At 42.6% G+C, this 1,153,433-nt stretch overlaps 10 protein-coding genes, 5 long non-coding RNA genes, 2 other non-coding genes and 6 pseudogenes across 67 annotated transcripts, besides 54 other annotated features; 16 read left to right on the forward strand and 7 right to left on the reverse strand.

The window, feature by feature from the left end:
* Positions 914–1,689: an enhancer, noted in NCBI's record as "H3K27ac hESC enhancer chr11:43333299-43334074 (GRCh37/hg19 assembly coordinates)". NCBI's record gives its function as "activates a minimal SCP1, AML or CMV promoter by ChIP-STARR-seq in naive H9 embryonic stem cells {active_cell/tissue: H9 hESC(naive)}" and the evidence as "EXISTENCE:reporter gene assay evidence [ECO:0000049][PMID:30033119]".
* On the forward strand, positions 1,161–33,694 carry API5 (apoptosis inhibitor 5). Of its 6 annotated transcripts, NR_024625.2 has the most exons (15): positions 1,161–1,361; positions 7,586–7,647; positions 7,805–7,966; positions 9,986–10,079; positions 10,576–10,641; positions 11,150–11,301; positions 12,595–12,801; positions 15,672–15,776; positions 16,954–17,043; positions 17,877–18,058; positions 19,130–19,223; positions 19,673–19,729; positions 24,443–24,519; positions 25,023–25,159; positions 31,593–33,694. NR_024625.2 is itself a non-coding variant. In XM_006718359.5 (14 exons), exons 1-14 carry the CDS (start codon positions 1,293–1,295, stop codon positions 28,441–28,443), a joined length of 1,530 nt encoding a protein of 509 aa, XP_006718422.1. In that variant the 5' UTR covers positions 1,161–1,292; the 3' UTR covers positions 28,444–33,694. The 6 variants fall into 6 exon arrangements, 5 of the variants coding, with proteins under 5 accessions (XP_006718422.1, NP_001136402.1, NP_006586.1 ...); XM_006718359.5 differs by lacking the exon at positions 7,586–7,647 and having other exon boundaries at positions 28,406–33,694; NM_001142930.2 differs by lacking the exon at positions 7,586–7,647.
* Positions 40,286–40,949: an enhancer, noted in NCBI's record as "H3K27ac-H3K4me1 hESC enhancer chr11:43372671-43373334 (GRCh37/hg19 assembly coordinates)". NCBI's record gives its function as "activates a minimal SCP1, AML or CMV promoter by ChIP-STARR-seq in naive H9 embryonic stem cells {active_cell/tissue: H9 hESC(naive)}" and the evidence as "EXISTENCE:reporter gene assay evidence [ECO:0000049][PMID:30033119]".
* Positions 47,944–48,213: an enhancer, noted in NCBI's record as "active region_4640". NCBI's record gives its function as "activates an Ori minimal core promoter by ATAC-STARR-seq in GM12878 lymphoblastoid cells {active_cell/tissue: GM12878}" and the evidence as "EXISTENCE:reporter gene assay evidence [ECO:0000049][PMID:35858748]".
* On the forward strand, positions 48,085–184,096 carry TTC17 (tetratricopeptide repeat domain 17). Of its 12 annotated transcripts, NR_164824.1 has the most exons (26): positions 48,085–48,278; positions 68,398–68,487; positions 78,817–78,986; positions 80,630–80,741; positions 80,986–81,117; positions 85,874–85,983; positions 86,512–86,656; positions 87,139–87,278; positions 89,053–89,213; positions 90,611–90,723; positions 93,163–93,309; positions 94,679–94,794; positions 94,951–95,116; positions 96,303–96,380; positions 96,518–96,742; positions 103,755–103,941; positions 125,329–125,499; positions 132,490–132,749; positions 133,221–133,374; positions 137,167–137,287; positions 139,247–139,406; positions 140,347–140,430; positions 156,400–156,560; positions 179,404–179,523; positions 181,185–181,328; positions 182,938–184,096. NR_164824.1 is itself a non-coding variant. In NM_001376525.1 (25 exons), exons 1-25 carry the CDS (start codon positions 48,120–48,122, stop codon positions 183,067–183,069), a joined length of 3,597 nt encoding a protein of 1,198 aa, NP_001363454.1. In that variant the 5' UTR covers positions 48,085–48,119; the 3' UTR covers positions 183,070–184,096. The 12 variants fall into 12 exon arrangements, 10 of the variants coding, with proteins under 10 accessions (NP_001363454.1, NP_060729.2, NP_001363455.1 ...); NR_164823.1 differs by lacking the exon at positions 156,400–156,560 and having other exon boundaries at positions 135,096–137,287; NM_001376525.1 differs by lacking the exon at positions 156,400–156,560.
* Positions 48,344–48,423: a silencer, noted in NCBI's record as "silent region_3267". NCBI's record gives its function as "represses an Ori minimal core promoter by ATAC-STARR-seq in GM12878 lymphoblastoid cells {active_cell/tissue: GM12878}" and the evidence as "EXISTENCE:reporter gene assay evidence [ECO:0000049][PMID:35858748]".
* On the reverse strand, positions 124,297–124,562 carry RN7SKP287 (RN7SK pseudogene 287; annotated as a pseudogene).
* On the forward strand, positions 155,557–156,036 carry PPIAP41 (peptidylprolyl isomerase A pseudogene 41; annotated as a pseudogene).
* Positions 211,039–212,725, forward strand: CTBP2P6 (CTBP2 pseudogene 6; annotated as a pseudogene).
* Positions 212,726–245,885: 33,160 nt separating this feature from the next.
* On the forward strand, positions 245,886–545,780 carry HSD17B12 (hydroxysteroid 17-beta dehydrogenase 12). 7 transcript variants are annotated; one of them, XM_024448573.2, is made up of 14 exons: positions 245,886–246,126; positions 265,763–265,776; positions 273,725–273,839; positions 330,117–330,199; positions 440,076–440,122; positions 443,211–443,286; positions 487,485–487,592; positions 504,602–504,666; positions 505,512–505,556; positions 520,141–520,175; positions 527,482–527,563; positions 529,164–529,229; positions 543,880–544,029; positions 544,309–545,780. In XM_024448573.2, exons 6-14 carry the CDS (start codon positions 443,226–443,228, stop codon positions 544,411–544,413), a joined length of 717 nt encoding a protein of 238 aa, XP_024304341.1. In that variant the 5' UTR covers positions 245,886–246,126; positions 265,763–265,776; positions 273,725–273,839; positions 330,117–330,199; positions 440,076–440,122; positions 443,211–443,225; the 3' UTR covers positions 544,414–545,780. The 7 variants fall into 7 exon arrangements, with proteins under 7 accessions (XP_024304341.1, XP_047283030.1, XP_024304339.1 ...); XM_047427074.1 differs by lacking the exon at positions 265,763–265,776; XM_024448571.2 differs by lacking the exons at positions 245,886–246,126; positions 265,763–265,776 and adding an exon at positions 268,318–268,681.
* MIR670 (microRNA 670) lies at positions 248,821–248,918 on the forward strand. The gene has a single exon (NR_031577.1). It is a non-coding gene; the product is annotated as a microRNA 670 (primary transcript).
* Positions 254,735–270,600, reverse strand: LOC124902807 (potassium/sodium hyperpolarization-activated cyclic nucleotide-gated channel 4-like). The gene is made up of 3 exons (XM_047428006.1): positions 270,182–270,600; positions 268,539–269,175; positions 254,735–255,010 (listed from the first exon to the last, which is right to left on the reverse strand). The coding sequence occupies exons 1-3, from the start codon at positions 270,598–270,600 to the stop codon at positions 254,855–254,857; spliced, it is 1,212 nt and encodes a 403-aa protein (XP_047283962.1). The 3' UTR covers positions 254,735–254,854.
* Positions 258,471–259,565, forward strand: MIR670HG (MIR670 host gene). Its single transcript, NR_131246.1, has 2 exons — positions 258,471–258,738; positions 258,932–259,565. It is a non-coding gene; the product is annotated as an MIR670 host gene (long non-coding RNA).
* Positions 264,520–265,262: an enhancer, noted in NCBI's record as "H3K4me1 hESC enhancer chr11:43596905-43597647 (GRCh37/hg19 assembly coordinates)". NCBI's record gives its function as "activates a minimal SCP1, AML or CMV promoter by ChIP-STARR-seq in naive and primed H9 embryonic stem cells {active_cell/tissue: H9 hESC(naive and primed)}" and the evidence as "EXISTENCE:reporter gene assay evidence [ECO:0000049][PMID:30033119]".
* Positions 266,184–266,478: a silencer, noted in NCBI's record as "tiled region #5565; HepG2 Repressive non-DNase unmatched - State 20:ReprD, and K562 Repressive DNase matched - State 12:CtcfO". NCBI's record gives its function as "represses a minimal TATA promoter and a strong SV40 promoter by Sharpr-MPRA in HepG2 and K562 cells {active_cell/tissue: HepG2 | K562}" and the evidence as "EXISTENCE:reporter gene assay evidence [ECO:0000049][PMID:27701403]".
* Positions 268,374–268,423: a silencer, noted in NCBI's record as "silent region_3268". NCBI's record gives its function as "represses an Ori minimal core promoter by ATAC-STARR-seq in GM12878 lymphoblastoid cells {active_cell/tissue: GM12878}" and the evidence as "EXISTENCE:reporter gene assay evidence [ECO:0000049][PMID:35858748]".
* Positions 268,524–268,783: a silencer, noted in NCBI's record as "silent region_3269". NCBI's record gives its function as "represses an Ori minimal core promoter by ATAC-STARR-seq in GM12878 lymphoblastoid cells {active_cell/tissue: GM12878}" and the evidence as "EXISTENCE:reporter gene assay evidence [ECO:0000049][PMID:35858748]".
* Positions 269,844–270,643: an enhancer, noted in NCBI's record as "H3K4me1 hESC enhancer chr11:43602229-43603028 (GRCh37/hg19 assembly coordinates)". NCBI's record gives its function as "activates a minimal SCP1, AML or CMV promoter by ChIP-STARR-seq in primed H9 embryonic stem cells {active_cell/tissue: H9 hESC(primed)}" and the evidence as "EXISTENCE:reporter gene assay evidence [ECO:0000049][PMID:30033119]".
* MIR129-2 (microRNA 129-2) lies at positions 270,559–270,648 on the forward strand. The gene has a single exon (NR_029697.1). It is a non-coding gene; the product is annotated as a microRNA 129-2 (primary transcript).
* Positions 333,298–333,487: an enhancer, noted in NCBI's record as "active region_4641". NCBI's record gives its function as "activates an Ori minimal core promoter by ATAC-STARR-seq in GM12878 lymphoblastoid cells {active_cell/tissue: GM12878}" and the evidence as "EXISTENCE:reporter gene assay evidence [ECO:0000049][PMID:35858748]".
* Positions 369,498–369,547: an enhancer, noted in NCBI's record as "active region_4642". NCBI's record gives its function as "activates an Ori minimal core promoter by ATAC-STARR-seq in GM12878 lymphoblastoid cells {active_cell/tissue: GM12878}" and the evidence as "EXISTENCE:reporter gene assay evidence [ECO:0000049][PMID:35858748]".
* Positions 369,758–370,323: an enhancer, noted in NCBI's record as "NANOG-H3K27ac-H3K4me1 hESC enhancer chr11:43702143-43702708 (GRCh37/hg19 assembly coordinates)". NCBI's record gives its function as "activates a minimal SCP1, AML or CMV promoter by ChIP-STARR-seq in naive H9 embryonic stem cells {active_cell/tissue: H9 hESC(naive)}" and the evidence as "EXISTENCE:reporter gene assay evidence [ECO:0000049][PMID:30033119]".
* Positions 370,398–370,447: an enhancer, noted in NCBI's record as "active region_4643". NCBI's record gives its function as "activates an Ori minimal core promoter by ATAC-STARR-seq in GM12878 lymphoblastoid cells {active_cell/tissue: GM12878}" and the evidence as "EXISTENCE:reporter gene assay evidence [ECO:0000049][PMID:35858748]".
* Positions 370,598–370,657: an enhancer, noted in NCBI's record as "active region_4644". NCBI's record gives its function as "activates an Ori minimal core promoter by ATAC-STARR-seq in GM12878 lymphoblastoid cells {active_cell/tissue: GM12878}" and the evidence as "EXISTENCE:reporter gene assay evidence [ECO:0000049][PMID:35858748]".
* Positions 383,942–383,991: an enhancer, noted in NCBI's record as "active region_4645". NCBI's record gives its function as "activates an Ori minimal core promoter by ATAC-STARR-seq in GM12878 lymphoblastoid cells {active_cell/tissue: GM12878}" and the evidence as "EXISTENCE:reporter gene assay evidence [ECO:0000049][PMID:35858748]".
* Positions 407,821–408,548, forward strand: RPL23AP63 (ribosomal protein L23a pseudogene 63; annotated as a pseudogene).
* PHB1P2 (PHB1 pseudogene 2) lies at positions 422,857–423,883 on the forward strand (annotated as a pseudogene).
* Positions 448,191–448,391: a silencer, noted in NCBI's record as "peak1263 fragment used in MPRA reporter construct". NCBI's record gives its function as "represses an SCP1 promoter by STARR-seq MPRAs in K562 erythroleukemia cells {active_cell/tissue: K562}" and the evidence as "EXISTENCE:reporter gene assay evidence [ECO:0000049][PMID:32103011]".
* LOC107984328 (uncharacterized) lies at positions 518,098–523,113 on the reverse strand. Its single transcript, XR_001748197.3, has 2 exons — positions 522,775–523,113; positions 518,098–520,755 (listed from the first exon to the last, which is right to left on the reverse strand). It is a non-coding gene; the product is annotated as an uncharacterized LOC107984328 (long non-coding RNA).
* Positions 519,626–520,825: an enhancer, noted in NCBI's record as "P300/CBP strongly-dependent group 1 enhancer chr11:43852011-43853210 (GRCh37/hg19 assembly coordinates)". NCBI's record gives its function as "activates an origin of replication core promoter dependent on BRD2, BRD4, P300/CBP, MED14 and CDK7 cofactors, with strong dependence on P300/CBP, by STARR-seq in HCT116 cells {active_cell/tissue: HCT116}" and the evidence as "EXISTENCE:reporter gene assay evidence [ECO:0000049][PMID:35650434]".
* Positions 545,781–563,568: 17,788 nt separating the features above from the next.
* Positions 563,569–569,902, reverse strand: LOC105376644 (uncharacterized). Of its 2 annotated transcripts, none has more exons than XR_001748200.2 (3): positions 569,847–569,902; positions 567,148–567,241; positions 563,569–564,094 (listed from the first exon to the last, which is right to left on the reverse strand). It is a non-coding gene; the product is annotated as an uncharacterized LOC105376644 (long non-coding RNA). The 2 variants fall into 2 exon arrangements; XR_931227.3 differs by having other exon boundaries at positions 569,739–569,891.
* Positions 569,782–569,981: an enhancer, noted in NCBI's record as "active region_4646". NCBI's record gives its function as "activates an Ori minimal core promoter by ATAC-STARR-seq in GM12878 lymphoblastoid cells {active_cell/tissue: GM12878}" and the evidence as "EXISTENCE:reporter gene assay evidence [ECO:0000049][PMID:35858748]".
* ALKBH3 (alkB homolog 3, alpha-ketoglutarate dependent dioxygenase) lies at positions 569,996–609,439 on the forward strand. The gene is made up of 10 exons (NM_139178.4): positions 569,996–570,344; positions 571,748–571,896; positions 572,250–572,353; positions 573,148–573,182; positions 575,771–575,818; positions 578,890–578,993; positions 581,206–581,294; positions 590,681–590,890; positions 608,203–608,301; positions 609,083–609,439. The coding sequence occupies exons 2-10, from the start codon at positions 571,818–571,820 to the stop codon at positions 609,173–609,175; spliced, it is 861 nt and encodes a 286-aa protein (NP_631917.1). The 5' UTR covers positions 569,996–570,344; positions 571,748–571,817; the 3' UTR covers positions 609,176–609,439.
* SEC14L1P1 (SEC14 like 1 pseudogene 1) lies at positions 586,468–589,053 on the forward strand (annotated as a pseudogene). Its single transcript, NR_026952.1, has one exon. The product of NR_026952.1 is annotated as an SEC14 like 1 pseudogene 1 (transcript).
* Positions 598,454–610,109, reverse strand: ALKBH3-AS1 (ALKBH3 antisense RNA 1). The gene is made up of 6 exons (NR_038907.1): positions 610,039–610,109; positions 609,551–609,629; positions 608,751–608,827; positions 605,834–606,086; positions 601,428–601,649; positions 598,454–599,678 (listed from the first exon to the last, which is right to left on the reverse strand). It is a non-coding gene; the product is annotated as an ALKBH3 antisense RNA 1 (long non-coding RNA).
* Positions 609,391–610,590: an enhancer, noted in NCBI's record as "BRD4-independent group 4 enhancer chr11:43941776-43942975 (GRCh37/hg19 assembly coordinates)". NCBI's record gives its function as "activates an origin of replication core promoter dependent on BRD2, P300/CBP, MED14 and CDK7 cofactors, and independent of BRD4, by STARR-seq in HCT116 cells {active_cell/tissue: HCT116}" and the evidence as "EXISTENCE:reporter gene assay evidence [ECO:0000049][PMID:35650434]".
* On the forward strand, positions 610,233–749,142 carry ACCSL (1-aminocyclopropane-1-carboxylate synthase homolog (inactive) like). 3 transcript variants are annotated; one of them, XM_047426927.1, is made up of 18 exons: positions 610,233–610,336; positions 620,307–620,452; positions 622,255–622,311; positions 660,608–660,753; positions 737,161–737,705; positions 739,227–739,286; positions 739,717–739,787; positions 740,500–740,569; positions 740,818–740,884; positions 741,827–741,924; positions 742,156–742,233; positions 742,571–742,671; positions 744,367–744,456; positions 745,205–745,250; positions 745,350–745,491; positions 747,482–747,624; positions 747,711–747,864; positions 749,003–749,142. In XM_047426927.1, exons 4-18 carry the CDS (start codon positions 660,747–660,749, stop codon positions 749,083–749,085), a joined length of 1,755 nt encoding a protein of 584 aa, XP_047282883.1. In that variant the 5' UTR covers positions 610,233–610,336; positions 620,307–620,452; positions 622,255–622,311; positions 660,608–660,746; the 3' UTR covers positions 749,086–749,142. The 3 variants fall into 3 exon arrangements, with proteins under 3 accessions (XP_047282883.1, NP_001350042.1, NP_001027025.2); NM_001363113.1 differs by lacking the exons at positions 610,233–610,336; positions 620,307–620,452; positions 622,255–622,311; positions 660,608–660,753 and having other exon boundaries at positions 737,146–737,705; positions 739,180–739,286; NM_001031854.2 differs by lacking the exons at positions 610,233–610,336; positions 620,307–620,452; positions 622,255–622,311; positions 660,608–660,753 and having other exon boundaries at positions 737,146–737,705.
* LOC124902663 (uncharacterized) lies at positions 616,216–623,089 on the reverse strand. The gene is made up of 3 exons (XR_007062657.1): positions 622,885–623,089; positions 617,613–620,521; positions 616,216–617,523 (listed from the first exon to the last, which is right to left on the reverse strand). It is a non-coding gene; the product is annotated as an uncharacterized LOC124902663 (long non-coding RNA).
* Positions 617,250–617,751: an enhancer, noted in NCBI's record as "H3K4me1 hESC enhancer chr11:43949635-43950136 (GRCh37/hg19 assembly coordinates)". NCBI's record gives its function as "activates a minimal SCP1, AML or CMV promoter by ChIP-STARR-seq in naive H9 embryonic stem cells {active_cell/tissue: H9 hESC(naive)}" and the evidence as "EXISTENCE:reporter gene assay evidence [ECO:0000049][PMID:30033119]".
* Positions 623,022–623,200: a silencer, noted in NCBI's record as "fragment chr11:43955407-43955585 (GRCh37/hg19 assembly coordinates)". NCBI's record gives its function as "represses an EF-1alpha promoter that drives an FKBP-Casp9 reporter gene in an ReSE screen in phorbol 12-myristate 13-acetate-treated (for megakaryocytic differentiation) K562 erythroleukemia cells {active_cell/tissue: K562(+PMA)}" and the evidence as "EXISTENCE:reporter gene assay evidence [ECO:0000049][PMID:32094911]".
* Positions 631,390–631,519: a silencer, noted in NCBI's record as "silent region_3270". NCBI's record gives its function as "represses an Ori minimal core promoter by ATAC-STARR-seq in GM12878 lymphoblastoid cells {active_cell/tissue: GM12878}" and the evidence as "EXISTENCE:reporter gene assay evidence [ECO:0000049][PMID:35858748]".
* Positions 631,560–631,689: a silencer, noted in NCBI's record as "silent region_3271". NCBI's record gives its function as "represses an Ori minimal core promoter by ATAC-STARR-seq in GM12878 lymphoblastoid cells {active_cell/tissue: GM12878}" and the evidence as "EXISTENCE:reporter gene assay evidence [ECO:0000049][PMID:35858748]".
* Positions 631,802–633,043, forward strand: C11orf96 (chromosome 11 open reading frame 96). Its single transcript, NM_001145033.2, has one exon. The coding sequence runs from the start codon at positions 632,070–632,072 to the stop codon at positions 632,436–632,438; it is 369 nt and encodes a 122-aa protein (NP_001138505.1). The 5' UTR covers positions 631,802–632,069; the 3' UTR covers positions 632,439–633,043.
* Positions 632,429–633,258: an enhancer, noted in NCBI's record as "H3K4me1 hESC enhancer chr11:43964814-43965643 (GRCh37/hg19 assembly coordinates)". NCBI's record gives its function as "activates a minimal SCP1, AML or CMV promoter by ChIP-STARR-seq in naive H9 embryonic stem cells {active_cell/tissue: H9 hESC(naive)}" and the evidence as "EXISTENCE:reporter gene assay evidence [ECO:0000049][PMID:30033119]".
* Positions 633,259–634,087: an enhancer, noted in NCBI's record as "H3K4me1 hESC enhancer chr11:43965644-43966472 (GRCh37/hg19 assembly coordinates)". NCBI's record gives its function as "activates a minimal SCP1, AML or CMV promoter by ChIP-STARR-seq in naive H9 embryonic stem cells {active_cell/tissue: H9 hESC(naive)}" and the evidence as "EXISTENCE:reporter gene assay evidence [ECO:0000049][PMID:30033119]".
* Positions 636,097–636,597: an enhancer, noted in NCBI's record as "H3K4me1 hESC enhancer chr11:43968482-43968982 (GRCh37/hg19 assembly coordinates)". NCBI's record gives its function as "activates a minimal SCP1, AML or CMV promoter by ChIP-STARR-seq in primed H9 embryonic stem cells {active_cell/tissue: H9 hESC(primed)}" and the evidence as "EXISTENCE:reporter gene assay evidence [ECO:0000049][PMID:30033119]".
* Positions 644,741–644,967: a silencer, noted in NCBI's record as "fragment chr11:43977126-43977352 (GRCh37/hg19 assembly coordinates)". NCBI's record gives its function as "represses an EF-1alpha promoter that drives an FKBP-Casp9 reporter gene in an ReSE screen in K562 erythroleukemia cells {active_cell/tissue: K562}" and the evidence as "EXISTENCE:reporter gene assay evidence [ECO:0000049][PMID:32094911]".
* Positions 671,519–672,019: an enhancer, noted in NCBI's record as "H3K4me1 hESC enhancer chr11:44003904-44004404 (GRCh37/hg19 assembly coordinates)". NCBI's record gives its function as "activates a minimal SCP1, AML or CMV promoter by ChIP-STARR-seq in primed H9 embryonic stem cells {active_cell/tissue: H9 hESC(primed)}" and the evidence as "EXISTENCE:reporter gene assay evidence [ECO:0000049][PMID:30033119]".
* Positions 672,020–672,520: an enhancer, noted in NCBI's record as "H3K4me1 hESC enhancer chr11:44004405-44004905 (GRCh37/hg19 assembly coordinates)". NCBI's record gives its function as "activates a minimal SCP1, AML or CMV promoter by ChIP-STARR-seq in primed H9 embryonic stem cells {active_cell/tissue: H9 hESC(primed)}" and the evidence as "EXISTENCE:reporter gene assay evidence [ECO:0000049][PMID:30033119]".
* Positions 694,040–694,901: an enhancer, noted in NCBI's record as "H3K27ac-H3K4me1 hESC enhancer chr11:44026425-44027286 (GRCh37/hg19 assembly coordinates)". NCBI's record gives its function as "activates a minimal SCP1, AML or CMV promoter by ChIP-STARR-seq in naive H9 embryonic stem cells {active_cell/tissue: H9 hESC(naive)}" and the evidence as "EXISTENCE:reporter gene assay evidence [ECO:0000049][PMID:30033119]".
* Positions 696,430–696,929: an enhancer, noted in NCBI's record as "H3K27ac hESC enhancer chr11:44028815-44029314 (GRCh37/hg19 assembly coordinates)". NCBI's record gives its function as "activates a minimal SCP1, AML or CMV promoter by ChIP-STARR-seq in primed H9 embryonic stem cells {active_cell/tissue: H9 hESC(primed)}" and the evidence as "EXISTENCE:reporter gene assay evidence [ECO:0000049][PMID:30033119]".
* Positions 703,440–703,939: an enhancer, noted in NCBI's record as "H3K27ac hESC enhancer chr11:44035825-44036324 (GRCh37/hg19 assembly coordinates)". NCBI's record gives its function as "activates a minimal SCP1, AML or CMV promoter by ChIP-STARR-seq in naive and primed H9 embryonic stem cells {active_cell/tissue: H9 hESC(naive and primed)}" and the evidence as "EXISTENCE:reporter gene assay evidence [ECO:0000049][PMID:30033119]".
* Positions 755,075–755,204: an enhancer, noted in NCBI's record as "active region_4647". NCBI's record gives its function as "activates an Ori minimal core promoter by ATAC-STARR-seq in GM12878 lymphoblastoid cells {active_cell/tissue: GM12878}" and the evidence as "EXISTENCE:reporter gene assay evidence [ECO:0000049][PMID:35858748]".
* Positions 755,305–755,394: an enhancer, noted in NCBI's record as "active region_4648". NCBI's record gives its function as "activates an Ori minimal core promoter by ATAC-STARR-seq in GM12878 lymphoblastoid cells {active_cell/tissue: GM12878}" and the evidence as "EXISTENCE:reporter gene assay evidence [ECO:0000049][PMID:35858748]".
* Positions 755,415–755,604: an enhancer, noted in NCBI's record as "active region_4649". NCBI's record gives its function as "activates an Ori minimal core promoter by ATAC-STARR-seq in GM12878 lymphoblastoid cells {active_cell/tissue: GM12878}" and the evidence as "EXISTENCE:reporter gene assay evidence [ECO:0000049][PMID:35858748]".
* ACCS (1-aminocyclopropane-1-carboxylate synthase homolog (inactive)) lies at positions 755,435–773,402 on the forward strand. 17 transcript variants are annotated; one of them, XM_005253170.4, is made up of 15 exons: positions 755,435–756,461; positions 756,793–757,080; positions 760,421–760,480; positions 762,612–762,682; positions 763,777–763,846; positions 764,691–764,757; positions 766,444–766,541; positions 767,010–767,087; positions 767,849–767,949; positions 768,696–768,785; positions 770,185–770,230; positions 770,344–770,485; positions 772,334–772,476; positions 772,589–772,742; positions 772,860–773,402. In XM_005253170.4, the coding sequence occupies exons 1-15, from the start codon at positions 756,159–756,161 to the stop codon at positions 772,955–772,957; spliced, it is 1,809 nt and encodes a 602-aa protein (XP_005253227.2). In that variant the 5' UTR covers positions 755,435–756,158; the 3' UTR covers positions 772,958–773,402. The 17 variants fall into 17 exon arrangements, 13 of the variants coding, with proteins under 13 accessions (XP_005253227.2, NP_115981.1, NP_001120691.1 ...); NM_032592.4 differs by having other exon boundaries at positions 755,435–755,866; NM_001127219.2 differs by having other exon boundaries at positions 755,435–755,487.
* Positions 784,710–785,329: a silencer, noted in NCBI's record as "silent region_3272". NCBI's record gives its function as "represses an Ori minimal core promoter by ATAC-STARR-seq in GM12878 lymphoblastoid cells {active_cell/tissue: GM12878}" and the evidence as "EXISTENCE:reporter gene assay evidence [ECO:0000049][PMID:35858748]".
* On the forward strand, positions 784,843–941,127 carry EXT2 (exostosin glycosyltransferase 2). Of its 9 annotated transcripts, XM_047426529.1 has the most exons (16): positions 784,843–785,017; positions 792,872–792,910; positions 793,782–793,948; positions 796,848–797,413; positions 798,359–798,448; positions 803,350–803,466; positions 813,954–814,149; positions 815,981–816,120; positions 819,210–819,303; positions 860,776–860,907; positions 886,994–887,183; positions 895,958–896,124; positions 921,518–921,661; positions 923,280–923,408; positions 925,458–925,540; positions 933,314–941,127. In XM_047426529.1, exons 3-16 carry the CDS (start codon positions 793,925–793,927, stop codon positions 933,450–933,452), a joined length of 2,211 nt encoding a protein of 736 aa, XP_047282485.1. In that variant the 5' UTR covers positions 784,843–785,017; positions 792,872–792,910; positions 793,782–793,924; the 3' UTR covers positions 933,453–941,127. The 9 variants fall into 9 exon arrangements, with proteins under 9 accessions (XP_047282485.1, NP_001376559.1, NP_001171554.1 ...); NM_001389630.1 differs by lacking the exon at positions 793,782–793,948; NM_001178083.3 differs by lacking the exons at positions 792,872–792,910; positions 793,782–793,948 and adding an exon at positions 833,412–833,504 and having other exon boundaries at positions 860,839–860,907.
* Positions 785,750–785,799: an enhancer, noted in NCBI's record as "active region_4650". NCBI's record gives its function as "activates an Ori minimal core promoter by ATAC-STARR-seq in GM12878 lymphoblastoid cells {active_cell/tissue: GM12878}" and the evidence as "EXISTENCE:reporter gene assay evidence [ECO:0000049][PMID:35858748]".
* Positions 799,612–799,691: an enhancer, noted in NCBI's record as "active region_4651". NCBI's record gives its function as "activates an Ori minimal core promoter by ATAC-STARR-seq in GM12878 lymphoblastoid cells {active_cell/tissue: GM12878}" and the evidence as "EXISTENCE:reporter gene assay evidence [ECO:0000049][PMID:35858748]".
* Positions 802,612–802,661: an enhancer, noted in NCBI's record as "active region_4652". NCBI's record gives its function as "activates an Ori minimal core promoter by ATAC-STARR-seq in GM12878 lymphoblastoid cells {active_cell/tissue: GM12878}" and the evidence as "EXISTENCE:reporter gene assay evidence [ECO:0000049][PMID:35858748]".
* Positions 867,330–867,830: an enhancer, noted in NCBI's record as "H3K4me1 hESC enhancer chr11:44199715-44200215 (GRCh37/hg19 assembly coordinates)". NCBI's record gives its function as "activates a minimal SCP1, AML or CMV promoter by ChIP-STARR-seq in naive H9 embryonic stem cells {active_cell/tissue: H9 hESC(naive)}" and the evidence as "EXISTENCE:reporter gene assay evidence [ECO:0000049][PMID:30033119]".
* Positions 886,421–887,620: an enhancer, noted in NCBI's record as "MED14-independent group 3 enhancer chr11:44218806-44220005 (GRCh37/hg19 assembly coordinates)". NCBI's record gives its function as "activates an origin of replication core promoter dependent on BRD2, BRD4, P300/CBP and CDK7 cofactors, and independent of MED14, by STARR-seq in HCT116 cells {active_cell/tissue: HCT116}" and the evidence as "EXISTENCE:reporter gene assay evidence [ECO:0000049][PMID:35650434]".
* Positions 949,605–999,304, reverse strand: ALX4 (ALX homeobox 4). Its single transcript, NM_021926.4, has 4 exons — positions 998,762–999,304; positions 964,513–964,823; positions 956,659–956,787; positions 949,605–954,348 (listed from the first exon to the last, which is right to left on the reverse strand). The coding sequence occupies exons 1-4, from the start codon at positions 999,225–999,227 to the stop codon at positions 954,019–954,021; spliced, it is 1,236 nt and encodes a 411-aa protein (NP_068745.2). The 5' UTR covers positions 999,228–999,304; the 3' UTR covers positions 949,605–954,018.
* Positions 950,978–951,477: an enhancer, noted in NCBI's record as "H3K4me1 hESC enhancer chr11:44283363-44283862 (GRCh37/hg19 assembly coordinates)". NCBI's record gives its function as "activates a minimal SCP1, AML or CMV promoter by ChIP-STARR-seq in primed H9 embryonic stem cells {active_cell/tissue: H9 hESC(primed)}" and the evidence as "EXISTENCE:reporter gene assay evidence [ECO:0000049][PMID:30033119]".
* Positions 957,542–961,379: an enhancer, noted in NCBI's record as "VISTA enhancer hs2090". NCBI's record gives its function as "enhancer in: eye[3/4] | trigeminal V (ganglion, cranial)[3/4]" and the evidence as "EXISTENCE:transgenic organism evidence [ECO:0001131][PMID:17130149]".
* Positions 966,723–967,040: a silencer, noted in NCBI's record as "fragment chr11:44299108-44299425 (GRCh37/hg19 assembly coordinates)". NCBI's record gives its function as "represses an EF-1alpha promoter that drives an FKBP-Casp9 reporter gene in an ReSE screen in HepG2 liver carcinoma cells {active_cell/tissue: HepG2}" and the evidence as "EXISTENCE:reporter gene assay evidence [ECO:0000049][PMID:32094911]".
* Positions 974,771–975,744: an enhancer, noted in NCBI's record as "H3K4me1 hESC enhancer chr11:44307156-44308129 (GRCh37/hg19 assembly coordinates)". NCBI's record gives its function as "activates a minimal SCP1, AML or CMV promoter by ChIP-STARR-seq in primed H9 embryonic stem cells {active_cell/tissue: H9 hESC(primed)}" and the evidence as "EXISTENCE:reporter gene assay evidence [ECO:0000049][PMID:30033119]".
* Positions 975,745–976,717: an enhancer, noted in NCBI's record as "H3K4me1 hESC enhancer chr11:44308130-44309102 (GRCh37/hg19 assembly coordinates)". NCBI's record gives its function as "activates a minimal SCP1, AML or CMV promoter by ChIP-STARR-seq in primed H9 embryonic stem cells {active_cell/tissue: H9 hESC(primed)}" and the evidence as "EXISTENCE:reporter gene assay evidence [ECO:0000049][PMID:30033119]".
* Positions 992,090–992,635: an enhancer, noted in NCBI's record as "H3K27ac-H3K4me1 hESC enhancer chr11:44324475-44325020 (GRCh37/hg19 assembly coordinates)". NCBI's record gives its function as "activates a minimal SCP1, AML or CMV promoter by ChIP-STARR-seq in naive H9 embryonic stem cells {active_cell/tissue: H9 hESC(naive)}" and the evidence as "EXISTENCE:reporter gene assay evidence [ECO:0000049][PMID:30033119]".
* Positions 992,636–993,181: an enhancer, noted in NCBI's record as "H3K27ac-H3K4me1 hESC enhancer chr11:44325021-44325566 (GRCh37/hg19 assembly coordinates)". NCBI's record gives its function as "activates a minimal SCP1, AML or CMV promoter by ChIP-STARR-seq in naive H9 embryonic stem cells {active_cell/tissue: H9 hESC(naive)}" and the evidence as "EXISTENCE:reporter gene assay evidence [ECO:0000049][PMID:30033119]".
* Positions 999,282–1,000,210: an enhancer, noted in NCBI's record as "H3K4me1 hESC enhancer chr11:44331667-44332595 (GRCh37/hg19 assembly coordinates)". NCBI's record gives its function as "activates a minimal SCP1, AML or CMV promoter by ChIP-STARR-seq in naive and primed H9 embryonic stem cells {active_cell/tissue: H9 hESC(naive and primed)}" and the evidence as "EXISTENCE:reporter gene assay evidence [ECO:0000049][PMID:30033119]".
* Positions 1,023,738–1,024,306: an enhancer, noted in NCBI's record as "H3K4me1 hESC enhancer chr11:44356123-44356691 (GRCh37/hg19 assembly coordinates)". NCBI's record gives its function as "activates a minimal SCP1, AML or CMV promoter by ChIP-STARR-seq in primed H9 embryonic stem cells {active_cell/tissue: H9 hESC(primed)}" and the evidence as "EXISTENCE:reporter gene assay evidence [ECO:0000049][PMID:30033119]".
* Positions 1,054,124–1,054,623: an enhancer, noted in NCBI's record as "H3K4me1 hESC enhancer chr11:44386509-44387008 (GRCh37/hg19 assembly coordinates)". NCBI's record gives its function as "activates a minimal SCP1, AML or CMV promoter by ChIP-STARR-seq in naive H9 embryonic stem cells {active_cell/tissue: H9 hESC(naive)}" and the evidence as "EXISTENCE:reporter gene assay evidence [ECO:0000049][PMID:30033119]".
* Positions 1,099,056–1,099,305: an enhancer, noted in NCBI's record as "active region_4653". NCBI's record gives its function as "activates an Ori minimal core promoter by ATAC-STARR-seq in GM12878 lymphoblastoid cells {active_cell/tissue: GM12878}" and the evidence as "EXISTENCE:reporter gene assay evidence [ECO:0000049][PMID:35858748]".
* Positions 1,103,308–1,104,507: an enhancer, noted in NCBI's record as "CDK7 strongly-dependent group 2 enhancer chr11:44435693-44436892 (GRCh37/hg19 assembly coordinates)". NCBI's record gives its function as "activates an origin of replication core promoter dependent on BRD2, BRD4, P300/CBP, MED14 and CDK7 cofactors, with strong dependence on CDK7, by STARR-seq in HCT116 cells {active_cell/tissue: HCT116}" and the evidence as "EXISTENCE:reporter gene assay evidence [ECO:0000049][PMID:35650434]".
* Positions 1,115,916–1,116,846: an enhancer, noted in NCBI's record as "H3K4me1 hESC enhancer chr11:44448301-44449231 (GRCh37/hg19 assembly coordinates)". NCBI's record gives its function as "activates a minimal SCP1, AML or CMV promoter by ChIP-STARR-seq in naive H9 embryonic stem cells {active_cell/tissue: H9 hESC(naive)}" and the evidence as "EXISTENCE:reporter gene assay evidence [ECO:0000049][PMID:30033119]".

Raw genomic sequence — 1,153,433 nt, forward strand, 5'->3', positions numbered from 1 at the left:
TATTATTATCTTAATATATAATTATATAATAATATACAATATATAATATATATTATATATATAATTGTATATATAATATAATATATAATATATATTATAATATTAATATCATAATATTATATATGATATATAAATATAATAATATATTAATATATATTAAGATAATAATATTAATATATTAATTATATAATTAATATATTATATATAATATAAGATAATTATAATATATAATTGATAATATTGATATATTAATTAATATTATATCTCAATATATAGATATATTATAATTATATTATATAATTAATGTATTAATTAATATTATTATCTTAATATATATTAATATAATATTATTATATTTATATTATATATTATATATTTATATATTAATATAATATTATTATATTTATATTATATATTATATATTTATATATTAATATATAATGTTATATATTATATAATATATAATATTATATATTAATATATAATATTATATATTATATAATATATAAAATTATTATATATTAATATATAATGTTATATATTATATAATATATAAAATATTATATATTATATCATATTATATATATAATTTCATTTAAACTTGTATCTTAGAAATTCTTATCAGTAAGCGTACGTGATTTCATTTATTTATTATTCTTTTGGATACTGGACATAATCAGGTGGCCCCAATTCTTTACACTGGCAGCAAAGATAAGCAAATTCTTCCAGCAGGCCAAATTTGACCCCGCACTTGATGAGCGTGGTGGACACAGAGGGTTTTTTAATAGCATAGGAATGTTTTTTGCTTCCCACCGGACCCACTAGCCTCTAGTGCCACCGATTAATATTACCTTCCTTGAATCAGGAGGAAACCATTTGTGACTTCTCATATGTAAGATCTTCTAAGGGCAGAAACGCAATTGTCTTTGTATTCACTTCCCCGCCCACCCACACCCCTTCCATGGAGAGCCTGCAGCCAAGCTCAAGCTTTCAAAAAGGCGTGAGCTAATTCAATCATCCTTGCCGCTTTTTTGCTCCTCCAGGCTGTAGAGGGCGACAAAAACCGCGGAGGCGCATTGGGGTGGGGGGTGTCTACTGAAGGCCGCTCCCGACGTGCGCGTCTTTACGTAGACGTCGGGGGCGCAGCCGCGCTGTGCGCGGTGACTGGCGGCTGCACTGGCGGCAGCTGGAGGTGTAATAGTGCGGGTAGTGGGTTTGGAGAAGTTCCGAGGCGGCGGTGGCGCCGGTCAGGACAAGGATAGCGGAACCGGGCCCTGGGCTTGTCGCTCACCATGCCGACAGTAGAGGAGCTTTACCGCAATTATGGCATCCTGGCCGATGCCACGGAGCAAGTGGGCCAGGTGAGTTGAGTCCCCGGGCGGCCTGCAGGGCCTGGCGCTCCGCGGCCTTTCGAAAGCGCTTCCCGCCGCACTCCCCGGGCCGAGCGGGGGCTGCGGCTTCATCCTCCCGGGGCCTCCTAGCCTCCTCAGGCCGTCTCGTCGGGGTGGGCCTCTCTGGGAGTGTAGACTCTGGTTTCACCAGGGAGACCGCGGTCCCCAGGGTTCCAGGCTTCCTTGCCTCCCTTGCCCAGCCTTTTCTCACCGTGGCGTAACCTAACTCAGCCCGTTCAGGCTCACGTTAATTCTTCTCACGGAGCTTTTCTCTACAGGATTCTCTTAAGCCTTTCTCCTTTTCGGTGGAGCTCAGTGCTTCCAAGATTAGATCGGGAGTTTTCTTCATGAGGTCAAGATGTGTTTTTTTTGGGGGGGAGGCAAAATTCTGCTACTAATTGAAGAAGAGTGTTTAGGAGACAGAAGTTTGTGAGAAACAGAAGAGGGACTCTTTGGTCCAGACTTTGATGAGAGCTCACGGTTTCATTTATTCAGTGCATTTTTTTGAGTGCCGAGCGCTGGAGATACAGATGGAAAGGTCCGCGCTCTCCCAGAATGTACAGTTAGGAGGGAGTGTAGTAAGAAAGATAGGCATTGTGAGGCCCGGCTTGGTGGCTCACGCCTGTAATCCGAGCACTTTGGGAGGCCGAGGCGGGCGGATCACGAGGTCAGGAGTTCGAGACCAGCCTGACCCACATGGTGAAACCCTGTCTCTACTAAAAATACAAAAATTAGCCGGGCGTGGTGACACGCGCTTGTAATCCTAGCTACTCAGGAGGCTGAGGTGGGAGGATTGCTTGAACCCGGGAGGCAGAGGTTGCGGTGAGCCGAGATCGCTTCACTGCACTCCAGCCTGGGAGACAAAGCAAGACCCCGTCTCAAAAAAAAAAAAAAAGGTTTTTTTTAAAAATTTATTCTTTTTAATGAAACATGTTTGAAGAAAATAAAACAGGGCTGGGCGAAGGAGAGTGTGAGTGCGCAGCTCTGAATGGAGTTGTCTGGAAGAGCTCTCTTAACGATGCTTGCCCCCGATACACAGTTTCTCAGCAGTGTTGAATTATCCATACAAGTCATTTGTTCCCTGTATGAGTTTTCAAGTACTGGAGTACATTGAACTTGATAAGTGGTTGGGTATGTGTGTTCTTGGGAAAAGAACCAGGCTCTCCTGGAGGTAACCTTGATCATTGTTTTAGAAATCCCACACCATAGCTTTTCAGCGCTTAGAACTTTGTGATTTTTCTGCTTACGCATCCCTTCTTGGAGAAAGTGGAAGATTCTAGTCTATTAACAGTCGTGGGAGTACCTTTCCCGTCCCCTTTTCTTAACATAATTCAAATAGGACTTTTCTGAGCTGAACGAAAAAAAAAAAATTTCATGTTGGAGATTTATTGTAGCTTAATCTAGAATTAAGAATATACCAGTTTGAAATAGCAAATGATTTTTTTTCCTTCATTCCCTGTCAGTAGGGAATTTCACTTTTATCAGTAAGAAATGTATACGGATGTTCTGCTGTACATGTGGATAGAGTGTGTAGGTCGGTTGTGAAGGAGGAATATTCTGTTCATTAAGAAGGTAAAAACTGCCAGGCACGGTGGCTCACGCCTGTAATCCCAATTCTTTAAGGGGCGTGGATGGGCAGATCAGTTGAGATCAGGAGTTCGAGACCAGCCTGGCCAACATGGTGAACCCCCATCTCTACTAAAAATACAAAAATTAGCCAGGCGTGGTGGCATGCGCCTGAAGTCCCAGCTATTTGGGAGGCTGAGGCAGGACAATTGCTTGAACCCGGAGGGTGGAGGTTCCTGTGAGCTGATATCGGGCCACTGCACTCCAGCCTGGGCAACAGAGCAAGACTCCATCTCAAACAAAAAATTAAAAAAAAAAAAAGATACAAACTATGTGTGGTCAATCAGTTTGAATTTGTTGTTCCTAAAAAGAACTAGTAGTGAAGATATTCTCAATCGTATAATTTATCTGTGACTTAGTTGGGTAACTTTGTAGCAAATTGTTCTACCTACGTTAGACTTTGTTGCATATCAGTAGGGGGATAGGGTGAAAGCTACAACAGTGGTTGTGTCAGGAATCCTTCTAAGAAACCTTTGAAACCGTATACATAATGCTGTCCATCCCCTACTCTAATTTTGAGAGTTGCTTGCATTTCCTTCTCATGTCATCTTTATAAAAACCAGATTGAATTGAGAGTTCTCCCCAAGGGGTCAAAATGTCTTTCACAGCAAAAATCTACTCTTTATTTAGTAAGGGTACTTTAGAGACAAGTTTGTGAAAAATGAAAAAGGATACCTTTGTCTACACTTTAATGAGGACTCCATGCTTTATTCCGTACATTTCACCTACCATGTACCACACACCCGGCTGGACACTGAAATTTAACACAATTCTCTGTAGGTTATGGGTGATCAATGCGTTCTGTATTGACAACTGTCAAGCAACTATTTAAACAGTATCTCTGCATAATGAGATGTAGTGGTTAGCTCAGGCAGCTCAAATATTGTGAATTGTAGGAAAACCGAAGATAATGCCTACTAATTCTGCTCTGTTGGGTTATACTTCTCCCCTTTTAGATAAAATGCCTAAAATCACTTACTAAAAAAGACAGTAGGTTTTAGGATATTGCTTGTAATTTTAACTAACAAAGGCAAAAGCCACCTTAGTAGAGAGGACACCATTTCACTTGTTTTTAAGGAGAGAAAACCGTGTTCATGTTCTTGATGTAGCAAAGCCTGATTTTCATGTCAACTTATGAGAGATTTATGATCAGTACTAAGTTTCCTGGCAAATACCTGTCTGGATACTTCTGAGACTGCATTCAAGTTTGTCAGTCTTGACTTCCTTCTAACTTTTACTTTGATTATCAACCTTTACCAGAGAGGTGAGCACTACAGGTGTTCTGATTGCTGCCACTACAGACTATTCCCTCCCCATTATTGTCAATACTCCTTTCAGAGTAGTGCCTTCTAAATATATAAGGGTAAACTTACAAGCCGTCTGAGGTTTTATCGGCTAATTTCCCCAAAGCAGATCAAATCCTCTTTTTGAACCCCTTGGTACGATGTACTTACTAATAATGCTTCAGACTTGTATTTTATTTTATTTATTTCTGTACTTAAATTATAACGTCTCAAGGGTTAAATCCTTTTATGTATTTATTTATTTATTTATTTATTGCTTCTCTTCTTGCACTGTACCTTGCCCTTCAGTAAGCATTTCTTTTTCATAGTTGAAGAAATGTATTGGAAGAAGGAACAGAGAAACCATTTACAAAAGAAAAGAAAAACCATTTACACAGATTATCTCTAATGGATAAAGGGAACTTTATCATACACACACACATACATACATATATGAGCATGTATATTCTAATAAGCAAACTGCAGATGACAAATTCTAAGTGCAGAATTATTTAATACCTCAAATCTTCCAGTCCTATCATCTTCTCATGTAACTGCCATGTTCTGCCTATGCGTTCATCCTGCCTTTCCCCCACTCTGCCTCTGCTACTCCTTCAGGTCTCACTCTTCTCTTGTGTGCTCCTTTACCTTTCTGATCTCCTTTTCCACTGTACTCTGCCCAGGGCTCCTGACTAGCCATAATAGAGCAAGCTGTGGCCCACCATTATTTAAAATTCTGTTTCAAATTATTATGAATTTACTTACTTTAAATATAGATACTTAATTTTATATTATGTAGTCAAAATCTTAAAAGTTAAAAAATGTATCCGACACCTGTTAAAGGACCATGGCAGTGGGGCTGATTAGATCTGTATAATGCTGAAACCCTGATTCCTCCTGTTCTCTCAATCATTGAGTATACTAGCTTTGCAGGGTTGGCGTGTAGGCTTCTTGGACTTTTATTTCATGAAATAACCACTCTTGTAGTAGGGTTTTTTGTATGATTAAGCTAAAACCACTGACCAACCAAGTTCGTAATCCCTCAAAAATATGTGGAAATATTTATTTCACTTCTCTGAGCCCTAGTTTCCTCATCTAAAAGATAAGAATAGTAGTAACACCTATTGTGATATAGACAAGGAATCACTCAGTCCCTGGTAGACCTTCAATAAATATTGTTAATGATTCCTTTTTATTTGATTCCAGATTTAATATTTTTTTCTTGGCAAAAGGAAGTTTTGTTTTAAGCAGGGTTTTTTTTTTTTCATTTAATTTTGGACAGTGTAAGGAGTTTCTTCAAATGGCTTTATGAGTAAGTTTGAGTTAAAGAAAATTAGATTTGTGATACCCTGCAAAAAGTAAGGGTGTCAGAACAAACTTTGATTTTATGAAGCCTGCCTAGAAGTCTGAGGCAAACCACAGGAATGTAAAGTGGTAGAGAAGTCAGCATGATTTCTTTTTTTAATGTTTGCGGTGAAAAGTATGTCATATACCTTTCTTTCTTTGAGACAGGGTCTTGCTCTGTCAGGCTGGAGTGCAGTGGCGCGACCACAGCTTACCACAGCCTCTAACTCCTGGGCGCGACCATGGCTTACCACAGCCTTTATCGCCTGGGCTCAAGTGATTCTCCTCCCTCAGCCTCTCCAGTAGCTGGGACTGCAAGCACACACCACCATGCCTGGTTAATTTTATATTTTTTGGAGAGACAGGGTCTTGATGTGTTTATAATACACTTTTCAGTGATGACTCCTGAAGACTCATATATCTGCATTTCATGAAGAAGTTAACCTTATTCACAGAAATTTCTGTTATTTGGGAGTTGTTCTGTAACTTTGCATCCTGCTTTATTTTTTCACTTAACATAGCATTATCAACAAAAAAGAATCACTGTAAAATAAATTTGGTAATTCTGTAGTTCATTGGATATTTATTGGTCATTCCCCGCTTGATGGCATGAAGTAAGCTCATGTGTCTAAAGCACTTAGAACACTCCTTATACATAATAAATACTATACTGTGTATATGTTTGGTCAAGATTATAATTTTTAAGTTGTTTTTCCAGTTACTAAGTTTTATTCATATGTCCAAACAATATATATGTGTAGTCTTTCTGTATTTGTTACTGTTATTTACCATCTTTATCAGTGTCATTTCATAAAAGGACTGGTTTGGAGGCAAGTACTTAAGGAGGATTGGGAACTTATTGATTCCTCCCATTATGAGTATTTGAGGGAGAGCACCTGTGATTTTTTTTTTTAAGGAAACATGAGCTTTGAGTGTATTGTTCCAATAAAAGGTTTAAACATGTGACATTAGAGTCCGTCTTAATCCAAAATTGTCTGGCTATATGGAGTGAATTGTCATGGCTTTCATATACTGCTATGAGGTAAAATTAAACTGCACTTCCTAACATTGCTGGAATTGCTAAATTTCTGGAATGTATTCCCTTCACCTTCTTCAAGGTGCTAATTAGAAACAGGTAAATTTTTGTTTAAGTAAATACAGTGCAATTCTTTGTGAATTCTATGGTATTCATGATGATTTATTTATTTACTTGTTTAAGATAGAGTCTCATTCTGTCACCCAATCTGGAATGCAGTGGTGCGATCTCAGCTCAGTGCAACCTCTGCCTCCTGGGTTCAAGCGATTCTCCTGCCTCAGCCTCCTGAGGAGCTGGGATTACAAATGTCTGCCACCACACCCAGTTAATTTTTGTATTTTTAGAGAGAGGGAGTTTCACCATGTTGGGCAGGCTGGTCTGGAACTCCTGAGCTCAAGTGATTGCCCACCTCGGCCTCCCAAAGTGTTGAGATTACAGGCATGAGCCACCACACCTGGCCATCATTACAATTGTTTTGTTTGTTTGTTTGTTTTGTTTTGTTTTGTTTTTTGGAGACAGAGTCTCACTCTGTCATCCAGGCTGGAGTGCAGTAGTACGATCTCAGCTCACTGCAACCTCCGCTTCCCGGACTCAAGCAATTCTCCTGCCTCAGCCTCCCGAGTAGCCGGGATTACAGGCGCACACCACCACGCCTGGCTAATTTTTGTGTTTTAGTAGAGACGGGGTTTAACCATGTTGGCCAAGCTAGTCTTGAACTCCTGACCTCAGGTGATCCACCCACCTTGGCCTCCCAAGGTGCTGGGATTACAGGCGTGAGCCACCACGCCTGGCCCATTACAAATTTTTTAAGCATGATACAGTCACATGGCCAGAGTTAATAATCACTAGAATGAAGAAGTATTGGCATATTAACAAACACATTTGCTTTTTCCACTTAAAATTAGACTCATCCATCTCCCCCAACTCAAAAATGAAACAAAGATGGAGGGAGAACGGAATTGGGAAGGTAAGTGTCAGTTTGAGCAGTAAACCTCCCAAAATCAGCTTTATTTCTTAGCCTGTGTAAAAATTTAAAGCACACTCTAACATGTTTGTTATGGTCTTTTACTTTGCTTCCCATCCTTCAAAATCATGTGTCTTTCCTGCTTTATTTTTTATTTCAGCATAAAGATGCCTATCAAGTGATATTGGATGGTGTGAAAGGTGGTACTAAGGAAAAGCGATTAGCAGCTCAATTTATTCCGAAATTCTTTAAGCATTTTCCAGAATTGGCTGATTCTGCTATCAATGCACAGTTAGACCTCTGTGAGGATGAAGATGTATCTGTAAGTTTATGAATGACACTTCATAGCAATCTTTCAGATGTTTCTGTATGTGGCTGATACAATTGGAGTAGCAATCTGATATATCAGAGTACACAATAAAATACTATGGTATGGTCTGGCATGGCATCACACCCAGGCTTAAATTTACATATGATAAAGTGTATTAGCCTTTTTCAACACCTTTAAATTATGAAAAATGCATAGAATCTCAAAATACTTAGTTTCGCTTATCATTTATCCACTGTTAAAAATGGGTTGTGGCTCACATCTTGTTTCATAGATTGTTATTCATTGTGCATATGAAATTAGACTGTTTTTAATCAATTTGTGCTTACTTGGATATTTAAATTATTAAGTGTTATATCATAAAATGTAGTTTCACTACCCTTATATATTTTGCATGGCAGAAAAATGGTATGTGTAATAAGTGAATAGGATTACTAGATTAAAAAGAAATAGTTTTTGTTTTTTGGTTTTTGGGGGGTTTTTTGGAACAGAATTAACCAGTAATATTTCTGGCTGCTGACACAGGTTCCTAAGAATATTCAGCCGTTAGCTCTTGTCTTTTCAGATGAAACAGCGAATTGCCAACATTTCATGCAGAATTTGCTGGATATAAACCCTATACTTTTTTTGCTTTTTTAATAGAAACAGGGTTTCACTCTGTTGCCTAGACCAGAGTGCAGTTGCACATCCATAGCTCACTGCAGCCTTGAACTCCTGGGTTCATGCATTTTTTTCCACTTTAGCCTCCCAAGCAGCACAGACCACCGTTCCCAGCTGATTTTTAATTTTTTTGTAGGGTCTTGCCATGTTGTCCAGGCTGGTCTCAAACTCCTGGCCTCAAGCTATCCTCCCACCTTGGCCTTCTGAAGCATTGGGATTACAGGCGTGAGCCACCTCATCTGGCCCGCTGTACATATTTTATGTAAAAATCGAATAAGCCAAGATCAGTATTTGGAATTAAACATGCAGAATATAGCCACAAATGTTGTATTTAGTAGTCAATACTGAAAATTCTAAAGTAAACAGTTACTAGGTATAACATTGCCACAGTAGCCATTTTTTAGGAATACTATATTATAAGCCCATAGGTAGTAAAAACCTAACAGTTGCATATAATTAGCATGTAAATAGTTGTTTATAATCTCAAATCTGTCTCCTTCAGCGAGACATTGTTAACATCCCTTTTTATATTTTATTCTGTGTAACTTGAAGATTAAATTGGAGCAAATTCTCTCTTTTTTTTTTTTTTTTTTTTTGAGAAGGAGCCTTACTCTATTGGCCAGGCTGGAGTGCGGTGGTGCAATCTTGGCTCACTGCAACCTCCGCCTCCCTGGTTCAAGCGATTCTTCTGTCTTAGCCTCCCAAGTAGCTGGGACTATAGGCGTGTGCCACCACGCCTGGCTAATTTTTGTATTTTTAGTACGGACAGGGTTTCACCATATTGGCAAGGCTGGTCTCAAACTCCTGACCTCGTGATCCACCTGCTTCAGCCTCCCAAAGTGCTGGGATTACAGGTGTGAGCCACCACGCCCGGCCAATTGGAGCAAATTCTTTTTAAAACTGCTAGAAATCTGCTGTTTCATATTTTTGTGACTCGTATGCCCCTAATGATGGCTTCTCTGTGGTTTTAGTTTTCTTAAAAAGTTGAGTTTGCAGCTGGGCATGGTGACTCATGCCTGTAATCCCAACACTTTGGGAGGCTGAGGTGGGAAGATCACTTGAGCCCAGTAGTTCGAGAACAGCCTGGGCAACATAGGGAAATCCGCCTTTAAAATTAGCCAGGCGTGGAGGCTTGCGTCTATAGTCCTAGCTACTAGGGAGGCTAAGGCAAGAGGCTCTCTTGAGCCTAGAAGGTCAAGGCTACATTGAGCCATGGTTGCACCACTGCACTCCAACCTGGGCAACAGAGCAATACCTTGTCTTTAAAAAAAAAAAAAAGAAAGAAAAGAAAAAGCTGTTTGTTATTTTAAAGGTGATAGTATTTGGTTAATTTTTGTTTGAAATCATGCCCAGATTCGACGTCAAGCAATTAAAGAACTGCCTCAATTTGCCACTGGAGAAAATCTTCCTCGAGTGGCAGATATACTAACGCAACTTTTGCAGACAGGTAAGGGATTTTATTATTACCTTTTTCTCTAAATATATATCTTCTTTCTGAAATGTTGACTCTGTTTTTAGGTTTTAAATGGGGTGCAGGAGAGCTGGAGGTCCTACCTCTGATAGAGATTAAATTTCCTACTTTCATTCAGTAGTTAAAGTGTAATGATTTCTGGTTATCTAATTCCTGGTGTTGTTTTGTTTTTAATTCCGTTATGAAGGTGTAATGACTAGATTCTTTTGGGCATTTTGATATATCATAATTTTTCCCCCAATTTCCTGTAGTTTCATAATTGTAGCATCTTAATAAAAGTTTTTCAGGCATGCCAGATCGGGTTCTCAACTTACAAGGAACACGTATCTTTTTGGTACTTGAGGGAATGGCTTAAGTTATAAGTTTCCTGTCAATGTAACCTTGAGAAACTAAGTTGAATCAAGTTTGAAACTGAAGCAGATGATATTTTAAATTTGTTTTATATTCATTATGCCACTTTTTCTTTATCCAGATGACTCTGCAGAATTTAACCTAGTGAACAATGCCCTATTAAGTATATTTAAAATGGATGCAAAAGGTAAGGCCAGTTCTTATTCTGAATTGTGTTTGATGTCTTACAGAATCACAAAGTTAGGTGTTACTCATTAAGAATAAACTCTAGGGTTTACCCAGAGTTCTATTTCATAAAAATTCTAAGTATTGTGAAAAAAGTCTCCTTAGGTCAAGATGTTTATGACTAGAAAAACGAGCAGAAATAACTGCAAAAACAGATCACGTTTTTCCATTAGAAATCTGTTGGAAGAACTCCTTTTGACACTTTCAAGAAATTCTTCCAAAATACCTGGGTTTTATTATTAGTAATGATAAAAAAGGAAAGTCATGCTTAAGCTGACTATGTCTTCATGAAGAAAGCACTCTTATGGTTCAGGCTGTAGAAATTTCAGACTACTTTTAACTAGTAATGAGGATGATATTTGGGAAGTTCATTAACTTATTTGAGAAGAAATACTATAAATTGAGTTAAATGGGAAAACACCATTACACTATAGAATTGACTTGCTACAGGCAACTATTTTGTTTTGCAGGGACTTTAGGTGGGTTGTTCAGCCAAATACTTCAAGGAGAGGACATTGTTAGAGAACGAGCAATTAAATTCCTTTCTACAAAACTTAAGACTTTACCAGATGAAGTCTTAACAAAGGAAGTGGAAGAGCTTATACTAACTGAATCCAAAAAGGTGAGCTTTGGTCTTCATTTGGTGGAAATTCTCTAAAGCAAAAGAGCATACTTGACATTGGCAGTATTCGTCAATGTTATGTGTGGCTTGTGTATAAAATGATATATCATATATCCCATTGGAACCACCATAGAACTTCTAAGTTTTTCTTAGATTGAATTTAGCACTTTTGTCGGTGGTAATGATGAATCAATTTGGTAATTTAAAGGAATCTGATTACATTTAAACTTTTCGTGGTAGTGTCCTTAAAATTTGTGCAACCTCTGCAAATCACCTCCTTCAGGAAACTTTCCCTAAGTCCTACCCCTCCCTTCCATTTTAGGATACTCTCTCATAGTATTCTAAATTATTTCAAAATGAAACATCACATCAAAATGACCTGTTGTCACCTTAGCCCTTGACACTATCTGCTCTTCAAGGGTGAGACCATGCTTGTCTTTGCTCCCAGCATCTAGCATAGTTGTAGACGCTAAGATTGGCAAGGTGCGTCACAATTAACTTTTCACTCATCTTAATGTGCCAAAGTTTGGGAATAGTTTACTTTTTTAATATGTTACAGAAGATTCAGCATTTTATCTAAAGCATGTGATCACTGTTATGGTTCAGGCTTTAGAAATTTCAGACTACTACTACCCACTTCCTTATTGATAAGATTATTTTTCAGTGAGAAAAAAGTAGATCTTTAGCTGGGAGTATCAGACTATTTTACCTATGCCCCAGCTTGTAATCTGGTAGAGTATGTCGTGATTGTGAGCTTTTTTGGTCCATGAATAGAAAGATTTAGACCCACTGATATGGAAGATTTAACATGAGACTTGCAAGGTGACCTATTTTGTATACAACAATTACCATATTAATATGAATTAGGCTGCTTTTAAATATAGGATACAATCTGATTCAACAGTTTGCTACAGAATTTTTCCAACCATTTTTTAAAGTCACTCCCCTAAATAGCCAATTTTTTTAATTTTTTTTTTTTCTTAACTGCTCTCCCATGAAATTTTAATGCCACATATACACTGTATATCTGTTTATGGTACTACATGTATATCTGTGCTTTGTACGTAAAAAAGTAACATTTTCTAAGAACCAATTTTTGCCCCCTTGGAGAATGCGTGGTTTACACTGAAGCTCAATTGACTGAAGCTAGAAGTTGCCTTTTCGTCAGTATTTTGGAAGCATTAATAACAAACTGACTTTAGTAACTGAAATAAATTAGCTATTCTCTTTCAGTGTTGATCTGTCCCATTCAAATGATGAACATACTCTTATTCTGAATTGTCTCTTTTCCAGGTCCTAGAAGATGTGACTGGTGAAGAATTTGTTCTATTTATGAAGATACTGTCTGGGTTAAAAAGCTTACAGACAGTGAGTGGAAGACAGCAACTTGTAGAGTTGGTGGCTGAACAGGCCGACCTAGAACAGACCTTCAATCCCTCGGATCCTGACTGTGTGGACAGGCTCTTACAGTGCACTCGGCAGGCAGTACCCCTCTTCTCTGTGAGCTCTTTATTTTTACACACCCGGTATTAGCTATATATATATTTCCATAAATACTCACTTTAACATTCCCCTTAAACCTTTCCAGTAGTGTCCCTTATCTGAAATGCTTGCTTGGAACCAGAAGTGTATTCAGATTTTTGAATATTTGCATTGTGCCTGGTTGAGCATCCCTAATTCAAAAATCCAAAACCTGAAATGCTTTAATGAGCATTTCCTTTGAGCGTGATGTTTGAGCATCACATTGGTGCTCAAAAAGTTTTGGATTTTGAAGCATTTCAGATTTGGGATTTTCAGATGAGGGATGCTTGGTCTGTGTTTATGAAGGCCACAGTGGTGTTGGTGAGAACCCAAAGCAGCAAGAAACTTTCTTGAAAGAAAGAATTTTTTTTTTCCTTTGAGACAGAGTCTTGCCCTGTCACTCATGCTGGAGTGCAGTGGCACGATCTTGGCTTACTGCAGCTTCTACCTCCCAGGCTCAAGCCTTCCTTCCATCTCAGCCTCCCAAGTAGCTGCTACTACAGTCATGCACTATCACACTCGGCTAATTTTTGTGTTTTTTGTAGAGACGGGGCTTCCCCATGTTGCCCATACTAGTCTTGAACTCCTGAGCTGAAGCAGTCTGCCCACCTTGGCCTCCCAAAGTGCTGGGATTACAGGTGTGAGCCACCATGAGTGGCCAATAAATTTTTTTTAAGTCTTCCTAGAGACTTTTTTTGAAAGTCATGAGAATTTTGCATTCTGTCTCAGGCTTTGTGTTTCCTGAGGCCATGCATCTTCTGGGATGTGCATACATTCATTTGAAAAACACAATTTAAAGGAACTATCCTAGAGCAGGCGTGGTGGCCCGTCCCTGTAATCCCAATCCCAGCACTTTGTGAGCCAAGGTGGGAGTATCACTTGAGGCTGAGTTCAAGACCAGCCTGGGCAACAGAGCAAGACCTTGTCTCTACAAAAAAAATTAAGTAATAGAATTATCCCTTTTGAGAAATGTGCAGTCTGAAAATCCAACACTAAAAGATGTCCACAATTCATTTATTTATTTATTTATTTATTTATGAGACAGAGTCTCGCTCCATCCCCCAGGCTGGAGTGCAGTGGCATGATCTTGGCTGACTGCAACCTCCACCTCCCAGATTCAAGCAATTCTCGTGCCTCAACTTCCCGAGTAGCTGGGATTACAGGCAAGCACCACCACACCCAGCTGATTTTTTGTATTTTTAGTAGGGATGGGGTTTTGCCATGTTGCCCAGGCTGCTCTCGCACTCCTGAGTTCAGGCAATCCACCTGCCTCAGCCTCCCAAAGTGCTAGGATTACAGGCATGAGCCACCATGCCTGGCCATGCCCCAAATTTGACCAGAGAATCAAGGAAGAGATCAAAATGTATAGATGTTCCAATGCTCCAGATGACTTTGCAGTAAAGTATATAAGGGGTCTTCAAAAAGTTCCTGGAAAATGCATATTATGAAAGAAAAAAAAAAAACTACGCATGGATTACAAAACATTTTTCACCAAAATAAACTTGTACTTATAACATGTCTGAACAGGATATAGTTTGAGGAACTAAGAAGGGTCAGACATCAGTTTGAAAAGAGCACCTATCAGAGCAACATGAATTCTGCTAAAGTTGAAGCAAGAACAAATATCGAATTTATGGTGAAGCTTGGTGGAAGAATAGTGAAATCATTGATGCTTTATGAAAAGTTTATGGAGACAATGTCCCCAAAGAAATCAACAGTTTACAAATGGATCACTCATTTTAAGAAGGGACAAGACAACGTCAAAGCCCATTGCAGCAGATCAATTTGCGAGGAAAAATTTAATCTTGTTTATGCCCTAAATGAAGAAGACCGATGATTAATAGCAGAAACAATAGCCAACATCATCGATATCTCAGTTGGTTCAGCTTATTCAATTCCGACTGAAAAATTGAAGTTTAACAAACTTCCTACTGATGAGTGTCAAAACCATTGCACTCAGATTAGCTGCAGACAAGAACAGAGCTTTCAGTGGAAATTGTAAACAAGTGGGATCAAGATCCTGAAGCATGTCTTTGAAGAATGGGAACAGGAGGTGAAACATGGCTTTAGCAGTGCAATTCTGAAGACAAAACACAGTCAAAGCAATGGCTGCCAGGAAGTGAAAAGGGCCCAGTCCAAGCAAAAAGAGACCAGTTAAGAGGAAGGGCTATGGCAGTTTTTTGGGATGCTCAAGACATTTTGCTGGTTGACATTCTGGAGGGCTAAAGAATAATGTCTGCTTATTATGAGCTTGTTTTGAGAAAGTTGGCCAAAGATTGAGCAGGAAAACGCCTAGGAAAGCATCACCAGAGTTCTCCACCGCCACAGTGCTCCTGCTCATTCCTCTCATCAAACAGGGACAATTTTTTAAGAGTTTTGATGAGGAATCATTAGGCATCCACCTTAAAGTCCTTATTTGGGCCCTTCTGATTTCTTTTTGTTGCCTAATCTTAAAAAACATCTTTAAAGGGCACCCACATTTCTTTGGTTAATAGTATAAAAAAGACTGCATTGACATGGTTAAGTTCCCAGGACCCTCAGTTGTTCAGAGATGACTGGTATCATTACCTGCAAAAGTGTCTTGACCTTGATGGAGCTTATGTTGATAAATAAAGTTTATATTTTTTATTCTTTATCTTTTTATTCCATTTTTCCATGAACTTATTGAAGCCCCTTCGTAGATCACCTATTGAGGTTATATCTGGGGCATGCTGGGGTGTGCACTATATCGTATTTGTAGTCAGAATACTTGATGCTGTAGCGCTCAGCATTTATTGAATGAAATTCTGCTATAATATTTGAGCGAATATTTGTTTTTCGACAATGCATTTTCTTTGGATTTCTTACAGAAAAATGTCCATTCCACAAGGTTTGTGACATATTTCTGTGAGCAGGTTCTCCCTAACCTCGGTACCTTGACTACCCCAGTGGAAGGTCTTGATATACAGTTGGAGGTAAGCAAAAATTTCAGCTTTAGCACTGATAAGGCATTCTTATATTTTAACAAAAATGTAAACCACTAACTTAGATCCGATTTCTAAGGGAGCAGTTTAAATGTCTGGTAATGGCCAGCCAGTAATCTCCCTAGACCAGAATTAATTGCATTAGGACTGCTTCATGGATTCAATTAAAGTTTGCTGCAATGGGAAAGCCTTACCTGTAGTTTTATTATAGTCAGTCTCTACTTTTGTAGCCTTAATATTTTTAAATAAGGTGTTTAATTCATTCATTTCTATCCATAACTGACAGAGCCAATTTTAAACTGGATTAACACAAAATATCCTTTATTCCTTCTTCAATAGAATTCACTACCCCTCCCAACTTTGTATCTCAACTGTAATGTATGTAAACATTTTTTCACAGCATCTGTAATACTTTACATTTGTTTATAATCTCTCCCTACATTTAATCTGATTCACCTCTGTATCCCCAGAATCTGGCACAAAACTTGATTTTGAATCAAGCACCCAATAGTGATTATTGAATTGGACTGAAATATGGAAATGCGTGTGCCATTTCCCTCATGGGTCTTTGGGATAGAGAAGAATCTCACTGTGCACTGACAAGGTAGTTTGCTTCAAATGTGCTGGGCTAGGCCCATCAGACTGGGATTGGGAAATGCAGGAATGAACCTTGAGAATAGTGGTCATTACCAATATTTTGAGTAAGTATCCAGAGACTAAATTTAACAGGAAATGAGGCCCACCTTAACCATGAGTAATTAGTTCTTAGCTGTTGAGAGTTCTTACTAAGTGTGTCTTTATAGTTAATATATTTATCATTTTTGCCTTGCAATTAGCACAATCATTAACCTGTAGCAGAAAGTGTCGTATGTATTATTTTCCATACTTCTTCTCACAGATATATTGGAAATCATGGGATCTGGGTTTTAGGGTCTGCCCTGCCACTTACACCCTGTGACTTTGTCGAGTCACATAATCTCTGACCTTTACTTTCCTTCACAGTAAAATGTTGGGCTGCATCTATCTCTAAGGTTTTCTTCCATTTCAAATGTTATGATTCTGTGAAAACATAATTGAAAATAAAGTCTTAAATCGTTATCTAGAATTACTCTCATTTCATAACCCTTGCTTATTCAAAAAAACAGTAATAGTGAATTGTGTGTTTTAGGTATTGAAATTGTTGGCGGAGATGAGTTCATTTTGTGGTGACATGGAAAAACTAGAAACAAATTTAAGGAAACTATTTGATAAGTTATTGGTAAGAACTTTTTCCTTTCCTTATGGGATAGTCAGTATATAGCTCAAAGTCTAATTTATTATTAATTTCTAGATTACAAGAACCAGTTTTTGAAATTTCAATTAAACAATAATCCTAATAAGTATTGTTAGCTTCCTAGGCCACATGTTGTTGTCTACTTTGTTTTAATCTTGGTGTTTCTTATAATTAGGGAGAAAATAGGCCATCTGATAAAATCATTATCAGCATCACTGAGTGATTTTCTTATTTGATGTATTTGTATAACTAACACAGTGATAAGCATTAGGTCCTTAGCATGAATTGAGTCATCAACATCTGGCACTCGTCCAGATGTAACTTACTGGGTTGTTATAGCACTGATACTGAATGCCATTGGCAGTACTTCACTTGTAATGAGTCAGTACTTAAACAATATGGACTTACGTTCAGAAAATATTTTTGTAGTAAGCATAGTATAGTTGTTAAGAGCATCAGCATTTGATGTCAAATCTAGATTGAATTCTGACTCTTTAGTTTATTAACTTTGTTACCATGGGAAGGTTACCCTAACTCTCAGAGCATCAGTGCCTTTATCTGTAAGTGCCTAATAAATGATAGCTACATTAATCTTCATTATTAATAATAGCAGCTGTAACAGCAGCTGTAACAGGTTAATATGGAGCGTTGACAGGCTAGAGCATTGATCCAGTAAGTAAAAAAGAAATCCAAATGTCTGGTTTTGGTAGTTTTTAATGCTCCATGCCTTAAAAACATGCACTGTAATTCCCTGAATATCTGTTTATAATTTGAATATGTAGAACAGATTGCAAAATCTGTATATTTTTCTCTCTTAGGAATACATGCCCCTCCCTCCAGAAGAGGCAGAAAATGGAGAGAATGCTGGTAATGAAGAACCCAAGCTACAGTTCAGTTATGTGGAATGTTTGTTGTACAGTTTTCACCAGTTGGGCCGAAAACTTCCAGATTTCTTAACAGCCAAACTGAATGCAGAAAAGCTCAAAGATTTCAAAATCAGGTGATATATGATTGAGGTGGCTCAATCCTTGGCAAAGGTGGTAGCTATCCTGAAGTTCCTTGGGTTTTGCTTTTGTTCTATGAGAGCTCCCCATCCTGCCTTACCCCAGTGATACAGATTGGAGGGTTCAGAAAATGGGCATGTTTGTAAACATATGACAGAAATGAGCCAGGCATGGTGGCTCACGTCTGTAATCCCAGCACTTTGGGAGGCCAAGGCAGGAGGGTTGCTTGACACCAGGAGTTTGAGACCAGCTGGGCAACATAGTAAGATCCTGTCTCTATAAAAAATAACTTTAAAAAAATTAGCGGAGTGTGGTAACACACCAGTAGTCCCAGCTACTTGCAACACTGAGATGGGAGGCTCACTTGAGCCCAGGAGCTCGAGGTTACGGTCAGCTGCAGTCATGCCTCCGCACTCCTGTCTGGGCGATGAGATCATGTCTCTGAAAAAAGAAACAGTAAAAGTAAAATTTAAAAAAAATTAAAAGACAGAAATGACTTAACAAATCCATGGGGGGTAAAGGACTCTAGCTCTTCCTACTTGTTTTATGATCTTGGGCAGGTACCCTAACCTCTCTTGGCTCCCCCAAATTTTTCTCAGTTGTTAAGTGATAATAGTACCTACCTCATAGAGTTGTAAGAATTTAATAAGACAATGAATGTACAGCTTTTAGCATGGTGCCTGGCAAATAGTAGGTATTAGTAAACTGTAGCTGTTGTTATTAATAATACCTTAGTGTTACTGGAGAAGCAGCACTGGAGAAGTCAATGTAAATAGTTTTCACAAAGACACTGCTTATTGAATTGTTCCATTAACAAATTCACATTTTAAATTTTGAAATGCTTGAGCCATGTGTTACCTGTTACTGTCCTGTACTGTGTGGTAAGGCAGAAGTTTGATACTTGATGAAGCTCTTAATCAGAAACAAGCAACTTAAAATTCTCTTCTTTAATTTACTGGTCATGTAACCATTTCTGCACTTAGGATCATTTTGCTGTAGTATAAGATTGAGTTTAAAAACAAAATTGAAGTGATGAATTGCTAATTAACAAATACATTTTCATTTAGGCTGCAGTACTTTGCACGGGGCCTGCAAGTTTATATCAGACAACTTCGCTTAGCTCTCCAGGGTAAAACGGGTGAGGCCTTAAAAACAGAAGAGGTAAGAATACTGGCTCACATTTCATAAACTGCTAGTTCCATACCAAACTATATAGACTTGTGTTGGGAGTTTTTCATTTTCCCTTATCTCACCTAATTTAACAGTCTTCATCCCAGTCCTAATGAAATATTTTAGATTTTTATTATGTTCCTATAACTTAAACTGATTTATTTTAAAACAACTTCTATGTGCATGTGACCTTACTCATTTTTTAGCTACATTCTAACCTGTCAAGGGAACACAGATTATTTGCTTTCTTTGCTACATCTAGATTTGTTTAGAGTCAAGCAATAGGAATACGCATTATCTATAGATTTAAACCAAGGAATTCTGTAAAGACTGTAGAGGTGATTCTGATAGAAGTGTAATTACTCTAGTTCTATGACAGAATGGATTATGCCTCATAGAAGTTATTGGCAATTTGTCTTAATTTTCCTTTCCCTTTGTAGAACAAGATTAAAGTCGTTGCATTGAAAATAACAAACAATATCAATGTTTTAATCAAGGTAAGTCTGTAATACCAAGTGACATTTCTGCAGTTACCATAAAATCATACATTTATTTATTTAAAAGTTTTGCATAAGATACTTCCAACAAAGGGAGGCATGCAAACTTCTTCTGGCTCAAAGCATTGAAACAGATAGATACAGTCTCAGAAATTTCAGCGACTTAAGTTCTAGTGGTCTTAATTAGCTGTTGGGTTCTTTTGAATGTCCAGTAAATCCCTGTTCTGCTTACTCTTAAGAATGGACATGTGGTATGTAGCACAATGAAATGTTTTTCTGTGTTTGTTTTTTATAAACTTGACTATGTAATAAATTGAGAGCTTTCTGTACTGTAGGCTAGGGTATACCTTTCCATTAAGCCATAATTACTTTTCAATTCTGTTTACCCTTCCCAAGTATCTGCTAGCCTAAACAAAAATAATAACCTGAGAGAACCAGAAAAAAATCACAAAGTAGCCATCACTTGTATTATATTATACAATACAGTTACAGCTTAATTGTATTGTGCCAGATGGGAAAAAGAAACAGTATTTGTAACACCTAGAGCAGTAGCCTGCCAGTAACAAAAATTGGGACTAGTATGCCTTAAAGCTAATGTAAAAATGATACAGAATAATTATAGTTGACCCTTGAACAATGAAGGGCTTAGGGATACGGACCCCATGTATACCTTTTGACTCCCCCAAAACAACCACTGGCTGGTACAATGGTAGTGGGTTATCAGAACTTATTAACATTAGCATCACCAAAATTGGTATACAACCCCCCTGCCAATGCTAAATTTGGCTTTATAAAAAATCATTTTAAAAAACTGCTAATAGCCTGCTGTGGACAAGAAGCCTTACCAATAACATAAACAGTTAATTAACACATTTTTTATATGTATTATGTACTGTATTACAATAAAGCTGCAGGAAAAAAATGTTTTATTATAAAGAAGAGAAAATATTAAGTGGAAGTGGATTATCACAAAGGTCTTCATCCTTGTTGTCTTCACATTTAGTAGGTGGAGAAAGAGGAGGGGTTGGTCTTGTCTCAGGGGTAGCAGGCAAAAGAGGTGGAAGGAGAGGCAGGCACACTAGGTGTAACTTTTATTGGAAAGAATCTGCGTATAAGTGAGACCATGTAGTCCAAATTCAAGTTGTACAAGGGTCAGCTGCAGTTTGTATCAGAAGAGAGAGGGAAGCATTTGAGAAAAAGCAGCAGTGATTAGATGTTGAGGAAGGAGTATCATAGTGCCAAGTAGAAAACTGAAAAGGCATTAAACACAGAAGAGGTAAGAATATTATACTAATCTCCTAAGGAAATGTTTCCAATAGCTGCCATTTATTACAAATCTTAAATACAAATAATTATTTTGCATAGTAAATTCATATATAAAAATGTGAGATTTGACTTTATTTGAACCGCTGATACAAGTCTATGTTGAATATACAATGTGTTAAGAACATTTTAAACTTAGCAAATGCTTATTACCTGCATGCAGATGAGAAAATGTTCTTTTCAAGAATCTGTAAGTTATCTAAAGGAAGGTATAGGGGAAAGAGAGATGAATAGGGTCAGCAACCTGTGTGTAGAGTGCTCTGTGAATATAGGAATAAAGTCAGTTTCTCCTGCTATACTCTCACAGTGCACTTCTAACACCAGATGGGTGGAAGTTATTCCCCATACATCAAGTAAGTAAATAGTTCTGCAGTGGATACTAGCTGGGTGTCCTCCAATTCAGTCCTGACGCTATCTACCTAGAGGTAGCATCAGATTCCACATGTTGAGGGCCCAGTCCCACAAGACCACTTCTGATGACAGTTGCAAGCTCCAAGTTGTTTTACCCATGCTTCTGATTGGCTGGCTATAAATGGGGATTCCCACAATTTAACCAAACCTTAGGTTTGGTTAAATTGCTAGAGCAGCTTATAGAACTCAGGGAAACACTTACTTATGTTTACTGGTTTATTATAAAGGATACATATGAACAGCCAGATGAAGAGATACATAGGGAGGGGTCTTGAAGAGTCCTGAGTGCAGGAGTTTCCATCCCTATGGAGTTGGGGTGTACTACTCTCCCAGCACGTGGGTGTGTTCTTGTTCATATTCCATCCTGGAACACCCAACCCCCCTCACTCTCATATACACACACACACAGAGTCCTTTTCAGTTTTTATGGAGGCTCCATTACATAGGCATGATTGATTAAATCATTGGCCATCAGTGATAGATAAACCTTTATTGGTGTTAAATCAGCCCCTTTCTCCTCCCTGGAGGTGGGGTTGGACTGAGTTCCGACCCTGTAAGTATGTGGTTGGTTCCCCAGGCAGTCAGCTCCCCCATCCTGTGGTTATCTAGAGACTTTCCAAAAATCACCTCATTAATATAAACTCAGGTGTGGTTGAAAGATGCTTCTTAAAAATAAAAGATTGTCTTTCACCTTTATTGCTCTGGAACTTTTCAGGAAACAGTAACAAAGGGCCAAATGTTTTAGCAAAAGATATTCATATTGCTCTAGTCACTTAGGAAATTTCAAGAATTATTGGAGCTATGAGCCAGGAATCATGGACAAAAACCAAAATGCAGTCAATACAGGCCTTCTGTATCCAAAGTGGATTGGTTGAAGGACCCCCATGGATACCAAAACCCTCAGATTAACCCTCATTAAATGGCATAGTATTTGCGTATAACCTACACAAACCCTCCCCTATACTTTAAAGCATCTCTAGATTACTTATCATACTTATCAACTTAAAATAATTAAAAGTCTCAGGGTCCAATTAAAAGAGTTTATTTAGGTATAAAGTGTGAGATTGGCCATCTGGGGAGCAGAATTACACCAAAGAATGCTGGTCAGTGCTCCTAGTATGGGGAAAAATGAGGATTGTTTATATGGGCAAAAACTGATACAGGCATAAACTGAGGTGCTAAAAAGAATGACATTTTCTATACAAAGGCTAACATAGATATATGACTGGCTACTATTGATTACATTAATACAGATAGATTACATTAATACAGATAGATATATGACTGGCTACTATTAATACATTAATACAGATAGATATATGACTGGCTACTATTGATTAACAGATAGATACATGATTGGCTACTATTGATTACACTCTAAGAGGATTAACATTTTATTGTAAAGAGGTAACAGTCACAGTGGTCTCTATCTCCCTCATTTAGTCTAGGTTTAAGTAAAGAGTAGACTCTGGTTCATGCAATCTCAACACAAAGGTCAGGAAGGCAACGGTCATGCATCAGAGAAGAAAACAGCCATGAGTCGGTTTCCAGGAGTTAACTTTTCCCATTGGTGTAATAAATTTGGGAGAACCTGAAATTTTATTTTTACATACCTAATACAGTACCTACACATCACTTCATTCTCGAGGATTCAACATAGTAAATTCAAGTTTTGCTTTTTTAGAATTTTATGCAGTTTTTTTCTGAATATTTTCCATCCACAGTTGCTTTAATCCACAGATGCAGGAACCATGGGCACAGTGGGCAAACTGTATATATTACATAGTATCACAAGTGCCTTACCTGAAAATCTTGAAATGTTTTTAAGTTGGGTAGAAGTATGTGACATGATAAATTTTTTGTTTTTGGGAGAACATAGGTATGTTTTAATCCATCCTTGACATTTCTTGCAATCTTTACCTACCAGGCAGACTCATCTAATTTCACAACTTCATTTTTATTTTAATGAATCCCCAAACTATACGCCATTTTCCTGTTGTCTTCTGAGATTTAACATGTTTATAATTGAAGATTTGCCGTTTCCTCTTCATGTGGTCCCTTTTTCAGTTAACATTATAATATGCAAAATCACTCCAGTTAGAAACCTCAAGCATTTTTTATTCAAAGCATGTTGCATTGGCCAATTCCCTACTTTATATAGTACGCTGGACTTAAGTTTATATACCAGGGACGATTTTTTATTAGTATACTCATTTTAACTGGGAGAAAAGTTTACTTTTATTGAATTTTACCTATATACAAAAAATCAAGGTAAAGCTGGTAAGAGTATTACTAAGAATAAATGTGTTTAGCAATTTATTCAGTTGTGAGGATATTATCAGGTTAGATTATTTGAATTCCAGGTTATTTTAACACATTCAGCAAACATTTGCATTCCTACCACTTTGATCACTCGGTATTTAAATCTTACACGGTTTTTTTTGCCTTATTAATAATTTATAGATATTTCATAGGGCACGGGGAAACATGATTAGCCAGAGTTTTAGTGGTTTTTTTTGTTTGTTTGTTTTTACTTTTCCTATGGTGCTGGCAGTAAAGCTTTAGATTTTTTTCTAATTTTGAACCACTTAAAAATTTGCAAAAGCACATGCAGATTGCACCATTGTATTTTCCTTAAAGCACCATGGTGACTGCATCTGTGCAAAAACAAACCGAAACAAAACTTATTTGCTGACTTTGTTTATTAAAGTGGATAAATATTGATATATTTTATCCTGAAATGTATACTGACATTTAGAAAAAAATTAGCTACACTACAGTTTGTTATGTGCACAAAATTATGTTAATGAGGTAATACATGTGATTTGTAAACAAAATTGTTCCTGTTTAATTTTCTGTTGCAGTAAGCTCTGTCTCCTAAATTGAATCTTTAAGATCTGTCTTCGTTTCCTACCCTCACCACCACTCCCTGCCACCAACAAATACATTAGAATTCTTGCCTGATTTCTGTCTCTGCAGGATCTCTTCCACATTCCTCCTTCTTATAAGAGCACAGTAACACTATCCTGGAAACCTGTACAAAAGGTTGAGATTGGGTAAGAAATATATTTAAAAGAGATTTAAGTGTTATCAAAACTTAATACGAGTTACATTTACTGTTCAAAAGGGTGCAATGTTAAATGATTCATAATAGCATGTTTAAATATGACTATTAGAAATATGACTTAAAATGTAAAATCTAATTTCAATATTTGTAAAAATAAACTGGTGGGAGGCAACGCTGGAACTTTCAGCCTTACTTGTATTCCTGTAGCAAAACTAGATTTTTTTCTGACAGGTTTTGTAAAGTGAGTCACTTGCATGTAAGTCTGTGAAGCTACATATTTCAGATTATTTTAAAGGCTTGTAAATGCCTTCTGACATTGTCTGCATAACCAAACTATAATTAATTTGATGACATCAAATGTTAATTCCTTTTTTCTGATGAGATTATCCTCTTTAGGATGTCTTTCCTAACTGATATGCTAAATTATAAATGTATTGATAGCTTTTGGCTTAATAGAATGTTTTTGAATTGCTCTTCTTCCTATTGTTACAGGCAAAAGAGAGCCAGTGAAGATACAACTTCAGGTTCACCACCCAAGAAATCTTCAGCAGGACCAAAAAGAGATGCCAGGCAGATTTATAACCCTCCCAGTGGGAAATATAGCAGCAATTTGGGCAACTTTAATTATGGTGAGCGTTTCCGTTTGGGTACAAGGAATATGAGAGATTAGGCAGAAATTGTGTTATACTTTATTTTAATTAGTAATTATATACAGTGTCATGGTTCTATCCAATGACTTTTCTGAATTAGCTTGGAGAACTAGGGCTGTTGAGGAAATGATTTATCCCATTCCTCTCTCATTCACCCTTCTGGGCTGACTGTATTGAACATGCAACATTAAACAGTAAGCACTTAAAGAAAAATATGCCTCTTGTATTCAGAGGAACCAACAGAAACAAAATAAGTTGACAGAACCATTCTTTCCATGCTTTCCCAGTTGCAGCTTCAAGGCAAGGCATTCTGTGCATTCTCCCTCAGGGATGGGTATAGCTTCTGAGAGATAGTATAAATGCTCTTTCTTGGACATAGTCAGCCTGCTGCCTATACTCCCATCTTCTGTAGCTAGTTAAAAAGAAATAACAGAAGTGGAGTCAGATGTTCAGGCATCATCTAGCAAGGAAGATGTGTTCTATTGCAGTCTCTCCCTCTGCCCAGAATGCAATCCTCCTATCAGTGCTTCCTATTCCCCTTTAGCCATTAGAGCCAGGAGAGCTTCATACCAGTCCATCCTCTCCCACGGCTGTCGAATCAAAAGTAAAGTTTATCTCTCATTGGCTTATTTCCTCATGGATCTTTTTTTTTAAAAGAATGGAGAGAAATATCAGGTCAATTCCTTACCTTGCTTAAGAAGACAAAGTTTAGGCCGGGGGCAGTGGCTCAAGCCTGTAATCCCAGCACTTTGGGAGGCCGAGGCAGGCGGATCACGAGGTCAGGAGGTCGAGACCATCCTGGCTAACAGGGTGAAACCCCGTCTCTACTAAAAATACCAAAAATTTGCCAGGTGTGGTGGCGGGCGCCTGTAGTCCCAGCTACTCTGGAGGCTGAGGCAGGAGAATGGTTTGAACCTGGGAGGTGGAGCTTTCAGTGAGTGGAGATCGCACCACTGTACTCCAGCCTAGGCGACAGAGCAAGACTCCGTCTCAAAAAAAAAAAAAAAAAAAAAAAAGACAAAGTTTAGGCAGGCATGGTAGCTCACACATGTAAACCCAACACTTTCGGAGGCCGAGGTGGGAGGATCACTTGAGCCCAAGAGTTCGAGGCCAGCCTGGGGAACAAAGCGAGACCCCATTTCTACAAAGAAAATTTAAAAATTAGTTGGGTATGGTGGCACGCACTTATAGTCCCAGCTACTCAGGAGGCAAGAGGCAGGAGGATTGCTGAAGCCCAGGAGGCCAAAGCTACTGTAAGCTATGATGGTGCGACTGCACTCCAGCTGGGTGACCAAGCAAGACCCTGTCTCTTAAAATAAAAAAAAAGTAGATTCTGAACCATATAATATCTGTAATTTTGTTTCCAAGGTGAGAGAATTGTAACATTAAATTACTTCTATAACAGTTGAATTCTTCTAATGTCTGAACAAACAGATTATATAGAAAGCCAATTTTAGACTGAAATGAACCCTTCCCCTCCAGACTCTGAGACACCTTTACTTTAAGGATGATCACTGAACTCTCTTATTTACATAACAGTATGTAAATGTGCATCTCCTTGCCTCTTATCTGAAAAATGAGGTAAGAGCTCTTACAGCCTTCTAATAACAATATTTGTGAAAGTATTTTGTAAGGGGAAAGGATTCTCCGTTACTTGGTTGAATCACATGTTGTTCTCTGTCACTTGTATGATTTAATGTGTCTAACAGTACCATTCTTAAAATCAAAAGTTATCTCAGATACTGGGAGAATGGCTTTAATGAAAGTAATCAATAGCTATGGCAATACAAGAATTGTACTCCTTTTTATTGGACAAGTCAATTTGATTTTACATGAAGATTCTATTGTGTAAAACTCATTGCCTGCTCAATAGTGAGAATCAGGTGATATAATGCATGTGGAAAAAGAATGTGAAAAATCTAACACTTTAGATTGTATACAGTGTTTTTTAAAAAGACACAAAAAAACTGTCAACATGAGAAACATAAGCAAAGTTTTACTCAAGACAAACATCCACGAGTCACAACTTCAGTTATTCCCAGTCTTCAAAATAACAGAAGGGCAAAGCAAAGTAAACATGCAAAAGCAAACTAAAATCTGATTCTTCTTATTAGAAAGAAGAGTGAATTTCTGCAATTATTTTACATTTGAGAATTTAATGTGATCAGGTCATAGGTATTCTCACAACAAAATTTGAAGCATTTGCTTGACTTTATTTCACCTGTTGAAACAAAAGCAGTTCTCAGTATCCAAGTTTATTGCTTTACTAACCAATGTCTCTGTTTTTTGCTTTACAAACATGGTATTGGTTCTCACAAATTAGTTCAACTTCCCGGTGCATTCATAAACATATACCCACGTTTAGTTTTCCTTCCAGTGCACAAAGTTTCCCCAGTAACCTAAAAGTACTAAATGTTCTACATTTTGTGACTTGTGTTCTTTACTTTTTGGAATATAAAAATAATCCTTAAAGTTTAATTTAAACTGGGAGCAGTGAATTAAAAAAAAAATGTAAGCTTGAAACTATTGAAAAGATCATGAAAATGCAGAGTATTTTTTAGGATGAAGCTCTTCAAAAAGAAGAAAATTTGGTGAATCTCTGTACTATAGAAATGGCTGTATCAATTGGAGGTAAAAAAAAAAAAAAAAAAAAAGCATTTGCCAATATAGAAAAGATAACTACGTCAAATAGTACCTTCATACAGTGTATTTAATTTCCTCATTAGGTACAGCTGAATAGAGTGTAACCTGAATTCATATTAAAATTGAAAGAGTGGATTGTAATAGTCTTTTAGCTTAAAGCTAATAATAGTATCTATGACAGTGTTAAGTGTGTTGGTGTGAATAATGAGTATGATAGGGTGAAATGTGCAGGCATCTGCATAGATGGCTCTAAGTCTAAACAGTCAAAAATGCAGAAGTCATGGCCCACAAAAGGCTACTGCACTACCTTAATGCTCCCATAGTTACTGCATCTGTCTCTGGGAGCATCTTGCCCTCAGAGAAACCACCTCTGATTTTCTGAATGTGTTCACTAGGATAATAAACACAATGATTTCATTTTCAAATGGTTTGCATACTAATCAGCTTGTAAAAAAATGTGTCATGGCATAAGAAGGTGACTTTGAATCAGACCCATTCTATTATACAGATAAATATTAGCCAAACTGGGGAAAGGTCCAGTGAGTTTCCTGTCTCAGAATTGAATTACTTTTCTTTCTGCAGAAAGGGGGGTCAAAAAAGACATCAAGACATCACCCTAGTAAGACATAATGGCAAAAAAATTGATTGCAAAATTGACTGAAAAGGTATTTTTCAAGCCTCCAAGATTGTGGATCAAAAACAGCAAAACCAAGCTCTCTCTATTGTTGCTAACAAGATTGCTATAATGAGGAAGTTTAGAAGTTAATGAAGAGATTTGATCTCATTTACATATGATTAAAAGTCCAGCCTTGTGATAACTTCGATCAGTTTTCTTCATGGGACGACACCTTTGAGGACCATTTCTCTGTGGCTATAAAAGTGACTGACCAATGGATGAGAGACTCTTGTTCTGTACATCACAAGTGACTTGATTTTTCAGCAAAAGATATGCTTAGTTTATATCAGTAGCTGAAACACACTCAGACGCACATACACACATAGCACCTATTTGGCAGTATTCTGAGAAGCTTATGTAGCTGATAAAGCAGTGAAAAAAACTCAGCCTTTAGATCTACATTTGTGTGAGTCCAGTTGCGTGAAATACTGTGATCAAAACAAAAATTGCATATTTATTGCATTCAAAGGGACATTTTGTAGTCTAACCTGATTTTCGAAATTGATTATTGATAATTTAAGATATTTTTCATAGTTATATGAGTTACCTTTAGTAATGATAGACAATAAATAAAGAACTAAGAAGTTGTCATGAAAGTCATAGCCAGAGCAGGTAGATAAGAGAAAGAAATAAAGGGCATCCAAACTAGAATGGAGAAGTCAAATTGTTCTCTATGCAGATGACATGATGTTATATATATAAAAACAAAACTAAAGACTCTACCAAAAAACTCATAGAACTGATAAATTTAGAAAAGTTAGAAGATACAAAATTAGTATACAAAAATCAGTAGCATTTCTATGCATGAACAGTGAACTAGCTGAAAAAGAAATCAAGGTAACCCCATTTATAATAGCTGTGAAAAAAATCTAGGAATAAATTAACCAAGAAGGTAAAATATTTCTATACAAGGAAAACTACAAAACACTGATGAAAGAAATTGAAGGAGATACAAACAAATTGAAAGACACTCCGTACTCATGGATTAGAGGAATTAATATATTTTAAATGACCATGCTACCCAAAGTGATCTCCAGATTCAATACAACTTCTATCAAAATAACTGACATTCTTCACAGAAATTGCCACCAAAAAAAATTCTTAAAATTTATATGGAACCACAAGACCCCAAATAGCCAAAGCAATACTGAGCAAAAAGAACAAAGCTGGAGTTATCACACTACCAGATCTCAAAATATAAATCAAAAATGTAGTAACCAAAACAGCCTGATACTGGCATAAAAATAGATACAGAGCAATGGAACAGAACAGAGAACCAGAAATTAATCCACGTATCTACAGCCAACTGATTTTTTACAAAGGTGGCAAGAATACTCATTGGAGGGACAAAAAAAAAAGGGACAGTCTCTTCAATAAATGGTGCTGAGAAAACTGGGTATCCATATGCAGAAGAATGAAACTAGATCCGCACCTCCCACCCTGTACAAAAACCAACTCAAAATGGATGAAAGACCTAAATGTAAGACCTAAAACAATAAAACTACCATAAGAGAAAACAAGAAGCACTTCAGGACATTGGTCTGGGAAAAGATTTTATGACTGAGACCTAAAAGCACAGGCAACAAAAACATGGGATCATATCAAATTAAAAAGCTTCTGTGCAGCAGAGGAAACCATCAACAGTGAAAAGACAGCTTACAGAATGGGAGAAAATATTTGTAAACTACTCATGCAACAGAGGATTAATATTCAGAATATAGAAGATATTCAAACATCTTAATAGCAAAACAAATCTAGATTAAAAATGGGCAAATCATCTGAACAGACATTTCTCAAAAGAAGACGTACAAATGGCCAATAAATGTATGAAAAAATTCTAAACACTAAGCATCAGGGTAATGCACATCAAAACCACAATGAGTAAGTTGGAAGTTCAGGGAAGAGATTTTATCTCATTTACATATGATTAAAAGTCAGACATTGGCACCCCCATGTTTATTGTAGCACTATTCATTAGCCAAGACATGGAATCAACCCAGAATCAACAGGTGCATCAACAGGTGAATGGCTAAACAAGATGTGGTATTATACACAATGGGATACTATTCAGCCATAAAAAAAGAATGTCCTTTCATTTGCAGCAACATGGAAGGAACTGGAGGACTTTATAGTAGGTGAAATAAGCCAGCAATGGAAAATTAAACAATGCATGTTCTCACTCATGTGGAAGTTTTAAAAAGTTAATCTTATAGAAGTAAAAATTAGGACAGCGCATACTAGAGGCTGAGAAGATAGGGGGAAGGAAGGGATAGGGAGAGATTTGTGGGAGGATGCAAAATAACATAGGAATAAGCCCTAGTGTTGTGTACCACTATAGCATGACTATAGTTAATATATACTTTAAAATAGAAGAATATTGAATGTTCCCAACACAAAGAAATTATAGGTGTTTGAGATGATGGATATGCTTGTTACCCTGAGCTGATAACTGTACATTCTTTGTATCAAAGTATTCTACCCCACGAATATGTAGAATTATTATTCGTGAATTTGAAGAATTAAGTTTTTTAAAAAGTGTACGGGCTGGGCACAGTGGCTCACACCTGTAGTCCCAGCACTGAGGCAGGACGATCCCTTGAGGCCTGCAGTTTGAGATCAGCCTGGCAACAAAATGAGGACCTGTCTCTACAAAAAAAAAAAATAGCCAAACATGGTGGTGTGCATCTGTAGCCCTAGCTACTGGGGAGTCTGAGGCAGAAAGATCACTCTAGTCCAGAAGTTCAATGTTATGGTGAACTGTGAACGCACCACTGCACTCCAGCCTGAGCAACACAGCAAGACCCTCCAAAAAAAGTGTAGTTATCGTAACATCACCTTGAAACAACTTTGTTACTGGGATACATTTAATTAAGCAACTACCATGAATGTAGTCGGTACCTTGCCTTACGTGCTTCAGTATATATGTTGTTCTTGTTTTATGTACAGGCTAAATTTGTAGATTGAATAGCAGAATATTAGTTCTGTTCTTATAGGGCCTACTGCTGTATTCAGAGTTATGAGCTACGTTTCTTCTGCGTTTGCTGCACCATGAAATCCTAAGCAAGACCTAAACCCTTGTTCGCTTTTTCGTAGAGCAGAGAGGAGCCTTCAGGGGAAGTAGAGGTGGCCGAGGTTGGGGCACACGAGGAAATCGTAGTCGGGGAAGACTCTACTGAATAAGACATCAGCATTCTTCAGCATTGTCATGAGCTTAATATACTTAAATTCTACTACTCATTGGATTGCCGGGGATGTCCCTTTAAACAGACTGCTGCCTTCAGCTAAAAACTTAATGTTCTTTATACCTTTGTATGTATGACCTACTTTTGTAACAGACCATGGTTGTGTCCAAGGTAAAACCACAGTGATATTTTTGGATGCTTTGTCTGCAATCTTGACTTGTTTTTGCAGTATCATTATTCAGACTTCAAATTGTGAATCTTTTAAACATCTTGATAATTTGTTGTTGAGAGCTGTTCATTCTAAAATGTAATGAAATTCAGTCTAGTTCTGCTGATAAAGATCATCAGTTTTGAAAGGTTACTGATTTTCCTCTTCCCTCTTAGTTTTTTACCCAATATATGGAGAAGAGTAATGGTCAATCTTAACATTTTGTTTTAATTGTTTAATAAAGCTGCTGGGCAGTGGTGCAGCATTCCTACCTAGTGTCATAAAAGCAAAATACTTACATAGCTTTCTTAAAATATAGGAATGACATTACATTTTTAGGAGAAAGTAAGTTGCTTTGCACCGCCTACTTAATTCTTTTCCATATATTGTGATACAAACTTTTGAATATGGAATCTTACTATTTGAATAGAAATGTGTATGTATAATATACATACATACATAAGCATATATGTGTGTGTGTGTGTGTATATATATATATATGCATGCTGTGAAACTTGACTACACAACATAAATCACTTTTTAAATTCCAGGAACGGGTAGTCTGACACGGTGATTATCCTTTTGAGGCTGAATCCGTTATTAACTTGTTATTTAGGTTTTTACTCCCAGTAGCAAGGGATTCTAAGTTAGTTGCACTTACATGATTATTGTTATTTAAAACTAAGAATAAAGGCTGCATTTTCAAAGATAAATTGGAATTGCTGTTGGTGAAATAACAACCAAAATACTGAATCTGATGTACATACAGGTTTCTACAGGAAGAGATGGTATAATTTACAATTTGGAGATTTAATAACCAGGGCTACCCAGAAAAAGTGACTTGATAACATGGTACCAATAAGTAAGGGATGCTCTCTCGGTTTGCTTTTGCCACTTTCAAGATTTTAACTTCTCAGGTTATTAATCAAAATTATTGTATAAGTTAGCCAATAGAATTTTTAGGTTAAAACAACAGATGGGGGGTTTGTGGAGTGTTTAATGTCATGGGCATTTTTAGTAGGATAGACCCTTTGTTCTGCATTTGAATGTTTCGTATATTTTTGTTTCACAGTTAATCTTCCCTCCCCAAGTTTGCTATTCAAATCAACTGCCTGAATGACATTTCTAGTAGTCTGATGTATTTTTCTGAGGAATAGTTTGTGATTCCAATGCAGGTGTCTTCATTACCATTACCTCTACACTGCAGAAGAAGCAAAACTCCTTTATTAGAATTACTGCACATGTGTATGGGGAAAATAGTTCTGAAAGGCTAGAATGATACAAGTGAGCAAAAGTTGGTCAGCTTGGCTATGGAGTGGTGGCAATAATCTCTAAACATTCCAAAAGACCATGAGCTGAACCTAAACTCCCTTGGAATCTGAACAAAGGAATATAAAATTGCCATTTGAAAACTGACCAGCTAATCTGGACCTCAGAGATAGATCAGCCAGTGGCCCAAAGCCATTTCAAGTACAGAAATTATAGAGACTACAGCTAAATAAATTTGAACATTAAATATAATTTTACCACTTTTTGTCTTTATAAGCATATTTGTAAACTCAGAACTGAGCAGAAGTGACTTTACTTTCTCAAGTTTGATACTGAGTTGACTGTTCCCTTATCCCTCACCCTTCCCCTTCCCTTTCCTAAGGCAATAGTGCACAACTTAGGTTATTTTTGCTTCCGAATTTGAATGAAAAACTTAATGCCATGGATTTTTTTCTTTTGCAAGACACCTGTTTATCATCTTGTTTAAATGTAAATGTCCCCTTATGCTTTTGAAATAAATTTCCTTTTGTAATTTTGTTTTGTGTCTTGATGTGTTATAATTATGGTAACTTCAGATTCTTGGATAGTTATTAACATTTATTGATTGCTTCTACTGTGCCAATAGGCTGAAAATATAAAGATGGACAAGAACTGCTCTCTGCCTTCAAGGAGTTCAGTCTTTTTTTTTTTTTTTTTTTTTTTTGAGACGGAGTCTCGCCCTGTCTCCCAGGCTGGAGTGCAGTGGTACAATCTCGGCTCACTGCAAGCTCCGCCTCCCAGGTTCATGCCATTCTCCTGCCTCAGTCTCCTGAGTAGCTGGGACTACAGGCGCCCGCCACCACGCCCAGCTAATTTTTTGTATTTTTAGTAGAGACAGGATTTCACCGTGTTAGCCAGGATGGTCTCAATCTCCTGACCACGTGATCCACCCGCCTTGGCCTCCCAAAGTGCTGGGATTATAGGCGTGAGCCACCGCCCCCGGCCCATGAGGAGTTCAGTGTTGATATAATTTTGTAAATCATCTTTAATTTTGATCCTTGAAAGTTTTTATTTGAATTTATTTTTAGGAGCTAATCTGAAAAAAAGGATTTGGTTTTTTTTTATTAAAGCAAAACATCAGATAATTGCCAAATCATCATTAAGTAAATCATTTCTATCTTCAGATAATGTGCAAAGCAAGTTGGAACTTAGTAATTTAACTGCCAGCCTTTATGAAAATATTCCTGAAGTAGCACTAAGGTTGGTTGTGAGTGTTTGAAAGCTGGGGTTTAAGTGGATCAGGATAAGATAACTAAATTCCCTTGGTGATCACATCTAGGCCTATAGCGTTTTTTTTGTTTGTTTGTTTTGTTTTTGAGACAGAGTTTCGCTCTTGTTGCCCAGGCTGGAGTGCAGTGGTGTGATCTTGGCTCACCGCAACCTCTGCCTCCCAGGTTCAAGCGATTCTCCTGCCTCAACCTCCCGAGTAGCTGGGATTATAAGTGTCCGCCACCACGCCCAGCTAATTTTTTGTATTTTTAGTAGAGACGGGGCTTCACCATGTTGGCGAGGCTGGTCTCGAACTCCAGACCTCAGGTGATCCACCAGCCTCGGCCTCCCGAAGTGCTGGGATTACAGGCATAAGCCACCATTCCCGGCCTTCCAGGCCTATGGCTTTAAATACTATCTATATGCTAAGGAATGCCAAATTTCTTTCCCCATTATTTCTTGCCTAGAGTTTCGTAATAACCTCCTAATTGATCTCCCTGCCGTTACACCTAACTCTACAATCTGCTTGAAACCCAGCAGCAAAGAGACATCTACTTTTCTGCCAGAAATTGTTCACTGGCTCCCCGTTTCAGAATAGTAACCAAAAACATTACCATGGCTTTTAATTGTGACCTCAGCTGCTATTCTTCCCCTCCCCTTGATCACTCTGCTGCAGCCAGTTAGCCTCATGCAGGCCAAAGACATCCTCCTGCCTTACAGCCCTTGCGTTAGCTAGCTACCCCCTCTTGTCAGTATTCCTTTATTTATTTATTTATTTATTTTATTTTTTTTTTTTTTATATTTAAAGAGGTCTTTTATTTAAATCATCTTGTATCATGTCTGACACATTATTGGTTTTTTTTTTGTTTTTTTTTTATACTTTAAGTTTTAGGGTACATGTGCACATTGTGCAGGTTACATATGTATACATGTGCCATGCTGGTGCGCTGCACCCACTAACTCGTCATCTAGCCTTAGGTATATCTCCCAATGCTATCCTTCCCCCCTCCCCCCACCCCACCACAGTCCCCAGAGTGTGGTATTCCCCTTCATGTGTCCAGGTGATCTCATTGTTCAATTCCCACCTATGAGTGAGAATATACGGTGTTTGGTGATAATTTTACTGAGAATGATGATTTCCAATTTCATCCATGTCCCTACAAAGGATATGAACTCATCATTTTTTATGGCTGCATAGTATTCCATGGTGTATATGTGCCACATTTTCTTAATCCAGTCTATCATTGTTGGACATTTGGGTTGGTTCCAAGTCTTTGCTATCGTGAATAATGCCGCAATAAACATACGTGTGCATGTGTCTTTATAGCAGCATGATTTATAGTCCTTTGGGTATATACCCAGTAATGGGATGGCTGGGTCAAATGGTATTTCTAGTTCTAGATCCCTGAGGAATCGCCACACTGACTTCCACAATGGTTGAACTAGTTTACAGTCCCACCAACAGTGTAAAAGTGTTCCTATTTCTCCACATCCTCTCCAGCACCTGTTGTTTCCTGACTTTTTAATGATTGCCATTCTAACTGGTGTGAGATGATATCTCATAGTGGTTTTGATTTGCATTTCTCTGATGACCAGTGATGATGAGCATTTTTTCATGTGTTTTTTGGCTGCATAAATGTCTTCTTTTGAGAAGTGTCTGTTCATGTCCTTCGCCCACTTTTTGATGGGGTTGTTTGTTTTTTTCCTGTAAATTTGTTTGAGTTCATTGTAGATTCTGGATATTAGCCCTTTGTCAGATGAGTAGGTTGTGAAAATTTTCTCCCATGTTGTAGGTTGCCTGTTCACTCTGATGGTAGTTTCTTTTGCTGTGCAGAAGCTCTTTAGTTTAATTAGATCCCATTTGTCAATTTCGGCTTTTGTTGCCATTGCTTTTGGTGTTTTGGACATGAAGTCCTTGCCCACGCCTATGTCCTGAATGGTAATGCCTAGGTTTTCTTCTAGGGTTTTTATGGTTTTAGGTCTAACGTTTAAATCTTTAATCCATCTTGAATTGATTTTTGTATAAGGTGTAAGGAAGGGATCCAGTTTCAGCTTTCTACATATGCCTAGCCAGTTTTCCCAGCACCATTTATTAAATAGGGAATCCTTTCCCCATTGCTTGTTTTTCTCAGGTTTGTCAAAGATCAGATAGTTGTAGGTATGCGGCGTTATTTCTGAGGGCTCTGTTCTGTTCCATTGATCTATATCTCTGTTTTGGTACCAGTACCATGCTGTTTTGGTTACTGTAGCCTTGTAGTATAGTTTGAAGTCAGGTAGTGTGATGCCTCCAGCTTTGTTCTTTTGGCTTAGGATTGACTTGGCGATGCGGGCTCTTTTTTGGTTCCATATGAACTTTAAAGTAGTTTTTTCCAATTCTGTGAAGAAAGTCATTGGTAGCTTGATGGGGATGGCATTGAATCTGTAAATTACCTTGGGCAGTATGGCCATTTTCACGATATTGATTCTTCCTACCCATGAGCATGGAATGTTCTTCCATTTGTTTGTATCCTCTTTTATTTCCTTGAGCAGTGGTTTGTAGTTCTCCTTGAAGAGGTCCTTCACAACCCTTGTAAGTTGGATTCCTGGGTATTTTATTCTCTTTGAAGCAATTGTGAATGGGAGTTCACTCATGATTTGGCTCTCTGTTTGTCTGTTGTTGGTGTATAAGAATGCTTGTGATTTTTGTACATTGATTTTGTATCCTGAGACTTTGCTGAAGTTGCTTATCAGCTTAAGGAGATTTTGGGCTGAGATGATGGGGTTTTCTAGATAAACAATCATGTCATCTGCAAATAGGGACAATTTGACTTCCTCTTTTCCTAATTGAATACCCTTTATTTCCTTCTCCTGCCTGATTGCCCTGGCCAGAACTTCCAACACTATGTTGAATAGGAGCGGTGAGAGAGGGCATCCCTGTCTTGTGCCAGTTTTCAAAGGGAATGCTTCCAGTTTTTGCCCATTCAGTATGATATTGGCTGTGGGTTTCTCATAGATAGCTCTTATTATTTTGAAATACGTCCCATCAATACCTAATTTATTGAGAGTTTTTAGCATGAAGGGTTGTTGAATTTTGTCAAAGGCTTTTTCTGCATCTATTGAGATAATCATGTGGTTTTTGTCTTTGGCTCTGTTTATATGCTGGATTACATTTATTGATTTGCGTATATTGAACCAGCCTTGCATCCCAGGGATGAAGCCCACTTGATCATGGTGGATAAGCTTTTTGATGTGCTGCTGGATTCGGTTTGCCAGTATTTTATTGAGGATTTTTGCATCAATGTTCATCAAGGATATTGGTCTAAAATTCTCTTTTTTGGTTGTGTCTCTGCCCGGCTTTGGTATCAGAATGATGCTGGCCTCATAAAATGAGTTAGGGAGGATTCCCTCTTTTTCTATTGATTGGAATAGTTTCAGAAGGAATGGTACCAGTTCCTCCTTGTACCTCTGCTAGAATTCGGCTGTGAATCCATCTGGTCCTGGACTCTTTTTGGTTGGTAAGCTATTGATTATTGCCACAATTTCAGCTCCTGTTATTGGTCTATTCAGAGATTCAACTTCTTCCTGGTTTAGTCTTGGGAGAGTGTATGTGTCGAGGAATGTATCCATTTCTTCTAGATTTTCTAGTTTATTTGCGTAGAGGTGTTTGTAGTATTCTCTGATGGTAGTTTGTATTTCTGTGGGATCAGTGGTGATATCCCCTTTATCATTTTTTATTGTGTCTATTTGATTCTTCTCTCTTTTTTTCTTTATTAGTCTTGCTAGCGGTCTATCAATTTTGTTGATCCTTTCAAAAAACCAGCTCCTGGATTCATTGATTTTTTGAAGGGTTTTTTGTGTCTCTATTTCCTTCAGTTCTGCTCTGATTTTAGTTATTTCTTGCCTTCTGCTAGCTTTTGAATGTGTTTGCTCTTGCTTTTCTAGTTCTTTTAATTGTGATGTTAGGGTGTCAATTTTGGATCTTTCCTGCTTTCTCTTGTGGGCATTTAGTGCTATAAATTTCCCTCTACACACTGCTTTGAATGCGTCCCAGAGATTCTGGTATGTTGTGCCTTTGTTCTCGTTGGTTTCAAAGAACATCTTTATTTCTGCCTTCATTTCGTTATGTACCCAGTAGTCATTCAGGAGCAGGTTGTTCAGTTTCCATGTAGTTGAGCGGCTTTGAGTGAGATTCTTAATCCTGAGTTCTAGTTTGATTGCACTGTGGTCTGAGAGATAGTTTGTTATAATTTCTGTTCTTTTACATTTGCTGAGGAGAGCTTTACTTCGAACTATGTGGTCAATTTTGGAATAGGTGTGGTGTGGTGCTGAAAAAAATGTATATTCTGTTGATTTGGGGTGGAGAGTTCTGTAGATGTCTATTAGGTCCGCTTGGTGCAGAGCTGAGTTCAATTCCTGGGTATCCTTGTTGACTTTCTGTCTCGTTGATCTGTCTAATGTTGACAGTGGGGTGTTAAAGTCTCCCATTATTAATGTGTGGGAGTCTAAGTCTCTTTGTAGGTCACTCAGGACTTGCTTTATGAATCTGGGTGCTCCTGTATTGGGTGCATATATATTTAGGATAGTTAGCTCCTCTTGTTGAATTGATCCCTTTACCATTATGTAATGGCCTTCTTTTTCTCTTTTGATCTTTGTTGGTTTAAAGTCTGTTTTATCAGAGACTAGGATTGCAACCCCTGCCTTTTTTAGTTTTCCATTTGCTTGGTAGATCTTCCTCCATCCTTTTATTTTGAGCCCATGTGTGTCTCTGCACGTGAGATGGGTTTCCTGAATACAGCACACTGATGGGTCTTGACTCTTTATCCAACTTGCCAGTCTGTGTCTTTTAATTGGAGAATTTAGTCCATTTACATTTAAAGTTAATATTGTTATGTGTGAATTTGATCCTGTCATTATGATGTTAGCTGGTGATTTTGCTCGTTAGTTGATGCAGTTTCTTCCTAGTCTCGATGGTCTTTACATTTTGGCATGATTTTGCAGCGGCTGGTACCGGTTGTTCCTTTCCATGTTTAGCGCTTCCTTCAGGAGCTCTTTTAGGGCAGGCTTGGTGGTGACAAAATCTCTCAGCATTTGCTTGTCTGTAAAGTATTTTATTTCTCCTTCACTTATGAAGCTTAGTTTGGCTGGATATGAAATTCTGGGTTGAAAATTCTTTTCTTTAAGAATGTTGAATATTGGCCCCCACTCTCTTCTGGCTTGTAGGGTTTCTGCCGAGAGATCCGCTGTTAGTCTGATGGGCTTCCCTTTGAGGGTAACCCGACCTTTCTCTCTGACTGCCCTTAACATTTTTTCCTTCATTTCAACTTTGGTGAATCTGACAATTATGTGTCTTGGAGTTGCTCTTCTCGAGGAGTATCTTTATGGCGTTCTCTGTATTTCCGGAATCTGAACCTTGGCCTGCCTTGCTAGATTGGGGAAGTTCTCCTGGATAATATCCTGCAGAGTGTTTTCCAACTTGGTTCCATTCTCCGCATCACTTTCAGGTACACCAATCAGACATAGATTTGGTCTTTTCACATAGTCCCATATTTCTTGGAGGGTTTGCTCATTTCTTTTTATTCTTTTTTCTCTAAACTTCCCTTCTCGCTTCATTTCATTCATTTCATCTTCCATTGCTGATACCCTTTCTTCCAGTTGATCGCATCGTCTCCTGAGGCTTCTGCATTCTTCATGTAGTTCTCGAGCCTTGGTTTTCAGCTCCATCAGCTCCTTTAAGCACTTCTCTGTATTCGTTATTCTAGTTATACATTCTTCTAAATTTTTTTCAAAGTTTTCAACTTCTTTGCCTTTGGTTTGAATGTCCTCCCGTAGCTCAGAGTAATTTGATCGTCTGAAGCCTTCTTCTCTCAGCTCGTCAAAATCATTCTCCATCCAGCTTTTTTCCGTTGCTGGTGAGGAACTGCCTTCCTTTGGAGGAGGAGAGGCGCTCTGCGTTTTAGAGTTTCCAGTTTTTCTGTTCTGTTTTTTCCCCATCTTTGTGGTTTTATCTACTTTTGGTCTTTGATGATGGTGATGTACAGATGGGTTTTCGGTGTGGATGTCCTTTCTGTTTGTTAGTTTTCCTTCTAACAGACAGGACCCTCAGCTGCAGGTCTGTTGGAATACCCTGCAGTGTGAGGTGTCAGTGTGCCCCTGCTGGGGGGTGCCTCCGAGTTAGGCTGCTCGGGGGTCAGGGGTCAGGGACCCACTTGAGGAGGCAGTCTGCCCGTTCTCAGATCTCCAGCTGCGTGCTGGGAGAACCACTGCTCTCTTCAAAGCTGTCAGACAGGGACATTTAAGTCTGCAGAGGTTACTGCTGTCTTTTTGTTTGTCTGTGCCCTGCCCCCAGAGGTGGAGCCTACAGAGGCAGGCAGGCCTCCTTGAGCTGTGGTGGGCTCCACCCAGTTCTGAGCTTCCCGGCTGCTTCGTTTACCTAAGCAAGCCTGGGCAATGGCGGGCGCCCCTCCCCCAGCCTCGCTGCCGCCTTGCAGTTTGATCTCAGACTGCTGTGCTAGCAATCAGCGAGACTCCGTGGGCGTAGGACCCTCCGAGCCAGGTGTGGGATATAGTCCCGTGGTGCGCCGTTTTTTAAGCCGGTCTGAAAAGCGCAATATTCGGGTGGGAGTGACCCGATTTTCCAGGTGCGTCCGTCACCCCTTTCTTTGACTCGGAAAGGGAACTCCCTGACCCCTTGCGCTTCCCAGGTGAGGCAATGCCTCGCCCTGCTTCGGCTCGCGCACGGTGCGTGCACCCACTGGCCTGCGCCCACTGTCTGGCACTCCCTAGTGAGATGAACCCGGTACCTCAGATGGAAATGCAGAAATCACCCGTCTTCTGCGTCGCTCACGCTGGGAGCTGTAGACCGGAGCTGTTCCTATTCGGCCATCTTGGCTCCTCCCCCATCAGTATTCCTTATATCCACACATCTAACTCCTTTTTCAAATCCTCGAAGCTAACCTACTCAATCCTATCTAATACTGCAATGTCCCTTTCCACCCCACCAAGACTCCAGACCCACTTACCCTACTATATGCTCTCCAGTTTTACCAACTTGTATGTTGTTTACTCTGTCCCCTACTGCTAGAATATGTGGCTAAAGTGCCACAAAAGTAAAGATTTTTGCATGTTGTTCATTCATAATCCCAAGCATCCAGAACAGTGTTTTGTACATAGTAAGCTTTCAACTCATAATAAGTTGAAGGCACTGTTTTAAGCCTAGGGGATATAGTGGTGAACAAAACAGGCAAACTCATGGAGTTTACATTCTCTTATGCAGATCCTGACAAACTTAAGCCTGTACCAGAGTAGTAAGTGCTATAAGGGTACTGAAGCATTCTAATATGCTTCAGCTAGTATAGATAAAATAGTCAGAAAAAAGCCTCTGAGTGACTAATTGGAGGTGAGACCTGGATAATGATACCAAGCCAGCCTCGTGAAGACCTCAAGGAAGAGCACTGAGATCGAGGCAACAAAATGTGTAGGACACTTAGCTTTTAAGAATGTGCCAAGCTGTGTTAGAGAATGGGCTATCTCGGAGGTCTTAGATTCCTAACCTTGACCTCAGAAGTCCTAAGTTCATCCTCTACTACAATAGTGAACTGCTTTCAGTAAACTGAAAGTTAACACCATACTCTTTCTGACATTAGGAATTTTTCCTCTGGAAAATCATGGTTCCTTGATTCTGCCCATTTATCTGGCTGCTTCAGGTCTGAGTAAATTTGACCCTCCTTGGGACACCTTTCCTCTCCAGTTGGTTACAGGACTACCTATTATGTGCTTCCTCAGTAGGTGGGTAAAAAACAGCAGGAGAGAGATCATTGTAATCAGTGTGATTGAAACTAAAGCTTAAACTAATATGAAATTAACATACCAATAAAAACCTAAGATGACTATCTTGCTATCCTCAGAGCAGCCCTCTGAGTTTGAATCCTTGGTCTCATCCATGGTAGCCCTCATACTTCACACTGCCTGATCTATTTGACAAATGATTTCTAAATGAAATTACTATATTAGGTATCCTCTGCCTCCCTTTTAAAAATCCTCTTCGCTCACCGTGCATATTGATGTTGAAGAGTTACACATGTAAAACCCTTCTTGCTATAACCAGGCTCCTTTCCAACCTGTTCCCCTCCACCCTGCTTCCAACCAACTCAAAATTACTCTTAAAGACTTAATTATGGCCAGGCGCAGTGGCTCACCCCCTGTAGTCCCAGCACTTTGGGAGGCCGAGGTGGGTGGATCACAAGGTCAAGAGATCGAGACCATCCTGACCAACATGGTGAAACCCCGTCTCTACTAAAAATACAAAATTTAGCCGGGCGTGGTGGCGTACACTTGTAGTCCCAGCTACTAGGGAGGCTGAGGTAGAATTGCTTGAATCTGGGAGGCGGAGGTTGCAGTGAGCCGAGATTGTGCCACTGCACTCCAGCCTGCCAATAAAGCAAGACTCCAGCTCAAAAAAAAAAAAAAAGAATTATATATAGTAGGATGCCAATAATTCCTTCCATTCCTACTCAAACATGCTGTTTCTCCTATCAAGATAAATCTGTGTCCATCCACACTTGAATTTGGGCTAAGCTTGTTACTTTCCTTAACCAGGAGAATGCAGAATGATGCTTTACCACTTCTGGGGCCTGACCCTCTGAAAGCCTGGCAGCTTCCTTTTATTCTTTCAGCACCCTGAGCCACCCTGTAAGAAGTCTATGTAACTCCTTGTCTAAGAGAGGCCCAGCTACCCCCAGCCATTTCAACCACTCCAAGTAAAGCACCAGACATGGTGGAGCCAGTTTGGAACATTTCAGCCTCAGCTGAGCTCCTAGCTGAATGCAGCCTTAAGAGTGACCCCAGCCAACACCAGGAGTAGCAGAAGAACCACCCAGCTGAGTCCAACAAACTGAAAAATAATAAATCATGTTTTAAGGCTTAAAATTTAAACCTCTAAGACTTACATTGGTTTTATTACAAAGCAAAAGATAACAGAATGTAAGCCAGAGTGTTACCCTCCTCCCTAGGGGTATTTATATCTTAAATATTTTCTCTAAGGAATAGGCAGTATGTAAATCCTTTGCAATTTTCAGGTAAGGTGGCCCAAGGGAGGACGTTAATCCAGAAAGATCATTCATTCTATCAACAGAATGAATTCTAATTCATAACTTCAAGAATTCTATGATTTATAGTAATAGTAAATAAAAGACCTATTTGCTAAAATATGTTGAAAGACTAAATTACATGCAGTTAGGGACTTGCCTATCATTCGTTGAACTAACAATTGAATCACAATTTGAGATATCAGCAATTTTGTCAACTGCCATCCTGTATTTCTATAAATTTCATCGAAGAGGAAAAGTATAATGAAAAAAGAAACATCAGATCTTAGAACAACAGAATAAAAGAACGGTGACAAGTGATCTGGATGTAGAAAATTAGTAGGAACAATTTTATTTAAGTTTTTTGTTTTATTCACACAAAATGGGAATGCTACATTTGGGGGAGCTAAAAAACTGAGTCAACAAACTATTTTGCACAGAAGTTCCAAGGAAGATAAAAATGTTAGTATAGGAAATGCTTCCTGCCCTCAGTTGCTAGTGTAGGTAATTATAGAATTGCAAGATGACAGGTCCCTGGATGGCCTTGGCCATGCCAGCTCTTCCCCCTCTTGCTTGCAATTTTCAGGCAGAATGTACTGAGAATGCAACATCCTGAGATAAGGAGGAAGCTTCCAGAACAACCTGGGCTGCGTCCTCATTTTTCCTAAAACAGGATGTTCTGCAACACTTGTACTCAGCAATCTCAGTTACACCCAGGGTATAAAACCCAAAGTGTTTTTGGAGTCCCTCATCTGTGCTGCAACATGGGGTATGTGCAGATGAGGCTCCATCTGCCCTAAGCAGCTTTCCTGAGCCATGGGATCAGCTAACCATGGATCCTCCATTTCTGTGTATCTTTGCTGCCTATTTGTAAAAAATTTGCTTTGCCTGACTTACTGTTTGAGTGTTCTGCCTCACCAGATTAGAACTAAGAACTATTGCAAGAACCACTCAAGAGTTTGGCTGTTCAAAGTTTATAAAATAATATCACAAAGCAGCATAGTATTGTCATATTACTGACAGAATTCAGAGGTGGCAAACAAGTTGACAGACATTTTTGCAGGCTAGGATTTCAACTGTATCTTAAATAGATTTGAGAAAGCAGCATGAGGAAAGGATTTTAGGCAGGGAACAGGAGCAAAAGTATGTCTAAATTAGTCTGTGATACTTAAAACAGTTCAGTGAAAGACTAGAAGAATGGTACTTGGCAGTCAAGATCTGTGGTAGGCAAAATTCTAAGATGATACCCAATGGTCCTTGCCCGCATAAAATCTCCCCTACGTATATTAAAACATCATGTTGTACACTAAATATATACAATTTTGTCCATTTCACCTTAATAGAGTAGAAAAGGGGGAAATTTCCTAACTTGACTATGTGGGTAAAACATGAATACGATATCACTCCTGTGATCATAGGTTTGGATGTGGTTAGGGCCGCCAAAACTCATGTTGAAATTTGGTACCCAATGTGGCAGTGTTGGGAGATGGGGCCTAGTGGAAGGTTTCTGGGTCATGGGGGTGGATCTGTCATGAACAGATTAATGCCCTCACGGTGGTGGGGGGGGAGGTGAGTTCTTGCTCTCTCAGGAATGAATTAGTTCTCGAGTGTGGGTTGTTAAAAGAGTTTGGCTTTCTTGATTTGTCTCTCTTGCTGCTTCTCTCAACATGTGATCTCTATGCACACCCACTCCCCTTCTGCTTTCCTCCCTAAGTGGAAGCAGCGTGAGGCCCTTACCAGATGCGGCTGCCCAATCTTGGACTTTTCAGCCACCAGAATCATAAGCCAATTAAACCTCTTTTCTTTATGAATTGCCCAGCTTTAGGTATTCTGTTATAACAACACAAAATGGACTAAGATAATGTTATATGGCAAACGAAATTTTTGCAGATGGCATTAAAGTTACTAATCAGTTGAATAAAAAGGGATATTATTCAGATAGACCTTATCAACTCACATGAGCCCTTTAAGTCTAGGCTTAGAGATAGAGGAATTCAAGAGATTTCAGCAGTGGAAATATTCTGCTTGCCTTCAAGGAATAACTGCCATTGTGAGAGCCACATGGCAGAAAACTGTGGGTAGCCTCAATGTTAATGGCCACAATCAGCAGCCAGTAAGAAAATGGAGCCCTCAGTCCTACATTGGCAATAAATTGAATTCTGCCAAGGACTTGAAGAATGAGCTTGACTGAGGAACCCCAAGCCTCAGATGAGATTGCAGCCTTGATATGAGCCTTGTGACACTGAGCAGAGAACTCAGTCACACCACAGCAGAAGACTTTTGCCCCAAGGAAACTGTCAGATAATGTGTTAAGCTAAGTTTGTGGCAATTGTTACACAGCATTAGAAAACTAATACAGGATCCCAAAAGATAAGAGTTATCATCTACAGAAAATAGGTGGTATAATAAAGCTATAGAAGCTATAATTCCACCCCTTTAGAGGTTAACTTGTGAAGGTCAAAGAAATTGCTGATAGCAAAATATGTGATGCTGGGGCCTTTCTCAAATTCCTCACTAACATTCATTCATTCTCAGGCTCTCAGATCTAGAGTCAGGTGGATCTGAGTCCAAACCTGAGCTCTACCACTTAGCAATATGATCTTGGCCAACTTACTTAACTAGCCAGAGCTTGGTAAGTTGTGACGATTAATAGGAACTATGCATGTACAGGACCCAGTACGTATTAAACACTCAAGAAATGTTAGATGATGATGATGTCAGCTTTATACACAAGAAATAGGGTTGACCTCTATGCCCCAAAAATAAGATGCTGAGACAAAAGGGATTCCATCATTTGCCACTTCTCTATTTTAAAATTCTGAAACACTCCCTATTGCCTATGTCTAAACTCCAAGAAACTCTTAAAACATGCCACTGACTTCACCTTTTCGTTTCTTGAGACGGATTCTCGCTCTGTCACTTAGGCTGGAGTGCAGTGGTGTGATCTCGGCTCACTGCAATCCCCGCCTCCCGTGTTCAAGCAATTCTCTGCCTCAGCCTCCCAAGTAGCTGGAATTACAGGTGCCCGCCACCATGCCCGGCTGATTTTTGTATTTTTAGTAGAGGCGGGGTTTCACCATCTTGGCCAGGCCAGTCTTGAACTCCTGACCTCAGTGATCCATCCACCTCGGCCTCCCAAAGTGCTGGGATTACAGGCGTGAGCCACCGCGCCCGGCCAACTTCACCTTTTCACTTATTATTCTGCCTGAACCAGCACCTGAGCTCCAAACCTTTTTTTCACCTGGTTGGTTGCTCTCTCCTGTACATATGCATTCATACACCCCCATTATCCTGTATTTTAATTGTTAACCTGCCAATAATATCTCACTATATTGCACACTGCCCAATGGTTACATTTCCATACCCAGAGACTATCAGAGTACCAGGCAAAAAGCAAATAAGCCATATATTTTTAATGAAATGAATGTTCAGTCTTCAGGCCTTTAAGAAAAGCTGTTCCTGGAATGAAGAAAAAAAAAACACCAATGCTGTGGTTGTTTCTACATTTCTATAGCGTGGTGTTTAAACACTTAGCAACTGCTCTCCTGCATACACTTGTGTAGAGAAGTGGTTAAACAATATTCTCATCCTTCTTTTCCCAAGGAGAAAACCAAAAGCATACCAACCTTAAATAACACACACAGAGGGCAATCTTGAAAGACCTAAAATGACATATCTAGCAAGAAGCTGGCAGCCAAGCTTGACGCCTGCCTGCCTGCCTGTTGGTTCACTAGAAGAAAGTGGTTCTCAAACTTTAATATGTATACCAGTCACCTGAGGCTATTGTTAAAATGTAGTCTGATTCAGCAGGTTGCGGGGGAGAGGGAGAAGAGCCGAGAATGTGCAGGTCTAAAAAGCTCCCAGGTGATGCCAATGTTTCTGGTCTCCAGACCTAGACCTCTAGCTTAGACCTGTGCTGACCAGTACGTTAGCCACATGCGGGTATTAAGCCCCTGAAATATGACTAGATAAGCTGTCAGTGTAACATGCCGATTTCCAAGACTTAGTTAAAAAAAAAAAAACTAAACTATCTCAATGATTTGTACAGACCACATTGAATTAATATTTTGTGTACTTTGAGTTAAATAAAATGTACTAGTAGGGTTACTTCCCTCTATATTTTACATTCCACACGTGGCTCGCATTATAGTGCTACTGGACAGCGGTGCCCTAAACTAACAACCGTCTCCATTCTGAAGCTTCCACTATTGTGAGACTTTAAGAATAAAAGCAACACCTCTCTTCCCATAGGTGGTTCGAAAGCACACCTTTTGTTCCCCAACTATCTACCAGAAATAAAACGAAAAAACAAAGATTTAAAAAACAATAAAATTGAGTCCTTTCACTTCTGCTTAAGCGCCACCTAAGCCACTGCTTTTGTCTCCCTCCGGTTCCCACGCTCCGAGATCGTATCACCCACAGAAAAACAATAACTAAAAAGCGGTCTCCATCCCTGAAGCCAAGCTGGGAGAGTAGCCGAAGGTCGCGCTTCCTGGCCGCCAAAACCGAGGTGGAGGAAACTTGGTAGTCAGCGAGCTACGCCCTCTCGGCTCCTCCTCCTGCTCCTCCTCCAGGGCCGACCTCTTCAAGATGGCGGGCGCCGGAGACTAGCTTCCGCTTCCGGTGTGAGCGGCCCGGCCGGGGGGGCAAGATGGCGGCGGCAGTAGGGGTTCGTGGCCGGTACGAGCTGCCGCCTTGCTCCGGCCCAGGCTGGCTCCTCAGCCTTTCCGCCTTGCTGAGTGTGGCGGCACGAGGGGCCTTCGCCACCACGCACTGGGTCGTCACGGAGGACGGGAAAATCCAGCAGCAGGTAGCGGCCGGGGCGTCCCTCTTCTCCCGTGCCCGCCCTCGCCCCGGGGGGATTACCCTGCTTGGCCCCTGGCTGTTGGGCTCCGCGCGGCCCCGCCCCCAGCCTACCCTCACAGGGAGGTGGCACCGCGACCTCGGACTCCCTGCATTCGGACCAGGCAGGCACTTCCCGCTCCCCACTTGTCTCCTGGTCCTCGTTTGGCCCCCTAGAAGTTCTCACCCTTCCACCTCGCGGGCCGCGCGCCGCGTGGGGAAGAGTCGCCCAGCTGCGGGAGACGGGCCCTACGGACCTTTTTTTAGCTCGGGGTTTAGAAATCACAGATTTCAGGATTCCTGCCTTTGGTGCCTCTCGGGTTCACGCGTCACCGGCCCTCCCCGAGGAAATAGAAAGCAGGTGGCAGCTCCAGGGTGTGCGCGAGTCCCATGGTATGACAGCTTCTGGACCCCTAGCCTGTGGACCATTCGTGCTGCTCCCCTAGTCTCGTCTACCACATGGTGGATTTCGTTTCTGGTTGTGTTGGTTTCAGCTTGTACCGTTACTCAGGTCAGCAGTGGCTCATTAGAAACAACATAGAAACACTCCCCTTCAGAAGGAATGCTTGAAGATGCCGCTGGTGGCGTTGCCTGCATCTTTTCAGCTGTTACTGCCCTCGTTTCCCAGTGCACTTTGCTTTGTTTCTTTACCTAGTTCTTGTGACCCAGCCTCGCATGGAGGATATGCGATTTCCTGGATTCTTGTATGCCTGAACTAATTCCTCAGAGGCGAGACTGCTTTTCTTATATAACTTTATGATTGCCTGCGTTTTGTAAATGCTGCTGATGCCTAACGAGTGCGTGTGTGTGTTCCGCTACAGAATATTGGTAAACTTACTGACTTCGAACACTTGAGGACAATCTTGAAGTGTCTAGCAAACATTTAGAAAGTGAATTGTGTGCCCCATGCAATTTAGCCCACTGATCTAAAACGTTTTAACTAGTGTGGTGGGAAATTACTGGTCCTTTGGATTGTGTGTAATGAATCATGATAGGAACACATTCCAACGTTTAAGGTGAGGTTTAGATTTAGATTTGCCGTGTAATGTAATTGCAAATTCTATCTCAAGTAAGTTAAGTATAACTAAAAATCCGCCTAGGTATTCATGAGTGGTTTTCAGCATATCTAAGAAAAGACCGTGTTCCTATTGGGTAACGTTTTCTATATGACATACATAAAGAACAGTTTCCTTTTCATTGCCATACTATCTGAGACTTTAAATATATGTGTATGTGTTTCAGAAACCCAAGAAAACACTGTAAGACCATATGTGAGTGCTGGTTGCTTCCACCCTTCTTTTGTTTCTTGATAGTGGTTTTCCCTGAGGTCTCTATGAAGACGTGGAATTAAGTCACTCCTGCTGCATTTTGGGGAGCCTTTCTCCTGTTGGCTCTTCTGCAATATTGTTTTTGGCCACAGCTATTTATACTCTATGACATTGACTTCTCCTTCCCATTTTGGTGTCCTACCACTCAGCTGAAAAAGTAGCCCATCTAAAAAGTGAAAGCTGGTAGAAATGTTTTATGTATATACTTAACATTGCAATGGGAAAGTAGAGTCTGATTTTTTTTTTTTTTTTAACAAATTCCTTCTTTTTGCACTTTGGATACATATGTATTAATGGGGGAAGGCAGGGGTTACTGGAAACTTGCCTCAGAGAAGCAGGGAAGAGCTGAAGAATCTTTTGGATCTCTGCCAAGTCACTGCTGAGCTAAGTAATTAGGCTTAAAGTTTAAAAAGCAAGATTTCTCTATTACATGACTTTTTAAGTGATCCTTTTCATTGAATTTTCCAATACTTTGCTATACATAACATTTACAATGTTATGTTCAGGCAGCCACAAGATTTTATGCCAGAAGAAATAAGGTTGGTGTCTGCAGTGTAACAATAAGAGGCCAGGGGAGGAAAGTTGGATTTAATCTGAAGAAAAGGCACCACATATAAATAAAGTAAAAGAATTGGGTGCTGTGGTGAGCTGCCGAGTTCCACTCTGATAGCTGATTGTGCATGACCCATGCTTCCCTTCCTGGCCATAATTTGTATGCAGGTAGAATCCAAACTATCAATTTAGATCGTGATTAATTATAATATTTGTATATACTGTACTTAAGGACTTGAAAGATCACATTAGTGTATGAAATCCATATATATTGCAGATTTGTACATTCAGAAACATAATTAAAAGCTTAGTATATACAGATGCTCCTCAGCTTATGAAGGGGTTATGTGCTGATAAACTCATTGTAAGTCGAAAATACTGTAAGTCAAAAATGCATTTAATGTACCTACCAAACATTGTAGCTTAGCCTAACCTACCTTAAACGTGCTCACAATACTTACATTAGCCAAATTTGGGCAAAATCATCTAACAGCATCTTTTACAATAAAGTATCAAAATACCTCATGTAATTCATGAATACTTCACTGAAAGTGAAAAACAGAATGGTTATATGGGCACTCAGTACAGTTGCTACCAAATGCATGTCACTTTTGCAGCATTGTAAAGTCAAGAAATTATAAGTTGAACCATCGAAAGGTGGGGACCATCTGTATACTTTGTCCTGACATACCAAATTCTTGCTGCTTATTCTTGGTTACAATATTTGAATGAGAGCATAAGTGTGATTTCAGTTTTAAAGTGACCTACTACCAGGCAAAGGGCTAAGGGCTAACTGGATTAACAGCTTTTAGAAAATTAGAGTGGTACATACCTTTTGAGAACCTTTAATATTAAACACACCCAGATTAGATATATGGGTCATTGTTTTCCACAGTGATCATAAAGAAGTACTTATGACTTAAAAATCTGAATTGTCCAACCATCATTATAACTTTTTTTTTTTTTTTTTTTGAGATGGAGTTTTGCTCTTGTTGCCCAGGCTGGAGTGCAATGGCGCTATCTTGGCTCACCACAACCTCCGCCTCCCGGGTTCAAGTGATTCTCCTGCCTCAGCATCCCGAGTAGCTGGGATTACAGGCATGCACTACCACACCCGGCTAATTTGTGTGTGTGTGTGTGTGTGTGTGTGTGTGTGTGTGTGTGTGTGTATTTTTAGTAGAGACAGGGTTTTACCATACTGGACAGGCTGGTCTCAAACTCCAAACCTTGTGATCCGCCCACCTTGGCCTCTCAAAGTGCTGGGATTACAGGCGTGAGCCGCTGTGCCCGGCCATTATAACTTTTTAAGTACATCAAGGAGTCTTTCCCAGGAGAGATGAAAATTCATTTGATTTTTTATATTTCAAGGTTTAGCAGACAATAAAGATAGGCACCCACCAGTTACATACCGCAGACTTGTCAACATGCGTATGTATTGGAAATGGTACATCCTTTGGTGGGTTGAAAAGGGGGTTAAGTAAGAGCAAGGAGCATACATTCCTGCAGGCAACCTCTTCACAGTCAGAGCTGGGGCTGCTGCAGGCAGCAGCTGGTGTCCATTACTTGGCATGATGGTTAAAGGAATTATTTCTTTTTCTTTTAGAGATGGGGGTCTTTCTTTATTGCCCAGGCTGAAGTGCATGGTTACTCCCATGCATTGCAGCCTTAATTGATCTTCCTACCTCAGCCTCCTGAGTAGGTGGGACTACAGGCTTGTGCCACCATGCCCAGCAAGTTGTTGCATTTCACAATCCCTGCCTCAGCTAGGAAGCATACCTTCCCCAATTTTTAGGTTATGTTTACTGAGCTGCCACTGAATTCCCAAATATGGTCCAGGGAATCCTGGAGCTGGGATGTGGAGAGAACATTCCAATCACTAAGTTCCTTTTCCACTGGTGTCAGGGGAAGGCTAAGAGAAACCCCGTCTTCTTCTCCTCTCCGCTCTGTGCTGTTTTCCTAGCTTTGGGCTTTGACATACCTCTGATGCCCTAGTGTCTGTCGCTGGTACCTGAAACCTAGTAAGCCCATCTCACTTTATTTAAGCAGGGGTCCTTAACTTCGACCCCATGGACTTAAGAAGTGAGCTATTATAATCTAGTTACTAAAAGGAGCACTAGCGTAATCAGGCCTGTGGCTCTTTTGGTTGACTTTTTGAAAAATAGGTTTCAAGATAAATTTTGTGTTGTTTCATTTTGATGTTGTTTTTGCTTAATCCCTAGTTTGGCAATATCTACTTTCTGTATTCTATTTTCTATTTTTTAATCAGTGTCTGGTAATTTACTTGCATCAAAGGTTAAACTTGTGAATTTGCCTAAGAGCCTAACCACTCTATGGCACTTCATTTTGTTGAAAAAAATATATGTTCCATGCTCTAGGTAGCAGCTAACAGAGAAACTCTTGAAATGTTACCAGTTTGTTAGTTGTAGCCTTACTGAATCAAGAAGTTGTATTGCTAGTACTGAGTTCTCTGCCTCTGGATATTCTTTTTCTTCATAATTGGAGGGCTAAAAATTTAAGTAAATTAAGAGTATCATCTGTATCAGCTGTCTTATACATTTTAATATTCGTATTCTTTGTCACTATTTCCCTCTTCTCCAATCTTACTTAGAACTGTGGACTTTCAGATTTGGAAAACATTCTTAAAGATTATGTAGTACAACTCCTAAGAGAGAAAGTCACTCAAAGTCGTGTAACTAATGTGTGGCATTTCGTGGCAATAGTAAGTAAAAATGGATTAGTCTGCAGTAGCATGCAAGTGAGCACCTTGTACTCAGTAGATTTTTTTTCCTCTCATAACACTTACAAATGAAGGACTACAAAGAAACATAAAAGCAAAAATGAAAATAATGAAGTAAAGGTATCTTCTTTTCCAGTTTGCTTTATCTCCATAGAATGTTTTGTGGTAACTTAAGATTCAGGGTAAGTGGGTGTGGAAGGGTCCTAAATAAGTGTGAGTTCATTCGGCATTTACTTAATCGTTTTGTCCCCCGGTCAGGCCGGTATCTTCGGAGTACAGATCCTCTTTTTTTTTTTTTTTTTTTTTTTTTTGAGACGGAGTCTCACTCTTATCACCCAGGCTGGAGTGCAGTGGTGTGATTCTGGCTCACTGCAACCTCTGTCTCCTGGGTTTAAGTGATTCTCCTGTCTTAGCCTCCCAAATAGCTGGGACTACAGGTGTGCACCACCACACCTGGCTAATTTTTGAATTTTTAGTAGAGACAGGGTTTCTTCATGTCGGCCAGGCTGGTCTTAAACTCCAGGCCTCAAGCGATCCTCCTGCCTTGGCCTCCCAAAGTGCTGGGATTACAGGTGTGAGCCATTGTGCCCAGCCATTAATAGCTTGTAAGTGAAGGCCTGGTTTAATTTTGGTCTGATGTTAAGTAATTTGGTTAATCTGGGAGAGAGCATCCATATGGCACTGTGAAGCTGACAGCTTTATTTCTGTACTTTTCAAAAGTAACTCATCTTTTTTTGTCATAAAGGACTGTTTCTATGTTTATACACTTCCAGGATTTAGTTACACCTGGAGAGGTCATGGTGGTTATTCACTAATTTGCTAGGCATCTGCCAAACCTTTGCAGTTTGTCCAAGACCTTTGCTTCAAAATGATTCTCATTCAGTCCATTTTTTCAGATATTGTCCACTATTATTTTTCTTCTTATAAATTACTGAGATTCTGACTTTGTTTATGCTGTAGGGCAGTGAGAGGAGCTTGGAAATGTACAGAAATAAATTAGAACTTTAAATAATTTTCCCACTTTTTCAATTTTTTAAATTTTTATTTATTTATTTATTTTGAGACAGAGTTTCGCTCTTGTTGCCCAGGCTGGAGTACAGTGGCGTGATCTCGGCTCACCTCAACCTCCACCTCCTGGATTCAAGCGGTTTTCCTGCCTCAGCCTCCTGAGTAGCTGGGATTATAGGCATGTACCACCACGCCCGGCTAATTTTGTATTTTTAGTAGAGACAGGGTTTCTCCTGGTCAGGCTGGTCTCAAACTCCTGACCTCAGGTGATCTGCCTGCCTCGGCCTCCCAAAGTGCTGGGATTACAGGCGTGAACCCACCACGCCCGGCCATAATGTTTTTTATTTTTTAAAGACAGGTCACTCTGTCACCCAGGCTAGAGTGCAGTGGCACCGTCATAGCTCACCGTGACCTTGAACTCCTAGGCTCAAGTGATCTTCCCACCACAACCTCCCTAGTACCTGGAACTACAAGTGCATACCACCACACCTGGTTAGTTTTTTTTTATTTTTTGTAGAGATAGGGTTGTACCATGTTGCTCAGGCTGGAATTCAGTGGCATGATTATGGCTCATTGTAAACTTGAACTCTTGGGCTCAAGTGATCCTCCCGCCTCAGCCTCCCATGTAGCTGGGACTACAGGCAAGTGCCACCACACCCAGCTAATTTTTGTATTTTTTGTAGAGACGGGGTTTTGCCATGTCACCCAGGCTGATCTTGATCTCCTGAGCTGAAGCAATCACCTGCCTTGGCCTCCCAAAGTGCTGGGATTACAGGCATGAGCCGCCATGCCTGGCCAGCTCATCTCCTTCTTAACTTTGTTGTTTTTGTTTTTGTTTCTTTGCCCTTGCTCTTTTTCATACTCACCCTTTAGATAAGTAGTTCTCAAACTTTACCTTGTACAAAAATAATTGGGGAATTGGGAGTTGCTTGCTTAAAATGCAGATTTCCAAGACACCCAGAGTATCTGATTCAGTAGGTTGGTGGTAAAGCGAAGGATTCTACATTTTTATCAAACTCCTTGGGAGAGTATAATGCAGGTAGACCACACATAGTCTAAGAAATTCAGTTTTAGATATTGCCATCCTTCCAGCTTCTGTTCCAGTTTTTTTAAACTCTGTACATACACCTGAGCATCAGTTACCATATGTATGCTGAGAGTATCTGCATTCCTTTTGTAACTTAGTTTTTTTCTCCAGAGTTGTAGATTTAAGACCTTTTTTTTTTTTTGAGATGGAGTCTTGCTCTGTCGCCAGGCTGTAGTGCAGTGGCGCAATCTCGGCTCACTACAACCTCCGCCTCCCAGGTTCAAGCAATTTTTCTGCCTCAGCCTCCCGAGTAGCTGGGACTAGTTCACGTCAGAAATCTAGTTGTCTTTAATTCCTTAGTCTCCCTTAGCCATCACCAAGATCTTTGTTTTACTAATTATATTTTACTTCTTCCCATAGCTACTATCATTACTCTAATTCAGGCCACCTTATTATTGCCGCAGCTTCCTGTTCTTCTCCTTTGTTTTATTTAATTAAAAATTTTGAAACCATCCTGGGCAACATGGTAAAACCCCATCTCTACTAAAATACCAAAAAATTAGCCGGGCATGGTGGTGCGCACCTGTAATCAAAGCTACTCGGGAGGCTGAGGTGGGAGAATCGCTTGAGCCCGGGAGGTGGAGGTTGTAGTGACCCAAGATAGTGCCACTGTACTCCAGCTTGCGTGACAGAGTGAGACTCTGCCTCAAAAAAAAAAAAAAAATTGAATTCAGAAATAATGCATGGCATTGTAAAAATAAACATCCACCATGCCAGCATGGGAATATTTAATAAAGTGAAATCCCTCCACCTCTATGCACTCTCACTCCCCAGGGAAAGCTACCTTTAATAGTTTGGTGCATATCCCAGGATATGGTCCAAACTCTTTCTATTGACAAGGTTTTGGTGGCAGGGAGGGAGACAGATTCTCGAACATATCTTATGTGACCTGGCCCTTCCTCTCTAGCCTTATCTCGGGTCATCCTTGAGTACCCCACCCTAACCCTAGAGTAACACACACAGCCATACTGACTTAGCTTTTGTGAGCATCCCCAAATATGCCGTGTTCTCACTTCTTCTGGGCCTTTGCATATGTTGTTCTTCCCCCAACACTCGAGTCTAGCTGAGTCATACTCGTCATAATATAAACATCATTTTCTCAGTGAAGCTTCTGGTATGCCCAAATTTGAATAAGCTGTTCTATGTGCTTCCATAGCATCCTGAATTCCTTTATGAAAGGATCTACCATACTGTGTTGGGCCTACCTACTTAGGTAAATGCCACACTAGACATTTCTCAATGAATCCTTATAGTATTCAGTAATATTTTAGTCATCTGGGGACTAAGCCTAAAAGAAGCCTCAGACTTCCATGTCTTTAAAGCTTTGAGTCACGCATTATTGAATCAGCCCGTAGGCCCTCAGAAAAGGTGCACAGTAGATGAGAAGAGCCATAATTTCAGAGATCATTCCTGCTTACCTACTGTAGTCATGTTGTGTTATGCAAGGGAAATCATCCTCGCTGTCTTTGTACCAGTTTAGATATCTAAAAGGTCAACTTTAATGCGCAGGCATCAAAAAGCAAAAAGTATGGGGCAACAAGAGACAATGAAAAAGATAAGCAGAAGAAAATAATCAGAAAAAACAGAGGCGTGGTAGATGAGAAATGGCAGCTGCACTGTTGAGGAGGGATTAGAACCAGCTGTGGGGTTCAGCAGTTGTTGCAGTTTAGAAGTCACTCTGGTGAAAGTAAACAGAAGGCGCTCTGATAGTGAAGAATAAATAAGAGGGCTCACGAGCTGCTCACGTCAAAAATTAGAACAACTTTGCATTCCAAAATGTTAAGGAGCAGGGTGTAAGCTAAAACCTGCGTCTCAGCTGTACTCCTTGATAGCAGAAGTGAAAACAAGGGGAATGTCTGTGTGTGTGTGTGTGTGTGTGTGTGTGTGTGTCTCTTTTACAGACAGACACCCTAAAAGAGTTATCTGTGCTCGTGGAGTCTCCTCTCTCTTCCTTTTTTAAGCCCCCTCCAATTCATCCTTCATCCCTATAACTCTTGTCAAGATACCCAGAGCCTATGCTCAGTTCTCACTAATCTTAAGTTCTTAGCAGCCCAGCATTTGTCTTCATATCTTACTCAGCTATTTTCTTACATGCTTACCTAAAAGAGTGGCTGACACATAGTATACACTGAGGAAACACTGAGTAAGGGAGAGAGAATGTGTGCAACTAAGCAACTTTTTACACCTGTAATAGCTCTTACATGCATTAGCATACAGAAGAGCCAACACGTATTCCTGGTTTTTCTTCTCAGTCCCTGGCCCTGACTTCTCATTTTCTTCTGCTGAATTCACCTTTTCTTGATGAGTCTTAGGTGTTGGTGTGCCCCTTTTCTTCCCTCTGTACATATGTTCACCAGATGATCTTTTGCAGTCTCGGGGCATAAAGTACCATTTATATTCTAAAGACTCTCAAATCTTACGTGCAGTTTCAACTTCTTCCTGAACTTCAGACTCATATATCCAACTGCCTACTGAACATCACCATTTAGTTGTCATCACAAATACATCATGTCCTAAACTAAACTCTTGATTTTCTACCCCACCACACCTGATCTTCCCCCATTCACAAAATTGCCCAGGTCCAAAATTTTGGTATCTTCTTGACTCTTTCTCATATCTCAAACCCAACGTAGTAATAACTTGTCAGCCCTACTTCCAGAATGTTTCCTGAATCCAGCCATGTCTTTCCACCTCCATTTCTGTAATTCCAGTCAATACTGTCTTCATCTCTTTGCAGAACCTATGCAGTGGCTTCCTACCTGGTCTCCTTGCTTCTACTTTTGTCCCCTAGATCTGTTATCTCCAGAGCAGCCAAAGTAATCTCTTAAAAAGCACAGCTGGTCATGTCACTCCCTTTGGGATAGGAGGGAAACAAAGAACATCAGAAAATCTTCAGTAGTTTCCCATCATACTTAGATTAAAATCTGGAGTTTTCCTTATGGCCTACAAGGTCCTGTAAGATCTAGAACCTGGCACCTGTCTTCTCCTCCAGCCTCAGACACCACTTTCTTTCTTGTGTGGTGTGGTGTGCTCTGCCTCAGCCATACCAGCCCTCGGGATGTTCTTCAAACCACCAAGCTTGATTCTGCCTTTGGACCTTTGTCCTTGCTTCTTCCTCTGCAGATGGCATCACGGCTCAGCCTCTCTCTCCTTTCAGGTCTCTTTTCACATGTCATCTCTTGTTCTAACTAGTTTTATCTAAAACAGCGTCTATTTGAGCCTTGACTATTGTGTCTTGATCCAGCTTTTCACTTACCTTCCTTTTAGAGTTGCAAATGTTCTACTTTATTAATTATGTTATTTGTATATGCCCTGGTGACATGAATTAGAAAATGTGGACTGGTAGCACTATTATAGGAAGTTACTCATTTGTGGTTCATGTTGAAAATGGTTACTAACTTGCTTGTCAATTAGGAGAATGGTGATTGTTTACAGACATGAATATTCTCATAAAATTGACTGCAACACTATAGATGTTCAAATCTAGATAACAACTGTGCAATACGTGTCCCTTACCTAGATTATTTTATGTAAATTTACAGCTGTAAGGATACATTTGTACATTTCAGGAACTGTGAAAATGAGAAGGTAAAATCCAGTTGAGGGTAAAACTTTAGAAAACAGGGATATAAGGCCATGGAAATTCAGGTGATAGTCAAGGTTTAGCATGATAGTCAAGGTTTAGCATTTTCATTAATTTGAAGTTTGTTTTTTCCTTTGATGACTTGATATCCTGTAAGATTAAAATTTGTTTCTGATTTCTTTTTTTTTTTTTTTGAAACAGAGTCTTGCTCTGTCACCCAGGCTGGAGTACAGTGGTGCAATCTTATTTCACTGCAACCTCTGCCTCCCAGGTTCAAGTGATTCTTCTGCCTCAGCCTCCCGAGTAGCTGGGACTACAGGCACACGCCACCACACCTGGCTAATTGTTGTATTTTTAGTAGAGACAGGGTTTCACTATGTTGGCCAGGCTGGTCTCGAACTCCTGACCTCAGGAGTTCTCCCGCCTTGGCCTCCCAAAGTGCTGGGATTATAGGCTTGAGCCACTGCACCCGGCCTCTGATTTTTCAAAAATACTGTACAAGTACTCTAGCTTCAAAAAGTCATAATTAACAAATATATTTCCAAATCTTGGCAGTTCATTATAATAGTTTTCTCAATCTCATACAATGAAATGTTTCTAGTAAAAGATCTGTTTATATTACACATTTGTTTTGACAGTTATAGCCAGGAGCCCATGCGTATCTCTCTCAAGAGTGGAAGCTGGGCTGCTATTTTTGCGAACCTGTACTTCTCTAAACCTCAAAGAAGATGTAAGCCCATGATGGTTAGACTTGAATCCTGAAGAGATAATTCCATGAGAAGTGGAGCAACAGACTTTCTGCCTGCGTCATTCCATCCCTGTGAAACTCATCTTGCTTGCTACCATAGTAGCCTGGAAGGGATCGCAAACAGAAGGGTCTCTTAGACAATCATTTGATTGTTTGAGCTAGATTTGTGATAAGGGTAAAAATCTGAGGGAAGAAAGGTAAGGAGCAAGAAAATACAAAAGATGTTTCATTTTTGAGATGTTCTACCTTGGTCCTTATCTGTGAGAGGAATTTTTTTTCTCTATAAGTGAATACACGAGGGAAAAATACAAGATTCTTCCTCAGACCTAAGCTTATATTTGTCATTACAGTTTGTTTAAGGAAAAAAAAAAAAAGATAAAACATGTTACGTAGTGTTCTAAAGTTTCAGTGTTAACAAACAAGATGACCTGTGGATAGCACATTAAAAAAAAAGAACACTTTATAAATTTAAATAATACATGTTCACTGTAGAAAAAGTTAGAAAACACAAACAAGAAGAGAATAATCACGTAAAGTCATATCAACTAGAAACCATATTCTTAAAATATGATATATAAACTGTCAGATAGTTAAAGAGAGGGGGCAGGTTTGTTTGTTTGTTTGTTTGTTTGTTTGTTTTAAGATGGAGTCTCTGTTGTCCAGTCTGCAGTGCAGTGGCACGATCATGGCTCGTTGCAGCCTCAAACTCCTCAAGTGGTTCTCCCACCTCAGTCTCTCAAGTAGCTAAAACAGGCATGTGCCACCACACCCAGCTACTTCTAAAAACTGTTTTTGTAGAGATGGGGTTTTGCTATGTTGTTCGGGGAGGGGAGGTGGGGGGGGGGGTCTTGAACTTATCTCAGGTGATCTTTCTTTGTCCTCCCAAAGTGCTAAGATTACAGGTGTGAACCATCACACACAGGTGAGATTTTTTATAAGTACATTGTGAATGGAAAAAACATCTCAGTTTCTCCCACTGTTCTCTTACAACATGTTTCTGACACCACCAAGCAAGCAGTCAGTTCTGCAGCTGCCACAGGCTAGGTGGCTTCCAATTCAGTTCTGACATTGTCTACCTGGCAGTGGCATCAGATCCTACAGGTCAAGAGCTCAGTGCCACAAGACTCCTCCCACCCAATTCAGTCCCAGCCTCTTCTAACCAACCAGCTTCAAGTTGGGGCTCCCATAGCTGCCTCTTTGGGTTCAATTAATTTGCCAGAGTGGCTCACAGAACTCAAGGAAACTTACTTATGTTTACTGGTTTATTATATTAGAAAAGACACAGATGAAGAGATGCACAGGGTGACGTATGGGGCAAAGGGTGTAGAACTTCCATGCCCTCTCCAGGAACTTCCACATGTTTGGCTCTCCGGAATCTCCTGAACCCAGTCCTTTTGGGGTTTTATGGAGGCTTTATTACATGGGCATGATTGGCCTTTGGTGGTCAACTTAACCTTCAGCCCCTCTTCTCTCACCAGAGGTTAAGGGGTGGGGCTGAAAGTCCTAATCATGCCTTAGTCTTTCCAGGGACCTGCCCTGATCCTGAAACTACCTAGGAGCTGCCAGCCATCAGTCAACTCACTACTGTACAAAAAGACAGCACTTTGGAGATTCTAAGGATTTTAGGAGTTGTATGCCAAGAAAAGGTGGGTGGGGTGGAAGACCAAATATATATTTTACAATATCACATACACAAAAGAAATACATATGGCCAAGGAAGAGACTGAAATGTATTCATGGCCTGACGCAGCAGCTCACCTGTAGTCCCAGTTACTCCGGAGGCTGAGGTGGGAGGATTGCTTGAGCACAGGAATTCAAGGTTACGGTGAACTATGATCACACCAGTCCACTCTAGCCTTGGTGACAGAGCAAGACCCTATCTCTTTAAACAAAAAAGAAAGAAAAAATGTATATATTCACCCTTTTTTCTGCATTCCTAAGGATGTGTAGGAACTCAGTCACTGTTGTTAGGAATTTAAGTTGATTCAACTGTTCTGGAGAAAAGCTAGCAAAAACTGTAAATTTACAAATGCAAAAAAATAGTATAGTTCCTTTAACCTAACGGTTTTCTTTCTGTTACAGGAAAGAAATAATCTGATAGCTGTCTAAAAAGGTTCATGGGTTTTTTTTTTTGAGAAGGAGCCACTCTTGTCGCCCAGGCTGGAGTGCAGTGGCATGATCTCCTTTCACTGCAACTTCCACTTCCTGGCTTCAAGCTATTCTCCTGCCTCAGCCTCCCGAGTAGCTGGGATTACAGGTACCTACCACCACATCCAGCTAACTTATTTTTATTTTTTATTTATTTATTTATTTATTTATTTATTTATTTTTGAGACAGAGTTTCACTCTTACTGACCAGGCTGGAGTGCCTGGCTCACTGCAACCTCCACCTCCCGGATTCAAGCGATTCTCCTGCCTCAGCCTCCCAAGTAGCTGGGATTATAAGCATGTGCCACTACGCCTGGCTAATTTTTGTAATTTTAATAGAGATGGGGTTTCACCATGTTAGACAGGCTAGTCTTGAACTCCTGACCTTAGGTGATCCACCCGCCTCAGCCTGCCAAAGTGCTGGGATTACAGGTGTGAGCCACTGCGCCCAGCCAAAAGTTTTAGTATAGGATGTTCATTGTAATATTGTTAAAAAGGGAGAATAACCAAAAACCTGAATTTTAGTTAGGAACCTGGGTAAATAATATTAACCACTAAAAATATTGACATAGGTCTGTATTTACTGGGAAGTCTGACAAAATGTACAGAGGAATAGAGAGAGGAAGGAAATAATATAGTAGATATATTATTATCGTATTTTTGTGAAAATATTTACCTACAAAGCTCTGTGTTTGTGTATGTATGTAGAAGTTATCCTGACATGATATATATCTAACAGCAGATATCTCTGAAAGTGAAATTTCAAGTAATTTTTATTTTCTCCTTCATATTGTCTATATGGTACTGTGTTTGTTTTTACAGTAAAATATATTTAGTTTATAATTCTAAAAAAGATTTTCTTAGTATTAAGTAGCTTAAGGATAAAGAGGGCTGATTTTGCCATGAACAACATAACTGCTCAGAAGTAGCCAGCCACTGCTAATTAGAGCCTTGGTTTAATTTGACAAATTGACAGTTTAAAAGAAGCTTTTTTTTTTTTTTTTTGAGACAGAGTCTCGATCTGTCACCCAGGCTGGAGTGCAGTGGCGCAATCTCTGCTCACTGCAAGCTCCACCTCCCAGGTTCACGCCATTCTCCTGCCTCAGCCTCCCCAGTAGCTGGAACTACAGGCTCCCACCACCACGCCCAGCTAATTTTTTGTATTTTTAGTAGAGATGAGGTTTCACCGTGTTAGCCAGGATGGTCTCGATCTCCTGACCTCATGATCCACCCGCCTCAGCTTCCCAAAGTGCTGGGATTACAGGCGTGAACCACCACACGCGGCCCTAAAAGAAGCTTTTAACAACAGCTTTGGAAAATATTCCTGCCCAGAGTGAGTACGAATTTATATGGGCAAATTGAAAGGATGATAATTTCATATATTTGAATATCAGACTATTTTGGGGGTATAGGTCTGGCTAGTAAAAATGTGATACTTTTACGGTAACGTTAAGTCTTTTATAGAAGTAGGATTTGAAAATTAAAAGGAGTTTTAGAAATCATTTGCTTGCGTCCCTTCAGTTTATAGATGAAGAAACAGAAGCCCAGGCAGGGAAGATGATCTGTTTAAAGCCATACAGTTAGTCATAGACTGGTCAGATGCATATTTTGTTTCTGATCTCTGGTACCTTAGCCACTTCACGTTTTTTTTCCAAATAGTCATCAGTGAATGATAATGCTTTAGCAGATGGAGTTGGAGTATCTAATAAATGTGGCAGAGTATCTAACAGATACTGTCCTCAAACAATCAACAGTATATTAAATGCCTAGCATATACCTGAAAGCAAGTTACATACTGAAGGTAGAAAAAGAAATACATAAAAAAATTTTTGTGGGAAAGCACTCCCTATTCAATAAATGGTGCTGGGATGACTGGCTAGCCATATGCAGAAGTATGAAACTATATCCCTACCTTTTACCATATACAGAAATTAACTCAAGATGGATTAAAGACTTAAATGTAAGAAATAAAACTACAAAAATCCTAGCAGAAAACCCAGGAAATATCATTCTGGACATAGGCCTGGGCAAAGAATTTATGACTAAGACCCCAAAAGCAATTGCAACAAACCAGAAATGGACAAGTGGGACCTAATTAAACTAAAAAGCTTCTGCACAGCAAAAGAAACTATCAACAGAGTAAACCTATAGAATGGGAGAAACTATTCTCAAACTATGCATCCAACAAAGATCTGATATCCAGAATCTATAAGGAACTTAATTCAACAAGCAAAAAACAACTCCATTAAAAAATGGGCAAACGACACAAACAGGCACTTCTCAAAAGAAGACATACATGCAGCCAACAAATATGAAAAAATGCTCAACATCACTAATCACTAGAGAAGTGCAAATCAAAACCACAATAAGATACTACCTCGCACCAGTCAGAATGACTATTATTAAAAAGACCAAAAAAAAAAAAAAAAGGATGTTGGCAGGGCTATAGAGAAAATGGAAGTCTTATACACAGTTGATGGAAATGTAAATTAGTTCAGCCCCTGTGGAGATTTCTCAAAGAACTTAGAACAGAACTACCATTTGATCCAGCAGTTCCTGTACTGATTATATACCCAAAGAAAAATAAGAGCCACAGTAGTAATAAGATGCCCTAGGCAGAGGGACATAGGTGAAAATTAGGTGGAAGTTTAGAAATAACACATCAATACTTTCTGTATTATAAAGTTTTCATTGGAATGTTTGGGCAAATTGTAAGGGCTGCAGATACAGTTTGATTCAGGACTCAAATAGTATAACAAGGATCAGTTTTTCTGTTTTTGTTTCTTTGCTTCGTCATCCCCATTCTCAGGCCCCATGTAGATACAAGATGGCTAGTTACCAATAGCTCAAAGTTCTGGATTAGAGTCTCTTTAGTACCAGCTGACCTTACTGGAGTAGTATCTCAGAAATAATCACCATGACCAAGGGAAAGAAATTCTCTGACAACGGCTTCCCATATGGGGAAGGAAGCAAGTGAGGTGCTTTTGCCACAGGGGGGACTTATGGATATTGGATAGCAAACACTACAAATACTCACTAAACAGAACCATTTCAGGTTTTACATAGAGGCAAAATCTTGGCGACTTTGAAGATTTTGATTTATGTTTTCCTTCATATTGTCTTAATATTTAAATAACTATAATTCTGAATTAAAATATTAAAATTATTTTGTCCCTAGTTTCTAACTTAAGGGGAAAAATTTTAAATGAGAATGGCATAATTTAAGATTATATTCATCAGTTTCCAAGTGCTATTTGGAGAAGAGTGAGTTTCCCATATTGCTTTCGTGTACCTAGATGAATACCATTTAAAAAAAAAAACAGTGAAAGTGTTCAGTATATATGAAGAATAAGTTGCACATGAGAGCTTGAATTAATGTTACAACAGAAATGTTCAGTTTTCTGCCATAAAGAATAATTAAAAAGTGATTGACTCAAACTTGTTTTTGTAGGACATCAAAAATGTTTATACTCTTAGATTGGTTAAGTTTAAAATGTTCACCCTTAATCTGATTTGGCAGTGAAATAATTACCCTCATATAGTGAGTGATATTTCCATGTTACCATGTGAACTTACTGAATTTGTTGAGATAGGGTTCCAGATTGGAGGTGTAGATATTAACAATATCTTGGTTAATTAAAGCAACAAATAACATGAACATAATTTGATAGGAGTAAAATATTTACTCATGTTATATATAATTGGATACATGTACAGGTTGAGTATCCCTAATCTGAAAATGCAGAATCCAAAATGCTGCAGTGAACTCAAAAAGTATCGGATTTTGGAGCATTTCAGATTTCGGATTTTCAGATTAGGAATATTCAACTTGTACTTACATAATGTATTCAAAGGAAAATGAAATTGAATTGCCTTATATGGCTTGTCATTTTCTTTATTATAATAAACTGCTACAGTAACAGTGAAATTTTGTTTACTTGGAACTCTTAGAGAATGAATCATTCTGAATAATAGAATTCCATAGAGCCTAATTTCCAGATACTTGATCAGGTTTTCCCTGTAGTTTAAATTTTTCTCTAAAATACTTTTCATAATTTCTTCACCTCCTTAAAGTAAGTGAAAATGATTATAATTTTTCTTTACAATTCAGGTTATTATTTGCATCATTTATTGTTCTGTGCAGCAATGGAAGTTTGTAGGGTTGTTTATCCTTTGTGAAAAAGCCATAAAGTGCTTTGAGATCTTGTGTGTTCATTATGTCCTTTTTAACCTACCTCTCTGTAATTCCTGTCTCCTTTTTGCTTCTGGACTTACAGCAGCCTCTTTTCAATGCTAAAGACTTTGAAGGCATATTAACATTCTTTTACACGTTGTATATGACACAGGAGTACATAGACTCTAAACATTGACTCAGGACATCGACTCATAGTGGGCCTGGCTTATAGAAGCTTAATAAACACTTATTGGTTGAATGGATGTTGTAACATGTTCATGCATTGCTTAAAAATGGGGGTGTGTTCTGAGAAATGTATCAGATGATTTCAGCCTTGTGCAAACATCATAGAGTATACTTAAACACACCTAGACTGTACAGCCTACTACACACCTAGGCTACACACTTGTACAGCATGTTATGGTTCTGTAGGCAGTTGTAACACAATGGTAAGTATTTGTGTATCTAAACATAGAAAAGGCACAGTAAAAATACAGTATTAGGTTGGGCGTGGTGGCTCATGCCTGTAATCCCAGCACTTTGGGGGCCGAGGCGGGCGAATCACGAGGTCAGGAGTTCGAGACCAGGCTGGCCAACATGGTGAAACTCCATCTCTACTAAAAATACAAAAACTTAGCTGGGCGTAGTGGCGGACGCCTGTAATCCCAGCTACTCGGGAGGCTAAGGCAGGAGAATCGCTTGAACCAGGGAGGCAGAGGTTGCAGTGAGTCGAGATCACACCACTGCACTCCAGCCCAGGAGACAGAGTAAGATTCCGTCTAAAAAAAAAAATATAGTATTATAATCTCATGGGAGCACCATCACATATGCAGTCTGCCATTGACTGAAATGTTATTTGGCATATAACTGTATTTACAAAGTTGTCAAACATACTCTGATAATCTAAGGAGGAGAAGTATTTGAGAAGTGAGAAATTCACATTAACATTTCCCAAAGACAAGTCATACATCTTAAAATTTAAGAACTTGAAAGTACCTCAGAAAACATGTATGTCAGGCTGTAAGTCTTCTGCAGTCAACTTTTATCTGGCAAAGATCTTTGCCATTTGCTGTCACCTCAAAAAGAGAAACACAGCTGTCAGTGAACTCCCTTCCTTCTGCTAATAATTTTATCTTTATGCCTCCTCTGTATCTTTGCTGAACTAAAAGCTTCAAGGAAATGATAAGTACTTCCTCACAATTGAATGTTGACCAGATCCATGCTATGGAAATATTATTAAACTTTGTTATCTAGTAACTTTTTAATCTAAAGCTAAGATTATGCTTTAAATAGTTCTTTCAATCTTCATTTATCTCATTTTTTCTTTCTTGCAATTCTTCAAATATCAGGTAAACAGACTGGTTAGGCATTTTGTTTTTTGGTTTTGTTTTGTTTTGTTTTTTGTTTTTTTGAGACAGAGTCTCGCTCTGTTGTCCAGGCTGAAGTGCGTTGGCGCAATCTCAGGTCACTGTAGCCTCTACCTCCCGGGTTCAAGCAATTCTCCTACCTCAGCCTCCCGAGTAGCTGGGACTACAGTCCTGCGCCACCATGCCAGCTAATTTTTATATTTTTAATAGAGATGAGGTTTCACCATGTTGGGCAGGCTGGTCTCAAACTTTCAACCTCAGGTGATCCACCTGCCTCGGCCTCCCAAAGTGCTGGGCTTACAGGCATAAGCCACCGCGCCCAGCCTTGGTTAGGCATTTTGGAATGGGACTGTCACACTTCCACAGTTTCTTCCCTCCCCCAATTTTATTTTTTCTAAAAATCTCATTTAAAAATACCTGTAGAGTCATGTACTAAATAGCTATCTCTTGATGTCTGGACGGAGTTGTAAATTAAGCACTTTCTCCTGCTTCCTTATGTAAAGCTCTTATACTCTGGTCACTGGCAGTAGCTTTAACATTTTTTCCTGTATCCCATTCCATTGGACAGTGGGTCTCTCTGTCACTTTATTGATTTACTTAGGTTGTTTCTGATTGTCCTTTTGCAGCTACAAATGTTGTAATGAGCATCCTTATGTATATCCTTGCCTACTTATTGAACAATGTCTGTAGGATAGTTTCCTAGACTTTCTTTTGCTCAAAGGTTATGCAATTGTAACATTTTGATATATGTTGTCAAATGACACTCCAAACAATGAGAACACATTTATAAGCCAGCTACCAGTATATGAGTGTTCATTTTTTCTACAGCTTCAACATAATTGTTTGATTTGTTGATCCAGAGAACATGAGCAATAAGTAATAAATCTCAAGGTTATTTTATATTATCTTTGATTTATGACTTCTACAAATAGCTTTCAAAAAGAGGTACATTTAATATTTTCCTTTTATCACTTCCAAGCCTATTCAGATATGAAATGTGCTATCAAAACAAGACAATTCATTTTTTATTATTACAGGCATGAAACATCATTTAAGGAAGTTACTTTATCAATCATTGCCAAATACTTCTTTACTATTATATCACCTGTAAAGTCAGAATATGTACTTTGAATGCTTGTTCTTCCAAGTTGGAGTTCACAGGACAACTGTTGCACTTGTCATTCCCTTTGCTAACATTTACATGTGATCACTTTGAAATACTCCTTGAGTTTTGCTGAGGAATAACGCTGATTACAATGGCGAATGAACAATAATTTAAAGCATATTAATGACTTTGTTAATCCAAACCAGCATTAATGAAATCCGAGCTTTATTTATTTATTGCTTGCTTGCAGGTGGATTCACCAATGAACTTGAAGCATCCTCATGACCTAGTCATATTAATGAGACAAGAAGCAACAGTTAACTACCTCAAAGAATTAGAGGTGAGGCAACTGGGCATGTGAGATGCAGCTGATGCTTGTTGCATTTCACAGGAGCCATTGTGTTCAAAGAAAAGCTAAAGCATATTATTTTTTAAGTCTGAGTCTTCTGACTTTTGCGGGAATATACTACCTGCAATGTGTGTGTGTGTGTGTGTGTGTTTTTTCTTTATCATTTTATCAAAGTGATATTTGAGTAGTAGTAAGAAAAACAGACTACTCTAGCCTGGGTATATGCGTGATTCTTAAAACTCATTTATCTTTGAACAGAATTTCTGTGTTTTTAAGTTTTTTCCATCAAATATGAAAATGATATAATCTCTGAAGATATTCCTAGAATAATCTGGATAAAATATGAAAAGAAAGAAAGGTTTTAATAGCCTAAAAATGTAATTATTGTTTATTCTCAGGTAGTAAAAACTAATGTCTTCCTATTATGTTTTCTTATGGTTGACGTGAAAAACATTAATCACCTTGTTCCTTGAAAGCTCGAATCTTATTAGTGCTAATAAAATCTGACTTTTTTTAATAAACATCAGTTTTCCTTTTCTCTAACATATTTCCATAAATTGATTTTGCTTAATAGCAAACAGTATTTGTTATTTGAAAAACTAGGTTTTTTTTTTCTCATGAAATCTCTGCTTTAAAGTTACAGTGTAAATTGAATCTAAATTGTAAATAAACTGTAAGTTGTAGAAACATTAAATCAAATTGCAAAATGAGAAAAAAACTAATGGGAATAATAAAAGTAATAAAAGTAGAATCAGAGTATTTGAGAATTAGAAGGAATCATAAGATCATCCTCATTTTAGAGGCAAGGAAACAATTAGACCTAAAGACAATGAATTGCCTGACTTCACAAAGCAAGATATGGCAGAACCAGAAACAAAAGCTGTATCTCTTGACTTAAAAGCTGGCATACCTGTTTTTTGTTTTGTTTTGTTTTGTTTTTTGAGTCGAAGTCTCACTCTTGTCGGCCAGGCTGCAGTGCAGTGGCATGATCTTGGCTTGCTGCAACCTCCACCTCCCCGGTTCAAGCCATTCTCCTGCCTCAGCCTCCTGAGTAGCTGGGATTACAGGCACCTGCCATCATGCCCAGCTAATTTTTGTGCTTTTAGTAGAGACGGCTTTTGCCATGTTGGCCAGGCTGGTCTCAAACTCCTGACCTCAGGTGATCTGCCCACCTCGGCCTCCCAAAGTGCTGGGATTACAGGCATGAGTCACCGTGCCCGGCCAAAAGCTGGCATACCTGTTAAGCCAAGTTGGCATGTATTTTCTTGTTATGTAAAAGTCCCGAATTTCATTTACATACATTTAGTATATTTATCAACATACATATGTCTACAAATAGTTATAAATATGTACTTTTAAAAAAATCTGTGAATTAAGAGAGAGAAGACTTTAGCACATGGTAACCAGCTCTGCCTAATTAGTAGTATATTTAGAGTGTTTCTAGAACTTGAATACCTCAACATTGTAAAAATAGTTTCTCACCTTGTTCCTACTGGTTTTATCACTTGTAAATTTGGAAATGTTGATTTTTATCAATACTAGGAATTAGACAATAGGTATCCTTATAGTGCTTCATGCTTGGAAGCATGATCTATTTTTATTTAAACCCGGTGTTCAGAAAGATGCAATGGTGCAGAAAAAAATTTTTTTTTCAGGTATATAGACACATTGTATATGTTTATTGCTATCTTTTTAGGGAGGCAGTATTATATAAAGAGAAAGAGATTTAAATTGGAGGATATATAGGAAGAAAGTGCCATTTATTAAGTCAGTGAAAATGAAATGAAAAATATTGACTCCACCAATTTTTGGTTAAGGTAGTGTAGGAGTTTATACTTATACTAAATATAAACTTCTATTTTTGTTTATACTTATACTATGAAGCTTCTGCTTCATATGCATAGCAGTGCCAGGTAAAATATAAAAATATAAACCAAAATAAAATGTAGGCAGGCTTGAAAGTAGTATAAGCATCTCCATAAACCAGAAATGAGGAGAAGCACTAAATTGGGAATGTGGCCAAAGCTACCGACCTTTTGGGCTCCAAGGCCAGGAGCAGACTATAGTAGTGTCTGATATGCAGCACTGTGGAGTTAAGGGAGCTGACAGTATTCCATGCAAGATGTAGGAACAGAACGAGGCTTACTGCTTGAAGACTAGGATGGAGCCATTCTGCTCCTAGAAAGAGCCTGGCAAAAATAATAATAATAACAACAACAAAAGAAAACATATCAAAACCAGAAAGACTAACCCTGATAACCAAAAAAAGGAACTGAATCATCCAATAGTTCAATAATTACATCTTCAGTTTCCTGAATATCATTTTAGGATAGAATATTTGGGATAGGAACTCGAAACCAAAATTGGAAGGTCTGATTCTGAGCTTGGTAACTGGATAGAACCTGGAAACAACCACAAAACTATGAGACCTAGATGATGGTCATGGAATGATTGGAAAGAAGGGGATGAGACAGAGGGCATGAAGAAATACTTCAGGGTTTCTGACCTGAGTGATTGCAAGGCTGAGGTTGATATTAGCTGAGATAAAGAAGACTGAAGGAGGTACAGGATTGGGGAGGAGTTTGGCTTTGAAATGTTAACGTTTGAAATGCCTATCAGGCATTCAAGAATGGATGTCACGTGGGCAGTTGGTCCTTCTAGTGCAAACTCAAGGGGAAAGATGCAGGCTCAAGATAGAAATTTGTTAGTCATTGACAGATAGACATAAAGCCATGAGACTAGATAAAACAGTTTATCTACCAAGTAGTGACAACTATATGAACATCTTAGATAACAGAAGACAGTGAAGGGTAAGGGAAAATCAATTCTACTGAAATTTTATATTCTTTTAAACTATCATTTAAGAATGAGGGCAAAGTAAAGATAATTTCTGACATACAAAAGCAGTACTAACCACAGACCCTCACTTCAGCTGAAAGAAACATATTAAGTATGTATTTCTGCAAGAAGAAAAGTAAACCTAGTGGAAGTTCATAGAATGTCTAATGATAAGTTAAAAACATTGATGAAAAAGTTGCTAAATTTATTTACTTATTGGGCTCTCTAAGGTCAAACTAGATAAAATTAATAATATGTAGTTGGGTTGGAGTATGTTCAGTAATTAAAGCATGTTAGACTGTTTTGTCATGTTCAAAAGATAAAAATAACTGAATAAATTAAAATCCTATGGGAAAATTTATTGGCAAATATATTAAAAACTTAAGGATGTTGCTTGCTACTTTTTAAGTAGTCTTGCCAAAAAATAATCAAACCACAATATAATTTGTTATTCAATGTAATTTGTTTCCTTTGTCTTTCTCTTACATTTTATATATTTAAAAGATTATTCTGAGAAGAGATTTATAGGCTTCATCAGACTGCCAAAGAAGTCCATGACACAAAAAGATTATTACTCTAGATCCTGCTGTCAATATTCAGGAAATACAGAAAATAGAGGAACATGTTCAGTGAACCTTGAGTACCTAGTCAGCAAATTCCCCTAGAGTGGCAAACTCTACAGAACAAACAATCCAATTTCCTTTTTCTTTTTTCTTTTTATTTTCTTTTTTTTCTTTTTCTTTTTTTTGAGACAGGGTCTTGCTCTGTCACCTAGGCTGGAGTGCAGTGGCATGAACACGGCTCACTTCAGCTTCAACTTCCTGGGCTCATGCTATCTTCCTGCCTCAGCCTCTTGTGTAGCTGGGACCACAGGCGTGCACAATGCCCAGCTATTTTTTTTATTTTTTGTAGAGACAGCGTCTCACTTTGTTGCCTAGGCTGGTTTCAAACTCCTGGGCTCAAGCAGTCCTCCCACCTTGGGCTCCCAAAGGGCTGGGATTATAGGCATGAGCCACCATGTCTGGCCCCAGTTTCTTTAACAAATAAATTACAAGGGAGTGGGGGAGAGAGAGAGAGAGTGGTATCCAGTAGATTAAAAGAGATGTAAGAGACAAATCAACCAATTGCAGTGTGTATGGACTATGTTGAACTCTGATTCAAACCAACTATGTATTTTTTTATTTTTTTATTATTTTTTTGAGATGAAGTCTTGCTCTTGTCCCCCAGGCTGGGGTGCGATGGCGCAATCTCAGCTCACTGCAGCCTCCGCCTCCTGGGGTTCAAGCGATTCTCCTGCCTCAGCCTCCCGAGTGGCTAGGATTACAGGCATGTGCCACCACGCCTGGCTAATTTTTTTTTTTTTTTTGTATTTTTAGTAGAGACAGGGTTTCACCATGTTGACCAGGCTGGCCTTAAACTCCTGACCTCAGGTGGATCCGCCCACCTTGGCCTCCCACAGTGCTGGCTGGGATTACAGGCGGGAGCCACCGTGCCCGGCCACAAACTCTATTTTTAAAAGAGAAGAAACAATTGGGAATTTGAATGCAGACTGAATATTTGATATTAAGGAATTACTATTTTTTACATGTGATAGTGGTGTGGTGGTTTTATTTTTTACAAAAGAGGCTTTTCTTTTCAAAACATACTGAAATATTTACTGACGAAAACCAAAAACAAAAAAAAATAGGGGCAAGCACTAAAATAATAGACATGCAGGCCAGGTGTGGTGGCCCACACCTGTAATCCTAGTACTTTGGGAGGCTAAGGCAGGAGGATTGCTTGAGACCAGGAGTTTAAGACCCTGTCTCTACAAAATAATTTTGAAATTAGCTGGGCATGGTGGCAGGCACCTGTAGTTCTAGCTACTGGGGAGGCTGAGGCAGGAGAATTGCATGAGCCCAGATGTTTGAGGTTACAGTGAGCTATGATAGTACCACCGCACTCCAGCATGGGTGACAGAGTGAGACCCTGTCTCAAAAAAAAAAAAAGAAATCTATAGTTACCAAACTTACAAATAAAAAAAGAGGATGTAGGAGGAGAGGAGAGAACATAGAAAAAGTATCTACTATGCAAATGCTAAGCAAAAGAAAGGTGATATGGATGTATTTATACAAGTTCACAGTTCCTTATTTGAAATCATTGGGGCTATATATGTATTTAGGAATATGGTTTCTTGTTTTGGTTTTTTAATTTTAGAAATGTTAGGCCAGGCACAGTGGCTCACGCCTGTAATCCCAGCACTCTGGGGGGTCGAGGCGGGCAGATTGCTTGAGCCCGGGAGTTCGAGACCAACCTGGGCAGCATGGAGAAATGCTGTTTCTACCAAAAATAGAAAACTTAGCCAGCATGGTGGTGTGTGCCTATAGTCCCAGCTACTTGGGAGGCTGAGGTGGCAGGATCACCTGAGCCAGGGATGCTGAGGTTGAGTGAGCTGAGATTGCACCACACCACTGCACTCTAGCAGCCTGGGTCACATACCAAAACCAGGTCTCAAAAAACAAAACAAAAAAAAGAAATGTGATGGGCACAAATATTTTATATTTCATTCTACTTCTCAGGGCTATTTCAAACTCTACAATCAGATACATTAATATTTCTTTAGTGACATGTATGACCATGCATGGTAAGAGTATAAAGACTGTAAAATGGCTTTCCATCAGGTTTTGTTGCCATGTGAATTTTAATGCAAAAAATTTTTTTAAAGCTTTAGGTTTTCAGAATTTTAGATTTACAATGGTAAAGAACAGTGGGCCTGTCTCAGGCAAAATAAGAGCCTAAAATAATTAATAGACAGATACTACTTGCTAACAACCTACCAAAAAATATAATATCGTATACTTGTATGTACCTAACAACTCGGCCTCATGGATATAAGTATGTTTATATCAAGACAGCAAAAACTAACAGAATTACATGAAAAGTCAACCAGAGGAAGCGATTTTGCAGATCTTTATCAGAAACTGATAAGTCCAACAAAAATACTATAAAATACAGGAGGTAACACCTTTGGATCTATATATATCTATATGTAGATGTATACAGCAAGACATAGAAAAAGAGATAGAGGGAGCGAGTATGCCCTAAATTGAACGAAGATAACATACAGTGTTTTCAAGTAGAATATTTACCAGAATTGACCACTGCCAGGATATAAAGGAAATAATTTACAAAGTTTTGTTATCATGCATAACATGTTCTCTGATCACAGTGCAATTAAGTTAAAAGAAATAAAATACACATACCCAGGAAAAAAGAGAGAAAACACAAATTTTTGAAAATCTTGAAGGCATTCTTAAATCACCCATGGTTTAAAGAGAAAACTCACAAAACTTTAGACTATGGTGGGAACACTTCATTTCAAAAATCCTGAAATGAAGCTTAGATATATTTAGATATGAATTTATAGAAAAATGCATTTATTAAAATAAATGGCACAGTAACTCACATTTGTAATCCCAGATACTTGGGAGGCTGAAGCGGGAAGATTGCTCGAGCCTAGGAGTTTGAGTCCAGACAGGACAGCATAGCAAGAGCTTGTCTTTAAAAAGAAAAAAAAAAAAAAAGACTGAAAAGAAATGAGTTAAATATTCAACACGAGTTAGAAAACATAATAAACCAAATAACTAAAATAACCTAATATAAATATGGAAATAATATTATAAATAACATAAGAAATTAAACAGTCTCAAGAAAACAGTATTGTTTATTTAAAAAATAAACCAAACTCTAGCAGCAAGGCTTACCAGAAAAAGAAATGACAGAAAAAAAGAAATGTTAGTGATGAAAAAGCAGATATCAGATAAAGATTTTTTAAACTAAAGACATAATTATTAATACTACAAAAACTAGACCAATATATTTGAAAACTTAGGTATAATGTAAGGTTTTAGAAAACATGAAATATAAAAATTGATTGAATAAATGGGGAAAGGATAGACTTTTTATAAATGATATTAGGAAATTGATTGTCCATGTGGGAAAAAAATACCTTTCAATGTACAAAAAAAAAAAAATTTCCTATGCAGTTTAAAAATCTAAGTATGAAAAGTGAAACTTTTTACTAAAAAAAAATATTGATAGTCATGCATTGCTTAACGTCAGGAATATGCTCTGAGAAATGTGTTGTTAGGGGATTTCACCATTGTGGGAACATCATAGAGTGTACTTACACAAACCTAGGTGATAAAGCCTGTATAACATGTTACTGTACTGAATACTGTAGGCAGTTGTAACATAATGGTAAGTATTTGTATAACTAAGCATAAAAAAGGTACAGTAAAAATGTGGTATTATAATCTTATGAGACCACTGCTGGGGTCCCTTGTTAACCAAAAACATCTTTATGTGGTACTTGACTGTAGTTGATTGATGTAATTACGATCTCAGGTTTGGGAAGGATTTCTTAAATAAAACAAAGTACAAACAATTAAGAAAACAGTTGATAAAGTTGCCCACCTTATAATTAAAAGTTTTTCTTCAAATGACAAAATTAAAAGATAAGCTACAAACTAAAAGCTGATACTTGCCATGCATATAACTCATAGAGGATGAGTTTATAGAATTACTTTTTCCATAAATTTCTATAGATTAATTTCTTACGTATGTATGTATTTATTTATTTATTTATTCATTTTTGTGAGACAGGGTCTCACTCTTGCCCCAGCTGGAAAGCAGGTAGGATGATCATTGCTCACTATAACCTCATTGCCTGGGCTCAAGCAGTCCTCCTACCTCAGCTTCTCCAGTAGCTAGGACTACAGGCAAGCACCACCATCATACTTGGCTAACTTTGTTTCATGGGGATGGGGTCTCGCAGTATTGCCAGGCTGGTTTCAAACTCCTGAACTCAAGTGATCCTCTAGGCTTGGACTCCCAAAATGCTAAGATTATAGGCACAAGCCACCACGCCAATCCTACTAATCAGTTTTTTAAAGAAGAAAAGCTATTGGGGGGAAAAAATAAGCAAACTTAAACAGTTAATTCACAAAATATCTCATAAACATATGAAAATATGTTCAATCTTATTAAATATTATTCTATTGGTTGATATAGTCCATATTTTATAGTGTATTAGTCAGCTTTTGCATTGGCAACAAATAGCCCGCAGAACCTCAGTGCTGTTCTCATGAAGGAAAGTGAAGGCTCAAGGAAGAACAACCAAATAATATAAGCCTGGTTAAAGTTTCTACTGAGAAGTGACATACACCATCTTTACTCACATTCCATTGGCCAAAGCAAGTCATGTGGCCATGCCTTGAAGTCAGTAGGGCAGGATAGCATATCTCCATGAAAAGTGTGGAGGGAATAATTGGAAACAGATCATAGGCTCTGTCCCCATTAATAATAACCCCAAAAATCTTAATGGCATAAACAATAAGGTCATGCTAAGTGATCATTTGGGGCTCTGTTGGGGATCTGTACCATGTCACTGTGATCCATAAGACAGGACCTAGGCCGACAGAGCAGCCTCTGTCTGTAATTTTGGCATTCTCAGTAGCTGAGGGAAAAAGAAAGAACATGGTGAAGCACACACTAACTCTATAAAACCTTTCCTATAAAAGGGTCACATGGGACTTATGTTACATTGGCCAAAGCAAGTCATGTTGCCCAAGCCTGAGTCCAGCAAAAACAGTGATGTATCATGTAAGGAGGGGCAGGATATTAGTGAATAGTAATACAGTCCATCACAATAACATAGTCTACTACCATAATAAATATAACAAAATAATGTTTCATACCTATTTGATTGGCATAAGTTAAAAAGTATGACAAAACCAAACATTGCTAAGATTCTGGGGATATAGGTGTTATGATCTACTGGGACAATTCTAATTGTTATAATCACTGTGAAAAGCAGATTGACACGTCTATATAAAACTGAAAATGTGCATCCCATATGACCCCCATATTTCTGCCCTTGCTAGAATTTTTCACATGTATACAAGGAGACATTTATAAGAATATAGTAGCATTTTTAATAGCAAAGAAAGTTTTTCTTAAAGAAGCAACATAAATGTTTACAGGAAAATGGATAAATACATATTTATACATCCATTTAAATGAAAAATTTAGAGCTATCCTGACTAATGTAGATAAATCTCAAAAACATACATACTTTTTTTAAGTTGTAGATACATTAAGTATGATACCATTTATATAAAATTTTAAAACTTACAAAGCAATGCTGTATTTTGATTTTTGATACACATATAATGAAAGTAATATTTTAGGAGAGTAAGAGTAATGTAGTATTTTATACAAATATTTATAAAAATATACATGGAAATGACACATAAATTCAGATTAATTATAAGAAGTTAGAGATTTAGAAGACATTAAAGAATACCTTGAACTCCCTTTTTTTTTTTCTTTTAAAAAAAAAATCTGAGCTGGGCATGGTGTCTTATGCCGGTAGTCCCAACACTTTGGGAGGCCAGGGTGGAAAGATTGCTTGAGCCCAGGAGTTTGAGACCAGCCTGGGCAACATAGTGAGACTCCATTTCTATAAAACATAGAAAAGTTGGCCAGGCATGGTGGCTGAAGCCTGTAATCCCAGTACTCTGTGAGGCCAAGGCAGGTGGATTGCTTGCACTCAGGAGTTTGAGACCAGCCTGGGCAACATGGTAAAACCCCATCTGTATGGAAAAAAAAAAAAAATTAGCCAGACATGGTGGTGTGCACCTGTAGTCCCAGCTATTTAGGGGGCTGAGGCAGGAGGATCCCCTGAGCCCTGGAGTTTGAGGTTGCAGTGAGCTGTGATCGCACTACTGCACTCAGCCTGAGTGACAAAGTGAGACCCTGTCTCAAAAAAAAAAAAAAAATTAACTGGGCATGTGGGACATGCCTGTAGTCCAGATACTTGGGAGGCTGAGGTGAGAGGATCGCTTGAGCCCAGGAGGTCGAGGCTGCAGTGAGCTGTGATCACACCACTGCAGCACTCCAACCTGGGTGACAGCAAGACACTGTCTCAAAAAAAAAAAAAGGGTGGAGGGGGGAGATAAAATATTGGCATATGATAGATACGGGTGGTGAAAATGTGGATATTTGTGTTATTGTCTGTACATTTGAAAAAATAGATATTTTATGGTTGACAGGAATTAACTGGAATACCCAGGTACCAATAGCAACATGTACTATGTCTTGAAGGATTGAAACAACCTGACAGGTTTGTTTTCACTGCAGAGCCATTTTGTGCCAGGAAAGTTAAGTTAGTAGATGTGCTTCGTGGGTAGTCAGAAATCATCTTATGAAGGCCCATGTGTGTCAGTATGATAAATGTTGTGTTCTGTTACTTTCTGTATGTGGACATCTTTTTTGAGAAGCTTGTGTATGTTGACTAAGTTAACTAAGGGCATTTTCAGAATTCTTGTCTTCCTACATAGAGGATTCTGACTTCTTCAGCTCAGATTCCCCTTTCTCTTCAATGGTAGTTAGACTAAAATATTAGAAGAATCCATTCTGTTCTTACTTTCTTCTCAACAGAAACAATTAGTTGCTCAAAAAATTCACATAGAAGAGAATGAGGACAGAGACACAGGACTGGAACAGAGACATAATAAAGAAGACCCAGACTGCATCAAAGCCAAGGTGCCCTTAGGGGACCTGGATCTATATGATGGCACATACATAACTTTGGAGAGCAAAGACATCAGGTAAAGAAGTTCTCTTTCCAAAAATAAAATTGCTGTTTCAAACATTTCCTTTCTCAAATTAGTAAGAAATTATTTCTGTAATAAGGGTAAGCTTCAATCACAGATGAGTTTTCGAATTTGAAAATTCAAAATACATACTACATGTAGAATTCTTATAAATTAATTTAAAATATTTAACACCACAGTAGAAAATGGAACAACTTGGCTGGGCGTGGTGCCTCACACCTATAATCCCAGTACTTTGTGAGGCCAAGGCGGGAAGATTGCCAACAGCCAGGAGTTTGAGACAAGGCTGGGCAATATAGCGAGACCCCATCTCTACAAAAAAAAATGTTAAAAATTAGCCAGGCATGGTGGTGTGCACTTGTAGTTGTAGCTACTCAGGAGGCTAAACTGAGAGGATCACTTGAGCCCAAGAATTCAAGGTTACAGTGAGCTATGATGGTGCCACTCTACCCTAGCCCAGACTCCAGGCTGGGTGACAGAGTGAGACCCTGTCTCTTAAAAAAAAGGCCGGGTGCGGTGGCTCACACCTGTAATCCCAGCACTTTGGGAGGCCTAGGCGGGCAGATCACGAGGTCAGAAGATCAAAACCATCCTGGCTAACACGGTGAAACCCCGTCTCTACTAAAAATGCAAAACAAATTAGCCAGGCATGGTGGTGGGCACCTGTAGTCCCAGCTACTCGGGAAGCTGAGGCAGGAGAATGGCGTGAACCCAGGAGGCAGAGCTTGCAGTGAGCCAAGATGGCACCACTGCACTCCAGCCTGGGCGACAGAGCAAGACTCCGTCTCAAAAAAAATAAAAAATAAAAAATAAATAAAAATAAAAAAATAAAAATGAAAAATAAAAAAGAGAAAAAAATAAAATTGAACAATTTGTAGTTAAAAAAATTAACAAAAACTACCTATGGCCAATAAACATGGAAAAAAATTTCTCAGAAATTATCAAAAAAGTACAAATGAAAACATTTAGATAGTTTTCATCTACCAAAATGGAAAGCATATCAAAAAAATAGTAACTGGTAAAAATGTAGAGAGACTGTCAGTGGAAGTATAAATTGGTTTAACGTTTCTAGACAATTGAGCAGTTGTATTAGTTATTAAAAAGTCCATGATCTTATTCTGTGACCTATCTACTATTTTCCCTGTGATTCTTGACTTTAATTCAAACTCCCAAAATGTTTGACTCTTCATGGCAGCTATGTGAAAAGGTATGAATATTGACTAACAATTGTGTAAAGTTGAGATGCTATGAGAATATGGGGAAAATTTGACATTTCTTAAAGTATTATTGACTGAGCACAGTGGTTTACGCCTGTAATCCCAGCACTTTGGGAGGCCAAGATGGGAGGATCACTTGAGGCCAGGAGTTCAGAACTACCCTGGGCAACATAGTGAGACCTGTCTCAACAAAAAGTAAAAAAAATTAACTGATTGTGGTGGTGCATGCCTGTTGTCCCAGCTACTTGGAAGGCTGAGGTGAGAGGATCGCTTGAGACTAGGAGATCAAGGCTGCAGTGAGCTGTGATCATGCCACTGCACTCCAGCCTGGGCAACAGAATGAGACCCTTTCTCTAAATAAATAAATAAAATATTGTTTATCTCACCTTTTATTCATTCATTGCTTCTTTTTGATTTTAGTCCTGAAGATTATATAGACACAGAATCTCCTGTCCCTCCAGACCCAGAGCAACCTGATTGTACTAAAATTCTAGAACTTCCATATAGTATACATGCTTTTCAGCACTTGAGAGTAAGTAGAGAACTTTAGGATTTTTTTTTTTTTGCGTTGCGTTCTTCTTTCAGTTGGTCTCTCACTTATAAAGACCATTTCTCTTTCTTCTCTCCTTCCTGACAGCTTTGTAATTTTATAGACATCTCTTATTTCTTAAAATTCCAAAATATTAGTATTTCAAAATAAACACTACAAGATACTGAATTATTTGTCATCTTTTATATCCTTTGATATGTCTTTTGAATCTTTTTCTTCTCTTCAGGGTGTACAGGAGAGAGTTAATCTTTCTGCACCTCTGCTACCTAAAGAAGACCCAATCTTCACATATTTATCTAAACGGTTAGGAAGGAGTATAGATGACATAGGTCACCTCATTCATGAAGGCCTACAGAAGGTAAGTCATCAGTCACTTAAAGAGCCAGCGGGCTGAGCCAGCGGGCTCTGTGTAAACAGAAGATATTTTTATCTTGGAAAATACCTGACTAATTTGTTTTTATCTAGAAGACGATTTAAAATTACACTTACATTGATGCAAATTGCATAGTTCAGTGCTGGGGAGAAATATGGATAGACTAGTCTCCTTTCCCAGGAAGAGATGCTGGAAAGTTTTATCTAAACTGATGAAAAACGAAATATAAACTGACATAAGCAACAGCGTTTATAGGCTGGATTATATACATTGTGTAAGTAAGAAAGTTAATGTTTTAGTGTCGTTAATATATCTATACACAATACATGTATTATTACTGTTTTCTGAGACAGAAAAAGAATCACCACCAGCAACAAAATCTTCTGTAACTTTCTTTTAAGAGACTATCTACTTTAAAAAAAATGAAATAGGGAATTATGTAACAGGACCCAGGAATGTAAATGTATCATTCAGGATTAACGTGGGCATTTAGAAAATGTTTTTGCTATTCTTTGTGCCTAAAGAGTATCATAAAATGCAGTTTAGTTTCTAAGCAGTATTATAGTGGTATAAAATAAGATGTATAATTGCCACCTTTGTATACAGTTTTTTCAAATACATAGCTTTGTATATTGAGAGGAATTTTCAGATAAAAGTCCGATAATAACTTGACTTTCAGATGCTTTATATGGTTATTTCTGTAGCTGTGTTACCATCTTCATCTTATTTTTCTGAAGGTAATGTAAAACTTTTACATTCCCAGAACTTGATGAGTAATAAGAGAAAACTGGCCCAGGATTTTACAGTGTCCTTCAGAGAATGGTTAGTTGAGAGTAGACCATAGTGGTAAGTGTTCTATAGAAAATTAAAACAGAAAGTAACTGGGTGGCTACTTTAGATCTAGCAGTTGGGGTTATCCTATCCGGAAACGTGAAATTTAAGCTGACACCTGAATCATAAGAAGAAACCAAAATTCAAAGACCACGGAAGAGCATTCTAAGCCACAGCAAAGGCTCTGAATCCTGATTGAGGTTAGGTGGTTGTATTTGTCTGCTCAGGCTTCCATAACAAAGTACCACTTTGGACCGTTTCTGCTCAAAACACTTCTGACACCAAATGTATGGAGTTTTTTCTCACACGACTAATTCGGTAGTTCTCCCGACATCAACTAGGTGTTCTACAACTCAATACAATTCTGACACTAACTACCTGGAGTTAGCACAGACCCCACAGGTCAAGGACTCAGTCCCACAAGGCTACCTGCACTTCAGATGCCAGTCGCAAGTCAAGGCCACCAGACAAATTAGCTATAAAGTCAGGGTGTTCCCACAGCTGCCTCCCCAAGTTAGAACAGCTCACGGAAGTCAGGAAAGCACTTTACCTACTATTATTGGTTTATTGTAAAGGATGCAATTCAGGAACAGCCAAAGGCATAAGCCAGGGAATAGGGGGAAGGGGTGCACAGAGCTTCCATGTCCTCTCCAGAACACCACCCTCCTAGAATCTCAATGTGTTCACCAACCCAGAAGCTCTCAAAACTCTGTTGTTTAAGGGTTTCTACGGAGGTTTCACTATGTAAGCATTATTGACTAAAGTATTGGCCATGAGTGATGAACTCAATCTCTACTCTCTCTCCCCTCCCCGAAGGACAGGGGGAGGATGGGATTCTGAAAGATCTAACCCTCTGATCATGCCTTGGCTTTTCTGGGACCAGCATCTGTCCTGAAGCTATCTGGGGGCCACCTGCCTCCAGTCATCCCATTAGCATATGAAAGACACACATTACTCCTGTGATTCTTCAAGTTTTAGGTTTGTGTGTCAGGAACTAGGGACAAAGACCAAATATATTTGTTCTTACCACATACTAGGTGGCTTAAATTTATTTCTCATAGTCTGGAGGCTGGGAAGTCTAAGATCAAGGTCCCAGTGATTTGGTTCCTGGTGAGGGCTCTCTTCCTGCCTTGCATATGGCTGCCTTCTCTCCGTGTCCTCACATGGCCTCATCTGTGTGCATGCTTGAAGACAGAGAGAGATCTGTCTCTTCCATTTCTTATAAGGACACTTATAGGAAGAAATCAAATTTGGGCCCCAATCCTTATGACTTCATTTAGCCTTTATCCACTCCTCACAGGCCTGATAACACTTGAACATATGAACTTTGAGGAGACATAGACTTTCAGTCCGTAACAGGTGGCATGCAGCCAAATTCAGGCCAATATTGCTGGAGCCTGGTGAGCAAGAGGAAGGATGATAAGGAATGAAGCCAGAGAAGTAGGCCAGTGCCAGATTATGTAAGGGTCTGAAATCCAGGGTAAGGATTTTGGATTTTACTCCAAGTGTGCTGAGAAGTTGGAGCAGAGAAGCAATGTATTGCAATTAATAGTTGAAAAGATCACTTTGATTACTATATGAAGAAGTTATTGAAGGGGCCACAACTGGAAATAGACCTGTTAGAAAACTGTTGCAGTAGTTCAAGAGAGAGATGAAGGTGGTTTGGACTAGCAATTGTTAGTAGTGGAAATGAGAGGACTTGAACTATTCAGGAGATATTTAGGAGTTTAGAAGCAGATGAGTTAGATATGGGGATTGAAGGCAAAAGAGGAATCAAGGAAAACTTAAATTTTTGACTTGAACAACTAGAAGGAAGAGAGGGTTGGGGTGGGAGAAGAGAAAATAAGAGTTCTATTTGGGCCATGTTAAATTCGAAATACCTATATGAGTTTGGAATTTCAGGGAAAGTTAGAGTTGGGCACATAGAGATTAATTATTAAATAATGAATATCTGAAGCCATGGAACTGGATGAAGTCATCTGGGGAAGAGTGAAGTTTGAGAAGAAGCCAGTCTGACTCCTGGGTGCCTCCCACATGTAGTTATCAAGCAGAGGGGGAAAGCCAGCAAAAAAGACCAGAAAGGGTATCCTGCAGAATGTGGTGTCCTAAGAGTCAATGGCAGAAAGTGGTCAAAGAAAGGAGGGAGTAGTTCACAGTAACATTAGAACATTTATAGATTTGGGGGAGATTTTATGAGAACTACACAAAGATATTTCTTTAAATATATATTTTTATCTTACCTCCAGTATGCTATGATATATATTTAACTTATCATGATCTCTTCAGTAGTTCATGTAGAACTTTTTTTTTTTTTTTTTTTGAGATGGAGTCTCACTCTGTCGCCCAGGCTGGAGTGCAGTGGCGCAATCTCAGCTCACTGCAAGCTCCGTCTCCTGGGTTCACGCTATTCTCCTGCCTCAGCCTCCCGAGTAGCTGGGACTACAGGCGCCCGCCACCACGCCCGGCAAATTTTTTGTCTTTTTAGTGGTGATGGGGTTTCACCATGTTAGCCAGGATGGTCTCGATCTCCTGACCTCGTGATCCACCCGCCTAGGCCTCCCAAAGTGCTGGGATTACAGGCATGAGCCACCGCGCCCGGCCTCATGTAGAACTTTTAATTGAACTTTTTGTCCCCGTTTACATTATAATGTGAAAATAAAAGATGAAAATCAAAATGAAAGCATTTGTTGATTTGAAAAACAACTTTCTCAAAAGGCCATCAAAAAGAAAACTGAAACCTCGGCCACAAGTCAGTTGTGAAGAATGTACTGTCCTTTAACCAGCTTCAAGTAGAAGTTCATAGTTGATCTGCTCATAGTGTTAAAATCTGTAATTGCATCACTCAAAAATCACATACTTTTCTTGAAGATAGAATACTTAAGGATGAATAATGCAGGATTGTACTTATTGTAGTCTTAAAAAGCTACGTTTAACTAAATTCAAACTATTTTTAACTACATTAAAATAACTCTTTTAAAAATAATTGGTCCTTGTGAAAGAGTCACTGAAAATCTATAAAAGAAAGTAAAATTAATAATTTCAAAACTGGTTTGTAATATATTCTTTTGGAGTTTGATTTTTACACAGCTTTATAGTTAAAACGTAATTATTCCCCATAGGATACATTTTTAATAGTAGAATTGTGGGAGTCAAAGGGTAAATGTAATATACATTAATATGTATGATAATGTAATATACATTACATTTTTAAAGCTTTTTACATACATGTCAAATTGTCCCCCAGAAATGCTATAGTAACTTAGCATTTCTATAGTTTAATATCTAAAGTTAATAATATTCAGTAAGTATTGGCTTTCTTTTTAGTCTTTGCCACTTTGTAAAAGGAAAACTTGTATCTTTTAAGTTTCTATTTCTTTGTGAAGTTACACATTTTACATACTTCTTAGCTGTTTGTTCATGTTTTTGGCCCTTTTTCCTTTTTTTTTTTCTGTCTTTATGTTTAGAGTAAGCCTGTTGGTTTGTGCCTTCACTCAGATATTACATAAATAGAAAAAATTCTAAAATGTTAATTTCAGGAATTTCATGTTAGAGCTATTTCTAAGTAGATGAGGTCTTCTGACTTAACTTCTGAAGTCCTGAAATAGAGCTCAACAAGTTGTGATCAGTTGGTGGGATTTTTCTTATTTCCCTCTTGGAATAAGCTGGAGTTGGATGGTCTCTATATGAAGATCACACCCTAATGCACGTGCTCAGCTGATGATTAGAATGCTCTTCTGACAGGTATAGTTTCTTTGCACTGTGTCCTGTTCTTTATCATTGCTTATCATTCAGTCTGGCTCTTCTTCATCTTGAATTTCAGAAGAGCCAGAATATTAAAGGTGCTCCTTTTGAGTATTCTAAGTTAAACTGTCTTGAGTCGTGTTTGTAATTTTACTTTTTTAATCTCTAGAACACTTCCTCGTGGGTACTGTATAACATGGCTTCATTTTACTGGAGAATTAAGAATGAGCCATATCAGGTAGTAGAATGTGCCATGCGAGCACTTCACTTCTCTTCCAGGTAAGATTCCTCCTCTTCTGGACCTGATTTTCCACATTCCTCAGGACTGTTAAAGAAACAATACATAAGAAAGCAGTAAGAAGCAACATTGCATTATATACTTTTCTCCATCCCTGTTCAAAGAAATAAGTCCCACCACAAAAAAAAAAAAAAAATCACAGATCTCAAAAAGTTCAAAGTGATAATTGTGTAATATACTTTCCATTTCCATTAAGGAAAAAATATGTAGATGCCCTATGATTCACATGATACTTGAATGGAATTATCATAAACTAAGTTTAACTTTTCTTAAAGCAAATATAAGCCCTAAATAAATTGTAAAATCATACAGTGTCTGCAATACCTTATTTTAGTGACAAAATTTGTAGCTATCAGATTAAGAGCCATCAATAATTTAAAAATGAAACACTATGATTATCTTATTTTCTCCACCTATATCTTAGTTTCCTAAGCACAAGTAACTTTGAATGTCATTTTTCCTTGTCAAGTGGTTCTACATAATCATGGAATATGTGCTGCTTTCCTTAGGCACAATAAAGACATTGCCCTGGTCAACCTGGCAAACGTTCTACACAGAGCACACTTCTCTGCTGATGCTGCTGTCGTGGTCCATGCAGCTCTGGATGACAGTGACTTCTTCACCAGCTATTACACTTTGGGGAATATATATGCAGTAAGTACTACTCTTTGTTTCATGAGTCATGCTAGTTGCCACTTTCTTTTTTTTTTTTTTTTCTCCCCCCTCAGTAGAATGTTACTTTTTTCCATTCCTTTTTTGGTCTGAACGATGGAAATGAAATTAGGAGGAAGAAAAATCCTCAACACAGTAATGTAATTATTCTAGCCTCTTGCCAAAAAAACAATAATAATAATTAAATTGGAATTTTAAACTTCTACAGGGTACACCTTTTAAGGTTAGCAATACCTGCCAACTAAACCATCCTATAGTATGCCTTAATATTGTAGGGATCTGGTCACTGATCAAAATAATGGTCACTGTAGAGTAAGAGGTAGGTGTGATCTCATAAATCATTAGAGGATTTGGACAGATGCAACCAGGCCGTGGCTAACATTTTTTTTTCCGTGTGTGTGTGTGTGTGTGTGTGTGTGTGTGTGTGTGTGTGTGTGTGTGTATGTTTGTTTTTGTCTCTTCAGATGCTTGGGGAATATAACCACTCAGTGCTCTGTTATGACCACGCTTTGCAGGCCAGACCTGGGTTTGAGCAAGCTATAAAGAGGAAGCATGCTGTCCTATGTCAGCAAAAACTGGAGCAGAAATTGGAGGCTCAGCATAGGTAATTGAGAGGAAAAATTTCACTCAAGCATTAGCACTATCGAACCTTAGGTTAAATCTGTGTAGGGGATATCAGTGTTAATTTGGTAACTGGAATTAAGAAAGAAACCTCTTCACTACTGCAAGTCCTATCCTTTTTCTGTAAGTCCTGGTGGTTTAGCACAATTCAGTGGTTGTGTAGAGGAATATCTTTAATTGTATGGATTCCTGCAACTAGAGAATATTTGTAGTAAAAGCTGTCACTTAAATGTTTACAATTTTGACCATTGATTACTTTTATGAAGTCAGTTGGGGTGGGGAGACTGGGATACTTAGTTGACTACTTACTTTGTTGACTGCATTTTTATTTGCATAGAATATACTAAGTTTCAGTAAAATCACTTACATGTGCAATAGTTGATATTTCTCCTCTTGGAGAGAGGTGGTGGCTCCTAGGGTTGAGTTATTGTTAAGGTAGTTAAATGGCATTGAGAGACATTATTTGGCCCACGTTTTAATCATGATTGTGTGTTAGGTTGTACAGTAATGGAATTCTATTGTATTTGATCCTTGAGGTATAATAAGTTAAAAAACATTTCCTTCAATCAGTAGGGCTAGTTAAGAAACTTCATGTTAACTCAGAAGTGAATTTTTCATATCTCAGAATTAGCTGTAATATTTGAGTTTACTTTGGTTAGTAGAGAATTAAACAGAGATTTAGAACTCATTAAACTTTTGTATTTGCTTCTTTTCCAATCTTTTTAAGGCATAATGTGGTAGGAAGTAAAAAGGATGCCAGCTTGCTTATTCATAACTGGTTTCTGTTATACCTGGCTGAGCTTTTTCCAGTATCATGCTCTTAATAATTGAGCTGGCTCTATCTTTACACAATCTGTATAGTTCCTAAAATCTCTGTATGTTACAGTGTGTAATAGGCAGTATGGGTTTTCTGATTAAATGTAATCAGGCAGCTGATTTACTGAAATCAGGTGGTGAAGCATATTCCTTTCGAAGCATAGTTTCTGTAGTTTTTCCTGGCCTGTAACCAATAAGCTAGAGTATGAAAGCAAAGTACTGTGGCCCCTAACTCTTAACTTTGTCTTTAAGCAGAATCTAGGGAAAAAGTGAAAAGGAGGAAAGGATTCTAGAAAGACTTTGAATGTTGATGGAACTAATGCAAATTTTGTAGAGAGAAATAGAGTTGTTAAATACATAAACTTGTATATCGTCATGTATTTTTTTATGGCACCTGAAAAATGCAATATACCATTTGATGTCATGATAGTTGTATTGCCAGGTGTCATGGCTGATGCCTGTAATCCCAGTTATTCTGGAGACTGAGGCAGGGTGGAGGGGAGGAATCACTTGATGCCAGGAGTTCAAATCTAGCCTGGGCAACACAGCAAGACCCAGTTTCTAAAACTAAATTAGCCAGGCATGGTGGCGTGTGCCTGTAGTCCCAGATACTCCCCAGGAGACTGAGGCAAGAGGACCCCTTGAGCCCAGGAGTTGAGCCCAAGAGTACAAGGCTGCAGTGAGCTACAATCAGGCCTCTCCATCCAGCCTTGACAACAGAGCAAGACCCCATTTTTTAAAAAAGTTGTATTTAAAGGAAGAATTTCACATTTATCTTTTTGCCCTAGTATTCTTGAACTGGTGATACAGGGTTGTATGTTAAATAAAAGGAAAACACACAGTAATTGTTGCTGAGAACCAGAAAAATCTGTGCATTTAAGTGGGTTTAAAATTTATGATTTTATAGCTCTAACTTTTTCCTGGTATTAAAAAATGTTAAGATCTCTCCAGCGAACACTGAATGAGTTAAAAGAGTATCAAAAGCAGCATGACCACTACCTGAGACAGCAGGAAATCCTAGAAAAACATAAACTGATTCAGGAGGAGCAAATCTTAAGAAATATCATTCATGAGACTCAGATGGCAAAAGAGGCACAATTAGGTAAGTAGTGACTCCAAGTAATTGAAGACAGGTTAGGAAATTCACTTTTAGCATGCTTTACTATCATAACTTTCTTGTAGCCTTAAAGCAGTGTGAAGTTGTGTTTATGACTTCCCTACATCTCGAAAGCATGATTCATCACTGTGGGTATACCAGGAGGCCTGGGGAGCTGGTTTGGTCTACCTTGCTTTTTTCAAATTTACATTTTGAAATAAAAAACAAGTCTTGTAGATCCTAGAAGTCTTAACAGTTATTTGCATTCTGTGTTCAACATCAGTTTTTTTTCCTACCCTAATATGCATATCAGTCTCCTGGAGATCTTGTTGAAATGCAGATTATGATTCAGTAGGTCTGAATTGAGGCCTGAGAGTCTGCCTTCCTAATAAGCTCCCAGGTGATGCTTGTTGCCGCAGGTCTAAAAACTCTGCACTATGGGTAACAAGGCCTTACACTAAGTGAATACAAGCCAGACCCACCCTACAAACAACCCATCCATACTCCTTTTTTTCTTGCTCTCTTAAAAACAGTGTTTTAGAAGTAAAATTTTAGACTGGAATTCTTAACCTGGGTCAATGGATTAGTTTCAGGGGGTTCTGAAATCCTCTCCAAAATTATATGTAGAATTGTGTATGTGTCCAATTTTATTTTTCTGGGAAGAGGGTATCTAGCTTTTATTAAAATCTCTCAAGCATCTGTGATCCATAAAAATAGAACCACTGGTTTATAGGAACTTGGGTTGGCATGAGAACAATGATTTGGTTATATCTAGAATGTTTTGTTTCTAATGACAAGGGAGCAGATCTGACAACTCAATAACAGAGAATAAATTAATAGAATCTCTTAATTATACCCTTCTCCCTTGATAAGTATGTTGGTCAAGAAAGCCTCTTAACCTTTGGCACTTAGCTGTGACCATTTATAGTTTATTTTACAATTCCCTTAACAAGTTTTCTTTGCTATTATGAGTGTAAAGAGTATGCTCAGTCTTTGGAATTACTTACTGCCCAGTATATTGAAATGTAACCAGAGCTCTTATATATGCATTTGAAACAAAATTATGAAGTATGTAAAGCAAATTCTCTCCAGAAAGATGGCCAAAGTCTCTTAAAACGATGTAATCACTAGATTTTACAATCACAGACTATAATTGCTGAAAGATACCTCAGTAATCATCTAGTGGAGTCCCTTTGTTTTTGTAGGTGGAAAAACTGGGACTTCTTAGAATGATTTATTTGATTAACCATTAATGAATATTTCTCTATATAAGTACGTCCTACGTAAGTAGCCTGCTAGGCTCTGAGGGATACAGGGTTGATACTAAATGACTTAGTCTAAGAAAATCACATTGGCATTGTTGACCTTGCTCATCATTTGTGTAATTTCCTTTCTTATTCCAGGAAATCATCAGATATGCCGACTGGTCAACCAGCAGCATAGTTTACATTGCCAGTGGGACCAGCCTGTACGCTATCATCGTGGAGATATCTTTGAAAATGTGGACTATGTTCAGGTCTTTTTCTTGGTCCAGTCTAATTCTTATAAACGTTTGCTTTATAAAGATTTTTTAAAACTTTTGTTTTTCCTCTTGATTCTTTGTATATTTGATCCCTAAAATTTGTGATTGTCATTTAGATCTTTAAGATTTTGAGGCTGGGCACAGTGGCTCACGCCTGTAATCTCAGCACTTAGGGAGGCAGAGGCAGAAGGATCACGAGCCCAGGAGTTCAAGACCAGCCTGGGTAACATGGTGAAACCCCATCTCTACAAAAACATATATAAATTGGCCAGGTATGGTGGCATGCACCTGTAGTCCCAGCTACTCGGGAGGCTGAGGCGGGAGAATCATCTGAGCTCTGGAGGTCAAAGCTGTAGTGAACCCAGATCATGCCATTGCACTCCAGCCTGGGCAACAGAGCAAGACTGTGTCTCAAAAAATAAATAAATAAATAAATAAATAAATAAATAAATAAATAAATAAATAAAGAGCGAGAGAGAGATTTTGATTATCTGTTATGTTGTTATGTTTACGAAGTCAGATTTTATAGGGAGTACTCAATAACTCCATGGATGCTTTCTATTTCTTAAAGTACCATCTAAATATTTATATGCACATGCATTTGATTCTTTTCTCTTTTACCATGGGAGCTAGAATTGGGCTATTATTATTATTGAACTCAAAGCTTTCATCTCCCCACTTTCCCTTTTAGAGTAAGACCTATTTAAAATTTGAGAGCAACCATGCTATTTGTTTCCTGAAGTAATCAGTCCAATTATATTGCCTCAACCAATACCACCAACAAAATGCTCATTATCAACAGAAAATCTTTATTAAGCCCACTGCTAGGTGTGTACTTTCTCTCACTTTCTGTCGCTGTATATACACACGTGTATACACACACACATACACATATACAATCCTAATCTATCTAGTTGGGAAGAACTAACACATGTAATGATACCAGATAGTATATAATAGATGTTGAATAAGTGGTACAGACAGCAAGTACAGCCAGAATTCTGAGTATAAAAAAAAAAGATTCAAACTCTGAAACTTTTTGAGCACTGACATGATGCTCAAAAGAAATGATCATTGGAGCATTTTGGATTTCACATTTTTTGATTGGGATGCTTAACAGGTAAGTGTAATAAAATATTGCAAAATCCAAAAAAATCTCAAATCTGAAATACTCCTGATTAAGCATTTCAGAAAACTGATACTCAACCTGTATTAGAAATAAAACATTTATTCTATCTTAGAGAAAACTCATCATGTCTAATCGTAGATACAGAAATTTCCAGCAATAACTACTTAAGATAACTAAGAGATTAGGAGAGCATCTATAGGAGGACAAACCACAAAAACTTAGAACTCTTTAATCTGGAAAAATCCAGACTGCATTGGGAAAAAATAAGAGACAAAAATTAAGAAGCCATTTTAAAGGGGAAATAGTGATAGGGACCAAAAGCTTCCTATGAGTATTGTAAACCAGCTCCCAGCAATATCTCATGTTTGGTTTCCAAGGGAAAAAATAAAGAAGACCAGATTCACACCCTCTGGGATTATAGCTCTTTATCTTAAAACCAAGCATTTTAAAGGGAAGAAGGGGGATGTTTAGAAATGAAATAGATTGAAACCCAATACACCTTTTGGACTTTTTGATGGTCTCAAGACCGATCATTTGAAGGAGTGTAGCTTCCAATAGTCTATATTCATAAAATTGTATCACCACTATATAGTGAAAGAATCCATTCCTGTTCACAAAGACCTAGAGCTACAAATTCGTCATATTCATTCCTTTTCCTTTTGTCTTTCCTACCCCATCCCATCCCCAGTCCCATTCTCATTATCTAGCAAGGTTTCAGAAATACACAAGCATCTTTGTAAGTATATCCAACATTGTTCCACCTTGCTTTGAAGGAAGGCTGTATATGTTTGTGTTCTCTCATCTAGGTTACCCTTTCACCCTCAAAACTTTTCTTTGTAATTGATTGCACAACAGTCTGTAATCCTTAAGTGATAGTTATAGAACCCTTAAGAATACTTTCTTAAGTTCCCTCGCCTCTACCCACACACGGCACACCAATTTTAGAGTGGTGAGCATTTTAGTGTAGGAAGAAAAGGGGAATAATGAACCAGATTTCTCAATTAGCTAATTATTAACCTAAAGAGACTAAATCATAAAAATGAAGCAAAGGGACAGGAAAACGACCTATGCCATTTTTCTCATACTCCAATGGCAAAGTTATTGAAAGTTGTTAACTATGTATTATCCATGAAAGAATATCGTTGGGGCATAGTTCTTAAAAGATCCAATTGCTTTATTACTGAGCTACTTTCTGATTTTCTACTAATTTTGAATATTCACTCGCTTTTTTGGTGTGAGTTAAATTATAATCACAACTCCTTTTCCACTTTCAATTTGATTGAACTTTTTGTTTCATTTTCTAGTTTGGTGAGGATTCATCAACCTCCAGTATGATGTCTGTGAACTTTGATGTTCAATCAAATCAGAGTGATATCAATGATTCGGTCAAGTCTTCTCCCGTAGCCCATTCTATTCTCTGGATTTGGGGCAGGGACTCTGATGCATATAGGGTAAGTTAATAGAGGATGACGAAGCAGTTTTCTCAAACTGGCAAGATCCATTAAAGCAGTGGCCCTCAACCTCACTGATTAATATGGCCTCTATGACTGTTCAGATTAGTTCAGCAAACGTGTAGTACATTTCTATTAAATGGAAGCTATTCTGCTAGGTAGTGAATGAGTAAGATGCAATTTCTGCCTTGAGTTTTTCCCAGTCAAGTAGAGCAGATAGACACCCTGATTTCAGTTCAAAGCTTTATCCTCTGAGTATTATTACCAACCTTAACAAGTTTCTAAACTTGACCCAAGCGTATGTTTTTATATACTTCACTTAATCGGCATTCTTTTATTGAACTCCCACCTGTGTGCCAGGCTAATGCTGGCAGTATAATAGATAAGCCCCCTTGCTCTTCTGGAGCCTACATTCTGGTAGATGATACAGACAATAAACAAGTTAGTACATGTGCCTGTCTAGACTAGCTAAGAAAGAATTGTAGGTTAGCTGAGGCGGATACCAAGGTATGAGGACAGAGACTGTGTGCTTTTTATTCACCATTAAATTTTCAGAATTTAATCAAGGGTTTAACAGAATTAAACAGCCACTTAGATTTAATTATATTTAATATAAATCCCTCAAAGTTTGATAGCTTGAAGATTTAAGTTTAGTAAGCCTCTGGTACATCTTATTTATTTTTAGAGAAAATTAACATTTTACAAATCATAAAACAATTGTTAAACTTTGGCATTGGCAAAGAAAAGACCTTAGTTCAGGGAAAAGTAGTGTTCAATGCCAGGTTTTATAGGCTTATGTATGCTTTCAGGTACAAGTCATAAGCTCCACCTCAAATTAAATACAAAGAAAATGTGCCTGTTACTACAGGAAGTCCAGAAATAGGATAAACTTCAGGTTTGGTTGATTCAGTGGCCCAGTGATGTCATCAGTGACCCATTTCTTCTTTTTCTTTTTTTTTTTTTTTTTCTTCACTCTGCCATCCACAGTATTGGTTTCATCCAAAAGCTTGGTTTTTTTCATGGTCATGACAGCCAGCAGCAACTGGAACAACATGATTTTTTGTTCATATGTAACGTAAGAGCCTAAGACTTGCTTCTCTTTCCGAAAAGCCCCAAGCAAGCCTCTTCTTGTGTCTCACTGGCTCAACTGGCTTATACCCGCCCAACCCTGAACCAGTCTGTGGTAAAGCAGGTAGAATTACTGACTTAGATTAATAATCTGCAGTAGCAGGAATATTATAGAGTCTACCATAATCTTAAGATATTATAGTTTTGTTCAATTATTGTAGTATATCATTTTAAAAGTTTATTTAGCATATTGAAATATTGAATCCAAAGAAATTTATGAGAAATTTTGTTTCTTTATCAGGACAAACAGCATATTCTATGGCCTAAAAGAGCAGATTGTACAGAAAGCTACCCTAGAGTCCCTGTTGGTGGGGAATTGCCAACGTATTTTCTGCCTCCGGAAAACAAAGGACTCAGGCAAGTGGTGATGGATTTGGCAAAGCACCTGATTCTGCATGATTGTCATCTAGCGGTTCTTTGAGAGCACCAGCCTTGGACTTGAAAAGTTAAGTCTTTATCTTGAAGTCACCCAAACTTTGAAAATATGAATCTTGTTCCTTTTTCTTGTGCCAGGATCCACGAACTCAGCAGTGATGATTATTCTACAGAAGAAGAGGCCCAAACCCCTGACTGTTCCATAACTGACTTCAGAAAAAGCCACACTCTGTCCTACTTAGTCAAAGAATTAGAGGTTCGCATGGATCTGAAAGCCAAAATGCCAGATGACCATGCACGAAAAGTAAGGCTCACTTAGGCTGGTATTTATTGCCGTCCATTCTGGGTGACTTCAGAAGCCTCTTAAATGGAACAAAAAATTGATAGAAGGTAGCTGTTGAGCTTTAAGTGTATAAAATGGAAGGATAGAGTTAAAGAATTGGTGAAATGATGGCGAAGTCAGTCATGCTATTAAAGGAGTGCCAGAGAGTTCCTCGGGGCTGCTATACGTAGATCACCTAAACACTATTCCTCTAACGCAGAGCACTTCAAAGATGAGTAGCACAGAACTCTCTGTTATCTAATGGAGTTGGTGTAATGCAGGCCATTGCAACCACTAAAAGTTAGCTTTGCATCCTCCAGGCCTCCAGAAGTGTATATAAATTGAAAGCTTGAAGAATCTCTCTCTGGCCTTATCAACCCTGCTGTGACCTTATATGAGGTCCATAGGAATTTATATTAATTTGATAATGACTCTGCAAACATTAGAAGTTCAATTATGCTCTTTTCCTAAATTCCTATTAATTATATATAACTACGAGTGTTTTATTACTGTATATTACCATATTAGATATCATTCCATAGATAAAAATGAAAAAAAAAATTACCTTTTTAGCAATCACAGACCATCACAACCACCTTTTTTTTTTTAAGTTAATTTCAAAACTATAGGCACTTACTGTTACTTATATTCAATAGACATTTCCTTAGGCAAAAAACATTATGTGCCAGACATTGTTTTGGATGCTAGGAATACAAAAAGATAAACAGACCATGATCTGTGCCTTAGAGTTGTTTACCGTTATATAAATGCTGCAGGAACATGAAGTAGAATAATTGAGTATCTGGTATTTTCCAGGAAGGAAAGACAGTAGATTTTTATTACATCAGATATTGCATGCTGTTGTCTTTTGAATAATTTCTTCTTGGGTTCTGAACACTTAGGCTGACTTTAATGGGGTATGGTAGGTTACTTTAATGTGTGGGGGTATATATGTCTTTTTAACTTTTTAGTTAAACTATTACATACATGTGAGCAGGTCAACACCTGTTGGTATGTGAATGAATTTATGTCATATATATGATCATAAATATTTGTTCAAATTAGCTGTTCCTGAGGAGCTTAAGAAAAGACTGCCATCTATAGAAATTCTTTTCAAATGTCTTCCCTGTTATTTTCAATTGAGTCAGTCTTCCTTTTGATGTTTCAGATTTTGCTTTCCCGTATTAATAACTATACTATCCCAGAAGAAGAAATTGGGTCTTTCTTATTTCATGCTATTAATAAGGTGAGTCATTTACTTTAGACATCTAAAACTTAAATGCTTCTTAATTATAAGTAAAAGTTAAAATGCACTTATTAAAAATCTTATTTAGAACAAGTACTGTATTCTTGTACTAACTGAAGTATTTTTGGATTTTTCAGCCAAATGCTCCTATCTGGCTCATACTCAATGAAGCTGGACTATACTGGAGAGCAGTAGGAAATAGCACTTTTGCTATTGCCTGTCTTCAGAGGGCTTTGAATTTAGCTCCACTTCAATACCAAGATGTTCCTCTTGTCAACTTGGCCAACCTTTTGATTCATTACGGCCTTCATCTTGATGCCACTAAGCTGCTACTTCAAGCTTTGGCCATCAATAGCTCTGAGGTGAGGTTTTAAGGGATTTCATAGTTCCGTATACTATGTAGGGTAACTCAAATTTAGATTACAATTTGTATTTTTCTAGGGAAAGCATAAAAAATGTCATGTTTTGTCTTTCACAGTAGCGTTTGCATTATTTCAAGAGAGTGTGAAAAAGCTTTTGTTGTATTTTGATGTGTTCTTTAAATTTTGAGTGAAATTTATAATTACACAGTTAAGTTTTTTTTTTTTTGGAAACTTACATTTAAATAAGAATAACATAAGCTGTAAAAATATACTGCCGCTTTTTTATGTCTGTCTGAAACATCTGGTTTGTATTTTATCCTACTCATCACAGCATGCACACTGCTTAATATTACACTGTTTTACAACTTTAATTTATAGAAATATTTATACCCTTCAAGCCAGAGGACAGTTCAAAGGTGGTTTTGATAAGAATAAATAGATACATTGATTTTCATGCCCCAAACCTCTCACATGCAGCTTATGGAGTTACATCAGTGCTTTGTAGTTCATGGTTTTGAAGATACAACTTTGGTTTTTCATATTTTAACATCTCTGATATCAGGATGGATGTTATAATTGCTGTCATTTTAGGTTTCATGAAATTCAGTTATAATAAATATACAATTAAATTGATTTTATACCTAATGTCTAAATGTTTATAGGTTTTGTATTCAAAGAAACCTTCAGAAGGGATGTGCATGAATGGTTGAGGTTTATTTATGGTGTCTGAAAACTGATTTTTTAAGGATGAGAAGAAAATATTGCCTGTTTTCTTTTGAAATACAGAAATTCACAACTGGATTTTAAGCAGAAGTTTACAATCTCAATATTATGTAACAGGTCACATTGCCAGAGAAGTACATCAAATATTTATCTAGTGCTTACTGTGTACCAGGTGCTGGTACAGTGGGAACAGATGTGATAAAGTGGGCAATGGAAAGCGCAATGCAGCCGTATTCCCTTGAAACTTTTCATGATTCCCTTTTTACTGTTTTCAGCCAAGGGACTTAGGTAGTATTCTTCTGAAGAAAAAAGACCTCCTTTAGTGATCAGTTACCTTTTGATATTTTAAAATCATACTAAAATTTTAGTTGTTAAATACCATGGTGCTACAATAAGAATAAAAAGATAAATTAATGGATCAGGGTGGGTACCCCAAAAATATACCTTTTTTTTTTCTTTGAGACAGGTTCTTGCTCTGTTGCCCAGGCTGGAGTGCAGTGGCGTGGTCACGGCTCACTGCAGCCTCCACCTCCTAGGCTCAAGTAGTGCACCCACCTCAGCCTCCCTAGTAGCTGGGACTACAGGCATGCACCACTGCGTATGGCTGAATTTTGTATTTTTTTGTAGAGATGGGGTTTCACCATGTTGCCAAGGCTGGTCTTGAACACCCGAGCTCAAGCAATCCTCCCATCTCAGCCTCCAAAAGTGATGGGATTACAGGCATGCACCACCACACCCGGCCCCAAAAATGTTCCTTAATCAGCACCCTCTTCCCAACTTTTGGAAATTTTTCCTTATAAGCATGTCTTCTATACAAATATTTCATAATGTTTCAACTCTACTGTACAGGTGATCTCTAAAAAACTTATTCCTACCTAATTTTAAAGCCCTCAATTTAAATGGTTGTATAAAGGACCAATGAATTGATATGCCACAACCTATTTTTCTGTTGCTGCATATTTAGGTTGCTAACAGTACTTAGCTATTATCAATGATGGTTTTCTGCAAAGGCCTTAAAGATTGTTAGCAGTGGAATTACTAAGTCAATAAGAGAATGAATATTTTGATGGCTCTGGCACAAAATACCAAACAACCCACTAAAATGGTTGGGCCAGTATATATTGCCATGAATAAGGTCTAAAAATATTAATTCCACCTGTGTCTTTATTAGAATTGAACAACTGAAATAACTGCCAATTTTTTTGATTGTTTACTAGAGCCAGGCACAATACTAAGCATCTTACATGTAGTAACTAATTTAATCCTCATAACAACCCTGTGAGATGGAATTTCCCCTTTGATAGATGAGGAAACTCTTAAGAGTTAAATGTACAGAGTAAGGGATTTATGGGAAGTCACAGAGCTTGGTGCTTGGTTTTGAACTCAGGGAGATTGGCCACAGGGCAAATACTCTAGTCGTGTTATACTACCTCTGAATTAACATTTATAAAACAAGTTTCGCTTGCTTAAAAATACCACCTCTCCGTTGTAACGTAAAGTTTTATCTTGTGGTTGTTTTTGTTTTTCTTTTTTCCTTTTTTCTTTTCTTTTTTTTTTTTGAGACAAAATCTTGCTCTGTCACCCAGGCTGTAGTGCAGTGACATGATCTCAGCTCACTGCAAGCTTCGCCACCCAGGTTCAAGCTCTTCTCGTGCCTCAGACTCTGGAGTAGTTGGGATTTCAGGTGCATACCACCATGCCCGGCTAATTTTTGTACTTTTAGTAGAAACAGGGTTGTATTTTAATAGAAACATGTTGGCCAGGCTGGTCTCAAACTCCTGACCTCAAGTGATCCGCCCGCCTTGACCTCCCAAAGTGCTGGGATTACAGGTGTGAGCCCTTATGCCCAACCTTGTAATTGTATTTTTAAAGTAAAAGTTTGTATACACATTTTGTTCATTTTAGAATTTTGTTTTTTAGATTTTGTGCAAACCCTTTGTATGATAAACTCTTTAACTCCATCTCTCATGTGTTAAAAATATTTTCTCTCTTTGCCTTTTTATCTTAGCATTTAAAAATTGCCCTTAAGTTTGCCAGTCTTTTCAATGTTGATTTCTATTGTTAGATTTCAAGTGTTCTCAATAAACTGTTTGTTTTTGTTTTCTATGGCTTAATCTTTGAATAGTTGGCTCTCAAATATATAAAGATCTTTTCCTGTGACGTCTCCTGGATATTTTATAGTTTTAGGCTTTACAATTAGGTCTATGATTCATTTCAAGTTAAATTTTCTTTGTAGTGTGAGGTAGGGATCAAAGTTCATATTTACACGGATATCCAGTTCTTCAGCTTCATATCTTGAGAAGACTGCCCTTTTCCTGTTGAATTACCCGTCACCTTTGCCCTGAACTCCAGACTCCTTTATTCAACAGCTTACTTGACATTTCCACTTAGATGTCTAAAGGGCGCTCTAGAACAAAAGGCCAAAACCAAACTCCTTAACGCTGTTCCAAATTTATTCTTCCCAGTCTTCCTCATTTCAGGAAATAATAAAGCTATCTTTCCAGTTGCTCAGACCAAAAACTTAGGGGCTTCCTTCATACCTTTCTCCTGTTCTCAGGGAAAATTCAGTCCACTGGCTAACCTTGTTGATTCTGTTTTCAAAATATACCTCAGATTTTACTATTTATCATTGCTTCTACTGCTGTCCCATCCAAACCATAATTATTTTTGTCTGGATTATTTTAATAGCCTCTAGACTGGTTTCTCTGCTTCTGCCATTGTCCCCCAGTCTGTTCTCATACAGCAACAGTGAAATCCTTATAAAAAGTCAAATGTTGTTATTTGTTGGCTCAAAATCCCTGTAGTGGCTCTCCATAGAACTCACGGGAAAATACGAATTTGTAATGATGTAGAAGGTCCTACATGACCTTGTTACTTTTCTGACCTTATCTCTGTGAAGTCATTCCTTAGCACATTCTATTCTAGCCTCACTTGCCTCCTTGTAGTTCCTTGAACATACTAAGCATGCCCCTACCTCAGGTCTTTTGCATTTTCTATCCTCTCTGGTTGGAGTACTTCATCCCACCAATATTCTTCATTGCTTACTCCACCTCCTTGAAGTCTTATGAATACTAACTTCTCAGTAAGTCCCTCTCATACTACTCTGTTTTAAATGGTGCACTCCCCCCGCCCCCCACAATCTAGTGCTACCTTTATTTCTTCCTTCTATATTTTTCTCCGTCCCATTTTGCTCACTGACATCCCCACACTGGACTGTAAGGTCTATGAAGGCAGCAGTTACCTTTCTTATTTTCTGCTGTATCCTCAATGTTCAAAACTATGCCTGCAACATAGTAAATACTCACTACTTATTTTTTCGTTCAAGGGATGAAGTTCAACTTTTTTTCCAAAATGCTAACCAGTTTATCTCAATGCAGGATATTTTTACAGCTGTCATTTTGTCATAGGGATAATTATAACACTTTGTTTCCTTATGCAAAATATAAAGATACATTTGAAGTCTAAGTATGGGATTTAATTTTGTATCTGGGTGTGAATTACTAAGTAATAGTTTGAATGTAATCTGAGCTGCTTAGGTTAGACTTCCTTAATCTAGAATATTTTTTATCCTCTGGCTTGGTTACAGTGAGACATTTCTGATGATCTAACAGCCCCAGTCAAAAGCAGGTAATTGGATAAATCATAAGCATTGTTTTACATAGGGATATATTGTACAGTTTGAAAATAAAACATTCTTAGATCTTTTTAACTATTTTTAATAATAAAATAAATTTAAAACATATGGTTTGCACACAAGCAAATATAAAAACACTATAGATGTATTTCAGTTAAAATGACCTAAACTGAATACTTTGGGCTGCTTATGAAAACAAAGTCTCAGCAAACAATTGGAAAATAGCATACAAAGTACACTGTTTACAATAGCATCAAGAAAACATCAGATCTGCTGTGGTGGCTCACACCTGTGATCTCAGCACTTTGAGAGGCTAAGTGGGGAGGATCGCTTGAGCCTAGGAGCTCAGTACCAGCCTGGGCAACACAATGAGATCCACTCTCTACAAAAAAAGTCAAAAAAAATTAGCCAAGTGTGGTGGTATGCACCTGTACTCCTAGCTACTTGGGAAGCTGAGGTGGGAGGATCTCTTGAGCCCAGGAGTTCCAGACCAGCCTGGGCAACAGAATGAGACCTTGTCTCAAAAAAAGGAAATAAAGAAAACATCAGATTTCTAAGAATAAACCTAAAAGAAGATATACAATATTTATATACTGATTACAAGATATCACTAAGAGAAAGAAGACATAAGTACAGGTTGAGCATCCTAAATTCAAAAATCTGAAATCCCAAACATTCCAAAATTCAAAACTTTTTGAGCACCAACCTGACACTCAAGGGAAATGCTCATTGGAGCATTTTGGATTTTGGATTTTCAGATGGGGATGTACAGCCAGTAAATATAATAAAATATTCAAAGATGTTAAAAAATCTGAAATCCAAAACATTTCTGGTTCTAGGCATTTTGGATAAGGGATACTCAACTTGTAAAGGGAGATATACATCATGTTCACACATTGAGAGAGTCAATATTGTTCAGATGTAAGATCTCTGTAAATCAATTTATAGATTCAATTCAATCTCAGTCAAACACCTAGTAATTGCATATATGTGTTTGTGTATTGATAAGTTGATTCTAATATCTACATAGAACTGGACCTAGAATAGACACACACACACACACACACACACACACACACACACACACACACACAAATGGGGGCAGGGTGATGGGGAGGAACAGAGTTGGAAGGCTTTTATTACCAGATTTTGAGATTTACTATAATTAAAAGAGTATGGTATTGGTACAAAGATACTCAAACATAGCAATGGAACATAATAGGGAATTTAGAAGTAGACCACCATGAATATGGCCACTGGTTTATGACAAAGGGGTACCTGTAGTTCAGTGAGGAAAAAACATTTTGGTTTTTCAGTAAGTTAGTGCTAGAATAATTGGATGATATCCTTATGGAGAAAGATAAGAACTTTGACTTCTGCCTCACACCATACACAGGATTAATTTGAAGTGGATCATGTACCAAAATATGAAAGATAAAACAATAAGCCTTCTTTATGAAGACATAGGAGAAAGTCTTTATGACCTTGCAGTAGGCAAAGATGTCAAAAAGCACTAATTATAAAAGAAAAAAATGATAAGCTGAACTTCATTGAAATTAAGAAATTCTGTTTATCAAAAGATACTATTCAGAGAGTAAAAAAACAAACCATAGACAGAGAAGATTTTTGCAATAAATATTTTCAACAAAAGACTAATATATAATATAGACAGAGAGCTCCTTCAAGGCCTTAAGGGCAACCTAATTCCTTTAGATAGAGAAAAGAACAGGCACTTCAGAAATGAGGATATCCAAATGGCCAATAGGCACCTGAAAAAAAAAAAACCCTCAACATTATTACTCATCATGGAAATGCAAAGGAAAACCACAGTTAGACACCACTGCAGCTCACTAAAATAGCTAAAATTAAAAAGACTGACAATACAGAGTCTCTGAATTCTCACACTTGCTGGTAGGAGTGTAAATTTGTGCATCCATTTGGAAGACTATTTGGTTGTTATCTACTAAAACTAAATATAAATCTACCTTACAACCTGTGCTAAGTATATACTCAAAGAAAATGAGGACAATGTGCCTATCAAGACATTTACAAGAATATTCATAGTAACTTTATTCATAATAGACGAAAGTGGAAATAGCCCAACTGCTAATCGGATGAACAAGCTGTGGTGTATTCTTATGTTAGAACATTACACATCAGCTTAAAAAACAATGAGCTACTGATGTATACAGAAGCATGAATGAATTTTAGATTGAGTGAAAGAAGCTACAAAAGGACACATATTACATGTACTCATAGGAGAACATGCAGTTTGATTTCATTTACCTGAAGTTCAAGAACTATGATGACAGAAGTCACATCACAACAATGGTTACTTCTGGGGTTGGATTGCCCAAGGGAACCTCCTGGAGTACTGAAAACATTTTAGTATCTTGAGCAGTGTGGCGGTTACAGGGGTATATACATATATAATTTATATTACATACTTTATATATTTTTTATCTTAGCAAAAAAAGTGAACACATTTACATGTATTATACAGTTTAGAATTGGCTGGTATGAATAAAATGGATAGTTAGCAATAACGTTTATGGGGTAACCTAAAAAGAGCCAAAAGCCATATACTGTAAACGTTTTGTAACTCCCAGAAAATATTAGTTCATTAACATTTTGCCGATTTTTTTTTCTTTTCAGCCTCTGACCTTTTTGAGCCTGGGAAATGCTTACCTTGCTCTGAAGAATATCAGTGGGGCACTTGAGGCCTTTAGACAGGCCTTGAAATTAACCACCAAATGTCCAGAGTGTGAAAACAGCCTGAAGTTGATCCGCTGTATGCAGTTTTATCCTTTTCTGTACAACATCACTTCTTCTGTTTGCAGTGGTAAGCAGCTTTCAAATGCTGACAAACTAATGAGCTCAGCCAGAGTTCCTCTTCTGATCAAAAGAACACAGAAAATGATTTTCTCTATTTTACCCAAGGATTTTAGATAACCAGTATAATTCCAGATGCATAGGAAAAGATGTTAATTCCTTACTTACTATAGATGCCTTAGGGTATTAAGGCTTAATTCTCTCTTAGAACTCTGGTTAAGAAAGGCTAACTAAAATATGTGGTATATTCAACTGGGATGGATAGGCTTTGAGATTTTTTTCCTCCCTCCAAAATCTCTGGTGTTTTATAATAACTGACATTCCTAGTAAAGTACATTTTTTCTGTCCATGAAGTCAAAGTATACAGTTTTAATTGAAGCAGTTCTTCTATATACTCAGTCACTGAAATACAGCTCCTTGTCTTTCATTGAAGGTGATTCAGACCTTTACTCTACCTTTAATATAGTGACCCAACATTAAGTGGCATATTTTTCTCTTCTTCCACTCCCTCCCACAGCATATATATGGGCATATATGCCTGTGTATAGGTGTATCCACCTGGGTAAAGCTAATATCTAAAGCTGTTGCACTTTCGTTATTAGAACCTTCTTTCTAAGAATCACATGATATTTGGTTCTCTGTTTAACCTTCACTATAAGAAAAAATAAAATCGTGAATTTTAACTCTCTGCCTTGAATTGGGATGGGTGCAGTTTACATACGTGTGGATCCTCAGTATCTAGCCATTGTAGAGTGCACAGTGGGTGCTTTATTAATATTCAAATTAGGTTATAATATTTAATCAGATGGATATTAGTTCAGCTCCTTCACTTTTGATATTTAAAAACAAAATCCTGACATCCACTTATTTATGTGACTTGTGTAAAAGACATGAATAATTATTAGTAGATTTGGGACCAGAAAGTGGTTTTGTTGATTCGCTATACCAGACTGCCTTACAATTTTAATAGAGTGATAGACGGTAAGTAGTGCTTGCCTTTTAAATATCAAAGCCCAATTATTTACTGAAGAAACCAAGAATCTCCCAGCAATATACCTCTGTAGCTCAGTTGTGGGTCAGTGTTGATCACAATCTGAATTAAAGTTCTTTTATGAATGTCAAAGGCCCAAAACAGTATAGCAAGGCAATAGAGTGGAGTGGCTAGCACTAGAATCTTACAGATTCATGTTTGAGCTGCAGCTCTGCCATTACTTTCTTTTTTATTTTTAAATTTTTTATATTTATGGATACATAATAGTTGCATTGTTCTTACCATATAGTAGATACTGGCTAAAAGTAAGCCATTAGAAATTCATAGTGAATACAAGGTGCTCAGAACTTTAAAGGTGCAAATTGTGAATTTTTATCTTCTTAATCCTGGAAGATATGCTGTGGTCTTTTTTTGTTTGTTTGTTTTTAATTCTACTGCATCTTCTCGCAACACTGTGGTCTTTTAAATGTTGTAGGTTACCTAAGAACAGCCTTATAAAAAGGATTTTACTTTTTCAATGAGCTTTTTATATTAATAGAATCTCTTTTCTTAATTTACTATCATCTCCCTCAACTCTGTTGAAATTTATTTCTGTTTTTGAGAAGAAGCATTTTGTCACTGTATACATGTAGTGACCCTTTTCTAAAAAGTCTTCTCCTTAGCATTAATTTTACATGTTTTTATTTAGTATTTCAGTTTCTTGAAATATATTCTTAGTACATGTAACTCATGTCAAAAGAGGGAATACAGTTGTCTTGAACTTTTTCCCCAGAATGTAACCTCAACTGGTCCAGGAAACTAATAACTTGGAACAGATCTTTCTCAGAGTTGTAGTATCTGATAGTCCAGAGAATTCAGAGAATATTATTGGGTCCAATATAATAACAATAAGAGAAAATAACTTGACATGGAAACACAATTTTTTTTAATAATAGTTCTTTCAGAGGGAGCTCATCAATAAAAAATATTTAGTACCTTTTACATTGTAATTAATTAATTTACTAAATTTAGTTAGAATGTCTGCTCAAACTCACTAAGGCCACCAGAAGAAGTTACTTAATCCTGGAATATATTCTGTGGTCTTCTTGTTTTAAAAATTCTACTGCATCTTCTCAGAATGCTGTGATCTTTCAAATGTCATAGTTTACCTAAAAACAGCTAATAGTCTATTACTGCTGGTAGACTTAAAATCATTCTGATATGAATTAGAAAATAATCCAACATTTGCTAATACCTAAATAAATACTGTTACCTCCTAATGGATATGTATGCTATAGCATTTTCTAGGTTTAAAAATTCATTAGTAGTAGTGAAACAATTTCAATATTGTGTTTTTCTTTGACAATGATTTTGAGTTACTTATTTCCAGAGTAATCCCATTCATTCATAGTTACTTTGCTGACTTGTAGCTTTGAAAAGCTAAAACTTGAAAGAAGCCAAACACCTTTATAGAAACCAGGAACTTCTTATGCTTGAAATCTAAACAGTTGCATCTATTCCAGTTATCTCTGAGCTTTGCTAAATAATTGATTAAAAAAAAAGGAAAAACCTCTGAAGGATGATTAGGATTTCTTTACCTTTAGTGAAATCAGATGATTCTGTTTGCCGTTTCCTTTTTCATGTTTGCAATATTGAAGTAAGTTTTATAAGTTATCTTGTCTGACATCTGTTTCAAGTATTTATTATGACAATATAGAGGTTTCAAGAGAGTGACAAGGCTTACGATTCTTTTTCCATGTAATAGTCATGGAATTCATGAGATTGCTGGCTGGGTCACAGAATTCATGATAATTGTTGGCCAGGCATGGTGGCTCATGCCTGTAATCCCAGCACTTTGGGAGACCAAGGTAGGTGGATCACCTGGTGTCAGGAGTTCAAGACCAGCCTGGCCAACATGGTGAAACCCCATCTCTACTAAAAATACAATAATTAGCTGGGCGTGATAGCGGGCACCTGTAATCCCAGCTACTCGGGAGGCTGAGGCAGGAGAATCAGACTTGAAGTTCAGGCTTGAACCCAGGAGGCAGAGGTTGCGGTGAGCTGAGATTGTGCCACCGCACGATCCAGCCTGAGTGACAGAGCGAGACTCCGTCTCAAAAAAGAAAAATAAACAATTATTTTTACAGCAACTATAATATAGTAGAATGTCTTAAATAGTATGACCTGGTGGTAAAAGGATGGGCAGTTTAACATTAGCAAGTATTTTGTTATTTTTCATATATAATCATGGAATTTTTAATGCAGATTTTTAATTTGTGTTTCTTGGAATGCCTATGCAGGTAATGTATTGTATCACTTGTAAATACTGTTTTGTTCAACTTAAAAATACACAATCACTATGCTAAAAAAATTTTTTTGTACTTATAAAGACTTTATAGCTAAAACTGTATTGATTAATGAAGTATTATTTATCTGACAATGTTTTCAAACTTTTATTAACCTACAAATCAATGTATTGGCTGCCATTTGTTAGATTCATGTGTTCTTATAGCAGCTGTTTATCATCATCATCTCTCCCTCTTTTGAATAAAATTTCATAAATCCTGGTCTTTTATAGGTAGTTTTATATCACTACCATTTCAAGGATGCTGTGAAGAACTTAATACATTGATTTTTTTTACTTGCCCACTCTTGAATTGACTGTAAAAGTTAGTGCTTTCAGTTTCGATTAAACATCTTGTTTGGGCAGTTTTAAAATACCTACTGTTTTCCACATTTATAGGCTTGTCATTTTACAGTTTTATTTAACTTAAGCAGAACTGAATTGGTTACTGTAGCAAACTTATTCTTCAATAACAGCTTCGTCCTTTTAAAAGTAAAATAGAATCTGTTAAATAAACTTATAATGCTTTTGAATATAAGCAATGTCTATGAAGTGCTCAACACTTAAAAAAAACAGCCTTTTTTTATTGGAAAAAATAAAAGTGTCACAGAATGAAACTTTATGGAACAGTAAAGGTTATCTTCTCTAAAAAATGGAAAATAACTTTTAATAACAATATGAGCAAAATGATTAAATATTGAATCTGTAGAAAAGTCCAGAAATACATTGATGTGGCATTACAACATGATAGTGGACTTTCCAAGCATTTATTACCGTAAAATATTTTTGAAATACTAATCTGCAAATTAAAAAGTTACATCTAGCAAAGATATTTTCTACTACTAAAGTAATCTAGGCTGTCTTATATCTTTGATACATTCGATTTTACTTTATTTTTAATGGTCTATATTTATTATTTTTCTTATATTAGCATAAAACCAATAGGTTCTATGTATTAGAATTTTATGCCACAAACAGCAACTTCGCTGTTTACAGCATATAATTAAGCATTAAACCCAAGATTTCTGAGCTCTGGTCATTTCTTAATTAATTGAGGCACACGCCTACTTAAAAAAATTGGCCCAGATCCTTAGAAAGAATGAATAAATATTATGCAGAAGAACTCAGACTTTAATGTTTAGGTGTTCCTGTAATTGTCTGCAAGTTTCTCTGTCTAATACATATTTGATATCTTTTGTCTCTGGAACAAAAAGTAGAATTTTCAAATCATATACGTGAGATTTAATATCTATTCCAATGTGCAGATGGATTATCTTGTCTTCACAGTGTTTCTGTATTTATAGCATCTATTTATGTAAATCATATCTCCTTTTATAACTTGTTTCATTGCCTGTAGTTTTAGTCTGTGTTCTTCAACCTAAATTTTTGTAGATTTGTAACTTGCAGCTTAAAGCAATTTTACAGAGTTCAGATGTTGAAGAAAAAGAAATCCTGCACTTTGCTGCCCTCCAGTGGATTATCCAGCATATATACTGCCTGCAATGAAGGATCTTTGCTTTATCACATCCTTTTACATTCTTTTATAAGAATTAGTGAAGGTATCTGCTTTTTAAAAAAAGATATTCTTATAGACCCAATTTTAATAGTACTTTTTTTAGAGGCAGGGTCTCACTGTGTTGCCCAGGCTGGAGTGCAGTGGCTATTCACAGACTCTATCATAGCACACCATAGCTTCTAACTCCTGGCTCAGGCAATCCTCCCATCTCAGCCTCCCAAACAGTTGAGACTACAGGTGTGTACCACTGCACCTGACTCTTAAACAGCATTTTAAATATGCTACTAGTTAGGTCACCTCCATTTATTTCTGTAAAAAGAATTAAAACTGGTTGATGTATTGCAGATTTTAAAATCCTGAGATGCAGGTATATCCTGCAACAAAACCAGATGTACTTCTGTGTATGTAATGTGTCTAAATCTGTATATTTCTTTACTTAAAAGGGCTGTAGTTATTTGGTTAACAAACAGTTTTTTAACATGTATCTTTAACATGTATTTAACATGTGATAGAGGAGAGAATAGGAAAAAGAATTTTTGTATTTATGAACCTACAAGCAAAGATTGTGATTTACTCAAATTACAGTCAGTCTTTGGCGGAGCTGAAACTAAAAAGTGAGTCCTCTGTCTTCCAGGGCCAGTGTGGTTCCTGTGCATAATTCTTCTACCTTCAGCCAATCATAAATTATTCCACTGCCATGATTGAAAGATTGGAAGAATTCATATTTGTAGATACCTGGGACATTTTATAAAAATGGTATAATCACTACACTTTTTATGTCATCCCTCAAAAGAGATGCATTTCTACGTAAAACATGGATGTAAACTGGATTATAGGGTGCAGTCATAATGAACCCCAAGAGCATACCTAAAATGGTCTCTCAGTTTAACATGTCACCCTGATCTTTTCTGAATCTTGCATCATTAGATTGCCACATAGCCTTCTATTTTACGTGGAAGATGTTATGCCTGTACTTTTGTAGTATTAGCTTAGTAGACAGTATTTTTCTTTTGGGATTTCCAGCATTTAGCTTTTTTGAACAAAAGGGATACTTTTGGTTTTTATAAGAACTTAGAGACAGTATTATCAGATTCTGATGACCAATGGTTTTATACTTCAGCCTCTGAAAGACATTATATATAAATATTTGTTGGTTTTTAATGTGAATTTTTTGTCCTGCATGCCAAAAAAAATGTTTTATTTTAAAGAATGAGCCTATTAGCCCTTGCCTGAGATCTTTTCACAGCTATTCATCCAGTCATTATAGGTTGTTAGCCTTGCCAAATAATACTTAAGAAATATGAAATTTGATAGAGGATATAATCTTCTAAAGCAACAATTTGTTTTCTTTCAACCAAAGAAAACTGGGTGTGGTTTATTCTTCATTCATTCATTCATTCAATGAACACTTATCTACTATATGCCAGTCACTATTCTAGGAATTGGAAACCAAACAGAAAATACCTCCAGCTCTTACAGAGCTACATTCTAGTAGAGGGAAACAGAGAGTAGATAATAAACATAATAAATCATTTAATTAGAAAGTGAGTGCTCAAGGGGTTGGGGTCATTAAGGGAGGCCCCACTGAGAAAGTGACATTTGAACATAAGACTTGAGGAAGGATAGAGGTTCTAAGCCATGCAGATATACAGCATAAAAGCATTTCAGGCAGAGAGAATAGCATTGCAAATGTTCATGTTAGGAATAGCAAGGAGGGCTTTCCATCTGTGGTGGAGATGTAGGAGATGAAAGCAGAGATAAATATGGTGGAGGATAGAGCCACTTTTTTGATGCCTTGCAGACCATTCTAATAATGTGGGCTTTTCGTCTAAGAGAAAGATGTAAGACTAGGAACTGGGCAACACAGCAGGAGGTGAGTGGTGGGCCAGCAAGCAAAGCTTCACCTGCGTTTACAGTCAGTCCCCATCACTCGCATTACTGCCTGAGCTCCACCTTCTGTCAGATCAGTGGTGGCATTAGATTCTCATAGGAGCATGAACCTATTGTAAACTATGCATGCACGGGATCTAGGTTACACGATCCTTATGAGAATCTAAAGCCTGATGATCTGTCACTGTCTCCCATCACACCCAGATGGGACCATTTAGTTGCAGGAAAATAAGCTCAGGGCTCCCACTGATTCTACATTGTGGTGAGTTGTATAATAATTTCATCATATGTTATAATGTAATAACGAAGTGCACAAAACATGTAATGTGCTCGAATTATGCCAAAACCCCATCCCCACCCACCCCCCAGTCTTTGGAAAAGTTGTCTTCTACGAAAGCAGCCCCTGGTGACAAAAAGGTTGGGGACTGCTGACTTGGAAGATTTTGAACACAAGAGTGAAATGAACTGATTTACATCTTAACATAATTCCTCTGGTTGCTCTGTTGAGAATAGACTAGTGGGGTAAGAGCGGAAGCATGAAGACCTGTTAGGATGCTATTGCAAAAATATCAGTGAGAGATGATATTGGCCTGTACCACTGGGGTGGACAGGGAGAAAGTGAGAAATGATCCTATTTGGAATATATTTTGAAGGTAGAACCAAAAAGACACTCCTAGAAAGGGATATGGGAAATGAAAGAAAGAGAGGTCAAGGGTGACTCTTAAATTTGGAACCTGAGCAATCAGGTAAATAGTGGTGCTATTTAATGAGATACTCAGGTCTGAGAAAGGAGCAGATTTGGGGAGAAAAACAAGTTTGGTTTTGGACATGTTAAATTTGAGTTGCCTATTAAGTGTTCAAGTAGAGATGTTGAATAGGTAGTTGGATACATGAGTGTTATAATGATGGGGAAGAGACCAGGCTAGAGATAATAATTTATGGGTCATGGACGTATGTATTTTCTAAGTCATTAGCTTGGATGAAATTACCTCAATAATTACTATAAAAAGGAAAATGGGTCAAAAATCAGTTACTAGGGTATTCTAGCCAACATTTAAAGGTCAGGAAGAAAAAGAGCAATAAAGGAGTAGCCAGTAAGCTAGTAGAAAAACCATTGAAGTATTTTATCCCACAAGCCAAGTGAAGAAAATGTTTTAAGGGGTTATCAAGCATATCATTATTATTGTACCAGCATGCTATATCCTGAGAGATTGAGCTGGATGTGGGCAGAGAATGAACCACTGGATTTAGTAACATGGAGATTGTTGGTAATCTTGTAAAAGCTTGTGTGAAATCGGTTTTGAAAGGAGGTGAGGAAGTGAGGATGGCAAGCAACTCTTAAGTTTTGCTATAGTGAAGAGCAGGAAAATGGGATATAGCTGGAGGGGCCTGTGGGGTTGAAGGTATTTGTTTTTGTTATTCTAAAAATAGAAAGCCCTGCAGCATGTTTCAGTAGGAATGATCCAGCAAAGTGGGAAAAATTGAAGATGCAGCTTAGGGCTAACTGTAGAAGCAGAATTCTTGAGTAGACAGGAGGGGATGAAATCTAAGGCACAAATGTAAGAGTAGTCCTTAGGAACAAGGATGATATATAAGTAAAGTTGTAGGTATGTTGAAAGATGTGATGGTGGGACTTCTGGTTGCTTCTCAGCAACATATTAGGTGACTTGTCAGATGAGAGTGAAGAGGTACAGAGAATGTTGGAGATTTGATGAGAGAGGAAAGGCTGAAAACAGTTGTCTCAGAATGCGAATTAACTAGAGAGGTTTCTAACTTTGGTAACTGGATAGACGTCAATGTTGTTAAGAATGGGAATACAGAGGAGAAATCATCTATGCATTGATGTGCTGGGAATAGCAAGTTCAGTGATAGACATGTTCATTTGGAGATGCCTCTGATTCCCTCAGAATGTGCAGGATGTGAAGAAAACGCCAAGAATGGAATCTTAGAAAATACTAACATTTAAGGAACAGAGTCAGGAAAGAGTGCGTAAATAGAGGCACTGGAAGAGCAGGGTCATGAAGTTTAGAAGAACAGAGAGTTTGAGAGGGACAAAGAGGACAATAGTAGTGTGTCCTGAATTGATTCATTTGCAAGCTTTTAGTTGGTATTTTAATTTTAATATTTATGGTTTATTTTGATGAGCATTAGAAAATATATTTAGCTGGTACATAAAACCTCTGATTTATGAAAAATGATAATGATTTTCCCTTTTAACCTAAATTAGTGTAAGATTAGACTTTAGATTCATTAAAGAAAAACATTATGTTAAGTAATGATACTGCTAGCTATGGAAAAATCATGATAGTAATTGGTAAATGAATAAACTGTGGGAAGCTCTGGGTTTAACAGTTTAGAAATCATTGGTGACTTCATTTTATCAAAAGCATTTTCTATAAAATGAGGAAATAGCTACACTAAAACAACATTAATAAATTTTAGAATAATGAAAGTATTAAAGTGAGCTCTCTATATATAATTGAATTACTTTTAGAGCTATTAGATATAGTTTCTAAAATATAGCTCATTTTATCCTGTTACTTAGTGACTAAAATAACTTTAAAGCAAATAGGAGATGAAACCAATAATCATTCTTTTTCCTTTTTTTTTTTTTTTCCTGAGGCGGAGTCTCGCTCGCTCTTGTCGCCCAGGCTAGAGTGCAGTGGCTCTGTCTCGGCTCACTGCCATCTCCGCCTCCCTGGTTCAAGCAATTATCTTGCCTCAGCCACCCCAGTAGCTGGAAATACAGGTGCCCACCACCATGCCTGGCTAATTTTTTGTATTTTTGGTAGAGACGGGGTTTCGCCATGATGGCCAGACTGGTCTCAAACTCCTGACCTCAGGTGATCCACCTGCCTCAGCCTTCCAAAGTGCTGGGATTATAGGTGTGAGCCACTGTGCCCGGCCAAGAATCATTCTTTAAAAAACATGTAATAATAATAGAACACAAATGAGGAAAGCTTTCTTTAAAAACTTCATTTGTTAGAAACATGAAAAGGTGGCTGGGCATGGTGGCTTCACGCCTGTAACCCCAGCACTTTGGGAGGCCGAGGCAGGCGGATCCCCTGAGGTCAGGAGTTCAAGACCAGCCTGACCAACATGGCGAAACCCCATCTTTACTAAAAATACAAAAATCAGCTGGGTGTGGTGGTGCATGCCTGTAATCCCAGCTACTGGGAAGGCTGAGGCAGGAGAATTGCTTGAACCCGGGAGGTGGAGGTTGCAGTGAGCTGAGATTGCATCATCGTACTCCAGCCTGGGCAAGAGAGACTCCATCTAAAAAAAGAAACATGAAAAGTTAATTGTGTATTTTTAATAAAATAGTAGAAAACCTTGATGGGCAATTGAAGAAATAGGGCATTTCTCAGAAGGATAGTCTAAGCCCTGTAAGCAAGAGGGGGTCTGTTTTATATAGTTCCCCCTAGTCATTTAACAAGGTATTTTTAATATGGTTTGTTGCTGCAATTGTATTTCATTCTCCTTACAGGAACTGAAGGGGGCTGACTTCTTGTTATATACACTTGTGTGTAGTGAGTTAGGCAAGTTCATTGCATGTTGTCTAAATCTTGAGTTTTCATTCATCATTCTAGATGTTTTGGAGACATTTCAGTTTATGTAATGTTAAGCTTTGCCATCTTAGATAGCAAGCATTTATACAACTCTTCTCCATTCAGAAAGATGATTCTAGCTGGGCTTGGTGGTGTGCATGGTAGTCCCAGCTACTTAGAAAGCTGAGGTGGGAGGATCACTGGAGACCAGGACTACGAAGCTAGGGTGCACCCTGATCACACCACTGCCCTTAAACCTGGGAAACATGATGGGACACCTGTCTCTTGAAAAAAAAAATTTTTTTTTAATTATTCTAATTGGCAAAATACACAACCTATTCTACGTTGGTAGAGTGGGCTCTTTTTAAAATTTCTAAGTGATTTGTGCCTCAGAAAATTATGTTTGCTTTGAGACAGTTGAAATGAGTTCCTAGTTTTAGACTATTTTTTTAAAACAGCACCAACTATGTAAACCCCTTTTCATATTTAATCATTGTATGATCTCTACTCAGTTCCATGGTCTGATGGATATAAAGCAGCAAGTCTGGTAATCATTAGAAAAGAGCATTCGTGAGATTTTAAAACACATAAGACTGAGGATGTCTGCCATATATATGTGTACATGTGTATGCTGTTTGGGTTTTTCTCCCCCTTTTTTCTTTCATTGTTAGTATTTATTACTAGTGGTTGAATTTATTTCATACTGAGCCACTCTTTGGCCAGGAAAATCTCAGTAATCTGTTACTAACCAGCAAAGTATATTTAATTATTATCTCAAAGATGCAGGAGAAATTTAAATCACATTTCACAGATATTGAAAAGGCCATAGCTTTGGATTTGTCTTCCCGTTTAGTTGCCTTTTATAGGAACAAACCTAAATTTGTCATTCAAATTTTGCCATCCTTTAAACCTCTTTAGCTGTCAGGCTTTGTTAATAACCCAGTCAGGTCACAAATATACAGTGAGATGATTATGGAAAATAATAAGCACAATTTGCCTAAGTACATTTCAGGAAAAAGAGCTAGAGGTCCGTAGCAGCTGAGCGGATACTGCTGTCAAGCAAGTTTTCTGATTCCTGCTGCACCTCTGTAATAATAAAGCCCTATTTCACTTGATGATGAGAAATACAGCTAGAGAAAAACCTAATATGAACAAATTAATAATCAATTCACCACCCCTCTCACAGTACACTGGCTAAAAGCCATAAATGTTGAAAGTTGGGAGAGACTGAGTAAGATCCTGGAAACCATGTTATTACCTGCAAAGTGGCCACTGAGGTGAGTGCACCAGGTGACTTTCATTTGGTGGCATAAAGCAAGAGGAAACAATATGTAACAAAAATACATAATATCATCATGTGCTTTTCACTTTCCCCTTGATCATGCATTGGCCATATTTACTTACGGGTAAGTAGATATGTTCAAATTAAAGTGCCTATCTTAATTCCATACCCTTGAGGCAGGATCTGCAATCAGGGTATTAGGAAACTTTATTACTGAGATCCATCCACAAGTCTCTGCTCATAACATTGTTTGATAGAGGGACTTCAGCGGGATTTTTTAAACTTTGGTTTGAATATCATACTTGCTACCTCTACCAATGCAAAGGACATTTCCTAGTGCTTGATCTTTTTCCTTCTATCTAGGACCTATGAGGTATTACTAGACTCAAATCTTGATCAATTATGGAATAACTAGGATCTTGAGTTCTCATTTCAAGATACTGTCCTTGTAATTCACTTAATTTGAGGAGAAAAAAAGACAAAATAGCCTTTATAACTTCATTAGCCTCAGCCTTGCTCTATATCCTTGCTCTAGGGAAAAAGACAAGCCTGATAAGCCCAAAAAGTGCTGGGCATAATTAAGGATTGGTTTCTGCTCTCAAGGAGCTAGGAGAGTCTTGTTAAAGAGTTGTGTAATGTACAAGGTCTGTTGGTTTAAATATTATATTTACTACCTATACCAGTGGTAAGTTTAAATATCATACTTACTACCTAAACCAAGTCTAGTTTGCTAGTAAGTTTTAAATACCAATACCATATTTTAAACTTTGGTTTAAATATCATACTTACTACCTATACCAATGCAAAGGACATTTGGTTGGCCTAAATATCATACTTACTACGTAAACCAAGTCTGTTGGTTTTCCTACTCGATCACTTTCCTGTGTGTCAGCAGGTGACCACTTGTAGCAGGAAAAAGGAGAGGCAGATGGTAAACACTAAGGGTTGTGGGTAGCTAGGAAATCTAAGCCCCCTCCGACTGTTTGTATGCTTGTTCTGAGTTTAAGAATTGAGTGAAGCAGACTCACTGTAAGAGTGTGTGATTGAATCAGAAAGATATGTTGTATTTTACTCACTGACCGTAAGAACTTTGTAACATCTGCCTTTTGCAGAATCCGTGGAAATTGTACCAAATCTTGGTACCAAATGATGATGCTATTGCGGGTAGTTAATTTTCTTGACTACATACATCCTGCTTTGCTAGTTTGATGAGTTAGCACTCATTGCTTTCTGCAGCTCTATCCCATAACTCTCCAGCTCTTTCCCACAACACATACACATAAAAGTACCAATTTTACCCATCTTTCAAGACCCACTTCCACCATATGCCTTACTTGATCTTCTAATTATAAGTAATGTGTAATCAGACAATTTAACTGTGCCTCTCCTTTGGCTCCTGTGACTTGCCATGGTAGTTATCTGTGTACATCATACAACTCTCTAACAAGACTCCTAGCTCCTTGAGTACAGAAACCAATCCTTTTTTCATCTGCATACCCCAGCTCACCAAGCATTCCATACCCTCCCCCCAACATTTAGCACATAGAATATTCTTTAATGGCAAAGTAGCTGATGATATTTCAAGTCTGAACTACTCAGATAACTAAGTATTAAATGTAATAATGAGTAATTAACTTGTATCCACCCAAAGTTTGCCCAGAGTGCTTTCTAGGAAACCCCCCTCAATATACATAAGTAGATACAAATCTCCTTTTAAGGTCTACAGTTCCCACTGTAAGAGGGGGAAGAAAAATGGAATTGTATTGTCTTACTGGTCCAGTAGGAGCTAACATGTCTGACAAGTGGCCTGTATTGTCCCACCTTCAGTCCCTCCTGTTTTTAATGAAAGTTATAAACTAGTGTCTCTCTCGACCCTCATTGAAAACTAACACCTATGAGTCAGTCTCAGGAAGTCTGTTGAATTTGTTTCCCCAGTATTCTTGCTTAAAGAAAAGTTCCCTAGGCTGAAGTAAGCCAGAGATTTAAATTAAAAAAAAAATAGCTATGTCAGTTAATTTTCTTTTTCAATATAATTTCTGCATGGAAAAGTCTCATAGTAAACTTATAATGAATTTTAAATTTGCTTTAGATATGTAATCTGATCATTTACCTTTCTAGAAGCATTTATAACTGCTGAAAGCCTGGATTCTTCATTAAAATAGTTTCTAACACAGCCTACATGTCATGGTATCTGTGTCTCAACTGGTGCTGACTTTGCTTTCCGTGCTGTAGTCATTTAAGAGAAGGCCACATGGCAAGACCAAGAGGCCAGATTTATAGCCAGTTCTCCTTTCTCTACTCTAAAAGGCAGCAGGGCATATGGGATGCAGGGGCATATAGGTCTGCAGAAACCAATTCAGCTCTAAATTCTTGGGCAAAGCAAGTTTCAGGTGTGACCATGTGTGAACAGAGTATTTCCCAGGACAGAATTTAACTCCAGAATATGTAGTAAAAGGAAAACACACACACATACACATTCATATTTGGGAATCACATACTTTTCTTTCTTTCCTTCTTTTTTCCTGTAAACTCTTCTGACTTAATCACCTCACCAGGAGAGAGTGCTGATTTCTGGTCTTTACTATGGTCTGTTTTCTCTTTGCCATTGTACTTTTGAGGTCAGTCAGCACATAACCATTATTTTAAAACCTTCTGCAAAGAATTTCATTCAGCAGTAATTACTGAATGAGAACAAGTCTAAGGAGCCATTATTTCTGTTCAAATAATTTCTTTTTTCTTTCCCAAATAGAGGATAGAACAGGGCAGAGGAGGTGAGGCATCTTCATTTGTCTCAGGTACAGTCATCAGCAACCTAGGTTTCACCCAGATTCAGGTTCTGTATGCTTATATTAGCAGTGGTTTCATTAACGACGTTTCCCAAGAATCCTCTGACAGTAGGACAGTAGTTTGTTTCTCCATTTCAGAGTAAAAAATCCTAGACACAGAAATGTAAATTGATTTGCCCAAGTTTGTACAGTAAGGCTGCAGCCAAGGCAGGATTTGAATTTATACCATGGAAGTGTTCCTCTTGGTAAAAGGTCTGTTAGACTCTGTTACAACCTCTGGAGGTGAAAATCATAAAGGTATCTATTCCCAGTAAGGTCTCCTTTTCCCTCAGCTATACCTGTTACTCTGTGTGGTGCCAAAGTCCCACATGTCACCTGTAGTAAAAGCTTCCTGGTAATATTTTTAAGTAATTTTGTATAACAGTGGTGAGCAACTGAAAGATATATTTTTGTTCACTTCATGGTATTTTACTACCTCTTCTAAAAGACAGATTATATTTTACTAGAGATAAATATGAAATAGTGTTATTAGGTAGCTTAAATTATAATAAAAGGAAACAGTCACCATGTGTTTCTGAGCTACCTATTTCCAAAAGAAATCATTTTTAAAACTGCATAATTTTGAGTGCAGTTGGGTAGAAAGGTAAGGAGAAAATACTATAGAAAAAGTCACTCATATCTGTTAAAAGGATGATGATGTCTGTATTTTCCACATAGGTACTTTAATTGAATATATCGGAATGCTTCCTGTAGGGTAACCTTTCTGAAAGGCAGAAGAAAGTAGACTGTAGAGTATAATATAAGCCTGTTGGAGCAGGGATGGTAGGAAAACCGTTAGAATATTCCACTGTTTCACAAAGACTACTTTTCTAACATCTTTGCCTTAAATTTTGAATTATAGCTCCTATTACAAATCAGTTTATTATTTATGTCTTAGAAATTAGTTTTATAATAAATTGCATGGGAATATAACTTATATTTACTGTATGAAAACAAAAAGTTTGGGGAAGCTTCGACTGAAGCAAGATTAACAAACTAGAGGGGGCTGAGCACAGTGGCTCATGCCTATAATCCCAGCACTTTGGGAGGCCAAAGAGGGCAGATTGCTTGAGTTCAGCAGTTTGAGACCAGCTTGGGCAACATGCTGAAACCCTGTCTCTACAAAAATTACAAAAATTAGCCAGGTGTGGTGGCGTGCACCTGTAGTCCCAGCTACTCGAGAGGCTGAGGTGGGAGGATGGCTTGAGCCTGGAAGGCAGAGGCTGCAGTGAGCCCACATCATGCCACTGCACTCCAGCCTGGGTGACAGAGCAATTCTGCCTCCAAACAAACAAAAAAAACTAGAGGGAGGGAGTTGTTGAACAGCAAAGAAGTAAAAGACTATAGGTAACATGGTACCCATAGCCTATTTTCATATTGTAAGGCAGTCTGTCTATTAAAATGTCCTTTAGAGAGCACAGAGCCTACTGTGAGACTAATTTCTAAGTGTACTAAATATTTTGGGGCTTAGATATGCTAAGGAGTTTGATCTGAATTAATCGCTGCTTTCTTCTAAAAGATTGGTAGAAATGGACTCTATACTGCCCCCAGCATCCCCTACATACACGCACACACACACACACACACACACACACACACACACACACAAAGTTGAAATTATGCAGATACATTGATAACTTCTTTTTTTAATTATTATTATTATACTTGAAGTTCTGGGATACATGTGCAGAACATGCAGGTTTGTTACATAGGTATACATGTGCAACGGTGGTTTGCTGCACTCATCAACCCGTCATCTACATTAGGTATTTCTCCTAATGCTGTCTCTCCCCTAGCCACCACCCCCTGATGTGTGATGTTCCCCTCCTGTGTCCATGTGTTCTCATTGTTCAGCTCCCACTTATGAGTGAGAACATGTGGTGTTTGGTTTTGTTTCTGTGTTAGTTTGTTGAGAATGATGGTTTCCAGCTTCATCCATGTCCCTGCAAAGGTTATGAACTCATCCTTTTTTATGGCTGCATAGTATTCCATGGTGTATATGTGCCACATTTTCTTAATCCAGTCTATCATTGATGGGCATTTGGGTTGGTTCCATGTCTTTGCTGTTGTGAATAGTACTGCAGTAAACATACGTGTGCATGTGTCTTTATAGTAGAATGATTTATAATCCTTTGGTTATATACCCAGTAATGGGATTGCTGGGTCAAATGATATTTCTAGTTCTAGATCCTTGAGGAATCACCGCATTGTCTTCCACAGTGGATGAACTAATTTACGCTCCCACCAACAGTGTAAAAGCGTTCCTATTTCTCCACATCCTCTCCAGCATCTGTTGTTTCCTGACTTTTTAATGATTGCCATTCTAACTGGCGTGAGATGGATACCCTGATAACTTCTAATAGCAGGTTAATTGTTCATACTAGAGATTCTGAGTTGGCTATAACTAAAAGGCCTTATTTTAAAAAGATTACATTGGGATAACTTACTATTCCAGTGCAGCTTTTCAGGGAGTCAGGGCTAATAATAATAGCATCTTACCATGTGCTACGCAATGGTCTAGCTCTTTGCATGTAATTCTCAACAACCTAATGAAATGGATATTATTATTAAGCTCAATTTGCAGCCAGTGCAGTGGCACACGCCAGGAGGCTGAAGTAAGAGGATCACTTGAGCCCAGCAGTTCAAGTCCAGCCTGGGCAACATAGTGAGACCCCCATCTCTTAAAAGACAAAAACAAAAAACTCACTTTGTAGATGAGGAAAACGATTCACAAAAAGGTAAAGTAACTTGTCTTGCGCCAGGCTGTACCCATAACCACTGCTCTAATGCTCTTACAAAGTTTTGATGCCTCTCAATTCATTTGTGGCATTTCTTTATTATAACTAACCAAAAAGCATCCTAAGTTACCCAACCAGGAATCTCTACCAATATATGAGATTTAGAAGGTAAGAATTCTTTTTAACAAATAAGTGGTTACCCAACTCTAATTAGAAAGTGGAAAATACTCTTCTAGCAATTTGTAAACAATTAAGATGAGAAGATAGGAGATCCTGAGAACTTAGAATACTTTGAAAAACTGTTTAGCCACATGATAAATTGTGACTTTACCCGTCAGGAGACTTTACTTTGACAAGTATATTAAATATGTAGTTGTTTTTGCAAACACCCTTGTAGGATAGGTTAGTATTAATTACCCTATTTATGCAGGAGATATCTAAGCATAGAAAAGAATGTTAATATACTAGGATCTCATAGTAGTTCCAGAATCAGAAATACCCTTTTTGGAGTTTTATACTTAGTTGATAGTCTTGTAGTCTCTTACTTCTAAGAAAAACCGAACTGCCAGGATTTGAATTAGATGCTAAATGCTTTGCAAGCAAGTAACAGCATTAAACACAGAAAAGTGTTTTCCATTTTCACCTGGGACCTCGTTACCTAAAGCATTTTGTTTAAATAGTGTTGTTCCTTTAAAGAAAACTCATACCTCTCAAGGTTAGTGTAAGTCATAGAATCTCCCCATTTTTGTGTCAGCAAAAAATAAGTCTTATGCATAGAAGATGACTTGCTACTTTCCAGGTATCTTTCCATTTTTCCTTCTCCAATATTTTCCTGTGTTTCTTTCATGAGAACATCATTCCGACCTCTGCCAGGAAAACAGGCAATATTTTTCCACAAAGGCAACTTTTTTTAGTTCCCCTTTGAGCTGGAGCAGACCTATACGGTAGTCTAAAGAATGGAAATTTTAAGTTCTTCTGAAATACTTCACCTACCCTTAGAAACTGGAAGGAGTAATTTTTAAAATTAGATAATTCAACTATCGCCAAGCTACATATGCAAATCACATCAAAACCCTAAACCGGTCTGGTTTTTTTTGTTGGTTTTTTGGGTGTTTTGTTTTGTTTTGTTTTGTTTTGTTGGAGATGGAATCTCGCTCTGTCACCAGGCTGGAGTGCGGTGGCGCAGTCTCGGCTCGCTGCAACCTCTGCCTCCCAAGTTCAAGCGATTCTCCTGCCTCAGCCTCCCAAGTAGCTGGGACTACCGGCATGTGCCACCATGCCCAGCTAATTTTTGTATTTTTAGTAGAGACAGGGTTTCACCATGTTGGCCAGGATGGTCTCGATCTCTTGACCTCGTGATCCGCCTTCCTCAGCCTCCCAAAGTGCTGGAATTACAGGCGTGAGCCACCGCGCCTGGCCAAACTGGTCTGTTTTTAACAGTTGAGCGTAAGAACGTTAGTATTCACAATTCTACTCTTAAAGCATGTAGCTTTTATGTGATCATTTTGATGCCTACTTCCAAGAAATACCCTAACATAAACCTCTTACTCTTTTTTTATTCCTCCTGTTCTCCTCCCGATTCTTCTTCTCCTCTCCCTCTGAGAGATGTTGGCCCCAATTTTGTGAATTTGAGGACAAGACATTCTTAGAATGCACATGGCTTGCACAAGATGTCTGAGTTTGAGGTCATGCAGAAGGAGTAATTTAGCTTCAGGGTCCCTTGTGCACATAATATTTTATAAATTACCTACAAGATATTTTTTCGTATTGCATAAGTTTAAAAAGATGAGACCAATTAAATTTTTACTGTGGGCAGAGGGTGGGAGAGAAACAGAAGAGAATCAAATGTTGAGGGAGGAAATCAACTTCAGAAAACACAGAGTTTCACTGGGTTCCAGTCTTAAATGTTTGTCGTTTGCTTTTATAATGTTTTACACAACATGTATCAATGTGAAGAATGCTTTAATCAGCATCATTGTCATAATTATTTCCTCTCTGCTTTTAATAGTCGTGCTTATTTATATCCCAATTAAGAATTGTCTCTGAGAAGTGTGATGTTCTTCATAATAAATTATACTCAATTGGGTGTGCAGAGTTGGTTGATGTCATTATTCTGTTTTATTTTAATGCTCTTATGTTTAGCTCCCCTGACTTAACTACACATACCAGATGGTGAAAATAGAAGTGGAGGCAAATTAACAACCTCTGTCCTGTCATAGGAGAATCTGGAGAAAGAAAGCAACTACCATTGCTCATGGCTTCTTTCCCATTAGCCCTCCATGGGCGGGGACACACACACACACACACACACACACACACACACACACACACACACACACACACACACACACACTCTCATGGCCTCTTTCCCATTAGCCCTTCATGGGTGGGCACACACACACACCACATTCAGTCTTTTACAAGTTGTACTTTTCACTGCTCCCAAACACAAATGAGAATTCCTGTGCCTGTTGCTTTGCCCAACACATTATTCTTCCTTGCCTAGAATGCTGCCTTCCCTACTGATCGGCGGGGGGAAGCCTAGAAGCCTTGTAATAAGATAAACCTGATCCAGATCTCAGATCTACTACTTACTTTTGACTTTAGGCAAGTTACTTTATTTCACTGAGAATCGGTTTCCTCATTTCTAAAATGAAGATGCACATGGTTTTTATGAGGATAAAGTGGAGGAAAAAATATAAAGCATTCAAAAAATATTTCTTCCATTTCATGTAGTTCCCCTTTTATAAGTCCTGCCTATTCTTTAAAATTCGAGTTCTAACTACTCAAAGCTTATTCTCTGAAGCACTTATTTGGAACAAGTATTCTTTGCTGTCTTGTATTTACTGTCTCCCCAAGTTGTTTGTCGATTTCTTGAGAGCTAAAACTCTTAAAACAAAGAATCCTCAATTTCTGACATAGTCTTGTTAAATATGGTAGCCTCCAATGTATAATAGTGTAAAAGTGGAAAATGGAAAATGACTCTCTAAGCATGTGGTCCCCTTACTCTAAAGTCATTAAGTTGGAAAAGGTTTTGAGTCCATTACATTTTCTTGGCACAGTAAGGGAGATGGCATTAGAAGTACTTCCTTAAATTGTGAAATCTGAAAGAGAGCCATCAGTCAAGAAAGAGACATCTTGTGTTTCCACTCATGTGGAGAGAGCTTGATTTGGTGAATCTGTACACACAGATAAGATGATAGATAGATAGATAGATAGATAGATAGATAGATAGATAGATAGATAGATAGATCGGTCTATCTTTGAGACAACATTCTCTAAAAATTAAACATAGAATGTGTTTGAATGTTCTGGTAAAGGAGAACAGCTACTTACACACTCTTAACCAAAGAATTGTCCTCTAACAGGAAAGTTGTGATTCTCCAATGAAAATGCATTTTCATTGACAATGTCCATGGAACACAAGGGGGAAAGAGGACACCTGTTCAGCTTGCCAGATCAGCTAGAACTAATCAAGGGTAGTCAAAGGAGGGACAGATGTCAGCCAGATTGCTGCCATGTTAGATATAACTATCTGGTAACATACTCCCCTACCCAGAGAATGACCATCAGGTATAGCTGAATAGTGGGGGTTTGGGTTCATATTAACACAAAACTCTTAATAGGATCAAAATCCTTTGACTCACAGGTAAAAGTCGCCATAGAGGTCATTCCCACTATACATGCCGAAAGTTATTTTTATTGATATGACCAGAACCTGTTTTCCAAAAGAAACATTGCAAAACATTTCCAAAAGTTATATTGCAGCCTTAATTGTTGACTTTCTGCCATCATCCCCCTTTAATTCTTTGGCTTTTAATTTTTAATAATTCCTCACCTTTTGGTATATCTCATTTTAAGCCATGATGCAAAAATAGTATTTTTCTCTGCTATAATTTATCTCAGACTTATCCAGGTATTAACCTGTCATTTCTCACAAATAGAAGGAAAGCTTTTTGATGATATTTCTAACTTCAAGAAAATATTTCATGGCCATTATGAATGGAACAAGGTCTTGGGGCTTGATCTTTGTTGTTACAGTTGTTTTTCTCCTCCTAAATACTTGACAATAGCCTACAGCTGAAACTTGAACTTCAGCGCAAAATCTTGAATCACAGTAATGATCTGGCTTTGGGTGCTGCAGCTCACTGATTTTTGTGTGTTCTGCTGAAGAAAAACCGGCATTGTCACATTTTTGCTCTTCTTGATATTTTAGGACCTTGTACTGTAGTACTACACGAGAGATATTTCTAATGTGCTATATCTGTGTCTCTTGTCATTGAGGTAATTGTCATGAGAAAACCCTGGACAACAGCCATGACAAACAGAAATATTTTGACAACTCACAGTCACTGGATGCTGCTGAAGAAGAGCCCTCTGAGAGAGGAACAGAGGAGGACCCTGTATTCTCTGTTGAGAATTCAGGGAGGGACTCAGATGCCCTTAGACTTGAAAGTAAGTTGATTTGACCTGAGCTGTGCTTCTGGGGAAAAATCAACTCTCAAGCTTTAAGCTTAGGCTTTTCTCTACTTTTAAGAATTTGTTTTCTTCTTTAACAATCATTATATTGTAGCATCATGAGGGTGACCCCTAGGTGGTGAGGCAGAAGACAAGCTTTAGTGTGAAAGTGTTCACACCTCAGTGTCTTCTGTTGCTAGAACAAATCTGATTTGTTTATGTATCAGTCTTCTTAATGTTACTGGTATATTGAGTAAATCATTATAAAAGGAAGATAAGTTGCTTTTACATTAAACCCAGTAAAATATGAAGATTTGGAATAGTGGGCTTACCTATTACGCCCTCTCCTAAGATTCCATTTTATGACCCACATTTTGAGCTATATTGTACTAAACAGTTCTTGCTAAGATTATCAGAATTGCCAAAACGCATGACTTCTTTTTAGTATTCACCCACTTGACCACTTTACTCTATCTGGAACCATGCATAACTCATCCCCACTTCTTGAAACTCTCTCCTTTCCTCTTGGCTTCTGGAATATCACTTGCTCTTAGCTTTCTTCTATCCACACATCATCTTTTAAAATTTCTTTCACTTACACTTTATTCTGCCCTTTATTTGTTGGGTTATCCAGGATCCTAACTTTGACCTTCTATTCTCATCCTTCTATGTATTATCTCTTGGTGATTCAAATACCCTTGACTACACCAATGTCTCCAGACCTATATTTCAGCTAAGACATTCTCTACAACTCCAGATCTTATTTCTACTTTTTTTTTTTAGCGTACTCTTTATCTGGATGTGCCATAGGCACTTAAATGTAGCATATCCAAAATTGAACTCTTCTTCATATTGGCCCTATTTTCTGAAATGCTTCTAATTTCTGTATTCCTGATCTCTCTTAAGAACATCACAACTCACCCAGGCACCACTGTATCCAGTCAGTCTCTCAGACCTGTTGCATCTATATCTCTTCATTTATTCCCACTGCCACTGCTTGAATTCAGACTTTCTTCATTTCTGCCTACACTATTGCAGTAGCGTCTTAATTTGGCTCTCTAAATCTAGTCTTTTATTTTAGTCTGTATGTGAAGAAAGAGAATACATGTAATCAATACAGAATTTTAAAGGCGGAAACAACCACTGTTAACTAACTTTTTGTGCGTCCAAAGAGTTGTTTCTAAAATGTAAATCTGATCAGATTTGCAAGTTACTTAATCTTCCTGAGCCTTTCTTACCTCATTTATTTAAAAACAAACCAACAAAAATGCTGTATAGAGTGGTTTTGAGTATTTAAATGAAATAACTTTGGGAAGCATTTATTTTAGTGCCTGGTACTCAGAACCCAGTAAATGTTCTACAAATGTAGATATAATTGCATCTTCAGGAGTCAAAGTCTTTACAAACACATACACATAGTACATGATCAGTAAACATCTGTTCAGTTCAAGGGAGCCATAATACATTTGCACAAGAATTGTTACAGGAAAGATTCCCTGTTTGCTTTTCTGGGTTATCTACTCAGAGTTCCCAGTTTTCTCTTGCTATAGTGACCCAGCTAAAAAAAGGAAGAACGCCACTGGTGGCAACAAATACTTATGATTATTGTTTTCTGCTCAGAAGAGAATGATTTCCCTACCTACCTTAATCCGAATGATTTAATCTAAGCCTTTTGCGCTTTCTGATTACTGGCTTGAAATTTTATGTCATTGTTTATATGTTAAATTGTAAGCATATCTGCAGCTTTCCAATCTGACTTCAAATCAGATCACTGCCTTTTAAAGAGAACCCTAGGACTGAAGACAGAATTGCCCAAGGCCCTATGGTGGTAATCTTTTTTTGAGGAGTCTCACTCTGTCACCCAGGCTGGAGTGCAATGGCACGATCTCGGCTCACTGCAACCTCCACTTCCCGTGTTCAAGCAATTCTCCTGCCTCAGCCTTCCAAGTAACTGGGATTACAGGTGCATGCCACCACACCCAGCTAATTTTTTTGTATTTTAGTGCAGATGGGGTTTCACTGTGTTGCCCAGGCTGGTCTCAAAGTCCTGAGCTCAGGCAATCCACCCACCTTGGCCTCCCAAATGCATGAGCCACAGCGCCCGGCTGTATGGTGGTAATCTTAATTTGGAATCAAGTTTGTCTAATTCCTTAGAATACTCTTTCTCTTTTGTGAGACAAAGGGACATATTCCTTCTACAGTATTGTTATTAAAGATAGTATGTGCCTTACTTGCCTTCAGAAGCCACAATCTTAAGTACTCTGGCACCCATTGATATTACTCATGCAAGACTTTCTGGAGGAAGATGTTGTCGGTCAGATTTTGTTGGCCATCTCTTTGAATTTGTGTTCTTTACCTCTTTCTATGGCTGTGTTTACTTCTGTCTTGTTTTGAATCTAGCACTCATCTTTCCATCCTCTGCTCCCTAAACTCCTTGAAACTTCTCTTCCAAGATTGTTAATGTTGTTTCTTATCAAATATAGTCACCTTCTGTTAATTGGCTTCTGATATTCCACTCCCTCTCAATAGTGTCCTCTGCAGCCATTAACTGGCTTCTGTTTCTACTCCAGGTATGATGATCCCAGTTTCTTCCCGGATAACCATTGTCATTTGATCCAAAAGTCTTTCCTAATATTGAGCCTCTCATTTCTAGTTTTGTCTTATGAGGCTAACAGCATCAGTCTTGTTTCTCATTAATAGCACATTCCCTTAGGCGTTGAAGATGGTTATTGTTCCTGCCTACCTTCCTTTCCTATGTCTTTGCTTCTCTTCAGTTAAATGTCCTCACTTCCTTGAATAACTTATGTTATGGCATCTAGTCTCTTCATTGTCTTTGAAGTAATCTCTTTGGAATTTTTCAAAATCTTTTCAAGCCCGAATTTTTGGTGCAATATATCAGCTACTCTTCCTGCCACTGGATCCCCGTCGACTTCTTCAGTCTGTCTTCATTTAATGTGGTTTTGAGTACTTTTGCCAAGTATATTTTCTGTGAATGTGCTCTGCTTTGGATATCTCTTAAAGTGAGGTGCACAGACTTAAACATGAATCTCCAGATGTGTGTGGAACATTACAAGCTTCTTTTTGTTTTCAACAGGACTACATATGCATAGCTTCATGTCTTGTTTTTTTTTGGTTTTTTTTTTTTTTTGAGATGGAGTCTTGCTGTGTCGCCCAGGCTGGAGTACAGTGGCGCAATCTCAGCTCACTGCAAGCTCTGCCTCCTGGGTTCATGCCATTCTCCTGCCTCAGCCTCCCGAGGTGGCTGGGACTATAGGTGCCCACCACCACCCCTGGGCTAATTTTTGTATTTTTTAATAGAGACAGGGTTTCACCATGTTGGCCAGGCTGGTCTCGAACTCCTGACCTCAGGTGATCCTCCCGTCTCGACCTCCCAAAGTGCTGGGATTACAGGCGTGAGCCACCGCACCCAGCCCGTAGCTTCATCTCTTAACACTTCTCCTAGTCCCTGTGATTCTTGATAGTACCTAATATGGCTCAGATACAAGTATAAACCTTCCCACTACCCTGGAATAGGCTTCATCTCAGTAAAGGATGTGAACTCATATAAACCTCACTGTGGATGCTCACATTCTCTCCAACTTCACAATATTTATTCTTCTTCCCAGTGTGAAAATGGTGCTTGGTAACGAAAATCAAGAAAAAATAGGCTCTGTTTTCAGTTTATATCATACCATCTGTCCTACAAGCAGCAAGCCTAAGATTTACTTATTCCTCTTGCTTCAAGCATAATTTGAAACCTTCTGAGATCTCTCTACAATCCAGACCTTTCACCAAACCAGAATTCGGTATTTTCAGCTGTATAGGACAGTTGTGTAGGACAGTGTTCTATATAGGACAATATCTGAAGATACATTCCTCCATCCATTCTTGTCTAGACTGTAAGTTCCATGGGTTGTTACAACCCCAGCCCTCAGCACATTGCTAGATACAGCAACAAACATTTTCATGAATTAATGACAAGTGTCTACAATTCCAACTCTTTATCCTGTTGCCCTTTCCTAACTCCATTGTCTTTATAAATATCATTCTGTTTACATATTCACAGATTCTAAACCTATAGTCATATATTAAAAATCCCAGTTTTTCACATTAGACTGAAAAATCTTGAAATCACCTTTGAGCCTATCCTATTACTAATTTTTCTCCATTAACATTTCCTTGTATACCTCTTTACCCTCTCTTTTTTAAAGATTCCTTTTCCCTTTACCTTAAGACAACCTACTTCTGTAACTCTTATAAAGATTATTCAATACCTTTCTAATTGGTCTCTTTGTCTTCTGTCTTCTCTTTCCTTGTCCAACACCCCAGTTCCGATACACAAACTGATTTACTACTCTAAGACTTTAACCTTTGTAATTATTATGGCCCTCATCCTGTTATTCTTCTGTTTAAGAAACAAGAGGCTCCCTTTACAACAAATCCTCTTCGTGACTTTCCCACACATTTGTAACATCACCTACCTTTTCCTCAGTATCTTATTTGTTACTATCCCCTGTATACATTCTTTATTCTAATTAATTTGAAATTGGTAATGCCCTCACATGTGCCTTTACTATCCCTGTATGTATGTGTGTAGACAAATGAGTCTATGCATACATGCTTTAAAAAAAAAAAATTGTTAACTCTGGAAGGCTGGATGCAGTAGCTCACACCTGAATCCAAGCACTTAGAGAGCCTGAGGTGGGCGGATCACCTGAGACCAGGAGTTCAAGACCAGCCTGGCCAACATAGCAAAACCCCATCTCTACAAAAATACAAAAAAAGTAGCCAGGTGTGGTGGCCTGCGCCTATAATCCCAGCTACCTGGGAGGCTGAGGCAGGAGAATCACTTGATCCCAGGAGGCAGAGGTTTAAGTGAGCTGAGATCACACCACTGCATTGCGCTCCAGCCTGGGCAACAGAACAAGACTCTATCTCAAAAAAAAAAAAAAAGTCCCTATGGGGAGTGACCTCCCTGACCCTCTACTCTTATCTGTTTAAATCCTGTCTCAGGTAGTCCGCCTTTCTCTAAGAAGCATTTTGTGATTACATGCAAATATTTTTTCCCTCTAAAAAAAAATTAATTTTTCTCTTATTATTTCATGTATGTAGTTGTCTGTCTCCAACTTGATTATAAATTCATTATATTTCATTTCTTAAGGTTAGAAACTTTCCATTTTTTTTTGTTCCCACCTACAGCTTACAGAGATAGACATATAGTAGGCTGTCAATAAAGTTTGGTTTATTTTTTGCTAACTCAGAGCACACTTATAATCTACTTATTCTTCACCTGTGAGGAGAAAATATAAAAATATGTACATATTTAGTGTTGTTTTTTTAGGAATTGCTTTCGCCCCAACCCCAGCAGCCTTTAGAAAAGCTTAATGGCTACCAGCAACAGAAGCCTTCAGCAAGCTCCATATTCTCTCTTCATTTGAATATCAGTTTCCATTAATGAAAGCCCCTCTCTCTCAGAATTTTTAAATAACGATAAATATTACCATATGGTAGGAGCACAAGGAAGCAATCACCTTGGGTTACTGGGTTTGCAGAACTCTTCGTAGCTAAACAGCATGAATTTTTTCCAATGTGTTGCTTAACGACAGGGATATGTTCTAGGAAATGCGTCCTTGGGTGATTTTGCCGTCGTGGGAACATCATAGAGTGTACTGTACTTACTTACACAAAGCTAGGTGGTATAGCCTACTGCACTCCCGCGTTATATTGTGTAGCTTCTTGCTCCTAGGCTACAAACCTCTACAGCATGTTTATGTACTGCAATACCGTAGGCAAGCGTAACACAATGGTAAATATTTGTGTCTCTAAACATATTTAAATGCAGAAAAGGTACAGGGGAAATACAGTATTATAATTTTATGGCACCACCATGGTATATGCAGTTCATCATTGACCAGAACTTCATTATGTGGTGCATGGCTATAATACCATGTTCTAAATCCCTGAACAAGCCAGAATTACCAACTGAAGATTATTGCACTAGAATAATGAAACTGGCATTTTGTGAGGTATCAACCCAGAGCTCTCAGGTTTTCCTGTGGGTACATGTTACAAAAGGAGACATTTTGTTATTTGTTCTTGTACCCTATCTACTTCCTAAAGGGACTAGGGATGACTTTCATGGAATGCACAGTGTAACATCCAGCCAATTCAAAATAAACAGGAAAAGTTAAGTAGTGAAGAATTTTTTAAAAGAAAGCCTTCTATTAAGAAACTCGGGCTAATTTTGCCTGAGCTTCCTTGTTATTCAAGCTTAGAGGAGAACTCAAGAGGGCTGTGTAACCTTCATTGGATAATAAAGGAAACATACTGAGTTCTCAGGAGAGAGAATTTTTGCTAGGCCATTACACTGAGAGTCTTCCATAGGAGTCTTTATGTAAGAGACTTGAGCCACCTAAATAATATCTTGGTAATCATTTTAGAAAGAAATTATTGTAGTATATTGCTATTTCTTATATCAGCCATTTAGTGAAAAATGGGAGCCTTCATGTAGAATTAGGATAGTTTTCCATTAAACAAATCATTTTTCAATTAAGGCAATTAAGCCAGCTATATGGTCTGGACACACAGCTATGTCCAGATACTTGAATAAACCTTGAAGAATCCCATATATTAAATAACATAATAAGCTTCATCCTTGCCATCTATGTTTTGAATGTAGAGCAAGTGGATCTTTTTTAAAAAATAGTGTATCACATACCTGTCCCCATGCTCGCTAATAACAGAATCTCTGACTGCCTGCTCTCTAGCTGCCACTGTTCTCAGCCAGGCTTTTGGCAAACGCTAGATGACAAAGTTGGTATTTTATTATGTATTTTGAAGATGCTGAATGGAATTTTTATTACATTGGGCTATAGTAGTGCCTCTAAGCAGAGCCAAAACGTTTCTCCAAAAGCAGGGTTGGAGTCACCCAAGGTCTTGAATGAGTACTGTGTACCTTTTACTAACGTGCTGGCCCTTGAATTTCAGGTACGGTGGTTGAGGAGAGCAATGGTTCTGATGAGATGGAGAATTCAGATGAAACCAAAATGTCAGAAGAAATACTGGCTTTGGTGGATGAATTTCAACAGGCATGGCCTTTGGAAGGCTTTGGGGGTGCACTAGAGATGAAAGGGCGGCGTCTAGACTTACAAGGAATACGGGTGCTGAAGAAAGGTCCCCAGGATGGAGTGGCCAGAAGCTCTTGCTATGGAGACTGCAGAAGTGAAGATGATGAAGCAACAGAATGGGTAAGTTTGCCAACTTAATTCTCACAAAATTGTAGCCCATGCCTTTCAGGGGATCCTAATATGCAAAGTGGGAAGTTTCTGTTGGATATGTGGCACTACTTGGCTATGCACTCCAGGACAGCCTTCACATTGGAATTTTATTGGGAGGAAGCATTTCATGTTACTTATGTATTGCTGGCTCTTCTGGAAGGCAGGAGGAAATGGGATGGGTGTGAAGCCACTGTCAGAGCCTGCAGACTTGGAACTGTCCAGTTCAGACATCTTTCTTTTCGGTTTCTTCTATACATTCTTCGAGACTAGGTTATTTTGTTCATTTCACTAACCATTTTTTATTTAGGTCTTTAAGAATTAAACTCAAGGAGAGAACTTAACCTGAGCACAGTACTTGGTTATTCTTAAACTAGTATTCACAAATCATTGACAGATTTGATCACTGGTCTCATTTGTCCCTAACATGTTTCTGTTTCCCAGATTACATTCCAGGTCAAACGTGTAAAGAAACCCAAAGGAGATCATAAGAAAACTCCTGGGAAAAAAGTAGAAACAGGTCAGATAGAAAATGGACATCGTTACCAAGCAAACCTAGAGATCACTGGCCCCAAGGTGGCATCTCCTGGGCCACAAGGTAAATTTGAATGTTTAATATGCCAGTTTCTTGTTTTAGATGTCACTATCTCATTTCTCACAAAGGTTGTATTTGTAACTTGAAATAGTTCAGATGAGATGATAAAGGGGCAAAGTGTGGTCAAGAAACCAGTCTATCTTCTGTATCAATGAAAAAAATGTTCAAACTCTAAAACATTATGGAAATGCAAATTCCAGTGGATTTAACATTATGTGTAATAAATCATAAAGGAAGAAAAATTAGGTGAATATTTACATGCTCTTTCCATGTGGAAAGAACTTTCTAAGGCAGAGAGAGGGAAAGAAAATAATAATTCTGACACTGGAAAGTACCACAAAATAAGACAAAGGACTGAAGCAAAGTTTTTTTGTAGATTATTTTTGTATATATTTACAGAATATATGATAAGCAGAGGGTATCAATATCATTTAAAGAGCACCTACAAATCAATATGAAACATACAGTATTTCAGTAAAATACGTGCAGCGTACATAGGCAGTTCACCAAATACATACACACACACACACACACACACACACACACACACACAGATGGCCGCTAAACTTGAGAAGATATTCAACCTCATCAGCAATCAGAGGAGCGCAGACATAAACAGTAAGATACCAGTTTTGATTATCAAATTGTTTTTAAATGTGTAACACACATTTTATTTAACTGAAGTGAATTTTGCGGCAGTCTGACTAGACGCATCAGAAAATTTAAAAATATACCAGTTATTCTACTTCTAGTAATTTACCCTAAGTAAATCATCTTACAAGTGCCATAGATGTAAGTAGAAAGATTATTGATCATGGGATTGCTTATAATAAAAATTTGTAAACAACATAAATGTTGTAATTGCCTAAATAAATCATAACACATCTATGCTGCATAATATGCACTCAAGATATTGGTAATATAGTAAGTAAAGAAAAGCAATTTATAAAGTAGTAAATGTAGAGAATACCTTAATCATTATGCTATATTTCATCAACTACATTTTTTTCACATTTCAATATCTCTGAAATTGGAATACATCTTACAGTTGATAGTATCTTATATAATAATTGCCACTGTTTTTCTTTCTTAAATCCTGTAAAATAATGTATGTTTACAGTTGGCAGCATCTTAGATTTGATGAAATATGGTATAATAAACAAGCACATAGAAACAAAACTAGCATGAAATACATCAAAATGTTATAAACGGTCATCTCTGGGTGCTAACAGAGCTATAGGTGATTTTTATTTTCTTCTGTATGACTTTTCCATTTTCTAAATATTTTACAATAAGCCTATATTACTTTTATAAACAAAAAACTAAAAATTTATTATAAAAGTGAAAACTAAAGCCGAATATGGTTGAGATGATACGAGAGCACTTAAGCAGTTTTAAATGTATTCAAGTTGGTGGGCCCAAGTAGGGCATTGAATGTACTTGCAAATGAGATTATGGAACTACTTATTGGCATTAAAGTGAAAAGCTCTAAAGCATAGAGGACAGAAATACTAGAGAGATTCAAAAACCCAATTTTCAAATTAGTATGGATTCTATTCACTGCTAACTAATCAGCTTCATGATGAATCCTAACCAAGTTATAAAGCAAAGTATTAAATAGTTTGTGAGCCCATGGGGGAAAAATGGAGATCATTAAGAGCCATTGTAGATTTTCTAAGAACTAATAATAATGCTTAACTAATTTCATTTCCTTTTTTGGTTAGGGCTACTAGACTGGAAGACCAGGAAAGTGCCATAGACATAATGTAACTGGATTTCAGCAAGGCATTTAACAGAGCCTCTTATGATATCCTTGTGAACCAGATGGAGAGATGTGGGCTTGAAGCCTTCCCATTGCCTACAGGATAAAATTCAAACTTCCTAGTGTGGTGTACAAGACCCTTTACAGCCCGCCTCTGTGTACCCTTCAACACCATTCTCTGAACCAACCATGCTCATGTTTTTACCTCAGTGCCTTTGCACATGCTATTCCCTCTGCCTGGAATGCCCTGTGCCCCCTCTGCCCTCTGCCGTGCTAAAATATCACTCATCCTTAAACTTCAAAATCAAGTGCCATCTCTTCCTTGTTACCTTCAGGCAGAATTAGTTACTCTTTCCTCTGTGCAATTGTTCTATATCTTCGCTCTAGCTCTTTTCCTGTTGTATTGTAATGATTTGTTTATGTTTACCTTCCTTACTAGACTGTGAGCTCAAGAGCAGGCCGTCTTAATTATTCCTTTCTGTACCCCTAGTGTCTTTTATGGTTCTCAGCCCCTTATAACAGGTGCTCAATAAATATTTTTCAAATGAAATTATTAAATGTAAAAGAAAATTAAGATTTTTTGTGAAAATTATGGCTTATTTAAGTTATTAATTTAAACAGAGTTAATTTGAAACTCTTCCAAAACTGTTCCTTTCTGTTTTGTTAAAATCTCAATCTAAACCCCTGCCTGTACCTCAAACAGTTTTCTACTGTTCGTAAATTCCTATAATATAAAAAGCGCTATACAGAACTAAAGTTCTCCTTCCTGCCTATTCCATTATAACTCCTTCAGAAAACCCTTCCCAGACAAGACAGTTCTGCTCTTTTCTTGGGGATTTGATGTAAGTAAAGGGCCCACACCCAAAAGGTGGTACTTACGAAGGATATTAATAAACAGAGCTTTAAATTTTTTTGTAGCTTTAAATAGCTTGTTGATTGGGAACATACACGTTAGAGTCAAACAGACTCCTAGCTCTGCCAGTTGCTAGCCAGGTGACCTGGACAAGTCACTTAGTCTCTCTGAGTCTCTGTTTTCTCATCTGAGAAATGAGGGTTAAAACCTACTTCAGGCCAGATGCAGTGGCTCACATCTGTAATCCCAGCACTTTGGGAGGCCAGGGTGGGAGGATCACTTGAGTCCAGGAGGTTAAGGCTCCAGAAAGCTAGTATCATGCCACGGCACTCTAGCCTGGGCAAGAAAGCAAGGTGCTGTCTCTAACTTAAAAAAAGAAAAATGGAAAAAACTTAACCACATGAGGTTAAAAAAAGAAAAATGGAAAAAACTTAACCACATGAGGTTAAGGATGTAAAGCACTTAGCATGGGATCTGAATACACAGGAAGTGCTCTTCAAATAGTTGATAACCAGGCTGGTTCTTGGACTGTGGTGGTGTGGTGGGGGCTGGGAGGAGATGATAATCTTTCATTAACATCATTACTCCCTGCTGCTCTTCTTTATAGTAGTGGTTCTCTCTACTGGGTGTGGACATTTGGCAATATCTGGAGACATTTTTGTTGTTATATCTGGGGAACAGTGCTACCACCATCCAGTGGGTGAAGGCCAAAGATGATGCTAAACACCCTCCAATGCACAGGACAGGTCCCTCAAAAAATTATCCAGCCCAAAATGCCAATAATACCAGGTTGAGAAACCCTGCTTTAGAGATAAATGTTTCTACTAAGTTGGAGTTGTCTTTATAAAATCAAAATACAGAGGGGCAAAAATTAAGTTTGGTAAGAATGTTAACATTGAAGAATGCCTTAACCCCTTATTTCATGTTGATCAATCTTAAATCTAGCAAAGGACTCATTTATTCTTACTTCTCCACCTATCTTTACTCAGAGATGATCTTTAGTTCCATTGCATAATGACGAGATTTTAATTAGATCATAGATGGGGGAAATGTTAAAGACTACAGGAATGACTAGCACCTCCAAATACACCAATCCAGGTGAAGTAATCACCAGGGCATAAGGCCCTTTGGGTTCTCTTCCTTTGCAATTGTGTGGATTCATGGCATACTTTCCTTCCAGGAAAAAAACGTGACTACCAGCGTCTGGGATGGCCCAGCCCGGACGAATGCCTCAAACTCCGCTGGGTAGAGCTGACTGCCATCGTGAGTACCTGGCTTGCAGTTTCTTCAAAAAACATTGAGTAAGTATGTTAAGCCTCTCCCTCCTTTATGGCATTTGAGTCCCATTGAACCCAGCTGACTTTAAGGATCCCCTCTTAGCAGCTAGTAGAAGAGTTATCCTTTCTAGAGCTGAATTTTCAAAGGATGACCATGCTGACCATGGCCCCCAGGTGGACCCAACCCATTGTAGCAAAGCAGTGAGTGTGCCCCCCTTCCCGGTGCCTTCACCTGTCCTTTGTAAGCTATCTAGCAGCCATGTATAACCTGCTTAGTTTGAATTGAAGACTGGATCCTCTCTATAGAAGCACAAAACCCATGGTTTGTCATGAATATCATGCAGTTGTAAGGGAGCCAGAGCAAATCCAGATTTGCAAACACCTACCAAGACATAGTAGATGCCTCTGATAACTGCTTTTTCCTCACTGGACACTCGCTCTCTTTTGCTGACCCCTTTTCTACCCTTTAAGTGTTGGAGTTCCCCAGGATTTACCACTAAGCCTTCTTATTTTGTAATCACTTCTAGTCAGACTGATCTACTCCCAAAATTCCAATCAACACAAAGATGTACTAACAGCTCCCAAACTTGAATCTCCAGACCAGATCTTTTTACAATGCGTTCAACTCATTTGTCTGTCTCCCTGACCTGTCTGTCTAGATTGCACTCAGGCAACCCATGCTCGGGAAAACTAAAGTCATAATTTTCTTGCCCACTCTCCATATTAAAAAATTATTGTTTTTTTTTGTTTTGTTTTTTCTTTTCCTATTTTTAGTAAATAGCTCCAGTAATGCTTAGGCCAAAAACCTGGGAGTTATCCTTAATGATTTTCCTCCCTTGCTCTTCAAATTCAGCCTGTTACCAATTCTTAGCACTTTTACTCCCTGAGTATTTTTCAAAACCACCTACTTTTCTCCATCCCCATTGCTGCCTCCTCAAACCAGAGCATAACCATCCCTACGTCGGTTCATCCAGTACTTCCTAGCTGGTCCTCTTGCTCTGTTCACTCTTGCCTCTGTTCAATCTATTCTCTCCACAGTACTCAGAATTCTTCAAATATAAGTCAAATCATTCTTAAAGCACTCTAGGAAATTCTTAATGCTATTTAAAGTGGACCATAAAGCCTTTCTTGATCTGCTCCCTGCCTGTTTTTTCATCCTCTCTTTTGCCCTCTCTCCTGCCAGGGCTGTCACACGTGGTGTCTCCTTTGTCTGTGGCATTGTTCTCACTGTGGGTTCTCAGCTGGTTAATTCATACTAAACCTTCTGGCCTCAACTTAATCTTACCTCCACAGAATCCTTCACTAGCTACCCTCCTCCACCAGTGCAGAGGCAACATATATCCTCCTGGAGTGTATTATCATTGCACCATATTTTATCTTTTATAACTTACCACATGTAATAAATGAATCACTCACAAGAGAATGAACATGGTAACAGCAGGGACTAACTATGTTGTTTTACTCATTATTATAGTCCTTGTATCTGACATGTAATAGGCTCTAAATAAATAATGAGTGAATGTTTGCCTAATAATTGTTAGACTTTTTAAATAGCTGCAAGTAAAACATGGCAGTGCCAATTTGTCATATTAGTGCATATGATAGTCTATAATAGTAAGCTTGTATATGGTGGGAAAATGAAAGGAAGTACTTAGTCTTACACCTAAATACAATGTACGGCTGTATCTCTATAAGATTTACTGTCTAAGCTTTAGGTAACTTTTTCTGTGGGGAGGAATGTGCTGCTGTGCATAAAAGAAAACTAAAAGATATAACTAGTTGTGGGTATTTATCACCACTTATATCTTGGAAGAAGAAATCCTAGAAGAAAACTTACTTCGTTTAAAATCAGGGGATAGCATGTTGAAGCTATGATGAGCTGATTGTTAATGCTGTCTCTCCTTGATTGTTAATGCTGTCTCTCTTCTCTTCCCACCCACTCAAAAATTTCCCATAGCTAATGTGGTAATCTCCATTTTTCAGCATCACAGAACACATAGATTTTGCCACCCCTATACAGCAGCCAGCAATGGAGCCTCTTTGCAATGGCAATCTCCCCACGAGTATGCATACCCTGGACCACTTGCATGGGGTTTCCAACCGAGCCAGCCTGCACTACACAGGGGAGAGTCAGTTAACAGAGGTGAGTGCTCGGCTTTGTTCAGGCTGTTTTTTAGCCTCACAGTTAGGATGCACATTGATACTACATAGAAAGCCCAGGTGACCGGGCCTTTTAAAAAAAAATAGGGGCTTTTTTCAGTTAGGCATCACCTAGGTGGGTTTGGGCCAAGCCTGATTTCTTTCAGGCCCTGGGACTGAGCTTATTATTCTTTTTTTCTTTATGACCATGGAATTTTAATTCTGATTTACCCCTCAAGGGGGGTAGTTCTGCCTTGCCATCAAATACCAACTCTTGAGAAAAATGTATGGGGCAGTTAATTCTCCTGTTGACATTTTTAAGAAGGAAGGGTAAGGAAAGCAGACCCAATATATACCTAGCAAAGCATATACCTAGAAGAATTGGAAAAACACATCACAAGTATCCAACAGTAGAGGATTGGTTAAATAAATTTTGGTTAGATGTAAGATAGTATACAGTGGCACCATTAGAAAATATATAGAAATATTCTTATTGACCTGAATAAATTTTCACAATATATAATGTGAAAACATAGGTAACAGTATACAGTGTAATTCAATATTTTGTGAGAAAAAAATGTACATAGAAAAATATCTGAAAGACATATAAAGGTATTAAAAGTGGTTGTTAATACCTCTCTATATGTCTTTACATGTCTGAATGACAAGATTACACATAGTTTATTTCATTTACTCTGTGTTCTAGTGTTGCTATAATGAATGTGTTTTACATTCTGTAATTTTTGTTAAATGTGGGAGAGCTGAGGGGATGATAAAACAGCCTTAAATGTGTCTTCCATAGATTACCTTACCAATAGGACCACAGCATGTATCCCAGAAAAACAGTTTGCCTCTGTGGTACAGTGCCCAACTCAGCATTAGCAGTATCATCTAGATCCTGCATCGTTTTCATTCTTCTAATCTACTATCTTCCTTCCTTCCAGGTATTACAAAATCTCGGCAAAGACCAATATCCACAACAGTCGCTTGAACAGATTGGCACCCGAATTGCCAAAGTTTTGGAAAAGGTAAGTCACCCCACAGAAAAGCTGGAAACAATTGCCCTCCTTCTAACTTCTTTTCTAAGTTATTTGCTCCTAAGTGTCTGTAACCTCTTCTGTTAGTTACTTAGCACTTGGTGGCTAAAAGGATAATGTGAAATAACTCCCCTCAGAATGTTTCAGTCGCTTTTTCTATCACTTGGGTAATATTCTTTTCTGTCTCTTTGCCTGCTTTCTGTGGTGAAACTTACCTAGTCAGTTTTCTCTTCTTTACCCCAGTATGTGTGTATAGAGGTGGTAGTATTGGAAACCATGGAATCTAGGTATATGAAATAAGTCAGATATTCTTCTGATGGTGAAGAATATTTGGTATTTTGGATGATGGATGGGAAACACACTTTGAAATGTCTTTTCTCTTGAAATCATGAAACAAAATATTTACCAAATTGCATTTTCGTAGAGCCTACAGAAAATATCATTGAGAGGTTCTAAGACTCCTTTTCTTCCTCTGTGTGATATTTGTGTAAAGAGGAGGGGTTTTTTAATTTAATTTTATTACTTTATGGCTAAGAATCTCTCTACTTTATTACTGTATAATATTAAAGAGCTAATTTAACATAGTCATTTAAACAATCAACCCAACTTCAAGTATGAATGCGACACTGTGAGATAGCAACTTCCTTCATCTTCCGAGTATCGCACATGGAAAAATCATCAGCAGACTCCAGTTATAATGAAACTAGGGCAAACACATGATCCCCAGACTTCAAAAAAAGTAAGGATTGCCAAAAGTGGTTATGATCCACACAAAAAACATACAGGATGAATTGTAGCAGAATTCAGGCAGGGTTAGCAATTTCAGAAAACGTCAGCAAAATTCTACTACCTGAAGGAACTTTCTACAGGTAGCCCAACCAGGAAAATCCTGAGTAATAAAAACAGAGCAGACACAGCACTGATACAAAAATAAAAGAAAACCGGTCGGGCCCGGTGGCTCACACCTGTAATCCCAGCACTTTGGAAGGCCAAGGCAGGTGGATCACTTGAGGACAGGGGTTCAAGACCAGCCTGGCCAACATGGTGAAACCCCATCTCTACTAAAAATACAAAAATCAGCCGGGTGCGGTGGCACGCACCTGTAATCCCAGCTACTTGAGAGAGTGAGGCAGGAGAATCAGTGCTAACCCAGGAGGCGGAGGTTGCAGTGAGCCAAGATCGCGCCACTGCACTCCAGCCTGGGTGACAGAGTGAGACTCTGTCTCAATAAATAATGAATGAATGAATGAATGAATGAGTGAATGAATGAAAACCATAGGAAAAAGCAGCAAAACTTACTAAAGAACACACAGCAGGAAAATATTGTAATGGAACACATTATAATTCAGACTGAACTTTTCTCCATGGATTAAAATATTAGGCCAGGCACAGTGGCTCATGCCTGTAATCCCAGCACTTTGGTGGACAAGGCAGGAGGATCATTTGAGCCCAGGAGTTTGAGCCAGCCTGGGCAACATAGCGAGACCCTATCTCTACAAAAAAATTAAAATGCTCACACACACCTGTAGTCTCAGCTACTTGAGAGATTGAGGTGGAAGGATCGCTTGAGCCCAGAAAGTTGAGGTTGCAGTAAGCTATGATCATGCCACTGCACTCCAGCCTGGGCAACAGAGTGAGACCCTGTCTCAAAAAGAAAAAAAAATTCGCCTGCATAAATAAAGATCACAAAGCAAAAATATAAAAACACAGGAGAAAGATTAGCAATGGATATAAAAACAGGAGATAGAAAACTGAAATATATTAAACTTGAGTGCCAGGCCAAACAGGTCAGTAGTAGAAAAATTTTGTCACAGAACTGACGACAAAATTGGAAGGAGCAGCAAGAGGAATACATCACAAACACAGAAAGGGACATAGAGGACAGAAGTGACAAGTGACGAAAATAAGAGAGTTAAAGAAAAATTGAAGATAACATGTTAGAAACATATTTTAAGCTCTAGATTCAAATAAATAAGATTTGAGTCTTATTCTATTTCTATAAAATATATTTTGTTAAAAGGGTGCACTGTGTGCCATAGAAAACTGATCCAGAACAGTCAACAGCAGTGCTTATTGAAGCAAAATTACTCCATCTTGGAAGAAAAAAAAAAGAGAGAAAGAAAGAAAATATAATCAGATTTTTCAACAGCAACTCTTGATTCCAGAAGACAATGGAGTAACATATTTAGAATACTTAAAGAATAAAAAAAGAGGAGCTATGGATTTTATATGCTACCAAACTGACCATCAATATAGAGTCCACAGACAAATTGCCATTAACATGTAACAAATATTGTTTCCATGAGCCCCTTCTTGAGAAGACTGTCTAGAGATAAGCTTCAGACAGCCAAAATGACCAGAGCAGCATTGGTATAAGGGACTAGTAGCAAGCATTATATATTTGTCTATAGAGCCAAGACTGAATAATGGCTCTAAGAGAGGCAAGACAGTATCGTATGTTATGGAAGCTCCTCAGCTTACCATGGGGTTACATCCTGATAAACCATTGTTAAGTTGAAAATACCATAGGTCGAAATGCATTTAGTACACCTAACCTACCAAACATTATAGCTTAGCCTAGCCTTTTTTAAATGTGTTCAGAACACTTATATTAGCCTACAGTTGGGTAAAATCATCTGGCAGCACAGTATATTATAGAGTATCAGCTGTTTACCCTTGTGATCATGTGGCTGACTGGCAGCTACAGCTCGCAAGAGTGTTGTACTGCTTTCTACTGTATACCCATTGCTTTCACATTGTCATAAAGTTGAAAAATCCTAAGTTGGGGATTGTTTGAGCTCTGAAAATGTAGGTATAGTACAATTATCAAAAAATGGTGAGAGAATAGGAGAATATATGAAAGGTAAAATAAGCTCACTGATTACTTAATAGATACTGGTTGGGAATTAAAGAATGGTACTTCAAATTAAATGCTGGTGGAGAGGAAAGGTAGAAATGTAAGAAAAGGTTATCAGGTAATTTCCATACTGTTCATAGTAGGGGACCAACAGAATATAGCCCAAAAAAAGTATGAAGGAAGGGAGAGTAATGGTATTATATAAAGGCCTTACTCTATAGATACAATACAAGCCTTCCTAAATACCAAAAGATAACCTGAAAATAGTATGCAAATAAGATAGACAATATAGTAAAAGAATACACATGTACACATATTAAACAGATGGATTCAAGGGACCAAGGACAAACAATTATATCCATAATTGCAAATGTTCTTACCTTAACTATTAAAAGAACAATATTTTCAAATTGTTTAACAAAGCATAGCCAAACATTATGCTGTATTCGAGAAATATCCAAATAAAATTTAACAAGATTTAAGATAAAAATAAAAGAATGGATAAAGCATACAAGGCAAATGCAAATAAGAGAGCAAAGTTTATGATCTCCATACCTAACAAGGAAAAACTTAGATCAAAAAGCTTGACATGACAAAGAAATATACTTTAAAATGCTAAAGACTACAGTTTACAATAAATTTGTAATAATAATTAGTATTTATGTATCCAGAAACAAATGTCATAAAGCAGAGACTCAGGGAGATTCAGAGAAACAGATTAAAATATACCACATAATACCAGACAAAAAATTAATAAGGATATAAAGACCTAAATAGCATAATCAGTAAGGTAGATCTTATTAGATATATCAAACTCTGAACTTTGATTATAGAAAATACATCTTTTTGTCATTTGAACATAGAATATTCATTCATGAAAATTATATCAGAGCAGTGAACAAATTCCAAGGAAGAAAATAAAAGTAGCATTTTCTGGCCAGAATGCAAAAAATAATAATAATAATAATAATAACTAACAATATAAAAGCCCTCCTACCTGGAAATTCTAAAACATGTCATTTAAACAGCTGAGTCAAAGAGAAAATAAGAAATTTAGAATTTCTTGAAGATACATGAAAACAAAATAACAGTCTGTAGAACAGACTAAAACAGTTTTCAGAGAAATTTGCATAGCATTAAGTACTGTGTCAGTAAAAATGAAAAATAAGAAGAAAAGATATAAACACCCAAAACCAGGATGAAAAAATAAACTAAAAGCAAAAGAATTAACAAAGAAAAAGGATGCATTAATTATACAGAAAATCAGTAGAAACAATGCATCCAAAAGTTGAGTTTGAGGTATATATCAATAAAATGGATACATCATTAGCTAACCTAATAAAGGAAAAGGAGATTGCCAAAATAAAATTCGAAAGGCAGGGGGACATGACCATAAAAATAGGAAGCTTAGAGAATCAGACTACTTTAACCAAAACATATAATTTATTCAAATAGGTTTGAAAACTTAGGTGAAATAATATTTTTTAGAAAACTACAATGCAGAAAAAATGCTGCACTGTAGTTTTCTAAAAATATTATTTCTCAGTAGAAACAGCATCTAAATCAGAAAGATTGCCATAGAAGAAATGGAAAAAATAGTTAATTCCAACCAAAAAGCACACTAGGCCCAGATACTTCACAGAGGACTTTTACAAACCGTTAAAGACCAAAAATTTCCAATGCTGCTATATTTCAGAGTATCAAAAAAAGAAAATGTATTTTACAAAGAAAACATATCATTGTTCCCCAAATCTGAAAAAAATGACACCAAAAAATAAAACTACTAACCTATTTCTCTTGTTAACAATTCAAAAGTAGTAAAATAGTAGCAAACATAATCTAACAGCATATTTTGAAAAATACATCATGACTAAAAGGCTATTCTAGGAATACTGAATTGATTTACTATTTGGAAACCGTTAATATCCTTCATATTGATAGAGGGGAAAAAATCATATAATTATATCCAGACTTGTGCAAACATTGGATATATTCAGTACCAACTTAGTTTAAGAACCCTAAGAATTGATACTTTTCTTAGCACAATAACACACACACACACACACACACACACACACACACCACTTAGCAGAAAAGCCAGGACCTTACTAGGCGCCTTCTAAATGCTTTTCCACTGAAGTCAAGAACCAGACAAGAATGTCCACTCTATCTACTACTACTCAACATGAGTTTGAATGTATTAATATAGACAAAGGCATTCAGACTGCCTACTGTATCTAATAAAATCATATGTCTGGAAAACCCAAAAGAATCCATGGAAAAGCAACTACAAAGAATACAAGAATTTAGTCAAATAACATTAAAAGTTAATACACCTGTAAAAGTAATATTCCAGTTAGGATGTAGTAGGTCAAGGCAGGTCAGTGCATTACAGTAACTTGAATGAACCAGATAAACTTCTAAAATCATGTTTTTAAAGCTATCACAAAACTAGGCAAGCAACAAGATATGAAAGAACTAAATTGCTAGTGACAGAAGAACCTTTCCAAAGTGAGCTGGTGATTGCCAGCTGTGTCTCCCTGCCTATGCCCCCAGCACTTGTTGATTCAGGGTGTGAGCTAAGAACTGGCCTTAGCGTAGGGAGAAAGCCATTACTGAGGAAAAAGAGAAAGAAGTAAAGCTTTTAGCAGTTGTTCCAGGTGGAATTAACAGATTGGAAATCAAACACATGACCAGTTTTTTTTCCAAGGAGCATTTCGATTAGAACTAAGGCCACACAGGAGTCTGGGGGATTAGGCTCAAAACTTAGGAACGGTAGAGTGAAATCTCTCCATCTCACACTGCTTAGGAAATAAGGAGATGCTGGGTAACAGAGCCAGCCATAAGCATATGGCTTTTTCCCCTCAGGACTTTCATCTTAATACTACTTGGATGGGAGACTGAAGTGAGCTGGGGATCTCTAACAGGAAAAAGTCTTTTGGGCTGAGGAGACAAACACCTACCTACTAGACACCTGAGGTCATTCCTGTTCCTCAGTTGTGGCACTCTGGGGATTCTGATTAGATCTAGATTAGTTCCTTATCTAGCATTAGGTCTAGATTAGTTCCTAATCAGAATTCCTGGAGTGCCACAGCAGAGGAACAGGAATGACCCAGACAGATTGAGTCTTGCCAAACTGTATGCCCCAACTTAACATTATCAGGCAGGAATGAGTTGATCAGTCTTACGACCTCTTTGCCTAATAGAATTAAGGGAAAAACTGCCCTGATGAAGTATAATATCTGGAGCCGCTGTGATTCTTTTATACAGAAAGACCAGAATACAATTTTTAGAAAAAAATACTAGATATGCAAAGAAGCAAGAATGTATGGTTGATAATAAGGCAAAGTGCAGACAATAGGAGTAGATTTACAGATAATAGAGATATTATACTCAGTGGACAAGGACTTTAAGATAACTACAATTAATATATTCACAAAAATAAGGGAAAAGATGAAGAAAGTAGATGAAAAAAGTACCTTTTCACCAGAGAACTAAAAACTACTTTAAAAATCAGATAAGCATTCTAGAACTTAAAAGTACAGTAATGAAAACTCATTGAATGGGTTTAATAACAGATTGAACAGAGCACAGCCCAGAATTGGTGAACTAGAAAAATATACAGACAGAACCACAGAGAAAATAAGGGAGTGTGGGGATTGATAAGAGCATAAGAAACGTGATGGAAAAACTCCAAAGATCTAACATACATATAATTAGGGTCTGGGAGATAGAGAAGTAACAGAATCGGGCAGAAGTGATATTTGAAGAAATGGGCTAGAATGTTCCAAAATGGATGAAAGGTAGCCTACAGATTCTAGAAGCTCAGCAGACCCCAAGCAGAATAGGTACAATGAAAAGCACATCTAGGAAAATTAAAAGCTTAAGAGCCAGGAGGAAAAATATTATTTCTGTATCAGTTACCTATTGTTACAAACAAACAAATGGCTGTTTACTATTACAGAACTTAACAGCCACTTATTTGTTTGTAATTCTGCTGTCTGGGCTGGGCTCAGCCGGGCACTTCTTCTGCTGATCTCACGTGAAGTCACTTATGTTGCTGGGGCTACACACACAAGAGCTCTTGACTCTCATGTTTGGTGCCTCTGGGGAAGCCTGGAAGAGTGGGAGCTGTCCAGGCTCCATCTCTACATGGTCTCTTAAGTACCATGTGATCCCTCCAAGTCCATCTGGTCTCTCCAGCTCCCCATGGTCTCTCTGGCACAGTAATAAGCACGTGATGGGTCAGGGCTTCAGAAGGGTGAAAAACAGAATCTGCCTGGCTTCTCAAAGCCTAGAAACTCATAGAGCATCATTTCAACTGCATTCTTGTTGGTCAGAGCCAGTCATCACAAAGCCAGCTGAGATTCAAGGAAACAGATAGAACTTCACTTCTTGATAAGACATGGGTGAAGAGGAGGGCAGATAGAATTTTAGGGCATCTCTCATTTGCCTGAGTCTTCCTACTGGCTCACATTGCTTAAATTCCTCCGACATGCAAAATGACACCCACCCCAAGAACCCCACAGTCCCATCCAATTATGGCATCAGGCTCAGAGTCTACTTGTGTACAGTAGTTCCCCCTCAACTGTGGTTTCGCTTTCCACAGTTTTCAGTTACCCACAGTCAACTGAGGTTCAAAAATAGATGAGTACAGTATTAATAAGACATTTTGAGGTAGAGAAAGATGCAGACCACATCCACACAACTTCTATTACAGTGTATTATTTTAATTGTTCTGTTTTATTATTATTAATCTCTTACTGTGTCTAATTTATAAATTAAACTTTATCATGGGTATGTATATAGGAAAAAATAATAGTTTGTATAAGGTTCGAATAGTTTGTATAAGGTTCGGTACTATCCACAGTTTCAGGCATACACCGGGGGTCTTGGAACATATTCCCCTCAGATAAGAGAGAATTCCTGTGTATGGAAGAGACTCCTCAGATACAGCTTCTCTTCAACTGTAAACCTATGAATTAAAAAAAAGTTATTGGTCCTATCCACCCCCGCACATACAACCTACATTGTTATGGCAAGGATACGATGTCACATGAATTGACTAAGTTTACAAGAGAGGAAATTGAAGGCATGTAGCAATCCCATGGCAGTTGTGAAATCCATCTGCCTATATGTCACCAATTCCCCCAATTCCAGGGGTAGGGAACATTTGATTAGTCTACTTTGGTTCTCTGAAGTTGGCTCCCTTTTCTTTTTCTCAGTTCTTGACTTTTTTCTTTGAGCTGTCTTTCCTTTTCCATGAGAAATGTCCTCTTTTTGTAGCTTTCTCAGCCTGCTTCTAGGCTCTGTCCCAACTGGCACAGTTATCCACACTGGCACAACTTCTTTAAAAAGCTTTGTGGACTTTCAAATTATAAACCACTCACTCCACCAGAGAGAAGCCACACCCACAAATTTCTTCAAGAAGTCCTCTATGTACTTTGAATGTCAATCAGGGAATGATACCCTTTAGAGTCATATATGTCTTTTGTCTACCTGAGAGCGTCAGCTAGACACTGGCTTAAATCTTTCTGAAGTACAGGTGGTCGTCCACTTATGATGGTTCAACTTAGAATTCTTTTACTTTAGGATGGTATGAAAGCTATATGCATTCAGTAGCAACCATACTTCAAGTACCCATACAACCATTCTATTTTTTACATTCAGTACAGTATTCAGTAAATCATGAAATATTCAGCACTTCATTATAAAATAGGCTTTGTGTTAGATTACTTTGTTCAATATAACATAATGCAAGTGTTCTGAGCACATTTAAGCAATGACAGGTTAAGCTATGATGTATGGTAGGTTACGTGTACTATTCAACTTAATATTTTCAGCTTACGATGGGTTTATCAAGACATAACCCCATTGTAAGTCAGGGAGCATCTGTAGTAGTAACAAGGTTGTATTGCATGTGCTTTATTTTATCTTGATCCTCAGACCATAATCTTACAGTTAACACCCTGGATTTTTTTTTTTTTAACTTCAGAACCTTTTGCTGAAGAAGCTGGTAACGAGAAAGTTTTATTTTGTAACCCTGCAAGTCCCAGGTTGAAAGTATTTTCCTCTAAATTCTGCTTGAAACTGAGCAGTTCCTTGTTTAGTTCTTCTCTCTTTTAATACCTTTCTACAGGTGTTTTTTGAAAAATTGCTTATCACTTTCAGCATTTTTCCTGGAAACCTTAGCCAGATCTATAACTTCAATAGGTACTTTTTCTATCTTCCAAGATACTGTCTCACTTGTTTTGTCAGTAGATTACATGGCTTCTGTCCAGCCTGAAATACCAATTTCCTCAGTGGTTTTCCAGCCTCCGTTAGTAGTCTCTTTGCTGCTCTTCCACCAAATGTCTATAACCCAGTCCCCAAACTAGTGCTACATGTCTTAAGTTTCTGTCATGGCAATGCCCTGTTTAAATACCAAATACTATTTCAGTTATCTTTTTCTGCCTAACAAATCACCCCAAAATTTACTACCTTAAAACAAAACTATTCTTTGCTTAAGATTCTACTGTCTGAACTGGACTCAGCTGGGCATTTCTTCTGGTCTCACCTGGAGTCATTTATGCAACTGCAGACATGTGGGGACTCCACCAAAGATGGCTTTACTCAAATGTCTGGGGCCTCAACTGGGGTGGCTGCATTAGCTCTGGCACAGCTGCAGTTCCCTCTCCAGCAGGGTCCTGGGCCATTTCACATGATGACTGAGGGCTCCAAGAGGGTGAAAGCAGAAGCATCTGGGCTAGGCCTCTTAGAGCCTGTGCATAAAACTGAAACAGCACTACTTCATCCATGCTGCCTTTCAAAGCAAGTCCCGGGGCCTGCTCAAAATTACAGGCAGGGAAAATATCCTCTACCTGATGGTAGTGACAAAGAATATGTGTCCCATCGTTAATTCACCAGTTGCCTTCACAGTTGCAACAATGAGACTGTTAGCTTTTAAACAGAAATGATAAAAACTAGAAGCCGGCCGGGCGCGGTGGCTCACGCCTGTAATCCCAGCACTTTGGGAGGCCGAGGCGGGTGGATCAGGAGGTCAGGAGATTGAGACCGTCCTGGCTAACAAGGTGAAACCCCGCCTCTACTAAAAATACAAAAAATTAGCCGGGCGCAGTGGCGGGCGCCTGTAGTCCCGGCTACTCGGGAGGCTGAGGCAGGAGAATGGCGTGAACCCGGGAAGCGGAGCTTGCAGTGAGCCGAGATTGCGCCACTGCAGTCCGCAGTCCGGCCTGGGCGACAGAGCGAAACTCCGTCTCAAAAAAAAAAAAAAAAAAAAAAAAAACTAGAAGCCATTGTAACAACATGTTTAAAGTGCTAGAATAAGAAAACTGCAGGCTTAGAATTCTAAACCAGCCAAAATGTTCTTAAAAGATTAAGGCAAAACAAATATGTGTTCAAACAAACAAAAACAGAGACAATTTGGCACCAGTAGGCCTGCACTGAAAAAGTAAAGGAAGTTTATCAGGAAAATAATCCAAGATAGAAATATGGACTTGGAAGAAAGAATGAAGAACACTGGGAAACATATGTAAATGAATAGTAACTGTACAAAATAATAATGGTACACCCTGAGGAGTTTCAATTTTATGTACTGTATATCTAAAATTCATGGTAGCAATAACTTAAATGATGAGAGGGAAGCAAATAGAGTTTAAAAGTCCTAAGGCTTAATTGGTATCAGCCAAGTAGTAAAAGTAATAATTTGCATTGGCCTTAATAAGTAAAAAAGCATGTTTTAAACTCTAGGCTAACAACTAAAAATTATTTTTAAATGTAACTTAATAGAAGGAAAATGGAATCATGTAGAACATTTGATTAATCCAAAGGAAGTCAAGGGAAGATAAAGGTACATAAAAGTAGAGCACAAATAGTACAATGGCGAATATAGACCCAAGCACATCAGTAGTTACATGGAGGAAGACTGTGTAACTTAAGAATTAAATGTAGGCTAGATTAAAAAAAAAAAAAAAACGGCTATATAACTATACCCTTGTCAGAAAAAGTAAACTTTATAATAAGAAGCATTACTGGAGTTAAAGTGGAATATTTTATAACACTAAAGGGATCTGTGGCAGGCTGAATAGTGCCCCCCTACAAAGATATCCACGTTCTAATCCCTGGAACCTGTGAAAACTATATACATACACAGTATGGAAAGAAGAGGACTTTGCAGATAAAATTGAGGATCTGGAGATGGAGCGATTATCCTGGATTATCCAGTTGGGTCCTAAAGCCAATCACATGTATTCTTATAAAGAAGGAGACAGAGACTTAATCCTGAAGAGTAGAAGGCTGTGTGACAATAGAGGCAGAGTTATGCAGCCACAAGCCAAGGAATGCCAGCAGCCACGAGAAACCAGAAGAGGGAAGTAACAGATTCTCTAGATCCTCTGAAGGGAGCACAGCCCTGCTGACACATTGACTTTGACCCAATGATATTGATTTTGGACCTCCTGCCTTAAGAGCTGTGAAGGAATAGATTTTTATTGTTTTAAACCACCAAGTATGTGTTAATTTGTCACAGTAGCTATAGGAAAGTAATATAGATTTAATTCACAAGGTAGGTATGTTCTGTAAACTGTATGCACCAAAGAACATAATCTAAAATATATAAGGTAAACATTGACATAACTGGCAGAAGAAATAGACATATTCCCAATCAAAGTAGATTTGAATAAAATTATAATAACTGATAGCAGTTATTATTGTAGCAGACCAAAAACACCACAATTACAAACTGAACCTAGCTGCCATATGTAAGCACTGAATCCAGCAGTGACAAAATTCTTTTTTTTTTTTGAGACAGAGTCTCACTCTATTGCCCAGGCTGAAGTGCAGTGGTGCTATCTTGGCTCACTGCAACCTCTGCCTCCCAGGTTCAAGTGATTCTCCTGCCTCAGCCTCCCAAGTAGCTGGGACTACAGGCGTGCGCCACCACACCCAGGAATTTTTGTATGTTTTAATAGAGACGGGGTTTCACCATATTGGCCAGGCTGGTCTCAAACTCCTGACCTCATGATCCACCCGCCTCAGCCTCACAAATTGCTGGGATTACAGCTGTAAGCCACCGTGCCCGGCCCAAAATTCATTCTTTTACATGCACAAGGAAGGAACATTTATCATATGTGAACACTTAACATATGACTGAGCCATAAAAAAGGCCTTAACAAATTTCCAAAGATTTAAATTTCTTAGCATGGAAATGGATATTGACCAATACAGATTAAGCCAGAAATCATACAAAATAAAAATAGCTTACAAAATAAAAATAGCATACAAAATAAAAATATCATACAAAAATAAATAGCTTTCATATATACAATTTAAAAAAACAGAAGTTGTAAGAGAATTTTAAAAGAAAATACCTTAGGCAATTTTTTTTTTAATCTCCAAAATTTAAAACTCTTCTGAAAAATACAAAACTAGGCTTGAACAAATGGAAAGACTTAACCATGTTCTTGCATGTGAAGTCTCAGCATCATATAATATCAGTTCTCTTAAGTTAGTTTGTCATTTTAATGCAATAACAATAAAAATGCCATGTTATTTTCTGGTGCCAGGCAAGCTATTAATAATTGTTTAAGTTTATCTCAAAGAAGAAACAATCAAGAATAATTAGAGAAACTGAAAAAAAGAACAGTGGGAGAAGAGGAGGATTTAACCTAGAAGACATTAAACATACATGAAGCCTTTAATTAATGTAGTTTGATATTGCTGCATGAATGCACAAACCAATGGGAAAGAATAAAAGACTAATTGCATATGGCAATTTCGAATACTGTAAAGGCAGCATCTCATCAGTGAAAGGAAATGTATGTTTTAATGCTAAATAGGGGAAAAGATAAAATTATATCCATTCCACGGGGCGTGGTGGCTCCTGCCTATAATCCCAGCACTTTGGGAGGCTGAGGCGGGTGGATCACCTGAGGTCAGGAGTTCAAGACCAGCCTGGCCAACATGATGAAACTCCATCTGTACTAAAAATACAAAAAAAAATTAGCTGGGCGTGGTGGTGCACGCCTGTAATGCCGGGTACTCGGGAGGGTGGGGCAGAAGAATCGCTTGAACCTGGGAGGCAGAGGTTGCAGTGAGCTGAGATCATGCTGCTGCACTCCAGCTTGGGCGATAGAGTGAGACTCCATCTCAAAAAAAAAAAAAAAATTACATCCATTCCTTCTACTACACACCAAGATAAATTTTAAGTGGATCAGAGATTAAAATAAATGTAACAAAATGACTTCATACAAGTACAAATAAAATGCATGGGAATTTCCCTGTAACTTGGATGTAGGGAAAATTTCCTAATAGACTCAAAATTCATACACACTAAGGAAAAAGATGAATAACTAACTTTTTTTAAAAAAACTTGCATTTCAAACAGGCGCAATGAACAAAATGAAAAGCTGGGAACAGTATTTTCAAATTATATTACAGATAAAGGGATTTTAAACCTAATTTCTAAGGAGCTTTTACAGGGAAGGAAGAAGGTCAACAATCTTAGAAAAATGGACTAGATGCAGCAGAAAAGAAAATGAAAGCAGAAAATTATGGAAAATTGTCAAACGGAATTATAAAGAGGAAAAAAATGGAAATGCAAGCTTTTTTTTTTAAAGAGAGAATGATCTGCTACAATACAGGAGGCTGATCTGGGCAGAGAAACCAACAGCCTTTAAAAGTCATGCAGGGCTAGAGAAATAAGATTGGATACTAGAAAGGCTAAGGTCCTGCTGAGAAGGGAAGGACAGAGATGTGAGCCTAGTACCCTTCACAATACATTGGCAAATTCTGAAGCTACAAAGCACAAGAGACCAGAAAGCCAAGTAGAAAGCTATGAAAAACCATTTTTAGGAAGCTAGTATTAGAGTTCAAGACCCAGCAGTGAGGACAAGAGGCTTTTGGTGACTGTCTGGGGATTTCATTTGGAAAGTCTGGAGATTGGTGCCTTTTAAGAAGGGACAAAACTAAGGGTAAGTGAACTTTGGTTCTAGGAATGGCAAGACCAGCAAGAAGATCACCATTGCCAACTGTAGCCTTTACACAATGTCATAGCAGCCCAAATTCAGTCAGCTATTGAATTAAGTTTATTGTCTACTTGCCAAGCTAAAGAATGTATGAATGCTGTCTTTAGAAGATAACATCATATGGAGGTTCTACAACTTCTTAGACACAATGTCAAGCTTTTAGTAAAATTATACTAGACATTCAAGAGATGGGATTGAAAACCAAGAGAAAGGGCAGACAATAGAAATATACTCACAGATGATTCAGGCAGTGGAGTTAAGACCAGGACTTGAAATAACAATGATAATTGTTCAAGAAAATAGAAGACAGGGAGAAAATAAATAAAAGGGAAATTTCCCCCCAGATAATTGGAACTTGTGGGGGATAAAAAGAATCAAATGGATATTCTAGAGCTGAGAATTGCAATAACTGAAATTAAGAACTCAATTGATGGGTATAAAATCAAATTAGACAATGGCGAGCCCAAAAATAAACCCTCATGTATATAATCAAATAATTTTCCACACGGGTACCAAGACCATTCAATGGGGAAAAGATGGTCTCTTCAAAAAGTGGTGTTAGGGAAACTGTATATTCATATGCAAAAGAATGAAGTTGGACCCTTACCTTATATCATAGGCAAAAGTTAACTCAAAATGGTCCAAAGACCTAAGTGTAAGACCTAAAACTGTACAACTCTTGGAAGAAAACAGAGGAAAAAAGCATTAAGACAATATATGTATTTCTTGGATATGACACCAAAAGCACAGGCAACAAATGTAAAAATAGACAAAGTGGACTATATTAAAGTTTAAAACTTCTGGGCATCAGAGGACACAATTAACAGAGTGAAAAGACAGCCTACAGACTAGGAGAAAATATTTGCAAGTCATACATCTAATAAAGGGTTAATATTTCCAAATTATATAAACAACTTGTACAAATTAAAAACAAAATAACCCAATTAAAAAATATACAAAGGACTTGAATGGTCATTTCTCCAAAGATGATATGCAAACAGCCAACAAGCATATGCAAATATGCTCAATACCACAAATCATCAGGAAAATGCAAATCAAACCACAACGAGATATCATGTCACACCAATTAGGATGGCCACTATTAAAAACATAAAATTAATAAGCATTGGCAAGGATGTAGAAATTAGAACACCTGTGCACTGTTGGTGGGAATATAAAATGATGCAGCTGGCTTTGCAGACACTGCTGTCCCCCAACACCCCCTGTCACTAGGCCATGGTCATCCCGACTGTGCCCTTCAACATCACCATCAACAGCAAGCCCTTAGGACACATCTCCTTTCAGCTATTTGCAGACAAATTTCCAAAGACAGGAGAAAACTTTCACACTCTGAACAATAAAGACAAAGGATTTGGTTCCTGCTTTCACAGAATTATTCCGGAGTTTATATGCCAGGGTGATGACTTCACACCCCATAATGGCATTGGTGGCAAGTCCATCTACGGGGATAAATTTGATGATAAGAACTTTATTGTGAAGCATACAGGTCTTGGCATCTTGTCCATGGCAAATGCTGCACCCAAAACAAATGAGTCCCAGTTTTTCATCTGCACTGCCATGGCCAAATGGTGGGATGGCAAGCATGTGATCTTTGGCAGGGTGAAAGAGGGCATGAATATTGTGGAAGCCATGGAATGCTTTGGGTCCAGGAATGGCAAGACAAGCAAGATCGCCATTGCCAACTGCAGACAACTCTGATAAATTTGACTTGTGTTTTATCTTAACCACCAGACCTTTCCTTTTGTAGCTCAGGAGAGCACCGTTCCACCCCATTCGCTCACAATATCCTATAATATTTGTGCTCTCACTGCAGTTCTTTGAGTTCTATATTTTCATTATGTCCCTCCACGTATAGCTGGATTGCAGAGTTAAGTTTATGATTATGAAATAAAAACTAACAAAAAAAAATGATGCAGCCACTATGGAAAACAGTATCACAGTTTCTCAAATAATTAAACATTGAATTACTATATGATTCAGCAGTTCCACTCCTGGATATATATCCAAAAGAATTGAAAGCAGAATTCCAAAGAAATATTTGCACATCCATGTTCATAGCTATACCATTCACAGTAGCCAAGAGGTGGAAGCCATCTGTGTGCCCATCCACAGATGAATGGATAAACAAAATATGGGATATACACACTATGAATACAGCCTTAAAAAGGAAGGAAATTCCAACACATGCTACAACATGGAGGAATCTTGAGGAATTAACGGTAAGTGAAATAAGCCAGTCACAAAAAGGCCAATACTGAATGATTCCACTTATGTGAGGTATCTAGAGTAGTCATATTCATAGAGACAGAAAATAGAATGATTGTTGCCAGCAACTGGGAGGAAGGGGGTGTGAAAAGTTGTTTAATGGATATTGAGTTTGTTTTCCCAGACGAAGAAGTTCTGAAGGTTGGTTACATGATGTGAATATACTAAACACTACTGAACTGTGTACTTAGAATGGTTAAGATAAATTTTATGCGTTTTCACTACAATAACAAGTAGAACAGTAGAACAGATGATTAGTCACAGCAGAAAAGATGAAAGATAGGTCAAAACAGGTTATTAGAAAATATCCAAACTGAAGATGAAGAAGAAAATCATTTTTAGTAGAAAATATCCAAACTGATATATAAAGACATAAAGGAATTTGTGGAGGCAGAGGGGAGATAAGGCAATAAAGGACATGTGGGACACATCCAAAAAAAAAAAAAATCCAACATACAGAATCCCAGGAGAAGAGGAGAGAGAACAAGGCAGGAGCAAGGTTTGAAGAGGTAATGGCTCAGAATTTATTTCCTAAGAATTATGAAAGACATTATTTCACAGACTCAAAGTGTGTGATCCACAGATTTAAATACAAAGAAGCCTTACTAGAATATCATAGCAAATTGCCAAAAACAAAAGACAGAGAATAGAATCTTAAAAGATAGAGAAAAGAACTCACTTTCAAATGTCCAAGACTGACAGCTGACTTCTCAGCAGGAGCAATGGAACCAGAAGACAACAAAGTGACATTTCAATTGCTGGAAGAAAACAGCACCAACCTAGACCTCTGTACCCTGCAAATATCCTTTAAAAATGAAGCAAATAAAGTAATCATTATGTATGTTATTGGCAAAATGATAGACCAATAGAACAGTGGAACAAAAGAGAGAGGCCAAGAATAAACCTTTACATAGATGGTCAAATGATTTTCTCAAAGGGCACGACAGCATTTGAATGAAGTAAAATCTCTGTAATAAGTATGTCTGGAATGCATGGATATGCATATAGAAGAAAAAACCCATACCTCACATCATCCAGAAAAATCAACTTGAGATAAATTATAGACATAAAAGTAAAGCTAAAGCAATAAAGCTACCAGAGCAAAACATAAGATGTTCTCTTTAAGTTCTTGGTGTAGGCAGAGACTTCTTAGAAAACATGAACTATACAAGAAAAAAAAATTGGTAAGTTGGACTTCATTAAAATTTCTCAGCTGGGCATGGTGGCTGACACCTCCAATCCCATCACCTTGGGAGGCCAAAACAGAAGGATTACTTGAAGCCAGGAGTTCAAGACCAACCAGGGCAACATAGCAAGACCCCATCTCTACAAAAAATTTAAAAATCAGCCAGCAACGCCTGTAGTCCTAGCTACACAGGAGGCTGAGTTGGGAGGATTGCTTGAGCCCAGGACTTTGAGGATGTAATGAGCTATGATTGTGCCACTGCACTCCAGCTTAAAAAAAAATAAAATGTATCTTCAACAGACACTTAAGAAAATAGACACAGACTTAAAGAAAATATTCACAATACGTATATATGATGGACTTGAGTTCAAAATATATAAAGAACTACAATTTAGTAATTTTTAAAAAGACAACGCAATTTTTTAAAGGTGAGTTTTGTGAATAGATGTTTCACAAAACACAATATATGTGTAGTAATTACATTTTAAAAGTACCCAGTGTATTAGTCATCTAGAAATGAAAAACAAAACCCCAGTGAAATACCAGTTCATACCCTGTAGAAGGGCTAGACAGTGAAAAAGACTGATAATGACAAATGTTGGAGAGGATGTGGAGCAACTGGAACCCTCATATGTTGCTAGTGGGAGTAGAAAATAATATGATTATTTTGGAAAACAGTTTGTCAGTTTATTAAAGAGTTACATATATATACATGACCCAGTAATTTTGCTGCTAGAAATGTATCAAAGAGACATGAAAACATATGACCACAAAATACTTGGAAAAAAAATATTTACAGCAGCTTTATTCATAATAGCCAATAAAACTGGTAACAGTGAGGTGCCCATCAATAGAAGAATAGGTAAACAGTGGTCTATTGAGATGGTGGATACTGTTCAGCAAAAAAGAACCAACATCCACAACATTGACGAATCTCAATATTATTCTCACAAAAGAAGTTGGTAACAAAAAAATGCATAGTTAAGATTCTAACTATATGAAATTCCAGAATAGGGGGAAATAACATATAGGGATAGAAATCAGATCAGTGATTACTTCGTGGGGGAAGGTATTGACTGGAATACCGCATGAAAGAACTTTCTGGAGTGTTGGATATTTCTGTGTCTTTGTTACTTAATTGTCGAAAGTGAATGTTACACTTAGGATCTGAGCATTTGTTTATGTAAGTTATACCTCACTTTTTAAAAATGAAAGTTAAATAAAGATTTTAGACCACTAAAAGCTGGAAGATGCTTTTACCAACAGATTGTACTAAAAAATCAGTAAAGGATTTTTTCAGGCAGAAGGAAAACTATCCCACATGGAGGCTCAGAAATATAGGAAAGAACAAAAAGCCACAGAAAGGGTAAATGTTCGAGGAGACAGAGAAATGAGGATGGCTTTACAAAATATGGACGGTAACATCTTCCAAAGTAAAAATGTATGACAACAATAATAAAACAATAAAAGGCAGATGGGAACTGAAATAAAAATGAAATATCATTGATAATAAAACAATAAAAGGCAGAAGGGAACTGTACTGACCACGTTAGATAGTCCTAGGACCAGTTAGACATTTCACATTCATGCCGCTGCAGCAGCATCAGAGGTATACCTCCAGAGTGAGCCCTCACATAGTTCGCACCTTAGTCCAGGGGCCATTCTCTGCCCACCCGCATTTTCTGCCAAGTGTCAGTTCAGATAGAAGGGAACAAATCAATTTATTAATTGTGGGAACTACCCTAGTTTAGATACCCTAAGTTCCAATAAAGAATCAATATCTTTTGTAATAGCCTCATGAGCATAGAGTCCTGGAGAGGGACATGGCTTGGCTATAAGAACCGTGACACTCAGAAGCTCAAAGCTGTGGCTTTTCATCAGGTATTTGTAGTTTATTTACAATCATCTCAGTCCAGATAGGTTTACCAACCAGTGTTATTTTTTACCATATGTTACCTGTAACAGATATTAGATATTTAGGGAAATAAAGCTAGAAGTTTCATCCAACATTGTTTTCCATTTTAGGCTCACGGACGGACTTCCACGACCTTGAGTTAAAACTTTAGGGTAGATAGGAATTACCTGGAGGCCTTGTTAAAACACAAATTGTTGGTGCCCTATGACTTACTTCCTAGCTCAGTAGCTTTAGGGTGAGGCTTGAGAATTTACATATCTAATAAGTTCCCAGGTGATACTGGGTGATACTGCTGACCTGAGGACCCCACGTTAAAACCAATGCCTTATTCAATGGCAGTGATAACAAAGTAAAAGTGCCCCTTTCCTGTTTACTAAAGGGTCCCCATGTTCTTTTAGCTTCAGCCTTTAAAATACTAGTCATTATTTATTATTTCTTCAAAAGCCCATCTCTAATTGTCTCCTTAGGGAGTTTTTGAGTTCACATTGACATTAATTGTCACTAACTGTCAGCAGTTGGCATTAACCAGACTCTATTTTAGGATTAAATCCACCTGATCCACCTGCACTATCAGAACATTCAGGACGCGACTCAGGCTGCAGCTCAGAGGGCTCCACCGGTGGCCCTAGACTTGCATCAAGCTGCTGCCATTGCCACTGCACCAGCTTGTATGCCAGGTTACCACATAGTCCTATGTAACCATGTGGGCTGCTGTAGAGTAATTCCCCTACTTTTGTCCCCCACTTCCTCAGGTAGAGGCTCGTAGACATTACATTGGATGAGCAGGCAGCTCAGCTTGGTCAGAGCCAGCCGTCTGCTCCACCCACTTTGTCCTATCACAGACCCAGTCGCAGACATAAATTCTCAAGCTCATGTGCTTGTCTCCTTCCCACCCCCAGCCCGTCATCAATGCCTAGTTTGGCCTAATGCATCAGCTGCACCAAGGCAAAATCATTTTTGCCAACCAGCCCAGCTGCAGTTTGGTTTCTGGTCAAGTCCAATTTATGGACAGCGGAGAGGAGTGGACAGCTTCTCTCAGCATAAGTTTGTCTCCAGCTTTCATCCCTTCCCACGGGGGAAGATTTCGAAGCCAAAAGGTTAACATGAGATCAACTTCCCATGAGTATTCACGGATAAAGTGCTAGGTTTTAGCATTATCAAGAAAGTAATGAAATTAAAGTAATAATACGTATTTTCAGTGTGTAATAGGTTGAAGATGCAAGTTGCAATCTCTAGGCTAACCACTTAAGAGCAAAACATGTATAATTAAAGGAAAAGGAGTAATAAACATTTGATCAATTTTTAAAAAGAGACAAAGGAGGACAAAAGGAATGTGTGAAATGGAAGGCAAATAGTAAAATGACAGATAAACCTAATATATCAGTAAGCAGAATAAATATAAAAGGACTAAGTACTTCAGGTACTGGAGTACTGACATTATCAACTGGGTTTTCAAATATGAACCAAATTGTGTGCTTTTAAATATAAAATATACAACAGTTAAAATTAAACAAATTTTAAAAAGATATATCAGCCAGGCACAGTGGATCATGCCTGTAATCCCAGCATTTTGGGAGGCTAAGACAGGAGGATTGCTTGAGACCAGGAGTTTGAGAATAGCCTGAACAACAGAGACCATCTCTACTAAAAAAAGCAAACAAACCAACCTAGCCAAGCATAGTAGCATACCTACTCTGGAGGCTGAGGCAGGAGAATCCTGAGCCTAGGAGTTTGAGGCTGCAGTGAGCTATGATTGTACCATTTCCCTCCAGCCTGGGTGACAAAGTGAGACCCTGTTTCAGAAAAGAAAAAAGATATATCATGCAAATACAAGTAAAAAGGAAGTTGGTGTAGTTATACTAATATCAGATAATATGGAATTTAAGGTAAGAAGCATTACTACAGTTAAAGACAGACATTTCATAATGATAAAATGATCACTAGGGATATAGAAAGTTGTAAATTTATATGTAACTAATAGCATAGTTTTAAGTTCTATAACAAATATTAAACATAAATCTGCAGTCTTAGTGGAATTTTACATACCTCTCAATAGGTGATAGAATTAAGCAGACAAAAAAATCAGTAAAAATATAAATCATCTTACTAAAAAGCAAACTTGACCTAACTGATATTTCTATAATGTTGATATCAACTGTGACAAACTACTCATTTTTAAAAAGCCACATGGAACATTTACCATCTTGATCATAACCTGAGTCATAAATTAAGCCTCAGTTAAATTTTAACACATTTAAATCATTTACAGTATGTGTTCTCACCATAGTGGAATTAAGCTAAAAAAAAAAAAAAAAAGATCAGAAACAAAAGAAGAGATAGTAAATCTCCAGTCTGGGTGCGGTGGCTCAAGCTTGTAATCCCAGCACTTTGGGAGGCCAAGACCTGCAGATCACCTGAGGTCAGGAGATCGAGACCAGCCTGGCCAACATGATGAAACCCCATCTCTACTAAAAATACAAAAATTAACCATGTGCGGTGGTGCGTGCCTGTAATCCCAGCTACTTGGGAGGCTGAGGCAGGAGAATTGCTTGAACCTGGGAAGCAGAGGTTGCAGTGAGCTGTGATCACTCCACTGCACTCCAGCCTGAGCGACAGGGCGAGACTCCATCTAAAAAAAAAAAAAGAAAGAAAATCTTCACCTGTTTTGGTAACATTAAGCACTACACCTCTAAATAATCCATGGGTCAATGAAAAAAGCACAAAGGGAATTAGAAAATATTTTGAAATGAATGATACAGTGTAAAAGATATGGTATATCAGCACATGTGGGATGCAGTTAAAGCAATACTTGAGGGAAGTTTGTATCCTAAATGGATATATTAGTTTAAAACAGAAAGGGGAGAGGAGATGAACGTCAGTGATCTATGCTTCTATCTCAAAAAGCTAGAAAAAGAACAAATCAAAACCACACTACATTGAGATATTTTTCACCCATCACACTGGCAAAAATTCAGAAGTTTTATAAGACTAAAACCTCTTAGACTGTGGGGAAACACACTGCCATACATTGCTAATGAAAATGTGAAATGGGCCGGGCACAGTAGCTCACGCCTGTAATCTTACCACTTTGGGAAGCCAAGGCAGGTGGATCACTTGAGGTCAGGAGTTCTAAACCAGCCTGGCTAACATGGTGAAACCCCATCTTCATTAAAAATAAAAAAATAAAAATAATTAGCTAGGCTTGGTGGCAAGCACCTGTAATCCCAGCTACTTGAGAGGCTGAGGCAGGAGAATCACTTGAACTGGGAGGCGGAGGTTTCAGTGAGCCAAGATTGCACCCCTGCACTTCAGCCTGGGCAACAGAATGAGACTCTGTCTCAAAAAAAAAAAAAAAAAGAAAGAAAGAAATGGATGACCTTTACAGGGAAGAAACTGACTATATCTAGCAAAATTATACATTCATTTACCCTTTTAGCCAGCAATTCTACTTTTAGTAACTATTCCCAAAAATGCATTGGCAAAAACATTAAAACAAAAATACTTTTGAATGAGGCTGTTTATTGTAACCTGATTTGTAGCAAATTGGAAACAACCCAAATGCCCAGCAGTAGCGGAGTGATTAAATGAAAAGTTCCCTGTGGATGTACATTATGTGTGAACATCCACACAGTGGAGGCTTCCACACAGTGGAGGCTTCTGCAGCTGTCAAAAAGAACAAGGACCATTTCAGTGGAATAAAATCTCCAGGATATCAAGTGGAGGAGAAAAAGTGGAAAAAAATAATATCTTAGGATACTATTTATCTTTTTTAAAAAATGGCAAGGGAAGAGTGGATATATGTAGAGAAAAAGATATTTTAAAATGAAAGACTAAATCTTAAAAATATTTTTAAATGGTTTTCCATAGAGGAAAGAAAATGGGGTGGAGAGGACAAGGAATGAAGCTAGGTTCCTTGAATCTACATTATTTTTTCAATTTGACTTTGAAACCAAGTAAATATTTTGCACAATTACACAAAATTTTTAATAAAGCAGTTTCTACTTAAAATTAAATGAGCCTATGTATTCAGTTGGTAGCATAACCATACCAAGGGGAATTATCAAGAGGAATTATTCCAAATGACTTTAAAACACAATTACAGTTGACCCTTGAACAGCATGGAAGTTAGGGGTGCCAACTCCCTACACAGTTTAAAATCCACATATAACTTTTGACTCCTCAAAAACTTAACTACTAATAGCCCACTATTGACTGGCAGCCTTATGATAACATAAACAGTTGGTTAATACATATTTTATATATGTATTTTATATTGTATTCTTATAATCTATAGAAAAGAAAATGTTAAGAAAATCACAAGGAAGAGAAAATATATTTACTGTTCATTAAGTGGAAGTGGATCATCTTGAAGGTCTTCATTCTCACCATCTTCATGTTAAGTAGGCTGAGGAGTAGGAACGGAAGAAGAGGGGTTGGTCTTGCTGTTTCAGGGGTATTAGAGGCACAAGAAGTGAAGGAGATGGAAGGGGAGGCAGGAGAGGCAAGCACGCTTGGTCTTTTATTGAAAAAAATCCGTGTGTAAGTGAACCTGCACTGTTCAAACCTGTGTTGTTCAAGGGTCAACTGTATTTGACTATACATCCCTAATGAGATTTACCCTAAGAACCAAAGGAAACCTTGTACAGATTGATTATCCTTTATCCAAGATGCTTGGGACCAGAAGTGCTTTGAATTTCAGATGGGGTTTTTTTTTGAACTTAAGAGAGATGATTTAGGGTATCTGGTGGAAGAAATTTCTAAGCAGCAAAGCATTCAAGAGGTGACTTGGGTGCTGTTAAAGGCATTCAGTTTTATAAGGAAAGCAGTCGCCCAGGCTAAAGGTGCAGTGGCGTGATCACCACTCACTACAGCCTCAACCTCCCAGGTTAAAGCAATCCTTCCACCTCAGCCTCCCAAGCAGCTGGGACTACAGGCATGTGCCACCATGCCCAGCTAATTTTTAAATTTTTTAAATAGAGACAAGGTCTTCCCTGTGTTGCCCAGGTTCCTGGACTCAAGCAGTCCACCCACCTCCACCTCCAAAAGTGCTGGGATTACAGATGTGAGCCACCACACCTGGCCTCAATTTCAGATATTTCTGGATTTTTGAATATTTGCATTATTCTGCTTGAGCATTCCAAATCTGAAAGTCCAAAATGTTCCAATGAGCATTTCAGTTATCACGTTGGTGCTCAAAAAGTTTGGGATTTTGGAGCATATCAAATTTGGGATTTTCAGATTAGGTATACTCAACCTGTACTATTTTCAATAATGTTGTTAATGATATTGATAGTGTTCTTCTGAGATTCTAAGTGTATGTATTGTGAAATGAATGAGTTCTTTTTTGGTGTTGAGAACTAGAATTTTTGGTAGAGATGAAAGGAGATACAGATGTGAGAATGATGGCGTTAACACCTGTGGTCCTGAATTGGAAATATTGGTACAAATTCTGATGTGTTTTATCAGTTTTAAAATACAAAGTTCCTAGCTTTATTTGCTGAAAAAACTAGAGGTAATGACAGATCCAGTACTAATAAGCACCTTTAGTCTCTAGATTGTGGACTTTAGCTTCCATTTTAGTGGAAAGTGGTACCTAAAGGTCACAATCTAGGTGAACCAGTTTTCCTTGGAGAAATAGCTTCTACCAAGTATTTGAACCAGTATTCTTTGGAGAAAAAGCTTCTACCAAGTCTGGGAAAGCAAGGAAGCTCGCAATGACAACAGGTTGTATCAAAAGAATTTGGAATGAACTTGAATAAGCTCCCATTGGCCAAACATAAGACAGTTTGAGCAACAGGAGGATAATAACTGCAATGAATGAAATGCATCACCTACAATTAAACTACTGAATTTGCAGTGATAATTGTGCCTTGGAGAATGCATGGTGTATTCGTTCGTTTTCTTGCTGCTGATAAAGACATACCTGAAACTGGGAGCAAAAAGAGGTTTAATTGGACTTTCCGTACATCTTCTGAAATCTAGGTGGAGGTTCCCAAACTTCAATTCTTGACTTCTGTGCACCCACAGGCTCAACACCACATGGAAGCTTCCAAGGCTTGGGGCTTCCACCCTCTGAAGCCACAGCCCAAGCTGTATGTTGGCCTCTTTCAGCCATGGCTGGAGCAGCTGGGACGGAAGGCACCAAGTCTCTAGGCTGCACGCAGCACGGGGACCCTGGGCCCAGCCCACAAAACCACTTTTTCCTCCTGGGCCTCTGGGCCTGTGATGGGAGGGGCTGCCGTGAAGTTCTCTGATGTGGCCTGGAGACATCTTCCCCATGGTCTCAGGGATTAACATTAGACTCCTTGCTACTTATGCAGATTTCTGCAGCTGGCTTGAATTTCTCCCCAGAAAATGGGTTTTTCTTTTCTATCGCATAGTCAGGCTGCAAATTTTCTAAACTTTTATGTTCTGCTTCCCCTATAAAACTGAATGCCTTTAACAGCACCCAAGTCACCTCTTAAATGCTTTGCTGCTTAGGAATTTCTTCCACCAGATACCCTAAATCATCTCTCTCAAGTTCAAAGTTCCACAAATCTCTAGGACAGGGGCAAAATGCCACCAGTCTCTTTGCTAAAACATAACAAGAGTCACCTTTGCTCCAGTTCCCAACAAGTTCCCCATCTGCATCTGAGACCACCTCAGCCTGAATTTTATTGTCCATATTGCTATCAGCATTTTTGGCAAAGCTACTCCACAAGTCTCTAGGAAGTTCCAGACTTTCCCACATTTTCCTGTCTTCTTCTGAGCCCTTCAAACTGTTCTAATCTCTGCCTGTTACTCAGTTCCAAAGTCACTTCCACATTTTCAGGTATCTTTTCAGCAGTGCCCCACTCTGCTAGTACCAATTTACTGTATTAGCTTGTTTTCATGCTACTGATAAAGACATACCCAAAACCAGGAACAAAAAGGTTTAATTGGTCTTACAGTTCCACATGGCTGGGGAGGCCTCAGAATCATGGCAGGAGGCAAAAGATACTTCTTACATGGTGGTGGCAAGAGAAAAATGAGGAAGAAGCAAAAGCAGAAACCCCTGATAAACCCATCAGATCTCATGAGACTTATTCACTATCACGAGAATAGCATGGGAAAGACCGGCCCCCATGATTCAATTACTTCCTCCTGGGTCCTTCCCACAACACGTGGGAATTCTGGGAAATACAATTCGAGATGTGGGTGGGGACACAGCCAAACCATATCACATGGGAATAGTTTTTTTTCAATGTAGATATAATTAAAAGTAAAAAGCATGTGTCCTTCCTTTTCTAAATTAATTTTTTTTGGGGGATAAGCAATTGATGAGGGAAAGTCTCTCTAGGAATATTACGATTAATAAACTGAAAGTGATAATAACATCAGTATATTACAGTTTTGTAGCCCTTAATGAATATCAGCAGTGATCATCACTTGCTGCTAACATCTGAGACACCCAGACAGTATGTGTGTATCATTAGAAGTACACACCTATAAAGTAGTTTTGTCCCACTCTTCCCCCAAAAGTTAAATCTAAACCAGTCACTTCTGTAATTACAATTTGTGAGAAATAACAGGGAACAAAGGAGCATGTTAAATGGTACCATGAGGATGCAATATCAGAGTCTAATGCTGGAAACCAACAGGACAGATAACCCTATTTCTTCTACAAAAATAAATTTGTAAAGAAAAAACTAATGAAGATGGACCCCAGAGATCACAACAGATTTAAGGAGAAAGCAGCCAATTAAAATGTATGGCGCTCATTTAGATTGTGATTCAAACTGTAAAAGCAAAATGAAACTTCTGTAAGACACTTGGGGTACATAGGAACAACCAACTGAATACTTGATGATATTAAAGAATCATTTTCACTTCTTTAGGCATAATGTACATAAGCTTATGTTCTAAACATGAGTTTTTATCTTTTAGAGGCACACACTAAAGAATTTACCCATGAAATTGTATGAAATCTGGAATTTGCTTCACATTAACATGGATGAGGGTATAGATGAAACAACATGGCCATGAGTTGATAAGTGTTGAAGCTGAATGATGAGCACATGAGGGTTCATTATATTGTTTTATTTATTTATTTATGTAATTTAAAGTGACAGGGTCTCCATCTGTCACCCAGGCGAGAGTGCAGTGACACAGTCTTAGCTCGCTGCAGCCTCAAACTCCTGTGCTCAAGTGATTCTCCTGCCTCATCCTCCCTGCCCCATCCCGCAACCCCCAAAGTAGTTAGGACGACAGGCACGGACCATGCCAAGCTAATTTTTAAATTTTTTTCATAAAAATGTAGTCTCGCTATGTTGCCCAGACTGGTCTCAAACTCCTGGCCTCAAGCAATCCTCCCACCTTGGCTTCCCAAATTACTGAGATAACAAGGTGTGAGCCACCGCACCCAGCCAGGAGTGCAGCTTTTAAAAGAGTAGTTCCAGGCCGGGCGTGGTGGCTCACGCCTGTATTCCCAGTGCTTTGGGAGGCTGAAGCAGGTGGATCACCAAGTCAGGAGTTCGAGACTAGCCTGGTCAACATGGTGAAACCCTGTCTCTACTAAGAATACAAAAAATTAGCAAGGTGTGATGGCTCACACCTGTAATCCCAGCTACTCTGGAGGCTGAGGCAGGAGAATAGCTTGAACCCGGGAGGCAGAGGTTGCAGTGAGCCAAGATCACGCCACTGCACTCCAGCCTGGGTGACAGAGCGAGACTCCATCTCAAAAAAAGAAAAAAAAAAGTTCCTTTATTTTTGTATATACTTGAAATTTTTCATTATAAAACATTTAAATGATGTGATTACAAAGATGAGAAACAAATAGCATCAGAAATGAGTAGGTAAATTTAAAAAGCAAATTAGCCATCTTAAACTAAAATAAATTGTGTAAGTCAGATATTCAGTTGATGGGTTACATGAATTAGACATAATTAAATAGTGAATTGCAAGCTTTGTAAAAAATTTACCTGAAATATTATAGAGACAAGGAGACAAATGAATCAACAGACTTAGGAAGTACCATGTATTCCAAGCTGGAAAAGTAAAAAGAAATCCATACCTACATACATTATAGTAGAACTACAAAATAGCAAAGGCAAAGGTATCTTAAAGCATCCATTTCAGTCAGGGTACTGTCAGGAAAACAGAAATAACACTAGGTATTTCAGAAAAGCAAATTTGATTTAGAGAATTGATGACGTTGTAGAGGGCTGAAAGAGAAAAAGGAAACAAGGAAGTAAACTAAAGATAACTGTAGGGAACAGCTCCCACCTCTAGGTGTGGAAAAGGGCAGCAAGTGATTAGGGTTTTCAGAATTTAGAAGTTTACAGGAGAAACTGAGGAGCTGGAGCTCTTGCTTCCACAGAGAGGGACAGCCTTGTGGCAGAAGGGTGCAGTGAGCCTGGGTCTGGGAGTGCTTAAAGAACCTGGAGACTAGAGTGCTGTTGCTGGAATAACACTGACAGGAGCAGCATGCAAATAGGAAGAAAGAAGTCCCTTCTCCCTCTTGCCTTCCAATCTTCTAGTGCACATGTTTGCTGAACCTAACAAGAAGCCTGTTAACAAAGGAGAAATGTGGTTTGCAGAGTGCCAGCAGTTATCGCAAAGCAGATTTGGACCTGAAAGACAATAGCTCAATAAGTATCACAGTAGCCATGTATTCATTCACTCATTCATTTATTCATTCATTCAGCAAATGGTTAGTAGAAGCTTACTATATGCCATTTACTTTTTAAATGGTTGGGATAAATCAGTGAAAAACAACTCAAAAGATCTCTGCCCTCATGGAGACAGAAAGAAAGGACAGATCACCTACAAGGAATGATGGCTAAAATGACAACCTATTTAATAGCCACTATTAAGGCCAGATGAATTGTGAAAGGATACCAGACCCCCTAGAATTGTGTGACCTACAATGAAGAAAGAATAAAGATATTTAAAGATAAGCAAAGAGCTAGAAAAATTTACTACCAAGAGTGCCGTTCTAAAGAAAATTTTTTATATGATGGCTGCAGAAGAATTATCTGAGACCCAAGAAGATTTGCTAAGCAAATAAAATGACAAAATGCTAAGCAAATAAGATACAAACCCAAACATTGTGGAAAATAATAATTTGTGGGATTTTAAAAGAAATGACTGAAATACTGTACAAAGTAGAACGTATATTTAAGAGTGGGATGATCAGATCTTAGGTTTTCAAAAGCCCTTTTATTATGCAGGAGAAGAGAGTTATAATACATTGTTTAGACTTTGTTAAATTTTTACAGTAAAATTTAAGGGTATCATTAAAAGAATACACAAATCTAAAACCTGTGAGGATAAAATAATGAAGTAAGAAGAGGATGAGCCAAAAAAAATCAATACAAGAAAATGCAAAAAAAAAAAAAAGCATTCAAGAATCTGGACAAATATAAAATGATCTATAATACAGCAGTGACAATAATGTGAAATCAGAAAACTTTTAAAGGAACTGCATATTTTTATGACTACATCTAAAACAAAAAAGTTGGAAAAGAAATACCAGGTACAAACTAATAAAAAGGAGGTAGTAGGCATAGTTATATTAATTACCTGAAAAACATATATTTCAAAACAATAATTATTAGGAGTAGAGAGAATGACTACATAATGATAAAATGTTTCATTCACCAGAAAGATATACCAGTTCTAAACTTACACATATTCAGTAAAATACCCTCAAAATATGTAAAGCAAACAAAAGAAAGATAGATGTACAGTTAGAAATTGCAAATCTGTCAACATAAACACTCTTCTCCATTATGCATAAGTCAGTCAGTTTGTACCTGTGTTTATGTTCATGAGGGATATTGGTCTGTGGTTTTTTTTATTATGTTTTTGTGAAGTTTTGGTATCAGGATAATAATGACCTTGTTTAATGAGTTGGAGGTGTTTCCTTCACTTTAGTTTTCTGAAAAAGTCTGTAGAGAATTCCTTAATATTTGATAGAATTTGCCAGTGAAGCCATCTGGTCCTAGAGTTCTCTTTGTGGGAGGTTTTTAATTATAGCTCTAATATCTTTAATAGATCTAGGGCTATTCAAATTATCTCTTTCTTCTCTGGTGATCTTTGGTAATTGTGTCTTTCAAGGGATTTGTTTATTTCATCTAAATTGTTTATTGGCAGAAAGTTCTTCATATTATTTTCTTATCATCCTTTTACTATCTGTAGGATCTGTAGTAATGGACCCTCTCTTAATCCTGATATTGGTACTTTGTATCTTATCTCTTTTTTTCTGATCAGACTCGCTAGAAGTTTATGAATTTTATTGATTTTTTTTGTTGTTGGGGAATAGGGGGACAGAGTCTCGCTCTGTCGCCCAGGCTGGAGTGCAGTGGTGCGATCTCAGCTCAGTGCAGCCTCTGCCTCCTGGGTTCAAGTGATTCTCGTGCCTCAGCCTTCTGAGTAGCTGGGGTTACAGGCTTGCACCACCATGCCTGGCTAATTTTTGTATTTTTAGTAGAGATGAGGTTTCACCATGTTGCCCAGGTCAGTCTCAAACTCCTGAGCTCCAGTGATCCACCCACCTCGGCCTCCCAAAGTGCTGGGATTACAGCCACCATGCTTGGCCATTTTATTGATCTTAAATAATCAGTTTGAGGATCCACTGACTTTCCACCATCTTTTTGTTTTCTCTTTCATTTATGTCTGCTCTTATCTTTGTAATTTCCTTGTCTTCCGCTTGCTTAGGATTTAATTTGCTTTTCATTTTTTAGGTTTTTAATAGTTTTTTTTTTTTAGGCTTTTAATATAAGCTTGTATTATTGACTTGATCCCTGTCTTCTTTTCTAATGTAGATGTTCAATGCTAAAAGTTTCCTGTAAATTTATGACAAATTTAACTTGTCATATTTTCATTTTCATTCAATTCAAAGTACTTTATAATTTTCCTTCTAATTTTTTTGACCCATGAGTTATTTAGGAGTATGATATTTAGTTTCCAACTATTTGGGTGTTTTCTAGATATCTTTCTTTAATTGATAGCTAGTTTAACTCCATTGTAGTAAATGAACATACTTTGTATGATTTGAATTCTTTTCAGCTTATTCAAGCTTGTTTTATGGGCCAGAATGTGGCCTATCTTGGTTAATGCTTCATGTGCACTAGAAAGGAATATTGTCTTCTGCTTTTGTTAGGTAGAGCATTTTAGAAATATCAGTTAGGTTAAGCTCCTGATAGTATTGTTTATATTTTCTTTACTGATTTTTCTGGTCTTCTATAAGTTATTGAGAGGCTAATTCAACTATATTAATAATTATGAATTTGCTTGTATCTTATTTTAGTCCTGTAAGTTTTCGATTTGTGTATTTCTAAGTTCTGTTACTAGATGTAGAAATCAATGAAATAGAAAACAAAGATATAATAGAGAAGATGAACAATCCAAAAGTTGTTTCTTTGAAACAAGTAGTAAAATAAACTTTTGGCAAAATTAAGATAAAAAGAAAGTACAAATTCTCAATATCAAGAAAAAGGGCAAAACAAAACTATGGTTATATCAAATTAAGGGATAAGAAAAGCATATAATTGCAACTTTATGCCAATAAATTTGAAAACAGGTAGACAATTTCTTAGAAAAATGTAATGTATTAAACTGATTCAAGAACAAAAAGAAAACCTGAAGAATCTCATAATTCTCAAATAAATTAAGTAGTAAGTTTTTAAAAAATCTTCTCACAAAGATTACAACAAGGTCTGTTGATTTTGCAAGTGTGAATTCTACAAACTTTTGAGAAATACCTCATCCTAATATAAACAGACTTCCAGACATTAGAATAAGGAATGACATACCAGTTAATTCCTTGAGACGGGTATAAACTTTAAAACAAAACCAGACATTATGAGAAAGAAAAATAATATATATTTATATATGTTGTCATATATAATTTTTAAGTTAGCACTAATCTCACTCATGAACTTAGGTATCAAAATCAAAATCATAAGCAAAATGTTAACAGACTGAATCCAGCAGCACATTTCTTTAAAAAGAGATATACCTTGACCAAATTGGGTTTATCCCAGAAATACTGAAAATGGTCTAACTCTAGGAAAACGCAAAATTTGAGTCACCAAATTAAAGGAAAAAAACTATGAAATCATTTCAGTAGATTGCATTTGATACAATTCATACCCATTTATAATGTAAAACTTAGTAAATTCCTTAATGTGGTGAAAATAATCAACAAAACATCTACTTCAAAGATGATTCTTACTGAGGAAATATGAAAAATAATTACTTGAAATCAAGAAAAAGAATGCAGACTATCACCACTTCTTTTCAACCTTGTACTGAAACTCCTAGCAAGTATAGTAAATCAATAAAAAGAAATTAGGCTGGGCGCAGTGGCTCACGCCTGTAATCCCAGCATTTTGGGAGGCCGAAGTGGGCAGATCACTTGAAATCAGGATTTCAGGACCAGCCTGGTCAACACAGTGAAACCTCCTCCCTACTAAAAATGCAAAAATTAGCCAGGCGTGGTGGTGCAGCCCTGTAATCCCAGCTATTCAGGAGGCTGAGGCAGAAGAATCACTTGAACCCAGGAGGCGGAGGTTGCAGTGAGCCGAGATTGTGTCACTGTACTCCAGCCTGGGCGAGAGAGCGAGACTCCATCTCAAAAAAAGAAAGAAATAAATTAATGGCATAAGTGTAAAGAAGAAAAAACAAAATGTCATTCAGAGGTGATATGATTATCTGTATAGTAAACCCCAAAGACTCCACAGTTTTTTAGAAATAATATTTTTCTCAAAGTGGCTTCCCGTAAACTCAATAAATAAAAAGTTGCATTTCTGTACAGCAGCACAAAATTTAAAAGTGTAATTTTTAAAAATATACATCGTTATAAAAATATAAAGTTCTCAATAAATCTTACAAAAGTTATCAAGACCTCCGTGCAGCAAGAGATAAAACTTCTATTAAAAACCATTTTAAACAATCTAAATAAATAGATATATAATGTTCATGGATAAGAAGACACATGTTATAAACATGTCAGTTTTCCTCAATTTGATTTATAGAGTCAATGCTATTATAATCAAAGTACCAGCAGGGTTTTTTTATGGCACTTGAAAAGCAGGTCTTTATATGGAAAGGTAAATCATGAAGAATAGACCTGACACTCTTGAAAAGAAAAATAAAGTGAGAGTTGCCTTACTTTTTTGATAAAACAAGACATTATGCTGTTTGCTCAAGCATAAATAAAAATGGCTAGGAAGACTAAATAGGAAGGCCAGAAATAGACTCGAATACAGGGGTCCAACTCCCAGGCCACGGATGGGTACTGGTCTGTGGCCTGTTAGGAATTGGGCTACACAGCAGAAGGTGAGTGGCAGGTGAACTTCATCTCTATTTACAGCCACTCCCCATCGCTCGCATTACTGCCTGAGCTGTACATGCGAGGGATCTAGGTTGCACGGAAGTTCCTTATGAGAATCTAATGCCTGATGATCTGTCACTGTCTCCCATCACTCCCAGATGGGACCATCTAGTTGCAGGAAAACAAGCTCAGGGCTCCCACTGATTCTACATTATGGTGAGTTGTATAATTATTTCACAGTGTAATAATAATAGAAATAAAGTGCACGATAAATGTAATGCACTCGAATCATCCCAAAACCACCCCCTACCCCATCCATGGTAAATTTGTCTTCCATGAAACTGGTCCCTGGTGCCAAAAAGGTTGGGGACCTCTGCTCTAACATACAGAACTGTGATATATTAAAAAAGTAATATTGAAAATTGGTGGGAAGAGAAGGGACTATTCAGGAACTGTACTGGGGCAATTGCTTACTTAATTTCAATCTTCATATCTTACACAAAAATTCAATTCCACATGAATTAAGGGCTCAAGTATCAAAAACAAAATGTTAAAACTTAGAGTAAAATGTAGGAGATGACCTTTCTGGCTATGGAGTAAGGAAAGTTTTCTTCTTAAAGGAGACACAAAATAACTATAAAAGAAAATGTTAATGAATTAAAGTATATTAAAGTTTAATTGTTTTAATTAAAGAAAGGCAGGCCAGGGAGAAAACATGTGCAACACATTTAATCTACAAAAGATTAATATACAAAACATATAAATTGATGAAAAGTAATAAAATAGAAAAATGCATTAAAGATATTAACAGGCATTTCACAGAAGTGATATGTGTGATGAATAAATATGAGAAACAATTCTCAATCTCACTAGTGATCAGGAAATGCAAAGTAATACCACAGGAAGATGCCATTTTCCCCTCACCAACAGTACCTAGGGTTAGGAAGGACATGGATCAAGAGGTCCTTTTAAACAATGTGAATGGGGTTGTATGTTGGCATGGCACCTTTGGGAAACAATTTGGCAATCTCTTGGTTTTTTGTTTTTTTTTTTTTTTTTTTTGAACATATGCATATCCCGTGGCCCAGAAATTCTACTCCTTGGTATCTACTCTAGACTATAACAGGAGACAACCAGGAAGCAATCTAAATGCCCATCTACAGAAAATGGATAAATACCATGTAGTATATTCAACTTAATGAGCATTTAATTGTGCAGCAAGGAAACTGAATAAACACAACATGAATGAATCTTAGAAATATAATGTTGAATAAAAAGCCCCAAGTTTGTCAAGTCTGCATACAATACGCCATAGTCCCCCCCTTATTTGCAGCTTCATTTTCCACGGTTTCAGTTATCCACAGTCTATTATGGTCCAAAAATATTAAATGGAAAATTCCAAAAATAAATATAAGTTTTTAAGTTGTCCACCATTCTGAGTAGCATGATGAAACCACCTGCTGTTGGGCTCAGTCCACACGGGATGTGAATCATCGTGTAGAAGCTCCCTGCCTGTCATTATCAGATTGAAAAAAAATAGTAGATGTAAAACTGGATGCTATCCATGGTTTCAGGCATCCACCGCGGGTCTTGGAATGTATCCCTATCAGGTAGGAGGGACTACTATACCATTTTCATAAAGTACAGGAAGAAGTAAACTAATGTATATTGTTGAGTCAAGTATACATGTATGTCAGAGATAGAACTATGTTTAAAAGGTGAAATGGAATAATAAAGATAACATTTAGAATAGTGTGTGAGGATAGAATGGTGTAAGAACACGTAAGTAAATACAAGTTCCATTTTTCAGTAAGGTGGTCGTTTCTGGAATATTCATTGTATGTTTTACAGCATGAATATGTTTTACATAGTTATATACCTAATATTTAACTATGTTATATAATTATATATTTACTTGGCACGGTGACTCATTCTGATAATCCTAACACTTTGGGAGACTGAGGCAGGAGGATCACTTTAGCCCAGGAGTTCAAGACCAGCCTGGACAACATGGCAAAATCACATCTCTACAAAAAATTTAAAAATTAGCCAAGCATGGTGGTGCATGCCTGTAGTCCCAGCTACTCAGGAGGCTGAGGTAGGAGGCTGAGACAGGAGGATCACTTGAGCCCAGGAGTTCAAGGCTACAGTGAGCTATGATCACACCACTGCACTCCAGCCTGGGAGACAGAGCAAGAGCTGCCTCAGAAAAAAGAAGAAATTATATATTATATGTGTATTTAATTATTTATGTTCTTTTGTGTGTCAGATATTAGCATTAAAGAAATAACTTTTTTGTTTGTTTGTTTATTTGTTTGTTTTGAGACAGAATCTCACTCTGTCACCCAGGCTGGAGTGTAGTGGCGCAATCTTGGTTCTCTGCAACCTCCTCCTCCCGGGTTCAAGTGATTCTCCTGCCTCAGCTTCCTGAGTAGCTGGGATTACACACACCTGCCACCACACCAGGCTAATTTTTGTATTTTTAGTATAGACGGGTTTTCAGTGTGTTGGCCAGGCTGGTTTCGAACTCCTGACCTCACGTGATCTGCCTTCTTTGGCCTCCCAAAGTGGTGAGATTACAGGTGTGGGCCACCACACCTGGCCTAAGATCATTTTATTTAAAATCCTTTTGGAATACCAGTCAAAAAGAACAAATCATTTAACAAGGAGAAACAAGTTGGGCTAGCTTCAGATTTCTCTGCAGCAGCATTCCACAGCAAGAGGCAATAGAGAAATGCTGACACATTATTTGAGGAAAGAATAAGCTGTGGTTTTAAATCCAACCAAGCTGTCTTTTAGCTCTGAAAGCACCAGACAGAAGTTTTTCAACATATATGAGTGTATTAGTTTGCTAGGGCCACTAGAACAAAATGCCACAGACAGGGTGGCTTAAACAGCAGAAATTTATTTTATCACTGGTCTGGGGGCTGGAAGCCTGAGATCAAAGTGCTGGCAGGGTTGGTCTCCCCTGAGACCTCTCTCTTCGGCTTGCAGTTGGCCTCTTGCTGCCTCTTCACATGGTTGTCCCTCTGTGCACACAGGACCCTGGTGTGTCTGTCCTTCTTCTAGCTCCTTCATATAAATCCAGTCATTTAGAGTTAGGGCCCCACTCTAATAGCCTTATTTTAACTTAATCATTGCTTTAAAGACCTCCACATACAGTTACATTCTGAGGTACAGGGGATTGGGACTTAAAAATATGAATTTTGGGGGAACATAGTTCAACCCATAGCAGTGATCTCAAAGAATATTGTTCCCATGAGCCGTTCTTGAGGAAACTATTAGAAGATGAGCTTTAGCCAACCAGGAGATGATTGGGAAAACCACACAAAAGTAATGTCAGTGACCACTGATTATATTCAGCTGTAAAACCAATACTAAAAGGTGAGGCATAGAGTGATAGGTCAGAATGTAAATACTATACGCCCTGAAAATGTAGAATTATAAAATTAACAAAAATGTTATTGAAAACACAAATCAGACAAGCAGTTAAGTTTTCTGAGTGCCTCTTCTGTAATGGCTGGGAGTCAGAGATCATCAACCAAAAGTTGCAAATGAAATAGATTTTAAAAATCCAAAGTTAGACCTAAATTCAAAATTCAACCTAAATTAAATACTGTATTTATATATAGTATAATATATATATTACTTTATATATAGTAAAGGTAGTATCTCAGTGGGGAGAGAGGTGAATTATTAATTAAATTTTGAGACAAATTAGTAGCTATCTGGAGAAAAATTAAGTTGGAGCCATATCTTTTACTTTACAGCAGATTAAATTTCAAATGGATCAAATATTTAAATGTAAAAAATGAAATTATAAAAATTCTGTAGGGGAAATGGTGAAATATTTATTTCTTTTGCTTTTTAAGAGACAGGGTCTCACTCTGTCTCCTGCAGGCTGAAGTGCACTAAGTGGTGTGATCATAGCTCACTGCAACCTCAAACTCCTGGGCTCAAGCGATCCTCCTGCCTCAGCCTCCTAAGTAGTTGAGACTACAGGTGCACACCATCATGCCCAGCTGTATTTTTTATTTTTTGTAGAGACAGGATCTTGCTGTGTTGCCCAGGCTGATCTCCTCTTGCCTTGGCCTCCCAATGCACTAAAATTACAGCCGTGAGCCACCAAGCCTGGCCCAGTAAAATTTCTTTATATCCTTGGAATGAGGTAGGGCTTCCTAACTACAACTGAAAATCCAGAAGTCATTGAAGATCACTAAAAAACCAAATTCTGTAGCAATCAAAATCTACATCACACAAAGTACCATAAGTCCAAAGACAGACTTCAAACTCGGGAAGCTTATCTGTAAATCATAGGCAAGGATGATCTCCCTAAAATATAAAGAACTTTTTACCAACAGACAAGACAAAAACCTCACAGAACAATTAACAAAATATGAATGCAAATAGTTTACAGAAAAGACGTTCAAAAGGCTAACAAATATGGAAGAATGGTCAACTCTACTCATAAGAAAGGAAATGCAGATTAAAACCACATTTCTCACCCATCAGATTGTCAGGGGCCTAAGAGTTTAGTAACAAACTCTGTGATGGGGCTATAAGGAAATGGTGATACTTAGATATTTCTGGCAGGAGATTAAATTGTTATAATCCGGGTGGGCATGGTGGCTTATGCCTGTAATCCCAGCACTTTGGGAGGCCGAAGTGTGCAGATCACCTGAGGTCATGAGTTCGAGACCAGCCTGGCCAACATGGTGAAACTCTATCTCTACTAAAAATACAAAAATTAGACAGGCGTGGTGGTGCACTCCTCTAATCCCAGCTACTCGGGAGGCTGAGACAGAAGAATCGCTTGAACCTGGGAGATGAAGGTTGCAGTGAGCTGAGATCATTCCACTGCACTCCAGCCTGGGCGACAGCGAGACTCTGTCTCAAAAAAAAAAGGACAAAGGAAAGGAGGGGGGAGGGGGGAGGTGAGGGGAGGAAATTCTAGAAGGAAACGTAAAAAATTAAAAATAATGTTTACTTGTCTACCATAGAGACGAGGATGGGAGAGAGACTTCATGGTATAACTTTGTATACTTCCTGGTTTTTGAAACGTGTGACTGTGTTACCTATTCAGAAAGTTAAATAAAATAGAACATAGATATGAGATATAGTTCTGCTATTCAGTAGTTGAGTGAACTTGGGCAAGACACTTAAGCTCTCTGAGTCATAGTTTTCTCATTTATAGAAGGGCTGTAATAGTAGTATCAAGCTCACAGGATTGTTCTAAGGATTAATGAAGGACAGGTGGAACAGAAAGTGCTGAGCAGAGTGCCAGCACTTAGTAAATACTCAGTTGAATGGTCATGACTTGTGTTACTGAACTTAATCTTGGTAATAAATGAGTATGTTCTTGAAAGGACACCAGCCTTGGCTAACATTCCTTTGCAGAACCAGACGTCCTGGGTCCTCTCCAGCATGGCAGCCCTCTACTGGAGGGTGAAAGGCCAAGGAAAGAAGGCAATCGACTGCCTCCGCCAGGCTCTGCACTATGCGCCACACCAGATGAAGGTGAGTGGGACTCAGAAGGTGGGAACTTCTGCCCCTTTGTCCTTTCCATTCCCCATGGTTTATTCTGCCCTTTGAACCAGCCTCCCTCATGCTCAGCCAGTGAGGACATATTCCAAGGAGAGAATGGGGCAGGAGACCTTCTGACTGGGCTTGTGCCCCAGCAAGCCTATGAACTATCCCTGCTGCCTTCCCAGCTTCAGCAGGTTGGAACGTGGGGAAGGCCTTCCAGATCACTGTAAGACAGTACTGCATTTAGTCCCCTTTCTGCTGTGTTCAGAGCCACCCAACATACAGCAAATGCACTGGCCTAAGTGGGCTGACACATAGAAGTCAATCTGAATTTAGCTTGTCATCAGGGGCCTGGTGACCTCTTAGACTTGTTTTGCTTATCCTCTTGGCTTGAGCTTGCTTCCAAGCACAGAGATAGAAGCAAATTTCCATTTATTCATGTACATTGGCCAGTTCCTGGTCCTTGTCTGACTTCTACTTTTTCCACAAAAAAAAAAAAAAAAAAAAAAAAAAAACCGGCTAACCCTGTGTGACACCAGACTTTTCCAGAAGACCGGTTATTGTTATGATGGATGAGAAAATACAGTGTTTTATCAGCACATTTGTATTCATGTGTTCTGAGTTCTGCATTAATCCAGATCTTATGCTTTTTAAAGACATGGCTGGTGTCTTCTTTGTTCGTCAAGGCAATGTATGGAATGATGGAAGGAACACAGGATTTATTGTCAGGCATTGCTGAGTTTTAAACACAGCTCTACCTCTTACTAGCTTTGTGAATTTGGGCACCTTATTGAACTTCAATGAGCTCATCTAGAGTCATGCATTCTATGGCTGTCACAAAGATGGGTCCTTTCTGTTTCTTCTGTGTCTGCTACAGAACCCAATATGGCATGATACAGGTAACAGTTGCTCAAGTTAGACATTTAAAGGGAATGATATTTGTGATGATAGCAATCTTGCTACTTGTTCCATCCATCATTTTGTACTCTATACTGTTAGGCAATAGGGAAGGGCTGAGGCTCTACCTCTGGGAGTCAGCAAACTTCCCGAAAAGGGCAAGAGAATAAAACACTTGGACTCTGGAGGCCAGACAGCCTCTGGTGCACCTACTTAATTCTAGCATTGTAGTATGAAAACAGCCACAGAAATACGTAGAGGACTGGGAATGATTGTGTCCTAATAAAACTTTTTTCAAAATAGGCAGGAGACTAGGTTTGGCCTATGGGCCAAAGTTTGCCAACCCGTAATGATATAATGGTTCTTGCAGAAATTATTTTGGCTTTCTGACAGCATGACTCTAAGTGTGGTCTGTGGACAGTACACAGACTTTTTATTAGCAGTCTGCAATGAGACAAGGAGCTTCACCAGAAGAAACCAACTACATTATTCAGCAGATTGTTTACTTCAGCTGACATTTTGTTGTGTTTGTTTTCGAAGCAAGACTTCGCCAATGAAAGAAGTAATTGATTTATATTCTGGTACAAGCACCTTATCTATCACAGACCAGTAGCAAACAGCACAAAAGCACTTTGAGTGGCACTGTTCTAATCATTCACCAGGAAACACAGACTGTATTCTTTATGATCACCAAAAACAAGAATGAAAGCTCAAAACCCAATTTTCCCTTCTCACCATTCTCCTTCTTCTCCCAGGATGTGCCCCTGATTAGCCTGGCCAACATCTTGCACAATGCCAAGCTCTGGAATGACGCCGTCATAGTAGCCACCATGGCAGTAGAGATCGCACCACACTTTGCTGTGAACCACTTCACTCTGGGCAATGTCTACGTGGCAATGGTGAGATGGGGGTGTGAGCAGTATGTACCAACTCTGCCAAACAGTAGCACATCTTTGATTTCAAAACCTCTTTGAATATGTCATTGCCCACCAATTTCCTGTAAGCTTGTCTAAAATTGCTGGTTCCACCAATGTTATATTTTATGGATAAGGGTTCGAGAGGTTTTTTAAAACATAATACATGAAATTCTTCTAAGTATTTGCAACTACGTAGTTCCTCAACATGAGTTGAACATTAACAGCAGAGTCAGATTTACCTACAGTTTCCTGGAGACACCACCTGTTCCAGAAAACCTCTCCTAACACTCCATGTAGACACACATACATGCTCTCTTGCTTCCAGGTTGGGCTAAGGTACCTGTCATCGCACTCATGACACCCTTTGCATATTTTTCTTGCTGGATTTTCACTTTGTTTTATAATTTTTTGTTTAAGTATTTGTCTTTCCCTCTAGCCTACGGGCTCATTGGGGACAAGACTCCTCTTCACCTCCCTGTTCCCAGTGCCTCACAGTGTTTTTGGCACATGGTAGGTGCTCACCAAGTAGTTAATGAATGAAGAAATTCCGCTAGTTTCATGGAATACCATTTACAGAGAAAATGGCAAAGTCATCCAGATCCCTCATTCTGATCAGAAACAAGAACTGCTTTCAGAACTGAAAATCCCAGGGGGACCCCCTAAAAGCTGTCATAACCCAATTTAGCATGAGAATCATGCCATTCGCTTTCATCTAAAATGTGGCATCACACATAGGGCTAGTCCCAAGATGATCTCAGTAATGGCTTATAGAGTGAGCAGCCCTGGGCTACCAGCTTCATGTATCGTTCTTGACTTCAGAGGCGAGAAGTATTTTGCCAGGGAGGTATTGCCGAATATGCAGATTTCCCTCTGCTTCTTGAAGAATCTGTTGTTGCTCCCAGTAAATGTGAAGTTTGCTACTATGAACGAGGACTTATGTCTCTCATTTGGCTAGAAGAAGTCATTAAACCAGTAGATTTGGGCTCTTCTTTTAGAGTGTAACTCTAAGTAAAAGATTAACCTTCAATATGGCAGGGATCATTTCCCAATCTTTGTTGGCATCTTTAAATGTTAAAGAGAATTTTAAAACTCTTCAAAATGTACAAGTCCAGTTGAGATACCGGACTTAGTTTCCGTCTTTCCAGCTACATTAGAAAATTTAGGCAGATGCATAATGGGCATTTGTCAGGCACGGTTCTGGAGGTTTCTGTGAGGATTAAATGGAAGGATTTCATAAAGCACCTAGCACAGCCTGGCACACTTCAGGCACTCAGGAATGTTAGGTCTCATTATTACCACAATTATTACTGTTGCTGGGTTTGTAAAAGCTGCTCTACCCCTTTTCCTTTTGTTCTTGGGCTCTGCCGTAGTTTCCTTTGTTCATCCCATACCTCATTCCCATACCTCGGGAATGAAGGCAGCTGTTTCCTCCCAGAGGAACCTCAGAGTTTTCCACAAAGACTTAGATCCGTTGAGCAAATGCTGCGGGATTGTCCCTAGTACAGAGGTGCTTCTTGAGAAAAAAGAGGTCACAGTATATATTTAGTCTGCTGGTGCCATCCCCTCACATTTCTCTCCTTGGCCCTCACAGGAAGAATTTGAAAAAGCACTGGTGTGGTATGAATCCACATTGAAGCTTCAGCCCGAGTTTGTCCCAGCCAAGAACCGAATCCAGACCATCCAGTGTCACTTAATGCTGAAGAAGGGACGGCGCTCTCCTTAGTGCACTTCTTCCTTCTCTCTTTCTCTTTACTCATGCTCTAAAAAAAAAGAATAAGAAAAGAAACCAATCATTGTCAGTATCTACTATTAATGATGTGTGTGAAAATAACTAAGACTTATAACAGGACTTTTACATATGTGGGAATTGGTTTGTTTTTGTTTTTACGTTTCTCCTTTCCCCCAACCAACCTCAGAAGAGGCACCTTCAGAAACACACATTTCTTAAAAGGAAAGTGCAGCTTCAAGATATTGTGTAAATACTGAGCCAAGACATTTCTGGAGCTGTGCTCTGTCTCCAAAAACCTCAATGCCTTTAGGGCTTTTCTCAGTGGTCCAGCTAGCCTTCTCTTTGGAGGAGGATGAAGCCGCATTGCACATTCTCTGCTTCCTGTCGTAGCCTCTGTTGTCAATGGAAATGCGGAAGCCCATCTGGTGCCCGTCAGTGAGAAGCAACGTTCTGCGCTCTCTCCGTTAGACCTCCATGCTGTCCCCAGTCTTGTCCATTCCATGCTGCTGTGTTACAAACTCTCAGAGGTAGTTTGCAGGGGAGGAAGGGGAATATGATTTTAAAAACAAAATATTTACAACAACAAAAATTCTTAGGATCACCTGACCTTTGTAATGTTATTTATGTTGGGGAGGGAGGGGGGCTGAGAAGGGGAAATCAGCAGTGTGCAACATCTTTATAATTTGTACTTTAATTACAAATCACAAGGAAACCAATAAGTTGAAATCCTATATAACAGGTTTATATATATAGAATATGTATATTTGAAGCCCTCTACAGACTGAGTCTATGTTTTACTAATTCTTTGTTCACTGTGTTACCCATCTTGGAATAAGTTGTGAATGTCAGCTCCCTCTCTCTGAGGCCTCCAGACTTAGCTCCTCAGGAGGGTAATGAGCCAAGGTTGAGTGTTTCCATACAATGCTTTTACCTTTGATCCCAGGAGAATCAGAAACTCCAACATTTTGGAATCTTCAAGGGCACATACTGAGAAAAAAAATAAAATTGTTTATGAGCAAAATAGGTCTGTCATGTGATTTTTCTTTAGAACCTGACTAATTTGGGCAGCTGTGAAGTCCAGCTTTAACTCTGGATGTGATCTTCCCAAGCCCTACATTGGCTTTATCTTTCTTTCAGCAGCAAGGTGAGGGGAGAAAAAACAATCCATCACTAGGTTTTATAGTTGATGAACTTATTAGAATGATGCATTTAACCGGGAAAGACTTACAGTCAGCACATGTTCAGAGTTTGGTATATAATTGACCTTCCTGGCAAAGGAATAATCATCTAAGCCACAAAGTCATGGCCCTCAGGTAAGCACTGATCTTAAAGTTCATCCAAGTAAGTTTCACAGACAGCCTTGGGGTGCATCGTGTAAGTCAGGCATTCCCCTTGGGACAGGATTCCACTGAAGGCAGCATTTCTATGGACTTTGCTAGGATGTAATCAGACACTGATTGTCTCAGATAATGGCTCATGGAACTTGAAGGGTTTGGTTCTAGCAAAGACTAATTTCTTCCAAGCAGGTCTGTAATTTCTTACACCAGACATACCTGTGACCTCTCTACGCAGCTAAAGTCCAACAAACTCCAGTTTTATCAGATGTATTTTGAGAACAGCAAGCTCATTTGTTACTGAATACAGTCAGCCTTTATGCACTCAGGGATCCATCGAAATTAACTAGTATCTAAGTGTGGTTCCCTGCTTCCCCACCTCACCACAATTTTTTCCTGAAACCTTCAACAGTTGCTTGACTTTTTTTTTAAGACGCAGTTTCACTCTTGTTGCCCAGGCTGGAGTGCAATGGTGCAATTTCAGCTCACTGCAACCTCTGCCTCCCAGGTTCAAGCAGTTCTCCTGCCTCAGCCTCCCAAGTAGCTGGGATTACAGGCATGTGCCACCACACCTGGCTAATTTTTTGTATTTTTAGTAGAGACGGGGTTTCACCATGTTGGCCAGGCTGGTTTTGAACTCCTGACCTCAGGTGATCCACGCACCTCAGCCTCCCAAAGTGCTGGGATTACAGGCGTGAGCCACCATGCCCAGCCCAGTCACTTGACTTTTTAAAATTAACATACTATGAAATTCATTCTGGTGTACAGTTCTATCATGCAACCATCACAACAATCAAGATACAAAACTTTCATCACCCCAAAAAGACTCCCCCATGCTGTCCCTTTGTAGTCAAACCTCCCCAACCCTTAACCCTGGGCAACCACGGGTCTGCTCTCCCACCCCGTCACTTTTCCTTTTCCATAGTGTCATATAAATGGAATTCGGGTATGGCCTTTTGAGTCCGGCTTCTTTCCCTCAACATATTGAATGCACTTGGGGTTCGCCCATGTTGCGTGGATCAACGATTCGATACTTTTTGTTGCTGAGTAGTGTTCCATTGATTGTTGGCCTGTTGGAGGACACTGGGATGCTTCCAGCTTCTGGAGATTGTAAATAAAGCTGCAATAAACACTTGCATATAGGTTTGGCCGGGCACAGTGGCTCATGCCTATAATCCCAGCACTTTGGGAGGCTGAGGTGGGTGGATCACTTGAGGTCAGGAGTTCAAAACCAGCCTGACCAACATGGTGAAACCCTGTCTCTTCTAAAAATACAAAAAAATTAGCCAGCGTGGTGGTGGGGGCCTGTAATCCCAGCTACTCAGGAGGCTGAGGCACGAGGATCACTTGACCCCAGGAAGCAGAGGTTGCAGTGAGCTGAGATTGCACCACTGCACTCCAGCCTGGGTGACAGAGTGAGACTCTGTCTAAAAAAATAAATAGTATATAGGTTTTTGTGTGCACATAGGTTTTTGTTTCTTTTGTGTTAATAATTCAACAAATATTTTTCTACTCTGGACTTTTTTTTTTTTTTTTTTGAGACAGTCTTGCTCTGTCGCCAGGCTGGAGTGCAGTGGCACAATCTCCGCTCACTGCAAACTCCACCTCCTGCTTTCAAGCGATTCTGTTGCCTCAGCCTCCCGAGTAGTGGGACTACAGGTGCATGCCACCACGCCCAGCTAATTTTTGTATTTTTAATAGAGACGGGGTTTTACCATGTTGACCAGGATGGCCTCGACCTCTTAAAAGCAGGAATGGTCAGCCAACAATGAATGGAGGCACCTTCGAGTCGGTTTTATACAGAAGGAGTACAGGGTAGGAACAGCTACAAATCTGCTTATCTGAAAGGAAGAGGAAAGAGCTAGATCTCTCTTTGAAATGACTTGGAATTGCCTCCACAGCATTGTTGCCAGCCTCATTTCAGATGCTGCTTCAAATCAGGTGTGGTGGGAAGCTGTACTGTGTGAAGGCTGACAGACCATGAATGTGTACCTCCTGCAGGGCTGGTGATGCGAGGGCCCAGTGATGATGCAAAGGCAGGCAGCAGCCCTGCCCTGTGGGTGCCATCCTGGAACTCTATGGGGCTTATTTACTAGATAGGTCAAAGGTCTGACTCACACTAGACTTAGACACTGGCACCAACTAGCTGGGAATGAAACTTGGAGTCCAACTCTCCAGCACAAAGGGCAGCTGTTAGTGGCCTTTCTGTTCCACATACAGCAAGGGTCTGAGAGCTTCCAAGGCAGATTCCCCCAGAACTTTGGCCTCATGAGAACTTTGGCTCTGTAGCAACTCCTCTGTGGTAGGACCGTTCCTGACTCAGAGCCCGAGAATGGGTTCAACAAATCTGGGTTCAAATCTTAGTCCCGCCTCTCGTTAGCAAGGAGATCTTGAACAAGTATTTAGCTCTGAGCTGAATTTCTCACTGAAATAAAATAATCTGAGAATGATAAGAGCTACTGTTCTTCACAGGGGATAGCTGTGAGAAGTAAGGGAGATTTTTAAAATATGAAGCATTTAGCACAATGCAAACACCCAGGAAGGGGTAGCTATTGTTATTTGCACCATGTTGTAGACACTGGATATTTTAAAGAAATTTGCTTAATTTTAAACAAGACCCAGCCATTTAACTCCACCCTGGCACATCTTCCAGTCAGGCCAGCCTCACTGTTCTGATTTCCAAAGCTTTTGCTTAATCCATTCCCCATCAGATGTCCCCTCTTCTCTCTGGTTTCTGCCCCACTTCTAGGCCTCTTTTACCCGAGCTTTTGTGATGACACTGATTGATCTACATCTTCTCTGATTATCATAACAGCTTCAATTCATTGAGCCAAACAGGAGGCTGTGTGCAGTCAGAAACATCTAAGATTTATTGAGCTCTTGCTATGTTCCAAGATTATTCTAACAGCTTTACATGAAATAAAATTAATTTAAGCCTCATGTCAAACCAATGGTGTAGGTACTGTTGTTATCCTGATTGTGAGAATGGGAAATTGGAGCCCGAGATTTAAGTAACTTGCCCAAGACCACAGCTAGGAAGTGATGGGAGTCGAGGTCTGGGCCCAGGGAGTCTAATTCTAGAGCTGCACTCGTAACCACCATGCTATACACCCATTATCTCATGGAGTCTTCACAACTACAAAATAGGTCAGCAACATTATCTCTGTTTTACAGATGAGAAAACCAAGGCTCAGAGGTAAAGTAACCAGCTCATAATCCCACAGTACGTGGTAGAGTTCAGATTCAAACCCAGCTCGGATTTGCCTAACACCAACTTGGTGCTCTTAACTCCTCTACTATTCTGCCTCTATGTAGTGCTTATTTCCAGGAAGTTCCTCATTCTGAGCTGTTTCCTATTTGCTTTCAGGTGTGTTGCTCTCTCTCCCATCTGTGTACATATATGTCACATGTCTGTGTCTCATCGCACTGAAGGCGGAGCTCATATATAGTAAATATTCAGTCAATGCTAGTGGTTAACAAGCAGTGCAACTGATATGTTCCTCTGCTTCCTGCTGTTGGCATTCTGAGGGCTTTCCACCCACATCTCACAATCTTTTAGGGAACCTATCTTAGGGAAGTGAAGTATCTTGCTTTCTCTGCCATGGAACTTGAAGAAGACAAAAAGCTCTCTCCATCCTTCTGCCTCAGGCTCACTGATCTCAGTCTGGCTAGTAGAGGAAAGTGCCTCGCTGCCCATGAACCTCACAGGCCTATTCTACCCTTCACTGCCCAAGAGCTTTGCACCACTTGCTGGGGAGAAGATGCGACCACTCTGGTGTGGCCATCTTCAGGGGATCCACCCTGCCGTCGTGGTTGAGCCAGCAGCAGGGGAGACTGACTTCTAAATTCAGTTTTTGTGGTTATTCTAATGCTCAGACAGGCATCCCTAGATCAAATCCCATGTTTCCCCTTTCTGTGGAGATGTAAACAGGCAATTCCAGCTCTTTCTACAAACAGATTTAGTTCAACAAGTACTGATGTCCAACACTGGATGGGACATTGGACGTGGTCTCTGCCCTCGAAGAGGCACAATCTAGTTGGAGGGACAAGACAGAGAATTCGAAGACACAAAGTCCACTCCAGCAGAAGCCTGAATATTGAAGACCCAGAAACTGAATTCTCTGATGAATACATAGGGTCTTCTGAGGCAGTCAGCCTTGTCTAGGTGCATAAACCTCCTCGGTTTGGACACTCCAAGCAGAGTCCTCCATGGTTCGGCCACTGCCTGCCTTTCCATGCTTGTCTTCTGCCACTCATTTATTCATTCAACGAACATGTATTGAAAAACTACTATGTGCCAGGCACTGCGTTGTTCACTGCAGGTAGTTCAATATGGTGCAAGAATAGAGGGTGGGTGGAAGAGGTGCTAAGAAATGAAGCTAGGGCCAGATCATGAAAGACATCATACACACGGCTAAGGAGTTTGGACTTTGTCCTGAGTGAAATGGAGAGCCATTCCCCAGATTACACTCCAGGCTACAATTTAGGATTTCCCACATGCATCAAAATTCTACATTCCCATGGCTGTGATCATGCTGTTCCTACTACCTGGAACGCCAAATCCTTGCAATCTTCCCCCTTTTTTTCACTTATTTAGGTCTGCTGGTTTTCTGAGGCATTGTTCTCAAGATGCCATGCTTTTAAGGCACCTGCCATAATCCCTTTGGTGACGCTCATCACATTGTATTGAAATGAGCTATGTAACTTGTCCCCAATCAGATGCTTAGCTCCATGTCTAATCAATGTCTGTGTCCCTTACTTTTACAACATAAAAACCTGGCACAATGAAGTTGGTTAATTAAAAAAAAAAAGTTATTTGACTATTGAATTGATGGTTAACTGACCCAACAATACCCTAGAGAAACTATAGCAACATTGAAGGTAAGAGATTGCAAATAGGAGCTAATGAAACAGAGAGGGAAAACTAAATCAGGGAGAACTCCAGCAGATAGGCAGAGAAGCTGCTTCACTTAATCTACAGAGGTACTCCCTGTCCTCTCAGCCCATCCCCTAGCCACTCACTGCTACTGACCCATGTAAAGTATTTTGAACAGGGACAGGAACACACTAGGCAGCCAATAAATGTTAGCTCTTCTTATTAGCAGAGGACTTGAATCCTGCCACTAACTCCCTAATTCTAGAAATAAGTTACCTTTTCCTTTCTGCTAAGAATTTTGTTCCAGGCTAGGCACAGTGGCTCATGCCTGTAATCCCAGCACTTTGGGGGACTGAGATGGGAGGATAGCTTGAGACCAGGAGCTCAAGATCATCCTGGGTGACACAGCAGGACCCTGTCTCTTAGAAAAAAAAAAAAGAAAAAGTTAGCCAAGTGTGGTGGCACACACTTGTAGTCCTGCCTACTCAGGAGGCTGAAATGGTTGAATTGCTTGAGCCCAGGAATTCAAGGTTACAGTAAGTTTTGATTATGCCACAGAACTCCAACCCTGGACTGAGACCCTGTCTCAAAACAAAAACAAAAACAAAAACAAATGGATTTGGTTCCATTTCTGGATTCTGACTCAAAAGCTTGAATGGTTAGGACAGTGACCCCGGCTTTTAAGAAGGGGGGCTTTCACCCAAAGACAGCACTTAATACAAACACCTATTTCCTAAAAATAGAGGAAATTTTTCTTTATCTTTCTGTTTTTCAGTTTGATGGATTTCTTCAATTCTGTCTTCTGATTCATTGACTTTCTCTTCAGCTGTGTCTAGCCTGCTGTTCAACTCATCCGTTGAGACTTTTACTTCAGTAATGACATTTTTCACTTGCATGATTTCTACCTGGTTCCTTTTCATCATTTCTATCTGCTCATGTTTCATAATCTTTTTTTGTGTTATGGGTGCTACTCTTAACTACTTGAACACTTTCAGCATACTTACTTTTCAATTTGGTCAATTATTTCTTGTTCATTATGAGTAAGTTCTCCTGTTTGTTGGATATTTGGACTGTCTGACCCTATAGCCTTGTAACCCTCTGAGTTCTCAGTCTTTGGATCACTACTCTAAAAACTGCAATTACTTTTGCACCAGCCTAATATATTCTCTCATGTTCTTAGTGATATCATCTGGTCACATGGTTTCAAATACTATCTCCATGCTTATGACCTTCCAATTTATATGTCCAGCATAATGTCCTCTATCAGCTCTAAATTCATTTATCCAACTTTCTGCTCAGTATCTTCACATGGACTGTACAAAACAGAATTCCATATCTTCTCACAAAATTATTATCTAACTTTGGTCTTCCCATATGAGTTAGCAACTCCCTCCATCTAGTTATTCAGATCAAAAAAAAAATCCTAGGCCGGGCACTGTGTGTTATTCCTGTAATCCCAGCACTTTGGGAAACTGAGGCAGGCGGATCACTTGAGGTCAGAAGCTCAAGAACAGCCTGGCCAACATAGTAAAACCCTGTCTCTACTAAAAAAAAAGTACGAAAATTAGCCAGGCATGGTGGCACATGCCTGTAGTCCCAGCTACTCAGGAGGCTAAGGCAGGAGAATCTTTTGAACCTGGGAGATGGAGGTTGCAGTGAGCTGAGATCACGCCACTGCACTCCAGCCTGGGTGACAGAGCGAGACTGTCTCAAAAAAAAAAGAAAAAATCCCAGAGTAACTATTGATTGACTCCTGTTAAAACATAAGTCAGGTCGTGTCATTCCTCTGCTTAAAACTATTGGCTTGCAATAACATATAAAACCCTATTCCACAATGTGGCTCACCTCTCTAGCTTCATCTCTTTTAATGTCCCTCTTGCTCACTCCTCCAGCCACACTGACCTCCTGGCTGTGTTTTGAAACTTCCAGTCATGCTTATGCCTCAGGTCATCTTCATTTGCCATTCCCTTAGCTTGAAATACTCTTTCCCCAGATAGCCACTTTGCTCACCTTCTCTGTGAGGTTTCCCTAATCATGATATTTTAAATTGTGACATCCTCCTCCACAATTTCCTAATCCCCTTTTATGCTTTACTTCTCTTTGTAGCTCTTATCATTATCAAGTCTGCTGTGTATGTTACTTATATATTGTCTGTCACCCCCAACTTGAACATAAGCTTTAAGAATGCAAGATTTGGACCTATTTTGTACCCTGATATATCTCTAGCCCCAGGTACATAGTAGGTATCCAGAAAAAACTGCTGAATGAATGAATGACTGAATCCATACATAAGTAGTGCTGAACTTCCTCATATATTTTATATTTTTTGTCCTTATTCAGCAGCAGTTAATGCTTGAAGTATTTTCACACATTATGTGGGGTCAAGGACATTTCCCTACAGAGAAGTTTCTGAGGTTGTCTTTGCTGCATCCCCTACAAAGTCGAACTTTTTTTTTTTTTTTTTTGAGACAGAGTCTCACTCTGTCATCCAGGCTAGAGTGCAGTGGCACAGCTCACTGCAACCTCCGCCTCCCGGGTACAAGCGACTCGCCTGCCTCAGCCTCCCAAGTAGAGTAACTGGGACTACAGGCACGTGCCACCATGCCTGGCTAATATTTTTGTTTTGTTTCATTTTGTTTTGTAGTGACAGGGTTTTACCATGTTGCCCAGGCTGGTCTCGAACTCCTGACCTCAGGTGATCCGCCTGCCTCAGCCTCCCAAAGTGCTGGGATTACAGACGTGAGACACTACACCCGGCCAAACATGTTTTTATGTTAGTTTCTCAGCTTGGGGTTTCTACATGGCATGGAGAGCACGAATTAGGACTCAATTTTCCCACAGGTGGGAGGCTCGGGGTCCTAATAAAGCCCCGGTTGGAAAGGGGCTTTCTGGTCTGTGACTTGCCTTTGATGCCTGGCCACACCTAAAGCCTAGTTCCATCTCTCAGTTGTCCATGAGGCTTAATTCCTGTCCCTCCATGGGGCCTAAGACTACAACTCCTCAGTCCCGCAGTTACTCCCAGGCCCTGTGGGCTGTGCACCATCAGTTCCCATCCCATTGCTGGGACCTGGTAATGTCTCTTTCTTGATTTCGAGTTAGTTCTATATTTCTTGAATAGTGTGTCCTGCCCTTGTGTGTTTCGGACTTGGAGGTAGGGAACTCCAATGTGTGCTCCACGTGCTATGGTGAATGGAAGTTTGGAGGGGCCATAACCTTTTCTCCTGTGTGAGAAGCATTGCTACTGAGAGACATGAATTATATCCATCAGGAGGGTTAAAATAGAAAAACGTGTTCAGACGCACTGGCTTAAGAGCAGACCTGTGTTCTGTCTGAAGTTCACCTTCTCTAGAGTTAGGCCATGCCCTCCAACCCCAAAATTTCTGTAGATGCCTATTGCAGAAAGCCTAGCATCTCTGAAAATGTCTAGCTCCTTTGGGTAAGTGCCTTTTATTATTTAAAAATGGGCCCTGTATTAGTGAGAGTTCTCCAGAGAAGCAGAACCAATAGGGGGCGTGTGTGTGTGTGTGTCATTATAATACATATATGTCTATATAAACATAAATGATTTATTGTAAGGAATTGGCTCATACAATTATGGAAGTTTAGAAGTCCCATGATCTGCTGTCTGCAAGCTGGAGACCCGGAAAAAATGGTGGTGTCTTTCGAAGGCCTGAGAGCCAGGGAGCTGATAGTAGAGATTAAACTCCAAGTCTGGGCTGGGTGTGGCGGTTAACACCTGTAATCCCAGCACTTTGGGAGGCCAAGGCAGGCGAATCACACGGTCACGAGTTTGAGACCACCCTGACCAACATGGTGAAACTCCATCTCTACTAAAAATACAAAAATTAGCCCGGCATGATGGTGGGCGCCTGTAATCCCAGCTACTCAGGAGGCTGAGGCAGGAGAATTGCTTGAACCCAGGAGTCGGAGGTTGCAGAGAGCCGAGATTGCACCATTGCACTCCAGCCTGGACGACAGAGCGAGACTCCATCTAAAAAATAAAATAAATAAAATTTAAAAAAAAGTCCAAGTCTGAAAGCCTGAGAATCAGGAATGCAGAGGGCAGAGGAAGATCAGTGTTCCAGCTCAAGCCATCAGCTAAAGAGAACCTTCCTCCTCCTTTCTGTTCTCTGCAGGCCCTCGGTGGATTAGATGATGCCCACTCTCATGAGAAGGGCCACTTGCTCTACACAGTGCACTGACTCAAAGCTAATATCCCCCAGAAACACACTCACAGGCACACCCAGAAATAATGTCAAACCAGATATCTGGGCACCTCATGTCCCAGTCAAGTTGACACATCAAATTAACCATCAGAGACACAAACCCCTGTTGAAATGAAGGCCTTTACCACAAGCTAACTTTATACAAATGGCTACCGGGAGCCCGGGGGTTCCCCACTAAGCCCTCTCCAAGAGTTTTGAGAAGTGTCCCAAGTTGTGCTCCCTACTCATCCTCTGTAAAGCCGGATGCTGTAGAGAGGGGTTTCCATGGAGCAAGGGCAGTGAGGATGAGGGGCTCGACTGCTGCCAGGCACCAGCCATCTCTAGCTCAGGGACAAGGGATCAATATACCTTCTGCACATTGCTTTCCAAATCCTGCAGGTGGCAGCTGGACACAAGGCTGAGGCTCTGAGGCCCAAACTCAGCCACTAAGGGGAGGACCCTGTAGCATGCCAGGTGATGTGTTTTTGGGCACCGTGATGCCCAGTGTCAGGGGAGCTCACAATTGCTGTAGTTGCAAAGGACAGAGAAGCGAAAGGAGAGGTGGACGGAGCCTCTAGGCCTGCCCTGTCCAGTACAGTAACCATATCTGCCACTAACCATGTCTGCCTATGGACATTTACACTTAAATTCATTAACATTGACTAAAATGTAAAATTCACTTCCTCACTTGCACTCACCACATTTCAAGCACTCGGCAGCCACAGCGGCTCCTGCATTGGTCAGTGCAGATATGAAACATTTCCATCATCAGAAAGTCCCATGGGATAGCATGACCCTGAACCGTGAGCTCCACTACCCAGACTCATCCCTGGAGCTTGCCCATCCAGGAGGCCCCAAAGCAGACCTCTCCATGCTGCCGTTTTGAGAACTAATTACTGCTCCCTGAGCCTTCTCCTTCCAACCTCAGGGCTTTGGAATGTGCTATCAGCTCAGCCTAAGACGCCCTTTCCTTCAGATCTGCTTAAACAGGGAGAGCCATGCCAGAGTCAGCGGTACCAGCCCACATCCCTTGGCATCCACTTCTATGAGCCCAAGACTGCAGACCACACAGACAGGGACTGAGGGCTTGGTTCTGATTGTGGGAATGGCCTTTGCACGGGTGGGCAGTACTGGAGAGCTGGTGCCCCCAGAAGCACCCCTTAGTCACCAACAGATGGGTGTTGGTGGTGTTAAAGCAAAAACTTTGGCCAAATTACATTTAAAGGAGTTTAATGGAGCAATGAACGATTTGTGAATCAGGCAGGCCCCAGAATCACAGCAGATTCAGAGAGACTCCAGGGGTGCCTCATGGTCAGAAGAAATTTATAGACAAAAAAGGGAGGCGATGTACACAACTCAGAAGTGAGGTACAGAAACAGGTGGATCGGTTATGGCATTTGCCTTATCTGAACACAGTTTGAACATTCGGCAGTCCATGAGTGGTTGAAGTATGGCTGCTGGGATTGGCCAAGACTCAGCTATTGTTACAGATGCATACTCCTAAGTTAGGGTTTCAATCTTGTCGGCCTATTAAGCTATGCTACAGTTCATCCACAAGGACTCAGAAATAGAAGTAAGGAGTCCTTCTCAGGCCATAGTCAGTTTGCTTTAACAGTGGATAGGTACCCCTTTGAGGAAGATCACTCTGAGGTGTGTTCTGTATCTTCTCCCAGAGCTTCCCCCACCCCACCAACCTGAGATTGAGCTTCTGTTGGTCCCCGGGGGCAACTGGCCTGATAGGACATCTTTCACCGGCTTTCTCCACTTCCCCGACTGGTGTCTCTTCAGGTCACCTCCCAAATAAATGACCTGCACTTCAATTCTTAGTCTTCTTCTGGGGTAACTTGAGCTAAGACAAGGGCCTGCTGTGTGCCAGACACAGTGGTAAGCATAATTTAAAAAGAGGTTTAAAAAGAACTAATGGGCCAGGCGCGGTGGCTCACCCCTGTAATCCCAGCGCTTTGGGAGGCCAAGGCAGGAGGATCACAAGGTCAGGAGTTCAAGACCAGCTTGGCCAATATGGTGAAACCCCGTCTCTACTAAAAATACAAAAATTAGCCGGGCTTGGTGGCACGCACCTGTAATCCCAGCTACTTGGGAGGCTGAGGCAGGAGAATTGCTTGAACCCAGTAGGCGGAAGTTGCAGTGAGCTGAGATAGCACCAATGAACTCCAGCATGGGCGACAGAACAAGACTCTGTAAAAAAAAAAATGAACTAATGGACTCAGTTCTTCCTTCATGCCTCATGAGTTTGCAGTGAAATGCACAAGGCAGGCAGGAAAAGATGCAATCCAGAGCCTGTGGGGTAACCGGCTCTGCCCCAGGAAAGACCCCAGCACAACCTAGGAAGGGGAGAGGGTTAAGAACAGTTTCTAGGGCTGGGTGCAGTGGTTCACACCTGTAATCCCAGCACTTTGGGAACCCAAGGTGGGTGGATCACTTGACGTCGGGAGTTCAAGACCAGCCTGGCCAACATGGTGAAACCTTTCTCTACTAAAAAAAAAAATGCAAAAAATAGCCAGGAGTGGTGATGTGAGCCTGTAGTCCCAGCTACTCAGGTGGCTGAGGCAGGAGAATCACTTGAACCCGGGAGGCAGACATTGCAGTGAGCCAAGATCACACCACTGCACTCCAGCCTGGGCCACAGAGCAAGACTCCATCTCAAAAAAAAAAAAAAAAAAAAAAAAAAAAGAACAGTTTCTAGGAGGGGGACAGTTAAGCCAGTGTTGATAATTGAGGGAGGAATAGGAGCTCTGGACAGAAGCACTCCTAAAGAAAACGAATGGGGAGCCGCTGACATCGTTCAGGCTGGGTATAACATGATTGGACTGATACTTCACAAAGACCGTCCTGGCAGTGATGCAGAGAAGGGACCACGGGGGGGCAAGGATGAAAGCTCAGGGTCCACCCAGGAGGCTGGTGCAGGACTGCTGATAAGGAGAGAGATAAAGCACAAGTAGGTAGGGCCCAGGCACTGGGGCTGGGCAGAAGATGAAGGATGAGAGGAGGGTTGATGCAGGACGGTTGCTGGGACCTGATGATCACTGAGCCACAGAGGCTGAAAGAGGCAAAGGCTTCAAACGGATTCCCAGGTTTCTGACTTCAGAAGCAGGGTAGATGGTGCTGCCATTCCCTGCAACATAAAACACAGGAGGAGGAGGAGTGGGTTTGAGGGAAAGATGATGGCTTTAAGTCTGAACATGGTTTTGAGGTGCCTGTAGGCCAACGGTTCTCAAACTGTGGTCCCCAGACCAACAGCATCAGCATCACTGGGAACTGGTTAGAAATGCACATTCTCAGGCCCTGACTAATCAGGAGATCTGTGGGTGGGCCCAGCAATCTGGGTTTTAATAAACTGTCTAGCCCTCCAGCTAGAGGCGTCCTGCCAAATGCTTAGCAACTGGCCCTCCAGGGACAGGGAGAAGCCCTGATGGGTGGTGTTTTCCAGTTCCTGGGGTGCAAATCTCACCATGGCTGATTTCAAGCTACCAATCTGACATCACTAAACGTGCATCAGTAAACGGGGAGTTGGGAAGAGGTGCACACAACTGTCTCTTGAAGCAGCAGCATGAATGGCCTCCAGGTGATTGCGATGCACACCTGTGCCCCAGAACCACTGCTGTAGGCCAGTTGCACGAATGTATCTGGAGGGCAGGAAGATGTATGGGTCTAAAGCTCAAAAGAGAGAACTGGGAGGCAGAAAAGGTTTTGGAGATGTCAGTGTATATACAACCACCTACCAGAAAAACACGGAGTGTGCCAAAATGAATAAGATTCAGTCCCTACCCCCAAGGAGCATGCAGTCACATGGGGAGAAAAATAGGCAAACAGTCACAGCAGAGGGAATGGTGGCTGTACCCAGGAAGAACGGTGGGGGCACAAAGGAGGGGGTGGTCCCCTCAACCTGAGAAGGTCAGAGAAACTTCTTGGAGGAAATGGCAGGAGCTGGGTCTTTAAACACAGGAAGGGGAGGGGATTAGGCAGGTCAGGAAGTGGGAGCCCAGCGTCCCAGGTGAAGGAAAGGCAGAGTGGTGGGAAGAACAAGGTGTCTGCAGGGGTCTGTTGGGGAGAACTGATGGATGGGGAAAGAGGCCCAGTGGTGCAAGTGAGCCCCAAGAAGCCAGGATAGAAGGGCCCTGGGCTTGGAGCTGATGAATATGAACTTTATTTTAGAACATATGAGGAATCATTTAAAAATGTTCTAAGCAGTGGAGGGTTGTAATCATGTTGGAAGATTCTAAAGGTTCTAATGCCCTCCCTGAATCATTGCTTCTTATTGGCACTGTCATTTCCTGTTTCTCACACATGTGGTGCAATCTCCCAACCCCTGCTGTTAGGTCCACAATTCCCCTTCCTGGAACTCTCTCACCTTGGCTCTCCTCTGGGTTACTTCTTATCCTTTGAGGCTCAGCCAAGGGTCACCTCCTCCAAGGCGCCCTCCTTGGCCGTGATGTGACTTGAAATAGGCTTCCTCAGTCCTGCCTGTCACAGCAGCCCATCCATCTCCTTGCAATAGATAGCACTAGCCTCCAGTGATAATGATCTTAATTGTTTCTGTGGCAAAGGTAAAAAGTCATTACGTTTCAGTTCCCATAACTGAACTGTAACTGAATTCAACTTTGTTCTCCAGGCCCTTTTCTGACTCTCTCCCAGGCCAGGATACTGGGTTCAATTTAATAGGGGTCTTTTCAGCTCAGGTTAAATATTATCTCATTCACTGTTCAGTTCAGACTGTGGTTGCTTTAAGAAAAATAGTCAAGTTCTTCAGGATTTTCTTCCCCATTCTCCTGTTCCTGTCTTTCTTTTCAACTGGCATCTGGATCCAAGGGTAAAGCACACACATTTGAGTGATCAGGAGCGGAATTGGAGAGAGAGAAGGGGCCAGAGGGGAGTTTCTCAATGCCACCCTTCAGTCTTCGCTAGCCTCATCTGCAGCAAGGTGGGTCTGGCTGCCCCAGGAAGATCACTGCTGCTGCTGCTGCTGCTGCCAATGGTGCACTTTGCCACCACCTTTGGCAAAGAGGCCTTTGTCCAGACTCCTGGCCTCTTCCTTCTCCCTGAAGTGCTTTCTATTTCCTCCTCCTGTCTGGAAGGATCCCCCAAATAGCACATCTTCCTTTCACAATGAACTTCTTGGTTCTGGGTAGTGTGTCTCCTTCCCTGCAATGTCATCTTCATGGTTCAGCCTTAATGGTGGAATACTGCAGAAGGAAAGAGGGTGTGGAGAGGCAAATTATTGAGAAGGAAGACACATCAGAAATTTTTTTTTTTTTTTTGAGACGAAGTCTCACTGTCGCCCAGGCTGGCGTGCAGTGGCAAGATCTCGACTCACTGCAACCTCCGCCTCCTGGGTTCAAGTGATTCTCCAGCCTCAGCTTCCCGAGTAGCTGGGATTACAGGCACATGCCACTGTGCCTGGCAAATTTTTGTATTTTTAGTAGAGATGGGGTTTCACCACGTTGGCCAGGCTGGTCTCAAACTCCTGACCTCAGGTGATCTGCCCACCTCAACCTCCCAAAGTGTAGGGATTACAGGTGTGAGCCACTGCACCTGGCCCGTCAGAAATACTTCAAAACCATTTTCTTGGCTGCATTTATCTGCTAGTTGGCTGTCTGCCTCACTAGAACAGAAACTTCCTGAGGGCTGGGGCCTGTCTTATTTACAATCCCATCTTCCTCACCTAGTAGAGTGCCTGGTACTCCATAAATGTAGCTAAATAAATAAATGAAGATGTGAAATGATTACATTTGTCTTTGAGAGTGGCTAATTAATGTTTGTTTTTAAAAGGTTGAGCTTGGAGATGTGGAGACAAGAGCCTGGACTAAGGTTGTAAACTAAGGTGGTAATGATAATGGGATGGAGGTTTATTAAGAAGAATTGAGGTATAGACAGCAAAAAAAAAAAAAAAATAGACACAATCAGACTTCATCAAAATGTAAAACTTTCATGCATCAAAGGACACTACCAGGAGAGTAAAAAAACAATACACAAAATGGGAGAAAATATTTGCAAATCACATATCTGATAAGAGATTAATACCCAGTATATGTAACGAACTCCTGAAACTCAACAACAACAAAAAAACAGACCAATTAATAAATTGTCAAAGAGCATGAATAGTTATTTCTCCAAGAAAACATACAAATGACCCATAAGCATATGAAAATATTGCTCCATATCAACTAACTAACAGAGGAATGCTAATTAAAACCACGAGATACCACTTCACACCCATTAGGATGGCTATTATAAAAACAACAGGCCAGGCAAGGGGGCTCATGCCTGTAATCCCAGTGCTTTGGGAGACCAAGGCCGGCAGATCACCCGACATCAGGAGTTTGAGACCAGCCTGGCCAACATGGTGAAACCCCGCCTCTACTAAAAATACAAAAATTAGCCAGGCGTGGTGGCTGTCTACTGTAATCCCAGCTACTTGGGAGGCTGAGGCAGGAGAATTGCTTGAACCCAGGAGGCAGAGGTTGCAGTGAGCCAAGATTGCACCACTGCACTCCAGCCTGGGTGACAGAATAAGACTCCATCTCAAAAAATAAAGAAATCAATAAGTGTTGGGCAAGGACATGGAGAAATTGGAGCCCCTGTACATGGCTGGTGGAATCAAAAATGGTGGAGCCATTATGGAAAACGATTTAGCAAGTCCTTAAAAAATTAAACATAAAATTACCATCCGATACAGCAATTCCACTTCTAGAATTATGCTTCCAAAAGAATTAAAAGCACGGGCTTGAATAGCTATTTGTACACCATGTACATGGCACAATTATTCACCATAGCCAAAAAGTAGAAACAAGCTAAGTGTCCACTGACAGATAAATGGTTGAACAGATGCTGTATATTCATACAATCAAATATTATTTAACCTTGAAAAGGAATGAAATTCTGAGACGTGCTACAACATGGATGAGTCTTGAAGATATTATGCTGAGTAAAATAAGCCAGACACAAAAGAACAGATATTGTATGATTCCTCTTATACGAGGTACCTAAAATATTCTAAATCATAGAGACAGAAGGCAGAATAGAGATGACCACGGGCTGGGGGAAGAGGGAAACGGGAAGTTATTGTTTAATTGGTGCTTAGCTTCAGTATGGGATGATGAAAAAGTTCTGAAGACGGATGGTGGGGTTGGTTGCTCAACAGTGTAAACGCACTTAATGCCACTGAATTGTACACTGATAAATGGTCAAGATAGTACATTTTATGTTATCTATATTTTACTGCTATCAAAGAAAGAAAGAGAGAGAGGGAAAGACAGAAAGAACTGAGAGAACTTTTGACCCACTGGCTTGAGTGGCTGGGCAGGAGATGGAGTCATTCACCGAGAAAATAATTTCAAAGGAAGATTCAGGTTTGGGGGTGAACTATGAAGACCTCCGTTCTGGATGGCTGAATTTGAACTGCTGTGGAACCCCCATGCAGTGAAGTCTGGGAGGCAGCTGATGTAGCTCTGAACCTCTGAGGAGACTTCACTGAGCTTGAGGAGTCATCCACAATCTAGAAGACATTTGAAGCCATGAGACTAAGAAGATAGTGGAACAAGAGTGAATAGGGTGAAAAGAAACAAGGCCAAGGATGGAATTCTAGAAAATACCAGTATCTTCTCCCCCGATCCCTCTCCCTGTGTCTGCCTGGGAAATGTTTCCCCATTCACCAAGACTCACAGCCTCAGCTTTTGTGTCACCTTCTCTAGGAAGCCTTTTTGCCCTCATCAAGCGGGGTGGAGCACTCTCTCCTGTGGGTTCCCACAATGCCTTGCTTTCACTTAGGCTGTAGCACCTGTCACGTGGCTGTAACAATGTGCTTGTGTGTTTCTATCCCTCTCCCTCACCTCCCAGTACCTCCAAGGCCAGGGCTGGCTTCTAGCCATCGTTGAGTCCATGGTGCCCGGCACGGTGTTCAGTAAAGGTTTGTGGGGTGAGTGAATAACTGATGGAGCACTTTCTCTGAGGCTTGTGATGTAATCTATATTTCACGTCCTTTTGGAAGGAGACTCTCTTGCCTGGGAGTATACTGCTTCTGGAAGAAGCTGTCTAGCCAGCCAAGTGAGAGTGACCTGCCTAAGAAATAAGACCTGAACGCCGTGTCCTGGCTTTCAAAGTCTCCTGTGGGAAATAGCCATTCTTTTCTCCACTGCCTATTAAAATCCTAGCATTCCTGATCACCTCTCTCTTGAAAGAAATCGCTCCAACTCTCTTAGTTCCTCCTCTGATCTCTCTTGTGACACCTTAATCACATTCTACCTTCTCCGTATTTATATCCTATATCATCTCCTCAACTGGACTTCAAGCTTCTGTGGCCATTTTAATTGCCATAGCACCTTGAGCATGCTAAGTAGATGCAGGTTCTCAGGAATAGTCACTGAATGATGAAAGAATCTATTTTATGAAATTCACAAAGTGCCTCGTCTTTTAGATAACTCGACAGTGGGAACTTTACTGAAAACTCTGTTAAAGGGATCTTTGTATCAGTTAGCTTTCACTGTGTAACAAACTACCCCAAAACTCAGTGACTTACAACAACAGCTTTTTTTCACTATGTCTTGCCTTTCTTTGGGTTGACAAGGAGTATGCCGATCAAGTCTGGGCTTTAATGAGGGTCAGGGGTTCTGCTGATTTTACTAGGGTCACTCTGGCATCTTGAGGTTGCTTAGAGGTTCCTCTCTAGGCTGGGCTTGGCTAGGACACCTTGGTTGGGACAACTCTACTCTGCATATCTCTCATTCTCTTCCTATGATCAGTGAAGAAGCCCTCAATGTTCTTTTTTAGTTAATTTTCTTTTTTTTTTTAGAAAAAGCTATTGCTGTGTTGCCCAGACCATTCTTAAACTCCTGACTCAAGTGATTCTCTTGCCTTGGGCTCATGAGTCGCCAGAATATTCTTCTTATGGCAATGGCAGAGGTGCTAGAGAACAGGCCGAATCACGTGAGCTCCTTTTAAAGATCCTGCTTCTCTCACATGTTTGCTAATATCCCACTTCCTGGGCAGGGAATTCCAACCTGCCCAGGGTGGGAGAGCACTGCAAAGTTACCTGGCAATGGACAAGGCTACAGAGAGGAGAAAAGAACTGGGACCATTCACACAACCTACCACAGCCTTCTTCCAAGTTTTGCCTTCAGTGGGCCAGATAAAGAGAACATTTGCTTTGTGCTCTCCGTTCACTCTACAACTCTTCAAGGATTTGTCACTTTGGGGTGAATTTCATGCCACATTGAGTGAACTTTTGGGGTGTCACTCCCTCAGTGAACTTAGTGCCTTGCACCTCCCTCTGTTATAACATATTCTGCATGGCTCTATAGCTGGTTATTTGTGTGTCTGTCTCCTCTATTCTACTGGGAGCTCCTGTTTCGGTCCTAAGTATATATCAATAAACATCTCTTGAATGCTGTATAAATGACAGCACATTCCTGGCCTCCATGACCTTTCTGTTCTCTGACTTCCTCTACACATTTTTTGACCCTTCTTCTCATTTTCTGGGTATCGCTAGTTAATCTGTTATGTTTACAATTCATCGTTTATAAAGTTACCTGGTTGACTGTTTTTTTTTTTTTTTGAGACATAGTCTCACTCTGTTGGCCAGGCTGGAGTGCTGTGGCACGGTCTCAGCTCACTGTAACCTCCGACTCCAAGGTTCAAGTGATTCTCCTGCCTCAGCCTCCCGAGTTGCTGAGATTACAGGCACCTGCCACCATGCCTGGCTAATTTTTTGTATTTTTAGTAGAGACGGGGTTTCACCATGTTGGTCAGGCTGGTCTCGAACTCCTGACCTCGTGATCTGCCCACCTCGGTCTCCCAAAGTGCTGGGATTACAGGCATGAGCCACCGCACCCAGCCATCTTTTTACTGACCTATCAGACTCTAGTCATTCTCAAAAGACTACATGGAGTACACATGCTGGGATATACTCTTTTCCCACTCTGTGTTCTGAAGGCAGTTTCGGGAAATCCTGCAGTTATGCCATCATGTTCGTTTGAATACTCTTGAGGGTGACAAATCTTTGCCTTGTTAAGGTAGATGGAATTTTTGGAAACAGCTAACAGTCATTTGGATCCAAAGCTGGTAACTAAGGTGGGTGATCAAGCTCGGTCATTCTGGGGACAAAATGAAATGTGGTCAGGAATAAATAAGCCGAAATTCTTTCATAGCTTTAAAGCTGTCCCCATGGACAGCCTACAGGAGCCCCTGATGGAAGGAAAGATGATATTTTGTGAGCACATCTACCCACTCCCAAGGTGACTGTTTTGAAAGGGCCCATGTGCCACTGGATGAGAACATTCTGATCTCATTTACTTTAGCTGTGGTTCTTATTCTTTTGAATCCTTTAATAATCTGATGAAAGCACTGACCCTCTTTCCAGAAAAATGCTTATGAGCTCATATTTTGCATATAATTTGAGGAAGCCCATGGACCCCGTGAAGCCAATCCAAGGATCCAAGGTAAGAATCTCTGTTTGGAATGAGCACACAAACTAGATTTAAGGCGCTCAAGAACAAGTATGGTTTTCTTAGTTTCTGCCCACACACCCCCACAATGAGCCCAGCCCAGGGCTATGACCTAACAGATTCTCCAGAAATAGTACGTGAACTACTTGTATGATCTTCTTCTCTCTGAGATTATTACTTTGTGGGCAAGATCCCTGTGGCCATCTCCTCCCCAGGGCCCCCTCTCAGCTTGGCAGTGCAGCCTGCACGTAGCGTGGCTTCTCAGAATGGCTACATTTCAACCTCAATAAGGTTCTTGCTTGGGAAGAGTCAGGAAAGAGCCTTGCAGTTCCAATTCAACTCAGGGGGTCAGGCCAGGAATGATCTTTCCTTTTGGCACAGAAGGGCCAGGCCAGAGCAGCTTCAGAGTCTTTGGTGCCTCTTCGTTCAGGCACCATGTGCCCCTCCCCGCCAGCCTGTCTGAGAGCAGCCACAAGAGGGACCCATTTGTTCTAAAGGACCAGGAGTCTGGCTGTGATGGTGTCCCTTTGCCTTCATCCCCCTAACACCCACGCAGGCTCCCTGACCAGAGTGTTGAGCGCTGACTGTGGAGGGGGCAAGGCGTGGGGGTGCAGGGCTCAGGTGGCCACCAGCTGAGTCAGATTCTACCCCAGCCACCTGCTTCTATCCAGGCATAAGACCAGGACACCCTTGGGGCCCTGAACGGTCAGCCCCAATGCCTCTGAGCACCCAGGCCTTTTTCAAGGTGTACTGCAACCCCTCTTAACTGTTTCTTTTCTTTCTTTCTTTTTTTTTTTTTTAGTTTATGGCAAAAGCAACCCAGGTTCAAAGGGGAAAATGAGAAAATTCTGACAGGCAAAGGACACCTGTAACTACCACTTCTCAAAGACAAACTCCAGCACCACGATCTGGGTATGTCCCGCCCAGTGCCTTCACGTCCTGCCCGGGGCCCTCAGAGGCCATCTTCCTCAGGAGGTTAACAAGAAACTGGGGAGACTATCAGGGAGAATGAAGGGAGTTTGTGTTGATGGGGTAGCTGGGCAGTTTATGTGCAAACTGGGGCCAGGGCAATCTCTCCACGGTTACGAGCCACAGGTGCCTAGAGGGAGAAATGAGAGATCTGGGGAGGCTGAGGAGAGGAAGTGAATGCACACTGAGCTATCCTACCCAACACTGTGTTGACAGGGGCTGTCCTCTTCATTCAACGCCACCATACTATGACTGGTATTATTCCTGCTTTACAGCCAAGGAAACTGAGACCCCGAGGAATGAAATGACTTCCCCAGGTCATGCAGCCAGAGTGATGGAGTCAAGAGCTGAAGCCGGGACTGTCTTGCTCCAGAAGCTGGCACTTTAACAAAACCCCTGGGGCCTCTCAGAGCAAGGGTCTGCCCTCAGGCTTGGAGAATGCAGCCCTACTCTGGCCACCCCCAGCTCTACATGCCCCACCTGCACCTACAGGATCCACACACATTGCAGAGTTTCCGGGACAACCCCAGGGTTAGACCTGTCATGCCTCCCGTCAGTCCCCATGTCGTCATCTCACAGCTCCTGCCCCTGAACTAGCCCTCAGGAGGCCAGGGAGGAGGGGTAGGCATGAGGGGAAGTCCTCATCAGATGCTGCAGTGAGGTGTCCACACCCCGGTCTCCCCCAGTGGCTCTGGAGAATGGGCCAACAGAGACTCTGATCGTCTTCCCTGGAAAGGGGCCTCCTGCTGCCCTTGCATGCTGGGCAGACAGTTATGAGAACAGGCACGCCCCCCTCCGTTCCCACCTCCCTTTCTTAGGACACCTCTTCCCAGACTCGGCCTTGAGGCCCAGGGAGAGGCCTGCTTGGTTGCCAGGGCAACAGCTCCATTGTTCACATGAGGAGAGTTTAGTGCCAGGCTCCTCCATTCTTGGACCCGGCTCTCCCTACCATTTGTGAGCCTGGGGAGCTGTCAGGGGCTCATTCTACTCCTCAGGGCCTCTTTGTCACCTCAGGATGCAGAGGACGGGTGTGGGGGGACTGGCTAACTGGTCACCATGCCAACATCACATAGTCCACATCCCTGAAAAGGAGGGGTACTCACAGCAGTGGGACGTTCAGCAGTCCAGGGAACAGCTAGTCTGTTTCATGGCTCACCTGCTCAAGAGCTCCGGCTCGGGTGCAGCCACAGCCTCAGGGTCCGCTGTAGGAGAGAATTATCCTAGCTTTCTCCTTTTTCACCAGTTTGCTCCATTTTTGCCTGGTTAAACAGAGCTCAAGGCTTAGGATTTCTTGTACCTGTCCTGGATTTCCTGGCCGTGGGAGAGGAGCCAGGCTGTGTCCTACCTGATCTGGGCCATTGTCTGTCATTCATTCCTTCATGCATTCACTCACTCTGACACTCTCATTCATGCAACAGCATTCACTGAAGTGACACAGGACCATCCTACAAGTTAATATTATAAAATCACTTTACACACGAGGACACGCTTACTCAAGAAGGTAAATGGTCCAAGGCACCCCAGATATTGAGTGTCAGAGGCAGGATCCAACCTCAGGTCTCCCCACCACTGACATTATCTTGACTATCGCTGTGCAAAATAATTGGATTGTTGACTGAAAATAAAGCCATTAAGGGCAGGGCATCTGGCACAAAGTAGCTGCTTAGTAAGCATTACAGTGAATGAATAAGCATATTCAGGGTAACTATGCAGTGTATTAGGGGCAATAACCTGGAAGACACCCATTCATTCATTCATTTGTTACACTCGGTAAATAATTACCGAGGATTCTTTGTGCCAGGCACTATGCTGGGTGCTGGGGACATAAGAAAACAAGATAGCTATCTGGTTCCATGTCTGGTGAGAGAGACAAGTAAATTGCCCATTACAGTGCAGTGAGGTGACAGCAACAAGGAGGGAAGTCCAGGCATTGGGGAAGCCATCCCTCAACCTGGGGTCCATGGCTGACTCAAAGTCAGAAGACTTTCAGGCTGATCTCAATGGCATTTCTCATATTCTGAAGCACTGAGTCATAGACCAGCTGAGCTGACATAGACCAGACCATTCTTCTAGCTCAGTTTTCACCTGCCTTGGTCATTTCATGGACCACCATCCCCATTTTTGCCATATATATATATCCCACCCACTGTTATGTAACTCATATTTTCCTTTACACTGACTCACTGAAAAAGGTGTTAAAAAAAAAGTATGTAAGATGGAAACTTTATATCACTACCAGTAATGGAAGACCAACTTATGCATAAAATACACTCACTTCACACATAAAATACACTCACAAAACAGTGTTATTAAATTCTAGGGCAATAGCATTGCTGCGGCTGACCCTGATTCCAAGACCCACTCTCTTCATTTAAAAAAGAAATGATCCAGGCATGGTAGCTTACACCTGTAATCCTAGCACTTTCGGAGGCAAAGGCAGGCCAGTTGCTTGAGCCCGTAAGTTCGAGATCAACCAGGGCAAGATGGTGAAACCCCATCTCTACAAAAAAATTAGCTGGGCATGGTGGTGCATGCCTGTGGTCCCGGCTACTTGGGAGGCTGAGGTGAAAGGATGGCTTGAACTCAGGAGGTTGTGGCTGCAGTGAGCCAAGACTATGTCACTGCACTCCAGCCTGGATGACAAGTGAGACCCTGTCCCAAAAATAAAAATAAAAAATAAATGAGCAAATGTTAGTGAGATATTAGAAACATGCAGGCACCGAGTTGATCATTTCTCTTTTATTTGAAAGGTCTGAAAGAGAATTTAAAAAGAATGAACTATTTTTAGTGGGTGATTTAATGTTATTTAGGGGCTGTCATGGGGTGCGTCACACAACGTCATCTCAGGAGCTGCTCGGTCTACGCCCACTCTTTGAGAAACACAGGTGAGCCCTGACCCCTCCCTGGACAGGTTACTGTGTCCCATGGAGGGGCTGGGGAGACTAAAGCACAGGTCAGGGCCTCCGGATGACCTCTGTGCAGTCCCTTGCATAGTTTTCTGTCCATCCCTGTGATCCTTTCCCTTAATAATAATAATAAGTGCTGTGGGCTCCACCATCACGATCTCTCCACCCCAGCTGCCGGCTTCCCATCAGCACTGTTGGGTCTCTTCCCCCACCCACGTGCCTTCACATAGTGGTCTCCCCCTCAAGAGGGAATCCCCAAGGGCAGAGATTCCCCAGCCTTGCCTTTGTGCAATGCTCAGCAAGGCCTCAGCCACTGCAGTGACTCACTGGCCTTCTCCAGGATTCTGTGGCTGGTTGGCTTTTGATATTTTCCCTTCTAAGCACATTTCAAGAGGAGAAACAAGGAGGATAGCTTATGCATAGAGGAAGCAACATTTGAGTCTCCAAATCTTGTCTCCTTGCCACTCCCAATGCACATCCCTGTTGCTAGTGCCTGAGAGTGCACCATTAGTGCTTCATTCCCTTGCATTGAAGTATTATTCCAGTTAAAAAGTGATTTAAGAGAAAATTTGCACTGGGCGTGGTTGCTCACACCTGTAATCCCAGCACTTTGGGAGGCTGAGGCAGGTGGATCACCTGAGGTTGGGAGTTTGAAACCAGCCTGACCAACATGGAGAAACCCTGTCTCTACTAAAAATACAAAATTAGCCAGGCATTGTGGTGCATGCCTGTAATCCCAGCTTCTCAGGAGGCTGAGGCAGGAGAATCACTTGAACCCAGGAGGTGGACGTTGCAGTGAGCCTAGATTGCGCTGTTGCACTCCAGCCTGGGCAGCAAGAGTGAACTCTGTCTCAAAATAAAAAGAGGCCAGGCACGGTGGCTCACGCCTGTAATCCCAGCACTTTGGGAGGCCGAGGCAGGAGGATCATGAGGTCAGGAGATCCAGACCATCCTGGCTAACACGGTGAAACCCCATCTCTACTAAAAATACAAAAAATTAGCCAGGCTTGGTGGCAGGCGCCTGTAGTTCTAGCTACTTGGGAGGTTGAGGCAGGAGAATGGCGTGAACCCAGGAGGCGGAGCTTGTAGTGAGCCAAGATCGCGCCACTGCACTCCAGCCTGGGTGACAGAGTGAGACTCCGTCTCAAAAAAAAAAGAAAGAAAGAAAGAAAAAAGAAAAAAATTGCTTACTGTGCATTTGAATTCCATTGATGTGAAATGTCCAAAATAGACAGAGAGATAGAAAGTAGGTTTGTGGTTTCCTAGGATTAGGGGAGATGGCTGAAGGATACAGGATTGTTGGGATGGGGTTTTTTTGAAGTGATGATGTTTTATAATCAATTGTAGTGATGGTTGCATAATTGTGCTAATACACTAAAAACCATTGAGTTGTACAGTTTCAATGGGTAAATTGTATGCTATGTGCATTATGTCTTGATAAAGCTCTTAGGAAGGGAAGGGGAAGGAAGGGGAGGGGAGGGAAGGGAGGAGAGAGGCCTTCATCAGTCCTGTGATGGAAGACACTACTTCTGGTGCTGCTCCTTCCTGTCCCCTCATCACCTGGAGACCTGCCCCTCTCTCTGTCATCCCTATCAGCCCATCTTTTAGTCCTTCCACTGATCCCTTTCTTTAACAACCATCCGAGCTGACACTCACTGGGTGTGGACTGTGTGGCTGGCACTGCACTAAGTGTTTTTCGTTTAGTTCCTCATTGAGTTCATTTGCTCACAAAGCTCACTAACAAAGGTCACCCTTTGCCCCAGTGCAGAAGGTTAGAAAGATCGGGGTACTTCTTGGCTTCCTATAGCTACTTCCAGGTCCCTCTACCAGCATGTCCTCCTCATAAAACCAGCTCATCCTCTGATGTCCAACCTGCACACCCTAATTCCTCTGTGTTGTCTGCCAGCCCACAGGATTCCTTCCAACCCCAACCTTCCTCCAGACTGTGCACACCAGATCACTCATGAGATCCATCCCCACACTTTGCCCTGCTCTCACCTTTTCACATCCAGGCTGATAACTTATCAGCTTACAGTTCTCAGATCACCTCAGCACTTCAGCCAGCCAGAGGTGAGGCCACACCTGGACCTTGTCATCCTTCAGGGCTGCTCTGACCCTGAGATCTCAGGCTCCTGATTTTCCGATATCTTATACAATGACCCAGCTTTCATTTTCCCCATCCATCCACTCATTGGAGCTCATTCTCTGATTTCAGGATATTTTTCCATCTAGTCCCCAGATCATTCCCCAGCATCACTACTGCATTTGAACTCTTCTTCCCATTTGAAGTTAGGGTCCCTCTAAGAACTTGCTCCTCCTGTCTCACTATTAGTCATCTTTGCAACTCCTAGCTCTTCCATTCCACTAGGCTTCCTTCTTAGCCTACAAAGATCTCTATTCTAAAAGTCTGTATTAGTCCATTCTCACGCTGCTGTGAAGAAATATCCAAGACTTATAAAGAAAAGAGATTTAATTGACTCACAGTTCAGCATGGCTGGAGAGGCTTCAGGAAACTTACAATCATGGTGGAAGGGGAAGCAAACATGTTCTTCTTCACATGACAGCAGGAAGGAGAAGTGCTGAGCAAAACACGGAAAAGCCCCTTAATAAAACCCTCCGATCTCATGAGAACTCACTATCAGGAGGAACAGCATGGAGGGTAACCACCCCCATGATTAAATTCCCTCCCACCACATGTGGGGATTATGGGAACTACAATTCAAGTTGAGATTTGGGTGGGGACACAGCCAAACCATATCAAAGTCCTTTGTGAATTATTCCATCTAGCTCTCTGGTTTCCTTTGCCACTATACTTCATGTTAGAGTTCTGTTATTCTCTCTTCATAGAGCAGTTTTTGTCCTAATGTATCATCTGTGGTCACATGGAATAGAGTAGTTTTTTTAAAGGAATGGGCTGGGCAGGCCAGCTGGGACTGGAGTGGCGGGGGTCCAGCCGGATGCTGCTTCACGCCAGCGGGTGCCCGGCACCCCTCTGGTCCGTGGGGCCCCCAGCAGGGGAGGGGCCTCAAGACCACGCGGAACCCCTGGGTGGGTCCCCAGCTCGCTTCAGAGGCTCAGAGCAGGGTCAGGGACCTGGCTCCCCGGGGCCGGAGCTGCCTCTACCCCCTGGCGTTACAGACTGCAGGCACTCCAGACCTGGGGTCGTGGTGAGGTTCCTTGATTGACTGTGTGATGGTGACTGCGTTGCAAGCGAATGGGTTCATAGTGGCATCAGGCACTCAGACTCCTGCGAGTTCCCATAAGTTCTCAGAGGACTGCTTTGCCTTTTGAACTGATAATTGCAAAATTCCATACGGAATGGCCCTTGTGGATAAGCACAAAGTCAAGAGACAGCGATTGGACAGAATTTGTGAAGGCATCATGAATGGACCCCTGCACTCCCACCCCCGATGGTGCTGCTGGACTGCCGAGATTGCACCGTGGAGATGCCCATCCTGAAGAACCTGGCCACCATGGCCTTCTGTGACGCACAGTCCTCGCAGGAGATCCACCAGACGGTTTTAAATGAAGCCGTGGGCGCCACGATGTACCACACCATCACCCTCACCAGGGAGGACCTGGAAAAGTTCAAGGCCCTGAGAGTGATCGTGTGGATAGACAGTGGCAACGACAACGTGGACATCAAGGCTGCCGCGAGCTCGGAATTGTTGTGTGCAACATCCCGTCCGGAGCCCTGGAAGAGACAGCCGACTCCACCGTCTGCGACATCCTCAATCTGTACCGGAGGAACACGTGGGTGTGCCAGGCACTGCGGGAAGGGACGTGGGTTCAGAGCATGGAGCAAATCCTCGAGGTGGCCTTGGGAGTGGTCCGCATCCGTGGGTAGACGCTGTGGGTCTCATGAGCTTTGGTCGCACGAGGCAGGCAGTTGCATTTCAAGCCAAGGCCTTTGGATTCAGCGTCATATTTTATGACCCCTACTTGCAGGATGGGATAGAACGGTCCCTGGGCATTCAATGGGTCTACACCCTGCAGGATTTGCTGTATCAGAGTTACTGCGTCTCCTCGCACTGCAGTCTCAATGAACATAACCACCACCTCATCAATGACTTTACTATAAAGCAGATGAGGCAGGGAGCATTCCTTCTGAACGCAGCCCCTGGTGGCCTGGTGGGCGAGAAAGCCTTAGCACAGGCCCTCAAGGAGGGCAGGATTACGAGGGACAGCTTTGCTCAGGGTCCATTGAAAGATGCCCCAAATCTCATCTGCATTCCTCACACTACCTGGTATAGCGAGCAGGTGTCGCTGGAGATGAGGGAGGCAGCTGCCACCGAGTTCCGCCGAGCCATCAAAGGTCGCATCCCAGAAAGCTTAAGAAACTGTGTGAACAAGGAATTCTTTGTCACATCAGCGCCTTGGTCAGTAGACCAGCAAACAATTCATCCTGAGCTCAATAGTGCCACATACAGATATCCACCAGGCACCGTGGGTGTGGCTCCAGGCGACTTCCTGCAGCCGTGGAAGGGATCATCCCTGGAGGCATCCCAGTGACTCACAACCTCCCGACAGTGGCACATCCTTCCCAAGCGCCCTCTCCCAACCAGTCCACAAAACACGGGGACAATAGAGAGCACCCCAAGGAGGAATAGCAGAGAATGCCGAAAAGTAATCATTCAGATGCATTTGGGACCGAGAGACAGTGAAACATAGATGAACTAAGAGAAAAAGAATCTGATGGTCTTTTTAACTGATTCTGGACATATGCATCATTGATGCTGCAGTGTTAAAACTGCAAGAGCTAGAAAGCTGAAGATGTCCTCTGCTTACAGAAGCGCGGAAAGATGAGGATGTGATTTATTAATGACCAACTTCTGTTATTATGTGTTAAGTTTTTCATCTGTGTATCAAATCACAAAGAATAAGTAGAGCTTTCTCCTTTATCAGTCCCTTGGGCACAGCAGGTCCTGAACACCCTGCTCTAGAATGTTGCATCAAGAGTTCAAACATCAAAACAAAAAAATATTAAGAGGAAATCCCCATGCTGTGACTCTAGTCCCTTCATTCTACAGGGGCTGGTTACCTAGCTAATAGGAAGATCACATTACTACAAAATGGGGAGAAAACTCTTTCCCTGTGGTACACACCTGCACGCATAGGATTGAAGACAGTACAGGCTCCTGTACAGAGAAGCGTCTCTCACATCTGAACTGTATACTGAGCAGGCAAGTTGGTTATAAGTTCAGTAAAACCCCTCTGATGATGAAAAAAAACATATTAAGTTTCACAAGCTATTTGTACTCAAATATATTTTCTCAGTTTCAGATCCTCTGCTATTTTATTGAGTGGAAAGTCTTGAACTAAAAGAGTTCAAGAAGAATAATGAACAAACCCACTTTTTTAGACTTTGATAAAATCTTCTTTTCTTCATGTGATATTTTATACAAGAACACTTCAGATGTATTAAATGTGACTTATTTTAACAAATCCTATTAGATTTGTATCAACTAGTTACATGTTCTATTCATAATCTTTTGTGAATCATTGCCTTTCTGTTTAAAAAGATGGCCTATTTTGAGCCTTTGTGCAGGTACAATTCTGTTTTTGTGATAAAAGAAAAACTTTAAAATTGTCCCAAACAGAAAAATAATGTCTAACAGAAGTATATTTTGTTTTAGTGTGAGTTGCCATTACTGTAATTTGTTTATTGGAAAGGCGGACATTTAGTGTTCAGTGCGGTTTTCAATAAAAAGTAATTAAAATAAAAAAAGAGAAATGGCTTTGGCAGATCAAATGGTGAAAGCCATAGCAGAGTTCAACAGTCATGAAGAATATGAGGTCTATGAGGTAGGCTAGCTACTTCTAACCATCCAGGAGAGTTTAAAGTAATATAATAAAAAGCTCAGGGTTCTAAATTCATGGCTCAAAATACAGCCAGGAACCAGGGGTTTCCTATAATTGTCCTAAAAGAACATCTTATGATTGTCCTAAAATAATATCTTATCTCTTAGAGCTAGTGAGCTGATGTAGCTGAAAATTAGACACAGATTCTTATCTTATAGGTTGCTGATTTACAACATAGATTGAATTCATAGCCTCACCAGATTTCATATGTGAAAATTAGAGCAATGATTAGGAAAGACCATTCCCAAAGATTAGAATGGTGACATTTAGGGGAACTCAGTTAATTCTGAAGACCCTTAATCCTTAACTCTACTAAGCTCTCTCACCAGTGGAAACAATTCCTCTTATCCTACCTGATGAAGATGGTCCTGCTTCCTGGTAGAAGACTTTATGACTATTCTCCACCCCCACTGCTTTACACATCCTCCAGACCCATGACTAGAAACCATCTCTGTGCACAGGGAGCCAATTGTAAAGTTGTACCCAGACAATGCTTACATGCCAAAACATGCAAATTTATATCCCAATTTAAAAACTGGAGAATAGGCATAGGAATATGTCCTAACCATGCTTGGGTAGGGAGAGAAGAGCATAAAACTGAAACCTGGACTCTGTAATAGTCAAATGCAACTGAGATACCAAAATATTCCTATGTATAATGTAGAAGACTTCCAAAGATTTAGGGAGCTAGACATATTGAATCTATCACATGTGACTGGCTTATCCTTGCTTTAACTACAAGCATACAACCCTCACCCCCTGCCACCCCCCACCTTCAAGCCAGTCCCAGGGTCTATTGTTCCCTTCTTTGTGCCCATGTGTACTCCATGTTTGGCTCCCACTTATAAATAAGAATATGTGATATTTGGTTTTCTGTTCCTGTGTTGATTTGCTTATGGCGATGGAGTTAGCCTAATTCTTAGGGACCCTAGGATTTTTGGAATGATAAATGGGCATTGGCTTCAACTTAAAGTCACCAGCTGCATTATCACCTAACAAGAGAGTCAGCTTGTTCTTTGAAGCTCTGAAGCCAGGCATTGACTCCTTCTCTCTAGCTATGAAACCCTGATATGGTTTGGATTTGTGTCCCTGCCCAAATCTCATATCAAATTGTAATCCCCAGTGTTGGAGGAGGGGCCTGGTGGAAGGTGATTGCATCTTGGGGATGGTTTCTGATGGTTTAGCACCATTTTCCTAGTGCTGTCTCATGACAGAGTTCTCCAGACATCTGCTTGTTTAGAAGTGTGTAGCACCTCCCCCTTTGCTCTCTTCCTCCTCCTCCCCCTATTTAAGTTGTGCCTGCTTCCTCTTTGCCTTCCGCCATGATTGTAAGTTTCCTAAGGCTTCCCCAGCCATCCTTCCTGTACGGCCTGTGGAATGGTGAGTCAAATTTCTTTTCTTCACAAATTATCCAGTTTTAGGTATGTCTTTGTAGCAGTGCAAGAATGGACTAATACAAGCCCCTAGATGGTATCTTCTTCCAATAGAAGGCTGCTTCATCTCCATTGAAAATCTGTTGTTTAGTGTTAGCCACTTTCATGCATGATCTTAGCTAGATAACTTGCTGCAGCTTCTAAACCATCCCATGATCCAATCACCTTCCACCAGGCCCCTCCTCCAACACTGGGGATTATAATTTGACATGAGATTTGGGCAGGGACGCAAATCCAAACCATATCAGGGTTTCACAGCTAGAGAGAAGGAGTCAATGCCTGGCTCCAGAGCTTCAGAGCTTCTGTAGTTCGGCATCATCACTCGCTGTCAAACCCTTAACTTTTATGTTATGAATACAGCTTTTTTCCTTAAATCTCATGAACCAATCACTGCTAGCTTCCAACGTTTCTTCTGCAACTTCCTCACCTCTCTCTGCCTTCAGACAATTGAAGAGAGTTAGAGCCTTGATCTGGATTAGGTTTTGCCTTAAGCGAATTGTGTGGCTGGTTTGATCTTCTATGCAGGCCACTAGAACTTTCTCCATGTCAGCAATAAGGCTGTTTCACTTTCCCATTGTTTGTGTGTTAACTGGAGTAGAACTTTAAATTTCCTTCAAAAGCTTTCCCTTTGCATTCACAACTTAGCTAACTGGCACAAGAAGCCTAGTTTTTAGCCTATCTTGGCTTCAACATGCCTTCCTCACTAAGCTTAATTATCTCTAGCTTTTGATTTAAAGGGAGAGATATGCAAGTGTTCTAGAGGCCATCGCAGGTTTATTAACTGGCCAAATTTCAATTGTGTTGTGCTTCAGGGAATAGGGAGGCCAGAGGAGAGGGAGAGAGATGGCCAATTGATGAAGCAATCAGAACACATAGAACACTTATCGAATAAGTTCGTCATCTTATATGGGCACAGTTCGTGGTGCCCCAAAACAATTACAACAGTAATATGAAAGCTCACTGATCACAGATCACCATAACAGATATAATAATAATGAGAAGTTTGAAATATTGGGAGAATTAGCAAAATGTGACACAGAGACATGAAGTGAGCACATGCTGTTGGAAAAATGTTGCTGATAGATTGCTCGACACAGGGTTGACACAAACATTCCATTTGTAAAAGCACAATGTCTGCAAAGTGAAATAAAGCAAAGCAAAATAAAACAAGTTACATCTGTATATTTCCTGGGAGGGACCAGAGGACTCTCCCTTTATCTAGACAGAGACAAACACTTTGATGAGGAGAATACCAGCCTCCTTCAAAGGTGCTAAGTTGCAAAATAGCATATATGCTGGGGATGATGATGGAGATACTGTCATTGCATGTGTTCCTGAAGTTTAATGGGGATAATGAGATCCCAGCATTGACTATGTAGTAACACACAGACCACAAGTGAAGTGGACATTCAAGACAGCAGGGCCAGAGTAGTAGTCAGAATAGACTGACACACAGAGACCTGTGCCGGTGGCTAATTGACCGTGGATACCAAAAACTAAAATATACAGGGTATTGCATTAAGGTCCTATTTGATTGTAGAATCAGGGGGTCATAACTTTTCACTAAATTCGCACACTAAAGTCAGGTGACTAGAAATACTGCGTACTCTGTAGCATATGACAGTGCAAGTTTATATTGTAAATCTTCCTCCCAATTTTCCCCCAAGGGAATTGTCATTTAGTAGAGTGACTCTGCACTGAGAAAAGAGAAATACCACACTTTCAGTGCTTATTACTGGCTTTGAGCTGATGCTTGTCCCTGGCCTTGGGTTGAGTGGGAATTAATGGGAGTCAGGAAACTAATGGCTTTTGGGCCCAAACCATTTCATATTGGGCCAAATAGATGCATACCCATCTGTAGCTATCTCTCCAGGTCCTGAATGTATAGTTGGAATATATATACTCAGTAATAGGCAGGTTCTCCACACTGACTTCCTGACCTATTGATTAAAGACTGTCAAGATAGGAAGGACCAAGTGAAAACTCCTAGTGAATCTTCTTCCCAACAAAGCAGTAAATCAAAACCAATGTCACATTTCTAGGAGAATAACAGAGATTAGTGCCACCACTGACGACTTGAAAAATGCAAGGTCGATGACCCACCGGTGGGCTGGAATCAGCTAGTACAGGCTCATGAGAATTTTTATCGTTGTTATCACTTACTCATGAGAATAGTTACCATGAGATTTTTAACACTGCCTCACAACTTCATTTTCAGTGATGTCATGTTGGTAGTTTGACATCAGCCATGGTGGGAGTGTTTACACCATGGCAATTGGCAAACAGTACACATCAGGGTGTATTTTTTTCCTTTTCTAAGAGCCAGTTTACCAGAAAATCCCTAGTGATACCTATCATATGCTCATTTAACTTACCTCTTTGGCTTGTGCAGATGTATCTTGAACTTGGAGAATGATGGAAGATTATGTAAGAACAATCCGATTGTAATTTCAATTGTAGCTGTTACTCCAGATCTTGTCTATTTACTATCCATATCAACACCACTTCTGGCACCTACTATGAATCAATGGATGAACACATGCTTACATAGAAGGGAGGGTGTTTGAAATAAAGGATAGTTATATTAGGTAGGAGCATGTTGCTACTGGTGTTGTTGCTTTATTAGAATTTAAGTAGGGAAATAAAACTGTGTATTCCTATACTGCAGAGATTTAAAAAAAATCTAAAAATTTCCCAGAGTCCTTTGCAGATAGAGTTTAAATTGTTACTTAGGTCTGCCTATGAGAAACACCTGGAGAGACTTGAATTTGAAACCCTCCCTCTGTATCCAAAAGTTGCAGTCACAGCTTCCTGATTCCCATATCACAGCTAATGAGAATGTTCCCAGATTCAACAGTTCCAGTACTGGCTTCCAGACTCTTCAGTGTCTTGACTGTGGTAGAGGCAGCAACTCCTCTGGGAGGTCAGTGATGAGATGTCCTGGATTCATTCCTAGAGTCTCAGTTTAGAGTTTGGTCCTCTAGCCCTTCCAGTGATTCTGTAAGCACCCAATTCACTGTATTAAGTCCTCTTCTGTTTATAATAGCTAGAATGGACTCTTATTTGCAACTGAACTCTAATATACCCCGCTTTCAAATGTTTCTTCTCCCCATCAATTTTCTTCTCTACCGTCCAACCATTTCTCATCTTACTTCCCAGAGATGAACTCACTACTCACATTTTAGGGGGGAAAACATAGACAAGATTATTTAGAACATCACGCTCTGGGGACTGTTGTGGGGTGGTGGGAGGGGGAGGGATAGCATTAGGAGATATACCTAATGCTAAATGACGAGTTAATGGGTGCAGCACGCCAGCATGGCACATGTATACATATGTAACTAACCTGCACATTGTGCACATGTACCCTAAAACTTAAAGTATAATAATAATAAAATAAATAAATAAATAAATAAAAATAAAAAAAAGACTCCATCTCAAAAAAAAATAAGTATATTGAAAAGAATCATATTAAATTTGTAATTACAGTTTAAATGGAAGGGAATTTAATGAAGTTTGTAATCAATCTTTGAATATTAAAAAAGTTTCAAAATGTTGTTTATAGCTATATGTAAAATAAATAAATAAATTTACAAAAAAGAAACTTCTCAACTTTCTGCCTATCCATGTAAGGTCTCTGGACTCACCCCCACCTCCTCTTCTATATCTTTCCTATAAGAGTAACCCATCCATCTCTTTCTTACAAGAGTAACCCATCCATCTCTGCTGTGGATTCCATCTTTTTCCATCTCCACAAATCTTCCCCTTTTCCCCTGTTTCTTGAACTTCTCACTCTTGTTATTCTGTTCATTCATTATAGAACACCACCAAGCTTTTCTCACAAAAAACAAAAACAAAAGCAAAAAAACTAAATCTTTTGTTTCCCTCTAGCCAGGGTCTGCCAAGCTTTCTATGAGAATCATCTATACTATTAATCTCCACTTCCTCCCCTTCCATTCACTCCTCTGTCCATGCAATTTAACCTTTGTTGCCCTCCTTCCACTGAAATTGACTTCGGTGAAGTAACCAATGAACACCTTATGGCCAAATCCAAAGATTCTTTTCATCTCTTTCCTTACCTAATCTCTCTGGGGCACTGGACAGCATTGTCTCTCTCCTCCATAACCATCATGACAACACATTCCCCAGGACATTCTCCAGAATCATCTGGTTGGTCTCTGTCCAACCCATAGCCTATGGGCTGCATGCAGTCCAGGATGGCTTTGAATGCGTCCCAACACATTTCTCAAAACATTATGAGATTTTGTTTTTTTTTTTTTTTAGGTCATCAGCTATCATTAGTGTTAGTGTATTTTATGTGTGAACTGAGACAATTATTCTTCTTCCAATATGGCCCACGACGCCAAAAGATTGGACACCCCAGCTCTATATCCTTTGGAGGCTCCTTGTCCCACTTGAACTTTTCCTCAAGGAATGCACTTTTCCTCAAGGCTTTGTTCCTGAGCCCTACATGGTTTTTCCACTCTAATGGTTCGCCCTAGCCAACCTCATCCAAGTCCATGACTTCAACTACTGACAACTCCCAGGTATACATCTCTAACCTGGATTTCTGCCCTGACTTCCAGACTGTATATCTAACAACTGTCTACTTTAAGCCCAATAACTTTTGGCATGCGTTTCTACCTCAATCTCCCACAGACATCTCAATCTCAACATGTCCACATCAGAATTCCTCTTCCTCCAATATTTACACTTCCTCCTTAAGTGCTTTTCTTGTGAATGGCATCACTGTCCACACAGACCCTAAAACCAGATAGCCAGGAGTCATCCTAAGTTTCCTGTTTCCTTGTCCTTCATAAATACATTGTCACTAACAGATTTCAGTTCTATCACTAATACTCTGCAACAGTTTCTGTACTCTCTATCCCTACTGTCCTGGTCCAGCCCTCTGTTCTCTCTCTGTACTCTGCTTCTGCCCACTCACTAGCTTCTCTGAGTCCCTTCACAACCCCCTCAATTCATTCTCCACACGGAAGTCAAATCTGATAACATCACTCCCTTCCTTAAATCCTGCTACCTAGATGATCTCCACTACCCACCCCCTGAACACACACACACCCTACCCCACACACGTCTGGCAAGGCTTCCAGAATAAAGTTCACATTCCTAGTCCAAATACAAGGTGCTTCATGATCTGGCTTCTCTAACCTCATCTCTCTGCAATGACCCTGAAGCTCTACCTTTACCCACAAGAACATGACACATTCACCCACTCCATGGATTCTCCTCTGAATGGAACTCTCTTCCTCTTCTTTGCCTGGGCCGCTCCTTTGTCATGTTAGAGACTCAGCACATGACTCCCTTGAGTAGAGCTGACCACCCTTTCTTTGTGCCACCACTGTTTCGCATACTTGAACTTAGCTCTAATTTTACATTAAGCTTTCATTTATTACTGTGTCATAGAGGTAGAAAGACTTATCACAGCACTTGTTAACCTGCATTACATGTTTTGCATATCAGTATTCTACCACAAGTCCAGTGTTCCTTCAGGGCCAAAACCACACTTACAGTGTGCCTGGTACAGAATAGGCACCTGATGCATGTTTGACGGAAGAATAGGTTAAGTTCTGCTTGGATTTCATTTGCTAGCTGTTATGGGTTGAATTCTGCCTCCTAAAAACAGATAAGTTCAAGTCCTAGCCCCCAGGACCTCACTCAGAATGCGACCTTATTTGGAAATAGGATTTTTACGGAGGTAATCAAGTTAAAGTGAAGCCATTAGGATGGGCCCTAATCCAATAAGATTAATGCTCTTAGTTTTTAAAAAAGGAAAATGTAGACACAGAGACAGACATGCAGGTACTCACAAGCCCACGCACAGAGGCAAGACAACAGGGAGACACAGTGAGAAGGCAGCGAGAAGGCGAGAAGGCAGCCACCTATATACCAAGGAGAGACGCGTTCAACAGACCCTGGCCTGCTAGCCCTCAGAAAGAGCCAACCCTGCCTACAGCTTGATTTCAGACTTGTAGGTTCCAGAACTGTGAGTCAATAACTGTATGTTGTTTAAGCCACCCAGTTTATGGCACCTTGTTATGGCAGCCCTAGCAAACTCATACAGTAATGATTCCTGTGCCTGAAAGTCACTTTCTTTCTTTGAATCACTAGCCAGAAGCTAGTAACTCCTATTTTCTTCCTGAAGTCTGTAAGCTTTGCTTTTCTAGCATATCTCTCTGTTTCTCTCTCTGTTTCTGTCTCTCTCTGCCGCTCTCTCACACACACACACCCCGCATGCACACACACACAAACACACATGCGCACATGCACCACAAGATCACAAGTCCCTTTCTCCCTAGAACTTCCCCTTTTCCTCCAGATACTTCCACTTCACCAGTTTCTTCTTTGTTCATCAGAGTTGGGTCCCAAGTAACAGGTCCCCTCCTGCTTTCTCGTCTTTCTGAAAAAGCGTATCAGGCCAAGAATTAAATCCACTACAATGTTTATGACAGAATAGTGCACCCAATGGCTGTGCCAATGAGCCCAGCTGGCCTCTTGCCTCTCAGCTAGATTCAAGACTTCCTGGAAAGGACAGTAGCACAACACTGGAAGCCAGGCCAGGAGTTGGGAACTCCCAGAGCAACATCCCTTGTTTCTCTTTTCTTCCCCACCAGTATGCGCCATGGTGCCTCCACTAGCTTTCATTACATTAAATCATGCTACTCTCCTGCTCAAAACTCAGCAATGCCTCCCTATTGCACTTAAAACCAAATTTCAACTTGCAGAAGCCTCTCTTAGATTCACTAGATGCCTGTAAGACCCTCCCAGCCTCAGAATTTGGATGTGCTCAACCTCTGCTTACAAGACCTTTGCTCTGCCCCCCTTGCCCTCTGCCGGGCTAAGCTCAACTGTCAGTTTCTCAAAGCAGCTTTCTCTGACCCTTTATTAGCCTCTTATTAGATCCTCTCAGGGAAACTTGTTATCTCACCAAGGATTTGTCATAGTTTCTGCCTATATATTTATATTTGTGATCATGTGATTAATGCTTTTCTCTCTCACCAGACTGAAAATACCATAAGGTTGGACCCTTTTCCATTTTGCCCCCCAGTGACTCCCCAGTCCCTACTGTAGTGTGCATGGCATACAGCAGAGACTCAATAAATATTTCTTTAAATAAATGAATGAACTTAGTTTTACTCTTTGACCCACTGCAATGACACCAATTTATTTGCATGAAGGGAATTCCTACTACCATAGAATTCTTGTCAAAAGCCTCATCCAACCAAGTCTTGGTGAAGACTTTGCATTCCTACCAGCCTCATGTTACAATTTCAACTTTATATCATTTATTAGATTATTGTATTGGTCAGGGTCCAGGCGGAGGCAGACGGCACTCTCAGATGGGTAACTGCAGAGAGTTTAATAAAGGAACTGGTTAAGTGGTGTGTTCAGGGCTAAGGGAAACCAGCAAGGGATGGAGCTAGCAACAGTGGGATCTGTTACTATGCCAACACCCGAAGGTGGAAGAAGAGGGGTAGATACCAGACTGAGAAGAGTTGCCACAGCAGAGCCCAACATGATGGGAGCTGTGGTCTCAGAAGAGAGATGCAGCCAGCATAAGGAGACCCAGCTGGGAGGCAGCCAGAAAATAAATATCCTGACTTCACTCTCCTCCCACTTTCCAGTCTCCTGCTGGTTGACTCTGATTGGTTGAACCCCATCAAAGCCAGAAGCCCTGAGAGCCCTTTGATGGATCCATAAAGATCAGCCTCCAGGGCCTGGGGCAGACCAGTCAGTAGATGGCCCGAAGATCCAGAGGAGAAAGTAAAGGTGTCCAGCCCCACACTAAGACCACAGAAATATCGTTATTGCTGCTGCTTCTATTTTTCAGGGATGCCAGGCTTGTTTTCAACAATATCCAATTATCATGGAAGACAGGTATTCATCCTTTCTGCTTTCTCTCAAATTTCAGTTTTTAGTTATGTTGATCAGGTGAAAAATTTTCCTGTCAAGCATCATCATCATGTTCCCCTTCAGATGTACTCATTTAAAAAAGATTTATTATTATTATTTTTATTTTGTGGGTACATAGTAGGTATATTTATTAATGGGCTTCATAAGATGGACGTTTTGATACAGGCATACAATGTGAAATAAGCACATCATGAAGAATGGGGTATTCATCCCCTAAAACATTTATCCTTTGAGTTACAAACAATCCTATTACATTCTTTGAGTTATTTAAAAATATAAAATTAAGTTATTATTGACTACAGTCACCCTATTGTGCTATCAAATAGTAGGTCTTATTCATTCTTTCTAGTTTTTTGGTAGCCATAAACTATCCCCACCTCCCCCTCAGGATATACTCTTTTCCTGGTAGAAAGTTCATTTGTTATCACGGAAGTCTTTGTTCAGAAGACCCAGCTCTGATTTTTTTAAATTATTACGAGTACATAATAGTTGTATATATTTATGGGGTACATGTGATACAGGCATACAACATTTAATGATGAAATTAGGGTAAATGGGGTATTCATCACCCCGAGCCATTATTACTTCTTTGTGTTAGGAATATTCCAATTCTACTCTGTTAGGTAACATTTAAAATATAATAAATTGTTGTTGACTTTAATTACCTTATGGTGCTTCCAAATACTAGATCGTATTCATTCTATCTAACTGTATTTTTGTACCCATGAGGCATCTCCACTTTATCATCTATTCCCTGCTACCCTTCCCAGCCTCTGGGCAACCATCATTCCACTCTCTATCTCCATGAGTTCAATTTTTTTTTTTTATCTCCCACATATGAGTGAGAACATGTGATATTTGTTTTTCTGTGCCTGGCTTCTTACTTAACATGTTCCAGTTCCATCCCTGTTGTTGCAAATGACAGGATTTCATTCTTTTTATGGCTGAGTACTATTTCAGTGTTTATATGTTCCACATTTCTTTATCCATTCATCTGTTGATGGACACTCAGGTTGCTTCCCTGTCTTAGCTATTGCGAATAGTGGCTGCAATAAACACAGGAGTGCAGATATCTCTTCCATATACTGATTTCCTATCTTTTAGATATGTGCCCAGCAATTGAATTGCTGGTTCATACGGTAGCTCTATTTTCAGCTTTTTGAGGAAACTCCATACAGTTCTCCATAGTGGCTGTACTAATTTACATTCCAGCCAACAGGACAAGGGTTTCCCTTCCTCTACATCCTCACCGACATTCATTATTGCCTGTCTTTTGGATAAAAGCCATTTTAACTGGGGTGAAATGATATATATCTCACTGTAGTTTTGGTTTGTAATTCCCTGATGATTAGCGATTTTGAGCATTTTTTTTCGTATATCTATCGGCCATCTGTATGTCTTTTTCTGAGAAATGTCTATTCAAAACTTTTGTCCATTTTTAAAATCAGATTATTTGTTTTTTTCCTACTTAGTTGTTTGAGCTCCTTATATATTCTGGTTATTAATCCCTTGTCAGATAGGTATTTTGCAAATATTTTCTCCCATTCTGTGGTTTGTCTCCTTTGCTGATTGTTGTTTGTTGTTGTTGATTGTTACCATTGCTGTGCAGAAGCTTTTTAGCTTGATGTGATCCCATTTGTCCATCTTTGTTTCACTTACCTGTGCTTTTGAGGTCTTACTCAAGAAATCTTTGCCAAGACTGATGTCCTGGAGTGTTTCCCCAATGTTTTCTTCTAGTAGTTTCACAGTTTCAGGTCTTATATTTAAGTCTTTAATCCATTTTGATGTGATTGTTATAGTGGAAGATAGGGGTCTAGTTTCTTTCTTCTGAATGTGGATCTCCAGTTTTCCCAGCACTATTTATTAAAGAGACTGTCTTTCCCTCAATGTATGTTCTTGGCACCTTTGTCAAAAATGAGTTGATAGTAAATGTGTAGAATTATTTTTGGGTTATCTATTCTGTTCCATTGTTCTATGTGTCTGGTTGTTTGTTTTTTTTGTTTGTTTTTTTTTTTGAGACAGAGTCTTGCTCTGTTGCTCAGGCTGGAGTGCAGTGGCACAATCTCGGCTCACTGCAGCCTCCACCTCCCAGGTTCAAGCCATTCTCCTGCCTCAGCCTCCCAAGTAGCTGGGATTACACGCATGCACCACCACGTCCAGCTAATTTTTTTTGGATTTTTAGTAGAGACGGAGTTTCACCATGTTGGCCAGGCTGGTCTTGAAATTCTGGCCTCCAGTGATCTGCCTGCCTCGGCCTCCCAAAGTGCTGGGATTACAGGTGTGAGCTACCACACCCAGCCCTATGTGCCTGTTTTTATGCCAGTACCATGCTGTTTTGATTACTTTCATTTTGCAGTATAATTTGAAGTCAGGTAATATGATTCCTACAGTTTTGTTCTTTTTGCTTAAGATGGCTTTGGCTATTCCGGGTCTTTTGTTGTTCCATATACATTTTAGGATTATTTTTTCTATTTATTTGAAGAATGTCATTGATATTTTGATAGGATTGCAATGAATCTTTAGATTGCTTTAGGTAATATAGATATTTTAACAATATTGATTCTTCCAGTCCATGAATATGGAATATCTTTCGTTTTTTTGTGTGTCCTATTCAATTTCTTTCATCAATGTTTTATAGTTTTCATTGTAGAGATCTTTCACTTCTCTGGTTAGGTTTATTCCTAGTTATTTTATTTTATTTGTAGCTGTTGTAAATGGAATTATTTTATTTCTTTTTCAGATTGTTCGCTGTTGGCATATAGAAATGCCACTGATTTTTGTAGGTTGATTTTGTATCTTGTAACTTTACTGAATTTATCTGTTGTAACAATTTTTTGGTGGAGTCTTCAGGTTTTTCTGAATGTACTGGCTCTGACCTTTAACACTAGCTGACCACTCCCAGTGGTTTGCTTTCTCTGTCAGAGTTACTCCATATAAGAGTAAGATGCGAGTGCTATTTGGTCTTGCCTTCAAGCCCCCAACTCACCCCCTGCAATTCCTGTGGCTTCCCAGGGCTTCCTAGTTACAAGGTTCCATTGGGAGGTAAATACTCTCCATTCCCCAGGTATCTCCCTAGGGCCCAAACTACGCAATCCCACGGGATCCTGCCTCTCAGGGAAGTAGGCCCACACAATTCTTGCTCTTGCTCTGAGGAGCAGACCCCCTCATGCAGGAATAGACACCCTCATGCATTTCTTCATCTCTGGGATTCTGGGGTTCAATTAGCTCTGTCTCCTTATCTCCATCTCATTTACCTGGCTCCCTGATACCATACTCAAGCACCACCTCACCTTTCTCTCACATGACATTAGTGCTCAGTGCTTTTTGCTTCAGACCAACCACTCTGATGTGGAGCCTATTGGCTATGGAACATCCTGACCCATATGGCCATAGGTTGAATGTGCCCTCTCTCTCCATGTTCTAATATATATAATTTCCTGTTATAAATATCTTATAAACAGCTGTCTAAGAAGTTCTAAATTGTTGCTGAATACCCCATACTACTTCTTCCCTCATTTCTCAAACCTGATCTCCTCTGCCTTCCTCGGCGGCAGCTCCACGTCCTTTTCGTCACTTTCAGAGAGACTGTGTCCTCCTCCTTCGTGCCCTCGCCCAGTGGGTCTGCAGGGGAGGGAGGGATGCAGGTACTGGGATCTCCTTGCCTCCCAGCCCAGCAGATGCTCAGACTGTTGTACAGGAGAATGGTGCATCTTAGAGGAGCACCCATGGATGATGGTCCCCATCACAGACTAGTGGGTGAGAACAGGTCTCCAAAGCAGGAAGCCCCATTGCCCAGGCTACAGTGTTCAGGGCTCAGAAGAATGTAGGATGGGAGGGGGCCAGGTAAGGGTGGCTGCCTTGCTCTTCAGCTGAACAAGGGATACCCAGGGCCCCTTCCCAGCACCCTTCCTTCAGGCCTGCTTGGTTTCCTGTGCTTTCACTAGGATGGATTTTTTTTTCTCCCCTCTAAATATATTAAACATTAAAAATAACAAGCCAAATCCTGAAATCCAAACACAATAAAAAGCAAAGACATCAGGAAAAATAACAAGGGATAAAAGCTCTCAATCCAAGCCACAGACAAGAACCAGCTCTGACGTCCTTGGGTGCCCGAGGGGTTAACCCTCTGCTGCCCGCGGGAAGCCACCTCCTGCGCTCTGCCTCTCTCCTCGTCCTCTTCCCCTGCTCACTTTCAGAGGAGAGAGGGATGGTTGTTTGCCTTCAGTCGGGCTATAGATAGATGGATTTAGTTCTCTATTTTTGCCAGACCTGCATACGCTCACCTCCACCCCACCTCACCACCCTCAAACCTTTTGTCTCAGCGCTTCCTTCCTAAACTAGAGTCAAAGACATTTCCCTGGTGAAGCTGAACCATAAGCCAGACTGCTCTGGGGGCAGAATGAGATGGACGCCTTGGGTGTGTTTCTCACCACCACTTGCCTTCTTTCTTACACAGACTCTCCCCATGAGACAGTCACAGTGTCTTCTGCGTTCCATCTTTGTGCCATCATTGACAGCTTTTGTTGTTATGTAGACACGAAGCAGTGGACAAAGGACCCCAGATGATGTAAGCCACACCTCCTTACCTCCTCTGAGAGCCGAAGCGAGGCTCCTCCAAGGAAAAGAGGGCAGGGACTCCTTTTAGAGCCCCCATTTTCTAAACCAGATGCTAAGGCAGGAGTGCAGCTTACCAAAGGCAGCATTTTCACCACTCCATTAAAATTTCATTTGTCTCCATTTTGAAACAAAAGGGAATTTGGGTTGAGGCTCCCAATCCCCCACACCACAGCACTGTGAGATAAGAGGGGCAGAAATCAAGCAGCACACTAGACATTTCTGGACAAAATCTGGCTAAAGATACTCAAACCCCCCATGCCAGAGGCACCCCCAGTAGATCTCTTACACCAGCCAGGAGCCAGGTGATCCCTGAATTGCTGTGAGTTCCGGGGTGAAGCCTGAACGAAACCATACACTAGATGGGGAATAAGACGTTACTCCTGGGACTGTGAACAGAAGCACTTTGAAAAGAGACCTTTCTCAGGCCTGAAGTGGTTATCACTGAAGACATGGTTCAGGATCAGCTTGTCTGCCCAAGTCCCATGGGTGGGGGTGTCTCATAAATAGAGAAAGGGGATGTGGAAAAGGAGAGGAATACAGACACCAGTAGTTTCTTCAAAAGCCTCTGTTAGAACGTAAAGCACAAAAAAATATTCATTTATGCTTTTAAAACACATCAACTGCATTCTAGTCACTTGTCCTTGGAGATGCATCAGTGACAGCAACAGACACAACCCTTGTCCGTAGGGATGTTACAGTCTGGTGTGAAAGACCATGCACCAAGGACCTAGCTTCCAGCTTTAGTTTCCTTTGCAGAGCTGCTAACTCAGTTTCTGCATCTATAAAATGGAAGTGCCAGGTGCTCTTTATTGCCTCATAGAGCTTCCAGAAGAAAAAAAAGATGGAAATTTATTGTTTAATTTGAATTAAAATATAACAGGAGATGTATACCCCCAAAGAATTGAAGGCAGGACTCAAATAAATACGTGTACACATGTTCATAGCAGCATTTTTCACAATAGCTAAACAGTGGAAACAACTTGTGTTCATGGAAAAATGGATGGATAAGCTAAAATATGGTATATCCATTCAGTGAAATACTAGTCAGCCTTAAACAGGAAGGAAATTCTGACATATACTAGGACTTGGATGAATCTTGAAGAAATCATGCTAAACAAAATCAGTCAGACATGAAAGGACAAACATTGTATGATTCTTCTTAGATGAGGTTCCTAGAACAGGCAAATTCATAGAAACAAAAAATAGAATGGGGGTTACCAGGAGCAGAGGGGAAGGGGAAACAGAGAGTTATTGTTTAATGGGTAGAGTTTGTTTGGGATGAAGAGTTCTGGAAATGATAGTGGTGATGGCTGTACAATATTGTGAATGTGCTTAATACCACTGGATTGTACATTTTAAAATGATAGATATTGTTATGTATATTTTACACACACATTGTATTTATGTGCATGCATATATACATATATATAACCACTTAAAGCCCAGCTTAGTATTCTAGAGTTTCTAGTATGAATAACAACGCTTAGCAAGGAGTAGGTGTGCAGGGACTGTTTAGTGAATGGCTCTGTGCCACGAGTCAGATCTCTATCCCAGAACACAAGTCCAGGCTCTCAGAATAAGGAAAGATCAGATTGGATCAGATTACCCTAGAAATAATGTCATCTGATCAAGCCTCCCAGCCACTGTTCAAATCTTAGGCAGTGCTACAAATTTAAAAACACAGAGGCACCAGTTGAGTCCTATAAGAGAGAGAAGAGACTCTAGAAGAGGGCATAAGACATAGCTACATGTAAAATGAGTTCTGTCTTCAAAGAGTGGCCACAGCTGAGCTCCATTATTCATATAATGTAGGTTCAGTGTGGCCAGATCTTCAAATTCTGCAAAAATAAACCCAAAATCAAGAATTTTAAAGCAAAAAATCTAATCTGTTGGCGACTCATTAAAATCTTTTAAAAAATACATTGCAGTCCAACCGGCCGGGTGCAGTGGCTCACACCTGTAATCACAGCACTTTGGGAGGCCGAGGCGGGCGGATCACGAGGTCAGGAGATTGAGACCAGCCTAGCTAACATGGTGAAACCCCATCTCTACTAAAAATACAAAAAAAAAAAAAATTAGCTGGGTGTGGTGGCACGCACCTATAGTCCCAGCTACTCGGGAGGCTGAAGCAGGAGAATCGTTTGAACCCAGGAGGTGGAAGTTGCAGTGAGTCAAGATTGGGCCACTGCACTCCAGCCTGGGCAACAGAGCGAGACTCTGTCTCAAAAAATAAAAACAAAAAAAAAAATACATTGCAGTCCAAACCAAACACCTTTGCAGGTGAGAACCAACCCATAGACCACCTCTTTATAAACTCTGTTCTTCTAGATATATGAGTGTTCAGGGTTTGCCTGAATGTTTCTGATGACAGAGGAACTAATTACTTACTAATATTTTGATAAATGCTACTTCTTTTTTTCTTTTTCTTTTTTTTTTTTTTTCTGAGACGGGGTCTTATAGGGTCTTACTCTGTCACCCAGGCTGGAGTGCAGTGGTATGATCACAGCTCACTGCAGCCTTGACCTCCTGCTGGGCTCAAGCGATCCTCTCACCTCATCCTCCAACAAAAAGCTGGGACCACAGGCAGGTGCCACCACACCAAGCTAATTTTTGAGTTTTTTGTAGAGACAAGGTTTCACCATGTTGCCCACGCTGGTCTCAAACTCCTGAGCTCAAATGATCTGCCGGGTTCGGCCTCCCAAAGGGCTGAGATTACAGGCATTAGCCACCACACCTGGCCAATAAACACTAATTCTTAGGAAGATCTTGTCGTAAATAAAAAATCTACCTTCTTGTAACTTCCTCTCACTGTGTTCCTGTACCCCCCAACATCCACTTGTCATCCTAAATAAGAGAGCAGTTACATCCCTGTGTGGTAAGTGCCATTTTCCTCCCTGGAGTCTGAGTTATTTGAGGACAGTGGTTAGTCTTTCATCTCAAAGTAAGGATAATAATAGCCAACATTTATTGAGCACCTATGTGCCAGACACTATTCTAAGCACTTTATAAGCATTAACTCATTTACCCCTTATGAGAGCCCTATGAGAGAGGCCTTATTATAACATATTTCATAGACAAGAGGATGATGGACAAGAGATGCTAAATAGGTTGTTCAAGGTCACACACCTAGTAAGCAGCAGAGCCAGAATTGGAACACAGACAGCCTGGCTCAGTGGTGATTCTCATAACACTGCAGTACTTACGGCGACTGTCACACTCATTCAGTAATTGTCTGTTGATGTGAAATTAAGGGAAACAATACCAGTTCTTTCTTCTGGAGCCACAAAATGAACAGGTTTTCACAACACCAACATTAGAGATGGATTCCACCATACGAAAAGATGTAAAAAGGAGAAAGGAGAAAGGATGGCCTTTAACAGTAGTCGTGAAGCATCAAGTTAGACACTAAGCAGAGTGTCCTGATGTTGACGGCTTTGAGCCACTGGAATAGAGAATATAAAGTTGTTCTTTCTTACTTTGGAGATCCATTTACCTGAAGCTGTCCAGAGGCATGCATTACAAAGAAATGTGGGCTGGGCATGGTGGCTCCCACTTGTAATCCCAGAACTTTGGATGGCGGAGGCAGGAAGATCACTTGAGGCCAGAAGTTCAAAAACAGCCTGGGCAACATAACAAGACCCCTGTATCTACAAAAAAAATTAAAAATTAGCCAGCTGTGGTGACACATGCCTGTAGGCCTAGCTACTCAGAAGGCTGAGGTAGGAGGATGGCTTCAGCCCAGGAGTTCAAGGCCACAGTGAGCTATGATCACATCACTGCATTCCAGCCTGGGTGAGAGAGCAAGACCCAGTCTCTAAGAAAAAAAAGAAAAAGAAAAAGAAAGCAATGTGACTCCTGAGAAGCTGGACTTCAAATTCCTACTCCTCACGGGTTCCCCCACAGAGCCTAGAAGAGTGGTCTTCTGAGCATATGCACTTACTGGTCTCATGCCATGTTGTATCACAGATCAAGGTAATTGGGGGCAAAGAGACCAGATTCACAGGTAAAATCCTGTATTCTAAAATATAACTACATATGGGCTGGGCATGCTGGCTCAAGTCTGTAATCCCAGCACTTTGGGAGACCAAGGCGGGAGGACTGCTTGAGGCCAGGGGTTGAAGGCTGCAGTGAGCTGTGATCATGCCACTGCACTTCAGCCTGAGCGACAAAGAAAGACTCCGTATCAAAAAACAAAACAAAACAAAACAAAAACACTACATATGGTCAAAATTTGACATAGGATATCCAGACTCAGAACATCTTAGAGTGGGAAGGAGCTCAAGAAGTAATCTCATCTTATCCAATCTCCCATATACAGGAAGAATGCCTTCCAATACATTCTAGACAGGTAGACTTTCACTTCTTATCAACACCCACCAACCACAGCTCTTGAACCAGCCTGCACAGCTTCAAAGAGAAGTGAATCACAGACAGCTGGTGCACAGAGGAAGCCTGAAGGCTGGGGTCAGTGTAGGGGGAAATTAGGGCGGACAAAAGAACTTGATATGCGATTTACTCAGCAGAGCCTTTTTATGCATGTCTACATGGACAATTGTGAATAAAGCCAGAGGCAGGCAGAGTTTGAGAAATTTGTATCAGCCCATTCCAATCATTTGCTGGTCTTTTAGTGACACTGTGATAAACTGGATTATTTTTCAGTATATTTCTCAGCCCCACGGGTGTTGGATTTGCCCGTGCGACTTGTTCAAGCCAAAGGAATGTGGCCAGAGCTAACTGTGTAACAGTTCTGAGTCTAGGCTTTCAGACATCTGGTGTGTTTCTGCTCCCTCCTGTGTGCTCATGCCATTCATGCCATCCCCAGGTGGCCTCATTTTTAAGGAGGATGAGAGAAAATGGACTAGACCTGAACCCGGCCCACATCCTGGGACCAAGTTTACCTAACATGCCTCCTGAAGCAGAGATGCCCAAACCACCCCCACAAACACAGGAGTGAGAAAATAATTGATGCTTATTATTGTAAGCCACTGAGCCTTGGGGCAATTTGTTATGTAGCGTTACTGTAGCAACAGCTGACTAGCACAGACTTGTCCATGAATTGGACATCTGCTGTTTTTGTCCCTCATCTTCCATGCACCTTTCCTCTCTTCACCACCACTGGATACCCTCTGGAAACCACCTCCTGTCAATCTCTTGGTCCCTTACTTTGGGTAGGGCTCCACCCCAGGCTCAGGGCCTTAGAACTAAGTTTATGGAGCACCACAGTTCCCTGACCAACATAACTGGTTCAGGAGAGACCCATGTCCAAAGAAATTGTTGCCAGGGATGCTGGAAGAGGCAAAGACTCTCCTAGTGGACTTGAATCCAGGAGGGTGTAAGATTGGAAGTTCTGTAACTATCTTACAACCAGACTGAAGGAGTCTACCTGGGAATAGAGCTTGCCAAGAAGAAAGCAGAGCCTAGATATAGAGAGAAAGAGAAAAACCAGGTGTCTATTTTAAGCCCCTATATGAAGCCATGCCTGAAGCTAACTCTGCCCCATGAATTTCACAGTTGTGTGACCTGAAGAAAAAAAAAATTACCTTAACTTAAGCCACTTAGACTGGACTTTCAGTCACTTGAGGCTGAAAGATCCCCGACTCTCTTAAAATGCTTGTGGGGTGGGGTGAGGGGGGAGGGATAGCATTACGAGATATACCTAATGCTAAATGATGAGTTAATGGGTGCAGCACACCAGCATGGCACATGTATACATACGTAACTAACGTGCACATTGTGCAAATTTACCCTAAAACTTAAAGTATAATAATAATAAAATAAATAAATAAATAAATACATCAAAAAAGTAGAAAGTTACAAATACAATAATAATAAAATTTAAAAAAAAAAGAAGTTAGAAAAGGAAAAAAAAAACGCTTGCCTTTCAACTAACCAACCCGTTAAGAAATCTTTCTGGGGCAACTCTTGTACCCAGAGAACCAGCGTATACAAAACAGGGAAAAGTACACACCTAGCCCTTAAAATATAATAAAGGAAAAGCCTAACAACTATAAAAAGGCTTAATTAATAGCCCAGGAATCAATAACACGTATTTGTTCCCACTTAGCAGCACTTGAAGGGATGGTCTGCCACCAAGGTTTCTGATGTGGTTTGGCTGTGTTCCCACCCAAATCTCATCTTGAATCGTAGTTCCCATAACCCTCATGGTCGTGGGAGGGACTCAATGAGAGGTAATTGAATCATGGGGGTGATTACCTCCACGCTGTTCTCATGATAGTGAGTGAGTTCTCACAAGATCTGATGGCTTTATAAGGGGCTTTCACCGCCTTTGCTCTGAGCTTCTTGTTGCTGCCACGTGAAGAAGGACATGCTTACTTCACCTTCCGCCATGGTTGTAAATTTCTTGAATCCTCCCTGGGCCTGCAGAACTGTGAGTCAATTTAACCTCTTTTCTTTATAAATTACCCAGTCTTGGATATTTCTTCATATCAGTGTGAGAATGGACTAATACAACATCTTGGTCAAGCAGTGCCCCTCTTTTGATACCTAAGGCAGGACAGAAAGTGAAGAGGGTAGGAATGAGGTCTTTCTTGGCAAGGCTCACCAGGAGAGACAGGTTGGGTTGCTGAGACCCAGACAGCCATCAGAACCTTCCGGAGACATCCCCTCAAAGTTCTCCATGAAGATGGGTTGACATCTTAGAATACTTGACACCTGCTGCAGTCACTCACATATTCCCCAGTCCCCATACGTAGCCATCCAAACCCAACACTGGCAAGTCTCTAAGGCCTCAAGGATTAGAATATCATGGGAACCTGTTAATTATTTTGTCCTTTAAAAAATTATCTCCACCAAAGATATTCCAGTATTCATGGAGGACAAGCCTTTTGGGGCAACTTGGGTCCATTTTCTCTGGGAAGAAGTACAACAACCAGCATCCTCTCCCTGTGACAACTCTTGAAACAGGGCCAAGGGCAAGCTCTTAAAAAGGGATTCAAACATGGCAAGGGAGGGTGGATAAAGAACGTTTCCCTACACTATATGGACTTAGGGAGATGACTGGCTTGTCTTGAATGTACCAGGCAGTTTTATACCTCCATGATGTGGCCCATAAGGTTCCCTCTGCAGGAATAACCTCCCTGCCTCATCTGCTTTTCTGCTCCAGTTCTAATCCGCTTTTGCAATCACCCAAGCATCACTTCCTCTGGGACTCTGTAGCAGGCTGTATTATGGGCCAAGATATTCACCACCCCTTCCCACTGGCCTGACCCTGTGGAAGGATTATACTTCTTGCTCCATTTACAGCAGACCTAATCACATGACTTCCTTAGCCAATGAAACCTGAGAGGAGTGACACATGCCACTTTGCAGCAGAAGCCATTGTTTGGCTCTACCATTTTCATTTTCCCTCTGCCAAGAGACCATGGAGGAACTACACCTTTACCCTTGGTTCCAGAATGAAGAGAGTTTAAGGCAGAACCTCAGGAGACATCTGGTGGACATGAATGTCAGAAAGATAAAAGCTTTATTGGTTTTTAGTCACTGAGATGTTAGAGTCATTTGTTACTGCAGCATCCTGTAGCCCACGCCGACTGATAGACTAACCTGGGTGGATTTCAGCAGCTTCTTCCCTTATGTTCTCATTGCACCTCATGTGCAATCCAGTTATACCGATTACCTCACTGTGATGTAATCATTTACTGTCTTCTCCCCCACATCAGAGTCCAGGTCATCTCTGTTATGTTCCCCCAGTGCTTTGCACAAGGCATGGAACACAGGAGGCCCTCAAAAATGGGAATGAATAAATGGCCAGAGAATCCTAAAGCTCTGCCCTGTCCTTTCTTCCCCAAGGAGTGTCGCCCTCTCCTGAGGCTCTCTGCACATAAATCCCTGTCTTCAAGATGACATTAGGTGACAAAATCAACTCAAGTCAAAAAACAAGTTGCTAACCTTTATGAAACAGCTGTCGTAACAGGAATTCTGAGATGACAGTGTGGCATGGAAGGTACTACAGGGTTTTCTGAAGGACGTCCTGAAATTCCTAATGTTGCAGGCAACCAGATTCAACATATCCATTAGGAGGGACCTGGGGAATGCAGCTATCTGCCCGGACTTCTCCTTAGGGGCTGATGGATCTTGTCTGCAAGGCAGTTTTGAAGCCTCCCCAGGTCATGCTCCTACATAGCCTCTACTGCTGCAGCCTACAGTTCTCAGCACAGAGCTCAGAAGTCCAGCCCTGCAGCCTCTCTCCTGGTGAGACCTCAGCCCAGGCGACTGCCTCCTGGAAGAGGGCCACAGGTCTGTCTCCCAACCCCAGGCTGGAGGAGGGACGAAGTGCCTGTCACCCAGTCCCTCCATCAGAGGAGTGAGCAGATACCCTCTAGGGCAGTGTGGAATCACCGGGAGGGCACTCCGTGGCTGAGTAGTCTTGCTTTTCATAATATTTGTTTTCTCACCCTACCTCTCTCTCCGTGTGTGTCCAACACACACTGCCTTATCTCGAACCCTGCGTCAGGAGCACTGCATCCCAGGGGAGGGAGCCCCAGGGCCAAGCCTTGCTGCCCAGTTACCAGGGACAGCGAGTGGGTCTTCTGGGTGCTAAGTGGAAGCAAACCACAATATTTACCCCGGGGGCGGACACGTGCTGGGTGATCTACACGGTAAGGGTGGAAATGAGCTGGTGTTTGGGCTCCATCTCCTCCTGCACAGTTCCTGTTTGTTTTTCCACTGCCCTGTTCCAAGAAGGGGTACAGGATGGGGCCGTGTGGACAGTCTGTCTGCAGCCGCACTACGGCCCTCCATGTCAGCACCCAGGTGGACTCGGGAGGCGTGGGTGTCAAGGCCCAGGGGAAGATGGGCGCTTTCCATGCCTCGAAAACAACCAGGTGCAGGATGGAGACACAGGACTGAATCGCGGAGAGGTGCATCGCAGGGCACAGCGACTGGGCCGGGAGCGACCTGGCTCTCGGAAGCCGGGCAGGGTGGGGGAGGGGGCAGGTAAGTGGGTTGCCTGGCAACCCGGCAGACCCGCGGGTGGACAAGCTCAAGGGGCAGCCAGGTGCCACCCGCCCCACCCCCGAGCACACGCTGCGGAATTCTGACGGCACGAAGCAGAGTCACGAGCGCAGCCGGAGCAGTCGAGCGGGCAGGACACCGTCAGTGCCGGGAGAACACGCGCGCGTGGGTGGATGGCGGGAGGGTCCTCACAGCCAGCCGCACCACCCCCCTCCCCCCCACATCCCGCAACCTGGCTTCTCCTCGCTCTAAATCTAGGGGAACAAAAACCCGGCGCGTCTGGGACAGCCTCTAGAGAGACTGGGGAGGGGGCTTCCCCGGGGGGGGGGGGGGCATCGCGCAGCCCTAGGCGCCCGCCCCTCCGGCCTAAGCAGGGTTCCTCCCCACCTTCCTTCTCCTCGCCGCCCCACCCTCCCGCGCCCTTCTCTTCCCCCAGCTCGGGCTCCCTGGGCTCCGAGGCTTCGCCCCCGCGCGGGAGCTCTCGGGGCGAGGGCGGTGCGCAGCGGTGCGGGGGCAGAGGTGATGCTGGGCGGGGCGGGGCGGCACGGGGAGGGAGCGGGCGGGGCGGGGCCGCGCTGCTACGTAAGCAGCCGCGAGAGGGGATCCTGGGTGCAGGCCCCGCCCCCTCACGTGCCCTGGGCGCAGGGCCTCGTGCTGCCCGCGTGACCTGCAGGCGCGGCGCTGCCACCGCCTCTGCTTCTGCTTGGCTTCCACGCGTGGGAGGGAGCCCGTGGCGACGGGGGCGGCTGGCTTGTGGAGGCTGCGGGAAAGTCTTCCTCGGCGGCCGCGTCCCTGTCCCAGGCCTTGGTACCCTGGCCGTTCTCCGCCCGGGACTTGGGGGTGCTGAGTGGGCATGCGGGTGTGCAGAGCTCTGTGCTCTCCTGGATTTGAGAAAAGGAGGTCTCCTATTCCTACCCTCTGTGCTCTTGCATTCCACGCATGGGAGGAGGAGGAGGCAGAGTAAGGGGGTTCTTCCCCAAGGGATGAGGCGGTTCAAATTTAAACCTAAGTTTGGGAGGGAGGTGCGGAAGAGCTTTTGAAATTGAAGGGTGGAGTCCCCACAGCGGTCCGTTCAGCCTCCATTACTGTGCCTGTGACCTTTGGGTCAGGAGCCCTGTTTTACTGCAACCTGGGCCCAGCTCAGCACCCAGCTAAGGGCATGAGCAAGAATCCAGCGTCCTTCATGGTTCCTTGGTGGGTGCCTTACTGATTCCCTCAGCCTCCCATTTCCCCTTCTAGAAATGGCAGGCAGAGCATTTGGAAAGCAGCAGTGAGAGATGGAGACCACCGGACAGGCCAAGCACCAAATTGGGTGTCCCCAGCAACAGAATAGGAAACCCATTATCTGTGCCTTTGCAATGTGTCCTTAAGTGACTCATTTGCCTGCAAGGTGTCAGGTGCTGAGGTAGTCCACAAAGCCTGTTGCTGTCTGCAAACTTGTGTCTCTACTAGTTGTTATTTCCAATAGCTGGCAAAATCGAAACCGCCTTTGCAAAAATTATAACAAAATTATTACAGTGAAGGGCATCTGACCTAACTGACTCTATCTTGCTTGTAACCTCCAAGCTGTCCCTTGTTCATTCCTGGGCGTAGGCTGAACTAACTTTGGGAGGAACTTACAGTTTCACTTTGAAACAAAGATGGTAACAGCCCTTTCACAATACAAACCCCCGTCTTGCCTGGGGAACAGACTGCCTTTGTAGTATTAACAAATTAGCCATAGGATTAGAGATTATGGTTTAGGAGTCATGTAGCTGGAGGCCACAAGATTCTAAGCCTCCCCAGTTGCTCCTAGGGATAGCATCACTATTGGAAAACCTGAGATTGGTGCTGAAGATATTTTTCAGACCCTGCAGTTGATGGATCAGCTGGCGTCACCCAGATTGAGAAACTGGCTGGCTGGTCCTGTGGCCCCTACCCAGGAATCTGCTTAGCGCAAGAGGACCACTTGGAGGCTCTGTGATTTTGTCTCTGACCAAACCAATCAGCACTCCCCACTCCCTGGCCCTCTACCCATCAAATTATCCTTTAAAAACACTAGTCTGGAATTTTCAGAGAGACTGATTTGAGTAATAATAAAACTCTCTTCTCCCGATCAGCCAGCTCTGCGTGAATTATTGCAATTCCTCCGTTGATAAATCTGTTCTATCTGGGAAGTGGGTAAAATGAACCTATTGGGCGGTTACCAAGTCGAGGTGGAGGGCTGCCTGGGACAAGCACTCCAGAGTAGAATCCCCTAAAGTAAACCCTCTCCATGAAAAGCCATATAGGGTGTGGCAGACAGCCTGGATTAGGGAGCTGGGGAAGCCACCCGCCAACCAAATACCGAGCACTGGGGGAGGGGCAAGGTGCGAGGCAGACTGGGGAGGACATGGAATCCGATGGAATCTGACCCAGGCCATTCCCTGTCTCCCTGAGGGAAATCAGAGACTTGGTGCTTTTACTTTTACAGGGATCCTATTCCCAAGGCAAGGGTTATTCCCCTTAGGATAGTTCCAAGGAAGGCAAAACCTAAGTGTGTTCATTGCTGGGATGGCCAGGAAGTGGAGTAATAGGAAGAGAGTTGGAGGCAGGAAGTGGGTCCTTTTGGCTTTGTGTCTGGATTTCAGTGTGTCTGGACAAGTGCCTTTCTACCCTTGGCTTTCCAAACTCACTTATGAGGAATGGGAATGGTCAGTTTAATGGCTATTGAGTGCCTGACACTGTGGAGAGAACAAAGGGAGTGCCAGGTGATGTCCCTGACCGACAGGAATTTCTGTCTCATGGGAGAAGGCCTATATTCTGGAAATACTTAACAAAATGTCAGTGGGTCTGTGAGGTTAAGAGCCAACGTGAGAAGTGTAGACAAGTGCTTTGATAGAAAGGAGAGAGCGATAGAGGCCAAGGAGCCAAAGAAGGGGGAAGATCTGGATAAATGGAGAGGAGCTTTGGGTGCTGAGAACTGCATGAGCAAAGGCAGAGAGGAAGGAGTGTTTCTGGCTAGTCCACTGGTCAGGAAGAAAGCTGGTTTGGCTGGAACAAAGGGTGCAGGATCTGAGAAGGCCAAAGATCTGCTTGACGAATGAGTCTACTGAGGCCCAAAGCAGAGGCTTCCAGGTTCCCCTTCAGCCCCAGTTACCCAGAACTTTGTAAAGCTCAGTGCTGATCACATAAAACCATCCTCAGAAACATGCAGTGGCTCTCCGTTGCCCAAATGCTATCATGGCACACAAGGCCCATAATAACTTATCCTAAACCTACCAGGTCAGCTATATTCCTGTTCTACACTTTCAGGCCCACCATATCCACCGAATTACCTCTGGGCCCTGAATATGCCCTCTACTTTCCCTCTTTTTTGCCTTCAATTGCATGCTTTTCCCTTTTTTTGGAAAGTTCTCTCCTCCCTCACCATTTCTGCCCACTCATCCTTGAAAACACAGCTCAAGTGCCAGCTCATCCCCCAGCCAGATGTAATTTTCATCTGAGTTTCCACAACATCGTGTACTCTATCTTGGCACCTCACGTTCCATGTTGTATTATGGATATGCAGAGACATCATCCTTCAAAGTAGATACTGCTAATTGGACCACTTCTCACCACCTCCATCACTGTCAGCCTATTCCACGCCACCATCATCTCTTGTCTGGACTGCTGGGATGGCCTCCTGATCAGCCCCATTGTTTCCTTCTCGCCCTCTTTAGTCACTTCTCTCCAGAGCAGCAGAGTGATCCTTTTAAAACATAGATTATGTCACTCTCCTGCTCAAAACCCTACAATGGTTTCTCATCACATTCAGATGTTATTCAAGACTTAGTATGAAGGTCAAGACCTACGTTATCTGGCCCTGTCTACCTCTCAGACACCTACCACCCTCTGCTTTGCTCACTAAGCTCTGGTCACTCTGTCCTTCTTCCTCTTTCCACACTATTCCAAGCTTATTTCTTCCTCAGAGTCTATGCACTTGCTGGTCCCTATAAATGAAGTGCATTTCTTTTAGAATTTACATGGCTCATTCCCTCGCTTCATTCCTGTCTTGGGTCAAATATTTTCTCAGAGAAGCATTCTCTGACTACCTTATCTAGAATATGTCTTCTACCAGACACTCTCCACTCCCCTTTTCTCTAGAGCCATTACCACTGTCTGAACCATATTATACTTATTTGGTTATTTATTTGTTTATTGCCTGTCGCTACCATAAGAAGTTAAGCTTTGTAATGTCAGGAACTCCTGTCTTGTTGACTGATGTAGAACGTTCGTCACACATACTAGGTACTCAGTTTTATAAAGGAGTGAATGAATCTAAGCTCTGCTACTAAACTATACGTTCTTTGAGGGCAAGCACCATGTTTTATACATTTGAGTCCCCTTTTCCAAGTCCTAGTTTCTTATACCTAAGTCCACTCAAATGCTTGTCTGAATTTCAGATTCTGCAGAGAAAACCCCCAGCTGCTTTTCTCCCATTAATGTAATTATACCTGTTTAAAAGACATCAGGAAATGGTCTTTACCTATCCTGTCACCTCCAGAGATGACTCAGTCTTCATCACATTGATCCCTGGCAAGTCTACCAGATCACAGCTTCTCCAGTTGTGGATCTCAGGCCATTAAGGGGTTGTGACCTACATTTTTTGATGACATAGAACAAATGAGAAAATAGCAGAGTGCATTGCAGGTTTTAAGGATAACTATTACTTTTTTCTGTTGTGGGTATCATCAGGTCATGCTATAAAATGAACATCTGGCCAGGCGCGGTGGCTCACGCCTGTAATCCCAACATTTTGCGAGGCCGAGGAGGGTGGATCACCTGAGGTCAGGAGTTCAAGACCAGCCTGGCTAACACGGCGAAACCCCGTCTCTACTAAAAATACAAAAATTAGCCAGGCATCGTGGCGAGTACCTGTAATCCCAGCTACTTGGGAGGCTGAGGGAGGAGAATCACTTGAACCCGGGAGGCAGAGGTTGCAGTGAGCCAAGATCACACCACTGCACTCAGCGTGGGTGATAAGAGTGAGACTCCGTCTCAAAAAATATAATAATAAAAATAAAAAATAAAATAAACATTGTTGGCCATTGTCTAAAAACTTTGAAAGTTCTAGATGTCCCATAAGTAGTTATTTTATAGAATACATACTTATACTCTTAATATTTAAATAGCTAGCATTTATTGCAGGTTATTTTTGTGCTGGGCACCTGTGTTACACTGTTTCACATACATTATCTTACAGTCCTCATTACAGTTCTAAGAGGAGGGGCTTATTATAATTCTTATTATTTTCATTTTACAGAGGAGGAAACTGAGGCTTAGAGAAATTAAGTAATTTGCCCATGATCACAAAGCTGGTAAACAGCTAAGTGGAAGGCCCACTTCCAGAGCTTTCCTTACCTGCTAGTGAGCAATCTCTCCAGCAGCATCTATTCTTTAATTTCATGTTCTGAACTGAAAAAGCCCCCACAGCCTTGTTTTATGTCAATAAACACTACTTACCCAGCATTCTGATGGGAGATTTTTTTTTTTTTTTTAGGTTGCCGGTAGGCACCACTGAGGCAAATGGACTGTTGTCCTGTTAAGAGTTCCACAGACCTAGAGAGTCTGGGAATCACGGGTCTCAATGTATTCACACTAGTCCAGAACTTGAAGAGACCTGGAACTGCAGCTGCTCGGGGGCCACCTGACAGAAGCTGTGGTTTTCACAGAAGGACACAGCCACAGACAGCCCATAGCTTGGCAGGGAGGAAGGTGGGGAATAAATACCCTGCCATGCCTTCCTCCCATCTTTGGATTTCCCTCTCAGGGCCCCCATTGGCTGAACCAGGGATCAGGAGAGTCTGTTAATGCAGTCCCTAGAGGTCAACCTCTCAGAACAGAGTGGAGTGAGTGCAGCGTGGATATGGAGGGCAAATGCACAGCCCCCCCGCTTACCATCCTCAGCACCAGTACAGATTAACACGAATTCCCAAGGCCTTCGAATGCCAAGCCTTGGCTGCCGCAGTACCTCACAGCTCACCACAACTCTCACCTCTCCCTTGAGGACAACATCTGAACGGGCCAGGTGGGGCATTGTGCAGGCTTGGGCCACACTGCAAGCCCCTCCCTTGGCCCTGTCTTTATTCACTGGGCTGCCAAGTGAGGAAAACCAGGCCAGAAAAAGAACCAGCCCCCCTCATCCACCTAGGCATTTGCAGCTCTGCCAGCACTTCGGCATCTTGTCCGTGATCTAATCATGCACGAGGTCAGGGGGTTTTTATACAGTCTAGGGATTTGACTGTGAATGGCAGAAATTTCTTCCTACCAGGATTTTGCACGCTTCCGAGCTGAAACCTCCTGGAGCAAGGAAGCAGGGCAAAGTGTGTGTGTGTGTGTGTGTGTGTGTGTGTGTGTGTGTGTGTGTGTGTGTGTGTGTGTCAGGGGAGAGGGGCAGAATAAAGGCATGTTCTAAAGGCATGTTCCTGCTCTTCATACTTACCCAGCCTTTATAGGCAAATGTGTGGCTGCAGTTGTGGCTGAAATATGAATGAATGTGGTGGTGTGCAGGTGCATGAATGACTGTAAGTTTCTGTGAATGAATGTATTTGTGATGAAGAGTGCATGGGAGCCCCTGCAAGCCGGGGTAGTGGTTTGCAGGTGCCTGGCTGGCTGGCTGGAAGCATCCACTGATCAGTATCTTTACCAAAGTCTATAAGTGTTGGGTTGAGGAGGGAGGAGGGGAATACTCTGTTTTCTCATAGCACCTCCCTTTTGCTGCTGCCACTGCTGCGTAGCAGCATGAACCGTTGGCAATTGCCTTGTCCTCCCTGAAGCCCCAGAGAAGAAAGTCGGGGGAAAGACAAGCAAAAGCATGTGGTCAGTCTGTCGTCAGTTGACGGCTCCTCCAGACACCAAGAATTGTCCTTAGATAAACTCTAGTCACAGAGCCTCCTGACTAGCCCGTGGGGCTGAACAAGGGGCAGATGAGTGGTAGCTCAGGTTAGATTTTCTCTGACCTCTACTCCCCTGACCTACTAGCCTGGTCAGGCAGAATTATTCATATTCTGCCTTTATCTGAAATGTTGAGATTAATAAGACCGTCTTCTCTTCTATCTCCCAGCCAGATTTGGGGGAATGAAAGGAGGGGCCGCATTCGTTTAGGAAGTAGTGATAAGCAAAAATGACTGGGTAGTTACCAATTGAAAACCTGACTTCATGAGCATATCAAAAAAAAAAAAGTTAAGGGCCACTTAATTTTAAATCATATGATTTAAATCCATTTTGGGTTCCTCTTCTCCCCCACTCAAGGTCCCCCGTAGTTTTTGTCATCCAAGTGGCCTCTGTGAGGGCCCCTGCACACGATGGCCCCAAATAGTCCCCTCATTAACAGTCTCAGCAGAGGCCAAAGACTGAATAGGTCAGAGAAACCAAATTCTTCTATCATCCGGAGGCCCAAGAGAACCTATCTGAGGAGGGCAAGTGAGGGAGGGAGGGCTGAGAAGCAAGAAATGTGGGAAATGAAGACTTTACAAAACTATTGTAAATTGCCTCCTCTGAAAATAGAAAAATCCAACATTCCCCAACCACCCCCTCTCCAACAAATACTTTGAAAGTGGCGAATCTCACCCACTTTGCTTCCATGGGGAGGCACTCTGTATTCACATACATAATCCATAGGTATTTATAAAAATGTATAATTGTGAAATGGACCAATGAAAACTGTATTGTTAGCTAAGTGAAGAGGGCAGTTGTCCCCCCCCCATAAAAGGCAGATGTTTAAATAAATGCAGATTTTAATAATACAATATCATTATCAGATTGCATACTTAGGTCCCCCAGATGAAACCTAAGCCTGTTTTCGTGGGCTGCTGTGCCTTTTCTGCCAAGCAGCTGTGAGAAGGAATGAACATCCCAGAATCCTTGCTTATGAATGCACTGTCTTCGCTGAGTTTGAATGTACTAGTGCTTCATGTTTGTGTGAATGGGGGTTGCATGTGCTGGTCAGAAGCCACATGAGACACATGGTTGGGGGGCGGGGAATTATGTCTTTAAAAAATGAATTGGAAAAAATGAAATGGAATGTGTGAATGGCATAAATGGAGCCCATGGCACCTTCTCTTTTTTATTACCCACCACCACAATAGGGCCCACCTGTTTCATTAAAATTAATTCCTGGCTTTGCAAATATCAATAGATCAATACCTGTACTTATGTTCCACCCTTCACTGGGACCAGACTGCTAAAAACAGAGAGCTGCAACACAAAAGATACCGCAGTCAGCTCAAGCAGGGGGTTATTTTTAGATCAGAAAAACGAAGGGAAAGAAAAAAAACAGAGGCAGTTCTGGGTTTTGCAATCTAATTTGGTCCCTTTTCTTAAGGAAAAAAAAATCCCATCAATGGCATTTTCCATACAATCTGATTTCCATTTGGCTCCTAGAAAAAGAAGAAGAGATCTAGGGCTGAAAATTCTGGAGTTTTATGGCTGATTCCAGCTAGTATCCTTTCTTCACCAGGCTCCAACTGAATTAATTTGATACTATTTTTGAAAGTCAGTGTTTCTAAGGGAGACCTAATGACGCACTGACGTCAATGCAGGTCAATAGCACACACTGCTGGAACTGGGCGTGCTACACCGAGCCAGGGCTGGAGCCTTTTCAAACAGCCCCAACTCTGCAAATATCCCAGCTTTGCAGGGGGAAAAAAGCCAGGGTTTTGTAAGCATTGAGACCCCCACCATTTTTCCCGAACACCTTCAAAATTGATGCATGCTTTCTAGATGCAAAAAAAGAAAGAAGAAAATCCAAACAGATATAATCAGACGCACTGCAGTGCAAAAAAAAAAAAAAAAAAAATCATACCTGTCAAAGGAACCGTATGTAATCCGTGCACACACACACATTTCACATTTACGTTCAGAATGCAATACATATCATTAGGATCTGTCTATAAATAGACTCGAGCGTGTGTGCATCGGGACTTAGTCCCAAACTGGGTTTTCAAACGTGGGTGATGAGTTCTTTGCTCTGATCAGTTACTCAGAAGGTGCCTGAATGTGTGGGGGTGGGAGCGTGGGAGGGGGCTGCCTCCTCTTTCTCCTCCTTCCCTTTGGCTCTCCCCCTCCTTTCTTCTCCCTCCCTCCCTCCCTCTACCCTCACCTCCCCTCTCCTCTCCCTGTATCCCTCTCTCATTTCCTCTTTCTTTCTCTTCTTCTCCCTCTCTCCTTCAGCATCCCCCCACCCTCTTTTTCTCTCTCCCCCTCCCTCTCACCCCCTCTCTCTCTCCCCCACCCTCTCTCTTCTCCCTCTCCCTCCAAGTCTGGCACTGAACGCGAACTGTTTTGCTTTGCTCTGGGAAGAGTGCAGACACATAACGTGAAATCCCGAGCTTTTTGCGTGGTGCATTTAAAATGCTTCCTTGTTTATATTACCCTCATTCCCTCACCTCCCCCACCCCCTCACCAGTCCTTCCAAATTTCCCTAGAAATCTATGTAAAGCATGCGGAGGGGAAAACATTTGCACAAAAAGTGAAGGAGCTCGCCAAGGTAGGTTATACCATGCACTGTCTTGTGTTTGGCTTTTGCAAAGTTTATGATGTCAGTTGGTGAATGTTTGGAGGAGTAGATTTGTATGACTGACCATGATTACTGTCTTTTTCATTGAACAATTATCTTTGTACAAATTGCCTAGACTTCTTGGGCAGGCTTTCCTGGGGTCTTGTATGTGTGGTTTTTGCAGGAGGCATGCCAGCTGGAAGACAGTCCTCTGTTGTTAAGCTGGGTAGGGGACGCCGTCTTGGCTTCCCCCACCCTAGTGTTCTGTGGTTTGGGGGTGGAGGGTGGAGAAGTATTCTGTAGTGGGCATGTGCTTCTGCCACTTGGCCATATCTTGGATTGATTCTCATTCACTGAGTGTCTTAATTCTTGTAATTATTTTGCACGTGAAAATTTAGTTCCAAAAAGGCTTCATGAAGTCAGAGAAAAGTGGGGAGAGTCAGAGAGAGAAAGAATCACGGTATGGTGGTGGTGATGGGAGCGGTAATATGTCTTGCATAGAGAACTTAATGTTCTCCCACTTTTTGGAGAAAATGCTAAGTCTTTAGTGGGTGTAAGCAAAATAATTTTTGTTTAAAACCTTATTCGTGGGTAAAATGAAATTTAAAATAAATGTTTCCGTTGCAAGAGCAAAAACTGCTACAGCTCACAACCACCTGTAGAGGGAAATCTTTATGCATGATATCTTAAGGGCTGGTTGTGTAGAGGAAAACCGCCTGAAAAGGCTCCTGACAAAGTTTGCAGCAGGAAAGACAAGAGATACTGAGCCCTGCAGGGTGAAGGGTTAAAACTCGGGGGCGGCAGAGAAGGAGGGAACGGCTGGAGCTCAGCCAGGGTCTGTCAGTCTGGGGACTTACAGGGTTGGCCTTCCTGCTTTGAGGGGCTGGTGCTGTAACGGGGGGGAGCCTGAGGTGGAGAAGCTAAATGGGGCAGGGGCTTGCAGAATACTTGTGTGTCGTGGAAGGAGGGGCGTTCTATGAGGTCAGAGATCGTATGGTGCTTGGGGCCATGTGACGATAGGGAGGTCACAGGCCAGTTTTTCCGTTGGGTTCTGGTCCTCCCAGTTCCTCCCTGCTGCTGCACAAAGCGAGGTGGTTATCAACAAGTGTTTCTCCTGAGAAGATTAGTTTTGACAGGGACTTCAAGGGGTTTTTTAATCTGGGTAAATCCACCAGGGCTTTATTGTGTGTAGCAAAGAGAGTCATTCTTTGTTAGGAAGGAGCTTGGGGAAGAGAGGTGGAGGGGTGGAGAGAGGGGGCTTTTGAACATCAGCCATTTGACCTTGGGGGCCAGAGTTCAAATCCCCCAGAGGTCTGAAAAGGTTGAAAAGATATCATTATCCCTTCTCCCTCCCCCGCGTCTTTCACCCAGAGCTTTATGTTTAACGGGGAAAATCCAGCGCCTGGTGTTGGCCAAACCTCATCAATGGGAATTCCATGTGTCTGAGAGCAGGATTTTTTTTTTCATCGAGGGAAGCAGGCAGCACTCTCAGCTGTAGTACTGTACATTTTTTTCCCCCTGCAAATCATCTTCTAGGAAAGCTGAATCACCTCCACTCTGAAGAGCAGCCACTTCTGGGAGGTGGAACACAGGGGGAGGAGGGAATACCCCCTCCTCCATGGTCCTTAAATATCCGTGTGGGGGCACTACTTGAATGTCTGGTTCAGATGAGCCTGGAAATATGACGAGGGTTCTTTGGACTGGGCTGGTAGTTGAGAAGACCATCTGAGCGGGGATGTAATTCTGAAGGAGTAAGGTAGTGGCTTTTTCTTTTGCGCTGGGGGTGCGGGGGCGGAGGGGTGCAGCTGGCTGGGTCATCAAATTAACATGAGAAGGGAATCGTTTTCAGCAGGGAAGTAGGAGATTTGGGGAGGGTGCTTGGAAGATAGAATCAGCATGCTATTGCCACCCCCCACCCCAAATAACCAAAAGGCAAGGAGTACAGACATAGAAATGGGAAGTGAAATGTTGGTATAGACTGTGATTAAGCCTGCTGTTGGTATGAAGTGCTGTCTCACTAAATAAAGCAGAGTGGATGGTGGCTGCATCCCTGGATCTGCCGGTGTGAAGTAAAACCAGGTCAGCTGGCCTGACACCCACTGTCCATATCACTGAAGGTCCTGCTCCAAGAAGGGGGATGGAGAGTCTTCCACAGCCCGGAAAGCATCAGGTTTCTTTGTGTTGCACTTCTCAGAAGGAAATTGTTTCTGTTTATTGCTTAAGTCAACAAGTATTTGTCTCCCTTTGATATAAATGCTGTGGGGGAAGTGGTTACAAGAAAAAAAAATCTGGTCCTGGAATTATAGCCATCTGCTCTCCACAGTCCTCCAAGACTGTCAGTATCTCTCTTTACTCTGAGCTGTGGTCTTCTAGGGACCAAGTTCCAGAAGAATAGCACCTAAAAAGTATTTCATGTCCATCAGCCTTCCCCGGAGATCCATGGAAAGACCACCTCTCTCAGGTTCTACCAGGTGCCCAAGCACTTGTCACATGCAGACATGTATGTGCAGTGTACATGCACATATATGTGCAAAAACCACAACAGTATGCATGTGGGTACCCAGGGTTCTCTCCACATGAGAACCCACGAGAGCCCACGTCAGCTCATGAGCCACATACACAAGGAAACAGACCTTCTTCCTCTCTGTCAAGTCCGAAGATGCCAGCTGAGACGTTCTTCATCCAGTTTAGGGGTGGACCTGATGTCCCTGAGTGTATGTGGTGAACCTGAATTTGCCTTGGGTTTCCTCATATTCATTCAGGAGTGTCAGTTGCCCCTTCACGCGACGTTGGAGAGCATTACAGCAAGCAGGTGTCTACTCATTTATGGCAAGAATGAAGTCCGACTTTTATCTTCATCACCTTGGATGAGCCCTGGTGCTTGCCCTGTTTCTCAAAAGAAACCTAAGGGCAGGGGCAGAACTGGTTATAGAATTCATGGAACCTGGCACAAAATGAACACGTAGGGCCCCTTGTTCAAAAAGCAGGAAGAAAGTGCCTAAATATAATGCCTTTGTCTTTCTTCCACAATCTCTCTCTAGAATCGTCATGGTGGTTTTTTATTTGCTGTTTTTCATGTGGTGCTAAATAAAAATAAAAATTTTAAATTTTTAGCATGAATTTTACCGTTCATCTTTATATTGTGTGATGCCAGTTGTAAATGTAAACACAAGAGCGTTTAACTCATTTGTAGAATCACTGAAATTACACAATTCACATTTCATATGTCGCATATGCATAGGTATTTCATTCTTACCAGAACAATGGAGATGCTGACAAAATGAACTCCAGTGTTTTTATTTCACTTCTTGATACAAGCGCTTTGTACCAGCACTCTCCACCTTCAGCTTGCTGTTGAGGAGAAATAGCTATGGATTGCTCTATCTTCACCTTTCCTTCTGTGTCAACATTTTCAGCATAGGTGTTTGGCAAATACAGGGAAGGAACATAAGTAAGAAATGCTACTTTAGGGTCCCTTAGGCATTAGTGTTTCTTAGAACTCTATTGCCTTCCTTCTGCATTTGAAGCATCTGGTTCAAACAGAAAGCATGACCTCTGGGCACTGTCTGTGTCCCCCGTCTGTGTAGTCATAGGCTTACTTTCCATTCTACTTGCCCCGAGTCTCACTGAGCTCCCACTGGAATTCTGTACGCATGGGCTACTGCCAACATTGTGGGACAGGAACGATGGATGGGCACACACATTCTCTATTATCCCATAGACTTCACTTACAAAACACGGGTTCAAAGACAAAATTTTTAAGAATTTCAAGACAATAACAGTAGAATCTTAAACCAACCATGGAGCTCTTCTGAGCCAAGGGCCCTGCAACTACACAAGTTGCACGCTCCTGAAGTCAATCCAGGTGGGAGGAAGTAAGAAGTAACCTAGACTTCAGGCTGAGAACCCTATTACTCATCTTCCTTCGTCAAGCGAATAATTGAATCCGCAGCAAAAAAAAACTTGAACGGCCTCCATTTTTGACCCATTGGGACTTTCTTCTCCTCTAAGCAAGTCCCACTCTGTGAAAATCCACCACTTCCTGGTGACGCTATCACAGCTTTGAGGGGAGAATTCATCTGCTGATCTCTTCACTGAAGCCGTGGCTTAGAGCCCAAGCCTTGCAGATGAAGCATGGGTTCCAATCCCCACCCACCACTTTCAAGCTTGGTCCCATCCAGGAGATACCCTGACTGATCTGTACTTAGGTTTCACCACCTGAAAGTAATAAAATATATTTGGTTTGATTCATGAATAATTGTGCTAATTATTTAGTGCTGCTTCTTGTTTGTCTCACAACTGCTCTGAGGTCTGCCCAGGGGTCTCCTGGCCCAGGATGACAAGTTCTCAGAAATTACTTTAGCAATTAATTCAATTGATGTTGCTGTGGAAGAAGCAGGGCTTGATGTTTAAAGGGTCTAGAGGAAGACGGGCCTACATTCCTGATGGACCCAATAAAAAGAGTATTTTTCCTGCCTTCATCAACTGCCTTTTGCTCCTCACCTACTAGGGAGCAAAGCTAGAGGGCATCTTAGAGATGTGAGGTGGACTAGTTTGTAAATAAAATAGCATTAAAAATATATCCAACCTAGAGAATGAAGACTATGGACCCTCCATCGTTGGTTGAGGGACTTTGAGAGTTTTTGAGAGTTGTGTTTTTCAAGCTTAATATAGCTTTCCTTTCTAGCCTGTTCCTTCAAGTGACACAAACACCCTTTTTTTTTGAGAAATATTTAGCTTGGTCTAGGCTACTGACAGTACCTAGAAAGAAAAAGAAAAAGAATTATTCTTGCTTATTATTTTATAAAACCTTTACTAGACTTGGAGACTGCTGCAGCGACAGTCCAGTTAGTGGACTGGAAGACCAATCAATGAATAATGATTGACTGTTTACAAATGAGCCTAGCACGGTGCTTGACCCATGGTGGGTGTTTAATAAATGTTAGCTGACTCAGAGTATGTCTCATTATTGTGGCACTATGTTATAGTGAAAGAGCTATGAATTTGGCATCAAACCACATAGGTTCAAGCAACCATGTGGATGTATGCTCTTGGGCAAATTATTTCGCTTCTTCGTAAACTGCTTATCATACCTAAACAATGGGAGTATTCACATTATAATAGCTACCCCACACAGTTATTTTGAGAATGAAATCAGAAGTGAGTTGGCTCATTTTAAAGCACTCTAGATAAGTAAGTGATACATGTGTTTCTGTAATATGTGTGTGCACAAAGGCAGATATTAAAAATTTTTTTAAATCCTGCCTTTTTCTCTTTCCCATCTCACTCAGCAATAGGAGTAGGCATAGGTCTCTGATAGGCTGGATGGCATCCTGAGTACAGTGTAACTGTGGATAGTTTAGGCTTTGCAGCCAAGAAGGCGTGCATTCAAATCTTTCTTAGCTCTTATATGTGGTTGGTTATGTGACTTTTGATAAGTTATTTAAACTCTCTAAGCCTCAGTTTCTTGACATTTAAAATGGGGACCTACCTCAAAAAGTTATTGTGACGATTCATTGAGTTGATATTTGCAAGGCTTGGCTCAGTGCCTGGCACATACCAAATGTCTATCACTTTTATTTTTTATTATTATTTTAGCTATTATACCTCTGGACCAGGGAAGCATCAGAAAAATGACTTGGGAACATCTTATGAGGCATGGTGTGGGATGGCATTTCTACCATATGCTTTTTCTTGCTTGGGTAGATTCTTCCTTTTCTGAAATTAGCAGAGACCTCTTAGACTCTTCCACATACACAAGGTAAAGTCTATCTTCCCTATACTTTACTGAAAGCCATTGGCCCTACCAAGCAAGGGACAGGCCTAGGCAACTTCCCTGGAGCTTTCACTTCAACTAGGAACTCAACTCTTTTGTCCCAGAAGTTCCCAACTTCAGGTAAGGAGAAAGGGACTCAGTCAATGCATAGCACAGATCTGGACCTCAAGTGTGGGTGGGAGAAGATCATCTGCATTTGACTCACAGAAGCCTAGAGGGAAGACTTGAGTCTTCCCTCAGCTGAAGTAGATGTTCCAAGTCCTCCTTGAATGCTGTGAGAGCCCCTCAGTGATTCTCTGGAGGCAGGTATCACTATCTACTCCTCACCCAGGTCTTGTATTGCCATGACTTCATCTCCTAGTGGAGGACAGAAGAAAGTAATCCCTTACCTAGCCCCTACGGACTTATTAAAATTGGGAACTCAACACGAACTTCTGTATGGCCCATTATGGAAGGCCATACACTAGATTCTCAGGATCCAGTGATAACTAAAACATGGATGCTGCTTGCCATTGTAGCACTCGTAGTCCAGAGATGAGAGAGGCTTTTAAAAGTCCACATTCTCCTTTGGGTAGGACCCTTACCAATCCTGGGTTGTTATGCAATGATAAAGCCCTCGCCTGAACAATAAGCCACCATAGGCTTCTGTTTCCTATTCCAAATTTATCTGCTCAGTGTCCCATTCTGTTAAGAATTCTTTCACCCATGAGTTGATGTGAATGTGTTAATTGGTGTGGAAGTACCAGTCGTGAAAGAACAAGTTCCATCTATTAAGATCCATATTTTGGCCAGATGCAGTGGCTCACCACTGTAATCCTAGCACCTTGGGAGGCCAAGGTGGGAGGATCGCTTGAGCCCAGGAGTTCGAGACCAGCCTGAGCAACAAGGCAAGAACTCATCTCTACTAAATTTTTTTTTCTAATTAGCCAGGCATGGTGGTACATGCCTGTAGACCCAGCTACTCTGGAGGCTGAGGCAGGAGGATGGCTTGAGCCTGGGAATTCGAGCTTGCAGTGAGCTATGATCGTGCCACTGCACTCCAACATGGGTGACAGAGCAAGATCCTGTCTTTAAAAAATAAGATCCAGAGAGTTTTAGTCCCAGTGGTCATTAGTAATATTTAGTGAGAAGAACAGCCTTCTTTTATGTTTTACTGCAATACATTCTTTTTTTTTCTTTTTTTTTAGAGATGAGGTCTTGCTCTGTCACCCAGGCTGGCATGCAATGGCACAATCATCGCTCACTACAGCCTCGAAAGATAGGTGCACGCCACCATGCCTGGCTATTTTTATTTTTTGCTATGTTGTCCAGGCTATTCTCAAGCTCCTAGACTGAAGTGATCCTCCTGCCTTGGCCTCCCAAAGTGCTGGGATTACAAGTGTGCACCACCGTGCCTGGCCCAATTCATTCCATTAGGAGCCCATGGGCTGATTATTTTAGAGTGTATGGGTCCTAGAACTATAGGACTTACCCTGACCACCACATCTTGAGTATTAATAACCAGAGAGCCAGAGAAGACCTGCTCTGCAGGGAGTAGCCTCATCCTAGCCTCAGGTCTGGGGCAGGATTGAGGATTCCAATTCACTACAAAGGTTATTTGCTTCTACATACTTCTCTATATTTGCATAGATTTGGGAAATGATATAAGGGACAAGGGAAGATCAAAATAGCCACTTCATTCCCTGAAAACTCCTACTTTAGCCACTTCCCCAAAGCTAGAGGGTTTTTCCTACTCTACATTAACTTGCTAGTTTATAAGCTCTCAGATTTTTTAAAGCTTAATCACTTATATCGTGTAAGTTGCAGCATGATGAAGGCTGGTCACTGCTGAGGGGTTGATGCATTCCTACCAGGGCTTGGAAGCAAATTGGACCACAAATCCCTAACCAGAATGAACCTTTCATATGCATGGGCCCCAGATCTTTTCAAAACATTAACAATTCTCTTGAGTTACAATCCAGATCAAAGTTGTTTTGACTTGTAATTTAATATACTATTTTAAACCAATTGGAACCCATATATTTGCTAATACTGGTGGCCCAGAGCAGCAAGTTATTCCATTAATGAAAACATTTGGTAATAGCTCTAGAGATGATAGAGATGAGGGATGAGGATTAGAGGACAGGCAGAACGGGTTGAGTCTTTCTTCTTCTTTTTTTTTTTTTTTTTTTGAGACAGATTCTCACTCTGTCACCAAGGCTGGAGTACAGTGGCACTGTGTCGGCTGGCTGCAACCTCCGTCTCCTGGGTTCAAGCAATTCTCCTGCCTCAGCCTCCCAAGTAGCTGGGATTACAGGTGCCCACCACCAAGCCTGGCTAGTTTTTATATTTTTAGTAGAGATGGGGTTTCACCATGTTGGCCAGGTTGGTCTTGAACTCCTGACCTCAAGTGATCCACCTGCGTTGGCCTCCCAAAGTGCTGGGATTACAGGCGTGAGCCACCATGCCCAGCGAGTCTTTCTTCTTATAGTCAGTGGTCCTCAGGCCCTTCGAGGAAGTGGCGCCTTCACGTTTTCTCCTCCATGTAATCAGAAGTCCACCTTCTCACTGGACAGCTTCCCTCCACTGACCTCAGGAAGTGGAGGATGAATAGGAGCAGCCAAGCTAATTAGAGGATTGAAGGCAGGGTCTTTGTCATCTATAATTAAGGAGAGGTGCATCCTGTGATGTGAGCTATACAGCCTCTGCCTCCCCTAGCTGGTCCAAACCCCAGTGAGTCAACACTGACCCTTAACCAGAGGTAGGTGAACAGAGCCTAGCATAGTTACAATAAGGGTAGATGGAGTTATGGCTTATAGCTACTGAGAAAAATCCATTACTTACCCTCAGATTATTCTTAATGGCAGCTCCTGAAAACTGTCTTTTCCTTTAAGGTACAGGACCTAAAGAATTCTACTCTTAAATTAGCTGTCCCAGCTGTCAGTCTTATAGCTCATTCCCAAATCATGAGGTCCAATGCATTTTCCAAATATGTAATGACTCCCTTTTGTTCTGCGTGGCTTCGCAAGGTATCTGAGAGATCATCTTAGAAAATGAAAAAGAGGTAAAATGCTTCATCCTAGAAGTAATTTTTTCCTCCTCAGACAGTTTGCACTTGCCCTGTGGAAATGAGACAATGAATGAGAAGGAACACCAGATGCTTCTTCCATCGGTCCTGATTGGGACTTAACAAGGTGTGCCCCACTGCTCAGTTTCCCCTGACCCTTTGAAACTTCTCTCAATGTTGGATGGAACTCCACTTCTGTCTGTTCTGGAGAACCCAGCCAGGGCCCAAAGAGGGGATGCTCTGTATTTCCGAATACCAGTTTCTACACTTAACAGCTATGTTTGACTTTGGACAAATTATTTAACCTCTCTAAGCCTCAGTTTTTCAACTTGAATGTAGAAATTGTAATAGGGACTGTTTCATTGAGTTGTCATTAGCATTGAGTGGGATGATGTATACATACCTCTTTGCACAGTACCTGAGGTTAATAAATATGGGGCTCATTAAATATTAGCTATTGTTACTCTTGATATCTTGCCAGCAGAAAAGGGGTGAGGAGCTCTCATCAAATATTTTTAACCTTCCTGAATGGCAAGTCTTTGTCTTATTCTGGGTTCCTTCTGAACTGTGTATCATCCTGTAAGTAGGTGAACACAGAGCCTCTTGGGTACCTAACAAGAAGCCAGGCCACTGCTAATCAAAATCAGGCAGTGAGCAATTGTTAATTGTAAGAAAGACCAGGAAGATTTCCCGTCATCTCTTGGGGCTCCTACTATTGCACTGATTAACTGTGACCCAGAACTTTTTTTTTTTTTTAGATGGATTCTTGCTCTGTCACCCAGGCTGGAGTGCAGTGGCGCAATCTTGGCTCACTGCAACCTCCTCCTCCCGGGTTCAAGCAATTCTCCTACCTCAGCCTCCCAAGTAGCTGTGACTACAGGCGCACACCGCCACGCCCGGCTAATTTTTGTATTTTTATTAGAGACGGGGTTTCACCATATTGGCCAGGCTGGTCTCGAACTCCTGACCTCATGATCCACCTGCCTTGGCCTCCCAAAGTGCTGGGATTGCAGGCGTGAGCCACCACGCCCAGCCCCCAGAACATTTAAAAATAATAATAATAAGATCTGTGCCCCGATAGGTTAGCCGACTAGTTAACCTGAGGAATTTCAGCAGGGAAAGGACTGCAGAAAAACTTGGTTCAGAGCTTCAGTAGACTCTGTCTTGCTCCCTTTATAACAGTCATATTAGGTCTTTTGTGTGAGAAGGATTCCGTGTCCATCACTTAGTTTATCAGAGAATGTGTTTTTAAAGGCTCCTGAGAGCAGGCAAGAACAATTTCCCTCATCCTGTTGCTGTTAAGTGGGATATACAACCATCCTGATGCAAATCTTTTTTGGGAGAGGAAGGTTATCCGGGCTCCATGACTCTTCTATAAAAAGTTTATAATAAGGTCCTTTAATGGCTGTCACTCTAGATATTTGTGGGAAGAGAATGACTGGAAAGCTAGAACACATTCAAAATCCAAGGGCCAGAAAAATTTTAAGCTCCAGCCTCAGCCTCCGATCTCCTGGGACCAGCCCCATAAGAACCATCCATTCTAGCCCAACTTGCAAATGGAGCCCAAGAGTTGAACCTCGGCATGGGACTCAAGATGTCTCTAAAGTTCAAAAACACCTGGATTACCTGAAAGCAGAACCGGGTCCAGGTCCTGTGCTGAGGTCTCCAGTTTTCTCTAAGTAAAATATTTCTAGTGGAGAAAAAGCCTGTGGCCTCTGGGCAGAGATTTGTTCTATAGAGAAATGAAGGAAATGTGCAAGAGAGAACAGTTTTACTCTGGAGCTCCCTCTACTGGCTCTTTGATAGAAATCCATCGCAGTTATTCCGCCCTGCCTTGTGGGTATCAAGTTAAAGCATCCGAGCATCCTGGCACCTTGAAGCAAGGAGAAAAGGTGTCCTGAGGTGCCAAGGAAGATGAAACTGCAGATACTGGTTTCTTCTGCCTCTTTTACAATTTCATCTAATGTTTTGGGGGTGCCAAGATAGTGCTAAGCATTTTGTGTGCATTATTTCATTTAATACTCACCATAAACCAGCATTTTACAAATGAGGCAGCTGAGACCTGAAGGGATTAAATAAGTTCCTGGCATCACCATAGACTAATAGACCCCCTTAGTGACCCTCATAATTCTTATGATTCTCCTGAGTGACAACTCAAGAGAAGCAAGAGTCAACGGACAATGTGAGGTTGGAAGTGGCACTTGATCTCATCACCTAATATAAAGAGGCTCTGAGATTGCGCCATAAACTTCCTAGGTCCTATAGAATCTCAGCCCTGTTTGTTTTTTTATTCTTTTAATTTTATTTATTTATTTATTTATTTAAGACGAACTCTCACTCTGTTGCCCGGGACGGAGTGTGCAGTGGTGTGATCTTGGCTCACTGCAACCTCCACCTCCTGGTTTCAAGCAATCTTCCCACCTCAGCCTCCCGAGTAGCTAGAATTACAGGCATGCACCATCACACCTCGTTAATTTTTTCTGTATTTTTAGTAGAGAAAGGGTTTCACCATGTTGGCCAGGCTGGTCTTGATCTTCTGACCTCAAGTGATCCACCCGCCTCAGCCTCCCAAAGTGCTAGGATTACAGGCGTGAGCCACTGCACCCAGCCTCCTGTTTGTTTGTTTTTTTTTTAATTCAGCCCTCGAGGCAATTAATTACATGGCAAGGCTTTGTCCAATCTGCACTCTCACTGTGATGCCCAAGTTGAAGAAAGCAGGGAACTACCACAGTGACTAAGAAGAGTTTCCATGACAGAAGTGAGGCCTTTTAAAATTTGTGGAACATGTTCACGCCTACTTTTAAAATAAAATTCCATGAGATAGGTAGGGCAGATAGTGCCCACACATTTTATAGGTTGGGAACTTAAGATACTGAGTGCCTGTTTCCAGGTTTTGTTTAGGGGCAAATGGCAGAATCAAGACCAGAACTGTCACTCTCAGCTTAAGTTCTGACTTTTTGGTTGGTGTTGGTTGGAACTCAGAGTCTAGCATGGGTTTTTTAATTACATAAAATAAAGACTGTGAAGCTACCTTCTTGTTTTACATCCAGATCCTTTCCTGAGTCTCTCTGTTTTGGGCTAGTTCATAATTGAGCTTCCTTGATATTGAGTCATTTGGGAATTGGGAATGACATAAGCCACTCATCTTATTACTGTTGGTCTCTCACCAGTCCACATTTTAGAGATATCTAGGTCCCTGAGAGAATCCCAAATATTATTTCAGTTCTCCTGTAGCTCATGAAGCCATAAATATTTCACCTCACCCAGGAGAATCAAAGCATTTTCACATTGGTTCTTACTGGGGAGTTGAGATATGGGTAAGTAATAGGAGTCCCATTCCTGCTTTGGCTGGGGTTCGGGTCTCCAATTTCACTGCCAGTGTGTCTCTAAATCTACACAGTGGGACAGTGGCTACAGCAGACATCACTCAGCTCCCCACTCCTGACTTGAGACCTTCCACTAGTTGCCCCTTCCCCTAAAAACAGAGTGATGTCATAATGGTATCAGAATGGCACTTGCTGATAACAACACAGAAATAACAAGGGCAGACTTTCTGCAGTGTCTCCTGAGCAATTGGTTGTCATTGTCCTAAACAGAGCAGCTAGGTTAAAAAGATTTATCCATAATGTAACCTCCTGGCCCTCAGCTATGGGTGGAAGCAGCACTTTCTGGTTTGACCTCCTAATACCACAAACTCCACTTTGCCAGAAAAGTGACTTCTTGATGAATAGTCTGTTCAGATAGGCCAATTTGGAGTATATTCATATTTGGCCACCTGCTGGTAAGACTGATCATCCCCTTGCCCAGCTGTAGCTTTGAGCATCTGCCCCCATGTTGCCCCCATCCCCAGTAAAGCCAAAATGGTCCCATCGAAGGAGGGGAGGGGAGAGCCTGGAAATGAACACTCCCAGGGAATTGTGAGTGATGGAATGTGGATTGCTGACACCATGTCCCTTTCCTCTTGCTTGTTGTAGGAGCGTCAATGACCAAGAGGAGACCAGATGAGTTTTCAAAGCAGTCCTCAAACACCCAGGACACACCTCATCCTTTACCTCGTGCTTTCTGCAATGTTGCTGTTCATGTTCATCTTCCTATTAACATTTGCCATAATAACCCCTCATTGACCACCATCATTCCTCCATCCACCACCAACTCAGCTCCTTCTCTAAAGTGCCCTCTAATGGGCAGTGGCTTTGGTCTCTGTTTGGCAAATTATGTCCAGAGGGTTAACATTAATTTCTCTTTCTCCTATTCCTCCCTCATGCTAGATTCAGTCCATCACTCAGCCTCCTGTCAGGAAAACCATAGCAAATCCTACTTTCTGCTAAAATGAAGTTACAAGACACTTTTCCAGAGTAGTCACACTCAATGAAGGGACCCAGGGTGTATCTGAGTGTGATGTAATTGAAACCACATGGAAAGACTAGAAATACCTTGCTCCCAGTCAGATATAGTGAAACAGCTTACTCAAGACTGGACTAAGATTTAGAATATAGGGGGGCTAGGGAGGAGAAAGAGAAAGATCCTCAGAAGTGGATTGTCCCTGAATACAGGATGAAATCATCTAGATTTTTTTCTCCAATTAAATTTGCATTTCATTCAACCACATTGCAATGGCTTCATACTGGGCATTTTCATTTGAGACCCAAGGCTTTTCTTCATGGGTCCTGAGCCACAGGTTCCTGGATGGTGAGGTAAGTGGCATTTGCCCGCACTGTCTAGGGTGGTTTGTAGTGCTTTGATAAACCCTGTGCTGATGAGTCAGATCCACCCTGTTAGGCCCTAAAATTTGTCCTCTATTGGTCCCTCTTTACCCAAATGCTCTTCAGGGATCCTAGCCCAGACATAGATGTTAGTCCAGCCTCACAATGTTAATTTAGACCTCTATAAAACCAAAACAGATCCTGAGGATTGACCAAACCAGAATTTGTTGTCTCTTTCTCAAAGACAATCACTACTACAAAAAGTGTAGCTCTCTGAAAACCCACCATACCTAGAAAGTGTATTTTCTCCCCTCCCCTTTTCTTTCTACTTTTATAGGTAAGCTAGCACTGATGGAAGATACCAGGTTTTCAAATGTGAACTGAAGTCTCTCTTCTCATGACAAGATTCAGATCCAATTCATTATTTAACTAATAGCCTCTCCAATAAGTACAAAAAATCTTGCCTATCCAGCAGATATGTTAGTCCATTATTCCTCTATGTCCCCCAGCCTATACTTATTAGACTAGGAATTAAAGAAATACAATCCCCATTCTTTACTCTTGGCCTACCAGATATAGTGATCCAAGCTTAGTAGATCAGCAGCTAATTGCAAGGCTGCTTTAATAGTGAATGAATAAAAAGTTCTGCTAATTCAGACCTACCCAACACCCATGAATTTGTGATTGAGCTATCTCTCTGCCTGCTGAATTCAGGTAGATAAACAACTGTCCTTCAACCACAAGGTTAAGGCTAAACTTATGCAGGTATCTCTAAACATGCTGCAGATTGTTCTTTTCTCTCTGTGGCCATGCTTCCCAACCCCTGACACCTTTCTATTTAGCCTCTGCTAAGCTCAAGTGTGCTGGAATCCTGATCCCTGCCCCAGCCTCAGCCCCCTATCATGTGCTTGCTTTAGCTCCCCTGTCTTTGCTGAGATCCTCACCATGAAACCAACTCTAGGTATTCCTGAGTGACTCTCTAGGTTCTCATTCTCTCCAATGTGCCTTTTATCAGCAAGGCATGGGAAAACCTATCATCTGGTTCTCCAAGGTGTCCAGCAGTTAGAATGGCTGAGAGGAGGGCATTTGAGTTTGCCCATCGATAATGGGGTTGTGCGAAAAGCAGATATTGTCTCAACTGTTCTGAAGTTGAACAATGTTACTTTCAGGTGAATAGACTGTTGAGACTATTTTGAGTTGTTGATGGCAACCAAAAAAAAAGGGGGAAGGGGTGGAATTACAGTCACTTTCCTCCAGCATCCAGTGGTCCTTAAAACTTTCACCCTCAAATCTCCAAATATGCTGGCTTCTAAGAAGTGCTTTCCAAGACCGAATATACTTCTTGATCAGGGTAAGTGATGAAAATGTGTATTTAACAAGGGGAGGGGATCTTGAAATAGCCTGAATTATGCATGCTGTGGCCTATCTACCCCCACCGTGCTAATGGCTCAGCCTATAAAGTTTTCAGAATCAGAAAAATAATCAGAGATGCTAGTTTCTGAAGGAGCGACGGAGGACTAGGATGACTAGCTAACTCAAGGTGCATGTAGACTTTCTGCTGTTCTTACTTTAGGAAAGGTTTCTTGGAAGACTGGACCAGGGAGTTCCTAATTCTTCCCTGGACCATCTCAGGGGCATCCTCGGTGTGAGTGGAAGCATGCTTGGATGCAGCAGCCTGAATGAATGTCAAGTTCACTGCATCTCCACCACAAACTGGTTGGTTTCAGGCAAATCCCTTGAGTTTTGGATGAGGCTAAACCAGCTAGGGCTTTCCTTGAAATAGGATGGAGGGGTCTCTTCTCACAGGCAGAGAGCCTTATTCAGGGGGCATCTATTCGCTAACAGGCTTCTTAGGAGGAATAGATCAGTCTCGTTATTCAGAAAATGTCTGAGAAAGTCCCAGACACCTCCAACTCCACATGTTGGGGGATAGACCTGGAATATTAAAGATCAGAGGTTGGAATCGAGGCAACATGATGGAGTGATGTGGCATGAGTATTGGAGCCATACAGATATGAATTTGATCTGATCCTTAGTTTTGTAACTTCAAGTTCTAAGACTTTTAGACAAGCTGTTTAAACGTTATGGTCTCCATTTCCCTAGCTTTCAAATGGGAAAAATAATAACTGTTTTGGGAGTGATTTCTATGCTCAACAAGCCTAAGGGGTAGGTACCATTATCATAATGACACCTAGAGAATTGCCTTAAGGATTAAATAAAGCTTCTTATGTAAAAGTGTCCGGCACAGTGTCTGGCATATAGTTGAAGCTGAAAAACTATTGGTTTCTTCTCTCTCCCTCTTTTCCTTAGGCCAAAATAGTTCTGCTCCCTGATGAAGACACCTTTAGGAAAAGAGGAATCCTTTTCCTAGACTTCCTCCCTGAGGGACTTCCCTTGGTTGATATCATGGGAGCTGGACTGTTTTTCCTTCTCCAAATCCAGTACATTACCTACTGGCATTTTTCGTGGTGCTTGGGGAGGAGACAGTCGACGCAGGCAGGAGTTTCTGGGCTTCGCTCACCCTGAAAGAGAGGAGACTCAGTTCTTTTCAAGGGCTTCGTGATAAGCAGCCTACTCCCACAAGCCCTCTGGGGGAGCATTGGGGGAACGAGTCCTCCTCATGCTTGGGATGCTCTGGAATGAGCTGGCAATGCAGAAGGCGGTTTTCACCTTGGACAGGTTCCACATCAGTCTATTCATTTGCAGGGTCTTTAGCTTGACTGCTCAGACAGGAATTGGGCACCACAGCCCTTAGTACAGGATGATGAGACAGCTCGGGAAGCCAATTTCACCAGCTCCAGCCCAGACATCCTCCAAAGGACCTGACTGAGGAGTAGGGGAAATGGAGATGCTAGCTATGGAGGTCTAACTTTCTGCAGATGTTTCTGCGGAGCTTCCAAGCCCCTCTCTGTCTTGATTACTGGAGCAAGACAGAAACAAGGCAGAGAGGCGCCCTCTTCTGGGAGGGAGGAGCAAAGACATTGAATCCACCAGGAAGCCGGCGTTACACCAGCATAATTTTGGCTGCTGCCCTTAAAGTTCTGATGTGCATTTCTTCCATTTCCAACGCTACCTTACTTGTTAGGACTAGATTCTGGGTTTGCTTAAAAGTTGTTAAGTGATTTTAAATGAATCTGTCTTGATCTCAACATCAGACACAATAACACTCAGCCACTATATACAGCATAGAAAGCAGTTACATTCTAAAGTGCCCTGCTCTGTATAGTTTCAATAGTCCAAACAGAAACCATGTGGCTTCTGTGAATGTGCCCACACACATGAATTTATGCTTACACATACCTAATTTCATATCTAAAAACATACCTACTCTGTGCCTTTAAAAACATGTTTAGCCTGACATTTTCATTAATCCAAGGAGACTTTATTGAAACACTGCCGGCGTCTCCTGTCCATCTGGCCACATTTGATGACCCCATGTGATAAGTCATCTTCAGTGCAAGAACCAGGGCCGCCTCCCTCTCATTGATATTTCTCCTGACTGCACACCTCCCAACTGCAGCAACATTCTCACATGCATGCATGTATGCAATCGTGAGCTAAAAATAAACAGCTGCTGATGGGCTGCCAGAGGGTGTCCTCCATACACAGCAGACGTCCTCTGTCTCCCTTTAGTAGGCACAGCTAAAGCCACAGACAGGAATTGAGGGTAGTGGATGGGCTAAGCTTAACCCCAAATCTCTCAGGCAAGTTACAAAGAGTAGGAGATCCTGAAAAGGGAGATGACACAGCTGAGGCCCATGATCATTCTCTCCCAGGCCTTGTGCCCCAAATCCAAGTGATAACCTCTGGAAAAGTGTTTACTGGCATCAAAGGAAACCATTGCAGGGAAGGTCGATAATTAGGGTTAAGAAAGAAGATCAGCCATTCCTCCAGCCATGATTGTAAATAGCTCTCTGCTTTCTGGTTTTCCCCCTCTCAGGGCAGAAGTTATCCAAGTGGATCTAGGATATGTGTGCATTTAAGGAGGGTGATTTGTGTGCATGTGGTTTTGTTCAGATCTTCCAATCTGCAAGAATTCTCCCCACCTCCATCACTCATCAATCAAGAAACCCTTTGTCATGCTGAGGTGTGGCATTTCTTCTGCTGAAAACCTCAGATTCAGACACACCCCACACACCCTGAGACACACACATCCACACACACATGCACACCCTTCCTCACCCTTAGGAAGCAAGCTCCATTCAGATTGGTTTAAAAATAGCACTAATCCATTGAGCTCATTTTTCAGGGACATTATTTTAAGCAGAAAAAAGATATCCTGGTCTTTGAGAGGGAGAAAGGGTAAACGTCACCTCGCCTTAAAAAGTCCTGATAATGTCGCTGGAGACTAAGCATTTGCAGTCTTTGTTGAATTTTCTCCTCCTCCTACCATTCAACAAAAGTTATTTATTCCAGAATACCCTGCTATCTGGGTATTTATAGAGGTGAGTTTCCTCTTCGGGTGGAGAGCAGAGGGGAAAGCCGCAGTAGCAAGCCGGACACTCCCCTCTGGGCGCTCCCCACCGCCAGAACTGACGCCTTCGAGGGCGGTGGATTTGTGAATCAGCTCCCCTTTCCCCCACACAGGGGAGCCCCTAAATGGCTGCTGGCCATTTGCAAAGGGTTGTGTGCATGTGTGTATTTAATTGCAGGCTTATTTGTTTCTGCTCTGGGAGTCTGTCCGTCTCTCTGTAACTCGGATCATTGCTCTCTGGGAAGCTGTATAACTGGCTGATTCCGTGGGAGACCAGGCAGGATGCGTGGGCGCAGGAAACAGAAGAGGGAAAAGGAGGGAGAAAAAGAGAGCAGGAGGGAGAGAGCGGGAGCCTTAGAATCTGTTATTTGCGTCACTCGAGGAGCCGGGGCTATCTGCCCGACAAACACACAGAATTAATCCGAGTTACAGCCATAGCTGTCTATGCTACAGTGACCAGATGAGAAAGGGCGGGGAAAGGACGCGCGCGGGAGCGTGTGCACGGCCGAGTTTGCATTGGGCGTCTTGGGAGAGTTTGGGGAGGGGGCTGTCCTGCTGGGCACGCCCCTCGGGGCCCCGCTTGCCCGGTGCAGACTAGGCTGCAGCCTGCTCTGCAGCTGCCCAGCCCAAGCCTGGGGTGGCGCCCGCCTCGGCCGCCTCGCCTGCTCAGTGGCTGCGTGGAACACAAAGCGCTGTCTCCGAGCAGAAGCGTCTTCTCAGCTGAACCAGACCCACCAAAGAGGAGAATCTGCACGTGACGTCAGTAGCTGATGACTGACGCAGGCTGGCAAAGGAGACTCAAGGCGGCTGCTCCGCGCTGCCTTCATGAGTCTATTTTCTCCAGCCCCCTCGTAGTGAATTACTAGAACGCAAAACACACACACAGACACACATATGCAGCTTTCAAAATATACATTTCCAAAGGCGGTGTGTTGCAAACACAACGCGATTTTGCAGAGCGTGGGTGGGAAACGTGGGAAGGGTATGGATGATTTTTTTTTTCCTCATCTGGGAATCTCCATCGTGGATAGCAATCGCTTCTAGAGCTCTCCTGGGAAGCTCCTCTGGGGAAGGGGCTATGCCCCCCCACCCCCTACTTTCCTCAGCATGTAGGGAATCTGATCAATGGAGACATGCAGCTCTAAGAATACAACCACTCCAACGCCTTCTGCTCGGGGAGACTGCGAGGAGCTTGCAACAGGCAGAGACAGATGGGAGTTAACGGGAGGGAGGGAGAATATAAGAAATATTTGGGTATTTTTCTGATTTGAAAAACATTTTCTGCAGTTATGCAAGTGAGTCTGGTGGTGCAGGAAAAAAAAGTGAGGAGGGGGCGTTTAATGCACATTTAATGTTTTGGAAGTAAGGTTCCAGCGAAATGCCTTTGTGTGTGGAGGTTTTTTCAGTACTTGCTAAAAATAGCATCAGGGTTTGATCGTGTTCCAGAAATAAACCGAGGGCTGTACTGGGATAAAAAGCCAGCGCGGGTGGAAGAAAACCTGGACATCACCGCATTCCTCCCCCCACAACTATGTCTGGAAATTAATTGTTGGATTTTTCCTCTCCTCTCTCCTCTTTCCATCCACTTTCTCTTTCCTCCCCCTATGTTTCTCTTTCTCTCTCTTAAGGAGTTCCCGTTTGGGTAAGTAATATTATGTCATGTGCATGCCGCAGACTGTGAGTATGAGCTGACGCTTACTTTGTGCATGCTCCGGGGTTCTTTTTTGGCTGCCTTTTTTGCCCCTTCTAAAGAGGATAGTGGGACTGACTAGGGGGTAAGGGGTGTAGCTGTGTGCGTGTGTATGTGTATAATGAATTTGGGGCTGCATGCAAAGAAACCGAGAGAGGGAATTCTTGCAGAGCCGGGAATCACCCTGACGAATCTCTGAATCAATAGCTGCTGCAACTCTCTCTCGCGTTATGGGTCGGCGCTGTTGAGCTCGGTTTTCTCGATGGCCCCCTCCCCTCCCCATTTTCTCTGTCTTAAAGGATGGCCAGACACGATTTAATGGGCCATATCTCTGAGAGATTAATGGAGACTGTGCAATATAGATCAAAATTGCATGGATGGGGTTGGGTAAAGAGAGGGAAAAATCTCTACTCCTTTGACAAACCTCCCTTTTGGTTCCGGTCCGGGAACTAAGGACGGCGACCCTGGTTCGGGCTGGCCCAAGACTCGGTTGCTGTCCACGGAAGATAGGTGCTGAAAATGCCTTGGTCCTCAGTGAGTTCAGTTCCGTGCGCCAGGGGGCGGGGTTGGCGCCAGCTGCGGTTAGCCCCGCCCTGGATGCAGGAGAGGGATACGGGGACGAGAGGGTTAAGGATGTTCAAAGGGATAGTCGTGACTTCGGTGAGAGCTTTGGGGGGAAGGAGGGGTGAGTGGGAAGGAAAGGAAAAAAGATTTAAAGGAGGGGGAGCGAAGTGTTAGATTCGAGGATGAGCCAAGGCCCGGCGTTTCAGGAATGGAAGGCCAGTGGCTCACCGGCTTTCCCTGCAGAGGCCAGGCACTATCCGGGTCTCCATTCCCAGGATCCCGCACCTTCCCGCCAGTGGGTTTGAAAGATTTCTCCTCGGTGATGGTGACTCAAAATAAGAGCCTATAGGTTGTTTTATTCGGACCCTCGTCCCCTCCCACTTCATGCCCCCCATACCCCCGTATTCTGTAATTCCCGGGAGGTGTGTAAAGTAGTGTGGTGTGGCATTTTTCTTATTATTCCCCCCTTTTCGCATGCTAGTCATAGAAGCCCCAAGTGAGTTGGTGGAATTAGTGAATTAGAAGCCAAAGCACAGGAGTTGCTGGTGCGATGCGCAGAGAATCCAAGCTAGGGAACATCGCGGGGCGCCTTAAAGCCAAAAGCTAAAGGAGTCTAAATCAGCCTGAAGGGAAATTGGGGAGGAGGTGTTCTCTAAGTTGCCAAATGTTATTGGGAATACCATCAGCTCTCTGGGGTTGTGGGCTGGACCCAGACTGAGATTCAGTGCAGTCAGCTCCAGACACTTTGGCCGAATCTGTGGCCAGACAGGTGAGGAGGGAGGAAGATTATCAGAGGCAGAGGGGGAATGAGTATCACGCGCACACAAAGACATTCATGCTGATTAACTCCAGGAGAGGGAGAATAAAAGTACATCCTCAAGCTGGCCCGTGAGGATGGGCTGTAGACTGTGGGAGAAATGAAGCACTCTTGCAGGTCTGCAGTAAGATTTGTGTACGTGCAGGAATATTTTATATGTTTATTAAAAAATATAAACTCGGGACGGTGAGGTAAGTATTAGTGGGGCTAGCCTTCAGGACAGAGAAGAGACCAGGTCTCTCTGCTTCATTCACCCCTTCCCTTCTGTCAACAGCCTCTGGCTTTAGTGACCTGACCCCGATACAGGGTAACAGGGGTGCAGCCCGGGCCGGGGGATGAGAGGGTGGGTGAGTTATGTTTAGCTCAGAAGCCGTCCCTCTCTCGGAAGGTTCCCTGACTGAGACTGAATATTCAACTCATAATAGTAACAAGGGCTTTTACCGATGTGCAGAATAACACAAATAACGCTGCAACCCACACTTTGTCTTGACAATTCAGTTCAAACCAAAGCTGCTCACAGCCTCTCGGCCCACCCCGCGGCCTCCTCGTCATTCACTGGGACCTACTGGTTCCCTTTCCCAAGCCTCGCCCCTCTCAGCCCTGCAAGTTGCGTGGTTGTGTTTACAAATTCTGCCACAATTGCAAAGGAAATAGGGGTGGGGGGAGCGGTCGGGGCGGGAGTGGTGGTAGCGCCAATAAAGCACTTGCAACACGTGGAGCGGTGGTTGGGGGGAGGTGTCCAAGAGTCAAGAAGGGGGCGGAGGGACACCCCATGGCCTCATTTCCACCTCCCCATTCTTCCCCACCCCTTCTCATTGCTTGGCACAATGCACAAGTTTACCCCCCGAACTGGATCCTATTAAATAATTCAATGGTAGCGGTGTAATTTTGGTTGGAACCAGCACGGATTCCCAAGTCGTGACTGCAAAAAGTGAGTAATGCGCGCTGGCTGCGTCATGGCTCTAGTCACAGTTCATTCCGAACTGAGAAGGAATCGTGACTTCGCCTGGAGACGTCCCCTACATGGGAGATGGGGGGCGGGGGGGCACCAAATCAGTGGGGACGGGGGTGGGGGGGAAGACCTATCCAATGAAAACCGCTGCCAGGGGGGCATTTGAACTCCGTCGCTTGCTGTCTCGCTGTCCCCTCTCTGCCCCGCGCACCTCGCTCCCCCTCCCGGCCGGCGCTCGCAGTGGCGCGCCTGCTCGCTCTCCCGCTAAGCGACGAGTCTTCAACAAGTTGGAGGAAGGCAGGAACGCAGGGGTTAAGCTCGGAAAGCCGCAATTACCAAGATCGTGACCCTCCCACACAGTACAGTAACTTATATACTTACCTGGAAGAACCCGCTTTGCCGCCGGGCAAACACCCGTGGGGGGCGGGGAGGGGCCGGAGGGAGCGGGCCGGCAGGAGAGGGGCTGCTTCCAGCTGGCTGCAGTGCGGACGGGACCGGCGCGCTCCCGTGGCCCCCAGACCGAGGTAAGGAGCAGGGAGTCGGCGCCCGGGTCGGCTGGTGGTCGGTCGGCTCACTGGTAGTCGGTCGGCTCACGGGTAGTCTGAGCAGAACTTTTTTTTCCCAGTTGCCCCGCGCCGCGGCGGCGGCGGGCGCAGACCGCGGAGCCCCTCTGGCGCGGCGGGCGCGCAGACGCTCGGAGGGTGTGTGCTTGCGTCTGTCAGTCCCGGAGCCGAGGGGATGCCGTGGGAGGGTGAGTGGGTCGCGGAGCTGCAGGAGGGTGATGGATGGGCGAAGGGGGTGGGTCGACAGGGACTTGAAGACAGTGCCTCCACCGTCGAGAGACGTTTTCTCCGGGCGTGCTGGGCGAGGGTGGGAGTGTGTGTGCGCGCGCGCGCGCCCGCCCGCACGTCGATTCCAGGGTGCCAAAGAACAAATATGGCAACTTTCCCCCCAAGTTCTTGCAATGTTTGCAGTAACCCATCCTGGGTGAGGTTTCCCCCACTGGGGGACTATACTGCTAGGGAGGGAGATAGTCAGGACGTCCCTTAGCCCACACCCTGCTTAGGTACTAATGGGGGGGGGGAGGGGCAGGAGAGGATGTGGGAAGGGTGGCGCTGCACTGCGAAGAAGGGCAACCCCTCAAAGTTTGGATGGATGGGATGGAGGAGGGGGCCGAGCGGGATGGAGGAAGAGGGAGGGAGGAAGAGGGAGGGAGGGAGAGTGAGGGAAGGAGATCTCCTTTCTCCCCATCTCTAGTCTTCCCTCCCCTCCTTTCTTCCTCCCGCAGAAGGTGGAATCTCCCGTCGTTGTGGGGTCAGGCAGTCAATGACGGGTTCGCCCCTTGTTGTTCCCCCTAGCATTCTGCAGAATGGGTAGAGAGTTGGGGGCGGGGGGGTGGGCTGCAGAGTTGAAAGTGCACCTGAGGCGAATGGGCCATTAAACACCCAATACTGAGACGGTTTCGGGGAGGATGCGGAGGGAGGAGCTTCACCTAGTTGAGCATTCAGAACTTTGGGTGGGAAAGGGGGTGTTGAGACATTCTCAATTTTCTAGAAATAGGATGACTAGTGTGGAGTTTGGGTTTATTTTATGTTCATCTTTGTCATTTTTCGTCTGGATCTTCTGGCTTGGGTCCCGTTGGGAGAGGTCGCTCTCTTAAACCTCTCTTTCCCAATACATCGCGCTACCCCCTCACTTGGGCTGGAATGAGGAGGGGGTCCTGAACCGCTTTTTTTGGCAACAACAATATTTTAACATGTTCCAGTCTAGGTTTTGTTGAATAATTAGAAATGGAAATATTTTTTTCTCCCTCCCCCTTCTGAAAAAAAAGGGGGAAATGTGAGCTCTCTTCTGATTGGTGGGTGACGATTTTAGTCCGCACCAATGAGCTGGCGGCCTCGTCTGTATTTATTTAGTGCTCTGGGGGAGTTTTTCTCTTTACGCAGCGCCTGTAGTCACGGCTGGAACCTTGGCTGGGGGACTCTGAGGGATAAGAGGGGATTCGGGGGGAATCCGAACTGTACCTGTTCAGAGATCCGCGACCTTGCAGCCGGGGCTGGCGGAACTCTGATAGGGAGATAGAGGGATAGGACAGGCAGGCGGGGAGGCTCCGGGTGCTGGGGCGACAGGAAAGGGGTGGAGGCTGGGCTCCGGGATCCGGGTGCCCCTCTGCGGTCCCCTTCTCGCCCTCCACACACTTCTCTCGGGGCTGAGTTGGGGGATCGCGGACGGTCTGGAGAAATGGAGACACGAGTCCAGGGGCGCGGAGGGGCGGGCAGCGCGCGGAGTGGTGAGACTGAGCCGCGATGGAACGCGCTGGGGAGACCCAGCCTGTTCGGCTCCAGGGTTCGGAGACATCCTGGGCTGAAGGCGGCGGCGAACCGAAGAAGCCGGCATATTCTGCCCTTCGCGAATCTTTTTGCGGTCTGGGCTTGCTGTACATAACTCAATAGCCGGAAGCCCTTACCCCAAAAAGCATTTGCGGAGGGCGCACTCGTCGAGAAGACGGCAGCCATCCAGCGATCGCCGAAGCCCGCACCTTCCCGAAGCTGCTCCATCCGAGCCTTACCCGGCCCTTTCCCCGTTTTCCACGGAAGATTCGGCCCTTTCCCCCGTCCTTTCCGCGGTGCCCGAGGCTTTGGTCACCTGTCTTCCCTCCGAGCGAGTCCCCCGCCCCCAACTTTTTAACAGACTTTGTATCACAGGGGGAACTGGAGCAGGTGGGGTGTGTGTGTTTTCGGAGAAGTGAGAAGAAGCTAAAATGCAATAAAAGTTTACAGAAGTTGTGTCTTCCCCCCAACCCCCGCCCACACCACGAATAACCCCATTCACTCAATGCAAAGAAAAGGATCTGAGCTTAAGGCCAAGTCAGAACCTGGAATATGAATCAGTTTAGGACATTTTGTGGTCATTTTTGACCGTAATGATCCGATTCTGCAATATGGGGGTGGGGAAGCCCTTGAGGGAGGGGCTGGAGGCCCTTAGTATCTTATGTCCTGGTGCGGGGGACCCGGAGGTGAGGCGAGCCGCGGTGAATTGGGTAGATCCGAAAAAGAGGGAAAACACCCAGGCACCGCCCGATCCCCGGAGTCTCTTCCTCCCGCGCCTGCTTCCAACCTAATTTGGGGCGTTTTGCAGCCTCGGGTCTCCCACATCTCCTCTTTTTCAAAACTAAGTAGCACGGAAGGGGGTAAAACAGGCGAGAACTGGGGAAGCCCCCGCAGAGAAGGAGCTTTGGAGAGATGCGGTTGTGCCCGACTCAGACGCTTAGCAGGAACAGAAGCAGCAGCAGCAGCAGCAGCCCCATCCCGGCCTCTCCAGGCGCCGGTCCTGGGGAGGGGGGCAAAGCTGCAGGAGAGGGGAGAGTCTGTGAGTCCCCCTCCTCCCCCTCCACTCATTGCAGTCCTGACCACTTCGGTCACAAGTGGCACAAATCAGGCCTTCACCACGCTCCCCGCGCCCTTCGCCTGCTAGGAACACTGCTAGACGCCCTTGCCCTTAGGGACTGGGCCAGAAGGACACACATACACACATGAGTGCCCACAGGGACAGAAATGGGTAGAAGATGGGTCTAGAGACACCGGAGTTCAAGACCCGAGGGCTGCGAACCTTCACGTTTTCGGGGAGGGCCTGAATTTCCCCCGTATCACAACCACCGTTCTTCCAACAAACTAAACGCCCACCGTCATTAACCTGTCCGCTGGTTGAACACCCGGACTCTACCCTCTCCAGAATTAGGAAAGGGCTGCAGAGTCCGAGGGTGCTGGACAGAGTCAATCTTTTATGGCTAAGACTGTGAGAAGGCACGGAAGGCGAGCACTCCAAGCTCTAAGGCTAAATCAGAGCTTTCCTCCCCAGATAAAGGAAATTTTCCCTCCCTGAATACGTTTTCTAAAAGAGTAAAAAGGTTCCTAAGATCTGCAAAGGAGATGGAGCAAAAAGCAAAAGCTCCGGGGATTTTCCTCCCTGCCTCTCACCTGGGGCCGTCTGTGGAGCGATAGCTTTGCGGAGGGAGAGGCATAAGAACCACGTTAGATTAATAATAGCTTCACCCTGTGTCCCTTCAGCTCCTCTTTTGTCTTTTGCTTCTTACATACCCCTCCTCTTCCCAGCCAGAAAGCCCTCCTCTCTCCCAAAGCCTGAACCTTCACCAGATTTGGGAGAGAGGTGGCCCAAGAGAAGTGAACTTGCACAGAAGAGGTTGAGCCACCGCAGCGCAGGCGGCTCAGGGTTATTGCGACCCTAGCCCCCTCACTTCTCCCTCCGAGGCTAAGTGTGGGACTAGGGCTCCAGGGCCCAAGGAGCAACGGCCGAACCCGGCGTCGTGCGGCACCGGAGCGAGTCCTCTCCTCGCCTCGCCTCGCCTCGCCTCAGCCAGACAACTGTTGCTGCCTTGGAGAAGCTCCTGCTGCTGCAGCTGCTGCTTGGGGCGGCTGCACGCCTGGGGCTGAGGCTGCTCACTTTTGATCGGGGCTGGGAGCTTGCGGAAAGGGGTCTCTCATTCCGGGTGGGATCAAAGGAAGAGACCCCTTCCCCCTTCCCTTCACAATAAGTGAAAATAGGTGGCTTTTTGTGGCTTTTGGTGTCTTTCCTTCCCTCCTTAGGGCGGTTATGTCAGTCTGAGCCCAGTGGGAGCTGATCTCTCCCTCTCTACCCATTTTGCTTTTGCTAAGGAAGGAGGGCAAAGTGGGGGGGGGTGCCTCTATGTACCCTCAAACTGCCGATGCGCATCCCACTTAATAAAGCTACCTCGCCTTTTGAACCAGGGGCCTGATGGAAACTTCCAGGCACTTGCATGTGATGCCAACCTCTGGAGGCCCTATAGGAGAGGGAGCAGCACCTCAGGAACCCTCCTCACCCCAGGCTACTCCTTCCGGGGGTGTGAGAAGTGTTCGGAAGGCAGCTGGGGAAACTTTGTCCCCTGGGCCCAGCCAACTAGCTTAACTTTGCCTATGTTAAAAATCAAGACCAGGGGTTATCTGTGGAGCTAGGGAAGGGTTTCAGGGGCCACAGAGTCCCCTCAAAGTCACCTGCCCCCAGTGGGGAGAGGCAGGTGGCTGGGCCAGGCAAAGCAGTTTTGCATGCCGTCTTTCTCAGGCTCACTCTGACCACACCCTGGGTGATCTGCTCTCCTGCCTCTTCCCCACTCCTAGAGTCTGGAGCCAGATTTCCTCCCTTTATCGGCCCTCTTGTCTCTTCTATCCTCTTTCCCGGACCTGTGGTTGCTTTCAGTCCCTCTGCCTTGCCTGTCTCAGGTTGGAGGCAAAGACAGAAGCATGGGTTGATTCAGATGTGCTTGGAAGGCTTGCTATGATCTCAGACCAGGGCCATCTTCTCTGTCCTGGGGACTTCTCAAACTAGAAGGCTTTGTGGGCATCTCTGGAAAGCTCTGCTCTTGAATCAGCATCCATGCCTTGGTAGCTCTTGGCCCAGATGTGCCCCCTACCCTTTTCCTTTCCTTCAGTCTTCCCACTGCTTGATTTCATGTGAAATGACCCAGCCGCCAATCACTCCCATTCTCCTTCTGAGACAGCAGAGTAACCCTGCCTATCTTTTGGCCTTTTCAGGTGGTCAAACCTGTCCTGACACCCAGAGGTCTGCATGAGGGGTGGCCACTGAAGGAGGAGTTCTCAAAGGCCACAGGTGATGAAGAGCTTGGATGAATAAACTTAGAAGTCCCAGGTGAGTACCAAGATGTCAGCCCATGGTTTCTTCGCCTGAGCAGACCCAAGGGGCCTCCACACATACTTCCCACTTGATGATGAGATACAGGGAAGCCACAGATCCAGTGATTGGAGACTGTCCTCAAAGGCTTAGTCCTTGACAAAGGAAGGCACCCATCACAGAGGTTACAAGGAAGGACACAGTACCTACCGCATAAGGCATAGGACTTCATAGGACTGCATAGGACTTCCTGTCCCATCCCCTAAGCAGGACTTGGGCCTGTGTGTTCAGGAGCCTCCAAACCCTCAGTACTGAGGGGTGTAGGCCCTATTCAATGGGGCCCACTCTTCCTTCTCCACCTCCACTTCCTGGACCATCTGAGGCCTCTCAGGGGCCCAAGGGATGTGCAGAGTTGAAGGGTCATTTGCCATGTGAAGTTTCTCTGAGGACACCAAACGTTGTTATGTCTCCTTAACTGGAGTTCGGCCTAGGATGCATGGGAGAAATTTTAGCCTCTGGATATTTTTTTTGAAGGGTAAGGCATTAAACTCTAAATGCATTTACTTTTCCTATTAACCAGCAAAATCTCTTGCTATAGAGCTTTTGTTTAGCTGCCTTTCTGAGCTTCAAAGTCATACTGTGATTCTTATTGGGGATTTCGGTTCAGAGCTTGGCAGAGAATTTTGAAACCCCAGGGCTGTCAGATTTGTGAGGAAAGGAGAAACCAAGCTACCTGCCTAATCCTTGGAGGTCATGTGAGCCAAATGTGGGAAGCTGCCAGAAATTTTTAGAGGGAAACTCGAGGCTTATGGCAGAATAGAAGCACATTACGTGGAAGATCTTCAGATCTTTATACAACAGATCTATTTGCTATGTTAATTAAATGACTGCTACATGGATTTTTGGAAATTTTTACATTTTAAGAGTAGAGCTTAAATAATACGTAAATTGACTGGAATCGTCTATAATTTCCACCATGTAAAGTATGGATGAGGCCATCAAATTGTTAAATGAGCCTAACTTCTTTTAAGTTCCCCTTTTGAATATAAGGACCTGAAGTCTGCAGCATCTATCTTTGGGCAATAGGGTTGTTGTTAATTCCAAGAGGTTCACATCTTCCTTCTCCCTCCTTAACCGATAGTTCAGTTGCACTGTGAGAAAATCTAAGAAAATAATAAGGCGGGGTGGTGGGAGTCGGGTGGTGATTTTCTTGCCTGAAAGGTAATCTCTTCTAATTATGTTTGAAAAAATCCATGGATAGACTAAACCTCAAATTTAGATAGACTATGTAGCATGCCAAAACTGGAAAGAACTATAGAGTATATTCAGAGAGAGACCAATCTCTTCATTTTATAAATCAAACAGGTTCAGAGAGGTTAAGTGATTTTACCAAGGTCACACAGCTGGGGCTCAACCCCAAGTTGTTTACTGTGTTCTCTGGGTATTTTTTTTTCCACTAAGCATTTGCTATCACTACCACATAATACAGCTAATCCATAAACATAATCCAGGACAACAGAACAGATTCCCTTTGAAAAGACTGACACCCCAGGGTTCAAAGAAGAGTTTACAGAAAGTTTCTTCTGTTTGCAATTAGCATTCTGGGGGCATCATGAGAAGGTTAGGTATGGCTCTCATCTCTTGTCTCTGACATGGCCTAGACCTCAGAGCCTCCATGTTACCTTGGTCTGCAGAGGAAGTCATCAGCACAAGAAAGTTGCTGTGTCATAGAATCCTAGTATTGGTGTCTTTCAAAACATTTGCTAGCATGAAGCAGTTCCGTAAGGCATGGGTCCCTGTCTTTTATTTCTCTCCTCTGGGTGGCAGTTGATTCTCATCCTTCTTGTCCTGTGGGGCTTGACTGAGAGCTGTTAAGAGGGTAGTTAAACCCAGGATCTCCTTTATAAGCAAGAAGGCCCTCATAAGGAGGTTTCAAACCCAGTAAAGATCTGTTTGATCCTTGTCCCCAAGATATTTTTTTAGAATGCTGCAGATCACCTGCTTGTAGGACAGCTGCTTGGCCTGGTCAGTTTTAAGCTCATGATTTACTGCCAAACCCTGGATTGAACTCCACTATTTCAGCTTTACATATTTCTACCAATATCAGCCACTTCGAGGCCATATTAATCATGTCTTCAGAACATGGGAATAGTAGTCATGCTGTGCATGCTATCACAAATAAATTATTCTGGTGGCCTTTTTCACAGTCTCTCCCTGCTCTTTGCTCCCCCCACCTCCCATTTCAGAGATACACTTTCTGACAACTTCTAAATAGGAAATAAGATTCATTTCTCTGCTTAAAAAGCAACAGATTGGGAGGAAGAAAAATGAGATGGGGTGAAAGATACAAATAGGTTAAAAAGCAAAACAAAGCTGACAAGCGGTGGAAAGAATTAAAAGAGCAAATTCTATCTAGTCCCAACTACTCACATTTATGAACTTAAAGAAGCAATAGTATCCTCTCTAGGCCTCAATATCTCCATCTATAAAATTAAGTGCTTTGGAGGTCAGACCCCTTCCATTCATGCATTCGTTCAACAAATGTTTATTGAGTTTCTGCACTATGTATCAGGCCTTATTCTAGACATTGGAGATATAAATAAATTATTCTTCCTTTGATAATCTGTTTAAAGCTATGGACCTTGTCCCCAGCAAAAAGGAAAAAAAAAACCAGGCATTTTATATACAATTTCAGGGAGCTCAGGACATCCCTAGGTTCCATAGACCCCAAGTTAAAATTTTTTTCATTGAGTCTCTAAGGCCTACATTTTACAATATGAAGGTTTGAGCTTAGGTTGCATGGTCAAATCTTGGTTTTTAGTTGTTCTTTTTTTTCCCCCATTAGCACTTTGTTGCATTTTTATTGTGATTTTGGTCCTCCATTTTTGGAGAATAAATATTTGGAACTTAGTTAATACTGCAAGTGGCTAGAATAAATGCTGAACAGCAGCTCGTAACTGAGAGGCAAGGCAGACGTGGAGCTGAGGACAGAAACAGATGAGAAGTTTTGATGACTAATCTCAGCCTGGTCCTGCAGAATTTCAAAGAGTCAATCTATCTTTTAGGCTAAGTATTCTTGGTAAAGTCGATGGTTCCATGGAGGGAAGGGAGGTTTGTGTTGGAGCTGGACAGTATAAGATCACAATGCCAGGGCTCACAGCAAAGACGGATTTCCTCTGGTGCTTTTGACTACCAGGCACAATCATAGCTGGACAGGTCAGGGATTCATTGAGAAGGAAAGACCAGTCCACTTCTGGCCCTGTTGGGTTGGTAGACTGGCTGCTTCCATGTAGCACAGCAAGGGGCTTTATAGCAGGTAGTTCTGTTGAGATCTTTAGTGAAGGAGAAATTGGGAGGCTGAAAGGCTCAAAACAGACATGGATAGGTCTGTGTGCAAAGGTTTCACCCCAGTTCTGAGTCTTTCTGAGCATTTTTCTTCCCTGCTTTCAGCATCTTCAGAATTCTTACTTGCAATGAGGAAGGCCAGAACTTTTTCATTTAGGGCAAAGGGGCATTTACTGATTTTAGAACTGATCAGCTACTAAAAAAACTGGACTTTAGGTGGGGAGTTAGATGCTCTTATTTAGCACTCCCAGGTGAACAGCCAGTGGAAGTCACTGCTAGGAGAGGACCCTGGAAGTGAAGTGATCCATCTTTGAAAGAGCCAGGTAGGAATCTGAACTTGTAAAGTCTTTGTGTTAGATTGTGGGAGGACAGGATGAAGTGTGTGAATTTCTGCTTAAGCAAGAAAGCAGCAAGTTGTTGCTGCTGAGGCTAAAGTATAGGAAAATCCATCTAAATATAAACTTTTTATCTTCTCGATTTCTTCATCTGTAAAATGGGGATAATGATAACACCCTTCACCATAAGGCTTTGGTGAGGATTAAATGAGATTATGCATGTGTAAAGAGCCTAGTCAGTGTTCAAAAAATGTTAGCTATTATTATTATTAGCTATTATTATTATTATTATTATTATTATAGTGTTCTCTTTCCTGTCTGACACACATAGCAATGTCATACAAGGCTTAAATCATAGCATAAGCAGCTATAGGACCAGAGCTATTCCTAGAGTGACAGATAAAAGATAATCTTTTCTGGAAGCATCTGTCCATTTGTTCCATGGCCTGCCAGTGCCCAGGATTACCCTCTGGGAGCAAATCAGAAGGGTTGATAGAAAAATCTTTTTCTCTACTTTATGTGTCCCTACATGAAGATTATCTCTTTCTTGTTTCATTCTCCTTTTAATTCCTTGCTTTCACGTCCCTTTTAAAATCAATTGAATTTAATTACAATTGTTTTTGCAAATCACTCTTTTTGCCTTTATTATTATTATTATTATTATTATTATTTTGATGGGGAGAAAAAGCAATTCACCTAGGATACTTTTATTTTCAGCATATATCCAGTCCTAAATTTTCAATGTTTAGGCAATTTCCACCAAGGAAAAAAATAAGGAAAAATAGAAGGGCAAGAATATGTAACACTATTTGCTATCGTAAATAATGTTTTCTTTTTCCTTTTCCCGCATATTTAATCTTCATTCTTTCCTTCTTCTGACTTTACTTTTAACATCTTATAAATCTTTTTGTCTCCTCCTAAAACACTCCTGCCTCAAAATCTTTGTTCTCCTCCTTTTGATCCACTGAACTTGTCCTATCAGGCATTTCTTTTTAAGCCTTGGCTGCAAACTGCAGGGCTGATTATAGGAAGAATGTGATATGGTCCCTACATTTTCTGGGTAATGCCAGGAGAAAACACCAGGGCCACCAATTGTCCCCTGAACCTGTTGAACACATCTGAGGCCATTCCAAAGAGAAGGAAAAAATATTTTTGTTTTTGTTTATTATTTATTTATTTTATTCAGTTTTCATAGAAATTGGAGCCTTCCCCATGTACCTTTCTACATTTCCACTTTCCCACATTTAAACCCACAGTCTATGCATTGCTTCCACTTGGTGACTTTTCCTTTTTTCTGTCGTTTTAAAAATAATTATAATAAACGGTTCAGGGATATGTCAAACGTGGCCTAGAAAGTGGTCTTGCTATCTGTCCTTTTAGCTGTTTAAGGCAAGAATGATGAAGGCAGCATTGGAAGGAAGCAGTGAAACCTGTTGGTCAAGAACAATGGGTTTTGAAGACCAGTGAGATTTAGGTTTTTTGCCTAGTCCTGCCCTTATTAGCTGCATGCCCTTGAGCAAGTTATCAGCTGCACGCCCTTCAGCAACTCTGAGCCAGTTTCCTCATCTGTAAAGTGGGGATATTAAAAGTATCTGTTTCATAAGATCGTTAGGAAGATGAAATGAGCTGTCAGTAAATACACATTCCAGTGCATCAGGCATGTAGTATGTACTCAAGTGAGATGAACTGTTATTATTATTTAGACAAGTTCCTGCAGATCCAGGTCTAAATATAGTCCAGGAGTTGCTGGAGGAGTTGAACCTTGAATAAGGAAGGAGAAAAGTGAATGTAAAATGACTAGGAGTCATGAGATAAGAGAAGAGTCTAAATAAACTCTTGGAATTTCACAAGTGTCCCAATCTTACCAAGATTTTCCAGATGTTGTGAATTGGGCTGGGGCTGAGTCTGGAGCTGAATCAATGATGACCGCATAAGGGGAACTCGCTCAAGGGTTCCTGGCTTCTAAGTAGTAGACTCTGGGTCAGTTAAATTGCAATGACATTGCACCTTAAAATTTTAATACCTCAACTGGCATTAACCAGTAGGGGAACCATGATCCCCAGGGTCAACTCATCTTTAAGGCCCAGATTTTAAGTTTAGCAAAAAAAAAAAAAAAAAAAAATCAAGACAAGAAATAGTTTTACCATTTATTTTGTAGTGGAGTGAGTGATTTTTTTTTTTTTTTTTTTTTGAGACAGAGTCTTACTCTGTCACCCAAGCCGGAGAGCTGCGATCTTGGGTCACTGCAACCTCTGCCTCCCAGGTTCAAGCAATTCTCCTGCCTTAGCCTTAGCCTCCTGAGTAGCTGGGACTACAGGTACATGCCACCATGTCCGGCTAATTTTTTGTATTTTTAGTAGAGACGAGGTTTCACCGTGTTAGCCAGGATGGTCTCAATCTCCTGACCTTGTGATCTGCCCACCTCAGCCTCCCAAAGTGCTGGGATTACAGGCCACTGCACCCAGCTCGACTTTTTTTTTTTTTTTTTTTTTTAAATCTGTGGCCAAGAGCACTGGGCAAAGCATAAGAAAAAGAGGACAGAAAACATGCTTGCTACAGGTGGGTGTTCTATGAACCTAAATGAAATTATCAGGAAAATTCTGTACTTTTCAGCTAATTAAGGGTCAGTAGCTTATCAAGTAATTTAAAACCAAGAGTGAATTAGATATAGCCCTCCAAACTTTATCTTTCAGATTTCTACCAGCTCTGAACCTCAACACCACATTTAAATGAAATAATATTTAAATAAAAGAGGAAAAGTTTCCCCCCAGTGAATTCTCTTATGCCTAATTAAAAAATGTTTTTAATAAATAGGTAATGAAGCACAGAAACTGTCATTTATAATACAAATATTAAAGAAATACATTTTTATTGATAGTATACTGAATTAAAATTTGCTCAGTGTTGTTTATAAAACAAACATTTAAGCAAACATTTTAGGCCATAATATAAATAGATGTCTAATCTAGTGTTTTCAGATATTTGCAGGCTTGTAAAACTCTCTAAATCGTAGATATTTTCCTCTCAAAGTTATCCTTTAGGAAGTTTCTCTTGAAAAAACCTGTCTTACATAGTTTTACACAAGAAATCTCTGCATTTAAACATGAAGCAATCATGAAAACAGTGGCTATCACTTTAAATAACAAACAAATGAGATTTTAAAAATACAAATGCAAGCTTATTGCTTTTTTGAGGATTAGCTATTAGCTTTTGAGTTTATTTTTTAGTGATGCTTTAGAATTCTGAAAGGAAAATCTTTTTAAAAGAAGGAAAACCTGTTAAAATAAACTATATAGTTTTATTTTCATTTTATAATTTAAAATCTTGTTTCTTTGTGAACTACCTCTCAGCTAATCTGAGATTTAAAATGAAATTTTGTGTTTCTTTTTTTTTGTATTTGTTTTCTGTATAGTTAACTTGTAAACACTAAAGATAATTTATCCCAGTAAAGATCATCATTTAATTAGAGCTAAAATATCTAAGAAGGTATTTTATTTATGACTATAAAACATTAACTTTTCATATGACACAAAGAAAATGTAACTTTCCATAGGGAGTTTTATGATAATTCATTAATATGTTTATTTGGGGGCAGTGCACCACTTTCTTCTGCTATTCATAAATTCATTCCTTAATTTGAAAATAAGAATATTTTTGAGTTAATATTTTTTGTTAGAAATATAGTTTTCAGTTAAAATATTTTTCCAGATACAATTTTAAACTGAGAGCATTTTTAAACTAATTTTATTTTTAATAGTTTATGTTTTAACACTAGGTTGATTTCATCTCAAATTTTTTTTCTGTATGTGCTCATAGGTTATAAAATTTATAGATCTTAATATAACACATCAAAACAGGTTGTTTTATTTATAATATTTATACTTATGAAGGGATTATACATGACATTAAATAGTGACTGTTATTTATTTACTGCTTTGCTTTTTGGCAAAATTTTGTGTGTGTGTTTTTTTAATGCAGGAAGGCCTATAATAAATTAAAGTAGTAGATTCTGACATTTACTTGAGAATTAATAAAGTTTATGGAAATTTTCAGAAGTAATTCAAATTCACATCATCAAATATTAAAAAAAGACAGTATAAAAACCTGAGTCCCAGAATTACTCCAAATTAATTTTTTCCAAAAATTTCACTGAATATTTTTTCAAATACTTCATTGTTTCTCATACCTTGCATTGTGACCACCCACCTGGTGTGTTTAAATATATTATGTGAGCATGGAAAAGAAGCTGAGACATGAAGTGATTACAAGAATGAAATTCACTGTACTATTGCATACATCCTTTTCCCTGCCATTTTTCTGAGCAGACAGGCACAACCTGGGTATAGTCTTTTTGAATACACGGGTCTTTTTCCATCCTTCCTGTTGACTGTTAATATGCAAATTTATGGGTAAAATATGGCTTATAGAGCCATTTTTTTTTAATGGAGGTTTTCTGGTAGTCTGGAAGGGAAGTTGATGCTTGCTAATTTTTCTTTCTCTTAAAGGGGGTCAGGATCCTTTTTTGATCTCACACACTCTTAGAGGCTAAGATACATTTACTGAGAAGAGAGGAGAGAGGCTGTGTTCTCAAAAGATCCTCACTGGTTGAGGGAGAAGTATGTTACCAGCTAGGAAGTAACTTGGAGAGGACAGGGTACAGAGAGACATAGGGAGCTTATTCCAACATCTTAGCTTAGTGATGTCATGAAAATGCCGAAATTGTATGCTCAATATTTGTCTACATGCTGTTAATTTCATGGTCTTTCTTTTGTTTACATATTTGCACACACATGTGCACATGCACATATACTCACAAGCAAAGACCCTAGGCCATCTTTCTCACCTGGAAGGTAAAGCCATTTGTATCTGAAGCTACCCTAATGTTAGAACGGTCTCATGTGGCTCAGGCTGACCAGGGCGTTAGAAGATATGATTTCCTCCAAGTTTCATTTCAAATCAAAGTGGAGTCTATCTGCCACATAAATAAACTAAATATTGACAATATTTTTTGACATGGAATAGTCTTTTAATCAAAAATAGGTTACCGTCAAATCTGAACTAAATCTCAGAACTTTTTTTTGCCTCCTTAAAAAGATTGATTATGGAACTGTGCAGTTATCTGTGTCTGACAATGCTAAATCAAAATATCTTTAAATAAAATTTTCATCTCCAGCCTTAAGTATAGGGAAATCCCAACTAAAATGGTTTAGCATCAGTATCACATAAAAACAATGCAATTCTCAAGCTTCTAAATCCTGTGAAAAGAGAAAGAACTGACTTTATCTTCGTAAACTTCCTTGAGAGCTTTAGAAGAAAAGCAGTAAGAAATATAATTATAACCTTTAATGTTACTGTAACCATCATTATTTACTGATGATTTTGTGATTAAAAGGTATTGCTAGTGAGCAACAAAGAAAAAAAATCCAGGACAATTAAAGGAAAAATAATTAAAATATAAAAAGAAAAAGGAAAGAAAAAATCTGACTATGGGAAAGTAAATTTAGAGGACTGTTTGACCTAAGTTTAAAACATATAGTATAAATATCACATGAATTTCTGTGCCACTCTCTTCTTGCAGAAAAACACATGCATAAACCCAAAATGTATACATAGGAAATATTTCTAATCAATATCAAGCTTATTTAAAAATTCACTGCTGTTAAATTTGCCACCATATTTGGATAAATATAGAAATTAATACTCTCTGAAAAATATTTATTTTTTTCCAGACTAGGAACAAGATTGAAAGGGGAAACGGTCAATGCATCCTTCACCCTAATAATTGGATTAAGGATTTTCTGAGTCATAACGATAGTTAACTTTTTAAAATCTTAATTACTCCATAGTTACAAAATCCTTGAAATAGTAGTAATCATTTAAAAATGTCCTGAATGAAGTATACAACTTTGGGGAAGGATCTTCTTTCAGGAAAAAAAATTATAGCAATTTCTGCAAAAACAAATAAGAAGGTTGAATCTATTTGAAAATATACAGATTTGGAGGGAAAGATTCTTTTAGGGAAAATTCTCAGCAAATAGAAAATACATATTTGATTTCAGGAAAAGCATTCAATATAGAAAAAAAAGTACCCTAAAAGAATACTATATATTTTATGAGGAAATTAAAATTTTAAAATATTCTATTAAATTTTTTGCTCAAAATTTTATGAACTGATTTGGTTTTCTTTTCTCTTTTTTTTTTTTCCTTCCTTTTAAAAATTGTATTGCTATAACAACATTGATCTCAAAGCTGTGCTGCTCCTTGTAGACTGGCTGCTAAGTTTGGCTTTCTAAGAGCTAATGATCTGACTACCTGGCTGGTCTCTTATTTCTGAAGAGCTCTCATGCTCCTCCTGTGTTTGCATTAAAAATGCGTTTTACCCTGTGGAGTGCATTAGTCGTTTGTTTTTCATTTTCTTTTTCTTTCTGGATGTTTTCTTTCCTTCAGAATGTCACATTCCCTTGCCCCCACCCTGCCAAAATGTACCCAACCAAAAAAAGATTTTTTTTGTCTTCTTTCTTTTTCCTTTTTCTTATTTAAACATTTCTTTTTCCTGCAGAGCAAACACCTTTTACTTGTAGCAAACTTATAATCCCTGTGTAGTCAGAGCCTTTTTATTGGGACCACTGTGGTATTTCTACATTTGAGGCCCATTATTATGTGGCCTTGGGTAAAACGGTCTTGGTGAAATACCACAACTGCACAAATTTTCAAATATCTGAACTGCACAAATATTAACTATAAATAAAGGTGTGAGACTGACCCTGACACTAGCAGCACCGAAGCCCCTGTTTATTCTTGGTTTTCTATAACAGCAGAAGAGTCAAAGGGCTCCATGTATCCTTCAGATCTGAGGTAGGCTCCGCCGACCTCAAGCTGAAGGTTCTTGGATTTTCATGGAGCTGTCTTAAGTGGAGTTTATGTTGCAAATGTTTATATGCATGTGTCTTGTATATATGTTGCATCTTTTCACCTAAATCTGTCTGGGAAAGGGTTTAGCCCAGTCTAACAGATAGTTTTGAAAACAATAGTTGAATTCAGATCAGCTGGTAAGTGATATACTTTCAGTGATTATCTGAGTAAAATCAGCTGTTACATGCACACCCTCTCCCCTGCAGAAGTTGATGCAACACTGTTGATTTATTCATTTATTTATCCAACAGAATATCCTCTGGACGACTAGTCAGTGTTAGATGTAAATGAAGAGAGTGTACTTGTTAATGTTACTCATTAGATTCTATAGGTCTGTGGATTTTTCAAGTGATCTTCAGCTGTAAGATTAATGTATTTAAAATTAACCTTTGTTAATTTCTTATTAACACCAACAAAAAAAAATGGTAATCCCCGGTGGGGAGTAACCAGGCAATGGTTTTACTATTTATGTATTTATCTGAATAAACGAAAAATAATTCTTGAACATATACGCTCATGGATTGACAGCTTTCCACCTCTCTCCCCATTGTACATGAAAACATTCACAGAACACACATACACACACAGAGCGAGAGAGAGAGAGAAAGAGAGGAGAGATTTACTGTCCTATTGCCATGTTTACATTATCTTCCATGTTTTGGTGTTTGCAAGTTGGCCTGAAGAATGAGTTCATTCTCAAGTCATTTTGATTGCACTCATTCAACATAGAATCTTAGGATTTTGATAGCACTGATAGGGACCCTCAAGACCATCCAGCCCAAACTCCCCATTCTTTGTTTTGTGTTGTTTTGATTTGTTTTTTATAGGGGAAAGGTCTCACTATGCTGGCCAGGCTGGTCTGAAACTCCTGGCCTCAGGCAATCCTCTCACCTTAGCTTCCCAAAGTCCCAGCATTACAGGAGTGAGCCACTGCTACCAGCCTCAAACCCCCCGTTTTACATAAGGAAAACTGAGGCAGCATGAGAGGCACCATCTTGCCTAAAATTTGGAGAGAACTGTGATTTAGTGGCTGGTCTGGGGTTAGAACTGTTCACCCTGATGAGACCTCACTCCAGAGATGGGTATTGAGTTCCTGGGTAGAGTAAAGAAAAACAAACAGAAAAAAAAAGATGGTGTGCTTTTCTGGCTAGGGCATTTTCCTTTTTCTTTTTTCTTCTTTTTTGTTATTCTCTTTTGCTTTTGAGACAGGGTCTCGCTCTGTTGCCCAGGCTGGAGTGCAGTGGTGTGATCACAGCTTACTGCAGCCTCTATCTCCTGGGCTCAAGTGATCCTCCCACCTCAGCCTCCTCAGTGTCTGGGACTACAGACATGCACCATGATACCTGGCTAATTTTTTTTTCTTTAGTTATTTATAGAAACAAGGTATCGCTATTGCCCAGGCTGGTCTCAAACTCCTGAACTCAAGCGATCCTCCTGCCTTGACTTCTCAAAGTGCTGGGATTACAGGCCTGAGCCACCATGCCCCACTTAGGGTTTTTCTGAGACAGACTTATGAAAGACGAAATATCTGTCACCCTTTTCTCATGCTGTCCAACTGGGCTGATTAGTCTGACTCATTTTTTCATTTCTTTCATCAAGTCCCCCAAAGGAGACATAGCTTAGTGACTGCTCGTCTGAAGAAGTTCAGACATCAGTCTCTCTCCTCTTCGTGGAATAACACAACAAACATTTATGAACGCCTGAAATGTGTGAACACTTTGCCACATATTAGCAACACAGGATAAATTAGATGATATCTGTGGAAGTGCCTGGCACCTACAGTAGATGTTCAATAAACATTCATTCACTTACCACCTATTAGGACAGATTTAAGTCAAGACAGATTTAAACAGCACTGAATTCCAGGCAAAATGAATTAAGTGCTAACTAGAGGTCAAAACAGAGTGCTGTGGCACTGAAAGGAAGGAATGCTTCATTCCCATGGGTGGTCAGTGGGTCAGGAGCATGTGAACCATGCCTTGTAAGATGAGTAGGATTTTGATAGAAAGATCATGAATTAAGGGTATGTCTGGCTATGAGAATGCCACAGTAAAGGTCTGGAGTGGTGGGTGCATGGTATATTCTGGAAATGTTGGTGAATATATTGTGATTGGAACATTGGATAAATGGGAAGGATAAGGAGGAAAAGGAAGCCACAAAGGTAGTTAGGTGCCAGATTGTAGAGGAAGTTGAATGCTGAACGAAGGACTTTGGACTAATTTTTGAAGGCACAGGAGAGCCACCGAAGGTTTTAGACTGAGGGAGTTGCTCTCTGGTGATAATATTAGAGTGGTTTGGAAGAGCAAGAAAAATGGAAATGGGGCTGGCAAGTGGCTCTGACTAGTCATGGTCATTAAGAAAGACCTCCTGCTTTTTCGTTTGTTTGGTTTGTTTTGTTTTGTTGTTTTTTGTTTTGAAACGAAGTCTCGCTCTGTCACCCGGGCTGTAGTGCAGTGGTGCGATCTTGGCTCGCTGCAACCTCCACCTCCCAGGTTCCTGCCTCAGCCTCCCGAGGAGCTGGAACTACAGGCACGTGCCACCACAACCAGCTAATTTTTGTATTTTTAGTAGAGACGGGGTTTCACTATGTTGGCCAGGCTGGTCTTGAACTCCTGACTTCAAGTGATCTGCCCACCTTGGCCTCCCAAAGTGCTGGGATTACAGGCATCAGCCACCGCGCCCAGCCCCCTCCTGCTTTTCTTTTTTGTATCACTTCAAGGGGAGTCAAGAGAGTTGTGACAGTGCTTGATAGAAATTCAAGTATGATGACACCATTCATATGACCAGGAGTGATCTACTCAGTTCCCTCTAGAACTCTGGGTACCAAGTACTGGTCAGTGCCCTCCAAAATGCAGCCAGGTTATTGTGCATCCTAGGGTGGAAAAGGCTCATGGCTTGGGTGAAAGAATGGCCTCCAGACACCCAGAGTTACGTGTTTTATGTGTCTGGTTTCCTGGGTCACTTGTGATTCTTTGCAACTGCTTCCCCAGAGAAGATACTACCCCTTCTTCCCAAGTGAATCCTGCACCCGTTAAGTGTCTGTTTATGTATCATCTTGCCCCAGGTGTGTTAGATGCGGGTCTCTCTGAAAAGAGCTGATTTTTAATCTTGTTCTTGACCCACTTTTATTAGTGAATCCGTTTCTTGAGCTGGGGTATTTTTTTTTCCTGCCAAACTCGATCTCGGTGAAGCTGATTCGCTCTTCTTGCATCCCCATTTCTGTCCACGCGAGTATGTGCCCATAGGAAAGTATCTTTTTGTGGGCCTCAGAGTGGGAACCAGACCCTTATTTTACTCTGTACATCCTGCAGCTCTCTTCTCTTCCTGCTTTGTTTTCTTGTGCTCTGTGCCTGTCACTTTTCCCCTTCTGCCCCCTAGGATTCCCATCATTGTCCCTAAGCCCTCTTCCTCTCTTAATCCTCTTGGTTCCAACTGCCCTGCCTTCTGAAACTTTTCTCATTCATCCATCTCCGGTCTCTGCTCTGATGTGCCTGTGCAGTGCCTTCCACGTCAGAGTGGGGTATGCGGGTGCAGACAAGACTCAGTCAGACCTCAGGATGAGACAGGATCACCAGGCAAGCCAGCCATATATGTACCTGTGTGGGGGTGGCACTGTCATACCACATCTGCACATCACATCTGCCCAATGGTGTGTGTATGTCAGAGAAGCAAGTATCCTTTAGGATATGGACCCTAAACCAGACATTTAAAAATCTGAGTTTGGTTGCCAACTCTGCCACCGATTTCTTACATCACTTTGGACAATATCATAGTTGAGGAGTTAAATAGAATCTGTCTGTTAGTAAATAAGACATATACTCTCCTTCCGTTTTATAATATTATTGCTATCTGCTCAACGATCTATCCATCTATCCACTAATTCTTATACCTAGATAAAAAGTTTCTGGAACGATGTTCACCTAATGGTAATGATGGTTATTTCTAGATGGCAGGACTCGGTGTGATTTTTTTCCTAACGTTCTTTTATGCTCTTCTGCACTGCTTGAATTCCTAATAGGAAATCAGAATGCCTGGAGTGAACATTAGCTCAGATCACCATAGCCTATGCGACCCTTAGGACTTAATCTCTCTCTTTCTCTCTCATTACCATCTATAAGGAGATTTTGAAGGTCACACCCTTCTCCCCAAATCCATGATTCTTTATTTCTTCTTTTTTAGTTTTTATTTTAAATTCAGGGGTACATGTGCAGGTTTGTTACATGGGTAAACTTGTGTCATGGGGGCTTTTTGTACAAACTATTTTGTCACACAGGAAATAAGCCTAGTACCCATTAGTTATTTTTCCTGATCCTCTCCCTCCTTCTGCCCTCCTGCCTCTGGTAGTCTCCAGTGTCTGCTTTTCCCCTGTATGTGTCAAAAGGTTATTTCTTTATTTATATAAAAATCACTTCCTTGTTTTCACTTTTAAAGATAGTTTATGCTTTTAAAAATAGTTTATGATTTTAACAATTTCCTAGGCACAGACAGAACAATGGATAGATGGATATAGACACTCAGATATTATTACTTTTATTCAAAATGGATCATACTCTACCTGCTATTTTTAAACAAAATTATTACATTTAATTTCACTTAAATTGAAAGAAGAAAAGGGATTGGAGGAATTATTAAACCTCAAATAAACATTTCTTTTTTATTGAAGATATAATTTCTTAAAATATCCCTTCTAATGTTAAGAAGGGATTATGAAATACCTGAACAGGTTGTAGTCATTATCCTTTACCCTGGGTTATTCAGTGTTCGGCAGTACTGATTTATTTCCAGCTATGCAAGTTGAGAACTCAATACTCTTTTTTCTCTTCCCACCTCCATTTCCCTCATTTTGATTTTTTACTGTTACATCACATTATTTTGTTATTGATATTTAGTTGTATTATTTTTATTTGTGCATTGTCAAATTTTGTATTATTTCTATTTTTATATGGCCATATTTTATAGCTATTGTCTAGCATTCATTCCTTTTACTTGTATTCTTTTACCACATCTTCTTCATTCTTGAGTTCTTTATTTAGATGTATTGTTTCATTGACTGGATTTCATTGTAAACACTTTTTTTTTTTCCTGAAACAGCCCATTGGTACTGTTTCATTGAATTATTTTATATATGCTGCCTTTTTTAAAAATAGGGATCCTATTCTTGTTTCACTCTTCATTTCTGTAGTTATTTATCCATTGTATTCATGGTGTTGAATGTTGCGGAGAAGGCTGCCAGCATGTGGAAAAGGCTGTCAGCGTGATTATTTTCCTTTGTAGATTATTTACATTTTCTGACTAAGTCTGAAAAGTTTTTTTCTTTATCTCTGACATTATATTTTGGTGTATGAGCTTTACGTTCAGTATTTCTAGAATCCAAGGTGCACTTTTCAATAGGCAGATTCAGTTCTACCTGGCTTAATAGTATTAACTGTAAGATCTTAGCAAGTTACTTAACCTCTTTATGCCTCAATTTATTTATATGTAAAATATAAATAATTATAATATGTACCTCATAGAGTTATTGGAATGATTTGCGTTAATATAATATATGTAAATTGCATAGAACAGTGTATGGCACGTAATAAGGACTATTTAAGAGGTTGCTGTTGTTTTAGGAAAATTTTCTTGTGTTAGTTCTTTTAATATTTTTTCACTTTATGTGTTGAGTTTTCTGCTTTAAAGATACCGGTTGTTATTATTATTGATCACTTTATCCCCCAGGTCTATTGGCTTCTCCCTGATTTAAGTCCTTTCCATATACATATATTTTTTTCAATCCTTTATTCTATAACTGTAATTTATTTTACTGTGTGTATTCTGTCCTTTTTTTATTTTTATTTTTTATTTATTTATCTTTATTTATTTATTTTTAATGACATTCTGGCATCCATTTGTTTCCTTAGAGCTGCAAGCTGCTATTTATTTTTTCATCTCATTCTGTTGTTATATCATCTTATGAACTCATGTTCTTATTAGGCTATTTTCTTGCTAAAGGCACATGTGAAAATTTTTTCTTCGGTTTCTTGAATATTTTATAGGGTGGTTGTTTCTGTGTCTTTTGCATGCTGCGTTTGTGTGTGTGTGTGTGTCTTGTATATACTTGCATTGGTGTCATTCCATTTCTTTTTTCTTGATCACGCTTTAGTAGTCCTATCCATAGTATGTTTTCTATTTACTTTTATGGTGTTAGTGATGTCTTGACTCCCATTTCACAGTATCATTTGGTTTTTTCCTTGGGGTCTACAGTTAAAGAGCTTTTTTTTTTTTTTTTTTTAAAGTAGCCTGAGGGCAAAGGGAAAAGAAGGACTCACCTGAGAGCAAGGGCAGTCTGTTAGACAGCTTAGGCTCAGTTCTCCTTTTGTAGCAGAGTTCACACTGTCTGGTTTGGGTGGGGTAATCTCCTTTTGATGGACAGACACCCTCTGGCTTCAGATTCATGTCCCATTCAGGACATGATGCTGGCGTCTCCACTTCTGCCAGAGTCAGCTTCTTTGAATACTTCCTCTGTTTCTTTCAAGCAGCTGTTCAGTTATTTCCACTGCTTCCCAGTGAAGAAGAAAAACACTAAGAGATCCTCTCAGTTTGCTTCTCACCAGGTTTAGAATGTTCAGTGAGAATTCTCAGGATTGGCTTGACTTATCACCAGAGCTTTTGAAGAGTCAGGGAGCAGATGGGAACCTTGCCATTCTGCTGCCCAGCCCCACCCCAAAATGGATTTCTTTTGTCAGCTGCCCCTTTTTGAGCTTACAGCTTTGGCCATGCCCCTGTCCTTGTCAGTGGCTGCTGGTGAACTTTGCTGTTATTTCACTAGGTTTTGGGGAAGGAGTTTCCATGAGGCAATGCTATTCTTCCCTCTTGACTCTGGATCTTTCTCTGGGTTCATTCACTTCCATCTGTCTTGCTTCAGTCTCTCAGGAATATTGAGGAGCCGATCTACAGTTTAAAATTTTTTATGGAATTATATTTAGTTATAAAATCAATACATGTTCATTGTAACCAGTTAAATAATGCAAGTATGTATAAATACAAAGTTTCTACCCCACCCCACGTTCCCCATTTTCACTTCTGTGAAATAACAGCTTGGGAGTGGGAGGTAATGTCTTTAAAAACACAAGAACCTTTTAGAATCAAGGTACAGTGTGAATCTATTGTACCAATAATGTATGCACACAAATTTGGTCCTTTTGTACAACTCATTAATTTGTGGAGTGTTCTCAGTGTAGTCTTGGGAGACAATAATTTGAGTAAGAATGTAAACTCCATGAGAGCAGGAATTTGGGGTCCTTTTTACCCCCCACTGCTATATCCTCACTGCCTGTAGCAGCTCCTGCCACATAACAGCACTCAGTACATTTTTGTTGAATAAATAAGCAGGTAAATAAATAACAGGCCTCAGATATTTTTATTTTGAAAGGGATTTATGCTATTTAAGGGCAATAGGCGAGGCCTGGAAAAGAGGAATAGCTCTAGGCTATTTGAATTAATGTATGTAATCCAGCTGTATCATCTTAGTTGTTGTAATTGTGGATTTATGCACCAAGAGGAGGATGGGAAACAGCACAGGAACATGGATTGAGGTAGAAGTTTGAATCTGGGCCTGAGTGTCCCCCTGTCAAGCAGAAGTGATCATTTCCTCTCTGGCCTAGGCTTTAGGCTCAATACTAGTGTGAAAGGTCAGGGTTACGATGCAATCCTGGAGAGCTTGTTTCATTTCAAAGACAAGATTCTCATCATCAAAGCCTCCAGGAAGCTATTTTCCAGGCACAGGGAGGCTGGATGTGAGATTGTGCTCCATTTTCCAGCTCCAACACTGGAAAAATGTTGCAGAATAGTTGCACACATCAAGACTGGCAGAATACTAGTTGAGTGAATTTAAGGAGGTACCACTGCATATTGACTCCATTTAATATTTTCTCCTGAGACTTTATTTTTTATTTTTTATTTCTTGGTTCAGAGGACAGTAATATCTGAAGTGCACTTTTGCTGTTAATCAGATTCCATATTTTCTCTGCAGGCATGAACATACATCAGTAATGAGTGAAGCAAATCTTAGTTTGGTGAATTTGAAATCTTTTTGAATGAAAAGTGCTCTATAAATGTGATTTTATTTTTATTAACCACATTATTAAAAAAAAACTTTAGGTTGTAATTTGTTTTTTGTGTATGGTTTCCAAGCACTTTGCCTGGTTGAGGTTCTGCATTTTTTGTTCTCTTCTCAAAAATATAAAGGAATTACATTAATTTGGAAAAAAATCATTCTAAGTAGAAGAACTGATGCAGAAGGAGACATGTATGTGCTGGGGTTCCTAAAGCACACATATTTGTTGGCTAACTTGAAGAAAAATGTTGTAAGTGATGGGTTATAGAAATGAATTTGGAATAATTATTAATTTATATTTTGAAATTCCACTGCCACTCTTAAAAAATAAAACCTTCTTTTGTTTCTATTTTGTTTTTGGTTTTTGCTGATTGAGGTTTTGGTTCTTGGATCACATACAATCTGTGCCCCAATTATGCTATATTAAGTTTACATAAAACTTTATTTTAATATCTCGTTTCTAATAAAAAATTCCTTTGAAGGATCAGACCAGTATTTTTCCATATTTATTCTTAGCTCAGTGGTAGAGTTATATCAGAATTTAATCCAAATTTGCTGCTTAAAATGTAGATATAATCTGTTAATACAGAACAATACATATTACTGATGTACTAACCTGACAATTTTGTGGCCAATATTTAAAAATTGTGATGCTGTTTGAGAAATATTTGAAATAAATGAAATGGAGCTTTTGTGTTTAAAATTCATCATTATGTAACATAGGCTTATTTTGGATTGTAATATTTCAACTACATGGTTCATTCTTCTTATTAATTCCCAGATATATTTACCTTATAATATGCACTGTACCTGAACAAAATGTATTCTTTAAAAATAAAACATAATTATGAATATTCAATAATTTCTTATTTCTCTTCTTTCAAATGATTGAGAATTTATCGTATATAACTAGATATTTATTTTGGCTGAGAGTTGTTTAATTTGTGATGCTCAAAGTTTTCTGGGCAAATAATTTTCAGTTAAGCTAGATATTCTTTATTTTATAAAGGAGGACAATGTTGCACTAGCATTAGTGGGTTTATATGATGAAAGTTTCATTTTATTTAATTGTTGGAATTTTCTTATTTTGTCAATGTAGACCTATCTGAAAATTGTGTGCTTTAGCTTGTTTTTGTGATTTTTAATGTACTTTTATTTTTTAAGGGCCACAAAAGTGATTTGAAGGCAGCTACTGTTGTTAATAAAATAATGATGTCAAAAACTGAAACACAAAATGGGAAAAATAGTTAAAGCTAAGGTTTCCATCATAATTCATTACTGGCATCAAGTACAGGATTCTTCTAATGAGTTAGTCTAATGCTGTGATTCCACACAAGTCCCTTGGATCTGGGATGCATACTAGCTCACACCACAATAAGAACTTGAACTTGCTGTTTTTGAATATAGTTATGTGACCTTCCTTCTACCTCTTAAATGTGATTTAAAAATTGCCTAAAATTGACAAATTTTTCAATCATGTCTTAGTAGTTACTATATACTCTACAATGATACAATTTTATATTTTCTATCTATTACAAGTCAAGTTACAACTGCCCTTCTGTAACCTTAGCAGGCTGCTAACTCTGTGAGTTTTAAGGCAGAGTGGTAACAGGCTTCCTAGAGTTAGAGCGTCCTTTTTGCAAGAAGATATGAGGATTTGTTGTTGGGAGCTGCTATGTATGGAAAACTCCCAGGTAGCAAGAGTAATACTTGGCCAGGCTTTCTGTGGTCAGAATGGGCAGAATGTTTTGCTACAGCAAAAGCAGGTCTAGGTAACTAGAGATAATTCCCCGGGATTTCTGGGGACTGGAAGGATAAAGAGCCATGTGGGCACTGGACTGGAATTCTTTGTCCCTTCCCTTCCCATTTCTGTCTTAGGTGGTCCATGGAATGACTGGGGATTTTTTTCTGAGTGGCGGAAAAAAGTTCTGGAATCGGCCGGGCGCAGTGGCTCATGCCTGTAATCCCAGTGCTTTGGGAGGCCGAGGTGGGTGGATCGCCTGAGGTCAGGAGTTCGAGATCAGCCTGACCAACATGGAGAAACCCCGTCTCTACTAAAAATACAAAATTAGCCGTGTGTGGTGGCATATGACTGTAACTCCAGCTACTTGGGAGGCTGAGGCAGGAGAATCGCTTTAACCCAGGAGGCGGAGGTTGCGGTGAGCCAAGATCACGCCATTGCACTCCAGCCTGGGCAACAAGAGCAAAACTCCATCTCAAAAAAAAAAAAAAAAAAAGTCCTGTATTAAGAATCAGCTCAGCTACTAAACAGGCTGTGTTGTCTCAGGCAACTTGCTCAACCTCTTTGTCTCTGTTTTGTCTTCTGTAAAATATCAACCATAACTGCCTATCTGTATCAGCAGCTACTCTGAGATCTAACAAAACAGAGTATACCAGAGGATATAAAGTGCTATATAAACGTAAATAATTTATTATCATTATAAGTAAAAATTTCAGACTTTTTCTGAGAAATTGTGTGCCACAGTTCCTTGCATTCTGAGATAAAAAGCGGGCATGTGTTCTTTTGGGAGTATGTGTGTTTGAAAATACAGCAAAGAAATTAGACAATCTTAAAGAGTTGCCTTTCATATTGTGAATACAGCTGATCTAATGGCTGAGGAGCCCAGAGTATCTAAATGAGGATTATTGGCAACACAGAGCAAAGAACTCTAATGCTGCAATATCCTAGCAGGACACAAGTAGGAAAGACTCTTCAAGGTCATTGACATCTGCCTCTGGTCAGGTCAATTCCTAAAATATTCAAGGTAGAAGGGCCTGGTCTATTTGTAACTATCTCCATGAAGGGGCTTCTCATGAAAGGAGTAGTGTAGTAGTATTTAATCAATTTAATCTACTTAGTGAAGTTCTTCCTGATGTACTCATATCGTTACAATCCAAGCACCTTTCCGCAGACCAGGTGTTTTGAGATATGGGGGCAATTCACCTGCACCCTAGTGGAATCTTAACCTGGGAACATCACTCCTAAAGTGGCCCTACTTCAGGGTTCCCTGAGTTGCAGGCAGGGCCATAGCTAAGGCTGCCATTTTGTGGAAGTGGAGTCGGTGATTACTATGTGATTATAGCTGAGGATCTCAGGGGAACTTTTTTATCAATAAACAATCATCCTACCTGTCTATGTTCATTAGGATTTATAAGATACTTTCTCAAACATTAGTGCATTTGGCCCTCAAAACAAGCTCAACTGTCATTGTCTTTACTTTGAATACAAAGAGCTTGACACTTGAGGACTTCAAATCTGATGACTGCATTCACCCAGCAATGAAGAATCAGGAGACAGGACTCAAACACAGGACTGTTCCCTTCTAGTGCAGAGCTCTAAGCAGGAGTCCCTGGAGAAGTTTCCCATATCCCCATTGATTCTTTAAGCAAATTGGGATAGGCAGTGCTCTATGTGAAAGGGAGAGGAAGTCTAACTGGGATCAATAGAGGCTTCCAATGTGAGGCCAAGCGATAAATACTCATTCTTGTCTGTGCCCCTTCTAGAGAATTACAGGCACCCACATAAAAATCAGATGACTTGAAAACACATACCTTTTCAGCATGGCATTGGGAGTCAATGTGAGCAGTCTGTGTGATCTGGGGCAAGATATTTAGCTTCTCCAGGCCTTGCATTTTGTATCCGCAAGATGGGAATCCCAGTAGTCCCTACTTCAGATGATGGTTGTGGAAGTTAAATGAATTAATATATGTAAAGTGCTTAGCTCAGATAGGAGTATACTCCATATAGTATATATTATTATCTTAATTGTTATTGTGTTGAGACCTTTTGCTTCATTATAGAAATGTTCTAAGTAGGATATTGTATCCTAAATTGTCTTGCTTCCTTTTGTGAATCTTTGACTATGACAGGGATCATGGAAGAGAGAAAAGAGAAAGGAGGGAAGATGGTGGATGTGCTGGCACGTGTGCTCCTGAGTGTGTGTGTGTGTGTGTGTGTGTGTGTGTGTGTGTGTACCATGTAGCACCTCCTGGTATAAATGCCCGAGAACCACAAAGTAAACCAAAGTCTCCAAGAAAAGAAAATAGACCATTCAGTTAAGCTCAAGCACTTACTTTACTCATACAAAAGCCGCTCAAGCACTGATTCAGAACCCATGTGCTTTTATTTTATCCTAATATTTTAAATGTATGTTCTTTAGCAGACACTCACTATTTTATATGTGCCAAATACTGGTCCAAATGCCCTTACAAATAATAACTTACTTGATCTTCACAACAACCATGTGAGGTAGGAACTAATAATATACCCACTTCACAGATGAGGAAACTGAAGCACAATAATAGAAATTCACATATTAAAAATATAAAAGGCATATAACGGTCATTGTATCATATATTTGTATAGTACTACATACTTTCTCAATGACTTTCACATGCCTTTCTTTTATAAATTATTCTAAGTTTTAATTATCAATTTTCTTGGCTCACTGCAGATTAGAAGCTGTGGGTTAGAAGTTAGGAGTGACATTGATGGTGGCGGAAGAACGGATTTTGAGATAGTAGATAGAAAGGCTATAAGATGCAGTTGTGAGAACTCAGACAGCACCCTGATCTGAGACTGTTCCATGTAGTGGAAACAAACCCTACACATTTCAGTACATCCTGAGTGCACAGCTCCTGTCTGGACTTTAACTGAAGTTCATGCTGACAGATGGACCATCAGGAAGATGAGGTGATGGTTCCTTCAAGAGGAATATATACATTTTTTAAAAGTAAAAATAAGGCCAGGTGCGGTGGCTCACGTCTGCAATCCCAATACTTTGGGAGGCTGAGGCGGGCAGATTGCTTGAGCCCAGTCAAGACCAGCCTGGGCAACAGGGTGAAACCCCATCTCTACTAAAAAGACAAAAAATTAGTCAGGTGTGCTGGCATGCACCTGTAGTCCCAGCTATCTGGGAGGCTGAGGTGGATCACTTGAGCTTAGGAGGTCCAGGCTGCAGTGAGCTGTGATCATGCCACTGCACTCTATCCTGGGTGACCAGAGTGAGACTCTGTCTCAAAAAAAAAAAAAAAGGAAAGTAATAACCTTTCCTTAATTTAAAAATCAATGCCCTTTCTTTGGAGAAAAACTAGAAAGTACACTTAATCAAAGAGAGGAAAAATACCTATAACCCTACCACCCAGAGCTAACATCTTATTGTGTGCACCTGTGCATTTTGTTTGTTTGTTTTACAAAAACAGGCTCATTTATGCATTTTTCACTAAATTGAGAATAGTCTTCCATGTAATCTTTATTCACTACAATGTAATTTTAGAGTAGAACTCCAATATATGCATATACCATGATGTATTTAACCAATCCCTTCTTGTTGGAAAATTTTCAAATTAAAATCTTTTGGCTATTGTAGGTAATGCAGCAATAAAAATATTTGTAGCTAAATCTTTGTGAGCATCCCTAATTATTCCTTAGACTAAATTATTGCCAAATTGCTTTTCAGAAAACTTATTCCAAGTAGTGAAGCTCTTCGAAGGCCTCCAAATGGGAATAATAGTATCTCCCCTTGCTGCCTCATAGGGACCCTCTGAGGTTTAGAATCTCAAAATTGAGAAAACATATGCACAACCCCCCAACCTCTTTTTTTGAGACAGGGCCTCACTCTGTCAGGCTGTAGTGTAGTGGTGTGGTCACAGTTCACTGCAGCCTCGACCTCCTTGGGCTCAGATGATCCTCCCACCTCAGCCTCCCTGGTAGCTGGGACTACAATAGGTGCGCACCACCATGCCCAGTTGATTTTTTTTTTGTATGTGTGTTTTTTGTTAGGACCAATTTTCGTCATGTTGTCCAGACTGGTCTCAAACTCCTTGGCTCAAGTGATCTGCCCACCTCGGCCTCCCAAAGTGCTAGAATTACAGGCATGAGCCACCACACCCAACATGCACATCTCCTTTTTAGAACAGTGAAAAATCTTTATACAGGTAAACTATGATGAATATAATTTAGTACATATATTATATATGATATAATTTTATAAAAATATAAAATATATATAATATATAAACAATTATATATAATATTTTAAAGATAGGGTCTAACTCTGTTGTCCAGGCTGGAGTGCAGTGGTGCAGTCATGGTTCACTGCAGCCTCAACTTCCCAGGCTCAAGCAATCCTCCCATCTCAGCCTCCCAAGTAACTAGGATTATAGATGTGCGCCACCATGCCAGGCTAATTTTTTAATTTGTAGAGATGGGGTGGGGGGTCTTGTTATGTTGCCCAGGATGGTCTACAACTCCTGAGCTCAAGTGATCCTCCTGCCTCATCTTCCCAAAGTGCTGGGATTAGAGACATGAGCCACTGTGCATATATTTAATCTCCGGCAGATCCTACACCCTGTCTGGTAAAGAAAGAGGACCCCCAACTTGGCAAAGAGCCATAGATTCTAATCCCAGAGCTGCCATTAACTATCTCTGCCAGGTGAAGCAAGTCATTTTCCCTCTCTGGAACTGGTTTCCCCATTTGTAAGATGAGAGGCTTGTACTACATGGCTTCTATCATCGAGAGTTTGATGTGATCCTCATTAGCAACTTTGAGATAGACTTAGAGTATAAATTATTAGTCTCATAAGGAAAACAAGATCCAGAAAGGTTAAATCTATACCAATGATTACCTAATTCATGTTTTCATCTGCTCTTTTCTGCAAGGCTGTTAGGGCGGGATAAAATGAGGGGCGTCACGTTTTCTAATAGTTACTGGGAAGAAAAATTTGGAATATGGTTTTCCCACCCCTTTTCCCTAAAGGATTTCTTTCTGAATGTATTTTTCCCTTTTAGTCACTTGAATTATTCCATTATTGTTTACTTATGTAGATTCAAATATAAATATAGTTTAAAAAATGGTACCATAGAGACCCAGCATAAAACTATGAGTTTCTTACTACATCACAGGATTTTTTAAAACAGTTATATCTTATGCATCTACATAGTCCTGGAGTCCGAAACAATGTTAGGCATGTAATTGGTGATTAATGATCACTGTTTAATAAGGCAGGGTGGTGAGCAGATAGGGGTCCAGACAGAATGCCAGGTACTGTATCTGACTGCTACTCAATTTGTGGTTTTAGACAACTAGCTTAGTAGGAGTCTTGGTTTAAGACCACTAGCTCAATAGGAGTCAAGGTACTTAGAAGGAAGCTTAGGGGAGCCAGAAAAATATGGATTCAAACTCTGGCTCTGACACCAATTGAATGGCCTGAATTTCAGTTTCCCCATATGCAAAATGGAGATAATAATGCCTATCTCATTGTCATGGATATATATAATACTAGTAGATGGTAGGGACTCAGTAAAGATGGGTTCCACTTCATGAAAGAAGATGTACAAGATACTTTGCAGGGAACCATGAGCAGCAGGGGAAGTCTTTTGTTCTTGGGCATATTTAAATTAATGCCCCCCAAAAATGGCATTTTTAAAAAATCATTGCTGTATCCATCAGTGGAATGTGTGTGTGGACCTGCAGGAACACACTGAGTATGCATGCACTCCTCAATCTCTCATCTATAGATAATACCCAGGGAATATATCAGATCTTCAAGAGGAACATGGTGTTTTTCCTTTTGCAGCCATCCTTTTGGCACTCCAGAGACTGCCACCTGGCAGACCATGAGCACATTTTCTTGGAAGTTCATTAGGGAAGTCCAATGTTCTAAGAGTTTGAAATTCAGACTTTTCTAAAATCCGGTGCATTTAATTTTCTATTATTTGCATGCAGACTATCTATTTGGTATATAGTATGTCAAACCGTGAATCCAGCCTGTTTTCTTCCTGACACCTCAAGTAATTCCCAAAAATCTTTGATATATTTTATTGGTGGATGATCGCAGAATGTAAATTATTTTAATATCATTTTTAAAAAGGTATAACAACAACAAAATGAAGTTCCAGAAAAGTAAATCTACTTTAAAAATATGTAGATATGATTCCAGATATTTTGTATTATCCTGTGCTTTTGAATTACTCATCCCATAGAGGTGATCTCATTACTTCATAGGTAAATTTTACCCATCCTTCTAGGTCCGGTGCAAATGACATTTCTTTTACAAAGCCCTCCTTTTCCCCAATTCCAGAATGGTTGATGAGCACTTGCACAGGGCCAGTTCTGTAGCAGCAGACATTAATTTGTAAGTGAGTAAAATACACAATTAAGAATTTACTGTATAAAATTTATGTTTAGCAGAGCTGCTGGATTTTTATCTTAATCCTTCATAACTGCAGACTTCCAGACTGGGTTGGAGCCTCACTGATTCTAGCTTAGCAAGTATATAGATCTCCCCAGCAACCAAAATAGTTCTGGTCAGGCGCAGGTGACAGCTGGGGCTGGAGCCACCAGTTGCCTTTGTTGTCAAGATGCCTCTAAAGGATCTGATGTGGGGTGATTATTAAAAACAATAGTGAATTTTTTTGTTCCTGTCACATACCAACTACCCATCATACATTATCTCAGATTCTGACAACAACCATGCAAATTTTCACCATTTCAGAGATGAGAAACTGAGATTTAAAGAGATTAGTTTACTTCCCCAAGGTCACTGAGCTGGTACATCATTGTATACTGACTCTGAGTGAACTATAGGCATAATCTACTCTTGCTTGGACTTATAGTAGGTTCTCAGCAAGTAGTGATTACTATTATTCTCCTTATCATTATTTTTGAAAGGGATGAGTATAGGTCTTTTAAGAAATTCCAAACATTCTTTCTACTGTATCAGGGTACTCCTATCTTCTTTCCTTTGCCTCCTTTCTGGCTGAAAATGATGATAGGAAAAGATGGTCACTCCTTTGGTATCAAATGATGTAATTCATAGGAAAGTACTTTGAAAGCTGTATTTATGAAATTTTATGTATTTTATAATTTGGGGTATTTTATAAAACTAATAGTTATTATTCCTCTGTTTTTATAATTATGAGCCCTTCTGGGTAGTAATCTTATCTTATTCTTTGCATCCACAGAGCGGGTACTTAGGTGAAGTTTAATAAATATATTGCACATAATATTTAATACAATTGCATTTTCTTGCTTTAAAAGGTATATTGGGATCTGTGGGAAAGTCTGGGTTTGGTCTGGGCCAACCCAGGAGCAGCCTGGTTCAATAGCAACTCAAGCAAGATATATATAGTCTGTCAGAGTGGGGCTCATTTGTTCATTTGACAATGGTATAATGAGTGTCTAATATATGCCAGGAACTGCTCCAGACAAGGAGGAGACAACCATGAACAAGAGAGGTAAAGTAGAGATGGGGTTTCACCATGTTGCCCAGGCTGGTCTCTAACTCCTGAGCTCAGGCAATTCACCCACCTCGGCCTCCCAAAGTGCTGAGATTACAGGCGTGAGCCTGTAAAGGATGAAGGAAGAAGATGATGCATAAGAAAATGACAGACTGCATTAGGGAATGAAGAAAATGAAAATGGCTAAAGTGAAAGAGTGTTAAGAAGAAGGGCAGAGTATGTGGCTACTTTAGATAGGGTGGTCAAGAGAGGCCTCTTAGAAGGGGTGGCATTTGCTGTGGAACTGGGTGAGAAATGGAGTTGGCCATGTCTAGATCTGGAAGAAGAGTGTCCAGTAATCATCAAGACCATGCATCAGAGCTAGGATTGGCATATTTGAGGGACAGTAGGCCAGTGTAGCCTAAGTATAGTGAGCTCAGAAAAGTACCCAGGAACCAGGTTTGTTAGGCCCCTATTAGCCCCAGTCAAGAATTTGGTTTTAATTCCAGATCAATGAGAAAGCCATTGGAGGGTTTCAAGTAAAAGAATGATATTCTTGGCCGGGCACAGTGGCTCACACCTGTAATCCCAACACTTTGGGAGGCCAAGGCGGGCAAATCACTTGAAGCCAGGAGTTCAAGACCATGGTGAAACCCTAGATATACTAAAAATAGAAAAATTAGCCAGACATGGTGGCGCATGCCTGTAATCTCAGCTACTCGGGAGGCTGAGGTATGGAAACTGCTTGAGCCTAAAAGGCAGAGGTTGCAGTGAGTCAAGATCATATCATCGCACTCCAGCCTGGCTAACAGAGGGGAACTCTGTCTCAAAAAAAAAAACAACAAAACAACAACAACAAAAAAAAACAAACGAACAACAACAACAAAAAAACCATGAGTTATATCTCTGACTTATGCTTAAAAACATCTCTGGCTGCTAGTGGAAGATGGATTGAAGAAAGGTAAAAAATGTAAGCAGGGAAACCAATTGAAAAGTGATAACTTTCTTATTTTATTCTTATTTTTATTATTTTAATTTTTATTCTTATTTTTTCCACTTGGCCTATGAATTATTATTTGCAGTTTTACTCATCATAGCCTTCCATGAATTTTTTTTTTTTTGAGATGGAGTCTCACTCTGTTGCCCAGGCTAGAATTCAATGGCGTGATCTTAGCTCACTGCAAACTCCGCCTCCTGGGTTCAAGCGATTCCCCTGCCTCAGCCTCCCAAGTAGCTGGGATTACAGGTGCCCACCACTACGCCCGGCTAATTTTTGTATTTTTAGTAGAGCCGGAGTTTCACCATGTTGGTCAGGCTGGCCTCAAACTCCTAACCTCAGGTGATCTGCCCACCTCGGCCTCCCAAAGTTCTGGGATTACAGGCATCAGCCACCATGTCCAGCTGCCTTCAATGAATTTATGTGATTCCATTTACCTTAATTGTAAGAATTTGACAATGTGATTTTTCTATATATTTTACTTCTGCATATATTATGAGCCACACTTTTACACAATTACTTTTAAGGAGATCCACATATTTCTATGATGCTCTTCACTCCTTTGTTTATGCAGTTTTTATTCAGCTCCAAAGGGCTTCCTTGAGCATTTCTTATAATAGAGGGCTGCTGGTGATGAATTATCTCATCTTGTGGCTATCTTTAAAAGTCTTTATTTTGCCTTCATTTTTTGAAGTAGATTTTCATTGGATATAGAATTTTCAATGACAAGTTTTTCTCTTTTCGTTTCAGCACTTTAAAAATGTCATTCCATTGTCTTCTGGCTTTCATTGTTTCAGATAAAAAGTCATCAATAATTACATTTTTGTTCCTCTGTATATGTGTGCCTGGTTATTTTCAAGATTTTTCTTTTCTTCCCCCCATAGCACTTCTGTCCGTTTCTCAGATTTTTCTATGTATATTTGGATTTCAGCAATGTGACTACAATGTGCCTTGGTGTCATGTTTGTGTTTTTGTTTCTTAAGGTTTGTAAGTTTCTTAGATCTGTGGGTTGATCTTTTTCATAAAATGTAGGGGGAAATGGTCATTTGGTCTTCATATACTTTTCTGACACAATTTCTCTTTCTCTCCTGAGACCATTTTTTATTATCCTACAGTTCCCTAGGACTTTTAACTTTCTGTGCTTTATTTTCTTTGGTCTTTTCTACAGTGTCCAAGCTGCTGTTAAATCCATTCAATAGATTTTTTTTATTTTAGATATCATAATTTTTACTTTTAAAATTTTTATTTCATCCTGTTTATAATTTCTTCTTCTGTGCTCATATTTCTCATTTCTTCACCTATTATGTCTAGTTTTTTCTTTAGTTCTTGACATCTTTTAAAGTCCTTAAATACTAATTCCAACAACTGTGTTATCTCTGGGTCTGTTTCTTTTTATTGCTTTTTCTCCCCTTGGTTATGGGTCACATTTTTTTCTGTTTCTTTGCATAGCCAGTGATTTTTTTCATCATGCACTAGACATTGTAGATTCTACAATTTGCAAGACTGGATTTATTTGTCTTCCTTTGAAGAGCGTTGAGTTTTATTCTGTCAGGTGATTAACTTACTCACAATTACCTTGATCCTTTGAAGTTTGTTTTTAAAGTTTTTAGGTGGGGTATAGAGTAACTTTTATTCTAGAACTAGAATAGCCTATTCATAAGATCTGCCTTTTGTGGATTTCAGTTAAATGCCCAGTATGTTCAGTGAGCTCTCTCTTTTCTGGCTGGTCAGAACTCCAATGTCTTCCTACCCTGTGTAATTTCTGGAACCTCACAGTTTCTTAGTATGTATTCTCTGCTAGGGCTCACAGATTCTTGTCCTGTGCATGCACAATTTAGTGTTCAGCTAAAGATTCAAGAAGACTTCTATGCATATTTCTGGAACTCTCTCTCTGCACAGCTCTTTCTCTCTGGTGCCCAATACACAAATTCCAGCCACCTCAGCAACCTTAAACTCCAACCTCTACCTCATCAGCTCTGAGAGATCATTGTCCTCTGCTTAAGCTATCCATTTCTACACCACAGAAGGTGCTTCCAGGCAGAAATGTCAAGGTGATTATGTGGCTGACATAATGCGTTTTCCTTTTCTCAGGGGTCACATTTTTTCCCCCTGACTGTTGTCTAAAGTGTGAAAGCTTTTACTTCAGTTTTATATGTGTTTATAGAAGGAGGACTAGTCTGGTGCTAATTACTCCATCACAGCTGAAAGTGGAAGTCTCTAGTATAACTGAATAATTTATTTTCAATAGTTCATACTTCTCTCTTAGATGGCTATAGATCTACCTTTGAGAAATGAGAAATTTCTGAAAAGGGGTGTGAAGTTACATATATTTTATAGACAAAGAGCATGGCCAAGGCAATGTTTGTAATTCAAAGTGTTGCTCACAAACTCTAGTTTAATGCTTTTCCTTTAAGTGTGGTTATTTGTTTTTGTATCTTTGTGTGAGTGAGAGCGAGAGTGTAAAAAAATGAAGAGAAGGGGGAAAAGAGATATCAAGCAAATATAAAAGAAGAGAAGGCAAACGGGAAAGGTCTGAACCTTTACTTTTTAAAATTATATTCAGCAGGCTGGGCATGGTGGCTCACACCTGTAATACCAGCATTTTGGGATGCCAAGGCAGGTGGATTGCCTGAACTCAGGAGTTCAAGACCAGCCTGGGCAACACGGTGAAACCCCGTCTCTACTAAAATGCAAAACAAAATTGGCTGGGTGTGGCAGCCTGCTGTCATCCCAGCTACTCTGGAGGCTAAGGCAGGAGAATCACTTGAACCTGGGAGGCAGAGGTTGCAGTGGGCCAAGATAGTGCCACTGCACTCCAGCCTGGGGCGACAGAGTGAGACTCCATCTAAAAAAAAAACAAAAAACAAAAAAAAAACAAACAAACTATATTCAGCATAAGTCATTTAAAACTTAAAACAAATTTTAAACTCTTACAATATTAGCTAAAGTATTGAATGCTCATCATATGCCAGGCATTGTTCTAAGTGCTTCACATATTTTAATTTATTAAATCTTTACAACAACACTTTATGGCAGGTGCCTGATTTATCTTCATTTTACAGATTATAAAACTGAGATGGCATAACTTGCCCAAGGTCCATGGTCAATAGGCAGAAGTTGGCATTTGATCCCAGGTGATCTGCATCCAAAAAATCCCCACTTTTAACCTCTATGCTGCCTTCATATTAGAGAACCATCTTCTTATTGTCTCCCACACCACTCCTCTGTGCCCAAACTAAAAAAAAAAAAAAAAAAAAAAAAAATACCCGGGAATGGTGGCGGGGGCCAGTAATCCCAGCTACTCGAGAGGCTGAGGCAGGAGAATTACTTGAACCCGGGAGGTGGAGGTTGCAGTGAGCCAAGATTGCGTCATTGCACTCCAGCCTGGGTGGCAGAACAAGACTCTATCTCAAATTAAAAAAAAAAAAAAAAGAAAAAGAAAAAAAAATCCGGGGTAAGTTCTGTTAAACTAGACATCACTGGGATTTGGTGCTGGTGAGAGATACTTGGCAATTAAAGAGATGGACACTCTATTGGTCCACCGATTTTTCATACTGGGCTCTTTTAGCATCTTCTATTCATCAGCTTCAGTCACCAGTACTGTCTTTTGATGGTCAAGTGACTTTCAAATATGGACAAAAGTTGATGAGTGACTCAGGGAGATTTTTCAGTGCCTCGCTTCTTAGTCTGAACTGCTTGAGAAACCAGATGACCATGATTGTGATGACCCATCTTTTGGAGTTTGAAAACATTGTCTCCCTGAAATATTAGTAATTCACACCAGGAGACTTTCAGCCTTGTTCTGCTTCTGACTTTGGGATGGTAAGATTGGGAGGGTGGATACGGATCCACACTAGAGGCATGGAGTGTCTCTAGGATGTTTGTTTCCACATCTTTAGCTGAGAGTTGAGATAGCCTTAGGATGAGCTCTTCCTGTGATCTTTGAGATTTCAGGAAAGAAGAGATAGCAGATTGCAGGCTATTATTATGGCAAGATCATTTCTCTTTGGCCACCACACAGTTGTTCCCTGAGTCACAAACTACTCAATTCAGTAGCTGTCGAACTAAACTGCCTTTGAAATTCAGAGGAGAGTCTGTGTACGCCAAAACCAAGCCCCTGAGTCACCCAGCACACAGCAGGAATACAGCCGTGAACAGGGTCATAAGTAGTGCCAGAATCCACCCCTTGCAGCAAGTGTGGACCTTCAAGTGCCCGTTCTACAGGAATCATCCCAGGTCATAAAATCTCATGTCCTCGCAGACAGGAGGTACCATTGTCTGTTCCCTCTACCGTCTGCAAGGTTCGTGATTAGTGAATCATCTCCCTAAGTATCTTTTTACGTGGACTGAGCCATGTATTATGAAGATCCTGTTTGATTTGTAATATCTAAGGAAACTGCATTAGACATTATAGTTTATGAACAAAATAGGTGGTGTTTGTATTTGGAAATGTAACATCTTACTTACTGGGAAGACCTGGATTTGAACAGATCTACCTGGGCCTATTATAGAACAAAAAACTTGGTGTCTTTTTTCTCTGGTCACCACAGTTCTGCAATTATTCTATATAATTGTTGTTTTCTTTTCTTTTTGGAAGGAGTCTCCTGTTGAAGAAAGAATCTAAAGAAATGCATAAGTTCCAGGGAATTTTCCTCTAAGACTAATAACAACAAGATAGCTTTGCCTCTATTTATTTATATTCATTATGTTTTACTCATGAAAGATACGTGTCTTCTTCAGAGATCCTGGGTTAGAATTTTTTGTTTTCCTTGTCCTGGTTGAAGAAGAATCTCAAACCCTGATGCTGTTTTTGTTTTATGTATTTCAAGAAGAATTTTGGATGGTGCTTGACAACTTACGCCTTCTATAAAAACAAGAAATATTCTTTTACACTCTGTATATGAAAGATATTGTCCAACTGACATTTCACCAAACAAAGGAATTGAGCCACCTTGTGCTCTACATATTTGTTTAAATATTTGGGAGCTATTGTTTTGAGAGTCACCCATGGTAATAATGGCCAACTCAAAAAATGTCCTACTGAAGGGTTGGTTAAATATTGGCTCAGTTTCCACATTTGTAGCCCATGTCTTCCCTCCTTTTAGTTCTTCCCAAAACAAGTCAGGGTATGCCTCCCACTAAGAAACTACTTGCAAAATTCCATATCATAAGATGCTGAGCTTGAAATTATGAAACATCATCATCAGTTTCTGAGGACTTCAGAACTAGAAGTCAAACAGAAACTTCATAGTTTAGGGACCAAGGGCCTGAAATACAACTTCTAAGCTGAATTGGTATTGGTTCCAAGGTTAAAAATAAAGGACCACAGTTTTATTGTCTTTGAATGTAACATATTCCACATGAACGTCAATAGGGCTCAGACATGCACTCAAGGCAGACAAAGGGTAAATAAATTAAACTGAAGTGACTCAGAAGGCACATAAGGAGCAAAGATGTGCAGAAGTAACAAGAGACTTCTTTTTTAAGAACAACCCTATTTAGAACTCAAGGGAGAGAACCTAAGTGGAAAACTCAAAGAACCATAGTTCCAAAATGAATTTAACTTATAAGCTTTCTCAACAGCCAGGAAAAAGTATATATATGATATATATATATATATAAAATATATATATATATGATATATATATATATAAAATATATATATATGATATATATATATATAAAATATATATATATATTTTATATATATATGTAAAATCCATATATATATATAATCCATATATATATTTGTGGATTAGTATCTATGTTTTGGAAGTTCCTGAGCACTTGAGCACTTATGCATTCAAGCCAATGCACTTTTTCTTTTTCTTTTCTTTTTTTTTTTTGAGATGGAGTCTCCTTCTTGTTGCCCAGGCTGGAGTGCAGTGGCGTGATCTTGGCTCACTGAAACATCCACCTCCCAGGTTCAAGCGATTCTCCTGCCTCAGCCTCCCGAGTAGCGGGGATTACAGGCACCTGACACCAAGGCTGGCTAATTTTTTTGTATTTTTAGTAGAGATGGGGTTTCACCATGTTGGCCAGGCTGGTCTCAAACTCCTGATTTTGGGTGATCTGCCCACCTCAGCCTCCCAGAGTGTTGGGATTACAGGTGTGAGCCACCATGCCCAGCCACACTTTTCCTTTCAAACCAACAGAATAGCTGGATCATGTATACTAAGAATGTCCAGATTAAAATATGTCAATGAGACTTTGAGACCTTACTGCATCTCATTTAACAACTTGCTTCTTGGAACATCTTCCTGTGAGGGCAATGAGTTACTACCGAAGCTCATCTTTGTAGAATATTTTTTCTCAGCCTTTATTTGCTTTTCAAACCTTGCTGCATTTTTCCTGTACTAGGACAAGGCCCAGTTGTCCACTGACTTTTGTGAAGGCATCCATGGGAGGTTTTGAAGTCCACTGGTTAAAAGGGAAAACTGCTTTTGTGTTTGATCAGTATAAAGGTAGTTAGAAACAATGCTGAGTCACTTTAAAGCAGCTGCATTGCAAACCAAGTGAAAGGACTTTATCATTGGCTTTGTAGTCAGCAAATCCGGATCCTGGCCTTTGCTGCATCAAGAGCAGGCCTCTCAATGTCTGTAAGTTTCATTTACCTTTTCTTTAAACACCACCATTTATTAAGCCTTTACTACGTACCAACCACTATATTCAGCCTTTATTCACTCAAACCTCACAATAACCCTATGGAGTAAATATTATTATCATCCCCATTTTATAGATGAGGAAACTGAGGCTCAGAAAGACTATAAAGTATGCTCAGTGTTACATAGTGAGAAAATTAGAGAAACAAGATCCGAGTTCTCATCAGTCTCACTTCAGAGTCCGATCTCTTAGCTACTCTGAAAGGGGCTAATAATAACATAATTTATGGACACTGAGAATCAAAACAGTAATGTTTGCAAAAGCTCCAAAGTCATATACATGTATAAGGTGTTATAATGAAATCACTTGAGAAAAGAGAAAACTAAGAAACAGTTACGTGTCATGGTCATGGAAAATTACATTCAGATGCCTATAAACCGGAGCTTACTAGTTCTGTGTAAACCAACATAGGATTTCCTGAATACCTTATTTTTCTTGACAGCACCCCATTGAAATACTAAATATGATATGTTACATAAATCAGGCAGGATGGATGACCACTTTATTTTACATTGATTGCGTATTTAGAAGGCTGAGCAGCCTAAAAGACGAGAACTCTGGTCCATTTGTTACCTCTGAGCTGAGCTGCACTGGTTTGCTAATTTGCTTAAGTTATAAAGACATCTGCACAGAAGTTCAGCCTTAACTCCCAGGAACAATAATGTAGGTTACCAATAATGTAGAAAGTATTGTTCACTTGTAGGGTATAAGAGGATCAGAGGCTATGAAAAGGAGACACAATGTTCCTTAAATCACCACCACAATAAAGCATGCACAATATCAAGTTAATTTTACTTTTACTGTTAGCAGGTAGTGCATGAAGTAGAAGAGAAGGATGAAGGTTGGCTGCATCAGGGAGTCAACAAGAACCCCTTAGTCATCAGCAGGAAGGCTATGGCTGCATGGGCCAACCAGATGGAGTCTCTTGTGCAAATACGCCTCTGGACAGAGTCAAGCAACTGACATGCTTTTTCCTAGTTCCCATAGTACTAATGGAATTGATTGAATTGACTGATTATTTTAGGGTTGTGTAGACAGAAATGAATATAAATAAGAGGTAGATCAAGAGCAAAGGGACTGTGGTCACTCAGTATGTCTCAACATGAAATGTAAACCCATGCTGTGGTTACCAGACATTGAACCCCTCTGGGAGGCTGGGGACTGAAAACTTGAACTTCATGCTTATATCCCTTATAAAGAAATATTTTCAGCTGGGCACAGTGGCTCACACCTGTAATCTCAGCACTTTGGGAGGCCGAGGTGGGAGGATCACTTGAGCCCAGGAGTTCAAGACCAGCCTGGGCAACATGGCGAAACTCCCTCTCTACAAAAAATAAAAAAGCTTGCTGGGCAAGTTGGCAAGTGCCTGTGGTCCCAGCTACTCTGGAGGCTGAAGTGGATCACTTGAGCCCAGAAGACTGAGGCTGCAGTGAGCCATGATCGTGCCACTGCACTCCAGCCCAGATGACAGAGTGAGACCCTGTCTCAAAACAAAAACAAAAACAAATATTTTCCAAATTCGTAAACTTATTGGTGACAATAATTCTCCAACTAGAAATGGAGATATTTGGCCTGAAAGATATCTTTTTTCCCAAATTACAAGTCTGTTGATAGAAAAAGTCTTTCAGAGTTAAAAACATGCATCACACTTAGTGCATGTTTAATCATTTACTTTTACAGCAAAAGAATGACATTTTCTGAAATTGAGGCTGCACTAAAAAATCCACACCGAATGGTCTCAATCCTTATAGCTTATCTTAACTGATCTGCATCTGCTGAGTTGTTACTAAACTGCCTCCTGTCACAGGTTTGGTTGAGTCACAGAATCGGCTATGTAGCTGATGCACCAGCCTTTTCCCCTTTTGTCCAAAAATAGGAAAGGGTTTGCACCCTAAACGATTTGAAGTGGTTTCATAAAGCTGCATGGGCTCTGTCATTCAAGAGGGTAATATAGAGATGGATTACCCCGGGGAGAGAGACGGGATGACAGAGCTGAAGGAATTGCATCACATGTACGGAATAAGGAGTTGTATCTTTTAGATCCCTACTGATCCCTGTTGACTTCCTAGACACTCTGTGGCCCACTACTCAATAATAGGTTTTATTATTTAAAGTTGAAGTCTCACTTTGGGAGGCTAAGGTGGGAGGATTGCTTGAAGCCAGGAGTTCAAAACCAGTGTGGGCAATTAAAGCAAGACCTCCATTTCTACAAAAAATAAAATAAAATAAAATAAAATAAATTTTTTACTTAAAAAAACAGTTGGACTTTGGAGTCTCACTTTCATTTTATCAGTCAGAGTATTGAGAATTACTTTTAGAATAAATAGAAGAGGTATAAATAGATAAAGTGATAAGGAAGGTAACCAGCTTTTATAAAGAAAAGAACTACAACTAATTGATAGAATCTGCATTTTTTTTTAGTTTATTTCTGCTCTTTAAGAATTTGCAATTTTTTGGAAAGATGATATTGTAGATTTATTAGCCCAGCCTCCTGTCCCCTTGATTTTACTGGTTTATGCACTTTGAAGAGAAAAGAGGGCATGAATAAGGAATCAACATGTGAGAAATGAAGAAATTAATCCCCTTAGGAATTTTTTGTGTGGGGGATTATAAGAATACATAATCGAGGTAAGCCCAAACCTAAAGGGCTTATTAAAAAAAAATTTCAAAAGGCAACCACATGAATTTTAACATAGCGATGGCAACTACAGTTCTACAAGGTTTATGATCAAAACTTTTTTTTTAATCTCAACTTGATTAATGATTAACAGGTCCCATTTATGAGGCCAAAAAGAAGTTTTTCAGCAGCAATTTTGTGGGCCTCAATAATACCAATAACAATACCAACAAAAAGGAAAAATAGTGTTGCTCAAGTAATGTTTTAAGCCCAATTGGTTAACAAAATTCAAATGGTGTATGGTTTTTAGATCTTGTGACTGAAGCTTTGTTTTCTAGGTTTTAATCTGGAGAAAGAGAAAATAATTTATTTAAAATGACTTAAAATGCAGGATTCCATGAAAGTCTTCCTTTATCAGTATAGCTTTAGTAACTGTTGGAGAAATCAGCTAACATTTATTAGAGCTTCTGATTCAATCATATTTTTAACTCTTTCTAGTTAGCCATTAGCCATTTGAAAGAATGATAAGCAAAGCATTAAAGGTTTGTTTTTTTTGTTTTTTTTTTCATATTCCTCAAACAACATGATTTTTAAAAAGATAATCTGGGATTTTTTGTCTTGTGAAATGATCAGCAGTTTTTAAAAAGACTTCGGCAAAATATAATTGAACAAATCTTATGTTTAACAGATTAAACCATTTCTGCATTCAGCTTTCTTGTCTAAAAAGAATTACATTTAAATAGTAATTCAGCAATGTATTTTTAAAAGCTCCAAAACATTTTTATTTCTGGCTTTAAATTTTTGTATAAAGGGGGTAAAACGCTTTTATTTGTTCATAAAAACCCGAGGGAAAAAAAGAGGCAGAAACTCACATTTTCCTGCCTATAAATACCAAATTAAGAAGATTGGTGGTGAGCTTTTTAAAAAAGAAAAGTAAAACCCTGGTATGTTTGAAAATATGTATGCATAGTTCCGGATCACCACTGCATAAAATGTCACAAGATTTCTGGAAGCCCTCAGATACAAGCCATCAGTGAGATTACATGTGGAATATAGTAAGAATTACAATTCAAAATGCAGTTTTTAAAAAAACAGAAACAAAAACAAAATGCAATTTCAAAAACGATAGTCCTTCCAAGCCTTGTTCAGCCTAGGTTCCTGTCTAGACATGCAAATTGAACTGAAGAGTTGAAGCAATTATTCAGATAATTCAAAGGAAAAAAAAATCTTCTACCTAAAAAGAAGATTTGAGCAGCCTGAACTACCTGACTTGTTTGTCCTCACTGATCAATTAACCAGATAATTGCACTTCACTCTGCGAGTTTGAAGAGGGCCATAGGATTTGAGTCAGGGAGAAAATTCATGAACTTTTGTTTTTCTGTGCATTCAACTTCAATGAAATGTGTATAATTTGAAGGAAAAGAAAGTCTCTTGGAGAATCCTCTCAAGAAAATATAAAGTTATTCTTATAAGATATGCAAACGTTACATTAGTAATGACTCTCCTATGTCCAATAAATAAATAAATAGATAAATTCTGAAGACTAACTTTCTAAGTACCTTTCTTTTTCAGATGAGATGGCAAGATTTAACAGAAGAGAAAAGAGACTCATTAAGCTATCTGTAAACTGGATGTTATTCCTTGCAGTTCAGTTCACATGGCATTTATATATTCTTATGAATTATATAATTTAAATAAAGAAAGAAATTGTTACCTGTGTAGCTAGTACAAACTAGGGTAGACATTGATAGATATTAAAATAACAATCAAGCTATGAAAATATAAAGGTTCAGAAATTCAAAAGTAATTATATTGATCTGGTCAACTTAAAATAGATGATCTTTTGAAAACATTTTGAAAACCCATTAAGAATATATTTTTAAAACTTTAAAAAGTAAATATTCACATAAAACTAAACTGGGCAGCAAATTTCAAGGTAAAAATCAAGTAGGTTAATAGTCCATGAAACATATCAGATATTGAAATTAAAATAAAATTTGAAATTCATTCATGCCAGAAATTACTACTGCCAAGGCCTGTCATATGTCCTAACAGAAAATTAGAAGCATAATATTTAAACCAGGAATAGTTAAATGATTATAAAAAGGGAGCTTAGAATTTATCTCATTTGTTCTTCAAATATGGATCTGTGGTATACATTCACCAGAATCACATTAATTTTAATACTGCTCTACATAAATGTTCAAGTACAGACAAAATTTAAAGGGCAGTTTTACAAACAAGTATATTATTAAGACAATGTTTCCAAATATCAGACATGAAATGGCTGTTTTATGTTTTAAAAAAGCCTAAACCTTGTGAAAATAGGTTAACAAAATATAAGAAAACAAAATCAAAAATTAAATTTTCTCCAAATTTAACTTTTATGAGCATTTATTACAATTTTGTAATACTTGAGAAACTCTTCAAGATGGCATATTTAAATATTTTCAACTCTTAACATAAGGCTTTTATAAAGCCTGTGGTAACATACTGGTCATAATCACTAAGTGCTAAACTAATAATATTGTAAAAAAATTATTTAGCAATTACTAAAAACAATTTTTTTGTATTTTCAGAATTAAAGTAACAATAGATAATTCTGACATAATCTGAAACATTAAACTTTGATTATTAACAAATATAATTTGGCAATTGATTTATTTTAAAAGGCAGATATGACTAAAACATTTTTAAAGAATCATATATAATATATTTTAAGCATATAAGACATTTTATCACATGTTTATTTGAACCTTATTTTAAAAGAAACAACCAAATTATATAAAAAGTATGCTATCCCTGTAAATTACATTGTTTAGATTTTTGCCAGGTAGGAATATTTTGATGAAAGCAAAATAATAACTATAGAAGTTCATTGTCAGCTTACTCTTGATATCTGGGTCTATAATAATTCATAAAAATGTTAAAAAGACCAAAACAAACAACTTTGGTCTAATAGTTAACATATGATACTGTTAAAACCCAACATGATTCTTTATTTTCTCTCACAAGGAATTCTTGGCAATTTCTAAATTTTAATATGAAGTATTTTTAATTCATAAATATTTCTAGTTAATAATAAAACTACTGTAAACATTTAAAACTCTTCTATTTTTAAAACAGCTTACATTCTTGATATTTGAAATACTAGTATTTGAATTATTAAAAGGAAGATGAAATAATTTTATTAGTTAAAAGTTTTATTTTCACGAAAAGCAATGAGTTACTAAGATGGTATTAATTGCTTAAGACTTTTTTATTTTTAATTTTTTTTAAATTGGATTTTTAAAACCCGGTATTATATCTGCTTGTAAGACAATTGGAAATTATACATTCTGGATAGAAATTCTATTTTAAAACATTTGCTAAAAATGAAAAGCAATCTTAACTAAATATAAAATTTTTAAAAATATTTTAGTTAAGCTATTTTTAGATTTGTAAAGCAGAATGACAAATTTGCTTTGAATGCCAACCATTTCAGTAATTTGGTATTCTGTTGTTCAGATTTTTGTATCTTTAGTTGGAATATAAACCTTCTATTTATTTCCATTTGTATATAATTCTAAATGTAGAGTACAGATTCTAGAACATGTTACACATTCACTTGTTGGTCTTGAAAATGCCAATAAAAATAATGCATTTTTGGTTTTACATACAAATAAATGTTTTAGTAGCAAGAAACAGAAACTATATGGCACATTAATTTTTTTTGCATTTTTTTTAATAGATGCTAAAACAATGGTTTCAGGAAAAGGAGTATTTTTGTTTTATCTGAGACTTATAGTACCTTAAGTAATGTTTTCAAAGGAAAATAATAATACTTTTTACAAACTTTCCATTTCAACCCTTATGCAAATGAAACAGCTGCAGCTGATTACAACTTTGATGCAAATTGTAACTCAAAATATAGTTCATAATCATATCTTACTAAATATTTACATTAATATGGAAATAAATGTTATGCATTTTATGGGTTTAAAAAAGATATTACACAGAAAACAGGAACTCCCACAAAAAGAATCAATGCAAAGGACATTTTCATACAGTTTTAGAACCTTCAAACTGATAGCTAAATAGTTACATTTACTTTACTTAATTAATCTCACAGTTTTAAAAGTTAAGGAGGGGCAGCTTAGTTTTGAGGTGCTGAAGGGTTACATGACTCAGCTCTATCTACCTGACGTTTGCAAACATCCAGTTGCTAGACATCACTCGGATAACATAGCCCTTTTCATTTTTTAAAATTTTCATCTAGACATGTTGACATTATGAAGGCACAGAAATTGGTTTTATAGTAATAATATACAAGTATGACGACATTAAGAGAAATGTTAAGAATAAGCCCTATTGGTTCCTGAATTTGCCATCTAAATGTTCAAGTATTAGTCCTTGATTTTTTTTTAAATGTAACTTGATAATAATGAACTGCATTTAAGAAAAAAATACTTATGCTTCTGATTTAAAATAAAAGTAGGATGATTAGGTAAAAAATTTCTAGTGATACCTTATTGAATAGGAGCTACAGATAAAAACTAAAATGGCATTTACTGTTTTATTACTGCTTACTATTATTCATTCACTAGATATTTAAAAACTTTTTTAATGGTGATGTTAGATCTATTAGCATGTAATTTTAAATTAAATTTTAAAAACTTCATAGTATTAAAAAATCTGTATTCTAGTCTCTTAAAGTAGTTGCCAATATCAATGAAAGCTTAAAAATTAAATTGTTTTTATTTCTAAAATATATTTTCAGTTCTTTTAAATGGTATTGCTTTCTTTAGATTTTGATTGAAGAATTCTGAAATAATGCCAATGCTTAAGATCCTGATAAATCTTTAAAAAGCTTTCATTTTGCCTCTTATAAAAAAATTTAATCTGCGTTAAAATAGTATTATCAAAGAGAATTCAAATGCACTGGCAAAATTTTCTTTTTGCTACTTTTACTGTAAATAATAATAATGTTTGAAAACTCTCAATATTGGTCCGGAAGTTTCTGTCTTCATGGCATTATTATTATTTCTGCAAAATGCCATACAATAAGGAATATAAAATTATGGCTTAAAATATTTTGTAGTATGCCACTTAAAATAAATATTACAAAGTAATGACTTTTTTTTTAATTGCTAGGGAAGTTGGACCCCATCTCAGTGAAACTTTCTTTCCTCTTATAAACAGAAATGGTTCTTTTCTTTTTTCTTTTTTTCTTTTTTTTGGTCAGTTTCCTATGTCTTGTTTTTAATAGTGATACCCCATTTTGCTGAAGAAATTTCTATTTGTAACTTACCCCCAATAAAAATGATTTCATTTAAGCATTCTCAATGACACCATTATTAGTTCTTACTTGGCAACTATCAACTATGTCACTTTTGCTATCCAAATGTTACAAACAAAAACAAAAACCAAAAAAAACCTTCTGGTCTTGATCACTTTCCACTGTCACTATTGAGTAGAATCTTTTAAAGCATTTTTAATTCTCCAGATTTGTCAAGCATTCACATGAGCAATGTACAGGTAGAAAATAAGTCAGCTACCCAAAAAGATGTTGAACAAATATAAATGTTAATAAAAATGGACAAGAAGACCACTTCACACACACCCTCACCCCCCAATTTTTCAGGTTACTTTGACTTAAAAACATTGTGTACTAATACAGATTTGGTTGGATTTTGTCTGCAGAGCTGTGTTAGCTTTCTAATCTTGTTTTCTGTTTTAACCTGCATTATAGCCATGGCTAAAGAAATGAGAAATGAAGAAATGTATGGAAGCATACATTCATATACTTCTGGTTTTGTGGCTCTATCTAAACTGTGATATTATGCCAATGATAGAGCTATCCAAAACCTCTCTTTAAAACTTCTGAGATATCAAAACATAACATTGTATATGCCACAGATATTCACAATTATTATTTGTCAACTATACAATTTTTATTAAATTAATAATTTAATAAAATTAAATTATTTTTATAAAAAATAATTTTTCAAAAAGCTTAGAGGTTTATCTATGTAATTTTTAAACAAGCATTGTTGATTTTTGCAACAGCATTTGATTGCTTAATCAAAAGTGTTATGGGCTATATGATATGAGCATTTAAGAATGTCACTCATCCTAACTGATAATCCATACCATTCATCTCATTACCACATTTCAACCAATGTCTGGATCTATGTTTGTAATTGATGTAAAGCAGTTACTTGGCCAAACATGATCCCATCCCTACCAATTTTTTTCCATTTTGGTGGATGTGGACGTTGATTTCCCCAGGTGCATTTTCTAGGAAACAGGGTGATTATATCTGAAGAAACATCTTTATTCCTCTCTGTCCACAAACAGAGAGGAATATCATTGGAATATAAACGGGTCTAGTTAACGGCTGATTCTGGCAAACTTATTTGCAACAGCTAGATTTCTTTGCAATGAACAACTTAGACAGACTTCTTGATAAATTATAATGATTCTAATGGGGTCCTGTAAGGACCTGCTATTCAAATTGTAGCCACCTGTGATATTTTTATTCATAACAGGAGTGAGTCTGGTTCATTATCTCTAAATTTACCTTCAGAGAGCTACTATTACATTTTTGTTTGTCCTTTGTATTTGTTGATTTTTCCCTGCTTCTAAGCTTTAAACATATTGTGCGACTCTAACCAACACAGATGATTGTGGTCGTAGTCTGGAATTGTCCAATGGCAGATGGTTAAAAATCCCACTATGGTCCCATTCGTGGAGTTTATTGAGCTTGTCTGGTGAAGTTCTCCTCAGGTATCCCAAAGGACATAGTACTTGGACCACAGGCTCAATAGTGTTTAGCATTCATTTTGTTTGGTGAATTCCTGGTGATTGCAGCTTCTTTTTTGTATCAAATTGTCACTACAAAATAAAAAGCCCACCGGGTTGGACTTCCAGCCACAGCAAAACCTGATGTTAGGTCCAGAAGGGAATTTATAAATCAACACATTCCCCTTAACTGTTAAGTAGGGAGGATGCAGTGTTGAAATTATTTTTTCAAGGTAACTATTTGTATTTAGTTTGATCTCCAAACAACATGTGTTTGTTTCATTTGTTGAGATACTAAAGAAAAATCATAATATACAAAGTGCAAATGTTGATACTGAATCAGTAGAAACATTACTGTTTCCAGACACCAATAGGTAGAATATCTGATTCTGCATCAGGAGATCTTACTTTGATTCTGGATCAGGCAGTGACTCTTGGTGTAAACTTCTATAGTAATTTCTTTGTCTGGAAAATTGGGTTAATACTCTATCTGGCCTACAGGGTTCCTTATACTATTAAATGAGGTAAACATATGGGTAAGCATTTTGGAAAAGTGAAATTTCAGTCCATGGAAAAAAAGAATTGAATGGGGAGACCAATTTCAGCCTTTTGGTTGTATGACTCTGGGCAAATCATTTCCTTTCTCTGGATCCCTGTCAATTAAAAAAAGTGAAAATTGGACTAGATGATCTCTAAGTCTTCTTGTAGCTTTGACAACCTGTGTTTCAGGATGATCATTGACAAGATTCTAAGGGGCCCAGCTATACTCAAAGCGGGGATTTGTAGGGTGCCCTTTTGTTTTCTGTTTACTCAGATTAATGCCCTACATTCTGTTTGCTACTCATGCCTCTGACTTTGTAGGGGATACTACCTTGGAGGGTACTCCAAAACAGGACAAGCATATCTAGGTATCTCTGGTGGCCACTTTTGTCATAATGTCCAGCAGTGAGGTATCTTGCCACAGATTATACTGTGGAGGAAGGTTGGATATTCAGCCACCTCGACTTGGCTGTTTCTACAAAGTTCATCTCCTTTTAAGAACCTAGCTGGATGGCTTGGTAATGAAGGGTACAAAAGGATGAAGGTTCAAGTGGTTGGATATTTACTGCTTTAATTAATATTCTTCTATTGAAACATTGATCTTTAAGCAAGGTCTTAATAGCTTAATAATTTTTTTCTTTCTTTTTTTTTTTTTTTTGAAATGGAGGTTTGCTCTTGTTGCCCAGGCTGGAGTGCAATGGCACAATCTCAGCTCTCTCCAGCCTCCACCCCCCAGGTTCAAGCAATTCTCCTGCCTCAGCCTCTGGAGTAGCTGGGATTACAGGTGTCCGCCACCACGCCTGGCCCATTTTGGTATTTTTAGTAGAGATGGGTTTTTGCCATGTTGGTCAGGCTGGTCTCGAACTCCTGACCTCAGGTGAACCGCCTGCCTTGGCTTCCCAAAGTGCTGGGATTACAGGCGTGAGCCATAGCGCCCGACCAATAATTTCTTTTTTAAAAAAATGTAATTTTGTCTTTCAAAAGTCAGGGCTGTTGGTTTCTTGGACACATGGCTTGGACTACAAAGGAGACTGAAGGTTGGTGCATTCAGAAAACAGATGGTGGACATTTTGGCCTAAAAAGAAAACTAAGATTTTTTGAAGAAATATAGGTTGGGCAGAAAGTAAAGGATCCCAGGCATCTCTTTATAAGTATTTAATAAGAGAGCTCTGAGATAGTAAAGGATCTTCCAAACATTTCCCTTCAAAATTCCTAAAGGCATCTTCCAATTTTTCCAGAACATGTCCCATCCTAATAGGCACCAGCTGAGCTCCTTCTGACCAATCCTATAAAAGGAGACACTTAACAGGAATGCTGAGAGACAGTAGGTTCCTACATGAGGCGGCTGCATGAACAAATAAAAGGTGTTCTCTCTCTCTGTGTGTGTGTGTGTCTCTCTCTCTCTGCCTGTCTCTCTCTCTCTCTCTGTCTCTCTCTCTCTCTCTGTCTCTCTCTCTCTGTCTGTCTGTCGCTCTCTGTCTCTCTCTCTCTCTCCCTCTGTCTCTCTCTCCATCCCTCCATTCCTCCCTCCTTCATTTCTTTCATTGTAAGAATTGTTCTCCATTAAACTCTTAGCTGCTGTGGTCTAAACGTATCTTGCAGCTACACATTGCAATGGGCTATGGATTCTGATACCCTATTGGTATTTGATAGAGAGCTGACTCTCCAGGGAGTTGGTCATTTGTTCTGAATCGCGGCTTCGGCTACGGACCAGGTACCCTCCGTTTTGCCCCTATCGCACTGTTTCCTCTTTGGCCTCTCATCCCTCTTCACAGGCCCACACCTGGGTTGGAGAGGGCTCTGGGGGCAGCTGGTCGGTTACTACTGAGCAGAGTGTGTGAGTGAGGGAGGGGGAGGAGGAGGGGTAAATGGTCCGAAACATTTTTCTTCTAAAAAGTTGTCAGAAAGCGCAGATCCTAATCTCTTCGTTTGGGTCGTTATTCTCTATCACGACCCTGGTTTACGATTTAGGAGTTTCCTCTTTTGAGGTCTTTGTCATCTATTTAAGGAGATAAACAATTCAACACTTCGTGTGGCCTTGGTAAGTCATTTTACTTCTCTTGTCTTCATCTATAGAGTAAATGAATTGAATTAGATGATCTCTGAGGACTCTTCCAACGTGAAGACCAATGCTTCCAGTACTAGGCATGTAAAGCTAATTGGGAGATATTTTTTAAATGAGTAAGGGAAGCTCCTGACATCCTGTTTCCTGAACAGTGGAGAGTCTGCACAGGATGGCACAGCATGGAACTATTTAACCTGTGAACTTCGTTTTAAAAGAAAGCTGATGTCATTGGAAGGGTGTGGATTTCCTAGTTTTTAGATCACCATGGATCCTTTATGGCTCTTCTTTCCTACTTATGTATTTGCCATTTTTTTTCCTTTAAAGGATTTATTTAGAAGAGTGGTAAGGGGAGGTGGCCAACAAACTAACTTATTTATTGATTTTTCTGGAAAGTTCTTGGTGACTAAAGGAAAATATTGAGAAATGTCTTTGGATTCCAGTGGCCCATGCTGCTTTTTAGCCCCATTTTTGGAAGCAGTTCATGTTGACTCTATAAACGATTCATGTAGGTAAGTTATCATAGGTACAATGTAGACATTTCTACACATATATTTTTGTAAGTGGACATTTGGGCATGTTGGCATGTCTTTTAGACGAGATTTGTAAGGAAGTGGCATATAGCTGAGAGTGGATGGGCATGCTTCATTCAATTCTGATACTATCAGTAAATATTTTCTACTTCATACTTTTTTATTATAGTTCCTTTATTTAAAAAGAAAAAAAACAGAGAAAAGCATAATATGGTATGTTTTGGTTATAATGTAAAGAGGAGGGGTTTTGAAATATAAATTTAAGGGATACAAGTGCAGTTTTGTTGCATGGATATATCATGTAGTGGTGAAGTCTGGGCTTTTAGTGTAACCATCACCCATAATGTATGTTGTACCCACTAAGTAATTTCTCATCTAAAAGGAGGTATCTTTATCTTTTCCCATACAGTTTCGGTTCAGTGAAAAAATGTGTGTTTCCTTAACTAGCTCAGTCACATGTAAATCAATAAAATCACAATTTAAAGACAACAGGCCAGGCACGTTGGCTCCCGCCTGTAATCCCAGCACTTTGGGAGGCCAAGGCAGGAGGATCACCTGAGGTCAGGAGTTTGAGACCAGCCTGGCCAACATGCTGAAACCTCGTCTCTACTAAAAATACAAAAATTAGCAGGGTGCGGTGGCAGGCACCTGTAGTCTCAGCTACTTGGGAGGCTGAGGCAGGAGAATCATTTGAACCCAGGAGGCAGAGGTTGCAGTGAGCTGAGATAGTGCCACTGCACTACAGCCTGGGTGACAGAGTGAGACCTTGTCTCAAAAAATAAATTAAAATAAGTAAAAATAAAATAAAATAAAAACAACAACATAGCACACATTTTAAAGATGGCCTTGTGGATTCTGAGAGAAGGAGAATGACTGAAGGGAGAGGTTGAGAAAGAATGTTTTTAGCTGTTCCACGTAATGGTCCCACCCTAAATGGTATGGAAGAGTAGCTATCAAGAGAGCTTCAAGTTTCAGAGATTATAAAACTCTTGGCCATCTTCCCTTGTCCACATCAGTTTTTGAAAGACAAATGTGGCTGGGCACGGTGGCTCACACTTGTAATCCCAGCACTTTGTGAGGCCGAAGTGGGTGTATCACCTGACATCAGGAGTTCGAGACCAGCCTGGCCAACATGGAGAAACCCCATCTCTACTAAAAGTGCAAAATTACCCAGGCATGGTGGCGCATGCCTGTAATCCCAGCTACTTGGGAGGGTGAGGCAGGAGACTCGCTTGAACCCGGGAGGCGGAGGTTGCCGTGAGCTGAGATCACACCATTGCACTCCAGCCTGGGCAACAAGAGCAAAAACTCCATCTCAAAAAAAAAAAAAAAAAAAAAAAAAAAAAAAAAAGAAAGACACATGTATAAGATACCTTAAGATACTTTAGCATTTCTTTAAAAACAGGTAATTTGCAGATGAAATTAAAGAGAAAAAATAACCTCAGATTGGTCACCTGTTTTCTCTTTTCTTTTGCTTCTTCCCTACCAAAGGATGAGGGACCTTTTACCCTAGTCTCTATGGCTGAGCATGACTTAAAATTTAAGTCAGGTAAAACTCTAGTCCTCCCACCAATGCCTCTACCTCTCACCGCTGGAAAAGTCCAAATAATCCATCTCTTCCACCCCCACAAACTGCTATAATTTCACGTTTACTGAATTAACTAAATGATTAAAGGAAGAATGCATTTTTTTTCCTCTGAGCCTCAGTGAATTTGACTCTATAGAAAATTAACACCATTACGTATAGCATAGATTGGTTTACATAGACCAGTACTGAACTCTTAGGCAAAACAACCCCATTTTAAACTGTGTGACTACGTTTAAGTATTGTGGTCTCCTTTTCCCACTCTCTTTGCTCCCCATGCACACTGATTATTGAGAGAAAATATCTATTCGAAATTCCACAGGATCTTGTATCCAGTTCTCTCCAGTGTTCGATTTAAAGTAACATCCAGGAGGGTGGGATTGAATGACATGAGGTGGTCCCACAGAAGATGGGCTTGGAGCAGTTCAGCGAGGATATTAATTCCATAACAGAATTGGTTGGAATTAGCCACTTTAAAGAGGGCTTCTATTTAAGAACGCGTGTGTACTGTCACTGATGACAGAATAAAGACTTCAGGATATTGTTAAGAAAATTAGATTCCAAGTGGAAAAAATTAGAATATGGCCTGGGTATTAGAGAATAACTGTTAGCTTTGTTGGTGTGATAATGCCTTTGTGGTTGTGTAGGAAAATGTCCTTGTGCAAGATGAAATACTTGGGAGTAAAGTGCCATGGTGTGTGCAATTTCCTTTAAAGTTATCTCAGCAAATATAAAAAAAACAGATGAAGAAAAGATGACAAAATGTTAATAACTATGAAATAGAGATGATGTAGATACATTGATACTTGTTATATTCTTCCTACTTTTGTTTGTTTGAAAATTTCCATAGTAATAGTGAAAAAAACTTTTAGATCCAATATTGTAATGTTAAAAAATACCACACATAAATAATAAGGTAAAATCTTATTGAGATAATATTTTTTGTGCATGCACAAGAGGGGAGCCTGGATTTACAATTTGTCCAGACTGACAGGCAAACTCAGTGTTCTTAGTGTATGGTAACACATAAACTAATAGAGAATGAAAATCCCGTGCAATAATACCACTTATTTTATTTTTTAAAATGCATTTTAAATTATAGAATTGAGTTTGTAGAAAAGCACAGGAGACATAAAAAATGAAAACAAAATAATTTTTATTTACATATTACATCTTATTATCAGTTGTTCAGCTAAGTGCTGAAATGTTTGGGGTTCTGAACCCAGGGGTTGGAGGAGAGCACCTTGAAGATAGTTACAAACACAAAAGGGTTTGAGGACCTTGGACTCATGCATGGGAACTTGAAAGAGAAGTTAGAGTAGCCAGTATCATGGTATAAAGTAACTGAAAGTCTGAAGAGGATGAGACAAGTTTTGAAAACATAAACTATACCAAGATGATTTGATTTGAATGATCTTTGGAATTACCAGATTAATGTGCTTCTTAAAAATGCTTCTTTTGTCTTCTGAATAGTTATGACTATAGTAGCTATGTTCTACCCAGGTAATGCAATGCTTTTTGGATATGTTGGGATAGCATTTGTTTATCACAAAATGTGTGTGTTTATGTATTGCCATGAGGATACAGAAAGGAAATATACCTCAAATAGGGAAGGGCTTGTTTCTATGTAGTATTCTGGGGATACAGAGCCAAGCTTCAATGGTGTTGACTTTAGGTCTTTTGATTATTTGCTGTACACAGGTACATGCCCAAATATTAAAAATATAAGTATTACCCATATAACCCTTGAAAGTCCCACTTTTGTTTAAACAGGAAAGGACAGCTTTCCCTCTGAATGCCTATTTATTTTTCAAATAATAAATTTTAAATGGGCTCATTTTAAAGTAGCAAGCCTCTAGTGAGAACTATGTTGCACCGTATTAAACTTACCATTTGACCCTGTTCTCAACATGGAGATGGTTTTAGTAGACCGGAAGCCTTTAGTAGGCTTGCTCTTCCAAAACTGCTGCTGCTGTTGATTTACTGGTAGCAAAGCTGGGCTGTGTCCTAGGAGGAAAGGACAAGCGAATCCAGAGTTCTTGATTCCTTGGAGTTTGCCTTTTAGCAAAAGAAGAAGGAGCGTAGTTCAACAGTTAAGGTCCTGGACTAAGAAACATGAGATAGAGGATATATTAAATTCTTAAAATTTAGGCATATCTCTGGAGTTACCATTACATGAATAAATGGTCTTCTTTAAAAAAACCAAAAAACAGAAATAGGATATATTACATCTGGGTCCAGATCTATTTTTTTTTTTTGCTAGCTGACTACTGACCTCAGTGTCTGCATCTGCAAATTAAGAGACTCCGATTAAATAATAATTGCTGACATTTCTTCAGATTTTTACTGTGTCAGGAACTGTTTTGAGTGCTTTACATTAAATTTTTTTAATCTTCACAACTCTATAGATATTCTTTTTGTTTGTTTGTTTAATTTTTTCAACCTACATCATGCTTTGAAGATATTCGTAATATGCCTAATTCATCAATTAGGAGATAAGACATTCTGAGGTAATCAAGTGCTCGATAATCAGAGAATTTTCGAGATGGAGGGGCACATGGAAATCACCTCATCTGGGAGGCAGTGTGTATCATTGTGATTAAGTGGGCAAGCTCTGTACCCAAAATGTATGCCGTTCAAACTTGGATCTCATTAAGTATATAGGTTGAGCAAATGGCTTAACCTTTGTTTACCTCAATTTTCTTGTCTATAAAATGAGGATGATAATAGGATCTGCATTATAAAGTTGTAGTATTAAATATGCAGTGCTTAGAACAGTGCCTATCACCTAGAAAGCTCTCAGTAAATGTGAAAGCTAATGAGGGTGAGACTGATGATGGTAGTGACTGGATAAGTGGACACTGGTGTTTTTCCTTTTTTTTTTTTTTTTTTTTTGAGACGGAGTCTTCCTCTGTCACCCAGGCTGGAGTGCAGTGGCACAATCTTGGCTCACTGCAACCTCTGTCTCCCAGGTTCCAGCGATTCTCCTGCCTCAGCCTCCCAAGTAGCTGGGATTATAAGCATGCACCACCATGCCCAGCTAATTTTTGTATTTTTAGTAGAGCTGGTATTTCACCATGTTGGTCAGGCTGGTCTCGAACTCCTGACCTCAGGTGATCCGCAGGCCTTGGCCTCCCAAAGTGCTGGGATTACAGGTGTGAGCCACCGTGCCTGGCTGACACTATTGTTTTTCTTAGAAGAATGTGCTACAGTAGTATTAACAGATCCTCTATTGGGTCAGAAACAGGTGCTAGTGATTGTCATGGTCTTAATGGAAAGGATGGGGTTATCATCAGTGATACAGAATGGTTTTTTAGAGAAAGAAATAATTATGTTGAAGACGCAAAGTTAATAGGAGACTGTTCGTTCAGAAAAATGTGTGTTAATTTGTAATTCAGCAACAAGTTCATAGAAACACAGTGTCCATGAGCTAGGAAGGTGCATGTATTTTTCAGGCTGTTTTTAAAGCTATGAAATTTCAATAATGTGTAAGAGAAAAAGTGATATGTAAATACCATTGTGGATGGGGAGGGGTTATATTTAGGTGGTTAACATTAGGCAAGCCAGTGAGTAATAATTAGCAAATTATTACCATGGCCCTCTGTGCACTTGAAGGCTCTCTGGTGGAGTCAAGGGTAGATCTGCCTCTGTGGCATTTGTCAGAATGCAGATTTTCAGTGAGGGCTTTGTTAAATAAACCATCAGTGTCTGGGAGGGGGAGGGAAAGCAGACTGAGAGAGGCAGCAGTAACACATATAGAAATGAAGTCCAAATTCGGGTGCTTATATGGCGATATTCCAGTTTCTCTGGATCATCATAGACACATATAGAATGTTCGTGCTAAATGGGACCTTGGAGATTGTCTGGTACAACCCCCTCATTTTACATTTTACTTTTCTATGAGAATAGAGTTTGGTGAAATCTGGCCAGGATTTCAGTACAGTGAAATCAGGGAAGTTTGTGGTGTGTTTAAAGAGAGATTTCATGTTAGGATGAAGGGAAAGCGGACATTCCTTCAGTTTTAGAGTGATGTCCAGGTAGGAAAGTAGAGTGGGTAAGGCAGTGAATTTTCCCAAATTAATTAAAAGAGGAAGGGAAAGAGGCAGAAAGGGCAAAGAGATAATCTAATTTTATGCTAAACAGTTTTTGAATGGATTTGTAGCTAATGTTTAAAAGTTGATGAAAAAGAAAACTCTTATTTTATTATTTCTAGGAACTTGGTTTTCTTAAACGGAAAGGGAAGTTTGGGGGAGAGCTTGGCAGCATTGATGGTTCCAGCAAAGGAAGGATCTATTTGCATCTAGTGTTGAACCTAGTAAGCAGTTTATGTTAATCCCTTACTCTTTTAAGATTAATATATCGTGGTGTTTTAAATAATTACTTATAAATAAGTTTATGCCTAATGCTTTCTTTTAAATAACAGTGTGTCTCAATAGGACTAATGAGTCAGATTAATTTGGCATGGAGTTCTGAGCAGGGAAGGGGACTGAAGTCCTCTTTCAGAACACTAAAAATGCTTTGCTACATTCCTTGACAGTTTCCCGAGACAGGGTTGGGTTGGAGGGAGTCTTCCCGAAGATTTAAGGGCTCCCCACTGTGCTAGCTCCCCAGTTCCAATAGTGTCGGGTCTGAATAAGGACACTTGTGAAAGTCCACATCTCTAGTGTGTCTGTTTACCTGGAGAAAAATAAGCCAACAGCCCTGAGGGTGAATCAAAGATAAGATTTTTATGGCTCTGTACCCACTTGTGTTTTATTTTTTATAAAAAGCATTATTTACCTACCACATCTTTAAGTACTTCAGAAAGAAGCTTTGAGTTTGTCATTGTTTTTAATTTAAAAAGGAAAACATTGCACTTTTTTCTCATCTGCACTTTTGTAAGGTGTGGAGATATTAGAGGCTCTCCATATTGGACGCTTCAACCTTGCCTAACAGCACAGCCCGCCCACCTTGCTGGGAGAAAGGCTTCAGGAAAACGAGTAGAGCTGAGGGCTGAATACTATCTTAGTTTAGGTCTTTCTTCTTTTTGCCTTTTGGTTCTGCTTCCCTTGGCTGCTCCCACTTCAGTATCTGCTTGTTGTGCTGGGTAATGGAATCAAGTTAGAGATGAAGAAACTGAGGCACAGCCTAGTTACAATCCCTCATTTTGACAAGGCAAAATGAGAGGGAGCACTCAAGCCTTTAGTCTGGGTGGAGACAGTAGGTCCTGTTGCTTCTGCCCTAGAAATTGCTTGGGCTTGTGAGTTGACATCTCTTCTATCCATAGAAGGAACCTCTGCTTAGTACTTGCAAACTTGTACCACAAAAGTCACATCCTTCAGGGGAAAAAAAAGAGAAAAAGAAAAAAAAACTAGCTTAGGAAACCAAAGGTTGCCAAGAATGGCATAAGGGAAAGCAATTTTTTAGTGTCTGTGCGTAGGAATTTTATACGTTCTATGTTGCTGTGAAGCACCAGGGTCAGTTCTGAGCAAGATACTTTTCGTGAAATGAGGGGTGGTGTCTGCGGTTGGCATTCTTTCTTGTGGTTCTCACTCAGCTGTGCTCTCCAACTTTATTCACCTGTATGAGAACCCTAAGCGGGATGCCCTGGTGAAGAACAAGAAATTGCCAGGGTCTGGCAAATTGCAAGTCCACAAGTACCTAGTAGGGAGTGAAAATTGGTTATGTTTGGAGTATGGAGAGATAAGCTTAACTAAACTGTGAGTAAACATGAAAACAAAAATAAAATCAGAATATGCCCGCAAATGCTGGGGAGAAGAATGTTAGGCATTTTATTGGTCTGTTAAAAAAAAAAGTGGGGAATGGTGGATTCATAGAAGAAATAATTAGAAAACTGGTGTAGGAAAAACACTGTGGGGAGGGGGGAAAGCAGCACAATTAATTCTCATTCCCCCCCTCTAAAGTTTGAAGTAGTAGATCCTTATGGGGAATGAAGGGAATATGTAAGAAATCGTAAAATTTTCTAAGCAGAAAATAATTTTTCTTTGGAGAGGAGGCATGTGAGTTCATGAATGTAAACCTGCATTAAAAAGGAGAGACAATTGTGGGCAGAAAGAGGGAGAAGGAGAAGCAGTATAATCGTTTTTAAAAATTCAGCCTAAATTGAGTATTCAGCATTTCCATCTTAGAGTATGTAGGGTTTTAAATATCTCTGTTCGAGAAAATTGATTTGAAGATAGAAAGGCCTTTCGAAACTTAGAAATTCTAGGGTTTAGGTTTTTTTCTTTCATATGTTTATTTGAAGCTTAGACTATAGAAACTATATATAAAATAAGAATTGTTACGTATTAGGAAATTTTTAAAATAGATAAGGCTAGTTAATTATTTAAATATATTGAAAGTATTAAAACTATTGAGTCATAAATAAGACCCCCAAAATATGTCAGTGGCAGGGTAAAATGCAGAAAAACTAAGTATATCAGAAACTACTATCTGTGATAAAATTCAAAATGGGGTTTTTAATTGCAGCATTAATTTAATTTAATTATATTTCAGACTTGCTACATAAAATTAGGACTCAAAAATACAAATATCTATATGTCCATCATGATTTTTTACAGAACAGAAGTAATCATAATCATTTACTTGTTTTTTTTTTATTTCTATAGGAAAATAGCAAAAATTTCATCTCCTGAAGAAATTTGAAGATTTTTTTGGATATTCTTTTAAAGGTGAAACTTTTCTTCTTTAGGTAAGGAAACGTTTTCTATTGTTTATCCATGGGTTGAAAAGAGCATTTCAATTAGACGAAAGAAGTATCATGTACTAAAACTTTGCTTATCTTAACTGATGTAAAACATCATGAAGATGATAGAAAGCAGGATTTTTAATTTAAATAAAGCAAAAGTAGTTAGAAATTTTTCATTTAAAAAAGATTAATTTGTTGGGGAAAAAATGAGATAGACCCCTTTTTTTTTGCACTTTCTCATAGCCTGAATAAGAGGATTCCCATGATCCATCTTTTAAAAATATTTAAGACATAACCAAATTAAAATAAAAGTTATGATTCTGGCACAGAGTTTTAAAAAATATTTAGCAAAATCAAAAACAAGAGAATTTTCAGACATCTAAAATATTCCTAAACACAGATGTAAACTAATGTGATAAACTATTTTGATAAATTTGAAAGACTGGTCATTGTTTTAAAAGCAGGCCCGTGAATTAAAGTTAATTAAGATTTGTGCAGTAACAGGCAAACTTAAACTTTGGTATATACTCACATGCTGGGAAAATATTTTTTTGTAGGGTCAGAATGTAAATATAAATAATTTGTTTAATCAGGCAAGAACCTGTACTTTGTGTGTGAACTCTTTTCAGTGTTTGGTAATTGTGTTACGTTGATAACATAAGAAAAGGAGACAGACTAACTTTTTAAGCATATTAGAATATTTGCAACTCATTCTATTTTTGGCAATAATTCTATTAGTGCAGTTTACTTCCATGAACAGTATAAAATACATACATGAAAATCAGATTTTTAAAAGCAGATTACAAGTGCAATTAAATTGTCTAAACAAACATTTTAAATGCTTTGAAGTATTTTATGAAATTAAAAGAATAAAACAAGTAGTTTCAGAAATTATAGAATCTGTTGTAAATATGCAAATTTGCACATTCTAGCTTTGTCACCAATGCCACATTTGGGAAAAGAAATAGATTGCAATGTTTGTCTTCTATTAACATATATATATTCTTAAAAGTATACAAAATGTTTCCTAATTTTAAACATATTAATACTGTTACGTATAAATATTTTTTAAATCTTAGTATAAAGTTTAGGGTTTTAAAAAAATATACTTTAAAAATTCATGTGGTGAAATAGAATCTAAAAACTTGAGGGAAATTACTAAATTTTTTGGTATAAATTTGAAGAGTTCATTTCTAGAATACGTTTATTTTCTTCTTATAAAGACATTTACATCAATATTAAGTATATAGATTAAGACCTACTTAAATTACTTAATTAAAATATACTAAACTTCTAAGTTATTTTTAAAAGAATGATGTGGGTAAACTGAAAAGATCATAAAATTATTTCTAATGTAATTTTTACGTAAAGCCCTTTAATATATCAGTTTTTACCTCTTATATTTTGAACCGTTAAAAGAAAAAAAATGACTAATCTCCTAATGGAAAATATAATCTTATAGTACTGAGAAGAGAGTTGTAAGCATGTAATAAATATATGAGATCAGTTTCATTTCTGACTTGTTTTTGAGCCTTTCTTATGAATCATCATGTATTTTAACATCAAGAGAATAATATATAAAATACGCTTTAAAATGTTACAACCTGGTAGCTATTAAAAAAGAGAGGGGAAAAAAACAGAGCTTTGCCTAGCAAAATACTAACTAAAGAGTTAGGTGAGAATTAGAAATGTTCAGATGCTAAAGTAGTATAATAAACTAAAATTCCAAATATATATGAATATATAATTTTTTATATCTTGGTATATGGCATTTGTCTTAATTGTTTAGGAAACTACATATTGTACAGGAGTGAAGAAGTAAATGATGAAGTATTTTCTCATCATAGTTTACTAGATAAAAAATGTACTAATAAGCTAAATGTAATAGTAAGGGGCACATTTAAAATATAATTTCGTAGAGTCTTACTAAATACGTATCTTTCCAACAAGGCTTTAGGTTTTTGCATGTGTATTAGGATTTCTGAGTTTTGTGATTTGAAATTCATGATACATTTTGAGTGCCCTTTCAAATGGCAAATTGTTTCTGTGGAAAAATCAGACATTATGTACATTTCATTTTATATTTGGATGTGAGAAAAATAGCAGATAATTTGGGAGAATTCTAGTTGTTGCCTTAGTGTATGCATCAAATACTAAACAATTATTTTATCTCTCAGTTATACGTCTGGGCATGTTACAGTTTGTACTGTATGTACAAACAGGATATTGAACTTACATTGATGATACAGTGTTCTTTAAACGTGATTGTTAATCTTTACTGAAATTATGGGCAAACTATTTCAAAGAAATGCGTTTTTAAACTCTTATTTTTAATTAAAATGAGAAAAACCTTGAAGGAGTTCATTTATGAATAAAATATGTAATTGTGCAGTCTCCTGAAAGAATGAACTCTTAGTTTATTTTTCAAATTTTATTAAAATGTTTCTTTACTTGTTGCTTGTTGGCATTTTAAAATTAAAAAGTAATAAAGCAGCATTATTATATTTCTGATTATCTATCAAGAGAGTGAAAGGGAAACCAAAGTATATTGACACAACCCAGGTTTTCCCCTAAAAAAAACTAACTTCAAATTGAAAAAATATATTGCCCATATTTAATATTTCTTATTAGGACTTACTTGGAGTCGCATAATTTTTTTGAGACAATATATTGGAGGAAATTTGTCTTATAAAATGGAGAGATGTAGAACATTGTGGGCAGTTATAGGATAGTCTTTCTCTCTTGTTGCTTCCCAGAAGTTAGAAAACAGATTTTAAATTAATAGTGTTGAGTACACGAATCTCTGGAGTATAATAACTTAGAAAAATGTTGGAAAATGATAAAGTCGAAGGGGAAGATTAATTGAAGTTAAGTGTCCCCTTTTCAAATGGGAAGCATTTGACACTATGAGGAGTGCTCTAGAGATTAACAAATGTTTCTCTGTCAAGGATAATTTTCTGAGCAGTTGAGGTTGTTTGTGTGATAAGGGAAGGCGGCTAGATAGCGTAACTATAGGTGTTTGAGAAAATTTCCGAAGTTACTTTCAGATTGAAAGGGTGAAAGTAGGTGCAACAATTGGCCGTTGGGAGGGGAAAGGGTGCAGGGCTCGCCAGCCCGGCGCCACTACAGGGTTAACCGCGGCGGCGCCCGGTGCACACTGGGAGTTGTAGGCCGCGGGCATTGTGGGAGTTGTCGTAAAAGCCTGCTTTCTTGCCGTGATGGCCGCCGCCGAGGCAGGGAGTTGAGGGTTTCTGCCTTTCGGAGGGTTTGGGGGGCTGTCGGTCCCGTTAGAAGGCCACCAACAGCCCCCCAGGTTGCCAAGGGCCTGTTAGTTGTGTTCCTGGAAGGTGGGCAAGCAGCCTGATGGGTTAACATTGGGATTTGCCGTCGTTATAGCGGTCAAGGGGCCTGTAGCGGCTGCAGGGTCGGTGAGGGTTCCCAGCCGGCCGGACCTTGGTCGTCTGGCATTCTGCCTTTGAAATATCTGGGTGGCCGGCGCCTAGGCATATGGGGTTGTGCTTTCTGTGTTGTGGTTTGTAGCTTGCATCCTCCACTGTTCTTAGCGCATTTGGCTCTGTCCATATGGCTGTTGGTACTCATGGCCCTATTTGGGGTTGGACTGGGCTCTTTTTCTTGGGTCTGGTGGGATTTAAGCAAGAACTGGAATTTTGTAAGATGTACAGCAGTGTCCTGGGTGTTGTCTGTCTGGTGTGGGGTGTGAGCAGTTGCAGGAGTTATGAACGTGTCCATGATCGTGTGGTTGGCTTTCCCTTGCATGTGGTGAACTTTCCCCTCGTTTGCTAATGCTGAAAGGCAGTGTCAGGCAGTTCCTACTTGTGAAATGCCTTCTTATTAACTTGGATGTGTTCCTAAATCTTGGGAGCTTTGCAATTGCTTGTAGAAAGATATGTGTGCAAAACTGAATTTAAAACGAGCACCAGGGTTGCAGGTACCTTTAGTTCTAGGGAGCCAGCTCCCCCAGGCTTCCCTGGTGCTGTGAAGTTGTTTGAGTTTATTTATGGAAATTAGGTTTGCTTTGAGCTGTGTTACCTTACTCTTGGCTCAGAGTTTCTCTGCATGTTGGGACCCTGATCTTTGATATTGGGTACTGTTTCAACATTTGAGGCTAAATGAAGCACCGTGTACTGATGTGTAATGTCGTGTATCACAATCTCAGGATAACACTAGATAGCCAAGAATGGCAGTACCTGTTTTGTCTGTCTACACGAATTGGACCTCATTGTTTCTGCCACAATGTACTGCTCCATAAATTCCGCCTTATTTCCATGGTATTGTCTGTAAGTTTTGAAATCTAACTGGTCATGAAAAGCCATTTTTCAGGCAGTATTTAAAAGCTTTTTCCCACAAGTAGAACTGGTATCTAAAACATTTTTTCATTCAAGTTTGGTAAGGTGGGAGATTTGAAATAAGGTACAACAGTGGTTTTGGAAATCAGCTATCAAGTTTTAGTTTTAGGGGCCACCACGTGACAGAAATGATTTATAGAGAGAGTAAAAATTGTATTCCATTTCTCTTGGTATTTTAGTGCATATAAAAACTAAATAAACCACTTTCATATATCATTAAAAAGCCCTTTGTGTCTTGTGATGAATGAGGTTTTTATAACTCCCCTATTGTCTGGGTTTGCTTAGAATATAGTAATGGGGCCGGGCATGGTGGCTCACGCCTGTAATCCCAACACTTAGGGAGGCCAAGGCCAGGGGATCACTTGAGGTCAGGAGTTTGAGACCAGCCTGGCCAACATGGTGAAACCCCATCTCTACTAAAAATACAAAAAACTTAGCTGGGTGTGGTGGCATACGCCTATAATCTCAGCTACTCAGAAGGCTGAGGTGGGAGAATCACTTGAACCCAGGAGGTGGAGATATCAGTGAACGGAGATTGTGCCACTGCACTCCAGCCTGGGCAACAGAGTGAGACCCTGTCTCAAAAAAAAAAAAAAAATTAGCTGGGTGTTGTGGCAGGTGCCTGTAGTCCGGCTACTCTGGAGGCTGAGGCAGGAGAATCGGCTTGAACCTGGGAGGTGGAGGCGGCAGTGAGCCAAGATCACTTCACTGTACTCCACCCCTCCAACCTGGGCAACAGAGTGAGACTGCATCTCAAAAAATATATGTATAGTAATGGTAGAGAAAGCAGCAAAGCTGGCTGGGTATGTACATGTGATTCTGTTGAAACTGATTTCAGGTATGGATTGATAGGCTAATATTGTTGGGTTGCTAGTCAGATCTCAGGAAAGTATTTCCTTCCCTCTAACCTGACCTAAGTGTGTCTTAGAATGTTAACTAACTTGACAATTGAATAAAAAAGATTGAGAAATTTATTTTTAAATGATCCATATTGTCCATATTTGTTACTGTTTGGTGATGTGGTCAAATACTATTGTTCTGGTGAATTGGTTTTGTATCTTAGGAAGACCGGATGGCTAGACTTTGTAGATGTGTAGAATCATTTAGAATGAACCACAGCCACAGTGCCCATTTGCCTTGAAAGAAGATACATGAATTTTTAATTGACAAGTTACCTCTGGCTTGAGTTAAACAGAACAAATAGTTCATTAGAGGGTGCTTTGAATGGACTTTGAGAGTGGAAAGGTACATACTTTGTTAAGTTTAGAGGTAAACTCATCTCTGCATTTGCATAGAGCCCTTCCAGACATTTGCCAGTAGTCACATCTCTCTACAAAGTGGTGAGGTTTTTGTGTCCAAGAATTTTGGTATTTAATCATTTATTTGGTACTCTGTTTCCCATCCTTATCACTCCAATTCTGATGCTGGTGTGAAATGTTTTGTGTAATATACAAAGGCAACAGTAGATGTTTCAGAAAAAAATGTGATAAAATCTACTTATGTTTTCTGGAACATGATTCATAAGGTTGTGTTTACATATTGGATAGATACGTCAAAAGGTGTCTTTTTGAAACCCAGGGTTTGCACAGTTTCAACGAAACTGTTTTCAATGAGGCATAACACCAAAGGGTAACTTTCTTGACTAAGGTGTTATAAAATGAAAGCCTTTAATTCTTGTGTTCATTCAAAAAAGAAATGGAAACTTGTTTCCAAATAATAGAATTTGGAACATGACCAAAAAAATTTTCACTTTAGACTGTAGCCAAAATTTGGAGACTCCAAGAAGGGAACAGAGTGTATCTGTTTGGGGCCTTTACTCAGGTTCTTTCTAATCTCTTGTTTTCCCGCATATAACTATTCACATTGCTGAAAGTAAGCAGTTCTTTATTTTTTCGGAGACAGGGTCTTACTCTGTCACCCAGGCTGGAGTGCAGTGGTGTGATCATAGCTTACTATAACCTCAAACTCCCAGGCTCAAGCTATCCTCCTGCCTCAGCCTCCTGAGTTGCTAGAACTACAGGCATGCTCCACCACACCTTGCTAATTTTTTTTTTTTTTTTTTTGAGACAGTTTTTCACTATGTTGTCCAGGCTGGTGTCAAACTTCTTGCCCCAAGTGATCCTCCTGCCTCCCAAAGGGCTGAGATTACAGGCATGAGCCACCACACATGACCCTAAGCAGTTCTTATTAATGCATTTCTGCATTTGTGAACATTTGTAAGGGTAAAACTGCATATAAAACAACAAAATCACCCATTCCGAATTTGATCTTTATTTTTCATTAATATTATTTGAAAAAGAAGAATTGTTGATTGTAGTTTGTACACTTAAGTTTGGTACGTTTGGTTTTAGATTCCAGTACTCTTAAACATGGAATGTATATTCACCCCTCACCCTGACAGGATAGTAAGGTTTCTGAGAGAAAGAGGAGTGGTATTTTTAAAACTTCTATGCTTATTAATGATGAATTTTATTTTTTGATTCTTCCTACATGTATTTCCAGGACAGAATATATTATCTCTGCCCTGCTGGGCCCTTTGTTTTTGAAGTCAGAGTATTGGATGATTTTTATGGGTAGGACAGAGCAAACCAACACTTACTTCAAAATGCTGAATGTAGATTAAAAGATATTCATTTCCATTAGAAATAAAGCAAGATCGTATGCATATGTCCTACCAGTTAAAGGATTCTGTATCTTAAAGCCTCAAAAAAAATCATAAATAATCATTTTGCTTTGTCCTTTGCCTTCCTTATTTTTCTTTTTGTTCAGTTTTCTCTCTCAGTGTGCCTTTGTGGGGTTCCAGAATTTAAATGACATTTTTGTTTATTTTGGATTATTTTTCAAATTATTTGCTTCAACTTAAAACCATTTTCACCTAAATTATTCATAACATGATTTTAATAAGTCATTCTTGTCATATTTCATTTTTATAATTAAAATATTATAAATATTGAATTTCTTTTTTGGGAAAAAATGAGCTAGCTACTTAAACCAAATTCACAAAGTTCCAGAATTTGGCCTGCAAAAAAATCCAGGGATGTATAGCTGTAGCTTCTTTTTCTGTTATTAACAGTCTTTAGACAATGAAGAGAGATGCATGATTTGGCCGTTTCAGAAGAAATCTGAAAAGCACTTCTTGCCCAACACTAAATATAATGTGAAAATTTTATTAGGACAGTATAAGGAGAAATCCTTGAATTCACATAAAAGAATCGAATAAAGCAGTTCTATATGTGTTTACCAATCTAAAAAAATTTTTTTTATTTAGTAAACCACTTTCTTGTTTTCTTAACTCAGAAATAAATGTATGTGTCTGGATTTGAAAATTTTTTTTGTTTTTTTGTTTTGAGACAGAGTCTCACTCTGTTGCCCAGGCTGGAGTGCAGTGGTGTGATTGATCTTGGCTCACTGCAACCTCCACCTCCTGGGTTCAAGTGATTCTCCTGCCTCAGCCTCCCAAGTAGCTGGGATTACAGGCACCCACCACCATGCCTAGCTAATTTTTGTATTTTTAGTAGATACGGGGTTTCGCTATGTTGGCCAGGCTGGTCTCGAACTTCAGACCTCAGGCGTTCCGCCTGCCTCAGCCTGCCAATGTGCTGGGATCACAGGCGTGAGCACCCGACCTGAAATTGTTTTTAAGGAGAATTCATTTTTGGTAGGGAGAGCCATGTTTTCAATAAAGTTGTAGTAAAAGAGTAGCCAACTTGTGTCTTTTTTTTTTTTAATTATTAACCAAAGGTATTGATTATATGTAGTTTATAAGGGGAGAAAAGGGCCCATTGTAGTAGAGGGTTAAAATGAAGACAGTGATTTTTAGCTTTTGTGTACCATTTGCTATAATTACTTTCTGATAGAATTTGAATTTGTAATGTAATGGAGTTAATTTTAAAATATTTGAGAAATGGCTTTATATATATAATATCATATTAATTTTTTAGACACATAGGATTCTGTAATTGTTTCATCCTAACAGATTTTTAAAAGGAAGCATATAAAGTAAATGAAACACACTCTTATTATATTCTTCTACTTGAGGTAGAAGAATTCTAAATTAAAACTTGGAAAAAAGAATTTTTATCCGTGCAAAAGATTTGAGGTATGTACTATAGTTTTATAAATCAATAGAAAAAAATGGAAGGACACAGCCATGGCTGGGCAATTCACAAAAGGAAAAATAAAAATGGCAATAAATAATGTGGCAGATTGTGTTTACCAAAGGTGGCCACAACTGTGTCTCCCGGTTTTACATATTCTTCTCTATTGTGACAATGTCACTCTGTCATCAGAAGGTGGAGTCTTTTCACTTCCTTGAATCTGAGTGGATCCTTCGACTGTTTTGACCAAGACTATGTGGTAGAAGCGAAGTTCCAGTTCCAGGTATTGCTCTTATTTCACCTGACAAGTTTGGTTTCCTGCCTTTTGGAAGCTGACCACTATGTTAGAAATGTAATCACCCTGAAATCACTATGTCGTGAGAAACCCAAAGGCAAGTGAAGAAGCCCTGGAGGATGCGACATCAAGTGTAGAGGCAAAAGAGCACCAAGGAAGAGGCCAAAGAACACTAAGTGAAGAAGCCATTTTGAAAATGGATCCTCCAGCCCCAGCTGCCCTAGTTGTTACGTAAATCAGATAAATTGCCCAGTGGTACCCTTCCCAATTTCTGCCCCATAAAATCATGAGCCAAATAAAATGGTTTGTTTTAAGCTTCTAAGGTTGTGGGTGGTTTGTTTTGCCATGACAGATAACAGGAACAAATACTGGGGGAAAATTTTTGTTTGATAATGGGTACAATTTGCTTGTCTAAATCTGATAAGGAACTAGTATCTACAATAAGTAAGGAGTTTTGTTTGTTTTTCAAATGAAAACAAAACAAAACAAACACAAGAGCCCTAATAGAAAAATGCCAAGATTATGAACAGGTGTTATTTCAAAGAGGAAATACAATAGGCTAACAACATGAAAAGGTACGCTCAAACTCAGTAATTAGAGGAATTAAGATTAGAGCAACAATAAAGTATCTCTTTATCCCCAGTAGACTAAGAAAAATGAGAAAGATGGATGATGCCAAGTATTGGTGGGGATGGGGGTTAGGAACCCTCATACACTGCTGGTGAGAATATAGAGTGGTGGAGCCGTTCTGGAGAGCAGCCTGGCCGAATTTAATTAAATGAATATAGATCTTAAATTGTTCCTGGGTATATGGCCTCAAGTCTTACATAGGTCTCTAAAGGAGGAAATGTGAGGATGTTCATCACATTGTTTTTCATGGCAGAGTCTCAGATCCAACCTGAGGTTCTTCATCACTGGAGGAATACATAGGTAAAATATGGTGGATGCACACATGTAGTACAGTAGTCCCCACTTATTCACAGTCTCGATTTTTGCTGTTTCAGTTACCTGTGGCCAACTGCAGTTTGAAAATATTAAATGGAAAATTCTGGAAATAAACATTTCAAAAGCTTTATATTTTGCAGCATTCTGAGTCGTGTGATGAAATCTTACACTTGTCCATTAGTTACTTAGTAGCTATCTCAGTTGGATTGAAAAAACAGGATCTATAGGGTTCAGTACTATCCTTGTTTCAGACACGCACTGAGGGTCTTGGAATGTATCCCATAAGGGGAGAGTAATGTGCTATGCATCAGATAGAAGCAAAAGACTACATATATCTACCATGCATAATGTTTGAGAAGTACAGTGTTCCATGAAAATAAAAAGTGGAATCTAGAAATGTTCAAAAAGGTATGTAAAACACGTTGGAATGAATACCTAAAGGGCAAGGTAAATGTTGCCCATGAAAGAAGAAAGGGAGAGGATAATGGAGAATGAGTTAAAATAAACTGAATAAAATGAGAAGCCAATGATGATAACGTGCTGTGAACCAAGACATATTCATCATACTTTCTGTGCTGGAGGTCAAACAATACTCCCTCACTCCAAGAAGAGAAGATTATAATTCTCAAAGTAAACTGAAAGAACCATTTTTTCAGTCTGCCTCACTTGGAACAAATTTTTAAATGAGATCAGTTACAGAAGTATGGTCAAACAGGCAATCTCATATTTTGTTGGATATGTAAATTGGTATGGCCATTATAAAGTACAGTTATTCATCAAGATCCTTAAAAATGCTTATATCCTAGCAATAAACATTTGTAAATTGAAGTTAAAAAAATCCATTGGTTGATTGATTGATTGATTGAGACAGTCTCGCTCTGTCGCCCCAGGCTGCAGTGCGGTGGTGCAATCTCGGCTCCCTGCAACCTCTGCCTCCTAGGTTCAAGTGATTCCTGTGCTTCGGCCTCCCCAGTAGCTGGGATTACAGGTGCACACCACCACATCCAGTTATTTTTTACTTTTAGTAGAGACAGGGTTTCACCACGTTGGCCAGGCTGGTCTTGAACTCCTGACCTCAAGTGACCTGCCTGGTTAGCCTCCCGAAGTGCTGGGATTACAGGCATGAGCTACTGTGCTCAGCCACAAAACCATTTAAATAGCACCAGAAAACATGAAATACCTAGGGATACATATAACAAATATGTGTAAGACCTGTACACTGAAACTACAAAACATTGCTGAGAAATTTAAAGAATACATAAGTTGTGAGAAAGATACCATGTTCGTGGATTGGAAGACTCAATGTTGTTAAAATTTCAACTCTTCAAATGGATCTATAGACTCAAAGCAATCCCAATCAAAATACCAGGTAGCTTTTTTAAAAAATAAAAAACCCAAAGTGGCTGATCCTAAAATATATATGGAAATGCAAGGGCTCTAGGGTAGTCAAGACAAGAAAGTTGGAGGACTTACATTTCCTGGTTTTAACAATTTAAAACCACAGTAATCAAGACAGTGGAATTTGGTTAAAATAATCAAATTTATAAATTTATGCTATGTAAAACAATAGGTGTGGAAAAAGGAACTTTTTCCTCTGGTCTCACACCACACAATCATCAACACAGAGAAGATGTCTGTTACCAAATGTGTGGAGATTTTTCCCCTACACACCAGACAAGCAAGCAGTTCTGCAGCAGGCACCAGCTGGGTGTCTTCCAATTCAATTCCGACACTATCTACCTGGAGATAGCCTCAGATTGAGGGCTCAGTCCCACAAGACTGCCACCACCCTTCAGATGCCAGTTGCAAGTCTGGGCCTCCAGAACATCTGACCAACCATGTTCAAGATAGGGTTCCCATGACCCCCTGTTTGGGTTCAATTAATTTGCTAGCGTGGCTCACAGAACATGTATGCTGGTTTAAAGGATATTACAAAAAAAAAATACACATGAAGAGATACATGGGGCGAGGTATGGAGGAAGGGGTGAAGAGCTTCCATGCCCTCCCCAGGCACACACCCTCCAGGAAACTTCACATGTTCAGATATCTGGAAGCTCCCCACACTCTGTCCTCTTGGGTCTTCTATGGAGACTTCGTTGGTTAGGCATGATGAGGACTGTGTGGAAATATGAATGGATAAAAAGAGTATGATCTAATACTAATAAGATCATACTATTCATTACTATTACTGAATGAGGAAACCCAGTAAGGCTGGACAGTTCAGATTCTTGGGCTCTCTGGCAGCATTTTTTTTTCTTCCAGGGTATGGGGCAGTACCCTTCTGAAATGAGGGTCTTATGACCTACAATCAGAAAAGTAGGGGGAGATTAGAGTCCTGCCTTGGGCTGGTGGAAGGAGGGCAGGGGAAGGAAGGTCAGAGAGAGATTCTGTTTCCTGAAGAATCTGTTTTCTTCTGAGGTCTAAAGCATCCCAACATTATAACAAAAGACTATAACAAGGGATATGGGAGTTATGAGCCAGGAATGGTGCTGGAACAGTTGGATATCCATATGCAAAAAGATGAGTCTTGTTCCATGCCTCATACTGTATTCAAAGATGGAGTTGAAATTACTCATAAACCTAAACATAAGAACTAAAACCATAAAACTTTAGAAGAAAATAGGAGAAAAATCTTTGAGGTCTTGGTTGACGCAAAAATTTCTTTTTTTCTTATTATTATTATACTTTAAGTTTTAGGGTACATGTGCACAACTTGCAGCTTTGTTACATATGTATACCTGTGCCATGTTGGTGTGCTGCACCCATTAACTTGTCATTTAGCATTAGGTATATCTCCTAATGCTATCCCTTCCCCCTCCCCCACCTCACAACAGTCCCCGGTGTGTGATGTTCCTCTTCCTGTGTCCATGTGTTCTTATTGTTCTATTCCCACCTATGAGTGAGAACATGTGGTGTTTGGTTTTTTGTCCTTGCAATAGTTTGCTGAGAATGATGGTTTCCAGCTTCATCCATGTCCTTACAAAGGACATGAACTCATCATTTTTTATGGCTGCATAGTATTCCATGGTGTATATGTGCCACATTTTCTTAATCCAGTCTATCATTGTTGGACATTTGGCTTGGTTCCAAGTCTTTGCTATTGTGAATAGTGCCGCAATAAACATACATGTGCATGTGTCTTTATAGCAGCATGATTTATAATCCTATGTACCCAGTAATGGGATGGTTGGGTCAAATGGTATTTCTAGTTCTAGATCCCTGAGGAATCGCCACACTGACTTCCACAATGGTTGAACTACTTTACGGTCCCACCAACAGTGTAAAAGTGTTCCTATTTCTCCACATCCTCTTCAGCACCTGTTGTTTCCTGACTTTTTAATGATTGCCATTCTAACTGGTGTGAGATGGTATCTCATTGTGGTTTTGATTTGCATTTCTCTGATGGCCAGTGATGGTGAGCATTTTTTCATGTGTTTTTTGGCTGCATAAATGTCTTCTTTTGAGAAGTGTCTGTTCATATCCTTCGGCCACTTTTTGATGGGGTTGTTTGCTTTTTTCTTGTAAATTTGTTTGAGTTCTTTGTAGGTTCTGGATATTAGCCCTTTGTCAGATGAGTAGGTTGCAAAAATTTTCTCCCATTCTGTAGGTTGCCTGTTCACTCTGATGGTGGTTTCTTTTGCTGTGCAGAAGCTCTTTAGTTTAATTAGATCTCATTTGTCAATTTTGGCTTTTGATGCCATTGCTTTTGGTGTTTTAGACATGAAGTCCTTGCCCATGCCTATGTCCTGAATGGTATTGCCTAGGTTTTCTTCTAGGGTTTTTATGGTTTTAGGTCTAACATGTAAGTCTTTAATCCATCTTGAATTAATTTTTGTATAAGATGTAAGGAAGGGATCCAGTTTCAGCTTTCTACATATGGCTAGCCAGTTTTCCCAGCACCATTTATTAAATAGGGAATCCTTTCCCCATTTCTTGATTTTGTCAGGTTTGTCAAAGATCAGATGGTTGTAGATGTGTGGTGTTATTTCTGAGGGCTCTGTTCTGTTCCATTGGTTTATATCTCTGTTTTGGTACCAGTACCATGCTGTTTTGGTTACTGTAGCCTTGTAATATAGTTTGAAGTCAGGTAGCATGATACCTCCAGCTTTGTTCTTTTGGCTTAGGATTGACTTGGCAATGCGGGCTCTTTTTTGGTTCCATATGAATTTTATGAATTTTAAAGTAGTTTTTTCCAATTCTGTGAAGAAAGTCATTGGTATTTTGATGGGGATGGCATTGAATCTATAAATTACCTTGGGCAGTATGGCCATTTTCACGATATTGATTCTTCCTACCCATGAGCATGGAATGTCCTTCCATTTGTTTGTATCCTCTTTTATTTCACTGAGCAGTGGTTTGTAGTTCTCCTTGAAGAGGTCCTTCACATCCCTTGTAAGTTGGATTCCTAGGTATTTTATTCTCTTTGAAGCAATTGTGATTGGGAGTTCACTCATGGTTTGGCTCTCTGTTTGTCTGTTATTGGTGTATAAGAATGCTTGTGATTTTTGCACATTGATTTTGTATCCTGAGACTTTGCTGAAGTTGCTTATCAGCTTAAGGAGATTTTGGGCTGAGACGATGGGGTTTTCTAGATACACAATCATGTCATCTGCAAACAGGGACAATTTGACTTCCTCTTTTCCTAATTGAATGCCCTTTATTTCCTTCTCCTGCCTGATTGCCCTCGCCAGAACTTCCAACACTATGTTGAATAGGAGTGGTGAGAGAGGGCATCCCTGTCTTGTGCCAGTTTTCAAAGGGAATGCTTCCAGTTTTTGCCCATTCAGTATGATATTGGCTGTGGGTTTCTCATAGATAGCTCTTATTATTTTGAGATACGTCCCATCAATACCTAATTTATTGAGAGTTTTTAGCATGAAGGGCTGTTGAATTTTGTCAAATGCCTTTTCTGCATCTATTGAGATAATCATGTGGTTTTGTCTTTGGTTCTGTTTATATGCTGGATTACGTTTATTGATTTTCGTATGTTGAACCAGCCTTGCATCCCAGGGATGAAGCCCACTTGATCATGATGGATAAGCTTTTTGATGTGCTGCTGGATTTGGCTTGCCAGTATTTTATTGAGGATTTTTGCATCAATGTTCATCAGGGATATTGGTCTAAAATTCTCTTTTTTGGTTGTGTCTCCGTCAGCCTTTGGTATCAGGATGATGCTGGCCTCATAAAATGAGTTAGGGAGGATTTCCTCTTTTACTATTGATTGGAATAGTTTCAGAAGGAATGGTACCAGCTCCTCCTTGTACCTCTGGTAGAATTTGGCGGTGAATCCATCTGGTCCTGGACTTTTTTTGGTTGGTAAGCTATTAATTATTGCCTCAATTTCAGAGCCTGTTATTCGTCTATTCAGAGATTCAACTTCTTCCTGGTTTAGTCTTGGGAGAGTGTATGTGTCAAGGAATTTATCCATTTCTTCTAGATTTTCTAGTTTATTTGCGTAGAGGTGTTTATAGTATTCTCTGATGGTAGTTTGTATTTCTGTGGGATCATTTCCCCCCTTTGTAATTTTTTATTGCATCTATTTGATTCTTCTCTCCTTTCTTCTTTATTAGTCTTGCTAGCGGTCTATCAATTTTGTTGATCTTTTCAAAAAACCAGCCCCTGGATTCATTGATTTTTTGAAGGGTTTTTTGTGTCTCTATTTCCTTCAGTTCTGCTCTGATCTTAGTTATTTCTTGCCTTCTGCTAGCTTTTGAATGTGTTTGCTCTTGCTTCTCTAGGTCTTTTAATTGTGATGTTAGGGTGTCAATTTTAGATCTTTCCTGCTTTCTCTTGTGGGCATTTAGTGCTATAAATTTCCCTCTACACACTGCTTTGAATGTGTCCCAGAGATTCTGGTATGTTGTGTCTTTATTCTCGTTGGTTTCAAAGAACATCTTTATTTCTGCCTTCATTTCGTTATGTACCCAGTAGTCATTCAGGAGCAGGGTGTTCAGTTTTCATGTAGTTCAGCCGTTTTGAGTGACTTTCTTAATCCCGAGTTCTAGTTTGATTGCACTGTGGTCTGAGAGACAGTTTGTTATAATTTCTGTTCTTTTACATTTGCTGAGGAGTGCTTTACTTCCAACTATGTGGTCAATTTTGGAATAGGTGTGGTGTGGTACTGAAAAGAATGTATATTCTGTTGATTTGGGATGGAGAGTTCTGTAGATGTCTATTAGGTCTGCTTGGTGCAGAGCTGAGTTCAATTCCTGGGTATCCTTGTTGACTTTCTGTCTCATTGATCTGTCTAATGTTGACAGTGGGGTGTTAAAGTCTCCCATTATTATTGTGTGGGAGTCTAAGTCTCTTTGTAGGTCACTAAGGACTTGCTTTATGAATCTGGATGCTCCTGTATTGGGTGCATATATATTTAGGATACTTAGTTCTTCTTGTTGAATTGATCCCTTTACCATTATGTAATGGCCTTCTTTGTCTCTTTTGATCTTTGTTGATTTAAAGTCTGTTTTGTCCGAGATTAAGATTGCAACCCCTGCCTTTTTTTGTTTTCCATTTACTTGGTAGATCTTCCTCCATCCCTTTATTTTGAGCCTATGTGTGTCTCTGCACGTGAAATGGGTTTCCTGAATACAGCACACTGCTGGGTCTTGACTCTTTATCCGGTTTGCCAGTCTGTGCCTTTTAATTGGAGCATTTAGCGCATTTACATTTAAGGTTAGTATTGTTATGTGTGAATTTGATCCTGTCACTATGATGTTAGCTGGTTATTTTGCTGATTAGTTGATGCAGTTTCTTCCTAGCCTTGATGGTCTTTACAATTTGGCATGTTTTTGCAGTGGCTGGTACCAGTTGTTCCTTTCCATGTTTAGTGCTTCCTTCAGGAGCTCTTTTAGGGCAGGCCTGGTGGTGACAAAATCTCTCAGCATTTGCTTGTCTGTAAAGTATTTTATTTCTCCTTCACTTATGAAGCTTAGTTTGGCTGGATATGAAATTCTGGGTTGAAAATTCTTTCCTTTAAGAATGTTGAATATTGACCCCCAGTCTCTTCTGGCTTATAGAGTTTCTGCTGAGAGATCAGCTGTTAGTCTGATGTGCTTCCCTTTGTGGGTAACCCGACCTTTCTCTCTGGCTACCCTTAACATTTTTTCCTTCATTTCAACTTCAGTGAATCTGACAATTATGTGTCTTGGAGTTGCTCTTCTTGAGGAGTATCTTTGTGGTGTTCTCTGTATTTCCTGAATGTTGGCCTGCCTTGCCAGATTGGGGAAGTTCTCCTGGATAATATCCTGCAGAGTGTTTTCCAACTTGGCTCCATTCTCCCCGTCACTTTCAGGTACACCAATTAGACGTAGATTTGGTCTTTTCACATAGTCCCATATTTCTTGGAGGCTTTGTTCGTTTCTTTTTATTCTTTTTTCTCTAAACTTCTCTTCACGCTTCATTTCATTCATTTCATCTTCCACCGCTGATACCCTTTCTTCCAGTTGATCACATCAGTTACTGAGGCTTGTGCGTTCGTCATGTAGTTCTCGTGACATGGTTTTCAGCTCAGGTCCTTTTAGGACTTCTCTGCATTGGTTATTCTAGTTATGCATTCGTCTAGTTTTTTTTCAAAGTTTTTAACTTCTTTGCCATTGGTTCGAACTTCCTCCTTTAGGTCGGAGTAGTTCGATCTTCTGAAGCCTTCTTCCCTCAACTTGTGAAAGTCATTCTCCATCCATCTTTGTTCCGTTTGCTGGTGAGGAGCTGCGTTTCTTTGGAGGAGGAGAGGCACTCTGATTTTTAGAGTTTCCAGTTTTTCTGCTCTGTTTTTTCCCCATCTTTGTGGTTTTATCTACCTGTGGTCTTTGATGATGGTGACATACAGATGGGTTTTTGGTGTAGATGTCCTTTCTGTTTGTTAGTTTTCCTTCTAACAGTCAGGACCCTCAGCTGCAGGTCTGTTGGAGTTTACTGGAGGTCCACCCCAGACCCTGTTTTCCTGGGTGTCAGCAGCGGTGGCTGCAGAACAGCGGATATGGGTGAACCACAAATGCTGCTGCCTGATCGTTCCTCTGGAAGTTTTGTCTCAGACGAGTACCCGGCCGTGTGAGGTGTCAGTCCGCCCCTACTGGGGGGTGCCTCCCAGTTAGGCTACTCAGTGGTTAGGGACCCACTTGAGGAGGCAGTCTGCCCGTTCTTAGATCTCAAGCTGCGTGCTGGGAGAACCACTACTCTCTTCAAAGCTGTCAGACAGGGACATTTAAGTCTGCAGAGGTTATTGCTGTCTTTTGTTTGTCTGTGCCCTGCCCCTAGAGGTGGAGCCTAAAGAGTCAGGCAGGCCTCCTTGAGCTGTGGTGGGCTCCACCCAGTTCGAGCTTCCCAGCTGCTTTGTTTACCTGCTCAAGCCTGGGCAATGGTGGGCGCCCCTTCCCCAGCCTCGCTGCTGCCTTGCAGTTTGATCTCAGACTGCTGTGCTAGCAATGAGCAAGGCTCCATGGGCGTAGGACCCTCTGAGCCATGTGCGGGATATAATCTCCTGGTGTGCCGTTTGTTAAGCCCATCGGAAGAGCGCAGTATTAGGGTGGGAGTGACCCGATTTTCCAGTTGCCATCTGTCACCCCTTTCTTTGACTAGGAAAGGGAATTCCCTGACCCCTTGTGCTTCCCAGGTGAGGCGATGCCTTGCCCTGCTTCAGCTCACGCACAGTGCATTGCACCTACTGTCCTGCACCCACTGTCTGGCACTCCCCAGTGAGATGAAACCGGTACCTCAGTTGGAAATGCAGAAATCACCCATCTTCTGCATCGCTCACGCTGGGAGCTGTAGACTGGAGCTGATCCTATTCGGCCATCTTGGCTCCACCCCCCAGTTGATGCAAAAATTTCTTAGATAATACATAAAAAGTAGGAAGCATAAAAGAAAAAAATTGATAAATTAGACTTCATCAAAATTAAAAACTTTTCCTTATCAAAATACAGTTAAGAAAATGAAAAGCAAGCTACACAAAAGGAAGAAAATATTTGCAAGACATCTGATGAAGGATTCATCTCCAGGATATATAAAGAACTCTTACAACTCAGTAATAAAACAGACAAACTAATTAAAAATATGAGCAAAACCTTTCTTATATAAGTGAGCCAAAGATGGCCTGGATGTTTTGGCTTCTAGGTTGTTTATTTCAGCACTGCAGGCTGAGACTTATTAGTTCGAAAGTCTACCAGTGCCAAAGTCAATTTTTTTACAAATCTAATTTTTTTTTAAGCCCAAACTAGATTTTCAGCACTTTAGAACCTGCCTGCTTGGTATAACCCATGAAATCACTCCACGCCTGCTAGCCAAATGTAGGATAAGCTCCAGGACCCAAATCACTGCTGCTTCTGTCCTTCAATGTTCTCTGATCCAGAGACTCCCTTGCCGTGCTAGTGGAGTGTTATCACCTGGGCATGTAAACTCCCTCTCTGATTTTCCTCTTCTCCCAAGGAGTTCCCATACCCTCCCTCTCCTGCTGGAGGGTAGGCCCCTCATTGTTAGCATCCAGAAAGTCTCATGCTGTGAAGGACTTCCTCTCTCATGCATGGTTGTCCAAGAACCATTCAATAAAGCTTGCCGTGTGTTATTACTGCTTCATATCTTTTTCTTTGATCAGCCCCCAAGTCCCTCAGACCCTCCACTTGATTTGAACAGTTACTTCACAAACTAAGATAAACAAATGTCCAATAAGACATTGAAATGTTTAAACATGAAAAGATGCTCATTATCTTTACAGCAAAGATCATGCTGTAAGTTATTAATTGAAGATTAATATGATTGAATTAACTAACACTAATTAAAGTCACATTGAGACACCACTACATATCAATGAGATTAAAAAGACAATACTAAGTGGTGTTGAAGATGCACAGCAACTAGAGCAAACTGGTACAGCCACTTTGGAAAACAGTTTGGCAGTTTCTTCTAGAATTAAATATTTACCATATAACCTATTAGTTTGCTCCTCACTATTGTTTACCCAAAGGAAATTAAGCTCATGTTCTACACAGACTTGTATATGAATGTTCATAGCTGCTTTATCTATAACAGGCAAAAATTGGGAACAACTTAAACATTCATCAGCTGAAGAGTGGCTAACAAAATGAAATACTACTCAGCAATAAAAAGGAACAGACTGGCCGGGTTCTCTGGCTTATGCCTGTAATCCCAACACTTTGGGAGGCTGAGGCAGGTGGATTACCTGAGGTCAGGGGTTCAAGACCAGCCTGACCAACATGGCGAAACCCCGTCTCTACTAAAAATACAAAAATGAGCTGGGTGTGGTGGTGCATTCCTGTAATCCTGGCTACCCCAGAGGCTGAGGGAGGAGAATTGCTTGAACCTGGTTGGCAGAGGTTGCAGTGAGCTAAGATCTTGCCACTGCACTCCAGCCTGGGCAACAGAGCAAAACTCCATCTCAATAATAATAATAAAAAGGAACAGACTGCCAATACACACCACAGCTTAATCTCAATGGTAGTATGCTAAGTGAGAGAAGCCAGACACAAAAAACCACATGCTGCATGATTCCACTTATATGCATTTCTAGAAAGGCAACACTAGAATGACAGCAGAATCAGTGGTTATGATGGGTTGGGGGTCAAAAAGGGCATTGGCCATAAGGAGGCATGAAGAAACTCTTGGAGATTATGGAAATGTTGTATATCTTGATTGTGGTGACTACACATAAAATTTGTAGATTGTTTGTAAATACAATAAAGTGGACTAAGAAAGTCCTTGATAAGTGGACTAAGAAAAAAGTGTTCGTGCAATTTAACCCAGTAAGTGCATGTCTAATAACTTAATAAAAAGAATTAGAGATGTGAGCCGGGCATAGTGGTTCACTCCTGTAATCCCAACACTTAGGGAGGCAGAGGTGGGAGGATAGCTTGAGGTCAGGAGTTCAAGATCTGCCTAGACAACATAGTGAGACCCCATTCTCCACAAAAAAGGAGGAAAAAGGAATCAGAGATGTGTATAAAACTTACATACAAGGATGTTCATTTCAGCATTATTTATAATAGCTAAATACTTAACCCAAGTGCCCAGAAAAAGGACATTATTTAAATCTATGATATATTCATGCACAAAGTATATCAAGCCATTAAAAGTTATATTGAAATTATGATATGGAAAAATGTTTACTACTTTAAATAGAAAGGTAGAATATAATATACACTCTAGATTTTGTTTTTAAACTGGCAGTTGAAAGAACAAAAATAATTCACTATCTTATTGATAAATGAGGGTTAAGTGGGATTTTTGTGACATATAAATAAGATCTGAATATCCGGTACCTCCATTTATACTTTCCTTCTTGTGGGAAATGGATGAAATTAAAATTTTAGGCTCGGCATGGTGGTGCACGCCTGTAATCTTAGCAGTTTGGGAGGCCAAGGTGGAAGGATCACCTGAGACCAGGAGTTCCAGACTGCAGTGTGCTGTGATCGCACCACTGCACCCTAGCCTGAGTGACAGAGTGAGCCCACGTCTCTTTTTTTTTTTTTTTTTGAGACGGAGTTTCAATCTGTCACCTAGGCTGGAGTGCAGTGGTGCAATCTTAGCTCACTGCAACCTCCGCTTCCTGGGTTCAGACAGTTCTCCTGTCTTACCCTCCCCAGTAACTGGGACTACAGGCATCTGCCACAACTCCCTGCTAATTTTATTTTATTTGTGTGTGTGTGTGTGTGTGTGTGTGTGTGTGTGTGTGTGTATTTTTAGTAGAGGCAGGGTTTCACCATGTTGGCCAGGCTGGTCTCGAACTCCTGACCTCAAATGATCCACCCACCTTAGCCCCCCAAAGTTGGCCACATCTCAAAAAAAAAAAAAGAAAAAGAAAAATCTTCCTCATTAGATTAAGAGGACACCTGTTATATCTCAAATCAGAGCAAAGCTGAAATGAGACTTAAAACAAGGGCAAAGTTGTAATTGTAACATGGATTTAAATTTAAGCATGGATTCACAATACATTCCCAGAGGAATATCATGGAAAGGGTCAGAATATGTCATTCCATCTATAGCCTGCAGGTAGAATTTCCAATCTACTGGTTGGACAGCTTCAGAGCAGGACCACTTAGACTATTGACTATTCCTACCTTGGGGGTAGGGAAAGCAAAGAAGTTTATCTAAATAGGGTTTGAACATACATTCAATATGTAGTAAAGGTCCTGTGAAATTATTTGACTAGTCTTCACCAGAGTGTCCTGAAATTTTCATCTCATGATTAAACAGAAAGAATAGATTAATTCAGAGATAGGATTCATCTTAACTTTAACAGATACTAGAACAGCAAGGAAGTATCTAAACAGGACAAAGGACTATTAAAGTAATTAGATTTAAAAAAAATTTTTTTGAGAGACAGGGTCTTGCCTTGTTGTTTAATTTTTATTTTTTTGAGACAGAGTCTCGATCTGCCTGCCCAGGTTAGAGTGCAGTGGCGTGATCTCAGCTCACTGCAACCTCCGCCTCCCTGCAACCTCCCGTTTCCGGATTCAAGTGATTATCTTGCCTCAGAACTCGCAAGTAGCTGGGATGCAGGCATGTGCCACCACGCCCAGCTAATTTTTGTATTTTTAGTAGCGACAGGGTTTCACCATGTTGGCCAGGCTGGTCTCAAACTCCTGACCTCAAGTGATCTGCCTGCCTCAGTCTCCCAGAGTATTGAGATTACTGGCGTGAGCCACCATGCCTGGCCTATTTTTTATTTTTTATAGAGATAGTCTCACCATGTTGCCCAGGCAGGTCTCAAACTCCTAGCCTCAAGCAGTCCTCTTGCATTAGCCTCCCAAAGTGCCAGGATTACAGACATGAGCTACCATGACCAGCCAATTGGATATATTTTTGAATATCATCAATTTTTTGAAAGTAAGGCAGACAAATTTTGTTAGTGGTAGCCTTCAAACATTTTAAACCATGTTTTCTGTATACTTGGAAACCTGTAGTCAAAAATTATAATCTTGTCCATGTTACCAACTGAACTGGAGTTCCTTAGCCTGGCATAGTAAGGCCAACACCTACACCAAGGTTTGCAGTGGGAGAAAGAAGCATGTTTACGTACAGGGTGCCAAGCAAGGAGTATCAGGCAGTGCACGCTTAAGATTCAACCCCTCTAGTGGCTTACAGGTAAGGGTTTTTATTTTTATTTTTTTATTTTTTATTTTTATTATTTTTTTTTTGAGATGGAGTCTCGCCCTGTTGCCCAGGCTGGAGTGCAGTGGCGTGATCTCAGCTCACTGCAACCTCTGCCTCCTGGGTTCAAGCGATTCTCCTGAGTAGCTGGGATGACAGGCATGCGCCACCATGCCTGGCTAATTTCTGTATTTTTAGTAGAGACAGGGTTTCATCATATTGGTCAGGCTGGTCTCAGTACTCCTGATGTCGTGATCTGCCTGCCTCAGCCTCCCAAAGTGCTGGGATTACAGGCTTGAGCCACTATGCCCGGCCCAGGTAAGGGTTTCTAAGGCAGGGAGGCAGAGGTTACAGGCTAAGTCATAAATCAGTATATGGAGGTTATACATTGGTTTGGCCTAAAAGGGTGGGATATCTTGAAGCAGAGGCTTACAGACCATATGTAGATTCAAAGATGTTCTCATTTGCAGTTTGAGTAAGGGAGAGAAGCTCTGTTTAAAAATTTGGGGTCAGCAGAAAAGAATATTTGTACTGGCTCATGGGCATGACTTCCTCCAGGCCCCTCAAGAAGAAATTTAGAACAAAAAACAGCAGGCCTCAGAGTTCATTCCTCAGTTCCCTCTTATCTGAGGCCTATGTGCCAGCCGATCCATTTGGTGGGGGTCTGTGTTTCTGAAAAATAACACAGGGACATGTGTTAAGATGTTATCTTTAGTTTTTTTACATAGGGAACCAAACATCACTCTAACTTCCATGGCTATTGTTCTAGGCTACTCCTACCTTCTTGCTTATGAAGTTGCTCATTTACTTCTCAAGACTAGCTAGGAGCCTGGAACTTCCCTTGAAGGAATTTAAGATGTTCCTTTATTTTCATGCTTGGGGGTGCCCACAAGTCCCTAAGAGGGGTCCCTGCTCTGTCTCATACACAAATTATTTCTTGTTGTTTCTCCATAAATTTGCAATTAATAGGATTTCTAGTAACGGAGTTTTTAATGTTAAGCCCAGTTTACTAAACATCTTGCATGAATAAGGAATATTCTTGGTTTTTGGAAAGCAAGTCTTTCTAACATTTGCATTTAAAAGATTAAAATGTCTCGTTCATGAAACGATGAATGAAGAGCTTATTTATGAGGATCCTGTGAAGGCTTTTGGTCTTCCTGCAAATCCAGATCAGAAAGAGACCCATGTTAAAGTCTTTATAGAAAAAATGTTCATTCATATCCTTCTTAAACACGTAATATACATGATAATGTAATACATAATATATTAATAGTTGTAAATAAGGCAATTCTGAAAGAGAAGTGTCTGACACAGTGCATAGATTGGAAGCAGAAAACAAAGCCCTAGAATTACTCATGTCTTGACAAAGGTTGTTTTTCCCTAACTAAAACTCTGGTTTTAAAGTTTTATTTATTTATTTAGTCGCCTAGGCTGGAGTGCGGTGGTGCGATCTGGGCCCACTGCAACCTCCATCTCCCGGGTTGAAACGATTCTTGTGCCTCAGCCTCCTGAGTAGCTGGGACTGCAGGCATGCGCCACCATGCCCAGCTAATTTTTAAATTTTTTGTAGAGACAGGATCCCACTATGTTGCCCATACTGATCTCGAACTCCTGACCTCAAGTGATCTTCCCGTCTCAGCCTCCTAAAGTGATGGGGTTACAGGAGTGAGCCACCATGCCTGGTGATAACTACTATTGATGAGAATGAGATGAAGCAAATAATCCATTGACCACTTGTGGAAGTGTAAATCTAGTAGGTCCTTCAGGTTTCTTGGTGTCATCCTCCCTGAAAGGTAGACATTATTTGCATCCCCATTTTACAGGTAAGCTAACTAAATACCAGAATGGCCAAGGTCACACAACTGAGGGCTCATTCTGAAAAAGAAAAAGAAGATTCTATTCCTGATATGCTTTGCTCTACACACGCACACACGCGCATGCACACACACACACACACAAGCATGCCTTGTCTAAAATTATCTTCTGATCTGGGTGATCCCAGCTAATTGAGAGAAACAGCAAAGATAAATCCAACCCTTGGCCTGGAGCAAAGCCTGCTGATATCAGCCTATATTGGCCAAATTCTTGTCAACCCACGGAGTAGACAAGTTGGGAATGAGAAGTAGATGGAGTTTATTGTACGCCAAGGATATTTTATGGTTGTATGTGGTTAACCACAGACTCAGGTGCATCTTACCACACCTGGCTCACTTTTAAATTAGCTTTCCATCATTCCCATTCCCACCCTCCCTTCCTTTCCACTCCAGTCATGCTACTCTTTCTTCCTTCCTGCATTTTTTCCACTTTAGAGCCCTTAGGCATGCTAGTCCCTCCATTTTCTCAATATCTGGGTGCTAGGAAAGGGGAAATATTTATTTTTATTTTTTTGAGGCAGGGTCTTACTCTATCACCCAGGCTGGAGTGCAGTGGTGCAGTCATGGCTTACTGCAGCCTCAACCTCCTGGGCTCAATAGATCCTCCCAACCTCAGCTCCCCTAGCAGCTGGGACCTTAGGCACACACCACCCCGCCCAGGTAACTTTTATTTTTTTGGCAAAGACAGAGTTTTGCCATACTGCCCAGGCTGGTCTTAAACTCCTGGACTCAAGCAGTCCTCCTGCCTCAGCTTCCCAAAGTGCTGGGACTGCAGGCGCACACCACCACACCTGGCCATTTTTTGTTTGTTTGTTTTGTAGAGACAGCATCTCACCATGTTGCCTAGGCTGGTCTCAAACTACTGAACTCAAGTGATCCACCTGCCTGGGCCTCCCAAAGTGCTGGCCTATTTTTCATTCTTTGCCTAGTTTGAAAGAAGATTTTGAGGGGACTCATTAACATTCTCATAATACAAAATAAGGAAAATTAATAGAAGGAGGCTAGAGACAGGAAAATATGTTTAGATACCCTGTATAGATAATGTGAATGTCGTTCACTATACTTCACACGACATTTTCTGGTATTCTGATTATTAAAATGTTCCATGTAAACAGGGCAACATGAGACGATTTTCCTAAGATCACTCTTAAGAGTTGAGAATGAAGTCAGTACATCTGCCAGACAGCCCAAATGAAATGAGGACGAATAACCAACTATTCAATAATTGCGTGTTTACTTTTTACTGCTTTTAATAACTTGCTCTTTATTCCCTGCAGATAGCAAACCAACTGATTTGGGATAGGTGAGGCAACAAAGCCACAGCTTCCATAGTCACACCATTTCAATTCTTGTTTCTACAAATGAACAATTCATAAGTAATAAATTAAGAGAAAAGTAGAGATAACTGATACACTATATAGTTTTAAAATTCTGACTGAGTTTATTTATTTTTTATTTTTTTGAGACAGAGTATCACTCTATGGCCCAGGCTGGAGTGTAGTGGTGCAATCTTGGCTCATGGCAACCTCCGCCTCCCAGGTTCAAGCGATTCTCCTGCCTCAGCCTCCTAAGTAACTGGGATTACAGGCGTGTGCCACCACGGCTGGCTAATTTTTGTATTTTTAGTAGAGACAGGGTTTTGCCATGTTGACCAGGCTGGTCTTGAACTCCTGACCTCAAGTGATCCGCCCGCCTCAGCCTCCCAAAATGCTGGGATGAACCACACCGCACCTAGCCTGAGTTTATTTTTTAACTAGAAGTTATTGCTCCTTGCAACTAACTTTACCCTTTTCCTTCTGCCATAATAATCCATTCATTCATCTAATGAATACGGATCGGGTATCCTTTATCCAAAATGCTTGGGACCAGAAGTGTTGCATATTTTGGAATATTTGCATATACATAATGAGATATATTGGGGATGTGACCCAAATCTAAACACGAAATTCATTCATGTTTCATATACACCTTATACCATAGCCTGAGGTTAATTTCATATAATATTTTAAATAATTTTCTGCATAAAACAAAGTTTGTGTTAAGCACTAATATGTGGAATTTTCCACTTAAGGCATCATGTTGGTGCTCTAAAGTTTTGGATTTTGGAGTATTTCAGATTTTGGATTTTTGGATTAGGGATGCTCAACCTGTATTTATTAAATGTATATGAGGGCAAAATGGTGAATAAGACAAACAGGTCTTTATGAAACTTAAAGTATGGTTGGGACCAGTATGTGTAAAAAAACCCATGTAGGATGGACCTTGGTGCTTTTGAGGGCTGTAGAGAAGGCCCTTAATGCTTGAGTGTGGTGAGCAAGGTAGGAGGCTAGGGACCAGAGCATGATACACTTCCTTACGGAACACACACACACACATACAATTAGTTTTCAATTGTTGCTGTTACAAATTACTGCAGATTAGTGGCTTAAAACAATCATCTTACAATTCTATAGGTTAGAATGCCAACATGGATCTCACTGGGCTAAAGTCACTGCATTATTTTCTGGAGATACTAGGAGGAAGTTAATTTCCTTGCCTTTTTCAGCTTCTAGAGGCTGTGCACATTCCTGGTCTCCTGGACCCGTCCTCCATCTTCAGACCAGCAATGTTGCATCTCTAATCATTCTCCCACAGTCACATCTCTCTCTTTGACCAAAGCTGGGAAAGATTCTCCAATTTTAAGGACCTCCCCTGTGATTGATTAGATTAGGCTCATCTGGGTAACCGCCCACCTCAAAGGTCCTTAATTTAATCACATCCTTATAATATGGTCCCACACAAGGTAACATTCACAGATATGTAGACATGGATATCTTTAGAAGGTCATTATTCTGCCAAACACATATGTGTAAAGATAAATATGTAATTAATTTAAAAATTTATATAGAAACTTTTCTCAAACATTTGAAATAAACATAAATACTGTAAGAGAGTGTATCCCAAAACAGAGGCATAATCATTTTAGAATGAATAGAATTAAAGGTTTTTCAATAATATTATTATATATATTTTTGAGACAGGGTCTTGCTCTGTCACTCTGGCTGGAATGCAGTGACATGATTATAGCTCACTGCAGCATCAAACTCCTGGCTCAGATGATCCTCCCACACTGGGACGACCAGTGTGTGCCACCATGTCCAGCTAATTAAAAAAAAAAATTTTTTTTTTAGAGATGGAGTCTAGCTATGTTGCCCAGGCTGATCACGAACTCCTGGGCTCAAGCAATCCTCTATGCCTTGGCTTCCCAAAGTGTTAGAATTACAGGCATGAGCCACTGCACCTGGCTGTGTATATTGCTAATATATCTCTGATGAGATATTGCCACTGATATTGAAGAAAATAAATAGAGAACCACAACCAGAGTCAATGACAGGAATAATTCTCAGAAACATGATGCTGAGTTAAAAAAAAAAAAAAGCAAATTCCAGAAAACTACCCAAGTGTGTGTCTTAGGTCTACCGCAACAAGGTGCACCTGCAAACTAGGTGGCTTTAAAGAATAGCAATTTATTGGCCAGGCAAGGTGGCTCACGTCTGTAATCCCAGAATTTTGGGAGGCTGAGGTGGGTGAATCACTTGAGGTCAGGAGTTCGAGACCAACCTGACCAATATGCTGAAACCCCGTCTCTACTAAAAATACAAAAATTAGCTGGGCGTGGTGGCAGGCACCTGTAATCCCAGCTACTTGGGAGGTTGAGGCAGGAGAATCACTTGGACCTGGGAGGCGGAGGTTGCAGTGAGCCAAGATGGTGCCACTGCATTCCAGCCTGGGCAACAAAGTTAGACTCTGTTTCAAAAAAAAAAAAAAGAATAGCAATTTATTCTCTCACAATTTTGAGGCTAGAAGTCCAAAATCAAGGTGTTGGGAAGGGCCATGCCCTCTCTGCAGGTTCTCCAGAAGCATCCTTCCTTGCCTCTTCCTAACTTCTGGTGGTTGTTGGCCATTTTGAACGTTCCTTGGCTGGAAACTGTATTACTAAAATCTCTGCTTCCATTGTCTCTCCCTCTGTCTCTTTGTGTTTCTCTAAATCTCTCTCTTTTTATAAGGAAACAGACATTGGGTTTAGGGCCCACCCTAATCCTTTATGACCTCATCTTAACCTGATTACATCTGCAAAGACCTTATTTCCAAATAAGGCCAAGGTCACAGGTTGTGGGGTTAGGACTTTAACATATCTTTTAGGGAGATACACTGCAGCCTGCAACAGTCATGTTACCCAGGAAACAGACTCTGAGATTGAGATTTGCTTGCAGGGGATTTGTAATGGAATACACTGGGGAACAACATCCTTAAGGGAGGGAGGGAAGCTGGATTAAGCTGAAAGAGAAGTTGAACTGCACTGCAGTATAATGGAAGCTTCAGGAAATTCCACTGGGAGCTCTGAAGCTGGGAAGGCTTTTCAGAGATGTTCATAATTAAGATAGGTGGTCCAGGCTTTTGTACTCCTGCATCATCCAGTCATTGGATGTAGGCTGCCATTGGAGAGGGGCAAAGCAGCTCCCTTTAGCCTAGGACAGGTCCCATAGAGGGACATAGACCAGGATTGTCAGCAAATGTGGGAATGAAGGTCTTGGTCCTGGAGGGAAGATCTGGGATGCCTTCCCCAGCACCCAGCATATCATGCTTTTTAAATAGAGCTCAAAAATAAGCAAAATGAAACACCATGTTATTATTTCATATATATTTTGATATAAGCATATATATTTAAAAGCAGTAGAACGATATACAACATTTAGGGCTGTGCTTACCTTTGGAGAATGGACTAGGGTAGGTTTTTGGTTTTTGGTTCTTGAGTTAGGTGGTGAGTTTACAGTTTTTCATTATATTATGCTTTATATAACTAACATATATTTCATCTAATCTTTTGTATACATCAAATGTATTTTAAAAGATAGCAAGGGAGTCTGGCACAGTAGTTCATGCCTGTAATCCCAGCACTTTGGGAGGCCAAGACAGGAGGATTGCTTGAGCCCAGGAGTTGGAGACCAGCCTAGGCGACATAGCAAGGCCTTGTCTCTACAAAAAATATTAGCTGGGTGTGGTGCTGTGTGCCTGTAGTCCTAGCTACTTGGGAGGCTGAGGCAGGAGGATTGCTTGAGTCCAGGAGTTCAAGGCTGCAGTGAGCTATGATCATACCACTGCACTCCAGCCTGGGTGACAGAGCAAGACTCTGTCTTTATACAAATTTTTAAAAAAGATTATAAGGGGAATAAAGGAAAGAACTAGGCAAAAATAATATAAACTAAAGTAGCTAGAATTTTTAGAAAAAAAAAGTGTGGGTAAAGATAACAAATCCTTGGACCTATTGCCAAATTAAGGATTCAGGTAAAGAAAACCTCCTCAAATTCCGCTATATTATTTGCCTTAAGTTTGCTTGCATAACTGTCCTACAGTTATGCTGGAAATATGATGTAGGTAAGATATTATGGTTTACTTTCCCTTTCACATGGTTTTATTTTATTTATTTATTTTTTTGAGATGGAGTCTCACTCTGTTGCCCAGGCTGGAGTGCAGTGGCGCCATCTTGGCTCCTGGGTTCAAGCGATTCTCCAGCCTCCACCTCCCAGGTTCAAGTGATTCTCCAGCCTCAGCCTCCCAAGTAGCTGGGATTACAGGCTTGTGCCACCACACCCAGCTAATTTTTGTATTTTTTAGTAGAGACGGGGTTTCGCCATGTTGGCCAGACTGGTCTCAAACTCCTGACTTCAGGTAATCCGCCAATTTTGGCCTCCCAGAGTGTTGGGATTACAGGCATGAGCCATCGCACCTGGCCCCTTTCACACGGTTTTAAACTGGTTTGTTTACCATGGCACTAATTCCTTTCTTTAAGCGAAAGTATTCTGAGTAAGATTGATGGAACAATTATTAGATCTGCTGATGCAATAAAGAAAACCAGTTAATGTGCAATATTGGTATGTCAAGATTTCACTATGATATTTTTAATCATATATTATTGAGTGGAGAAAGAAAGTTGTTGAATTATTTTTGCATAATCACAGCTTTTACTTCTAAAAAAGTATATATGTATATGTTGTGTATATTATATAGCTTCATACTTAGAAATGTCAGTGAAAAGAAAAAGAAATGGAAGAATACAGTACAAATTGCCAACTGTTAGTGGGAATAGAAAATGGGGTGGGATGCTTTTTCATTTCATATAATTCCGTGTGCTTTTGAAACTAAAAAATAAGTAAAATGTTAAAACTATATTTTCTAATCACTTGTTTCAAAATGACTGATTTCAGCTTTATTTGGGAAATATGTTTACAGAAGACTATGAATGTGAGTCTAAGTTCTGTTATAAAATAGGTGGCAGAGTAGAAAGAGCCCTTCTTATTTTTTATTTTTTATTTTTTTTAGAGACCGAGTCTCGCTCTGTCGCCCAGGCTGGAGTGCAGTGGCATGATCTCGGCTCACTGAAAGCTCTGCCTCCCGGGTTCACGCCATTCTCCTGCCTCAGCCTCCCAAGTAGCTGGGACTACAGGCGCCCGCCACCACGCCCGGCTAATTTTTTTGTGTTTTTAGTAGAGGCGGGATTTCACCGTGTTAGCCAGGATGGTGTCAATCTCCTGACCTCATGATCCGCCTGCCTCGGCCTCCCAAAGTGCTGGGATTACAGGCGTGAGCCACCGCTCCCGGCCTAGCCCTTCATTTTTAGTGAAGACATCTTGGTTCTAGAAACAGGCCTGCTGCACTAAAGTAGTCCGTATGCAAGAAGGTTAACTTAAAGAGTTAATTTCCCTGTTGGAAAAATGGGGGTGTTATTGTGATGTTTGAATGGGGTAATGTATGTGAAGTGACTTTGAAGTTGATATTGCAATATTAAAGCATAATAGGTGTTTTTGTTTGTTTGTTTTTAAGATAAAGTCTCACTCTGTTGCCCAGGTTAGAGTGCAGTGGTGCGATCTTGGCTCACTGCAACCTCCACCTCCTGGGTTCAAGAGAGCCTCAGTCCCCTGAGTAGCTGGGATTACAGGCGCCTGCCACCACACCCGGCTCATTTTTGTGTTTTTAGTAGAGATGGGGTTTCACCATGTTGGCCAGACTGGTCACAAACTCCTGACCTCAGGTGATCCGCCTGCCTCGGCCTCCCAAAGTGCTAGGATTACAGGCGTGAGTCGCCGCACCCTGGCCAATAAATGTTAATCTTCCTTTCTTATGGTAATATTTCTTGTTAAATAAATTAAATATTAACTTTGGGAAACCTCCCAATTTCTAATGCTTAAGACTCAGTTTCTTTTAAATTGGTTTGTTCATCACAACACTTTTTCTTTTTAACCCAGGATTGGACAACTGAATTTAAAGGCAAGTTAAAGTTCAATATTTTGAACAATGTTTAAATCAAGATGAGCGAGAAGACAGAACTGTTAAAAGGTTTTATTTTACAGCCAAGTGAAGGATTCAGCTATGTCCCAAAGGATTAAACAAGATGGTATGCTTAATAATTCCTCGCTTCTATGAAACTCCCTGATTATGAAGTGTACTTTCATTCTATAGAACTACTCCTGATTTCATCAGGAAACTCTGATCTGAAACTCAATTTACAGAAATATTAAAAATGAATTTTCGACTAAATGGGAATATTTGTATACTAATATGATACAATATTGTTGCTTCATTTTTTTCATATTAAATACTATTCTAAACTCTAAATTTGTTAATAAATGAAGCAGAAATCTAATGTGATTACATCTGAGTATTTTATTTGTGTAATAACAAAATATTTCTAGAGACTCTTCTACTCTCCTTTAGTCTTTTTCTTTTCTTTTCTTTTCTTTTCTTTTCTTTTTTTTTTTTTTTTTTGAGACAGGGTCTCACTTTGTTACCCAGGCTGGAGTTCAATGGCGCAATCTCAGCTCACTGCATCCTCCGCCTCCCAGGCTCAAGCAATTATCCTGCCTAGCCTCCCAAGTAGCTAGGACTACAGGCATGCACCACCAAGCCCAGCTAGTTTTGTTTGTTTGTTTGTTTGTTTGTTTGTTTGTTTGTATTTTTTGTAGAGACAGGGTTTCGCTATATTGCCCAGGCTGATTTCGAACTCCTGAGCTCAAGGGATCTACCCAAAGTGCTGGGATTATAGGCATGAGCCACGGCACCCAGCCTTTAGTCATTTTTTAGATGCTGCTTTCTCTGAGCTAGTTCTGGAGATATGATTTCATAGTCACACCTTTTTGGTTCAAATTCCAATTCTTCCACTTACTAGCTTTAAGCTTCTGTTTCCTCATTCATAAAATGGGGTTAAGAGTAGTACCTACCTCACTGAACACTTAATATCTATCTGCCAATCACTGCTAAATGCTTAAGTAGTATTGTTCTCATTTTACAGATGTGGAATTTGAATGCATAATAATTAAATCTATACAAGATCATACAGCTAATAAGAGGCAGAATCAGGATCTGGTTCCAGATTTACCTGACACTAAAGGCCAGAGTTTTATCGTATTGCCTCTTCTTCGGAGAGCTATTAGTCACATGTTTGGTTAGTATGGCTCTACTAACCCTTCATTAGATGTTAAATTTCAGCACAGAATACTGCTGAATAGGAGTGGGTCATCATTATAGGGTCCTGTATGCATTAGAGTTTACTGTGGTTCGTAAAATTTATTCAGCGACAAAGGATTGTTGAATTCCAAAAGTGTGTGACCACCTGAACTCCAAAGGGCTATCTGGCATGTACTGCTTCACTTTGTGGAAGTCGCCATTTTTTCCCTTAGTAGATAAAACAATTAGTATTCCTAATTCCTAAAAAGAGGCTGAGGTGATCAGAATAAATGTGTACATTTTAAATAACGATTATTCTATTAATTGCATGGGTAGTGCCTAGGCATTTTAGAAGAGGAATGCATACCAAAATGAGATGGTTTCAGTCTTTAACATTCCTTTTCATTAAAATAACTAAATTCCAACAGCAATGGAAATTCCATTTCCAAAGTACATGTGTTTATTTTAAATAGCCCTACACCAACAATTATTGCCTATTTAATTTTATGCCATATGCTGTGATAGTTGCAAGAGGCACAGATGTGTATTCTTCAAAACCACATCAAAGCCTTCATTCCGGTGTTGATTGCTTTCTCCTCTACCACACCCTCACTCAATTTCTGCATTTTCTCAGATCCCAGTTCAAATATGGGTTCCTTAGAAAGGCGTTTCAAGGCTGTTTCTTTTCCCCCACCTAAATTAGGTCCTCTTGTTAACCTCTTTCCTTATGTCCTATTATTTTCTTCTTTGTACGTATTACAATTTTTATCATATAATTAGTTGGAAGTTTGCTGAATGTCTGTCTCTCCCACTAGACAATCTATTTTCATTTATTCCTTCATCACCCATTCAACAGGTATTTATTGCATACCAAGTGTCAGGTACTCTTGGGTGCACATCTTAGCTAAAGATACAGTGGTGAACAAGAAAAGTTCACTGTACTAATGAACTTACATTCATTCTATTAGGTAGATGGACAAAGACCTAGTAATCAAACAATTTGAAAGCATTATGTTCTGTAAGGAAAACAAAGTAAGATAAAAGGATAAGGATTGCTAGAGCAGAGGATAAAGCTATTTGGGAAAGTTATGAAGGGAGGTCAGGGAATACCATTCTAAGGGGGATGACATGTGAACAAAAGCCTAAATAATACAAAGGAGTGAGCCTTGGGAAGATAGTAAGAGGTTCCAGGCAGAGGGAAGTGGAAGTGTAATAGAACGACTCTGAGACCAGAATGAAATTGACTTATTTGAGGAACTGCAAGGAGTTAGTGTGGCTGGAATCAAGTGAGCACAGGAGAGGGTGGTCCGTGTTGCCGGAGAGGTCAGGGCAGACAAACTCAACTTGGAGGATTTTGTTCTTAATGTGATATAAAGTCCTTGAAGGGATTTGAGTAGAAGAAAATGATATCTAATTTACTTAAAAAAAAAAAAACCCTCTAGTTGCTACATGGACAACAAACTCCAACACAGGCTTTAGGGAGACCAGTTAGGAGGCTATTGCCATATTCCAGGCTAAAAATGCTTGTGATTTGAATTAGGTTAGTAGTGGCCAGTCAAGATATATTTTGGAAGTAGAGTGAATAAGACCTGCTAAAGAATTGGATATGGAATGTAATGGAAAGAAAAGAATCAAGGTTCAGGCCTGGCATGTTGGCTCATGCCTGTAATCCTAGCACTTTCGGAGGCCCAGGCAGGCGGATAATTTGAGGTAAGGAGTTTGAGACCAGCCTGGCCAACATGGTGAAACCCTGTCTCTACTAAAAATACAAAAATTAGCTGGGCATAATGGCGGGCACCTGTAACCCCAGCTAATTGGGAGGCTGAGGAAGGAGAATCACTTGAACCTGGGAGGCGGAGGTTGTAGTCAACTGAGATTGCGCCATTGCACTCCAGACTGGGCGGTAAGAGCGGGAAAAAAAAGAAAAGAAAGAGTTAACATTCATCCCTAAGTCTTGGGCCTTAGAAAGGGGGTAAATGATGGTATCATTAATAGAAATAGGAATGAAAAGAGGAAGAGGGTGTGTGTGTGTGTGTGTGTGTGTGTGTATGTGTTAAGCGTAGAGTTCTATTCTAAACATGTTAAGTTTGAAATGTTTATTTTATATCTGAGTAGAGATGCGAATAGGCAGGTGGATATATATACTGTATAGAAGTCTGGACCTCTAAGCAGAAGTTGAGCCTGGACAGAGACATTTGGAAATAATCAGCTTACAGCTGATATTTAAAACCAAGGGACTGGATAAAATCATATATTAGAGACGTAAAGAGAGCTGGGGTCTGAGCCTGAGGGCACTGTGTAATTTAGAGGCCAGTAAGAGAAGGGGCCAGCAAAGGACACTGAGAGGAAAGCAGTGGCCACTCCCTGTTGAATGGTAGAGTAGGGTTAGGACTGAGAATTGCCCATTTGCTCACTATTTTATACCTAGTACCTAGCTCAGTGGACTGGCACATAATTAGAACACAATAATATTTGTTGAATGAATGAATCTTCACTTCTGTTTATTTCTTAGATATTTGTTGGGGTACCCTAGGTACCAGGCACTGTTTTAGGTCCTATGGATTCACAGCATAGTGTTCCCTATAATCATAGATTCTAGTGGGGGCCACAGACAGACATATGCAACAAAAAATATGTATTGTTAGTTTATAATAACTGTCTTCTCCCCCTTCCACCCTATTCTAAGGAGAATGGGACTGAATATCTAGAGGGTGCCTTGTTGGTGAGCAATGATGAGCTGGGATATATAAATTTGGGGATATAGCTATACTGTAGGCAAAGATTTGGGGAAGAGGGAGAAGTTGAGGACGAAGAGTGGTGGGCCTTTAGTTGAACTGAAGAGGCAGCCCCAGCCAAAGGTACCAAATTCAATTAAAATAAAATATGATGTCAGCTCGACTCACATGGCTGAATTCTGCAGGGTAATTGATGGTTTACATTTACAGCCTTAGGGTTAGACCTAATTAATCTGATAAGAGAATGGAGAAGGGGGGGTTTGGGCAGCAAGAAATAAGGCTCAAATTGAATCTTATCAAACTATGAAGTTAGCTGCAAGGTATGTTGAACTGTTACCCTTAGAATTATTATCCTTAAGTTCTTGCTTTACAAAAAACACTCAAGTCTTGAATCAGCAGCCCCTACTGGCTAAGAACAAATTTTAGGTACCTTTCTGAGCCCAAATCCATGCCAGAGAAGGAAACAAAAACTCTTGAAGGAAGGTAGAGAGTAAGTGTGAAGCACTTTATTGTTTTACACAATTTTTTTAAATTATACTTTAAGTTCTAGGGTACATGTCCACAATGTGCAGGTTTGTTACATATGTATACATGTGCCATGTTGGTGTGCTGCACCCACTAACTCGTCATTTACATTAGGTTTATCTCCTAATGCTATTCCTCCCCACCCCCCCACCACCCCATGACAGGCCCCAGTGTGTGATGTTCCCTTTCCTGTGTCCAAGTGTTCTCATTGTTCAATTCCCACCTATGAGTGAGAACATGTGGTGTTGGGTTTTTGTCCTTGCGATAGTTTGCTGAGAATGATGGTTTCCAGCTTCATCCATGTCCCTACAAAGGACATGAACTCATCCTTTTATATGGCTGTATAGTATTCCATGGTGTATATGTGCCACTTTTTGTTAATCCAGTCTATCATTGTTGGACATTCGGGTTGGTTCCAAATGTGAATAGTGCTGCAATAAACATACGCGTGCATGTGTCTTTATAGCAGCATGATTTATAATCCTTTGGGTATATACCCAGTAATGGGAAGGTTGGGTCAAATGGTATTTCTGGTTCTAGATCCTTGAGGAATCACCACACTGTCTTTCACAATGGTTGAACTAGTTTACAGTCCCACCAACAGTGTAAAAGTGTTCTTATTTCTCCACATCCTCTCCAGAACCTGTTGTTGCCTGACTTTTTAATGATTGCCATTCTAACTGGTATGAGATGGTATCTCATTGTGGTTTTGATTTGCGTTTCTCTGATGGCCAGTGATGATGAGCATTTTTTCATGTGTCTGTTGCCTGCATAAATGTCTTCTTTTGAGAAGTATCTGTTCATATCTTTTGCCCACTTGTTGATGGGGTTGTTTGTTTTTTTCTTGTAAATTTGTTTGAGTTCTTTGTAGATTCTGGATATTAGCCCTTTGTAAGATGAGTAGATTGCAAAAATTTTCTCCCATTCTGTAGGTTGCCTGTTCACTCTGATGGTAGTTTCTTTTGCTGTGCAGAAGCTCTTTAGTTTAATTAGATCCCATTTGTCAATTTTGGCTTTTGTTGCCATTGCTTTTGGTGCTTTAGACATGAAGTCCTTGCCCATGCCTATGTCCTGAATGGTATTGCCTAGGTTTTCTTCTAGGGTTTTTTATAGTTTTAGGTCTAACATGTAAGTCTTTAATCCATCTTGAATTAATTTTTGTATAAGGTGTAAGGAAGGGATCCAGTTTCAGCTTCCTACATATGGCTAGCCAGTTTTCCCAGCACCATTTATTAAATAGGAAATCCTTTCCCCATTTCTTGTTTTTGCCAGGTTCATCAAAGATCAGATAGTTGTAGATGTGTGGTGTTATTTCTGAGGGCTCTGTTCTGTTCCATTGGTTTATATCTCTGTTTTGGTGCCAGTACCATGCTGTTTTGATTACTGTAGCCTTGTAGTATAGTTTGAAGTCAGGTAGTGTGATGCCTCCAGCTTTGTTCTTTTGGCTTAGGATTGACTTGGCAATGCGGGCTCTTTTTTGGTTCCATATGAACTTTAAAGTAGTTGTTTCCAATTCTGTGAAGAAAGTCATTGGTAGCTTGATGGGGATGGCATTGAATCTATACATTACCTTGGGCAGTATGGCCATTTTCACGATATTGATTCTTCCTATCCATGAGCATGGAACGTTCTTCCATTTGTTTGTGTCCTCTTTTATTTCGTTGAGCAGTGGTTTGTAGTTCTCCTTGAAGAGGTCCTTCACATCCCTTGTAAGTTGGATTCCTAGGTATTTTATTTTCTTTGAAGCAATTGTGAAGGGGAGTTCAGTCATGATTTGGCTCTCTGTTTGTCTGTTATTGGTGTATAAGAATGCCTGTGATTTTTGCACATTGAGTTACAAGACAGGGATGCCCTCTCTCACCACTCCTATTCAACATAGTGTTGGAAGTTCTGGCCAGGGCAATCAGGCAGGAGAAAGAAATAAAGAGTATTCAGTTAGGAAAAGAGGCAGTCAAATTGTCCCTGTTTGCAGATGACATAATTGTATATTTAGAAAACCCCATCGTCTCAGCCCAAAATCTCCTTAAGTTTTACACAATTTTTTAAACTTACCTTGTGATCTTTCTCCTCTGCAACTTTGCTAACGTAGTTCCCATGCCTCTATCTGGACTTCACACTTCTGTGCCCCCTGGAAATACCACTCCCCCACTCCCCAACCAAAAAAGGGAAATTTAAAAAAGAAAGTAAAATTTTCTATCCCCCTTTGAAGACAAATTAAAAGATATAGTCTCCTTCCAAAACTAATTGTTCAGCAAGCTGTGTTCCTATATTTTTCATTCACCATACAGCTCTGATGCCATCGTCTAACAGTTATTAGACTCCATCAGGTTATTTGCCTTGAACCCCAAATCGTTGGGAACTAAGTGATGTTTAGTGCTCAGCTGGGAGGGAGGTCTGGCATTTAAGGGCTCTCTATGAGTGAGTGTAACCCGGGCGAATGCCTGCAGCGAGGAAGGCACAGACACAGAAGACTGCAAGCCTTTATCTGGAAAAGTTTATGGCAACAATGACAGCACGCTTAACAATGATATATTTATTATATAATTATATCATATATGTAAAATATATATTTATTTAATAAAGAGTTGAAAATAAAACTGTGGCTCCACACCTATTTCTTTTCTTTTTTTTTTTGTTTTTGTTTTGGGATGGAGTCTCACTCCGTCGCTCAGGCTGGAATGCAGTGGCGCGATCTCGGCTCACTGCAACCTCTGCCTCCCGGGTTCGTGATTCTCCTGCCTCAGCCTCCCGAGTAGCTGAGATTACAGGCGCACGCCACCACGCCCGGCTAATTTTTGTATTTTTAGTAGAGACGGGGTTCGGATGTTGGCCAGGCTGGTCTCGGACTCCTAAGCTCAAGCGATTCGCCCGCCTCGGCCTCCCAAAGTGCTGGGATTACAGGTGTTAGCCACCGCGCCCTGCCTACGCCCACTTCTTACTATAATCTTTCCATTCACTAGCGGCTTCTCTGATCCCATTTCCTCTTCGAACCTGAGCTCAAACCAGCCTGGGTCTGACCGGCCAATCCGAGCGCAGTCTTCCGCAGTCGCGAGTACGGCTGCAGCCAATGAGAGACCGGGGCGCCTCGGTGGGGTGAGACAGGGCGCTCACTGGCGGAACCCCGGGGGACGCGGTGATGGGAGGAGTGTGGGAGGGGCAGTGGAACTGGAGTCAGCTAATGGCTGACGCACTACGCGCAGAGGGAAAGACGGGTCACCAATAGCGACACGGATATGGCCCCGCGGGCGGGGTTTAGGCCCAAAGTGGTGTCGGAGCAGCGCCTATTAGTGTCATCCTCACCGTCACGGCCGGCGCCTCCTCCTGGATTCATTCACTCGCTCTTTTCATTCACGAAGGTAGTGAGGCCTAGTGGAAAGCCATGGAGAGCGCTCTCCCCGCCGCCGGCTTCCTGTACTGGGTCGGCGCGGGCACCGTGGCCTACCTAGCCCTGCGTATTTCGTACTCGCTCTTCACGGCCCTCCGGGTCTGGGGAGTGGGGAATGAGGCGGGGGTCGGCCCGGGGCTCGGAGAATGGGCAGGTGAGTCGGATGCAGCGCCGCGTCCTCGCTCCCGCGGCGGCCCGGACCAGGCCTGGGCCGTGATGACTAGTTCTGGGGTCTGCTCCTGGCCTTCCCCTCCCCAGCTCTCCTCTTTCTCAGGCTCCTGTGCCCCGCGGGCCCCTCCTGGCTCCCTTGGCTGTCTTCTGCTTGCTTAGACTACTTGCAGAGTTTTAAGGTACGAAATACACTGCTCGCTCAATCCTGGGAATCTAAGCTCAGCTTAGGGTGTAGGAGAAAACTGCCTTAAGTCTCTGGGGCTTGTGCCCTTTAAGCCATTCCGTGTTCATGGAGCCAGTCAGTCGCCCTGCTGCCTCCTCAGTCACACGCTGTCCTCCTTGGTTCGCCCCTTGTAAGTGTTTTTAAAATAAAGTTTTTCGCTCGGTTTGAATATTGGCCCTGTGCTAAGGATGCAGAGCATTCTGTTAACATGTTTGGGCAGAGGATGGAAAGGGGTGTAGGGACACAATTTCAGAAGGCTTTTTGCACTGCGGAATCGTACCTCCCCAGTTACGATTAAGATAGTAATCGTATCTGGATTTGGCCTATTTCATACAATTACAAAGCCCCTTTAAAAGGAATTCTCGCTAAACTGTTCTGGAGTCCTAACGAGTAGCAAGAACTATTGCTTCTGTAAAATGATAACTCATCATGTTAAAATCAGATTTTTTTTTTTTTTTCACAAGGACGTTTGTAGGAAAAAGTATACCCGTAAAGAGTGAACCAAACACATGGAACTTGTAGTCGGAGGATTTTTAAAATGGAGGACGAAGGTCAGGTTGAGGAAATAGGGAAAATTATCTGCAGGGAAGTTTTGCTCCCCCCCCCCTTTTTTTTTTCTTTTTCAACCTATTTTGTTTCCTTCTTTGCTTTATTTTTCGTCTCTTGGCCTTTTTTCCCTTTAAACCGAGTGATTACTTATGATATGCTTGTGGTCCTACCCTGAGATGATTATTTATTTTGATGTTTTATAATCGAATGTGCACTTCCTAAGCATTTTATTGAATTTTGGGGTGGTTAGGCATTGCCTGCAGACTGGGCTCAGGTAAGATACACTAATAATGTTACTCCATGTTCTTTGTTTATTTAGAAACATTTAAACAACCTAGTAGGAAAGACATATGTTAACCTTTTGGGTTTATGTTAACATTAAGAGAAAACATCTTAGCAGTGGATATGTATGTGAAATCTTTGGACGATGTGGAGCAACATTATAATTCTGTTTCACAGTCACCTGTTTCTCTGAAAAAGGAAGTGAAATGTTCAGCTGGGTGTGATGGCTCACGCCTGTAATCCCAGCATTTTGGGAGGCCGAGGCGAGTGGATCACAAGGTCAGGAGTTTGAGACCAGCCTGACCAACACGGTGAAACCCCGTCTGTACTAAAAATACAAAAATTAGCTGGGCGTGGTGGCGCGCCCCTGTAGTCCCAGAGGCTGAGGCAAGAGAATCGCTTGAACCCAGGAGGCGGAGTTTGCAGTGAGCCGAGATCATGCCACTGCACTCCATCCAGCCTGGGTGACAGAGCGAGACTCATCTCAAAAAAAAAAAAAAAAAAAAAACAGAAAGTGAAGTATTCAACTTGGTTATAATTAAGATTATGATTTCCCAATTGACTTGCCCACATTCTTCATTGTTAGTTTTGGAAAACCTGTTTGAAGACTTTTGACTACAAAAGACTACAAGATTTTTATACAAGATAAAAATTAGGGAATTGTATCAAGATAAAATTTGTAATTGGTAAGCAAAGACTAATGTTAATAACTTGTTGTTTTCTTTTCTTTTCTTTTTTTTTTTGAGACAGGGTCTCACTTTGTCACCCAGGCTGGAGGGCAGTGGTGTGGTGGTGTGATCATAGCCAACTGCAGCCTCGAACTCTTGGGTTCAAGTGATCCTCCCATGTGAGCCTCCTGAGTAGCTGGGACTACAGGTGTGCATCACCACACCAGCTCATTTTTTTTGTTTTTTGTAGAGACAAGGCCTCACTCTGTTTCAGAGGCTGGTCTGGAAGACCTGAGATCAAGCAATCCTCCTGCTTCAGCCTCCCAAAGTGCTGGGATTACATGTGTGAGCCACCATGCCTGGATGTGTTTTTTTTTGTTTTTTTTTTTTTTTCTCTTTAAAATTGACCATATTGGTTGATTATTCAAATGATAAGTCCAAGTCATCTACATATGAGTGTACAGTAAAAGGCAAGTGATGTAACACCATAAGTAACATTTGTGTTGAAAAGATTTGGCCCCAGAGGAAGGATAATTGATAAATTAAGGGAAGTATTTGTGTAAGATTTAGATATGAAATTTGAACTGGAACACTGGAACAGCAGAGGATCATAGTATCATAATTGAAGTGAAATGCTGACAGGTTCAATTTACCCTGGGTTTTGGATTTTTTTTTTTTAAATGCTTAAGCAGAAGAAGTGATCTTAAAAGAAAATACTCCCTTTATCTTCAAATTCTGGGACTCTTCAAAAACAAAATTAAGAGCAGCTCATCTTAAACAGGTTCTTCACATGAGTTGGAGGGGTGAACTGAAATAATTTGAAAAACAAACTAGCAGAGATGACACTTGAATAATTAGAGTTGTGATTAAAAATATTGTTCCACCAAAGTTATGATTTTAGAATTGTTGTATGTAAATAGTACTAGTAAGTTTTTTCCCTACGAAATTACTATCTTAATCTCAAGAGTCTCTGTTCTTATGCAGCCTTTGAATCTACTTTCTAGTACTAATATTTAATATTTTCCTCTTTAAAACCAATTATATATTTTAAGTATTTTATTAGTATATGTTGAATTGATACTATATTTTTATTCTTGTTATTCTTAGTCTCTTCATGTGAGTATCTTCATGTGAGTATGTTTAATCTGTCTGCCTCAGATTTTAGGATCTGAGGGGCAGAAAGCGTGGATTCTCACTTTTTGTCTTTTCTCACAAATTGGCTCTTCTAAATTTAAGAACAAAAACTTTGAAAAACTTGAAATACAGGTATGCTTCACAATCAGTAAAATATTCTAGATAACAGTTTCCTTAGTGTTGTTAGGCTTTCAAGACTGTCCATTACTTGGCTGGCCCACACTCTAATTTATCTCCATCTCCTGGTCAAGAGCTGGGCCATCTCTTTCTCCTAGTTCTCACCAGTAACATTCCCACTCAGGTGAATCCCCTGTGTTCCCTATACCCCTAGAAGGTGGGTTTAGCCAATTTAGTAAGTAAGACTTCTTTGTCATTGTTACCCGAATACTTCCTGTATTTCTTAGGAGAACAAAAGGAGATCCTGTGAATGTGGAGTTTCAGGTGTTTGAAGGTCAGTGTAGCAAGTAATCAAAAAAAGATTGATAACAAAGGTGGTCAGTTTGTATTAAATAAAGGAAAGAACAGTCACTGCTATAGAGCAATAAAAAATGTGATCTGTAGAATGTGGTTTGACCATAAATACATTTTGCAAGTATTTGAGTAGTTTCCATTGCTGGAGTTCATCTAAAATGATTGCTATTGAAATAAAGTGGAGATGATAGATGCAAAGGCAAGGTAAGTAGACTTCCAATGTCAAGATATTTTATAACTTTAAACATAAGACAGCACTCTGAGCACTTATTTTTAGTTTTTAATGAAGAGGATATTGTTACACGCAGTGAAGAATAAATGATCCACTAATCAGTTAGTGAGTTAGATTTTTTAAAACAACTTTAGTGGGATATAATTAATATACCATACAATTTGCCCATTTAAAGTGTACAATTCAAGGTTTTTACTTATGTTCACAGGGTTGTGCAACCATCATCAAATCTAATTTCAGAACATTTTCATCTTCCTTAAAAGAAATGCTGTACCCATTAGGCCCTTCACTCCCTGACCCCCACCCGCTCCAGCCCTAGTCAACTACCAATCTACTTTCTGTCTACGTAGGTTTGCCTGTTCTGGATATTTCATATAAATGGAATCATACAATAGGTGTTCTTTTTTGTTAGTGGCTCTTTGATTTTTGCATAATGTTTTCAAGTTTCATCTATGAAATCTGTACTTCATTTTGTTTGTATTGCTGAATAATATTCTGTTTTGTGGAGTGAGGTCAGATTTCACAAAAAAAGTCTTCAACCCTTTGTTCTACCCTCTGGATGTTTACATTAGCAAATCTCTAAGATGTAGCTTCTGGTTGCTGATGGAACTCGTTTGGCTTTGCAGTATTCCAAGGTTCTCCTAATTCAGTAGATAGTGAGGACTTAAAAATGGCATGGAATGGTGTGGTTCTCCTCTGGAAAAACCATTCATGAAAACATGCATCAAAGGATTCTCAAAATCACAGGTATAATCACAATTTCTGTTTTCACATTGGTTAACTGCACAGGGTTAACCTCAAATGACTGAAGAATACTTGTGTAACTAGAGCTTATTAATAGTAGGTGTCTTTCTTTAACAAGAGTTTGTGATATCACATGATTTGAAGAATTATATATGAAATGTTAGTTATTTAAATTGACAACCCAGAAGAAATATTAATAACTATCATTTATTGAATGGGTGCTTGAAATGTGCCAGGAACTTGAGATTATTTTTAACCTCTTTGAGCTGTGCTCCGTTGTCCCCAGTGGACAGAGGAAGAATCAGAGGGTTTAGTAAATTGCTTTCATTATCTATGGTTTCATAGCTATTAAATTGCAGAGTCAGGATTTGAAACCAAGTCATCCGTTCTGCAACATTCGTACACTGTATGTTGGTGATGGGCCTACAGACTGGATGAGTACTCGGGAGTAGATTTCTTTATACCTACAAACTTTATTAAAAGCTTTTTGATTGAAGACACACTTTCACTTTTTAAAATTTAAATTTTTGTTTTATTTTTAAGAACAATCTCAGACCAAAAAAAGGCACAGTTTCAAATTTGCACATTCATGATTTTTCTGGAAGGATTGCAGAATAGTTGGCACATTTTGGGATCAAGTAGCTTGGGATTTTCTTCAGATTTGCAACCATAAATCTTGTCGTATGAGAAAATACTGGAAAGTTACTAAGGTGCTTAACAAAGCAAAGGGTTTGACAGTCATCAGAATGGTGGGATTTGACTTCGAATGCTATTTTCTGTTTATCGCTCTGGCATTCTTGAATGGATTTAGTGACTCCCTGGAGGTCCAGCTTGGTAAATGTCATATGCTTGCTGTTGACATTCTAGTATTGGGGTATAGATACCTGTTCTTACTGGCGAGCCAATGTTGATCGCAGTAGTCATTACATGGGTTATGTTTTTCGCAGAGGCAGGGAAGGTGAGGGAAGGCAGAGAAACAAACTTAGTCATAAATGTTTTTGAATATTTGTTTATTCTGCCCTTTGGCTCCCGAAAGGGAGTACGTGTGCCTAAATGGAAAAAGTTCTGCAGATTAAAGTTGGCAGGGCAACTTTCAAGTACTAGTGCTGGAGTCTACATAAGAGGAAACAGATGCAACTGAAGATTGGACCTAAAAGCATACCTTTATTTGATTTGGAGGAAAAACCAAAGAGGGAGGTTTCCTGGGATTACAGATCCTGAGTTTACATTCCCTGAATATCTTTTTCCCTCACTCCCCTCCCGACTAGCCCCCATTGCTCCCACCCTGTTTTTTTTTTTTTTTTTCCTGTTCTTTCTTTCTGTGCAACACTAACTTTCCTATTTAGAGGTCAAACTTGAACTTGGAGACCCAAACCTAGACTTGAATTCTAGCTTCCCTACAGATTTCATAGGCTTATTGTGAAGGGTAAATGAGAATACTTATTCTCTGTAAAACAGATAGTACATAAGTGCTTGATAACTTGTTATTATTATAGTATTATTAGCCTTAGTAGCACTGTGCTCTGATTACCTGAGCTAATTGCCAGGGTAGGGTTTAGAAGAAAGAGTTGATATCTGGGTGACTACATTGTCAGATAACTGAGATTACCATTGCTACTTGCAACTGAGAGTGTTGAGCTTTAAAACTAATTTTTTGTTGTTGTTGGTTTTGGTTGGTTGAATTGAGGATAATTTATTTCTTTCAGTTTCAGAAAAATTTGTCAGATTTACATAACAAAATTTATAAGTTTAGAATGCATGGGTAAACGGATTTGAATAGATCAGTTTCAGTGCCATTAAAAGCTATTTGTAGATAAGGATAAGTTAAATGTATATTTTAAAAACAGTGCATCCTTTATTTCATTTCCCTTCTTGTCACTCTTAGCAAAACAACATGTAGCAATTCATATGCATGTCATCTGGGATGGATTGAGATTAAGGTTAGGGAGGCAGGGTGAGCAAAGCCCTCACTGGGCTTGGTGGAGAGTATGACATAACACTATTCATTTGCCCATTTATCCACCACAAATACTGTTGAGTGCTAACTATAGACCTTATAATAGTCCAATGGGATGACAAACAGTAACAAAATGAATAAACTGTGCTATGGTAAGTGGTGAGAACAGGAAGTATTTGGTCCTATGAGAATTTGTGAGGGAAAGTTCTAGAGCTGTGCTGGGGAAGCAGTGCCTCAGCTGAGATCTGGCGGTTGAGTGTAAGTGAGCAAGCTGGAGTGACAGGAAGGGCAGAGGGAAGAATGTTCTTGGCAGAAGGAAAAGCAGTTGCTAAATTCCTAGGGCAGGAAAGGGCAGGGCCCTCATGAAACGAGGGCTGAGTGACGAGCCAGGAAAGCTCAGATATGAGTGCCATGGAACTGGAGAGGCAAGAAGGGCAATGAGCAGGGCCTTCAGCCTTTATCCTGGAGCAGTGGAAAGCAGTTGAGGTGATTTTAAGCAGAAGGGTAACACTGTTGTGTTTGCAACTGTAAGCCGAATTTCTTGTTTCTATGACTTCCCTAGAGTTATTGCCGGCCCTCTTTGGGAAAACATTGTTACACAGAGATAGATCAGTCTAGGTATTCAGATAAACTCAGTTAAAATTGCCTTTTTTAAAATGTCAATTGGCTGGGCGCAGTGGCTCATGCCTGTAATTCCAACACTTTGGGAGGCTGAAGTGGGCGGATCACTTGAGGCCAGGAGTTTCAGACCAGCCTGGCCAACATGGCAAAACCACATCTCTACTAAAAATACAAAAATTAGCCAAGTGTGGTGGTATGCACCTGTAGTCCCCGCTACTCGGGAGGCTGAGGCACCAGAATAGCTTGAACCCAGGAGGCGGAGGTTGCAGTGAGCCGAGATTGCACCACTGCGCTCCAGAGTGGGCAACTGAGCAACACTCTGTCTCAAAAAAAAAAAAAATTTAATGAATACAATAAAATGGGAATTTATGCTTTTTGTAAGGGATGCTACTTTTGTGCACTTCTTAGTTATCATCTCTCAGAGACCATTTCTGTCTGGGGGAAAAGTCTGATCACTGTGGTATGGGAAGTTCTTCTCTTACAGGGACTGAGTGATGGGGTTATTGAAACACTGAAACTAGGTTATTGCGTTGTCATGGTAACTCCATAATACCATGGTGTGGTAGTTGAGAAGCTTGCCACAAATCTGTATCAGAAAGAACGCTTTGTTTTATTTGTCGATTTTTGTCTACAAAACAATGCGTTTGCCCTATCTCTAACTGGCAATTCCAGGAAAACTATCCAGTTTCTGGAAAGTTATCTTTGCCACCATTTAGTGAAGTTATTTCCATTTAAATAACCTAGTCATTGTGGAAGAGAGGAAGGGCTAGACAGTTTAAGAACTTGAACAATTGGTGCCTCTCAAGAGTATTACATTGGGAAACAGTATAGCTAACAAACAGATTGGCTTTGGAGTCAGTGGGCAAGCTGTGCTGTTACTAAGCTGGTTGACCTTAGGCAAAAATAGTTAACCTCTGAGCATAACTTCTTTCATTTTTTAGGGGGATGATACTTTTCGGGATTATTATGACAATTAAATGAGATGTAAATGAGGTTCTAGTATAGTCCTTACTGTATTTTTATGAATATTAAGTAACATATATTTAAGAGCATCATTTGTTTGTATAGATTACTCTTATTGGATGAAAAGGGATTGTTGAAACTAAGAAATAATTGTAGTTCACTCAGCAGGTATACACTTGAAAATCTAAAATTATGAACAGACCAATTAGGAGATGACTAGTGCTACTGCAGAAGAATTCCTTGCTTGGGTAAAAGATTTACTAAGCAGTTCCTTTATATATAGATCCCCTTAGTGAGTAAATCTAAGATAGGAAGGACTTCAAAAAATTTGGTTATTTATAATTTTTCAATTACATTTGTAAAAACCTTAGAGTTATCTTTAAGTCTTCACCACATGCAGCCTTTTAGGAAATCCCGTTGACTCTGAACTTCAAAATATCCAGAATCTAGTGAGTTCTAAGCCACCACAGACTCTTGTCTCTCTAATAACAAGTTTCTTATCTCTCTGCTTCCACCTTGGCTCTCCTGCAGTTGATTCTCACACAGCAGCCACAGTGATCCTTGACAAGCTTTGGTCAGATTATGTGATGCTCTGCCTAGATCTCTCTAGTGGTTTCTCACCCACTCAGATTAAAACTCAGTATTTGTCTCGTGGCTTTGAATAAGGCTTTATTTTATTTTATTCTATTTTATATTTATGTTTATTTTTATTTTTTGAAGCTGGGTCCTGCTCTGTCACCCAGGCTGGAGGGCTGTGGTGTGATCTCAGCTCACTGCAGCCTCTGCCTCTCAGGTTCAAGTGATTCTCCTGCCTCAGCCCCCCAAGTAGCTGGGACTACAGGCGAGTGCCACCACACCCTGATAATTTTTTTGTATTTTTATTAGAGACGGGGTTTCACCATACTGACCAGGCTGGTTTTGAACTCCTGACCTCAGGTGATCCACCTGCCTCAGCCTCCCAAAGTGCTGGGATTACAGGTGTGAGCCACCGCACCCGGCCTGAACAAGGCTTTAAACCACCTGCTTCCTGCTTCCATTGACCTCTGACCTCATCTCCACTACTCTTACTCCGTTCCACCCACATACACCTCTTGCTGTTCCTTGAACAACCTTGGCATTGTTGCTTTGGGGCCTTTGCTTTTTCCTCTTCACGGAATGCTCTTCCCCCAGATATCCATGTGACTGACCCTTCTTACTCTCCTTCAAGTCTTTGCAGAAATATCACCTTTTCAATGGAACCGCCCCTCCTACCTATAAACTCACAGTCGTTTCTCCCTCACTCCCACTCCTATCCATTACCCTGCCCCACTTTTCCTTTTTGTCATAGCACTTGTCACCATCTCCCCTACTGTATACTTTGCTCATTTATGATGTTTCTGTTAGAATGTGAGCACTGTAAGGCAAGGATCTTTGTCTTTTAATCTCAAGCACCTAGAACAATGTCTGTACACAGTAAGTGCCAATGTACCTTTGTTGAATTAATGGAAATATCTGTTAAGTAAGGTATTCATACATATATATATATATATATATATATATATATATATATATATATATTTTTTTTTTTTTTTTTCTGAGACAGGGTCTCACTATATTGCCCAGGCTGGCCTCAAACTCCTGGGCTCAAGCAATCCTCCTGCCTTAGCCTCCTGAGTTGCTGGGACTATAGGCATGTGTCCCAGCTGTGTCTGGCTTCCAGTCTTTTTAATATTAAGGGATAATGATTTTTGTGAATTATCTTCTCTTTTTACATTCTCTTATCAGCTACAAATCTAACAAATATTAGCGGTTTCCCAACCTCTAAGAATGAAATTATTTAATCTAAAAATATAGAGTAACCTCAGGACGAAGTTCTCCTAATACAGACTCTGGAACTAGATTACCTACTTTTGAATCCCAGCTCAGCTAGTTACAGTGTTATCACCTTAACTTCTGTGTGCCTCAGTTTCCTCATCTGTAAAATTGGGATAATTATAGATTGGAAATACTGATTAAATGGGGCTAACTGATTTAATGTGTGTGGAATACTTAGACTACTGAGAACACTACCTGACATTTCAATGTTAAATACTATAGAAATGATAGCAGATATTATCTGATGGGATGATTCTGATTTTATCCACATGCATCTTTTCCCGACTTTCCCTCAAATTTCTAAAGACACTGCATATTCCCTTCTAGATGATTATCAAAGTCGTCAATTTTAGTATGTCTAAAATTTAGCTTTTCTACTCTCCCCAGCGTGTTCTGGACTTCCTTATTTTTGCTAATTATGTCATCGTCTTGCTAGTCATGAAGCTCCAAATCAGAGATGGCAAATTCTGATGCCTCAGGCAGGTCAAGTAAAATGAGTGAAGTGGACCAGGTGTAATGCATGTCAAGACACTGTCCAGGTAACCAGGCATGGTCTCTAGTAGCAGCCTTCAGCAACACTGGCACAGTCCTCTCAGATTTTCACCAGCAGCCCAAATCTAGATTTTCATATAGAAAGTTTCTTAATTGTTTAGAGTTGATGCAAATTTCTCAGGTTTACTCTGTGGACCAAATAAATTATGTCAGTGGCTAGATGCATCAAGTAGCCAGTTTGCTCCCTCATCTCTAAGTCTTAGAATCATGCTTTCCTTTGCACATCTAGACAGGAAATTGCCAAATCTTGCTGAATCTACCACTACAGTCTCTCTCGCATCCATACCTTCCTCTATGTTCTCCTAATATATTGCCTCCCTACCAAATCTTACACTCACTCTGGCGCAAGTTTAATCTACCAGTGAAGCCTCCAATCAAGTTACCCCTTCCTTATACCTTACACATACAGGTCAGAAGTTTCATAATGTCTATGCAAACATCAGGCTCCTTGGCCCTTTTGATCTTGGCCTTGTGTCTGTTTCTGATGTCACCTCCTTTGCACCCTTCCTTGGATGCATCCTGGATGACGTCCTGTGTCCCAGACATGCCTGTGCTTTCCTGCTTCTTGCAGCCTCCAGGGCCTTGCTTGTGCAGAGGCATTTAGTAGGTTTTGGTGGTTGTTGCATGTTGGCCTCACTCTGCCTGAGGTGCTCTTTCTCATATTCCACACTCTTCCTCACTCTTCCTGTTTGTGAAATTCTACTCATGTTCCAGAGTGTCAATTGTGACTTTTTGCATTGAGAGCTTTCTAGATGATAGTGACTGTGCACTTTTGGAACTCTAATAGTATTTCTTGTATTCATTCTGGTGGGCTTTTTCACAGTTTACCTTATTAGTCGTGTGTATGTATATGTGTGCATGTATCACTTCATTTGCTCAAAAGTGTATTTGCACTATAATATTTCATGAGTGAATACTTTTTTCCTTGAGGTTCTGGTGTATTTCAATTGGGGGGTCAGATGTTTTGCTTTAGTTTTCTATTTTTTGTTCTACTTTGCAAAATAATTTGTGAACTGTTTTTTCTCCTTCTTCTGAAACCTCAAGTGCTATACATCTAAAAATGCTAGATTGAAAATAAACCAAGGCTGGTTAGACAAAGCTGGTTACAGAGTTATGATAGCAGGGCTGTCATACTAGTTTTGAAAATGTATAGTGCACTGAGATCAAAAAGATGTCCTTGAATAGTATTGGTAACAGGCTAACCTTTCTTCATCTGTGGTATCAGGAAATTACAGGGAGTTACAGGGAACTGAACACTCTGCCATATTTAATAAACATTAAATATAAATTTGGTAGTATATTTATTATTCTTTCCCAAATCTTTACAAAATTGTTGTGAGTAGATTTTCCTTTAGTAAGAAAGATTTCTCCAATTAAAGTTTTAGTAACACCTTGCTAATTGGTAAGGCTTATTGGTAAGACTAATTCGTGAAAAATTAAATTCTAGAGTGTGTTGACCAAAATGTAGTTTTTAATTTTGAAATTGTGATAAAATAAGTCCATACCTTCTGGAACTACCATTCTTTTTGAATTGTTGAAGACTCTGGACCAAATTCCCTGGAAAATCTCTTTGATAGTAAATACATTGAATAGTAAGCATATAGAACCAGAAACTGCTATAAAGTTAACCATAGAGCATTGAGTATATAGTTTATTTGCTTCATGGAAATAAATGAATACTACAGTTGGTTGACAATTTTTACACAAGTTTAGTCAGCCATTTTGTGAAAAAACTTGAGAAAATGAAAAAAATCAGGAGGCAGAAGAGAATCATGATAGAATAGCAGAACTGGAAGGGATGTTAGCAACCTCTTCACTTCAATTATTAGGGAAATACATGCTGGAAAAGGTAATGACTTGCCCAAGATTATGCATCCAGTTAGAGAATGGCCAGGCCAGACAGTTCAGTGGCAAAGGGCAGAAGTGGTGGATGCATCTGTGGTAGATTGATTAAAAGCAACGATAGGAGCGATGAGCAGCAGGCTCTGACAGCAAAGTGGAAGAGATTTGTCTGGGTTGAATTAGAGGAAAGTGGTGAGGAGGAAAAGCAGAGGTGATTTAGTGATAGTGATGAGGATGCTGGCAGAACTGGACATCATCACACATTCCTGAAACTGGTATGAGGCAAGAAACAGTCCTCTCTATACAAGAGCCTAAACTCTTAAAGAAATGATATGTACCTTTTTAGCCCTTAAGGATGCCATTATGCCATGCTCTTGGTACACCCTACATAGATGTTAAGACCAGGAGGCACTTGTTCATTGTATATAGTGGTGCAAGCTAAGTTAGTTGATCCAATATCTCCTACCCAGAGTCTCAGCTGTGCTTATATCCCAAACTACTGATTATGTTGATGACACTTAATTCCCAAGGAAATACTGCATTTAGTATATGTTCCTCAAGGTGGCCAAAAAAGAATATAGTATTTTTTAGAAATTTAAATACCAGTGTAAAAAAATCCTTTAATATTCCTAGTCTGGAGAAAACTTCTTCAGATTGATTTTACTGTAATGACTGGCATTAACTGCTCATAACCAAGCTAACTTCCAGTAGGAATATTGTCAGCTTTGCTTTACTGATAGCTGAGACTCTAGTCCTGTAGAAGCAGTACTCATACAGTAGACAGGTTCCCCTGATCTTGCACATCCAATCTTATAATTTTGCCGTGGAACAGGAAGCTACTGCTTATCTGTGTGTTCCAATGCCTATCACTGTCTGTCATGTGTAAGGAGGCGATGATCTCCTTACAGATAACGTGAAAACAAAAGCCACATTGGGCTAGACAACAACATTCACACATTCTGAATTAGAGCAGGCTGATTTAATAAAATGTTACTGTAATGGTGACATTTTAATTTACAGAGCCCTTTTCAAGTATTCTTGAATTATTTCCATAACAACCCTATGAGGCAGGTTAGGGTTGGTTTTGTTATTTCCATGTAATATACCAAGACCAGATGGAGATGCAGTGACTGGTATAAGGGTTACACAGATAGTAAGTAGCAGAAGAAATTGAATCTAGGTTTTCTGACTCTAGGCTCCATGTTCTTTCTAATTTACTGCCAAAGCTGCTAAATAAGGGTGATTTTAAGGCCATTTGGAATACTTGCACATGAGCTTACAAGTTGGAGAATTTCTCAAATGTTGCTTCAAAGTGAAAGGTTGGCCAGGTGTGGTGGCTCATGCCTGTAATCCCAGTACTTTGGGAAGCTGAGGTGGGAGGATTGCTTGAGCCCAGGAGTTCCAGATCAGCCAGGGCAAAAAAAAAGAAAAAAGAAAAAAAATGAGCCAGGCATGGTGGTACATGCCTGTAGTCCCAGTTACTCAGATGGCTGAGGTGGGAGGATTGTTTGAGCCCCGGAGATTGAGGGTGCAGTGAGCCATGATTGCACCACTGCACTTCAGCCTGGGTAACAGAGCATGACCCTGTCTCAAAAAAGAAACATAAAAGTTAAAGGTCTGTTTATATCATGGCAGTATTCAAATTCATCTGGATCATATGAATCAGTCCAGTGTGCTCATTAACGTTACATTCTAGGGCTTTACTACAGACCTACAGAAAAAAAATCTGTAAGAAAAGAGCATGGGACCATGTATTTTTAACAAATAAGATGATTCTTAAGGTCATGCATTTTGGGGGCCAGGCACGGTGGCTGACACCTGTAACCCTAGCACTTTGGGTGGCTGAGGTGGGCAGATCACTTGAGGTCAAGAAGCTCTAGACCAGCCTGGCCTGGTCTAGTAGAGATGGTGAAACCCCATCTCTACTGAAAATACAAAAATTAGCCCCAAGTGGTGGCATATGTCTGTAATCCCAGCCATTTGGGAGGCCGAGGCAGGAGAATTGCTTGAGCCTGGGAGACAGAGTGAGACTCTGTCTCAAAAGATCATGCATTTTGGGAAACACTGGACTAGCCCTAGAAAAAACAGTGGATTATCCATGCAGGCTTTTTAACCAAATATCTTCTGAATACCAGGGCTTGGTTTATAATAGTGAGCCACCGTGTCCGGCCCAGATGGGTTTTTAAAAATTATCTTTATTGGCCGGGCGTGGTGGCTCGTACATGTAATCCCAGCATTTTCGGAGGCCGAGGCAGGTGGATCACTTGAGGTCAGGAGTTTGAGACCAGCCTGACCAACACGGTGAAAACCGGTCTCTACTAAAAATACAAAATTAGCTGGGCGTGGTGGTGCACGCCTGTAATCCCAGCTACTTGGGAGGCTGAGGCAGGAGAATCACTTGAACCTGGGAGGCAGAGGTTGCAATGAATTGAGATTGCACCATTGCACTCTCGCCTGGGCAACAAGAGCAAAACTTCGTCTCAAAAAAAAATCTTTATTATGAAATTAATATAAATGATATCTTTTAATGATGATTCTTAAAGAGGCAATAGACTGAAGAGGATGTTCTAATTAGTCTTCTTCTTCTTCTTCTTCTTTTTAAGCCTTTTAAATGATGAGGAAGGAGGAAAATGGGCTTAGGTTCTACCAGAAGAAATTTAGATTTTAGTTGGCCATCTGGATGACCTTTGTAGTAATTAAACAGTCAGATTGGGTCATTCCTTCAGCAGATAAATAAATAAATACATATATTTCTAACTTTTATTTTAAGTTCAGGGGTGCAAGTGAACGTTTGTTACATAGGTAAATTTGTGTCATGGAATTTTGTTTTACATATTATTTCATCACCGAGGTATTAAGCCTAGTACCCATTATTTTTCCTGATCCTCTCCCTCCTCCCACCTTCCACCCTCCGAAAGGCCCATGTGTATGTTGTTTCCCTCTATGTGTCCATGTTCTCATCATCTATTATAGTTCCCACTTATAAGTGAGAACATGTGGTATTTGGTTTTCTGTTCCTGTATTAGTTTGTTAAAGATAATGGCCTCTAGTTCCATCCATGTTCCTGCAAAGGACATGATCTTGTTCTTTTTTATGGAGCAGATAAATATTCATTGTGTGGTGATTATATGCTAGGCCCTGTGCTGGGTATGAGAATATAGTGATGAGCAAGAAAGCCATGGTCTCAAAGTTCTGATATCCGGAATCTACAAGCAAGTTAAACAAATTTATAAGAAAAAAAATCATCAAAAAGTGGGCAAAGGATATGAACAGACACTTCTCAAAAAGACATTTATGTGGCCAAGAAACATATGAAAAAAGCGCAACATCACTGATCTTTAGAGAAATGCAAATCAAAACCACAGTGGAATATCATCTCATGCCAGCCAGAATGGCGATTATTAAAAAGTCAAGAAACGATAGATGCTGGTGAGGCTGTGGAGAAATAGGAACACTTTTACACTGTTAGTGGGACTCTAAATTAGTTCAACCATTGTGGAAGACAGTGTGGCAGTTCCTCAAGGATCTAGAACCAGAAATACCATGTGAGCAATCCCATTACTAGGTATATACCCAAAGGAATATAAATCATTCTACTATAAAGACACATGGACACATATGTTGAATGCAGCACTATTTACAATAGCGAAGACATGGAACCAACTCAAATGCCCATCAGTGACAGACTGGATAAAGAAAATGTGGTACATACACACCATGGAATACTATGCAACCAAAAAAGGAATGAGATCATGTCCTTTACAGGGACATGGATGAAACTGGAAGTCATCATCCTCAGCAAACTAACATAGGAACAGAGGACCAAACACCACATGTTCTCACCCATAAGTGAGAGTTGAACAATGAGAACACGTGGACACAGAGAGGGGAACAACACACACCAGGACTTGTTGCGGGGGGTGGGAGGCAAGGGGGAGGGGAAGCATTAGGACAAATAGCTAATGCATATGTGGCTTAAAACCTAGATGATGTGTTGATAGGTACAGCAAACTACCATGGCACATGTATACTTATGTAAGAAACTTTCACATTCTGCACACATATCCCAGAACTTGAAATAAAACAAACAAACAAAAAGAAAGCCATGGTCTCTATCTCTGCTGGTCTGGCAGAAGACACAGACATTATATAAGCAGATCCAAAAAGTGTTACAGGAGCCGGCTATGGGGGCACTAACCTGGTTCAGGGGCTTAAGGAAGGTTTTCTGGAAGAAGCAACATTTAATCCAAGATGTGGAAGAAAAGTAGAAGATGATGATGTTCATAATGGTAATAAGATGTAATGTTTATTAAAAAGCTTACCATGTACCAGGTACTTTTCTAAATATCTTAATTGACTCATTTAATCTGCACATAATGTAATAAGGTAGATCCTATTAATATCTCTGTTTTAGTAAAAGAGAGCTAAAATATAGAGAGGTCAAGCAGTTTACCCAAAGTCACATAGTAAGTGGAGGAGCACCTGGGCTTTGAACTGAAGTCTGTCTCCTCAATTTCCTCTCTTAGCCACTATGCTAAACGGCATTGATAAATTAGAGATGGGCAGGTGAGGGGTGTTGGAGGACAGGGGACTATTTCAAGCAGTGAGAACACCTTGGGTGAAGACCTTGAGGAAACTGAGACCATTTCAGGAAGTTTTTCTAAAAGAAGGTTGAGAGAGCTGGGGCTGAGAATCCTGAGAGGAGAGAGGCAATAGATAAGACTAGAGAAATGTAGGCAGGGGGCCAGATCCCACAGGCCCTTGAGTCTACAGTAAGAGTTTGTTTATCCTAAGGACAGTGGGAAGTCGTTGAAAGATTTTAAGCAGTAGAGTGTCATGATCAAGTTTGTACTTAGGACAGTTTACTCTGGCATTTTGGAGAATGGATGTGGAGGTAGCAACTCAGGAGGTTGGGAGACCAGCAGGAGACTGGTGATGGTAAACCAGGCATTGGGTGGTGGTGGCTTGGATTAAGGAAACTGAGACAGGGACTGGGAGAGGGAGTCAGACAAGAAAGAGATAGGAGGTAAAGTTATGGGCCCTTGTCATAAACTTATGATTGTGGGGCTGAGGGAGACAGCAGAGTCCAAAAGGACTGTGAGGGGTCTGAGCTCTGGGCACTGACATAAAACACTAAGAGAGATCAGGCTTTGGGAAGAAAATAATGAGGTTGATTTCTGACAGGTTCTATGTGGATATCAGGCAGTCTTACTGTAGATTCGCACCAAGCTGAGCCTAAGTCCTTTGGTCTAGCCATCATTTAAGTTGTTCTAAATTAGATGCTATATTTTATAGTCTACAGAAAAGTGTGGTGCCTCAGCAATGTAATAGTTTAGGAAAAGGAAAATGTTATTTTTTAATAAGTTGAGTGTATTCCATGTAGCACATTGTGCTATAGTTGGGTCAATCCGTTTGCTATTTTCTCTTTGGGCAGAAAGTATAGTGGAAAGAACGGGTACAGGATTATCACAGGACCTGAGTTCATATCTCATCTTCCCACCTTTGGCACTTATTAGTGTGGAATCTTTGATCAGCTATTCTGTTTTTTTCCATCTATCAAATGTGTTCAAAAATCCCCACTTTGTCTAAGATATTAAGAGTCTTTGGAAGCGTGGTAGAAAGTACAAAGCATTATGCACATACAAGGCACTGGGCCTTTTCCCCTCTTCACCTTTCAATTAGAAACCTAGAAATAGAATTGCCGTATGAGTTGATCAGCTTGTGTGAGGTTCACATTGCTTCAAGATTTATTTTGGGGTCTGTTGCAACTTTGTTGTGATCAACACCTGAGTCTCTTGATGTGATTATCTAATATATATCAATTTTAGAACATACCTAAAACAGATTTTTTAAAGCAATTTTTGTTAATGTAAGCTTGTTTCTAAATTAAAAGTTAAACTAATGTAACCACTAATTGTATTTTAAAGAGATGCCTTAAGCTTCAACTTTATTTTTAACATATACAAAAGGTATGTATGGTTAGTTACTACAGTGGATTAAAGATATAGTTAAATTATTGCTAGTGAAGTATCATTTCAACTATGGTATAATTGGAAGACTTTCATAGCTTGACATAACTGTTTAAAGTCTCATTATTTTATTATAAGCATTATTATAAGAGATTATTATAAGTTCCTGTCATTTCTCACTCAATACCCCACTGTTCCCATCTCATGCTAAAAGATATTTAGAGTTCTTTTTCTTTAGCTTAAGGCTTTTTATTATTCTCTTTTTTCATTTTTTCCTCTGGGGAAGTGAGAAAGGAATGTTCTCATTTTTATTTAAGCTAGATTCTGATGAATTATGATGTTAATGAGATAATAGTACCTTTTAGATATCTGTAGCAAAAGTATCATCTTTGAAATGAGGAAATATTTTCCAGAATATACTTTGAATCAATTTTTAAAAAATACTAAGGAGTATATATCCAAATCTTCTAGTAATTTTAGCTCCAAAATATGTATATTTGAAAATTGTGAATTACTTTTTGTTTTTTTCAAATTGTTTGTTAATGTTACTGCAAATGGAGACATTTATTTTTCTCTTCTCTTGTGTTCCTATTTTAGTTTGGGTTCTCCCAAAATCAGATGTTGAGACACATTCAAGTTCAGTTTATTTGAAAGGTGATCCCAAGAAACACCAGTAGGGAGGAGATAGAGAAGGGAATTCAGCCAATTTGGCCAGAAATCTAATAATCCGATCAAAAAATGGGCAGAAGATTTGAATAGACATTTCTCAGGACATACAAATGACAAACAGGCATATGAAAAAGGTGCTCAACATCACTGATCATCAGAGAAATGCAAGTCAAAACCACAGTGAGATATCATCTTACCCAGTTATGGCTTATATCTACAGGACATTATCAAGCACTGTGGCCCACTGGAGCTTTAGCCCACACAATAACTCTGGAGCTAGAGCAGAACTCAAGTTTCAGGGTTATCTTATCTGAGGGGCTGGGAAGTTTGGGTATTTATACACCAGTGGCCTTAGTCACTGGATGAAGGCTGTTGATGGGGAGGAGCCTGAGTTCCCTAGGACTTCTAGTCTACCGTGTACTTGGCATTGCTGGCTTCAGCCACCAGAAAAAGTCCTAATTTATTTATTTATATATATTTTTTTAATTTGTAATTTTTGTGGGTACACAGTAGGTATATATATTTTTGGGGTACATGAGATATTTTGATACAGGCATGCAATGAGAAATAATCACATCATGAAGAATGAGGTGTTCATCCCCTCAACCTTTTATCTTTTGAATTACAAACAAAAATGTACAATTAAGTTATTATTGACTACAGTCGCCACATTGTGCTGCTATCAAATGGTAGGTCTTAATCATTCTATTTTTTTTTTAACCCATTAACCATCCGCACCTCCCTCCCAGCCCCCCACTACCCTTCCTAGCTTCTAGTAACCATCCTTCTACTGTCTGTCCATGAGTTCAATTGTTTTGAGTTTTAGAGCCCATAAGTAAGAGAACACACAATGTTTGTCTTCTATGCCTGACTTATTTCACTTGATACATGATCTCCAGTTCCATCCATGTTGTTGTAAATGACTGGAACTCATTCTTTTTTATGGCTGAATAGAACTCCATTGTGTATATGTACCACATTTTCTTTATCCATTCATCTGTCGACGGACACTTAGGTTGCTTCCAAATCTTAGCTATTGTAAACAGTGCTGCAGCAAACATAAGAGTGCAGATATCTCTTAGATATATTGATTTCCTTTATTTTGAGTATATACCCAGCAGTGGGATTGCTGGATCAAATGGTAGCTCAATTTTTAGTTTTCTGAGAAAGCTCCAAACTGTTCTCCATAGTGGTTGTACTAATTTACATTCCCACCAACGGTGTACAGGGGTTCCTTTTTCTCCACATCTTTGCCAGCATTTGTTATTGCCTGTCTTTTGGGATATATGCCATTTTAACTGGGATGAGATAATATCTCATTGTAGTTTTGATTTGCATTTCTCTGATGATCAGTGATGTTGAGCACCTTTTCATATGCCTGTTTGACATTTGTATGTCTTCTTTTGAGAAATGTCTATACACATATTCTGCCCATTTTTTGATCAGATTATTAGATTTTTTCCTGTAGAGTTGTTTAGGCTCCTTATATATTCTGGTTATTAATCCCTTATCAGATGGGTAGTTTGCAGATATTTTCTTCCATTCTGTGGGTTGTCTCTTCACTTTGATTGTATCCTTTGCTGTGCAGAAGCTTTTTAAGTTGATGTGATCCCATTTGTCCATTTTTGCTTTAGTTGCCTGTGCTTGTAGGGTATTGCTCAAGAACTTTTTGCCCAGACTAATGTCCTTGAGATTTTCTCTAATGTTTTCTTGTGGTAGTTTCATAGTTTGAGGTCTTAGACTTAAGTCTTTAATACATTTTGATTTGATTTTTGTATATGGCAAGAGATAGGGGGTCTAGTTTCATTTTTCTACATATAACTATCCAGTTTTCCTAGCACCATTTATTCAAGAGACTGTCTTCAGTATATTCTTGGCACCTTTGTTGAAAATGAGTTCACTGTAGGTGTGCAGATTTGTTTCTGGATTCTCTATTGTGTTGCATTGGTCAGTGTGTCTGCTTTTATGCCCATACCATGCTGTTTTAGTTATTATACCTCTGTAGTATAATTTGATGTCAGGTAATGTGATTCTTCCAGTTTTGTCCTTTTTGCTTAGGATAGCTTTGACTTTTCTGGGTCTTTTGTGGTTCTGTATAAATTTTAGGATTGTTTTTTCTATTTCTGTGTAGAACATTATTGGTATTTTGATAGGGATTACATTGAATTTGTAGATTGCTTTGGGTAGTATGGACATTTTAACAATATCAATTCTTCCAATCCATGAACATGGAATATCTTCCAATTTTTTGGTGTCCTCTTTAATTTCTTTCATCAGTGTTTTATAGTTTTTATTATAGAGATCTTTTACTTCTTTGGTTAATTCCTAGGCATTTAATTTCATGGGTAGCTATTATAAAGGGGATTACTTTTTAATTTCTTTTTCACATTGTTCACTGTTGGCATATAGAAATGCTACTTATTTTCGTATTTTGATTTTGTGTCTGCAACTTTACTGAATTTGTCTATCAGTTCTAATATTAATAGTTTTCTCATGGAGTCCTTTGCTTTTTCCAAATATAAGATTACATCATCTCCAAACAAGGATAATTTGACTTCTTCCTTTCCAATTTGGATGCCCATTATATCTTTCTCTAATCCAACTGCTGTAGCTAGGACTTCCAGTACTATGTTGAATAACAGTGGTGAAAGTCAGCATCTTTGTCATGTTCCAGATCTTAGAGGAAAGGTTTTCAGTTTTTCCCCGTTCTGTATGATGCTGGCTGAGGGGCTGTTGAGGTATGTTCCTGCTATACCCAGTTTTTTGAAGGTTTTTGTCATGAAGGGATATTTAATTTTATCAAATGCTTTTTCAGCATTAATTCATTTAATTCATTAAATGAATATGTGGTTTTTATCCTTTATTCTGTTGATATGATGTATCGCATTCATTGATTTGTGTATGTTGAACCATCCTTGCATCCTAGGGATAAATCCCACTTGGTCACGGTGGATGATCTTTCTAATGCAAGCTTGTCCAATCTGCGGCCAATGGGCCACATGTGGCCCAGGATGGCTTTGAATTGTGGCCCAACACAAATTTCTGAACTTTCTAAAACATGAGATTTTTTTTGCAATTTTTTTTCTTTTTTTTAAGCTCATCAGCTATTGTTAATGTTAGTGTATTTTATGTGTGGCCCAAGGTAATTCTCTTTCCAGTTTGGCCCAGGGAAGCCAAAAGACTGGACACCTCTGTTCTAATGTATCATTGAATTCTGTCTGCTAGTGTTTTGTAGAGAATTTTTGCATCAGTATTCATCAGAGATATTGGCCTGTAGTTTTCCTTTTTTTGTTGTTGTTGTTTTTTTTGTTTGATGTACCTCTGTCTAGTTTTGGTATCAAAGTAATACTGGCCTCATAGAAAGTGTTTGGAAGTATTCCCTCCTCCTCTAGTTTTCAGAATAGTTTGAGAAGGATTGGTACTAGGTCATTTTTAAATATTTCTAATAGTAGAATGAGAATTAAACTTCTTTTTTTTTGAGACGGAGTCTCGCTCTGTCACCCAGGCTGGAGTGCAGTGGCGGGATCTTGGCTCACTGCAAGCTCCGCCTCCCGGGTTCACGCCATTCTCCTGCCTCAGCCTCCCAAGTAGCTGGGACTACAGGCGCCCGCCACTACGCCCGGCTAATTTTTTGTATTTTTAGTAGAGACGGGGTTTCACCGTTTTAGCCGGGATGGTCTCGATCTCCCGACCTCGTGATCCGCCCGCCTCGGCCTCCCAAAGTGCTGGGATTACAGGTGTGAGCCACCGCGCCCGGCCAAACTTCTTTAAATATTCTAATAGTAGAATTCAGTAGTGAACCCATCCAATCCTGGGCTTTTCTTTAGTGGGAGACTTTTTATTACAGCTTCTGTGTCATTTCTTGTTATTGGTCTGTTTAGGTTTTGGATTTTTTTCTGGTTCTATCTTGGTAGGTTGTATGTGTCTAGGAATTTGTCCATTTCTTCTAGATCTTCCAATTTATTGGCATATAGTTACTCATAGTAGCCACTTATGATTCTTAGAATTTCTGCAGTATCATTTGTAATGTTTCCTTTATCATTTTTTATTTGTATCTTTCTTTTTTTTCTTAATTAGTCTGGCTAAAGGTTTATTAGTTTTAACTTTAAAAAAAGAACAACTTTTTGTTTCATTGATCTTTTGTATTTTTTTTCCATTTCCATTTCATTTATTTCTGCTCTGATCCTTATTTTTTATTTTCTTCTGCTAATTTTGGGTTTGGTTTGCTCTTGCTTTTCTAGTTCTTTAAGATGCATTGTTAGATAGTTTATTTGAAGTTTTTCCTCATTTTTGATGTTGGCACAAAGTCCTTGGGCAAAGAGATGCATTTGGAACGTGCTCCCCAGTGGTATGGTCAGAGGAGATATGGGCAAGGCACCACTAGCTTAGCTGTAATTCCCATCACAATATTTGCATTAGATTTCATTTTCTTTAAGCAAAGCAACAAAGTAAGCCTGACGAAAAGGTAGAAAAGGACTTAATTCCAGGAGATAATTTTAAAAATATAGTAGATTAGAGGCATAAGTTGATGTAGTTGATGTATACTTTCTTTGTGAGTAAAGTTTCTGCAACCTCTCAGGGTAGTTGATGGATTAGCCTGTTTTAGGTATTTTCAGTAAATAAAAATGACTGCTGACTAAATACTGAACGAACCTTGTAGGTTTGTGTTTGTGATAAAGTATGAATTAATCTCTTGTTTATAGTTTAATTCTCATCTACTGAATGGGAGATGATTTCCACATGGTCTCCTCAGTACAGGGTGACTGCAACACTTGGGGAAGATGTGGCAGATACAGTTGGTTGCTTGTTGACAGAATCCCACATTTGTATAGGTACTGTGTAATCATATGCTTCAGGAAAAGTTGACCAATCTTGATTAGCTTAAGCTTATTTTGATTTCTTTCCTCTTGCTAGTGGTTGGTTTAGGAGCATGCATATCGCAGTTCTGGACAATGAGATATGAGAGGAGATTTGCTGGAGGGAGAGATTCTGAGAAGGCTTTCCGAGCCTTAAGAAGAGGTAGAAGAAAGGGTGTTATTATGTGAGGATGGGATGGATACCTGTGGCCACCTTGAAGACCAGACAGAATAAACTGGGGAAAGAACCAACACACTGAGGATCACAGAGAAGAAAGATGGAAAGCTTCTGGGATCTTGATGCTATCCCTGACCCACTCAGTTTGCCCACTCTGGAAGTACCTGAATGTTTCCTGTTACTTTGAGATAAAAATTCCATTTTTTAAGGATATTTCTGTCAGTTTCAGCTGAAAGCGTCCTAAGCTACAGATTCAGTAGAAAAGGAGGGAAATTTTCTTGTTTCAAATGAAATTTTATAATTGATTTAAATAAAGTCCAATGGGTTTTGGGTGAACTTAATTTATTGCTATTCATTTGAATACAGACATGGATGAAAGGAAAAGACTTTTGTATGGGATATGGTTGCAAGTCTTACTGAATAAATAAAGTCTCATTCCTGATTATGCTGGTTATTGAGTTCTTGTCCATATCAGGTAGTTAAATTATTTTAGTGCCCAGGTTTATACTTTATAAAACCAAAGAGTAGAGGTATGTGGGAATTGTCTTATTACCATTATTCTTTGAGAACTATTAACAAATGATTCAGGAATATTGGATTTTCAATTAACTTGAAGTAAGTTTCTTGGGATGATCTGCTTTTAGTTACTCTAAATATTTTTAGCAAGTACCTGGTAATCTGGGAGACTGTGGCCCAAAGTAGTTCAACTGAATTTGAAAAGGATCAGGACTGGCTATGAAGTGAGGCTGAGTGGGTACATCTATATGTGGATACGTTACTGTCCTTTGTGCATATTTCTTTCTAATTACGTTCCAAATCCAATAAGAAGTCAATTGTATTCATCATCCTGGGGGTATCATCTTAACTCTGCCATTTTTCCATATTAATGTATTAAGTATAAAGGTTGTGAAATCCATTTCAGATGCTCCTGGTTTGGGAAGTATAAGGTTACAGATTCAATGGCATTTAAATTTCTTTTTTTCCTCTCTCCTCTTTTTTTTTTTTTTTTTTTTTTTTTGAGATAGGGTCTTGCTCTGTCACCCAGGCTGGAATGCAGTGACATGCTCACTGCAGTCTTCACCTCCCCGGCTCAAATAATCCTTCCCACCTCAGCCTCTCTAGTAGCTGGAACTGCAGGTGTATGCCATCTTTCCCGGTTAATTTTTGTATTTTTTGTAGAGACAGGGTTTCACTATATTGCCTAGGCTGGTAGATTTCTTTATTTTTAAAATAGAAATGGTGGGGAAATGTACCATCCGGGTCACTGAAAAGCTGGAGCAAAGATGTATGGAACTCAGGGACATGGACTCTACTTTGCATCCCTGGTGGGGTGGGGGTGTGTCCTTACTGATGTAGACTTTAAGAACCATGAGAGCCTGATGTGTGTGTATAAATATGGCTTTAAAAAAGAAGACAGAGATTGTTTATCTTTAATAGCAGTAATATAAGGCCGAAGTCTAAAAGGACTCTAGGATAATAAGAAATGAATCCTCAGGCTGGCATGATGGCTCATGCCTCTAATCTCAGCACTTTGGGAGGCCGAGGTGGGCAGATCACTTGAGGTCAGGAGTTCGAGACCAGCCTGGCCAAGATAGTGAAACCCCGTCTCTATTAAAAATACAAAAATTAGCCGTCATGAGGATGCATGCTTTTAATCCCAGCTACTTTGGAGGCTGAGGTAGAAGCATTGCTTGAACCTGGAAGGTGGAGGCTGCAGTGAGCCAAGATCACATCACTGCACTCTAGCCTGGGCAACAGAGTGAGACTCTGTATCAAAACAGAAAAAAGACCTCAGTCTGTGAAGACTTTGGTCATACACTATTGCTTGGGGTTTAAGGGAAGCTGCCTTTTTGGTTGGGGGTATCCTTTCTGATAAAAGAGATTCAGTAACTTAGTCAAGCTTTGCTCTGTGAATGAAGGGGTGTGTGTGTGTGTGTGTGTGTGTGTGTGTGTTGTGGGGGGTGGGTGTGCATTCTTTTCCTGCCTTCTGGTTTTATAGGAGAAATACTCATTGGGTCTTGGAAAGACGACACTTCCTGTGTTTAAGGTACAGTATTATGCTGACTAGTAAAATAATCTTAATTCTTTGATAATGGGCCAAAGGCAAGTACAAGATGAATAGGAAAGCTATTATTACAGGTTTTAATTTTGAAAATTTTATGCCTCTTTTTCTATTTTTTGTTATATTTTTATATTACTGTCATTTCTGCCCCTTATTTGGTACTGATGCCTCATATCAGGGATATGACATATACCATAGATATATCATCAAGAGTAAGATATAACATCAGAGAAGTTATATCGTCTATTCTTAGGTTCTCTCCACACCCCATAGTTATTCTTTTATTTAACTGATTCAATAAATTAATTGATCACCACTGGTATGTCAGACGCTTTGCAATGCCTAGGGGTGTAGCAGTGAACAAAATGGGCAAAGTCTTTGCTCTCATGGAGCCTGCATTTTAATGAGGAAAGATGGACAATAAGCAGACATTTGGTAAGTTTGGTGGTGAAACGTACTAAGAAGAAAAATAAAGTAGATGATAGAATAATAGAGGAGGATAGAGAGGAAGTTTGTATCCCTGCTTCTTTGCATAGGATGATGGTTAGGGAAGATTTTCTCGATACGTTGACATTTAGACTGAGACCTGAATGGAATTTCTTTACTCCACTCCAACCATACTGGCCTCTTTGCCATTCCTTGTGTATTTACAGCACAAACTTTGTACTAATTTATCCCTTTGCCTAGAATACTCTTCTGAGAGATAGTCACAATTTAAATAAGTAGGGAAAAGGATTGGGAGTTATCAGTTGTGTTACCAGGCAAATGGAATTCCCTCTTCTATTAGAAGTGCAGAGGATGGGTCTGGCAGCCATTGAATTGTGTAGAATTATGGTTTCTTTAGTGAATCACTTCTAAAATAACATGCATAATTTGTTTAAATATACATGATGTTTAGGATAATTTTTTTGAAGACTTAATTAATCTCACCTGTTATTTTTCCCGCACTTGTTACTTTACAAAAATTAAAGTGGACTATCTAACAAAAAACTAAGTTGTCTTGGTCAGTTTGGGCTGCTGTGACAGAATACTATAGACTAGATGGCTGAAACAAAACAAATTTATTGCTAAAAATTCTGGAGGCTGGGAAGTCCAAGATCAAAGCTTCTGATGTCAGGTGAGGGATTTTTCCTGGTTTGCAGATGGCTGTCTTTCATTGTATCTTCACATGCTTGTGTCTTTTTTTGTAAGGGCATTAATCCCATTAATAATTACCTCCCAAAGGCCCCACCCGCAGATACCATCACATTGGAGATTTAAGCTTCAACGTATGAATTTGGGGGGATGCAAACATTCAGTCCCAGAGCATAAGTTATAATATTTTGTCAGTTGACCTAATAAAACATGATATCCTGGGTAACAGCATAGAGGTAATCACATTACTTTTAACACAAATAAAAGCTTGGAAAGCTTTTTGGTAAGCTGAAGAGGAATAACAGTTTTATTCTAATGCAATTTTTAAAACAACAATAGGCTATTGTTTTACACATCTCTCTGAAAACTATACATTTATTGACTTTATCTAGAAGGGCAGTAACTATGTATCTCTTTATTAATCTTTCTCCTAAACATACTGAAAATATTTTGCAGTACACCCTTAGGACTTATTAGGTTTATAAAGAAAAGGCAGCTGTGAATGAAATGCTGAATTGCATCCCCCATTGGATCAACTCTAAAATAATTATGCAAAAAATAAGAATAACCCCATTTTTGCTGAACATATAAATTTTATCATTGCAAAAGAACTGAATAGTTCAACACCACATTCTCATGGAGATGTCTTACTGGGACCGCAGTAGTTGGGTGTACTATTGTTGAAAAAGATAATTTCTATTTGTATGTAGGTTACTCTGTGCCTAAAATGGATCATTTCTACCATCGTATTTTATCTTCCTTGTTTTCCACCTCATCTTTTATTTATACTTCATAGATCATGATATTTGGAGCATATTTGGCTATTAGCCAATTAGTGCTTATCTTTTATAATGGTTTTCAAGGATAACAGAGATAAATTAAATTCCAAAATATTACTGAAACATCATTCCCAATAGCAACTATAACCTTCTTCTCGCCCGTGCTTTTTCTGGAACTATAGAACAGACCAAATGAGATTTCACCTTTTTTTTGTTTTTAAGCTAACTGTGCCCTCCAGTGGAGAAAACACAGGGCAGTGAAATAGCTCAGGTAAGAAGCAGCAGAGAGGAGAGGATGTAACACAGCCAGGTAAAGTTCAAGCTGCGTAGCTGTTTTCTACATAAAAGAAAGAAATTGTTTTCACCCCTCATAAGCAAGACTTTTTTTTTTCTTTTTTTTGAGACAGAGCCTTGCCCTGTCGCCCAGGCTGGAGTGCAGTGGCATGATCTTGGCTCACTGCAACCTCTGCCTCCCAGGTTCAAGTGATTCTCCTGCCTCAGCCTCCCGAGTAGCGGGGATTACAGGCGCGCACCACCACACCTGGCTAAGTTTTGTAATTTTAGTAGAGACAGGGTTTTGCCATGTTGGCCAGGCTGGTTGCAAACTCCTGACCTCAGGTGATCCGCCTGCCTTGGCCTCCCAAAGTGTTGGGATTACAGGCGTGAGCCACTGCACCTGGCCCATAAGCAAGACTATTATGCATAAGTCCTCCTCTTGATGAATTTGTTGATGAATCAAAGAAGGATATATTATCATTTCTCTGACTTAATGTCTTTGATGCAATGCTTTTCAGCCTTTTGTCCTCTCTGGTAGGATGTATTCAGTTTTTGACACATTAGGCAAGTGTAACAGGAGGTGAGTAATTGGATTTTTTTCTCCCCTAGAATGAACTCAAATGATAACTTTTAATTTTTTAAATTTTTTGAACAGATGAAAGAAAACCTTAAATTAAGTAGATATAAACAAGAAACATTTTGCTGCTACTTGTATATTCAAATCATTCAGAAAACTATGAATTGACTATGACTCCCCCTTTTTTGAATAGAAAAGGGAGAGAGTTGACCTGACCTCTGTGGCTTGGCCTGAACTTGATCTCTTGGTGAACACTGGGCTTCATCAGTGTGAATGGTGACTATGTGTGACTGAGCACCTGTGAGGGTTACAGAGGCACGTGTTCAGAACATGGGCTGGTATGTGTGCAACTCTGGGCTGGGGAATGGAGCCAGGTTTAGGGGATGCTAGACTGCCTGTGTTTCTGCCCTTCCAGGGAGGGAGAACTAGGTAACTAAGTTGAAGCTGAAATGTTAAAGGAGGCTTGATGGTTTTGTGTTGGTGGAAATTGGGAGATACGTTTCCCTAAAAGAATATAGTGGGTGATAGTTGAGAAACAGTAAACAGAGGCTTTCTTTTTCTTAACTCTTATAAAACCCTGAGCCAACTATCCTTACAATGAGTTGTCATTTGAAGTTTTCTACATACTCAAGAAATATGTTTCCTTATCTTATTTTAATGGAGCGTATCTTCTGCAAACCTTTTTACAGTTAGAGTGATTCTTAAAATTTAGGCACATACAGGACAATTAGACATAAAAAGACTTGACTTACAGATTTTAAAGCAGGGATCCTTGCATGGTAGACTTTCAAAATGATAGTATCTTTTACTTGAACCATCTTTTGCAAAGTAACATAAATATCTCAGAGACACTGCCAGAGCGAACTCACTTTTAGAAAAAGCAGGATATGTAAACTTTTAGTGATAAATTTTGAAATTCTTGAGGGGAAATGATATGTGATTTAAGTTCCTTCAAAATAATTTATCTTTATTTTATTTTTATTTTAAATAATGAATTATGTTTTAAGATCTGATTCATTCTGAACTATAACTGACTCTAGAGGGTGCTTAATGAGCACTGAAGACTTCCTAAAGATTTATATTGAAGATGATTTTTATTAAAATGAAGTTTATTTGGGGTTTTAATCCAGTATTTGAAAATAAACCATATTTTGCCCTCCCAAGAGAGCCTAGAGCAAAAATACTTAGTTGTCAGTATTTTTTCGTTTTTTTGAGATGGAGTCTTGCTCTGTTGCCCAGACTGGAGTACAGTGGCACGATCTCAGCTCACTGCAACCTCCACCTCCTGGGTTCAAGTGATTCTCCTGCCTCAGCCTTCCGAACAGGTGGGACAACAGGTGCATGCGCCACCACGCCTGGCTAATTTTTGTATTTTTAGTAGAGATAGGGTTTCACTATGTTGGCCAGGCTGGTCTCGAACTCCTGACCTCAAGTGATCCACCCACCTTAGCTTCCCAAAGTGCTGGGATTACAGGCATGAGCCACCGTACCTGGCCTAGCTGTCATTCTTTTTAAAGTAGGTAAATAATTTACCATTGTTCTTAGAAACTCTTTGAAAATTCCATTGAATTTGTGGGATTTCTATAAACTACCTTTGAATCATGCTTTTGAAAGCTTGTTTAATATTTCAAAAGAAAAGAACCTACTTCATGCATATAAAATATAAATCTTAGTACTGGATTAGTGTATCATTTTATAAATTTAGTTGTTTGCACAGATATTTATTTTATCTTTAGAAAGAAGCTATTCAAAAAGCACATTCTAAAGTTAGATTTTACAGAACATTTAGGTTTTAGAGTAATGTATGCTTCTTATATTTTTAGCAGGTAGAGTACTTTTAAAACTATGGTGTGTTTTTTTGTTTGCTTGGTTGGTTGGTTTTTTTTTTTTTTTTTTGAGACAGGGTCTTGCTCTGTTGCCGAGGCTAGAGTGCAGTGGTACAATCACGGCTTACTGTAGCATCAGCCTCCCGGGCTTAAGTGATCCTCCCACCTCAGCCTCCCAAGTAGCTGCAGCTACACATGTGTACTACCACACCTGACTAATTTTTATATTTTGAGTAGAGACGGGTTTTTGCCTTGTTGCCCAGGTTGGTCTCAAACTCCTGGGCCCAATTGATTTGTACACCTTGGCCTCCCAAAGTGCTAGGATTACAGGCATGAGCCACCACACCCGGCCTACAGTGTGATGTATTAATTTGAAGAAAATTTTCAGACTTTTCAGATGGGAAAGCTTTTAGAAAATTGCTGTCTTAACCCAAACTTCAAAGATGGTGATGATAAAGATATACATTGTAAAGCAAAAATAAAATTTGAAGGGCCCCCCAGCCCCCTGCAGCCATCTGAATGGACTCCCTCATCAGCAAGGGCACTGTAAAATTTAACCTGAAAGACTGACTCAGGCCATGAAGTAGGGGTTGGACATGCCTCATTATACCCCTCCAGCATTAACATCAACACAGACCTTAAGTCTGATAAGAAACATTTACAATCTATTTTCTCTGAAGCCTGCTACTTGGAGGCTTTGTCTGTATAATAAAACCTTGGTCTCAGCCTGGCGCAGTGGCTCATGCCTCTAATCCCAGGACTTTGGGAGGCGGAGGCGGGCAGATCACGAGGTCAGGAGATCAAGACCATCCTGGCCAACATGGTGAAACCCCGTCTCTACTAAAAATACAAAAATTAGCTGGGCATGGTGGCATGTGCCTGTAGTCCCAGCTACTCAGGAGGCTGAGGCAGGAGAATTGCTTGAACCAGGGAGGCGGAGGTTGTAGTGAGCTGAGATGTTGCCACTGCACTCCAGCCTGGCGACAGAGTGAGACTCTGTCTCAAAAAATGAAGAAACAACCAAAAAGCTTGGTCTCCACAACCCCTTATCTTAACCCAGAGATTTTTTTTTCTACTGATAATAACTCTTTCAACCAATTGCCAATCAGAATATGTTTAAATCTACCTATGACCTAGAAGCCCCTCCCCTGCACTGAGTTTTCCTGCCCTTCCAGATCTAACCAATGTAAATCTTACGTGTATTGATTGGTGTATATATCTTCCCTAAGATGTATAAAAGCAAGCTGTACCCCAACTATCTTGGGGTACAGCTTCTGAGGCTGTGTCATGGGTGCGTCCTTAACGTTGGCAAAATTAACTTTCTAAACTGACTGAGACCTCTCTCAGATTTTGAGTTCACAACGTTTACAAAAGGTCTGTGTTATAGTGAGAAAACTTTGCTAAACAAAATGAGTTATCCTTCATTGGAGTATTAGTCATTGCAGAGAATGAATGTTAATGTAAACTTTTACATGATGTCAGCCTATGAAAAAGTGATGTGTTTCCATACTACCCGTTTGTTTAACATTTCTTCAGAAATATCACACTGTTTTCATTACTGCAGGCAGAGAATCATATTAGAAAAATTCAGTAATTTGATGTGAAACCTATGTTTTACTCATTGAAGGCACTGTTATCCAACAGAACTTTTTATGATAATGGAAATATTCTGTATCTACACTGTACAATTTGGTAGTCACCAGCTTTTTTAAATTTTTTTGTTATACTTTAAGTTCTAGGGTACATGTGCACAACGTGCAGGTTTGTTGCATATGTATACATGTGCCACGTTGGTGTGCTACACCCATGAACTCGTTATTTACATTAGGTATATCTCCTAATGCTATCCCTCCCCCTCCCCCCACCCTACAACAGGCCCCAGTGTGTGATGTTCCCCTTCCTGTGTCCAAGTGTTCTCATTGTTCAATTCCCACCTATGAGTGAGAACATGTGGTGTTTGGTTTTTTGTCTTTGCGATAGTTTGCTGAGAATGATGGTTTCCAGCTTCATCCATGTCCCTACAAAGGACATGAACTCATCCTTTTTTATGGCTGCATAGTATTCCATGGTGTATATGTGCCACATTTTCTTAATCCAGTCTATCATTGTTGGACATTTGGCTTGGTTCCAAGTCTTTGCTATTGTGAATAGTGCTGCAGTAAACATACGTGTGCATGTGTCTTTATAGCAGCATGATTTGTAATCCTTTGGGTATATCCAGTTATGGGATAGCTGGGTCAAATGGTATTTCTAGTTCTAGATCCCTGAGGAATCGCCACACTGTCTTCCACAATGGTTGAACTAGTTTACCGTCCCACCAACAGTGTAAAAGTGTTCCTATTTCTCCACATCCTCTCCAGCACCTGTTGTTTCCTGACTTTTTAATGATTGCCATTCTAACTGGTATGAGATGGTATCTCATTGTGGTTTTGATTTGCATTTCTCTGATGGCTTGTGATGATGAGCATTTTTTCATGTGCCTGTTGGCTGCATAAATGTCTTCTTTTGAGAAGTGTCTGTTCATATCCTTCACCCACTTGTTGATGGGGTTGCTTTTTTCTTTTATATTTGTTAGAGTTCTTTGTAGATTCTGGACATTAGCCCTTTGTCAGATGAGCAGATTGCAAAAGTTTTCTCCCATTCTGTAGGTTGCCTGTTCACTCTGATGGTAGTTTCTTTTGCTGTGCAGAAGCTCTTTGGTTTAATTAGATCCCATTTGTCAATTTTGGCTTTTGTTGCCATTGCTTTTTGTGTTTTAGACATGAAGTCCTTGCCCATGCCTATGTCCTGAATGGTATTGCCTAGGTTTTCTTCTAGGGTTTTTATAGTTTTAGGTCTAACATTTAAGTCTTTAATCCATCTTGAATTAATTTTTGTATAAGATGTAAGGAAGGGATCCAGTTTCAGCTTTCTCCATATGGCTAGCCAGTTTTCCCAGCACCATTTATTAAATAGGAAATCCTTTCCCCATTTCTTGATTTTGTCAGGTTTGTCAAAGATCAGATAGTTGTAGATGTGTGGTATTATTTCTGAGGGTTCTGTTCTGTTCCATTGGTCTGTATCTCTGTTTTGGTACCAGTATCATGCTGTTTTGGTTACTGTAGCCTTGTAGTATAGTTTGAAGTCAGGTAGCATGATGCCTCCAGCTTTGTTCTTTTGGCTTAGGATTGACTTGGTGATGCGGGCTCTTTTTTGGTTCCATATGAACTTTAAAGTAGTTGTTTCCAATTCTGTGAAGAAAGTCATTGGTAGCTTGATGGGGATGGCATTGAATCTATACATTACCTTGGGCAGAATGGCCATTTTCATGATATTGATTCTTCCTATCTATGAGCATGGAACGTTCTTCCATTTGTTTGTATCCTCTTTTATTTCGTTGAGCAGTGGTTTGTAGTTCTCCTTGAAGAGGTCCTTCACATCCCTTGTAAGTTGGATTCCTAGGTATTTTATTCTCTTTGAAGCAATTGTGAAGGGGAGTTCACTCATGGTTTGGCTCTCTATTTGTCTGTTATTGGTGTATAAGAATGCTTGTGATTTTTGCACATTGATTTTGTATCCTGAGACTTTGCTGAATTTGCTTATCAGCTTAAGGAGATTTTGGGCTGAGACGATGGGGTTTTCTAGATACACAATCATGTCATCTGCAGACAGGGACAATTTGACTTCCTCTTTTCCTAATTGAATACTCTTTATTTCTTTCTCCTGCTTGATTGCCCTCGCCAGAACTTCCAACACTATGTTGAATAGGAGTGGTGAGAGAGGGCATCCCTGTCTTGTGCCAGTTTTCAAAGGGAATGCTTCCAGTTTTTGCCCATTCAGTATGATATTGGCTGTGGGTTTGTCATAAATAGCTCTTATTATTTTGAGATACGTCCCATCAATACCTAATTTATTGAGAGTTTTTAGCATGAAGGGCTGTTGAATTTTGTCAAATGCCTTTTCTGCATCTATTGAGATAATCATGTGGTTTTTGTCTTTGGTTCTGTTTATATGCTGGATTACGTTTATTGATTTGGGTATGTCGAACCAGCCTTGCATCCCAGGGATGAAGCCCACTTGATCATGGTAGATAAGCTTTTTGATGTGCTGCTGGATTTGGTTTGCCAGTATTTTATTGAGGATTTTTGCATCAATGTTCATCTGAGATATTGGTCTAAAATTCTCTTTTTTTGTTGTGTCTCTGCCAGGCTTTGGTATCAGGATGATGCTGGCCTCATAAAATGAGTTAGGGAGGATTTCCTCTTTTTCTATTGATTGGAATAGTTTCAGAAGGAATGGTACCAGCTTCTCCTTGTACCTCTCGTAGAATTTGGCTGTGAATCTGTCTAGTCACCAGCTATTGAGAGCTTGGAATGTGGCCAGTGTGACTGACGAACTGAATTTTTAATTTTGTTTCATTTTAATTAAAAATTAAATTAATAGCAATGTGTATCTAGTGGCTACCCTGTTGGACTGCACTGATTTTAAGTCCTCCTGCTAGGTGATAGGTGTATCTGGGATTGAATTATGACTCTGATGGTGCATATGTGTATCTGTTTAGTCCTTTGAACTTTTATAATCCTGCCTGAGGTACTATAACATGCAAGCACCTTGTTTTCAAATAGCCACATTTATGTGAAAAGAAGAGGAATTGTGTTCTGAAAACTAAGTTAAGTTTAGGTTAAACCTGAAACTTAACTTAATTTAAAAAATCCTCTGACTTTTTAACAAACCCGTAGATTAAATTGCATTTGCCCTTTGGATGTGTCTCAAACCCTGAAGGTTTTCTTCTGTGCTTTTGAGTTAAAATGCAGGTAGCATATAACAGGTGACTGCAAAATGGAGGGACTGATGAAAACAAAACAAAAGCAACCACAAACCAGAACTTATATCTACTCTGTAGGAATTTTGTTTGAAAGTTGGTATGCTTTTCTGAATGTCCTTAAGTATAACAAGTCTTCCTACTCTGAGGGTAAACTTGGGTATTATAAAGAGGCAATTTGTGCTTACGTCTGGTAAATAATGATAAAATACTTGAGTAATACTTTATAATTTGCCAGGCAGTTGCGATTTCATCTTCTCCTTGGAATATTAACCCCATTCTACCGACAAGAGAACCATGATTTAATCAAGGTTCTCATTCATTTCGCAAACCCTTATTGATCACTTACTATTGATCACCTTGCTATTCATGTAGATTTCTATGTTAGGAATGAAAGAATAGTTCCTCTCCTGGAGGAATTAACAATCTAGTTGGGACAATTAAACAAAGAAACAATAAATTATACTGTACTCAACAGGATGAGATTATATATTGTATTATATATTATATATATTATACATATATATATATATAAAATATATATGTGCATAGGATGCAGTGGAAGAAGAAGGAGAAACATCTGGCATGGTGGTGAGACCTGAGGGAGTCAGGAGTTTCCCAGGTGAAGGAGGCAGGGGAAAGGTGCCCCAGAAGAGGATATGTCAGGAGTAAAGGTGTGAAGGTGCTAGTGTTCTAAATCAGAATAAATTTAGTAAATAGAAGGTACCTGAATATTCACATGCACAAAATTTACTAGCAGTCTTATATCATTTTGACCTTGCTTTTTTTCTAGCTCAGTCTGAAGAAAAGCTGGGCTAAAAATAGCTCCTGGTACAGTGATAAAGCATCCAAGTAACGATTTCAAGGAGAAAGTTAAGACTAGATTTAGTTATTTGGCAAACACTAACTTACAATATTGATGTGCTAATAAGAAATCATCTTACTTATTAAAGCAGATCCTTAGAGGCCTGTTTTTGTTCCTCTTACTGGAATATCAATTCCATGAGGACTTTAATTCACTGTTTTCTCAGGGCCTAGAACAGTACCTGACATATATTAGAAGCTCAGTAAATATTTGGTATATAAAGGAATGAATCCTAGGCTATTATGCTAAAAGTCACTGTGAATGCTTAAACCATATTAGAAATGTGTTTTTTAAAAATTCAAGAATTCATTCATTTCCATTATTCAGACTAGCCTTTTCTCCAGTGTCTGAGATACCTATTGCTATATAACAAACTATCCTAAAACTTAGTGATTAAAAAAAATTATTGCTTATGATTTTGTGGATCCGGAGTTTGGGCAGGGCTTATTGGAGACAACTTTTTTCTATTCCACATGGTATTGGCTGGGGGTAGAGGGTTCACGATGGCCTCACCTCCATGTCTGGGGCCTTGATACTAGTTGTTACCAAGGAAGCCTCAGTTTTCTTCCATGTGGTCTCTCATTATTTACTAGACTAGGTTGAGCTTCCTTACATGGTACTGAGATTGTTCCAAGGTGAAAACAGAAGTTGTAAGATATCTTAAGGCCTTGATCTGAAAGTTATACACTGTCAGTTATGCCACATTCTTCTTCTTCTTTTTTTTTTTTTTTTTTGAGACAGAGTCTGGCTCTGTCGCCCAGGCTGGAGTGCAGTGGCACCATCTTGGCTCATTGCAACCTCCACATCCTGGGTTTAAGCAATTCTCATACCTCAGCCTCCCAAGAAGCTGGGATTACAGGCATGTGCCACCATACCCAGCTCATTTTTATATTTTTAGTAGAGATGGAATTTCGCCATGTTGCTCAGGCTGGTCTCAAACTCCTGGCCTCAAGCAATCCACCCGCCTTGGCCTCCCGAAGTGTTGGGATTACAGGCATGAGCCACTGCACCTGGCCAGTTCTACCAAATTATGTTGGTCAAAGCAAGCCACAGGACCAGCTCAGATTTAAGTGGAAGGGAAAAGATTCTACTTTTTGATTGGAGAATGTCAAGTTCCTATAGCGAAGTGGCATGAGATGGAAGGTATTGTTGCAGCTGTCTTTGGAAATAGTGTGCTACAGTCTGCCCTCTGAACATATCAATTCACATTTCTTCCACGTGCAGAATATACTTACTCCTCTCTTAGAAGTCTTATCCCATTATGGCATCAACCTGGAGTCCAGTATCTTTTCATCCAACTAAAGTCCAGATGCATATGAGATTTCTTAGGCACAGCTGCTCCAGTACAGCTTCTTTAGATCTAGAAATCTGTGAATGAAAATATAAGTTACCTGCCTCTGTCTCCCATCCCCCATCCAACATACAGTGGTGAGACAGGGGCAAGAAAACTGTAGTAGATGCTCTCATTTAAAAAGAGGAAGAATTGGAAGCACTGTTCCATAGCAATTTTGAAATTCATCTGGGCACATGTTACTAAGTCTCTTACCCCATGTATCAAAAATATACCTTGAATAGCCTTTTCACAAGATGGCGCTGAAAGCAAAGAAGGAAGCTCCTGCCCCTCCTAAAGCTGAAGCCAAAGCAAAGGCTTTAAAGGCCAAGAAGGCAGTGTTGAAAGGTGTTCACAGCCACAAAAAAAAGAAGACCCGCACGTCACCCGCCTTCTGGTGGCCCAAGACACCACGACTCCGGAAGCAGCCCAAATATCCTCGGAAAAGCACCCTCAGGAGAAACAAGCTTGACCACTATGCTGTCATCAAGTTTCCATTGACCACTGAGTCTGCCATGAAGAAGATAGAAGACAACAACACACTTGTGTTCATTGTGGATGTTAAAGCCAACAAGCACCAGATCAAAAAGGCTGTGAAGAAGCTCTATGACATTGATGTGGCCAAGGTCAACACCCTGATTCAGCCTGATGGAGAGAAGAAAGCATATGTTCAACTGGCTCCTGATTACAATGCTTTGGATGTTGCCAACAAAATTGGGATCATCTAAACTTAGTCCAGATGGCTAATTCTAAATATATGTATATCTTTTCACCATATACATGCCTCTGTCAATTTCTGGTTGGGCTGGGAGGCCATATACAGGCATTGACATTGTAACAGGGCTTGGTCAAGACTCTTGTTTTACTTATGCTTTTGGAATACTCACCCTGCCACTCCACCATGTTTGATCACTCCAGAGATCTATGTGACTAGAGTTAGCATCATAGGAAAACCAGAACTCAGAACTTGCCTCCATGGTTGAGGGTAACAAGAAGCTTTAGAAGAACCCCTTTTATCCCTGGAAGAGGCTGTGTGTGAAACCAATGCCCAGAGTTTGAAGGGTATTAGCATCCATTTCAGGCGAGTATGGGTTGGCTGGCTTTCAGGTAGCATTTTGTCCTCATACACCCATCTACTATGGTCCAACTGGTCTGTCTGTTTCCCTCACTCCTTGTGCAATAAAGGACAAGGACTTCAAAAAAAAAAAAATATATATATATATATACCTTGAATAGTGCCCAGTTCTGCTCTTTGAGAGTTGTTCCCTAGTACATTGTTTTGTAAGACTATTAGCTCTACCCTTTGGGCTCTTGGCTTTCTCCTTCTTTTTTCTTTTTCATAAGAAATAGGTCATATTTGTAGCTGAGTAGCTTTTCAACCTGCTTCTTACCTATGTGAAGTTGGGAACCCACAGATATTTTATTTCTCCCATTTTGAACTGTTTCTTTCTCTTTTAGTCCAAACTGGTGGTACTTTTAGTACGATAGTTTTCTTTAAAACTTTGAGAGTTTTCTATGAATGTTATTAGGGATTGATTCTATGTCCCAAAAGCCACATTTATAATCCCTTTCCAGGACAGAACTGTCTTTACTTTGGGTCTGCCTATTGAAGAAAAGGTCATTAAGATTCTTCGAAGTCCCTTTGTATAGATGAGAAGGGTCTATATTTTCAAGGTCTCAACAAAAGATCTTATGGACAAACCTCTGATTTGATATCTCCCCAGAGACCATTTTTAAATTTCAGATCTTTCGCCAGTTGTAGAGACTGTTTTGGGCCCTCTTTACTTCCTCTAAATTCTGCTTAAAAATTAAACAGGTCCTTCTTTAGTTTATTTCTCTCTTCTCCATACTTTATCATATGCAGCTGAAAGAAGCCAGTTGGTACTACTTTCAGTGTTCTACCTGGAAATATCTTTAGCCAGTCAATAAGTTAATTAGGTAAATATTCTATCTTATGTAATTGTTAAATTAGGTAAATATTATTGCAGACAACAGTCTTGCCAAACATTCCACCACTGTGTAACATGAGGCACTCTCTCTCCTGCATCTAATAGCAATTTTCTCATGGTTCTTCTGGCCTTTGCTAACAACTGACTTTCCACTTTTTCAGCCTCTGCCTGCCATCAGGTCCCAAAACCAATGCTGCATATTTTAGGCTGTTTGGCACTTCCCTTAAGCAAGTCAATCAAAGCAAGTCGCATATCCAAGGAAGGGAAAATAGATTCCATCTCTTGATGGGAGGAATGGCAAATTCACATTGCAAAAGAGCATGTGGAATGGGATGACTTATAGTCATCTATAGAATAATCTATTGCACCTAGTAAGTTTAAACTTGGAAGATTTACTATAGGTGAGAAGTTAACAAGTGGTAGCCTGTGTATGTATCTGGCTCACAGATATGGTATATTTGGCTTGGATAGAGTTTTAATGAAAAAAAACCAACATAATTTATCATCAAACAATTGGGAGATTTTATCTAGAAGGTTATATATCAGGTCTCTCTTGAAAAATAGTAAGCTGTTTTTGTGTTGGGCCTTCATTTCCATATTAGCTGGAAATTGCCTGATTTACTCCCTTTCATGACCTCTTGGCTCCTATAGGTATTTGATTTTGCAGTTTTTGCTGCTGCAGATTACTAATTTATATGTTAGTTTTTTTTAAGGGAATATGGTGATGAGCAAGACAGTCATAGAGCTTACATTCAAGTATGGGAAGATGGACAATAATACTAGATAAATAATGTAATTGCACATGGAAGTGGAATAAAGCAAGAATCTGGGATAGAAAGTAACTAGTAAATAGGTAGTTGGGGTGGGGATATTTTAGATAGGGTGGTCAGGAAGCCCTCTCTGAAGACATGACGTTGAGTGGCCTTAGTGTGAGAAGGAGCCAAACATGGGGTAAGAGTGTTCCAGGCAGGCTGAGCCTCGTGGCTGATGCCTGTAATCTCAGCACGTTTGGAGGCTGAGGTGGGCAGATCACCAGGTCAGGAGATCGAGACCATCCTGGCTAACATGGTGAAACCCCATCTCTACTAAAAATACAAAAACATTGGCTGGGCATGGTGGCACGTGCCTGTAGTCCCAGCTACTCGGGAGGCTAAGCCAGGAGAATCGCTTGAACCTGGGAGGCAGAGGTTGCAGTGAGCTAAGATCGCACCACTGCACTCCAGCCTGGGTGACAGAGCGAGACTCCATCTCAAAAAAGAAAAAGAATGTTCCAGGCAGAGGAAAAAGCAAGTGAAATGACCCATGGGTGGGCCTGGGCTTGGGGTGTTTGAGGAAAGGCAAAGCCGAGAGTATAAGAGGAGAAAATGGTAGTAGAAGAGGGGCATGAACGAGGTCATGAAATATCCTGTAGGACATAAAAAAACTTGAGCTCTTATTCTGAGTAATGGGAAGTCATTGAAGGAATTGAACAGGGCTAAGGTTGTGATGTCATTTACTTTTTGCAAAGATGTCTGTAGCTGCTGTGTGGTAAATAGACTAGTGGCAAAGGGTGGAAGTAGGATGTTGTAAAGGAGGCTTGCAGTCATCTAGGGGAGGTATAAATGATGGGGCCTTGAACCAGGGCATGGTACTTTTAGGAGTGAGAAGTGGTCATACGTGGTATGTATTAGACAGGTCTTATGGATTATTGAATATGGGATATGGGAATGGGAGGAATTAAAGCCAACTTTGAGGCTTTTGGCTTGAGCAACTGAATAAATGGGTGGTCCCATGGGGAGTTCTGACAGAGGAGCAAGCTCGAAGTGGGAATTGAGAGTTTTCTCTTGACTATTATTAACTTTGTGACCCTACTGCAAAAATAAGTTTGAAAATGAAAACTCCTAAAGTGAAATTGTTTTTATCTTACAGCTCTTTATATGTGTTTTTTTCTTCTTTTCCTCTTCATTAGAAGACTTTGCCATTACTTGGATGGCATACCAGCTGCAATGGAGGAAGTATACAGATGTATATTGGAGGATGTATTTATATTTTAATGTGTAGCTATCTGCTGTCAAGAATTAGGCAAGGAGACTAGTCACTCACACCTGTAATCCCAGCACATTGGGAGGCTGAAGCGGAAGGATTGCTTTAGGCCAGGGATTCGAGACCAGCCTGGCCAACATAGTGAGCTCTTGTCTCTACAAAAAATTTAAGAATTGGCCAGGTGTGGTGGCTCACACCTGTAATCCCAGCACTTTGGGAGGCCGAGATGGGTGGATCACTTGAGGCCAGGAGTTAGAGACCAGCCTGGCCAACATGGTGAAACCCCATCTCTACTAAAAATACAAAAGTACTAGCTGGGAATGGTGTCAGGTGCCTGTAATCCCAGCTACTTGGGAGGCTGAGGCAGGAGAATTGCTTGAACCCGGGAGGCAGAGGTTGCAGTGAGCCGAGACCACACCATTGCACTCCAGCCTGGGCAACAAGAAAAAAAAAATTAAGAATTCGCCTGCCATGGTGGTGTGCTATTTTGAGTAATGGGAAGTCACTGAAGGAATTGAACAGGGGTAGTGATGTGATGTCATTTACTTTTTGCAAAGATGCCCCTGGTTGCTGTGCCGTGAATAGACTAGTGGCCACAGGTGGAAGCAGAATGGTCATTTAAAATTTTCTATTTATTCCAATTCAGTGTGGTCATAAAGGATCAAGTGTAATTTATTATTCACATTTTATTGGTATGGAGAATTAATTCATTTTTACTATTAAAAAAAGGTGGCATGTTAGTAATCAGAATGTTCTAGGAGAACCTTCCAGAGGTTTGCAACTCTTAGAATTGAAATCACTATTTAGCTAAGACCAGAATCGTAACATAAGGCAAGATTGAATAAGGTGAATGGATTTGATGAATTAAAGTGCTACTTGTAAAGGATAGTAAATTCACTTTTGCATTTTAGATAGTAGCTTTTATTGTAAATTTGGATGCAAAATGAGATAATAGCGTTTTCACCCCTTTTCAAGAGCCATTTGGAGATAGCATTTTGACTAGATCTGTCATTCAATTCAGCTTAGAAATAATTTATAATTTTATTTTTAAATTCCTATTTTAGGATATTATCATATTATCATGAGATAATGATAATACCACTCTAATTTTATTATAATTGGGTTGGGAGGAAATAGTCTTTTGTAAAAGGTTAGTTAGTGGCATATTGCCATTAGCATTTATTTTACCTTTTTTAGAAAATGAAAATCATTACACTTAAATTCAATGTATATTATATAGAGAACATAACTGATTTATAACCATGTAAAATATCTTGTCTTACTAACAAAACGTTCAGTTTTTCCTTCTTTGTGAAACCTTGAGTCAAAATGTACTAGTGAGGATGTTTATATTCCAGTGGTGTAGCTGAACCAGACAGGTCTGCAGCGCAGTGGTTTATTTTTAGACCTGCGTTGCCATTTTTATCCTGCAAAAATATTCATCAGTGTCTTGCTGACAGGCCATCAGTTTCATAAATGTGTCACATAGACCAGATTTTGTTCTTTGTCTCATTTTCCCTCCAACTCTTCTTTTCCTTTTGATTTGTTCATACAACTGTTTGGAGGAGGAGAATTTTTTTTTTTAATTTCAATTCATGTATTAGATGCTTCAATTCTAAGATCTAACAGATTTTCAGATCACCCAGTTCATTCATCTATCTGCATCTGCTTACACATCTCTACTTATTGTCTGATATGAGAAGCTGTTATAGATCACTAAGCTGAAGGCAAGGAAAAGAGAATTGCATGCATTGGGGATTCTCTTCATGGGTCCAGTCAGTTTTTGACTGCCTTCTCCATATATGTTTTTATATATTTATGTGTATGCTCTGTGTGTGTGTGTGTGTGTGTGTGTGTGTGTGTGTGTGTGTTTTCGTTTATTTACTTGTCTTACCCAACAAGGGACTGGCATAAAATATTTTGCATAAAAAAAATAGCTGCCTAAGGGCCTAGGGGTTACCATATGTGGCAGAAAGCCATGTATTGAAAATAAATCCATCATTATCTTTAAATACATAGAGCACCAATTATTTAATTTGTTAGGAGACTGTTTTAACCTGTTTGGGCTGCTAAAACAAAATACCATAAACCAAGTGGCTTACGAACAACAGAAATTTATTTCTCACAGTTTTGAAGACTGTGAAGTCCAAGATCAAGGTCCTGGAAGATTTGGTATATGGTGAGGGACTGTTTCCTGGTTCACAGATGGTACTTTCTCACTGTGTCCTCTCATGGCAGAGGGGGCAAATGAGCTCTCTCAGACCTCCAAAAGAGGACTGATCCCATTCATGAGGGCTCTGTCCTCGTGATCCAACCATCCACAAATGCCCCCTGCTAGTACCATCACCTTGTGGGTTAGGGTTTCGACTATGAATTTTGGGGGAACACAAACATTCAGACCGTAACAGAGATGATGTTTTGATTCCAGATGCCTGAGTGACAAATATCACCAAAACAGAAGGAAAAATTCCTGCAATCAAGAGAAACTAGGGGCACATACTTGAGAATATAGTAATTTTTTAACAGTGTATATTCATGTCTCATTTTTATAAAAACTCAGATTCCCAGAGCAGGATTGGTATTCACTTATCTCTGTAACAAATATTTACTGAGTAGCTACTTGAGGGCCCAATATATTAATTGCTTTAGTGGCTACCATGGCTTGGAGAACAGGATTTCTGACTTGTGGAGCTTATAGTTATTTTAAGAGGAAAATACTTCTATGTATATTTCACAGACATGGCAGTACAGCATACTAGGTAAGAGTATAGGCACTGGAGCCAGAAATTTGCATTTATAGTTTGTGCCAGTCATTTCCTAGTTTTGTTACCTTGAGCAAACTGTTCAGCTTTTCTGAGCCTCAGTTTCTTCATCTCTAAAATTGGTATGTACTTCAGAAATTATTGCAAAGGTTAAAAAAGATGATGCTTGTTTAGCAATGTGCTAAAAATACTGAACATCATGCCTAGCACATAGTAAGCACATAATAAATGCTGGTTAATTCATAATAACAGTAATAACAATGATGGGGATAACAACAAATATTCTATGCATATTCTGTAATGCTTTAACATCAGGAATGTCTTCAGCTGTAAGTAACAGAATACACAACTATGGTGGCTTAAACAGATAAGGATTTATTAATCTAACAAGTCTGACATAGGCCAGATTGAATATTAATTATTCAACAATTTTTATCAATAATCTATATGCCAGCTACTATTCTAGGCACAAGGATTCATCCATTAACAAAATGCAGTTATTCCTGTCCTCATGAAGCTTACATTCTAATTGGGGAGAGAGACAAAAATAAACAAAACAATGTAATATAAAAATGGTAAGTTATTACTATGTTAGAAGGTGGGCTTCATAGAAAGCTTTGTGAAGGAGGGCCCATTTATGTTAGGCCATAAGGGAACAACAGAGTTTGAATAAATGAGGCTAGGTGAGAGAAAGACACAACAGAGGAACAGATATGAGAAAAATGGAGGAGCCATTTTGAGCCATCTCAAAATGGAAGTTTTGGCAACAGTGCTTTGTTAATCATCAAGTAATCAGGAGCCATGAACGCAAGATTTTTCTCAGATTTCTAAAGTAAAAGATTTCATGTTGTTATTTTCACTTTATGTAACAGTTAACAATCAAATAATAATAGTGATAGTAATATGTAGTGCTTACAAATCAAACGTTCTACTTAATACTAATGATAATAAAAGCATATGGCTGACACTTACGTAATGCTAATTAGGTATCACACTAGTCTAAGGATTTGGTATTCATATCCTAATCTCTGTGTTAAGTACTAATAGTATTCCCATTTTACAGATAAGTAAAGTTAGGTAGTTTGGTAACTTGGCCCAGGTTTATTTGCCCTTAGTGTCTCTAAGGGCGATAAGAAAAGAGATAACTGGAGAGATAGCCTCTCATTCCATAATCCAGGGGATAGAGTGGGTGAGGAAATGTTCAGGGAATATAAGTAGGTTTAACCCCTAAAGCCCGAGCAAAGGAAGAAAGGAGAAATTGAGGGCGTTAGTAGGGCTTGAGATGGCTCATCTAAACAGTTACCCACAATTTCCACAACTCTGGCAGAAATTTACCATTAGATGAGATTAGGTCCAGAGCTTTATCATATTTCAGAGACAGGCTTTCCAATGCTAAGCATCACACATATACCTTACCCAGCAGGGACCATTAGAATCCTTTTCTCATAGGGAGAGTGTCTTTTGTTGTTTGTTTCTTCACTTGGTTATCTCTTAAATGAAAGAAGAATTTTCCAATTTCAACATGAGCTTTCAAATGGACCAAATTCTCAAGCATATTTAGGTTGTGTCTAAATAGTTCTTATAGAACAAATATTATGATATGTGCTGCCTGTTAAAATTTCTGTCTGTATTCATGTACACATTCTATGTCTAATTAGAAGCTGCCAGCCTTGTCAAAATACAAGTATGGTCCACTGTTAAAACCTGATGTAAGAAAATATAAATGTATAAAAATAGTTAAAGTTGGGAGGTGGGGGGCCATGGAGAGTACTTGCATTCTAAAAAAATTTTTAAGGCTTCCATTAATTGGGAAAGTTTGCTTTACATAATAATTCAAAGAATAGATTTTATTTATGTAGTATAAATGTGAGACCACAGTTATTACATAAAGGGTGAACTTACTTAAATATACTTTATATTAAGGATTCAGTCATGGTACAATGCCATGCTCATTTTCAGTGAACAAGACAACTGTATACTCAGATAGCATATGGTAGAAAGAACTGAGGCATCACAGGCCAAGAGGCCCCCTGAAGCTGAATGTGGTCTTGCTGGTGCTGTTAGACTGAGTAGCCCTTGTCGGAAGAAATGGTAGATTCCATCAGAAAATGTTCAATGTAAAATATTACAGCAGTCCTTGTGATTTTCAGTAGGTGTTTCCCAAGCTACTCTTACGTTATTGGGATCAGCTAACTAACCGAAGGTGGCTGTGTTCTATTTAAATAAAATCTTGAGTTTAGAAGGTTTCAGGGGAGTCCCAGTTTAGAGGGAACTTTGTGTGAACTTTGATTCTGTTTGAATCTTGATCATGCTAGAGAAATAACTCATGAATATAAGGCTTTTTTTTTTTTCGATAGGGAGTCTTGCTATATTGCCCAGGCTGGTCTTGAATTCCTGGTCTCAACTGATTTTCCTGCCTCAGCCTCCTGAGTAGCTGGGATTACAGGCACACACCACCCTACCTGGCTTATAAGGCATTTTGTTGATATAAATTCCCATCATAGTACAAACCACCATCTCTTAATGCTGAGTTTTACAACTCCTTCTCCAAGTATTTGGTGTTATGGTAAAACAGTAGGAAAAAAACACAACAATTCACCCTCTTTCTACCCTTTAATCCATTTTTGTTTTTAATCACACCTTTTTTCCTCCACTTTGCCAGTGTGCTTCTTGATCTCAGGTTGGGAGAGATGAACTATGGCAGTAATGTATAGTGGGCAGTGGACTCCCCTTTCTCCAGAGATGGTAGAGTAGGTTTGGTGCTTTTTTGTTTGTTTCATTTCTGGAAAACTTGAGTTTATGTGTTTTTCTGTCTGAGGCTTTAAATACAAACTGAATTAAGCAGACATCTCAATTGTGGCAGTAACCACATGGGGGCTTGCATAGTGTGATTCTGTTTTTTTTTTGTTTGTTTTTTGTTTTTTTGTTTTTTGAGACCGAATCTTGCTCTGTCACTCAGGCTGGAGTGCAGTGGCACAATCTCCACTCACTGCAACCTCCGCTTCCTGGGTTCAAGTGATTCTCCTGCCTCACCCTCCCAAGTAGCTGGGATTACAGGTGCCTGCAACCACGCCCAGCTAATTTTTGTATTTTTAGTAGAGATGGGGTTTCACCATGTTGGCCGGGCTGGTCATGAACTCCTGACCTCAGGTGATCTGCCCACCTTGGCCTCCCAAAGTGCTGGGATTATAGGCATAAGCCATTGCACCTGGCCCAATTCTGTTTAACTAATATACAGAATATAATTTTATTTGAATTTTAAACTATAAAAACATTACACAAGAAATATATTTACTTATAGAAAAATTAGAAAATCCAGCTAAGTAAAAAAAAAAGAAAAGAAAAATTATTTATATTCCTCTACCTAGAGGTAACTACCATCAACTTTTTGGTCTGTGGCTCTTTTAGATTCTTTAGATTTTTTTCCCAAAACAAAAAATGGCTACTGTACTTGTTACTCCTCCCACTGTATCTGGGAATCGGATTATTTATGAGCTAGATTATTGGTAAACTTCTTTTGACTCATCATTAGGTGATGATCCTTAGAAATTTCAATTAAAGATCTTCTGGAGAAATAAACATTGTTAAAACAAAAATAGTTAATTTTTGTTAATTAAAAAATAATCCATTTTTTCTTCACTTGGCTGTGTATCATAGACAGGTTTTCACTGCCAGTCACCATTCTTTGGTGCCATAATTTTTGATAACTGTATTGTGTTCTATTGTACTGATATGCTATAATGTGTAATATAGATATGCTACATATAATATAGATATAAATAAGGGTATAAAAGATTAGTATGCACCATAATTATATACTATATCTATATGCTATTATGTGTGCTATACATGCTCTATAATTACATATTATAATGTATTTAGTGGCCCCTTATGGTTTCAATGTTGGTATTGTAAACAGTGCTGCCACATACCAGCATCTTAAAGGTCTTGTTCATTCTGAAAAACTAAAAGGGAAAGGCAATAGAGTAGCAACTTAGTAAGGGCCAGCAAATGGCATAGAAAGTTATGACATTTAAAGAATTGTTTCAGATGTCCTTGCATCTTAGGGATCAATGACAATTTAAGTAAAATGAGGACTATTGTACATCTAATAGAATTTAATAAAATACCAAGTTTATATGTTTAGTAGTGTCCTAATCTTGTGAAGGGATTGAAGGTGTTTTCAAAATGTTAAATAGCAGATAGTATTAATTTTTAAATTAATTAATTGCAAAGTAGGTGAGTAGGTCTGTAACAGCACAACTATAACTTCAGGCATCAGAGAAGTTGTTTTTTCTCTCTTTGAGCTCTAGTCCAGACAGTAAACTTCGTTAAGTAATTTACATTTGAAACTTTTGCTGGAGACCAGGAAATTTCTATGGTATGTTTGTAGAATAAAAAGCCATGTAAGTAAATAAATGAAATCACTGAAAAGTGCATAAGAGGACGCTTAAATCAGACTTGTATTAAAAGTTCTATTTGTGAGAGGTAGCTTCTTGAAGGGAGGAAAGTATGCTTTCTTTGATTCCATGAAGCTCACAGTCATGCTGTACCTGCTGCCTATCCGCTGCATCTGAAAGGGTAGCTTATCTAAGAAGTTGAATGAAACAAACTTCAAATGATAAACAGAAAGTTATTTCATCAGTCTTTAACACTTCCACCTAAAGGTTCACAGAAGAAATAAAAGTCATAGAGACTAGCCTCAAGTTTTCCTCTTTTCTTGTTAAAGGTCTGTGGGAGAGAAGGTAAAAATAATCAAAACATTTTTCTTTTAATTCAGTTATTCATGTTCTTTCTATTTTAAATTGTTGAAGATGAGCTAGCTGTAGGTTTATTGTTTTAAATCACAGCTCTGACTTGACATACTGTTTTTAAAACTTGTGGATGTGTGTGTGTTTTTTTTTTAATAAAGATAAGAGAAGTCATTACTTTGATTTTATATTCATCATAGTCATGGACTCATAGGGTCTTGGGTGTTCATTTAGTTTGCAACTACATTGTAAAGATGCTGAAACTAAGGCTCAGAAATATTAACCACTGGTCCAGGTTGATTTAGCTAGCAGAACCAGGACCAGAAAATAGGTTTTCTGACTATTGGTCAATCCACCACTATTGTATGTAGAGTATAATCTCTGTAACTGAGAAATATTGTGCTGGATTATATGAAGCCCCTTTAAAAAGATTTATCTGGAAGTGAATTTCACTGAGTGTTCATTTTGAAAAGTCTGTTAGTTGTTAAGTTGTTTAACATAATTTTATTGGCAGTCTGGGGGTTTACCAAAAAGTAGAAAGAGGATCCAGCAGGATGTTGTATAACAAGAAGGAATTGTGTTGAGCTTCCATGGTTTTGACTTCTCAGGGATGAGAAAAAAAAATTAGTTGAGAATAAATGAGCATTCTTCCTTTCTTTTCTCACATTTGTTGTTGATACTACCATTATTTATTTCAGTCTTCAAGATATATAAACTGTTTATTAAACTATCTTTTGGTGAGGCTGTTTTGAAGTTCTTGACTAGGCCTGAGTGAGTCAGGCATGACAAGTAGATTTACTTGATTTCTCCTAGGTGTAAAGTACCTAGGGGTGTGCTGGGCCTCAGCATCAGTATGCTTAAACACATGCCTTTAAGATATATTTAATCCTTAAAGAAAAGGTAGTTATTCACCAGGAGACTCTGGCCCAAACATAGGACTTTATTGTAGTGTTAGTGTGATAAGCATGGTGGCTTAAAAGGAGAATAGCTTTCTAAATCTCATTTCTAAATCTCTTAGTGAGGTGAGACAGAGTGAATAAAATCCAGGGTCTCTGTTTTTGGAGAATTTGCCCACTTCTTATATGAAGAATATTATTAAATTTTTTTTTTTCGAGACAGAGTTTCACTCTGTCACCCAGGCTGGAGTACAGTGGCACGATCTTGGTTCACTGCAACCTCTGCCTCCCGGGTTCAAGCGATTCTCCTGCCTCAGCCTCCCAAGTAGCTGAGATTACAGGTGCACACCACCCCGCCCAGCTGATATTTGTATTTTTAGTTGAGACGGGGTTTCACCATGTTGACCAGGCTGGTCTTGAACTCCTGACCTCAGGTGATCTGCCCGCCTCGGCCTCCCAAAGTGCTGGGATTACAGGCGTGAGCCACTGCGCCCAGCCTAAAATCTTAAACTGGATGAATTAGGTTGAAATAAGTCAAATAATCTACATTAGACCTTCCCTTATGTTTATCTGGGTGGATATAAATGTGGACCACTGAAGATAAGTTAGCTAGTGGAATTATACCAGGTAGATCTCATTACACCTCTTTCACTTTTATTAGACCTGAGTTATATACAGTATTTCAAGGGCACTTGTGTAGTAGACAACGATTGTCCTACTGGTGTGTTTGCATACTGTTTATAACTAAGGAGATGTTTAATGTAATCATGTTGACTGAAGAACAAAAAGGGTCATAAATTTCGAAAGGAGAGCTTTATTTCTCATAAAGGGTTGCAGCCTGCAGGTTGGTCATCCTGACAAGCTGGGAAGCAAAGCCTCCCACCAGAATTTGGAAACAGATACTTCCAGGGAGGGGCAAAGGGAACAGGAATTTATGCTGGGCAGGGTGGCCAAATATATATGTTCAGTAAGCTCTAGGAGGCATCATGAATATTCATGGAAGGAGAAAATGTACACATGTGCAATTGAGCTTCAGACCTTTCCATGGCATGGAACCCGTGTCCAAAAAATGGCAGCATTAGCATGATCTCGGGGTGGAGTTTTCGATCTTCTGACATCAAAAGATGAAGCAGAGCACACAAAAACCTTTACTGTGCTTCCTCTGTAGACTGGCCAGAACCACTCTATATGGTTTGGCTGTGTCCCCCCTGACCTAAGTCTCATCTTGAATTGTAGTTCCCATAATCTCCTTAATGTGGTAGGAGGGACCTGGTGGGAGGTAATTGAATCTTGGGGTGGTTACCTCCATGCTGTTCTCCTGATAGTGAGTTCTCATGAGATCTGATGGTTTTATAAGGGGCTCTCCTCTGCCCTTAGTCTGTACTTCTCCTTGCTGCCACCATGTGAAGAAGGATGTGTTTGCGTCCCTTTCTGCCATGATTGTAAATTTCCTGAGGCCTCCCCAGCCATGCTGAACTATGAGTCAATGAAATCTCTTTCCTTTATAAATTACCCAGTCTTGGGTATGTCTTTATCAGCAGCGTGAGAGTGGACTATACACACTCCATGGTTGGTCTCTTATCAGGAAGAAATGCTGCTGGTTAGTTGTTTTGTTGAAACTGCAAAAGGAAGGGGCAGCAGTTAGGCTATTGGTTGCAGTCAGCGGTGGATCTTTTTTTTTTTTTAGAGACAGGGCCTCTGTCATCCAGGATGAAGTGTTGTGGCCCAGTCATAACTCACTGCTGCCTCTTAACTCTTAGGCCCAAGGAATCCTCCTTCCTCAGCCTCTCGAGTAGCTGGGACTACAGGCAGGTGCCAGCATGCTTGGCTAACCTTTTTTATTTTTTGTAGAGACAGGGTCTTGCTGTTGCCCAGGCTGGTCTCGAACTCCTGGTCTCAAGTGATCCTTCTGCGTTGGCTTCTCAAAGTGCTTGGAATTATAGATGTGAGCCACTGTGCCCAGTTGAAGTTCACGTTATTAATTAACTAATTAATTAATTGACAGTCTCTGTTGCCCAGGCTGAAGTGCAATGACATGATCATGGTTCACTGCAACCTCAGCCTCCTGGCTCAGGCAATCGTCTTGCCTTGGCTTCTCAAAGTGCTGGAATTACAGATGTGAGCCACAATGCCTAGCCTCAGGTTGTTTAAAAAGTGGCTGATGGGAATGAGGAATAAAGAAAAATGTCATTCTCAGTGGTGAAGAGTGACTTGGGCACAATATGAAACTGATTCCCTGGCATGTTGTATTTGGGAAATACCAGGTGGACTGTTTGAAGTTAAAACGTTGGTTAAAGGTAATGAAAAATAAAGTTGGATTCAGCATTATCAGATTAATGAGGAATCCACTCTTTGGAGTATTTGTGTGTGCACAGTGCATTATTGCTGAATGCGTCTGTTATAGGTAGTTCCTAGTTTATAAAGCAATATTGTATTGTATCGTTGGGTTTATGTTGTGGCGATCAGATTATGATGTGATGAGTGACAAGTCATTTAACCTCTCTGAGATTGTCACTTCTTCTGTTAAATTAGATGCTTTAATCAGGTCTTATTATCTACCACCCTCCTAGGGTTGTTTGGGGAACTACTGATTGTACCTTATAGAGTGTTGGGATCTGTTAAAACAGACATTGTCTGTAAAGTATCTGCTACTGTGTTTGGCACATGTTAGGCACTTGATACATTTAGATTTAAATTTTAAAAGGCTGTTCCACCCATAGGAGCAGTCCGAACTTAGGATTCTCTGTATTCTGTAGTGTAAATTGAGTGATACATTGAATAGTTTTACTTCCCAAATTCAAGGAATGATACACCAAGAAAAATAGCAATTTCTGTCCCTTTCCTGATCTAGCCCTTGGTAAAAAGCTAATCTTTAGTAACTTTTAAAAAAAGGGGTTTAGGGGGAATTCATGTGGAGGTCAGAGTGGAAGAAGGTGTGAGAGGGCCCAGCAGAAGAAAACTTGGCTGCCAAAGTGTTTGAGTCCATTGGCAAGTTTGGCCTGGTCTTAGCCGTTGCAGGAGGTGTGGTAAACTCTGCCTTATATAATGTGGATGCTGGGCACAGAGCTGCGATCTTTGACCAATTCCATGGAGTACAGGACATTGTAGTAGGGGAAGGGACTCACTTTCTCATCCCATGGGTACAGAAACCAATTATCTTTGCTGTTCTCGACCACGTAATGCTCCAGTCATCACTGGTAGCAAAGATTTATAGATTGTCAATATCACACGGCGGATCCTCTTCCGGCCTATCGCTAGCCAACTTCCTCATATCTTCACCAGCATCGGAGAGGACTATGATGAGCGTGTGCTGCCGTCCATCACTACCAAATCAAGTCAGTGGTGGCACGCTTTGATGCTGGAGAACTAATCACCCAGAGAGAGCTGGTCTCCAGGCAGGTGAGCGACGACCTTACGGAGCGAGCAGCCACCTTTGGGTTCATCCTGGACTACGTGTCCTTGACACATCTGACTTTCAGGAAGGAGTTCACAGAAGCCGTGGAAGCCAAAAAGGTGGCTCAGCAGGAAGCAGAGAGGGCCAGATCTGTGGTGGAAAAGGCTGAGCAGAGGAAAAAGGCGGCCATCATCTCTGCTGAGGGTGACTCTAAGGCAGCCGAGCTGATCACCAACTCACTGGCCACCGCAGGGGACAGCCTGATCGAGCTGTGTAAGCTGGAAGTCGTGGAGGACATTGCATACCAGCTCTCGCTCTCGGAATATCACCTACCTGCCAGCAGGGCAGTCCGTGCCCCTCCAGCTGCCCCAGTGAGGGCCCACCCTGCCTGCATCTTCACGGGCCAACTGGCCACAGCCCCGATGATTCTTAACACCGCCTTCCTTCTGCCCCCACCCCAGAAATCACTGTGAAATTTCATGATTGGCTTAAAAAGTGAAGGAAATAAAGGTAAAATCACTTCAGAAACCCCATCCCCCCAAAAAATGGGGGGGCAGGGTTAAAAGAAATTCAAGTAAAATTCTCATTACATAAAATTAACCATTAACGAATTCACAGTGTACGATTCAGGGGGCTTTAGTACATTCACACTGCTGTGCAACTTTCACCTCTATCTAGTTTCAAGGTATTTCTACCACCCCAAAAGGAAACACCATACCCACTAAGCAGTCCCTCTCTATCCTCCCATCCACAGTCCCTGGCAACCACTAATCTGCTTTCTTCCTCTATGGACTTACCTATTTATTCTGGATGTTTCGTGTAAATAGAATACATTTTGTGTCTGGCTTCTTTCATTAAGCATGATGTTCATATATAAGGTTCATCCACATTGTAGCATGTATCAGTACTTAATCCCTTTTTGTGGCTGAATAATATTCCATTGTATGTATATACTACACTTTGTTTATTCAGCCATCATTTGTTGGACATTTGAGTTGTTTCTACCTTTTGGCTATTGGCAGTGGTGCTGTTAGGAACATTCATATACAAGTTTCTGTTTGAATACAGGTTTTCAGTTTTGGGGGCTATATACCTAGGAGTGGAATTGCCAGGTCATATGGTATTTCTGTTGATCTTTTTGAGGAACTCCCAACCTGTTTCCTTCAGTGGCTGCACCATTTTATAGTTCTACTAGCAATGTACAAGGGCTTTAATTTCCCCACATCCTCACCAACACTTAATTTACATTTTAAAAAATTACGGTCAACCTAGTGTGTCACTGTAGTTTTGATTTTCATTTCTCTAATAATGTTGAGCTTTTTTCTTATGCCTGTTGGCCATTTGTATATCCTCTTTGGATAAATGTCTATTCAAGTCCTTTGCCCAATTTTAAAATTGGATCATCATTTTGTTACTGAGTTGTACAAATTCTTTATATATTCTAGATAATAAACCTTTATTATATAGATGATTTGCAAATGTTTTCTCTCATTCTATGTGTGGGTTGTTGTATTAGTATGTTTTCACACTGCTGTAAAGAACTACCTGAGACTCTGTCATTTATAAAGAAAAGAGGTTTAATTGACTCACAGTTCTGCATGGCTGGGGAGGCCTCAGGAAACTTACAATCATGGTGGAAGATGAAGGGGAAGCAAGGCATGTCTTACCTGGTGGCAGGAGAGAGAGATCGAGGGGGAACTGCCACACGCTTTTAAACCATCAGACCTCCTGATAACCCACTCACTGTCACGAGAACAGCATGAGAATTCCTATTTTCATGAGGCCCCTTCCGTGTTACTCCCACATTTTGGGTATTCCCAAAGGAAGCCACAAAGTAGTTTGAATCAGATCACACTGAGGCATAAAGATTGATAGCCTTTTAATTCTTATACATGGGTTTGCATTTTTAAAGAGGATGTGGCATTAACCAAAATGAATCATTATTTGGAAGGGTTTTTAGTTAACCAAATAAAGTGAAAAAATCAGGCAGAAGGCATTTTTGGGTTATGGTGCCACCAGAAGGAATCGCAGGGCCTTGCCTGGAAGTCGGCCCAGGGGAGTAACTGCCTTTAAGCAAATCTGCTTTTCACAGTTTTTTTTTTGTTTTCGTTTTTCTGTTCTGGACCTATAGATGCTTTGAATTTTTGTTATTGTTGTTGTTTGGGTTTGCCAGTTTTTTAAGTGACAAGTAGAACAGTCTGCAGTGTCTGGTTGGGTCAAAAGAAGGGGAGTAAAGAGTCGAAGAGAGGGCTGCTCAGTGGGGAACCTGAAAGGACTGAGTGGGAAAAAGGGGACTCTGTATTGGGACAGGACATTTGTAAACTGGGCATTTTCTTTCTATAATAATCTACTGTTCTTGAAGAAAGATGTGTGCTTCCTCATACCATGGGATTGTGGAAAATGCCCACAATATCTGGGTGTATGCATAAACTAATATTTTTCTGTAAAATTATTTTTATAATATGATTAGGAGAACAAGTTAGAGTGGTCTTATATTGCATCACTTTCACTGTTTGTCTTTAATAAAAATGGAGGAAGTTGCTGCTGTTTTATTAACTTGCACCCTGCATGCTTCTCTTCTTTGTTCTTTGTTAAATATGAGCTGGCGTGTGTTAAGACTACGTTAGCATTTGCTCTCAGGGACTTCTGTGGTTTCTAAATTCAGCACTGCTAAGCCCCTACACTGTTTGCCTGAATCAGTTGAGACTGCTATTTTTAGCAACAAAAGGGAATTGAAATAGCAATTTTCTTTCCATGTAATAGATTCCCAAGAGGAATACTGATGCAAGCTCTCTATCATTTTCTATTCCTACCACCCTCCTCCCAAAGCCCTCAGAGGAAAGGCAGCTGTCATGGTTTGCGGCAGTATTAATCTTTAATCAATCGAGTGTTTTCTGCATTCAGGTGTTCGGGGGGAAAAAAGAGTCACAAGAAGGAACCTGTTTGGAATAACTAAGCTCTTAGGCATGGACTTTACAGTCAGAATTTTGTGGGTAGTGGCAGGGAATAGACAGAAGAGCTAAAAATAGTGAGTTTGCTTCCAGTGTTGCTCTAGTCTATTTTTGATGTTTGATTTTGATAAGGTTGATTGGGTTCTTACTAAAAATATCTGTTCCTAGCAAGTTGAGGACAAAAAGAGTAGAATATTTTTAACCTACACAAACTAAAGTATTTTTGTTGACTGTATAAAATCTGGAAGTGGAGCCCTGGTCAGTTGCCAGTATTTTATATAATCTGTAGCAAGCTAGACACTTCTGGATGCCAAGTTGGGCTATTCTTTATAGTTGTCAGTTTCCATCTTCTCAAAGGCTTGTAAATTTGGGTTCTAGTGTTATATTTGTGTATGAAGACATAAGCCTTTTTAAAAAATCTTCCTTTTTCCACTTTCCTTCTTTTCTTCCTCTACCTTATAGTGCCACCCATGACCATCATCTGTACTGTCCCAACCCACAGGGTTCTGGGTGATACCATATAGCTTTTTTCTGTGTATTGTTAAAAGCTACCCTAACTTATCCACGTATTTCATAGCAAAGTGGAATCTGAGGACACCAGTGTTAAATGAAGAAGCAAATCTTAGAGACAAGAATAGTGAACTGTCCGGCCAGGCGCAGTGGCTCACGCCTGTAATCCCAGCACTTTGGGAGGCCGAGGCAGGTGGATCACGAGGTCAGGAGATCGAGACCATCCTGGCTAACACGGTGAAACCTCATCTCTACTAAAAATACAAAAAATTAGCCAGGCATGGTGGCGGGCGCCTGTAGTCCCAGCTACTCGGGAGGCTGAGGCAGGAGAATGATGTGAACCCGGCAGGCGGAGCTTGCAGTGAGCGGAGATTGCCTGGGCGACAGAGCCAGACTCTGTCCCAAAAAAAAAAAAAAAAAAAATAGTGAACTCTCACTACTTTGGTAATTTAGCATGTTTGGTAAAGCATGTTTTGGTAAAACATGTTTTAGCATGTTTCACTGGCACATTATGAGTGAAGTAGTTCTCTCTAGCACTGAAAATCATCACTTGTCTCTTTTTTTTCTTTGACTTTTAAGTTCAGGGGTCCATGTGCAGGATGTGCAGGTTTGTTACAGAGGTAAACATGTGCTATGGTGGTTTGCTGCACAGGTCATCTCATCACCTAGGTATTAAGCCCAGAGTCCATTAGCTATTCTTCCTGATACTTTCCCTCCCCCAACCCCCACCCCCTCCAACAGGTCCCAGTGTGTGTTGTTCCCCGGAAATCATCACCTTTCAAGGACAGCCTCAGAATTCTTTGAAAGTGCAAATCTACAGGTTTATCATAAAGTTAAACTTCTCTCTGTTAAAGTTCTTGAAAATCTCACTTTTAGATGATTCTTGACGTTGAGAGGAGGCTGAAGAGTGTAGGGGTTGTGTAATTATTTCTAAATAAGGTGTGGAAAAAGCAGTGGGTAGGGTCATAAAAGGTTAGTTTTCCTTTTATAATCTCCATTCATTCACTCATCCATTCATACAGTAAAACCTCATTAATCACCTGCTTTTTGCCAGGTTCTGTGCTAGCAGTTAGACTGTGATGATCCAGACAGACCCTGCTCTTACAGAATCCTGTGTGATGAATGTCATGATGATATTGTCCAAAGGACGACCAGCATGGCTAGATAGTAGGAAAGAGAGTTTTATTGGCAATATCAGTTTGCAAAACAGAGAGTCTCCAGCATGAACCGAAAGCACTCTCCAAAACAAAAAGAAAAAAACTAGAGGTTTTATAAAAAGAAGAAATGTTACCTATTGCTCTTTGAGAAAGTTCACTGGCTTTGGGTAAGGGTTTGGGGAACTGGCAAGTCCTGATTGGTGAGCAACTGCTGTGGACAAAATTAGTTCCAGAGTTGCAGCAAACATAGATAAAACTGGTGTCAGGTTACAACGAGCAGTTTCAGCAGTCAAGCTTGCAGAGAATTACATTCTTGGAGCAATGTTTTGTACCCTAAGGGCTTTTCCCCCTGGCTTCTTGTCTCTGTTTCAGTCGGGTGTGACAAGAGTGACCCAACTGGCATGATCAGCTTTCACAAAGGGGGAGTTCGGAGTACTATGGGGCAGAGAATTCTGTATGAGGTTCTAAGTTAGTCTACAGGTCAAGGAAGGCTTAATGGGAGATGAGACGGTTTAACTGAAAAACCTCAAGGATGGGAGGGAAACACAGCTAGAAGTGTGTCTTAGTTCATTTGTGCTGCTATAATAAAATACATAAAGAACAGAAATGTATTTTCTCACAGTTTTGCATGCCAGGAAGTCCAAGATCAAGGTGCTGGTAAGTTCAGTTGTCTGGAAAGGGATACTGTGTGTTTCCAGGATGGCACCCTGTTGCTGCATCCTTCGAATGCTGTGTCCTCACAGAGCAGAAGGCAGAAAGTTGGCTGAAGGAACACTTCATGAAGATTCTTTTATAAGGGCCTTAATTCCACTCATGAGGGAGGAGACTTCATGGCCTAATCACCTCTTAATGTCTCCACTTCTTACTACTGTCACATTGGCCATTAAGTTTAACACCTGACTCTTGGAAGGGACACATTAAAACCATAGCAGAGTGTACGTTGGAGGTGTAGAGAACATTTTCGAAGAGAAAGCATGTTACCTTGGAGGAACTGTAAAAATTTCAGCACAACTGGGGCATGCTTGAGTGGAAGGAGGAAAGTGGTAGGAGTAAGGTCAGCTCATGGAAGACCTTGTAAAGAATGAGGGGAGTGAGAAGCCAGTGACAGGTTTTAGGCAGGGAAGTGAAGTTCAGATTTGCACTTTGGAGTGATTGTTTTGGCTACAATGTAGAGATTGAATTGGAGAGGAGTAAGAACGGGACCAGGCGAATGCGTTAGAAGGCTGTTAACAGTAGTTCTTGTGGGAGATGAATGATGGTAGCTCTAGGTGGTAGCAATGGGAAGAAGTGAATGAATTTGTGTTTCAGTTTTTATATAGTTGGCAAAAGGGAAATGTAACTTCTTGGCAGAGAAAAAATGGTGTTTGAGAAAGATAATTTTTAACTGTGTATAGCATGAATTGAGTGAGGAGGGATGAAAGATTCCTCGTACAAGTCCTTGTGTTTGGGATGATAGCGTAGATTGGGGTAGTAGTTGTGAGAATTACCTGGATGATATCAGTGACATACCTTGAGCAAATATTCTTATAATGATGTGAATATTATTTTGTTTTCATAATTTATTTTATTGACCGTTTACGCTTACTTTTCCGGGCCTATCATAGTTGCTTTAATAAGACAAGTTTATTTTTCACCCACTTTAAAGACTAGAACTTTTGTATATGTTTGATTCCTTATGATAAACAGTAAAAGAAGAAATGATTGGGATTTTAAAATGGCGTGGTAATTCAGTGGTGTTATCAGGGACCTTGATTCCTATGATACTGTTCCATTATCTTAGCCCATGGCTTCAACCCTAAGATTACTTCATGGTTCAAGAGACTACTGCAGCTACAGCCATCACTTTAGAATTGACTAGATGAAGGGCAAAAGGGGCCTGTCTCTGCCAAGTCAGCTTCCATTAAGCAGCCTTTTTCAAAGTCCTTCACAACCTTGCTTCATGTTGTTCCCTGAAATTAATCATATGGCCACTGCTAGCTGGTAGGGAGGTTGGAATATAAGTCCTTATTCCAGGCCACAATATGCTGGGTTAAAAATCAGTATTCTCCTGCAAAGGAAGAAGGGAAGAATGGGTATTAAGGAAGGCAACCAGCAGGCTCTGGCCCAGATGTGCATTTAACACATGAAGGATGGCCTCCCCAGGGTAGTTTTTGCACATTGTATCTTATCATTTCAGTGTTGCTGTGAATGCTTCGTTTTTTTCATTTTAAGAAACCACAAAAAACAAGCAGTACTTCTGATTTGGATGACTTGGAAGCTGGTCTTTGTTTTATTTGGTTTTCATTGAAAATTGGTATTATAAGGGTGGGAGTGTTTAGATCAGTGTTTTCCAAAGATCAACCAAGAGATTATCTTAGGTACCACATTGATTAATATTTTTAAATTTTGACATTCATATGTTTTTTACACTAATAGTCTATGTTAATTGAAACTGATGGTCCTTTATAAGAAGCAATTAAACAGTAATCAAGTAATCAAGTTTTCTATTAAATTTTAGTTAAGAAAAAATTTCAGTTTTAAGAAAACTTAAGTGACCTTGAGAAACACTGATTTAAACAAGACTACCCTGATTTTGGAAAATTGGAGTAGATGAGTTTGCTGGCTCAGTTTACACCATTTTTCTATTCATAGTAGCAAAGGACTTTAAAAAAAAATGCAGTACATGCACATGGTTAAAAAATGCAAAGAGTTAAAATAATGATAAAAAGTAATCTCTTTCCCATCTTTCCCTAATCCCCCAGAAGCAACTATCAATAGACTTTTGATTTGAGATGTTATACTTTGGTTTACCTTTCTAAAATTTATGATGAAGAATTGACTCCCCAGACAATATAGTTTAATTTTAAAATAGTGAAAATCACACTATTATTTTATAAAAATAAAAAATTATTGAACTTAACTGAGGGATTTTCTTTTTCTTTTTCTTTTTTTTTTTTTTTTTGAGACGGGGTCTCGCTTTGTCGCCCAGGCTGGAATGCAGTGGCGCGACCTCGGCTCACTGCAACCTCCCCCTCTTGGGTTCACTCCATCCTCCTGCCTCAGCCTCCCAAGCAGCTGGGACTACAGGCGCCTGCCACCACGCCTGGCTAATTTTTTTGTGTTTTTAGTAGAGACAGGGTTTCACCACGTTAGCCAGGATGGTCTTGATCTCCTGACCTCATGATCTGCCTGCCTCGGCCTCCCAAAGTGCTGGGATTACAGGCGTGAGCCACCGCGCCCGGCAACTGAGGGATTTTCTATCCAACTACAGCTGCTATCTCTGCTACTACTGTTGGAAGACATATAGCTTTAAGGCAAAGGAAATATATATATATATATATATATATATATTTTTTTTTTTAAATTGAGACAGGATCTCACTCTGTCACCCAGGTTGGAGTACAGTGCCGCAATCATAACTCACTTCATCCTCAACTTCCTGAGCTCAGAGGATCCTCCTGCCTCAGCTTCCCGAGTAGGTGGGACTATAGGTGTGTGCTACCACATTGGCTAATTTTCTTGAGTTTTTTTTTGTAGGATTGGGGTCTCGCTATGTTGCCCAGGCTGGTCTTGAACTCCTGAGCTCAAGCATTCTTCCCACCTCAGCCTCCCAAAGTATTGGGATGAGCCACTGTGCCCCATGAAAATACCTTTAAAACCAAAAGCAGGACAACCCTTATTCCCACTGTCTTAAATAAACAAATTTGAATTTTTTCCATGTTTGTTGAGTAGGACTTTTTCTTTCATAATTGACTTAAACTTGGGTATGTTTGTATGTTATTGCAAATATAATACATTACCCATCATGTAACTTGTAGATCTAAAGGCTTTGTCATTTCCTTTGCTGGGGAAATGATACTTGGTCTCCCATTGCCTGACCACTGTGTATAACACTAATTATTGTAGAACTACAGTGGTGCTATAGAGATGGCTAAGAGAGGCCCAGGATTTCCAGTTTTTTTGTGTGTGTGTTTTTTTTTTGTGCCCATAAATAATTTTTACACTTCTCTGTTTTCTCAGAAAAAATATTTACTTGTGAGGTAATATTTGACTTACATGTAACTGGGCAGTGTTGGATTTGGTTTTGAGAAGTATGAGAAAATGGAAAAATGATATTTTTACCTGAAATATCAGAGGTTAAATTTTTAATATTTGTACAATGTAAAGTCATATTGTTTCTGCTTATATTTAAAGTCCTAACCATGAAATGGGTAATTTATAGAATATCTAATATCGAATGTGGACCATTGTATTCTCGATAGTCATACACATAATAGTTTCTGAAGACTGTTAGTTTCACTTAAATTTGATAGTTGCTAGCAGGAGATAGGAAAAAATGTTCTTGCTGGGCATAAATCTTTCTAAGTATGTTTAGTATCATTCTCAACTAAAGTTAGTGTACTTTGGTATAATATGCTTAAGAGGAACCTTGGGTGCTTCTAGTTTTAAAATGATGAAGTAGCAATACTTTTGACCTTTCATCTCTTGGAAATGTTCTCTAAAGGCTGGAAGAATAAGAAATGGAAAGCTCCATTTTGATGCAACTAGGGAACTTCTGTCATCCCTCATCCCCAGTCACAGCTATTGAAGGTGGTGGAGTGGTAACTGACTTCCAGAGCAGACACCTGAGTCCTCATAGTGGGGCCACCATTGGGAAACAAGCAAGTTTTGTCCCTTGGATCCCAGAACAGCACAGGAATTGGAAGTATCAGGTATCTCAAAAGACAGGGGTGGGGCAGATGTGCTTGAGACTCAGGGAAATTAAGCAGCAGAAGCCCTAAGATGAGACACCTGACTGAGAACAGAGGATGAGTAAAACACCTGCAAACTAATAACTGCCCAGCAGCCAGAAGACTGGAAATTAGGGAATGCTTTTTAAGAGACACTGAAGGGCCCCACAGAAGAGACAGATACTGACTTTTGTGGATTCCCCAATGACAAAGCTGATTGGCCCGTTGATTGCATTGTATTGAGGGTCACAGTGTAATCACCTCACCTATGAACTCTAATCGATATTTTAATGCAGCCAAGATGAGAGTGACCAAAACAATCAAGAAGGAACTTAGAGGAACAAAATATAAAGAGTAGAAGAAAATGTAAATGTGTAAACAAACTATAATTAATATCCTCAGAGATTAGATAATGGATCTATAATAAGAACAAGATGCTGTTAAAAGCGAGAAGGAGAGTGAGAGTGTGCAAAAGGGCAGTCGGAATATGGAAGATTCTTCAAAGTAGCAAAATTGACAACCTACATTTAAAAAGTACATAGATGGTTTGGAAGATAAAGTTGAAGAAATTTATAGGAAAGTAGAGCAAAAAGAAAAGTAAGATTAATAGAGAAACTGTTAAGTCCAAATTCCAATTTATAGGGATTCTAGGAAGAGAAAAATGTGAGGCAGATATTATTAAACAATTAACATAAGAAACTTTTCAGAACTGAAGATCATGAATTTTAAGACCCACCAATGCCTAGCACCAGTGAGTGGAAAAACACCCACTCATTTGGGTGCATTTTCATGATGGAGTTCTACAGACTAAGTGATAATTGTAAAAGCCCCAATGATAAAAAAAAAAGCAGGTTACATAGAAATGGTGGGAAGTAAGAATGGTGAAACATTTTAAAATGATACTTGCGTTAGAAGACAACGGAGAGTTGTCTAAAATTTTTTTGTTAAAAATGATTTCCTACTTAGAATTCTATACCCAGTTAAGCTATTATATGTGTGGTTAGAAAATAGACTTTTTACAAAAAGATATACACAATTTAAAAAATGTTGTCTTTTAAACTGTCATATAAGGAGACATGATGACTAAATGTGGTATATCCTGGATATCCTGGATGGGATCCTAGATCAGAAAAAGGACATTCAGTAACAAGTAAGGAAATCTGAATAAGATATGGACTTTCATTAATTGTATCAATATTGGTTCATGTGTATGTGAGGTGTATTCAGGAATGTTCTCAGGAATAACACCTGTGAGGAAGCAAAAGAAGCAGAATTGAGCAGAGGGAGAAATTGAACTATGATGCAGGTATAGCAAAGGTTGTAGCTGATACCATTGGCCCTGAACATAGGATGGCTCTAGAGAGATGCCTAAATGAGGTAAGGGAGCCCAACCTTTGTCCCTGAGTGTGGCCTCGCCATTAGACATGTACTGCCCAGGGGAGCAAGGCAGCCCGCCTTTGGCTGAGAGCAGTTACTGGGAGAGACTCAGTCCTGAGCTGGCAGCAGGTAACACTCCTGGCAAGAAAGGATTGATTGAGTACCTCTTTGCCGGAAGGGAGGATCTGGCTGGTGCACTAACAGTATCCATTACAAACTCCAACAACTGGAGAATCAGGAAAAGGAAGACAATATACATGAGGCAGATTTCAGAATCTCTAGACCTGGCATATTCTGGCCTTTCTAAGACTGTTTTTAGTTTTATGGTATGCTGGTTTTTAGATCAGCCCAAAGTTGGCAATTTTAAACATGGATACGCACATGCAACAGTTATCTGTATTCTTTTGAAAGAGATTCCAGTCAAATGTTTAGATGCACAGTACTGAGTGACTTTATGTAGTTTCATTCTTCAGCATATTTTCATTAAGAGATTTCTGAGCCCTTAATCTGAGAAATCTAGTGATACTGCCATCAATTCATTGCTGTAATCATATATATAGTCATATGTCATTTAATGGTGGGGATACATTCTGAGAAATGTGTTGCTAGACAACACATTTGTTGTTGTACAAACATCAACAGCCTGTACTTCTACAAATCTAGATGGTTTAACCTACTGTTCATACCTAGGTTATATGGTATGGCCTAAAGCTCCTAGGCTACAAACCTGTATATAATAGCATGTTACTATACTGAATACTATAGGCAGTTGTAACACAGTGGTATTTGTGTATCTAAATATATCCAAACATAGAAAAAGTACAGTAAAAATATGGTACAAAAGATTAAAAAGGGCCAAGGATGGTGTCTTATGCCTGTAATCCCAGCTTTTGGAAGGCCGAGGTGGGAGCATTGCTTGAGGTTATGAGTTCAACATAGCAAGACCTGGTCTCTACAGGAAAAAAAAAGGTTGGTCAGGTATGGTAGCATGTGCCTGTAGCTACACGGGGGGCTAAGACAAGAGGATCACTTGAGCCCAAGAGTGAGAGGCTGTAGTGAGCTATGATCACACCATTGCACTCTAGCCTGGGTGACAGAGCAAGACCCTGACTCTTAAAAATAAACAAACAAAAGATTAAAAATGGCACATCTGTCTAGGACGCTTACTGTGAATGGAACCTGCAGGACTGGAGTTTTTCTGGGTAAGTGAGTGAGTGAGTGGTGAGTGAATGTGAAGGCCTAGGATATTACTGTAGACTTTATAAACGTTTAATACTTGGGCTATACTGAATTTATTTAAAAATTTTTTCTTTAATAACTAGCTTACTGTAACCCTTTTACTTTATAAATTTATCTTGCTTATCTTTTGGACTTCTGTAATAACACTTAGCTTAAAAAAGAAACACATTGTATACTGTACAAAAATATCTTCTTTATATCCTTATTCCATTTTTAATTTTTGAAATTTTATTTTTTACTTTTTAAGCTTTTTTTTGTTAAAAACAGAGATATAAAACATACACACTGGCCTGGGCCTACACCAGGTCAGGATCCTCAATATCAGTGTCTTTTACCTCCACATTTTGTCCCATTGGAAGGTCTTCAGACTCAATCACACACATAGAGCTGCCATCTCCTATGATAACAGTGCTTTCTTCTGGAGTATCTCCTGAAGGACCTGCCTGAGGCTGTTTTACAGCTAACTTTTTTCCTGTAAAGCAGAAGGAGTATACTCTAATGTGAAAAAGTATAGTATTATAGTAAATACATAACTCAGTAGCATAGTTGTTTATTATCATTATCGAGCACTATATGTTATATATAATTGTATGTGTTCTACTTTTCTATTACTGGCATAGTTGTAGGTTTGTTACACCAGCATGACCACAAACACGTGATTAATGCATTACGTTATGACATTATGACAGCTACAGTGTCACTAGATGATAGGAATTTTCCAGCTCCATTGTAATCTTAGGGGACCAGAGCTGTATATGTGGTCCTTTGTTGACCAAAACATTGTTATGCAGCTGCTGACTGTATGTGGTTTGCTTGCTCCACAGTTGTAGGCTTAATGCAGAATAATCTAGTTACCAACAGGATTTGTAAATAGGTCAGTGGCTAATAGGTGTTAGTGTAGGAAAGTGTAAGATACTGTACTTGTAAATAAAGACTTTTGAGAAACCAGGTTGTCAGGAAAACTGTCCAAGTCTTGCGTGTTTTGCAACTTTTTAGACCAACTAAATGCCGATCATCATTTAAACACTTACCAAATGTCTACTGAACACCTACCTTGTGCATGTTGCCTAGCAAGGAGACTAGAATCTTACAGAAGAATTAAGACATGTAGATGTAAGGAAATACAATTCAAAATAGAGTGGTAAAGTGCCATAGACTTAAAGATGTGCCAAGTGTTGTGGGAGTTTAGAAAGAGGAAGTTTTCTTTCACGTAAAGTGATCTAGAACAGTGAAGTTGGTGGATCTTCAATAAGGCTTTGATGGAAGAGGGTAGGAGGTGAGGTTCTGTGTTGGAAACAGGGCTTGTGGGGTGCCTGCATAAACTGCCCATAAAAATAGGGGACAATAAGTTCTGGAAAGCCACAAGAGGCCTCTGAGGAGGAAAGCCTCCTAATTGCCATCATGTTCCCATGCTCAGAGTGAGAGCTGCTCTCTTATCTGTAAACACTGTGTTCAAGGAGAAAGACACTCCTTTGAAGCGTTGGAATGTGGACAGATATGCAGGCTCCTAGTTAAGCCTACTCCCACCAGCTACTCTTCGATAAGTTAAAGATATGCTGTTTGAACACAAAGGAGATTCACTTAAACCGCCACTGCTATAGATTATGTGCATGACGGACTGCCTTCCATTCACCATTTTGCCCTGAACGTCTGCTTCTTAGATCTAAGTGACTGTACTCAATAAAAAGTGTGGAGACCAGAGCTCTGAGCCTTTTGCAGCCTCCATTTTGCAATTGGCTCTCTGGCCCCCACTCTTTATGCATTCTTAACCTGTCTCATTCCTTCATTGCCACTGGATTTTGAGTACCCTGCGGGTGGTGTTGAGGCTGGTCCCCAACAGTTCTGGGGTCTTGGAGAGGGGAGAAAAGTTTATCACAGAGAAAAGGAAGAGGAGAAAAGTGGAAACAATTAGAATATGTGTATCCATCACTTATGAAATGTTAGTGAATCAATAACAAGAATACAGTATAAAATTTGGATTCCTGTGCCTCTAAAAACAGTCGGGAGATGAAAAGTTACAGAAAATTATGTTCATTGCTACTCTAGTCACAATACCAAAGACATGGAATTAGTCCAGGTGCCCATCAATGGTAGATTGGGTAAAGAAAATGTGGTGCATATACACCATGGAATACTACACAGCCATGAAAAAGAATAAAATCATGTCCTTTGCAGCAACATAGATGAAATTAGAGGCCATAATCTTAAGCAAATTAACACAGGAACAGAAGACCAAATACTGCATGTTCTTACTTATAAGTGGGAGCTAAACACTGAGCACACGTGGAAATAAATATGCAAACAGTAGACACTGTGGTCTACTAGAGGGTGGAGGGAAAGGGGGTGAGTTGAAAAACTACCTATCAGGTACTATCCTCACTACCTGTGTGGTGGGATATATACCCACAACCTCAGCATCAAGCAATATTCCCATGTAACAAACCTCCACATGTACCCTCTATATCTAAAATAAAAGTTGAAATTAAAAAAACAAAAACAAAAGTTATGAATTGATCATGAGGTTGGAGGAGATTTTATAAGATGCTCAGTTTTCTGTAATTAGGTTCTCCCACAAACATTTAAATCTGTTAGTTACTAATGTTTCCTATAAACAGGACAATAGTGACAAAAACACATGGGTTACCTTTGGAAGATGCCAGAGTACCAGTTTATTTTGAAAACTGATAAATAAAGGCAAAAAAAAATTCAAACATTTATCTTGTGTTCTTATGCAATCTATATATCATGGTAACTAACTAATGAGGAATAATTTGTCTCTGGAAATATTCCAGCTAATAGATGAAGATGAATGATTGAACTCTAATATGACCATTTTGCAACCCCTAATGAAATAATGGATCTCAGTGGTGACCAGCAGTGGCTGCTAATATAACAAAACAAAAGATAACCAGACATATGCTTCCTGATGTAAAAATGCATTATCCCTTATGAAGTACTCCTACCAAAAAAATCAAACCTGAATTTGATCAATATCTATATCCAACCACCATGGGACAGAGGAACATGTTAAATGGTATCAAGGACAGGCTGAGAAAGCACAAACCTATGACCTAATATCTTAAACCAATAAATTGAGAGGGTGAAGGGAAGAAAGGGGAGAGGGGTTATAGACATGGTTAATTGACATATTAACAAATTTTATTATGGAACATTTTGAATCCTGATTGGAACAATTGTTAAAAGTCTTTTGAAACATTTGGCAGAATTTATAGTGATTACATATTGGATGTCAAGGAATTGTTATTTATAATTTTAGGAATGAGATAATGGTATTGTGGCTATTTTTCATAGCAGAAACATACTGTAATAGTTATGAATGAAGTGAAATAATGTTTTTACTTCAAAATAATCCAGTGTGAGAGGAAGCAGGAGGGAATATTAGATGAAGCAAGGTTAACCTCAAGTTGTTGATTGGTGAAGCTGAGCTATGGGTACCTAGGGGTTTGTTATACTGTTCTCTGGATATTTCAACTTTTTTTTTCTTTTTTTTTTTTAATTCTGGAAAGATATCAGCTAAGCAAGAACATGATGAAAGTCTACAAGATTATGAGAGATATGGCTAGGGAGACTATGAATGTGTTTACCATATTTCTGAATAGTAAAATTAGGGACCATCTTGTATAATTGGAAAGAAGTGAATACAAGAAAATCCTACTTTACACCATAACTTGTTTTTCAAAGTCTGTAAATGTTTTGGAAAAACTCGTATTTAGAGAATTTGGGGAGGCATCCCTTTTTGAAGCAGACATCTGTGCTTTGAACTTGTAACATGATTCTAGTATTCCAGAGATAAGATATCATGGTATAGCCTGCCCTATATAAATTTCAATGTTTCTGCTACATAAAGTTTTTGAGGTTGTAAGGCAAATATGGTTTCTCATAGAATAATTAAGACCATTTTCTATTTACTTTTACTACCCTTTGTTTTAAAAAGTAGCTTATGAAGATATATACAGTAAGTATGTACTTAAGTGTACAGCTCAGTGAATCTACACACACACAGTAGTAACTGCCACCCTGAAAAGATACAGAATATTTCCTGTATCCTGGAAGATTCCCGTATTGCCCTTCCCTGTTATCTACTCCACTATCCAGAGATAACCAGTATTCTGACTTCTGTCACCATAGATTAGTTTTACCTTTTCTTAAACTTACATTTTTATGTCAGACTTTTTGTAATGTCTTAGAGATTCATTCATGTTTTGCATATATCAGTAGTTCTTTTTTTATTTTCTTTTTTATTGCTGTTTAGTTTTGCTTCTTTTGTTTTCTCTTTTATTGCTGTTTAGTATTCCATTGTTTGTCTATATCTCAATTTACTTATTCTTCTGTCGATTAATATTTAGTTGTATTTACCTACTATGCATCAACTAAGCTACTGTGAACATTCTTTGGGGTAGACATTAATGCATTTCTGTCTCTTGAGAATTGGTGGGTTAAGGTAGGCATATTTTTAGTTCTGAACATATTGGCAAATAGTATTTTCCAAAATAATTGTACCAATTTACAGTGCCACCAGCAATGTGTGAGAGTCTAGTTGCTCCACATTCTTTTTAACACTTGGTTTTGAAGTCTTTTTAAAATTTTAGCTATTGCGGTGTGTATTCAACCTTAGATTTGAACCGCTGGTATTGTTCTGTCTTTTACATCAAAGTGTCACACTGGTCCTTTTGTATGTAATTGGTGGGTCCTAACTATGACCAATTCCTCAATGTAATTCTTAGACTAAACTATTGCTTTTTTCCCTTTCCCAGTTGTCACAGGTAGTACTGATGGAATTGGAAAATCATATGCAGAAGAGGTAGGTGATTTTCAAGATCTTTCCTTTTAATATAAAAAATAAGAATAAATATGGGATGATTTCTTATAGTAGTTTTGATTTTTGAAGTAAAAAACACAAATATAATGTTGCATGGTACAATAGATGCTTTTTGTTTCTACCTTGTTGGAAATACCATATTTGCCTAAACAGACACAATTTTTTGAAACAAATTTCATGTAAAATAAGTATAAAACTTTCTGGTTGTACTGGGTAGTTGGAACTGGGAACAATTTAGTGTAATTTTATTTTATGTCATGTAAGTGTGTACAGTCTTCAGATTTGAAAGTCAATTATTTTGAACTATTTTCCAAAAAATGAAAATATTATAGGTGGTTACATTTCTAGGCTAGTCCATGACATCATTTTCACAAGAAGGACTGTGATTAACAGAAAGGTATTGATAGACACAGGCAAAGGGTTCAGATTCTCTGCAATGAAATTAAAGAACAGGAGAGCATCATAGTTTGAAGACCACTGGACAAAGCAGGAGCCGGGGCAGTATTCTTTAGGCAAGTTTCCCTGCCTTCTGGTCCCTGTGAAGGCACCTACAGCCTATGATGAAGTGATCTGGAACAGTGGGGTGATTCTAATAAAGATCCCAGCAGATTCACTGGATCTTCTATTTATCATTCTCAAAAGGTCTTTTTGTTAATTTTAATTTTTCCAGCTTTTTATTTGGAAGAATATCAAAACTACAGAAAAGTTGCAAGAATATAACAAACACCTGTATACTCTTCACCTGGATTCACTAATTGTTAATATTTGGCACATTTAATTTACTTTACTATTATTATTAATTATTTCGCTGGACCATTTGTAAGTTAGTTATAGACATAACAGTTCACCCCTAAATATTTCAGGATGAATCTTCTAAGAGCTAAAACATTCACCCTTACAACCCCAATACATTGGTCACAATAGGAAGTTTAACGTGACACAATACTGTTGCATAACATACAGCCCTTATGCAGGTTTCCGGTTGCCCCAATACATCCTTTTAAGCTCTTTTTTAATCGTTGTTTTTCCAAGATCCAGGTAAGGATTATGCATTGCATTTGGTGTCATGTCTCTTAGTCTCCATTAATCTAAAAGAGTAAGTTAGCCTTATTTTTCTTTTATAAGAATGCCATTTTTGAAAAATCCAGTTTAGTTGTTTTGCAGACAAACTTGGATTTGTCCCATTGTTTTCTCATTAGATTCAGGAAAAGCATTTTTTCATCAGGAAGGCTACACAGGTTTATCCTTCTGAGTTCATCTTATTAGGAGGCAAAAGAAGTCTCATTTTTCCCATTATTGATTATAAACGTAATTAATAAGGAATATGTGGAATGACACTTTGAGGCTGTATAAATATATTATTTCCCAAAAATCTTTTATCCAGTGGTGTTAGGATTCATTGATAGTTTTTGCCTAGATTGGTTATTACCATGGTGGTTAAAAAATGGTGATTTTTGGCCAGGTGCAGTGGCTCACACCTTTAATCCCAGCACTTTGGGAGGCTGAGGTGGGTGGATCACCTGAGGTCAGGAGTTCAAGACCAGCCTGGCCAACATGGTGAAACCCTATCTCTACTAAAAATACAAAAATTAGCTGGACATGGTGGTGGGTGCTTGTAATCCCAGCTACTCAGGAGGCTGAGGCAGGAGAATCGCTTGAACCCAGGAGGTGGAGGTTGCAGTGAGCCGAGATCACACCGTGGCACTCCAGCCTGGGTGACAGAGCAAGACTCTGTCTCAAAAAAAAAAATAAGTGATTTGTTTCTAATGCTATATCTCCTACATTTATTAAGATGGTGTTTTTCTATAAAAGCTTTTCCTTATCCCTCTTGCCCTATTAATTTTTTAAAAGAAAGTATCAGTATGGGCTAATGGTTTTTTTAGTGGTGTTATAACAGATTAATTTCGCAAATCATCACCAACCTTTTTATTTTTATAAAAAATGTTCTTCCATAGCTTCATTTGCAATATCACTCACTACTTAATAAACCCTGACTTTAGGATTTAAGACTGGAATATTAGTTTGCTAAATCACTTTTAGTTGATAGCACCTAATTTATTGCTCATTTATATTCTGTCTAGAATATTTCACTAAATAGTTTTGTGCAGATTAGTGCTTTTTTTCCTCTACTACTATATTTATGTGTCCTGGGATAGTAACCACATTTGTGTAAATCTTTTTCATTATGTACAACACTTACATATGCTGGGTATGTACACAGAAGGTGTTCCTCAGGAAATTCTTTATTTATTCAATTAACTTCTTTAGTTTGCCATGGTCCATAAAGTATAATGCTCAACTTAAAATTTTAAAAATAATTATGTTTTTAGGAATTTTTAAAATTTTAGTAGTAGTTTCCTTTGCCAGTCCTCTGATGTTTGTTTTATATATCCATTCTGCAGCAAAAACTTTTTTTTTTTTTTTTTTGAGATGGAGTCTTGCTCTGTTGCCCAGGCTGGAGTGTAGTGGTGGGTGCAATCACGGCTCACTGCAGTCTAAACTTCCTGGGCTCAGGTGATCCTCCCACCTCAGCCTCCTGAGTAGCTGGAACTACAGGCATGTGCCACCACACCCAGATAATTAAAAAAAAAAAAAAAATTTTTTTTTTTTTAATTTTTTGTAGAGATGGGATTTTACTATGTTGCCCAGGATGGTTTTGGACTCCTGGGCTTAAGCAATTCTCCCACTTCGGCCTCCTGAATTGCTGGGATTACAGGCGTGAACCACTGTGCTTGGCATAAAACTTTTTTAAAGCTAATTTTTAAATTATAGAAGTGGTAGACACTTAAAGGTTTAAAAAACCCAAATAGTATAGATGATATAAAATGAAAAAGTAAAAGTCTCCCTCCTTCTAAAACCCTTTCACATTTAAATACTAGCTTGGCTTAGAAAGATAACTTTTTGGGGCATTTTTTTGGTAAAATCTCTATTTTGGATTATGTCTTCATTACACTTGGGTTTATATTTTGAACTATCATCTGGACAGGTTTTCTTAAAATGGGGGTTATAGCTCATTAATGTTTTTCAGTGACATGCACAGGTGTGATTCAAATCTCCTTTACTGTTTCAGTTAGCAAAGCATGGAATGAAGGTTGTCCTTATCAGCAGATCAAAGGATAAACTTGACCAGGTTTCCAGTGAAATAAGTAAGTTCTCACATCAAACAAAAGGAATACATAGCTAATTAATGTTTTCAAGCAGTTATCCGATACTGACATAGTTATTTCTAGTTCAGGAAACTTCTTTTTCAAGGAGAGATATCATTAAAGAGCATGAAAAAGCACAGGATGCTTTAAAAATGGATCATCAATTTTAGGCTGGGTGCGGTGGCTCACGCCTGTAATCCCAGCACTTTGGGAGGCTGAGGCGGGTGGATTACCTGAGATCAGGAGTTTGAGACTGGCCTGACCAACATGGTGAAACCCCGTCTCTACTAAAAATTAAAAAAAAATTAGCCGGGTATGGTGGCGGGCACCTGTAATCCCAGCTACTCAGGAGGCTGAGGCAGGAGAATCTCTTGAACCTGGGTGGTGGAAGTTGCAGTGAGCCAAGATAGTCCCACTGCACTCCAGCCTGGGTGACAGAGTGAGACTCCATCTCAGAAAACAAACAAACAAAAAAAGTTTTTTAAAAATTGTTTTAGGGTGATTGTAATTTGCTTAAAATGTCTTTTACTAATTTATTTTTGTCTTGTCAGTAGTCAAATTATCTGATTATTTTATCGTATTCTGCTGAAATGTCTAAACTTGTTTGCTGTGACTTCATTTCAGTATTCCTGAATGTTTTTTACTCTTTTTATCTCAGTGTTTCTAAATGTATAACACATATGTGTTAGGAAAAATAGAAAAGATAGCAATACCCATGTGACAGGGAAAATCTTTTGAACTTTCTTCTTAGGCAATTATACTTGAGACCTGAATTACAATATGGCAAAGACTCTTAACTAACTTCTACTCAATCAACCAGATGGATAAACCAATGCTGTTCATTTGTTTGGTAAAACATACTAACTGATGTCCCCAGTTTGCTGACCATTTGTGGCCAGGAAGCTTCTGTGTATAATGCTTATATACTTTTATCCTCACAAATCAAATTGTTTACTTATTAAGAGTCAATTTGTGTTTGTTTCCAAACTTATGTTGGGTATATTTTTTATTAAATATTCTGTAAAATGATGAACTATTAGTGTAAAAGCTAGAGTTAGTTCTATAAAAACTAAGTTGAATGCTCTAAAAAAAGTGAGTAAAATTACTTCTTTGAAAAATTGGCCGTCAAATTAGTGTTGAACAAAGACAAATGTAAAATATTGGAAGAACTTACAAAAAAGAAATCTGCTCTCCTGATTGTTTCATATGTGTTGAAGTTTGTGCTGTACTTTACTAGAACTGAAATTGTAATCATAAATGATAGAATATGGGTGTGATGCATGCAAGAAAGACTGGAATTCAAGTCCGCAGATCCAATCTCAAAGACAAGGTCTTGGCCCTACACAGAGGATTGGTGAATGAATTACATTTATACATGGTTTAAGTGAAAATAAAATGATTACCATGTGTATTTATCTCTATGAGTCCTTGTTTTAACTAACTTCTCAGCTAACAGATCGTCCAAATTCTTTCAATGAGAATTGATGAGAGAGGATTTCTTCTATATTTTGTTACCAACATTACCACCTACTGCTAACATTTATATAGTGCCTTATTATTTATTCATTCTCTCACATGTATTGTCTCCTTTGATTCTTCCAACATACTTATGAGGTATATTTTGTTACTATTTCTTTCCAGACCATAGCTGGTCCTATTGGACAGATAGCTTCACTTCATCTTTAGATAAAAAACAGAGTGTATTCGTCTGTTTTTCATGCTGCTGATAAAGACATACCTGAGACTGGGTAATTTGTAAAGAAAAAGAAGTTTAATAGATACACATGGCTGAGGAGGCCTCACAATCATGGCGGAAGGTGAAAGGCACGTCTTACATGGTGGCAGGCAAGAGAGAAAATGAGAACCAAGTGAAAGAGGTTTCCCCTATAAAACCATCAGATCTCATGAGACTTATTCACTACCATGAGAACAGTATGGGGGGAACCGCCCCCATGGTTCAATTGTCTCTTACCAGATCCCTCTCATAACACATGGGAATTATGGGAGATGCAATTAAAGATGAGATTTGGATGGGGACACAGCCAAACCATTCACAGCGCCTTATTGGAGATTCCCAATATTAAATATGTTATATCTTTTTTTTTTTTTAATTATTTTAACCTTGCTGAGAGTACAGATCTTTACAAAGCTGAGCATGTGGTATATAGATATACAATATATCTTTGGCATTTGAAGCTTTTAACATTCAAGATTTCAGCTATGTAAATGCAACCCCAAAGGGCCAAGATATACAGTATTTTACAGTTTTGCTGAGGTCTGAATCTGAATTAAGCCATGACACTAATGAGCCTGAGGTAGTTACTGAGATAGTAGGTGAATTTAACATACTGCCTGGATCTTAGCACTGTTTCATTCTTAGCTTCTTGTAGTCTTGTATATAATAACTCTTAAAGTGATTTAAAAAATGTTGTGTTTGTGGGTGTGTCTAGAAATTGCCTCTCAATGAATGCATCTACTAGTTGCTAGAAATAAAGGTACATAGGCAGAAAGTAGATGCTTTTGACTAAATGGAATGTTGCATTTTGAAATGCTATGATATGAATGAATCTACCGTCTACTCGATACAGAAACAAGAAAAGCTACCTCATGACACTTTCAGCAAGTACTGCAGCCTGTACAAAGATTGCTCAGTGACTCAGAAGATATGCTTTAATGATATTTGAGAATTTGGTTAACTCATGATATGAGGTGGCACGTGACTGTTGGCAGAAATGTGATTCTGGAGAAAGAGAGGATTCTGTTCAAACATTTTCATGAAGGAACAGATGGTAAAGACACTGAATTGACCTTTATTAAAAGGCATGGGTTTTTATCCTTGTTAAAATTTTTGAAAAATGTTTTTCTGGGCATAATATGAATTTAATAGGAGAGGTGATATCAGCAGACTATGTCTTCTGTTCTAAGCTGAAAAAATACATAGAGGAGATTTATAAGTTAAGACAGATTTTTAACTGAGATGTAAATCACCTCTTTGGGAGGATAATGTTTGCATGAACATATTTATTCCAGGAGAAAGAAGGACCAGTATTTAATATTGTCAAAGACAGACTAACTCTGCATTCCTTTGATTATACCTTTAACACATCTTTATTGAATGCCTGTGTACCAGGTACTGTGCTAGGCAGTGAAGATACCATGGTGAACAAGGTGGCATGCAGTCCCTGTTCTCAAAGAACTTAAGTGCAGGAGACAGTAAAAACAAATAGGTAGGCCGGGCGCGGTGGCTCACGCCTGTAATCCCAGCACTTTGGGAGGCCGAGGCGGGTGGATCATGAGGTCAGGAGATCGAGACCATCCTGGCTAACAAGGTGAAACCCCGTCTCTACTAAAAATACAAAAAATTAGCCGGGCGCGGTGGCGGGCGCCTGTAGTCCCAGCTACTCGGGAGGCTGAGGCAGGAGAATGGCGTGAACCCGGGAAGCGGAGCTTGCAGTGAGCCGAGATTGCGCCACTGCAGTCCGCAGTCCGGCCTGGGCGACAGAGCGAGACTCCGTCTCAAAAAAAAAAAAAAAAAAAAAAAAAAAACAAATAGGTAAAAAACAAACAAATAAACCAAACCAAAAAAAGCACACACAAAAAAAACAGACAAATAAATAATTGCAGCCTATATTGAATGCCACAAAGGAAACAAAGGGCTAGAGAGATAACAATAGAGAAGTTCTTACTTTGTTGCAGCATGGTGAGTTTTGCGATTCGCAAGGTGATAAAAGGGCTAGAATAACGGCCTGTTGCCCATATAACAGCACTCCAGTAACAAAACTGGAGCCTTACTGAAAGACCTATCCTCTGGGCCCATTTGGGGGTATAATGGTGGAGGGATTGTGTGTGTGCAAGTTGCATAGGATACATGCACTAACGTTTCTATTTTCTTAAGCCTTGTTATGCAAGGGAATTTATGGCCCCCCAGTCTCATTAAACTGTAGCCTATTATGGAGTCCAAGTTCCAAGTTTCAGTCAGCCAACCAAGTCAACCAACTATATGAACTAAACATTAAATCCTAAATCTCTGGTAAGTGAATCATAAAAATATTTGGCCCAATCTGGTATTATATTGTTTTCTGTTGTGGGTGTCAGTGAGGGATATTTGAGTTAAGTCTTGAGGAGAAGAGGAATTCTTTTGCTAGGAAACTGCCCTTACTGTTGTGGTGGGGTTATTAGAGGATCTTCAAGCCAGAGAACGCCAATCTTGGGAGACACAGGCAGGAGAACAGACTAGTACTATTTCCACTGGAAAGGGAGGTTCAGAGTAGCTTGGGAGTCCAAGATTCTCAGTTTCAGTTGAGTCTGACCAAATATCCCCATCCCAAATCTCAGGGTCACACTTTTTCTCATTCAGTGCTTTCAAATGAGACTAGGTGTCTGTGGAATTCAACTTAAGTTGTAATTCTGCAACTGGCACATTTAAATCTGATGTTAGCAAGGTGAACTCCATGGCTATAAAACATAAAACTTTTTACTGGGGCTACCACGGAAGTTCTCTGGTTCTCTCATGGTAAATGTGAGCTGACAGTTTAGTGATCTGAACTTGCCGTTTTTATTCTATAAGTGCTCCAGTATATTCAGAAGAAGCCACAGCTTAGCACAGTCTTTGTACTCATCATTTCTGCCAAACTCAAATGTAGCCACCATTTGGTCCCTCAAGGCACTTCTCCAGTGGGTACTTCATTACAATTAACAGCCAGGGTTAATTTGATGAACTGTCATACCACTTATTGCATAATGGATTGCTAGTATCCCATTTCCTATTGGGAAGGGGCTTAACACTATGTCTAAGCCCAAGGACACAATCAAACCAGTGCAAAAGTCCTTTGAAGTTTGTCTTGTGATCCTACTCCTGAAACTAATTCGTGGATCAGGCAGCGCCCAGTCAGGAAACAGAAGTCACACAATTTAGTTTAACCAGGATAACTTGTCTCTTCTAGTCCAACATTTAAACTCACTCCAATGGGTTGAACTCATCGTTCTTACTTCCCTGTGTGACTGAAAGACAAAAAGAGGAAATGGGGGATTGATGAGGAAATTACTTGACAAGTGAAAAAAATCAAGGACTTTTTTTTTGGCTGCTCTCACCTTCGAAATCTGTCATCATATAAACTTGGGCACTTTATATCAAGAAGTAATTCCTTATGAATGTGGAGGGTAGCCTACTCATCAGTGTCAAAATTTTTAAGAAAAATTTTGAATGGATTATATGTAGTTAGTAGGACACTAAATGTTTCACCAACAATGGATAAGTGCTTTGTCAGGATTGACTGCTTTGATGAAATTACAGTTCTTTGTAAGGATACCTGTCACCCTTTTAATTAAGACAAGCTGAAAGCCATCACACATGTAATAAGCTTATTTTATTATCATTCTTAGCCAGGATTATTCATATATTAAATATTTTTGCCAATTTTGATTCATCAAAGAAAAAAACTAGAAATTTTTTTAACACTGAGCTGAGTTTTTATTTGCAATAAAGCATAATAAAAAGGAGACTAGCTTTCAGAACAACCTGTTGGTTCACAGATTGTAGAGATGGTGATATTTATAATTCATATTATTTTACAGTCCTTTCTTCCTTCTCTTTTCGTTTCATTTCTTTTCTTTTTTTCTTTTTTGAGACAGAGTCTTACTTTGTCACGCAGGCTGGAATGCAGTGGCCCAAATATGGCTCACTGTGACCTCAACCTCCCAGGCCCGAGCAGTTCTCCCACTTCAGCCTCCCAGGTAGCTGGGACTACAGGCTTGTACCACCACACTTGGCTGATTTTTTTTTTTTTTAAATTGAGACAAGGTCTCACTCTGTCATTCAGCCTGGAGTTCAATGGCACGATCTTGGCTCACTGCAACCTACGTCTCCCAGGTTCAAGCAATTCTTGTGCCTCAGCCTCCTGGGTAACTGGGAATAAGAGGCACGTGCCACCATGCCTGGCTAATTTTTGTATTTTTAGTAGAGATGGGGGTTTCACCATATTGGCTAGGCTGGTCTTGAACTCCTGGCTTCATGTGATCCACCCACCTCGGCCTGCCAAAGTGCTGGGATTACAGGCCTGAGTCACTGCTCCCAGCCTAATTTTTTTGTTTGTTTTTTCTTGTATTTTTCGCAGAAACAGGGTTTCGCCATGTTACCCAGGCTGGTCTCCAGCTCCTGAGCTCAAGCGATCCTCCCACCTTGGCCCCCCAAAGTGCTGGGCTTATACATGTAAGCCACTGCGCCCAGCCCACGGTCAGTATTTCTGATTGGATGCAGTTTAATAAACTTTGATTTTTAAAACTGCATATTTCTTTCTTGGATTTAAAAAAATCAAACCATGAGATTTCTCTTTTTTGTAACTTATCTCAGGGTGTAAAGCTTTTGGATGGTCCTGTAACTCCATGGCTTTATCTCTTGAAATGCAATGCTTTTTTAGAAATGTAAATCTTACTGGTCTATAGTGAACAGAAGAGTAGGATAAGGTAAGAAATGTCCATTTCACTTTTTCAGGCCTTACTTGGAATTAAATTTCTATAGTTAAGATATGAATTTGACCAAATAAGTTTGTTCCACAATTTTCTGATGCAGTAATAATACCATTAATACGATGCCTTGTTATATTTAGCTTGTTTTGTTTTCATAAGTACAACAGGAGGCATTAGTAAACACCTGTAGACCTTTTCGTTTTATGTCTAATAAAACTAAAACCACATGATGTTAGGATTAGAGAGTTAATCTCATATAGCCCCATGAGTCATATTTTTAAAACTGCTTCTTTAATGCTAGAAATATCTTTGTTGCTCGTAGAGTTTATATGTTACAGGGCCAGGAATAAAACCCATCCATTTTGCCTCTACTGGTTTTGCCCATAGTACCTGTAACTGTAGAGATATTCTACAATTTTGTCAATGTTCCTGGCCTTCCAGAAAGTGACGTTCTGTACTGCCTGTAAGACAGACTCCACAAGGCAGTGAGCTAGTCCCAGGATAGTTTCCTGAAAGGTCTTTGAAGCATTGTTTCCACATAAGAGAATCCTTGTTCCTTACTAGTGGGCTTGTCATGCTTAATTAAATGAAATTTACCATTAAATGAAACATTTCTGTTATGGTCATGGTTACAAAATTGTTTTATCTAATTATATCCTGATAGGGAGAAGGATAGATTCTTACTGAGACAATGCAAATAATTACATTGTCATGTAAAATAAAAGAACTCAATAAAGGCATGTTGTAGAATATTTGGCCATTGCTTTGATTAGTTTTACAGACAAGGCCAATCAATATGTGTTGTATTTTCTATATAATTAACATCTTTAAATTTATCTAATGATTTACCAGTTTATATTTCAGCTACTGTTGCAGCGTAACAAACCACCCCAAACTTATTGTGGTAAAGGAACAACCATTTTAGATGCTCACAAGTTTTTCTGGTCAGGAATTTTGTCAGGACTTAGACAATCCTTTTGCTCCTCATGGCATTACTGAGGTCACTCAGTGATATTTTGCTGACGGATGGTCTGGTCTGGAAGATCTAAGATGGCTTCTCTTAACAGGTCTAGTGACTTGGCAGGAGATGGCCAGAGGCTGGACTTAGCTGGGACTGTTGACTAGAACACCTACATGTAGCCTCTCTAGCATAGCCATATCAGGGTAACTGGACTTCTCACATGGTAACTATATTCCCCCAGAGTGAACATTCCAAGAGAACCAGGCAGAGGCTTATGTCTTTGTTGCCTGGTCTCAGAATTCACGTAGCATTATTACTACCATACTCTGTTGGTCAAAGCAGTCATGAATCTGCCCAGATTTAAGGGGAGAGGAATAGACTCTACCATTTGATAAGGGAGTGGCATGGTAACTTTGGCAAAGAACATATGGGATAGAAGATATTGTTGGAAAATACGATCTGGATTTGGAAAATACAATCTGCCAGTTTATAAGCTATATTAAAGTTTCCCAGGGAATATTTTTCCTGAATTCTGTGGGATCAGTAGGAAAAACATAGAATTCCAAGAGCGTTCATTGCAATTTGCCCAAGTATGGCTAACTACCATGAGGGTTAGTGAAAAATTAAGAAGAAAAAAAAGACGTTTTCTCAAAATATTAAGTTTTTTCTGGTTCTATTTAGTCTTGCAAAATTAATTTTTGTTCCATTGGTCAGCAGCATGCTTTTACAAAATGTTTAATTTTGGAATATAGAGTCCTATAAATACTAACTCAATTTCCTGGTACAATTTGTCAGATTGTCTGCTTTTGTGGCAATGTTGGGTTACACTGAGCAGGAAGCCTGACTTACACTGAGAATGAGTTGATTCTCTGCAGCATCAGTAATAGCCAAGAGTCCAGATACAGCCCTTGCTGAGGCTAATTAGTCTTTTGATGATCTTCCTAAAGACTCTATTTTCTGACATTCAGTTTATGGCCGGGGCCCTTAGACAAGCTTGAAGGAAATGTAGCAACCACCTGTTAATAAGACTGATGGTTAATTTATTATAATAATTACCACTGTCAGAATGGAATCCCCTAGTGGGATATAATATGGAACTAATTAATATGATTTAGTCAGTGATTATCCTGAGGGTATGAGCCTTATCATGGACATTAAAGGAATTGATACCTCCAGAGACTTTCATAATGTGTGTTTTTAAATTGCCAACTATTAAGAGTATTTTGTACTTGTTGATAACGTAATCTTAGCAATCAATTTGTTCATAGTTGTGCCAGTCTTTGCATAGAATCATGAATATGTTTCTATTCATCCTGAAAAGTAGTACATGTTGAGCCATATTTATTATTAATTACACCTTGCCTACACATAATTGACCAGGGTGTTGAGCTTCTCTTATTGATTTAATAGTTCTTCCCATATCATGGGCTTGATAAACAAAGCAGGTCTCATAAGAGAGCTGAACTAATTAAAGATGTGGAATATGCTATGTATCTAGTTACACCTAATGTCCTCCTTGCTCAGTAGTGCTGCATAGCGGTTAATCAAGAAGCACTGAAGATAGTTTGGGTGTAAAGTATATCTTAACAATTTTATTTTTCTTCATCTGAGGCCCAAATTTGTGAAGAGACTAATCGTTATACTGACATATAAGCATAAGTCTTAGGTACCCAAGACAAGAAATGATTATAGTCTTAATTTGGTATGACAGCAATTAAAGCATAGCTACAAGAAATAATGGTTATTAGCAAATCTAGCATATACAGAAACAAGAAACTTTTGTTCGAAAATCATTCAACAACATGACAAAAGTCAACACAAAAGCTCAAAAAGTTAACAGGCTCTTAGGAAGTGAGAGTATTCTAAGGAGATAAGGAACCTTTACTAGCCAGGCTGGATACTGAGGCGCATAGTAATTTTGATAGCTTTATCATTAAGAGAAGACTATATTCTCAAAGATCAATTTTCTTCTCAACAACTGGTTCCAGACAGTTTAATTCATAAGCTTTCTTTGTTGATTTCAATATATTTTATACCCTTATATATATATATATAAGGTTATCTTATATATATATATATCTTATCTACATATAAGATATATATATAGAGAGAGAGAGAGATGACAAGTTAATACTTTCAACTAGCTTAAAATACGTTAACTTTACATTCTGTGATTATTCTTCAAGTTGTTGCACATACCACATTGAGTTCTCCATCCTAACTGGAGTTTTCTGTATGAATTTTAATCTTTAGAAATTGTCCAGGGCAACCAAAGATTCTCTTTATTTCACTTGCTGTGATATTTGTATAGTATTTCAAGGTCAGTTAAGAATTATAGATATTATATTTAAGTTGACATTGCAGAGCAACATGATCATTGTTGATACCACGTTTGTCCAAGAGGTGATATTTGAAAGTTTTCCACAGATGGCGTGAAGAGTTACTTAGTTTAAATGATTTGGGGAATGTCTGAAGTTCACAAGTGTCAAGCCTTGGCATTATATTTCATACTGTGATAATATCAGAAGATATATAGCTATTTTTAAAATTAAAGTTATCAAACCAGTTTTAATTTGGTTAGGGATTTACCTTAATTAGGAGTGTAATGTGAAACTTGGATTCTTATATAACTCTGAATTTATTTACCAATATTAGAAATGTTTCAAAAGTTTATGTTAGTACATTTTAAAATAATGACTAGTTGTTAGCCAAATATCTGAATTTTAAAAACTATCACTGTTTGAGCTGGCCATTTCTGTGGGGAATGATTTGTCTGAGATTGCCAGCACATTTAAAGCCTCAGAAGTTTTGTCCTTGTCTAATAATTTTGAGTTTTTTTCTTCTTAGATTTAAATAAGCACTTACTAAGTCTCTATAAGCTATCCAGAACAGGGGCTTTTCCAAATTTGAAAGAGAGAATTGATGGGCAGTATTGTTCACGTCTTCTGTATCCTTATTGGTTTCCTTTCCACTTTCTCCATCAATTATTTTGAGAGGGGCAATGAAATCACCGACTATAATTATGGATTTGTCCTTCACAATTTTTCTATTTATCTGTTATTAGGTGTATTAACATTTAGAGTTGTATGTCCTCTTGATGAATTCACTCTTTATCATTATGGAATGACCCTCTTTATTCTTGGTAATAATCTTTGCTCTGAAATCTACTTTGATGGAAATTTACTTTGTCTAGCTTTCTTTTGATTAGTGTTAGCATGGCATTTCTTTTTCCTTTAATCTATAAGTGCTTTATATTTTAAATGGGTTTCTTATGGACAGCATAGAGTTGATCTCGCTTTTTTATCTAAATTGATGGTTTCTGCCTTTTAATCGGGGTCCCCAGACCATCTACATTCAGTGTCATTATTGATTGAGCTAAAACCTACCAATTGCTTTTTGTTTGCTATTTATTCTGTCTGTTCTTTGTTCCCTTTTTCATTTTTTCTGCCTGCTTTTGAATTGCATGCTTTTTATAATTCTAATTTTATTTCTATCCTCGGTTTGCTGACTGTATATCTTTTTTTCTTTCTTTTAAAAGTCTTATATTTACATACATATTAACATTTCTGATGCTCTTCATTCTTTTATGTAAATGATTTCAATCAGGAATCTTTTATTTCCCTTTTCCCCTGTCTGAAGGTCTTCCTTTAACATTTCTTGTAGTCTGGTCTGCTGATGATTCATTCTTTTTGTATATCTGAAAAAAAAACCCTTTACATTTGAAAGGTATTTTCTCTGGGTATAAAATTATAGATAGATGGTTTCTTTTTGTTTTCTGGTACTTAAACTACTTTGCTTCACTGTCTTCTGGCTTGCATTGTTTCTGATAAGAAGTCAGCTGTTATTCTTACCATTTTATCACCATGCATAATGTGAGGTTTTTCTCTTTTCTGGTTACTTCTAAGATTTTTCTCTTTATCACTTAAGTTTTTTTTTTTTTAATTATTATTTTGCCTCTTCTTGTAGTTTCCCTACTTGGAGTTTGTTAAGCTTAAATTTAAGTGTTCATAGTTTTCGGATAGTTTCTTCATCTCACACTCTTTTTCTGGGACTTTAGTTACGTATATATTAAGTTGTCTTAACCCACTGATGCTGTCTTTAGTTTTTATTTGAGTTTCTTTTCTCTCTGTGTTTCATTTTTGGACAGTGTTTATTTATATGCCTTCACATTCACCAACGTTTTTTTCTGCAGTGTCTAATCTGCTGTTAATTCTGTTAGTGTATTTTAAATCCAGACATTGTCCTTTTTCTCTCTGTATTAAAATTTCTGCCAATTTTATATCTTCTACACCTTTTCTTTTTTTGAGACGGAGTCTCACTCTTTTGCCCAGGACGGACTGCAGTGGCACTATCTCGGCTCACTGCAAGCTCTGCCTCCCGGGTTCACGCCATTCTCCTGCCTCAGCCTCCCGCCACTACAGGCGCCCGCCACTGCGCCCGGCTAATTTTTTGTATTTTTAGTAGAGACGGGGTTTCACCATGTTAGCCAAGATGGTCTCGATCTCCTGACCTTGTGATCTGCCTGCCTCGGCCTCCCAAAATGCTGGGATTACAGGCGTGAGCCACCGTGCCCGGCCTCGCCTTTTCTTAACGTGCTCACTCTCTAGTTTCTTGAACATATAGAATATATCTATCATAATTATTTTAATGTGTTTAGTGTTTTGTCTACGAGTTCCTCAATTAGTAGACTACTAATTAGTAGACAGACTTGACTGCTGGGCTCTATCTGAATTCCTCTTCTCCTCATAATGGTCTAGAAAATCTCTCCAGACTATAAGCTAGGGTCATAGGGCTCACCTCATTTGTTTTCTTTCTCTTAGGGACTTCTGTCATGCATTCTTTATTGTCCAATGTCTGGAAACCATTGCTTCATATATTTTGTCCATTTTTGTTCAGGCTGGTCAAGTGATGTCCAGTTTTTTAGTTTAAGGCCAAGGAATAAATCTAGTCTCTGTTACACCGTCATGGCCAGAAGCAGAAGTCCCTCTCCCCTCCTTTGTTAACCATCATAGATTTCCTGGTAAATATTACCATCATTGCATGTGTCCATAAATGTTTGGTCTACATCACACTTTTAAAGAGAGACAAGGACACAATTCTTTTGTATTTCGTTGTACCAGGCCTAGCATGGTTTAATGGGTGTGGGCACTTAGTAAGTATTGTTTTGGTGACTGAAGAACTACTGTGAAACTTCCTCATGTTCTTACTCTTGCACAGAAAGATATTTTGAAATTTAGCTTATGGTCCAATTTTGGCACACATGGTTTTTTAAGCCAATATGAGACCATGTTGTAAAACTGTCTAACTAAACGTTTTCTCTAAGTGTAGCTTATTTCAACTTCATTACTGTTTGTTACCAGTCGTTTACTCTGATAGAGAAAAACATCTGTAATATGGGTGGATATTTTGTTAAAAATGTAGCATACCCACCAATTAGTTGGCCCAGCTAAATTAGCATGTGTTGGTCTGCATCTCCAATTAAGGCAGCTGCTTGAATGTTGCTGTTCTACAGCTGGCATTAGGGATGTGGGAGTGTACTCCACCGTGGCCAGACACTAGCTGTACCTCTCAACATATTTGCCTATGTTTGTATGGTTTCTTTAAAACAGTAAAGGGTCTTTCCAATTGGATTATTGATGGTTCAGTGACTTTTGTGTAAAAAAAAAAAACACTTTTTTTGGTTGGGAAATGTGGGACCAAGGTGTTATTAAATGAGTACCATTTAAGTAGAGAATGTTTCGCCTCCCACTTTTAAAATTTGGTTGTTGTTCTAAGTGGATAATTGGAATTTGAGGTACAACCTTCAGCTATAAAAGAATTTGTAGAATGGCATATTCTTGGAAACATTTATAAAATTTAGTAGTTTTATGTGGGGATTGCTTCCTTTCTTATCATGAAAAGAAAGTACTTTGAAACTTTTATTGAAAAGGTTCACTTTAACTTGATTTTTCCATCAAGTGAAGTTAAATATTTTCTTGTCAATTACCAGTTGTTTTGATCATCTTATTTTGCCATTATTTATTAAATGCATATTTTTGTTACATGCTAATTTTTAAAATAACTACAAACCAATTAGGTAATTTAAATGACCTAGCGTTATGTCTAATACTAGAATCAAAGAGAAAAGGAATTCATTAACACCAATAGGAATTTTCACATATTTGAATTATTTCATTTCTTTGCTATTAAAAGCCAATAGAATTAATATTTAACAACACCAGGCCACTAAGAATAGAAAAAATGATATGGAATCAACTTTTAATGTGCTTTCATTCTGTTTAATGCTGTAGAGATGTACAAAATCTAAGACGCAATCATTCTGCAATACCTGATGAAAGTATTAAGTCACAGATGTAAATACATTTAACTTTTATGGAACACTTAATCATATTCAGGCATGTTTGGAAAACATACTCCTCACATGATTTAAAAGGCATCTCTGTTTAGGAACTGCTGATGGATCAATACTCTCATTTTATAAATATGAAAACGAAGTCTGGGGAGAGACCAACTCACATCCAGTGAATGGCACAACTAACTGAGTTCTAATCTTTGACTTCTTGTGCTGTGTTCTCCGTGACTCCATGCTTTTAAGTGTACTTTAAGTATTGTAGGTGGGTAACTGAATAACTTTTGGAAGGTGCATCCCCAAAACGTAATGTCAGAATTACATCACATCAACAGATAAAACACAAACTAAATTAAATTTGCAGCATGACTATGTTTGAATGCAATTGCCTGTTGGAGTTATTATATTATTTAATTGATATATACAATAATTTTTCCTTTTTAAGACATAGCCATGCCCTTGTATTCATTTATTTAGAGACAGAGTCTCACTCTGTACCCCAGGCTAGAGCACAGTAGCACAATCTTGGTTCACTGCAGCCTCTGCCTCCTGGTGTGTCCAGAGTTGGTTCCTTCTGGTGGGTTCTTGGTCTCACTGACTTCAAGAATGAAGAAGCCAAAGAGGTTCCCCTTGAGTGTTATATAGCGCTTAAAGATGGTGTGTCCAGAGTTTGTTCCTCCAGATGGGTCCAGAATTTATTCCTTCTGGTGGGTTCATGGTCTTGCTGACTTCAAGATTGAAGCCACAGACCTCACTGCGAGTGTTACAGCTCTTAAAGGTGGTGTGGACCCAAAGAGTGAGCAGCAGCAAGATTTACTGTGAAGAGTCAAAGAACAAACATTCCACAGCACAGAAGGAGACCAGAGCGGGTTGCCGTGGCTGGCTCTGGTGGCCAGTTTTTATTCTCTTATTTGGCCCCGCCCATGTCCTGCTGATTGGTCCATTTTACAGAGTGCTGATTGGTCCATTTTAAAGAGTGCTGATTGGTCCATTTTTACAGAATGCTGATTGGTGCATTTACAATCCTCTAGCTAGACACAGACTGCTGACTGATACATTTACAATCCTCTAGCTAGACAGAAAAGTTCACGAAGTCCCCACCAGACTCAGAAGCTCAGCTGGCTTCACCTCTCACCAGGTTCAAGTGATTCTGGTGCCTCAGCCTCCCAAGAAGCTAGGATTACAGGGGCCTGCCACCACTCCTGGCTGATTTTTGTATTTTTAGGAGACACAGGGTTTCACCATATTGGCCAGGCTGGCCTTGAACTCCTGACCTCAAGTGATCCGCCTGCCTCAGCCTCCCAAAGTGCTGAGATTATAGGCGTGAGCCACTGCCTCACTGCCTTAAATATGCTGGCCCCTACTGTGTATTTAAGCGTGGCTTTAAATCAGTACAATTAGTAACTAAAGAAAGCTAAACAGTTTTTATATTCTAAAACAAGCTTTGATTAAAAACAAATAGTCTTACAGTAATATTTTAAATGTTTCCTGAAAATATAATGAAATAAGCATCCATAGTTGATTCTTAGAGCAATTATGAGGACACTGAGACCTGGCAACGTCACCCAGTGCACAGTAAAGCTGAGCTTCAATTGCCCATCACCTAATTGCAGGTCTAGTTCTCATTCCACTTCTAGATTGTGATGTTGATATTTCTAACTGTTCACCCCCTTCCAGTTTTCCTTTATGGTATTAATCTAAAATCTCAAGGCCTCTTGAATGTATGACATTGTTTTTCAATTATGAATCACTTAAAATCAGTGTTTTTGACTTCTATTTCTGAAGTGAAGAAATAGAATGGAGGATGCTGCTGTCACTACCCATTTCTAGAAAGCCTTTATTCAGTCTTTGTGTGCCTTTTACTAGTGGTTTATGTGCCTGGATGTTAGACCAGCAATGTGGGGGCCACCCTCATGTGTGAGTCTCTAGCTTTCCTCCTGCTTCAGTTTGGCTATTTTGCTTTGATCAGTTTTGTAAATTCCATTTTGTATTCTTTCGATAGAAGGGCCTATTGCAATAAAGTGAAAATCATTGCTCAGAAAATTCTCCACATTTTCTCTACCAATCCTTATTGCTTCCTTCCAACAAAGGACTTATATTACTCAAAGTGTGTCTCTACGTGCCTAGCCCTCTATCCTCAGAGAAAGAAATGCCATCTTCTCTAAAAGCTAACTTTTCCCTGGTATCTTGATCCCCAGTGTCTTCCTGGTTCCTTAGGACTTGTTCCCATAGCATTCCTCTCCATCTGATATGTCTCAAACAGTTACACTATAGACAAATTTTGTTGAGCTGATTGTTTGTTTTAAAAATCAGTACATTTCACTTACTCAAATCTGAATTTATATTTTCTTCTGAAAATTTACAGGATCTGTTAACCCTGGGCCCAGCATTCTTGCAGGGCAGCAATCCACTGGAGCTGTGTCCTTTAGATGGGAATGCTCCTGTCAAGTTAGCCCAGCCCACTCATATAGTGCAGCACCTACTTGCTTTTATTAGGACCTCTTCACTTGCTTAAGTAATGGACTTGGCACTGATGACATTTAACTCTCTGCCGGGCACAGTGGTTCACACTTGTAATTCCAGCGCTTGAGAAGGCCAAAGTGGGAGGATGGCTTGAGCCCAGAAGTTCAAAAGACCAACCTGGGCAACATAGGGAGACCGTGTCTCTACAAATATAAAAAGTACAAAAATCAGCCAGGCTTGATGGTGTGCACCTGTGGTCCCAGCCACTGGGGAGGCTGAGGTGGAGGATTGCTTAAGCCTGGGAGGTTGAGGCTGCAATGAGCCACTGTCTCGTCACTGCGCTCCAGCCTGGGTAACAGAGTGAGACCCTGTCTCAAAAGAAAAAGAAAAACAAGTTTGCAGTCTTTATTATCCTTTAAGGCCTCTTAGCCTTGCAGGACATCTAAAGAGAAATTCTATATTGTTTGCAAGCCATTTCAGAATATTTGTAAGACGCATAGAACATTTTAGTAATAGGATTTGCCTTATTTTCAGTGAAATTTATTTCTTCTATTATGGTATATTTATAAATATTCTCCACTAATTTTGCTTTTGTCACATAACAAATATCTATAGATATGAATACTAAAACAATGTAAACTTCGGACATAGGAAAATCACAAAAATACGCATGTACAGGTTAGTGAGTGATTAGAGAGGGAGAGAATCACACGCTCCCTACTACTTTTTGTTTTTCTCCCCAGAGGGAGCCACTATCTTAATTTCTAACATTATCATTTAATTTTGACTTCTTGGACTTTATAGAAATTGTATGATACAGTATAGTTTCTTTTGAGTTTTGGCTTCTTCAGCTCAGCATTAATGTTTGTGACATTCATCCATATTTTTACATGTAGCTATAATTCACTCCTTTTAATCGCTTTATGAATGTATTACAATTTAGTTGTATATCCAATTGTTGATGGACTTTTGGGTTGCTTCCAGTTTCTGGCTATTATCAATAACGTGACTATGAACAATACTGTACATGTCTTTTGGAGCACATATATACATTATATACATTCATTTCTGTTGGATATATATGTAGGAGTGGACTCATATTCTTTTTTTTTTTTTTTTTTTTTTGAGACAGAGTATCGCTCTGTCACCTAGGCTGGAGTGCAGTGGGGCAATCTCAGCTCACTGCAACCTCCACCTCCCGGGCTCAAGTGATTCTCCTGCCTCAACCTCCCCAGTAACTGGGATTAAAGACACACACTACTATGCCCAGGTAATTTTTGTATTTTTAGTAGAGATAGGGCTTCACCATGTTGACCACACTGGCCTAGGACTCCTGACCTCAAGTGATCGACCCACCTCAGCCTCCCAAAGTGCTGGGATTACAGGTGTGAGCCACTGCGCCTGGCCTCACATTCTTGATAGTCTCTTTCTCATGTATAAAGCATTGCTGTTTCTTTCAAGATCTTTGGTACTGAGATACCGAGTACATTTCTCAAGATCATATTACAAATATGGTAGCAGACTCAGAATTTGCACCTTTGTTTCTTCTATAAACTGTCACCTTAAAAACAAAACAAGACAAAACCAAAAACATTTGATGAGACCTGTAAATCTAACTATTTTCATTTATTTTGGTAGTTTTTATAAGTTTTACAAGTAATTGCATATATATATATATCTCTGTCTCTCTCGAAAGCTGAACATCTAACCTTTTTATTTAACTGCTTTTTAAAGTTTTCAACCTACAAAATTTTATCTGTTGGTTCATGTGGAAGTTTACCTTCATTTAGCATGGTTCCAAGTGTTGAGTCGTTAATAGTGAGGAGACATAAAGTACATTTTAAAGATCCTGTTGATGGAGAGTAAATATGTTGCAGCTTACTGCATTAATTGGAAAATAAGCCATCATAAAATCCCCCTACTCCTGTTTTCTCTTAAAAGTTCATTCTTGAAAATGTCATAGAACAAATAGGTGTGCTCGTTTAAGTTGGTGTGTACTAACTATCTCAGCAAATGATGAGTTAAAAATTTTGGGGTTTTTTTTGGCATTGCCTTCTTTCCATCACCCCTTCATGCACAGTGTTAAAACATTATTAATTGAATTTTCTCTTGGCACAATTACAAGATGACTTTTGCAAGGAGGGCTTAATGTTATTTAAATCATCATTTTACATAGCAACATTGCCTCTGGGACTTTTATACAATGCAACTGCTTTGGTAGATGAAAGAAATCAAGTACTGCTGCACAGACTTTTAGGAGTGTTAATATATTTAAAAAGCAAGTAAAATGCCGATGTACTAGCTTGTGATCCAGTATGAATGGAAAATAAGTCCATGGGAATGGTTACTTTTTCTTGAATAGAACAGAGTATCATGGGAATGTGAGCTATTTCTAATCTTTTTTTGTGAATGAGTTTTCTTTAGATTAACAGATTTTCACCTGATTTGGGGGGAAAAGAAAAAGCTTTCAGCCAGGCATGGTGGCTCACCCCTGTAGTCTCAGCACCTTGGGAGGCCGAGGTAGGTAGATCGCTTGAGCCCAGGCGTTTGAGACCAGCCTGGGCAATATAGTGAGACCCCATCTCTACAAAAATACAAAAAAATAGCTGGGTGCGGTGGCACGTGCTTATAGTTTCAGCTGCTTGGGAGGCTGAGGCAGGAGGATCACTTGAACGTGAGAGGTGGAGGTTACAGTGAGCAGAGATTGCGCTACTGCACTCCATCCTGGGCAACAGTGAGACCCTGTCTCAAAACAAAAAACTCCACAAACTTTCAAGCCATTTTGAAAATGTTCAGAAATTTCTTGAATATTTTATTAAGAACATTTTATCTTACTAGATTTGAAAAATATTTTGTGGTTTATTTATTCATTTTAAAAATAGAATTAAAAAAATTTTTTTCAGAGATAAGGTCTTGCTTTGTCACCCAGGCTGGAGTGTAGTGGTGTGATCATAGCTCACTGTAACTTTAAACTCCTGGGCGCAAGCAGGTCTGCCTCAGCCACCCAAGTAGTTAGCACTACAGGTGCACACCACTATGCTAGCTAATCTTTAAATTTTTCATAGAGTTGGAATCTTGCTCTGTTGCCCAGGCTGCTCTCAAACTCCTGACCTCAGTGATCCTCCCACCTTGGCCTCACAATATGCTGGAATTACAGGAGTGAGCCACTGTACCTGGCCTAAAATCGACTTTGTTTCTTAGAGTAGTTTGAGTTCACAGCAAATTGAACAGAAGGTAAAGAGACTTCCCAAATACTCCGTGTCCCCATATGTATGCAGCCTCCCCTACTATAAAATTCCCACATCAGAGTGTTAGATTAGAACCTATACTGACACATCGTTATCACCTAAAGTTCATAGTGCAGTGTAAATTTTTCATGGCCTTGGAAGGAATACATTTAAATCTCAAGTTTTTGTTGTATATACCACCTACAAAATGTTTTTCCTAGATGTCTACATTTTGATTCCTTAGCTTATTTCTCTTTTGACTTTTTGAAAATGGAATAGAAAGTATATTTTTTGCTTTTTGCCCTTTTATGTTTTTAAGTTTAACATTAAATGTCTTTGGAAAATATATTTTACTCTATGCCTCTCTTTTCTGTTTCTGTTGTACATCGGGTATAGCCTGAAAGGGATCCAGGTAGATCCTAGGTCACATATGTGTATGCTTATAGAAACCAGGCTGGTGATAGGAATGATCTAAGTGGGCTGGGGTGAGGCAAAACTGAACACATGCCCCATGTAAAGGTGTCAGCTCTAGCTGTTACTACGCTGTAGGGCAAGCTCAGGGGTGCCACATTTTCCAATTTTTTTAAAGAATTTTTAAAGAAAACCAAGATGTTTTATGTAAGACTTTGTAATTTTTTTTTTTTTTGAGATGGAGTCTCGCTCTGTCACCCAGCTGGAGTGCAGTGGCACAATCTCGGTTCACTGCAACCTCTGCCTCCCAGGTTCAAGCGGTACTCCTGCCTCAGCCTCCCAAGTAGCTGGGATTACAGGCACATGCCATCACGCCCAGCTAATTTTTTGTGTTTTTAGTAGAGGCAGGGTTTTACCATGTTGGCCAGGATGGTCTCGATCTCCTGACCTCATGATCTGCCCCCCACGGCCTTCCAAAGAGCTGGGACTACAGGCATGAGCCACCACGCCTGGCCAAGACTTTGTAATTTTACATCAGCCCTAATTGGAATGAAAGAAAACTGAGGGTCCAACAACCCATGGACCACTCTTTTCATTTATTTATCTTTATCAAGTCATTATTTCTATAACAATTAAATGTGCTAGAGACTCTTCGAAGAGGTTTATAGAAATCAACTCATTGAATCCTTGAAAACCCCTTTGAGATTGGTACTTATATTATTCTCATTTGAGACATGATCCAAGTAAGATACAGAGGGGTAAGAATTCCAAGGTAGGTGGAATTCTAAGATGTTCCCCAAGATTCTCACCTTCAGGTATATACACCCCATATGATTCCCTTCCCTTAAGTTTAGGTGGGACCTGTGAGCATCATGGATGCCATTCTTGTGATTGGTTACATTATATGGCAAAGGCAATGGGAGTTTATAGATATTATTAAGGTCCCTAATCAGTTGACTTTGAGTTAGCCAAGAAGGAGATTATCTCTGGTGGGCCTCACCCAATCAGGTGAGCACTCTAAAAGAGGGCCCAAGTGGAGACTTGAAGCAGGAGAAATCCTCATATTTTGACCTTGAAGAAGTAAACTGCCGTCCTGTGGGGAGGGTTATGTGACGGGGAATGGCAGGTGGTCTCTAAGAGCAGAGGGCCCCAGTCTTACAACTGCAAGAAACTGAGTTGTGAACAACCAGTGAACTTGAAAGTGGCGCCTGAGCCTTAGATGAAATCCTAGCCTGATGAGACCATGAACAGCGGAGTCAATTACATTACAGAAACAGAGAGATAATACATATATATTGTTCTAAACAGCCAAGTTCTGTGGTAATTGTGATGCAGCAGTGGAAAAGTAATACATACTCCTAGGATCACATTGCTGATGAGCGACAGATGCAGGTTTTGGATCCAGGTGCCCAACTACAGAGCGTGCTGTCGGGGATCATTTGGTGGCTCCTGATCCAGAGAACTCTTTGAACAAATAATTTTAAGAATTTTTTTTTTAAGTTTCAACTCTTTTGTGAACACAAAGTTTATATTCCATTCTATGAAGTTCTGCTTTCTAAATCCACTTTTATTTGCAACTCAAATTTATTTCTTTTTTATTTATTTATTTATTTATTTTTTATTATTATACTTTAAGTTTTAGGGTACATGTGCACAATGTGCAAGTTAGTTACATATGTATACATGTGCCATGCTGGTGTGCTGCACCCACTAACTCGTCATCTAGCATTAGGTATATCTCCCAATGCTATCCCTCCCCCCTCCCCCGATCCCACAACAGTCCCCAGAGTGTGATGTTCCCCTTCCTGTGTCCATGTGTTCTCATTGTTCAATTCCCACCTATGAGTGAGAATATGCGGTGTTTGGTTTTTTGTTCTTGCAATAGTTTACTGAGAATGATGATTTCCAATTTCATCCATGTCCCTACGAAGGACATGAACTCATCATTTTTTATGGCTGCATAGTATTCCATGGTGTATATGTACCACATTTTCTTAATCCAGTCTATCGTTGGACATTTGGGTTGGTTCCAAGTCTTTGCCATTGTGAATAATGACACAATAAACATACGTGTGCATGCGTCTTTATAGCAGCATGATTTATAGTCCTTTGGGTATATACACAGTAATGGGATGGCTGGGTCAAATGGTATTTCTAGTTCTAGATCCCTGAGGAATCGCCACACTGACTTCCACAATGGTTGAACTAGTTTACAGTCCCACCAACAGTGTAAAGTGTTCCTATTTCTCCACATCCTCTCCAGCACCTGTTGTTTCCTGACTTTTTAATGATTGCCATTCTAACTGGTGTGAGATGGTATCTCATTGTGGTTTTGATTTACATTTCTCTGATGGCCAGTGATGGTGAGCATTTTTTCATGTGTGTTTTGGCTGCATAAATGTCTTCTTTTGAGAAGTGTCTGTTCATGTCCTTCGCCCACTTTTTGATGGGGTTGTTTGTTTTTTTCTTGTAAATTTGTTTGAGTTCATTGTAGATTCTGGATATTAGCCCTTTGTCAGATGAGTATGTTGCGAAAATTTTCTCCCGTTTTGTAGGTTGCCTGTTCACTCTGATGGTAGTTTCTTTTGCTGTGCAGAAGCTCTTTAGTTTAATTAGATCCTATTTGTTGATTTTGGCTTTTATTGCCATTGCTTTTGGTGTTTTAGACATGAAGTCCTTGCCCATGCCTATGTCCTGAACGGTAATGCCTAGGTTTTCTTCTAGGGTTTTTACGGTTTTAGGTCTAACGTTTAAGTCTTTAATCCATCTTGAATTGATTTTTGTATAAGGTGTAAGGAAGGGATCCAGTTTCAGCTTTCTACATATGGCTAGCCAGTTTTCCCAGCACCATTTATTAAATAGGGAATCCTTTCCCCAATGCTTGTTTTTCTCAGGTTTGTCAAAGATCAGATAGTTGTAGATATGCGGCGTTATTTCTGAGGGCTCTGTTCTGTTCCATTGATCTATATCTCTGTTTTGGTACCAGTACCATGCTGTTTTGATTACTGTAGCGTTGTAGTATAGTTTGAAGTCAGGTAGTGTGATGCCTCCAGCTTTGTTCTTTTGGCCTAGGATTGACTTGGCAATGTGGGCTCTTTTTTGGTTCCATATGAATTTTAAAGTAGTTTTTTCCAATTCTGTGAAGAAAGTCATTGGTAGCTTGATGGGGATGGCATTGAATCTGTAAATTGCCTTGGGCAGTATGGCCATTTTCACGATATTGGTTCTTCCCACCCATGAGCATGGAATGTTCTTCCATTTGTTTGTATCCTCTTTTATTTCGTTGAGCAGTGGTTTGTAGTTCTCCTTGAAGAGGTCCTTCACATCCCTTGTAAGTTGGATTCCTAGGTATTTTATTCTCTTTGAAGCAATTGTGAATGGGAGTTCACTCATGATTTGGCTCTCTGTTTGACTGTTGTTGGTGTATAAGGATGCTTGTGATTTTTGCACATTGATTTTGTATCCTGAGACTTTGCTGAAGTTGCTTATCAGCTTAAGGAGATTTTGGGCTGAGACAATGGGGTTTTCTAGATATACAATCATGTTGTCTGCAAACAGGGACAATTTGACTTCCTGTTCTCCTAATTGAATGCCCTTTATTTCCTTCTCCTGCCTAATTGCCCTGGCCAGAACTTCCAACACTATGTTGAATAGGAGTGGTAAGAGAGGGCATCCCTGTCTTGTGCCAGTTTTCAAAGGGAATGCCTCCAGTTTTTGCCCATTCAGTATGATATTGGCTGTGGGTTTGTCGTAGATAGCTCTTATTATTTTGAAATACGTCCCACAATGAGAACAAAGACACAACATACCAGAATCTCTGGGACACATTCAAAGCACTGTGTAGAGGGAAATTTATAGCACTAAATGCCCACAAGAGAAAGCAGGAAAGATCCAAAATTGACACCCTGACATCACAATTAAAAGAACTAGAAAAGCAAGAGCAAACACATTCAAAAGCTAGCAGAAGGCAAGAAATAATTAAAATCAGAGCAGAACTGAAGGAAATAGAGACACAAAAAAACCCTTCAAAAAATTAATGAATCCAGGAGCTGGTTTTTTGAAAGGATCAACAAAATTGATAAACCGCTAGCAAGACTAATAAAGAAAAAAAGAGAGAAGAATCAAATAGACACAATAAAAAATGATAAAGGGGATATCACCACCGATCCCACAGAAATACAAACTATCATCAGAGAATACTACAAACACCTCTATGCAAATAAACTAGACAATCTAGAAGAAATGGATAAATTCCTCGACACATACACTCTCCCAAGACTAAACCAGGAAGAAGTTGAATCTCTGAACAGACCAATAACAGGATCTGAAATTGTGGCAATAATCAATAGCTTACCAACCAAAAGGAGTCCAGGACCAGATGGATTCACAGCCGAATTCTACCAGAGGTATAAGGAGGAACTGGTACCATTCCTTCTGAAACTATTCCAATCAATAGAAAAAGAGGGAATCCTCCCTAACTCATTTTATGAGGCCAGCATCATCCTGATACCAAAGCCGGGCAGAGACACAACCAAAAAAGAGAATTTTAGACCAATATCCTTGATGAACATTGATGCAAAAATCCTCAATAAAATACTGGCAAACCAAATCCAGCAGCACATCAAAAAGCTTATCCACCATGATCAAGTGGGCTTCATCCCTGGGATGCAAGGCTGGTTCAATATATGCAAATCAATAAATGTAATCCAGCATATAAACAGAACCAAAGACAAAAACCACATGATTATCTCAATAGATGCAGAAAAGGCCTTTGACAAAATTCAACAACCCTTCATGCTAAAAACTCTCAATAAACTCAAATTTATTTCTTCAAGTTTTTCTCTTTACAAGTATACATACCATGAAAAATTAGTTTATTAAAAAGTAATATATCTTCTGTATTGTGAACTAATTTTAATATTTATAATCTCTTAGGAATAAAATGTTAAACACTGAGCATTTTAGAATATGTATTTACTGAAAGCTTTTTGTGGTATTGTAGAAAGTTTATTTTCTTTGATTCAAATTTTTTAAAGATGATATAATATTTTAGAATTTGGCAGTTTAATTAATGAGGTTCATCTCAAATATTTTGACCTTCAAAATTTATGGCTTGCCTTACATTTCAAAATCATGAGATAGAATTTATCTTTTATCACTTTGTCTTCATCTAGTTTCAAATATGTGGATGTGAAATGAGACCTGCTTAAATTAGTGGAGAGGACATGGTGTGGAGTATAATCTACCAAGTGGGCAATAAAAATTCTAAGGAAAACATAATAGGCATTTATCAATTCTTCTTATAGGCATTAATTTGACTGATCCTAGTTACTAATTATTAAGGATTACTAAGATTCTGAAATTGCCTGAAATCCAGGCTTAAAAACAGTGTTCTATTTTGGAATGGGAAATAAACTTACAACATTGGTTTTATGCAACATGCTCTTTAAAATACCAAGAGCTGTTTCTGGACCATGATACTATGACCATGGATTAGTCATTAGGAGACCCAGATTCATCTGTCTTCCTCTGTGAATCTTTGTGGCCCGAGATACCTTGCTGTCTATTGTACTTTGTGTAAAACAGGTGTGACTGAATTCACATCTGTGATTGAAGACTCTGTGTTCCACATAAGTGAGAAGATTGTTTTAAGGATCAAATGAGAATGTATTGGAGAACATTTTGAATGTAAGGCGAGTTTAACTTTCAGTCTTTGCCTTTGCTGGTATAATATGTTCATTGCTTTAATGGGCCAAAATGAGAAATAAAACTGCCAGCTGCCCTGAACAGTAGGCAAAATATTTTCCACATGATGCATTACCGCTTTCACATTGGGTAGGATGTTCAAGGAGAGTTACTGAATTTCGTTCATCTTACTACTGTTTATCATCCTGGTATCTAGTACCTACTGATAAAGAAAACTTGGTTTCTTTTTTCATTTTTTATCCTAATTGGCTGCAGAATTATTGGTAATCCAGTGACATTTGCAAAATAATTTTGCTGACCTGTATATTTGAGATAGTCTCTGAGATTTCATGGGAAGTATTGGTAGCAGGATGCAGATGATCTGCTCCCTCTCATCCCCCAGTGCCCTCTCCACTCCCTGTTGCTGCATATCATATTGCCTTACACACTCCCTGCTGCTCAGGATATCATCTCATGTGTATGGTATTCTTTTATTTTTTGAGACAGAATTTCACTCTTGTCGCCCAGGCTAGAGTGCAATGGCGTGTTCTCAGCTTACTGCAACCTCCGCCTCTTGAGTTCAAGCGATTCTCCTGCCTCAGCCTCCCAAGTAGCTGGGATTACAGGCACCCACCACCATGCCAGGCTAATTTTTTTATATTTTTAGTACAGACGGGGTTTCACCATGTTGACCAGGCTGATCTCAAACTCCTGACCTCAGGTGATCCACCCACCTCAGCCTCCCAAAGTGCTGGGATTACAGGTGTGAGCCACTGCCCCTGGCCTATGTGTATCATATTCTTATCATACATATGTTACATATGTAATGTATGTGCATACCATACATATGTTACATAAGCATACATCAATTAGGCTGCTCAGGATATCATCTCATATGTATTGTTTTTAGTCTTTCTAAGGAAAATGTTTAGAAGCTAGATAAAGATTATTAGAACGTGAGTTATCACCTGTCTTTACCATTGCCACTGGGATAAAATAGGTGACCAGGGTTCACAAATACTCCAGAATGCTCTGGCTCAGCATGGTTCTTTAATGCATTACTCACATTCTTTTCTTTATGACTTCGTGCCTTTGGCTGTTGCCTGTGGTACATCTTTTGTCAAATTCTTCCTGCACCTTTCCCCAAGGTGACCTTAACTAGAATATATGTGGCCCTGCCTTGGATTATGATTTGTTTTACATACTTTATTTTTTATATATATTATAACAGATATGTATATTTTATAATAAAAATGCCATATCTTTGGCATGAGAAGGAATCCCAGAATCTGGGGCATATGTGCATGCAGACTAGTCGCACCTATAACTCCTTCTCCTCAAACTGTGTTTTTGGCTTTGGTGGTAACAAATATAAGCATTCTGCAGTTTCCCTGTTCTTATCTTGTCTTCCCCCCAACGCCTCCTCATAAGGTCTTGGTGACCTATAAAATTTCCTCTGAATTCACCAGCTTCACCTATTCTGTTGCTCTTAACTTTCCATGATACAATCTCCTTCTCCAATACAATGAATTCTTCCTTTGATCTGTGCCCTTAACGCTATGTTTTTGATGCCTGATTAAAGAAATTATGGCATAGCTGTTCTATGTAATATTATGCAAGGATGCTATGAAATCATTAAAAATGTTTGTCTGTATATGCTGACATGGAAGGTCATCTTTAGTGAAAAAAAAGCAAGTTGCAGAATAGCATTTTTAGAGAAAGTCTGGTCTGTCTTTTGTTTTAAAAAAAGAATACACCACATTCACACAAATGCCAAACTCATGAACCAATTCTGTTTGTAGATAACATGTAGATACACATCAAAAAAGATCTGCAAGATAACAGCCCAGACCTTTCACTGTGGCTATCTCTGGGCAGTAAGAAAACCAAAAATGCTTATTATTTGAGTGTCATGGACCTTCTTGTGAATTCAAATGGTAAAACGTTTATTCCTACAAAAATAAATATATATACATATATATACACACACACACAGAATATTTTGCCAACAATTTTAGGGAGTTTAGGAAGTTTCCTTACTGTCCAAATCATTCCCCTGAATTTTAAAAATGAAATTTTATTGTATATTAAGTGTAATTAACTAATGCTTTTTAAGGCCAAATTTGTGTTCTGTTAGTCACATATTTATAAGCTGTATATGTACTTTATAGTTATTGGATCCTTCAGACAATCAGTATTTGGAAACATAATTTTACTATTTTAAATTATTCCAGAGACTAATGGTATTATATGTGTGTATGTTACAGTTATTAGGTTTAACTCTGATTGATTTAATAACAAATTCCAATTATAAAATTGTTTCTGTGGGCACATATGATCTACTTTTCAATATGCATTTGATACACTTTCTGGGAATGCTTTAGGCAAAGCGTGGAGTTGCTTATATATCATTAGCATGAAACTTAGTAAGTATTAATAACTGAGAACTCGTTTTGCCCCTACAAAGCTCACATATTTATTTAGACCCTTTATCCACCAAGTGAAGGTCACAAATAAAGCTATCTCTTCTCAAATCAAGGCTTAAATTAGAGCATTTAATCAGCCTGTATTATGCAGCATAGATGTCAAAGATACTTGAAGGGATTTCCACTATCCAGCTTGAAGGGATGCTATCTAACCAAACCTGGATAAATTGAGCATTAAAATTAAAAGGATGGAAACAAATTATAATCTGTTAATTAAAATAGAAAACCATGGCCGGGTACGGTGGCTCACTCCTGTAATCCCAACACTTTGAGAGCCCAAGGCAGGAGGATTACCTGAGGTCAGGAGTTCAAGATGAGCCTGGTCAACATAGTGTAACCCCGTTTACTAAAACTACAAAAGTTAGCTGGGTGTGGCACGAGCCTGTAGTCCCAGCTACTTGTGAGGCTGAGGCAGGAGAATTGCTTGAACCGGGAGGCAAAGGTTGCAGTGAGCCAAGATTGCGCCACTGCACTCCAGCCTGGGTGGCAGAGAGAGACTCTGTCTCAAAAAAAAAAAAAAAATAGGAAAGCATGAGCCCATTGTAATTATGATAAGTAAATGAATGAAATGAAATTTTTACAAGGAATGGGATTTAATGTAGTCTTAAAGTATCTTCCTACAGAATACAAAAACTTGCAAATTAAAAAGGAAATAATAGTAACTTTTATAGTGGAGGAAACTGGCAGACACTACCTTAATAAGAGACAAAAGTTATCATCATCAGTACTGGGACAAATCAAAATGATGTGCCACCTGATGGGATGCAGTGAGAAACACAGCATCACTTCTGTGATATTCTGGCCAAAAGTGCATATCCTGAATCTAATCATGAGGAAGCATACAAACCTAAGTTGAGGGACATTCTACAAAGTAATTGGCCTGTAATAATCAATGTATCAAGGATATGAAGGTCAAGGACAGGGCAGAAAGACTGTTCCAGATTGAAGGAGGCTAACCAGAATGGTAGCTAAATGCATTGGGTGATTCTGACTTGGATCCTTTTGCAGTAAAGGATATTGTTGGGACAACTAGTAAAAATTGACAGGCTCTGAGGATTAGAAGATAGTAATTATTCATCAATAGTAATTATTCCTCAATGTTAATTTCTTGATTTCGATGGTTACATCATTTAGGAGACTGCAGTAAGTACATACTAAGGCAGCATTCTCAAACTTTTTAGTCTCAGAGCCCTTTTTACTCTTAAATATTATTGAGGACTCCAAAGAGCTTTTTTTTTTTTTTTACTTTTTTTTTTAAATTATACTTTAAGTTCTGGGATACACGTGCAGAACATGCAAGTTTGTTACATAGGTATACACGTGCCATGGTGGTTTGTTCCACCCATCAACTCGTAATCTACATTAGGTATTTCTCCTAATGCTATCCCTCTGCTTGCCACCCACACCCTGAACAGGCCCTGGTGTGTGATGCGCCCTTCCCTGTGTCCATGTGTTCTCATTCTCATTGTTCAACTCCCACTTATGAGTGAGAGCATGCGGTGTTTGGTTTTCTGTTCTTGTGTTAGTTTGCTGAGAATGATGGTTTCCAGCGTCATCCATGTCCCTGCAAAGGACATGAACACATCCCCAAAGAGCGTTTGTTTACATAGGATACCACTATCAATGTTTATCACATTATAAATTGAAACTGAGAAACTTAAAAAATAATTATTTAACTCACTTAAAAATAATAACAGTAAACCCTTTACATGTTAACACTACACATTTTGAGGGAAAATAACTATATATTCTGAAACAAAACAAAATATAGTGAGAACAACCACATCATTTTACATTTACAAAATCTCTTTAATATCTGGCATTGTAGCAGGATGAGCCACAGACAAAACTCCTCAGACACCGGATTAAAGAAGGAAGAGGATTTATTCGGCCAGGAGCATCAGCAGACTTGCGTCTTAAGAGCTGAGCTCCCTCAAAAAGAAATTCTTGGCCCTTTTAAGGGCTTACAACTCCTAAGGGGTCCACATGAAAGAGTCATGATAGATCGAGTAAGCATGGGAAACGTTACTGGGGGCTACATGCATAAGCTAACAGAACAGAAAGTTTTGCAATGCTTTTTCATACAATGTCTGGAATTTACAGATAACACAAGTAGTTTAGGTCAGGGATTGATATTATTATTATTATTATTATTATTATTATTATTATTATTATTATTTTAACTGCCAGGGCCAGATGGTGACACCAGGCCATCTGGCTATTTATCTTCTTTTTAACTTTTTGCTTTTTTCTTTTCCTCCTGTCTTATAAACTAGACAAGGGCAGGTGGGGGTGGGGGGCAGCAGGAGAAATGGTGGTCTCCTTCCTTATTCCCCCCTTGGAGAATTTCACTTATTAGTTGAAGTTCTCACTTTTATTTTTACTTTCTGAGTCTCTTTGTGAGACAGAGTGATAGTGATTCATGTAATACACTTGTGCTGAAGTTTTCTGATGAACCAGGGTGGCAACAAAACCTTTTATCATTTGAAGGAGCAAGGGTAATACGCAGGGGAGCAGCAAGCAAGTTCTTATTACTAGCAGTATACTTACAATGAGGGTTTTAAATCTTCTTATAGCTGGAAACTATTTTTCTAAATAAAGACTTAGGATTAAACCTGTGCTAAACCTGTACAGACACATGTGCCAACTTTATCATGTTCTAAGCAGGTTTGTTCTTTTACTGGGTCTTAAAAGCCTTTTTTTAGTGAGCAGCATAGTATTTCTTAATAACAGAACTTTTTAAACGCCAGACACTGGAACTTGTGAGCATCTGTTTGGGGAAAGAGTCAGTTAAATTAAAGTTATCTTGAGGCATTAACTTTTTTGCTTCTTAAGGCTATTGGTCTCTCATGTTAGCTTTTCTATAAACATAACATGAGGAAATGCTTAGGCTGCTGACAGTGTTTTCAGCCAGCTAAGTAAACAGGGTTTTTTTTTTTGCTAAATGAGGAGGCTCTGGTAACTTCTGGTTTATATGCTTAAAGAATGACTTAAAGACTCAGAATTGTTGCTGGGCCAGACAGGTTCGGGTTACTTGACCAAGTAGTGTGTGTACAGTGGGGACATCTTTCTATAGGTGTTTCTTCTAGCATGGTTAAGGGGGATAACAACAACAAAACAATATACAGCATATTCATATCTAGCAAGGACAAAAGAGGTCCTTACCTGGGAAAAAGGTTGAATACAGCGACAGAACAATAGGAAAACAGTTAATATTACATGAAAACTATTAGTCTTAAGATTTTTAACTACATTTACTTGCTTGATGAGTCCTCAAGCTTTGGCTGTGCATAGACTAGTCAGCTTCCAGGATGTGACTAGAGCAGAGCTTGCTCTAGTCCAAACAGTTTAGTCTAAAACATAGTTAGATTTGCATATCTACTTCTGCATTCAGTCTGCTGCAATTTGTTATTTTGGTTGAAGTAGAAGGAAATCTGGCTTTACATGGATGCGTAGTTGGAGAAGAGAAAGCTATTTTAATAGCTTCTTTGGATGATTGTGGATATTCTTTTGGTCCATCAAAACATTCTAAGTGAAAGCTTCTTAAAAGTTAGTTGCAATATGGAATCTGAAATTATATCAATTTTTTACACTGAGTGACATTAAAATATTAAAGTTCATTGTTCTACCTCATAGTCTGAATAGGTCTTTTATCCATCATGACTTTGTAACTTTATGCATTGATCACTTGGAAAATATTTGTTCCTGAATTTTGCAGCTCTTCCAAATGTTGACACAGTATCAAAGATAATCACAATTGTTAATATTACCCCCAATCTTATCAGAAAAGTTTTTTCTCTTAAGCTGATGGGGGTGGATACAAGTTTTCCAAAACCCTTATTTTCATTTGAAAACTCAAATGTTATCATGGACAACAAATACTGTTGCTTGTTTTTCTTGAAGTGACAAACTAACCTCATTCATTTTTGATAATATGCCTGCCAAATTCAAATAAGCATCGTTTTTCTGTCAGTTGTTCTTTCATATAAAGTGGGTTGCGTGAAAAAAGGGGCTAATTCAACTCACGACTCAATTGCACAAATGCTTTTCCTCAAGACAGCCATTGTATTAGGAACACAGAAAAAGTGCTTCATGCATACTTTCCATTTTGTCACACAGAACAATAAAAAGATTTGTACTCAAATAGAGGTTTAACAAAATTAATGATTTTCACTGCTTCATCAAGGGATATTTTTAAATGAAACTGACTTTTTTCTTTTTTACTACAAGTATGTGAAGAATACAATGACTTCCAATACAGCCGGGTGCCACTGCTTTGATTCTTGTTTAGGTTCTAGCAGTTTTACCCACCATTGCTTTTCTCAATATAGTGAAGAGGGCAGAGAATGTCAGTATTTTTGACTCTCAGGGATCATGGACCACATTTTGAGAACTACTACATCAAAGTATTTTTGGGTGCTGGGCATCATGTCAGCAATTTAATCTAAAATGATTCAGGGGAAAAAAGTTACTTGTAGAATATTTACAGCTTTCCTGGTTTGAGATTATTTCAAAATTTAAAAAACAACATGACCTTTCAAATGTTGAAAACTGATATTTGTGAGAATAATTATTTTAAACTTCAGCAATATACCAGTAAGTTCTTGTACAGATTGGATAACTTAATGTTATTTAGTAGCATTCTTGGAGTATAGTCAATGCTCAGAAATTGATAACTGTATTATTACTCCTGTCTTGTTGGTAGAATATTAACTATATCTCTATACATTTTATATGGTACCTTTAGGGAATCCTAGGGTCAAAATGACTTTGTTCTTTGTTTGTTTGCTTTTGAGACAGAGTCTTGCTCTGTTGCCCAGGCTGGAGGGCAGTGGTGATCTTGGCTCACTTCAACCTCCTCCTCCTGGGTTCAAGTGATTCTCATGCCTCAACCTCCAGAATAGCTGGGATTACAGGCATGTACCACCATGTCAGGCTAATTTTTGTATTTTTAGTAGACCCTGGGTTTCAGCATGTTGGCCAGGCTGATCGCAAGCTACTGACCTCAGGTGATCCACCCGCCTCCGCCTCCCAAAGTGCTGGGATAACAGGTGTGAGCCACCTTGCCTGGCCTTTAAATTCTTATTCTTTGTTCTGAAAGTGTTGCAGAACAGATTGTGTATCAACTGCCTTTGCTTTTATTTTGTATTAATATGTAAAAACTATGCTCTTTTGGTAAATGAAGAGAGGCTGTTTTCTGTGTTGAACAGAAAGATTATTCTACTCTTGACAAAATATTGTTGAACTATCTTGATCTAAGCATAAATGGCAATGAAGTAAATACTTGGCCGGGCACGGTGGCTGACACCTATAATCCCAACACTGTGGGAGGCCGAAGCGGGTAGATCACCTGAGGTCAGGAGATCAAGACCAGCCTGGCCAACATTGTGAAACTCCATGTCTACTAAAAATACAAAAATTAGCCAGGCATTGTGGCAGGCGCCTGTAATCCCAGCTTCTTGGGAGGCTGAGGCAGGAGAATTGCTTGAACCTGGGAGGTGGAGGTTGCAGTGAGCTAAGATTGCACCACTGCACTCCAGTCTGGGTGACAGAGCAAGACTCCGTCTCGGAAAAAAAAAAAAATAATAATAATAATAGTAAAGTAAATACTCATTTCAATAGCTATTTTAAATTTTATGGTGAGTTTTCTGCCCCCAAAGTTCCCTTTTTAAAGAAAAGAAATAAAATCAACTGTTAAGCTTCTTTTTTCTAACTACCAAAGTGGGAGATCCAGACCTTGAAAAGAATAATTTTTTCCTGTGGCAAGATTTTACAAAACCAGAGTGGAATCTCATAAGAACAAAGTGACAGGTTAAAATAAAAAGAGATTACTTTTTTAAAAAAATTAGCTCAATCAGCATTTTTAAAATAAAGGTACTGTGTGATATTTGACTTCTAATTAATTTTAGCTATCTTTATGTGTGAAAGAAGAAGGGAGAAATAGTATGGTGGGTTACAAGAATATCTCTTTTTGCTTTCTAACTTGATTTGTAGGTCACGGTTATCCTGCATGGAAAATTGGTCAGCTCTGGCCCAAATCTTCTTGGTAGTCATTTCATTTTTCAAGCTAACAAAGAGAGAGAAGTAACTTACCTCAAGAAAAGATTCGTTTTACTAAAAAATAACAGAGAGACACATTTCATATGATTAAAAAAAATGCTGAGACATAATCACAGGAACATTGCCTCATATGCAGAACTAGAAAGACTGTTTTAGCTATAAAATGTGATGTTTCATTAACCAGATTTCTAAAGCAAATGTTTATACATTTTATAACCCTTGTGTTCTGTCTCTTCATAGAGCTGTTTGTCTGCTCAGTTGTACAGTCCTGTGGGCTCTCACTCAGAAGTCCCTCCCAGCCTAGCCTGCCTTCCTCTTCCCACTGCTGTCTCTCTCTCCATGGGACCCTCCTCTCTCACGGGACTAATGAAGCAGCTGCTTTGTTCTCTGCCTGCCACCTGTCGCTTTTTATAACAAGCTGTGTATCTTCTACTCTGCCACCGTCATTTCCTTCCTCAAAAAAAAAAAAAAAAAAAAAAAAGAAGTGTGATCTTGTAACTTCCCAGTTTAATAACCTCTCCTAAGTAATTGTAACACACAGGAGGAAATATAAACTTGTTATAGGACCAATTCCATAGGCCTGTGACCTGAGCATTTGCATGGAGCCCCACACTTAGAAGGGTCCATACTTGGTTTAATGCTCTGCTATTGCCATCTTGAAATTCTTAATAACTTTTGAATGAGGGGGCCCCACATTTTTATTTTACACTGGGTCCCACAAATTAAGTAGCTAGTCCTATTTGTTATCTTGGACCATACAACCTCCACCAGCTGTCTTCTACGAATTTTCTTTCCGCTTCTCTGTGCCATCCACAGGGATTCTTAAAACATGCTGTTCGTTTTCTGCACTTTCTGGTTTTGCCAACATCTGCCCTTTCTTGATAGGGTCAATTCCTACTCTTCACCAAAAACTCCACACAAATGTTACCTAGTAGGTAAAATAGCACTCTGCAAGAATGAGTTGCTTTCTCTTTGATGCTTTGTTTATATTTATTAGAGCAGCAATTGGGTTTACACATATCTCCTTCATCAAAATATAACCTATTTGAGGGTATTTGTTATTGTCCTCAGGGTGAAGCCTGACACATGGGCACTACTTAGTATGTATTTCTTGAATTTATTCAATCAAAACATTTATTGAGCTCCTATAAAGTACCAAGTACTGTTGGGCTTTGAGTAAACAGTAGTAAAGAGCAAAAAACAGACACAGATCCTGCCCTCATAGAGCTTACAGTTTAGGGAGTGAGATGCTTTGCCAGATTGCAACTTGCCATGCTCCTGAATAAATGAATGAGCACCTGGGCCTTGGTTTAGAATGGGAAATCTTTTTGTCTCTTTGACTAGCAGTGGTGGTGGAATATTATGATCCCTAGAGTACTGGGAATTTTGTATTTGGAAGCTGACCCAGGTCATTTGGTGACATTAAAGAGAAGGGTAGGCTAGCCATTGTGGTTTCATGCCTGTAATCCCAGCACTTTGGGAGCTCATAGCAGGTAGATCACTTGAGCCCAGGAGTTTGAGACCAGCCTGGGCAGCATGACAAAACCCCCAAAATTAGATGGGCATGGTGGCATGCACCTGTGGTCCCAGCTACTTGGGAGGCTGAGATGGGAGGATCTCTTGAACCCAGAAGGTCCAAGCTGCAATGAGCCATGACCGCGCCACTGCACTCTAGCCTGGGTGCCAGAGTGAGACCCTGTCCCACTGCCCACTGCCTCCCCCCCGCAAAAAAGAGAGAGAAGCGTGACTGTCAGCAGGGTTCCCAGGCTTCTTTCATCAAATCTGAGATACCATTGATCATGAAGCAACAATGCAGCTTATAACCACTAAGAAAGAAAATTCACCAATTAAACTGACTTGCCATCAATTATAAAACACCTTGATTTCAGAGATGAAAAGTGAACTAAAATGTACACCTTGGAATAGATAACATACAATAATTTAAAGGTTAATTACAAGCAAATTGAGTCAAGGAAATACTTGGACGCTAAAAGCAAGGCTAAAAATAGTACATCATGACCATTGATTCCATGGATGATATGGTAATGAATCACTTTTTGAAGCAGAGTCAGATGTTCATGCCAGCTTGAAAAAATATGCAGCTGATGCAAGGAGGTAAGAGTTAAGAATACAGATTATACCTACAGCAGCCTATGCTATTAAGGAAAAAACAACTATTTGCCAAGCAGCCATCTTTGTAGATATTGGCAGATAGAGGAGTCCCCCCCGTGTCTGCAGGGGATATGCCACAAGATCCCCAGTGAATACTTGAAACTGTGGATAGTGCTGAACCCTATATACCTATATGTGCTCTTTTTCTGATCTGATAACCAAGAGAGATACTAAGTGACTAAAGAGTGGGTGGTGTGTACAGCATGGATATGCTGGACAAAGGTATGATTCACACTGAGAGCAGGACAGTGCAAGATTTCATCATGCTAATTAGAATGGCGTGCAATTTAAAACTTATGAATTATTATGGGCCAGGCACAGTGGCTTACGCCTGTAATCCCAGCACTTTGGGAGGCTGAGGCAGGCGGATCACCTGAGGTCAGGAGTTTGAGACCAGCCTGGCCAACATGGTGAAACCCCATCTCTAATAAAAAAATACAAAAATTAACAGGGCATGGTAGTGGGTGCCTGTAATCCCAGCTACTCGGAAGGCTGAGGCAGGAGAATCGCTTGAACCCAGGAGGTGGAGGTTGCAGTGAGCCAAGATTGCACCATTGCATTCCAGCCTGGGCAACAAAAGCGGAACTCCATCTCAAAAAAACAAAAAACAAAATAAAAAAAAACTGTGTAGGGTGGGTATTATTTTTTGTGGTTTTCTAGGCTAAGAAATGGTATTCTTGAAAGTTCAAAGGCTTGAGTGAAGGGCCTTAGGCCAGCAACCAGTTGAGTTGGCACTCAAGTGCAGGTCTTCTAACTGCATCCCAGGCTCTTCCAGTGAACCCTGCTTTCATACTGCTAGCAGTAGCATCTTGGAATCTTAAGTGTAGTAATCTTAAGAATGATGTTTTGGGCCGGGAGCAGTGGCTCATGCCTGTAATCCTAGCACTTTGGGAGGTCAAGGCAGGCGGATCACCTGAGGTCAGGAGTTCGAGACCAGCCTGGCCAACGTGGCAAAACCCTGTCTCTACTAAAAATACAAAACTTAGCTGGGTGTGGTGGTGGGTGCCTGTAATCCCAGCTACTTGGGAGGCTGAGGCAAGAGAATCTCTTGAACCTGGCAGGCAGAGGTTGCAGTGAGCTGAGATCACACTACTGCACTCCAGTCTGGGTGACAGAGTGAGACTCTGTCTCAAAAAAAAAAAAGAAGAAGAAGAAGAAGAGGAATATTTTGCCTTTTTCTCCCCTCAAAAAACAAAATTCAGGTACTTCTGTTGACCTTTTGTTTACCAAGTGCAGAAAAATCAACGTTGTTATATGAAAATTTCTTCAAGAGTGGTTTGTACAAGAGTCTACAATTCCTGGACCAACTGTAGAACCCAGAGCTTTCAAAAGGATGGAGCCTATTCACGTCCTATCAATAGAACAGATTCACGCAGCATAAGGTTTTTATTTATTGCAAGTGGTTGTTCTAGTTAAAGAGGCTATAATGAAAAAAATATAATAACCTTGGCTTAAAATAAAGAAATGCTTGGTTTGAGATAGAATCCTGATGAGCTATGATTAATTTTTTGGAAAATGGGTCTCTTCATATGAGATTAAAATTGTCATGAATATTTTTCCAAGGGCAACATAAAAAAGGAAATAGACCATTATTTGTGTGGCATCTCTGCTCATTGTAATTAAATGGGCCTTTATAAATGGAGTCAGATCAATTATTCCCTTCTGGTACACAATCACCTTTTCCAAAGTCATGTAAGGCAGGCTTTCTTTGTTGGGGGATGTCTCACCCCAAGGGATAGTAGGGATGTAAGGATACGGTAAGGCCTAGGAGTTGTGGGGGAAAGAAGACAGGAAAAGAAGGGAAGTGGAGAGAAATTGGTTAGGGTACTTTGTTTTTCTTTTCCCCTTAAAATTAGAGAAAGTACAAAAGACTTGTCTTGCATCTTTTAAATCTCTAAATACTGTAAAACATAATTTTAGTGAAAATGGAGAGGTTTTTTAAAAAACGTGCGAGACATTTTTATGGTTACAAACTGAATTTTATGAATTTATTTTTAAGATGCTAAAATTGGTACGCATTGAATATAGTGCTGTTTCTCTAAGAGTCTCCTCTCCCCAACTCATTATCTTTTCCAAGACTGGAATAAGGGAGATTGGTACATGACTAAAATATCCTCAACCTTCATATATGTGCCCCTGAGCCAAGCTTAGAGTACTTTATTCATGAGATGGGATGGTTTCTAAGGTTTCTTATAACTCTAAAATGTTTGAATTTATATGAGAATGATAGTCCAGACCCGTGTATGACAGATGGAGGAACTGAATTGTCTCTCAATGTAACCTTTTTTTTTTTTTTTTTTTTTTGAGAGCTGGAGTCTTGCTATGTTGTCCTGGCTGGTCTCAAACTGCAGGGCTCAAGTGATCCTCTTGCTTCAGCCTCCAGAGTAGGTGGTACTACAGGCGTGCACCACCACACCCCACTCTAGCTTATATTTTAATATGCCTAATGTTCTGTCTTATACATACATTTCTTACCAGCATGTAAGAAATGTAATTTCTATAGGGAGGAATTCAAGAAGTATTGAGAAGATGATTTTAATAAATCAGCTGTGTTGGCCTAGCTTTATTTACTCATTTAACAAACATTGAGCAGAATGACCTCTGCTTTATGCCAGACATGGTGCTAGCTGCAGGGAATACAAATATGACAAATAATGCTCCCTGTTTAAGAAACAGACTCTTTGCTTAATATATTAAGTGCCTCGTAGGGTTATATAGAAGGTTTCTAGGAGCACAGCAGAGAGTGGAAGTAGCTTTACCTTGGAGGAAATAGGAATAGTGAAAAATATGTCCACGGATGCAGTAACATGACTTGAATCTTAAAGAATGTTATAATAATGTTATAATATGGAAAAAGTGAGGAAGGGTGATATGACAGAAATTTCATAATGGATAGTACCTAAAACTTACAGGGGAAGGCAGGCTGTTTATTTGGAGCAGATGTGGGGACAAAGGAGAGTCAACATATATATTTTGGTTTTATTAATAGAAAAAACACAAATAACACACAAGTTTATGTAAATTAGACTTCTTTTGTAACATTCTCAGACTTAATATCCCCAGCCACCTAGGGGAAAAACTTGAGGAAAGTCCTTCTAAAATCTATAAAATTATTTTTATAGAAAGAGAAATTTAAAAGGAAATGCCAATTTGTTGAGCAAAATGAAAATGATGATGGCCAGAGCTGGAAGTATGGTAAACATAAAGCCATTCTGAATATATTTATCACCTTTCTTGGCTTGTACCTAAAAATGTGTGAGTTTTAATATTGAGAGGTGTTTCAGCAGCATCTTGAGACTATTTGAGGGTTCAGTTCCTTTTCTGTCAATTCCAGACTTGACCTTGAATGAATTCTGAATACTCTGTGTCGTAAACAGCAGTGTGACTGTAGGAGTGGTGCATGTGCTCTTGCAGGTGATGGAATGGCTTGAGGCCAGTGAGGATATTCATTATTCTATAGCACTATCGTTATAAATAATATTTGCTTTCTGCTTTTCCACAATTGTAGTTATCTGGTTTTCAATGGAGCAGTAGATAGAAAGGGAGTGAATAGTATCAGTGTAGCTTAGCTTCATTCTCCACTTTTTATGCCAGAGTTGCATTTCTGCCTCCATTTCTAGTTAGTTGACTGCCTCGAGCAGTTCATACCAGTTTTTTTCTTCTTGGTGTTTGGTCTTAGCCACTAGGCTGAGAGGCAGTTGGCCAAGACCATCTGATAATTATTTTCATCTGAAAATAAAGTTGGGATGGGTCATGACTATATGTAACCACAACTGTAAGTAGTGGGATGCTAGCTCATACAATTTCAGATACCGACTGATTTGTCAATAGGCATCAATAGTATTGAGTATCTGTATATATCATGGAATTCTTTAAGTCTTTAAGAATTTACAACCACAAGATTTTACTGTGAGATATTTAAACAAAACATTTGAATAAATGGAGAGCCCGGAGGGAATGCCACATTGTCATTCTTTAATTGAAATGTTTAATGTAATCCCAATCAAAACTGAGACTAAACAGGTGAGGATAAGCAATAAGTTTTTAAAAAAGAAGAACAAAGTAGACTTGCACTACTAGAAATGTTGAAACCCATTTTAGATGTAGCATAACTAAAACTAGGGCATTGTGAAAGAACAGAAAAATAAGATAATAAACAGACTATACTTCTGGAATCAGAATCTTGTAGGTACAAGCTGTCCAATCACTTTAAACATTCACCGGGATCAGCCATTGGATGAGGATGCTACGGAAAGAGCGTGATCTTGGACAAGGCAACTCTGCAGCTGAGGCTGACACCCAAAAGCTGTCTGCTGGTGATACTCCCACAATTAGGGCAACATGAGTTTCACTGAAGGGGTAATTGTGTGGCTCATATCATATTCATTGCAACCTCCAAATCCAATTGTTTGTGCATCTTTATCCTACACACTTGTGGGATATTGATTTTAACTTATTTCAACTCCTACTCTGGAAAAAAGAGAGAGGCTGTGTCATTTCTTAGACCTTTGTAATGAGGCAAGGATCAGAGTCCCAGAAGAAGTACTACTCCAAAAACTTTGGTAAAGTGCTTATTCTTCCCTAGCAGTAGGCTGTTGCTGAGTTGTAGACTGGTGGTTTTATGAAAAAAAACAGGTTGGGGAGGTGTGAAGATGGAAATGAGGGCTGTGTTATGTATATCTGGTATCTACTTCTGTTCCAGGTGCTTAATTCACCCTCATACTGATGTTTAAAGTTAGAGGATTCTTGTCCATTTGTCTTGTCTTCTGTTGGCAGGGTCACATGCAGGGTAATAGGCTATGGGAAGGGGGAAGATGCCTAGATTTACTTCTAGGCTGGTCTCCAAGCCCCAAGTTCAAGCCTCCTGAGTAGCTGAGACTACAGGCACACACCATCGTTCTCAACTTTTCTTTTTTAACATAGGCTAGCTAGCTCCCACCTTAGCCTTCTAGACCCCTCCATTATAATTCTTATTCAATTGCCTTGGCCCAGAAAGAGACAGTTCCTGTCCTATTCTTATATATGCACATCTATTTTTGATTCACAGAACTCGATGGTGGAGGTGGAGGCAGTTGATGGAATTCTGAAAGTCCACCCAACCATGTCCCTGGTCAATAGCATGCATGTACCATATTCCTTGGAAAGGAAACGTGGTGGGAGTCTGCTGGATTCTTCTGGGGAAATTTTCTCTCTATAAAAGGGACATATCACAGAGACATACAATCTCTGCCTCCGAACATTGTTGTCTGCATGCGATGCATGGAATGGCAATGGCCCTCCAGGAAAGGAGCCAGCCTAAGGGAAAAGAGAGGAGGGTGGGAAAATCCCAGATCATTTGTGCCATTGTTGAGCAACTGAACAAAACAGAACCAAGTCCTTGTCTTCTTGAAGCTTAATTTGAGTCAAGACATATAGACAAGCATGTACATTATTAAAATACACTACCTAGTGTATTAGAAGGTGGTAAGTACAATGGGATAAAATAAAGCAGGGAAGGGCATGAGGAGTGCTGGGGGGGATGGTTGCATTTATTAAAGGGTGGGCAAGGCAGGCTTCTCTGAGAAGGTAACATTTGCTCAAGGACCCACCAGAGACAAGGGATGTGGAAGAGCATTCCAAACATAGGGAATGGTAAGTTTAAGTCCCGAGTGTACGTGGACAACATTCTGTATCTAAACAACTGCTAGGATCCCCTATGGCTAGAACTGAGGAGCAACGGGGAGAGTAGTTGGAGGTGAGTTCAGCCAATAAACTCACACCGTTTATTAGGCTGTTGCCACAGCCTTTTGGCTCTTACTCTGAGTGAGAGGGAAATCTCTGGAGGTTTGTGAAGAGGTGGGTATCATGGTCTGACCTACGTTAAATAGGAAAAGCCGGGAACGATGGTGTGTGCCTATAGTCCCAGCTACTAAGGAGGCTTAAGCCCAGGCTTGAGACCCCATCTCTTAAAAGAAAAAAAAAAATGGAAAGGCTCACAATAGAGGCAGTGAAGAAAAGTTGTTTTTTAAAAAAGGCAGTGGTCACTGTATTAGTACATGATTCTGGGAAATCTAGGTATGAGTTCAGAAATTTTAATTAACCTGAAAAACTTGTACCAGAAGCCATTTGCTTATGCTAATGTGAATACAAAGAGCTTGCTTTGGTTCATTACTAAATAACATTCTTCGTGAAAGTGTCATTGAATCTTTTTAGCAACATATCTATACAAAACTCTACAATGTAAGTATGTACATTCAGCAAATCCTGTGAGATGCAGAAGAGTGAATTTGGTTCAGGAGTTGTGAGTTGGCTTTTATTGGTAGAAAATTTCCTGAATGTCAATACCTAATACTAGTATGGAAAAATAATTTGCTTTTCAAAATAAATAGATAAATTTACCTTATGTTATTCTTGAATGAAGTTTTTCATTTAATCAAAGGTATTTTTAAGCTTTTGTTTTGGGGCTTTTTTTTTCCCTTGTGGATCTGTGGCTATAATAAAGTCAGCATTCTTTATTTACTGGTGATAAATTCTGTGAAATGTTAAAGTAGACATGTTGGACCAGCTATTGTGAAATTACAGCTCTGTCTCTAACTTCCCATTACATGAGCACACCTATAACTCATTTATATTAGCACAGTAAGTATACCTTTAACACCAAATAAGGTATTTTCTAGGTCAATTCTTCTTTTCAGTTTATTCATGGATTTCTACCTAGGGTCAGTACTTTTCATTAAGTCTAACTAAGAATCAGATCTCTCATGAACCAACTCTTTAGTTTTAGACAGAAATCCTTTTAGGTCAAGAATACATACCTCCTACGAGGATTAATCCTGCATGCTCTGTGATGAGCTGACATTGACTTTGACTAAAGAAAGATTTATTTTTGGAAGCAGGATTTTAAAATTAGTTCTTTTGAATTCTCAGCAAGTTCTAAAGAATAAGCATTCCTAGCTCACTGGACTTGACTAAGTAAGCTGAGTGGAGATGGTTGAGGAGAGAAAGAGAATCTAGCCTTTATGGACTGCCGTCTGCGTACCATAGGTATCATGTGAGCCTCACATCATCATTTGGGTAAAATTATCTTCATTTTCACCAAAGGATGGTGAGGCTCAAAGAGGATGTGTGACTTGCTTAAAGTCATTTTGCAAATATATGTGGAAATGAAATTGATGCTCATGTCTGTGTGACCTCAGAGCCTGTGCTATCTCTTCACAGGGGCTGTCTATTGAAGGCAAAAGTAAATACTGTACATTAACTCAGATGAGTTTTGTTCCTCCAGGGTCTCATTTCTGAAGCTATTATTTTCATCAGCACTGTTTGGACCTTAATAGACTTGTGTAAAGTAGAATACTGAGTTGTTTCTCATGTTACTTTATTCCTTTATTACTGTGCATTTTGTGTGGATTTTAAAATGTAGTGATTATTAACTATTAACCAAGCTCCCAAATTATAAGATCCCATTCATTTTATTTCCATTGTGATAAGATAGACTTTTTGTTTTAATGTGTCACACTTTAAAATATTTTACAACATGAAGACTTCTTCCTGAAGTTACAAAGCACCAATTTACAATTAAAATCACAAAGCCAGTGATATTTAAAGAGTATATAACTTTATGATATGAATCATGTTTTATTATTTGTACCTAAGGGTCTAAAAGTAGTTTTCATTATTGATTTACAAAAGAAGAACTGATTAAGGAACATTCAGCCAGCTCTCTGTGACGACATTAGAATTTTTATTGCAGAACTAATGTGTTGACTCTATATCATCTCTTAGATGGTCTCATGATTGCTTAAAATTATCCTGGTGTAAATTTTGTATCAAATTGGGTGGGGAGAAACGTCTGAAAGGATAATGCTATCAAATGCCTTAATCTTCACTGCCATGTACTAATTTTCCCTGTCTCTCCCCGTTTGTGTTTTCTTTTTCCCTAGAAGAAAAATTCAAAGTGGAGACAAGAACCATTGCTGTTGACTTTGCATCAGAAGATATTTATGATAAAATTAAAACAGGCTTGGCTGGTCTTGAAATCGGCATCTTAGGTTTGTATTTTTGCCACATTTATAGGTTCTTCTTGTATTTATTATTTGACTTTATGACTTTGGATGTTAAGTGGTAAAATGACTAGTGAGAAAATTGTCTTATGATTACGTAAGACATTATCAGTGAATAATATCACTAGGTGACATTAATATATACATTTGAATCTGTGTTTTTAGTTCTATATTAACAACATACAATTTTGGTTATTTTCCTTGTTATTTCTCTTATTCTCTGTGTATATTTAGATATACAGTTGTCCCTGGGTATCTATGGGTATAGGTTCCAGGACCTCTTCATATGCTCAAGTTCCTGATATAAAATGCCTTAGTATTTGCGTATAGCTTATGCGCATCCTTCTGTATACTTTAAATCATCTCTAGATTACTTATAGTACCTAAAACAATGCCTACACATCACTTCATTTGTGCAGATTTAATGTGTAGACACACTGGTAAACTCAAGTTTTGGTTTTTGGAACTTTGTGTAATTTATCCCCCTGATATTTTTGATTTGTCTCTTTTCTCCCCAGTATTTTTGACCCGTCACTGGTTGAATCCATGAATGTGGAGCTCACAGATAATAGGACTGATGGTAGTTATATTGTAATAATCCTTTAAAGTGGATGGTGCTGACTCATTTACATACAGTTGAGGAAATGAAGGCTTAGAATAATTTATTCAGCCTTTTGTTCACTATTACCCCCCGAGAAGACTTTAGAGATTTTTCCTAATCTAACTCTCATGAAATTTTAATACCACAAATACACTGTATAGATCCGATTATGTACTATATGTATATCTCTGCTTTATAAAAAAAAATACAAATAAGATTCCCACCCCACCCTGACCAAATTTCATCTACTCTGTGGAGCTCTGCCCCAGTTGAAAATGGATTGTTTAGAAGGGCACATAAAGATTGAGTGGTTCAGCTGGGGTTCAGTCTTGTATTTTTTTTTCTAAGTCTTATACCCCTTTTGTTACATCTCAGCTACCTTGCTCTTATTACCAGAAACAGATACTTTTATTGGGATAATCAGAATATTGAACTTTGTTATGGAAACAATTCAGAAAATTGTATAGGAAAAAAAATGGGCTTTGTTAACTTTCCCACCGCTCTTTGAGAGTCGTTTCTAGAAAGAAACAGGGCATCTAGTTCCAAAAAAAACTAAACTTCCTCATTAAATCTGTTTATCCCACTGCCAAAATTGGTGGGAACCAACTAATTGTCATTGTTTGTTTAGTTGGGCTATAAAAGTTGGATAAATTAAGATAATTTTTAAAAACATTTTCTAACATTTCTTTAGTCGTAAAGACCCCACTTCCCTTTCTCATCCTATAAAAGAATGGTCTTTTACATGATTTCCATAATAGATAAGACAGTTGTTAAAAATCAGTTAAACAAGTATAGCCCTGCATAGTACTGTTGCACCTGGCTTTCACATGCTATCCTTTCCCAGCTCCTGCCTGGTCCATATCACACATCACCATGCCCCATATACCGACACCACTACTCCCTCACTTATAGGAAGACCAATAGGTAAAAATGAATGCAAACACAGGTCTGGTTTTTGCCTTTGTGTTTGCATGTTCTTAAATATATGTATTGCTGGGAGTCCTTCACAGTTTCCTCTTCCTTAGCCTAGATCTGAAACACATAAAGCACCACTGACATCTATAAAAAAATCTTGACTTCCTTCACCTAGATCTGGAATACATAAGTCACCACTGACATCTGTAAAAATCCAAATCAGCAATCATAACTTACAGTTAGTATGGAAGCTGTCATGGTTCATCTTAACCTCCTTTCAAACTAGAGATGGACTAGGGGATAAAGGCTAGCTTAGGCTGGAAGGGAGATTGAGAATCCCTAATGAAAAAAGACTGAGGGAGAAAATCTTACTGCTTCTCTTGAGCTTGTGCTCTTAGAGAATGACTTACTTTCAGAAATAGTTAAATTCATCACAGTTGTGTTTAGTTTTGCATAAACTTTAGTTGCTTTTCATGGAAACTATAGATGCTCTGGGACTATGGCATTGGCATTGGAAAATGTTGGGCATCATGTTGCTGCAGGGCTGGAGGATTGTACAAGGCACTCTTTAGCTGTTCTTTCCTGCCCCCTATATGGAAAGGCTTCAATATGATTTTAGGCGTGACAGATCTGTTAAGGATAAGCATACAGGACACATGTTCTCTAAATACTTTTTCCCCATTTCTAGAATCCTAGCACTTGTATCAATACATAAATACTGATATTTGGACATAAGGACTGATATTTTCCCAGGCCTCATACACTAATGAACCATTGTTTTGATAGCCTAGTTCCTTAGTAAGTTGCTGAGTTAACAATTTGTGCCCCTCCTCATTCATTCATTCATTCATTCATCAATCAGTGAACTAGAGATACAACAATGAACAAGAAAGCTGTACTGGGCCGGGCGTGGTGGCTCACACCTGTAATCTGAGCACTTTGGGAGGCCAAGGCGAGAGGATCACCTGAGGTCAGGAGTTTGAGACCAGCCTGGCTAACATGACGAAACCCCATCTCTACTAAAAATACAAAAATTAGCTGGGCAGGGTGGCACACACCTGTAGTCCCAGCTACTCAGGAGGCTGAGGCAGGAGAATCGCTTGAACCTGGGAGACAGAGGTTGCAGTGAGCCGAGATTGCACCATTACACTCCAGCCTGGGTGACAAAGTGAGACTCTGTCTCAAAAAGAAAAAAAAAAGAGCTATACTGCATTATTTATGTAGTATAATGTTCTAATAGGAAATATAACATGAAACAAAATAATTATCTGTGGGATAAGTGTTTTGAGTAGGGAAGGACAGGGTGTAATATGAGTATGTGGGGGACAGGGGAGTTGATACAGGGAGAAATAATGGTAACTTGTCCTAGCCAGTGGGGTAGGAAAAAGGAGGATTCCAGAAACATTTATAAATGAAGTAGACGAAGCAAGACTTTGTAAGAGATTCCAAGTGGGAAGACAGAGAAGAGAGAATTTATGGATGACTTTCAGGTTGTGGCTTGAACATCTGCATTAACACTGCATTTGCTGAAATGGAGAATCCTTGAGGAGGAGCCTTTTGGGGAGTGAAGATCATTTAAAACTAGAAATCTGGGGCTCCTCTAAGATGTCTAAGTTGACTTGTTTAGTTGATAGTTGGAGATATATATATATATATATATATATATATATATATATGTATATGTATGTATGTATATGTGTATATATATCTAGATTTCAGTAGAGCTCTGTCCTACAGATATAGTTTGGAGATTAGTCATCTATGAGTAGTAATTGCACTGAAGCAGTGGGCCTGGAGATCATCCAAGGAGAATAGAGAGAATGTAAAGAGAAAACTGAAGAAAGAGCTCTTTTGAGTTCCCTTCCTTCTTGTCAAAGGCTGCCTGGAATAGATAGCATGAAGTGGGGGATAGTTTTCTGCATGAACTCAGTACTGTTCAATAGAAATGTAACACAAGCCACAGTAATTTTAGCTTTTCTAATAGCCACATTTTTTAAAGTAAAAAGAAACAGATGAAGTTAATTTTTTTTTTTTAATTTTTATTTTTTGAGACAGAGTCTCACTCTGTCACCCAGGCTGGAGTGCAGTGGCGCGATCTCTGCTCACTGCAAGCTCCATCTCCCAGGTTCACACCATTCTCCTGCGTCAGCCTCCTGAGTAGCTGGGACTACAGGTGGCTGCCACCATGCCTGGCTAATTTTTTGTATTTTTTAGTAGAGATGGGGTTTCACCGTGTTAGCCAGGGTGGTCTCGATCTCCTGACCTCATGATCTGCCCGCCTCGGCCTCCCAAAGTGCTGGGATTACAGGAGTGAGCCACCACGCCCAGCCCAGATGAAGTTAATTTTAATGTATTTTATTTTAGCCTAGTATATCTAAAATACTATTAATATTTCAATATATAATCAATACAAAAAAATTTAAAAATATTTTGCATACTTTTTTAATACTAAGTCTTAGAAATCTAGTATATATTTTCCACTTAATAGCATATCTCAATTCAGACTAGCCACACTTTCAGTGCTTAGTAGCTACATGTGGCCAGTGGTTACTGTATTTGACATCTCAACTCTAGTTCACCTTGGCCATCTCTCAACCTCAGTTTGTATGAGGGAATTATGAGTATAATTTATTGATTTGTCTTAGCTTTTAAGCAGTGGTTCTCAACCAAGGACAATTTTGCAGTGTATGGCAATGTTCTGAAACATTTCTGATTGTCCTTCTTGGCTAGGGGAGGGTAGTTCTACTGTCCCCTAGTGGGTAAAGCTCAAGGATGCTACTAAACATTCTATAATGTGTATAGGACAGCCTTCCACAGCAAAGAATGATCCATCCAAAATGTCAGTAGTGCTGAGGTTGATAAACCCTGCTTTAAAATTATGCTGTCCTTAAACAGTTCAGATACTCACACAACTTTGATTTTGATTTCTAGTTGGTTGCAAATCAATAATAAAAATCATTATAGCTAATGTTTACATAATCCTTTAAAGTGTATAGCTGAACTTTTGCATACATTATCTCATTAGCTGAGCTGTAAGTTTAGTTTTCTTCCTACTCTACCACAAATGTCTCCTTAATCATAAGATTTATGTAATTATTATTGACATTTATTAGCACATATTTTACACATGGATTGTAATTTTAATTTCTCAAGATTTTCGATGGAACTATTAAAATACTTCTGTGAGTTAAATTTTATTACTAGGTCATATTTCAACTCCATTCTTATGGTTCCTTCACTAGTATGGGTATAACCCTCTAGAACTTGTTGTGGGGAGGTCTGATGTGTATATGTTTTCTTTCTCTTATGATTACCTGAATTTATAGCCCCATCAACTTTCTTCTCTCCCGCATCCCCATCCAGATCCCACATACTCTCACCTCTGTCTAGTAAGGGCAAAATAATTTAGTCTCTTTCCTCTGCTTATGCAATTCTCACTTTTATAACATTCTCTAAAATATTCTATGTATAGACTGATTTCTAGTAAGACCTAGGAATCCATATTAAGTCATAGGAAGGAATTTTTTTCTACCAAGTTTTAATGAAACTAGTAAGGATAATAAGAAAAATAAATCACCAGGGTACACCCCATTTGTTTGAAGTGTTAAGCACCAAACAGTCAGTGCTTAATAAAGAAAATTAATATTTTCAGAATTACAAAGGAAAATGCTAAAGCCCTTAGTCATGAAAGAAACATTAAGTTTTCAGTAAGATAAGTGGAAAGGAAACAGCCATGAATTGTGAGAATTTATCCTGAAAGGTCACCATAACTTGATGAGACTATAAATGCTTAAGGTTGAGAAGTTGGATTCTTAACTCCGTTACTTAAAAAAAAACTAAGCATCTACTGTCTTCTTTCAGGCAAATGCCAAGAAATACAGATTTCAGAAAGCTTATAAAACTTTGGCTATTTAGAGAAAATGACATCCTTACTGCTTTGAGTAAGCAAACAATTGGTTAACAAAGTGTGATTACCGTAATGCTTACTTGATTCCTTAGGAGAGACTCTCATGTGTGCTCCAGATTGGTTTGGAGGACTTTGCACAATACAACTCAGGGAGGCGTAATTTACCAAGGCCAAAAGAGTAGGCTTGGCTTTTAAGTATGCCACAGACAATACTTTTTTCAAATTCTACTACTATGACTTTTTTAACTTTGTGAGATTCTGTATTATAGAAGGAGAAAGAAAGGTCCTCTTGGAAAAATATACTTAGTTTGTGATTCATTTAAAAAATCAACCATAGCTTTATTTAAGCTTTTATTGCATTCTAGACAAGAATTTCCCCATGCCAGATGCTCTCAAGGCCTTCTCTGTCCATAGTGTTGATGGCGTATACAAGTTGTAGCATCCTCAGCTGGTACAAGGTGACCTGTGTTGCCCTACTGGCTTAGTGCATTCAGGACTTTAGTCATCCATCGACTTTCTTGATTCTTTCCATACGCATTGCTAATAATTTTAAGAAGCCTCATTTTAACAACAACAAAATGTGTAGATAATAGAGGTCAGTTGATTGCAAAGAATCACTGATTGCCAAAGCTGGAATAGAACTTATTATTCTCTTTTCTTCCTGTGCCCTTTATAAGTGAACACTTGCTCCACTAATGTTCTTGGTGAATTATTTTTTAATTGGTGTCCTTCCTTTTTCAGCTGAATGCAAACTCTTTGTTATCCTTGCCTGTGCCACCACTTTCCTCATTAAACCTTATGGATTTGGGGAAGCAATTGTGTTGCATTTTTCTCCCGAAAACCTAGTGTTTCCCAGAAGGTTCTAGGATAGAGAATAGTTGAATATAAATATTTTATTTACTAAACTAAAAGATAGTTTGAGCAAAGATACCCATCAGAGTTAAGATCAGAGTAACTCTGTCTCTGTGTATACTTACATTTTCAAAGTTTCTTAACAAAAGACCCAAGAGTATTATTAGCTACTTGGGGAAAGGACTAGTTAGCTTCCAAATGGCAAACTCCTAGTTAATTGGTTTGGGATCCAGAGATGGCTTCCTTATAATTCAGTCCCCAGAGAAGCAAAGGAAGAGCAATAGATGTAGGCCTAGGAGAGAGAACCAAGGCACTACAGGAACAGTGCTGAGGAAAACTTTTCTAGGATTGCTTGGAAGGAAGGAAAATGGAGCATACTAGGAGTTTATGCAGCTTCCTGGTCCCTGTTGATTAAGGAAGTCACAAATAAAAGAGTCTTATTTCTTCAGAGGCTTTAGAAATACATAATGCTACAGATTCTCTTCTTGCTGTTCTCAATGTTATAAATAGTTTTAAGTTGCTCTCATTTGAAGTGTAAATACCTCTAAAGGGCTAATGGCACCTGTTATTTAATTCTTATTGGAACTAGTATATTCAGTTTATTCCTTGTCTACTTCTTGCTGGGTCAGTTGGCTATTTTAGTTAGTGAAAGACATGGAAAAGTCATTTTAAAATGGAGAACAATAGTCTTAAAAAAGGAAACTATGTGGTAGGTTGATAATCAGTGGGGTGCAGAGATGGAGACACGCAGAAGGACAAAATAAAATTATGTTGAGAGAGCACCAAAGGTAAACTTAATGTAGTTAGAATTATTATCCCCTACTCCCGCTTTTTCTCTGTAGCCCAGTATATGAGGATCAGGCTTAAGGAAGAGCAGAGGCTATTATTCTAGGTATATAGGAAAGGGTTATAAGAGGATCATGGGATGATTGTTTGGGAAAAGGGCAGGATATAACTTTTGTGCTTTCTAAGGGTATAAAACACTTCCAAAACTTCCCTTTTGTAATACTGCAATCACATTTTGTTGCTAACCACCCAGAGTTACTGCAGACTCCACAGGTTCAGGAACACAGCCCCCCAAAAAACTGCCCTCAGTTCACATGCTAGCTGCAAGTTTGGAGATCTTCAGACCATCTACACTTTTGACTAACTGGCTACAAATTCTTGGGTTCGTATGACACCCTCGGGTTCAATAATTAGCTAGAGCGATTCATGGAACTCAGAAAAGCACTATACTCATGATCTTGTAGTTTTATTATGATGGATAAAAGTCAGGATTAGTCAAATGAAGAGAAACCATAGGGCAAGGTCTGCGGGGAGTCCCCAACACAGAGGTTCTAAGCCCTGTCCTGGTGGAGTCAGGACACCTTACCTTCCAGGCGCATCCTTGTGTTCATCCACAAGGAAGCTCTACCGGGCTTCAGTTTCCAGAGTTTTTATTGGGGGTTTCATTACCCAAGTAGGCATGATTGATGGAATCATTGGCCATGTGGTTTAACTTGATCTCCAATCCTCCTCTCTTTTCTTTAGGTTGGGCTGGCTTAAAGCCCCAGCCCTCTAGTCACAGAGTTGGTCTTTCTGGTGTCCAACCCCATCCTGGGTCATCTTGATTCCACTACTGAGTATATATCAAAAACGAAGAAACTCAATATATTGAAGAGATATCTGCACTCTATGTTTATTGCAGCACTATTCACAGTAGCCAAAATATGGAATCAGCCTAACAGTCTATCAGCAGATGAATGGATAAAGAAAATATAGTATAGGTACACAATAGAATATTATTCAGCCATTAAAAAAAAAACCTGGAAATCTTGTCATTTGCAGCAATATGGATGGAACTGGAGGTTATTATGTTAACTGAAATAAACCAAGCCCAGAAAGGCAAATATCACATGTTCTCACTCATATGTGTGAGCTTAAAAAGTAGATCTCATGAAGATAGAGAGTAGATTGGTGGTTACCAAAGGCTAGGAATGGTGGGATGGGAATAAAGAGAGGTTTATTAATGGGTACAAATGTATACTTAGATGGAAGAAATAAGAGCTGGGTTAGATCATTTGGATGACTATAATCAATTGTATATTTCAAAATAGCTAGAAGAGAATAATTCAAATGTTCCTAGCGAAAGAAAAGATAAAGATTTAAGGTTATAAGTATCCCAGTTACCCTGATTTGATTATATGAATGTACCAAATTATCACGTGTACCCTGAAAACTTGTACATTTAATATGTATCAGTTTTAAAAATAAAAACACAGATGTGATCCAAGGGCCTGCCATGAATAAGAAAGACACTGTTATCAGGAAATTCCAGTGGTTTAAAACCTCCATCCTATTAACAAAGATCAGACAAAATGTTAACTGTACAGTACCTTTTCTTTCCTTTTTTTTGATTGATTCATTCAATCAACCGTATACTAATTCATTAAACAAGTAAAATTCCAGAGCTATAACAGTAGACAAAACAGACACTGTTTCTGCTTTTCTGGAAGATAGCCATCGAACAAGTAGTGGGAACGTGTTGCATGTAATGAAGGAGAATGTTACTGGGAAAGCTAAGGGTGTCACAGATAGTATCCCTGAGAAAGTCATTTAAGTGGAAACCTGAAGGCTGAATAATACTGGGAGAATAGACATGGGAAGGGTTTCCAGGTGGAGGAAACGGCATGTACAAAAGGCCTGATGTGAATATTCTTAGTGTGTCAGTAGAACTGACAAAAGCCCTGTGAATCTGGAGCAAGGGTTTCAAAGGGGACAGTAACAAAAGATGATTCTGGAGATTAAGCAGACCCAGATCATGAAAGTCTGAGAAAACCAAGACAATAAGTTTAGACTTCATTGGAAGTACAATGGGAAACCATTTTAGAATTGTAAGCGTGACTTGACAACATATTAGAATTTTAGAGAGATCTTTCTGACTCCCACATAGAATAAGACAAGAATTGATAGGAGGAGGCCAGTAAGACTATTTCAGAAGTGAGACATAAGATGATGAATGTTTACATTAGGAGGATAGCAGAAGTGAACTGACAAAGAGAGGTGTTTAGGAAATAGAAATAGGACCAATTTCTGATGAGGGTCCTCATCGGAGGTCTTGAGTAAAGAAGAAGAAGAATGGTTTTGTGTTTTTTAAGTCATTATTGCCGACATGCATTGAGCACTCTTTCATGCCAGCCACCATGCTAATGAATTTCATTTAATCCTCTACAACCCTATAAGGTAGATATTGATATTTCTATGCCCATTTTACAGACAAGAAACAGTTACAGAGTTAGACATCATCCAGAATTAGACGACTAGCAGTTAGCAACTTCCAGGTTCTGACATGAGCAACAGGGTACCATTTCCCCAAGACAAGAAACCCTGGATCAGGAGCAAAGTCTGTTGAGAAAAATGATGATTTCACTTTGGGATATGTTAAGCTTAAGAGGGTGGTGAGAAAGCCATGTAGGAATTCAAGTAGTTGGGTCGCTGGGCACACATGCCCTTCCTTGCTAGAAGGGAACCTTCTTTGTGTTAAATGTTGAAGAAGCCTGGTGTAGACAATCATGGCAAAGAGAATAGGTGCATGGATTTTTTTTTTTTTTTTAATGTGCTAGGAGACTCATCAGGAACATTATCAGACTAAGTATAGTGCCTTGTAGTTCCATTAGGTATGTTGGCTGAGATTGGATTTGTAAAGTGAGCATAGGACTTCTAGAATTCATATTTATTTCTGTTTACTTGAAAACCACTCACTAATGGTATTAATTAAAGCAGAACCTTTTACTTAAAACTGGGTAATTAGCTCTGTTATTTCAGAAATGTAAATAGAACTGTAAGTCATGAAATTGGTGAATGTTCTTCCCACCAGCTAACATTTAACTACCAACCTCATGTCATCTTTCTTCATTCCCTCTTCCAATTTTATGTATAGCAAATCTTACCTAGTTTTGTAATGAAGATCACATAGCAATTTATAATTAAACAGTGGAAGTGAAATGTTCTGTTGTGTTGCTTCTGATTCAGTCTTAATTTTTCAATTTCTGATTAAAGCACTGCAAATTTAAAGTCTTGTAAACTCTCTTTTATTTGGAAATTGCTACTCACAAATGTATGAAAACTGTAAAGTTTGCAAAATGTTTTACATGGTGTTCCAAATATCATCTGTCAGAGTATGAACATGTGCTAGCTAAAGCAATATGTTAAATAAGGCAAAGATGGAATTTACTTTGCATCACTTTCCAAACTCTCTCTATAGGCTGTAAGAGTGGATCTAATTGAATGAAATAAAGAGGGTAGAGGAGCAATTAGGAGAAATTTAATCAGTATAAATAGCAGCAGCTCTGGTTAATGGATGTCCAGAGTCCACTCTCTCAGAAGGATCTCTCCACTTTGATTCTGGTCATACGTAATAAAAGTAGGGTACTTTGGGCTTGGGCACAAAACAGGAGTTTGATAAATTTTTGTTGAATAAATGACCATACAACAATAACAACTCTTCCTCTTCCATTTATTAACATATTACTACGTCCCAGGCATTGGGTTAAAGATTTTATGTATATGATCTCATTTAATTCTTAAATTACTATCCCCATTTTATGTCAAAGGACAATGAGGCAATCACTAGTTTCTTGTTAGGAGCTGGTAGTAGTGGAGCTGGGACTGAAACCTGGTTCTGTTAGGACTCTGGGGTCTGTATTCTTTTAGCTCAAAAATTTAAGACAGGAAGTTTCCCCCACTTTTGGTATATACACTGTTACTAAAGTATACATTTTAAAAATTCAGTTTATTTTGAAATATAGTGAGGTAGCAGCATTTTTTAAAATCTCCTTTTATTGGCCAGGCGTGATGGCTCACACCTGTAATCCCAGCACTTTGGGAGGCCAAGGCAGGCGGATCACCTGAGGTCAGGAGTTCAAGACCAGCCTGACCAACATGGAGAAACCCCGTCTCTACTAAAACTACAAAAAATTAGCCGGTCGTGGTGGCGCATGCCTGTAATCCCAGCTACTCAGTAGGCTGAGGCAGGAGAATCGCTTGAACCCAGGAGACGGATTGCAGTGAGCTGAGATCGAGCCATTGCACTCCAGCCTGGGCAACATGAGCGAAATTCTGTCTCAAAATAAGTAAATAAATAAGCAAATAAATAAATAAGATGTCTTTTTATTAACTCTAAGTGCTGGAACTGGATTAGCATTTATAACCACAAATGTTAGTGAAATATAAACTTTTTCTCCTTTGATACAATGAGAAGGAAACAGGAGGGGTTACTTTGCATTATTTGATGTATGTCGGGAAGCCCGGCCATTAGGCAACATATTTTTAAACCACCTTAATTTCCTATATCTCTGATTAATCTGGAAAAAGAAACAGGTTGAAGGTGATCTGTAGGGGGTTACCCGTATCTGTTAGAATTGTTTGTTCAAATGGATTTTTAATTTCTAGTAATTTATTGTTGTTTGCTCCTCTCTCACGCCTAACCCAGATACCAAAAATCTAATTTTCTGATGACATCATTATATCTCTATAGCAGCTGGCTTTGAGAGAGGATTCTAAGTTCAGTGAGATCAGCAGCAAACGAACTTAGAAGAAACAGAAATCTTGTAAATATTCTTTTTTTAAGAGCATAAAATTTGGAAATGATTTTAAAGCAGTATAATTTAGAAATTATATATATATATATATATATATATATATATATATAAAATTCAGAATTATTCCGTGGATTTTCTGTGTCTTTAAAATGCAACACATAATGATATTAGTGTTTTCTGAGGTTCTGGATGGGGGCCGAGGAGAGCGTAGCTAAGCATGGCCTATGTCAGTTCTTCTCTGCAAGGATCAACTCTTAAGAGGATGGCTCCTCTGCCCTCCACCACCTTTTCTTTCCACTTCCTTTGGCATTATTCTTGGTCTGTTTTCACCTCTGTTCTCTGCCTGCCTCATCTCTTTTATTGAGCGCTTCCCAGTCTTAGACCTCTAGTCAGAAACCAATGGGAAAGATTTTGTTACTGTCCAGCACCCTACAGTGACTGGGATGGTGGTGGGAATTCCATGATGACATAGATATCTGTTGTTTCCTGAGAGACATCATGTGTTGTTACACAATAAAAAGGTTTTTCACTGAAAAAAATGTTTAAATCTGTCTCTAGTGCCTCACTTCAAGAATTCAAGAAAACTCACTAATAAACATGTTTAATGCTAATTTAAGATGCGACCATTTAGAAGGGATCTTCAACTATCTGAATAATGTTGGAGCAACATGTGCCATTGTTTGGTTTGGCGAATCCTATAATGAATCCTGTAATATGTAAAGATGGCATTGCGTGCACCCATTCTTAATGAGATTATATTATAATGGGAGTATTTCCATCCTTCACTCCTACTCAAAGCCTGTTCTTTCTCTTCCTTTTGCAATTCCCTGAAAGCTTTCTGCCTGCTGTTAGGTTATTGCTGCCACCTGACGTCTCAAAATAAAATTGCCGTGGGTTTGCTTTTCCAAAAGATTCGCACTATTCTGCATTTTATGGAAATAACTATTTGAGAGCAACAGTTTTTTCTCTATACTCCTAAATAAGAGCATTCTGAAGTGATTACTTATGGTGGGGAGATTATGGGTATCATTCATTCCACAAGCAAAAGGTGGAACTAATAGTACAGGAGGGAATGTAGGAGTCCTAATCCCTAGAATAGGACAAATCGCCATTGTGACCTTGGTGTGTACTTCACCTCATAAAATTGGACTCAGTGCTCTTAACAGCCTTATTCCAGCTTTAACATTGTTTTATTGTGTGTACTTTTATTTATGAAAACATAGCCCTTCTCCGTGATACTATTTACTTTTTTGGACTAAAGTTCTCAGTGTTGAACAGGTTTTCTCTCTTTTTTTTAACAGATACATAATATTTCTACATATTTATAGGATACATGTGATATTTTATTACATGCATAGGATGTGTAATGATCATGTCAGGGTGGCTGAAGTATCTGTCACTTTGAGTATCATTTCTATGTGTTGGGAACATTAAAAGACCTCTCTTCTAGCCATTTTGAAATATACAATACATTGTTGTTAACTATAGTCACCCTACTCTGCTATTGAACATTAGAACTTATTCCTTCTATCTAACTATATGTACCCACTAACCATCCTCTCTTCATCCCTCACCCACCCACACACACCTGCCCCACCTTCTGGTATCTATTATTCTACTCTCTACCTCCATGAGACCAACTTTTTTAGCTCCTACATATGAATGAGAACATGCAATATTTGTCTTTCTGTGCCTGGCTTATCTCACTTAACACAGTGACCTCCAGTTCCATCCATGTTGCTATAAATTACAGGATTTTATTCTTTTCATGGCCAAATAGTATTTTATTGTGTATATATACTAAATTTTTCTTTATCTATTTATTTGTTGATGGACACTTAAGTCAATTCCTTATCTTTGCTATTGTGAATGATGCTGCAATAAACACGGGGGTGCAGGTATCTATTTGATATACTGATTTATTTTCCTTTGGATAAATACTAGTAGTGGGATTGTTGGATCATGTGATAGTTCTATTTTTAATATTTTGAGAAACCTCCATACTGTTTTCCACAGTGGCTATACTAATTTACATTCCCACCAACAGTGGATAAGAATTCTGCTTTCTCTGCGTCCTTGCCAGCATCTGTTATTTTTTGGCTTTTTAATAACAGCTACTCTAACTGGGGTAAGATGATATCTCATTGTCATTTTGATTCAGATTTCTGTGATGATTGGTGATGAGCATTTTTTCATTTATCTGCTGGCCATTTGTATGTCTTCTTTTGAGAAATATCTATCCATATCCTCAGCCCACTTTTTAATAAGTTTTCTTGTTTTTTAAACTATTCAGTTGTTTGAGTTCTTTGTATATTCTAGATATTAGTCTCTTGTCAGATGGATAGTTTGCAAATATATTCTTCCATTCAACAGGTAGTCTCTTCACTCTGTTGATTATTTCCTTTGCTGTGCAGATGCTTTTTGGTTGAATATGTTTTCTTATAGAGCTATGTTAAATAGATGTTCACATTTTCATTGTGTGAATAAATAGCTTTGATAGCTTTCCTTTGCTCAATTATCAGAGACACAGCTGAAGACTCTCTATTGTTTGTTTTTGTTTTTGTTTGAGACAGAGTCTCCCTCTGTCACCCATGCTGGAGTGCAGTGGCGTGATCTCGGCTCACTGCAACCTTCGCCTCCTGGGTTCAAGCAATTCTCCTACCTCAGCCTCCCGAGTAGCTGGGACTACAGGCACGTGCCATCGTGCCTGGCTAATTTTTTGTATTTTTAGTAGAGATGGGGTTTCACCGTGTTAGCCAGGATGATCTAGATCTCCTGACCTCGTGATCCGCCTGCCTCAGTCTCCCAAAGTGCTGGGATTACAGGCGTGAGCCACCACGCCTGGCAACTCTCTATTGTTAATACAGTCATAACCAGAATAACACTTCTCTGCTTGCTTAGTTATTCAGGGACTTCCTTTGCTTAACTTTGTACTTATAGTACATGTAAAGATTACAAAGTCAACTGTGCTGCTTGCAAAGTTCCTAGATTTTTTTTAAAAAAAATGAAATCTGGATTTTAAAAGATTTATAATTACACTGTTCAATTTTCCTTTGCATTTTGAAATATAGCATTAATATTCCCATAGGCTAGAGGGAAATCTGAAGAAAGTTTTCTTGATATGAAGAGTGAAGGGAGATAGTTCACTGTACTTCATGAAATTTTTTTTAATTCTGATGAATATTACAACTTGGCAAAGCCTTTCCTGGAAGATTCTGTTATCTTAAACTGATATAAAGAATATTTTGTTTATGTGCAATATTTTAACAGATATTTTGGGTTTTGCTGTTTCTTTTAGTCATATTCTAAATTATTCATCCTTTGTAATTCTGTAGGTGGTTAAAGCAAAGTCAAGTGAACATAAAGCCTTACCTTCAACTAGTTTTGGCCTAATTGTTTACAGATCTTTTATAGAATTGACTCTTGGGATGCCTGGTGGGTGGAGAACCTATTGAATAAAATAAAAATGGATCTGGACCTGCTGTTATTAATTATGTTTAGATACTATCCCTATTCAGATGAGTATGAATCCTAATTAAATAAAGTTTGCTTTGTCATTGTCTTTTGCTTACATTTCTTCTGACAGGTTTCAGTGGTATTGTTGTAAAATCTTGCAACTTACAGCCTCAAGTGATTGGCTTATAATTAAATATAAAACCCTTACTGAGTTCCTTTGAACTATTAATTTTGTTAGACTATTGAAAAGTTATTATTACTAATATCAGGTTTATATGGCATAATTCCTTATAAGCTGTAGCAGACTGATCATAATGTCATCATCTTCTTGCAACTGAAACTTCTCTTTTTTAAATACTTCATAATTTTATTAAACATTGTTATGAGATGTTTGTTTATTATTCAGTTATTATGATTTTTTTTTTTCTGAGTTGAATACTGGATAAAGGTGTGTGAAGGTTTTAACATAGTGGTTAAAAGCCTAGTCTCTGAAGTCAAATTTCACGAGTTTGAATCCCGGCATACTTTGCTCTATCACCGGGCAATTTTTTTAACTGCTGTGAACTTCAGTTTCCTAATATGTAAGAGGAAAATAATAATAGGAACTACCTAATAGGGTTGTTGTGATGATTAAGTGTAGATAGGCAGATAGATAGATCATCTATCTCATGAGTTATTTATTTAGTTAAAATAAATTCTAAGATATTTTATTCATTGATTGATTCCTGCAAATGTTCTTTGTTCTGGGATTGTCTTTGTCTTTCCAGGGCTGGGGAAAACCATAGGATATTTGAGTATTAAAATCTTATATCTAAATATATATAGGTTTATTCATATCTTGTCAATTGTCTTGTAGCCCCAACTTTAAGTTAGGTGATTGGGAAGGTAAGGGGGTGTGGTATAAGGAAAATTAAGATATGACCTCAACTTTTGATAGATGGTTTATTGGAGACATTTAGTCTGACCCACTCCCTTGGCCACCAGAAAGAAGCCTTCCCTCACTTTCCAGTTGAAGTCAGGCTCTGCAGGAAAGGCTCCCATGGCACTCTGTTCTGTCATGAAATAATTGTTTGTTTCTTTCTTTTCCTACTAGATTGTATGCTCCGTGATACCAACATTTTTTCCCCACTTTTTAAAGTTCCTAGCACATGTCTTACTCAAAAGTGTATGGCACATATTTTTTGAGTTATTAAATGAGCTCTCATTCTGGAGCGGAACAAAATGCGATGCATATTGTACATGACTTATCCCAAATCACATGTTTTCTGAAAACTGTTATAACTAGAACTCAAGTTTTCAGTATCCTGGACCACGGTACTCTCCACTCTTTCTACTGCACTATGAAAATTTAAGGTCTGGAGAAGAGTTAAGTAATATCTCCAAATAACAGTATGATAGAGGCAGAATATACATATCCCAAAGGGCTATGGAAAGTGAGAGGCAAGTATAAGTTCTGTCAGTTGCTGGATGGTAGGTACAGGAAGGTTTAATGAAGGAAGAGACATTTAAGTTGGACTTTTAAGGATAGATTTTGGACAGAAAGGTGTGGAAAAGGTTATGCTAGCCATAAACAGCATTTTATATAATTATATATATCATATTAGTCTTGATATCTTTAATGTCATTATTTTAACAAATCTTTAAAATATGCATATGTTACTCAGCTAATCATCTTGTTCTATTTCAGTGAACAACGTGGGAATGTCGTATGAGTATCCTGAATACTTTTTGGATGTTCCTGACTTGGACAATGTAAGTCTTTCTTTGTGTATTATGGTAACAAAAATAATGCATGCAGGTATTGGTATAATGATTCACACTATGACACTGGAGTCCAGCTGCCTGTGGTTCACACGCTGGCTCTTCTGTTTACTACCTGAGTTCCCTGGGTATGGGCCTAGCCATACTTAGTCTCAGTTTCCTTGCTCATAAAATGGGCAGCTTCATAGGGGTATTAGAAAGATAGAATGAGAAAATATTTATAACCTCACTTATACAGTGCCAGATTCAATAATAGCTCTAGTTTTGTTATTACTCTTATTTTTGTTTGTGTTATATCAAAATAGCTCTGTTGTAAGTTTTATGATTCTAAACATCAACTTAAAAATTGTAAGTATGTTAATATACAGCAACGTGGTTGATTCAGGTAAACCAGCTCTACCAAAATGAAAGTGACATCCTTGATGCATGCATAATCCTTTACTGAAAACGAGAAAAGCATATCATTGAAGGACTATGTAAAATTTTAAAAATTATTGAAAATCCTAGGTTCAGTAATTTCTATGCTCCATACTAGCAGAAAGGAAATTGCAAAGTGTTCTATTTATTTTAGATTTAATGTGTCTTTTTACTTCCAGATTTTACTTGCACATACACTTTGGATTCTGCATGTTAGCATCAATTATCACCTTAGTTAGGAAAATATAACACGGAGAGTAAAATGAAATCTGCCTCTCTACCCCAACTCTTGTCATTTTTCCAAAATCTCTGCAATATCTGGGGAAATGTTCAATGCTTCTCTAGATTACCTAAGTAGATATCTAATAGGGTCACTTTCATGATCAAGTGTATATAAAATTCTCAATATTTTTTTGCAGGTGATCAAGAAAATGATAAATATTAATATTCTTTCTGTTTGTAAGGTAAGCATCCTTGTTATAAAGATGTCATCCTTTTTTGGTTCCTTCTATTCAAAAACACTGACATAATCAGCTTGTTCACCTGAGTCTACTCTTGTTTAGATGCAGATACATGTATTCCAGATACAAGTGGTCTATTAACTTATTTCTTCAGAAAACATAAAGAACTGAAGACCAAGCAGGTGCCTGTATTATTTGACTTTTCATTTATTTTTATTTTATTTAATTATTTAATTTTTTATTTCCATAGGTTATTGGGGAACAGGTGGTGTTTGGTTACATGAGTAAGTTCTTTAGTTGTGATTTGTGAGATTTTGGTGCACCCATCACTCAAGCAGTATACTCTGCACACAATTTGTAGTCTTTTATCCCTTACCCTCTTCCACCCTTTTCCTGAGTCCCCGAAGTCCATTGTATCATTCTTATGCCTTTGCATCCTCGTAGCTTAGTTCCCACTTATAAGTGAGAACACAGGATGTTGGTTTTCCATTCCTGAGTTACGTCACTTAGAATAATAGTCTCCAGTCTCATCCAGGTTGCTACAAATGCCATTAATTAATTCCTTTTTATGACTGAGTAGTATTCCATCATATATATCTATATCTATATCTATATCTATATCTATATCTATATCTATATCTATATCTATATCTATATATATATATATATATCTCGTGGTTTTGGTTTGCATTTCCCTGATCATTAGTGATGCTGAACATTTTTTCATATGTTTGTTGGCCATTTGCATATTGTCTTTTGAGAATTGTCTATTCATGTCCTTAGTCCACTTTTTCATGGGATTATTTGCTTTTTTCTTGCTAATTTGTTTGAGTTCATTGTAGATTCTGGATATTAGTCCTTTGTCAGATGCATAGATTGTGAAGATTTTCTCCCACTCTGTGGGTTGTCTGTTTACTCTGCTGATGTTCCTTTAGCCGTGCAGAAGTTCTTTAGTTTAATGAATGAGTCCTAGCTATTTATCTTTGTTTTTATTGCATTCGCTTTTGGGTTCTTGGTCATGAAATCCTTGCCTAAGCCAATGTTTAGAAGGGTTTTTCCAATGATATCTTTTAGAATTTTTATAGTTTCAGGTCCTAAATTTAAGTCCTTGATCCATCTTGAGTTGATTTTTGTATAAGGTGATAGATGGGGATCCAGTTTCATTCTGCTACATGTGGCTTGCCAATTATCCCAGCACCATTTGTTGAATAGGGTGTCCTTTCTCCACTTTATGTTTTTGTTTGTTTTATTGAAGATCAGTGGGCTGTGTTTGGCTTTATTTCTGGGTTCTCTGTTCTGTTCAGTTGGTCTACGTGCCTATTTTTATACCAGTCCCATGCTGTTTGGTGACTATGGCGTTATAGTGTAGTTTGAAATCAGGTACTGTGATGCCTCCAGATTTGTCCTTTTTGCTTAGTCTTTTTTTTTGGCTATGTGGACTTTCTTTTGGTTCCATATGAATTTTAGGATTGTTTTTTCTAGTTCTGTGAAGAATGGCGGTGGTATTTTGATGGGAATTGCATTGAATTTGTAGATTGCTTTTGGCAGTATGGTCATTTTCACAATATTGATTCTACCCATCCATGATCATGGGATGTATTTCCATTTGTTTATGTCATCTATGATTCCTTTCAGCAGTGTTTTTTAGTTTATTAAATGCTTTTTGTTTATTAAGTGCCTTCTATATGCAAGCACTGTGGTAGCTACTGGGACTACAAAAACTTAGGCTGGAGACTTATTTTTACAAAGATTTCATCCACACGCTATTTGTCACTGATAAATTGTTTCCATTTTGTCTTCCCCATGATTCTTTTCAGTTGAGGAACTTAAATGTTGTGATAAGCATTGTACGGGGAATATGGAAGTATAAAGCAATGGGTGTGATTTTTAATAGTTACTCATAATAACTAGTCTGGTTGCTAGTTGCTAAGCATGTGTTATAGTCATGTCACATGTATGTGCCAACAAAAGACAACAAGCCAATACCTGCCAAAAGGAGGAATACTTAGCAAGTATGAGCATCTCAACACCATTTTTTCTTATATTGTATTAGTAACTACAAAAATATACTGTACTTTGATTATACATACCAGAGCAGTGAAAAATAATTGCCTGAGGCAGAATTCTCATGGGCAGTGTCAGATACTTGAAATTTGAACATACTCATAGAAAGCCAAATCCATTTTCAGTAACTCATATATACTAGTTTAAGGAAATTCAAAGCATGTTTAACTCAATGTTTAACTTTGTTGTTATTAGCCAAGTTTTTTTCTCATATAAGATTCAGTTTAAGTGAGGTAAACTAATTATAAGTGGACCTGTGAGTGAGTCTGGAGCAAGACTCTCATGCACAAAATTGATGCATTTAAAACATGGCTAATAGGAATATATCTAATAGTCCCAAGATCATTATAAGGGCTCTCAAAATGTTATTGTTGTTCTTAAACTCAGAGCTGATACAGATTTTAATAATATGTGGAACTATGACTTTATTTTTTAGCAAGCAAAGGTTTTTGATCAAAAATATCACTTTTAGTCTACAACGTATATATTTTATAATTTTTGCCTTTTGAAATGACCAACGTGTACTATTATTTTGATATATCTTTTCTGGTACATTTGGCCAAGTGCTTGAAAATAATAAGTGTTAAAAACAATGTACATGTGTTTCATAATATCTTGTGCTGAGTTAATGATAAAATATGTTTGTTTTAATTTTATTTTCTAGAATTGTTAATACTAATTTCAGATTAGTCTTCTGATAATTTTAACTCCTCTGTCAGATAAACTGTGTAAGCCATTTACTTTAGATCCATTAGTATTTTCTCTTATAACCTCCTGCTTGTCTACACTTACATGTTTGTATACTCTTATGGTGTAAAACCCTGGCCTCTTCTGTCTCCATGAACATGCCATCCCTTGGCTCACAGTCTGCAGAAAACTAATGATAGAAAGCCAAGGTCCTGGCCTTAATCTGTGAGAATCAGTCATCCTGCTGTGCTTCATGGTCACAGACTTTATCCTTCATGCAGGATCTGAGCACAGATCAGCATATTCAGTGGTCATTACGGTGAGTCTCTGCTTAAAGACCAAATAGGGGAAAGTATGGATAAAACAGCACAAATCGAAGAGCACCATGAAGTAACTTTCAGTGTTTTAAATATAATGATGAAATAAAAATGAGATATCATTTTTAATATCTTGACAAATTATAAAATGCTTCTCCCACCTCTTCATCCTTCCTCTTCTTCATTCTTCATTGACATTGGCATATATACTTGTTCCCATGAAATGAGTTAGTGGAGACAAATGCTAATTTATTAAACACTTGCATGCCATATTGATGGTAAGTGTCATTGGCAGAACTGGATATCTACTTACAATTTTTATACATAAGCTTTCTTTTGCAAACCTAATCCCATTTAAAAAGCACTAAGGGAGTTTGCTATTTAAAGCACTTCTTCATGGAGCCAAATAAGCATCCCTTCATTTATCTTTAATATGAATCTGAATTTTCCTGTACCTTTGTGATGTGTACTTCTAATAGAAAAACAAATCAAAACTCTCAACATGTGGAATCAATGGATCATGGAATTAATACCATCTGGAGGCTTAGCCAATTAGTTTTTGTTGTACTACATGCAGAAGCAATGTAGTTAACATTGCTTCTGATCACAGTTGACTAGTGACCATTCAGATAGAAAATGGCTTGACGGGAGCAGTGGGAGGTGAGTGATGTGCAGTGGCTAACCAGCAGGTAAGAAGAGGAAGTTAGGGCATGACTGGGCAAGACCTTGAGTGCTGTGCTCAACAGGCTAGAGAGCTACAGAAAGCCTTCAAGTAGATGTAAGGTGTGATCTGACCTATGTTTTAGAAAGGCAGTTCTATTGGCAGAGTGACACGGTAATAGGTATTTTATGATGCATGTGTTTTTCTTACTTATACTGAGAGAAAGGCATTCACCTTGACGAAATTTGTGTGACGCTCCCAGGTTTAGGACTCTTTGGTGCTGCTGTGATTTGCCCTATAATATATTTGGATGAATTGCACCTATTGTTCTTTAGTTGACTGTGTTACGTTGCCAGGGCCAGGGCCACATTTTCAGTAGCAATGGCTGTTTGGAGCCCTGGGGTAACTTAAAAGAAGATGAAAATTGGTGCAGCTACAGAATCTCCAAAGGTTTTATTGTGGCTGGACATCAGGGGAACTGGGGCATGGATGTCTGCAGCCTAATGCCACAATGAATTTCTCAGAAAAGGCCTGTATAAGGAAGAGAGCAACCTCTTCTCACCATCAATGTTGGGCCAAGTTTTATCTCCTCACTAAACTACATGACAGGGAATAACTGGCTGAGAAGTGTTCCAGGAGAGATTGGTGAAATCAGCTTGGCCTTGTGACTTTGGGCTTGTGCCCCCTACTTTGGAGATGTTTGCTGAGAAGGACCCCAGCATCTTATTGTAAGGCCTGTACTGTGCCATGAACACTGAATGACCTGGCTTTACATTCCTTCAGATCCACCTATTTATGTTCTGGATCAGTAGGTCAGATGATTGTAAAAATCACATAAGTTCCGTGTTTCAATAGAGGAATGACAGAAGTGAAATATCCTGAGACCAAAGAAATTGTAGGTCACCACCAGATAAAATGGTAGTGATGTGGCCAGAAAAATATTGGGGAAGAAATATTAATCAGAAAGTTTTGGCTATAGACCCATGATGTTTAATCATAAGCAGTTCTTCCAGGCCACTTAGTTCTCCAGTTTCATCCGATGGTTTTACTTTTTAATCTTATCCAGCATTTTGAGTTTATTCCTTTCTTCCCTCTCAGTGGCTCACTTCAATGGGCTCTCCCTTTACAAGGGATGTTTCAAAGCCTTGTTGCCTGCTTTTCCAGTTTTACTCTTAAATCCTTCAGGAATAAATTTAGTCTTGCTCCTGTTCCCTGCCTGCATACAGTTAAGTGATATAGAAACTCTATATGTAGGTAACCAATATGGCAGGTAGATCAGTCTCAAACTGTAAGAGAAGTCCTACCAGACAGAGCTTTCTTCTGATTGCAGATGCTCTGTGACTAAAATCTAAGATACATCTTATTTCTCATCAAGAACAATGACCTTTATCCCAGAAACAGTGGAGTTTAGAGACAATTGAACCTCAAGACATTGAACCACACTTTTCTAAAAATAGTTCTAGTTTTATACCTGGAGGGATTTCCATCCCAGAATACTGAGAGAGTTTGCAAATGAAATTATTGAACTGCTATTGATTGCTATTAGAGAAATCATGGAGAATGGGAGAAGTGCCGCGTCTCCAGAGGCAGACAAATGTAGGTTTCATTTCAAACAGGGTGTACACTGAGGTTCACATCAGTCCAAAGACAGATTCTAAAACAAATATTGCTGTGCCGTTTGTTTCTGATTTGAGAGCACCTGTTTTAACAGCTACCAAATTTGGGGTTGCCTTGCTTTTCTGGGCCAGATTATTCTTTTTTATTCGCAATTTTCAGACTTCAAGAGACCCTAGACTCTTCACTCCTTTCCAGATAAGCACTGCCCAAACAGTATTACCTGAACTGCCTGTGGTGCCTATGGAAAGGTGGGAAAACCATTCCTTCAGGTGATACTGAATCCTAAAACTGCTGCTGCACTTAGTGAATGAGGTGGAAGCTAGACAATGGCCCTGCCTACAGCTGAATCTCTTAGGAAATGTCCAGGCCACCATTCTGACAAGTAGACAGGATGTTCTTACCTTCTTTATTACCTTTTTCTTAGAGCAGAGAAGGAAATGGATGGGTGTGCGGCCCAAAGTGAAATATATTAACAGCCTCCACATATTGCAAAATACTGTTCTGTTTTGTTGTTTGCTTTATTTGGGAATGGGGAAGAGCATCTCAAGCAGGGGGTTATATAGTAATTTCTTTTTACTTTTTTAAGTCAACTTGAGATTTAATATTTTTTTATTATACTTAAAGTTTTAGGGTACATGTGCACAACTTGCAGGTTTGTTACATATGTATACATGTGCCATGTTGGTGTGCTGCACCCATTAACTCGTCATTTACATTAGGTATATCTCCTAATGCTATCCCTCCCCACTTTCCCCACCCCACAACAGGCCCTGGGGTGTGATGTTCCCCTTCCTGTGTCCAAGTGTTGTCATTGTTCAATTCCCACCTGTGAGTGAGAACATGCGGTGTTTGGTTTTTTGGCCTTGCGATAGTTTGCTGAGAATGATGGTTTCCACCTTCATCCATGTCCCTACACAGGACATGAACTCATCCTTTTTATGGCTGCATAGTATTCCATGGCGTATATGTGCCACATTTTCTTAATCCAGTCTATCATTGTTGGACATTTGGGTTGGTTCCAAGTCTTTGCTATTGTGAATAGTGCCACAATAAACATACGTGTGCATGTGTCTTTATAGCAGCATGATTTATACTCCTTTGGGTACATACCCAGTAATGAGATGGCTGGGTCAAATGGTATTTGTAGTTCTAGATCTCTGGGAAATCGCCACACTGACTTCCACAATGGTTGAACTAGTTTACAGTCCCACCAACCGTGTGGAAGAGCATCTCAAGCAGGGGATTATATATTAATTTCTTTTTACTCTTTTTAAGTCAATTTGAAATTTAATATTTTTATATTAATTTAATTTTTTACTTTTTTTGGGGGGGTCAGTATAAGACTTAAAGCAGGGGCTTATAATTTAGTTCTTCCTTCATCAGACATTCAACCAAGGTGGGGGCTTGAAACCATTTCTTATTAAGGGTGGGTGTGGGTAGGGCACCTTTCTGAACCCTCCAGAGTGTCATGCGCCCACTGCATGTCTTCCCTTCACTGAGCATTTCATTTTTAGACTCTTTCTTTCTTTCTTTTGTGTGTGTTTTTCTTTTTTTGAGACAGGGTATCACTCTGTCACCCAGGATGGAGTGCAGTGACACTATCATAGCTCACTGTAACGTCAAACTACTGGGCTCAAGCGATCCTCCTGCCTTAGCCTCCTGAGTAGTTAGGACTACAGGCATGCACCACCATGCCTAGCTAATTTTTAAATTTTTTATAGAGATGGAGTGTTGCTATGTTGCTCAGGCTGGACTGGAATTCCTGGCCTCAAGCGATCCTCCTGCCTCAGCTTCCCGAAGTGCTGGGATTACCAGTGTGAGTCACCATGTCTGGACTAGAGTTTTTCTTAGATTGAGTCTCTCTTTCAGTTTAGAGCCTCTCTACAGATTGTAAGCACCATGAGGGTTGGTATCATGTCCTTTTCCTTTCCTGCTGAATCCTACCTGGGCCTCGCATACGTAAGGTGCACAACACATTTTTTTTTTATTCTAAGAAATAATAATAAATGAATGATTTTTTAAAAACAGAAAATTCTGAACTGAAAAAACTGAACTGAAATTTTAGTTCAAGTTCTTTGGGAATAAGGGTCACACTGATTGTGTGTGGCCCTAGAAGGTTGAACTTGAATCAATCGCTATTTATACTGAAGTAAATTGTGAGAATGTCCTAATCTTTGAATCTGCCAGAAGTGGAAGAGGCGGAAGGTGAGTATCCTGGGTCAGAGGTTGTAAACTGTTGGTCTGTGGGCCAGAGGTGGCTGACGAACACATTTTGATTGGCTCAGTTTTCAAAGTTAGGAAATTTTACACCGAGATTTCTAACTTCTCTTGGGAAAAATCTGAAAATTGGGTAACACAGACCTGAATTACTACATGGCAGCAAGTGACTAGAGCTGAGTAGCTTCCGGATATATGCAGTAAGTTAGGCCTGCAGCTCTCTAGATTGCCACAGTCCCCACCAGTCCCTATTGTTTGACTTCTCTCACTCATTTACATTACCTCTCTGACCTTTCAGGCACTTGAGTTTGGGTTCTTCTGTTCCAGGTGACTCCAAGTGTTCAATGTACTCAAACAGAATAACTGCTTGGAGAAATTGAAGGACTAGAATGACATCGACTAAATTAATCTCTTCTGTCTTAGTCCCTCTGGGCTGCTCTAACAAAATACCTTAGATTGGGTAGTTTATAAAGAGCATAAACTTATTTCTCAGAGTTCTGGAGGCTGGGAAGTCTAAGATCAGTGCCCCACCAGATTTGGTGTCGAGTGAGGACCCCATTCTTCATAGATGGAGCCTTCTTGCCATGTCCTCATGTGGCAGAAGAGGCAAACAAGCTCCCTCAGGCCTCTTTTATAAGGGCACCAATACCACGTGTGAGGGTGGAACCCTCATGATGTAATCATTTCTCAAAGGCCCCACCCTCCTCTTAATGTCACCATATTGGGGATTAGGTTTGAACATACAAGTTTTGGAGGGGTGGAGGTTGGGCGCAGCGGCTCACGCCTGTAATCCCAGCATTTTGGGAGGCTGAGATGGGTGGATCACTTGAGCCCAGGAGTTCAAGACCAGCCTGGCCAACATAGTGAAACCCCATCTCTACCAAAAATACAAAAATTAGCTGGGCATGGTGGCACGTGCCTGTAATCCCAGCTACTCAGGAGGCTGAGGCAGGAGGATCACTTGAACCCAGGAGTTTGAGACCAGCCTGGCCAACATGGCGAGACCCCATCTCTATCAAAAATAAAAAAATTAGCCAGGCATGGTGGCTCACACCTGTGGTCCCAGCTGCTCAGGAGGCTGAGGCAGGAGGATTGCTTGAACCCAGGAGGCAGAGGTTGCAGTGGGCCAAGATCGTGCCACTGGACTCCAGCCTGGCTGGCAGAGTGAGACCCTGTCTCAAAAAAAAAAAAAATTTGGAGTGGAGGGACACAAACATTTAGACTATGGCATCTTCCACCCCATGATTCTCTGAAATCAGAGTATGAGACCCTTTGCATGCTTTTTGAAAATCTATTTTTTCCTTTTTATACCACAGTGTATTCATTGTATGTCACTTAGCCAGAAGTGTCTTATGCGATGCCCTGCCCATGGAGTAGATGATAAAAGTTTAGATGAATGGACAGATGGGTGAAAAGCACGGAAACATTTGTTTTTCTCACCTGGATTTGCCTCTGGCATGTGACACAATGCCAGTAGGGGGAGCCCTCTATTAATTTGAAAATCCATGAGAACAGTCTCCGTTCAGCAGTCTAATTGTATTTAATTTAGGAATTATGTTAAGAATGCATCCGGGCACCCTGCTTCAAGAATTTAACAACATTAGGAATATGATAAATTATGGGAAGGAGAGTAAAACCCTCACCACTAATCCCCATCCATGGCTTTTCTAGATGAAGGCATTCCAAGTTAATAGCTAGTCTTTTAATTCATTTTGAAATTAGTTATCATTATGCTCCTAAAAAATTCCAAATTATTGGATACATTTAGTCCTTAGAGTGTCATAGTAATGGCCTGCTTCAGGCATAACTACAAAATGATGGTTTTGCCAAACGGCATGATAACCACTCTGCATTGTTTTCTTCTTCCAAAAATGAGAGAGTAGTTATAGATTGGTACTGATGTTGCTTTTCACCTCCAAATGAAGCTAGGTTATAGGATAAATGCCTTATATACGAGTGAAAATGAAAAATCTCTGACAACTTTAGAAATTATTTTCTCCTCCCCAAACCTGTCACTTTTGAGAAGTTAGCTTATTTTGGAAAAATTTAGGTATTGGAAACTCTTAGCATACTATAGTATGTGAAACTTATAAAAACTGTGTATGATTGTATATGCAGTCTTTTTTTTTCTTTTTTTTTTTTTTTTTTTGAGACGGAGTCTCACTCTGTCGCCAAGGCTGGAGTGCAGTGGCGTGATCTCCGCTCACTGCAAGCTCCGCCTCCCGGGTTCACGCCATTCTCCTGCCTCAGCCTCCCGAGTAGCTGGAACTACAGGCGCCCACCACCACGCCCGGCTAATTTTTTTGTATTTTTAGTAGAGACGGAGTTTCACCGTGTTAGCCAGGATGGTCTCGATCTCCTGACCTCGTGATCTGCCCGCCTCGACCTCCCAAAGAGCTGGGATTACAGGCATGAGCCACTGTGCCCGGCTGGTATATGCATTCTTTTTTAAAATTTTGTTTAGAGTTTATGAATTATGGCTTTGGAATCATTATTAATTGGCATGGAGCTCTTTGTTCTGAAAAGTTCTTTTTCTTTTGATAAATTAATGTAGATCAAACCAAATTTATTACAAAAGGAAAAATTTTATTTTGAATGATATAGGATTGAATTTAAGGTTAAGTAATATGGAGCTGGGAAAATGGCAAGGCAGGGCTCTTAACTTTCACAAAAACTTAACATTAATAAAAAGGGAAATCAAATAATACTTGGAGATCTCAAAGCACTCTTAGAAACTTTGTCTAATTAAGCTTTCCACCCACTGTGCAATAAATATTCTATTAGCTATACAGGTGAGATTCTAAGAATTTCTAATTAAGTTGTGTTCTTTTTTACCGCGGTGCTCAAATTACACAGTTTGCCAAAGGAAATGTGTGCTGTGTCATTGTAGCATGATTTTCAATGGAGTTACCATCTAATTTCTCCAAACCAGGCATTGTGTAACACTGTTGTCACTTTCTGTAATTATTTTCACTGTTACACTGTGATTTTGAAAAATTATTGTTAATGATTACAGTTGAAAACTTGTTTAAGGTATTTGCATCTAAGAAATTGTTTACTTCCAAATTGTGTGGGTACGTTTTTAGTTACTTGGATTCAGATCCTATTTATGGTAAGCAGGTTTCTTTGGGGTAGAGGGAGGGCAGATGTGGACAAAGTGGCTATTTGTGGTATCCTAATTCTGGGTATGAATATCCTGGATTCCAGGGGCTTTGCCTGGATTCTAGGGTGAGTTGTTATACTTTATTCTCTCCATGTGTATTATGATAATACAGGTGATTAAAGCATCTTGAATTTTAATGTAATCTTTTAATTTGAGCTTTTGATTGTCTTTTTGAACATTATGCAATCATGTTTTCTTTGTACTGTTCTCTCTAAAAAATGACCAAATGCCAAAGATTACATGATATGAGAATAATTTGCTTATATTGTATCATTTTTCATACTAAATTAATGAGTGGGAAAATCTACATTGGCTCCTGGGTATAAAATAAAGTTCCTTCTACAAACTGTTGATTACTGACGCTACAGGAGTAAAACAGAAAAAGTTTTATTCATATTAGGTTTCTTTTAGAAATAAGATTGTGGAGGCTTTTCTAATTGTAAAAACAATGCAAGATTGTTGCCAAAAGTATGAGAAATATATACAAACACTAAGAAGAAATTAAGTCACTTTTAGTCGTAACTGCAGATGGTTACATTTTAATATAACATTTTCAAGGATTTTCTAGGCCAGCCAATGCATTTTTGCTGAATAATCTAATCATCTAAATAATCTTAATCTAATAGTACTGATTTTGATTTTGTATAAGCGAAATAAGCCTCTTATTTATTTCCCAGCCAGAATATACATTGCTATACCAGTAAATACTAGTAAATATTTTACTCTTGACATTGAATCAAATTCTAAATTTAGCTGTCATCAAGACATTCATTTTTCCTCATATATTTGTATACTTTTTGGCTAGCTTGCATATAAAGTGATAACAATACCTTAAGTGTGATATAACATATATATTAAACTATCCCCTTTAGATTCTAGGCATCTAGGATTTTCTTGTGGTGAGGATTAATGATACTGTCACTGAAAATATATATGTATATAAAGAGGAAACACTTTCCCTGCAAGGACAAGGATTTCACACTCTCACTGTTGTAGAAGCACAATTGTAGAAACTTTTGTCTACTTCTTTTTTTTTTTTTTTTTTTGAGACGGAGTCTCGCTCTGTCGCCCAGGCTGGAGTGCAGTGGCGGGATCTCGGCTCACTGCAAGCTCTGCCTCCCGGGTTCACGCCATTCTCCTGCCTCAGCCTCCCAAGTAGCTGGGACTACAGGCGCCCGCCACTACGCCCGGCTAATTTTTTGTATTTTTAGTAGAGACGAGGTTTCACCGTTTTAGCCGGGATGGTCTCGATCTCCTGACCTCGTGATCCGCCGCCTCGGCCTCCCAAAGTGCTGGGATTACAGGCGTGAGCCACCGCGCCCGGCCACTTTTGTCTACTTCTTAGGAAAGAATTAAAATTGTTCGCTATACACTTTTGGAAACAGTCCCAATGGGGAAGAAAATGGGTCTGGAAATCATGTTTACTACTACTTGTCTAATATTCTTAACCACTGAACTTGCAAGTTATGGTAACCTTTTTTTAGAAGTGTGTTAAGAGGAACAAAAATTTTTCTGGTGCAGCAATTATCACCTGCAGATGGCCTAATATTAGCATTGAGTTAACTCCAGAAACAGCCTGTGAGCTGTGAAATGGAGTTCAGATAGATAGTGACAATTCACAGAAATGCCTGGTATATTCATATAAATAACCAAATATCAAGATACCAGCTGATGCTTACAGATAACTCTACTAATAACTTAGCTAAAAATCCTATAAAAATTTGGTGTTAAAGAAAATTTAATTTGATCTGAATATAACGAAGCCTCTTAACTAATGCGTAGAATATTAACGATTTGTATATACATACTCATATAAAGAAGGCTTGAAATTCAATTTATTGTGACTTATAATCTGATTAGAAGGAAAGATAATTTCATTATAGATGAAGGCATTAATCAATTTGATAAAAGCATGCAGATTTCAGGTTAAGTTTTCTCAGGCTTTTCATTGTTATTATTTGACAGATTAAAAAAAGATGTTACATTTTATGACAAGGACAGAGAATTTAGAGTCAGAATGTAAAAGGAGGAGCTCATGAGCTATGAGAAAGAAATTAACTTTTGCAGGGGAGAACTTGTGTCTTTGCTGATGAATCCTCTAGTCGTTGAGCATTCAGCAAATATTTCTGGCCTTTAATAGCCAGGCATTGAAATCAGTGTTTATGTCAAGTTATTAAAACTTCTTGAGTTTTAATTCATATATATAAAGAATATATTTTGAACATGTCCCTACATAAAAGGCCTCTTGATGAAGGAAACATTTAATGTTTAGCATGCCATGATATAATTTTGTAAGTATGGTTTTATGTTATGGGGTTTTGTTTTGTCTCATGATTTTCTAGATAATTTTTGCCATTCAGAAAGCAGACATTTAATATATACATGACATGCATATGGTATAAGGGAAAAAATAGCTCCTGATATTCCCCCATCTCCCTGCCCCCAATATTCCAACTGGAAATAGAAGAGGGACTGTTTAAGAGAGCCAAACAGGCAGTGGCTACCCCTTCTGGACTCCACTTAGCTGCTTTATAGTTAACAGATCTCATTTCCTTAATACAAATGCGCACGCACACACACAGACACACATACACCTGGGTAAAGACATTTTTATTACCAGTCTCCTTCCTTATTCTGTTTCTGGTGATCTCAGAACTTTGGAGAACTGAATTATAGCTTCCCTTCACAAAATGCTGGGGGAACTCTTTATAATACTTTAGCTAAGCATTATGGTCCCTGATGAAATGTGCTAAATAAAAAAAAAAAAGTTTTCAAATACTGTTAGGGTTTTGTATAATCTATCCTTTACAATAAAATACCCACCACTGTTAATATGCCTGATGTACATCTGTACTACCATACAAAGCTGTTCATAATACATCTGGATTGGATGTTCACATAGCAGAATTTACCTTGTTAAATCTGGCTGGCATTTTATTTCTTCAGAATATTTCTAGGAAAACAAAATTCCCTTCTCATCAGAATGCTGTCTACTTTAATTAATATGAAGTATTATTCAAGATAGAAACAACAAAATTTCTATGCTTAGCATGCATTGAAACCTTATTATTACAAAACAGCATCTGTTTCTTAGAGAATTGATGATATCCAGGAGTCAGAAATTCACGTTACAGCCTCGGTATTTAACTGTGAGGTGATTTTGACTAAACCATTGGACTTCTGAACTTTTCTTGGTTAATAATATATCAAAACAGAGTTTAAAAATAGCCCCTCTCATTATATGTATTTAGTCAACAATTATGGAGTCCTTAAAAAATGCAGATGTCACCTTTTCATGTTGGTTACTAGAGATCACATCTTAACTCTCTTTAAGGATGAGTTTTACTTACAGCTAACTAGACCAACAAGAGAAATGAATGTGAAGTTACACTTACTCTTTGCCAACCTACCACTTTATCGTATTCTTTTAAAGACTTTTTTTGGCTGGAAAAGTTTATGTGAGCTCTTGAGGTTAGAAAGCTTAAGTCATCTTGGTAGGCAGGATATTTCTTCTGATAACATATATTCTTTTCTGAGAATGCATTTTGGGAAATGTAGATTTTCACTGTAAATCCTTCATTGTTTGAAGAACTCTGTGCCAGTATTACATTTCAGGCAAGACTAATTTTAGCCAGGTTCATTAAAGTATTCCCTGTGTTCTCTCCAGTAATTTCAGCTGGTTCCTTTTTATGCCCTCTTGACACAGTCACATTCTACAGTGTACAGAAAATAACCTGCTGTCTGTAGAAGTGGTGAATGGTTTCATGATTCCCTTCTTTTTAGTGTGGGTGAGTTTTCTTCACTCTTTTTCTGTTGCCTGCATCCTTGGCCATCATGAATGTTTTGCTTTCTCTCTTGCAGATGACACAATTGGTACTGCCTGGCATGGTGGAAAGGTGAGTCACAAGCTCACATACAAACACTGTGGAAGCAGAGCTCATGATTATTTAGAGGGAGAATCCTTGCTTTGAAAAAATCACTGAAGTGACTAATGAACCAAGCCTCCATGTCTTAGCCACAGAGTGATGTACCAGGCGAGTCACAGTAGAGCATGAGTCATCGGTGGTGGAGGCCTTTTCCACTCGATTCCCTTTTTATTTCTCTCTCTAGGGTTGTAGTGGTTCCTTTAGATCAGGATGAAAAAGCCTGCCTGAGTCACCATCACTAACTCAATTGCCTACTATTCTGAGGGGGCGGATAGAGTTCCTGGGATATTCCCGGGAATACCTTCTTAAAGCTGTATTCTCTCAAAGCCAAAATCAGTGGAGTTGGATGAAGCAAGACCTCTTCCTCTGGTTTTTCACTTTTTACTGGGAGAATGGCTGTTATATAAAGTGATTATAAGATGTCAAACCAACCCTTGGAGGAAAAGGCAATGTCCACTCGCCCCATCTTTGTTCCAGTTTGAATTGGTTCTGCTAGTACATGCCGAATGTCTTCATTTTGATTGAGAAATATGTTGTAGATTTCTGTTATCTGAAATAGCATGAAGTGTAGAATTGTAATTAAGCTGTTTCTTCCTTGGAAAAATCTGAATGATGTCTAGGCCTTCAAAGAAAAGCTGCTAAAAAGATTTGGGCTTGCATCCTGAGCTAGCTCGATCATTTGCTGAATTTAGGGCATCGTAGTCATCTTTTTTTCTGCAAAATAACTATGAGTTTGGAAGAGACCCAGAGGAATCACAGCTTTGAAAAGGGAAGACCCAAGGACCCTACTTCTGTTAGGAAACCTCTATGACCTACTCCAGGCAGGGATTACAGCTTATGTTTATTGAGTATATAGTAAGTGCCAGGAACTTAGTAAGTGTTAACTCATTTAACTTTGATAGCCTCCCACCATTGTACAGATGAGGAAACTGAGGTTAGGAATCCATTTGTTGAGCATCTACAGGGACTAGTTAAGAAACAGTTTCTCAGCAAAGCTCCTTGTAATCCCATTTTATATACACTATTTTGTGTATTTTAATTGTTTTATTTTAGTAACACTTCCCTTTAAAATCTTCAAACTGCCTATTGTTAGGTGCCAGTGGGAGTGGACCCCTGATGGTCAGATATATAAATGGCAGTGGTTAGACCAGACCAGAACCCTAGAAGATGGTAGAGTTGGGGCAAAGTAGAACCCAGGAGGGATTAAATTTGGGCCATCACCTTAATCCTAGTTTTGACATCTGCAGGTAACATGGTATTGGTTCAGAATAGTAAATCTATCCATTAAAAAAGAAACACTTATAAACCACAGAGGTATTGTAAAAGGAATTTTTAATTATGTTGATGAAAACCATATCAAAAGAGATAATGGTTGCAAAATCATTTTACAGCATAAAGTCTTAGAGTCAAAGAGTCACAGAAATCCAGTGCATTAAATTAATTGACAGTAACTTCCCTCCTTTGACAGATGAAAAAATAGAGGCCCAAAGAGATGGAGTGCTATGAAGCTATACAGTTAGTAAATAATACAAAACCAAGAAGCTGGGAACTTCACTGCTATCTCTGTAGACCTGACAGCCATGATCACAGCTGGAGCATTACATAAAGGCAATGCAAAAAAGGAGAGTCCATCCATTCAATAGGCATTCATTTAGTCAAGCGTCTCAAGGATGAGTTGGATCCTTGCCTTTTAAGAAATCAAGTTGAAGCTGGGCGCAGTGGTTCACGCCTATAATCCCAGCACTTTGGGAGGCTGAGGTGGGTGAATCACTTGAGGCCAGGAATTCAAGACCAGCCTGGTCAACATGGCAAGACCTCATCTCTACTAAAAGTACAAAAACATTAGCTGGGCGTGGTGGCACACAGCTATAATCCCAGCTACTCAGGTGGCTTAGGCACAAGAATCACTTGAACCCTGGGAGGCATTGGTCGCAGTGAGCCAAGATAGTGCCACTGCACTCCAGCCTGGGCAACAGAGCGAGACCCTGTCTCAAAAAAAAAAAAAAAAAAAAAAGGAAAGATCAAGTTGATTTTAAACTGAGGTTGAGAAATGGTGGGAAGTTTTCAGAAGCTATGACTGAACCTGACACCACATTACCATTTTGATACGTCTTAAGAGCTAGTGAGAAATATATGTGGATGTTATGAATCAATACTTTTGGTTAGGAAAAGGAACGTCTATGTCTACTTGAATTAAAGAACTTAGTTACTAGATGTGTCAGTCAAGGTAAGCTACCTGCTGAAACATGCCACTCCCAAATCTCAGTGGCTTAACACATAAAGGTTTACTTTTCCCTCCCCTCTCTACCCGTCATTCAGGATCTGAGGCTCCTTCCATCTAGGGGCGTCATCATTTTCTAGGGTCTTGGAGTTCTCTGCATCCAGCTGACAGATGAAAGACAAGAGAGTAAAGATGGTTTTAAGGGAAGTTTCACTTCTGCCCACATTTCATTGTGCAGAACTCAGTCACAGGCTACAACTACTGCACAGAAGGCCAGAAATATTAGCTGTATGCCCAAAGAGGAGAGAAAAATTCCAAGTTAGCAGATCATATTGAAAGCATTCTTACCTTACATATTATAAGTGGTTTCATTATAGCCTGCTCTTTACACCATCCCCAAATGGCTTATTTCCTATGGCTGGTTTCCATAGCATTAGTATCTCCATTGAGTAACAGCAGAGTCCTTTATCATGATCCTTTGTTGTTGTTTTCCTTCCACTGCTTCCACCTCTGATGTGGGAGATTTTCCAAACCCTCTAGAACTATAGCCTAGGGCCAACTGACTATCGCTAAACAAATACCTATAATCAAACTAAGGTATTGTTACCATAGATGTAGAAAGTACATAATTACATTATAGAGGAAAGTTGCTCTTTTCACTTCCCTGGAATTATAAACATTGTGTACAGCTGGAGCCAGGAGGTGGTTGCCATAACAACCATGGGAAAGCTAAAAATAGCCCCTTTCATAACTGTATTGCTTAAGGTGGAATTATGACATGTTATGGTGTTTTAGGGCAAGTAATTCTCTTTCATGTGCTGAATGTTTGCAAACTTTCTTCCACAAAGCAATATTTGTACAATGTAAGTATTTGGATTGCTGGTTCTAATTATACACCTGACCCCTATGTTCTAAGATTCTTTTTGACATAGATCTCTATTTTTATAGGTTTCTCAGTCTTCGTGAGCATCTGTTACAGAACTGTCTGTGCCAATTTCAGTATTATATTTAAGCTTTAATATATATATATAATGACAACCCTCCCCCTCAAGAGCCTGCTTTTGTACTCCTTGATATGAAGTGGAAATGTGAAGAATTGGGATGGAATTTTTTTTTTTTTGTACATTCTTCCTTGGCTACAATCAAATTCTGTATGCAGTTAGCAGTCCCCACTAGGATTAACCCTGCAGTTCCGGTTCCTCATAGCAGCAGGTCTCTCTTCCCACCTGCACTGTGGGACAGTGATGAGGTTTCTAAGGAAGGTAGAAAACAGTGACTTACTTCAAAGGAGACCTATTACGTCCTCTATGACAGTAGAATTTTTATAGAGGTGTGGACAAGGATACCACAACAGTCTGATAGAATATTAAAGCACTTATAAAATAAAGGCTTGGCAATTTTTTTTTAATCCAGGTGACAATTAAGGGAGTCTTATTGGGAATTTCACAGGTCTGAGGGAATTCCATGAGAGAGCATATCTATAGGAAGCTGTAAGTGTGAGGGACTGAGTTTTATAGAGTTGGGCGAATTTAATGTCTGGCTTGTGGGAGGACTAGTAATTAAAGAGAATATGTTTATATGAAAAGGTACTTTCCTGTCAGCAATTGGTGTTTTCTGCTTTGGGTTTTTTCGCAACATTTTAGTTCTAGTAGATCCTCAGTAATTTGTACCACTGAGACAGCATTGTGTGGCTGTTAGCAAGTAAGCAGTATAATGAATTAAGAATGTTGCATTACAGAAAACATTGCTTGACTTGTTTATTTGGATATTTGTCATAACAAACTAGAAAATGCGCTGAAGTATGAGCAACATGAGTCTTCATTATAGAACTTCAGCAAAAATTCTTAATGTACCTTCCAATCTTAGAATTGTTCCCGAGTCCCCAGAAAATGAGAGATTAACCAGGGTTTAGTTTCATGTTTGTTTCTGTGTGCAATTAAGCGCAGCCCATTTTGTCCTTCTGCTTGATATAACAGAGTTGTCATGAGTCTGGCTGTGCCATGGAAACTGGTTTGACGTCACTAATTCTGCTTAGATGGAGGATTAGAGCTAGACAACACGGTTGATTTAAAGGGCGAGTCTTTTGTGCCTTGCAGTCCCAAATGCTCAGCCCCGTTTCTACATAGAGAACAGATACTGTATACAGTACAAAGATTGAGGCAGGCTACACCAGTATATTAGCTGTGATTCAGACAGAACTAAGTTGAATATTATTGCCTTTGGAAAGAAAGAGCGAGAGAGTTTTACACTGTTGTGTGTGTGGGTGTGGGAGGAAGGTTTTTGTTAGACAAATATGTGAGCTTAATGGTAGGACAGAGATTTGTAGAAGGGCTATTTTCTCTACTGTCACTTTGGTACAATTTTAAATGCTACTCTTTTATTTACTTAGGTCGAGTGCATTCTTGCTTTATCATTTATTAGTCTTAGATTTGTTTTCATGTGTTTTAGCATGCAAATACTGTATTTTGTATGAAGTACCCTCAAACTCTGACTTTTCACTAATTCAAAGCAACTCCACCTCCTAGAAGTTTTCAATAGGATTAGAATACTTGAGAAACAAAATCTTAGTTGCCTTAAGGAGCAAACAAGTAAGGGAGGATGACTGCATGAATGTGACATTGGATAATTGATCTGTATTGTATTTTAATATGGGAAAGGAACTTTTATTATCTTTAAATGACTTTTCCTGTACTTAGATCATTGCTTTGGTGAGTGAAGTTTTAAGGGTCTGTTTTGATCAGGTCAAGATTTAATTTTTAAAGTGCACTTGATAATGTTAAATTTTACCTTTTACAGATTTTTAAATTGCATTTTGTTAGCGAGAAATGAAATTTAAAATGTAAGGTTTCTGTTCAAGGGCACATATAACAACCCCAGCTAACTTGAGTATAATGGAGCATTTAATCCAGCTGTTAGGCCAAGCAGTGATAGGCTGCAGCTTCAGTGGAAAGCCTCATTTTTCTGCATCTACTTCAAACTAGTTGTGTCTTCACTTGCTGTGAATGAGTTTGGACATAGCTGTTCCCAGTTATGTGAGAAAAGGTTAAAATAAAACACTACCCATACCTACAAGGATGCTTAGGATGCAGGAGAAGGGTTGACTTGTCAAGATTGAGGGTTACTTCTTAGAAAGCATATTGTGTTGCATACGATACAATAGCTCTCTTAGTTTTCACTTGATTGGGATCTGCTCCCAGTTTAAAGGTGATACATTCCAATATGTCATAAATATTTTTCTCTCTCTTTTCATAGATTTGTTGAGATAAATTTCACATACTGAACAATCTACCCATTAAAGTATACACTTTAATGGTTTTTAGGGTATTCACAGAGCTGTGCAACTATCACCACAGTCTAATTTTTGAACATTATCAATACCCCAAAAAAGATAAAGATATTTTAAATATTACAAATTAATACTAAATTAAAAATCTCCTGTAACAAAAGTGGTTTTTCTATTTTCATCAAAGGAATTTCTCAGAAATATAGATAAAATGAAAGGACTAGATATTCATTGCTAATTTACCAGTTTTTATGTTCGAATTGTTGGGTTCTAACTCCTGATACAAATTCTTACCTTAAAATTTAAAAAGAAAAGACTTTTCTGCTTCTGAGGAAGACACAGACAAAAAATACCAGAATGATATAATTAACCCATTGACTACTTATTTCCAACTTTATTCAAAACCCTCCTAATATTTTTAAATTTGAAATGTAATTTTTATCATCAAAATCTTAATGGGTTTCACAGTTTAGGAAGGCACATAATACTAATAAGGACTTCTGTTAAACAACAACAACAACTTCTTTCCAGTGACACAGACTAAGCTGAGGACTCCCACTTCCCTTTGATGGTTGAAGTGGCATCTCACCTAGAGGCTGGCAGATGGAGCGGGTGACTTTTGGGGATTATTTCATTTCAGATTTATGCCTAAAATAACTTAAATGCCATTTAATCATGTATCCTTTATTATTTTGCATAAAGGGGGTCTTTATAGTCCCTTTTTTAAGCTAAAAAAATAGGTGTTGGGAAGTAAATTCAGACAAAGAACAATGAGAAAGTGGGTTAAGGAAAGGAACCTAGTATGGGAGATAGGAGGTGGGTGGGATCAGGTTGCAGTGGCTGAAAAAGGGGAATCCTCTGAGAAGAATGGATTTGAGGGGAAGATATGGTAGCTGTGACACTCCTAAACCATAATTCTACACTTTACCTAACCTATACATACTTTTTAACAACTGGTATCTTTATAGCATTGCTTTTCTCAAGCTAATTTTCACTTTTTTGTAGAATTAGAAATTCCTGGTAACTTTGATTTTAAACTTTCAGTAGTCTCTAAAAGTTACAGTAACAGTTGAGCTTTGCCTTTTGGCAAAAGACACAGTTTGATGAACTAGAGTCACATAATTTTAGAGTCAACTCTTTGTTGGTGCCCAAGTATCTACAACCCAGGGAAAGTAGAAGTAGACAGTAGAAGTAGAATCTACAACCCAAGGAAAGGACATAGCCATTCACTCATTGCCAGAAAGTTTTATTAAGTACCTGTTGGTTATGTGCTCAGTACCGTGTGGAATATTTTGAGGGAAAGTGGGCTATTATATCCAGAAGCTTATGGTTTTGTTGGGGGGAGGAGAGAATGTTTATATACATAGAATGATTAAATCCTACAGTAAAGTAGTATGTGACGATATGTTAAAATAAAGGTGTATGCAGGGAATATAAAAGATCTGTAAGTAAAAATTCTCAGCACTGTGGCTAGAGAAGACCTCAGAGGGTAGAGATCAACTCGAGGAGACTGGAGATCTGATCTGGTTATGCCCTGGGTTACTAAGACTGGGAAATGAGCTAATCGTGAAGAAGAGCTATTTTTAGTTGATTGAATTATGTCTCATTTACTGACCAAGCATAGCACATACTGATGAAAGGCAGGGAGAGATATGTGGTAGAAAAACAGCTACATTATTCTGTTTCGAATAATTATATATCTCAATCTGTAATTCACAAACAACTGCATACTGTGGCTTCACTCCTTTTACACGGTACATTTTCCTTTTTAGATCCAAAGGGGCTATTCTGAACATTTCATCTGGCAGTGGCATGCTCCCTGTCCCACTCTTGACCATCTATTCTGCAACCAAGGTAAAAAATATTTTCTTAAATCATGTCAATATAGTAATAAGGGGTAATTTTTAGTCTGAGAAATTAACGTAGATTTAACTTTCCTGAAGTTCTGTTCTTGGCAGTTTTCCAGTAGACTGAGAAGAAAAGGAAAATACCCTACTTGAGTTTCAAAAGAACCAGAGTTGGAGACATACTATATACTTACAATAAACTTAATGTAAACTTACAAATGGGACACCAGGATATCAGATTCACAGATGCTGTTTTTCTCCCCCCAGCACTCTACTGATTTTGAAAGTGATACTTGTGCCTTCCATAGACAGGTGACCTAGGCAGATAGCTTAGTTAATTAGAACATGATGTTAATGAGTCTAAGATTGGAGATTTGATACATGAATGAGTCCACTTCACACAGCATAGAAGAAATGCATCTAGTCAATGTGTAAATGTACATAGCAGGCACAAGATAGACTGGGCGAGAGTGTATTTTGCCATGTTGTCCAGGATTCATAGATATTCTTTGTCACTTTTGGGGTGAGACAAGAATTTTCCAGAACTCTCTGGACAATGTCATAATTTCATACAATATCACCATTAACCTCTTCACATTACTGATAGGAAAGTAATTTAGAATGAGTCTCCTACTGCCTGCAGGTCAATGGCGTCATCTTCAGATACATTGTTGAGGCATTGAATACATCTCTGAAGGGAAAATGATCACTTAGATGTTGAAATTAAGCAGGCTTTTAGGGAAAAATAAACAAAAATATGTACAGTAAGAACTTGAAACATTTCAGGGAAGGAAAAGAGCAAAACTCCGACTTCTTTTTCATGTGAAAAAACAGTCACCACTGTCTTTTGAAAAGCTTGGTACCACCTCCCAGCCCCTACAATCTACTTTCTGTATCTGGGAACATACTGTAGGCAAATTTAAAATGAATGCCATGTTTCTTGAAGGGATTCGTGAACTTCAACTTATCTGTTCTACTCCATGGCTACAAAACTATGACTAATTAGGACCCTTGAAAAGTCACTTGATTCTTTGCATTTCTAGTCTGAGGTTGCGTCCACATTTGAAAAATGGCACATTGTATTTTACAAATAGATTTAAGGTTGTATTATCAGAAGAAGATGGGCTGTCACATTCACCTCTATACTTCTTGGATCTTGTCATCCCAAAGCACCAAGAGGATGCTTGTTCTGTTCTTTTTAGCAACAACAAAATCCCCATAGAACAGAGTTGAATGGACTTCATCTTGTGTTTCTATTTGAGTGGCAAGTGGAGAGATGAAATGAGTCTTTTGTTATATAAGAGAAAAATATTTTTTCTTGGAAAGTAATTTTCTGAGGGGAGAAAAAGATAAGAAAAGCCTTTTCCAGTTAAATCAAAATTTGATCTGGATATTATATTTGGTAATATAATACTTCATTTAGTGGCAGATAAAAACAGCTTGAGGTTTTCAGGTGTTTTTCTAAGTTCTCTTCTGCGTTTGAAATGAAAAAAATGATGAGAAATTATAGCATTAAATGATTAGTTTATTATTTTGTTTCCATGGCTACAAATCAGGCAGATTGATGTAATGTGTGTGTTTTCTTCTCACTCCCACTCCCCTCCCAGACTTTTGTAGATTTCTTCTCTCAGTGCCTCCATGAGGAGTATAGGAGCAAGGGCGTCTTTGTGCAGGTGAGTGGAGTTTGTTTCACTTAAGTATCCCTGTTTTTGTGTGGTTTCCAGAGCAACTGTTGCTGTCTTGGCAATAACAAAAAAAATCATATTCCTAAGTAAGTGAATGTGACATTAGCACACCATTAAAAACGTGGTTTCTTTTTCCTTAATGCACTTGTCTAGATTTTTAAAAAATTATCCCCTAGAATTTTCAAGTAGGGATACCTAAAGTGGAACTAAATGCAGTATAAATAGCTGAAGCATACTTTTTAAGTTCTTAGGGTTTTATTTTGAGAGACCGAGACTATCGGCATCTCTCTCTTTTTTAATTGTGGTAAAATAAACATAAAATTTACCATTTTCATCATTTTTAATATGCAGTTCAATGGCATTAAGTACATTCACATATCGTGCAACCATTGTCACCGTCCATCTCCAGAACTTTTTTCATCTTCCAAAACTGAAACTCTGTACCCATCAAACATGAACTCCCCATTTCCCCTTCCCTCCAGCCCCTGGCAACCTATCTATCTCTATGAATTTGACTACTCTTAGTACCTCATATGGGTGGAATCATACAGTATTTGATCTTTTGTGACTGGATTATTTCACTTAGCATGTCTTCAGAGTTCATCCATGTTGAAGTATGTGTCGGAATTTTCTTCCTTTTCAAGGCTGAATAAAATGCCATTGTATATAGACCACATTTTGCTTATCCATTTACATGTTAGTGGGCATCTGGGTTGTTTCTACCTGTTGGGTATTGTAAATAATGCTAATATGAGCATGAGTGTACAAATATCTCTTGCAAACTCTGTTTTCAATTCTTTTGTATATGTATACAGAAGTGGAATTGCTGGGTCATATGGTAATTCTGTTTTAAATTTTTTGAAGAACTTAGCTATTTTCCATGTCAGCTACACCAGTTTACACTTCCACTGGCAGTGTGCAGAGTTCCAGTTTCTCCACATCTTCACCAACACTTGTTATTTTCTATTTTGTTTGTTTTTTATAATAGCCATCATAACGGGTATGAAGTGGTATCTCATTGTGGTTTTGATTTGCTTTTCCCTGATGATTAGTGATATTGAGCATTTTTTCATGAGTTTATTTGGTCATTTGCCTATCACCTTTGAAGAAATGTCTATTCCAGTCCTTTGCATATGTTTAATAAAATCGTGTTGTTTGGTTTCTTGTCATTGGGTTGTAGGAATGATCTATATATTCTGGATGTTGTCCCATTTTAGATACATGATTTGCAAAGATTTTCTCCCACTTCGTGAGTTGCCATTTTATTCTGTCTTTAGTCTGCATAATATCTTTTTATTCACAAAAGTTTTTAATTTTGATGTAGTCCAGTTTATCTATTTTTTATTTTGTTGCTGGTGCTTTTGGTGTCAAATCCAAGAAATGCTTGCCAAATCCAGTGTCATGAAGCTTTTCCCCTGTTTTCCTGTAAGAGTTTTCTAGTTCTAGCTCTTTGATCCATTTTGAGTTAACTTTTATATACCTTTGAGTTTATTATGTAGCTAGCAGATATAATGCTGTGAAAACACAAAATATGAGAGAAAGCAAATATAGGAGTTTTGATGGTTGGCAATTTCAAATTAACCATTCTTCAATTGAAAGAAATAGTATTTCCATGCTCAGGCACTTTTAAAAAATGTCTTGGGAGAAGTTGCAATTTGTACCTCTTTGCTGCTCCTGCCTATCAGCTACCCCACCTCTGTGCACGTCTGGTGTTCATTGTGGCTTTCATTCCTGTGAGGCAAGTATTTCACTTTTTGTATCCTGAAGCCACAAATGATCGATCAAAATAATAATAGTGAATATTTGAGTGGATACTTTTCAGGTACAGTGCTAAACACTTTAATATGTATCATTTCACTGCATCTCATAACAATCTCATACAATGGTGTGATGATGATTATTATTATTTTTAATTGCAGAAATTGGGGCTTAGAGAGGGTAAGCCACTTGCCCATGTTGAACTGGGACTCAAATCTGGGTCTGTTTGGCACTAAAGCCTTTGTTCTTAACCACTAGGCTACTTGCTCCAGGCCTGTAAGTCAACATTGAACACTTACTGGATCCATCTGTGCTCAGGGAGTGATGGAACCAGAAGGTGGTTGGTTAGTTCCATTTCCTCCTTTATGCCTGTAGAGCATCAAGATGGGTGTAAATGTCATGTAGATGTAGCTTCTAAACCTTTTTATTGAGTAGATACTGGTGGGAGCTAAGTCACCTACTGTGAGATAGAATGGTAATGAAAGGAAGGGGGGATGACTGTTTCCTCATCTTCCAGGATCATCTAAGAGCCTGCTTCCTCTAAACCCCGACCTGAGCTTTCATCCAAGGGAAGCTTAGATGTCATAGCCACTTGGTGTTATTTCTGACTTGCAGCTTCCCATATGTATAGGTTTCATTCGGAAGGACATGTGTTCTAGAATCCTGGATTTTATACTAAATTACTGTACTCTCTTTTTCCCCTTTCCTTGACACCAGTCATTTTAATGTTAGTAATGCGAATGTTCTATGTAGAATATGTTGTATTTTAGTAACAAGGACACCAGTAAAATGTTCTTGAGAAGCTATTACATTCCATGAGAAGGTATTCATGGGAAGGTATCACATGCCAGGCAATGGTATACCATTTTCTTTCTGATGAATCTAATTGTAATTACACTATTAACTGAATAGTTTGTAAACACCTATTGCGACTAGGCAGGAATCCTAAAAAGGTCCATTGGTGATTGACTATAAGCAGAGTGACCAGAAGCTGTAAGTGTCTCAGTGACAGAAGGTAGCATTAGGCCTTGTGAACAGACAATCAATTTCTAAAATTCCGTTAATAAGCAAGACTGTCTCCTCTCTCATTCTCACAACTTGTTTCCCTCAAAGATCTTTTCTCCAGATTTTCCACCTAGTAATCTGGTGTGACTAGAAGCTACTGTAAAAACACATTAGCATTTGTCTTCTGAAATATTTTATTTTGATAAACTTTTGTTTTTCCCTAATAATGAAGTATAAACTGTCATTTCATCTGTCATTGTGTTTTGTCATATGAATTCATTCAAGGTTTAAACTTTGAATGAATTTGATGAAAAAATAAAGACTCAAATGTTTGTGAGGGAAAGCACAGTCGTCATTCTGTGTGAATACATCAGAATGTTGAAGTAGAATAGAAAGAGAACCTCTTATTAATTCTGATCAAAGGGGCAAAAAAAATGTAGTCTAAATGAAGCTCAGAGTTAAAAATGATTGGTTTTTCTTTGGCGGTGTTTATGCCCACAAATTTTTTGGACTAGGAGTATTTATCAGCTGATTCTGCCTCGTACTCCAGCCCACACATGTTTCCTGGGTGATCTTATTAAAATACAAATCAGATAATGTTGCTTTCCTTCCTAGTCCTCCAGTGGCTGCCCATAAGGTTTAGGATTAAATTCGAACTCCACAAGGCCATCTCCTTTCTTGCCACTCCATTGTCCTCCCCGACGTTCAGGCCAGAGTGGACATCCCAGTGTCTAGTACATGCTCTGCCCTCTGAAGTGCCCATGACTGGCTCCTCTGTTGGCATCCTTTCCCCAACTCCTCTCCAGTTCTTCTCACTGTATCTCCTCCCAGCCCTATTTGCACCTGAACCCTATGGCTGCTGTCCCTCTCTCAAGGCTTGGGCCACAGTTCCCCTGCCCTGGAAAGCCTTCTCTCAGCTCCTTGGCACATTTGGTTAGGCCTTTCTTTGGGCTCTCGTTGGAGCTCCTTGTATACCTCTGCCTGCTACTGTCTGGCCCTTCCCTGTCTCCCCACTTCCATGTATTCTCGAGAACAGGGCTTTTTATCTTATTTGTCTCTGTGTTGCTGGCGGCACTTGTTGTTTGTGGTAAACGGGAGACCCACCTTTTCCATGGCATCACAGAAAACTCTGGTTGTGCATGGTCAAGCTTTGTGGTACACAGGCATCTGTTTTGATGGCTTTTTGAGCTTCTTCTATTGCTCCCATATGCTCCTGGCCTTGAATTTTCAGCCTCTTTATCTGAATGGCTTCTAGACTAATGCTATGTGGCCATGTTTCCATTTTTTTCTAAGCCTTGCAAAGAATGCTATCTTTTTAGGTCTACCTCCGTGTGAATGTACATCAGATTGCTCTTTTGGGGAAGGAAGAGGGTATATTGTTCAAATTCTAGATTGTTTCAGATTACTTCTTAATATTTTTCTTTTGCATTTCTCTCCCCATCTTTCCCTCAACTTCTTAACTTCTTTCCTATAATTTTATAAGATCATTTAAAATTGCCTTCAAGAATTCAGATTTGCCATTATATAATCATTTCCTGGGAATGCAAAAACACAGTAACAACAACAAGTGATGTAAATGCCCTGGAGGTGAATGATGGGCCTGAGAGACTATTTGATTTTGAACAGAGGATGAGAAGCACATTCTCAAGGAAACCTTATCATAAGTGTAGTCTGTTGATGAGGACTGTTTGTTCTCATTACCTTATAATTAAAGTCCAGTCAAAAAAAAAAAAAGACACTTGTGTCTTTCAAAAGGCAAAATTATTATAAGTAATTTGACTGGCTAGGTAGTGGGCCCTAGCCCTGGGCTCCTTCTGTCTACCCTGTACTGACTAGCAGTTAATACTGAGCAAGCAGGAAGTAGCTAAGACTAAGACTAAATCCTAAAACTATACCTCTTGAACTCTTATTCTGCAAAATTTTCATAAGCCTTCTGTTTTTAAAAAAATTATTTGGAAATAATTTCAAGTCTACAGAAAAGTTACAAGAATAAAAATAGTGCAGACAATACTCTGATACCCTTTGCTTAGATTTCTTACTGTTAACATTTTACCGCATTTGTCTTATCATTGGAGAGTAAGTGCAAACATTATGGTCCTTCAATTCTAAATTCTTGAGTGTGTACTTCTGAAAAATAAGGGGTTGTTTGTTTGTTTGTTTGTTTGTTGTTTGAAGACAGGTTCTCACTCTGTCACCCAGGCTGGAGTGTAGTGGAGCTATCATGGCTCACTAGAGCCTTGACCTCCCAGGCTCAAGTGATCCTCCCACCTCAGCCTCCTGTGTGGCTAGGACCGCAGGCACATGCCACCAAGCCTAGCATTTTTTGTTGAGACAGGGTCTCACTTTGTCACCTAGGCTGGTCTCAAACTCCTGAGCTCAAGTAATTCTCCCGCATTGGCTTCCCAAAGTGCTGAGATTACAGGCGTGAGCCACCACACCCAACCAGAATAAGGATATTCTCATATGTAACCACAATACCCGTATCAACTCAGATTTAACAGTGATACAATAATTTTATCTAATGTATTATTTGTGCCCAATTTTTGATCTTACAATATTCTTTATCCTCTCCTCTTCCTCCACTAAAGAATGCAATCTAGGATCAGGTGTCATATTTAGTTGTCCTGTCTCTTTTATTTCCTTTAACCTGGGATATATCTAAAACCTTTGTGTTTCATGACAGTGACATTTTTTAAGAGTACAGTATTCCTCCTTTTTAATTATACATTCCTCATTTGGGGTTTCTTTGATGCTTCCTTAGAGAAACCCAAAAGTGAGATTCGGATTATGCTTTCCGGGCCAAAATATCACATATGTATGTGATGTTGTGTCGTCAGGGCCTCACGTGGGGAGACACAGAAGATCCATCTGCTCTTCATTGGTGGCGATGTTTCTGATCCCCCACTCTAGGTGTTACCCAACTTCTCTGCCATATAATTACTATTATTTCCCTTGCACTAACAAGCAACTGTGGGGAGACCCTAAAACTGTGCAAATATTTTGGCCCTTATCAAAATTTCCCCTAGATGTAGCATCAGTGATGTTTCTTCACAAACCTGCCTCATAAAGAGATTTTTGATGCTAAAGAATTCCTGAAGCCCTGCCTGGATATTTCGTCATTTCAAAATGAAAAGTCACAGCTAAAGCATGGTCACAGTGTCCTCAGTCCAGGCTGTGGTTTTATGAAAACTGCATTGGTCATCGGTGTGCCTTGAGGCAGAGAGGAAAGGACACTGAGCTTGGAGTCAGCAGACCAAGGTTTGAGTTCTGCCTTCAACATCCGGTGATCATCTGACCTACAGAAAGTTGCTTCATTACTTTATGCCTTAATCTCCCCTTCTGGCAAGTGGGATAAGTGATGTGAGATAAAAGCACTCCAAGCTGGGAAATGATATATAAGGGTGAAGAAGAGAGGAAAGAGACTTATATTCATTGGATATCTACAATATGCCCAAGTTTTCACCTCATTTGTCAACTCATTTTACATAGATATTAACCTAGTCCCATTTTACAAATAGGAAACAGGATCAACAGGAGCCCTGTGCTGGGCACGGTGGCTCACACCTGTAATCCCAGCACTTTGGGAGGCTGAGGCAGGCAGATCACTTGAGGTCAGGAGTTCAAGGCCAGCCTGGCCAACATGGCGAAATCCCGTCTCTCCTAAAAATACAAAAATTAGCCAGGTGTGGTGGTGCATGCCTATAAACCCAGCTACTGTAGGGGGCTGAGGCATGAAAATGGTTTTAACCTGGGAGGCAGAGGTTGCTGTGAGCTGAGATCACACCCCTGCATACTAGCCTGGGCAACAGAACAAGACTTTGTCTCAAAAAAATAAAAATAAAGAGGAGTCCTGAAACTTGCTTAAAGTCAATTTAGTTTATCAAACAGCTCCTGCCTGCTATTTATTAGACCCTTGGCTAGACATCTAGGAAACAAAGGTAAATAAGACCCAGTCCCTGTGCTGAAGGCACACACACACAAAAGACAAATATTTAAACACATTACACCCACAGTAAGTCCAAAACTGGAGGTATATATCATGTTCCACATGTCTTCAGTCAAGAAATATTTAGAAAGCACCTAATAATCTGGCAAAAGGCACACAGAGCCTCTGCTGTGGTTGAATTTACATTTATTGGGAGGGAGACAGACATTAAACAAATCCACAAATAAGACAATTGTATAGAGTGATACGTTCTCGAGAAGAAACTAAAAAAGAGTGATATGTTCAAGAACATGGGGAAGTGTAGAGAGAATGTACTGATCTTGGTGTGAGTAACTCCGTCTGCAGTGCCATCCTGTTTCTCAAAGAGGTGTTGCTCTCCGTCACGCAGTTTCCTTCCTTTGACCTGGGAGGCCGGGTCTCTGGAAATGCTCTTAACAAGGAGATCATCTGCCAAGGGACACCATCCCCTGAGGTTTTCTTTACCAGAAGAAAGGTGGGGATGCAGATAGAGGCCATCTAAACCCAGAGAACTTTCAGCTGCCCTGAAAATGAAGTGGACTTTTTCATTCTTAGCAGGAGATTACAAAAGAATACTCCATTTACATTTGAACTTATTGTCCTGAAGAAATCCTCTGGGCGCCATGCACGGTGGCTCACGCCTATAATCCCAGCATTTTGGGAGGCCAAGGCAGGAGGGTCGCTTGAGCCCAGGAGTTTAACACCAGCCTGGGTAACATAGTGAGACACTGTCTCTACAAAAAATAGAAATACATTAGCTGGGCGTGGTGGTGCATGCCTGTGGTCCCAGCCACTCAGGAAGCTGAGACAGGAGAATCACTTGAGCCCAGGAGGTTGAAGGTGCAGTGAGCTGTGATGGTGTCACTGCACTCCAGCCTCGGTGATGGGTGGCAGAGCAAGACTCTGCCTCACAAAAAAAAAAAAAAAAAAGAGAAATCCTCTAGGCTCCATTTGCTTGTTACTACTTTCCAGTGCCTTTGTCTTGGTGATGAGAGTTGGTGGTTTTGTTAGTTCAGGTAAAAGTGTAGTTTTTAATCAGAATAGACTTGATTTGGGTTAATCCATGAAATTTAGAAAACAAATAGGACAAATTGAGATGAGAGAAAACACAATTTAAGAATTTTTTAATGAAAGAAGATATTCCTTCTTTGTATTTTTGTTACAGTATTTTATTGCTTAGGGTATTCATATAGTTCTATTGGGCTTCAAAGAACTAGAAAGCTAAATATTGAGAAACGGCTACCGGGATTACAAATATAAGTCTCCATCCTTTCTTCCTGTTAATTGCCAGTGACTATGAAAGGAGTTAATAGAGTGTGTCTTTTGTGCATATGGAGTCTAAATAGGGAGAGTTATAAAGCAATATAAAGATTCTCGCTGGAAATGTTCATGTATGGCCAACTATACCAATTTTGAAAAATGGCTTAAGAATAGTAAAATTAGTCCTTTTGGGCTCATTGGACTCAGATCCCTTCCAACCAGCTGAATCTCGATTTTTTCAGTGATCTCCTTTTTTCTTGGCCATTTACAACAGTGTTGTACCACAAGACCTACAAGCTTAAGAGGTCCCTCCAAACCATTACATGTGTGTCCAGGAGAACTAAGATATTCAGTTGGTTACCTCAACAGTCAGATATTCTCCATGGAAAATGGCATTCTTATGCGTCTTATTGGATATAAAAAGTCAGCCAAGCTCTTCTTTCCAAATTCATTCTAAAAATATAGATTTTGGAAAACTTAGAAAATAATTGCTAATACATACTAAAGTTTCAAATCCCACACTCTTTAACTGATAATATTTTATTTAATTCTCATGATAGTATAATAAGGAAGATTCTATAGCCTCTAATTACAGAGGAAGAAACTAAGGCTCAGTCATTGAGTGTTTTGCTCAAGATCACACAACTAGTAAGTGGTCAAGCTGGAATTTGAATCCAAGTTGGTCTGATTATAACCAATGCTGATTTTTTTTTCCTGTTACCCTACCACCTCTATTTTCACATCCCAAACTTAATCCTTTAGGAAATCCTTGCAGCATACCCACTATTTGACTACTTCTCATGACCTCCACTACTACCACTCTATCTGAGCCACCATCATAGCTTGTCCTGGACATTTTGCAGTATCTTACTATCTGGCCTTCCTACACCCATCGTGGTTTAACAGCCCCTATAGCCTACTCATAGCAGCCAGAATGATCTCTTTAAAATAAAATCCAGCTGGGCACAGTGACTCACACATGTAATCCCAACACTTTGGGAGGCTGAGATGTATGGATTGCTTGGGCTCATTGAGTTCAAGACCAGTCTGGGCAACATGGTGAAACCCTGTCTCTACAAAAAAATTAAAAAATTAGCCAGGCATGGTGGTGTGCACCTGTGGTCCTTGATACTTGGGAGGCTGAGGTGGGAGGATGGCTTGAGCCCGGGAGGTGGAGGTTGCAGTGAGCTGAGATCGCACCACTGCACTCCAGCCTGGGTGACAGAGCGAGACTATCTCAAACAAAACAAAACAAAACAAAAAAATCCAGTTACTTCACTGCTATGCTAAAAATTCTTCCTTGGCTTCTCATCTCTTTCACAATGAAACCATGAGTTTTTATGACCCTCAATGTTCTGATTTCAAACTTCCACGTTATCATGTCCCCTCCCCACCTTCCTACTTCTGTGGCCTCCTTCCAATTCTGGAAACACTTTGAGGATGCCTTCACCTCAGGGCCTTTGCACTTGTTCCTTCAGTCTCAAAGGCTCTTCACCCAGATATTCTTTTGGCCAACTCCATCTCTTTGTTCAGATCTTTGGTTATAAGTCACCACATCAAAGGGGCCTTTCTTGAGAACTCACCTGCAGGCTCAGCCTCTATCAGCTCTTTTACCCAGGTATTTTTTTCATCTTGCTTTTTTATCATTGCCTGCCAATACTGTACACCTTTGTTTTAATTATTATTTGTTTGTGGTCTATATCCTCCTACTGAAATGTAAGCTCTGTAAGATTAGGGACTCTGTTTTTATTCACAATGAATTTTATTCATTAAGTTCCCATGCCTAAAACATTGTTCTAGTAGGTGCTCAGGAAATAGTTTAGTGTTAAGTGAATGCCTTTTGTGAGATTACACTGTTTTTCTTTTTGTTCCTTGAATGTTAACATACAAATTCCACATCTTTGGAGGTAGGTTATTTACAAGATTATCAGCCAACATTTATCAAGGATCTTTGTGTAGAGCACAATACTTTGAACTCCTTCATTTTGGATTTAGATGCTAAGATTTATATGTATTGTTATTGCAGGGCCTTTTTTCATTGCTATATAACCAGGGATCTCTGCACCAGCAGAACAACTCCTTTTTCCTAAAATTTCTAGAAAGTCTAAGGGTTTCTGCCAAGTAGATAATCAAGGGCCTTTATATGGAAAAGCTAATTTCGTGGTCTGCAAGTAAAGTAATACGCACTCCAAAACTATAATATAGGTGTATAATTATTTAAGTTTTTGTATACCAGATCCTGAAATCGTAGATGAATACACAGATTTCAGGAAATGGAGTTTTCCTAATATTCTTCATAGGAGCCCCAGCTTCTGCCTTAAGAGTGTGTGCTGGCTACACGGTTGAATTTAATGCTCGGTAAAGGCAGATGTGACACCATGTATGAAATCTCATACTGTGCAAATACACTAGACCCTAGTGTATTCTGGGTCTTCATTTTCCCAGGTCATTGTCATCTGATGTTCTGGTCATTTTTCAGTTGAAAAGCATGTTTAGTACACAGATGATGACACCTGAAAGATGCCCTACCATGTTAAGTTCCAAGGTTCAATCCCTGATTCTTGAATATCTGCCATGCAGTTTCAGGCATCTTTCTTTCCACTACTCCATGGCCATAAGCCTTCCTCTTCTGAATCAAGCCCCCTGAATTGTACTGTGCAGTCCAGTTATCTAAGCAAGCTGCTCCAGTGGGTGAGAAAAAAGATACCAAGTTGTCGGGCCTGGTGCGGTGGTTCATGCCTGTAATCCCAGCACTTGGGAGGCTGAGGCAGGCGGATCACCTGAGGTCGGGAGTTCGAGACCAGCCTGGCCAACATGGAGAAACTCCATCTCTACTAAAAATACAAAATTAGCCGGGCGTGGTGGCAGGCGCCTGTAATCGCAGCTACTCAGGAGGCTGAGGCAGGGGAATTGCTTGAACCAGGGAGGTGGAGGTTGCAGTGAGCCGAGATGGCGCCACTGCACTCCAGGCTGGGTGACAGAGCGAGGCTCCATCTCAAGATACCAAGTTGTCTCCAGTGATTTTATTTTTTTTATTTTTATTGTTTTAAAATAGGCTGAGCAAGGAAGCACCAACAGCTTTGCTTTATGGCCTAATTAATTATTTGCCATGTGGGAATGCTAAATTTGAAGACCAGGATACTTGCCCACATCTGCAGCTCTCAAGGTCAGGTTGTTTCTGAGCTGGCAATATTTGTAATGGGAACTTGTTGAAATTGAGCAACTTGAAAAATCTGTTCTGCCCACAATTTCCTATAAAAGTATGAGTATCTTCTTGACCTGTTTCCCATAATGTTTTCCTGAGTAAGCAGGAGAAATCAACTAATTATCCCTTGTTGGGTTTTTATTTAACAGTTGAAGGGTGTACCTAGATGGCTTTTTGATATCTAAGATATTTCTTTACTTTCATATAACTTGGAATATTTATTTTTAAATCATTGGCAAGTAGCTATAAGTATGCCTGTTTAGATAGGTGCTCTTATATATGCTTCAGAATTTCTAAAATTTTGGCTTAAACATTCATATTATCAACTTCTTGGTGTAATTAATTTTCTGGATCATAGCAGTGGAAAGAGACCCCAGTACTCTTCTTCGGTGCTGTCCATAATGAAGTGTCTTTCACCAATTCATTCAATAGATATTAATTGTACCCCTGCTATGTACCAAGTACTGTTCTAAAACATTAAAATATATGAATATGACCAAGCCTTCATGGAGCTTGTGTTCTAGAAATGGATACTGCCCAGTGATTGGATTCAGTTTTCTGTACCGTTTTGCCTCCCTCCTGCCACTCTTCACACATTTCCAACATTTGAACCATCCTGAGCTATGCAGTTCCCTGAAAAACATCATGCTCTTCTGTGGCTCCTTTTCTTGGCTCCTGCTGTTCCCTTATTTGTTTACAATTAGGGAAATTCTTGCACTTCATTTAAGACTTAGCTCAAACGCTGTTTCGTCTTTGAACCCTCCACTAGGCCATGTTAACTGCCTTGATTTTAAACCATCGTGGAAATAAATATACTTTCTAGAAAAGAATTTACATTTCTTAGCTGGAAAAACATAACCCAACTTGGAATTCCTGAGTATGCATCTCTTGTCCCCACCCCTTGATCTGGGGGTTCTCTAGACTAGCTCTATGGTTTAGCTGCATGAAGAGTTAACTTGTGGCACCACCAAGTGGTTCAGTCAGGCAGTGCAACTTAATTCTCCTACAAGATCAAAGTAGTCCAATTTATACCATGTTACATACGAAGGGAGGGAAGAAGATGGCAAAAAGGATGGACGAAAGGAACAAAAAATTATAACGCAGTTGAGAGGTATAATGATTAGACCATCTCTACCTCTAGAAGCTCAAAATCTTACAATACCTTTACCAGGCTTGTGATCTATATTTGGGTTTTTTTTTTTAATCTTCACTATTTTGTGACCTTTAAACCTAATGCATAGAAATGAGAAATGGTTTGCTTATGTTCCTTCATTATGTGAGATCAGAGTATTTACATATACTCTTTCTTTCCTTACTGCTCAACTTTACTCTGGGAAATAACCTTTTCTTTACTGACCCATTGTGAGAGCCTCACTGAACTCTGCATTTCCTACTCAGTCTGAGTCGGAGATCTCACCCTAGTGTGTGCTCTCATAGACTATATCCTTGTGGCAAAATGGTCCTTAAAAGATGTGACAAAAAATTTTTTTTTCTAAGTGAGGGATAAATATATAGTGATAATCCCAATAAACAAATTCTCAGAAATCAAAAGTTACCTAATCAAAGTTGGCTCAAATATTGAAGTACTTCATACTTAGTATGAGTCTGTGGCTGCAGCAACAAGGAAAGAGGAAGATAGAGAGTGACAGCACTCCATCTGGGGTTCTTGGTTCTAATGAAGAGGCTGAGGTTTCATCTAACCTGTCAAGGAGAGTGGGTTGCATTCCTTGACTTAGACTTCGGAGTGGGAAAAATGCAAAGCACACACGTACATAAAAACCCAGAGACGGCCGGGCGCGGTGGCTCACGCCTGTAATCCCAGCACTTTGGAGGCCGAGGTGGGTGCATCACAAGGTCAGGAGATCGAGACCATCCTGGCTAACATGGTGAAACCCTGTCTCTACTAAAAATACAAAAAATTAGCCAGGCGTGGTGGCGGGCGCCTGTAGTCCCAGCTACTGGGGAGGCTGAGGCAGGAGAATGGTGTGAACCCAGGAGGCGGAACTTGTGGTGAGCAGAGATCGCGCCACTGCACTCCAGCTTGGGGACTCTCGCTGAGACTCTGTCTCAAAAAAAAAAAAAAAAAAAAAAAAAAACCAGAGACATGGGACCACTCCTTCTAGGTCTCAGCAGGACGGAAATCCATAGAATGGAACAGATCTCAATTTGATTGAAATTTTAAGATTTTGACCACCATGTGTTAGAACCATTCCTTTTCTTTAATGGAAGTGTCATTGGGCCAAGCGTGGTAGCTCACACCTGTCATCCCGACACTTGGGGAGGCTGAAGTGGGAGGATCACATGAGCCCAGAAGTTTGAGACCAGCCTGGGCAGCATGTTGAAACCTTGTCTCTACAAAAAAAATTTTAAATTAGCTGGGCATGGTGGTGCACACCTGTGGTTCCAACTACTCAGAAGGCTGAGACAGGAGGATCCCTTGAGCCCAAGAGCTCAAGGCTGCAGTGAGCTATGATCGTGCCACCGCACTCCAGCCTAAGCAACAAGCAAAACCCTGCCTCAAAAAAAAAAGAAGAAAAAGAAAAAAAGAAGTATCATTGCAGTGATACTTCACACATGTGAGATAAACAATACATTCACTCTTTGTTGAACTACCATGCCCAGGTTATTTCAAACTACAGAAGGACCTCTTGTATCATGACTCAGGACTTGTTACAATAGGGTTTCCTTATACTCTGTGTTGAATCACATCCAAAATGCAGCAAGCTTAAGCAATAAAGAACCTAACATTATTGAAGTTCCTCTAAAGGTCATGTCCAGATTTGTCACCCTACACCCATCCAGTCAGGTGTCTTTTAGTTACCCAAACAGTTTCCATATTGTTAGACTGTGTTTCTTCTAAAAAAGAAAAAAAGGGAGGTGGTTCTATCTTATCAATAAAATTGTTTATAAAACTCAGAAGTAGAATGGTGAGAAACTAGGGAAGAAAAGTAGTAACGCAAGTCTGAGAAATAAGATGTCTATTTTAGAAGGATCAAAGCTGATAGAACAAGCTTAATTAGCCATAAATTATGGAGAAAGTTGGCATTATCCCATTAGAAGAATAAAGTATCAAAGATCTCCTACTTGGTGGTTCTGTCTCAATGTTGAGTTTACTAAGTGTGAAAAGTATCCTATCCTGAATCTGTGCTCTCTGGATTATTTAATGCTTTCCTTTTTAAAGGTTCAAAAAGGTAGATTTCTGCTTATTTTTAATACTTTCTCTGGTCTCAAACTCTGTTTTATTGAGAGATTGATTTGTTACAATTTGTTTTATGGTATCATGTGTTCTATCAAGTTGGCTTTAGATAGCCACTTCTCTTTTCTTCTCTCTCTGTAAAGATACAGATGTTTCTACCACTAAGAGCAGTCAAGCACCACTGTACATTCTGAGTTTGTGGCCTTACTAATCAATGGCATGTTTTCTGGGGTGGGTGTTCCCTTTCTAGAGTGTCCTGCCATACTTCGTAGCTACAAAACTGGCTAAAATCCGGAAGCCAACTTTGGATAAGCCCTCTCCGGAGACGTTTGTGAAGTCTGCAATTAAAACAGTCGGCCTGCAATCCCGAACCAATGGATACCTGATCCATGCTCTTATGGTAGGTAGATTTTTTGAATCACAAATCAATACTTTCTGGCTTGGGGTTTCTTTCCCATTGAGTTACAGGATAGTATGTAATAGATTAGCACATATACATTGTCCAGCCATAGTAACAAGATATCTATATCTTGTTATAATTATAATGGTCGTATACCCAAGAACTTTAAAATCTACCTATAAATAAAAACAACACTATAATAAAACATTAAATCATATGCTTCAATTTAGCCCAAATTGTAGGCTATAATTACATATCTCTCTCATTCTGTTTCCCTAGGGCTCGATAATCTCAAACCTGCCTTCTTGGATTTATTTGAAAATAGTCATGAATATGAACAAGTCTACACGGGCTCACTATCTGAAGAAAACCAAGAAGAACTAAGCATTGATAACTGCATTGTAACTTGGCCAGATGCTCCAGCATATGCACGTTCACTGCAAAGCACCCTACTGGTTTTGAAAATCTGACCTTGTCATTTCAATAGTTATTAACATGACTAAATATTATCTTAATTAAGAGGAAAATAGAAGTTGCTTTTAGGGGTTTCTGACATATATTCTGGATACTATCCGAGGTAATTTTGAAGTTTAATATAAATGCTCATATCAAATGAATATAGAACTAATATTGTCGGGAACACCTAATAGAAAGGAATACTATTATAGCAAATCACAGAATGATAGACTCAAGCATAAAACTTGGCAGTTTTATCTGCTTCAAAATGCCATTGATCATTATTCCTGTATTTTCTCTGAAACTGATTATAAAAACCAATGTCCAGCTACTCTTTTGTTTTTGACACTTGAAGAAATGGAGATCGATTTGATTTGTTTATAAGCAGACACACTGCAATTTACAAAGATCTCTTTACGGTTTTATAAAATTATCTTCCAGTTTGTACATTTATATGGAATTGTTCTTTATCAAGGGTAGCTAATGACATGAAAATAATTGTGAAATATGGAATTATTTCTGACACATGAAGCCCACTAAACTATGCTTTCTTATAATGCATATTTCTTCTCAGTTTAAATGTATGTAAATATCGAAGCTATATGGTATGATTTATAAAGATAAATGGGCCAAAGTGTACATTGAGACTGGCAGCCATCTATGGTACCACTGAAACCCTGACCCAGAAAAGTGGCTTGCTTGGACACCCAGCTGCCTTTGTTTCTGCATTAAACCAATATTGATCACACATATGACACAGGCTAGTCCTATAAAAGTAATGACTTCATAGAAATGGCATTATAATTTTTAAGTTGATACTCTACAGGTAGCTATTGATATAATTAGTTTTAATAAAACATGCTGCAACCATGGTATACAACAAAAATACATTTCTTTGGTGATTGAAATTAAGGCCGTATTTACAATGACTTAATATAAGACTGACTTTTATCCTGCTTCATAACTTGTATGGAGAACTCACCAAGAAAGAATTCAATACTGTGAAATATGCAGCAAGAAGATTGGTCTTTACCTAGGCTGTGTTTCCTAAGCTCTGAGTTTTCAGCACCAGTAGATTTGTATTAAAAGAAAAAAAAATGGGGCCTTAGCTTCTGGCTTTTAATTTTGCCAGCTAAGGACATAAAACAAAAATAAACAAACAAAAACAAATAGCCATCTGCTATCAGCATCATTATGTAAAAGAAAATATATTTTAGCCCCTAAAATTAGGAAGAATGTAATCTCAGAATAAAGGTTGTCATTTAAGTTGAATAAATATATAGCTTTATGAAAAACACATTGTTTGCCCTTTTTTCCTCTCATTTCATTGTAGAAATGGTGACACCACAATGACCTGGACAGTATTTTATCTGCTTTCACACATTGGTTGGTTAGTTGGTTGGTTGGTTGGTTGGTGAGTTGGTTTTAGTGTAGTGGTGGTAGATAGAGGAGGGATTCTCTTGCAAGTATACAAAATACTCTCTTTTTCTTTTATCCCAGTTAGAAAATAGTTGTAGGCTAAGCACAGTGGCTTACACCTGTAAACTCAATGCTTTGGGAGGCTGAGACAGGAGGATTGCTTGAGCCCGGGAGTTCAAGCCCAGCCCGGGCAACGTAGCAAGCTCTTGTCTCTACAAAAAAATTAAAAAATAAAAAATTAGCCAGGTGTGGTGGCACGCACCTGTAGTCCCAGCTACTTGGAAGGCTGAGGCAGGAGGATTGCCTGAGCCCAGGGATTAGAAGCTACCGTGAGCTATGATTGAACTACTACTGCACTCCAGTCTGAGTGACATAGTAAGACCCTGTCTCAAAAAAAGAAAGCAGTTGTAATTCTGGCTAGAAAATCCCTTAAGAATTTCAAAACTTCTGAGCTGTGGCTTTGATTGCTTCAACTTGGCAAGCACCCACTTGTATTTGACACTCCAGGGTGAAGGTGATGACGTAAAAATGTATTTTTCTAGGCACATGAAAAGAAAAATTATGTTAAAAGAGAAAACAGTATACTCCAAACCTTCAAAATAGTCAAGTAAAAATTTCAGACTTAACTTTATGTTGACTTGATTTTATGTTCTAATGCATACTAGATAAGATTTGAACACAGACGGGCCAGGCGCAGTGGCTCATGCCTGTAATCCCAGCACTTTGGGGAGGCTGAGGCCGGCTGATCATGAGGTCAGGAGTTCAAGACCAGCCTGGCCAACATGGTGAAACCCTGCCTCTAAAAAAAATACAAAAATTAGCTGGGCTCAGTGGTGCACACCTGTAGTCCCAGCTACTCAGGAGGCTGAGGTGGGAGAATCCCTTGAACCTGGGAAGCGGAGGTTGCAGTGAGCCGAGATTGTGCCACTGCACTTCAACCTAGGCGACAGAGTGAGACACCATCTCAAAAAGAAAAAAAAAGAAAGAAAAGAAAAAAAAAAGGATTGAACACAGAAAGACTAGAGTAGACAAGAATCACTTCTCCATTCTTGGTTATATTTCCTTATCTTTATACACTACTGAAATCAGTTTGTTTCAAGTATTTTACCTGGGATTCTTGCATCTACATGAAATTGGCCTGCAGTCTGCCTTTCTTACACTTTTTTGGTCAGTTTATGGTGTCAAGATTATAACTCCATTAAATGAATTGGAAAGTGTTGCCTTTTTTCCTGTTCTCCATAAGAATTTGCAAAAGATTGGAATGATCTGTTTGTTAAAAGTTTATAAAGCTGTCTGGCCCTGGTATTTATTGGTGGGAAGACTTTAACTACTATAATTAGACTATTCAGGAATTCTATTTTTTTTTCTTGAGTCAATTTTGAAAAAAAATCTAAGCATTTACCCATTTTACAATTTATTAGCATAAAGTAGCTTAAGGAATTTTCTTATTTCTAAACCTCTCCTGGATATGCATACTTCCTTTTCCGATACTGTTTGTATCTTCTCACTTTCTTTTCCTTGGCCGTTTTACCAGAAGTTTGTCTATTTTATTTTTTTAAAGAACCAGTCTTAGCTTTGTTCATTCTCTCTGCCCTTCTCTTTTATGTTCTGCTTTCTGATGGTTTGTTCTGTTGTTTTCTCATTTCATAAATTGGACATTTAACTCATTCATGTTCAAGGTTTTTTCTATTTTTAGTAAGTATCTGAGTTTATTTGAATTACCTCCTTTGCCTCACCCCATGATTGAGTGTATGCATGTATACAAACATGTATATATACACATTTTTATTGCTTTTCCATTCATATCTTTACATTATGATTTATTTGACCTGTTAATTATTTTACAGTATTTTTAAATGCACAGACTTAAGAGTTTTATAAATGTATTTCCTTTTCAAAAAAATTTTGTAATGTTAATATCACTATTAATAAGACAATTTTATATTTTGTGAATCCTGATAAAATGTGCTGAAGACACAACATTAATTATGTGATATTCCTGCCAAAAATGCATAACATGAACATAGTAGAGAGAAATATCAGAAAAAGATAAAATGAGGAATATCCTACAAAGTTACCAGCCTATACTTCTCAAAAATTTCAAGTTAAAGGAGACTAAAGTGACGTGACAAGTACCTGCAGCACGTGTTTCTGGACTGGATCTTGGTCAAGAAAGCATTTTTTAAACTTTTGTTCTTTCGGACATTTTTGAGACATTCGGTAAAATTTGAGTAAGGTCTGTAAATTATTAATAGCATTATATCAGTGTGACTTCCTGATTTTGATAATAATGTCATGGTTCCTTGAAAAAGTCCTTGTTTTTTAGGAAATAGACACTGGAGCGTTTAGGGTTAACGGAATATTGATATGCAACTGAATCACAAAAGGTTTAGGAAAAATTATAGAGAGAGAAAATGGTAGAGTAAATGGGGTCAGATGTTAACCTTTGGAAAATCTATGTGGAGGTATATGGATACTTTGTACTGTTTTGCAGATTTACTGTAAATCTGGAATCATTTCAGAATAGAAAGTTTAAAAATAGCTTTTGTTCTAACTAATTGCATGTGGTCAAAGAACATGCGAGTATGATAAAGCCTGGGCAAATTTTTATAGCCTTTCTCTGCCTCAGCTTTACCATCTGAAAAATGGAAATAATAGCACCTATGTCATATATTGTTTGAGAGGAAGTTAAGACACTTAAAGTACTGAGAACTCATCCAGGCACAAGTATATAAATATATGTTGTAGTAGGCTGAATAATGGCCCCCAAGACATCAGGTCCTAATCCATGAACCCTATGTTACCTTACGTGGAAATGAGGTGTTTGCAGATGTGATTAAATTGGAGATCTTGAGATGGGGAGATTTTCTTGGATTATCTAGGTAGGTCCTAAATGCAATCACAAGTGTCTTTAATCAGAGGCAGGGAGATTGCAGACAGAAGAGGAGAAGGCAGTGTGATCATGAAGGTGAGGACTGGAGTGATGCAGCCACAAACCAAGGAATATCAGTAGCCACAAAAAAAAAAAAAAAAAAAAAAAAAAAAAAAGGAAGGGTCAAGGAACAGATTCTCTCCTAGAAATTCTGGAGGATGAAGCATCCCACCAACAATTTGATTTTGGTGTAGTAACACTCATTTTGGACTTCTGGTCTCCAGGGAACTGTGAGAATAAATTTCTGTTGTTTTAAACCACTGAGTTTGTGATAAATTTGTTCCAGCAGCCCCAGGAAACACAAATGTAAATTGTATTACCTATTAGAGGTTTTGTTTGTTTGTTTAGTGTCAGGGTCTCTCTCTGTTGCCCAGACTGGAGTGCAGTGGCGTGACCATGGCTCACTGCAGCCTCAAACTCCTGGGCTCTTACAAGTGATCCTCCCTCTTCAGCCTCCTGAATAGCTAGGACTATAGGCACTGGCTTTATAATTTTTATTTTTAAAGATGGGGGTCTCAGTATGTTGCCCAGGCTGGTCTTGAACACCTGGCCTCCTGCAATCCTGCCTCAGCCTCCCAAGTAGCTAGGATTCTAGGCATGAGTCATCACACCTAGCTAGAAAATTTTTGAGACTTGTTTTACGTCCAGGTGTGGCCACTTTTTTTTCCTTTTTTTTTTTTTTTTGAGACACGGTCTTGCTCTGTCGCCAGGCTGGAGTGCAGTGGCACGATCTCAGCTCACTGCAACCTCCGCCTCCCGGGTTCAAGCGATTCTCCTGCCTCAGCCTCCCGAGTAGCTGGGATTACAGGCGTCCGCCACTACTCCCAGCTAATTTTTTATATTTTTAGTAGAGACGGGGTTTCACCATGTTGGCCAGGCTGGTTTCAAACTCCTGACCTCGTGATTCGCCCGCCTCGGCCTCCCAAAGTGCTGGGAGTACAGGCGTGAACCACCGCACCCAGCCACAGTATGGCCAGTTTTTTAAGTGTTTCACATGTGCTTCCTAATTATGTTTCCTTTTTTTTTTTGGAAACTGGTCTCACTGTGTCCCCTAGGCATGTACGATGGCATGATCTTGGCTCACTGCAGCCTCAACATCCTGGGCTTAAGCAGTCCTCCCACCTCAGCCTCCTGAGTAGCTGGGTATGTTGCCCAAGCTGGTCTGGAACTCCTGGGCTTAAATGATCCTCCGGCCTTGGCCTCCCGAAGTGTTGGGATTACAGGCGTAAGCCAAGGCACCTGGCCTCTGATTGTTTTCTACATATGTGGCACTGCTTGTTAATTGTGTTGTTCAAATCTTTCATATCTTTACTAACTTTTGTCTGACCTATTAATAATTGATAAAGGTATTTTGAATTCTCCTACTGTAATGGTAGATTTGACAATTTCCCCTCTTTTATCAGTTTTAACTTTATACATTCTATTGAGTGAATAAAGTGTGGAATTCTTGTGTTGTCCTGGTGAGTTGAACTCTTCTTGTTATGTAGTGACTTCCTTATTGCTAATGCTTTTTGCCTTAGCAAATAAAAATCTGTTTTCTGTTATCTCAATATAGCTTTGGTTGGTATTTAGTGTATATCTTTAAATCCTTTTACCTCCTACGTGTTGATGGTTTAGTTTTGTCTCTTGTAAGTCAAATAAATCTGGATTTTGGCTTTTCATTTGGCCATCTCTACCCTTTAGTAGACAACTTTATTCCATTTACATTTATTATAATTCTTAAAACATGAAGACTTCTATCATGTTATTTTGTACTATTTGTTTCTCTTTTATGCGTTTTTTCCATTACTTATTGATTGGCTGTTTGGTTTTATTATTGTTATTATTCCATTTCTCCCTCTGTACTAGGTTTAAAGTTTTACATTCTATTTATATTTTTCTTGTGTTTACTCCTGAACTTTTTCAATGCATACTCAATACAATCTAAAGTTATCTGGTATCATAACCCGTTCTTTACTTATAATGGACTTTGGAACATCATAAGTCTGATCAACCCCTTCCCTACTTACATGCTATTGTAGGCCAATATTCTAACCTCTGATTTTATTATTATTATTACTATTATTATTATTATTATTATTATTATTATTATTTTGAGATGGAGTCTCGCTCTGTCACCGAGGCTGGAGTGCAGTGGCGCAATCTCGGCTCACTGCAACCTCCACCTCCCGGGTTCAAGCGATTCTGCTGCCTCAGCCTCCCGAGTAGCTGGGATTACAGATGTGTGCCACCATGCTGGGCTTTGTTGTACTTTTAGTAGAGACGGGGTTTTGCCATGTTGGCCAGGCTGGTCTCAAACTCCTGACCTCAGGTGATCCGCCCGCCTCACCTGCCTGTAATCCTGCCTCCCAAGTGCTGGGATTACAGGCGTGAGCCACCGTGCCCAGCCTAACCTCTGATTTTTAGAACCCCATAAGTTAGACATTTTTATTATCTTATACACACATTTTTGTATAAAATAAATTACCACCTGTTTATCAAGTTCCTTGTATACCTTTATTTCCTACATTTGAGATATTCTGGTGCATATCATAATTTGACATTACTTTTTTTCTTTACTGGTGCTGTATAAAATAGTGGTGTGATTTAGCATTGATGGCATCTTAAAGTTAATGAAATACTGGATCATATTACTGACTTCTGGCTTCCATTGTTGTTTTTCAGAAATCAGTATGGTGCCTTTTGTTGTAGGTGATATATCTCTGGCCTCTTTGGCAATACCTTTTGACTTGGTGTTCCTCAGTTTCATGCCAAGGTGTCTAAGTGTGGAACTCTTTATTTATTCTACCTGGTTTACAGTATGCTTCCTGTATCTATGAATTCATGCCTTTTGTCATTTCTGAAAATTTATCAGGCATTATCTCATTGTATCTATCTGAGACTCAAGTTACAAGTGCCAAGTCTTCATTCTGTTTTTCTGTTTGTTTGTTTGTTTTGAGACAGTGTCTTACTCTGTCACCCAGGCTGGAGTGCAGTGGCGCAATCTTGGCTCACTGCAACCTCCGCCTCCTGGGTTCAAGCGATTCTCCTGCCTCAGCCTCCCAAGTGCTGGGACAACAAGCGCCCACCACCATGCCTGCCTAATTTTTGTATTTTTTTTAGTAGAGGTGGGGTTTCACCATGTTGGCCAGGCTGGTCTCAAACTCCTGACCTCAAATGATCCACCCACCTCGGCCTCCAAAATCATGCTGGGATTACAGGCGTCAGCCACCGAGCCTGGCCCATTCCCTTTTAATCTCACATTTATACTTTCCACCCTTCTCTCCCTGAGCTGCATGCTGCATCATTTCTTCACATCTATATTGCATTTCTATAATTTTTCACACCTTTTCTGCTGTTAAAACCATTCACTATAATTTTAATTTAAAATGTTTTTCATTTTAAAAAGTTCTATTTGGGGCCAGGCACAGTGGCTCATGCCTGTAATCCCAGCTCTTTGAGAGGCCAAGGTGGGAAGATTCCTTGAGGCGAGGTGTTCAAGACCAGCCTGGGCAACAAAGTAAGACCCCCCCATCTCTTCAAAAAATTTAAAAATTGACCAGACATGGTGGCGCTCACCTATAGTCATAGCTACTTGGGAGGCTAAGGCAGGAGGATCCCTTGAGCCCAGGAGGTTGAGGCTGCAGTGAGCTATGATCGCACCACTGCACTCCAGCCTGGGCAACAGAGCAAGACCCTGTCTTTTGGGAGCCCGGGGGAAAGAATCTGTTTGGCTCTCATTTAAACCTGCCTGGTCAGTCCTAATAGTTTTTTATTACTTGCTCATTTTTAAAATTCAGTGCTAAAAGTTTACGTAACTGTGTACTACATTGGTATTTTATGGTCCATATCTGATAATACCAATATCTTAAATTCTTAGGAGTCTAAACCCATTGTTTGTATTTCTGGTGGCACTTTCTCACTCAAAGTGCTTTACTTTTCTTCTTTGTTTGGTATTTCCACTTTTTGAGACAGGGTCACGCTATGTTGCCCAGGCCTGAGTGCAGTGGCACAATCATGGCTCACTGCAGCCTTGAGCTTTTAGGCTCAAGCAGTCCTTCCACCTCAGCCTCCTAAGTAGCTGGGACTACAGGTGGGTGCCACCATGCCTGACTAATTTTTGTATTTCCTTTGAGACGGGGTCTTGTTATGTTGCCCATGGCTGGTTTCGAGCTTCTGGGCTCAAGCAATCCGCCTGCCTTGGCATCCCAAAGTGCTGGGATTATAGGTGTGAGCCACTGCACCAGGCTGGCGTTTTTATTTTGAAGTCCTGTTTGTTTAATTTTAATCTGGGGAAGCTAATTCTGAGGGCTAAACTGGGATGCTCTTCTTCAGATATTGGCTTTCTTTTGTTGCTTTCACCAACCTGGAGCTGCTACCAGGCTGGCACTGCTCTAACCCCAGTGCAGGAATCTCAGGCTTGGTTCTCTTACCTTCTAGTGATTTCAGTGGGTTTTGCCATTATCCCCAAGGGGCAACCCCTGATTTCCTATTCTTTTACTGCTCACTGCCTCTAGTTCTGACTTCAGGGTTTTTTCCCTTTTGTTTTGATTTCTTGTCCTTGGAGAATTTCATTTATATCTTGTGAATTCAGCCTTGCATTAAAATGTATAGGGTGGTAACAGATTAATTATGCAGGAGTTTGGCTCCTGAGCTAATTATGTGTTTTACATTTTTCTAGGTAGGGATTCAGTATGATATGAGGTAGATGATAAAACAGCATGGGGAAAATTTAAATTTCTACAGAGAACAGAGGAGAAATACAGATAATTTCTCACTAGCATACCTAGGGTATTTGTGGCCACTCTTCATACTTATTCTAATTTAGCTGGAATCTAGGATTTTTTAGCTATACTGCCAGAAGCCTCCATGGTTTTCTTTTTTCCTCTCTATGCTTTGGTTTAGATAGTTTCTATTAACTGTTTTTTAAAACAAATTAGTAAATTGTACTGCATTTTAGAGCAGTTTTAGGTTTACAGAAAAAATTGAGCAGCAAGTACAGAATTCCCTACCCGTAGAGTTTTCACTATTATCTTGTATTTGTTACCACTGATGAACTCATATGGTTACACTGTTAACAACTGAGTACAGTTTACATTAGGTGCCATGCTTTTCTATGGGTTTTAGCAAATGCATTTATATATCTGCCATTTTAATGTCAGAATAGTTTTACTCCCCTGTGCTCCACCCATTCATCCCTCTCTTTTCCTCCATCCCCAATCCTCTGGCAGCCACTGATCTTTTGACTGTCTCTACTGCTTTGCTTTTTCCAGAGTCTTAGATACTTGGAATCACACAGTATGTAGCCTTTTCAGACAAGCAGCTTTCACTTAGCAGTATGCATTTAAGATTCATGGCTTTTTAAGGTTTGATAGCTCATTTCCTTTATCACTAAATAATACTCCATTGTACAGATGTATCACACTTTGTTCATTCACATCTTGGTTGCTTCCAGTTTTGGAAGGACATCTTAGTTGCTTCCAGTTCTGGCAATTATAAACAAAGCTGCTATAAACATTTGTGCATATTTTTGTGGACAAAAGTTTTTTTTAACTCATTTGAGTAAAGACTAAGGAGTATGATTACTGGATCATATGGTAAGAACGGTTTAGCTTAGCTTAGTTTACCTTATTTTCTACTATGTATCTTTCAAATTCACAAATCCTACTATATTTAGGGTATAGTCTGCTGTTAAATCCATCAAATGAGCTCTTAATTTCAGGTATTGTACTTTTCGTGTCTGGAATGTTCATTTGCTTCTTTTACATAATTTCCAATTCTTGGAGGCCGAGGCAGGCGGATCATCTGAGGTCAGGAGTTCGAGACCAGCCTGGCCAACATGGCAAAACACCGTCTCTACTAAAAATACAAAAATTATCTGGGTGTGGTGGTACACACCTGTAGCCCCAGCTACTCATGAGGCTAAGGCAGGAGGTTCACTTGAACCCAGGAGGCGGAAGTTGCAGTGAGCTGAGATGGCACCACTGCTCTCCAGCCTGGGCAACAGAGCAAGACTCCATCTCAAAAACAGATGAGTAAATTCCAATTCTCTATTAAAATTCTCCCTTTTCACACATTTTGTTCTTTTCCTCTACTTTCATAAATTTTCATGATAGTTGTTTTAAAATCCTTGTCTGATTACTTTTACATTTGAATAATCTGTGGGGTCTGCTTCTGTGTTTTTTTTTTTTCTCTTCGTCAGTTACATTTTTCTGCTTCCTTGCATGTTCCATAATTTTTTTTAAGTGTACAGCAGACATTCTATTTTTAAAGAACCATAAAGACTGAAGTTGGTCATATTTTCCTCCATAGAGAGTTTGTCCTTTCCCTGCTGAGTAGGGTGAGAACTCATCACTTTATTAGGAATTGAACTGGGCTAGGGCTAGGAAGCCACCTTGATTAGATTCAGTGCCCTGTAGTTTCAAATGTCTACAGAATGAGGCCTGCCATATGTTTATTGTGGACTTGTCTTTCTCAGAATTTTGTTTCCAAGCATATCAAGACTATGAAAGGGGCCAGACTCTGTGGCTCACACCTGTAACCCCAGCACTTTGGGAGGCTGAGGTGGACCAACCGATTGAGCCCAGAAGTTAGAGGCCAGCCTGGGCAATATGGTGAAACCCTGTCTCTTGTAAAAATACAAAAATTAACCAGGCGTAGTGGTGCATGCCTGTGATCCCAGCTACTCAGGAAGCTGAGCCTGGAGGATCACTTAATCCCAGGAGGTCGAGACTGCAGTGAGTTGTGATTGCACCACAGCACTCCAGCCTGGGTGACAGAGTGAGACCCTGTCTCAAAAAAAAAAAAAAAAAAAAAAGACTATGAAAGGTTTAACCTTGTCTTTCTCGCCTTCCTAGCCCCACCTTCCACCCTTCCATGCTGCCCTAGTACTCAGCAAATGCCCCATAGGGCAAACTGGCCATGCATTTGGGGGTTTTTCTAGATTCCAATCCGTCATGCCATCCCAATGGCTGTCAAAATGTCTGTTGGATTCTCTTTCCTCTAGTAGAGATGCCAGTACCTTTAGCAGGGCCCAGTCCTCAGCTCTCATGTTTGAGAAATGACCTCAGAGAATAAGGCCAGCTCACTCAGGAAATGTTTTTCCTTCTTAAGAATTTTAGTTAAGCTAAGTCATTGCTTACATCGGTCTCCAGTGTCTTCAAAGAAAAAAATATATACAATGTGCTTACTTCCTAAGTTATGGTGGAGTAATGGCTTGCTATTGCTATGTCCAAAAAGCAAAAGCTCCATTAAGTTTTCAATTTTAATTATTATATTTTGTTGTTTTTCAAAAATGCATTGTCATTTGGTGGTTATGAATTATAATTATGTTTAAAATTTTTTTCATTTATTTATGTAAACATATCAAACAGCTTTATATTCTGTATCTGATAGTTCCAGTAATCTAATAATCTTTATAAATATTTCTATTGTTTCTGCTGACTCTTGCTAATGGTGCTTTATTCCCCTATATTTTTCATGATGTTTATGTATGTGTGTGACTTTATGCTCATTAAAACTATATGCAAATTATTCAAGGCCCTAAATGTAAATTCTTCATGGGAGAATTTGTGTTTGTTTCCATCAGACATGGGGACACTACCAATTTTGGTCTTCTTTAAATTAAAATTCTCAGCTTATACAGTTGTTGGGTTTTTGTTGTGTGTTGGATATTTGTTTATTTATTTATTTATATTTTGGTGGATGGGGAAGAGCATTGGGCAAATGGAGTTAGTTCAGTCCCTACACCTACATAAAGATGTGGGTCACCATGAATTCCTGGGGGAGACTTTTTCCCCTCACTGTGAGTTAAGCCCAAGAGAGAAAAGGGTTTTTTGTTTTGTTTTGTTTTTTTCTGTTTGCCTCTGGGTTTTTTCTTTCTTTTTCTTTTCCTTTGTTTTGTTTTCTGTTTGTTTAATTTTGCCTCGGTTCATCCTTTGCACGTGTAGCCCTTCCTGGGTCCCAGATTTATGTAGAAGGTCTCTGCTATGATTCCCCTTCATGGGCTTTGTCTCCTGTTCTGTCCCAATCCATTTACTTCCGTCTATACCCAGGAATATCCAAGCAATTAGGCCACCGAGGAGCAGTACATGTCCCAGCTTATTCATCTCTCTGGGCTCATGTTCCTACATTGTCCTGATATCAGAAGAAATATCTTTTGCACAGGCTAATTCATTTAAAGGGGTATTTTATCTTTCATCTGGAGGTGTTTTGTAGAAGACAACCTTCAAGATCTCCAACTTACTTCATTTCTAGAAGTAGAAGCTCTGTGTGCTTCAATACATCAGCTCAGATTCTCCTACCTTTTAATCTAATGTATTACCGACTAGTTCATCATTGCAAAGCCATGGTTCTGTCCCTGGGAAGACAATGGTACAAGATCTGGAAGAATTTTTTCAGACTCACATCTTATAAATGTGGTTTCTGCCCAGCTAATGGTACTAGAAATCTTCTGAAAGCTACAAGGCCACTTTTTAAAATGTTCAGTTTATCCAGAGTGTATGGGAATAATTTGGGCTTACTGTGTTTCTTATTCACGCACCCCCGCTTAGTGCAGATGTTGGCTGCATTTACCAATTGGACAAACCAGTCTGGGCGCGGTGGCTCACGATTGTAATCCCAGCATTTTGGGAGGCCAAGGCAGGCAGATCATGAGGTCATGAGTTCGAGACCATCCTGGCCAACATGGTGAAACCCCATCTCTACTAAAAATACAAAAAAATTAGCCAGGCAGGCGTGGTGGCACATGCCTGTAATTCCAGTTACTCAGGAGGCTGAGGCAGGAGAACTGCTTGAACCTGGGAGATGGAGGGTGTGGTGAGCCAAGATCGCACCATTGCACTCCAGCCTGGGCAACAAGAGCAAAACTCCGTCTCAAAGAAAAAAAAATTGGACAAACCAATGGTCATTACTGCCAAGCACCACACAGCCTATGGAAAAGCTGTAAATGGAAACTCAGATGAATATTGTATTTCACAGCCATGCTGTCGTTGGTTCTTTCAGTGCAAAAGACAACCTAGGCACATCAATTTCGTTTTCATGCTTCTCAACATAATGAATTTGCTTCAAGAAAGTGGATAATTTACTCCTAAGACACAGGAGGCAATGGTCTACTAGTCATTAACTTAATAATTTCAGGTACTCTGTTATTTATTCGGTAAGAAGCTTTTATTGAATATTTGCTGACAAGCATCCTGAGCACTGGAAAGAACAATCCCTGCCTAAGGTACACACCTAAAACAAATGAACTTGACAATGATGTCCAAGTGACATCATTCTATGAGATGGAAAATAAGGGGGAGCGGGGAGAGTGAGTGTTTAATGTTTACCGTATGCTTCCTGCCCTATGTGAATTAACGTTTACTACACTTGGTCTCAGTCAAAAGGCCGAGAAGCAATTAAATTAACTTTTACTGTTTAGTGCCTCTTAACACCTTCATGATGTGGCTTCTTTTTACCCCATCTCATGACTCATTTCCTCACTCTCTACTCCCACAGAACCCACTTTCAGTTTCTCACTGACTGTGGTAGATTGATTGCAAAAATGACTCTCTCTACTCTACTCTGCTCTTCCCAGTATTTGTGCCCTCTGCGATGTGATGTTGCAACAACTGCAAGCAAGAGATAAAGTCAATTTCCCCACTCCTTGAACCTGAGCTGGCTTGCTTTGGCCAATAAATGAAGTGGAAGTGATTTCATACAATTTCCACACCTGGGCTTCAAAAGTCCTTGTGTGCTTGCATTCAGGACCCCCTCCTCTACCCCCTTCTCTCTCTCTGCCACTGCTATTAGAACATGCCTGGTGAGCTTGTTCAAAGCTGAGGGACCACATGGAGTCAAGGCTAGTCTAGACCAGCCAGCCCTTAGCTGCTGACCTCCCAGCTGAGCCTGACCTATATCAGTAAAACTCCCAGCCAGCCTAGGACTCAGCACACACTGGGGATATTACTCCACTAGGTTAGGTCCCCCATGATACAGCCTCATAGGAAATATGGCAACTGTAATATTTGCTTATTTTAAAAATGTCTATCTCCTCTGCTAGACTATTACCTCCATGAGGGCAGGAATCAAGTCTGTCTTGAACACTGCTTTGTCCCTAGTATCCGGCACACTGCTAGCTGCAGTCAGTACTCAGTATTTGCAGATTAAATGAATGAATGAATGTATGGGTGAATCTTCATAGAGTCCAACAGATGAGGAGAACTAAGTAACTTGTTTGAAGTTACCCACCAATGGAGTAGTGAAGCTGAGATCTGAACCAAGTCTCGTTTGACATCATAGTTCATAGACTCAAAATGATGCCATTCCCATGGTTCTGAGGACTCAGTAGCTCTACAGAGGAATCTGCTAAGCCATCTAGATAAAACCATCAAGAATGCTTAATAACTCAGGGGCTGCTGGATTACACTGCTACCAACTCTTCTTTTTTGAAGTCACTGAAAGACACCAGCAATGAGGTCCCAAGAAATGGTTCATGTCATTTTAGGAACAGTCCTATCTTTCCTAATTTGGCTTTCATTCTGGCATGTATTTGCAGAGAGGTGGCACGGTGGCATCATGTGGCATTGTGGTTCAGTCTTCTTTGTAAAATGGGTCTAATAATAATAATGCCTGTGTAACTGGGTTCTTAAAATTAGATCAGTGGGCCGGGCGCGGTGGCTCACGCCTGTAATCCCAGCACTTTGGGAGGCCGAGGCGAGTGGATCATGAGGTCAGGAGATCGAGACCATCCTGGCTAACAAGGTGAAACCCCGTCTCTACTAAAAATACAAAAAATTAGCCGGGCGCGGTGGCGGGCGCCTGTAGTCCCAGCTACTCGGGAGGCTGAGGCAGGAGAATGGCGTGAACCCGGGAAGCGGAGCTTGCAGTGAGCCGAGATTGCGCCACTGCAGTCCGCAGTCCGGCCTGGGCGACAGAGCGAGACTCCGTCTCAAAAAAAAAAAAAAAAAAAAAAAAAAAAAAAAAAAAATTAGATCAGTGTAGGCATGTAAGTGATTGGAACAGCACTTGGCATGTAAGAAGTGCTCATGAAATGTTAACTAATGTTATTATTTGCTATTATTTAGAAATAAGAATGTGTAAATGTTGCCTACTCCTTTTAGGGATAATGTAACTATCAGAATATCTTCAAGCTGTCTGAATGCTACATAATTTAAAACCTTGACATAATTCCCTATACTCCATAGTGACTTTGCTAATGACTATAACCTCTAGTGATCTCTTGTTCCCCAAATTTTTGTCTGCCCTCCATAATTTCACATCCAATTACACTGTTTTTTAATTGTATCTCACACAGTTTACCCTGTGGTTCACTGGATGGAGATTTTACCTCCTGCAGCATCTACAATCGTGCTGGGCATTGAACAGAAGGTGTTCCTGTCTGGAGTCTGGGGAAATGTCCTCTACCCTTCAATGTTGTTGAAAGTTGGCAGAGAGCTGAAAGCCTCATAGCAAACATGCTGCAGGGTTGGCAGATTCCCTTCCCACCCTCCTTGCTCAAGCTGGGAGCTGCTAAACCTTTGGCAGTGAGACATAGGCTGGGAATTTCTCTATGCAACACCTTCACTGAGAGCTATTAGCATGATGTGCCATTATTTTCCTTGGGTTGGATTTTCTCAGGAATACAGCAGCAGGCACTCCACAAGCTGCACATGATTGAAACAGGGAACGCTTGGCAAGAGAGTGGTGTGAAAATCGGCAACTGAAAATAGGCTACAGGGTGTAGCTCACTCAGAATCACTGTTAAGAGCTACCAGCACTTAAAGCATCTATCAGCTTTGCCATCCAGGGTATGAGATAACTGTTGAGTGGGAAGTGATCACCTCTGGAAAACAGACATAGGGAAAGGATACAGAATATGGTGCAGGTACCTGCAAAATGGAACAGAGCATTGTTAAAAATGCAAATTACTGCCAGGTGCGGGTGGCTCACGCCTGTAATCCTAACATTTTGGGAGGCTGAGGCGGGCAGATCACCTGAGGTCAGGAGTTCAAGACACAGTGAAACCCTGTCTCTACTAAAGTACAAAAAATTAGCCAGGTGTGGCAGCCAGGAGGCTGAGGCAGGAGAATTGCTTGAACCCAGGAGGCGGAGGTTGCAGTGAGCCAAGACCATGCCACTGCACTCCAGCCTGGGCGACGAAGCGAGACTATGTTTCAAAAAAAAAAAAAAAAATGCACATTGCTGGGCCCTGCCCCAGACCTACTAACTGAGAATCCTGATGGGCTCCCAGAATGTGCATTTTTACAGCATCCCCTAGTGATTCTCATGCAGTTACCCTTCCAACCACATGCTGAGAAATGCTGGCTTCAAAGTAGCAAAGCAACCAGCAACATCTACTTTAGGAAGGCAGTCTTGGATGAGGACAAACTAGGAGGAGCAAGCAATACGTAAGTGATGGGCTAGGAGAGCAAGGACCCAACTCAGAGGCAAATCAGTGATGTACAGAGGCCAACCCGGGGCCCAGGCAGTTAGCCTTTGCTTTCAACTCCTGATGCCACATTCCCACTGCAACCATCAGGACTCAATCAGGAGACAGAAGCTACATAATCATCTGGACAGGAAAGAAATAGGTCGGGCGCGGTGGCTCACGCCTATAATCCTAGCACCATGAGAGGCCGAGGCGGGTGGATCACTTGAGGTCAGGAATTCAAGACCAGCCTGGCCAACATAGCAAAATCCTGTCTCTACTAAAAATAAAAGAAAAAATTAGCTGGGCGTGGTGGTGCACATCTGTAATCCCAGCTACTCGGAGGGCTGAGGCAGGAGAATCACTTGAACCCAAGTGATGGAGGTTGCAGTGAGCTGAGATTGCACCACCACACTCCAGCCTGCCAGCCTGGGTAAAAGAGCGAGACTCTGTTGAAAAGAAAAGAAGAACAGAAAAGAAAAGAAGAAAAGAAAGAAAGAATTATTAACCATAATAGAGGGTTACTGACAAAGGGAAAAAGAGAACTCTAAGAACACAAGCGTAAGCCAAAAAGTATCCGAAACAGGTCTCCATCAATTTAGAGGTTTATTTTTGCCAAGGTTAAGAACACATCTGGAAGAAAAGAACATGGAATAACAGAAAGTCTGTGGTCTGTGCCTTTCTCCAAAGATGATTTTGAGGGCTTTAATAGTTAAAGGGGAAAAGTGTGCTGGAGGGGAAAGAGAGAGGGTCTGGTGATCCACGATACTAGAGAAAAGGAGCAGGTAGGGGAATAGTCAATTATGTATTCATCTCACACCCAGTAAATTGGCATTTTACATTAGATAGGGTGAACATAGAGGAGCTACCCATGCAGATATTTAACCTTGATCGGTAGCTCTCTGTTGGGGAACAAAAGGAAAGGCAGCTTCTTGCATGACTCAGCTTTGAGCTTAATTTTTCCTTTTGGCAGAGTGAATTAGGGTCCCGAGATTTTATTTTCCTTTCACGCTGGTGTAACAGATGCAGGGAGCAGCCTCTACCTCTAGTTTGAGGCAGAACAGCGAGGAAGAAACAACTCTGAAACAGCTCCCATCTGCCAGGGTTAAGGATCCAAACCTCGCTGGAGGAGACATGGTGGTGTTTTGCTGGATGGCGAAGTTTGCTGGCGAGCTGCACCAAGAGAACTAACTGTGGTACTGGGAAGTTGCCAAGGGGAGGCACCAAGCTCTGCTGGCCATGGTGCATGGCAGAGCTGGCTGAAAAGATGTGTTCATGTCTTAGGCCTGCCATAACAAATTACCACAAATGGGGTGGCTTAAAGGAACGAAAATCCATCCTCTCACAGTTCTGGAGACCTGAAGTCCCAAATCAAGGTATTGGCAGGAATGTGCACTCTACAGGCTCTGAGGGAGGATCCTTCCCCACCTTTTCCAGCTTCTGGTGGCTCCAGACACTCCTTGGCTTGTGGCAACATCCCTCCAAGCTCTGCTTCCACCTTCACATGGCGTCCTTGCCTGTCTTTCTCTGTCCCTCTGTCTCCAAATCTCCCTCTCCTTATAAGGACAGCAGTCATTGGATTCAGACCTGCCCTAATTCACTCTGCCCTCATCTTAACTTGATTGCATCTGGAAAGACCCTACTTCCAAATAAGGTCATGTTCACAGGTTTTGAGTGGACATAAATTTGAGGGTGGATATTATTCAACCTAGTACAGAGGAACACACAGGAACCATGGAAAAGAGCCTCTTCTGGTCAGGAGTTTGAGACCAGCCTGGCCAATAAGGTGAAACCCCGTCTCTACTAAAAATACAAAAATTAGCCGGGTGTGGTGGTGCACGCCTGTAGTCCCAGCTACTCGGGAGGCTGAGGCAGAAGAATCACTTGAATCCGAGAGGTGGAGGTTGCAGTGAGCAGAAATTGCATCACTGCACTGCAGCCTGAGTGACAGCGAGACTCTGTCAGAAAGAGAGAGAGAGAGAGAGAATAGAAGAAAAAGAGCCTCTTCCTCTTTTATAAGGGCTAATTAAAAAAATTTTTTAAAGAGCCCCTTCCCCCTTCAGGGTCTCTTCAGGACTATCGACTAATGAAGCTTACTATTGAATCAGCTAGCAAGGGAAAAATGTTCCAGTATAACAAGCAGGCAATAAAGGATGGATTTGGAGCTGAGAGTTAATAAGGATTGATGATTCAGAGTCCACTCCTTCAGCTACTCAGTTTCCATATGCACCACCCTTCTACACACATTTCAACTTCTGTAGGATCAACACAACATCTGTTTCCACCTACCAAGATACAGCTATCCTTCACAGAAGTGAAGGCGTTCTCATTGTTTCCCCCCAAATGAACTTCCAACAGTCACCATATCTACTACTGACCGTATTAAATAGTCTTCAAATTCAATCATAATCCTACTGAATGTTCTGCTACATAGAAACTAAATTGTAAATGTAACCTCCAACTACATAAATATAAAATAATGGAGAGAGAAGAACATGATTTTCATGTACAAAACACATACATATAGCTAGCAAAGAGAAAACATACAAAGCTCATACAGTCTTTGTTTCTGTTATTGGTTATAACATCACAGGTGGCTTCTTCCATATTTCCCTTGCCCTTAGCCAGAACCTCAGTTCACTGACTTCTTTACCTGACGGTACAACACAAATCTTCATTCTTAATCCAAGTTATTCATCATTCTGCTGTTTTGTTGTTGCTGCTTTTGTAGTTTTCTTTATGTTTTTTTTTTACTGGACACAAAGTACCAAGAGGCACCTGAGAAAATCCTTTTGGTTCCAGACATAGTCCTTGTGTAAGCATTCACACCCTGAGGAAGCAGACCTTCAAACCAGCACTGCTCAGTGTTGCTGGGACAGGAAGCAAGTGGGTTAATAATTATATTACTGAAGGGGGTCACTCTCATTTTCACCCTCATTCCCAGCGTCATGTATTCTGGTTAAGGGAGAAAGAGCACCATATTCTGATCTCTGATTCAAAGTATAAACTGCATCCAATAATACAGAACTCTACCCTTTCAGGGGCTGTCTCCTGATTGGGGCCATAACTAAGTCTTCAGTAAGCCACTCCATCTTTCAATTAGCCAAACTGTTTCCAATGGGTAAGAAGTTAAGCCCATTGATGTACTTCCTTTACTGTGAAATGAGTTCCTTGATCAGGGAATACCATGAAGGGGAATAAGACATTTGGTGGGTTCACAGATGGTGGTGCTGGCCAAAGCAGTACATACAAGGAAGATAAATAAACCCATATCCAGAATATGAATATATTCCAGTGAAGATGAATCTCCACCCTCTCTATGATGGAAAAGGTCCAATGTAATCAAACTGCTACAAGTGGCTGGACGGTCGCCTGACAAATGGTGACATATGGAGGGCTCAGTATTGGTCTTGGCTATTTGTAGGTTAGGTATGCAGCAGTAGCATTAGCCAGGTCAGCTTTGAGAAAAGGAAGTCCAAATTGTTGAGCCCATGCATATCCTCCATCCCTGCCACCATGACTACTCTGTTCATGGGCCTATTGGCCCATGCATGACATTACAGGTATGAGCCACCACACCTAGCTCACACATGTCTTACTAAAGCATCTAAAACACTTTCTACCTTCTGTTCACCATATCCAATCAGCACAATGTCGTCATTATTGTTGTCTAGAGTGATGTTTTGTAGGATGTCAGGATGAGAGGTGGACCTATAGTATGACAGCAGAAGAACTGAGGTATCTCTGAGGCAAGACTATGAGAGTATACTGTTGGCCATGCCAAGTAAATGCAGAATGTTCCTTTTTTTTTTTTTGAGACAGGGTCTCACTCTGTCGCCCAGGCTGGAATGCAGTGGCATGATCTCGGCTCACTGCAACCTCTGCCTCCCTAGTTCAAGCAATTCTCCTGCCTCAGCCTCCCGAGTAGCTGGGACTACAGGTGTGCACCACCACACCTGGCTAATTTTTTGTATTTTTTTTTTTTTGAGATGGAATCTCGCTCTGTCACCCAGGCTGGAGTGCAGTGGCACAATCTTGGCTCACTGCAAGCTCTGCCTCCCGGGTTCACGCCATTCTCCTGCCTCAGCCTCCCAAGTAGCTGGGACTACAGGCATCCACCACCACGCCTGGCTAATTTTTTGTATTTTTAGTAGAGATGGGGTTTCACCGTGTTAGCCAGGCTGGTCTTGAACTCCTGACCTCAGGCGATGTGCCTGCCTTGGCCTCCCAAAGTGCTGGGATTACAGGCCTGAGCCACCGCACCCAGCCAAGGCAGAAAGTTTCTTGTAAATTAATATAGAGAAAAAGGCATTAGCCAGGTCAAGAGCTGCCTACCAAAGGCAAAAGGTTATGTTAATTGCCGCAGTAAAGATAGCACATGTGGGACAGCAGCTGCATTGGAGTCATGGAGTAACTACCTGATTAAATTTACAACAGCCGACAATCACTCTTCAAGATCCGTTTGACTTCTGCACAGGCCAACAGTAAATTAAATGAGAATGAGAATGTGATAGAATTATCATCTGATTCTTTCAAGTCTTTGATTGTGGCATTAATCTTTACAATTCCTCCAGGAATGTGGTATTGCTAGTATTTACTATCTTGGTATGGAGGGGAAGTTCCTGGAGTTTCCAGGTAGCCTTTTCTACCAACTGGCCTTCACTTTGTGGGTCAGAGAGTCAATTTGGGGATTCTGCTAGTTGCCAAATATAACTAATCCAACTATAGATGGTCCCTGACTTATGATGGTTCCATTGATTTTTTGACTTGACGATAGTGGAAGAGTGGTACACATTTAGTAGAAACTGTACTTCAGTACAGTATTCAATAAATTACATGATATATCAACACTTTATTATAAAACAGGCTTTGCATTAGATTATTTTGCCCAGCTTAGGCTAATGTGAGTGTTCTGAGTATGTTTAGGGCAGGCTAAGCTAAACTGTGATGTTCCATAAGTTGGGTGTAGCAAATGCATTTTGACCTATGATATTTTCAACTTACAATGGGTTTATCAGGATAGAACCCCATCATAAGTCAAGGGAGCATCCATATACATTCAGGAACTGGGGAAGTAGCCACTGGATGGATCTGTGGATGACTGGGTCCATTGTGAGTCAAACTTGAACTAAGATTCCATCTATCACTTGAACATCATTAAGCCCTCACTTTCATTCGTGGGCCATAGAGGTGTTCTAGGTTCCCAGGAATTAGTTAAGAGCCATTGCCCAGTAAACCCTAAAATACCTGGGTACTTACTTTTCCCCAGTGTGTAACCATTTGAGTAAATGGCTGCATTCACTTGGATGAAGACTTGGGCCGGGCGCGGTGGCTCATGCCTGTAATCTCAGCACTTTGGGAGGCCGAGGTGGGTGGATCACAAGGTCAGATCGAGACCATCCTGGCTAACATGGTGAAATCCCATCTCTACTAAAAATACAAAAAATTAGCCGAGCGTGGTGGCAGGCAGCTACTCGGGAGGCTGAGGCAGGAGAATGGCATGAATCCAGGAGGCGGAGCTGGTAGTGAGCCGAGACCACGCCACTGCTCTCAGCTTGGGTGATAGAGCGAGACTCTGTCTCAAAAAAAAGACTTGGAGGAAAATTTACAGTATATACTTGTGACAATGGTGCAGGGTCCTTCCTCCAAGAGATGTGGCTTCCCTGTCAATCAAGAGGTTTGGGGTCGTGATATGACTTGTCTGGAAACTAGGTGAGAGATATGTCTATCCAGTGTGGCCAGGTAAGGTTTTTGGCTACTAGACATAGACTTTTTTTCTGTTAGATAGATCAAACAATTCTCTAGTAGGCTGCCCATCTGTTTCATTCCTAGGGACACCATGGCCACTACCAAAGATCCTTATAGACCAACATATTCTGATTACTGGTATGTCCTGGCTTCTGTATTGGATCAATGTCCTTACCTTTAATAATTAAGTGCTGCCACTTGGCCTCATCATCTCCAGTAAAACCAGGGGACCCAACTCAATGGTGGCATCTTCCATGATCACACCTGGCCTGCAAAGGAGAGCAACCACAGAGCTTTCCAAGGATGCAAGTGCTCCCTTGTCTAAAGTATTTCTCAATGCTTTAGAAAAAGGAGCATCTTCTGGATCTTGTTGTAGGATATAGTTTTTGTGTTTGTGTCTATTGCACGTGGGTCAGGGTCACATTTGATAAATTCAGTCCAACATTTCTACCCTTCTCAGTCTTTGGGTTCCCGCCTCTACATCGTGCCTTGGCATCTCAGTAGGATTAACCATAGACTACTGTTGAGTTAAATCTTCAATAAATCCACCAAATAAGCTGTTAGAGTCATTTCCAGTTGCATGAGTCAACACAATGTCTGTAAATGCACTCTAGTAAATGCCTCCATATAATTGGCCTGATATAGTACTATATACTGCCCTCCTTAGTTTAAAACAGTTAGAATCCACTTCCACACATTCCATACATTAGCAAAGTACGTGTAATTAGTATAGTTCTTTCAGCGTGCAAGCTGTTTTATCCTAGATCATAGTGTGTAGCAGCCTACCTGGAGCATTAATGAGGTTTGAACCTAGTTAGGGTCTAGTGGCAATGAGGCAGAAGAAGGGGAAGTAAATTCTGCTGGGTCTTGTAGAGAATGAGCTTCCCTTTTGAAGTCATCTGCCCCAGCTGAGGGCTTAGCAGTGTCTTCAAGCAAAGAATGACTAGTCTCCTCAGACTTAGGAGGACAAGCTACTTCCACTGCCAAGGAAGGCTCAGGGTGCCATGGGTGTTCAAGACTGTCAGTTATCTGGGTCTAAGCAGAGTGCTTATTTCAAATTTTGGGATTCCATTCCTTCCCAATTGATGCCTTAACTTTCAGAAGAGAAACTAACCTGGTAATTCAGCCCACAGGGAGTAGTCAAACACTGTGGGCCACTGTGCACTAAAGAGCCAGCTGAGAGGAGCACACTGGAACCAGAAAAAAGAGCCCCTTCCTCCTCTAAAGTTCCTCCAGTACCCTCCACTGATGAAGCTCACTGTCCATTGAACCAAAAGGCAAGGGAGAAACCTTCCAATATTGCAAACAGGGTAGTGAAGGGTGGGTTTGGAATGGAGACTCAATAGGTTGATAATTGGCAACACACTTCGCCTTCATTCCTTCTCCCATGGTCTCTACCACCACCTCCTGATAAAAACTCAAACACTTCAAATAGAAATAAGAAAGTCAAGACCCTAATGAGGATGCCAAGACCATTAAGAACATCTAATACTATATACTCGCATCGTCTAGGGTAACCAACCATCTCAGTTTGCCCAGGACTGTCCTGGCTTTAGCACTTAAAGTCCTGTGTCTTGGGAAACTCCTCAGGCCCATACAAACCAGAACAATTTGTCATCCTACATATGTCCTAGAGGTTTTCAAAATTTTTGTGCACCAGAATCACTTGGGTGCTTGTTAAAAACGCAGGTGATTCTGTTAAACAAAAAAAAAGCAGTAATTTCAGATGCAAGTAAATCATGGATTGATCTTTGAGAAATACACTACGTAGAGGCTGAAGAGGTGTCAATCACTACTTTTAGGAACTCCTCAATCCAGACTTCTTTGTTCCTGTTCCAAAACTATAATCATTGAAAAGAAAGAAATAACATATTTTAGAAGATACAGCCAAAGTTCCTGAGCCAGAAGCAGACATTGACAAATTAGTTGATGGGGGAAAAAAACTGTAGTGTGGCCTTAGCATTTTCTCTCCTTTCAGGTCTAGGATAAATCATTTTTTTCCTTCAGTGTCACAAAGTATAACAAATAATAATGAGTGCTGTGAAAATGGATTTGATAGTAGCAACAATATAGGTACACATTGATGAGGTGTACCTATAATGAGCTTCCTGAAGGTAAACACTCATATCAGGCTTATTTTAAAGATTTCCACAGTGACTATACTTTGGCGGATCTTAGAGAATGACTTGCATAAAACAGTCAATTCAGTGCTACTTTTGCTATTTTCATACTGTAAAGTACATGGTTTAACATGACCATTTTAAAGATGTTTCTCATGAGCTCAAATGGGGTGAGCTCTTTTTCATTTTTTGAGTTTTTGTTGTGTTCCAGGCATTGTGCTATATTCTTTAAATGCATTATCTCACTTAATCCTCCCAAAAAGAGCGATACCCATTTTAAAAAGAGGCAGAGTACTTGCCCTAGATTATACAACTAGTAAGTGGTGGTGTCTGGGCCAAAATGTAGGTCTGTTCACTCAAGCAAATTTGCTTAGCACTGGAGAGAGCCAAGGTGAATTAAGGCGTGGTCCTACGCCCTGCTGTAAATGCTGTGTTCGGAGGTGTGCACAGGCTGCAATAGGAACACAAAGGAGGCTCATTTCAGGCTCTCCGTGGTTTTTAGGATAAAATGCAAATCCTTTTGCCTAACACATTATAACCAGGTCCCCCAAACTCCTCTCCCTTTATCTAGTCCCACAGGGACCCGGTCACTCTTTCTGCCACAAAGATGCCGATGCTTGGACATCTCCAGTTTCGAGGAACTCACGTAGGAGACACGCCTTCACTTCCACCTTTGCCAAACCCCGACCCCTTCACACCGCTCCCCTGCACTCTCAATCCCTGTCCGCTGCAACACATATCCCCTCATCAGCACCTTCGGTGATTAGGCCCTCCAGGCGCGGGGGATGTGGGACTACCCGGACTGAGGACTGCGCACCGGAAGTAGTGGCGGCGCTGCGTAACGTCGAGAGGAAGTGCCTGATGCCGCGGCCTGTGATTGGGAGTTGCTGGAGTCGGTGCTTCACTCTTAAGGTTCCGATCACAGACTGCGGAGTGGGTCAGGGGCTGCGAGGGCTGCCCCAAGTCCTACCGGGTTTGCACGGGCGCGCCCGGCTCCGCCCGCAAGTGCGCCTTCCTGACTTACTGCTGGGTGCGCGGGGCTGGGGGTGCGAGTACCACCCCTGAAGTCTCTTCCTGGGCGACCTCCGGGGCCTCATTCTAGGCCTCCTTAAAGAGAAGGATCTAAATTAGGAAAAGGAAGTGCCCTTATCCACGACCAAGCTCTTCCACCTGCGGAGCTCGCTTAGTCTGCACCTCAACCGTGCGGAAAGTGACTGCCCTGTTTACTGAGGAAAAACTGGGGCTCAGAAAGGTGAAGTCATTTGCCATGGGCCATGCAGCTGGGAAGTGACAGATCTGGATTCAAAGCGAGTTCTGGCTGGCGCCAGAGTCCTTGTATTTTACAGCACTGGTTCTCAAGCTTTATGTGCATTAAGAATTCCTGGGTTGAGGGTGGCGTTAGTTAACAAATTCTGGGACTCTACAAATTGAGTAGATCTGGGATGGGGCTCTGGAATCTATTTTCAACAATTGTTCCCTGGCAAATAACATATGGCTCCCCAGTGAATGGAGCAAGAAGGTGAGCAAGTCGTATCCTCTGCGGGGACTGTAGGTAATTGTGTTACGCTTTTAGGGCCTCAATTGAGAGAACATGTCAAACGGGAGCTCCTGGGATTGGAGAATTGGTATTTGATTGTCATTAACTCTTCTGGGCAGATGGCAGCCTCTGCGTCTCTCCACCTATTAAATGAAATGAATTACATGCTTATCATCTGGGGGAACTTGTTAAACACACAGATTCCTGGGCCTGGCTCAGCTCTACTGAATCAGAAGAGGTGGGAGATGGGACCTGGGAATCTATAGTCTAAGCAAGCTATTAATATAAAACGAGCTTTTACCTTTGAGAACTTGAGGTGTGAAGCTTTCTTAGGTAGAAGCATAAAGAAATAGATTACAGATGTGGAACATGTGGCTTGAATTTCCTTGTTGTTTTGGTAGCTGTACGTGCTTCTGCATTTGCTGTAGGCTAAGCTTTTACTGGTACAACTGTCAAATTAGTATTATTAGCCATTATGAGGTGGATTTATCCGTTAGCTGGAGACAGGAGTTTAATATAAGTTGAATGTTAATCTGTCTGTTGTTGATTTCCTGAGTGGCTTTGGGTGCATCATTGAACTTTACCGTCCACATACATACCTGCATTGTGTCAAATCTTACACTGCTTGTTATAAAGACAAATACCTGTATCCATCCTAAATCAGATTTTCTGAAGGTGGGCCATAGGTATTTTGAACAAACTTCCAGGGAAGTTTGATGCAGCCAGTGATAATGGAATATATGCTTGGAAACAGTCTTAGCCGATTTCTCAATGTCCATGTAGGTGAAAATGGGAATAGTACAGTTTCCTTATATTCTACTCTTGGGGACTATTAAGAGGAATGTGGTTTATAATAGGTCCTAATTTTAGAATTTCTTAAAATGCACTTTCTTGTGAAAGAAACAAAAGTACTATGGTAAGATTACAAAAGGTGAATGCTAAAGCCAGCAGCCCCAAATGACTAGGCTTCTTGAATGAAATGTTGTGATGACATAAACTGATTTTACATGGAAGCTCTATTGCCATTGAGAGTCTTCTGCCTGAAATTAATTATGCCTTAGGAGTAATTGTTCACAATCCTAACTAAAAGCACTGTTTTGTTTTGTTTTAATAAACAGATACCATGGAGTAGTTTGAAACAGGAACAAAATCTTCTGAAAGCTCGGAGCAGAAGCCTTTTTGGTCAACATGGAGGAAAAAAGACGGCGAGCCCGAGTTCAGGGAGCCTGGGCTGCCCCTGTTAAAAGCCAGGCCATTGCTCAGCCAGGCAAGAATCTGTAGGGATTTTGTGTGTGTGTGGATATGGACAACTCTCATTCTCTTTTATTTATATCCTTTTGGTTTATAATGGACTTCCATTTCAATTGACGTCAAGGAATTGTTTAAAATGTGGCTGATATTTTGTCCGATTTTGTTGATGGTGAGCTAAGGGTGGGTCTTTAATGTTCCTCATATTTAGTCCACACCCTCAAACCTTTCAGTATCTTCTGTTGACTTTACCAGTTAGTTTCTACATGTCATAGAGATCATCTCCAAGTGGGCTTTATTGGCCCTTGCTCAGTAGAAGGTGCTGAGAACAGACTTTCCCCTGGTTTGAGGCTGTCCCCTCTCTTGCTTCAGCTACCACTGCTAAGAGCCATCTCCACCAGAAGCCTGGCCAGACCTGGAAGAACAAAGAGCATCATCTCTCTGACAGAGAGTTTGTGTTCAAAGAACCTCAGCAGGTAAATTCATGGTTTTTTCTTCAATAGTGATAAAAATTTGCTTAGAAAAGTGATATTCACACAGTAGACACTCAAATAAATAATGACTGAATAAATTCACTAATAGCAGAGCAGAAGAACTATAATAATAATGAAATGAGAAATATTTCAGTTCCTTTCTATGTCTGGGGATTCTTCGTAGTCTGCTCCCAGTTTATGGTCACATGTTATTCCCGTATTTTTGGCAAGGAGGTTACACCATAATGAGAGCTTGCTTGCATTGGTTATTTGAGCTCCAGCAGTCCTAAAACTGTGCTGTCTTCAGTGCTATTGCACTTCACCATCTTTGGAATTGGATTAAAATTTCAGTTTTTACAATAAAATGCCTGATTTTTAGCCCTTTTTTCCCATGAGGAAAAATGTAGGAAACAGTGAAGATTTACTTTTTAATAATGTGGAAAAGTTAAAAAGTTGGGTTTCTTGCCATAGTAACAACCCTATAAATAATTATTAAAACTCCTTATTTTATAGCATATTTTCTATTTTAAAAAATCTTGTCAAGATTTTTCCAGAGCTGCTGGCTGCTAGGAAAATTTATTCTATTAATAATTGTATCTTCTTTTACTGTCTACTAGCAAATGTGAAGTAGTTTTAAGAAGAGTGGAGACAAGGGTCTCTAGTGGGTTAGTGAGAAGTTGGAATAGAAAAGAGATAGTTTTTAACTTTATTTTGACCAGAAATGGGAAGATATGGTAAGTCAGTATCCTTGAGGATTAAGAACATCCCAGAAGTAAGATCCGCCTATTTCCTTGCAGGTAGTACGTAGAGCTCCTGAGCCACGAGTGATTGAGTAAGTAATTTGCTGTCTTCCTGTAATTGTTGCCCACAGTGAAATGAAGAGCCTGGAATCTTTCCTCACTGTTTTTTCTATCTGGAAGAGAATGGCCCAATAAGTGTCTTAACTGTAGTCTGGGATATTCCCATCTCAAATGTCTTTAAACTTGATCTTTTGAGAAGACTTTCTGAATTTGCTGATAGTATTGAAAATGCAACAAGATATCCATATGTTAAACTTTGACTTGTGTAGATTTCCTGGCCCTATTTCACCGATATCTGTAGACAGTAAGCTAAACCTCTCAGGCAAAGACAGAGAGGGATTTTTCCTGAGTCATTGAAGCATGGTTCTTTGAGAAGCCATTAATTGCCTCTTTTTTTTTTTTTTTTTTTTACTAGCAATGCTATGAAAGCTGCTAGTGCTGTAGATGAGCTTACAGTCCATTTATTAAAACCATGTAATTATTCCAGAACAATTTAAATGATAGTAAACATTCTTCTTATATTGATCTGTGTCTAAAATGTTCTTGTCCAAAGTTGGTGAGAGATGCTTTGACTCCTCTTTTTATGCTTGTCAGTTTTCATCTGATGTAGATAAATTGTCAGTAGAAACTATTCTTTTATCTTAGCAAATTAGCATCAGATATATGTTCTTGCCCATGATCAATCTGTTTGTTATGCTGTTTGACTGCTTGCAGATTGGCTTGTATATCTTAGAAAAAGTCGCAGGCTAATAGTCTTTGGTTGTTTATTATTTTTTATTTTTTTGGAACAGGCTGTCACTCTGTCACTCAGGCTGGAGTGCAGTGGCATAATCAAAACTCACTGTAGCCTCCATCTTCTGGGCTCAAGTGATCCTCCCACCTCAGCCTCCCGAGTAGCTGGGACCACAGGCACACACCACCATGCCTTGCTCCTTTTTTAAAAAATTTTTTGTAGAGATGGGATCTCCCTATGTTGCCTGGGCTGGTTTCGAATTCCTGGGCTGAAATGATCCTCCCACCTCAGCCTCCCAAAGTGCTGATATTACAGGGATGAGCTACCATGCCAGGCCTTTGGTTGTTTTAAAAAAACAAGTGTGTTAGTGCCTTCATTGGTGAAGGAGAATAAACAAAACCATGAAACATGTTGTAAGCTACAGATGTGACATTCGGCCCCCCAGAAACAGGCAATTGTCGGAGAAAAATGACAGAACTCATTCCTACTTGGTCCTAGAATCTGTTAATTCTCATTATCTAAAGTTAACTATGCTAGGTTTTAAAAAAATAGCCGGAAATGTCTTCCATATTTAAAGTGAGCCATTTCTGAATGTGGGCCAAAAATACACCATATTGAAACATTTTGTTCTCTGTATACTCAGGGAAACATTATAGACGATGCATGTAGTAAATATGTGTGACAGCTATGCCTGCTATGCCTACATTTTGGCTGAAAGGCACTCATACATCTACTTAAAAGCCTAGCTCAGAGATCATGAACCACTAACTCCCATGACAGAAGGTGATGTGAAAACTGCCCCTTCGTGTTCTCTATAACGTGTCTCTCTCTGAGAAGGATCTGACACAATTGTCTTGATAGATATACCTATCCAGTCTGTGTCACTTTTCTCATTATGGGCCTCACCACCTGGCAGTTCTGCAACAGCTTTATACATTTCCACATTTGATTAAATTTAGTAAACCTTTATTGCCCATCTGCTATGTGCAGACACTGGGAAGCAATAATCTACCTATTCCTTGCACCTCAGGACCCCACAGTCTATAAAATAAAATAGACATTTAATCAGATAAATTGTAATCTTGTACATCATGAAAAAATAGACTGTAAGGTCTAGTGGTAACACAGAGGATGAGAGGTTAATATTATTTGCCTGGATTAAAGGTCAGGAAAAGTTTAAAGGCGGTGATGCTGAAGCTAGGATTTTTGAAAGGTGAATGAGAGTTTTCCACTGGACCAAAGCTGGAGGTGGATTGGATTGGGGATGCCGGGTGATGGGGTGGCATTTCAGCATGGAAAAGCATGGAGTTAGAAACGTAGTGGTGTATTCAGGAGATTCCAAGCAGTTGATTGCTGCTGGAGGATGATGAGTTTATGGGAGCTGTCAGAAGATAGAGCTACATTATGAGGACCTTGAATGCAGTTTTGGGGTGCCATTGAAGGATTTTAATCAGAAGAGGAACCTCATCAGATGTGTATCTCTGAAAGCAACAGAAGCCCAGAGCCCTGAGATGTGCTTGCTGCCTGTTAAATGTATCCCCTATTCCACATTCTCCAGAGGAGTGCTCTATTTGAAACCTCTTTGTGCAATAGATTCCTGGACCATATCTGCCTCAATTATGGGTAAAATATAAAGGAGTAGAATCAGAATTGATTTTATCCCAGTTTTTGTCTCCATGGCCTGATACTGTCACAGTTCCATTCCAGTGCCATTAATGATATACCATGATCTTCTCAGTGGTAGAAGAAGGTGGGGATTATGCCTCTCTCATAACTAAATGACTTTGGTGAGCCAGGACTTTGGCAGTTCAGAAGGATAACTCTTCCACTGGGTATAGCATATTGTTTTGCCTCAAACTAACAAGTCTGTTTCCTTTGTTTCTTTAGCAGAGAGGGTGTGTATGAAATCAGCCTGTCACCCACAGGTGTATCTAGGTAAGCAAATCCTCACAAGAAGTGACCGTAATTATCACTGAGTTATAGTCTCTTAAAATAGTTTACTCCCCTAGAGAAAGAAAATGTAGTACATATACATTATGGAATACTATGCAGCCATTAAAAGGAATGAAAGCATGTCCTTTGCGGGAACATGGATGGAACTAGAGATCTTTATCATCAGCAAACTAACGTGGGAACAGAAAACCAAATACTGCATGTTCTCACTTGTAAGTGGGAGCCGAATGATGAGAACACAGGGACACACAGAAGGGAACAATAGACACTGGGGCTTGTCGGTGGGTGGAGGGTGGGAGGAGGGAGAGGAACAGGAAAAATAACTAATGGGCACTAGACTTAACACCTGGGTGATGAAATAATCTGTATAACAAACCCCTATGACAAAAGCGTACCTATATAACAAACCTGCATATGTACCCCAAACTTAAAGTTTAAAAAAGTCTACTCCCTTATTTCAAATAGGTAACTTCTGCCCCTTAAATTCTTGGGGAGCAAAAATTTGATAATATCTCCTTTTTATTAGTATTTCTAGCATCAAAATATTTTCAGGTATAGTTCCTAACCTTTCTGTCAGATATAGTAGCTGCTATTTCCCAAGTTTTTTAGATGAGGAAATGAGACCTAGGAAGATTGAATATTTTTTTCTTTTTGAGACAGAGTTTTGCTTTTGTTGCCCAGGCTGGAGTGCAATGGTGCTATCTTGGCTCACTGTAACCTCTACCTCCTGGGTTCAAGAGATTCTCCTGCCTCAGCCTCCCAAGTAGCTGGGATTACAGGCATGTGCCACCAAGCCTGGCTACTTTTTTCGTATTTTTAATAGAGATGGGGTTTCATCATGTTGGTCAGGCTGGTCTCGAACTCCTGACCTCAGGTGATCCACCTGCCCCACCTTAGCCTCTCAAAGTGCTGGGATTACAGGTGTGAGCCACCACGTCTGGCCTGAATATTTTTTCTTAGTGCCACATAATAACTTGACATTAGAATTGCGCCTAGCCTGGACTTCTGTGCTGTGAGTGCTACATTATATTATTATACTTCATGTATATTACATATTGTAGATTATTGTGTATAATGTTACAAATTGCTACACTAGGGTAAATTTCTTTTTTTGTTTTTTTTTGTTTTGTGTTTTGAGACAGAGTCTCACTCTGTCACTCAAGCTGGAGTGCAGTGGCGTGATCTCCACTCACTGCAAGCTCCGCCTCCAGGGTTCACGCCATTCTTCTGCCTCAGCCTCCCGAGTAGCTGGGACTACAGGCACGTGCCACCATGCCCAGCTAATTTTTTTTTTTTTTTGTATTTTTAGTAGAGACGAGGTTTCACCGTGTTATTCAGCATGGTCTCGATCTCTTGACCTCGTGATCCACCTGCCTTGGCCTCCCAAAGTGCTGGGATTACAGGCATGAGCCACTGCGCCTGGCAGTCTTTCTGTTTTTGAGACAGGGTCTGGCTCTGTCACCTAGGCTGGGGTGCAGTGGCACGATCTCAGCTCATTGCAACTTCTGCCTCCTGGGCTCAAGCCACCCTCCCACTTCAGCCTCCGAGTAGCTGGGATTACAGGTGTGCGCCACCACACCTGGCTAATTTTGTATTTTTGTTTGTTTGTTTGTTAGTGATGGGGTTTCGCCATGTTGCCCAGGCTGGCCTTGAACTCCTGGGCTCAAGTGATCTGCCCGCCTTGGCCTCCCAAAGTGCTGGGATTACAGGCGTAAGCCACCATACGTGGCCTAGGATAGATTTCAGTAGTTAAAGCATATACTATTTAGGGTATATTAGGCATTAGTCATTGTTTTAAAAACATTTAAAAACATTGAAACATTAACATCGCCTTAATGCATGAGTATACTAATTGTCACTATAAAATAATGAGACATTTAAAACAAATAGAACTTACACATCTAGATGAATTTCTTCAGAGGAGCTTCTGCTGGAACAATGGCTCTGCCATGGTTATAACCTTTTTTGGAACTGTTATTTTAAAGCAAGTCACTCAAGAAAACCAGTTTTATTGTTTTGGTCATATCTCATTGTTAACTAGATACGGCTTCAGGTAAGCTTTGGCTCTTTCACAAAATCAGATGCACCTTCAAAGAGTGAAGATTTGCTACCAAGGCAGTTTAAGAGAATCTTCCGTGGGCTTTCAGAAGGTATCTTAAGAAAGATATCCAAAATTATTTTGAGCTGCGTTGGCATTGTTGAAATAAACACATATTCAGTGGGAGAAAGAACCCTCATTAGCTGTGTTTATTTTGATACAGTCATAATGAGCTGTAGCTTTTCCTAGAATTAGCATAGTCTCAGAAGACTACCAATTGTTTAAATAAAACAGGGCCAGGCATTTTATTAGTTATTCTTTTTTTTTTCTTTTTTCGAGATGGAGTTTTGCTGTTGTAGCCCAGGCTAGAGTGCAATGGTGTCATCTCAGCTCACTGCAACCTCCACCCCCGGGTTCAAGCGATTCTCCTGCCTTAGCCTCCCAAGTAGTTGGAACTACAGGCATGCGCCACCACGCCCAGCTGATTTTGTATTTTTGGTAGACGGGGTTTCACCATGTTGGTCAGGCTGGTCTCGAACTCCTGACCTCAGGTGATCCACCCGCTTGAGCCTCCCAAAGTGCTGGGATTACAGGCTTGAGCCACTGTGCCTGGACTTATTATTCTATTTACTCTTCACAGTGAATCTATGAGGTTGATGTCATCTCAGGTTACAGATGAGAAAACCAAAGTTCAGAGAGGTTCAGTAACTTGCCCAGGGTTTCACAGCTAAGCAGTACTGAAATACTGTTTGAATTATGATCTATAAAAGCCCTCACCTATCATCCCTTTATCCTTCATTGCCTCTTTTATTTGTCCCAACATGAAAGGAGTTTATTTTATATCTGGAGCCTCATGACCTGGGTGATGTTAGGCTCTGCTTGCTGTGGGAGCTGTGGTAAGATGATTTCATGTACCCATTAGAGGCTGCATCCAGATTAACTGTTTCCACTAACATTTAGAGTCTAACTTATCTTTTCCATGTTTTTTGGTTAACAATGTTCATTCTGCACCCAGGGTCTGTTTGTATCCTGGCTTTGTTGACGTGAAAGAAGCTGACTGGATATTGGAACAGCTTTGTCAAGATGTTCCCTGGAAACAGAGGACTGGCATCAGAGAGGGTAAGTAGATCCCAGAGGTCACAGTTGGTGCTGCGTGTTCTCCCTCTCTGGAATGTTTCCTAGTACCATCACTTCTGCTCACCAAAGCTAGTCTTAAACAGAAATTCAAAACCTGAGATCCTAAGAAAGTAGAATTAGCCAAAAAGGACAGGGAAGAGTATTCCAGGCAGGAGAAACAGCAGGTGGAAGGCCCAGAGATCAGAGAGAACATGGCAGGAGGATAGAGGTGAGAGTTCAAGGAACCAAAGGAAATTTGGTTGGCTGAACTATGGCTGACATACTTATCTCCTTTTGTGTTTGTTCACTGACTTGCTTCAAATGGTGCCAACTTTTTCCTTTCTTCATAGAAAATTACAGAGCTTTCTTTTTTTCTTATCCTATTTTGCATACATTCTTTCACACTCCTTGCTGACTTTGTATTCTTCTTTAACTTTTGCCAGAAGAGTCCAGTCTCCTCTAGCTTCAGCATCTGTACTCTCCTGAGCTTGTAAAAGTGACACGGCAGTTTGTTACCTGAGTTGGAACCTGAATCTCTGCGGGCATCCACAAGCCAACAGTGCCTGTTATACCACAGGCGGTCACTTGGGGGCGTCTGTACTCTAGCATCGAATTTTTTTCTGGCACATTGAGTGAATTTAAATTTTCTGTAAAGAGGCAAAGTATATATAGTTGTCCCTCAGTATCCACAGGGGATTGTTCCCTGTGGATACTGAAATTCATGTATGCTCAAATCCTTTCATAAAAACTATCATAGTGGCTGGGCGTGGTGGCTTACGCCTGTAATCCCAGCACTTTGGGAGGCCGAGGCAGGTGGATCATGAGGTCAGGAGATCGAGACCATCCTGGCTAACATGATGAAACCCCATCTCTACTAACAATACAAAAATTAGCCAGGCATGGTGGTGCGCACCTGTAGTCCCAGCTACTCGGGAGGCTGAGGCAGGAGAATTGCTTGAATCCGGGAGGCAGAGGTTGCAGTGAGCCGAGATCGCGCCACTGCACTCCAGCCTGGTAATAGAGTGAGACTCCGTCTCAAAAAAAAATAAAATAACTATCATAGTATGTGCATATAACCTATGCACATCCTCTAGTATCCTTTAAATCATCTCTAGATCACTTATAATACCTAATACGATGTAAGTGCTATGTAAATAGTTGTTATACTGTTTTTTATTGTGGTATTGTTATTTGTAATTTTTATATATTTTTTGAGTATTTTTGATCCATGGTTTGAGTATTTTTGATCCATGGTGGATGTGGAACCCACAGATATGAAAGACCAACTGTACTGGCTTCATTTTTGTTACTCATGCATCAGAATAGGAGTCAGCTTTCTCTCAGCCTTCAGGACAGCCTTCTCTCAACTCCCACAGTTTCTGCAGCAGGGCTTTTGGTGACAGACATGGCTTTGATTGTTGGCTCTTTCATTCAAAGTAGTTGTTAATTTTAAGCAAATTACAGTTAAGTAACTCTCTGATCCCTGGTTTTCTTATCAGTAAAATTAAATTAATAACAATGTCTTTCTTATAAGGTGGTTGTGTTAATACAATGAGATAACGCATGAGATTGCCTGGTACATAGTAAGCCTTCAGTGAGTATTAGCTGCTGCTATTATTATTATTATTATTGTTCTTATTGTTGTGGCTGATACCAGTTATGGGAAAAAGAGTAGATCTATGGATAACTGCTTCTCTAAATTGGAACATCAAAGCCTTCTGATGAAAATCAGCTGCATGCCACAGTTGGTCAGGGCACTTTTTCCTCCCTTGAATCAAAAAGGTTTACACAACATTGCACACATGAATGAGCAGTTTGTCTTGTTTCTCACATGGATGTTGGTGCCACAAATTTCTGCAGACAGGGGTTCAGTCTCCATATTCTGCTTTTTGAGACCGTCCCTAGTCTGAGCCCCACTGTTCCCCAGTGTGACTCTTTGCCCTCTCTTGTTTATGTCATCACTAATACAAGCAAGTCACCCACATTCTCATCTCAGAGCCTTTGCCCATGTGGTGTCTGCCAACATAGTGGTTTCTCTTGTCCATTCTACTTGCAAAGTCCCATATCTTCTGTGAAGGTGGAACTTTGGGTCACAGCCCATTCTTACTTTTCTTTTGTATTTCTCATAGCACATTGCAAGGCACAAAGTTGGCACTCAGTAGTAACACCTTAAATAGCATTAAACCATTTCAAAGGCCTGTATTTTCTTTCTTAGATATAACTTATCAGCAACCAAGACTTACAGCATGGTATGGAGAACTTCCTTACACTTATTCAAGAATCACTATGGAACCAAATCCTCACGTATGTCAACATATTGTCATTGGTATGGTTTTATAGACTATATACTATGTGTTGAGTGCTATAAAATAACAACAAATTACCTTGCAGAGATTCATGCTGGTTCCTAGTTCAAAAAACCTCTCTGGGTTGAAACATTGAGTCTTTGTGCTTGTCATCCTTCATGTGCTAGAGGATGAGAAAAAACTAGAACTAGAGTAAACTGAACCAGAGTCTAGCATTTCAGGAAAATGAACTATTTCTTCTCCTAATATCCCTCTTTCCCAAGCTTTTCTAGCTGTATTCCTTCTGTGTACACCCTGGTATGCATTTGCTGTGGGGCTGAGTCCTTATGACTGACGAGTGAGGTCAATATGCCTTTTTCTGTTTCTCAGGCTCTTTTGCTATTTGTGAAAAAAAATCTGATGTTTTTCTTGTTAACTTTGTATTTATTCTATGGCTGCAGTTCTCAGACTTCCGTCTGATTTTGCTTTGGCTTGTTTCTGCTGCTGCTTTTGCTTTTAAAAAATTTCCATGAAAGTAGATGAAGATATTCTAGTATATAAATTAAGCTCATCCAGGGGATAGAGTTAAGGTCCAAGAAATAGCTCCCTGTTTAGTTCCTGGAATCTTGCCTTTGGCAAATAATGTTATGTTTTATTGAAAGAGACTTTGAAGAAAATGGAGTTTTGCTTATGGCATTGGGATACACAGAAATGTGACACATTTCAGAGCTTCTAGAAATTTGTAATTGCAAGCTACCACTTTACTAAAATTTCAGGGAGAAAACATTGACTGAGGGAACATGGCCTTTTCACGTAAGGAGATAGCTGCATGCTTTGGTTTCAAGGGCTGCATTTAGAATGTGAGCCAGGGAAGTGCCGAGACCCTTTATATCTGAGGTTGATTTTGAAACGTGGAGATAATAGAATTAGGCCAGTCCAACATAGCCTGCTTTCCTTGTTTCTGTCAGAGTTAATTTATCTTCTTGTCAGTAGTCATAGCAGAGAATTTGAGGATTAAATGGGCTGTGGGGAAGTTCTTTCTCATTCATTCTAGTTAATCTTTTAAAACAAGATTTCTCAACCTCAGTAGTATTGCCATTTTGGGCTGGATAATTCTTTCTTGTGGGTCTATCCCTTGCATTGTAGGATGTTTACCAGTATGCATGACCTCCACCTGTTAGATGTCAGTGGCACCCCTCACCCAGCTGTGACAACCAAAACCAACTCAAGACATTGTTAAACATCTGGGGGGGCAAAATTGCCCCTGGTTAAGAACCAGTGGGAATAAACACAGGATCTGCTGAGTAAAGTAGCCTCTTATTGTCCGACATTTTGGGAACATTTTGACAACTCTTCAAAATAATTTATGACAATCCTTTTTTTTAAATGTTGGTAGTATGTGCTTATTGAAAATTTAGAAACTGCACATAAACAGGAAGAATATTAAAATTCTTGATAATTCTACCCCATGTTTTGGTTCCAATCTTGTTATTTTAGACAAATATACCTAGAGAATCTTTTTTTCTGTAACAATAAAATAGTCCAGGTGTGGTGGCTCATGTCTATAATCCCAACACTTTGGGAGGTCAAGGTGGAAGGATTGCTTGAGGCCAGGAGTTCATAACCAGCCTGGACAACATAATGTGGTCAAATTAGAATTCTTTAATTCAGATTTGGCTGGCTCATAACTTTGCCTTTATTGGTGATATATTTAGTTCATTTATATACTGTCTTGAACAAAAAAGAGCTACCCTTTCTCAGATTTTTATTTATGTTCATTTTAAATTTAGATATAGGGTCTTGTTATGTTGCCCAGGCTGGTGTTGAACACCTGGGCTCAAGTGCTCCTCCTGCCTCAGCTTCCTTTAATAGTTGTGATTATCGGCCACACCCCGACCTCTCAGAATTTTTTAAAGGTGGATTCACTAATGTATGTATATATATGTTGGGAGTACTTGTTTAGTTTAAAAATTGTCATTACCTGAAGCTTAATATCCCGTACAAAATAAGCAATTTCAGTCATGGGTTTTTAAACTTGTTTTAGTTTTTGTTCAAACTAAATCTCACATGAGCCCAGTGTATAAAACAGATCAGAGCCTTGACTGGCTGGGAGTCCCACCAACTTGACCTCTCCTTTCTTCTCCTGTAGACCCAGAGGTACCTCTGAGGTACCTAGAACTCTATACAACACTGTTTGAAATCCACTGAATAGGTCCTTTCACTTCTGTGATTCATATTTTTTGTATTCTTTTCCTAAAATGTCTTTTAAGGATAAAATGTCTTCACTGAACAGTGAGATAATGCTGAATTTTAATTTAGACATTCAGTTCTGAGGCATCTGAATATAGAGTATTGGTTGGAGAGTCTAAATTAATCCTCTAGTTCATTATCCCCTTTTTTCTTCCTTTTCTCACTGTTTCAGTACCAAAAATAACCCAGAAAAAAAATACCTACTTAGAAACATAACACAAACTTTATGCTATCTCAGTATTCAGTCCCTGAGCAAGTCAGGGAAGTGCTAATTAGATTCCCAGTAACATTGGAGAAAAAAGCCCATCTTCCTCCTTTACATTCTTGTTTTTCTTGTTAAGCGTGTAATTCTAGCATCTGATCTTTATCGCTATGAAGATAAATTTAAAGCTGTAAAGTAAATAGGAAATACAGCCTGCTGACATTATTATTGGAATTTCACTTTGGAATTTATTCTCTTGAACAAAGGTTTATTTAATATTTTTGTTTTATGAGTGTGGATCTCATGTTATGTGTTTTTCTACCACAATAAAAAAGGAGAACAAGAGATAAAGAAACTTCCAACTTCTGGAGGCTTCTTGAGTCTCCCCAGGTGTCCCATTAGCCAACTATTTGTTGTTTTTGCTGTTTATTTTTTAAAATCCTCTGCTTAGAATATAATATTATAATGTAGTATCCACAACAAGGAATTCCATCTTTAACCATGGTTTTCACATCAGAGTAAAGCTGAGTGATTATGTAAGCTTCCCTGGCAGTTTTACCTGACAACCATGGGATATACTTAATAATAGTAACAATAATATTCCTTCCTTTGCTGAACGTCTGTTTCTTCACTGCGAAACATATAACATGATATGGTTTGGCTGTGTCCCCACGCAAGTCTCACCTTGAATTGTAATAATCCCCGTGTATCAAGGGCAGGGCCAGGTGGAGATAATTGAATCATGGGGGCATTTTCCCCCTTACTGTTCTCATGGTAGTGAATAAGTCTCATGAGATCTGATGGTTTTATAAATGGGAGTTCCCTGCACATGCGCTCTTGCCTGCTGCCATGTAAGATGTGACTTTGCTCCTCCTTTGTCTTCTGCCTTGATTGTGAGGCCTCCGCAGCTATGTGGAACTGTCAGTCCATTGAACCTCTTTTTGTTGGTAAATTACCCAGTCTTGGGTATGTCTTTATTAGCAGCATGAGAACAGACTAATGCAATAGACATTCAAGGAGTTCCCTAAAGTAACAGTTCTTAGAGTATAATCTGTAGATCCCTGGAGAGGGTTCATGAAACCTTTTTTGGGAATCTACAAGTAAAACTATTTTCATAATAATACTAAGTCTGTATGGTATTTTCACTGTGTTGGGTTTGCACTGATGGTAATGGTGGATAAAGCTGCCAGCACCTTAGCATGAATCAAGCCATTGTCACCAAACTCTGCTAGTAGTCATTGTGTTCGTCATCATCATGCGCTTCCAGTGTAAACTTTAAAAAATGCCAGTTTCATTTAAGAATGTCTATTGATGAAGTAGTAAACATTATTCATTTTATTAAATCTTGGTCTTTGAGTATGTGTCTTCCCAATAGTCTTCTTAATGAAATTAAAAGTGTACCTAAAGTACTCCAGCTACAAACTAAAGTGTGATTGTTTGAGCTGTAAGCTGAACTAGCTACTTTTGTTGTGGATTGTTTTTGCTTAAAATACAACGGGCAGACCGACTGTGGTTATTCAAACTTGAGTATTTGGCAGACATTTCCTCATAAATGAGTGACGTGAATGTCACTTCAAGGAAAACAATGGACAAGATTTTTTTTACTAATGATAAAAGTTAGGTTTTCAAGCAAAAATTAGAATTTTAGAAAACTGGTATCTGCCACTATTAGGGTTCTCTAGAGGGACAGAACTAATAGGATAGATACACACACACACACACACACACACACACACACGTATATATATAAAGGGGAGTTTATTAAGTATTAATTACACAATCACAAGATCCCACAATAGGCTGTCTGCAAGCCGAGGAGCAAGGAGAGCCAGTCTGAGTCCCAAAACTGAAGAACTTGGAGTCCGATGTTTGAGGGCAGGAAGCACCCAGCACGGGAGAACGACGTAGGCTGGGAGGCTAGACAAGTCTCTCCTTTTCACATTTTTCTGCCTGCTTTATATTCACTGGCAGCTGATTAGATTGTGCTCACCAGATTAAGGGTGGGTCTGCCTTCCCTAGCCCACTGACTCAAATGTTAATCTCTTTTTGCAACACCCTCACAGACACACCCAGGATCAATACTTTGTATCCTTCAATCCAATCAAGTTGACATTCAGTATTAACCATCACAGTCACTTTGAGCCTGACTTCTTCCCATTATTTAGGCTTTTCTGCTGAGATCAGTGGTAATATTGTTGGATGAGAATTTTTTTTGTTATTTTATAATGAAATGTGTCAGCATTTAGAAGATCTGTGTAACTTAGTGAACTAATATTTTCCAGATGACCAGTGGTTGATGTTACAAAACCATACAAGGTTAAAGATTTATTCAAAGTGTAGGCTGGACCAATGGCTTTATTATTTTTTTTTATTTAAAGCATTTTTTTTTTAGAGACACAGGGTCTTGCTCTGTTGCCCAGGCTAGAGTGAGCACAGTGGCTCAATCCTAGATCACTGCAGCCTTGAACTCCTGGGCTCAAGCGATCCTCCTGCCTCAGCCTCCTAAGTAGCTGGGACAACAAACGTGCCACTGTGCCTGGCTTATTTTTTATAGAGAGGGGTCTCAGTTTATTGCCCTGGCTGACAGTGGCTTTATATATAAAATAATATGAAAAGTTTGACATGGTTTCAGATTCCATATTGCAACTAACCTTTAAGAAGTCAGCACCTGTTAGTGGAACCGCGACTGCTCCGCAGAGCTGCTGGTATGAGCGCCCGTCGCCACCCCACATCCCAGGCCCAGCCATTCTGACAAGAACTAGACTTTGGGCTCCTTGAGAATATTCAGTTTTGTAAGTTTTAATATCCTCTCACCATATTCAGCTTAAAATACCATACTTAATGATTATCCTTGGCAAGACAGGTGTGAAAGGATTGCTGTTGTATTACAATCATGGTGCAAAAATACCAGTCACCAGTGAGGGTATACAAATACCCCTTCAAATTAATTATGGCTGCCTATGAAAGGAGGTTCCCTACGTGTCCTTTGATTCCGACATTCATGGGCAGTGACACTGTGAATGAATTCAAGAGTGAAGATGGGGCTGTTCATGTCATTGAAAGGCGCTGCAAGCTGGATGTAGATGCACCAAGACTGCTGAAGAAGATTGCAGGAGTTGATTACGTTTATTTTGTCCAGAAGAACTCACTGAATTCTCGGGAACGTACTTTGCACATTGAGGGTCATAATGAAACATTTTCCAATTGCTATACCGTTCACCCTGAAAATGAAGATTGGACCCGTTTTGAACAGTCTGCAAGTTTAGATATTAAATCTTTCTTTGGTTTTGAAAGTACCATGGAAAAAATTGCAATGAAACAATATACCAGCAATATTAAAAAAAGGAAAGAAAATTATTGAATACTACCTTCGCCATTTAGAAGGAGGCATAACCTTTGTGCCCCATTGGACTCCACCTTCCATCACGCCCTCTTCAGAGACATCTTCGTCATCCTGCAAGAAACAAGCAGCGTCCATGGCTGTTGTCATCCCAGATGCTGTCCTCAAGGAGGGGCTGAGTGGCGATGCCCTCAGCAGCCCCAGTGCACCTGAGCCCGTGGTGGGCATCCCTGATAACAAACTAGATGCTGACTACATCAAGAGATACCTGGGCGATTTGACTCCGCTGCAGGAGAGCTGTCTCATTAGACTTCACGGGTGGCTCCAGGAGACCCACAAGGGTGAAATTCCAAAAGATGAGCATATTCTTCAGTTCCTATGTGCATGGGATTTTAATATTGACAAAGCCAGAGAGATCATTTGTCAATCTTTGGCGTGGAGGAAGCAGCACCAGGTAGACTACATTCTTGCTACCTGGGCCGTTCCACAGGTCCTTCAGAATTACTACACGGGAGGCTGGCATCATCACGACAAAGATGGGTGGCCCCTCTGTATGCTCAGGCTGGGGCAGATGGACACCAACGGCTTGGTGAGAGCACTCGGGGAGGAAGCCCTGCTGAGATACGTTCTCTCCATAAATGAAGAAGAGCTAAGGCGATGTGAAGAGAATACAAAAGTCTTTGTTTGGCCTATCAGCTCATGGACCTGCCTGGCGGACTTGGAAGGGGTGAACATGCGCCACTTATGGAGACCTGATGTCAAAGTGCTGCGGTGGATCATCGAGGTGGTGAAGGCCAGTTACCCTAAGAGACTGGGCCGACTTCTCATCCTGCGGTCACCCAGGGTATTTCCTGTGCTCTGGACGCTGGTTAGTCCATTTATTGATGACAACACCAGAAGGAAATTCCTCATTTATGCAGGAAATGACTACCAGGGTCCTGGAGGCCTGCTGGATTACATTGATAGATTATTTCAGATTTCCTGAGTGGAGAGTGCATGTGCAAAGTGCCAGAGGGTGGACTGGTCCCCAAATCTCTCTACTGGACCATGGAGGAGCTGGAGAATGAAGACCTCAAGCTCTGGACTGAGACCATCTACCACTCTGCAAGCATCTTCAAAGGAGCCCCACACAAGATTCTCATTCAGATTGTGGATGCCTCTTCAGTCACCACTTGGAATTTTGACATGTACAAAGGGGACATTGTCTTTAACATCTATCACTCCAAGAGGTCGCCACAGCCACCCAAAAAGGACTCCCTAGGGGCCCCACCTCTCCAGGTGGGAACAATGTGCAGCTCATAGACAAAGTCTGGCAGTGGGGCCGTGACTACAGCATGGTGGAATTGCCTCTGATCTGCAAAGGAGAAGGCGTGCAGGGCTCGCATGTGACCACGTGGCCGGGCCTCTGCATCCTGCAGTGGAAATTCCACAGCATGCCCGTGTGCACCATCAGCAGCCTGCCCCAGGTGGATGATGTGCTCGCGTCCCTGCAGATCTCTTCGCACAACTGTAAAGTGATGTACTACGCCAAAGTGATAGGCTCCGAGGATTTCAGAGGTTCCATGACGAGCCTGGAGTCCAGCCACAGTGGCTTCTCCCAGTTGAGTGCACCACCACCTTCTCCAGCCAGTCTCACTCCAGCTCCATGATTTCCAGCTAGTGCCGCACCACCTGCACCTAGTGTGCAGAGGAGATGGCCGCCCCTCCTCGGACAGCCAGCTCCACCCTCCCGCCGAGCAGAGACATTGTATGGACTCCTCTCACCTCTAGAGAGCAAATAGCTCTCCAGATGGTAAACATAGTCATTTCATCCCAAAACTATCTTGGCAGGTAGTTTTAACTCTGATCCTACCTTAACTCAACAGCCATAGATTTTGTATATGTTGTGCACAAAATCAAACCAGAGCACAAGGGCTCTCTTGAAATAAAAGTAGTTTCTATACCAATTAAAAGATTGACGTGGTCTCAGGAAAAAAAAAAAAAAAAAGGAAACCAGTACTTGTTGAGTTTTGGTATAATATCAAAGAAGAATATCTACAGTTATTTGAAAAGGCTGTAAACTACATACCTATGTGAAGCCAATTTCCTTCATATACTTCAATAAAAACAACCTATTTTAACAGATTGAATGCAGAAACAAATATGAGAATCAGCTCTCTTCTATTAATTTAGATATTAAAAATTTGCAAAACAGTGTCACCCTTCTCATCAATTATTCAATTATTTGTGTTGGAAATTATAGTTATTTTTCATTAAAATGTTGATGTTAACATGTAATGGATTTGTGATTGCATTTTTTTTATTTTAATTTAATTTTTTTTTTTTTTTTTTTTTTTTTTGCGACAGAGTCTCGCTCTGTTACCCAGGCTGGAGTGCAGTGGCACAGTCTCAGCTCACTGCAGCCTCCGCCTCCCGGGTTCAAGTGATTCTTCTGCCTCAGCCTCCCGAGTAGCTGGGACTACAGGCGCATGCCACCATGCCCAGCTGATTTTTGTATTTTTAGTAGAGACAGGGTTTCACCATATTGGCCAGGCTGGTCTTGAACTCCCGACCTCGTGATCCACCCGCCTCGGCCTCCCAAAGTACTGGGATTACAGGTGTGAGCCATGTTGCCTGGCCTGTCCTTGCATTTTAAATGAATTAACCAGTAGTTGAAAATTTTTTTAGTTTTAATTTTAAATATCATAAAAACTGACGGCTGTAACCCATATAAACAAAAGTTCTTTGGGCTCCTCAATAATTTCTCATGTAAAATTTGAGAACCACTGTTCTAAAGGAAGCTTTGTAAAGTACTCGAGATTTCTGGGAGAAAAGCATTCTAGCAAGAACCAATATAAGCTATGTTGTTTGTAGCTCCCAAGTACAATCTAAGGTCAGGGGTCATAGCTTCCTGTAATATACATGGCAAGACAGTTCCAAATATGAATTACATCAGTGAACCCAGTGCCCAGGAGGCAGGGCCGTGGAACCTGTTTAAGTCTTCTGTAGTTGATGGCTCATATACTTGTCAAGAGCATATCATGATTCTCATTCTTTAGAAAAGAATGTTTTTACTCTTTAGGTTATGTTTTTTGGAAGTTAGCCACTCTGGAAATATTAAAGATCATTTTTAAAAAGCACTTCTCCCCATCAGGATAAAATAGGAATAGAACGAACAGAGGGCCACCCAGCAGGAAAGTTGTTTCACTCTTCAGGCTTCAGTCTGGGTCTGCTGACTACCTAGTGACATATCGGCTTTGCTGCTCCACTTACCACCTTAATGACTTACCAAGGTCACTGCCCTGAAGATACTGATGAAAATACATGGCAAAGGCCATGTATTTGACATGGAAAGGATGAGATGGTTAGATAGATTCTGGTCCTCATGATATTGCTGTACTAAATTTAGTACTTTTATAAAATTGCAGAGATCAACTTGCTTCAAAATAGAAATGATGGGAGGGAATTAAACTACTTTTCTTGCCTTCTGTTTATTGCATTCCATGTGGTTTGCTTATTACATGCCCTGGTTATAACTTGGCTGATTTTGCCCTTTCTTTTCTGTTTTTCCATGCGGCTGTCATTTTGTGTGTAATGCGACTGTCTTGCCCTTTTCTTGGTCTGTGGATTGCAGTGGCACCCTGTGCTGCGCACACTAAAGAACCGCATTGAAGAGAACACTGGCCACACCTTCAACTCCTTACTCTGCAATCTTTATCGCAATGAGAAGGACAGCGTGGACTGGCACAGTGATGATGAACCCTCACTAGGGAGGTGCCCCATTATTGCTTCACTAAGTTTTGGTGCCACACGCACATTTGAGATGAGAAAGAAGCCACCACCAGTGAGTATTCTCTTTTTCTTATGCTCTTCCTGCCTCTTATTAGTCTGTGGAAAAAGTAGAACTCCTAAAAGCTTCTACTTTCAGATTTCGAGCATGGGAATACACATTTTGTTGATGAAACATTTTCAAGTGACTACTTCCCCATGGTTAACTTTTGACTTCCAAAGTGCTCCTTCATTCATTTACAAGTCCAACAAGAATTGGCTGCCTTATGCTAGGTGCTGGCGGCTCATTTCATTGATGATAAACTCCCTGTCCTCCTGGAGATACAGTCTAGTTGGGGTAGATAAATATTGCCTATTACTCAAATAATTGCAATTGTGATCAATGCTGTGAAGGAAAGCCTTAGAAGAATGACTCAAGCTAGTGGGAGGCTAAGGAAGAGGAAGGAGGCTAAGGAGGACGTCCCTGAAGAAACCTTTATTTTAAGTGTTCTTCATGGTAATATGGCCACTTTTCTGAAAGGGAGCATTCACATATGTTTGTTCCTTCTTAGCCTTCTCCTGAAATACAGGTGAATCTAACTCTTTCAGAGAGAGGAAACTCAAGCCAGATTATCAGAGATGGTGATCTGTCCACATTCAGGTAGAAAAACAGTGACCAAAAAATTAATAACGATATAATAACTTCAGTTTCCACCCCAGCGCTTACCTCAATTATGTGACATTTGAGGAATACTAGGGTTATTAATTTTTTAAAAAATCAAAACTGTAGTCCCTTACGACTAAGAAAGATAGTAATGCCAAGAAAAGAGCCAATTATTTTATTTTCAGTGTTTGTGTCTCTTCCTAACCAGCATTCCTGATCATTCAGCTTATAATGTTAAACCAGACCCAGTCGGTGTGGAAGGCCAACCAACAGGCTGTTTTTTTGTTTGCTTGTTTTTTAGAGAGGGAGTCTCACTCTGTCGCCCAGGCTGGAGTGCAAGTGGCACGATCTCGGCTCACTGCAACCTCTGCCTCCCCAGTTCAAGCGATTCACTTGCGTTAGCCTCCCGAGTAGCTGGGATTACAGGCGTGTGCCAGGACCCCTGGCTAATTTTTGTATTTTTAGGAGAGATGGGGTTTTGCCATGTTGGCCAGGCTGTTCTCAAACTCCTGACCTCAGGTGATTCGCCCACCTCGGCCTCCCAAAGTGCTGGGATTACAGGCATGAGCCACTGCACCTGGCCCAGGCTGATTTTTGAATAGACCTAAGCCAGACCACATCATTATTAGTTCTTGTGTCAGTTCTTCGTCAGATATACTTCCATAAGAATACAGTTAACAGACTGAGTGTTTTCCTGGTGTGTATTGGGTTTCCATGCATGGTATTTTTAAAGCATATTGTGTGATTTTGCATATATGCCATTAAGTACCTTTTGTTGGTATAATTTCCATTGATTAGGCTTTCTTTGGTTATGTTTACATAAAAAGTTTGATCATTGTTAGGGGATTGGTAGTTGCCGGTGTTTTTTTAAGTGAACTTGCTCTCTAAGCCTTCAGTTACATTGGCAAGCAGCCTTCTCATATACCAAGGAGTACCACTTGAGAATCAGACAAACCAGCTTTTGCTATATTTGTTTTAGATATGATTATACTTCTGTACACAGCTTTCACTCAGTTAAATACCAAGTTCACATGTGTGAAAAATTCATCCTGCCCTTAGTAAGACTCCTGTTGCATAAATAGTAGAGAGACACTGTATCAGTCTCATTATTTAAGTTCAGACCCTCTTCTCAAGCCGGATGTATGGAACCTCAGCTTGTTGCCAGGAGTGGTCCTGAGACCGGGGGCCGTAGCAGTGAATGAGTAAGATGAAATTGTCTTTCTCCTCCTGGAGCTCATCTAGCATATGCTAGCACTGCGCCTTCCTCCTAGAGTTATCCTTCTGGCCTCCTGATTGGCAAATAAGCTATAGTATATATAGCCTTTGGTATAATAATGGTTTTTAGTTCTTCACACTTACTTTCTTTGTTGCTCAGTATTTAAGTATTCAGTTACTGTTTCTTTACACACATATATTCACCACCACCATGCCCCTTTTTAAAAATTTGGGCCTATTTATAGATTTGAAGCTTAAGAATTCCCTAAGTATGCTTTTTGGATAAATCATTTTACTGTACAAGCAATTTCCAAATATTATGCATTCACAATATTCTGGTGCCCAGAAATACCCCGTTTCTTCTCCCCTCCAGAGAGCTGAATTTCTTCATTTTCTCATATAAAGATATGACATATGGTGATCAAGAGCTATTTCTTGGTAGTACACATCAGTTATGTTATAGGGTAACATGTAGATGGAGAGCATAACTACTACATACATTGTTCCTGTGGGCAAGCATTTGGAACAGCGCTTTATCCTGCCGTGCCCCATGCTGTAGCTTTCTCTTCTCCTCAGCCTTCTTGGAGCCTATTTTGATGAACATGAATGATAATACAGGCCATGAAATACTCAGAAGTGGTAAAGTCCACATAATTGTCTGCCAGTGGCAAGGGAATCTGCGCTATGACGATGGTAGCTGATTTGATTAAAATACTGATCCAATAAGTAAGAAAATTTGCCTGAGATTTTAACAAAGTTGCCTGAGGAAAGGGATTTGGGAAGAAATATAAACATGTTGGTACTTCAGGTTGTTGACTGTAGTAAGTTTTGGCTTCTGGCCTAGTCTTAACTATGATTGAATTTCATGCAGTTTTTGTATATCATCTCAATTCTGGCTTTTGTTTAAGATTGGGAAATTGAATATTAATATGTTTGAAATTATAATCACACATGAGTAAAAAGTGACCTTTTTTCCCCAGAACCTGTAAAGTCCATTTTTGTGTAAACAGGATACAAGTTTAAACTTTTGAAGATTCCTTCAGGTCTCACTAACGGATTTCCAAAAACCTGGGGCTCTACAAATGTAGCTAAACTCGAAGTGCAGAACCCTTTCTTTGAGTTGATGGCCTTGGAAATATACCTTAAAGTGCATCATCTTTATCTTATAAATAATCCTTTTTTCCAAAGGATTGAAAGGAAGCGATTATTGCACATTTTTGTCTACTTTTCTTTATAAACTCAGGTGATGAGAACATGACTCATGATTCATACAGCCCAAGGTAAAGCATAATTTAAAAAGTAAAAATTAGGTTAGTCTTCTGTGTGGGATTTGTAGGAGTCTGACTTCCTGTAACTCTTAGAGACCTATCTCAGTGTGCTACTACAGATTGTAATTTTCATGTCTGTCACCGAGACGTTCAGGGTTTATTAGAGGTTGTGGGAGGGAATCTTTCAAACTCCTATTAGCTTTGACCCATCGGAGGAGAAGTTAATGCCTATTTGACTTGAGTCACAGTTTCGCATCTCAGGCGGACATGGAAGAGTCATGAGATTTCCTGCACTTTGTTCAAATGTGCAGTTTTGAGACAGAAAAGCGTCTGTTTTGGGCCACTTTCAAAGAGAAATAGTCTTGATTTTTTAAAAATTCAAATTCCTCCACCCTTGCAGCAGCTGTTTATTTTGTAGTCTGGCACCTTGAGCAGATCTCCATTAACTGCTGATCTACTGAAAGCTGCCCCAGTTCCACACACTGTATTCCTAACAGTTTCTCTCTGTGCTGAGACGGTAAGGAGATCTTTGTTTCGTAAGCACCAGTGCCCTCTGATTCATGCATCAGCTCAGTCAGCTTCATGTAGACATCATCTCTCGGATTAAACATTTCACTCCTCCAAGGTGCCGGTTTTTTGTTTTTTGTTTTTTTTTTTCACTGTCCTGTGGTCCAAGTCTGCCAAGTGCTGCTCATTCATTTTGATTTTAGAGTAAATTACCCTTTCCTTTAATGATATTACTGTCATTCCTCAGGGGCATAGTAGACTTGTTTAAGCTTGCTTTTACATTCATTCCGATTCCTTTTTTGTTTAGTTCAAATCAAAGACTAAGTGAAGGGCACCTTATCTATATTCTGGCTGTTGTCAGGCTATATTGTCTTAAGACTGTCATAAAGCTTATCAAATATACTTCAGTAGACCTTTTTTATTCTATCAGGCTGGCATTATTAAAGGTTTTCTATACTTCTTGTCCCAAACCCAGTTGTACTTTTCAAACTACATTGTGTTCCTGTTTGCAAAGATTAGTCTGGTTCTTTTCCCAGCTAGTTTTAATTCTATACTGAAAAAAACAAGCTGGAAAAGGAACTACAAAAGCCATTTGGCAGGCTGCTATTTCTCTGTCGGTTACCATGGAAACAGTGATGGCTGGGGGGTGTTATTAGATAATAGCAGGAAGTTTGTGATGCACTGGAGGTTTAGATGCCAAAAGCCTTGTTTTTCTAGCAAATTACCTCTGGATAAACTGTATCCTTCATCAGCTGAATTCTGCAAATGTTAGGGGCTCCTATTCACCTCAGGGTGATTGAGCTACAGCAAGTTGAGCCCTCTAACCACTCCTCTTTTTAGCCCTTGTGAAGAATGTGAATCCTGTTTGTATTGCCAGGAGAGATGATTGTAAAACCAAGTCTAGCGGTAGAGACTATGAGAGCACCCAATGAATTGGAGGTCCTAGTGTTTCCTTTGCTAATTGGTTGTGGGTTTTTTGTACACTGCTGGGAAGAGTGGAGTATAAAAAGGTCAGTCAAGTCATAAATACTGATATTTTTTGTAAGACTTTAGAAAAGAAGATATTGGAATCCAAAATAATAAGATACTAAATAGTGTAAATTTAGAAGTTAGATAAGCTAGTACTATGCAGGATTTCATAGAGTGGAAACAACCCACACCTTAGCCAGCAGCCCCGCTGCTGCTATTCCAGTCATCTATCCTTCCTATTAATCCATCTGGTGATTATAGCACCTACTCTAAGAGATTACAAGAAATACTTGAGGCTGGGCATGGTGGCTCTCACCTGCAACCCCAGCACTTTGGGAGGCCGAGATGGGAGGATCCCTTGAGCTCAGGAGTTTGAGACCAGCCTGGGTAACAGTGAGACCCCATCTCTATTTTTTTAAAGTAAATAAAATAAATACAAGTAAATAATAAGTAATAAAAAGAAATACTTGAAATCAATTGTTGATAGCCATGATCATTTAAAAACACTTTCTAATGAAATTTTAAAAATTGGGTTGTATTTCCTGTTTCTATCCCTGATGTTGCCAAAAAGCACTCAACTGTCTTATTTGTACTTATTCCTTTTTTGTAAATGGGATTGATAATTGGTAGCTACTTCATGGAAGTAATCAACAAGTTTTCCCATGAAAGTTGCTGTAGTAATCAGTGAATTTTTAAGCTTTTGTAAATGGTAGATGCTATGGTGACTTTTCAGATATGGAAACTGAAAAAGGAAATAGCAATGAAACTAAACTCCAAGGTACCCTTGGTCTGTGAAATGGCATTCATTGAAAGAGTATAGGGAAGCCTCAGGGAGGGTAAGGTGGCCTGTGGATCATAAATGGTAATTGGGTTTTTGAGTTCCCATCTCTAGGACCATTTAATGGTTTGGAGAGTGTGAGGGTGAGTAGAGAGAGAGAGAGTGTGTGTGTGTGTGTGCGTGTGTGTGTTTAAGCAGATAAAGATTGGTAGTCCTGATAAGACTTGAATTATCTTCAGACTTGAGATCCCTTAGGAGTTGGAGTCCTCATTTGCGTCCTTGGGGCCTTGTCTCAAGCTAGAATCCATGCCCTGACTCCCACTGGGAATAATTGATTTTTGCAACAAGCCTCCCAGTTTTCTATTACTAGTGACAGCACTTTTAGTTTCAGTAGGACAAACTTGTGTTTCCTTGTGAAACTAAGTGATTCATTGTTGTTTCTGTGTGTACCATGATTTGGCTTGCAAACCTGGCTTTTTTTAAACTTTGCCCCAGTGGTAGAGGTTTTTCTCCCCTTGCCATACTCTTAAGGACTATTCCTAAGCCATCTGGTATCTGGTGATTTTTTTCATCTTTCACAAGTCACATTTTCATGGAGGATGGCTGTCTCACCGAGGCAGAGAAGAGCAAAGTGTGTTTCAGGAAGGGAAAGGAGGCCCTGCCCTGGAGCAGAGTGAGCCAGCTTGAGGAGTGTCACAGGTGGTGAGACTGGGAGAGTGGGCAGGCACCAGGGCATGCAGAGACTCATGAGCCTCAGGAAGGAGCAGATTTTGTTTTATGTCCATCAGGGAGCCAGTGAGGTGTATAAAGCAGAAGAGTGACACGGTCTGATTGGCAATTTTAAAAGGTCACTATTGCTACTGCATGGAGCCTGGACTAGAAAGAAACAAGGAGGCCAATTAGGACATTGTTAGATTTTGTATATACCTTGGGACCAAGGTAGAGAAGGAGAAAAAGGGATGATTCAATGGCATGAGCTCAGAGGAACAGGGATTTTTATTCTCTGCTTCAGAATAATGATTTGAAAGTGTTATTGAGGAGTAAGGAGAATACTCTATCACCTGGCTCTGTGAGCCACTGGATGGAGAGCCATGATCACCTTCCACCTGAGAGGGTTTCAGGGAATTTGCAGTCTTCCAGAGATAGCCAGATTTCAATTAGGATGAGGAAGCAGAGAGAACCTTCAGAGCTCATTGAGACTGAAGATATAGGTGAGTTTGCTCATCTTTGAATGGGAAATCCAGAGGACACAGTGGAAGGGTGCAGGAGGGAAAGAGTTCCGGGGGATTGTGTCTGATCAGATTATGTCCAGGAACAGTTTGGGAATGAGTGTTCTGGTATTAACAGATGGCTGGAGAGGCTTGCACTTCTGCTAGTGACTGGGCTCAGCTGGAGGTGAGGTATGGCGGAATGTGTTCTCATATGCTTTCAGAGGATGAAGGGCATTTGTTTCTGGTGCTAGCACCTGAGATAGAAGCTCTTTCAAGATAGCAGTTCTTTTAAGTTGCATTTTTTGGAAATATTATATTGCCAAGAATGGAATGTTCATCACATGATCTCTTCTGATTTCACATGCACATTCAGTGTAGCTGGAACAGCTACAACTGTGAGTGTAAAACCAGGTTTGTTTTTGCTCAAATTCGGTAACTTCTTACCCCCACCCTATCCCTAGTATTATTGCAGCAATAAGTCTGAACAGTAAACGCTGTCAGCAGGTATTTCATTCAATTTCATTGACATTTCAATGTGTGCAGTCCAGAAGGAAAGGCAGTAGTCCGCCTGGTAGTTTGTGCTGTCGATGCCTGCTGAGAGAGCTTGTGCCGCAGCCAACAATTGCCCAGGCCTCCCAAACGCTCTTAAGTTAGTGAGACATTGGTGAGGTCCCATGTCATTGAGCTTTTAATATCACTGGGTGTGCCTGGTATAGGATGATTGATTGCACCAGTCCTTTCTGCTCACCTTTCTCATTTGCCTCGCCAGAACCTTCCAAGCCAAATAAATGCCAAAAATCAGGAAAGAGTTTTAGAAAAACTCAAAGATCTGTATGTGCCAAGTAAACTGTTTCGAACCAATAACCTCAGTGACTTAAAATCTGTGTTTTTCTAGCTGGCTTCTTACTTTAGCAGATCTTATTTCAGAAACAGCTTCTGTTTTTAAAGTAATGTACTTCAGATCGATGCTAGGATGTCATCAGTTAAAGTGTGGTTTGAGTCAGCAGAATAACTCTGCAAAGATGACTTTGTGGGGTCCCAGCTTTATTCTCTCTCCATCATTTCTGTAATTAATATGTTGTGTTTATGTCAGATTTTAAAAATATTTTACCACTATGAACAAGAGGACCAGCTATGTTCTTGTATCAGCACTAGAGGAACAACTTTGCAGCCCAACTGTAGCTCCAAGCTTAGGTGATCCATGAAACAGTCTAGACCTCAGCTGGGTTCTCAAGGGCAAGGCAACACCACAGTTTGGGAAAACAAGCTGAAAAGAAATGATAAGGAAAAAAAGAGGACATTACTGGCATAGCCATAAGTTGGGCAATAGGGCAAATAAATGTACGTTTGATCCTCAGCGGGTAAGTAGCTGTAACACAGGCTAGCATTTAGTTTTCAAATATCATTTCAGTCTGCAAAAAATGCCATGACCATCCTTATCAAGCACCTCCACCCTCTGTCTGATCCTTAGACCAGCGGGCTAGAGAAATCTCTTTTACCTATTACCATCGTGAAAAAAATGCTTTGCTTGACCCTGCAGATATCCTGACATCTTGGGCTTTTTCTTGTTTTTGAAGCACAGATTCAGGAATGAGTTGTCTGCATCTGAAGTCTCCCCTTTCTCAAAGCTTAACTCATTATTGACACACCTGCTGTTTCGCTCCATCCCACCACTCTGCTGAAATTATCCTCATACCGTTGACCTCAAATCAAGTCCACCAGCCTGTCCTCAGTCATCATCTCTCTTCCTTGTAATATTGGTCACCAGGATGCATCACCTCTGTGTGTGAAACTTGCCCATGTATTACCTGCGTTTTCTTCCTCTGAAATACTGTCTTGTTTTAGAATTCCCAAACTTTTCTCATTGCTATTTTTCTGCCTCCTTTAAGGCCTTTTCTTTTACATTCAACCCCTTAAATATAGACGTTCAAGATTTCTTTGATTCTGTTATTGTTCTCTACATTATTTTTTAGGAGATTATGAACTGGCAGTAGATTGTAAATACCATATGGGCAAGGTCCCTTTCTGTCTTATTTATCATTACATTCTTAGCATTTAGTTCTACATATGTTGATTGAATAAGCAAATAAATAGGATCTCATTAGTTCTTATAGCTTTAACCATTCCTTCTTTGGTGGGGTGACTTCTGAATCTCCTATCTCCAGCTTTGACTTTCATCTGAAGTTCCAGTCATCACTTTCCACATGTTCACGAGACATTTCCACTTAATAACAGCACATGTGGCTTCCACCCTGTAATGATAAAATCAGATTCGTATTGTTCTTTCAGAAAAACTCCACACTTGCTGGTAAGTTCATTTATGTTCATGTTAACCTAACCATTCTCTTGGTCAGGTTAACACCGTAAGTTATTTTCAGCTCTTCCTTGTTCCTTTGTTTCTCATATATTATCAAGTCCCAAGTCATCTGAATTCTTTCTTGAACTATCTAAAGAACCCATCTCTCTTACAGTGACCATCTTTATCCCAGGCACTTTTTAACCCATGCCTACAGTACTAAAATGACTTTTTTTTTCACCCTGATGTCCTTAATTCCAATCTTTGCTCCCTCTCTTCTGTCCATTACCCAGATGTCAGGTATTATTTCCAGGAACAGTTCTTTCCTGCCTCTCTCTCACTGTCTTCTCTCATTCTCCCCTCTCCAAATATTAATTAAACCCCTACTATGTGTCAGGTATTATACTATGCTCAGCTCTGGGGATATAGCAGTGAACATGACAAACATAGTCCCTGCCCTTATGGGGGTTACAGGAGCTAGACTATAATCAAATAAACAGAGAGAAATAGTTACAACTCATGGTTAGAGCTCTGAATTTTTATTTTAGAAGATCACTGTGGCTGCTGTGTGAAGAATAATTTGGGAAGAGGCAAGAGTAGGAGACTAAAAGAGTAGGTGGTTGTAGTCATCGCAGTGGGAGACTGCTAGCTTGGACTAAGGTGGCATTGGGGATGAAGAGAAGTTAATGGGTTTGAGGTATATTTCTGAGGATGAATCAACAGAACTTGCCAGTAATATGTTAGATGTGGGGGTAAGGATCCAGACTCCCAGGTGTCTGACTTGAGCAGTGGTGAGTGGAGTTGCTGTTTACTCAGGTGGAAGAGAAGCTGGGATTTCTGCATTTGATTTTGTCCCTGCTGGAGGAGTTCCTTCTTCTACGTGCAAAATCTGAGGTGCCTGAGGCTTCCAAATGTTAAGTAGGCAGTCGACTGTGTAAGTCTGGAGTTCAGACAACAGGCCTGGCTGGAGATGTCATTTGGGAATTTTGGAATAACCGCAATAGTAAAACGCTAATAATAAATAACAAGTGTATAGTGCTGACTGTGCCTGGCTCTGCTCTAACTTCTTTATTGAATTCTCTGATAATTTTATATAGTTGATGCCATTATTATTTCCATTGTACAGATGAGATGACTGAGACTCAGTGTTAAATTACTTGCCCAAGATGGCTTAGACAACTATTTGTTGAATGTGGAATCGAATTAAAACTAATAATATAGACCATATGTAAAACTGTGGAATTGTACATTATCATTCAGAGAAAGAGAATAAAAAAGGGAGCGGCCAGGCGCCGTGGCTCATGCCTGTAATCCCAGCACTTTGGGAGGCTGAGGTGGGCGGATCACAAGGTCGGGAGTTCGAGACCAGCCTGACCAACATGGTGAAACCCCGTCTCTACTAAAAATACAAAAAAAATAGGCAGGCGTGGTGGTGCGCGCCTGTAATGCCAGCTACTTAGGAGGCTGAGGCAGAAGAATCGCTTGAACCTGGGAGGCAGAGGTTGCAGTGAGTCGAGATCGCACCACTGCACTCCAGCCTGGGCCACAGAGTGAGACTCCTTCTCAAAACAAACAAACAAACAAAAAACAAGAAGGGAGCATAGAGCCTCAAAGGTTGAGCTCACTGCTTTCATCACTTTGTTTTCCACCTGAAAAATCTTAATTTGCTTCTGTTGGAACAAAGGATAAAATAGAAACTCCTTACCCAGATTGCCAAATCCATACATGATCTTAGCCCAGGGAGATCCATGGACTCTCACTGTTCCCGTATGGTTGCTCCATTCTACTAAGTTATCTCTTTGCTTTCCCCGAGGCTTGCTCTCCAACTTCTTAACTTAAAAGGGCCCCCTATAGCGTGAAGGCTTTCCTGATGCCTCCAGTGCAGAAATTAATAATAGTTACTGTGTGCCAGGTGCTTCCTGTGAACCTGTAAAACAAGAAACAGGTAGCAGGCTTCTACCTTGTCCTTTCTGCTCATTTGTGTTTTGTTTTTATAAGTGTCTTCTTAGTACAGAGATGGAGGTTTTTCTATTTTGCTCATCTAAGGAATCAGAGATGATGTGGAAAACCAACTGCCTCACTGTTATCTGAGATCAGTAATTTGGAAGCATATTTTGCTTTGAATGACTTTTTCTGATTGAGTTAGGGGTGAGATGAAGAATGTGATAATTTTTTAAAATCATGGCATTTATTTTTTAAAATCTTAATATATTAAACAATACAGTTTCAGATACAAAAAAAATTACTGCAATAAAACAGTTGAGGTGTATTTCCATTGTGCTTCCCTTCCTTATCAGGAAAGTACATTGTCCACTGAGAGACAGGATGGATGGCCTCTCCCAGCTCTACACAAAGCACAAGCCTACTGGCTCTCCTGGGCCTTGGTTAATACATGGAACAGGCTATGTTTTCTAAAATGTTGTAGCAACACTCATAAGTCAACCATGGTTCAAAAAGTCAACCATGGTTCAAATCACATATTTACATATTGATCAATTCTTTATGATAGACAGACATAAATGAGATACAGTAAATAATTTCCAGTTGTTAAAAAAAAAAAAAAAACAAGTACAGGCGACAAACTTGGTCATGGTACACAAATATACTTCATGTGTACAGACAGCTTCATTCAGGTCTAATTTTTTTTTAATTTTTGTTTTAGGTTAGGTATATTTGCAGGTTTGTTATATAGGTAACTTGTCTGTCACGGGGGTTTGGTATACAGATTATTTCATCACCCGGCTAATAAGCATAGTACCCGATAGGTAGTTTTTCCGTCCTCACCCCCGTCCCGTCCTCCACCCTCCATTATTCAGGTATAATTTTAATTTGAAAGACCTAGATATACTATTATTTAAGTGATAATGGCCTCTAAGATTTATTCAGATTACTATCAAATAATAAATTAAACAAATCCACTATAATTTAAAACTCTGTCCATTGCTTGAAACCTTGGAGGAGCCTATGCTACAATCAGTTGCTAACTAAAAGCAATTGTACGTGTATTTGATATTTCCCCACAGTTTCTACCTCTAGATTTAATTCAGTAAAGGAAGATGATATTTGAAGATGAAGTAGCACTTGTGTCCTGAGCATCTCTCAGGCACTACTGCATGGAATGGCAAAGGGGATGCAAGAAGCACATCAGATGACAACGGTCTTAGACGCTTACAAGTCTGCTAAGGTGACTGACAAGGGAATCAAAGAAGGCAGTCATGTCATGGACCTATCAGCAGCATAGCTGGGCAACCCTGGAGCTGAATCTGGCCCTCAGACTTGTTTAAATTGCCCAGTGTTTTTAAAGACACTGAATTAATTGCGAAAATTTATAACTCAGGAAATTTCACATAAAAATCCCACTTGTCAGCTTCCCTGGAAAACCCAGAAGAGGGGGCAGCACTGGGGGAACAGTGATCTGAAATGGCTCATTGGCAGAGCAGCCACCACCTTTCTGCAGGCCCCTGGTTCTGCATGGGTCCCTCTCCTCCCTGTGCTGCACCCAGCCCACACCTCTCACTTATGCTACTTGCTGGTGTTTGTGACCCCTACAGTATAGTCAGGGTGCCATATAATCAGGACAGGAAATATTAGGATTTCAGAAGGAATAGAGCTTACCTTGGAGAGCAGAGTATAGTGGAAAGAATAGGGCTTTAGAGCCGGGCCAATCTACATTCAAATGCTAGCCTGCCCTCCTGCTAGCTTTTGCCTTAGAGAAATATTTTCCCTCCAGCTCCCTTTGCTTATGATAAAATGGATAATATCACCTTCCTTGCCTCCCTTACAAGGTTGTAGTGAGGATTAGCAATAACGGATATAGAGTGCCTGATGTGCCTGGCACCTGAGCACATGCCATCGTAGATCTTGTGGAAGAAGTCTGGCAGGATGCTTTGGTTTAAGTACCTGGAAACTGTTATAAAAAGAAGCATGGAAAAAAAAGAATAACCCAACCACCACCAAAAAACAAACTCCATGTAGATTAAAGAGTTAAATCTAAAAAATGTAAACTCTTAAAAAAAAAACTAAAAGGAAATACAGTTGTATATTTAACTTTCCTCAGGATGGGAAAAGACTTTCTAAGCATAAAAATCATGAAGACGAGCCAAAGAAAGGTCAGTAGAGTTGACTCTAAAATTTTTGAGCTATTCCATGTTAAATACCATAAGTACAGTTAAAAGGCAAATAGCAAATGAGAAAAGCATTTGCAAAAAGTATGACAAACAAATGCCTTAATATCTGTGGTTGTAGATCAATAAGAAAACAGTGTTAACACCCCCATAGAACAATGGACAAAGGACATGAACAGAGAGTGTTCACAGCAGAAGAAACACAAACAGCAAACAGAATGAAAAAAAAAAAGTTGAACTTGGGCTGGGTGTGGTGGCTCACACCTGTAATCCCAGCACTTTGGGAGGCCAAGGCAGGTGGATCACTTGAGCCCAGGAGTTCAAGACCAGCCTGGCCAACATGGTGAAACCCTATCTCTACTAAAAATAAAAAAAAATTAGCCAGGCATGGTGGCAGGCACCTGTAATCCCAGCTACTCGGGAGGCTGAGGCACAAGAATCGCTTGAACCCAGGAGGTGGAGGTTGCAGTGAGCCGAGATCACACCACTGCACTCCAGCCTGGGTGACAGAGTGAGACTCTGTCTCAAAAAAAGAAAAAAAAAAAAAAAAGAACTTGGCTTGTAATCCAAGATCTCTAAGTTTGAATGAGTTGTCATTTCTCCCCTAATTGTTTTTCGTTACTGTCAGTTGATAATGTTCAGCCAGAAGATAGGTACTGTCATGTTTTCCTGGTGAGATTATAGATTGCTGCAGCCTTCTCAAGAAAGCAGTTTGGTAATATAAATCAAGTGCCTTAAAGTTCATACACTTGGCTCCAGTAATTCCATTTTTTAAGAATATATCCTAGAAATATATGCAGAAATGTTTTGCCCAAAAATCTGCTTGCAGCAGCTTTTTATTTATTTTCCCTCTTTTTAAAAAAAAATACTGGTGTATGAAAATCAATCTCCAACCATGTGCTCCTTACTGCTCCATCCTTAGTACTAGCATAATGCCTGATATATACAGGTGGTCAAAAGGTATTTGTGAGTTTAAAGGAAGGATATGTTCATACAAAGGAATATTCTATAACCATATTTTTGAAATGTATATTTAAAGATATAGAAAAATGCTCAATAAAATATTAAAAATGGAGTACACACGATTGTATATCTGGAAGACTCTGTGTGTATGTTGTATAAACTCTGGATGATAGGATTACAGGCGATTTTCTACATTTTCTGTGTACTCTTCCTCAGTCATTCAGTACATATTTATTCATATGTGTGATAGGCACTGAGAATGTTTCTTAACAGGAAGACCACATAAACTTTCCCTCATGGAGTTTATAAGAGCAGAGGTTGAATAAATAATTACAAGTGCATCATTTACTTTAGTAAACTTATGTTACTTTTTATATTCTAGAAGGAAAACCTGTATGATGATTTTAAAGCATTGATGATTGTTTGTAATTTCTAAGACATTCTTTTAGGACAAGAAAGGGATGATTTTAAGAAAACTCCAAATCTCATACAGTATGAATTACCTTTCCAATGGAAAGAAAAATGTTTAGGTTTCCCATCTGTTGGATGGTTAATAATGACATAACAGTAAATACATCCAGATTTTTTCACCCCAAATAGCATTTTCTTAAAGGAAACTGAATAGGATATGTTGGTGAGGTGGAGGTAAGAGTTGTGAGAAGCTTTAGAAAAGCATAATTAAGCCTTCAAATGAACTGGCTGCGGTTGGAGGAATGAGAATGTTGATCAGCATTAATATAAAAATACATGTTTTTCGCTTTTTCCATGTACTCGTAGGGTTTCAAGTATTTGGAAAACCAAGAACATCAATAACAAAACCCACCCTGTAGCTTGAGTGTGACCCTAAAAGCTGCTTTTAACCAGGATGAGTGATGGAAAATTTTATCCTTAGCCCTGGTTTTGGGGGGTGTGTTTTGTTTTGTTTTGAAGAAAACCCTGAGTAAATCAAAAGGGCTACAGAGATGTGTTTGGGTAACTTAACCACGCTTAATGACTAGGAAGGCACTCTTCTAAACAGTCTGACCTGTGTTTCCACTGTTGCTTATCCATTTATCAACTGGAGCCTTTATGCACAGCCATGTGGGTTCCTCTGGCCTTTTATCTGACTCCTAAGTGGAAACAGTCTCCATGCATCTTGCTTCAGTTGAAGGGCATCTTGCTTCAGTTGAAGGGTGGCTCTATGGTCTGTTGCCACTCTGGCCTCGAGGGAAGGATGCATTTGTGAGCTCTGTGTTGCATTAGTAGGATCCCTTGCCCTCTTTCCTGTCTGTCTCCTTCTGCAAATTAGGAATGCATCTTCTAAGTCAAAGATCTTAGAAGGAATAAATAACAAGCAGCAAAGAATGATATCACTTCTCACAGAGGGTACACTGTGTAAGGGTGTCTCCTTTGTGGACTGATTCGAGTGGCTCCCTCCCAAACGAAGGCTCACCCTTGTCTGCTTTTTGGTATGGCTAATGGTTATGTTGAATGTAATGTGTTCAAAACCAACCTGAGACTTTCTCTCATTTGAAAAGTTCAGATCTTAGGAACAGTATGTGAAATGTGATCATTGAACATCACTTTCCATCAGTGCTGATACATTTCGGAATTCTCTTTCACTTGTGAGGTGGATTCCTGCTTCATGTTTCCAGGTGGAACTATAGTGTTTACCTATTCTCTTCCACTGATCTAGCACCTCCTTCTCCCCAACAGTGTTTTTAATGTTCTAGGAGATCTTCATCTCAGAATTGCCTTCATGTTGTGGTTAAGTGTCTTTCCTTTCTACTTTATTTTATTCTCCTTAGTGTCTGTACTTGATTTGTAGATTAAGCCCATGTTGCACTCTCTGATTATGTAGAGGGTAGCAGAAATTCTTCTGCTTCTAGCTGTGTTGAACCTTGATCTGATAGCTGACTATACAGCCTAAATTAAGGAGCCTTGGACTGTCTAATCTCATGGTCAGTGCACTCCCTCCGGATATCTTTTCCCCAGTAGGACCATGTGTCTCCTCTGTCTGGATTTTTTTTTTAAATCAGAGCAGCGTTTTGCTTTTCTGAGATGGAGCTGGGCTGCAGTGAGGGCAGGGTCACCTTCCCACTGCCCTCTGGTTGTCTGAGGGGTCAAAGGTAAATGTTTTGGTGCCCACTTATTACTGGAAGAGAAAAGGTGGCAGACACAATTAAAATCAATCACTGAAACCAAAGTTATTTTAAACATTGCTTCTATCTTCTGTCTATAAAAATTATGACTATGCTTGACAAAGTTACTGCCAAAAGTTGGGGCCTGGAACTTAGACTGTTTATGCAAGTTCATGATTGTTTTGATTTTGATTTTCCTAGGGAAAATCTTTGTAAACAGTTAAGTTCTCAGAAGCACCCATACAGTAATAAACATAAACACAGTTTGCACTGAAATCAATCCTGCAGTAACCCAAATGTAACCCTTTCTACCGGAAGTGAAGCAGATGAATGAATAGACCCATCAGTTCTGCCCAGAATGGAGGTGAAGAAATCAGGAAGCTCAGATCTGTCCCAGTCTCAGCACTTGACATGCTCTTTGTTGCTGTGAGCACAGAAGTTGTTTAATGCTCCTGGTTTTCAGCTGTGGAGGAGCCACACTACCAGTTAATTGCTTTGCAGCTTATGCTCTGAAGACTCCTGAGAATATTGGACATAAATTGCTTTTGAGCTCTCTGTGTAAATACAAAGCATTTGTATCCTAAGTGTACAGGAGTCGTGATCCATCCTCAAAGATGTAAACAGCCAATCTCAGTTTGACAGCACTGTTTTGGTCAAGCCAGAGCTCCCTTTGAGAAAATCTTGCTGTTGTCTGTTCTGGAAAGAGGCAGGAATATGTCTCCAAAACTCCATAGTAGCCATGAGAAGAATTGAGACTATAGGTGCCAATTAGTAAATTAGCATACATTGTGAAAAGGTGAAGGAAGTCATCGCATCAAATCTTGGTTAAAAGGACATTTTTCCCACACTGAGTATGTCAAAATGTAGAGCACAACATCAGTCAGATGTAAAGAATTCTTGTACAGGTGACTTTTATTTCCTTCTTAGGCCAGAATGGGCTTTTCTGCATTTTGGATTATGATGATGACACTAATAGCTAGCACTTACTGCATGCCAATCTTCAAGGGATTTACACATATTCTATCAATGGAGGCTCACCATAGCCCTAGGTGGCAGTCACTGTCATCCTCCCCATTTTACAAATGAGTAAGTCAGGGTACAGAGAGATGAGGTAACTTGCCAACAGTCAAGCAGCTGCCAAATGACAGAGCTATATATGGATTCCCACAGTCTGGCTGAGCAGAGGTTTCCATTTTTTTTTGACCTCTGTCAGGTTCTGTTGCATCTTGATTACACAGGCAAAACATTTATTACAACAAATGCTGTTTTCTAGGAAGAGAATGGAGACTACACATATGTGGAAAGAGTGAAGATACCCTTGGATCATGGGACCTTGTTAATCATGGAAGGAGCGACACAAGCTGACTGGCAGGTGAGGATCTGCAAGTAATATGAATCTGCTTTCATGTGGAGGCAGTTTCCTGACTCTGAGGACTATTTCTAAGTAGACATGGTGAAAAGCAAGCTGCTTTTACAACGAGCAAGAGGGAATGAGCTGACATTCTTTCCAAGGAGTTTTGCTACTACTGACAATCCAGGTGGACACTAGTGTGTCCGGTAGAACTTTCTGTGATGATGAAAGTGTTCAGTATCTGTGCTGCCTATTGTAGTAGTCACTAGCCACATATGACTGACTTCTTAAAATGTGGCTTGCATGCTATAAAGAACTGAGTTTTTAATTTAATTTTAATTAACTTAAATTTAAATAGCTTCAGGGTAGCTAGTGACTATCTTATTGGAATACACAGCTCTGCAGCTAGGCCATGCCATTTTTAGGCCAGATCATTTCTAAGGTGCACATGTTAATGTCAAAACACTTACCATAAGAATGGAATCTCATGCCTCTCTTTGGTCTCATCCATTTATATGTTTTATGAGATTTGGGAAATGGCAGGTGTCTGAGAGGAACAGCAACAATTAGAAAAGATGAAAATATCTCACTTCAGAGGTGCTGGCATAGCACAGTGGGGCTGGGGATGGAAATTTGTTTCAAAGAAGGGACCTTTCTCCACAAGACTTCAAAGAGCTTACTACTCATTTAAGGGGGATGAGATGGAAATATTTCTGCATTCTCATGAATAAGTTTTAAGTCGCTTTGAACTAAAAGTGTGTATGTGTGTATTTATGTCAGAGTTATGTGTATTTCCATTTAGCATCGAGTGCCCAAAGAATACCACTCTAGAGAACCGAGAGTGAACCTGACCTTTCGGACAGTCTATCCAGACCCTCGAGGGGCACCCTGGTGACGTCAGAGCTTTGAGAGAGAAGCTTCACTGAAACGGAGCAAACCTTCCACTGAGAAGCCACTTCAAGAGGCTGGTGCTGCTAGATCTCATGATGTGGCTGTTGGGAAGATGGTGGGGTTTGTTTGCCAGCTTGGAGTCCTATTAAATGAAAGCCAGCAACTCATGTTGGTAATAGGTCTACTGTGGGAACAGTTATCCCTAACCACAGCTCAAAATCGCTATCATCTTTAGGCAAATTAAAATCTATGTGGCAGTGCTCATGGATGATTTTGTTCTAAGCAGTTTTCCTCCTGCCCTCCCCCGCCCCCCACACGCCCCGCCTTCATTTGAAGAAATATCAATGGACTTGTGCCTCTGGGGAAAAGAAAATCTCACGTGTTTGTTCCTTGTGACTTCAGTGAAGTGGAGATATAAATATGCGTCAGGGACTCTGGAGCCTTCCGTAGGCAGACAGCTGCTGAAACCCAAACAGAGGTGGTTTCATCTTGGCTTGCATACTATTGTAATGGAAAGCTACATATTCAGGGAACACTGTAACTGAGTCTTCCTGCAACACACTCAAGACAGGTTACAGGCCTCCAAATAAAGAGTGGTGGCAGTATGCTCTCGTCTAGCCACCTTCAAGTAGTCACCTGTAATACAAGAGAAAACTGTCCCCTTAAAGGGAGGAATCACTGAATGATGTCACGGGAAGTAGCAGGCTGAAATTGAGGCTGAAGAGCAGCAGAAGGCCTGCTCATGACAGCTGTTCCACATAGATTATTTTCCCCTCGGGAATCACTTGAGTCATCTAGACCCAAGTCAGATAGAAGTGGGAGCAGCCCTGCAGGGAATGCACTCAATTGCCTAATAGTTCTCGTCACCTTGTGTTTCAGTAGCCCTATGACTAACGCTCTCTTCTGACTCAATGTTTTCTTACATACAAGGTCCCAAGGTACAAGGGTTAGTCTGTGATGTCACTGAGGTTCCCAAAACAAAACAGAGTGGCTGCCCATTGTTGCATCATAAAACCACGTGTCTTCTTGACCTCTTGACTCAGGAGCCGTGTACCAGATTCATTCCAAACCAAGATACAGAAAACCTGAGAGAAAGGAAATGAATTTAAATGGATGAAAATAGGGCGGGAGAGTTAGAGTTTCTCTGTCTGCCAGTGGGGGAAAGGTACAGTGCCTTCTTGCTTTTTATCCTGTTTCCATTCCAGGCTGTAAGATTGATGCTGTCCATGATCATAGGAAAATGCCAAAGGCTGGGCATGCTCTGACTCGGCACTCAGATGGAGCACCATGCCTGGCCAGGCTGTTCTCTGACAAGCTCTCTGGCTCCTGGCATTGTAGTCCCCCTGCCCTTTTAAAAAACAAAAAACAAACAAACAAAAAATGAGCACGGCTTGTTTCTCTAAGAAATATGAAATACTTTCTAAAATTTGAGCACCACACCAAGCTTTCCTGTGAGGGAGGTTCAAATCACCATAGGAATAAAATAAAGCCTCTTTTCAATGCTTAGCTGTTCTCCTATTAATGCAAATAATACCTGGCCAGGTGATACAGCCAGCTTTGGTGATCAGTTTGATGCATGACACTAGGAAATTTATCTTCCATTCCTTACTAATGAAAGAACTGGCAGATGGTTCCAAGTCTTCCAGCGTCCCTCTTTCTTAATGGAGGGTCATGATCTCCCCGTGTGGCAGCTGTGCATTTGATCTCTTCACTTGTCACACCCATGTCTTCCAGGGAAACATTTCTACTCTACAGCAGATGGAGTGGGCCACCACCTGGGTTTCTTGGTCTGAGAGCAGCAAATCTTCAGTTTTGTTTTTCTTGCTGTCACTCCAGATACCACATGCCAGAACTGCCCTTTTCTTTACCATTAAGATAATGTCCCTTCTGAAATGGCAAGTAGGTACTTGCCATAGAGTAAAACTACAGGGTGTAGGCATGGACAGGAATTCCAGACCATGGCAAAGGGCAGTGTGCCTCAGTGACTGCAGCAGCCTGTTGCTTTGTTTTGCTGGTGCTAGATCTGAACTAGGAATTAGAGGTGAAGCTGTTTTTGCTTACATCGCGTGTAAAGCTGAGGAAGCAAATATAACAGCGGTAGCATGAAGAAAAACAGGTTTCGGTTTTGTTTTTGCTGCCCTTCTTCTGAGCTTCAGCAGGCACTGTCCTAGGAGCTTTTATACATAATCCCTTATCCTTCCCACAGCGCTGCAAGAGAGAGGTCCTATTCCCATTGTAGAGGCTAGGAAACTGATCTCCAAGACGTTAGGTAAGTTAACAGGGCTTGTAGTGGCAGAACCAGATTGCAGACTGCAGGCTAGTTTCTCGGCCTGTTTGGTTTCCCTTTGCCATGCTGAATGTAGGCGAAATGGTCTGCTGAGCACTCCCGGGAGCCTGAGCCTCAGGGCTGGCTCCTGTGGAGCTGGTCACAGCTGACCACAGGCCACCTGTTTGTTCCCTGACTTTCCTGTTCATCAGGGCAGGCATCTGCATCTCATCTTTCCTTAATCAGCATCAGCATCCTCTAGCCAGAAACTGCTGGTGACTGGACTAGCAGTTGCCCATTTCATTGGGGAAGCTCCTTTTGAGGGGACAGAATCCAACTTCTGGTGAGTTAGACAAATTCTCAGCCAACTTTCCTTGATTTTCTGGCAAGTGTTTCCTGACCATATCCACCTTCAGAGATATGAAACTTTTAGAGACAGATAAGTTTTCCCCGGTGGTCCTTTCTCACCTCATTCTTACCTGTGAATACACTTGGGGACCCTGAATGACACCCAAACTCATAGCAGGCTTTTTCACAATACTTACCAACACCATTACTCCAGTCAGCAGCCCAAAGAAACATCAGGCTCCACACTAAAAATGTCTTCTTTATAACAGGCAACTTGCTTCAAACATGGGTTGGAACACACACTTAGCACCAGATTGCATCCCCAGTGTTGAAATCAGGATCCACATTGATCCATCATTAACCCACTAGCTCGGGTGGCATTGACAATTCCTGATAAGTTTGAGTCACAGCTAATAAACCTGCCCTTTCCTTGTGGCACCCACTCTCTGCCTCTGTGGCTGATGTGATCCTGCCCTAGTGCGTGGCAGGTCTGTCTGGACACAGTCACTATAGAGCCGTCTCCTGAATTGTGTCATTGCAATGCTGAAAGAGTTAAGTAGGCCCTGCAGTGCGCTGAATGCTCCAGTTGGAGGGTTTCAGAGAAAGTCTTGACAAACGACGGGTTCCTGCCCTGCTGGGAATATTTCTTCTTTGAGTTCTGGCAGCTATTACTTGGCTGCAGAATATCTAAGACCCACTTTGCCTTTTCTGGTCATAAACACTTGTAGTGTTGAATCTTAAGTCTTGATTATTTTTTTTAATGGTGGCTTTGGTAAAGCTGAATGTTTCCATAGTGATGCATTCTGTTTATTTAAAACTTTACTTATACATGATTCCACCCACACGCTCTCCTCAGAGGGACCTGGTCTACAACTGCCCTCTTTCCCAACCCCATTTTCTGTTTGGAAGGAACACGCATGTGAGACCCTTGTCAGACTGGTGCTGCTTGAATCCATTCTTAGATGTGATTCCTGCATCTGGGTGTCAATAGGGAAATGACTTCAGTGTTTATTTACTACAGTGACTAATGGTGCCTTTTCCAGCTGGTCTAAAGCTGATGTGCCTCCATTTATAAAAGCCTTCCCCAGCCTGTGAATAGAGCCCCATGTTGGGCTGAGCTGTCTGTTAGTGTTTAAGCTGGAGCGGGAAGAGGAGGCAGTGTCAGAGCACAGTGGAGGAAAACAGGATAAATTAGGCTGTAGCTTCGTAGCCAGCACTACCAAGAAGGCTGTTTTCTCAAATGAGCCTGCTTGGAGCTGGCAGAGGCCTGTGTGTACGACGCTGTTAGGATGATTTCTGTGCCATCACTCCCCCTCATAGGAGCAGTGATGTCACGCTCTCTCAGCACAAGGACAGTCCCTATTCTCATGTGGCCTCCAGGAATGTGGACACGCCTTCACTGCTCTGGCTGAGCCCACTGACTTTTAGCTCTGGATGCAAATTCTGGTATCTGAAAGGGAAGGAAAGGGGAAAGTGGGGAGGGAGCTTACAGAGTAACTACTCCCTTGGGACCACAGCATCCATAATCTGATTTATTCCTAAAAGAAATCCTATGGCTGTTTTTGTTTTTTCTAAACACCTGAGGAAACTGAAGTACCCAGAGGATTTATCAGATCTGGGATCTGGTGTCCGCAGTGGTCTGGGAGAGACAGCCCTGGAGGGCTAGCCCAGCCGTGCCTGCTGCTGTGGCCTGTGGGACCTCCCGTCCCCCAGCCCTGGCCCTGGGGCCGGCAGCCTGGGTGGTAGGAGCGCTGCAGCCAGAGCCTCCTGTGCCTTTTTCTGGGAGCCCCAGCGGGAGCTCACCACTGGCCAGGTAGTGGGAGGAGGCGGTGGGCGCCTGAGGGCCTTGTGACCGTGTTGTGAGGTGCTGCTCCCCGCAGGAAGGACGGGGGCAGGCGAGTGGGACAGGGACCTGGAGGCCGGAGGCCGGAGGCCGGGAACCCAGTGCTAGCCCCGCAGCCTCCAGGCTATGTGTGGCCAAACCCGTTCCTGCGGCACAAGAGGCGGAGCCAGAAGGGCCACCTCGCAGGAAGGCACCCAGGCCCCTCGCACCCTGGGAGGCCAGCTGGGTCATCGCTGCCTGAGTCTGAGCCACCTGCCTGGGGGTTCGGTCAGGACACCAGCCTCGCCACCAGTCCGCACTTGGAGGATGGCCACGGGGCCCCCTAGGGGTGAACCCACCAAAGGCGGATTCTGCAATCAGGGCTCCTGCAGGCCTGGAGAATGTGGAATAGCTGGAGGAAGGATTCCATGGGGCCGTTCAAATGGGCAGAACTTAGGAAAGTCAGAGAGAGGAGGGGAGCCCCACAGAAGTGTCTCCTTCGGGTTGTTTCCTGGAATGTTTCCTCTGAAAACATGTCAAGGGACTAGCCACCAGTTTCTTCCCAGCTTTCTCTCTCTTTCTCTCAGACTTTCAGCCTCCATTCACCTGGAGTGAGAGGGAAAGGAGGACAGCTGGCCTGAAGGTAAAAATCAAGAGGGGAGGCATGAATGTGTGGCTTCTTGCTCCCCTAGCCTGCCCAGCTGTGCCCTCCTCCAGGCTTCTCTGCTGGGAGGAGGGGTGCAGAGAGGAGAGCTGGTGAACTCCCGTGCACATACTGCCCTTTGACTCCCTAAAGCCCTGTGGGGTGTCGGTAGGGGACTACTTGAGAGTAGTCCCTATCAAATGCTTAGGCCAGTGTTCTTTCTGCCACTCTGAGAGGCCTGGTGACAAGAGGGAACATGGGAAACAAGCAGCCCCAGAAGGTCACGGTGCCTACTGGGACAGCCCTCCAAGGAGTGGTATTGATCGTCTCCACGCTGCACCAGCCAGGTGGCTGGATATGTGGCAAGGATCCCTGCTGCAGCTTGAGGTAGCGTCGTCCTCCTGAATCTAGTGCCAGCTGAGCTCTGCACCAACCGATGAGGGGAATTAGCTGGACAATTTCAGACAAGACTGGCCCCGTTCGCTTTTGCAAGGGGGTACATGCTCCCTCTTACGGTCACAGTACTGCCTGCAAGGGTAGAACTGGGGAGCAGCTCTGACACCCCACCCCTACCCTAGCCTCCACATCTGCCGGAATGACTGTCTGAGCCCTGTGGGGAGAGGTGGAAGGAGCCTAGGCTTCAGTCAGGTGGACCCAGGGTTGAATCCCAGCTCTGCCCTTTCTAGCTGAGTCACCTCAGACCAGTCAGCCTCCAAGCCTGTTTCCTCCACCGTGAAATGGACTCAGAAGCAGCCCCCTCTTGGCGGTCCTGTGAGGCTTGAGACCATGCATATAGTGCCTGACAGTAACCCACTTAGTAATATGATTTTTTAAGTGCACCATTTCACATGCCCTGCTAACCCCAACCTTAATCCTTATGCTGGGTGGGCGGTCCTTCTGTGGCTGACGGATGGCCCTGTGACCCTGCCTTTCCCCTTGGCAGGCTCCCCTGGTGCCCTCGTGTCTGTTGCAGTCAGCAAGGGTTGGGGAGTGGGGTTGGGCAGAGGCTTTCTGGAGAATGGCCAAAATGAAAATTGTGTGCGAGTGGAGCTGATCATATTAAGATCCAGCTGCACTTAAGTCCCCCTCTGGAAGTTCTTTAGGCCAAACTGAAGAGAGCTCCCAGATGCCAAAGTGGCCTTGCGTTGATGCTCTGCTCACTCTCGGCGGCCCCACCACATGCTCCCCAGGTAATTGGTTTCCTAATGCACTATCCCTGGACAGATTCCAGGATTCCAGTGCCTTGTCCCCTTGGGGTCAGTTCTTGACGTTTCCTAGCCTGGCAAGGGTCGCCGACCAGGCTCAGATGCACCCCCACAGGACTGTATTGTTTTCTCGTTCTTGCAGGCCACTTTCAAACTCTGTACAGAACGCCTTGGCCTGCAAGAGTAAACAAGATTACCAGGCTGGAATTCTGTTCAAGACCAGGGCTTTTATATCCAGAGATTGTGGGTCAGATGCGGTGAGGGATACGTGAAAGGAAGACACAGTGCCTTCCATTACAGATAGAAGTAAACCCATGTGGCTTCTATTTTCCTTGGCAAAATTAGTTTTTTCTCCTTACTACAAAAGAGGTTTGTGTTCTTTGCAAGAAATTAAAAAGAAAGATAAAAAGAGAAAGCGTTTGTAACTTCACAAGCTAGACATGGCAACTCTTTACATTGGTGTGTGTGTGTTTGTGTAAGACAGGGTCTCACTCTTTTGCCCAGGTTGGAGGGCAGTGGTGCAATCATGGCTCACTGCAGCCTTGACCTCCCCGGGCTCAGGTGATCCTCCAACCTCAGCCTCCTGAGTAGCTGGGACTACAGGTGCACCCCACCACACCTGGCTAATTTCAGAATTTGTTGTAGACGGTCTTGCCATGTAGCCCAGCCTGGTCTGGAACTCCTGGGCTCAAGCGATCCGCCCCCCATCGGCCTCCCAGAGTGCTGGGACTACAGGCGTGAGCCACTGAGCCCGGCCAGCTTTTCACAATTTGCAGTATATATATTTTTTCTACACATTTATGTGCTTTTTAAAAGAAAAAATTACCATCTTACTGAACTAATAGTTTTGGGGCCTTTTTCTACTTAGGTACATTGGTGCCTGCCATTAATTCTTGTTCTATGACATCATCTTGAGTGGCTGCATAGTGTTATATACAGTTGTATTGTTATTTAACCAGTTCCTTTGTGTTGGATTTAGATGGTGGTTGGTGTTGATGCTGTTTTTGATATTAGTAACCCTTTTGTTGGTTTTGGAAATCACGAGAATGGAGGGAGGGAGGTAGGGAGCCCATTCGGGCTTTGACTTCATTCAGACTTCAATTCAAATAATAAAAAGAGCAGGTAACACTTTTGAAAAGCTGCAATATGTACTAGGCACTGCATTCATTGCTTTACATATAATCAGTGCCTGATTTATGAATCCTCACAGCAGCCCATAGACTAGGCACTATTTTTATCTCCATTTTACAGTTAAACGGAGGCACAGCTCTTCCACTGGTGTGGCTGGGTGCAGTCCTGTAGCTAAACCTTTGAGTACATCTCTGATTGTTTCTTAGAATAAATTCCTAAAAGTGGGGTCGCTGGCCCAGATCCGGAAGGCTATGCATATTTTAAGGCTTTGAATACATAATGGAAATGGCTTTCCAGAAAGAGTACACCAATTTATCCACCTGCCAGTGGTGTTTGAGCAGATCTGAGAAACTCCTGCCCTGCTTGAGCACTGACTGTGTGCTGGGCCCTATGCTTAGTCTTTTATACCATTTCCCTCCTCAGAGAAGAAGCTGTCCTGTGCCTGGCACAGAGTAAGCAAGAACTCAGGACATCTCAGCCAGTATGGGTGGTGGTATTATACTGTGTGTAATTTGTTGAGAAAACAAGACACACACTTGGAAAACATCAATAATAAGGTGAAAGTGGAACAAGGGGTCCTGATGATGAGTCTTAGAGCTGGCAGAATATGAGGTGGTGGCCAGGGAAGTCTGCCTGTTGGAGGAGGCACTTGGAGAATGGGCAGGAGCACCCTGTTAAGTGACAGCTGAAAGGCTGATGAGCAGGGAGGGACCCCTTGGTAGCTTATGTTGAGCTGGAGGGGAGACGGTGGGGGAGGAAGATGGGCCCACATCAGGCGTAGGAGCTGGCTTGGGCAGAGGTGAGAAGACCTGGGAGAGAGACTGCAGGAGTCCAAGTTTGAGGCTGCACATGTGGCCTGGGGGACACCTCTAGGAATGGTGAAAAGAAAAGATGTCGGATTTTCTAGTGCTGGTAACACCCCTTCTTCCCATGAGTGCTGAAACAACAGAAAAACAGACACAGGACTCAGCTACGAGGTCAGCATATCAAGGTTATTACTGATAAGGCCGGGAGACCTTGGCTTACCTCCATGACCACAGTCAGACTTCTTGATATGCCTTCACCCTATCAAGGCCTCAGGGTACCCCATCCGAGGAAACAGTCTGTGCTGCAGGCCCGGTCTCTGCCAGCCGCCAGGAGGATCGCTGCCTCCCTTGGTGAGCCTGCGAGTGGGGAGCGGAGGAGGTGGGCCTCCAGGTGTGCTTCTCAAAGGTGGATGCTGGCCCTTCCCCATGGAGGACGCAGGAGCTGGGCAGCGGGCACTCTCTGTAGACAAGCAGCTCAGAGTGGCCAGGAAAGGGCCAGATTCCCTATGCCCCCAGCTCAGCTCCTTCTCCCAAGCTGCTTATAAGTCATTCCTCCGCTCTCGGGAAAGAGAGTTAGGGAGGCTGGGAAAAGGATGGAAGCTGCCTTTCCGATATTCTTCCCTCTTGGGAATGGAGCGTTCCTCTCCTCATTGCAACACAAGGTAGGAGAGGCAGCCACTGCCCCCATGCTGGCTGTTGCTCATCCCAGCCCAATCCAAGATGCTTCAGAGGAAAGACTGCCAGCAACCAGCCAGGCAGGATGGTGCTGTGGTGGCAATTTTAGTCCAGTAGACCTGGTTCTAGTTCCAGCTCCTCCACTGACTGCTACATGGCCTTTGGCAAATTCTTAGCCTGAGTTTCCCCATCTTCTATAAAACAGAGTTGTTCAATTGAGAGAGACAAAATGTATCCGTCTCAGTACCGGCAGCTATTCTTATGAAATAGTGTGTGAATGCGAAGGAAAGAGCTTGTGTGGCCTTGATTTTTGTTGTTGTTTTTTGCTTTTGTTTTGAGACAGGGTCTTCCTTTGTTACCCAGGCTGGAGTCATTGGCACAGTCATGGCTCACTGCAGCCTTAATCTCCTAAGCTCAAATGATCCTCCTACCTCAGCCTCCTAAGTAGCTGGGACTATAGGCACATGCCATCATGCGCAGCTAATTTTTAACATTTATTTATTTATTTATTTTACTTTATTTTGAGATGGAGTTTCACTCTTTTGCCCAGACTGGAGTGAAGTGGCACGATCTTGGCCCACTGTAAACTCTGCCCCTGGGTTCAAGCAATTCTCCTCCCTCAGCGTCTTGAGTAGCTGGGATTACAGGCACCTGCCACCACGCCCGGCTCATTTTTGTATTTTTAGTAGAGATGGGGTTTCGCCATGTTGGCCAGGCTGGTCTAGAACTCCTGACCTCAGGTGATCCACCCACCTTGGCTTCCCAAAATGCTAGGATTACAGGCATGAGCCACCATGCCCGACCGCTAATTTTTAAATTTTTTGTAGAGATGAGGTCTTGCTACATGGCTCAGGCTGGTTTCAAACTCCTGGCCTCAAGTGATCCTCCCTCCTCAGGCCTCCCAGAGTGCTGGGATTACAGGTGTGAACCACCGTACCTGGCCTCTTGTGTGGGCTTTGGGCAGGTCTTACAGCCATGGAGCAACGTCTGTGTAGACGTGTTGAGAGCAAGGACTTGGGGAAAGGGAGGACCCAGCCTGACCAAGAGAGACTGAGGAGGAGGGTGGAAGGGAGGGCAGAGAGGGACCTCAATCTGAGCCATTCTGACTGTTGGTGGGAAGAGGAAACGCAGAGAAAGCAACAGAGAAGGAGCAGCCCTGAGAGGAAGGCACTCCCGAGAGTGTCTGTCCCAGCAGTCAGAGGCAGGGCCGGATTCCCACCTGGCCCCCAGCCCCTGTGAAGCCCTGGATTCTTCCCCTCTAGCCTGGGGTAAGGCCTGGCAAGGTGGTTAGTGTCCAGAAAGACAGTAAGAAACCTGGCCTGTGTCCTGGCATAGAACACTCTGGATCTTTGTCCTGCCTCTGGCTCCTGGGAAAAGCCTCTTCCTGCCCTTGGTCTCAGTTTTCCCATCTGTAAAATGTAGGGGTTGAGCCATGATATGGTTTGAATATTTGTCCCCTCCAGATCTCATGTTGAAATGTGACTCCCAGTGTTGGACCGGGCCTGGTGGGAGGTGTTTGGATCATGGGGGTGGATCCCTCATGAATGGCTTGGTGCCCTCCCCATGGTAATGAGTGAGTTCTTGCTCTGTTATTTCACGCTAGAACTGGTTAATTAAAACAGCCAGGTATCGCTCTTGCTCCCTCTGTCACTGTGTGATATATGCCTGATCCTGCTTCACTTTCTACCATGAATAAAAGCTTCCTGAGGCTTCACCAGAGCCAAGCAGATGCTAGTGCTGTGCTTGTACAGCCTGCGGAATTGTATACAGAACCTCTTTTCTGTACACATTACTCAGTCTCAGGTAGTCCTTTATAGCTATGCAAAATGGACTAATACAAACCAACTTAAAAATTGTTTTTAGCTCCTTTGACCACAACCCATGGTAAAAAAGAAAAAAAGTTTTCACACACACACACACATGCACACACGCACACACACTAAAACTAAAGCTTCATGAAACAATACTGTATGTACTGTATGGCATATGTTTACTCTGATGTTTTGTGTTCCATTGTATATTGTTTAAAAATGCTGACCATGGCCCCCAAACTGATTGTACAGCCCGTTGATGAGCCACACTCCGTGGTCTGAAAACACTGACCCAGCTCATCTAGAAGGTTCCTTCCTGCTCTGGCAGGCTGTAGTTCTGTTCCATTTCCTGTGGCCTTACGACCCCATCAGCCAAGTCTTTGTGGTTTTCTTCTTTGTACTCTTCTAACAGTGATTTCCAATCTCAGACTCTGCACTGAAGGCATGGTCATGAGCCCAGCTGCTGGAGGTGTACCCCCCACGCCCCTGTCTGAGCAGCGTGAGGCCTTCGAAGCCGCCTGCTGGGGCGTCATGAGTGGGGAGGGGCCTTCATGCCTTCTGCCATCATCACAGAGTAGGTTTGGGTGTCATCCACACTCCCCTCCATGCCCCACCGCAAGACTCTACTGCATCAGTCTATTCCCTGGAAAAATGGTTGGGATTTAGAGTCTGGCTGCCAGTTAGAATTCTAGACCCTTCCCAGGCCCAGCTAGCTCCCTCTTCACCCTCTCCCTCTGCCCACTGAACCCCTCCCTGGGCAGGTCCAGGGGTCACCACTGTGGGAGGTGCTGATGGGTGAAAAGAGCTTTGGCAGCAGATTGACCTGGGTTTGCATCCCAGTGCCACTTCTGCCTGGCTGTGTGGCCTTGGGAAAGTTCCCTGACATCTCTGAGCCTCTTTCCTTGAACAAAGCTTGGAGATAGTCGTACTGCTCTGGGAAGATACATTTAAGGGTGAGATGATAGGCACAAAGTGCTTTTTGTTGGTGCCTGGCAAGAGTTAGGTGCTCAGGAAAAATTCATGCCTTTAAATCTCGTCCCCTGCGCGTCCCTTTAAGGGAATGGCTGGAGAAATGACAGCTGTTGCCATCTTGAATAAAGTAGGGGAAGATGCCTTCCACAGGGGGGCAACATCAGGAAGAGGCTGTCTCAAACAGGGTGCACCAGGAGTAATCCCATCCAGCCCCAAACCTGTCCTAAAAGTGCAGAGCCCAGTGCAGCAGCACCCTGGTGTTCACAGGGCAGCCTGAGGCTGTGTCTGAGGAGAAGCACAGGCAGGCCTTAGGGAGAACGGGCTCTGGGACCCCAAAAGTGGGCCCATAAGGATGACGGTGTGTCCTATCCTGGGGCCAGGCTTAGAACCTTAAATGACAGGGCATCATTGCGACCCTAATTCTTGGAATCCATTAAAAAATTCACCCTCCTGTGTGGCCTCATTTTATCTCAGTATGTTTTCAAAAATGTCTGGTGAGATCCTCATGACTGCCACCCAGGGAGAAGGATGGGGCACAAATGAGACTTCCACAATCCCAGGGTCATGAGAAGACTTTTTTTTCTTTCTTTTTCTTTTTTTGAGACAGGGTCTCATTCTGTCACCCAGGCTGGAGTGCAGTGGCACAGTCTCAGCTCACTGCACCCTCCGCCTCCCGGGTTCAAGCAATCCTCCTACCCTAGCCCCCCGAGCAGCTGGGACCACAGATGCGCACCAACATGCCGGGCTAACTTTTTGTATTTTTAGTAGAGACAGGGTTTTGCCATGTTGCCCAGGCAGGTCTCGAACTCCTGATCTGAAACGATCTGCCTGCCTTGGCCTTTCAAAGTGCTGGGGATTACAGGTGTGAGTCACGGCACCCAGCTGAGAAGAACTTTCTAGCAAACACCAGAACCAAAGTATCGGAGCAGGCAGTCCTGAGATGCTGTTTGCGTGCCCTCATGCTGTTACCCCTTACCAAGGCTTCGTGAAAGTCGTCTTTGCAGGTGTCCTCAGCACCCACAGCACTTTTGTTTTGGTGCCCAACCACAGTAGTAAATTGTTGAAAGGTGGATTTGAACCAAGCTGGAGATAGACAAGGGATGTAAACACCTCCATCACCAGGCCATGCCAGGGAAGCTGCTTCCCAGAACTCGGAAGCGGTTCCTTCCAGGGCTCCTGACTCAATAGCCACCCCCTTTGTCACCTCAGCTCCTGATAGCTGCAGAGCCTAGGGCTCTGAGAGCCAAAGTGACTTGCCCTGGGCCACACAGCTCTAATAGCAGAGGCTGGAGGCGCTTTGGAGGGCTGCGCTGTGTAGCTGGGGCTTGGTACTACCTGGGAAAACCTCTGACCCTCTTGCTTCTGCGTTTCTGGCTCCAGCTGCCCTCTTCTCTGTTTTTCCAGTAGGCAGAAGACTCTGCTTCCAAGGGAGAGACTTATACTTTAACCTTGGAGCATAAGGTAAGTCCCTCAGGCTTGCTTTATGGAATCATGGTACTGGCTCATGGTTTGGTAGGAGCAGCGAAACTTCTCAGAATGCGAGGCTACAAGCCCAGTCTCTATGCTTACTAGCTGGTGGATGTCCCTGGACCTCAGTGTCCCTGTCCACATATGAGGGAGTAATGTCAGATGGACCTAGTCCAGAGAACCAGCCCTCCCAGGGGGCAGCCAGGCTCAAGGTAAAGTCCAGGATGGGGTCCCATCCTGACTCCACCCTGCCTTGCCGCTGGCTGTGTGACCTTGGTCTTGTTCCCTCCCCTCTCTGGTCTTCTCTGTCTTCATCTCAAAAGACAGCAAAGATATTCCTGTTTTGCTGAAGTCAGAGGGGTGAAACTACTTTGCAAAGCTTAAGGGCCAAAAATTGTGAGGGATTTTCTTCTCAGCCATGTAAAGATTCTCAGACCAGTGGTCCCAGAAGAGGAACACTCAGGCCTGCAAGAAAGCATGTGGGAAGGGCTGAGCCACAGACCCTGGGTGGGTGAAGCTGTGCCGGAAAGCAGAACCTTGGCAGGGAAATGAGCTCTCGTTACTCACATCAGCACCCCAGGTCCACAGGCTGGGCTTGATTCTTGGGAGGTCTTCTTGGGAGGTCTCCCTGGGCTGTGGCTCCCTCAGAGTCCCCAAGAGTCTCCCTGCCCCTGACTCCACCCTGGTGTTCCCTGGGACTCATCCTGGGAGTCAGGGGTGCCAGGGTGCCTCCTCCGGTGGGACCAGCCCTGCCATGGCAGCCGCTGCAGCTGGTATCCCATTGCAGTGTTACAGTGAGGCTCAGATTACACAGTGAGCTCATCCCAGCATGAATGGGGCCACCGGGGCGGGGCACTGGAAACTGATGGACCGATGAGGGGGCTGTCACTGGGGGTCTCCCTGGACCCTCTCCCTCCCTCCCTCTCTCCCTCTCTGTGTGTCTTGGACTCTCTTCTTCCCTGTCTCTCTCTCCCTCTCCTCTCTCTCCCTCTCGTGCACACTGACAACCCTTCTTGGAGATTGCCTGGGATTGTCATGGCAACCCTCCAGCAAAATTATCGAAACACTTTTATGCTCCCAGTCGTACCAGACGAAGTGCTAATTCTGAGTAAGGCTGAAGCAGTTGGTTAAATGCTGAAGTCACAGGCTTTGTGTGGAGGGCCCCCTGGGGGTGGAGTGCGCACCAGTGGGAGGTGAGGGCCGGGACAGGGGGCAGGACCACCCGAAAAAGACTCAGTCTCTCGCCTGCTAGAGATGTTGTGTGTGTTGCTTTCCTGTCCCCACCCCTTATGCCACATTCACATTTGCATTCCACACACACACGCGCACACACATGCGCACACACACACGTACAAGCGGTGGCTGGGCCAAACACACCCAAAGTGTAGATGGACCCAAACAGTACCACCTGGAATAATCATCACCTCATTCAGTGCTTGGAACTCTGAGACCCACTCTAGGGAGAGTTCTGGGTGAGGCGGGGGATGGCCAGTTGCCCAGTGCATCTAGCTGGCACCGGGTCTGAGCTAGGGCAACAGCAGCTGTGGGAAGGGGCCTGACCTTCCTGCCTACCCCCCAGGGAAAAGCAGAGGAGGACCTGTGAACGTTCTGCCCCAACCTGGTTCTTCCCACCTTGATGTGCATCCTGGGACACACTGCATCCCTGCTCCCCTGTGACTCACGCCCAGGTTACCATAGGCTGCCTTGGAAACAAAGCCCTGCTAATGGCTGAAGAACTGGTGGTTGCTTTTTTAAAATCCCAGCTCTGCCCAGAAGCCAAAGTGTGGGTAGGGACGATGGGGGAGGTGGTGCACAAGGCCCTCCCCTCTCTGCTTCCATCTCCCCACCCCATCTGCTTCCCCAGGACACCCCTCCATGGAAGCCAGCCTTCCCCTGCAGCCCCGGCACAGGCTGCTCTGGCTGAAGGGGAGGCATCTACTCCTGTGAATGGGTCCCCTCATCCTCCAGAGGATTCTAGGATGTTAGAGCAAGAGGGACCCCCGGCGAATCAGAGTCTGGCCTCCTTGCTTCCCGGATGGGGGAACCGTGGCTCAGAGATTGGAAGCAATGGTTCAAGGCCACAGAGTGTGTACACGCACACACACGCATACACACATGTACAAGCGGTGGCTGGGCCAAACACACCCAAAGTGTAGATCGACCCAAACAACCAACCTGCAACCAGGCTTCTGGATTCCAGGCCAGTGCTGTTCTCATTGCACCAGAGAGACCATAGGATGGGGTGGTGCAAGCAGTGAGCACCAATTTCAGAGGCAGGCAGGCCTGGCCTTGAATGCTGGCTTCAGTGCTCAGCACTTAGTGTAGCCCTGATCAGCCCCCCAGCCCCCTGAGTCCTCAGCTGTAAAGTGGGGTGATGCTTGGGTCCCTCTGGAAGGACACAGTGAGGACAACTTTAATGAGGTGGGATGTGCACGTGCAAAGCACAGTTGGCAAAAGGCCAGACACAGAGTGAGTGTTCGACAGATGACTTTTATTTTTATTTTTTATTTTTTTTAGAGATGTGGTCTCACTATGTTACTATGTTGCTCAGGCTGGCCGGAAACTCCCGGGCTCAAGTGATCCTCTAGCCTCAGACTCCTGAGTAACTGGGACTGCAGACATGCGCCACCATGCCCAGCAACAAATGACATTTCTGTGTCCTTCCTCTGTAGCCCCAGAGCTACAGACCTGCTGAGAAGAGGGACTGTCCTACATCCCTTTTAAGGGCCGACCCCTGTCCCGGGGTGGCTGGGTGAGGCCATGTAGCCTGTCCTGGAAAAGCCCACACTGACCCCTCCCACAGCTCTGAGCCCCTGCAAACCCAGCAAGTCCCAGAGGGCAAGAGGAAGCAGGACCCCCGATGCTGGGCAGGTCCCCAGTACCTAATCCCCCCAGGCCTGCCCACCCTTTGCATCTTGGCTGTCAGGCCTTTGGAGGAAAGAAAAATGTTGAAAGAGGTGTTGATATCCGCCAAGGTCCCCGAGGGCCACGTTTGGGCATCAGCAGTAACAACACCCCAACCTGGTTCACTTCTGCTGTGTGGAACTCCACCCTTGGAGATATGATTAGAGTGCAGCGTTGCTCGGGCTGGCTTCCTCTTTTAAATTGTGAGTCAGGCAGGAGGGTATAAGCCACCAAAACCCCCAAATGCCCTCTGAAGCAGGAATTTCTTGGAACCTTTCCCTGATATCTTCTCAACCAAGTTGGGGGCTGGGTAGGTTTGAGGAGGAGATCATAAAAGCAAAAGGAACTTTTATTTTATGCTTACAACATGCCGGGTACTGTGCTAGGCGCTTTCCTACACACTGGCACCCAGGGGCATTGCTTCTACACACTGGCACCCAGGGGCATTGCTTCTACACACTGGCACCCAGGGGCATTGCTTCTACACACTGGCACCCAGGGGCATTGCTTCTACACACTGGCACCCAGGGGCATTGCTTCTGCTTTCCAGGTGCGGAAGGCCCACCAAGGTCACAGAATGAGTCCATGGCGGCACTTAGGTTAGAATCTAGGTCTGTGTTCTCCTTACCTGATGGTGGCCTTTGGCTGGCTCCTTGGGCAGGGAAGGGCAGAGAAGGCATAAAAAGGCAACGGCGGGGAGGAGTGGTCCTGGCCCTAGGGACATCCTGAGGTGGGGGAGTCATGGCTGGGGAGGGTGGGTGGTAAGCCCCGGGGATCTAGGCAGTATGGGAGCTCGGTCCTCCATGGGAGGTTCAATTTCCCCACCCCCCCCTCCTGCCCTCTTCTAAGAGGCCCTCAGTGAGCAGGGCCCAAGACCCAGGAGGGGATGATCTTATTGCTACTTTGGGACCTCTGCTATGAAGCACGCACCCTCTTTCTTATTTTCACTGCCCTGGGCCAGGATGGGGAACCTCCCATCCAGGGGAGTGGAGGGAGTTGACTTAGGGTACCCTAGTCCCCAGCCTCAGAATTTGGGGTCCAGAGGAGCTGTGTGTGTTGGAGACAGTGTAGCCCCTTGGCTGGCCTGTCAGGAGCCGTGGAAGCAGGGCACATGTGGTAGCAGTCCATGCCACAGGGACCTCTGCATGCCAGCTCTGTGCTGGGTGCTGGAAAGGCAGTGGCCAACAATGACCACCTAGTGGGGAAGGCGGACAGTACAGTGTCAACAGACAAGAAGACCCTTTAGATAATGACAAACATGCCATGAAAGAAAGGGGGACAGAGAGACTGAGGGGCAGCCGTCAGTAGGGTGGCTAGGCGAGGCTTCTTCAAGGAGGTAACATCTGAGCTGAGAACTCTGCAGGGCAGACAGTCAAGTGGCTTGTCCAAGCTCACACAGTAAGTTCTGGGGAAGCCAGACTAGCACACGTCTCTAGACTCCCTTCGAGTGGTCTCCCTGCTCCTAGAAACATCCTTCTCTTGGATTCTGACATGTCTTCCTGTTTTCCTCCTACCCTGTTGAACACTGCTTCTCTGAGTCCTTGGCTGACTCATCCTCTTTCCAGTGCTGGACTGTTCCAGCCCTCCTCTGGAATGTGGGCCTCCACCCCGCCCCCTCCAAAACTGCCACCTCCACCCCTCACCTCTCCCCTAGCTTCAGTGGCCTGCTTGACATCTCCACCTGGATGTCGAAGGGTCTCTTAGAACAATGCTAAGTCCATATAATAGAGACCCCAAGTTAGAGTAGTTTAAAAAGATTCAGTTGATTGTTCACTCCTGTAATCGTTACAGGGGAAGTGCTTCAGGTTGGTGGATAGCTCAGCTCCACGTGGTCATTTAGGGACTCGGACTAATGATGGTGCTGCTATCTTTAACGTGAGAGTTCCAGAATCTCTCTGGTTATTGCTCTTCTGGCCAGCGTGAGGGGAAAAACACAGAAGTCTAGGGCAGGAATTTCTTCTTAATCGAGTGAGGCAGAAGTTGAGCATACTTCTCACATTCCACAGATGAGAGTTTAGACACATGGCCTCCTAGCTGCAAGGAGAGTTGGGTCATGCCACAGCTGGGTGGATAGCTAGCCATCTCTGTCACAGTCTGTCCTCGAGAACAGTGAGGACTTGCCTGCCCTGGCAGCGGAGGAGGTTCTCTGGGGGGGTGACCCCTTATTCTGTGTCTCCCTGACCTTGGCTTTGCCCTTCAACATTGCTTGCCTGTCATTCTCCACAACCACCGACAGGGTGTTGAGAGTCTACCCTCCTTAGATGCTGACTCGGGCTTGAGCAATCATGGGCTTTTGCAGTCCAGCCTTGCAATTTTGTTGGTGATAACAATTCCTTCAGAAACATAGTAGGCTTCATCTTTAGTCAGTTCCTTGAGCCGTGACCACATCCAAAGTTCCTTTCTTGACAGAGTTATGAAGTCTATCTTCCATACCCTTCTGTTTCCCATTCATTTAAAATGAAAGTGGCTGCGTGCAGTGACTCACGCCTGTAATCCCAGCACTTTGGGAGGCTGAGGCAGGTGGATCACCTGAGGTCAGGAGTTTGAGACCAGCCTGGCCAACAGGGTGAAACCCTGTCTCTACAAAAATACAAAAATTAGCAGGGTGTGGTGGTGCACGCCTGTAATCCCAGCTACTCGGGAGGCTGAGGTGGAAGAATTGCTTAAACCCGGGAGGCAGAGGTGCAGTGAACCGAGATTGCACCACTACACACCAGCCTGGAAAACAGAGCAAGACTCCATCTCAAAGTAAATAAATAAATAATAAATAAAATGAAGGCTATCCTAAGGACATCCTAAATAACAGACTTAGATGTAATACCCTTAATATAATACTTTGCCACAGGGGCGATTTCTTTGTTTGGTTTAAAGTTTGGCCTAAGAGACAGGCTTTGAGAGAGGCTCTGAGCCACGATAGTCTGACTTCCTGCTCCTTGGACAAAACCAGTTGGCTTTTTCAATGCTGAGGACACCAGTTTTCTGAATTCTCTGTATTTCTGTGTATCTCTTCTTGCAAACTGGCCAATCTCTTTCTTGTAATATTTTGCTAAAAGCAACATCAAGCAGCCAACACATGCAAATGGCTTCAGCTCTTTCCAACCATTTTTCTAGAATTATAGGCTCAATAGGCATGTGGGCTGTCTTCCAAATGATCACAGGTGACATTTGCAATAAATATTTTGTCCCAGCATAACAAGGTTCACCAGCTTCTCATCCTCTAATATGTTTCCATCTTGCTCACCACCTATTGGCTAAGCCAATGCCACATATTTGAGGGGTTTTATACATGGCAGTTTCCCACTCCTGGTATAAATTTCTATAAGGAGCTACAAAGTACAGTGGTTTTAAGGTTATAGAAATTGCTTTTTCTCTCACATAATACAGTTCTGATGTGAGCATTTCAGGCCTCATTCAGGTGGATGGTGGGTTTTAATAAGCAGCCAGCAGACTCCACAACGGCCCCCCCTCCCCACCCTTCTCTTCTCCAACACATTTGCCTGTGTGTCAATGGCACCACCATCACACACTTGCTCAAGAAAATACACAGAAGTCAACTTATTTTTTATTTTTTGAGACAGGGTTTCACTCTGTCACCCAGGCTGGAAGGCAGTGTCGAAATCTTGGTTCACTGCCACCTCTGCCTCCCAGGTTCAAACGATTCTCATGCTTCAGCCTGGGTAGCTGGGATTACAGGCACCTGCCACCACACCTGGCTAATTTTTGTATTTTTAGCAGAGACTGGGTTTCACCATGTTGCCCAGGCTAGTCTTGAACTCCTGACCTCAAGTGATCCATCCGCCTTGGCCTCCCAAAGTTCTGGGATTACAGGCATGAGCCACCGTGCCTGGACAGAGGTCAACCTTGATCCCTCCCTGACCCACAGCTCCCATCTAATCTATCAGCAAGTTCTCTCAGTTCTGTCTTCAGGGAAATCCCAAATGTGACCATTTCCTACATCTCCATTGCCTCTACCCTAATCCAAGCCTTCAGTGTTGTGAGGTCACATAATATTCTTCCAAGAGAGCTTCTTGCTTCTTTCCCAGCTCCTCTCCACACAACAGCCAGAGTGAGTATTATTATTATTGTTATTATTATTATTACTGTATAGAGACTGGGTCTCACTATGTTACCCAGGCTGGTCTCCAACTCCTGAGCTTAAGTGATCCTCTCACCTTGGCTTCCCAAAGTGTTGGGATTACGGGTGTGAGCCACCGTGCCTGGCCTCCAGAATGAGTTTTGAAAAACATAAATTGGAGCATGCATTAAGATGCCTTACTGTTGCCCTTAGAATGAAATTATATCTTTTTTTTTTTTTTTGAGACGGAGTCTTGCTCCATTGCCCAGGCTGGTGTGCAGTGGCGCAATCTCGGCTCACTGCAAGCTCCACCTCCCGGGTTCACACCATTCTCCTGCCTCAGCCTCTCGAGTAGCTGGGACTACAGGCACCCGCTGCCACGCCTAGCTAACTTTTTTTTTTTAATTTTTAGTAGAGACGGGGTTTCACCGTGTTAGCCAGGATGGTCTCGATCTCCTGACCTTGTGATCCGTCCGCCTAAGCCTCCCAAAGTGCTGGGATTACAGGCGTGAGCCACCGCACCCGGCTGAAATTCTAACTTTGTAACCTGCCACTAAGGCCTCAAGTGATTGTCCCCCCTTCCCATCCCCCTCTCTCACTCTGCTTTAGCCAACAAGCCTCCTTGCTGTTTGTTCTTCGAATACACCAAGTGTATTCTTGCCTTAGCGTCTTTGCACTAAGACTCCCTCTGCCCAGACACTCTCTTCCCACCTTGTCACATGACTGGTTCCATCTTTGTCCATTGCAGGGCAAACCGCTGCAGTGTAGTGGCTCAGGAGCCACGCTGCTGGGGTTTGAATCTCAGCTCTTGCTACTTCCTGCTGTGGGACCTTGGGGCAAGTTTTCTTAGCTTCTCTGTGCCTTGACTTTTCTACCTGTAAATGGCGATAAGAAATGTATGGTATTTGTTACCCAGGGTGGTTGGGAGGATTAAATAATATAGTGAACACATTGAGTTCACGCATCAAAAGTGTGCAGAGCATGGCCATACTAAGCACTTAGCATGTTATTATTGCCCTTCTGGTGGCAGCTTAAATATCCAGGCTCTGAGCAGCCTTTCCTGGTCCCGTGCTCTAAGCATCTCACCACCTGCATCCCCAGCTCATCGCCCTACTTTATTTCACCACAAAACATGTTCTTCTTCGTGTGTGTATCATCTGTCTCTCCCCACAACACCCCACTCCCATTAGAATGTAACTTTCATGAGGGCCAGGACTGTACCTTTCTTGTTGGCTTCCATGCCTTTCCTGAGCAGGAAAGTAACTTCTCAGTAAATCTGTGTTGAGTGGATACGGAAAGGACGGAGGCCAAATCCCACTGACCCCCTCCTTTTTGGGTGGCCCTGTGAGCCCTGCTGGGTGCCTGTCAGTGCCCCACATCTCAAGCCCACTTGGCCATGGCCAGGCTCACAGTTTCCTCTTGGGAGTCCCAGGACATAGGGCAGGGACTGCCCTGTGGACCTGCTCTTAGAGACCTTGGGAACACTGGTGAGATTTAGCTCAGGGTACTCACCCTCAGCAGGGGGCTGTCAGAGCATGGACTCTGGAGTCAGCCCATCTGTTTCCATCAGATACTAGTGGACCAGTTACTTATCCCCTCTGTGCCTGGTTTTCCCATATGTAAAAATGAGAGAATACCAATTACCTCATAGGGCTGCTGCTGTGAAGATTAAACAGGATAATATACGTAAAACAGAGCTCATGGTTGGCTTGGAGTAAAGCTCTCCAGATGGTAGCTATTATTGTTGTTGTTGTTGTTAGTGCCATATCCAAGTGTCACTCTTCAGAGCATGAATGGGGGTGCCCGAGGGACTTGGGTGGGGGAGTGAGGAGACAAACATAAAGAAGACATCTAGGGAAGGGAAGAACCGGAATGGAATAATCGAGATGTGTTTGCATTCGTGCGTGTGTGTGTGTGTGTGTGTGTGTGTGTGTGTGTGTGTGTGCGCGCGCGCGCCTGCGGAGGGGGGTGGCAAGGATCCAGAAGGGGAGCCCACCCCTTCTTCCGAGCTCAGCTCTGGGGAGCCGGGCGCTCAGGCTCGCCAGGCTGCAAAGAGAGCTGAGAGCTGCCTCGCGCCCCGCGCAGAACCGGCGGTGGAATAACCAGCGCCTCAAGTGTGTGCATCTGGGACCAGGGGGCGGGGGAGGGGGACCTGCGGCCCCGCGGCCAACCCGGTTGGTGCAGACTTGGGGATCCCAGAAGGGACAGTGCCCGCCCAGTCGCGGCGATTGAGGGTCCCTGTCCGGGCGCAGCTCGGGCCAGCCGCGTGCTCCGGGGCCGCGGCTTCTCCCGGAACCCCCGCGGGCGGGGCCTGCCTTCCGGAGCCGGTTGGCGGGGGGCGGGCGGCGCCGGGGAAGGGGCCGTTACTTTCCCAGAGCGGCGGGGCGACGTCAGGCGGAAGGGCGCGGGGCGCGCACGCTTTAAATGGCATTCGCTGTCATCCGAGCTCAGAGCCGTGTGGGCAGCCGCGGGCTATATAAGCCGCGAGCCTGGCCGCCGCGGGGCAGACGGCGACAGCAGCGGCGGCGAGCGCCTCGGAGCGCGGCGGAACAGCGCCCCCCGAGCCCCGTGCCCCCCGACGGGTCCGCCCGCCCGCCCGCCCTCCCGAGGAGCGCCGGCCCGGGCCCGCGAGGGCCGCCGCCACCCCGCAGCAGATTTGGATCCCCCGCCCGGCGAGCCCCCGGCTGCTGCCTCCCGGGGGGCCCCGGCGCAGCGGCCGCCCTCGGAGAGCCCCGGCGCCCCGCCGCCCGGCCCCGCAGACGCCGGAGGCGCCATGGCCGCCAAGCCCGGCGAGCTGATGGGCATCTGCTCCAGTTACCAGGCGGTGATGCCGCACTTCGTGTGCCTGGCCGACGAGTTCCCGCAGCCCGTGCGGCCCGCCAAGCTGCCCAAGGGCCGGGGCCGGCTGCGGCGGCCGCGCCAGTCTCGCTTCAAGACGCAGCCGGTGACCTTCGACGAGATCCAGGAGGTGGAGGAGGAGGGGGTGTCCCCCATGGAGGAGGAGAAGGCCAAGAAGTCGTTCCTGCAGAGCCTGGAGTGCCTGCGCCGCAGCACGCAGAGCCTGTCGCTGCAGCGGGAGCAGCTCAGCAGCTGCAAACTGAGGAACAGCCTGGACTCCAGCGACTCCGACTCGGCCCTGTAAGGGGCGCCGCCCGCGGGGGGGACGCGCGCGTCCGCGGTCCGCGCGGGGACCGGCGTGTGAACCCCGAGAGTGCCCGCGCCCTGCTCCCGGGGGACCCGCAAGGACCCGGGACCGCCGCTCCTCGCGCGCTCGGACTCCCGCCCCGCTGCGAACCGGTCGGTGCGCCCCTCGCCGCGCTCGCCCTGGCCCGGGAGCGCCGGGAGCGGGGCCGCTTTCCTCGTCCTTGTAAATGTTTATTTTTTAACTCTTCCCAGTGCGAACTCTGCTGTGAGTGTGTGCGGGGAGGCGCGCCCGCGCTGAGTCGGCGGCGGGTAGCCACTCCATGCCCTTGTCCGATGGTTTGCAACTCCGATTTTGCACACCGCTCCACCGTGCCCCCCAGCGCACACCCATTCACACTCACGCCAACACTCTCGCTGAACACTTTTATAATTGTTAGGCGTGGCCGTTGGGACTTTGGGCGCAGCGCGGCTGCTACTGCGTCTGGAGGATTGATATTTATTTTTGCATTGCGATGGCTGAAGGCATTTATTTAACGATCTTTTTACCTGGATATGTCTGTGAGGCTCCTGAAAGGAGACAAATAAAGTCAATATATTTGCACAGTGCAGTTTTCCAGGCTCTTGACTTTTTGCACCTTCGGGGTCCAGGCTCCCAAGACTCGGGGAGGTGGGGGAGGAGGTGGCAGGGGGATGTCGGACCAGGGAGCCGGGAGTGGAGCTACCTCCACAAGCTTCGGTCACCGGAACGAGGTTGCGCCACCGGTGCGCGGGTCGGTTGCCTGCCTCCCCAAGTGGATCCACCCCCGGTCCAGTGTGCTCCTGCGTCCCTGGTCTATTCCCCATCGCCGGCATCCGGGCTGAAGTGAAGCCGCAGGAGGGGCGGAGGCAGAGCTGACGATGGAGAGCTCTCTCCTCCGTACAGTTCACTTCCCAGAGCTGGGGTCAGGGTCCTCGCCCCGCACCCGCCACAGAAGACGCATCTCCCTCTGCGCTGATTCCTGGCGGCGGGTGGGGAGATGTCGGAGCCAGCAATGCGAGATGTTTGGGCGTTGGGACCCGAGAGTGGGCTGGAGGCCAGCCTGGGTTGGTCGAGAGTGTGGGTGCGCGCTCGCTGTCGCGGGCAGGTGACTCCCTGACCGCAGTTGACCCAGCGCAGTGCCTGGCGCTCCTGCGCTGCGGGGAAAACCGCGGCCGCTATGTCTCCAGCCGTTCTCTGCGCTCCGCAGGGTTCCTCCAGGAGGGTGGGGCATGTCTTTGGTTAGAGCCTGAAGGGCACCTGGGTACCATCGAGTCCTTCCCTTCTCCCCGCCCCTGCCTTTGTTTACATATGAGAAAACAAGCCTAGGGTAACAGGGAGAGGAGCGCCCCCAGTTCTCCGCACTCCTGGTCCAGGACTCTTGCACCGCAGGAGTTTGTCTTTCCAGTGCTCTTCAGCCACTTCCCGAATCCCTGTCTGCTTCCTAAATCCTCTGGTTTAGCAGTGTGGCAGGGCCACCTGGCTGCAGATGGCCACCAAGGTAACAAACTACATTTGGTTGAGCCGGGCAGGTCCCCACACTGGGGCCCTCTCCCAGACCCTCCCTCCAGGATTACTCCAGGGCTGACCCACCCTGACAGGTTTAGGGCTCCTGCTCCGGTTGCGGCGTCTCTGTGCTCGGGCGCCCTCTGGTGGTGGGGCTGGTGCGTGGGGGTCAGGAATCTCTAGGAGATACCCAGTCTCTCAGCTGCAGCGCAGAGCTCTGGAGAAGACAGCAGAGGAAACGAAACAAAGAAACAAAAATGGAACTACAGGGCCGGAGAGGGTGTTCTTCCCTCGGCTCAGAGAGAGCACAGGCTATGGCCTTGGTGGCTGTAGTATTTGGCCCGTGTCCCAGTCCCTGAGAACACGCTGGCCCAACAACGGGTTCCACTGTGGTGGGGTATCATGGCAGGAGACTCTTAACCTGCAAAGGCCTCAGAGATGTGAGGCCACTGTGGGTCGATGCTTTATTCCAGCCAGGGCAGCTGCCACCACTGGACTAGTTTGAGCTCCACGGAGTGGGAGGAACTTCCTCTGAGCCCAGCCTCATTCTCTTCTCTCTCCAAAGAAACTCCCTGAGGACAGAGGGGCGGACTCCACATCCTGTGCCCCTCTCTCTGTCTTACCTCTTCGGCAGCAGCTCCTCTTTCTACTCTTCAGGAGCTAGATGTCCCAAGTGTCTGGAAGACCTTCCAGTGGGCTTCTAGACCCTTCAGGCCTGAGATCCTCCCCTCTGCATAGCCTTCTCTCGCGGAAGAACCTCCTTCTCAGCCGGGCAGTGGTTCACGCCTGTAATCCCAGTACTTTGGGAGGCCTAGGTGGGCAGATCGCTTGAGCCCAGGAGTTCGAGACCAGCCTGGGCAACATGGTGAAATCCTATCTCTACAAAAAAAAAAAAAAAAAATTAGCCGGACGTGGTGGTGCACACCTGTGTTCCCAGCTATTCAGGAGGCTGAGGGGAGAGGATCACCTGAGCCCAGGGAGGTGGAGGCTGCAGTGAGCAGTAATTGCGGCACTGCACTCCAGTGTGGGTGACAGAGTGAGACCCTGTCTGAAAAAACAGAAACAACAAACAAACAAAAAGAACCTCCTGCTGCCTTCAGCCCCTACCTGAAGGGTCTCCTTGGGTTACCCCAGCCAACAACAGAGGTTATTGAGGGGACCATATTCCCTGCTCAGCTGTGGGCAGGCCCAGCACTGAGTAGGTGCTTCTGAAATGTTTGGGTTGAAATGAATAAAGAGGTGCTGAGGAAAATCCATTCCTATCTTGCCTGCTTCTGTTTTGTTGTTGTTGTTTGTTTGTTTGTTTTGAGATGGAGTCTCACTCTGTCACCCAGGCTGGAGTGCAGAGACATGATCTCAGTTCACTGCAACCTCTGCCTCCCAGGTTCAAGCGATTCTCCTGCCTCAGCCTCCCGAGTAGCTGAGATCACAGGCATGCCTGTGAGTAGTAGCCACCATGCCCAGCTAACTTTTATATTTTTAGTAGAGATAAGTTTCACCATGTTGGCCAGGCTGGTCTTGAACTCCTGACCTCAAGTGACCTGCCCTCCACGGCTTCCCAAAGTGCTGGGATTACAGGCGTGAGCCACCATGCCTGGCCCTGGTTCGTTTTTTAAGTTATTCTTGTAATTTTTTATTGCCCTAGAAATATTTGTTTATTATAATACAAAACAAGTCAGTCATATTCCCACCACCCAGAGATAAATAAGTTAACATTTTGGAGGTGATGCCTATATATGCATGTTTATTTTCTTTTACCAAATGAGTTTGTATTCTACATGCTATTTTTCAACCTGCTTTTTAAATTAATTGGATTTGCATTTAGTATCAGTATGCATCGATCCACATCATAGCTTTTCATAAATTCTATTGAATAGATACTCCATATTTAATTAAGTGAATGCCCCACTATTTAGTATAAAAGTGATGTCTTATTTGTCCCAGTTTCTTAGTTTTCCCACAAACGGGTAGTTCTAAGGGTTGATGTGGAGAGAAGCCTGATAGAAGCCGTGTCCCAGAGAGGCAGAGGGAGGGAGTTTGGGATGCTGCAGTATTAGAGGGATCAGGCTGGTCCTGGAAAGCCATGGCCCATGGGCTACATGGGGGTTGCTCTCTGGTTCTGAACATCTCTGCCCTGCACAGAGGAAGGAGGGCAGACTGGAGGGTAGGGAGCTTGTGTTAGTCCGTTCTGTGTTGCTATAAGGGAATATCTGAGCTAGGTAATTTGTAAAGGAAAGAGAATTATTTGGCTCACAGTTCTGCAGGCTATACAAGCATGGCACCAACATCTTCTTCTGGTGAGGCCTTGAGAAGCTTCCACTCATGGTGGAAGGTGGAGGGGGAGCAGGCATGTCACATGGCCAGAGAGGGAGCAAGAGGGAGGCCAGAGTCTTTTAAGCAAGCAGCTCTCCCGTGAACCAACAGAGGGAGAACTCACACATTGCCGTGGGGAGGGCACTAGCCATTCATGACGGATCCACCCTTATGACCCAAACGCTTCTGACCAGGCCCCGCCTCCAACACTGGGGGTCACATTTCAACATGAAATTTGGAGGGGACAAACATCCAAATCATATCAGAGGTCCTACCAGGCCCCTATGCAACGGCGGGGGCTCAGCTCCTCCCTGTGCTCACAGGCATTCCAAGGTGGCACGCAGCTCCAAGGAGAGGCAGGCTGGGGCCGGCTGGGCTGGGCCAGATATTAGAAGAGGAGGGAAGAGTGGGCAAGACATACAATGAAGGAGCAAGAGAGAGCAAGAGTCAGAAAGAGGTGGAGAGGAAGGAGGTCCCTCAGGGAGACAGGAAAACTCAGTGACAGAGAGAAGGCAATGGAAAGAGAAAGAGATGCAGGGGAATAGGATCAGGAGCCAGAGGATGTTGGATGTTGAGAGACAGAAGGATAAAGGCCCCCCTGGGAGATGGAGAGACACTGAGACAGTGAAAGAGAGAGAGAGAGAGAGAGAGAGAGGGAGAGAGAGAGACCCACAGGGGTAGGAAGGAGGGAAGGAGAATAGGAAGAAGGGTTCCTGGATAATGGGGCTCAGAGGAGAGAGAAGACAGGAGCCCGGGCATCTGAAAGAGCTGTGGAGCAGGCATGAGCTGGGTGGGTGGATGACTGCCCAGCTGGCTGGATTTATAGGCCTGTCCAAGGAGTCACCTCTGTCCTTCCCCTCCCTGCCTGGGCTTCAGCCTGCAGTCCTAGCCTGGGTGATGAGTTTTCAAACAGGCTGGAGCCCAGACCAGGCAGAGGTAATAGGTGGCCATCCCAGCTCTGGCCAACAGCCAGCTAAACATTTCTCTCTGGCCCTGGGGGAGATGTTTAGCAGAGAGTTCCTTTTGCTGATTTAAAAGCCATCTTGGCTTTTGCAGCCCACTGTGTGGCAGGGCTCTAGAGGGAAGGGCTGCCCATGAGCCCAGGGAATTGAGGTCAGCTATGGACTTCAGCTCTCCCTCCTGAAGCACATTTGGGGTAGGCCTTAGGCCCTTTGGCCTCTGGAAAAATAGCAGAGGGGATAAAGGCCACCATTCAGTGAGCACCTCCGATCAACACTCTACTTTCATCCTGATAAAGTTTCTCAGGCATTTTACAGGTGAGAAAACTGAAGCTCAGAGGGGTTAATTTTCTTGACCAATGCTACACAGATAGTCAGGGGTGAGCTGGGTTGCAACCCTTTATTTATTTATTTATTTATTTGAGACAGAATCTCCCTCTGTCACCCAGGCTGGAGCGCAGTGGAGCAATCTTGGCTCACTGCAACCTCTGCTTCCCAGGCTCAAGTGATCCTCCCACTTCAGCTTCCTGAGTAGTCAGCACTAGAGGCATGCACCACCACACTTGACTATTTTTTAAATTTTTTGTTGAGATGGGGTCTCCCTATATGGCACAGGCTGGTCTTGAACTCCTGGGCTCAAGCAACCCTCCCACCTCAGCCTCCCAAAGTGATGAGATTACAGGTGTGAGTTACTTCTCACTGTAACCCCCTGTGGCACAGCCATGAGACTGGGCTTGGCAGCTCTCCTGCTACAGGGAGTGTAACTGACCAGCAGGTGCTCTGGGTTTGAATCTATTGCCTTCTTTGACTGAGGCTGAACCCCCCTAGGGGCTGCTCCCTGCAAACATATGCATAGCTGGAATACTGAGGCAGAACTGTGCTTGGGAGATATGAGATTTCTTTGTTGTGGTCTTTGGTTCAGAGATTCCCTAATGGCTCTGCTGAAGCTGTTTGAGCCTGCAGCATGATTGATGGACAACCACTCTCAGGGCCAGATTTGCATAGTGGCCTGCAGGCCCTCCCAGTCTTCCCAGCTCCTTCTGTGTGACTGCACACAGGCATGACTCCTTTTCAGATCCTCGCACATTTCATCCCATCATGGTGTCTGCTTCCTGGAGAACCTGGGCTGGCACCCCCCTCCAACTCCCAGCAGCTTCCTGGTGCTTCCATGCCTTCTTGGCACAGGGGAGGGTGGTGGGCACCATTTTGGGAAGAACTGCAGGGAGATAGCAAATTTTACCAAACAGATCTGTGTTACAACGGTCTGCTGGGCCTGCATCTCTGCATGGGGAATAAGCACAGAGTGGCCTCTGTGTACCTATAAGGTATGAAAGGAAAAGAAATCTTGGGACCCCAAAGTCACTAAGCCAAAGGGAAAGCCAAGCTGGGAACTATGTCAGGCAAACCTGCCTTCTATTTTATTTCTAAATCAGATAGCTACAAAGATTAAAAAGTTACTTACTGGCCGGGCATGGTGGCTCACGCCTGTAATCCCAGGACTTTGGGAGGCTGAGGCAGGTGGATCACTTGAGGTCAGGAGTTCGAGACCAGCCTGGCCAACATGGTGAAACCCCATCTCTACTAATAATACAAAAATTAGCTGGGCATGGTGGCACACGCCTGTAATCCCAGCTACTTGGGAGGCTGAGACAGGAGAGTTGCTTGAACCCCGAAGGTGGAGGTTGCAGTGAGCCAAGATCGCACCACTGCACTCCAGCCTGGGTGACAAAGCAAGACTCCATCTCAAAAAAAACAAACAAACAACAACAACAACAACAACAACAACAAAACATACTTACCTCCCTCACAATTTGCCCTCGAGGAAGGGCCTCAAGATCTTTACCCTAAAACAATTCTGTTGAATTGAGCTGATGTGAGCTGATTGGCAATGTGAGCTGATAGTTTACATTGAAAGTCATTCCTCTGCTCAACTGAGACAAATGCATATCTGATTCTTTCCTCTGCCTTATTGTTTATGTAAAAATGCAGATTCACTGAGCCAGACTACATTGTGTATTCAGTGAAAGGCTGATCAAGGACTCAAAAGAATGCAACATTTGTCTCTTATCTACCTATGACCCGGAAGCCCCCACCTTCGAGTTGTTCCACATTCTGGATGGAACCAATGTACATCTTACACATATTGATTGATGTCTCATATCTCCCTAAAATGTATAAAACCAACCTGTGCCCTGACCACCTTGGCCACATGTTGTCAGAACCTCCTAAGGCTGTGTCACGGGCATGTCCTTAACCTTGGCAAAGGAAACTTTCTAAATTGATTGAGACTTGTCTCAGAGATATTTTGGGTTCACAAGGGCAAGTGGGTGAGGGACTCCCACATAGACTCTCATCCTTTCAGTCTGTCTATGCCAAAGGCATATTGACTCATAAAGGCCATCTCGCCATTCAGCTCCCAGTCCCGTGGTAGAGTGCTAATTTTTCACCAACATTGATTTTTCCCTTCCTCCAGGGCATGCAGCCAATGTATACATCCCAGATTCTCTTGTGTGGTCTTAAGATAGTGGGTGTACCAGTCCCTCCCTACCGGTATTCTCTTTCTCCTTCCCACAAGGGGGCACAGGGATGTGCCTACAACCCAGCGGGATGATCAAGCCCACAAGCCCAATGGCCTAGGGGATGCCAGAGAAACAAGATGGAAGGATCCCAGATCCCTGAATGACCTTGTGGAGCCGAACAGCCTGTGAGTCAGGAGTGATCACCTTGGACTATCACAGCTGAGGGTGCACACTTCTGTATTCTCTGAGCCACTGAATCCTTGTTGGATGTCTTTAGCAGCCTTTCCCTACCACAAATAAGCAGAAATTAGTACAATCCTGGTAGTGTGGTGCTGTCTTGACAAAAACTCTAAAACATAAGGCATTGACTTAGAGATTTTCCTGCATGCAGGAAGGGTACACATATTGTAGTTTGGAAAGTTGAAGACCCTTGTTATCCCTGGGAAAAGCATCTGGTAAAAACCATTTTTATGACATTGTGGAAAAGCAATCCTGAGTCAACCAAGCCCATAGCACTAAGAAGTGGTTGGAAAGAGCTAGAATATTAATATGCATTGGCTGCTCTTTGTGGCTTTTAGCAAATTATTCCAAGAAAGTCAGGAGAGATAGAAAGTCATAGAGAGAACCTAGAAACCTGGGGCCTTACAGAAGCAAAAGCCACCTGCCTTTATAATCCAAAGAGTGGGAGTTCTGTTGTTGCTTAGCCTTTCTCCAAGGCCACCCAAGGAGCCCAGTGAAAGCTCCAGCCCTGGAGCCAGGCTAGATGAATGGTGTTATCTTCCCACTCCAATCTATTGTTTTAGAATAGCCCCAAGGTAGCTGGGAATTAAAATGGGCCAGCTGGGCCAGAGCAGGAAACAAAGTAATAAAGCAGGCTCCAGACCTCTGGGGAGAAGACATCTTTGGATGTGGTTATTGGCACCTGGAACTGTCCGGAAGCACAAAGACCAGAAGCCTTTTAAGTATTTGAGGGAATTTGATTGCCAAGAAAACCAGGAATAGCAATGAATGATTATGATGGTTTGACCCCCCAAAGCAACCCCCAAAGAGGCCAGATCTTTTTTAAAAAATGCGTAATATGTAGTATGTAATGTAGAAGCTGTAACAGGGGTTGTTATTAAATTACATTGTAGGGCTGGATGCAGTAGCTCCCGCTTGTAATCCCACCCTGGGAGGCCGAGTCAGGTGGATCACTTGAGGTCAGGAGTTCGAGACCAGCCTGGCCAACATGGTGAAGCCCTGTCTCTACTAAAAATACAAACATTAGCCAGGCATGTTGGCGCATGCCTGTAATCCCAGCTACTCGGGAGACTGAGGCAGGAGAATCACTTGAATCCTGGAGGTAGAGGTTATAGTGAGCTGAGATCGTGCCTCTGCACTCCAGCCTGGGCAACAGGGTAACAGTCAGCTTCAGAAAAAGAAAAAAAAAAGTACATTGTAGATTGTACATATTTATCTTATATAGGTATCTTTTTTTTTTTTTCTTTCCAACTTTTATTTTAGGTTGGGGATATATGTGCAGGTTTCTTACGTGGGTAAATTGCGTGTCTCAGGGGTTTGGTGTACAGATTATTTAGTCACTCAGATAATCAGCATAGTACTGATGGATAGTTTTTTTCATCCTTACTCTCCTCCCACCCTCCACCTTCAAGTAGGTTCCTGTGTCTGTCGTTCCTTTCTTTGTGTTCATGTGTACTCAATGTTTAGTGCTCGCTTATAAGTGAGAACGTGCAGTATTTGGTTTTCTGTTCCCGTGTCAACTTAAGGGAGGAGACCACCCCTCATATTGTCTTATTCCCAATTTCTGCCTCCAAAGAAAGAAGTAAAAACTAAAAGGCAGAAATGAAATCCACAGGCAGGCAGCCCGGTGCTGCACCCTGGGTCTGGTTAAATATCGTCCCCTGACCTAACCAGTTATGTTATCTATAGATTCCAGACATTGTATGGAAAAGCATTGTGAAACTCCCTGTCCTGTTCTGTTCCATTCTGATTACTGGTGCATGCAGCCCCCAGTCACATACCGCCTGCTTGCTCAATTGATCATGACCCTCTCACGCGGACCCTCTTAGAGTTGTAAGCCCTTAAAAGGGACAGGAATTATTCACTCAGCTCACTTTTTGGAGGCATGAGTCTTGCTGAAGCTCCCGGCCAAATAAAGCCCTTCCTTCTTTAACTCGGTGTCTGAGGGGTTTTGTTTGCGGCCTGTCCTGCTACAAGCTCACTTAAGATAAGAGGCCAGAGCATTTAATAGTCACTTTGCTGCAGATGTGGCCACACAGGATGATGGGAAAAGGAGGATCTCCCAGAACCGGGTTGGCCATATTTGCCAACTGAGGAACCTCCTCTGCCAGAGCGAGGTCCTCATCGTTGCTGCCAGGAGGATCTGCCTGTTGCTATGCACAGTGACTGCTGAGTGTTTCCATTGTTTACTTTTCCAGATGGACATTTTTATTGTGGTTTTCCTATCCCTGTCTGTCAGAGGCATTTGAACCAGAGCGACTCCATCTTGAACAGAGGCTGGGTAAAATAAGGCTGAGACCTACTGGGCTGCATTCCCAGGAGATCAGGCATTCTTTGTTACAGGATGAGAGGAGGCTGGCACAAGTGCAGGTCACACAGACCTTGCTGATAAAAGGATGAGATATGCCAGGTGTGGTGGCTCACACCTGTAATCCCAGCACTTTGGGATGCCAAGGTGGATGGATCATGAGGTCAGGAGTTTGAGACCAGCCTGGCCAAAGAGACCAGCATGGTGAAACCCCATCTCTACTAAAAATACAAAAATTGGCCAGGCGTGTGGTGGGTGCCTGTAATCCCAGCTACTTGGGAGGCTGAGCCAGGAGGATTGCTTGAACCCAGGAGGCGGAGGTTGCAGTGAGCCAAGATCACACCATTGCACTCCAGCCTGAGTGACAGAGCGAGACTCTGACTCAAAAAAAAAAAAAAAAAAAAGGATGAGGTAAAAAGCCGGCCAAAACCTACCAAAACCAAGATGGTGATGAAAGTGACCTCTGGGTGTCCTCACTGTTCATTATATGCTAATTTTAATGCATTAGCATGCTAAAAGTCACTCCCCTCAGCGCCACAACAGTTTACAAATGCCATGGCCATGTCAGGAAGTTCACCTATATGATGTAAAAGGGGAGAAGCCCTGAACTCTGAGAATTGCCCACTCCTTTCCCAGAAAATTGATGACTAATTCACCCCTTGTTTAGCATATAATCGAAAAATAACCATACAAACCATAGGTCGCTCTGCCTATGGTGTAGCCGTTCCCTATTCCTTTACTTTCTTAATAAACTTGCTTTCACTTTACACTATGGACTCGCCCCAAATTCTTTCTTGTGAGAGATCCAAGCACCCTCTCTTGGGGTCTGGATTGGGACCCCTTTTCGGTAACCTGTCCACAGCTGTATTGGGATGTGCAAGGTGACGGGAAGGGGTGGTGGGAACAGGTGACTTGTCGTGCAGTTTCTATGTCACGGGACCATGAGGAGCCACATGTGGCTCTGGAGAGGACTTTCACTCTCTGATATCCTGTGCTTTGACCTGGAATTGTAAGTAGATGGGATTGGGGGTTGACTTCCTTGGAGATGAGCAAATGTGTTTTGTTATGGGATGAAGTATCATACCGAAGCGGCCTCATTGTTTGGAGTGATACCTGAGGTTTGTTGTCTCACGCCGAGGAAATCAAGGACACAGACACACAAGGAGTGAGGTTGAGAGCGGAGGTTTAATAGGCAAAAGAAAGAGAAGAGCTTTCTCCTGCAGAGAGAGGGGTCCCAAGCGGGTTTTCTGGTCTGCAGCAAAATGGGGGCGGGGTTATAGATGAGCTTGAGGAGGCGGTGTCTGATTTATATAAGGCACAAAAGATTGGTCAGACCAGGTGTGCCATTTGCATAGAGCGAGAAAATCTGGCCTCCCTTACCCTAATCTTTTATTATGCAGATGGGTTCTCTACCTGGCTGGTGCCATGTTGGCTGTTTCTTTTCTTTCTTTCTTTTTTTTTTTTTGAGGTGGAATTTTGCTCTTGTTGCCCAGGCTGGAGTGCAATGGTGCTATCTCGGCTCACTGCAACCTCCGCCTTTCAGGTTCAAGTGATTCTCCTGCCTCAGCCTCCTGAGTAGCTAGGATTACAGGCATGCGCCACCACACCCGGCTAATTTTGTATTTTTTAGTAGAGACGGGGTTTCTCCACGTTGGTCAGGCTGGTCTCGAACTCTCCATCTCAAGTGATCCACCTGCCTCAGCCTCCCAAAGTGCTGGAATTACAGGCGTGAGCCACCGTGCCCGGCCCTGTATCTTTACTGTACATGTGGTGACAAAGAAAAGGAAAGAGGGAGCCTCCAGCTGCCGGCATTCACCTGTGCAAGCTTCCAGCTTGCTTATCTGCAGCTTGATTTTTCAGATTGCTCTTTGTTAGGAAAGAAATGATTTTGGGGGCTGCTTTTGTTAAAAGGGAAATTCTGCTGAGAACTCTGTTGCTCTTACTATCTGCCTAAATAATTTCTTTCTGTCTCCTGTATCAACATAAATAGCTGGTAGCGAGTCAGGTGACTACAGTGAAGACTGCTAATGGTCCACAAAAGTCAATTTTCTGCACCTCCCTTGGCACAAAGCTAGACTAAACCCCTCAGCCTCCTTCCTTTGCAACCAGCGTGGTCATGGACTGTCTTATTCCATTTGTGCTCCTATAACTAAATACCCTAGACTAGTAATTTATAAAGAGCAGAAATTTATTTCTTACCATTCTGGAGTCTGGGAAGTCTAAAGTCAAAGTGGCTGCAGGATTGGTGTGACAACTGTTACCACCCAGTGGGATCTTCCTGACCACTGCACAGACGAGACCAATTCAGAGATCACAGCCTGATAAAGAGTTTAATTGATATGAGGCTGGCCACACCACGTGGAAGATGGAGTTATTACTCAAACCAATCTCCCTGAAAATCTGGAAGCTAGGGTTTTCTAAGGATAGTTGGGTGGGCCACGGAGTCTACTTCTGGTTGGGGCCACAGGACTGGTGGGTGGGGTTCAGTGGGTCTGGGTGAAGGTGAGTCGGGTGGAGCTACTGGTCATCAGAAATGCAAAAACTTGAAAAGACATCTCAAAAGGCCAATCTTTGGTTTTACAATAGTGACATTATCTGCAGGAGTAATTGGGGGAGTTGCAAATCTTGTTACCTCTGGAATAATGGCTGACAATTTTTTATGTCTACACCTTAGCACAATTCAAGCTCCTCTTCCTCCTAGCCTGGTGGGCTTTCATTAGCCTTAGTCATTGCTGAGCTGAGGCCAAGCTAACTCCCAAAATTAGCTTGGCCTCGGCTCAGGAATGACTAAGGGCAGTCTGGAGGTTAAAGGTGGTAAAAGAAAAACTTCAGCTGAATTAAATTTAAAGGAGTTTAATTGAGCAATGAATGATTCATGAATTGATTGGGCAGCCTCCAGAATCACAGAAGATTCAGAGACTCCTGTGCAGCCACATGATGAAAGAAGATTTATAGAAAAAAAAAAAAAAAAGGAAATGAGGTACAGAAATCGGAAGTGAGGTACAGAAACAACTGGAGTCTTTACAGCTCAGCGTTTGCCTTATTTGAACACAGTTCGAACAGTTGGCTACAAACAGTTGGCTACGTTTGGCCAAAACTCAGTGATTTGCACAGGTGTGGGCTACGGTTGGTTTACACCTCCACTTGCTATAGTTCACAATGTACAGAAAAACCTTTAGGCTGAACTTAAATATGTAAGGAGGCTGCTTTAGGCTAAACTTGATTAACAAAGGCAAGAGGGGGTTGATTAGATCAGGTCTCTTTCTGTCATAATTTTCTCACTGCTACAATTTTTTTTTTTGAGATGGAGTCTCGCTCTGTTGCCCAGGCTGGGGTGCAATGGCATGATCTCAGCTCACTGCAACCTCAGCCTCCTGGGTTCAAGTGATTCTCCTGCCTCAGCCTCCCTAGTAGCTGGGACTATAGGCACGTGCCACCACACCCGGCTAATTTTTTGTATTTTCAGTAGAGACAGGGCTTCACTGTGTTAGCCAGGCTGGTCTCAATCTCCTGACCTTGTGATCTGCCCACCTTGGCCTCCCAAAGTGTTGGGATTACAGGTGTGAGCCACTGCACCCAGCCTACAATTTTTGTAAAGGTGGTTTCACAACCAAAATGAGTGACTGAGACAATTGACTGTTTCAATCAATTGAGGTTTATTGAGCCAGCTTGAGGGCATGCCTGGGAAAAATGCGAGTCACAGATGCATCTGTGGCTGTTTTTTTCCCAAAGAGCCTCCCAGGTGGTTTAGTATTTATACATTTTTCTTAAAAGAGGGGTGGGGCACAGCAGTGAGGTGAATGGTTTCCTACATGTGAGACTTAGTGCCCAGTGAATCTATATTTTACATAAGATAAGGTGAAGGTTTGAAGAAAAACGGGATAGAGGCAGCAGAACATCTCAGGGAGGGCGAAGGAACAATCCATCTTGTAAACCAAAAAGTATCTGAGATAGGTCTTGATGAATTTAGAGGTTTACTTTTGCCAAGGTTAAGGACCATGGCCATTGATACAGCCTCAGGAGAGCCTGAGAACATGTCTCCAAGGTGGTTGGGTTACAGCTTGGCTTTATACATTTTAGGGAGACAGAAGTTACAAGCAAAAACATAAATCAATGCATGGAAAGTATCCATTAGTTCAGTCCAGAAAGTTAGGATATCTCAAAGTGGGGTGGGGTGGGAGGAGGGGGGTTCCAGGTCACAGGTGGATTCAAAGATTTCCTGATTGGTAATTGGTTAAAAGAGTTAAGCTTTGCCTGAAGAGTCTGAAGTCAATATAAAGAAATGCTTAAGATAGGGGTTGTGGAAGCCAAGGTGCTTATGATGTAGATGAATCCTCTAGGTAGCAGGCTTCAGAGGGAATAGATGGTAAATGCCTCTTATCAGACCTTAAAAGGCGTCAGACTCTCTGGAAAAGACCTAGGAAGGGAAGGAGATTCTCTATAGATGCAAATTTCCACAACATCAGACAGTTTGCAGGGCCATTTCAAAATATGACAAAGAACTATATTTTGGAATAAAATACTTTGATTTCCTTCAGGCCCTGCTCTCTGTCATGTGATTCTATACCAGAGTCAGGTTGGAATTTGGTATCTTACTGCTACAAAGAGTGTTTTGTCAGTCTTATGATCTGTTTTCATGTTAATGCTGGTCAGTTGTGCCTAAGCTCCAAAGGGAGGGGGTGTAACAAGGCATGTGTGACCGCCCCCCCAACAACTTCCCGTCATGGCCGGAACTAGTTTTTCAGGTTTCTTTGGAATCCCCTTGGTCAAGCGGGGGGTCCAGTGGAAACTGCCTTTGCAAAAATCATAACTGAGAAAATTATGGCAGTAAAAGATATCAGACCTAACTGACCCATCTTGCTTCTAACCTCTGAACTGTCCTTGTTCATTCCTGGGCATAGGCCAAATTAGCTTTGGAAAGGAATTTAGTGTATAGTTTATATAATAGCCCTTCCCAAAAGGCTAAATTGTTCTTGTAAAACAAATGAAAGGCCACCAGCCACCAGGTCAAGATGAGAGGGGCTGGAATTCTAAATTTTACCAGCGATTATTCAGGAGGTCATAAGATTTGCAACTTCCCTAATTACTCTTGAAGGTAACATCACTATTGTGAACCTAAGATGGGCCTTTTGGGATGTCTTTTCAGGTTTTTCATTTCTCACAACCAGATGGCCCCACCTGGACCTGCCAACTGGTTCTATGGCCCCCACCCAGGAACTGACTCAGCAGAAGAGAACAGCTTCGACTCCCTATGAGTTCATCCTCAAGCCAACCAATCAGCACTCCTGATTCACTGGCCCCCTACCCACCAAATTATCCTGAAAGACTCTGATCCCCAAGTTTTCAGGGAGACTGATTTGAGAGGTGATAAAACTCTGGTCTCCTGCACAGCTGCCTCTGCATGAATTACTCTTTCTCTATTGCAATTCCCCTGTCTTGATAAATTGACTCTGTCTAGGCAGCAGGCAATGTGAACCCCTTGGGCAGTTACACATTCAGTCTATCGGAGGGCTTACAATTTTATTTTTGGTTTACAATCTCATCTTTGTTCTGCACCTGGGAGGATAAGCTGGTGATTGGCATCATCAGTGTGGAGTCTTTTGAAAAAGCAGGTTTCTGTTCAGCCCTTAGGGAAGAAAGTCTAAGGCAGTTTTCAACCTCCTATCCTGTCATGGCCATGAACTCAGCTTCCAGGCTTTCTCTGAGGTGCCCTTGGCCAACAGGGGGTCAACTGGGGGCTTAGAATTTTATTTGGGTTTCTCAAGTATCTGGTGAGGTCTGTTTTCTGCTTCCAAGATGGCGTCCTGTTGCTCCATCCTTTGGAGGGGATGAACACATGGCAGAAGGTAGAAGGGCAGAAAAGGGCCCAAGCTAGTTCCCTCCAGCCCTTTTATAAGGCACTAATCCATCCATGAAGGTGGAGCCCTCATGATTTAATCAATTCAATTCCCAAAGGCCTCCCCTTTTCATACCACCACAGTGGGCATTACATGTCAATGTGAATTTTGGAGAAGACACAATCAAACCACAGCACGCGCCTAGGTTCTCCCCAGTGGAATGGGCGAGCCGGCGATGCACACCACACTGGCCTAGGCCTGCAGACTGTGAGCATGTTGCTCCCATGTGCTTGTTCTTGCCAAAAGACAGAACAGGGCCATATCCATGGCCTGACGTTGACCAAGCAGGAGGAAATGCCTAGAGATCCTCATGACATTGAGCTGCCTGTGGATGTGGAATGTGGCCTCAAGATGGACTGCTAGCTGCGAGAGAAATTAACTTCTGCCTTCCTTCCAAACCAGTGCATTCCTGCTGGGTCTCTTGATTATAGCAGTTGGAATTAGCCTAACTGATGCAAAGCCATTTCCCTCAGTCTACGTCCAACCAGGAGGATGTTCCCTGTCAGCAGTGGGGGATGGGGAGTGATGCAAGAGACACAGGAAGAGTCCTGGGCTGGGACTGGGCGGTGGCAGACCCTAGCCCTGGCTCTACTCTGCCCTTGCTGTCTTGCTTTCAACAAACAATTTCCCCTCTCCTTCCCTGAGGGCCCTCCCAGCTTTAAGTCCTGGTAAACCTATCCTAGAATCCTGGCCCTCAGGGAGATTCAGGCAGGCAGGGTTTGTAGAGACCAGGCATTCAGCCTCCTTCATGCATGAATGGGGAAACAGAGGCAGAACCTTCTCTGAGACCACAGCACCCCCACCCCATTCCTCTTCCCGCACTTGGGGAGAGTCCCAGAAGCTCTGGGCTGGACTGTGGTGTGCTGAATAATTCACGCCAGACTCAAAATAACAGCCTGAGCCCCAACCCACAGGAGGCTTGGGACCCCCTTCAATGTGCCGCTGCCCCACAGCCCTGCTCCGGCCCCCACCAGGAGCTTTTTGGGACCAGCTGGGTGGTTTTTAGGTAAACTCTGACCTCCCTTCTGGTCTTCTAGGGGGCATTCGGACAGTGCTACCCACTTCCACCATTGCCCAGGATGTGTGAGACATTCCAGGAGAGGCTGGCACCCAGGAGACTGCTATCCCTAGCCCCATGTACCATAACACCCATCTTATTGTCTGTCATATGTGTTCTGAGGTTTATCAATTAGCTGTCTTTAGTCTGCCATGGAATGCCAACCCCATAGAAAGTGGCTGAGTCCACTGAACTTGTTTTGGGCCATTCCTTTTTCCTTTAATTTATTTTTATAGATATTTAAGGCTATGGCTTTTCCTCCAAGTACTGCTTTCACTATATTTGATTTTTACTGCCTTTTTCGTTTGTTTGTTTGGAGACAGAGTCTCACTCTGTCACCCAGGCTGGAGTGCGGTGGCATTATCTCAGCTCACTGCAACCTCTGCCTCATGGTTTCAAGTGATTCTCCTCAGCCTCCCGAGTAGCTGGAATTACAGGCGTGCACTACCATGCCTGGCTAATTTTTGTATTTTTAGCAGAGATGAGGTTTCACCATGTTGGCCAGGCTGGTCTCGAACTCCTGACCTCAAGTGATCTGCTCACCTCGGCCTCCCAAAGTGCTGGGCTTACAGGCATGAGCTATCATGCCCAGCCTGTTTTTTACTGCTTTAAAGCAATACTGCAGTTTGTCTTTCCTCTTTGACCCAAAAGTTGTTTAAATGCTAGTTGTAATTTTTCCAAGTGGAGAAATATATTTCTATTCTGATCTAGTTTTTTTGTGTGTTTGTTTTTTGTTTTCTTCCTTGAGATGGAGGTTCGCTCTTGTCACCCAGGCTGGAGTGCAGAGGCACGATCTTGGCTCACTGCAACCTCCGCTTCCTGGGTTCAAGCGATTCTCCTGCCTCAGCCTCCCAAGTAGCTGGGATTACAGGTGCCTGCCACCACACTTGGTGATTTTTTTTGTATTTTTAGTAGAGATGGGGTTATGCCATGTTGGGCAGGCCAGTCTCGAACTCCTGACTTCAGGTGATCCTCCCGCCTCGGCCTTCCAAAGCGCTGGGATTACAGGCGTGAGCCACCGCGCCTGGCTTCTGACCTAGTTTTTAATTTATTTTTCTTTAATTTCATTGTGGCCAGATGTTTTCTATAGTACCTTTTATCTTTTTGGGACATTGTTGAGATTATTCTTTGTGACTGAAAATTTCATGGCCACATGAAGATATGGTGTGCTTACTCTTTTCCTGTGTCAAGTCTGCCCAATAAATTATATTATTAAATATTAATGGCCTCTGTATCTGTGATACAGACTAATAGTCACTGCAATCTCTTCTCCTATTTTTCCCGGGGACAAGATTAAATTATATTTACCAACCCTTCTTATCGATTGATGGGCCCATGAGACTCAGTTCTCTCCAATGGAATATGAGTAAAAATATGTGTGCTATTTCTAGACCTAGGTCTGTGACGTAAAGATGCCTCTTCTGCATTTCCTACCTTCTTCCTACCAGCAGCAACCCAGATAGGGTGTGGTTCAGCTGCTACCATGCTAATGGGGACACAGCCCACAGAGGTGGACTGAACATTTAGATGGGACCCACCTGCCTGGAATGCTTACCTCTTTCTACCACATGAGAAAGAAGGAAACTTCTTTCTTTGGTCATATTGTTTTGTTCTCTCTCTCTCTCTTTCTCTTTCTCTCTCTCTCTCCTCTCTCCTCTTTCTGATGCAGGAAAATAGGCTCTGGAGGTAGAGAACATAAGGCCGATTCACACTTCAGCTATAACAGGAAATATCCTCTCCATAGGGCATACACTGAGTAAATGACTTTGTAACTTTACTTCATCCTCTTTATTTACATAGGGCGTACCCCAAGTAGAGGGTATTTAAACTCACTAGAACTCTGTAACAGGGCCTTTGAGCCCCTATGCTCAGGGCTGCTCCCACACTGTGGAGTGTACTTTCTTTTTCAATAAGTTCTTTCATCCCTTCTTACTTTGTGCATTTTGTCCCATTCTTTGTTCAAGATGCCCAGAACATGGACACCTTCCACCTGTAACATCTCTCCCCCTCCCTCTCTCCCTCCCTCTCTGTCATTCTCTGAGTCAACAATCTTTGCCCTAAGAAATATAAAAATTGGTACTAAGAGTGAGGCGCTGCCATAATGGAAACCTAGTTGTCAGGCAGCAGGCAGCAGGAGGACAGATATCATAGGCTGGAAATCTACGGACTCTTGGACAAATAATAGGTGAAATTCTCTCCTGCAATAGCCAGAAAGGGAGATCTTGTACCTTCCAAGGCTGTAAGTAAAAGAGAATTTGGGAAGAGCTGAAAGGTTAGTGAGTATTGGCTGTTCCTTGTTCCTTTTAGGAAGGTATGCAAAGAAAAGAGATGACGTTCGCAAGGACTGGCCAGATTTCAAACAGAGATGAAAGGAAAAGGCAAGTGTCTAGAGCAGCAGGGGCTTCTGTAACCCAAACAGCAGAACAGACAGCTGTGGCTCCGAGTCTTTCTCAAACACTATCCAATTAAGCAAAACATCTATCCAAAGGATCCAGCCCCAAGGCAAAGATTAGACTAAGGGCATTGCTTCTCTTTTACGCCTATTATTCAACATTTCTCAAAATAGCTGTCGTTAATGCAAGGAAAAAAGGCGTGGCTAAACCAGGAAGCAAAGAAATGAAGCAGGCTTGAGAAATATGTAAGAAAATAGCATCCTGGCTCATGAAATGACTGGAAGCAAATAGACTTGAAAGCTAATAAATCTTTCTGGGAATTGTTTTTTCCAGAGAAACCGTAAAAGCCTGTAACTGCTTAGCGTCACCAGATAGCCCTCAAGGAAGATGCATTTTCTGACACCCACTTCAGATGAGGATAATAGACAAGGGAGAATTATCCTGGCAGGGGAAGATGTTCTGCCTGCTCCGGTTTTGCCCAGGGACCACTCTGTATTGCCTGTGTTCTCTCTTCTGATCGGGGGTATCTATTGTGGCTTTCCTTTCCATATTCCTCCATTGTCTATTTGGCAAATGGGTGGGACAAATGAATTGTCTTTTAGCTTGAACACATCTGAGCCTGTGGAGAGGTCTATGCATCAGATACACAGGGCACAGTAACTGGATGGACGTTGGTTTGTGCCCCATGGAGAAGGGTTGAGTGTGTTCTATTCATAGTGAAATAAGCACGCCTAGCTATGTCGTGGCTGGAGGGATGGGCTATGGCAGAGATTAATAGTGATCCCCTAAAATCTGTTCTCTCCCTTTTTCACGGCATGAAGCTAGACAATTGACAGCCCACCCAACTCTGTGCCTTGGGTTTACCCAGTGACAAGCTTTCTCCAGTTATATGTGAGTGCAAGTAATATTTGTCACTCTGGATCCAGGCCCAAGATCGTGGGCATGCCAGCTCACAATCTCTTCTCCCTTCTCTCAGAGGGAGCAACTTGGATATGGTGGTAACTTGGCTTCTACAGAGCAGATGATAACATGGCCCCAGAGGATGTTAAAACTTGGGTCTCTGAACTACTGAATGAAGCAAAGCTGTCTGCTCTTCTGAATTGTTACAAGAGAGAAAGATAGAGTTGTGTTTTCTCTCAGGCATTGTGGTGTATGTCTCTTGTGCTACAGCAGAACTGCCTCACCCTAACTACGTATTATTCTTGCTTTACTGTTCCTGTGATCCCCCATGCGAAGTGAATTCAAGTATCTTACCATATATATGCTTTTATTTTCCCTGCATTGCTATAATGAATGCCTGGTGAATGTGACAACTAGGTTATCTGTTGCATAGATATTTATAATAGCTATACCTGCATTTAATTTGAGTGACACTATGATATATTACATAACTCCTTGCCAATGTACTTAATGCTTTTTGGCCAGAATTGTATCTTGTTGGATAATCAAATCATGACATTTATTTTTTTATTTGCCTGGTATGCCATTGCTCATCTTTTACTTTCCAACCTCTTGAGTTTGCATTAGGTGTGTCTCCTGCACACAGTATAGAGTTGGATTTTATTTTGAGATTTAATCTGAAAATATTAAAAAAAAAACAATTAATTATAGATATATAACAAGTAAAGAGGTTGAATCAGTAATAGAAAACTTCCCGTGAAAGAAAAGCCTAGGGCTGTGGCCAGGCGCGGTGGCTCATGCCTGTAATCCCAGCACTTTGGGAGCTGAGGTGGGCGGATCATGAGGTCAAGAGATCGAGACCATCCTGGCTAACACGGTGAAACCCCGTCTCTACTAAAAATACAAAAAATTAGCCAGTGGTGGGCACCTGTAGTCCCAGCTACTCAGGAGGGTGAGGCAGGAGAATCACTTGAACCTGGGAGGCAGAGGTGGCAGTGAGCCCAGATCACGCCACTGTGCTCCAGCCTGGGTGACGGAGTGAGACATTGTCTCAAAAAAAAAAAAAAAAAGAAAGAAATGTCTAGGGCCAGGTGGTTGTTTCACTGATAGATTTCTGAAATCACTGATGATTTCCACCAAACATTTTAAGAAGAATTAACATCAGTACACCTCAAAATCATTCAAAAAATAGAAAAGGAGGGAACACTTTCCGACTCATTCTATGAGGCCAGCATTAACCTGATACCAAAGCCAAAGACACCAAAAGACTACAGAACAATATTCCTATAGATCTAGATACAAAAATCCTCAAGAAAATACTAGCAAACAAGTCCAAAAGCATATTAAAAAGGATTATACACCATGACTGATGGGATTTATTCCAGGATGCAAGGGTGATTCAGTGTAAGAAAATCAACCAAGGTAATACACCACGTTAAGACAACAAAGGGTAAAAAAACACAGGAACTTCTTAATTGATGCAGAAAAAGCATTTGACAAAACCTAACACATTTTCATCAGAAAAACACTCAGGAAACTAGGAATAAAAGGAAACTTCCTCAACCAGGTAAAGGACATTTATGAAATACCCGTAGCTAACATCAAACTCAATGAATGGCTGAAACTTTCCCTCTAAGATCAGGAACAAGACAAGGATGCCTGCTTTTGCCATTGCTATTTAACGTTGTACTGGAAGTTCTAGCCAGAGCAATTAGGCAAGAAAAAGAAATAAAAAGCATCCAAATTGGAAAGGAAGAAGTAAAACTGTCTCTGTTCACAGAGGACATGATCCTATATGTAGAAAATCCTAAAGAAACAACAACAACAAAAACTCTTAGAGCTATTAATAACAAACAAATTCAGAAATTTTGCAAGGTATAATATCAACATACAAAAAGCAGTTGAATTTCTATATAATAACAATGAACAATCTGAAAGGGAAATTAAGCAAACAATTCCATTTATTAATAGCACCAAAAAGAATAAAATACTTTGGAATAAATTTAACCAAGGTGGTTGTAAGACTTGTACACCGAAAACTACAAAACATTGCTGAAAGGAAATAAAGAACACCTGAGTAAATGGAACTATATCCCATATTCATGGATTGGGAGATTTACTATTGTTAAGATACAATACTCCTCAAATTGATCTATAGATTCAATATAATCCCTATAAAAATACCAATGACCTTTTAAAAACTTTTTTTGCAGAAGTGGAAAAGCTGATCCTATAATTCATGTAGAATTGCAAGGCACCCTGAATAGATAAAACAATCTCGAAAAATAATAAAATTGGAAGGCACACTTCCCAATTTCAGAATCTACTACAAAGCTACAGTAATCAAAACAATGTGGTACTAGGATAAACATGTAGATCATGAACAGAATTGCGAGTTCATAAATAAACCCATACATCTATAGTCAATTGTTTTTCTGATGAGGGTATCAAGACCATTTAATGGGTAAAAACTGGTTTCTTCAACAAATGATGCTGTGACAGCTGTATATCCACATGCATTTTTGTATATGTCTATGGTGTGGGCCTTGCCTCACACCATAAACAAAAATTAATTCAAAATGGTTCAAAGATCTAAATATAAGAGCTAAAGCCGTAAAACTCCTGCAAGAAGACATAAGGGTAAGTCTTCACGACCTTGGATTTGTCAATGGTTTCTTAGATATAACAACAAATGCTCAAGCAACTAAAGAAAAAAATAGATAAATAGATAAATTGCACTTCATCAAAATTGAAAATTTTGGTTGGGCACAGTGGCTCATGCCTGTAATCCCAGCACTTTGGGAGGCCAAGGCGGGCAGATCACCTGAGGTCAGGAGTTCAAGACCAGCGTGGCCAACATGGTAAAACCCTGTCTCTACTAAAAATACAAAAATTAGCTGGGCATAGTGGTGCATGCCTGTAATACCAGCTACTTGGAAGGCTGAAATGGGAGAATCACTTAAACCTGGGAAGCAGAGGTTGCAGTCAGCTGAGATCGTGCCACTGCACTCCAGCCTGGGCAACAGAGGGAGACTCTGTCTCAAAAAAAAAAAAAAGAAAAAAAAATTAAAAGCTTTCATGTATAGAGGAGCATTATAAAAATAGTGAAAAAAAAACCCACAAAATGGGAGAAAATATTTGCAAATCATATATCTGGTAAGAGTCTAGTATTTAGAATATGTAAAGAACTCTTACAACTCAACAACAGAAAGACAAATAACCCAATTAAAAAATGTGCAAAGGATTTGACTGACATTTATCCAAAGAAGATATATAAATGGCTTAAATAGCCTGTGAGTTTTGTGCCACTCTTTGGTATTGAATATTGCTGGGACTAGTCCTTTTATGAGTGACTTGATTTTTTTTTCTTTTTTGGCCTGGCTACTCATCTGATAATTTTATTAGGAGGCTTGGATTTGACTGTTCTAGGACAACTTTCCCTGGCACATCTATCACCTTTTAGTTAGATTCACATCTTTGGTTTCAAGAAAGTTACCTTCTATTTCTAAAAATTTATCGAATTTTATTGTTTTGTTTTTCTTCTTTAGAGATTCCCATTATGTATATGCTGTCTCTCTTTTGCCTTTTCTTCCATATTTATCATTTTCTCTCTAGTTAACAAATCCACTTTCTTCATTCTATCTCATTATATTCACTTTTCTATTTCTATCCTCCATTTCCATTATAGTGCTAAGTTCTCCTTCCAAATGCATCTTCATTTCTGAAATTGTTTTGTTTGTTCTTGTACTACTTCCCTCAGTTCTTCCAGTTCTTCTTCTTCTTCTTTTTTTTTTTTTTTTTTTTTTTTTTTGAGATGGAGTTTCGCTCTTGTCGCCCAGGCTGGAGTGCAATGGCGCAATCTTGGCTCACTGCAACCTCTGCCTCCCAGGTTCAAGTGATTCTCCTGCCTCAGCCTCCCGAGTAGCTGGGATTACAGGCACCTGTCACCATGCCCAGATAATTTTTTGTATTTTTAATAGAGACGGGGTTTCACCATGTTGGCAGGTCTGGTCTCAAACTCCCGACCTCAGGTGATCCACCTGCCTCAGCCTCCCAAAGTGCTGCAATTACAGGCGTGAACCACCACGCCCGGCCTCAGTTCTTCCAGTTCTCACTTCATCTCCCCCCATAGTCTTTCTCTCCCATTTCTTTGCTGATTTGTTTTATATCCATTTTTTGGCCTTCCTTCACAGAGGTAATCGTTTTATGAAGATTTATTAATCCACAGAACACCGTTTGGTCAGGTTTTTGATCCATTCCATGATAACATTTTTTTTTCTCAGCAGCATTCTCTGTCTACCAGGTTTTACTGACCTTTACCACACTTTGCCTTTAGTATCTTTGTATTGATTCTGTGCTGACTCAAGTTATAAAATTATAAGCCATTGAACGAGTTGGATTTTCATGCCCAGCTATTGGTAGAAGTTTCTTTCAGGGAATGGAATTTTGCCAGCACTTTCTGAGATCTGCTGCCACTGGGTATCATGCTATTTTCTCTACACATATGTTGCCTCACCCACTCCAGCCAATCACAAAAAGGCTTCTCCATCTCTACTCCATGCTCCTCAAATCTGTAACTTGTGTTATATACCAGGGATCTCGGTTTATTATTATTTTAGAGCAGTGGTTCTCAACCAGGGGCAATTTTGCCCCTCTGAGGATATTTGGCAATGTCTGGAGACATTTTTGGTTGTCATACTTTGGGGTGGGGGTTGATGCTACTGGCATCTAGTAAGTAGAACCCGGGGATGCTGCCAGACACCCTACAATGCATAGGACACCCCCACAACAAAGAATTATCTAGCCCCAAATGTCAATAGTGCCAAGGTGAAGGAACTCTGCTTTAGGGTGAGACCCTTTAGGGTGAAAGTATTTTTGCTAGAGGTTTTTTGAAATCAGCCACTCCCAAGCTGACTCACTATTCAGCATCCCCCTGAGCCCCAGTCCCCTACCCACGACCCCACACCCACACAGCCCTTTGCCCCCCAACCCCCGCAAGCAATCTCTGTGCACTTCACCTTCATGGCTTTTGTGTGAAACCTTTGCTTTTGCCCGTCTTTATGTGTTGTTGAGTTTGTGGTTTATATAATGGAGTTTGCATTATTTTTCTGCTTACCTTTTTGCTTTTTGAACATCCAGGAAAAGAAGAAGATATTTGCTGCCACTTGCTTTTACTTTCATTCCAAAATCTCTGGAGGGATACTATCATCTAAAACTTCAGCTTGAGATGTTTTAATTTAATCAGGGATTGTGAATTCAGGCTTCGAAACCACTGACAGCCCATCTGGGATTATGAATTCTCAGGGAAAATGCTTTTACCCTCAACTTAGTGCTGAGATTTCTTCGTAGATTTTTGTGGGGATGGCGAGTGGTGAGATTCACAACTAGTTTTTCCCTAACCTGACAATGGAGACCGCTGGAGCTTCAGCTTTGTGCAGGAAGTAGGATGGGGTCACCTATCTTGGGTGGGCTCTGGGAAATGACTCCTGTGTCTCGCATCTCTATCAGCCCATGAGAAACAGAGCTTGGGCTCACATGATTCAGCAAACAGCCTCCAGGTCAAAGGCCCCTTCCTGCACTGCCTACTGCCCTTAGATTCCTACTTTCACTTACTTTTTGGCTTCTGGGTGTTCCATACTTTCTTGCCAGATTATTAAGTAATTTTTAAAAATTTCTTATTTGATGCTGGGCAGAGTGGCTCACACCTGTAATCTCAGCACTTTGGGATGCCAAGGAGGGCAGATCCCTTGAGGTCAGAAGTTCGAGCCCAGCCTGGGCAACATGGCAAAACCCCATCTCTACCAAAAAAACAAAAACAAAAACAAAAATTAGCCTGGCATGGTGGCAGGCGCCTGTAGTCTCAGCTACTCGGGAAGCTGAGGCAAGAGGATCACTTGAACCCAGGAGGTCAAGGCTGCAGTGAGCCATGATTACACCACTGCACTCCAGCCTAGGTGGCAGAGTGAGACCCTGCCCTGTCTCAAATAATAATAAAAAAATTTTTTAAACAATTTTCTTATTTTAAACAGCTTTTTAAGATGGGAATAATAACAGAGGTTATCTCAAAAATTTTTTACGAAGATTAGTGAGGTAGTATATGCAAATCACCCAGAACAGTGCTTGGCAGAGAGTAAGTTAGTAGAAACTAACTACATTGCTAGCTTCTCCCCTTCTCTTCTTCCCAGTCTCTTCTCCCCTCCTTCCTTTTTCCCTGTGGTGGGAGAGAATCCTGGGTCAGTGACTCCCGGGTTCCCAGGGAGCAGCCCAGCAAGCCCTGCTGACTTCGCAGAGCCTGCCAGGACCCCACCTCCTGCCCACACCCCAGCTTCCCACTTCCCTGGTGCTGGTCCCCAGGGCCCTGCCACTTAGCCTGACAGAGCTTTCTCTGTCTCCTCATGTTATTTCCTCCCTCACTGGAAACGGGCCAGAAATAATGTTTCTCACTGTCAGCACCCGTCCTCAGCCAGCCAGAAGCAACTGTCTGCAGAGAGGCACAACCCCCTGAGTGGGTTTCCAATTCTCCATCAGATCTCTCTCCCCTACATACACCTTGTCCCTGCTCCTCTCAAATAGGTATAGGGGGAGGGTTGGAGTTGTTCTGGATTTTTTTTTTCTTGGTAGCTTTTAATTTTTAAACGATTTCAGATTTAGGGCCAGGCTTGGTAGCTCAAGCTTGTAATCCCAGAACTTGGGAGACCGATGCAGAAGAATTGCTTGGGCCCAGGAGTTCGGGACCATCCTGGGCAACATAGTGAGATCTCATCTCTACAGAAAAATTAAAAAATGAGGTGGGAGGATCGCTCGAGTGATCCTCATTGTAATAAGTATTTTTTATTTTTGGAAACAGGGTTTTGCTCTGTCTCTCAGGCTGGAGTGCAGTAGTATGATCAGAGCTCCCTGCAGCCTCGACCTCCTGGGCTCACGTGATCCTCCCACCTCAGCCAGCCAAGTAGCTGGGACTACAGGTGCATGCCATCATGCCTGGCTAATTTTTTATTTTTGTAGAGACAAGGTTTCACCATGGTGCTCAGGTTGGTCTCAAACTCCCAGACTCAAGTGATCTGCCCACCTTGGCCTCCCAAAGTGCTGGGATTACAGACGTGGGCAACCATGCCTAGCCTGTAATAAATATTCTGAGAACATACGTCTCATTCCTCATCAAACTTCTACCTTTTACTTTTAGCAACCAACAACAATTCTTCTGAATCAGTTATTACTAAGATATTTGCCAATCTGTGAATTTTTTAAAAAACCCAACCATTTCTCTGCATGTTTTAGTTGGCATTCCAACATACTGAAGAATTTTCCTCCTCCCCATTTATTTATTTGTGCATTCATGTATTTATGTTGGTGTAGGCTCATGGGTTCCTGTTTTATGTAACACCTTATAATTATTACTATCATGAGTTATATTGAGGCTTAAGTTGTCCTGGACTCGGTCAGTGGGAGCCCAGTAGCATTTTAAGCACCTTTCCTGCATCTAAGAGCAGGGCCTATGTTTGTTTTGCTCACTGCCAATCCTAGTTGCTAGCACAATACCTAACATATTCTTAAAGAATGAATGAACCCTTCTATAGAAAGCTGCAATGATAGTGGTAACTTCCATAGATTTTCTGTAGGAAGTAGATGAGCTATTAGATGTTAAGTTCTTAGAAAACCAGTAATATGGCCAGGCCCAGTGGCTCACGTCTGTAATTTCAGCACTTTGGGAGGCCGAGGTGGGCAGATAACTTGAGGTCAGGAGTTCAAGACCAGCCTGGCCAACATGGTGAAACCCCACCTCTACTAAAAATACAAAAATTAGCCGGGCATGGTGGCACATGCCTATAGTCCCAGCTACTCAGGAGGCTGAGGCAGGAGAATGGCATTCCAGCCTGGGTGACAGAGCAAGACTCTGTCTCAAAAAAAAAAAAAAGAAAAGAAAAGAAAGCCAGTAACATTAGTAGCTAATATTTGTTCACCAGTTACTATGTGCCAGGTGCTGTTCTAAAACTTTTACATGTATTAATTCATCACACTGATGCTATGAGGTAAGTAATACTATTTCCTTATTTCACAGAAGAGGAAACTGAGGCTGAGAGGGAGGAAGTGTCTTGCCCAAGGTCCCCCAGGCAACAAGCAATGGAACCAGGATTTGAAACCAGGTCTGTCTGCTCCAGAGCCTGCGTTCTGACCACTGTGCCATATTGCTTCCTACTATGTCATGTGAGTGGGACAGATAAACTATTGAGTATAAAATAGGAAGGATTTTGATAGATCGAGGCTGGAAAGACATAGGAGGGGCCACCCTGAGGATGTCACACAGATGATGGAGTACTAGGTGTGAAGGTCCTGTCCCCCGAATTGTCCTCCCCACTCAGCTCCCTGGGCATCATCTCATTGACTCAAGCTGTCCTCTGCTAGTGAGGCCCTTCCAACTCCTGTGCTGCCTTCCACCAATCGTGCTGCCTCTACTCTCCCTCACTCTGCCAATAGCTCAGGGTCACAGACCTCACCAGTGCTCCCTGACAGTTAGCTCCTGACCACTGGTCCTTGACTTTCACTATTGACCTTCTTTTAGCACTTACAACTGGTACAATTTTATAGTTATTTATTAGTCATTTTATGTCTGTCTACCCTGATAGACTCTGAGCTCTGAGAAAACAGCATGTCTACTTTTGTCATCCTTACATCTCCTGGGTCTACCTGACATACAATGGGCACTCAATAAATACTTGTCAACTGCATAAGTGACTACAGACCTTCACTTTCTCCTCCATTCCTACATTGACTTTTCCCAAGAGTCCTGTAAGACAGTGTCCCCAACTATAAAGAATGAAGGTGCCATTGATGGTTCAGAGAAGGAAGGGGTCTGTTTCCAAAATCCCACACCAGGCAAGTGGCAGAGCTAGAACCTAGACCAGTGTTCACACCACCTTGGTGTACTCATGTCACCCACTGCCCCTCACTCAGTTTTTATTCCCAGCCCTATAGAAATAGCTCTGGGCTTCTGGAAACCCATGAAAGGGGACTCAGAGCGTAAATAGTTCTCAGGAAATTGAGGTATTTGGATTCCTAATACTGGTCTTAAAATTTATGTGATTGAGGTGTTGTTGGTGATTCATGCTGATACCAGGAGTGGCCTCAGAACTCATCTAAAAATGACAGCTATGCTTGGCTGCCCAGTCCTGCGGGTGACCAGAGGAGACCTTTCTGTGAAGACACTCATACCTCCCGGAAGGCTGGACCTGCCTGTAATAGTATGGTGTCAGGGCTAAACCCAGCAGATTAGGAGATGTGCTTTAAGGGACAGGTGATTTACAGCTGTCAGGAAAGGAGTTTCTGCGTTATGTTTACCAATAAGGCCAAGAAGAGGGTGAATGTCAATTAAAACAGAAGATCACTTATAACCCAAGCAATGACCCAGGGTCAGGAACGGGGCACCAGGAGCAAGTTTCTGTGTATCAGAGTCACAGAGAGAGGCTTGGGTTTGAGAGAGGTTGGGTTTGAGGCCTCACACCTGTAATCCTAGCACTTTGGGAGGCCGAGGCAGGAGGATCACTGGAGCCCAGGAGTTTGAGACCAGCTTGGGCAGGACAGTGAGACTCCATCTCTCTCTTTTTTTATAACAAAAAGAAATTTAAAAAGAAAGAATCACTGAGAGAGCTGGTTAAATGCAGATTCTTGGACCCTGCCTCAATAATGCAAAAACACAACTTCTATGATGAATTTTTATCTTTGGTAAGCATTTATCCATCCAAAGTGATGCTGATGTGCACAGGAGTTTGAGAAACAATGTTTTAGAGGAAAGACTACATAACATGACTTGGAATGAAGCACATCTAGTGCCAAATAAACAGGTGTGGATACAGGTTTTGTGAAATAATCCAACACTATTTTAGGCAAATAAGTAATTGTTGTGTAATATGTTCTGTGCACAAAATGATTTTGAGTGGTAGTTTTAGTGTGAGTGTTCTATTTATGGATTCCATATGCAAATACATCATGTATTTTTTAAATGCAGATGCTCTGTTCTTTGGTTTTGAGATATCTATCTATCTATCTATCTATCTATCTATCTATCTATCTATCTATCTATCTCCTGGAAAAGAAACCTTAGTACATGTAATAATAGTTTGCAAAGTCATACTGCTTAATCAAATACCATCCCCATCTTCTTACTGGTCTAACCAGTTACTTTGGCCTGCTCTCAACCCTTGTGGTGGGCTAGGGTAGCGTAATTTGATTGCATTAATATACAAGGGACCTTCCAGACCAGGAAAGAAAAAGAACCGTCTAATGAAGTGGAAAAGGTGGAAGAGCATAAGATGGTTTCAGTGGGTATTGGGCGAACCATTCTTAAATCTCCACTTAAAGAATGATGATTTGGGGGTAGAGCGGCTTAAGGATAATTCACTCCTCATGTTTATCCTGAAATAGGCAATGTTACAGAATTCTGTGTTTTTCATTTATTAAATGCAACCCCCAACTCTAGGACTTTTCATCTTAATCTTCCTCCTGTGGATATATAAGATCATTATAACATGAGGAATTTGGAAGAGCCAACGTACTAAGGTATTGAACTGATCCTTACCAGGATGAAAGCTCCTTTCTAGTGAATGTCACTAGCCTGTGATAGACAGAGAGCAAAGGCAGAGATCCTTGTCTCTTTTCTTCACTGTGGTGCTCCCAGCACTGAGAACAATGCTTGGCAAATGGTAAGTGTTTAATAAATATTTATGAATGACTGTCATGAGATTCCACAGGCAGGAAGAGACCTCAAGATATATACCTTTGAATTTAGAGTGAGAATCACATTGATGGGCTGATTTCTTGTGGTAGCCAGCTATATTCATGGACTATGACTGCTGTAATTCACAGTGTTGGCAGGATTGGTTCCTTCTGGAGCCTTTGAGGGAAAATTCACTCCACACCTCTTTCCTAGTTTCTGGGGTTTGCTAGCAATCCTTGGCATTCCTTGGCCTGTACACATATCACTCTTTATCTCTACCTTTATCTCCACTGGTCTTCTTTGTCTGTGTCTTCTCTTAAGACATTTGTCATTGGATTTAGGGCCCACCTGGATAATCTGAGATGATCTAATCTTGAGACCTTTAACTTAATTATATTTTCAAAGACCCCTTTTCTAAATAAGTTCACAGTCACAGGTTGCAGGTGGACATACCTTTTGCATGGAGACAGAGGAGCAGTGGCACCATTCAATCCCCAACACCAGCCTCCAAGATGGCCTTAAGGATCCCTGCATGCTGAAATTCAAACCTTTATATAGTCTGTTCTCACAGTGTGCAAGGGTTGATATGTGTTACCAGTAGAATACAGCCAGCTACTATGTAATGAGCAGCTCTATGGAGAGGTCCACGTGGTAGAAATGAAAACCTACGGCCAACAGCCACATGAGTAACCTTGGAAGCAGATCCTCCCACCCCAGACAAGCCTTTGGTTGACTACAGCCATGGCCAACATCTTGATTGCAATCTCATTTGAGACTCTGAGCCAGAATTTCCCAAAAGAGCAGCCCCCAAATTCCTGTAATACAGAGATCGAGAGATAATACATGTTTATTGTTTTAAGACACTAATTTTGGTGTAATTTGCTATGCAGCAATAAAGGAAAAATGGAGATTTTGGTACCAGGAGTGGGGTGTTATCATAAAAACTACCTAAAAATGTAGGAATGGCTTTGGAACTGGGTGGTGGGCAGAAGCTGGAAGGACTTTGAGGATAGTGTTAGTGACAATCTAAATGTTCTGAAAAAACTGTTTATAGAAGCATTGTACCTTTTGTGGAGGCTGCCAGTGAGGGAAAAAAAATGGAGGAGAGAAAATCCATATTATGTAGAGGCAAGAAGTTTATCAACACTGTTAAGTATGAAGAAGCAGGGACTTGATACATTTGATAATTCTAAGCCTCTCCGGATGCAAACAATGCTAAAAGTAAGAAATACATTTGAGCAAAGATCAAATCAAGGTACTGACTTTAAAAAAGGCTAAAAATGAGATATAAGATATGACTTCCAGATCTTTTGTTAAGATCTCAGAAACATTTAAGGAGGAGCCTCAGAATACTATTCATGCAGACAGAATGTCCTCTAATGTTTTGAGGTTGTGTCTGACAGATTTGCTCAATCAAATAATATAGCTACTAAGAAGCTCAAGGGTGTTGTCTCTCACCAGAAGCCCAAGACAGAGAAGGGTTTATCTCAGATTTGTGTGTGTGACTTTGTGTGATAGACAGTGTAAACCCTAAAAACATTCACAAGAGATCCAGACAGCTTTTAAGATGATTATATCAGCAAAAACATCACTACCTTGATCTGAAAAGGACAGAGAATGTACAAAATAAAAGAAGCATTTGGGCTGTCAAATTTATACAAAGCTACTGATCTTCAAACATGTGCTGCCTGCCATAAAAAAGAAAGGATGACTCAGAGGGTGGAACTAGAAGGTGTGGCCAAGAGCCATGGAGAATCACTTCTTGACAGGAGTAAGACCGAGTCTTAATCAAGGAACCTACAACATTTGCCCAGTCTGGATCTTAATTAATTAATTAATTAATTGCTATGCAGTGACTCCTTTGTGCCTCTCATTTTGCCTTTTTTGAACAGGACTGTCTATAGTTGTTATTCTATGCCTGTCCCATCATTGAATATAGTGTGTATAGGGGGCAAGATAACTTGTCTCTGTAGTTTATCAGTCTACAGATTGAGAAAAATGTATTCAAGCAGCTATACTTAAAGAACTACACCCTAGAAGCCTCATCTACACCTGGACTTGATTTAGATGATGAGATTCTGAACTTAAAGCTGATGTTGTAATGGGATGAGACTTTGGGAACCTTGGGAGGAAGTAAGTTTATCTTCTATGAGAGAGAGATACAAATCACAAGGGACAGAGGGCAGACTATGGTATCCAGCTCCACAGTATTCTCCGATAATCTCCATCTCCTGATATTCACATCCTCGTATCATTCCCTCTCACAGTGTGCCAGTGTTGGTCTTCTATGTATATGCATTCTACTTATATATCCCTTATTTTTATATTTGAATGTATATTTAAATCCTGAAAGAGTTAACAAAACTTCAAAGTCTAAGTATTTGTTAAGGTAATGAGAGCTGGTATAACAAACAGAGTTCCCTGGCATACACAATACAACTTTATTTCTGGCTCATAAAGTCAAAAACAGGTGTCCTGACTGGTGTGCCTTTCTTCATCAAGCAGTGATCCAGAGTTCCAGTTTCATCCTGAAGCTCTGCCATTTTCCATGCTGGAGTCTCCATTTTCTGTGGAAGGGGAAGGCACAGGAAGGGTCATCTGTAGATGTTTTCCTGGGCCCAGGCCTGGAAGGGGTGCCCTTCATTCCTGCTCATCTCCATTGGCCAGAACGTGTCACATGGACACACCAGACTACAAGAAAGGCTGGGAACAGAGGGCTAGTGTGTGCCCAACGAGAGCAGAAAACAAGTTCTGATGAACACATTATAGTGTCTCATAGGCACACACTTCTGTAATGTTTGAATATCTTGTATGAGTGAGTAGGTATTACTTTTATAAAAGTAAACATAAGTAAGACTGGGTAAATAATCGGTGGGCCAGATCCTTCTGATCCCATTAGGACCAGGACAGAGGTGCCTTGAATGGAAATGGCCTCTTGAAAGGCCAGTCCTCCCACTGTGTTCAGGCATTCCTAGCCTGTTATTCAGGCTATTGGACATTTTAGCCAGAGTGAGTCAGTTTCTCCATCCTCATGCAAAGGTGGAAACCAGACCCTGGGCTTTGGTGGCCCCATGAGCTTGCTGCCTCTCTGAGTGTGGTAGGTAGAATAATGGCTCTCCACTATGTCCTAATCCCTGGAACCTGTGAATAATATGTTACACTACATAGCAAGGGGGATTAGGCTGCAGATGGAATTAAGTTTGCTAATCCAGTGACCTTAAATTAAGGAGATTATCTGGGATTATCTGAGTGTCCAATGTAGTCACAAGGGTCTTTAAATGGGGATGAGAAGGTTGAAGAGTGAGAACCAAAGAGATGGCATGGTGAGAAAGAACTTAACCACCCATTGCTGGCTTTAAAGATGGTGAGAGGGGCCACAAGCCAAGGAATGCAGGGAGCTTTAGAAGCTGGAAAGAACAAGGAAACAGATTTTCTTCCTAGAGCCTCCAGAAGGAAATGCAACTCAGCTGACACCTTGTTTTTAGCCCAGTGAGACCCATTTCAGACTTCTGACCTCCTTCTGAACTCTAAAATCATAAATTTGTGTCATTTTGAGCCATTAAATTTGTGGTAATTTGTTCTAACAGCAATGGGAAACTAATGTACCAGGCATCCTGCCTAAAGATCCCACCTGGGTTGCCTGGAGACATCCCTCCCTCTGAATCTAATAGTAGCCTCTGGTGGTGGAGTCACACTGACCTGGGTTTGAATCCTGACCTCACCACCTACCAGCTGTGTGACCTTGAGCAAGTTAATCATCTCTCTGAGCCTCAGTTTCCTTATCTGTAAGATGGGACATCATGCTTGTACGTCATATAGAATATGCTTCCTACTTAATGGACAACCAACAAGTGACACAAGTGTTACCGGATGGGAAGAGTCCTTCCTCCTCTTGTCTCTAGGAAGCTCTTTTTTTTTTTTTTTTTTTTTTTTGAGATGGAGCCTCGCTCTATTGCCCAGGCTGGAGTGCAGTGGTACGATCTTGGCTCACTGCAACCTCCACCTCCCGGGTTCAAGTGATTCTCCTGCCTCAGCCTCCTGAGTAACTCGGATTACAGTCATCTGCCACCACGCCCAACTAATTTTGTATTTTTAGTAGAGACAGGGATTTCGTCATGTTGGCCAGGCTGGTCTCAAACTCCTGACCTCAAGTGATCCATCAGCTTTGGCCTCCCAAAGTGCTGGGATTACAGGCATGAGCCACTGTGCCTGGCCTCTAGGAAGCTCTTGCTCAAGCTGATCAAGGCTTTGGGCTGCCATTTTGTATAATGTTTTTGAAGGCACTCCTGAAAAGTAATTAAAAGGCAAAAACCCTAACATACGGCAATTTCATAGAGATTGCTACATGTAAATTTACAATGATATATAAAAAGTATCACGTAATCAGGAATAGAATTCAGAGATTCTTCTGTGATCCTGGCAAGGTACAGGCATCAAAGGGCCCAGAACGCTCCCTCCCTGGCTTACCCACTGTCAATGTCCCATCTGCACACATCTACAGGTAGGCTTTGTTCCCTCTTGGGCAGGGAGGAAGTATTTCTCCCATCTTCCCATCCCTTTGAGGTGGGAAAACTTGTTTTTCTTTCCCTGCTTGAGACAAGGCTCACTGGGATTGATGGAACATCTCATCTGCTTAATGCTTCAAAACCCCAGTGAAATAGAATTTCCTGATTCACCTGAGAAGGTGGGTTTTTTTTTTTTTTTTTTTTTTTTTTTTTTTACCAATAAAAGGGAGAACTGTTCCTCTCCCAGTTCTGTGTTCTTCACATTCTCCAGCATCAACTGGTCGGGTAAGGGGTTTTCATTTTTTAATTACTTGGCTCAACCTCAGTGCTGATGGGGAGAGGCTGTGATTGGGGTTTTGTTGGGAAAGCCTTGTGGCACTAATTATTGTTGTTATTGTTCTTGGATAAGGAATGTTTCCAATTGTTTTCCCTTATATCTGGGTAAGGGGTCAGAGAGGTCCCTTCATAAACAGGTTCTGGGAGGATTTTTATGCCTGGCCAAAGTCAAGCTGCTTCTGGTTTCTACTTCATCAAAACCTAATCCATAGCCTGGGTAACATAGCAAGACAAATAATTTTAAAAATTAGCCAGTGGTGGTGGCACATGCCTGTGGTCCCAGCTATTTGGGAGGCTGAGACAGAAGGACTGCTTGAGCCCAGGAGGTCAAGGCTACAGTGAGCTGTGATCACACCACTGCATTCCAGCCTGGGTGATGCAGCAAGACCCTGTCTCAAAAAAGAAAAAAACAAAAACAAAAAACAAAAAATGAATTTACATCAAAGCTTGATGAGCCATAGTGGCATTTGCATGGAGCTTGGGAGATGAGGCCCCAGTTGTTTGTGGTAGTCCTGGCCTTTTACTACAAGGAAAAGAAGCCATTCATAGAGAGTTTAGACCACCTAAGGTGTCCTTCGTTTGATCTACATATCGATGTAAAGTGGGCATTTTTCAGAACATTCTCATTTTATGCCCTGAATAGTAAGTCTCTGTCGTGGCAAGCTGAGACCACCACAACTTGATGTTACCTCTTTAAAATTCACATGCTTCGTTTCTAATTATAAAAGAGATATTTGTTCGTCTCTACTAAAAATACAGAAATTACCTGGGTGTGGTGGTGCATGCCTGTAGTCCCAGCTACTCGAGAGGCTGAGGCAGGAGAATCGCTTGAACCCAGGAGGCGGGGGTTGCAGTGGGCTGAGATTGCGCGACTGTGCTCCAGCCTGGGTGACAAAGCAAGACTCTGTCTCAAAAAAAAAAAAAAAAAAAGAAAAGAAAAAAAAATTGGCAACATTTCAAACATTACAGAAATGTGTAACTTAGATGTAAAAATTTTCTGTAATTCTAAGCCTCAGAAATCACCACCACTCCCTGATATATGTTATTTCCAGATTTGTCTATGCAATTCCAAAAATTTACAAGGATATATAAAAAGTATCACTTAATCAGGAATAGAATCTTGCTGTTTATAGAATTGTGCAACTTCTTTTTCTTCTTTGTAATAAATCTCAGTCTTCCTTTCTTGGCATACATGTAAATCTCTCATTCTTCTTGATAGCTGCCTAGAATTCTGTTGTTTGAATATACCATAGTTTATTTATTTAATCCCCTATTGACCATCATTTGTGTTGTTGTAAATTTTCTTGGCACAATATAGTGATGAATATTTTTGCACCTAAACCCAAAAAAATGTGGGATTTCTGTAGGAGATGTTCTCATAAGTAATCTGTGAATTTGAATGAGCACTACCACATTGTTCTGTAGAAACATTGGAGCAATTTATGTTTTCATCGTCAGCTGTCTATTTTTGCTGCACTCTTATCACAGGATCTTATCAGTCTTTAAAAATCATTGCCAATTGAGCAATGTTTACATAATCGAATTATTGTGGTTTTCTTAGCATTTCTTTATTAGTGAAGTTGGCTTAAACATCCTTTAATATGTTTATTGGGTGCTTTCACTATTCTGTGAATTACCTATTCATGTTCTTTGCTGCTATACTGCAAGGTAGTTTTGTCTTTTTCTTAATAATTTCCAAGAGTTCTTCGTATTTAGGAATAATAATGCTTTGCTTGTCATTTGCTCTAAATATTGTCCCTCCAATTTGTGGTTTGTCATTTGGCTCTGTTTTACGGCCATCTATCTACTGAAAAGCTAGTAGCTTTTCAGTGTGTACCAAGTACCAGGTACTGTGAAATTTGCTTTACATGAATTATCTCATTCAATCCTCACCTCCAACTATGGGGTAAGCGCTATTATCATCATCATCATCATTTAACAGGCAAAGAAAGTGAGGCTCAGAAGCGTACGTCACCTGGATAGTAGAGGGGGAGCCAGGATTTGAGCACAGGCATCACTGCATGGCCTCCCTCAAAGAACATCATAGATGATTGTTTTAAGTAGCCCCAGAAGTAAACCGGAAAGAAGGATTTGAATGCAGTTTATTTGGGATGTGATCTCAGGGAGCAGTAAGGGGATGGGGAAACAAGATGGGGCAGGAAAACAAACAAACAAACAAACAAAAACCAGTACAGATTGCATTAACGAGCACGCCACTGATGTGGGCAGGTGGACTTTATCCGCCTGGGGACCTCTGGGAGCTTGGGTAGCTCATGCCTCCATGTAGCCTACATGAGGGGCAGCCCACAGGGGCATTCTTCCAGCAAGTCCTGGTAACATGGTTGAGGTCAGCTCCTAGAGGGCACAACTCCCTGGCACTTCTGACTTCCCTGGACACTGGGGCTTTCCTAGCAGTCAGAGAAGGCCCCAGGCAGAGAAGGCCCCAGGAAGAGAGACACAATGCTTGCAGCAAGAGGCACAAGTTGGGGTATATGGATATGGGAGGGACACAGACAGGATTTACTCCCACAGCCAAGTTTATCTTTTAAAAAAAGGGTGGGGGATATTTTTGATCAATGTCAATATGTTAAAGAAAAACACTTTTCTCCTAATGCAACACTACATATGTCCATCCTAATTATGGCTGCTCCTCCTTCCTCGCAGCTGGCAGTCCATGGGTGTTGGATGGGAAGGAATTTGTCTTCCTGTGCTCTTCCTCTGGGAAGTTTGCCTTGGGAGGCCCAGAAGGCCACCTGGGAAGTGAAGCTCTAGGGACCCTTTGCTCAGAAGCCTCCTCTGGGCTGTCTTGGCAGAATACCCAGTCAGGAAGGGTGTGGCCGTGGTGCCCATGCCCCAAGCCACCTTTGGTCAAGGTTTCCAGGGAGATGAGCTGGTGTTCCTGTGCTCTGCTCCCCTCTCCCCGCCCAGGGCAACTTCACAGACTCCTTTTCTCTTTCCACCTCCCTTCAAAACATTCTCCCCACAAAGGAGCTGAAAGCTCAGAGTGTATCATCTTGAGTCCTGGTCTGTTTGTGACTTTGAAGGAGTTGAGTAGCTAGAGTCCGTTTGCTGAGAAAGCTTTGGTAAACTTTGGTGACAAAACTCCCTGGAGCAGAGGGGGAGCTGTTGGTGGGTTCTCGGGTGACAGAGCCCAAGCCTCACCCAGGCTAACTGCAGCCTGGGAGCTGTGGAAGGTGGCCGCGGCTCAGCTGGCTCATCCTGCCCTTCATCTCCCTCAGAGGTGGTCCCAGAACCACCTCTCTGTCCTGCCTCTCCCACCCCAAGGCCCTCTTTTTTTTTTTTTTTTTTTTTTTGAGACTTAGTCTCTGTTGCCCAGGCTGGAGTGCAGTGGCGCAATCTCGGCTCACTGAAACCTCCACCTCCCAGGTTCTAGCGATTCTCGTGCCTCAGCCTCTTGAGTAGCTGGGATTACAGGCACATACCCCCATGCCCGGCTAATTTTTGTATTTTTAGTAGAGACAGGGTTTCACCATGTTGGCCAGGGTGGTCTTGAACTCCTGACCTGAAGTGATCAGCCCGCCTCGGCCTCCCAAAGTGGCAAGGCCCTCTTGACCACTCCCTGTTTCTAACCTTTTCTCACACAACACGTCCCCACTTTACCTGCTTTCTTTATTGATGTGTGTGAACCGCCCGCATGGGGAGGCAGGTGCGGATGTGTCTGCTGAGCACGTGGCCGAGTCCCTGGCACTCTGACCTGGACCTGGCTCACAGGAGCTGGACTCTCTAACAGGAGCCTGGGAGTCAGGGGTCCAGGGCTCTGGTCCCGACTGAGCCATGGAATTGCTGAAGGATCTGGAAGTCATTCCTCCTGTGGAGGTTCAGGTCCCCAGAAGCGAGTCTGAGTAGGAGAATTGTGTGCAGAGCCAGAATTAGGGAGTGCTCTTGGGATTCACACGGTGGGAGAAGAGAGGAGGCAGGAGTGGTCAGAGGAGCGGTGGGCTGCGGTACAGCTGGCCTCTGCCCAGGTCACTCTGAGGCTGGGGTGGCCTCGAATCTCTGTTGCAAGGGCAGGCCTCCAGCCCCTAGTCAGTCAGCCTTGGGTGCAGGTGCCTAGGAAGGGGTGCAAGACAGAGGAGGGGCAGCTCTCTCTGTCTGGGGCACACCTAAGGGTTGGGAAAGAAGTCCCTCAGCCTTGAGGGGATCTGAGTGAGCATCACAGAGCCCACCCACAGCCTTGCGTGCCCTATTTTGGCCCATCCCCCATTGGAGGTGATTGTGTCTCTCCAGCAAGCTCTCAAGGAACTTGAGAGAGCAAATAGGATAAGAGCATAGGTAAAAGGGTTTTAGAATAAAGGTGCTCCAGGAAACAGTCGATTACTCGGAATTAATTAGAGAAAACAGGAGACCAAGTTTGAATTAGAGAATATTATTAAGGAAAAAGAATTATTTTGCATTCATTTCTGTACTCATCCGGAAATATTTACTGAGCACCTACTATGTGCCTGGTGCAGGGGATGTGGTCCAGGACTTCATGAATGCACTTTCTAAGGAAGGGAACCAGCCACGGGTTATACCTGAAGGGCAAGGGTAGGAACGAAATTGGTGCTCTGTGCTGTAAGGGGAGATGGGAACCAGAGAATGATTGCATTGAGATCATGAGGAGCTTTCTAAGGAACGCACTGAACAGATCGAGGTATTACACCCAAGTCACTTTGTGAGTCACTTGTTAAATATTGCCTTCCATCAACAGAATCATGAGGGACCTGGTGGAGGGCAGGGGAGAATCTAACAGACCTGGTTTGGATTCCAGCTCCTCAAACCACTGCCTATGGCTTGGGTGGGGGTGGGGTAGGGGGGTGGAGGCATGGTGGTGGGGGTTATGTGACCTCCTTGGAGCCCCAATTCCCTCATCTGTGAAACTGATAAGAAATCTGTCAGGCCGGGCGCTGTGGCTCACACCTATAATCTCAGGACTTTGGGAGGCTGAGGCAGGCAGATCACTTGAGGTCAGGAGTTCAAGACTAGCCTGGCCAACATGGTGAAACCCCCTCTCTACTGAAAATACAAAAATTAGCCAGGCATGGTGGTGCACACCTGTAAGTCCCAGGTACTTGGGCGGCTGAGGCAGGAGAATCACTTGAACCTGGGAGGCAGAGGTTGCAGTGAGCCAAGATCGTGCCACTTCACTCCAGCCTGGGTGACAGAGCGAGACTCCATATAAAAGAAAAAAAAAACTGCCTTGCAAAGACGCTGTGAGATGAGACATAATGTATATAAAATTCCCAGCCTTGTCTCTGGCATGTGGTAGGTGTCCACTACACGTGGCCATTATTGTGCACTCATTCCAAATAATGATGCAATGATTTCATTATCTTCAGAATCACCTTAGGTTGTAAGAAAAAAAAATGCTTTGTGTAGCTATACCATTAAAATCTCTCCCTCACCTTTCTGTCCCATTATCTGCTTTACTTAGACTTGTTTCAAAATAACTTTTACCTGCTGCTGAGAATGTGTTATTTGCTGGCCTAGGGAGAGGAGACCCAGATGAATGGACTATGGGATCACACCTCCTCTGGGTACAAACAGAAGATGGGAGTGCAGGTTATCCTCTGCCCTGCAACTCCACATATGCTTGACAATGACCTAGCCGGGCTCTGAATCCAGGAATGCTGGGACCAGACACTGCAACCAGGCTCAGAATAAATTAGCAGTGACCCAGAGTTTGTGGCGTCCGAAAGGACATTTCTCTGTGGATCTTGCCAAGATGTTCATTTCAAAGAAAGCCCTGGCTTCTTCAGGCTGCCTTTCCCGTTGGCCACATGCTTCCCCTCGTAGGACAATGTTGCACAATTGGTTTCCCAAACAGGGGTCAGGTCCTGTCCCTTTCCTGTCACAGCCTTGCCCAGCAGAGGGGAAATTGTTCTAAGGGTCTAGATGCGGAGAGCAGGTGGCATGTGTCTGCTGGACGGAGCAGAGGCTGCTGGGAAATGGCCAGGGGCTCTTCGAGGCCACCAGAGGAGTGGCCCTGGGCAGGGGCAGTATGCCAGGGAGGGCTGGGGAAGGGGACCTTCATATCACAGCCTTTAGATCCTCCTGGGTAGAGTTCAGAGCTGGATCCCAGGGACCTTCGAGTTGGAGGGAAACTCGGAGAACTGCAGGGCTAAAAGGGGCACTTAGCAAATCCACGAGAGGCAGGGTGGCAGGAGACCCAGGTTCCCTCCTGGCTGCACCAGTACCTGGAGTGCTTTCTCCCTTTCTCAGAGCCTCTTTTCCTGTCCTGAGCATTGGACGCTGCCTCCGCCCCCCTCCCAGTGTGGTTTCAAGGACCATTCAAGATAATGGAAGGCAAAGTGTTTTGAGAAGGGAAGTGTACCTCCAGTGTGAGAGGTGATGTTAGTTAATGATTAATACCTGGGGGCTGTGTTTCCTGGCAGGAAGCTGGCAGGCAGACAGGGAGAGGAGACCAAAGAGAGAGATGGGAGAGCCGAGGCCATGGGCTGACGTTCCCAGAAACCCAGCCTGGACCATTTTCTTAGGCAGGATCTGTTGCTGTGGTAGGAGGAGCTGTTCTTCCTTCTCAGTCTGCACAGTGGCTTCTGCCCATTCAGTTGTTTATCTGACAAATAATTATCATGTCTTCTCCCCTCTGCCCTGCCCACCAGGCCCCAGGACAGCACTGGGCTAAATGCTGAGAATGGGGTTATGAGCAAAATCCGGCTCAGTCTCTGCCCTTGAGGGGCACGGTCTGGTGAGAGGGTACATGGCAAACAGGAAAAGAGAAATACAAATAGTAGATGATTATCATGATCATTGTCACCATTATTAATATCCAACCGCCTTCTTAACATTTCCCCTTGGATGTCTAAAGACATCTCAGGCTGGGCGCAGTGGCTCACGCCTGTACTTTGGGCCGGCGGATCACCTGAGGTCAAGAGTTCGAGACCAGCCTGGCCAACATGACGAAAACTCATCTCTATAAAAATACAAAAATTAGCTGGGCATGGTGGGGAGTATGCCTGTAATCCCACTGAACTCCAGCCTGGGCGACAGCGTGAGACTCTGTCTCAAAAAATATATATAATAAACAAACAAACAAATAAATAAAAATAAAGGCATCTCCAACTGAACTCATCCAAAGCCGAGCATTCCATGTCACCCTCCCCAGTCTTATTAAATGGCATTTATGGGTATCGGAGAGCCAGAGACGTGGGTGCCATTCCTCTTCCCCTTCTCTCACAGCCATCAATTCCTTCAGCAAGCCCCATCATTTCCACCACCTAAAAGCTCTCTATAAAGGGTACGCTTCTTTCACCAACACTGCCACCCTTCAGGTGACATCATCTCTCATCATGACCATTGCCAGCGCTTCCTAACCTGTCTCCCTGCTGTCTTTTTCTCCCACCCCACCCCCACCCCCCACCCACTCTTTTTAAAGGAAAATATGATCTTCAAACATAAAACTGGATTCCAGCAACCCTCTTGCTTACAACCCTTCTCTGGCTTGGCACAGATCTCAGAGTAAGACCCGGGCTTTACATGCTGGTCACGAAGCCCTGGGTTACCTGGCCCTGGCCAGCCTCACAGACCTCTCCCGGGGCCTCCCTCTGCCCCCTCAGGGTGCTCCAGCCACCCACTGTGGCCATTCTTTGATGACAATGCTGAGCTCTTGCTCACTCCAGGGCTCTTGCACCTGCTGTCTCCTCTGCCTGGAAAAACTGTTTCCCTGGAACTTTACTGGGCTGGTTTCCTTCTTATTTTCTGGGATCAGCCTAAATGTCACTTTCTCAGAGAGACAATGAAGACCCAGCCCTTCTCTCCACCAAAGGCATCTCAACGTTTGCCTGCATCACATGAGTTTGTCAACTGGGATAATCCTTTATTTGCTCATTGGCTGTTTGTCTCCCCCATAAGTGCAGGGAGCTTGTCTACAGGGTTTGCGGTGCAAATTCTAGATTCAGTGTATGAGACACCCCAATAAACTTTTGTTAATGAGATGATGGTGAGTGCTCCCTCACCACCTCCATCCCAGAAGAGGTGAAAGCAAGAGCTCCTTAGAAAGAGCCAGAGACAGTGTGATTCCAGGACTCTGGAAAGTAAGTTCTAGCAATTCCCCCACTCCAAGTACTGGCATGGTGTGGCACAGCGGGGCCTGGGACCCTGGCTGCTCTCCCCAGTGACCTGCCCCCCACCCCCGAGTCTTCTTCAAGAAGAACAAGCAATGGATCCTTGACTCCCCTGTCACTGTTGTAGGGACACGCCCATCAGGATTTCCATCCCTTTGTCCATCCTTCCATCCATCCATTTATTCAACAGATACCTACGGAATCTTCTGAGAACCTGAAGTTAGAAGACCTGGGTCCAGGTGGTGGCCCCTGCCACCAACCCACTCTGGTAGCTTTGGACAGGTCTCTGCCTCCTTCTGGGCCTCCGTTTGTTCCTTTGGAAAGTGGGAGTGTCTGGACCAGATGGAGGAATTTCCAGACTCCTCCTTTCAGAAACGGCAGCTTCCGTGGCCCAGGTGGGAAGGTGTGGCGGGGGACGGGGCTGCAGGGTGGCTGACTCAGAGCCTAGGGAAGCCCCAGTCGCTGCTTCTAGCAAGAAGTTGGCGCTAGGTATCCTTTGGCCTGTGGTCAGTGTCCAGCTGCAGCTGCTGTCTGGGAATGGAGGGAAGCAGGACAGGAAGTGGAATCTGGGTCACCAGTCCCCCAAGCCTCCCCCACAGCACCTCCCCCACTCCCTGGCTGGCTCTGCCTCCCTCTGAGCCACAGCGGTCATCCAGGCCAGGTCCAGTGACTGTTTCTACCCGGTGAAAGGAGGAGGAGGCATCACAGAGCCGGAGACCTGGCCGACTTCCCAACACAGCCCGAATCTCTTCCCAGTATAATCCAGCGCTCGGGGGGGTCAAGGCCAAGGCAGGGTGGAATCCCGACAGAAGTTGGTCTGTGGCTGGGATGTGGTGGGAACAATAATGTGCGTTTGGCAGGCAGAGAAGATTTTTCCTTTCGGGCATTTCAGACAATGCTTCTTCCCCCACCCCCCCGCAGGGAATTTTCCTGGGCCAAGAACTGACAGACCCTGAAAGAATCTGCATGGAAAATGGTTTCAGTCCCAGGGGTTAGAGCTGCTTTTTCCCACCCCCACAGGAAGGATGAATGTCCCTGATGCCCTAGCCTCAGCTCCACCATGAGGTGGACCCTTTCTTCTGTGAACTTGATCCTCTCACTGGAAAGTCTCCTCTCTGCTTTTAGGGACAGTAGTTTACAAAACTAATTCATACTAGGGTGTGAACAACTCACTCCCTGTTAGCTGTTAGGGATCTCTGTTCCCCCGCTAGGGGGAACCCTGGCAGGGCCTGCCTGGAGTGCCCACACCACTCTCCCTTACCCTTCGTGTTACCTCCAAAACACGGGGGTTCGTTTGCCTGGTGAGTAACAAATAACTCTTCATCAGAACTCAGGTTTTGATCAATAGGCGTTTTATTACTTGGCGCAAGTAAGGAGCTCCCTGGGAATATTCTCCAAAACAGTGTCTTCTAGAGGGAAGGTGACAGGAGGGTGTTACGGAGCCATGGAGAGGGGAGAGGTTGCATCATCGCATGTAGAAGGGGGTCTCGGTGGCGTAGATGCAGTGAGTCATTTTGCCAGCACACAGGCCGAATGTTAGAATAATAAAGCTACAGCTTCTCCCAGGGCAGAGACTTTAGCGTGGTAATAAGGAAAGTTCACTCAGGCTTATCACTAAGCTGCTGGGGTCTGTCAGGGTCTGTCACCTACTTAAGCAAGCAGGCCACTCGGTTCCACACAGGGTTTAGGAAGAAACAGGCTGCAGGGCAAGAGGCTGCAAAACAGGATGATTGCTCTTAAATTCCTCTAATCCTAGGAGACCATTTCTGTCTGCTGATTCTCTCTTCTTTTTTTTTTTTTTTTTTTTTTTTTGGAGACAGGGTCTGGGCTGGACTTGAGCTCCTGGGCTCAAGCAATCCTCTCTCCTCGGCCTCTAGAGTAGCTGGGACTATAGGTACATGCCACCACACCCTTCTCCCCAAACTTCCTACTGCTGTGGTCCTCACCCGCAGCCAAAAGGCAGGTGTGACAGTGCGAAAGATTGGTCCTCCCTGGGTTCTAACTGGTGAATCACAAACTCGGTTTTCTTCACGGGGAGCTGGTCTAAGGTCAGATTCAGCCAAAAGGCAGGGGACTAACAGTGGCGTTTAGGGCATGTGCAGGCTGCAGACTTTGTGGCCAGGCCTCAAGCTGCTGTGTGGGGAGGCTCAGCGCTGGGTTCAGCTCTGCCGCTCATCAGCTGTGTGGCCTTGGACCAGTCACTTTACCTCTCTGAGCCTCAGTTTTCTCACCTGTGAGATGATGACGATCTGGCCTGGCAATGATGCCACAGAGTCAACAGAAGAGGAACAGGGGAAGGTCTGGGTGAGAGGTGGGTTGCAGACAGTCGGAGCCCTCCACGGATCTCCCCTCCCCCGCCTGCCTTCCTGCCTAGGCTTGGCCAGATGGTGGGAGCTGGGAAATGCAACAGAGCTGCACGCTCCTGGTCTATTTTGAGAAGCCTCCTGTTTCCTTTCCTGCCTGGGGCCATGTGGTTACTGCAGGTCTCTGCTTACAGGACAGGCTCAGAGGGCCTGACCTTGGCCTTCCTCTGCCCCTCACTCCCAGCCCTTCCCTTCCTCGTGGTCTGGACCCCATAAATCCCCATATCCTGGTTCCCAGCCCAGGCACCATGGCCCCCACCCAGCAGGGGTGGAGATCAGGCTTTCACAGGGGATTTGGGGCAGAGGACTTTCCACTTCTCTGCACTATGGAGGAGCCAGTGAGCTGTCCCACCACATCCAGGTCCCTTTGCTGCAGAGCCTTGCTGTTGGTGGCTGCCAGCATCTCCAGCTTACTGCAGGGGTTGGGGGTGGAGTCTTCCACACTCTCCACACAGCTTCCTCCAGAGCCTCCTCAGGGTCCTGCAGAGAGAAAGGGCCACCCAGAACGCTGGCGGCCCCGCCAAGAGGTCAGGCAGCCCCTGGCTTGTGGCCTGCCTTGTCTGAGTTCCAGGTCAGCAGAGGAAGTGGTGGCCCCACATGCTGTCAGTCGCCATGCCAGAAACTTAGCAGCCACCCATGATTCCTCCCTCTCCCTTACTCCTCCCTTCCCAGAGCCCTGACCCCAGCATGCCTGGCTTTGAGTCCCACCTCTATCACTTACCAGATCTGTAACCTCTCACCTCTCTGTGCCTTAATTTACTTGCCTGTGAAGTGGAGATCAGGAGAGCACCTACCTACTTCATTGGTTTGTGGGGAAGAGATAATAGTTAACACTGACAGAGTGCTTAGGACGTTGCCTGGCTATCTTAGTCCGTTCTGCTGCTGCAACAAAATACCTTAGACTGGGTAATTTATAAATCATAGTAATTTATGTCTCATTGTTCTGGAGGCTGGGAAGTCCAACATCAAGATACAAACAGATTTAGTGTCTGGTAAGGGCCTGTTTTCTGTGGGTCATAGATGGTGCCTTCTTACCGTTTCCTCGCGAGGTAGAAGGGAAGAATTCTCATCTCTTCAGCCCCTTCTGAGGGCTCTAATCCCATTCATGAAGTGGAACCCTCATGCCTTAATACCCCCTAAAAGCCCCTCCTCTTAATACTATCACATTGGTGATTAAGTTTCAACATATGAATTTGGGGAGATGCATTTAGACCATAGCTCTGGCACATAGCAACTGCTCAATTAATGCTAGGTCTTGTTATCAAATTGGTCAACACATTCCACCCACTCCAATTCTTTGGGATTGCTTCTGCCTCCTAGATTTCTGTCCTCCTTTAGCCGCTCCTGGTGCACTGCAGAATGCTTCTCACTGGTTTCGCCATCTCTTTCTTCCACCCCACTAAAGCCAGGGGTGTGCCGTGGCTCACACCGTAATCACAGCACTTTGGGAGGCCGAGGTGGGTGGATCACTTGAGGTCAAGAGTTCAAGACCAGCCTGGCCAGCAGAGTAAAATCCTGCCTCTACTAAAAATGCAAAAATTATCCAGGTATGGTGACAGGTGCCTGTAATCCCAGCTACTTGGGAGGCTGAGGCAGGAGAATCACTTGAACCCGGGTAGCAGAGGCTACAGTGAGCCCAGATCATGCCACTGCACTCTAGCCTGGGCAACAGAGTGAGACTGTGTCTCAAAAAAGAAAAAAAAAAAAGTCTGATTAGTGTCACAGGGTTTTGGAGTCAGAGAGATTCATTCATTCACTCAACAAATATTTATTGAGGGCTTACTACATGCCAGGCCCTGTTCTGAGCACTGGGATATGGCAGTGCCCTATGCAAAGTCTGAAGCTTGTATTCCAGTGGATTTAAATGCCATTCCTGCTACTGGGTGGACTTGGACAACTTCCTAATCTCTTGCAGCCTCCATTTTGTCATCTGCAAAATGAGATCACAGAAACCTGCCTCATGGGCACACAGCTGCACACACAAAGTGTATGAAATATTTCCCAGGTGGTAGCTCTAGAATGAGAACAGTGAGGATGGTGTCATTCAATTCCTAAGTTTCCATGGTTCATGCTGGGCTCAGGTGTGGCATTCAAGCTGTCCAAGATCTGGATCCAATATACACCCCCCTGGCAGGGTGTGGTGGCTCACACCTGTAATCCCAGCACTTTGGGAGGCTGAGGTGGGCGGATCACCTGAGGTCAGGAGTTCAAGACCACCCTGGCCAACATGGCGAAACCCCATCTCTGCTAAAAATACAAAAATTAGCCGGGCCTGGTGGTTGGTGCCTGTAGTCCCAGCTACTCGGGAGGCTGAGGCAGGAGAATTTCTTGAACCCAGGAGGCAAAGGCTGCAGTAAGCTGAGATTGCACCACTGCACTTTGGCCTGGGTGAAAGACAAGACTCTGTCTCAAAGAAACAAAAACAAAAACAATCCGCACCTCCCCCAAAGCCCACCAGCCCAGGATCTAATGACTCCCTGATAATCAGGCCACCCCAAGTGTCTCATTGCTCCTCAGACAATTTGGTCCCTTCATATCTCTTAACTTTGCACACACAGTTCTCCTATCTGGGAACTTAAGCCCCCTCACTTTCTTTTCTTAACAATCCCCTCCCTCCCCATCTTTTTTTTTCTTTCTTTTTTTCCTTTTTCTTTTCTTTCTTTCTTTCTTTCTTTTTTTTTTTTTTTGAGACAGGGTCTCACTCTGTTGCCCAGGCTGGAGTGCAGAGGCGTGATCATGGCTCACTGCAGCCTTGACCTCCTGGGCCCAAGGGATCCTCCCACCTCAGCCTCCTGAGTAGTTGGAACTACAGGTTCACGCCACCATGCCTGGCTAATTTTTGTATTTTTTTTGTTGAGACCGGGTTTTGCATGTTGCCCAGGCTGGTCTCAAACTTCTGAGCTCAGGCGATCCCCGCCTCTCCTGAAGTGTTGGGATTACAGGCGTGAGCCACCGCGCCCGGCCCTCCCCCATCTTTTCAAGGCAGCTGCATCTACATGCTTTGCAGGATAGTCTTTCCAGCCTCTCACACAGGACAAATCCCTCTTAGATCTGGGCTCTTCCTGCCAGGTGTCCACGCTTCCAGTACATACCTTCCCATAGTATATCATTACTGTGTGGCCTCAGCTGCTGGGCAGGAACGGGTTGCATTTATCTTTGTGTTCCAGAGCCTAGCACTGGCTTGGCATATTGTGGACACTCATTGGCATTTGATTAGAGATACCTCTAATGACCCACTTAGTTTACCCAAGTGAAAGGTATGATCAATGTTAGAGATTCATGCGCCACTGGAAGAGAAAGGCATTGGCAAGTGCCATCCCCACTACCAGCTGCAGCAGATATATGACCTGAGTGTCACTACATTCTAGTGTCCCGGAACGTATTCATTAGTATAGGTGCAGTAACAAATAGACCACGAAATGTATAATGGTTCAAACACAGTGGAAGTTTATTTCTCCCTCATGTGAGTCTGAAATGAAGCCTCCTGGTCTGCATGTGGCTTTCCTCCTCATAGTAATTTGGGGAGCCTAGCTCTCTCCGTCGTGTGGCTGCACCCTTATTCAGGTCCTGTTGTCATCCACATCCAGCTGGCAGAAAGCGAAAGTGAGAACGTGGAGGAGGCACAGCTGCTCTTAAAAGCCTTGGCTCTGAAATGGCACATGTTGCTTCTGTTTGTGTGCTAGAGCGGAATCACAGTCTTCCAGCTATGTGTTTGGAGACTGCAGGGCAGACCCGCAGACCTCAGTACAGGGTGTCGGGCTGCTGGTCTGGCTGTCCCCACTCCCCAGCCCATGCTGGGCTGAAACAACCTGAGCAATTCATGGGGTATGGCCCCTCCTGGTCTATTAGGTAGACAGAAGGGCTGGCCATTGGTCAGGGCAGGGGCAGGGGTAACTCCGTGCATCCCATGGGGTCGGGGTGCTAGGTCAAGCCCTCTTCTCAGGGGCCTGAGAGCTCTCTCAGGGTTCTGGGACAGAGTTTTGTAGCCACAGGATTCAGACTCTGGCAGGCTGTGGCTCCTCTTCCTTCTCCAGAAGTGGGCTGAGCTGTGTCCTGAGTAACATCCTGGCCGCTCGGATGGTTGCAGCTGGTTAGGGAAGAAATATCCAAGGCCCCGGCACCATCTAGGGAGCAGTGACTACGCCTACTTCCATGGCAAAGTGCTCTTAGCTGCAGTTTGAAAGGGATCTTTGAAAGCCTTTTCCCCAACACTTCCAGCCATTGGAAGCTGAAACCAGCCTCCTGGACGCCCCTTGCCGGAATGGGCAGCATCACTCAGCCAGAACAACGAGCATCCTGGATGGCTCCTCAGCTGCCTGCCCCCTTCTGTGCACACCCCACACCCAGGCTGAGAATCTCAGGAAACCTGGGCAGGAAGGATCCCTATACTAACCATCTGGTCCAGTGGTCCTCAGTGGGGATGTTTGGAACTCAGTCGGGGCATTTTGGATTGCTGCAGCGATTGGGCGGTGAACGGGCATTTAGTGGGCAGAAGCCAAGGATGCTACAGATTCTGGGACATGCAAGAAAAAGTATCCTGTATCTTGCAAAACCTGTGCCCAGATGCATATCCCTGTAGAGTGGTGCTTCTCAACTGGGCTCCATCCCAGAGTTCCTGATGCATCAGGTTTGCAGCGGGCAGATGAATGTGCATTTCTGACAGCTCCCAGGTGATTCTGATACCGTGGGAAACACACTTTGAAAACCACTGTTGTATGGAGATTTGTTTTTAAACACCCAAGCCTAGAATATAATTCTGTTTTACATTTAAAGACAGTATTTTTTGCATTTCTTTTATTCACTTAACTTTCTTGGATTACAACTACTGTATAGATCAGTCTCTTTGGTTTAGTCTGGAACTTTACCAGGAGTTGTTCACCATCTCAGGAAATATAGTCCTCACTGATAGTGCCACTGGAATATCCAAGTTGCCAGTCTAACAGTGTGTGCAGTCTGCATGTGCAGCTGTTATGTTCATGGAAATTCTGCAAATGGAAGCCAGCCTCTGACTGCTTCATCAGGGTGTCAGTGTGGCCATACCATTATTCAATAGGGTTGGAATGTCCATGACTTAAGTATAAATTATTTTTCCTTTATTTGTTCTTTATATTTTAGTTAGAGCATTGTGTGTATATGTGTGTGTGTGTGTCTGTGTGTGTTGTGTGCATTTTGATTTAGTGGGTGAGTAGTTTCTTGTTTCTAAGAATTTCATTTTGGGAGGTAAAAGGGGTGTTACTAAATATGTATTATTATTATTATTATTATTTTGAGACAGGGTCTCACTCTGTTGTTCAGGCTGAAGTGCAGTGGCATGATCACAGCTAACTGCAGCCTCAACTTCCCAGGCTCAAGCAATCCTCCCACCTCTACCTCCTGAGTAGCTGGGACTACAATGCGCGTGCCACCATGCCTGGCTAATTTTTTTTTGTATTTGTAGAGATGAAGTTTCACCATGTTGCCCAGGCTGGTCTTAAACTCCTGAGCTCAAGGGATCACCTGCCTCGGCCTCGCAAAGTGCTGGGATTACAGGCGTGAGTCACCGCGCCCGGCCTAAATATTTATTATAAGAAGGGGACTTTGCATTCATCAGGGTTGAGACCACTGATTTAGGCCAACCTTTACACTCTATAGGGTGGAATATTTTCCCAGATGGGGAGAGAGACTTATGCAAGGTGAGTGGCATGTCCTGGCCAGGGTCCTGACTCCTGATATAACACTCTTCCTAGGGTGGGGAGAACTAACTTCTAAGAGCCTACTGCATGCTGGGCACGGTGCTGGGTATTTCAGGGGAGGGGGAAGGTGTCACTGGGGCTGTTTTGAGGCCTTATGAGGACTCTGTGCACAGGAAGGTTGGGTGACCCGCTCAATAGACACACAGCTGCCAAGTTGTGATGTTCAGATCCCAACCCAAGACTCTGACTCCACAGCCATTAAGGAGGCTGCTCTGCCTGCGTGTCGAAGGAGGACATCTTCAGTGACTGAAGTTTTCACTGAGCAGTTGGCAGTCGACGCACATGGAGGACACACATGAGGCCTAGGAAGGCAGCCGTCAACAGAACTGTCTTATTGTCTGTCCTCATGGAATTGACTTTCCAGTGGAGAAGGCAAAGTGAGTGCAAATAGTTCATCGCAATGTAGATATTCCACCAAGGGGTAGAGGACAGAGAGAGTATGTCCTAGGGAACCTGGCCTGAGCTGGGCTTGAGGGCAGAAAGGCTAGGGCACAGACAGGGAGGGCAAATAGGAGTTGGTACATGAGGAGGTAGGAAGGAGAGAGCTCTGTACCCAAGTGGACAGTGGTAGGTGAGCTGGAAGGACCCCAGTGCATTTCAGAGGAAGGAGGCCAGCGAGTGCAGAGCCCAGAGAGCAAGAGGGAGAATAAGAAGGGGCCTTGCCAGACCACACAGGGCCAAATGGCTGTGGGAAGACTTGGCCTTTCCCCTAAAGAGCCATGTATTATGAGTTGAACCAGATCCCTCTGAAAGATATGGAAGTCCTCCCCTAACCCCAGAATCTGTGAATGCCACCTCGATTTGAAAAACATCTTTGCAGATGACCAACTTAAGATAAAGTCATTAGGGTGGGCCCTAATCCAATATGACCTGTGTCCTTATAAAAAGGGGGTAATTTGGCACAGAGGCAGACACAGAGGGAAGACCATGTGTAGTGGCACAGGAAGAACGCTGTTTACAAGCCAAGGAAGGTCTGAGGCTCCCAGAAGCCAGGGGAAAGGCCTGGGATAGTCCCCACTCACAGCCCTCAGAAGGGACCAACTCTGCTGACACCTTGATCTCAGATTTCCAGCCGCTAGAACTGTGAGAGGATAAATTTCTGTTGTTCAAGCCCCCCACTGGTAGTACTTTGTTTTAGCAATCCCAGGAAATGAAAACACCATAGATGGCTCTAACCTGGAGAATAATATGGTTCGATTGATGTCTTGAGACAGCTTTGCCAATGGGGTGTGGAACGTGGGTCAGAGGGGCGTCAGTGGCTGTGGGGAGACCTGTCGCAGGGAGATTGCCACGCTCTGTTAACAGCTGATGGCAGCTTGGTGAGGATGGGGCAGATGGAGATGGAGGAAAGTGGACAGACATGGGAGATACTTAGAAGATGGAGTTTATAGGTCATGTCAAGGATGAACCCTAGGACAATGGCTTCTGCTGAGTAGGTGACAGTGCCCATGCCTGAGATGGGGGTGACAGGACCAGGTTTTGGTAAAGACACAAGTGTACATCTGAATCTGAGGTGCTTTTAAGGCCTCCAGTGGGGCTGCAGGTTCTCTCTCCCAGAGGAAAGTTTGGACTGGAGACAAAGCTTGGAACCTCATTCCAGATGTTTCCAGAAGTCTCTTCCTTGGAGACTCAGCTGGGACAGCTTTGATGGGCCTTGGTGGGGAGACTCATGTTCCTCAAGGTTCTCAACCTTTTTTCCTTTTTTTTTTTTTTTTTGAGGCAAAGTCTCGCTCTGTCACCCAGGCTAAAGAGCAAGGGTGTACACTCGGCTCACTGCAACCTCCACCTCCTGGGTTCAAACGATTATTGTGCCTCAACCTCCCAAATAGCTGGGATTACAGGCGCCCACCTCCACTCCTGGCTAATTTTTTTATTTTTAGTAGAGACAGTTTCGCCATGTTGGCCAGGCTGGTCTCAAACTCCCGACCTCAGGTGATCCACCCGCCTCAGTCTCCCAAAGTATTGAGATTACAGGCATGAGCCACTCCTGGCCAGGTTCTTAACCTTGATTTCACATTATACTCATGTGGGGAGTTAAAAAAAAAATCCCAATGTCCAGGGGGTTCCCCAGACCAATTAAATTAGAATCTCGGAGGCGTGGACCAACATGTAGCAGGTATTTTATGCTAAACAGAGGGCCCCGTCTTGCTGCTTCACCGTGAGATGCTCTGGCTGGACTGTTTCTTGAAAACCCCCTGTGTCAGTTTCTTTTGGGCTGTCGGTTCCAGAGAGGATTCTTCCGGCTTCCTCCTGCCTCGCGATCCTCTGGGGCTTCTGCACGTATATCAGGTTAATTCTTAGTTTTTCCCATGTGTTGGCTGAGGATTCAGCTTTCTGGGTCTGCTAAGTCAGCTGCAACCTGTTTGGCAGCTTTCCAGTTGCGATATTTTCCATGCTGTTCTCTCCTCTCCTACTCTCCCCATTCTCGTCGTTTTATGCCTCAAAGAACATCCCTTAACTATTGTTTCAGGGAGGTTTGAGGAGGGATCAAACGTAGATGTCTATGTTCCAGCTTCACCAGCCAAGAAATGTGTGTGAAACACCTTGAGATACAGGTTTCCTTTTGCCAATGCATCGTCAGGAAGGTTTTTGGCTGCAAGTATTGGAAACCCCAACCAATAGTGACAAAAACAAGTGTGGCTTTGTTTACCCCACATTAGAGGCTAGAATTAAGCAGCCAAAGATCTAGGTTAGGGGATTCAGCAGTGCTAGCAGCAGCAGCTCTGCGGTCCTCCTGGCCTTCTTCTATGGGAAGAGAATGTCTCCCTCCTCCAGCTTCTATGGGGGAAATAGACAAGGGAGAAGAGGTAGGAAACAGGTGCTGGCCTAGCCACCCAGCGGTGTCTGTCTCACACATCAAATCACCATCAGTGTAGCATGGTGGTTTAAAAGCATGGTATTTTGGAGTTAGGCAACCTTGGTTCAAATCCCAGCTCTGCCACTTTCTGCGTATCTTTGGGCCAGTTTCTTAACCGTTTCGGTCTCAAATTCCCATTGGTGTAAAGGGGGTGACAATAGACTTCACTATTGTTGTGGAGATGGTTGAATGAGACAAGGTGTGTAAAGCGTTCAGCCAGGACAGTCACATAGTAAGGACGACATGAATGCTGATGCCCTTCAGTGCAGCACTGTTACGTGGAAATGCTTCCTGAACTCCTGGAGGGCGAGTGTGTGGGTGAAATTCAGCTGATGGGGCTTAGATTCTTACCTGAGCCCCAGATCTTTCTTCATCCCCTTTCTTTTCAGTGTGTGTTGGCTGATTTTTTTGTCTCTCCTCCCATGTCCCCATTTCATGAAAAAACCAGAGCCTTTGTGACTGGTTCCATAAGGAAAGCCCTGGATTAGGCATTCTCCACAGTGGGCACAGCGCTGAGGTCTTAGCCTTGAGGGGCCCTGGTCTCTTGGGTTCTGGTGGCCACTGGCTCAGCAGGCTCCAGGGCCAGGCACCAACCAGATCCCTGGCATCTCTGGGTTCAGTGGGTTTGGCAAAGTGAGAGTTAAAAATTTACTTAATGAATGTTTATTGACCCAGTTTGCCCTCTCACTTATTCATTCATTCACTTCTTCATAGATTCATTCATTATTTATTCATTCATTGTCACCTTCTTCATAGATTCATTCATTATTTATTCATTCATTGTCACATGGCATTTTTTTTTTTTTGAGACAATGTCTCTCTCTGTTGCCCAGCCTAGAGTGTGGTGATGTGATCACGGCTCACTGCAGCCTCAAACCGCCAGGCTCAGGTGATCCTCCCACCTCAGCCTCCCCAGTAGCTGAGACTACAGGCATGCACCATCACACCAGGCTAAATTTTTACATTTTTTCAGAGATGGGGTCTTACTTTGTTGCTCAGGTTACTTATGGCTTTTGAGTCATACAGACCTGAATTTAAATCCTGGCTTTACTATTAGCTGTGAAACCTCTGTATGTATGCTAAGTGGCTCTCTCTGTGCCTCAGTTTCCTCGTCTTTCCAATGAGGCTAACAGTTGCGAGGATGAAATGAGATATTGAATGTTAAGCGCTTAAGACACAATCCTGGCCCATAGCACATGCTCAATAATGAAAGCCAACATTTACCGAACCCTTACAGTGTGCCAAGCCCCGCTCTAGGCATATCACATGTATAAGGCCTTATATTAGTTGTTTATTACTGTGTAACAAATTACCACAAATTTCCAGGCTTAAAATGACACACCTCTCAACCTCTGGGTCAGGAATACAGGCACAGCTTAGCTGGGTCCTCTACTTCAGGATCTCTCAAAAAGCTGCAGCCAACATGTCAGCTGGGGCTGGGATTTCATCTGAAGGCTGGACTAGGGCAGGATCTGCTCACTCTAGTGTTGGTGGAATTTAGTTCCTGAGGGTTTTTCGACTGGGGTCTCAGTTTCTTGCAGGCTGTTGACTGCAGGTGGTCCTCAGCTCCTTGTCACATGGGTTTCTCCACCATGACACTCCGGCAAAGCTAGCAAGGGTGAGTCTGCTACTGAGTAACCTAACTGCAGAAGTGATACGCCTTCTTTGCTGTATTCTGTCGGTTAGAAGCCAGCTACTATGTCTGGCCCACACTCAAGGGGAGAGGATTATACAAGAGAATGAATATCAGGGGGTGGGATAATCGGAGGCCAAGGTAAGGTTGGCAGCCACGGTCTTTCAATCCCCTTCCTGATCCCATGTAGTAGGTATAATCTGCTCTCAGTATCTGTGGGTTCCACATCCACAGATCAAAAATATTCAGAAAAAAATAAATCATAAAGAGTAACAACACAACAATGAAAAATACAAATAAAAAACCAATACAGTATAATAATTATTTACATAGCATTTACATTGTATTAGGTGTTATAAGTAATCTAGAGATGACTTAAAGTATATGGAAGGGGCCAAGCACGGTGTATCATGACTGTAATCCCCTCACTTTGGAAGGCCAAGCGGGGGCGGATCACTTGAGCCCAAGAGTTTGAGACCAGCCTGAGCAAAATGGTGAAACCCTGCCTCTATTTTTCTTTCCTTTCTTTTTTTATTTTGAGATGGAGTCTTGCTCTGTTGCCCAGGCTGGAGTGCAGTGGCACGATCTCAGCTCACTGCAACCTCCGCCTCCCGGGTGCAAGCGATTCTCCTGCCTCAGCCTCTCAAGTAGCTGGGATTACAGGCATGCACCACCATGCTCAGCTAATTTTTGTATTTTTAGTAGAGACAAGGTTTCGCCATGTTGGCCAGGCTGGTTTCGAACTCCTGACCTCAGGTGATCCCCTGCCTCTGCCTCCCAAAGTGCTGGGATTACAGGCATGAGCCACCTCACCTGGCCCCCTGTCTCTATTTTAAAAAAAAAAAGCCTGTTGCAGTGTGGCAGTGTGCTGAGATCATGCCACTGCACTCCAGCCTGGGTGACCGAGTGAGACTCTGTCTCAAAAAAAAAAAAAGAAAAGAAAACAAAATTGTAAAACAAACAAATAAATAAATAAAGTATATGGGAGGATGTGCATAGTGAATGCGCCCAGCCCCCTGTCTCTATTAAAAAAAAAAAAAATGCCTGTTGCAGTGTGGCAGTGTGCTGAGATCATACCTCTGCACTCCAGCCTGTGTGATGGAGTGAGATTCTGCCTCAAAAAAGAAAGAAAGAAAGAAAGAAAGAAAATTGTAAAATAAATAAAGAAATAAAGTATATGGGAGGATGTGCATAGTGTATATACAAATAGTATGCCATTTTATATCAGGGATGTGAGCATCAATGAATTTTGGTATCCACAGGGGATCCTGGAGCCAATCCCCCAGGTACTGAGAGACAACTATGCTATAAGCCCATTTCACAGATGAGGAGGCTGAGGCACCGATAAGTTAAGAAAATTGAGCTGGGATTCAAACCCAGGCAAGGTGATTCTGGAGCTCATCCTCATAACTTTTACATTAAGCTGCCTCCTCGATAGATGATAGCCATTATTATTGTTATTCATGCATTTGCTATGCCCCTGTTTTGTGCCAGGCCCTGTCCTAACTATGGGAGTCACAGAGATGCATAAAATAAATTCCCTCATCTCCGGAAGCCTGCAGTCTTGTGGGGAGGACAGAAACATAAACAGACATACTACCAAGCAAGGTGGAAACCGGGAACAATTTTTACCAGCGGAAAATGTGGTGAACAATACTCGTTATTTGTACGCAAAATGAAATTGCAAGCAAGAGTCCTGCTTGCATTCAGGAGCAAAGCAAGCTGCCCATCTCTCGGGGGTGGCTTGTTTCCAGGTTTTTCCATCAGTCTTTTCTAGCCATTTCTGTTCAGTCTTTTGTTAGCAGACAACAGCAACAGGCATCCAAACTTTGAAAAAAAATGAGGGCAGAAGTATTACAATTATTGAAATTGGGAAACGTTCTAAGATTCCGGGGTGAGACTGTGTATAGAGAAGATCGGGAGTCAGGTGCCTCCTCTGCAGCTGGCTTGTCGGGGGCAGAGTCTGGCCTCGGCGTGTCCATCTGTTAAATGGAGATTCATTCATGCATTCCTGCCTTGTGCAAGCAAAATACGAGATCCTGCCCACTCGCCTTCTGAGCTGTTATAAATCTAAATGTGGGTGGACAGGAGGAATTACAGAAAAGGAGGCCAGCCTTTGCCTGGGGTTCATGGATGGGGTGGGAGCAGGGGGGAAGTGGAGGTAAAGGGGCTGTGTGTGTGTGTGTGTGTGTGTGTGTGTGTGTGTGTGTGTGTGTGTGTGTGTGTAGAGGGTGGGGCTCCCCGACAGGCTCCTTCTTCCTCCCCAAAGTGGTTGAAGGGGCTGGAAGGCTCTGAGGGCTTCTTCTCTCTGCACTTCCTCACTGTCCTCACCCCGCTGCACCCTGGTGACAGGTCCTCTCAGAGCTAGCACAGCTCATTCCTAGTATTAATGGCTCAGGGAGGGGGCCTTGGAGTCAGCCCACCAGGGAGAGGAAAATAGGTTTGGAATTACAGCCCTGGTTTTGTTGAGCTTTTTTTCATCTGTGGACAAGGAGGGGGGAAGTGTTTGCCCTTGCTCCTTTGTCCCTGCTCCTGAGCCAAGGTGAAACAGGTCCTCCTTCCTCCTGTGTTACGTGGCCCCAGACCACCGGAAAGGGCCATTCTGGTGGGGGACAGGAGAAGGGGTGGGTTTGAGAGCGCGCCTCCCCATGCTGCCCTGAGCTGTGGGCCTGGCCTCGAAGGATTCTCCCCTTCAGATGCCACCTCGCCCCACCCCGAGCTGGCCTACCTGCACCCGGGTGGGGTGAATCTGGACCCCCAGGAATGACCCACTCTTTGGAAGAAGTTTCTGGAAGAAGCCCCCCGCGTGGTTTCTAGGGAAAGGTTACGCTGGGAAATTCTCTCTGATGGTCGAGCACACCACTTTCCTCTGGCTTATGTTTTTAAGTCGTCTTGACACAGGATGGCCAAAGTCATCCCTGGCAACCAACTCAGGGTTTCACCACTCACTTCCCCAAGAGACCTGGCTTTGGGAAACTCCAGTGACCCTGGAGGCTGTAGCTGGGGAGATACCAGCTTACTAGGGTGGGAGGGGCACTTTGAGGCCCTAGTTGGCATCTGGAAAAGGGCAGTTTGTGAATCTGCCTTCTGTGGGTCTGAATGCTGTGTGATCTGAGGGGAGCTATTTAACCTCTCTGAGCCTCAGAATCCTTACCGGTAAAATGGGGATAGTTACCCTAGCTAGGAGTGATTTTTTGTTGTGGAGGTTAAATGAGACAATAAGCAAAAGCCCCTGGCAAGGCACCGGGTAGGGGAGCTGCTCTGTTGACGGGAATGGCTGCATGGCCTTGTCCAGGGCTGGAGGGGTCTGGATGCGGCATGGTGAGGGTGACTTTCTGGGAGTAGGGAGGGAGAAGACACCATCATGCAGGGTCACAAGGAGGCTGCAGCTGCATTCGTGATGTTTCATTGCTTAAGCGTGGTGAGGGGACATGAGTAAAGACCATTTGGTTCATCTGAAATATTTCATAATGAACATTTACAAATGTAAAATGTTATTATATTTTGCAGAAAAGTAATTGCATTAGGAGAAGCTGGTTTTTAAAAAGAATGAGGAGAAAAATTATGTTAAAAATGATAACACAATGTTCCAAGTATAAGCCAAAGCAGGTCACGGAAGTCACCTCAGAGAGGACATGGTGTTTGCAGCCACTGCCAGATTCTTCTCTCTGAATTGTTTTTTATTGTGGCCAAATGCACATAACATAAAGTTTACTATCTTAACTATTTTTAAATGTACAGTTTAGTGGCATTAAATGCATTCATAGGCCTGGCATGGTGGCTCACACCTGTAATCCCAGCACTTTGGGAGGCTGAGGTGGGTGGGTCGCTTGAGGCCAGGAGTTCAAGACCAGCCTGGCCAACATGGTGAAGCTCCAGCTCTACAAAAAGTACAAAAATTAGCTGGGTGTGGTGGTGCATGCCTGTAATCGGGAGGCTGAGGCAGGTGAATCGCTTGAACCCAGGAGGTGGAGGTTGCAGTGAGCTGAGATCGCGCCACTACACTCCAGTCTGGGCAACAGAGTGAGACTTTGTCTCAAAAAAAAAAAAAATGCATTAATTACATTGGGCAACTGTTGCCATTATTCATCTCCAAAACTCTTTTCATCCTATACAACCGAAATTCTATCCCCACTGGACAGTAACTGCCCATTCCCCTCTGACTTTTCGCACACTCTGCAGTTTCCAGCCTGGAGAGGCAGTGCAGGAGCCTGACCTGACTGCTGCCCGGGGGCTGTGGGTCTGGGCTCTGCCAGGGGCCCCTGTTACCCAGGGATAGGGGGTACCTCACTTGGAGGAACCTCACCAGGCCCTCACCCTCTGGCAGCAGCCAGTAGCAGGGAGCTGTTCCCCCAGGCCTTGGAGGTGAGCATTCCTGGGGTTGTGGCTAGAGCAGGCAGAGCAGAGCCAGACCCCTATCCTGGGGTAAGGGGTACCCAGATGCCCAGAATGAGGTATCTGGGACCCTGACTGCCTAGCAACCTGCAGCCTCTTGTTCCGTTGGTCCTGAAGTCAGGGGAGGGGCTGAGTCTGCATGTGGAAGGGGGAAACTGAGGCCAGGGGGCTCCCAGGAGTGAGTGAGGTGAAGGGGGGGGATGTGTCCCGGGCATCTAGAACCACGTGCACAGAGGCTTGGAGTAGAGAGAGCCCAGATCAGAAGGGCAGTCACGAGCTTGAGTCTGGGGAAGGACACAGAGCGGGTTTTCTGGGCCAAGTTCTTGGTGTTTGCTCACCCCCGCATACCGCCCTGGGGGACCAAGAAACTACCCAGGGACCCCCAAGAGCAAGAGGTGAGAAAAGGAGTCTCACCAGCCTGTTCCAAAATTTGAGCTCCAGTTGCTCCCTACCCGCACCCAGGGCTTCCAAGGCCAAGCTGAGCTGAGCTGAGCTGAGCTCTGGTCCCCTCCCCATAAAAGCCTGTCTGCGACTCTCAAGGGCATGTACCTAGCTGTTTTCTCCTTTCATTCTCAGCCCAGCCCCAGCCGCAGGCAGGATGGCTATCGGGAAAATGAGGCCCTAGGAATCGAGGGGGCTTGCCCAAGGTCAAGTAGTGGGTAAATGACTCCAGGGTCTTTCCCTTCCATCTGCCCGCCCTATCCTCAGAGATGCACTGAACTTTGCTCCTCAAAATGCAGTCCAAGACCAGCAGCATTGACAGCATCTGGGAGCTGGTTGGAAATGCAGAATTCTAGGCCCCTTCCTGGTCCCACGGGACCAGAATGTACATTTTAGCAAGAACCTGGTGATTTGCTAGCACTTTACAGTTGGAGAAGCACTGCTCTAGGAGTTCTTTCCCATCGAGGGGATGCAACTTCCTAGCAGGGAGAGGATACCTGCCTGGATACACTCCTAACCAAGGCCATTGGGACACTTGTAGGAGATATGTTTTTCGGAGGCCCACTGGTGGTGGTGAGGTTGGCCTTGTCTTCAGAACACCCAGCCCGGCCCACCCACCCCTTCTCCCCCGTGCCAGTCTGCCCTGTGCTTTTCGAGTCCCGGCAAGCTCACCCCCACCCTGCCATTGTACACGACAGCTGTAGAGGGGTGAGGGGAACTGTTTCAATGGCTGTCCCTCCACCCCTCGACAAGAGTCCCACTCTTTCCCTGCCCCCAGCCCCCTGCCTGGTGAGGCTGATTGTCCCATTCAGCACCCCCTCCCCGGATTGGCTGATGGGCTTTCAAACTCCTTTAGCTGCCTAATTACTGCTGATCGTGGGCTGCACGTGCAGGCTTCTGTGAATATGAGATTCTGTAATTGCTGCTGGCACACAGCCTGCCTGGGTGGGGGAGGGGAGGGTTCTGAGGACAAAGGGGTTCCACTATGGGGAGGGGAGCACTGAGGGCAGCACTAGCTTTGTTTTGCTCCTCGACTCAGGGGCTCTGGGTGGCAAATCTCTCACAGTGAGGCAGCGCTGAGGGAGGGAGTGCAGCTGAGGAGTGGGCTGTGAATTTTGAATGCACAGCGGGTTTGGGGCATTGGGTGTGTTTTCTGCCAGGCACTGTGCTCCGTGCTTTGCATATTAGGTCTCACAGGAACACCAACTCATTCTGGCTTCCCCGGACGTGCCCAGATTTTACTACTGAAAGTTTCATGTTCCCAGAACCTCCTCCCCCGCCCTCTACCCCCAGGTAAAGCTGTGCAGGTAATTACACTATCACACTACATCTAACTCTCTCAACAACTAGAGGAGATGGCGGACCTGTTATCCCCACTTTACAGATGAAGAAACCAAGGCTTACAGGCATGTAGGATTTTGTCTCCAGGGTCAAATAGCTGCTAAGTGGCAGAAGCTGGATTTGGACCCAGGTGTAAACTCCAAAGATCCGCAATGCAAGGAATCTGCCCAAAGGCCAAAGTGCAGGGGAGGGCCCAAGTTTGCAGGGTGTGTTCCCCACCCCATCTTTTCTGTGGCCTAGGCTCAAGACTCCCACCACCATGCCACCCCAGCGACCTCCAGGGTTCCAGCCTTACTCTGTAGAGACTACTTCTCCTGGATCCCAGAACTGGACCAGTCTGAAAGAACTGGGCCAGTCCCAGGAGGGGTGACTGTGTGGACCCTCCTCTGGCAGCCAGGGCCTGGCTAGACCCTTAGGGGCAGGGTGCTAGGTGGGAGGGCAAAGCTCTGGCCTTGGAGTCTGGGTGATCTGGGCCTGGACCTGCCACCAAAGTGGGACCCAGGTGGTTCAGGCTTCCTTGTGGGATGGAGGAGCTGGCTTGGATGTAGACTGAGGCCCCTTCCAGCTCTGGGTGCTAGCTGGATGCAGCTCATTTGAGTGGCTGAGAGCCAGTGTGCATGGCTTTGCAGCTCCTTGCTGACTGCGTGACTTTGGGTAAGGTACCCAACTTCTGGAAGATGCTTAAGGGGGAATAATGATGCTACTCACCTCTTTGAGATTTTTTTTTTTTTTTTTTTTTTTTGAGGCAGAGTCTCGCTCTGTTACCCAGGCTGGAGTGCAGTGGTGCAATCTCGGCTTACTGCAGCCTCCATCTCCTGGGTTCAAATGATTCTCCTGCCTCAGCCTCCTGAGTAGCTGGGATTAGAGACACGCACCATCACATCTGGCTAATTTTTGTATTTTTGTAGAGATGGGGTTTCATCATGTTGGCCCGGCTGGTCTCGAACTCCTGACCTCAAGTGATCTGCCTGCCTTGGCCTCTCAAAGTGCTGGGAATACAGGCATTAGCTACCACACCCAGACCTCTTTAAGATCTTAAAGGGACAATCTGTGGAAAGCTTTCAGCATGATGCCTGGCAGGAAGTAATAGCTAGTTGTTGATATTGTTGTTATTATTTTTAGCGATGTTCTCCTCCCCGCGGTTGGACATTCAAGCTAACCTCTCCCCACTGGCCCTTGACCCTAGACGAGCGTCAAGAATCCTCGTAGGCCTAGCTGACGTTTGAGCCAATGAGAGCTCAGAGGAGAGACCAACACTACCCCCGGGGGCCAAAAATAGAGATAAAGCTGACTCCAAAGTTAGGCTTGGCGGGACAATTTTGCCCATACAAGGCCAGAGTCTGTACCACCTGGCAGGCCCTAGGGCCAGGGAGCTGCAGGGCAGACTGCCTCAGGCCTGCTCTGGTTTTTGCCAGATCTGCCCAGGGAGGCCCCGGGAATGTCACAGGCTCCTTCTGTCTCAGATGGATGACTCTCTGGGGACTGAATTTTATTTGAAATCAGTTTGAGACAGAAGTGCCCCCCAGCTTCGGGCCCCCTTCCCAGCCAGACATTCCAGAGCCTGGGCGAGAAAGAAGCCCCAAGGCCCGAGATTGTTCAGAGGCCCCACTTGGATGTGGAATCCGAAGCCATTGCTTCTGGGAAGCATCTGTGCAAAAGCTGGGGGACTCCAAGAGCCCCCATAGAAACAGACCTCTAGGCCACTGTGCAGTGATGAACCACCTAAGCCCTCTTCTCTGTCCCAGGATGATGCTCGCTCCTCAAACCACATCCCTGTTGTCTCATAGAGACAAGGCCTTGGGTCAGTCCAAGCAAAGGCACCTAAGTATAGCAGGAAAGGCAGCACTTGAACCTTTCCTCTGCCTCTCAGGCTCTATATGTGTGACCTTGGGCTGGGCACTCAACTTCTCTGAGCCCCAGAGCGCCTCAGGGAGGCTCCTCCTCTGGAAAATAAGGATGATTATGTATGCCCTTGCTGGTTTGTGGTGTAGATTACATGAGACAACGGAAGGATGAAATGACCAAGCTCAGGGCTGGCACACAGTAGGTGCTCTGTACATGCTCACTTTTATCCCTTTGGTTATAAGACAGTGTTGGGGGTGGTTTGGATGGTGCAGTGAGACCCGTCTCGACTCCTAAAACAGCACACAGGGTGCAGCTCTCCCTCAAGGTGGCTCAGGCACTGGAGTGCAGGAAGAGGGTTCTTGCTTTAGACAGGGTCCATCTCTTCCAGTGTGCACACTGGTCTAGCCTGGTGTGGGGATGTGGCAGCTGATTCTCCAGTTCAATATCCAGGCTTCTGTGTCATTGTCCCCATCAACCTGGACATGCCAATACTTCAGTGCCCAGAGGGCATCTCAGAAGTAATTTTCATTCCCCAGGATGATTCACCTTCTAAGGCTGCCTCTTGCCCCAGGCCACAAGCAGATGCTCAGAGATGGCTTTTGGTGGTGGTGGTGATGCAGGGGCTGGGGAGGCCCTGACCACTGCAAAAATGTGACAGTTTTTCCCTGGGATGCGACCAAATTGCAGAAAGCTAAGAGAGGTGACATATCAGCTGTGGGCAGCGTGGTCCGGGGCTGGTGCCTGGACTGCAGGAGTCTCTGCTCACTGGGTAGTTTATCTCTCCGGGACCTCCCAGGGCTCTCAGGGCAAAAAGCAATGTCAGGAGACCTGGTCTGCCCCACAGGGGCTGTCCTTCTTCTGTCGTTGTGAACAGGACTCATCCAAATCTCATTTTCCTAATCTGTAAAAGGGGATTGATAGAGACAGTAAGCATAGTGGTTAAGAAGATGGCTTGGGACCGGCTGTATGACCGCGAAGCATAGTCTTTCTATATATGAACTGTGTCAACCTGGGCAAGTTATTTTGCCTCTTTGGGCCTCAGGTTCCTCTTCACTGCAGCGATGATAACACCTGTCTCATAGATTTGCCACTTTAAACAATCTGAGGCACCTAGTGACATGTGCTGAACACCTACCAAGGGCCAGGCACTGCCTGAGCACATCACCTGCATCAGGTAATGTCATCTCCTGACAACTCTCAGAAGTAGGTGTTTGTATTAAACCCTGTTTACAGATAAGAAAACTGAGGTCCAAGGTCATATCACTGGTAAATGTCAGAGCCTGTGATCCCAGCACTTTGGGAGGCCAAGGTGTGCAGATCATCTGAGGCCAGGAGTTTGAGACCAGCCTGGGCAACATGGCGAGACCCTGTCTCTACTGAAAATACAAAAAATTAGCCAGGCATGGTGGCATGTAAATGTGGTCCCAGCTACCCGGGACGCTGAGGTGGGAGAATCACTTGAGTCTGGGAGGTCGAGGGTGCAGTGAGCTGTGATCATGGCACTGCATTCCAGCCTGGGTGACAGCGGGAGACCCTGTCTCAAAACAAACAAACAAAATTTAATACAATGCCTAGTGCTCCATAAATGGAAGCTACCATTATTGAACAGGATAGGAGCGATTGCGGTATCAGGGTTCCCAGGCCTTTGCTTCTCCCAGCTGCTAAAAAGGATTTGTTGTGACTCAGTTTCTCCCCTTCTCTACCCACACAGGAGGGTTCTACTGTTGCCAGGTCAGTTCCTTGGGCCTAGCCTAGGATTTGTAGAAGGATTAGCAGAGTTGGAAGAGAAATGCCAGAGAGCACAGAGTCTGAAACAAAACTGGGGAGAAGAAAAAGCTGCATATAAAAAGTGCTCAGGGCCGGGCGCAGTGGCTCACGCCCATAATCCCAACACTTTGAGAGGCCAAGATAGGAGGATGGCTTGAACCCAGGAGTTTGAGACCAGCCTCGGCGACATAGTGAGACCCTGTCTCTACTAAAAATAAAAAATTTGCTGGGCATGGTGGTGTGCACCTGTGGTCCCAGCTACTTGGGAGGCTGAGTCAGGAGGATCGCTTGAGCCCAGGAGGTTGAAGCTGCAGTGAGCCGTGATCGCACCACTGCACTCTAGCCTGGGTGACAGGGCAGGACCCTGTCTCAAGTAAGTAAATAAATAAAATAATATCAAATAGAATGAGAACCAATTGTGCATCTTGGAATCAAAGGACTCTGGCTGCCCATAGAAAAGGCTTCCTTGTTACTCTGAATGGACAAGTTGCCATCCCAAGCCCCAGTCCTCTTCTTACTCTGCTTCTCCTGGGGATAAAGTCTTCTCTCTTATTAATGATGGTAAATGTGAGACCAGAGATGCCTGCTCAAAACAACTGCTTGGTGTTGGAAGAACTAGGCTAAGAGGACTGACATCTAAATGAGAGATAAAAACGTCACCTCTCAGCTGTGTGCAATGGCTCATGCCTGTAATCCCAGCATTTTGGGAGGCCAAGGTGGGGGGATCACCTGAGGTCAGGAGTTTGAGACCAGCCTGACCAACATGGAGAAACCCCGTCTCTACTAAAAATACAAAATTAGCCAGGCATGGTGGCACATGCCTGTAATCCCAGCTACTCGGGAGGCTGAGGCAGGAGAATTGCTTGAATCTGGGAGGCGGAGGTTGCAGTGAGCCGAGATCGCACCATTGCACTCCAGCCTGGTGACAAGAGCGAAACTCTGTCTCAAAAAAAAATCGTCTCCTTCATATAGGCAACAAATATTTACTGAACACTTACTATGTACAGGCATTACTCTAGGTGCTGGAGATAGAGGGACAAATATCCCTGAAATAAAGTGGGCATATGGTCCAAGTTAATGCAGGTTTTTCAGAGGGGACTTATATGACTGGCAAAACTTGAATTGACCCCTCTCATGCCCAAGTGGATAACATGGAAGAAAAAAATCTCCCCTCTCTCTTGAGCTCTTTCTGCTAAGTGGTTTTGCTATGTTCACATTTTCCCACTGGCAGTGCCCTGAAGTCTCCAATCCCAGGTAGTCAAAACTCTGAAATGGAATTGTACATGGTCTGGTGCTGATAGCTAGAAGCAACTGATTTACTTCGTTCTCCAAACTCAAAACCCTTTCCTGGGCCTCCTGAGAAGTTGTCTGGTCTGGAAAATGGCAAAGAAAATTGAGAAATGGAAGCAGGAGCAACAAGTGTGTATAACTGAGTCGGGTCTTGCTGATGTGAGAGCTAGGATTGAGGAATTTGCACTCTATTTTAGCAAGAATTTGTAAACATCTTGTAAGTTACCCCTATACTTAGTCAGTGAGGGTGACTCAAGTTAGGCAAATTGCATGATGGAAAAGCTGGGACATAAAAGTCCAAATAAGTTAAAATATTGCATTGCATTTAGAGCCTGTAACCTGGGGCGCTTCCAATATTTCCAGCCTTTGGAAAAGATTTCACCATGAGCCAGAAACCCAAGAGCGTACATCTGTCTCTCCTCGCCCCACTGGGAGTTTAGTTCCTAAGGGTGTCTCAGATCTGTGTATGTCTCCCATCTCCCCTGCTACCTGTTCAGTCCATGCTACCTTCATTTCCCACCTGGACATCTGCTCAACAGGTACATCCTCCCTGACCTCCACCTCCCAACCCCCAGCCAGTGAGGCCAGAAACCCCCATGGCTGGCTCCAGTACTTCTCCCCAGCACTCATCGTGGTCCTAGCTATGGATTTATTAGTGAGCTTGTTTAAGTAATGGTTGCCTTCCCCATTTCATTATAATGTCCTTAAGTGGAGGGACTGCGTCTGTTTTTGCTGATCATTCTGTCCCCTGCACTTAGCACAAAGCATGGAAGAAGGAGTTTGAAACATATTTTGGCCAATGCTTTGTAAACACGTCCACATAAGTTAGACCTATTCTGACACTTACTCGGTCTCCCTATCCTGATCTGTGAGAGGTGCTCAATAAATATTTGTTCAGTGAATGAATAAATGAATAAAGGTGTTATAAACCTCAAAAAGAGATCAGTAATTTTTGCACATATGCAGTCAGTTTTTCTCCTCCCCAACCAAAAAAATGCTGAAGTGTTTCAAGACTGTCCATCTGAAAGAACATACTGGTCTGTTCAGAGCTCACATATGGGTGGTGGAGACCCTGATAAACCCTGGGTGTGTGTTTGAGTATGTGTGGGGGCGTGTGTGTGTGTGTATGGTTGAGAAGTTAAAAGAACATTCCCTGGTGAGAGGAAAAAGAGGAAGAGAGGATTCTGTTCAATTACCTATCAAAATACAAATACATCCAACCTAGAGCCTTATTTGAAGTATTTGTGCAATGAATACTTGCTCCAATACTGCTAAGTATTTGTGTAATGAGTACATATGTGAGGGAATCATTACTCATGTGCTGATGCTAGGAGGGATGTGGGAGGAAAGAGAAGAACCTCCCTTCTAGCCTTTTTTCTGTCCGTCCTGCCAAAGTCTTCTCCTGGATGATCCTCTGGACTCCTTCAAGGAGGTGATGGCCCAGGAAGTGGTCTGCTGTGGTCAGTGGGGCTAGTGTTTGGCTCTCAATAGAGGTTCCCATTTATGCCCACTTTGTGCTCAGTCTTCCAGAAAGACCTGATGCTGGCTAGGTATGGAGAAACAGGCTCTCTTATATACTCTTCTTGGGAATATCAATTTGATTAACTTTTTTTTTTTTTTGAGATAGAGTTTCGCTCTTTTTGCCCAGGCGGGAATGCAATGGCACGATCTCAGCTCACTGCAACCTCCGCCTCCCGTGTTCAAGCAATTCTCCTGCCTCAGCCTCCTGAGTAGCTGGGATTACAGGTGCCCGCCACCATGTCCAGCAAATTTTTGTATTTTTCGTAGAAACGGGGTTTCACCATGTTGGCCAGGCTGGTCTTGAACTCCTGACCTCAGGTGATCCACCTGCCTCTGCCACCCAACGTGCTGGGATTATAGGTGTGAGCCACTGTACCCAGCCTTGATTAACTTTTTTCAGGGCAATTTAGCAATATCTGTCAAACATTTAAAGACATATACCCTTCATAGTGCCAAATTATCTTCCAAGAATCTATCTCATGGATATACTTGAAGTTGTGTGCAGAGATAGACATATAAAGATGTTCATTGCAGTGTTTTTTATGCTAGCAAAAAAGTCAGAACAATTAAAGTCCAACAATAAGGAAACGGCCTAATACATTGTGGTCCCTCCATGTGGTGAAATGTTATGAAAGCTGTAAGGTGGCTCTTTCCATATTACAGTCCCTTGATTTTCTTCCTAACTCAACAACGTTCCTTCTTGGTGTCCTTTACTGGGTTAACCTCCTCTCAACAACAAAGAATAATCTGGTCCTAAATATCAATAGTGCCAAGGGTGAGAAACCCTGGGCTAGCCCAGTGCCGGGAGCATGGTAAATACTCATTAAATCTGTGATATATGAACAGGGTCTAGCACATGGCAGGTGCTCAAGAAATAATGGTTACATGACTGAAGGAAAGAGAATGAGGTAGGTCTATATATGCATATAAAGAAAGAAGTCCAAGATACACTGAAAAAGCAAAGTGCAAAACAGCGTGTATATTATCATACTTTTGGGCTAAAAATAGGCATAAATGGATCTGCTTATCTATGCATAGGAAACTTATGTATGTAAAAGAACATAAGCAATTCTTTTTCCTTTTTTTTGGAGACAAGATCTTGCCCTGTCACCAGGCTGGAGCTGGAGTGCAGTGGCGCAATCTCGGCTCGCTGCAACCTCTGCCTCCTGGATTCAAGCGATTCTCCTGCCTCAGACTCCCAAGTAGCCTGGATTACAGGTGCCCACCACCATGCCTGGCTAATTTTTGTACTTTTAGTAGAGATGGGGGGTGGAGGGGGGCGCTTGCCATGTTGGCCAGGCTGGTCTCGAACCCCTGACCTCAGGTGATCCACCCGCCTCGGCCTCCCAAAGTGCTGGGATTACAGGCGCGAGCCACCACGCCTGGCCAAGCACGTCTTAATAATGGTTTTCTCTGTAAGACAGAATTTGGAGTGAAGGGTATGAAAATATATTACGTATTTCATAGGTTTTTGAGCTGTTTCATTTTATTTTGTGAGCATATAGTGATTCTACAACTCACCACCACCCTGCAAACCTAGTTTAATTCAAAAACAAAAACAAAAAAACAGGACTGCTTGGTCACCCTTGATTGCAGCAAGACTTGAATGTAAAAAGTAAAAAGTAGCATTTGGGGCTGTGCGGACAGAGGCTTCGGGGTTGGTAACAGACAGATGGGTTTTCACAGCCTGCAGAGGCGCCCTCCTGCCCCAGAAACCACCTGGGCTCTGAACTCATTTCTGTTGGTCTTCATCTCAAACTTGAGAAGAAGGCCTCATTGCCACCAATCGTGATGCTGAGGAAACTGAGGCCCAAAGCAGCACAGCGCCTTCCTGAAGGGGAAACAGCAGATAAGGGTTCTTTTTGTTTGGCCCCCAGGAGTGCTGCCAGCAGTGGGGTTGGGGGCAGGTGCCAGTTATATACCGCTGTGAAACATATATCCCCACACCGCATCTTACATCTTAAGACCACAAATGCTTACTTCACTTACTGCCTCACAGTTTCTGAAGGCCAGGGTTTCAAGAGTGGCTGAGCTGCTGATCCTGGCTCAGGGCTTCACAGGAGGCCCCTTGAGGTCCAGCTGCGGGCAGGGGCTGCTGTCATCTGAAAACTGGACTGGGCTTCCAGGCTCACTCTGTGGCCCTTGGCAGGCGGCGATGCCTCATCGGCTGTCAGCCAGAGACCTCAGTCCCTGCCATGTGGGCCATAGGCTGCCTGAGGGTCATCATGACATCGCAGCTGGCTTCCCCGAGAGCAATGAGCTGGCAGAGAGAGATAGCCAGAGAGAGAGAGAGAGAGAGAGAGAGAGAGAGAGAGAGAGAGAGAGGTGCCACTGTCTTTTATCACCTAATCTCAGAAGGGACATACCACCACTTCCACCATATTCTATTGGTCACACTGACCAACCTGGCACAGTGTGGGAGGGGCCTGCACAAGGGTATCACTACCAGGAGAGGGGATCGTAGGGTCCATCTTGGAGGATGGTGACCCTAGGGCAGCCCCTGGCAGGGCCTTACTCTGAAAGTCTGGACTCTACATTTGAGTGACCCTAGGAGTAGGAGGGGAGAAGGACCCACCAGATTGAGTCCTGCAGTACAGCAGAGGCACCGTGGAGAGACACCTGGTGAGAGAAAAAGGTATGGGCCTGGGCCTCTAAAGCGCTCTCCGAGCCTGGGCTCCTGCTCCAATCCCAAGAATCACAGACATCTCGTGGGCCTCAGCATCCTCAACCCAGGGCCAGTGGCGGCCTGACTGCCTTCCCCCTCCCCTCCTCCCGGGGATGTGATGATACACATGCAGGGGCACCCAGGAGCCAATGGCACTGTCAATCAGCTGCCATAATCACAGGCATGCACAAACTGCTCTGGGCAAATAATCTCACCAAGTTGGTGATGGAGTAGGTGCTCCATAAACACTCAGTGGCCAGCTAATGGCTTTTTTTCTGAGCACACGTGTTGAATGCTGACTACATACCAAGTCCTTTGGCAGGCATGATTCATGCATTATATCACTGCTTTCCACCCAAATACACTATAAGGTTGCAATACACCAGACAATAAATCTACTAATAAGATTAGCCCCATTTTAAGGATGGGAAACTGAGGCTGGGAGGGTTAAGCACGTTGCTCAAATCCTTACAGGACTTACACTCAGATTGGCCTGGCTGCAAAGCCTCTGCTCTTGCCTCTGACATTGCATTGCCTCCCACCCACTCTCCTCCAGTGGGAGACAGGGCCGTCTACCAGAGAGAAGAAATAGGAGCTTAGCATCGTGTAGGCATCATATAGACCTCTGAGTCCTTCCTGCTTCACTAAAGAGGCAGACAAGACGCCGGCCCAAGACAAGAAGCAACTTTACTCCTTGAGTGGGGAGCAGAACCCACACCAAAGCCTCCTAAGAGCCAGACTAGTGGTGTTTCGCTTCTACCCTAAAGCCCATCCTCAACCCAGCTCATGCAAAAATACTTCTCCAATAAGAATGCGGCTAGGTTTGTCTTAAACATTGGAGCTAATTCCCAGCAGGATGGTGTACTAGAAAGAGCCTGGGCTGCGTCATCAGATAGATCTGCATTCAAATCCTAGTCCTCTGACCTTGGACCAGTATTTAAGCTTTCTGAGCCTCAGTTTTCATATCTGTAAAATGGGGCAATCACACTAATTTCTAATTTAGTTGTGAGGAGTAAGCGAAACATAAGAAATGAAAATGCCTGGCATGTAGTAATAAATTATATTAATTTCTTTGTTTCCTTTAGTCATTTATGATCATATTGCAGAAGCTCCAATTCTTCCTCCAATAAAAATATTCTTCTTTGGGTTGAAAAAGGGACCCTTACTCTAGCCTGCTATTTTTTTCTCCTATGTGGCCCTAGCATCCCTAAACACTTCTTCCAACCAATGAAGACCTCCAAGCATTGATAGGGGCTTTCTTTTTTGTGCCTTGATAAAGCCAGGCCTGGAGCCCCCAGGAACATGAGACTTTGGTACCGGTGGCTCAATTTTAGCCAACTGCTACTCTGGTGGGCCAGTCAGGGACACAGATCCTGCAGCATTTCTGGAGTGGAAAAACCCCAGGTTGCCGGGTGGTGGCTGCTGCAGTATTGCTGGCCGGCTTAGTCACAGTGGGCAGGCCTGGGAGGTGGTTGGATTCCAGCAACGGAGGTCCCTTGGGAAGCATCTGCTTCTGTCCTAGCTGAGCTGGGGGAGGGGGAATGGGCGAGCAGATATTCTGGAGATGCTCAGCTAGACTACAACAGGATTGGAAAGGGTCCTAAATCCTCCCTGAGCTGCTCTGACCTGAGGTTTTTTTGGGGAAACAAGGCCCCTGTATCTTGATCACTCAAAAATAGGTGGTTTAATAGAACCAGAAAAAGATAGTATCTGTTCAGGTTGGGGGTCCAGCTCTGGGAAAAGGGTGGGTGGTCCTCAGGAATTGAAGGGTGGTTGGACCAAGCCTTGAAAGCCCTTTCCAATACCCCAAATACAGGACTTCATGATAGGGGACTTGCCAAGAAATCCAGCAGACAAGTATGTGGACTCCATAGGCAAAGCTGCTATGGCATTTCTTTGGGAGAAGCAGCCGAGTACCCAGGCCTGCGGTAGTTAACAGAAAGACCACTGGACATGGTGTCAGAGGTCCCACTGACCTTGGGATTTTGGGTAAACAACTTCCCTCTCAGAGCCTTAGTTTCTCTACTTATAAAATAGATCTCTTATAGAGACCCCTCCAGCACTGAGAATCTCTGATTCATTTCTGGAGTTTTTGCCTCATGTTTCATAATCTGAAGATCTGCCAATGAGCAAGTATTTATAGAGCCCTGTCAGGTGAGGTGGGAGAAACAAGTCACTTTGAAACCAGCCTCTGCCCTCCTAGAGCTCATCAAGGACATTCAGATACACACAGGCACACATATGGAAGCAGCCACCCAATACCCAATGGAAAGGACTTGTCTATGGGGGTCCAGAGGAAGGGACAGCAAGGTGGCCTGGGCTGTTCCAGGATGGCTTCCAGGAGGAGGTAGAATTTGAGCCAGGCCTTGCAAGATGAGCAGAGTTCACTAGGTTAGAAGAAGGGAGCAGGATGTCCCATGCAAGGCCTGGTGAAAAGTCAGGGCTCACACATACAGCTGTGTAGGTTGTGCACTGCACAACTCCAGGGGCACCAGGGGCATTCACATTGTGATCTCTGTGACTATACTCCCTGTGTACAACCTGCAAGGCCTTATGCAAAAGCCCTGAAAAAAGTGCTGGCATAGAGGAATGATGTCTGCCAGGTCTGCAGGAACAGGCAAGAGTAGCCCCTGGGTGGCCCATTTGTCCACCTGGCCTATGGGGGTTAGTGTTCTCCCAGGCTTGGGGGCAATCAGCTCTGTTCATTTCCTGAATGGCTCAAGTGTTCATGAGAAGAGTGCAGCCAGACATCAGGTTCAGATGTTTCCTCCAGTGCTTTCTGGGATCCTGGGCAACTGACATAACCTCTCTATGCCTCGGTTTACTCCTTGAAAGTGGGCATCATAAGAGCTCCTGCTGTACAGGGTTTTGGAGGACATTCAGGTGGATCATACATGTAAAGTAATTGTGTAACCCTGGGCTTGATCATTGATCCATGTTATGATGACTGACCCTGGGAGAGAGAGAGAGAGAGAAAGGCTGGGTGGAGTGGTTCCTGGAAGCTACTGGGCACTGGGAAGAGAGGGGTGGAAGTAAGCAGCTTGTCATTGGGCTGGAGATGAGCCATTGCCAAGCAGTAATGATTTTTCCATAAATCATAAATTTGGATGGCTCCCAGGAAACCAGCAGCGTCTCCTGGGAGAACTGTTTTAGGAAAAATGCTTTGTGAAGTACACAGGAGCCAGGGATCCAGGGGACTGGAGTTCTTTTCCTCACCCATCAGGGACCTTGAGCCACTCCCTGTATTTGGGCGTCTGTCTGTCCCCCAGCCCCAGTGGGGGAAGGAACTTCACAGTGGATAGACCCCTTGGCCACCTGGGCAGTACTTAAGGAGACCAAAGATGCAGATATCTGAGAGAGGGTGAGCTTCCCAGGGAGCATCACAACTCCAGGCAGACGACTCAGCCAGACTGAGATGTGAACTCACAGCAGGGAGGTCTATGCCAGCCGGTCTCGACCTCTGCCTGCTCTCACCAGCTGTGCAGACACAGAACTGATAGCAGGAGCCCCAACTCGCCCCAGCCCCACTCAGGCTTACCCTCCTGACCCATGAGTCTACAGGCAATATAGTTGGTGCTCAGTCAGGGCAGAAGTTTCTCCTGCAGACTTGGACACAGCCCAGGCTCAACTTCCTCTTCCCTTCACCTGGGCAGCCAGAGATTGAGAGACCTTGGCCTTGTGCCTGGTGGAGGGCAACAGCACCCTTGACCTTTCAGGGTCCATTCTAGATGGGTTTCTAGACTTGGGTCCAGGATGATAATAGTAATAATTACTCATTTTTAAAATAAAGTAGCTTTACTGAGATATAATTCACATATAAAATTCACCTTTTTCATGCCTGTAATCTCAGCACATTGGGAGGCCAAGGTAGGAGAATCACTTGAGGCTAGGAGTTTGAGACCAGCCTGGACAGCATACTAAGACCCCATTTCTTAAAAATAAAAGGAAATAAAACGAAAATTAAAAATTCACCCCTTAAAATATACAATTCAGCATTTTAAGGTATATTCACAAAATTGTGCAATTATCTAATTCCAAAACATTCTCATCACTCCAAAAAGAAATTTGATACCCATTAATTCTCCATTCCCCTCTCTGTTTCCAGCCCTTGGCAACCACTAATTCATTTTCTGTCTGTATGAATTTGACTCTTCTAGGCATATCATATGAATGAAGTAATACAATGTGTGGTCTTTTGTGGCTGGTTTTTCTCACTTAATGTATGTTTTCAAGGTTCATCCATGTTGGTGCATGAATCAGTACTCATTTTCCATTGTATGGATATATCACACTTTGTTTAATCATCCATCAGTCGATGGACTAAGTTGTTTCCACGTTGGGGCTATTATGAATAATATTGTTATGAACATATGTGTACAAGTGTTTGCCTGCACATATGTTTCAAATTCTGTTGCGTATATACCTAGCAGTGGAATTGTTGGGTCATATAGTAACTCTGTGTTTAACTTTTTAGAAGAACTGCCTGTTTTCCAAAGTGGCTGCATCATTTTACAATCCAACCAGCAGCGTATGAAGGTTCTGATTTTTCCACATCCTTGCCAACACTTGTTACTGTCTGTCATTTTTATTCTAGCCATCCTAGTGAGTATAAAGTAGTATCTAATTGTGGTTTTTGAGAACATTTTTCATGGGCTTGTTGGCACATTTGTATATATTATTTGGAAAAATCTCTATTCCAATCATTTGCCCATTTAAAAATTAGGTTATTTGTCTTGTTATTACTGAACTGTAAGATTTCTTTATATGTTCTAAATACTAGACCTTTATCAGATATATGATTTGCAAATCTTTTCTCCCTTTTGAAAGTTATCTTTTTACTTTCTTGATAGTGTCCCTTGAAGCACAGAAGTTTCTAGTGTTGATGAAGTTCAATTTAAATATATTTTTCTTTTGTAAATTGTACTTTCAGTGCCATATCTAAGAAACCATTACCTAATCCAAGCTCACGAAAATCTACTTCTATGTTTTTCTCTAAGAGCTTTATTGGTTTAACTCTTACATTTAGACCTCTGATCCATCTGGAGTTAATTTTTGCACATGGTATAAGGTAGGGGTCTAATTCCATCCTTTTGCATGTGGATATCCACTTGTCTCAGCATTATTTGTTGGAAAAAACTATTTTTGCCCCCACTGAATTATCTTGGCACCCTTGTTGAAAATCAATTGACCATAAATGTAAAGGTTTACAGCTGGACTTTCAATTTTATTCCACTGATCTGTATTTCTACCCTTATTCTAGTACCATATGGTCTTGATTACTGTTGCTTTGTAGTACATTTTGATCTTGTATCCTGCAACTTGTTGCATGTTTATTAGCTCGTATAGTTTGTGTATTTGTAGCTTCCTTAGGCTTTTCTATATATAAGATCATATCATCTACAAATAGAGATAGTTTTACTCCTTTTTTTTCCACAGCCTGGATGCCTTTTATTTCTTTTTCTTACTTGTCTTGACTAGACTATCCAGTACAATGTTGAATAGAAATGGTGAGAGCAGACATCCTTCTATTGTTCTTGATATTACAAGGAGAATTTTAAGTCTTTCACCATTAAGAATGATAAATGTGGATTTTTCATAGATGTCCTTTATTAGATTGAGGAAATCTATTCCTAGTGTCTTTGTGTGTTTTTATCATGAAAGAGTGTTGGATTCTGTCAAATGTTTTTCCCGTGCCTATGAAGATAATCACATGGTTTTTGTCCTTTATCCTATTAATATGGTACATTATATTGATTTTTTTTCTTTTTTAATTTCAATAGTTTTTGGGGGAACAGGTGGTATCTAGTTACATGGATAAGTTCTTTAGTGGTGATTTCTGAGATTTTGGTGCACCCATCACCCTAGCAGTGTACACTTTACCCATGCATAGTCTTTTATTCCTCACCCCCCTCCCACCATTTCCCCTGACTCCCCAAAGTCCATTGTATCATTCTTATGCCTTCATGTCCTCATAGCTTAGCTCCCACTTACAAATGAGAACATATAATGTTTGGTTTCTCATTCCTAAGTTACTTCACTTAGAATGATGGTTTCCAACTACATCTGGGTTGCTGCAAATGCCATTATTTCATTCCTTTTTATGGCTGAGTAGTATTCCATGGTGTGTGTATATGTATCACATTTTCTTTATCTAGTTGTTGGTTGATGGGCATTTAGGCTGGTTCCGTATTTTACGATTGTGAATTGTGCTGCTATAAACATGTGTGTGCAAGTGTCTTTTTCATATAATGACTTCTTTTCCTCCAGTAGTGGGATTGATGGATCAAATGGTAGCTCTAGTTTTAGTTCTTTAAGGAATCTCCATACTGTTTCCCATAGTGGTTGTACTAGCTTACATTCCCACCAGCAGTGTAATAGTGTTCCCTTTTCACCACATCCATGCCAACATCTATTATGTTTTGATTTTTTATTTATGGCCATTCTTGCAGGAGTTAGGCGGTATTGCATTGTGGTTTTGATTTGTATTTCCATGATAATTAGTGATGTTGAGCATTTTTCATGTTTGTTGGCCATTTGTATATCTTCTTTTGAGAATTGTCTATTCATGTCCTTTGTCCACTTTTTGATGGGATTATTTGTTCTTTTTCTTGCTGATTTGTTTGAGTTCCTTGTAGCTTCTGTATATTAGTTCCTTGTTGGATGTATAGTTTGCAAAAATTTTCTCCCCCTCTGTGGATTTCTGTTTACTCTGCTGATTATTTCTTTTGCTGTGTAGAAGCTTTTTAGTTTAATTAAGTCTCATCTATTTATCTTTGTTTTTGTTGCATTTACTTTTGGGTTCTTGGTCATGAACTCTTTGCCTAAGTCAGTGTCTAGAAGAGTTTTTCCAATGCTACCTTCTAGAATTTTTATGGTTTCAGGTCTTAGATTTAAGTCTTTGATCCACCTTGAGTTGATTTTTTTATAAGGTGACAGATGAGGATCCAGTTTCATTTGTCTACATGTGGCTTGCTGATGATCCCAGGACCATTTGTTGAATAGGGTGTCCCTTCCTCACCTTATGTTTTTGTTTGCTTTGTTGAAGATAATTTGCTGTAAGTATTTGGCTTTATTTCTGGGTTCTCTCTTCTGTTCCATTGGTTTATGTGCCTATTTTTATACCAGTACCATGCTGTGTTGGTGACTATAGCTTTATAGTATAGTTTGAAGTCAGGTAATGTGATGCCTTCAGATTTTTTTTTTTGCTTAGTTTTGCTGTAGCTATGAGGGCTCTTTTTTGGTTTCATATGAAGTTTAGGGTTGTTTTTTCTAGTTCTGTGAAGAATGATGGTGGTATTTTGATGGGAATTGCATTGAATTTGTAGACTGCTTTTGGCAGTATGGTCATTTTCACAATATTGATTCTACCCATCTGTGATCATGGAATGTGTTTCCATTTGTTTGTGTCATCTATGATTTCTTTCAGCAGTGTTTTGTAGTTTTCCTTGTGGTGGTCTTTTACCTCCTTGGTTACATATATTCATATGTATTTTATTTTTTTGCAGCTATGTAAAACAGGTTGAGTTCTTGATTTGATTCTCTGCTTGATTGCTGTTGGTATATAGCAGTGCTACCGATTTGTGTACATTGATTTTGTATCTTGAAACTTTACGGAATTCATTTATCAGATCTATGATCTTTTTGGATGAGTCTTTAGGGTTTTCTAGGCATACGATCATATCATTGGTGAATAGAGGCAGTTTGATTTCCTCTTTACTCATTTGAGTGCACTTTATTTCCTTTTCTTGTCTGATTGCTCTGGCTTACATTGATTGATTTTTGGATGTTAACACAATCTTGCGCTCCTGGAATAAATCCCACTTGGTTGTGGTGTTTTATCCTATTTTTATTTGTTGCTTCATTAAGTTTGCAAGTATTTTGTTGAGGATTTTTGTGTCTATATTCATACGAGGTATTGGTCTGTAGTTTTCTTGTGATCGCTTTGTCTGGCTATGATATCAGGGTAATTCAAGCCTTATGAAATGAGTTGAAAAGTGTTCCCTCCTTTTCTGTTTTTGGAAGAGTTTGTGTTGATTCTTCTTTAAATGTTTAGTAGAATTCACCAGTGAAGAATTTTGGGCCTATGCTTTTCTTTATGGGAAGTTTTCTGGTTACTAATTCAATCTCTTTATTTATTATAGGTCCATTCAGATTTTCTATTTCTTCTTCTTCTTTTTTTTTTTTTTTTTTTTTCGAGAAAGAGTCTCACTCTCGTTGGCCAGGCTGGAGTGCAGTGGCACCATCATGGCTCACTGCAGCTCACTGCAGACTTTCTGGGCTCAGGTGATCCTCCCACCTCAGCCTCCCAAGTAGCTGGGACTACAGGTGCACACCACCATGCTCAGCTACTTTTTTATACTTTTAGTAGAGGCAGAGTTTTGCCATGTTGCCTAGGCTTGTCTTGAACTCCCGGGCTCAAGCAATCCACCTGCCTCAGCCTCCTAAAGTGTTGCGATTATAGGCATGAGCCACCACACCCGACCTAGATCTTCTATTTCTTCTTGATTTAATTTGAGTAGTTTGTGTCTTTCTAGAAATTTTTCCATTTAAGTTATCTAATCTTTTGGCGTATGTGGTTTCTGGTATTCGCTTATGATCCTTTTTATTTCTGTATGATTGGTACTCATGTCCTCCTCTTTCATTTCTGATTTTTGTAACTCGAATTTTTTCTTTCTTTTTTCTTGGTCAGTCTAGCTAAAGGTTTGTCAATTCATTATCTTTTCAAAGAACCAACTTTTAGTTTTGTTGATTTTATCTGTTTTTTTTTTTCTATTCTCTATTTCTGCTGCAGTTTTTATTATTTCCTTCCTCTGGCTTGCTGTGGATGAAGTTTGGTTTTAATTTTCTAATTTCTGAAGGTGGAAAGTTAGGTTATTTATTTGAGAGCTTTCTTTTTTAAAAATATAAATGTTTATAGTTATAAATTTTCCTCTAAGTACTAATTTAGTGGTCTCTCATAAGTTTGGTATGTTGTGTTTTCACTTTTATTAATCTCAGATCATTTCTACTTTCCCCTGTAATTTATTATTTAATCCAGTGGTTATTGAAGAGTGTGTTGTTTAATTTCCACATATGTGTGGATTTCCTGAATTTTCTGTTGTTATTGTGATGGTTAACTCTGTGTGTCAATTTGACTGGGGCAATGGGTATACAGATTATACATTATTTCTCAGTGTGTCCGTGAGGGTGTCTCTGGATGAGATTAGCATTTGAATCAGTGGACTCAATAAAGTAGATTGTGCTCCCTAGTGTAGGTGGGCATCATCAGTCTACTGATGGTCTGAATAGAACAAAAAGCAGAGGAAGGAGGGATTCACTTTTTTGCTTCCTGCTTGTTTACTTGAGCTGGCACATCAGTTTCTCCTGCTCTTGGACTGGGATATACATCACTGGCTCCCTTGTTTTCCAGGCCTTTGGACTCAATCTGGAACTATACCTCCAGCTTTCCTGGGTCTCCAGCTTGCAGATGGCAGATTATGGGACTTCTCAGCCTCCATAATTGCATAAGCCAGCTCCTCATAATAAATCTTCTCCCATGTATATCTCTCTCTCTCTTTCTCTCTCTCTCTCTCTGTGTGTGTGTGTGTGTGTGTGTGTGTGTGTGTGTGTGTGTGTATACATCCTATTGCTTCTGTTTCTCTGGACAACCCTAACTAATACATTGATTTCCAATTTCATTCAATTGTGGTCAGAAAAAAATACTTTTAAATTTATTGAGACTTGTTTTATGGGCTGGCATATGGTCTATCCTGGAGAATGTTCCATGTGCACTTGAGAAGAATGTGTATTCTGCTGTTGTTGGATAGAGAGTTCTATAGATGTTCATTAGATCTAGTTGGTTTATATGTTGTCTAAATGTTCTATTCCATTGCTGGTGATCTGCCTGGTTGTTATATTCATTATTGAAAGTGAGGTATTAAAGTTTCTGTTATTATTGAATTGTCTATTTCTCCCTTCATTTCTGTTATTTTTTGCTTCATGTATTTTGGGGCTGTTTGTTGGGTGCATAGATGCATAGAATTGTTATGTTTTTATGATATATTTATCATTTTATTATTTAAAAATGCCCTTCTTTGTTTCCAATGATGATTTTGTCTTAAAGTCTATTTTGTCTTACATTTGCATATAGCAATTCCAGCTCTCTTTTAGGCACATTTGCATAGTAAATATTCTATTCTTTTACTTTCAATCTGTTTATGTGTTTGATTCTAAAGTGTATTTCTTATAAACATCATATAATTGGATGATATGTCTTATCCTTTTGCTTGGAGTATTTAATCCATTTACATTATTGTAATTACCGTTTAGGTAGGGTTTACACTTGCCATTTTGTTATTTGTTTTCTAAATGTCCTATGTCTTTTTCTCTATGTATTCTATCATTGCTGCCCTATTTGTATTAAATGGATATTTTTAAATATATAATTTTAACTTGCTTCTTGTTTCACTTTTTTTAAAAAATTACTTTCTTAGTGGTTGCCCTGGGAATTACAATTAATACCTTAACTTAAAACAATCTAGTTTGTACTAGTATCAACTTAATTTCAATAGTATACTATACAAAAACTTTATTTTAACATAACTTTGTTCATTGCTGTCCCTCTCCTTTCTACTATTGTTGGCATACAACTTACATCCTTATGCATGATAAGACTGTAACAGTTTTGTAATTATTGAATTATACCATTATCTTTTAAATCAGATAGTAAAATAAGAGTTATAAACAAAAACATATCTTTGAACTGTTTTTCATATTTTCCTATGTGATTACTTATACTCTATATTTATTCATGTGGATTTGAGTTCCTGGCTAGCTCATACAGCCTAAATGACTCCTTTAGTATTTCTTATAGGATTGGTCTGCTAGTGATAAATTCTCTCAGTTACAAAAAAAATCTAGGAATGTCTTAATTTCTTCTTCATTTCTGAAAGATAGTTTTGCTGGATATACAATTCATGTTCAAAGTCTTTTTCTTTCAGCACTTTGAATATGTTATCCCCATGCCTTCTGCTTTCCATAGTTTCTGATGAAAAGTCAACTGCTGATCTTATTAAGAGGCTCTTGTACATGAGTAACTTTGCTCTTGTTGTGTTCAAGACTTTTTCTTTGTCTTTTAACCATTTGACTAGGGTGTGTCAAGGTGTGCAACCCTTTGAATTTATCCTAAGTGGAACTTGTTGAGCTTCTTGGGTGTGCAGATTAATATTTTCATCAAATTTGTGCAGTTTTCAGCCATTATTTCTTCAAATATTCTTTCTACCTCCTTGTCTGTCCTCTTGGACACCCATTATGCATATACTGGTATACTTAATGGTTTGTCACAGGTCTCTGTTTGGTTTTCTTTATTCTTTTTTCTTTCTGCTAAACAGACTGGACAATCTCAATTGATCTATCTTCAAGTTTTCTGATTCTTTATTTTATCTGTTCAATTCTACTGTTGAGCCCCTCTAATACACTGTTCAGTTCAGCTATTGTGCTTTTAACTTAGAATTCCTATTTGCTTCCTTAAAAAAAAGGTCTACCTCTTTATTGATATTCTCTATTTGGTGAGACATTGTTCTCATTACTTTCTTTTAATTCTTTATGCTTGACTTCTTTTAGTTATTTGACTATATTTATCATAGCTGATTTAAAGTCTTTAGTAAATCCAACATCTGGGCATTCTGAGGGATAGTTTTAATTGAATGCTTTTTGTTCTTATGTATAGGCCATACTTTCCTGTTTCTTAGTGTGTCCTGTAATTTTTAAATTGAAATATGGACATCTAAAATAACATAATGTGGCAACTCTGAAAATCAGATTCTGTCCCTTCACTAGGGTTTGTTATTGTCATTGTTTGTTTATTTAGTGACTTATCTAGACTAATTTTTTTTTTTTGAGATGGAGTTTCACTCTTGTTGCCCAAGCTGGAGTGCAATGGTATGATCTCAACTCACTGCAACCTCCGCCTCCTGGGTTCAAGCCATTCTCCCGCCTCAGCCTCCCGAGTAGTTGGAATTACAGGCATGTGCTACTACGCCTGGCTAATTTTGTATTTTTAGTAGAGACGGGTTTCTCCATGTTGGTCAGGCTGGTCTCGAATTCCCAACCTCAAGTGATCCACCCGCCTTGGCCTCCCAAAGTGCTGGGATTACAGGCGTGAGCCACCGCACCCAGCCGACTAATTCTTTAAAGTCTATATTCTTTATCATGCGTGATCCCTGAAGTCTGCTTGTTAGCTTACTGGTCTTTTAATGATTGGACAGAGATTTCCTTAAACGCCTAGATACAATAAGTTTCTCAGCCTTTGCCAAGAGGTATTTTGTGTTCATTGGGGCATGTCTTTAATGCTCTGGCAGACAGTCTACAACTCTGCCTTAGCCTTTACTTCCTTGGGCAGAGGCTCAAGGTCAGCCAGAGGAGAGAGATGTGGGCCTTCTTAGATCTTTCATGGGTATGTGCATGCCTCTGAACATGCATGTGGACTTCTAGATTCCCAGAAATAAATTGGAGCTTTTCATAGCCGCCTATAGAATCTTCCAGTTCTGCTTTTGCTTTTTAAATCTTGGAGCCTCAGCTTTCTTATATGTAAAGTAAATGTTCCAATAAAGGACCAGCTGAGTTCCTATGAAAATTAGGTAGAGAGCTTTATAGTGAAACCTAGCATTTTGCCTGGCACAGAGTAAGTGCTCATCAAATGTTAATTCCTTTCCCCTCCTTCTTCTTTCCCCTTTTTCAGCCCCACTGAGGGTTAAAGATTGGTGAAGGTTAAAGGAGGTGAAGAAATGTTCCCAAGGGCATACAACTGGTTAAATGGTGAAGTCCTTTTCTGATTTCTAAGCCCATGCCTCTCCACCATACCAGTGTTTCCCAATAATGAGATAATTTAAGGTAATATATAGATCATCATTCAACAACTTTGCCTGCATGTTTGTGTGTATGCATAATTTGTACACCAAACCCATGACTTTGTGCTTAGGACAAGGCATATATATAATAGATATTTAAGCTTAAAAAGTGAGTCAATCGATCTAAGCTGGGTGTGGCGGCTCATGCCTGTAATCCCAGCACTTTGGGAGGCCAAAGCAGGAGGATTACTTGAGGCCAGGAGTGTGAGACCAGTCTGCACAACAGAGTGAAACTCTATCTCTACAAGTCTTCTCAAAAAAATTATCTGGGCATGGTAGCATGCACCTATAGTCTTAGCTACTTAGGAGGCTAAAGGGAAGATTGCCTGAGCCTAGGATTTTGAGGCTGCAGTAAGCTATGATCATGCCACCGTACTCCTGCTTGGGTGACAGAGTGAGACCCTATCTCTTAAAAAAAATTGAGTCCATCTAAAATCAGTTATTAAGATAAGTAAGATATGGTGCAGGTGGTATGTTGTCAGGGCAAAAGCTGAGAGTAGTGGAAGTTGGCATGGCACCACATTCTACCCACAAGCCCTCAATTCTGACATTGGGAGTTAGAGTTGGAGTGGGCAGGAAAGGTTATTTGTACCAGCACTGTCCAGTAGAATTTTCTCTGATAATGGAAATGTTTTACTATCTGTGCTGTGCTGTATGGTGGCCACCAGCCACATTTAGCACTTGAAATGTGGCTAATATGATTAAAGAATTAATTTTTACATTTTGAATTTAAACAGCTACATGTGACTAGTAGCTGCTGTGTTGGGACAGCTCAGCCATAAACCAAATTTATTACAGCTGCTCCATGGGTCTGCCAGCATCCTCTAGTCATCCCTGCGTCACCTTCATTGAGCAGAGTGTGTGGCACAGGGAGCCCTTACCCAGGGGTCAGCAGACAAAGCTTCTGCACCCAAATCCTGGATTGTGTGATAGAGCAGCCTTGCCCAAGGGACTTAGCCTTGTTTCATCAGTCTTGTCTGTGCCTCAGTCTCCTTGTCTGTAAAATAAGGGTAATAAGAGTAATAATGACTTCTCCACATATGTCATAGGCTTGTGATGAGGGTCATGTGGAATCATACAGGAGGAATGTTTTGTAAGCCACAAAGTAGTAGAAAAATGAGTTAGCTTAAACAATAAGTTTGGAATAAGTTTGGAATGGATGTGTCCTTTAGAACAGGTGTGTTCAGGCTGGGCTGGGGTGTGGTGATCCTGTAGGCTTGACCTCCACCCAGAATCCAACCACTTCTCACTCCCGGGCAGTGATCATGCTGAGCACACTGTCACCACCTTGCCCTGGGGCTATTATGATGTCCTCCTATCTGGCCCCGCCATTGTGCCTCTGCAACAGCATCTTTTCCACACTGTAATCAGAGGGATCCTTCTATGTGCTAAATTAGATCTAGTCTTCTTCAAAACCCTACAAAGGCTTCTGGCCTCTCTAGGAGAAAGCCAAGATCCTTCCAGAGGCCTGCAGGTCCCTCCTGTTCTGTCTCTGACCTCATCTCTGAGTACTCCCCTCCAGCCATCCAGCTTCTTGCTGTTCCTTCAACATGAGAAGCCTCAGGGCCTTTGCCCTTGCTGTTGCCCCTGACTAGACTGTTCTGGATATTCTCATGGCTCACCCTTTGCTGCCTTCAGGTAACCTTTGCTCAAATGCTACCTTATCAGAGAGGCTTTCTCTGTATACCGTTGGATACCTATGCACCTGCAACAGTGCCTGGTGCAGAGTAGGTGCTCAGTCATTATTGCTGAATGAATGAAGTCCTGGTCAGAATGAATCACTGGCAGCTCATGCAGTGAGGTGGTGCTGGATTGGGAGTTGGCACACTTGCTGGGTGACTTGGACAAGCTACTCACCCTTTCTGGACTTCAGCTGCCCCATCTGCATGTTGAGGCCTAAACAAGGGAGTATGAATAATCTGGAAGATACCTTCTAATTTCAAAGAGTCCATAACCCCAAGTTCCATAGAGCCCCCGATTCTGCTTACATCCTTGCCTGATTGCTTGGTGAGTTGGCCCTCCAGAGGAGCAGTGTGATCTTGGATTGGCTAAGGGATCACTTAGGATAAAGAAGAATGGAATCTAAGCAGGGGTCCCTGGGACAGAACTGAAAGGGCAAGGGGATAACTTTTGTATAACATGAGGTTCTTGGAAGTGACTCCATTGACTTGGGTTCATGTCAAACAGTCAAACCAGGGTCCCCTGGGCCTTGTTTTTATTTTATTTTATTTTATTTTATTTTATTTTATTTTATTTTATTTTATTTTATTTTATTTTATGTTTGCTTGTTTCTTTGGTTGATTTTTTTTTTTTTTTTTTTTTTTTTTTAGTATAAAGGGGCTCCCCCTGGTTTTCCTTGCTTAGTGACAGTGGTGACCTGCCTCTCTCTTCCTGGTCTATCAATGTCTACTTGTCTCTCCCTGGGCCCTTTTCTCTCTCCCCAGTAAATCTGAGAACACTAGTAGTGATTCCTCAGGATTCTCTGGCTCAACAAATTTGAGGAGTCTTGACCCATTTCTTTCTCCCCTTCACTACAAAGCCCCTTCTCCCCACCTTTCCCTAAAACCCCAGATTGTAGAGCCCCACTCTCCCTCCTGTTTCTCATGGACACAGACGTCCAGAAGCCTAGGCCCCCTCCCCTCCATCCCTCCCCGCCTATTCTCCAAGCCCCAGAAGGGGCCGCCTGCTGCTTGGCTATTTTTAGCCCAGGAGCTTTTTCAAGGAGAAAGCAGCATGAGTCTCTGAGCCAAGGCACAGGACTGCGTCCCTGTGGAAAACCTCCCCTCATGGGGAAAGAATCCAGGGGATTTTTTTTGGATCCTGGCTTGGAGCCTTCAATTTTTGTGTGTCCCTTGCTAATTTATCTGGTTTTTTGTTGTTGATGTATTGTTTTTTTTATAGAAACGAAGGCAACACCAGATTATGAATCAGACATGGACATCAACTCTTGTGTAATTTGTGATCAGCCTGGAGTTTGGGTTTAAAAAAAAATTCTTATCTTGTTTGTGTCAATAGGATGGAAACAACTCAGTGTAATGGAAAACTGGCTGGTCTGGAGGCTGGGGTGGGAGTCAAGGTCTGACTAACACATCTAACACATGATCACACAAGACTCATTCTCTATGCTTACAATGCTCTTAGGAGGAAGAGACAAGGAGGGTCCTAGTTTTATACACGGGGAAACTGAAACTCAGAGAGGTTAAGCAACATGCCCAAGGCCTCCCAGGAACACACAAAAGGCAGGGATTTACACCCAGGATTTGGAAGGCACCTGACTGTTGTTTCCCTCCATTGGGGTTTAAGTCTCAGCCCTGCCTTGTGTTAGCTGTGTGACCCAAGGCAGCCTGCTTCACCTCTTTGAGACTCATGTCCTCCGTAAAATGGGAATGGTACTACTTGGCTTGTGAATGGTTAGGAGGATTCCATGAGATAATGTGTGTAAAGAGCTCAGGACAGAGAATAAACGTTCGCACGTCATCCTGCCCCCTGCCATCCCTTCCAGCAGAGGCTCCTGGATCACATCAGTTCCTGAAGACCCAGATGTCAGTCCGGCTCCCCCAGGGTATCTGCTGAGGTTCCTGCACCTTGTTTTTCTTGTCTTTGAAGTTTTCCTTTCCTGTGGCCTTAGAACTTCTGAGATCTGGATGGTATTGATTTTTGAAGATGCTCGTTTTTCCTAGGAGGAAAAGTGTCTCGAGGAAAACAAAGGAAAGCATCAAGACAGAGGCTCCATGGGCTTGAATCTTAGCTTTCCCACTGGGTGGGATTAGAAATGCAATATATTTATTGGAGGAAACACCTGCAATGGATGAAAGAGAGGGAGCAGGAGGAGGTGGGAGGGCCTTCAGACTGTGTGACCCAGGGAGAGAAGACAGAAGGATGGGGATTGAGGTAGGAAGAGTCTTGCACTGCCACACACTTCCAAGAAAGGTTGAGTCAGGCTGATGGGGAGTCTTTGAGCCAAAGTAGACTGATGGAGGAATTCACGTCTCCTAGGAAGAGGCTTGTGCTAGTACCTTGGCTGTGCTCATTTATTGGCTGGGGGCAGCCCTGGAGAAGACACAGCCTTAGTGTGGATGGTGGCGGATGCAGGTGGACAGTCGCGGGGGCTGTCAGTCAATTAAACTCCCTCCAGCAGGAGATCCAAGGTGCATGTTTCACGGCCACCACATTCACTTACTCAGGGGCAATCTTGGGAAATTCCCTCAAGCTCTCTGAATCTCAGAGTCAGCATCGGTGAAATGGGACTGATTATCATAGTATCTGGGTCTGAGGGTTTTATTTCAAATTTCTATTGCTGTGTGACAAACTGTCCTCATACTTAGCGGCTTAAGACTACAATAATGTATTATTTCTCACAATTCTGTTGCTGAATGGGACTCAGTTAGGGGTCCTTCTGCTTCACATGGCATTGCCAAGGTTGCTTATGTGGCTGCAATCTAATGGGTGCTTTGCTGGGGCTGGGATATGCAAGATGCCTCACCTTCCAGGGTCTCTCTCTACATGTCCTCTCGTCACTCTGCAGTCTGAGCTGCTCTGCAGCATGGCACTGGCTTCTGGACCACCCACTGCACTTGTCAAGCTCTGCTTGCATGGCTCTTGTTCATGTCTCGCTGACTGAAGCACGTCACATGGCCAAATCCAGAGTCCATGTGCAAGGGCGTGAATACCAGAAGGCATTATTCACTGTGGGTCAGCAATGGTCCAGGCAGCTGCAGGGTGCGGGGAGGAGGATGAAATAACATTGCCAAGTGCTCAGCACAGTGTCTGGGGTGCCTCAATGCGCCCAATAACCTGGGGCTGGGGCATGATGAAATTGCTCTCTGGAAGGCTTGAGGCATTAAATAAGCACTCCTAGCTCTGGGAAAACATAGCAGAGTGGACTGGAGTGGGGAGCGGGCGGATACGTGGGCATTGTCCCCGCTCAAGAATTCCTACGAAGAAGGGAAGTGGTGAAGACCAGCTCTGCAGGTCCAGGTTTGAGGGAGACCTAGGTCAACAGAAGCCCAGTAGGTCAGAATGGGCCTTTCAGAATCAAGGAAAAGCCCTCCTGCCAAGAATTTTCCCAGTGGGAAGGAACTCACAAATGTGGTATGACTGGGAGGAAAAGTCCCACAGAAACTCTCAGCTCATCATCTCTGAGAGGCTCCCCCGAGGGAGACGCGGGTGGAGACTTCTCTACAGAGCTCAAGCCTCCCTGGCGACAGTGGGAGGAGTCGGCAGGAACTCCCTCCAAAATGTTTCTTGTATCAGCCTCAGTCTCAGAAGACTGGTGAGTGCACAGTGGAGTAAGGCTCAACAAAAGTTAATAATGAAAGAATGAAAGTTTAAATGGTCAGGTGGACGAACAGTCGGGTTTGGTGGATGGCAGGATGGAACTTGGAAGGAAGAGGCTCAAATTTATATTTGTTATTTCACATAACCTCTCCAGCCCTCCTCCCTGACCTTCCTTCACAGAGGAGAAACTGAAGCCCAGAGATGCTTAGTAACTCACCCATGGCCACGTAGTTTGCCTGGCCACGTGGTCTGTAAGTGGCTGAGCTGGGACTTGAACTTGCGGCATGAACCCTGGGCTCTTGACAAAAACTCCGTATCAGACCACAACACACCATACCATACCTCTTGAAGAGAAAGGAACTTCTTAGGGAATCCTGGCAAACAGGCCCAGAAAATGAGCAGATGAATTCAGTGCCTGCCAAAGCCAGATAGCAACCCCTTCCCAGCCAGGGAACCAGGCCATTGACACGGCCACCACTGTTGTCTCCAGCCTCCTCACCCCCAGCATGCCCAGGGCTGAGGTCATTTGATCTCCCCCACAGCACCAGAGTTCTTAAAGGGGGCCCCTCGGATTTGAAATGTGGGTGACAGTGGTAGATAGTGTCAATGGAAAATGAAACAAAACCCTTTTCTTTGTGTCCCAAGCAGGATACCAAGTCCTGGGCAGGGGGAGAAATGGGTCACTGGAACAAAATCCTCTTTGACAGCTGAAGCAGGAAGACCTTGTTTGGGGGGAGAGTAAACAGAAAGGGCCCAGAAAAGACTGACTTCACTGAGCCGCAGCTCTGGCAAGGAAAACAGCTTATTCATATTTGAAGAGGTATTGGATGCTGGTGGCATCCTAAGTGCTGGAAGGAAGGGAGACACTGCCATCAAAATACATCTAAGCAAAGTAATGAGATGCAGGAGCCCGAGAAAGAAGACATTGGCAGAAGGGATGGGGGTGGGGGCAGTGGGTGGGAAGGAAAGGAACTGGAGGGAGAGGGGTCAAGCCCAGCCGGGCTTGGGCTGTCATTGTGCAGCCATTTCAGTGGCAGCCCCATTTGGTTTGCCTGGAATATGATTCTCCATCTTTGGGGGCGTCTAATGCAAGCTGTGGTCATTATCATCCCCCTAACACCACATGTACATGTAGATACAATTTAGGGTGGGGGTCCACCCACACCCCATCTGGGACTGTGGGTCTTCATGAGCAGTGTGTAGCCCATAGCTCACCCCAGAGACTGGGTCAGCGAGGCACAGGTGGGACTTGGCATTTGTTTTTGGAAAAAAGCTTCCCAGTGATTTTGACATGGCCCCTGGCTGAGCATATTGCTCTGGGGCTCCAGGAAACCCCGATGAAGACCTTAGCTTTTGAGGAGCAAGGATGCTCTATTAGTCTGTTTTCATGCTGCTGATAAAGACATACCTGAAACTGAGTAATTTATAAAGAAAAAGAGTTTTAATGGACTCACAGTTCCACATGGCCGAGGAGGCCTCACAATCATGGTGGAAGGCAAAAAATATGTCTTACATGGTGGCAAGCAAGAGAGAGAGAGAGAGAGCTTGTACAGGGAAATTCCCCTTTATAAAACCATCAGATCTCATGAGACTTATTCACTATCATGAGAACAGCATGGGAAAGACCCATCCCCATGATTCAATTACCTCCTACCAGGTGCCTCCTATGAAGTGTGGAAATTGTGGGAGCTACAATTCAAGATGAGATTTGGGTGGGGACATACCCAAACCATATCAGGTGCTTCATTCTAGCAATGAGAACAAGTGAATTTTAAGTCAGGGAATGAACCTCACAGAGTCCCAGGCACCCTGAGTGGTTCAGGGGCCTCTAGCCAGCTCCACAAGGCAATGAGTAACTCACACAGTAGCTCTAGAGCACCTGTATTATCTTCCCATCATGCTCATAGTAAAAGCTAAAGTGGCTATCCAGGTTTATGAAATCTTGCAGATCCATTCCTCAACTACAGCAAATACACTCTCTTATCCCAGGGCCTTTGCACTTGGCATTCCCTCTGCCTGGAACATTCTTCCTTCCCCCAGAGATCCATGTAGGTTCCTCCTTTGCTTCCTGTGGGTCTTTGCCCAACTATCCTACCTAAATAGCACCCCCTCTTGCTCTCAATATCCTACCCAACTTGAGTTTTCTTCACAGCACTTACCCAATTACATTATACTTATTTATATATGTTGCTCATTTTCTGTCACCTGCTTTAGGTAAATTGCAAGAGGGTTGTGTCTGTCTCGTTGCCGTCTCTCTTCCCAGCACCTAGAGCAGTGTCTAGCATGTCAGTTGCTCAATAAATACTTGTTGAGTGAATGAATAATGCTAATTCCTTCCTCTCTGTTGTCCAACAGGACACAGATGTCATTTTCAACTGTGGTTAAAAATTCCCTGGAAAGCAGAGAGCTGGTTTTTGGATCTGTTTTCCCATGTAAACAGTAAACAAGTAAACAAAAAGCAGCTACTTGGCATCTACGGTATGCTCAGCCACCATGGGCTTAAGGGAGAAAGAAGCAGAGTAAAGCATTAGTTCCTCTCTTCAAGATCTTCACAGTCTGGGTCTGAGTGCTAAGGCCAGAGAATATCTGGGAGGCATTAGAACCATAAAGAATAGCTGAAGGGGCAGGGCACGGTGGCTCAGGCCTGTAATCTCAGCGCTTTGGGAGGGCGAGGCAGGCGGATCACTTGAGGCCAGGAGTTTGAGACTAGCCTGGCCAACATGGTGAAACCTTGTCTCTACTAAAAATACAAAAATTAGCCAGGCATGGTGCTGCATGCCTGTAGTCCTAGCTACTGAAGTGGCTGAGGCAGGAGAATTGCTTGAACCTGGAAGGTAGAGGTTGCAGTGAGCCGAGATCACGCCATTGCACTCCAGCCTGAGCCATAGAGTGAGACTCTGTGTAAAAAAAAAAAAAAAAAAAAAAAAGAAAGAAAGAAAAGAATAGTTGAAGTTCCGAGGGGGCTGGAGCAGTCAGGGAACTTTTCTGGAGAAGGGGAGAACTTCAGTGCCCTTTGAAAAACAGTCCCTGCAATGTAAGTGGTTTGAGCCAGACTGTTCCCCAGGGGGCAACCAGGTAGCAACCAACTGGGTAACTGGCCTTCGGCCCCCGCTGGAGGAAAGTGGGCAAGAGCCATTAGGACCCCGACATGGTGACCTTCCTCCTCCCCAGGATCCCCATTCCAGGTCACCTCATACAACCTAGAGACCAGGCCAGACCTAAAGGAATTGTTAGGGTCCTGTCACTGTGGCCCAGGAATCTGTGAAGAGAATACTCTGGGCCTGGATTCAGACAGGTCTGCAGTCAGGCCCAAGCAAGTAGCATGAACTTGGACAAGATTGAGGAACCTCGCTGGGCCTCAGTTTTGTTACCTATAAAATGGGGCCAAGGACACGTTCCTCATTGAATTGTTGGGAGGCCCGTTATATGGAACCCAGGGCCCAGTATTACAGATTCCCAGGTTCTATGCCAGGTGCTGTGGTGCACACCTGCAATCCCAGCACTTTAGGAGGCCAAGGTAGGTGGATCACTTGAGGCCAGGAGTTTGAGACCAGCCTGGCCAACATGGCAAAACCCTGTCTCTACAAAAAATACAAAAATTACCCATGTGTGGTGGTGCACACATGTAATCCCAGCTACTTGGGAGGCTGAGGCAGGAGCATCGCTTGAACCCTGGGGGCAAAGGATGCAGTGAGTCAAGATCGCCCCACTGCACTCCAGCCTGGGTGACAGAGCAAGACACCAGCTCAAAAAAAAAAAAAAAAAAAGATTCCCAGGTTCTGGCATGGACGGGCCAGGGTCTTGCCAGGTAGGTTCCTCTACCTCTCTCTGGACCACAGTTTCCTTGATGGGTTGGGGACCTTTTGCAGTCTCTTCCCACTGGCTGCACCTCTGTGCCTTCCAGGCTGCTGTCTCCAAAGTGAGTTTGTATGAGGCCAGTGACCACTTAGAAGCCCAGAGAACTGAAGTCAAGGGAGAAAAGGTTATGCAATCTGGAGGGATGGGGAGAGCTGAGGGCAGCTGGGTCAGTGTCCCTGGAAGAGGAATTCTCCTCCTTTCCCCATCTCCCACTGCCTACCTCCACCTTTCCCCAACCTTGGAACCTACAGGCCTTCTAAATTAGGCCATGCCAGATGTTGTACTTGGAATTTGTTTGCTTTTGGAGCAGAGATGCCAAAGGGGTGGTAGCAGGAACAGTCGTATTTGCCAATTCTGGATTCTAATCCTATCACTAGATTCTGGTTGTGACAGTGACCAAGGTACCCAACCTCTCTGAGCCCTGAGTCCTGTCTGTAAAACAGAAATACTAAGAGATCCCAAGAGCCACCAGCGGTTGCAGTGGGTCAGAAAAGAGATGCAATTGCCTGCTCCCAGCCTTTCTGAGGTCACGCACGCGCGGATGGCGCACTGGCTGCTCCTTGTCTGGCCTCTTCTATACTCCTCTCACCCGCTGCTTCTCTGAGTCTGCAGTGCTGGCTGGCCTGAGTTTTCTGCACTAGGCAAGAAAATAAGGGTTTAGCGACCCCTCTTGGCAAATCCGTGTTACAGCTGCTGTAGTCAGGGTGCCCGCAGCAGAGAGGCTCCCAGGCTGTGGAAGGTGAAGTTTTTCCACTGGGTAAATCTTCACTCTACTGTCAACATTCACAAGGTGCCTGCAACTGATTGATTTCTTCATTCTTGTCTTCAGTCATTGAAAGATTAGTTAGAAATGAATATTCAACAAATATTAACTAAAAACTCCCTGTGTGCCTTGGAACTATGGTAGAACGTGAATAGTGTACAGACCAGAAGGGGGCCCAGACCTTAGAAAATTGCATTATGGTATTCATCCATCCATGCATCCATCCATCCATCCATCCATCCATCCATCCATCCACTTGGTCATTCATTTATTCATTCACAGACATTATTGAGCTCTTCCATGGGCCAACCACCCTTCTTTGCGTTTGAGAAATATCAGTAAACAAAGCAATTGAAGACCTCTGCCCTCATGGAGTTTACCTTCTAGAGAAGGGGACTGAAAATAAACGATGCATGTAATAAATGAGTACATTATATAGTATGCTTGAAGGGGAAAAGTGCTATAAAAATGAAAGGTGGGATGGAGGAGGGGGAACTGCAGTGTGGTGAGCATGAGGAGCGGGTTGTAGAATTAAATAGGTGGTCATAGCAGGACTCTGGGAGAAGGTGAGCTTTGAGCAAAGCCTTGAAGGAGATGAGGGAGTGAGCCAAGCAGGTATCTGAGGACAGAGTAGCCCAGACGCTGGATTCATGTTAGAGCCAAGACTCTAAAGCACTGCCTACCTGTTGTGTTTTATACAGAGGGCATGAACAAAGTATGTGGGAACATAGGCATGGGTCCCTTTATCTGCCTGAGGAGTTAAGGAGGAAGGCTCCTTGGAGGAGGTGATAAAAGAGCTTAGACTTGAAGTATAAGCAGGAATGCGCAGAGTGGGCAAGCCTCTGACAGGGCTTTCCAGTGGAGAGGCAGCATGTGCAAAGGCCCGGGGGAACAAGAAATCCTGGTGTGCTGGGAGAGTTAAGGAGGCTCAATGATTTGGGTTGTTAGAGGGTAGAGTTAGAGGGTAGAGTGAGGGGGAGAGGAATGCAAAGGATGAGAGTAGGGAGCTAGATGTGACTGATTATTCCAAAGCTCTATTTGCCACACTGAAGAGCTTGCAAATGATGGCTACAGGGCTGAAATCAACGGGCAAAATGACTTTGCTTGGCTGGCCTTACTTTTTAAAAAATTTTGAATGCCTATTGGAGGAATAGGCAGGCTTCCATTAGCCTATGTCCTCCCCAACCTCTCCCTTTTCCTTAAGTCAGCATTGTACTTGTGTCGCCACTGTGTCCCTGAAGGTATTTGAATTTGCAGTCTCTGTAAGGTGAAGGGGAACTGTCAAAGGATCTTGAGCACAGGAAATAGGGGATCAGACTTTTCCATTGGAAAGTTTATTCTGGGGCTCCTTCAAGTCAGGGGATTTATTTCTTCATTTTGATGCTCCCAGGGTCTAAGACAATACTTGGTATCTAATAGGTGCCCGGTGGATTGTTTTTAGTTTTGTTTTTAATGAATGGGGAATGAATAAACAAATGACAGAGGAGATGGGCTCCCAGTGCAGGACAGGATGGGGGATATGTGAGGTCCTGCCCTCTGGGGTAAGGTGCCTGCCCACAGCTAATGCTTCCTTTAGGTGTGGAATCTACTATGGCACTGTCTTTCCAAGAGTCTTCCAGAATCACCTGTCATGCTTGTTTTAAAAAGCAGATTCCTACCACTCAGCCATAAAAAAGGAATGAATTAATGGCAATCACAGCAACCTGAATGGGATTGGAGACTGTTATTCTAAGTGAAGTAACTCAGGAATGGAAAACCAAACATTGTATGTTCTCACTAATAAGTGGGAGCTAAGCTATGAGGATGCAAAAGCATAAAAATGACACAATTGATTTTGGGGACTCGGGGGGAAAGGATGGGAAGGGGGTGAGAGATAAAAGACTATAAATTGAGTTCAGTGTATACTGCTTGGGTGATGGGTGCACCAAAGTCTCACAAATCATCATTAAAGAACTTACTCATGTAACCAAACACAGCCTGTTTCCCAAAAACCTATGGAAATAAAAAATAAATAAAATGCACATTCCTGGGTTCAGTTATACACCTACTGAATTGGAATCCTACTGATGTGGAGCCCAGGCACCTGTGTGTTAAACAAGCTCTCATTAAAGTTTGCAAAGAGGCACAAGGCAGAGTATTCTGGGGCTACAGGCTGCCTTGGCCTTGCTTCTGTGTAGACCCCTAGAGAAAGCAGCACAGCAGCTAGCTGCCCAGGGCAAGCCTGGCAAGCCCACAGCACATAGTCATGGGCGGTTCCACCTGCCCTATCACTTTAGCATATCTGCTCCCGTCTAGTCCTCATACCACCCTCGGGGAGGTAGGTTTCATTACTGCCATCTTTAACAAGGAGAAACTGAAAACCAGAAAGGCTAGGTGGGTTTGCCAAGGCCACACAGGCAGGGGGGCCTGGGCAGATTGGGATCCAGCTCTCCTGGGTCTCCTTCCTGATCTTTCTTGCCAAGTTGTCTTTTCTGCCCTGGGTTAACCCACTTCAGCTTGTTCTCAAATCATGACCTCCTCAGATATGGGGAAAAGTCAGTAGCTCATTTGTGTTTTAATTGGGAGTCCCTTGCTCTAGTAGTTCTCAGTAGTTTGTAAGTATTAGAATCACCTGGTGGTCTTGATAAAGTACGTAGGCCCAGGCCTAGCCTACTTCAAAGAGCCTGGTCCTGTAGCACTTGATTAGTTCTCCAGGTGATGCCAATACCCTCCAAAGTTTGAGAACCGTGGCTTCAATGAGTGGTTCTCCCTGGGTGGGCGTTGCAAAGCCTTTTCTCTGTAATGGGGCAAAGAAAGCCCACTTTAGGTAATAGGGAATTCCTGGGGAAGATCACCCTGGATGGGAAAAGGTGGATCTTATTATTACCTCTAAAGTCACCTTGTGCCTACAAGCAGAACATGCAGGCCACAGTGGTAAACACATTCAGTGAGGAGGGCGGCAGAGCAGGTCCCTGAGTGCTGACAGTCAATGATGGTTTGCTCAGTCAGTTTCTAGGCCAGAGAAAAGAAGAGTGAAAACAGATACAGAGGTAAGTGCTGGTGGCAGGGTAATGTGAGCTGTGGGATGTAGAGTGAGAGAGGTACTTTGGACCCGGTGATGCCTAGGGCTCCTGGGCCTCCAGTGAGGTAGGGTCCCTCATGGACTTAGGTGGCTCATGGATCCCCAAAAGTGAATGCCAAGCTTTGAGAGTATGTGCGCCCTTCCAGGGAGAGGCCTTAAGGAGGAATGTTTATAAGGGCAATGGGGCCTGAGGTTGACCAACTTGGGTTTGAAGCTCCCCTTTCCACGTCCTACTCGTACCATCTTGTGTGATTCATTGAGCCTCTGTTTTCTCACCTGTAAAGTGAGTCTAATGATGGTACCCTCCTAATAGGACTGTTTTGAGAATTAAATAACATAAAATACATAAGGAACCTAGACCAGAGCCTGACTTGAGGCAGTGCTTGAATAATGTTTTAGCTGTCTTTGGTAATATTGTGGTTCAGAGAATTCTATGTCCCCCATGAATAGTTTACGTCATTCATAATCATTCAGGTCATATCTGGGGACCTTGCTAAATTCAATGGACTGTAATGAATTATGTCCTTAACCGTGTCATCTGAAAGTTGGGGATAATTCTTACCTCACAGCAGTTGTTAGGGTTAAGTGAAAATGAAACTACTTGAATGGGTCAGCTAGGTAGTCATTAGGCTCACTTTTTAGCTAAGTGACCAGCCTTTTCTTCCAGATTACTAATTTTCTTTTTAGCTATATCTAATTGCCTGCTAAACCCTTTTGTTGAGGTTTTCCATTTTTGGTCCTTATATTTGAACCTCTAGGATAGGTTGAAAATGCTAGTCTAGTGTTTACCAAAGTCTGACCTATGTGTATATGCAACATAGGCATAGCTGTGTTCCAATAAAACTTTATAAAAACATGAGATGGGCCCCTATTCTACAACTATGTTAAACTCTTGTAGATCTTCCTTTAATTCTCTTGTGTTTTCCAGATGTATAGTAGTAGTCTGTAGATAGTGATAGTTCAAATTCCCTTTTCTGACTCAAATTTCTTACCTTGGCTAATATTCTTGGCTGAGACTGCTGGTACAATGTTAGATATTTAGCAGAGACAATAGGTAGGCCTTATCTTGTTTATGAGAATCCCTCCATTGTTTCCCAATTGTGTAGGAGGCTGGCTTTTTAGCTGAGAGATGTTTCATGTTAAATAGGTACCATTCATTTAAATAAGTTGTCTAAATAAAGAATGGGTGCTGAATTTCGTCAGGTATCTTTTTAGCATCTATAGATATAATTGATTTTTTGAAACTCCCTAGGATCTATTAATGAAAAGTTGATATAAATAATAGTATTAAACTAGTCTTACATTCTCATATAACCCCACTTGGTCATAAGGTTATTTTATGGTGCCATTGGATTCCATTTGCTGAATGCTATTCAGCTTTTAAGATATTGATAATCTACTCATAGGTGAAATTCATCCATAGTTCATTAAACTTCATCAAATCTTTATCACTATTTATTTGACTATAAAGTATGGGGTTTTTCTTCTCTAAAACAATTTAAATAGCATTGGAGTAATATACTCCTTTAAATATATGGTAGAATTCACCTGTGAGACAGTCTGGGCCAGTTACTTTCTTAGGGAGTTAGCTCTTTTCTAACTTCCATGGGAACTGATTTGTTCAGATTTTATTTCTCTTCTGGGATTAGGACTAATAAATTCAGTTTTTATACTAAATTGTCCACTTCATCCAGATTGAAGTGTAGCCATAGAACTATTCAAAATAGTCTTTAGTCCTTATTTCTGTGTACATGCTTTCTCCTGTTATTTTTATTTTTATTTTTTTTTGTAGAGATGAGATCTCACTATGTTGATGAGGGTGGTCTCCAACTCCTCAAGCCATTCTCTTGCCTCAGCCTCCCAAATGTTTGGATTACAAGTGTGAGCCACCATGCCTAGCCTTCCTGGTTGTTTTTTTTTTGTTTGTTTTGTTTGTTTTTTTTGTTTTTTTAGCTTGTCTTTTTTGGAACTAGCTCACTTTTTTCTACTATAAAATAATTATGCAAATATCCTGTGTAAGTATGAGGCCCAACCCCATCCTGGTCTTTCCACTGGAAAGGCTAGCATTTAAAATAAAGTTGTTGACTGGGTGCAGTGGCTCACACCTGTAATCCCAGCACTTTGGGAGGCTGAGGTGGGCAAATCACTTGAGCCCAGGAGATTGAAACTGGCCTGGGCAACAAGGTGAGACCTGGTCTCTACAAAAAATACAACAAAATTAGCTGGGCATGGTGGTGTGTGCCTGTGATACCAGTTACTCGGGATGCTGAGGTGGGAGGATTGCTTGAGCCTGGGAAGTTGAAGCTGCATTGAGCTCTGATTGCACCATTGCACTCCAGTCTCGGTGACAGAGTGAGACCCTGTCTCAAAAATAAACGTATTTAGCTATTTATATTCTAGCAGAGACTTAGTTCGCTATAGCTACATTTTAAATCTATTTAAGTCTGATAAGATTCATAAGTATACCGTTTGAGCTTGGACAAATGGCTATCACCATCTACCTACCACTCCATCAAATAGAGATCACCTCCATTTCCCTAGAAAAGTTCCTTGGGCCCCAGTGCAGTCAGTTTCCTACACGCCTCCCCTGGCAACCACTAGTCTGAGGAATTGGTATTGCCTGTGGAAATACTGATCCTGTGATGGTCACAAGATTCTAAGTGGAGTTATTTTCTTTCAGTACATTGAAAATGACATCCCACTGTCTTCAGGTTTCCACTGTTGATGAAGTTAGCTTTTGATCTGTTATTCCTTGAAAGGTACATTTTTTTCCTGGATTGCTTTTGAGATGTTATCTTTGTCTTGTTTTTTGTAGTTTCACTATATAGTGTAGATTTCCTTATCCCAGTTAGCATTTGGACTTCTTGAATCCATGCTTTGATGTCTAACTATCTAGCACTGAAGATACAGCTTATTCAAATGATTTTTGTCCCATTTTCTCTTCTTTTGGGACTCCAAAAAAATACATCTGTGTGTGTATTAGATTTTTTCATATTCTCTTACTTTCTCTTGTCTTCATGCCTTATTCCAGAAAGCTTCTTCAGCCTCTTCTTCCAGGTTAGTAATTTTATCTTTAGAGGTTTTAAATTTTTGGTCTTTATATTGTAACCTCTGGGGATCTCCTGTTTTCCTTCAAATCTGTTATTTTAATAAATTTTAATTTTCTTTCCATTTTTAAACTTGGATTTTATCTCCTTCAACAGAAAAGCAATTATTTTATAATCTACTCCCAATAGCTGGAGACCAGTTGGTCTTTCTCTTGTCTGTGCTGGTGGTTTTAGGTCATGCTGTTTATTTATGTACCTGATTTTCTATATGCTGGACACAATATTTTAAAAATGCTTTGAGAAATATACTCTATGGTAGCAGCTTCCAGAGTGTTTGCTTACTTCTACCTGGAATTTTGAGTCACCAAAATACGGTATGATTTAACCCAATCTCAGAACTTGAGACTTTCTGGGTATTATGTGACATGAAGCCAGGCTGGAGTTCATGCAAGGACTGGTTTTCTACTAGTTCACTCTGCTTCCTAGGGCTAAAATGGGAGGCTTGGGGTTTAAATCCTGGCTCTAATGTGAGACCCTAGAAGGTACTTATCTTCACTGGGCTTCAGTTTCATCACATTCTTCTCATCTTACATACGGAGAAACTGATGCCCAGACAGGGGAAGTAATTCTTCCAACATCCTACAGTTAGTGAGCAGCAATTATAGAATAGAGCCTAGGCCTGTCAAGGGTACTTCTACTTGAGCTTTCAATTTTGCACCTTGTATTTAGGGATCTATATCCCCAAATAACTTGCTTCCCCTTACATGCACATGAAGACGATTCTGCAATCCCTATCATACTTGCCATACCCAGAAGGAAGAATCTGAATTAGGTGAGAGTACTGAGACACCAGAGGAGGCTGGTGTGTGGCAAGAAGAAGGAAGGCTGGAAGAGTTATAAGGGCTTGTAGGGCACTAGAAAAAGTGATATTAGAAGTATCCTTCTGTAAACAGTATAGCCATGTGCTGGCATCAAAAGTGAACTGCCAGCCTGTTCCCACTTCATTTCCCACATTCATTTCTCCTTCCCAACTTCTGTTCATGATCTGTCTTTCAGCTCTTGTCAAAAGGCTGCTAGCATCTACTGGGCTGATCCTGGGATACTGGTTCTAGCTGCTAGAGAAGGCCCCCGGGTGAATGGAAAGGTAGATGGTGGGAGGCTGACGAATACTGAAACCAATGGTATAGCCAAGGAGACTTGAGGAGAGGATTGGTATACCCCCGGTACCAGACAACTTAGGGCTGAGGAATAGGGGCATTGTTGCCTTTGTGGAATGGTGTCATTTACAATAGACTTTTCCCATAGAAAGATGAGTCTTGGCAGAAGTCCAGCTTCTAGGTTTACTCCTGGCCTTGCTGCATACTCACTTTGTTATCAGAGAACACATTTTTGGGACCATGCATGGTGGCTCCTGCCTACAATCCTAGCACTTAGGGAGGCTGAGGCGAGAGGATCACTTGAGCCCAGGAATTTGAGACCAACCTGGGCAACATGATGAAACCCCATCTCTACAAAAGATACACAAAAATTGGCTGGGTGTGGTGGAATGTGCCTGTAGTCCCAGCTACTCAGGAGGCTGAGGTGGAAGGAACGCTGGAGCCCAGGAGGCAGAGGTTGCAGTGAGCCATGATTGCACCAGTGCACTCCAGCCTGGGCGAGAGAGTGAGATTCTGTCTCAAAAACAAACAACCCCCCCCACAAAAAAACCAAAACATTTTTACCAGGAAAACGCATTACTTTCAGTTACCTGCCTTGGCCCCCATGTTTGCTATATAAATCTGCCCTGGGGGGTTCTCATTCAAACTACTTTAAACAAGTTTCCTCCTCCATTTGCCTACTAGGCCACACTGGCCTCCAGCTTCCCTGCCGCATCCTGGTCCCTATTTCCTATGTGCCTGGAGTCCCCGGCTGAGTGCTTGGTATATGGGGCAGACTAGTGGGACTTTGGTAACAGCAAGGACTTCCATGGCAAGAAGTCTAAGAGCCCCTAATTTAACTGAACTGGAATAACTAAAATTCTGGGACCATGGGCTGAGCTGGCTGATGTTACAGAGCTGTCCAAAGAGCTGTCCCATCTTTGACTTTGTTGTTAAGGTGACACAGGGCAAAGATACTCAATGTGTAATTCCAGTCCTGGGAAAAGGAAGAAGATGCCTGGTGACAATAGCTTCTTGTTCATTGGAGGGAGGTTACCACCCCGATCTTGGCTCTTTCCACTAGCACTCCGCAGGACCAACAGGGATGATAGGCACCACCTTTTGGAAGGCAAAACCAAAGGAATCTCACCTGGCCCTTGCAATGCTCTATGATAATCAAGTATTTGGAAAGATAGTGTGACTTACCTACAGAGTTGAGAGCCCCATTAAAATGAATCTCTTCTAGGACAGGGAATTTGGGCCAGGGCAAAGTTCTTGCTTGTGGAAGAGACGGTTTCTCTAGGCATAAACACTTATATTTGTTCAATTTCTTTCTCATCAGTATGTTCCTAACACTGAATAAAGTTTTTGCATTATGATTAAAGGTTGGGATCGTAAGTCAAGACTTGATACAGCTTTGTTCTGTGGCTTTCTCTGTCTATTGCTCCATCTTCCATGGCCAAAGTCTTCATTTATGGCTCATCTCTTCCCTGACTTGGCAACATCCTTGTGGTTATGCCTCTCCTACTCATTAACTATGTTAGTTGCCCATGTGCCAAGGTACTGTGCTAAGAATGTAATACTGAAGGCTGACCTGGGCAGACACTGAACAAGTAACAATATTAAATGTCACTAAGGTGAGGTATAGGTTGCAATGGGAACATCACAGGCAAACTGAACATGGTTTGAAGAAGTTGGACAGAGTGTTTGGTACTCTGAAGTACTGGTGCCCTAAATTTATAAAAGAAGCAACGAGGTTTTTTTTTGTGTTTGTGTGTGTGTAGGGGGATGTTACTTAGGGGGAAAAACTTGGAATTGTAGCATTTGGTGGAATGGGCATAGGTCTAGATTTTTAGAAAAAAGGGTCTTGATATCTTGGGATATAAGGATTGTCTTAAAGAAGTAGTGGCAGCTGTTGGCCTCAAGCTTTCCTACCTTCTGGGATCTTGCTATCTGATTTATTGATTCTTTGAGGCTTTAAAAGGTATTTTTTGGTCTCGTTCAGTATTTAACTTGTTTTCAAAAGGAAGGTTAATCCTAATCGTTGGAAGTTTGTTGCAGTAAGCCATAATCATGCCACTGCAATTCAGTCTGAGTGATAGAGCAAGACCCAGTCCCTCCAAAAAAAAACAAAAACAAAACAAAACAAAATTGCTAAGTATAGTCCCAGGAACTTGCTAGAAATGAGGATTCTCAGGTCTCACCCCAGACATACTGACTCAAAATTCAGGGGTGAGGTCTCACCATCTGTTTCCTACCACGCCCTCCAGGTGATTCTGATGGACTTCAAAGTTTGAGAGCCATGTACCTAGCCCATAGTTACAAGTGATGGAAGCCTAAGGCAGCTGTCACAGTGAGTAGGTGGAAGGCATTTGCAGGAAGCCAAGTGAGGATAGAGGAACTGAGGAATCTAAAGGCTTTGAGTATCTGGTATGGCCAACCTGGAGAAGAAAAGGCAAAAAGAAGGGCTGATGTTCTTCAACAGGGCTTGGCAAACCTTTTATGTAAAGGGCCAGACAGTTAATATTTTAGGCTTCGTGGACCACATGGTCTCTGTCACGTGGTCTCTGTCATGACTATTAAACTCTGCCATTGTAACACAAAAGCAGCCATAATCAAGACATAAATAAATGAATGGGGCTGTGTTCCAATAAAACTATCTACAAAAATAAGTGGCAGGCCAGATTTGGCCCTCAGGCATTAGTTTATTCTAGCAGAATGTTTTACTCAGTGGGTAGTGATGGTGATTGTTTTTGAGCAGTAGAAACCCTTTTTTCCTATTTAACCAAACAAAGCAGGAAGTGCTCAGGTTGAAGAACGGGGTGGAAAATCCAGAGCCTCCTTGTTCATATCCCCCTGCTCTTCCTCAGAACACATCCTAATGCCATTTAAATAGAGCACTCAGTGTCTAGGCTTGAGGCCATGTACTCATTGCCCTAAAGAGTAGGTAACTCTTCATGAACCAATCTGGTCATATAACCAAGGCATGGAAGTGAGAAGAACAGATCTGAGATCTGTTCTGTCTCCATCCATTCCTGGACCTGAGGGTCCAGGAGATCCTCCTTTGCTCCATTGTCAATGGTCTCTTTCTCCATAGGTGCCAGGCAGCCTTCAGAGGCCAGTAAAGATACCCGGAGTATGAGTCATCGGTCAGACACCCTTCCTGTGCCCTCTGGTCAGAGGAGAGGCCGGGTCCCCAGAGACCACAGCATCTATACCCAGCTGTTGGAGATAACGCTGCACTTGCAGCAGGCCATGACGGAGCACTTCGTGCAGCTGACGAGCAGACAGGGCCTGTCGCTGGAGGAAAGGAGGCACACTGAGGCCATCTGTGAGCATGAAGCCCTTCTGAGTCGCTTAATATGCCGGATGATCAACCTCCTACAGTCTGGGGCCGCGAGTGGCCTGGAGCTCCAAGTGCCTCTTCCTTCTGAGGACTCTAGGGGTGATGTCAGATATGGGCAGAGGGCCCAACTCTCTGGGCAGCCTGATCCAGTTCCCCAACTGAGTGATTGTGAAGCTGCCTTTGTCAACCGCGACCTATCCATCCGTGGGATTGACATCTCTGTCTTTTATCAGTCGAGCTTCCAGGACTACAATGCCTACCAAAAAGATAAATATCATAAGGACAAGAACACCTTGGTGAGAATTTGGGGTGGGGGGTGGGCAGCATCCTCACGGGCTCCAGTCACTTGGATTTACTGAGTCCTGGGCCAAGTGCTATATATGCTCTCATTCTTTATAGCCTTATGAAACGGGCACTCTTGTCATCTTGCAGATAAGGGAATAATTACAGAAATAAAGTGACATGCCCCAGAAAGTTAGAGAACTCCATCCACCCCCACATCCCTCCCTCTCCCTAATCCCAGCTCTTAATTATTAGGAGTTGGCCCCTGTGGTCACAGGGACAAATGAGCCTGCCGTTAAAGAACTTAGCGTAGTGATGAATGGAGTCAGCCACTGGGGCACAGGCATTAATAATCTTCCCAAGAACGTGAAAGGGATGCCCACTTCAGGTGGTCTGGGAAGAGGTCTTAAAGGCTGAATCAGCCAGCCATGTGGTGATGGCCATGGCCATGACCCTCCAGGCAGGAGGAACAGCACACGTGAAACCTTCAAGATGCGAAGGGCTAGGAGTGATTGGGAAAGGAGGTCCAATGGCCAGAGTAGGGACCACTGGTGCTGTGGCAGGAGGTGTGAACAGAGGTGGATGGGAGGTGTTAAGATGTTACCCTAAGAGGCTGGGCGTGGTGGCTCATGCCTGTAATCCCAGCACTTTGGGAGGCCAAGGTTGGTGGATCGCTCAAGTCCAGGAATTCGAGACCAGCCAGGGCAACATGGTGAAACCTCATCTCTACAAAAAATACAAAAACTAGCCAGGCGTGGTGGCACACACCTATAGTCCCAACTATCTGGGAAGCTAAGGTGGGAGGATCACTTGACCCCGGCAGCTGGAGGTTGCAGTGAGCTGAGATCGCGCCACTGCACTCCAGCCTGGGTGACAGAGTGGGACCCTGTCTCAAAAAAAAAAAAAAAAAAAAAAAAAAGGAATGTTACCCTAAGGGCGATGGGGAACTGATGAAAGGCTTCCAGGAAAGGGGGTCCTTAGCAGCTCTCCAGCCAGAGGGTGGAGGGTGACATTAGCTATACCTTCCCCTTCTGTTCCTATCTCTGTTCTCCTCTAATAACTTAGAAGGCCCTAATGTGTAAGGAGAAGTAGCAGAGGTAGGTGCCAGATGGGGCCTTGGGGATTAAGGGTCCAGGCTCAGGCGTCAGGTAGGTAGAGTTCTACTTTTCACCCAAGGTCACATGGCTAGTAGGCTATTCAACTTTTCTAAACTTCACTCTTTAAACTGGATTATATAGAACCTTCTTTTCAGGAATTAAGACAACTCACAAGAAGCACTTGGTCTAGTATCTGGTACATAATAAGAACTCAATGACTGGTCGATAGGACATAACTTATTTATGTGGCTCTAATGGGGAAATTTGCAAGCTGTACTATTTTGGGTTCATGGAAAGCTTTCCTAACGTGTAAAGTTGTCAAATTTGGATTGAATTGCCTCATAGGCAGTGAGATCTCCATTTGAACTAATGTTTCAAGGGATCTATGTAGGGTGGAGCAAGAGGACTGACCTGATCTTGGATTCCTTCCATCTCCAGGGTTTCATTAACCTTGGCACCAGTGAGAACAAGCTCTGCATGGATCTGATGACTGAAAGAGTAAGGATGTTCTGGGCTGTGTTGGGACCCACCCCTTCAAGGCTTAGTCCCCCTAGCGTGCTCCTGAGCTATGGTAGATACAGGGGTGAGACATAGGAGCCTGGGAAGAGGAGTGAAGAAATAGCTTCTAGAATAGCACATTTAACCTCCTGGCTTTGCTGACTGTCCAGAGATATTCTCTGATTAGGTATATGGTGGGAAAGTTGCTATGGGAACCTCTGGGTCAAATACTTCCCAGTGAGGTATCTACTTGTGTAATTTATGACAAGATGGTAGCCTCCATTCATTAAGGAGCATGCAGTGTATATACCCATTCCCTTTCTAGGAGGTCATGTATGTGGAGGGCAAACACTCATGTACAAACTAGGAGTAGAATGAGGCCTCTTGAACTTCCCTGGCCTACCTGTCTTCATGTTCTATTTGTCAACAGTTGCAAGAAAGTGACATGAACTGCATTGAGGACACCTTGCTTCAGTACCCTGATTGGAGAGGGCAGCCATTGTAAGTGACCTTCAGATTTAGAGTCTCTTGGTCCCACAGGCAGCTGTCCTTATCCAGAAGGAGGATTCAAGGCACCAAATTCCTGGTTGGTTACCTCCCTATCTCTTTGGGTAATAACTTCTAGAAAATGCCTAGAGCAAAACTTCATCAGGAGGCAGCCTGGTATAGTAGGAATAGTTATTCTGGTATAGTAGGAATAATTCAAAAGGCCTGAGTTCTTTTTTTTTTTTTTTTTTTGAGATGGAGTCTCACTCTGTCACCCAGACTGGAGTGCAGTGGTGCTATCTCAGCTCACTGCAGGCTCTGCCCCCTGGGTTCAGGCCATTCTCCTGCCTCAGCCTCCCGAGTAGCTGGGACTACAGGTGCCCGCCACCACGCCCAGCTAATTTTTTGTATTTTTAGTAGAGACGGGGTTTCACCATGTTTGCCAGCTTGGTCTTGATCTCCTGACCTTGTGATCCACCCGCCTTGGCCTCCCAAAGTGCTGGGATTACAGGCATGAGCCACTGTGCCCGGCCAAGGCCTAAGTTCTTGTCCCAACTCTCATTTATTGTCTGTGTGACTTGGGGAGTTGATGGTCTTAGTCAGTAGCCCTGTAATATGAGGTTGGACTGAGTAGAAAAGGTCCCTGTTAGGCTGGACAATGACCATCTAGACCATGAGTGAGGAAAGGGGCCCGGAAGCCACAAGGTCTCTCTGGGTCTGTTTACAGCCTGCGGGAAGAAGTGGCCCGGTTCCTGACCTACTACTGCAGGGCACCTACCCGACTTGACCCAGAAAATGTGAGTCAGTTTCCCAGCCTTGCTGCCACCCTGGTGGAGGGCTATATTCTTGGAGGATGCTCTGCCCTTTCTAGGGGGTACAAGGAGAACCAGTGAAGACTCTCAGGGCCAGGGCAGCATGAAGGCCAATGTGTCCCAACTGAGGAGGCTCCCTGTGCCTGTTCTGCCCAGGGGGATGGAGAAAGCATGGCTACCCCTTCTCACATAGGTATTGGTTTTGACTTCTGCCTCTCATGTGTTGTCTTCAGGTGGTGGTTCTAAATGGCTGCTGCTCTGTCTTCTGTGCCCTGGCCATGGTTCTGTGTGATCCAGGCGGTAAGTCAGTGGGCTCTCCTTTCACTCTCAGTGAAATACTAGCAACACAGGTAGGAACACACGGGCACTGGACTTTGAGGAAGAAGAGCATCCTGACTCAAGGCCTTTTCCCCAAAGTGGTGGGCCTTCTCCCACACTGACTAGGTTATCTTCCTATTTCTGTGGGAACAAGGGGTTTGGATTCTCCATTTAAGGGAAGAGAGACATGGTGGACCTCAAGGAGGTATGCCCCAGGAATGATGATGGGAGCCTACCTACTATGTTCATGGCTGGGCTTTTGGGCTCAGCTGCAATACAGACAGCCATGGCAATGGACTCAGACAATATAGATTTCTTATCTCTTCAGAAAAAGGCTAATTAGTCCTGGACCCAACAAGGTTGAGTGGACTGTTCTGAACCTCCCCGGTAACAATGCTTAAGCAAGAGGCTCCAATGTTAAAGAGCTCTGGATGCATCAAAAGAAGTGCTAAGATAGTCCCTTTCCTGCAAAGGAGCTTCTCTCAGCTCATCAGTAAGGCCAAATGGATGGGAAGAAAAGAACGTGAGATCACCATGTCCAAATAACTGGAGCCCTCCTTGTGCATGGACCTTGACCTCTGATATTTGGCCTGAATCTGTTGAGACTTTCCTGATAACCATTGCTCCATCTGCTAGTGAGCCTCGCTTGACTTGTGCCCTGGATTCTGAGTTACTCAGTGATATTCTTCCCTCTTCTTCTCTAGTGTACCCGCAAAGAAGAAACTAGAGTTTTGTTTCCCCCAGTGATGTCTATAATAATGGATAACTTTCATAGCACCTGAACCTAAGAACATTAATCCCCAGGTAGAAAGGATCGTGAAACTGACTTTTTTTCTGTCGATAGCTTTGCTAGTTTGGGGAGCCTGGCAACAGGCTCTGATTGGGAGACTTTGGACTGATAGCTCTGTCTCTCTGTGTTTCCAGAGGCCTTCCTGGTCCCTGCTCCCTTCTATGGTGGCTTTGCCTTTAGCTCCCGCCTGTATGCAAAGGTTGAGTTGATTCCTGTCCACCTGGAGAGTGAGGTCTGAATGGGGCCCCTTCCCTGCTCAGTATGCCTAGACAATGGACTGTTCTGGGGACACCTAAAGGGGTAGAGGGGCTTGCTTTCTACCCATCTAAGTGGTTGGGTAGGGGTGGAGAAGGCATGTGGACTGGCACTCTGGTATGAAGGCAAAGGATTGCGGGGCTTATGGGAATGAGGAATCAAGACTTAGATTTTAAGAGACACTTCTCACATAGTGTTTCTCTTCCAGGTCACTGTTACAAACACCCATCCTTTCCAGCTCACTGTGGACAAGTTAGAGGAAGCCCTGCTTGAAGCTAGGCTTGAGGTAAGGTGGGAACCATATTTTTAGGATGGCCACTGCTGGTCCTAAAAGGGGTTTGAGTATTGAAATTCTGGTACTGCTTATTCACCAAGACCTGGTGGGCTGTCCTTAGTTGGAAGAGACAGTAAATGATCCAGGGGTGTGTCCCTCTAGTCCTGTGGGGATGTTATGGCAGCCCCAGACTTCCTTCCTGTTTCCCCTCTTTGGGCAGTATAGTAGTTGCTGCTTCAAGACCCTACCTAGGCCTTTTTGGGTGCCTAACCTATAAAAGATCCTTGGCTGAATTTAGGGTAGATGCTAAGGACTTGTATTCACTCAGTTATATTTGGGTTTTTCTTAGGGGAAAAAGGTCCGAGGCCTTGTGCTAATCAACCCTCAGAATCCTCTGGGTGACATCTACTCCCCAGACTCACTGATGAAATACCTGGAATTTGCCAAGAGGTATGAGTTCTACCCCTTGAGACTAGGTAATGTTTCTTGAAAGGATTCCCATCACTTATAGTCAAGTAATCAAGAGCCAGATCTGGTGGCACATGCCTGTAATCCCAGCACTTTGGGAGGCCGAGAAGGTGGATCACTTGAGGTCAGGAGTTCGAGACCAGCATGGCCAACAGGGTGAAACCTTGTCTCTACTAAAAATACAAAAATTAACCAGGCATCATGGTGGGCACCTACTATCCCAGCTACTTGGGAGGCTGAGACATGAGAATTGCTTGAGCCCGGGAGGAGGAGGTTGCAGTGAGCCGAGATCATGCCACTGTACTCCAGCCTAGGCAATAGAGTGAGACTTTGTCTCAAAAAGTAATTTACCCTAAATGGTCTCACTATACACCATACTTTGCAGAGTTATGTAAAACTAACTGAAATTAAAATGAAGGAAAACGCAATCACATGCTTACCACTTCAAATTTTTTGCCATTTCCTTTCTAGCCTCAGCCTATGTATTGACATTTATATAACAGTCAAAATATAGTTTTGTTTTCTGAGAAATATGTCACTTAAAAATATATAATTTGTTACTTCTCTACTTAAGCTTAAGTACTTTCTCCCAGCATCCATTTCCGAAGCCACTTGGGCTGGAGTGCCGAGGAAGACACTTTCAGACCTTGTGGGATGAAGACGTGTTCCTATAGAACTTCACATTCCTTTCTAAGAGCACGTTCTAGAAATTATAACCTTCCATTTTCCATAAGAAACAGACTTAGTCAAACTTCATGACTAACACAGACCAATGAATGGTGCAGTGTGTGGTCAGGAGGAAAAATGCTAGAGGGGGTAGGCAAGAATTGGATAGAATGGGTTCACTTCCCAGCTATAGCAGCTGCTAATTGAGGGAATTGACTTTACAGCTCAGAACCTTAGTTTCTTTTTTTCTTTCTTTCTTTTTTTTTTTTGTTTTTTGTTTTTTTGAGATGGAGTCTCGCTCTGTCACCCAGGCTGGAGTGCAGTGGTGGGATCTCAGCTCACTGCAACATTTGTCTCCTGGGTTCAAGCAATTCTCCTGCCTCAGCCTCCTGAGTAGCTACAACTGCAGGCATGCGCCAACATACCCAGCTAATTTTTGTATTTTTAGTAGAGACAGGGTTCCACGATGTTGGCCAGGCTGGTCTTGAACTCCTGACCTCATGATCCACCCACCTCGGCCTCCCAAAGTGCTGGGATTACAGGCCTGAACCACCATGCCCGGCCCGCCTTAGTTTCTTCATCTAAAATGGAGATGACAGTACTGAGGGTTGTTGGGAGAATGAATGAGGCACATAAGCAGTTAGGAGCTCCTGACTCTACCAGTTAAAAATTCTCTGGGCTACCCAACCTCTTCCCATAGTCTCTGCTTGATGGTTGAATGGTTAGCTAAGGTTAGACAAGATGTTCTCATATGTGTCTTTTGCATCCTATTCCTTCCCATTACCCCCAAGCTAGGTCTAAGGGTCCCTTCTGATGTACCACCCCATCTACCTTACTATGCCCCTTGGAGGGTCAGATGGGCTGCTGGGGCAGTAGGAGTGCATGATCTGTGTCCAGAGAACACCATAAAAGACATGACTTAAGATTACAAAGATGCTTGTAAAAAGCATGCAAAGAAAAAAGATTAGAGAGAAGCTAGATCTTGTTCTCCTTCTTTCATCTAATCTACAGGTATAACCTACATGTGATCATAGATGAGATTTACATGCTGTCTGTGTTTGATGAATCCATCACATTCCACAGCATTCTGAGCATGAAAAGGTGAGCTGGTCTCAGCTGGAGTTGGGAACGAGAACCACAAGGTTCTTGTTTTGCAGGGTGAGTTTATGTGACATGAACTTAACTCAGTTCCTAGCACATAGCCAGTTAACTGCCCACAGGGCCTGTGAATACAAACAAAGCATCATCTTTCCCTCTAAATGTCTTCTAGTCTATATGCCATTTTGTGTAGAAGATAATTTGAGGTCAAGGTAGAAAGTCTACTGTCAAAGGTCAAAATAAAGCCTCATAAAATGCCAGGGTAGGAGATTCTTGATAAGTAGAGCACAGGGAAAGAAAAAGGAGGCAGAACCTTCTGAAGGGTAGTATCTGGCCATAGAGATGGGATTCCAGCATTCAAAGCAAGGGAAGGAAATGCCTGGCAGAAGGAATAGCTTCACCAAAGGTGGAGCAGTAGGAAATACTCGGGCACGTTCTAGAAATTATGGTGACCCACATCTGAAGAGCCAACTGCCAGGAAAGTGGCTTTGGCCAAGCTGTAGGAGAGCCACATGTCAGGCTGAAGGCCCTAGACTTCATTCAGTGGGCACTTGGGTTCTGTGCCCTCTAGGTCTTCAGGAATACCTTGTGTTGACTTCCTGGCTTAACTGGGACAACTGTTTCTTGAGCTTTGGGCCCTATAGGCCCTTCTGTCTAGGACCAACCTCAAATCTACTTTCCCCTCTTATACCCCAAATCTTCATCAACTATTTCTCTATAACCTTAGTTAATTTTTCCACTTCTTCTTCAGTTTGCCTGATAGCAACAGGACCCATGTGATCTGGGGTACCAGTAAGGTGAGCCATTGCTTTCTCTCCTTGGCTAGGGAAGGAGGAGGAGCCAGGAATAGAAGGCAGACAAAACACTTGTTCCTGTTCCTGCTTTTCTTCCTCTAGGATTTTGGCATCTCTGGCTTCCGCTTTGGTGCTCTGTATACCCACAACAAGGAGGTGGCCTCTGCTGTGAGTGCCTTTGGCTACCTCCACAGTATTTCTGGCATCACCCAGCACAAGCTGTGTCAACTGCTCCAGAACACAGGTACTGAGCTCTAGCACAGACCAGCATGTTGGCTGGACCTCATGGCCATGGGGAATTCTTGGATTTGCTTGGGCCTCTGATGTGCCCTTAATATACTGAGACCCTATTTCCTGTCTCAGATTTAACTGTGGTAAGATGTGAGGTTTGAAGGAGGGCAAGATAGGGCAGATAACACAGCAGGGTGTAGGCAGAAGATGGAGGTGCTGTTTTAAAATACAGGATGAGGCCGGGCATGGTGGCTCACGCCTGTAATCCCAGCACTTTGGGAGGCCGAGGTGGGCGGATCACTTGAGGCCAGGAGTTTGAGACCAGCCTGGCCAACAAGGTGAAACCCGGTCTCTACTAAAAATGCAAAATTAGCCAGGCATGCTGGCAAACGCCTGTAATCCCAGCTACTTCGGGGGCTGAGGCAGGAGAATCTCCTGAACCCAGGAGGCAGAGATTGCAGTGAGCCAAGACAGCGCCATTGACTCCAGTCTGGGTAGAAAAAGTGAAACTCTGTCTCAAAAAACAAAAACAAAAAACTACAGGATGAGCTTTAATTTCTGGATGTCTGGTAGCTTGTGTTCTACCCAGATGTGGGATGGCTAATCGTACTCTAAGTTGTGAAGGTAGGAACTTCAGAAATTAGTCTTTATGTGAATATAGATTTTCCCTCCCCAAAACTCTGTTTGCTTTAGACAAAGATTATAAAACCAAAAACAACACAAACACTCTGATTCTTCTAATACAACATAATCTCATCTTCCAAGGTGGCCAGAGGAGAGCTGCCATTTGGGCAGGTTGGTGTGGCTAGGCCTGTGGTACCTAGATTCATCGTCCCCTTGCTTGGATCTCAAGTGAATGCTGGCCTCAGAAGGGACTTTCCCCTTTAAAGCCATGGCCCAAGCTTAGAGACTCACTTTCTTTAGTTCCCTGTAATAGAACAGATACCAAGCTGAAAGTTTTAATTAATAGCTGGGATATAATGAAACAAACTGATGTCATTATATTTGCTGATTTAGAAAACAATTTGCTTTCAGCTCTGGGAGGGGAGAGAGGTAGATAGGAGAAATCCAACTGAATGCTTCCCTAGATATCAAGACCTTTGATACTTGGCAGAAACCAGATCCCAGCCCCTTGAACGCTAGTCCTCAATCTTGGATGGACGTGGGAGTTTCCCAGGGAGCTTAAATACTGACGTGTGTTCCATCTTCAAAGATCCTGATATAGCCTGAGCATCAGGGCTTCTAACAGCTCCCCAAGTGGTTCTGTTCTATGAATGCAGAGGGCAACTGGCCAAGAGCATCCCCAGGCACACATATATTCCTCCGACTCCATTGTATGAGGCTCAAATTCGGGTGGTAGGAGCTGCGAGTCCCTGCTGCTTGCCCAGTTAACAACAACAGCATCAACCCCTATTAGGGGATTGACTCCTTGCCTCAGGGCTGTGAACTCAAAGAGAACTTTCCTACTAGACCTTTGAGAAGCCCAGTGTCTCTACCAGAGCCTTAGATAAGAGGTGGGTGTATCAGGTGTGGACACCATCAGCTCAAACATACTAGAGTTAGTCTTAGAAATAGCTTGCAGGGTGCAGTGGCTAACACCTAAAATCCCAGCACTTTGGGAGGCAGAGGCAGGTGGATCACTTGAGGCCAGGAGTTTGAGACCAGCCTGGCCAACATGGTGAAACCCCATCTCTACTAAAAATACAAAAATAAGCTGGGTGTGGTGGCGTACGCCTGTAGTGCCAGTTACTTGGAAGGCTGAGACATGAGAATCACTTGAGCCAAGGAGGTGGAGATTGCAGTGTGCCGAGATTGTGCCACTGCACTCCAGCCTGGGTGACAGAGGGAAACTCTGGTTTTTTTGTTTTTTTTAAAAACAGACAAACAAAACAAAAACAAACAAACAAACTTGCATGAAGCCCAGGAAGGGAGCATTTGGGAAGGAACTCTCGGTAGATTTCTGTAGTAATATCTGTGACAGTGTTTTTCCTCTACCCATCCAGAATGGATTGACAAAGTATACCTACCCACCAATTGCTACCGGCTCCGGGAAGCTCACAAGTACATCACTGCTGAGCTGAAGGCATTGGAGATCCCTTTTCACAACCGCAGCTCTGGCCTCTATGTCTGGATCAACTTGAAAAAGGTGTGTTCTGGGAATGAGGACAGGTGTTCTTGGGCAGACCTGCCAGCTGGGTCTTGGGCTCAGTTCTGTTCCTCTGCCCTCCCTAGTACCTGGATCCCTGTACATTTGAAGAAGAACGGCTCCTCTATTGCCGCTTCCTGGACAACAAGCTATTGTTATCCCGTGGCAAAACCTACATGTGTAAGGAGCCAGGCTGGTTCTGCCTCATCTTTGCAGATGAGCTCCCCCGGCTAAAATTGGGTGAGTGGAGCTGACCTCCCAATCCTTTAAAGACGCCCCATCAATTTAATATGTCAATCTTCTCCCCCACCCCCCTTAAACATCCTATAGATCTAGCCCTTTATTCCCTGTTTCCATGTCTATCTTTAGTTAGGTGCTCTTGCAAACAAGAACTGATATGTACCTCAAGCACCTATCCATTCATTACCCATTTGGGGTATCTGTTCTGTGACTGCCATTGAGTGAGGCATTGGGACCACAAGCTAAAAAGTAGTACTCTGAGGCCAGGTGCGGTGTCTTATGCCTGTAATCCCAGCACTTTGGGAGGCCGAGGTGGGTGGATCATGAGGTCAGGAGTTCCAGACCAGCCTGGCCAGCATGGTAAAACCCTGTCTCTACTAAAAATACAAAAAATTAGCCACGCATGGTGGCGCACGCCTGTAATCCCAGCTACTCGGGGGGCTGAGGCAGGAGAATTGCTTGAACCTGGGAGGTGGAGGTTGCAGTGAGCTGAGATTGCGCCACTGCACTCCAGCCTGGGCGACAGAGTGAGACTGTTTCAAGAAAACAAAAACAAACAAACAAAACCCGAAAAAAGTAGTACTCTGCCCTTGTGGGACTGGCAGCCTAGTAAGTGAGATGGATAGGCAGATGACCATGGAAGTCCCTGTATGCCATACTAGAGAGTTTAGATTCTCCTCTGAGGTTATAGAGAATAGGACATTCATGTGAACATTTATTTATTGCATTCCACTACATGCCAGATGCTGTTCTACCTGCTGGGAATATAGCAGTGAATTGTTCATTCTCATGAAGGTTTTTGTTACAGAATTCTTTTGAGCTAGCATAGAAGATAGGCTGAGTGAAGAGACACTAGAGGCAAATAGAAATCCTGATTAGGCCAAGGCCATAAGCCCGAGAGTACAGGCTTTGATACAAGACATTGAGATGTCTCGCAGGCTGACATAACAATGATATTCAAAAAGAAATCAGGGATGCAACATGTAGACTTGGAAATCCATCCCAAAGGTGGGAGGGCTGAAGTTCAGGATCCCTGAATGAGAGGCTTTTATGGTTGACCATGACCTGGGTATGTCTGGGACCCACCAGCAAACCTACTAAATCACTATTTCTCTCTGTCCCCATTTGAACCCTCTAGCTATGCGTCGGTTCTGTGATGTGCTGCAGGAGCAGAAGGAGGCTTTGATAGTGAAGCAGTTGGAGGATGCAATGAGGGAGTAGGCCGTCTGCCTCCCAACCAGCAGTTCCAGCCCATCACTTGCTCAGGGACCCCCTAATGTCAGCCTCTGGCCCAGAAGGCCAGGGTGTCTTTTTGTCAGTGTTGCGATGGAGAAAATGGTGGGCTCCTCCAGGAAGATCTCATCTTACCCGGTTGTCACCCTCCTTAAGCTGAGTGCCTGCTGTCTTTGGAAGCTTTCCATCTTTTTAGTCTTTGCTAGCCATTATATATGCAAAATGTTTTTATCGGGGTTGGGGTGGAAAGGCCTAGAGACACCTAGAGAAATAAAGGGAGTTCTCTGGGCCCCTATTTAGATGGTTTATTTTTATATTCAGTACCTAATAAATTCTATACTTTTAAATTCTAGGCCCATCTTATTTTCTTGCTTATATTCTTCATAATCATCTTTGGAAGCCAGATGATTTTCTGTCCTCCTTAATTTTTAAATTCTAAGGCAGGTTCTATGTAAAGAATACTGTCTAGAGCAGGCCAGAAAAAGAAAGAAGTCATCCTTAACTGATGGGCCATTTTCCAGGTGTTGGATGCAATGTTCTATAAGATTCTTATGAAATCACATCCACTTCCACATGACCTGCTAAGAGGCAGGTGGGAGTATAATTGCAGGTATTCCTGCTTCCAAATACTAGAGTTTGTTCCACTTTTACCTTCCCAAAAGGCTTTTAAAGTCTCTTGCTGGGTACGGTGGCTCATGCCTGTAATCCCAGCACTTTGGGAGGCTGAGGCCAGAGAATGGCTTGAGGCCAGGTGTTTGAGACCAGCCTGAGCAACCGAGACCCTGTCTCTACAAAAAATAAAATTAGCTGGGTGTGGTGATGTGTGCCTCTAGTCCCAGCTATTCAGGAGGCTGAGGTGGGAGGCTCGCTTAAATCTAGGAGACCAAGCCTGCAGTGAACCATATCGTGCCACTGCATTCCAGCCTGGTTATAGAGTAAGACCCTGTCTCTACAAAAAAGAAAAAAAAATCTGACAAGCTTGGTGTCTTAGTCCCTTCATAATATGAAAATATCACAAAGTGGATGGCTTAGAAACAAATCTTTCTCACAGTTCTGGAGGCTGGAAAGGCCGAGTTCAAGGCCCTGGGAGATTTGGCATCTGGTGAGGGTCCCATCTTCCCAGTGTCATCTCATGTGGCAGAAGAGGTGAGAGGTCTTCCTCTGCCTTCATGACCCAATCACTTTTCAAAGGGCTCACCTTCTAATACCATCACCTTGGGGGTTAGGATTTCAAATATGAATGTTGGGGGGACACATTCAGTTCGTAGCATCTGGGGTTGTCCATTTCCATTTCTAATGTTTTCAGCTGTTCAAATTAAGCCACCCATCAGTTTCTCTGCAAAGCCCTTGCATGTCAGAGCACTGATACTGTGAAGTGGGCAGAGAAGGGACTACTACGATTTTATGGATGAAGAAAGAGCTCACAGTACCAACTGGTGGCTTTAGTCGCTTGGGTTTGTGGCCGTACTTGCTCCGAATCCAAATTTGTTTATTCTTGTCAGTTTTCTTGTGTGTGTGTGTGTATGTGTGTGTTTTTGTTGTTGTTGTTGTTGTTGTTGTGAGACTGAGTCTCACTCTGTCGCCCAGGTTGGAGTGCAGTGTCACAATCTCGGCTCACTGCAACCTCTGCTGCTGGTTCAGCGATTCTCCTGCCTCTGCCTCCCAAGCAGCTGGGACTACAGGCACGTGCCACCTCGCCCAGCTAATTTTTATATCTTTAGTAGAGACAGGGTTTTACCATGTTGGCCAGGCTTGTCTCAAACGCCTGACCTCAAGTGATCCGCCTGCCTCGGCCTCCCAAAGTGCTGGGATTACAAGCTGAGCCACCGCTCCTGACCGATATAGCTCTTTTTAAAAAACCTCTAGTATAACGTTGAATAAAAGTGGTTGAGAGGACAGCCTGCCTTGTTCTCAGTCTTAGTAGCATTGAGTGCAATCTTCTGCTCTTGAGTATAACGTTACTGTATTTTTCATTCTGTCCCTTATCTAATAAAGAGTCCTTCTATTACTAGTTTGCTGGGAGTTTTACCATGTATGAGGGTTCAATGTTGTTAGATGTTTTTCATCTGCATTTATAGAGATATGATTTTTCTCTTGATTATCAATGTAGTAAGTTACATTGATTTCTTAATGTTAAAGCAACTTCACATTGCTGCAATAAACCCCATTTGGTCATGATGCATTGTCCTTTTATATACCATTGAGTTTGGTTTGCTATTTTAAGAAGTTTACATTCAAGAAGGACATCATTCTATAATTTTTTTTTTTGTAATGCATTGTTAGTTTCAGTATCATGATTAATACTGGTTTCATAGATGTTTGGGAAACTGTTCCTTCCTGAATTTTCTAGAAGTTTGTGTCCAAAAACTTCTTCAACCTTTAAATATTTGGTTGAATTCAGCTGTAAAACCATAAGGGCCTGGAGGTTTTTTTTTTCTTCTTTTTTTTTTTTTGTGGGACGGCTTTTACTTATAAATTCAATTTCTGTGACAGTTCGAGTTTTCTATTTCTTGTATCAGATTTGGTTATTTGTGCCTTTCAATAAAGTTTGTCTATTTCATCTAAGTTTAATTATTGACTTAAAATTGGTTATAAATATTCTGTTATCCTTTTAATACATTTAGGATCTTTAGTTGTATCTCCTTTTCCTTTCCTGATACTGAAATTGATACATGCAGGAGGGGGATTACGGGGAGGGTCTCCGGAGAATCTCCAACCCATCTGTGCACTGGGAGAACAAGATGGAGCCAAGGGAAGCTGTGGCCATGCTCAGCGGGGAGGAGCCTGGCCTCTTCAATTTCTGTGTGGTGGCCTGGGATTCAATGTGAGTTTGGAGGCCTGTTAGCAGGACCCCCTCTTGCTCTGCTGACAGTATTTTTCTTTTTTCCTTTTTGCCCAGTAAATTCCGTTCCCCTCACCCTTCAATGTGTCCATGTTCCTAATCCTTCCTGGTGGTGTGACAAGAACCCGGTTTTAGCTGAACTAAGGAGCAAAATTCTGCAACAAAATGAGTTTTTTTGATCAGTCAATCTAACTGTTTATCAACTGTATTGAACTTTTCAAAGAACCAACTTTCAGTTTCATTGATTTTTCTCGTTTCGCCTTCATTTCTGCTCTTATCTTTATTTCTTTCTATTTACTTTGGGTTTAATTTGCTCTTTTTTCTAGCTTATTAATGTGGAAGCTTAGATCATTTGTTTTAAGTTGGTTTCAAATATATGCATTACAAGCTATTCATTTCTCACTTAGCATTATTTTAGCTACATTCCATAAACTTTGATCTGCTGGTTTTTAATCATTCAAAATATTTTCTAATTTCCCTTGTGATTTCTTTTTTTAAATCAATGGTTTGCTTAGCATATGTAACTTAGTTTCCAAATATTTGGGGACTGTTCAGCTTTCTTTGTTAATGATTTCTACTTTAATTTCATTGTGACTAGAGAATGTACTCTATGGTTTCAATCCTTTGAAACTTATTAAGACAGTTTATGGCCAGATTTGTTTACAACATGTGGTCTATCTTAATGTTTCATTTGCACTTGAAAAGAAGTATATTCTGTGGTATTGGGGATGGTGTTCTATAAATGTCAATTAGATTAAATTTTTGTATAATGTCCAAAAGTTCTGATCCTTAGTGTCTTTTGATCCATTTGTTCTATCACCGAGAGAGTGGTATAAAATTTTCCAATTATTATGAACTTGTCTTTTCTCTTTTTCGTTCTGTCAGTTTCTGCTTCATGTATTTTGAAGCTTTGTTATTACGAGCATAAACTTTTAAGATTGTCACCCTGATAAATTAATCATTTTATTCTAAAATGCCCCATTTTATTTTTGTTAATTATTTTTGTCTTGAAGCCTACTATCAGATACCAATATGAACACATCAGCTTTTTTCATGATTATTATTTGCTTGTTTTTTTTCACATTTTTACCTTTGACCATTTGTTTTTGTATTTAAAGTGTGTCTCCTGCACACACCATATGCTTGATTCTTGCTGTTTTATCCAGTCTGATGATCTTTTAATTGATCTTTAGTCAATTCACATTTAATGTAACGTGTGTGTATGTCTTCCACTTAGGACAAGTGCCTGTGTTTGTTGTTTCGTGGGGTTAAATCCCCCTGCTGCATGTTTCCATGGTACCCAGTAAATAGTCTTTTTAAAATAGTCCCCACATTGTAAGTCGGCCTTCCCAATCAATCATGCAGGCTTTGGTTTGTCTTGCTCATCACCGTATCCTCGCATTTTACAGAGACCTGGCACATAACAGGCATTCACTGAGATGTGAATTACATAGAATTAAGATTTAAATAGAGGAAAATAATCGCTTCCTTATCTTACAGAAGAAAACAGTAAGGGCCAAAAAAGTCATGAGAGTTGCTCAAGGTCACAGTGTTAGCTAGTGCAAGGCAAAAGTGAAGACAAGAAGTGGAATGGCCAGAAGACAGCCATGTCTTCCCAGCCATACCTGTATTGAGAGATTCTGCTTATTTCCTTTCATGGGGAAAGAAGACTTTCCCATTCAAGGCACCTCAGAGACTGCAGCTCTACCTGGGACCTGGGTGCCCACTGTACCCATTGCCAGAATATGTAGAGCTTAGGGCAGAGTTTGAAAAATACTTTTGAAATTATATGTGTGTGTGTGTGTGTGTGTGTGTGTGTGTGTGTGTATGTAATTTTTTTTTTTTTTTTTTTTTTTTTTTAGATAGAGTCTCGCAAACACCCAGGTGGGAGTGCAGTGGCACGATCAAATTCACTGCAGCCTCTACCTTCTGGGCTCAAGTGATCCTCCCACCTCAGCCTCCCAAGTAGCTGAAACCACAGGCACATGTCATCAAGTCTGGCTAATTTACAAAAACATTTTGGCTGAGTGCAGTGGCTCACGCCTGCCATCCCAGCACTTGGGAGGCCGAGGCGGGCAGATCACGAGGTCAGGAGTTCAAGACCAGTCGGGACAATATGGTGAAACTCCATCTCTACTAAAAATACAAAAATTAGCCAGGCGTGGTGGTGCGTGCCTGTAGTCCCAGCTACTGGGGAGGCTGAGACAAAAGAATTGCTTGAACCCGGGAGGCGGAGGTTGCAGTGAGCAGAGATTGTGCCACTGCACTCCAGCCTGGATGACAGAGCGAGACTCCGTCTCAAAAAAACAAAAAAACATAAAAACCTTTTTTTGGTAGAGACACGGTCTCTCTATGTTGCCCAGGCTGGTTTCAAACTCCTGGGTTCAAGGGATGCTCCCACCTTGTCCTCTCAAAGTGTTGGCATTACAGGCGTGGGCCGCCACACCTAGCCAGAGTTCAACAAATATTGCAGGCACGTGTGGGAGACCAGGACATGCCTCCCCAAAACATGAAGGATTGTGCTAAAGACAAGCAGCAGCACATTCAGGAAAGCTCTCTACCCTGGCCCTATTTGCCTAAAAGTAGGACACAGGTTTACAAAGACAAAAGGTATCCTGTCCCTCTGTCTACCTAGGAGAACAAAGACAACTTTAGACCCCTATGGCCTGGAGATGGTACCAGAGGAATTTACATTAACAAGCTTGACTAACTGGCCTTTGTCTTTTTTTTTTTTTTTTTTTTTTGCCTTCTCACAAGTTGCCTCCTGGAGAGACTCAAAGCCCTATTTCTTTGTCTTGTAACTTAAAAAAATTACTGTTCTTTGTTGAAGATGCTATAAAAACTGGAATTCAAAGTCACCTCTTCCAGAACGACTCATTCCCTCCAGATTTCTCATGTATAAATGAAATACACATGTCAGTAAATTTCTGTCTGTTTTTCTCTTGTTAATTTGTCTTTTGTAACAGGAGTCTCCCCCAACTAAGAACCTATGAGGGCTACAGAAAATCCCCTACAAATGAAAGGGGCAGAAATGACAAACTGCGATGAAAGGCCATAAGGATGCTCACACCCGAATCTAAAAAGCCCTTTGTGTGGGCCGCAGCCAAGCATACTTTGGCAAGAAATTTCTGTGGCTCTAACCTCCTTTGAAAACTGGAGAACCAAGGCCAGGAGGCAGAAGGAGGTGGCAGACCCGGCCCGGCGGCGGCCCAGCACGCGCAGGCCACCCAGAGTGGAGGTGGGAAACGGCATTACGCCCCTTTCCCTTTTCCTGGTCCCGCGGTGCTACCTCGTGTGCCACCCTTAAAGCGTAGTCCCCGCCGAGACCGCCCCCGCCTGAGTGGCAAGGGGACGAACTGCGCCCTGAACAGGCCTGGAAGCCCAACCCGGTGCGGACCGCCCTCAGTCTCCTAGTCCGGGCGCGCTGAGCGCAGGGGGGCGCTGTCCTCACCCACGCGTAAGTCGCCGCAGGGCGTTTCCGGGCGGAGAAAACCTACACGTGATGGGCGCCCACCGAGTGCCAGCACCGCCTCCTCCAGCTCCGCCAAGTAGGTGGGATCCACTACTTTGCAGAGGAGGAAGCCGTTCAGGCCTCCCTCTGTGCACTTTGCAAAAGCCTCTGCCCTTCCATCTCGAATCCCTTGGCGCCGATCACACTTCCTCTGCCTGGAAACCTGGAGCCGTCTCTCGCGAGACGTCCTCCGCCCTGTAGAAGGCCGTTTCGGTTCTTCGTGCGCGGTAGCCGCCCCACTTGCGGGATTCCAAGGCCTCATCGAGTGCGGGTATCTGGCTGTGGATTCGCCGCCGTCCTGCTGGACGCCTGGAGGCTCGAACCCCGCCGCCCCCCTACCCCAGGCTTTACTCCCACCCCGGCTTCCGCCCACTGTGCTGCCCTTCCTCGGACCTGGGCTGTCGGGAGAGCTGGAGGTGAGCGCTCTTGGGAGAGCCCAGCCAATTTAAAGAGTACCCCTGAGAAGACTTTGCGGAGGAAAATTTAACTGCGGGTACCCGCTGAGTTTATGGTGCGCCCAGTGTTACCAGAGCTTGTGTTGTGCATCAGGACTGGGAAAATTGGCAAGGAGTTACGCTATAATGACTCATATTTTATTGAACTTTGGTCATCAGCCAGGATTTGTTCTAAGTACTTTATTGTCACTAACATATATATTTATGTCTTCACGGCCACCCCGAGGTGGTTACTGTTATATCCACTGTGCAGATGAGGAAACTAAACTGGCTTAGAGAAGTGAAGGAGTTCACACCCGCGGGCAGGAGTAGACCACCCTCTCCTTGGTGTCCACACCTCGTTTCTTCAGGACTGAAGAGGCAGGCCCTGGAGCTCTGCCTGGGTTGCCTGCACTTGTGGAGGTTCCCATTCCTCCCTTCCCTCAGTTCCTACCCGCCATCTGCCTCAGAACACCACATAATCTCATCCTACCCTTTACACCACAAGACCCCCAGGACTCCCAGGCAATACTCTGCTTTAACTCAGGAAATTTTAACCTGGCATTTGGTAATTGAGGTGAGCAAGGGTGGAAAAAGAATGTTGATGACCCCTTAGGCTGGAGAGTGAAAAACTTTTGCAGAAGTAGAACACGCTAAAGCAGCAATACATTAAAGTCACGTCAATGTGGCAAGTGCAGTCCCTGGCACGTACTAGGTCCTTAACAGATTTTTCTTGTTGAAGTCGTTGCACATATGGTTACAGCTAAGGGACACAGGAAGTGATGAGTGCATAAACCTAAAGGAAGGGGCAGATAAGAGAAAGGGGACTCCCATGACTCCAACTCCTTTCTGATGCTTGGTGCTATGGAAATCCCTTGAGCAGGCCTGTGCGTTTTGTCTTTTTGCAGATGTTCACCCTTCCTCAAAAGGACTTCAGGGCTCCCACCACCTGTCTGGGCCCCACCTGCATGCAGGACCTGGGCAGTAGCCATGGGGAAGATCTGGAAGGAGAATGCTCCAGAAAACTGGACCAGAAGCTGCCAGAGCTCCGTGGAGTGGGTGATCCTGCCATGATCTCCTCTGATACCTCCTACCTGTCCTCTAGAGGAAGAATGATTAAATGGTTCTGGGATTCAGCTGAGGAGGGCTACAGGACCTACCACATGGATGAGTATGATGAGGACAAGAACCCCAGTGTGAGTGAAGCTCCCCTCCCACTGGGACCCAAGAGAGAACTGCAGGGTGGGGTACCCTACCTTGACCAATAAGGCAGCATCCAGCCTGCTCTTATGAGGTTGGAGTTATGGTACTCTGACCTCCAAGAGGGCTTCTGATGTAGCTTAGAGAGGCCCCAGTGTACTGCCTGGATCAGGAAATGGTCCATTTAGAATATAGGGGACCTTGATTTCTGAGGGAGGAATTCAAGAACCATATGATGTTCTATGGATTCTGACCCACGACCTGTCGACTATCCAACTTTAGAGCTAGGGCAGAACTAAGGTTCAGGTTGCAACTGTTTTACTTATAGGTTGTGTGTTGCTGAGCTAGTTACTTAACTTCCTTGAATCTTAAGTTATCTCTAAAATGAGATAATAAGGCCAAGCATGGTGGTTCATGCCTGTAATCCCAGCACTTTGGGAGGCTGAGGCAGAGGGAACACTTGAGGCCAGGAGTTTGAGACCAGCCTGGGCAGCATAGCAAGACCCCATCACTACAAAAAGGTAAAAATAAAAAAATTAACAGGGTGTGGTGGCGTGCACTTGTGGTCCCAGCTACTGGGGAGGCTGAGGTGGAAGGATTGCTTGAACCTGGAAGGTTGAGACTATAGTGAGCCAAGATCATGCCACTGCATTCTAGCCTGGGCAACGGTGTGAGACCCTATCTCAAAATAACAACAAACAAACAAAAATAAAATAAAATGGGATAATAATACCTGTTGTGTAGAAGAGTCAAGATTAAATGAGAGCAAGTATATGAAGTTTTTAGCACAGTGCTACTCAATAAATGATAGCTGCTATTATTATTTTCTGTCCCAAATATAAGCTATTCTCATAATGCCTTCAGAAGTCAGAAAGCTGTTACAAATAACCCTTTAATAATCTTTATTTGTTGAGCATCTACCATGTAGATGTGAACAGAAACAAAGTTCTTATCCTCATAGAGCTCATATTCTAGTTAGGGAGACAAACAGTGAATGAACAGAGAAAATATATGTATACTATATGGTGGTGAGTACTATAGAGAAAAATAAACCAGGTTAAAGAAGACAGAGAAAGATGGGTGGGCTGGGGATGTTGCTATTTAGTAGAAGGAGGTCACAGAAGGCTATTTTAATAAGATGAACATTTGAGCAGAAACCTGGAAAAAGTGAGGGATTGTGTTAGTTATCTATTGTTGCATAACAAATGACCTCAAATCTAGCAAGTTAAAACAACAATTCACAATTTTTGGAGTTCAGGAATCCTGGTGGATGCCTCAGGCTCAAGATCTTTTTTTTCCTTTTTCTTTTTCTTTTTTTTTTGTGACGGAGTCTCGCTGTGACACCCATGGAGTGCAGTGGCATGATCTCGGATCACTGCAACCTCTGCCTCCCGGGTTCAAGGGATTCTGCCTCAGCTTCCTGAGTAGCTGGGATTACAGGTGTGTGCCACTATGCCCAGCTAATTTTTGTATTTTTAGTAGAGACAGGGTTTTGCCATGTTGGCCTGGCTGGTCTCAAACTCCTGACCTCAGGTGATCCGCCTGCCTCCGCCTCCCAAAGTGCTGGGATTACAGGCATGAGCCACCGCGCCTGGCCAAGCCACCGTGCCAGTCCACGCCACCACGCCCAGCCTCAAGATCTTTTGTGAAGGTGCCATGAAGCTGGGGCTGTGGTCTCATCTGAAAGGTTGACTTGGGGCCAAGGGATTGGGTGGGAGGCTCTACTTCCAATGACACTCTTATGCTTATTGGCAGGCTTCAGTCCTTCTCCACGTGGGCTTCTTCACAGAATTGCCTCATGGCATGGTAGCTGGCTTCTCTCAGGGCAAGTGATTCAAGAGAGAATCACTTGGGTCATGGTACCCAAGATGGAAAGCCACAGACTCTTTATAACCTAACTTTGGAAGTGACATCCCATCACATCTGCCTATTCTGTTAATTAGAAGCACGTTGCTAGGCCCAGCCCATACTCAAGGGGTGTGAATACCAGTAGGCCTTACAGGCTGCGCATCACAGGGAGTAAGCCATGCAGTTATCTAGGGAAGAGCATTCCCAGCAGAGGAAACAGCCAGTGCAAAGGCTCCAGGGTTAGATCATGCTTGATGAGTTCAAGGGACAGCAGAGGGGCTACTGGAGCTGGAATAAAGCCAAAAACAAGATGGGCAGGCGATGGGGTCAGAAAGAGGATGGGGTGGTGGAGGTGATAGAACCTGTAGGGCCCCACAGGACCTGGTGAGCCTTCTGATTTTGGACAAAGTGGAATAGGAGGTATTCAAAGGAGGAGCAGTGTGGTCTGAATTTGGGTTTTGAAAGATGTCTTGGACTGCTGTATGGAGATTTGACTTGGCAGGTGAGACAGTACACAGAGAGAGGGGAGGGAAGCTGTTGTAATAATATAGACAAGAAATGATGGTGGCTTATACCAGGGTCCCAGCAGTGGAGGGTGAGACATGGTTGGACTGTGCATGTGTTTTGAAGGTAGAGCTGCCAGGATGTGTGGACAGATTGGCTCTGTTTCGAGGAGCTTCCCAGCTTGCTTACCAGGTCGTGAAGGAGCACTGCCTTTTATTTTGTCATAGCCTGAGCTCATTCAGGTTTTACTTTTTCATCTTCCTTCCTTCACTCCCCCTGCAGTAACTCAGGGGTCAGCAGTTAGCTGTGCGTGAGGCCTGCACCGAGTCTCCCTGGGGACTCTGTAAGGGAGAGCTTGGGTTATGCCTGCCTGCCTATCCTATGACAATAAATGCCTGTGGGGTGGGGATCAAGGTATTGTGTGATGTTGCAGGGTCTCCTGGGGGAGTATTTGCACTGGCAAAGGAACCTCTTCTTGATCTACATCTACCTTTGCTTCTGTTCCTTCCAGACTGCCAATATACCATCTCTATTCTTTCATTCTGTAAATGTGTATTGAGTCCCACTAAACCCCTCGAGAGAAACAGTGGTGTCTTCAGCACACATCTGTCCTTCAGGGAGCTTACCCTCAGTACGGGAGATACGGTGTGTACCTCAGTCCCTGTGACCTGGGGTGGAAACTGACCAGTTCTCTAAAGGGGACAGATCAAGAGCTATGGGATCCAGAAGAATGTATCCCTTCCAGGTGGGGTTATAGGGGGGACTTCATGGAGGACATGGCATTTGGACAGAGCTTTAGAAATGGGAAGATGGGATCAGGCAGCTGAGCAGAAGGCACACCTTGAGCAAAGGCAAGGAGGGATGTTTGAAAGGGTGGGATTGTAGAGAGCTCCCACTTTGCTTTGCTGCCTCCATGGGCTCCTGGGGCCTTTCACTGGCACCCCCCTGCCATGCTAACTCTGCCTCTGTACCTCTCATCTCCAGGGCATCATTAACTTGGGCACCAGTGAGAACAAACTCTGCTTTGACCTGCTGTCCTGGCGGGTAAGTCCTAGGGCCCCTCTAGGGGGCATCACCAGCTCCGAGGAGCTGTCTTCCCTGGAATGCTTTCCCAACAGGAGCCTGCTGCTTGGCTCAGTGGCCCTGGCCTGGGAATCAGGAGACCCGGGTTCCAGGCCTACCTTGGGACAGTTTTCTGTGTGATCTTAGGTGAGTTTCTTCCCCACTGTAGTCCTATTTCTTCATCTCTGTAGACTCTTATTTCACTCAGTCCCTCCTGCTGTGTTGGGTCCCCTGATCTCAGAGGGAAACACTCAGTGCTTTGTGGTGTAGGTATTTAGCAATTAGCTCTTCAGGGGGACAAAAAAAGCCTGATGTGTAGTTTTGCCAATTTCCGTAGTGTAAATACTCCCACCATGGCTGATTTCAAGCTCCTTATGTGATATCACTGCAGGCAGAGTTGGAAGAGAGCTGCATGGGCACACTTATGTAATATTTTCACCATATAGACATGTAGACAGAACTGACCTCAAAAACATAGATAGTAAAAGGTACTAGCAAATCAGGAAGCAGTGACGTTTGAGTGCTTATCACCTTTGTTTGTAAGATAATGTATTTCATTGTCAGTTTATATTAATTTGCTTTTTAAAAGTGGCTGTTTTTAACACAGCTTGCAACATTTCTGAAAATTTTATAATCCGATTTCTTGAGCTGTGGTAAGCCATCTTAGCAACCACTGACAATGCCTAATAAATGTGTCTCCCAAGGCGGCAGTGGCAGAGTTTGGGTTTGTAGAGACAGCAATCCTTAACCCAAAGGAACATATTTCCAAAGGGAGAAATCTCAACCCCAAGGGGAAGGGGTTATAGGGAATAGATTTTATTTATTTATTTATTTATTTATTTAAGATGGAGTCTTACTCTGTTGCCCAGGCTGGAGTGTAGTGGTGTGATCTCAGCTCACTACAACCCCCTCCTCCCGGGTTCAAGCAATTCTCCTGCCACAGCCTCCTGAGTAGCTGGGATTACAGGCACACACCACCATGCCCGGCTAATTTTTGTATTTTTAGTAGAGACAGGGTTTCACCATTTTGGCCAGGCTGGTCTCGAACTCCTGACCTTGTGATTCGCCCGCCTTGGCCTCCCAAAGTGCTAGGATTACAGGCGTGAGCCACTGCACCCGGCCAGGGAATAGATTTTAAAGGCCTGTTTTACCTAAAGCCAGCTCCTCCTTCTAAGGCAGCTAAGCACTGAAATAAAAGGTGAGCCACATATATCAATTTAAATTTTCTATTAAAAAAAATAAAAAGATGCCAGGTAAAAACTAATTTTAATAATATATTTTATTTAGCCCAATATATTCAAAATATGACCATTTTAGCATGTCATCAGTACAAAAATTATTAATGATATATTTTACATACTTTTTTCCTACCAAGTTTTCAAAATCCAGTGTGTCTTAATTCAGATGAACCACATTTCAAATGTTCATTAGCCACATGTGGCCAGTGGCTACCATGTTGGACAGTGTGGCTCTAAGGGAGGAAGGGAGAGAGGGCAAAGGCTGGACCCAGTTATGTAGAAGTGGCTGATTCCCTTTCTTCCTTTTGGCCCCAGTGCGTAAGGCCCCTGCATTGGCCCTTCTTTGACAAAGGACCTACAATACTAGGAGTTTCTAACCTAGCACTGGTCATGGAATGGGTGGTCTAGAAACTGCTACTTTTTTTAAAGTGTGAGGTTGAGCTGAGCTTGCAGGAAGACAGTGGCCTAAGTCCCTCTAGAAGTTGGAGCCAAGACTGAGGTTCTAGCTCTCAGTATCTTCTATCACCCCATGGAGATGCTGATCAGTGTGCTCTTCCGTTAATACTTTTGCAAACCCACCCCTCCGATTTTTTTAGGTGGCAGTGTTGTATAAAGAATGCCAGACTAGGAGTCAAAAATTTTGGGTTTTTGTCTCAGCTCTGCCACTTGCTAGCTCTGTGACCTTGGCTGAGTGACCTCACTTTTTTGGACCTCAGTTTCCTCACCTGCAACATGGGTATGAGAAAGCTGTCACTCTCTGCCCCTCTCGCAGTTTCTCTGATGAGCAGAACAAGCGTTCAGCTTTACCTGCCCTGTGCTGTGGATGCTGGTAGCAGTGCTGGCCCTCAGCCGTGCTCTTCCCTCTCTGTCCCCAGCTGAGTCAGCGCGACATGCAGAGGGTGGAGCCATCCCTGCTGCAGTATGCTGACTGGAGGGGACATCTGTTGTAAGTAGTTGCCATAGGGTGAGTTTGTCCCCCTGGGGATGTGTGGCAATGTTGGGAGACATTTTTGGTTGTTATAACTGGGAAGTCAGGTGCTCCTGGCATTTAGTGTGTAGAGGTCAGGGATGCTGCCTAAAGTTCTACAATGTACAGGACAGCCCCCACAATGAAGAATGACCTGGCCCCGAACATCAGTAGTGGCAGGCTGAGGGCCTAGTCCTGGAGACCTGGCGACTATGGGGTCTCCTGCCAGTCCCACCTCAGCACAGGAGCTCGCTAGTCTGGTTTCTGGGAACCTGGGTTTAAAGCATGGGGAGGGCCTTCAGGTGAGAAGTCTTTGTCCTTGCTTTGATGGTAGCTTTAGAGAAGCCAGAATTGCTGTTCGGGGAGCTGGCTGGGGCCTTTTCCTAATGCTAAGAGGGGAGGTGGTAAATAACACTAATAGCTTGTGCTTATTGAACACTTGCTTGTGGACACTGTTCTAAGGGCTCAGCGGCTGAGCAGGACTTGATCCCAAGACTGATTGTAAAGCACGTGTTCTTCTAGTGTAGTAATCAGGGTGGTGGGCCCTGGAGTCAGACCACTGGGCTTGAGTGTGGACTTTGCCTCTTACCAGCAAGTGACTTAATTCCTTTAAATCTTAGTTTTTGTTTCTTTGCCTGTACAATGGGAATAATAATAATAATGATAGTAGTAGCCGCATCATAGGATTATTATGAAGAGTAAGTAAAAATTTTCTAAATAACATTTATAGAAGGTAAATGCTCAAAAAATATGAGCAACAATAATGGTGCCAATAGTTGTTGTTGTAGTAATAATGTTTATTAGTATAATTAGCTAGATCTCCATGGAGGGTGTTACTTTTGATAATCCCTGAAGTCTCCTGATTAGGTGGGGTGGGGTGTCCTCTGCAATGCATGTGGGTACTGGGGAGGGGAAGGTGGGTGCTAAGGAGTGGAGACAGATACACCCACACCCCATCATGGGAAATTAGGGAAGAGTGATGGCAGCTGCCTGAGGATTCACCAGAGGAGCTTCAGGATGCACCGTGGGTTGGGGACCATCTGGCAAGCACTGTCTTTTTGTCTTATCTTCAGCCTCCGGGAGGAAGTGGCCAAGTTCCTGTCTTTCTACTGCAAGAGCCCAGTACCCCTCAGACCAGAGAATGTGAGTGGCCCCCTCCACTGCTCCTTCCTGTTCTCCTGCCTCCCCTCTCCATCTCTTTCTTTCTTTCTTTCTTTCTTTCTTTCTTTCTTTCTTTTTCTCTCTCTCTCTCTTTCTCTCCTTCCTTCCTTCTCTTTTTTTTTTTTTTATTTTTTTTATTTTTTCAGACTGACTCTTGCTCTGTCACCCAGACTGGAATGTAATGGTGCCATCTTGGCTCACTGCATCCTCTGCCTCTTGTGTTTAAGTGATTCTCTTGCCTCAGCCTCCCGAGTAGGTGGGATTACAGGCATGCACCACACGCCCGGCTAATTTTTGTATTTTTAGTAGAGATGGGGTTTTACCATGTTGGTCAGGCTGGTCTCGAACTACCGACCTCAGGTGATCTGCCCGCCTTGACCTCCCAAAGTGCTGGGATTACAGGCCTGAGCCACTGAGCCTGGCCTCCATTCCCCATCTTTGGGCTGGCCTGAGAGTAAGCTGGGGTTGAGATCTGCCCTTCACATAGTTTTGACTTGTTTCAGAGTAGAATTAGGAATACCTTCTCCCTCCTCGATGTTTAAAGTTTGGGTATAATTTCCACCCCATGTTGTTCTGTGGGCCTTCTGCCTCCACACCTTCAGGCGAGACCCTCTAAATGACCAGCCCCCTCTTCCTGGCTCAGATGATCTGGAGCAGGGTCCACACGGATGAGCTTGGCTGTCAGTCTAGTGGCTTTGTTGTGACAGAGCCTCAGGTGGCACCAAGGCAGGGCCTGGCGCTCACTCTGTGCTGTCCTGGGAGGCTGCGGGTCCGTGCACACTCCTGGAACTGGTTCATCTTCATCCCTTGGATATGTCGCCCTTAGGTGGTTGTCCTGAATGGTGGTGCCTCGCTCTTCTCTGCTCTGGCCACGGTGCTGTGTGAGGCCGGGGGTAAGTGAGCTCTGTGGCCTGCCCCGCACTGTGAGCCTCATTGTGCTTGCAGGGTTCCCAGTTGCCTGGCCTCAAGGGCTGCAATAGTATGCTTTCGGGCACAATAGAATATACTAGACTGCAGGGGGCTTGAATAAGTGGCTTGACAAAGCACCCGGGGGTCAGCAGTTCCAGGGGAGGTTAGTTTGATGTCAGGGTCCTGGGCTTTCTCTCTGCCATGACCTTGGCTGCTTCATGCTCATAAGGTGGCTGTCGCGTCCTCACGTGACAGTGTGTCTTAGAGCAGGAAGAAAGGGATGTGGTCGTGCCGTGCCTGTCTCTTTTTTATCAGGAGATGGGGATGGGGATGCTGTTTCCCAGAAGAGGCCCACTTCTATCTTCCTGACCAGAATGGACTCATATGCCTGTTTCCAAAATGGTCCCTGGCAAAGGGGACTAAGAAAACCAAGGTTGCCTTAAACCAGATGTGGTTTGTCCCCCAGGGACAGGGGAAGGCCCACCTTCCTTAGACATCTTGCTGGTCATACCTGAAGAAACTAGTGCTCTCTTAGCATGGAAGGAAATTGGAATGGCTGTTGAGTGGGCAGCCAGCCAGCATTGCCTGCTGCAAGAGCCTGTTGTTTTAAGAATCAGTTGTGGTCAGGGGTTATTGGTTGCAAGGAAAAGAGACCCATTCATGGTAACTTAATTAATAATGAGAATATTAGTAACATTTATTGACCACGTACTGTGTTCCAGGGATTAGCCTAAGGCTTTATGCAGAGTATTTCATTTAATCCTCACAATACTTCAATAAGGTCGGTTCTATGGTTATCTCTATTTTACATATGAGGAGACTAAGACACAGGAGGTTAACTTGTCAAAGTCACACAAAGAGAGGTAGTAACCAGTATTTGAACCATGAAAGAGAGATTCATTGTAAGGATATAATAGGGAATTTCCTGCCGGTTCCAGAACAATCAATAACAGGAACCCTCTAAGCTTCAGTTTCCCTGTCTATAAAGTTAGGATATAATAAATAGTACCTCCTTCGGAGACTAATTGTCAGGAGCAAATGAGATAAAATAGAAACAAATGTTCAGTGCATTTCCCATCACGTCGTAAATGCTTAGCAAATGTTAGCTGTTAATAATTAGAAAGGGGGCTGTATTAGTCTGTTCTCATGTGCTAATAAAGACATACCTGAGACTGGGTAATTTATAAAGGAAAGAGGTTTAATGGATTCACAGTTCCACATGGCTGGGGAGGCCTCACAGTCATGGTGGAAGGTGAATGAGGAGCAAAGTCACATCTTATATGGCAGCAGGCCAGAGAGGTTGTGTAGGGGAACTCCCCTCTGTAAAACCATCAGATCTCGTGAGACTTAATTCCCTATCACCAGAACAGCACAGGAAAGACCTGCCCCCGTTACTCAATTACTTCCCTCCAGATCCCTCCTATGACGCAGGGGAATTATGGGAGCTATAATTCAAGATGAGATTTGGGTGGGGACACAGCCAAACCATATCAGGGGCTGATCTCAGTGGATCCAAGCTTTCCAAAGTGTTTTGGGAGTTAAGAGTGCAAGTATGCCCCAAACGGTCCCCAAAGAAGTTAAAGGCTTGGAGAGGGACTGGGGACAGTGGACAGAGGGTCTGGGGTGTTCTGGCCAGAAAGTGACAGGCCCTCGCCCACTCCTGCCCCCAGAGGCTTTCCTGATCCCCACCCCTTACTATGGCGCTATCACACAGCACGTGTGTCTCTATGGCAACATCCGGCTGGCCTATGTCTACCTGGACAGTGAGGTAAGAGTCTTGACTTCCTAGGTGGAACCTGGGCCTGCCTGTGGTCAAGAGTTTCCTGGGTCTGAATTTGAGGGTGGTCCATGCTGAGGGCTCTGGGGTTGTGATGAGTAGGGAATGGAGCCTTCTGTTGCTGCATGGCTGCCTGTGCCTGGGTTCCCCAGTGGCTCCAAAGTTCCAGTCTCTGAGATCCCTGGGGTTGATGTAGAAGCCAAGAGCCAGACCCAGAAACAGCAAGGTAGGAACAGAGCAGGGTAGACCTAAGCATGACACCCAAGAGTGATGAGGGGGTCTCTGAAGTGATGGGTTGGGGGTGGATGGCAGTAAGAGGGAGGGACCCCACCTGCTTTTCCAGAGACTCTTCTGAGGAGGCTGGGGATTACAGGGGAGGAGAGGCCTGAGAGTTCATATGTATTTTGGGGGGCAATGGTCACTGAATGTGGCTGGTGGCTCTGATGGGTCTTTTTCCAGGTCACTGGGCTAGACACACGCCCCTTCCAGCTCACAGTGGAGAAGCTGGAGATGGCCCTGAGAGAAGCTCACTCTGAGGTCTGGGGATCAAATCAAACCTGAGGCTGGGTGTGGGTGGGTCTGAGCAGGGTCTGGACCCCTCTTCTTGTGACTGATCTCCTCCCGGGAGTAGGGTTGATACCCGGTGATTGGGACAGACAGGTAGGGTGGTAGCACAGAATTATTCTGGGAGTCAGGCAGAACCCTGCCCAGGGAGGGTCTTCCCTTTCAAAACAGACTCTCAGACCTCAGTTCACAGAGAATCAACCAGGGAGCATCACTAAAGATACCCCCATCCCTGATCCATCTGATTATGATTCAGTGGGTCAAGTATGGAGTACAGGAGTCTGTGGTTTTACAAGTCTCCCTGGTAGTTTGAGGGGGCAACCTTGCTCACTGTGGGGGGAGCTGAGGACTCCCAAAGGAGAGCAGAGACCAGTATTCCAGTGGTTCCTTTCCAGCCTACTTTTCAAAAATCTACTTAATTTTTTTTTACTTCTGTCATGAAAGCTATACATACTCACTGTAGGAATTTTGAAAGTGCAAAAGGCCAACCCAAAATTCTACCAACAAAGGTAACCTACTGGTATTTGGGTATATTTTTTCTCTGGGCCTTGTCCTCCGCCTTTATCTGATGCTGCAGATGTAATTCTGTGTTCCGCTTGTTTGCTTCATGTTGTGTTATGAACATGTCCCCCTCAAATCTCCCTGGGAGCCTTCCAGCGATCAGCCCCCTTTGACTGTGTGGCTCTGGCCTTGGGGAAGAGCTGAGGGTCTCCTGCCCTAACGGATGGTTTCAGGGTGTGAAGGTCAAAGGCCTCATCCTCATCAGCCCCCAGAACCCTCTGGGTGATGTATACTCCCCTGAAGAGCTACAGGAGTACCTGGTATTTGCCAAGAGGTGAGGCACCCCACACTGGCCCCGACAGAGCGTCTGGGCAGCCTGGGGTTCCAATGCGGGTTTGGTGCAGGTTTTTCTACTCTCTTGACCCCACTGTGGGCTGCTACTTGCTTGGGCCCTTCCTTGGCAGTGGAGCGGGGAAGCAGGGATTTGTGGGATGCCCATTCCTCTTTATCTTTCACTCTTTATAACAATAGCTATCAATTAGCGCACACTCTAGGGGCCAGGCACCATGCTAAGCACTTTATGTGCCTCATACAATCCTCACAACAATGCTATCATACAATCCTCACAACAACCCTTTATGTGCCTCATACAATCCTCACAACAACCCTCATACAATCCTTACAACAATCCTTACAACAATCCTCACAACAACCCTACTGATGCTGTTATCACATCCAGCTCACTGAGCCTTAGAGTGGTCAAGTGAGGGGTGGATCCAGACTTGAACCTGGGTCTCTCCGACTCGAGCCCTTGTGCATGACCTTGCCCCTCCATGGAGGTGCCCGGGAGATCCTTTTCTCCCCTGCAGTGCTTCAAAAGCTCCTCTGTCACCTGCTCTGTATGTGTGGCTTTCTGTTTGAAAAAAACAGAAGAAAGAATGGTGTTCTTGGAAAAACAAGTTTGGTAACCCCGGGCTAGACCCCGGCCCCTCTGGATTTCTGATGTATTACCTCCCCACCCTGTGGGACGCATCTGCCCTACACACTAAGTCTCTCCTCCCCACCCCTGCCTCACTCCAGGCACAGGCTGCATGTGATTGTGGATGAGGTCTACATGCTGTCCGTGTTTGAGAAGTCTGTTGGGTACCGCAGTGTCCTAAGCCTGGAAAGGTGAGGCTCCCTGACACAGCTAACTCCCCCAGTCCCTATTATCCCACGGAGCCCTGGCCACTTTCTGGCTCAGCCCACAGGGCATGGCCTGCCCAGAGCAATTCCATTTCCACCCAGCTGGTCCCACTGGTCCTCAGATCTAATGAGAAGCAGGGACGGTTGGGCTAGATTAGTGATTTTCAAGTTGTTCTGTGGAATTTCTGAGAACTCCAAGAAGAGGCCTCAGGATCCCTTAAGTTAGGGCTGAGTGGATGGCAAATTGGCCTCTTTGCTGTTTCCTTTACCTCCAGAGTCGCTCCAGTTTTATTCATTCATTCATTTACTCATTCATGCTCTCATTCACTCAGCACCTCTGGAGCCCCTTACACACAGAGTGTGCCAAACACCTCTGGATATTTAAATGTTGGGCTTTTTCATTAGGTTTACTGTAAGCAAAGCATTTGTGGCCAAAATACCTTTGGGAACACTTGGAGCAGATCATCCTCAAGGCACACTGGCCCATGCCTGTAATCCCAGCACTTTGGGAGGCCAAGGTGGGAGGATTGCATGAGCCCAGGAGTTTGAGACCATCCTGGGCAACATAGTGAGACTCTGTTTCTACGGGAAAGAAAAAGAAAGTGGGGACCAGATCATGTGGGTAGTCTGTGAATCTCACCTTCAGGGGTTCTAACAGTTCCGGCTGTTTGTTCAGAACCTTCAGCCCAGCCAAGCCCTTTCCATTAGCCTTCTCTTCTTGTCCTCACAAAGCCTTGAGGAGTTGATGGAGCATGGATTGTGACTCTCATCTATTTTTTGGATTAGGAAACTGAGGCACAGAAAAAAGTGATTGTCCACGATCCTTGGTTAGTCATTAAAAAAAAAATTATTGAGCATCGATTTCGTGGCAGGCACTGTGCTAAGTGCTGGAGATACAACAGTGAACAAGAAAGACATAGACCCTTCTTGTGTAGAACTTTAATTTCTAGCCAGAAAAACCATTTTAGCGGCTAAATGCACATCCAGCCATTGGATTATGGCCATCATGAATGCTAAAAGGGAGAGTCCAGGGAGCTGTGAGAGGATCTGTTTAGGGTACCTGATTGGCCTGGTCCCAGGGGGAGTGGTTAGGGAAAGTCTCTTTGATGAGTGACATTTGAGCTAGGCTCTAGATCATGGCTGTGTTCTCATTAAACTTTATTTACAAGAAACAGGCAGCAGGCTATGTTTGGCCCGCGGGCTGTCATTTGCTAACCCCTGCTCTAAAGGATGCATGGGAATGGGTGGTTCAAAGACATGAAACCAGGGCTTGTCCTGGAACCAAAACTAGATTCAACCACCCATCTCTTCATTTGTTCAACCAAACACATGTGGGTTTCCATAGTTCTGTGTTGCCTCTGTTCCCATGCTGTGCTCTCTGCAGGCTCCCTGACCCCCAGAGGACCCATGTGATGTGGGCAACCAGCAAGGTGAGTTCCTGGCTGGCCTTGGGGGTGTCAGAAGGGTGGGAGGGCAGAGAGGTGGGTGGAACCAGCTTCCTCCATGGAGGGCTGGCCACCGCCTAGGGTGCTTCTTCCTGCAGGACTTCGGGATGTCTGGGCTCCGCTTTGGCACGCTGTACACAGAAAACCAGGATGTGGCCACTGCCGTGGCTTCCCTCTGCCGCTACCACGGCCTCAGTGGCTTGGTCCAGTACCAGATGGCACAGCTGCTCCGGGACCGTGGTGACTGCCTGGGCCTGGTGACCTGAAAATGGGAGGAGGGTTGGAGGCAGCCTGGGAACAGCCAGGAATCATAGATACTTCTCCTATGAGAATAATTTAGGGTAATGTTTGAGAGTGCCAGCTCTGAGCCCCGACTGGGTCCATACCCTATTTGGCCACTTCCTGGCCATGTGGCACTTTGCTTCACCTCTTTATCTGTATGAGCCTCAGTTTCCTCATCTGTAAAACAGGGATCATAATGGTACCTGTCCTGTAACAGGTTAGTATGATTTGTAATTCAATTAGAATAGTGCCTGGCATATAATAGGCACTTGATTAATGTGAATTCATTATGACTAGCTGTGTGAGCACCTAAAAAACAGAGCAGGGTCGAGCATGGAGGTTCATGCCTGTAATTTCAGCACTTTGGGAGGCTGAGGTGGGAGGATCACTTGAACCTGTGAGGTTGAGGCTACAGTGAGCCTTCATCATACCACTACACTCCAGCTCGGGTGACAGAGTAAGACCTTGTCTTTAACAACAACAAAAAACAGCAGAAGCTTCTAAGGAAAATTGTTTTAAAGGAAGTATCTCTCTTGCTGTGAATCTATTCTGTTCCTAGATTCAAATAGTGAGTTTAAATAGCAAAGGTTACCTTTAAATGCCGCCATTTACTGAGCCTAGCAAATGCACCTGCTGTATCATCTCATTCACTCCAGAATCCTAGGAAGCAAGAATTCTTATATTTTCCTTATTATTTTACAGATGAGGAAAATGAGGACCAGATACTACCCCACTCACTATAGTAGCTAAAAGTTTTAAAAATAGTGACAACATCAAGTGTTGACAAAGATAAGGAGCAGCTGGAAGTCTCATACACTGCTGGTAGGAGTGTAAGTAGTTCAGCCACTTTGGAAAAGAATTCAGCAGTTTCTTATAAAGTTAAACATACACTTGCCAAGTGATTCAACAATCCTACTCCTAGATATTGACCTTGATGGTCACCCAAAAACCTCTGCTTTATTCATCATCACCCATAACTGCTGCTTTATTCATAATCACCCATAACTGGAACAACCCAAATGTCCTTCCACAGATGTGTGGATGCACAAACCATGGCCCATCCACTCAATGGAACACTACTCTGCAATAAAATCCGTGGCAGTATGGGATAATTTCAAAGGAATCCTGCTGAGTGAAAGCAGCTAGCCTCAAAAGATTACATGCTGTATAATTCCAATTCGATGACATTCTGGAAAAGGCAAAACTGTAGTGATGGAGAACAGATCTGTGCTTGCAGATCTGTTTATAGTCACATCAGAGATGTGACTATCAACAGCATCAGGGTGTTCTTTAGGATGGTGGAACTGTTCAGCATCCTGACTATGGTGGTGGTTACATAAATGTACACATGTATTAGAATTCATAGAACTGTATGACAACGACAAAAAGTCAGTACAAACAATGAGGATCAGAGAGGTGAAGTTGCCCAAGGACCCACCCCTTGTCATTGGCCACACTGGGATCTGAACCTTGGTCTGTGGGACTACAGAGCATCACTCTGGAACTTTAGAACTAGATAAACATTGGGTTCGATTCTTTATCCTGGGGGACTTTGCGCTGAGGGGGTGTGGGACCTGGAGCTGTCAGGGCTGAGTGTCTGGGTTTAAGGTGCTTTACATTGAACACTGCATTTCCATCCCTTCTTGACCTCCCCTTCGTAATCCTTCCCACCACAGCAGCCAGCTAGAGGAGGGACTCAACAGCATCCTGGCAGCTTGTGGCCTTTTTCTTTACAGCATTTAGACTAGTGGGACCAAGTAGAGGGTTGATGGGATATTGATCTTCTGGCCTCTTTCACCCAAACAGACTGGATCAACCAGGTGTACCTGCCGGAAAACCATGCCCGGCTCAAGGCTGCCCACACCTATGTCTCAGAAGAGCTTAGGGCATTGGGGATCCCCTTCTTGAGTCGTGGGGCTGGCTTCTTCATCTGGGTTGACTTGAGAAAGGTAATGCTGGTGGAGGTGCGGGCTGAGAGGGAGTTTCAGGTCTCCCTCCAGCAGGTGAGGGGCAGTTGGTGAGGGGTCTCAGCTATGTCCTGAGCCCCTTCCACCCTCTCAGTACCTGCCCAAGGGCACCTTTGAGGAGGAAATGCTGCTCTGGCGCCGCTTTTTGGACAACAAGGTGCTGCTGTCCTTTGGCAAGGCCTTCGAGTGTAAAGAGCCTGGTTGGTTTCGCTTTGTCTTCTCAGACCAGGTCCACCGGCTTTGCCTGGGTGAGCAGCCTGCCTTTCCAGCCCAGTCCTAACTGCAGCCTTCACTGTGGCCTCCGCTTGTTTGTCCCCACCCACGTGGCCATCAGTGCCAACTGGCCCCTCACTTCCCCTTCCCAGGGATGCAGAGGGTCCAGCAGGTGCTTGCAGGCAAATCCCAAGTGGCAGAAGACCCCCGTCCCTCTCAGAGCCAGGAGCCAAGTGACCAACGCAGGTGAGCTGGTCATTGTCTCGTGGCCAGAGGGCCCAGCAGCCACTGTGGACCTGGGGCGTTCTGGGGCTGCAGAAGACTGACTGTGGATGTGCCATTTGCCAGGAAGGTATCTAACTTGGCTTTGTGCCTGAAGAACTGTTTCTTGTCTTTCGCTGTAGCAGTGGGAAACTCCTTAAGCTGTGGTTCAGCCTGGGCCCTCCCTCTCTCCTATTAAACAAAACTAGGAGAGTCCATATGTCTCCATTGTGAGTTATTTAGAATGGAGGAGTCGTGACTGCTTCTAACCAGAGCCTCAGCCCCCCTGAGGATGTGAAAAGAAAACAAACAACTTGTACCTTCTTTCTGATATCACCGTCATTCCTCTTTCTTTGTCACCAAGGAAACGAGTCAAAGGAACAGCACATACAGGAGAGTTTGTAGAAAAATAAAAAAAAGTGATAACTTCCAAACTCCGAGGAGAATGGAATGAATGTTGTTTGTACACATTGTTCTCCCCACACTTAAGACAGTTGGGCTCAACAGCACACTGAGATTGTGGGACCGTCTTCTGATTGGGACAAGGTGAACAGGACTCTATGGTGGAAGTCAGGAGAGGCATCTTTATGGGAGCTGAACTGGTCCCTCAATCTCCAGGAAGCTCCTTCTCCCTCTCCCTTTGAAAGAGCTGCCTTCACTGATGTCCCCAAAGCAGAGTGACCTAGTGATGGTTGTTGGGGGAAGATTTGGGGCTGGAACCCTGAACTGAGGCTGCTATGAGGCCAAGCTAACCAAGGCTGGCTTTTCTATTGTAAGGATGCAGATGAGGGCCGCCTACCCCATTTTCAGGGGTGCGTTAATTCAGAGGCTAAATGAGCTTCTAGATCTGACCAGGTGTGTCAGATCTAAAGCTGTGTGCTGAGGAGCCTTCCCAGGTGCTGACACTCCTGCTTGGAAGCCGATGCTTTCCTTCTTTCTCTGTTTTTTTTTGAGATGGAGTCTCACTTTGTCGCGCAGGCTGGAGCAGTGGCGCAATCTCGGCTCACTGCAACCTCCACCTCCTGGGTTCAAGTGATTCTCCTGCCTCTGCCTCCCGAGTAGCTGGGATTACAGGTGCCCGCCACCATGCCCAGCTGATTTTTGTATTTTTAGTAGAGATGGGATTTTGCCATGTTGGCCAGGCTGGTCTCGAACTCCTGACCTCAGGTGATCCGCCCGCCTTGGCCTCCTGAAGTGTTGGAATTACAGGCGTGAGCCACCACACCTGGCCCAAGACTTCTTTCTGAGATCACTTTTCTTTTGCCTGGAGTGTAGCACTTCAGTGTCCTTTGGTGAGGGTCTGCTGATGATAAACCCTCAGTTTCTGCTTGTCTGTATTTTGCTGTATTTATTTTATTTTATTTTAATTTATTTGAGACAGAGTCTCACTCTGTTGCTCAGGCTGGAGTGCAATGGTGTGATCTTTGTTCACTGCAACCTCCGCCTCGCATGTTCAAGTGATTCTCGTGCCTCAGCCTCCCAAGTAGCTGGAATTACAGGCATGCGCCACCACACCTAGCTAATTTGCATTTTTAGTAGAGACAGGGTTTCACCATGTTGGCCAGGCTGGTCTCAAACTCCTGACCTCAAGTGATCCACCTGACTTGGCCTCCCAAAGTGCTGGGATTATGGGCATGAGCTACCTCACCTGGCCTGCTCTATTTTTGAAAGAATTTCACTGGGTGTAGGATTACAGGTTAATAGTTATTTTCTGACTTCCATTGTCCCTGTCAAGTAGTCAGCTGTCAGTCTGTGGCTTCTTCAAAGGTGATCTGTTTCCTCTGTCTCAATGCCTTTAAGACATACTCTGATCATTGATGTTATACAGTGTTACTATTATATATCTCGATGGTTTCTTTTTACTGATCTTATTTTGGGTATTGGGATTCTTGCATCTGTGGATTCTTTCAGCAGCTCTGGAAAGTTCTCATCAAATATTTCTTCTGCCTCATTCTCCCTCTTCTCTCCCTCTGGAATTCCTATTAAATGTATGATATAGATCAACTTGCTCTGTCTTCATGTCTCCTAATCTCTTTTTCATATTTTCTTTCTCATCTTTCTGTGCTACATTCAGGGTAATTTGTTTTGGTCTATTTTTCAGTTTAATAATTCTTTCTTTAGCTGGATGTAATCTGCTTTAATCTATTTGAGTTTTAAATTTAAGCAAATATATTTTTATTAGTAGAAGTTCTAAAAGTTATTCTTTATACCTCAAGTTTGTTTTTCATTTTTTAAGATGTAATAAGCATAATAATAATAATAAGTTTATTTTTTGAGACAGAGTCTCACTCTGTTGCCCAGGCTGGAATGGTGAAGTGCAGTGGCATGATCTCAGCTCAGTACAACCTCTGTCTCCCAGGTTCAAGCGATTCTCCTGCCTCAGCCTCTAAAGTAGGTAGGATTACAGGTGTGCACCACCACACCTGGCTAATTTTTGGCATTTTTAGTAGAGATGAGGTTTTGCCATGTTGGCCAGGCTGGTCTCAAACTCCTGGCCTTAAGTGGTCCACTTGCCTCAGACTCCGAAAGTGCTGGGATTACAGGCGGGAACCACGATACCCGGCCAATTATTTTTATATACCTCTATGCATCTTTCTATGTATGTATTATTGTATGTATCTATTTCCAGTATTCCAGTGTCTGAAATCTTTGCTGGTTTGTTTCTGCTATTCTGTCTCATGCCTTGATTCTTTGTGAGTTTAGTGATTTTTTATGGTGAGCTGTACATTTTTGGGGGAAATTTATTTGTTGGAATTCTTTGAAGTCTTAGATAAAGACAGATTCCTCAAGAGAGTTTTTGTGTGTTTATTTCTTCCAGGCAACTAGAGGCAATGCCAGTCTTCAAACTAAATATTTAGATTTTTTTGTTGTTGTTGTTGCCATCAGCTGCTGTGAATTTGGCCTGGAAATCTAGTCTGGCAAGAGCCAGCTTTTGGTTACAACTTCTCAGGTTAACTTCCCTCCTTTAACACCAAGGTTTGAGACAGCTTTCCTTGCAGTCTTCTGAAGAGGGAGGAAAGGATGTGAATCTGGTTTAGCCTTATTTTGTGGAGTTAGCTTTTTGGAGTCCTGGCTTTATTGGAGAAGAATTTCCTATTAGATTTCTCATCTCTGGTCAGCCTCCAGGAGATTGGGAAAATAGAAGCTCGAGATCATTGTTTTGGCAAATGCCTCAAGATGAAAGCCAGCATCATAGTTGTCACTCAGTCCCATGCCTGATCATTCCTTTGTTTTGTTCCAGCTAATGCATGTGCTCATGAAAATTGTGTTTTGTTTTGTTTTGTTTTTTGAGATGGAGTTTTGCTCTTGCTGTTCAGGCTGGAGTGCAATGGTGTAATCCTGGCTTACTGCAACCTCCGTCTCCTGGGTTCAAGTGAGTCTCCATCCTCAGCCTCCCAAGTAGCTGGGACTACAGGTGCCCGCCACCACATCCGGCTAATTTTTTTTTTTTTCAGACAGAGTCTCTCTCTGTCGCCCAGGCTGGAGTGCTGTGGCGGGATCTTGGCTCACTGCAAGCTCCACCTCCCAGGTTCATGCCATTCTCCTGCCTCAGCCCCCCGAGTAGCTGGGACTACAGGCTCCTGCCACCACACCTGGCTAATATTTTGTATTTTTTTTTAGTAGAGATGGGGTTTCACCATGTTAGCCATGATGGTCTTGATCTCCTGACCTCATGATCCACTATTTTTTTTATTTTTTTATTTTTAGTAGAGACAGGGTTTCACCATGTTGGCCAGGCTGGTCATGAACTGCTGACCTCAGATGATCCCCTTGCCTCGGCTTACCAAAGTGCTGGGAGTACAGGCTGAGCCATCACGCCTGGCCTGAACATTGTGTTTCAGCATTGTTACTTGTTTTCAGTGTATGTGGTGGGGAGAGGGGGTCTTTCTTACTGTAAATGACTATGTGGGCTTTCCTTTTGCACTCTCATTTAATCCTGACTTCATCACAAGGCAGATATTGCTGTCCTGGTTATGTTTTTAAGTAGAATTTCCATGGTGTATAGCTTTTCACTATTATGAATAATGCTGCTGTGAACATTCTTGAATATGACTTTTTGGGACACATACATACACATTTCCTTTCACTATGTACCTGCTAGATAATGGGGTAAGCTCAGCTTTAGTAAATACTGCCAGTTTCCTAATATGATTCTACCGATGTATAGAAGTGTATAAAAATTCTATTAGCTCCTCATCCTTGCCAACTTTTAGGTATTATCAGGTAAAAAAGGTATGTAGAAGTATCTCATTGTAGGCTGGGCATGGTGGCTCATGTCTGTAATCCCAGCACTTTGGGAGGCTGTGGTGAGTGGATCACCTGAGGTCAGGAGCTCGAGACCAGCCTGGCCAACATGGTGAAACCCCATCTCTATTAAAATTACAAAAATTAGCTGGGTGTGGTGGCAGGCACCTGTAATCCCAGCTACTCAGGAGGCTGAGGCAGGAGAATCACTTGAACCCAGGAGGCGGAGGTTGCAGTGAACCGGGATTGCGCCACTGCATTCCAGCCTGGGTGACAGAGCAAGTCTCTGTCTAAAAAAAAAAAAAAGAAAAGAAAAAGGAAGCATCTCATTGTAGTCTACATTTTCTTCTGTTCTGGTACAAAAACCATGTAACATTTACCATTTTAACCATTTTTAAGTGTACGCTTCAGTAATGTTAAGTACGTTCCCATTGTGGTTAAACAGATCTCCAGGAGTTTTTCGTCCTGCAAAACTGAATCTCTACACCAGTTAAACCACTCTTCCTGCACGCTTCCTCTCAGCTCTTGGTAACCACTATTCTACCTTTTGTTTCTATGAATATGACTAAACCTCCTGTAAGTGGAGTCACACAATATTGGTCCTTCTGTGAATAGCTTATTTCACTTCACATAATGTCCTTATGGCTCATTCATATCATAGCATTTGATAGGCTATCTTTCCTTGTTAAGGCTGAATAATATTCCATTATATGTCTATACCATATTTTGTTTATCATTCACCTATCCATGGTCATTACGTTGCTATCTCCTTTTGGCTTTTGTGAATAGTGCTGCTGACAGAGCAGGAGCATCGCCATCTTGGACAAGCACAGTCATTTTAACGTTCACATTGATCAAAAACTGCCCAAATCCAAAATGTGTCTCTCTAATGGCTAAGATCAGCATGACCATAAACTACAAATTGCATTTCTGACCAGAAACATTCCAAACCCCTCCCTTTCTAGAGACATGCCAGCCCCGAGATAACCTCCTCTCCAGCAGGAGAGATGTCAGCCCCAAGGTCACCTCCCCTCTGACCAGAGACATTCCAACCCCGCCATAAACTTCTCCCTTACACAGAAACATTCCAAGCCTGTCATAAGCTGTCTCTCCCTGAACCCTTAAATAATCTTAGTCTGTGAGAGAACATGCTCCTGACCGAAATCAGCCAGAAGCCCCTCTCAGGTTTATTCTTCAAAATAAACCTGTCTTTGACTATTGAGCCACTTTTCATGTTTCTTTCCTCTTTCTTTAACTCATATACTGCTATGAACATGGGTGTGTAGCTATCTCTTGAAGACCCTGCTTTCAATGCTTTTGGGTATATATCCAGAACTGGAATCGTCGGGTCATATGGTCATTCTATTCTTAATTCTTTAAGGAACCATCATACTGTTTTCCATTGCAGTTGCACTATTTTACAGTCCTGCCAACAGTGCACAGGGGTTCCAGTTTCTCCATGTTCTCACTAGCACATGTTTCTGTTTGTTGTTGTTGTTGTTGTTGTTGTTGTTTTAAGATGGGGTCTTGCTCTGTTGCCCAGGCTGGAGTGCAGTGGCATGATCTTGGCTCACCGCAACCTCTGCATCCCAGGCTCAAGAGATTCTCCAGCCTCAGCCTCCCAAGTAGCTGGGATTACAGGCACGCATCACCATACCTGGCTAATTTTTGTATTTTAGTAGAGATGAGGTTTCACCATGTTGGCTAGGCTAGTCTTGAACTGTTGACCTCAAGTGATTTGCCCACCTCAGCCTCCCAAACTGCTGGAATTACCTCACTGGCCTTATATTTTTTTTTGATAGCTATCCTAATAGATATGAGACAGTATCTCATTGTGGTTTTGATTTGCATTTCTCTGATAGTTAGTGATGTTTAGCATCTTTTCATACTTGTTGGCCATTTGCATATCCTCATTGGAGGTATCTCTATTCCATGTGGTTTGCATTTCCTGCTGCTAATGATATTGAACAGGTTTTCATGTGTGTGTTGCCCTTTTATGTGTATTCTTTTGTGTGGTGTTTAAGAATTTTGTTCATTTAAAAAATTGTCTTTTTCTAATTGAAGTGTAGGAGTTCTTTATATAGCCTGGAAATGAGTCCTTTGTCAGATGCCTTTAAATTATCAACATTCATAGTTAACAAAGTCTAAATTTTACCTTCTTTATCCTCTACCTGAACATGAAATGACCTCAGAACATTGAGCTCTTACTCCTTTACTTTGGTCTCATTTGATATTGTTGACTGGTGTATTAGCTACACCTAGTTTGTTTTTTTTTTTTGAAATGGAGTCTTGCCCTGTTGCCCAGGCTGGAGTGTAATGGTGCGATCTTGGCTCACTGCAACTTCCACTTCCAGGGTTCAAGCTATTTTCCTGCCTCAGCCTCCTGAGTAGCTGGGATTACAGGCGTGCGCCACCATGCCTGGCTAATTTTTGTATTTTTAGTAGAGACAGGGTTTCACCATGTTGGCTAGGCTGGTCTCAAACTCCTGACCTCAAGTGATCCACCTGCCTCAGCTGCCCAAAGTGCTGGGATTACATAGGCATGAGCCACCATGCCCGGCCCTAGTTTTTAAATTTCTAAATTATTTTTCTAGTTTTATACAGTCAGTGTTTGTTTTGATTTACCCACAGGTTTATCAGTTTCATTGTTTCCCAGCCCTACTTCATTGCAGTACTTCCTTTTGGTTTTAATGTTTTCCTTCCTAACATTCTTAAGAAGTTCCTTTAGGAAGGATCTACTGATGGTAATCTCTTTCTATTTGTATTTGTCTAAGATATCTTTACTTCCCTGTTATTCTTCAAAGATGGTGTTATTGGGCATACAATTATACATCATTAACTATTGCCCTCTCAGCCTTTTTACTATGATTTTTTGGCTTTAGGTTTTTGTTGTTGAGAAGTCTGCTATTAGTCTCATTGTTAGTTCATTGCAGGTGATCATCTCTGCTCAATTTTGGAAAATTCTTAGCTATCATCTCCTTGGATATTACCTTCACCTCCTTTTCTCTATTCCCTCCTTTTAGATATGTGCCATTTTCTTCATCTCTCCTCTCCCTCTCTTAACTTCTCTTTCCTATATTTAATTCGTTTCCTGTCTTTCAGATCGATCGTTGTTGTTTCTAACCTACTATTTAACTTATGCATTGACTTTTCAATTTCAATGTTTATATTTAGTACATTTTCAGTCTCCTTGGTCTTTTAAAAATATAACATCTTATTTCTTTGTAATGTTTTACATTTCATTTTAAGTCTTTGAGTGGTATAAACATACTTGTTTTATATTTATGTATCATAATTCAATTATATGTAGTTCTTGGGGGTTAAATTTCTGCTGTTTGTGATTTCTGGTGGTTTGTTTTCTCATATGCTTTATAGTTCTGCATTGTGAGTTTACATTTGTCAGGGTTTTATTTGTCAGAATCCTAGGTAGCTTGTGTTGAGGATGTGGGTCTCCAGAGGGGATTTATGTTTCCTTCTGTTGGATGTCTTTGGGTGCTACCAACCTGGGAATACTGTATGTTACTATCCTGGCTTGGAGCTTCCTAGACCATGCTGGTGGTATAAATTCAAACCCCAGATGGTCATAAAGCTTGATTGCTATGAACTGAATGTTCATCCCCTCCCACACCTCCTTCATATGTTGAAGTCCTAATCCCCAGTGTGATGATTATTGGAGGTGGGGCCTTTGGGATGTAATTAGGTCTTGAGGGTGGAATCCTCATGAGTAGGATTAGTGCCCTGACAAGAAGAGACACAGAAAGGTCTTTTTCTCCACCATATGAGAATATAGCAAGAAGGTAACCCTCTGCAAACCAGAAAAAGAGCCCTCATCAGGAACCAAATTGGCCAGCACCTTGATCTTGGACTTCCTAGCCTCTAGAGCTGGGAGAAATAAATTCCTGTTGTTTAAGCCACCCAGTCTGTGGTATTTTTGTTATAGCAGCCCGAACTGACTAAGATATGCGTGTTAAAGATCATCAGTGAGACTCTCTTCTTTTTCCATTCCCTGGACAAGACAGGTAAGTTTCTTTGGTGGATGTTGAGCAAATTTTTTCCAGTATTCCCTGTTGGGTGTAATTCTTTAAGATCCTAGCTTTATGGGTTTCTTTGTATCAGCTTCCTGCCTTGTATGCCCAAGATAGTTGTAGCTTCAATGTCATTTCTATTATTTAAGCTTCATTTTTGACTTTGGATGTTTTCCTTCCTTTTTTTTGTGCGTAAGCTCAGCTATTCACTTGAGAAGGTATTCCTTATATTTCACCTGGTTAGGTGTTTTTTAGCCTACCATGCTGCCTGCCAGTGCTGTTTTAAGCTGAGCCAACCTAAGGTCCCACAGATCAATTATATTATGGAGCCCTTTTCTTTAGAGAATATGCCTTTTTCCATTCTTGGATATCTCTGTTACAGTAGACTCTTGAATAATGTGGGGGTTGGGGTGCCAATCCCCTAAGCAGTTGAAAAATGATGTATAACTTTTGACTCCCCCAAAACTTAACTACTAATAGCCTTCTGTTGACTGGACACCTTACTGATAATGTAAATAGTCTATTAAACATATTTTATATGTTATATATATTAAATACTGTATTCTTACAATAAAGTAAGCAAGAGAAAAGAAAATGTTATTAAGAAAGTCAGGAGGAAGAAAAATATATTTACTATTCATTAAGTGGAAGTCATAACGATCTTCATCCTCCTCATCTTCATGTTGTGTAGGCCAAGGAGGAGAAGGAAGGGGGGTTGGTCTCACTGTCTCAGGAGTGGCAGAGGCAGAATAGGTAGCAGAGGTGGAAAGAGAAGCTGGAGAGGCAGGCACACTTGGTGTAACTTTTGTTGAAAAAAAATCTGCACAGCAGTGGATCTGCAAAGTTTAAACCTGTGTTGTTCAAGAATCAACTGTATTTAGAGGAAGTGCTAAATATGGGATTCAACCCTACACCAGCTCTTTCTCCTAATTGGAAACTCACTTTCCCCTGATGACACTATTTTCCACGAAAGCCATTCCCTTTCTAATCCTGACTTTCATATTTCCTGACTCACTGGGTAAGGGGGTATCTGTGTAATCTTTGCTTTGCCCTGTAACTTCAAATTCAGTAAAGCAGTATCTTTCTACAACCTCTCCTCCTTCAACCACCAGCTACTAAGACGCTTTTCTGCCTTCTCAGAAACTTCAGGTCCTGGCTTATAATTTATTTCCCACTCCTCCCTGAAGTCATCCTTGGATACTTTCGCATCATGTAGCTTCTAATTTCACATCTTCTATATTTTCCCACCTCCCTCACTTGCATGGTTTCTATGCCTAGAAATGTAGCCACACTGGATTGAAAAACACTTGCTCTTTCTGATTGCTTTTCCTTCTTTATTTTTATTTATTACTCTTTTTTTTTGCAGAGATGGGGGTCTCACTTTTTTGCCTAGGCTGGTATTGAACTTGTGGTCTCAAGTGATCCTCCTGCCTCGGCCTCCCAAAGTGCTGGGGTTACAGATGTGAGCCATTCTGCCCAGCTGCTTTTCCTTCTTTAACACATGCTCATGACTTTCTTTCTCTGCCTTGAATGCCCTTTTCACCTCTCTGCTTGTCAAAATACTAAGTGTCCTCCAGGATAAACAAAGATATCAACTGTTGATTGAACTCTTCCTAGATTTTTCCAACTGGATGTCACCTCTTTTTTTTTTTTGAATTCTGTAGCATTTTGTTTATATGCTTCTATGCCACTTTTTACCTTCTCCTTTGAATAATCTTATTGTCTTATTTCTAGTTAGCTCCTCCCAGTGTCTAGGCATCCTTTCTCCATTCAACAACTATTTATTGAGCAATTAACTATATGCCAGGCATTAGGCAAGTTTAAGGTTATAAAAAATGAAGAAGATAGGCAGCATTGTGTGAGGCTGTGCCTCACACAGTTCTTTAACACGGCAAATTCTCATTTTATAAAAGAACAAAGGATTAATTAAAAACATACATGTTTAAAATACAGATAAATATGGAGAAGAAAAAAAGAGGCCACAATCTTCCAGACCAGATAGCTATTGTTGACTTATTTCAAAAAGTGAAAACAATATTCCCTGGGATAAGATAAATTTGGATACAGTTCCAGTGGTGATTGTCACTGCTCTCCACCCATCCAGTTCTCAAATGGGGTGGGTGTGTGCTACATTTTGTATCATTTGCAGGGGGGATTTGATTTGGAAAGCAGAGCAATGCCCCCTTGGATGTGGGGAAGCAGAACATGAGTGTCCCATCCCCAGAATGTCCTCATCCCAATCTCCCTAGATCTGTGACAAGCAGGCATTAACTCACAAAAATATCCCTGGAATCGAGGTTGCTGCCGGAAGCCTCTGTAGGTATCTAGTCTCAGAATCATCACTTTGAATATTTAAGCTATCAGTGACAACTTCCACCAGATGGCGCCAAAGTACATCTGGGACCAGAAGGGATTTGGATCCTGTAGCCAGACCCACAACTCTACCAAACCAACATCGCAGGCCCAGGGGTCATTTCATTAACCTCTCAATAACATCGCTCTGAATTTTAATTTAATTTTTTAGTTTCCACTTACTGCTTTATGACAGCGGTTTTAGTGTGCATGGATAGGGCTAAATCATGTAAATAATAGAGAAAGATACAAAACAAAAATGCGTTTTTTTTTTTTTTTTTTGGAGACAGGGTCTTGCTCTATCACCCAGGCTGGAGTGCAGTGGCACGACCACGGCCCACTGCAGCCTTGACCTCCTGGGCTCAAGCAATCTTCCTGCCTCTGCCTCCTAAGTAGTTGGGACTACAAGCGTGTGCTACGATGCCTAGTTAACTTTTTATTTTTTGTAGAGATGGGGTCTTGCTCTGCTGCCCAGGCTGGTCTCAAACTCTTGGGCTCAAGCGATCCTCTCGTTTAGGCCTCCCCAAATGCTGGAATTACAGGCGTGAGCCACCTTTCCTCGCCATAAATGCTTCCATTTCCGCCTCGACAACTACTCCACCTGAAGCTGTTCATTTCTTCTTGCATTCCTTCCAGAAAAAAGTTATACACATGCCTGAATATAAGCACCTACTTTATATATTTCTCCCTCTTGTTTTTGCATATGCATAGTTTACCTAAAAGTGACTTGCCCGCTGTTTTGGACTACGCTTTGATCTTAACTAATATCTTGGAGATATTTCCTTACCCAAATATATTGCACTATCTCACATTACTCAAATCAATCAAATTCCATAATTTATTTCGATTGTGTCTAGCATTTCGCTATGATTAGAAAGAATGCTGTCATGGAACTTTTTGACAAACATTGTTGAGAATATCCATAGGGCAAACTCCGTACAGAGAGCTTGTTGGAATGAAGGGTACCAGCATTTTCCGTTTGATGGATAGTACCAAATTGCCCTCCAGGAATGTTATACGCTCACCAGAACTGATTATAATAAAACGTCTACATATTTGTTAGTTTTATAAGCAACGCGTGGTGTCTCGTTTGGGTTTAAGGATTCTTTAATTATGAATGAGGCTGTCTGAGCATTTCACTGCGGAGCCTGAGCGCGCCTGCCTGGGAAAACACTGCAGCGGTGCTCGGACTCCTCCTGTCCAGCAGGAGGCGCGGCCCGGCAGCTCCCGCATGCGCAGTGCGCTCGGTGTCAGACGGCCCGGATCCCGGTTACCGGCCCCTCGCTCGCTGCTCGCCAGCCCAGACTCGGCCCTGGCAGTGGCGGCTGGCGATTCGGACCGATCCGACCTGGGCGGAGGTGGCCCGCGCCCCGCGGCATGAGCCGGTGACCAAGCTCGGGGCCGAGCGGGAGGCAGCCGTGGCCGAGGTAAGCGCGGCTCTCCAGGGCGGCGGCCGGGCGGGCGCTGAAGCGAGGGCTCGGGCCTCCGGGGGCCGCTGCTGGGTCGGGACAAGGGCCGAGGGAGCGCGGCCGCGCGGAGGCTCCGTGGAGGCCCGTGGGCTGCGAGAGGCCACCCCCAGCCCCGCCGGGGCTGTGACAATGACTGCCCGCTTTTGGAGCGCTCCGATTTCCACTCCTGCTTCTCCTTCTCCTCCGGCGGCGGCCGCGCTTTCAGCATCTTGGTACCCACCTGTTCTCCTAGCCAACCTTCGCCCCCAGTCCGCTCCTTCCTTTCCTCCTGCGACCCGCCCTCCGCCCTCCGCCGTGACCCCTCCCTTCCTGCTGCCACCTTCCCGCCAGCCACAGGGATCTGATTCCTCCCAGGGGGATGTCCTGCGCCTCAGGGTCCGGTGGTGGCCTGCGGCATCCCTTGCGGTGCCAGAAGCCGTGGGACGAGGTAGGGAAGGGGCCAGGGGCATGTTATGCCGGGGACTGGGTGGTCGGGGGCGTGTTAGGCCGGGGACTGGGTGACCGGGAACTAGATGGCCGGGGGCGTGTTAGGCCGGGGACTGGGTGGCCGGGGTCATGTTGGGCCAGGCACTAGGTGGCTGGGGGCGTGTTAGGCAGGGGACTGGGTGGCCGGGGGCCTGTCAGGACGGGGCAGGAGTATGTTAGACTGCGGACTAGATTGCTGGTGGCATGTTAGGCCAGGGACTAGGTGGCCCGGGGGTGTGTCGGGCCGGGGCCAGGGGCATGTTAGTCTCGGGACTAGGTGGCCAGAAGCACACTGGCTCTGGGCTTCAACTTGAAGTCCAGAGGTGTTTGGGGCTTTGTTACATTCGGTGGGAACCAGATCTAAACACACAATTTTGAGAATCAAAGAATTGCTTGGTGTTACTGATTGGGCAATGCTAATCTAGAAAGGTTCTTGACTTATTTATGTGAAGATATGGTCTTGAAATATGTACATTTAAATTCTTGTAAGTCTTAACTTCTTGTAAGTCAGGTAAGTGCTCTATGTACTTTAACTGGACTTAGTTTGTAACTTTCAGAACTCAAAGGCTATTCACTGTAATAAAATAGATGATTCAGTTTCCATCATTCACTTTCCCCGACTTCCTGGTTGCATGTGAGGGTATGAATGGATAATCAGTTTTGGGGCCAGACTGCCATGCTGTGAATCCTAGCTTTGGCATTTCCAGTTGTGTAATATTGGGCCAGGTACTTAAACTTTCTGTTGTACTATCCCCATCTGTAAAATGAGGGTAATAATAGCTTGGCTTATAGTGCTGTTATGAAGATTAAATAAGTTAACACTATAAAGTGCTTAAAACAGACCCTGGCATGTAGTAAGTGCTTAGTAAGATTTACATATTAATTATGTAATGACACACATTGTCTTATGGTATAATTCCCATGATTAAAAGGGCATTGTTTTTAATTGAAAATAATTTTTAGGGGCATTTAGCCATAACATAACTTTAATTATAAAGAATCCTATCAAGTAAGGCAATGAATTGTGGCTTTTTTTGCTTTTGCTTATATTTGGTTCCTCTGTTTTTCGGAATGGTTGGGTTAAGATCCAGTGTGGCAGTGGCCCCAGGAGTTCAGCTGTAAGGCCCTTTCTAAAAAGGTTAAGAAGAGGCCAGGCGCGGTGGCTCACGCCTGTAATCCCAACACTTTGGGAGGCCGAGGTGGGTGGATCACTTGAGGCCAGGAGTTCAAGACCAGCTGGCCAACATGATGAAAACTTGTCTCTACTAAAAATACAAAAAAATTAGCTGGGTGTGGTAGCACACGCTTGTAATCCCAGCTACTTGGGAGGCTGAGGTTGTAGTGAGTTGAGATTGTGCCACTGCACTCCAGCCTGAGTGACAGAGCAAGACTCCATCTCAAAAAATAAATAAATAAATAAATAAATAAATAAATAAATAAAATAAAAATAAAAAGGTTGAAACGACAAGAGACTGTGACTGAAAACATTGGACTAAGTGGATTGGCTATAACCTGAAGCACCAAGGAAAGATTATTCAGGCAAATTTTAGGAATAAATAATTCCAGGAACAGAAAATGCATCTCATCCTCACAATAGGTTGGGGTTAAAAGACTTTTCCAGTGACTCAGTGCTTGACAGCTAGCCAGATGATTCCAGTGTTTTGCAGGGGCAGGTTTGATGTGTTTCAAGGTGATAAAGTTTGTAGGGCTGAAATTCTTGTTTTGATCCAGGTTATGGTATTGTATGGAATAAACCTTCATTAGTAGAAGATTCCTTTCAGTCTGTCATCTTCCGGGGATTTTAACTTCTTGGTGGTAGGGAGCAGTCTCACTGGACAGAGAGATTATGACTTGTTTCCTCGGATGATGGTTTGGAGATACTCCATCTCTCTGTGCTTTGGCATGTGAAAACTGTTTTGGGAGGATTGGTTCTGTGTGTTACAGGGGTGAGGTTGGAGTGTCCTGAGTCGGGAGCACTGTCACTTCAGTCTAGGCTGGCAGTTTTACAAAAGGGGTCCAGTATAGCACAGGTTTATAAAGGCAGGGGTGCAGCCTGGGCACGGTGGCTCAATCCTGTAATCTCAGCACTTTGGGAGGCTGAGGTAGGTGGATTACCTGAGGTCAGGAGTTCAAGACGAGCCTGGCCAACTTGGCAAAACTCCGTCTCTACTAAAAAATACAAAAAATTAGCCGGGGATGGTGGTGGGCGCCTGTAATCCCAGTGACTTGGGAGGCTGAGGCACGAGAATCGCTTGAACCCAGGAGGCAGAGGTTGCAGTGAGCCGAGATGACACCACTGCACTCCAGCCTGGGCAACAGAGAGAGATTCTGTCTCAAAAAAAAAAAAAAAAAAGCAGGGGTGGGGAAAGTAATGGTGCTCTTTGGATGTGTTTGCATATGGTGGGTGGTGGGAGAGGAGGGTGTTCAGGGGTGGGTACAGAAAATTCAGAGTCTATGGAAATATCTAGCCATTCCCCCTCCTCCTTTGGAAATTCCTTCCTATTTAGGAAAGATAATAGTCAGAGGCCGTCACATATAATAACTCAAAACTTGGATGCTAAACCGTGTGCACCTATGGAACTGGGAAGGATACAGACATTTGTTCGTTCAACAAATATTTATGTTTATATTAAATATGTTCTATTTTCTTTTTTCTCCTTGGAGACAGGGTCTCCATTGTCGCCCAGACTGGAGTACAGTGACGCAGTCATGGCTCACTGCAGCCTCAACCTCCCGGGTTCAAGAAACCCTCCCACCTCAGCCTCCCAAGTAGCTGGGAGTGTAGTCGTGCACCACCACACCTGGCTAATTTTTGGGTTTTTTTTTGTTTGTTTGTTCGTTTTTGAGACGGAGTCTCGCACTTTCATCCAGGCTAGACTGCAGTGGCGCGATCTCGGTTCACTGCAAGCTCCGCCTCCCAGGTTCATGCCATTCTCCTGCCTCAGCCTCCTGAGTAGCTGGGACTACAGGCACCCACCACCATGCCTGGCTAATTTTTTGTGTTTTTAGTAGAGATGGGGTTTCACTGTGTTAGCCAGGATGGTCTCGATCTCCTGATCTTGTGATTCGCCCGCCTCCACCTCCCAAAGTGCTGGGATTACAGGTGTGAGCCACTGTGCCTGGCTTAATTTTTATATTTTTTAGTAGAGACAGGGTCTCGCTATGTTGCCCAGGCTGGTCTCAAACTGCTGAACTCAAGTGATTCTTCCGCCTCAGCCTCCCAAAGTGCTGGGATTACAGGTGTGAGCCACTGCGTCTGGCTTAAATATATGCTCTGGATTTGGTATTAGATGCTAGGAATACTGAGCAGAGATGAACAACTGATTACAGGAAAAATCACAACCAGTAGAGGAGACAGACTTGCAAATACTTAACCAATTCATAAAATGTGGCAAGTGCTAGAATGCAGTGTATGAAAGGTGATGTGGGTGCTCACAGGGAAGATCCTCTCTCTGTAAAGCACTGCTTAGTAAGGGGCTTTTCCCCTTTCTTTTCTCATTCTTTCCCTCTCATTTCTTCTATTGTTTATTCCACCTCAAGTGCTTGCTTTTATTCCTCAGAGTTTGATACAGATGTGTGGGAGTTCGCTTAGCTTGTGTCGACACACTTCACAAGCATGGAGGAGTTTACGTGTCTGAGGGCATCCCTCAGCCAGTGCGGGGTGGGCTTTGGTTGTTGAATGATGTGGCTTCCCTCCAAAGGGACAGCTCTGAAGTGTGTTCTCCGTGCTTCTCCAGAGGGATCCTAGAAGGACTGGGTATTGTGGCCTAGCTCAGTCTGGTAAGCAGCTCAAGTGTGCACCCTTCTGACTCCTCTCCTTACTTCCACACTCTGGCTTTCTGGATTCACCTTTTGCAAGCTACTTGCACCCAAGTTGTTTTCTCTTAGTTTGGCAGAGCACAAACCAAGGTCGTTGGTACTAGAAGTGGCTCTAGAAAGCAGGCTGTGAGATAGTATTGTGAAAATGGAATCACTCACCCTCAGTTGGCAACAAGGACCTCTTTGCTAGTATTAATTGAGGTGTTGGTAACCCCTGGTACTCTCTAACATCACAGTTGTAGTAAGACTGTCACCACGAGTGGTTTAGGATGAGACTCAGGTGGAAGGAAAAGCATTGGCTAGTATGGTAGCTCTAGCACTTGAGCAGTGTATGGACAATGGTAATGATAAGGAGAGTGGAGTTGACTGGCTCTTGTTATTTTCCTTAGAAGCCTTGGGGTAAGAGAATGCCATGCCCAGATCAGCCAGACATGAACTCAGGGTTCATTGTGAAAGACAGAAGGCTCTATGGCCGCATCTCCTGCAGCTGGAGGGTGGGCTCTGTTGAAGGTCGGGCCCAGAATTTAATTATACATGTGGCAGAATTGCAAAGGAAGCTGAATGCACAGCCTTGACAGGTTGCCTCTGCTAAAGTCAGGGCAATGGTAGCAAGATGTGAGACCCTGAGACCTGGATGGAGATATTTGGGTGGAGGCACCGAGAACTTTGAATTCCCAGATTTCCTCAGATCCCTTGGGCCAGTAGAGGTATGCACCTCTCTGATGCAGAGGACAGCAGTTTCTTCTTGCCTGGACACTGTGCAGAGCTCTCACTTGAGGCAGATGCCTCCCATATGATTCTTGTGCTCCTCAAGATCTGCCTTCCACTCCCCTCAGATCTCAGCATTGCCTGAGCAGGAAAGCAGTTCTTAAGGAGTTGCAGGACCTGGCTAATATGGACCAGCAGAAACTGAGGAAACACAGTGGGTTGGGGGTGGGGTGGGGAGAATCTTAAGGGTGTTGGACCAAAGGTGGGGGTATTGGTGGACTATAAAGCTGGAGAGGAGAGAACCTGTTGACAGGTGAGCATTCTCTCATGATTCAGGATTTGGTGACCTAGCAAGGACAGCTGGAGCCAGTCTTGGTATGCGGCTGGGCAGGCTCCTTGAAGCTTGGACACAACGACCCATACCAGTGGTTTGCAACCAGGGCTGATTTTGCCTCCCCAAGGGATATTTGGCAATGTCTGGATATATTTTTAGTTGTTACAGCTGGAGGTTGCTTCTGGCTTCTACTGAGTAGGGATGCTATTCAGCCACCTCCAATGTACAGAATAGCTCCCCACAAAAAAGAGTTATCTGGCCTAAAATGTCATAGTGCTAAGGTTAAGTCACTTTGGACTGCAATAAATGCGGTGGAGGCATCAGAACTATTTTGGCAGAGTATTGAGGAAGGAATCACCTGCACCTCCTGCCTGTTTTCCTGGGAGGGCCTATTCCTTTCACTCTGCTAATGTGGAATGCCCAGTGAGGGGACCTGCATCTTTGAGAAGCTCAGTGTTGGCTGTCTTCTGTAGGACAAGATTGACCTTAGGAGATGTTACTGTGAAACTAGGTTCCCAAGTATCAATGAGGATGATAGGATTCTGAGATAGTGGAGGCCAGTTGGTGGCAGTTAATCATCAGAGACAAGGTAGACATAGTGCCCAGAATGGGCAGCAAGGCTGGACTCACAACTGGGGAATCTTGACCCACTCTGATGCGAATAGAACATGGTGTTTCTAAGCTGGGCAGCTAACCATGGTGCTGCTTGACTTGTATAATCAGTAAAAAAAAAAAAAAAAAAAAATTAAGAGCTGGCACGTGGAAGATTGATGTCAGCTGCTACAATGGAGAAAAATCACTATCTCTCCCCTTGTGTTCAGACATGAGCCATTTCTTAGACCCATATCCCATGGATTGAAGGGGAGGCTGGATCTCTTTCGGGAAAGATCTTGCAACATTCCTGCACGTATAGGCAGACATTCTCCCATCCTTCCTCAAGGGAACTGCAGATCTTTATCAGAATAGCTGTACAGCAAAGAAAGTATAATATTTAGACCTTTATAGGGCTGTTGAATATAGGGTTCGGGCTGATAACAGTACCAGGCAACCCTCAACCAATAGTGGATAGGTGTTGCAGACAGATGCTCTAGTCTCCCATCCTGCTTAGAGACCAGCTGTATTCTAAATGAGTCTTCAGAAGGCTCCTGGTAGCCTTAGGAGCCCCTGTTGCCCACTGCAGTAACCAGCCTAAGAACACACTTTTTATTGGCTTTGCCCTGTTGCCTGTCTCCTTGCTCCCTCACTGTGGCTTTCTGAGATCACCTCCCAAGTAAGTAGACTACTTGCACTCCTGTCTTTGTCTCTGTCTCTCTCTTTTTTTTTTTTTTTTTTTTTGCACGGGGTCGGGGGTATGAGGGGAGTCAAACTATGACAGGTAGCAAGCAAAATATGATACTTAAGACTAACATAGTGAGTGTCAGCTCCCTCTTCCTTCTGCTGAGGCCACTTGGGACTCTGGAGTCAGTTCCTGTGGTTCCGTATCTTCTCCAACAATACTTGGTGGTGTTTGACTCTTAATTTGCCTATGCTGTTGGGTATAGGTCTCATTGTGGTCTTACTTTCCATGACCATTAAGGAGACTAAACATCTTTTTATATGTTTATGTGCCTTTTTTGCCTTTTCTGTGAAATTCCTGTTTAAGTGTGTTTTCTGTTTTTTGTTTGTTTTGTTTTCTTTTTGTTTGTTTTTTTCTTATTGCTTCGTACAGTTTATTCTGGTTGCAAGTCCCTGTTGCTTATATGTGCTGGAAATATATTCTTCAGGCTTGCAGCTTGTCTTTTTACTTCCTTATTGTGTTTTTGATGGAAAATTCTTAATGGTTTCTGGTTTTTGTGTTTTGGAAATCATTCTCTGCCAGATGTCATTGATATTCTCTATTGTGTTCTAAATATTTTATAGTTTTTCCTTTTACATTTAGTTTTAAGATATACCTTGAATAGATTTTTCTCCCCTTTGGCTGCTTTTAATATTCTTCTTTAACTTTCTTTTTAGCAGTTTGGCTTTGATATATCTAGGTAGCATTTTCTTTATATATATATATGTTCTGTTCTGAGTTGAGCATCTTGAGTCTGTGAATTGATGTATTTTATCATTTTTGGAAAAACTTAAAAAAACACAGTTGGATTATCCCATCGGCTTCTACATTCAGTCTGTTGCAGTGTCATATGTCATGTAGCCTCTGGAAAATGGAAGTGAATAAAGCAAATGTCAGTATTAAACTAGTATAAGCCCTTTGAAAGGGCCTGGGATGCCTGAAGCATACTTCAAGAACCAGTGTTCTAAGATTTTGGTATGAAGCATTTGCTAGCCTCCTAAACTGAGCTTTGAAGTGTTTCCTCTTTTTTTTCTGAACTCTGGAATAATTTGTGGAAAATTGGAATTATTATTTCTTGAATATTTGGTAGAACTTGGAAAATTTTCTGGGCCTGGAATTTTCTTTATAGGAAGATTTTTAAACTTTTGATTCAGTGTCTTTAATGTTATAGAGCTACTCAGAGTTGCTGTTTCTCCTTGAGATGCTTTTGGTAAGTATATTTTAAAATAATTTTTCCATGTTATCTGAGTTTTCAAATGTACTGGCATAAATTCATTGATACCATCTTATCTTTTAAATATATGCAGCATTTAGAGTTATGTTCCCCTTTTCAGGTATTTATTTGCACCTTTTTCCTTGAATTCTTGATTAATCTTACCAGAATTTTATTAGTCTGTTTTTAAACAAACAACTTTTAGCCTTGTTGACCATTTCTATTTTGTTTTTTAATTAATCTCTGTGCTTTTATTTATTATTTTCTTCTGTTATCTTTGGTTTTACTTTGTTGTGATATGTCTTTTTTATAGTTAATCTGCAACTCATAAAGATTTGTGAAGCTCATGTGTGAATACAGTTTTTGTTCCCTTAACCTCAATTTTGTCATACATAGAAGCTATTTTTCAAGCTATGGAGGACCCATTATTGGGTGGTATAATTGATCTAGTAGGTTATGGCCAGAATTTTTTAAAAAGCAATAGAATAACAGAGTAGAAAAATGGAGGGTTCATTGCGTGTTCTGTGGCTAACACTGTGTACTCACAGTACATAGCTTAAATGTTGTTTTTTGAAGCTTTATTTAAAATATCCATATACACACATATATATATCTGTCTATATTGGGTCACAATATAACATATATTTCTTACTGTCAATTTTAGTTTAAAAAAAGTTTTGAAAAACACTATTAAAGGGTAGTTTGTCTAATATTAATAAAGGTTTAAAACCAGATGGCACAAAATACTTGAGGAGCTTGTTTTTAAATGACATATTCTGTGGCCCTATTTTAAACTTACTGATAACAGCCTCCAGTGGTGGGGCCAAGGAATCTGTTTTAACAAACTCTTGTGCTTCTTACCCTTCAGGTGTTGGGGAACCACTGATTCAAGTATACACATAGACCTTGAGAGCTTCTTGGGAAGTTCTAACATGGGCCAGCGGAGGGCAGCTCCTTGCCTGCATTTGTCCCAAAACTTCCTGTCTTCAAACTCCAGGAGGGATATGCAGAATGGCAAGGAAGCCATACCATAGGGTGGGCCTGCAGCTGGTAGGGGATGGGAGCAGGCAGGAATATTCTGCTTACTGTTAGAATGATAGAAAAAGTGAAATCGCTGTCATGCCACATTTCTGTCATAGAACAATTAGAATATATTGAGTGACTGATGTATATACTCCAAAGATGATAATCTTTTAAGCTCAAAATGTATGAATTTTCATGTATTAGTCAATGATAGGCAAATTCCTTGTTATGTTCCAGTTTCTGGTCTTAGAGAGATATGACTTGAAATGATTCATGACCATTTAGCATATTTTACCCCCAAAACTGAAAGTGATTGCAACATTCAAGCTTGGCAATACTCAGCTCGCTAGGCAGGAAGCAGTTTACCATGTGGGCACTGATGGGGAGAGCTCCATTTATCCGAAGCAAAAATGGTTGATAACTCTAAGATGGTCTATGAGCTTTTCAGTTACTTCCCATTATATTAATAGCTTTCCTGGAAGATCCGTGAGTAGAATGATACCATTTTGTTTATTTATTTTTATTTTATTTTATTTTTTGAGAAAGAGTCGTGCTCTATTGCCCAGGCTGGAGTGCAGTGGCACAATCTTGGTTCACTGCACCTCCGCCTCCCAGGTTTAAGTGACTGTCTTGCCTCAGCCTCCCAAGTAGCTGGGATTACAGGTGTCTGCCATCATGCCTGGCTAATTTTTGTATTTTTAGTAGAGACAGGGTTTCACCATGTTGGCTAGGCTGGTCTTGAACTCCTGATCTCAGGTGATCTGTCTGCCTTGGCCTCCCAAAGTGCTGGGATTATAGGCATGAGCCACTGTGCCCAGCTGTCTTTTTGTGGATTGGTATTTTGACATGCAGGATGCCAAAATAGCTTGTTGCAGTAACATGGTAAGTATGTGGCAGATGATGCAGCCACACTCAAGGCTCTGCCCTCCCCCGAAACAGTATCCGGGAATCATATAGGAGAGGCTTGTTTGGTAAGGATCTTAAAATGTGGTCTACATGGGAACTCTACATTTTTAGCTGAGGACTACAAATTTTCTTTACATCTCAGTCAATAATGCTTATTGGCTGTTTTATATATCTATAGCTGTATAACAAACCACCCCAAAACTTAGAAGCTTTAAACAACAACAGTCATTTATTTGCTGATGATTGTGGAATCTATGCAGAGCTTGGTGGGGATGGCTCATCTCTTCCCTAATGGTTTTGACTGAGATCTCCGTGTCCACTGGGGCAGGTTGCCTTCCACTGGGAGCTCAGCTTCCTTAGAGCATGGCGGCTGGATTCGAAGAGTGCAAAGGCAGACTCTATAGGGCCTCTCAAGTCTTGTGCTCAAAAATCCCAAAACATCACTTCAGCCACATTTTCTTGGTCAAAGCAAATCATAAAGCTAGCCTAGATTCATGGGGAAGGGACATGGATTCTACATTTTGTTTGGAGAAGTACCATGCAAATTCAGGGATGGAAAGAACTGTTGGTGTTCGTCTTTGTAAATGAATCTACCACATTGGCCCTTTTCCTCCCTTTCTCCCTTCTCTCTCTTTCTCTTCCTTTTCCTCCCTCCCTTTGTCTCTCCTACCCCATTCCTTTCTTCATTTCTTCCATTTATCTAAATGCAACTATCACCTTCATTATAAATCATCACTATATGTTTTATTTGAAGATGAAAGATTAATTTTTTTTCTTATTGATATCCTTTTGTACTTAATCGATACTTTCCTAGTGGTGTTTTTACATTCTGCCTTTTGTTATAGCTTTGTTTTCTCTCCCTCATTAGAGTAGGGTCTTTGCTTTCATCTTTGTTTTCTTCACAGTACATGATGGGTGCTCAATAATGGTTTGAATGAATAAGTGAACGAAAACAGATTTTTTTTTTTATGACACAGAGTCTTGCTCTGTCACTTGGGCTGGAGTGCAGTGGCACGATCTCGGCTCACCGCAACCTCCACCTCCTGGATTCAAGCAATTCTCCTGCCTCAGCCTCCCAACTAGCTGGGATTACAGGTGCATGCCACCACACCTGGCTAATTTTTGTATTTTTAGTAGAGACGGGTTTTGCCATGTTGGCCATGCTGGTCTTGAATTCCTGACCTCAGGTGATCCACCCATCTTGGCCTCCCAAGGTGCTGGGATTATAGACGTGAGCCACCGCACATGGCTGAAAACAGATTTTGGAATGATGAAGCTTCAGTTTGTCCAGTTAAATCATTATTTTATGTTAAGCAAGTGTTTTGAAATAAAATAACTGTCTTTTGCTATTCCACTTTTGATTTTTCTGCCTTGGTCAGAGCCCTCCTTCCCAGAGTCCCACATTTGCCAGCTTCTGCTTTAAGTAAATGTATATTGATAGGGTATAGTAATATTTTATATTATGAATTAATATTTATGTTAAATATATGCAGTATTAAATATTAAATACATTATATACTATTTATTCATATATCTAGATATATATTTCTAAATGTTTATAAGAAGTGTCCAAAGTCCCTTTTTGTTATTTCACCACACCACTTAAGGGAAAGAAATAGGTACATTAAAAGTAGAGGCTGGGCGCGGTGGCTTATGCCTATGATCCTAGCATTTTGGGAGGCCGAGGCAGGCTGATAGATTGAGCTCAGGAGTTCAAGACCAGCCTGGGCAACATGGCAAGACTCCTTCTCTACTAAAAATGCAAAAAATTAGCTGGGCGTGGTGGTCACAGTTACTTGGGAGGCCAAAGTGGGAGGATTGCTTGAGCCTGGGGAGGTGAAGGTTGCAGTGAGCTGAGATTGCACCACTGCACTCCAGCCTGAGTGACAGAGTGAAACCCTGTCTCAAAACAAAACAAAACAAAAAAAAAGGTTGAATAGTCTTTTCAAGTGTCATTTGCCATCCTAAATACTTGGTTTTTCTTATTTCTCTCCCTGGTGACCAGGAGTGTGAGGAAGAGGCTGTCTGTGTCATTATGTGTGCGTCGGTCAAGTATAATATCCGGGGTCCTGCCCTCATCCCAAGAATGAAGACCAAGCACCGAATCTACTATATCACCCTCTTCTCCATTGTCCTCCTGGGCCTCATTGCCACTGGCATGTTTCAGTTTTGGCCCCATTCTATCGAGTCCTCAAATGACTGGAATGTAGAGAAGCGCAGCATCCGTGATGTGCCGGTTGTTAGGCTGCCAGCCGACAGTCCCATCCCAGAGCGGGGGGATCTCAGTTGCAGAATGCACACGTGTTTTGATGTCTATCGCTGTGGCTTCAACCCAAAGAACAAAATCAAGGTGTATATCTATGCTCTGAAAAAGTACGTGGATGACTTTGGCGTCTCTGTCAGCAACACCATCTCCCGGGAGTATAATGAACTGCTCATGGCCATCTCAGACAGTGACTACTACACTGATGACATCAACCGGGCCTGTCTGTTTGTTCCCTCCATCGATGTGCTTAACCAGAACACACTGCGCATCAAGGAGACAGCACAAGCGATGGCCCAGCTCTCTAGGTATCTCACACTCATACAGCCCAGCCCCCAGGAGATACTTGAGTGGCCCTCAGGGAACTAAAGGGAAGGGAAGGATGGGAATGCTTCTGCTCTTGAGTTGGTTTCCCGATGCTGTCTTCTTGCAGGACGGGGTGTGTTGGAGGGACTGACTTGCAGCATGAGGCCTGTGTGGCAGCATCTGCCTGTGTGCCCGTGAAGAGTAGTCTGCCATCTCCGGCACTACTGCTGTGGGTTCCCAGCCTCTTAGAGTTTCCAAACTAAGCGTGGCTCTTCTTCATTTATTCTTCCTTTTAAATCTAAATATGCTACCACCTCCTCGTAGCACTTACATAATACACATTCACTGTAAGAAATCTGAAAATACAGGTAAGCAAAAAGAAGAATCTAAGATTCATTCTGAAATCCTTCCTCTAAGAGATAAACATTATTAATATTTTGATGTTACTAAAAATACACATACACATCTGTATATAAATGTTTTGTTCCAAATGGGATCACACAGTACATACTCTTTTGCTTTTTCCCTTAATATATCATGAATATATTTCCAAATTATGACATAATTTTATGTTCTTTTACTATATAACTTTAAGGGTTGCATAGTATTCCATTTTGCAGATGTTCTACCATATATTTAACCAGGCTTCTCTAATGTATTTTGTGTTTCTTTAACCAAATGGTGAACATTTGGGTAGTTTTCAACTTTTCATTATTAGAAGCAGGTCTGTATGGGACAAGCTTGAAGTACACGTGCGTTCATTTTTCCCTGTCATGGAGCCAGACTTGTGTCTGATGTGCTGTTGGGATTTCCAGGAGTTTGCTTTGCATACCTGAGAAGCGGCCCTATTTGGGCTTGGGGATCCTTGATAGTTGTTGTCTAGTAACTGACTCTTGTCTTTTCATAGTTGACACATTAATTCTCCTACATTTTAAATTTCTTGACAGGTGGGATCGAGGTACGAATCACCTGTTGTTCAACATGTTGCCTGGAGGTCCCCCAGATTATAACACAGCCCTGGATGTCCCCAGAGACAGGTAGGAGGCATATTTGGGGCTGTCCTTATGATGGGTTCAAGATCATTTTGTTCATGTGAAATTATATTCCTAAATCTACCACATACTTTGTAATCAGAATTGTTTATTAAACTAGAAAATTGTCATAAGTATTTTCCTCCTGAAGATTTAGAAGTGCTTAAATCTTTTATGGAAAACCAGTTAGGGCTTATGTCCTGGCATAGCCTCTAAAACTGTTTTCCCACTCTGGATTGTGCACTTCTGAGTGTAACACATCCAGCCCCCAAAAGTGTGACAGGCTTGTGCTAGCTCTCTCTGAATTCGGGAGCATTTGCCACAAGTAGATGCACAGCTTACTGAGAGAAGGTAGCGTGGATATGTAAAAGCGATACCCAAAGCCTATAATGTAGAGGGTAATGGGGGCACGCTGATTCTCATTTACTTTCTGTTGTTTCAATCAGTAGGGTTCTTTCTGTCCGTTCCTCCCTCCCTCCCTGCCTGCCTGCCTTCATTATTCGCCCCTCTTGCCTTTCGTTCCTTCCAGAAAAACCTTCCAAATAGGCAGATGTGGTATGGGGTGGCCATGACTGCCTGAGAGTGACTTTGAGTTCACTCACTGTATTTATCTGCCCTTTCATCACTGACTGAAAGATTTTGGTATGAGCTTTCTTGGAAAGCTCTGGTATGAGGTGCTACTTAAGGGACCTCTCTTAGTGCTGGGTTCAAGGCTTTGAGGAAAGTAGAAAGTTGGGGCGCAATATATAAGCGTCGCGGGCAATGCTCAAGGTATAGAATTGTTAACAGTTCACCTAAACTTGTTTATCACCAGTCTTATTACAGTTGGTGTTTAACTCTTAAACTCATTGTTAACTGAAAAGGTAACAGCCTGAGGTATTAGCCTGAGAACAGCCTGAGGCTAGTTCTCAACTTGTTAGAGGCTAACATTATCATTTATGAAAATCGACACTTAGTATTCCTTTTCCCCAGAAGATTAAATCTAAACCTTCTTTGCATTAAGTGATTATCTAAAGTCAGTTTTGAGTTTCTGTCTGGAAATATAATTATAACTACACAAGACAAACACTCCAGGACCACCCTTCAGCTTTGGTGTAGAGACCGTTTTGGACGATAGAGGGCAGTCCGGGTGCACAAATGCTGTAGGAAGTGGCTGAACACAGGGTAATTCCGGATTTGGCTCTCAGCCCCAGAGAAGGTGTGCCTGTTCCTGAGTGGGCTACTGTTTTATGGATTTGGTTGTTCTGGGGAAGTGAAATAACTTTGGAGAACAGAGAAGGGAAGGAAAAGAGCTGTTAGGAATGCAGAGTCTCCATCTCCAGTTCTGGATTTTTTTTCAGAAGGGCTTCTTTCTGTTTGGGTCATTTCACTTTTTGCTGACATTTTGGTATATGCATCTGCATGGGAGTTGGATTTTATTTTTATCAAGTGCACATGTTAAATGCGATTTCATTTGTCTGCAGGAAGGTGTCAAGTAGACAGGAGAAAGTGTGAGTACATGCCAGTGTTTAGGTGTTAGGATCAGGAAGGTTAAATAGTTTTTCCTATGCATGTATTTTTGTAAGTGATTATAGCCAATCCTATAGCAGGTAATGAATCACCATCTAGTCCTTTATCTTTGCATGTGGGAAATTTCATTTTGAAACTTAGGTGGCCTTCTTGTTGGGGTAAGGAATAGTAGATTTGTTTGTTAATTTTTCTTATCCTTCATCCTTGCTCCTGGATTCAAAGGAGGCAAGAACTGTGAATGCAGAATGGTTTTACAGGAGCTGCATGTCAGATTGTTTGGAAATTAGAAAACAGATGGGCTAGATTAGACTGCTTTAAGATCTCCTAAAGTTCAAAAGCATAGGTGTGATTACTTAAAAATTATTTTACTTAAGGAAATACAGTACAAGGACCTGGACTGAAGGGAAATGTCTGCTCAGTGAATTTTTTTTAATGCTGCTTAAATGTTTTTATTTCTCTTTCAATTAAAAAAAAATCCATACACATGATACATATATACTTTGTGCAAGGGTCGAACAGCATGCAAGTGTATAAAGAGTAAAACGTAAAAACCTGCTTTGATTCCCTCCTCTGTTTTCACTCCCTTCCTGAAAGATACTTATATTAAAATATGATGTGTTTTTCTAGTCTTTTTTCTATGGATTTAGACACAAGCACACATACAAACCAATTTTATTTTAACTTGAGTAGGAGCATATTTCATGACTTATACATCTTTTAATGACTTAACTGATGTTAGTTTTCTCAGATGTGTTCTGTAATACCGTTACTACCTTGGATTTCTTATCCTTTCTTTGCAAATATCTCTCACACATTTCTACTTTTATGTGGGTGTTTATTTATTTACTTAAACTTGTTATGGAAAATTTCACACCTATATAAAGAAGCGAGACTAGTACAGTGAACACCACATATCCTCTGTCCAGCTTCGATCATTATCTTGAGGCCCGTCTTGTTTCATCCTTACTCTCATCTACCTCCACCTCCGCTAGATTATCTAGAAACAAATGCCAGACATCAGATCCTTGCATCTGTAAATATTGTGTGAATCTCTGCATGATACAGCCTTTTCAAAAAATGTAACTAACTATAATACTATTATCATACCTAAGAAAATTAACAATAATTTTTCCATATCACCAAATAGTCACTAAATATCTAGCCTTTGCTCATGTTTACCTGTCTCACAAATATTGTTTTACAGTTTGTTTGACTCAGTGAACAAATAAGGATGACCGATAGAATCGGTCTGCTTTTTTGGGTTTTGTTTTGTGCAAAACCTGAAGCTTTATATTTGAGGAATTTGCAGGCCTGATTCCATGCATGGTTTAAAGGAAAGCAAAGGACAAACTTGCAGCCTCACTGTGTTTAGGCACTGCGAATACTTAGATAGCAGGAGGAGAACTGTGAGAAAACATGCAGAACACTGGGTTAGGGAGGGTGGAGAATACAAGGCCGTGGAGAGGAAGGCTCAGTGTCAGAGGAGACGTCCCAGAATCAGGCAGCCCTGCAAAGTGCTAAAAATGCTGGAGAGCGCCTCCAGTGATTATAATACTTGGCCTGACCTGAGTCAGATCATCATATTAATACTTCTTTAGCTGCAGGTTTTCTTTTCAGTCTCTTGCAGCTTTGGAACTAATCTCTGATTTGGGGATACATAATGGGAAAACAGAATGTGCTGTTCAGAAATTCACTTTTCAGTCAATGTAAACCATGTGTTCTGTAAAGCAAGGGATGCTTACAATATTTTCTCCATTATAATGTAATGGAGACCTTGGCAGAAGAAGATACAGTGCCTTAGAGTGCATGCCAGTAGCAGGGCTGGCATGAGGCCAGTTTGACTAATTGCAGTCGTGGCTCTTTTTGAGATGACAAACAGACTGCATGTGGATGATCTTCAGCGTAAGGCATGCTTCTGATTGCTGCTTTCCTACTGCCAGTGCTGAACATTCACCTTAACCCCCCTGGAACAGAATAACAAGTTTGGGGCCCCGGGGACAGAATAACAGTAAAGGTTGATGTGATATACAACTGCTTCCTTTCTCTGCACATACACACCCACTTCTCCTCTGGGGCTGTGAGTGTAATAGCCTAATCACCCACGACCCTGGCTTACCTGGACTGCCTGGTGCCTGAATATTGCATCCATGTCTGCTTCTCTGCACATAGGCCATGGGGCCCATAGAGTCTGCTTGCCATCATGGTCATGGAACCTGCCCAAGTTCATGTTGGATGGTTTCAGTGCTGCATGATAATCAGGAAAAATAAGACCGTATGTTGGTACTAAGGATAGTTATTACATTTTACAGAGTAGACCGGCAGCTGGAGAAGTTTTTAGCCTGCAGGTTACCTCACTCACCAGTTCTTGGTTTCATAAAGCTTAAACAAACAGAGTGGGATTTCCAGGGGTGGTTTGAAAATCTTTGAACCTAAACTGGTCATGTTAGAAGGGAATGTAGGTTGTCATCAGGGCAGGGAGGGGATTGGTAGCAATCAATATTGCAAAAAATGTGGTTTCTCAGTTGAGACATCTTGGCTCAGACTTTGTAGTGTGTGTTGCCCTAGAAAGTGATTTCGATGGGTTTGGGGTCCTGGGAGAGAATAACAGTAAAAGTTGGTGTGATATACACCTGCTTCCTTTCTCTGATGAAGTGTCATTGTACTACTTGCTGGATCCAGTTAAAACAATGTGGTCACTGTTTTCTAATTAAGGAGAGTAACGGCTAGTACAAGCAAACTGCAAGAGAAGCACTGAGGGTTTAATTCTAGGTTCTGCTTCCTGTATAGGGAATTGGGTTAATAAGACTAAGTAGCTGGAATGGACAGTGAGAGCCGGTGGAGGCTACATGATTGACATGTAACTCTGAGATGATGGTGGAAAGAACTGCTTGAGGCAGGGATTGGAGAGAGGCTGGGGTGTAAGCGATGTGAAATGTGATACTTTCTGGCCACCACTGCTTTCCAGGACCATTGTGTTCTGAGATTCTAGCCAGTGGTTGGTAAATGACTTCCCCAACCAGTCTTCCCATGCAGAACTGTTACTCCTGTTATTGTAAATGTGTTTATTTATAAAGTATGACTAGGGAGAGGTGAATGGGATCTGAGGGAGGTAGCAGAGAGGCTGTCCGTAAGGTGTCCTCTGGACTATGATGTGTTTCAAAAACTGGGAAGTAAGGAAAGGGTATTTAGGACCCCGGGGGAAGGCTGGTGATTCAAGGATAGAACGCAGCTGATGGCCCCGAGATGCGTGTATAAGGCATTGTCTTTATAGAAAACTGACTCTGTAAACGTTAGCTGGTTTTGATAATAAAGACTCAGTAATTCCTGTTCCTCTCCACAGTGTGTATCAGAATAAAGTCCTTTCTTTCTCATCGTTTAACAAAATACTTTGCTTTCAGGGCCCTGTTGGCTGGTGGCGGCTTTTCTACGTGGACTTACCGGCAAGGCTACGATGTCAGCATTCCTGTCTATAGTCCACTGTCAGCTGAGGTGGATCTTCCAGAGAAAGGACCAGGGTAAGGTACATTCATCCCAGCCAGGTGTGCCTTTACTGAATCTGTGAGATGTTGATGAGGTTTAGTGTGGTGGGCATCAAAGCAACCAATACATCAGTTACAGGGTAGGGTCCTTGAGGCACTGAGGCACCCATCTTTCCCACCTCCATGCAGTCTCATTCATCTTGCAGTTTTCTCTGTCTCCTTAAATTCACAGTGCTGTCTACCAAGTTTTCTAAGCCAGGAATCCATGTGGTATCCTTAACTCCGTTCTCTCCTTTGTTTCCTATATCAAAGTAGGAAGTCGTATTGATTCTGCATCCTAAATACTTCCTAGGTCTGTCTGCTCCCCGAATCCTCCTCCTCTACCCTAGACCAGGTTACTGTCATCTCTCCATTGGATTGCTGAAACGGCTTCCTATGTGGTTTCCCTGCCTCTGGTCTTGCTCCCCTCGAGTTTGATCCTTGGCTTCACATTGCCCTTAGGATAAGATTCACGTTAGTCCTTAGCCCACAGTCCCTAAAACATCTTTCAAGGCTCTCTTTCATCTGACCACTATCTCCATCTTTAGCTTTGTGTCTGAGAACTTTTTACTTCTTTCAGTTCCTAGAACAAGCTGTGCTCTCTCAGTTTTTCTGGGCAGCAGACACATTCTCTACTGTCTGCAGACCTTCTTCCTCGTCTTCATTAGTCTAACATCCTGCTTGTGCCTTAGGTTTCAGCTTGAAACCACCTTCTGGGATGGGGTGGAGGGGGTACCTTCTTGGCCTCTGCCCTGGCTCCTCTGCTTTATGCTCCCATAGCAGCCTGCACGTCTCTTAGAGTGATGCCCATCGCTGCACACATGATGCCCATCGTGATGACTTGCTCAAAGCCTGTCTTGTTTGGATTTTGGATTTTGTACGTGCAGTGAAGCTGAGGTTAGGTTTTTGTTTTTGCTTTGTTTTGCTTTTTTAAGTGACAGAGTCTTGCTATGTTGCCCAGGCTAGATTCAAATTGTTGGGCTCAAGTGACCCTCCTGCCTCAGCCTCCCAAGTAACAGGAACTGTAGGCCCATGCCACTGCATCCAGCTGTTTTTTTAAACTACCATATCTTCAGTGTCTGGCATTTCTTGGCTCATATTTTAGTATGTGAGGGAGTAAATGAAAAGGGCTGACAACATGAATGTGCAGCATGGATGTAACCTTTTTTTTTCTGTAGTCTATGTAAAAATTGTGCTATTTCCTGGTGAGAATCTCAGTGAGCTTTAAACAAACATGATAATAAAAGCATCCTTTACTTGTGTGGAAGTGCTCAGAAGCAGAGGTGACCAATAGATAAATTTTGACACTAAAAATGTTGTATTTGGTTTGAGAAATGGGTCTCATGGAAATAGTTTGCCTGGAGACCATTAGAACCATTCTTTAAATATTTCAGACATCTCCTTAGAAACCTTTGTGGACTCTGAGAAGTAAGAGAACTTTTCTCAGGAGAAGACATCTCTCTCCTGTTTGTGTTCTACCATGTGGCCCGGGACCAAATTCTGAAACTTACATTAGCCATTCACTTAGCAAATTTTGTTATGTAGACGATGTGTAAAGCCCAGGTGAGCTTGAGACATTTTTGTTCCTACCCTTAGGCAAATGCGGAGCAAGACTGAGTGGTTCATGAAGTTGTTGCTTAGGACATCTTCCTGGATTTTTCTCCCTTTGTGGACTCCCAGAGTTGACTTATTTTATTTTATGTTTAAAATTGAGATTAATTTATATACCATAAAATTTACTCTTTTAATGTGTATAATTTAACGGTTTTTAGTATATTCACAAAATTGTGCAACTATCATCAGGCCTACTACCTAATTCTAGAACATTTTCATGACTCCACAAATAAACCTAATATCCAATAGCAGTCAGTCCTCACCTCTGTCCCCAGCAAGAATCCTTAATCTGCTTTTTCTCTCTATGGGTTTGCCTATTCTGGACATTTCCTATCAACATAATTGTACAATAAATGGTCTTTTGTACCTGTCTTCTTTCACTTAGCATAATGTTTCCAAGGCTTATTCATGTAATAGCATGGAATCAGTACTTCCTTTGTTTTTTGGCTGAATATTTCATCATATGAATATACCACATTTTATTCATCTCTTCATCAGTTGATGGAAATTTGGATTATTTCCACCTGTTAGCTCTTATGAATAATGCTGCTATGAACATTTGTATACAAGTTTGTATGTAAAGCTGGTTTCAGTTCTCTTGACCTAGGAGCAGAACTGCTGGGTCATACGGTAGCTCTATGTTTAACTTTTTGAGGAACTGCCAAACTCTTTTCCAAAGCGGCTGCACCATTTCACATTCCCACCAGCCATGTATGAGGGTTTCGATTTCCCCATATCCTCACTAACCCTTGTTATTGCCTGTGTTTTTTATTCTAGCCATCCTAGTGGATGTGAAGTCATATCTTCATTGTGGTTTTGGTTTGCATTTCCCCACTGACTAATAATTTTGAGTATCTTTTCATGTGCTTATTGGCCATTTATATAACTTCTTTGGAGAAATGTCTATTCAGATCATTTGCCCATTTTAAAATTGAATTGTCCTTTTATCGTAGAGCTATAAGAATTCTTTATCTATAACAGATGTTAGAACCTCTTCAGATCCATGATTTGCAAATCCTTTCTCCCATTCTATAGACTGCTTTTCACTTTCTTTTTTTTTTTTTTTTTGAGACGGAGTTTTGCTCTTGTTGCCCAAGCTGGAGTGCAATGGCGTGATCTCGGCTCACCAAAACCTCCGCCTCCCAGATTCAAGCGATTCTCCTGCCTCAACCTCCCAAGTAGCTGGGATTACAGGCGTGTGCCACCACGCCCAGCTAATTTTGTATTTTTTGCAGAGACGGGGTTTCTCCATGTTTGTCAGGCTGGTTTCAAACTCCTGACCTCAGGTGATCCACCCACCTTGGCCTCCCAAAGTGCTGGGATTACAGGTGTGAGCCACCGCACCCGGCCTCACATTCTTGATAGTGTCCTTTGATGCACAAAAGTTCCTCATTTTGATGAAGTCAATTTATCTATTTTTCCTTTGGTTACTTGCAGTTTTGGTGTCATTTTTAAGAAACCATTGCCTAATCCAAGGCCATGAAGATTTACCCTTACGTTTTCTTCTAAGAGTTTTACAGTTTTGGCTCTTACATTTAGATTTATGGTTCATTTTGGTTAATTTTTGTATGTGGTATAAGGTGGGGGTCCAACTTCATTCTTTTGCTTGTGTATGTCTAGTTGTCTGAACACCACTGGTTGAAAAAACAAGTCTTCTTCTATTGAATGGTCTTGGTACCCTTGTTAAAAATCAACTGGCCATAGATATATGGGTTTATTTTTGGATTGTCAATTCGAATCTGTTGGTCTATATGTCTATTATGCCAGTACTACATTGTCTTGGTTACCTTAGCTTTGTATTAAGTTTTGAAATAAATGTAAGTTCTCCAACTTTGTTCTTCCTTTTTCTTGTTTTAAGAGACGAGGTCTCGCTCTGTCACCCTGGAGTGCTGGATCGAATGGGTGGGATCATAACTCACTGCAGCCTTGAACCCCTGGGCTCAGGTGATCCTCCTGCCTCAGCCTCCCAAGTAGCTAGGACTATAGGTACATGCCACCACGCTTGGCTAATTTTTTATAGAGATGGGTTCTTGTGATACTGCCCAGGCTGTGTTCTTCTTTTTCAGAGTTTTCCTGACTATTCAGGTCCTTTGCATTTTAATTAACTATTTTTGTTATAAGTAAATATAAATGAAAAACAGTCTAAACTCTTTGTGCTTATGCAACTACAAAACTGAAACAAATTTACAAGGTTAAATATAAGCACATCTACAAAACTAATAACATTCAGATTAACATAATTGAATATGATAGCTGATGCTGTTTCTTTGAAATGAGATTGCATCTTTAAGGTGAATATGGAGTTAATTACGGGTTTGCTGGGTTTGATGTGCCTATACTGTTGTATGTTGGGTGAAAATGTACTTTTTTTTTTAACCATGTTTTCTATTTGAAACATTAGAAGCTTCCCTTTAGATAGCATATTGTGACATCATTTATCTTCATATGGTACAGATGCATGATTCATATTTTTTCCAATATTTTATTATGAAAATTTCCAAACAGCAAAGTTTAAAAAATTTTACACTGAACATAATGTATACCCACAGCCTAGATTCTATCTGCATTTTTACTCTACTGCTTTATATGATTTACATTTTTAGTGTTTCTCTCATCTCATTAGTCCACTAAATAGAAACTTGGAAGTTGAATATTTTTTAGCAGTATTCATCATTAAATATGAGCAAAACTATCCCCATACTAATTTTTTGGATTATCATCACAATGGAAATACACAAATAATTCTTCTAGTGAATTCACGGACAGAAGAAACTGATATAATTCAGTGCCCTATTTCGAGGTTAGATTTTCATAAATTCAGAAAGGATGAGATCATCTACATAAGCCCCGCTGGTACCCTTTGGGGTGGTACAAGTTTCTGTTATGTGCCTAGGGTCTTAATTTGGCATATTTATGTAGCACGAGATAGAAATAACTATAAGTAGGGAAAAAAGTTACTTCTCTGCTGCTTCTGTGAGCATTTACTTAAATCTGTTCTGTGATTTAAAAAGTTTTTATTCATTTCTTTTTCTCTTTTTTTCCTCCTAAAGTTGTTCTGGAAATTATTTAATTCAATTCAGTTTAGTTCAGTTCACTTCAAGTCAAACCTTTATTGAAAGCCTGTTTGGACCAAGTATTGGGCTAGACTGCTGTCTCTCATCAGGAGAAAGGGAATGATTATGTCCCCCAGGGGACATTTGGCTATTTATATATATATATATATATATATATATATATATATATATATATATACACATACACACACACACACACACATTTTTGACTGTCATGACTGTGGGGATGTGTGTCAGAGGGTCCTGAAGACCACTTCCAGTTACTATGATTTGCCAGGAGGGCTCCATGACTCAGCATATAATTGTACTAACGTCTGTGACTTATTACGGCAAAAGGATGCACAGCACAGTCAGAGAGGTAGAAGACGCATGGGGTGAATCTGGAGAAACCAGGCACAAGCCTTCAAGTGCCCTCTTCCAGTGCGGTGCACAAGATGTTCTCAGTTCCCTCAGCAGCAAGCTGTGACAACACTTGTGAAATGCTGTCAACCAAGGGAGCTCGTCAGAGACTTAGCACCCAGGACCTTTCTTAGGAGCTGATTGCATAGGCTGTCTCTGCCTGGCACGTGCCAAACTTCCAGACTCCCAGAAGGAAAGCATGTGTTCAGCATAAACCACATTTGTTTGTGCAGTTTGGATACAGTGAGCCACTCTTATCAGTTCCAGGGATGATGGGAACCCTCTCCAAATCCAAGTCTCCAGATGACAGCCAAAGACCAAACTTATAAGCAAGCCTTTCTAAGGAGAACACTCAGGCCTGCTATGTTAATTCTTCTCTGCATAGGGCAGGGCAGCCCCCAACATCAAGAAATACTGGGTGCAAATGTCAGCAGCGCTGGGGTTGAGAAACCCTGGGTGAGGCAGAGAGTGACATGTGAGGACTGGTCTGCTAGGACTGCTCAGCTGCTGTGGGCCTCTGTCTTCAGTGCACTTTTCTTGAGACCACTTGAACCAAACTCTCTCTTTATTGTTTAATCCCTCTCATATAATCTAGCTCTCTTATATTGGTTTAGGACTCTTAATCCCCTTCAGGTTTAATCCAGGGAAGAAAACTGAAAATAAAAGCTTTAAGTGAAAATAAAACAAAGGAGAAAAACCACTCCAAACAGTAAAACTCATTTTCAAATAATTAGTTTCAGAGATTTAGATACATCAATATATAATTAGTTTCAGAGATTATATATTGGTGGTATTTTCCTAGTAATTTAGTGTCTCTAATTTTTGTGTATAACTCAGCTGGAATTAATATCTTTAACTAGATCCTTTGAAAAGGTGTCAGTTTCTAAAGTTCTGTGGTTCAATAACCCGATAGGAGTGTCCAGTTTATCTTCAGGGTAGCACCGAAAGGTAAGGCTGCGCTGAGCATGTACCTCCCTCTGCTGGCTGGTAGATGGATTTCTGCAACCTGGCTTGGGCCCATGCTGTCCATTTCGGTGCCAGCTTGCAGTCTGGTCATGCACTTGTGGTGTTAACTTTTATATAAGAACATCTCCTACCACCACCCCTCCCTGCCCCCGAAAACCAAGACAAAAAAAAATTAAAAAGTAAAGACAGGTTCAGACTCATCATCCTGCCAGGGACGTGGGAGAAGGCAGGGTGGGCCATCTCATGGCAGTGTTTTGGGTTTGTTGATCCTTGTGAGAGTTGCTGTTTAAGGGAATTCCCACATCTCTTGCGGGCTATACAGAATAGTGAGAGCTTTGCTTTTATTTTTGTTTTAAATCTCTGTCAGCATTTGTTCAATGGGAAGTGGATGATTGTTGCTATTGATAGCTGCTTCTCACAGCTGTTTTGGCCTCAGCTGGAATTCTTGTCATTTTCCTTCTAAAATGAACTAAATTGGGAGTTTACAACTGTTACTATTGAGGGAGACTTCAAGTTCTCAGCATGGTTTTGCTTAAACTTAGATATCAGCACTGCTGGGAGGAGACATGAAAGCTATAGCTAGTCATTTTAGTCTTTAAAAGAAAAACAAATCCACCTTAAAATTTAGTTGGTTTAAAACTAAAATGAGCATACTCCTTCAACCATCTGCCAGGTCAGGGACAGCCAGCATGCAAGCAAGGGACACATTTTTAGACTTGTTCACATCTACACTTGTTCACATTGGGTGGGGAAGAAGGCGCACGTGGAATGTTCAAGCCCTAGTGGGGTGGGAGCTTCTGCTTAAGAGAAGAGTAGTAAGGTAGCCTGGTGCTACCACATTTATGTTGAAAATGGAGTAGCAGTAGAGCGGGGATCCAGTGATCCTGGTAACTGAATGTCTAAAATAGAACTTTATTTCTCATCAGTGAAATCTAACCCAGAGTCTTTCTTAAGAGTTTTCTTTGAGCACCACACATCAACATCTGTATTTATTTCTGTATCTGTACAGACAGATGTCTATCTATTTGTGCATATTGAAAACCATGCATTCATCTCAGTATCTCCAGTTCCATCCAACACTGCAGGGGCATTCTGGTTTTCTCTCTTTCCATATTTGTAACTCCCTTCTCTGACTCCTAGAAATCTGGCTCTCTTTATCCTCAACATCTTTACTTATTTGATCAACCCTCTTATATTCATCAAACTTCTGTTGCCCCCCTGCCCCCACACTGCACAGAGGCCTTCCCCACCCCTCCTCATCCCTGCTCAGACTCTGACCCCCTACATTGTGCTGCCCTGCACCCTCCCAGCACAGATGCCTTTCTCACACTTCTTGGGTTCTAGCACTGGGGTGATGCTATCATTACCATCATTCTCCCCACAACTTGGGCACCCTTCTCAGCCTGCCCAGGCTCTAACACTCTCTTCTGAGCTGCCCAGATGCCCTCCTAACCTCACTTGGTCTCCAGCATCCCCATAACCCTTCCCCCAGCACAGAAGCCTTCCTTTCACTTCTGGGGCTCTGATACCCTGCGCCAGGCTACCTTACTACTCTTCTCTTAAGCAGAAGCTCCCACCCCACTAGGGCTTGAACATTCCACGTGCGCCTTCTTCCCCACCCGACCATGCAGAAATGCCCTCTGGGACTCCAATACTCTATGCCCTTCTGCCTGGACATCCTCTTTACTCCTCTTGGATGCCCACCTGTTTATTCTTTTTCTGGAGAGGGTAGAACACTAGTTTTGTGCTGTCAGCTCTACTTAAAGAGAAAGGCTCCAGAAACATCCATGAGATCCTTCAAAGAGCCAGCGTCTTATTGTTTGGAAAGACCTTTAAAGACCATTTAGCTCTTAACTTGATGCATGACTTTTCAGTAACTTTTTACTGAAAAAGTTTCTGATTTATACTGAAAAATCACCAACTTACAAGACAGTCCATTTCATTATTGAATAGCTTTAATTATTAAGGAAGTTTCCCTGCTTGTCTTGTGGGTTTGACTGTAAATTTTCCTCTTGCTTAAACAGGTACGTTTGATTATAGAAGTAATTTGAGCAAAGATGGTGTTTAGTCTGAGATGAACTGCGGGTGCTCCCTGTATGTGATCTCGCCATCACTAAGTCATCCTCTGAAAATTAATACTTTTACAAAAGAAAAATGATTGAGGCTCAAGGCTTGGAGTAGAACTCAAAAGCCTGTTTTAGTGTCTAGAAAGAATACTTTTGGCTATAAATATTGAACATATTGCTCAATAAATTGTAATTTAGGAGGAAATGGGCCAGGAAAAAGGAACCAGTCTGTACAGCTGATCCAAACCATCTCCCTGCTGGGTTGCTGTTGTATATCTTTCTTATCTCCACTTACCGTCATCCTGGCCTCTGGCTCTCACCTACCTTGTGGCGTAGCTCCATTAAGTAGAACTTTCTGCAGTAAGGACGTGGTCAACGTTTGTGCTGTCAGGCAGCCCCAGCCACATATGGCTATTTGAGCACTGGAAATGGGCCTAGTGTGACTGACAAACTGAACTTTTAATTTTATTTACTTTTAATTAGTTTAATTTAAATGGCCTCACGTGGCTAGTTGCTATTAGTGAAGTTCTAGGGAGTCTGCTGGTTCCTTTTTTTCTTAATTGTGATGTGTTAAGTGCCTTTTGCTCTTAGTTAGGCCAAAACCAGAATTGATCCTGAGGACGTAAAAGCAGTCTGGCTGTGGTATAGGTTGCTCTTTTCTCTGGGTTTGTATGACTAGTCTAGCTGGCTAGGCAGGTGTTCACCTTCACTCATTGCTTTATGTGATTTGGACCTGAAGCTTAATCCTCTATAAAAGGAGATGACCTTCTCAGTTAGAGTATAATTATTGAGTGAGATGCTCCCCGGCTAGAACTTCCAAACAAGTCTGAGTAACTAAGGAAAAGTAACAATTACCATTCTCTCTTCAAAGCCAAAAACAAACAAACAAAAAATGGATGGGTTCACAAACTCTAGGTTGCGTGGTGGCGTTGCCTGTGAGAGATACGTAGCCCTAGTATTTTCCCTGGGCTGTACCAGTTTGAGCTGGATTTCAGTGTGTGCTGCTTCTAGGCTTAATGAGTGTTTCATTTCTTCCTGGAACATGCTTTCTGTGATTCTTCTCTTTGACACTGATTCCTTGTGGTCCCTCAGCCTAAACAGGTTGAGTATCCCTTATCCAAAATGCTCAGGACCAGAAGTGTTTTGGACTCCTGATTTTTTCAGATTTTGGAGTATTTGCGTTATACTCTTGGTTGAGCATTCCAAATCCAGAAATCTAAAATATTTCAATGAGCATTTCTTTTGAGCATCATGTTGGCATCCAGAAAGCTTTGGATTTTGGAGCATTTTGGACTTCAGATTTTCAGATTTGATATGCTCAACCTGTATAGGTTTTATGTTCTGTACCCTCTCTGTCTTGTTTGAGTCTTGTCTTCCAGGAGGGAATTACTTCCCATCTGGTCTCTCCAAAATCTTCCCCTTGACTTCAGACTTACTAACTTTGTGTTTCCATATCTGTCTCTTGTGGAGATCTGCATGGCACTAGACCCTTGGAGATCTTTCTTCCCTCTGTCTTGTTTGAGTCTTGTCTTCCAGGAGGGAATTACTTCCCATCTGGTCTCTCCAAAATCTTCCCCTTGACTTCAGACTTACTAACTTTGTGTTTCCATATCTGTCTCTTGTGGAGATCTGCATGGCACTAGACCCTTGGAGATCTTTCTTCCCTCTGTTTTCTTTTACACATCCTTGCCATCCAGATGTTAAGACTGGAGATTCTATGCTTTGATGAAGATCGTTTTTTCTACTTCTTGTTTTCAACTACCAATTCGGTCTCCCTCCCATTTATGTGGCCTTGATGATGGGGACTTTCCCTATAGCCTCTCCATTGCACAGGGATGCTGTTAGACAGCCAGGAGCAGCCCTTTCCAGAGCCCTTCAGTTGCCTGCCAGTGCTTCCCATCAAGCTTCCCTCTTTCCCCATTTGAAGAATGCAGCCAGCTTCCAGTCGCTTTCAGATCAGGGACTCAGATGTAACTAAGACAACACTTCGATGTTCCTTCCAAATTATCAGTTTCTCTCCTACACACACACACACACACACACACACACACACACACACAATTTATAGCATGCGCTCTCAGCTTAGCATATTATAAGCATTTCCTCACGATATCAAGAACTGTTCCCAAATAAGATGTGTTATGATTGCATAATATTTCAGTGTGTGAATGAATCATATCTTACTTTCTCACAATATATAATATTTTAAATATTTACTAATACTACAGAAGATAATTTTAAAAATCAGTGGAGGTGAAGACTGGTAAGGAAACACTTACTGTCATAAGTTTAATATCAAAGTTTGTCTTACCTTGACTAACATACCAGCTGCAATTTTCCAATCACCTGTTTTTTTCCCTTGTAGTCCACGGCAATACTTCCTCCTGTCATCTCAGGTGGGTCTCCATCCTGAGTACAGAGAGGACCTAGAAGCCCTCCAGGTCAAACATGGAGAGTCAGTGTTAGTACTCGATAAATGCACCAACCTCTCAGAGGGTGTCCTTTCTGTCCGTAAGCGCTGCCACAAGCACCAGGTCTTCGATTACCCACAGGTGCTACAGGTGAGTGTCATTCATTACCTCTCGCAAAGGCTCAGGAGAGTTTGCTTACATGGGTTAAAATTGAGCCCAGCGAACCTGAGTTGTTTTCAGCATGCAACTAGAATTACCCAAGGGGAAGAAAACATAGCATTGCTCTTTACTGGACATGTAGACCTTCAGGTACTTGGATGTCTGGTGTCTTGTGTTCGTGCAAAGCTGCTTGGCCTATGAGAGTCTATACTCCTTTCAGATATTCATTATACTTCAAAAAGACAAGTCTCATAGATTCGCAGACAAGCCACATGGACAAAGCAGGCAAATGTATCTTGCTTTTACCCCCATATTCATAAGGCAGTCCAGAGAAATTTTCTTCTTTGAGGTGGCAACTTGCATCCCTTGACCATGCTGGCCTACAGAGCCACAGTGAACTTTCCCTGGGAGTGGAGGGGTTTAGGGGTTGTTTTGATTGTTTTGCTATTTGGAGTTCTTGCCACCTTTAGCATCTCCTGTCAGTAGCATGTCCTTTATTTACATAGTGGGAATGGCTGTACTTCCATAACCATAGGGAAAGCGGTCTCTTTGGGGATGTTTTATATGTAGGATATTTGACATTCCAAGGGTATGGGGGCTAGGAAATGAGAAATTGAGCTTTGTTCACTTAAATACTTAAAATGGACACAGGTTAGCTCAAGGAGAAACACAAAGGAGCTGGTGTGATTTTTTTTTTTTTAATCTCCAGAGAGCTTGCCCATACTGGGATTGTAAAAATACATTCAAAAAGTGCTGCACTCCTCCTGGAATGTCTGGCTGGTAACAGTGGTGATGAGGGCAGGAGTATTTATAGTAACCTTTGTCTAGACAGGAAAAATGGTTATCAGCACGTGTGTCCACATCTGGATGCTGACTCTTGAGGTCAGGGGAGCTTTCCACCTGCACCTCCGGGTACCACGATGACTTCTCTTCCTCTCCTCTTGCTGCTTTTCTCATTTATCCCCAGAGGTGTTTGGAATATCGAATTCCTTTATTTCTTTTTCTGAACTTTCCTTTTCTCTAGCTTTAAAGATTAGTTTTTGGTTTTTTTAAAAAATCTTTTTCCTCCTTCTTAAGAGGCAAAATCTGGGAGAAACAGAATGTTAGGTAGTTAAGGTTTCTGTATTTTGGTTTACCTATTGCAGCTGTTTTTTCTGTGGTACATCTCTCCTTTTCCCAAGTATTCCCCACATTGAGGGGGTTTGAGGGAGTGAATGAGGAAGAAATTTTTCATTAGATTTTTTTTATAGAACATATTAGTCTTAATATCTTTTCAAAGGCATTGAATTCATGAAATGAGTATCTTCTATATAAAAAGCACACTGTTAGATGCTATGGGGGGTAGAAACATGAAAAGAGATTTGATACCTTCCCTTTAGGGGGTCTTGTAGAAAGCCTGAAATTCCCAGACAAAATAATTCCATTACAAGGTAGGCTGAGGTAAGTACTGTAAGAGATGTCAGACAGTGTGCCGTGGTGTGTTTACATAGTACACTAGGGCCTAAAGAGACCCATTTGCAGGAAGTCACGTTGTTAGCTGTCTAAGGGAAGACTTTGACATTGACCTTGAACATTTTCAGAAGGCCAACAGTGGTGGCATTGAAGCAATACTGAAGAGTAGAAATATTAATACAAAACATTGCAGCCATTTAAACTTTTCAAGTTTTACAGGTGTGAGCTGTTGTCTTTTGGCATTTTTGTGTCAAGATGCCTCAGTATTGCTTGGCGTCAACCCTTGTAGAAACTTTGTGGTCTGTAGGGATCAAAGTTAGTGGATCAGCAAAACTAGTTTGTAATCTCTTGCCTCTTTGTGTTCCTGCAGGAGGCTACTTTCTGTGTGGTTCTTCGTGGAGCTCGGCTGGGCCAGGCAGTATTGAGCGATGTGTTACAAGCTGGCTGTGTCCCGGTTGTCATTGCAGACTCCTATATTTTGCCTTTCTCTGAAGTTCTTGACTGGAAGAGGTGGGTAGTACCTCCTAGTAAACTCTACATTAGTGGTTCTGCGTATATTACAAATAAAATCTCCTCAGGTCATTGTAATGTATACCCTGGTTCAAGAACTACTACAGATAGTTTTTCTCTATTTTCCATTAGGAGAGTTAGTACACTGGTCTAGAGCAGTTCACAAACCAAGGCCAGTTTGCAGGCTGGCTGTTTTTGTAAGTCAAGTTTTATTGAAACACAGCCGTGTCCCTTCCTTTACGTATAGTCTGGCTGTTATTGTGTCACATTGGTAGAGTTAAGTAATTGCAACAGAAATTGGATGACATACAGGGCTTAAAATATCACTATCTGGCCTTTCATCACAGGGGTCCCCAACTCCCGGGCTGTGGCCTGTTTGGAGCCGGGCTGCACAGCAGGAGGTGACCAGCGGGCCAGTGAACATTACCATCTGAGCCTCGCCTCCTGTCAGATCAGTGGTGGCATTAAATTATCATAGAAGCGTGGACCCTACTGTGAATTGTGCATACAAGGGATCTAGGTTGCGCTCTCCTTATGAGAATTTAACTAATGCCTGATGATCTGAGGTGGAACAGTTTCATCCCCAAACGATTCCCTGCCAAACCCAGTCTGTGGAAAAATTGTCTTCCACAAAACCAGTCCTTGGTGCTGAAAAGGTTGGGGACTGTTGCTTTTCAGAAAATGGTTACCAACCTCTAGCCTAGACCGGTGTTCAACTCTGACTACAGAGTAGACTCACCTGGAGAGCTTAAAAAAAATGCCTTGCCTAATTCTTGGGGATTCTGAATGTTAAAGCTCCCAGGTGATTCTGATTTGTAGTCAGAGTTGAGAACCACTGGTCTAGAGTCTATTGAATTTGCATAATGTTGTAGATGGTGGTGGAGAGCCTCATGTAGATGAAAGCTTAGAGACATTCCCAGTGTACAGATGGACCCAGTTCCATTCTACTGGGTGTTCACCATTTATATTGCAATAAACAGAATAGCCCTCTATTCTCATGCTTCACTTTCCCAAGATTTTGCAGGGTGAAGGTTGTTGAAAATTAATTCCATTCATATCTATCTCTCAGTCTTTTCCTTGCCTCAAATGCTTACTGGTTTTTTCCTCTCCCAACTTTTTTGGTATTTCTGTCCAAATCTGATCACCACAGGTATTTGAACAACTTGAAAAGCTCTAGTTCATTCATTCATTCATTTATTCATTCATCTCACATTGATTGGAAACCCTCTTGTGAGTAACATAGAGTCTCTGTTTCCAAGGAGGCTAGAATCTAGTGAGAGAAGACAAACCGATGATAATGTTTTGTGGTAAATGTCATAGCAGCTGTATGCACAGGGGACCATGGAAACCCAAAAGAGAGGAGGGAGCCTAACTCAGCTTGAAAGAGGAGAGCATGTAGTTATTCTTCATGCCTTAGAGAAGCGATGAGCCACTTCCAGCATTTATCTCCCAATGAAAGCATCCATTAAGTACCTTTTATTTACCAGATGCTGTCTTAAGTATAGGGAGACAAATACAATCAAGGCCAAACCTTTTCTCAGGGACACTCATAGTGTAGTGGTGGAAGACAGAGGAGTAAATCAGCAGTTACCAAATCCTGTGATGAGACAGCTGTGACTGGATGGGATGCCAGGAGGAGGGGGAGACACACACCATCATTGGCAGTGGGATTGGTGAGGGCTTCACAGAGGCGGTAACTCTAAGCTGAGTCCAAAAGGGTATTTCTATGAGAATCTAGATCTGCTTGGGTAGTGCTAATTATGGATTTAAAGTCAGAAGGCCTAGGTTGAGATAACCAGCTCTCTCACTGGCTGGCTTTTTGATCTTGGCAAATGACTTAATCTTTTTTGAGTCTCAGTTCTCCCATCTGTATAGTGGAAATCATTTACTTACTTAACAAATGTTTATCAAGTGCTAACTGTGCAAGGCAGTAATATACCAGGTGCTGAGGATACGCTGGTGAGTGGAGCCAGGCACACTTTCCGTCCTAATGGACTAGCCTAGTTGGCAGAAGTGAGGTTTAGAGTTTAATCATTAATTTATACAAATGTAATTACAAACTCTGCCAAATGTCGTGAAGGAAAAGTGATTGTTGAGTCCTCTCTTTCTCTTACCCACCACATCTAATCTGTTAGCAAACCCTGTGGGCTCTACCCTCTCATCCCCATCATCAAGTCTTCCCTCATCTGCATCTCTTGCCTGGCTTTTGCAGTGTTCTCCAGTTGTTCTCTCTGCTCCTGTCCTTGCTTTCCTGTAGTTTATTCTAACACTTTAGATAGAATGATCCTGTTGGAACATGGTTAGGTTATATCATGCTTTTGCCCAAAACCCTCTCATGGCTTGCCATCTCAGAAAAAAAGCACAAGTCTTTCAGTGGCCTACAAGGTCCTATACTCTTTGCTGTGACTCTGTCTGTCCCATTTCTTCTTTCCTGGTGTTATTCTCTGCCTTCTTTACTCTGCTCCAGCCACAATAGCCTCCTTGCTGTTCCTGGAACTTGCCCACCATACTGCTTCTTCAGGGCTGTTTGCTTGTTAGACTTTTTGCCTGGAATGCTGTTTCCCAGGCATTCTTCTGGCCTGCTTACTCTCTTGCCTTCCTTGTCTAATTAATTCACTGTTGGGTTAGCACATAATAGGGCTTCCATAAATATATGCCAGATAAATGAATAGATTTGCATAGATAGCTAAAGGAGAAAAGTATTTGTTAACTTAGAAACGGAATAAAGGAAGAGTGTACTAGGTGGGTGGGATTTCACATGCAAAGGCCCTCTGGTAGGGCAGAGCATGGTGTGTTCAAGTGACTGAAATAATACCAGTGTGGCTAGAGCACACTAGTGGAGTGGAGGCAGGGTGAAAGATTAATGGAGTAGGGAGTGGGAGGTAAAAAAATGGAGCTGTAAGAGAACTCCTTTGAGAAGTTCAGCCAGTGAAGAAGGGAGGGGAAAGAGATAATACTTACCGGAAGGGATGTGGGGCTGAAGGAGGTTTGGGATGTTGTTTCTGCTTGTGAAATGAAACAAGACTGTGTGTAGAAATGCTTTCTGTGAAGGGCTGTGTGTATGTAAACTGTTTTGCTGTTGTCTCCAGAGCATCTGTGGTTGTACCAGAAGAAAAGATGTCAGATGTGTACAGTATTTTGCAGAGCATCCCCCAAAGACAGATTGAAGAAATGCAGAGACAGGTAAGAGGCCAAGTCTTGGGGAGGTGACATGGGTGGTACCGAAATGGTGGCCTTGACTGGATACAGAGGGACAGGAGCTGAATGCCTGAGTGGGGTTTACTTCCTCCACTAGATCAACTAGCCAAACTGAAACGATAGGAAATTAATGTTAGGTGAGTTGCATCAAATAAGGTTTGAAATAATAACTCTCAGAGAACTGTGCAGAGGTAAGCCTACTGCAATTTTAGGGTCTTACCATAGCAGATGCAAAGCTGAAGCTCTTTGGAGGGTTTGTAGTCACAGCAGGTGATAGTCGTAGTGACTAAGACAGCCATGGAAGCTGGACCATTTCAGGGCAATACTTCTGTGTAGCTATTGACCATGATACTATTGCTGCACAAACTAGCCCAGCTTCCCAGTTCAGTCATCCTTTGTAATTCGGGAATCCTTCCCTCTCTTCTGGAACATTTGCCATTTTCCTGCCTCTCTTTCCAAATTTCTCTTCTACCTTCTGACACCCCATTCCCTAGGCTGATCTCTGACTGTCTCATACTCCACTTGATGTCCCACTGAGTCCTGCTTCCGTTTCTTTGTCCTGAAGGACATTTAATTGGGTTTAAATATCAAGCAAGGTGAAAAAGTTAAGAAGACTATCCCAAAAATTTTTAATGGACTTTTAAAAAGGTTTAATCTTTGTCAAAATCACCGATGTGGGAGAAGAGCAGGAAAAGAGGCTTGGCGGATTCTCAGCAGTACGTGCGTAAGTGTCCCATGCCACCCCCTGCTGTTAGTTCGGCACCCTCAGCCTCAGGCAGAGAGCCTGCATTTGGCCATGTCCCAAGAACAGGCCACAGGCTTCTGTCTGGATGGGGACAGCGCATCTGCCTGGCTGTGTGGGGAGGGGATCTGAGGTTCTGACTGTTACTTAAAGTTTCACTTTGACCTCCTGCTTGAACCCCACTCTTCCCCTGACTTGGGGCTCTGCAGTGTGACTCAGGTTTTTCTCAGCTGATTTAGGAGGCAGCTCTCTTGAGTCTATAGCATCAGTTACCACTTCTTCCTTTACTTTTCAGCTTCCACATTCTGATGCTGTTATCTTGTCTTTCATTCTCTTTTTCTTAGGGGATACATACCTTAATTTAGAAAATTCCCCTTAATTGTCATTTTAGAGTTTTAGGAGAGTGAGGTTAGTGGATGTGTTCAGTCCACCCTCTTTATTATGATAGTGAACTTCTTATCGACACAGATTAAGTCTGTAGGTTCTTACCTCAGATTGCCTGGCTTGGGTATCAGCTCTGTGGGTTACAAACTCTGTACCCTTAGGTAAGGATCTGCCTTCTCTGGGCCTCAGTGACCTCATCTGTGCAATATTTTGGCATTCTGGTTTGAACGCAAATCGCAGGTTAGTTTTAGCTTCCCTGCAGTTTATTTATAGCATCCTCCTGTTCGTTTTAAGTTTCTGGGTTTCCCAATTGTTATTTAACCACTGATTTCATCTAAGTTTTAGTGAATCAGAAAATCAGTCCAGAGATCTCTAGATTTTTTATCTAAACCTGTGGTTCCTAAAACTTGTGTAGAAGAAAATGCCCCTTGAGGAGTCATAATGTTTGTGCATTTTGTGTTACCTTTTCTTTCCCCGCCGAGGGGTCTCACTCTGTAGTGCAGGCTGGAGTGCAGTGGCATGATCTTGGCTCACTGCAACCTCTGCCGCCAGGGTTCTAGTGATTCTCCTGCCTTAGCCTCCCGAGTAGCTGGGACTACAGGCACGCGCCACCATGCCCGGCTAATTTTGGTACTTTCAGTAGAGACAGGATTTCACCATGTTGGCCAGGCTGGTCGAACTCTTGACCCCAAGTGATCCGCCCGCCTCGGCTTCCCAAAATGCTGGGATTATAGGCGTGAGCCACCACACCTGGCCCACTTTGTGTTACTTTTTATGGAATCTTGATTTATTAGTAAAACTAAATATAGAATTATAGGCTAAAGCAGAGACTATTTTATACTAGAATCTAGTCTAGAAAGGGTAAGAAAAAACTGGGGAGGTTAAAATGCACAAATTCTATCCAGTTTCTTCTCCACCCCTCCACCCTGAAGCTGTGAAAGAGAATCATTTGGTTTTTGGAGTGGCGTCTACTGCCAGCTCACAGAGGACTGTTGCCCATAGGAGGGTGGTGTGGGAACCACAGGTCTGAGATAAGCTTGGTCATTTTCAGTGTTGGCTCAGAATCATAGAACAGTTGAGAAGGAATGAATGCTGGTCATTTAAAACAGCGTACTTTTGGGTTATTTGGGTTCAAAGAGACACACTGAGTCAAAAGACTTGGGTTTGATCCCTGGCTCTGTCCGTTTGATTGCATGACCATGGTAAGTCCCCAAGCTCCCTAGGCTTCCATTTCCTCATTTATGAAATGAAGGGGTTGGCTAAATAATCTCTCATGTTCCATGTGGCTGTTAAAAAACTCTATGAAATGCTTATCCCTACCAAGAACATTACTCTCCTTGACAACATTAATAATTTAGTGGTCATCTCTTCTCCCCTTGAACAGCTCTAGTCACAAGGGCCACTTGCCTCCTCTAGTGGTGAACAGTCCACTATGCCAGCTTAAAAAGAAAGGTGGTCTTGGCACTTTCCCGGCCCCCTTTCTAACTCCCTTTTCCGCTTTCTGACGGCCTCTTTCCCTGTGCTGCTTTCGGACCATCTAAAGCTCTCCACTGCGGCAACTCACTAGTCCCACTCCCCTTTCTCTGAGTAATCCATGTTCCCAAAATGACCTCTTTTCTTTTCCTAACCCCACATTTCTAGAGTGGGCTGATCTCAATTAGATATGAGATTATCTGGTTAAAGTAATTTCCAGTTAGGTATAAAGGATGACTAGGTTTCTTCAACTACTACTAGATTCCAATAGCACCCCTCCCCTCAGTTGTGATCACCAAAAATGTCTCTAGAACATTGCTTGCCAATTGTCCCCTTTGGGGTTGGGGGTGGAGGGCAAGCAAAATTGCTTTAACTGAGAACCACTGTTCTCTATAGATAGTTAATGTCTCATCTCTCTAAAATTAGAGTTCTTTGGTTCTATAACAAAATATACTGTTTCCAAAACATTCTTGTCATTTTGCTTTCTGTTTACCTTCTATTGATTTAACCTGACCTTGGCAGGAGTAATTAAAAAAATGGTAAAACACCTGATTCTGAAAAGTTCTTATACCTTAGTGAATTCTCTTTAGGGAGGTCAGAGGTGGGTCTTTTTGCAAGACAGGCATCCACTTTTAGGGGAAAGCCTATTGTATCAGTAGTTGATACCTTGGAGCCCCTAGATGATGTATCAGAATGAACTGAGGGTGAGGAACAGAGTCTGATTTGCTTGCTGAGAAACTCCAGACTAGCTTAATGGAGCTGCATTGGACAGTTGTAGCCAGCAGAGGTCTCCATCCACTTTTAATTAACTCATTTTCCCTCTGAGTATTTAAATCTTTCCAAGAAATCCTAAATGCCATGAGCCACTCTGGTGCTTCACACTGACATCTTCCTGATAGCTGCTCTCTAGAGACCATTTCTTTCAGATGAAGAAGAAGAAAGAAAATCCTGCTTAGCACAGGATTTTACTCTCCCTAGATGCAATAGAGCTAAAGTTTCTGATTTGGCCCCAGAAATGTGGGGTAGGGTCTTGGTGAGGAAGGTATTGGAGCAACATTTTGCAGCTTAGAGTTTAGGATCAGAAAGGCTACAATCTGACAGATGTCTAAAGTGGTGAAAGTCCTTGTTGTGACGGGAATTTGTGTGTACCAAGGGAGAAAGTCATACTACCTGACAAAGAAAGGAAATTAAATTCCCTTAGATGTGATAGTAGCAGCCAAAAAGTTAACTACAAGGCTAGAGCCTAATGTAAGTAACAGCTATAGTTAGACTAAGACTTTTGAAAAAAAGTACAACCTGTGTCTCTGGTATCTATTCCTGAAGGCCACCAGTGAGCAGTGCTGCCACACGTGGCATTGGGCAGACTACTGGGGGCTTATAGGGCTTTTTGTGGGGAAGTTAAAAAACAGTTCCTTAAGTCAGTAGAAGACAGTAGTTGTAACAGTATAAAGCTGACTTCTCAGTTGGCCTTTTATTGTCCTGTGAGCTAATGATTAACTAGTTAATTTATTGAATCCCTAATGTTTTTTGGTGGGGGGAGAGATTATAGGAGATAATAAAAAAAATCTTTGATCCCCATTCACAAAGGGCTTGTGTTGGGGATATATGGGTATAAGCATAAAGAAAGTTGAGAAGATGATGCCGATATTTCTAGGTACATTATGGGTCATTAAGGGTCTGAAATGGAAGGGAGAAAGTTGGGGCTAAAGCTGTCAGGATGAATTTCTTGGAGATGTAGAATCTGAGGTAGGCCTTGAGATGGGAGTTCCATCAGCCATCTTTCTTATGTTGGAAGGCAGGCAGAAGTATGCAGCTAAATATTTTTCTGTAGTCAAATGGAACATTCATATTCCCAGTCTCCCCTGAATCACAAAGAAAAAGTACACAATCTGGGATCTCAGAAGGCTGGATAGACACTAGACTGTATCGTTAGAAATGTTTGTATGGATAGGGAGGAAGGTGTAAATGGATCCCCAGTTTATCTGTTGAGTAGAATTTCCAAACATTCTTTTATTGGTCAGTGGCTCCACCAGCAGTGACCTCTAACCTCAGCCACACTAGGAGGTGGAAGTCAGGAGCCTGACTTGCCTTTGAACTCTTCTTTGTACTCAATTGACTAGAAGCCTTTGAGGTGGCAGAAACATTCAGCATCTTCTTTTCTCTCTAGCCTTTAACACTTGGGGTACATTAAAATACCAGTTTCTTTTCAGTCTATTACACTGATCCATCTCAATGTGCCTTCATATTTTTCTATTAAGCAAACCAAATATTGGTGCTGCAGAGAAGTACTTGAAGATGTAGTGGGCTGATTAGGAAAAAGACAAAACAATTTTATTTAAGAAAATAAAACCTCTAGACTATAGTTGGGCCTAGTAGTGATCAAGAAGAGAGTAGAAGAGGCTACAGAACAGTAAATGTGTGCATACACCGAAGTTCCTGTACTTTATAGGAGAGCCCCTATCAGGGGCCTCTTATTTTATCCTACTTGCATACAATTTCAACACATTTGAATTATTTGGTTTCCATAGCCGTAGTAGTTTGGAAGAGACACATTTAAAGTGAAGAAAGACTACTAACAGTGAAGGTATCTGAGATGGGTTATCTGCTAATCTGGTATGAATAAAGAGGATGGAAATACTTTTTTTTTTTTTTTTTTTGAGACAGAGGCTCGTTGTGTCACCCAGGCTGGAGTGCAGTGGTGCGATCTCAGCTCACTGCAACCTCTGCCTCCTGGGTTCAAGTGATTCTCGTGCCTCAGCCTCCCAAGAAGTTGGGATTATAGGCATACGCCACCACACCCAGCTAATTTTGGTATTTTTAGTAGAGATGGGGTTTTGCCATGTTGCCCAGGCTGGTCTCGAACTCCTGACCTCAAGCAATCAGCCCTCCTCAGCCTCCCAAAGTGCTGGGATTACAGGCATGAGCCACTGCACTGGGTGGAAAAGCTATTTTTAATAAAAAAGAATGCTCAGCATATTGAATGTAAGGATAGCCAGCTTTTCAGGTTTCACTTTATCCTGGATATATCATTATAAGATGGCAGAATTCCTCAGTTCAGAGAAGTACATCTTTATTTTTCGTATTTGGAATTTCTGACATCCAAATAAGTCTTATCATCAATTTGAACATCAAATGTAGTTTCTGTTTCTTCCCACAAAACTGTTATTAATGTGGCATCTTAAAATTGAGGAAATACAGAAATTACTATTCATGGTGATGCCCCTGAATCTTTAAGCTAAGTTTAATTTTGTTTAGCATATATGTTTTTAAGATATTGGATCTTGTGTAATATGTTTTATAAAGTTTTCTGTTTAAGATGTTTGTTTTTATTTTTAAAAAGTGTTATTTGCTTAAAAGTGTAAACCCTCAGATGTCTAGAAACCTTAGCAACCCAGACTGATGTACTGAGGGTTCCCTGTGCTGCTGGCCAGTCTGTTATGTCCATGACAGTTACATAGCTGTCTGTGTCAATTTCTCCCTCCTTTCCCACCCCCAGTGTACACCAGTTTACAAAGCAGACTCAACAGAGTAGTAAGCTAGGCCATTAGAAGAGTAATCTGAATTTTTTTATGTGAAGAAACTAAGGATAAAGAGACGTAAAGTAATCCTCCCAAGACCACACAGCATGTGAGGGACAGACAAGCAGCACACTCTGTTCTGCTGCCTACAACTTCATTCAAACCACAGAGCTGTGTGGCCTGGATTGAGGGTAAAAATCAGGATGAGCTTCCTAACAATTCAAGCTAAGTGCTTATTGAATAGTCTTCCTTGAAAAAGTGGTTGCTTGAGACATTTAGGACTGGACACAGCCCTGGAAATATATTATGAGGAATGTGGAAAAGGTTTCACTCTAATTTCCAGTATCAGTGTTATAATGTCTACCATTCTTATCCACCCTGCACCGCCACTGTGAAATTGAGGATTTTAAGAAGTATACATAAACTGGACTCTTGGGGCTTTTTAAAAAATGCCAAATATTCCCTGCCCCTCCTCCTCCCCTCTCCAGTCCTGACATGCCACTCCAAGCTGTGTTTCGTGGTCTCTGCTTTTGTACTTGCCCTTAAACAGTTACTGGCTGCTTCCCTTAAACAGTGCACATTGACCTGATCCCTGGAGTTCTTCCTGTGAAGTAGACAACCATGGTTCTAATACAAAGGGAGGCTCTTTGGCCAATGGGAGAGCCTTGGTAATGGGTGTAATCATTTTGTGGGATATTTTAAATTTCACAGTTTTTTTTTTTCAGTAGCACTCTATATTCTGTTTGAATTTTCCTAGTATGTATATCCCTATTGTGAAGGAAAGTGGTCAACATGTGTTGTTTAAAGCAGCATAAAATAAGGTCTCATTTAATTGGAATTCTTAAAGAAGACCATTTTTATGTGTTTAACTATTTTTTTCAACTTTGTTATTAAGAAGCTTGTTGGAAAAAGACTTTTACCAAGTATCTGATGATGGGAAGCCAAGAAAAGCATTTTAATAGAACTGTCTCAGATTTACAATGCACTAGGGCCTGTAAATAAATTTTCCTGTCTTTAAGGTTTGGACTGATTTGCAGTTGTTTTGTATAGCTTCTGAGATCTAAATCCTCACAGTCCAGATGGAGAGACCATAAAGTTACTTTCCCTGGCAGCCTTGGTCTGTCTTGTCTGTGGGCAAATACAATTGAGTAGTATGTGGATCTTAGTCTGTATAGGTCACCCGTTTTACTGTGATGCCAGTTTTAATTGGTTTGGTGACTTTTCCAAGAGCAGCTCACCAAAGCATTCTTTAAATTTAGGAGAATTAGGGTCCCTAATTTCATAATGCAAATCTAAATTCTCACAGTCTAGATGGAGAGACCATAAAGCTACTTTCCCTGGTAGCCTTGGTCTGTCTTGTCTGTAGGCAAATACAGTTGAGTAGTATGTGGAATTTAGACTGTGTAGTATAGTCACTCATCTTATTGTGATACCAGTTTTAATTGGTTTGGTGACTTTTCTAAGAGTAGCTCACCTAAGCATTCTTTAAATTTAGGAGAATTAGGGTCCTTAATTTCATAATGCAATCAGTTAAATAAATATGGATTAAGGACTTGCTTTGTTCCTAGTATTGTACTGGCATGTTGAGGGAGATTTTAAAAAGGGTGGGCACAGATCCTGTCTTTAAGAAAGGCCCTCAGGTTGCTGGAAAGAGAACTTTCAGTAATACATAAATTATAAGGCCAGGAGTGCTGTGTACTCAGTTATGCTAAGGAGAGCCAGGAATGACCTCAAGATCAGAGTGGATCAGAAGGTGAAAGGAATCTTCACAACTGGGTAGCCTCAGATAGAGAGGGTGAACATCAGGGCACTGACTTCCACCAGGAGGTTCTGTGGAGAGACTAGTAGGTAAGAGGAGCATCTGGTGGCACAGGCACGGGAGGCAGGGGAGAGCTTTGAATACCAGCAACAGAGAACTTGGTTGAGAACTGAAGGGAAGGACGGTAACTAACAAGCGGAAGGTAATGAAAAGATTTGTGAGGCAAGGAGAAAGCAGTGAACATAATTGAAGAGATTTAGGAAAGAAATCAAAGAGCTGGAAGGGACCTTAGAAATTATTCAACCCTTTCCTTGTATTTTACAAGTGACAAGTAAGCCCTAGAGTTGCAGTAATCTTGAGAATGAATTGTTAGGCCTAGTCTGCAGCTGGAACCTAGGTCTCCTGACTCCCAGTCTGATGATTTGTTTTTTTTTCATGGTGTACTGCAGTATTTTCCAAACCGAAGGTAATGATTCATTAGCAGATCATGAAGTCAATTCAGTGGGTCACGACTGGCATTTTTTTTTTAATGAAATATAATAGGAAACTATTAGAGAGCTTTATACAGAGTAAGGGTAAATATTTCCTGTAGCTTTTGTTCCAGTAGTGAGTTGTTGCATAAAATGTATTTGTGTATTTCTTACTGTGGGTCCCAGTCCAGAAAGTTTGAGGAAAGTTGGTACTGGAAAGCCCAGTGGGCCTGTGAGTTGGAGAGACTTGAATTTGAGTCCTGCTCTGCCGGGTGTGTACCAGTTTTGTAGCTTCTGTTTTCTTACCTATAACGTGGAGCTAATAATAGTATGGAGTAGTTGTATTGATTAAATGAGATGATTGACTCAAAGCATGTAGATTCTGGCCCCCCACTCTATGCTGGCCGTCATTTGGGACAACTCCTCCTGGGGCAGCATTTAAGTATTAGAAGGAGCCTCCAAGGAATGCAGAGTGGTCTTAAAGAACCACAGTAAGTTACAACTACTGATGTATTATGCATTTGCTTCTGGGCTTGGAAACTCGAAAGAGAATTTATTCCTGTGGGTTCTGGTGTACATTTTACATCTTGGCATGGAAGAGGCTTACTTCTCTCTCTCTCCTTTTTTTTTTTTTGCGTGTGTGTGTGAGGATCAGAATGACTTGTAGGGAGATAAAAATCAGTGACTCTTTAGCTGACCTTTTTTTTTTTTTAATTCATTGGCACATTTGGATAAAGTATTATTGCTTTCTTTCCCCTTTCCAATGGAAAAAAAAATGGTACTGAGCCTTTTCCCCCTTCTAATCTTTTCTTTGCCTGATCATAATTTTATCCATTTTTTTAATTAAAAAAACTTGTAGAGGAAAGTTAGAATCAGAATAGATGTTTGAGTGGTAAACAGCTGAGGAGCTACAGTCTAGTAAGTATAAGCTAAAAATAAAGGACATTTTTATGTGAATTTAGGAGGACTGGTCACATACCTTTTAGAAATAGCTGTTCACATCCTGCAGAAAGGAGAATGAGTTCTGATATCTGATTTTCATGGTGCCCTCTGCCTCTTCACTTTTCCTCTTCTCCCCATTTTGCTGCCTCTGCCTCCCTTCCCCCATTTCTTTCTAGCCAGCTCCATCCCCTATTGGAAATCCCGCTGGAAAGGGGAGACGAGCTTCATCTCCCACATGATTTGGGCCAGGGGCTAAAGCACTCCCATAAATCTGCAGCTCATTTTAATGCCACGTTAAAACAGTGTGAGCGGCTGGTTTCCGTGGCCCCTGCCCTTTTCTTTATGGGCTTCTTTGGCTCTTCTTTATAAAGAGGCCCTGTGGAGTCATTTTAAAGTCCTTATCAGTTTGCTGACAGCTATATGGGCCTTTCTGCTGAGTCCAGGAGCTCAGGCAGGCGTGTGAAACTTCTGATATTAAAATTGAAGAAAAATGCCAGGCAGAAGGGATTGGGTGGTGGGGCAGTGGTGCAGAGGTGAAAGACTAGCAAGATAATTAACCTTTGCAGGTCCGGAACCTCGCCGTTGGCCACTGGTAGGGGCAGGGCAGGAAGGGTTAGGCAAAAGAGGGTTTTCCAAGGGCTTTTATTTTTATCCCAAGATTAGAAATGCCATTCCACTGGCAGTTTGTGCTTTCACGCTTCAGCAAGTGAGTTGGGCAACTTGAAGGGTTAGGGTGGCCAGGTTTGCAATGAATTTTTTCCTAAAGGCAGTCTGACTGGCTGGACCTCTGCTTGCGTGTCTTTGCCAGCTCCAGCCTGCTGTCTCTGCCTCCGCAGCATCACTGTTATCGAATTTAAAGGGACTTTCATCAGTCTGCTTTGCTGACCCTTTTAGAACAGACTGTTAACCCTCAATAATCCTCCCAGAGAGTTTCATGGAAACACCAGGCCCTCCATAAATGTCAGCCTGCGATGCTTGGCCCTTTTTACCCTCTCTGTTATAGAGAAGTAGACTAGAGGCTGCTCCTGCCTCTATCCTACCACTTTTCTTTCTTTCTTTGCTGGAAAACTGCAGCAGACAGCTGAGGGGAAGGAAAAACCATTACCTGGATCAAGGCCAGTGGTTTGATGGGAGCTTCAAAATCTTTGGCATCTCCTGCCCAGAATGTTTTTCCAGGCATTTTAAAAAGAGCATCCTTACTCTCCTTCTCCTTTAAACCTTCCAACTTTGACTTCCAAAGGGGGATGGATGGGTAGAATAAGCCCTTAGAATGTACTTTATATCTTCCTGCTCTTCTTCTAACTAAAGCTTTTAGGAAGAGGTTAGTAGTGATAAGCAAAATCCAATGGGCATATATATTTCTAACTACTCTGTATACAGCTTTTTGGCACAAACATGTTATTTTTCCTTTTTCAAGTGGACATGAGCAGTTTTGCAAGTGTGTTCCATTTAAAATAGTCATTTAACTTGAGGTTGAGGCAAAAGCAAGAATTTTTATAGTAAGTTAGTCAAACATATATAGCTGTTGATCTTGGATTGTCATTGAACAAATAATAAAATATACTGATTCATTTTATTACTCGTGTAGCTGTTGTGGGGAAGAGTACAGTCATCCCTCAGTATCTGTGGGGGATTGGTTCCAGGACCTCCTGCAGATACCAGAACTCAAGGATGCTCAAGTCTCTGCTACAAAATGGCATAGTATTTGCATATGACCTATGTATATCCTCCCTTATACTTTAAATTACCCCTAGATTAATTATACTTCCTAATACAATGTAAATGCTGTGCAGATAGTTATTATACTGTATTGTTTAGGGAATAAGTGAAAGGAAGAAAATTTTATGTATGTTCAGTACAGGCACAGTTTTTTTTCCGAATATTTTTGATCTGTGATTGGTTGAATCCATGGATGTGGAACCACAGATACAGAACCGCAAATACAAGGGACCAACTGTAATTGTACAAAAACCAAATGAGCAGCAAAACAAAGCAAAATGCCCCAAACTCCAAAGTGGTAGAATCACTTTTCCATACTTTTCTGATGACTAAGTTGATATCATCTAATTAGTTAAGTTTAATTTAGGACAGTGAACTGGGTGTTATTGCTTATACTATACTCTTAACAAACTAAACAACTTTTAAGTATGTTGAAAGTTGTCAGTAAATTTATGATCATGAACAATCTTCATTACATAGCCTTTTGAAGGTGGCGGGTAAAATGGTCACACTTTCCTCCTTGGGCATTTGTTGGAGAATAGTCTCTAAAGTTAACCATCGGTTTAATCCCTTGTCATGAATCCCCAATATGGGATATTGCTTTAGGAAATAGCCTCCCTAATAAAAGTGTTAAATGTTAATTTGCAGCCTATGTAAGAAATCTCTGATTACTTGGGGCTGGTTTCCCACAGGGTGGGACTATTTGACAAATATTTCTGAGAAATAATGATCATTACAGGAAGCGAAGTGCAGGTTTATGAATTCATGCCGTACCTACTTAGACAAATATCTAGGTTTACAATACAATAACTTGTAAAGTATCAAGTGTCAATGTGTTTGGTAGAGAACTCAGTGTTTTCAAACCTTCAAATAAGGGTTAAACTGATTAATAAAATAAGTCATTTTGTTTATTTGCCTGAATTTAGTATGTAGATGGCTAACATGCTACAAATATTGGCAACAACAGAAACATAGGATTTCTGTCTCTATTTATAAATATTAAAATAACTTACTATATACTTACATATATTCTGTCTCCTTAAGCATTGCAGAGGCTGAGAGAATTTGGAGTTGCCTAATTATTTTTGGCATGGCATAATTTATAGTTTTATAATAGCACAATTCATCTTATAATTCTGTGCTACTGTTCTTGGGAATGTTTAGACAACAGTCACATATATTTATTTCTTTATCTTCACTCAGAGTACAAGATAGCTCCACTTAAGCCATTTCTGGCAATATAGTTATTTTTCTACCGGTAACTTAAAGGCTAATTTGTTATATTTCAGTGGGTAGTTACTGCCCATTTTGATAAGGAGTTTAATAGCAGGAAAACAGTTTGCTTGTTCCTTCAGATTCCAATACTTTCTTATGAAGAGGGACAAGTGGTTTTTTTCCAAATGTTTGAAGTCTATCTATACTGAACTTTTTTAAAGTTTCAGGTTAATTTGATCAGGATTTAATGATCTTATACATGTATTATTTATATTTTAGGAAGACCTTTGAGTTTTTCCTTTGGTTTTAAGCTGCAGACTATGGTTGAGGGCAGCAGTGTGGTATTCTGGCATTTGATGGGAATGAGGAGACCTACAGGCCAGTGATACACTGAAGGGTCTGAGTAACATGCTCATGACTGTGAAGCAGTGCATAGGGAATATTAGACCTGATCCTGCTCCCTTCAGCTTAGAATAACTCCAAATCATGATTCCTCCCGAATCTCTTTGCCTAGCAAGCTATAAATGAATTCACATATGATATATCAGATATATAATCTTTGGAAATACTTTCATTTATTTACTTAAATTTTTTGAAATAGAGTCTTACTCTGTCGCCTAGGCTGGAGTGCAGTGGCGCAATCTGGGCTCACTGCAACTTCTGCCTCCCAGGTTCGAGCGATTCTCCTGCCTCAGCCTTCCGAATAGCTGGGATTACAGGTGTGCACCACCACACCTGGCTAATTTTTGTATTTTTAGTAGAGACAGGGTTTCACTATGTTGACCAGGCAGGTCTTGAACTCCTGACTTCAGGTGATCCACCTGCCTTGGCCTCCCAGAGTGCTGGGATTACAGGCATGAGCCATCACACCTGGCCTTGGAAATACTTCCAGATTAGAAACTATAGAAGAGAAGGAGTTCAACTGTCTAATCTTCTCCAGTAGCAACTTTTAACTGTGAGATGTGAGAGGGATATGATTCCCTGGGGGAATTTTCAAACTTCACATATCACTCCTACTCCTCCCACTCTTGTAGGCTTTCTGGGCTGGGGGCTTGGGACATGAATCTGTCTTGAGAGTCCCTGCCATAACAAACCACAGTTACTCCTACTCATAGGTGTTTGTCGTCCTTCAGATGAGAAGGGGCAAGGAGAAAAAGTGAGAGCCACTGACATAGCAAGTGTAGCTCCCTCTTTTCAAGAGTCTCAATTTGGGAAACATACACAGGGGTCTTCCCTCGGAATCACCAGCAGAGCTTGTCCCTATAACCCTTAATCAGAAGATGGGGCTTTCTACCAGCAAGCAGTTCATAGAGGACTCATGTGCCTCTGGTCAGGTGCAGCAGTGATAGATGGTATTGGACCTACACGATTCTCAATGTCATTTTTCCAGGAATGTGTAGTAATAATAGTGGACAGGGCTGCTGTGCTACCTGACTGCTGAGTTAGTATTCATGGCCAAAAGGAAAACCTGCCAGAGAGTGTCTCCTTGGTGTTCTCCGGAATCATTGCTATGTGGGAAAGAAAATAGAGTAGAGAACGTCACGCTAACATGGCTGTCATGATAGCAGCATTGGGGATAAAGTGAGCTTTTGATTTCTCCCGTCTTACTCCCTTCATGTGTTGTGTTTGTGTGTGTGTTTTAATTAAAAGGAGCAGGTCTTTCAAGTGTGCCTGGTTGGAGTGAGGCTTGTTTTAGATTTGCTTTCTCTAATCAAACAAACTTACGCTTTCTTTCTCCTGGTTTTAGCATAGCAAACATGGAAAATCTCGCCCCAGGCAGATTCCTTTATAGCTAGTTGACCCAAGTTGTGCTCTTATTTATTTATTTTTGATGACACATCTTGATTAAAGGTTTCCAATTCACCTTTCAGCTCTTCATGGAACCAGCCAGGAGAGAGAACTGGTCAGCTGCTAATCACCAAATGAACTCCCTGATCTGGCCTAGGGAACAGTGGGATTCACAGGCATGGGTGACTTAGAAAACCGGGCCCAGCAGAAATGAATCTCTAGTCTCTTTGCTGAGAAGGCTTGACCAAACACAGTTTTATTGGTCAGTGGCTCCTGCTTTAGTAACCTTTCACCCCAATGGCTCTTGGAGGTGCAAGCCACTGGCCGGCCTTGCCTTTGAACTCCTCATGGCTCCTGCCACCTCAAAGGCTCCCAGTCAGAGGCTTGTGTTTTGCTAGGGACCTCACCTCACAGCAGGGTTTCAGCAGTTGGGAAAACCGATCCACCCTTAGAACATTGACATATTTGAAGGTGATACCCCTGAGACTTGAAACCTAGGGCTTTCTATTTCAGGAGCTGTCTGTCACATGCCAAGAAACATGACTCAGGCTTCCCCTTTTCCCTTCTTGACCCCTTCTTGTTTCCTGGAGGACAGGAGGTCATAACATGGGAGCGTTCCCTCAGAGTATTCATGAAGTCCTCTCTTACTGTCAAGCTCTTTCACCCCTTATTCTTCTAACGTTCCCCAAGTAGCATTTATTTTGAAAGTTTTTTTTTAATAGGGCAAAAGCATGCAAATCACAAGCATCTTTGGTGTCTGGGAACATAGTGGTGAAGATGGTGTAGTGGAAGTGTCATGAGGCTGTGTGTTCAGTCCTAAAGCATTCAGATCACAGAAGTCCTAGTTGTGAGAGAGCCCGGCTGTAGTTTTCTTTGCCTTCTTGATTCCATTCCATCTTCAGAAAAAAACTAGATCTTGCAAGAAGACATAGAAATAGCATGGATTGTCCTCCCGCATCTGCTTGGGTTCTTGCCTGAGGAGCAGAAGTGAAAACTGTTGGTATTTAGAAGCAAATCCAGGGAGCTGTCGATATTAGATGACTTCAGTATAGCTTCTTTGGCAAGAAATCAAACATCTCATTCTAAAAACATTGAGTAGAAAATGCCTCTTTTACTCATGATGCCTTTAGCATAGAAAAGGAGCAAATAATATCCATTGAAGTCTTTGCTTTTCTACAATTCAAATAGAATATTATTGATGATATTATAATACTACTTTTAGCAGAAAGGACAAAGGTCTCTTTCTGCCTTAGAGCAAAGTTTAAGTTTTCAGAAGAGTTATCAGAAGAGTTAGGCCTGTTTCTACCATTGTCTTGTTCTATGGTCATGGGTATTTTCATGAGTAGGATCATGAGCTCACATTTCACAAGTTGCAAAGGGAAGGGCCAAATTAACATTTGTGTTAACTACTGTGTCTGGTACTGTACTGGGAGCTTCCTCATGAAAACTTGATGAGGTAGCTATTATTCTTATTTTTATAAAGGAGGAAAATGAACTTTAGAGGCTGAGTAGATGGCCTGAGGTTATAAAACTTAAGTGACAGATTCAAGATTGGGAAGAATTTTGGCATATGACTAAAAACTATGAACTTTATTTATAAAGCTCTCTTTTGTCCTTGTTTAGAGTACTCTTGAACTATTATAATCATCTAAAATATTTGTAAAATGCCTACTTTGGGTAATATACTATACACAATTCAGAGCTGTACAAGCCATGGTTCTTGTTCTCAAGTGGCCAACATTTTTGAAGGAAGAGGTATGTGATGTCCATTAGTGTCTATATTAGTTTGCTAGAGCTGCCATAACAAAATACCACAGACGGGGTGGCTTAAACAACAGAAATCTATTTCTCACAGTTCTGGAGGCTGGAAGCCCAAGATCAACGAGTTGGCAGGGAGGGTTTCTTCTGAGGCTTCTCTGCTTGTCTCGCAGATGGCTGCCCTCTTGCCTCCTCTTCACGTGTCGTCCCTCTGTATTCACGCACCTCTGGTGTCACTCTGTGTGTCCAAATTCCTCTTCTTTAAGGACACCAGATTGGATCAGGGCCCACCCTAACAGCCTCATTTTCACTTAATCACCTCTTTGAAAAGGCCCTTTCTCTAAATACAGTTACATTTTGAGATGCTAGGGGTGAGGGTGTCAACATGTGAATTTGGGGTAGACAATTCAGCTCAGCCCCAGGTCTGTATAAAGTATAAGACTCAAAGTCAGTAGCTGTCATTTAGTGGCTCAGTTGAGAAAGGGTTTTGCTTCTGACTGGAGTGCACCTCTGTGGTGTTTTCTCCTAACTCCATTCTCAACACCTTATCAAGTATAAGCAGTAGTCATGGTGTAAGGCCAGACGGGATAGGAGCCAGTGAAGAGGGGCGCTTTCACTACCACCTCATTCCGTTGCAAGTTGAAACACTGAGAACCGGCCTGTTGGGCTCAACTCAGAATTTGTGAGGCGACTCTGCCCTGGATACCTCATCCACAAGGTGGGACTTCTACTCATGGTTCCCTAATCACCACAGGGTAAGTTAGATTCTTAAAGTAGTTTATTAAGCCTAATAAATGCTCAGTTTTGTTTTGTTTTGTGGTATCAATGGAAAGATTCTTGGAGAAGACTTTTTTCTTCATTGAAATTTTGCATATCACAGTTTATGTTTTAATTCCAGAAGGGGAAGGTTGAAGGTTCAGGATTCTACACTAGATTGAGAGCTTTGGTCCTTTAACAAATGCTTGAGAATTTTAAAAAGATTTAATAATACAGAAAACCTCTTATAATAAAAGCAATTCTTCATTCTTACGCTTACATCACTCAAGATGGTTGATTTGGGGGATGGGGAGGACAGAAGGTGGCAGAGGAAACAGATTTATGAAAGTAACATATCTCTACCCCTAAAGAGAGATTGTTAATTTATCCTTGTAACATTGCATGCCTGCCTTTTGTTGCCTCACCTAGATGCATCAGCTAGATCAACCCGCCCCAGCACATACTTGTACACCCTAGCTCTCTGAATCAGCCAGGTTGATGGAGTGTTAATGTGGTAGTAAACTGTAATAAAGAAGAAATCTTTTCAGCAATTTTTTAAAAACCTTTTTTAAAATTATAGAATTGTAGTCTCCTTGGCCCAGATAAAGTCATGGCCTTCCCTACCTCATTTGTGTTTTTCAGAGCATTGGATTCTCCTTGACTAGTAGGCAGGGCACAAAGTGTTTAGAAGATTAAGGAGACACTATCTTACAGAAGATAAACTCAGAAGCCTGAGTAAATAAATTTCTTCTAATGTTTTCCCTATTGATTCATTGATTCACTAGTAAAGCAGAGTTTACTAATAACACACTTCTTTAATAGCAAGCCATATTATATGCATTAATTATTAATGGGCTAGGCCTGGGCAGGAAGATACCTGGTTTTTTGTTGTTGTTGTTTTGAGACAGAGTCCTGCTCTGTCACCCAGGTTGGAGTGCAGTGGCGTGATCTCTGCTCACTGCAAGCTCCGCCTCCCGGGTTCACGCCATTCTCCTGCCTCAGCCTCCCGTGTAGCTGGGACTACAGGCGCCTGCCACCACCCCCAGCTAATTTTTTTTTTTTTAATTGAGCATTTTCCCCCTTGTACTCCACATTGTCTTTTTTTTTTTTTTTGTAGCAAATTTGTTGACATAATTGGGACATTTAACATTCTATATTTTTGGACCTGAGAGAGGAGGTTTATTTTTATCCAGCAGCAAGCTACTATTTTAGGTGCTGTGGGATCCTCCCTATATTCAAGGAAGTAACTCTCAAGGGAATTGTGAGCTGAGCATCACGCTTGGAGCAAGGCACGTTGGAGTACTAATAGTGGCATGAGAGGTAGTGGGACGGCCAGCAGTCATGTGCATCTGTTTCCCTCCTGTCCTTTTCAAGATTCTTAGTGCATGACTTTGGATGAGTTATTTAGCTTTAAATGTCTCCATTTCATCATCTGTTTGTTTTTATATTCTCTAGTAAGGACTAACTCCCAACTGTGTTACAATAAAAGAAATCAAGGTAGAAAGAGATCAGGAGTGAATGTGGGTACTATGTTACCTAGACAACTACTCCCTAAATGTTGTTGAGGAAACTTCTTGGTTATTGTTATTCTAAGGAGGGTCTTCCAACATCACTCAAGATGGACACATAACAGTCCTTGCCACTGTGTTGGGTCAGAGGTTAAATTTCTCTCTTAAATTAGCCAAGAGCACATAGGACTGTGGCTGAGAAAGGGAGACTTCTGGAAAAGTTGAACTTTATGGAGCATTAGGAGTCTTGAAGTCACTGATTGATTCCTTTAGGAATCTGTGCAGCACCATAGCCCAGCACATGCTCCAGTGTTACCCAAGGTAAATCAGGAAGTCTAGAAAAAAGCAGGACCAGTAAACCCCCATGAACCTGTCAGTGGCTCAATTTTCTCATCATAAAATAGGGATAATTGGGTTGTGAGGATTAAATAAATTAATACAGGTAAAATACTTAAAATAGCGCCCAATACATAATAACTGCCTAATTTAATCAACAGATATTTATTGAGCACCTGCTTTGTTCGGGTATAGTTCTGAGTGCTATAGATGCCACAGTTAACAGACACAAATCTCTGCCTGCTTGGAAGCTACATTCCTCTGGTGGGAACAGGTGTTAGATGATGCTGATAGTGATGATGGTGAGCATCGTCATTATCTGAGGTCACAGATGTTGGAAGCAGAATGAACTGTGAGCATTAAGTTCACTTTTCACCCTTTCTCCAGGGGTATTTGTCTTTTACACTGAGGTAAATACATTTTTTTGGGAAATTCCTGTGTTGAAGATTGTTTCTAGGTTGCTTGTCCTGCCTTTTTGTAATGTTTTCCTTCTAATTGCAAGTTTACTTGTCTTATTCCAAACTCCATGGCATGACTTAGAGAAAGAAAAGAGTTTGGGGTTGGGTGCAGTAGCTCAGGCCTGTAATCCCAGCACTTTGGGAGGTGGAGGCAACAGGATCACTTGGGCCCAGGAGCTCAAAACCAGCCTGGGCAACACAGCAAGGCCCCATCTCTACAGAAAATGAAAAACTTAGCTGGGTGTGGTGGTGCATGCCTGTAGTCTCAGCTACTCGAGAGGCTGAGGTGGGAAGATTGCTTGAACCTGGGAGATGTAGGCTGTAGTGATCTGTGATCATGCCACTGCACTTCAGGCAGGGTGACAGAGCAAGACTCTGTCTTAAAAACAGTTGGAGTTTGGAATCCCCATTTTTCATTTGCCTCTCTTTGTCCCATGTTCTATTTCTTTTTTCTGTATCCTTTCTCTGATGATAACTAGGTTTTTAAACTCTTTATAGGAATCAACCATGTAATCCAATGCCATATAAGCTTGTAAAGAGCTTGTAAATACGTATTGGACCTTGAAAATAAAACCTTGTCTAAAAACTCTTGTGAACTTACATGAGTACACTATTTTGATATCAGAAAGTATTGTCCTGGACTTCATCATTTAGACCTCTTCCCTACATTTTTGTCATTAACGAATATATGCTTTAGCCATTTTCTCTGGTGGAACTTAACTGCATGTTAATTCTTTAATTACCCCCCACAAATATAAATACTGAGACTGGAGATGAAAGGAAGTAATATGCTTCGAAATGGATGACATGTGCTTATATATGGGCCTTTGGGAATGTTCCAGGCCACTGTGTTTGAGATTAGGATTTGAGTGCTGGTCCATGTATTTTCTTGTTTTTCTAACCTTTGAGTGACTCATAGTTTTGGATGTAATAATAGATTTAGAACTCCCCAAAATTAAACTACACAAAGAGGAAATTGTTGTATATTCAACTTTTTATATGTGGATGGGGCTGCTGCTGATGTTGAGAGTTCTTCAGAAATTCTTTGGAACATGCTAGGGAAACATGGCCTGGAAGATTGTGTAGAGCCTTTTTTTTCCTCAGCACCAGGGAAATGGGATTAAACTGGAGGAGGTTAAGAGATGGTTAACAAAAATGCTAGGAGTGGAGAAAGTTAGATTTAAACAAGCAAGATCTTTGCAGCTAACCAAGGGGTAAGGTCATGAGCAAGTTGTCAAAATCCTGAGAAGGGCGAGAGAGAGAGAAATAAGGTCCATTTAGTATGGCACAGAGTTTCATAATTGTGTTTGTTAATATTAAAACTTTTTTTTTCCTTTTCACTACATATGTGCCAACTGGGTGGAGACTATTTTTAAGAAGACAAAACCACAATAATGAACAACCCATCGTGGATTCTACATTCTTACATATTTTTAGAAGGATGGAAATGTGGGATAAGGTAAAAAGAAAATTGAGATTAAATCCTAGGAGAAATTAATTCCTAGCAAGAATTATTGGGCTGTATAGGAGATCCTGGGAAGAAAGCAATATGTGTTCACTAAGGTGTGATACACTAGATCTTGCACTGGGCAGTGGCTACATTTAAAATGGTTCTCAGCTGTTCCTCTGGAACAACACAGCTTAAAATAGAGTCTCTACTAGTCAAAGCACGTGTAGTCTTGCCTTACTGTTGCTGAGAAAATTGTGATGTTAAGGATGGAGTTCTCTCTCCTTAATCCATTTATAATTTTGGGGGACACATGGGCCTTACTCTAGAGGAAATTCAGGATCCTAGTATAAAGAAGCTGTAAGAATCCACAGACCTATTATACAACAGCTGTAGTATTTATGGGCTGGTTTCTTGAGTCCTTGCCCATAGGTGAGGACTAGTAAATTTTGCTTAACATTGTGTGCCAACCATCAGAGAGTTTTTGATCTGTCTGGGAAGATAAGCTTTTCCCCCGTAGAATTACAATGGGGCAGAAAATAGATGCTGATTGTTTTGAAAAATTGTCAGATGAATTAGAAAAGAATTAAGGCTAGTTTCAAGGAAGAGATGAACATTAAAGTACAGATAGGATTTTTTAAATTAATAAACTTTAGATTTTTAGGAGAGTTTTAGGTTCACAGCAAAATTGAGCAGAAACTACAAAGAGTTCCCATATATCCCCCATCCTCATAGTTGTCCAACATACCCCACTATTTACTGAACACCATAGTGGTACATTTCTTACAGTTCATGAATCTACACTGGCACATCATTATCACATGAAGTCCATAATTTACATTAGGGTTCACTCTTGATATTTTACATTGTATGGGTTTGGACAAACATGTATCTACCATTGTAATATACAGAATAGTTCCATTGCCCTAAAAATCCTCTGTGCTCTGCCTATTAATTGCTCCCTTCTCCCAACTCTCGGAAACCATTGATCTTTTTACTGTCTCTGTGGTTTTGCCTTTTTTTGAAGTCATATAGTTGAAATTATATAGTATGTAGCCCCTTCAGTTTGGCTTCTTTTACTTAGTAATATGCATTTAAGTTTCCTCCATGTGTCTTCATGGCTTGGTAGCTCATTTCTTTTCAGTGCTAAATAATATTCCATTGTCTGGATGTACCACAGTTTATTCACCTACTGAAGGGCATCTTGATTCCTTCTATGTTTTGTATATGAATAAAGCTGCTGTAAACATCTGTGTGCAGGTTTTCGAGTAGATGTAAGTTTTCAGTGCATTTGGGTAACCTTCAGGGAGCACAGTTGCTGGCTTGCATGGCAAGAATACGTTTAGTTTTGTAGGAACCTACCAAACTATCTTCCAAAGTGGCTGTACCACTTTGCTTTCCCACCTGGAATGAATGACAGTTCCTGTTGCCCTACATCTTCACCAACATTTGGTGTTCTCAGTGCTTTGGATTTTGGCCATTCTAATAGATATGTATTTGTATCTTATTGCTGTTTTAATTTATAATTCCTTAATGATATGTGATATTGAACATCTTTTCATATGCTTACTTGCCATCTATGTATGTTCTTTGGTAAGGTGTCTGTTCAGGTCTTTTGCCATTTTTTAATCTGATTGTTCACTTTCTTATTGTAGAGTTTTACGAGTATTTTGTTTATTTTGGAGAACAGTCCCTTATTAGTCGTGTCCTTTGCAAATGTTTTCTCCCAGCCTGTGGCTTATTTTCTCATTCTCTTGACATTATTTGTTGCACATCAGGAGTGTTTAATATTAATGAAGTCCAGCTTATCTATTATTTATTTCATGGGTTATATCTTTGGTATTGTACCTAAAAAGTCATTGCCATACCAAGGCCATCTAGGTTTTCTCCTAAGTTATCATCTAGGAGTTTTATAGGGTTGTTGTTGTTGTTGTTGTTGTTTTTGAGACAGTATCATTTCATCACCCAGGCTGGAGTGCAGTGGTGTGTTCTCAGCTCACTGCAGCCTCCTCCTTCTGGGTTCAAGCAGTTCTCATGCCTCAGCTTCCCAAGTAGCTGGGACTACAGGTGCACACCACCACACCCGGCTAATCTTTGTATTTTTAGTAGAGACGGGTTTTCATCATGTTGGCCAGGCTGGTCTTGAACTCCTGACCTCAGGTGATCTGCCCTCCTCGCCTTCCCAAAGTGCTGAGATTACGGGCATGAGCCACTGCACCCTGCTGGAGTTTATAATTTTACATTTTATATTTAGGTCAGTGATCCATTGTGAGTAAATTTTTTTTGAAGGATGTAAAATCTGTCTAGATTTTTTTGTATGTAGATGTCCAGTTGTTTCAGCACCATTTGTGGAAAGACTGTCTTTTCTTCATATGTATTGTTTTTGCTCCTTTGTCAAAGATCATTCAGGTATATTTATGTAGGTCTGTGTCTGGGCTCTCTATTCTGTTCCGTTGATCTGTCTATTCTTTCACCAATATCACACTGTCTTGATGACTGTAGCTTTATTTTAAGTTTTGGAGTTTGGTAGTCTCAGTCTTCTGACTTTGTTCTTCAATATTGAGTTGCCTATTCTGGATCTTTACCTCTCTATACAAATTTAGAATCAGTTTGTTGATAGCCACAAAATAACTTGCTGAGATTTTTACTGAAATTTTGTTGAATCTATAATTCAAGTTGGGAAGAACCGACATCTTGACAATATTGAGTCCTCCCAGCTAGGAATATAGAATAGCTCTCCATTTATTTAAGTTATTTGATATCTTTCATCAGAGTTTTATATTTTTACTCTTATAGATCTTATACATATTTTGTTAGATTTATACTTATTTCATTGTTTTCAGTGCTAATGTAAATGGTGATGGGTTTTAAATTTCAAATTCCACTTATTCATTGCTAGTGTATATGAAAGGGATTGATTTTTGTATATTAAACTTATATCCTGCCATCTTGCAGTAACTGCTTATTAGTTCCATTTTGTTGTTGTTGTTGATTTTGTTGGATTCTCTATATAAACAATCATGTTATCTGTGAACAAAGACAGTTTTATTTCTTTTTTCCCAATATATATACCTTGTATTTTTTTTTTCTTGACTTACTGCATTGGCTAGGACTTTCAGTATGGTGTTGAAAAGGAGTGTGAGAGGGGACATCTTTGCCTTGTTGCTGGTCTGAGTAGAAAAGCTTTGAATTTTTCATCATTATGATATAAGCAGTAGGTTTTTTTGTAGATATTCTTTATCAACTAGAGGAAATTTCCTTCTATTCCTAGTTTGCTGAGAGTTTTTATCATGAATAAGTATTGGATTTGGTCAAAGGCTTTTTCTGTATCTATTGGTGTGCTCTTGGATTTTTTTCTCTTTAGCTTGTTGATGTGGTGGATTACATTAATTGATCTGTGAAAGCTGAACCAGCCTTGCATACCTGGGATAAATCTCACTTGATCATGGTGTTTAATTCTTTTTACACAATGTTGGATTTGAATACTGGTTGTTGTTGTTTTTTTTTAGAATTTTTTGCTTCTATTTTCATGAGAGATATTGGTCTGTAGTTTTCTGTTTTTTTTTTAATTAAAAAATTTTATGGGTACATAGTAGGTATATATATTTATAGGGTACCTGAGATAATTTTGATACAGGCATACAATGGGTAATTATCACATTAGGGAAAATTGGGTATCTATCCCCTCAAGCATTTATCATTTCTTTGTGTTACAGACGTTCCAACTATAGTCTTTTAGTCATTTTGAGATGTACAATAAATTATTGTTGACTATAGTCACTCTGTTGCACTATCAAATACTATATCTTATTTATTCTATCTAACTATATTTTTGTACCCATTAACCATCCCTACTTACCACTCCCCACCCTTCCCAGCCTCTGGTGATCATCATTCTACCTTCTATCTCTTTGAGTTCAGTTGTTTTAATTTTTAGCTCCTACAAATGAGTGAGAACATGCCAAAGTTGTCTTTCTGCACCTGGCTTATTTCACTTAACATAATGACCTCCATTTCCATCCATGTTGCAAATGACAGGATCTCATTCTTTTTAACAATTGAGTAGTTCTCCATTGTGTATAAGTACCACATTTTCTTTATTCATTCATTTGTTGATGGACACTTAGGTTGCTTCCAAATCTTGGCTGTTGTGAATAGTGCTATTATAAGCATGGGAGTATAGATACCTCTTCGATATACTGATTTCCTTTCTTTTGATATATATACCTAGCATTGGGATTGCTGGATCATAGTTTAGTTCTATTTTTAGTTTTTTGAGGAGCCTCTGTACTGTTCTCCATAGATGCTGTACCTGTTTACATTCCCACCAACACTGTATGAGGGTTCCATTTTCTCTACATCCTCACCAGCATTCATTATTGCCTGTCTTTTGGTTAAAAGCCATTTTAACTAGGAGGAGATGATATCTTATTAGAGTTTTGATTTGCATTTCTCTAATGATCAATGATGTTGAGCACCTTTTCAGGTCTTGTAACAACATGACTTAATTTTGCCCATTTTTAAATTAGATTTTTTTTTTGCTATTAAGTTGTTTGAGCTCCTTATATATTCTGGTTATTAATCCCTTGTCAGATGGATTGTTTGCAGATATTTTCTCCCATTCTTTTGGTTGTCTCTTCATTTTGTTGATTGTTTCCTTTGCTATGCAGAAGCTTTTTAACTCTGTGATCCCATTTGCCCATTTGATTGCCTGTGCTTTGGGGGTATTACTCAAGAAATCTTTGCCTAGACCAATGTCCTGGACAGTTTCCCTAGTGTTTTCTTTGAATAGTTTCATGGTTTGAGATCTTAGTCTAAGTCTTTAATCCATTTTGATTTGATTTTTGTACATGGTGAGAGATAGGTACCTAGTTTCCTTCTTCTTCATTCCGTGTTATTGATAAGTTAAGGACTTATTCCTGCCATTTTGTTATTTGTTTCCTGGTTCTTTTGTGATCTTCTTATTTTTCCTTGCTTCTGTCCTGTCTTCCTTTTTGTGAAGGTGATTTTCTCTGGTAGTATGATTTAATTTCTTGCTTTCTATTTTTTTGTGTGTATCTGTTGCAGGATTTTTTTTATAGTTTAAGGTTACCATGAGGCTTACAAATAACATTTTATAATCCATTATTTTAAACTGATGACAACTTAACACTGATTGCAAAAACAAGCTAACAAGCAAAGAGAAAACTAATGAAAACTTACACTTCAACTTCACTCCTCCCTACCTTTTAACATTTTGTTTTTATTTATATTTTATGATACTGCCTATGTCTTGAAAAGTTGTTGTAGCTATTTTTGTTAGGTTCATCTTTTAATCTTTCTACCCAAGATATGAATAGTTTACACACCATAATTACAGTGTTATAATATTCTGTGTGTGTCTGTGGACTTGCTATTACCGGTGGGTTTTGTACCTTCAGACGATTTCTTATTGCTTGTTAACATCCTTTTCTTTCGGATTGAATAACTCTTTAGTATTTCTTATAAGACAGGTCTAGTGTTGATGAAATCCCTCAGCCTTTGTTTGTCCGGGAAAGTATTCCTCCTTTATGTTTGAAGAACATTTTTGCCAGATATACTCTAAAAGCTTTTTTCCTTCAGCACTTCAAATATGTCATGTCACTTTCTTCTAGCCTGTAAGGTTTCCACTGAAAAGTCTGCTGCCAGATGTATTTGAGCTCCTTTATATGTTATTTGTTTCTTTTCTCTTGCTGCTTTTAGGATCCTTCCTTTTTTCTTGACCTTTGGAAGTGTGATTATTAAATGACTTGAGATAGTCTTCTTTGGGGTTCAATCTGCTTGGTGTTCTATAACCTTCTAATACTTGAATATTGATATCTTGCTGCAGGTTTGGAAAGTTCTCTATTATTATCCCTTTGAATAAACTTTCTACCTCAATCTCTCTTTCCACCTCTTCTTTAAGGCCAATAACTCTTAGATTCGCCCTTTTGAAGCTACTTTATAGATCTTGTAGGCATGCTTCATTCTTTCTTATTCTGTTTTCTTTTGTCTCCTCTCTCTATGTTTTCAAGCTCACTAATTCTTTCTTTTGCTTGATAAATTCTGCTGTTGAGAGATTGATGTATTCTTCAGTTTGTGAATGGAAATTTTTAGCTCCAGAATTTCTGCTTGATTTTCAAAAATTATTTCAATCTCCTTTGTTAAATTTATCTGTTAGAATTCTGAATTCCTTCTCTCTGTTGTCTTGAATTTCCTCAAGCTTCCTCAAAAGAGCTAATTTGAATTCTCTGTCTGAAAGGTCACATGTCTCTGTCACTCCAGGATTGGTCACTGATGACTTATTTAGTTCATTTGGCTAGGTCATGTTTTCCTGAATGTTCTTGATGCTTGTGGATGTTTGTCAATGTCTAGGCATTGAAGAGTTAGGTATTTATTGTAGTCTCTGCAGTCTGGGCTTGTTTGTACCCATCCTTCTTAGGAAGGCTTTCTACGTATTCAAAGGAAATTGAGTGTTGTGATCTAAATCTTGGTCACTGCAGCCGTTCTGCATTGGGGGCAGCACTCCAAGCCCAGTACTGTGAGTCTTATGGACTCACGAAGGTACAGCCTTGGTGGTCACGGATAAGATCTGGAAGAATTCGCTGGGTACTAGGCAAAGTCTCTTGTTCTCTTTTCTTACTTTCTCCCTAACAAATGGAGTCTCTGTCTCTGTGATGAGCTGCCTAGAACTGGGGAATGGGTGACACAGGCAGTCCTGTGGTCACCGCTGCTTGGACTGTGCTGGATCAGATCCAAAGTGAGCACAGCACTGGATCTTTCCCAGGGCCTGCAGTGACCGCTGCCTGGCTGCTTCTGATGTTCACTTAGGCTCCAGGGGCTCTTCAGTCAGCAGGTGGCAAATCCATTCTGGCTTATGTCCTCTGCAGGACAGCAGGCCTCACCCCTGGCCCAAGTCATGACCAGAAATGCCATCTGGGAGCCAGGGCTTGGAGTTGGGAACCTTAGGAATCTACTTGGTTCTCTATTCTACGTGGCTGAGCTGGCATCCAAGCTGCAAGTCCTTCCCACTTTTCCCTCTCCTTTCCACATGTAGAAGAAGTCTCTCTTCATGGCCACCACTGCCCTTGGCCCATGGCAAGTACAGCCTGGCCACTGGCTGATGTTCAGTCAAGGCTCAAGGGCTCTTCAGTCGGCTTGTGGTGAATGCTCTCAGGCCTGGGTCGCTCCCTTCGGGGCAGCAGTCTCCCCTCTGGCCCAGGGTGAGTCTAGAAACGCCATCCAGGAACCAAGGCCTGGGATAAGACCCCAAAGTCTACTTGGTACTCTACCCTGCTATGGCCAAGCTGGTCCCCAAACTGCAAAACAAAGCCCCCTTTTCTCTCTCCTTCCCCTGAGCAGGAGGAGTCTCTCCCAGTGGCCACCACAGCTGTGAATGTGCTGGGTCATACCTGAAGCCAGCACAGCCATAAGTCTTACCCAGGGCCCACAGTGAGAACTGCCTGTGTACCACTGATGTTTATTCAGGGCCCAGTGCTCTTAAGGCAGCAGACTGAATCCTACCAGCACTGGGCCCTTCTCTTCAAGGGAGCAAGTTTCCTTCTGGCCCAGTGTGTGTCTAGAACTAGGGCCTGGAATGAGGGTTTCAGGACTCTGCCTGCTGCCCTATTCTGCTGTGGTTGAGCTAGTATCCAAGTTGGAAGATGAAGTCCTCTTTATTGTTCCCTCTCCTCTCCTCAAGTGGAAGGAAAAGGTCTTTCCTGGAGCTGTGAGCTGCACTGCCTGAGGTTGGGGGAGCAGTGACACAAGCACCCACTTTACTGTACCAGCAGCTGGTGTATATATGTAGGCCACATGCACCCCGAGTCTGCTGGTTCTGAGCCCAGACTTGCCCAGGAATTGCCATCCTTGTGGCCTGGACTGCCTTTCAAGTTTATTTAGGACCCCAGAGTACTTTAGCCATTAACCCAATACATTGTTGCTGTGATCATCTGGAACAAACTGTTATTTTTTCTGTAAATGGGATGGCAAAGCCTGGATGACAGCGTATCAGTTTATAGCATGGTTTATGAATATTTTAAGCCCACTATCGAGACCTGCTGCTCAAAGAAAGATTCCTTCCAAAATAGTAAGAATTGAAAATTTTTAATTTTTAATAAATTAATTTAATTTTAATTAAATTAATTAATTTTAATAAATTGATTTTTATTAAAAATTAATAAATTGATTTTAATAATATTTAAATTAATTTAATTTTAATAAAAAGAAAGAATTTTATTTGACCTTTGCTTTTTCTCTAATGCTCTTTCTTTCCTTATGTAGATCTGAATTCCTGACCTATATCATTTTCCTTCTCTCTGAAGAACATTTAACATTTCTTGCAAGGCAAGGCTACTGACAAATTTCCTCAATTTTTTTTCTGAGAAAATCTTTATTTCTCCTTCACTTGGGGGATAATTTTGCAGGGTACAGAATTCTTAAGTGTGTGGTTTTTTTCTCTCAACACTTTAAATATTTCACTCCACTTCCTTCTATTGCATGGTTTTTAGGAGAAGTCAGATGAAATTCTTATCCTTGCTCCTCTGTAGGTAAGGTGTTTTCCCCTACCCCTGGCATCTATAGAGATTTTTTTTCTTTATGTTTGATTTTCTGAAGTTTGCATACCATATGCTAGGTGTGGTTTTTGGGTTTTTTGGGTTTTCTTTTCTTAACATTTTTAGGGTTTTTGCTTTCGTTCTTTTTTTTTTTTTCTTCATTTATTCTGTTTATTGTTCTCTGAGCTTCCTGGATCTGTAGTTTGGTATCTTGATATTATTTTGGTAAAATCCTCAGTCATTATTGCTTCAGATATTGCTTCTGTTCTTTTCTCTGTTTCTTCTCTTCTGGTATTTTCATTACATGTATTTATATCTTTTGTAGTTGTTCTACAGTTGTTGGAGATCCTGTTTTGTTTTCTTCAGTCTTTTTTTTTCTGTGCTTTTCAGGTTTGGAAGTTACTGTTAAAATATCCTCAAGTTCAGAGATTATTTCCTCAGTTATATCCAGTTTAATAATTAGCCCATCTTCATTTTCATTACAGTGTGTTTGATCTCTATCATTTCTTTTTTATTCTTTCTTAGAATTTTCATCTCTCTGTTTACATTATTCATCTGTTCTTGCATGTTGTCTGCCTTTTCCATTAGAACCTTTAGCATATTAATCATAATTGTTTTAAATTTCTGGTCTGGTAATTTCAGCATCTCTGCCATGTCTCATTCTGGTTTGATGCTTACTCAGTCTCTTCAAACTGTGTTTTTGCTTTTCAATATGCCTTGTAATTTTTTGTTGAAGTACTGGGTGAAAGGAACTCTGGGAAATAGGCCTTCAATGGTATGGTGGTATTGTGTGGGGGGAAGGACTGGACTGTGAACTTCACAAATGCTTCTCAGTTTTTCCCCAACCTTGCTTAGGTGGGACAGGATGGCTACAGGGGACTAGAGTTGGGTATTTCCTCACTTTTATGTGGAAGGTTAGAGCCAGCTGGAGTTGGTTATTTCCTTTCTTGCAAATAGGATAGGCTCTGATAAAACCCTAACAGGTTAGGCTCTTGTAAAATAGTTTCTCCTCAGGGCAAATCTTGTTAAGAACAAAATGCTCTGGTATATTTCAGAATGGTTACTTTCCCTTCCCCTTTCTAGAAGCACCAAGGGGTTGTTCTCTAGTATTCTCTGTGAGAACCTGGTTGAACAAATTCTGGTGGTAAAACTCTGGAAGTGTGGGGATGCCCCCATCTCTCTCCCTGACTGGGTTTCCCTGGAGTTTTTAAACTCTCAGACTTGTCCACACTGAGCCTCCAGCAATTTGTCAATTACAGTTAAGGTTTTCCTACCCTGGCACTGGTTCCTGGAGAGGTTTGTGCTCCAGTAAGTTGTGATTCTCTCTATTCACCTGCCCATCTGTTCAGTTTCCAAGGCAGCTGTTTGTGATGTGACCTCATTTGCTTGATAAATTGGAGAAAAGGTGTTGATTTCATTTCAGCCTTTTACTTGTGTTAGGACAGAATGGTGACTTCTAAGCTTATTAAGTGCCATACTGGAAACCAGAAACCCCCAGACAGGATTTTAGTAGATGGAAGAACATGAAGATGGCATTCCAGAAAAAGGGAATACCATGAACAAAGTAATGATCATGTGTTTGTGGGCCAGTGGAGAAAGTGACTTGCCTAGACTAGCAGAAGCATGGTGAAAATAGTGGGTGAGAAGTTTAGATATGTTAAGTGCAACGGATTTTGAAGGATATTGAATGGATTTTGGATGAAGAATAATCTGGACTGTGAGAAGCTGGGGTAATGGGAAGAGCTCTGCTACTGATTGTGTGTGTGTAAACTCTCATGGGGTATTGCTGGGATATAAGGGTCTGGGTATTTGTTTTAGTTATTTACTTAACAAATTATTTTGTAGCTGGCTAATTTACTGAACTTGCTTATTAGTTCTGATAGGTTTTTAGCTGATTCTTTAGGGTTTCCTTCTTAGCCAATCTATGGAAAGCTCTTGGATTTATTTTCACATTTGTATCCTTTTTCTGTTTTCTTATTCATTAATTACTTCTACTGATCTTCTTGGATTTGTTTCATTTTCCACATTAAGTTGGATGCTTACTTTATTTTTGTATGATAATTTGGCATATACATCAAAATAAAATTAAAGTGTGGGACTAGAAGCAGTTGGAATTTTGGAAATATCTGAAGTCTCAGTAGATTTCATCTCTAAGATTTTAAATATAAAAAGTGGCTATATACTTTTAAATAGGTGAGATATGTTAGCAGGCTTCAACTTAACATTTAAGGCAAATGTCAGATTTTTTATTGCTGTGAACTTATTACTGAGGAAAGAAAACATTTAAATATTTTTCTCCAGCCACAAATCCCCATAAGTTTAAAGATTTTGACAGAATGCCATACTTTATGTATGTTAAAAAATTGTAAGCCAGGATCAATGGCATGCACCTCTAGCCACAGCTGCTCAGGAGGCCAAGACAGGAGGTTCACCTGAGCCTGGGAGTTTGAAGCTGTAGTGTGCAATGATCGTGCCTGTGAATAGCTACTATACTCCAGTCTGGGCAATGGAGCAAGACCCTGGCTCTTAAAAAAAAAAAAGTAATATTCAGTGAATACAATTTCATAGTTTTTAATCCTTTCAAAGTACATTAAAAATAGTGTGCTAAATTCTTTGATACTTCTTCCTCCAGGAGGTGAAGCTTCATTACTCTCCCTTTCAGTATGGACTGAACATAGTGACTTGCTTCTAGGGAGCATAGACTATGGGATGGGAACAGTAGTAATTTAGCAGTGGGAAAACCTGGCAGACCTCACCTTAACTATGTGAGCAAGGTTAACGTTACTTTTAATAAGTCATATTGGTAGCATATGTCCCCTGATGGAGTGTGAAGGGAAGGGTACATCATCTCTGTAGTATTCTCCAAAATCTATAACCTCAATCTAATAAGTAGAAAACATCGGATAAACCCAAATTGAGGGACATTCTATATGAAAGTCCTGACCAGTACTGTCAACTATGTCAATGTCATGAAAGACAAGGAAAGACTGAGAAACTGTCCCTGATTAGAGGAGACTGAGCTGACATGACAAGTAAATGCACTATGGTGTCCTGGATTAGATCCTGGAACAGAAAAAGGACTTTAGGAGAAAACTGGGAATCTGGAGAAGAAAAAAAGTATGTTGTTTAGTTAATAGAATTGTACCAATGTTAACCTCTTGGTTTTGATAATTGTACCATGGTGATGTAAGATGTTAACATTAGGAGAAGCTGGATGAGGGGCATTCCAGATATTTGAGAACTCTCTGGCTACTATTGCAACTGTTCACTAAGTCTAAAAGTATTACAAAATAAAAAGTTATAAAAGCAATTACCAGCTGGGCTCAGTGGCTCATGCCTGTAATCCCAGGACTTTGGGGGGCCGAGGCAGGCAGGTCACCTGAGGTCAGGTGTTCAAGACCAGCCTGACCAACATGGCAAAACTGCATCTCTACTAAAAATACAAAAATTAGCCAGGCATGGTGGCAGACGTCTGTAATCCCAGCTACTCGGGAGGCTGAGGTAGGAGAATCGCTTGAACCCAGTAGGCTGAGGTTGCAGTGAGCCGAGATCGCACCACTGCCCTCCAGCCTGGGGGACAGGGTGAGACTCCATCTCAAAAAAAAAAAAAAAAAAAAAGCAGTTACCACTTTGCATAGCAAAGCAATAGACAAATACTGAAACCTACCAAAAACTTATAAAATGAATTCTGCTGCAGTTAGGTGAACCATTGTGTGTGGCTTTCTATAAACTTTCAGCAAGTGCCATATGGGTGGGTTCCTAAATTACTGTCTTTATGTAACTGATAGGTGAAGATGGTGGGGCTGGGAAAATGTACTGGATTAATAGAAACATGTTTCCAGGAGTTGCATGTGGAGAAGGCAAATAAAACAGCTTCATGAATAAGGAAGTGAAAAAAAGCCGTCTCATGTTTTATGCGGCAAGGTGTTTTACATACAACTAAATTAACAAAATAAATATTTTAAGTAAAGAAAATGATTAGTATGTGGATAAATCCCAGGTATATTAACCTTTTTGCTTCAAAATCCCTTTTTATGTTAAAGAAAGTAAGTTCTATTAATTGCTGTTTGTTGGATCCCCAAGTTAAAGGGATATCAGATATTTGTGAACTTCCTCTGCTCTTCTGGAGAAACTGGTAACATGGGCATAGTAAATGTCTTCAAAAACCTCCAGTCCACAAGAAGTGCCTTTAAAGGGTTTTGCTGATATTTTTTTCCCTCGAATTTTAAGTTAGTTGTCAGGTAACTCTTATATTTATGAAAATGGAGTATGTAAAAGAATAAACAAAAAAATCTTGCTTACAGTAATTCTAAACTAAAAGTAAGGATGCTTGGGTTATAATTTGGCCTTATTATTGAGCTTTTTGAGCTGTCAGATGAAGATTATTAGAGCCTATCTCTGGGACCTTCAGACTGTTATGAGGTTGTCCAAGAAGGACACCAGACTCCCTGCTCTTGTGCTGTCAAAAGGACCAGTGAGCACCAAAGAGCCTGTTGGACACAGGGCTTTGGAAAGTTGGGAATGCTCGTTGCTACTATTTTGTTAAAGCCAACAAATGAAAAGGAATAATTAGCCTTTGGCATATGTATTTGGAAAGGCTTAGAATCTCTTTGGAAGTTTTCAGGCTTATCTTCAGACACAGCTTTGAAAAATAAATCCGTGATGCATGGAAATATTTTCCAGCTGTTCACCTGAAATAAATGGTTCTGTCAATGTTAGTGTGTTAAGAGTAAGTTTCCTGTAGCTCGGATCTCTTGAATCTCCTCATTTGCTAAGAGGGAGAAGATTTGCCTTTTTAACAGTGCAGCTGTTTCTTAAACTTCTTGAGGGAGCAAGTGAATGCTTTATTTAATCTGTCTTGGTTCTCTTGGGTTTTGGGGTCTGTGTTTTGCTGTTTTCTCATTAATTTTGGAAAATTCTTAGCTCTTTTTCCTTTAAATACATCTGCTGCCTTGTTCTCCACTTCCCCCTCTCTCCTCTTCTGAGACTATAGTTACACTATATTAGAGTGTTTGATATCGTCCTACAGTTCTAGAGTACTCTGTTTTAGATTTTTCCCTCCCACTCTTTTTTCTTTTTGTGTTTCAGTTTGGATAATTTCTATTGTTCTGTCTTCAAGCTCTCTCTTTCTTTTCTTGGCTCTGTCTAGTGTGCTAAGACTGTCAAAGGAATTCTTCATCTATAATACTGGTTTTTCACTTCTAGCATTTTTATTTGACTGTTTTTTATATTATCCATCTTTCTACCAAAAATTCCCATATGTTCCTGCGAGTTGTCCACCTTTTTCACTAGATCCTTTAATATATTAATTATAGTTAAAGTCCTTGTCTAATAGTTCCTTCATCTTGGTCATCTTTGAGTTAGGTTCTGTTGACAGCTTTATTTTATGTCAGTGGGCTGTTTTCTCTTATTTCAAAAAACTGAGAGGTTAAGTAACTTAAAATTGCTCAAGATGCTCTATAACTGTTGTTCTTTCCACTATGCCACACTGGCTTCTCTTAAATACTTATTATTGCTAATCCCATTGCCTTTGCATTACTGAAAATTAAGAAATTAATCACATTTAATTTATGTATAAACTGAGATAGCAGTTTCAATTTGGAGTTCCATTTTGCCCATGATGGTTTTAAGCTGGCCCAGTCCCTGCCCTAGAGAAGCTTTATAATTCTCATGTTTGAAAATATCCTAGGAATTATATAGTTCTTATGCTGTGAAATCTGTGTGTTTTATAAACAAAATCACTGTGGAATCTGATTAACCAAGAAAGTTTAAATGCTTTGTTCAAGGTTATATTGGTGTGACCTATTCACCTGTAACCTAACTCTTCAACTGTGTACCTTCCACAGTTTAGAGTGACTGGGGAATTTGCATAGCTGCTGAAGAATCTCTCATTCACACTTTTTTTTTTTTTTTTTTTTGAGACGGAGTCTCGCTCTGTCGCCCAGGCTGGAGTGCAGTGGCGGGATCTCGGCTCACTGCAAGCTCCGCCTCCCGGGTTCACGCCATTCTCCTGCCTCAGCCTCCCAAGTAGCTGGGACTACAGGCGCCCGCCACCACGCCCGGCTAATTTTTTGTATTTTTAGTAGAGACGGGGTTTCACCGTTTTAGCCGGGATGGTCTCGATCTCCTGACCTCGTGATCCGCCCGCCTCGGCCTCCCAAAGTGCTGGGATTACAGGCGTGAGCCACCGCGCCCGGCCCACACTTTTAAGATAGATATAAATGTGGACCATGTTTTAGGGGAGAAAAAGCCATAATAAGCACTTATTTGCATTTGCTCTCTGGATGAGAATAGTGGTGCTTTCGTACATTGCCAGCGTAGCTGAAGACTCCTTCCTCTCTGTGGACAAGCAGGCTATACTAAGCCCTGGAGGGGCTATAAATTATAATACCTTCTGAACATTTCAAGGTATTACAGAAGACCTGCAGAAACAATTAAGCCTGAGAAGTTCACTTATCCCCAGGCTGAGGCACTTGAGCTATGATTATTGGCAAAACTTGCTTCCTTTCTGAGTGAATTGCAATTTGGTGGACAGGGTGAGATGATTTGAGACATCTTAAATTAGAAGTTCAGTTGTGCATTTGTGCCTTTGGCTGGTGTCCTGGGTGGATTTCTTACCAATTATTGTTTTCTATAAATCCCAAAAGCTGCCGTCTCCACTGTGATTATATGTGAGCATAAGGCTTTGGAATGCTTAAGTTGGAATGTGGTTTAATTTGAATATGACTTAAAAGAATATATGATGATAGACCCAGTTGGGTAGAAAAGGAGATAAATATTCAGGATATATATGTGTTTATGTTTGGCCTGATGCTTTGTAAATTTTTACACCTTTCAGTTTCTTGAAAAAGGGTGATTTTCTAAAACTTGCTATGTGCTGGTGCTCTTAATGCTCTGGAATGGGGTAGAAAAAAGGTCTGAATTTAGTTAGGAGTCATGGATTTGGATTGTGATTCTGCTCCTTAATATCTTTGTATCTTAGTTTCCTCATTTATAAAATGAAACTGTCCCAAATAAGTGACAAGCTGGTTGTGAAGAGCAGATGAAATAATGAATATAAAAGTGCTCTGCAGCAGGTAGAACACTAACATTTGCAAGGATGCTGATTTTTAAAATACCAGTATCTATTTCCAAGGAACTCACAGTCTAGCTGGAGAGAAAAAAGTAATCCTCTGAAACAACAGAAAAACAATTATAGAACAGTATATAACAACTAATGTGTATGGCAAAGGCTGTAAGGGCTAAGGGATTTCATAGTAAGGGGAGATTGGTGATAACAGAAAGTGATCAGTAAAGGTTTCATAGGGAAGATGGGTTATTTCAGGTCTCATAAAATGTAAACATTTTGGCTGGATGATAGGAGAGAAAGCAGTAACATGAATTTAAGCAGGATTGAGATTGTAGTGAATAGGGCATATCTAAGAAGCAGTAGCAGGGAGGCAGCCAGCTGTGTACCCAGATGACCAACTTCTGGACAACTTGAGAAAGTCAGATACCCTTGAAAGCTAAATCTGTATTTCAGCTTTTCTTTGAGTAGGAGACATTCTCATTGTGCATGCTTTGCTTTCTTCTTATTAGTTAGTGGAGATGATATTAGTTACATAACTCAAGTTACCCTAGGCTTTTAACTCATGGATAGAACACTTGCCCAGGAAACAGAAGCAGAGTAAGCACATCTAGACTAGAAAGTATCTTTTTCCTTCACCCTTTTGGGTTACTTTACAATTTCCCCATGTTAAATTTTCACATGTTCACTCCCTTGCATAAATCCAAATAGCCTCTGGTTTTGAGTGGAATCATAGATCTGAATGAAGCTGGAGAGATCATATAGACTAGCATCCTGCTTTTGTTAGGAACTGAGTTTAACTTCTGCTCGGATAAGAAACTGCCTTCTTTCAAAAGACTATATTGGACCAGGAAAGAATAGCTGATACTGGAGCAACCCTCCTGCCAAAAGAAGAAAAAATTATAAAAGTTTATTTAAAACAACTGCTTACAGGCATTGTAGAACCACTAACACAGTATTTGAGGGAATACCATTCCTGAGAGGAAGAAAGCACTTGGAATTGAGCTACATAGTCACTCTGGCATCTTCTCTGACGGTACTTGCCAATTCTCTATCCAAGAGTATGGGGTCCCAGCAGAAAGCAGCAGTCCTACAGGACTTAGAGGTTGGAGTTAGGGCCTATTAAAGTATTTGGGATCTGAAACACAAAATCCCAGGAGAAAGAAAACCACAAGGAAGAAAGTGAAAAATGTGCTCGTAATCTTCCCTTAGAGTGTTTGCCAACTCCTAAGGTACACATGATCAGAGCAAGACTCCAAGAATCCTAGTAAAAAGCAGCAGTTGGGAATGTAGTGAGCAATGCAGATATTTCAGCAGCCATATACAGTGCTGGTGAGAGGTTGGTATTCAAGGCCTGCCAAGGTAGAGGGGCCCTGGCAAATACAAATAACCCAGGCTTTAATTGGAGGCCTCAGAAAGACCACACTTTAAGCATAAGGGAAAGCTGAAATAAGCTAGCCCTGACATAGGGCTCTGACAGGACCTCTGACAGGATTAAAGTGGCCTGACTGTACTCTTACACCTGCCAAAAGAATAAGTTACAGTCTTAGGAGGAAGATAATCTGAATCATCCAGAACCTCTACAGGTTTTAAACAGAATGTCTGCCATCCAATAAAAAATTAAGAAGTGTGCTAAAATTGAGACCAAATGACCAAAATGAAGAGAAAAACGACAGTAGAAAGATATCTACAGGTGACTCAGATATTGGAGTTTATCAGTCAAAAACTGATTATGTTCAAGAAAGTAGAAGAAAAGAAGGAGACTTTCTTTTTTTTATTATTATTATACTTTAAGTTTTAGGGTACATGTGCACAGTGTGCAGGTTAGTTACATATGTATACGTGTGCCATGCTGGTGCGCTGCACCCACTAACTCGTCCTCTAGCATTAGGTATATCTCCCAATGCTATCCCTCCCCCCTCCCCACTCCCCCGACCCCACAACAGTCCCCAGAGTGTGATGTTCCCCTTCCTTAGTCCAAGTGTTCTCGTAGTTCAATTCCCACCTATGAGTGAGAATATGCGGTGTTTGGTTTTTTTTTCTTGCGATAGTTTACTGAGAATGATGGTTTCCAGTTTCAACAAAGATATGAAATCTACTTTTGACAAGATCAAATGGAAATTCTGGAACTGAAAAATATAGGAATGAAATTAAGAATTTAATACATGGGTTTAATAGCAGTTTAAACACCAAAGAAAAAGGGCTAGAAGATTATTGAACCAGAAGAAAAGTTAGTAGAAAACACCCAGATTGAAGCACAGAGAGAAAAAATACTGAAAAGAGAATAAGAGATACATGAGATATATTGAAAACATTATGAAATATATTTCACATATATTTATATTTGGAGTCTCAGAAGAGGAGAGTGCAACAGAAATAATATTTAAGAAATATTGTCCGAAAGTTTTCTAAAATCAGTGGAAAGCATCAAACCACAAATTGAAGAAGCGCTACAATCCTCAGTGGGATAAATACAAAGGGCCACACCTAGGCATGTCATAGTTGAATTACTGTAAGCCAAAGACAGAGAAAGCTTAAATGCAGTCAGAAATAAAAAGCATATTGTCTTCAAAGGTGCACCAGTAAGATTGTCAGCTGATTTATTAATGAAAAATTGGATGAAGCCAGAACACAGTAGAAGTATATCTTGAATGTTCTGAAAGAAAATTGCTAACCTAGAATTCTCTACCTATCAAAAGTATCCTTCAAAAATTATTTGGGTAAAAAGAAGCTTTCAAACAAATAAAAGAGTCACCCACGAATTCTACAGTGAAATAAATAACAAAATAAATTCTTCAATTAGCAGGAAGATGATATGTGATGGAAGTTCAGATATGCATTAAGAAAAGAAAGGGTAAATATACGGTGAAAATTTACTTTAAAAAATAATGATGTCCCCAGACGCGGTGGCTCTTGCTTGTAATCCCAGCACTTTGGGAGGTCAAGGCAGGCGGATCACAAGATCAGGAGTTTGAGACCAGTCTGACCAACATGGTGAAACCCCATCTCTACTAAAAATACAAAAATTAGCCAGGCGTGGTGGTGCGTGCCTGTAATCCCAGCTACTCAGGAGGCTGAGGCAGGAGAATCGTTTGAACCTGGGAGGTGGAGGTTGCAGTGAGCTGAGATCGCGCCACTGCACTCCAGCCTGGGTGACAGAGTGAGACTCTGTCTCAAAAATAAATAAATAAATAAATAATAAAAATAAATAAATATAAAACATGTCTTGTGGGATTTAAAATATGTAGATGAAAAATATTTGACAATAATAGCACAGCAGATAGGAGAGAGCTGATAAATTATAAAATCGTTAGTTTGAGACGTAATATAATAAAGCAATGATGTTTACTGTAGTTGCTAGGAAAGCTACTCAAACAATAACAAAAGACTAAATAACTAGCAACCTAACGAAGAACAAAAATGTGGAATAATAATAAAAATTTTTTGATCAATTCTAAAGGTGAGAAAAAACTAAAGTAACAAAGAAGAGATAAATAGGAAACAAATAGAATAATCATACATTTACTCAGCCTTATCAGTAATGTAAATTAAGTATAAATCGACTATATTTGTAATTAGGAACCAAATATTTTTGGATGAGATAATATATTAAAACCCAGTAACAGATTGATTATCCCTTATCCAAAATGCTTGGGAGCAGAAGTATTTCAGATTTCAGATTTTTTTTTAGATTTTAGGGAATCTGAAATGCTCCAATGAGTATTTCCTTTGAGCATCATGTCAGCACTCAAAAAGTTTTGGATTTTGGAGCATTTTAGCTTTGATTTTTTGGATTTAGGATGCTCAACCTGTATATGCTTTTCGCAATAGACAAGCTTTGAGGGTACAAATTTGAAATGTATATTTATAAACTTGAAATACTTACATATATATGTATATAAATATACACACACACCCCACACAATCCATAGGCACACATGCAGGCAGACAAAAACCAATAAGGATATAGAATATTTAAACAAAATTATACCCATCAACTGCAGAATATACATTTTTTAAGTGTACATAGATTATTTATAAAAATAAACAATGTGCTGGACCATAAATCAAGTTTAAATAAATTGCAAAGTATTGAAATCACATGCGTTCTCTGACCACAGCGCAGTCAAAGTGCAGTCAAAGTAGAAATCAGTAACAGAAAGATAAATAGAAAAAATAAAAATATTTGGAAATTAAACAATATACAAAGGAAATTAGAACATTGTTTGCCTAAATGATGATGAAAATGATATGTAAATGTGCAGGAAGCACTTAAATAGCACATAGCGGGAAATTTATAACTTTAAATGCCTATATTAAAAATAAAGAAAGGTTGAAATCATGATCTAAACTTTAATTTTAGGAAGTTAAAAGCAAAATTAATTAAACTCCTCCAAAATAGAAGGAAATAATAAAATCAGAACAAAAACTAGCAAAATAGAAAGAATTATGTTGTGGAAAATCAACAAAATCAAAAGTCGATTTTTAAAAAAAGATTAACAAAATTGATAAAGCTCTACTAAGACTGATCAAGTACAAAGAGAAAACACAACAGTATCAGGAATGAAAAGAGATGTATTACAATAGATTCTACAGGTGTTAAATGGATGTGAATGCACAGCTTTATTTCAATAAATTTAACAATTAGTTGGAATGAACATATCCCTTGAAAAACACTGTTTATGAAACTGATATACACACAGAAAAACATGCATAATCCTATGGCTATGAAAGAAAATTCATCCATAATTTAAAACGTTCACATTCACACACACACACACACACACACACACACACACACACACACACACACCAATCCACCCACCCATACCCTTGCCCAGATGGCTTCTTTGAGGAATTCCTCTAAAACCTTTCAGGGAAGAAATAACGCTGATCTTGCATAAAAGTTCTCGAAGAACAGAAAAAGAGAGAATGGTTTCCACCTCATTTTATAAGGCCAGCATAACCTTGATACCATAACCTGACTTAGATATTATAAGTGTTGAGCAAAACAAATCAGACACAGAAGAGTAAATACTGTTTGATTCCATTAATATGAAATTCAAGAGCAGACACCACAATTGTAATCAGCATAATGGTTATTCTTAGAGGGATGAGATACTGACTGGGAAATAGCATGAGGGAATCTTTTGGAATGCTGGAATGTTCTATATCTTTATCTGGATACTAATTGTAAGAGTATGTACATATGTATAAATTCATTGAGCTGTACACAAGATTTGTGCACTTTATGTTATATAAGACAAAATACTATAAACTCTGCCATAACACATGGCTATTCTCATCATCACATAATTTATCTTCTATCTTAATTGAATCCAATGTGCATTTCACTTGCTAACATTTTATTTTGACTGCATTTGATAAATGCCAACTTCTGATGGCAGCTGGCTTGAACAGCAGGGAGCATATGCCCTAGGCACCCCCATCCCTACAACTTTGGGAATAAAGGAATTAGCCTAACCTGGAGTTGACTATGATAGAGTATCTAGTTTTCCCACTCTGTCTCGCTTGCTCACTTAAAACAGCATTATTTTCTTTATAGGCCCGGTGGTTCTGGGAAGCGTACTTCCAGTCAATTAAAGCCATTGCCCTGGCCACCCTGCAGATTATCAATGACCGGATCTATCCATATGCTGCCATCTCCTATGAAGAATGGAATGACCCTCCTGCTGTGGTAAGTGAATTCCAGTGCTAGCCACATGAGGCATGGTCCAGCTGTCAGGGTGGGTGGAAGGAAAAATGTACTACAATTGTAAAGGTTATTTAAATTCTAGCTTTCTAAGATGAGAGTGTGCTTTTTATACTTGGGGCCTGATAAGGGCAGCATAATTTTGAAACACTGACAAAAGTAAAAAATACGGAAGCAGCAGCTTCCAGTGTGTTTTAAGTGCTTAGAAAGACTGTCTATTTATTGCAGAGATAAGTAAGGAGGCATGGGTCTTGTTGGAAATCAAAGACATCCCGGTGACTTTTGCAATTGTAATGCTTAGAGCTTTTGAAAAACTTCTGTAAGCAACGTAATAATAATAGCTTGTATTTTGAGTGCTTACTCTGCCAGGGACTGTGCTAAGTGCTTTACGTGTATTACCTCAATTAATATTTCCAACACTCTGTGAGGAAAATAATAAGCAGAAGTGATCTAGAGGCATTACGGATTGCTATAGTCATTTGCTCAAGATTGTGGCAGAGGCTTCTAGCTACTTCCAGCAAAGAGATGGAGCAGTCAGAAGCTGCTCTTGGGCCTTCCTCCTTGTGTGAAGGAATCACAAGGCACATGTGTCCTTGTAGAAACTGTGGCAGTGGCTTCTAGGCACAGCTTCTTTCTCACTGAAAATGCCTGAAGTTTTGGAGCTGGAAATTACTACTTCCTAGCTGCTCTGAAGTGAACCTGGCTGTCCAGCTCACAGACGTCAAGGCATTCCTGTAAGAGAACTAGACTGTTCTCCATTCTTCATTCTAATTGTCTCTCTCTTTCTGACCTCTCAGCCCTCCTTGTCTCCTGATTCTACCTTTTCTTTTTTTTTTTTTTTTTGAGATGGAGTTTCGCTCTTGTTGCCCAGGCTTGAGTGCAGTGGCGCAATCTTGGCTCACTGCAACCTCCGCCTCCCAGGTTCAAGTGATTCTCCTGCCTCAGCCTCCCCAGTAGCTGGGATTACAGGCATCCGCCACCAAGCCCAGCTAATTTTTTTATTTTTAGTAGAGACAGGGTTGGCCAGGCTGGTCTCGAACGCCTGACCTCAGGTGATCCACCTGCCTTGTCCTCCCAAAGTGCTGGGATTACAGGCATGAGCCATTGTGCCAGGCCCCGATTCTACCTTTTCTAAATAGTGCTGTATATGGCTACCTGGTTAATCTTCATATAGGACCATCCTTTTCTCTTTCCTTTCCTGCCCACCTTCTTCCTTCTTTCATCCAGCCTTTTTGAAATGGTTACTGGGTTTTAGGCACTCTGAGAGGTGTTGAGAATACAGAAAAAAGAAGACAGTTCCTGCCTTCAAAGAAGCTCTCCGCTGATTTGGGAAGCTAGCAAGTAATGCTGTGAATGTAGAGGTCCTGTAGTGGAGTAGAGTGGTGTACTGAGTGCTGTGGATGCAAAGGGGACAGGCATCTCTCCTCACTGGGACACCTCCTGAAGAGGGAGTGCCTGAGAGGAAGTCAGTATGTGCGTATGGTAAAAACAACAGCAAACATCTTTTTGTTTTGCTTGAGGTGAAGTTTGCTTCTATCTCCCCGACTCCATTACCAAAGGTAACATCTCAGAATGTAAGCATAATTTTGTAGTTTTAAAACATATATGGGATTATACTAAACATGTTTTTCTGCCTTTTTTATTTTAGCACTAGATCATAGACTTATTTTTGTTTTATTCCATATAGGTCTCCTTCAGTTTTTTAGGATGGCTGTATTAGTATTCAATTGTTTGGGTATATCGTATGTAATAGGTCTATTATTGATAGGTATTTAGACTGCTTTCTTTTTTTTTCTTCTTTCTTTCTTTTTTTTTTTTTTTTTTTTTTTGAGATGGAGTCTCGCTCTGTCGCCCAGGCTGGAGTGCAGTAGCGCAATGCCGGCTCACTGCAAGTTCCGCCTTCTGGGTTCACACCATTCTCCTGCCTCAGCCTCCCGAGTAGCTGGGACTACAGGCGCCCGCCACCACGTCCGGCTAATTTTTTGTGTTTTTAGTGGAGACGGGGTTTCACTGTGTTAGCCAGGATGGTCTCATCTCCTGATCTTGTGATCCGCCTGCCTCGGCCTCCCAAAGTGCTGGGATTACAGGTGTGAGCCACCGCGCCCGGCCTTTTTTTCTTCTTTCTAACAGTAACAAGGGGCATACTTTCATATGTTTACACATAAATATGTGGACATATCTACAGAATTAATTCCAACTAAGAAATTGCTTGAAGAAAATACACATTTTAAATGTTGATAGATATTAACAAATTGCCCTTTCAAAAGACTATATTAATGTATAGTTTCACAAATAACATTTGGGTGTTCTAGTTCTCCATGTCTTCAGCAATGCTGGGTACTTGAACTTTTGCTCATCTCATAGGTGAGAAATGATCTTCATGTGTATTTTTCAAGGGAAAGACTGATATCTTTGTCGAGTTTTCTCAGATAATTCTATTTGTATTTTTATTGTTATCACATTGCACTTTTAGATTGTTTTAGACATTTATTTGTTCAGTTGGTATTTATTGAATGCCTGCCTTGTTCCAGGCAGGGTGCTTGGTACTTTGAATGAACAAGGCAGAGAAGGAGCCATGCCTTTGGGAAACTTGCATTGCAATGGATCTTTCTATCTAGAAGAAAGATTTGTCTTTCTGGTAGAATTTACATTTTATATATATATATATATTTGTGTACATATATATATTCCTTTACAAGTCTTGGTAAATATTTCTTAGATTTAAAATTTTTTCTTATACTCTAATAAAAGAATACTTTCTGATCTTATAGTTCTTAACTGGTTACCATTTGTGTACAGACACATTTTGACTTTTGTAAATTAATTTTGCAACTATTCTGTTACTGACCTCTACAGTTGTTTACTTTTTTTAGTTGATTCTCTTATATTTTTAGATATACAATTATATCTACAAATGCTAATTTTGCTTCCTTTTTCCAGTATTTGAAACTTTTATTTTTTCTTTTATCTAATTGCATTGGCTAGTACTTCCAGAACAATGTTAAATCATGATTTGAATGTTAAAAGAAAAGGGTAGGTATTATCTAGTCAGAGAAAGGAAGAAAAATTCCATCCAGAAGGAACAACAAATTCAAAGATACAGAGGGACAGGGGAGCTTGGTAGTTTAAGGAACTTCAGAGAGTTCAGTGTGGCAACAGTGAAGGAAGCTTGGGAGGGAGAGGCAGAGGATGAAGCCTGGAGAGGGTCCAGATCACAAAACACCGTGTATCTTACATAAGGCATTGGAGTGTTATCTGTGAGAAACAAGTGATCACTGAAGCCTTTTAAACAAGGGAGTAATGTGATAAGATTGCATTTTGGGTCAGTCTCATCTTAGTGTGGAGAATGGATGATGCATGGCAGTGGGACCAGACTGGAGGCAGTAGACTGTTTGAGAAATGCAGATGAAAATTAATAGAGGACACATTTGAGTGGTATCTGGAAAAATGGACTGTTCTAATTGGTAAGTGAGGGAGAAGTTCAGAAGACTGAGGTATACTGTACGGTTTATCCAGATAGGGAATTTGGTTGCATGAGGAGTCATGGGTGAGGATGGTATTGGCGTCCAAACTCAGTCTAACAGCAAGGCCCTCCACAATCTACCTTTCTTTTTTTTTCTTTTTTTTCTTTTTCTTTTTTTTTTTTCCTGTTCTCTTTCAAAGAGTTCTAGATTTCTGGCAGCACAACTCAATCCTTCCTCTGTGTGCCCCTGCTTTTCATCCTCTGTGCCTTTGTGGCTGCTAGCCTTTTCCTTGGCACACCTTTCTTCCCCATCATCTGCAGATTTATACAGGCTTCAGCAGCTGGCTGGTAAACTTTCTCCAGGAGGTTTTCTCAACCCCTTCAGCAGGAAGTAACTCTTAGAGCATGTTATCTGTGTTTCTTTTCCATCACTTAACATGTATAGAAGTAGAATTTCCTGTAAAGTTTTAAGCACCTTAAGGTCATTTCTGACCTTGGTGCTTCTCATAATACCTAGGACAACTTAATTCAGACAGGAAGATCTTGACATATAAAGGAAAGAAAGAGGGATGGAGAGAGGGAGAAAGGGAAGGAAGGAGGAAGATTGGCAGACTAGGAGTTGAGCCATCTAAGACACATCCTGCTGGAAAGGTAGGGAAAGTGGTAGATTGTTTCTCATCTGTAAAGTGGTTGTAATGAGACTAACCCAATGACTTATCTAAGATCATTGGCAAGTTGGCAAGTAATTGGCAAGTTGTGTGAACAAGTGATAACTCAGGTCTTCTACGTGCAGATTATCTTGAATTGCCTATGGAATTATAGGGGAGCCCTTGAGCCTCCTCTGGGCTGAAATGTTACTACTGTTCCAAGCAAATGGTACAAGCTTGAGATGAAAAATATTACATCTGTTCCTCTGCAGGAGAATTCATACTGGTGCAGGCGAATTCATAAAGAATTCTGTCTGGTCATGACCCAGACAGAAAGTACAGCAATAGTGGGACTTTATCCTATACTTTTATCTAAAGCTCTAAGAGATGTTTAATAAGAATAAAGGGTTGGAATTTAGTTCTTTTTTATAAGAATATAGGTAGGCTAGGAAAAATAGAATATGAAATTTTGCAGTTTTGAAATAGATATGTTTTAATTCAGGACAGAATGGTCAAAGTGCTAAACTCTTAACAATTTGAGAGGTAACATAAGCATAAAAAGCATAAATCAAGGTATATAACTGGAAAATATATTCTCTATATATTTTTAACTCTTTCTTAAATAATCCTTTTTAGGATACTTTGGTATTTATCACATTTCTAGCTCAGGTGACAAGAGCCCTGATTTAAAGCAGTGGGTTATACATTTCTCCATCTTCAGTGAAAGCAACTGATGGGAGGCCTGAATAGCGATGGTTTATTTATAGTTTACTTCTCCTCTTCCCTCAGAAATATTTAACCTACTCTAGATGAGATTACTATGAGCCCAACCTGCAGGGGAGTCTCTTCTCTAGATTCCATCAAATTTATGATGTCTGACATTCCGAGGTGGGAGTAGGTGTGGATCTTGGTCAGTAAATCAAGGGGTGGTCTGGGGTTTTCAGAGATACACTCTTAGGGTCTCCAGCCATGCACAGAGCTTGCTCAGACTGGAGAAGGAGAGGTGAGAGTTCAGAGTCATATTTTGGCTAGATGCAGCTGCCTTAGTTTAATGTAAAAAAAAAAAAAAAAAGGCCTACGTGTGTCGATGATTATGACAGTGAGAGGTGGCCTTGCAGAGTATTCATGTCACTAGATGCTTTGTCACTCTTATCTGTAAAACTAGGGTGATGACATTATCCACGTTGCACCACACCCTCAGAACCTGAAAAAGTTTGACACAGTAAAACTTGGAAATAATGTTAAAGTAATACACCTGTCTAAACTGGAGAGATTGACCTTTTGTTTTGAAAGGAATTCTTTTTGAAAGGAATTTATCACCAAGTTAAGGTTCTTTATTAGGGGAAGTGTGCATGTTTTTATATTAATTTTCTTAGCTGTTCATGTTAAGGCTGCCTATATTTTTATGCCTTTTCAGTCTCTTCATGCTTTTATTTTTCTCTCCTTTTTGCAAATATCAGCAAAGCTTTGTCATCTCCCTAAATATCCTATATTACTTCTAACTTTTATGTCATTTCTGGTCTTGCCTCTTGGCAGACCTTCATCCGCACATCTGGGGCTAGCCTCTATAGCTAGGGTTCTCCTTGGACACCCTCCTCATTTTACTTCTGTTTCTCTGCCAGATGTGAACATATGTAGGAGGACAGAGACAGAGACAAGTGAGCTTCAAACAGTGAATTCATGTGTCACCAAAGCTATGTCCTCTCAGTGACAGCTTTTTAAAAACTAAATGTAATATAGTCTGAAAATTATGTAGAGTGGAGTGTTTTCCCATGTTATTTTTCTATGATGTGATTTAAAAGATTATACTGCATCTTATCAATGTTATAATTTTATTTACATTTTTGATAGATGGTTTTTTTTCCAAGTTTGCTATCATAGGTAACACTAATAAAGATACCCCAGATTTTTTTCCTTTCTGCATTTACTTTACCAGATTTAAAACAGAAAGAGAAGAGAGTAGGGGTTCTTATGGCCATTGACAAAAATTGATGAGAAAAATGGGGAAGCATCTTAAAATGAATTATTATACCCAGAATAAGAATGAGGTTGAAAAACAAGAGCTTTTTCTATGAAATCTAGCCAGAGTGGCAACTTCACTGCAATCAAAGCCTCAGATGAGGATTAGATACTTCCCTGGACTTCCTCTAAGCCTCAGTCTAGCTCTAGTTTTTGAAGATAGAAAGGGCAAGGGATCAGCCAGATGAGAGTATTGCATAAGAGCACTTGATTGGCAAGAATCACCCAGGGGGATCAGAAATCACAGCTGTGGGCAAAATGTGGTAGAGTGTGCCATGGGGCAGTGGTTCTCAATCTTTAGTAGGCATCAGAATACAGAGTGCTGCCACTCCACCCTGAGATTCAGATTGGGTAGGTCTGGGGTAGGAACCTAGAATTCGCATTTCTAGCAAGTTCTCAAGTGTTGGATATTGATGCTGCTGGTCCAGGGACCATATTTTGATGTGGGATTTCATTCACTGTGAGTGTCCTAACTCACTCCCTGGAGAAGGCTCTTCCTTTCTCCTCATCCATTTCCTCCTCTTAACCCTGCGGGGCTTGGATTAGAGGCATCCAGAGGCTGGGTTCAGACTAAATCTGTCTCAGCTACATGAAAAACTCAGGGCTGCCTATACTTAGATGTCCAGACGGTGGCCCTCACTCACAAAGGTTGTGGTTGTACAAGCAGCTGAAAATATCACTCAGCTATAAACACTAACAAGCAATAAATCACTCTGCAAGCTGAAGAAGCACTAGCTCGGATGTATGAAGCAGAACTCTAAGTTGAAAAGATACCAGGTTAACAGTCTGTGTAACTCAACTCAGCACCCTGTAAGTTGTGGAATGTTTCTCTGGAATTTGAAAGCCTACCCTGCCCCCCAGGAGGCCTTCTTGGCTTATTCTCTCCATCTTCCTCCTACTGCCTAGATATGATTAAAAAAAAAAAATGTATGGAATTTAGAAATTTTAGCTTGAATTTAAGGTAAGTTTAAGCTTTTTGAAGTCTATTGTTTTTATAGGTATCACATTTATAGGATCACATTTGCACAAGTGATCCAGTATGCTACCCTAAATTCCAGACCTTTCCTTGAGTAGTACCTTTTACTTCTTTGGAAGTGAGCTAGAAAGTCTCAGGATGTCAGCAGCCAGGGAATAAGGAAAGCTGAACTGGGTCTGCAGATGGAGAGATGCAGAAAGACACAGAGAGCTTGATCTGGGGCCCCAAGCAAAGAACTTGGCCAATTCTGATGGTCAGATAGAAAATGGTAAAGAAAATGAAAATCACAAGCCAGATCCAGATGGGGAGGATAGATAAAGAATATGAAAAGACGGACTCGAGGATATTGCTAAGATGATCTTGTCAATCAGAAGAGCATACTAGAGCTTTTGTAGCAGAGATAAACTAATGTGCCTGTGTAACACACATCTGCGTGGCAGCCCCAGTGGTGGTGCTGGATGAATGAATCTACACACATTGTTTCCTTAGATGCAGTCCTGCCTTCATTGCTTACTTAGAGTTCACTTTTATGGCTCTAGCTTTCATGAATCAAAACCTGACTGCTTCCTTACATCACACAGCTTGTGGGAGGGCAGTGAGTAGAATAGTTTTTCAGAGTCCGTGGGAGCTTGATCTGGCAGCAGATTAATTAAGAACATACTGAATGTTTTGGCAAAGTAATCTTTCATGTACCAACTATCACTTATATTAGCACATCAAATTCCCTTTCCCCTTTTTTCAGGGGCCATTGTAATTCTCCCTTGAGGTCTGCTTAAATGATTCAATAATAGAACTTACCAGGGAAATGTGATAATTAAGTATTATAACCTCAAGATAATGAATTTTGTTTCCGTTTCTAATATTCTGTCCTTTTTATGTGTCTCCCAATTGATTAATATTTGAGTATAATTTTCTAATAAATGGGTCATTACAGCTGCAGATTAGGAAACTTTACACACTGCTTCAATGAGAGGTTGATTCTTGACTTTTGTGTCTCCCAATTGATTAATGTGTCTCCCAATTGATTAATTTTTTATGTGTCTCCCAATTGATTAATATTTGAGTGTAAATTTCTAATAAATGGGTCATTACAGCTGCAGGTTAGAAAACTTTACACATTGCTTCAACCAGAGGTTGATTCTTGACTTTTGGCTCTCCCTTTTTTTTCCCTCAGCTATATTTCTTGGTTTTGTGTTTTAGAAAATAGTGCGGCTTAAAAATTCAAGTAAAAGAAACCATAGAATGAAAATTAGGGCCTGTTTTCAAGGAGTAACTGCTTTTAACTCTAACTTTTCTCTGATACTTTCTTCCTATTTCCCCATTAATGCTGTTTTTAAATTTCTTACTCAGAAACCTCTTTTTACTTCAAGTTAGCACTTTTTCTCCTGTTGTTTCTACTTCCCCTATACACTCCTCCTGTTCCATCTTACCGTTATGACTGTGTCATCATTTTTCATTAAAGTGGTATTTATTATATGCATTATTAGAGCTGTATAAATGTTGTTTTCAACTGAACAAAGTTGTAAACAAGGATTTTGTTTTCTTTCTTGTACAGCTTTCTATTTTCCAGAGAGCTAATAAATGCCTGTTGTTTTTTCCCGCAGTTTTCCATGTTCCTATCACTAATTTAATTTTCCTGGATTCCCAAACAAAATAATAAAATGATCAAGCACAAGTGAAGTCCAGGATTTTTGTTTCTTTCTGGAGTCATCTCTCCTGTAGCCCCTCTCTTCGGTTCCAGTCTGCAGTGATTGCTCTCCAGGTCTCCTGTGCAGTGGTCATCCTGATTCTCAGTTCACTGTGACACTCTGAATTCCCTTTGTGTCTCTGCTCTGTTGGATTTTTTATTTCCATATTGTAACATCTTTCTCTGTTTTGGTTTTTTTCCAAAAGCTTCTTAAGAAATGGATGAAGGGAGATACATTTTCTGTCACCTTACATGTCCTAAAGTTATTCTGGCTGGGCGCGGTGGCTCACACCTGTAATCCCAGCACTGTGGGAGGCCGAGGCGGGCGGATCACCTGAGGTCAGGAGTTCAAGACCAGCCTGGCCAACATGGCGAAACCCCATCTCTACAAAAATACAAAAATTAGCTGGGCATGATGGTGTGTGCCTGTAACCCCAGCTACTCGGGAGGCTGAGGTGGGAGAATCACTTGAAGCCAGGAGGCGGAGGTTGCAGGGAGCCGAGTTCGCACCATTGCACTCCAGCCTGGGCAACAGAGTAAGACTCCGTCTCAAAAAAAAAAAAAGTTTTTTATTCTGTTACACTTGTGATTAATAATTGGGCTAGTGTAGAATTCTGGTTGAGGTGGGTTTTCTTATGAATTTTGAAAGGATTGCTCCATTATCTTCTAAGTTTTTCATTTTAATCTCAAAAAGTGAGATGTCATTCTTATTCCTGGTCCTTTTGTGTGACCTTTGTAACCTTTTTTTCCTTCCTGGCAAATTCTGTGTTCTAAAATTTTATGATGATACGCCCTGACGTGGGTGTTTTCTGCTAGCTGGATACTGATTTGGACCCTTTTAAACTGGAAATCCATGTGCTTCAGTTGTGAGAAATTTTTGTATTTTATTTCTTTGATTATTTTATTTTTCTGTTTTCTCTTTTCTTTATGGGACGTCTGTTACATAGATGACGAATGTGCTAGACTGATTGCTGTTTTTCGTACCTTACCATCTTTCGGTCTTCTTCTAATTTTTTGGATATTTTCTCAGTTTTGTATTCTGACCTTTCTTTTGATTTTTAATATTTTGTTTACTTTTAAAATCTGAGAGTTTTTTTCCTGGACTTCTAGTTAATCTTATAACTTCCTAATTTTGTTTTAAAGTTGGAGTATTTTCTCTCTGAAGATATTATTTGTGGTTTTTAGTTTTTAGTTTTCTTCAGCTCCTTTTATTGTTTGGTTTCTTTGAATTCCTTTTTCAGTTTTTGTTTGCTATTTTTCTTATTGGAAGCTTTCTTCAAATACCTGATGATTATTGGCAGTCTGCTCTTATTTGAGAGTGAAGCACTGAAAGCTGATTGGAAGCTCTGTATACATGAATAAGGCTTGTCAAGCAATGGGCTCCACTTAGGTTAAGAGGATGGGGACCTGATTGCCTAAGTATTGGCATCCATGGGTTATTTCTCTTGGACTGGCTCATTGATCAGAGAATAATCTTTCTGTTTTGGGGGTTGGGGAAAGGATGGATAATAATTCTGGGCTGCAGGTATTTTGGGAGCCGAATAGAGGAAGGAGTCGGGTTCTCATCCTTCATCCTACAGATTATTATTTAATCTGTTATATTTAGTATGGTGCCTCACCCTGCTTTCTGTGCCTGGGGTCTCTGAGTCCGGAATCTCCCTCAATCATTTTTTCTAGAATATAAACCTCCCTTCTCCTGTCAAGGTTGAGGGGTGGGGTAACAGGGAGATGGTTGGCCTGTGAGTGCTAAGTTTAAGGGATCTTGAGACCAACTGTTCCTTATTTCTGTTTCCAGAGCCCCTTCTTCCAGGATACCAAGTATCTCCAATTTCTGAGTTTTATTATCATTATCCTTGGAAGCTTTAGCTTTTTTTTTGCTTTGCCATGTAGGTTATTGTCCACCTATCTATATTTTGTTTATTTAAATTGATCTAAAAACTATATTTTCTAAATTTTAACTTTTTACGTTGACATATTTCAGAATTAAATTTCTAAAAATAGTACACTCTTTACCCAGATTTCTTAAATGTTTCTGTGTACTCTTCACCCAGATTCTTCAGCTGTTTATCTTTTATCACAGTTGCTTTATTCCTTTTTCTCTGGGTACATGTGTATGTGTATTTTTTCCCCTGAATTTTTTGGAAGTTGCAGATATAATGCACCTTTATCTCTAAATACTTCTTATACAAAATCACAATAAAGTGATTGAAATCGTCAAGACATAAACATTGGTGCAATATTATTATTTAATCTGTAGATCTTATTTCGATTTCATCAGTTATCCTAATAATGTCCATTAGAACAAAAGAAAATCCAAGACCATGCATTGCATTCATGTCTCTTTAGCCTCCTTTTTAAGTCTAGAACAATTTCTCAGTCTTTCTTTTTCTTACCTGAAATTGACATTTTTGAAGAGCACATGTATTTCTGTAAGACGTCCTTTGATTTGGGTTTATTATTTTGTAAGTTATTTTGTAAGATATCCTTTGATTTGGGTTTGTCTGATGCTTTTGCATGATGAGATTCAAATTATGCATTTTGACAGGAGTGTCATATAAGTAATGTGTTCTCAATGTATCATATTGGAGAACACATGATGTCAATTTGTCCTATTACTGGTGATGATAACTTGGATCACAGGTTTCTGGGAGTTTCTCCAATGTCATGCCAAGTTACTACTTTTCCTTTTATTATGTGTCTTGTGGGGTACTACTTTGAGACTATGTGAATATCCTGTTACTCCTCAAAGTTTCACCCACTAGAATTTTAGCATCCATTGGTGATTCTTGCCTGAATCAGTTGTTATAGTGGTTGCCAAATAGTGATTTTCCAGTTCTTATTCTCTATCTTCTCAAATAAGTTACTAATTTTTTTGAGGGTGATTTGTCTTTTTAAACCTGAAGATTGTTGAGTTTAAAGGTTCTTCTTTAATCCATTTTTGGAAAGTTTTCATTCTCTCTTTGAATATTACATATCTGCAATTCTCACTAATCTTTCCTTCTAGAATTCTATTAAATCTTTGTTAGGCCTTTTATTCTGTCCTTACCTTATGTCTCTCAGCTTTGTTTTGTTTCGTTCATCAGGTTTTCCACATTTTTCTCTCTCTGTGCTGCATGCTAGATAACTTTTTCACATCTATTTTCCTATTTTCTTCATCTTTGACTAATGTGTTTTTTACCCATTCATCATGATTTAAATTTCAGTGGTTATTTGTAGAAGTTCTATTTGATTATTTTTCAAATCTGTCTGCCTGGCCTTCTTCATAGCATCTTTTTTTCTCACATTTTTAATTCCTTCTTTTATATCTTTAATCATTTGAGACACTTACTTTATATTCTTCATCCAATTTTCTGAATTCCTGTGAGGTCTGATCTTGTCATTTGTCTACTGTCCACTGCTCTTGTTGCATTGTTTCCTTAGATGTTTTATAATTTTGGAATGTGAGTTCATCTCACATGTGAGGTTTTCTGTGGAAATTCTCCCATCCTGGGATAAGGAGGTATTTTCCAGAGAATTTGTTTTTGTTTATTTTGCTTCTTCAACATTAATGTCTCACTGGAGGTTTCTGAACCACTCAGATAATTCATTGAAACCCCAAACCTGCATGAGCCCCAGCCTCTGTTAAAAGCTCCCAAGGGAAACAGAGCTGACTTGGTTACGAAGCAGTAAGCTCTTTCTCTTTCTGCAAGTTGGTGAAAACATGCTGTTCCAGGGAATTTTATTTTTTCATGTATCATGATATTTACGCTGGGAAGCCTTGTTTTCCCATGTTATAGAGCATTCTTGGTTTAATAAAACTAGCTAAAAATTACATTTTTTCTTAAAGTAAGTGCTCTTTCCACGTGAGAACTACTTTTTTTTGTTTGGTTTGAAGGTAAGAAAGGGAGGAGGAACTTTTCTCTTTATATAATTACATTGAGGGCCGGGCGCGGTGGCTCACGCCTATAATCCCAGCACTTTGGGAGGCCGAGGGGGGTGGATCACGAGGTCAGGAGATGGAGACCATCCTGGCTAACAAGGTGAAACCCCATCTCTACTAAAAATACAAGAAATTAGCTGGGCGTGGTGGCGGGCGCCTGTGGTCCTAGCTACTCGGGAGGCTGAGGCAGGAGAATGGCATGAACCCGGGAGGTGGAGCTTGCAGTGAGCCGAGATGGTGCCACTGCACTCCAGCCTGGGCGACAGAGCAAGACTCCGTCTCAAAATAATAATAATAATAATAATTACATTCAGCCTGTGATGAAGCATTTGATTATTAGACAGCAATGTCACTGATCAGTTTTTTAAGTTGTCAGCAATTAATTGTAAACACTAGTGTAGTACTCTTCATTATGGTAAATACAGTTGTCTTAAGATGAATGGCTCATATTTTGGTACAGTGCTTGATGTTCAAAACAAAATGTTGCAAAACAATAAGCAAACATAAATTGAAAGAAAAAATTCCCCAGGAGGATTCCCCCTCACCCACATCACCAAGCTCAGGTTGAGAAAGAAAAGTGACTTTTGTTGCTTCTGTGTACTAGTGAGAGACTTTTTCTGGCCCACTCTTTCACTGATTGTATAGGCCTTCAAGGGATCTGGTTTAATGTACAAGTCTCACTTCTAACTTCCTTACTTCCTGTGCCCAAAACCAAGTCTCCTGTTCCAGCATGAGCGTTAAAACCAACTACATTGCCAACCCCTGCAACAAGCTTGGCCCTCTGCGGTGCCACAGTGCCAACTAGCTCCTGGGCGTTCAGCTTTCATTTGCAGTTTTTTCTTCATTTTTGGTCCCTAGGGACTTATCTTTTCCAGTGACCTCAGCTGTATATTTAAAATAATTTTTGTTCTATTTTATACTACATTTCTATGTTTTATAGCAAGAGGATTTTGAAAAAGGAAGGCTTCATCTGTTTTACCTTCCAAAAATTTGTTGAACTCTGGTCCATTCTTGTTTCCAATAAAAGGTTTTTTTTTGCCCTTGTGGGTTCATGCCTTTTTTTCAGGAAGAAGCAGAGATGGAGCACAGCAGACAAAACATATGCTTTATTGGAATTCCAGAGAAATTAATATTTAAGAAATCACTTTATTGTGGAGTCTCTTCTTTCCACTCTGTATCAACTTTCATTTTGGTGTTAGGCTCCTAACAGCTCAAACTATACAGAAACTGTGGTTTTCTTGGTTATAACTGTGTTGGTGTTTTGAGCTTGGATGCCATAAGCTGTAATTTAATCACTCCCCAAAGTTCTTATTTACCAAGCCAATGAAGTCTTCCCCTATACCATAGATGACCTCTCTAATATGGTCAGGGGCTACCAACAATCATTTTTATGCCCAGATCAGAGAATGAGCTACTCTTTCAAACTGTCAGAGCATTTCAAGTATGGGAGAATCAGTTGAAACTGTAAATTTGTTTTACCTCTCATAAGATGTAGTAGTATAAGCCATCATGAACATTGTTGGACACTTTGTCTTTGGTTTATAGATTGGCTTTCTTTGTTTGAATCAGATAAGTCACTAGTTTTTTCACTGAAGCATTTAAGTATTTTCAGTGTATTTATGAAGTAGCAGGTCCAAGGATGATGATTGAAGACCTTGTTCTAAATAATCTAAATCTTTTGTACTGTAAAACAGCTGAACTGTTATTTTTAACATATCAAATTATAAACCAATAAAATCAATGGTATGTTATCTTTGCCAGTATCTTAAGCAATCATACTATAGATATATTTAGTGAAATTTATTACTTGCAGACTGCTGTAACTCATGAATTATTAAAAGTATCAGCATATGGAACCCTCTCTTCCCTCATTCCAAATTCTTTTAATATGGCTTATGTTGAACCATTTAAATGGTTTCTGTCCATCCCACTAATGGAAGCTGCAGCCAGATGAGGGTTCTTATAAATGATTGGCTTTCTTTCCAAGCAAGAGGAGGATGAAATGTCAACTTTTTCCTCTACTACCTGAAAAGCAATCAGTGGCAACCTTTCTTGCTCTCCTTGACAGTAGTTTGGCTTTATGGAAGAAGGGTGGGCATTTAGCCAAATGTGAATTTCAGTGCTATATGAAGAAAAAAATTGACGTAGCTAAAACTCAGATAATAACAGGAATTTTCAAGAGGCATTCAAATGGGTTTAACCTGTGAGCCTTCCAGTAAACTAACTGTAGCCCAGAAATTCCTAAACTGCACGTTTCAATCCCTTTTTTCTTGAGGATGATCTGAGTGACTTGAGGTTACTTACCAAATCTCTCTTTGCAACAATTTGCCCATCTGTAGGACTGAAATTAGGGATAATGATAGCTTCAGAAGAATAGTGTAACAATTAGCAACTGATTATTTTCTGATCATATGATTATCTGATTATGTCTGATTATAATTAAGGCCATTGCAAAGGACATTTGGAATCAAACCTGAGCTCAAAACCATTTATTAGCTTGACCTTGTACAAAATTTCCTTCCTTCCTTCCTTCCTTCCTTCCTTCCTTCCTTCCTTCCTTCCTTCCTTCCTTCCTTCCCTCCTTCCCTCCTCCCTCCCTCCGTCCCTCCCTCCCTCCCTTCTGCAGCGGCACAATCATAGCTCCCTACAGCCTTGACCTCCTGGGCTCAAGTGATCCTCCCACCTCAGCCTCCTGAGTAGCTGGGATTATAGGTGTGCACCACATGCCGTGCTACTTTTAAAAAATCTTATTTTTGTAGAGTGCAATGGCATGATCACAGCTCACTGCAGCCTCAAACTCCTGGGCTCCACCAATCCTCCTGCTTCAGCCTCCTAAGTAACTAGGACCATAGGCTTGCACCACTATATCCAGCTAATTTTTTTTTTTTGTAGTGACAGGGTCTTACTATGTTTCCCAGGCTGATGTTGAACTCCTGGCCTCCAGCTCTTGAACTCCTGGCCTCGAGCAATCCTCCCACCCTGGCAAGTTTCTTATCTCTTTGAATTTCATTATTCTTATCTGTAAAATGAGGATACTTATTTCAGAGAACTATTCTAAGAAATTAATGATATACATGGAAGCATTTTGTAAGTGGTGTGGAGCTATGAGAAGTGAAGTGTTGATAATTATAAGGTTGATAGTATAATGCTGTATCACATGGAAACATAAATTTTAGAATTGGGTGGGACTCTGGAGAGGAAAATTAAAAATACAGGAGGGTATTTTTTGTGCCCAGATAGGTCTTATTATGTATTTTCTCTTGTTTATTCCTTACAACAAAAGGTAGCATTCCGTTAGCTCTATTCTTACAGATGAAGGAAGTGAGACATATTTATATTCAAGGCCCATCCACTGATCACCTCTTTTTTTAAATGAGGAAATGGAGGTCCAAAAAAGTATGTTGATTCATCTAATGCAGAGATTCTGTGCCCATCATTCCATCTATTATACTGCTTTCTTTTCATATAATTGTTTTCATCTTGTACCCAAATTTGGCCCCCAAGTTAAACAGGGAACACAATGACACATAAGTACAGTGGCAGTGTAAATATAAAAAAGACTTCTGTCCCTGGCTTTCTGATAGGTTAGATATGCTAAGTGACCTCCTTAAGTGAACAACTAAAATATTGAATGAAGTATTATAAAGCAATTTTAACCTATTGCTGAGCTGGCAGGAAAGTAAGGTATTTGCTAATCCCCAAATCAAAGTGAAACTTGGTATCCTGGGAGGTGAGTGGGAGCCAAAATCAGCTTTTGCCATGGAGACTTTTGTAGACCTTGATGATCTGGAGCTTTGACCTGGTAACTCTGTGAAGTAAGGGACAGGGATTAGGATTTAAATCCTGTGGCCCATCCAACTCTCACAAGAACTTCTTGGATGAAGCTAGGAAACTAAAAGATTATGTCTTCAGTGAAAGAGTAAAGAAGGAGTAAACCTGTCTGTATTGACCCTTGTGATTAAGAACTGCAATCACAAGCCACCCCCACATGGATTCATACTACAGTTATCATCCAAATAAGCCTTATGAAGGGAATTTAGTTGAAAGTGGCTTTGTATTGATAGGAACCAGCAGAAGCAGACACAAACCCTGTCATAAGGACCATATTTTCAGTCCAGGTCTCAAATAATTCTTATAAATTAAGTGTCTGAGGACAATTAGCAGCTCACAACCATAAAGCTATAGGCAATATTGTGAGCGAGAACTACCAGAAACAGACATGCAAGGGCTTGCAATTATTAGATTAGATTATTAGAGTCAATGAAATTGTTCAGAATGCAGCCCAAAGAGACAAAGAGGTGGAAAATATGAAGAAGTGAAGTAATATAGAGAACAGAGAGAGAAGGTCCAACATACGTCTAAGCTGAGTTCCAGAAGAAGAGGTGGGGAATGGAAAGAAGCCCTATTGAAAGGATCAGAGCTGAGAATTTTCCACAATTGTTGAATGACACAGGCCGCAGATCCAGGAAGACTAGCAGACCACAAGCAGGATAAGTAAAAGTAAATTTACAGCCTGGTAATCATAATGAGACTGCAGTAAACCAAAGAAAAAGCAAAGATCTTAAAAGCAGCTGTAGGAAAAAGAGAATAGCAGTAGACATATTTGGCCTGCTCTTGTGACCCTGAGTTAGTCTCTGGCTCAGTTTCTTCAGATATCAGTCATGGTACTTGTTAGTTCAGTACCCCCAAATGTGATGCCACCATTTAGAAAACTCACTTATGAGCAAATTGCTGTAAATAGGTTTCAGGAGCTTTAAGTTGATAATTAACTATCTTACTTAGTTGAAGCCTTAAGAGGATTTCTAGCCTTTGATTTTCTCCATTTTTCACATGTCTGTTTAATGGTTGGTCAGTGAGATTTGGCCTTCAGTGTTATTCTTGTTTTTCAGAACAGTCAGTTATTGTATTAGTCTGTTCTCACATCACTGTAGAGAATTACCTGAGACTGGATAATTTAGAAAGAAAAGAGGTTTAATTGGCTCTTGTTTCTGCAGGCTGTACAGGCTTCTGCTTCTGGGGAAGCCACAGGAAACTTACAATCATGGCGGAAGGCAAAAGGGAAGCTGGCATGTCTTACATAGCTGGAGCAGGAGGAAGAGAGAAGGGGGAGGTACTACACACTTCTAAACAACCAGATCTTGGGAGAACTCACTCACTGTCATGAGAACAGCAAGGGGGAAACCCACCCCCATGATTCATTTATATCCCACCAGGCCCCTCCTCCAACATTGGGGATTACAATTCAATGTGAGATTTGAGCAGGAACACAAATCCAAACCATATCAGTTATTATTTGAGAGTGAAATGAAATAGACATGTGCATCAGGTAAACTTCAGACTTGTCCCCAAAACTTTTCTCTCTTGAGCTAAGAGATGCTACTTGAAGACATTGTTAGGTCTCAGTAATTCTCTAGTTTTGCAAGTCAGCATGTGCCTGGCTGGTGGAGTGCTGTGCTGTGGGTATTTGGGGCTGTAGAGGTTTAATGGTTAAGGCAACATGGACCACATTACTGATTGCCCCTTTCAAATCTCCCAGTAACCATTAACATAAATATCATCTCACCATTTTGGACAAGGGACACCACCCTTATGCACGTTAGTAATATGATGCTAATGCTTAACTCTTTCATTGCCCTGCTTCAAAGGCCTTGTCCTATATCCATTGATAGGGAGTCTCTTTGAACCTAAAGGAGAAATGAAAGGGTTAACTCCTTTTGGTTTTGCCCTTTGACCACTTCTGGATGAGAGGCATGATGAAATACTTTTCAAAGTCTTCAGTGGAAACACATCATGCATAATTGGAGCAAAAAAGAATAAATCAAAGCTTTTTTTCCCCTTTTAGTCTGGTAATTCATAATTGAAACCACATTGAGGTAAGGGTTGATAACTTCAAAACAACCAAGAAAACTGCCCTTTCTATCAAGGTAGGAATAGGTAAGGCTTCTCATTACTAGGTGCTGAAAAGCTTCTGTATAGCAGGCCTGTCCTCTTCTCTTCCTTTCTTCTCTGTCTTCTCATTTTTCTGTTTAGGCAAAATACGTTCATTTAAATCAGATATAGGTTGACTCAAATATCTGCTGAATTCTCTTATTTTCACATGAAGTTATACATAGTGACAAAAAATCTCTGATGTGATGAGGAATAGTAATTAAAATTTGGATCATCCTGTATTGCAGCTTGATTTCTTCAGTGCTACAGTTTGGTTTGGTTTAGGCTGAAAGAGTCTTTTAGTTGGTAATGAAATGTGGTTTTCCTTGCTCTTGATTTCACAATCCGAGTAGCATCAGCAAGAACGCTTCAGAATGGCTAGCAAAGGCCACCCGTTTACCACCTTTCTCTGCTTTCTGTATGGTAACCCTAGAATGGTTTTGGTTAGGCTCACACAGCTACCATGACCTTTCAACTACAAGAAAGCAAATCAGGATTGCAGGAAGGGCTCAGGCAACTTCCTGTGTTTGGGAATGCCAAAGGCACAACTAGTTGCTTGAGTTTGAATCTCTTTCCTGAAGGGGAAACCCCTTTGAACTGGTAGCTGACTTTAAGCTTAGTCTCCCAAGGCCTTTCCTTCAAGGCATCCTGAAACCTGAGCCCACACATCCCTCTCACTAGTGTCTGCACACTACTAGTTCTTACACCAGGGCTTTGCAGAATAAAAGAACTTTTCTGCAGCTGGCATTGTGACCTGACAGTTCTCGTGGCTGTTAGGGATTACTTTTATGCAATTGCAATTTAACAATGTGAGATTTCTTATTGGCGCTTCTGTACTGAATTTGGAGGAGTGAGAAGTAAACGGTGGGAGAATGGGCAAGAGGTGAGCAAGGCATTTTGGCCAAAGGCCAGCACATTGTCAGAATAATACACACTTATTCTTTTGGTATCTCCTCCTACCTTTGAGTGAACAGGTTCATCCAGTGTATTTGAAAATTGCATTGACAGCCAAGGTTTTGAAGGCATAGCTGCGATAGATGAGCTTTGCCTCTTCTCCAGCTCTGTTGCTGGATGCCTGGTTTTATGCCCTATCTTGCCATCATGGAGATTTAATCAGGTAGCAGAGTTAATTGCCAGCATTGTTTGCCTTTTCCCTGGCAGAAGCCAGTCTTGAGTAAATTATGGAGGTTTAAATTTGCTTGATTTCATGCAGAAAGTGGGGTCAAGAGGTCCCAGACTGTAGACACTCTCCTTGGTCAGCCAGCAGGGGGTCAGTTCTTAAAGGTATTTCAGAGGTGACTAAATGCTGTTTTTGAAATGTTCCTCCCCAGGAAGCTTTTTTTCTCTGGAGGTTAGTTTGCTGACCTTACCCTAGTGGGGTGGAGTGTCTGTGTGAAGGTAACACCCCAATTAAAGCTGCCTTTCTCCACGCTGTCACTGAGCTCCAAAGGCAAATAGGATTATGCTTGAGGAAGGGAAAAGCAATTGACACAGAAGCTTAGTTGTAGATCAGCATTTCCTATTTATGACTCTTTGAAATAGAGCATAACGGTAGCCATGTCAATTTGTCACTAAAACAATGACCAGGAAAAGAAAATTTCAAAAGAAACGAAAAAGCTAGCTGTGTAACTTAAAAAATATATATTATTTAAGGCTTTTCACAATAGAGCTCTAACCTGCCATTACCTGAGTTCCTCTCATTTCTGCTGTCTGACCTTTCTCCTCCCAGCAAGCTGTGAGGTGCCCTGTTGGATGGCTCACTGTCTTGTCAGCAAATCTTTGCACATGCCGCTCAGCTTGCCCCTAGGCTTCTTTGGCCAGCCCTCTCCTGCTTCTTCTTAAAGGCACTGCTCAGACCTCCTCATCTCCAGGTAGGGAGAGGTGATTGTGTAGATCTCGGTGTTTCCACCTATGGAGTACCTTTCATTCTTTGTTTACTACTTGTTAGTTTACATTGTAATTTGTGTTTTTACTGTGCTGTCTTCCCCACTAGGTTATGTGTGTTTTGAGAGGAAGGAAAGTGTTCATCTTTGCATCTTTAACACTATACCAGGCTTATAGTGTATGTTCAGGAAATGTTGACTGAATGAATGAGTACCAGAAATAAAGCTAGTGGGAATGATTGCTGAATCACCAATACCAGTGTTTTAGTAGGCAAGATGAATACAAATCGAGAAGAGTGGAAGTATTTTGTTTGCTTTAAACTCTAATTCATAGGATCCTGTGTTGAGCCCTCTGCTAAATGTTTATGTACATAATCTCGTTTAATCATCATTGCCCTAGGAGGTAGATACTATCATGATCCCTGTTTTACAGATGAGGAAACTGATACTCAAAGAACTGTACATGTCACAAGACTAGTACATGGCAAGGCCCAGATTAAAGCCCTCTGTTAAATATCTCTATAAAATCCTACACTTCTTCAGAACACAGCACAGTAAGATTCTTGGTAAGTATGTATAAAATGAGTTAACTAGGTTCGGAGTCATTTCAAAACTCATAATTTTAGTCATTTAAATGTACATCAGCTATTCATATCTATACATAAGGGGGACTGATAAAACAGGCCTGAGTCATTTGGCTTTAACTTACTTCTTTAAAAAACAAGTTTTGATTGAACAACTAGGCATTGTTCTAAATAGTGGGTGTTCTGGCTCCTGCCTTCGTGGAGCTTTCAGGATAGCCAAAACATAATGAATAGAAAGGAAAAGAGAAAATCATGGAAATAAAAACAGTATATTTGGACAGGAAGAAGTAGAGGTAGAGAATCCAGGTAAACCAGGACCTTGAAACATGATAAGGTAAAGAGAGGGAGAAATAAGGACTTCATTTGGGATTCTTGTACTGCAATTCATTTGGAATTCTTGTGCTGCAAGAGATCTCAAGACTGCTTAGGCTACCTCCTATCCACTTTTGAGACACATGGAACGTAAAGCCTGGAGAAATTATAACTCACACAAGATCAACCATTGGCTACAATTTATTGAATGCTTCTACATGACAGTACCTTACATATATTACCTCATTTATGCTAAGTAATACTACCTAGAAAGATGGTAATAGTTATATGATGATTTTTATAGACAGAGAAACTGAGGTACAAGAGAGATTAAGTACTTTGCCCAGGCTATGCAGCTGGCAAGTGAAAGAACCTGGATTCCGATTAAGAACTTGTGATTCCAAAACTGACTTCAAACATGCTAACTCAATTTTGAAGCCATTTGCATTAACCCTGGTGGTGTGTTCTACAGTAAATAATTGAGCCTGTGTTTGAGTAGATGTATGCTTAGAAGCTTACATACTGCCTCCTGTGTTCATCTCCACTTCTGGATTTTAAGGGACGGTATTGGCAAGATCCAGTTCTCCTTATGCTCCTTTCCATGCTGTCCATACCCCCCATGCTGCCTTCCCTGCTTCTCCAGTACTCAAGCCCTATTTGGGATGCAAGTGGGCAGTGGGGAAAAACAACATTAAGAAAAGTTACTGTCCACTTCCCAGCCAACCATTCCTTCCTGTCCTTCCTCCTCCCCTACCGATTCACTTCCCAAGTGGAGCTGGCATGTGGGATGAGACCCGATCTGTTGTCTTGCCAGCGACTCTGGTTCCATGTCCCTGGCAGCTCCTTGAAATCAGAGCTGCGATGCCTTTCAGGGCTGCCTCAGTTTAAATGCCAAGGCATTCGTTTTGTGAGCCTAAGCTTTGCATCTCTTAGGGAATTTTCCTCTCTTCTTAATGTCATAAAGACATTTAAGTGTGTTGGCATTCTCCCCTCTTCTCCCAAAGAACAGACCTCATTCTGTTGGAGTTTTAATAGTTTTTCCTTCTGTTTTAGTGGTGTATTTACCTTTTTAAATTTATGTGCACACTTTGTGTCAGTGTTATATATTCGGTGTGTTTTTATTCCATAGACTTTCTGAAATCATAGTGTTTGGGGTGGGTTCTTGCTTATTGGCCCAGATTTTATTAACAAGGATCAAGAACTTTTAGGATTTTTGTCTTAGAAAAGAGCTAGAAGTAGCAAACTCTGGAGTTCCCCACACTTGAATTTTCCAAAGTCTATAAAATGGTAATGCATACCCAGTTTGGGTATGTATGTAGGAGGGCATAGGGAAGGGCTGTGAACCATTACCGTCTGGTGTTCTGAAATCAGATTGCTTGAGTTGTATCTCAGTTCCATCACTTACAGGTTATATAGCCTTGAACATCATTTGCTATTTCTAGTTCTACAGTTTCCTCATCTGTAAAGTGAGAACAATAACCGTATCTATCTTGGGGGTTGTTGTGAATATCTAATGAGGTAATACATGTAAAGCACAGTATTTTGCACTTAGTAAGTACTCAGTAAATCTTGACTGTTTCAATATCACACATTAAATCATTTTATACACTTTTTTAAAGGAATCTTTTTGTTTCTTTTCCACTTAAAATGGTGTTTTTCAAGCAGGCATTAGTGAGTATTGTGTCAAGAGGGTTAGGTGAGTGGGTTGGGGATAGTGATGGCACATAGACCATGAACGGTCCCTGGGGATTAATTATGACTTAAATATAGGGCTACTTTCTGACTTCAGTTTCCATAAAGGTCAGGAAGAGATGAAGAATAAAATTTGGGGTAGAAAACTCAAAAAGGTTTCTAGAAGTACAATGAGTTGCTAAGGTACAAATACTAAAATCCAGGCACCTTCCTAAGACTACAGCTTAATATCAAAGTGTGATGTCATGGAAACAGAAGATCAACATTGAAAAGATGGCCTTTCCTGGCCGGGCGCGGTGGCTCACACCTGTAATCCCAGCACTTTGGGAGGTTGAGGCAGGTGGATCACCTGAGGTCGGGAGTTCGAGACCAATCTTACCAACATGGAGAAACCCGGTCTCTACTAAAAATACAAAATTAGCCCAGTGTGGTGGTGCATGCCTGTAATCCCAGCTACTTGGGAGGCTGAGACAGGAGAATCTTTTGAACCCGGGAGACGGAGGTTGAGGTGAGCCGAGATTGCACCATTGCACTCCAGCCTGGGCAACGAGTGAAACTCTGTCTCAAAAAAAAAAAGAAAAAGAAAAGATGGCGTTTCCTATTGTGTCTCTTGGTTGTGAAATCTAATTATAGCATGTTGTGGACATTTTGGCTTTAATATCCTGATTACATTAGGACCCTAGGAATCCCATTCAGCTTCTTTGAGTTTCCATCCCATATGTATTCCATGGGTTTGTGTGCATTTCTCATCCCACACTGTTACATCTGGCAGACAGCTGTTGTCACAAAGTTGGTGATGGGTGTCCATCAGTGATATGGATGAGATTGATAGGGAACCTTGGCAATCCCAGAGTATAAAAGACTAGGGAAGTATGCAGCAGCCATAATAGCAGATAGGACATTTCATTCTCAGCCACCTTCTGGCAAAGATGGAATTCAGTCCTGGGCTTTTTGCATGATAACATATGAATATGAATGTAATTAATGCCACCGAATTACACATTTAACAATGGTTAAAATGGCAAATTTAATATTATATATATTTTACCACAATTTTTAAAAGTGAACAATGTAATATACCAAAACCATTATATGCTTTAAGTGGGTAGATTGTATGGTATATGAATCATATCCTAATAAAGCTGGTAAAATATATAAGAACATTTAAATAATCTTAATTATTATCAGTGCAAAAATATTTTTGCTTACATTGCTGTATTAAAAGTACTTAATATTTTAATGGTAGCAAAGAGATTGACTTTCTTTCATCACTTTTTAAACTTTATTTTAAAAACATTTCACATTTAACTGATAACTTTTGAGAATTGTACATTGAACTCACATGTTCCTCACCTATTTTCACACATTGTGAACATTTTCTCTTTATTCTCTGTGTTCAGAAATATGCACTTTGATATGGCAGTGGTTTTTGTTTTTTTATTTTTGTCTTTTTAAAAAATTCACTGTGCTGCTTCTGTTAATCCTTTGCAATCTGAAAATTCATGCCTCTTATATCTTAACGTACTGAGAACTTCTTTAATTTCTTTGATAGATTTACTTCTCCCATAGTCTGTGTTTTCTTTTCTGGAATCTCCTATTAAATAGATGTTGGACCTTCTAGATTTTCTCATTTTCTCTGTCCTTATTTTTCATCTCTGCCTTTTTGTTCACCAGTCTGGAATATTTTGTCATCTTTATCTTGCAATCCTGACCTTTTTTCCCCCGACTGACAGGACCAACCAGGTAGCAATCCTGCCCTCAAAAAATAATTTAAACTATTATATTTTTAATGTTGAAGAGTTGTTTCTGTTCTTTGGTAGAGCTTTTAAAATAAAAATAGCAATTTATTCTTGTTTCATGGATGAAGAATCTTATCTGCCAGTGGCTACAATTTGTTGTTGATGCTGTTTGAATTTCCTTCTGCTGCTTCTGTTGTTTCTGTTACTTCTAAGTTCCTTTTTTTCTTTATTCATTTGGTTTCTGACATTCATGCTGAAGATGCTCTTGAAATGCCTGTGATTCTAGAATCTGCTCATGATTGAGAGGGAAGCGCTGAAAAGCTGATCGGAAGTTCTTTGTGTGAAGGCCAGCTTGTTGCCTGGAGGACTTCACTGTAAGATGTTGGGGTGCCGAGCTAACCACATGGCTACCAATGCTTTGGGAACTAAAGGGGAAAGAAGGCTGTAGGGCCCACCATTCAGAATGTAGATTTTTAGCCTGTATTTTCCTCTCCTCTGTGCCTGTATTTCCCTGTCTAGAGCTTCAGTTTCCTTGGAGAGGAAACCTCCCTTCTCTAGCTGGGGTGAGGGAAGAGTCGTTTTTCTGGCTGAGTAGGATCAAGGGAGGGTTTGTGAATCTGGGCCTCTAACTGCTCCTTAAACAGATTTTTAACAGTCTTCCTGTTTTCAACCTTACCGCTTCTCTTACCTCACAAGGTATCTGTGAGTTTCATTCCTGAACCCTGTGAATTCCCAGGTTGGCTTGCTTGCCATCGCTGCCTCCCCTCCTGGTAGGTGCCCAGGTCTCCACTCTCACTCCTCCTCTGCTACCCCTTCTCTAGCCCTTTCCAGCTTTCAAAAATATCGTAATAGGCCCATCAGCTGTTGTCTCTTCTCCCATCTCTTTGTCCTTGTAGATTTATATTCTTTTATATTCATCAACTGCCTTTTTATTGGGTTTGGGGAGAGAATGGAGATAAACGCATGCTTTAATCTGTCATGTTTAACTAGAATTCTTTTCTCAGCTGCAAAAGTTCTCAGCTCCTTTTCCAGTGATATCAGAACCAAACTTAATTAGTCCATGCAAATTTTGAGGAGGGGAAGACTTTGAGCAGTTGCTTAGCTCTGGGATCTGTCCTGGTAAAAGCCACCAAGCCTGCCATGTTTGGGTTTGCTGACGATATTGGGTCAGCCATATTGTTACAGCTGCTTTTCTGACCCGTGTTAATCTGTCCTCTTGTAGAAGTGGGGCAGCGTGAGCAATCCACTCTTCCTCCCGCTGATCCCACCACAGTCTCAAGGGTTCACCGCCATAGTCCTCACCTACGACCGAGTAGAGAGCCTCTTCCGGGTCATCACTGAAGTGTCCAAGGTGCCCAGTCTATCCAAACTACTTGTCGTCTGGAATAATCAGAATAAAAACCCTCCAGAAGGTAAGAAGCCTTAGTGCCTCTCTCAGCTGGATCAATTTTGGATGGCCAAATTATTCACATCCTTTGTTTTAAATAAATTTTCCTGCTTTGTCAATAGCAATACCATTTCTGAGACAGCATGCCTCCATTTTTCTCAGTCATCTCATTCTTGTTCTAGGGTGGCCCATTTAACTCCAAGCCCTGGCATACTCTGTAGCCACAAGTGTTTGAGGGCTTAGGAATCAACAGGATCAAAGGCTATCAGCCTTAGGAAAACAGATCTCAGCTTCCCTCAGCCATCTCAGCTGATTTGTTTACATGAAAACTCAGTTTAAAAGGCATTAGTTTTCTCCTTTCTTATCTCTGCTCTGATGCTGTACTTTCTCAAAAAAAAAAAAGGGATGGCCTCACTTCTGATTGGAAAAGTCAGCAGCAAAGCATACCCTGTCCAGACTTCAAGTCAGGTCCTTAAAGAGAGCAATCACTAGAAGTTCCCATTGGTTCTTCCTTAATCACTTTGTTCCTTGCCTTGGCCACCCCTGTAATCTGCTGGCTGGCAGCTAGGGTTGAGGACTATTTGATTCATTGGATTTGTTTTTAATTCGGGACGCACAGAGTATGTTCCACCTGCATTTGGTTTCTCATTCAGTCTGTGTATTACTGATCCTAATCCCAGGGACTTCAAAGCTCCTGCCATTTATAGCCTATTAAAGCCAGGAAGTTTCTGATGGATTAGAGCAAGGAATGAATGAGTTTGAAGTTAGTAATGTGCACCACTGTCACCGATAAGGTCTAGTTTATTGCCTGACAGTAGTATCTGCACTTTTTATGGCTAGTCTCTTTTAATTGGATATACTGAAGTCGGGAAAGTCAACCTTGAAAATTGCCAGTAGTAGATCTATAGTCTAGGCTGGAAGAAGTCCATATTTCTGGCTCTGTTAGGCAAATCAGAATTTGCCTTGAGAAAATTCTTTAGTTTCTCCTTTACTTCATGGGATGTTTGTTCTCTGAGAGAATCATATGCTTTCTTTTTAGATTTAGGGAGCCACAGTTTGAGTAAATAAAACAGCTATTTTAAATGAAGGTCCTGTATTATTCCCTGATTTTTAAAAATTAACTTTCTATGCCAAGATTTGTTTTCTCTTTCTCAACACTATAACATGGCCAGTTTTCTGGATTTTTGTTTTGTTTGATACTTAATAAGGGAGAAGGAAAGGGAGGGGTAAAAGAAAAAGGAAGATGTGGGCATCATTTAAGAAGGGAGGATGAGAATACAGAAAGGAAGGAAAAGAGAGACAATTATAAGGAACTATGTAAAGAAGGAAATTGTTGACTTGGATTTCTTCATACCAATTGCCTTTCTCCAGAGTGAAGTGAATTGGATGGTATTGCATTGCTAATTAGTCCCTTCGTTTATAAAGGATGGGCTATGTTTGCAGAAGGAAGGCTGGGCCTCTCATTGGGTCTGGAGTGGCCTGTTGTGTCTTGCAGTAGTCACAGGCCTGTATTTGCTCCTGCATGGAAAGGCCACCAGCTTTCAGAGAGACTCTCAGCCTGCTCCTGCAATCCTGCCTGAAAGGCAGAGTTGCAAATTCTAGTGCTAAATGCAAAAGAGGCTTCTCCTTATTACTCCTGGTTAGCCACTTTAGGCATAAGGTGAGTTATTTATTGTGAATTTGTGTCACTTCTTTGGGGAAGGTATCATTGCAAACTGTGAGAAAGGATACATTTTTTTTTCCTTCTTGATCTAAGCCTCTACACTGGCACAACTAAAGGCAGTAGCAGGAGCCCAGATTTTGGAGTTGGGTGTTCAGTTTTAATTTTTGGTAAGACCCTGCTAAAATGTAGTGGTTAATTTTATGACCAAGACTTTAGTTTATTTTTAAAAGATTTTGACTCTAGGGAGGAAAAAGAGCCCTTAACTGATGAGGCCCTAATTTTGACATGTGTAGTGACTGGACTGGCTTTTTACTAACAGTGGTTTTTAGGTCAGGGCTCTGGCTCTGGCGATGTGGTTGTTTGGGGAGAACATGAACCATGTTTAATCTTCTGTGGGGTGTTTGTTCAGTTGGTAAATGAGGCTGTCAGCTCTGGTCCGCATGCCAGCAAATGCATCTGATTTTTCACGTACAGCATTAGTAACATATATATTATAAAAAAAAAAAAAAGCAAGTCCAAGTCTTTGAAATATTAGAGGCAAAAGTGATGTTTTTCGCTTTCTCTACATTTACTAAAATAAATATTGTGGTTACCATGTCTGCTGCTGGGAGGATTTGTGTAGGCAGAAATCTACCCCCCTTCCCACTTTTTTTTTTTTTTCATTCTCCAACCCAACCAAATACTTTTTTCTTTTGGTTACACTTAAGTCCAAATTTCTGGGTTTTAAGTTTAAGTAAATACTTAGACTAGGCAATTGAAATTTCCAGTGAGCTTTCATCACATTGATTTTGAGCTTTGTCAGAAGAAAAGGCAGGCTACTGCCTTTCTTCCTTTAACTGACTTTAGTTTTAAATTTGAATTAACATCAGGAGCCCCCCAGCTTCAGACTGTGGTTTGCATAGTCCTTAGCAGGCAGGGTGGGGTTGGCTGAGCATGTCAGCAACCCAGGATGGTCAACAGGGGAGTAAAACCAGCAGCCACCTTCCTTTTGAGCCGAGTTCTAGGACTGCGGGGAGTTGGGTCATGAGACCAGCTGTACACCAGCAACTCAGGCAATTCTGAAGTGGGCTTAAGGTTTGTATGGAAATAATCTGATAATTTATTTTGTGAATCTGTGGTTGTATTTATGATAGTGATTGGCAGGATGGACTTGGGGTCATCTTCAGTCAACCTGACCATTTTTGTAGTACCTTTGCCAAGTTGGAGAAAAATGTCTTTGCTCACATTTCTCTTGGCATCCAACATGGAGAAAACCGTTAATCAATATACTTAAAAAAAGAAATCCTTAACACAAGGAGTTCTTTTTCTCCTTTGAGCTGGACTAAAGCTCATACTGTGAAGTTATCAGGTCACCTGGCTCAGCTGTTTGTTTTTCATAAATTCTGCAACGCATTTGAAAAATCGTATTTTTCAGGCTACTTTGTATGAATGGAAGGTGACATTTCTATTTCGTCTGTTATAGGTTCACAGGATGAGACATAAGATACAAGGGCATGCTGTTTCATTTAGAATTTAAAGGAGTAAGGAAGAAAGACCCCATTTAGGCTAAGCAATAGAAGTTGGGCCTGAAGATTTCTAGCTATGACACAGTTTCTGTCTGCATTCTAGGGGTCACCCCATATTCTTCTGTTTAGACCTCTTCATGTTATCAGTAGAGAAGTGAAGTTCATAGGACTTCACAAGAATCCATTTGTGAAGATGATAGTGATATAACCATATTGTATACTTTTTTAATCCTAGGAACAGGAACTGTGCTACATGCTTATTATCTCTAGACCTTAGGACAAACCTGCAAGGAAACTGTTGTTATTCCCATTTTACAAAAATAAGAAAAATGAAACTCAGATTAGTAATTTGTCAGAAATCAGCACAGATCTTTCTAGATCCAAAGCTCATGCCCTTTGCACTAAGCCCCTCTGTGTCTATTTAGATTACCATTTAGTTGTAGGAAAATCATCATGTGTTGTCAGTTCTTTGATTTGGGATCATATAGAAGAACTAGATCTTTGTCAGGGACTCAGAGAGACAGAAAAGTAAATCTATTTTTTTGAAAAAACTAATGGGAAAGAAAAATCCTCTTTTCTTTTTCACATATGTTTTTCTTTCCTACCTCATTCTCCCTTCTCCTTCTACTGCTCCAGTCCTAATTTTTTTAAAGGTTACCTTTCCAGAATCAAAATTCCATATCAGGATTATCTAAAGGCAGGATATAATTTTAATGCTTATTCTTTGATTGCTACCCTCTCATTTCTGGCCTCCACGAAAGGGATACTGTCAGAAGCCTGAGAGAATGGTACTTCTCTTTCATGGAGGCCATTTAATTTGACAAAGGGAAAACATGAAACTGAGAATTCTATTTAGAGTTCTGCCTGGTGGTAGCTGATCACTGAAATGGAGATGCCTTTTGCCAAAGCCGACTTTTGGCTACTCAGACCTAACTTGCAACAGGGAAAAGTAACCATGTATCTTAAAAAGCCATGATTCATTCTATATTTCTACCTGCACCCCATATCATCCTCCTGGGTCTTCATTGTTCTCTAAAACTTCCCCTTCAAAGACTTTACAGAGGCAAGTTAGTTCTTTGTGGACATGGTCTCAAGTAATTCTTTGGACATATATAGATGAACAGTGCGGAAAGCTGTCTATGGGTTGAATATGCTATACACATTCGCCAATTGTAAGTCCAGATTCCATCCAGTATAGAGGTACGTTCATACTTAATCAAAGTAGCTAGCCTAGTTTCTCTACATAGTGGAAAGAGGAGCTGCTTGTTGCCTTGTGGAATTAACATGACCAAAGTTCCATGTTCTTTTGTTTTATTAGTGTGTGAGAGTTTAGAGGATTCATGGCAGGGATCTTGCTTCTCTCAAAGTGGATATGGAAGGCCTGGGCCAGGGGTATACCACTGGGTTGTCAGGGTGATGTACCAGATCTCAACTGTACCACTTTGACACTGCTACCTAGGGTTCAAAAAATGCTCTGGTTCTGTAGGTAGACACAGACTTTCCAGGGAAAGCATGGCTGACATTTTAGTGACTACCTCCAGTGTGCTGGGCACTGTGTTGCTAAATGCATTCCCATTCACCCTCACAGTCAATCATGTCAAGATGGTGTCATTGTTATTCCTTCTTCATAGTTGAAGAAGCAGGCTCAGAGTGTTTAACTTGTTCAAGGTCACATGACAAGCAAGTGGTAGACCTGGGATCTGAAGCTGTTTCCAAAGACTGTGTTCTTTCTGTGATGTTTTGCTGCCTCATGGAATCCTAAGGCCATAGAGGCATCTTGTTTAGTTTTCCACCTGATGTCAAGTAGAAATCTGACCTAAGTTAGTGCATTTGAAGTAAAAGGGCATGTTGTGCTGCTGAAGGCAACACATCTTAGAACAGTTTATACCATCAGGAAGTTCTTACCTATTTTAAGTCTAAATCAGTTTCCCTGTAACTTCTACCCTTCCATTTGTCATGCTTCTAACTCTAGAGACCATAGAGAACAATTCCCTTTTCATTCGATAATCTTTCTGATATCCCAAGAATATTAGTCAAGGTTCATTCTGGAGACAGAAACCACATGATAATTTGAACAGGAAAAATTTAATCTAAAGAATTATTAACTAGTAACAGGATTTGCCTACTACAGGGTAAAGAGAACTCTAAAGGTTACAGAAAATAAACTTGGGAGAGCCCCTTCCCCAGCTAGATCTGAGATTCACACCTTACTAATCACATCCACTGGATTAGTAAAGTTTACTGAGGTGCCACAGGCCAAACTTGACAAGCAGGAAACCCAGTCATGCCCTCGTATACACACAGAATTCAACAGAAATCTGCCCCAGGAGTGTTATTGAACTTGCTGGGAAACTGGCTAGGGCTTTAGTGGAGCTCACCTGGAACTACCCACAGGGAGAATTGTGGCTGAGTTGCTGGTGGGGCATCCACATAACTTGCTGGGAAGCTTCCTGGAGGGGTGCTGTTAAATTCACTGGGAAGCCAGTTGGGGTGTGCTAGAACCTCCTGGGAAGCTGCCCCAGGGAAGAGGTGCTACTTACACTTGCTAGAGACAAGTGCCCCTGCCTGCCTGCCTGCCTGCCTGCTGGCCAGGCACTACTGGAGCAAGAAGTAAAAAAGGCATACCAGAACCAGGAAGAAAGCCACCCCCATGCGCTGCACTGGCCCTTCAGTGCCCTGTACTGACACAGTGTGACGCCATGCCAGTTGGCAAAGAAGAGATGTTTACAGGGTCCAGTTCAGCTATCACTAACAGGGCAATGATGACTACAGTTGAAACTGAGAGGCAATAAAGTGATAAGTGGCACACTTAGTTTCTTTAAGCATTCTGTAGAAAGCCTGGATACAGATGCCTGCACTGTCCTTGTTATTTCTTCTCAACTATTTTCTGGGCTTGTTGGTACTTCTTTTAATGTTGTGGTACCCAAATCTGAACAGAGTCTAACTCAGCAGATTTCAGAGTGTAATCTGGGTACCCTGAGCATCCCTGAGATCCTTTCAGGAGATCCAGGACATGGAAATTATTTTCATAATCACTCTGAGTCATTATTTCTCTTTCCCACTTCTTTTATTCTCTCACAAATGTACAGTAGAGTTCTCCAGAATCTACAGGTCATGAGTGACATCATTTCCCACAGCTAATGGAATGTGTGCTCATATATTTTCATGTTTTAAAATTTCCTCAGTTTTAATTTTTAATACAGTAAATAGACAATGTGTTTGTGTGTGTGTGTGTGTATCCTATATAAACAAAATCTCTTTGGGATTTTCAGTAATTTTTAAGAGCATGAAGGGATTCTGAGACCAAAAATTTTGAAAACCACCGGTCTGGTAGGTAGGGCTATAACCTCCTTCATTTTAGATGTTACAGGGCGGGGTCCCCAACCCTGGGCCATGAACCCGTAGCCATCTGTGGCCTGTTAGGAACCAAGCTGCACAGCAGGAGGTGAGTGGTGGGTACCACCTGAGTTCCGCCTCCTATCAGATCAGTGGCAGCATTAGATTCTCACTCAAGCGAGAAGCCTGTTGTGAACTACTCATGCAAGGGATCTAGGTTGCACGCCCCTTACGAGAATCTAATGCCGGATGATCTGAGGTGGAGTAGTTTCATCCTAAAACCATCCCCGCCCCTCCTTCCCCTACAGTCATGGAAAATTTTTCTTCCACAAAACTGGTCCCTGGTGCCAAAAAGTTTGAGGATGACTGTTATAATGTATTCATATTTTATAAGGATTTGGGAATGGTAGATGTATGACAGGGATTTTATTTATCTGAAATAGGGAGTGGGGATCAAGCAAGAATAAGGATGATTGCTGGAGAAAGTGATTGAACCTTACTAGTTTTGTTCCAGATCCAGAGAAACATGGGATTCTGAAGCTGCAGGTCCTTTTTGGTCTTTTAATGCTAAACAGACTTAGGTTCAAATACTAGCCTTATCATTTATTTTCTGTGTATCACTGGGCAAGTTAATTAACCTCTCTGAGCCATGAAAATACTAGTTTGTAAATAATTCCTGCCTCATAAGGTTGTCAGGAGGATTGAATGAATTACAGTGCATCTGTAAAGCATCTGGCATATATTAGTTGCTTAACAAAGTTCCCTTTCTCCCCTTCCCTCTACTTATTCTTATGCTGAGAAGAATGGACTTGCTTAAGATCCCATAGATAATGCAGAACCCAGGCCTCCAGTCTTTCAGCCATGTGTTCATGCATTATTCCAAAGATATTTTTCGATTATGTGCCAAGAATGAAACTATAACTGTTGATATTGATGAAAAGGCAGTGGCCTATAGGGTTATTTCTTTGGTCACGGATTCAGCCCTTCCCCAAACACACTTTTTGGAGCTGACCATTCTCTTTTAGGCTCTGTGCCACAGGTTTATTTTAAGACCGTGAATACAGGGCCTCTCACTTGCACAGGCCTCTTCCAAGACCCTGGGAGTGCCCCCAACAATGTGTTCTACAACCAGTTATATTACAACTATGCAGAAGTAAAACATTTTATCTGCAGTCAGTTAAGGCAGCTTTTCTCCTACTGACTTTCCCTCTATCATACTTCTTCTTCAGTATGGTGACTTTGGAGTGGCCAGGAGCGCTTTGGGACTTCAAGACCCACAGAAATGAGATTTTTCTACAATTACATGATGGACTTTTTGAAAGCAGTATGATACCTAGCTTTCCTATTCTCATTTGACAAATGTGTAAAGAACAAACTGCCCTCTGAGATCTATGGACATGGGTACTGTACCAAAGAAGTATGAATTTCATGCTATGCTAAATGCAACATTTTAAAACAAAGAACCTGTGGTTAAATTACCCAGTTATTTCATAAAGTAGAATGGGAAAAAAATGTAAGGCACGTCATGGGTTGGTGTTTCTTCAGTATACTAGAAAATCCCACATAATTGGACCTAGAAATTTGATATTTACTTTGTAAATTGGTCATGATGAGAAACCAAACCTAGTGAGTTGAGGGGAGGGGATAAAGTGCTGAGTTAAGGAAGCTACACTCATTCAATAAAACATACTTTGATGAGTGGTGGATTTTAGCGGCACCAAAAGCTGTTTGACTGCATGATGGAGGTGGGCACGTCGGGGACCTTCGGCACATGCACTATATTTCCTAGCACTGCTGCAGGCAAGTTTTCAGCTAGGATATACTTATCTGAAAGTATTTTGCAGAGTATTTACCAGAGGTGGGTAGAGTTCTGATATTAAAGTCTTGATCCTGAGAATGAGGTTATGCAGACCTTATTTCTCTTCCTGTCATTGTGACCTTGGTCGAGTCGTTTTGCTTCTCTGCCTCTCAATTGTGAATTGAAGCCAATTTGTTCATTCTAGTTAGGACAGTATTGAGAATTAGTAGTGTTACAAGGATTTAGAGAGGATAAATATGTATGTATATAGTATGTGTGTATATATGTTGTATATATGTGTACGTGCAGTATATATATTTTTTATTATAACAAAGATGCATCTGTGAGAATCTCCCCTGACACAGTTCTACCTTTGGATTTGATGAGAGCCGTGGATACAAGCTGATTCTCCCATCTCATTTGTGATGTCATGCTTTTACTACTTTATCTCCTCACAAAAGTTAGGAGAATAGTAAATACCTTTTCTCTTTTTCCAGATTCTCTCTGGCCCAAAATCCGGGTTCCATTAAAAGTTGTGAGGACTGCTGAAAACAAGTTAAGTAACCGTTTCTTCCCTTATGATGAAATCGAGACAGAAGCTGTTCTGGCCATTGATGATGATATCATTATGCTGACCTCTGACGAGCTGCAATTTGGTTATGAGGTAAGGAGGTTTTACACAGTGTGTTTATATGTTTAATATTACTTCCTATGACTGCTTGTCTTTTCTAAAAAAGAGTATTATATTTCCTTCTTAAAAGTCAGAGTTTCTAAAATCTTCCAGTAGAGTCCAAAAGGTGTGCGTAAGAGTGTGGGTTATGAAGCTGTTCTTTGAAGCACTGGAGAAACCCTATTCCAAAATGGCAACTGTGCCCTCCACTGGTTTTGGGAACTCCCAAGGAGAGTCCCAGGGGACAATTTCAAAAGAGCATCTATAGCATTTAACAAGCACTTAATTGATGTCTCCTTGAATACCACTTCCCTTGACTCAAGCAGCTAGGCGCTGCAACAATAAAAACATCAATAAGTGAAGAAGCTGGCGACACTGACAAACAAAGCAGACCCTGTTGATGGCTTTCTTTCTGAGTTTTAAGTGGAGAGGCTGGCTGCCTGTCTTTAGGGAGAAACATTCCCTATCACCGTTTATTCAATGAGGCTGATGGATTAGGCTGGGTTCAAGGGTTAAGTATGGAGACCAGTAAAGGTCTCCCCAGGGGAAAGTGCCAGAGTCCAGGCCTGGTGAAAAGCAATAGGAATTGATGGGCCCTGTCAGGGTGTACGTGAGATGCATGATGACAACAGGCGGAGGCCTGCGGCTGCGGGTAAAAGTGGTATCAGACTTAAGCATGCAGAGTGTTCAAGTCATTTAGCTATAGCTGGCTCAGGGGAAAGGGGAGCAAGGTAACCATTTTCTTTAGCTAACTTAGGATTTGTTGAATTTGGGGTTCTTAAATCATAAATTTTTAAAAATGAAGCTATATTTAGTACATGTATTTATTATAGAAATACATTTTTAAACACTTAAATTGAAGGTGGATTTTAAGGACAAGGAAAAGGAATCCCCTCCCCCCCGACACTATCGCCACCACTAAAAATTAAAAGCTCAAGTTTTCCTAGGTTTTTAAAAAAAATGTAGCTTCATTTGAGTGTAAAAGAAATTGTTATGAAATAGATTAATAGATTGATGTGCGATGCCCTGGATGATGTTGTTATTGGCCAATGAAAGGCATGAGAGTAGCTAATAAAACATACATTCATCTTTTTGGATTTATTTTTATTCATAGGAGATGACTTTTACAGCACAGTGTCTAGGGTGTTGGATGATATTTAGTATACTATTATTCCTATTTTTAAAACAAATTGCCTACTTGTTTTTCTAGCCAAGTAATGGCAAAAAGACTAATTTTTTTTTTTTTGCGAGTGATTTCTCTCTTCATTGCATGTAATGGCTTCAAATGCTACCCATGTGTTTATTTTTGTGGCAAAAGAGAGGTGGAAAAAAGGAATGTTCAAAACGACATGACCAAGATGGACAGAGGGCTGTCTCTTAAGTATTTTCAGTTGGTCTAAAGGAAGACTACTAAAAGAAGGGTGGGCTAAATGTATTTCTATGATTTCTTTCAACCCTGAGTTTGTTTTAAGCAACTAAGACTATGTTAATGCGAGGAAGTTTTGCAGCACTTAAAGGGACTGAGCTCGAATCTTTACCTCTTTCCTCTGATTACTTGTGTTTGATTCCATATTACCTCTAAAGAAGTAATCATTAGAAGAGTGAAATCAGGAAGCTTTCTTATCTCTGTTAGTCAGAATATCCAGATGCTATGGAAGGAACAACTTTGATAACAACCTTGTATATACAACTTACTATGTTTCTGTCAACGTCCCGAGTGTTTCCATACATTACTTATGCTCTTGGCCCAGGCCTGCAAAGCAGGTATGTTTTTCTTATTCTGTGCTGAGACTAAGTAAGGTTAGATAACTTGCTTATAGTCACATAGCTAATAAGTGGAAGAATTGGGATTTAAATCCGAATTTTTCTGACACTGTGCTGCCTTCCCTGAGGATTTTACTGTGAGTGACATTTGCCAGAGATCAGTGGTCCTCAGAAGTAGTACTTACAGCCATCAGCATATCTTTTGCCTGTCACAAAATTATTTTGACTCTAAGACAAACAAATACATTTTTTAGGTACCCCTACCATTGGTGCTTTAGGGCCTCCGTGCCCAAATTCCTGCTCTATCACTGACCAATTTATGATGATTGACAGGTTATTTAATCTCTCTGGATCATAGTTCATTCTTACATAAAATGGTAATGACAATATCTACTTCATGAGGTTATTATTTGCATTGGATGAAATTACATAGTGCCTCCCACATGGAAAGTGGGATTCCCCAGTCTAGGTTGGGTTCAGAGCACTCTGTACCTCTTTGTGAGCAAATAATGGTGAACTGTGTTGTTTGTTGCCTTTTTTTTCCTTTTAGAATGTAAGCACCAAAAGGCAGTAAGTACACTTCCTGTGTGATAGACAGTAGATTTTACACTTTACAGATGCCATGTTAGCTGCTGCTGCTGTTATCATTATGACTACTGCTATTTTCATTATTCCATTCATGATTCTACTATGATTCATGAACGAGATTGTTGTTTTCATTATTCAGAAGGAACATTTCTATCTTGAAGAAGGGACTCAGTTTAGTGTTGAATCAAGAGACAGAAGATCATGATGCTCCTAAATCCTGCTTTTTATCCCAAAGCCTAGTATTTTCATGCAGAAATTGGGAGCAGGCTTGATTGATTAAGGGAATAAATAAGTAAATATTTGCATCCTAGGGGAGTTATATTGGATCCCAGAACTACTATTTTGTGGTGTTATCACAGTCCCTTGGGATTATATCTGTCTTGTTAATCTCTACTCATCCTTCAACACTCAGCTTGGCTGTTGCTGTCTCAAAGAAGCTTTCAGAGAATCCTCAGTCAGGTTGGGTTCAGAGTACTCTGTACCTCTTTGTGAGCAAATAATTGTGAACTGTGTTGTTATAGTGTCTTTTTTTCCTTCTAGAATGTAAGCACCAAAGGGCAGGAACCATGGCTGTCTTATTCATTGCTATGCCCTCTGTGCCTAACCCAGTTCATTGCATTCAGTAGTTAATTCAGTAACATTTGATGAATGAATAAATCTCCCTTACCAACACACGTATGAAAGATATAGAAAAGATTATTCTGGCCTGTATGCCCTTCCACTTTACTGTGATCCATAATCTGGTTACATCCATTTTGGAAAGCAGTTTGGAGTTTAAAATGTTAAACATACATCTACCATATGACCAGCCATTCTTCCCATGGGGATTTACCCTAGAGAAATGACAACAAAAGTCTGCACAAATATTTGTACGCTAACATTCAAAGCAGCTTTTATTTGTAATAGGCAAAAATTGGAGAAAATAAAACAATGTCTATCAACAGTTAACTGGATAAACATTGTGATACATCCATAGAGTAGAATATGGCTCAGTAATAAGTAAGAAGTAACTATTGATACATGCAACAACATGGACAGTTTTCAAAGTAATTATGCTAAGTTAATGAAGCAGGATGAAAAAGAGAACATACTTTATGATTCCATATATATAAAATTCTGGAAAGTACAAACTAACCCTAGAGATAGAAAGATCAGTGGTTGCCTGGAAGGTAAGTGGGGAGGGTCAGGCTGTAAAGGGCAGGAGGGACGAATAACAGAGGGGTACAAAAAACTTTTAGGGGAAATGGATATGTTCATTATTTTAATTGGGGTAATGGTTTTACTGGTGTATACAGATGCCAAAACATGTCAAATTATACACTTTAAATAAATTATTTATTGTATATCAACTATATTTCCAAAAAGCCACAAGGACAAGGAATGTTACTTATACTCTAGCAGTAGCATAAAAACTGAAATACTTGAAAAATACAACAAAATGTGTGCCAGATATGTTTAGTGAAACCTAAAAAATGTTGCCGAGAGAAATTGAAGAACAACTTCATAATTGGAAAGATATACCATGCTTGTGGATCCAAAGACTCAGTATTGTTACCATGTAAATTCTTCCCAAATTGTATAGATTCAAAACAATACAGTCAAAATCCCAGAAGTCTTTTTGTTATTGAAATTGACAAGCTAAAACTGAAATGGAAACACATCAGACCTGAAAAAGTCAAAGCAATTTTTTAAAAGAAGAACAAAGTTGCAGGACTTACACTCCTTATTTTCAAACTTGCTATAAAGCTACGGTAATCAAGACGTGGTGGTATTGGTATAAATTTAGATATATAGGACAATGAAACAGAATAAAGAGTTTAGAAATGGACCACACATGTATGGCCTTGTACACTGTCAGTGGGAATGTAAATTGATACAGCCATTTTGGAAAAGAGCATGGAGGTTCCTCAAAAAACTAAAAGTAGAACTGCCATATGATCCAGCAACCCCACTTGTGGGTATATGTCCAAAGGAATTGAAATCAGTATATTGAAGAGATAGCTGCACTCTCATATTCATTACAGCATTGTTCATAATAGCCAAGATATGGAATCAACCTAAGTATCCATAAACAGATGAGTGGATAAAGAAAATGTGATGCATATGCACAATGGAATACTATTCAGCTTGAAAAAAGAATGAAATTTTGTCATTTGTGACAACGTGGATGAATCTAGAGGACATTATGCTATCTAGAGGGCAGGCACAAAAAGACAAACATTGTATTATCTCACTAAATGTAGAATCTAAAAGTCTGATCTCATAGAAGTAGAGAGTAGAATGGTGGTTACCAGAGGTTGGAGAGAAAGGCAGGTAAAGGGGAAATATTGGTCAAAAGGTATAAAGTTTCAGTTAGACAGGAGGAATAGTTCTGGTGATCTATTCACAGTAAGGTGGCTATAGTTAATAATAACATATGTTATATTTCAATATTGCTAGAAGAGTGGATTTTAAATGTTTCCACCACAAAGAAATAAGTATGCAAGGTGATGGATTAGTCTGATTTGCTCTTCTACAATGTAAATGTTTATGGAGCTATCACATTGTACCCCACAAATGTATACAATTATTACTTGTCAATAAGAATAACATTTTTTAAAAGCTGAAAGAGAATAGGATTAAACAGAGGGGGAAAGGTAGACTGAGCAAAAATTACTGCTTGAAACATTTTTTAAAAGATGGTATAGGCTGGGCGCAGTGGCTCACACCTGTAATCCCAGCACTTTGGGAGGCTGAGTCAAGCGGATCACGAGGTCAGGAATTTGAGACCAGTCTGGCCAACGTGATGAAACCCCATCTCCACTAAAAATACAAAAAATTAGCCGGGTATGGTGATATGAGCCTGTAATCCCAGCTACTCAGGAGGCTGAGGCAGGAGAATCACATGAATCTGGGAGGCAGAGGTTGCCGTGAGCCAAGATCGCACCATTGCACTACAGCCCGGGCGACAGTGAGAGACTCCGTCTTAAAAAAATAAAAATATAAATAAATAAATAAATAAATAAATAAATAAATAAATAAATAAATAAATACAGGATGATATAGAGGTACAAGATGACACACAAAAAAAGTCCTCAACATCATAGTCACTACAACAGTTTTAAAATAAAAGCACATTGAGTTACCACTATATCTCCACTAGAATGGCTATAAGTAAAATTAAAAAGAATGACAATACTGAGTGTTGGTGAGGCTGTGGAGCAACTTGAACTCATACATTACTGGTGAAAATGTGAACTGGTACAACCAATTTAGAAAACAGTTCGGCATATAGAACATTTTTTATATGACCCAGCTTCCAAAAGAAATATATATGTGCAGACATATGTCTGCATAAAGACTTATAAGATCCCTAAACTAGAAACATCAGCTGGTAATGGATAAACAGAATGTGGAGTATCTATACAGGGGAGTACTACACAGCAATAGAAAGAAAGAAATGGATACATGCAGCAACATGAATAAATCTCAGAAGTGTTATGCTAAGTGAACAAAGTCAGATGTAGGAGGCTACTGACTGTATGACTCCGTGTATATGAAATTCTAGAGTAGAAAAAACTACATTGCCAGGCCTGGGGGATGGGATTGACCACAAAAAAGCAAGAAGGAGCTTTTCAGGTGATGGAAATGTTTTATATTATGATATGGTGGTGGTTATATCATTATATACACTTGTCAACACTCAATGAATTATACCTTTAAAATTGATAGTTTTTATTGTAAGTAAACTCTATTTCAAAACTTGAAAAAAAAATTGTGGGATGCAGCTAAAGCAGTGCTTATGGGAAAGTTATAGCATTAAATGCTTATATTATAAAAAGAAGAAAAGTCTAAAAGCAGTGACCAAAAGTTCATTCCATCTTAAGAACCTAGAAAAAGAAGAGTAAATTAAACTCAAAGCAAGTAGAAGGAAGAAAGCTAAATTAGTTAAATGCTAAATTAGTGAAGTAGAAAACAGACCAACAGAGAAAGTGTACAGATCCAGCATCTCATAGCAATACTCAGAATGTTCCAAAATTACTCATCATACCAGAAACCAGGCAAATTGCAACTTCAATGAGAAAAGATAATTAACAGACGCCAACAAGGTGACACAGATGTTAGAATTATCTGGTAAAGATTTTTAAAAGGTTATCACAAAAAAAGCCTCTAATAAGCAATTATGACTACTGTCAAAACAAATGGAAAACAGAAAGTTTCAGTAAAAAGACAGAAGATATAAAGAAGAGCTAAATGGAAATTTCAAAACTGATTACAATACCTAAAATTGAAAACTCACTGGATGGGCTCAATAGGAGAATGGAGATAACAAGAAAAAACTGGAGAACTTGAAGATAAATCAATAGGAATTCTCCAGTGTGAACAACAGAGAAGAAATAGATTGGCGAAAAATGAACAGAGCTTCAGAGACTTGTGGGACAATCACAAAAGATATAATATTTGTGTCATTAGAATTTTAGAAGAAGAGAAAGAATGTGGGACTGAAGAAATATTTGAAGAAATAATGGCTAAAAACGTCCCAAATTAGCAAGAGACATAAATGTACAGACTCAAGAAGCTGAACCAACCACCAACATCCAAAGAATAAATAGTATAAATTTACATAAATTGTGTAACCTGAATAAATTGTAGCAATACTTCTTATTTCAAATAGTAATTAGAAAAGAGGAAAAATAAACTGGTTTATATATCCAAATATATATACATAAGGAAAGGAGAAAATATGCATAGGTGCCACATTCTTTGCTTCTGTTGCTTGATCTCCAGACCATAGGTGATATTTGTAACTTTCTTCTTCTTCTTCTTCTTTTTTTTTGAGACGGAGTCTCTCTGTCGCCCAGGCTGTAGTGCAGTGGCGCAATCTCGGCTCACTGCAAGCTCCGCCTCCCGGGTTCACGCCATTCTTCTGCCTCAGCCTCTCCGAGTAGCTGGGACTACAGGCGCCCACCACCACGCCCGGCTAATTTTTTGTATTTTTAGTAGAGACGGGGTTTAACCGTGATAGCCAGCATGGTCTCGATCTCCTGACCTCGTGATCCGCCCGCCTCAGCCTCCCAAAGTGCTGGGACTACAAGCGTGAGCCACCATGCCCGGCCGTAACTTTTTTCTTCTATCCATTCCATGTTCCCTTCGTTCCCAACCAGCAGTCTTGCATATTTACTACAGACCCAATTTCTTTAATGTCTCTAATACAATTCAGATTTCCTTCTTGTGTTGGTTTTGATAAATTGTATTTTCCAGGGAATTTGTTCATTTTATCTAAATTACAAAATGTATTGGTATAAAGTCATTCGTAATATTCTCTTGTTGTTTAAAGCCTGTAAGATTTGGAATGATGTACTCTTTTTCATTCCTGATACTGGCAATTTTTGTTTTATGTCTTTCATGATGAATCTTGTTGGAGGTTTATCCATAATCTTTTCAAAGAATTGACTTTTTTTTTTTTTTTAAAGACAGAGGGTCTCACTCTGTCACCCAGGCTGGTGTGCAGAGGTGCAATTGTAGCTAACTGTAACTTCAAATTCCTGGGCTCAAGTGATTCTCCCACCTCAGTCTCCCCAGTTGCTAGGACTACAGAATTGTCCCACTATGGCTAATTTTATTTTTTGGCGGGGGGTGGGGGCGGTAGACAAGCTCCTGCTATGTTGTTGTGGGCTGATCTTGAACTCCTGGTTTCAAGCAATCCTCCTGCCTCGGCCTCCCAAAGCACTGGGGTTACAGGCATGAGCCACTGCACCTGGCCTCAACTTTTGAGTTTTGTTGATTTTTCTGTTGTGCTTTTTTTGTATTTAATTACTACTCCTTTCTTGATTAATTTCTTTCTCTCCTTTGATGAATTTAAGTTGCTGTTGTTTTCTAGCCTTTTGACTTGATAGATCAGGTCATTGATTTCAATATTTGTTTTTCTAATATATGCATATAAAGCTATAAATTACTCTTCAATTGCTGCCTTAGGTGCATTTCCAGATTTTGATGTGTCATATTTCTATTGTCTTTAAGCTCAAAATATTTTCTGATTTCCATTGTATTATCTTCTTTGACACATATTTATATAAAAGTACATTGCTTACTTTTGTCAGATTTTTAAGTTAATAGTTTTTTTATGGATTTCTGGTTTGATTCTACTGTGGTCAGAAAATATACTCTACGATTTTATTATTTTAGAATTTATTGAAACTATATGGCCCCATAAAAGGTCTATTTTGGTAAATGTTCTGTGTGTGATTAAAAAGAGGGCGCATATGCACCTGTGGATTTAATGTTCTTACTAGGCCAGTTAGGTAAGTCTAGCTACCTCAGCACCTTTAGCATAATCAAAATATCCCCTTGCTTGTTCTCTGAAATAAGCATCTCTATTTCTTCTTTTTTCTGTAGCCTTTGTCATTTCTGTAATAGTTAAATTCATTATCCTACTTAAAATTAAAAATGGTTTAAATACAGTATTTACTATATGAGAATCAAAGAGAAATCATGCAGCAGACCTTTTTAGCTGTTGCCCCAAAGAATTTTTAAGAGGCCTGGAGAGAGAGGAGTCTTCCATTTGGGAATTTTTTTTTTTTTTTTTTTTTTGAGACGGAGTCTCGCTCTGTCGCCCAGGTCGGACTGCGGACTGCAGTGGCGCAATCTCGGCTCACTGCAAGCTCCGCTTCCCGGGTTCACGCCATTCTCCTGCCTCAACCTCCCGAGTAGCTGGGACTACAGGCGCCCGCCACCGCGCCCGGCTAATTTTTTGTATTTTTAGTAGAGACGGGGTTTCACCTTGTTAGCCAGGATGGTCTCGATCTCCTGACCTCATGATCCACCCGCCTCGGTCTCCCAAAGTGCTGGGATTACAGGCGTGAGCCACCGCGCCCGGCCCCATTTGGGAATTTTTAAGAGAAGGAAGCCAGCAATCCCCCAGCATTTAGAGTGGTTTTACTAGGTCTGCTTGGATGCAGAAGAATAGACCAAGTGACTTCCTGAGATCCCTTTGGTTGTAATGATTCTAAGCCATCAGAAGTACAGGCAGATCTGTAAGGTGTGATTCCGTATGGAAAAGTACCAAACTTCAATGCATAAAAAATGTCAGATTCCTTCACTTTCTTGCGGAACACAGAGAGATTGCATGTGTTAAGATAAGGGTATATTTGCAGGTGATAGCCAACAGCATGTTGAAATTGAAGAAAGAAAACAAGAAGTTATTTTAATGGAGGAGAGAGAGCCGAATATGGTGAACCAGATCTTATTTCGTTCAGGATTCTAATGATGCCTGTACTGAGGAATAACGTGCAGATTCAAGCCCTAGACTTCCAGCATGTTTTTCACAAATGCAAAGGCATCCGAAGGCAGTGCTTATGTTAAAGGGTTGGAAGAATTGATTTACAGAGACCATTTTAAAGCAACTGGCTCCAGGTCTTGCTAAAGGAACATAAAGCAGTGATTAAAGGCCAGTTCACAGATTGCACTTCCGAGAGCTATGAGAGAAACTTGGGCCTAGTGTAAGAGGGAAGAGATGTAAGATAAATGATGAGGGAGATCTACCTGGATATTAGCTTGAAAATTGATAGTGCACTCTAGAATCACTCTCCAGGAGAAAGTTATTAGAGCCACAACAGTCCTTTCTCCATCCTTTGTCAAATCATTGCACAAATAGATGATGCCAATACACTATACTGGGATACACAAACAAGGCTGCGGCACACTAGATGTGACCCACCCGAGGCCTCACTGCTGATGGGTGAGGATTAGCTCTTTACATGAGCATTACCCATTCATAGCACCCCAGTCAGAAAGCTCTGTTTAAAAGAAACACAGTGTCAGAATGTGAAGATCTTAGGATCATCCTGTCACTTCAGGCTTTATTGCTGAGAAAACTGAAGTGCACAGAGGTTAAGTTACTTCTTTGGGGTGTTAAATGTACATTGAATATAATCCTTAAAGGCACACCATAGCAAGTTCTTGGGAATGAAAGGCTAGACCATGTAGGAAAGCCTGTTTTCTTCCAGTGTCTGTGACTTGAGCACACAGACATTTGGACCGAATACCGGGTATCATTATTTATTTAATTGGAAGAAAACAGAGGGGTTATTTGTGTGTTTATATGGGTCGTATTTCCTATTGGAAGGCAAAGCGCTTTGGGAAATGTTCCATTCTCTCTCCAGCCCTGAAATCAGGAGCTAGGAATGATCTTCTCTGGCCCTGTGTGTTTCTGACTTGTTTGACAAGCTCTAGTGAGCTACCAGATGTGGAAATTCTTTTCAGCCTGGGATAATTTATTTATCTGTTTATGTATTTTACTAGGAAAGTATCTATTGAGTTCTTGATACTCATTTGCGAGGGACTCCTAGGGGAACAGTAGCAGTGTATAGTGTTACTTGAATGTTTGATTTTTTTTTTCCAAGTCTGTCTGCTTTTATTTCAGATCTGAGAGCTGGGAAATAAAAAGCAACTTATTCCTCCTCCCCTCCTCCATCTTTGAGAGAGACAGTTTAAAACATGTGGCAGAAAATGAGCCATGGAGACTTGGCTGAATGTATGAATCTGTGAATTTATTTTTTCTTTCATTCTTTGATCCTCATTTCCAACCATAAAAATTACTAGTAGCACTTAAGTGTTGAACATTTTCACCTGAGAGATGTGAAATGCTCTTGGCTAAGAATATTCATTATAAAGTCAGTGAATGAATTCCTATTCATGTGAGAATACGAGTTCACCAGAGCAACTGTGTGTTGTTAGGCACACAAAATATTGATGCTCTCCCTTTTACAACCTGGGCATCTTGTAGGTGGTAGCACTGGTAAAACCTCCTGAGTGCTAATACATTGTGAGAATTTATTTGTATTACTTTGTTCACAACTTCCTAAGGTAATAACAAGTACATACTCTCAAAGAACCATGGAAGACCGCAAAATAGCATGGAATGCCCCAGTTTTTTCATGAGAACATAAAACCATCTTTGAGTGGGGTTTCCTGATGCAGGAAGCACCAAGAAGAAAGACACCAAAGGAGAATGAGCTTGGTGTGTGTGGTAGTACAGGGGACCCATCATCATAGCGGTGTGGCAGAGTAGGAATTTTGTTTTGGTGAGCAGTGGAAGCTAGGCTGCTTAGGGTAATAGAGGGCCAGCGGAGGTGCAGGCTGAGAGGTCAACTGAAAAGTTTAATGTGACAGGCAGAAAAGAGGTGTTGTAGGTTTTTAGAGAAGTATATGGTAAAAGCCATCAGATCACAAGATGACTTAGAGGTTGCAGAGACTGGAGATTGTGCTAGTGGAAAATCTATAGACTTAGTGTTTGAATGGATTGAAGAACCAAGGAGAAGGAAAAGACCAGCTTACTCCATAGCTCAGATTTAATTAGTGATGAGGGGGCCTCACTAATTGGAGAATTCCAGAGCTGAGATGCTGTATAACGTTTATATTTTAAACAGAATTAGTAAAACTTATGGCTATCTATATGTGTATTCAAGGAGAGTAAGAGATTATAGAATCTGCAATTCTTTTTTTTTTTTTTTTTTTTTTGAGATGGAGTCTCACTCTGTTGTCCAGGCTGGAATGCAGTGGCACAGTCTTGGCTCACTGCAACCTCTGCCTCCTGGGTTCAAGTGATTCTCCTGCCCCAGCCTCCCGAGTAGCTGGGATTACAGGAACCTGCCACCATGCCCAGCTGATTTTTTTGTATTTTTACTAGAGATGGGGTTTTCACCATGTTGGCCAGGCTGGTCTCAAACTCCTGACCTCAGATGATCTGCCCGCCTCGGCCTCCCAAAGTGCTGGGCCTACAGGTGTGAGCCACTGCACCCGGCCTAGAATCTGCAATTCTAAATAAATGATCCCACTTTTTCTCTTCTCACTACAACAATTGAAAAATAGAAATGACATATCCTAGAATTAGACTTCATAACCTCCTTTAAAAACTAGCAGATGACTGAGCACAGTGACCCATTCCTGTAATTCCTACACTTTGGGAACCTGAGGTGAGAGAATGGCTTGAGGCCAGGAGTTCAAGACCAGCCTGAACAACATAGTGAGACCTCATCTCTACTAAAAATTAAATTAAAAAAAAAAAAATTAACCAAGTGTGGTGGCGCTCACCTGTAGTCCCAGCTACTCAGGAGGCTGAGTGAGGTGGGAGAATCACTTGAGTCTAGGATCGTGCCACTGCACTCCAGCCTGGGCAACAAAGTGAGACCCTGTCTCAAAAAAATAAATAATTAAAAATAAAAATGCAAAACAAGTCTTGGACATGCTTCTCACAGGCTTGTGCTTATGATCCTTCTGATAAGAAATTAACTGCTTACCTCCCTAGATTTACATTCCAGAATCTTAAATATGAAAATGTGCCTCAGTCTGTTGGGAATCCAGGAGGGTCTCTGCAGAAGGGTTTTTCTTTATGGCACATGGAACCTCCTATCTCATCTTGCCATGGATGGGTTCTAGGAAAGGCTCACCCTTTGAGTTCATCTTGGACAGAGAGAAACTCGGTTCTTACTTACATAGCTGAGGCTGATAAAAAAGGGGGCATCCCTAACAGAGGAACCATAAAACAAAGTACATACCTGCAGTGCATCCACTTCCAATAAATATACTTATTGAAAGTATTTCAGCTTTCAGTGGGAACTAGCACCTTAGATTTTCATTCCTTGACCTCTTGTGTGACTCAGATCGTTGAGCCTAAGTCTGACCTAGTGATGACTGGGAAGATTAGGAATTAAAGTCTTTCTTTCTCTTATCTGGATGGTGGCCTGTATCCAGAGTGCAGTGTGGATCCAGTCTAGTAGTCAGCTTGCACGGCTGCTGGTGTGTTGCTGGTGCTGGAATTCACAGTGAGCCAGGCCTGGTTTTGGTGTGCACAAGGTCAAACCTTGCCAGAGCTGCACTGGATCAACTTTTGTGCTAGGTCTGACACTAAAGCTTTACAGTGTAACTAGGACCAGTTTGCCAAAGTTGAGCTTTTAGAAAACCATAATTTTTTTAGGCCTGTTGTGTACCCTGTTCTTTAAGTTGATGGGTGTGAGCTGTCTTTGAGCCTTGTGTATATATCTGAGTAAGCAACAGTTCCCCCGAGTACCTTTCCTTAGCCTGGCCATAATGTCAGTACAGTATTGAAAAGAGCATATCTCTGTCTGTTACCTCCATTTTTCACTTTTTGGAAGTACCTGAAGGGTTGCCATTATAGAGACTATTGTCTTTAGAAGAGAATGGGCCACAAACAGCTCATTTCTGTGAGTGTTCCCACCTGTCAGGTACAGTTAGAGCTTCCCAAAAGAGACAAATGGAAGACTGTGGTCAGAGGTGAGTCATTCTTTCTTAGAGGATCATCTCCCTGGAGTATTTTTCACATTGCTTCAGGCTCCCTGTTTTTCAGCCTGTAGGAGAACTAAATAATCTATTAGGTCTGTCCTATCTCCAGCTTGCATTGATTTACACCCCCAAGACTCACAGGGACCTGGAGAGAAAATAGTTCATGTGTGCCACGGCTGCAGCAAGTGCTGCTGAAAGAAGATCCCAAGTAGTGGGCCAGAAGCCCAGGGAGGTGCTGAAGGAAGCCGCAGTAAAGCCTGACCTCTCAGAGCTTCTCTAAAGCACCCAGTCCCCATTGGAGAACAAGTCAAACAAATGTTAAGGGAAGGAAATCAAATATGTTTGCTGAACATTGAAATAACATCTGATCATTGAAAAAAAGCACCTAGTTGGGAATTACAAGAGAGTGGCACTTTTTTCTTCCCCACTGAGCAAATTAAAACAAGTTCAGAATTTGTTTATATAGCCATTAATGAAACATCCAATGTAGAACTAGCAGCCTCCCTGCCCCACAGAGGAGGGCACATACTGCTTGCTGGCACATCTGCCCATCTGAGGGTCTCTCCTCCTCGAAGACCCCCATTCCAAATAAGCCCATTCCATTGGTTTTAGTATGTGCCAAGCAGCCCTAGTGAGGAAAGAGCCCTGCAGACCTTTCCATGGCCAGCGCTGTGTGTTCTGCACCCTCACCTCACCCCAGGATCTTTCCTATCTGCAGCACCATGGAGGCCACCTGGTTTCGTATCTCTGCTTCCAAACTAGTGCTCATAATATGAGATCGTTATTTTAAAGAGGTGTTGGTACATTTGATGGTTTAAAGAATATGTACTTTCCCTCCCCCTGTTCAAAATGAGATATCTGCAATGATATTCCAACCCTGAAAGGATCCATATGTTTGAGGGTTATTGTTTTAAAAGCTGCCTGCTGTCTCATTGGGATTGATTACAGGGGAGCTTTGGCTGCTTCAGGAATTCAGAGCTTCAGAATTTGGCTTATGGTTTTGGGATGTGGGGAATTTGTCTTCATGGGCTGTTTATCTGCCTTAATTGTGATAGAGATGCTCCAAGGAGATGTGTGGGCAGGATTGGGCCCAGGGCCAGGGTAAATCAGAGCAGCCCCAGGCCTGAACTCCCCAGTTCACTCAAGACGGCAGTGTATGTAGCTTTCGGAGGAAAGCTCTATCATTTCTCCTGAATATGAAGCTGCACCCATTCATTGCAAAATTGTACAACTGCCTGCAAAATCGTGAGTTTCAGGCAGTGGTTGGTGATTGCTATTGCATTAGACATAGTGATTCCACATTTGGGGAGAATAAAGAGAAAGAAAACTTGAAGGATCAGAGTAGTCCCAGACCTTGGAAATGTCACAACTGTGAAACAAGTCTCTAGAAAGCAAGATAAACTAATCAGTGTGATATTTACAGCTCATCTCTCGATCATATTTATTTCTTGGTGCATGAAAATTGGTTCCTAGGGTTCACATTAATCATGATGAAATATATTTACTACTGTCTGTTGGCTGGTTTAGATCAAGAGTTGGCAACCATTACTAGTAATATTTCTAGGTTCCCAACCAGCATTTAGGCTGAAGATTTCAGGGGTTGGGTGGAGGTCATGACCACATGTTGACACTCTGTGCTTGGAGAGGGAAGGAAGAAACTGACTTCTCACAACCACGGCCACTAAATATATCCACAGCAGAGATCTGGGCTTGATTGAAAGCCTCTTCTCCAGTGTGGTCCATTCATGCAAGAATTGTATCTGCCTTGTTTACCACTGTATGCCTAAATGCTTGACACATAGTAGCTGCTCAATAAATATTTATTGAATTGAATGTGTTTGGACATTGAATTTATATATACTTCCTGTCAGTAGAATTGTAAGGGGTTGTTCAAAGTATGATTCCATATTCCATATTCAGTGGAAAAGTCCTGGTCTTTTCCTTGCTGACTTTTTCAACAAATGGTGCTGAAAGATTGGACATCCATGGGCAAAAATTTAACCTTGGCCTGGACCTCACACTACATGCAAAAATTAACTGAAAGTGAATCAGATTTAAATGTAAAACATGAAACCATAAAACTTTTAGGAAAAAAGGAGAAAGTCTTCAGACTCTAGGGCTAGGCAAAGAGTTCTTAGATATGACACCAAAAGCATGATCCATAAAAAAAAAAATTGACCAATGAGACCTCATCAAAATGTAAAACTTTTGCTCTGTCAAAGACCTTGTGAAGAGGACAAAAAGACAAGCTATATACTTGGAGATAATATTTGCAAACCACATATCCAACAAAGGGCTAAACATCTAGAATATGTTTTTTAAAACTCTCAAAACTCAACAATGAAAAAACAAATAATCCAGTTAGAAAATGGGCAAAGGCCATGAACAGACCTTGCACTGAAGAGGATATACAGGTGGCAAATAAGATGTTCAGTATCATTAACTATTATGGAAATGCAAAATAAAACTGCAATGAGATATCATTACACACCTATAAGAATGGCTAAAGTTAACCAAAAAAATACAAACAGCAAATGCCAATGAGAATACAGAAAAACTGGACCACTCATATATTGTTTTTGGAAATATAAAATGGTATAGCCACTCTGAAAAATAGTTTTGGTAGTTTCTTATAAAATTAAACATGCAACTACCATAGGACTCAGCAATTACACATTTGGGCATTTATCCCAGAGGAATGATAATTTATGCTCACATGAAAACCTATATGTGAATGTTTGTAGCAGCTTTATTTGTAATTGCCAAAACCTGAAATCAGCCCAGGCATCCTTCAGTGGATAAATGGTTAAGCAGACTATGGCACATGCATACCATGGTATATTATTCATCCATAAAAAGAGCAAACTACTGATACACACAACAGCTTGGATGATTCTCCAGGGAATTATGCTGAGTGAAAAAAGCCAGTCCAAAAAGGTCACATACTGTGTGATTCCATTTATATAACCTCCTTGAAATGACAAAATTATAGAAATGGAGGACAGATGGGTGCTTGCCAGGAGTCAGGGATAGGGAGGGAGACAGTTGTGTGTCTTTTTTTTTTTTTTTTGTGACGGAGTCTCGCTCTGTCGCCTGGCGACAGAGTGTAGTGGCGTGATCTCCGCTTACTGCAAGCTCCGCCTCCTGGGTTCACGCCATTCCCCTGCCTCAGCCTCCCTAGTAGCTGGGACTATAGGCACCCGCCACTAGGCCCGGCTAATTTTTTTGAATTTTCAGTAGAGACGGGGTTTCACCGTGTTACCCAGGATAGTCTCGATCTCCTGACCTTGTGATCCACCCGCCTCGGCCTTCCAAAGTGCTAGGATTACATGAGTGAGCCACTGCACCTGGCCCGACAATTGTGTCTTAAAAGTTCAACAGGAGGGACCCTTGTGGCTGTGGAAATGCTCTGTACCTTGATTCTATCAATGTCAATTTCATGTTGTGATGTCATACAATAGTTTTGCAAGATGTTGGGGGAAACTGGGTAAAGCGTATACAGGCTCTCTGCATTATTTCTTACAACTACATGTGAATCTATAATTATCTCAAACTAAAATGTTTAATTTAAAAAATATTGGGAGCTTAGTATCTGTGAGTCAGATGCATAATGAATTAATAAAATAAGAACACTCAAATCTCTCCGTCCCTAAACTTGTATGACTTTAGCTTGATGTTGGATTGCCTTTTCTGAATCTTAATATCAAAATTAAGATTTTAAAACTAGATGGAGTATATCTGGAGATCTATCTATCTATATCTATATCTATATTTATTAGATATATGTGTACATATATTAGATATATGTGTTTATATTTATATTGAATAATATTGAGGACATCATCTGTTATGATACTTTGGACTTTAGTTTTGCCTTTTATTATAAGTGACCCCAAATCATTTTTTGGAAATAGATGAGATATAAATAAATAAGTAATCTGAAAAAGTCCCTCTGCTGCTTGATTCTCCACCAAGAGATTATGGGATTTAAGCACACATATAGGGCACTAGGATGAAATAACGCATTAAATAATGTTTTGGGAAGCAGATTTATGCTTTGAAGCCAGCCAGAATTACTGAGTTTGTGGTCACTGTCATTTCGTACCTTTGCACAGTAATAAGAAAACAAAGGGGATATGCTGTAGTGTCCCTGACTGCAAGTGATGGAAGTCAGCAGGGCAGCTACTTGAAGTAAGCAGAGTTTATTTTCTCCTTGGTGGACAGAGCTAATATCTTTGATCCCTGGTCATTTAAGTTGAGCCTCACCAAAATCAACTTGAAATTTTGAAGGCCCAATAATAGTTGTTTATAAGAAACTGAAGTCTCTGTTTCCACTGGTTGTGTAGGATTTAAAGAGAATCATCATTTGGCTTATGATGACTATTCTCCTTTTAACTTCATTAAGCAATCTCCTGAGATTAGACTTAGAAATAGTATGACCCACACTGGAGCTGAGGTTATGGAAATAAAAGTGATTTCATCTTTACTGGGTCTTAGGGAGCACAGAATTAGAAAACCCACGACCTGATCCTGACCCATCTCTTCCTCCTCCTCCCATCCCCTCAAACTCTCATCTCTCCTTCCCTTCTTATTATCTCCCAAGAGATTCATTGCCTCATGAAAAATAGTATTTGGGGTTAATCTTTCATTTAGCTGCTTTTTGCTTGTGTTTCCTTCTCTGCCTCAGAGCCTCACAGATTACGAGGTTCCAGTAGGCCCTCAGATGTCAGATGTGGAGTCTCACTAGTTTGCTGCACAGCTGACTGGAGTTCTTTCTTTTAATGGTGTGAGCATATGGCTTTCTTTGCTAGATGGAAACCACATTCACAAAGAGCCTGTAGCTTTTAGAAATGAAGACTGATGGGAGCAAAGGGTTTTTTCGTGTTCCCTGCCTCCTCTCCCTACCTGGTTCTATTCTGAATCTGGTCATTCAGCAGGCACCTGTGACCCTCTTCATATCTGCCACTGGCACCACAGAGCTGAAGAACATTGACCCTGAATGTCGTTTTTGACATCATAATCTGACTTCTTTGTTTTCAGGTGAGGGGCTGAGCTTGGGGACAATAAGGTGCTTTTTAGAATTAGCATAGTAGGAAGTCAGATGACTTCATGAATAGAAGATTGGACTGGGAGTTCGGGCCAATTTAGACTTGACCCAGCACTGTAACCTTGGGAGAACCATGTCTCTCCAGGTCTCAGTTTTCTCATCTGTGCAATGAGGGAACTGGACCAAGTCACCTCTGCCTTCTACATGATCTCTGAGGTTGCAGATCTCTGAGATAGCTTGGACAGTGGTCATCAGCTCCAACTGCCAAAGTGTGAGTCTTCTTATTATCCACAGAAGGCTCATGGTTATGCTGTCCAGTGAGCTGGTACAGATACAAGGATGAGGCACATGTTTAAAGACACTTTCTTTGGCAGTATCTTCCTAGTAGTGGTAATTATTGAAAGATTTAATGGCACAGATTTTTTTATCAACTATGGCCAACCCCAGTCTGTCTCTTTGCCATCTTCATGGCACCTGGCCTTAAAAAATAACTTGCAAAGAATGGAGATCAGGTGCCCCAGTACCAAGGTACCAACCTCTAGCCAGACTGGAGCAAATGGGAATGCTGCCCAAACCCCAGAAGCCTGCCCATGTAATTGGTTTTCCTGCGTGGCTTATTTTAAGCAAGCTCCTGCCTGGGGTTGGGAAGGTCTCTCGGACAGACTAAAGTGATCTCACAGGTAAATCTTAATCCATAATGCAGTTTGTCCATGTGTTTGTCAAAACTAGTCAGCATTAGGGAACTCTACATGACAACTTCTGGGCTCCTTGGCTGTAGATGGCTAGTATCAGCATTGAATTGTGTCCCAGGAGTGAATGAAGGCTCCTTGGCTTTTCTCAAAGCACATCCTTGACAAAAACTGCCAACTACCACTGTAGTTAAAAGCATAAGCTGAAAATGAAGGCAGTCAGTCCCTCCATTCCACTTCATTTCAGGAAATTCCAAAAATAAAAGGTGAGCTTTGTTCCCAGAGGGCTGAGAGTGAATCCTATAACTGGCTCCTCTGTGGAAACCAGCTCGGAATTGGAAGCCAGCCAGCTGCCCCTTTCCCATCTGGGCAGCATGCAAGACGAAGCCTGAAGGGAAGAAGGGCCACTAATTCAAAGATGCTTTTGCATATTGGATTCCTTGTGCTCTGTCTTGGCTGACCCAGCCATGTGACAGCAAGGTTTGAGCTGGTTCATAGAGCTCTGTTGCACTTTAATGGTTAAGGATTGACCAAACTCAGGCAGTGTGTGCAAGGAAGGAAATGAAGCCATTGCCAAATTTGATGTGCCTTGGATCTATAGACTGCACCCCCAATTCCATTTCTCTCACTACTTCTTAGTCTGTCTCTTGGTTCATGAGTCCTGATACATTGCTCACCCAGTAGCAATATCCCTGTGGAACTGTGCCTTTGACAGTGTGATGACTGTAGAAGCCACTTCAGAGTGGCTTTTCTCCTAGTGCTGGCCCGTGATTTCATAACTGAACGTCCCAGATGGGCACCACCTGTTGTTACACCTTCCCCCTTCTCCCCCTAGTCTGTTTCCGGAATCTGACTGCGGTTAGCACACACCCTGAGTTTAAAATGCACTCTCTAAGCTGGCTTAGAAGGTAGTGCATTAACTTCTTTTTAGGACCATTTATTGGGTACTTCTATGTGTATGGCATTTTAAACAAAGTTAGATAATGCAGCCCATGCTGTTTAGAAACTTACAACTTGAAACAGATCACAATTGGTGGGTTAGTTCCCTGGGAACAGGTCAGTGAGGAGGAAGATAAAAAATCTCAGCTGTTAAAGGACATCAGAATTCACTTAATCCAATCCCTTATTTTATAGATGGCAAAATGGAAGCAAGACACCTTGAATAGGTCAGTTGCACAATGCACTAGTGGCAGAGCTTCCTGGACCTACTTTAACCATGTGCCTCTGGTCCACTTTCTATAGGATGTGAGACTCAATCTAGGCTGCCCCCTGTGGGCTTTTACACAAAGGTAGAAGATATTTGTTTGATCCTATCTATAGTAATGGGACACGACAAAAGACCTCAGGAGGCTCAAGAAAGAAGAACTTGGAAAATGGCCAAGTAAGCATAGCTGAGAATCTAGAGAGCAGAACATTTCCATAATCAGGTAAGAGGTGTTGAGGACCAACAGGTAAGAGGTGTTGAGGATCCTTCACTAGAATGTAAGCTCCTTGGGAGAAGTCTCCTTGAATACCTTGTCCATCACTTTAACCCCAGTACCTGGAAGAGTGTCCAGCATAAAGGTTGGGTTAATAAACATCTCAAGTCTGATGGAAGCCTATGAATGCTTACTATGCAACTTCACACAATCCTTACAACAGCCCTATGATGTAAATATAAAAATTAGAATGGAAAGAAACAGTTGGAGGACGTTCTTACATTGTTACAATCCCCATTTGACTAGTGGTGTGGGATAGCCACAAATGGAAGGACTATCCAAATTATTGCTAAGTCCCTAACTTAGGCATAGAGTTTTTTATAACAGAGATAGGCTTCTGTCCCCAAAGATGCGTGCAATTTAAAATAGATGGGGGCACTATATATATGGAGGATTTCAACAGTATAGACAATTTAATATTGACTTTGTGAATAATATAACTGTGGAAGCACTGTTACTGGAACTCCAGGGATATTCTGTGAAGTTTCAAATGCCCACACCACAATATATAAAGGCATTTGGTAGTAATGACAAAAGGCTTACCCAGAGCATTTCCCCAAGGTAAAAGGAAAAAAGTTGAATTAGAGTAGGGGTGGGTAGCCATGAAGAGACAGGGTAGAGTTTGAGCTCTTGCTCGTCTGGCTGGGAAAATGCTTTACTGTATACATAATCGACTTCGTACTACACTAGGGCTCAATTAGAGAGGGCCCATCCCATTCTGTTTCACTCCGTTTTGATCCTGTAGTCAGCTGCAGAGTTATAGATTAAGTGACAAGGATGGTATCTTGATTGTATCCAGCTGCTTGGAATCAGTCAAGGGCTGAGAGGCCCCGCATGAGGAACAGCGCTCACTATAAAGGCTCCAAAGCAACCTGAAATTCAGGACACCTCTGATGCCTTTTAGAGCAGCATAGTTTAGTATCTGACCCATTGTCACCAAATTAAGTCCCTGAGAGGAGTCTGATAAGTGATTTCAGCCAACAGTAAGAGGACCGAAATCTTAACAGCATTGGACTTGACAACTGAGCCAATAATAGTAATAATGTAATTATTATGGCTGCAAAAGTGGGGCTTGTAAAGAAGAATCCCTAGGGAAAGCGATTTGAACTTTTCTTAGCATGGAGGAGAGAGCTGTGTTGACTCAAAGTAAACAGGGGGAGAAAAGCAACTTCCATCTTCAGCAGAAGTGCCAACTGAATTGGATGCCCCCTCCCCATGCCCTACTCCTTTTCTTTCACTTTGGCATCCCTGGTGTTTAGTTATGTGTGCTTGGGGCCCTTCGGAAATCTCTTTAACCCCATGAATCAGTGATCATGGCATTGGTGTGACTTGAACAGGCAGGTGCTTGGTGCTGAGAAAAGGAAGCTGGCAGCACATTTCATGGCATCTGCCCAGGCCCACAAAACAAACAGAAGTTATGGCTCACATACTGTGTTGCTGCTCTGGGCTCTATAAAACTGTAATAGTATCATATTATTTTAATCTGCTGAAATACAAATCCCAGAGTAGAGAGAACACAGCAGCAGCATTACACGTCTGAGAAAATGTTTGACATGGATTCATTTGTCTGCAGCTATTATGACGATGCCTGCGGTCGATTAGCTCTGTTGGTTACAACACAGTGTTAATGAAGCCAAGGTTGTGGGTTTGAGAGCCCTGTTAGGTGAGCTGGTTTCACACAAATGAAAGCTCTTTTCATGATCCCAGACCACGCCCAAGACCTAGGTCAGACATTCCATAAAAACACGGAGATGGTCACAGTGAGGACTGGGCAAGACAGTGCAGTGTCTCACCAAAAATGCCCCTTTACCTGCTTCTGGAAAAACAAGTCACAACATGTGCTTTAGTGGGGAATTAGGACTGTGGTCTTCACACAGAATGGATATCACGTTATTATTCATGGTAACTGCTGGTCAGTACTGCTGCAGGCTTCCTTCCTGAATTAAGGAATATACTGGCTCTGGTAAATATTTTCTCTGAAGAAAAGAGAAGGATTTTTGGTCCCCTTCATTCTTGGCTTTTTACTCACTGAGATTCTGCCCATTCGTGTGTTAGACAACTGTGTGTGGAATGTTGTTGCATACCAGGCACTGTTCTTTGTGCGTGGAATACCACAGTGTATAAAACAGTCTCTGTCCTCTTTGAGTTTAAATTCTGCAAGAGGAAAATACATAATAAACAATAAATAACCAATATAATGGTGCAAGTGAAAGTTTGGTAAAGAAAAGGATGAGGTTGGAGGGGTGTAGCGAGGAGTGGCTGGTTGCGGGTGCTGTTTGCTTCAGCAAGGAAGGTTCGAGAAGCCCTCTCAAAGTAGTTGACATTTAAACAGGGACCTGACAGATGAGAAGGACCCAAGCCTTTGGAAGAGCTGGAAGAACACTCCAGCCAGAAGAAACAGCAAGTGCAGAGGGCTTGAGGTCTAGTGGTGGCTGAAGAACAGAAGGGCCACTGGAGAGTGAGGGGACATGGTGAGAGAAGAGGTGAAGAGTGGATGGGCCCTCTGTGACATGTGAAGGAGTTCGGATATTATTCTCAGTGCAGTAGGAAGCCATTTTGTTTTGTTTTGAGGGCGGGACCTTTCTTTAAATATTTTGGGAGCGATATTATGGGTTGAATTGTTGAAGTCCTGATCTTCAGTACCTCAAAATGTGACTTTATTTGGAAATGGGGTATTTTCAGAGGTTAATCAAGTTAAAATGTTGTCAGGGTGACCCCTAATTCACAGACTGATGTCCTTATCGAAAGGGGAAATTTAGACACAGAGATAGACTTGCACAGGGGGGAAGATGGCCTTGTGAAGATGGAGGGTTGGAGTGAGGCATCTACAAGCCAGGCAATGCCAGAGATTGACAGCCAGCTACCAGAAGCTAGGAAGAGGCAAGGAAACATTTCCCGATATGTTTCAGTGGGAGCATGGCCTTAATAACGCCTTGCTTTCAGATTTCTAACCTCTAGAACTTGAGACTAGTTTCTGATCTAAGCCCCCCAATTTGTGGTTCTTTGTTAACAGCAACCCTAGGAAACTGAAAAGGGCATAGGGTCCAAACACACTGGCTCTGCCCTAGGGAATGGCATGAAGTGTCCTTTCTGGACTCAGCAACACTTGTGTGTTGGGGAAGCCTCTAGTTGCTCTGGCATATGATCATATGACTTTTATATATATTTAGGGAAATCGATGATGAAAATAACTATATTAAAATAGATATAAAATAGGATAGAATGCACTAGTTGAATTACCCTGTGCAGAATACCCTAATATTCTTTTAGGAATGGTCCTTTTAGGGATGCTGTGCAAATGATGCTTTGGAAGGGCAAGAATGGCACGAAGGAGACAAGTTAGAAGGCTAGCACAGTAATCTTGGTGATAGATCGTGGTGGTTTGGGCTAGAGGGAATGGCACTAGAGGTGGTAAGAGATAGAAGAAGAGCCAGCAGTACTCGCTAATGGATTGAACATGAGGAAAGGAAGGAATAAAGACTGAGTCTTAGCTTTTGGGTTTGAGCAACTGGCCGGATGATTTATTGAGATGGAGAAGATTGAGAGAATGACTTGTCTAGGGATAAGGAATCAAGACTTATGTTTTGGACGTGTTAGGTTTGTTTATCCAGGTGGAGATATTAACTAAGTGGTTGGCTATCTTAGGAACATTCGGGGCTAAACATAAATTTAGAGGTCACCAGATTATTGATGATATTTAAAGTGATTGAAACTAGATGAGACTACTTAAAGAAAGAGTTTGAAGAAGAGAATAGAGCCTAGGACCGAATTCTCAGAAGTCTGGTGATGGTTGAGGAACTAGCAACAGAGACTGAGAAGAAGCACCAAGACTAGCCAACAAATTGTTATACTCATTCATGGTATGGATCTTTTCAAGGTTAGACTAAATTATACAGAAACACATGGGAGAAGGTACTGGAAGTTCCTCATCCCCAGTATACCCAATTCTGCTTAATCCAACAAAGCTCTTATGTAAGGACCTTTCCAGATTTGGAAAGCAAGTATTTGTTTTCATTGTTTTACAGATTACAGAATCAGACAGCCCTTCTATCCTTTAGGCTTCCAGTAGGTCATAAGAATGGTGTATGCTCAAGAGAAATAGATGCTTTTTTTTAATAAGAAATGGGACTTTATCATAAGTTTTCATAATCACCAATTTAATACAAATCAGGGCAGTTGAGTTGCAGGGTTCCATTTATCCTTCATTTTGTGAATTCATTAAGAATGGAACCTATTTCATTAATCATATGTTAAGAGATTGCCTACCTTGGCCCAACTCAGTAAGCTATTACCCCCACATTAATTGAAATTCCCAAGCATATACAAGAAGATTGGGAGGAAGTCAGAATCAGCATCTGTCTTTGAGTTTTGGCAGAATAACTAACACCTGTTTGATGGAACATCTCCAGAATCCCATTATGACCTTCTTAGGTTATGATGGTTTGAACCTAGGAAGTCTGTTGATACCTGTTTGGATAACTCAGCACTGAATGGTTGCTGTCTGAATTGGGACTTGATTGTTATTATGTGTCTGTCCTTAGGTCTGGCGGGAATTTCCTGACCGGTTGGTGGGTTACCCGGGTCGTCTGCATCTCTGGGACCATGAGATGAATAAGTGGAAGTATGAGTCTGAGTGGACGAATGAAGTGTCCATGGTGCTCACTGGGGCAGCTTTTTATCACAAGGTAAGGGGGCGCAGTCCTGGCAAGGTGACAAAACTGAGAGAATGATACACATTTTATTTGACCCAATTTAATTTTTCATACCTGCCAAGAGGGCTTAGAAAAGCCATATTGTGTGACAGTATTTTACAAATAAAGCTATCCTTTTTCTAATTATAAAAGTAATGCACGCTCATAGTAGAAAATATGAAAATAGAATGAAGAAAAGTTACTTGTAATCCTGTCACTTCGAGATAACCATTTTATCATTCAGGTGCTATTTCCAGCTTGCCGTTTATTTATTTACTTACTTGTATGTATACACAGACAGTTGTAAATATTCTCATTAGCCTGCTTTTTCATGGATTGTATTGTGAGCCTTTTCTCATGTCATTGACATTTCTTCATAAACAGTTACTTGTTAGCATAATTAAGATACCATTATCTTAATGTTTTAGAAGTCATGTATAACTATTTTGCTATCGTGGATATTACTTTCTAAATTTTTGCTATTTTAAATAACGCTTAATATCTAATGTTAGTGATAGATGTCCATTTTCATAACTGTTTGTACTCATGACCATTGTGATAGATTCCTAGAAATAGAATTATTATATCAAAGGGCATGAATATTTTGGGTTTTTTAAGATGTATGTACATACATGTATATATACACATATACATATATATGTTGTGAATATTCTAAGCATATATATGTTGTGTATGTATACGTGTGTGTGTGTCTGTTGGTTTCAGGATTGTTTGTGCAAATTTACACTCCCACCAGCAAAATATAAAACTGTTTTACCATGCCTTTTCTTGCATGAAATATGATTAATAGAAAAGAAATGAGCAATTTTGATAAGTAAAAGTGAATTTTATTGTTTTAACTTTGATTTGATTACTAGTAAGACTGAAATTCCTTTTGTGTATTTATTAGCTTTTTGTACTTCCTCTCTTCTGGGAATCATCACTTCGTGTTTTTGACTCTTTTTTTATTAGGGAGAGATTGGGGAATATGCATTTGATTTTAGAATATTCAGTTCAATAGTAGAATGCTCCCTGGGAGTATATGGTTTAATTAAACAATCATAACTTGTCTGTTGTCAGCAGTAGCATAAAGAACTGATGTCGGGAGAAAGGTCTGTTCAGCTCAACACAGTTAATTTAATTTAGCTGTATTCATATCGATTGTTTGTTGTTAGCTCAGCACTACTGCCCTCATATTTTTCAGGTCTCTAGATCCAGAAATGGGTTTTTTTATTTTGTAATAAGCAAACAAAAAAACCCAAAAACTAAGGTTTACAATTCATGGGATTTACAGTAGTAGACTATGTATGCTTTATTTTTTTTGACCCAATAATTTCTACACTATTTCATATATATGGTAGTTTTAGAATTGCCTCATTTTTCTTCTACTTTAAAAAGCACACACTTTGGTAGAAAATGACCATATTGAACATGCTTGGTCACTTGACCAAAAGCATTCTAATGCCTCCTTTTACCCTTCCTATTAATACAGCCTTGTGATTAATCTTATGAGAGAAAGCTTGTCCCCATGCCTTGGCTATGCTGCCCCTTATTTATCAGCTAAAGGGAACTGCTATTTTTGAATATTTCTTCTTTCTGTCTCACTTGACAGTATTTTAATTACCTGTATACCTACAAAATGCCTGGGGATATCAAGAACTGGGTAGATGCTCATATGAACTGTGAAGATATTGCCATGAACTTCCTGGTGGCCAACGTCACGGGAAAAGCAGTTATCAAGGTAGGAGGCTCTGCCACTCACTTGCTTTGTGATCTTGGGCAAATATCTATTATCTGAGCCTAGGAAGTTCTTGTAACTATAAATTAAATATAGGACTAGATAAACTTTAAGCTCTATTTTAGTTTAAGGTTCTATGATTGATGCGGTCACATTGGGAAATTGAAGCTAGGCTTTGACAATTTAAACATATTTTCTTTTTTTATACAGTTTCTTTAGTTGCAGTTTTTAACCTTCAGTATCAGAATAAAGGCTATGATGATCAGTCTATAAATCAAAAAATTATATTCTCAAAGCTGATATGGGTTCTAGTTCTTTTAGTTAAAGGATGTAGTTTAAATTTTTCTTAAGGTAGCTGGTTTTTTTTTTAATAGATGTTGAGAAAATAGTACACCTCATACAGTTATGTAACTGTAGCTGTCCTAAACACAACGAATTTAATTGCTTTTAAATATCAATTACCAGTTTTTAAAAGTACCTTTCCCATAACATATTAAAAGCTGAGAATACACAAAGATCCTATGGGAGGCTTTTGTATCTGTAAAAGATGCCTGTTTATTCCTGAAATTTAGACATTGCTCAAATAAGATCCCTAGATATGTAGAGAAGGTACACTTCTTTATATGAGTAGAATCATCTTGGTCTTTTTTGCTTCTAGATTAGAATTTTGTGTGTTAAAATGGGCAATGCCAGGTTCCCTAGCAATCTGCCTAGAAAGCCAAATTCCTAGGTGAGCTTATGCTGGAAGCATGGTACAGCATTATCCATTGATTCCTTATGCTATTAATTGATAAGAGAAGCCAGATTAAACCAAAGTGTATAGGGAATAGGAAAAATCACTATCTGTGCTCACCAAACTTGCCCCAGTTCACACCCTGTCCCCCAGCTCTCTAAATAACTCAGTGAACAGCTGACCACAAAAAAAATTAAATAACATAAATTGTGAGAGTTGTTTTAAAGGGACCCTTCCCATCCCCAAATTTGCTTTTTTTTTTTTTTTTTTTTTTTTTGGTGAGACTGAGTCTTGCTCTGTCACCAGGCTGGAGTGCAGTGGCACAGTCTCGGCTCACTGCAGCCTCTGCCTCCTGGGTTCAAGCAATTCACAATTCTCCTGCCTCAGCCTCCTGAGTAGCTGGGACTACAGGTGCACGCCGCCATGTCCGGCTAATTTTTTTTTTGTATTTTAGTAGAGACGGCATTTCACCATGTTGCCCAGGCTGGTCTTGAACTCCTGAGCTCAGGCAGTCCACCCGCTTCGGCCTCCCAAAGTGCTAAGATTACAGGTGTGAGCCACTGTGCCTGGCCCCAAATTTGCTTTTTAACATGCTTCAACATGTTTTTAGCTGTGGCTGCTTACTCTGGACAGTAATGCCCAGTGTCTCTATGCTTCTTAGCCTAGACTTAGTTATCTAGCTTTCTTTCCCTTCCATCTCTTCACTGTTTATTTATCTTCACTAGGTTGGGATAGCAGCTTCCCCTGAGTTTGCTAGGGAGATCGCTAGTTAAGGTTTGAGAGTGTAGTGGGGAGTCAGGGAAAAAGATTCAGAGTATGAGGGACGATTCAATTTTTTTCTTGACTCAAGGGAATTGCAAAATAGCTTGGCATCCTCAAGAGCATGGTGCTGCTCATAGCATTTGCCATTAGCTGGAAAGAGGAGAAAGAGCGCCTGTTGGAACTAAGGTTACGGTGAAAGTTATGGGAAGCTGTATTTCATCGCCCTTATGGCTACAAGAACAAATGGTGTTTATACAAGGACCTTGGCAGTGAGAAAACAGTCATTAAACAGGAATTAAGGAGCTTGTCATCACCACTTCTTTCCAGTTACAGAAGGCAAAAGCCCTCCAAGCCTTTTTTATTGGGCCCTTGTGAGTTCTGCCGTTGGCTGAGCCAGACAGAGTTGAATGGAGGAATGGCGAGGTGTGTGTGTGTGTGTGTGCACGCGCATGCAACATCTCAGCTTACAACACAAAAGAATGCAGTGTGGTGTCACAAGCATGATTTTATTGTCCTTGACACTGACAGCCAGGTATGTTTTTGTCCTCCTCTGGCAGGTAACCCCACGAAAGAAATTCAAGTGTCCTGAGTGCACAGCCATAGATGGGCTTTCACTAGACCAAACACACATGGTGGAGAGGTAAGTGAGCCTCCAACCAAAAGTGCGCCTTAGCCTCTGATCTCTATTTCCTGCCTTAGGCCTGTTTATGGGGCTTTGTTGGAGATATAAGGACAGCAGCTGGTAGCCATAGTCACCTCCATGTGCACTGTGGGAATTGGGTTAGTTCAAGCCCAGGTCACCCAAAGAATTAATTTGGAATGCTACTCACTCAATTTGTAATGGCTGGAAGGGTCTTAAAAATATAGTGGGCCTTAAGCTCCAGAAGCCAAATTCTCCATGTGGACTAAGCAGTTAACCATCTACAGTCATTGAGTGGAAGCTAGTTAATTCCAAGGAAATACTGGATTATTTTTCAGGGTAATAGCTCCACGTTATAGTAAAAGCTTGATTAGAAAGAATTAAACCAAACCCACCAGAGACAAATTACCTTTGCTGACACTATGGAAATGCCTGCCAAGAACAGGATCGAAAGCAAAGCCCTCATATTACAGACAGAGGGGCAAGACAGCTCTGAAATACTCTCTTTATTTCGATTCAAGTCAGTTTCTCAACAAGCACACCTTTGTGTGGAATGTAATCCTAGGCCTTGTAGGTAAGAATTAAAAGAGTGGGAGATGTATGTCTTCCGTTAAGACTATACTAGACCTAAGAGTTCTCACTTGTGCCCCAAAAGTCCCCAAGCTTTGAAGTGCCTGAATCAAGCCTAGTACTTTCAGAAGACAATTATTTATACAAGACAGCAAACTCTGACATCCCAGTAGTGCTTGTCAGGGGACCAAAATGCACTCAGATAAGGATATAGTAGCCTTTTAGAATGAAATATCTAGTTCAGATTTCACAGATCTCATATGCCTCTGCTTGCAGAATTCATTTCTGAAATCTGTCAGCTATATTAGAATTCTTCAAGCCTAGAGAATTTTTGTGTGTGTGTGCAGAAAGTTGTTTCAGTTGGCCTGGCTTCTATAATGTTTTACTCTCTAAATAACTTCTTTATCTTTTTCATGTATAAACATTACCCAGATGACATGACCTTTACCAGCTGTTGATGTGAAATAATATATTATCACTGGTTGATGTGAAATAATATATTATCACTGGTATCATAAGTATTTCACAGTTAAGGGTAGTGACATACACTGTCGTAGCTCCTTTGGAAGAGACCCCAATTGAACTTCTATTGGAGTACAAGAAATTGTTATTTAAACCTACCCCATTGTCTGTGGTTGGGGAAAATTCATAACAGTAAGCTAAGTGGTCATTAATAGGGCTGAGTTAAAATGGTGTATCGGATATATGGTCCAGGAAAGGAAGTATAGGAAGAAAAGTTGACCTGATGGTGGCCTTGAAGTTCATGCTGAGGCTAAACAACTCCTCTAGCACTACTGAGATCTTAACAAATGTAAAGAGGTTTAAAATGCAGTGAGAGCCAGGTGTGGTGGCTCACTCCTGTAATCCCAGCACTTTGGGTTACCAAGGCTGGTGGATCACCTGAGGTCAGGAGTTCAAGACCAGGCTGACCAACATGGTGAAACCCCGTCTCTACTTAAAAAAAAAAAAAAAAAAAAAAAAAAAACATACAAAGTTAGCTGGGTGTGGTGGCGCATGCCTGTAATCTCAGCTACTTGGGAGGCTGAGGCAGGAGAATCACTTGAATCTGGGAGGTGGAGTTTGCAGTGAGCTGAGATCGTGCCATTGCACTCCAGCCTGGGCAACAAGAGTGAAACTCCATCTCAAAAGAAAAAAATGCAGTAGGGAGATTTAATTTAGATATAATTATTATTAAACACTGGAGTGAGTAACTAAGGGAGATATGGAGGCTTCCTCTTTGGAAGATCTTTTTTATTATTATTATTAAGAGAAAGGATCTTGCTCTGTTGTGTGGTGATACAATCATGGCTCACTACAACCTTGAACTCCTAGGCTCAAGTGGTCCTCTCATCTCAGCCACCTGAGTAGCTGGGACTACAGGTGCGTGCCACCACGCTAACTAGTTCTTAAATTTTTTGTAGAGACAGAGTCTCAACATGTTACTCAGCCTGGTCTTGAACTCCTGGCCTCAAGGTATCCTCTCGCCTGGGGCTCCCAAAGTGCTGGGATTATAGGCATGATAGGATATGTTATGATATGTAGGATGTATAGTTAGGAGGAGATGCTGATGGAGGGATTGGAGCGAACTGTTGGACTTTTAACAGTGTCAAGGACCTTAACAGTGTTACATGTATATGTAACAATGCAATTTGTGATGAGCGCCCTGAGAGAGGCTCAAAGGGCTGTAACTGATCAGGTGAAAGAGAAGTAACTTTTTGCTAGGTTCATTGTTAAGAATAACTTTCTAAAAGAGGTGACACTTGAAGTGATCCTTCAAAAATCACTAGGATCCCAACTAGTAAAACCCTGGGCCAGAATCAGAGACTCTCAGCAGTGGAAACTGAATGGTTTGTCAAGGGTGCCTGATCAGCAAGTTCAACAAGAAGAAGCCCAATTTGGAGAGCTTAGAATGCTGGCCTATTAGTGCTGGACTCCAAAAGGCTTTGAATCCCCAAATAAGGAGCTAGATTTTTTTTTCCTTCAGGCTCTGGTAAGCTATAGAATTTTCGAACACGAGACTAGCTGGATCAAAGTATTGCTTTGAGATTAATTTGGAAGTAATGCACAGGGTGGAATGAAGAGTGAAGAGGTTGGAGAAAAGACTAGTTAGAACCTTTAACTAAGCTGCATGTGGAAAGGAAGGAACAAATTAAATTACAAGAGATTTTTTTTTCCCAAAGGGAGATGTACCTGAACTTGGTTTCCAACTGAAGAGATGTGGGGAGGCTATGAAGAAGGAGTTGACAAACATACCTTTAAGATTTTGAGTGGTAGTAGTACCTTCAGCAGTGTAATAGGTTTAGGAGGAGATGCTGATTAGGGGAGAGATTAGAGTGAACTGCTGGACCTCAGCAGTGTCGTTAATGGGGACAGGAGGTGATGTTAATCAGGGGTGAAGTTGGAGAATAATAAGATATGTGATTTGGGGGTCTTTCCCTCTGTATATACTTTTTTTTTTTTTTTTTTGAGACATAGTCTCACTCTCTTGCCAGGCTGGAGTTCAGTGGTGCAATCTCGGCTCACTGTAACCTCCGCCTCCCAGGTTCAAGTGATTCTCCTGCCTCCACCTCCCGAGCAGCTGGGACTACAGGCACGTGGCACCGTGCCCGGCTAATTTTTTGTATTTTTGTAGAGACAGGGTTTCACCATGTTGGCCAGGATGGTCTTGATCTCCTGACCTCAGGATCCGCCCACCTCGGCCTCCCAAAGTGCTGGGATTACAGGCATGAACCACCCTGCCTGGCTTTTTTTTTTTTTTTTTTTTTTTTTTGGAAGACCAGAGTTTTATTATTACTCAAATCAGTCTCTGTATATACTTTTATGTATGTATATCAAGATATAGATATGTGGAACTAGAATTTCAGAAAGAACTTTAAAAAAAAATGTTGAGCCCAGTCATCCCTCGGTATCCACAGGGGATTTGTCCCAGGACCTCTGGAGGATACCAATCTTCACGCATGCGCAAGTCCATTATATAAAATGGCCTAGGATTTGCATATAACCTTCGCATATCCTTCTTTATAGTTTAAATCATCTCTAGATTACTTACAATCCCTAATACAACATAAATGCTATGTAAATAGTTGTTACATGGCATTGTTTAGGGAAAAATGACATGAAAAAACTCTGTACATGTTTAGTATAGATGCAGTTTTTTTCCAGATATCTTTGATCCAAGGTTGGTTGAATCTACAAACATGGAACCCTTGGATATGGATGGCTAACTGTATTTGGCAGTCATCTGTCCAGAGACAGCAGTTGACTAAAGAAAAGCAAAGGCAGACTCTTGGGAAATTCTGGCATTTAGGAGACACAAAGAGTAACTGAAAACAGAGAGGCAACCACTGGAAAAGCCAGGAGAGAACCAGGATATACAGTGCTCAGAAGCATGGAAGGAACAAGGAACAGGCAGGCTGGAGAAGGTCTTTGAATTCAATGGTTGTTGGTACCTTACAAAAATAATAGCCAGGGGTGGTGGTAGGCACCTCTAGTCTCAGCTACTTGGGAAGCTGAGGCAAGGGGATCACTTGAGCTTAGGAGTTCAAGGCAGTATCACTCTACAATTGCACCTGTGTGAATAGCCACTGCACTCCTGCCTGGGCAACATAGCAAAATCCCTATCTGTAAAAAAATAATAATAATGTCATAGAGTATGAAGCCAAAGGGTTATAGAGTATGAGTCGACAGTGAGGAAGTAGAGTTAGTGAATGTAAACTATGCTTTTGAGAAATTTAACAGAGAATAGAAGGAAACAAATATGGAAATAAATTAGCAACTGGGAACAAAACTATTTATATTAAAAATTGAGTCACTGAATTATTAAATAAGGCATTTAGATAGGGAGGGAAGAAGACATGAGTTAAGCCATCTTGGGTAGATAAAGAGATGATGTTACAACTGTAGAATACATCCTTCCTTCCTCTTCCCTCCCCCTGTCTTTGGCTGGTCTCCTGGCCTCAGACAGGCCTCCTGCCTCAGCCACCTGAGTAGCTGGGATTATAAATATGAGCCACCATGCCCAGCTGTTTTATTTTTAATAATAATCTTTGCAGAATACACATTTTATGCAAAACAATGAAAGCAGTTAGCCACTTTACAAGTGTGTGTGACCTTGTGTTGGGTTTTGTGGTTCAGTAGCTCATTTATTCCTATATTTGGGGGTCTGGGATCAGAAATCTCAGTTGTATAGGAGAGTAGCTTCCATTACTACCCAGCTTCCATTTCCAGGATCCGCTGTTAGTTCTTTAAGAGTCAGAAGCATGTGTCGCTGTTCATTTTGACAAGTGTCTTCACCAAGGTTAGGGCAATATGACGGGCAGACAGTATTGACTTAAAAAAAAGAACATAGTATTTTGAATTAGGCTAATCTTTATTCAAATGATGAGTTTGCCACACTTATTAGCTGTCTGACCTAAGGAAATTGACTTTACCTTATCCGAACTTCAATCTGTTCATCTCCTAACATAGGGATATTAATATCTGTCAAATTACAATGTCCATTCATAGGTTCAACAAATATTTATTGAGCATCTTTATACCCAAGCTGTTATGTGTAGTGATAAATGAAGTAGTGATACATGAAAGCCTGTAGCACAGGGCCTGGGAATGTTAGTTTCCTTCCCGGTTTCCCCAGTGTTAGTCCTAAAGACTCCTGGTTACTTTAAGTAATGGTATGTGTTTGAAAGGAAAATAGAAAACCATTAGTTCTTTCTTCCCCAGACACCTTCATCACTTCAGAGAGAGTCACTGGCAGTTCTTGGTGTGTTTATACTTGATTGGAAAACCAACACAGGAGAATGGTTACTGACATGGTAGCTGGACCCCTGACAACAGCTCATGTGGGCCACCGGCAACCAGCCAAAGTCCTGTCTCCCCTAACCTGCTCTCCAACCCAGACCCCCTGTGTGAAAAAGTAGGAAGCACTGTTATTACCTGGCAGGAGAGTTAAGGACCTTGACCATTCAGTGGAGGCCTGCCGCTTCTCCAGTGTGGGCCTGTATGAAGGAGAAAGAAGTACTCACTAGACTTGGGTTAGCCAGGGGCAGCTGTCAACAAATCAAGCTGGCCTGAGCCCCAGTGGCTTCTTGCCTATGACCCATTCCTGTTGGCGGATCTAGTTACAGAGGAGACATTGTCCTCAATACTCTCTACAGGGCCTTGGAACCGCTATCCTCTGCCAAGAACCAGGATTCTTCTTTAATACGTACTTGCTAGTACCTATGCTGGGAACAGCTGGGCTTTGCCGGCCAGAGTCTGTATGCATAACTAGAAATGAGAAGAATCTGGACATATTTACAGGCGGAACAACAGTCAAAAGTAAAACCTTGGAGAGATTTGATTTTATCTGCCATGCTTTGACCCCATAATTTGAAGAGAGGGAAGCTGTTGTCCCACGCTTGGTCCACCTCACTTTGTTAAAGTTCATCCATCTTTTCCCAGTCTCCCTTCAATTTGGAACTAGGAACACCACCTCCTGAGTCTCAAAAGACTTCCAGCAGGAGGGACACTCAGTCACTGGCATGTAATGGTAGAGTGTGATCCAAAGAGCAGGCTCTATTGCCAGCTCAAACCTGAGTTTAAAACCCAGTTCCACCACATTCTACCCCTGGGTCCTTGGGCAAGTTACTTAACCTCTCTGAACCTTAATTTCTTAACCCATAACATGAGGCTACTATACACCCAATAGTTGGGCAAGGGGGGTGATGAGTATGGGGGAGGATTACTTTAAGCAATCCATGAGATATGTATGTAAATTATCTGTCACATAATAGGTGCTCAGCAGTTGTTAATTTCCAGTCCCCTTCATTGGACCCTAGAATTGTGTTAATAAGTACATTTGTATCATCTAATTAAGACTTTTGCCTCAGAAGCCAGAATGCCTGCTTTGGCTCTAGCTTTTTCTAGTTATTTGACCTTTGAACATGTTATTTATCCTCTCTGTATCTCAGTCTTCCCATTATAAAATGGGAATGATAGTCCTACCCCATAGGGTTGTTGTGAGGATTAAATGCATTATTAATGCATAGAAAGCAATTTTAACACAGCTTGGAACATACAGTAAATGGTAGTTGTTGCTTTGTGGTGTTGGTGGACATGATGATGTTATGAGTTAAAAGCTCAAAATGAAATAATAACAAATTTTTTTAGAAACATAATGACCAAGAGAGAAGTTTGTTCTTTTTGTAGTGCTCTCAGATGTCCTGGGCCCGACTGAGGCAAGAGTGTTGACCTTTCTGAAATCCATCCTTGAGGTCCCCTTGACTTCAAAAGCAGCTTTTCCAGGCGTTTTCCCTCTGGCCTAATGCTGAAGCGTCCTCATTACCCAGCTGTCACACTCAGTTGGCCTGATTGACCAGAGCCATTCCCGAACACATGCCTGACCTGCTCACCTCTGAGAAGGCTGACTTTGGGGGTGAGGTGGAGATAGGGAGACAGCCTCTCCCCTCCTCTGGCGGTGCTGTGCTGCACTGGCACTGAAGTAGTTGTTGCTAAAAGTTCTGACATGGGAGTGACAAAAATGATGAAAATTATGAAGGCTGTCCTATGTGAACTTCAGCTTTCACAGAAGATTGTGCAGATTGACATAATTCCCAGAAATTGCCACTTACAGGCCCTCTGTCAATGTTGGTTGAATGAATGAAGTGTTTATTGTTTGAAATTTGGCCCTGTCACCTTTTTTTTTTTTTTTTTTTTTTTTTGCCTTTCATCATTTTGTGAGCAAGATCTCTCCTCTGCCTTTTAAACTTCAGTAAACTGAAGCTCAGATCCAAGTAGTTTTTTTTCTTTCCATCCTTTGCCTTCTCTTAGCTGGCAGAGATGGGGTTAAGAATTGTTGGCAGCTAATCCACCTTGGTTTGAGGCCCTCTCACACTGAGCTGGAGGAATGACTGGAATTTGAGGGGGAGGGGAAAAGATACTCTGACCTTTGCAGGCCCGTGGCCTCCAAGCAGCATCTCCTGTTCACGTTCTCCCACTGAACTAATAGTCCAAGTACCCCCAGTTCACCGCTTTTTTCCACACCTGTCAACCTTTTTAAGAACCTGGGAGCAGACTGTGGCTACTTGAGCTTTTTTTGTTGATGTTGAACATTATGTATTTTGCTGTTATCTCTCAACCTCTTGAACATACTATCTTTTCTCCCTGCCCCCATCCTTCTCATTCTGCTCAAACCCCTCCTCCCCACCTCCTCTCCAAATCCCACAGGTCAGAGTGCATCAACAAGTTTGCTTCAGTCTTCGGGACCATGCCTCTCAAGGTGGTGGAACACCGAGCTGACCCTGTCCTGTACAAAGATGACTTTCCTGAGAAGCTGAAGAGCTTCCCCAACATTGGCAGCTTATGAAACGTGTCATTGGTGGAGGTCTGAATGTGAGGCTGGGACAGAGGGAGAGAACAAGGCCTCCCAGCACTCTGATGTCAGAGTAGTAGGTTAAGGGTGGAAGGTTGACCTACTTGGATCTTGGCATGCACCCACCTAACCCACTTTCTCAAGAACAAGAACCTAGAATGAATATCCAAGCACCTCGAGCTATGCAACCTCTGTTCTTGTATTTCTTATGATCTCTGATGGGTTCTTCTCGAAAATGCCAAGTGGAAGACTTTGTGGCATGCTCCAGATTTAAATCCAGCTGAGGCTCCCTTTGTTTTCAGTTCCATGTAACAATCTGGAAGGAAACTTCACGGACAGGAAGACTGCTGGAGAAGAGAAGCGTGTTAGCCCATTTGAGGTCTGGGGAATCATGTAAAGGGTACCCAGACCTCACTTTTAGTTATTTACATCAATGAGTTCTTTCAGGGAACCAAACCCAGAATTCGGTGCAAAAGCCAAACATCTTGGTGGGATTTGATAAATGCCTTGGGACCTGGAGTGCTGGGCTTGTGCACAGGAAGAGCACCAGCCGCTGAGTCAGGATCCTGTCAGTTCCATGAGCTATTCCTCTTTGGTTTGGCTTTTTGATATGATTAAAATTATTTTTTATTCCTTTTTCTACTGTGTCTTAAACACCAATTCCTGATAGTCCAAGGAACCACCTTTCTCCCTTGATATATTTAACTCCGTCTTTGGCCTGACAACAGTCTTCTGCCCATGTCTGGGAACACACGCCAGGAGGAATGTCTGATACCCTCTGCATCAAGCGTAAGAAGGTCCCAAATCATAACCATTTTAAGAACAGATGACTCAGAAACCTCCAGAGGAATCTGTTTGCTTCCTGATTAGATCCAGTCAATGTTTTAAAGGTATTGTCAGAGAAAAACAGAGGGTCTGTACTAGCCATGCAAGGAGTCGCTCTAGCTGGTACCCGTAAAAGTTGTGGGAATTGTGACCCCCATCCCAAGGGGATGCCAAAATTTCTCTCATTCTTTTGGTATAAACTTAACATTAGCCAGGGAGGTTCTGGCTAACGTTAAATGCTGCTATACAACTGCTTTGCAACAGTTGCTGGTATATTTAAATCATTAAATTTCAGCATTTACTAATACTGCACATGTGTGAATTATACCTCTTTAAGCCCAGTTGATGAACAAATCTACCCTGGCGAATGTTAAATGTTATGGATTCGAAACAGATTTATCTGGCTCTGATATTAAGATTAGCCACAGTTTGGGCTTTAGCCACAACATATGTCCCCAAAACACAAAATACATAACAATTTGCTTAGAATATGGATATAATTACAGAAACCTAGTTGTTTTGCCAGTCAGCGTCAGTCATACACCATCCATTGTTCTGTTGAGTGACATGAAGGTGGGCAGTTATTATGCTGTAGTTTCATCAAGAGTCACTTCAGATGTGTTCCCCAGACTTTGAGAGGTCAAAGAAAGTTTCAGAAGTAGCAAAGTTGGAAGTGGAAATCATAAGAGTTTTGTCTTCTTTCATTTGAATAAGTGATCGAATCATGGACTATTATTGCCAAAGGGGGCAAGCGATCATCTCATCCAGTTTGTTCATTTTGCAAATGCAGAAACTGAAGCTGCAGATGTTCATTTTGCAAATGCAGAAACTGAAGTGATTTTTTTCAGTTTCTGACAGCAGCAAACACAGGTGCTTACCAAATACTTTTGATTTGGGTAATGTGTACTGGTCAGTAGGAGACATGGGAAAGCATTTTGGTCTCATGTATTCATAATATTGGGGACGATATGGTAGAAAGCCAGGAAAAATATTTCTGTTGTCACCCAGGTACCAGAGGCTGACAAGCACAGTGAGGACCTCTAATCTTTCTAGGGGTTTTCTAGTTTGTTTTCCAAGATGTGGGGCAGGTATAGGGGAGGGTCTTACATTGAAATCTCTGCTGAAAGCTATGGACTGTGCTGGCATTGTGTATGTGTCATATTGCCCTGGTTTCTTCAAATTTCTGCCCTTTTGCTCATCATCGAATGCACTACCTTAGTGGCTGGTTTCTAATGCAGCTTCTCTCCCAAAGGGTACATTTTTAAATTTTTATTTTTTAAAATCTTGAGAGTCCTTTGATTTGGGAAGAGGAACTCTTTCATCTGAGTTCATTGTGAGCCCTAGAGAGCTGTGTGACTTTATCATCGTCATAGGAGTCATTGGACTTTAAAGGCATTACAACTCCATTTAAAGTACCTCATTACTCCCAGGAATATTGGGTGTTAGATCTTGCAACACAGCATAAAACAATTTATGTTAAAGAAGGAGCATTATATCCTAGGCACTTGAAACAACCTCAAAGGTGATGTTACCCTATGAACAGATAGGTGGTACAGTCACCGTAGAAATTCAAGACAGGGATATAGCAGGTGATGGCGATTCATGGATTCAGAGTGGGCTAGGGACTCCACTTTATTGTTCGTGTATTTCTGAGCTGCTAACCAGCAAACCTCACCCATAAGCTTAGGTCAGGATCATCTGTCCTCGGGATGCCATAGAGCCTGGTTTCAGAAGCAGAACAATCATGCTAATTAAAATGTCGTGTTCTGGCCTACAGCAGACAACAGCTGGTTTTAGATTAAGAAATCTTTTTAAAGAAACACATCTTACTGGCCTATAGAGAAGACGAACTTGAACTGGCCCTGGCCCAAGTGCACACTGAGCCACTGGCTTTGCCCCCAGGGGCCTAACTGGGATGGGCCTGCTTGGAATGCCAGGGCTGGAAATACTTTTTTATTTTGCTGATTAACATTACATAGTTGTTAAAATGTTTATCTCATGTATTTTACCAACCCTCACACATTTAGGTATAAACCTCCTTTTCTGGGAGAATTAAAGAGAAAAACAGCAACTTTAGTTGTCAGAATCTTGTGTTCTTTCCTGCCAGTGATGCTCTGCTGTATCCTTTTTTTTTTTTTTTTTTTTGAGACAGAGTCTTGCTCTTGTCACCCAGGCTGGAGTGCAACAATAGCATGGTCTCGGCTCACTACATCCTCCGCCTCCCAGGTTCAAGTGATTCTCCTGCCTCAGCCTCCTGAGTAGCTGGGATTACAGGCGCTTGCCACCACGCCTGGCTAATTTGTTTGTAATTTTAGTAGAGGCAGGGTTTCACCACGTTAGCCAGGCTGGTCTCGAACTCCTGACCTCAGGTGATCTGCACGCCTTGACCTCCCAAAGTGCTGGGATTACGGGCGTGAGTCCCCACGCTCAGCCACTGTATCCTTTACTCAGTGTCATCAAGTTCAAAGCTCTGACCACCCTGGTTTCTCTGCCAAAGCCTCATCTACTTCCAGCTGGGCTTTGAACTTGTGGTTTTTAAGTGCTGGTTTCTCTGCTGCCTTTGGAAAATAGTGACCATCATGCTGGTCTGTGCTGACGCAGACTGGGAGCTGGAAGAGACAAGCTCCCTCTTTGCTCTCATTGGCCAAAGATGTTGCTAATAACCCTGTGATCCTAGCTTCCTTCTAGGATGATAGCCTCTGACAGGCACCATGCCAGGAGGAAACTAGAGCGTCTTTATCACTGAAAGATAGCACGTTTCTAGCCACAGGTTCTGAAGTTGATTTGAGGTTAAAATCCAAGAACCTTTGATAGTTTTCAGCCAAGATAGTAATCAGAAAGTAGATGAAGCAGAGACTGGGTTTGGGAAGTGGTTGGGTTCTGGGAAGGCTCTTCCTAGCTCTGCAGTTAGATCCTGTGAGGACCCAGCTGATAGAGTAAAGGCTTTGGGTGTTGGAGACTTCCCATCAGCCACCCATCATGAGCCTGGTGTGTTTCCTTTGCTTTGTAGCTCCTTTGGGGGTATGCTGCTTTTTCCATTTCTCTTGGCTCGGGTACTCTTCCATTGCAGCAAGAGAAGCCACAGTGGGCTGTTCCCCAAGCAGCCCTGGCACAGAGAGGCAGAGTAGAGAATGCTAAACTGGCCCCATGTCTCCTCCAGCCACTTCCTGAGGAGCAGTTCTGGCAGGAGTGTTAACCATATTGGCAGCAGCTTCCATCCAGAGAGACTTTGAAAGCAACTTGAGCTTTCCACTGCAGGGCCTGGAGGCATATGAAACCTGTGGGGCCTGCCCCTACTCACCTCACCCCTGAGCTCTGTCCAAGCCCTGGACCTCCTGTCCTCGGCCTGTGTTTGGTACTCACCCACTTTCTACTTCTGAGTAGAATCAAGGGCAGCATTTGGTCCCATTATACCAGCCATGCATCATCTGTGAACAGGCCTTATTGAGCTTATCTTGGCAGAGGAAAGTCAGGCAGGCAAGACCCACTCTAAATTTTAATGTTTCCCCCTCATTTTAGGGTGGGAGCTGTGAGTTCATCTGAAGACTGGGTGAGGGCATTGTAAGCTCAAGCCACAGCCTCTTTTCCACCTCCATTAAATGGACTGTTAGGGATGCCCAGCTTCCCCAATTTCCTGGGAGGGTGTGTGGGTCTGTACAGGCAACCTTGTGTCATTCTTTCAATTTCCGGCTCACCATTGCTGGCAACAGTGGGAAGATGACCAGAGAAAGTTTGGCCCCCTCTCCCAAGCTTCCAGGCCTCTTTCCTTTTCAAGAAATAGTTGAGTCACCAGCATCTGTATCTGGCATTTTGTTTCTTCACATTTGCAACCATTTCAGGGTAGAGTTTTTTTGTTTGTTTGTTTGTTTGTTTTTGTTTTTTTTGTTTTTTCTTTGGAAACAGAGTCTCACTCTGTCCCATAGGCTGGAGTGTAGTGCTGTGATCATGGCTCGCTGCAGCCTCAAACTCCTGGACTCAAGCAGTCTTCCCATCTCAGCCTTCCAAGTAGCTGAGACTAAAAGCGTGCACCACCACACCTGGCTGATCTTTTAATTTTTTTGGAGAGACAGGGCCTCACTATGTTGCCTAGGCTGGTCTCTAACTCCTGGGATCAAGTGATCCTCCTGCCTCAGCGTCCCAAAGTGTTGGGATTACAGGTGTGAACCACCATGCCTGGCCCAGGATAGCACTTTTTCCTTTCTTCTGCTCTCAGTTGGTTGGACCACTGGTTGCATCTCTTCCCACTCTCCCTGAAAGGCACAGAACTATCAGACAGAAGACAAGGTAGTTCTCAAGAAGTACCAGGCAGCTGTGTCTGCTAGAGGCTTCCTCAGCAAAGCCCCATCTTGTGGACAACCTCTCAGGAATTGCAGGTGGTGTGGGAGTGGCTGACAGAGGAGGGATCCATATGTCTTAGACCAAAGCCACCAGTCAGGCCTTGCCACCATATAGAACCTTCCCTTTAGAATATATTTATTTGGAATTTTACTTATAGCTGCAAATATATCATTGGCTACTATACCCAAGCATCAACTCAAGGAACATTTGGTTTTCTGGTGAGCACAGCTGAAGACCAACCAACTAGTTACTGATCCAGATGAGGGAAGAGAACATTTATTCAGTCATTCTGTTATGCTAACTATTCATTTTCTCATGAAAATGTAGTCTTTGGCTGGGCATGGTGGCTCATGCCTGTAATCCCAGCATTTTGGGAGGCCAAAGCGGGCAGATCATGAGGTCACGAGATCGAGACCCTCCTGGCTAACACGGTGAAACCCCATCTCTACTAAAAATACAAAGAATTAGCCGGGCATAGTGGCAGGCACCTGTAGCCCCAGCTACTCGGGAGGCTGAGGCAGGAGAATGGCGTGAACCTGAGAGGTGGAGCTTGCAGTGAGCTGAGATTGTGCCACTACACTCCAGCCTGGGCGACAGAGCAAGACTCCGTCTCAAAAGAGAAAATGTTGTCTTTGCCAGGCAGTGTGGTAGGCCCAAGAGATATAGCAATTAGAGTTGACTAAGACAGTGTCCCTATCCTGTTCTTGAGCTCCAGTTCTAGTGGGAGTTCTTGAGCTTGGTAAGATGATGTGAGTCCATCAGTGGCCCAGGACTCTAAGCATGTATGTTTTAGTCCCAGCTGTAAATGAGGATTCCATTAACCCCATCTTCTCCAATGTATGGAGGATGCAAGAAGCTTTAAAATGTCCTTTTCTCACAGTGACTTCCCTTGACCATGCCTTAGTTTCCTCAGCCAGAAATTGGAGACAGCAAGAGCACTTATGCCTGAGTTGGTGAGATGGAATGATGTATCATATCTCTTCCCCTTTTATTAACCAGATCGTTTACCAGATTGTACCTGGTGATGCTGGCAGCCAGCCCTCTTCCGGCCCCTATTTCTGCTTACCGTGTTACCAGAGAGCCTGGGGGTCTGGATCCTATCTGGCCCCGTCAGGGTGGATTACCAAATGAGCAGTTCTCTTGCCCCAGTCCCTTTCCTGTGCTATAAATAAGCCCCATGTTTATTTTCTTATGTTATTGAAATGAGCACTTGTGATTTGGGCCTCTTTTGAGGAGTCCAGAGAGCGTCCATCCGGTGCCTGGTGAGGGCCCTGCATGGCTGGCTGCTGTCTGAAGCTATTTGGAGTCCTCTCCCTGTGTTTTCTATGTGGCTTAATTTCAATAGAAAGGGTTATATGCAACCCTGTATCTGCTGATTTTCAGGTTTCAACTTTCTGCCAGCGTCACTGCCTGCTTAGAAGTAAAGTTATGTTTCTCATTAAGGGGATAACAGCCACAATTGAGGTAATTAACGAAAATTGTACATTGGTGGCAGCACCTCCTATAGGATTTCCAATAGTCTTTCTCTAGTAGATCATTGGGGGCTCACCTTGATCTCCTCTCTTCTGTCTACCCTGCACCAAAATACCTTGTCCTGTTTTCTGGATATAGTTCCAATAATTTTTTTCCTAACAGCCTTTTTGTCACCAGTTGGTTTGATATCTTACAACTTGGCCAAATGAGGGTTCCATTAACTCCATCTTGTCTAATGCATGGAGAATTCAAGGATTTTTTTTTTCTCTTTTCATAGCACCTTCCAGTTGCCAGTTGTACCCTGGCCCTTCTTTGGAAGTCATAATGATGAATATCCATTAATAAGAGATTGATGCTCTTTCAACTCTCATGTCATCTATACCATCTCAGTGGAGAGGATGACTTTGGATGAGGTTGGAATAGAAAGGAAACATTTGGAAGTCCACTGCAGTGTATTATATGCTGTGTGGAAGTCTGGGGGTTAGGAAATACCTGGAGGGAGAACTTCCTAAGAAATGATTTTTGGTTCTTTTAGGCCTTAACAGCACAATAAAAGTATCCCATGAGACCATTATGAGCAGGACACGACATTGTTTCACACCTTGGGCTGTGACTATTTACTTCTCGGTACAGATTACTCTGGTTAAATCACTCAGTAAAGAAATCTTTTCATGCTCACAATCTGAACCTGAAGGCTATTACTGAAGAGAATTGCATCTGACAACAAAATTTAATTTACTTCCAGAGAAAGGACCAGAAGAAAGTAAATTTTCATTTATGTTTTTAAGTCTATTGTCTTAAAAAGATTCTTTTCCCTTAAAAAATAAAAAAACCTGATGTGATGGGTTCCTTCAGTCAACAAATACTTATTGAGCAGTTATTGTGTGCCAGATACTGTTCTTGGTGTGAGGATATGGCACTGAACAAAACAATGTACCTACTTTCGTCAAGCTTACATTCTAATGAGGAAGATAACCAAAACAAGTGACTGAATATAATTTCAAATGTCAATAAATGCTGTGAAGAAAATAAAGCAGAGTATTATATGTGGATAATGACTTGGAAATATTTTAGGTAGGTTGATCAGAGGTGATATTTAAGCACAAATGTAAATGTTGAGGAGTGAACCATGAGCACACCAGGCAGAGGGAAGAGCTGGTATAAAGACCCTCAGGCAGGAACAAGCTCAGCTTATTTTAAGAACTGTAAGAATAATGTCTGAAGCATATTGAGTATGGAGAGCATGATAAATGATGATGCCAGAAAGGTAGGCTGGTACCAAATTGTGTTAGGATCATATGGGCCAGAAGGATTCTAGAGTCTTACTATGAGTGTGATGGGAAGACACTGGATAGTTTTAAGCAAGAGAGTGACATATCTGAATGGCATTTTTAAAAAGGTTATCCCTGCTACTGAGTGGACAGTAGGCTGTAAGGAGCAAGAGTAGAAGAAAGGAATTCAGCTAGGACACTCTTAGGGACCCCAAAAAAGAAATGGTGACCTAAACTAGGATGGTAGCAGCAGAGGTGGTGAGAAGTTATATTGGAAGTAGAGTTTATTGGATGTACTGATGAATTAAATTTAAGAGATGAAAACAAAAGAGGATTCACAGGTAACTCCAAGGTTTTTATCCTTAGTAACTGCATGATACCATGAGCTGAAATGTGTCAGACTGAACAGGGTGAGGGCAAGGAAATGTTGAGAGAGAAAAATCAAGAGCTCTACTTTGAACATGTTAAGTTTAAGATGTCTATTGGACATCTAAGGTATAGTGTCATTTAAACAGTTGGTTATCTAGAGCTCAGAGGAAAAGTTATGACTGAAAATAAAGATGGGATTTAAAACCCTAGGACTTGATAAGATTACCCAGAGAATTAGTGTAGTTAGAAAGGCGACAAGGATAGGGGCCCAAGTACTAGGCCCACTCTAACATTTACAGGTAGAGAATAAAAAGAAAAACCAGCAAAGGAGACGAAGTAGTTGCCAGTGAATTAGGAAGAAAACCAGGAAGGTGTCTGTAGGATACCTGTGATAAATTAAAAGTGCATGCTGTAAACTCTAGAGCAACCACTAAAAATCACTTTTAAAAGAGACAAGGCTAATAAGGCAATACTGGAGATGGAATATCAAAAATATACTCAATCAGAAAGCAGGAAAAGAAGAGTAAACAAAGGACAAAAGGAACAAATGGAAACAAAGAGCAAGATAGGGTTAAACCCAAACATGTCACCAATTACATTAAATGTAAATGATCTAAACACTGTAATTAAAGGGCAGAGATTATCAGGCTGAATTAAGCAGCAAGAGCAATTACATGCTGTCTACAAGGAAAACCCCTATAAAGTTAAGTTTAAAAAGTAAAAGGGTAGAAAAGATGTACTATACAAATATTAGTCATGAAAAAGTGAGAGTGATTATATCATCAGGGAGCAAGAGGAACATTTCATAATGATAAAGAGGCCCATTCATCAAGAAGACAGAACAAGATAATCCTAAAAATGTGTGTGCATTAAATAACAATGCCTCAAAATATATAAATCAAAAATTAACACTGAAAGAGAAGTCGAAAACCCACAATTATATATAGATGTTTCAATGCTCCTCTCTCAGTAACTGATATAACAAGTTGATAGAAAAATGTAGATGACATGAATAACACTGTCAACAACGTTGGCTTAATTGACAGTTACAGAACGCTTCATCTGCGTAGCTGAATACACATTCTTCTTAAGTGCACATGCAACATTTACCTCAAATGTGTTACACAAAAATAAGTCTCAGTAATTTTAGAGGAATTGAACATTAAAAAGTTACCTGACCGCAGTGAAGTTAAATTAGAAATCAATAACAGCTATCTGAGAATATCCTAAATAGTTAGGAATTAAATCACGTTTCTAAATAATGCATGGATTAATAAAGACACAAAGGAAATTAGAAAATATTTTGAGTAAAAATGAAAACTGTATTAAATTTGTAGGGTACTTAGAGATTTATAGCTTGAAGAGTTTAAATTAGAAAAAAAGTCTACATTAAGAAACTAGGAAAAGGAGCAAAATAAACCCAAAGTAAGTAGAAAGAATAAAGATAAGAACAGAAACCAATGGAGTAGAAAATGGAAAACAATGGAAAAAATCAAAAACTGGTTCTTTGTAAAAGATTAATAACTGCTCAAGACCGCTAAAGGAAAAAAAAAGGAACTAAGATACAAATTACAGTATCAAGAATCAGAGGGCAACATTGGAACAGATTCTAAACATATTAAAAGGACAATACATTGCTATGATCTGAATTTTTGTGAGCCTCCCCACACACAACCCCACTCCACTCCAAGTTTATGTGTTGAAACTTAATCCCCAGTTCACTGGTGTTGGCAGGTGGGGCATCTGGTGGGTAATTAGCTCATGAGCAGAGCTGTCATGAATGTGATTAGTGTCATTATAAAAGAGACCTGAGAGAGAGCTCATTGGTGCCTTCTACCATGTGAGGACACTTAGAAGGTGCCATCTATAAGGAGTGGGCCCTACCCAGACACCAAATCTGCCAAAACCTAGATCTTGGATTTTCCAGCCTCCAGAACTGTGAGCAATAAATTTCTATTGTTTATAAATTACCAGTCTAAGATATTTTGCTATAGCAGCCCAAACAGACTAAGAAATATGAACTTTATAACAATAATTTCTGTAACTTACATGAAATGAGCACAATCCATGAAAGACACAAATTGACAAAACTGCCTGAAGAAGAAATGGAAAATCTGAATACCCTTGTATCTGTTAAAGAAATCTGTAATTTAAAATGTTTTGCAAAGAAATACCTATGTCCATATAGTTTTACTGGCTAATTCTATCAAACAATTAAGGAAGAAATAATACCAATCTTATTCAAACCCTTTTCAGAAAATAGAAGGGGAGGAAGTATGTTTCAATTAATTTTAAGTGGCCATTATTACCCTGATACCAAAGCCAGATAAAAACCTTACAAGAAGAGAACTGCAGACCAGTAGCCTTCCTGAACATAAATGCAAAATCCTTAACAAAATATTGGCAGATTGATACAGCAAGACTAAAGAATACAAAGTTGGCTGAATGTTGGAAAATCAATGTAATTCACAATAGAGTAAAAGAGAATATTTGTGTGATTGTCTCACTAGATATAGAAAAAGCATTTGACAAAATTCCATACCGGGATTGTTTAAAGAAAAAAAAAAAACGTAGAAAACATATCCACACAAAAACTTGCACACAAATGTCCATAGCCAGCTGTATTCAGAATAGCCAAAAGCTGGAAATAAGTCAAATGTTCAAGAGCAGATGAATGGATAGACAAATTCTGGTATATCCATACAATGAAATACAGCTCAGCAATACAAATACTGAACTACTGAGTGACACAACATGGATGAGTTTCCAAAACAGGTGAGCAAAAAAAAAAAAATGTCAGACACAAAAGAGTACATACTATATGTATGAAGTGTTGATTTAAAAAAGAAAAAAAAGCTGATGGTTAAAAAATATCATCTTCTCAGTTCCTTGGTTTTATCCTGGACTGGTATATCTTTCCTTCCTTAACCTGGGTGTTTACTTAGGGCCTCAGGATCTAGAATGCCTCCAGTCCCATTGCCTCAGTCTGGTGCGTTCTTGGTATGGAATGCAGACTTGCCAGCAAGGCGGCTGACATTTATTAAATGCTGGCCATGTGAGGGATGCCGTGCCAGGTGCTTCAGATAAACAGGCAAAGGAGACATCTTTTCCACCTTCAAGGAACTCATCGTTGAATTGATAAACACAGGAGATTAATCAGTTATAGTCCTATCTGCTGTATAAGGCAGTGCATGACAAAGGGCAAATTGCACACATTCCCCACTGTGGAGGGAGAGTAGGATTATTTCTGACTTGGTCAAAGAGGTAGCACTTGAAGGGGCTGTGAAGAGTTAATATATGAAGATGGGCATTAGGTGGACAGGGGTGTGTTGACCGATAACCCTCCTGAACATAATTGCAAAATCCTTAGCAAATAGAGATGCATGTTGGGGCAGGCATTCGACCTGAGGGGAGTGAAAGGAAACAAGAAGATGGGAAAATATAAAGGATGTCCTAGGTTTTCAGGAGCACAGAGCCCAGACTGGGGAATTAGAAACAGCAAGGCTGAACAGGAGTTGAGGGCTATATGAAAGAGCCGGAACTCCAGTCTGTAGGCTGTGTGAAGGTGTTCAGGTTAATGTGCTGGTAAAGGATGGATCAGAGCTGGGTTTTGGCATCCCTATTATTGATGGAGTGGACCAGGGAGAGACTGGGAATTAGATGTAACCACTTAGCAGTAGCCTGGGTAGAAAGTGAAAGGGCACTGAACCAGATAGGCTGCTGGGAATGCTGAGACCCTTTTGGATATGGGGATGGGAAAAGCAGCCCCCTGTCCATTTCTGTGCCTTCCTCTCACCCCTATAACACATACCAGCCACACTGCTTGTTGTGTGCCCTCCCTTCATATACTGAAGCCCTAACCCCCAATGTAACTGCATTTGCAGATAGCGCCTTTAAAGAGGTAATAAAGGTTAAGTGAGGTCACAAATGTGGAACCCTACTCCAATAAGACTGGTGTCCTTAAGAGAGGAAGGGGCACCAGACCTATCTACATGTGTACACAGAGGAAGGGCTATGTGAGGACACAGAAGGCAGTCTTCTATTAACATAAGCCAGAAAGAGGCCAGAAACCACATTTGCCAGCACCTTGATCACGGACTTCTGGCCTCCAGAACTAGGAGAAAATAAATGTCTGTTAGCCACCCACTGTGTGGTATTTTGTTATGGCAGCCCAAGCAGATTAATACACTACTCTCCCCCAGGTCCCTCACTGCCTCCCCACCCCCGCCCATCTGATAAACATAATATCGGATGTTCCCAGTGCTCCATAGTATGGTGTCACTCTTGTGAAGCAGTTATCCAATGTTTGGCACCCTGCCCTTAGCCACTTGGATGGAAGTCAACCCTTTGGCCTTCCCAGCCTCCAGTGTGCATGATTCCCCCACTGTACAACTCTTCACTATTTTCAAATATTTTAACTTTTGGACTTTGTAACCACCTGATGAGATAAGCAGGAAACAGTTGGCTATCCCCATTTTACAGAAGAAAAAATTGAAAATGAAAGCATTTTTGTGGCTTGCCGAAGGTGACAGAGGTAAGTTTCAAAGTCAGATCTTAAACTCATGTCTCCTGTCTCTTGCTTCACCACGTGGGTTCCTGGCCAGTGCTCTCCCATGCTTTCAACTGGACAGTGCTTTCTGTCCATACCTATCTTGGAGAAGAGCTATGGTTTGCCTTGTGTTTCATTCTTCCTTAGGCTTTTATCCCCTTCCCCTGTCCTCTCAACACACACACACACACACACATACACACTCTCATTTATTTTCATTCTTTCCCATGGTGTAGCTTGGCCCTACTATCATAGCTACAGGGAGCCCCTTCCTTTCCAGAAGCGCCTGGAAATTACAGAGGTACGCTGTGGGTAGAGGACAGAGAAGGGATGGAGAGGGGGCTTGTGATGCAACCAAAGAGAAATCCCAGGAGGCAAGGCAAGAACACTGTGTCCTCTGCACATCTAAGAACCACATCCTGATTGGGGTTCCGGGCAGATCTCATGCAGGCAGTACAGTGGGTTTTCTCCCAACTAGTTAAGGCAACACCTTAACACATGGTGTACACATGCTCATAAATTGAAGCTCCCTGTGGAGGTTTGCCCTTCCTCAAGCCTGTTGGTCTTTGTTGAGCTTAAAAAAAAATCTGTTTGGAATCACACAGAATTCCTGGGAAAATTTCAACTCTCACACCCCATTGTCTTCTGGCGCTAACTTGCATCTTCTCACTTGTGCACATACACAGTTTGCCGTCAGCCCTATTTTGGGGAACTGGCTATTTGTGGAGAGCCTATTGTTCCTTAGCTGCTGAGCATGCAAGTCTAGACCTGTGGAAGGAGAGGTACCACCACCACTCCACGCCCTGCTCGCCAGATTGAAGATTCTGCTGTCACATGGCCCAGCCAGCTTGTGGAGCCCTGGGGTTGGCTGTGTTGCCTGTAGCAAGACCTGGGACAATGGGATTGGTGATGAGCTGAAGGCAAGAGTGGTTTCTGCTGGGGTTGGCACCAAGGCAGGAAAGGAGCTGTCTTCAGCCAGTCGCTGAAGCTGGAGTTGAGAGTGGAGGGCTTAAGGGCATGAGGATTATCCAGGGATGCTGGAGAAAGTGGGCTTTGAGCCCAGGGACAAGTCGAGAAGCTTCCAGATGTGCACTCTTGGACACAGGACCTCTTGCGCCATCTTGGGGAGCTGGCCTGGTGCTGACCAGTGCTGTCCCAACCCCGGCAACACTAAATAAACAGGCCAGGTTTACTGCCGTGGCCACAGCTCATCTTGAATGCATGTGAACCCTGGAGGAATGGGGTGGATGAGGTTCATGGTCAAGCAGAGGCTCTGACACTCCAGGAAGATCTCTAGTGGGCTGAGTCAGCTTCCAGCTGTCTGTAAAACGAATCCCTGAGTGTCCTCTGACCTCCCTCCTCCCACCCTTAATCAAAACAGAGCATCTCTTTATTCTCACCTTCCCATTCATTCACTCATTCGCACATTACCTAACATTCTTATTCTCTCAGGCATTCGGATGTGAACACAGCCTGTCTCCTCTTTGGGATGTGAGGAAGTCAGATGGATAAATAGATATACGGTATCATGTGCCATCATGGTATTATGACACAAACAGTTTTGTGGAGGCCAGAGGGGCAGCCTTTGACCTAGGGGTGGAAGTTGAGGTGAGGGCATGGGCTTAAGAAAGAGCTTCACAGAGGGTGCTATCATTTGGAGGATACACTGCAGAGTGGCTGGGTGCATTGGAGGGGATCTAGGGAGGAGATAGAGGCATTCTAAGAAGAGATAGCAAGTCCAGTGGTGTGGCCAGGTGAAAAGGCCTAGATGGCTTGGGGAACAACAAGCTGTGCTGGGTGGTCAGACCCAGTGAAGGGCTGAGCCGTAGTCCACAGTCAGAGGAGGCCCTGCTGGCCCTGGCCTTGTCGTTGTTCTCCCCAGAGACCACTTGGAGGCACAGGTCCCAGGGGTGGGCTACCTGCATCCCCCGTGATGCCTAAGTCACACATCAGGCCAGTCTTCCTCTTCAGCAGTGGTGCTCATCTGGACTCTGAAGGATTTGGGGGGTGCTCAGCTCCCACAGGAAGAAGCAGGGGTGTGAGGTAGAGACAACACCCCGTGGTTTCGCATGTGGTTTGCACATGGCTTTTCTCCCTCTCTGCTTCAATTCCTGCCCTGTGACTTGGCAGTGATTTGGTGTGGAGTGTCCAAGTGCTACCATGACCCTGAGCCCTAATATAGGACAGGTGTCATTTTTTAAAAAAACAAGCTCCCAGCCCAGGTCAACCTAAAACCCAGTTGGGTCTATACTGAATGTGAATGCACTGACACAGGTATCAAATCTGAGATGTGGTTCCAAGAGAACAATGTCCAAATAGTTGGAAAGAGAGGATAAAATGGAGCTTGTTGTTGTTGTTATTGTTTTATCAGACTCACAGCTGGGAGCTGGAGGGAGATGTCATTCTCTGGGAGTAATCATTGTCCCTTATGTCACTATGCCACATCGGCTTACAAAGCCCATGCATGGACATTGTCCACTTAATCCTCCCCCCTCCATTGGTAAGCTAAGCAGGGACAGGGCTTGTTTCTATCCTTCAGATGTGAGAACTTAGACTCAGCTGGTTTGGTCAACAAAAATGACTCCCTGTCCACACAGTGGTCCCTTGGAGGCTGACTGCCTCTTCCTGAGTCGCCTTCGTGCTGGAAAGCAAGGAAACACCTATACGACAGTAGAACCTGGGTTCCTTCTGCTTCATAATTTGTCTTCAGAGGTTTGCTTTAAAAGTTGTCTGGCCATATGTCCTGGAAGGACAGTTCCCCTGCCCACTCAGTAGCAGAGCCAGAACTGGGACCCGCCTCTCCTGGAGGTCCACCCTGTGCTCCTGGTGTCAAGCAGCCTGGACCTCTGCGCTCTGGCTCTCCTGCTTTCAGAACAGCCCCTGGGAACAGAACGGTACTCAGTGGCACCGAGGGGCTGGCAGTGCTGGTTGTGAAGACCTCACGGCACAGTTTGTGCCAAGCACACCCCAGATGCAGGGGAGGCAAAGAGTTGCTGCTGCGACCCTTTGGGCTGCCTGAGAAGTGGGTTCTGGTACCCCCTGCCCCCTTCTAGCTTCCCTGCAGTGCAGACAGGTCCTCTGGGACAAGGGGGCTGGGTATGTCCCAGACCTTCACAGGCCACGCACCCCTTCTTTGTGCAGGAGCATCAGCCGGCCACCTGTTGTTCATCTAGCCCTGGTAATCCCTTCTGTACTGTGTCAGCAGTTCAAAAGGGCACTGTTAGTATTTTTTGCCGACTTCAATTAATGTGAGATTTCAGAGGCCCCTCTGATCACATTTCATCTGTCACAAGTCAGGAACAAAACAGACAGATTCCAGTTGAGAGGAGGAAGGAGAAGGAGTTTATTGCAAATAACAACAACCAAACAGTTTGGGCTGGGCCAGCAAAGGGTGTTCTGGGAGTGCCCGGCTACCTCTGCACTCCATTTTGCCCCATGCCTGGGCCCCTACATCTCCTTCCCATCCGTGTTCCTCCTCTCCCAAAAAAGATGTAAGTGCAATAACTTACTTTAAAAGGCAAGAACGTTTCTTTTAATATTTTGCTATAATGTAGTTACATGGTGGTATAGGCAGTAAAACTTTATGGAACCGACCTCATTTTTTTTTTTACATTTTTCTGGATTTTTACTGTATTTTTAATATATATTTTTAATATTCCACCCCAGGCCATTAAGCTAAAGGAAAAGTTGCATTTATACAGGGTTAAAATATCTTACAATGAGAACAATAAGTAACGGTTGAGGTTCATGTTCCTTCTAGCACTCAGCTTTCTTTTTTCAACCACTGCACACCTAAACAGATGATTAGACATTGAAAACTGTCCTTCAAAATCAGTAGTATAAAGGCCTAGCTCTATGTGTGTGAGTGAAGAGGGAAGAAAGGAGAGGCCGAGGTTAGGTCATGGAAGCACCTTTCCTCCCTACAGCATCCTGAAAGAAGTGAAGTGGGGTTGATGGGTCATTGTCACCTTCTTATTTTTTAACTGGATAGTCACAGAGTATTATCCTGGGGGCCAGTTTACCAACCATCCTCCCCCAGCTAGGCCTGTTTGCCTTTGCACTGGACAGTAAGGGCCATGAAACAGACCAGGAACCCCCGCGTGTCTTTCAGGTTCTCGAAGATGGCCCCCCACTGTCTAGCCCAGGGAGGGAATGACTGCATAAGCAGGGTACGTAGTTTTCATGGAAGCGTCCCTCGTCTGCCCAGCCGAAATGACAGGAGATGGGGCACGGAGCTGGGTCCAGTGTGATCACAGCTGTGTGTGCTGGGGACCCACCCCACACTTGCTGCACCTACCCCATCGCAGTGTCTTTGAGCTAACCTGGCCACCGTGCTTCCCGAAGCTGGAGGCACGGTAGTGAGCGCTGAGAATCAAGTATAGTTAAAAGAATTCAAGGAAAGTTCTAAAAGCCCATGTCCTCCAAGTGCTATTTCAGCCTTGGAGACAAGCCTCTCTGTGTGCCCCCCAGAGCCCTCGCTCCCATGCCCCAGGAGTAGTGCTGGCATCTGGAGGGCAGTAGCAGCACCTTAGTGTCAAGCCTTGCCATGCTGAGACCTGTGCCCAGCAGGGACTGGAGGCTGTCAGTGTGGGGAGGCTGCCCATCCATCTGCCGGCTACCCACGACTTTATTTTTAAGTTGCCATCTCTGTTGAGATCTTAGGCAGGTATCCAAAGGAAATCCTCACCTCTCTTAGCTTATTCGCATAGCAATGAACCACGTGGCAGGTAGATGCTTCTCTCCACCTGCCTTCATGAGCTTTAGCTCCAGATGGCCTTGGGCAGCTGCCCTGACTTGCTCAGTCATCCTAGGAGCTGACACGGCAGTGGCCCCCTGCTCTGCAGTGCAGAAGGTTGGGCCTAGCCACCTGTCTTGGAAGGGACTGGGCCCCAAGGTTCTCTTCTGGAGAACTGAGCTGCTGAGTGAATGCCCATGAGGCATTGGAGAGGGGAGCTCCATGCAGCACCGGCCGCCCCTGGTGCCAACGAAGCCCAGGCCCTCACACCCTGGGTGGCACGTCCCAGGCTCCTCTCTCAGCCTAGTCTCAGGGCAAGTACAGGTCAGGGCAGTCATGTCTCCACTCTGGGCCAGGGTCTTCTCTGTTGTGAAGGGACTGGACTAACTAGAGGGTTTCTAAGCTTCCTCCCAACTCGGTGGTCCTATCATACTTAGTGTGGTTAGGTGGCCCCCAAGGGCTGGGCCAAGCCACAGAGGACAGGCCTGGGGTACGTGGCTGCCTTTGACGAGATGAACAGGAATGTTTCACATTGGCATGTTTAATCCTAGACACTTCCTGGGTGTGTTGGGACAGGCAGCCATAGCCACAGAGTCTTCTAATAGACGCCTTTTCTTCTCAAGCTTTTGGGTTGAAATTTGCCTGACTTGGGTCTAGCCCAGCCAGAGAGCAGACGCATGGAGGAACTGAGTGCCGGGGGCCACTGCGGAAGAGCCCCCTTAAAGCTCTCACTCTCCCTCCCTGCCTGCTCTGGAGCTACCTGTCTGTCCTCCTCTTTGTCCTGATTCCCTTGCTCTCCCTCCTGGCCCACTCTGGAGCTACCTGGCTCTCCTCCTCTTTGTCCTGATTCTCTCATGGGTGAGAAAGACCCAAGGTGAAAGTTCCTTCCTTCCCCATCCTTCCTCAGCCATGAGCATTTCAGAAGGAAAGGGGGGAGAAATGGGGAAACTGTTCCCAGCCTTAAGTTCTTCCTTTCCCTGGCTAGATTTTGGGGGAGTCTGGGTCATTTCAGCGAACCTCAGAACTAGAAAAAACTTCCCAAAAGTCACTCCAAATCCTCAAATATTTGAAACACTTAAAGCCAAGCCTCCAAGAACATTTAATTCAATGTCCAAGACCCTTTCACCTCTATAAGATCCATTTTAGAGCTACGGTTCACAAAGAGGTCTGACTCATTAAGGGAGGCCACAGCCAGACCCTTCCTCAGCCTGGTTTCTAGAGCAGATGAGAACACCAGGCAGGCGGGAGACTGTCACCCCCAACCCCAGAGACCCTCATTCAACAACACCAAGTTTACCCTCCGCCCAACCCAGGAGGCCTTTCTGTGTCCACGACCCTGAGCATAGTGGGCCTGGCCCTACTCCATGACAGGAATCAAGGGAGAAGGTAGAAAAGGCGAGCGCTTCAATGCGGGGCGCTGCCTGCTGGAGGGACCCCCCACCTGGGGTCTGACAGGCCTGCCTCTGGACGGTTACTGTGTACTCCCAGCTGAGGTGAGGGCTGGGGCTCAGGGCCAGACCCAAGCTACAGGGGTCGGGCAGGCAGGCACAGAGCCCCGCTTCCTGGAGGCAGGAAGCCTGGTTTCAGGAGGGCATCCTGACAGCCCCATTTGCAATAGCAAAGCCACACCGAGGAGCCCAGGCCAGGAGCCCTTCCGCAGGCTGGAGAGAGGGCAGAGAGTCCTGGTCCCTGTGGAAGAAGTGTAAGGACGGAGTGTGGAAAGCTGTGTGGAGAAGAGCAACACCTCCTAGTGCCTGGAGGGACACAGAGCCCCCATCTGCCGTGGAAGGCTCTGGGCAGCGATGACACTGACAGATATGGCAGGGAGGACAGTCAGTTTGAGGCCATAGCAGGGCCTGGAGGCCGAGCATGGCCACACGTCCTCTAGCAAAGCCTGCACGCAGCTTTTGACCCTCTGCCACCCGGCCCCCAAGCTCTAGCTTATGTGTTCCGAAGTTGTGAGTCCTTCCATGCCGGGACACTGCTGAGCAGCCCCAGGGAGGGGCCAGGGTAGGGCAGGGAAGAGACGAGCCCCTCCGCATCCTCCTGGAGGGAACCTGACTGGGCTCTGGATGGAGAACAAAGCTGCCCAGACCTCCCCGCTGTACCAGATGCCAGGCAGGCCGGAGAGCGGGAGGACTGCCCGGGCCCACGCCCCACCCGGATGCCTCCCCCTCTCCCAGGACCTTTCCTTCTTCTAGCACCATGGGAGCCCTTGTGGCATCTGTGTTCTCAGCCTCCCTCAGGTCTGGCTCCTCCCCTATAGTGTCCAGTGAGGGGCTGGCCCGTGTCTCCCCTGGGGACTGGCATTGCTAGATGGCAGCAGGGGTCCTCGGCTCCAGCTCCTGTCATCCTCTGCCCACTCTCTCCAGGTGTATCCAGCCTAGGGGACAGCCAGGATGCAGTCAGCCAGGCTCTGTCAGACTCGTCACTGTTCGGGGGGAGGTGGAGGCTGGCGCCTTGGCCCCAGCAGGTCGGATTCCGTGTGCTTTCAGGGAGAGAAAGATGGGAGGGCAGGAGGCTGGCTCTGCAGGGCAGCCTGTGCTTCAGACACACAGCCACCGGCCTGGTGACCAGGGGACCCCACTAGGAGCGGGAAGGATGGACAAGACTGGGCTGGTGAGGCTGCTGGGTCTGCATGGAAATCTAGCATTGACTCATGGTCAACTAGGCAGAGCAGAGGAGTGGGCGGGAGCAAGAAAGCGCTTTCAGCTTATCATGGATGCGAAGCTGAAAAACGTGGCCACCTGGCTTTCTCCACTGCCTGTGGCCGGGAGCAGGGGTCAGGGCCTCAGTGCCAGGGAGGGGCCAGGGGCCTGCTGCCCCCTCCCTCCCAGCAGTCCACGGGGCCTCAGACTTGGGGCGGCTGAAAGTGCTGAGGGTCAGGCCCCTGGCCCAGGCCAGGTTCCTAAGAGGAAAGTCGAGTGGGAGGCTGGGGGCCTGGAAAACATGGGCGTGGCCCATGGTGTCCCGAGGTGGGGACGGGGCAGGGGTGCCCTGTCATGTGGCCCAGGAAATGGCCGCACTGTGCTCCTTGGCCTTCATGCGGAGGGCCGCGATGCTCGAGGTCTTGCGGTCCGGCTCGCCGTTGAGCTCGTAGCCATTGAGGCCTGGGCTGAGGCTGGCTGCTCCAAACAGGCTGCCCATGTGCGTCTGGCCCACGTGACTGCCAGCCCCAGACACACTCAGGAAGTCGGTGACGCTGCTGGCCCCAGAGCCAGGGGGGTGGGCATGAGGGGACATGCAGGCAGGCACCGGGTCGCAGGGGACCACGCAGGCTGGCACTGGTGAGGCAGCCCCGTTGTTGCCGAGCCAGGACGGGTTCTGAATCTGGGAGAGGAAGGGAGAGATGTCACCGGCTGGCGGGCAGGTGTGGTGTGGAAGGGGCTCGCCCCTTCCCCCAGAGCACCTCTCCCCTCACTGTCCATCCTTCCCATGAAGCCCCTCTTGAGTGTTTAGCCTTGATGGACATCCAGATACCCCTGTGGGGGTGGCTTTTACACCTTGGCATCTCTGTTCCCAGGGCCAGGCTAGCAGCAGAGGGAAATTCAGTTCTAAAGAGTGACCTCAGGCTTCATTAAGGGTCCAGTGGAAGGGTGACACCCCAGCACCCCCCAGCTGGCTTCCTATTTTTAGACTCAACTGTAGACTTGGCCTCCATCTGCGGATGGCAGCTGTGTCTCATTCACCTCCAGCTCCTCCCCAGGCCCCTCACATCCATAGGCACCTGAGCAAGGTGAGCAGACCTCAACTCGGAGAGCTTTGGCCTCGCAGGTTCCCTTGGGCCCCCACCAGTAGCAGGGAAGATGGAGGGGTTGGGTGAGGTGGGCGGCAGGGACCTAAACCTCTCAGAAACCAAGGGTCAGTGGCTGAGGTTCCAGGGCCTGAACTAGGAGGCTTCAGAACTAACTCAGGATGGAAGGGGCTGCCTCAGGAGTGGACAGCCAGATCTGAGACCGGACCTCCTCGTGCCAAAGGGGCGAGGGCATGTGCAGGGATGAGTTGGCCATCTTATCTTCCATCTGTGCCACTGGGCTTCCCTTCCCTCCCCAACGTTCACCTGGGGCTCCCATCTTCCTCTACCTTCTAGGCACGTATAAGGAGGTAGAATTAGGGTGTGGGGGAGACCCGGGAACCTCTCAGCTTATGCACACGGGATTCCTGGTAACCTCATGTGGGCTTCTGCTGGCCTGCCCTCCTGCATGTGTCTGGAGCACACTCGAGGGAGGCATTTTAAAGCAGGGAGAAAGAGCTCAGCCCCCATCCTGGAGGGAACCGCATTTCTCTCTGCGGTGCAGGGGAAGGGGGACCGGTTGGCCTCCATCACCCCCTCTCAGAAGAGGTCTGAGCACACACTATGTGGTGCTGTAGGTGAGGTGGGGGTAGGAGGGGTGAACAGGGCCCTGTGTTGGGTTCTCCCTCCAGCTGTGCGCTCAGGCAGCAGAGCTCAAAGCCAAGGAGGGAGCTAGAGTTCCATCCTGGGAGGACAGAGGGAGGCTGAGTTTAGGGAGGGAGAGGGGAGAAAGAGAATGGAAGAACATAGTGCGAGCTGATGCTGATGGTGCCTGTGTGAGACACCCCATATTCCTCAGCCTCACCTCCAGGCCTGTGCCCTGCCCTCCTGCCCCATGAATCCTGGGCTGGGGGAGAGGGAACAGAGGGCTGGTCTGGTTGGAGAGCCAGAGACCATTTGCTAGCACAGAACCAGGTCAGGGAGAAGTAAAGGAGGCAGGGGCGCCCGTGCTACTGGCTGGCTGCTGAGCAGGGCCAGGTTGGGAGCTGAGGTGGAGGCCATGCCAGAATGAGGCCTGAGCAGGTAGGGAGCAGCCGCTTCTGCTGGGCAGGCTGAGTGGGGGTCAGGAGAGGACTTGGACTTGGCCAAAAACACATCTCTCTAAGCATCCCATGTGCCTGATGTGACTCAATACTTCTCATCCCTTGCATCTCACACTAGAACAGGGGACTGGCTGACAGACACCTAGGGAAAATGCTCTGGGGGGAGGGGAGGACAGGGCCCCAGAAGCTGAGCACAGGCACACAAGCTTTTTGAAACTGTACAATTCACAAAATACTTTTGCATGATTGAATTTAGACCTTACAACTGCCTGACAACAGAGCTGAGCAGATGCTTTTACCATGTCCAAGGTACAGGTGAAGAAACTGAGGCTCAGAGATTTGAGACTTGCCTAAAGTGAGAAAGACCTGGAGCTGGAAAGATAACCTAAGTCCCCGGACTCAGAATCCCAAGCTCATTCCAACTTGGCCACGAGTCCTGGAGATTTCAGAGCTCGCTTTCTGAAGAGACCCTCCGAGCGGTATCTGAGGGCCTGGTGGCCTTCTGCCTGCCTTGGTTCCGATGCCCACAGCAAAAGTGGCCAAAGCTAGTGGAGGAAAGAGCCGTTCTCACTGCCCCAACCTTCCCTTCCCTAAAGTTCAGCCAAGCCTGGTTCAATGATTAGTTGGATAGATTAACCCTGGGCCTCCCACACTCTGGTATAAACAGGCACACCCCTGGAATGAGACGGAAGGGCAGCCTGGAGCCATAAGTCATCTCGGGGTGCCTGGGCTCTCCTCCAAGGGGCTCATTCTCAGAGCACCAGGGGCTGGGGATCGGTGGCGGCAGCTCAGGGCGGGACTTACCTGGGCGTAGTTCTCAGCTCGGGTGAGGAGGGGCAGCTCATATGCAGTGGAGAAGTGGGTTCGAACCTGCTGCATCTGCCCAAAACGCTCCCGCTTCCTCCACTTGGCCCTTCGGTTCTGGAACCAGACCTACAAGACGCGAAAAAGCCATTGTCACCAGGGTGAGATGCCCGCCTGGAGGCCTCACTTTCAGGCAGTGCAAACTGTTCCCTTGAGCCCCCCATCAGTTGCAGTGCGTTTGGGAAACGGTGCGGCCACACATAAATATCAACCTTGGTCTTTGTCCTCAAGAGCTGACAATCTAGAATCATCCACTCTGAGCTGGGAAGGTATCTTACCCCCACTAGCCATGGGCGTGATCCTGAGCCAGAACTTTTATTTTTCTAAGCTTGAGAATCTAGAGCAGCCAAGTGTCACCACCTATAAAACAAGTCACTGGTCATCTTAGCAGTCATCTAAGCAGACTCCTGTGGAGAAGCTGATAAAAGCTACAAATGCTCCTCCAGATGTGTTCTCCTAGACAATCACACACAGTTTTGCCACAGTTTTCCAAAAGGTTCATGGCTCTCTAAGGCTTATTGGTCCAGATTCACAATGCCTTCCTCCCTGCATCCTGTCTGCAGCCTTCTTGTTGGAGACAGTCTCCCAGCTCAGAACTCCCCTGTGTTAAAGGGAGAACAGGGGCTCTGCTGGGCAACAGAGGCAGTCAGGGAAGACTTCCTGGAGGAGGGACAGGAGCTGGGCCTTGAATGGTTGGCTGAAAGGAGGAAAGCCAAGGCCTAGGTTTAGAAACAGCAAGGCATACTCCAAAAACCTAAAGAGGTCAATTTGAAGGAAGCGGTGGGAGAGAAAGAAACAGAGTCAGATCGCAGGGGGCCTTGACTGCCAAGTGAAGGGTTTTTCCCTTGGTGCTGTCTGTAGAGGCAGTTGCTATAAAATCTTGTGTAGAAGCGTGGCCTGATGGTGAGAGGAAGTGGAGGCCAACCCGTCACTGAGCACAAGTGGATGGGATGTTGGCCTGATTGGGAGCCCAACGGGGGAGGGGAGGTCTCTGAGTCAGCTGTGAGCACTGGGGTTTTTGGTGACGGGGAGTATTGGGTCCTTTTCCTTTGCACGAGCATTTCTGGAAGGCTGAGAACTTTCCCAAGGCTCAAGAGCAAGAGCTGCCCTACCCCTGGCCCATGACTTAGGATCTGGAGAAGGGGTGATGGGGACGGGGTGGGTGAGAGAGGGAGAGTGAGGAGGGATCAGCTTCCAGGCCAGGAATGGCTTTAGGCTGATTCAGAGATGGACCGTGGTGCTCCTCAGAGGGAGGCCTCTGCCAGCTTGATGTGCACTTGTCTGCTGGCTTTGCAGACTCAGATGCAAGTGGGCACACCTCAGACAGCACGCTGCAGACCGGGAGAACAGAGCCATGACAATAGCCTCAGCTGCAGAGCCATAAGGAGCCTTGCCAGGCCCTTCCAGGCCCAGGCATCAAGAAAGCCAACTTTCCTGAGGTCCAGTCCCTGCTCTCCAGGTGGAAACATTTCTCCATCCATCACGACCAATGCAGCTGCTGAGCTAAATATAGGAGTCAGCTCTCAAAATTCCTCTGCCTCAGAGCCTTTGAGCTTCCTAGGAACCACTGCGAGGAGGGGAGAAGGAGGTGTGGACGTGCTTCCTCACAGACGCTGCCTGGCCTCTTTGGGCATCCAGTGTAGCTGGCCAATGGACAGGCTCATAGGAGCACTGGTATTGCCAAGGGCCTCAGTTTCTGCATGGCGAATGGTACCTCATAGTCGCAGCAGGGGAGATAGATGGGAAATGCAGTCCAAGAATGTTTAGAGTACTTCCCATTTGTTTCTTTACAGCTCCTGACCTTTCTCACTGTCTTTTGCTAGAGGAAAGAGGTCAAGGAAGATGGGGATGTATCTCATGTTACTGTGAGGAGGGTGGGGGTGAGCAGGGGTGTACATTATTATGTTTCTCCACTCCTGTACCAACTCACTTTCCCCTCCCTAATCCTAAGCATGTGTGTGCGTGCACGAGTGTACCCACTAGTGTGGCTACACGCACGTGCATGTGTGCACACACATTGACTGGGGGAGGAGAAGCCTCTTCCTTAGAAACGGACCCTCTCCCCAGTTTGGGGTCTCAGCCCCTGCCCTGGCCTCCCAGGGCCCCTTTTCCTCCAGGGATTCCTAGGGTCCAGGCCCTGGCTGCCCACTGGGAGCCAAGGACAGATGGGGTCTCCTCTCTGTGCTGCTGAAATGGGATCCCTCTTTATCAGTGGCCTGGGATGGGAGACTGGGGCCAGGATGAGAGAATGAATCAGAGGAGCTTGTTTTCATTTCATGTTTAATTTCCTGCAGGCTTAGCTCCGTCTTTCCGCTCCTTCCTCAGCCTCCCAGGGTTTTCTGTGGGGGAAGCTGGGGGGAGGGGAGAAGCCACTGGAGGCACGGAGAGAGATGGCTTCTCTTTTTCTTTTTGTCACTGTGACTGTTGGGGTTCTCCTTGTGTCTCTGTGGGTTCCAGGTCCCCATGGTGGGACTGTGGAAGTGGAAGATGTCCCTACAGGCTCTGGAACAGAGGATCCAGGGATGGGCGGGGAGGGACCCCGAAGAGGGAAGGAGGTGGCCAGCGCCTGGCAAAGGGGTCTAGAGTGGAGGGAGGAGCCATGTGGGGGAGTGGAATGTGGGGCGCGGGCTCGCTGGAGCTGAGTGTGAGGGAGGAGGAGATGTGGGTTATCTGGGGAAGACAGATGACCAGGCGGGGGAGAGGCCAGCAGAGCTAGCACCGTCTTTGGAACAGGAGTGGAAGAAGGTCAGGCTGAGGGATTTATTTGAGGGCTGAAGATGGAAATGGTGAGAGGCGGGTGAGCGACCGGTGGGAGCAGGGCTGCCCACCTCCTCCCTCCTTCTTCTCCTGTTCCTTTGTCCTGGGGCCTTACCCTGCGCACCCAGTTCTGGCTTTTCTGCCCAGATCCAGACATGAGCTAGGTGAGCCTGGCCGGTCCTCAATATCCTCCCCAGTAAATTGGAGGCAGCAAGGGTATCCTCACGACCCCTTCTATGCTCACATCTGCAGGTCCTGAGGCTTGGAGTGTCCATCCATTTCTGACCCCTGGCGCCCCAGGGGCTCCGAGAGCTCCCTTCCAGATGCCACACCAACCCCCACGCCCGTTCCTGTGCCTCCCAGCTCTGCACCGCAGGCCTGTCTCCACTGTGCAGCCCCAGGAGGACAGCCAACCACGAGGTCCCCACTGTTCTCCCGGTCTGAATGTCATACCTCAGGACCACCCCAGCCTGGGCCCACTCAGCACAGGCCTCTCCCGAGGACCGGGCTGTGCAAGGAACCAACTGTCTTGGCGGAGGCCTCGCTAACCGCAGCCCATCTGGGGCCAGGGCGGGGTGGCCCAGGGCGGGGAGGCCTCTGTCTTATTGTCTTCAGACACCAGCTGCAGAGATTGGAATCCCAGACAGCAGAGAGAGGCCCCTGCAGCCCCCTGGAGCAGGGCCAAACCCTAGGCTTCTTCCCAGGAAAAGTCCATCTTGGGGCCCCCATTGCCCCGTCCCTGTCCCCACCACCACTCTACGCCAGGCACCTGGCTTGCCACCAGCTGAGTATGGGCCCTGAACAAACACAGCAGAGGCAGGCAGGGGGTTCCATCACCACCCCCTTACCCCCCCAGGGCACTGCCAGGCTTAGGGCTCAACCCAGAGGTCTGACGCACATGAAGATCCCACCCACCCTGCTGCCTTTATACAAAGAAAAGCCTCTGAACAATCTGGCATGTGTCCTTGTACAGCAAACTAAAGTCAAAGAAGCACTAGGCTGCGACTCAGGAGTCCCGGATTCCAGTCGCAGTGCTGCTACTGAGTGGCTGCTGTTAACTTCAGGTTATGACTTCCCACCTATGGGCCTCTTCTTCCTCGTCTATCAAATGGGAAGATGGGGTGATCATTTCCAGCACTACCGTTCTATAGTTCTGTGGTCCTCCCACTAGGTGATAAGATATGCAGCACGTCAGAGTTTCCCTTTCTGCCTTGGCTGCCAGGAAGCTCCAAGTTGAAGTTTGTGCTCAATGGCAACCATGAACCTTAGCCTAAATTTTTTTTTACCACATTACCTCTGCATTTCATGCCATTGTTCTTGTTTTTAGATTGAACAAATAAATCTTTAATTGTAAGCTACCTCAACTCCATTTTGGAAGTAGGTATAAGTGTGTGTGTGTGCGCGCGCATGTGTGTGTGCAGAGAACACTCTGTTTTAGTTGTATGGTGGCAACTGAAAAATGCTCTGTGCGCCTTTGTTTTCATGTTTTGTACTCAAGGCGTCATTCTTCTTTCAGTACTTAGTGAATTCTACTCCCGGGCACTCCCATATATTTGTTAGGAAGCATGCATGCAACCCACATATGCAAACACAAATGTACACACATACTGCACAGAAAAGGAACAGGTTTATCCCACACCAACACAGCACCTACAGGGCTGTCCCATAACCAGCTATGCCCCTTTCTCTACCTACACCTGTGGGTCCTCCCCAATCCATTTGCTGGAGATCAGGCTAGATGCTAGGATTCCTGTCCAAACTCAGGCATGTAAGGTCATGTGAGTGGCTGGTTGTCCAAATTCAAGTGAGATCTGGGTGTGTGAGGGCTTCTGGATTCACAGGAAAGCCCCAGCTGCCCTGTCATCCTTCATCAAACATTCATTAGGCACTGGAGGGGAATAAAATGGCAGTCTTGCCAGGTGCAGTGGCTCATGCCTGTAATCCCAGCACTTTGGGAGGCTGAGGTGGTGGATCACCTGAGGTCAGGAGTTGAAGACCAGCCAACCAACATGGTGAAACCCCATCTCTATTAAATATACAAAAATTAGCCGGGTGTGGTGGTGCACACCTGTAATCCCAGCTACTCAGGAGGCTGAGGCAGGAGAATCGCTTGAACCCGGGAGGCAGAGGTTGCAGTGAGCCAAGATTGCACCACTGCACTCCAGCCTGGGCGACAGAACAAGACTCTGTCTAAAAAAAAAAAAGGCAGTCTGGGCTGGGCATGGTGGCTCACGCCTGTAATCTCAGCACTTTGGGAGACCAAAGCAGGTGCACCACTTGAGGTCATGAGTTCAAGACCAACCTGGCCAACATGGTGAAACCTCCATCTCTACCAAAAAATAAAAAAAATTAGCTGGGTGTAGTGGTGCATGCCTGTAGTCACAGCTACTTGGGAGGCTGAGGCATGAGAATCGCTTGAACCCAGGAGGTGGAGGCCGCAGTGAGCCAAGATCACACCACTGCACTCCAACCTGGGTGACACAGTGAGATCCTGTCTCAAAAAATAAAAAAATAAAAAAAAAATGGCAGGCTGCCCTCAGGGAACTTACAGCAACTCAACCGTGCAGCTCTTCAGCATCACTTCTGGTAGCTGCAGTTTCTGAACAGCTACATATTTACTGATAACCACTAGTCCTTTTCCACATTAGCCATTTTGGAAAAAAAGTTTGTAGACTCTATTAGAGATGCCTCTGCCTTCTTAAACAGAAAATGGTTGTAACTGATGAATCTTTTACTGATGCCTTAGAACAATGCTGCTGAAGATGCTTTCATGAGTTAATTCAAGAGTCCCTGGGGCCTGCTGAGGATTGCAGGGTTGGGGCATCTCTGTCCTAACATTGAAGGGCTCAGCCCACTGAGCTGCATGGCGCTTTGCTGATTAAAAAAAAAAAAAAAAAAAAGATTTCTCTTTGTTCTGAAGCTATTGATTTTTCTGGCCCACTGGAGAGGGAAAAACTGCTATGTGGCAACGTTTTATTTGCTATTTCCAACATGCTTTGGGTTGGAAAAGCGGACTGATTATGACATTTATTTTGTGTTAAATTGAAACTTAAACTTGAGTGTGTGAATTTTGTCACCTGTATTTTGGCTACTCATGGGTCTTTTCTTTCTTTCTGATCCTTTCTTTGCTGTGAATTCATGCTGGTCGGGGCAGATACAGCTCTCTGGACAAGGGTTGATTGATCCACGGATACTTATTTTTTAGACTTGATGCTCTGCGTTTGGCTTTCTCTAATTGGTGGGAATACAGTGATGAACAATCAGTGCTTGATCTCAAGGAAATCACAGTTTAGTAGGAGGGGACAAACAAGTAAAATAACGTAAGCCAGTCAACAATCCTGTAAAGAAGACAAAATAGGAGTTGGGCACAGTGTCTCATGCCTATAATCCCAGCAGTATGGGAGGCTGAGGTGAGGGATTACTTGAGGCCAGGAGTTTGAGACCAACATGGACAACAAAGCAAGACCCCATCTCTACAAAAAATAAAAAAACTTATCCCAGGCGTGGTGGTGTATGCCTGTGGTCCCAGCTACTCAGGAAACTGAGGCGGGAGGATCCATTGAGCCCACGAAGTTAAGGCTACAGTGAGCCATGATCACACCACTGTACTCCACGCTGGGTGACAGAGAGAGACCCAGTCTCTTTAAAAAAAATAAACAAAAATACCCAAAAGATAAAATGGGCCCAGGCATGGTGGCTCATGCCTATAATTCTAGCACTTTGGGAGGTTGAGGTGGGATGATCACTTTAGCCTAGGAGTTTGAGGCTGCAGTGAGCTATAATCATCTTATTGCACTCCAGCCTGGGTGATAGAATGAGACCCTGTCTCTAAAAAGAAAACAAAAAAAATTTAAAAAATTTTTAAGAAGATAAAATAGGACAGTGTAACAAAAGGTGAGCTGGTTTGCTTCTGTTGTGTTGGGTTGGGTTGAGTTCTATTGGGTTGTGTTGAGTGGGTTGAGTGTGTCAGGTTCCATTGTGTTGTGTTGTGTTAGGTTGAGTTCTGTTGGAATGTGTTATATTGGGTTGTGTTGTGTTGGAAGGGGCTGCATTAGGTTTAGTATGTTGAGTTCCATTGTGTTGTGTTGGGTTGAGTTGAGTTCTATTGGGTTGTGTTGTGTTGGGTTGGGTTGAGTTCTATTCGGTTGCACTGAGTTGAGTTGAGTGTGTCAGGTTCCATTGTGTTGTGTTGTGTTAGGTTGAGTTCCATTGGAATGTGTTATATTGGGTTGTGTTGTGTTGGAATGGGTTGAGTTGGGTTGAGTGTGTTCAGTTCCATTGTGTTGTGCTGGGTTGAGTTGAGTTCTATTGGGTTGTGTTGTGTTGGGTTGCACTGAGTTGGGTTGAGTGTGTTGAGTTCCACTGTGTTGTGTTGTGTTGAGTTGAGTTCTATTGGGTTGTGTTCTGTTGGGTTGCAATGAGTTGGGTTGAGTGTTGGGTTCCACTGTATTGTACTGGGTTGGGTGTTTTGGTTGTTGGCTGGTAATAGGGGGGCTACTGCTTTAGCCACAGTGGTCAGGAAGACTTCTCAGAGGAGGTATGAGTTGGGACTTGAAAAATGGAGGGGGATGCAGCCATCTAGGCAGAAGGAAGAGCTAAACTGTTCTCTGTTTCTGCCCACTGGGATGCTGTGGACATTGTCTTCATGTTTGTCCTGTTTCCTGTCTAAGAGATAGGCCTTCTAGAGCAGGGACAAGTAACCCTTCTCTGTGTGAAAGAGCCAGGACTCTTACACTGTGTAAAGCCCAGAAACAGCCAGCAGCAGCCTTCCTGCCCCTCTGCTGGAGGCCCTCCTTCCTTTGCAACCCCCCACCACAGTGCAGAAGCCCAATATTAAAGAGGATAAAAGCAGAGTCGCTCTAGTTGGGACAGGGGCATGAGGGGCAGGCTAGGAGCCCCCACTTTCAGGTTCTCAATGAACTGAGGAAAGGAAAGCCATGGTGTGGTTGGTGGGCAGTCAGGAGACCCCAACTGCAGCCAAGAGCCCAGGGACAGGCTCTGCTTTACCAGCCTCACTCCCAGGTGGCCCTCACTGACCTGCACGCGGGCCTCAGTGAGGTCTGTCCTCATGGCCAGCTGTTCCCGCGCATACACGTCTGGGTAGTGGGTCTTCTGGAAGACCTTCTCCAGCTCCTCCAGCTGGTAGCTGGTGAAGGTGGTCCGGTTCCGCCGCTTCTTGCCCTTGTTGCTCTCTGAGTCGGCCTTCTCCAATGGGCTGGGGAGGTCTGAGCTGGCCCGGTCCTGGGGCCCCTTCACCCCAGCCTCCTTGACACTCAGGTAGCTGCTGTCCATCCCCACAGTGTCAGAGTCAGGGGGTAACTCTGGCTCACCCAGGGAGCTCTCTTTAGCTGAGGGAGGAGGAAACAAAGTCAGAAACCAATGGTTGAACCAAACAAGAGAAGGGGAATGTCAGGGGGAGAGTGGGGCACTCGGGTAGCCACCCCCTGCCTTTTTCCTCTTAGAGCTCATTGGATGCGAGGTCCGGAGACTTGGCTTCTAATTCTGGCTTGCCATTAACTTGCTGTGTGACCTTGGGCAAATCTCTTCCCCAATCTGAGCCTCTTCACCATCATCTTAGACTAGGTCCCTTCCAGCAACAATGTTATGTGAACCTAAGGCAGCCAATCTGACCTCTGTGACCTTTAATCCCCACCTCACTGACCCTGAGCTCCTCTCTCTAGAGGGATTCCCTGCATCAGGACTTTTCTGGGGCCCGAGAATTCTGACCCCAGTGCCATGGCCTCCCTGGGTGGAAGGGAAACTCATTCAGCAGCCATGTCTGGCCCAGTGGGGCTTGGGGTGAGGAGGACCCAGGATTGAGGCAGACAGGAGTGCCCCTCCTTTCCTGGCCTAGTCCCACCAGGAGTTCAGCAGGAGCTGTGGAGACTCTGCCCCAAGAGTCCAGTGCTGAGGAGTCAACACCTCCTTCCCTGCCCCCCAACCCTGCACACTGGTCTCACCTATTGTTCAAGAGAAGGGTCTTTCTTCCTTGGGGGTGCATGGGATTGAGGCATGGGCCACATTTCCTGTTACAAGCAGCTCCTGCCCACTGTTTACTGAGGCTGCCCGGGCACCTTCATCCCCAGCACGCTGACCCCGGGCCTGGGTGGGTGTACATGAGCACAGCTCCCAGCCACTGCGTCTGGCAGATGGACCCCCCACCCACCGGCACATTCCTAGCTCAGGACTGCAAGGACGAGTCAACCCATACACATCAAGAAAGAAGAGGTGGAGGCTGGGGTGGGAGAGTGAGGCAAGAAGCCACTTTACCACCACACAGCCTGGTGAGCTTCCTAGGCAGACACACTCACCTCCTGGCAGAGGGTTTGGGACAACAGTCCCTACCTTTTTGGCACCAGGGACTGGTTTTGTGGAAGATAATTTTTTCCATGGGTGGAGAAGGTTGTGGTGGGGCATGGTTTGGGGATGAAACTGTTCCACCTCAAATCATCAGGCATCAGATTCTCTTAAGGAGCACGCAACCTAGATCCCTCACATGCATGGTTCACAGTAGGATTCACGCCTCTGTGAGAATCTAATGGCACCGCTGATCTGACAGGAGCCAGAACTTGCAGTAATGCTTGCTCACCTGCCGCTCACCTCCTGTGTGCGGCCCGGTTACTAACAGGCCATGGATCGGTACTGGTCCACAGCCTGGGGGCTAAGGACCCCTGGTTTAGGTCATGGACTCTTGATAGCCCCGCCATGAATCCTATGGCCATGACTCCCCAGCTGTGTGCTCAGGAGAGCTTACCTACCCGCTATGTGCCTCAGTTTCCCCCTCTATAAAATGGGGATGAAGATACTTCTAGGATCTTCCTCATAGGGTAGCTGTGGGAAATAAAGAGGCTAGTGTGCTAGCTATGTAGTTTTGCCATTATTGATATTCACATTTCTAGTCTGGACTTGCAAACCCACAGACCCTGTGAACATTAGAGGACTCCGACCCTGGAGAAGTCCTCCAAGCATGCAGGCCCTTGGGCACAGGAGCATGTGCAGGGCGTGCACAGATGCCTAGGGAAGGGCAGCCAACTGGGTGTCTGCAGATGTGGGTGTGAACTCCTCGAGAACTGTATTCCTTGTCTGTAACTTGGGGAAAAGGAACTTGTTGAGTGAAAGAACAAACACAATTAATAAGACGTTTGGGGAGCATTTGACACGACCTTTCACGTGCACGAGCTTTGATCATCACAACAAGCACGTGTGGTAGGTGTGAGCATCAGCCACTCTGACCCGCGGTTTCTTCTTCTGGAAATAGGTCCAAGCGATGGGCATTAAGTGTCAGAATGATGCCTCTAGTCCAGGTCTTCTGACTCCATCCAGATCCTGAGGGCTGAAGCTTCAGACTCGTCTCATTCCTGGCTTTCTGTGCACACTGGGGAAGCTGAGAGGGACATTTGGCCTGTGGCATTCTCGCCTCCCTCTCCAAGGCATCAAGGAAAGGGCATAGAGGTGAGTGCCCAGAGTAGGCCTGAAAGCAGCTTCAGGAGGCTGCTCCTGAGGGCCACTGGCAGTGCAGACGCCATGGGGGTGCACGACCGGCCCAGCGGCATCACGCATGACACCTGTGTGAGCCCAGGCACATGCAGACAGCCATGGCTTCAGTGACAACATTCTGCAAACTGCAGCTGGCAGCTGGGCCAAGAGCTTTCAGCAAAGATATTTATCTTCCTGGCAGACAAATACATTTTATGTTTTAGGTTTTTTTTTTTTTTTTTTAGAAACCCCACCCAGCCTCACAAAAATAACCATCCCTGTTTTGCAACTTCCTGGAAGCCAGATGAGGGGCTGAGGGAGGTGAGCACTGAGCCCTGAGCTCTGATCCCCAGGCCCCATCTCACAGCCCCATAGACGCTTGCTGGGGATTGGGACCACCCTGCACAGCAATGGGAGCTCCATGTTACAGGAACTGAGAGTTGGTATGGACCAGCCTGAACTCCTAGTTTTAACTGGGGGGAAACTGAGGCCAGAGAGAGAAGGGAACATGCCCCAATTCCGGACAGAGCACAGCCTCTCAGCTCCTGGCCTGCCCTCTACTCCCTCCCCTGCGGTCTTAGGCCTTATTCCCAGGGAGAGAGGTAGGGGCAGAAGGAACCCAGGGGCCTCATATGACCAAGGCGTCCTGCTCTGTCCATCTTGTGGGGGGCAGGACCAGCCCTTGAGGATGAGGGAGTGAGGATGCGGCCTGGGGGCAGCCTCTCAGCACTGAGCCAGCTCTTGGCCTTTCAGGGGAAGTGGCAGAAGGTCCAGTCTTCATGGTGACAAGTAAGGGTCCAGTTTTGCCCACCTCCAGCTGCCCACTGAGACCAAGTGAGCAGGCAGAGATAGAGGTGGCACAGGGTGTGCGAAGACCACCAGGCCAAGAGTTGGGAGCCCTGGCCTCGGCCCCCGCTCTTCTCAGGACTTCAGATGACCCATTTCATCTCTGGAGTCTCACCTACAAATAGGGAGAGCGGGGTAGTTGAGGGTCCCTCCTCCCTTGCTCACCAGCAGCCAGGACTGTCCCTGAGGACCTGGGGAGGGGAGGAGAGGGGGAGGGTGTGCCTGTGTCAGAGATGGAAGGAATTCAGGGGAGCGCTGCTCCTGGTTCCTCAAGGAAGAAGGAAGCAAGCCTTCTAACCTGTCTTGAGTCAGCTTGCTTTAAATTCTGAGGCTGGGTTCCTCATTTAGACAACAAAGAAAAATTCCCTGAAGTTCTGCAGCTCCACTCAACTGGTCAGAATAACAAGCACAGCCCTCTCAGAGTCTGAGTCCTAAGACCCCAAGCTCAGGCTGTCTATGTCCACCTCTCGCCACCCTGCAGCATCTCCACCTGGCGCTGGTTCCAGTCTAGGGTAGCAGGGAGCTCACTGCCCCCAGGACAGCAGAACTACTCATCTTTAGACCCAGCCCATGTCTGTCTCCTGTAGGTCTGGTTCACTGATTCCAGTTCTAACCCCCCAGCGCCCTTCCCCATGACAGCCCTGTCCCTGCGGACATTGGGAGGCTACTGCCACCCCTCTGAGTCTCCCTTCCTTCTGCAGTTCCCACTGCTGTTCCTCGGGTGGCCCTGAGTTTCTCCGGCCTGTGTGAGACAGAGGGTGGCAGGGATGATATGAGGAGTGGGGCTGGGCCCTGGGCAAAGCCAGCAGATTGCTCTCCAGGGAGATGACCCCGGGCTGGCTGGAGTGTCAGCATGGTAGCTGAAGGCCTGGGTGCTGGTCAGATCTGACTCCCCGCAAGGTGCCCTCCTCAGCAAGACGGCTGCTGAAAATAGAAGTCCCATGGCTCAGGCTGACTGCTCCTGACCAAAGGAAACCACTGACCTTGGTCCCCCAAGTCCCCATCTCGGGCCCCTGCCTGGCATGTTCCTCCTTCCAGCTGACCTCCAAGATCCAATGCTCCTCCAGGAAGCCCTCCCAGATTGTGACTGTTTTCCATCCTCTGCTCACCCTCTCCACTGACTGCCTATGTTTGCTGACTCGTAATCTCATCAAGCCCCGAATGTCCAGCTCCTCCTATAGAATGTCAGTTCCCCAGGGGCTGGGACCTCATGCCGTTTGTCCCTTCTCAGCCTGAGGCTCAGCACAGGATAGGTCAGGTGGCAGAGATGCAGTAAGAGGTTGCTGAGGAATAAATGAACAATTTCTAACTAACAAACATCACTGAGCTCTCGCTCTGTCCAGGTATCTGTGTGCACCTTTGGTGAGCCGATGTTCTATAGAGCATGTGCAGAAAATGTCTCTCGAGTAAATGAACCAACCGCCTCATCCTCCTACCCACTGGGGAGAAAGTCGGGTGGGATACATTGAAAAAGGGCACGCAATGACGAATGCCACCATTCAAGGCTGACAGCACAAACAGCAAAGGTCACTGCGGGAGACAGGAGAGAAGAAAGACCCAGACAGACCTTGAGCGATGTCTCCATGCAGAGAGCAAGGGACAGAAGGAGAAGCAGAGACGGGCTTCATAGGGGCGGCTCCAGAATTGAAACCAAGGTCCAGAAACCCAGTCCAGGATCTGCCAGGAACTGGCTCCACACCCACCCTGCCACCACACTGGGGTAGAGAAGACCGCCAGGGAGCTCTCAGTTTGCCTGGATGCTGGGCAAGCCTTCTTCAGAGCCTTGGGGCACCTCGTGCTGGCATAAGGCTGAGCAGCAACAGCGCCCAGCGTGGGTCCAGGCCACCCGCCAGGGGTTGGACTTCTCACATCCTCCCTGGAGCAGCTCCTTGTGGACCCGGAAAGGCTCTATGCTGATGCCCCTCCCATGATGAGTTTGTCCCAGGGCTGAGGCTATGGGGTCCAAGACAATGTAGTCCCAATCTGCAGCTTCCCAGTCTTGATCTGGAAGTAAACCCCTGACTACTTAGAGCCATCAATCAAGTAGTGAACCTACATCACTGAGAGCAATGCCTGCTCCACGGAGGGTGTTGTGCACGCAGTGTGGCCATCATGGTATCCAGTGCTCTTCAAACAATCCTAGGTCAGCATTATTGCCATAGACTGCTTTTGATGAAGTGGGAAGCATTCAGTTCAAGGTTGTATTCTCAATCGGGAGCCACTGAGCCCTTCAACCTCTGCTGGAACTCCCCCTGGGGGGACCCCCGTACCACTGGGAGCTGTCGTTTCTAGTGCTGGGAACCCCTGGCTGTTGGATTTCAGCTGGAGAAATGCATGAAGTGGAAAGCCTTGCTTCGTTCCCTTAACCTCTACCCATCTGTCCTGGTTCAACCCAATGGCATCACTCTAATCTAGTTTTACCTTTTTAAAACAGGAAAACCCTTGAGAGGTTTCCAAAGGTGACTGATTTTTCTTTTTTCTTTCTTTCTTTTTTTTTTTGGCCGTGATTTAAAGAATGACCTTCTAGAGCCATTTTAGGGAGAGGGTGCTGGTAGCATCTGTATGTACAGATGTACACCCGAGGGCCTGTGGCACAAGTCTGCCATTGTGAGTGGGTGTGGGGAACATATGTGTAGTTGCTTGTGGATAGGTTTGTGGAGTGTGCATGCTTGTGTGGTCAAGCGCAGGCACACAAGTGGGATGTGTGTCCCCGTGGGCAGTTGTGTGTGGGTGCAGATCCGCGTGGGTGGGTGTGGACATGGGTGGTGTGGGCCTGTGTGGAGCCGTGCACAGGCCCATGCATATGGCGCTAAGGGGTCTCAGTCATTTTATCCTCCATGGTTTTGATTACATCTATTTTTCCTCCAAACATCTGCTTTGTGGGGGACATGCCGCTTGCTCTGTTCTCGGGTGAGCTGGCCCCACACACCCTGTGGCGGAGTGCACACACCGATGTAATCTCCTTAAAAAAAACAGGCCAGCATGAGGCCCTTTCATGCTATTGAAAGGGCACTGACTAAACCCACTGCTGTCCAAACGGTCCTGTGGGGGTGAGGGCGGAGGTTAAAGTTTAGCCATTGATCACGTCCCCACCCCACCTCATCTGACACTGGGGTCTGTCCAGAGCTCAACTTGAATGTCCCTAATTTAGCTCCAGTCCCAATAAATAATGCCAAAGGGGTAGTAGTGACTGGGCTTAGATTTCAGCACACATGCACGGGGCACAGCTGTTTGCAGAGACAGACAGTGTCCCGGCCCTCAAGGGGCTGCCAATCTTCAGCAGAGGGTGGGGTGGAAATGGCAGTCCTCAGGCTAGCCAGTGGCACAGGCCATCCTGCTCACCCACAGCCACCAACCCAAGCCCTGAAATGCTCTCGAAATAAGGAAAGTCTGAGAAACTGCCCCAGACTAGAGGAGGCCAAGGAACCATGAGGACTAAGTGTAATCAATGTGTTCTGGGGGGAATGCTGGAACAGTAAAAGGACATTGGGGGAAGCCAGTGAAATCTGAATAAAGTGTGGAGTGTAGTTAATAGTAATATTTAACAAAAAGTGGGCAAAATATTCTAGCAGACACTTCACCCAAGAAGATCTACAGGGAGCAAATAAGCATGAAATATGCTCAACCTCATTACCCACTATGGAAATGCAAATTAAAAGCACAATGAGATACCACTATGTGCCTATCACAGTGGGAATAAGACCTGATGATGCCAAGTTACGGCGATGTATGGAGCACCCGGAACTCCCATCCATCACAGTGCAAACACTTGGGCGGTGTCTTATCTAGTTAAACTAACACTGACCTCATGACCCAGCAATCCCACTCCTAGGTATTTACCCTACAGAAATAATGACTTATTTTAAGAGGAGAGGAACCCAAACCCATAGGCAAATGTCTGCAGCAGCTCTATTCAGAATCACCCCGAAATGGAGACACCCCCAAGTGTCCTTTGACAGGGGAATGGAGACGCAAGCTGTGGTCTATCCAGGCCATGGATCGACTCCACAGTGAAAAGAAAGAACTGTTGACAATGACATGGATGAATCTGAAAGGTGGCCTTAGGGTCTGTAAACAAAGCCAGTCTCAAATTTACATGAAGTGCAACTGCACTCAGCTAGCACATGAATTCTGGGAAAGGCAAAACTACGGGGACTCTAGGCAACAGATCACTGGTTGCCAGGTGTAGGAGGAGGGGGAAGGTTTGTTTACAAAGGGCTTGCACTGGTGTGATGGAACTATTCTGTATCCTGACTGTGGCAGTGAATACATGAATCTATACATGAGTGTGTTAAAACTCATAAAAGTATATACCAAAAAGTTTTTTACAGCTGGGCGTGGTGGCTTGCGCCTGTAATCTTAGCACTTTGAGAGGCAGAGGCGGATGGTGGATCACCTGAGGTCAGGAGTTTGAGACCAGCCTGGCCAACACGGTGAAACCCCATCTCTACTAAAAATACAAAAATTCGTCGGGCATGGTGGCAGCCACCTATAATCCCAGCTACTTGGGAGGGTGAGGCAGGAGAATCGCTTGAACACGGGAGGTGCAGATTACACTGAACTGAGATCATGCCATTGCACTTTAGCCTGGGCAACAAGAGCAAAACTCCATCTCAAAAAAAAAAAAAAAAAATTTACAGCATGTTGTTTTCAAATTTTAAAAAATGTAACTAAAAAGAAAATACAAAATTGTGTTCATATATATAAAACAAAAACTAAATTAAAAGTTTATATGCCTTCACCCAGAAATCTCACTTCTAGGAATTTACTCAATAAATGATGGTAAGCATTCACTAGAGAGAACGTTCATCATGTCATAGTTTAATATGTAGGAAAACCGACAGTAATCAAAATATTCAACAATAGGGGATTGGTTAAATAAAGGATGATATTTCCATAAATGGAAGATCCTTCCTGATAGTCTTTATTCTGCACGTTGTTTCTTTTTTTGAGACAGAGTCTCGCTTTGCCACCCAGGCTGGAGTGCAGTGGTTCGATCTCGGCTCACTGCAACCTCACCTCCTAGATTCAAACGATTGTCGGACCTCGGCCTCCTGAGTAGCCAGGACTACAGGCATGGGCCACCACACCCCGCTCATTTTTGTATTTTTAGTAGAGACGGGGTTTCCTCATGTTGCCCAGGCTGGTCTTGAACTCCTGGCCTCAAATGATCCACCCGTCTTGGTCTCCCAAAGTGCTGGGATTACAGGCATGGACCACCGCGCCAATATTAGGTATTTATTTGTTCTTCTGTTTTCCCCTTGTTTATTGTCTCTCTCTCTCTCCCTCCCATGGAGCAGGGAATATATCTGAACATGTGTGCTTTGTTTACCCTGCTGTGTAACACCTAGTATCATAGCTGGCATGCAGTAGATGCTCAGTAAACATTTGATGAACAAATGAATGAGATGATGCTAAGAAAGGATAGCGTTTTAACACATGCAAAGATGTTCAATTTATATCAAATAAATCTCATTTTGATCAAAAAGAGGAAGGGAGTGGAGCATTTGTCCTCAGAAAATACTACAAGTTTCCAGAAGTGGCAATATGGGTCTATGGGTTAATTTTGTTTCTTTTCTTTTTTTGGGGGGCGGGGCGGGGCTGGTCTGAATTAATTTTCTATTTGTTTTCCCAGGAACAGGTTGAAATATCTGAAAGCAGTGATTAGAATCCTGGATGGTGCATGCTCTGAGAGCGGGCTGGGCTCTGTGCTGTGGGATTATGGGAAGCAAGAGACAAGCACCACTTGGAGAGACTCAGTTAAACTGGAATTTTAGATAAACAGTTAACACTTTAAACAATATAAGTATATCCCAAATATGGCACAAGAAATACTTTTATCCTACAAATTATTCATTATTCAAATGCAGATTTGACTGAGTAACCTGGTTTTGTTGTTTGCTTGCTTGCTTTTTGCTAAATCTGCCAACCCTGTACATCAGGCTTATGTGGCATTCAGGGTCCCGAAGGCAGGACTGGTCCCCACCAGACTCACGGACTTACACGCCAGCCTTCCATCTAGCTTGAGGTTCAGAGACCTGCTTCCGCTCTGCAGCGCACTGCACGAGTATCTTCAGGCTTCCGCACTCCTGCGGGCACCCTTCCTTCTACCTAGCATGTCTCTCTGCCTCTCCTGTCTGTGGCTAACTACTACTTTCACCTGGATAGCTTTCTCTGTAACTTTTGTGACTTTTCTTTCGCATTACAAATGTAATCTATGTTCTATATGGAAGATTAAAAAAAAATCAAGACAGACCAAAAGAAAATCACTCACACACATACACATACACACACACACACAAACACACACAGAGAAAACATTACTTTGTAAACTTTTGTGTTTTTTTTTGAGATGGAGTCTCGCTGTTGTCGCCCAGGCTGGAGTGCAGTGGTGCACTCTTGGCTCAGTGCAACCTCCGCCTCCCCGGTTCAAGCTATTCTCCTGCCGCAGCCTCCTGAGTAGCTGGGATTACAGGCACCCAGCACCACGCCCGGCTAATTTTTGTACTCTTAGTAGAGACAGGGTTTCGCCATGTTGGCCAGGCTGGTCTCGAACTCCTGACCTCAGATGATCTGCCTTCCTGGGCCTCCCAAAGTGCTGGGATTACAGGCGTGAGCCACCGTGCCCAGCCTATAAACATTTTAGTAAAATCTAACCATATTCCGTACCCCTTTCCATGCTGTTCTATATTCTTCTACCACACCATCCTTAATGGTTACGTAGCGAGAACAATCACTATTTTATTTAATCCATCCTTTTCTGTTGGGCTCACAGGTTTCTACTTGTTTGAAATCATAGCAGGTCTGTGATTTAAATCTCTCAATACATGCATGGCGATTCCCTTAGGAGAAGCTCCAAGAACTAGAAATATGAAGTTCAATTATCCACATATCTGAGGGTCTCTGAGAAACACGGCCAAGTTGTCTTCCAGAAACATGTAATGTCCTCAGCTACCACGGTGTCCCCTCCCACTTCAGAGCCAATAATGGTCATTATAGTGTTTTTAAAATCTTTGCCAGCACGATGGATGAAAGTGAGATCTTGTCTTTCCTTTTTTTTTTTTTATTTTTTAACTATGGAACATTTTATTTTTTGTTTTCTTCTGCTGTGAATTCCCTCTCCTGGGCTTTCAAAGCTCAGCCAAGGGCCACCCTTCTTCCTCCAGGACCTCCCTTGCCTCTTAAACACTGAATCCCCTGCTTTACAGCACCGGCTCATGGGCCTGCTCCCTCCCTAGACTGTGAGCTGGTCAGAGTGGGCCTCCCAGATGTACTGCTGGGGCCTGGGCCTCGTGTGAGTAAGGGCTCAGGACACACCCCTGGAATTAATGCAAATGCCTGTGTGTGCCTGGGTTGAGGGAGACTCCTCTGGGCTCCTTCTGCCTCTGGTTTGGCTGGGGCAGCTCTGCAGGCACAGCTGAGGGTGGCCAGTGTGTCTGCAGGAAAAGGCCCCAGGCCCTGGAGCTGGGCTCCAGACACAGGAGGTCCTTGGTCCCCTGCACACACTGCTTGTGTCAGGAGGCTGCTGCATGGAGTCGGAAGAAGGGACCTTTCAGGATGAGGGGGGTCGAGGAAACCAGCCACAGCGCAGGGCAGGAAGGACCAAAGATGACCCCGGCAGCTCCCTGGCCCTGGACAAACCTCTTGCCTTCTGTTTGCTCAGCTCAACAACATTGCATGAATTCCTGCCAGGGAGGGGTATGAGAAGAGGAGATGGAGGGGCACAGCCCTGTGGGAAGCCAAGACTGAAGAGGAGTCCCCGGCCCTGGCTGCTTACCCAGAAGGCTAAGCATTCAGGTTCCAGGGCCCAACTCCCAGCAGGCCAAGATCAAGACTGCAGTTGTGCATGCTGGCCACCAGGAGGCACTGCAGTTCCAATAAAGTCACTGGACGGAAGGTGATGATCCTGGGGCCCCAGTGCCTAATGAGGTTTCTAGACGTTTGTTTGAAGACCCAGGTCCTAGCTGGGAGGATTTGCCACTCAAGCAGTAATTCAGCCCTACTACGCGTCTGCCACCATTCCAGCACTACAAGGGACAAAGAGATGGATGGGGCGGGTCGCTGGCCTTCCTTGCAGGGGTCTTTCCTCCCCTAGTTCTGGGTATTTTCACATTCCTGCCTCATTCCAGTCTCCTCAGAATTCCCACACTGTGGCCCCAGCATCCTCATTGGACAGACGGTCAAAGTGAGGCGCCGAGAGAAGGGACCCACCAGTGTCACTAGTGACTGAGTGACAGACAGGCTGAGACCTGGGCTCTTTTTCATTCCTTAAGTGGCCTCCCTTTGGAGACCCATGGGGATTCCTTGGCCCTCCAGAGAGGGTGGCGCACAGTGGGTGCTCAGGAAACTGACTAACTTGCAAAAGCCTTTGCCTTGCAAAAGCTCCCTAGGACACCCCTGTCGTTTGGCCCAGCGGCTTTCCATGTGGCTGGCAGACTTGTTACCAGCTTCCCCGTGGGTTCTTCCCGAGGCAGGCATCCGCCGAGGCAGGGTCTGCCACCCCGTCCTCCACTGCTCCGCCCTCACACAGAAGCTCTCTCAGTTCTTCCTGCAATGGCAGGGGTGAGTGGGGAGGACTGTTTTTCTCTTAGTCTAGAGATGGAGTGGGCTTCCCAGAGTCCAGGAACGAAAAGGGATTAATGCTGGGCTCTCGCAAAAACAAAAAACAAACAAACAAACTAAACAAAACCAGGAACTGGGCTTTGTACTTTACAAAGTACTAGGGCATCTATTATGCCACCAGTAGGGTTCCAGCCTCTTTACAACCGCCAGGTTTCCATTTTATAGCCCCAGAAACTGAGGCCAGAGGGGGTAAATGCCTTGCTAAGAATCAATAACTGTTAAGAAGGTCCAGGGGTGGTGGTTCATGCCTGTAATCCCAACATTTTGGGAGGCCGAGGTGGGAGAGTCACTTGACCCCAGAGTTCCATCTAGCCTGGGTGACAGAGGCAGAGACCTGTCTCAAAAAAAAAAGAAAAGAAAAGAAAAGAAAACAAAAAACTGGTAAGAGGCAGAGCTGAGACTTGAATCTCATGCCTGGAGCATGCCTACTGGGCCCTCCTGGGGTGGATGCTGTGGGTGGGACTGGGACAGGCAGACAGGAGACAGGGTCAAGGAGGAAGGGAGGAAGTCACAGGAGAATGGCTGCTCTCAGCTGCCTCAAGAGATTGGCCCCCTTGCAACAACCTTCAAGGCTGCCCCTGATCAAACTGCTCTGCTGAAGATCAACTTCATTGACCATCTGGGACCTCAGATGTGGACCAGTGCCTTGTTTCAGGGCCTACACACACTGAAGTACTTAGAGGCAAAGAGGCATATGAGTCATATGTCTGCAACTTACTCTTTTTTTGTTTGTTTGTTTTTAGACAAAGTCTTGCTCTGTTGCCCAGGCTAGAGTGCAGTGGCACAATCTTGACTAACTGCAACCTCTGCCTCCCGGGTTCAAGTGATTCCCTATGTTGGCCAGGCTGGTCTCGAACTCCTGACCTCAGGTGATCCACCTTCCTCGACCTCCCAAAGTGCTGGGATTACAGGCATGAGCCACTGCGCCCAGCCTGCAACTTACTGTTAAATGATACAGCTGTATATCGTATGCATGTATATCAATACATACATAAACAGAGCATATGCACAGAGAGAGACACAGAGAGAGACCCAGAGAGATTGAAAATAATGCAAATATGGCAAAACATCACCATTTGGGGAGTCAGCATAAAAGGCATCTGGGAATTCTTTGTAGTCCACTTATAACTTTAAGTGTAATACTGTATCAAAATAAAAAGGTTTTTAAAAGAAAAGGTATGTGGACTAATGGAAAGAAGGCACCTTCCCTAGGAACCCCTCTTGTGAAGCTGGCATATGTAATCATTTGAACAGGACCTGGATGAGTTTACCTGGCAACCTCCCCGCCTTCCCCTCATCACCACCACCATTCATAATTCTACAAGGGGCCTTGTACGTTGCAATAAAAATCACAAGACAAATGCCAACTCTGGGAGCACACATTGCTCCCCAGCCCTCTGGAAGCCCTCACTCCCGTGGAAGCCACTGTGACCCAATTAGAACATGGGGCTCCTTTAAGCAGCTCTTCTGAGAGCTGTAGGAGACCAAGGTCAAGCTACTGTTGGAACTTAAAAGTTTAAAAAGTACTTTAATTTTTGAGTCTACTGTAATTTCAACTGTCCTACAGTTAGTCCAAATGAGTAAAGTTTCCTTGTATAAAAAAAAGAAATGGTGGAAAGAAAGAACCCTAAACTTTGTCCAGCCCTCAGCCCCCATGGCCCCTCTGCCAAGGCCTGGGTCCCCTCCATCCCCCAGCTTGTGTCTGGAATTTGTCTTTCCTGTTCTCTCCCCCACCCTGTGTCTTGCCTTACTGATTCATTCAGAGCTTCCCTTAGGAATCATGGCCTAGTGGAAGAGATGCATGAGGGACAAGCACGGTCAAGTGTTCCAGGGTCCCCAGGGCAAAAGTCTTGTTTCCCAGACACGGCAGGGCCCACAGAAAGGAGCGGTCAATTTTGGTTGAAAAGGTCGGAGAAGGCCTCTGCAATGGAGTGGCTCTTGAATTGGGTATTGCCAGTCAAGGAAGGCTCGGCAAGGCATGTTGCATTTTATGGTAAAACAAGATACCAAGATACCATCCCCTCACCCCAAATAGGGCAAATCCCAAATTACCAAGCTCCTTAGACAGGAGCTCTCCAACCAGGGCTGATTACAACCATGACAGCAATAATGTAATGCCTTGTATTCGTGTTGCCCTGACCCACCCACTATCTCCTCTGACCCTCCCCAGATCCCATGAGGTCAGTGTTGGTATCTCTGTTTCACAGATGAGAAAACTGAGGTCCAGTGAAGATGAATAACTTGCTCAAGATCACATAGCTAGGAGGGGCAGACTGGATGGTCCCATGCCAAGTCCACTGCCTTTCAAGGTGGTGATGAGTTATCTTTCTAACATGGAGGGGTCAGGCAGGCTTCATTTTGTTCTAAGGGGGCATTGCTGAGCCACTGGGGTCATTTCTATCTCAAAGGACTAGGGTAAACCAAGCTTCAGGGTCTCCATGAGAAGCCCATGTATGATCTAACACTTGGAGATCACTTCCTGATGCCTCCTGGGGTGGGATGGGTGTTCCAGCTTCAGTCTGGGCTCTAAGTGCCCCTGTCAGCTTCTCTCCTCAAGGAGGCTAGAAGTTTCCCGGCTCCTCGTCCCATCCCCAAGCTCCATCTCATGGCGTGGGTGGTTGGATGAGACCCTGTCCCCGGCAGGACCCACTGCCAGAGAAACAGAGTCTCCCATGCTCTCCCCTATCCCAGCAATACGTCCGCAGGGTTCAGAGACCCCACTGGACCAGACCCTCCCTTCACAGCCAAGATGCGGAGGCCCAGAGCAAGGTCATACTGCCTGATAATGGAAGGGCCAGGACTTGAACCCTGCACCTCCTGCATCCAGCCCTGTGGTCTGTCTGCCCATTGTCCCTCTCAAGCCCCCTAAACCATGTGGCCCTGGGCGTGTCCCAAGACATCTCTCACTTAATTCCCCCAAGCCTCTGTTTCCCTTCTGTAGCAGAAAGAATCCTGCAGCTCCACCACCTTCACCAAGACACTGTAATATCACTTTCATCCAGAGGCTGGCGAGATGGAGGAGCTTAGATCCTGCACGAGGCAAAATGAAATGATTGAGAAGTCTTTGGGGTAGGACAGGCCTGGGCTTGGCCCCTGGCTCTGCCACTTATTTGCTACATTGATTCATTCAACAGCATTCCTGGAGCACCAGCTATGCACTGGGCAAAGTTCCAGGTGGTGAAAATATAAAGCCCAGTAAAACACAGTCCCTTCCTTCAAATGGCTCGCCTCAGTGACAGGGGCCATGGTTACAGTGCAGGGTGGTGACCAGGGCAGGGGCACCTAGCCCAGCCTTGGGGCGACTCCAGATCTCTGTAGAGGAGGTGTTTTGAAGCAGCAATGTTGTTGGAGAGGTCTGTTGAAGCTGTGTTTAGCTAACGCTTCACATAAGACTAGGGAATGCCAGTTTTCCCCATGAAAGAAATGGGAGCCGACTAAAGGAGATTATTAAGGAGGCTCCCAAGCCACCTTGTGGTTCTGCCACAGAAGGGTATCCTTGGAAAAGTGACTTGACCTTTGTGTGCTTCAGTTTCCTCATCTGTAAGATGAGGCTGAGAACATCCACATCCCAGAATGGCTGTGAGGTCTGACTGAAGTAGAGTGCAAGACGGCATATCCCCTGACCCACACACGGCACCCACTCTATCAATGGGACGTTGCCATGATATATTAACACAGTTATGATCTGGGGATGAATTTGGCCGTGGCAGCTGACAGCCAGGGCAACGTTGCTCAGCCTGCAACTGTGTCACCCCCACCTGCTTCCTTCCCCAGGTGCATCCTCTCCAGTTCAGGTTTCCCGAGCGGCAGCTCCCAGAATGACATTTATGAACCATAAACCTCTGTCAAAAGTAGCTCCCAGGGTCCCTTTCAATGAAGGGCCCATTTCACATACATATAACAAAGACTATAAATGGGGTGAAACATTGGCAACTGCTGTAAAAATCAAATGTTAAATTTATTTGGTTATATAGACTTAAAAAAACTTTTAAAGAGTGGATTCACGGCAGCCTCTGCCTTTAGACTGTGCCCTCACCAAGGGCAGGGGAGGGGTGTTACGAGGCAGCGTTATCACTCGCCCTGCCTGTTGTCACTGTCTGGCACCCAAGTACGTGCTGAATTGAGCTAATCTTAAACAATTGAATTTCTTTCTTTCTTTCTTTCTTTTTTTGGAGACAGGGTCTTGCTCTGCTGCCCAGGCTGAAGTGCAGTGGTGCGATCTCGGCTCACTGCAACCTCCGCCTTCTGGGTTCAAGCGATTCTCCTGCCTCAGCCTTCCGTGTAGCTGAGGCTACAGGCACATGCCGCCACACCTGGCTTTTTGTGTTTTAGTAGAGACAGGGTTTCACTCTTGTTGTCCCGGCTGGTCTTGAACTCATGAGCTCAAGCAATCCGCCCGCCTCAGCCTCCCGAAGTGCTAGGATTACAGGCATGAGCCATTGCGCCTGGCCAAACAATTGAATTTCTTAGCCTGCAGAAGCAGCATATGATCCCAGAAAGAATGTGCTGCTTTCACCAACATCAAATCTTTTCTTTCTCAAATGTGCTCCTTCTTTAATTTTTATTTATGTATTTATTTATAGAGACGGAGTCTCGCTCTGTCACCCAGGCTGGAGTGCATTGATGCCATCTCGGCTAACTGCAACCTCTGCCCCCCAGGTTCAAGCCATTCTTCTGCCTCAGCCTCCCGAGTAGCTGGGATTACCAGCACTGGTCACTGCACCTGGCTAATTTTTGTACTTTTAGTAGAGGTGGGGTTTCACCATCTTGGCCAGGCTGGTCTTGAACTCCTGACCTCGAGATCCACCCTCCTCGGCCTCCCAAAGTGCTGGGATTACAGGTGTGAGCCACCTCGCCTGGCCCAAATATACTCATTCCAATCTAGAGAATCACTTACAAACTGAAAAAGCAACAAGGCTTTTCTCCCCTTGGATGAGAAAGGGAAAGTAATGGCTCAATTAATTATAAGATTGCTTTTTTTTTTTCTGTTGCCTAGGCTGGAGCACAGTGGTACAATCACAGCTCACTGCAGCCTCAACCTCCTGGGCTCAAGCAATCCTCCCTCCTCAGCCTCCTGAGTAGCTGGTACTATGGGCACACAACATCACAGCTGGCTAATTAAATTTTTTTTTTTTTTTTTTTTTTTGTAGAGACGAGGTGTCACTATGTTGCCCAGGCTGGTCTCAAACTCCTGGATTCAAGCAATTGTCTCACCTCAGCCTCCCAAAGTGCTGGAATACAGGCATGAGCCACCATGCCCAGTCCTAGTTTGTACTTTAGGAAAGTCATCAACTTCCTTAAAGTTGATAAGAATGGGAAAGATTCTTCAATATTTGCTTTTTAAAAAATCCACATTTACAACTATAAAATAGTTAACAATTCAAAATATCTAAAGGATAATTATACCTAAAAGTTTTGGTTGGTGTTTTTGTATAAATGACTGGGATTTGGAGTAGATGGGTTCCCAGGATTTTGCCTATCACATATAGTAAGGATAAAATATAAATAATCAATGTTTCAGCATTCACAATTAACATGTTAGTTAAAAATGGTTCTTTTGGCCCCGCATGGTAGCTCATGCCTGTAATCCCAGCACTTTGGGAAGCCAACGTGGGCAGACTGCCTGAGCTCAGGAGTTTGAGACCAGCCTGGGCAACACAGTAAGACCCCCATCTCTATAAAAAAAATTTTTAAATTAGCTGGGCGTGGTGGCACAAGCCTGTAGTCCCAGCTACTCAGGAGGCTGAAGCAGGAGAACTGCTTGAGCCCAGGAGGTTGTGGCTGCAGTGGGCCATGATTTAGCCATTGAATTCCAGCCTGGGTGATAGTGAGACCCTGTCTGAGAGAAGGAAGGAAGGAAGGAAGGAAGGAAGGAAGGAAGGAAGGAAGGAAGGAAGGAAGGAAGGAAGGAAGGAAGCAGGCAGGCAGGGAGGGAGGGAGGGAGGGAGGGAAGGAAGGAAGAAAATGGTTTTTTCATTGACTTCTGCTCATCTGAACAAAATAAAAAATTCAAAAAAGTCTCTTCTTTAAAATGCATGATGTGGCCAGGTGCAGTGTCTCACACTTGTAATCCCAGCACTTTGGGAGGCTGAGGTGGGCGGATCACCTGAGGTCAGGAGTTCGAGACCAGCCTGGCCAACATGGCAAAACCCCATCTTAAAAAAAGAAAAAAAAATATATATATAATGCATGGTGTGTCCCTTCTACCAAGCAAACCTTAATCCACAGCGAACGTGAGACAAATACATCTCTTTTCCACCTGTTACTACTTCTTGGCAGGATGGATCCCCTGCAACGGGATAGATCTCCTGAGAGGATACTTTGTGTAGCACAAAACTGGGCTCTGTGGAATCTTCTCTCATGGGGCTAAATCCTGGGGGATGCATTAATACAGCAGAGCTTGGGCACATACATTCCCTGAGGAGGCCTGGCCCTCACTGTCCACCTGCCACATGGTACAAGTAATATTTCCAAACTGGCCTCTTGCCCCTGGCTTCGCCAACACTGGGCTAGTGAGGAGGCTATTACTCGTTCTGTTTAGAAGGGTTTGTCTCCTCCTTCTTTACCCACAGGAGCTGCTCCCACATATCACATGGGGGTCCTGGGCTGGGCTGGCCTGGTTCTCAGGATGGCTCTGGAGGGAGGAGGGAGTGGTGTCTGGGCGGTCAGGGGACATGGTCATCATTTCAGTAGATGGGCGAAGATGGTGTAGCCCACGTACAACATGCAGTGTGCTGAAAACCCCTCCCAGTGCACCCCCTCCACCGTCTACAGAGCTCTCACATGCTGGTCAAGTCTGATGGGCACATAGGCATGAGGGCATCCAGGCAGTGGGCATGAGCCCCCTGGGCAGGGGAGGAAAAAGGCTCTTTGGCTTCAGGAGATCTGGGTTCAATTCACAGCGGGACAGCCTCACCTTCCTCATCTTCAAATTGAGGATACTAATATCTCCCAGTGGGTTTCCACAAAAAGTCTCAGTCCAGGTGTGGCCAAGGGCAATGCCCACCAGGTGCTTTCTTAATTGCAGATGGGGCCCAGGAAGCTGGGGCCCAGGAAGGGTGCAGAGGTTGCCTGACATTCCCTGAGCCCGATTCTCTGTGCTCAGCCCTGTGCTGATCAGAGAGGAACACAGCAGAACCCCTGCCCTGGGGACAGGCTGAAGTTCTGGGTCAAATAAACACAGAAAACACATTCAGCAGGGAGAGAGTTATTCCCCAGCTCATGACACATGTGTACGAGGTGCAGCAGCCTATGGGGAGGAGGGGCCTGAGGGGCCTGGGTGGCCTTTGTCCCTCCTTGAAGCCTGCCCCCGCTGCGTTAGGTAGAGATGGCAGCCCCCGCCCCTCCCATCACTCATCCATGTTTTAAAAGACAATGTCAACCACACAGTAATCATAGATTCAGTAATAATTTCTTCATTTTCCAACTCTATGCATCCCAGTCAACTTTAACTGCCTGTCAAGGTTTCCGGCCAGTCTGATAGAGTCAAGGTTCCAGCAAAATCTTATCAATCATAACAGCTAACATTGACTGAGCACTTACTATGCTCCAGGAACTGTTCTAAGATCCTTACCTATTTATTTATTTATTTATTTATTTATTTATTTATTTAGAGACAGAGTTTCGCTCTTCTTGCCCAGGCTGGAGTGCAATGGTGTGGTCTCGGCTCACTGCAACCTCTGCCTCCTGGGTTCAAGTGATTCTCCTGCCTCAGCCTCCCTAGTAGCTGGGATTACAGGCGCCCACCACCACGCCCAGCTAATTTTTTGTATTTTTAGTAGAGACAGGGTTTCACTATGTTGGCCAGGCTGGTCTCAAACTCCTGACCTCAGGCAATCCACCTGCCTCGGCCTCCCAAAGTGCTGGGATTACAGATGTGAGCAACCACACCTGGCTTTGTCCTTGCCTATTTTACCTTATTTAAGCCTCACCCTATCACTAACAGGTAGACATGATTCTTATCCCCACTTTACAGGTAAAGAAACTGAGGCAAAGAGGTCAACTAATTTGCCCAAGGTCACTCAGCTATGTGGGCTGAAATCTGTTTCCAGGTCCTGAGCTTCATGGGCTTCTCCAAACCAAAGGCATCTGAAGCATCAAGCAGCCTGTGTAGCACAATTGTGGAATGAACAGTTTCCATGATTTTCCAAGAACCCTAGAAATTATGCCTTAGGGCACATGGCTGGAAGACCAGGCTCAAGCAGGCCTCTGTTTAGTCACCTAGGCCGGGGAAGTTCCTAGGAAGGGGAGCCGGGGACAGCTACTTCTCTGCAGCTGTGCTCCCCTTGGACTCTGCTGTCTAGTCCCTGGAGCCCCAGCCCCTGGTTGTGCCATTCACTGGATGGCCTAGGGTAGGGGACAGGGAGTTGCAAGTGCCTCTTTTGGGAATCTAACAGAAAATCTTCAAAATATGCATGGGGCCAACAGCATGGAGCCACTGGATGCTTCCTTCTTGGAGCTCCTCCAAGCTCCGCTGGAAGGATTCTGGAATCATCTTAATAAAGGAAGTGGTCCCAGATGTGCGCATCTCAGGAGGTGGGTGTATAGACCCTCAGAGCACAAAAGAATTTCCCCAAAGGCCACGTCCTCATGGGATGGTCAACTGAAGGGGCAGAGGGGCCCCCGAATATCCAGGGGCCTAGCCAGGGCCAAGACTGTGGCTCTAGAGTCCTCGCCTTTGGCTCTGCCCTCCACCCCTTCTCACCAGCTCCAGGTCCCGGAAAACAAATGTGTCCTTGAGCTGAATTTCTGTGACCTGTTGGTCACTGGCCTGCAGGCAAGGAGATGAACGGATGGCCTACAAGGGTCCTTGTACATTCTGCAATCCTGGACTTCACATCAGAAGATCATTCAGGGGCCAGATAGACAAATGCAACAGAATAGAGACCAGATGTAAACTCTCAAATACATGCGCAATTGATTTTCAACAAAGGTCCCAAGACCGGTCGATGAGAAAAGGGCCATCTTTTCTACAAATGGTGCTGGGAAAAGTGGATATCCCCATAAGGAAGAATGAAGTTGGAGAGCCTTATGTTACGTCATATTCAAAATTAAAGTCATCAAAGACCTAAACCTAAGAGCTAAACTATAAAGCTCTTAAAAGAAGACATAGGCGAAAATCCTCCTGACACTGGAGTTATTGACGATTTCTTGAATATGACACCAAAAGCACAGACAACAAAATAAAGAAATTGAAAAATTGTACTTCTTCATCAAAATGTAAAACTTCTGTGCATCAAAGGACAGTATCCAGGGAGTGAAAGGACAATCCATAGAATGAGAAGAAATATTCGCAAATCATGTATCTGAAAAGGAATTAATATCCAGAATTCCTATGACTGAAGAACAAGGAAACAAACAACCCCATTCAAAAATGGGCAAAGTACTTGAATACACTTCTCCAAAGGAGATACACAAATGGCCAGACGCCAAAGGAGAATACTGTATGATTCCACCTATAAGAGGTACCTAAGGCCAGGTGCGGTGGCTCACACCTGTAATCCCAGCACTTTGGGAGGCTGAGGCGGGTGGATCACCTGAGGTCAGGAGTTCAAGACCAGCCTGGCCAATGTGGCAAAACCCCATCTCTACTAAAAACACAAAAATTAGGCAGGTGTGGTGGTGGGTGCCTGTAATCCCAGCTACTTGGGAGGCTGAGGCAAGAGAATCGCTTGAACCCGGGAGGTGGAGATTGCAGTGAGCTGAGATTGCACCATTTCATTCCAGCCTGGGCAACAAGAGTGAAACTCTGTCTCAAAAAAAAAAAAAAAAAAAAAAGGTACCTACAGTAGGAAAATCCACAGAGAGAGAGTAGAATAGAGGTCACTTGGGTGGGGGGTCAAGGGTGTGATGGCGGTTCCCGTTTAATAGGTATGGAGTTTCTGTTTGGGATGATGAAAAAGTTCTGGAAACAGTGGTGATGGTTACACAATATTGTGGGTGTACTTAATGCCACTGAAAGGTTCACTTGTAGATGTTAAAGTGGTAGCATTTTATGCTATGTATATTTTACCACAATAAAAAGTTCATTCTTAATTAAAATAAAGATTTTGAATGCAAAAAGCAAAGGCCATACTGAACCATGCAAAGAACACTCAGCCTGGGGTCTCACTGTTTTGCTCAGAGCCCTCCAGTGGCTTCCCCAAAGTCTGAACCCTTTGGTAGAAAATAAATGGCCCAGGGGCCAGGCGCGGTGGCTTATGCTTGTAATCCCAGCAATTTGGGAGGCTGAGGCGGGAGGATCACTTGAGTCTAGGAGTTCAAGACCAGCCTGGGCAGCATGGAGAAACCCTGTCTCTACTAAAAATACAAAAGTTAACTGGGCGTGGTGACGAGCCTGTAGTCCCAGCTACTTGGGAGGCTGAGGTGGGAGGATCACTTAAGCCTGGGAGGCAGAGGTTGCAGTGAGCTGAGATTGCGCCACTGCACTCCAGCCTGGGTGACCGAGTGAGACCTTGTCTCAAAAAATAATAAAATAAAATAAAATAAAATAAAAAGCTCTCTTCAGCTGTGCCCCTGCCATTCCTCAGCCCACCTCACCGGCATGCATCATGCCCCTGCACTCCACACACTTGCTTCATGTTCTTCCCTTACCCGAAGACTTAGTTTGTGCTGTTTCCTGAGTCTAGAGGGCCTCTTTCATCTCCTTCAGCTGGTGAGCTCCTATTCAACTTTCAAGGTCCACTTCGAATGTCCATGCTCAGGAAGCCCCAATCCATTCACCTTCCCTGGGGATTCCCATGGCATGTAGCACATTCTAACCAGGCTATGGGCTCTCTGAGGGCAGGAGCCAGTTCATTCACTGCCAAACACTCTGGTCCCTGCCTGACACAGAAGTGCCAGGCTGAAGGATCTGTTGGATGTAAGGAGGAGCTTTTGCCAGGCGCACACTCCTCCATGCATTCCTTCTGAGCTGTTCCCCCTCTTTGAACTTTGGCTTCCATCTGTAAAATGGAGATTCAATTCCTCCACCTAGGCCTTTGGTGAGACTCAGGGGACCATGGATGTTCAAGTGCCCTCAGATTGCATATGCCGGGGTGGGACGGGTGGACGGAATCATGGGTGTGCTGGGAAGAGCCCAGGCCTTGGAGCCGGATGCCCTGCTGGGAACCCGGGTGAGGTCAGATGGCATCCTGGCCAGAAGAGAGGGCTGCATCCCTTGCAGGTGAGTCTCAGAATCCCAGGGTGGAGGATGAGTGAATGGGGGACTAAGGGAGGAACCTCAGCAGCTCTCAGGCAGCACCCTGGGCAGGTGGCAGGAATGGGGGTGCCAGCGGGCAGGACACGGAACTCACTGTAGGGAATGGGGGAGACCTGAGGAGGAGAGTTGGGGATGAAGGGAGAAAACCATTTGGCTAGAGCCGACCCCGGGGGCTGTGGCAGTCAGACCGCAGGCCTGTGGCCAGTGGGGTGAGACCCAAAAGAGGAGCAGTGAGGAAAAGGGGTACTCCTCCGACTGCTAGAGTTGGAGAAGACCAAGACTTGTGCTAAATAGAGCTACCCAGAGCCTCGCTGCTCCTACACCCCACAGGAAACCCTGCAAAAAAAAAAAAATCAATAATTTTCTACCAGAATGCAAGAGAACGACAAAGCAGGCTCTCACCCCAGGCCTCCATTCAAAGGAAGGATGAACGAAGAGAGAGTGGAAAGACTTACAGAGTTCCTAGCATGTTCCCCTCCTGTAAGATCCCTTCATTCATTCACTCAGCAACAGACATTTATTGAGCATCTACTATATAGACTAGCTCCAGGCTCTGGGGAAAGTTGGAATCAAAACAGACAAAGCCTCCTGCGGTCTCTCATGTTTCCTAGAGGGCACTGTTCCCACAGATGCTCCTCAGCTCCACCCTACCTTGATCAGAGGTTCTCTCATGTTCCTGAAACTTCTGGAAACTCATGCAGTCATTCCTCATACCAGCTATGAGGCCCTATGCCATGCCTGGGACACTGTTTTCACCTGGTACAGGTGAGGAAGCTGTGCCCAAGGTCACAGAGTCAGGTGTAGAACTTCAACCTGACAGGTGCCGAAATTTACTCCTGACACTACTTGTCTTCTGCATCCCCGGTTGTGAAGCTGAGAAGAACGCTTTGGGGGCCATGGTTTTTTTTTTTTTTTTTTTTTTTGTGAGATGGATCTTGCTCTGTCACCCAGGCTGGAGTGCAGTGGCAGGATCTCGGCTCACTGCAAGCTCCGCCTCCCGGGTTCACACCATTCTCCTGCCTCAGTCTCCCAAGTAGCTGGGACTACAGGCGCCCGCCACCACGCCCGGCTAATTTTTTGTATTTTTGGTAGAGACAGGGTTTCACCGTGTTAGCCAGGATGGTCTCAATCTCCTGACTTTGTGATCCGCCCGCCTAGGCCTCCCAAAATGCTGGGATTACGGGCATGAGCCACTGCACCGTGCCCTGGGGGCCATGTTTGTAAGACCCTGTCTTTCATCTCCACATCATCTGGGATGGAATTAGGGTTATCTCAAGTCTAATCAGGATCATTCTAGAACAGGATGCCTTTTAGGTTTCTTGGAGCCCTCGGCCAGCAAGACTCGACTCTTCCTTCCTGGCTGTCTCACTGTGGACGAGTTACTTATCTTCCATGAACCTCAGTTTTCATCCACGAAATGGGGATGATAATAGTACCAATCTCATAGGATTGTGATGGTGATTAAGTGAAATCATGCATAAGCAGCACTGGTGTACTGCCTGGCGCACAGGCAGGGACGCTCAGTTGTTCTGGGCTGTCTCATGGTTCTGCAGCAGCAGCCAACTCTAAGCCTTCTTTGCCTTAAAACCCATTATTGTCTCTGTCCTGTAGATGGGAAAACTCAGGCCAGGAGCCAGGCCTGGCATCCCAGACTCTTAACCTTTGGCAGACTGGACCAGCCTTCCCCCTTTCCTGGTACAATGAATGGGGAAGAGTGTGGGGTCCTGAGGCATCTTGAGGATTCTGGAGGGCCAATTCACCCCTCTTGGTGAATATCACAGAACCCCAAGGCCTCTGAAACCACTGAGTCCCATGAAGAAGGTTCAGAGATGGGGAGGCTGAGGCCACAACAGGGGAGCCATGCAGTAGAGCTATGTGCATGTTTGTCTTCCCCATTTGAAAGTGAGCTCCCTCCTTGAAGTCAGAGGCCATGGAGCTGGAGTTGTCCCATCTCCATGCTGGGATGTGAGCCAGGTGTGAATGGATCCTTGTGGCCACATAGAGACATCGGGGAGGCTCACATATCCAGGAGGACCCCAAACTCTACATACACACTCTAAAACCTGATCAGAACCCCACCACTATCATTTGCAATATCCTAGCACCCTCAAAGGGTATAGTGTGAGGGGTGGGGCAGAGAACCTGGTGGTGCAGGATGTACGGGGCAGACACACTACCTCTCTCCATCATCACATCCTCCTCATACTCCCCTCCCAGGTGGGACAGGGCCAAAGTGCCATTCAACACAGGGAGAAATGGAGTGGCACTAGAGAAGTAAGGGGGCTGTTATACATGACTATTTCCATAGAAAAACCAAGAGAAAGCATGGAGGGAGAAAAGGAGAAAGTCAAGAGAGAAGAAGCCTCAGGATTTCCAGCCACTAGAGAAAACTCATTGGCCTGGACAAATCCCAACTTCCCCCAACTTTCCTGCACCCTCCCCTTAAGTGGCTTCCAGTAAGCTACCAAACCCTGGTGGCGCCTGCACGCCCCAGGGCAAGCCAGCCTGACCTTCTCCTCAGAGCCTGAGTCAGGGCTTTCCCCATCTCAGGGCCCATCCCACTGAACTGGAATTTCAAGGTCACTTGTCTGTCTCTGCCTCTGGACCTGAAGGCAGGGGCTGCATCCAGAGCTTCCCAGAATACCCCACAAGGCTTGGCATAGTGACAGGCAAAGTTTGGTGAGCCTTGCGTAAATGGAATCAAGCCTCTCAGTCCCCTTTGTCTGTGAAATAAGACATGTGGGCCAGGAGATGACTGCCATCTCTTCCAACCTTGAGTGAGACCCCCCAACATGTCACCATGACCCATTGTGTGTGTGCTGCAGGGTCAGGGGAGGTACCAGTTTCCTCGATGTAACCAAAGGCCCTCAGGGCCTGGTGGACAGTCCTACACAGTGGGAGGAGTTGGTCATCTGGCCTCAGCTGACCCTGGCTTGTGGTTTTCAAGAACTTAGGAAAAGAAAACCCAGCTTGGGGAGCTGGGCAGAGAGCAGGAGTCCCAGCCTGGTGGGGCTGCATTAGAGTCAGGTCCCTGCAATCCCACCAGGGATTCCACGGGTGCTCTCCTGCTGTCCTCTAATGCCCAGGAGCTCATGGCGGGGTCTGCTTTACTTCTAAGGAGACTGAGGCAGAACTGCAAGCATCTGCCCTATTTGATGCACAGAGAGAGTGCAACTTACTGGACTTATTGCAGGAGTCGCATCCAACAAGAGAGCGGGTGAGTGGATTGGATTCCCCAACACTTTCTGCCTTTCCACCCATTGTAGTGGAAGGAGGAGAACTCGGTGGGTTCCTGCCCTCCTACTAACCTGGCTGTGGGGGTCCATTTCCCCTTGGGCCTCAGTTTGCTCATGTGCTAAATGGGGTCAGCAGTGGGCACAGACAGTGCCAAGGACACGTCTCTTCCGCAGTGAGCCACACGGGACAGAGGGTATATTCCAGAGCTGGTGGCTTGTCAGACGGCCTCGCCGCAGTGTGGGTGGGCTGGATGGACCATGTTCGAGGGCCCCAGGATGACGCGGGGGGTGGTTGGGCCCCACCGGGGACTTGCCACAGGGAGATTCTGCCTGCCACTCGGTGAGTCAGCTGCTCCTGGGAGCCATGACCAGGGGCAGGAAGGCCACAGGCCATGATGCAAGGGCGCTTAGTCATTCTCCCTGGGGGCGCCTCTGGAGGCAGAGGCTATGCCACCCACAGACCCAGAGAAGCTCCAGAGCCGTGCACACGGGTACTCACCCTTGCACACCTGAGGCTCGCACACTGGGGGACACAGACACAAGTGCCAGAGGACAGACATGCCTTTCACCGGACTACACACAAACCCTCGGCCTCGCCCTGAAACACTCAGATAGCAGGACGTGGACCCAGAGAGAATGGGCACGGCACACACCGCTCACATTCATGCTGTGCACACGCTCACACAAACACCTAAGCTGGCTCCTGGGTGCACTTAACCATGTGGGGGCAACACTGCAGGAGACACCAGTTCTTCATTCATTCTTCCAGCCAGCGAACATTTGTTAAGCCCAACTGTACAAAACACTTGGAAGGACATAAGCCGTAACACAGGAGGCAGGGACTTGGCATGTTCTACCTCCTAGGAGAAGGTCCGCCCAGGGAAGGTGCTCCATAAATACTGGGATAGGGAAGATGAGTGGACACAGGGGCCATGAGCCCGGGGCCTCAGCTTGAGCCTGGTCACAAAGACACTTGCTTACCCCCTCCCTATTTGCATCCCAGTCCTGAGCCCAGAACCTGCATTCCACCATGGCCCTGTAGGACCTCTAGCCGGCTTTGTGTCCTGTGATGGCTCCCCACTCAGGACCTGTGTTAGCCTCCAGGGAAGCCTTTTCCACCCACCTTACCCCAGTTTCTCCTGGACAAAAATGCGTGTGGGGGTGAGGAGGGAAGACAAAGGGGGTGAAGGTGGGCCCAGACTGCTACCAGCACAGAAACTCCAAGAGGGTCTTTGGAAATTGTCAACACTCCTGCATTTCATACAGCTAAAATTCAGACCCCGGAGCAGAACATACTTCTCCAAGGCCATGGAGGAGTAGAGAATGCAAAGGTGGAGGCTGGGGTGATCTACACCGCAACTGTGGGCCCCGGTCCCCACGTGTGCCGCGCTGGACATCAGTGTCATGGTCCAAACCTCCCACAGCTTCCCAGCCTTCTCTGTTGTGGCCTTCAGAGCCCTGGAGAGCCAGTTGTTCTGCTCTGACCTGGGTCACCAGGTCCTGTCCCTCTACGAGGTGCGTGGGGCCAACATCCATGCTGGGCCTCCAGTTCAGAATGAAAATCCACTCTTAAAGAATCTGCTTTAAGAATCCGATGAAGCAAGCACTGGCTCCCTCTCTGCCCCCAATGTGCAGCGGCGCCAGTGCCCAGCAGCCTTGACCAAGCGGTCCCGAGTACAAGCGGCGCCTTCACCGGGAAAGATAGGTACTTGGCAGCCGGTGGCCCCTCTTACCCCGCCCGTATCTCCCAGTGACCCCCTCCTCACCAAAACGGCACCCTGGGAGCCGCGGAGCGCCACGGTGACCCTTCCAACTGCCTCTGGAGTCCAAATCCGAACCGGTCCGCGGCCCTGAGTACCACCCTACACACCCCAGCCTTGGCTCCTCAGAGCCTTGCCTCTGCGTGGCTCTTCCTCGCCGCTGAGCCACAACTCCCTTCCATTCCTCTCTTTCCTCGGCGCTGGCTGGTGCGGGTTGGGGTCAGGTGGAGAAGCCGCTCTTTGTTAAGGTGACAGAACGTGCTGGGGGTGGGGGCCGGGGCCAGGGCCGGTGCAACTAGGGGGCCGCTGCCCTTTCCTGGACACAGTGGAAGCTTCTTCCGCATCACCAAATTTTTGTCATCCTTTCTGAGGGACCTGCTTCCAGGCAGCACGCAAGTTGTTGTCCCGGGTTTACTCCGCACCCCTCTACTGGGTGAGGAAGGAGCATCTTGAATGGAGATGGGGGTGTCCCCGGTTTATACATCTGCAGAGAAGAGGTGTGCCGGGCTGCACCTCTGGAGGCCGCGGTAACTGATATTAGAGAAGACCCCGGTTGCAGCTGGGAAGGCTCACTGGCTGGAAAGAGGTGCCTCCTCCTTCCAGCAAAGGGCCCTGTTTGGAAGGGCTGCTTCTCACCTGTCTAGTGGCACCACAGGACGGTCGGCTTCCACTCGAATTCCCCCGGACGGTATCATCACATAGCCGGGTCCTCGCAGTGTTGGTTTCCCAATCCGATGACTGTCACCTCGGTGAGGACCTGTGCTGATGGCCGGAGAACCCTGCGCTGCGGGCGCACATGGCCAGGTGGCGCCTGGCAGGCGACGTCCGGGTGCAGGACGGCGCTCTTACCGCCCCACCCCAAACCGTTGCCTGGGCCTAGGTCCTTCGGCTTCCTGAACAGGGGTTTGGGGGGCTAAGGACGCTGAGGCTCCGGGGGCAGGAAGTTCTCTCTGGTTAAGCGTTCTCTCTTCTCTCCGGCATACACTCCCCTACCCACCCACCTCGCCTACCCTCGGGGCGAGAGGCTCACCAAGGCAGGGCGCGCCCCCCCCATGAATCATCCCAAGGCCTCTGAGCCGCGGGGGCTCCGGGCAACTATCCCCCTCCTCTCCTGGCCTCAGGCACCCCAGTCCAGGGGTCTGCAGAGAAGCCCGAAGCCCGGACAAACGCGCCGGACGTCAACAACCTCTCATCCCTGGCAGCAGCAAAGGCCAATATATTTCCATTTCTTATTTCAGTTTGCCACCAAAACAAAGCTGCGCGCGGCTGAGGGCAGGAAGGCGCTGAGACCGAGAAGAAGGGACGTCCCGGAGAAAGTGCGCCCAGCTGATCTTAGAAACCAGAGTCCTCCGGGACTTCGCCGAGATTTTCTGTAGGGCGTTTTAATCTGTTTTCCTACTGCGTGCCGGCGTCGCAGCGCGTGCGGCTCAGGGCTTGGTGACTCCGGCTTAGCCCGGCGGTCGCGGCGAGGTTCCTGGCGCAGCCGCTTGGAACTTCGCATTAGAATCGGGACCGCGCAAATGCCCTGGCTGAAGTGTCACCCTATTCAAGAAACACTGCTGTCAGGAACAAAATGGGGTCCCCGGTGCTCCGAAGTATCTTCTGAAATTTTCTTAAAACAACTTACAAAAAATGTTTTTGCTTTAACGTTTTACAACGTTTAAGGAAACATGTAAATGGTCTGTTTCTTTATCGAGATGGTCGTCCTAACTAACAGTGTACACATACATAACAATTCTTCCAACTTTCCTCCTCAGAGCTAAGCACTTCACTATATGTAAATTATAATAAAGAAAAGATTGTGCAAGATCATGCAAGTCGATTGACTTAAAATATTGAGTTTTAATCCAGGCCCTCTGTTTTTCTATTTAACAACTTTTGTGTTTGGACCAGACTGGTGAAGCAGGCTATGGAAATTAACAAAGTAAAAAATTAAAAGCATCTTCCTTCGCCATCCCTCCCTCCAAAATTAAACAACAGTCGCCCCTTCCTGAGCAGGCTTCAGTCCCAGGCTCGAGTTTTCCTGCGATCACCCCACAGTCACCCACAGCAGCTGTTGCTGCTTCTGTCGGGTTTTCGTTTCTGCCTTCTTTGGGTCGTCTCTTGTATACAAAACACACCCCAGTTCTCTAACTAAATTCAAATACGACCCCGGCAGAATTTACACATTTCGTGGTGCATGGATTGTGTCGGTGCAGGGGAAATAAATACCCTCTGGTATTTAACCACTGAGTCTAATTCGAAAAATCGGGACTGGGCCCCTAGGCGGCACCCCAGGGGCTCCAACCTGGCCCGCGCCTCCCCAGACCTTGGCGCTGAGAGCGCTGCTTTTGCGGGTGGGTGGACGGAGAGGTAACAATCTGCTTTCAACAAAAACCTGTCGCCACCGAATCGAAAGCGAAAGGGAAGGGAGAAGAGGGGCAGCTTCCCGCAGCGGCCCCGCGTCTCGGGACAGGTAGACTAGGACCAGTACGCGCCGGCTGCAGCTCCGGCGGTCGGATCCGGAGTTTGGGGGCGAGGCGCCGGAGTCCCTGCCCTGAGTACAGGGAGGCTCTCTGCGTCGCTGAGAAACGTCGGATCTCCAACCCGACATGTCTCCTGTGGCCCAGGCGGCCCGCCCTGGACTCGGGCAAGGAATTCAGGAGGCCAAAGAGCGGACCCAGAGTCTGGAGGGGAGAATGGTGAAGTCTTGGGTTGCAACAGAAGAGGGCTCGGTGGGGGCTCTTTCGTAAAAACGCGGTCTCCGCACCCAAAGGACACTGCGGAGCCGCCTTAATCGTCGTTCTTTTAGCACATTTGGGGAAAGGAAGGCCCAAGTTGGGGTAGGGACGCTTGCAGCCCGGGAGGGTTTCTCTCACCAACTCTTTCCGCAACCCGGTCCAGACCCGGCCAGCAGAGACTGGAGGCGGCTTCCCCGCCCCGCACTCCCTCGGCTTGGCCCAGGCTCAGCTGCCCGGGGCACCTTCCTTGCCGAGAGGCAATTGGACTCTGCCGGGAGTGGGCCCAGAAGTTGAGGCCCAGGAAGAGGCCTCCGAGCTTCCCCCTTTTGTTAGGTGTAGTTACACACGTGAAAGAACAGCTTTCGCCCCGACCTCCAGGGCTAGGAATGGTTGCCAGGTCTCAGCTGCCTGCCTGAAGACGGAGATCAGCCAGCGCCAGTACTGGCACCAAGGCCGCCCCTGCCTCCGACTTTCCCAATGCTCCTGGGAGCGTCTAAGGATTTTTCCTTGAACTCCATTTCTCCGCTTTTGAGTATATACACTCTCACAACTGTGGGAGAGAATCGTTGTCAATGCATGCCTCAGTTTTCCTGCTTGCTGGCAGGGTAGGGATCCCACTCCAGAGTCCCTCCTCCTGGCTACTTCTGTTAAGGGCAGAGCCTCATCTTTTGTATCCTCAGTTTCTCCATCTTAGACCTAACGCGCCTAATCCCTTTCCTAGAAGGACCAGACATCTCCTGGCTGGGGAGACTCAGCTGCTGAGAGAGGGAAAGAACAAACACTGACTTGCTGTTTATTGTTTGTGGCTTTGCCCCGAGCAGTGCCTCCATCTTAGGCAGCATGGAGTGGCGTCCTGCCGGTAGTTACAGGCTGCCTTTGGTCCCAGCCTGCAGTTTATGACCCAGAGCAGTGGCAGGGACTTGCCCTGTCCTCAGAATTGGGTGCTCTCGAGTTCCCAGCGGCTCGGAGATAGATAGGGATGGAAATGTGGGTGGGGGTTGGGAGGGGCAGGGGTAGCGGGGGCTCTTGCTCTTGCCTCTTGCTGTCTCTGCAGAGGCACATTTATGACCCAGTAAGGCCTTTCTGTTATCACCCCAGGATGCAGATGAGGAAACCGGGGTTTGGGAAGGTGTTTGCTGTCAGGTCACACTGCCACGGGTTAGGGGCAGTAGCGGGTCAAGTGGCTGGCCCTTTCCGTCAGCTCCAAAGGCTAGTGCAAGTAGAGGAAGGGCCAGGCTGGCTGTGGGGGCCCAGCAGGACACAGAGAGAGGGCTCAGGGGAGGCCAGGCCTCTCCGCCTTCCCTCTGGACCTGAAGGCATTTAACCAAGAGGTGGGGAGCTCCTTAGGCTCTCTTCTTGCCTAATGTATCAGCCTCTTCAGAGGTCTCACTGGTAATTTTCATTAAAATATGAAAATTCAATGCAGTGGAGAGAGAGCATGAGCTCTCTGGCTATGCAGGATGAACCTCCATGGGTCCCCTAGTCTGCGACCTGCCCTCACCTAATAGTCCTGAATGACAGGGACGAGCTGGGGCCTGCATCCCTGGGCTGGGAAGGACAGCCAGTACGGACAGGGCTGAGAGTCTCTGCTGGCTTAGCACGGAAAGAGTGCCTGTATGAGAGCTGTGTGTGTCCATGTGCGGAGCTGTGTGTGTCTGTGTGTGGAGCTGTGTGTGTCCATGTGTGGAGCTGTGTGTGTCCGTGTGTGGAGCTGTGGGTGTCCGTGTGTGGAGCTGTGGGTGTCTGTGTGTGGAGCAGTGGGTGTCTGTGTGTGGAACTGTGTGTGCCTGCATGTGGAGCTGTGGGTGTCTGTGTGTGGAGCCTTGGGGGTCTGTGATCTGAATGCCTGATCTCATTCCAACTGGAGGTGAAGAGGAAGGTGGAGGAAGTGGGGAAGGGCCACTGAATCTTTCTAAATCTTCTCTCAGTTCTGTCCTATGGGTTTGGGAGTATGTGGCTCATTCGAGGCCACATGGGCATGTGTTCTTGGGGTATGACCACATCGGCTCCTAAAGAAGATGCTCTCTGCGTGTGTGTGTGTAGAGTGCAATTGTAGACAAGCATATGACTGTGAATGTTTGTCAGCAGCCATCTATGAACTAGTTCTGCGCCTGTGAAAGAAGGAACCTGAATACGAGAAAATATCTGCCATCGGCTGTTTTCCCAAAGTTATTCTAGCCACCAAGGCCTCCGCCGTGTCCCAGCCTCTGTCCCCAGGCCTAGTGCCTCTCCATCAGCCTGGATCAGGGCAAATTCCCTGCCCCCAACTCTTCCCACCAGGGCCGGACCTGAAGGCCAAGGCCTCCGGGTATGTGCTCAGGACTCCTGGCCCAGAGAAGGTTTTTCCCTTTCTGCGTCTTTGCTTCCCCTTCCGCTTTGGGGTTCAGGAACCCCGATTCTCTGGAAGAAGAGAAGGCCTAGGCTACTGAGCTGCTCTGGCTAGAGACGTCCTTGAGTGTCTCTCTCTCCCGGGCAATGGTGGCTGTGCTCTGGGGGGCCCAGGCCTGCCTCCTGTGGCTGCGTTCAAGGCAGCTTGGAGGTCATTTAGGCCAGCTCCCCCGGGTTCCCCGTGGGCTCAAATCAGGACCCAGACCCTTCTCTCTTGCCACAGCTCTGGGCCACCTGGGACTCGGGACTTCCTGTCTCCCTTCCTACTCTGTCCTAAACCATTGTTCAGAGGCCTGCCGCCTCCAAGAATCGCCGAGGGAGAAGCTCCAGGGGAACTGGCCTGCCCGCATCCCCACTGCCAGTAGCGCTCAGGGTCCCAGGACTCGGGTCTTGCCAGACCACAGTGTCCCCTGGGACCCTAGGGTCTCTGGCTCCGCACTGTGTTGCGCCAGTGCGCCTGGATTTCCCGTGAGCTTTCGGCCAACCACGCTCCGGGCTTCCCGCCTGGCTCCGCACCTGCGGCGCTCTCACCTGCGGCGGCGCCGCCCGAGGAGCCTCCCAGCCGGCGAGGAGCGAGGCTTCTGCAGTCCTGCTGTCCCGCAGCCCCGCAGCCCCGCAGCCTCGCAGCCCCGCAGCCCCGCAGCCCCGCAGCCCCGCAGCCCCGCAGCCCAGCGCCAGAGCGCTGCGCGGAGACTCCTTGCCGCCGCACGCCCTGGGCCGGTAAGAAGCATCCGCTTCAAATCCCGCCCAGCGGGCAGCGCAAAGCGAGCGGTTTGGGGAAATGCCGAAGGGACCGGGAAAAACAAACTCCAAGTCGAGTTTAACAGCCGAAACGCTCCGTGCCTAGGCCGGCGGACAAGAAGGAGACAGAACAGATCCCTTGGCTCCCTCGCAGCGATCGATCCCGTTTACCGACCAGAGTCACCACCCCGCCCCCAGCCCGCCAACTCATACCTCCCGCAAGCCACCAGTTTCAAGGGATGCGGAAGCCAAGCACCCCGTGGTCCCCAGCACCAGGTGACCCGCACGTGCACTCACCGTAGCAGGGAACCTGCAAGGCCGCGCTGTGGCCGCTGCTGCCTTCCTGGAGTTTGAGGCTGCCGTCCGGGGGCGTCTTGCAGGCGCCTCGCTGCAAGTAAAGATGCGGTTGCGCGGGCGGCTGGGGCTGCGGCTGCTGCTGCTGCGGCTGCGGCTGCGGCGGCGGCTGGGGCTGCGGGGTCGACGGCTGGGGCTGGAACTTGTTAAAGGAGCCCCGCGCCCCAGCTCCACTCTCCAGGGGTGTCGCCAGGTCCTGCTGCCCAGCGCCGTAACGGGCCCGGCTCTTGGCGTCCCCGAATCCCTGTGCTTTGGCGGCGGCCGACAGGAAAGTTGTGCCGAACTTGTCGCCTCCGGGAAATGCCCTAAAAGGCGACGAGCCCTCCCGACTCTGCGACACCGGGCTGTAGTAGGCGTCCATGGCAGCGGCCGGCGACTCGCAGTAAGAGACGCAAGTCTCAGCATTCATGCCTGGCTTGCGCAGGCGGCGGGCGGGGACGCGAGCGAGGGCGCGAGGACGCCACCGCGCGCCTTGGCTGGGAGTTTGGGGAGGCGAGGAGGCTGTGGCTGTGCACTCCTTGCCCGGCCTGCTCGCTCTCCCTCCTCCCCTCCACGCCGGCCTCTCTCTCTCTCCCCCTCTTCTTTCTCTGTCTCTCTCCTCTCTCTCCCTCCTCTCTCTCTCTTCCCCTCCCTCCCCCCCCCTTCCTCTCTCTCTCCCTCTCTCTCTTTCCTCCCTCCCCACAGCTAGCCGAGGGAAAGAACGGAGGGCAGTAAAAAGATTCAGATGTTTCGGAAAGTTGACCAGATCTCCCAAACCCTCTTAAGGTTTTGCAGCGGAAAAAAAAAATAAGTAAATTTTTTTCCCTGCCTTGCTTCTTCCTTTCCCCCTCTCTCGTCCCCTCCTCCTCTCTCCTTCCACTGGCCCCTGCCCCCTCCTCTCCACTCTTAAGGAGATGCTACTAACTCGCTAGCGGGGATTCAACCCGGAGGCGCCCGAGGGCTTTTCCGATTCTAGGCGGGGCTGGGGAGATGCCAGGATCCCCAGGGCTCCCGAGGCTAGGCTGAGAATTGGCGGGGTGTCGGAGCTTTGCCTTAGGGCAAAGGGAAATGCAAATTTTAATGACAGGTTAAAAAAAAGCCCCCCAAAATAAACCTAACAGGTTTTGACATTCGAAGCCAGGGGGACCACGGGCCTGCGGATGCAAGCGAGTCCTACGGACTCCTGCGCGCGAGCTCGCGGGCGCCGCTGCGGGCCTTCCCGCTGGCACCTTTTCCTAGGTTTCCAACCTTCCTCCCCATTCCCGTTCCTACGGGAGATTAACACACACACAAGCCTTCGTCGTCCAGTGCATGGTCACTTGCACGTCTTGTTAACTATTTCCCTCTGCTGTAAGGGCGCTGGGCTGGGATGTAGCGGAATCTGTGCTCCCTCAAGCCCTGGAGAAGCCCTGGGCTGGGCCCGGCTTCAGAAGCTTTAGAGCGCTGCCCTCTGCGCTCCCGTCTAGAGGCCGCACCGTTCACGCCCCACGTCTGCGCCCAGGCGAGGGGATTTCCTGCCAGGCGAAGTACAGAGAGCGGACTCTGGAGACCCCCTGACCTTGCCCGATAGTCGCGCTGTCACCTGTTCACTCCTTGGGGTCAGGGGTCGGGGAGAGGGGTGAGACCGTCTCTTCCCTTTCTGGCCTCACTGCCCCCGACTGTAAAACGAACTGCTTGGTTTTGATAGGTTGTGGTTTCACCACCACTGCGAGCCTCAAGGCCCCTGGCACCGCCACAGCAAGGGAAAAAACTTTGCGCGTGCAGCCCCTCGATTTCGCTTCATGACAACCGTGCTAGAGATTGGCGCCCCCAATTTTCTGATGAGCTAACGGAGGCTCAGAGAGGGGCGGCCACCTGGTCCAGGTCACACAGCTGGGAAATAGCCGTCGCGCCCTGGAACCTCTGCTCAGGCTAGTCCCTCCACCGACCTGGAAGGCCGTGCGGACAGCGTAGATGCAGAGGGGAAACTGGCCCCCGGCTGTGGAATGGTTCAAGTTGAAGGAGACCAGCGAGAGCAGCCTTCCTTAAACCGCTGAGAAAATCGTTAAGCGAGAACGTACCTCTAGGGAGTCTGGGAGTAGGGTGAGAGGTAAAAGTGCAAGGTAAAATTAAAGAGGGCCTGAGCACCGTGAACCAAGGAATGTGGGTCAGATGTCAACTTTCTGCATCTAAGGTCTCCCAAAGAAAAAATATACCTGGGGGGTCGCGCTTCTGCTCCCAATCTCATCTGGGCTAATTCTTACCCCCACCCTACCCCCTTAGTATCTCTGGTCCTTGCTCCGCCGCCGACCGCGCGATCCCACATCTGGTTTCCATCGCCGGCTTACCTTGAAGTGCTCGTTAATAAAGATATTCCGCAAACCAAGCCAGGAGCGCGCAGGCTCCAGCCGCCCCCCACTCCATGCCCAATGGGAACCGCGCCTCACTGGCCCGCAGACCTAAGCCACTTGAGAGTCCTTTATTTATTGAGCTCCTGTTGTGCCAACAATCTGGCAATACAAGGCTTATCATACCCATTTTGCATATGGGTAGACTGAGACTCAACCAAAATAATTTTCCAGTTAGCAAAAAGCGGAGTGCTCCTGCCATCATCCTAAATGCTCCTGTCCAGCGGTTTCTTCAAGTTCCTAGAACCTGCCAAGGTCTCTAGCCTGTGCACTGTAGCATAGGTGGTTTCCCCTACCTGGAATTCCCTAAACTCATTCCTGCACTTTTGTCTGGCTAATGATTCAGAGTTCAGCCTAGAGCATCTTCCTCTAGGAAGACTTCCCGTCTCTCCTAGTTTAAGTTGACGCTTCCGTTTGCCTCATCTCCGTCCCAGATCTCGTGGTTGTCTGGTTGCCTGGCTATGAGTGTATCTCAACCCCACTAGTTGCCCCAGGGCAGCCTCCTACGTGCCTGGCACCCCACAAATATTTGTGGAATAAAAGATTAAACCTGGACCAGGCGCGGTGGCTCACACCTGTAATCCCAGCACTTTAGGAGGCCAAGGAGGATGGATCACAAGGTCAGGAGATCGACACCATCCTGGCTAACACGGTGAAACCCTGTCTCTACTAAAAATACAAAAATTAGCCAGACGTGATGGCAGACGCATGTAGTCCCAGCTACTTGGGAGGCTGAGGCAGGAGAATGGCGTGAACCAGGGAGGCAGAGCTTGCAGTGAGCCGAGTTTGTGCCACTGCACTCCAGCATGGGCGACAGGGCGACAGGGTGAGACTCCGTCTCAAAAAAAAAAATAAATAAATAAAAATAAAATAAAATAAAGATTAAACCTGGGGCTGTAGGACTCTATCACCTCAGTGTATTCCAACTGCTCAGTGCAGCACCAAGTTCTGAGACTCTTTCTTTGGTTTCCCTTAGTCAAGGACAGCTGGTCACCCACCCACCCCCTCTTCAAAAATCAAGTAGCGGAATTAACAGCGTGCTGGACCTTCCTGAGCCTGTGCCTTGAGAGCAGTGAGTTTTCTCACAGCAGGGGCCAGGTCTGTCTTGTTCGCTGTAGGGCTTGGCACTCATAAAATGCTTGTTGAGTGAATGAATGAAAGTGTCCTATGGTTCCCAGGGGCTTAGAGATGCATTTTTTTGTCAAGGAGTTCCAAGCCAGCCGCCTACTCCAGTCTCCTGTGCCCAGCAGCTGCCTGTAGGCACCCAGAAGGTGGTGGCAATACCCCCGCTTCTTTCTCCACCTCCATTCCTGTCTAAAAAATGAGGGAAGGACTATGAGAGGCAAATTGTGGTGGAGAGGGTTGGGGTGGGGATGACAACCCCGAGACAGGAACAATTGCAATTGTACACTCTTCCTAGAACCTCTGAACCAGGCGCACCCAATGCAAAAATTTGCTGTGTTTCATGAAGCATTTTTTGAGCATCACCTCGCCTCTTACCACCTAAACACTCTGAGCTTGTATTACCTGTTTAATTACTGCCTCGCTATTCAACCTTTCCCTGACCACCTGGATATTCAAACCCAAGGATTTCATGCCCTAAGCCAGAATCTTTCCTGTCTTGCCTGAGACCCTGTGTCCTTGGAACGAGCGCCTTTAGTCCTCCGCATTTTATCTTATAGATGCATCCAGGAAGAATGAGCGAGTGCCAACAAGTGAGAAAGTGCCTTGGGGACAACGTTCCGGGCAAGTCCTTTGAATGTGTGACCTGAAGCCCTCATGCAAACCTCCACCGACTCCCTCTCCTAGGTCCCTTCCAAAACATTCCAGGGACTGTGGTAATAAGAGCAGCTGGTTATTTCTGTTTGTGTTCAATCATTTGTTCCTCTATTGGTCCTTCCGTAGTTGAAAGTGGAACCACTCCCATCTGGTTCTTAAGCAAGGATGTAGGGCATCCTTCCAGCTTTCTGGCCACAGGGAGAGTGCTGGAGCCTGAGTCTGGGCCTGACTGCTGCTCTCCAGGTGCGTTATTTCTCCCGCAGCTGAGGCTCTCCCTGGCTTGCTGCCTGATTCCTGTCAGGTTCCTTCACACGCCAGGCAGTTTCTGCATGCCCAGTTACTTCACTGTGTACTGGGAGACCCAGGGGACTACACCCACCTCAGCAAGTCATGAAGTCATGTGCACCACTTGGCTGGAAGTTGCCAGCTCTGCAAATGGTGGAAGGCTATGATAACTGCTTCTAGTCCTGCACTCCCACCCCTGGCAAATGCTCCGCTGGCTGCCCCCTTCTCCCTCCCTTTTGCTTCTCCCAGTCAGCCCTCCAGGAGGCAGCTTCCACATTCTGTGGCCTCAGGCTCCAGGCTCCACACTTGGGAAGGGTGTGGGAACATGGTGAAGAAAAGCCTTTCTTCCTCAACCCTAGTGCTGGGTGTCACCTCCTCGCTGAGGCCTTCCTTCGCCACCCTAGCTACCCCGTCACATCGTCTTTTTCCTCCATAGCGTCTACCGTGATCTGATATTATCTCCCACATTTGTTAATGTACTTGGTTTATTGTCTGTGTTCTTCCTAGAATGCAAGTCCCTGGCCACTGTCTCCCCAGTACTGAGTGCAGTACTTGGCACACAGTGCTGCTCAGAAAATATATTGAATAGATGATTGAATGAATAGCCCAGAGGACTGCCCCTGGCTGGGGGGGTAGCTGCCCAGTCCTGGTGGCTCCGGTAGAGCCCAAGGGTGGGGGATTGAGTTGGTTAGAGGGTGCCCAGTGGGGAGAGAGCACAGCAGACTCTTTCTTTTTCTTTCTTTTCTTTCTTTCTTTTTTCGTTCTTTTTCCTTCCTTCCTTCCCTCTCTCTCCTTCCTTCCTTCTCTCTCTTTTCCTTCCTTCCTTCCTTCTTTCCTTCCTTCCCTCCCTCTGTCCTTTTTTCCTTCCTTCCTTCCTTCCTTGTCTCTCCTTCTCCCCTTCCTTCCTTCTCTCTCTCTTCCTTCCTTTCCTTCCTTCTTTCCTTCCTTACCTCCCTCCCTCCTTTTTTTCCCTTCCTTCCTTCCTCCCTCCCTCTCTCTCTCTCTTTTTTTCTTTCTTTCTTTCCCTTGAGATGGAGTCTTACTCTGTCGCCCAGGTTGGAGTGCAGTGGCACGATCTTGGCACACTGCAACCTCCATCTCCCAGGTTCAAGTGATTCTCCTGTCTCAGACTCCCGAGTAGCTAGGACTACAGGTGTGTGCCACCATGCCCGGCTAATTTTTTGTATTTTTAGTAGAGATGGGGTTTCACCGTGTTAGCCAGGATGGTCTCAATCTCCTGACCTCGTGATCCACCCACCTTGGCCTCTCAAAGTGCTGGGATTACAAGTGTGAGTCACTGCACCCAGCAGAGCCACCACCTTCAGTCTGAGCTGCCCTCTACTCCCCAATTATCTACTGCACTGCCACCCTGGCTGAGCACTGTGGACGTGTGATGAGGGGCACCCCGGCTCCACAGCCTGGCACCTACCTTCTATGTAACCTTGCCTGACTGACCCAAGCCTTGACTTCCATGTGAGTCAAATGGGGACTACGCCCACATCAGCAAGCCCTGTGCAGCACTTGGCTGGAAGTTGCCAGCTCTGCAAATGGCAGAAGGCTACAATAACTGAAGTGTGGGGTGGAAAGGACACTTTGGACACCGGCAGAAAAGACGGGAAGAGTCAAGATATGAAGCCGAGAAGCTTCTAAGTCTTGCATGGGAACCCTCCTGTCCTAAGGAACCCTGTGCACTCACCTCACACTCTAGAAATAACAACGTAATAGCCACAGCCTATCGGCAACTGTTACATTACAAGTCAGCCCTTGCACACTGAGATCTTTGCAATCCTAACAATAGCCTTATGATGGAACTATTATTCTCATTCTATAATGGTTACGAAATCGAAACACAGACAAGTGAAGTAATAGCTCGGGGCCACACAGCAAAGCAGAGGACTTGGGATTCGAACTCAGGCGATCCAACGTCAGAAACTATGGTCTTAACCGCTGCGCGAGTTATCAGAAATCCCTGGAGCCAAACACTACGGGGGACCGGCGGACCAAAAGGTTCCTAACTCCTTTGGACCTCCAGGGCTCGCAGAAAAGCTGCCACTTCTCCAGAGCCGCCAGGGCGGGCGCGAGAGCAGCGAGTCCGCGCGGGTCCTCGGCGCGCTCGCCAGACCCAGCCGACCGCGTGACTCACCACGTCCTCCGCCGGGAGGAGGTCAGCATCGGCCCTGGGCACCGGTCCCCAGCCGCCGCAGCCCCTGCCCCAATCTCCCCGGAATGCGGACGCCGCCGCGCCAACCCGAGCCTCCAGTCGGATAGAGGCAGGGAGGGAGGCACTGCCCACGACGAGTGCTCTCCAGGCGCTGCAAAGAGCAGGGGTCTCCTAGGGGCTTTGAGACCGCGGGCGGACCTCGGGGGAGCAGGCGTGGGACCCGATCTGTGCCGGCTCAGCAGGGCCCCAGCAGCGCCCCAGCGTCGCCCGCCCTTCCTCCTCGCCCACCTTACGCTGGGACTTGCACCCCGAGTTTAGGGGCTTAGCCATTTCCGGAACTCGGGCTAGTGGACTCTGGGGAATCAGGCGCTGGGAGAGGCCTTCGCAGCTGCGTCTCTCCTGCCCAGCATATTGTGTTGAATGAGGCAAGGGAGTGAGGGGGTCGTAAAGGAAACCCGCACTCAGGGGCACACCTTCATTTATCTGGGAACAGCGCGGATCCCAGAGGTGCGGGATAAACCAGGCGTTCCAGCTGCTCACACGCTGTTTGGTACCCCGCGTCTATGAAGCACAAAGCAGGAGCGGATTGGAGGTTTTACAAACTGACCAACCCCGCCGCCCGCGCCCGCTGGAGGGAGACGCACACCTTTGCCCTGCATATTCGCTTCCAGGCTCTGCATCTCTGCTCTTGGGGAGCCGGCCACCCGCTTTTCCGCGCGGGGGCTGGGGTTCTCGCCTGAAGGCGAAGTCCGCGTGCGCGATGGAACCTGGTGCCCCGCCCTCTCTGGCAAGGGCAAGGCCAAGAGCGCAGGGCGGGGAGAGGAGCTCCGGGGACCCGCGGAAAACCTGGCTCGAAAGCCCTGGAGGCGAGCTCTCCACCGTGTTCGGTGGCCACCTTAATTCTTGTTGAACCGAGAGGAAGTTGTTGAAACCGGAAGTCGGCCTCTGGGGTCTGAGCCCGTCCACCCTTTGCAGATCGGTAACAGCCGAGGAAAGCACAGATATTTTAAGTCCTCACATAATTCCCACGTCATTAGCCAAACCCCAGGCCAGGTGTTTGGAGGGAAGCCCCGTGTGCCTACTTGTTTTCCCTTCTCTCCCGGAAGCTGGTCCTTTAAGGTTTCAAAATGTGGCTGCAAAAGATTGGTGGTGGAAGAGGTGGGCCAAACGCAGCGCCTATCCAGGGTCCTATCCAGGGTCCTCAGGCACCTCCTGGGCAGACGCGAGGCCTCAGTTTCTTGAGGTGCTTGGCAGGAGAAGTGGATCTGCCTTTATTCAGCCGTAGTTCCAGGGAAGCCAGTAGGAATGCTCTACCCATTTCTCAGCTGGGGAGGTGGAGGCAAAGGAGTGTGATGGCCAGGGTATCTGAAGACCCTTCAAACTGTGTCTGCTTGTGCCTGGCTCTGGAGAGTGGGGGAGGGCTCAATGCTCTCAGTAGAATCTCCAAGGAGTTCCTGGCCCCCAGAAGGTTAAGCTCCACTGTCCTGGGCAGAGCTGTCCCTTGGGACAAAGCATCCCTCTCCCCAGAGTTGTCTCGGTTCCCTCAGGCCTGGACCTCACTCCCTTCCCCCTCCTCCCTTTCATTCTGCAATGCAAAGGTCTCCATGCCCAGCCTGGCACTGCCCAACTGACAGCCTGTGGGTTTGGGGAAGAGGGCTCTTCTGGGGTGGGTAGCACCTCTGTCTGGTAAGGAAGGGATGGTCCTTCCATCCCACCATTCAGAAAACCGAGCTGAAGCTGGAGAGAGTCAAAGGGGCAGGCTTCCATGAGGACGGGAGAGGGCTGGCTTCTTGATTCTCTCTGGCTGATACTCAAACTTGGCTCTGCGTCCACACCTCCCTCCCTCCTTTCCCCACTCCTACTCTCCTCCAGTCCCCAGAGCCCATTGTTCAACCTTGTGCCATGGCTTCACTCACAGGAGGGAGCATGGTCCATAATTCCCTTGTCTCGTCCCCACAACTATGGCCCTGGGCCTCCAAGAGTCCTTCTTCTCTAAGGTTTCATTTGTCTGTCCACCTGCCCCGCCCCCCACCCCAAGAGTTGGTGGGCAGTCAGTGGCAGCTGTGTTGACTCCCATTCCAACCCTCCCTCCGTCCCCAGTATGGTCTCTGGGTTGGGAGGGGGCTTCTGGATTCGCTCCAGGACAGAGCTGGAGTGAGGCCTCTGTGATAGTGGGGAGGCCTGTGGGGTGGTAAAAGTGGGAAGGAAGGAGGCAGCAAAATGCTCGGACAGTGGCTACATTAGTGGTGAGGAGCCCAGCTTTGAATCCCAGCTGTGCTGCTTACTGGCTGTGTAATGCCTGTAAGTGACTGCCTTCAGGGAACTCAGTTTCTCCTTCTGTGAAATGGGGATAATAATAGCCCAGTACCTACTTCATAGGATGGCTGCTTAGATTAAATGAGATCATGCTGACTTCAGATTTTCTCACCATTTCCATATTGGAGACTGCTGTTTTAGACACCCTAGCCCAGGCTGAAAAGCCCCTGAAGTGATCATTTGGGGTTCCTGACCTTCAACAGCTGGGAAAATGGGTTATATTCACCCGCTTCTTCTACCCACAGCTTGCCCTGGGTCAGGGTCCTTTCAAAGCACCAGGAGTGAAAAAGCCAAAGGAATTAATAACTCCCACGGTCCGGCCCTTCCTGTCGGTGCGCAGGGAGATGGAGGGCGTGTGTTGAGTGGGAGAAGGTCTTAGGGGTAGGGTCTCTGCTGCTCTCCATCTCCCGGCTCTGACCCACCTGGCACTTTAAGTAGCACCTTCTTCACCTTCCTTGATTCGCTTCGTGAGCTTACTACTGCCCTGTGGAGTAGGGTCTATGTCCCCGTTTTACTGTTAGGGAAAGGGGAGCCCAGACACGCATTGCCGTTTTCCCGAAGTCACTGGGCCAGCAAGAGGTCAGGTTGACCCTCCAGCCCAGGGCGGCCGGCTCCCAGGCCTGCTGTCTTTATCCCGGCAGCCTCCTGCAACCTCCTCCACCCTGCCCTCCTGCCGCCTGCCTCCGGAGGGAGGGGTCCCTGCCCTAGCACCTGTCATAGGAGGCAGCCGGAGCGCACATTCTGATCGCATAATCCCGAGGCTTGTGACTGGCAGGGAGGGGGGCTGAGAGGAGCGAGGCGGACATCGGGGAGGGCAGAGCCGAGGGGAATGCACAGGAGAAGTACTAGGGTAACCTTAGCCACAGAAAGAGACAGAAGGAGGGGGACAAACATGGGGCTGCTTGGCATAGTGCGCGGCACAGAGTAGGTGCTTAGTAAGTGGTGGTGGTGATTATATTTCGATTGCCTCCTGCTACTCATTAGCTGCGTCCAGCCTGTGCAACTCCCCCGATCCGGCCGGTAGTATCTGAGGACTCCAGTGGCCAGACCTCGACCCTCTCTCCCACCCCTCCTGAGGTCCTTCCTTCCCCAGGACCCATGGGCGCACAGCTGGCCTCTCCATACTCCCCCTACCCGCCCAGAGCAGGCCCAGAGCGCGCAACTGCGGGCGAACTGACACCTCTCCTGGCGTCGACCCCTCGGTCCAGAACTGAGTCCAAGGGCCCCGATTACCGATCTATGGGCGGAAGCGCAGCGCAGCGGCTTTGTTTCTCCACCCCCAGGCCTTGGGGAAACTTAGGGCGGCGCGCGCTCCCAGGTCGGCTAAGACCGGAGCGAACCGACTTGCAAAACCACAAGGGCAACTGATGGGATAAAAAGAGACACCCAAAGCCATAGCCTCGTGTGCCACTCGGGCCACTCCCGGAGCAAAGAGGCGAGGCCCGGAGGAAGCAAGCTCCGGAGGTCGCTAGCTCCGGAGGTCGCTGGGAGGTGGCTTCTTCGTTGAACTTCTAGAGCGCCACTGCTCCACCCCCCGCCCCCCGCCCCGCGCATCTCAGCCGACCCGCGCAATGTGCTCTCTCGGTCCTCACTCAAGGTCTTGGGGCCTGAAGGAGGCTGGGCCGCGCCCCGAGGAGGAGCCGCCCGCTGGAAACACCCAGGAAACTACTCGTCCTCAGGGGTTGGCTGTGGAATGAGCTTTGGCTGGAGAGCCTGGTACCGTGTCCTGGCTGTGTCTGCGCAGTGACGTGCTTCAGGGCCTGGACACCAAGCTTCCTCTCTCTCAAACCTTTTCCCTCAGGTGCTCTGCCATGCTCAGGAGCGAGGAAACTCCTCGCTGCTTTCTCTAAATTGAATTCGTTTACAGGTCCCGGTCGAGTTTTTCAAAGGGTGGTGGAAAACGCGCGCGCGAGCTCTAGTAAAGCCAGGCAGAGCTGGTTGCTAATCCGTGGTCTGTGGTTGTGCCATCTTGGGCAAGTCACTTCTCTCTGTGCCTCCGTTTCTTCACCTGTGAAATGGACGTGATTATTTCTATCTCCTAGGAAAGCTGTGAGGATCAGAGATCACGTGGGTAGATGCTCCCTTAACTTCAGTTCTTATTCTCACTTGGGATGGTTGCAGGTTTTGCAGAGCTTGGAGGAAGATGCAATTCTAGAAGCCACCCTGACCTCCTGTCCAGTCGAATTCAAATGAAGTAGTGGCTAGATTTCCCCAGATCCTCTTCCAATGGGGCCCCGGGGCCACATGACCTGCTCTTTGATGGTCCCTCGGCTCCCAAGTGTGGCCAATCCAGTCCTTTCAGGATTTGCCTCTAAAATAAATCACTGGTCTTGCCCTTTCTCTTGCCAAGTTAACTAGCACTGTTTCAATTTCTTAGAGACGAGGAGTGGGGTGCAAAATGAGCTTTGTTAATTATCGCACCTAGGGAAGCAACTGATGCTGATTTCCCTCCCCCTCCACTCCTCATTTTTTAAAGGTGAAATTCACATAACATAAAATTAACCTTTTAAAGTGAACAATTCTGTGGCGTTTAGCATATTCTTAGAGGTTCCAAAACATTTGCATCATCACCAAAGGACCTATTTTCCTTTTTTAAGGATTGCTTGCCCTTGGAGCTGAGATGCTATGCAGGTAGACAAGGTAGACACCAGGGCTTTTCAATGCTTTTAGAAAGAGCTGCTTCCCAGATGATTGCGAAGTTGATCTCAAAAGACTTGGGAGCTGAGGAAGTGGAGTCGGGTGCTTACCCAGAACCTACAGAATCAGTGTGGGAGAGAGTAGGGAAGGGAGTGAGAAGGACTATGGGACAGAGACCTCCATCTCCAGGCCCAGGTTGAGGGTGTTTGCTGATCCCGCCTTCCAAATTATAGGTACAGTTTCCATCCTGCAGGAGCAGTGACTCTAGAAATACATGCAATTCACACAAATATTTTACATCCATGCCTCTTCGGCTTTCTAGGGGAGACGTTTCTTTGATGATCTGATGAAAGTTGAGGACCCTCTTTCTGGAAAGATGCAGATAGATGCTGTATTAGTTTCTGAGAGCTTCCTTAACAAATTGAAGCAAACGTGGTGGACCAAAATTTCTTCCCTCCCAGCTCTGGAAGCGGGAAGTGGAAGATCAAAGTTCCCGCAGGGTCGTGTTCCTCCAAAGGCTCTAAGAAAGAATCTTCCTTTCCTTTTCCCGGCTCCCGGGTCCCCAAGCTTTCCTTGTGACTTCATTACTCCAATCCCTGCCTTTGTCTTCCCAAGGCCTTCTTCTCTCGGTCTCCTTCTCTTCAGTCTCTGATAAGGATACTTGTCATTGGATGTAGGGCCCACCCGGATAATCTGGAATGATCTCATTTTGACAGCCTTAATTTAATTAAGCTGCAAATACCCTTTTTCCAAATAAAGTCACATCACATTCTAAGGTAGTGGGGGTTAGGACTTGGACATATCTTTTGGGGGTTACCATTCAACCCATTACTGTTGCATACTCCCATTTTCACATAAAATTTAGGGGGTCTTCAAGCCCCTGTCCAATCTAGGAGTTGCAGTTTTAATGCCACGAAGTAATCCTTTGATATCACTATTTGAAAGATGGAGAGAAAAACAACCAACCTTGTTCTGTAAATCCAAATTCCTATAGTTCTCTTCTTTTAAGGGAGGACACACCTACATATGGTTAAAAGGAGAAAAGAAAACTGCCATTTGGCCCCAGTGATATCATCTACCATTTTGAGGAAGGACATTCCAGAGCAGAAGGCTAGAGACAGACAGTGGTTGCCTTTTTATAAAGAAGCCCTTGGAAAATGCAGCATCAGCCAGAATCTAAATTTGTGAAAATGGACCAACAGGAAATTTCACCCCACGTCAGACAAACTTCATAAGGGCGCTGTGGGGGACTCTATTGCTCAGAGAGGCTTTTTAAGAAAATTGCAACTTTTCGCCAGACCCCGAGTGTATTGGGAAGTTGCACAAAGATCGTCACACCCTTTCGTGGCTTCTCCTCCCTTGGTGGTAAGGGAGGAGTAAACTTTTTCTCAAAGAAAGGGAGATGGTATGGAGGAGGAGAGGCTGGGGAAAGGCTACTTCCAGAGCCAAGGATGAGGACGGCTCCGAAGATAGAAGTGACAGCTTCCTCAGCTGAGTCCCTGGGTCGCCACCTGTGTCCTTCCTGCAGATCGGATTTATAGAGTGTAACATTTTAATAAAAAACACACACACCTTCCCATTTTGGTGCATTAAGAGATTTTTAACAAAACACTGTAATGTTGCTATAAATTTTTCTCCCAGCACCCTCACAAGTAATAACTCAGCTATGGCATTTTGCATTTAATGTTTATTTTGATGGCTACATTCCAGCCAGAGTGGGGGCTCAGGGTGGGGAGGGGTGGGGAGAGAGAAGCAAAAATGCCTCCTCTTTCCTAACCATTAACTGTGTGTTTTTAATAAAGTCCCTACAAATTGGGGAGCCAACACTTGGAAAGGAAGGAAGGAAATCATGACACCTTATCAGGAAGGGCTAGTGGCCTCAGCTCCAGGAAGTAGCTGGGGTTAGGCCCCAGCTGGGTCCTGCCAAGATGGGTCCCCAGAGGGTTTCTGGAATGTTCTGCCTAAAATGCCCTTCTCCCTTCTCCCCAGCAGCTTTGGAGGCATAGCTCAAGCCTCATCTTCTGGAAGTTTCCTCTTAATCTTCTCTACTGGAGTGATGTGCCCCTCCCCTGAACAGTGTTCATTCTCTCCACCCATCACCTGTAATGTAGATGTTGGCTAGAACAGACTCAGAGCAAGGAATGTTGAATGAATGAAGAAAGGAAGGAAGGAACAAATGAATTAAGTAGAACTGGTTGGAGAATTCCCTTTCGTTATATCTGAGTTACTGCCATGAAGGCAGCTGTTATGGGAATGGTTCATTATTTTCCCCTTTGGATCTGAATGGTTTAAAATCAGATGGAAATCAGTTCACAAGCCCCATCTCGTTCACAGGTTTCGTATTCCAGATTTCTTATACCAAGGACACAGGCCAGAGGAGAGGTTGTTTAGGTCATGTAGTCTGTTCCTTTGGCACCAGGTCAGAAGGAAAGGTGAGGGCTGCCAAAGATGTAAGGGCTGCTTCCTGGAAGGTTGAGACTAAGGGTCTCAAAGCCTCATGGCTGCTTACGGCCAAGCTTCCTGTCCCTTGGCTGTGGAGCCTCCCCTGTGTCCTCCCACCATCAACCCTTCCTTCTTACCAACTCCCAGCCCTTCCTGCTTGCCTTTCCGTGGGGCCACTGATGCGAGCCTGAGCTCTGGGTGATGCCCTCTTCTTTGCCCAAGGCTTGCTCAAATCATAAGTGGAGATAATGAATGGAAAAAACATTATTAGCTTGTAAACTGCAAAGTGCCTCAGACATGGAGGGTGACACTTAACACAATGGTTGTGAGTCACATGGGTAGTGAGTGGGTCAGACACTGGAATCAGAATGATTTGGGCTCTGCCGCTTATTGGCACAGGGCCTCAGTGTTCTCATCGGTACACTGGGGACTTTAGTAATTGGGTCGGGGGTGGGGTTATTTGAGAAAGGTCATGGGAAATGCTTGGCTCAGGTTAGCGCTCCACTGTCACTTTCCAGGATAGGAGGGTACCTGGCTGTACACCTGCCACTCTTTGATCCCTGGACATAGTCAGCTGGCTGGGCAGGGGTGTCCTTCCTCCACTTACCTCCATCCCTTGCCCTTCCTTCACTTTCTCTGTGGAGGAAAAGTGTTCCTCCATCAAGGGTTCAAATTCTCCCTCTGCCACTTCTGCCACTTATTAGCTGTGCAACCTCAGGTGAGTTACTTAACCTCTCTGGGCTTCTGTTTTCTTTTATTTGATAAATGAGGAGGTAATGGTTGTCTTGATGCATTATTTGAGGATTGAAGGAAATGATGAGAAAGGCTGGCACACAGTAGGCACGTCTAAATGTTTTTCCTTATCCTTCTTTCCCTGGGTATCCAACAAGCAGATACTGTATCTGATGTTGCAGTGCCTCTTAGGGTCTACACACAGATGGTGCCTAATAGCTGCTCTAGATGGATGGACTGGCAGAAAGCTGCATTGCCTGTACTGGGGAGCTCTCAGGGAGACCACCTCACTCCTCCTCCATGAGGACAATATGCATTTTCCCTTTTTACAAGCTCTCAGCCTGGCCCATGGCATTTTAAAGCTGAGATAAACAGTTCCAGGGCAAAGCCAGGGATCAGGGCTGATCTTGGCTCTTTCTAAAGAAGTGTTTCTGAGCCTTTTAGGCAATATCTCAGCCCCCACCCTGCTGCCCCTCTAGCTTTAATGGGTGCTGAGCACTTTACACCCCGTGAAACCCGCGGCAAATGGTTCTGGTCTCTGATGTTCAGTCCAGGCTGGCAGCAGGGGCTGGCGCTCAGCCTCCGCCTGAGGAAATGAAAGCCCGATGGAGGCTGGAGGAGGAGGAGGCGCGGGAATGTCCAGAAACAGCATGGCAGCTGAAGCAAGCCAGGCCTTTACCCTGGTGGCGCCATCCCTCAGACATCTCTCCCTTGTCAAACTGAGGGCAGCAAGACCTGTGGCTGTCAGGCAAACTCCTGCTTACTCCCAGAAGCCCTTGCAGATCAAGCTGCATATCTGACCATTAGTAATAATTAACAGTCAGTAGTATTTACTTAGTACCCATTAAGAGCCAGACCCAATTCTGGGCTTGTTCCATAGATTCCCTCTTCTGGGCCACCCAATCCAAGTTAGCTCCCTCCCCACCTGCTTTAATTCTTCAGAGCACTCGGCACCAGCTGCAGTTACCTGGTTTATGTATTTGTTTACTCATCTGTTCTTGTAATGTGAGGAATCATGTGTTTGCTCTGCTCTGTCTCCAGGGCCTGGAGGAGAGCTTAACACAGAACAAGTGTTCAGTGAATATGAACTTTTTTGCCTGAATGAACGGAAATCTTCAGAGTTGTCTTATAGGAGGATACTACGATCATCCCCGTCTTGCAGAAAAGGCAACTAAGGCTGAGAAGAGGCCAGGAGCCTTGACGAAAGGCACACAGGAAGAGCAGAGCTGGGACTCTAACCCTGAACGTTTGAGTAAAATCTGTGATGTTCTTCTGCTCCACAACCACCTCGTCTCACTCATCTGACTTCCCTTGTGCTGAATATCCTGTTGGAAACAGAGGCCTCTTCAACGATGAAAACTTGCTGCCCTTCTTATGTTTGAAGAAACGTCTCCTGAATATTTGTATTCATGATCCTACAATCTTATTTTCTGTAATTTTTACAGCAACCAGTCAGGTCATTGTCATTATACACCATTTTATAATGAAGAAATCAAAGCTCAGAGAGGTTGAGCACTTGCCTAAAGACACACAGCAAAAACACAGCAGAGCTGGCATTCAAGTCTGGATCTGGCTGTAAAGCCCATGCAGGTCTGGCTTTGCAGACACGTGGCTTTCCAGGGTGTCTGAGGGACCGCTCTGGACTCACATGGCTAGGAAGTGGTAAAGCAGAAACTGGGCCAGGACTTAGGATGCCACATCCAGTTTTCCTCCCCGCCAATGCAGCATGGCAGCCTGGAAGCCTGGTGGGCAGAAGGAAGGGATGAGGGCTAGGACTGAACACAGGGTGTGATTGCCTTGAGAGCCAGGGATTGGCAAGCTGGGAGGTATCCTCTAAGACTGTGTGTGTGTGTGTGCATGTGTGTTTGTGTGTAAAATACTAAGGCCTGAGCATTGATGTCCTCTTACTCCACCTCCACCCCACCCCGCTGTGGATCAGAGTAATTGTGAAGGGAGGGTGAGGGGCAGAGAAGCTGGAAAAATTGCCTCATTTAATATGGGAAAGGCTGCAGAGCTCATGGGAAGCAGGAAAAAGTACAGCAAGGGGAAGGTGCAGGCTGGGGTTGTGGGAGTGAAGAAGAGACTTGGGAGGGCACCTGCCATCCTCGGTGCCTGGGGGGGAGGGAGGACAGTCTCTAAGGTGTTTCTCCGTGTTATCTGTGAATATGTAAATTATAATATGTAACGAATAGATAAATATAATAGTCCTTTTCTTGTGAATCTGCAGTGAACATTTGAATGAAATTTCAAGCGACTTCTGGATGTTGTTTTTTGGTTTGTGGCTCATGTCTGGAGGGGCTATGCACTGGCTTGACTTTCAAGGATTAACTTGTGTGCATGTGTGTTCTCTACCTGTGTGCACATGTCTGCATGTGTGTGTTCACGTGCACGTGGGAGGTTGTGTTCATGAAGGCGTGTGTGTGGAGGGAGGGAGGGAATACTCACAGCCCAGCCCAAGACTGTGAGCATGGCTCCTCCCTCAGGAGGTGAGTGGGATGGTCTCAGGGGAACCAGAAGCTATGAATCAGGAAAAGCTTCCCCAACCTCCACTTTTGGGGAATGGGTGTTTGTATGGGCAGAACAGGATGTGGGGCGACACTCCCAGGGGCAGAAAACGCAAAGGGGTGAGGGAGAGACACAGAGAACAGAGCGGGAAGGAGCCAGGCCAGGGAGTGCTAGTTCTTGGCTAGTTCTTGGGGTGAGGGTGGGAGCACCCTGGAAGTGTGCCCAGTGGGGCTGTCCCTGCCCCTCCCCACCTCCCTGGAATGTGTGTTGCCGAGGACCTCTGGGAAAATACAGCAATGCACATGGGGAAAGCCCTGAGCCTGGGGCCGAGAAACTGGCGTCGCCTCCTGGCTCTGCACACACTCACTGGCTGTGCGACCTTGGGCAAGTTGCTCGGCCCCTCTGAGCCCAGGTTCCTCATAGTGACACTGCCCTTCGGGAAGCCAGGAGGACAGGGTGGGCTGGTGGGTGGGAAAGTGCTGAGTGTGTGGGGGCCTGGGTTTCTTGCTGTAACCATCATCCCTATGACGCTGCCCTGGGATCTCAGGGAATTCTGGATCTGGTGTTGAGGACAATGGGGTGGCCAGTTATGTGTGAATATATACCTGTAAGATCATCTAAAAAATCCTTGCAACATTCCTTGTATTTAATCTTTCCGATTTTGACAAAGTCAGCTTGACTCTTTTAGGAGGCCAGTCGGGGTGCCAGCCCAAATGTCCAGCCTGGATGTATGTCCAGACACACTGTGATGGCTCCTCCAGATCCCCGGAGTGACTGAAGGCTATGCCAGCTGCTAGTTGCTGTTTTTGATGTCAACTTTAAAAGCCTGGCCTTGGTGTCCAGGGAAGTGCTATAAGAGAGTCGGGAGAGAATGGCGTAGAAAAAAAGAGATAGGAAGGAGCAAGGAAGGCAGTAGCAGTAACGTCAGACCCAACTCTCTTGCATCTCGTCCTCTTCAGGCCAGACACCATGGCCAGTGTCCTCACCCTTGGAATCTCATTGAATGCGCAAAACCACTCCTGAAAGCAGGCATCCATCGCCACCTACAGATGAGGGCACTGAGCAGTAATGGTGCCGCCATGTGGCTGGACTCAATGCCTTCTGTCTCCCGTATGGTCCTGGCCCCAGATAATAATTTTATGTTGATGAGGAAATTGATGACTTGTCTCATTCTTTGCAAACATAAGTCGTGCCCCAGTTCACATCACTGAATGTACTTGTTCAATTTTGTTTTTCTGGTGACGCTGATGGATGCAAACCCTTTTGACCCTATGAGGGTCACAGACAAGACAAGCCCCTGGGCCTCCGAGTGGACGATTCCCATCACCGCCTCCTTGCGGGGGTGTGGAGGATGTTACTGCTATTGCCTGCCTTGCTCCCTCCTGTCTTTTTTTCTACACGGTTCCCTCCCCACTCTCTTATTGCACTTCTCTCTGGACCCTCCCTCTCCCCCACTTTCCCTCCCTGCCCCTTCACCCTGGCCTGGCCCCTTCCCCTCCTCTCCCCCAGGCCCAGAGCCAGAGCCTCGGCCAGGATGAAAGCCGCTGGCCAGGCCCATAAATCAGCCGGCAGGTGCTCCTTAACCTTCCCTATTAACCTCTCACACTGGCAGGCATTAGGTGTTATACTTGGCTGCCATAAATTACTCGCCAATGAATTTATGAGCACTTACTCCTTAGGGGCATGCTTTTGCATCCTCCTCTCACTCTCCTTCTGGGCTTCCAGAGATCAAGCCCGTGCTCTTGGCAGTGCCTGGTTCCAGCCAGAGACTCCCCGTTTGGCACTCTATGTGGGACCCCCTGTTATAGACACTAACTAGAAGGCAGAGGGGCTTTAGGGGAGGGGCAGGGTCAGAGTTAAGTCACCTCTTAACTCAGCTAGCCAATATTCCCCTCTCCAGAGGCCATTACCTGGAGCTTCTGTGCATTTACCTCCACAGGTAAACTGATCCTGAATGGTAATATCAAAATAACTAATGGGCACTAGGCTTAATACCTGGGTGGCCACATAATCTGTACAACAAACCCCCATGACACAAGTTTACCTGTATAACAAACATGCACATGTACCCCTGAACTGAAAATAAAAGTTAAATAAATCATTTAAAAACACAGTAATATCTGACACCATTTATTGTGCCAGGCACACATTTGCTCACTGCCTCAAATTATTCCAAAAGCTCTGGATAGGAGTCATCACCCATCTCACAGACATGGAAATGGAGGCCCAGGTGAGTGATCAGACATGATTGAGGCTCCCGGGCAGATGGTGATAATAGCTACCTTCTCCTTTCTTCCTGGCCACAATCTGGGAAGAAAGGGAGGGACCACTATATAGATGAGAAAACGGAAGCCCAAGTCACACAGCTCCCAAGGGCCAGAGCTGGGAACCTCTGGTGTGGAGAGCTGGTGGCTCAATTAACTAACTTAAAAAATCTAATTCTGCAAAAACAATTCCACATACGGCAACCACAGTAACTCTGTGAACCAGAATATGTGTCTCATTCCCCAGGCAGGTTGCAAGTCAGTTCACCGTAATAACCACTGTTGTAGGATAGTGAAGGTGATGATGATGAAGCCTCACACATGAGGGATGTTACCACGTAACCGTTAGGTGCCAGGCATTATATGTGCAGAAACTTGCCAAATTCTCACCACAGTGTGAGGCTGGTACTGTTGTTGTGCCCATTTAACAAAAGAGGAAACTGAGGCTAAGAGAAGTCAAAGTCACCCAAGCTAGTAAGTGCCAGGCTCAGGAGGCAGGCGTTAGCAGTCAGCTCCGGACACCCACCCTTCATTGCTGTGGTAGTGACACTGATAACAAATTCGACCAGACCATGGGTAATTAGAGCAAAAGGAGTGGAACAGGCACCTCCAGGGGCCAAGGGCTGTGAGGCACCTGTGGGGGACCCCCAGGAAAGTCCTTTGGGGGCTACCCAGGGGATGAAGCCTGCCTGGCTTTCTCTCCTTGGCTTTTCCTAGGCAGCAGCAGTGGCCAGAGCTGTAAGCTTTCCCTAGGTGAGCCCAAGCCCACTTGGGGCGTCAGGCCAAGTGCCAGCTGTGACTCCAGCTCCTAGATCTGTGAGGTTTTCCCTGCAGCTTCCTGGGTGTGGCCCTAGGGAGAGGGGAGCAGGTGTGTGTGAAGAGGGAGCTGGCTTCAGGGGACCTGCAGGGACCACAGGCTGAGGCTGGTGCAGGGGCAGAAGTCTCAGAGGATGCCTCCAGGTCAGCTACCACCAAGGGTCCTATGCCTCCTCTCTGCCCCGCTGCCAGAGCTTTGGTGTGTGTAAGTATCCCCCTGTGCAGCGGGGACACAGCTCCAAGGAAGGGTAGCCTGTGGCTTGTGCTCCTCTAGACTATGCATAACCCTGACCTAGAGGGAGGGACAGGTAGAGGGCACTGCTGCTGCCCCTAACCTTGAAACAGAGGACTTGGGCCCAGGACCCACTGGGAAGCACAGGAGTGTGGGATTATATTATATTATTATGTGAGTTCAGCTCCCAGCTGTACGGGGTTGAATAATGTTCCCCCAAACTCATGTCTACCTGGAACTTTCAAAGGTGGCCTTATTTGGAAATAGAGTCTTTGCTGCAGATGTAACTCATTAAGACGAGGTCCTGCTGGATTAGAGTGGGCTGTAATCCAGCGACTGGTCTCCTTATAAGAAGGGGAGAACGTGGACACAGACGTGCGGGGGAGATGAGAGCCTGGGGTGGTAGATCAACAAGCCGAGGCACGTCAAGGTCTGCTGGCAAACACCAGAAGCTAGAAGGAGCAGGGAAGGATTCTTCCCTTCGAGTCTTTGGAGAGAGAACATTGACCCCTTGATTTGGACTCCTGGCCTCCAGAACTGTGGGAGAACAAGTTCTGTTGTTTCAAGCCACCCAGTTGAGTACGTTGTTATGGCAGACCTGGGCAATGAGTAAACAGGCTCCCTTCCCTATGTGCTGATTTCCCGTGGGTAGGTCGCTAGCTTCTCCAAGCCTCAGTTCCTTGTCTTGCAGTAAGGATGATAAAACCTGGTTCACAGGGTATTGTGAAGATTAAATGAAACGATGTATACAAACATGAAGCGGTTCAGTAAATGGCAGTGGAATTTGACTCCACTGTTTAACTACAGTCATTCTTTAGAGATGGGCTCACCGTTGCTTACGGAGAGACTGACAGCTCCCCTATTATTTTTTTATGGTTGATTTTGGAAATTCTAAGTTTGTGGTTTGGTTAAAAGTTGATCATAATTATTTAATCTATGTGATACTTTATTAAAAGTATCACAAGTTTTGTATTCAGCACTTTCACGAAAAGGAAAAAAATACCAGTCATATATTTCACTCTGTGCACACACAGATTACATGCTTGTACCAACTGAATGAACAGTTAGTTTATACCAGATGCCAGCTGACTGCCTGATGCCAACTGGAAATAAAGTTATATATGTGTATACACTCATATAAACTGATCTCTAACCTTGTATATAAAACCATATGTGTCTCTCTGTGCACATTGCATCCTGATATATTCACAACAGATGCATAAGTATATATCTCTTCAGCAGTTCCATCCAGAAAATATTTATTCAGCATTCACTCTATCTGGGGCATGTGTGTGTACACGTGCGTGTACAGATACAGAGGATTATGAGTTTGTCCATAAATAATATATGCACCTAGCTGATTACACCAGAAGCCAACCAAAGTCTAGAGGTAGGGATGTGAGCATTGCTGTTGGAAAACAGTATACTCCACATGTCCTGGTTGGGAAATGGGCCAAGGCCTGGAAGTTAACACAGCTCCCAAATGAGAGACGAGGCAGCATGGGGCAGATTTGGGGGCACAGGAGGAAGGCCTTGCGACTTTCTTTTCTTTTCTTTTCTTTTCTTTTGAGACAAGATATCACTCTATCACCCAGGCTAGAGTGCTCACTGAAACCTCGGCCTCCCAGGCTCAACCCATCCTCTCACCTCAGCCTCCCAAGTAGCTGGGACTCCAGGCATGCAACAACAAACCCAGCTACTATTTTTGTTTTTTTTTGTAGAGTTGAGGTTTTGTTATGTTGCCCAGGCTGGTCTTGAACCTGTGAGCTCAATCGATCCACCTGCCTCGGCCTCCCAAGGTACTGGGATTACAGGAGTGAGCCACCACGCCTGGCTGGCCTTGGGTCTATACCATGGGAATGGGGTCAGGCTTGGGGCTACCATCTCTTCAAGTCAGTTGTACCCAGACTGTCACTGTCTCCATCTTTATGGGGATATCAAATGAAATGGCTTTCAGGAAGAGTAGCATCTGGGCTCCTCTGCCACTGTCCCTGCCTCCCACACTCAGAAGCACCTCCTGGACAGGTAGACCGAATGCCTTGAGGCCTCCCACTATTCCTTCTACTCCCACCTCCTCCTTCATGTCTCTTCTGTTCAGGATGGGGCCAGACCGGGCTAGCTAAGGCAGTCAGGGCACCCTGGAGGGTGGGAGGGGCTGGACTTTATTCTTTCCCTCACAACTAAAGTAATGTATACATCCCCTGACTTTCACACTAGACTCCAAAGGGGGGCTGTTGGGTCTTGTTGGCTTTTCTAACCCCGGAACCCAGCACAGAGCCAGCCCCATAGGACGCTCTTAATAGACTATTGGAATACAGAGGCTTAGACAGGTGAAAGGACTTGTCCAAGGTTAGCCAGGCGGTGGAGTGGGGTTTGTGTGCACACACCCCCTATTCAGAGCAGACTCACTATTGAAGAAATAAAGCAGCTCCCGTTGCCTTACATCCCATGTGCCCACCAGAACATGGGATCCAGAGCCCGCCCCGTCTCTCAGTTCCACACCTGGATTCCCAAAAATCAGTGCAGTAACCACACACAGTAGGCACTCAGCCAGCGTTTGCTGCTAAATTGTTGCTAAGTCAGCCAGTGTTTGTTGCTAATGACTTAGGGGCCTGAGTACAGAGCTCTGGGTGTTGGGACTGCAGGGGCTCAGAGCAACAGGATTTTTGCCCTGGGAAATGGAGAATCCTCACGCTAAGGCACCGGAACCAAAGAGGGGTCTCCAGGGAGAAGGAAGGTCTGAAATCAGCAAGAGTCTGCTGTGGTTGGTAAACTAAAAATGAGTGGGATTTGGCTATGACAAAGAAAGACACCCCTGATAATAACCACACATTTTAAAAAGGATGAAAGCCTAAACGCAGCAATTGATTTTAAGTATGGAAGGGCTGCTAAGGTTTGGGGATGAAAAGGAAAGGGAACAATTTTTCTTTTTTTAAAAAAATTTTATTTTTTAAGTTTCAGGGTCCTTGTGTAGGATGTGCAGGTTTGTTACACAGGTAAATGTGTGCCATGGTGGTTTGCTGCACCTATCAACCCATCACCTAGGTATTAAGCCCAGCATGCATTAGCTATTTTTCCTAATGCTCTCCGCCCCAACCCTCCCCCAACAGGCCCCAGTATGTGTTGTTCCCCTCCCCGTGTCCATGTGCTCTCACTGGAACAATTTTTCTTTAAGCCTCTATGAAGACTGATCACTAGGTCCTGGACATACTTGATCCCATTTTAGACAGCTAGAATTATCTCTACTTAACAGATGAGGAAACCGAAGTTCACAGTGGTAAAGCAATTTGCTCAAGGTTACACAGCCAGGATGAGGCAACGCTGGTGTGACTCAACTCTTATCAGTGACCTTAGGGAAAATTGCTGCTGGTCTTGCTACTGAAACTGGTGTAATAGTTATTGTCTCCCTGCTCCTTATTTTTTTTCTGTAAGAATTTAGTTCTTCTTCAAGCAAAAAGGATAAGTTGGGGGCATTCAAAAATATATCCCCCGTCCCCCTACTGTCGGCACACCATCTAGGAAGGATGGCATGTGTTCTGGACGCTTCTAAGGGCCACATCAGAGACAACATGGGCTTCGGGTGATGTGCGTCCCCTGACTCACTCTTCCTTGTCCTCTCAAAGAGAGCTCCCTGGATGCTGTTGTGAGTAAGAGGGATGGTTTGTAGGGGTGACTTCAGTTGGCATGAAAGCAAATTATTTGCAAACTTAGGTGCCAGATACATGAATTAACAAGCTTAAGGTGGGTCCCTCATCACTACTAACATAATTGACACACAGCTCAGAACAGACCCAGACAGGACATATAAGTGGACTGAGCCTGCGCCCCTGGGGCGGGGCGGGGCTGCCCCCAGGGAGTTCCCACTGATGTGTCTCCCCAGTCCCCCCATCCTAGCTTAGTGACTGGGGCTCTATGCAGCTAGCCTGCTTCTTAGTAGCTTAGCGACCTTGTAAGTAGCTGGGTATCCTTGGGCAAGGTACGTTGGCCCTCTCTGCCTCAGTTTCCTCTTCTGCTGGTAGTAGCAGTCCCTAATATAGTTGCTGTAATGCTTTAGACAAAGCCTATGAAGCACTGTGTGCAGAGCCGGGCTTGGGAAGCATGAAATAAATGTCAGCTGGTACAGCAACAATTGCCATCTTTAACAGGGCAGCCTTTCTGGGGTGACGGAGGTGTGGGGAGCAGTGTGTCTGAGTGGTGTGTGCCACCTATGCCTCTGCTCTGGAAATACCAGGCCCAGGGGAGGTATCGGCCCAGTGTCTGCCTTGCTGAGCCCTGCAGCAGAGACTTCTTCTCATGCACACACACACTGCTTCCTCCAGTCTCTGTCCTTTGGGCTGGCTGCCTGTCTGTACCCTGGCAAGGGCAAAGAGGCCCAGCCAGGGGCCCCCTGGACCCAGGCAGCTCACCCGAAACAGGCCAAGGACTCGCTGTCCTGGGAGGGGGACCAGCCCTCGGCTGCAGCTGCTCCTCCTGGGAGGGGCAGGCAGGAGCTCCCCACAGTCTCTCAGCACAGCTTGGGGTCAGTACCCAGAAGGGCATGACCTCAAAGACCTTCAGGGACCCCTCAGAGCTGCTCCTCCTGTTCCTCATTCTTCTGTAAATGAGCCAGGTCCTGGGGAAATGGGGCTCCAGCTGGAGGCCTGGTCCCCTGACCCCAATTACTTCTGGCTGGGGGTGGGGCAGTGGTTGTCCGTCCTCTTGAAGCTTCTCTCTTCCTTCCACCCCCATCCAGGGCCGCTTTTCCAGATTTTTCCCTTTCCCACACTCTTTCCCGAATGGTCCTTCACACACCCAGTTCTTCTTAAAGGGGCTCTAAGAAGAACACATTTTCTATGAACAGAACAATGCCCTATTAATCTTACAAGGGATTTGAACTTGGCAACATTTCAGCCTTTGATTTAAATATCATTTTGGTAATGGGGAAGGATAAAGAAGGCTGACTCTTGGTAAGGAGTTTCCAATACCTTCTGAGCATGAGACGATTTTGAATATAAAATTAAACCCAACTCTCTCCTCCCTTTTCTCCCTTCCTCCCTCTCTCTCTCCCTCCTGCTTTCACTCACACAAAAGCTCACTTCCCACATACTTCATGGGGATATTTCAAGTTAAAGTTTTGTTTACCTTATAGAAAAGTTAATTAGTTCCTTTTGATCTCACAGGGAAAACCACACAGGAAATTTTTCTTCAGAAAGTGTACACACGAAGGCAGGCTTTACCCTCATAACCAGAAATATTCATTAAAACAATTCGTTTCGATTTTTAATTTAAAGAAAACATTTTACATTTTCCCTATTTATTATTAAGAAAGTAGTTATCCCCAGGGCAGGGCGTTGAGGGAGTCGGAGGCAGTGTTTTCGCTGTGCTGGCAGCCAGCGTTGGGCAGTTCGTAATCCGTCCCTAGTTTGTTTTTTCTGCTTTGGATAACAAGAGACTTCTGCAGAGAGACAAACCTTCAAACATGCCAGATTTCAATCGCCAAAATATTAAAAATCCAGGGTTTTGGAGATTGAGGCTGTATGGTTTAAATAAAGATATTTAAGTTTTGAAATATAAATATTCGAGATCCTGAAAAAACATACCCATTGCATTAAAATCCGAAACAGGCAGCGGGTGAATCGCGGGGAGAAAATGTTTACTTTTTTGAGGTTTATCTAATGAAATACAATAAATAGTACATCGTGCTTTATTTTATCATTATTATTATTATTATTATTATTTTTTACCCCTAGAGATAGTTAAGTAATACCTGGATTTGTACAATAAGCGGCTTAGCAAAAGTCTGGAAAGAGAAACGCTTGGATTTCCAAAATGTGATTTTCAATCTTAAGCACATTTTCCACATCTTGTGTTGTTATGGGGTAAGGGATGCCTGGGACTGCAAATTGTGGAATTCATTTCCAGCACGGATCAACCAAAAAAGAAAGAGCATGGCTTCACTGAGGTTGAAAGAATAAATTAAACGATATTGCTGATGGCGTAGCCAAAAGCTGTGGTCCCCATTACTGCGAGAAAAAAAAAAATCATACAGATATGGTATGGACAAAAAGCCTGTGGAAAAGATGTTTTTACAAAAGAAAAGCCACAAAAACATAACAGCTCTAAAGAGTGGTGTTGACATCAGTATATAATTTTGAGGGTATTTTTGGGGTATGTATCCCTTTCCTGCCCCTGACACAAATATTTGGAGATTGGGACTGTCATTGTTGATAAAAATTAAATTGATGCCGCATACAAAAGATATATAAAAAGCATGTTAACATATGGGGTGACTTTGATGATGTTCTGTACAGCAAAAGTATAAGAATCTGATGACATTTTATTGTCACCGATTCCTGTTTTAATCTGCCCTGACCACTGCCTTTAAAAATAGAACTCTTAATATAGATTCCTTTCCTCAAAGTTTTCACCTGAAGATAAATTTTCCGGTTTAAATACACTCCATTCTCCTTTTTAATTTTTCTTTCTTTTTTATTTTTGGTAAATGGTGAAGGCATGTGACAATCCATTTGTGAAGTTGGAAACAAATACAGATATTTTGAAGAAGGGTTTTAAAATGCTGACTGGAGGAGCCGATCCCTGCAAATGAACAGCCCCAGGGAAACTGGTTATTAGTACGAGTTTCCATAGTCTTTCCGTTCAAATGCAGAGCCCCAAAAGCTTTTTAAAACTGTCCTTCTATAACACATTTATTTTCATTTCCTCCCTAAGATACCTTTGATATTTTCTTCTAAAGAAGTATTTATGCTTTTTAGAGTTGAAAATGCTGTTTTTTTCTTCTTTTTTTTCCCTTGAGGGAAACAATTTAATGTGGAGTTTAAGGGGAAGAGAAACTCATTTAACAAAATGGATAGAAAACAGAAGTTTCAAATGGATACCCAATTCCCTCTTTGGATTTGCCAAATAATTACTAAAAATCAAATACTTCCCATAAGACGATGGATGCAATTCCTCCCAGATAAATAGGCATCTATTTCCACTTTTATCCAAACAAACAATTTTGTCTGTGGCTAGAAGTTTTGCAGACTGGGGTCCCTCACATCCTAAGTGCTCGCCATGGGGAACCTTCAGATTACAATAGGTATATAATATATGTGTATAAAATTGTCCTTTCCATGAAGAGGAAAACAGGGGAATTCCCACAAACTCCGAGTTCTTTCTTTAGGAGAGCAGTGGGCTAGGAGAGACTTGGGGCTCTGGGTCAACGCTTTATTGGCCTGAAGGCAAGAGTGAAGTGGGAGAAAGGAGCTTCCAGAAAGATATAATCTGAAAGGAGAAAACGCTGGCAGAGTGATAAAAAGAACAAGACAAGTAAACATTTTTCTAGTGCGCTTCCAAGTGAAAATCCACGAAACTACTACCCAGTTAGAGAAAGATAAAACAAAATTCATCCCTACCTTAGTCAGTTGAAAAGTAATGGGGAACTTGCTTCCAAAGTGGTTGTGACCTGTACAGGCTACACAGTGCTTCTTACCTTAAATCTATACGTTTTGAACAAAAACAGCTTGGAGCAATTCTCTCCAAACAACCCCAAATGTTAACCATTCCATCTCAAGATCAGGTTTCTCCTTCAGCCTACGGTGATATCAGTTGGATTTTCTTTTCTTTTTCTGTTTTTTTTTTTTTTAATATGTATGCTTATGTTTCCAAGCCTGAAACATACTTTTCTCATCTTTGTTAATGCTCCTTCTGGCTGGTGGATGGGATAGGAGTTGTCAGGAGCCCCTCTCTTCAGGACAATTAGCCCCCTACTTGATCATTTTAAGATGGAATGATTTGTTGTGGTCACTGAGTGAGGGCTTACTGCTGCTCTCCTTTAATATTGTTGCAGATACGTAAAGTTTACTGCGTGCTGTAAATATGTCAGCTTTTGCCAGGGAGTTTGCTAATAAAGAACTTTGAGGTATTATTGATGGAAAAGATAATGTTTTCAATAAGACTTGCAGGGGCTGAGGTTCGAGACATTCCACACCCAGCAAAGTGCAGGCGTTTAAAACAGACGCCGACCCTCTGGCTGTGGTGCTGCCAGCGCTGGGTCTGACAGCCACAGGCCAGGCAGCTGCCCGTCGCTCCGTGGTCACCGTGCCTCCATTTCCAGCACTATTTGAATTGCCCAACTGGTTTTAAGAACTCTGTCCTTTTTCAAATGGTTTTCCTGACCATCAGTAACAGCTGAGCTTATCAGAGAGCCACAAGAGACCGTTTTCCCAGTATGATGGCTTTGGATTTACAAGTTGAGCCGTGGATAGGAGAGAAAAAGAAATCGATCATTTACAGTGGAATCTCATATTTCTGTTTTGAAAGGCAAAATTGGATTCATTTTTTCCACCTTTATCTTCATTTGTGGATTATTCTTCTGCCTTCCTCCCTTACAAGGAAAAAAAAAAGAAATTACAGAAAAGTTGGTTTTCATCTGCCATGTGGCCAGGGTTCCACAAATACAGTCACTTGCTCTTGGTTTTTTTGTCACATCACCCCACATGACAGTTTCATCTGGTGCTAATGTGGCTGTCACATGTGTTGGCTCTAAGAATTCCATGCTCACTCACCATTAATCAAATGCATCATTATGAATTGTGTATGCATTTTAGAGTAGACCTGAGCCCCGGCTCGAGAGAAAAGTACTTTTTTGCGTTCATGTTCAGCAACAAAATTCACGTCTGCTGTGAAGATGAATGGCAAGGCCAAAGTGGCATTCTCTGTGTTTGCCTAGCCCAGAAATCAACAACTCTAAATGACAGGTTGGTAAGCAATGCTCAGGTAGCATTCGTTTTTCTGGATAATTATTGTGAGCACTTATGTGCCAACAAAAGCACCCCCAGCTAACTGAAGCTGGTGTGAGAGAGGCCAAACAAAGCTAGTGGAGAGCTCAGCCCCGGCTTCCCAGAGGCCGGGGGTGGGGGGTGGGTGCCTTCTTTAGACTGGGGGGATTTTAGTCTTAAGTTGCATTTTGGGTGAAATAGGGACTGGCCTTCTAATTTGGAAGAATGTGAAGTATTTGCAGGCTGAGCTCGGATGGGAGGGGGTGGGGGCCATGACGGTGTTACTGCACTACGCTTTGCTTTGGAACTGTGAGCTCATTTGCCAATTGGTGCTCTGTGGGAGCATCTGAGTTCCGGAACCTTCCTTGGAGGGCCTGTCTCCGTCAGCTGATGGGGACATGAAGTCTCCTGGGTGTATAAAGAGGGTTTTCATTGGGCGTTGCCAGTGATCAAAGTCTTTCCTGAGGACGGGACCGTGTTTCAGGTAAAAACCCTTTGCTGAACTATCACAACAGTTCCAGGAGACGGGGCCTGGTGCCTGAGACAGGAGGGCCCTGGGCCTGACTCCTCTCTCACAGTTAGGCTGGAGAGACAGATCTGGCCTGGGGTCAGCTCACATTTTGATGTCTAATTGTCAGCAATGCCAGAAGAGGTTGGTCCGGAAGAGTGAGGAGAGGCTATGGTGCTGGTTTATTTCGTGGCACTGTTTTGTTCCCTGCAAGCAGATAGCTGGGCCTGGATTATGATATGGCTGAAGCCTGCTAAAAATAAACACCTTTTTAGAAGATGCTGCTCACAGCCCGCCTTAGCCTGTGGTTTGGGAGGCTCCAGGAGAGATTGAGAGTCCTGGGCTGCTCTGTGAGCTTGGTGCTGGGGTGCTGGGGTTCTGGGGTCACCTGTGTGCGCTCCTGGGCACATTTTGGGAACTCTTCTCCCTTGGAGCCTCTGTTCCTTCTTGGAAGGTCTGGGCTGCTTTCCCTTGGAGGGGTTCAGGGGCACAAGAGCACAGATTTTCAGCCCCCATCCCCCTTTTTTTTGAGACAGGGTCTCGTTCTGTTGCCCAGGCTGGAGTGCAGTGGCACAATCAACAGCTCACTGCAGACTTGACCTCCCGGGCTCAAGTGATCCTCCCATCTCAGCCTCCTGAGTAGCTGCTATCACAGGCACACATCACCATGCCCGGCTAGTTTTTGTATTTTTTTTTTGTAGAGACGAGGTTTTGCCATGTTGCCCAGGCTGGTCTCAGACTCCTGAGCTCAAGTAATTCTTCTGCCTTGGCCTCTCAAAGTGCTGGGATTACAGGCATGAGCCACCGCACCCGGCCTCAGACCCTCTTCCTGACCTTCTTCTCCTGGTTGGAGAAGAGTGATGGTGCCACCATTGGCTCAGAAGCAGCTATCTGCAGGTGGCCAAAGCGCTGAGCCTGGAGGCAGCAGCCAGCAGTTAAATTCAGTGGCAAGATGTGGCCCTCTGCACATGGATGGGGGAGTGTGTGGGTGTGTGATGGGAGTGGGGGGCTGTTGTCAATACCCTCTAGGCCAAGGCTCAGGCTCTGTTTTTGTTCCCTTGGGTCCTCTTTCCCAGTGGGGCAGTGACCCTGGTACTGCTGCCAGCTAGGCTGAGCCTGGAATCTGGAATGGGCATCTTGAGGCAGGTATGGCCTCAGAGGGGTGAGCAGCTGGGGCATCGCTGCTGTCCCCGCCCCCCCGACCACCCCCATGACCTTTAGGGCCCGGAACAAGGCAGTAACATCCAGGCTCTGAGCCCAGGCTTCTCAATGGCTTGGAAGAGGCCTGGGAGACAAGGCTTTGGGAATGCTCTTGTCTGAGGCCTTCAGCTACTTTAGAGGGTCTGTGGCTTACCCTCCGAACCACCTGGGACTTCACCAAAGCACTGGAGTCCACTCTGCGGCCACAGCTTTCTGAACCTGCTTCTTAGGGCTGTTTAATCCCACAGCAGCCCTGGGAAGTGGGACTCTGGGACTCAGAGCAGTTTATACTCTGTTCAAGGTCACTAAGAACCCAAGCTTTTTGGATTCTGAACCTTGAACCTCACCTCCGTGAATGATGCCCCAGAAAGCCCTTGCGCTGAATAAAATGCAGGGCCTCGAGATACTGGAATAGGTCGTCTCAGACAAAAATTTGAGGGGTGGTCTAATTGAACTGCTTACAAAAATACAGAGGACCAGTCCTGCTTTGAGCAGCTCACTAGGGGTTTTAGGGAAATAGCTCTGGTTCCACTGACATTTTTGGTTTTTTGAAATTAGGATTTGGGTCATTTTGGTATGAGGTTTAACAAGTTGATGTGGCTTGTCTGGCGTTTTGTCTGTGACCTGGTTTGGTTCAAGGACAGAGAAGAGTTTCCACCTATAAAACAGGCACAGACATGGCTGCCATGTGGAGGTGTCATCTCTCTCTGCTTCTGCCCCTTTTCAAGGGAGCGGAGGAGTCTGCCCTTATACACCCTGGACCGGTCCTTTAAATAGGCCTAGACCAGGATGCTGAGCAATGGAAAACTCCAGGCAGCTAGTAAAAGCGACATGTAAGTGGACATTATTTGACATGGAGAGACTTTCCCTCCATGTGTTAATTAATTAATTAATTAATTAATTTATTTATTTGAGATGGAGTCTTGCTCTGTCACCCAGGCTGGAGTGCAGTGATGCAATCTCGGCTCACTGCAACCTCCACCTCCCGGGTTCAAGCAATTCTCCTGCCTTAGCCTCCGGAGTAGCTGAGATTACAGACATGTGCCACCACGTTTGGCTAATTTTTGTGTTTTTAGTAGAGAAGGGGTTTCGCCATGTTGGCCAGGCTGGTCTTGAGCTCCTGACCTTAACTGATCCGTCCTCCTCAGCCTCCCAAAGTGCTGGGATTACAGGCATAAGCCACCGCGCCTGGCTCCTCCATGTGTGAATTTAAACTCATTTTAAATTATAAAAGCAACACATACACCTGGTAAGAAAGTAAAACTCTACAGAAGTACTTTTAAAGTAAATGAAATGAGTTAACATTTGTACAATGCTTAGAAGAATAGGGCCTGGCTCTCTAGAAGTGTTTTTTAAATAAAAATATATGAAATTAGAAGTACGATTTTCTCCCACGTTAGACCTGCAGTCTTCCTTTCAAGAGCAACCACATCAATAATTTCTTGCATATTCTTCCAGCAATTTTGTGAGCTTACATAAGTGTGTGTGGGCACACAATAATTTCACATTGTAAAGTGAAAAGAGTAGGTTACAAAACAGTTTCAAAGAGTAAGATCCCATTTGTGTTTGTTTGCTTATTTATTTATTTATTTAGAGTCTGCATCTTGCCCTGTTGCCCAGGCTGGAGTGTACTGGCGTGATCATGGCTCACTGCAGCTTTGACCTCCTGGGCTCAAGTGATCCTCCCACCTCAGCCTCCCAAGTAGCTGGGGCCAAAGGCTGGCTAACTCTGTTAATTTTTTCAGAGATGGGGTCTCATGTTGCCCATGCTGGTCTCGAACTCCTGGGCTCAAGTGATCCGCCTGCCTTGGCCTCCCAAAGTGCTGGGATTATAGGCATGAGCCGTCATGCCTGGTCTTGATTCTGCTTTTAAAACAAACAAAAAATACTCATAGAAGATAATCCAGAATCATGTGTATCTAAGTAGTAACAGGGATTATCTCTAAAAAGTGGGATCTGGGGTGGATTTTTTTTTACTTCTTGTCTCCTTTTGCTCATTCTTTTTGTAATTCTAAAACTAACGAAGGAGAAGTGAGTATAGATAAATGAATGAGTGGGGGAATACATGGACCTGGGTCTTCTCAGATGAACATGTTCTAAGAGGGCTAACATCCCAGCTGGAAGCCCAAGGCCCCCCTTGTGGCATGTGCGCCTGGACCACTTCCTGTGGGCTCCCTGGGACCTGCCACTCTGCTGTGGCACAAATGCTGGTCTGAATCTGACTTTCCCCAGTGGCTCCAGGACTCCCCTTGGGCCCAAGGACTGATGACCAACACTAGGATACATTCCCCAGGACTGTCTTACACACTTTGCTCAGGACGCGACTTTTTTTTAAGCTTTTTTTTTTTGGTGTGTGTGTGTGTGTGTGTGTGTGTGATAGAGTCTCACTCTGTCACCCAGGCTGGAGTGCAGTGGCGCGATCTCAGCTCACTGCAACCTCTGCCTCCCAGGTTCAAGCAATTCTTGTGCCTCAGCCTCCTGAGTAGCTGGGACTACAGGTGTGTGCCATCACGCCAGGCTAATTTTTGTATTTTTAGTAGAGACGGTGTTTCACCCTGCTGGCCAGGCTGGTTTTGAACTCCTGACCTCACGTGATCTGCCTGCCTCAGCCTCCCAAAGTGCTGGGGTTACACGCATGAGCCACTACATCCAGCCAGGACATGAGTTTTGCTGTTGTTTATTGAGGCTGTAGTGGGAAAGAGACCCCCACTTCCTCTACCTGCCCAGACCTGGAGGGCCTGCCTGGCTGGGCCTGATCTCCCCATCAGGGGATAAGAGTGAGACCTGTTTGAAGCAAATCCACTTATGTGTCCTTCCTGAGACCCCCATGTTCCATGGCCTGGGTCCTTTGGAGCTATCAGATGGTCATCTCTGGGTGTGCTTAGAGATGAGAGGTGGCAGGCCAGCCCTGGCTCTCCAGCTTCCTGGCCTGCTTTTCTTGAAGCTCAGTCTGATTCCTGCAGCAGCCAGGGCAGCAGGGGTCCTGGGTGAGGGTCCCCAGTGGGCACAGCTGACTGCTTCTGATTCCTGATGATGATCTGAAGTCAAATAGACCTGGGCTATGAAGCAGGTTCTACTATGGGACTGGGGCAGGCCAATTCATCTTTCTAAGCTTCAATTTCTTCATTTCTAAAATGGGGCAACCAGGGGGTGCTAATGTTATCTTCATTCTCATCTCATTCCTTCAGTACGGATTTATCTGGGCACCTCCTGTGTGCGAAGCTCTTTACTGGACCTCCTGACATATAAACCTCTTGTAGGACACCAGGTAGAGAAAAGGAAGTGTTCTCCAGTGGTGAAAACACATGGAAAGCAGGGAAGGCTTCTCAGAGGAGGTGGCATTATAGTTGCACCTTGAAGGACTGATAGGAGCTCTGATACCTTGGGGCTTGCAATTGGGAAGGAGCTTAGGAGTTTTCACAGCCCTTCCACATATATAACTTCACATGTTTCTCACAATAGTCGTATAATTTGATTTTTGCTGAGGGGAGGTTAGGTTGAGTTTGTTTTTTAGCCAGACTGGGTTGGATTGTAAGTAGAGGGGAATACACCAGGCAGTACTAGACGATACTCAGAGTCCAGTCTGTCCTGCTCCTTCTGCTCTCATCTAGGGATAACTAGCTGCCCCTTCAGCTTTGAGTAGGTAGGTCTTGAAGGTCAACTCAAGGAAAGTTTCCCTAGAGATACCTCCCTTTCCACTTTTCTACTGCTGGGGTGCCCAGGGCTGGAAAGGACAAGATCTCTGGGCGAACCAGCCTCCAACTTGGACTCTGCCACACGCATGCTGGTGATCTTGGGCAAGCCTCATTTTCCTCATCAGGAAAATGGGTATTGTGGCAAAAACCCACCTTGCCAAGCTGCTGTGAGGATTGCAGATGGTGCAAAGCACCCACTTAATGCCTAGCATATGCCAGGATGTCTGAGGCAGAGCTGGGTCCTCTGCCAGCGGGGCCCAGTGTCTGGACTCAAGACATCGTACTCCTTATTATAAGCCGCACAGCCAGGTCCTAGCCCATCTGGGTCCCACGTGAACCCTGGGGCTGCAGACGAATTTCATCCCTTTACTTGGCTTTCGTCTTCCCAACCCTGGCTGAATGCCTACCTCCCCACCTGCTGCCCCTGCAGACCCCCATCAGGCAGATAAATTGGTAACCTGCAAGAGCTAAGGAGAAGGAGGCTGTGAGGTGAAGGGAGGAGAAGAGCTGTGTTTGCAGAGGAGGGTTGTAGGAGAGATGGGGACCCCAGATGCTATTTCTGGGTGATGGGGCCTCCTGGGTAACAAGGCCAGCCACAAAACCTGCTCTGGTGCTATTCTTCACCCTCAACTTCCCAAATCAAGAAGGCAAAGAAGAGTTTGGCATTTTTTTCCCTCTCCCTCCTCTCATCTGTAAAATTGAGACATTACAGTTCCAAAATGGGCTTTGAGCCTGTAGAAATTAACCCAGTCTGGCAGGAGGTCTGAAAATAAACATATTGTTTCGATTGGTGTTGACATTTGGATTGCGAGAAGGTTTGAAAATGTAACTGTAGTTGGGATTTTCCAGCCCATCCAAGTTTTTCCATGGAGGAGCTCAGCAGACTTAAGCCGGTGACTGGGTGAATGTCCTCTTACTGCCAACGTGGGCACTGGAAAAGGCTGAGGGCTTCACGGCTTGGAGACTGCACCAGCGGAGGCCGACTGTGCTCTTTGGTGGTGTGGGGAGGGGTTGAGCATTTCAGGATGCCGAGCCCCTCTGGGCAATGTGGGGGCAACCAAGTGTCCAGCATGACCTGAACTACTTAGAACGCCTACTACATGCCTGGCACCTTATCCGCACTATCTCACATAGTCCTTGCACCAGGGCTAGAGAGTATCGTGTGACTATTCCCACTTCACAGATTGGGACACTGAGGAACTGAGGGTTTCAATGACATGCCAAAGCCACCCAGGAGAAAAGCAAGGACTTAAACTTAGCCCTCTCTGGAGCTCCATGGCTTGCCGTACACCACCTACTTCATGTCAGGAACTTTCTGGAAGGTTTTCTCAGCAAGAGAATGGCTCATTGTTCCAGAGAGAGGGCTGATCCTGGACTGAAGTAACTGTTGTTGGCATAGTACTCGGTTGTAGAGACTGCCAGCTCCATCCATTTCTGGAAACCTGTGGATTTAATCACCTCTCCACCTCCCACACTTTACCCTCTTGCCACCATGGGAGCCTGTAAAGTGGGTTTTGCCCCCTACTCCCACTCCATGGCCCAATGAGCCTCAGTGCCTATTCCTCTCACCCAGCTCCAGCCTCCCACCATGTCCTAGCAGGGAAGCTGCCTGGTCCCCTGTAGGAGAGGCCAGCCCTGGGAAGGCACCCTGCCCGGGGCGGAGGTGCACACAGCTTTTAGCTACGAACCCAGAGTGCTGGCTGAATCAGGCAGGCACCTCATTTTTGGGAAAGGCTTGGTGTCTAATGCACCTGGCAACTTCTGTGTGCCCCAGGCCTCATCTCCCCACCTCCTGGCCTTTGAGATGCAAGGGCCAATCTCTACTTGACTTCAATTGCTGGTCTCCCTGCTCCAGTCTCTTGTCCACTCTCTGCACCTGCCTCTGCATGGCTGAACATGGCTGGAAAACACACACCACACCAAGCTGAGTGGTCTTGCTTTAAATTTACCATCACAAGACGGCGGGGGCGCTGGTAGTACTAACTGGCCATCCTCCCCATTTCCTGAGTCCATAATTTCTTCTGGTTCTCAGATGTCTATTTCACCTCTTGTCAAAGTTAGACCAAACGTGTCAGGAGTCCTTGAGGCAGGGGCCTCCATGCTACCTGGGATCAAGCTCCCAGCCCCTGCAACTCTACCTCCACTCCCAGGGGAGAGCACTTTGCTGTCTGGGAGGACATGGAACAGGGGTTGTAAGATGGTGGCCAGACCCCATCCTGTGCTGTCCCACCCTACCCTGCACACTGAGCTTCTGGGGAAGGTGACTCCATGCCTGGCCAGGAAGATCCTCAGTCACAGCCCCCTCCTCTGCTGTGACTCCATGCCTGGCCAGGAAGATCCTCAGTCACAGCCCCCTCCTCTGCTGTCTCTCTCCCCTCTCAGGGGCTACAGTGGTAACTGGCAGCCTCCTTGGGGGAGGAACAAACGTTATCTGTTTCCACCTGGGGGATTTCTGTCACAGGATTCCTGGAGCTGTCCTCATAGCTGCAAGTACCTGGCACCTTTACACATCAGTGCCTCCCTCCCTCTGCCCTCATGCCCTGTCCCCATTCGGTCAGGCTCCTCAGGGCTTGCTCTCCTTTTCATATTCAAAGGCTCGAAACCATGACCAGAAGTTTGGGGGCGTTGGGTTTGGCCTGACACTGTTTTGGGAGCAAATGCTTGGATCCATCTGGATGTTTTTGTTTGTTGGCTGGCTTTGCCTTCGGGAGGTGTGAGCCTCTGACTGGGTTTGAGGTTCTGTAAATCGGGAAGGTTTGTGTTCATTTCAAGGTTCAGAAAATCATTGTGGTTTGGGGTCATGGTTGGGTTTGATTTGCGTGCTTGATGGCAGTGGCGGCTGGGTGGCTCTGAGCTAGGCCTCTGCTCAGCCCTGGGGGTTCTGAGTGAGAGGTACCGGGGTGTGCACCTCTGGGTGGGGCTGGTCCTGGGCCAAGCCCTTGGGCAAGCATCCAAGGCAGGGGCACGAAGCTGGTTTGGGGACATAGAGATGGGGAATTTGCTCTGCTCTCAAACTGCTTATCACAGAGCATGCCTGGATGTAATTTTCATGGACAGCCAGAGAGGTGATTTTCGGGGAGAGCAGGGTGAGAGAGTCAGGGCTGAAAGAAGGATGGCTCCAGACACTGGGGTGGAGTGAGCAGCCAGGTATCTGCTTGGGGACCTGCACCCACCTCGCACCTGCTGGGTGATTTGAGCAGCCCCTTAACTTCTCTGAGCTCCGGCTTCCTCTTGCCTCTTCCTAAGGCAGTTCTGAGGATTAGAGGGGAGAGCATTTGTGGAAACTCACAGAGGAAGTCAGAATATATTAGTTTTCCTGAGCTCTACAAAGACAGGTCTATGCCTCATTAATCCTATTCTTCCCAAGTTCGCACGCTTGGCCCCAGTTCCCATTCAAGGAAATCTTCTTGAATGCCACATGGGACTGGCCCCCTGGTTATTCGTGTCAGTTTTAGTGTCCAGCCTCTTTTGCCCCATTGGAGGTCTAAGTTGCAGTCCTGAACTGCCGTACCTTGCTCTGGAAGAAGCTTTTCTCTCTGGACACAGCAGTTTTCCTGCAATGATCACCAACCTTTGGTCACCTCCCAGGGTTGTTCCCGGGCCTGCCAAGGCTGGTCGCCTTCTGCCTCTGAACTGACTGGATTCATTTCCGTCTTCCCAGGGCTGGAGGAGCCTGACTTCTCCAGCCACAGAGAATTCCCACAGTCTTTGGGTTTTCAATTTTTGGATCAGTGTGTTGGAGCCCGAGGCCCTTTGGACTGCCCATATGTCTCAGATTTCCAGCTATAGTTTCAAACCCTCAGTGCCATTGTCCCTGTTGAGTGTCAGCCTAGGATCCTTGAATTTTAGTCTGCAAATAATACTGTTATTTTATTTGACCATAAACTGAGCACTTGTCTTTTCTAGGCACTTACTTAATCCTCACAGCTGCCCTGGGAGGTGGCAGTATTAGTACAATGCCCACTTTACAGATGAGGAAGCTGAGGCTCAGAAGGTTACGTAACATGCCCATGTTCACAGAGCATGGAGTGGCAGAGTTGGAACACAAAGCCATTTGTGTTCCAACACAAAGCCAGAACACCATTTGTTCTGCTTCCAAATATGGTGCACTGATTAAAAAGAAGGGCAACTGGCGTCCCCAAGACCCCTCAGCCTCTAACTTGCTCAGTGACACTGAATCTCTTGGGAGGTGTTCCCCATCTGGAACGGGGAGGGTGAAGAACTTCCCAGCCAGAAACCCGTCCCAGCCTTGGAAGACACCAATGGCTGGCTGCTGCACCAGGCTGGCTGTCACAAACTGTTCAGAAGGTGCAACTGGCCATGAAAGGTGAACTGTTGGGAGCAGAACTGCCTGGGGCTGTGTCAGAGGCGCCTGCCTGAAACTCTGCTGCTTCACTTGCCATGGCCCCGCTCAATCCCTAGGTCTGTTCTGCCACCCAAACCACGAGCCTCGGGATGACAGCCACAGGCCCCCTCCCATCCACCCCTCGCTTTCCTCCTTCCCTGGCAAGGGAGAAATCCAGGCCCCGAGTCGGTCAATGCCCCAGTGTTCCTGGCATCACCAGCCTCGGGGTTACTTTGCTGTCTTCAAAAAGGATCTGCCTTCCTTCCCCTCTGCCATCCCCATGGAGGCTTCACAGGCCTGCGGGTTCACCGGGCTGGGAGCACACATGGCCTCTTTGTGGCTATTCCCCCAAGGCCCTGCCATCTTTGAGGATGACAAACAGCCTTTGAGGAGAGAGTCACGTTTGCACACAGAAGACCACCACTTAACTTGTCCAAAAGCATTTTTATTTCCTTTGGCAATTTGTTTTCCTTTGGGTGAGAATAAAATGATGCAGGAGATTTGCATGCTCTGATATTTTTTCTCCCATTTCCCTCTTTCCTGTTTTCTGCCAGCCACTCCTTAGCTGTGCTGAGAAGTTGCCCTGAATGCACCCTCTAGTAGCTCTGGAAAGCTGCCTTATCTCTGTTTCTGTGGCCTGTGCAGGGTTTCAGGCTCAGCATCCCTCCCTGGAATGAGCCTGGCTGGTACCTGGTCTCTGGGCTTCCACTTCTGCTGCCTGGGATCCTTATGGTGGTCAGGATGACCTTGCAAGCAAGAATGCTAGTCTGATCCCACTGGCCCAGGCCACGTCTTGGACTGTCTCCTCCCCTCTCTTCCTCACCATTCTGGCCTCCTCCAGGCAGGCTTCCAGCTCAACACCTCTGCCTGGAATGCTTTTCTCCCAAATATCCATGTGGCTCCCTCACCTCCTCTAGGTTTCCCCGAGGTCACCTTCTCAATGAAGAAGCCTTGTCTGTCTACCCCATTTCAAGTGCTGCCCCTCCCCCAATTCTCCCAAGGCCGGCTGCCCCCAGTGCTTGATTTTTCTTCATCTCATTGATCACCTTCTGACCAGAGGTGGAGTCTCCAGCAAGCTGATGATTCCTAAGTTTCAGGACCCCTCACTGGTAGCTTCCAAGGCTTTGCACCTCAACTGATATTTACAATTTTTTATTCTTTTTTAATCTTAAAGAGTTCCTTACCCTGACATTATATGAGATCACTTCAGGCTCTGTGAAAGCCTGGATTTGCCTGCCTCTGCCTCTGACAACTCATCTGTTTTTATTTTGTTTATTGTGTCTTTCCCTCTACCATTAAAATGTAAACTCCACGAGGGCAGAAGTTTTTGTCTTTTTTTTTTTTGAGATGGAGTCTCGCTCTGTCGCCCAGGCTGGAGTGCAGTGGCATGATCTTGGCTCACTGCAGCCTCTACCTCCCGAGTTCAAGATCCTCCTGCCTCAGCCTCCCAAGTAGCTGGAACTACAGAAGCATGCCACCACACCTGGCTAATTTTTGTATTTTTAGTAGAGACGGGGTTTCACCATGTTGGCCAGGCTGGTCTCGAACTCCTGACCTCAGGTGATGCATCCACCTCGGCCTCCCAAAGCGCTGGGATTATAGGTATGAGCCACTATACCCAGCCTTTTTTTTAACTGTTTTATCCCCAGGGTCCAGAACAGTGACTGTACACAGTAGGAGCTCAATAAATCTGCTGAATGTATGTCATTCCCAGGCTCACATTTCTTTCAAGGGTTTCCCTTTCAGACTCCTTAACACCCCCATCCTTCAGCTTCCCTATTGTCTCGTACACTGGGATCCAGCCATCTTGCCCTCTTTCTGCTCCCAGATGTGCTAAGCTGCGGACTCAGGCCCTTGGAACACGCTGTTTCTTTTCTCTGGATGTTCTTCCTTTCCCCTTCCCCTCCTTATTCCTTAGATCTCTACTGGAATGTCACCTGCTTGCCTGGGCTCAGCCCAGCCCTGGGGTTATGTGCTCTCCAGGACCTCGGAGTCTGTCTTTACAGTGCTTGCTCTCACTGTCATGCACAGTCTCTGCCATTGGTGGTTTGGTAATTCATTTCCTCCTAAGGACTGTAAAAGCTCCATGAGGGTAGGCCGTGCTCAGCTGGGGTGCTGCGGTAACCCCAGCATAATCCCCGGCACTTAGGCCTTTTCATTGACCAGTAAATATCCGCTGAGGAAATGAGTGAATTAAAACACACTCGAGGCAAGACAGGAATCAGGCACAAATATTATCCAAATAAACAAAATCAGAATCCATGGCATGTCAGAGATGGGAGAAGGTTTAGAGATGGTCTAGTCTGCAAGTTGCAGAATGCGCTCTGCTCCCTCGTGCCTCTGTAGAGGTGTCCCCAAATCTGCTGCTGCATGTGTGCACATGTGTATGTGCATGTGCGCGTGTGTATGTATACATGTGTGCACACACATACAAGTGTTGCAGGGGGTGGGGCCGTCAGGCAGGCAAAAGAGGTGGCAAATGAAAACATCTCAGTTCCCCATTTCCACTTCAAACACAAAGAAGTTCTGCTTTATCTGTTTCTATATTGAACGTCTGCTTCCGATTTTGTTTGAAGAGAAATAGGACTTCCAGCCGAAATGAAATTTGGAAACTGACCAAATCCCTCCTCCCTATTTTATGGATGGGGAAACTGAGGCCCAGAGAGCAGAGGTACCTGCCTAAGATCACAGAGGGAGTGAGCCACAGGGCTGGGACATGCACACTGGGACACAGGGGACATCCAGCCCCCTCTGCCTGACTTTGGCAGAGCACCATTATTCTCAGCTGTGACCAGGTGGCTGAGCACCTGGATGTCCTGGAGCTCACAGAGAAGCTCCAGGGATCACTGGCACTTTAATCCCATCATGTGAATCAGGAATCATTTTCCTAGCAGAAGACATGACTTCCTGGATGCATACAGTAAAAATCACAACGTTGAGTATTACACTGAAGGGGGGAAATCCCAATATGGAAGACTAACTCTCTTCTGAGTCTTTCTGTTCATATTCTTTGGCTGCTTGTTCATTTATACAATTGTCTGGAGGTGCTCCTTAGAGGAGACACAGTAAAAAGCACCAAAGGTTTCAGGAAAATCTGTGGGAGCAAAACTTAAATGAGGCCATTTCTCATATATTTTGATGGTGGAACAAATACCTCTGGCCAAAGGGATCTCCATGGGGGAAGAAAAAAACATTATTTTTCATTGTTTTAAAAATAAATCTTTGTTTTCTGATTACAAAAGAAACAAGTACTTCTGAAAAAAGTAGAACATTACAGAAATATACATGACTTAGAAAGTAAAAGTGTTTCCATATTGTATCCCCCCCACCCCACAACCACGGTTAATAGTACTTTTTTTCAAACCTACCGAATGAGTGCCAGGTTCTGTCCTAGACACTCGGGGGCAATAGTGAGCAAACACAGATGTTGTGTGTGCCTTCACGGAGCGCATAGTTGAAAAGGGAAGAAATATAAAATCACTAAAAAGGAGAGATATAAAGACATAAAACTAGAGAAAAAGGCCTTGACAGGGAGGTCTGGGAGAGCTTTGTGGAGGGAGTGAAGCTGGAGTTGGGATCTGTTAAGTATGTGAAAATGGAGGGAAGAGTGTTCAGGAAAGAAGAGACAGCATATGTAATGGCCCTGTGGCAGAAGGGAGCAGACGGGTGTAGCAGGAGGAGCTGGTTCACAGTGAGGCAGCAGGAGGCAGCTGGGGTAGGGCTGCGAAGAACATGGCAAGATTGATGTTAAAAGCAAAGGAAACCATAAGTTGTTGTAAATAAGGGGGTGGATTATGATTAAATGTTTATTTGATACCTATTCTTTCAGTTTTTTTTTTTGGTGCATCTATCTATCTATCTATCTATCTATCTATCTATCTATCTATCTATGGCAAAACCCCATCTCCACATAAATACAAAAATTTATATATATAATATATATAAATTCATTCTTTAGCAGAACAGCCTAAGCAAAACAGATTTTTATTGGCTCATGTGACTGCAGCTTGATCGAAGGGCTCCAACATTATCCCCAGGACTTGGTTTCTCTCTATCTCTCAGCCTTGGCATCGGGTCTTCTGACTCTATTTCCTGGCTCCACATGGGGCCTCCCACAGCTCCAGGGGTAAAGACACCATCTCATCTTTCTACCCTCATCGCAGTGGAGAAGAGTGCCTGTCACTGCCAGCAGGCCAGTTTCAGCCCAATTCAGCCACATGTCACCCCTTGAACCCGGCACTGAGGTTAGGGGGATGTGGTGCTCTGATCGGCCAGGAGCAAGTCACATGCTCGGGAATGAGGCATGAAATCAACTCCAGTGGACCGGAAGCACATGGCCTGATAAAAAGTAAATCTAAGTGGTAAAAGTCAGAATAGTGGTCAACTCTGTTATGGGAGTGGGGGCAGAATTAACTAGGAGGGAACCTGGGGGTTTGGGAGGATTGGAAACGTTTCATATTGTGATCTGGGGCTGGCTATGCAGGCAGATGTGTATGTAAAAATGTACCAACTTTGCTGTGTGCAATAGAAACCAAGATTTAGTCCAGGAGCCATGACTAACACCTGTAATCCCAACACTTTGGAAGGTGAGGCGGGAGGATCACCTGAGGTCAGGAGTTCGAGACCAGCCTGGCCAACATGGCAAAACCGCATCTCCACATAAATACAAAAATTAGCCGAGTGTGGTGGCGGGTGTCTGTAGTCCCAGCTACTTGGGAGGCTGAGGCAGGAGAATCACTTGAACCTGGGAGGTGGAGGTTGCAGTGAGCCAAGATCACGCCACTGCACTCCAGCCTGGGTGACAGAGTGAGACTCCGTCTCAAAACAAACAAACAAAGAAACCAAGTGCGGTGGCTCACACCTGTAATCCCAGCACTTTGGGAGGCTGAGGCAGGAGGATTTCTTGAGCCCAGAACTTGGAGACCAACCTGGGCAACATAGTGAGACCCTGTCCCTACAAAAAAACAAAATAGAAAAACTTAGCTGGGTATGGCAGCCTGTTCCTGTAGTCCCAGCTACTTGGGAGGCTAAGGTGGGAGGATTGCTTGAGCCCAGGAGTTCAAGGCTGCTGTGAGCAATGATCCCACCACTGCCCTCCAGCCTAGGCCATAGAGTAAGATTCTGACTCAAAACAATAGTAATAATAAATAATAAAAAGCACCCGGCCCAAGAGTGGGGAAGAAGTATTTCCAGAGAAAAATTAAGATACTGTGACTAAGACAAGGGTGAATGAATGTTCATTATAGTACAGTCATATATGCATACATGTATCATACAGATACAGTTTTAACATGTGGTGGGCATTACAATGCACCCTCTTATGTAATACTTTTTTGCTTCATAACTCCTGGGCATTTGTTCATGAAATCCATGGCTTTATGGCATAGATTAATTTTGGAAGCATGCTTTAATCAGGCAAACGAGCTGTGTCTCCTCAGTGCTCCCTGCAGGAAGGGGCACTCCAGAAGCATGCTGGGGCCCAGCTCCCTTGAGTGACCAGTTGCCTGCAGACGATTGACGTTTGTGTGGTTGAGGACCTCAGACCTTGTTGTGCAAACTGGCTCAGCCTCAGAGCTCTGGGCCCGCTTCTCTTCTCTGGGAGCCCTCACCTCCTCAATTAGGCTTTCAGCTCTCTCTTACTCTGCCCCTGTCAAAATATGCCCTACAAAACAGAATATATTCTTACTCATGCTAGGTCGTTAATGACTAGGAGCCTGCAGTATTCCTTTTCCTGTGGTGGGACACATATTATGTTTTCTTGATAGCAAAAACAAGGAAACTTCTAAAATGGTCTCTCCCTAAGTGCAGGGGAATGGTTGAGAGTGGGGCTCCAGCTTCAGACCTCAGACTGAAGTCCTGCCTCTCTGTTGACCAACTGTGGGTCCCTGGCCAAATTTTTACCTCTCAGTGCCTCACTTCCTCCTCTATGTTCGGGAGAAGAGAGGATTCAATGAGCCAGGCCCTGCTAGGCATTGAGCAGGGCGCCTGCCATGTGGTAAGAACTTTGCGTGGGTCTGCACTGTAGGGTGGGGGGACTGTCAGGCTTTGGGAGTGCAGGAGAAGTTTTAGGGAACATTCTTCACTGTGGACAGAGCATTCTTCTAGTTCTTGGACCCACCCCCGTATCCTCATCTTTAATCCCTTTTGTATGACATCCTCTCCTTTTTTTCTTTCTTCTCAGGGCCTCTCTCCTTTGCAAGAAATGGAACACTCTGGGCTGTTTTCTGGGAGACTGCAGGTGGCTGCCCCAGGCGTGGTGCTCAGAGCTCATGGGTGCCTGTGGATAGATGCCCAGGAATCCCCTCTGCCACCCTTGGCTTGATGGCCACCCAGTTTCTATTTGTGATCTTCTGGCTAAGCAAACCCTGAACCTGTGTAACTGGTGAAATGGGCCCAGGCTTTAAAATCTGACACTTGAGTTCAAACACAGCTTGGAGGAGCTCATCTTCTGAGAGGCTCTCGGTTAGCTCAGTTGCACAGTGTGACCCATGCTGTTCCTGGCAGGGCTGGGAGGATTCAGTGAGGTTATTTATTTATTTATTTTAAAGACAGGGTCTTACTCTGTCACTCAGGCTGGAGTGCGGTGGCATGATCTTGGCTCACTGCAGCTTCAGCCTCCTTGGGTTCAGGTGATCCTCCCACCTCAGCCTCCTGGGCAGCTGGGACTACAGGCATGTACCACCATTCCCAACTAATATATTTTTTTTTTTTTGTAGAGATGAGGTCTCCCTACATTGTCTAGGCTGGTCTCAAACTCCTGGGCTCAAGCCATCCACCTGCCTTGGCCTCCCAAAGTGCTTGGATTACAGGCATGAACCACCGCACCCGGCCAGCAAAGTAACGTGTATGTGCCTGGCACATAGTAGGCCTTCAGCACTCACTCATTCTCTTTCTCTTCTACTTGAGTGATAAGATTTACTTGGTAGCCTTGTTTGGGGTATGTTGTTCAATTTATTGGGAGACTAATCAGGGCCTAGATTACTAATTGGGCTGCCATAGCAAAGTCCCACAGACTGGGGGCTGAAACAACACAGATTTATCTTCTCACATTTCTGGAGCCTGGACATCTGAGATCAGGGTGTCAGCAGGGTTGGTTTCTTCTGAGACCTCTCCCCTCGTAGATGCCACCTTCTCATTGTGTCCTTATGTGGCCTTCTCTGTGTGTGTCTGGCTCCCAATCTCTACTTGGAAGGACACCGGTCACATTGGTTTAGGTCCCACCCATATAACCTCATGTTCCCGTAATTACCTCTTTAAAGACCTATCGCCAAATGCAGTCACATTCTGTGAACTGGATATCAGGACTTCAACATGTGAGTTGTGGCAGGGGGACTAGGGGAGATACGATTCAGCCTATAATAGGGGCATTGAGCCAAATCAACTCCCTTGGCCATCATTATTATTTCCTTGCTTTGGGCCTTGAAGGGTCTTTGAACTTCAAGAGTTCCCTTTTCAAATGGGCCTGTCTCTAGGATAGTGCCTCCTCCTGCTGGCTCTAAGTAACAGCAGAGATCAGCTGTAGCGATTGGGATGGGCCCCAGGGAGGAAAACTGGGGCCAGGAGGGAAGCTCACTGGCCAGCGCGGATGTCTGGCCAGGGCAGAGTGATCTGCACGCCTTCTGTGTTATAATGGCACCTTGGCTGCTCCTGTGCCCAACCCCTCCCTCAGGGTCTCTTCAACCCTGACTTTGCCATGTCACATGCACCCAGATGCCATTCCTGTTCCCAGTCCATTAGGGCTGCCAGCCTGGGGAGTGTGGACCATTGGGGAGAAGACGCTGTTTTGGTGAGACAGGCAGACTGGCAGATGTCCCCGTGGAGCCGGGTGGGATGGCATTAGCTGGAGGCTAATCTCATTAGCAGCCACATCCTGAGTCTACCAGGGCTCTGTTCCCCCGCCTTGCCCTCAGCCTGATGCCCATTCCCAGGCAGAAGGCAGATTAAGCATGAGCAAGGCCCAGGGTTGCCTCCTATCTCTGGACCTCAGAGACGCTGCCCTGAGCATCCCTGCCTTCTCCCACTGGCTGAGCAACTGACTTGCTCTGTGCTGAGGTAAGACACTTGAGCATTGGCCACCCTTTTTTTTTCTGGCTATGAAGTGGGCCATACTGTGGGATCCCATGACAAAGAAATTCTATGAGCCTCTATGGTGATTTTTGTGCTAGGAACAGATGTGTGCCTGGTTATGATGTGGCTGAGGTACACAGCACTTGTTTCATCAAAGAGAGGCTTGGCTGGGGCCGGGTGTGGTGGCTCATTCCTATAATCCTAGCACTTTGGGAGGGCAAGGTGGGCGGATCACCTGAGGTCAGGAGTTCAAAACTAGGCTGGCCAATGTGGTGAAACTCCTGTCTCTACTTAAAAAAAAAAAAAAAATTAGCCAGGCTTGCTGGCATGTGCCTGCAGTCCCAGCTACTCAGGAGGCTGAGGCAAAAGAATTGCTTGAACTTGGGAGGCAGAGGTTGCAGTGAGTGGAGATCACACCATTGCACTCCAGCCTGAGTGACAGAGCAAGACTCTTGTCTTAAAAAAATAAAGGGTGGGGAGTTGCTTGGGAGATTAGGGTCAGGGTCAGATGGAAATACTTCAGAAGTTACTGGGACTCTTTGAGGCATTAGAACAGACCAACACTCTTTAGGGCAGAGGATATGGGGATACAGAACCTCACGCCAGTGAGATTTGCATCTTTCAGTTAAAGAGACCCTGCAGGGAGTGGCTGGGCCCAGGTCTAGCTATACTGTCTTGGGTGGTGTAGCTCTAATCACCATGTTCTGCTACTTTTCTCTCCATTCCTAATAGCAGGAAGGCAATTTGGGGCAACTTCATGTAGTTGATTGCAATTTGCAACAAGTGTTTAGGAGTTTAGAAACTTAGGAATTTCCCTGAATAGAGGGCTAATCATAGACTAAAAAAAATCTACATCGATGTACCTATATCTCAAGATTTCCTTTTTTGATCAGATTGTGGGTAACAGAAAGCACAGGAGCTGATTTGATCATCAGACAAGAATAAAACCATCTGCCATGTTTTCCCTTTTTTACCTTGGCCACCAGGAAGCTCTGGGTAAGATCTAATGTTCAGTTGCCGTATTTTTCAGGTCTCTGGCTTCTGATACATTTCTCTGTTCTTTTCCTTGAGTCAATTTTTCATTTAAATGATGTACAAGCATTAAAATTAAAGAAGCTATTACACATGGTGACTCACTTGGTATGGAATCTGGAATACGATAGGTACTGAGGTGTGTGTGGTGGGGAGGGGTGACCTTTCCTGACATTTATACACGGGGACATGGAATGCCAACTTCCATAATTTATAAGCTGTTTTCATTTATTTAATAGTTCTTATGATATGCAAAGTGCTGTGTGAATGCTTTACAAATATTAGTTCATTTAATCTTTATAACAACTCTAGGAGGTATGTATTACTACTATTATCCCCATTTTGCAGATGGAGAAACTGGGGCAGGTGGAAACTAATTTGCCCAGAGTCACATGGCTAGAAAGTGGCAAAGCAAGATCTGAATGTAGGCAGCCTGTCTCTGGAACCCAGGCTCTTGTCCGGAGCTTTAGGACTTAGCTATGCTGTCCAATAGTGAAGCCACCAGCCACACGTGGCTGGTGAGCACTTGAGATGTGGCTAGTACAACTGAGAAACTGAATTTACAATTTTATTTAATTGTAATGTAAATAGCTATGTGTGGCTAGGGGCTAGTGTAGCCATCATGCCTTGCTACTTCTCTCATTCCTATTGGTGGGAAGGCAATTTGGGGCAACTTAGTGTAGTCGATTGCACATTGCAACAAGTATCAAGAGCCTTAAAAACTTCCTGCTCTTCGTCTCCATCCTTTTCCTTCTCCTTCATCATCATAGCTGACAATTCCTGAGCACTTACGATTCTCCATTAACTCTCCCCCAAACCTTGGATGTAGATACTTTTTCTAATATTCCTGCTTCACAGGAGAGGAAATCAGCATTCAGAGGGGTGACTTATTGAGGGTTGCACAGCCGGTAAGTGGTAGAGCTGGAATTTGAACCAAGGTATAAATGACTCTAAAGCCAAAGTATCTCCATCTTTCTTTTTACTTTTTAATGTAAAATGTGCTCCTCTTATGACTCCTTAGGCTGCAGGCCTATCAGTTTCCTCCAGAGTAAAGTTTCTCTTGTCAACTACAGTCAGCGTTTTTAAAGGAAAGAATGGGGAAGACACAGGTGGTGAGCAGAGGCGGGTGAAGTGCTGGATCAGCACAGCCTCGGAAGAGCTGGGGAGAGGGGCCTGCGTGCAGTGCAGCGAAGGCACCTGGACCCCGTAGGAGTAGCCAAGGGCCTGCTCAGAGAGCCCACTGCCAGCCCCGCCTCCACTGGGAAAGGGCTGCATTCAGGGAGAAGAGTCCCAACAAGATGCCTCAGTTTTCTCATCTGTCAAATAGGGACAAGGATGATTAAAGGAGACAGTGTCCTAGAGCACATCTGGCAAGTAAAAGAGTTGTTACCTTTTTTTGAGTCGGGCCTTGTCTCTGGGCTGGAAGCTCCCGGAGACCTCACAAGGGAGAAGTCCTGGGCGCGGAGCTCTCTCCATCGTGGGCAAAGGGAAGGAAAACAGCTTGCTAGCTGAGGGGTCGGGGTGGGCGGCGGGGGCTGCGCACATGGCTGTCAGCTGAGATCACTGCCTTCGCCTTCCAGCTGCCTGGGGATATTAGGAGGTTGCAGAGACAGGGAGAGGAAGCTCAAGCTTGGGGGCCTCTTTGGGGGGCGGAGAAGGGGAGCAGAGGAGTAGGATGTTAATGAAAAAAACATTCCTCGTTCAAGGTGACTGAAAGGGTTTGGGGCTTGTTGGGTCAGGGTCTGGCTTTGGCTGAAAACAAGTCCCCCAGATGCAGAGGGGCCAGGCCTGCTGAGAAGGCACTTTGTCGGCCCCAGCTGACTTCACTCTCTTTGGGGCTGCTGAACCCCAGAAACCCCCCAACTCTGAAGAGACACCTGGGATGGGGCAACTGTGATGTCCTGGGGCCAGAAACTCTTGACGGGCTGGGCTGCCCTGTCCGTGCTTTGCAGAGATCTCGCCCCCTCCCTCCTGCTTCCTCCAGGCTGCATTTGGGCACAGGATTCCAGCTTGACTCAGAGATGGCACATGCTGCGCCCAGCCTCTGAAATGGAGGAACTGCCAAGGTGGGAAGGCTCGGATGGGTTTCTGGGGGCAACTCCTCACTTGCCTCCTGACTTTGCCACTAGACAATTTCTAGACTTGCAAAGAGTGCACAATATCTGACAGGCGTCGGAATAAGGGCCCCTTCTAATCAGAGAAAGCTAAGCACAGAGCCTGTCCCCACCACAGCCCTGTCAGGTAGGCATCCCCACTTCACAGCTGGGGAAACTGAGGCTCAGAAAGGTTAAGGCCTGAAGCTACTTGGCTGAGAAAGAATCAGGGTTGGAACCAGATTTTTGCTCCTAGGGGAGGAAATCCTATGTAATTTTTGATGTCCCTCACTACTTCCTTCTAGATGCCAGGAAAACCCCAAAAGGCCCAGATACCTCGGGAGAGAGCCCTAGCCTGGAGCATGGAGAGGCAGAGGACAGGGATGAAGCACAATGGTGATTTGTCCTCAGGAAGCTTTTGCAAAAGGCAAAGGTCTTATTTCTTAGAACTAAGGCTGCAGGGAAGCTAAGGGAATAGATCAAAGACATGTGGATCCAAGAACAGGCCCTGATCATGCTGGGACCCCTGTTTCCTCTTCCAAGCCGGATTCCATCATGATTGACTTTCATCCCTCCAAAGGGGAATGGGGCCCCTGCCGTGTGTTTTGGGATACATGGAACATACATCATCCCTTGGGAAGCTTGGTTTTCCTCAGGAGTGAAGCGATGGTTGGCTATGCAGGCAAATGCATCTTTCATCCCCACCAGGATGGGGACCAAGTCACCCATCTCCTGCCTACATCAGTGTTTCTAGGGGTTTGGAAAGTTGTTGAAGATGCTAAAGGCTGCAGGGCCTTGAATGGGGATGTCCAGCCTCGGAAAATCCCCATCTTGGGCATTTGAAAGCCTTTCCCAGGCTGGAGGGAGTCTCAGCCCTTCACAGACTGGTGAACCATCAGCTCTGAAAGGGAGCTTCGGGAGTGACCTTATCCAATCGCCTTTTGGCACAGATGGGTAAACCAAAGCCTGGAGAGGAAAGGTACTGCCCAAGCAAGACCTGGAGAGTGTTCCAGGGGTCCATGGTCCTTTCTGGAAGAAACCTGAGGATGAGGCAGTTAGTGGATGGACAGGGGGTAGCCACAGGCAGAGGCCCTGGGAGGAACCACCTCTGGAATATTCAGGGATAGCCTCCCTGCTTCAGGCTTCTCAAGAGGCAAGAGATCCCTCTCCCTCTCAAATCTTGTCCAGCTCCGGTTATGATGGAGCAGAGCATGAAGTGCCCCTGTCCTTTCCTCCTGTCAGCTCTGAAATGAGAACATTCTTATAGGAGCGAACACATCTCTAGTGGGCTTCAGGGAACACCAGAAAGAAGTGTCCTGAAAGAACCAGGCCCTGCAGAGCTCTCTGGATCTAACAGCTCCCAGATGGCAAGGATGCCCCAATCCAAGTGCCATTTTCTGAGCAGGGACTGAGTGTCACGCACACTTGGCACATCTTCATGGGAACCTCCAGTCCTCCCAGCGGCCCCGTAGTGGGGAGGTGTTTCATGGTTTTCTCAGCAGAAAAACAGAGGCGACAGAGTCATGTAGGGCGAAGCGACTTGCTCAGGCACACAGAGCTGGGAAGTGGAAGGGGATGGAGCAGACTATAAACCTAAGCCCGTCCTTGGGTCTCTATGTCCCACTTCTCTCCAAAACAAACAAGCTCTTAAAAAAAAATACTAACTGTTCATTGGCGTTCATTTTTGCCCACTTTAGATACTCTATATCCTCCTCTCCTTTTTCCTGTTTTAAATTGAAGTTGCAAATTCCCAGCACCCTAAAAAAACAAAAACACAAACAAAAATTCTCTCCAAGTCGAGAGATACGACAGGCCAGGACACCAGCCTCTCTGCATCTTCCAAAGTACAAGGACTCCCGTAGTACTTCTGTTCAGAAGCAGAACGTCTGTTTTTTTTTTTGTTTTTTTTTTTTGCCCTTGGACAATGTGGTTCTAATATATATCAACAGAGCCAAAGCAAAGAAAAGCAACCCCCGCCCCTTCTTTTTTAAAAGACGTTAACTTCATTTCAAGAACTTGTGTGTTTCTCATTAGTAACGCTGCCTTTTGAAATCCAGCCGAGGGAGGCGATTCCAGTTGAAATCAAAACTGATATGCGAGAGTTTGACTTAAATGCCGCCCTGTCGGCCGGCTCGCTGCCTTGTTGGGGCTGATTGCTACAGAGATGGGACAGGCAGGGCAGATGGCCAGCTCTCAGCTCCCTGTCCCACGTCAGCGGTGGGTCTCAGAGCGGCAGGGGAGCCTGCCAGGCAGGGCTCTTTCAACCTGGCTAGCTTCTCACCTGATGCGGGAGGTTGAGACAAGAGCTTGAGCTAACGACCTTGAAGTGGGGGACCTGGCGACCTGGACCTGGGGGTTGGGGGATGGGGTGGGCCACAGAAGGCAGGGGGCTCCAGCCACGATCACCGCCACACTCTGAGCCATTCCTACAAGACAGAGCGTGATCAACACGTCCCACGAGGAGCCGCACCACTCCTCCACTTCTAGGTTTTTCGAGCTGTTCTAAGCAGAAAACTCCTACTTTCTATTTTCTTGGCCAGTTTTGGCATTTCTTCTCTGTAAGACCAGGCCTCCTGGAGAACATTAGGAAAATTGAAAAATCTTCCCATGGTCAGGCAAGGGGCCACTCATGCTTCCTGCTGGTGGGGCCACTTTCTCCAGTGTCCGGACATGTCATTTTCTGCGTGGGCAAGCAGTTTCAGCCTTCACTAGGGATGACAGAGTGTGTTCTCTTCCTACCCTTCTCTTCTCTTCTGTCCACTGACCCCAAATTGGATTTTTTTTTCCTTAATAAAATGCTGTCTTGTTCTTCAGAGAGCCGATGCGGGCTGCTCTACATGCCAAAGATATTTATTTCAAGAACGACGGAAACCAACAGGATGGTTGCTCCAACCCAGCCCCCATCCCTGTCTAATCAGATTTTCCCCATGTTTCAAGACCTAGCAATGTTCCTCCTTCCATGGGAAACCTTTCTCTACCCTCTGCCCCGCCATGATGGCTACAGCCTTAAATTCACTGGTCTGAACCAGTCCCTTTACAATTAAGGGAGTGATGTCTTTTGATCAAATTGTCCCTTCTTGCTTGATATTATTACTTAACTTTCCAGCCATCCAGACGTTTCTGTTTTGTCTCCTTAGCTGAGGGTGTGACTTCCTTGAGAACCTGACTCTTCTCCATGTCTGTGTCCCCAGGTCTTTATCACACAGAGACTTACATGGGTTTGCAAACAATAGCAGTAATGATTAAAACGACTATGAACACATATTTTGACTTTAACCTGTGTTCTTATCCGTCTGTTTAATAGAAACTCCCTTAGAAAAATAAAAAGTGTTTCAAGAGATGACCAGATTAATCTTTATTGAGTCACTTTCTCTTTAAGGCCGCTCTGGTCCTGAGAGTTTTGACAGTGGAATTTGTTGGGCACCATGAGCTTGGCCTGTGCCAGATGCTTTCTCATGCATTACTTTGTTTAAAGAATTGAGGGATTTGTTGATAAATGGATTCAGTTTTCCATAAGGGAGACTGAAGACTCCCACCCCCATCTTCCCAAATTAGGTTTGGGGAAACAGGAGGCAGTGTGGGTTGTGAAGAGCTGGCCAGACCTGCCTGGGTTCAAATCCCAGCTTCTTCCCACAGCCACATTGGAACCCTGGGCAAGTGACTTGGCACCTCTGGTCTTTAGTTTCCTCATCTGTAAAATGGGGATCATCTTGGTACCTTCCTTGCAGCGTGATGGTTTAGATGAAGTGAATTCATAGTAACATTGTATTTGCTACCATTCGTTGAGCTTTACTAGGCTAGGCACTATGCTGAGTGCTTGACAAGGAAGTAAATGTGAAAAGCTTAGGCATCAGCTATTCTACAAATCTTTCCTGCTCTTTACACCCACTTTGCCGATTGAGTGAGCTCCACTGTGATATAGTTTGTGTCTTGTCCTCACAGCTCCCACCCTGTTTATGTCTATTGTGTCTTGTGTGAGTGTTTGACATCACTCTTCCCCATTAGAAACTCCCAGAGAGCCAAGACCTTGTCTGTTTTCACTCCCACTACTTATCCAGGGCCTGCCTAGGTACTCAATAAACTTTAGCTTCCATTTCCCCTGGGTCCCTCTTCTGAATTAGATTAGAGCTCTCCTTGCCTCCCTGAGAGCCCTGTATCTAGGATTGGCAACAGAGGCCGTGGGGCAGGGATTTTATGCTCAACTTATGAATGTTTGAGCCATGCAGGGATGGCTTCTCATGACTGCAACGTACAGAATCCTATGTTCCCACTCCTGCAGATGACTTGGCATTTGGTGGCCAACCCCTCTTCCCCACTCAATTACCCTCGCTCCTCCTTTCAGGATGTGCTCCAATGCCACCTCCTCTGAGAAACATTTTTTTTGACTATTACAGGCTTAGATATCTAAAAATAATTGTGAGCACAGGCTGTATCATAGACTTAGATATCTAGAAATAATTATGAATCTTGTTCATTGGACTCAGCTCCCTGGCAGCTCACTGAAGCTCCGAATTCCCAGTGCCCAGTACAGAGTTAGTGATCAGCAAGTGTGACTTGAATGAATCCTGTCAAAGCAAAATAAAATCAAGCCCAAATCACTCCCACACTGGCCAGAAAAGGCCAGTATACACCTTTGTAATTTACACAGCTGGTTTCTTTCTTAATTCATTCAAAAAATATTTATGGAGCACCAGTGTGGTACCAGGCCCTATCCTGGGTGCTGGGTGCTGAGTACTGGGGAGTCAGTGGTGAACTGGGCAGACTCATTCCTGAGTCCTGGCACTCACAGTCCAGGCCAGTGAATTCATGGACACCACAAGGCCAAGGCCAAAATAAAACCAGGAAGTTGGAAGACATAAGTCTCCCTGCCAGACACGGCCTGGAAGCCACCATCCCCAAGGTAACAGTGAGCTGTCTCTCCACAGGGTTGTATGGGTCTGGCTCCTTTTCCTGGCTGTGGCACCTGAGGGCTTAGTGGAGCAGACAAGCAGGGATGAAACCATCCTGCTTGTAAGGCAGGGCTCACCCTCTGAACTCAGGGCCAGGGAGGACTCTGTCCACCCAGAACCAGCTGGGCTGCCCAGCTGTGGGCCGGCACCGCTGAAAGGTCCTAATTAGCTCATTTCCCCAGCCCCGTGGGCTGCAAGCAGGCTCCCTTCACCTTTTGCCCTGCTCCATCTCACTCAATTTAGCAGTTCAAGGTTCACCGTGGTGTCAGGGTGGGGACAGGGAAAACGCCCCCTCCCTCCCACTCCCATGCCATTAAATAAAACCATTCCTTTGTGGCGGCTCCACCTGGAAGACTTTGGAATTCTTTCCCCCATCCCCAGCCTGGTTCTGATGGCTGCATCGAGGGGTAGGCTGTGGATTCAGAGCCCAGCTGCAAACTCTGGCTCTGTCATTTAACCAGCACCTGTGTGATCTTGAGCAAGTGACTCACCGTCTCTGACTCTCAGTATTTTTCATTATAAGGACCAACATCCACTTTACTTGGTGGTTATGAGGATTTAATGGGATAAGGCCTGTAAGGCAAGGTCCCAGAGCCTGGACAGAGTCTGCCCTCAGTTCAAGCCCCTGTACTCTGCTCAACTTTCCCCAGACTATAGACCCCACGGGGGTAGGCACAGTGTCTGCTTCGCTCACCATTGCATTTCCAGCATCTTCCATGGATCCTGGACATAGGAGGAGCTTCCCTACTCCTTTCTTTAATCAACAAGCATTTGCTGAAGGCCTCCCGTGTGCCAGGCCCTGGGCTCAAGACATATCTGTTTAATAAATAAATAAATAAATGCTTTCTTCTTCCCGTACCTGCTTCTTCAGGGCTGAGCCCTGGGTAAAACAGGGACCTCGGCCAAGAATTCACAGTGTGGATGGGGCATAGGACATAGGGTCGGGAGGCCAGGAAAGCTCTGGATTCTGGGTTCAGGTCTGCCCTCAGCAGCCGGCGTCTCTTAGGAAACGGGGCTTTCTTCCTTGTCCCCTACCCCATCCATGCCCACACTCCCAACCTCAGGGGCTGCTGGGTGAGCCATGAGCTCCCGACCTTCCCCTGTCACTGGCTGAGTCTGAAAACCTCCCCGTGCACCTCTCAGGTAAGGGAGTGGGGATAAATATTCCTACTTCCAGGATGGTGTGTGGTATTGGCCAGGTATGAAACAGGAATAAGAATTGTAAAGAGCCTAGCACGGCGCCTGGCCAGGGGAGGAGGTGATCATGTTAGCCTCCTTCCCTGCAGCCAGTGCCATAGCAACCTGTTACTCAAAGTGTGGTCAGTCCTCAGACCTGGGAGCTGGTTAGAAACAAGGACTCCCAGGCTCCACCCCAGCCCCAGCGAATCTAAATCTGCATTTTGCCAAGATCCCCAGGCTTGGTGTGCACATTGAGTTCGAGAAACTCTGCTCTCTGACATGCCCTGGAGCTAGCCACCACCTCTCTACGTCTGTTTCTTCAACTGTAAATTCGGGTGATGTTAAAAATAATAACTGGATAAGCCAAACAGAATGAGGAAATCCAGTCTGGATCAAAAGAATGGGATAGCATATTCCAAAGCCAAACAGAATGAGGAAATCCAGTCTGGATCAAAAGAATGGGATGGCATATTCCAAAGTCAAACAGAAAGGGACTGGGGGCTTTCTGCCAGTCTCTGGGCCACAGCTCTGTTGGTTGCTGGAAGCAGATGGAACCCAAGAATGGGGGCAGCAGAGGGGCACTGGGGTCATCTCTTCCATCCTGTGTTGGGTTTAAAAATAGACCTAAGGGAGGGTCTGGACGGGCAAAAGACCTTCTCCTGCTTCTCCTTATTATGGGGCCTGTAGAGGGGAGGTCAGGAACCACGCCCCATCCTGTGGTTTACAGGACCCCTCCCTAATAAAGCAGAGGGCTGGGAGGCCGTGCATTCCAGGGTACATAATTAAAACCAATGAGGGTTATTTGGAATAACAGACCGTTTAGTCGGAAGCACTTGCCATGCTAATTCAAACAAGGTGATTACAGGCGATTAGCAAGCCTAATGGCTTCAGTTTAAAAACAGCCTAGCGGAGAGATGAGCGAGTGGCCTCTGCTGCTTCCGGTGAGCAGTGGAGGGGACTGACCTGGGACTGAAATTCACAAGGTCAGTGCCACGGGGGCTTGTGGGCCTCCCACCTAGGTAAGACACTGGCCCAGTGCAAACTGCTTCCAGGGTGGAAGAGGCTGACCCTGCCTGGGGAGAGTCAGAAGTCAACCTGTTCAAGCATACCCAGACACCTTTGCCTGCCCCACAGAAACTGGGTCTTTCCTGTCTCTTTAGCCCCATCCCCTGTGGCCTCTTCAGTACAGAGGCTGGGTCTTGAGGCCCCTGCATCCTTGAAAGGGAATGTTTATGGGTATACCTACACACACCTAATATCTTTTTTTTTTTTGTTTTTTTGAGACAGAGTTTCTCTGTTGCCTAGGCTGGAGTGCAGTGGCGTGATCACGGTCACTGTAGCCTCATATTCCCAGCTCAGGTAATCCTCCCACCTCAGCTCTCTGGTAGCTGGGACTAGAGGCACATGCCACCATGCCTGGCTAATTAAAAAAATTTTTTTTGTAGAGATGGGGGTTACCCTATATTGCCCAGGCTGGTCCCAAACTCCTGGGCTCAAATGATCTGCCTGCTTCAGCCTCCCAGAGTGTTGGGATTACAGGCATGAGCCACTGCATCAGGCCCACACACCTAATATCTTATTCAGCACTGTACTAAGCAATTCATACATGTCATCTCATTAATTCATTTAAGTCAGCACCAATTGTTGTCTCCATATGACGGAGGAGGAGCTTGGATGCAGACAGATTGTCTGAAAGTGACAAAGCCAGGCCTGTTACCCAACTCCTCCTGTCTCTGAAACCCTTCTATTATCTTGCTGAATGCATATCACAAGGTGGGCACTTTCACTGCAATTCCCATCTTACAGTCTAGGGGACTAAAGCTCAGAGGAACTAAGGAACTTGCCAAAGGTCCCTGTCACCTGGCGAATGGCAGAACTGGGATTTGACCCTGATTTTGCTGATGCAAAACCTTCGTTCTCAAGCACCCTGGAGAGGGAGCAGAATTGCAGCCAAGCTTGGATGGAGAGGGGAACAGCAGGGAGACTTGTCAGGGAAGGGCATCCGAGGCACAGGGAATGGCACAGATACACAAAATAGGGAGTTTTCGGTGGCTAGAGACCAAAACCCCACACTGACCTGCTTAAACTTATTTAATAAGGAATATGTATTATCACCAGAAACAAGAAGTCCTGAGGACTGCCTAATTTAGAGGCTTCATGCTGTCCTCAAGTACACAGGCCTCCTGCCTTTCTGCCTCCCTTCCATCAGATATTGCTAGGCACCTTTCTCTGTACCAAGCATGCTCTTAGGCTCTGGGGTTACAGTGGGGAAAAAAACCAAGTCCTTGCCTTGGTGGCGCTTACATTATTGTGTGAAAGATGATTAAATAGACGCATACACACACGCTGTATATATATCATGTATATTATATGTATGGCATATATACATGATACATAGGGCGAGAATGCCTAATATGAAAATCCAAAATGCTTCAAATTCTGAAACTTTTTGAGCGCCAACATGATGCCACAAACGGTAAATTTTACACACAGTCTCACTTGATGGGTCACAGTGAAAACGCAGGTGCAGAACACGGTTTATTCTGGGTCCCCAAAGCAAAAATGAAATTACATTCAGGCTGTGTACATGAGGTGCACATAAATCATAAATAAATTTTGTCTTTAGACTTGGGTCCCATCCTTCAGATATCTCATTATGTAATGTGAATATTCCAAAATCTGAAAAAAAAAAAAAAAAACAAAAAACCCTGAAATCTGCAACACCTCTGGTCTCAACTATTTCAGATAGGGGATACTCAGTCTGTTTAATATGTACTCATATATAAGTGTTTATGATATATTATATAGACACAGTGTATGTGTATATTATACACAATGCATGTGTATGTAATTTAAATATATAACACAATGTCAATTAAAAGCTATGAATAACAAAGCAAGAGAATAGAATGGCAGAGGGGAGAGAAGTCAGAGGAGTCTATCTGAGGAGCTGATATTTGAGCAGAGACCTTAATGAAGTGAAGGGGTGAGCCAGGTGAGAGCTGAGGGAAAGTGTTCTTGGCAGAGGGAATTGCAGGTGCAAAGGCCCTGGGGTAGGGTGGTGCTTGCAGTGGAATGTGTGAGTTGTGCATGCTCTGAGGGTCAGGTTCTCGTGCAGATGAGTCCCCCTCATGGTGGCCAAGTGACCATAGCAGTTCCAGGCACCATAGGCAGACATGACGCTGGCCAGTGAATAAGAGGGGGGTCTCTTCCCTGTATATCATGCCTTTTGTAAATCAATGAAGAAACTCTTCCTGAGAGCCCCAGCAGGTTTCTCATTAATCTTCTTGGACAGAATTATATCACAGACCCATGTCTAAACCAGTCCCAGACAGGGGAATGGGACCTACGGTGGTTGGCTTAGTAAGGGAGACACCCTTGGAACTGGCAATGGGACCATCCTTTGACTGGTAGGGGAGAGGAGGTAGATATTCCCCCCCAAAAAATGGGGCCCTGCCAGGAAGGAGGAGGAGAAAAGGCTGCCAGGCAGGCAACCACTGTGTCTGGCATGGCAGGAGCTGAGTTCTGGCTGATGAAAGCATTTCCATGTGGCTATGCCCCTGATTACTGTATCAAGTGGGCCTGTGGGCCTGCTCCCCCTTTCTTCCTGGAGCACCTCTCTTCTTCGCCTTCATCCCCCATCCCCCAATCTACCTCAACACTTGGCTTTCAGAATAACTCCATGCTGGGGAAAAGAAGCAGCTGAACTAAAACAATGAACTAAAAAGCCCATCTTTTGACAATATTCACATTTGGAGAAGTAAAAAATTAAATGACGTGCTGGTATTTTGAAAACGAAGGTTTCACAAGTCTATTTAAAAGAAAGTGTCCCTTAAAGCAGTTGGAGGAATATCTTGCCCCTGGTTTAGATTTTCTAAGGCCTGGGCTTGACAGAAACCCACACAGCCATTGCCCTGCTTACCTTGCCCCATCATCGCCATGACCAGGAGGTGCATGGGAAGGAGTCTAGAAATCTGGGAGGCTGGGACTCTGTACAAGAGCTATGCAGTCTGAGGTCTGAGCTGGAAGGGAGCCTGGAGGATTGGAGGCTCAGAAGGCTCAGACAGTCAATCGTTGGAGATTCTTCTGCAGGGGATGAGGAGGTGGCAGCTGCTAGGAAGGAGAGAACTTGGGCCATACCAGAGTCCAGACCCCTTGTTTGGCTGAGAGCAGGGAGGTATTCCCTCTTGGTTGCAAGTGGCAGAAACCTAATGAAAACTGGCTTAAGCAAAAAGGAAAATATATTGGCTCCTGTAATTGAGAATTCCAAGTGTCAATGGCTTCAGGCATGGCTAGATCCAGCGGTTCTGTGTCTTTGTCTCTCTCTACCTCTGACTCTGCTTTTCTCTGTGGCTTTCTTTCAGGCAGTCTTTCTTTCTCCACAGTGGGAAAGACACCCACTGGAAGCCTAAGACATACGTGGTGCTGCCATCTTGGGATCCTAAGGAGGAGACACTCTATCTCTTCCAGCATCCATATAGCAAAGGCGTGAAAGCACACTGACCTTCCCTGCCTGGGTTGCATCTCCAATTCGTAGTCCATTTACTATGGATGGGGGTGGGGTGGGGTGGGGTTCCACAATTTGTAGGCATGGATTGTGTGCCTACCTCTGTCATCAGGGGACAAGCAGGGCACTGAGATTGTTCCCTAGGAGCTGTGGGATGGAGTGGCAGATGCCCTAATAGACATGGATCCTGCAGAATGAACCACAGCTGCCCACCTTAGGAAGTGACTGGTTCAGTATCACCCTAGTGCTAAGAGGCAAAGTCTGCTTCAGCCCAGTGTCCTTAGCCATGGTCCAGTGTGCTTCCCATCATGCCACAGGCCTGCAGAGGACACTGGGAGTCTCTTGTTGGGGCTGAAGTGTCTATGATGATTATGATGGGGTTAGGGTGGGTGTGGCCAAGGTCTTAGCCATGATCTCAGGCAGCCGTGATGTAATGGGCAGGTCTGGGCTCAGTGTCCCTGAGAGGATTCTGACTCTGCCTTTTCCTTTGTAATTGGGACAACTTAGTTAACTTTGTAGACCCTCAGTTTTCTCATCTATAAAAGGGGTGATATGGCCCAGCTCTGTGTCCCCACCCAAATCTCATCTTGAATTGTAATCTGAATTGTAATTCCCACATGTTGGGGGAGGGACCTGGTGGGAGGTGATTACATCATAGGGGTGGTCTCCCCAGGCTGTTCTCATAATACTGAGTGAGTTCTCACAAGATCTGATGGTTTTGTAAGGGACTTCCCCCTTCGCTCACCACTCATTCTTTCTCCTGCTTCCCTGTGAAGAGGTGCCTTCTGCCATGACTGTAAGTTTCCTGAGGCCTCCCAAGCCATGTGGAACTGTGAGTCAATTAAACCTCTTTTCTTTATAAATTACCCAGTCTTGGGTATTTTTAATAGCAGCATGAAAACAGACAAATACAAGGGGGATAATAAATGCCCATGTCCTGGGACTGAGTGAATTATTGATAATCCTTGCATGGATAGACAAAGGGGGACGGGAGATGAGCTCCAGGAGCTTTGCTCATGGAGGGTTGCCCCAGGGACAGAGGGCAGAGATGTTCCCTGGCCTCTGGAGTGGTGTTGGCAGGAGGTGGTCTGTGTGGGGCCTCTCAGAATTGACTGTTACCTATGGGGGTCAGGGTAGGGTTGTGAGATTTAGCAAATAAAAATACAGGATGCCCAATTAAATTTGAATTTCAGATAATCAATAATTTTTCGGTACTGGATAACTATGTCTCACACAATATGTGGGACACGCTTATAGTAAAAACTTACTTGTTATTCAGCTGTAATTCAAACTTCTTGTACTTTATCTGGCAACACCAGGTAAGGGGAAGGAGCATGTGGGGGTCCAACTGATTCAGGCCGATGACCCCGATCCCAAAGGTGCTACCAGTCTCCTGGCCCCCTCCATGCCTCCCAAGCTCCTCAGAGGTTAGCTTGCTCTTCTAAAAATATTTTTAAGGACTAGCCCCACCCTGGTGTTCCAGGAGACTTTTTCAGGGCTGTTACAGGCCAAAGGACATACTGGAAACTTGTTTCTTTGGTCAGAGGTTTCTTTGTGGATGTGCAACAGCAGGAGACCTTGAGAAGAAAGGTGAGTGGGCACCAAAGGGGAGAAGAGCCATGGCCTCAGCACCCTAGGGCCCTGTAGACCACAGGGTTTGGTGTCCCTGCACTTCCTGGACCTACTAGGCTTGGGATAGGCCAGGTGACCAGAACAGGAATTATAGTTGTATTGGAGAGGAAAGGTCTTGGGGAAGATTAGATGATAGCTCAAAGATTAATCTCCTTCCTTACTGAGCCCCTGACTTCTAAAATCAACTCCGGTCCTGTGCCCAGGCCTCAGCCTCCCTCACCTCTGAGATGTACTCAACTCTTTCATTCCTGCAGAGATGAACAGGAAGAGAGTCCCCAGAGTTAAGGGGCTTTGGTGCTTGGAAGAAAGATGATCTAGCTGTCTGAACCACAGGCCCTGCCTCCTGGGATGGGCCCTGGCCAGCCCAAAGCTCTTCTCTCTGTAGACCTGAAGCTTTGAAGGATGTGTAGAAGGCAGGCCAGTAGCCTCCCTCAGCTCAGATCAGTGCTTCCTTCCAGCCCAGCTCAGCTTGGGTTGTGGTGAGAACATAGGCCTGAAGTGAGAGCCCCAGCTCTGCCCCTTCCTAGCCGCAGCTCCACCTCTCTGAGCCTCAGTTTCCCATCTGGAAAAATGGGGCTAATCCAACTTGACCTTCCCACCTCATAGGCAGATATGGTAGATGAAAGTGCCTTACCCATGATAAGAACAAAACAATGAGAGGAGTTAAGATGCTCCTTGGAGGAGTGCACACTGTTCCCTCCCAGAACATCCTCTCCCTTTTTTCCCCCCAGGAATACACACTTGTGGTATATATTATTGATGGTGTAGATTTTGTCACTAGTAACTCCAGCAGAAGAGTTGTGATGTAAGAAACTAGGACTGCAGTGAGAGATCTGTGGGGCACCAGTCCCCTTCCATCTTGTTGCTCCATCTGCTTGGGAACTGGCCTCACTCACGTGGTTTAGAGGGGCTCACCACCATGTCCACATTCCAGCTAGAGGGAAGTGGAGGGGTTGTGTGTGCTCCTTTTCATTAAAGGCATGGCCTGAGTGATGTAGCTAAATCACCTCTACTTGCCTCCTATTGGCCACATCATAGTCACATAGCCAAAGCCAGCTGCAAAGGAGGCTGGGAAATGTAGTCTTTCTTTTTGGGTGGCTACTTCGCTAAAAATCAGGAGTTCTAATATTACAGAAGAAAGAGAGAATGGATTTTAAGAGACTCTGGCAGTCCCTGCCACAGATGTCAGCAGTTTTCTCACTCGGCACTTTAGTTTGCTGAATTGATGTTTACTGAGCATGGATTAAATGCCAAACCTTTTGCAAGAATCTGCGGAGGCAAAGAGGAAACAGTCCTTGATCTAACCTGGTGTAATGGAAAGGGTAGATTGGGAGCTGAGAGACTGGCAGTCAGTCTCTTGAACGCTGAGATCCTTGTTTTGTGGTCTCTTGTAGCTGCCTGTGTCCTTGTTCTGTGGTCTCTTACTTATACCTTGAGATCTTGTTCTGTGGTCTCTTACTTATACCTTGTTCTGTGGTCTCTGAGTAGCTGCCTGTGTCCTAAATCACTGCTTCCTGGATAGAAAGCTGCGGGCTGGGCCATTTCAGGCGAGCTTGTTTGGAAGGGAGTAAAAGGGTCGTGGGGAGGGAGATATCGCTGGAGCACTTCATGGCCTGGCTGACCACAGACAAGATGGGCAACCTGAGTGACCCACTGAATGCATGTATTACTCAAGACTCTTCAGTTGCAAGTGACATAAACTTAACAAAATCAGAGAAGGACAATATAAAGGAAGAAAGTAAAGGAATTTATGTTGTAGGAGTTTATGTAGCAAAAGGCAGTAAACTCACTTCAGGCGTGTTGGATCCAGAAGCTCTAATTATACCACCAGGAATTTCTCTCTCTGTCTCTTGGCTCTGCATTTTTCTGCTCTGCTTCCTTCCCAAATAGTACAACAGTGGCCACCAGCAGCACCAGGGTCTCCTTCCTATCAGATTAGCAAACCCAGGGGGAAGAGCATGCCTTTTTCTCAGGCAGTCCAGCAAAAGTTTCAGGTCAGACTTTCACTGGCCCAAATTGGGTCATGTGCCCTTTCCTGAACCAATCATTGTGTCCCAGAAGGTGAAGTCTCCTGATTGTCCAGGCCTGGGTCATGTGCCCACACCACTGGTGCTGAAGAGTGATATCTGTTCTGCTTACTTCACCTGGACCAAAAGCTGGGGAGCTTCCCAAAGGAAAATTGGAGTGCTGTCACCACAAGGGGAAAAGAAAGGGGGCTGTTGAAATAGCAGGTGCCCACAATGGGGATTCACATCGTCCCAGCCAGTCCCTTGTGGCAAGGGGCAAAGTCAGCTAAGCCCCCATGGCATCCGAAGAAGTGAACATCTGAGCTCTCACTGTCCTTGGAGAGATGAGGTCATATGTTCTGGGGGTAACAGCGTGGGGCTCTGGAACCATACAGGACTAGAATGAATCCTAGCTCTGCCCCTGTGACTTTGGGCCAGTTCTTCTACCTCTTCGTGGCTCAGTTTCCTCATGTGTAAGTTGAGAATAAACAGCAACAGCATAGTAGAATGCCTGGCTCGGAGGCTGACATGTGGCAGGCACCAAATGCCTAGCAGCTCTTATCTTTTTGGATGCCGTCATTCCAAGTGAGGTCCTTGTAATGGAGAAGTGACAAAACTTTGGTTCTTGGATTATATGTAGGAGGGCACCGTCTTTGGGTGGGTAAAACGTTTGAACAGTCCTGGCCCACCGAGCAATTATTTAGACAATTAAGATTCTTTAATGAAGAGCAAAACTGCTATTGTCTGGGCTCTGTATGGGCCCAAGTTCCTTGACAGGCAAATAGTGGTGCTTGAAGGGTGGGGGAGCCTGGAGGTACAAGATACCTGCCATTGAGGTGATTTATTAGGGACAGGGTAAGCAGATCTCTCAGAGATCTTGAGCCTGGGTGGCACTGCCCTGTCCCAACGCTCAGTCATGTGTCTTAAGTCATGCCAAGAGGTACATGGACCAGAACGGTTCAGGAGATGTAATTTAGGTTGCTCTCTTTGGGATCTTCAACCCTCCTTGGCTCACGCTCCCGGACTGACCTATATAGGAGATCTATGGTGGTTGGTTTTCTTTTTTCAACTTTACCAATATGCTGGAAATGCCTTATCATGGCTCTGTGCCCTCAGTTTTAGAGTTTCATCCTTTTCAAGATATAAATACCTCTGGAATGGCTTCGACTTTAAGTGGTTAATAACTGTTAACACCTCTCTGGGAGTGAAGGAACTAAAACAAGATTTATAAGGGAAATGAGAAAGGGAGAGAAGGGGGCCTTGGGTATGGAAAGGGGTGGGTTCAGGCCCTACCGGTAGGGACAGTTGTTGGGACAGGGAGGCCGTGGCTGCCTCCTCCATCCTAGCTCTGCCCCCAGAGAGCCACTCACACTGCCCGGCTCCCTGTTGCCTGGGACCCTGACGATGGAGGCAGCGAGTGTGATGGAAAAAGGATTTGGAAACCAGAACTTGGCGAGAATCTTGACTTTGCTACTTAAACACAGTGAGTGGCCCCAAGCAAGTGACTTCACCTCTCAGCAACTCAATGCCCTCATCTGTTAAATGGAGATCTTCCTGCCTACCTGATGGGGTCAGTACCAGAACTTATGGATTATATTTTAAGACCCCACAGTTTGGCTGACCAGCCGAAATTTCCCCCAAAACAGTTAAGTTGCTCTAGATCTTTCTGTTTTCATGGCAGCCCCATCCCAGGGATTCCCCCATCATTCCTGGGCCACAGCCCTAACTTTAGAGACAGAGCCAGGCAGCCCATCAGACCCCTAAGGAGGGACTTGCGGGGTTAGGTCTTGGCCTGGATCTCACCATCAGGTATCTTGTACCTCCAGGATCAAGCACCACTATTTGGCTGTCAAGGAACTTGGGCCCACGTGGTGCCCAGACAATAGCTGCTTTGTTCTTTATTAAAGGATCTTAACTGACTGAAGAAGAAGAAGAAAAAAATCCAGCTCTTCCTTACGAAGCTCATAATTTAATAGGTGAAATGTCAGTGAAAATCAATGCCAGGCTGTTTCCTCGCAGCCTCATTATGCCGTCCATTATGTTTTGTTTATAGTTGCTCGTTTCATTTCCTCCTCTTATTCCTCCCCTCCCCCACTCTTTGTAATAAAAGAACATTTTAAAATTTATGATGTTAAAAAGGGACATGGGCTGAGAAATTGAGTTACGAGAAACCCAAGAGTTGTCCCTGGCAGGGCTGGGAAATCCAGCCACCGGAAGGAGGAGATGTCCCCAGCCCCAGAATTGGTGGGCCTGGGGTCAGCACATTTGAGCAGTTTGCTGACCTGGAGGGTTTTCCTGGGGGTAAGAAGGTCCTTGTTTGTCGGGTGATGGTTGGAGAGGCCCTGGGGGAGCCCAAGGGGAGAGAAGAGCAAGTGAGCCTTGGGACTCTCCTTTCGCCCTCAAGGAGAGAAACTGTGGGCTCTGTAGTCTAGCAGAACCCAGTGAGTCAAGAGAGGTGCTCCCCTGGATGTGGTCTTGTTTATGATCCTCTGAAGGCGTGGCTCAACATGCAAAGCAAAATCTTAGGAAGTGAGACCTCTGGCCCCATCAGCTGGGTCCTGCTTGTTCCTGGCCATGCTCTGGCCACCAGTGTGACCACACGGGGGATGGCCCAACCTCAGGAACAACCCAGGCTCAAGATGAAGCCATCCCCAGCCTGTAGGTCTACAGCCTTGGCCAAGCAGATGAGCAGAGGTAAATTTCTCTGGAGCCTTCCAGATGCTGTGCCTGTGGCCCCCTTCCCTGGGATTCTGCTGAATCAGCCTGGAGATCAGGGTCTGGACCAGCTCCTGCCAGGCCATCAGGAGAGAAAAGGTGTTATTTCCAGAGAGGTTGGAGGGGTTCCATTGCAGTGTAGGTTTCCCCAGGATCAGATCCAGAGAGGAGGAGTCTAGTGCAAGTCATTTATCTGGGAGTTGATCTCGGGAAACGTAGCATGGGAGTGGGGGAAATGAGACAGGGATGGGTAAATTATTGAGTAGGTTACCGTTGTGGGCAACTGGGGCCTAACTCTTCTGGGAAACTCTGGGAGACAGTGTAGAACAAACCCTAGGGAAAAGCCAAGGCTTTGGGGTCAAAGCTTACCCTCCTTCCATCCCTCCTCCTCTACTCTGGGCCAGGCCTGTCAAGCACAGAGACTACAAAGATGGAGAGGTTGCAGTTCTAGTCCTCAAGAACTTTCCTGCACATGGAGAAATAGAAGCTGAGAGACAGCTGATAAGAAAGGGGAAGGGAAGTTCTGCACAGGAGGCTGGCATGGCCACTGGGAGTGCACAGGGCTGGGGGCCAACCTCGTTGTGCTCCTTCCTTGTAGCCACATGGGCCCAGAGATCAATTTTCCAAGCCTGAGTCTCAAATGGAGGCACTCATTGCTACTCAAAAACCCTGCTGTGGCTGTAAAGGTGGCTTGGCATAGAGGTTAACTCATTTTTACAGACTAAATTTTGCTGTATCTCCCCAGTTCATATGTTGAAGTCTTAGCCTCCAATATTTGGAGATGAGGCCTTCAGGTTAAATAAAGTTTTGTGGATGGGGCCCTAATCCAACAGGATTGGTGTCCTTATAAGAAGAGACACCAGGGAGCTCCCACTTTCTTTCTTCTTGCATGCACCAAGGAAAGGCCATATGAGGGCACAGCAAGAAGGCAGCTGTCCACAAGCCAGGAAGAGAGGCCTCACTGGGAATCAACCCTGATGGGACCACAATCTTGGACTTCTGGCCTCCAGAACTGTGAGAATAAATGCCTGTTCTTTAAGTCACCAAGTCTATGGTATTTTATTCTGGCAGCCCAAACTGACGAAGATACTCCTGAACCCTGGAACCAGACTATGTGGGTTTGAATCCTACTTCTGTTTACACATAAGCCATGGGATCTTGGAGAAGTTTTTACTTATTCTCAATTTCCTCATCTGTAAAATGGGGAGAATAATGACACTGGCCTCTATCAGTAAGCTATCGCTGATGTAACAACCCACCCACAACTCAGCGGCTGAGAAAGATAAGCACTTCAGCCTGTGGTTCTGTCTCATCTGCGTGTATCTGTAGTCAGCTGTGGGTTGGGTAGGAGCTCAGCTGATCTGGGTAGGGATCTCTCACAAATTTGGTGGTCAGCTGACAATGAGCTGGTCTGCTGGGGCTCAGCTGGGGCTGCAGGCACAGACATACAAGGTGCTGTTCATTCCCCCAGGCACACTATACATGCAGAGTAAGGGCTCTCTTTCTCTAGCAGGCTGGTCTGGGCTCCTTCATGGGCAGCTGAGGTTCAAGGCAGCAAGTGGGAGCTACAAGGCCACTGGAGGTCTAGGGTTCAAATGGACACTACATCGCTTCTGCTACATTCTATTGGCCAAATCTAGGGTCACAGCCCAGCCCAGATTCAAGGGGAGGTGAAAGAGATGCCACCTCTGCATGGGAGTTGCTGCAAAGTCATATTGCAAAGGAAGTAGATTCAGAGAGGCCATGGATTGAGGCCCTGATGCCATCACTCTCCTCACAGGGCATTTGGCGGACGAAATGAGGTCCTCAAGTGCTGGGGCAACCTGTGAATTTGCGTGCTGCTTATTTATCACTGTGCCTGACATGGAGTGAGTACTCACTAAGGTGGGCTCCTTTTCCTCCCAGCAGGCTGGTGGGATCCTGCTGTCCCTCTTCTCCCAGTGGTTGAAAGGGTATCCCCTGTGGTCTTTACAAATGAGTTAGGAAGTCCTCAGGCTATGTCGGACTCATGGGTCATGAGTCAGAATCCAATCATTTTAAAGCCATAGCTTGTGTTTGCTCAAACTTTCCCTTGACAGGGCGAACACAGGGGTGCACATCACACAGACACAGACACACACAGGCACGGGTGGGTGTTCCTCACACCCAGACACACACAGGCAGTGAGATGTCCCTGTGTACCCAGACACACACAGGCACAGAGAGGTGTCCCTGAATACCCAGACACACACAGGCAGTGAGGTGTCCCTGCATACCCAGACACACACAGGCACAGAGAGGTGTCCCTGAATACCCAGACACACACAGGCAGTGAGGTGTCCCTGCATACCCAGACACACACAAGCACAGCCAGGTGTCCCTGTGTACCCAGACACACACAGGCACTGATGGGTGTTCCTCATACCCAGACACACACAGGCAGCGAGGCGTCCCTGCATACTCAGACACACACAAGCACAGCCAGGTGTCCCTGTGTATCCAGACACACATAAGGACATATGCACACTGTGCCATGCGCCCCTCCCCATGTGTACCTCACAACACACAGATGCTGGGCACCTTTCCTCACATGCAGCCAACAACACACAGATACCGGGCATCACCCTCCATCTACCATATATGTGACATATGTCCTCACACAGACATAGGGCAGTTGACATGCCCAGCTGATGTCCACACACAATGTATACACCCCATGCACAGGCACACGTGCTCACACATACCTGTATACACAGACGGGCAGCAAACACACACTTCACTCCCACACAGACTTAGGTTGGAGTCTGCCAGCTGGCGCCCAGCAGTCCTGGCCACTTCAACTCCCAACCTCTGTCCACGCTGTGTCTGCTCTGTGCCCTTTTGGCAAGGGCTCTTCAAAGGGGTGAGGAGAGGAGTGGGGGGAGGGAGGCTGGCAGGTGGGACAGGCGTTTCTGTCTGGCTCCTGTGCTGACGGGGTCTGGGAAACAGCAGAACTGGGTTGGCATTAGTGCCAATGGGAAGGTCACAGGGTGCTCTGTTGATACAAAATAGGAGGAGCTGTGGTCCTCCCCAGCTTGAGATTCAGCACCTGAAGGCCGAATGCCCCAGCTGCCAGCTCCCATGCCTGCTCTGTCCTCTGGGAAGGAGGCCCAAGCCCCAAACAAAGCAGGCTCATTGGTGCTCCCCAGACCCAGCCATCCCCTACCTGGTGCTTGGTTTCAAGTGACCGTGATGGTGAAAAACCCCAGGCTTCCCAAAGCACATGGGCTATGCTGCAGCTTCTTGGCCATCAGCCACCAGCAGGTGCCACCCAGGGCACAGATCAGGGAGGCAGCCAGGTTCTGCAGCTCAGCCTTCTACCTCTGAGATGGTGATGGCCCAGCGAGCCACCACAGACTCTCCTGCAGGCAGTGACTGCGGCTTTGGAGGGGTTTACTGTTTTCTTGGGTTTCTGCCTCTTTGGGTTGAGTTGTCCCAGAATTTGGGCCCTCTGGGTTTGGGATGTGCTAGGGACAGAGTGTGGGGTACTCCCAGGAGGCTGAGAGACCTATCTGTGGCCCGAGGACAGCCTGGCTCTTCTGGTAAAGGGGCCCCAGCAGAAAGACAGGCAGATCTGTGGTCTGCCCCAGGGGCTGGGTCTGAGCACTTTAGAGACCCACATACCCACATACCTGTGCAAGGTAAAGGGAGAGGGGAATCTTCAGTGCCATGGGACAGGGGCTAGAGAGGGTGAGGGGTGGGAGCCAGCAGCTGTGGGCACGTTGGGCAGGTCTGCCAGACAACCTAGAGTTATCTGTGTCCTTGATCTTGGTCTTTTGGTGGTATAGGTGGAGATGATAGCGTGTGAACAAGCATGTGAGTGTGCTTTACTCCAGGGGCCAGCAGCTCCCACCTACTGCCCATTCCTGTAAATAAAGCTTTATTGGAACACAGCCAGGCCCACTCGATTATATATTGCCTATGGCTGCTTTCCTGCTGCAGAGTGGAGTAGTTGCCACAGAGACCTGAGGAATCACAAAGCCGAATCTCTACGCTCTGGCCTTTTACAGAAAATGTTTGCTGATTCCTGCTTTCCTTTGTTTTCTGAAAGTTGAGAACATGGGCTCAAGAATGAGAAAGACCTGGGATCGAACACTACTTCCTAGCTGTGTGACCTTGGGCAGGTCACTTAACCTCTCTGAGCCTCGGTTTTCCCGTCTATAAAATAGAGATAACTGCACCTGCCTCACGGGGTTGCTCAGAGACTTATAACACTCAGCCCAGTGCCCGGCATGTGATCAGTAAATGGCAGGGTTTATTCAACATTTTCCTTGAGGCTCCCTTAAATTGATTTTTATTTTTTTGAGACAGGGTCTTGCCATATTGCCCAGGCTGCTCTCAAACTCCTGGGCTCAGGTGATCCTCCTGCCCCAGCCTCCCAAAGTGCTTGGGATTACATGCATGAGCCACCACGCCCAGCCTAAATCAGTGATTCTGCAGGTGCCTGGTAATAAGAATCCCTACGTGTCCATTTGTGGTGGAGGGGGCGTGGAGGGAGGGAGTGTTTGATAGAAACACAGACCCCTGAGGCTCACCCCAAACCTGCTGAATGAGCTTTGCAGTGCATGTGGGTGAGACAGGAGACCTCATCGGGCCATCGGGGACAGGAGGGTAAGGCCAGCATGGAGATGGATGTGGCTTAGGGTGAACACCCATCCCTGTTTGCTTGGGACTAAGGGAAAAGTCCGGTCAAACTGGGATGAGTTGGTCACCCTGATGTGGCTCCTTCAAATAACTGTCCAGTGGGATGGCCTGGCCAGAGCTCTGCTCAGTTGAAGCATCGCTCCAGGCCCTCCCTACTCTGGAGAGGGAACACTACACAGTATTTGCCTGGGGGGTCCTGACCCTTCTTCCTCTGATGTACTCCCACCCCAGCAGGTCTCCCCATCTCTGATATGCAGACTTCCATCATTTTTGGGTCTCATGCTTCCCTTGCCCCCATCAAGCCTGGCTGGCAGGAAAGGATGACTTACCAGTTATTAACACCTTAGAATTAATTTCAGCAAGTGTGTTGCTTTTCCTGGGGGTCTTTGTATTTGAAATTTCCTTCTTGAGAGTGGAAGAAATAACTTTTTTTAGTGGGGGGGTGATATTTATGCAATGAAGTCGCAGGCTCAGGAAAGAGATGTCTGGACCGATGCTGAGCAGTAACACCTATTCCTGCAAAGACGGCCCCAGGAGCTCTGAGGGACACTCAGGGGGTATCTTCTACCCCTAAGGGAGACCCTGGGCCCCTGGGCCGCCTTGACCAGCCTTTGTCTTGACTTCCCCTGAGAATGGTGAAATCTTAGCTTTTGAGCCAAGAATATTGCTTTGAAAAAATGAAACGCCCAGCGAGTCCCTATAGTCCCCAAACCTCATTTTAAAGGGATTACAGCAGCTGGCTTGTAAATCCTGTTTCTTACGGTGGGGGGCTTAGAGCAGGGCTCAGGAAGAGACTAGGGTGGGGGAAAGAAAGGAGGTCATTTCATTTCCTGGAGAGGAAAGCCAGGCTCTCCTCCACTGTGACGCCTGGGATGGGGCTCACTGTCCCCACTGGGGAAAACGGAGGGGGCAGGAAAGGGCCCTGGACTTGGAGTCTGGCCACCAGAGCTCCAGTCCCAGTTGTACCATCAATTCACAGGCGACCTGGGGGCCGCCCCGACCTCCTCTGGGCCTCTGTCTCCTGCACGACAAGGATTTGAAAATTAAAAAGAAGAGTTTTGATGTCTTTCCTTCTTCTCTTATCCTCCAAGCAGGGTACCCTCTCTGTGGGCTCCCCGGCATGTGAGGGGCTGACAGAGGTGGGCGAATGGATAACTGGGTAGAAATGTGCTGCCCAGGGAAGCTGTGGAGCTTTCCGGGGCAGCTGTGTGGTTGAGAGATTTCAGAAACTCTAATTTTAAAAGCTAAGGCTTATTTGAGGGTGGCGTGGGAGTGAACTTGGGGAAGAGATTTGACACCTGCTAGGATGTGGGACTAGGGGGAGGGAGAGGTGGAGAAAGAGGATTTCAAATACTCTTGGCTGTGTGTTGCACAGTGTTATCCCCCTCCACCAAGTCCTCTGGAGGAAGCTTCAGTTAAGGTTGACTGGCCACCCCAGAGTTCTGGAGTCAGATGAATAGTTATTTGGTGCGAGCGCCCATGCAGAAGCAGACCTGGTGGAAAGAACTGGAAGGTCCACTTCTATTTGACTGGTGTCTCCAGAATGCTGGGACTGGTCCAGACCAGTGCTGATGGAGGTGTTAGGGATGAATCACCAGCGATTTGGTAGGTGATTTTGGGTGGCACACAGGTGAATGTAGGAAAATTGTGATGCCTCTATTTAAATGGGTCTTGGGAGAAAATAACTCATTCACCAAACCTGCAATTTTATAGATATTATTGCTTAGGGCAAAGTCCAAACAGATAAAGAAATATAAATATGTTAACAAACAGTGGGTTGATTTAAGGAGAATGTTAAATGATGCCCTGACCACAAGGTCATTGGCTGTAAAGGTCAACAGTGGCCATCAGGAGGACTCCAGGAACTCAGTGGGTGCCAGGAAGCCCACCTGCAAAAGGCCTGGCTCCAGGCCACTGCCTACACCCTTTGTGCTATGAGGTTGCATAAGCCTCTCCTCCTTAAGAGGAGTAGGGAATGCTGGGCAACGGAAGGGCAAATGAAGTGAAGGAGTTAATGCCAAGTGTTCCAAAGACTGGATTGGAATGAGTTTTGAACCAGACTGAAGAAAACTCAGCTTCTCTTTCTCTCTCCCTTCTTCCTTTCCTTCCTTTGTTCCTTCTACCCATTGGGTGCAGGATCCTAAGGGCAATTTTAAAGGCAATGTATTCTTGGTGTATTAGTCCGTCCTTGCACTGCTATAGAAAAATACCTGAGATTGGGTAATTTATAAAGAAAAGATGTTTAATTGGCTCATGGTTCCGCAGGCTGTACAAGAAGCATGGAAGCATCTGCTTCTGGGGAGGCCTCAGGGAGATTTTCCTCATGGCGGAGGGCAAAGTGGGAGCAGCCATCTTATGTGGCAGGAGCAGGTCCGAGAGATAGGGAAAAGGTGCTACACACTTTAAAACTGTCAGATATCATCATAATTCTATGATAAGACCATCACCAGAGCACATAGATAATTCTATGATGAGATAATGCTAAACCATTCATGAAGGATACACCCTCACGATCCAATCACAATCACCTCACATCAAGTCCCACCTCCAACACTGGAGATTACAACTGAACATGAGATTTGGATGGAGACACAGATCCAAACCATATCACTTGGCAACCCTGAGCCGCCTAAAACAGTATTGCTACTGGACGATCCTCACCATCACAAATAATATTAACAAAACTAAAATAAAATGTTGGTTCAGTAACACTGCATCACCCTTTCTTGAACAGTATTACATGAGCAAACTTAAGGCTCTGAGAAGCCCTGCATTTAGCAAGAATGTACTTGACAAAATATTTCTCAAAAGCATCTGATTCTGGGAGGTTCTCTCCCTATAACGTGTATTAATATCCAGCAGAATTGGCTACTGAAGAACCCATTTTGAAAAATGCTGGACTACAAGCTGGTACCGGTGCCTTCCATATACGTTGATGATTGGAGAACCCCATGAGGCAGTCAGCATCCAGACCGGGCTCTTCTGGGTGGGCAGGAAGACTGGCTACTCTTCATGAGGCTTTCGGCCAAAGTCTGTCCCTTACTTCAACATTGTCTTCACCATGGAGAAGTCAGAGTGACCTGCCAGCTATGGGGTGGGGTGGGTGGGGTTTCGGAGTTCCCCCAAACAGTCTAAATCATGCCTTCCTACTGCTCTGGCCTCCTTTTGCCTCTCTTATTGGGATTAGAAAAAGAATGACAGCAGCAAAAATACAAAACACCAAACAACAAAAACCAAGACTGAACAATACCCCAAGCCACATCAGAGGAGCCTGCTGGGCACCCACCTGGGCAGAGTGGGATGCCTGGGTACCACTCCCAGCTCTGCCCCCTGGTCAATGCCAGTGTAGTCTCTGGGGGCCTCAGTTCCCCCAACTCTTCCTTCCTTCTGGGCCACCCTCCTTGGGTGGTGTGAGTGAGTGGGAGGCCAGGGCAGGCTTCATGGCAAAATCTCAGCCGTAAGGTGGCTGCAGACTCTTGATTTAAAGATTTAAAATGATCTACAGCCAGAATCCCAGATTAATCACAATTAGCAAGTTAACATCTGTTCAGCATTTGACAGTTTACAAAGCAGTTAGGTAGTCATTCCTAAGATGAGCCCATGAAGTTAACAGTGCTTCTCCCCTCCATCAGTGAGGAAACTGAGGCACAGAGAGGATAAGCAGCTTGCTTGAGGTCACACGGCTAGCAAGTGGCAAAGCTGTGCTTTGAGCCTAAGTTTGTTGATTTTAACTAGACATTATTATGGAGCAAAAGACCTGGTCCCTACCTTTGAAGAGTTTTTGTTCCATTGAGGAAAAGAGGCTTATTCCATTCTACCTTTTATTGTCATTTTTTGGGGGTGTGTGTATTCATGAATAAATTAATCTGTAAAGAGTATTACAGACATTGTCTCACTCAGGAAATCTGAATTCAGAGAAAGGAGGAATTTCCATGGGGCTGGTGGATAAGGGAGAATTCTTACAGGAAGCAGACCCAGAGCTAGGCCTTGAAGGATAATATACACAACCCAAGAAAAGTCTTCAACATATCAGTCATTTACACCATAGTATAAAATTGATGTAGTAGCCCATCTCTAATTGCAGGGGGAAAGCAAAACTTTCTGATTCATTCATTCAGGACAACATGTTGATCCAAATTGTGTGCTAGGAGCTGCACCAGCTTGCCCTCTGGAATAGGTCCTGCAGGGTCGTGGCATCCCTTTAAATGTGAGGAAGAAGGAGAGAGATCTACAAGGAGGCTGGATCCCCCAGCCAGGGAGTAAGGGAGCAGGATTAGCACCCAGCACCCTGCCTATGCTTTCTACCCACTTCTCTCTGTCAAAGTGGCTGATCTGCCCTCCTGGAGGGAGTGGTGTCCAGATCTCAAACAGGGCTGGGTGCTCAGGTGCTGGGCAGGGAGTTTTGGTGGGAGGGCATATGAAGTAAAGGAAACCAGGATCTGAGCCTCTGGAGGGAGCAAGTTGGAGTTGGAGCAAGAGGCAACTGGGATCTGAGTGTCTGGTCCACCAAAGAGGCAGAAGAAGGAAAAAGTTCCAGAGAGAGAATTAATAAAATCAAGGGAGGGTCAAGAGGTCAAGAAGTGGAGCTGGATGGAGGAGGCTGAGCCTGTGGGCATTGGGAAATAAGCTAATAGGGGCCCCTGGTCAGGTTGGACAATTAGCAATGGAGTTGTGTTTCTAATTACACTTCTGATCTCAACCTGTTTGGTTAGTGAATGAAATGAGGTATTGAGAGTAGGTGGGAAGTCGCTTTGAAAGTAGGGTAGGCTTGCAGGAGAAAGTGATTTATGAAATCTTCATTAGGGGCTGTTGGCTCATCACTCTGGCATTTACGTAGGTTGCCTGAATTTCTTCTTTTGACTTCCTACAGGGACTCTTGAAAGCAAGGTCCTCTTGATGTTTGCTCAGATCTCTTCTAGTCCTGGGGCTTTTCACATCTGTCTATAAGCCTGAGTTTCCCAGGTGACCTGTCCAGCTAGGGTGGCCCCTCTGGGCTCCATCTCCATCCTGGGCCACTCAACATCACCCCATACGGTCTCCCTGCTTCTCTTCAGGTTCAATTCTTACCTGTCCTTGATCTCTCCCCACACAGCCCACACTGGCCTTTCTGTCTCTTAAACATACCAAGCTTGGTCTCACCTCCAAGCCTTTGCCCGTGCTGTGCCCGCTGTCTGTAACACTCTTTCCCCAGATCCTCACAAGCCTTTTTCATGTAGGGCTAAGTTTAAAGATATCCTCCTCAAAAAGGCCTTCAGTGGCCACCCCATCTGAGAAACAGCTGTAGCATTGCTTTCTTCTCTTTATGGTGTTTGAAAACAGGAAATTATTTATTTACTGTGTTGAGATGTAGTGTCTATTTTATTAATGTAATATATGAATTTGGCTTTAAAAGTGAAATAATATGATAAAAATAATATAATATTAAAAAAGCAGCCTCCTGCCTGCCTCCTATTTGCTTTTCAAAAGCAACCATTTTTAGTTCTTTTAGCCGCTATTGCTATTAATATTTGCCTCTAGATTTCTTTTTCTGTTTGTTTGTTTTTTTGAGACAGAGTCTCTCTTTGTTGCCAGGCTGGAGTGCAGTAGCACAATCTTGGCTCACTGCAACCTCTGCCGCCCAGGTTCAAGCGATTCTTCTGCCTCAGCCTCCCAAGTAGCTGGGACTACAGGCACACGCCACCATGCCCAGCTAATTTTTGTATTTTTAGTAGAGATGGGATTTCACCATGTTGGCCAGGATGGTTTCGATCTCTTGACCTCATGATCTGCCTGCCTCGGACTCCCAAAGTGCTGGATTGCCTCTAGATTTCTAAATATTTCCTGTATTAGAAGTTCTTGACATCTCTATTTTATACATTACCCACAGTTGTTCTACTGAAGGTTTAACTTTTACACACACATACACACAGGACCATAGTCGCCCTCCATACTCTCTGAATAATTTATCACAATTTTTAATAAAAGTCATTATTCAGCTCTTTATAATCATGACTATGAAAATATTGTTTGAGGAAAAGCCATATGAAATAATGGAATTGTTTACTTTATTGCATAATTTTTGTGTTTTTTTCTGCAGTGATTCAGCAATTATTAAATTGCTTCTTGTGCTCATTTTCTTAGCTTTTCATGTGCCCGTCATTAATTCTTCCCTAAACTCTCTGACAGCACTTTAAAATGTCTCTTAATATGAACTAGCACATGAGTCAGGCCAAAAATGCCACGTTTTAATTTCTTGGAGACAAAGCTCTGGGAGCTCCACCATGTCGTACTCCAATGAGGATTGTTTGATTTGGGGGCACAGCTGTAGTTCTAGAAAATTCCATCTTGTTGGATCCTAGATCCCATTGTCTTGGTTTACACTGCTCTTGGATTAGCACACATTGTTGCAAGAGGTCAAATAGTAAGTATTCTCGGGTTTGCTGGCCACATAGTCTCACAACTATTAGACTCTGCCATTGTTGTGTGAGAGCAGTCAAGCATAAATGACTGAGCATGGCTGCCTTCCAATAATATTTTATTTACAAAAACAAGTGATGGGGTGCATTTGGCCAGCAGGTCATAGTTTGCCATCCCCTGGCTTACACCCTCTTTTTGATAGAGCTCATCCTTCAGTAGCTTCTTGAGAAAGGGTGCCTCGGAGATAGTTTTAAAAAAAATTTGCACGTCAAAAAAAGTCATCATTCCACCTTCATGTTTGATTGACAGTTTGGCTGGATATTTAATCTGAGGCTGGAAGTCACATTTCCTCAGAATTTTTAGGCCATTCCTCTGTTGTTTTCTAGAGATTTGTGTTTCTGCTGAGAAGTTTGATACTATTCTGATTCTTGGCATATGATTTAGTGTTTTCTGTCTAAAAGTCTTTAGGATCTCTTTATCCTGGGGATTTTTGAAATTTCCTGATGATATCCCTTGATGATTTTGGTTTTCATCCATTGTCTGGGCAAATAATGGCTCCTAAAAAACATCTCATTCTAATAATCCACAGCCTTCAGTTTGGGGAAAGTTTCTTGTATTATTTCTTCAATATTAAATGCTCCCCACCCACTCCATTTCTCTACTCTCTTTTTCTGGAATTAATGAGTTAGTTGCTGAAATTCTGGGCTGAATTCACTACTTTAAATTTTTTTCTCTTATTTTTTCTTTATCTTTTTTTGGTCTTTTTTTCTGAGTTATTTCCTTCTCTCTATCTTCTATTGAATATTTTATTTTAGCTCTTACATTTAATTTTGAAGAGCTATTTCTAAATCTGTTCCTTTTTATAACTGCCTGTAGTTTCATGGATGAAATATCTTCCCATATGTTACGAGGATATAAATTATAATTTTCTTCAGCTTTTTCTTTTGCTTCCTGAATTTATCTGTGTTTCCCCGATCTCTTCTTCCCTGCACCCCTGTTTTGTTTTCTGCTTTTCATGTCAGAGGATTCCTTGGATCCCTGGTGATCCTTGGCTGTTTGCATTGGAGGAATGCTCTGTAAAGCTGGCTGGAAGCCTGTGAAAGTAGGCAGTTTGTGTGGGATTATTGGAGAGGGACCCAGACCTTTAGTTAGGAGTTCCCCAAATTAGTATCTCTCCGTCTCTTTCTTTGGGCTGAGGATTTCTACAGAGATGGATCCGCAGTCTTTTTCCTCTTTTACCTGGTTGGGGGTAAAACTTGGGCTTCCTGGGTTCTGGGAATCACGTGGGGAGAGGGGAGTAGAAGTTCCTTCCATTTCACTCTCCTGCTTGCTCCCTAAATCCAGGGTCTGTCTGCTGCAGTTTTTCCTGAGTGTCACCCCCACCTCCAGGCATCACTGGTGCATCAAACTCCCAGCTTTTCCTGAATTTTGTGGCTCAGATTGGCTTCTTTCTTTTGGGCACTCCCCTCTCCGGCCGTTGGGTTTCAGCTTTTCCCGTCTGCAAAGTCAGTTCTCTTTCACTTTCCATCTTTCAAGAGTTCTTTGACCCCATCCCCTGGCATCTTCCCCTTTTCCTTCCTCATTGCTGTTGTCGTTTGAGGGAAATTTTAGGAAGGAGTGGAGATAAACTCACGTATCTAAGTGGAAGTTCTCTTTATTCTGCTCTTGTCTGCCTCCCTGCTGGGCACCAAGGGGGCAGGAAACTTGTCAGTCTTGTTTGTGGCTTAACATCATCCAAAGGGGCTGGGCAAATCTTAGATAAAAGCTGGCCCAGGAGAGGACACCTGGGGCTATGTGGGGAGTTCAGGAGGTGCAGTGGGCAAGACGAGCCCCCCTTACCAACTCCTACTTGAAACAGCATCTCTTTCATCAATTTCTACCCACCCATTCATATACCTCATCTTTACTGAGCCTCTACCATGTGCTTGGCAGTGTGCAAAACCCTGGAGAGACAGCAGTGGACAAGACATACATATAACCACTGTCATCATGGAGCCTGCAGTCTAAAGGATGAATTGTTACAGTCAGGTGGGGTAAGCACTTAGGAAAAAATACACACACTATGGTCCAGGGGGCTGAAGAAGTGAGAGTTAAGACCATTCGGATGGTCAGTGGAGATGAAGCCATCCTGTTGAGGAGAAGCCTGGCTAGACAGTGAAGTGTCCTGGGCAGAGGGGACAGCAGGTGCAAAGCCTGGTGTATCAGTTAGCTACAGCTGCATAACAAATTATTCCAAAATTAGTGGCAAAACAGCAACATTTATGATCTCACACTTTCTGTGGATCAGGAATCTGGACATGGTTTTGCTGGGTCATTTGGGTCACTAGGTGGCCATCAAGGTGTCAGCCAGAGCCAAAGTCATTTTAAGGCTCAATCAGGGGTGGATCTGTTTCCAAACTCACTCAGTTAGACATTTGCATGATTTGGTTCCTCCCAGGCTGTTGGACCGAAAGTCTCACTTCCTCCCAAGCTGTTGGTTCAACTGGTTCCTTGCTGTGTAGACCCATCCACAGAGTGGCTTACAGCACAGCAGTTTGCTACATCAGAGCTAGAGGTGAGAGAGCAAGAGTGTGAGCAGGACAGAAGTCACAGTTTTCTGTAGTCCCATTTCGGAGGGTCACTTTTGTAGCTTCATCCCATCACTGTTGCTTAGCAGTGGTTAGAAGGGAGTCACTATGTCAAATCCACACTCAAAGGGAGGGGATTTCACAAGGGCATGAGCACCAGGAGGTGGTGATCACTGAGAGTCATACTATTTATTTATATTTTATTTTTTGAGACAGGGTCTCACTCTGTCACCCAGGCTGGAGTACAGTGGTGCAATTACGGCTCACTGTAGCCTCGAACTCCTGGGCTCAAGCAATCCTCCCACCTCAGCCTCCTGAGTAGCTGGGACTACAGGCACCCACCATCATGCCCAGCTAATTTTTAATTTTTTTTATTATACTTTAAGATCTAGGGTACATGTGCACAACGTGCAGGTTTGTTACATATATATACATGTGCCATGTTGGTGTGCTGTACCCATTAACTCGTTATTTACATTAGGTATATCTCCTAATGCTATCCCTCCCCCCTCCCCCCACCCCACAACAGGCCCCAGTGTGTGATTTTCCCAGCCCTGTGTCCAAGTGTTCTCGTTGTTCAGTTCCCACCTGAGAGTGAGAACATGTGGTGTTTGGTTTTCTGTCCTTGCGATAGTTTGCTCAGAGTGATGGTTTCCAGCTTCATCCATGTCCCTACAAAGGACATGAATTCATCCTTTTTTATGGTTGCATAGTATTCCATGGTGTATATGTGCCACATATTCTTAACCCAGTCTATCATTGCTGGACATTTGGGTTGGTTCCAAGTCTTTGCTATTGTGAATAGTGCCACAATAAACATACGTGTATGTGTGTCTTTATAGCAGCATGATTCATAATCCTTTGGGTATATACCCAGTAATGGGATGGCTGGGTCAAATGGTATTTCTAGTTCTAGATCCTTGAGGAATCGCCACGCTGTCTTTCACAATGGTTGAACTAGTTTACAGTCCCACCAACAGTGTAAAAGTGTTCCTATTTCTCCACATCCTCTCCAGCACCTGTTGTTTCCTGACATTTTAATGATTGCCATTCTAACTGGTGTGAGATGGTATCTCATTGTGGTTTTGATTTGCATTTCTCTGATGGCCAGTGATGATGAGCATTTTTTCATGTGTTTGTTGGCTGCATAAATGTCTTCTTTTGAGAAGTGTCTGTTCATATCCTTCACCTACTTTTTGATGGGGTTGTTTGATTTTTTTCTTGTAAATTTGTTTAAGTTCTTTGTAGATATTAGCCCTTTGTTAGATGGGTAGATTGTAAAAATTTTCTCCCATTCTGTAGGTTGCCTGTTCACTCTGATGGTAGTTTCTTTTGCTGTGCAGAAGCTCTTTAGTTTAATTAGATCCCATTTGTCAATTTTGGCTTTTGTTGCCATTGCTTTTTGTGTTTTAGTCATGAAGTCTTTCCCCATGCCTATTTCCTGAATGGTATTGCCTAGGTTTTCTTCTAGGGTTTTTATGGTTTCAGGTCTAACATTTAAGTCTTTAATCCATCTTGAATTAATTTTTGCATAATGTGTAAGGAATAGATCCAGTTTCAGCTTTCTATATATGGCTAGCCAGTTTTCTCAGCACCATTTATTAAATAGGGAATCCTTTCCCCATTTCTTTTTTTTGTCAGGTTTGTCAAAGATCAGATGATTGTAGATGTGTGATATTATTTCTGAGGCCTGTGTTCTGTTCCATTGGTCCATATCTCTGTTTTGGTACAAGTACCATGCTGTTTTGGTTACTGTAGCCTTGTAGTATAGTTTGAAGTCAGGTAGTGTGATGCTTCCAGCTTTGTTCTTTTGGCTTAGGATTGTCTTGGCAATGCAGGCTCTTTTTTGGTTCCATATGAACTTTAAGGTAGTTTTTTCCAATTCTGTGAAGAAAGTCATTGGTAGCTTGATGGGGATGACATTGAATCTATAAATTACCTTGGGCAGTATGGCCATTTTCACAATATTGATTTTTCCTATCCATGAGCATGGAATGTTCTTCCATTTGTTTGTGTCCTCTCTTATTTCATTGAGCAGTGGTTTGTAGTTCTCCTTGAAGAGGTCCTTCACATCCCTTGTAAGTTGGATTCTTAGGTATTTTATTCTCTTTGAAGCAATTGCGAATGGGAGTTCACTCATGATTTGACTCTTTGTTTGTCTGTTATTGGTGTATAGGAATGCTTGTGAATTTTGCACATTGATTTTGTATCCTGAGACTTTGCTGAAGTTGCTTATCAGCTTAAGGAGATTTTGGGCTGAGATGATGGGGTTTTCTAAATATACAATTATGTCATCTGCAAACAGGGACAATTTGACTTCCTCTTTTTCTAATTGAATACGCTTTATTTCTTTCTCCTGCCAGATTGCCCTGGCCAGAACTTCCAACACTATGTTGAATAGGAGTGGTGAGAGAGGGCATCCCTATCTTGTGCCAGTTTTCAAAGGGAATGCCTCCAGTTTTTGCCCATTCAGTATGATATTGGCTGTGGGTTTGTCATAAATAGCTCTTATTATTTTGAGATACGTCCCATAAATACTTAGTTTATTGAGAGTTTTTAGCATGAAGGGCTGTTGAATTTTGTCGAAGGCCTTTTCTGCATCTATTGAGATAATCATGTGGTTTTTGTCTTTGGTCCTGTTTATATGATAGATTATGTTTATTGATTTGCCTATGTTGAACCAGCCTTGCATCCCAGGGATGAAGCCCACTTGATCATGGTGGATAAGTTTTTTGATGTGCTGCTGGATTCGGTTTGCCAGTATTTTATTGAGGATTTTTGTGTCGATGTTCGTCAGGGATATTGGTCTAAAATTCTCTTTTTTTTGTTGTGTTTCCTCTAAGCTTTGGTATCAGGATGATGTTGGCCTCATAAAATGAGTTAGGGAGGATTCCCTCTTTTTCTGTTGATTGGAATAGTTTCAGAAGGGATGGTACCAGCTCCTCTTTGTACCTCTGGTAGAATTCGACTGTGAATACATCTGGTCCTGGACTTTTTTTGGTTGGCAGGCTATTAATTATTGCCTCAATTTCAGAACCTGTTATTGGTCTATTCAGGGATTCAACTTCTTCCTGGTTAAGTCTTGGGAGGGTGTATATGTCCAGGAATTTATCCATTTCTTCTAGATTTTCTGGTTTATTTACATAGAGGTGTTTATAGTATTCTCTGATGGTAGTTTGTATTTCTGTGGGATCGGTGGTGATATCCCCTTTATCATTTTTTATTGCTCCTATTTGATTCTTCTCTCTTTTCTTCTTTATTAGTCTTGCTAGCAGTCTATCAATTTTGTTGATCTTTTCAAAAAACCAGCTCCTGGATTCACTGATTTTTTGAAGGGTTTTTTGTGTCTCTATCTCCTTCAGTTCTGCTCTGATCTTAGTTATTTCTTGCCTTCTGCTAGCTTTTGAATGTGTTTGCTCTTGCTTCTCTAGTTCTTTTAATTGTGATGTTAGAGTGTCAATTTTAGATCTTTCCTGCTTTCTTTTGTGGGCATTTAGTGCTATAAATTTCCCTCTACACACTGCTTTGGGCATTTAGTGCTATAAATTTCCCTCTACACACTGCTTTCTGGTATGTGTCCCAGAGATTCTGGTATGTTGTGTCTTTGTTCTCATTGGTTTCAAAGAACATCTTTATTTCTGCCTTAGTTTCGTTATGTACCCAGTAGTCATTCAGGAGCAGGTTGTTCAGTTTCCATGTAGTTGAGTGGTTTTGAGTGAGTTTCTTAATCCTGAGTTCTAGTTTGATTGCACTGTGGTCTGAGAGACAGTTTGTTATAATTTCTGTTCTTTTACATTTGCTGAGGAGTACTTTACTTCCAACTATGTGGTCAATTTTGGAATAAGTGCAATGTGGTGATGAGAAGAATGCACATTCTGTTGATTTGGGGTGGAGAGTTCTGTAGATATCTATTAGGTCTGCTTGGTGCAGAGCTGAGTTCAATTCCTGGATATCCTTGTTAACTTTCTGTCTTGTTCATCTGTCTAATGTTGACAGTGGGGTCTTAAAGTCTTCCATTATTATTGTGTGGGAGTCTAAGTCTCTTTGTAGGTCTCTAAGGACTTGCTTTATGAATCTGGGTGCTCCTGTATTGGGTGCATATGTATTTAGGATAGTTAGCTCTTCTTATTGAATTGATCTCTTTACCATTATGTAATGGCCTTCTGTGTCTCTTTTGATCTTCATTGGTTTAAAGTCTGTTTTATGAGAGACTAGGATTGCAACCCCTGCTTTTTTTTTTGTTTTCCATTTGCCTGGTAGATCTTCCTCCATCCCTTTATTTTGAGCCTATGTGTGTCTCTGCACGTGAGATGGGTCTCCTGAATACAGCACACTAATGGGTCTTGACTCTTTATCCAATTTGCCAGTCTGTGTCTTTTAATTGGAGCATTTAGCCCATTTACATTTAAGGTTAATATTGTTATGTGTGAATTTGATCTTGTCATTACTATGTTAGGTGTTATTTTGCTCGTTAGTTGATGCCGTTTCTTCTTAGTATTGATGGTCTTTACAATTTCGCATGTTTTTGCAGTGGCTGGTACTGGTTTTTCCTTTCCGTGTTTAGTGCTTCCTTCAGGAGCTCTTGTAAGGCAGGCCTGGTGGTGACAAATCTCTCAGCATTTGCTTGTCTGTGAAGGAATTTATTTCTCCTTCACTTATGAAGCTTAGTTTGGCTGGATATGAAATTCTGGGTTGAAAATTCTGCCAGGTGCAGTGGCTCATGCCTACAATCCCAGCACTTTGGGAGGCTGAGGCGGGTAGATCATGAGGTCAGGAGATGGAGACTATCCTGGCCAGCACAGTGAAACCCCGTCTCTACTAAAAATACAAAAAAATTAGCCGGGTGTGGCAGTGGGCACCTGTAGTTCCAGCTACTCGGGAGACTGAGGCAGGACAATGGCATGAACCCGGGAGATGGAGCTTGCAGTGTGCCAAGATTGCACCACTCCAGCCTGGGTTACAGAGCAAGACTCCATCAAAAAAAAAAAAAAAGAAAGAAAAAGAAAATTCTTTTCTTTAAGAATGTTGAATATTGGCTCCCACTCTCTTCTGGCTTGTAGAGTTTCTGCTGAGAGATCCACTGTTAGTCTGATGGGCTTCCCTTTGTGGATAACCCGAATTTTCTCTCTGGCTGCCCTTAACATTTTTTCCTTCATTTCAACTTTGGTCAATCTGACAATTATGTGTCTTGGAGTTGCTGTTCTCGAGGAGTATCTTTATGGCATTCTCTGTATTTCCTGAATTTGAATGTTGGCCTGCCTTGCTAGGTTGGGGAAATTCTCCTGGATGATATCCTGAAGAGTGTTTTCCAACTTGGTTCCATTCTCCCCCTCACTTTCAGGTACACCAATCAGACATAGACTTGTTTTTTTCACATAGTCCCATATTTCTTGGAGGCTTTGTTCATTTCTTTTTACTCTTTTTTCTCTTAACTTCTCTTGTCACTTCATTTCATTCATTTGATCTTCAATCACTGATACCCTTTCTTCCACTTGATCGAATCAGCTACTGAAGCTTGTGCATGTGTCATGTAGTTCTTGTGACATGGTTTTCAGCTCCATCAGGTCATTTAAGGTCTTCTCTATGCTGTTTATTCTAGTTAGCCATTCATCAAATCTTTTTTCAAGGTTTTTAGCTTCTTTGTGATGGGTTCGAACATCCTCCTTTAGCTCGTAGAAGTTTGTTACCACTGATCATCTGAAACCTTCTTCTCTCAGCTCGTCAAAGTCATTCTCCGTCCAGCTTTGTTCCATTGCTGGCGAGGAGCTGCATTCCTTTGGAGGAGAAGAGGCACTCTGATTTTTAGAATTTTCAGCTTTCTGCTCTGATTTCTCCCCATCTTTGTGGTTTTATCTACCTTTGGTCTTTGATGATGGTGATGTACAGATGGGGTCTTGGTGTGGATGTCCTCCTTTCTGTTTGTTAGTTTTCCTTCTAACAGTCAGGACCCTCAGCTGCAGGTCTTTTGGAGTTTGCTGGAGGTCCACTCCAGACCCTGTTTGTCTGGGTATCACCAGCAGAGGCTACAGAACAGCAAATATTGCAGAATGGCAAATGTTGCTGCTTAATCGTTTCTCTGGAAGCTTCATCTCAGAGGGGCACCCAGCTGTATGAGGTGTCAGTCAGCCCCTACTGGGAGGTGTCTCCCAGTTAGGCTACTTGGGGGTCAGGTACCCACTTGAGGAGGCAGTCTGTCCGTTCTCAGATCTCAAACTCCATGCTGGGAGAACCACTACTCTCTTCAAAGCTGTCAGACGGGGACTTTTAAGTCTGCAAACGTTTCTGCTGCCTTTTGTTCAGCTATGCCCTGCCCCCAGATGTGGAGTCTACAGAGGCAGGCAGGCCTCCTTGAACTGTGGCAGGCTACACCCAGTTCGAGCTTCCTGGCCACTTTGTTTACCTATTCAAGCCTCAGCAATGGCGGACGCCAGCACCCTCAGCCTCGCTGCCGCCTTGCAGTTCAATCTCAGACTGCTGTGCTAGCAGCGAGTGGGGCTCTGTGGGCATGGGACCTAAATGCAGTATTAGGTTAGGAGTGTCCTGATTTTCCAGGTACTGTCTGTCACGGCTTCCCTTGGCTAGGAAAGGGAATTCCCTGACCCCTTGTGCTTCCTGGGTGAGGTGATGCCCCACCCTGCTTCGGCTCACACTCCATGGGCTGCACCCACTGTCTGACAAACTCCATTGAGATTAACCCCGTACCTTAGTTGGAAATGCAGGAATCACCCATCTTCTGCATCACTCACACTGGGAGCTATAGACTGGAGCTGTTCCTATTCGGCCATCTTGGACACAAATTTTCAAATTTTTTTTGTAGAGATGGAGGTCTTGCTATGTTGCTTGGGCTTGTCTCCAACCCCTGGCCTCAAGCAATCCTCCCACCTTGACCTCCCAAAGTGTTGGGATTACAGGCGTGAGCCATGGCTCTGGCAGAGACCTCTTTTATTTTATTTATTTTATTATTTTTCTATTCTCTTATTTTGTGGAGACAGGGTCTTGCTCTGTCACCCAAGTTGGAGTGCAGCGGTGCGATCTCAGCTCACTGCAGCCTCAGCCTCCCAAATTCAAGGGATTCTCATATCTCAGGCCCCCTAGTAGCTGGGACTACAGGCACACACCATCATGCCTGGCTAATTTTGTTGTTTTTTGGTAGAGATGGGGTTTTGTCATGTTGCCCAGGCTGGGCTTGAACTCCTGAGCTCAGGCAATCTGCTGGCCTGAGTCTCCCAAAGTGCTGGGATTACAGGTGTGAGCCACGGCCCCTGGCAGAGAGCCATTTTAGAAGCACCCAGCATACCTGGGCTGTGGCACTGCTGTGTTGGACTTAAGTGTCTATATTAGTATCTGGCAAAGCTGGGACCAAGAATGTGAGGCAGAGAGTTGGGGGTGAATTAGCCAGTGCCACTGAAGCTCTTTTGGCAGTTATCTGAGTTTGCACAGGCTGCCATTACAAAATGCCACAGACTGGAGGGCTTAGATAGCAGAGAGAGACAGGCAGCGAGCCTCTCGGAACATGACAGGGACACAGGAGACATTCTTCAGGGTGCGCGAGGGGAAACCAAAGCCTGGAAGGACAGTGAGCTCTGGCAATATTGATTGTTCTCCTTCTGGGGCTCCTGGCCGCAAGTCCCTGTGCCCGCCCTGGATTAAAGCCCCATATTGCTGCAATCCTGGCCTCCAATGAAGAGACTTCCAACAATGCAAAACCACTAATGAGGCAATCCTGATGGAAGGCATGGTCCCCACCCTCACATGCCCCTCCTGCGTCTCTGCTTTGAAATCCCATCCAGCAGCGGGACCACTGGGCCTTGACTGGCTGGAAGCCCTCTTCCCTCTGTGCCGGGGGCTCACAACCCAGAGTGGAAGCGCTCCCTGGATTGGACTGGCCCCTCCCTGACCGACCTCCTGCTCTTGGGCTTGTTGCTGCGAAACTCACTTCTTGGCGGTGGTTCATCTGTCCCACCATGGGAACCTCACTGGCTGAGGCCGCCTTGCCAAGTTGCTCAAGCGTTTACCACACGAAGGCAAGCTGGCCGGGAGCAGCAGGGGGGAACTGGGCTCCCTTCTCTGCAGAAGGAGCAGGAGGAGGAGCTGCTGTCTTTCTGTGGTGCCCGGCCCTGGTGGGGGGCCGAGGTGACACCTCAGGGACCCTTTCCTGCACCCACCCACCCAGCCTTGCCAGAAGCTTCCTGGGTGTTAGGCTGAGTGGCAGGAAAGCAGAGCCCTGCAGGAAGACTCTGCTCTGAGCTGCTAAAGAGTAACAGAGTGTGTCTCCCCAGAGCATCTCTGCAGAGCCAGCCACTGAAACATGGTGTGCCCTGACTCAGCTTTCCAGGCTAGCTGCCCTCTCATTGCCTGTGGGAACTGGAGCAGGATGGGGCAGAAAGCAAACAGTGTCGGGAGAGCCCTTGTGGGGCTCGGCATCCCTGCGGACCCCTTCCCTCCTTACCTTCTTGGCCAATATTGACTAGCAGGACACTGAGGCATGGCCCATGACAAGGGCCTGATTGCAAACCTCTGGGAACTCATATGTGAAGCCACTGAATGGGGGGAGGGGTCCATCCTTTCTGCCCACCTGGCCCATAGGGCAGGAGGCTTTTGGGTCATGAGACCCACTGAGGAAGCTGTCCCAAAGTAGTTTTCCTGGCAGAAGACCATGGAAGGTTATAGACTTTCTTAAAGAGTCTCCATTTATTTTCAGGTGTTTCAGGGGGAAAATGAAAATATGAACCAGGTGTGCTGGGTCATGCCTGTAATCCCAGAGCTCTGAGAGGCCGAGGCAGGAGGGTGGCTTGAGCCCAGGACTTCGAGACCAGTCTGGGCAACAGAGCAAGACTCTCTCTCTCTTCAAAAAAAATTAAATTAAATTAAATTAAAAATTAGCTGGGTGTGTTGGTACGTGTCTGTAGTTGGATCTTTTGGGCCCAGGAATTTGAGGCGTTTGTGAGCTAGGATTGTGCCACTGTACTCCAGCCTGGGCGACAGAACGAGACACCATCTCTCCAAAGAAAAAAAGTTTTTTTTTTTAATGTGTGAAGCACATTACTTTCAGGATTATATTTAATCCTTTAAGGACTCTATGAAATACATACTATTACTCTTCTCATTTTAGAAATGAGGAAACTGAGGCATGGAGATGCTGAGGAAGAGTCTCAAGGCCACATTGTAAGTGCAGAGTTGAGACTCGAACCCACAGCTGTCTGCATGGTCAGCACTCATCTCCCCTGTCCTGCTTATCCTTGGTCATTTGCCCTGAAGAGTCCCAGGTCCTTCTTGTCTCTGTTGCACTCCACCCCATGCAGTGTAGAGGAAGGATTTCTTGGTGGGAAAGAGGCAGAGATCCCACTTCCTTGTTCTGCTGGTGGCTGATTGAGTTACAATTCATTGCAGTAACACTGTGGAGTAAATTGGGGTCTCTCGAAATCCAGGGCAGTCCTTTGGCTCAGGTCCAGCCTCTCTTTAACCTGCCTCTCTTCTCCCTGGCATAGCTCTTGGGACAGTTCAGTAAGGGCTTTCGGTTTCAGAAGCTGCAGATCCCAAGGTACAACCTCTAAAAGAAAAGTTTTTATTTGCTGCAAAACACACGCCCCACCCATCCTTTTATGCTCCTTGCTAGTTCTGTCATCTTCAGCAAGTGACTTCATCTTTTTTAACCTCAGCTTCCTCATCTGTAAAATGGGAATAGCAGTACTCAATTCTCAAGGCTGATATGAGGGTTAAATGAGATGATGTGTCACTTTCATTCTTCCTTCATCTTTGCTCCAGATCAAGCCTAACTGTCATTCTCATTCTCCATACATAGTCCTCCTTTGGGGGAGGAGGGAGGATTAGGGCTGGGAGACTTTAGCTGTCACCCCAGAACTTTAACCCAGGCCAACTGGACCATATGCTGTATAGCCAGCACCCCATATAGAAGTTTAGATATCTTCCTCGTTTGCTGTCATGCATGACTTCTGTCCCCTGCATGACTTCTGTCCTGTGCTTTCTTTCTGGTAACAGAATTGAGATTTTTCTTCAGGGCGCCATTGGCCCTTGAAGTTCAGATGGACCAGACTTTGTCTTGGTTTCAAGACAGGGCATGTGATCAGGCTTGCCCAATCAGAACATGACACTCTGTAGTCAGGTGACTGGCTCAGGAATGGTCATGTGATTCAGGCTGGGCCAATGATAGCCTTGGCTGGGACTTCTGCAGGATTGATCCAGTCCTCTTTCCTCTGAGATTGCCGATTTGGTAGAATGTAAGCCCCAAGAGAAAGGTCAAAATCGTGGGGATCACTTGGGGAGAAACTGAAGCAACCGACCCATGTGGCTTACTTTTTTCTCTCAAGAGGGACTCAGATGAAGATAAAGAGGGAAACATGGATAGGTTTGACAATCATGACTCTAGACCCACATTCTACAAGATTCTCTATAGAAAGGAGTCCATAGCCCAATGAATCTGGAAAACCCCGAATGCCCTACTCTCCTCTTGGAGTGTCAGAGTACACATTGGCATATTGAAGGTTCTCCGAAGGCCTGAACAAAAGAAACGTGTATTTTTTTTTGAGACGGAGTTTCGCTCTTGTTGCCCAGGCTGGAGTGCAATGGCGTGATCTAGGCTCACCGCAACCTCTGCTTCCTGGATTCAAGCGATTCTCCTGCCTCAGCCTCCCGAGTAGCTGGGATTACAGGCATGTGCCACCACACCTGGCTAATTTTTTTATTTTTTATTTTTTATTTTTAGTAGAGACGAGGTTTCTCCATGTTGGTCGGGCTAGTCTCAAACTCCTGACCTCAAGCGATCTGCCTGCCTTGGCCTCCCAAAGTGCTGGGATTACAGGCGTGAGCCACTGCGCCCGGCCAAGAAATCCGTTTATCTTGCTTTAACACATTTCCTAAACTTTTTGGACTATGAAACCCTTATTTCAGTCATTCGACAAATATTTATTAGAGCCTACTATATGCCAGGATACAAAGGTGAAGAAGATAGGCAAAGTTCTGGCCCTTAGGAGCTGACATGCTCCCGTCACTCTTATGAACACCCTTACATTAGTGGATAGATGGGGAAACTGTTTTAGGCCAAGTTTAAAGGGCTGAACCTGAACCTGGCCCCTAAGGATGCATATAGCCAAGTCTTCTTCAGGCCTTCATTACCTTGCGTGTGCCTTCTTGGTGCAGTGTGGGATTTCCCAGGAACATTGCTGATCCCACTTGACCAAGCCATACAGCCAAAAAGGGCCTGGAACTGCCCTGCACGGGTTACTTCTGCCAGTCTGGACTTGTGCCGGGAGTGCTGGATTGGCCCAGGCCAGCTGGGTAGCTCTGAAATGTGCTAGTGACACAGTAGCACCGGAAGTAGTGGTGGGATGGGAAGTGCAGGTAAGATTGGGTGGGTATCGCTTAGTACTTACAAGATTCAAGTTCCGGTCCTCACTACTCAGCCTTACCTGAACCAAGGACTTCCCAGAAAACAGTCACCTTAAAACTTTTGGTGAATTGCACGGCATATAAATAAATAGAAATATTAACTTTCAATGGACTTTGACTCATTTTCTCCCATACAAGAAGACATTGAAACACATATGCATCCTTGGTTGCTGCAGAACATTTTCACTGGTCCAGGCCAGTGACTGTCTGCAAGTTTACCTTAATAGTGTCAGACCTCAACTTGCTCTTTCCTTTAAATGGGCATATCGACATGGCTCCCGGAAGAGCTGAGAGTCACTCAGAGAAAATAGCAGCCAGCCAGTCCCTGAGGCCCCATCTGTCCCCCATACATTAGCCATCTCTTTGCAGGTTGTAGTGGGTGTGCACTGCACGGGGCTAGAAGGGAGGGGCCACAGGTGATGGGTGACTGAGCCACTAAGGGTTTGGCTTTTGGGGGTCTGCCTTTCTCTGCAGTATCTTTTTTTTTTTTTTTTTTTTTTTGGCAGAGTCTTACTGTGTTGCCCAGGCTGGAGTGTAATGGCGCGATCTTGGCTCACTGCAACCTCTGCCTCCCGGGTTCAAGCGATTCTCCTGCCTCAACCTCCACCATGCCTGGCTAAATTTTGTATTTTTAGTAGAGACAGGGTTTCGCCATGTTGGCCAGGCTAGTCTGCAACTTCTGACCTCAGGTGATCTGCCTGCTTCGGCCTCCCAAATTGCTGTGATTACAGACGTGAGCCACGGCGCCCGGCCCCCTGCAGCGTCTTGACTGGGCCATCTTTGCCGCCAAGTTTTTAGGTGGCTTCTTTCTTCTTTTTTTGCTTTCTCATTTTTGACCTTTGAATGAACTGTCTTGTGTTTTTTTTTCTTTCCTCCTGCAAAATAATTCCCTAAAGAGACCTTCTATTTTCTGACACTTACAGGACAGCAGCAGCCGCCTCCCCACCCCCATCTACTTGGCCTCCTCCAGCACAGAGAGACAGGAACGATGGTGGGGGCTGGGGTGAGGGAAGCAGCAGAGAGGCAAGGGGCTCCCAGAATATGACAGAGTCAGGGAAGAGGCATTCCTGGGATGCACATCTCCACTCATTTCCTTCCAGACCTTTCCCTGGATCCTAAGTCAGTCTAACCAGATCTTTTGGGGACTTTCAAAGAATCCAAGATTTTGGGAGGCACCTTAGAGATCAAGTACTGTGGTCAGCAGTTCCTACAATGGCTCCCAGCCATCCCCACTCCTGATATTCACACCTGCGTGTAAATCTCTCTCCTTGAGTATGAACTTGGCCTAGTGACTTAACTTCTAATGAATAAAATATGCACAAGTGATGGGATGTCACTTCCAAGATGAAGTTACCAAAGACCGGGACTTCTGTCTTTCAAGCACTCTCTTGCTCTCTCTCCTCTGCTCACGGCAAGGAAGCCAGCTGTCATATTGGAAACTGCCCTGTGGAGAAGTCCATGTCTATAGTGTGGTCTCTGGCCAATAGACCAGCCAGACCAAGGGTGTGGTATTCCCAATAGACCAGCCAGGGAGGAAACTGAATCCTGTATATAGCCACCTGGGACGTAGTGCTCTCCCCAGTCAAGCCCTGAGACGGCTGCAGCCTTAGATGGCACCTTGACCACAGCCTGTGAAAACCCATCTAAGCCATGACCAGATTCCTGATCCACAGAATCTGTGAGATAAGTGTGGCTGTCTCAAGCCGCTATGTTCTGGGGTAACTTGTTACAGAGCAGTAGATAGATACAAGTACAAACCCTCCATTTTCATAGAAAACAACTAAGGCCAGAGAGGGTAAGTAAGCTGCCTAAGGTCACACAGCAATTGAGGAGCACAGCAGGAACTATAGTACAGGTGTCTTGTTCCCTAGTGCTGAGCTCTGTCCATTACACTTGGGGATATAGAGGCAACATGTCACCACCACTGTCATCCACATCAGGACTTTCACCATAAATGCTAAGCCTCGATTCCTTCATCTATAAAATGGGATGAATAGTAACTAAGTGGAAGAATTGTAAACACCGAATATAAAAGAGCTATTGTCTGACACACAGAAGGGGCTTAGTATATAGGAGTCTTTCTAGAAAGAAGCCTCACCCAATACCATCTGTCTAGAATCTCTTAGGAAACTGAAGCAGCTGGTCAAAGGGGGAAGTCCTAAAAGCATACACATTTTATCTTAACTAAAAACATAAAGGGGTGCCCACGTGGATGCGGGGCAAGAGCTTTTCTTGGCATTTAGGCTTGTGTATTGGCGTCCTCCTCATCTTTCTTGCATAAAGCATTCCCATGGTGCAGTGTTTCCATTTCTTTAAAGTGCAAGGAGAATTTACAGACACTTAAAAGGAATCTGAGGGCAGGATCCTGGGTTTTTACCAACCCTACCCCCATCCTTTTTTTAAAGTCTTTCCAAAACATTCAATTGAGCATTCATAGAAACATTAACTTTCTTTCATTTCATCCTTGCATTTCTGATTTTCTTAATACCGAGTTCAAGTTCACAATTACCAAGTATAATGGATATAAACAGGTGTGGTAACCACTCCAGTGCCTCCTGGTAAGGCTGTAACTCAATGATGGGGCAGAAGTTCACAGGCGAGTTAGTCACAGCTGTTCACCTCCAGCGTCCCACCATGTCACTCGATGTTTTGCAGGAGCAGAGAGAACCCTGGCTCATCCCATGGACTGGGCGAATGGAGCTCTTTTAAGGAGAATCTAATGTGTGGTTACTTCGTAGCAAGGCAGTGCTGGAACAATTATCTCCATTTCCCAGCTGAGAAACTGAGGGCCATGCCCCTGTTCACACAGTTTTGTGATCACAGAATTAGCCCTATATAGTTTTAATCTTTATAAAACATGATTAGAATACTCCAGTGCAATCTTTGGGAACTTGTTTTCCACTTACTATTATATTGTTAAGATCATCCACACTGCTGTGTGTTGCCGTGGTTCGCTCAGTTTGACCACTGTGTAATATCCCACTCTTAATTTACCACGTTGATTCATCCATTGATGAGCATTTCAGTTGTTTGTGGGTTTCTGCTCTCATGACCAGTGCTGCTATAAAACCGCTCATCCATGGGCCCTGTCCTACAGTTTCAAGAGCTTAGCTTGGGGATATATCCAGTATTCGAATATTCTAGGTCATAGGTTTAAATATTCAACTTTAGGAGATAATGCCAAACTCTTTTAGAGCAGTTCTACCAATTTACAAGTCTACTGGCAGTACGAGAGAGTCTATGTCCTCTCCCCTATTTGGTGTGGTCAGACTTCTGGATGCTTGCCAACGGAAAGGTCTAAGTGGGCTTCGTTTCTCTCAGTTCTTTGAGTACACTGGTGTCTTTTCTCCCTCAGGACCTTGAGCAAAGCTGTCTCCCAGACGGGATGCTGCTCCCTTGCAGCTCCCCACTCGGCCATCTCCTTCTGCTCTTGGATCCCAGAGAAGCCTTCCTCCACCACCCTCTCCCCATATTCTGTTTAGTGCTTTGTCTTTTCTCTCTGGCCACAGTGTCAGCTCCATGAGGGCTGTGACCACGTCACTCTTGCCCATCCCCATTCCCAAGCTGGGCATGATTCTTGGGACCCATTAGATGTTCAACACATGTCTGTTACATGAATGAATGAGTTGTTAGGGCTTGTCCGTACAGGATGCTTCTTATTGGGAATCACCCTGGCCCCACAGCCAGTAAAAGTAAAAGCTTCATCTGGTTTCCAAAACCCCAGCCTCCTGTTTTCACCAGCAATAATTTGCTGCAAACCCTGCCAGCGAAATGCACATCATTTGGGATGCATAAAGCAAAATGGAATCATGTGCAAGATCTTTGAGGTGGGCTGCGCTGTTTGTCCCAAGTCTGGGAGGCCACAAAGGCATGAAACAAGGCTGGAGGAGGAGCTAGTGAGAGACAGGAGGTGAGCAGGAAGAGCAGTTATCTCCTTGCCTGCCTCCTCTCTCTCCGTTTGAGAAACATGGGGAATAGGATAATCAGGGGGTAGCATGTATGCCCTGCAGGTGGTCCAGGGATCCCTCCTTTCCAGTGGGAACATTGCTGATGATGGGTTTTCTCTTGGGCAGCCCTGCTGATAGTGTGAGTTTGACCACTGGCTTCTCATGACTGGGGGACTGGAGGGGTTTCTGGGAGAATTTGCAGGGCTCCATTAGGGCTGTTTGCTGACCTTTTACAAAAAAATATACTTACTATTGTACTGTTTTCTCTGATTAATTTTCTATACATGCAACGTAGAAAAACTGGAAAAGCTAAAGAAAGCGATAAAATCAGTAAGCCTCCTCCCATCACCCAGATTCTTCTGCTTCCATGCCACAGTATTTCCTTCTGATTTTTCCTCCTCGCTTGCTCATTTAGGAGAGGCTGGAGAATACAGAGGTTAAGAATATGGGCTTTATAGCCTGACAACTGTGAGTTCAAATCCTGAGTCTGCCTCTTGCTAGCTGCCTGACCTAATGTGAGTTTAAGCCCTCTGTTTTCCAATCTGCAAAATGGGGCATTAGCCCATAAGTAGTGCCCGCCTCTTAGAATGGTCTTGAGAATGTAATGAGTTTATGCACATAAAGCGTTCAGTACTGAATAAATGTCAGCTACTGCAATGGCCAATCCATTAAATCATTCAGCAAACACTTATGGAGTACTTACTGTGTGCCAAGCAGTGGTTAAGGAGCTGGGTATGTAAAGGCAAAAAAAACAAGCATGTTACCTCCCCTGGGGAGCTTACAGCCTTTTGGGGTGAGGGTAGGGGTGAGGCAAACACTATCCAAATACGATGCTAATGAATTTATAATCATGAGCTGTGTTTTGTTATGAACGAAAAGAACAGGGCACTCAGAAAGCTGCAGTTCAGCACAGAAGACGGACGGCTGGGCAAGGATGAGGTTTGGGTATGTTCAAGGTGCTGACAGCTGGCTTTCAGGGCTGGATGGAGCTGAGTAAGGAGACCAGCAGTGCGAGGTGGGGCTGGAAGGCTGATCCAGCAGCAAATGCAGGGCCTTGTCAGTTTCCTTGAGGATTTTAAAAAATACAATTCACATGCAAACTGAATATTTATTATAGGCAAATGTGTCTCAAATGCGATCACACATGTCCATCCCCTGGGCTCTGCTCTTCTTTCATTTAGCATTGGAACATAGCTTCTCTGAAAAAGGCTTGTAGACATCACTATAAATGGCCTCAACTCACAGCGCTCCATTGGATGGATGAATGTAGCATCCTTTACCCCGCCCTCCCTCCTTCACTGGAGGTTTGGCTTGTTTGCCCCATTTGGGGGGCAGCGAGTGGCTGCTCTTTGTGCTCCTAACAGCTTTTCACGAGGACAGGGCCCCTGGACCATCCCACCATAGCACAGGGGTCCCCACTCTACTGGGGAAGGTGGGGGTGCCAAGCTATCTCCCTGTCCTGCAGGCTTGGCCCAAGCTGAGCTCTGATGTCATGGAAAGTTAGCTGGCAGCTGCTGGCTCTCACCGAAGCTGGCGGAACCAGGCTGGCGTCTGTCCCTTGACCACAGCTTGTAGCCTCAACCCTCCTCTAGGACATCAAGGCCTCGGTCAGGGCCTTCTGGGGCCTCATTGCTCCATCCTCTGCCTTCTTATTTCATCTCTTTGTTTTGTCTCCACAGTGCCCTTCCCCCATCTCCCAGTCCTAGCCCCGCCAGGATGGGTTCCTCATGGGAACAGGGGTCTCTGGCCTGTTACTAATTATTTCCAAAGACAGCTTGTGACCAGGCAGGTCAGGGACAGACACCAGCTCCTTTCTCTCTGCCCTGTGGCTCTCCTGCAGAAAGCACATTGCAGAAGTAGGAATGAGGGAGCAGAGCAGGGGGCTGATGAGAGGGTTTCCCTGCAGATACAGACCTTTAGGGGAAGGCCCTGGAAGAAGTGATTGACATGGGACTTGGTGTGGGCCTCATGATGGGGAAGTCCCTCACCAGAAGAAGCCTACAGGGCCTCACCTTCCTGTTCTCTTTCTATTTCTAGGCCCATCCTGGGGATTTGGGAACTAGAAGGGCCCCTATGGGCCTGATACAAAGTAGCGGGTTGATCAATGTTTGAGTGAATGAATGAATGAATGAATGAAAAGACCCTTGGGCTCAAGATCATGGAACAGCAGAGTGGGAGGGGCATGTGGAGACGATCAGTTCGATGTTCTTAACCTCTCTTGGGCAGGCACTTTTAGGAGAATCTGATAAAGGTTTAGTCATTTTCTCCAGAAACTCACTCTTACCAACACACACTCAAAGCTTTTGCTGTGATTTCGAGGGATCTCAAACCCCTGGAGTCTTTCTACAGATCTCTGATTGTTTAATGCTCTTATTTTATAGATGAAGAAATGGACACCGAGAGAGGTCCAGGGACCTGCCCACATTCCCAGGAAGAGGTAGCCAGGCCCTTCTCATCCTCCTCCCTCCAGAGCTCCGGGCCCTGCACAGCTGTATCCCAGGTCTGCCATTCACCAGCTGTGAGATCTTGTCAAGATATCTGAGCTCTCTGAATGCCCATTTTCTCATCTATAATCAGGCACAAACAATCCTCATGCCCTGGGTCTTCTTTTGTACTGAGCAAGTGTGACTGTCGGGTCCCCCACCTGATGGCACCTGCCACTTCCTCACACCTATGCCTTCCCCACAGCATAGGTAGACGCTGGAGGGAGGCATGCATTCCACGTGACACTGTGTCTGTGCCCTTGGTGCTGAGCACCTCCATGACACCAGAAAAGTTTCCCCAGTTGGGCTCTGTGTAATTTTGGGCTTCTATCTTCTGATTTGTTACGTTGAATGAGTACTAGTTCAAAACTCCTTTCTGGGTTTAGCACTCATGAAGTTATTTCTTTTCCAAAATGACATTCTTTGACCATGTGGAGGAGTCATTTCTCCAGATCAGCTGGCTGAAGGGATGGCAGAGAGGCAGTGATTTGAACACTTCTTTAGTTGGGGGTGGGAAGGAGTGGGCAGAGGGAATGTGGCCAAAGGTCTGCCTTAGTCACAACAAGTAACCTGGTGACCTGATTTTGAACTGCAACTCAAAGGAGGTAAGTGAAGAAGAGTGCGGTCACAGTGAGGTGGCCGGGAAAACTTGTGGAGCTTCCTGGGGGACTGCTAAGTGTAAGATAAATGTCTAGAACTTGGGACTTCATACCTCTCAAAGCCTTGGCTCTTGCCCTCTGATAAAGGATCTTTTCTGTTCTGACTGCAAGCTTCACAAGGGCAGAAATTGTGCTTGATTTGCCCCTTAGACCCATGCACAGCCTGGCACATAGTAGGTGCTCAAGAAATATTTGTTGAATAAATGAATTGGCTGGACTGCAGCAGCACAGACCTTACTGTCCCCAGCTTTGGCCTGAGAGGACAGTAGCAGCCCCAAATACTCGGGGTACCCATGGGTCTTCATGTGGACATGACCCTGCTCCCAAACCCCTTTGTGGCACCCATAGGCACTTGGCGTGTTGGAGACATCCGCTGGCCACCGGATGCTTTCCCATGCACAAGGTCCCACAGAGGCCACCAGGGAGTTGGGTATTGTCCTGCCCAGAAAGCTTCCACTTGGGTCATTAATAACAGTGCATTTTATAAAAGGAAAGCCAGCTTCAAAGAGCTGTGGGTTTTTGGGAAGAGCCTTGGATGGAAGTCATTATTTTTGCTGCCCCATCTCGCCCCCCGTTCTCTGTCTCCTCTGTCTTCCATTCAGCCCATGTTTGATCTCCTGCCTGTGCTTTCTTCTGTTGGCTCAGGGTCCAGGGAGAATGGACTATTGTGTCTACAGTGGGAAGGTTGGGGAAACCCTTTGAACTGGCCTTTGGTCCGTGAGAGGCGACAGACACAGGAAGGCGGGGTGGGGGAGATCTGAGGTGTCTGGGGTGTGAGTTGAAGGCAGAGGGTGGTGATGACTCACTGGAAACTTCTCTGCCAGGTCAGGTGAAGAAGGGGGCTCTGGTCTGCAAAAAGCCTGCCTTGGAAAGGACCAGAATCTTTTTTGCTCCACTATGGCTAACATGTGTAAAATCATAATCACAGTGATAATAATAGCTCATACTTACCAAGTGCTTTCTCTGCACCACGGTCTGTGCTGGGCAAGGGCATGTTTCACTTCATCTTCCCAATAGCGATTCCCTTTTTACAGATGAGGAAATAGAGGTTCTACTACACTGTCACTTCTCCAAGTCACACGGCTGACACCACTCCGCTGTGTGACCTGGGTCATGATGGGCCACCTCTCTGCATTCTGTTTCCTCATCTGTAAAATGGAAAGGTTGAACTTACTGTATCTAGTTTTTGGTGCAAGGCACATGAGCCTTGATGTAGGTTTTCTCTGATTATGGCAGGGAGGACCTGGTAGATGGACTTAGCGTCATTGTCTGGCAGCACAGCCCTTGGGCTTCAGGGAAAATACGTGGAAGGGAGTTTTTCAGGAGGTGCCTCTCCACTGCAGGTGAGAACAGAGGATGATAGCGCAGCGGCTTGAGTGTGAGTTATAGTCCTTACTCATCATCAGTTGAATGTGGCTATTGGGGAAGAGTGTGCCTGCAAAGGCAGTGGAGTGCAGCCTCCCAAAGGAAGACAGAGCTCATGTGCAAGCCAGATGCTGTGGACCCAGGCTTGGGAGAGAGCAAAGGAGGGAGACAGAGACAAATGAGAGAGCACTGGAGAGACAGAAAGAAAAGGATGGATATAGGTAGCCATACAGAGAGGTAGTGAGGTAGGCAAGGAGGGAGAAAGGTAAACAGAGCCAGAGAGAGAGAGAAAGAGAAATGAAACAACAGAAAATCAGGCCAAGAGACAAAAGTAGCCAGAGAAAGGCAGGCAAAGAGAGACTGAGACACTGAGAGACAGTGATCAATCAACTTAGAGAAAAAGAGAGAGAGAGATGAGGGACAGGCAGAAGCAGAATAAGAGAGGAAAGGAGGAAGAGCCAGAGGGATGGAGACAAAGAGGAAGGGAGTGGAGGCTGCCCAGGGAGCTTCTCTCTGGGATTGGGCTGTGTTCTTCTGTAACTGCAGCTCTGACTGACCAAAGAGAGTAGCCAAGAAGCTAAGCCCAGCTGCCCTGGAGCGGGGCCTGGAAGTCCATCCATAAATGTGAGGGCTCCAAAGGTGTTGGTTGGATGGAGAGAGAGAAACGTATAGTTCTTTTGGTAAAACCAAAATTATCATTGTCCAGCTCAGTTTCAGGAATGAGCAAGATCTCCCAGGGAAGTCTTCTTGCTCTTTCTGTGTTTTATGGGAGCTGGAATATTGTGGGTGTTAAGCAAACACACACTCTCTCAAGTTCAGTCATAGAGGAAGGCTGGATGGCTGGATGGGAGCTATTAAACAGAGTGGCTCTCACAGCTGGAAAAATACATCATGGACCAAAGCATCACCCAACTGCATAAGTTGGGCCCCCAGTTCAAGATGGTAGAGAGAGCCCTTCTGCTCCTTTATAAAGGGGAGCCCCAAGATGGCCATGGAGCTCACTCAGATCTCCACTTAAAATTTCAAGATCATTGATGGTCAGAACCAGACAAACTTTTGGAAATGGATAATAAGAGCAGCTGTCCTTTATGGAACATTGATTAGTGGCCAGCCCTATCTAGTACTTTATAAATATTTGATTTAATCCTCAAAATGACCCTATGAGGTAGGTCCTATTATTTAACCTACTTATTTACTACTACCTAACCTGTCACTTAATGGGGGTAGCCCCATTTTGTAGATGGAAAAATTGAGCCCTCCTGACTTGCCCAGGATCACAGCTAGGAAACAGCAAAGACTTGAATCCCAGGCCTCCCACTTTTCCAGTTGTTGTTGTTCAGGTGATCATGGTGGATACTGCAGGTGCTTCCAACAGGGAAGGCCCCAGCTGTGGTCACAGTTATCCCTATGGGTTGGAGGTAAGGGACAAGGGGTCATCTGGAGGGATGCTGTCTTCTTTCTATACTATATTCTGAGAATGCAGCTGTGCCCTTCTTTCCAGGTACCCTCTTCTACTGTAGGTCACCTGCACCCCAAGAAGCTTCTTTGGGAAAGAGAAGGTGAAACAGGCAGGTGTTGCCTTGGAGGTTGAGACCTGGTGTCAGGAGTGGGACAGCTATTGATTTGTTGGCCTATAATCTCTTTATTTTCCCTTTCACTGGTGACATGTTTTCCCGTTCCCCTGAAGGACATCACCTTCTTTATTCCATGTGCTTCTGGCAGAGATATCCATCCCAGAGCCTTCCCCTGTCCTTGTACCGTGGCTCACATATGATGTTGTGTCTCTGTTAGAATGCTTTCACTTCCAAGTAACAGAATGCACAGCTAACTTAAACAATAAAGACATGTAATTGTCTCCCATAAGAACAAAATCTGGAAGCAGAGATCTCTGAAATTTGGTGAAACAGCTGAATAATATCATCAAAGACTCAGATTTTTATTATTCTACTGGTATTACTGTGTTGGAGTTTTGTCTTTAGGTTTGTTGGCTTATGGTGGCAAGAGGGCTGCAGTGGCTTTTGCATCATGAATATGTTCAAAAGCAGGGATGGAAGCATCTTTTCTTCTTGCTAACCTGGCTCTTACCAGAGAGAGACTTTCCCAGAGTATACCAGCATGCTTCCCCTTACAACTCACTGGCAGAATGGAGCCGTCTGGCTACCCTCAACTATAAGCAAAGCTGGGAAAGTTGAGTTTCCGATTTTTTCAGCCTTCAAAATAGGAAATGGGTAAAGAAGAGCAGAAATGGATACTTGGTAGATAACAAAGGGTGTTTGCCTCATAAAGACACAGCCAATCATGTCTACAAGGGTTGGTCCAAAGAGTAATCATATGGTGGAAACAGGGCCTATCAGAGTTCTCTCTGGGATTTTACACAAGGATGCTCAAAAGAGACGCACTAGGTCTTCTCAAGTCAAAGGGCTGAGCTAATATAAGCTTGGGATTCTTTGTGGCTGTGGCCCTTTCCTTTCTCCTGCTGAGTGGAGGGAGCTGGTCTTCAGTAGGAGAAAAGGAGGCCAATGCAAAGTAGAGCAGAACAAAGGATGAAGAGAGACAGATGGGGCAGGGGGAGAATGAACATATTTGAATTCCTGATTCCTCATTACTGAGAAGTGCTTTGGACTTCCTGAATTTTGCTTAAATAAATTCAAATTGGATTTTAATTATTTACAATCAAAGTTTTCTGATTGTTTCCAGGCTCATTGATAGCTTTCAGCATCCTAAGGACAGGTATCTTCTTGCTCCCAGTGGGTCATGGGACAGAAATGGGTATGTTGAACCCTTCCCCGCACTTCTGATGCCTGGAAAAGGGACTTGGCCAGAGGCTTGAATCTACAGTTAACCAAATCCAAGCCTAGGAACCACAGACAGATTGCCATAGGCTAGATGAGGGCCCCAGTGTATGTCTTCTTGGGGCAGAAAGGGATATCAGTTACCCCAATCTCGGTGACCAGGACAGTTTCAGAGTCCAGCCCAGTCCATGTTACAAAAGATAATAATAAAGCCAACGCTTAAAGAATGTCACTAAGTGCCAGTTTACATTTATTATCTTATTTAATTCTTACCATAGCCCTCCCAGACCACTTTAGCAATGAAAGATGCCATTTTGGCAATGAATAAAGTAAGGCACAGAGAGGTTTAAGAGAAATGTATATGCAACAGTAACGTAGAAACCTTTCTTCAAGTCTTCATTATTTCAAGAACTATCTTTTTTCCCTAACACTTAAAATGCTTATGTGAATTTTGTGTGTGTATATAAGTTATACATAGCGGGACATGCATACTGTTGGCCCTCTGTATCCACAGGTTCTGCATCTGCAGATTCAACTAACAGTGGATGGAAAATATTTGGGAAAAAAGGCAAGAAAAATATAATAAAAATAATACCAATAAAAAACACAGTGTAACAACTATTTACATAGCATTTACATTGTATTAGGTATTAAAAGTAATCTAGAGATGATTTAAAATATACAGGAGGATGTGCCTAAGGTAGATAGAAATACTATGCCATTTTATATAAAGGGCATGAACATCTCTGGATTTTGGCATCTGCAGGGATCTGGAACCAATCCCCTACAGATCCAGAATAACTGTATATGTATATTTTTCAGGCTTTGTACTTGGGTAATTTCAATCAATCCCTATTTTCTTAAACTAGTTGCTTCAATGTAAAACCTGAATTTTTTATTTTCACAGATAGTTATAGGTAAAAATCCAGTGGTATCTTGCTTCATGGTAGAAATGCATACTGGCAGAATTGTGTACAGAGTGGAATATTATGAAGGTATGGGGATGAAAAGATACTGGGTGGGGTTACCTTTCTTAGAGATCTTTTAAAGTAGGATTGCATTGGTTTTCTATTGCTGCAGAACAAGTTAGCACAAACGTAGTGGCTCAAACCAACACACACAAAACTATCTCCCAGTTTCTGTGGCTCAATAGTCTGGGCACAGTCTAGCTAAATCCTCTGCTTGGGCTTCAATCCAGAAGTTGCTGGAGCTGTAGTCTCATCAGAAGCTTGGCTGAGGAAAGACTCATTCCAAACTCACTGAGGTTATCAGCAGAATTTATCTTCTTATGGCCGTAGGACTGATGTCTCCATTTTCTTGCTGGCTGTCAGCAGTTAGCTGCTATCAGCTTCTAGAGGCCAACCCAGTTCTTTGCCATATGCATCCCCACCACAACAACATGACACTTTATTTCTTTAAAGCCTGCAAGGGAGTCTCCTTCTCGAATCTGCTAAGATGGAGTCTTTTATAATGAAACATAATCATTGAAGTGACATCGCCTTTCCTTTGCAACATCCTATTGGTTGAAGAAAGTCACGTCACAGGTGTGTCCTTCACTCAAGGGGAAGGAATTCTAAAAGGACATGGCTCATGGGTGGTGGGCAGGGGTCACTTTGGGTATGTGTGCCACAGGATCATTCCTCAGATGCTTCTTGGTGGAGTTTTGGCTAAGGGTAAAAGGGTGGTTTTGATGAACTTCAAGGCATTTGTGATGATTAATACTGAGGGTCAATTTGATTGGATTGAAGGACACATAGTATTAATCCTGGGTGTGTCTGTGTGGGTGTTGTCAAAAGAGATTAACATTTGAGTCAGTGGGCTGGGGAAGGCAGACTCACCTTTAATCTGATGGGCACAATTTAATCAGTTTCCAGCAAATAAAAAGCAGGCAGAAAAACATGAAAAGGAGAGATGGCCTAGCCTCCTAGCCTACATGTTTCTCCCATGCTGGATGCTTCCTGCCCTTGAACATCAGACTCCAAGTTCTTCAGTTTGGGGACTCAAACTGGCTCTCCTTGCTCCTCAACTTGCAGACAGCCTATTGTGGGACCTTAAGATCATGTAAGTTAATATTTAATAATACTTAATAAACTCTCCTTTATATGTATAAATGTATATATACACGCACATATATACATATAGTCTAAGTTAATACTTAATAAACTCCCTATAATGTAAGTTAATACTTAATAAACTCTCATTTATATATGCAAGCATATATATGCATTGCTCATGCATTTCTTTACCACTGAAGTTGTTTTACCTTGTAACATGATGATTGGGTCTATATATATGCAAACATATTATATATATATGGGAGTTTATATATGTCCTATTAGTTCTGTCCCCCTAAGAGAACCCTGACAAATACAGATTTTGGTACCAGGAGTGGTTCTAGAGGAACAGAATATTAAGGATGGAGTTCTTTTGTTGGTTTTGGGGTTTCTGGAATTAGCTGCTTAATATGATCAGACCCAAATGCTAAGGACTCTACTTCTAACACTGTGGAGAACACTCCTTGTCCTTAGAGTGAACTGTTTAGAGAGTTATGCAAAATAAATGCATTTGACACTCCTGATTCACTGCTTATGAGAGGCAAGGCGTTTAGTGACTCTATACATAATACCTTTGACCACATGTGGAGAACCAAGGAACATAATGAAGCTGGTTAGTTGCTCCTAGGTTCAGTGGACAAAGTGATGAAAGAAAATGATGAGCCCAGGGATTCTGTCTCCTGGCTTCAAAAGCAGACACTGAGCCTCAAATCTGCCAAGACTGCCCTGAGTGAGAGTCTTATCTCCTGTAGAGAAAGAGCTGAAATTGTAAAAAAAAAACAAAAAACAAAAAACAGACACAAGCTCTTATCCTGCAGTGGCTGAGCTGCAAGGGAAGATGCATGCACAGCCTCACCAGGTGCCTACCGTTAAAGTGAGGGCATTGATTGGAAAAGAATGGGGCCCTGCAACTTGGAATGGGGACATGTGGGAGGAGCCTGATGAAGCTGGGGACACTGAGTTTGTAAACTCTGATGAATATTTTTTGCCAGAAGGAACAGCTTCCCCATCCCCAGTAGTGACAACATCCCCTCCCCGACCCATGCTGCCATCAGCCTTTTTACTTTTATCTGAGGAGATAAACCCTGCACTGCCCGAGGCAACAGTGATGGCCTCCCCTGAGGCAGTTGCCAGGCAAGAAAATGTTGATTCTCCTCAGAAGCCACCCCCAACACCTCTGTTTGCTTCTAGACCTGTAACTAGACTAAAGTCCTGGCAGGCCCCTAGAGTTGAGGTTGAGAATGTGACCCATGAGGAGGTGCACTACACTCAAAAAGAACTGTCTGAGTTCTCTAATTTATATAAACAGCAATCTGGAGAACAGGCATGGTAGTGGATATTAAGGGTATGGGATAATGGTGGAAGGAACATAGAGTTGGATCAGGCTGAATTTATTGATTCAGGCCCACTAGGTAGGGACTCTGCATTTAATGTTGCAGCTTGGGAAGTTCAAAAAGGTTCTAATTGTCTATTTGCTTGATTAACTGAACTATGGATTAAAAGATGGCCCACTGTGAGTGAGCTGGAAATGCCTGATCTCCCTTAGCTTAATGTAGAGGAGGGGATCCAAAGGCTTGGGGAGATGGGGATGGTGGAGTGGATTAGTCACTTTTGACCTACTCATCCCAGCTGGGAAGGTCCAGAAGATATAGTCTTGACCAATGCCTTGTGAAATAGATTTGTCAGGGGAGCACCTGCATCTTTGAAGAGCTGAAGAGTGCTGACTAAGACAGCACTCATGCATGTCAGTAGTCCAGCTGGCATGCCATTCAGCATTTTGGTGCTCTGGGTTGATCATAACCATGTGAATAAGGAACTACAGCTCTCTGGTTGAATTCCTTGATACTGAGCCTGGTTTGCAAACCCCTGATTGGCTGGCATTTCCTTCTCCTGCTGGGAGACCTTCTCTTGTAGTTCTAGAGATTGGCTGGGACTAAGAGAATGATGACAAATGTCTAGGCCTGGGTGGGGAGCCCTGAAGCCTGGACATTCCTCATAATTGGATGTCCCAGTGGTTTTCCTACATCTCTGGCTTTTTAAGTTCCCCCCAAACCTTCTCAAGAAGGAGCTGCTCATCAGGTGTATTAGTCTGTTCTTGCATATATATATATATAGAAATATATAAAGAAATACCTGAGACTGGGTAATTTATAAGAAAAGAGGTTGCATTGGCTCATGGTTCTGTAGGCTGTGCAGGAAGCATGGCAGCATTTGCTTCTGGAGAGGCCTCAGGGAGCTTTTACTCATAGTGGGAGGCCAAGCGGAAGCAGGTGTCTTACATGGTAGGAGCAGTACCGAGAGAGTGGGGAGAGGTGCCACATGTTTTAAACAATGAGATCTCATGAAAATTCACTATCACAAGGACAGTACCAAGAGGGGATGGTGCAAAACTATTCATGAGAGACCACCCCTGATCCAATCAGCTCCCACCAGGCCCCACCTCCAACACTGGGGATAACAATTTGACATGAGATTTGGGCGGGGACACAGATACAAACCATATCATCAGGTAACTGCCAAGCATGGGAGGAGGAAGACCTAGAAGGATAGGGCAGATTCTGACTTACGGGCTGCAATTTTGCAGCATCCTCTTTCTCTGGGTCCCACCTGCTTCTGTAGCCCTGCCCTCTGGCTCTGCACAGTGGCACAGCCCCTACTCTTAGCATTTTCCTGCATCATCCACCAGCCTGGTCTTGTCTGGTCGCTTGTTCCTGAGTCTGCTCATTCATTCATTGACTCATTCAGTGCATATTTACTAAGCTTGGGATGAGCCAGGCACAGGCTAAGTACAGGCATACAAATACTGTGAACAAAATGAAAAAGGGGACAAAGTCCATGCATCCTTGGAGCTTGGAGCAAGAGACATATGAACTAATATGAACAAATAAATGTATAAAAAATGTCAGGTAGTGAGAAGTGCAATGAAGAAAATAACACAAGATAAGGCTTTCAAGAACAAGGCTGCTGTATTATACAGGAGGCCTGGGGAGGCCTTTGGTAAAATAGCAGCTGATTGCAGCCCTATGGGTCTCTGGGACAGGCAAGCATTCCGGGGCGAGAAACCCCAAGGCAGAAGCGTGCTTGGCGCATTTGAAGAAAAGCAAGAGGCACTGTGGCTGGAAAGAGAGTGGTCAGGGCATCTCTGAGAAGGAGCTATTTAAGCCAAGAATCAGCAAGAAAAAAAGTCAGGTCTTCAAAGTCAAGGAAAGAAGGAGCGTTTATATGAGATAGATTTGTAAAGCATGGTGGCTGGCACATAGAAAGTGCTCCGTCAATGGGGACTGTGACTTCTATTGGATTTCCGATCCGGGAGGTGGTGAACAAGGAAGCCTCAAGGTCAAAGGCTGTTGATCACCACAGCTGTTACCAAGTGGTTTAGGGAAACTGCCTGAGCCTGAGAGCAAGGCAAGCCTGTGTTAATTTCTGTTATTGAGTCATTGCCCTTGTTGCTATGTGGAGAGGGCTAGAATGTTTTTATGCTGGGCTCCGCGGGGAAGAGGGTGGTGATTTCTGTGGCTGGTGGTTGGATGTTCCCCGATCGCCTTTATGTCTCCCTCCTTCCCTCTCAGTCCTTTTCTTCACCCAACAAAAGACTTCAGAGGCCAGGAGGAGAGGGACTCACAGCAATTATATTAACACCAGGCGTGGGTAGTTTGTAGAGTGCTTTCACGTTTCATCTACTTCATCATCAGAACAGCTCTCTAAGGGAGAGGAGGGGGAATCTATGATCCTGTCAATTTCACAGCTGAGAAACTGAGTCCCAGAGAAGTTATTGAGGAATTTACGAAGTTCTGGGATGTCAGGAGGGTTTACTGTCCTAGTTGAAGAGCCCAGGAAGACCTCATCTTTTTGCTCTTTGTGTGCGTTGAGGAAGGAGCGCATGAGTGAGGGTAGATGGCTCTGACAGGGAGACACTGGAAAGGTCAACGCAGTAGTTAACCAGGCCATGCTAAGCACATCCTGGGGCCAACCCACTTGCCTGCCAGAAAAGGCCACATGTCTCCACAGTATGACAAGGACATTCCTCTCTACAGGTTATGCCAACCTCAAGACAGAGAAGAAACCAAGTGGGATTATGAGCTGACACAATGAGACACAGGCTTATAAACCTGCTCCTTGTGGTCCCCTGGAAGGCTGCGTTCATCAGAGTCTCTCTTCTCTAATGTTTTTCTCCACTAGTCCCCTGGACATCAATCAACTTGGCTCTGTCAAGCGTCTCAGCCTCCTGCATGACCACTTGCCTTTCCTTCTCCTCTCTCCTGCCCTTCCTAGGGGCTTCACAGGGACAGGAAGCCAATCCTCTTGCTCATTTCTTTCTTCCTTCTTGCATCCATCCATCCATTTGTCTGTCCATCCATCCATCCATCCATCCATCCATCCATCCATCTATCCGTCCATCCTTAGAGTTATTACTATGTGCTAGGGGTTATGAGGATGGATGAGGGGTGGGCTCTACCCTGCCAGACCCTGGTTTCTGTGATCTCTCAGGCTGCATGGATAGAGGGGAAAGCATGAAGAAAGGGTTGGCAGCCATTGTGATGGTGATGCTCTGAGGAGGGGCTTGGGATGCTCCACCTGAGACTCAGTCTTTCCAGGAACAACTAGAATTGGAAAGGCAGGAACCTGCTTCCAATGGCCATGGGGAGATAGATGCCTAAGAACCTTCTGGATCTGATGTGATGCCATGGGCTTTTCTCATGAGTTGACAACCTTTTCTCTCAGGGAGAGGAGTTGGACTTCTTATAGAAGCCACAATGCCTTACAAAAGGTAGAAGCTGATCTTTAGATATGTCTTCTATTCAGACTTTTCTCTCAACAGCTCTCCACCTCTATCCATCCTCAGAGTAGCCCTTGTGAAGCACAAATCTGATCGTATCCCTCCCCTGCTCAACAACCGTCTATGGCTCTCCAGTGCCTTTGGGAAAAAGCCCAAGCTTCTTTGCCTTGTCCCTTGGTGTCTTTTCAGTTTCACCTTCAACTGCATTCTTCCCAGAACTCAGTGTTCCAGTTTATGACCATGGGTTCTCAGGCCCCCAGGCCTTCTCTCAACTCTATTTCCTCTGTAAGTTGTGTGCTGGTAAACTGACAATCCAGAAAAAATAAAGACTAAAGAATCCCTGAGTTGTAGCATACGTCAATTTCTGTGGTGTGGGCCAATTTCAATCTACTGACATGACATCATTGAACGCAAAGCTGGGTGGGAAGAAACTCAAAGGATTTGTCCTTGTAAGCCCTTCCCCTTACTCCAGTGGAGGCAGTACAGTGTCCAAGTTAAGAGTGCTGTACTCCCCGTTCCCTGCTTTCAGCGGTGTGACTTCAGGCAAGCTACTTAAACTCTCCCTGCCTCAGTTTTCCCTTTTCTAAAATGGGGAGAGGGATCTCATATTGTTCCTAGGATCATTATAAGAAGGAAATGAGAGGATGCATTACAGTGCTTAGCACTATGCCTGGCTCATGATAAATGCTTAATAAATGTCAACCATCACCATCTGCCAGTGAAACACTTCCACATCTTGTATCCTCAGCTCAAACCACCTCCTCCCCAGAGCCTTCTGTGATTTCTTCATTGAACTAAATTACTCCCTCCTCTCCCTTAGAGAGCTTTTCTGGTGATGAAGTAGGAGATGAGAAGTGAAAGTACTTTACAAACTACCCATGCCGGGTGTCAACTAAATGTATGCATTGCTCATGCATTTCTTTACCACTGAAGTTGTTTTACCTTGTAACATGATGATTGGGTCTAAAGCCCCAAGGCTGTCCTGGGCCTGATTCTGCTGTATCCTCAGCATTTTGTAAAGAACACAGTGGGTGCTCAAATCCATCTTTAGGGGTGATCAGTGAGCTTGTGCATGAGACACAATGTGTAAGGGACTGGGGAAGGAAAGGAGGCAGAGATATGGATGGGTGTGCAGGGGGGAGCTAGTGGCATCACTTGGATGATCCAGTGTGTGTACATGACAAGGCACATCTGGCGAGGTGCGCCTACCTAGAGAGCCAGGTGGCCCTCATCCCTCAGAGCTGAAAAGGCCACAGCCCTTCCAGCTTGGGGAATGGCCTTAGCAGCTGGCTCCCAGGGAGGGGCTCATCTGTGACAGCAAAGCCAGCAGCCTGGCTATTAGAGAGCAGCCAGCATGGGGCTGCAACCCAATGGAAAAATAAATCCCCATCATGCCAGACATGCTTGCTTCCAGACTGGGGGAGTTAATAAAGTGACTCTGAGGTGGTTTGGAGCCACTGTGGAGGGGCTGCGGAGGAATTTTCTCATTTCTCGTAAAACTTTAATTAGTGTTAGTCACTTCAAGTGATTACGGGGACTTAAAATAGCCACCGGCTGGGAGCTTTAATGACACATACGAGGCCATTTTGTTTGTTTCTACAGGGAGCTGAGCTGGGCTTGTAATAGACACACATTTGTCTCCTCGCTGGACCGTGAGCAACTGGGAGCTCTGTGAAGGCAGGGACAAGTAGAGCTTGTCTGTGTGTCCCCATGATTGGCACAGAGCCTGAGACATCAGAGAGGCACCACAAGCCTAAATGGACTGCCACTCACTGGCTAAGGGGACCTGTCAGCTCCAACCCAGTCCCTGGTTTATTGCATTCTCTAGAACTTCTTCCCCAAGTGTTTACTTTTAATCTGTTTTTTCCCACTAGAATATTAGTGTTCTGCTCACTGCTGTATTCCCAGTGCCCAGATGTAGTAGGAGCTGAATGGAAGGATGGATGAGATGGGACACCATCTTCCAAAAGTGCCACTGGGAGTCCCAGGAGGGCACCTGTATTGCTGCCACCCGTGGACCTGCCTTCCAGATGGCCGAGACCTGCTTCCAACCAATTTAGTTTTGTTTGTTCCACAAATTCCTCTGCAGGCACAGCCATGCTTCCCTCCTCCCCCTGCCCATAACACCCTGAGAAACATCCTCTGAGAAAAGGATCCCAGAGTAGTCACTGATGCTGTAGTATGAATTTCAGGAAGTGTCTTGCCTCTCTAGGTTGTCTCTAAGTCTCCACTCTTATCATGGGAGGACAGGCTTTGCTGTCTTTGTGAATTGATCTTGGATGTCAAAAAGGGAGGAGGAGGGTTTAGTCCCAGCTCTCCCTGAGGGGGGTTTAGTATGTAATGGTGAAGATCATAGGTTTGGAGTCAGGCTGTCCGGGTTCAAATCCTGGCTCTGCTGTTTCCTAGCTTTCTCTCTCCCCTCCCTCTTTTCTTTTTTGAGACACTTGCCCATGCTGGAGTGTGGTAGCATGATCTTGGCTTACTGCAGCCTTGGCCTCCTCGGACTCAGGTGATTCTCCTGCCTCAGCATCCTGAGTATATGGGACCACAGGTGTGTGTCACCACACCCAGCTAATTTTTTTGTCGTTTTTGTAGAGACAGTGTTTCACCATGTTGCCCAGGCTGGTCTCAAACTCCTGGGCTCAAGCGATTCACCCACCTTGGCCTCCCAAAGTGCTAGGATTACAGGTGTGAGCCACTGTGCCTGGTCCCTAGCTTTCTCTCTTTCTTTTTTCTTTTCATGTCTTTTGTGAGACAAGGTCTTGCTCTGTTGCCCAGGCTGGAGTGCAGTAGTGTGATTGAGGCTCACTGTAGCCTTGACCTCCTGGACTCAAGGGATCCCCCTGCCTCAGTCTCCTAAGTAGCTGGGGCTATAGGCACACAGCACCACACTTGGCTAAATTTTAGTTTTTTGTTTGTAGAAACTGGGTCTTGCTATGTTGCCCAAGCTGGTCTTGAATTCCTGGGCTCAAGTGATCTTCCTGCCTTAGCTTCCTAAAGTGTTGGGATTACAGGTGTGAACCATTGTGCCAGGCTCTGCTTCCTAGCTTTCTAATCTCAGTTTTCTTATCTGAAAAAGGGGCACGTCAGTAGGATGTGTATTTCACTGAGGTGTTGTGATTACGTAGTGGATATTCAGTAAACGTCAACCACTGCAATTTTTGGCTGGGCATGTCTTTGGAACCTCGGGTGTGTCCCTCTCCTTCTCTGAGCCTCAGTTTCACCTCAGGAGGCACAGGCAGGCTGTGAACTCTCACTAGCCCGAGTTCATTTCCCATGCCTGCCACTTTCAACTGTGTGACGGTGGGCAAAACACTGACCTTCTCCGATCTCTGTTTCCTCATCCACACAATGGGGACTATAAATCTTTTCATTCATGACACAACACAGGGAAAGTCTCAGCACCTGACATGGAGTCAGGTCCATGCTGGTCATATTGATTGTTTCCCTGTCTCTGAGTGAAGACGGTGGCCCGGCCTGTCTCTCAGGCCCGTCCTTCCCCTCCTATTTGCTTGGGCCACTGGGCTCTGAATCCCCTGCTCCCCACAGGCATGGCATCCTCTGTCCACCTTCCAGACCCTGAGTGATGAGCGCCATCATGGTCACTTCAGGCAAAGTTTAAGCAAGAAGCAAGCCCTGTACTGACTGAACACCCACCCCTGCTTTCTCACCTGCTCAGTGCCCTCATGCCTTTACAAATCCTCCCTTTTCCCAAAGCAGGCCATTCTTAGAGGATCAGCTCTGTGTGTGGGAGTGGAGTGGGGAAAGTTCAGGGGAGTCGCTGCCTGGGGAAATGGGGATAGGGCTACTGGGAGAACCCACTAACAGCACATCCAGCAGCTGGGGAAACAGAAACAGAATGTGCAGCAACCCTTCGTGGCTCCCCTGTCTGCACTAGAATCATGTCCAAATGCTTTACCAGCAAGGTCACCCCCTCCCCCCGCCTCACTCACCATGCTTCTGCCACGCCAGGCTTCCGGTTCATCACTCGGTCTTGCTCGTTCTCGTTCTTACCTCATGGCCTTTGCGTGTTCAGTTCCATCAGTCTGGGACACCCTTCCTTCTCTCCATCTGGTCAATATCTACTCACCTTTTAGTCTTCTTCTTAAATGTAACTTTCTTGGGGAGGGCATGTCTGACCACCCTCAAGTACTTTAGGGCCCCTCTGTTAGACACAGCCACCATGTCTTCTAAGATATTGTCATAGCCTTCATCAGAAATACCTGCAATCAGTCAGTTCATCGACTGTGTTGTGAGTTAATCAGTCAGTTCATCAATTGTATAATGACTGCTTGCATTAGGCTCTGAACTCTATAATGGCAAGCGTAGAGTCTGCCTTGTTCACCAGGTAGGTGTCTGCTTTTGTTACTAGGTAAGGTTGTTTGAAAGGAACATAATACATGTATTCATTCAACAAACATTTGTTGGGCACCTACTACATATCAGGTATGTGGTATTCTTTACTCCCTGCCCTCAGGGAGCTGGAGCCAAGGGATCAAGACTGACATGGAGAGACAAAGTTGGAAAAGTACTGCACTGGGGGAATGTTCTAAGCGTTATAGGATGATAGTGGAAGGGATCACAACCCAGTATGGGGTTTGGAGTGCGGATAAAGTGAAGGCTGGGAGGGCTTCACAGGGGCAGGCAAATCAGAGTTGGGTCTTTACAGATGCATAGGAGTTGAAAGGGCATTCCCGACATGTATACAGCATGTGCAAAAGCCCCGAGGCACCCCGGAGCAAGGTGTGTTTGGGCATAGAAAGCATTTGGTTTGGTTGGAACTTAGGGCATGTTGAGTGGGTTGCCGGGAGAGGAGGCAGGAGAGCGAGCAGTAGCCAGAGTTTGGGTTTCATCCTCCAGGCCAGTGATTCTCAAGCCAGGACAATCTGCCCTTTCCTTACCTATCCTGGGCACACTTGGCCATGGCTGGAGACATTTTTGATTTTCATACCTGGTATGGAAGAGAAGGGAATGGTACTACTGGCATCTAGTAGGTAGAGGGCAAGAGAGGTGACTAAACATCCTGGAATTCACAAGAAGGCACCCACAACAAAGCAACATCCAGCCCAAAATGTGAATAGAGCGGAGGTTGAGAAACCCTGCCCCAGGCCATCCGGTTCTGTTAGCGTGACGTAGGAAAGCTTAAAAGTTGTTATTTTCAACATAATAGTGACAAGAGTTCTTCTTTATAAGATACATTTCTACCTTTTTGTTCCAACAATACAGGCCTTGGGGGTAGAGGACATGAAGGGAAAAATATAAAAATGTATTTATTACCATTGAACCATACACTAAACATGATAAAAATGGTAAATTATATTAAAAAGTTAAAGAAAAATACAGACCTCAACCCCACCTGGGCACCAAGGTGCTGGCTTGGTGGGTGGGGCTTGGTGGGTGGGGCTTGGTGGGTGGGTGAGAATTTAAGGGCATTCAAGTCAGCAATGACACCCTAGGGTGCACCCCAGGGCCCCATTTAACCCCTTCTTCTCCTGCCAACAGGTGGCTTTGGCCCACTTTCTTTGAACTGCTTGCTGTCTGGCTCAGCAGGAGCTAGATGGGGACACTCATGTGGTCAGGACATGGGCTATGGGGTATATACTCCACCCCACCCCAGCAGGTGAGATGGAGGGTTCTTGGGCTCTAGAGCCAGACACACAGGTTCAAATCCCAGCTCAGCTTGTTACACTCTGTGAGAACATTGGCAAATTATTGAATCTGTCTTTGCCTCAATTTCCCCACCTGGGAATCATCCCTACTTGGCAAGACTGTTATAAAAGTGAAATAAGTTGATGAAGAGAGTGGTGGTTAAGGCCTGGGATGGTGGTTCACGCCTGTAATCCTAGCACTTTAGGAGGCTGGGGCAGGAGGATGCCTACAGCCCAGGAGTTTGAGGCTGCAGTAAGCTATGATTGCTCCACTGCACTCCAGCCTGGGCGATACAGGAATACTGTCTTTAAAAAAGGCAGAGAATGAGAATGGTGGTGAAGATCCTGGCCATGAATGGTGTAATCTACATGTGAGTCCCGGCTCTGCCACTCACTCACTGTGACTTTAGACAAATCACCTAACATCCTGGATGTCCTCATTTGTAAAGTGGGTGATATCGTGGTACCTGTCTCAGTGTGTTGTTCTGAGGATCCACTGAGACAATGCACCTGAAAGAGCCCAGCTGGTGCCAGCGAGCACTCAGCACATGCTGTTTGTCACCACCAACACCGCATGGGTAAATGATCCCTCCATTATGATCCCAGATCCTAGCTCGAAGCCCGGAACATGGTAGGTGCTGGGGAGCCATGTGAATTCCTTCCATCCTTGCCCGCTTCACCCCTGCTGAGACCTTTCTGTTTGTGCAGCCTGCCTCGCACCCCTGTCCACCTGGGACTCTAGGGAGAGGGCAGCCACCCTCGGTCAGGGCAGGGCCTGGAGCAAGACGGGTCTCCAGCTTTCAATCTCTGCAGCTCCCCCTTCCCTTCCTCAACCCATTCCATCCCTATTCACTTCCTGACTGCCCTGGCTCTTCCTCTTCCCTTTTGAAATCTCTGCCTCTGTCCCAGTTCCTCTCGCTATTACACAAAGGCCTCTTGGATTCCAGACTCAGCCCCAGAGGGCAGCTCAGTAATTCAATTATAGTGAGGGGGCTTACTCCTCTTTTCTTCCCCTTCTCCTCACCCCTCCTTTTTTCCTTCCTTACTTTTTTTTTCTTTTTTAGATCAAAAAAGAAAAGAGAGACATTGTGACCCCCAGAAGATGCAGTGACTGAAAGTTCCCTTCTCGGCTCCCAGCCTGTCTAATGAAATACCAAGAATTTCGTCTCCTCAGAACACGTGTGTGTGGCATCGGATATGTGTTCTTTGTTTGAGGCGTCTTTCTTCTGCCTCTCATCTGATGCTTGGGATCCGTATAAGTTTCCTACTGGAGACACGATGGCTGCCCCCTCTGTCTGTCCAGCCTGGCTTTGGGCAGCTTTCGCTTGAACCTAGAAAGAGAGTCTGTCTCCAATAAGGCCTTGTTCGCTTTCTGAGCTTCACATTTATTCTTTGCAGATTTCACACATGTGAAATCTGTGGATGGGTTGTTGCCGGGAAGACAGCAGAACACAAGGCTGGGGAAAGGGCTGTGGTCAGGGGCTGGAGCCTGGGCTCCGTCCTCGGGCTGAGCCCTCTGTCGGTTTGAGGGTGGCAGGTCACTGCCCCTGGCTGGGTCCTGCTTGCCCGTAGACTACGGTTCGGCTTTCGGATGTGGATTTAGTGTCCACCAGGTGTCTGACTCCACGCTGGGGCCTGTGGACAGACATAACAAAACTGTACCCTGGACCTTCAGGAGCTTGGAGAAAGCGGTCTTGGAGGGCTTTCTGGCCTTGATTTGCTAAAAGCAGCCAAGGAAGTTTCAAGAAAAGACTTCCGAGCTAATTTAGCCAAGGACTAATGGGAAACCAGGTAGCAGCGGTAGATTTTCTGTTGCTTTTTTAGCGACTTTTTTTTTCTTCATACCAAAAAGAATCTTTGAGGTAAAAAGACTCCCAGTATTCAACTGTCCCAATGCCTTTCCAGTGCGCGAAGTTCTTCAAAAACGTGGAGCCCAAATGCTCTCCTCACCTTGCCCTGGAGAGGACCCTTCCCTAGGGGGCAGCATAGAGCACCGTGAGGCAGCTCTGCCTCTCCCTAATCCCACCTCACTCTTCCTCTTTCTGCCCTCCAACGGCCTCACACAAGAGTCTAATCTCTGCTCCCCAAGACAGGTATGGAAATACGGGGACCACGTTTCCTCCAACCCTCCTTTTTTCCAGCCTAAATTTCCCTGTCACCTCCCATGTCTGATTGCTGCACTCAAGACCCCCAGGGGGTCAAGAATGATGGAAAGAGAAAAATGACAGGTCAATGGGCATAGAGTGACAATGGGAAGCAGGAATGGACCCACTGGTAGTTTACAGATCAAGAATGTCGATGGCACAGACTAGGAAACCTAGTGGAAGCCCTTCCCCAATATGGCGATGGCAGAGAAGAAAGGCTTCTGTTTACAGTTGGGAGGGAGGTCCAGAGGACGAGGGCGCTCTGCCTTTCTCTACCTCTGTGCTTTTGCTCAACCTTTTTTTTTCTTCTTGGAATGCCCTGTCTCGCCAAAGCTCTGCATATTCAGACCCTGCCCGTCTTTCACTGTTCAGCTGAAATGGTGCCTCCTCCAGGAAGCCACCCCTGATCTCCCAGCTGGGAGTTGCTTTTCCCTCCTTCAAACTCTCATTGCATTTTGCCTGGACTGCTCATGAGACATGTAAAACTTTCCTGCCCTGTGTTTTAGTAGGTTTGTACAGAAACACTGGGTTGCAAACTACTGGAATGGTGTTGATTATGTCTTATTCATTTGTAAATCCTCCATAGCAATGAGCACATGGCTCAACTGCTATTTATGGAATGAATAAGCGAGAGACATACAACAGGAACTAGGCTGTGTGATGGGTACTTTATGTGTATTGTCACACAACCTTAAAAGGTGTGGACTCTGTTTAATCACTTTGTGGATGAGGAAGCCAAATCCCAGAGAGATTCTACAATCTTCCCAAGGTTGCAAAACTGATGTCTTTTTTTTTTTTTTTTGAGATGGAGTTTTGTTCTTTTGTCCAGGCTGGAGTGCAATGGCATGATCTCAGCTCACCGCAACCTCTGCCTCCCAAGTTCAAGCGATTCTCCTGCCTCAGCCTCCCAAGTAGCTGGGATTACAGGCATGCGCCACCACACCCAGCTAATTTTGTATTTTTAGTAGAGACGGGGTTTCTCCATGTTGGTCAGACTGTTCTCGAACTCCCTACCTCAGGTGATCCGCCCACCTCGACCTCCCAAAGTGCTGGGATTACAGGCGGGAGCCACCGCACCCGGCCCGCAAAACTGATTTTTATAGAGCTCTCACTGCTTCTCCCAGAGCAGCCTGTTTCTCATACACGGCCACAACAGTGGCTTGGTACTCATATCGTTGGGGGGGTTGATTTTTGAAATTTTAATCCTTATATACTTGCTTTAATGTGTAGTATAAAAAATATAATGAACACAATGAACCTGTCTTTTATAGATCTTATTGCATAACATGAAACTAAAGAGGTATTTGAGTTTTTAAAAAATCAGAGGGTTCGCAGGTGATGAAATCTTAAAGCAAATACTAATTAAATAATAATTCTCAATAGAAGTTCCAAATGTGGTATAGAGATGCTGGAAGTCTGTGAAACACTGATATAAAAGAATCCATGACATACAGAGGTGTTTTAAAAAAAACTTCAAAATGTTATTAATAGTCATGCCATATTAACTGGAGAAAAATTGGACAATTGAGAAAATTGAGAAAAATTAAAGTCATCCTCCACCCTACAGGGATGTGCTGTGTATGGCTGGTGATGTTAGCTTGGAGGGGTGTGGACCCCAAGCTAAATTTGGACCCCAAGATGGTACTTCCCCGGTGTCCTTGCAAGCACATCCAGAACCTGGCCTCCGGCTGGCTTCAACTGAAGGTCAAGGCCATTGCAGCTGATGCTGAGACCTTTGGCTGTATGATACCTGGCCAGTGGCGAGGGGATGCCAGATCTGGCACTGCAGGCAATGGGTTCGTAACCCTGTTATCCCCACCTCCCAACCAGGTGTTCAAGGCCTACCCCAGAGACTGGTGCAAGCTTCCTACTTCAGCTCCCACTTAGTGCAGCAGCTGCCATTCCTTGGTCAGCTGTTTTGCTGGAGTTTATTTAAATGTCTAACTTCCTTTCCCAAAACCCCATATCTCTCAGGGGGTCTGATCCATGCAGTGCTTTGCATAGAGTTTGGCACACATTAGGTACTGAATAAGTGAACATTTTGCAGCCCTGCAACCCTGTCTGGAGACCATGATATACCAGATATGTCCAGAAACCCAATGGGACCTATGGAAAAACAAAAACAAAAACAAAAACAAAAACAAAACCCAAAAACTTGAAGAGTCTTTACTCCCTATCCCTGAGACAAATTATCTCTGTTTCTTATCATAGTCTTTTTGACTTTTCCTAAAAAGTAATTACTGGCTATCTGTGATAGATAAGTCTTCTACGTACCTGTCTATCTGTCTAGGAGGCCGGTGTTGCTTCTTTGAGATACCCAAAGGTTGAGGACAAACAGCGTAATTTACTATAGTGAGTAGTTATTACGTTTCTGACCCAGATTACTTGGTGCTTCTTCCAGTTTATCTCATTAAATCATTACAGCTGTGTTGAAATGTAAAGTATTATTCTTCCTCCTTCTACAGAGAGGAAACTGATTCTCAGAGGGGATAAAGACTTGTGCAAGGGGATTGTGTTAGTCATTAGTGTGGTTCACCAAACATTTTTGTTTTAATTTCATAGCACAGGGTGTGATTGTACTTCGTCGGGGATGAACTATGACCAGGTACTGCTTTGGTCAATAACATGTGAACACCTCATCCCCTTCTACTGCCCAGGCATTTCTGAGGGTGGAGACTCCATCAGCCTTGATTCTGGAAGGAGGGTATCCTGGAGCAGAGCTTTCCCAACCAGCTTGCAATGAACATGTAGCATAAGCAGGAGTTGGACCTTTTTTCAGTCCCTAAGTCTTGGGGAGGTTTGCTATTGTGACATAACCCAGAGCTTCCTGAATTAAATGGCTACAAAGTGAGTGAGTTGGCAGGGCTGGAATTTGAACCTCTTTCTGGCTCTAAAGACTTTGCTGTTCCTACTATTCGCATAGTACCTGGGACTGTGTTTTGAAGGCACTTGGAATGTCCTATGGGGAAAATTCACAATGTTTGATGTGTTGATAATTTACATATGAAAAAAATTTCCTCCCCTGCAAGTTTCTAAGTTTTCCTGATTTCAGGTGAGTCTGTCCCAAGGTCATTTTAGTGAAGAGGGTTGAATGGGTAATAGGTAATAGAATAACAACAGCAATAATAATAAGAAGAAGAAGAAAAGAAGACAACTAAAACGGGGTGCTGGCAGGCACGGTGGCTCACACCTGTAATCCCAGCACTTTGGGAGGCTGAGGCAGGTGGATTGCTTGAGCTCAAGAGTTGGAGGCCAGCTGGGCAATATGGCAGAACCTCATCTCTACTAAAAATACAAAAAAATTAGTGGGGCATGGTGGCGCGTGCCTGTAGTCCCAGCTACTAGGAAGGCTAAGGTGGGAGGATCACTTGAGCCCAGGAGGCTGAGGTTGCAGTGAGCCAAGATCATGCCACTGCACTCCAGCCTGGGCAGTGAGAGTGAGACCCTGTCCCAGAAAGAAATAAAAATAAAAAATAAAATGGGGTTCTTACTATACATCATCTACTGTGCTGAGCACTTTATATTCTATAATCACTTTCAGCAGGAGGGACATTTATTTTACCCCCTTACCAAATGATGAAAACTGACATTTAGAGTGGTGAAGTGACTTGTCCCGGTTGATGATACATCTTTGTATCATAGAATGGCTTCCTAAAAGTCAAAGCAAAATTGGTAAGCAAAGAGTTACACATTTGTCATTATCTGTTGAAAGGAGGCATGTTGACATTGAGTACTTCCCAAGAAAATTCAAGTTGTTCATGGATCATTGTGTAAGGAATACTGTGAAGGGCAGGGCTTTTCTAAAACCTTTCATTTTGAAATAATTTCAAAGTTATAGAATAGTTGTAAGAATAGAACAAAGAACTCCCATCTGCCCTCTACACAGATTCATGCCTTGTTGACATTTGCTGATTCGCTCTCTCGGTCTCTCTATACATGTATGGTTATTAGTTTTCCAAACCGTTCAAGAGTAAGTTGCAGACATCCTTCCCTGTCAAGACTCACTCATTACATTTAGTTGTAACGTCTCTTTGGCTTCTTCTAATCTGGAACAGTTTCTTAGCCTTTGCTTTTTTTCTGGAGTTGGCCACTTATTTGTAGAATGTCCCTCAATTTAGGTTTGCCTGATGTTTCTTCTTGCACTGTTTTGGGTTATTTATGTTTGACAGTAGTATCAGCAAACTGCTGTGGTATCCTCTATACACCATATCAGGAGGCACCCAATGTCTGTGTATCCCATCATTGAGGATGTTAATTTTATTCTCTTGAGTAAGGGGATATCTGCCAGATTTCTCCATTGTAAAGTTACTGTTATTCCTTTTGTAATTGGTAAGTAATTATGGGGAGATACTTTGAGACTATGGAAATATCCTATTAATCCTCAGACTTTCATATAATAGTGTAAACATCTATCAATACTTACTGCAAAATTTTAAACAATGATTTGTTTAAAGCCACAAGAAAAAAAATCTCCCCAAGACAATTTCTCATACAGACTCATTATGAACATCTGGGATACTACCTCTGTTCAGAAACACCATTTTCAATTCACTGAACTGACTTAGGGATTTTGATCTTCCTTGACAGCTTGCTTGACCCAACAGTGGAGAGAGAAATACTGTGGAAAGCCTGAAGTCATTCTAAGTATTTGAGGATGAGCAAAGGCTGTTACTCTCTGTAGGAATAGGACAGAGAGGTTCACACTTGAAGAGCCATCCTCTGTATATTAGTCTGTTTGAGTTGTCATAACAAAACACTATAGACTGGGTGGCTTAAACTACAAGGCATTTATTTTCCCACACTTCTGGAGGCTGGCAGTCCAAGATCAAGGTATCAGCAGGGTTGGTTTCCTTTGAGACCTTTCTCCCAAGCTTGCAGATGGCTACGTTCTCTCTGTGTCCTCATGTGGCTTTTTCTCTGCACGTATGCACCCATCCTTTTCTTGTAAGGACACTTGTTCTATTGTAGTAGGAATTCACCCTTATGGCCTCATTTAATCCTAATGACCTCTCTGAAGACACTATTTCCAAATGCAGTCACATTGGAGATGAAGGTTTCAACATAAGAATTTTGGGAGAACATAATTCAGTCCACAACACCTGGGTATGGGAAGAAATCAGGAGAACTAAGGAGTGACTTAGAGGTGTGTAAGTTCTTGTCTAGCATCCTTCTGCCCCATGCACTCAGTGGGACTGTTTATACCCATCACACCAGGAACGACTTTCTCATCCATTCTCCAAATGGTGTGTTCAGCCCACTAGCAACCCCAAAGTTGTACAAACCCCTCCTGTCTCCTAATGAAGATTCTTCCATATTATTCTAGATTCAGAAATAGAACAATGAAACTCTCGGTTATTCCCGAAGTGTCTCCTGAAGAAGTGATACATTAATGTAGGATCTGTGCCATATATCACCCCCAAGCCAACTTGCACAGATGTGTCTAGTAAAGGCAAGTTATAACTATAGCAGTACTGAAGCTATAGGGATCAATATCTTCAAATGGTTATTTGAACACTCTGTTCACACCTTCTTGGCAACAATGGGTCCACCTCCACAGAGAAAAACTCCTCAGATCCATATACAAAGTCTTTTTTTCCCCTATGTTTTCCAAGAATATTCCTCTTTTCCAAGCTCCATTCTCAGAGAGCTCATCAATGAAGCATATTGGGGGTGGTCTTCCCCCTATTCTTAGCTCCTTGAGCCTGAAGACTCCTTTGCACCTCAATTCTGTCATCTTGGGGTTTTGCTTTCTCCCCATGACATCAGCTGTGGCTACCTCTGGCCATTTTCCCTGCTTTCAAATTCTGTTGATCCTCCCTCTAGTCTTTACTGAGTTTGATACATGAAGCCCAAAACTCACTTGGGAGCCTTCCCAAGAGTTTTCTCTCCTTCCAGACCCTTCAGGGTGGTGCCAAGTGGGAGAAGATGGGATGCAATTCTCTGCCTTCCTGCAACTCAGCAAATTGCAATTTATGAGTTTCAATCCACATGAAAGGGCCCTCAATTAAATCTCCCCGGATTTATTTGGAATGTTGAATTAATTTGGAAAACAAGGGGAAAAATTCAACTTGGTTTCAGCCCAGCAAAGGGATCATAACATTCTACCAAATCCTGTCACCTCTTTGCATTTTCTCCATCTCCTGCTTGAGTACCTTCTTGGCCACAGAGTGTGGGGATTAGCCACAGGTAAAGTGGGGCTAGTGACAAAATTCTGCTCTGTTGCGAGGGTCATTTTGAATGGATCGTTATTCACCCAGAAGAGAGGAGAAAGCCCTGGACTGGATACAGGAGACCTAGGTTCTAATCTTGCTCCCCACTGTCTACTTTCCCTGACTTCTCAGATGTTCTTGAGCTCTGAATGATGTCTGAAGCCCTATGGATGAGTTTGCTCAGGAAGGCAGCAGTTACTGACAATTCCCTTTCTCCAAGGGCCTCCCTTTATGTAGTCTTGTATCCTAGATTCATTCACTGCCTGGATGCCAGAAGGTTATTCTGGAAACACAAATTGGATCATACCACCCACTGTGTTTAAACCCCTCAGCGACTCCTTGTTGTCCTAATGATAAGACCTGCAATTGTTGTATGGCTTGGGAATCCCTGCATGGCCTGGCCTCTCCCAGCTCTCCAGCTGCTTCCTGAACACACTCACCTCCCTCTACCCATCCAGGTCTCTCCATTCTGGTATACCTTCCACTACTCCCCAACCCAGTCTCACTGTTTGTGCATATGCCGAGCTGTTGGGCTCCATCACTCCTTCTTTTTAGAGACTAATTGACACCCATCCTTTCTTCAGTTCTCAGCTAGGTCTTTGCTTCCCCAGGAAAGACTTCTGGGACTAAGCCAAATGTTTCCTTTATTCTCCCCTCGACATTAAATTTCTGTTTTTTGAAGCAGTTATCACAAGAGTCTTTCTACATTTGTGTGTGTGCTTACTTCATTAACTTCTGTCTCTTCCATTAGACTGTGAGTTTCAGAAGGCAAGGACCACATCTGTTTGCTGTCACCATTAAATTCTCAATGCCTTATACAGTAGTGGAAATAAAGTATGCACTTGGGAATAATTGGCGAATGAATCAATGAGTCAATAAGCACGGAGGTTGGTTTCTCTTGTTCAAGTCATTGGTTGTGAACGACCCTACAGAGTTCTTTATGAAAGAGCAGATGGATCCTGCCTAAGTAAACAGGTGTTCCAAAGGCAGGTGGCTATTTGTACTGCTGGCCAGCAGCCAGATCCACGACATCTCCTGGGGATAAGGGGTGAAGCCAAGTTGAGGACCAGCTCCTGGTCATCTGTCAGGTGGGATAATCATGGTGCCCATTCATGGGGCTGCTGAGATTAAATGGGAAGCGATGTGTATGATGTTTTGTGCAGTGCCCAGCACAGAACAAGCGCTCAATGTGTATGTATATCTGTTCTTTCAGGGTCTTCTTTTTTTCATTTTTATTTTTTTGAGATGGAGTCTTGCTCTGTCTCCAGGCTGGAGTGCAGTGGCGCGATCTCAGCTCACTGCAATCTCCGCCTCCTGGGTTCAACTGATTCCCCTGCCTCAGCCTCCGGAGTAGCTGGGACTACAGGCATGCACCACCATGCCCAGCTAATTTTTTGTATTTTTAGTAGAGACAGGGTTTCACCATGTTGGCCAGGATGCTCTCGATCTCCTGACCTCATGATCCACCCACCTCAGCCTCCCAAAGTGCTGGGATTACAGGTGTGAGCCACCGTGCCCAGCCAGTATCTTCTTCTTTGTGTTGACTGCCAATGTACTCCCCTTCCCACTTCTGCTGGGGAAATCTGGAGGTCAAGACTGTAAACCTGAATTTGTATACACCTGTCTTCTTTTTGATTTTGAGATGGTCTCACTCTGTTACCCCGGCTGGAGTGCAGTGGCGTGATCTCAGCTCATTGCAACCTCCTCCTCCTGGGTTTAACCAATTCTCCAGCCTCAGCCTCTACACTAGCTGGGACTACAAGTGTGCACCACCATGCCTGGCTAATTTTTGTATTTTTTGGTAGAGATGGGGTTTTATCATGTTGGCCAGGCTGGTCTCAAATTCCTGACCTCAAGCTATCAACCTGCCTCGGCCTCTGAAAGTGCTGGGATTACAGGTGTAAGCCAAAGCACCCGGCCTCTTCTTTCTTACATATTTTGTGAGCCAGGGTTCTTGTTGGCTCCTTTCAGTGGTGGCATACTGAGAGTACAGTCTAGTTGCTGTAATAAAGAGAACCCTAGATACAGTGGCTTAAACAACCTGGAACTTCATTACTCTCTCATGTTAACAGTCCAGGGCTGGTGAGACAGCTTTGCCATCCTCAACACGTGACTCCCAGTAGTGGCCCCATGGTGGCTCTTCTGATTCTAGTCACCTCCCAGACACAGTGGTGGAAGGAGGGCAGACAGTGAGGACACACAGGCCCAGCCCTTTGAAAGGGAAGACTCAGAAGGGAACTTTTCACCTTTGCTTGTGTCCTGTTGGCCAGAACTTTGTCATGTGGTCAGGTTTAGTTGAAAGGAGGCTGGGAACAATGTAGTCTTGTTTCTGGTTACAACAATATCCCTACAGGAAAAGGGAGGAATGGAGAAGAGGGGACAACTCAGAGTCTGCCACCAGCACCAGAACTGCCCTCAAGGGCTGGGTTACCTCTTGGTCCCTTGTTGAGCCCTGGTGTTACACACAGGGCATGGCACATAGTAACCTCCTATGAATGTTGGGGAAATGAATGCATGAGTGAATAAACGGCTGAGGGAACAGAATCCAGAGAAAGCCCTCATCAAAGTGCTTGAGAAAATAAATACACAGATTGCCTACTTCTTCCCTAAATTCCACCTGTGTGACCTTGGGCAAGTTGCTTAAACTCTCCAAACCTCCATTGCTTCATCTCTAACATGGGGATAATAATAGCACCTTGCTCATAAGGCTGTTTGAGGAGTACGTTAGTTCATAAGTGTAAAGTGCTTAGAATAGTGCCTAGTACATGGTGTGCACTCAATAAATGATGGGTACAAATACTGTTATTTTAATATTATTACAAATAGTGCTATTGATGTACCAGCTCTCTCTTGGAAGATTCCACATCTCACGGGGTGCCGCATTATCCAGGGGTGTTTTCCTGTACAAGGGATGACCTTGAGAACTGCCATGGTAGCAGGAGGCCCCAGTTTCATCACCTGCCCCTTGAAAGGTCCTGTGCATACTTGGAAAGACCATCAGATTTAGTCGAATGAACTCTAGCACAAGTCCCAACTCTCCCATTTAATTATTGTGATTTTTAAGCAACAAACAAGACCTCTCTGAGCACAGCTCTCTTCAAAAGGAAGATGCTAATCACTCCCCATTGCTAGAAGGTTTCATGACACACTGCAGCTCCTTAGCTAAGGGCTTCTCCCCAGACAGTCCACCTCTGCCCCTACTGGAGAAGGAGTCTGTGAGGGGATTCTGGCCCTGGAATTGCAAGACACCTGACCCCACCTCCTCTGTGTGCTCAGCTGCCAAGACCTTGCCATTTCTGAAAACAATCGAACATTTCAGGAAAAGTGACTGTGGCCAAGTTGCTAATGTCCAGCAGCCATCAGAATCTGGCAGGCTCTCCCCACCTCCTGAATGGAGATGGTTTCCTTCCTGCCATTGCTAATGTTCCCTGCTCTGGGTGTGGGTAGGAGAAGTGGGAACCACATAATAAGGATTTGAAAATAGCTACTAGCCCACAGCAAGAAGTGGTTTCCACTTCACAGTGGACCAATTGCCTGATAGCAGGGAAGGGTGGTTGGTAGTTTCTGGGTCTGAGCTGGGCATCTGGGTTTAAATCCTAACACTATGGCCTGGTGCAGTGGCTCACACCTGTAATCCTAGCACTTTGGGAGGCCGAGGCAAGCAGATCACTTGAGGCCAGGAGTTCGAGACCTGCCTGACGAGTGTGGTGAAACCCCATTTCTACTAAAAATACAAAAATTGGCTGGGCATGGTGGTGTGCACCTGTAATCCCAGCTACCTGGGAGGCTGAGGCATGAGAATCGCTTGAATCTGGGCAGCAGAGGCTGCAGTAAGCTGAGATTGCAACACTGCACTCCAGCCTGGGTGACAGAGTGAGACTCTGTCTCAAAAATAAAATAAGACAGAGATTCAACAGACTTAAACATTCCTGCCTGCTGACTCTGAAGAGAGCAGCAGATCTCCTAGCACAGTGCTCAAGCTCTGCTAAGGGACAGACTGCCTCCTAAGTGGGTCACTGACCCCCATACCTCCTGACTGGGAGACATCTCCCAGCAGAGGTCAACAGGCACCTCATACAGGAGAGCTCCAGCTGGCATCTGGTGGGTGCCCCTCTGGGACGAAGCTTCCAGAGGAAGGAACAGGCAGCAATCTCTGCTGTTTTGCAGCCTCCACTAGTGATAATCAGGCAAACAGGGTATGGAGTGGACCTCCAGCAAATTCCAGCAGACCTGCAGCAGAGGGGCCTGACTGTTAGAAGGAAAACTAACAAACAGAAAGGAATAGCATCAATATCAACAAAAAGGACATCCACTCAGAAACTCCATCCAAAGGTCACCAGCATCAAAGACCAAAGGTAGATAAATCCATGAAGATGAGGAAAAACCAGCACAAAAAGGCTGAAAACTCCAAAAACCAGAATGCCTCTTCTCCAAAGATCACGACTCCTCGACAGCAAGGGAACAAAACTGGACAGAGAATGAGTTTGACAAATTGACAGAAGTAGGCTTCAGAAGGTGGGTAATAACAAACTAATCGGAGCTAAAGGAGCATGTTCTAACCCAATGCAAGGAAGCTAAGAACCTTGAAAAAAGGTTAGATGAATTGCTAACTAGAATAACCAGTTTAGAGAACAACATAAATGACGCGATGGAGCTGAAAAACACAGCACGAGAACTTTGTGAAGCATACACAAGTATCAATAGCTGAATCGATCAAGTGGAACAAAGGATATCAGAGACTGAAGATCAACTTAATGAAATAAAGCATGCAGACAAGATTAGAGAAAAAAGAGTGAAAAGGAATAAACAAAGCCTCCAAGAAATTGGGACTATGTGAAAAGACCAAACCTATGTTTGACTGGTGTACCTGAAAGTGACGGGGAGAATGGAACCAAATTGGAAAACACTCTTCAGAATATTATCCAGGAGAACTTCCCCACCTAGCAAGACAGGACAATATTCAAATTCAGGAAATACAGAGAATGCCACAAAGATACTCCTTGAGAAGAGCAACCCCAAGACACATAATCATCAGATTCACTGAGGTTGAAATGAAGGAAAAAATGTTAAGGGCAGCCAGAGAGAAAGGTCGGGTTACCCACAAAGGGAAGCCCATCAGACTAAGAGCGGATCTCTCTGCAGAAACCCTACAAGCCAGAGGAGAGTGGGGGCCAATATTCAATATTCTTAAAGATTTTTCAACCCAGAATTTCATATCCTGCCAAACTAAGCTTCATAAGTGAAGAAGAAATAAAATCGTTTACAGACAAGCAAATACTGAGAGATTTTGTCACCACCAGGCCTGCCTTACTAGAGCTCCTGTAGGAAGCACTATACATGGAAAGGAACAACCGGTACCAACCACTGCAAAAACATACCAAATTGTAAAGACCATTGACACTATAAAGAAACTGTATCAACTAATGAGCAAAATAACCAGCTAGCATCATAATGGCAGGATCAAATTCACACATAACAATATTCACCTTAAATGTAAACAGGATAAATGCCCCAATTAAAAGACAGACTGGCAAATTGGATAAAGAGTCAAGACCAATCAGTGTGCTGTATTCAGGAGACCCATCTCATGTGCAAAGACACACATAGGCTCAAAATAAAAGGATGGAGGAATATTTACCAAGCAAATGGAAAGCAAAAAAAAAGCAGGGGTTGCAATCCTAGTCTCTCATAAAACAGACTTTAAACCAACAAAAATCAAAAAAGACAAAAAAGGGCATTACATAATGGTAAAGGGATCAATGCAACAAGAAGAGCTAACTACCCTAAATATATATGCACCCAATACAGGAGCACCCAGATTCATAAAGCAAGTTCTTAGAGACCTACAAAGAGAATTAAACCCCCACACAATAATAGTGAGAGACTTTAACACCCCACTGTCCATATTAGACAGATCAATGAGACAGAAAATTAAAAAGGATATTCAGGACGTGAACTCAGCTCTGGACCAAGTGGACCTATTAGACATCTACAGAACTCTTCACCCCAAATCAACAGAATATACATTCTTCTCATCACACTTATTCCAAAATTGACCACATAATTGGAAGTAAAACACTCCTCAGCTAATGGAAAAGAATGGAAATAATAGTCTATCAGACCCCGTGCAATCAAATTAGAACTCAGGATTAAGAAACTCACTCAAAACCACACAACTACATGGAAACTGAACAACCTGCTTCTGAATGACTACTGGGTACATAACGAAATTAAGGCAGAAATAAAAATGTTCTTTGAATCCAATGAGAACAAAGACACAACATACCAGAATCCCTGGGACACAGCTAAAGCAGTGCTTAGAGGGAAATTTATAGTACTAAATGCCCACAGGAGAAAGCAGGAAAGATCTAAAATTGACACCCTAACATCTCAATTAAAAGAACTAGAGAAGCAAGAACAAACAAATTCAAAAGCTAGCAGAAGACTAGAAATAACTCAGATCAGAGCAGAACTGAAGGAGATAGAGACACAAAAAACCCTTCAAAAAATCGATGAATCCAGTAGCTGGTTTTTTGAAAAGATCAACAGAATAGATAGACCACTAGCCAGACTAATAAAGAAGAAAAGAGAGAAGAATCGAATAGATGCAATAAAAAATGATAAAGGGGATATCACCATTGATCCCATAGAAATACAAACTACCACCATCAGAGAATACTATAAACACCTCTACACAAATAAACTAGAAAATCTAGAAGAAATGGATAAATTCCTGGACACATACACCCTCCCAAGACTAAACCATAAAGAAGTAGAATCCCTGAATAGACCAATAACAAGTTCTGAAATGGAGGCAGTAATTAATAGCCTACCAACCAAAAAAAGCTCATAACCAGATGGATTCACAGCCAAATTCTACCAGAGGTACAAAGAGGAGCTGGTACCATTCCTTCTGAATTTATTCCAAACAATAGAAAATGAGGGACTCCTCCCTAACTCATTTTATGAGGCCAGGATCATCCTGATACCAAAACCTGGCAGAGGCACAACAAAAAAAGAATATTTCAGCCAATATCCCTGATGAACATCGATGCAAAAATTCCTCAATAAAATACTGGTAAACCGAATCCAGCAGCACATCAAAAAGCTTATCTACCATGATCAAGTCAGCTTCATCCCTCAGATGCAAGGCTGGTTCAACATAAGCAAATCAATAAACGTAATCCAAACAGAACCAATGACAAAAACCACATGATTATCTCAATAGATGCAGAAAAGGCCTTCAATAAAATTCAACACCACTTCATGCTAAAAACTCTCAATAAACTAGGTATTGATGGAACATATCTCAAAATAATAGAGCTATTTATGACAAACCCACAGCCAATATCATACTGAATGGGCAAAAGCTGGAAGCATTCCCTTTGAAAACCAGCACAAGACAAGGATGCTCTTTCTCATCACTCCCATTCAACACAGTATTGGAAGTTCTGGCAATCAGGCAAGAGAAAGAAATAAAGGGTATTCAAATAGGAAGAGAGGAAGTCAAATTGTCTCTGTTTGCAGATGACATGACTGTATATTTAGAAAACCCCATTGTCTCAGCCCAAAATCTCCTTAAGCTGATAAACAGCTTCAGCAAAGTCTCAGGATACAAAATCAATGTGCAAAAATCACAATCATTCCTATCCACCAATAATAGACAAACAGAGAGCCAAATCATGAGTCAACTCCCATTCACAATTGCTACAAAGAGAATAAAATACCTAGGAATCCAACTTACAAGGTACGTGAAGGACCTCTTCAAGGAGAACTACAAACCACTGCTCAAGGAAATAAGAGAGGACACAAGCAAATGGAAAAACATTCCATGCTCATGGATAGGAAGAATCAATATTGTGAAAATGGTAATACTGCCCAAAGTAATTTATAGATTCAGTGCTATCCCCATCAAGCTACCACTGACTTTCTTCACAGAATTAGAAAAAACTACTTTAAATTTAACGTGGAACCAAAAAAGAGCCCGTATAGCCAAGACATTCCTAAACAAAACGAACAAAGCTGGAGGCATCATGCTACCTGACTTCAAACTATGCTACAAAGCTATAGTAACCAAACCAGCATGGTACTGGTACCAAAACAGATACATAGACCAATGGAACAGAATAGAGGCCTCAGAAATAATACCACATATCTACAATCATCTGATCTTTGACAAACCTGACAAAAACAAGCAGTGGGGAAAGGTTTCCCTATTTAATATATGGTGGTGGGAAAAGAGGTAGCCATATGCAGAAAACTGAAACTGGACCCCTTCCTTACACTCTATACTAAAATTAACTTGAAATGGATTACAGACTTAAATGTAAGACCTAAAACCATAAAAACCCTAGAAGAAAACCTAGGCAATATCCTTCAGAACATAGGCATGGGCAAAGACTTCATGATAAAACACTGAAAGCAATGGCAACAAAAGCCAGAATTGATAAATGGGATCTAATTAAACTAAAGAGCTTCTGCACGGCAAAAGAAACTATCATCAGAGTGAACAGGCAACCTACAGAATGGGAGAAAATTTTTGCAATCTATCCAACTGACAAAGGGCTAATATCCAGACTCTACAAAGAACTTAAACAAATTTACAAGAAAAAAACAAAAGATCCCATCAAAAAGTGGGTAAAGGATATGAACAGACACTTCTCAAAAGATGACATTTATGCAGCTAAGAAACATATGAAGAAAAGCTCATCATCACTGGTCATTAGAGAAATGCAAATCAAAACCACAATGAGATACCACCTCACACCAATCAGAATAGCAATCATTAAAAAGTCAAGAAACAGCAGATGCTGGAGAGGATGTGGAGAAATAGGAATGCTTTTACATTGTTGGTGGGAGTGTAAATTAGTTCAACCATTGTGGAAGAGAGTGTGGCAATTCCTCAACGATCTAGAACCAGAAATACTATTTGACCCAGAAATCCCATTAATGGGTATATACCCAAAGGATTATAAATCATTCTACTATAAAGACACATGAACAAGTATGTTTATTGCAGCACTGTTCACAATAGCAAAGACTTGGAACCAACACAAATGCCCATCAATGATAGGCTGGATAAAGAAAATGTGGCACATATACACTATGGAATACTATGCAGCCATAAAAAAGGATGAGTTCATGTCCTTTGCAGGGACATGGATGAAGCTGGAAACCATCATTCTCAGCAAACTAACACAAGAACAGAAAACCAAACACTGCATATTCTCACTCATAAGTGGGAGTTGAACAATGAGAGCACATGGACACAGGGAGGAGAACATCACACACCAGGGCCTGTCGGTGGGTGGGGGGCTGGGGGAGGGATAGCGTAAGGAGAAATACCTAATGTAGATTATGGATTGATGGGTGCAGCAAACCACCATGGCAAGTGTATACCTAAGTAACAAATATGCACGTTCTGCACATGTATCCCAGAATTTAAAGTATAATTTAAAAATATATAAAATAATAAAATAAAATAAAATAAATACATAAATAATAAATAAATAAATCCTAACACTACCATTCAATTGTACAACTGCAGGGGTCTCCAGCCATATTGAATTCCTTGTAAATGGAACCCCAGAAGTAGGGTGTGTTATGGGAGTGATATCCCCTGGGCTTAAGAAGCCAAACTTCAGTTTCCTCGTCTGTCAAATTGTTGTGGAGCTAATTAAACAAGGTGATGAATTATCAAGAGCTGAGCAGAGTAAGTGCCCAATAAATGACAACTGTTGCTATTATTTCTGCTTCTTTCCCTCTCTGGGTATCCCTGGGACATTTACCTTGTGTAAAAGCCCTGAGATCTCACTTGTGTCTGCCCAGAGCAATTTAACTTTGGAGCATTGCTCTTGAGGTCTTAATGAATGAAAAAACTTCCCGTGTATCTTCCCGGTACGGCATGCCCAGGGTGGTGGCTGACTCTCTCTGCAGCTTTGCTCTGCCAATTCTTCTGATTGTATGGGGAAGAAAGCCTCTGTTGTGTGCTGGTAGTCCTTAACACCTGGCGATATTAGCTGTAGAGGGCGTCTTAAGCAGCAGGATTCCATTACGGAGCAGCTGCAGTTGAAGGAGACGATATGGTGTGGATGGCATGGGACTCAGGAGCGAGGCACGTTCACTGTTCCCAATCCCGGATTCTGACTGGCTGCTCCCATAGGCCCATGTGAAAGATGAGGACAGTGGAGGCTCCCTGTCACTTCCCCCGTGCCATGGGTGCCTGAGAGGCAGCCGTGGGAGGCGGGGAGGTGGGGAGGTGAGGCCTCTTTTTGCCAGAAATGAACCCATGGAAAATCCTGGAATGGCCCTCCGCCTCCCGAGCCACTGGGAGGGCGCAGACTGCAGCCCACGAGGCGGGAGGTAGGCACTAGCTGTGGGAATGCAGAGCAGACAGGATTAAACTGACTTTCTGACATATTTCTGTGGGAAGGGTGTCTCTGAGTGTGAAGCCGTTTCCCCGAGTAGTGTGGGACCTTTCACGTGGCACCAGGGCTGACGCTGGCCCACTTCACAGGATGCCAGGGCCCTGCCTAGGTGGAGAGGCAGAGGTGGAATGGGAAGAGGCCCCGGGGTCGCAGCCAAGAGGCTGCAGGCCCAGGCCCTAAGGAAAAAGTGACGGCCTCAGCTTCTTTCTGCTTCCATGGAGGAAGGACTCCAGCTAGGTGCCTCCAGTCCTCTAGCATCTTCCTCACGTGAGGCAGGGAAGCCCGAGCCCTGGGTTCCAATCCTGGCTCTGCCATTCACCAGCTGTGTGACCTGCGACAAACCATTGAAACTTCTGAACTTCCGTCTCTTCATCTTTGAAACAAATGGTCAAAGATAAAGCACTAGGTGAGAAAAGGTAGTGTTAGTTACTGACCAAGGCAATGTTCCAAGGCACCTTGCAGATGCTATTTCATCAGAATATATTATTCTGTTTAAAAATATTACATATATTTTATATGTATTTTTATACATATTTTATACGTATTTTATACATATATTTTATATGTATTTTTATACATATATTTTATATGTATTTTTACATATATGTTACATATATTTTATTAATTCATTGAATCAGAACACTCCTGCAAGGGAGAGATTATTAAGCCCATTTTACAGATGAGGAAACTGAGGCTAGAGCCTGAGAAACTCCCAGACAGTGAGGTGCATGGTTTGAATGCAAAACAGTGTTGCTGGCCTCCAAAGCCTGTGTCATTTTCCTTCCATGGAGAAACCTCTCTATTTAACGTTATTAATAGAAATATTGTTTATTACAGGCATGGTGGCTCATGCCTGTAATCCCAGTGCTTGGGAGGCTGAGGCAGCAGGATCACTTGAGCCCAGGAGTTTGAGACCAGCCTGAGCAACATAGTGGGACCCCATCTCTAAAAAAAGCAAAAAAAAAATTAGCTGGGCATGGTGGAGTACACCTGTACTCCCAGCTACCCAAGACGCTGATGTGGGAGGATCCCTTAAGGCCAGGAGGTCAAGGCTTCAGTGAGCTGTGATCACACTACTGCACTGCAGCCTGGGTGACACAGTAATAGCTGTCTCAAAAAGAAGGAAAGAAAGAAAGGAAAGAAAGCAAAGAAAGGGAGAAGGGAGAAAGAGAGAAAGAGAGAGAAAGGGAGGGAGGGAGGGAGGAAGGAAGGAAGGCAGGCAGGAGAGGGAGGGAGGGAGGGAGGGAAGGGAGGAAAGAAAGAAGGAAGTTTGCGTTTTGTTGGTAGAGCTGATCATGCATATATGGAGTGCACAGGACGAAGCATCCTCCTTGTCATTAGAACCGTAAGACATCCTTATGTGGTGGATGCAAATGTCCACATTTCATCGGGGGGACACTGAGGCTCATAAGACCAGTGAAGGGGCCCAACAGGGAGGGGATATGTGCAGCATGAATCCAATTAGTTTGTCTTCCCCTGGATCTGCCCCAAGCCTGGGAATCATAAGAGGCTTTGGAGAGCACCTGAAATTAGCGTGGACCTGGCAGGAGTGTTCTGCCCCTCAACCTCCCTTTGTGCACCCCACATAGCTGGAGGATGAGTCACACACCCTGGAGGACTTTCCTAATTATACAGGTATGTAGCGGCTTCTGGCCAGCCTCCTGGAGTTAGAGAAGGGGCTACCTGCTTGTTCAGGCAGCAGGGTGCTTGAGAGTATGGCTGACTTTGTGTCACCTGCCCTGGGATCCCCAGGATTCTATTTGTCAGAGCAGGGATGAACGAACCAAGGCCCAAGGCGTGAGACTAGATTGTATCTAGTGGGGCTGTCAGAGCAAGCCAGGGCACTTCCCTGGGGCCACGTGGTGGAATGGTCAGCTGAGGACACAGATAGAACTGGCCTTGAATTCCAGTTCTGCCATTTAGCAGTGATCTTGGCAAACTCACTTACCCTCACGGAACCTCGACTGCTTCTTCTGAGAATAGGGGAAATGATGGTGCACCCTCCAGAGAGGTGCCAGAGGACCCCGAATGTGATCACGTTTGTATGCTAGGTAATGGGCTCAACACGTGGTGAACACTCAGTGTTGGTTGTTATGGTAATGTGGATGCTATTGTTGTCATCCCTGGCCCATTACCAGAATCTTCTACCAGCTCAAAGCCACACACTGGAGGTAGTGCCGGAGCTGGTTTGCTAAGTCATTGAGGCATGTGACTGCACATGGGGGGTCCCTGATGGTCTATTTTCACCAGCACCCGTCCTTATCTGGAGCCTTGAAGGATTTTTGGCATTCAGAGAGTCCCCCCTGGAGATGTCTGTGCCTGCGAAGAGGGGCTGATTGATGGGGTGAGGACTTCCACTGGGGGCAGCTGGGGTGGCAGTGCAGGCCAGTGAGACCCCCTTCCTCTCTGGGTCTGGGCCTCTTTTTTCTATCAGCCTGGCAGATTCTGGAACGCCTGGTGCCCTCTCAGCAGAAGCCCTGGGGTAGGGTTTCTGGTTGGGTTTCAAGGGCTGCTCAGAGGTTGTGGCCATCTTTGCCGCTGAGCTGTGGTGCCGCTTGGGTTGCTAGACCACTGTGGGACTGATTCACAATAGGCTTGGGTGGAAAGGAGGCGCCTCTTTAAACCTCAGCGTTTCCGTCTGAGAAGTGGGTAGAAGCTTTCTGGCATCCTCTGCCTTCCTTGGGGAAGCAAAGGAGGACATGCGGGCTGGCCTTAGCTGGATGGCTAGAGAAACTCAGACAAGCTTGTGGCTTGAATGGGGGCCACGCTGGGCTCTCCAGGGCTCCCCACATTGCCTGCCTCGTCCACACAGCTGAGGAGCAGTCAGCACACACGAGGCCTCCGCCTGAGCTCTGCACAGCTGTCAGAGGCCCCCTGCTCCCTGGAAAAGGAGTGAAGATTAATTAAAGTTGTCAGGTCCTAAGTAAAATCACCAATGTCAATTTCCTCCCTCTGGCTCTTGCTGTCAGAATAAATTGGACAGTCATTACCTAATACTCAGCCCATTTTCCTAATATTTCATGGATGCTGAAGGGCTGATGGGAAACAGGGAAGGTGAGACCCTTCAGAGCCAGGGAGCAGGGAGCTGCGTGTGGCTAAGGTTCTCTGGGCAGAGTAGCCCTGCCTCAAACCACTGTGGCCTCAGGAGGGAGCTCAGAGGATAGCCTCTGTGGGCCAGGGGTTGGGTTCTGTCCACATTGGTCACTGCCCTGACCCAAAGGAGGTGTCTGGAGCATGTTCACCCAGGCAGAAGAGTCTGGGTGGCTCCCTGTGCAACCCCCACCTACTGGCAACAAGTCCAGGGACCTCCTGTTACAGCAGCAACTGGTGCCTTCATAGTCCTCAGTTCCAGAGAGCCTCAGTTTTTTAAGCTGAAAAATGGGAATGAATATATATAATTATATATATTTTAAAAGCTTCTCGGTGGTTGCTTTTGGGAGAGGATTGATTGCAAGAAGTAGAAGAGAACCTTCTGGGGTACAGAAAATGTTCTATTTCTTAATCTAAAGTGTACATATAGCAAGGTATTCATATGTGAAAATTCATTGCACTGCATACTTAAGACTTGTAGACTTTATGTATGTTACATCTCACTCAAACTTTTGAAAAGCAAAGCACTCAGTGGTCATAAGGATCTGGACATTGATTTGAAACTAAGGAGGACTCCTTGATGCTGCCTCCCTTTGAAAGAAGGGCTCCTTACACAGCATCTCTCGTGCCAGGCTGAGTTAAAAGGCTTGTGATACCATCTTAGTTGAATCTTCCCGGTGAGCCCATGGCAGGATAGGAATGATAGGGGTTACCATTCCCATTTCAGGGGAAGTGACATGGTGTGGGAATTGGGAGGGCCAACTCAGATATGTACCCTGGCTCTGCCATCTCTTACCTGGAGGGCCTTGGGCAAGTCAGCATACCTATGAAACAGAGGGTGATGATAAAGCCCACCTTCGAGGGACATTGTTCAGATTAAACAGCATAAAGGTGTGCTTGGCTCAGAGAGAGAGGCAGTGCATGTTAAGTGGCATTCCTTCTCTGGGCCTCAGTTTCCCTTTATGTCTTCTGGTGGTGGAAGAGGTCAGTCCTTTCTGCATGGGCTATGCCCACTGATGGGTGTTACAGAACTGGAAGGCCCTTCACCCTGCACTTCCTGGGAGGGACGTGACCATCTGAGAGGGGAGGTTTCCCCTAAGGCAGAGCTCTGTGCTCCCTTTACAGTGGAATCATAATAGCAAAAACACTCTTTCCCATGCAAATTCACGGCCAGCCCTGAGGCCTTGCAGACCCTAGGAGGAGACTCCAGGAGCCCTCCATCTGACAGAGGCAGCCCCGAATGCTTTCGTATGGAGGGAGAGGATGCTCACTTATTTTTTACATTCATGTTTTAGAGTTCCTAAATGTGCTGAGCTCAGGCTGGGCTTCCACAGGTTGCAATGATAGGTCAGGGCTGCCGCCTCCAGGGAGCAACCAGGATGTCAAGTCCTTCCCATGAATCTCTGTAACACAAGAGAGTGACAGAGGCTGGGAGGGAGGGGTGGGATGTATCTAGAATGAAACTGGCAAAGAAACTCTGAGCTGATGCCACCAAATCTTAAGCAGTGATGTTGGTCTCTGCTAAAGAGCTCTTGAGCTAGTGGAGAGACTTAGATCACACTTCCACAGCAAGCTACCCGAAGACCCTTTCTAGACACTCACCTGGCACCCTCAAAGTCCCATAGAGCTTGGCACCTCTGCACCAGTTATCTTTTTCTTCCCAGTTCAATCTTTCTTATTGTCACAGGATAAAGGACTAGATAAATTAGCTGGGATCAGGGACGGAGTCAGGAAGACAGAAATGTTTCTGACTCCCCCTACTCCAGCTGAGCCACTTGGCAGCAAGTTACTTTACTTTTCTGAGCCTCCGTTTGTTGATTTGTGAAATGAAAATGCTGCTGCTTTGGGCCCTGTGGGTCTTGAACATCTCCCCAGGGGATGAGCTCCACCACGCCGGGGCCTAGAACACAGTGAAGACTGGGGACTTGCTATAGATTTGGTTTTTTGTTTGTTTTTTGAGACAGAGTTTTGCTCTTGTCACCCAGAGTGGAGTGCAATAGTGTGATCTTGGCTCACTGCAACCTCCACCTCCTGGGTTCAAGCAATTCTCCTGCCTCAGTCTCCCAAGTAGCTGGGATTACAGGCGTGCGCCACCATGCCTGGCTAATTTTTGTATTTTTAGTAGAGATGGAGTTCTGCCACGTTGGCCAGGCTGGTCTCAAACTCTTGACCTCAGGTGATCCACCCACCTTGGCGTCCCAAAGTGCTGGGATTACAGGCATGAGCCACTGCACCCGGCCACTGTGGATTTGTTGAATGGACATATGCAAGAAAATAAAGCAGGGGAAGAAAGTACTTTGTAAACCCTGAGATGAGGCACACATTGAATGTCATTATTCTTACTCCTGGGCTCATGGAATTTGAGTTGGGCCTTTAAAACTGAAGATTATACGCATCTCAGTATGGGATGTATATAATTGGTGGTGTGGGGGTGCGGGGCACCTCCCAGGCAGGAGGAATAGCATCTCAAAGACCCAGAAGTTGGAGAAGGAAAAAGGCAGGGCCGGGCGCGGTGGCTCACGCCTGTAATCCCAGCACTGTGGGAGGCCGAGGTGGGCAGATCACGAGGTCAGGAGATGGAGACCATCCTGGCTAACACGGTGAAACCCCATCTCTACTAAAAATACAAAAAATTAGCCGGGCGTGGTGGCGGGCGCCTGTAGTCCCAGCTACTCGGGAGGCTGAGGTAGGAGAATGGTGTGAACCCGGGAGGCGGAGCTTGCAGTGAGCTGAGATCGTGCCACCACTCCAGCCTGGGCGACAGAGCGAGACTCCGTCTCAAAAAAAAAAAAAAAAGGCAACAGTGTTGGAAGTTTGTGGGTTTTTTTTTTTCTTTCTAAACCATGTGTGCTTGTAGAGCAGACGTGGTGTCATCTGGTCCCCAGGGTCCTGTAACACCAGCCAGGGGTTTGGCCTTGGTGTGGACATGGGCGTGCCCCACGGCTGCATCTGGGAGGCCCAGTTGATTACCCTCATGGAAGGCTCCGATGTTCCCAGGGCTCCACAGGATTGCTTAATCCCCCAAACACAAGCAGCCTTTAATTTGTGGAGACACAGTAGTGGCCCCGAGGTCTGAAACAGGAATCAAAGTGAACAGGCATCATTTACCATAAACAGGCTGGTCCCCAGTGGGTTCTGAGGCCCAGGCATGAGGAAGCCCCAAGATCCTCGGGTGCTCACAATAGAAGCCACCAGCACACAAGGCAGCCATCCAAGGCTCTGACCTCAAGGTTCCTCCCACTCCCGTCTTGCAGGAGCCTCTGAGGAGCTGGGATGGGTGGTGGACAATGGGGGGTGGGGCCTTCCGGCTGCTGGGGAAACAATGGGTCATGATCAATTTAGGACTCTTCTAATGTTCTAAAATAAACCCTGGCGTTCTGGGGTCGAAGTAAATCCTACCAGGGAAGCACAGCCTTGAACCCTTCCATTGGGGGTGGACTCTGGCCTCCGTAAGTCCCCATCCCAGCTCCCCTTCATTCTGGCTCCTGCATCCTGGCTTCTGTGTGGCAGTGTTGTGCTCCTAAGTGTTTAACGATCAGATCCAGAAAGGGAGTGGGCCTGATTTGCAGCGTTTGCTGATTTCCATGGTGTAAATACTGCCCTCTGACCAAATTTCAAGCTACCAAGATGATATCACTAACAAAAAAAATGTCTTTAAAAGATGATGCAGCCTGGCCAACATAGTGAAACCCTGTCTCTACTAAAAATACAAAAATTAGCTGAGCATGGTGGCAAGCGCCTGTAATCCCAGCTACTTGGGAGGCTGGGGCAGGAGAATCACTTGAACCCAGGAGATGGAGGATGCAGTGGGCCGAGATCACGCCATTGCACTCCAGCCTGGGTGACAGAGCAAGACTCTGTGTCAAAAACAAACAAACAAACACAAACAAACAAAACATGTGACTGACTGCAGAGTTGAGAAGAGGTGTGCAGGGTACATGACTGTACAGTGTTTCTATACAGATACCATAGATGGAAATAGCTTCATGAGCAGACAGAACAGTAAAAATGGACTACAATACTTAGGAAATGATAAGTTTTGATGGTTACCTTTGCTTTTTAATATGATTTATTTACTTGCAAGTTTATATAATTTGATTTTTAGTAATGGCTGTGTTTAACAACTGGCTCATGAAATTTCTGAAAATATAACAATCAGATTTCATGAGTCACTTCAGCACAACATGAAGTACAGGGCACCTGGGCTAGGCCCATCACAGGCACAGCCTCTGACCAACCCTGGAAGAAGGCAACAGTAATGGAAGTTTGAAGTATGGGAAAGCACAACCTTGAACCCCTCCACGGGGAGCAGGCTCTGGCCTCCCTGAGTCCCCATCCCAGCTTCCCTTCATCCTGCAGCCTCTGCAGCTTCTGGCCAACCCTGGATAGCTACATGGCCTTCTGGGAGCTTCAGCCCCATCAGCCTGTGGCCCCTGGAGACAAGCAGGACTGCCCCTGAGCTGCCCCTGAGTAGGGTCTGGACATCAGTACGGGGTGGAGAAAGACGGAAGAAGCCCCAGTTGTTACAACTTGGGCTCTGGTTGTGATACCCCCACTGCCTGTACACCTGCTCCTCCCCTTGGCTCCCTCTGATGTGGGGCCCTGCCTGACCCCAGCCTCCTTTATGGGGCCTGGCTCCTCCTGCAAGCCCACCTCCCATAGAGGGATATTGAACCCCAGCCCCCACTACCTGGGTCACCAGACTTTGGGTAGTTCTCACAGAAGTAAGATTCCATAACATTATCACCATGGAAATGCCCTATGTTTCCCCTAGGTGCTTCTGGTATCTCCATCTACTCACCTTCTCCGCACTGTTACTACTAACAGCAAGAACTCACTATTATTGAGCATTTACTAAGTGTCAGCCACTGGGCTGCCACAGTGTGACCCTGTGAGATAGGAGACATTATTATCCTCATTTTGCAGAGAGACAACCTGAGAGTCTCAGAGCGGTGAAGTCATTTGCCCAAGGGCACACGAAGCAACATGTTCTTGAAAGCGATTATTTTTGTTTATATTTCCTAAAAACAATTAGTCTCTATTACTTTTTTAAGTTTGCATATGATTGATTTTGCCCAGGTTGTGCCCATAGAAGTCCTGAGTGGGGGTCAAGGGGTAGGGAGAAGCTTCGGGGGAAGGCAGATGGGGGACACACATGCTAGAAACAGAAATTGCCACATGAGTGAAAAAACAAGAAAAGGATTTCAATCTTTCTCCCTCCCCTGCCTCCCACTGGGGACATGCTTCCCCACTGGGGAAGAGGGAGCATTTTCTTAAGAGTCCCCAGAGCTAGGTTTGAGTTCTGGCTCTCCCACTTCCCAACAATATACCCTTGGGCAGGTCAGCGGGCCTGTCTGAGCCTCAGTTTCCTCCTCTGTAAAGAGGGCAGAGCAATAATAGCCATAATGGGTGGGGACAAGAATGAGAGCAGAGTGCTCAGCATGGTGTGAGCCCTGCGCCTGTTTGTTGCTATTTATCATTATCATTAGCTTTAAATGACAACAGTATGACCTGGGCCACAGAACCATGGCCCTACCTACACCCGGGTCCCTATGGCCACTCCCTTGTGGGCACAAACAGCAGACTGCTTCTCTGGTCTTTTGCCGACAAGATTCAAAACCCCTGTCCAGACACATTCACTGGAAATGTTCCTGAAACTCTATGGGGAGCAGCGGCTGTCCCTTCCCCACCTCTGGGGCTGCCTCGTCTACTGATGGAGGAAGTGCTCTTGAGAAACACCCAGTCGTGCCTCACATTTTACAGACTGTCCACAGGCTCCAGGGCTCTGGGTTTGATCAATTCAGAAGGGCCTGACACAGACAATCCAGGTTTGGAGGCCGACAGGGGAAAGAGCCCTGAGATCAAGTGTCAAGCGGGCACAGACTGGCTTAGCCTGGGGCTTCTTGCCAGACACAAACCAGGCCTGAACATGGTGAGGGCTGCTAGGAAGCCAGCCTGGCCAGATGCCAGAGAGGCCTGGGGGGTCTCTTGGGGCTGGCCCAGATCTCTGTCCTCCCCTGCTGCCCTCTGTCTGTGAGGCCACATCTTTAGCCCCAGGCACCGGACTGGTGATGGAAAAAGGGACCATGAGCATACCTCTCTTTTCCAACTTTGCTGAAGAGAGTCCTATTTCCCCATGAGCAGAGAGACTCCCTCACTATTCAAAGTCATATCCTCTGATGCGGGCCCTGTGACAGTTTCACAACATCGAAGGTTTAGCTGGAGTCCTGTGCACGACCACTTTTGAGAGGTTAGTGCAGCACCCACTTCACAGATGGGAAAGTAGTGGTTTGGAGAGGGCTAGGGTCCAGCTGATGGCAGCTCAGCTGTGAGCTGCTGTCTTTCCATTTGATCCAGGTCTTCTGATTCATGGTCCAGTGCTCTTTCAACCAGGCCACTATGGTTCCCATGAAAGCAATGGGTGTTTGCATCCGGCAGAGGGAACATTCCTTTTCATCCTCCTTCCAGAGGGGCTGTGGCCACCCCAAGTCTGGCAGCTTTACGAGAACAGGCTTGTAAACTCAGCAACAGCCTATAATCCTTTTTATGGGGCCTGCTATGGTAATAGACACTCATCGGCTCTCCCAGGCTAAGCCTGGTGGGTGTTGAGGGTGAGTGTCGGAGGGGAGCCAGGCCTCCTGTTAGCTCACCCCACCGCTCTCTGCTTTGGGTAAATGGTCCAAAGGGAGGGGCAGGGCCCACAGGTTTCTGAACAATGCCAGGACTGTCAGCTGGGAGCATTCTGCAGCCTGGTAGAGGAGGAAGCTACAGAGGGAAACAGTGGTCAAATCACCCACCCTGGGCATCTACACTGGCATCACTTTGCACCCAGGAGCTCCAGTAGGGCGGGGAAGAGGGGAAGCATTGTTTACAATTCAAACTCCTGACTCCTCTCCAAAAACCTCCTGATTCAGAATCTCTGAAGGTGTCTCGAGGGATGTGCATTGATTCAGAGCCTTTGAGGCAGGCCAATATTTTATATCCACGCCAGGGAGAAGCAGAGAATAATGTCAGGGAAGTGACAGGACAGTCAGGATGGTAGATTATGCATTTACTCACTCAACAAACATTTGCAGAAATCAGGCCTAGATCTTAGGCCGGGCTGCCCTTTGCCACGGGTGGGTGGGGTCTGACCCCCCTTCACCTGTGGGGTGGCCTTGGACCCTGCCCCTTCCCTCTCTGCCATGGTGTCCTCCTCTGTCAAATGCAGAGTGTCTGTGGTCCTTTCCAGCTCTAGCACTTTTTGATGCCATCAGGGTTTCGAGAATGATGCAGGATGACCTTGTTATCCATTAGCATGCAGGCTATTAAAAGACAGAGAGTAGATCCTGGGGAGACGCTGGGCCCTGGGCTCCAGACCAAGGGCCTTTGCCAGGCATTTCTGTCTGCTCTCCCTCACTGAGGGTGCCTGCTGTGGCTCCACGCCAGGATGGACGGATCTCAGCAGCACCTCCCTGTCTGAGCAGAGTTTGAGAGGACAAGCCATGGGGGTCTGGACACCCTTGCTTTACCATAATCTTATGGCCCCCTAAATGACAACACAGACCATGGAATCCTGGTTTAGGATTTTCAAAGTCAGATCTGGATAAGAGGTTGCTAAATGATATGTATGATACGCCCACATGTTTGTGAACCACATGTTTTTGTGTGTGTGTGTGTGTGTGTGTGTGTGTGTGTGTATGTGTGGTGTGTGTAGAAAAAAAATCTAGGTTGATGCTTCTAGACTTTAAAAATGTCTTGCTTGGCTGGGCACGGTGGCTGACACCTGTAATCCCAACACTTTCGAAGGTTGAGGTGGGCAGATCACCTGAGGTCAGGAGTTCAAGACCAGCCTGGCCAACATGGCAAAAACCCATCTCTACTAAAAATACAGAAAAAAAGTAGCCAGGCATGGTGGCCCACACCTGTAGTTCCAGCTACTCAGGAGGCTGAGGCACAAGAATTTCTTGAGCCCGGGAGGCAGAGATTGTAGTAAGCCGAGATTGTGCCACTGTACTCCAAACTGGGCAATAGAGCAAGACTCTGTCTCAAAAAAAAAAAAAAAAGTATTGCTTTCCTCATTGTAAAGTGCAGATAATAGTAATAAGACTTAACCCAAAGGTTGTTGGGAGGATTAACTGAAATAGTATATATGAAGCACGAAACACTTAAACAGTGCCTGGGACATCATAATTATTCCATATAGTTGTTATTTACACGACATTTTCTTTCTTTCTTTCTTTCTTTTTTTTTGATGGAGTTTCGCTCTTGTTGCCCAGGCTGGAGTGCAATGGTGTGATCTTGGCTCATTGCAACCTCCGCTTCCCAGGTTCAAGCAATTCTCCTGCCTCAGCCTCCCTAGTAGCTGGGATTACAGGCATGCACCACCACGCCCGACAAATTTTGTATTTCCACTAGAGACAGGGTTTCTCCATGTTGGCCAGGCTGGTCTCAAACTCCTGACCTCAGGCGATCCGCCTCCCTCAGCCTCCCAAAGTGCTGGGATTACAGGGCCACCATGCCTGGCCCTTACATGATATTTTCACAACTTTGTCATACCTGGGTATCATCTATATCACTAATCTATATCATCGATATCACTAATATGTAATAAAATTCCTCTATCTATATCACTGTATCACTAATATTTAATAAAGCTCCTCAACTCTGCTTACGTTTTTTCTTTCTACTTCAGGAAATTTATTTAAAGGGAAATGTTATATCATTACTATAAATGAAAAAAACAGTTTCAATTGCATGAAGAGAATAAAGAAGAAAAAATTAACAGACGGGAAATAAAATAATGTTATTAAAAGGCAGGCAGATGGTGGTGGTGGTGGTACAAGAATCTACACCTGATAAAATGGCATAAAGTGGCTGAGTGTGGTAGCTCATACCTGTAGTCTCAGCTACTCAAGAGGCTGAGGCAGGAGGATCACCTGAGCCTAGAAGGTCGAGGCTGTAGTGAGCTAGGATCATGCCATTGCACTCCAGCCCAAGCAACAGAGCAAGAACCTGTCTCAATAAATAAATAAATAGGCATAAAACTATACACACACATTGTACTAATGTCAGTTTTGTGGTTTTAATGTTACACTATAGTTCTTTCAGAACTGGGAGAAATTGGGTGAAGAATATATACACAAGGCAACTTCTTGTGAATCTGTAATTATTTAAAAATAAAAAGTAAAAAAGAAAATCCTAAGAACACATGGTTGCCTTCTCCTAGCCTAAGCCTGGGTCTCCCTCTGTTGAAAAGAGGAACTGGCAAGTACTGATGTCAGAGATCCTAACCCCACACCAAGACTTTCTCTTTGACAAATCAGAAGGATAGAAAGAGAATTCTGAAAAGAATGCAGCTTTGTCACTCTGGGAGTCAAAGTCGTGAAACACGAAACCATCTCACATGCCAGGAGTGGTGTGTGCCCACTTTGGCTAACACTGTCCCTGGTGTCACCTCTGCTGCCTGTCTGGGACGGACGGCTTACTGCCCTGTTGTGTGGCGGAGAGGGCACCTACTTATCCTAGGAACCACACAGCTGCAGGGCAACAGCCCCACTCTATTTAACACTGCTAACACTCCGGAACCATGGACAGGCATCGTGCTCTACCAGGCGCCCCTGGTGGCTGGCACTGAACATCGTGAAGTCAGGATGCCCGGGTCTGGTCACAGTTCTAATTGCAAAGTCACCATGTGGCCCTATGCAAGTCCATTCTGGGTTATGCCTTCTCTATCTGTAGAATGGGAGCCTGTAACATCAGATCTCACATTCCCCAAAGAAGAATCAAGAAAGAGCACTAAACCTCCGGAAATTGTAAGTCAAATGTCTGTGCATTTTTCTGGGGAGAAGGTCTAGGGCTGTGCTAACCAAGTCAGAGCAACCAACCATCTCAGTTTACCTGGGACTAAGGGGTTTCCTGGGACATGGGACTGTCCGTGCTAAAACCAAGATTGTCCTGGACAAACCAGAACAGCTATTTACCCAAAGTGTGGCAGCCGGAGGCTATAGAGCACTTGAAATGTGGCTAGTCCAAATTGAGATGGGCTGTAGGAGTAAAATACATAGCAGATGTTGAAAACTTAGTGTGGAAAAAAGAATGTAAGCTATCTCATGAATTATTTTCATATTGGTTATATGTTGCAATGATAATATTTTGGATATATTAGGTTAAATAAAATATGTTAAAGTTTATTATTAGAATTTATTATTATTAAAATAAATTAGTTTCTTTAAAAATTGTTAATGTGACTACATAAAAAATTTAAAAATTACATCTATGGCTTACTGTATTCAGCAGAGTCCCAAAGGGGTCTGGTCTGTGACCCTCAAAAGGCCCTTCTTGATAGGCGGTCCCAAGGTCCCTTCCAAGTTGATGATGGCACCTTTGCCTTTCTGGGTAGATGCCCAGACTTTTCTTCATTGAAGGCACTTGCATGCACCCACATCTGTGCATGGGGATCTCCACCCACTGTCCCTCTCCTTTCCTAATGGCCACCCTGCCCCCATCCTTCTGTTGAAAGACACCCCTGAAAGCCCAGGGCTTCCTCCCCTCTATGCTCCATGTGATTTTCATTTGTCTAATTAAAGCTAATCTGATAAAGGCAGGAATTGCAGAGATTGGTAAAAGCTCCAGTGAGCACAGGTCATGTCCTGATCCAAAGAGGGGGTCTTTGTCTCCCCAGCCCCAGGCAGGGGCCAGCTGGGCAATGGGTCACCCAGGGGAGTGGGCAGAGGAGCCAAGACCAAGGAAGGGCTCTTCTTGGACAAGCTGGGCTTATATCATTGTGCTGACCATTTGCAAACACCGCCACAAAGAAGCTGAGGGAAGAGGCTAAAAAGATGAAAATACACTGAAAATCACAAGAGAAACACCCTGTGAAAAACTGAGTGGCTCAGAGGGCTAATTACAGGCTAGAGTCCTGGCCTGCTGTCCCTTCTCCTTTCTCTTCATGCCAGTGGCATCATCTAGAGAGAGAGGCCAGGGTTATGGCCGCTTCTCCAGAGAAACAGAGGAGGACTCAATATGGTAGACCGTTATCCTGTAACCACGGACACTGAGTTTTTCCAGGGCCTTGGAATCTACCCAAATTCACCCCTGGAGTCAACTTCCAAAGCCTCCCCAGAAATACACTTCTTCAAGAGGTAGAACTCCTGCAGCAGCCCCTTTGATCACAGAGGACACTGTGACACCCACCTACCAACTTACTCATCCAAAATGCTGGGAATTCAGAGATGATCTTGATGAGCTGGAATGTTCAAGTTTTTCTGTTTGCTTCAGCTCCTTAGTTTAAAATTCTCTGCTTCCTCTTAGGTGGAGGGAGGTAGTTCAGTATGGAAGATGCTGCCAGTTCATTAGTTAATTAGGCCAGAAGCATTTACCAAAGAGTTGGTGTAAAACTGACCCTCTGCTAGGAATTTTGATGGAGACAAGAGAAGAAAAAAGGGGCTCTGCCCTCCAGGAGGTCATACTGTCTTTGGAGAAGCTCAGTTTGTACACAAGAACAACCAGAGAATAGGGTGGACATATTCAATTGCCAACTGAGCAGGGCACAGCCAGGGCTCTCAGAGATGAGAATGGAGAAGAGCACATGAGCTTCGGGTGTCAGGGCAGACATTTTGGAGAGGGTGTGCCTGAGCTAGCCTCATGAAATGAGAGCAAGGCTAATGGGAATAGGACTACAATGGGTAGGAAGCCAGGCCTGGATTCTACTTGGAGTTCTTGCATCCACTATGTGAGCTTGGGCAACTCAACCCCATCCTTGGGCCTCATCTTCCTCATCTGTAAAATGAGGGTAGTGACTGGGTTGACATTTTTACTGACCATGATGTTCTAGAATTTGAAGCATCAGAGAGGAGCAGGTGGGAATCCCAGGTGGAAGAAGTGTTGGAGAGCTGATAAAACTGAGAAAGCTCCTGGAAAGTGGGGGACTCGTAGCCAAACTTGTTGGGAATGGCTCCCCAAAGGCAGAGAAAGTGACCTAGCTCTTTTGCTCATTGCAGTCCATCCCAGGGCAAAAAAGGCCCATGGCCTCACTGGGGTCTCAAACAAGTGTATGCACCCAGCTGAGGTGTAGGCCAGGGCGGGTGTCATGGGAACTGGCTCTCTGCTTTTGAGGAGAGAAGGGAGATCTGACCTCAGAGGCCTTGCCTGGTGCCAGTGTTCTTTGCTAACAGACTTTGGACCATTTCCCCAGAGCCCTCTCTGGCTTTATCTATCATCTTCCCAAGAGAAGCAGAACCTCAGGTCAGAGCTGACTGTGCAGTGAATATGGGGGAGGAATGAGCTGTGGATTCTAGAGAAGTGCTAAAGACGAGTTATGCCACTTTGGTTTCATCCGTATTGGAGCTCAGTCCAGCTGCAGCCCTTGTCACCCCAGCTTGGATCAACCTATGAGAACCTTTCAGGAAGTTCACCAACAGAAACAACTGTGAGCTTCATTCCTTGCTTTGTTCTTCCAACTGAACAATTAGGAAGTGGCTGTGGAAGGCTGTTGTGCTGTTGTGTGCTAAAAATGTGCATATGGTGTGCGAGGGCAGCTTTTCTAACACTGGAAAATATTCCATGTGGACTTTATCTCAGGCAGGCTTCAGAGAAATGTCTGGGGCAGTGTGTCTTCCTCTGTCCCATCACCCTGCTTTATCTTCTTCATTGACTCATCACTATCCAAAATTATTTCCTATGCTGTACTTGTTTAACCTATGCCCCCACCTCTCACATAAATGCTAGCATGTAGCTCCACGAGGAGCAGGGACTGTGTCTCTACTGGTTACTGCTCTATCCATGACCCTAGAATAAGGCCAGACACTCAACAGGTGGTGAGTAAAGGTTTGTCAAATATGCAGATATGGATGTTCTGCTTGGGAATGGGACAATGTTGAACAGTGGGGTGTAGAATGCAATCAGGTGATGTGGGCTGGCGTCAGCCCGAAGGAAACAGAGGACATATTCAGGCAGGTGAATCGAAGAGAGTTAAACAAAGTCAAATGAAAGTCTCTGGCCCATGCCCTCTTCTGTCCACCCCATGGCTCCATCCTGCATCCTAAGGGGCTGTCCATGCAAATGCGGAGCTACATAAAAGCTCGGTCCTGGGCTGTTTGAAAAGGCATAGTTTGTTTCCAGGGAAATGGAAAAGGGACAAAGAAGCACAGGGGCTGGGGAGGAAGAGGATGATGACCACCTAGGCCTGAAGGGGCAGGGAGGAGGCAGTTACTGGAACCCTGAAAGCAAGCTACATAGAAAAGGTAGCCTGGTAGGAGCTGAGGCCTTTGGTAGAGGGGCATGGCTGGGCCACGGTGACCTGGCAGGGAGGGTGCTGGAACAAATGCCCTGACCTCCTTCTCCTTTTCCCTCCCACTCTCTTCACAGTGCCCCCAATTGGCAGAACCCAGCCAGAAGCCTGAGGGCAGGGGAGACTGATGATGGAGTCTACACGGGAGATGGGTGGCTGGGGGAGTCAGTCTTGGGGGCTCCAGAGCAGTGTGGAGAAGGGTGGAGGGGGACCCAGAAGAGCAAACGGAAAAAGTCCAGCATAGGCAGAGGAGGGGGCCATGCTGTTCTCCCATAGTTTCTCATTACAAACACAAAACTCTGGGCTAGAAATAACTGTAGTCGTTTTGGCATCATTTACAGTTTCTGTGGGTCAGGAATCCAGGAAGGGCTCTGCCGGGTGGTTCTGGCTTGTGGCCTCTCACGCTGTTCCAGACAGATGGAGGCTGAAGCTGGAGTGGTGAGGGGCTGAAGGGCTGGCTGAGAGCAGTTAAGTTTCTCTATGTCTTCTAGAAACTGCTAGGCATCCTACGTGGTCTCTCCATGCGAGCCACATTGTATTTCCTTACTGCATGGTGGCCTCATTGTAGTAGAACATCTTACAGGAGGCTCAGGGCTCGAGCATGGATATTCAGTGAACCCAGAAGCAGCAGCCTCACTTTTTCTGATCTACCCTTAGAAGTCAGGTAGTGTCATTCTGCCATAGTCTAGTGGTTAACCAGTCACTAAGGCTGGCCCAGACTCAAGAGGTGGGGGACCCCACATCTTCATGAAAGGAATGCCAAAGAATTTGAAGACACATTTTTTAAAGCCTGCAGGATGAACTATAACTGAACATTATTTGGGTGTCAGCCAAAGAAGTCCAAAAAGGTGCTTGGGAGGACACAGGGACAGAATGGAAGTTTCCAACATTGTTAAGAAGTTGGATCTTTTGCATGTCTCCTTTTTAGGAGCTGAAGGACAGAGGATTGGAGAGGGAAAGTAATGGTTCTAGGGTCACACAGCTATATCTTAGCCTAGAAGAGCAGAACGCTGTCTTGAGAGATTCTGTGCTTGGCAGTCAATAAGGAGGGGAATGAGGGGATGGTCCTGACCAATAAACCTCCAGAGCTGCTCACCCAATGCTGGAGAACTGAGAGCATTCAGCTAATTTCCTTTCACATTTGCCTTCCAGACTCCTGCAGCCTCCCTCCCTGGAAGGAAGGGAGAAAGAAAGGCAATTTGGAGACTATCAAAGAGAATGGCTTTCACTTTCAGGGAGCTCGCTGGGAAAGATTGCTTCCAGGTGGCCTCTCCTGGGGCCCCTCCCAGCTTGGCTGGGGAGCACATGGGACTGGTGATTGGTCAGTGGGCTTGGAAAGCTGGGGGAACTACTCCCCTGGCCCCAAAAGCCTTTCCCCAGAGCTTCTGAGGCTGCCTGATTCCTGACCAGATCTCTGCTCACAGGTCCCTCTCCTTGGGGGCCTTCGCTCATTATCTGCACAGAGTCATCACCACTGCTGCTGCAGCTTCCTCTAGGACCACCCTTAGAATGGGACACTTCTAGAACCTGACTCAGAGGGCCCTTCTCTGCCCCACCTCTGGCTGCACCCAACTCATGTAATGAGAAGCCCATGGGCTGAGGTGCTGGGCCCACCTGAAGAACACATCCTTCTTCTAGACCACACTTGGGGTCCTGAGGACTCTGGAATTCCCTGTCCAAACATTCTGAGCCTACTTCTATGACTGGGAATCTCTTCCTCTGGCCTGTTCTCTAAGGACCAGCCATGCTGCTTGTGTGAGCACCCCTAGGCCCAAGGGTGGTCCAAGGGTGCTGTTTGGCATATGGTGAGGTTGAGGAGGTAGACTGAGCTTTTATGTGGCTATGCATGTTCATGGGCAACCCCTTAGAATGTGGGATGGAGCCATGGGGTGGAGAGAAAAAAGAATGGCCAGAGACTTTCATGGGCCTTTGATGGGCCCCACATATACCAGGAGTGTTCCTGGCTTTCTATCACATCACCCTGTTTTATTTCTTCCTAGTGATTTTCACTCTGAAATGTGTTACTCCTTTTCTTTTTTCCTGCCCTTCCTTCCCCCAGTAGAAATACACCCTCAGCAGGAGCGGAGGCCTTAGGTTGCACACCTGTTTCTGAATTATGGTCCCTCTGTCTCCTTGGCAAGGGGTGGGTAGTAGTCCATGAGAATGTCTGTTAGTCTGTTCTCCCACTGCTATAAAGAATACTACCTGAGACTGGGTAATTATAAAGGAAAGAGGTTCAATTGACTCACAGTTCCACAGGCTTAATTGGAAGCATGGCTAGGAGGCCTCAGGAAACTTAGAGTCATGGTGGAAGGTGAAGGGGAAGCAGGAATCTTCATCACAAGGTGGCAGGAGGGAGTGTGTTAAAGAACAAGGAAGACTGTCCTCTCTGCCCTGTGCCTTGGCCTCCTGCTGGCCTGCTTGCCACCCACTGCCCCTTCCAGCCTGGACTTTCCATTCCTCCACCAAGACCATTCCTCCAGTAATGACCCCTAACTTGCATGTGAAGAAACAGCATTCAAGTTAGCCCTCTGCACTGAATGGCCATTATTTACGCATTAAAAAAGTACATAATGTATTTTTACTCAGACTCAGATGAACAGAATGGACAAGAAGAGGGAAATGGTGCAGAAGATGATGAAACAGTGAGAAAAATGAAATCAGCTCATATTTATGGAATGCTATGTACAAGGGTTGTAGTTGCTTTTCAATCCCATGAATCAGGTAATATTAATATTCCCATTTTACAGATAAGGAAGCTGAGGCACAAGGGGTCCATGGAGCTAGTAGGTGGCAGAGCCAGGATTTGCACTCAAGAGAAGCAGGAGAGGCAAGGCCAGGGCACCCCTCCCTGTGGTGGGGTACAGAGAGGCCCTGGGGGAATTTTGCTAAATGAATGGAAGAAATGAGCTTTGTCCCTGCCCTTGAGGGAAAGGTGACATTTAATCAGACTGACAGGACCCTCCAGGATGAAGCACTGCAATGCAGGAGAGGCATGCAGTTGAGGGAGCCAGTCTGTACTGGGCCCAGGGTTCCCTGACCCCGCTGTGTCACTATGTCTGGTGTCAAGGGCTGGGATGGGTCTTTTGTCTCTGGTTTCCACATACCCCTAGCCCCGTAATGGTCTGCCTGGCTTGACGCAGAGTAGGTGCTCACTCAATACTCACTGCCCTGTGATGGGGCACGCACCCGCCATGGGGACAGGCTCTCCAGGGTGGGGCCAGCACAGGGATCCACTGAGATCTCAGTGCTGTCTGGCAGACTGTCCTCCCTGCCCTGTGCCCTGGCCTCTTGCTGGCCTGCTTGCCACCTACTGCCCCTTCCAGCCTGGACCTTCCATTCCTCCACCAAGATGTCCCAACAATGCATTCTCTCTTCTGGGCCAAGTCGGGGTTGGGGCATGTGAGGTGAGACTGAGAATCCAGCTGAGAAAATTGGCTGGATTTCTCGGTGATGGGCACATTCCTGCCTCTGAGCCTTTCTTGTCTCATGTGTCC

Source organism: Homo sapiens, chromosome 11 (assembly GCF_000001405.40).
Source record: "Homo sapiens chromosome 11, GRCh38.p14 Primary Assembly".
Taxonomy (NCBI): domain Eukaryota; kingdom Metazoa; phylum Chordata; class Mammalia; order Primates; family Hominidae; genus Homo; species Homo sapiens.

Bases quoted from the DNA above. Each gene is read 5' to 3' on its own strand.
- API5 (NM_001142930.2), top strand. From the start codon at position 1,293: ATGCCGACAGTAGAGGAGCTTTACCGCAATTATGGCATCCTGGCCGAT. The intron at 7,967-9,985 runs GTAAGTTTATGA...AATCATGCCCAG, and splicing joins GTGAGGATGAAGATGTATCT to ATTCGACGTCAAGCAATTAA. The intron at 24,520-25,022 runs GTAAGAAATATA...CTATTGTTACAG, and splicing joins GTACAAAAGGTTGAGATTGG to GCAAAAGAGAGCCAGTGAAG.
- TTC17 (NM_001376525.1), top strand. From the start codon at position 48,120: ATGGCGGCGGCAGTAGGGGTTCGTGGCCGGTACGAGCTGCCGCCTTGC. The intron at 96,381-96,517 runs GTGAGTCATTTA...TGGATTTTTCAG, and splicing joins TATTTCATGCTATTAATAAG to CCAAATGCTCCTATCTGGCT. The intron at 139,407-140,346 runs GTGAGTGCTCGG...CCTTCCTTCCAG, and splicing joins GGGAGAGTCAGTTAACAGAG to GTATTACAAAATCTCGGCAA.
- LOC124902807 (XM_047428006.1), bottom strand. From the start codon at position 270,600: ATGTACAGCAAGCCCAGACCGCAAAAAGATTCGCGAAGGGCAGAATAT. The intron at 269,176-270,181 runs GTACAGTTCGGA...CTCCCTCCCTAG, and splicing joins GGTCGCGGATCTCTGAACAG to CAGTATAGTCCCCCAGTGGG. The intron at 255,011-268,538 runs GTAAGTATATAA...TCATTTCCACAG, and splicing joins GGCAAAGCGGGTTCTTCCAG to GGCAAGTGCAAACTGTCTGA.
- HSD17B12 (NM_016142.3), top strand. From the start codon at position 369,993: ATGGAGAGCGCTCTCCCCGCCGCCGGCTTCCTGTACTGGGTCGGCGCG. The intron at 370,153-440,075 runs GTGAGTCGGATG...TCCCTTTCCCAG, and splicing joins GGGGCTCGGAGAATGGGCAG to TTGTCACAGGTAGTACTGAT. The intron at 487,593-504,601 runs GTTTGTATTTTT...GTTCTATTTCAG, and splicing joins TCTTGAAATCGGCATCTTAG to TGAACAACGTGGGAATGTCG.
- ALKBH3 (NM_139178.4), top strand. From the start codon at position 571,818: ATGGAGGAAAAAAGACGGCGAGCCCGAGTTCAGGGAGCCTGGGCTGCC. The intron at 573,183-575,770 runs GTAAGTAATTTG...TTGTTTCTTTAG, and splicing joins CCTGAGCCACGAGTGATTGA to CAGAGAGGGTGTGTATGAAA. The intron at 575,819-578,889 runs GTAAGCAAATCC...TTCTGCACCCAG, and splicing joins TCACCCACAGGTGTATCTAG to GGTCTGTTTGTATCCTGGCT.
- C11orf96 (NM_001145033.2), top strand. From the start codon at position 632,070: ATGGCCGCCAAGCCCGGCGAGCTGATGGGCATCTGCTCCAGTTACCAG.
- ACCSL (XM_047426927.1), top strand. The intron at 737,706-739,226 runs GTGAGAATTTGG...TTCCATCTCCAG, and splicing joins ATAAGGACAAGAACACCTTG to GGTTTCATTAACCTTGGCAC. The intron at 742,234-742,570 runs GTAAGGTGGGAA...GGTTTTTCTTAG, and splicing joins TGCTTGAAGCTAGGCTTGAG to GGGAAAAAGGTCCGAGGCCT.
- ACCS (XM_005253170.4), top strand. From the start codon at position 756,159: ATGAGGAAACTAAACTGGCTTAGAGAAGTGAAGGAGTTCACACCCGCG. The intron at 757,081-760,420 runs GTGAGTGAAGCT...TCTCATCTCCAG, and splicing joins ATGAGGACAAGAACCCCAGT to GGCATCATTAACTTGGGCAC. The intron at 767,950-768,695 runs GTGAGGCACCCC...GCCTCACTCCAG, and splicing joins TACCTGGTATTTGCCAAGAG to GCACAGGCTGCATGTGATTG.
- EXT2 (XM_011519950.2), top strand. From the start codon at position 785,418: ATGTCCTGCGCCTCAGGGTCCGGTGGTGGCCTGCGGCATCCCTTGCGG. The intron at 814,150-815,980 runs GTGAGTGTCATT...GTGTTCCTGCAG, and splicing joins ATTACCCACAGGTGCTACAG to GAGGCTACTTTCTGTGTGGT. The intron at 896,125-921,517 runs GTAAGGAGGTTT...GTCTGTCCTTAG, and splicing joins AGCTGCAATTTGGTTATGAG to GTCTGGCGGGAATTTCCTGA.
- ALX4 (NM_021926.4), bottom strand. From the start codon at position 999,227: ATGAATGCTGAGACTTGCGTCTCTTACTGCGAGTCGCCGGCCGCTGCC. The intron at 964,824-998,761 runs GTGAGTGCACGT...CTCCTCCCTCAG, and splicing joins CTTGCAGGTTCCCTGCTACG to CTAAAGAGAGCTCCCTGGGT. The intron at 956,788-964,512 runs GTCAGTGAGGGC...CGCGTCTTGTAG, and splicing joins TCACTGAGGCCCGCGTGCAG to GTCTGGTTCCAGAACCGAAG.